Source organism: Chrysoperla carnea, chromosome 1, assembly GCF_905475395.1.
Source record: "Chrysoperla carnea chromosome 1, inChrCarn1.1, whole genome shotgun sequence".
In the NCBI taxonomy this organism is placed as follows: domain Eukaryota; kingdom Metazoa; phylum Arthropoda; class Insecta; order Neuroptera; family Chrysopidae; genus Chrysoperla; species Chrysoperla carnea.
The window spans coordinates 75,178,886-76,314,884 of record NC_058337.1 but is presented as its reverse complement, the minus strand read 5'-3'; the positions used below and the strand labels follow the sequence as shown (position 1 = coordinate 76,314,884).

Sequence of the window (1,135,999 nt, the reverse complement as noted above, 5' to 3'; positions counted from 1 at the left end):
TTAGCAATTAATCCTGGAAAATTTTAATAAGAAAGACAATTTTTAGTTTAAAAAACCAGCTTTATAAAATAAAAAGTGCTCTTAAACTTATTATACCCTTTTATTGATAAAACATATGCTCATTAGAAATTTGTTTGGATTTATATATTTCGATTGTGAAACTATATTCGGATATACATAAAAGCACTACTTGCGCTTTAAGGTATTACTTATCGTGAATAATGAATACGATGAATTAATAAAGAAAATTTTGATGTATTTCCCAAAATTGCTCAAAAATTATTATACGCACAAATTAAAATGAAAGTAATATTTCCACTCAATGAAAAAATTTCCCTTAATAGATGGTGGCTTATTTTTATTGGCTCTTAAACGGAGTATTAATAAGCAGAGTTTTAAGTGACATATTTATTTTCCTAAACTTATTTATCTTGCACAAATTTTTTTCAATCCAATGTATACAGAGGTTATAATGGCTTTATTACATTCGAATTACCTAGCTTAAAAAAAACATTATCACAGTCGTTACTTATCTAAAGTACACCATTTTCTTTAATACCCATCATTACTACAATATGTGATAAATATATAAATACACGTGAATATAACATAATATGTTTTTTTTTTTTTTTTCTATATAAATTATGATAAAATAATCTACCAAAAATTTGCTTTACTAAATTGATGAAAATATCCGAAAGTTGTGACATCTTATATTCACATTTTGAGATACTAAATAAAACCTTGCAAAAAATACGATATATATCAATAAATAAAGCTGCAGCCAAGGAGTGAGTGAAGTGTGGGGGTAGTTGTTTGTTGTATGTTAAAAAAATGGGCATAGAATATTTTTTTAAAAAACAGATGAAGAAGGATTGTATGTCGTGAAGATAGTTTATATCACTTCTAAGATGTGATGAAATCGTGTTACTTAGCATGAAATCCTATGGTAAATCTTTTCTGTATATTACTCTAAAGTCAATCTTGCTTGTATTTCACACCCTTAATACAACATCATCAACCCCCTATACATGTCTCATACCATTATTAAAGATTTTATCCTTGTTTGTTGTATGCGTGGCGAAATATATTTATACAGAGAGTGTGAAATAAAAAAAAATTATATTGTTTTAGTGATATGAAATATGAATTTGTTTGTTTTAAATTTTGAACGACTTTTTTAGGATGAACTTAGAAAAGATTTGAAAAATTATTTAGTTTAATATATTTTGGCGTATCAAATATTTTTTTGGGTGTGAAAACTGTTTTTGGATATCTTCAAAATAAATTTCTTAGAAAAAAAGCGCAAAGGTTTATTAATGTTTCTTCTTTCTTTCAAAGATTAATGTTTCGTCGAATAATTTCTACGACAAATAATTTTAAGTGAAAAATAACGACTGTATTTTGGGATAAACTGAATAAGCCAGCATATAAAATGCATACCTAGTTCAATTACATTTAGTTATGTAGACTCATTCAAAATTCACAGCCCCGGCGAATCTCTTTTCTCGGTGCCCGTAAAAAATTGGAATATTTATCAAGATATCTCCGATGATTTCTTTTGATCAAAAAAGTGGTAAAACTGAGATCATAATAGATCTAGTTATATCTTAGTAGGTATACACTTGTTCGTCTTTGTAGATCTACTTGCATCACAGTTGATATACAGAGTACAGTATTTCTTCTGTGTACATCATAGTACATCAGTGTTGGTTTAAATTTTAATCATCAGATTAAGTATAATTCACCTGCTAATATAAATGTATACCAACACTGAAGAACTCTTATTGAAGAACTACGTTGATGTAAGTAGATCTACACAAACCAATAAGTGTACATCATCTACTAAGATATAACTAGATCTATTATGATCACAGTTTTACCATTGTTTTGATCAAAAGAAATCTTCGATGATACCTTGATATAAACTTGATATCCTGAAAACTCTTCTATCGAAGAGAGGTCTAGGAAGCAGAAAAGATGGTAGGGAGCAAAATGGTAGGAGCAATCTAAGTACATTTCCATACTGTATTCTCAGTAATCTTAATATATTTTCAGTGGGTGAGCAGCTGATAAATAAGCTACAATGAATGGCGGAGAGACTCATTGTCTATTAAACACTTTAAATTAAGCTCTGGAAATATTTTTTTAAACAAATTGTTCAAAAATTCTCAAGAAAGCGAATTCTGAAAAGCTAATTATTCCACGAAGTGAGCAGAGGTTTGATTACGGGAATCATACGTTTTGTATCACATTACGAAAAAATACCACTATTGCATTTTCCGGGTGCATTTAGAAAGACATTTGCATAAAACTTTTGGCAAATATTATCAAATCATTCTATATAAATAAAAAGTATTTTTTAGCTGTATACATACCGGTGTTTTCAGATTAGTTTCAAAATCTAGTCAAAGATGTCGGTTGTGTGACGACACCCATCCACCACATTGAAGATGGTGATGGAAGGAATATCTATACGCGAAGAAGAAGACGCATATACCTCTTTTCTCATATCATGTATATATATATATATATATATATATATATATATATATATATATAATATAATGTGAACCTTAAACCTATACAATTTCTGGTCACGTCTACAATTTGCATGTAATCAAGTGATCTGTTGTAGGAATCCGTGTATTGAGGTTAGACGTTGTTTCTTCCGGCCGTCACCCGGTTTGGTTATACCATACTACCTTCACCGCATCATTCCAACACAACAAGCATATAATATAATGCTGTCGTACTCAAATTATAGAAGATGAGTTTTCTCTCATCATATTATTCTTGTCTTGTCCGCGAATATTATTTCGACAAGGTTTTCTTTCCCCATTTTTTTTTCTTTTTCGTAGTATGCCATCATCATCATCATAATCATCAGTAGCACCAGGAGTAACATTGAATGCTATTATGGTTGTTTTCGTATTATATATTTTTTTATTTCAATGAGAAATTGAAATGGAATTATTTTGAATATTATAAATATATTATGGCTTTTTAAAATACGTTTATGAATTAGTTCAATTCTTCACATAATGGCGACATGGCATTAGCCTTGTTTTTAGTTAAAATGGAGTTTTTTGACCCAAGAAGAATTTCATGGTTGAATAAGGTTTTAAGCTGATTATTTAGGCGACCTTACATCTACGATCTTGAAAATATCATCTAAACGCCACTCAGATACTAAAACAAGAGAACTATATGTCATTTGTGTGTTAATCTTGTCAGCAAAAACGAATATATATAAGTCCGTCCAATTTTCGAAAACTAGCCCTATTTGGTACTGCTGGATGTTGACATTGAACGTTTCTGCTAAAAAGGTTTTTAAAAGGCTTGTGAACTTGCGAGTGTGTAAAAAGCGAAGAAAGGAAAGTATGTATTATACAGGGGGTCTAATGCAAGTTAAACATACTGAAAACTGTTACTCAAACCCCTACGAGATAAGTTTACAAAAGTTAATATGCTGAATTTAGTTTCCCTTTGGATCGATAGAAAGACGTATTTAAATTAAGTTTCTGGAACCTGGTGCTGTGGGTCGCTGTCACGGTCATCCTCCCTCCTAAAACCGACACTGCCAATATGCGTTTTTTATAAATTATCTTGACCGACAAATAATTAATTTCTATCTATTTCTAAAGTAGACAATCATAGATCAATGATTAGATTTTCATTATGTTGTTATTATAAGCATATAACAAGATATTCAAGTGAGTGCGTTTCTTATGATCCACACAATCCACGTCTTAGATAAGGAAAATAATTTACTCTAACTGCCTAAAACATTGCATTATTAATAGTACAGTTAAAGATGTTACAAATAAAGAAAACTGAAAGAAACTCTTCCATCTTCCATTATTAGCCGATTTTTGTAACAGCTTTTACTGTCCTATAATTATTATATTGGAACAGATATGCGTAGCCTAGGGGCTAAATATGCGTAGCTTGGAGGTTTAATATTCGTAGCAGAGACGTTAATAATGTCTGTGGACGAGATACTGAGATCAATAACCGGCACTGCGAATTTTTTTTTTTATGTTATAGAAATTCATAAAGTCAATACAACTTTACCAATTATCAAAATTTCCAGTTTGTTAATATTAACAGAAAAAATTCAAGCTTAATTTTTCTACCTCCTCCAATGTCCCAATTGCTAAGCGCCGTTCTTCGCAATATTTTCATCACATTGATTTGATCACTCAGCGATTGGCGCAAATCCGAGATATCTGTTACCTATTATTTACGAAAAACTATCAAAATTCGATTTCGATTTTCAGAACGAAAATAAAATAAACATTACTTTAGCAATTCTACTTTACACAGTGTTGTAATGGAGAGTGTCATGGTTTGATCTAACAAATTAGCGTTTCTAACAGGCAACCAAATAACTTGTGATTTTTGGAGTCCATAACCGATTTACAGCATTGCGCTAAATGTTATATTAACTTCTTATATTCTAGTACTTCTCAAACATAAAATAGATTTAGATCACCATTTTAAGAATTATTAATTTAAAAAAATACTTGTTATATAAAATTTTTAAGTAGACTGAAAAATCTATACGTTACCGTCGAGATTTCGAAACACTCGCGTTCAATGAGTTTAGCAGGCTGTATTTTATGTTCAAATTATTCAATTCTGATGCTTCTCAGGAAACCGTCAGAATCGTTAAACACAAGAGAAGTGTTATAACATTATCGGTGCAGTGACACCAAAAGACTTGAGAAGTAACGTTACCTAACTTTTTATTTTGAAAAATGTACCCTCACTTACTTTCTGACTATATCATCGATACTCTCCATAGAGAACAGCTTTTCATCAATTTCATTTCAATTTTTTCTTATTTTGCTAATTAATTTTAGACAATTTCTCCGAGTCTCAATTTGAAAAAAATGCTGCATATATCTTCTTTTTTTTTGTATTCATAGCGAGCCAGACAAGTCTGCGAATTTAAAAACGCTGTAAATCAGAAACTCATCAATGTTTCCAAATTTCTTTAAATAAATTAAAAAAATATTTTAAACAAGTGAAAACAAACAATTGACTGAGTTAATTCTTGAAATACCCCAGTTCTTGCATAATTTTTTATAAATTAGAAGAGTTAGAAAAACCAACACAATTATGGTGGCCTTTTGGCCGCGTTTTATTTGGTTTCCGAAAATTTTCCAAAGTATTTTCTACCATTTTTTTAAGAATGTTTCACAAGAGTTCTAGTTGAACCTACCTGCAAGTTTTCAATTCTCTATCTTTTATAGCTTTGGAGAAAATGGACACCAAAGTTTAATCCTAATTTGCGCACTCACGGATAAAGAGTGATATATTTCAAACAAAAGTTGTTTATTTTTTTAAAAGGAACATTTTTTTTAACATTTAATCTTTTGTTCTATCTCTAACGGTTAACAAGATGGGTCCTACGGACTCAAGACCCAATTGACCTATTTTGCTCATTTTTACTCGACCACACTTTTTATGTCCTAAACACGCTATAAAAATTTCAGCTTGATATCTCTTTTCGTTTATGCGTTATCGTGTTTATAGATTGACAGACGGGCAGACGGTCAGCTGGAAATGGACTAATTAAGTGATTTTATGAACACCTATACCAAAATTTTGTTCGTAGCATCAATATTTTTAGGCGTTACAAACTTGTGACAAAACTTATAAAGTATAAAGTATACTTTGGTATATATTACATATATACAGGGTATAAAAAAACTATAACTTTCTTTAAAATCTTTAAAAGAATTGAAAAGTTATGTATGACCATTTATTTTATTGTATAATGAGATATATAACCTCTTTGATTATGAGACATTATATAATATTATGAGACGTCGTATGAAAAATGTGACGTCGTTGACCTCGATTTTATTAATGGAAGCTGAGTTTCAATTGAATAAGTCTATGAAAATGCATTTTTGCAATATTTTTGAATTATTTCGTACATAACTTTTTTTCTAATTAATATTTTTCGACTATGCCAAAAACAAAATATTTTTAATGAAATTATTCATTTATTTTATTGACTCGAGTCTTCATAAAAAGTAGAGATTACTTTTTATAGTCATTTAAATAATTTAATTATTAATAAATAATTAATGGACCATTTTTGAGATTAACGCCCTCGAAAACCGGAATCAGCATATCAAAAACATACTAACACCCATTAGAGCTGAAAAAATATACTACTAGTGCCCGGACTGATACAAACTATATCATTCTATCGACCTTTATCTTCAATTTTACCTTCTAAACATTCATTTTATAATTATATTTATGCAACCAGTATTACATTTGAGACGTGCGTATAGTATATAAATACAGATCGCATATATTAGATCATCAGAGGGATTTGTAGGTAATCACGTTTGTTCATTCGTTGTGTCGTCTCGAATCGACACCTTCTTCAATAATACATAGAGAAGAAGTTCATTTACACTTAGTGAACATTGAAGAAAATTAGAATTAACTTGTTGACGAAGAATCAGTCACTGTTGTATGTTATATACGAGTATACGGGAAATGGGAATTAGGTAACGCGAATTGCGATACGTATTAAACATACTGATTAGGACATAATATGGGATGAATATAAACCATTATACAGAATGGTCTACCAGAAATTATTACACAAAAACTTGTCGTTCATCACGAAATGAAGATCACGCAATTTCAAAAATAGGCGGGGCCGGGATCCTTGATAGTTTCTTTAGTAATATTATCAATCTGGGAGAAAATTGATTTTAAGTAGATATTTCAAAAAATTTTTGTGACATCATATCCCGTGCCAGGATATAGTTGTCACAGCGTTTGAATTGATTGAAAAGTCATTTTAGTTTTAAATAAAATTGTTTGCTTTACTATCGGTTTAAGCACGGATTTGTGATTTTCTCTCTGTTTTCAGAGAGTGTAGGATTGATTTGGTATTCCACTCGTCCAAAAAATAAATTTAGGTAATATACTAGCAATGTATCTTGGTTACGATGCTGGTTTTAAAATGGCTGACAACTAGCCACAAAATGACAATTGGGCTAATTAAGGTAGTCTTAAGTACAAACTTTGAATATAATCATATACTTACATCAAATAAAAACTAGCAATTAAATAATTACATAAAGATTTTGCAAACAATTTAACTTTTTTGTACTCAAAATCTATCACTGCAAGTAAGGGCCCATTTTTATCGCCTGTATTATGAGGGCGAAGGATATATAATAGCCCCATAAAGTACTAAAATGAACTTTTGGGCACAAGTTTTGAAGTTATAGCGCTTGTATCATTCTACCAATGAGATATTCAACACCGGTCTTTTATTTCTATATATCTAGCAATGCTTTCCACCCGAAAATAAAATGATGAGTTTTCAATGGATTTTCACGTTTTTAAATTCCTGTGTATCTAATAAAAACCATTTTAGCCATTAGGCTAAAAGACTTTTAATAAATTTGTATGTGTAATCTTTAAATGTTTTATCTTTTTCAAGAATCTTCTTCTGATTTAATGATTCTGTCAGTTAAACTATTTGATTTTTCACAGAAGTTTGGTTTATATTATCTAACAATTGAAAAGGATCAAATTTTTTTTGTGCCATAGTGTATAATGTTTTCAACATTCATTTTATGGTTTATATATTTTAATACCCGTAAAAAAATTTTGTAAAAACTATTATTGAGAATTGAAACAGATATCTTTAAATTGTATGGACATTGGATATGAAATCTGATCGTTGGTACAGACTTAATATTTATTTCGATAAAATAATACCTTTATATACATTAATTACGAATATGGTCTTCGAAGTCAAATGAGGATTAAAATTAATTTTAAGGTTCATCAGAACTCGTTTCTACATTAATTTTTTTAAATAATAAAGGCTCCGGGAGCTACATTTCAATCCGATAATACTACGGATAACCAGGTTATAAATTCTCTTATACAAGCTACCAGAAAATACTAAGCTCTTCTCCGTTTTTTCACACAGCAATAAAAGCTATTATTTAAATTGCAATGCTTTTGTATGTACGGCTCAAATCTTTAAATTGAATTTTTAAACAGTTATCCTCAACCGATTAAACTGAAATTTTCCATATAATCAGTTGTGAGTGAATGACAAAGCATGATCAGCCAAGTACGTCATTCCTTACTCACATAGCGGACTAGATGGTGGGCTAGTTTTTTTTATTCACTCCCATGTTATCAAATAAGAGGGATTGCTGAGAAGAATGCGAATAACTTATTTAATTTGGATGAAAGTTTAAATAATCATGACCTGATTTTTATATCGCTTCCACCAAGCTTTTCCATTTTTTATCCGATGCATGTAATTAATTAGATATTAATTAAAATAGGCAGCCAATCAGAAGTGCGCTACAGCGGCAAGACAGGGGGATAGTAAGGAACTGCGAGAGTGAGACACGAGTATCCGAAAATAAAAATGGAAAAATGGAAGAGCACTTTTCGTTTTAGAATTTGTTTTCTACCTGATGCAAGAAGGGCGTCTGTTACTTCTGGGTCACCTTGTATATCTAATTATTTCTATTAGTCACTTATTCGTGAATATTCGTAAAAGCTTGAAGCGCTCCGAATCATCCTTGATATTTTAAAGTAAACGCCATTAACTTTTAAAAATAAATCCATGTATGAGTGTTTCAAAGAAATAATTGTTTTCTACTTTTTAGTACAATAAAATCTTAGCTCTCTAAAAATTATTTTTATTTAAATTTTTATATAGACTTTTATTTTTATCACACTTTTGTCGAATATTGGACTGGGAGTTTTCAAGAAAATTATTTAACGATTACAAATGTAATTTAGATGTTCGTATAAATATTTATTTAAAAATAAAGTATAGGCAACTTACATGTCTCATGTGTATAGTTTAAACTGTCAATGCATATATATGTGTGTAAGAAAATCGAAGAAAATGTATTATAATAGGGTGATAAAGTCAAAATTAGGCTAAGCTAAGACTAGATATTATATAATATTATTATGTAATAGTATAGCTTGTAAGGTATTAGTGTGTACAAAAGACTTTAATGCGAAAATAGAAGTTACACGTAACAAAATCGAACGTGAACAAGAAATAGGGTGTCGAATACATATAGAAACGACTAGAGGTACGTTTGAATGGAGAATAAATAAAAAAAATTTCAGTTAAAAACCATTAAGAAACATTTTTTATTCGTTGAGAATTAAACGATTTTAAAACAGAATTTAAATGGTGTTCTTTTTACTGCTTTAGAAAGATGTTGCAATGAATGTGTAATTCTTTTATATATCTCGGCCATTGGAAATAAAATATACGAAATAATGTAATCGTATTGAAATTAAAATATGAAAAATTTACTTTCTCAAGTATGACTAAAACCTAAACCAAAATCAATTTTCTGCTATTTACATATAACAGATAGCTATCTATATAACCTCTACTAAAAAAACGGTTGAAGGTTTGATTGGGCTAGTGTCAAGGTAAAATAAATACACTCACCAAATTCATCACCTAAGAGGTTAATTTCAGGGTTGAAAGGTTATATGAAATTTGGTCAATTTTGAAGTAGAGAAATTTAAAAATGATATATTAGCTCATGGTTCAAAACAAAAATCATTCTTCAAGGAAGCAAAAAAAAATTTTAGCACCCAGCGTAGCTTTAAAATCAAAGTTGCCCATCAATTCCAAATATTTGGGACAAAATCATCGAATTTTTACTTTCTTTGGAGACATCGGTCATAATTTCGTTTGTATCTGGTTAATTGTTCCACGTTTTACTGAAAAATAGTTTTTTCTTCTCTCATGTTTCTCTGTCAAATGATAGGCATTGACATTACACTCTTCATTGAGTAATCTATCAAAGAGATGAAATTTAGGATGCGCTACAATTCAGAATTGAGGCAAAAAAAGACTGGACTCCCCTATTTTGTATCCTTCTTTCATAAATATCTAGTTTTGCATTTATTGAAATATTTTGCAAGAATTTACTAAAAAACTATATTGATTCTCAAGAAATCGTTTCAGGAAGAATAAATAAAGTAGAGATGGGCGATTCTTTCAAAAAAATTCGATTCTTGGATCGGCTTATTGAAAATCGATTCACTTAAAAATCAACCCCAATTAAGCAATCTAGTAAGAATCGATCTTAAAACCGTAAAATTAGAAAAAAATGGAAAGTTTTTTTCACAAATATTTTTTTTTTCTACACTTTTTAAATTCATAATGATTATAAACAAAATTGTCTAAAACATTGTTTATTTTACTCATTTACAAATATAACAAAATTTTTGAAGATTTTTTACATTGTTCTACAAAAAAAAAAACCGAGCGCCGGGCATAGCCCCAACGCGCAACCGCAGATTCTCAAATTCTCCTTTAAGCGAAACTAGTCGATTCTTAGCATGAAGGATCGATTCATGTTAAATCAAGACCATGATGAATAAATAACAAAGATCGATTTCTTAAACCTCATGGATCGATCTTGATAGAATCGAATCTAGATCACCCATTACTTAAATAAAGTAATTTCCTTACTTAATGCGAAAGTTATAGGTTTAGACTCTAGATTAGTTAGATGGCTCTAGGTGTAGACTCTAGAGCCATAGCCACCCTGTTAGCGTTCATATATTTGAAGCTATGCAACACTAATTTTAAAACAAATATTAATTTTCAAGTGGCTGGCTGGCTACTGGTTATAAATGTATTCGTGGAATTAAAAAGATATAACATACATTTTTATCAATATTTATTATGGTAATTTGTGATAAATTTATTATTTAAAAATAAAAATTATACCAAAATACCTACTTTAATGTTTACAAAATCAATGGCATGATGTGCATGCAGGCCGTTCAATTCAACAATATTATAATTAATGTTTTTTCAGTCAATAAAAAAAATTTCAAAATAGACAGAGTTGTTTTATAATTTAAAATATTAGTATGCAGTATCTTTTTAATTTAGTTACCATGCCACGTGGCGAGCCATAACACAGGCGAGTCTTTAATAATAGTCCAAGAGTTTTATTTAGTGCCAGAGAAAAAATCGTGCATAAAATTGGTATATTTTTTCAACGGGACATTTCTTGTACATGAACTGTACCAATCGAGCTACCGCTTGAAAGTTTTAAGTGTTTCCTTGCTGTACCTATCGAGTTATCGCTTCAAACTATAAGTAAATTAACGTTTAAACACTTTTTATTAAGAAAATACATCAGGGCCACTTCTATTGTAGTGCAAAATGCCTGACACGATACTTTATAATTCTTCAAGTCCTGTACTATTTATTATACTGTAGGAAACGAAGCATTTGACCCAAGAAAAAACTCCGCGTCAGCAGATCTTTATGGGAGCCGGTGGATATTGTTTGCCTAAGTGTCCTGAACAAAATCATATTTATGAGAAATGTGTATAGTACTTCTTTATATTTTTTTCATTCTATAATCAAAATTTTAAAACCAATTCAAAAGGTTACTCGATTGGTACAGTTCATGTAAAAAAAAATGTTCTGTAGAAAAAATATACCTAGCAATATTATACACCATTTTTGCCCTGGCACTAAATGTTTTAGAGTAAGTAGTGTCATTTAAAAAATACTTCATCCGGTAACACTATAGACCGGGTTTTTTGCAGCGAGCTCTTGGTCTATAATGAGATCAAATTATAGACGGATTTATTGTTTTATATATGCAAACATAAAAATTTTTTTGGATATTTGTTATCTTGCAAAATATCAGGATCGTACTTCTAAAAAAGTGTCTATATACAAAAAATTTTCCAATTCAAAAAAATATTAGCAAAAAGAAAAAAAAGCCCAAGTCTTCTTCTTATTAAGTAAGGGGAGTTGGTGCACATCATAAAAATCGTAATATTTGTATCTTTTTCTATGAATGAAACGGCACAGATTTATTGACAAATTTGGCTTGTTAGAATTTATCGAGTTTTAGGACAGTGTATAACTGTCAGTTTTCAATAGATTTTGTTTTTAAAATATTGCTGAATGTACCGTGTTCGTCTGGTTTGAACCCTTATTCTTGGTTTATTGTAACCCAGTCCCCTGACACAGTATATTAAAAATTTGATTACATACATTTTCAAATTTGTGATCAAAATAAACCTAGCTCTAATAGGGTTTCAAGAATGTGGAGTCCTGGTTCCGGAATGAAGCACTTTAGTGATAACTAGCGAAAAACTGACATCGCACCTGAAAAGAATGGCTCAAAATTAGTGGGTTTGAAAAAAATTCCAAAAAGATTGGATCAAATTTGCCTGTGTTATTAAAGAAATCGAATTTTTTAACTTTGTGACTTTATGTAAATTAATGAGCGTGTTTTACATGATTCTTTACTAACTTATAATAAAGAATAAAACACACGTTTTGTTTTGCGCCTCTGTTTCTTTTGGGCTGGTGGCGGGTGCCTCCTTTCCTTAGTCATGGACTTGGAGTTAATTGTAACAATGGAACTCAAGTCTTTTTGTGAACCGAAAAAGAACTTTTTTTTTCTTCTGTGTTCTTTTTTTTTTTTTGTTAATCTAACGTAACAATAAAACTTTACACTTATTAAGTTTTTGCTAGTGAAGGCGCTTTTTATATATAATTTTCAAAATATTTTAATTCAAAATGATTGAGATTTTCGAAATAAAAAATAATTTAATGACAAGCCATTTATGCAGGTTGTTTAATATTGTATTAAACATGTTATAATAAAACTAATCAGCCGAGTAGATTTAATTATTATTACAAGTCACCTTCAAATAAACTAATCCGATATAATTTTAAATAAACATGAAATAGAATTATAAATTTTTATTTTATAATCGCAACACCAATGACCATTAATAATGAAGCACATATATCGTATCTGGTAAGCAAAAATTCCTCCCTAAGCCTCGGTATTTTATGTTTATCTATAGCTAAAAGCTTGAAGCTTCAAATTTTAATTTGGTAATAGCCTGTGGAGCTCCACAAGTATTTACGAATGGTCAAATATAGGGGAATAAGATGAAAAAATATTATTACTTTTTAGGGCAATAAAGCTTATAGTTAGTTAAAAAGTGCATTATCTTAAACTTGTATTCAAAACTAGAAATATACGTCAACAGATAGTAGAATTGACGGGAAGAAAAAAACAATATATTTTGACAACAAACTGACAGACAAATGAGTCAATTTCCATAAAGCAGTTGAATTGAGATATCCTCTACCACCTTTTTTAAATCTTTAGAACATAAGTCTAACTAGACTATTGAGGCTATCTATCACTAAAGCCTATGACGCAAGAAGAACAATCCAAATTGGTGGTTTTATCAAGCAAATAACCGCTCATTTTTATACCATGCATATATGAAATATACATAGTATATTAAGTTTAGTCCCAAGTTTGTAACGCTTAAAAATAATGATGCTAGGAAAAAAATTTTGTCATAGCTGTTCATAAAATCACCTAATTAGTCCATTTCCGGTTGTCCGTCCGTCCTCAAAAACGAAAAAAGATATCGAGCTGAAATTTTCACAGCGTACTCAGGACGTAAAAAGTGAGGTCAAGTTCGTAAATGAGCATCATAGGTCAATTGGATCTTGGGTCCGTAGGACCCATCTTGTAAACCGTTGGAGATAGAACAAAAGCTTAAATGTAAAAAATGTTCCTTATAAAAAAATAAAAAACTTTTGTTTGAAACATTTTTTTGTAAACATCACTGTTTACCCACGAGGGCGTTAATTAGGTGCAAATTTTATAGTATGTATTAATATAGGAATATCAGTTGTGTGTGTCTATTTAAAAGTGAATATCTTTTTTTATTTACGTGTTGTCAAAAAAACAAACGATTGCCCAACAACACTGTCTATACATTTTTGTATGTGTTATGTGATAAAGAAATCAACACTGACTATGCATGGTATTTCAACAATTAACTCAGTCAATTGTTTCTCTTCACTTGTTAAATTAACTTATCGAGCAGTCTTTTTCCAAGATAAAAGGATGATTCATTCTTCTGACCAATCAGTGTAAAGACTAAGTTTATCCACACGTCATTTATTGTATAAATTACAATGCAAATAATTTGACTGGTTGCACGCCTGCCTGTTTCAAATTTAAACGATAAGGTATCTAAAATAATACAAATGACTTATATTTGAATTTTTTATATAAAAGGCACCGTTCTTTTTTTTTAAGATTTTATTGCTCCAAGTACTAACTTCATTGCTTCTCAAGTAAGCAAGCTCAAGTGGTTTGGATCTCTTTGTCCTTTATAAAGTAGGTCAAATTTTTTTGGATTTTGGTTTCGAATACCATAAAAAACAAATAACTCATTTAGTTACAAAGAAATCGTTTAAATCATCAAATTCGATCAAACCTCCAATTAGTCCTTTCAATTAGGCAGTATACTTCTTTGAAAAACGATTAATTTGGATATCATTTTAAACCGTATCAGATACGATGAAGGAGTAAAAAACTATCGGAAACTTCAGTAACATAGCTTCAGTTTTTAACCATATTATCCCTGAAAATACATATTTAAACACAAAACCAAAGGTCAGCGGGAAGGAGTGGGGTTATATTATAAAAAATTAGTTTCATGACAAAAACAATTTATGGGTTTTTGGAGATGTATGATACATATTTTTACCTGCTGCTTTTGAGTATCCTTAGCGGCCATTAAGAAATATATTCTGTGGGGAAAATTTGTAATTAGTGATGTAGATCTTTTTTTTCTATCAAGTATTTGTAACAATTAATCAGCAAAATGATGTTCTCGAACAGGTACAAACAAAGTAATAAGAATGTTTAAAAATGAAGTGTGACTAAGAAAAGTTATACAAAAGAATTTGCATATGAAGACGATTATGAGTATAATTTGCAAATATAATATAATTCTATTTAAATCGCAAATTTCTTTCATTTATGTCCATAATTATTATTCGTAGGTATTCTATTCAAAGTTAATGTAACAATTTGCTTCTCTTAATCACGCAATTTATTTATATTTTTCCTTAATGGGCGGTCGTCTTTATTTATTTCAATACAACCAAATCCACTTCAATCCAGTTTTATGTTAAAGATTGATTGCGACCCTAGTGGCTCAATTGGTTAAAGAGTACTAAACTAATTCCGCACGTGGTATGCCTGGGAAGCGAACTCGTTTCAGAAGATTAATTAAATTAATATTTGCGATGGGCTAGTGTAGTTCATGGTACACATATGTACTCAGTGTCTCAAAATAATTGGCTGCTGAAATAATCGGGGATGGCAAAACACATAAAAGGTATCACTATGGAGAATTCTGAGTGAGTGCCAACATTGCCGAGCACGAAACATTCGAAACAAAATTTTCGTTATTTTCACAGTGAATCAGTTAACGGTCGATTATTTAGATAGATTAAGAAAAGCTTTGGTTTGATTTAATTTGGCCGAAAAGATGGACTTACTTCTTCAAAGTCGTCAAAGAGAGCCAGCCTCTGTTTGACGACCTCACTGACCGAAAGTGAGCTCTCCTGCTGTACTTAAACAGCTCCAAATGGTTCATGGAATAGTGGCCGGGGATGGGCGAACTCGTTTTCGGTATCACAACGGACCCTATGGTCTATGTGTGTCCCACCCCAGGACAGTCACTCTAACCTAACCTAACCATGGACCATACGAATTGTGAGGGGTCTTCCATTTATTGATTGGTTAATTGTAGTGACTGTTTATGCGAGACACATTTAGGTTGTAAGACCGATTATGATACGCACATTTCGCTGATAATTTCAGCTTGTCATTAACTTTAAGAAGTTTATTCTCGTTCTACTCCACTATTTTAATAAACTTCTTTTGTGACGGGACCAGTCTTTCCATTATAGGAAACAATTCCATAAAACTATCTGTATAAACGCATATGGTTATACAAAGTACAATATTATTTTTACCTTCAAAAGTTAACAATTTAAAAAATTAATAATTGTTATTATTGATAATCATATTTTAAAATATGAACATTTTTAAAATAAACATTACACACGAGCACAGTCAGTGTACCCACGTTTAGACAGACATACATGTGTAGGTACCCTATCTATACCTATGTTTTATTTGTAAATTAACAATTTTGTGTAGAATTGTGTAATAATTATCACAGAAAACTTTTTCATAATATTATTTTGTTAAAAAATGGAATCATTTTGAAGGATTTTAGTGTGTAGATATGAAGATTTAAAAAAAATTTAATTGAAGTTACAATTTATTTCCGTGTCTTCATACAGTTTATGTAAATCATATCAGAGAAGAACTTTTATTCAAGGTAACTATATTTCTTATATTTCTAATAAAATTTAGGATTTAATCATGTAATAAATTGTCAGAGTTAATTTCAAAAACTATCAAAGCTAGCGGTGTTCAAACATTGTGTTTTCATACAATGTCTTGTACCATTAATGTAATAATTTGACATGTCTTTTTAAAGAATGATAATATTTATTTATAGATCGAGGAAATTCGTAACTTATGTGCTTCCAACTGGGTTGCTCTTTTGGGTCTCAAATGGGAATTTCATGTAGATACTTACTTGGGTCATAATCGGCCAGACCCATGAGTTCCCAATCGGTAATTCCAATTAGCTGCTCACAAAAAAGGCAATGAAATTTTCTGTACACATATATCCCAAAACTCCACTTGCATTACACTGTTCTATCTCAGTTATTATTGTTACTCATTTTGATGTACACATTATTTAATTAAAACTTGACGTTGTGATTGTAAATGAGTTTCCAGTCAGGTGCTAACAAAAGGTGCAAAAGTAAAACTGAAATACTTCAAAGATTTTAGCATTGGATTATCCTGTGTTTCCAGGGTAATCCCAATGTCCAAAAAATAACATTTAATATATAATATTTCAAAAGTTGGGTTGTCGCAATGAGTTATCGTACAAGTTCAAATGTGACAAAGCTCATGATGGTTTAAAATAAAAGTTCGACAAGTAATTGGGCCATCCCAACAGGTTTTCACCAAAGGCCCAATTGGGCAAGCCCAATATCGAGCCATTTATTTCTACATTAGGTTATACCAACATATTCACATCCATGTCCAAAATCGAGTCATTTTGTTTTACTTTGGGCATTCCCAACAGGTTCTCATCCAGGTCCCAACTGGGATTTGCCATACAGCACCCAATTTCTAGTCGGGATTTTATATCATTCACAACTGTCATTTAATTACATGGTCTTAGACTCTATGATAATGTTTACAGCGTCCTCTTCATTTCATATTTAAATTTTACTCTCATTTCATATTTAAATCAGGAGAGGTTAGCTTAGTATTTTGGAGTCGCGAATAATAATGACAACATAAATGATGAAGTCATTATGTGAAAACTCAAATGAATAATATAATGAAACGGAAATAATAAATATCTTTGCGACCGGTGACAATTTCTGTGCACAATAAATACTAAGAGATATTTGCTATGCCAAATTTTCATCATGAGCCATGCTGGTTAAATTGAAATTCAAGGCCGATGGTAAAGGTATATAGGTGGCTTATGAAGCTGGATCGGGGCGTCGATTCATTCACGCCTCCCCTTGAAACTTGATTCTATAAATCTACCACCAAAATTACATAAAAGTTTATTAAACCATCCCACGTAAATATGGAAACCAATACACGGATAATTTTGTTGCGACAAATTTTTCTTGTAAGAAGGGATGCAAATACAAAATGTTTAATTATTAATTTTTAAATTGTACTTATTTTTATTTAAATAAAGAAAAAGATTTGTAAAAAACTATTTAATTATTTGCCGCAATTTCAAATTGAAAATTCGAAGCACTGCAAAAGTTTTATTTTTCATGATTCATCTCTTCAATAAAAAATGAGACTTTTATCAACTCATTTTTGAAAAAAATGAACAGGATGCTTTTCTTTCGGGCTTTAAAAAAAAATCACACTACAAACAAACTATAAGAATCGCTTTTGAGAAAAACTAAAAAAATTTGGTAATTGGTTTTTCGATATTCAACTCTTTCGAGAGATTGATACGTCCTTACCTATATTAAATCTTAAAATGACGAATCGAGTTAGGTACACTTAAAAAAGAATATTATCGGTTTTTTCTGTTATTTGGACACTCACCAAGATCTTATTTACGAATATTTTCACATGGTGACCAATTGGACATACCATTTAGATTTAGCCCAATAACGCTTAAAAAATCTTTTTCAGTAATAAGGAAATCTGAAATCGTTATAATGATTTTCAACAAATTTTTACCTTTAAGATTTCGACATACTAATATTAATAATGACTTCAAAATGAGATAGTTAAATGAATTAGGTAATTCTTATTCTGCACATGCTCCAAAAACTTAAATAGTTATCTAATTTGATTTAAAGGCTAGATTATTATTTTTGTTAATTTTATGTGTTCATTTATATAATTAGATACCCTGTGTAGTTTTTGAATAGAATGTGTTAGAAAATGACTGAATATTTCATAGCGCGGGGTACAATGTAAATTAAATTAAATTTGTATACTTTTCCTATGTTATAATTATTGAATAATATTTCAAATAGTATTGTTACTAGAAAGTGACAATGAGAAAAACTTAGAGACTAGGAAAAATAAGCTCTTGAAAGTCAACACGAGTTGCGATGTTTGGTACCGAGCAAAAGCGAGAACCACATGTAGTTCTGGAGATGAAATTCTGGAGAAATATAATAAAATTTTTACAATATAACAATTAATATACAAGGGATTCAAAAAGTATGGGATAAATTGAAAAACACGAGAAAAGCATTTTGTTTTGATAAACAAAAAACATGTGTCAAATTTTATATAAAAAAATTCTATCTGAAATGAAATGAAAATTGAACCACCCCCTCTTAATCCCCTGACCAGGACAAAAATAAACATTAAAATTTTTAATAGAAAATCCAATTCTTAGTGCAGATTCATATTCTCCATGTTGAAAAAGCTCGAATTTTACTCGAAAAATTTTATTTCGTGAAAAATAATCCAAAATTTGTTCTCCCTTTAGGTATAAGTTCACTGAAGGTACTCTCGGATAATAAGCGATACTTTTACTGTCAGCCTTGTCAGTATGCCAGTCTCTGTTGAGCCTTTTCAGATGATTTCCTAGAATGTCTCTACGGTTCGGTACATCTATATATTTTCGGTTAGATAAATTACAGGATTATAGCATAAAGTGTTATAATGGTATACCTTACAAATGGTCTTCACATCCGATTGATATAAACTGTAAACTGACAGTCGAAATTATAACCTTTGGTCATGATTTTCTACAAAAATGCGAATTGGATTTTTTATCGACTTTAAATTTTTGAAATGATAAAACACTATTAAATAGAAACGGGTATCAATTGATTAATTTCTCGACAACCTGCTGGTACCTAGGTAGGTAAAATGTAGCCATTGTCTTGCACACCCTATAATATAGACATTATAATATGATATGAGATAATCGATTACTTTATTTACTGAAATTTTATAAGCATGTTCAATAACATATTTATAGGTAAATCGATAAGTAAATATATCAATAATATTTTTATCAATTTTGTGGTTTTAAGATTAATTATTATTGATTGTATTTATGTACACGCATATCTATACATACATTATTAGTCATTATTATTTAATTAGCAAACAGAACAGGTCCGCTCTCATCAAACTTATTTTTTTATTCAAATGTTTAAATATTAAGCGCCACGCCGCATATAATTACTCCTCACAAGGATATATAGTATGCGGTGTATAACCCGCAGTTTAATTGGATTTTATTTTTTCTTATTAAAAATTATACAAAATGTACAATTTTCGAATATTCACAAATTTGGTTTTCTATTAAAAACCTATTATGGGTTATAGCAGTCAATTCGTTGAAAAAAATAGAACAAAAGTTTAATAATAAAGAATTTTTTTCGAAAACGTCACTGTTTATCGTAAACGTCACTGTTGAAAACTTGCAGGTAACTTCAACTAGTGATCTTATGGGACATTCTCGAAAAACGAAACAAAATTTTAGAAAATATTTTCGAAAATTTTCGACAGTTAATAAATGGCGGCAATTTAAATTTTATAAATCCTTCTAATTTATAAAAAAAAAATATGCAAGCACTGGTATTCAACACTTTCTATTCAAGGTATTTCAACAATTAATTCAATCAATTGTTTGTTTTCACTTGTTTTATTTCTTTTATGATTTAGCATACAAGAACGTGTATGAGTATTTTAATTAGCGGTAAATTTTCTATTGTACCGCATGACTAAAAACAAATTTTATATTTTTAATCAATATTATGAAATATTTTATACGTTGGTTATAAATATTTTTTTATTCTAATTATTTATGGTTTTAATTCAGCTATAAAAATCATCATCTATCGATAAAATAGCGTAAGTAAAGTGTAGGTACTGTTAATCAAGTTTATCTTAACAAATTTAGACTTAATTAATGTAGGAAAATATAAAATGCCTACTCAATTTTAAAGCTAAACAGCTTGTTTTAATGAAACCATTTTCAACAAAGAATCAATTATTATAAAAATGCATGCACTATTAATTAGATATTTGCTACCAATAGCCTTCAAGGCTCATTTTCATTATAACATTCTTCGCATTTTACAAATCTATGGAAATTTGATGAAAAATAAAAGCGTTTCATTGTAGTATTGTAGCACAAAGCCATTAATTGTTTAATTACTAAATTAACTTAATACACATTCATTGAAACATATGTACTCATATAACTTTCATCTGTTTAATATTTAATAAAGCCTCGATCAAATGACTTAGATAAAATTGTTGAAAAATTCCATTCAATTTAAAGCGAGCCCTGGAAAATGTAAGCTGAGAATAATAATGTTGATTACGCTGAGAAAAGAAGCACTTTACTTACGTGAAAAATTATTTCCTTTATTTGAAGCAATTGTTTCTACATCTAAATTTTGGCATCAATCTGTCAGAAAATTTAATACACTACAGGGTTGGTTGTTAAATAAAAAGTTACCATGGAAATGTCTTTAAATTATATGTTCTTAAATAACACCTACCCCCCCCCCCATTTATGTGGTAACTTCTTTTTAAACAACGTGTATCTTTCATTATAGAGGTAACATCTTTTTGGGCTAAATGTATTAGACAGCCCTGTATAATAACTAACTTAATATCATTTTTAACTAACTTAATCTATTTGGCTATTCAAACAAATCATTTTCGTTTCCTATTTTTGGTATTTTTAACATGACTTTTCTCAAAAACTTTTGTTGAGAAAATAATGCAGCACCGTTCGAACCTATACCGTTACGCAAGAAGTATTTCGAGTAAATATTTTTTGTTTTCTATAATAGCCGTTATTTGCTTGAACGCAATTATTACACATTATATTATTGTTAGTCATGCATAGCAAGTTCTCTTTTCCTAAAATGTTTCTCATGTGGCAAATAGCAAATTTTTCATGAAAGGTAATTCGTGTACAAAAACCGAACTTAATTTTGGACTTATGTATGTAAAACAATAGTGTATCCTCTTACTAGCACGGGTTGTCTATAACAAAGTAAAGAAGCGAACTTTATTATGTTATCCCGTGCAATGAACCACACACACTCTTTGAATTTTTTTTTTTTTCATCCAAGTCTTTAAATTGTGATTTTTGAAAGAAAAAATGTTAAAATATCTAATTGTATTAACTAATTTGCTGTGTCAATTAAAACAGTTTTGTGGAATAAACCGATAAAAATAAAAGATTATACATTAATAGTTTTGGTTTCATTTATAATATGAATTGAAAATAGTCTTAATTAGAATAATAAATTAAAGTGTTTAAAACTATTTTGAAATACCTAAATGAGTATTATTTGTTATCAAAAAAATTGTTTTTTAAATGAAAAACAGAGTTGGCTTTAGTTCAAAAAATTCATTGTCAAAAATTTCATTTCATTGCTCAATTTGATTTAATATTAACTTTTTTAAATAGATAAAGTGTGATCGCAGTCTTTTAAGAAAGTATTTGTGGAGGCTGGCGCTATTGTTTGTCTCAGAACGTTATAACTGATAGTGCAATGTATTTCATTATTTTTTAAAGATTTTTTCAGAACAACTCGGGCTGTTATAACAAGTGGCTAAAAACAGCCAAGCTGGATTGACCCCTTTGATAATCAAATAGCTGTTTAGTATCATATTATGATTATGAATTATTACATTTAATAAACATTTCCACAATCGAGTATTCTCTCCTAACAGCAAAAATCATCTTCTTTTGCCTTGACTTGCTTTGACTGAGCAAAGGCTGGCGGCTAAAACTTCATTTACTAGCCTTAGTAAAAAAAACTTATAAGTTTGGAATTTCCTACCTACCTGCTTAATAAAGTTATACCTCATCGCAGTTTATCATTCCGAAATTTCGTTCAACCATATTGAATGAAAGTGAGATTTACTTATCTCCATGTTAACGTATCAGTAGTATTTATCATACTGTTCATTCAATACACTCAACGAAACGTTGTTAGTCGTGTTTTCTACGCCACTGTTTCAGATAATTTATAAATGAGCGCCTCATTTACGATTTACAACATCTGTATCCGTTTAATAGATCTATTCAAAATATTATTGAGTTTATTATTAAAACTAAACGTGCGTCGTAAAAACAGTGTAATTTCCTGATCTATTAACAACACAATGTTTAGTATTATTATCAGGCTTAAATAATCAATCAATAATGTTTTGAAAAATCATCACATTTTTAAGTTCCTGGCTGTAAATGTAATAAACAATATAAATATGACCTCTTTATTACTGTTTATTTAAAGAGGTTATTTTAGGGCATATTTATTTTTGAAAACCTCTTTATTTGCTATAGATTAAGTTCCAACAAAATTCTGTATGTGTTTTATACATATCAGCAAATTTTTTTTCGGAATGTTCTTGATGCACTGTTACTGAACCTATTGCTAAACAAGTTGAAGAGTAAGCTCAATTGTTTGTCAAAGAAAACTTGACTTGTGCCTCCAACTCCTTGGCCCCTGTGCAACTGCACCTCAATAAAGCCGGCCCTGATGAAAGCCTTGTATAAACGGTAATCAATATTTATACAACTAAAATTTATTTTATAATGACATGTTAATGCTTTGATGAAATGAATTGATTTTCAATTACTCTTGATAATTTTGTTCAACCAAGTTCAGAGATAATTTATGAGCTTTGACCATCTCCAAATTGCATTTTTTAACATTGCTTTTAGCTTTGAAAACGGATTTATTTGGGTCTTTCTAGATAATGAACTATATAACTCTATTTTATAAAAAATGAAAAGATATATTTTTGCAGAATAAAATGACCTAAAAAATACAATTTTTCTGTTTGTTCATAAAAAAATTTTACAAAAATTGTTGTTACCGGTCTACTTAGTTGCTTGAGGCATTGAGACAACATAAATATAGGTAAACAATCATTGCTGCAAATACTAGAAAATATTCTTCTCATGATTTGTTGTTAAGAATATCATCAAATAAAGGGTTACTTCAAAGGTTAACACAAATCATAGCAAAAAAAAATTTCCAAGAACAAATTTCATCCAGACAATACATAAAATAATCATAACAAAGTTTACAGTTAATAAAAATCGCCAAATAAAATAAACAAAACACAATACAGTCAAACCTGGGTAAGTAAGAACTTGATAAGTGAGAAAAATCTATAAGTGAGAGTAATAGCCAGAAACCTCTGTAAGAGAGAGTCGGTTTTGAGACTGCTACTTATCTATACCTCTATAAGCGACAGTCGAGCTTTATTTATTTATATTATTTAGGGGGAATTATAGCTACAATTTACTACATTCGTACTTGCTGTGACTTGTTATTGCTGCGTACCTCTATAAGAGAGAAACGCTATCCATGTACCTGCATTAGCGAGAAACTCGGGTTAGTGAGAGACCTCTTTAAGCGAAAATGAGAATGTGCTCCCTTGAACTCTCGCTTATCCAGGTTTGACTGTAATGGAATTTTTTCATAAAAAAATAAGTATGATTTTACCAAGTAAATGGAAGTCATGAAGGGGCGTACATCAAACTTATCAAATACCGTCACTTTAATATTAATATTATTTAAAAAAATCCCATTCATTTAAAATCCAACTCTGACAAGAACATTTATACACAAATGACTTTATAAAAAGGTGTTAGATAATGTTATCAAGTCTATTAACAATATATTAATGCACGGCTATCACACCGTACCACAATTCTAAAGGTAAAAAAAAATTTAAAAAAAAAACATCAATACAATTACATTTATTGTGAAGGTTTTATTTCATTACTTTTCGCTGAAAAATTGCAATCCTTACATCATTGTAAAATCAGAGTGAGTGTGTACATGGTTTTATTTGTTATAGGGGTGCCAAAAGTGACCGATTTGGAAGTGTGTGCAGGTGATTCATTGTTGAAATAAAAAATGCCACCAAATATACGTAAATTACCAAATGATTTGGCATTAAAAGCACAAAATACAATAAACGAGGATGATGAACGTATCAGTGAAGATTTAAAATCCATACGTAATTGGTTAACAAAACAACCCCATTTAAATGTTCGTAATGGTAAGTTTTAGTTTAAATTTTTTTTGAATTTATTTGTGTGTGAAGAATTTATAACTATTCATAATAAATTTCCTTGTTTATTGTTTAATATATCTTGTTTATTAAAAAATTTAATATTTGGAAAAAAAAGTGGTAAAAAGTGGTAGAAAAGTACCAACATTGTTGTCGATTCTAAGAATTTCAAATCAAAAGAACATTGATAAACTTTTCTCTGACTTATATTAAGCATATCATTCTAAATTAAAAATAAGGCATAAGGGTCCGTGCAAGGGACCTCCTGGGGTGGGGGGGGGCGGTGCCACATGCAGACTTACGAAGAGTAAAAAAGGGAAAAATGGAAAAATAGAAACCTTTTTAATAGGATTTAAAAGAATAGGAACGAATATTGGCAATTTTTAGAAAATTCCAAAACTAGGAAAAAAATAAAATAATTTAAAAACTTTTTATGAAAAAACCAAAGGATATACAGGAAATGAATAAGTCTAAACCCTTCAAGCTAAAACAATTAACATGATTCGAGATAATTTTTAAATTTATCATATGTAATGAATTAGCACAATTACATACATAAAAATCGGAAGTAGGTTCTCCACAATCTGCCTAAACATATACATATATAAACAGGGTGGAACATTTAAATCTATTACAACTAATAGTTCGTATTGTAGCTAACCAATCAAAAATAGCTAACTATTGCCCTTTACAATTTTTGACTAAAGCATTGTTTGGTGGCTAGCATGTTTCCTTTCAATTGAATGCAATATTGACATATTTTTATCTCTTACTTTTTAGGATCTTAGACTCTTCAACTTGTGGACAAGCTGTTTTTTGATTGGTGGTTACCTACAAAACGAGCTAATAACCATAATACATTATAATGGTCCACTCTATATTTATATATGTTCTAATCTATATTTTTTTTGGGTGTTTGTGGCCCTTTTTACTTCATTTTTCAGTCTGCAGTTGATCGTGATATATTATAGTTGCATACCTACGTATTTTTATTGGCTTTTTTTTTTAAACTCATGATCCCCTTTGTTACCATCTAAACTCGTATTTATTTGGCGGTATGTTAAATCCACATTCCAGGTCAAATTTTATTTTTTTAACTTGTTAGTATTCGCCTAAAAGACTTAGAAAGGTAACAGTTACTTGACTACTTTTCCTGTTCCAATTGACATGGCTAGTAAGGAATGATTCTCCCTGCAACCTTAGTATTGTGTTCGATCAGGTTTCTGAGAACTCATACTTGTAAATATTTTATATTTTTTATTTATCTTATTTTTAACCTCAAAGAGTGCGGAATTTACATATTACACAACCAAGCGTAAATAACACTCACGTAATTTTCGTTTAGTAAGAATAAAATTATACGACAATCGTAATTCATATATCTGTTATGTACATGGAATAGAAACAATTCGAAGACAAATGAATATAATTCTGCAGGTCATGGGAAGCTAAATATGACACTGTCGTGAGATATTCATCAAAATAAAATACACTTGTCTTAAAACAAAATTACATAAACTAAAAACGTCTTTAAATATTTACAAACAATTTTTTTATTTAAAATACATATAATTGCATAGAAGAATGAATGCATGCAAGATGTTTGCATTGCTATCATAGTCATTCTTGACGAATACTTACATATTGCAGACGTCATTAAATTAAGGTCCGTTCATAATATTTTTATAACACACGTGTGACCTAAAACATTTTTATTATTATCCTAACTTAGAATACAAAATTTGGGCACGAATACTAAAAGTAATAAATTTTTAATAAGAAACGGTTTTTATACCCTGTATATATGAAATATATATCAAGGTATACTAATTTTAGTCCCAACGCTTAGAAATATTAATGATACCAAAAAAATTTTGGTAAAGATGTTCAAAAAATCACCTAATAAGTCCATTTATGTCCGTTTCGAAACACGATAACTCAAAAACGAAAAAGAGTTATTAAGTTGATATACCGCAATCAGAACGTAAAAAGTCAGGTTGAGTTCGTAAATAACAAACATTGGTTAATTGAGCTTTGAGTCCGTGACTCATCCTGAAAATCTTAAGAGATTGAAGTTTAAATGTAAAAAATGTTCCTTATAAAATAATAAACAAATTTCGTTCGAAACATTTTTTCATAAACATAATTGCTTGCTCATGAGGGCACAAACTAGCACGAAACTTTGTTGTCCATTTTCTTCAAAACTATAAAAGATAGTTAAAGAAAATTTGCAGAGAGCTTCAAGTAGTAGTTTTGTAAAAGATTCTCAAAAAACGAAAATATTTTCGAAAAATTTTACACTTATGGCAGCTTTTTCGGCATTGGTTTTTAAACTTGTCTAATTTATCTTAATTAAACTTTTATAATTTATCTAAATGGATATGCAGGGTTTTTTTGGGGCGAAAAGCCAATCTAGCTAGGTTTTATTTTAAAAAAAATGTCGTTTTGACCATGTTTTCCGGAAAAACTAAAATATTGACTATAAAATGTGACTCTTCCTGACATCTATTGATGTTTATCGTAGTTAACGAAATAAAGTACATTAACGGGACATTCAAATTGGTATTTTTGTGGAGATTAGTATAAATATATATTATTATTATATTAGTAATAAAATTTGTGTCTTTTTAACTCAAAAAATACCGAGCAAAGTTCGGTCATCCAGATATTTATAAATTATGCAAGCATTGACATTCAACACTTTCCATACAGGGTATTTCCACAATTAACTCAATTGTTTGTTTTCACTTGTTTTTTATATTTTTGTTCCAGATGACCAGTGGTTACTAACATTTTTACGAGGATGTAAATATAGTTTAGAACGTACGAAAGAAAAATTAGACACATTTTATATGTTACGAACATTGATACCAGAATTTTTCAAAAACAAGGACCCAACTCAACCGGAGCTAAAAGCTTTAATAGATAATGGGTAAGCTTGTGATAAAAATTTATGTCTACCACAAAGCATTAAAAAATTGAACCGATTCGAATTATAGAATTTGGGTCGGTATTTCCTAGCTAGAAAGTTCTTCATATGTGATTCTAATTTATTTATCGAATTAAAATCTATTCCGATCCGAGTTCATAGCTCCAGTCACATGTCAACACATCAATCAACGCACTAAATATTACAAGAACTACGTGTTGATTGGGTTGGGTATGTCGACTATAGAGGAGTTCATTGGATTCTGAAGTTTTTAACCCTTACATTCAAAAATGGGACACCAGTATACAGCCTTTTTCTTTGTCTATTTTTCCAGGTCTATTTTATCCTGTCAATTTTTCCTAAATCCCATGAGTTCTTCTCAGATGGATATCAATATTTCCATTGTTATCAAAAATATTGCATACACAGGGATTGATTTGAGCGGTGCTTGAGGAAAATAATAATTTAAGATAATGTAAAAAGATAGCTTGTTTTGGACTTGACTCAGCTAAATATGTTGACTATTGGCTAGAGTCTAGATAATACTAATATAATTTGGAAACTCCCATAACAAAACATTTCCGACATCAATAATTTGGAAACTCCACTCCCCACACAAGGGTACAGTTCCAGCACCTCTGTTGTCAGAAATCAAGCACTGCAATGCACTTGATTTCTTGATAGATTTGCAAGGCCTGATTTCAAATAGGTAGAGGAAGTGAAAATAGACTTAAGGATTCATTTAAAAACCCAAAATTCTAGTTGTAACATTATGAATGTTGAAAATGAAAGAGTAATCATTACCTCCGAATTTCTTAAAAATTTCAAATGTTTTTTATTTATTTGTTTTAGACTATTTTTACCATTAGAAAATAAAACAGACCCCACCGGACCATGTTTATTATTTTTCAAACAAGGTGATTATGATCCAACCAAAGTGGATATCGTGGATATCTTTAAATATCTTTTTATTATATTGGATATTTTAATGTATGAAGATGATAATTTATCGGTTAGCGGCTTAGTGGTAATATGTGATTTGAAAGGTGTGACGCTAACACATATGGCACAGTTTACACCTGGATTAGCGAAAAAAAGTGTTAGTACTGTACAAATTGGATATCCTATACGACAAAAAGGAGTACATTTTATTAATACACCAGCAGGATTTGATACGTTGTTTAGTTTATTGAAAGCGTTCGCATCGGAAAAGCTTAAGAAACGAGTAAGTCAACTACAAAAAATATATTTAATTTTACTTAATTTTAAGGAGATATGCAGAGATTGGATAATACTAAGGATTTCAAGAAAACTTTATAAATACATTTTTTGATTAACAAAGTGTCCAAAAATCATAAAAAATTCGTAGGTCCCCGGGCTTTTTATTATTATTTTACCGTTCAAAGTTTGTCTAAATCAATTATATAAATCGTTACAAATATATCTTGCCTATGTTTTCTTCTTCTATTGCTAAAGTCATTGCGAACTCACAAAGACTGTAAGCATTACTTTTGAAACCGTAGAAAACATAAAACTAGGAAACAGGAGAAATGGTGAAATCATTGCTAAAATCGCAACGGATTTCTATTAATAGTGGAAATTTCTCTAATGTTTTAGGAATGTTTTCTTCTTTGCTAATATTTCTTGAAATATTTTCTTTTTACATGCATGTCAAGTTTTCTTTCAAATACCTACATTTTAATTTGCCTCTAAGAATTTGGTTCATACTTGATAAAATTTTTATTTTAAAAGAAAATCGAATTAATCACAATTTAATGAGTAATAAATTTTATCATACGATGTATGACTTAACAGTTAGATAACAATGGAAGTCACATGATTTATTACAGTAATTTTTTATTCATTTTAGTATCATGTACATAAAACTATCGACTCGTTATATAAATTTATACCAAAGGAAAATTTTCCAATGGAATTGGGTGGATCAATTCCAATGGATGAAATGAAAGGTATTTTGAAAAATGCAATCAATGTTTTCCCTTCAATTATTTTATTATTATTTTTTTTTTTTTTAGAAAAATGGCGAATTAAAATTGCAAGCTATAAAAATTGGTTAATTGAAGATGAACAATATTATTCAGATGAGAAGTTACGATTAGGTAAATCAAAAACAGCTGAATCATTGTTTGGTATCGAAGGATCGTTTAGAAAATTGAATATCGATTAGAAATTTCGTTAATGGAAGCATCTAGAATTTATTTTCTTTTTATTCGATCATAAAAAGAATTAATGCTAAATCGTGATACTTTTCTAGAAAATTTGAGGCTATGCTGGACATTCAATTCTATTTATTATTTAAATACCGATTTCCGAAACTGAATACCAAAATAAGTTATTTTAAATTAGTGAATTAAAATATACGATTTTTTCCTAATATAGTGCTTAGTTCAATATTTCAAATACAAAATGCTTACCCAAATATAAAGTAGATCAAAAAATTCTCACGATATTTGCCACAAAAAAATATATTCGAAATGTTAAATTGAAAATGAAACGAAATTTTAAAATTTATTTATCAATTAAGAAGATATGCAAGGATTGATTGATTGACATTAGGGATTTCAATAAATTTTTATAAATACATTTTTTGATTAACAAAGTTTCTAAAAGTCACAAAAAATACCTAGGTGATCGAGCTTTTTATTATTATTTTATCGTTCAAAGTTAGCTGAAAAAATGATGAATCATATCCTTATATGATGAATAGGTTATACTTTTCAATAATAATACCATAAAAATATAAGGTTGTCGATGGTATATAAAGAAAATTTTAATTTAATTATGAGTTCATCGAATATCCATCATTCGAGTATTGATGATTGAAGGAGATTTCTATATTATCAAATTTATCAGCAACACTTGCACACAATATAGTATATATTTTTTTAGTTGCTTGGTATTTTAAAGCTAAAAATAACACATTATTGGACTACAAAGCATGTATTTGGTTTATATGTATACTCAATGTCACAAAAAATGCTCGTTTTAAAACATTCTAAGTGTTACTATTATAACATAACATATGATGCGTACGCTTAGAATGTTTTAACCGTGGCACTTTTTCTGACAGTGAGTGTACATATATTCCCTACAATACTGTAGGGAAACAAACACTTTAATTGCCTGTTAATACATCTTTTGTAAAAGTTCATTTAAATTCTCTGTACAGTTGTTAAGAAATTAACTAGCAAAGTGTTTTACCAAAAAAAAAATCTCTTATACTTACCAAAAAATGCCGACTTTGCTAGTTTAACCATAGAGAGAATCGATATAAATTTTTTGAGGAAAGATGTATAAATGGATGAATTGATAAATAAAATTATAAATTGGTAATGTTTTTTTTAATTTACACGTATATTATGGTTTCGAACTACTTTAAAGCTTATCAAATATTCCAAATTCCAAGTGATCCTTTACAACTTCTTTAAGTACAGTGAAACAAAAGTTGTTAAATCATTCTATACCTTTGTATTTATTTCCCTGTGTACCTAATCATCAATAGTTTAAGCGGATTTTCTGATCAGTACTTACAAAAAACATATCACATAGTGTACTCTATACCAATGACTATCGCTTATACATGGCCAAACCAAAATTAAGAGAAGTAACGAGTTGAATGATCTCGAATCACTACTCAACTTTTCCAAGAACTGTGTAAACATAGCTTTAACCCTGATAAAAAAATTTTCGATTCATTCCAATTCACTTCAACCATCCAATTCAATTCAACCAATCGGAATGAATAGGATTGAATTGTAAAAAAAATTTTGGATTCATTTCAATTCATTCCAATTGAAACCAATAAAAATTTTGAATGGAAATTTAATTGAATTGGGTTTAATTGATTGAATTCTGATTCAATCCAATAGAACGAATTTCCAATTGGATTGCAAATTTTTTTACGCTCAGGCAAGTGCGAGTACGAGAGGTCCGTAGCATTTGCTACTCTTACTCCGTAGCTCATACGGTATTGAACATTTTTTAAGAAGTGGAAAATACCTCGTTACATAATCTTATAACCTTTATTTTTATATTACCAATACATAATTCAATAATAATTTGATTGTTACTAAGTTAATTCAATAATTAGCTATTGTTATTGTTATTCAACTATTAAATTATTCTCATAAATTAATTATCTTCTTTCAATAACTTTTGTAAATTTATATACAATTAATATATGTATCGTTGTTTTATTTTTAAATAAATGCCATAAGTTTTTTGTTTATTTTTGTTCTGTAATTAAATCTGTAGTTAATTAGGAACATTAAATTAATCTAAAATAATCTACTTGTTAATCATACACCAAAACTGTGCTGTTTGGGAATTTAAAAGCATTGCATCTTACAACTAGAATTGTAACCAAAGACTTTAGAGAAAGGAGAAGGTTCTAAATTCGTCTTTATTTATTTATTTATTTTTTGTTTATTACCTCAGAACTTATCGCCGTATTAGCTCAGTTGGTTAGGGCAGCGGGTTCATGCTTAGGGTAGCGCGTTCGATTCCCGCCGTCGTACCAAAATTAATTTAATTAATAGTTGTGTAGGGCTGGTGTAGTGCTTGGTATATGCATGAAGGAGGTGCACTCAGACTCTGAAATTGAGGAGCTGATAAATTAAATTATCAGCGGAAAGGTGGTAAAACTCATATATGGTATCACTATGGGCTCTTTAGCCTAAGTGAGTCCTTCGAGGACAGCCAATATAACCTAACCTAGCCAACCTCAGAACTTTCGACTGGGTGAACTGATTTTGATGATTCTTTTTTTATTTGAAAGTTGGTGCTTCCCATGTGGTCCCAGTGCTGATAATGACATCCATGAGAAAATAATACATCTAAGTCTTAAATTTGCAATAGGTCTGTGCATGACAAATGGACGAATAACTCAATATTACGCCAACCGGTTTCGTTGATTCTTTTTTTACTGAGAAATTGGTTACTATAGTCAGGTTCACCAAAAATCACAAAATTAAAAAAAATTTTATAACAAAAAAAAAACCGACTCCAAAAACAAACTATTCCAAAACAAATTATTAAGCACTAATGCACTTTTGCACTAATGCACTATATACACTTTTGTTCTATCTCTAACGGTTTACAGGATTTGTCCAACGGTCCCTGGATCCAATTGAACTATATTGCTCATTTACGAACTTAGCCTCACTTTTTACGTCCTGAGCACGCTATAAAAGGTTATTATCTCATTTCGTTTTTAAATTATCGTGTTCACAGACAGACAGACGGACGGACAACCGTAAATGGACTAATTAGGTGATTTTATGAACACCTATACCAAATATCTGATCTGTGTTTGCTGTCACGTGGCCGGATGCATAGGTTTATGAAATTTTTTTTCTAAAAATATTAATGATCCTTAAATTTTTTTACAATTAATTTTGTGTTTTGTTATCAACATATTATGATTAATCATTAGAAACTTTTATTCAAACGATTTGATCTTAGTGGAAAAATGCCTATTGCATGCCAGTAATGTGCTTCATTTCCAACTTTATAGTGAAAACAATCGCAAGCGAAAAAAATCGCATTTACAATCGCATTACTACAAACAATCTTAAACGAGATGATCATATATTAATAATGGTGACATAATTTTATCTACGGATCATAATAACATATGATTTTTTGGTAATGGTTATTATAAAATGAAAGACTGTTTTGTATAATTATTATTTACAAAATATTAAAAATATACAAACAAATTCTTATTTTGTCTATTATTTATATAGTTCATTCACTTTAAACTCAAAACAATTCCAATCCAATTATATATAGGGTGTTCTCCATCGCAAAATTTAAGGTGTTCCCCATCACACAAGCAGCAAGCAATAAACAATTATGTGATAAACGTAGGCCCACAACTAAAATATACAATTGTAACTATTCCAAAAACATACAAATGACATCCTAAGACAAGAAATCTCGCGGCAGGATGCGTAGAAAAGACCTCGCAATATTATATAGGAAAATGGCTTTCTGTGAAACTTTTTCTAACCATCCTTAAATGTTCTTTGGACCATTCTGGTAAGAATAAGCTACGAGAGATCACATCTTCGAATATATTTTTACGACTAGGAAATTTGCTTTATGTGAAACTTTTTCACACTGCCCCCAAAATGTAATCCCGCATAAGCACCTGAATAGATTTTACCCCCCTCCCCAAATGCTTACGTAACGAATAAATGGCCTTTAATTACATTTTTGAAAAATTGATTTTGTACTATAAGGATTATGATTACTCAAAAATTGCATTATAATATTTATATTTTAAGAGGCAAACGCATCTGACTTTTTGCTTTGCAAATTGGTCAGTTAAATCTTTCCAATTTTAGCGTTGAAGTGATCTGATTCGATGGAAAGAAATATTAAACTATTTAGTCAATTCTCACTCACTGTAGAAAGTAAGTAATTTTTAACTCTTTTCAACAGTTTGTTACAACCAATGAGGCAAAGATTCGATATGCTATTTCCACGTTCTAAAACTCAGTGTAAACCTCGTTCGTATGCAGAAGTTTCAACTATCATTTCAGTGCAATACGCGTGAAAGTGCACAAGTTCGTTATCCAATGAAGACTTGAGGTCTGAGAAATAATCATTTCCTAATTATTTAGATCGCTAAATTCAGTCATAACTAAGACTTTTTCATGAATGCTTCTTTTGGGCACTTCAACGTAAACTCATATGCAAATCTGACTGCAGGTGGCAGCATGATGCAGGTATGCAAGTTATTTGATTTAAAAATTTAAATTTTCCAATTTAAAATAAAATTAATAACTGTAATTGGTTATATTAATCAATTTTGAAACATTTCATGTATTAAACTTTTTTAATTTAATTTTTATTGTAATTTTTTTGGATAAAGGACAAATTACAAACTAGAAATAGTTTTTAATTGGGAAATACCCACCGAGTTTTTCCGCCTTGGGTGCTAGGCCCACGTCCCTGCATTATAAATCCAGCTCTGTTCGCCACCCAACATGTAAAATGAACCTTTGCGGTATAATAGTATGGATGCATACATGGTTATTGGGTGCATTTTACACCACTTTGCAATGGTTGTTGGCGCACAAGCCAACTTTTAGGTTCTACCTTTACCAAAATTAATGCAATGCGGTCTCTCATTAAAATTTTGTGGAATGACTGCTTTGAGGTAGCTTAATATTCTCTGATGAATGAGAGTAAGAGTAAACTAACTCCAATTGCGAGAGATTGGAATGGTAGTCGGAAAAAGTAGAACTGGAAAAATAGTAATATACCGAAAATTTTATAGACCCGGAGTATTGTTGTAATTACGAGTTGGTTGGGTTGAGTTTGGCGACTATAGAGAAATTGGTTGAATTCGGAAGTTTTTAGTCCTTGCGTTCAAAACTATTGCAGAAATTTTTTTCGATCTATTTTTTTCGGTTATATTTTTTCCGGTCTATTTATAATAGACCTAAATCCGATTGGAATAGTACGGAATGGACAGGTTCGGTTGAAGAGGTAGTTAACAGAACTCATTTTCAAAGGCATTGACATTAAACCTGACATTCATAATTATTTACAATATATAGATGACAAATTACACCTTGAAGAGTTGAACACGTTTTCCATAATACCAAAAAGGTTTTTGCATCTAATTAAGAAATAATTTGCATACTTAACAAATACTTGCATACCTCTCAAAATAAACAATTTTTATAATATTTAAAGAGAGATTAATTTACTTCTTTAGAAACTCTAATCTTATCGAATATTTGTTGAATCGAATCCTTGAAATATGCAATGCATACATGATTTCATCGAATGGTTGTTAAACCTTTATTTACATCATCTTAAAATTCAAGAAATCAACAAAGTTTATAAAGTCATTTTCAAGTTTACAAACATTTTTTATATTAAAACATAGATATCTGATAAAATATGTTTTTATTAAATAACAAAACATTAAATAAAAGATCTATAGATCTTATAATCAAGCAACATATTTCAACAATGATCTAACAATTAAACAAAACAAAAAAACCCTCTAACAGAGAGCACTTTATAATCATTATTGTAATATAAACAAAGATGTAGAATAACATGACTTGAATAAACAAAGAGCACATAATAAGCTAATATGAATACTAAATAAAGAAAGATATTACCATATGTGTATCAAAAAAAGAATGATTCATAATAATTCTCAGTAAATTCTACTACGTCACTTAAGTCAGACATAGCACATAGTTGCTTTTGATCATACAAAAATCCGTGAGCACATTGGAATATATGTAGTATAGGCTATTCATAGCTAGGAACGATTATTTTGGTGTAGGAAAGTGTCATCCATGTATATTCTTTGTTGCAATGAGAGTGAAAATGGCCAAAGTGTATTTTTCCTGTTTTAAAACATCGCACTTCTAAATAGCATAGTCTTATGTTTGGTAATAAAATAGAATTTGAATTACTACAAACTGATAAATTTACTTAAAACTTTAGTAGCATGTGCATATTAAGATGTAAGGTCTCAGGAACATTACCGAGCTATCGTTTTAACAATTGTAATACCCAAACAAAGATTACAAAAATAAACTCTCTTTTCGAATAAGCCTAATTCATCCGGGCAGATTTGATTGAAATATTCTTTACTTTAACAGAGTATGTGTTGTCAAGTGAATGCCGAGATTGACTAAATTGAGTCTTTCAGAGGAAATGCCTTAAAAATATGTCAATATTACATTTAATCGAAAGAAAATATCCTAGCTTTTGAAATCTTTCAGGCAAAAGTTATAAAGAACAATAAAGGTTATTCGCCTGTGTTAATAACTTTTAATCCCAGGTAAATTTTCAAGATCATTTTAAGATCAAGGTCAAATGATCTGAATTGAAACTAGAATTTTAGGTCATGGATACAGGCGAATGTCCTCTATTGCCCTTGACAACATTTGTAAAAAGCATTTTTCTGTAGCTAGCGCGTTTTCTTTCAATTAAATGCTATAATGACATATTTTTCTGAAAACTAACGTTTTCGAAAAAATGTTTTAAATAAAAAAATTAATTTTTTTATGAGGATCAACTTTCTTATTTAAAGTTGTATTCTATCTCTTATCTTTTAGAATCTTCGTGAACTATAAAAGCAACCCGGAGAACTAAGTCCAATCAGATGTAAAAACATAATGACCCCCATTAAACTCTGCAACTTTCGCCCCAGTTATTTTTTGATTGGATTACTACAAAACGAGCTATAGTATATTTAAATGGTCCACCCTGTATGTTATAAGGAATAAATAAATACATGTACAAAACAATACAACAAATAGATTTTGTTGTCTGTCCTTAGCTTCTATTTCCTTATATACCAGCTTTTAACTATAAAAACAACAATAGATAAAACATTTCATCAAAATCGATACAGGAGTTTTTTCCTGTTGCTGGAACAAACAAGTCGGGCAGAAATTTTTATTTTCATAAATAAATAAATAATAATTAATAAAGAAGCTTAGAATGCAATAAATCAGTGGTACTGATGTACTGATATTCGCAAACGAAACGTTACAGTCTCTTTTAAATCGGGAAAAAAAATTGCACTCAATTGTTTTTGTATTCTCAAAACCGATCAGTGTATCTTTGACTTAAGTCTGTTTAATAAATAACAAAGTACAACAAATTGAATACATTGTATGTTAGAGAAGGAAGATATATTTAAATTAAATAGAATAAGATATAGCTTATTAAAATCCATTTTATCAATTTGTAGTTGCGTTCAGATTTGTGCACTCAACAAAGTTAATAGTTCGACAAATTCAATGTGTTTTATTTTTAATTTAATTGCTCCCGCATACTTAAACGTTCGAAATTAAGTGTATTGTTTATTGTGTAAATTCTAATTCGAAAAATAATTTGTTCAGTGATATTATTTTAGTGTTTTGTGATATTTGTTTGAATTCAGCAACTCAAAAATGGATAACATCAAAATGTGTAAGTATTTCTTTTCGATTGTTATCACATAAAAATTCGGTTATAACAATAAAAAGTCTGTTATAACAATGGCATTGTACGTTAGGAAAAAGTCTGGAATTAAAGTTTTCTTAAGTGTTCAAAGGTGAATTCTTGTGTTTAGTGTGCGACGAGTCATATGATCGTGGAAATACCTTTATACCTGTGTTTATGAAAAAAATTGTAAATGACCTTGTATGTTCATACTGCGAACCAAGTTTTATGCTAATTAGAATTATTTTAAACAGTATTATGAAAAGCTATTTATAAGTTTTGTTTCATATCACAGCCTGTTGTGATAAGGAATTTAATATACTATATTGCGTAATTGTTAGAGCGTTATCACATTATGTTTTAGATTTATTTAAATTAAAATAAGATGGTGATGAAATATTTAGCTGATAAATCAGATATTGTGAAACTGAAACTAAATTGTTTTTATTATACTATAGCAGATAAATACTGTTCCTACATATTTTATGAGCTTTTCGGTTCAGCCTCTTTTTTGAAATTATAGAAATGTTAAGGATCCTTCTGGATATAAATGTGGAAATTGATGTGCAATCATTTTGGTTAAAACTTTGACACGCAACTTTAGATGGAATCTAAATAAAGCAACTAATAAACAAATGAAAGAATGCTTCAGGGTCTTTGAAAGCTAAAATCAAAAGAAATAAATATTCATGCTGTATAATAAAGCTCAATGATTAATGAATATTTGACTCACTCAATGAATATATTTAAAAATATTTGAATCCTTTAAGCATGTGAGATTTATTAAAGAGCTTTTGAATCATATTATTGCATTTGAACAAATATTATAGATATTGCATTCTTTTTGAACGCTTACAGCGCTCACGAAAAATTAATTTTCAATTTTTCAATAAAAAATAAATATCAATTTAATTTTTTATTTATCCTTTGAGAAAATTTATTTTCAATACACCTACTGTATGTCTTGATTTGTTTAAAATTAATTATTGAAACGTCTATTTTTAGCGCCCTTGTTTTAAAGGTATAGTATGAATATCTATTTATTTGGATTTTGGATTATAAACGACCCTGGAACATTCTTTTGAGTTTCCAAAAATAGTATAAAAATAAATTGTTTCTTTTTTGGATTTACCACACAAAAATTTTTGCAATTCTATTTTTCTTAAATTTTGGATTAGAAACACAGTAATTCAAGATATTTGAATATCCAAAAAACCAAAATGGCGGATTTTTGGCGCGAAATATAAAAACGTTAATTTAAAAAAAATTATACAAACCTATCGAATAGGGTATCGAAATAAAGGAAATTAAAGTGTCTACTTAAGTTGACTACATATGGAAAAATGTTTTATTATAAGGTTTACGAAAAAAAGTTATTCTTTATAAAAATCTCTGCTTTCGAAAAAAATTAACATTCAGCTATTCACTCCAGACATCGAATGTACAGGGTGTCCACCACGAATTGTAAAAGTTCGATAGGAATGTTAATGGTCGTGTAGACCATTTTGAATAGATAATAGAGAAATGGTTCAAGAAATCACTCCCGAGATATGTAGAAGTGTATTTAAACAATTGTGTAAAAAAATAATTACATGTATGGAACATGCAGGTGGATACGTTGAGGCAAAAACGAACTGAAGATAACCATTTAGGAATGAATTGTTAACGAAGGGAATGTTTGGACCTCTTCAATTTTAAATTAAATTTTGAAAATCCTAATTATAAAACACGTTATCTGTTATCCAAATTAACCAATCATCGTACTTAAAATGTTTTTTTACTTAAAGAGTCTAAAATGAAATAAATAATTTAAAAAAATCAAAGACTCGACTGCGTTAAAATATGAAAAGAAAGAAACAAGTCCAGTAGTTAACATAGAAGCTTGAACAGTCGGGGCCCATTAATATCTAGACCGGCTCAAATCTTCCCGATAACAAGCCCCGATTGCTAAAATCGCTATGTTAGCTCCTGGAATTGTTTCTTTCCTTTCACATTTTATTTAACGCAGTCGGGTTTTTGAATTTTTGAATTAATTGTTTTATTGCTTCTAGTAGGTAGATATAAAAGCAAAAATTTTAACTTGCCCGGCAATCAATAATTATCCGGTTCATGAAAGACAACAACCCACTTGCAAGAATATTCCTAAAGTAAAAAATGGTTTAATAAACATAATAAGGCCATAATAATAAACAAAATTTCTATACGTGTGATTTATCAATGACAATTCATGCTTACGGGCAACGGAACTACCGAGTTTACTTTGGGAAACTTTTTATGAAATTTGTCGTTGGGAATTTTGTCATTTCTTCCATTATTTTCCTTTCATTATTGTTCTCTTGATCCTCTGATCTTTTTATACCATGTATATATGTAATATATATCAAGGTATACTAAGTGTAGTCCCAAGTTTTTAACCCTTAAAAATATTGATGCTACGAACAAAATTATGGTGTTGATAAAATAAAAATAAAATAAATGAACAACATAGGTCAATTGGGTCTTGGGTCCGTAGGACTCATCTTGTAAACCGTTAGAGATAGAACAAAAGTTTAAATGTAAAAAATGTTCCTTATAAAACAATCAACAACTTTTGTTTGAATCATTTTTTCGTAAACATCACTGTTTACCCGTGAGAGCGCTAATTAGGCGTAAATTGTATAGTATGTATTACATAGGAATATCAGATAATATATCAGATGTGTGACATGTATGCATGTGTAATGTGACAGAGTAATAAACACTGTCTTTACATGGTATTTCAACAATTAACTCAGTCAATTGTTTGTTTTGACTTTTTCTAAATATTATTCAGAGTGTTTCATAAACCAACAATATATTACCCTTCAAAATCATAATATGTAACAGACAAAGATTTCTCAAAAATTATTATTCTGATTAAAAAATCATTTTGAAAGGAATTACATAAAATAAGGAAAAATAATATTAATATATTTTAATTATTTTGTCAATAATTTTACCTTGTAATAATTTTTATGATCAGAAGAATAAAATAAAACCAGTTTTTTTTTTTCAAATAAATTTTGACCTAGAAACGGTCTTGCACACACAACCAACCATATTTCTATAATCATACAGAAACTAATAATGAATTAGTTATAAAAGATTAATTTAATTAATTAATTGATTAATAAAAGTACACCAACGTAAAAAGAATCATTTTCTTAATTGATACTTACTGGCAGATAGATATATGTAATTTTTGTGAGAAATTAATTAACTAGAAAATGTAATAAATTTTTTTTGAAATTAATTTTTAATATCATTGCGATAATTATATTTGTTGCTGTTTTGGATCTATCTGTCTGTCAGTTAAATGTGGTTCTTTGGTTAATGGTAGAGGTTCATTAACCTTTCTCTTTCTCCAAATAGTAACTGTATATGTATAGGAATATACCTATTTATGTAATAACATGTGTACACTACTTAAGTATTGACTGGTGCATATGTATTGAACCTAGTCGGTGCTAAGTATGTAATAATTTAATAAGGGAAGACAATTTGATATATTGGGTTTCTTAGTATTAAAATTTTGAATTTTGATTTAACTGGCTCCGTGGGTTTTAAAATATATATACAAAACTTAATTTTATTTAACTTTGTCGGGTTTTTTATTTTTTAAAATTATTAATTTTATTTTAGACTTTTGTCCTAGCATTAAAAAATCCCTCTTATTATATTATATCAAAACTTTTAAACCAATTTGTTATTCCTAATTAAATTTAAATAATAAATTATATATATTTTTGAAATCCCTTTTTAATTTCCTTTATTTTGATACCATACTCGATAGCTCTTGTTAATTTATTTAATTAACGTATTACTATTTCGATCCAAAAATCCGCCATTATGCTTTATTTTTTTAAACATCTATCTAAAACCACTTTTTGAAATCCACTTAGTCGTTTGGAAGATACGAGATAATAAAAAAATTTACAAATGTACATACATACAAGATACGCGTGAAAAACATAACCACTCCTTGACAGTCGGGTAAGAAAAAAATGTTTTTTTAAAAGGAGAAAAAGCAGATAAATTCCCTACATTATACTCCAAAAATCAAAGCCTAGAATAAATTTGAAGGTGGGACTTCAGAGGCAAGAATTGCTTGGCTAGAATTGATAATTCCATGTTAATTAAAAAAAAATTTTTATCGGTAATATATCGATTATATAAAATCGGTATTTCGGTTCTATCATTTTTTATTTTCTCACGATTTCTTTTCTAGTGAACTAATTTTGTTGAAATTTCGCACCTATTTTTTCAAATTAACAACTGGCTACTACTAATTGTACATGGCAAAGATTAAGAATTTGTCGATAATTGTATAGGTATAAATTAATCAATTTGTGTCTATCAGTATCAAAAAATCAGCTCTTTTTTGTATTAGAATAAAAAAAAAAAAATTCATCATTGCTTTAGACCTAATTCTTTTATGATGCGGTAACTAAAATAAAAACCTCGATAATTTGCTTCACGATTTTAGTATATTCAATTACGAATAGTATCTTGTTTTAATGTAAGTACACTTAACAGATACAGTTTACGAAATTTATTAATAAAATTCTTAAGACCACAAATATGGTCAAATTTTTTGTGTAGGTACTTTGAATAATACTTATTTAGTAGGTAACTGCGCTGTGGTCTAAAACTGTGTTTTTTGTATTATGAACAAGACCAAAATTTTAAATGGAAATTTAATAAAAATTGTTTCTATTTCCGGTGAATAAGTAGGGTGCCAATTGTGACATTTTATACCGGATACACAATCTAAAAAGATTCCACAGAGGCCGAAGGTCAAAACTTAACATACAGAAAAAAATAAAAATAAATATTTTTTGTCGCAAGAATATTGTTCGAGTTTTTAAAGAAAGAGAAATAACCGAACCAGAATTTTTGTGTATAATTCAAAAGTAAAACTATTATTCGATTAAGATATTCCTTTTTTTGTAGACAATAATATATCCATCCGTGAGCTAATCTAACGTAATATGTTTATCTGGAGAGTAAAGTTATTGGAAGATTTTCATTTTGTCTGTAATTAACATATCCATCGAAACATCACACAATGAAACGTACGAAAATAAAAAATTTCATTCGCCAATTTTATGATTACAATCTTATCCTTAAAAAAGGTAAAATTTTGGCCACTCGCCCCATTGTAGTATTGTTGTTATTGGAAGTTAAGAAGCTATTTTTTTTAAAAATGCATTTAAAATACAGGTACACAGTTATTTATAATATTAGTTAGTCATATTAATTGACAGAATTTAATCATTATCCACTTAAGATATAAAATTTATTATTGTGGCATATTTGCATATTTTTTTCCGTATATCTAAAAATTTTTAGTGCGTATCAATCATAATGAGGTTTCTTTTTTAAATCTATCTGATTCCACACTTCATAAAATGTATAATTAAAATAGTCATACCGTGTGCTGCTTCATATGTTTGCATGCCCGTTTAATTCTCTTGTTATCTAATAAAAGTAAATAGTCTTAGATAGAAATTTCCACTTTCTTAATTATTATGAGAGGTGTCCTTGAAGGTTTGTGACATGAAGAATTTTATAGTTTTTGCTTTTATAAAAAATTATAAAAGTTGTCTTATTTTGATCTTTCACTAGCTTAAAACAGCATTTTAGTTCTGCGTTACATTTTCTGAAAGTTCACTTTAAAAATAATGTCTAGATCTTCGGTTCAAAAATCAAAGAAATTTAAATAAAACTAATAATTAACTACGAATCTTGTCACATTTCATCACGCTCAGTGATACCCCTTTTTCTTCCTTTTTTCTTGACGTATTTTATGAATTGAGATGTGGACTCTTATGCATACATAAGTGTGCATCACAAAAAATGCAAATGGTCCAATTTGAATGCTACTCTAGAGCCTCTGCATATGAATGAATATGTCGATGCCATATCGGCGTATCTGTAAATACACAACTTTTTAGATTTAGGTATTGAGGATAGTATGTAGGTCAATGCTCTCCCTTTTTTGGAAAAGGCTACAGACTACATGTGGTTTACATAATTTAGAGCTACTTTGTAATGGGGGTTATTTAGTTTGACTGTGGTAGATGGAACTGCGTCGTAGTTAGGTAATATTTGAAACAGATTTTTCTTATATGTGCGCCTGCAGTGCGATTAAATAAACGTTTCAAGTGTTAGTAGTTTTAAAGTAAGGTAGGTAGCCAAATTTGTGCACAAAATGAGTGCACCTTTTCAGAAAAATGACCTGGGAATGGTATCTTACTATTCCTGTTAATTCATAATGCTACAGATTCAATTAAATCCTATCTGACTACTTCATAAAGTACTTTTTCAAAATTCTTCACGGAAAATAAAATTCTTTAAAATGACGAAATGATTTTTAGTATTTCTAATATAAAGAACTATTTACTAGTCATAATAACTGTAATTAATTATAATTTATTGGAACAAAAGCCAAGCACATGCATAAGCTTACCATATACAACTGTTTTTAGCCACTTCAAAAGAAAATTAAATAAAACTATGAATCCCTTGAACAAAGACTAATGATTCAATCTAAGCAAAAATCAGAAAATGTACAGCTGCTTTAGCTAAAAATCACACAAAGAAGCAAATAAAAAAAATTAATATACTGTTTATATGTCACTCAACATCTATCGTTTGTTTAGTAAGGGGAGGGGGGCAATGTTAATTAGCACTAAATTGTATTTTTCTTTGTATTGACTTTTTAAACAAAACAAGTGAATGTTTGTTAATATTGATTTCACAGACTTTTAAAGAATGATCACAATTTTAAAGGATGCGTTTAAAACTTTTACGATTCTATGTACCTATTTATATACAGAATGTTCGATTTACATCTAGTCATATAAATATCACGAGTATGACAGAGTACATGCGTTAAGCGATGCATCTAAGTAAGAGGTATTATAGATGTTATATGAAATTGCAAAAGTGACTTGTATCGTGGCTTATCTGTTGTAGTTCATCTATTCAACTAAGAAACTCCGACTCTCCAAGCGTCTTACAACTATCTCAACGCAAGTCGATGCTGCAACACATGTATATAATACCTCTCACTTAGATGCATTATTTAACGCATGTATTCTGTCATACTAGTGATATTAATATGCCTAGATATAAATCGAACATTCTGTATATCAGAACCAGTCGTGCCACGTGTTTCAAATTTTTTTTATGAGATGCGATTTTCCAAACCACAAGCTAACAATCAGATACTTTAACTAAAAAATAAGCATTTATTCCTTATTTGGATTTCCTATATGAATGACCGGCTACGGATAACAATACCGAGTATACAAAGTATTCCAAGAGAATCCTTGATCAGAATTTTGAACCACCAAAATCATAAAATCACAATAAGAACCGATAAAACATTCTTTAATGCATTCCAGCCTATCATTTTCCGCTTGTGTTGAAAGAATCGAATTTTCACAAATTCGTAGAAAGAGATTCAAGATAAGGAAATTAATTTTTAATATTTAAAAAAACTAGTTAAATCCAATATTGTACCGTCATATATATATAATTATGAATATGAACAAATTATTTCTACGAACTAACAGTATAAGGTTAAATGTTTATATTATTATTTGAACCTTAACATTGATTCATTTCAAGAAAATTCTATTTATTTTAATTATTTTTAGTATGAAAAATAAACTTTTCACAGTTACACAGAGTGTCCTTGAACTCCATTAGATGTACAGAGTGCTACGGAGTGTTAGTATTTGTTAGAATTCGTATCATTAGCAAGATATAGCGTTTCATTAAGAAATTAAAACTACAATTTCTTCTGTTAACATTTTTTCTTGAAGTTGAATGTTTGTGGAAGTATTTACTAAAATAGAAAATTTGAAAATTTGCTAAGTATATACGAGTAGGGTAGATTCAGGGTTATAAAATATTAATCGATTCTCAAAATTACAAGCGATAATATTAACGGAGCTACTATCATATCTCTCTGTTGTGGTAGTATTTGGACACTCTATACATAATATGATTGATACTTTGATTTAATGACGAATATTAAAATATTTAAAAACAATACAAATTATTTTATTTTAATTACATCATTTCAATTTATTAAATTTTTGAATATCATTATATATCATTTTAATTATTTCAAGGTTTCTGTTCTGCTGACAATTGTGGAAATCTAATAAATATCGAAATTTATATTATAGAGGAATTTTTAGTTTATAACAAATAAATAAAATTTATTATTATTATTATTATTTTATTATAACTTTTAATTACATTTTGTTGGTAATTTTTACAAAAAAAAAAACATGTGTTTTGTTGTTGTATACAAACAAGGCCTTCAAAATCGGAGGTCATTGTTTATAAATGAATTTCATTAATTCACTTTTTATCATAAAAAGTTTTGTTTAAACGCAATAAAATGGATTTTTAAGATTAGGGAAAAAGAAGAAAATTTCAGGAAAGAGTCATATTGTATCAACAGCAATAGGATATAGTAAAATATTTGTGCAATTATAGATGATGATAATGAAATTAAAACTTTATTCTGATTGCAAATCCTACTTGCAAAAATAAATACAGTCTACTGGGTAAGTGAGAACTGGATAAGTGAGAAAACTCAAGTAACAGTTAACACCTGTCATTTTAAGCTCCCAAAACCTCTATTAGCGAGAAACAGAAACCTCTGTAAGAGGGAGTCGTTCATGAGAGTCCACTCATGGACCTCCGTGAGTGAGACTGCTACTTATCTATACCTCTATAAGCGACAGTCGAGCTTTATTTATTTATATTATTTAGGAGGAACTATAGCTACATATTATGCACATAATTTTATCAAAATACATATTTACTACATTCGTACTTGGTGTGGCTTGTTATTGCTGCGTACCTCTATAAGAGAGAAACGCTACTCATGTATCTATCTGCATTAGCGAGAAACTCGGGTTAGTGAGAAACCTCTATAAGCGAGAATGTGCTCCCTGGAACTCTCGCTTATTCAGGTTTGACTGTAATTCAATTAAAAGCTTAATTTTTTTTTTTTTAAATTAAGGATTAATTTAAATATCTGTATAGTACAATTTAACAGTTGTTGACTCAATCGTACCATTTAAATATAATTAAATATTTATAATTAAATATTTTTGACTATATGTTTATTGAATTCTAGAAAACTCATTTTTCTGTATGAGACTGTCAAGAGACTAAACTTTGATATACATCCATATATGTATGTTTCTTTAAAAACAAAATATTTGCTCGCTGAACAAATAAATGCAAACCGGGTTTGAGTACCGGGACCCAGGGACATTCCAGGAAACTGTAAAGTCGATGTCTAGAAATTTCACAAAGCTGCCGAACTCTCGAACACAAACATCAATAGACATCTAGGAATTCTTTTTGTGAATGCAAGCTGCTCCTGAAAGAATATATCCTAAAAAAGACCAATCTAAGATGAAGGTAGAAACATATACTTCTGCTACTACAAGACAGATATGGTCTCAGTACAATTTATAGGCGTTCGGAAAATCACTTCCAAGGGCCTCTATTGTTATAACAGGGCACTGAACTTCCGTTCCTGACTGTGAGTCACGATTATTGCAGGAACCGTCACAGTGAAGGGGCGGAAGAAACGATGTTGGAAGAAATTTTTGTTGGAAAAGATGGCGCATCTTATCTGTTAGTGCCCAGCTCTTGCCATGAGAAGAGGCACTCACTTGAGTCATTATTACTTTGACCATCTCTCCGACTAAAAGTCCGTTGACGTCAAAGTACTCCTGCTGTTCTTAAATAGCCCATTTGGAGCTCATGGAGTAGTGGCCGGGGATGGACAAATCAGTTTTCGGTAGCACAACGGACTCGTTGATTTATAATGGTCTAGCTTAAGTGTGTCCAGCTCTAGGACAAGTACTCTAATCTAATCGACTTAATTGGACATTTAATTTATAGTTACATTGTTTTTTTACTAATTTGATAATGATTGACACTTCAACTATTTAAGGTTTATAATTCTATATTACGTGCCAATTACCACATCATAATTCAAATCTCGATTAAAAAAATTTTTCTGAAGATATTAATAAAAATAGATATAAATCGTTCAAGTGCAAAAAATGTTTATTATTATACAATTTAGACCGATGCAGTTTATGTTTATTTATTATTTTTAATGAGGCAATGAGTCATTATTAAAACAAAGTCAGCCAGTCTTTGGTTGATTAGATAAAGTAAAATAATATTCTGATTAATTATATTTAAAATAATTTTACATATCCGTTCACTCATTTGCATCTTTTTTAGTTTTAAAACAATGTGGGTTTTGTGTATAAAATAATCATTTTGTGATTTGTTTGGCGCCTGTGGGATTTTGTTTTTTTAAAAAGACAATAATTTCATTGACAGTCTTATTTAAATCAACCATTGTAAAGTTTGATGGCTTTCGAAAGTAAGTTACTAAATTGAATTTAAAAATATAGGATGGCCGTTCACTATATCTCGTTTCTATGAGATTGTATATTTTTCATTCTTAAATTTACCCTGAAAGAATCTTCGTAAATTTGCCTACCAGTCAAAAATTTCTACAAATGGACATGCCTTCCGTATTATTCATTTGATGAGAGAAGAAGAAGGTTGATGAATTAAGCTAATGTTTTTGTGACCCTCACAGTATCCATTTTACTATTTTCGATTAGTAGCGACTTCTAAAATTACATCGTTTTTTCAATCCTCATACGCTTTGTTTTCCGATTCAGTAAACATGTCTAATTTTCTGGCATGTTTTGTCAGCTGTAGTATGCTAACTGAATCGGAAAAAAAATTCTTGCACAGAGGCTATAACAAGATAAACGAAATATTTAAAAAAATCAACTTGTCGATATGCTACAGAATTTCGAAAATCTTGCTAATTTTCTCTCATTCAGCCAAAATTGACCAGTCACAGCATTATAAATTTGTAATCTTTTACTTAATCCAATTTTTGAAGGAGCCATAAAGTTGTATTTTTTATTTTCTACCTATATAATTTTAATTGCAATGCTCTTAATCTTTCCGATCAAAAGTTTGTATCTATACCAAAATTCGTTTCATAGCTTGTATATTCCAAAATTAATATCTAAAAAAGAGCTTTTTGTAGTATACATTTACGTTGTGCTTTATATATGATAATAGTTAGCTAGTTGGAATAAAATTGAATTTTGCAAACAATATGCTTGGTCATTCCTTGTTAGTGTTTTCTAATTTCGCAGATTGGGAACGACGCCAAATATTTTGACACGGGTCATTAATCATCAGATAATTTCACTATCACCAATTAAACCAATGACCTAAATTTAACAAAAATTACTTTTCTAGTCGCATTAAATTATAGTTCCTAAATACATTATGAAATTTTGTATTTCAAGGCCTCAAAGGTCATGTGTTAATCAAAACTGATAACCGCGAGAGTTTGATAAAAAATATGAAAATCCAACCAACAAACTCAGCTTATTATAGTCGCAGAAACAAAGCAATAAAGTTCGAAAATTTAGAAACTTCAGTTACATGATTTGAATGCGATTTTCGGCATTCGATTCGTTAGAGCGCCAGGGAATGTTGTCACCCAAAATAAGAAATCAAAAATATGCAATTAGCATACATAATATGCATTTTAAATATAAACCGTAAATATACTAAATTGACAATTCGGTTAATAGTGATGAAAATGATTCCAAACTTGTTACTCGGGGGCTTTTGGATCACAGAACACGAATATCGCGTCAGAATTGGTCTCCGAGGTACCTGGTGTCCAGGGTAAACAGTATCTCTGTCGTCTCCTGGATATTTCGGGAAATTAGTTATATAATCGGTTCAAACTCGTTAGTCGGAGGTTTTGGAAATTTTTTTATCTTGTTCATGAAAAAGCGAAATTGTTTATTTGGGCATTATTGCGTTATTATTTCTTATCGTTTTTCAATGCTAGACTTTGTTATGAAATTAATCCATTGAACATGGTACAATCCACAAAATCGAAACTGTTTTGAAAAATGTAAAACGTATTTTTCGATTATGAAAGCCACGCGAACAGACTCATTCAATATGCCAATACTAATTTTCTCTCATTCTAGCCATAGCTGGTATAATATTCGACCTTCTCACAGGCAGAAGCGACAAAATAGAGTACTTTGTCGTGTCATTATCCTACGGTCTCATTCTATTAATTTCATGTGCAACAAAATAAAAAGTTCAATAAAATTAGACGATAGGTACATATTTTATATTCTAAAAATAAAAATATTTATTTCAAAGTTGCTTGACTGTTAATTCATTTAATTATAACATAATTGAAGGGTTGAAATTTATTATGAAGGATGAGGACGTGTTTATTTCAAACATACATTTATATAAATGAAACATGAGTTACCATTTGATAAAGTATTAGCAAAACTTTTCAAATTAATAAATAAAATACAGTGATTTAAAATAATTGTTTAAAACAATAATACACAAATAAATTGTTAATGATGAGTCACCTTATTTGCAGACCCCTTTCATTTAAACACATGCATGTAAAAGGTGATCAAATAAGAGTTATACATTTTTAAATTGAAATAAAATCAAATTAGTACAATATATCGATAAGATTTTTTAAATTAATTTTAGACTTTGGGCCATGACACTTTTAATTAAAAATGATTTCATGTGATTGAAGAACGTCTCTTCGAAGAAACAACAAAGTTACTTTCATTTTCAAATAATCCCAATTAATTTCTCCATAACACAAACCACACGAAGCCGCTATTTCTCTTTCCAAGAAGATTTATTATTTCATTAAAAATCGATGGTCCTTGGGAGGTCATTTTTGTTTACATTCTTTCATGAATAAGTAAAAGTTATGTTCATAAATCATGTTTACATTCACAAAAATTAACAGATTGGGATGCTTTGTACTAAAATTTAGAAAATCGTATTGATATCTCGTACCGTTTTGTTTTTATTTCAAAACAAACGGAGTCCAGTTTGCTAACCCTATATATAGGATGTTTTTTTAGCTTAACATTTGCAAAAAAATAAATCAAATAAATCAAATACAGAAAAATGTTTCAAACAAACGTGGAGGAAACGTTTTAGGTGGATAGGTTCTAGGTTAAATTGTGGTCAACTTCATTTTTTCAAATGTAGCCCTATATTTTTTGTAGATTCGTATTTTATAGGAGAAAAAAGATAACTTTCATTTGAACAAAAATTTTCAGATATTTTCATCGATTTCTTATGCGAGAACTATTTTTTTAAAGAATATTCTTAGAATATAAGTAGTGTTTCTTATTTAAACACAAAATCATTGAGAATTTTTTCTAATTTCTATCATAGATTTTTTTATTAATTTCTTGCAAATTTCAAGTCAAAAGTAAAAAAAAACATCCTGTATATATACCAACAGAACGAAACTTAAATATTTAAATGACCTTTTACGCATATAAATAAATAATTTATAGTGTGCAGTTGCATTCATTATAAAGTTATTATACCGAGGAAGTAATAACTATTATATCGGTGTCCCTTTTACATTTATTGCAAAAAATAAAGATAGTTATTCCTAAATTGACTGAGGAAATTGATGAGTTTTTATTTTTCTTAGAAAATACATCTTTAATGAAAATCCATTCTTAAAAATTATTTTTAATGATTGTTTTCAGTCATCAAATAATATGTATATTAGTATTATTTTATTTATACGGGATTGTAAAATAGATAATAAGGCTACACATTGCGATAGAAAGGTATACAGCCGTTGTGGCAAGTTTAATTTGTACTTCCGCATAATTCAATAATGACCAAAAATACTAAAAAGTTTAATAAAAACTGTGTGAAACTCTCAATCGGATCGATTTCTTTTATTTTACATCTGTGGCAGGTGCTTTCTTCGCAGTACAGCGGCCAAGTTAGCCACATTTCGAATTTTGCGTATCATCTGTTATAAAAGTGGGTATAATAAAGAAGCTAACTTTGTATTTGCATACCAATCGAGCACAGGGAGTCATTGTCAGAAGAGTCAGAAGAAATACATATGGGTTGAAAAAATAATGATGTTGCATATTTGATTCAGACCTACAGACCTATTTGTATGGCCGATTTAGACGTTAACTTAGATCAATTTCAATTGAGATGGGCGATTCCATGTAAATCAAGATTAAATAGTCTCATGGGATTATAATGTAATTCCATCGGGAAAAATGTCGAGAAGACATCCTCTAGAGTCATTTGATATCGCAGTTATGTTCAGTATGGCTCATTATGAACCGATAAGTTTTTCTTTATTATAATGTGCAAACATTTCCAAAATTACACAATCTTCTTGACTTCCACTCTTTGACACAATCTGATGGAATAATTATAAATGTATCATCAAACTATAACATACAGAAATTGTTTCCGCAAAGTAATATCCGCTCGAAACCACATTACGTTCCTACATCTTTTTCTTTTAATACTTTAAACAAAAATAGATTTATCATTTACATAGTTTTACTATCAATAAATTTTTCCACTGATATTGTTGATTTCAATGCCATGTTTCAAATGAATCATTAATTTAAAAACAATCATTAAATCCCAGGGGCGTACCCATCCTTCATATAAGCTAATGACTGATATAACAATTACATCTATGATCTATCTATTGTTTAAATATCGTAAAAACTTTAATCGCAGCGAATATAAAAAACATTAGCTGAAACAGGGAAAAGAATGAGCTTTGCCCCCTTTTATATTATCCGACAGGTTTGGATTGAAAATAAAATCAATATACTAAATATTTGAAGCTAGCAACAAATTTTCAACCTTCCGTCTTGTACAGTTTTGAAGAAAATGAAAGATTATTTTCTAGCCTTATTTATGCCCTCTACGGTAAACAGGAATATTCACGAAAAAATGTGTCAAACAAAAGTTGTTTATTTTTTAATAGGGAACATTTATTATATTTAAATTTTTGTTTTATCTTTTTCGGTTTACAAAATGTGTCGTTCGGACCCAAGATCCAAATGACTTATGTTGCTCATTTACGAACTTAAACTAACTTTTTACGTCTTGAGCTCACTATACAAATTTTAGCTCGATATCTCTTTTCGATTTTGAGTTATCGCATAGACAGGCGGACGGGCAATGGGAAATGAACACCTATATCAAAATTGTGTTCGTAAAATCAATATTTCTACAAACTTGGGAGTAAAATTAGTATACCTTAATATATATTTCTTATATACAGAATATAAAAAGATATAATATTTCTGAACACCCAAATGGTCGATTGGTATCCTTTCTATTGAATACACATTAATTTGTCCTATTTTCCTTCTAAATAAAAATAGAGTATAACTAAATGAATTATAATAGTTTTCAAAAAGTTAAAAGCTGAGTACGCTCATGAGTATGTCTTATGATCTTTTTATAAGTATGTCTTATTAACACTAACCAGTTAATAAATTTACACGTACTACGCAGTGCTTTAATTGACGGGCTAGCCAAAACCGAAGTTCCCGTCCATCTAAAACTTAAAGGTTTCATAGTACATATATATGACATATTATTTACTGTTAGCCTTTTCTTTATCGACTCTTTTCTTTCATTTCTACAATTACAGTAGAAAATATAGACAAGCAATCACAAACTTGTTTCGTTAGACTTAGTCGAGGCTTGGACAAAAATTGATAAACCAAAGATTTGATTAAGGTTGTTCAAAGAGCTCACAAACTAAGAATTGATTTATTAGCCATGGTTGAGGCTTGGATAAAAAATGTCAAAGCTAAGCTGGGATGAACATATATTTGTGTGAGGGCTGGAATACCAAGGCTACATTGCTCTTTGGTGACCCAATCACGATTCTATCGTCAAGCATGACATTTCCTGCTTGGGCAGTTTAAAATTAACTTTTAAACAAAATAATAAAGTGTATTTATTGATAAAAATAATGTGAGGGTTGCATTATGTATTTTTGTAACACGAGTAATGCCGCAAGCTCCACCTAGTTTCAAAACAAATTTTTAGACAAAGTAATTAAATAGAATACTTAAATTCTGGTTATTGATAAAAACCAACATTGATAAATAACTTATAAATATTTAATTATATCACATAAAAATTTGTATGTAAATATTATAAATATTATCAGTTATCACACAAAAACTTAATGCCATACACCTATTGTGTGAAACATCTTACTTACATAAATATTTTAATTTATTGGTGTCAATAATGTACGTTCAAAAAAAAATTGATTATCAATTTTACCAGCTTTCAACATAATTTTAATCTAATCAGAACACTTTCAGAGGTTCTTTTTTTCATATTTTATAATCAAACTTCCATTATTGTTTGAAGTTATTATGAAACAAATATTTTAATCTTGTAAATAACATAATGTAAACAATTGCGATTTCAACAGAAGGGCAAGGAATATGATACAAGTTTTGCAAAGGTTCTCACCATCCCTTTTTTTAAATCGAGAAAATATGTGGCTACTTATAATTTAAGATTATAGCGTGGTAACCGCGGTAATTGGCTGGATATTTGAAAATTTTTTTCCGTACGTGACACTTTGCCTATTTAGTCTAGTCTTTCGCTAAAAATTACACGGATACCTACTCTTTTGATTATTATTAATGTTATAGGACACATAAATAAATTGCAGTGATAGTATATTCAAAAGAAATGTTTATTCCTATCCCTTGCTTCGATAATTCTTGTCGCTCATGGCAAATACTTATCGTGTCATCTAGAATAAATTTTCTAGATATTTGAAGTTATTTCTCCATGTTATGAACATTACCATAATTTTGGCAGGGAAAATGTTTGCATATAATTAATTTTGAATCAACCTTGACGATTATGCAATTTTAAATAATGGTAGTCAAAATTGATGTATTTAAAACAAAAAATATTATATCGTTTCTAAAAATTACACATCGACATTAAAGTAGTCGCTAATATTATTAAACATTTACTGTTATTATTATTAATTAAAATTTACAAAATATCCTCCATAAATTCATTACAAAAATTTAATTAATTAATTAAGTGTCAACATCCAAAATAGTTTTATTTACTAAAAATAACTTGTTACAGATTGGTGTGCAGGAAATGATTTCTGGTTTATTTAAATTACTGGAAGATGACAAAAGACGCCGCAAACATAATCCAAATAGTGCACAAAAAACAAAACGTTATTACGCAAGAAGACAGCAACAGATCTCAAAAAAATCAACTCTAAACAGTGACAGCGAAAATGATGATATTATGATTGGCTCGTTACCGAACAATCAAATATTGTACGCGAATTCAGAACGTATTTATTCAGTGCAAAATACAAAAAATATGAAATTAAAATCGTGCTTTGGTGGTTCAATGGACGATAAAGATGATACTGCCTATGTAAAAGCAACCCCGGAATTTCGTAAACAAATTTTATGCGTTTGTCCATCTAAAGAGGAACATTACAAACGAAAACAAAATGGACTTGATTGTCCTCTTTCATGTACAAACGTTATTAATGAATATAAGGCTACACGAATGACCTTATTACGGGAAAAATGTGATAAAAATGGAATTGATAAACGAGTGGAAAAGACAATAACACGGTTTGATAATGAAATTCGGCGCTCAGTGATATTTTCCTCAACATCCACAGATAATAGCACAGAGAATGTACGTAAGAATCGTAAATTAAAGAAGAAAATTAGACGACCTGGAGAAAATGATGATAACTATGGGGGATCATCGACTGATAATGAAGCCGAAGATGATTCAAATCAAACATTTACATCCATTACAACAACAACATCATCGGAGCAATTAGAGGATACGATAAGTGGGAGATATGAGGAACATTTTGAACGTAGTATGGAAAATTTGGATCAAATTGGTGGCGAGTCTGATGAATGTTTACGTACAAAAGATGTTAGTTTTAATGAAGTCGATGTTTCTGGTGTTGATCTAAATAATCGGTTAACGCATATTTCAACAAAAAGTAATTCAGATTCACAGTTGGAACGAAACAGTGATTTTCGTAAAAGTTTAAAATGTTATAATAATCAGAGTAATAGTTTAGAACAAAATTTAGTGCCAAATAATAGAAAGTCAACATATGACGCTAAGTAAGTTTATTTTGCTCATATTCGAATAGTTTTTGATATTAATTTCGTTATTACTTATTTGATAGGTGTTTAGAAATACTCAAGGAATTAATTCACACGGAAAGGAATTATGTAGATTCGTTAAAATGTGTTGTTGAGGTAAGATTTATATGAATTTTTAAGTTGATATTGCGAAAAATTGGGTACACTTCTTAAACATTTTTTATACTTAAATTTTTGTGTTAAAACCAATGATTCATGCAAACCATGTAATTGTAATGGACTTACCTAAAATATGATTTTGGAGCAAATAAATGCCTAAATAAATGTATTAAATCTTCAATAAATTAGTTCATTTATTTACATAGCCTCCACATTTCTTTGCCCATAAAAGTTCAATAAAATTTAAAATTTGTCTGTATAAATGAAACTATGTGGCTAAAAAAATGCGGATATTTGTTAATTTTCTGAGAGAACAGAGTCCAATATGCACCCGTTATTCCCTTCAGTAAATAATCTGTCCTGCATTAGAAATAAACATTTACAAATTAAAAATTTTCTAAATTTTTTTTCAGGATTATTTACCTGAAATGCAACGTAAAGATATTGTTCATGGACTACGTGGGCAAAAATATGCAGTATTTTGTAATATAGAAAAAATTTATGATTTTCACAAACATGTATTTTTATTAGATTTGGAAAAATGTTTTTCAAATTTGTCACAAATTGGAAATTGTTTTTTGAAGCATGTAAGTAATACGAGAATTATATATTTTTAAAATTGATATTGGTTATTATTAATGTGAACGTTTTTGTTTTTAGGAGAAAACATTTGATATTTATAGTCTGTATAACAAAAATAAACCGAAGTCAGAAGAATTAATGCTTGATTATGGATCGTTTTTTGAGGTAAATACTTCTATCATATTCAGAATAATTTTGAAATATCCTATCTTATTTAAAATAATTTTGATTTGTGAGGAAAATCTCTACCAAATCTTACGACTACTAATAATTCAGTCAACAGTTAGTTTCATATAGAAAAAGGTCCAAAGATATAATGAAACTTTAGGATGTTTTTCAGGAATGGTTAATTAACATTTTCTCAAATTTTCGACCTCGATAATCCTGTGCGAAAACAGGAGGAGGAAAATTGCAAACTTTTCTACCTTCTTTAGGTTTTCCTTAAAATTTTTACTTAAATAAGTACTGCAAGCAATCAAGAAGAAGATATCCTATCTTATTTTTAAAAAACCTTAAAGCGTTCTTTATGGTCAAGTTTAAGGTTAAATCCAAGGCTACTATGACATTGTACTCGCAAAACATATAACAATTATTTTATGAATGTTTGATTTTGTATTAATTAAGATATCCTTTAGAAAATTTTAATGATTTTGTGAATCGCTGGTGAGGTGACTTGCCCCTGTTTCACTTTTCAAACTTGCATCTTCGTAAAATCGATCTTATGAAACTACGTAGTTTCATAAGATCGTACAATAATAATATAATATAATTTGTACAATAATAATAAATTGGAATTTTTCTTTAATTTCTAGGAAAAGCGTTTATCATTGGGCCATAGTTTAAATTTATCTAGTCTGTTATTAAAACCGGTACAACGATTAGCACGATACTCATTACTTTTAGATAAATTATTAAAAGCATGTGAAATGGGTTCGGAAACATATACAAGTATATTAAATGCCAAAGAAATGATCACATTCACATTACGCCATGGAGACGATTTGCTTGTGATGGATGGAATAAAAAATTGTGATGTAAGAGAACTCTAAAATGTTTATTAGATGTGTTTTTTTTTGTGTGAGACGTCACTTTGTCAAAATTGTTTCGAGAATATTAATTCGTGAATGAGAATCCAGTCTAAAATTTTAATGTTGAATTTTTAGGTAAATTTAAATGAACAAGGAAAGTTATTACGCCAGGAAGAATTTTTATTTATTGAAGAAAATGGAAAGAAAGCATCGAAACGGCGGATATTTTTATTTGAAGAGTTAATATTATTTAGTATTCCTAGCAAGGTAAACAATTTTTTATTTGTGTAGATAAGTAAGATGGATGTCTAAACACCTAACTGTAGAGGGATTCGAGTTTATTTTTTAATTTTGAGTCCTGATTTTGTCGAATGGCACTTCGCAATAAAAATTGAACTTTAAAAATACGACAATTTGTACATTTGGAAAGCGGTATGGAAGATATTACCAACATGTGTTTTTACTTTTTTAACAACTAATTACCTACGATATTTTATTTATATTTTGAAATGAGAATTGATTTAATAGATCTTTTCATTTCAATTACGATTCGTAATTGTTTCGGGCAGGTAGAAATAAGTTGGACAAAGATACAAGATATTTTCTTTTCATTTTATCACATTAGTTTTTTAGCAAACTGTCCGAAACAAAAGGTAGCCACTTTTTAAAATGAAAAGGTCGATTAAAATTGAAGAAAACAATATTTTTTTGATTTTGTTGATTGGTTGCTTGATTTCTAAATTAGGAGGAGTAGGGTGCGTTGTGTCTTCTCAAAAATCTCAAAAATATTATGATCTTTAACTTTGCCGAAATTCACTGCATTAAGTTTTGAACCAACAAAAATCCAAGTCATGTTTTTTCAACCAACTGATGAATGATGTTCAGATTTTCGACAGATATCGAATACGAAGATGCCATATCTGAGAAATAGGAAATGTTGAGCACTAGCCCATTGTAATCTTTTCTCCAAACTTATTTTTAGTTTTAAGTCAATTTTATTGTATTTTTATTAATGAAAGTTTTATAATTTTCAGACAAATGTTAACGAATTTACATGTTGTAATAGTATGAAAATGAGTGATGTAGGTCTAACCGACTATGGCGATGCAAATAAATTAATAATTTGGTTTCGTAAATATCAATTTCAAAAATATACATTACAAGCATATAGTCCTGAAGTTAAAACTGCTTGGGTGAATGAAATTACAAATATTTTAATGCGGCAAGCGGAACAATATAAATGTAAGCATCAACAAATTTTTAATTATCTAGTAAACTAGAAAAGAGAAAAGTTTCCATTCCGATGCTTTAAGAATTGATGTTAAAAATGATATTACAAAATTTAAAAAACCCTCGGCAAATGAGATTTTTCCTTGTAGCTCTGTCTAAGCTAAACCGTTTTTCTTGAAACATAGCTAAGAACACTCTACATCAAATTACCTTTCACAAGAAATTGGTCCATTAGTTTAGAAGCACGACGTCACATGTAGACAGACTGCAGACACACATAGCGGTCAAACTGATAACACCCCTTATTTTTCATTGCGGATTAAAAGTAAGAAGAGATATTGATTCAAATTTAAGAAACTAAACCGCAAACTACATGAAGTTAATACAAAACGTATCAACCTGATGAATTCGGGTTTAATACGAATTTTTGAAAACTGTTTTAGGATTTTTTTCATCTCGGTCAATTTTTTAGGACCTGAATTACCGAGATAATTTCTAAAGAATTTTATTTTACGACTTCTTTTTAATATTTATTGGATATTATTTCTTTACCTTTTTTTATATTTTTTCACTCTGAATACCATAAATAAGATAAAATTTGTAATTGATAATTTTTTGTTTTCAAATTTCAGTAACGAAACAAGCAGAGTTGGCAGCTTGTGGAATTCTTAGTCAAACTAGAATACCCATACAAGAAGAAGAATCCGATGAAGATGAACGTACCTCGAATAAAAAATACTGTACGTACTAACTAGCAATTCGAATTCAGGCAAGAATGTTGTAAAACTTAATCCGTATCTAAGGCCAGGTTTAGATTGAGAAACTCTTATAAAATTTTTTTATTATTATTACTTTGTCTTAACACATACACTTAAGAAAAGAAAGCAGTATGTATGAATACTTGCAACATTTTGCCGAGAGAAAGAATGTGTTGCTTCAAGCTTGACAATGACATTTATAAATATATTTCTAACAAACAACTGTTTGTATTTACCTAAAGATTGCTGTTCCTCAAAACAAATTTTGTAACAACCTATTCCGGAAAGTTCAATTCTGAAAGGAAGTGTATGCACTTTAAGCACAAATTTATTCACCCAAAAAGTTATTTTCTTCAATATTTTAAATGAATTTGGATAAATTAAAAAAATCTAAATCGGACCTAAGCGAACAATATTGTTAAGTTGAATAATGATTAATATTTATTTCTATTTTACAGATTCAATGCGATCATTGAAAGGTGTTGCCGGTGAAATCAAACCGAAAAAAATTTGTGATCGAACCACATGGTATTGTACAATGCGCACAGATGAGTCTGAGGGTGCTTGAAAAACAATTTCAATGTAATTGTAATAAATAAAATTATAAATATTTTGTTTTATATTAAGACTGAATTATTATTCGTTTGTTATTCTAATTTATTGTACAAATTAATAATTTTACTAAAAGATAATATCAATAAAGTACATTATTTGTTTACTTGTAGATTTTGTTATTTCGTTTGTCTTGTCATCGTAAAGCCTTGGATTTTATTATTATGAGCTATTGTAGCTAAATACAAAGATGTAATTTCTTTTGTTTTAACGGTGTAGTCAATTTGACGCCAAATTATTAAACCACAGTAAATGCGTGATTGTTATTTTCTAATTTGATAATAAACTTTTCCAAGGAAAAACCAAATGTAACGTCACGCATATCAATAATAATTATTTTTCATGTAATAATATTGTATTTGAGATAATGGTCGATTTCATTATGAAAATAATATGGTTTATATAACAACTATGTCATACAGAAAAATCGATTGTAAGTGATGGTTACCTCATACCTAAAAATCAGGTATAGGAAAACTATGTACCTAATTTGTATTGATAATAATAATAGCATGAAATGTTGATCCCAATTCTACATTTCATGATCCGGTTTTACATATTTTTTGTTAAATCGATTAAGAAAAAGAAAAGGAGGTTAAAACTTTAGGAGGAGGAGATTAAAAAGGAGGTCGGACTTTTTTTTAAAAATATTTTGTGAACATTAAAAAAAAATCATAAAATTTAAAAAACAAAGACTGCCTTGCCAAAAAAGAACTAAAAATTAAAAAAACAAGTTTTATTAATTAATCTTTATATATTACTCGAAAGGTGACTCATTTACTTGCAAATTAAACAGATAAATCAAATTGCCAATGTATTCAAAAAACCGTTCTATGGAACATTTCATAATTTAGGTCCCCCGATTGCAACATCGCAAACACCCGAAACAGTGCAAAACTGCAATGTGAATACAATCCATTCAATATGTTGTTGCTTGGTGACAGTTATTTCCTGTTTATGTAAAAAAAATGTACCTGCATACAAAAGTAACTAGTGTCCGACATCGATCAATTGCTGCAATGGTACAAAACGTACACCCTGTACGTGTAATTAAGTCGTACTATTTAGGCCAGCTTTTACCAAAACTAAACAAGAAATAATTTTCATATAAGCTAAATAATTATTTTTTAATAATTTATCAAAAGCCTTTTTGTATTTTTTACACGACAACTACTATAAACATTATCTTAATGCATTGGTAAAGATACTTTAGAGTAAACTTATCCAGTAATAATTTGTGGACAACTCTATTGAGAAAAACCTATAAAACTAAAAAGAATTTAGAAATTATTTATGAAAAATCATAAATATTTTCCAATATCTGGTACAGGATTATTTTTACTGCACTAAAAATAATATACAAAGCTTAATAATTTAGTTTATAAATAGGATATACAAAATGTAATAGAAATGTAACGATTGATTGATTATGCCTTTGAATAATATTATAAAAATATGTCCATAGTTAAAAATCTAAGCAAAATGATCTACCTCCAAATAGTTTAGATCACTGTGTACATAAAATTTGTTGTATATGTTATATTAAATTTATCATACATAATAAAACTTGGATATCATAAAAATAAGGGAGTTTCAGGACTTTTATTTTATGTCCAGCTTATAGTTTAGGTAATATATAGTATAAGGTGAGTTATTTTATTTATTCGTCGTTAAAATTAGTAAATATGTCAAGTCTATCAAATTACGGTTCTACAAATCCGTATAAGAAAAAAAAATATAGTGAAGAAATAAAATTTCACCATAATATGTATTAGGTGTTTTTAGCACCATTCACTTTACTATACCTAGCCACTACTGCTTTAACGTGTCACTTTTCTGGTTACATGTAAAGTGGACACTAAAACCAAAGGATGCTGTTATTTCTCCTTTAATTCGTTATTTAAATAATTTCCCAACTTTGTTACACTTCTACAACTATGTCAAAGCGATGCAGAAAACGATTTTCCCAATAATCGATTTTGACAACTGCTGGAACAAAGTGTTTTTTTCTAGTACCAAATATCACTAATATTTTAGCCAATAACGCCCAGAAAAGGGCTAAAGGTTTTATGTGCAACTTTGTTCACATTTCTCTCCCGCATCGTTTCAACATGTTGGTAATAGAGTTTGGTAGAAGTAATTCGATATGTTTTTGATGGCATATGTACTATTCATTGATATATATCCTCGGTGGTTTAAGACTCACTCAATACCATTTTATACTCTCATTTCGTATACAGTTTGTGCAGAACTTGAGTTTTCTTTCTATGATTAAACACGACATTTCTTTTGATGCTTTTACTAGCAGATTTCTGACGCGATTTCTCATTAAACTGAGGATCTTATTTTACCTGCAACGTTCGCATTTTTGTGCGAAATGATCCTACAGGCTGTTATTTAGCATACAAGGTATATTAAAACGTAGATATCTTAATTTAAAAAAAAAAATCGGTCTTTTTTCTCTCAACTATAAATGCAAACTGGACAAAACGAATTTCCCACCAGGCTTGTAATAATCAAGAAATTTTTGAAGTTTCAAATCTTATGAATAAAACATTTTTCTGTGAAATACAATTACAGATTATCGAAGAAAATAATGAGAATTATTGTAATTTCAAAAATAATCTGTAACTAATTACTTAAAGTGCCAGGACAACACTATCCGAAGAAAAAAATCACTTAAAAAAATTCCTTGGTTAAATTTTTGTATATATTCCATTAAAATCGATAAAATTAACATTGCAATAGAATTAATATTTTACTTTTTTCGTAGGATACTTTCCAAAGATCTTTTTCTACTGATATTTCTGAAGGATTGTTTTGCCAAAGGTCATCATTATTTTTAGTAAATTTAAGTACATGTAAAAAGTGCGCAATTTACTTTCCACCATTCTTTCATATATTTGGCCGCTTTGGTTATTACATTTTGTGAAGGGTGTATGTGTATATATTTTTGGGTGATAATATCAAGTAGAATATACGAATAGTAGGAGGTTAATATTGACATCTCGGAAGGCCATAATGCGCTGTTTAACGGCCCAGACACGGCTATTGCATTATTTTTATTTGTGGTCTGTATGTCTCTCGTAAAACAACAGCGGTTCTATATATGTTGGATATGTATACTCTTAAAACATACGCTCCTATGTCGTATATAATATTTTCATTTTGAATTTTGGAATTCAGTTCATTCACGAAATTACTTCCTTTCTAGATAGAACAGATTCTTACCTGTATATCATACGGCGATTACTAGAAATTTAAAATTAGAGAAAGTATCATTTAGAATTTTTGCGATATTTTTATTTTTGCTTTTCTTCGAAAGATCAAAAAGTATCTCCAATTATAAAACTATAAGTGTATTAATGGACTGTATGTAAGTGGTTAAATACTCCGAATTTCAATCGCCAATAACTCGGAAAGTATTGACTTTTAGAAATATGTTTGGATGACACTTTTTGCTTAGAATTCATTCTTATATCGGTTACCGTTGTCATTTTAGCATAAATTTTTCCACCCCCTGGGTAAGATCGCACAAATTTTTGTTTTTTACTTCTTCAAGTATACTTTAAACAATGCAATCGCACAGTTTTTATAAAGATTTATTGACTGTTCTTGGATTCCGAGGTATAAATCTTACGGCTCTCCACTATTAACAAATAATAGATACACTCATATATATTTTAATGTTAATTTATATCCAATATTTAAAAATAGATTGCTTCAACTATTTTCAACCTTGTACAGTTTAATATTAAGCTTCCATTTCTTTTCTGTGTCTTAATTTTGATGCGATGATTTTCAATTTTGATGTCTTTTTAACAGCGCCATAACGGGGGTACATAACGCCGGTGGCAAGTATTTAGGTTGCGCCTTTTATAAAGTCGCCATAATCGTATCATTTTACTTTAAAGAGTCTGTACATTTAATTGATAAACTTTACAAATTTTTTCAAATGATAGAGTATCTTATAAAAGTATTGATTTCTCTCCTCGTTTCCGAGCAAAACAAAGTACTCTACTAAAAGATACTGAGGTATTTAACATAAGGAATTGATTATAACCTCTAAAATCGAAATTTTATTGATAATAAATAAAGTAAATAATACAGAGTAATACAAACAAAATTTCAATAAAGTTGTAATTATTATTAATATATTCGCTGTAAGGTATCAAAAAGTACCATATTGACAATTTTGATAAACCAAGTATGTAATCCTACTAAATTTGGGTCATAATTTTCAAATTTGTGATCAATAATTAACCTAGCTCTAATAAGTTTTAAGAATGTGGAGTCCTGGTCCTGGAATTAAGAACATAAGTGATAGCTAGCGAAAATGTGGCATCACAGCTGAAAAGAATAACCCAAAATTAGTGGGATATAAAAAAAATTATAATAAGATCGGATCAAATTTATCTAAAAAATCGAATTTTTTAACTTTATTACTTTATGTAAATTAATGAGCGCCTTTTACATGTTTCTTTACTAACTTTTTGTTTTACGTATAAAATATACGTTTTGTTTTGCACCTATATTGCTTATACGCCGTTGGCCTGTGCCTCCTTTGCTACGCCATAGTGCCACGGACCTGTTCTTTGGATTCATTTCACTAATTTAAAACAGACAAGCAAGCTGTAGCTGTATTGTTTTCCATCCACATTTAACTTATGATAAGAATAATACAACAAAGAAGTTTCGTTCTTTGCTATGAATGTTCTATAAAATGAGAGTAGATACAAAATATTTTTTTTGCGTCTAACAAAAAAAAATTGAAATGCAGTTTCCACTTCTCAGAGCCTCCACAACAACAACAAAATCAAAACGCAATTTTAAACCTTCGGGCTATTTAGGAGACCCAAAAAAAATTTTTATTTCAAGATACAATACCTTTTTTTTAAAGATTTCGTAAAATGGAATAGCTCCACTTTCTGCTAGCTAAACAACGACTTTCAACGAAACAACGACGTAATATACTTTAAACTCAAATTCAAACAACATAAGAATGGTGTATTAAAAAACACGTATTCATACAGTACATGAGAGAGAAAGAGCTTTATGTAGCCTATGGTCTGTAGTATTTACTATATGGTAAACTCATTCCCGGTCACCATTGACAGCCTCCTGGGGATTATTCCATACAGTGTTGTGTATATATAGGTATGTATTATGTATGTTTGGTGCGCTAAAATGACCTACGGCTCACCATCATTGCTATATCCTAGTTCTCCTCTATAAAAATATATTATTACTGAACATCTGAATCAAATTACGAGAGAAAAATTTACGAAAAACGAACAAACACAAAAAAAAAAAATACAAAAATTGTTTAAGTTATTCAACTTTATTCGATAATTTATTTTGTGAGAAAATGTTGTTATTGGTAAAACATTTCTGATCCGTTTGGTATTTTATATGTTTACCTGCTTTTCTCTTAAATTTACTATTTATTTGAATTCAGGGTTTGTAAAATTCACAAGTTTATTATTATTATTATTATTTTACTTTTAGAGGTTCCGTGTTATCAGAATTACATAGTCTAAAAATTACTAAAATCGCTATCACTTCACTTGTTCTTTTCATAAAAATGGAGAAAGGTGACGTGGAGTTTTTAGTATCTTAATATGGCATTGAAACCTGCATCTTTGTTCGAGGTATTTTAATGGTGGGCATAGGATTCATAATTATTCATATTCATTTTATTAATCCACTAAAAACAGGGGTGCTATAAGTTAGACCGCTATGTGTGTTTGTTTGTCAGTGTGTCTGCCTACCTCTCTGTCTTTGGCATCGTAGCGTCTAAACGGATGAACCGATTTTGATTTTTTTGGTTTCGTTTGAAAGGTAGCTATGTTTCAAGTGTGAGTTTAGGATTCTGTACTCGAAAAAAACTATAAAATTGATGATGATATTCAAAATCGGTTCAGCTTGGAAAAAGACTTTAAGGAAAAAGATAACTTAATGGAGAGTGTTCTTAGTTACGTTTCAAGTGGGAGTTTAGGGTTCCGTACCCGAAAATTTTGTCGGGGGTTTTAAAATTTTTGTTTTTTGTTGAATGGAAATTTAGAATATTTAAATAGTTCTTATATTCATGTTCTCATTGTAGTCTAGTGTTTTCACTATATATATATATATATATATATATATATATATATATATATATATATATATATATATATATATATATATATATATATATACATATTTGACATATCTTTATTTGACATAAATCAAAATAAACTACACAAATTGCACAAATTATTAGATCAAAAAGGACTATACATGTTGACTGAAAATTAAACAAAAAATAAGAATAATCTTAACTATTGCAACCATAAAAAATAAAAACATAATAAAATAAAAAAATTTTAATGAAAATTTATAAATATCACTATATTCACCCGGTGTAAATAAAGAATTATGAAAGAGTTTAACAGATGAAAAATTTACAAACTACCTTTTAAAATTTTACAATTTACAAAAAAAAGAGTTGCTTCAAGCGGAAATGATTTAAAAACTAGACATTTGCAAATTTTAAATAACATCTAAAAAAAATTGTTTAATTTTTGTCATTCCTTCGTTGAAGAAAAATTATGTGTCTATAGATTTTAATATAAAGGTTTCAAAAAGTGCCAAGTGCAATGCTATTGCAAAAATTCATTAGGAAAATATAATTTTGGAAAAACCTAAAAATTACTTTTCCTTGATTTTAATTCCTTTCAAGAAATCTTTCTGGTACAGAAACTCATATATCTTTTTATTTTTTACATGCCTGTTAGCGGCAATTATTAATATTAAAAAAGAAAACTATATATAAAAAAAATGCTCCTCAAATTTTTCCTTGGGATTCAATTTTTGACAACTAATTTTATGATTTTTTTAAAGTCAAAAACTGTAAAATATAGTGATCTGTTTCAAAAAATATGTTGTTTCATAAAAAAAAAAAATTTGACCCTTATTTGACCATGAAGGCGTTTTAGTATAAAGAACTAATCAATGTATTTTTATTCCTCTAAAAATGAGTCGATATATGTTTCCACGTTTGTTGATTTTCCATTCCGTTATCGCAAAATTAATGATGGTTTTTAAAAAATCACTTGTATACAAAATTAATGATGGTTTTTAAAAAATCAAAATGAAATTAAAAATTAAATTATATATTTGTTCTGTATAAAAAAAAAAATGCAAACATCTTACAAAATAGAAATGAACACTCATTTTAGCGAAAAGTGTTAAAATATTCCAACAATATAAGCAATTAAAATAATTAATTTTAAGAAGGGCAAAATTTTCCCTTTAAATATATTTGTCTGATGTTATATATGGTACAAATATAATGTTATAGTTGGATTACGTGAACTTGTTGGGAGTTTTCATCAAGTTAGGGTGGTGAGATAATATACCTAGATCTACCCCTATTCGAATACTCTCTTTCTGTGTACAGCCTGCCTCTTGGTGTTGTAAAAAGAATATAAACTTAATTCCCATGCAAACATAAAATGATATTAAAGTGTAAGTAATTTCTAATAAGGTTCACTTTAAGAAGTAATATCAAACGAAATTGGTTATTTTTATTTTTCCTTTTTTTTTTTACTTTATTATAATTGGAATTTTTCGAATTTTTATTAACTGCAAAACGATTATACAAATTTTATTATCGTTTCACTGTAATAATATTGTATCAATAAATATAAATGAATATTATCGTGCAGACTACAGATTGGTAGGAGAGATTAGGGGGTAAATACGGACACTAGGTAATAATAGAAATCAGTTTCTATTCGCCTAGCCTCCATTCCGTACCCCACACATACTCTTGTTTTACCGTGTCCGCCATATTTACTACACAGATATTTTTGAAGGCGGTCAGCCGCGCACCCTTGCGAAGGAAAGTTAATTTAAATAATTTGTAGCAATTTTTTATTTCTTTTGAAGAAATTTGGTTTTTTGTTTACCTATTAATATAAACATAACCTAAAATCTTACTTAGCTTAAAAAAAGTTAGCGTAAACGTAAGTTTAAATAGCGATATAAAAGAACAATTTTATCTAAGATAACCCAACATTTTGATTTTGTAAACTGTATAAGTGTGATTGGGTCAACTTCCTATCTTTTATAGTTTTGAGTAAAATGGATCAATATTTTGCCATAATTTGCGTTCTCACGGATATACAATTATGTTTATGAAGAAATGTCTCAAAGAAAAGTTGTTATTTTTTGTATAAAGAACATTTTTTATACTTACACTTTTGTTTTATCTCTCTAATTTGCAAAATGGGTCCCACGGATCCAAGATGCAATTGACCGATCTTGACAATTTACGAGCTCAAACTCTCTTTTTACATCCTTTTTGATTTATTTTATTTACGAGCGGACTGAGGGATAGTCGGACAAACGGAAATGGACTAATTAGGAGATTTTATGAACACCTGTACCAAAATTTTATTCGTTCATCAATATTTCTTTCTTTCAAGTGTTAAACTTGGGCTAAATTTAGTATACCTGGGTTTAGTATATCTTGTATTTCATATATACAAGGTTTAAAAATTACAACTTCATCTTTGAATGTAGAAATAAAAGTTACGTTTTCTGTTCATATTCGTTGTGTGCGTAGTCATGGTAGGGATAATAAAATCGATGCCAGCGCTTTAAGTGAAAAATTTTGGAGATAAAGTGGGCTGTTATGACTAATTTGCAATTATTTACATGTTAATGATATAGAAACTGTCAAATTAAAATGATTGAAAAACACTAATTAATTAAACTTAATGCATTAAAAATTGTGAAAATAAGAAATCAAATTGTACAAATATTATTTTTCAAATGTTAATTATCGTAATTATTTATTTAAATTTGTGAAACAAGAATATTAAATTTTAAATGTAAGTTTTCAATGCAATCCACACAATTATATATGCATCCATTAATTCTATAATTAAAGTAGTGTATCGTTGTCATGGAAACGAAATTCACGCTCGGAGCGAATAGGAACCAATCATTTCTCTAATGAAATAAATTTAAAAAATATGTTTTAACTATGAAATAGAACGTGTATTGAATAACTAATTCATTTCATGTATGGAACTTTTCGATTAATATTCAATAAACCATATTTTAAATAACTGAGAGATTGGTACGTTGTTTAAAAGAAAATTTATTTCCGTCCATTAATAATTGACTTCTAGTAGTGGTAAAAATATTACAAAAGATTTTTTATTATTTTTTAAATAAGAATCTAAATTTTCATTATAAATACCATCTTTTATTTATTCATAATGGCATAAATTAAACGAAAAGTTTTATGAATTATTTAAGTACCTTTTTTCTATTTTTGCTCTGAAATCAATATTCAAAACACATGATTTTTTTACGGCCTCCATACACTTGCTTCTTTCCTAGATGAAAAAATGTGGTAGCGCCATGCTTGATGGTCAGTATGTACGTTTATGGACATCACGAGACTTTACACTTTCTTGCAGGAAAGAATGTCGCATAATAATTTTTGACACCGGGAAAAGCCGCGATAAAGGCTCGATTAAATACAATCTATATAGTTTGTATATTCAGCATGAGGTTTTATATGCCTAGCACACAATTAAGAGAATAGTAGACTTTAGTGGCGCGTTATTAATAAGTTATAAGTGTTAATTTGGAAAATTGCTGTTGTTCTTAAAAAATTAAGAAAAAAAGTGATGATTTTACCAAGCCAAGATAGCTCACTATCATGAAAAAAAAGATACTCAGGCTTGGGAACTGTCGACGGAAGTGTCTTAATAAATAACTACTCACAACACCTGAATAATAATAAATAATCCCTAAATACTATTCAAATAGGTGTTCACAATTCTTGAAAAAAATGGTGCGAGCGAAAATAAATACATTTGAATAGCAAGATTTAATGTTATGATAATATTTATATGCGTTTCCACCATTAATTTCTTGAGTAATGACATATTTTTAAATGAAAAATGTTACTTTTTTTATGAGGATGAACTTTCTAATTTAAAGTTTTATTTTATCTTTTACCATTTAGGGACTAAATAGGCTAGCAAAGAAGCCTCAAGAACTAGGTCCAATCTGATGTCAGAACAGATGTCCCCCATTAAACTTTTTTGATTGGGTAGCTACAAAACGAGATATTTAGGTGTATAGAACAGAATGGTTCACCTTTCCTCTGTAAATATAGGATTGTAATTGAGGGTTTTTTAAATATTTTCATTTAAGGTCCATGTATGCCATACATCCATTTTGCATTTTTGGATTTAATCGTACGAATAATTGTTATAATATAGTACAAGCTATTTGTCAATTGAAGAATTTACAAACTAAGTAATTTGCATGTTTTATTTATTATTTGCAGTATCGTTATTCTATTTATTTTTTTGTTATAATATATAGTAAAGCTCTATATTATTATACAGTTTTCAGCGATTTGCTTCCCAAGGAAACGAAGCTATTGGTTTTTTGTGTCGTTGATGACCTTCCGCAAATAATATGTATATAGGGAAATTGCGCAGTACCTACTTAGAATCAAAATTTACATTTGTGCCTTTTTATCCGACTGTCAAGGAGTGGTTATGTTTTTCACACGTATCTTGTATGCATGTATGTATGTATATATATTTGTTTGTAAATTTCTATATTACCTGGTATCTACCAAACGGGTCAATGGATTTCAACATTTAAGGTACCATTACATTTGCCTCAAAAACCCAAGTGTTCTCAGATAGGCTTTTGAAAAAACATACCAAAATGGCGGATTTTTAGAGCGAAATAGTAATACGTTTAAAAAATTTAACAAAATTTATCCATGTTAAAATTTAATTAGGAAGTATAAATAGATTAAAAAGTTTTAATGGATTTTATAAATGGATTAAAATGCTGGAACACTAAAAAAAATTTGAAAAAAAAGAACAAGCCCAGAAGTTTACAGAGACAGTCGGGGCTCATTAAAATCTACACCGATTCCAATTTTTCCAATAATGGGCCCCGACTGTTTAACGCAGCCGGGTTTTTTATTTTTTATATTATTTATTTTATTAAATTGGCGTGCATTAAAAATAGTCACTGTTTAATCCATCATATTGGAAATACTTACTCCATCACATTTTAAATATTCATTGTTTAACTGCATTGTTATTCCTCAACTCATGCATTTTTTTTGGAGAATTTCAATATTATCCTATCGATAACGAGTGAACTATGGTACAGAATCATACCATATCTGGCTTCACAGTATCTAAAATCATTCCCCACCGAACGTACCAGAGAGGGCTCTATTCAACACATAATCTTTACAACTCACTCTAGGGAACAGCGCCATTGAATTGAAACATTGAAAACCTCATACGTTTCTTTTACAATTTCCACCACGCGTCCATCAACCGTTTACACTGGCATTTTTAATAATTCTGAGTCAATGCGATTTCTTTTCCCACTCATACTTCGCTAACCTATATGTGGAAATAGAAATCAAGAATCTAATTCGAAAATCAAATGCATACATATTTCCAGGTATCAATGGTTCATTATGTTGTGACATTTGAGGTACAACACTTTGCATTTTTGAAACTTTATTTTATGTTTTGCTTAAAACTGGAATATGAAATAACTTACCAAAAACTATTATTTTTCGTTGAGTATGATTTATGAAACAATATGCAACTGTCAGCTTGTAAATAGAAAATCAAAATAATAAGATTTTTTTCCATTTTCGAAAAAAAAATTTTATTTTTAGTTTGGTAAAAAATAAAACTACCCTAGCAACTATTTTTCAATCCTCATTTTAATACAATTGCTATCCAGTAAATGTCTGAACAAGTTCATCAATTAAATCAACCTGGTAGAATTCGCTGAGTTAACGCGGTACCTGTTTTACCGGATTTTTTTTAATAATATACTACGTGAATGAATGCATGTTTTAATGCAATAAAACGCAGCTTGTGTGCAATACTTGTGTATAAGGTTATATATAGACATAAATACAGGAAGCAGACAAACGCTTAATGCAGTATAACAATTGCCGCCTGGCAGGCTCGTCGACTAAACAACTATTCGGCGTCCATTCGTCGATATAGTTATCGTCCTATGTTATTATTATTATTATGACGAATAGTATGCCCCACCAATTTCTAGAAAATAGTTAAAGTTGAAATGATAGTAGAAAATCCCATAAACACCCTCACTAATAAATATATAATACTTTGGTTATATGTCTGTTAAGTTTGTTGAGTCACTAAAACAAATGTTATTGGGAAAACTGTACTCATCAGTACACAACAATACAATTAAAGTTTAAATTTGAAATTGATGAATCATAATTATTAAGTGCTACACATTAGTTGTTTTGAATGAGATTACTAATTATAATAATATTTGAAGGAAGTGACTCATAAGAGCTTTACACTTCAATTTATAAGTTTTTTAAATTTGCGATAAACTATCTTAGAGTGGTTTGAAGATGAATGATTTTTGTAAAAATGCTTTGAAAAAATAGCTGTCTATTCATCAAAATAGGGGCTTGTAAGTCATTGGTTTGAGATGCCTTATTTTGTGGAGAACATAACTCCTTTATTACATGTAGAAGGTCCTCTGACATGTAATATGCATTAATTTGTGGATGTAACAATTAGGTGCATGAAAATTCTAAGGGCCATTCTTAGGTAGTTCAACTGCAGATCGAGAAACTCTGAGTCAGAAATTCACTTAGACCTGCTTGGGATTCCCTTAAAAACATGTATTCGCACCGTGTGTGAGTTTTATTTGAGGCGTTTCCATGGTAACGATACACTACTTTAATTATAGAATTGTGTGGATACATATACATATAATTGTATGGATTGCATTTATGACATTGAAAATTTAATATTATTGTCTCACAAATTTAAATAAATAATTATGATAATTTACATTTGAAAAATGATATTTGTGCAATTTGATTTCTCATTTTTACAATTTTTAATGCATTAAGTTTAATTAATTAGTGTTTTTCAATAATATTAATTTGACATTTTCTATAAGATTAACATGTAAAGAACGGCAAATTAGTCATAACAGCCTCCTCTATTGCCAAAATTTTTCACTGGAAGCGCTGACATCGATTTTATTGTCCCTACTATGACTATGCACACAACGAATAGGTAACTTCCAGAATTTTACATCACGTTTATTTTGAACACAAATAACGATATAACGGGTGTTTTTTGTAATTGTTAAATTGTGTCTGATCGTTGCGCTGGCGTCGTTTATACTAAAGATAAAGAATACAAAAGTGAAACGAAATCGATAAACAGCGTCCAGACTTTATTTTTGGAGTGAAATAAAGAATTTAAAAAAAAAAAATCTTTGTTGGTGGGATCACATTTCGGAACCTTTTTTTAATGCTTTTCAAATTAGCGGTAGAATTAAGCTTTGTATAGGTTCAAAGTCGATCGACATAAATACGGTGTCCTTAGACCCAAAATAAAATTTAAGGATAAAGGGTATAAAAGAAGCAGATCCAATAAGTCTAATACCAAGTTTAAAGCTTTAAAAACATACTTTATAAGACAAATGTGGAGCAGGACCTGAGAAATAGATGGTATTAAACGAAGGTCAAACACATTGAATACATTTAGGAAAAATATGTCTTTAACTGAGTTATATGAATACCTAGCCTTCAAGGCAAATATAAAGAACAATATCTAACGAAAATTAATTGTCCTAAAAATACAAAGGTTATCCTGATAAGACAAACTATTAAAAACGTAGTCAACTACATCGATGTTAGAAATTATTTGAAGATATAAGTGCTTAAATCTAATATAGCAATAATCATTATATTTCAGATATATTTATTACCAATTGTATAGAATTAATATTATAAAACATATTTTATATATTAAACTAGAGTGTAGAGAGATATTATTATTATTATAATTACTTATAGGTATTATTGAGAAGAAAAATGGTTATGTAAAAAAATCATTAACTACATCACAAATTCTCAATTATTTTGAATAATTACGAATCTTTTTAAATTTTTTTTTTTTTTAAATGAAAGTAAATATCTCGATATTTGGGTTAATTTTTTTCCTCGTTTTATTTTGACCCATATAACCGAGGAAAAAAAATGAGAATCATTAACATTCAAATTGGCGAAAACGATCCAGAAACTCATGAAGTTATACGAATGGCGCTGTGACGTCAATTAGTAAGTATCACATATGTACAAACAATATTTTGATATTGAACACGAAAAATGATAATTACCAAACTTATTTTAGATAAAATTTTCTACAATTTGTGTTTTGATAAATTTTTTCCTTGGATCGTTATTTTTTATTTACAACCCAAGAAAGAAGGTCGTGAATTTTTGTTTATTGCATAACAAAAGTTTATTGAAAAAAGGTGATTACCGAATTTGTTTGGAATTAAATTTCTTACAATTTTGGTCCTCATCAATTTTTGCCTAGGATCCATTATTCTGTTCTTTATTATTTATGTTATGTGTGGTGAGTAATTTTTTAAGACTTATTTTAAACGTAAAATTCCAGTAGATATTCGTTTTCAATAAAATGTTAATATTTCTACTTAAAAAAAAAACTTTTAACAAAATTATTTTTAATAAAAAATAAAGATTATTAATGTTTTAAAAAAATTATTCCAGTAAAATTAGGCATTCATTCACGTGACAGCAAACAATAATCAGAAAGTGTTACGTAACGCCATACCAAATGCTGTTATTGCTGTTTACACTTTAAGGTAGTACCAGCATGAAATCACTTTTCGACAGATTTGGCCGAATTTTTTTTCTCGGGTTTATAATAGCTTTATTTATGAATTCCTAAAATTTCATAATTTTTGACCGTTTAGATCGCGAGATATTTAAAGACAAAGTTCGCGATTTTGAGGGTCATGTCCCATTTAAAGCATGTAAAATGTCCGGTCTCTCCAACTATTTTTTATGATATTATTATATATTGAAGAAAAAGTAGAAAAAAATGTTTATACAATACAATTCTAAAAAAAAAATTTAGAAATTAATTTTCACTTTCGAGATATTAATTTTGACGTAAATTGATCGAAATTTGGACGTTGGCATAATTATTTCCCATTTTAAACGGTCAAAATTTCTGAAACTTTGGGAATTAATAGTAAGCATTATTAAATTCTTAAATTTAATTTTTCGTTAAATTCTGTCGAAAAAAAAATTGTACCATTGCTTTAACATAGAAACTGCAAATACCATGCTGGAACTACGTTAATGGAGCGAAGCTTTACATTTATTTCTTTTTTTAAATGATACTTCTTTTGGTGTAAATCAGATGTTAATGTACCGTATAAACCAATTTTTCAAATTTAGGACAAAAGCCTAGTTCTTATTTTATAAGTTTCATAATTTTCTTAATAGATTATAATAGCGAAATAACTACCTTAATAAGTAGCATAGTAAAGAAAAAATGCATTTTTTTATTTAAAATCAATAGTTATATGTTTTTGACGCAGTAATTTTAAATTTATAACCGAACAGACAGAATGCTTGTAAATTTTTATAATGAAATAACAAAACACATATCACACAAAATGGAAAACTGAAAATCATGAAGAAAACGATAAGACCGATATGAATGTATTTTGTAGTGGTGTTATATTCTGCACAGATTTTATGTTATAAAATTTTCATTGAAATTTATTAGTTGAGTTATAAAACTAAAGAAAATATACAGTATTGAAAATATTTTATTTTGCCCAAAAATTTGTTTTAGTAACTATTGGTTAAAATGTCAAAAACAATAACGTTATATATTTATATAATAATTTAAATTTGAATAATTTTATTGACTTTAATATTTGATATGAGTATAGCAAAAAAATTAGTTTTCCACTAAGATTGTTCAAGCTTAAAACTTACATTAATGAAGTTGTGTACGAGTTACTTTTAATTTTTTTATTCGAAAGAGTATCGCGATGTTTGCTGAGCAGCACGAAGTAATAACTTTCATAAACTGATTTTTTTTTAAATCAGGGTTTTCTGCATAATTTTCATGAAAAAAAAATTTTAATCAACTGTCAATAATCATACAATACAACATTTGGAAAATTGTATTGTAATTTGATTACGCATAAAAGCCTGAAATACCCCTTCAAATAACATGAAAATTCGAATAATACTTCATACGAAACTTAAAGTCAGGTAGACTTTTAAAAAAGTCTCCAGCTTTTTTTATGCAAACGGAATTCGCAAATGCGAAAAATAATGCGCAAGCACATATCGCCTCATTATTAAGGATAATGAAAATACAGTAATCAGTTTTTTTCTTATATGGGGACGTATTCATGGACAAACAGGGGTTTACTCAGTCTTTTTAAATGGAACTACGTGTATATTCTTTGTAGCAGATTCTAACACTTTAAAAAGGTAAATTTTGGCTGAACATTTTTTTTTTAATGACAAGAATAGTTACTCGAAGACTTGCATTCGGTTTTTAATAATTTTCGGAGAAATTCTGGATTATGGATTTTGATAGTTCTTGACAGGTGGAAGAGATAAAAAATCTCTACGAACATAAAATCTTTATCATACAGGAAGAAGGTCGAAACTTCGAGCAAAATTACTCGCCGGAAACATGGCTCGCCTGACAAGAAAAATCACTCGAAGACTTGAATTTTGCTTTTAATCATGAGCACACACAATTTGACCACACACAATGTGGTGGGCAAAAATTAAATATTTCGTCCAGAAATTTTATGGATAGAATATACTTGTGAATTAAACTGAGGATTGACCCTTTTTTTACTCACCCTATAGGACTCTTTCATTGATTTTTGTGTTGCTCGTTTCCGTAGGATTTAATTTCCGTGGAGACTCTTCAATTCTTCATGTAGTCATTCCAAAGCACAAAAGCCAAGTTATTTTAAACAAGTTTGGTAGGATTTTCACTGAATTGCACTAATTTCAAAACATTTATTAAGCGCTTTCCAGTAGTGTAGATAAAACATTACTTCACATTGCAAAACAAACATTGTTATAGTGAAAAATACCATAAACTTTTATTGTAAAAAGCTAGTATTTTTATTATATTCTCATTATGGTATTATAAATTTTATATATTTTAATTTCATTTTACTAAGTGCAACTAACTAAATTCTACTAAATCTTATACAACAAAATAAATTATTGTTAATAAAATAAATAAAATAAACAAATTACTTCATGTACTTGTTTGTAAATAAACAGTATACTGCGGGAAAATATTTGTTCGTAGTCGAGTATTTAAAATGTTTTGTTGGTTGTTTTTTTCAGGCTATTTGGAAAATATAAAAAAAATAAGTATTATTAAAAACGTTTCGAAAATTTACTTTTTATGAGGAAAGTCGACAGGTTAAAATCCACTCACGTTTATGAATTTTTTTTAGCTTTATATTTGTTAAATAACTTCTGATTCTGATCTTTGGTAACTTCTGATTACTGTTCATAGATGGTTTTTTTACACATAAAATTTTATAAATATATCTGACTTTATGATTTATAATATAATTAATAACTGTCTATTCTCTTGATAAATGAACAGTTCACAAAAAATTATTAAATACAATTTTATTACATTGAGCTTGTTTTTCAATAATACACAATCTATAATGCAAGGAACATAATTCCTACCGGGTGTTTGTTCCACGGAAACTCTCGTTTTTTTCTAATTGATCTATGTTGCTCAATTACGATCTCGACCTCACTTTTTATGTCCTGAACACGTTATAAAAATTTCATCTCGATATCTCTTTTCGTTTTTGAGTTATCGTGGCGACAGGCGGACGGACAGATAGACAGACAGACGGACAGCCGGAAATAGACTAATTAGGTTATTTGATGAATACCTATACAAAAGTTCTGTTGGTTGCAATTTGGGACTAAACTTAGTATACCTTGATATATTTCATAATATACATGGTATAAAAATGTGTAGAATAAAAATATGAGAATATAAATTTTATAAAATTCAATCTGCACATTTACAATAAAATTTTTTATAAATGTTAATTTCTTTTAAAGATTTTTGCAATTTTCTTAATTTTTATATGGCAATTTTTAAATCTTCTACTTATTTGAAATACGTTACAAGTGCCATAATGAAAAAAGTTCTTTTTTGTTCTATGAATAAATTCCAAAACATTTGTTTTAAAAATTAAAAATTTCTTTAAAAAATTTTAACATTAAAAGTTTATGGAAAGACAATACTTAGATTTGAAGAAATATACAGTCAAACCTGGGTAAGTGAGAACTGGATAAGTGAGAAAACTCTATAAGTGAGAGTAATAGCCGGGACCCGTCATTTTAAGCTCCCAAAACCTTTATTAGCGAGAAACAGAAACGTCTGTAAGAGAGAGTCGCTTTTCTCTCATGGACCTCCGCAAGTGAGATTGCTACTTATCTATTATACCTCTATAAGCGACAGTAGAGCTTTATTTAGTTATATTATTTAGGAGGAACTATAGCTAGAATTTACTACATTCGTACTTGCTGTGACTTGTTATTGCTGCGTACCTTTATAAAAGAGAATGATAACCACGTACCTACATTAGCGAGAAACTCGAGTTTGTGAGAAACCTCTATTAGCGAGAATGAGATTGTGCTCCCTTGAACTCTCGTTTATCCAGGTTTGACTGTATATTTTTCTTTTCTTTCCAAGAATATATCCTTCAGTCTGCGAAATTTAATAATAATCATCATAAGTAAGGTTATTCTATAAGATGCCGAGTAAATTCTACTATGCATATTACTTCTACAAGACGTATCAGAATAATTCTGTGGATGTTCGTTAAGAATGAACAAAAAATAAACTGACTATAAGAGAGTAGATTGTTTAAGTACTATATATGTAGTGAATTAAGTATCAATACTTTGACCGTGTGTGGATCGGTTATAATGAAATTACCTGATTTTAAGTCTATTTTATCTGGGACGATATTATTATCGAGGTTAATATTTTCCAACACGGTAAGAAATGTATAGCGTATGGGTACTATAATCCATAGATAATAAATATTTATATTATACTAGGACTACCCAAAAAAATCATTGTGATATCGTCAACCAGTATGGACCTGATGGCCGTACTGCATTGACTCGTACGCCATAATTATTGCTAATTTTATTATTCCTTCAATGGTGAAATCAGTATGGTGTTCACACCAGCATTGACATAGTCATATTCTCACAAAATTTCTTACCTTGTAGTTTATGAAGAATCTTTATAAAAGTGGGAGCAGATCTCAAGTGTTCAACGCAACAATTTTTATCGTGTGTGTCGTACAAGTAAAAAAGTACCGTAAAAGGTTTAATCTTCTCAATACAAAGATCTCAGTCTTTTTAAGGAAGTGTCCATAAACCAAGAGGTCATACTTTAGCCCTTCTTAGACCACTCCCTCCTTTCATGTAGCCTAACGTAGCTTTTCCTGCAACCATAATTGGGAGTGTTGGAAATAAATCATCAATCTCTTCAATTTTGATTTAAAATTTATGGATTACAGTTGTCTACAATTTTATTAAAAAAAATAGTGCTACTAACTTCCTAAATAAATATTTTTAGCATAAACTCTTAATCATATAACGAGAAGAACGACCAAGAAACATTAATGTAAAGAAGCTACATTGTGTTGTATATCGTTGAAAGGGTTTTTAAAAATGAAATAAAAAGTTTCAAATCATTTTTCTTCTCAGATGAATAGTTCCCATAATGTACGTTTTCAAAGTATTTAACAAATTGTAAGCCACTTTTTTTCAAATTAACAAATATCTCTATACCTTTCTATAATAGGCTGGCTTTACGAGTGGGCATGAAGACTTCTGTTAAATAAGTTAAAAAGAATATATATCCTAAATATTAAACAGTTTGACTGAAGCTATAATAAGATTTGTAAGCTATAATAGGAGGTCTTTTCACTTCATAACATCATATGTTATTCCGTTTCAGCTTACTTATTCTGCTACATCTTGTACATTAAATATAATTTAGTATAGTATTGCATAGTATGGTATTATTTTGTAAGTATATGAACGTGTTTAGTGACCAATGACCAGGATCAAATCAAAGTGAACGATAATAATAAACATATATAATGTTATAGTTAACAATGTGTATATATAGTTCCAGCTCCGTGACATTTCGTATTGTTTACATTCTTACACACACTTTAATGACGAATATTATAATAAACACTTAAACATACGAGTAAAGTGCAAATTGATGTACTATAAAATATTAGACATTTAATACTGAACGAATAGCACATAATAACTGGCTTTGTAAAATTGTTAATCAATATTATTTATTCCTTACGCAAGTATTCACACGGAGAAATTATTTAGACTTATAATAGAACAAGAGAAAACAAACAATTGACTGAATTAATTGTTGAAATACCATGATAGTGTTGATTACGCAATCGTTTGGTTTTCTTACTTCATGCAAGAAAAGAAAGATAGCCACTCTTAGGTAGCCACACGTACACACATACACGTCATACACATATAATTGATATTCCCATGTAATACATGCGCCCTCACGGGTAAACTGTGATGTTTACGAACCTATATAAAAGTTGTATATTTTTTTATAAGGAACATGTTTTACATTTAAACTTTTGTCCTCCTCTCTATTATATACTATTTCTAGCGATTTATAAGATGAGTCCTACGGACCCAAGACCCAGTTGACCTATGTTGCTCATTTGCGAACTAGACCTCACTTTTTACGTCCTGAACACGATATAAAAATTTTATGTTCTTGTTTCATACCATTGGTTATAATTGGTCATCGATTAATATAAAAATACACAAAAATTTACATTTGATTTCATAATAGAAATATGTCTTTTAAAATCGACTAAAAAGAGGGTAGTTATAAGTTTGATGTGACTGCGTATAAGTGTATCTGTGTTCTGTCTGTTGCATCGTAGCTTCTATTTGGATGAACTAATTTTGATTTTTTTGATTTTATGTTAAGTGCGGATATTCGATTCCATACCCGAAAAAACTAGAAAAGAGGCATCTTCAAACGGCTGAGCAAATTTTTTCGAAACAAAGCCTGATTTTTGTGTCAAATTTCCTTTAAATTTTAATTTTTTTATTTATATAAAAGTAATAGATATACCGATAGATATATATATAAAAAACAAAGAGAAAATTTAAAATGGTGTAACTTTTTCACCCCGCTAACTTAACACAAATTAACTAAAAGAAATGAACACAGATAAAAATTGTGACCCTACATCTAAATTTAAATTTAAGAAACAAAACGTGTAGTGGTTTTATTGATCGTAGAAAAAAAAAAGTAAGAGACGCGCAATAATCTTTCAGTCAAGTTAATAATAACTTGTACGATTTTGAATCAAATTTAATATTGAATCTTTTATTTCTATGATTATAATAGGTCTAGTTTCACAATTTGGAATATAATAGGGTAAATTCAGTAGCATAGTAAAGAATACTTTATGCAAATTAATATTATGATAACTAAGATTATTAAAATTCAAATTATTTTTTTGATTTTTAAAACAAAAATATCAACTTATTCAATAAAGAACCAGTTAAATTTAATTTTTGTATTTTCTCATTTTCTTTATTTTTGCTAAAGTTTTCGAGCAACATAAATTTTCAGGAAAATGACAAAATAATTTAATATTACAATAATAGAATTTGGAATAACTGATTCGTTTATAAGAATCCATTTATAAAATGATTCAATATCCATGAGTTCATATTTTTTTACCTCTTATTCAAACATTATTTCTGCCATTTTTTAAATAGAAATATATAGAAAAACCCAATTTTATTAATTGAATGGTGGATGAATGATGATAATGTTGTATCATCGCATTGTTTAGTCTGTAAATTCAAATTTTGTTTGTTTGTACCGTTTACTACTCTCGTAACTTGATAGCAGAGAACGGAATATTAAAGTTATGATATCATAAAGCTTTTAGAAGGAGATGCTTTTAACTGTTTTAAGACACTTGCTTTTTTGTTATTCTCGTTTTATGCTTCTACACATAAAATATTTAAGTATTTAGATTTAGAAACAAAAGTAAAAACCTGTAAAAACAAAAGTACACATCACTTTGGCTTTGAAAAGACCTAGATGTGGTATAAAATAAAAATGATATAATACAAATTCAAATAATTTTTGCCCTCTCACAGATAATTCAGTAACCTTGTCGTATAAACGTACGGAGTCTGCATCAAATTCGGTAGTTTTGATTTTTCGCAGACTTGTTTATGATGTTGATCTAATGTAGGATGCAAGTTTGTGACCTCAAGCGCCCAACTTTTTCAAAAATCGGAAAAAACCGTGAAAAATTCGGGTTTTCAAATTTTGGCGATTATAACCCTAAGAGGCTATTTTTGATGAAACTTTTTCAAAATGTTTTTAAAGTAGACAACAGTTGCTGTGAATCGTCTTTGTAGACCTATAACAGAATTTTGTTGATTGTTTTTTTTAACATTCTTTTTCATTTGATTGTTGGGGGACCCCAGATATTCGGAGCCCTGGGCTTGTGACCAATCGTACCCATGAATTAATCCATCTCTGACAAGCGTACACTCACAAAATTTAAACAATTTTTTAAGTCTGCTCCCCAAAAAAATTTAATTATTTATTTCTATAAATACTGTGAGAGAATCAATCGCAATCAATGGTACATGAGCTCCTGGTATTATTTTGTTAAAAATTTGATCCCTGACCTATCATAAATTTTAGAGGTACACAGGATAAACATAAAGGCAACAACAAATTAGATACAAAATTGAATTTAATATAATTAAATTTAAAATATTAAAACTGCATTAGGGAATTTACATGATATCTATATTATAAATATATATACATATTACATACGACAATAAGTTATTGTCCTATGATATACTTCAAATATTTACCTTGGCGACTTGATGTCTACTTATGTACTCGGATGTCTAATAGTCTAGTTCACAAGTACCTTTTTTAAGAATTCCAGTTCTCAATAAACTATGACCATTGTATCTTTCGATGAGTAATTACATATAGAATGTTTTTAAAAAATTTGAAGTCCCACAAAAAAATAATTGTAAAAATTTTAAACAATTAATTTTAAGAAAAATGGCAGGGTTTTGTTTAGAGGGTAAATATTCACATTTAATAGTTTTAAATAAATTTTTAACAAAACTAAAAAACATTTAATGTAGCTGTTTTAGGTTAAGGTTCTATTTTTACTTTCAATTTCCAATAATTAATATTGGTGGTAGAGTTCCAGAAGTAGGAATTTTAGAAAATATCATGCTCTCTAAGAATATTTTTGCTAATTAATTTATTTTTTAAATATTTATAATAGTAGAGCATGGGACACTTTTTTTTAAAATAATGAATGAATACTTGAAACTTGTGAATGGCTTCCTTTTGACGAATCTACCAAACTTTTTAAACCCGCTACAATTTTTTTCAAAAGTGCTGCGTTTTCAAATGAGCATGATGACGTCACATTTGAGTAATCGGTCTGAAAAAACGCAGCAGGGAATTTGTCGGTCAATATGACCACTTGATAACATTAATAATTATTAAACTATAAAATATTTTTTCAGACATTATACTGACTGCACTGATTAGCTGGTCTACTATCTCGAAAATGTTGTACGCAGGTTTTTTTGTTGTTCAAGACTTGCTCAGTACAGGTAGACTCGTCAAAAGGATGCCACTCACGAAGTTTCAAGTATATATTTATCCTGTATTTAACCTGTGTTTAACAAAACTCTTTCCTTTATTTTAAAATTAATGTTGATATCTTTTGCAATTTTGTGTGTGTGTGTGTGTTCTTGTGAATGAGTCCATGACCATCATTTTGTGAGAGGCGAACTGGAATTTTTAAAAAAGGTACTTGGAAACCAGACTATAGTAGTATATACGTGAGTATCTTTGTTGTGTTTTGCGTTTATTCTATCAAAAAAAAACATGAATGTTTTTGAACGACATAGCGACATGAAAATTCAAACATAAATAAAATTCTTACAAAAAATGTTACTTTATCTTTCAATAAAAATAGTTCTTGTATTTAAATTTTTATTACTATTATTCGAGCATGAATACATACAAATTTATATAAGCCAATTCGTATATCAGGCAGGCATTAATTTATAGGTTGTTGATGCCTGTGAAGACGTCTGCTTAATCAACATATTCAACACTTCTGCGAGATAAAGTTGGTTGAATAGCAGTGTTGTGGGTAAAGAAGGTGGAAATTTTATCTATAAAAGTGGATAAATAATGGAAGTTTTCAAAGAAATCAAAGTTTTTTATTTTCGTATACTCACTAAATTGACATAAGATCTTGTTATTTACTCAAGTATCTATTTATTTGATTATTTGACTATACCTAAAACAAAAGTAAATAATATAAATAAAAAAAAATTAAAAAACACAACTGCCCTGCCAAAAATAGAACTAAAATATATAAAACAAGTTGTATTATTTAATCTGTATATACAACGAGGAAGCACTCATCCTTTCCTTAAATATTATTTCTCCAGCATGATTTTTCTGTACATACCGTGTTCTTTCTTATTCCTTTATCAAGTTGCATGATTCACGCCTCACTTTCAACATACCATGTTGTCTTCTGGCGAAAAATAGATTCATGGTCTAAAAATGTACCACTAAGGAAAAACCAGGCTAGGAAAATAATTTTAACGAAAAAATATCTATATTCAGTAGATCGGCGATAATCCGGCCCCTGTCTAATTTGGCGCCCCTTGTAACCCGACATAACTATAACGGTAATTACCACGCAGATTTATTATAAATACACATGAATTCTTCGTGGCTGAAATTAGAAAATGATTGAAACCTTATCACTTTGATATGTGATTTGTCGGATTACAAGGTATTCTTTTTCAAAAAGTTTCCGGACTATAGGGGGTTTGTGGCAGTACTCTACAGTCCGACAAATTCGATAATTTGACATCACCTTGCAAAACGTTTGTCGGATTACCGCGGGTTCGTCCACTCTATATAATTAAAATAAGTGTGTTAGGCAAACATGACTCAAATGTAACAGTTTTTATAGATGTTCTCTTAATACTGACGACATTAAAAAGTAACAGGAACTGGAAAGATATTTCAAATTAAAGTATTTTTAAAATGTGCTCTCCTGATAATAATTTTAAAACTTGCGTGGAATTCCGCACGAGTGGAGCTAGTTTATAAAATTGTCGTTACAGTGTAGGACAGTGGTGGAACACTTTTTAATCGAAGAAGTTCCCCGAATGTAATGATAATTTTATTTACTTGTTTGGTCGGCAAGTTGTACTTTTTAGTTGGTTTTTTGGCAGAGCAGCCGTGTTTTTTAAATTTTTTAATTATTTTTTTTTGTCAAATCAGAGGTTATTAACAGAACATAAAATATGTCTTAGAAAGGATCATAATTATTTTGATTGAATCTCCGGTGGAATTCATTCTGTAATTGAGTCGATAACTCGTCATGTAGAACACGGCTTGCCATTCAGAATAAATCGTGAATAAGCGTTGCTTTAACACTGACGTGTTGAAAACTTCATTGCGACAACAAAAAGAGTTTTGAGTTAAGGAATGTTTTGCAAAAATAAGTATACTCTTCATTTTTCTGATGACTGACTATTTTCTGATAAAAAAAACTTGGTTTTATGCATCACCCTATACCTATCCCCATATTTAAACTATAGTAAAAACTATTAGAAAGAAAGTATTTTTTCAAAGAGAAATTGTTATTTCTTACAATGTTCGGAATATTTTACAAATATTAAAAATAGAACATAATCTTTAAAATTGATCGTAAAATTAATAAATGAAATTACCATAAAAATAATTTGATATAAAATGTATTATACGTTACAACCAGCAAGAACTCTAATGCTTATTGTTAGAAACAATATCGATATCATTTTCGATAAGATTCGATGATGATAGTGATATAAATAACTTACAACATATTACCACTATCATCACACGGAGAATTTTTCTACGAATATTTCAGTAGGTGCCATTTGTTTCTTTAGTTTCTCATACTGGTTTTATTATGTATCTCAAGAATATTTGTTACATTTTAAATCTCCAAGAAAATTTCTTGCGGCTTGAAATTTTTTTATTCCTCGATCCTCTCGCGAATAGAATAAAAACCTTAGCTCATTTTCGACTCAATGCTCTCATCCATATGTCATTTGAGTTCAATTCTATACTTAAATTAAAAATTTTGGCGCGAAGGAGTAATGAATATCACGGACTTACAAAGATGTAGATATACTTGCCAAATTATACAGAGCAGTAGCATAAAAAATCAGTGAAAAATAAAGTCTAATGCTTTTTAAATGTAGGAATATTTCTCCGAGTAGTTACAACCAACAAAGATAGAGCAAATAACAGAGAAGGTGGTGTATAAGTATGAGTAAATTTTCTGTAACCAATATGTGTACTGTGTTTTCTCATTCTGGGTATGTGATGAGAAAATAACTAAATTATGAATTCAGATAACGAAGAATAAGATTTTGATCATCATGAGATGGTAAGACAACATACTGATATCAATACATAAATTGTCATATGGATGAAACGCGTACGACATCTTTAACAATAACTTTAAGTACGAAATGATATCAAATAAACAATGATATAATAATTATGGATTACTATCAGGATTTAAAAATGATGTTATGTAATTAAGGGATAATTATAAAAATAAAATTATCTTCGGCTAACATGAGAATAATTTATAATAAGAAAGGGAAACATACTTTAAAAAAAAGGTAGTACTTGTATAGCCAATCACTGCTGAGTACGCCGCTATACGCATGATCTCTAAGCTCCCACTTACCAAGTACCTTCAAGCGGAGAACAAATTAGCCAAATTAATAGAATAAATTGGCTCAACCTTGATTCGAGTGGAAGGTTTACTCGTGATCCATTTCGGATCTCCCCTAAAAACAAAGGTGAGAGTTTATTTATATCAAATATAAGCCTTTTAAAATAAATAAATAAAAGTAAAGTTGAAACTATAAAAAATTAGTTTTTTTAACATGCTCTTATCCGGATCTTAAAACGTTTTGCCACTTAAAGTGAATAGGAGGTTTTATCTTCCGCTTCTTCATATTTTTTCAACTATAGATACATACTTCTGTCAATTATAGGTATGGAAAATTATTAATATAAAAAAATGTCAAATTTTCATAGAAACCATTTTCATTATTTAGGCTCATAAAAAGTCATAATATTATGCCAATATCGTAATTGACATATTTTTTATCAAAGCTTTGATTACTATTCGCTCCGTGCGTGAGTTTCGTTTCCATGGTAACGATACACTACTCTAATTATAGAATTGTATGGATGCGTATATAATTGTATGGATTGCATTTAAGACTTACATTTAAAATTTAATATTCTTGTTTCACAAATTTAAATAAATAATTATGATAATTTACATTTGAAAAATAATATTTGTTCAATTTGATTTCTTATTTTCACAATTTTTAATGCATTAAGTTTAATTAATTCGTTTTTTTCAATAATTTTAATTTGACATTTCTATTACATTAACATGTAAAGAATTGCAAATTAGTCAAAACAGCCCCCTTTAACTCCAAAATTTTTCACTTAAAGCGCTGGCATCGATTTTATTGTCCCTACCATGACTACGCACACAACGAATAACATATGGACCAAGTAAGTGTGTGAATTTTGCAACCAAAAATTTCTTGCTCTTCTCTTAGGGTCATACGGAATTCAGGCAATCATGGCTCGCATTCTTTTTAAACATGAATACCATCATTCCTGATGGCTTTCATCAGTATAACAGATACCCTGGAAATTTATGGCCTCTTAGACCATTAATTTGAAAATAAAATAAATAATTTTTGAGCTGAATTACACAATGGGTAACGAGAAATTGAACGCATCTCTTCGAAGAATATTAAATTTCTATAGCTGATTTCTCGGATCCACCTGATCTCTAATCAAAATGCGAGTATAAGTCAAATAATTGGCTAAAGTGATAATATTATAGTAATCAAAAATTGTTAAGTTTACTATAAAAGATTCAGGCCGAAATTCCAAATATATAGGAAGTCGTTGAATCTACGTTAATTTTACATAAACATTTATTAAATTACAAAAATATAAATTCGTTTTACTTAATTTGTTTTGTTCTTTTATTGTGAGGATCAGCACTGATAAACAGGTGTTGAGGAAAAAAAGCATATGCCTTTGCTTCATGATGGTAAAATAATACGTAATAATAGCAGGGGCTATATGTTACTGATTGTTGATTCAGTGGGGATTGATATTTATAAAATTATAACAGGTAATTTTATTGGTATTTTTTGAATTTGTTGTTTTTTATGACGTTAATTACAATATTCCCGTTTCTTACTATATACTACATGTATTCAGGGAGTATATAAGAAATATAACATACTATACAAGTCGATATGGGAAAGTTAGTTGGCTTCTGATGACGATGGTATGGTTTATATACAACAAGATTGAGATTTAATTAGATTCATAACAGCAAGTTATTGGTCAGGGAGACATCTAAGATTGAGTTGAGAACTAATAATACAATACGAGACGTGTCTAGTCATATTAATAACCGTACACAGTTTCATATCGAATCTGTTCTGCTTGTTTTTGTACTCGATATAGACTTCTCTTTTGGTGTTACTGATGGTGATGATGGAACACATACAAATTATAAAGACAATAATTTATTTTTACATTGCAAGAGAGATGTGATCCACTTACAGAATGAATGGGGTTCGTTTTTTGTTGTTTCAGTCAGGTTTTGCTATTTAAAAGTAATTTGTTAAGATAACACTATTTGATTAGATTTTAGTATTTTGTTTAAATTAAGTTGACTTTAATTAACTTTTCTTTATAGGTCTATACACTGAAGTATACAGTATGTTTTGTGTGACAACCACCTTTTGAAGGATTCAACTAATCTAGTGGTAGCTACAGGTGATCTCGTGTGTATATTGCGGCTCTACAGAGTCTAAGTCGATACATATATTCTCCTACATTTTAATTAAATAGAAGTATATTTATACGTACACATGTGGGTCGTTATTGCAGACTAGATCCAGTGACAATTGGTCGTTCTAACCGGTAAATCAGTTAATAAGGCCCAAGCATATTATACTTTATGAGCATATTATAATTTATGATTTAAACTTATAATCTGAGTTACAAACCAGTCTGTTGACATTTGATATTTGTTTTAAGTAAATATTTACAACTGTGGTTTAACTGTTTTCAATAATTGCATTTATAAAATCTGGCGATAGGATAGCCCAGCGCGCTAAAGATGATTTTCCTTTCGCACGGCTGTTTCTTCATAATAATTAAAAATGGATTTCACAAACTAAAACATTATTAATTAAATACATTATTCCCAACAGCTCAATAAACATTCTATAAATTCTTAATTAATGACATCGGAAACTATTTGGTATAAATTATAGGTTACGAAAAACTGAAGTTATTATAGTATACATGCGTCGATACATCGTCACATTTTGTTTCTTGGTTTTGTAGTAAAGTTTATGATCTGCATTTTGTAGTAAGTATGAGAGATCAATTAAAAAGGACTACAACACAAGAAGGATCTACACTAGCAGCATTCTTTTATGGGTATATTGTAACACTTGGTGAATATTTGGCAAGCCGTATTGTTGGTAAAAAAGTATTTGTGTAAGAGTGTTTTTGTGTTCGGCATTAATATTTTTCAATGTTCTACTCAATAACACATTCAAATTTATTAGTGAGTAATAGGGTATTTGACCGGTTTCGCAGATATAGGGTTAGAGGCTATTTATAAAGAGCCCATGAAAAGCGTTTACTTTTAATCATTTAATATATATATTTTAAAAAATGCCCTTGCTCGATGTAAATATCTCATAAAAACATGATGTAATAAATATAATATTTAATATAGGAGAGTTAAGGCAATGCCGTAATTTTCATCCAAATAGGTTTAGAATCTAGGGTAGAATAATAGGTTTAGTTAATCGAGAACTTAGGATCATGTAGTATAAAATATCTACGTCTCTTATAAACCATAAATTTTAATGAAGGTGGCATCATTTTGAAGATAATTTTTTTGGTGTAGGTCTATTTAAAGTAAAATAATAAAACATATTAAGCACAATCATTTTTCAGCTGTTTAATTGACTCAATCTAAAAAAAGTGTAGTAATGTATTGTTTTCCCATCTTGCACAAGTTATGCGTCATTTAAGACAACTCCGATGTTCTTTTCTCAATTAAAATGGAATAAATTAATCAGTTTAATTTCGATTGAAAGTTTATATCTTTAAAAACAACGCAGTCACAGGCATAATAAAAATTGGCAGGTCAGGATCGCTGCCTCTCGGAACAAAATTTTATCATAAGTTTGGTTGTTTAGGTATGTTTTTTGCCAAAATACTATAGATTGATGAAATTTTAAGACCAAAAATTTCTGATTTGCTCCCTTCCTAACGTTCGAATTATCCTTTGAATTAGGGTTATTATAGCAATTAGAGCACAAAAACTACAAAGCTGCCATTTATCATGAAAATTTCGGTGATCGAAACAAAAGCGAAGAATGTTAAGTATATATACAAAAATAACAATTAGCGATTCAAAATACTTCTATCATAAAAACGGATGAAAATGTACGCTTTTTTAGAAGTATTTAAGATGTATTCATAATATTTATTCGTTTATCTAAAATGCGCCTCAACTTATCAAACAAGTATGATTATCCAAATTCACAAAGTTAAGAAACAGAATTATCGAGGAGTTCAACCATGATAAAAAAAAAGTATGATTATAAAATTTTAAACGTTTAAGATGTTGAAAATTTCTTGTGGAATTGATATATTTTGATAAATTTTATTTTTTGAGAAAAACTTATTGAGATTTTTGATTATTTGCTGAAGATCGACTGAATAACTTCTAAGAAAATCTATACGCACACTGATATAGTGAGAAAAATATTCTATAATGGATACATTTCCAAAAAAAATATTTCATACAAATTTATTTTCATTTTGTACTTATTTTCCATAATATGATTGAACTACAAAATGCAACAGAAAAAACAAATTTTTATATTGAAAACTATTCAAAAACATAATATTATATAGTTTTTCATAAAAATATTGTCAACAATTTTCCATGACCAATCTTTGATGTTTTCTCTATTTTCAAACATATGTGTTTGTAGTTGATCGTTGTCAACATACCTACTACTACCTACATTTATAAAGCCCAACCAAAATATATTTACATAATAATATTAGGGTACTATGCATATCAAAGTGGACCAAGACACATAACATCATCTTCAGAAGCTTTTGATATGTTAGTATATGTATATGTGCCTACGCTTCTCATCATAATATATCTGCAAGGATATGTATTATATACATATTTGTGTACATATTTGTATTCACTCTCTAGGGATATTATCCCGCATTTATTGGTACTATAGGTAGATACACTTTATTCACAAAACCATGATGGTTTTATTTAATCATATTTCAATTTCTTGTTTATTATAATTTTTTATTTCAATTATTTCCTTCAGTTGACTTTTGTTTCAAAGAAAAAATGTCAAATGATAAAAATATATGATTCAAAGTGTAAATTAAATATTAATATCCCTATGAAAGAAAATATATACGTATAACCTCTGGAGGTCGATTATATTCAATAAAATAAAAAGTTAAAAAAACTACAACCCCGACAAGTACAAAGTCACGCTCTAAAAAATATGAAAACAAGAAAATATTTTCATCTGAAATTTTGAAGATAAGTAAAATTGTCATTACAGTCGGGGTACCTCTTATCCGTCCATTGGAAAACTTTTTCATCTTAGAGGACCCCGAGTGTAATGACCATTTTACTTTATAACAATTGTGATTTTGTACTCGTTGGGGTTTTAGTTTTTTGAGCTTTAACACTCGCGAGTACTCGGTTCTTTAATACTTAGTTTGTATTTTGGTGAGATGCGAAAAGATACTTTAATTCTACATAGCTCGAATTTCGGTAAAAATTTTCCCTTGATTTTATTTAACTTTAGTGCATACGTACCCTTAAAAAAAATGTATTATCATAAATCTGTCAAAATAATTTGTCATCAGTAAATGGTTTTGAACGTGAAATAAAAATGAAACAAATAAAGAAAAGCTAAAAAGGTTTTTTGTTTATTGTGCTTTCTCCATAATCATAACAGATAATATACACACTGTTACCCGCATATGTAAGTAAGACCACAAAGACTTAAATAATAACATAATTTCACCCTACAAACACAAGCACGTTGGTATAATTCTCTATTTGACGAAAAATAAGAGAGTATGCCAATATAAACGCGTATACCTTGCCAACGTTATATATATATATATATATATATATATATATATATATATATATATATATATATATATAGTTTTTTTATATATATAATACCTGAAGAAACACAAAATATTACCGCTAGTTAAGTACGAGTAGTAATTTAAAAACAGGATGTTATGAGGCGATTGTGTAGTTTGACTGTTATATAACATGCAATATTGGGTTTGCTAACGGATTGTGAAAAATTGATTAGAATTGTGCACTACAAAGAAACGAAATGATTTCTATGTGCAAGAAACGTTCCCAGTAAATTTTTTTCCTTTGAATTGAAGTCTCACGCAATATTCTTGTAGCGATAAGAAAACCCGAAAGCAAATGCAAAAAGTTCTTCTTGACTTTTCAAATCTTTTTCTGTTTAGTATTAATTATACGTCTTAAAACTATTTTTAAAACTTCTTAAAAAAATTAGCAAACATCATTAGTCTGGACTTTTGTGTACAGCTCTGAAACTGATCATGAAATTTCACTTGATGTGATCAAATTCCTTTCCAACGGAAACTAGCATTTGGGTCCTTTAATCCAAAATAATTTCCACGAGTAAAAAAAAAATTGACGATCTGAGATTAAATTTTTCAAATAATCAGATATCCCATGTAAGGTATCTATAACGGAAATTAAATCATGGCAAATCGAATAAAACTTCCGTCCCATTTTTTGAAATAAAGACCTTCTTTTTTCAACATTGAAATAATCCGAATTCCCACATGTGAAGTTTAAGCCCAACTTCTTTCGAGCCAACGTTTAGCCTCACATGCCGTATCTTGAACTATTTCATATAATTTATGTTTTCTATGATGTAATTTGAATGATATAACTATGGTGTAAGTCTTGCCACTCATATTCCTAATAAAAAACAATATAAGTTCTTCCAAAATTGAAGGGTCTTGACGTAATTTTTCCCTAAACGGCTATGAGTCAATGACATTAGATGAGCAATATTTTAAAATTTTGAAATCACCCTCTATATCTGCGAACTTGGTGTTAATTCTCATGTTTTTTTCTTCTTATTTTGACAACAAATATATTATTATTTTGTAGCTCACGTTGTTGTTGCCTTTGAAGAGTTTGTGTTATGTTGAGTTGTTGAGTAATTCCTATTCCACGCCATGTTACTATGTGTTCGTCTTCTACATCAGAAAAGTAACCTTATGTCGAAATATGTGGTAAGGTAGTAGTAATAGTAGTAGTAGTAGTAGTAGTAGCCTGAGTGTGTGTGGTATAATATAACATGTATAGTGGTAGTGTGGTAGTGAATCAGTAAGTGGGAGTAATAGTGGGGGATATCTATACAGTATACATAAGTAAATAAGTAAGTAACACAAACATTGTAACAACAACACAGGTTGTCAGTATGACACGTACACATCAGTGAGAAATAGATGTCTTGATATGTGTGTTGTGTAATACATTTTGTGTTGTAAAACATAATAAGATGGTAAAAGTCTAGGCGGCAAAAATCCCAATTTTTATCTGCCAACAAACCCGAAAATATGCGTATCTCAAGTGTCAATTAGTAAGTAGTTTTCTTAAAGTTGATCATCTGCCTAAAATATATTTTTTACCCATGGGAGAGTTGTGTGGGTATTACGGGTACTAGCAAAAGTGCCTTTTGCTATTACTCGTACTTTTTTTTAATATCTCATTTTTACCTTCTTCTTTTGATATCTGAATGATACGAACTGTTTTTTTGCTTGATTTTTGTGGCATTCGTATAGTCGAGCCACGTTGGATTGTCTTTGAGTTGAATATATAAAAATTTGATTCGTGCTTGTGTAAGTGTACCGAGATAATATAAATTTCGAGTTTAAAAGTAGGGTGACAAAGGTAATATTTAAAAATAAAGATGCAAATCTTACTTGCCTCTGTAACATTTAAAAGGTGATATGGTCTTAAACGCGTCTTATAGACATATTAATTGAATTATTTGAACGAAGTCCAGCAACTGTCGATAAATGCCAAATACAAGACGAATAATAATTATGTGATTGATGTGAATAGTCAAGCCTAGCAAGAAAGAGAAGAGTTTAAGGACAAACGTGAAACAACAAATAAAACTCCACTCTGGGCGGAACGTGCATACTTTCGTCCCGCTGTACTAAACTAAGTTGCTGTTTTCCGCCTCCATCGAACAGCACGGAAGCAAATACACAACACGATACACAACACGGAAGCAAATAAAGCTGTCAGATCTCAATGTCTCTCAATGAACATGAGACTTGAAATATTATTTATTTTTTCTTCTTAGATGTTTTGTAGATTATTTTCGTTCTTATTTTTTTAAGTCTTTTTAAAAATAAACAACTTTTGTTTGAAACATGTTTTTATAAACTCTCTAGATTTGCGATTTAGATTTGTCAAAAAGGTTTTAGTTGATCGCTTTTATCTGTTTGATGCTTGATTACATACAGTTTTTGGTAATTTTAGGAGAGCTTGATGTATTTCGGTTTGACATATCTCATTCTATACGAATATCGAGTGTTTTAATTTAATTATAAATTGTTTCAAAAATAAACTTTATCTAGCTCTGACGTTGATTATGTTCTTAGTCTAAGTATTGTTCCCACTGCTGTCTGTCTATACAAAGAAGGTAATATACATATATGATGACATTTAGTTATTTCAGCTACGAGTGTGTATATTTATTTCTTGTAAATAAATAATAAAGACCTGTAAAAAGAAAAGAAAAAGAGAAACTGACGAAACAAATGGAATATTTAAATGTTTTCGATATATTTTGCCGAAATTCATTCTCTTTAATCATTTTAAATGTGTATTTAAAGCTTTATATCCAAGTTTGATTAATTGAGATTGTTTTCAAATTGTTCAGTAATAGAGCTAGTTATTGAGCGTTCATCAGAAATAATTTAATATAACCTAAAATTCTAATTGAAAATGAAATAAAATAAAGGTCTCATGATCTCATTTTGGAAAAGCTTAAAATATGTTTGCACGTTTGTCACAAATTATTAGAAAAGAGAGTAAAAATCATGAAAGTGTAAGTCAGGATAATATAACATTTGTAATCCATTTTTATATATCACCTTGATCGGAAAATTTACGGAACGTTAAGTCATATACTAATTATATATTTGGAGACAGTTATAAGTGATCAACATTTGAGAAACTGAAAATCAGTTTCTTTCAAAACTACGCTTTGCATTATAAACTTAATTCTTCACTCACGAGATTGGATTAGAGAAGTGGGTCTTTAATTAAAATTCTTTGACCGTTCAATTGGGATTTTGAACCAAATTTTTTTGTTGACAAAAATGGAAAGATCATATATAAGTTTTATAACAAAACTGTTTTTATTTTTTCATGATAATTTTAAAATTTACAGTTGACTGTTTTAAAAGAACTTCGTTGAGATTTTCGTTCAAAATCTCAACGGTCAAAGATTTTGAAAGTTAAGACGGGCGTTTTCTGTCGGGCGTTTTAGTTTCTTTTTTGAAAATTTAAAAAAAAAAATGCCTGTAGCTTTAAAATTATCATGAAATAATAAAAATTAAAAATAGTTTTGTTATTTAATAATTTGGTTTAAAATCCCAATGGAACGGTCAAAGATAAATAATTATTTTTTGCCCTATGACTTTTTTTTTTTCGAAGCACCGTTTTACTTAAAGTTTTACAGATCGTGTTCAATTTTATTATTTCTCCCCAAATCATTAATTTTCTGGCGAAAAAAAAAGTAATCACGACTCGTCTAAAAAAATTTATGATAAATTCTTAAGGTTTCTTAAATTTGTACCAATTTAATAATACCGGTTATTTAGAATTTCGTCCCATCATGTAAGCTGATTTAGCCTTGTGCCAATCCGGCTTATTGTGCCAAGATAGAGTGGTGGATTATGAACTCAAAATCTCTGTTTAAAAACTACCTTTATTTATTCGGGAAAAAAGATAGAATTCTGTTAAAACTTTATTGTGGCATTTGGAATCGTTTTTTGTAAAATCGAGTTAATACTAAATGTAAATACTAAATAACAAAATAAATTGTATTATAACAATCATCAATTTAACATCTTCAAATATAAAAAAAATTCCAACGAAAACCAAAATTAGAAGAAGCATTATCGTCACAAATTTTTCTACTTTTTCGATTTAATTTAATTCTCAGAGTACAGAAACATGTAACACGTGACAATGAGAAGAGTTGTTTGTTATTTGTAGATAGCAAGCAACAACAGCTTACTTTCCTGTGTTGAAATAATGTTAAATTTAGGTTGGGACATAGAAGGTAGAAAGAGGGGAAGATGTTTATATAGAATTTGTTGTAGGAACAAGCAGATGATGTTTGATGTATTTCCGGTTATAATGTTAGCATACACAAACATATTGTTACTACACACATCTAGTAAGTTAAGTCATAGCAGGTTGGTAGTAGCTGTTACTATAAAATATACAGGCTGTTTTTGTAGGAACTAAACACTACCAGATGCAGTGTAGCTCGAAATGAAACGTTTTAGGTAAACTTTGTTAAAACGCTCTGTGGTCTTATTTGGTTTCATACTATAAATCAAAATTGCGATAAATTCCAATTTACTGACCCATAATTTTTTAATAATTAAGCTCCTCTCATATACCTACGACAATGGAAGTAAAGCATTTTATACCATGTATTTATGAAATATACATAGTATTATAAGTTTAGTCCCAAGTTTGTAACGCCTAAAAATATTGATGCTACAAAAAAAAAATTGGTATAGGTGTTCATAAAATCACCTAATTAATCCATTTCCGGTTGTCCGTCCGTCCGTCCGTCCGGCTGTCCGGCCGTCCGTCCGTCCGTCCGTCTGTGGTCACGATTACTCAAAAACGAAAAGAGATATCAAGCTGAAATTTTTACAGCGTGCTTAGGACGTAAAAAGTGAGGTCAAGTTCGTAAATGAGCAACATGGGTCAATTGGGTCATGGGTCCGTAGTACCCATCTTGTAAACCGTTAGAGATAGAATAAAAGTTTAAATATAAAAAATGTTCCTTACAAAAAAATAAACAACTTTTGTTTGAAACATTTTTTTGTAAAGATTATTGTTTACCCGTGACAGCGCAAATTAGTTCAGAACATAATTGATATGTCATATAGATATATAACACATAGTATCAATTATTTGCATAGCAACAACATTGTTTATTTCAAACATATACGTCACTTATAACATTGTATTATTTGTTTGTGTATCCGTCTGTGGACACGATAACCCAAAAACGAAAAAAGATATCGAGCTGAAATTTTTACAGCGTACTCAGGACGTAAAAAGTGAGGTCAAGTTCGTAAATGAGCATCATAGGTCAATTGGGACTTGGGTCCGTAGGACCCATCTTGTAAACCGTTAGAGATAGAACAAAAGTTTAAATGTAAAAAATGTTCCTTATCAAAAATTACACAACTTTATTTTGAAATATTTTTTCGTAAATATCACTGTTTACCCGTGAGGGTGACAATTAGGGCGGAAATTTTATAATATGTACTATACTTGATTATCAGTTATGTATGTGTCACATGTTGGTATATGTAATGTGATAAAGAAATCAACACTGACTATACATGGTATTTCAACAACTAACTCAGTCAATTGTTTGTTTTCACTTGTTTTATATAAATTTAGATTATGTAAATCGGGTATTCAAAAAAGGATGCTCTTGGTATAGGACTCAATTACTCCCAGTATTTAACAGGTTTCTTAGAATTATTAATTTTAATTAATGAAAAAAAAAAAAAATGAAAATAGACCTAGACATAAAATCTAAATCTAAAAATATCGACCAAATGGTAATTATAGACCGTAATAATTCCATCTCATAGTTGCGAATCATTTCTCTTGATCTCTTGAAAAGTTAACAAAAACTTTTAGTTCACTTGAGGTTTGATGACAGAAAAATCTTAAAGTGTATGCTTTTTGTATGAAAATATAGTATTTTCTCTAGGTATCCTATTAGGAAACCTTTGAGATTGATGAAATATCTGAAAAAAATGTACATAACTGTTTGTAGTCTGAACTGCTTCCAATGATTAAAATAACAAATTTTGAAATATTAAAGTCATTGAATCATGCGATTTTATAACTAAAACTTTAGTGCCGTGTAGCGTGCGAACAAAGTAACTTTGGGTAAAGGCAAATTTAACTTTATCGGGTGATTTTAAACTATTTTTTACTTGGTAGAAGATTGTATACGTACCTTTATAGACATCTTGTATGTCTTTTCTAATACATAACATTATAAGAAGCATGTTGATTTAATTTTAGATACAACAACGTGTTTTGTGAACGACCCTATACTGTTGACTGGTTCGAGATATGTTCGTTTTTACTCAATTTTAGTATTTTAGTGTTGTTTGAATGTTTTTTTGAAGACAAAAATGAGATTAAGAACTGTACATGTAGCGAGGCAATGCCTTTATTTGGTGACATGAAAAGTGAATTTTATATATTTTGTTTTTGTACATAAAAGAAAAATTTAAAAAGAAGGAAGTATTGGTTTAAATAATTGTACAAGCATTGAAATTATTAAACATTAATGTATACCTACAGCATCACTAAGTTGGTATAGAAAAAGAAAATTTTTTTTATTTGAGATGATGCTTCAAGAACAGTGACAATTGTGAAAACTTCTTTTTTTAAATGTTTGTATAATATTTTAAATAAAAATGATAATGATTCATTTTAATGGAATCTATAAAGGATTTATTAAATGAATCATTGATTCTTTTAGAGAACCTAAGTTTAGCTCACTTATCCGCTCTATATACTACTCACAATATGGACAATGTCAGCTTTGAAGATCCATATGCTATCTTTCAACCCACTTGTCCTCGCTTAGCCTGCCCCCCCCCCAAACATCAAATTTGCTCACATTCCCTAGAAAAGTAACGCGGCCTTCGGCCATGGAGCTCGCTGTACTCCCTTAAAGAATGAAATAAAATAGTGATGAGCTTATATATCATTTTTTACATTTCTAAAATGACAAACTTCAAAATTGACAAACTTTCGATCCTCATTTTAGCACCTTTGTGTAAGAATTTCCAAAAATCCCTTCTTAGTGCACATTTACGTCATTTAAGGAACATCTGTACAAAATTTCATTAATCTAGACTGAGTGGTTTAAGCTGTGCATTGATCAATCAGCCAGTTTCTTCTTTTATATATATGTCAAAGTGATTTTAAACCAGTTCCAAGCATGCACTGATTATTAATAGATAGAAATCGGTAAGCGTGTCGGAATAGACAGAAACCTGATTGTCGTTGGTCTACTATTTTCATTATCTATACTTTTATCTATATATATATATATATATATATATATATATATATATATATATATATATATATATATATATATATATATATATATATATATAATCACTTTGACAATAATTTGTCCGATTACAAGGGTATACTCTCTTGCTAAAAGTTCCGGACAACAGCGAGTTTGTAGTACTCTACATATTCGATAATTTGACAGCGCCTTGTAAAACGTCGTATTACCTTAGGTCCACTATACTACAATATTAAAATCTATAATCTTCTGGTCTAGAATTTTCAAAATTTCTAGGCGTTGTTTTAACTAATTATTCTTCACGACTAACTCCAAGTTCTTCGTGAGATCAATTTCTTCCTCTCAAAACTCGCAATCTAGTTACTCTAATTACACAATAATTTTGAGACACCTTGAAAAACTTATAAAATGTTTTACGATCGAATAACAAAAAAATAGAATTTTTGTGTGCAATTATTGGCTCATATCATAAATTTTTATTTTTAAAAAGCGAATTTTCGTATATGTATTACACTTCTTTCATTTTAAACTTTAAACAACAGAAGATTTGTTTGCAATCACAAATTTTCCAGGATTCGTATATGATACTTCTTTAAAGTTAATAACACATTATTTTGGTATCTACATAAAGTAAAATCACTGTCAATAAAATTTGAATTTGAAATACGACAATATAATAAATATTCAGACAGACGCCAACCCAAAACACATTCTAAACATGGCAATCATACCTGAAAACAACGTCTTAAAAATGATGATAACTATCCGTCTACTTCTAAGTTAGACTAACATACAAGATGATCCATTCATTCAAAGTGTATATTTATTCTATTTTGTATATTTTTATACCATGTATAATATATGTAATATATATCAAGGCATACTAAGTTTAGTCCCAAGTTTGTATCGCTGAAAAATATTGATTTAGAAAATTTTACAGCGTGCTCAGTTCGTAAAAAGTGAGGTCGAGTTCGTAAATGAGCAATTGGGTCGTGGGTCTGTAGGACTCATCTTGAAACCGTTAGAGATAGAACAATAATTTAAACGTAAATAAGGTTCCTTATAAAAAAATAAACAACATTTTTTTGTAAACATCACTGTTTACCTGTGAGAGTGCAAATTAGGCCCAAATTGTATATTATGTGTGACATGTTTGTATGTGTAATAATGTGACAGTGTAATCAATACTGTCTATACATAGTATTTCAACAATTAACTCAGTCAATTGTTTGTTTTCACTTGTTAAATTAGGATAGTGTAATACCCCGGATACAATGTATCTTGAATCATTCTCTAGTTTTTCGGCTTGAATCATTCTCTAGTTTCTCTACCATATGAAATCAAAGTTTATTTCCAAGTGAAGTAGACAGTTTCAGAGTTTTAATTTTGTTTTCACTGTTAATTTATTTTCAAGTTTACTTCTATGTTTTGTATTTTAAATCACATTTACTGGCAGTTTTTTCTTGTAAATTTTTTCAATTTTTTAATTATAAGGATAAGGTAAAATTCCAAAGAAGTATAAAAGACCGCCTTGAACTTCGGATTAAACAACGTTCTCTACCAAAATACATGATAGTCGTATGCACTTAATTTCACAATTAAAATTTCATGCACATCGAGTCAATGAAAATACCAAATAAAGCTGGACGCTCTGAGAAAAGGATATCAGAAAGAGAAACTGGTATATTTTCACGTTTAACAGTGGGGGTGATTCTAGATACACAAATGTGTTTTGTATGGTACATTATGATCTTATACCATGGATTGCGCATCTTGTACCATAAATTGTGATTTTTATCGATAGCTGATTAACATTTAAATTGACAAAGCATACGTAGTTTGTAGGTATAATATTGCCATAAGTAACGATAATTTCTATTTGGTATATTTTAAAAAATGGTTTAAAAAAACTTAATCTTAATTTCAAAATGGTAAGGAGCTGTGTTTATATTTTCTGCATTGGTAAACCTGAATTTTCGCGATTTTCAAAAAACATCTTTCTAAGATTCTACATTTTAACATAATTCGACAATTTGACCACACATTATTGTAAGCATCGAATAATATCTCCATATTGTGTTCATTTTGGAATAACGTATGAACTTGACAATTAGTGTAATATATATAACAAACAAACGACGTAATTTTATTAAATGATAAATAATTTAAAAAAACATATTGTGGTATAAAAAACATAGAAAATGAACAATTAAAAAGTCAAATGGTGTTGGAGACATACCTTATGTAAATAAGATACCTTAGAATTGCCTGTTTGTATTTAAAATCATTGCGACACACTATAGAACAGGGGTGACCAAGCTTCTTGATAGTCCGAGCCATTTTTCAAAATTTGAAATTTTTCGCGAGCCGCATTGAAATAAAATATTAAAAATTAAGCTAATTTATTTTACTTTTTTTGATAATTCTTTAAAATTTGGAGAATAATAATTAGTGACAGTACTTCTTAGTAATTCATTCAGATGCTGATTGGTTAATACTGATCGTTGTTTGGATTTCATGAATTTTAAAGTGGAATAAAATGTTTCACATAAGTACGTTGTTCCGAATATTGAAATAATTTAGCAAGCGGACTTTTTTAATTGATGATACGACGATTCTAGATTACAAATTATATCCGTAACAAGAGTGATAGTTTCCTCCAGAGCAAAATGTCAACTGTTCGTTGAAATGAAAATTATAGTTATGTTCGTTCGCGCAATTTTTGATGAGTCATATCATTCTTAACTTGGTTGGAAATTAAATTTGTTTCTACGTTGTACTTATAGTCTTTCATATTTGTTATCAGTAATTTAAAAGGCATTTTGAAACACATACAGAACCATAATAATTTTTTTAAATTTAATAACACTTAAATAAAGTAGAACTCGGGTACATTTATCGAGAGCCACAAATAATCCTTCAAAGAGCCGCAGGTTGGTCACCTCTGCTATAGACATTCCTTAATATAATGGTAAGACGCTTAAAACAAAACCAAGAAAATTTAAAGCTTGATGAATGGTAGCTTATATTTTCCCTCCTCCTGTATTATTTCTTTGCTTATTTTATATTTAATAGACTTAAATTTTACCCGTATAGTTTTTCACAAGTCTCTCTGTACAGTGCTACTCATGAAAATATTATGCAAAAAGTTGATTAAGTCATACAAAATTGATAGAATGGAATAAAAAAGGTAAAAGAAAAAGATATTACCAACGGAAAACTATGTAGAATATTTAGGTACTATACATTCGAAGAAAAATGCATAAGCATGATTCATTATTTCATATTGATATGTAAATCAGTTTTCAATCGTTGGATGTATTATATATACCTACCTACACATACCTAATACAATCTAATACATTTTACTTACTTTATAAGATATTTTTCAATCAAAATTTTATCATATAATTTTGTTTCATTTTCTTTTCGTAAATCACATAATGTTTGATGAGAAATGAAACTTTGTAATTTTTAAATTACTTTTCGTTATGAATAAATAATTTATACATCACAACTGAAAAGTTACTTACATTTCGGCTCTTCGAAGACATGATTGGTAATGAACGGTTAAATTTTTGAAGATATTTTAATTTTTTGGGATATAAGCTTATCGTAAATATAGCAGAACGAGGTAAGTATTGTGATAAATTTCTCATGAAAAATCAGCTCTAGAAAAGATAAAATTTTTTGACTTATTCTCATAGTTTTTGAAAAATAAAATAGTGAAGGAGGGTTGGTTATATCGTTATTCAAATCTTTTCTTCTAGATACCGTAAGATGGATTGTTCGAATGAAAAAATTTCTTTTTCAAGAAAACCTTCTTATAGTTTTGTAAAATCAATATGAATCGGTTACGTTAAGGCTAATTGTAAAATTATTATATATTAAAAAACTTTCTGTATTAATTTTTTATTTTTGTGGTTTACTAATATTCTATTATCAGTTCTTAAAGGAATTATAAATAGGTCTGCTATATTGATATTTTAACAGTAACTATCCACTGGTAGTCATTTAATTGAATTTATAGTATGTAAACTATAATTTAAACTATTTACGTAAATCTAAATCTTAAATCTAATACACTTGTCTATTTAGTCTATTTACTCTATCACTATTGTCTAAGAGACTGATTACTTCAACGTTTGGGTGCCTTTCAAGGCGAGTCAAGTAACTAAACCGCATAATTTTTCACGCATTATGGGCACTTCGAAACCACGGTGAATGCCATTATTACGCACTAACCAGATAGATTCACTTATTACTCGTAACGCTTTGATGGAAACCGTTGAAGAACTTCGATGTGACTGTTGCTAGCAGTTCCCCACAGTTGGATCCCATAAGTCCACACAGGTTTTTGAATTGTTTTATACACTAGCAATTTGTTGTCTAATGATAACTTTGATTTATGGTCTAACAGCCAGTAAAGTTTTGATAATTTTAACTTAATTGTTTTTTCTTATACCAGATGTGTTTGCATCAAGTTATCTTTTTTGAGTAAATTTCCATTTCCATCTTCTTTTTGACATTCTTCGGTCTTTCAAAAATTTCTGGTAATCTGAATTTACAACTTGCAGTTCAATAAATTGTACCGTTTTAATTTAGCGCTTCTGTACATAGGTTCAACTTTCGGATTCAAACCAATTTTTTAACATGAATTGGGCTATTAAAATGATATAAATTCAAATGATCACGTAAACCAACTGCAACCAAAGTCAGTTAATCATTAAGTTAAAAGTAAATAATAAATAGAATTTAATATTGAGACCAATGTGGAAAATTAGGGTTTCACTTTTTATCAGTAGTAACAGGGTATAACTTATATTCGCATAACAAAGCCAAAAATAAATAATTTAAATAAGAGCTTCTTTCTTATAGACAGTGGTGCTATTTTTTTTACCTGTGGTATGATATAACCAATTTCGTGATTTAATCAACTCTTGTCTACGGTACAAATATGTTCTTGATTAAGTTAATTGGTAAAGCTAATGACGCAGGAAAAAGATCATATCTAGGATTTGTTATTAAACGTCAGAAATTTACACAACCTGGAGGAATGTGTTGTTTGGAATGTTTATAACATTTTCTTGTGATAACGGTGGTGTATCTTCATCTTCCACTATCGTTTTTTTAAAACTTCTAGAATAAAAATTAGCTGAATACAGCTGGCGAAAATTTATCGTACCCTTTCGGAATTGTGCCGAATCCGTTCGAAAACTCAACAGATTTGGCACAAATCTGAAATGCTGTACGAAATAAGTGACTTTTGATAAAAAAGTTCCTAAAGCTATCGGTGCATATTTTTATACATGTAACAAAGTGGACAAAGGCATATCAAAAAACATAATAGCGATGCTAATGCACATTAATTAAGAAGTTTAATATTTCCACATGCAACAATTGTCTAATTTATCCCTATTTTAAACGAAACTACGCCAATTTGGATTATTCAAATTTCGTTATCTTCCATTAGCGGGTAGATATCAGCGCTCTATAGTTTTATTTTAAAATTTAACAAATATAGGCTTTCACAAATACCTTATGCTCCGTTATCGCCACCCTTAAATTACAATTAAACACCCTTACAAATCATATTCCACAAGGTTGTGCTTAATTCAATTAAGTTAAAAAAATGAAAAGTCAAAATTTTTTTCCTGCCTTTTCTAGTTTTAAAATATTTCCGACGAGATATCATGCCATTTTAAAGTATTTATTACCAGGTACTGCCATCAAATGAAATTACAGCTTTGAAAGAAATCGGACGAAACTCGAATGTTAAAATTTTTTTATCATGAAGTACAGTACAAAAATATATTTTTCTCACCTCCGGTATAAACATAATTAAAAAACAGCCTTATGTCTCGTTGATTCACTGGAAAGCTCATGCTATCTGTTTTATTGCTAAGCAGTATTAGAGATAGTATATAATACTTTAAATGAGATACTTCAAAAAAGTAACTGTGATTAATATAATCATAAGATCATTGTCGGCTTTCCTCATTGTTAATAAGAAATATTTAGAAAGAGGAAAGCTATGATTTTCTGTATTGTTAATTTAAAAAGCCGAGGGTCTAATAATCATATTATGTGATCAATTTTCTTCTTATGTTTTTTATCAATCACAGTTACTCTCGATAAACGAACGTAATGAAATAAAAGGATATCAGACAAGAGGTTCAAATTTTCAAGTTAGATAATATTAAAAATTGAATTGGGAATGTAAAATATCGATGAAAATTTTATCTTGACTAATCTTTAGAAACAAAATACTAAAATTATAATTTAAATATATTTACATAAAATACAATTTCTTGGAATTATTTATTAGAGAATCGTTTATGATTTCTTACAATGATCATTCATTTTACATGTTTATGAATTACATATCTACATAACGTAATTGGTTCTTTCACAATCTATATTATAGTCAGTATAAATTTGCAGGCATGCCGCACTCTACGTCATGTGCTTTACATATTGACTCGATGCTTTCAAACATACAACATTACTTTCCAATTCACTCACTAGTCACTGACTATAAGTGAAGCGGCATCACACAGCGTACGGTAACGGTATGTACACATATGTGGGTACACTAACAATAAAACATACAATATTGTATGTTGTATATATGTGAAATATTATAGACAGGCGCTAATAACCTGCAAACGACACGGCGTATTTCAAACGTAGATTGATTTAGTGGTTGAAATTATTCTATGAATGTAAGTGCCTTTCTAAAAGTAATAATAACAGCTACCAGTGGAAACAAACATGGGAGTGATTGCGCATGGTGATTGTATGTCATGAAACCACCTCCTGGTGGCGGCAGTTATACCCGCCTTCGTATGATATGTTATCCCGCCTCCAATGAATTATTACCGCTTTTTGCTATAGCATAATTTTTTTTTAAACTCAAAGCATAAATAATCTCAAAAAATTTATGTTATAGTCTTCATAAATATAAAATACGGATCATATATGAAACTCATGTTTTCTGTAAAATCATAGTTTCGATATTGAGATAATAAAAGTTTTTAGGTTTCAGGGTTATTAATATTGTGGTAATGAAGGAACTACGATTGAAATAATCTTCATCATAGAAAGTTAAAAGTATCAGAAAATCCACGAGTTGCTTTCTGCTTCTAACCTAATTTATAAATAGTGCTGATATCAAAGACTTGTTGCTTCTAACAATTATATAAAAAATAAAGACTCTTCTGGAGGAGTAGGTAATCTAAACTAATGAAAAATGTTTAATTTACGTTGAATAAACTTTGCTTGTCTCGTTGATGTACTGGAAAGCTCATGCTATTTGTTTTATTGCTAAGCAGTATTAGAGATAGTGTTTAATACTTGAAATGAGATATTTCAAAAGAAACTAACCACTGTTTTAAACCTGATAGACAATAACAGTTATCCACAGCAAAACACTTTCTACATAAAAGGAATTATAGGAAAAATAAAGGGTTCATTCTGTCAAGTTGTAAGAAAGTTTTGCCTGGTCATTCTTTGACCAAAATAATAAGAAAAAGAAAGTTATTATAGAAATGTTGTTGAACCAGTTTTGAAATTTTTTACAAAAACAAACGATTGACTGAGTTAATTTTTGAAATACACTGTATAGAAAGTGTTGAATATCAGTGCTAGCATCATTTTTAATAAATTAGAAAAGTTAAAAAAATCTACACAAACTTACGGACGCAAGACCCAATTGACCTATGTTGCTCATTTTTTATTTGACTTGAGTAAGCAAAAAAAAATATAAGCGTGATATTTCTTTTCATTTTTCAGTTATCGTGTTGACAGATAGGCGGACAGGCGGAGAGACGGACAGACAGACAAACAGACAGACGAACGGACCACTGGAAATGAAATAATTAATCTAAGAACGAAGTAACCGGCTCCATCCACATCATAATATAAATTATATATTCGGATGTAGTTTAACAAATAAAGAAAGATAAAAAATAATGATGTGGGTGGCCTCAGTAATAGACGTGGTCTGAGAAACGGAGGATAAACCCCATTAATATTATGAAATAATTAGGTTTTTATGAACACCCATACCAAAAATTTGTTCGAAGTATCAATATTTATTTAGCGTTAAAAACTTGGGCCTAAACTTAGTATACCTTGATATATATTTCACATATGCGGAGTATACAAATGGATGGATGGACAATTATTAGAGAACACAAGTTGAAATTCAATTTCAATCATTTTAAGACAAATAAATACATTATATCAATATATCGCATATTTAAAGTACTAAAAGAATTTCTGAAACTATTTTGAATTATGAGAATTAAGTACCACTTTCGAAATTAAGCACTAGTTCAAACTTTACTTAATGTAGGGATCTGTACATTATTTACTATAAAAAATAACATCTGATTTTCATATCTGAAGGCTAGTAAGTCTACTTTTATTAAACAAACTTCAATGTTCTTTGGAGTGTTTTGTATTTCTTCTTGAAAGTCTTGAAAAATATTGTTAAAAAAATTCAGTTACTATAAATATGGCGGGAGTGCAAGTAAATAAGTCTATTTTAAGAACTTGTATATACATTCTCCATCTTCACTGCGTTTCCACCATTTATGTATTACGTTTATAACGAAGATATTTATTAAAATAAAAGACACTTCAAAGGCATAAATTAATTATCCGCGTTCCCAGACGCTATAAACTGGGCAAAAATTATTTACAAGGTATATTTTGAATTCAGGTGGAATAATTTGTAATCAAGCCATAGTATCTCATTACTCATGCTTGAAATACTAAAAAAATACAGTGATAAAACGCAGAAAATTCTAAAAGGGAAAAAAACTTATGCTTTTTTTGATAAATGTACAATTAACGAAAATAAAGCTTTTTAACTCAGAAATTAATTTTTTTTAGAAAATCAGACTTAAATAAAATAAAATTTTCTAAAATTTATCGCCTGGCTGTTATATTAGCTATTTTAAAATTTCCAGAGATATTTATGTTCAATATCCTAAAATTTGAAATTTTTCGTCATTTCGTCCATTTAGAAAAATGGTCTATATAACGAATAAAATTTTTCGAATGATAAATAAATTGTAAAAAAAAAATTGTTTCCAAACAACTCAAGAAGTTAAAGTTTACTTTTATGTAAAGATTAACTAATTTACAACATTAAAATTAAAATTTACGAATCTCGAAAATAGTAAATTAGATCGAAAAAACGCTAGCACCTTTCTACTCAGAACTTTATGCTATATATCACGATGCTATCCAAATGCATTAATTACGAGGGAACCTACGTATTGAAGAATTTCTGAAAGGAATTTCTGAAACAACTTAGGTCAATTATTTTGGTATTGAGTATACACAGATTAGTGAGAAAATAGTTATGGAGTTAAAAAAAAGATCATCATGGAACATTTAATATGATAACAACATTGTTATATTTTCCATACTACCATAAAACACGGGAGAGACAGAGCGACAAACCAGACAACTAAAAACACATATCACATGCATATTATATTATGTAGAATAACTAACCAACACTATCTACCAACTACTATACCCAGACTATACCTCTACTGTAGTGGCTACACAAACCATTTAGTCGTAATTATAAATAAATAATTCTTCCTAGAATTTATTCCAAAAGGCAAATATAGAAATAGAGCTTTAGAGGTTAGAAAGAGAACGAAATGCAACAAAATAATATCTTCTGCTACTTTTCTAAGCAATAACTTTAAACAAATTATAGTTTGCCTCAAAAAGTTTCATTAGTTACTTATTTGATATACCTAAAAGAACATACCAGATTCCAATATGGATGGCACTTACTACTATTCCTTTACAGTACCTACAGAGTGTTTTATAAATGAGTTATATTACAGCAGAGCTGGCTCAATGGTTGTGTGAGTTAGATCGTCTTTAAAACCTTCGGCTACTGACTGGGAGGTTCCAGACTCCAGCCAGCGACGGTAATATGGCGGTAAATTGATCGTACTGTTATCACTTGGATAATAACAAAGTAACCGATTACATACACATCATAAAAATTTAATTGTTTATTGGATGTAGTTTAAAGTAAAATAAATAAAGATTAAAAAAATAATAGATATCTGAAAAACCGAAGTTCAATTACAGCAGGCTGGATGCTTTCCGTAAATCAAAACTGCTTCAAGAAGAAGAAAAAGAAAATGGTGACCTTTTCTACTTTTTTTTTGCTATTAATTTAGAAGATTGGTTTACTTGGGATAATCGTATCTAGACGACTTTAACTAATTTAATCACAAATTTTGTAGAAAGTATAAGTTCTTAACTTGGTTATCAAAAGTGTCAAAGGGTCCAAAGTTGCGTGGTTAACAGTTTTCGAGATTCCTTAGTATGAACTATAATCGAGTATTTTAAAGTTTTCGCGGGCTGATTTCTGCTTATGAAATGAAAAAATTGGAAAAAAATTATTGGCATATATTTTTAGCTTATATTCCTGGAATCAAAACTATTATATTAACCGAAAGCCTTAAAAAAATCACTTCTCATTCTTTGTACTATTGTTGTCTCTCAAAATTTTGATATTATTTGTCTAATTTTTTGTATTTTCAATATTAAATCTCAGTTAACATATGCGGTTTACTAGCTTTTTATTATGAAATCAGCAAAATGCCAAAATATATACAAACCCCATTTTAAACAAATTGCCAAAAAGAAATTATTGCATGAACGTATTATCATTTTTTGTAGAAAAATGCCATAATCATTGATACTTGTTCGCAGTTAGCCAAAAAATTCACAGATTACAAACGATTTTCTGACACCATGTTCTGTGTTTTGTAAAGTAGAAAATGTTAGACCACTAATACTATACAAATATAATCATTCACACCAATTTTAAATAATATTTTTTTAGTTCCAAAGTTATTATAGGTCCATCTATTTTAATTTAGCTGATTTATATTTAATGGCCTATAATAAAAAAAATTTTGTCATTGATTTTTCCTTCAATATGAACCATTGAAATAAAATTATAAAACTAATAATAAATGTTTCCAGCAGGTATAAAAAGCCGTGGATTTACTTTTGCTCCATCAGTTTAGTCAAGCATTAAACTTTAACTGAATGAACAAAGGAATTGGCAATTCATAAAAACCACGCAGCATGCCAGACCTTCGTTTTGAATATTTACAAAAATCACAAAGAGACCTATTATTTAAATAATCGTTTGATAAAAAAACCATATTAAACAAATTATATCAATATCAAAAGCGTTTATCTCTAATAGAGCCTTTGAAACCACAGTATATTTTCCAGAAATTAAAAAAATTAGCTTCACAGAGTTATTAAACATACTTGTTTTTTTTTACCTGTTACCGTATACGTATTTTTGAACACACTATATTAGATTATATGTTGTAAAATATATGCACGGGTAACTTAAAGTTACATGATAGTTGAGACCGTAACTATATTCACTTCACAAAACAATGAATCTAACGAATACCAACCGTATACCACGTATATTCGATAATATGGAATCGAAGAGAGGCCTCCCATCGATTAGGTACTAGAGTATTATATTGAGTGTTCTATTATTGACTGCAGAACAATTCCTCCTGAAAAAGCTGAGAAAAAAAGAAGAAATTGTAATTTACCAAATTTGGATCTGAGACCTAATTTACGAGATAATTGCCTATCCTACTCTTATTATAATCAATTAATAAAAAATGCATTCCTCAAAATCGAATTCATCCAATAAAATACTACTTAAACAGAGGATGTGTTTGATCATAGTGAAAGGAGTCTCTAAATGCAAAATTATTACAAAAAAACTCTAATTGGCTATTTATATTATTATAAAAACTAACCCATAAAAAGTAGGTTATTAACACTGCCTTTCTCAATTGTAAATTAAGTTTTCTACCCAACCTATTATGCGAATATCAAATACCTTAACCGTCTATTTTATTCAGGAGGTAATAGTTCTGCAGTCAATAATAGAACACCCTGTATAGATATAAAGGTTTACTTTCACTATACAAAAAGTAGTAGAAGACCGATTCAAATACCAACACCATTTGCATTTAGAACTGTTAAATTGTATGATTTTTTTTCATAGGAGTGATAACGCTGCAGCAAATAAGAATGAAAGTACAACAAAGACGGGGAATTGCACGTTTTTGTATCGATTTTGATCTCAGGATCTGACATAAGATTAGGTGTTTGTGAGACTGTTCCTTTCTTTTACAGCAGTAAAAAAAGCAAGTAAACCACAAACCAGGATCACAAAAACTCTTGACCTATGTTGCTCATTTACGAACTTGACCTCAATTTTTTACGTTCTGAGCACGATATAAACATTTCAGCTTGATATCTCTTTTCTTTTTGAGTTATCATGTTGTCAGACAGACGGATGGACGGACAGGCAACCGAAAATCGACTAAGTAGGTGATTTTATTACCTGTACCAATTTTACTCATCAAAACTGTGTTGATTGTGATTAAGGGTTGTGATTAACTATCATTAACTGCAAAAATGAACATTCACCGTACTTGCTCAAACAGCCGAACTACTTCAACGTTATCGATCATTTAATAAAGTTCTGCTGTTTTAACTTCCTCCATCCTGTTTAATAACAGTTAAAAACAATTAACTGTTGCATGCATACTGTTCGGACAGACATAATTTGAAACTAAACCAAGTGAAAATTTTACACATAATGTGTAGTTGATTCATTAAATATAAGCTTGAGCGTATATTTCGAAGGTTCGGAGTCAATTATACCAGAAGATTTTCTTGTTTTTTTCGAGTACCCAATCAAAGAGTTTTTTTTTTCGCGTATTAAATAGTTATTAAATATGTAATTAGATAATTTTTCTCGTTAATTTACTCGATCTTCTATCCTAAGAAGAATTGGATCCAGCTCCTTCTCATATAACCATCCCACAAAAGGCTTAATAAGTTTCAAGGTTTAGAAAGGAAAAAAATGAGCAAATTAATAAGATATTAGTCACGAAACATCCATGCAAATGATTAAGAATTTACGTACTGTATAATGTACCTTAATATATCCATATATTTAGCCGAAAGTAAAACAAACATATTATGACCCAAGCAAGTGATGTTTGTAGTTCTTGGTTGATGTCAATGTTTATGTGCGGCCAAGAACACGATCCTTCCTAAATGTATACATATGCATGCGTGTAATGTAAAATGAATCTACTGGGAATAATGTGGTTCTTGTGTATACATATTTCTGGATAAAATACACAATATGTTTTGTTATTGTGTTAATTTTGAAGTACGACTAACCTTCGGAGGTAAAATAAATAAAATTTCACTTAATTATACAAAAAAAAATTAAATTAACTCTGTAAGTTCACCTTTTGTTCAGTATGTTTTATTCGAAACTCATGGACCAAATTTGTATTTTTAATGTTACGTTCTATACGAATGAAACACACATGATATCACTACTTCACTTACATGATTGATTTAGATTTGTAGCCATTGGATACCTAATCACAGATGTGTTTTTTCTAAGAAAAATTTTTTACAGGTAGAGAAGATTGGGGTAAAATTATATTTAACGACCACGGCCGTTTATTATATTTATTACAATATTTATCGGTTCTACGAGACTTAATTCATCGTTGAGCAAGGTAACATGGCGAGGTTAGAACCATGTGGTGATCTGTAGCAAAAATATCAATTTTAGTGCTTCTGATTTATGGAAAAATAATTTTAACGTAAACCGCCCATTGGATGTTCATAATTATGGTCGACTCTTTATGACATTATAGTTTGTTTGAGTTATCTCATAGTGAAATTTAAGTTTTTGATCATTGAACATAAAAATGGTTTGGACTAAAATGATCCCCCTTTTGTGTGGGAACTGTAAAATTGTATATAATAAAATTTTTTATTTTTGTGTGTGTCGTAACAACAAATTCAAGCTGACCATCGCGAAATGGGCCATAACTTGGGTCTATTTTTTTTAATCCTTGGTTTTCTAAGCACTTTGTAAATATTAAAACCGCGTCTCGTTAAATTGAAAATTCGTTGAGAAACTTAATTTTGCAATTAAGAAATTTTCGTATTTTTAAAGCGCTAATTGTTGTTAATAATGAATATAGGTATAGGTCACAAAACTCCTAATTAAGGTTGATAATTCTCCCTTTCGATTCTCGTCAAGCAGATTACGAACGGATAAAAACTCAGACCGTGCCAAAGGTAACGTCTGTTTAAAAAAGTTTAAACAGACGTTACCCTCAAAGTTTAAAATTTTTTTCAGACATTAAGTGCAAAAAGGAAATAGATAGAGGGGTCAATTTTATTACAAAAAATTATTTGCAAATAAATAAAGTCAATTGAAAAATTTATTTTTTATTTATTTGTAATTTATAGAATAACACCTATAAAAAATTTGCATAGCATCAGTATCCTGAAGTGCACCATTTACGAGATATATCGCTTACATGGAAACAAAACAAAAATTTAAGCCGAATTTGTTCAAAAACTCTGGTTTCTAAGTTCTGGACGAGTGAGGAGGCCCCCAAGTTCCAGTCTTTAGGTACCCGGCAGATTCATTGTGTGAGTAACCCCCCTCCAGAGAATAAAACAACTTCTGACCTGTAACCGAAAACAACACGTACAATCCGTAATTCTATTGGCCTATGATACTTTGTTAACCAAGTCAGATCTGTTTTTAATCCTACATTCGGCATACAAAATTGCCTTATTCAGAAAAATTTTTTATTGAACACAAAATAGATACCGTTTTTTGTTTTTATAAATATTATATAAATTCAATAACCATAAGTGACTTTTGTTGCTCGCAGTAACATTAATTTGATGTTCGTATTTTTATTAGAAAATTTCGGACATATAAAAAAATATAATATAACATCTTTCATCATTTGTGTAGTTTGTTCGTTGGTTTACTCCGAAATAGATAGACGACCACACGAAGACTTTTTGGTCGGTTATCTAATAAAAATATACACGAGAACACGTGACTACATTTTTATTGTCTTTTATAACGTAGAATGGAAAATTAAATCATGAGTTTGTAGTACCACGTATTATACTTACCATCTATCTAAAATAGTGAGATGGTCTAATCTTGTTGTTAGAATAATACGATACATAGTAACAAGTTAGAATAAAATATCTTCATCTAGATTCTTTTTTAACCTGTTTTTATTATTTTTTTTTTTTTAAACTAATTTTTGTCCAAATTTAATTATTCTTTTTTAAATGCAATAAATAATCAATTACAATCATTTAGTGTTAAATAAAACCTACATCAATATCCTACGGAATTCGGACCAAATTTTACAATCTTACATAATTTATTATCTGATTTAGTTGGCTGAAGCATTCTACCATAAATGAGCAGACTCGTAATCTGATCCTTGAATGTATATAATTTTTATAATATCAATTTAAATATTTCAATTTTAAATATATATGTGTCTAAATAACATATAATACACCTAGTGCCAAAAGGAAATATCTAATCCTTTTAATAACATGAACGATTTCGTATGTATTGTCAATACAAGAAATAATTTGTTAGTAAATTAGGCGCAATGAAATTCCATACATAAAAAATATCAATATGGAAAAAATTCGTGCGTAATTCATTCCAAAACACACAAAAAGAGCAAAAATACGTTTTCAGTATGTAAATTATAAGACACAGATACACAAGACGCGATTTTCGAGACTTTTAGACATTAAAAATCTATGGGATGGTGTAGCAACGGAGGCTATTAGTAAGATTGGAGGCCTTCGATTACAAACAAGGAATAGCAAAATATAATTGTTTTTTTTTTTTTTTTTGGCTTTTTGGTTTCCAAGTGTTATTAAAAGCTTTCGAAAGGTAATAATTTTCGATGTTTTTTTATAACAAAACATATTATTTGATGAGCATCAAGATGATTCAAGTTGTTATTATTAGTAGGGATTTTCGACATGATTTCATATGAAAAAATGTTGTTTTGTACCTCATTTACGAGGCACCAGGCAAGGCGAGGCGAGGTTTAAAATTTTAATCCTCGTTATTAATTGAAGTATATTGTTTAAAAAGTCGATCCGAGATGTGGGGAACTCTCTTATATAGTTTTGAAAACATCAAAAAATTTCAACGTTTCAAAATGTTTGTTTAGGCCAACTGATATTCCGAGTTTTAAAGACATTTATTTTCTAACCTATGTGTTTCCAATATTTGTATTTTGTTCATTCATGTTATAAGTCAAAGTAAGAAATAATTTAACCCCGGTCGAAGCAAGGGTGGTTTCATATTTACAAAAGCGAGGCGAAATGATACCAAAACCTCACCTCCCCTCGTACCTCGTGAAACACTAGTTGTGACAGTTTATAAAAAAATTAATATGTTTTCAGTTTCATTTGCCCGAGAAAAAAGAAAAGTAACCAATTTGTCAGGTGTGTTAAAATTTTTGTTGGGTAGACCAATGCTTTAATTCGAAGAGGACTTCTTTGTGTCGCCATTCAAAAATGTTCTTTATTCGGAAGAGTAATTCTCTGTATTATACACTCTCAAATATACACTCTCTCTTGTTCGGTGCTAGTTTGGTTTGAACGACCTATGTCACAGTTCTTATCTATAGTATGGTAAAATTATTCCTTCGTATTGTAACTAAGAACCACTAACGAGCCATAAAATTGGAGGACACTTTAGACAAGAAGCAGTACAATTACGATAACAATTTTTCGAGACCCTTGATCGTCAATATTTGCAACATCGATGGAAATATTATTTTTTATTTCATTGGATCATTTATTATACCAAATAGGTGTATTTTGTAACATTTTGGATGCCCGTTGTGTACAATTGAACTGTAGAAATAACAAATTTAGGTTGAACACAAAGTGTTCATTAAGCTAGCACCCCACATCAACGAAAAAAAACTTTTTTTTAATATTATAATTCAGTTCATAATAGGTGCTAATTTAGCACTATAGTTTGAAATTTGGTGCTTAAACAGAAAATTAAATATTTATTTGAGTGTGCTGACTCTCTGACTAAATGATAACATTTAGTCAACCAAAAATTACCCAAATCAATTGCGTCATTAAAAAATTAGATGTTGTAATGAGTTTGGTCGCTTAGGAATTAGCACTAGTTTTGGTTTATTTAGTTTTTTCATTTGGATTTTGCAAATTATTTGTTAATTTAAGTATTTCAAATGTGGCTGTGGCTGAACATTAAGTAAGTAAACATACATCCTCTACCTCTATCACTCAAAAAATTTCCCCACCAAAATATTTAAGCATCAAATTTGTAACTACGGCACTTTAAGTGGAACGTAGTTAAGACTTAATTATGATGTTTAAAAAAAAATTGATTTTTCGTTGGTAGGGGTGCTGACTTAATAGGCATAAGTACGTAAATATTTATAAACTTTTAAGAAACAACTAATATTTGAATAGCAAAATAGCACAACAAAAAATATTAGTTTTCTAAGGAAAAGTTTTTATTAATAAAACATTGAAATAAATTTCATAACGCTACAGAACAGATTCAAGATCAGATGAAAAAGGCAGTAGACTGGAGAAGAAATTGTATAACAAGAACCAGTTATTCTTATAATAGGTTTTTGTATTTTCTACACATCATACTACTTACTATTTTTTCAGTTGAGGTTGAAAACGTGAACATTTATTCCCTTTTTCGTTACAAGTATATGGAAGACTATTCGCATTTTCCAGCTCACCTGAGCAGATATATTACATCCTGGTGCGCCACCAACCAAGAAGACAATGCTGATGATGATGTTACCTTATACGATATTAGAGCATACGCTTGTATGTATAGATCCTTCAAGGTAAATTTTATACATATTATAACAATATGCCTGATTTGTTACAAGCGGGTCAAGGATAATTCAACCATAATTTTTTACAATAAAAATCATAGTTTTATTATTGGTAAATAATATTTTTATTTCCTTTTCAAATTTAATAAATAATCAGTTTTACATTTTTTTTTTTAAATATACGAAAATTTTATACAGATATGTTTAAATTTTATTAAACTATATAATATTATTCATATATAAACTTGTTCTTGTTTATAAACAAAATATTTTACTATTTTATTACTATAGTTATTAAAAGCTCAGAATGATTTTATTATCTCATCGGAAGAAATGAACTTGACACATGCAAATTAAGTAAATATATTCAGGCCGAATATTATAGTACAGAAAAAGATGTTACAAAAATCATCTAATGAAGGAAAATGAAAAAACCGTTCGCATTTTGCTAAAACCTCATGGAATGTGTTTCTTTAGTGTAAGGCATGTGTTAGTGGGGCAAATGTTTCTAATTGTTAAAAGACAATAATTTTTTAATGAAACGAACAATGTTAAAGATCATTTAAAAAAACTAAATAGGCAAAGTGTTTCTCAAATAATAGAAAACTATTATACATGTATAACGTATACGTAATGCAAGTTGCATATTTATTAATTTTGTAAATCAACTCAAAAATTGTTCGTTTCATTGAATTAACATTTTATTATTTATTTACAAATATTTGCACCACTAAATCATGTCTTACTATTGATATTTGACACCTGAAAAACACAAAACATGCAATTTTATCAAAATATCATTGGTCTCTTTCATTTTCCTCTATTTGTAACATCTTTAACTGTACTATAGCTCAATTTAATCGAAAAAACATAACTATAGAGTATAGTCTACCCTTTGGAATAGTGAAAGAGATCTCTTTTAATGCAAATTGCTAAATTGTATGGGGTTGTAGGTTTTAGCTGGAACAGAAGAGCTTCGAAAAAGCACATAACTTGCGTAATTAGGTAAAAAAGAGAAAATTTTTTTATTCTAACGTTATTCTTTATAAGGTTACAACTTTTATTAGAAAAAAATATCTTATAAATATGTGTCAGCCTGTATCACTCTGTATAGATAAGTAGTTTTAAACACTGGGGTGTTTTGATTTAAACTTTCGAAAGATAAATAACAGACAATTTAAATTAAAAATGCTCATTTAATCTTATTTATTAATTAATTTTTATTTATTTTACTTTTCTTAGATTCATACACATATTCTATTAGATTCATACAAATGTGAGGCTGGAAAAGAAAACTTGGAAAGACATTTGAGGTACAGATTAATTTAATAAATACAATTTATTTATATAGTAATGGGTGGTCCGCTAAAAACTATTTTTTAGAGATAAATTTTTACACTGTTGATTAATTTATAATTAAAATTGGCCTTTTTCCTCTAAAGATTAAAAAAAGATCCTCTAGGTTGCAGGATATATTTGTACCCCCCCCCTCCACTTAGTGTTGTTTGCGGATCTTTTTTTAATCTTCAGAGGAAAAGGCCTGGAATTATTAGTTATTGTATGTCCGGATTTAATGATAATATGATAATGTTTATAATTTGTCTTATGTAATTAGTTAAAAGTTTTTATTCGTATTATTTAAAAAATATAATGCTTTATTTAGCCTTTTTACTCAGAAGATTAAAAAAAGATCCACTAGATGGCAACACTTGGGGGGGGGGTACAAATATATCCTGCCATCTAGAGGATCTTTTTTTAATCTTCAGAGGAAAAAGTCTAATTAATCTTAAGTATTTTAAAAGGAGCTCTTGTATGAGAGATAGAACTGGTTTCTATATAAAAATATAATTTCCATACCTTTTCAAGCAATATTTTTGAATTAAATAGTATATTTTTGAATACTTTCTTTGTATACACTAAAAAACCTACTCACAATATATGCTCTTGACAAGCTTTATAACTTCTCAAAAAGACCCTCATATCATAAATGCCTGTTTGTGTTATTCTATCGTAAAAAAGCGTTGGGTACTAAATTTCAATTATTGTAAATATTTTATAGACAGTAAAATTATTAATATATATAAATTATTAAAATTATTGTAAATATTTTATAGACATATTGGTAAAAGAAAAGTGATTATAAAATATTTTGAAAAGCACTCCACGCTTTTTTACGATAAAATAATGATTATGAATTTAAATAAAATTTTAATTCAGCTAGTTACAAAAGCGTGTTTTTTAGTTTTTTTAAACCATTATTTAATTTGTGTATTTTAGTTTTTTAGACTGTTATTTATTTATCCAAAATTCATTGTAAATTTGGTGGGAGCGCAAGTAAATGTATATATTTTCAGATATTGTATTGTAGTCGGCCCTAGATAAGCATTTCAAATTTCGAGCTTATCCGACTTTTTGAAGTGGCTCAAAATCATGTTCAAAGTTTCCGTTTCATACTAACATACATACATACTAACATACGTATGAAGCTAATAAAAGCGTGTTAAAAAGATACTGTTTGACCCAAATTAACATAAAAAATATATTTGTAGAATTGTTCTAATTTGGAAAATACTATCCGTTAAGCAATTTACTGTAGCTACTAAATTTGTCTAGACAAATTGCTGCAAGATTCGTTATATTAATATCACTTATAATAATTAAATGGATATACGTCGTTAATAAATTTGTAGAATTGTTCTGTCAGGTATGGACTTGTTAAAGTGATACAATAATTCATAAATGCAGCCGTATAGTTGCCACACAAAATACAGGGATTACCTTATCCTGTACTAACTCTCCTATAATATTGAAAATACTAGCCGATAGGTACTTTTTCTAGCTGCTACATTTGCAAATAGTCAAATTTTTGCAAGGCACATTATATTAACATCCACTTTAAACTAAATGGATAACCGTTGTTGACCCCTTCCCTAACACTTTCTTAAAAAGTTACGTTTTCTTTTTCTTAATAAAACCCAAATATTTATTTATAGATAACAATATTTCATCTCCGTAAGTTATATATTTGTCAAATATATACAAATTACGTTAAAATTATACTTCACCTACACTGTAACATGCTTATATAATATGATACATACGCTTCTGTAATGTTACATGCTAACTAATTTCTATACAAATAATACATATGTATAATGTATGTATATAATGTATGTAACATAGCACACATAATATATGTATATATATAGAATACTAATAATAAATTGTAGCAAATTATTATTGTAGCAAGAAGGCATACTAGTTAGTAATATTACATAAAACAAGGATACACATAAACAGGAGGCAATTATGTAAATAAAAAGGGCAAAATTAACATAAAAATGGAATAACAGAATAAAGTTTTGCCGTTTTCCGCAACTTTCTAATTCATAACTCTGACCTATTGTGTATAAAAGTATTAAAATAATTATCACACCTTTTTAATCAGTCACCTCATTTATTATATTGTCTATCGGTCTATGTGTTTCGACTTTATAGCTAATACAAACAAAAATAGATACTCACTCCCACTACCATGCTTTAGAACTTTAAATAAATAAAAATATATTCCTAATTAAAGCATTTTATTACGTGTAATCATCCCCGAAAATTATTGATTTACTACACATAAGCTGACTAGTCCAACATCATGTTGGCGAGCATGCCAACAACCGACGTGCGTTGCCTAATGTGTGCAGGTCCTCTTATGGAATATGAAATTTTATGCGGTGGAAGGTGTTACATAGGGAACTAAAAAATAGTCATTTTCGTAACCGATAACAGATAGAGGAAAATTTATTCTTTATAACTTATAACTTTATACTTTACAAGGTAACAAACGACTTTTGTTCGAAAAATTTTTACAGTAACTTCGGCTGAAAATTAAGTTGTTGTCATATTTATTAAGTTTACTCAGCTACGAGCATGATCAATTTTAAGCCTTTCCCCGCGATATACAGGAGCTGTTTCAATTTTGAGTAATCACAAGGAAAAAAAATCATTTTCTAGATATGTTTCACTCATGATGAATATAAATAATAATAATGGGATTTAACCTCTGTTTTCCAGACATCCATTTATTACAGATGCAACCCACATCATTAGTATAAATCTTATTTATTTTAAACTACATCCAAATATACAATTAAATTTTATGATGTGGGTGGAGCAGTTACTTCGTTCTTATCCAAACGAAGACAGTGTAATAAATTTATCGCCTCCTTAATTATAATTGATCAGACTGCCACTACCTGGATTCGGTCGGTTCTAGGCGATTGCTCGGCCACTGAGCCTGTTAACACATTTTCGGCTGAATAAATATCGGTTTTTTGTCTGACGACAAAAGTATCCAGATACGTAAAAAATGCCCTTGTAAAGTTTAAGACGACAGATGTTTTATCGAATGTTTTGTCGTAAAACATAGTTTAAAAGTTGAGAAGAATATGCTGCATAGTTTTTGTTTAGAATTTAATTAGGAAGAGGGGTTATTACTTTGCGCCACTATGTTAATCGTTTTCCTGTCTGTGCACTTTCTATATGATAATAATAAGCGAAGTTCTATACTTATCAAGAATAAGACTGTGTATAGTAATTCATTAGGTACTACATCATTTTGTTCACAGTATTGTATAGTATGGTATGGTAAGGTAAATGTACATTATTACGGGGTAGTACGTTATTCCGGGAGTTTTCTATTTTATTCAAAAAATCACAATTAAATACTCATATCGATCGAAAAAGTGATCGAACAGTACACATCTGGTTTTATTACAAATATGTTGTTTGTATACGTAAGGTGACAGTGTTTTTAAGGTTTTTTGGCTTACTGGTAATTTTATGATATTTAAATATGTAAAAATATTGATTAGAATGAAAAAATAAATCGTTTTAAAGCTTTTCAAACTATTTTAATTAATAATTATCTTTAAATTATGTTCTTAAATCAGTGATAGATTTAATAATTATTATTAAAATAATTATTATTGATGTTTTATAATTATTAAAATATTTTATACTAATAGAATAGTGGATACCGTAGATTTTTATGAGGTTATTACGGGATATATTGTTTTTTTAAAATTTGTCAAATTCTAAACTACTTGCTTTTTATGATAAGTATCTAAAGTGTTTTTAACTCCCGGAATAATGCGCAAAGTTTTAACTCATGTATGCAATTCCGGGAGTATCGCATTGTAAAAGGAGAAAATTGAAACTTGACTAACATTTTGTTATTAGAATTAGTTTTCGATGATTATTTATGCTAAAATAACTTTTAAAATTATTAACGAATCAGAAAATAACAGTTTCGATTGACTGAATTAATTTAATAACGAAAATATTTATTATTCCTGTGATTTATTACCAATAGTAAGTATTCAACAATTGTAATAATTTTTTGTTTTTCAATCAAATTTTAAATCAAAATACTCAATAAACTTAATTACATTATATAAAACAATTTTTTTAAATTTACCTATGTGTGTATCCCGGAATTATATACTTTCATTCCCAAAATCATGTTCAAAGTTCAGAAAATTTAATACTATAAATTAAAGACTTAAGCGTGAAAAAATGATCAAAACTAATTTTAAATAAATCATTTTGTACGACAAATCAATTTTTATAGTGGAAATATTTATATTTATTTCAATCATCAGCTTCAAAGTGCGTTAAATCAAAAATCCCGTAATATGGTACATTTACCTTATAGTATGTGTACCTATTCTGTATATTAGATATAAAGTATAAGTAAACTCGTAATTCTACACTCTCTACATCAACGAATAGAATATATGTTTGTATAATGTACATCATCAGTAGTGTATATGTATATACCATATACTATATATATACAATATATAGATAGAAGGATGTGTGTATAGTTGAAAATTATATTCTAAAATATTTCAAAATTTATTTGCTCGGCACGTAATAAAAATAAGAAAATATATGAAAAGTAGTTGTACTGACGTATTACTACTACATACATACAAGCAATTTTCAAAAATGTTGTCATTTTAAAATGTATTCTTAATGTAAAGGATGATTTACTTCTTGACGAATGTGCCTATATACCCCCCCCCCAATCCCCAAGAATTAGTAAAACTGAGACTGGGTACAGAAATATCAAATGATTTCACGTTTATCAATTCCATCATTGCGCCAACAGACCTATTTCCGTCTGTTAATATTTCATAAATATTAAACTATCAGTACAATTTTCATAAAGTTAATTGATTTGACGAACAAAAAAAGTAGTCTTATAAAGAAAATTTGTGCCAAAGTAAGTACTAGCAGTTACTCATCTGTTTCATAGGGACATTTACAGTTTTTGTCAAAGTTGACCTTGTTAAAGCTTTCACTTTCTTTACCCTTACTTACCCGCTTTTTTTGTTCACAATTTTATGGGTTTTAAATTTTGAATGTGAAAAATTTTTGGATGCCCGAATTTATTATAAAATAAAATCAGGCAAAGTTACTCGCTGATAATAACTTTCTAGAGATGTAAGAATTTTTAAAATGGATAATTTGACACCTTTTAAGTACCAAATATATCAAAATTTATTCAAAATAGAAAGTGAAAGTTCTTTGAATTATGGATATTCACCTTAATTCACACAACTTAATGGCTATTGGAGGAGGATTAGATAGTTGAGATATTTTGATGTAACGTAGTTTGGACAAATGGATTGATTAATTTTTATATTTAAAGTTTATTAACAATGGAAAATATCTTTGAAAGAAATTTTTCAGGCTAGTTATTTTATAAAAATTTAAAATTTATAAAAATTTAAAAATTAGGTCTTACAAATATTATTTTTTTAATTGATGGCCAAAATTTTAAAGACCTAATGCATTGGCCTATGTATTCTTTCTGTAAGTAGAATAACTTAAAAATCGTCGTCTACATATTTAGTAAATTCCCACATATATATAGATATACATAAAAAGTATAAGAATATGTGAAAAATGTTTAGCAAGTGACAGAAAAGAATAGGGAAAAAGTTCCAATAAAGAACTTGAAGTAATACAACAACGCGACCAAGCCGGTATATATACATTGGAAGAGTTAGGGTATGAAGATATTCTTCGATGGCATCGTGACTTTCATGTTGATTAGTACGGATACTAAACTTCAATAAACATATATATGAACACATATTGTACACACCAACTAGTGACATCTCCCTATACTTTTCCAAATCAACCCAAAGAACGAACCTACGATGTATTTATACATATATATTAAATAAGCGTAGATATATAATATAAAAAACTCCTTACTTTATAAACTCATGCCAGTTTTTTTGTGAAAAAAAGTCGACAAAAATTACCAGTATTAAAAGAGAAATAACAAAAAAAGTTAAACCGAATAAAAGAAAAAGTTTCTTTTATACTTTGATTAACGTGAATAATCTTTTTATATAAATTTTATGTAAAATTCTCACCAGTTGCTTTTAAAAATAAATATTATTTTAAACAGACGAAATTTAATAATCCGCTTTTTATTTATTAAATAAAGAGAAATCTAAACTAAATAGTGCATGTATCATTGTTTCCTTTTGTTCCAGAGCAAATTTCAATGATTTTAAAGTTTTCCAAAAAATTTGAATATTATTAATTTTTTAAATTTTACTTGTACTGGAAAATTTGAAGTTTCGAATGCAATATGCAATAACGAATAAATCTACGTTTATCGCCACAAGAAGTTTTTAGGGTTGCAAATATTTGATTGAATTTTTGAATAATATATTTTATACAGTTATAAAATCTATAAAAAAGCAAATTAAAAACACCTTGAAAACCAATTTCTAAGAAAAATAAAAGGAAACATTAAGATAATATTATTTTCTTTAACAAAAAAAAAAAGGTTTTAAAAATAAAAATTTATTTTTAAGTGTTTTTCATTCATGAATAATGAAAACCATATCGACATCAATTTTTGATTTAAATAAATTAAATATTCTGATAGTGAATTACATTTATTTATTATTAATGAGCCAGTGTGAGTGTACTATCAGCGAACAGGACCAGAGCAATATGAGTCTGTAAGATGATGGTTGTACAGAGCTATAATAATATTTATAACATTTACAGGGTAGCACCAATTTAGTTACCGAGCTTGAAATTGGTATAAATATGTTATTTAGTATTTTTTAAAGCTGATAATTTCAATGAATTATAAACACCATCTTCGACAAAATGTTTGTCATCTACCATATTACAAAAAAATCTCCAAAATATAAAATGATAAAAGCCCATGGCTGATTTAATTAATCCATCTTTATTCAAATTTTAAGAAGAGAACTTCAAGAAGATCTTGAAGTAGCATATTTTCACTTCCTTGCCCTTAGAATATGCTTGGAATTACCCAAAAAGGGACCAAAGAATTAGTGTAGTTAAAAAAACTTTTTCACTAGAAAATAGTAAACAAGTCAAGCTTGACAAAAAAATACGATTTTCAAATTTTTTGTTTCAGCAATTTTTAAATATTTTTTCAACACCTATAATCAAAATAACTATTAAATAGCTCCTACAGTATACCTTTAAATAGTACATACCATACTTTAACTAGAATAGTTTTGTAGACTCTACACGATTAAAGTTTTAATTCTATGATTGTTCATAATGTTAATCATCTGTAACGTTTCAAAGTTTCCATACTCAATGTGGTACCAGCCTGTATAAATATATAACATAGCTTACTACAGCCAATGGAAGGTGCTGTGAGCTGTTATTACAATTATTGATGAAGAGAAGAACTAAAACTACATTTAGCAATTACATTCTGCTGACTTCAAGTATAGCACTAAGTTTATATAGAATGGAAATGGACGAAAAAAAGTACATTAGGGATATTGGGAATGGAAATAAAATTTCCTATCAATAAATAAACGACAATTTGATCAGTGCTGGTTGCGCTAATCTAGTCACACTGTTTCAATATACAGAAGAGAAAATATATTCACTATGTATTCATTCGTATTAACCAGTGACTTCCAACCATGTACTTATAATAATGTGTTGTTTAGATTAAGAAGATTTTTAGTAATGTCATTTATGTGTTACAATACCTGTAAGGTTTAATTTGTTGACGAATGCTGTCGCCAGTAAAAAACCTAATTGAGAAGACTTTTGCCGTTGATGCAATTTGGAACAGAATATATTCTACAAAAAATCGGTTAATAGTTTGACTAATTAAAAAAATTAGAGACACATGTAAAGCTCCTAAACCAAAACCTATAACATAAAAATATAATTAGCTGACGATACTTAAACCGCTTGAAAGTTTCAGGAAGCTCGTAATAATACTCATTTTTTGCAAACAACCTAATCGCTGGAAGAATTGTACAATTTTGTGAATCTCCCGCTAGGATATTTTAATTATGTTCAAACTATTTTGAAGACATCTTTTTTATCCTTAAATTAATAAAAAAGGGTATCATAAAATCATTACTGTTTGATTAACTGATGGATTAGAAGTTTACAAAGCAATTTAAATATGTTAAGGACAGAAAAATAACAAACATCGAATATTGATTGTACACATTGCTATATCCTGATTTAGTGCCTCGGACATAAAACTCTAACAAAATAAATGCTAGAGATCACAAATTCGTTTTTGCGTAGGTATGTATATATTTCATTAAAGCTTTTCGTGAATGTACAGTTCAATAATTGTTCAGATATATTTCTTGTATGTCAATATAATCAAAAGCTAGAAACTTCGCTAATAAGGGAACCTAAAAGATACGGCCTCTAGCGGGGAATAAAAGCTTACCCAGCAATTTCAAACTTTGCAGTTGAAACCAAATGGTAATATAAATAAAATCCAAAACCAAAAAGAAACAAAGATATTAGATAATGACGAAAATCCACGGCATCATCTAACTAGTTCATTTTGCTAACTTTTCTGTGAATAGGTTATAGGAAACTTTTTACAGTTTATGAATTAGGCTGGTGTTAATTATTGTTGTAAAATATCAAGTAAAAAAAATATATCTAAAATACGAAATAGGTGTCTTTTTTTTAGCTGTAGTAATACTTTAGTTTTCTGAATTGGCCATATTACGCATAAAAATGTAAAATAAGACTTTATACCAGGAAAAAATTTGAAAGTGAAATAAAAATTGATTAAAAAACGAAGAAGCAAGAAGCTACAAGCATTCAAAGATTGTTGCCCATCTCCTTTTAGCAAATTTATTTATTTTATATGTATCTCTTTGATGATATCGGATAATGACGTCATTAACCAATACCTTCGTCTTTGTTTAATTAGGAATTTTAAACGTTCATATTTAGCAGATTTCAAAAGATTTTTTTTTTTTTTGCGGATTTGAAAGTGATAAAAATTTTTTGCCTACATTCCTATTCTACTGCCGTTGGCACACTTGTTCCAGGTTTTTCTTGTTTCTAGCTTGCTTCCTTTGTTAAATAGCGTTTGTATCTTGGTATTAATTTAATGACGTATTGCAAAATAAATTTAATATGTAGAATTATCAGTGAACCATGTACATATTTTGACACATCTAAAAGTATCATTTTCAAAGATGTATATTGTATGTATGTAAGATATTTGTAATACAGTTTGATGATGGCTAACTGAGAAAAATCGCCCCTTCTTCATTCATATAAGGTGATATTCTTATATCAGTAGGTATATCAACTGACTAGTGGCGGCTGGGTAATAAAGTTGTGACGAAGAAAATGTTTCTCACAGAGAGATGATATAATGGGATGAAGTGACGGTACAGCAATGATACCTAGAGCTACGTAGGTAGTAAAAACCACCATTTCCTACTTACAACCTCTATTTTCTGCCAGATTTGCACTAACACAAACAATAATTTGATGTGTAGATTCACTGCTATATTTTATTACCTCTATAGATTATTACTTTAATACTTTCTATTCAAATAGATAAAAATATATCTCTGTTGAAAATACAGTATAAATATAAATATATTTAAAAAAAAAAAAATATCTAAAAAATAATTGTTCTTCTTAAAGTTTGGAAACGATTTTGTTTAAATACATATGCTTTCTCGAATTTTGACGTCCTATTAAATCAGTGATGTACCTAACAGACTTAATTGTTCGAATATCATGCAAGCGAACAATATACAAAGGACATGAATATTATTGTTCTTGTATATTTTGGGCTGAAATTGTAACGAATCCAAGAATCCGAGTTTATAAAAATGTTTCAAGCAAATATTGTTTGTTTATACTGCTCGAAATTTTGTTGTATTTAAACTGGTCAGCTATTTCTAACCGATTTAGTGGCCGAACAAGTAAAGGCGTAATCACCTTTACTTGTTTGACTACTTATACTGGGAGATTGTGGGTTCGAATCGGCAGTCTGACCAATTGTAATTAAGGGGGCGGTAAATTGATCAAAAGGTCGTCGCTTGGACAAAACGAAGTAATCGACTCCACCCACATCATAAATTTAATTGTATATATGATGTAGTTTAAATAAATTAATATAACAAATAATTATGTAAGTGGCATCTGTTATAGACGTATATATCTGTAGAACGGAGGTTAAACCCCATTATTATTATTATTATTACTCGGAGAACTATGTAAAATTTGATGTCAGTACATGATGTCCCCCATCACACTTTGCAACTTTTGTTGAATTACTTTTGATCGGTTAAGTACAAAACGAGCTATTAGTCATAATAGATTATAATGGTCCACCTCCTATAGTCGTCTTATGTCCTATTTTTCTATAGAGCCTTATGCTTCGCCAGGAAGCCACTATACTAATATTCAAAATAGTGTGAGTGTGGCAGTTTCGATACCAGTAAAGCAACTAACTCTCATTTCTTCTTACCACCGTTGGTGCGGTGTGCTGTGTGCATTTCCTCTTGTTATAGCAGTGGTACTTTTACGACAACATCATGTTCCAGGGTTTTATGTGCGTGTCACTAAAGGTGGTGGTTGTTGTCCTCAGGGATTTATACATATCTTCTTTGGAATGAAAAAAAAAACAGGACATACTTTCTATCCTGTGAGTGAGATCGTCTCAAAACGTATCTCTACATCGGTATATTTTATAATACTCTCAACATTGTAGTTACTTTTTACACAAAGATAATGGTGATTTTATTTTTTATTCTTTTTTTTATCGAATTTCTTGGACAAAAAGGCAACTATTGGTTTTGCACCTCTACCTATATATGAAGAATTCCGTAAAAGTTCTCCAACGCATATCCATCGGCTTCATACAAGTCTATTTGAGCAAATTGGTCAATAACCAAATGAATGAAAGGGCTGGTCGAAATAACTATTACATGTGCCCGAAATATCTACCTTGAGAGCTTCAAATGTCAAAAAAATTGATCATGGTTTTGTATTAGGGCCGATCTCGATGGATTTTCGGGAAAAAGTTTTGATTAAAATTTATTCTTTTTTTTGATACTATTTTTTTAAACAGATTTTCTCTACCTTTAAAAATTTTCGAACAATTATGATATATATATCATCAAAATTTAATTTACCATAGTGTTAATGCAATATGGTTGTCAGGAAATTTTACACACAATTATTCCAATTCATTTTACCATGCAATTTCGCTTTAGATTCTTGTCAAGGGAGTTTAAGGGATTAGGATAAAAAATAAATGTTACTGACTGAAAAATATGTGATGTAAACAGGGGAGTGCAGGAGAAACATTGGGTCAGAATAGCTCGCAGCATGAATACCACAAGCATACTGCATTCACACACTTCCCAATGAATATATTCAAGATTCTAGTTGGCGAATTAAAAATTTATTATTTATTAAACATATATTTAACCTCAGTTTACTGCCTGAAGTGCAGGCTTAATATTGGCCGGTTCCCGAGGTAGGACTAATACTTTATTTATTCTTATATGCTTCCGAGACAAGAATTTAAAGAATAAACTCTTGGATTAATCTTTCTTACGAAGATTCTCTCTAGCAGCTACTGAAATAATTTATCTCCTCATAACTGTATCGATATATTTATGATAGCTATACTAACACGATAACGATAAAACGTAATTATTTATTTATTAAAAGATAAATAGTGATATGATGTAATAACTTTAATTCCTTGTACAATTTCCTGCAAAAACTCGCTTAGCTAACGCAGATCCTCTGTTGCGTATGCATTTATAAACTTGTTTTTTACATGTTTATATTTATGTACGATTTTGGTAGATAATTTTCTTTGACATTTGTTAGAAAAAAGGATAAAATTATAAATTGAATTGAATTCCTGTAGGTACTAAAATATATAGGTACGACAATCTAAATAGAGTTTATAAATTTAAATAGAGTTTTTTGAGAATTAAGTTGTAAGTGCTATTACTAATTATTGGTTTAAGTACGTAAATTAACCTCTAGACCCCCCCCCCCCCAAACTAACTCCCGAACTAAAAAAAGGGATGTTATAATTTTGACTGCTATGTGTGTTTGTCTGTCTGTGCCATCGTAGCGCCTATGCGGATGAACCGATTTTGATTTTTTTGGTTTTGTTTGAAAGGTAATTTAATGGAAAATATTCTTAGCTTTTCAAGTGAGTTTACGGTTCCGTACCCAAAAAAAAAAAAAAAAAATTGCCGATGATCTTCCAAATCATATCAGTTTAAACGAAAAAGGCAATTTAACGGAGTATTTTAGATATGTTTGAAATGCAAGTTTAAGGTTCCTTACCCGAAAAAATTTGTCGGGGGTTTTTTAAATTCTGTGAAATTTCACTTAAATTAACTTTCTCTATTAGCTGTAAATTAATCCTTTAAAAGTGCATCAGTCAGACATGTTAATATGAGAAATATGAAGCTTACCCTCTATCAAAGTAATACAGGCGATGGGCAATTCAATTACACCGAATTGCTAGGTTAGGTAATATTTGCTACCCACGAGGACATACTAAGGGTAAAGGAATGGGGTTGTATTCAAATCATAAAAATATACAAATAGAAGAAAACTTCCTAAAAACGTAAAAAAATGGAAAACGGTACCGATAAATTGATCAAAAAGCTAAAGAAATCAATTAAAATTCGTGGAAATTGGGTGAGGAAACATAGTTCTCAGGTTCAATGATAGATAAAAGAGAAACAAGATATCAACAGAAACAAGGTATTTTAGGAAAAAAAAGTAGTTCACAGTTCATCTCAAAGTGCAGTGGAAAATATTAATGCACCACTAACCACTGATAACTAACAAATAATTCGAATTGATAAAAATCATTCCAATTAAATTTTTGTAATATTTTCAAGAGCTGACTGTCGAAAATATACCTACTGTTTATTTAACTCATGAGTTGCAGACAATATCATTTAATTCAATTTAATATATATAGACAGAGGTATTGATTTGTTGAATGCAAACCTGCTTTATTTCTAATATACGATAGATAAATTGGAAAAGTAATTTGATTACACTGTAATAATTTCATTGTATCTCTAAACAATTATTATTTGAAACCAATTTAATTGAGACACACTGTAATCAATTATAGTTCTATTATTGATAAAAACAAAACATATATCTACAGGATATTAAAAACATTCTATATAGTTTTTAATATGTGTAATATAAAATTGTTAACCTTTGCAGTGGCAGTGGGGCCAGAGTTAAAACTTCATGTGGTAATTTTTTCTCTATGGAACCTGAATATTTCGTCGAAAATACGTTCAACGCAATAAAGTAATAAAATTTATTGAAATTCCCCAGAACTAAGCTAAATTATAAAAAAGAGACAATTAGTTATTAAATGAGTTTTTTAACTGTTAATATTCCAGCAAAAAAGGGCAGTTTAAAAAACATTAACTGTATGTGTGATTTGAAATATTGCACTGATATCTCTTTTAAACTCAAACATCCTAAAAGGAAATACAATAACTATATAAATTAGAAGTATTTTTGGACCTATATAATTGGAAATCCTTTCCCTAACAAGGATTGAGACAAATTTGCTGAAAACAGAATTAGATAGAAAAATATATAACTGATATTCTCATATAATACAACACATACTATACAATTTACGCCTAATTTGCGCTCTTACGGGTAAACAATGATGTTTACAAAAAAAACAAAAGTTGTTTATTTTTTTATAAGGAATATTTTTTACATTTAAATTTTCGTTCTATCTCTAACAGTTAAGAAAATGCAAGACCCATTTGGCCTATGATGCCTATTTACGAACTCGACCTCATAGTTTATGTCCTGAGCATGCTGTAAAAATTTCAGAAATGGACTGATTAGGTGATTTTATGAACACCCATACCAAAATTTTGTGCGCAGCATCAATATTTTTAAACGTTACAAATTTGGGACTAAACTTAGTATACCTTGCATATAACATATATGCATGGTATAAAAAATTGAGATTAAAAGTTATAACCTGCTTCCAATTAGTAGGTACTAGTGAATAGACGAAATGCTCTTTTCTAAATTATTTGATAAAAGTTAAATAATAGAGAAGGATTAATTTTTTGCCACAAATTCATTTATAAATTAAATAAATTTAAGAATAATTCATCTAAATAAATAAAAAAGTATATTTAAAGTGGTTCGGATGTCACGTGACTAGTCAACTAGGTACTTTGAATGACGTAAATGTAAAAAAAATGCTCTAAAAATATCGAAAAAGGTCAAAAACCAAAGTTTGTTTACGTTTTCTTTTTAAAAGGAGCCGTAGGTATTGTTTTTTTTTTTTGCATAAGCAGAGTTCATTCATAAGGTACTATGTGAAAAATCACAATTTTTAAATTAAATTTACCCCAAAAAAAAAAAAAATGAACATTCACCGTATTTGCTCAAACAGCTGAACCACTTTTAGTAATTTTTTAAAATATTAATAATTTCATTGTTTTATTAATTATTAATCAAAAAAGTTATATTATATATTTTGAAATAAAAAAAGACTTGTTATTGGTTGTGACGTATTTACACCCGTTGAGGCTCTGAGCCAATCGAAATTACGCTAAATCCACATATTTCGGCTTGTTTCTATGGAAAATTGCGTTATAATATGAAGAAAAAGCCAATTGAGAGACAAACCATTTATCATTATTCATGTTATTTTATCTGCGATTTGATGGTGTCAGTTTCGCTTGAATTTACAGTTTAGAAAAACTATTTGCAGGGACAGTTCTTCGCCTGAAGTAATAAAAAAAGTTCAGTCATCATCCCCATTGCAAAGGATTAGGTGTAGAGAGAAGTATAGTGTTATTTGATACAGAAAAACAAACACCAGCACGACAATATTTCTCTTCTTCCATTACTTAAAGGGCTCTTTTGATGATTTGCGTACATAAAATGCACCCTATCAAATGTTTTTAAGGTAAAAAAATTTTAGGCCATAAAACGTCGTTTTTGTCGAAAAACAAGGATTTTTTTATTGGTAATATAAGAGTGTTGTTAAATTTAACAAAATCGAGTGTTGCTAAATTTTCAAAAGAAAAAAGTGCTCGAATTACATTTACAAACATATACACAGGAAATAAAATCTTCACTTTTTGTGTAAAAAAAATAATTCTGCATATTGATATAATGTAAAAAAAATGTGCTTCACCGTAAAACAAAATAATGAAATAAAATAACAAAGATTTCATATTATTCTGCATATAAATTATAATATTTGAATTTAAATCAGTAATTTTTCTGCCTTATTTGTTTTTACTGTAGAAACCATGCAATGTCATGCAAAATTTTTTTCTCATTATTATTTGTTTTTTTTTTTTTTCGTAATCAACAAAATGTCACTCTGTTGTACTGAAAAGTATTATCGAATATACATATTCAAATTTATTTGTGTATTCTACAATATATTGTTTTCGTATGTGGTGCGATACTCAAAACAAGTCGACATTACTGGAGTACATATATTCGATAATTAACTTTTGTATTTCTAATATGGCGTCATATATTTTGTATGTTATTTTTATGTGTTTTTTTTTTTTTTTTTTTTTTTGATTACTACGGCAAAATTTTTTTCACAATTTAAAAAAAAAAAAAAAAAAACTCAAATATATTAATGAAATTATGGGGACGCATACTTAATTAATTTGAAAAGGAAACAGTGATTTACGGGTAAACCATATATAAAATACGATTTCCGTTAAAAAAAGGATAAAAAGTTAAAATTAACTTTTCTACATAAAGAAATATATGTTCGGAAATCAAAGAAATAAATTTTTTCATATGTAAAAATAATTAAAGCATGGAAAATTACTATAAAGGCAAGTGAAAACAAGCAATTGACTGAGTTAATTGTTGAAATATCATGCATAGACAATAGACATGCATTGATTACTCTATCACATTACACATATATACACGTCAAATACACATAACTGATATTCCTATATAATACATACTATACATTTTACGCCTAATTTGCGCCCTCACGAGTAAACAGTGATGTTTACGAAAAAATGCTTCAAACAAAGTTGTTTATTTTTTGATAAGGAACATTTTTTACATTTAAACTTTATTTCTATCTCTAACGGTTTACAAAATGGGTCCTACGGACCCAAGATCCAATTGACCTATGTTGCTCATTACGCCGTATATATATATTTCAGCTTGATGTCTTTTTTTGTTTTTGAGTTATCGGGGTGACAGACGGGCGGACTGACAACCGTAAATGGATTAATTAGCTGATTTTATGAACACCAATATAAAAATTTTGTGCGTAGCATCAATATTTTTAGCGTTACAAACTTGGGACTAAACTTAGTATACCTTGCATATTACATATATGCATGGTGTAAAAAATATAAGAAAATAGAAAAATATTTCATGCCAATCAATTAATAAATAATACCGAGCGATGAAAACATTCATACGTATACGAGTACGAAAAAACTAGCCAGCTACATGTATTGTTTTTCTTTCTTCCTTGTTCCTTGTTATCCTCTAATATCTTATCCCAATTTATTTATTATGATGTTTGGTGCCTTGTTTTGTTGATTTTCAAAGATCTTATATTGTTCTGGCATTATGCCAATATTAACAAGAATATTGTTGGGTAGTTTTCCACTTTTTTTTTTTGATTTCTTTAAAAATACATAAGAGGCGTAAAATACGTTGAAAAATCTTTTCATACAATTTTAAGAATAGTTTTTTTTTTGAGTCTCCGTTTTCTTGCAATATGCAAAAGTTAAGGTCTTACACGATATTTTTTAATTTTTTTTTTCGAATGTTTTTAAAATTTTTTTTTTTGATATTTCATGTAATTTTACATTCGAAAATGTTTTTTGTAAACTATAAATTCAAACGCCAGTGACATCAACCTATTATAAATAATAAGTTGCTAAAATAAATTATTTTAGCAACGCCACCGCACGGAGAAATGATAAAATAACATGCAGGACGATCAATGGTTTGTCTAATTTAACATAATTTTCCATAGAAAATGTAAATTACACTACTGTTTTTTTTTAAATTCAAAAATATAACTCTTTTTTATAATTAATAATAAATCGGAATTATTAATTTAAAAAAAAAGTAACTTAAATATACTTTAGATGTATTTCTTTTAATTTGTGGTAAAAAAAAATTAAAGCAAGTTCTCTATTGTAAAGGTTTTTTTTTTGAGAACGCTCGAATCAAAAACTCAAAACTATAAAGTTTGAACTAAAAACAAGAAAAGATGTATTAAAAGGAAGATAAGATTATTTGAAAGAGTTTTATAGAATGCCATAAAACGTAACGAGCAATTTAAATTTTTTCCAGTGTTTTCCTTCAAGCAATACAAAATAATTGATTTTTGGTATGTATGTATATTTGTTCGGCTGGAATCTTGCAACTTACAATTAGATTTATATTGAACGCCTCAAGTTTTTACGAATAGTCAAGTATGAGTTACTCAGAGAAAAAATTATTTTCTACTTTTAAGTTCAATAAAATCTTGTGCTCTAAAAAGTATTTTTTATTTAAAGTTTTCTTTTGCTTTAAATATTTATTTTAAATTGCAATTATTTAGTATTTTGTAATTTGTAGCAGTAGAAAACAGGCAAAAACAAATTAGTAAACCCTTACTGAGTGATGACAAATAATTGGTTGGCTGATAAGTCCCCGGTCTGACACATAAATGGCGTCGCTAGTATTAAATGCATATTATTTTTATATAGTACCAACCTTCAAATGATTCGTGTCAAAATTTGACGTCTGTAAGTCAATTAGTTTGTGAGATAGAGCGTCTTTTGTGAAGCAACTTTTGTTATTGTGAAAAAAATGGAAAAAAAGGAATTTCGTGTTTTGATAAAATACTGTTTTCTGAAGGGAAAAAATACAGTGGAAGCAAAAACTTGGCTTGATAATGAGTTTCCGGACTCTGTATTTTTTCCCTTCAGAAAACAGTATTTTATCAAAACACGAAATTCCATTTTTTCCATTTTTTTCACAATAACAAAAGTTGCTTCACAAAAGACGCTCTATCTCACAAACTAATTGACTTACAGACGTCAAATTTTGACACGAATCATTTGAAGGTTGGTACTATATAAAAATAATATGCATTTAATACTAGCGACGCCATTTATGTGTCAGACCGGGGACTTATCAGCCAACCTTACTATCCATAGCTATTGAATATCAGACGTTGGACATCGCATAACAAACATTGAAATTTCACGATATAATAAACTCTATTCTAGACTTTGAGTCTCTCATAGTCAAGTATAGGGAAACGACGATATGGTCGTAGGTTATGGAAAATGCTCGAATATATAAATACAAATTTTTTCAATGTTATTTAATTTTTACTACTTCATATGATAATAATTTTATTTGTATGTTTTTATTGATCTTAAACATACAGTAGTGGAAGGTGTTGCGCCAAAGTCAACATTTACATTTTTGTGTTTACATTGCATGACTGATGCAATCAATTAAACCCAAGATAGGGATTAACCTCGGAATGAGAGATAATGAGCTGTAAACTCGTATACACCTTCATTTTGATATTCTAAAAGCCGTCTCAAAAGTCTCATAAAATAACATAATGTAAAATTAGACTTTTTGAATGATTATGACGAGTGTCGTAATATTTTCTTATTATAATGATTTAATTTTTTTTTTCAAATTATTGTATAAACAGGAAGTGCCTTATTTAATTTTGTTCAAAACCCTATAGTTAAGGAGTTCTGTGTATTATATTTTACCAATAACACATTATTGCTCATCTAGCAATTGGAAACGTAGCTCTCTGAAGAGTATCTGAGCCATCTTGTATGGATACAGCTGCAGTCATAATACAAAAAAGACTTGAGCTAATTCAAAATATTATGACTACAGTTGCATCCATATGAGACGATTCAGATATTCTTCAGAGATATTCTTGTTATTCCTGTATATCTTTGTATAATTTAAGAAACGAGTGTCAAGCCATGAAGGTACCTCTGATTTATGCTGAGATTTGTGCAAAAAAAAAACCTATTCTGAATACGAGATGTTATAGTGGTTTGATCCAACCAAGAAATCCTGATTTTCCGGGCCGCTAGTTTTATTATTTTGATCCAAATTCCTTATTTATTGGTGTTTTAATTTAAATTTTTTGGTATTATAGCACAGGTTTATATAATTCAGTGTGATATTGTTGTTACTATCGTTAATATTATAATATGTTTTATGGTATAAAAGTAGGAAGATATTAAAGGCAATTGTAGAATTACCATTATCACAAATATAGTTTGTAATAAACGTACGTACGTACATCGTATATGTATACCTACGTAGATATTACGTTATAACGACATGTGGCTGAGAATACACATGGCGTCATCTGTTCAAACATGTTGATTGGTCAACCAATATTACAGACACCTGTCTATTTCATACGTTATATGTATTGAACATTATTATATTAGGAGGCTACCTATTCAAACTATAAATATTGTTGTGAATAAACTATATCCTTATATCATGTTCATTAGGTAGGCATCTGGAGGAAAGTGTGGTTGCAATATGAACAATAAACACAATGGTTATATTTGTTTTGGGTGCTTACGCGCTTTAAGATTTGCATAGACGCTGTACAGCTTTAAGTGTTTGGTAATCGTTTTGACTTACGTTACTCATTGTATATTGTGTGTATTGAACGAGCTTAACTATAAGAGCGCTTTCTGACCACTTTCAGTTTCAGAGCACTAAAACGAATAAAACCTATGTTAAGGAAATACGGGGTAGATTAAGGGTTAAAATTTTTTATGAGATTTTCAACTGTGATAGTGAATTTCCTTTAGGCTTGATTAATTTAGACTTGATGAATGAAATTTTTCGAAATCTGAAAACCCGGCATCCAAAAATTGTTATTCTTATTTTTCGTCTAATTTCGCCAAATTATATAAAAATTAATCATCATCCAAATTGAAATTATAATTTAAAATATGTTATATCTGAAATTAATTTAACATTGTTCTTCTATCCTTAATGAAGCCGGGCGATTCTTTACTTAATTATATTCTTTTTTTTTATTCTTTTTTTATGTTGAAATCTGAATGAAAATTATCAAAATATCCCATCTATTAGCCGTTTTGCCTTAAGATCAATGTTAAATATGCCTCTTTATAAGTTAATTTATTTAAGTAAATCGACAAAATCCGTAAATCCCTCAAATAAATAAATCCCTGGACAGTTTTGAATAAAATAGTTTGATTTTTTTTATATAAAGTTGGACTAAAACTACAGCAATTCTGAAATTTTAGGAGGAGGTTGCCCGATTATTTAAATAAATAAATGACTGCATATTTAACATTGTAGATGATTGATATGTTTTTATAAATTTCTCAAAAACTAGTCGGTGGAAATTAAAAAAAAAACTTAGTGGGGACACAAATTTAAAAAATATATATATTTCAATTTTAATGACGAATTATGTTATAACTTGACAATATAAGACGAAAAGTAAGAATAAAATTTTTCGATATCTGGAGTAATTTTCAAAATATTGAAAATTGAAAATTTTGTTTAATTATTTAGCTTTCGATATTTCGAAAACCAAGGCATTTTTATTTTTCGTCTACATTCATGAAATCATAACAAAATTCATCAATGTTGAAAATAAGGAAAAAATAATTTCAACCTCGAGTCTAAACTTTCCATGGCGATCGTACTACGTTGAATGATATATAAGAAAAACCAGTTTTTTCTGAAAGTTGTTACCCTGCTCGTACCTACATTCGAATTATTTCCCGTACAATCTACTTTTATTTCGATGAATTTATTATGGAAAGTTTGACAAACTACTTTCAAAGGTGAGTGTGTAAGAGATCATAAGAATCAAAGATCCCTGTGTATAGATTTTAATATTGTATTTTTAAATTAAAATTGATTAGGTAAGGGATGATAATATTGTTCAAATAAAATGTCTTGCAACGTCTGCACTAATTTTCATTTAATAATATTGTACGAATATTATAAATGTAAATTCCTAGAATTAGAACAAAGGGGGTGGTTTTTGCATTTTTAGAATAATAATTTTTATATTTGTTTGAGTTGACCACACAGAACCTAACGTTATCGAACCCTATTGAAATTGAATTATTTATTTGCTATTTAAATTATAAACAATAATTAAGTTATTATTAAAATTATTAACAAAACAGAGAATTGCGTAGAATTGCCAGAAATATTAAAAAAATAAATTATTCTGGTTCGGAGAGCTCAGTTATTTTCATTATTATTTTAAATAACTACAACAAAAGTGAGGAGAACGAAAAGTAAAACTGCGAATTTTTTGAGTGAGAAATGCTCTACTACTTCAGGAATCTACTACTTCTGGAAAAAATACGAAGGAGTCAGAAATAAGTATTTGAAGTAAATAGGTATTTGAAGTAATGTTTTTTATCGCAATCAGGGCCGGATTTCCAGAAAGCACCACAAAAATACCGCCCTAAGTTTCTTTAGCTTGTTCTCATACAGTAAAATACATATACAATTTGAACTGAAGAGAAAAATTCCACGCAAATCTTTTTTAGCGATGCTATATGCTTAAGAATTCGTCATTATTTCAGAAAGCGTACGAATCAGAATTTAAAAATTTTACGTTCGGTTGAGAATATGTTTGTGAAATTCAAAAGTATAAAACTTTATTAACATTTTCAACATTTTTCGTCAGGTCTGAGATTAAATTGTGTAAAAACTTACTGTAGCATAAATCAAGTACTATTTATTGCTGGCAAGAAAAATTTTTTGCCAATTGAAATTTTTGACTCTTCCGACTTAAAAGGATATGTCCGAAGTCATAAAAATAGTTTAAATACAGAGGGTCTACCTGTTTAGAATCGAAACAGGAAAAAGTTTACGGTTATTAAAAAAATCACAAGAAGAATTTTAAATTACTATACACATGTTAATAACAAAATTATTCATTCATCTCTGAATTTCTGCAAGGGTTACTTTGAATTAAAAAAGTAAAAACTGATTTTTTTTTTGTAAGTGATTTTAATTATGGAACCAATTGCTTGTCAGTCTAGAAAAAGAATTAAATTTATATTACATTATTATATTTTTCCTCAGATAAATGTTTTAATTTTAAAAAAATAATTGGTGGGTACTCTGTACTTACACTGAGTGAGTCTCTTCTCAGAACATACCTCTCTTGCTTATTCTCATTGGAGGATACGTTAACTACCTGCAATGCTTACTGAGTAAATTGAGTAACCGGTACCCATCGATGCTTTATAGCAGGCATGGGCAAACGTGATTTACAGAAGTACCTCGGACTGTTTACTTAACATACGAGTAAGACCGTGACAACCTAAAATACGAGTAAAACAGAGAGACAACCTTTTTTTCCTACCTATCTCATTAATATTAGAGAAACTGAGATAGGTAGAACAGTCGTATAACCTTCTCGCTTCCATCTCTATGAGCAATACAGACTTGGATAAAGAGATAAACACTAAAGTTTTTGACACACAATAAAGTTATTACAATGGTGACTTCGACTTAAAATAACTCGTCCATGCCTGCTTTATAAAATTTTGTAATAAAATTTATAAATTTCTTTTAACAATCATTACAATAGGTAGTACATCTATAATATTTTCTAATTATTTGTTATATCCCCATTAATAAACATAACTAGTAAACCTAGTGACTCGATATATACAGACCATTATCTCCATATTATTCAAACAACATTCATAACATAGTAGGTACCTTGTCCAATGTTTGTATACAAATAAAACGTTACAATATTATATAATATGTAATGTTTGGGTTTGTTATACAACCCTTACGTTTATGTATAATTACAAACGTATTATAGTAGATATATGTATATTGTATAGTACCTATCTATAGATAGAAATATATTTTAATAAAATAAAAAATATGGGTGTGTAGATATTATTATTTCAGTTTAAAAAATATTTGTTTTTCATTGTCAAACATACATAAAAATATAATTATTAATGAATACATATATATACACCACTATTATACTAATTAGTTTATATATACCTAATTATTATATCGTTCGTACAGTTAAACAGTGTTATCAATTATTAATAATAAGTCTACTAGTGTTCATCCGCGACTTGCTCGTCTAATACCAAGACATCAAGAGTAGTTTTTTTCTTAAAACTGTTCAAAAACTACAAAAAAATTTTATTTTGAAAAAATTCAAACTTTGTTCTTTGCGCAGCTCCTCTCAACCCCTTGTTTGCAGTCGCAATTTACGTCCGATTTGAATAAATCGTTCGTTAATGAGAAAAATCGACAGAACAAGGAGTTGAGAAGGGGTGCGACAAGAACAAAATTTTGAATTTTTTCAAAATTAAAAATATTTTTGTATTTTCAGTTTAAAAAAAAAAAGTACTCTTGTGATTTTTTTCTCTAGGCTCTTAGTTTTCGAAATAAAAACTCTTGGAAAACTAAAAATTTAATATTCGATTTTAAGAAAAATGTGTTACTTTTTTCAATATCGGGGGGAATTCGTTTAGCTAATACAGCTCTTGCGCTACGAATTTTTTTTCTTTTTCAATGTAATCTCTACTATTCGAATCTTATTAATATATCGTAGGAAAGAGTTTTATGGGATAAAAATTAGTTTATGTTATTCTCCGTACGTTTGCCGGTCTCTGTGTTCCAAAATCACGTTCGTTTGAAGTTTCATTTAAGCGAGAATGCAGGACAAACAATATATTTATATAGATGACTAGCTCAGTGATAGTGCGATCTTAAGCGTCCTTAGAACCTTCGGCTACTGAATGGGAGGTTGCGAGTTCGAATCCAGGCAGCGGCAGTGTGAGCAATTACTTCTGTGGTGGTAAATTGGATCACACTGTCGTCGCTTGGATAAAGTCGAAATTTTTGTGTGGAAATTTGTAACAGAGTTAAATGAGATAAAAAGTAAAAATATTGTGTACCTCGCAAGAGAAATTTCCAATCATTTTGGTTACGATTTTATTTATATTCGACGATGCTTCTCTGATGTGGCGAACGGAAAAAATTCAGTATACATTGAAATCTCATTTTGAAAATGTCTATATTAGATGAAACATGTCATGCATATTAAACATAGTGGACTAAGTAAAGTAAATTGAAAGTTCCATTTTTTCAAATCCTAATTTCCGTGTAACTTTCATGTACAATATTACACGATACATAACGTATGTAGGATAGGTCTTTTTATCCGATTAAATTCAAATAATAATTTTTTAAGACAAAGATACATTGCTATAGTTGGAAAAAATTTACTGAATGAGAAGTGTTTGGTCTTTAGGTAAAGCTGTATATAGATGGAAGATTATGTTTATGTAAAGTTTGACGTCATCTCAATGAAGAGGAATTCCATAAATTATTATGTTCTAATATATCAAATATAATTTTGACATTAAATATTACTAAATGTCAAATAGAGTTTATATCATGAATAAATTTTAATATTTAATACAAAATAAAAATAAAATATACTAACAAGTATGAACTATAGAAAGAGACAACTTTAATTGAATTTGAAATATTATTTATTTGATATAGTTTTATACCTAATGTTTGATGTCCAGCCATTACTTAAAACTATGCAATTTCTATTGTTTGTTTCTCTGATTCTCTATCACTTTTTTTTAGAAATCAATGATATTGTTTCTTAGAAATTATCCACTTTATTCTTTATGAAAACAAATATTCCCAAATGCATTAAAAATCAGTCTTCGACGAAAAATCAAGTGTTTCACGAGGTACGAGGTGAGGTGAGGTGTTGGTATCCCGCGGTCGAGGAAGAATTTTGACTATCCTCGCCTCGTCCGAGGTAAAATTTTTACTTTGGTTTTAAATTTCTTTAAAAGTAAAAGTTACTTATTTTCTAAATTTTTATGTCTCCTCGAATGAAAACAACAAAATTCAATAAAAATTTGGCCTAAAATATTATGAAAAGTTCAAATCCCGTGATGTTCTAAGAACTATAGGTTCTAAGAACTAGGTCTCTCTTTCTGTCTGTTTGTTTCTCTGATTCTCTATCACTTTTTATTATAATAGCTCAAAACTAAAATTATATTTGTTTGAAAATAAACAACAATTTTTCCTTCTATTTTTGAAAATATTATTAATTATATTATAATATGATAATATTGTAATAACGAAATAATATTATATTTAGTGTAATAGAAATAACCAGCAGCATACATAGTTTTAAGTTAATAAACAAAGAAATAGAAATGTTACATTATTATACCATGTATATATGAAATATACATAGTATATTATTATACCATGTATATATGAAATATACATAGTATATTAAGTTTAGTCCCAAGTTTGTAACGCTTAAAAATAATGATGCTAGGGAAAAAATTTTGTCATAGGTGTTCATAAAATCACCTAATAAGTCCATTTCCGGTTGTCCGTCCGTCTGTGGACACGATAACTCAAAAACGAAAAAAGATACCGAGCTGAAATTTTTACAGCGTACTCAGGACGTAAAAAGTGAGGTCAAGTTCGTAAATGAGCATCATAGGTCAGTTGAGTCTTGGGTCCGTAGGATCCATCTTGTAAACCGTTAGAAATAAAACAAAAGTTTAAATGTAAAAAAAATTTCTTATCAAAAATTAAACAACTTTTGTTTGAAACATTTTTTCGTAAACATCACTGTTTACCCGTGAGGGCGCCAATTAGGCGGAAATTTTATAATATGTACTATACTTGATTATCAGTTATGTATGTGTCACATGTTTGTATGTGTAATGTGATAAAGAAATCAACACTGACTATACATGGTATTTCAACAATTAACTCAATAAATTGTTTGTTTTCACTTGTTTTTCTAATTAATAAGTAATACACTAACCAGCACATAATTTCATTACAATAGAATTATAAAAGAAAAAATGTCGTAATATCAGATAACTGATATCTCTGCGAAAATCCCATCTGGACCATATAAAGGTCAGTCGAAAGCATGTATATTCAACATGTTACAAATGTAGCTCAAAATTTATTATTAGTTCCTGCCGTATATGCCGATGGTTGAAAGAGGTTGGAAAATTGTTCCATTTGTTTTCATGATCTTAAAAAGTGAGTGCAAAAATTATTTTGCATGAAAATCGTAGTACTGGTGGCATGGTAGTTCCCTCTGGAAGATGGCGATTTAGCTTAAGAGGTTATTTGATACTTTTGATTTTAAACTGTTGTCTCGTCTTCCGTTATTTTAACTCCTAGAGTTCTACATTTCCTGGAAGAACTTCTATCTGTACAATTGCTAAAATAATTTTTTAAACAACCTTGCTATTTTATTCATGCAATTCCAAGCTCCAATTTCCCGATAAATTTTCTTATGGAAATATATGAAAAATAAAATTTCGGGGCGTATTGTAGCCTATAATTTCATCATTCTTTGAGCTATGAACACGAAAACCAATGGGAAAATTATCGAATTGCTTACGTTTTGCTCAAATTCTGAATTGGTGATGTAATGTTTTGCACATTAAAAAAATTTTTAGGCACAAAAATTGGACAGAGAAAAAAAAGAAAGATTTTCTTTAGAAAACTGCAAATAAAAGCATTACTAAAAACTCTTTCAGTTTTTGAATAATGCTCGGTAGGCTTATGTGGTAACATTATTCCTAAAGGAACAGTAGTTTTAAATCAAAAGTGCCAATTTTGCTTCCTCAATTAATAGCTCATTCAAAAAAGGAACACAGAACTGAATACCTTTTTTTTTCAGAGAAAGCAAATATTTTTCTATCGGTTTTATATAAATAAGTCAAGATAATAAACCCTGTTAAATTTTAAAATTGGTTCATTTTGATCTTTCCAATCCAATTCCACATTTAATTTAAAAAAAACTTATTATTTTTATCTATTAGAATATCTTATCGAAAGTTAAAATAATTTTTAGAAAAAAAATTTAATTTTTACAAATGATTGCTTTTATTCGAGTATATATTTTAATATACGCGAAAATAGATCATCTCTTATATGACTTTTCATTAAATTCGTTCTTTCTTCCATATTTTTCTTCAAAATTTCTTAAAGAAAAAAAAACGTTTACATAAAAACGAGCTTTGAATAATTGTGTTCAAAATATATTCAAATTAAATAATCATATGAATAATAATGATAACATTACTTCACATCATAATATAAATATGACAGAAAAAAAAAATTGATGTGATATAATAAATTTGTCAAAAAAACAAAATTATATATCTATTGTACCCCAACATCCATTCACTTTCAAATATTATTTATCATATATATTGATTTTATTGGGTTTTTTATTACCGTTTAAAAAATGTATGAGAGTTGATTTTTAAATGTAATAAAATAAAAAAAAATAAAAACGGAAATGGGATATAATATATGCTTATGAGTCACAACATACAAGAGTCAGTCACATACATACATGAAGGAATAAACTGAAATTTCTGCGAATTTTCATGTTCAACAACAACGAAAAAAAAATTATATGCATATGTAGTATGTAAGTATTGTGTCGTGATGTCTGTCAATATACATAGAATAGATATGTATACAAACCCCTTTAGATAGTAATCATTTGCAACCCCAAAAAAGCACATAGTACTCCTTGACTCGATGCGATCGTAGGTATATTATTTGCGCGCATTTATGTACATGTATGAAAAAATACGAAAACTGCATAATATTTGTGTATGTTTTACTTCCATAGTTTTATACACAATTTATTTTAAGACGTATATAGTATACCTAGCTATACTAAGTTTAGTCTCAAGTTTGTAACGCTTAAAAATATTGATACTATGAAAAAAATTGTTAATGATATTCATAAAAAACACTTCATTAGTCCGTTTGCGTTTTTCTGCCTGTCTGTCGTCTGTCGTCTGTCCGTCTGTCATCACGATAACTCAAAAACGAAAATAGATATCAAGCTAGAGTAGTTAGAGATAGAACAAAAGTTTAAATGTAAAAAATGTTCCTTACACAAAAATAAACAACTTTTGTTTGAAACATTTGAAACATCACTGTTTACCCGTGAGAGCGCAAATTATGCAGAAATTGTATAGTATGTATTTTATGGGAATATTAGTTATATATGTGTGACATGTATGTATATGTAATATGACAGAGTAATCAACACTGGCTATACATGATATTTCAACAATTAGCTCAGTCAATTGTCTGTTTTCACTTGTTAATGTCTTAGGTTACTTGCATTACAACGTGGTTTCTAGTATTCATTCGAAAGTAGATAAATAGTATTGGAAAAAAAAAACAATGTTGATTTATGCAAACGTTAAGGCAAATTTTGCAATCGTTATTTTTTACCGATGAATGCTTTGTGTTCAATCCACGCCGAATTTATTAATTTTAAGGGAAAATCTTTCGAAAAAAGTTGGTTTTTCTTTTACAAATAATATCTTTTAACAGAAAAACTGACCTACGAATATGAGCTATTTTGTTTCCTAAAACGTTGTGTAATTACGTACGTATACAATTGCGTTCTTTACATTAGAAGCTGGCTCTATTTCGAGTAATCGAAAGGCCACACTATATCCCTTCATTCATAAATACAAAAATACAAAGTACTAAAATAAATATACTAAAACTAACTCTTGGAAAATTTATGGTAGTACTACTAGATTTGTTTTTAAAGGTTCTATTACATTGAACTGTATTGCATTTTCACAAAGACCCAAAAATTGACTTGTTTGTATTGTTCATCAAATTTCGGTTGTTGCGGATATTCTTGGCTCAATTGATTTTAGCTTTACCTCGTTTTATAACAGATTTGAAATATCGCACAAAAAAGAAAAACGTAAAATATTAGTAACTATTATATCTGTTTATATCTGAATTGAAACAATTCACTTAAATTTTGGTTAAAAAGAAATTCGAAATGAAATAAAATAGTTTTAATAATTCATTTCAATCTCCCAATTTTTTCTTGTCTGGTCCGTTTAACACAAAATACGAAATACTTAATTGCAAAGTTTTATACACTTCACAACCGAACCAACTTCACTGTTAAATTTTACAAATATACTTTTTACAAAAAGTGATTATTGAAATTGAACCCAGAAAGTTGAATGGTTTTATAAATGAATCATGTAGTGAATCATTTAACTATGGGAAAAATATAATTCATATATAAATATTTAGGTTTTAAATAAAGAGTCAAAAAAAATCTTCTATAGGGAGAAAAAAAATCACTTTAAACGAATTTAAAGTTATTTTCCCTTATTGTCTTTACTGCCTTTAATTTTAGAGCCTTAAGCTGTCATTTTCTTGACCTAAAAAAATTTCAGGTTTCTATACTTAAAAATAAACATTTTCTTGTGTCACAGCTACGTATACTACTAAAAGCCTAAAACTTAATTTTGAAATTTTGAACTAATAGAAAACTATTTCTATAAATTTGCAAAAATATGGATGTTTTAAGTGATGTATTGAACATAATATATTTGTTTAATTATTTATAAAATAGGTATATCGTGTTTATATGTGTATGTGTATACTTTTTTCTTAAAATAAATTATTTATAATTCTAGTGGTAGAGAGGTTTAATTTTATTTGGGGTTGTTGAATGCAATAAAAACACTCTACTTACTTTTTTGGTGAAAAGAAATAAACAAATTGAAACACAGATCATTTTATTGCGTCTACAGTTTTACACTTTGGTGTTTTTATTTTTTAAATTTTGTATATGTAAAATTAGTATTTGCTTCATATGCATGATAAATGTACGATATATATTATCTTAGATATATTTTTCCATTATTTTATATATCTTTGTGATTAAAAAGTAGAAATTCAAGCTTTCAACTTAAATCTGCCATTATGGTTATAGTTTTGAAATGTTGCTGGCTGATTTGTAGATACCTTTTGCGCTCAAATTTATTTTTTATTAATTTACCCAAGAAAATATAAATGTAATATCGTTCGGCTTGTAAACCAAAAATATTATTTTATATTTATGATTATATATTCATAGCACCTATTTCGATAATAAACGTCTGATGTTTTTTGCTTTTTCGATTTATTTTGTTTTAACCTTGTTTCTCAAACTTCAAATGGAAGAATTACGCTTAAAAATGCACGATTATCAAAGTTGGTAGTATATGCAATTTTTAACCGACTTCAAAAAAGGAGAAGTTCTCAATTCGACTGTTTTTTTTTTTTGCTTAACTATAATCAACGAATAGTAGCAAAGAAACGTTCACAATCACATTGGACCCGAAAATTTATTAAACGGCATTGGTAGTTTTCTTACCTACATATTTAAAACTAAAGCTTCTTTCAAATGCTGAAGATATATACCTAGATAATATTTGCATTTTAATGTTTTCAATAATCGAAATACTAAGAAATGGTGTTGTTATGATGACATTAAATTTTGATGAAATGTCAATTTTTTGCCTACAAAGTATGAAAATATCTTCTTCATCATAGTGAATTTTATTTCAATTTTATTGAATTTTAAGAAATTTTTATTGAAGACATATAAATATATTTAATAGTGGTAGATTTTTACGATAACAAATAACGATGTAATTTGTCACAAACATTACTTCTGATGCGGGCATGCGATAATAAAAATAGTTCTTTGGAAATTTTAAAATTACCGATTAAATTAAACGTAAATAAATTTATTTATTTTAGTTATCATATAAAGACTATTTTAAATGACAATTATTCTCGACATATATTTCATGTAATTCAGTTGTTTTTCTTGTTGTGAGATTCATCGGAAATAATCTATCGAAACAAAAGATGTATTCTGTGGCAATTATCTGTATTTACACACAGGCAACCAATAATGTTATAATCTCAAGTATAATTGGCGTGATGTGATGATCAGTTGGTGTTACATTTACCATAAAAAAATTTGGTGTCTAGTTTTCTTTTAATCAAAATCATAATCATAGTATTAATCTCTGGAAGAAAACATTGTTGTTATTCTGGGTATAATAGGTTAGAGTTACCTCCTATAACCTCCATTTAAATCGTAACACTTCTTCATTTTGTACATCTCTTCGCCGCTATTAAATAGATATCGTTTTTTCTTTGTCACCTAAGTGTGTGAGCATAGGAGCATAAAGGATAATCATGATGTCGATTTGACCATATTACCCATGGCAAAATGGGTAATAATAATAATAATAATTGGCCAAAATGTAAAACTGGGCTTGATACCATGACAAAATTTGAAAGTGAAATAAAAAGCAAAAAGCAATCAAAGGTTGGATTCAAAGGTTGCCTCATTTTGTGTCTCCTTTAAGCAAAACAAAATTTTATTTTGTAATCTCTAATGGCAATATCCACGTATGACGACATTAGGGGGTATCTTCTTTGTTTTATTAGTAATTTTCATTCTTGCATACTAGACATTCATACTTGCATGCTAGTAAAGATTTTTGAAAACCAACTTTACTTTTCTGCACGCCCAGTGAGAATTCTTCACCTGAAGAGATCAATAAAATTTAGTCTGATCTCTTATTGTGTGACATCATTATTGTAAGAAATAGAATATTTAGTAGAAAATCGAGAGAGTCGTATGATTTAAATGACAGTTCCACGGTTTAACAAAATTGGAATCTATACAACTAAAGGCCACCAGTTCTTAACATCAAAGTTGTAACTATAATTTAGCTATTTTACAAATATAAAACAACCACCATATCAAAAATATATTTAAAGGAAGGTTCTGGGATGCCGCAGACAAAGAGAACTGTAATGCTCTTTTATTTGGCATTATATATAAATATAATAATCAAACTATTTTTGGATAGTATTACCTATTAGTTAACATCCTATTTTGATGTTTTTGTCCAGTATCGTATCGTGTATAATACAAATTGTTCTGGACCTTATCATTTATATAATACACAATTCGAAACTATAAAATTTTATTTTGTACCGGATGATTTTTGTAAAATGATTATATAAAAGATTAGACTTTTTGAAAAACGAGGCCTTTTGAAAGACGATAAATACGAGGCCAGTAAATTTTTAACTGTGCCACCATCTTCACATGGGTATGTATCCTTCCATTTTTTTTGTTTTTACCCTGAAAAAGAAAATTCAAAAACTTTTTTACTTTTCGCAAACTTAATTTAATAATATGACTCAATGCAATTGACTCTATGATTTCAGAAGCAGCATGAGACGGGAATTCCTTTTGTAAATCATGCGATTTTTATCGGGGGGGGGGGGGAAAGATAACTTCTAATGAATATTTTTTATTTAAATTTTTTCAATGTTTATTTATTGTGATTTGAGAAAAAAAAAAACATATATCGTCATCAATTTCTTAAGCGAAAGCTATCGTTTTATTAACACAATTCTTAGAATATAGTATAGAATATAGTGGTTCTTATTTAAACACAAAATATTTGACATTTTTTTCAAAATTCATTCATGCATTTTTTTTTTCAAATGTCAAGTTAAAAATACGACAGTACAGTACAGTATAGAACAATTTTTCTTGATACGCCAACCTTATATTTACATTATATTCTTAAATTCTAAACTAATGCGTACACTAAATTGCAAGCGGAGTAATTCCCGTGGCCGAAGGGCGAAGGCTTGAGAATTCTAAATTAATGCGTATACTAAATTGCAAGAGAAGCTAGCTACAATTGTCAAAGGGATGGAAGTACAGTTGGCGTTTAAAGAGCGGGCTAATCGGTAGCAAGTGGGTTGAAGGATTGCATGGGATGGATTTCTCTTTACTCTTTAAAGTTGGGTTACAATTATTTCTGTGCGACAGTAACGGAAAACAGCTGGTATATTATAAATGAAAGAAAACAAAATCATTAGTTTTGACGTAAGCCTCATACTTCACTCTGTACAATAATCATTATGCTAAGAACCTAAACAACAAAAAACAAATATTTACAAAGAATTTTTTTATTCTTTCTATTTTCCAAATTTTTATTTATTTTTTTCAACAACAGAATAAAGAATCCCAATTCAATATTGTACGTGAAATGTTTTGTTAAGTATTTATTTTTTAAAGATAGTTTTTAGTAGAAAGTTAGCAATAATAATAAAATTCCAGAGACAGTATTTCACGATGATGCTTTCGTGCTGTTTTATAACGATCCAAAAGTGTAAATATATTGAGAAAAACTCTAAATAAATACCATTTATACAAACATTGAATATATTCTGTGTCCATTCTTAGAAATTAGAAACATATTGCTATTAAATGTAGTCATTATTATTCTTCCTCCTACTAAATAAGTATCCAAGACGATAAAAAATTGTTCCAACCAACTACAACCTTCATCGAAAACTAGTATTTACTTGAAACAGAGATTAGAATGAAATAATTTTTCCACACAGTAAAACGAAATTAATGGATTGAAGTAAACGATTTAACTTGGCTATTTATTCTGTTTAGCCCTAATGTGAATGACAAGGCACCTGGGTAACTTTTGTATTTTCAATTAAAAGAAAAATAATATTTTGAAACATCATTTTACAATTTTACATAGCTGTGATTTTCCGAGAAAACCCAATTAAGACGCTCTTTTGAATGGATGTGCCTAAAAGATGTTGAGCCACTTTGATGTTTATTACTACTAAATCCTAAAAATCTACGATAGTAGCATGTTTTATAATGATTTGTCTCATTCGAAATATTTTTTATCACAATTTATACTCAAAGTACCTATGTCATTCCGAACAATTGTGGCCACATACAATTTTTTAATAACTGTAAATGAAAGTACGATAAACAGTGTAAGTTTTATTTCCTTTTTGTTTGGGAGTTTCGACAGGGAAATGACGGTCATAAAAATGGATCAAAAACAGGTAGGTAAATAGACTGTGTATAAAATAATATAACTGTTCGCAAACTTTTCAGTGACCATCAGGGGGACGCTGACCATCCCTCCATTTTAGGTTCCGAAGAAGAACAGGTAACAATACCTAATGATCTTGACTTGCCATTCCGTGTCAAGACATTCATGTAATATTATGCAGGAAAGTACAACAAAAGACAAAATTTGTAAATAAAGTAATAGACAAATATAAATGTATTTACTTGTTAAAATTTTGTTACTTTTGGCAACAGATTTTAAACAAAAAATTTGTATTTTTTTATTGTAATAAAAAAAAATCAAGGAAAACAAATTATTTAGGCTTACATCGAACATATGGTAAGAATGTTACATGAATGTAGGAGAACGTAGAAGTATTATTACAGTTCCCTAAATGTTTTGTTCTCCATGAATTACATAAGAGACACAACAAGACGACTTTTCTGTAAGTATATTTTTGACCATAAATGTATACGTATAGGTATATTGTACGTACCTTCATGAAATGAAAAAGTTATCTTACTAGTATGTGAAATATATAGGGTGTGTAAAAATTTCAACAGATTCTTGTGGAATCAAGTGCAAAAGATGCGTTAACCCATCAACAAAAACGAATGATAAGGTTGTAGTGTTAAAGAACTATCTAGTTTCTTCGCATTTGCGGTCTTGTGGATTCGCTGAGAATTCTAGTAAATTTATAGTTTTAGCATTAAAAGTGGTCAGCTTCAATATATGAATCCGCATCACGGATTAGAGTACCACCTATTTCATCAGTTTTCTTGCATTTAACGACTCCGCAAGCCTCTTAAATAAAATTTAATGGGGTATCCTGTAGCGAAAATGTTTCTCTGTTGTTAACAAAGAACAGCTTAAGATCCCATAAGACGCTGGATTACGAGAAATATGATTAATTTCATTAGGAAATTTCGAGAATTGTATTATTAGGCTATTTTTGATTCTATCTCTGAAGTTACAATTGACTGCTTAAATTATTTACAACAAATTAAAAGAGTTTAGATTAGTTTCGAACTGAATTAAAACACTCTATGAATCTTAAAATTAGATCCAAACGTAATACCCCAAGAAAAGAGATGCGTATTTTTTTATTTATTTATTTATTTAGGCGTTTCGGCTTGATTGAGTCACAAAAATCAATACATTTCACTTACAGTTTTAACCCTGGAAAGAAGCATCTGCCTCCAATGCTTCTTTAAATCACAGCCTATATTTTGCTTGTATTTTCATGCAATGAAAAAAGTACGTTTGTGTATATGTCGCAGATGGACTATCGAATCAGCTGTTTACATAGCCGTTGGTTGTATAACAAAACAGTTTCGTAATTCAAGGACGTGAAAGGCGATTAATGGGTTTCAATAATTACTGAACTTTAACAAGCAAAATTTCATAAATGTTTTGCATTTATCAATGCAGCGAGTCAAAGATTATATAAAACAAAATGATATGAGGATAAATTAGAGGCTATGTATAACAACGTGAAATGAAATGTCAGATACAAGTTTGCCAAAATTAATGAATGAGACAAGTAATATAGGTGAAAATGATAACAGTGATTTTAAGGACAAGTTTAGTAAAAAGTTATTAGAGTTTTGGCAAAGTCACGCGGAAACTTTAAAAAATCGTGGTCTAAGTAACAAATTTTATTTTTTTTTTTATAATTATTTTATTTAGGTTTTGTAACCTAAAAAATTGTATGCCTAAATATGTTTTTGTTTGTAACAGAAATTATTTACTTACTTTTTTTTTTATTTCTTTACTTCATTATGGTCACCTCACACCAAACGCTTATCGTGACTGTAGATAAGCCACAACAAAATTTGTAGTTCTTTTGTTTAACGTAGTGTAATGGCAACCCAAGTGAACTTCGTTCAGCGGTTATTCAAATCGGAACTGTTTGTAAAACAACTGATTCGGCAATCCATCCGCGACATATATACAGGTACTATATATATATATATATATATATATATATGGTATATTGGTCTAAGTACTTCTCCATTCAAAATGAAAAACAAACACCTTTTATTTTGTACATTGTGTATTCTTTTATTTATGTTTAGTGACGTAACATGTGTATCAGGTACTGTATTGAGCGTAATTGAGTAGTATCTGCTTTATAAGCAGTATAATGCTGTCGTTATGGTTTTCTTTTCGATACTGCACTTTTCGAAACATGAAACTGTGCATATATTTTTGTAACAACTGTGAAATGAAATTGGATTCAATATGGCCAAATTTTTTCCCACTGAAATGGGCGTATAGGGCCTTTTTCAAATGTCTGCCAAGTGATAAAAATGGGAATAAATAAGCATTCTTCTGAATGCATTTTCCAACCTGTGGTGCATTGCCAGGATTTTTTTCGGAAAATATTTTGACCATGGCAAATCCAAAATATAACTATAACGCTCCGAACCAAAGCAAGGCCTGAAGACCCTATTGTAACAAAAAATCCAGTTCAAAACCATTCTAATCGGATCGGGTATTGGATTGTTATATTCAACTTGCCTTGGTCGAAATACGACGTTTTTATACCCGCATGCCTGATAATGGAGAATTCGGAGTTTCTCACAATAAAATCCACATTTTGAAACATGAAACTATGAGGCCACACTTTGCTGATTCGAGTAGAGTATGATTTTATTAGATATTTCACGATTGAAATATCTATGTTTCATGTCTTCCTGTCTCTACTGCGTATCAATAAAACAAAACACAATAAACTGATAACTAAAATGTTAATTCAGTAAAGAGTCAAGATGATTTTTCAGCCTATGAGCGAGGATTTTCGAGAAGCCGCAAAGTCATTCTCTATAAAAATTCTTCATTTGGTCTAAGCTTTCCTAAAGTCCGCTTCAAAGAGTAGTAACAACAGTATAAAAATAAGAACTATTCTCGTATATCTGTGTTTCTGTGACTTATTGTACATGATAATCAAAATGTATACGTATTATATAGATTGAACGGTACCAAGTTTCATATTTTATTCAGTTTTATTTTTCTTGACATTTTATTTTTTAGTGTTGTTAGTGTTTTTGTTGGTAATGGTTTTTTCCTTCTAGTACAATATATTTTTACTAGATTCCTGTTTGTATCATAGTAGTACTAGGATACGATGTTGTCCAATCTGTTTACTAACATTTGCAACTTGAAACATGTTCAAGTAGGAGCGTTTGCTTCAGAAATAAGCACAAGATTAGTATGTAGATATACTAAGAAGTTGTAAATATTTCTAGTAGTTCTTCATGAAATATTTTCTTAATGTGAATACATTTTTACTAAAAACAAAAATCAATTTGGTACGAAATTTTTGGGACTCAGACGATTTTTTACCTTGCATTTCTCCAAGTGCAATAGTTTTCGTTCCACAGATGTTTTTTGCAATAAAATGAAACATATGAAAAAATTTTAAAGTTGCACTAGCTTAAGAGCCCATGTATTTTAAGGCCATACTATTTCATACTGAACTTTTACCAGAATTCGTCGGCTGATCAATTTTTGGTAATAAACGTAAAAATAAAATAGAAATCATAATAAGTTAACGCTAAAGCCCTCATCCATATTTATGTGAAGGTATAGATAGTATAGCATCATACTTTTTTTTTATATTTATTTTGTTGCTGTGATATTATTTATTTATGGTTGTATTATTAAAATATATTTTTATTTTAATATCATATTATAGATCAGACAACAACACAACACACACAAGATGCTTAAAATGAATAAAACAGAGATAAAATAAATAACAAAACATAGTACTACTATAATATATAGGATTGTATATGAATCGAAGGGGTCGAAAATAAGACAATAACCAGATATATATTATAACGAGATACATCGTAAAATATATCAAGCAAAAACAAAAGCCAATAATCATATGAAACAATATATAATAATGTATATCATGTACAGGATGTACTAATTACACTAGTATGCAAACTAATATTTTTATTTACCGTGAAATAAATATATATAAATATAAACTAGCTTTTGCTCGTGATAATGATTTATTTCAATGTATTCCATAAATGATTCATTTAATGAATCGTTGATTCATTTAGAGAACCAATTTTAAAATTCCCCCACATGCTATCCTTCAATCTGCTTTTCCTCACTTAGCCCACCCTCTGAACATCAACTTTACTTACATCCCCTTGGAAAATAACGCGGTATTCGACAATGGAGTTCACTGCATTCTTTTAAGAATGAAATAAAAAAGTGATACAGTATACTTTTCTCTCCTTCGCTTGTGATAATGATTCATTTAGCGAATCATTGATTCATTTACAGATCTAACCTTTACCTCACTTATACTCTCTATATGCTGCAATATACACAATTGCAACTTTGAAGTATAATCTAAATTTGAGATAAAAAAAGTAATATTTTTTTGAAAAAAAGAGGTGATATCAGATGTAAAATTAACGATTTTAGCAAGGAGGTTGATTTTTTGCATAATCATAACACGTTTTTTATTCACAAAAATGAATTAAATTTTTTTTTTAATGAGTCGTGTTTTAGTTGAAGCATCGGTTGGTCTTAATGTTAAAAATCGTCTCTTATAAAAATATTCTCTAACAAAAAATTTTTGTTTAGGTAAAAGTCTCCCTATTCTATTTAAAATATTGTAAATTATAAGTTTAATATAAATATAAGTATTAAGAACTATTTTATTAAGAATGTAATTTTTAGATACAATGCAGAGTTTTAAAATTGCTCCAATTCCTTCCGAAATTCGCTTATATTATTATTGTTATTAGTTTTTTGCAAGTGTCAAATGAATGAAAAAAAAATTTTTTTTCTTTAATATGTTCAAAAAATAGCAAATACCATTAAAAACTTGAGCTAAGGTTAAAAAATTAGCAAATACCGATAGGAGCAGAGGGCGATGTTGTATAAAGGATATTAAAAATTAACAAAATAACATTTTGTATTTAATGTATGAACATTTCGAAGTTATACTTATTTTATTTTTAGTACCTTAAAATAATAGAATAGCCAAGCCAAAAAAATTCGTCGAATTTACTAAAGCTGATCATTTGAGATTTGGTTATAGTAGTTGCGTACACACATATACTGCGGTCAGTCAAGCGAATGTTAGAAGAGGGGTCAGATATATGCTATCAAACCGTTTTACGTGGTACTAAAATGAATTTACTAAAGCTGAAAGTTGCTATACAGATTGTATATTGCATATAAATAACAGTTATGATTGTCAGTCAGTTAAACGGTAAAACAAGGCTGGTCAGTCAACCCTTATTTATGAACAATAAATGAATAAGATTCATTTATGATTTCCGTGATATTTAAATGAATTTATTAAAGCTGAAGATTGTTAAACAGCAATATACAAGTTGCATATCAATTTTTAGCTTTAATAAATTCATTTAAGGTAGTACCAGCATGAAATCACTTTTCGACAGATTTGGCCGAATTTTTTTTCTCGGGTTTATAATAGCTTTATTTATGAATTCCTAAAATTTCATAATTTTTGACCGTTTAGATCGCGAGATATTCAAAGACAAAGTTCGCGATTTTGAGGGTCATGTCCCATTTAAAGCATGTAAAATGTCCGGTCTCTCCAACTATTTTTTATGATATTATTATATATTGAAGAAAAAGTAGAAAAAAATGTTTATACAATACAATTCTAAAAAAAAAAATTTAGAAATTAATTTTCACTTTCGAGATATTAATTTTGACGTAAATTGATCGAAATTGGGACGTTGGCATAATTATTTCCCATTTTAAACGGTCAAAATTTCTGAAACTTTGGGAATTAATAGTAAGCATTATTAAATTCTTAAATTTAATTTTTCGTTAAATTCTGTCGAAAAAAAAATTGTACCATTGCTTTAACATAGAAACTGCAAATACCATGCTGGAACATCGTTAAATACCACGGAAATTATAAACAAATCTTATTTATTTACTGTTCACAAATAAGGACTGACTAACCAGCGCTGTTCTAATGTTTAACTGAGTGACGGTCATAACTGTTATCTATATGCAATATACAAGCTGTATAACAATTTTCAGCTTTAGTAAATTCATTTTAGTACCACGTAAAACTTAACGGTTTCGATAGCATATACCTGACCCCTGTTCTATCGTTCGATTGACTGACCGCAATATGTGGACACAACTATAATAACCAAACTTCAAATAATAAGCTTTAGTAAATGCAACGAATTTTTTTTTTTGGCCGGGCTCTTAATCCAAAATATTAATGGTAATAATAAAATTAATAATTAATAATTAATTATGATCTTTAATTATATAAATTTAAAACTTTATTGTTATATTAACAAGCTTCATAATAATAATTATAATAATAGTGTAGTATTTCAAATTTCAGACAGTAGAGGAGGTATGGAGTATACTTATATAACTTAATATATTAAACACTATACGAGGTGTACACACCAAATCAAAATTTCTATTCTCACACTAAAAGTAATGGTTGAGTACCATATGCCGCCCGCCCGCTGCACCTTCTTTACTAATGTTGTAGTAAGTTAGGAAACACGTTGACATACAAAGCTTCACGAAGAAAAGTAATATTAACATCAACGGCAAATATGTACGAGTGTGTGGATTGGATATATAGAGAGAAACAACACAGGAACCGGAAGTATGACAAAGTTTTGGTGATAACTAATAAATTTTGTAATGTTATATGTAAAGGTTTTAGTATGTATAGATGAATGTTATTAATATTGCTGATATCCATGTATACAGGCGATTCTCTGGAGTATTGAGACTGGATATCACTAAAATGTTGCCTCTTGTTTCTAAAAATTACTAATAGTCTAAGAGCTGATAAACAATTTGGGGTAGTTTCTTGAGCCACTTTAGAATTTTTGGATAGTAAATAGGTTCTTAAAGACAAATAATCCCAAAAAGCCCGACTATTTTAATGGAACTTTTCATCTGCCAGAAAGTATATATCGGCTGTACCTCTCGCTCAAGGTTACTGCGATTCAATTTTTCTGAAAGAATTTTCTGATACTATGCTCATAGCGAGATAACATCCTTTACAGGATTTTTATAGTTCCTCAAAGAATTTGATTCGGATATTTACCGCCAAATAGGTTCTCTTATTATCAGTTTCGCGAGTAAAATGTATTTAGCTAACGATAGCGATTTGGGCTATTTTTTCTTTAATCATTTTTATTTTTATTACAAAAATTTTTGTTTGTGTATCACCGCTGTAAAGAGAAATAAAAGAAAAAAGAATTAAAAAAGAATAAACTTAAAAAAGTGAACATTTATTTTAGCGAAATAAAAACATTAACTGATTTCCCACATACCAAATTATAACCTTTTTAAAACGGAATCTTTTTTTTTTGTGTGCAATGTTTTAAAATAAAATATCTTGAGTACCTAATTATCTTGAGTAACTATTTAAAAAATGGAAAAGTATACAAACAAAGTACTCTGGATTTTTTAGAGCTATATGAACGTCCTATTCGGCTATTTTGCATTTGAAAGCATTTGTATGTACAGATGCGTATAAGTTTAATAACTCATATAACCTGAATAAATACATTATAGAACTGTTATAAATTCTTTTACTGGTAAGGTTTAAAAATTGCTTAGACGTCGTATACGCACTTAATATTTTAAGGCTGTATCAGCAAGGCAACAATAATTGATTTAAAGAAATATTTTATAGGAAGACTTACTCAAATAATATGTGGTTAAAATTTCAGCTTAGGTATCCATGCAAATTTCTTAGAATAATATCATTGAAAATCGATATAAAATTTCTTATGTAGAAATCTCAAAAAATGACAAGTTTTTGATAATTTTCACTTGGAACGAATGAAAAAAAATTTTAATAAATTTAATAGAAAGTAAACGTATTAGCAAATGACATGGAAAAGAAAAAAGCAAGTATTTCCGATGTACGAGCAGGGTAGGTAGATTTACGGTTGAAATTATCTTATTTTCAACTTTGATGATGAATTTTAGTATATCTTTATGAACGTAGATGAAAAATAAGAATACAATTTTTCGATACCTGTTTTGGTTTACCAAATATCGAAAGCTGAATAATTAAACAAAATATTCAATTTTCGATATTTTGAAAAATACTACATTGTGTTCTTACTTTTCGTCTTATATCGTCAAGTTATAACATAATTCATAATCAAAATTGAAAATCTATCAATTTCTTAAATTAGTACCCCCACTACCGTGCTCATACATCCTTAATATAAGTATATAAATAAGTACCGCTGTAGGTACAATATTTAATAATTTAACTTTCAAACAAAAGTTTGATATCCATTAATTCACAGTTTTTGGGTGTGTTTTAGTGTATTCCTATAATGCCAGAAAATTCATTCTCTATATAAATATTTTAAAACATAATATGATATTAGTATTCAAATTGAAAGGGTTAAAGCACATATATATACAATTTCTTCGTATTTCAACATACAACACAATTCAAAGATAATTTGCCAAATCTGTGGTCTCATTACTCGGGCTATCGAGTACTCGACAATGTACGACTTGATACGATTTCCTTAATACAATGATGATATAGATTTAATACTTAGGTACCTATCTTCTATACATATATAATATATAATATAAATGTTTGGCTGCTAGAAGCTACTATAACACTCAAATAATGTTTTGTTAATAAGGGTTAGGAATGGATGCCATGAAAATTGTCGAATAGTGTTGAAATGGTACTTTTGGTATGGGTTGGGTTCATTATATATACTAAACTAATATGATTATATGACGGAACTAAATCTGATTTGATTAACCCACAACCATGGTTTGTATAATAATAATAATTATTATAGCAATCTTGTGACACAGATATTATTATGTATTTGACTTTATTCGAATTCAGTATTTAATTATGTATGAGAATACTACTTCTTTAGGACTCATATAGAACCTTCGATTTAATTTAGGGCAAACTTTTAATTTCATTTTAAAATTTTTAAGTAGTATTGCTTTAAATTGACTTTAACTCTAACACCCTTTGAATTTACTTTAAGTCTAGCACATTGGAGCTATACTGAACCACGTGGACCATTCCGTCTAAAAAATCAAACACAAACTGATTCTTGAATATCCTACGTTTTTTTGAACAAATTTTCTTACAATGTAAGTCTGGACTTATTAAATGAATTAAATCAATTTGGTTGTGTTTATAACTATTTTAAATCCTTCATCAGTTGATGTTGAAATTGTGCATTTGTAAAAATTTTACTTTAATACAGAATGCATATTTTTAGTCATAAGTTTCTCACGAAATTAAAATAACCTGATAAAATTCGTGAAGGAAGACCCAACTCATTGTAGCTTTTAAGTTTCAATTTTAGTTTTTTGAAGTTAATTTGTTTTTTTCCTCTTAATGGCAAATCATTTTTGCCACTACATTGAAAAGGCCTGGATACACTAGTTTATAAAATTTTGGTTCTTAGCGCATCTTGATGTTTAGTCCTCAAATTTGGAAAGAAACACTTGTGTTTTGCTTTGCATTCGCTCCCATACAAATTTATGAGTATGCATTTTAATTTTTTGTTTAAGTTAGTTATTATACTAGCTGTAATGAATGTGCGCGGTATCATGACTGATACATTTGGGTTACCAACCGATTGAATCATTAAAATCGTGAATTAATTTTCGGTTATGTCGATGAATTTAGAGCTTTCTTTACCAACAGCTTATTTTTTTTTTAAATGTCTATATTTTAGATGCCCTTTTACCGTTATTTCAAAGAATTTGATTCTCTGATAATTAAAAAAAACTTGCACACAATAAAAATAAATACTTATAAACGATTATTTTGGGCTATCAAAGATATGATCCGCCCTGCGACATTTCCTAAACAGTTTCTTTGTTGTTTTTTTTATTGTTACTTACGGTATTACTTATTAAATTTTATTTATACCTACGTAACTTTCATACTGTTTTTGTAAAATAATTGGTGGTGTAGGCGCAAGGAAATAATCATAACTTTTTTCATTGGAAGTTTTGCCGTTTTTCAAAAAGTGAAACTTATTGCGTCCGTGGTACCAACGCAGTTTTTGATTTTCAATACTATGCTGTCTTAGTTCTCGAGATAGTAATAAACAAGCGCGCAAGAATTTTAAATTATAAAACTAAATTATATTAAAAAACTATCATATTGTCAAAATTACCAGCTCTTATACCAATATTGTAGGTATAGGAACAATGCTTTGCAAGAACTAATAATTGTAAGGATTGTTGGAGTATAACTAACTATTCATTTACTTTTTTTATCATGCATATAACCGTGGAAAGAAAGATCCGTTAATTAGTAAATTATCATAAGACCAGTAGTTTATGCAGAATGAATTTTTCTCTTATTTTCAAAAAAAAAATTTTTAAACTTACTTAAGGCCACTACATTAAAAAGGACTGAATAAACTAGTTTATAAATTTTTGGTTCTTAGCGCATCATGATTGTTAGTCCTCAAATTTGGAAAGAAACACTTGTGTTTCAAAAAGAAAAGCAGTTTTCCAGATATGAATGGTAAAAGCTACAATTGAATTTCAAACACTGCGATTATGTCCTTTATTCTAGCGATTTGAAATTTGGATATGTTAAGATATTCTACCTGCCCTGAGTACATTTATTTTTCGAAAAGTCTGTTAATTTTCTCAGTGTTCATTTTAGTGGAGCAAGAAATTTCTGTAGTCCCAGGGCAGGTAAAAATACCCTCCTATTAAAATGGTGAAGGAAAATTGAGCAATTTTTTTCACCAATGAATATTTTAGAGTATTCTTATTTGAAAAAAATATTAAAATTATAAAGTTTCACTCCAATCAAAGAACGTTTAAAATTTTTACATAACAATATTTAATATTTATCATAAAAATAAATAAATTTTTTTAGTTTAAATTTATCAAAATACTTTAAAAGAAATACATAAATAATTGAAATGACCTAATTAAAATACAAAACTTTCAATTTTCGTTATAAAATAAGAACATGAATAAATTTTCATGTTTAATCAACTAAAAACAATTTCCTTAAACATAAAATTTTCTATCAACATAACAACATATTTACAAAAAATAAAGAAAAACTTTTTTTTGGTGTCATCAATTTATTTATTTTTTCTTTTTGCAGATATAAAATTTCATAAGAGTAAATTCGTACCACCAACCAATTTCATTGATATTGATTTAACATAAAAAATTATATTAAAATCAAAGTAACAATAAACATAATAGTAATAAAAAAGCAAAATACATTAATTACATTAAATCACGGAACTACTTTGTAGTAAAAAAAAAAACTCCACAGTTTTACACTACATTACAGAGCAGTTACTATGTTTATTTAATTCTATTATAAGTTTAATTGAAGAAAAATCTCTTTACACGACAACAATGTAAAAATATTAAAAGTTTTTAAAATTATCGTTCTTACAATAATTATTGCAATAAGCAGACCGCCAACTCCACACAGCCGAAGGGGGCACTTGGCTTTGATTGAAGTGTTAGAGATTGATGATATCATGATTTAAAACTTATTGTGGAAAATTACTAAAGCGGTAGAGATATGGATGTGCTATCGTCTCGTTTCGAAAATAATTTCTAGTGCCACTAAATTAAATACAATAACGTTATGATATGCCTCATGTTTGAGGCGTTAGTTGCAAATTTTAAATTTTTCTTAGGGTTGTTTTGACAATAACATTTACAATAATATCCTTTTCTTTTTTAATTTCCCACATTCCCTGTATGGAAAAGGATGCTTTCTTGGCCATTGGTTGGGAAATTGTTATTAATTAAACGTCCTTGTCATTTGATGAAATCCTGATGTTATTACCCAAATGAACCCCTTCTAGTATGAACCATATTTCATAATATTTTTCAACAAAGAAAGTCAAGTAACTTAACTCGCTGGAGAATATTTGCGATTACGATTATAGTTAATGAATAATTACGATTATAGTTGACGACCACCTACTAATTTAGACTTACATGGGAATTATTCCAAAATATACTGAAATGTTAGGTGCAAGTTATAATATATTGTGCAATGGTTGTGAGACGCTGCAGCTGTCAGTGGCTAGCAGAAGAACGGAGATACAAGGTCACTCGGAAGAAACGAAGAATAAAATCCAGTGTCTTTTTAGAAACCAAACATGTTATATAATATTGATAACTTCAAATTATTTTAACTTTTAATTTATATTTTACTTTGATATCGCTTTGGATCTGTGAAACTCTTCCAAACAAACGAGCTCCACATACTATCACTATTCAAAATACATACAAGGTAACCTCTCTTTTTACCCCGACTATATAATGGTGAGGGCTATGTGTTTGACCCATATGTATGCATGTTCCTTTGTTCGGACCTAGCTTCTAAACTACTTGTCATAATTTGACAAATGATGTATTGTTAGAAGCTTCTTGATCCCGCTGCTGGTTATAGACTATGCGACGTAAAATTAAATTGAATACGGTGCCCTCTAGAGGACATACAGTTATGATCGAAAAGCAAATTTCGATTTAATTGTAGCGTGTTTGGTTTCAAATTAAAAGGCGTAATTAGCACTTTTCCAAAATATATATATAGTTATACCTAATCACGAAATTATAAAAAATAGCAAAATAGTTTAAAATGTATGTATTTTCGTCTGTTCCCAACGAGTTTCTAAACTACTTAGCATAATTTGACAAATGAAAAATCGTTAAAATCGTCTTGATCGTCCGCTGGCTATAGGCTATGTTCCGTCGCATTAAATTGAATACGGCGCCCTCTAGAAGACATACAATTATGATAGCACTTTTCAAATATCTATATATATATATATATATATATATATATATATATATATATATATATATATATATATATATATATATATATGTTGTTATACTCTCACACGAAATGATAACCCCAACATGGTTTAAATAAAATAAAGTTCAAAAACTAAAACCCCGACGATTGCAGAAACAAGCTCGTAAAAGTATGAAAACAAGAAAATATATTCATCTGAAATTGTGATGATAAGTAAAATCGTCATAACTGTCGGTGGACCTCTAAGATTAAACAGTTTTCCACAGGACCCAAAAGCAGTAATGTAATAACGATTTTACTTATCATAACAATTTCATATGAATATATTTTCTGGTTTTCATACTTTTGATTCTGTAATTGTCGGGGTTTCTGTTTTAGTTTTCGAACTTTATTTTAATTCGTATAAAATATATTTTCTACTACAATAGTTGATTATTTGATACACCGAATTAAGCAAAATAATATACACTTTCTAAGTAAATAAATAAAATTGAATAAAATAAATAAATAAATAAAGTGTAAGGTATTATTAAATAATATATAAGAATGATATTGATATTGTTTTATAAAATACAGAACAAAGTTGAGTTTATTGTTGTTGAAGAAGGACTATCATCAGCTGATATGAATGATCCAAGTAAAGAGTTTAGTAATACGGTACATGCATACTATGAACAACTAGCTTCTTGTTGTAATATATAAATTGTATGTATGTATGTATGTACATATGAAGTATTGTATTGGTGTCCGTCGTCCCGGCGCCATACAATGACGCCGAGCGACGTTACGGCGCCCAACCACCACTTGGCTGGCTCAGCTCATTAACCCGCACGCAGTTACTACTACAATTGTAGATCTCTTATAGAACATATATACAGAATGTACTCTTAGTGGGTTTTTTTTTATTAAAGTTGTATTAAAAACTATTCTTTTTAAAAATATTTTCTTTAAAACCAAAACAATCCGTAAGTCGTCGATACAACTGATCTTTGTTAAAAATATGTGAAATGTAAATGGCATGTCATTTTTTAACCTTCCTTCATAATATTTCTTTTGAAACCACGATAATTAAATTTCGATGTTTTGTATTATCTCAAACATTATCAAAATTATTTTTGTTTTACTGCCAGTACAGCGGAGAAAAGTCCTTAACATAAAGTAAAAGAGATAATGTTTTTGATAATTTAAAAATATTTTGCTCAATAAATAATTTTTGGAAATCCAGTGTTTGGATACTTATATAATACGATAAAGCTTCTTAAACTGGTGAAAATATTCTCCATTATCATCCATGAATCAATTTTCTCCAACATGACCTTCTAAGTCTTTCAAAAGCGTCATAATTTTTTTTTTTAATTACATTATTGCAATGTCCGATTTCTTCCAATGAGTAAGTGTAACTACTTCACTGAGTTTTCGTTGAAAATTATCGAGCATTTTTGTCTGAAACCTGCTTTTTCTCAAAGATGAGGTGTATAATGGTTGAATTTCAATTTACTCAAATGGCGTACCCTTAAGATACGTTAAACTGAATCTCTTCCCCTAAACATTCGTTAATTTGATAATTCATTACCAACAAAAGACCAGGCAAGAAACTGGAAATAGAAAGAGGAGCGGACAATTGTTTTGATAACATAAAATTATTATCTACAGTGCTTTTTCATATAAACTAATGAAATTTAAACTCGAATTAAACTACGTGTTAAATATCATGAACATTTTTATATCCTGTATATATATATCAAATATATATCAAGGTATACTAATTTAAGTCCCAAGTTTGTAACGCTTAGAAATATTGATGATACGAACAAAAGTTAATATAGATATATACGAGTTCATAAAATCAAGTAATCATTATACAGTAGAATCTCGATAAGTTAAACCTCGGTAACATAAAAACCTTAGTTACTTCAAAAAATACTACGTTCCCTTCCCATCAGAGCCCAAAACCTCTATAGCTTAAAATACGCAACCTCTATAACTTAAATAAATAATTTCTGTTAGGCCCTCAGTAACTAAAAGAAATGTTTCCACAACCTCTATAACATAAAATTGTGTGAATGAGTCATTTTGAAAGAGTGTCAAAACAAATGGTTTCGATATTTATTGCTTGCACGTTTTTACTTGTTAACGTAAACAATAACATTACCTATTGTTTGCTTTATCTAAATTCTTCAAAGCTTTGCGGTGGTTAGCTTTGTGACAACGACTTACTTGCATCATAAGTTTTTTGATTGTTGTTCTGGAAACATCGCTTTACTTACTGTGTGATAAAACTGTCTTAAAATGAGTACAAAAAGAAAACTAACAACCCTCACCTACGCTGATAAATTAAAAGCTATAGAAGCAGTGAAAAATGGATTGAAAAGGAAAGAAGTTGCGGCTCAATTTGGAATACATGAGAGTACATTGTCTCTCATCATTAAAAAAGAAGCTGAAATCTTGAAGAAACAAGAATCAGGAGGAAATCTTCAATGTAAAAGACAAAAAAATGCCGAATTCCCTAATTTAGAACATCCCATCCTTCTGATGCATTCAATAACATAGACCCTTGATAACTAAAAACCTCTATAACTTAAAATATTTTTTGTTTCCCTTGGACTTTAACTTATCGAGATTCTACTGTATATTTCCGTTTGTCTGTCCGTCCGCCAATCTGTCAAAACTCAAAAACTAAAAGAGTTATCAAGGCGAAATTTTTAAAGCTTGCTCAAGACCCAAAAAGTGTGTTTGAAATCGTAAAGGAGCAACAATGGTGTGCATTTTCTCCAAAAGTATTAAAGATGGAGTGAAAATTTGTAGTAGCTTCAACTAGTAGTCTTGTGAAAGATTCGTAAAATACGAAAAAAGTTCTAAAAATACGTTCGAAACTTTTTGAAGTTTTCAAAAACCAAAATAAATTGATATTGGTTTCTAAACTTTTCTAGTTAATTAAAAATAATACAAGCACTGACATTTTTTATACAGAATATTTCAACAATTAACTGATTTGTCAGTCAAAACGCAATTTATTTGGAATATTTGTTTTATGGAAATTTGTGTTATATAAGATATCAGTCAATTGCAAAAATTGATTAATTACTGAGTTCGTTGTTTAAAATTGCTTACCAAACAGTCAACATTTGATTCATATTGACAATTTCAGTCAATGAAAGTCATCTGGTACCCAAGTAGTTCAAACTGATAAAAAAGTGATAAAAATAGTTTAATAATTTGTATACGTTGTTAATCATTGCATTTAATGTTCCATGAGGTCTTTCTGACCACTACTTAAATCTCTCTAGTCAGTAAAGCAGCGGTTTACTTTTGGCTGGTATCATATTTCACACAAATTTCTATAAAATAAAGAACTTAAAAACATTTAGTTAAATAGGCTGAGGAATTTTTAAGCTAAAGGTTACGAAACAAAATGAATAAAAAATAGTTAAAAATCTGTATGAAATGATAATGATCTGGGTGGACATCCTGTTAGATAGAGCAATAATATGATATTATAAATATATGTTTGTTGTAATATGTATATAACGAAGAACCACCGCAAAGTTTTAAAGCTATACCAACAGCAGTCGTCTTTTGCTACGAGTATAAGAAGAAACTGCTTTATGCCCACACACACATACCACACCACTGCCACCATTAAACATTCTCTGGTGTAGTACCTAGTAGAAGTATAGCTCGCTCGCAATGAGTGAAGGAGAGCTATCAGTTCACAGTAAAATAGTTAAAACAACACATTTTACTACTTTAGTACTATCCACCATATATTTTCATCATATAATTTTCTTACTAAATATTGCAGATATTTTGTGCTAATTTTCCAACAAAACAATTCATCGTTCTTGTTTTTTTTTTATTTTTTTTTATTATGTCGTAATTTGGAATGGAGAATTAAAATATTTAAAACAAACATATGATAATATTTTGTTAAGTATTATCGTTACTATTTAAAGTAGTTTATAACTTCTGATAAAGATAATTCATAATGATAATTAGTTTTGATAATTCTTTTGTATGTTTTTGTTTACTTGAGTGAAATTGTTATTCCGTTAATTAGGGTAAAATAATTTACTGTCTTTTTCTGTATGATATTTGAAGTAGATAGATATGTAAGGATATTATAGAATATACTCCTACGGGATTGAAATTTGAAAAATTAGTTCAGTTCCGAGGAAAATGCATTTTATGGTTGAAATGCCCTGATTGTCCTTCGCTTCCACCATATTTCATATACAAACGTTCTTTTGTTTAAATAAAAATATATTTTTTCAGGGACAGGCATTTAGTGTACTAAAAAGTGGAAAATAATTTTTTTCTCACAGTCATTCATAGGTATTTGTAAAAAATCGAAGCAGTAAATTAAAAATGTCTAGAACGAATTGCAGCGCATATATTGTCATCGCAACTGAACTAATATGTCAATCCCGTAAGATAAGAGTGGATCAAGTTTAACTTACAACATTTTATTACAGACACTAAGAGACAAAATAGACGCACTGGGTATTTGCAAGTATTATTAATCGGATTCTATAACAATTTTTATTTAAAATAGTTAAAAGTTGTTTCGTTTAATAATGTCAATTTTCAAAACAAACACTACCGTACTATTAAACACTACAGCATTCACCCACTTGCGCTCACTTATTCACCCCTCCCCCAACTGTACTCGAAATATAGTCAATACTTTTTAAAAACAAATTCACCATATGCTATCCTCCAACCCACTTAGCCCACTTAGCCGGAATTCAGTCTACTTTCGGATTTTAGCCTTGAAACAACAATCTTTTCGATGGTCCGAGATTTTTTATAATAGTTAAGAACAATATCGAACCAAAAATTAGGTATAAAACCGAAAATTTATTAGAATATTTTTCCATATGGAAGATATGAATAGAATATACAATATGCAAGAGCATTTTGTAATTTTCTAGATTCTAGAACTTGAAACAGGCGTTACAAACTCTATAGTATTCGCGAATATTTCGAACATTCTCGAACACTCTCTTCCTAAAATAAATAATATTTAGAAAATTTCTAAAACAATCATTCACCGTTTATAATATTACATGCTAGACATACTTTACAATCTAGAAAATTGTCAAATTTTCTGGAATTGCCTGATTTCGCTAGATTCTCTAACCATAAAAAATTCGTCGGCATTCGGGTTCGTTCTCGGACCTTTTGGATGACTCCAAATATTCTAGAACATTATCGAACTCTGTAGATGTAAAATGTGTGAATTTTAAACCGTTCGGACCAGCATTATAAACTTTTCATATAAGGTCTTTTAAAGTTATGTTGCAGGGCTTAAATGCCCCTCATGGACTACACTTTCTTATTATATACAGGCTTTCTCGAAAAGGTCTGTAGAACGCTCTGTCTGATGTAGGGTTAGATCTGAATAAGATTTAGCTAAATTTACTTTAGAACCAAGATATTTCGTTTGAGAGCGTTCTTGAAGTTTCAGTAAACGGGGAAAGATATGTTCCTAAAATTGGTTCATAAAAATAAAGTTTATCATCAATTTATTAACGCGTATTCCTAATTCCATGAAGGTAAAGTTTTTTGCGTCCTTTATGAACACAAATTGAATTCCGTGTTTGGAGTTAAGTTGCAAAAGAAAACAACCGGTTTCAAAATTTCAAATTTAGAACCCCACGGCTCCCAGACGTTAGTACAAGTTAAGCCAAGACAACTTAAGTCAAATCGACTTATTTTTATATTATATCTAAGAAAACATCTATATTGATTAGTAATAATTGAAAAGTCATCTTTTAGTTTAAAATAATCAAAACTTAAATTATGATGCCACAAGTGTTAACATTAAAGGGTTTTACAAAATGAACATATCTATTTAAGGTCATAATCTGTCAAAATCAGATTAATTAAATTAATATTTTACCTTATTTTCTATTCAATTAATTTTAACAGTTTGTACAAACATAATTTCTGCACATTTAATATATTGTTTAACCAGCCGCTAAGGCTGGTTAATTTCAACTTAACAAACAAAGACTATCGGGTTATAGCCTCCCTTTTTCCTCTCTTAGCCACCCCTTTTTCAAATTTTCATAAGTTTAAAATTTTCGTGTGCAATTCGAATTTAAAATTTATTTTTTTAATTTAATAAATATTTCTTTTTAATTGATTTAGATAATTGTAATAAATTACGGAAAAGATATTACGGCTAGCTTATCTTACAACTCACTACAACGCTATGGTTATTTAAAAATGGACGACACCTATTTGACATCAAATAAGAAACGTCGATCATAATTAGATTTTTTATCATAAGCACATTGTCTCCAAAAATCCCGTTTACTAGGATCTACATAGAATAAAACATAAATACGATTACTTAAATTGAAAAGACATTTGATACTTTAACCGTATATTCTCCATCTTTAGAAAATAGATAAAGATCCTTACGAACAATATTCACAACTATAAACAATTGAACTTGTCGCCTATCCATTTCATGCAACGTCGGATTTGAGGTACAAAATTTCGTATTTTTAAATGTTTTCATTACCCATCATGAAGAAATAAGGTTGATATTTAAAGAAAACAAAGTCATAATGACAGAATTACCACATCAGATTCTTAATGTTACAAAATCCAAATATTTGTAGTCAATTTTTTTAAACAATACATTAATAAACATTCCACTTCAAATTCTCTCATTTCTAGGAATTAAAATACAATAAAATTTAGTCCGTTTGAATTATTAACTTGATCAAAGTTGTAGATTCTGAAAAGCCAAGGGCGTCCAAGAATTTGGGATAAGACCATGTCTGAGAAAGTTTTCGAAAAAAGCACGAATAGATTTTAAACAATTCTAGATTTAAACATGGTTTTACTTTTCAGAAGTTACAAGTCAAGAGTCAAAGGAGAGATTCCATTTCCGACTTGCAAAGGTAAGGTTTCTACAAATGTCGTGTTTAAACTAAGCTAAAATGTTCCTCGACCTCGAACAGATAGAACTCTGATGGATCGAGAATTCTTCTAGTATTACAAAAATATTAAAAATGTTTGTGCACTATGAATATAATGTAAAAAAAAAACTATACCTACATTTAAATATGGTATATTTTTTCTTGTATACTCACAATGAACACGATTAGGAAAACAAAAGGTATCTATATAAAAAATGTTGAAAGGAAAAAGGAGAGCACTATAGTAAAATAAGTATAATTTAATTTTTCGTATTTATCGCTATTGACCTATTTCTCTACATGAAAACACTAATAAAATAAAACTGTGGAATTGAATTTACTAAAAGTTAAGTATTTTGGATTCCTCATCACGTTTTGCTGACCCCGCAAACTATTTTATACAGGCTACCTATCAATTCCTACATACATACATATATACATGTATATGTGGGTATATGGTCATCACAGACCTTCAAACAGAATGGCTCAGAGAAAGAAAATCAAACATTAAGTAGTAATCAGGAGCAAGACCATAACAAGATTAATTTGACCAGCTTCACCTTACACATGTATACTTCGATCTTACCTATTACTGTTATATTCTTCTTAGTGCTTCCCACACAGACATCGAGAATGGACAAAATCATACCCTCACGAAATTGGCCACTATCTAGAAAGGGAGAAAGCGATCATGCGACCAAAACCTTTCTGTTTTCTGTAGGTCTTTAGCATAGACATAGAGAAGGATCCACTGCCCTCACGATTGATTTTTCTCTCCCGCACATTTGTCAGTACATAGGAAACGCTCCGTCAATTTTCTCTCTCTGTGGTCTTTATATAATAGGCATGCATCATCGTCTTATAATCTTGGTTTTGTACTTAAGCCTTTCTCTTATACATTTGCGAAACCAAACAAGGCTTGCAAAATTGTCTAATGCGTAGGACATATTTATTCAATTCGTAAGACTAAGTACGTCAAACAAAGATAGTCAATATAGTGTTGCTTTTTGTTTATCCTTTTTCTTACTTATCACTTACGTTTCGGCAATATCCAATTTAAATAATTGTAGTACGTTTATTGGGCTTTTTGATAGAATCGTACCGGTCATGATACAACCTTATGTTTTTAGAACCATGAATTTTTATTTTGACAACCTTTGAATATCTTTGGTTACATAAATCGTAAAAATGTGTATCAACACAAAACTTTGTTTCTGGATGCCAAAATCTTCACTTTTCTCTAAAAATTGTACTACTTTGCGCTAAAAATAACCCTCTACTCAAAATAATAATGATTAGTAATATCTTTCAAGCTACTATATTTTCCCTGCATCTGGTTATGCAGCTATATAAATTTAAAACCTGAAGTATTTTATATAATTTATGCAATATATAATGTTGATTGCGACTGTTTGAAAAGTTTTATGTTGCTCCTCCTGTATACTTAATACAATTCCTTGTGTATATTTATTTGTCTATCTGTCTGACATGACTTGACTTGACTTGACTGGTGTGTGGTGGTTGTATTCAATATATATTTTCTTTATGCGAGTGAAAGGTTGAATCGAATAAGATGTTTAGAAAAGACGATAGAAAACATTGATCAAAATACACTTTATAGGTGATACCTTACCTGCTTTTGCAGTGGTATGAGAAAGTAAAGAATATTTTAGCTGTTGAAATGAATATTCAAAGTTAAAATAGGTTATTTACTTTATGGATTCTCCCCTCAATTTTGTATGTTAGTTTGAGTGCAACTTAACTACACAATCGACTTTTATATTTAATTAGGCAATGATCGTGATCATGATTCTAATTTTTTTTAAAGACGTAGTATTTTGCTGCATTATAAGTTTAAATTGATTACAAATTAGTTTTTATTGATAATTACTTGAAACACACTTAGGCTTAAGAGTCAATTGTGATGCCATATATGTGTTTATCACCTTTTCCGTTGATATTAATGGGTCGGATACAAAAGACCATTAATACTATTAGTGGCATATATATTACAAGTTTGATTTTCCTCAAATCAAATACTTTAAATCGTTCCAATCAAATATTTTTGTAACAGAATGCGCTTCGTGGCTGGAGTATGGTTATATTTATTATTACCGTTAATATGAATGGTTCTTCGTGTATCTATGATGGTTTATTCAGCTCGGTTTGGGAACAAACTGCTGGATAGTTCGAGGAGTAGCAGAGCGTCTCTTAGAAGATTCATTATACTGCTATCAGCAAATATTTACTGTTTTCAACATGCTGTGGTAAATTATATTATATATCAAAATTAAACTATTACCGTTAATTTAACGACTCCTTATTATTTTGAAATTTAAGACGTATCATTTTTTTGTGTTTTCTGTCTTTCCTTAAATGACTCAGACAACTTTTGTAAGTAAACGGTTAAAACGATCACACCAAATGTAATATGAAATTGGTGGAAACATACCTCTTACATTTAAAAAGATATTATTACTTTTAGAGACACAAGAGCACTTTAAGAAAAGTTTTTCGAAAGAAAATTAAAACCACAAATAATACCAAAAACTATTACAAAAATTGTGTATGTGTGTGTTTGTAGCAAACAGCTTCTAGTCAGAGTTTTTACCCTATTTTCGTAACTTTGTTTTTTTCTTCTCAATGTGTGGTGTTATATACCAAAACCTACTAAACAATAATTTTAACAATTTTCACTAACATTAAACTAAGCGAATGGTTTTAGTTCGTATAAATTGTAGTTATATATTTTTTTTCTGTACCCTGTTTTGTTTTATGTAGTACAGCAGCCAAAAAACAAATTTAAGATTTTCAAAATTTGTCACCAACTTAAATTTATGAAAAATTTAATACGTTTGAACTGGATATACTACACCCAAATTCATATGAACGATCTCTCATAATTCACAATAGTCACTATCAAGCCAATTCTAGCGTCATGCATTACTATTTTGGTAAACAAGCATCTGCTAACAGATATTTTTCAGAACTATTAAGTCAAAATTTATCGAAATATCATAAAATCATTGGCCGTGGCTAAACCCATTAATCTTGATCTAGATGTAGCAACTTAAAATCATAATAAGTTCGTGATATTACACTACCCTTATGCTTATTATAAACGAATGGAAAAACTAGGCTTGAAGAAAAGTAGGCTATCGATCTGGCCTGATGATGGAGAGTATTTCTAAAAAAGTTTTGGCGCAACTCAATTTCTTAACACAATTTCACAGCGAAAATATTTAAAGTAGAAAAAAAAACTTTTAACAAAAAGAAAACCGACTTCAAAAGAAAAACTTTTCCAAAACAAGTTAAAATGCACCAAAAAGTAAAAAAATAACGGTAATATAATGTAGTTAAAATTATTGTTATTTTTGGAGTCGGTGTCAACCAAGCTAATGTAGCAAAATGTTCTGTAAGAGTTGTTTCCTTGGCTGTCACCGACTCCAAAAAAATTTTATTGTTTAACGTATATTAATTTATTTTGAAAAAGTTTTTCTTTTGAAGTCGGCTTTCTCTTAGCTAAAAGTTTTTTTTTATTCAATAAAAAATGCATAACATTATCAGCCTATGTATACACCTAATATATTCCAAAATATGATAAGCTCTCCTGAACTATTAATATTTTTTTGTTGTTGCGAGCAGGAGTAAAAATGTGTGTATACGTATATAAATAAATAACAATAGTTTTGAAAAAGCAATTTCGATTCTGTCGTAATAATTTCTGTTTAGTCCAGTAACATAAAATCTTTTTTGTTGTTGTTCGTTTCACAATATATGTTTACAGAGGGCATGCAACTTAATTCTTTAAGAGTTGAACGGACCGCTTACACAAAGACCTTATATGTGCGTATATAATAAACGAGGATTTTTCTTTAAGGACGATATAAAGCATAATTTTTACATGAAGAAAAAGGTTTAGGTACAGGATGATGACTCAAAACAATATAATGATTTCAAATAAGTAAGTCCTGAAAATACTTTCAAGCTTTATTTTGTTCGTTAGTGGCTTTGTTTGTGGCCTAATAGAATGAATCAATATATCTTGTACAATTAATTATTTTCCACTATTATTATCGTTAAAATTTTTTTTGTGGACAAACTTTATTGCTAAGAAAGTATCCGTTTAGTTAGGGTTAATTTTAATTTCGGATCTTTTTTTGACTTTCAAAACATATTTCCGTTGGTTATAAACTTTTATTATGAAAGATAATTAGTGAGGGGTCTAGATCTGTGATATTTATACAATTTCATCAATTGGTAAAATATTTACAGTTTACTTTCTAACCCCAACCCATTATCACATGGGTTTGAAATTTTGAAAATGTAAGCAATTCTCATAGTGTTATTGCATTTTTTTGTGGAAACGGTAGGTTAACACTTAATATGCTTAACTTACTGGCATACGTGACACTTAATATGCTTAACTTACTGATTAATCGAAGAAAGTCAAATACAGTACAAATAAGTAATACTATATTACTGAACAACTCTGTAAAAATTACAAAATTCAGTAAAAGTAAAAGTATTAATAATTAATGAAAGTTGGCCTTTATACTTTATTATGTATTTGTAAAAATTTATTGACAAAATTCTTGACATTACCTAGCTGCAACCTTTGTATCAACTTTTCCTAGCGTCATTTTTCCTATTTTTTTGTAAAGTATTATTTATTATTGTGGAATAATTGATAAAAATTAGACAATTTGCTCTTCTATTTGTTTACCTATAAATGGGGTTTCGGGAAAATAAACTAATAAATAGTCTAACATAATATGGGAAAAATTTGTAAAAAAATTTGTGGTTCTCTTGACCATTATATTTTAGCTATTGCAAAATTCCTAATGGTTATTTACGTAACACCATACATACGATAATGGAATGAATAAACCAACAAATGGCAACATTAAATTATGTAATATTTGTGTAAATTGTTGCAATATTTATTTAAATTATTTTCATTTAACCCTCCAAAAGTTTTCCATACTATCTCTGGGTATTCGTTTCAACTATTAACGCTTCAATTACCAAAATCAGACTTGAGAGTCGGTAGCATTTAAAGGGTTGGAATATTTTTCATTTTCATTCAAAATTTATCAAAACTAGACTCATTTATACCTAAAATATTTTTAACATTTTCAGCATATTATATTATAAAATCACTGTGTTTTAAATTATGAATGTTATTTTGTGAAAGTTTTGAAATACAAACTATCCGATTTACTAAAATTTATATGCTCCAAAAAAGAGTAGAAGATTACAACTTTTCTTTTTCCTGTTTAACAAATTTTATTTTAAATATAATGTTCACACGCATTCAAATTTAATTGCGTGGTAGTGGTAAGATTTCATTTTTATTTTATTAATAAATACGAACTTTTAAAAGCATGCGTGACTAATAAAATCAGGTAATATATTTTTGCATGATAACAGCTAGGATCTTCCTGTTGTTTTTACCACAATTTTTATGGGAATTTATTTATTGATTAATGACTATAAATATAAATTGATTTTACTAAAGCGAAAATTCTAAACTGTACCTAATTATTGTAATAATGATTATTAGCTCCAAATCTACTGTAGGAGAGTCCAATTCTGCCTAGAAACTAGAAAGTAGATCATATGTATACATGTTCAAGTATATTTTCTTATCAAATGCATGAGGCCGAAAAGATATAATAAAGTCTAATTCTCTCAAGGTCCTCAATAATATTACCTGTAGTTTTTTAAAAGACCAACATTTATTTCAACAGAGTAGAGAAATTAATAATTATCGTTCCTAAGCTTCTCTATCAATTTTTAAATCTCTATCAGGGAATGCCATTAAGCGCGCAATTTTTTTGGAGGTAAAAAACTAATTTATGATAATTGTTAATTTGCTTACAACTTTTTTAATTAAATAAGTATTATTGGATCGTTACCCGAAAATGAAGCCAGATTTCTAAGGTTTTTTTTTGCTTCCATGTAGGGCAGTATAACTGTGGCTGTCTCTTGGCGGATTTGTAGCTAAGACTCCCTTATGGGGATTAAAATCATTATAAATTTAAAAGTGAAAAATTTGTAAATTAAAAATTTTTAAATTGTGACTAATTATATCAAAAGAAATGCTTTAGAATTTATTATTTCTTTATACAACACATAAATTAAACTTTAAAATACAATTTCAATTTCAACTTTATTAATAAATGTATTTTTCTTAATTTAAGGAAGAACTTTGTGTTTTCTCTTTGAAAATTTGTCTATGACTACATTAAATTTGAGACCTTAGACATCTGTCACTAGCATTAAGTTAAGCGACCTTGTAGTATTGAAGAGCGAAGTTTGCTTTTAATCAACTTCAATTTTGAAAAAGATCCTTCGCTAGTCAAAATGTTTTTTTGTTTGTTTATGCTGAATTATGTTTGGAGAGATTCAATTGTTTGGTTTTTAGTTTTTGTCTAAAAAAATACAATCGATACATAATTACAGTCACATCAGAGTTAAATTTCCCGTCTGGATTGTACAGGCGGTAGCATTTCAACCTCTCTCGTGACTGTAATTATTTATTTTTATATTTTTAGAATCAACTTCTTGTTCTAAAGAATAAATCCATTTTAATCGTATTTCGTTAAGAAAATAAAGAACATTATTCATTTAATAAAGAATATATTTTATAAATAGGAAAATCTTTAGACCTAAAAGCTCTGAAAACATACCACATATGAATCATAGAAGTCATTTTCCATTAAATATTGAACATAGAGGTAAATATCCAAATAATAAAATAACAAATGATAAATACTTGGGCATTTATGATTAATAATAAATTCATAATTTATGATTAATAAAATAAAAATCATATAAAACTTGAATACGATATAAACTTCATTTGTAGATAATAATTTACTTTTTTATGTAATATCTATACAAACGTATTCCTATACAATATTCAAAAACAGTTCAGAGAGCTTTATATAAGAGCTTTATATTACAACAAGTAGGGTAGGATGTAGTACCAACCTCTTGATTCTTCGCCAGCTATTGCTGTCTACATTTGTTTTTAAAAGGCAAGTTACGTTTAGGATGATCGAGTTTTTGTTTTCAAATGGAAATCCCCCTGTGTTGTGTTTTGAAGAACAAAATGTTTAATCTTTGAAAAACAACTACTATCTTTTAGTTAGGTTATCGTAGTTAGGTTACCATAATTAGGTTATCGTAGTAAACGTGGCAACAAAGAAATCTCATTCATCTGACTAATGAGAGTAGCAGTTAAAGGAATCTGTTACTAGGAGCTATCAGGGAATGTCTTGAAGAGATTGGGTGAATCATGATACACCATGATCTTATATGATTAAATATTGATTGAATTGTTAAATATTGAACTCTCTCTCTCTCAAAAAAAAAATAATAATAATAATAATAATGTTGAGGAATACCAGTGTTATAAACAGAGACGATTTCTATCCTGATATTTATGCATGGCTTTAATAAACACTTAAATGTAAATTTTGATTAAAAGTACCACATCTTCCCCTGCAGTTTTATGTCTGTTTGTATGTTTGTTTGATTATGTGTACTGAGAGGTACGTAGTTGTACCAATTGAGCATAAACATGAATTCTAATTTTAGTTATTTTAATACGATTTAAATTGTTTCTACAATTCTAGTCTAAAGCTACTACTGACTGGTATGCTACTGCTGCTAACTGAAACACAATAAAACAGTTGTAACATACGAACAAACGATACGATACGATACTTTTAATAAAACGTGTTTTAAATATATTTGGCATAAGTTTTACAAACCGATACCATTGGATCCAGCAAGATCAGTGTTAATGACAAAATGTATCAAGCAGAAAAATAAGAAAATTAGAACTCGTAGTATTACCTATTAATAGTACATTGTTGTAATTGTCTCAAGAACATTATATTTAAGGGTTCTTAATACCATTAATAATACTTGAGTTTCTTATTAAACTTAAAATTAAAAATTACCAATAAGAAAACATCTAAACATCGAGCTTTTTCATTTAAGATCAGAAGAATTCTGTCCCTTCCATCATTCAACTGTCTGGATCAAAAGGCTTTATGTATCGGGTACTATTTACATAATAAAATTGTTATATTGACATTGGTACCTAGTTAAGTCAATTCTAAAATTACAGATTACCCAAATTAAAATTGGCTTAAACTGAATTAAAATTATCAGGTCACACAGTTCACTTGGAGGTTAGTCAGTATATACAAAGTACTCACCGAGGAGCGAGATGTTTTTTCTGATATACGTATACTTAGAATCTTCAGGTATGTTTCCAGATTAAACATTACCACAGTTACTCCTCTCCACTTTTTAAGATGCTTTAATGTTTGTGCACTAAGTAATGCGTTTTATCAATTTCGAAAATTATCAGAAGTTTTTTTGGGACACTTCCGGAACTAAGCTCTTTTTGAGACATAATTCACGAAAATAATATTCAAACATTAAATACCAAGGACCCAAGGCCTTGAAATATGTTTCTCATTTACGAACTTGGCCCCATTTTTGCGTCCTGAGCACGCTATAAAGATTTCAGCTTGATAACTCTTTCCGTTTTTGAGTTATCCTGTCGACAGACGGATGGGCAGACAAAAAAACAGTTGGAAATAGATTTTATGAACACTTATATTAAAATTTTGTTCATAGCATCAATATCTTTAAGCTTTACAAACTTGGGACTAAACTAAGTATACCTTCATATATTTCATATATACATGGTATAAAAAGTGGAAATATTTACTATGTAAACTGACGTGAAATCCATAGACTTAAATGTTTATCCATAAAATTTAAAGGATATTATTTAGTTACACATATTAAAAATGAAAGAAATTATGGATGCACATAAGAAATAATTGATAAAGTTTCAGGAGTTATGTTACTTAAACACTTTTAATTGCACAAAACTTGTAAGAAGAAGTGAATAAAAACTCAAGCCGACACTCTTCAAATGAATTTAGTACTTGCTGTACATAGATAGGTAACCTATATGTGTATAATGTAAATTGTATCACAAACCATTTTATAGATTCAATTGTTATTTTCAATACACTCACTGTATTATTATGCAAATTAAACAATTTTCAAAATCAATAATGATGATTGAAAAAATTTATTTATTTATTTTATATATTCTTTTTATTTTACCTCTGTATATACATTATATAACTTTTTAATTAAAACAACGTACAAGTGAAATTTACAAAATTTAATCCCTCGACTAATGCGGTTTTTCTTGAAACCATTGCTAAGAGACAACTCCCCGTTAAATTAACTTTCAGGTAAACAAAAAACCAAAATCGGTTTATCCGTTTAAGACATACACACACTCACACGCAGCAGTCAAATTTAAAACACCCCTCTTTATGCGTCGGGGGTTAAAAATTCAACCAAACTTTTGTTCCTATTACTAGCGTCTTCCAAAATACAAAATATGTATTTGCTTCCGTACAAGGTGGGGCAGACAGATTTGCAATTCGATTTACAAATATTGTAAAAAGTAATGAATTTTCCAAAAGTTCTTTTTTCACCTTAAACTACATAAAACAGTATTAAAGAAAATTAATTATATTACATATTGTGCACATGTTAGGAAGTATTTTCTCACAAGCTTCATTTTACATTTTTCTTATTGAAGTTCATAGTGGAATTTGGAAGCAAAGCAGGTGACTTCATTTTTTATGTTTTCTAGTTATTATTTCTTATTCTCAAGGGCTTCTGTACCAAGATATCTAGAAAACTAATACAAACAGCAGTCAAAGACAGCAGTCAACGTGAAAAGAATTAAAGAATGCACCCTTAGGGCTACATCAAATTAGTCTATTGCATGCAATAGGCTTTTGCTCACTAATAATAAATCGGTTGGATAAAAATTTCTAATGATTACTCATGATAATATGTAGATAACAAATCACAAAATTATTTTTCATAAAAAATAATGATGAAAATAATTTTTTTTAAATAATTTTAGTAAAATTCGGCATTCAGTCTCGTGACAGCAAACACCAATCAGAGAGTACTGAAAGTATTACGTTATGACAAACGCAATATAAACAACATTACATTTTAACAGAACAAAGTAGGTTAGTTGATAACAATTGCTAAAACTTACATAAAAAAAGGACTGCTTGGAAAGTCGTGATGTCATTCAAGACACCATGACACACTAAATTGTTTTCGAAGTAAATTTGAATTGGATTTTGAAAATGCAAAATATATAATGCAAATAGTCATTTTATAATACTTTTAGGTAAATCAAATACTAATGTAACGTGTAAACGAATTTTTCAAATTTAGGACAAAAGCCTATTATTTATAGTAAACTATATAGCTCCCTCTCTGCTGCCAACTTCCGTGAATAGTGGGAATGACACTAGGTACTGATTTTTATTGATTTATTGATTTTCAGGATGCGGGAGCTCCATGCCGAAAACCGAAAATTTGATAATATTACTATGTTGCAGACGATGTATATTTTTTTATTTTTTGTTTGCTAGATTAGCTTTTGAAGATGCGGGAGCTCCATGACACTTGAATATCATTCAAATTTTGCCAAAATAAAATTTTCCCAACTGTCACCAAATTTCACCAAATGTACTACAGTCTTACAAAGTAAAAATACAAGTAGGCAGGAGTATGCAAAGAAACATAAAAACTACAATTATTTTCTATTTTGTATTATATACTTTTGACGTATTGCGAATTAAAAGAATTAATTGAAAATACAGTAATTTGAGCCCTGACATCTTTCTGAATTAGTTAACATTGTTTAATCGATTGGGTAGCCATTGCTCTGAATTTTGAGACCACGATTAAAGTCTTCTATAGTTTTGAATAAGACTAAAAATCTTTTAAGAAATAATTTTTTCTCGAGTTTAAGTTAATTAAGTTACATACGATTCCATTGAATTTGTGTGTAATATGTTCTACTTTTACTAAACATTATATAACCAATCACATGTGTATAGAAATTTGAAATTTCTTCAATACCCACATATTACAGGCAACAAATTTTATTTCTGAATTTGTGTAGATATACATACAACACTTATTGTGCACAAAATATATTTGCATTTAGTATATCTATCTAATAATATATTCATACAGATGTTTCGTGTATACTTCGATTCCATACATGTATTGAGTATTTCTAAAATATTCAATAAAATATTTATTTTTCAAACTTTTCTTGAATTAGAATTATTTATTGCCAATAATAATGTAAGCCCAATAAGAAGATGGGAAGATGAAATACCCAAGTTGAGGACCTTATTGGACAAGGGTTGCAGGAGACAGAAAACAGTGGAGACAGTTGGAGAAGGCCTATGCCAAAAGGCACACTGAATTGAGAGATACTATATAAATTTTTAAGAAGTGGCCTACAATTCGGAAAAGAAATTCTATTATTATTATTATTATTAATATATAAACAAAAAGAATTTGTTAGTACCTTTTTCGAGATTCGCTTGGACACAACTTTAGGCTAAACATTAAGATCTATAAAACAAAATTACAAACAACATTTAAAATGTAAAATTAATGGTTATGGAATAAAAGGCAGCGTATTTCATTGTTAATTTTTGAAAATTTTCTTCTTATTCAAATTACACACAGGAAAATAAAACAAAACATGTCATTACTTATTATAAAACATTGATCACAACGCTTTTAGCTTTATCTTTCTTGTCTTATCAAAACTAATAAAAGCTTGGCATATAATACGCATATTTATGATTTTGTTCGAGCTAAATATTTGATGTATAGTTTAAAAGTTAAAATTCCGTATATATTTATTATATTTTCAGGAGTAAAGGTTACTCGAGCTCACATATTCATAAAAATTTTGCAAAAGTAATTTGCTTTAATGAATGCAGTTTAGCCATTATTGCGTAAAACATTCTCTTTAGGTCGTTCAAACCAAAGTGGCATGAAGACTAGATAGTGTATACGTATATGTATGTGCACTCATATTTACAATCTCTCTTGTTGGGTGCCACTTTGGTTTGAACGACCTATAGAGAATGTTTTACGCAATAATGGCTAAAACTGCATTCATTAGAGCAAATTACTTTTGCAAAATTTTTTTGAATATGTGAGCTCGAGTAACCTTTACTCCTGAGAATATAATAAATATATACGGAATTTTGCCTTCAATAATTGGAGACCGCAATATTTGCCAAGAAATCAGAGACTGAACCAAGGTAAATTAGTATATTACTCAATCAAAGTTGTATAAAATTTCAATTACATATCTATTCATTCGTTTGACAAAAGCCGGTCGTCATTGAAGTCAAAGAATGTATGCTATAACTATTTACTATTTAATTTGTTTCCAATGTTATGTAAAATTAATTTAAAAAAGCTTTTGAAAAATAGGCATTTCTTTGATTGTTATTTAAGAAACTCTCGTTACATAAAACATTTATCTACGTAGGTTTATATTATACCTACTACACCTACATTGCTTATGCCTTCGATACATTTGTATATGATATTAGGTAGATAGATACATGTGGAATAAAGTACACATAGGAATGAATGGCTGGCTGTTACTATATGGGTGTACCATCTGTCCATAAAACCAATTCATTCAATTGAATTGGAATATTGAAGTCAAAATCACTGACTGTTATAAAACGATATACTTACCTACACAGGAAAATATAAGGATGATATTATGTATGTAGAGAGATGTGTGTGTGTGTGCCCTTTTCATTTTCCTCTTATGGTATTCATAACAATATATGCATTCCGTATATGGTTTGGTCCGTTTTTGGTGGTGGGCTTAACACAATATTATCCCTATATTCATTTGTGTCCGATCCATAATTTAACACAGACTTCTAGTTAAAGATAACTTATATCATTTTATAAAATAATTTTACTCAAAATTTTATAAATTTTCATTATTTATAAATGAAAAAGTCGACTAATAATAAACAAACATGTATTAACCAATCAAATATTTGAATGTTTAATTTATAAAATAATTTTTCAATATTAATAATCATTTGGTTAATTTGAAGCACTTGAGCATCGATTAGGATAAGAAAAATTATTTTCGATAATCAATAGATCAAGTTTGTACGTCAAAACAGTATTTCTAAATTCTCGCTACCATTATGAGTATGGATATTAAATCGGTAACTGAATGGGTCACATAGTTTGGTTTATAATGAAAATTTAGTCACTTGGTAATGAGTATGGGCACAATCGAATCCTTATTCATGAAATGTTGAATTTATTCTTGGCATATTAGTTAAAACAAAAGAAACAAAGTTTATTTTAAGAGTTCTTTCTGCTCCATATGTTGTTTTGGCTGTTTCGCACTTAGATATTTTTATATTATTAAAATTATACAAATTTCAGAAATCAAAAGAAAAAATTTGCACATACCAATGGAACATTCATGTAAGTAAATTTTGAAGGCAAATCAAACTATAGTTTGCTAAAAAAAATTTTTATTGTTTGTATTTTATTGTTTTTTAGTAATGTATAAAATTATAATGGCGCAATATATTTGCATAATTGCAAATGATATTTGTAATTATTTTACCTAATTTTAAGTATTCATGTTGCTTTTCCATTTAGAGGTCTATTAAGTATCATTTTTTTCCTGGTCCACAATCCAACGATATTAAATCAACATGTTAATGCAATGGCCATAAAAAGATCAATAAATGAATACCACTGAAAAAGCAGGAACAAAGACTACACCAGGAAGACAGTTTTTTATGAAGTAAAACCGCTTTCTTATACCAACAAGAAAAAAGGGAAATAAGCTATACATTTTGTACATTTTGAAGCTGATCTTGTTATTGAATTGTTTCGCAAGAGAATTATTTTTTGTACCTTTTTTTCATTCAAAGCCATAACAAATATTTGTGGCTTCATCCCAAATGAAGCAACTGAAATTGAAATAAAATTTACAAAAGTTTATCCCGTGAATGTTTTTTCTAAGGCTAATATTTTCGAGCACAATTTTCCAAGCACAAATCTGCCATAAAAGAACGTTCTTCCATTTCTCATGAGATTGATTATGTAGAAACTTTCAAACGATGAAAACAGAAATTATCTATTTTCATTCGTTCAAATACTATAAATCATCTCACGGAAAATATAACTTACCGAAAAAGGACGCAAAATTCCATCGTTTGTTAATGTTGTGCTATATTCTTAAGCAGGAGCAGGTAAAGTTATATTTGATGTTTCAATTTAATTTTCACATTCAACGTCTTTTTCTTCTTCTTAAATAAAGAAATTAGTGACTCAAGCGGCAGTAAATGTAAATGGTGATTTTTCTATTACAATAAAAAAAATTTAAAAACAAAAGAAAAACATTGACTCAATACAATGTAATGGATTAATATTAAATTAGTAAATATATTTATCATTGATTTATAAATATACTAGCGACATGTGCATTTTTTGCTAGAAATAGAATTTTGCGCCTGCCATTTTGAATATTTACGGCTTCAAAAATCCCCTTAAAAGAACTATTTTCCTTTTAATTTTTTTAATTTTGCCATATTTGGTGGTAAAATTGATTATCAGCGAAAAATCGCATTTTACGGCTTCCATATTGGATTTACACATTTTTGAACTCCGATTGAGATTCAGCAAGGCCGAAAACTTCCACGAATAGAGTTCTTTTCTATTTTTTATTGTTTACAATATGTTATTTTCGGGCTTATTATGAAAGACGGTTCGTGGGGCAGATTTTAAAAGTATGGCTTTTTTCTCAATTCAATTACGATCAAAACGAGGCGTGTTACATTTTAATCAGACTGTTCTCAAAAAAAATAGATACTCGACCCTGATTTTGCATAAATAACTTGCACTATATAAAAAGTGGCTCTTCTCTGCACTATACATATAAAAAATGGAATCAAAACAATTTCCTTTAATTAATTTTTTTTTTTTAATTTTCATAACAAACGTTCTAGTTTAATGTAATAATTAGAATATAAAATAGACAAGTTTTCACTCAGTAAATCATACAGACGTATATATTCATATAAATACATATATCAACGATTATAATTATATAATATCTACCCAATATCTGTTAATATGATAAATAACGGTTGTTAAAATAAATGTATTAATTGTTGAAAAGGCAATAATATTCACCCATACAACAACATAACAATCCCTCCTATATATTATTAAATCTCTTAAATAAATTACCAAATGAATTATGACTATATTTAACTGAATTATAGTCTAAAATAACGATACTAGTAGCTAGCTAGTGCAATTACTAGTGATACTACTCTAGGTATAGTAAAACTAAATACATTTATATTATATATATTTATTTGGTCACCCTAAAAACACAAAACATGTATCAAGATGATAATAGCACAGCTAGTGCGTAAGCCAAGGATTTTTTATGTAGATATTTGGTTCGCTGGCTCTACTATATACCGTGTCCTTTGAATCGATGGACATAACTTAACAGCGTGCTCTTTGGTAAATTTTACATCGAAAGTGCCTTTTATACTTTTTGTCCAAAACCCAATACTTAATTAGTTATGTACACCTTAGAGTAAAGTAGATTAATGTTTTATTAATTAAAAATTTTACTTCATGAACTACTAAAGAATCTATTTTTGGCAATGTTAAGAAGCTTTGTTTTGTGTTACCTTTTTCTGGCACTTGTTTATTACGAATTATTCGATAAGGAAATCGTCGCTGATATTCCCACACTAGCGCTCTTACATTTCCGTCAAAATATCCGTAAATAGTGTGAATATCGGAATATTATTTATTTGTAAACGTAGCCATTAATCATAAAACTAGCCCAAATTAATTTTAAAATTACAACACAAAATAAAAAACACAAATATAAAAAATCAAATGTCACCATAGCAATAATACTGCAAAATAATTTTGTCTAATATCTTTGGGGGCATAATAGTGCATATAACACCTTAACTATTAGATTTTGGATAAAAAGTGTATAAAGCAATTTCAACTTAAAATTGTCCAAAGAATGCGCTCTTAAGCTTTGCTCATCAATTTACGGTACACCCTGTATATACACGACGTTAACTCACAGTTTTCTCACCCTTGTATCTCAGGAACTAGTGGGGCGATAATGTTGTGCTTCACAATATAGGTACAGTATGTTGCAGGGGCGCAGCATCATGTTAACGTATTTTAAAGTTCCCGAGCTATGACGTCCGAAAAATCGACCAATACTAAAAAAATAAATCACCTCAAACTTAAACTCACTTATATCAATCTCCAGCGAAGCTCACAAGTGATACAAGCGTACGGTTTCCTTTAATATAAAAAAAAAATCATACACCAGCATAATTATGAAATACTTGAGGTTTTCAAAGGGAAATGATTAATTTCGATTAATAAAGTCATTTTTTTCCCCCAACCAAAAACAGGAGTGTTATAAGTTTGACTGCTATGTGTGTATTTGCCTGTCTGTCTGTGGCATCGTAGCACCTAAACGGATGATCTCATTTCGATTTTTTTTGTGTCGGTTGAAGGTAATTAAATGGCGAGTTAGTTTATATCAAGTTCGAGTTTAGGGTTTCGAAACCTGAACAGCTAAAGAATAGGCGATGATCCTCAAAATCGGTTGAGTTTAGAAAAGACTCTAAGGACAAAAGTAATTTAATGGAGAGTGTTCTTATATATGTTTCAAGTGCGAGTTTAGGGTTCTGTATTCGAGAAATTGTCGGGGGTATTTTTAATTTGGTTAATTTCACTTGTTCACTGTGCTATTTATATAGTTATAACGGAATGATTTAAAAAATTGCAATAAACCATTGACAGCAAAGCAGTTTTTTTAAAATTTTTTCAAAAGTATAAGTATTTATCTTTACTACATATAACAGTTTGGGGTCTAAATTCACCGAAAATTTGCTTACGTACTACTTAAGTTCTCCCTTATGTACTACTTAAATGGAAAGCTGACTAAATAAGTTTATATCACTCTTGTAAATTTTTTCGAAATATTCTCTCTACGGGATTTACAACTTTTTTAGGCTGACGTAATCGAATGAATTCGTATTATGTTACAACCTTGCTGTTTTATACATTTTTGTTTTTGATAGGATATTACTACACACAGTGAGCGTGTTAACAAATGCTGAGTCCTTTAAGTGGAAAGTACTTGAATATACATGCATGCAGTGGAACTCGTCTATTGTGACTTATTCAACCCAATTCGAAACCAAGGCCTTTGGCTAGTTTTACGTTGCCTTAGTTTAATAGAATTGAAATTTTTTTTTTTTAATTATACTGTATTTTCAATAGCTTGGTCATTTATACAGTATTATACTTAAGTATGAAATTAGAATTCAAATTGTGACCTTAAAAAATATGAAACCTTGAAACGGTAACACAAAACAATCCCAATCCCCATAATTATAATCATAGTAATCCATTTTTACTAGCAAATTTCCGAAGGAAATGGAGCTATTGCTTTTGTACTGATGATGGAATTTTGAAAATATTTGTAGTTATGTATCTGTACGCTGTTTAGCGGTCGTAATATTACTCTGATTTGAATAAAATTTGGTGTTAAGAAGGGTTTGGGTATTTAGAATCTCAAGTTCTTAAATGAGAAAAATCGACAGAAAACAAGGGTGGGGGAGCTTGGTGCGCAAAACACAAAATTTTGAAATTTGTCAAAATAAAAAATATTTTTGTATTTTTTTACCAATTTTAAGCAGGTAAGTACTGTGATTTTTATTTAGGCGCTCAGTTTTCAAAATGAAAATTCTTGAGAAATTAAAAATGCAATATTCGATTTTAAGAAAACTGTATTATTTTATCAATCTCGGAGGGAATTCGCTTAGCAAACGCAGCTCCATTTTTTTTTTTTTTTTTTTTTTTTTAAATATATATAAGTAAATGAATGCATGCATGCAAAAGATTTTGTTTACTAAAATATAAATATTCTTCTGAATTAAGTTGATGTATAGATTAAGTATATAAATTTTATTGTCCTTTAAATAATATTACTTATTTTAAAGTACCTACATTTATTGTTCTATACTGAACTCAATGTAAATGGCTGATAAACTAAAAAATTGGCTTCACTTTGCCATACACGTGCTCTCAAAATACTCAAATATCTATCACTTTTGTGTCATGTTCTCAAACATGTAATGAGTGCTAGTCACCCTAAGTTTTATTTACAAATTTATAATGAATAATTTGTGTTTCCATCACTTCTATTACAACTGCACTCCTCTTAGATTAAAATAAGTCACGGAAGACCATTAAACGTAAATAACTGTGGTAACGAAAAACAGCCCAATAAATGAAATATTTCTTAATACGTGTAATAATGATCTCAAACTCAATATGCAAGCAAAACTTGTCGAATAAGTTTCTTAAGCTTATTAAGCAATAGCCCGTCAAGGACACCAGTCACTATAAAAGCAAGTTGACAGCATCCTATAAATACATTCAATGTTATAGACAAAAATTGATTGATAACGTTATGGGCTTATAAGTTGATTCTTATTGTTAAAATTAAATTTTCAGTAACTTCACATGGTCTTAATGAAATCCATGATTCAGAATTCTTGAATCAGTGCATAACTTAAAAAAACCTCTTCCTGATAGTTTCATCTCCAAACCGTAATTTTGAAATAATATAGATAAGAGGTTTTTTATGAAATGGTCAAATCAAGTTGCGCTTAGACATGACAAATTACCCAGAATATAAGAATTCTCTAATAAAAAAATAAAGAATTTTACTTTATTTTTCTGTAGAAAGGCTTTTAAAAGACCTCATTAGCTCAGTACATTTATATAAACGAGTTTCACTGTACGTATATTTATGTATCGATATCTGCATAGCTGACTAGCTATCGCTATGACTCTTCTAAGTAGTACCTACCTTTACAACAATAAATACTCCTATCCCAAAGCTACTAATAAAACTTATTTTATCCTGAAATCTAAGGGTTGCATTGAAATAAAACAAACAAATAAATTAACAAAACAAAGAATAACCATGCAGATTATCTAATTATAACGATAAATAAATATTAAATGCAGCGTCAAATCAACACATGGTGAAAAATTCCACAAATAATATATTTTTTAAAACTTATTTCTAATGTTTTTGTTTGATTTATTCCACAAAAACGATGAAATCTCGAAATTTTCCAATCTCGTATTTTATAACAAATGTTTATTTTTATTTTTATAACATGTATATATGAAATATATCAAGGTATACTAAGTTTAGTCCCCTGTTTGTAATGCTTTGAATATTGATGCGACGAACAAAATTTTTGTACAAGTGTTCATATAATTCATTCTCGATTGTTCGTCTGCCCTCTGCCCGGCTGTCCGTCTGTCAGTTGACACAATAACTCAAAAACGAAAAGAGATATCAAGCCTAATTTTTTATTGCGTGCTAAGGGCAAAAAAAGTGAGGTCGAGTTCGACAATGAGGAACATAGGTCAATTGGGTCTTAGGTCCGCTGGACCCATTATGGACACCATTAGAGATAGAACAAAAGTTTAAATGTAAAAAACGTTCCTTATAAAAAAAATTAACAGCTTTTGCTCGAAAAATTTATTCGTAAACACCACTGTTTACCAAAAGAGCGCAAATTTTATAGTATGTATTATATGGAAATATCAGTTTTGTGTGTGTTGATTTCTCAGAGTAGATATCTTTCTTTACTTACGTGATGTGAAAAAACAAATGATTACGAATTCCTCAAAAATTGCTAAACAATTTATTATTTCTTAAAAATAAAAACGAAAAATTGAAAACCACGGGTTTTCGTCCCTGTTTGGCAGAAAACTACTAGGGTAAGATTTAGAACCAAGAGTACAATGTATCAGTCATTTTCTACTTTCTCGACAAATATTACTGTCGATGAAATGACAATTATAAGAATAAAAAGCTTTATTAACTAAATTTTACAATTATTTTCACTTTCTTATACTTTCTGTGTTAGGTTCTCCTACTAAAATGGGGAAAGTGTAAATCACAATCCCTCCGGATGAATCAGTTAATGTCGCTACTAAGCGCTTAGAGAACAGGACACCTTTGAGAGAAACTTGTTAGTTTTTCAATTTTTTTATTACCTACATTGGATTATTACATACAATGTAATGATTACATGTAGGAGAGAGTACTAATCTTCAGGTACTATCAGTGGGAGTGATACAAGGTAAATTAGGATGTGAACCATGTTCCATTATTTTCTTGTCCTATGGATCACTCGTTTTTATCTTTATATCGATAATTTATAAAACTGAATATTTTGTCGATAGGTAATAGTTTTTGAACTGTAAGCTATTTATTAAAACGATATGAAAAAATTTAAAAACTGTTCTCGAGAACGGTTAATTTTCAATCCTTAATGAAAACTTGCTATGGTGCATACTAAATATTTTTTATATTGTTTAATTTTATATCTCTTTGCTCGAGTATTAAAAAAACACAATAAACACTCAGTAATTAATGTAAAAAAAACTTTAGGGTTCGTGAAGTACGTTTTTTGGACAATAGTGAGTGCATACACTATTTAAACTGGGTGTATACGTATATTAGGATAGTCTTATAACACCATACATTATACTTTTCTCTTTACATTAGGTGTACTACACTGAGGCAAAGAGAACAAACTTACCATGTCTTAAAAAACTGTTTTAAGGGTAAAGTTGAGCACACAATCAACCTATTCAATTTCTTTTTATGCCTATACTCGTGATAAGGTTGTGTATTTGGAAAGTATAAACTTCCCAGCCTTTCTCCTTTTTTTAACATAAAATCAAGTTTTTTCGCGATTTTTTAAACTTTACACATCCATTGTGCTTTTTAGCTAAGTTAGAGGGTTGAAAGTTTGAATGTAAGCCAAATTAATGTCAGGAATTTGACATTATGGTAGTGCCGGAAGTTGTCGTTCACAGCGCTTAAACAATAAGAAAATTAATGAAGAGGAAATATACCTTAAGTGATACAGCTCTACTGCTCAAGAGTTTTTCTTCAGTGTTGCAGAACTTTCAAGGAAAATAGTGAAAATAATGAATACAAAGAAGAAAAAAACCTTACTTTACCCTATAAATAAAATTGTATGTAATTAAAGGAGGTAAATACATTTTTATAGCAAGAGCTTTCGACATACATAAAAACTAATTTAGGTTAATAACAAATCGATGTTAAATACAACTTTATATAAATATGTTGATCACGCTTGTATTCAACACCCTCAGACTTTAATAGGAGTGTTAATTTCATCTACCCATCCAAAAGTTTACTAGTCATGATAAATAAAAAGAAAATTGCAATTTACTAATTTTTTATTATGTTATTAGTGCGTATAAGTTGGTGATACCATACAGTATATGCAGTAGCGGAGATACTATGCACCTTATTTAGCTGAAATGAACATTTACTTTTGCACACAATTGTGATTCTACCTAAGGTTACTTTTAAGAAATGGTGAATCCTCTATAAAGTCATTAACATGGATATTTTTTTAAAAATAGTTGTTTTTTTTAATGTGATTTGTAAACTCACATATTTCTTTAATGATTTAACGATAAAAACTGATAAAAGTTACAAAATCTTTGTTGGACACCTTTCGTTTTCACCAGCACAAAATTCAAAATTCGTGTAAATTTAAATGTTTTTACGTGCAAATGAAGAGATTAAAACTATTTCCAGCTTTCAACGATTTATTAAGCTAACCAGCCGTACCTGGTTGGTTTTGTAGCTACCCTTGTTGATTTTGATTTTACCAGGAGATAGGCAAGCAGCCAAGCCATTCGAGACAAGATATACTGACAGTAATATTTTATTAGTCGGAATTACCACGCTGGGAGCCTTATTACCGCCGCAAGAAACATCCTTCTTTCTTAGCTCTGCCGTCCTTACATCCTTATGAGTAGGGCACCACTCAAGTCATACATTCTTATAGCAGAATTCTCGAAAGCACAACCTTGACATCATTTTAGTTCTTTGGTTGGTAATTACTGGTTTACCTCATAGAATACGGTTGTAATCTTGTCTAATGCTCAAGCTTTGTTCAATTTGTTACTTAAAAATTCAATTTTAAGGTCAAATTTAATTATTGAGTTAAAATAAGGTAATATTGCGTTTGAGAGACACAAAATTATGCGCAAATTATACAGAAAATTTTTTCGAGAAAACGGATTTTTTTTTTTAATATCATGGAATTGACTGTGTTAACGAATTTGGTGACTTTAAGTTGACCAAACAATATAAACGAAATAAGTTTTTCAAAATGTTTGTAAATAGAGTGAATTTGCGAGTTATAGAAAATGTACTACAGGCAGAATCTTTTCTTATAGCCTTAACTTTTTTTCTGAGGGTGCAAAGTAAACCGGAACGATCAACAAAACATAAAGATCCAAAAATAAATGTCTTAAGCGGTTTTCATTGTCATAGACTTTCATCATGGTTTGAAGAATGTGGTGCCTTAAAATTTACCAGAAATGATATTGTCATTGTGTTACTATCAAGTGTATATACTACGATGTGACTTTGCTATCTAAGCAACGGTTGTTTCAATTTCTACTTTAAGATTTGCGGTAATAAACTCTTTAAAGTATATGTTTTGCCTTTTATTATTTGTTTTTAGATCTTCTTCATCGTATGTGAGAACAATTACAAACTGGTTTTAAATTTGAGAAATTTGGAAAATTATTCTTGGTCACATATAATTAACCGCGCTAATTGTAAAAACTTGTTTTTTAAAAATTTTAAAGAAGAAATAAAAGACTAATTCAACTTGATATCCACTCTGGTAATAATATCATAAGGACAACCAGAAACACACAAAATAACAAATATAATTCTAACAAAAAATCTCAAAAATACAAATTGTTTAATTTCTATTTGGAATTTGTGCAGTGTTTTTGGTATAAAGATAAATACATCAATAACGCCTAATGGAACTTTATAAACAAAAAGATAGTCGATAACTGACCATCAAAAAAGTTGTGTTTGCTTTAAATTGTATGAAACTGTAGGTCACATACGAAAAACTAATTTTAGCAGCTAATTTGTTTACAAAACAGATGGTAAGAAAAAAAGAAAAATGGTGGAAAACAATTGAAAAGAGAACTAACAACAAGGCAAACATTTTAAATAAAACCAAGCTTAGTCTTGCACAAATAATGAGTTGTGGAAGTAATTACGCAACAAAATGGAATAAAACCATAGAAGTAAGTACATTGAACCGTAATGTGGTCATCCAAACGGTGGATCTTTATTTTGAGAGAATTAAAAAAAGTACGCGTATAGCTGCCTTCGTCTCTCTTATTTTACCTATACGAAATACACAGACGTATTTATACAATAATTCAAAATATTAATATAGCGTTTTGTCAGACTGAGAGACAAAGAGGGAAGACGGTCCCCTTTTTCGGTCTCTTCTTTAACGGTCGACAATTCACTTTGTTGCGTTTCCTACGCTTTTACGCCTCTGTGTTATATATAACCTCTTTGAATAAAACGGACTATAAAATTCAATTTAAAATTGTGCAAAGAATTTTAATAATTATTTGACGAATGAAATATTTCAATCTACTTGCGTTTCTGTGGCATTAGGCAATTACTTGTAAGAATAAGTAAGGCAGAACATAATACGTGGGTCAGCTGTCGAGATATTTGCTGTTTAATATTTTTCTTAGTATACTAAACCGTTAAGAATTTTCTAAACTTCAAAAGAGGAAATTTTATATCCTTAAGAATCATACAATAAACAGTTAATAAAAGCGTGATTACTCAGAGTGAATTCTTTATTTTTTAAACAACTAGAAGATATAATTTATACTTTTTTCTGCATGTGTTCAAGTGTTCATAAGTGTTCAAGACAAATCAGTGTCTTGAACACTGATGGTTGACTATCTTGTAAATTTGTAAAATATTCAACCACTTAACTTCTACAAGTTTTTGGTTGCCTTATAATATAATTTATGCAAATACTAAAAACAATAAATCACTAAAAATAAAGTTAAATAATGAAAAAGCATTTTGCAAGAAGAAAATTCAAATTTAATTTAAAATGAATACAAATTATATATTTATTTTTGTAACATTTTATACATTTTCATTTGCACCACAATTTCCACCATAAATTTATTTTTATTTTATTTTAAATTGTAACATTTAGAGATATTAATTAAAACCACATTATGACATAAGTAAACAGGCGAACGCGAATAGAAGGTTCATTCTGTTTTAAATTAAAGAAGCGCATAGAATAGCTCTAGCGAGTACAAGTGAACATATTATTTTGTAACATCAGCAGCCACCAAAGAACACAAATCTTATAACATTTTGTGTAATGATTTATAGATATTAATAAAACATGTAAATACGTTTAATATGTTTGGTATTTTCATTACAACAAATGTGTGATACGACCACGACTGAAATATACTAACTGTGTATCATTTTGAAATGAAGAAGAGCTATGTCATTAAATTATAGTCCTTACAGAATGTATCGGAATTAAAGAATCATTAACATTCATTTTTTAATGAATTTAATTGGTCTGCGATTGAAATATATTAAGAAATTTATAAAATTTAAATATAATTACGTGTATTGTGTATTTAATTGCCATGCTAAAACTTGAAGGCGTATTTCCCACACCGTTGTATATTAACATTTTGAACACGTACAACATGAGAGAGGCGTGGGAAAATATTCGAGAATATTATTAAGATCCCTGCGCCGCAAGAACGAAGAAAGAATCTTTTACCAGGTCACCCAGCTGATTATTTTCATTGAATTGTGATTACTTGGCGTGTTGTTGTGTTGTAAAACTTTAATTGGAAATAAATTATGTGTGGTCCAGGTCTTCACAAACCGTGGATATTTGATTTAAAAATCAACTGGAGTATTTTTTTGCCTTATGATGTAATTCAATTAACTATTGGAACGAAATTAACGTTGATGTGCAAATAAATCATATTTTTTTCTTAGTAGATATTTCACCATCATCTTAATGAAAAACTGATATCTCCTAGTAGGCATATCCTATTATATGATTAAAACTGGCTCTGCTCGCAATGGGGTTCGTCTCCAGATAGACCGTAAACCCATAATAAAGCAAAATTTTCATTGACAACACAATACACGCAGAAAGTTTATAAATAGCAAAAGAATTGAAAAAGGATATTTTCTTTAAAATTTCACTTAATTTTTAAGCCCCCTCGGCAATTTTTGCAAACTCCCTACCATTTTTTAGAACAAATTATGCTGCCAGTCACTTCCTTTTAACATTTACGGAACATAAAAAAAAATCGAAATACACGATTTCCATTAATTTGACACTAGTCATAATTTTAAGAAACTGACTTTTATTAAATTTTCAAAAAAACGTACATAAGTATTCATCCTAATTTCATTCAATTTTTTATCACGGTCTGTTAACAATAATGTGTCTGTGACATCTTGTAAAAGATTTTCAAAAAACCACACAGACAACTTACTAATAACTCTATTTTTGTCTCATAAATTTTAGATGATTTATTAATATATTAATTAAAATATTTTAATTTGTCTATCGCTAGAGACTATAGGTACATACATATTATACCTTCCTTGTGATGCTGCAAACCTTACTAATACTATAAATTAATCTATTAATTGATTAAGGTATTTATGTATGCTAACTTCATGAATTATTATCTACCTTAAATTAGAGTAGTAATAACTCCGTACCAACATATTTGAGACCTAATTATTTGAAAATAGATGCTTCACAATGTTTACTTGTAATGAGCTCTAGTTGACTGAGTACCAGTTTTATCAAATAATCGTCAATATACACTAGGGATATTAAATGAACTCATAGAAGTTTCTTAAGAACAAAAAATTACAATTAAACGAAGAAGTTAACCAATTTTAAAACAATTTCGTTAAATTTAATTTACTATTCCTTTCACAAAAATAAGTTAGAAATTTCGTATAGTTAAGTAGTTAGATACTTGGGATTTTCAGTATAAAATGTGTGTCATTTTAATCGATACATCAAGAAATTTCAAATACACCAGCTACTAGCTACCAGGTAGGTTAGTGGTTATATCGTATTTTGATCCCTTATTTGATCCTTTTTTCACACTGTGATCATATACCGAATGCAAATGCTAAATACACCTGTAATTAACTCCAAAGCTGTTTGGAAGGCATCAAATAACTAAAAAATCTGAGTAAACATTAGATACTAAAATGGCTGGGTGCATTATTGGGCTACCATTCATGGCTAAGACTCTGCAAAAACTATAATTAACGGTTTTTCATGAAAAAGGTTTCATATCGTTTACAACTGAAGAAAATAAAAATTATTTGAAGATACCTACTGGCCTGATTAGTGACTACTGGCCATTGCAAACTCAATAACTAAGTAAACGCACCAAATCAATCTCAAATGAATTTTTGCAGATCTTCTTATGGCGAGAAGGAATCTGGAAAACACTTAGAGTGAAGTGATCTCTACTCAAGTGAAATAATGAAGTTCCGCCCAGGAATATCCTAAAGCTTATTAAAGGGGCAGAGCTTCTAGATCACTTTTTATCGAAAGGAGGCACAATAAATCTAAAATTCTAAGTACAAAAATCTTTCAAGCCTTACTCCTAGCTAAAATCTAATCTTATCTAATTTAAATACTCATCCTCTTAAGGAAACTATTAAACTTTCGGACGATTCTAAATATCGTGAGTAGACCTCAAGGCTTGTGCACTTCACTTTGTACATGAAAGTGAATTAATCTTTATTCAATCTGTAAATAAAATTTAATCTTAAATTTATTTTATGAGCTATAAAAACGTTCGTCTAAAATAAAAAAGGTATTACATGCATATACATATCAAGTATATTAAAATTATAAATAAATAAAACCCTTTACGAAAACAAACTATTATTCAAAGTGTGTACGGTGCTCAAGTAAGTTTAAGAAAAGTGAGCTTGGTAATATTGAAATACAAAACAGAATACCAACTAAACAAGTGAAAAAATAAAAATATGCTTATGGATTACGTACAAATAACAACATTCGTTTACTGTTATTTGTTTGTTTGAGAAAAAAAAGAATAACATGGAAAATTTAAGGAATTTTCTTCTTACTTCTATATATAGCATACAATTAACCACCCAAGTACGAATTGTGCATATCGAGTTATCCATATCACCACATAATATCTAGAACTTTATATATCTAGAATTTTATAAAATATCTTATAAGATCATCATCAAAATTACCTTTTTGGAATTTTTCTAAACGTTAAACTGTCAATAACGTAGCTTTACTTGGTTCAAAACATAGATATTTTACTGTTTCTGAGGAAGGGGAGGAAGTTTACAAAAATTTGAGCAATAGGTTCATGGTAACATACGAAATATAATCCTATAAGATTTTCTGCTCAAGATACAATTGACAAAATGCAGTACACACATTTTGCAAAATCAAATACACCTGGCTCCTGGTATATGAAGAGAGGAGTCTAATTTATAATATGTGTTTCCTCAAAAGTTGATTATTATATAAAAAAAAACAAATTAAACCAATTAAATCATTTTTTACTTTTTTTAAAGTCCCTTTCACAGCTTTATATTATTAAATAACACCTACTACTGTCTACTGAGTATCATTGGTGTGTGAATAAACAAATTTTTCAATTTTTGCCCTAACCATGTCTCCCAAATTCGGCGACAGACCAAAATTAGGTCAATGATTTTTTTTTCTCTTTTTTTTATTATATTATATATACAGATTAGCTATATTAAATATAGGCACAGATATTCGAAAAGAGTGGCAATAGACAAGTTAAATTTGATGCTATTATCAAGTCCATTGTATTTAATTCAAAATATGGAAATTAAATTATTGTAGGTACCCGTTTGATCAAGTTCGCTAGAACGTGATCATTAAGTCTACAGAAGTCTACTAAATGAATATCACTATTGGATTGAAGTAAATGAAAAGAAGACTATGTTCAAATTACCGTGTTGAAATGTTAGATAAGTTTTCTTCACACAAGGATAAAGTCCTAAGCTAGCTTCAACTTAAGAATACGAAACATACCTAGAAGATTTTTTAAGATTGTTTGATATTTTTCCAATGTTACTGGAAATATTTTTTTATTCTACTTGGATCTTTAAATTGAGGTTTATCCAGTTCTCGGTTTGCAATAAGTGAAGAAAATGGCCATTTTTGTAATAATTTTACTCTGTGTATAATATATATGCTTAAGCATAGAATTCACGTGAGTAATTTCCACCAAAATGTTTACATAAAGCCAATATTTTACATAAAACAACAATGTAACATCGTACATAACCAGTCTGTAAATGTAAGAAAGTTACTTGTAGCAAGTAAAGTAAATAAGTAAGTAAATATATAATTTTATTTGTTGTCTTTCATATTTTGTTTTAAAATTGTTTATTCTATAACATAATTTTCACTTTTATGACGATTCACATGTACATTTTCACTTTATGGATACATAGTACAAAGTTTTGGAAGTGTGAGTACCTACTTAGTAGAGTGTGGATGGTATTACTTCAATTGTTTATACTTCAATTTATGGAAACAAATAAAATAATTTTCTCGTTTTCTGTTGAATATTTTACGTCTAATATGAAACAAACAATGCGAATAAATGATGTTTTTTCGACGGTAAAATACTAGGTATGACAGACTAAGAATACATTTGCTCTTTGAGAAAAATTTGAAGCAAGCTTTTTACAAATAATGATTCTTTTGATACGTAATTGAATGAATTGCGATTTTGATATGATACCTAACCATGACTTACTAAAACCCTTGTTTTTTTATGTATTTAATGTGCATATAATCTTTAATTGCGTGTATCCATTATCCATTTCGTCTTTATGAAGTTTCCAAAAACATCGAAAAATTTAGTCTTTAAAATATTTAAAAATAAAACAATAGAACATCAAACTTATAACATCCTTAGTTTTCCTAGTTCAAAAATTACTTACAGGTTTCTTAGTTACTTATTCGTTGTGTGCGTAGTCATGGTAGGGACAATAAAATCGATGCGAGCGTTTCCAGTGGAAAATTCTGGCGATGCAATTTGCAATTCTTTACATGTTAATGTTATAGAAATGTCAAATTAAAATTATCGAAAAACACTAATAAATTAAGCTTAATGCATTAAAAATTGAGACAATAAGAAATCAAATTTCACAAATATTATTTTTGACATGTCAATTATCAAAATTCTATATTTAAATTTGTGGCACAATAATATTAAATTTGCAATGTAAGTCATAAATTCAATCCATACAATTATACATGTATACATACAATTCTATAATTAAAGTAGTGTATCGTTACCATGGAAACGCCTTCAATAAAACTCACACACGGTGCGAATAGAGTCATATGCAAAAAAAATTTATTAAATAGGTACTGACTTTATAAATTTTTATTTTTATTATAATTCTAATTTAGGCATGTTCCAAATAGTCGGCAACTAGTCGATGAAGCCGGCTATTCGGCCACTTTCGTAGTCGGCGATTAGTCGCTATAAAGCACCGACTATCTGGCTTCTAACTTTGTATGCATAATATAGTTAAAGAGTCTTCCAAAAAAGACAGGCTCAGGTGGATAATAATTTTTTATGATATTAATCCATAGACCATAGAATGTCAATCATCACAACATATAGTTCCAAGAAAATGATTACATCTGTTATGTAGTAATGCGTGTGTAGCGACTTAACGTACAGATCTATAAGTCTAATTTTTTACTTTAGCTTTTAGATTTTTTTCTAAACAATCGAGGTCAAGTCTTATTTGTGCGAACGAAGCATTGAAAATTACAGGTCCTAATACAATAGATCTATTTCTCCAATAAATACGATAAAATTGTCTCACCTAGAAAGATAATTGTAGAACTTTGAACAAATAATAAGATTTGTGTATAACAATCACAAACTAATACTTGAAGCTCTAAAATGACGACTTATTTGTGTATAGTTTACACAAACACAATGTGTTCCTTTAATCTATGGTTATGTGACGGTGTTTATATCTATTTGTAATTGTATGCCAGTTATAGGAGAAGAGCTAAGCAACAAAACAACCATTCAACTACTTAAATTTCAAGTAATGGTTGTTAAATTCTATAAGACACTAATTTCATATAATATTCTGTTTTATTAGACAACAAAAACCATCACTAAGAACAAAATTCGTCAAGTATGCACTTCAACTGTCACATTTGAGGATAAGTTAAAGGAGGATTCAAAGAATCTGTATAGCTATTAGTGGTCATCAATCATCAATCTGAAAGGATTATAAGTTTACAAAGATATGTACAAGGGAGAACTTGATAAATTGAAATTAGGTTTCTTAACGATTTTATATCAGTATTTTGAACCGATATTATAAATGATCTTAATTAACAGGGCAGCGCTTAATTATTCCACACCCTTTTAATAAAAAAAATAAAGAGTCCGCTTCACTCGTTTCTCTTTTTTCACGGTATTTTTTTGATGCAATCAATTTGAAAAGTTTTACAGAGCAAAGAATGAATAATACAAAATTCACTTATATTTTCTCTCATAATTATTAATCTATTAATATTTAATTATTATCGAGACGCAAAGTTATAGCCGATTTTGCGAATGAAAATGGTATAAAAATGTCGGCTACTGTTTTGATTTCTGCTTCTAGTTTTTTTTTAGGAAATAATTAGGACAATCCAAGATGAGATCTGTATAAACAAAGCTGATTAAAATGCTGAAGCATCCTCTTGCAAAGATTTGCTGAAGTAGGTGTTGGAATGATTTTCAAAGAGCTTCATATTTTTGGGCGTAGTACTATATGTTAAATTCTGCACGCAATGAATTGCAAACGACTAGAATGATTAATTAATGGTGCATGTTTTTTTTATACAGATCACTGTTTGAAACAGAAACGGAAAAAATTCAAGCAAAGAAATAATACAATAAACTAATTTTCTGTTACATAGTAAAAACAATTAAATAATAAAAATTTTCTTACAAATATATTTTTATTACTCAAAAAAGCTTGTATATATGCGTTGTGCTTGTACAGTTTTTACTCAACTGAATATCCCATTTATTCATTTACAACATATAATAAGTGTATACTTGTACGTACTACGTATCATCCCAGTTATGCATCATAATTTCTTCCTTCAAAAGTAATAATATCGTATACTTTTTGTTGTTGTGCAATTAAATTTCCTTATCCTCTACTGGGGTTTTCCTTATACTTTGATTCATTTTATTTTCACACGGGAAATGAAAATATGTTTTATATAAATTAATAAAAATCATATTTTCTGTATGATTGATAATAAAATTGAAGAATAATTTTTTTCACTGAGTGTTAAAAAGTTTTTTTGATTGTTAACAGCTAAATGCTAAATGCATGTGATGTGGCAGTTTATCGTGATTGGCTTTCATGATACGATTTTTAATCATTTGGGTAGTACAATATCCAAAATTATAGAAATCATTTATTTTCGGAAAAAAAACATTTAGAAAAATATTCAGTCAGTTCGCAAATTAATGGAACCAAGTTTACTTTTAAAGAAAGCTACCAATAATATTGGTACCTGTTTATATATTTACGTTTCAGATTATTAAGGAAATTTCAGAATTTCACGGCACTAATTCAAGTCTATGTAGCCTTACCACAAAATAACAAAAAAATTCATGGGGACATGTATACATACATTCAAAAATAATTCATTACTGAGATATTTGTATATTTATTTAGCCCTTATTTAAACCTTTGGTTTAGGCTATCTGGATAAGTGTTCGATAAAATTGAAATAAACCAAATAAAACTGTGGAAAATTAAGTGGTCTGCTATGATTAAAATTCCAAAACTAACAATTATTAATGGAGGAATACCAAAGTTTGTGCTTCAGCTTCCTTCTAAATTTCTTTTACAACTAGTTTTGGTGTCTATGATGAAACTTCAATTCGAATCCATAACAATAGGGATTCGGATTAAATTTCAAATGAAGATTTCTCACTTCAGTAATAAAGTGAAGTTGATATTTAAAAAATCTTTACTAGTATGCAAGATATGAACGTTTAAAATTCCTAATTAAACAAAGATACCCACTAGTGACGTCATACATAGGTATCGCCATGGAGATTACATATAAACCTTTGGTTTGCCTAAGCGAGGTGGGCAACATTTGAATGCAATCTTTGATTGCATTATAACTTATTCGTTATTGAATCGAATTTAATTTCACTTTAAAATTTTGACATGGTATCAAGGCTAGTTTTACAATGTTATGGGTAATAATGCCAATTTGACTTCAGGATTATACCCTAGTTTAGTCCGATAGAATTATCAAGCCGCTTTTACTATAACAAAAGTTAGATTCGTTCAAATGCAAAATCGGAGGTAGTATCCAAAAGAGGAATGATTTGAATTGAAACAAATATTTTGGGAAGATTCATTAAAATATTGCTTTACGAAAAATTGATTTGTTTAAGCATTCTAAATGGATAAGTGTTAATTGAATAAAACTTATTAATGATATAAATATTTATTGACAAAAATAAAAATTCACATTACAACAACAATTAAATTTATTATCAAATAAATATGCATTGATAAATATAAACTTTAATAAAGTTTATCTAAATGAAGAGGGATCTAATGATATAAATATTAGGTGAGGGGCTTGCTGCAGTTAGGTTTTGAATTTATATAAATTTAATTCATATAAATTAGTTATAGTTTGTTAGTTAGCTATAGCTGAGTCTTTGTTATGTAGTTTTAGTTAATATAATATATGTCTGCTGTCCAATCAAAACATTATACAATAGGGAACTGAACTTCATATGTCTATCTATCTAATAGAAAGCTTTTCTAACTATTAACATTGTAGATGTATGTATGCTTCATACACATTCAAGTCGGTAAAACCATACTGTACGGCTACTCAATGAAAGTGAATAAAGTACGGATGGAAATGAAAAGTGTATTTATAAAGTCTTTTATTTGAGTTCGTATAACGTGATTAATTTTGTTAAAAACACTTTTGTTTATTACGCAAATGAGATATGATTGTGTTATTTTTTTTTTGTTTTAGCACAAAAAAAAAGATTTGTTTTTAACAATTTTCCCCCTTAGAAAATGGAGCTATTGCTTTTGAAACGATTATGAAATTATGCAAAAATTGCTTCAAAAGTTGATCGATCCTGCCTTACAAATACCAAAAAAGACTTTTGTTGAAATATATACATAGATGTGCTTGTTCTAATGGGCTCTACAGCCTAAGTGTGTCCTTCGTGGACAGCCAATATAACGTAAGATCACCTAACCTAACCTGTGCTTGTTCTAAAAATGTTCTTTATAATTCCAAATGTCATGGAATTTTAACTTGCCTTAACAAATAATATTTTAATTATTTACATGTGAACTTTGTTATTGATTTTGATGATACTTTGCGTGTGTATGTTCAAATGGATCCTGTGATGGTTAAGATTCACCATTCGGCTCACTAAAACTCTTCTGGGGCTCCGTAGCAAAAAAATAAAATTGTATTAAATGGTGGGAGCGCATATAAATATTATATTTCATTATTATTACAGCTTACAATGTATTATGTATTATTAAAAGCATTGAGGTATTATTATTAATTATTCAGGTATATGCTAGCGAAGCGTTCACCACTGCTAAAGGCCAGTTCAAATGTCGAATAAATAGGAGTAAAATTTGGATTTAGCTGCATGGGTTTAACTGGATGAGTTTAGCGGTATGGATAGGAGGATAGAAGTATAGGAGGCAATAGATAGGAGTGAATTTGGGTTAACCGAAATGGGATGGGGTGGAGCGAGATGGGTTTAGTGGACCCGACGGGACGGGTTAGCGGGTGGGATTAACAGGCTTAGCGGGCAGGCTAAGTATAGTACAGGCTTTAATGAATTGGAAATACGTTTCCACATGACAACGTCTATCGGGTCCTTGTATAATATATAATATATGTTTGATATTTTATTATACATATATATCTATTTGATTATATATAAAAATAATAATACACGAGATTAGAGTTTTAATTTACTCTTTTAAAAAATCCCGACTCACGATGTTCGCTCACGCTTATCTTTGAAACGATTCAGCCCGATTGAATGAAATATTGTAGGTGTGTATTGATTGCTCCAGCTTGAAAGATAGAATACTTTAAAAAAATAATTATACGATATCATTGGACATCGTAGCGAAACACGGGTAAATCAATCACTATTTTTTGTAATTACTTTTATATTATATTTTTAAAATAAATGTTTCTGTCATTTACGTGGTAACATCTTTTAGGACATCGTTTCTCTGCATTTAAGTGGTAACATTTTATTGAACAACCTTCCTTGCATGTACGTTACTATGTATGTATTTATGTGTATATTCATACTATATACGCATATATTTTACGTGGTCTGAATGTGGAAATTTATTTCCAATATTTCATATACATTTCTCGTGATATTTTTTAATATATTTAATGTACATATTATTTCATAAATTATTTTAATTTTGTGTCTCTCAATTCAATTATTTTTCATTATTTTTAATTTATTTATTTTTATATTTATTTATTTATTTTTTGATGATATATCAAAACAAAAATTTTTTTAAATGGTAATCATAGTAATAAAGAAAAAATTCATGCATCTTTGAAATTTTCCACAGTTGTTTACTACTTTCATATGGAGATTCAGAAAAAAGAGTTTGTAAAACTTCATATAAAGAAGTCGCTCTCTCAAGGGCATGCTTAACCCCCTTTTTAAGGGGGGTAGTTGAGGGTTTTAATCAGTTTTTACAAATTACAAAAAAGCTATGAATAAAATAAAAAACAACTTCAACTTAAAGTTCTAGCTGATTTAATTGTGCATTTTTTTCGATTTTCTAGCTTCAAAATTAACCGAGGTATGCCAATTTTAAGATAGAATTTTTTGCTCTTTCAATCGAATGAAAAAGTTTTCATCTTGTAAACCGTTACAGATATAACAAAGGTTAAATGTAACAGTTGTTTCTTATAAAAAATAAATAACTTTTATTTTAATCCTTCTTTCTTAAACATCACTGTTTACCCGTGAGGGAGCAACTTATAAAACAAAGTATGTTGAAAACTTCAACTAGTAGTTTTGTGAAACATTGTAGAAAAACAAAAAATTCCTGAAAGTATGAATGTATTTTCTAGAATTTTTTGTTCATTCAAAAAACGATGAAAAGAAAAAACAATCGAATGAAAAAGTTTTCATCTTATAAACCGTTACAGATAAGACAAATCTTTAAATGTAAAACTCATTTCTTATATAAAAATGAGCAAGTTTTGTTAGAGATATTTTTTCCTGAACATTCCTTTTTATCCGAGAGGGCGTCTCCAAAATACTTTCGAAAATATTCTCTGTAATTTTTTTTTTTTATGTTTCTAGGATGTTTCACAAAACCACTAGTTCTAGTTAAACTAAAAAGTTTCAACACACTTTCTTTTAAAGTTTTAGAGAAAATAGACACCAAAGTCTTTCTTAAGGGGTAAACCAGTGATGTTTACGAAATAATGATTCCTTGTGTGTATACAACTGCTATAACCAATCCATCCTCAAATGATCAGCTTTTGCAAAATTCAAAGAGTGTTTTTTACCTCGATCTCCCATTATATCGACCATTCATTAAAATTTCCATTGTGACCTTCCATATCAAGTGACTGTTATTTTTACATCACCCAAAATTACACTTTGACACATATGCCGTTTCTATGTACACCAAGTACTATTTTAATTATGCACAGCTATTTTAGATTCCAGATTTAAATTTATTGTTTTCTAGAAAAGATCAATCACACACGATACTAGACTCGTTACAATATGTAAGAGCAATAAAAATATAGACATTAAAGCTGAAATTTAGTCAACAGTCCCCGGTATCCCCTTATTTGTGATAGTAGAGGTAAAAAAACAATTAAAATATAATGAATAATTGATAAAAATGAAATATTCATGGCATAGATAGAATTAAAAATGTTCAAATATCTATAAATAGATTTTCATATAATAAATAAATATATATGTACATATGTACTGTAGTATGGTGTAGACTACATACAACATAATATACGTATGTATTAATAATATCAAATAATATTGTCTGTTCTGATCCAGGATAATTTAAATAAACCAAGCACCACTATTCTCATTTCGTGCATGAGTTGGTAAACAATTTAGAACGATTTGAAATATCGAATATACATACTTTGTAATACAATGCATTTGTAAAATATTCGAAGAGATTTTTAACAAATTGAATTAAAATTTTTTTCCACCAAACATACTGACGAGAGAAAATCAATACGTGTGGCCTTTAAGCATGGATAAATTTAAATTTCTTTGTCGCTGGAGCAAATAATTATTATCTCATTAAATCTGTAATTCTATAATTTTGAATCATGGGTTTGTGGAACATTAAAACCGTAAGGGCAAGAAAAAGGGTTTCAGGTTCCAGTATGAATATTGTTTCCTATTTTTAGCTTTGAAAAATATAAAAAGGTTACAAGAATCAACTAAATATGTTTGAAAGTCCTCTTTATGAATCCTTTACCATAGTACACCCTTTATTATCTTTTAATTTGTTTAATCTCCATTTATTTTTATGTGTCTATCTAAATATGACTAATACAACAAAATATAATAGAGCAGAATATAAAAATATTCCTTTCAAGTGAATAATCTTTATGAGCAAACTCAATAAGCGTTAACAAGCAGATCATAATAAGGTCCATGAAATTGTAAAATTTTTAAAGTTCATACTAGATTTGGAATTTTTATTTTAAATAATGTAAATATCGACTATTAGCATGTAAAAACAGGATATAGGATACTTTCTTGCAGAGTTTTTTCCACAAACATTCTTAATATTGTTACTTTCCTTCCTATAGGAAAGCGGTGGCTTGCGGTGGCTTGTAATACCCACACATACTGTGTTCCCTTCTCTATTCGCCCCGTGCGTGAGTTTTATTGGAGGCGTTTCTATAGTAACGATACACTTTAATTATAAAATTTTATGGATACATATATAATTGTATGGATTGCATTTATGACTTACATTGAAAATTTAATATTATGTCTCACAAATTAAAATAAATAATTATGATAATTTACATTTGAAAAATAATATTTTCGCAGTTTGATTTCTTATTTTCACAATTTTGAATGCATTAAGTTTAATTAATTAGTGTTTTTCAATAATTTTAATTTGACATTTTCTATAACATTAACAGAAATTTAGTCATAACAGATTCCTTTATCGCCAAAATTTTTCACTGGAAGCGCTGGCATCGTTTTTATTGTCCCTATCATGACAGCGCACACAACGAATAAAAAAAACGCTAGAGTAAAGATAGAGGCCAATTCAAAGTTACAACACTTTCATTATTTCTAAAATTCACTGTAAAATGTTTATATACTTATACATTTACAAACAATATTTTCACAAAATAATCAGGATTTTCTCATATTAGCGTTATATTTTTTTCCTGTTCAGTTTTTGTTCGTTTTTTAATTTTCATAATAGCCTGTGTTCCATTATAAATTGTTTGTAATCCTAGAGATGTTTGTATTAACGTTTACTAGTTTATTGAAAAGTTTTCTTTTATTTGTTTCTGGTTTTTCTTTAAATTGATGAATTATTCTACAGTTAGATTAACTTGTTATACCATGTATATATGAAATATACATAGTATTATAAGTTTAGTCCCAAGTTTGTAACGCCTAAAAATATTGATGCTACAAAAAAAAATTGGTATAGGTGCTCATAAAATCACCTAATTAATCCATTTCCGGTTGTCCGTCCGTCCGGCCGTCCGGCCGTCCGTCTGTGGTCACGATTACTCAAAAACGAAAAGAGATATCAAGCTGAAATTTTTACAGCGTGCTTAGGACGTAAAAAGTGAGGTCAAGTTCGTAAATGAGCAACATGGGTCAATTGGGTCATGGGTCCGTAGTACCCATCTGGTAAACCGTTAGAGATAGAATAAAAGTTTAAATGTAAAAAATGTTCCTTACATAAAAATAAACAACTTCTGTTTGAAACATTTTTTTGTAAACATCACTGTTTACCCACGAGGGCGTTAATTAGGTACAAATATAGTATGTATTAATATAGGAATATCAAAGTGAATATCTTTTGTTATTTACGTGACGTCAAAAAAAACAAACGATTGCGCATCAACACTTGCGCATTATATGAGAATATCAGTTAAATATGTCAGATATGTATGTATGTGAAATGTGACAGAGTTATCAACACTGCCTATACATGGTATTTCAACAATTAACTCAGTCAATTGTTTGTTTTCACTTGTTTTTTATTTAATTTTCTTCTGTTATTTTGAAAATATATTTCAATAGTTTTAAAAATGTTTACTTAGAAAATAACTTGAGAAATCTGAATATAGACAATTTTCTTAATTTGAGCAGGAAAATTGATTTTTGAAAATTTTTTGTGTTATAAGTTACTAATAGTCATGCACTCATGCAGTCGCTGAACAATTCATATTCTATCAATATATTTTTATTTTTACAATATTTGCTACAAAAAGCATGGTATTATATAAATTGCCTTGAAAACTAATGTTCCTTTATTTCAAAATATTTGAGTCTCGAGTATTATTTGTATAGTTTTTAAAATAAAACAGAATAACGTCGTTTATTTAGGAAAATCATTACTAAATGAAGACAATATTTTTTATTAATTCTGCTTGTTAAAACATTTCAATTTCTTAATACCTACGAACCGTGAAATTCCAAATTTTGAGTTTTGACGACTGTAAAAACCCTTTTTTTGCAAACTCGCTAATGGACTCGATGACAGGACATTTTTAACCCCCAAACTATATAATATGGATGTTATAAGTTTGATCCCTACGTATGTTTGTCTGTCTGTCTTTTTGTCTGTGTGTCTGTCTGTCTGTCTGTGGCATGGAAGCGCCTAAACGGATGTACCGATTTTAATTTTTTTGGTTTCGTTTGAAAGGTAATTTAACGGAGAGTGTTTCGAGTGTGAGTTTAGGATTCCGTACCCGAATAATTTGTCGGAGGTTTTTTAAATTTTGCAAATTTCATTTGTTAATTACGTTATTTTGAGTCAAATTATAGTTCACAGTGATATTGATGATATTAGAAATTTTAATTACAGCAATTGTAGCTTAAAAATATTGCTGCTGTGAGCATGAACAAAATTAAATTAGATAAATTTCATAGTTTAAAGTTTCATCATAATTGTTATTATTATTTTAAAGTTAACAATATTCCTTATGCTTGTCTACCCCCTGCTTATTGAAAAATGTGAAGAAATTTTGATCATATTGGGAAATAAACGAAAAGTTTCAGCCGTAGATCGCTTGTCGAACTTATTAACTACGCGACAGAAAGTTTGGGTTCATTTTAGTTCTTTTTATCTGATCTTTTCTTAAGTCGTTTTGGTGTTTCTTCACCTTTGGGATTCATTTTAAAATGTAGCTTTATTAAATTTTAAAAATCAACTTTAATGGAAATGAAGTATTTCGATTCTTCGATGGTCAGCTTTTTTGTTGTTTGTAAATATATTGATTTTAACACGGCAGAGACAATAATTGTAGAAAACCACGAAGATCGAAAATTTCCCTTTCATTAATTCAACAACTTGGTTTGCAGCTGAAACTTCAATTTCCATTTGATTATGAAATTTAGGCCTACTAAGTAGTCTTCTAAATTTGCAGGAAATGAAAATAAACAAAACAGATAATCGCATGTATTTTAAGCTTTTGTTACCATTGTTTTATATCCGCTGGTCGTTGCATTTGGCAAATAATCAAATTAGCAGAAAATGCGCTCTTGGATTACAAAAGCCATAGATTTTGTTCCTGCTCGAAAATTTTTTATAGTATGGTTAATTGTCAGCAAACAAAAACGTTTTGCGATAAACGAATTGTTATACGGTATTTGCCTATGAAGTCCATATAAAAAGACTAATTTTACTTAAATTATTAAATTAGTTAAATATTTTAATTAAATATTAAATTTTATGGGCCAAATATGTTTTATATTGATCATATATATATATTCAAACGATGGTCAAACGAAACAATTTTTTTTTGTTACCATCGTTTTCTTCAGAATCAGACATTTCTATATGAATGATTTGTTGTAGTAAGAAGCAATTTGATAGAAATTATCAAAATTTTCATTTAACTACCCGGTATAACCATTTCTATTTATATGTGTTTATATGAGAGCATTAACACAATACAGGTTTGTGGTACATTGGTTCTAATAATGTTCATGTACATGATGTAAACTATTGTATGGGTAACAATTTTATGTACATATAACATAATTGTGAAAATTTCTATACACAATATTTAGAACGTTTATTATTAAGACAAACCTCCGACTTTTTATAGGAGTTTATTTTGCCTTGCGTAAAATTGAGAAATTTATGTCCGGTTTCAATCACATTCCAAAAATAATGATGCGCATATTTAAGTCTAGCCTGCTTTAAAAAATCACAGGTAGCTCGAAAACCACTTCTAAAGCTCTCACAGAGAGCTTTAGATCAGAATGATCCAAAGAACATTTTTGGGTTGGTTAGAAAAAGTTTCACAGAAAGCCATTTTTCTTTCTAACATTGCGGGGTCCTTTATGGTTGTTACTAATAAAAAAACAATATAAAATTTTAGACAGATGAGCATGTGGTTGTATAGGTTACAGCGTTGCCAGGTTTAATTCACTAAACAACTACTTTTTACAATTCGTTCTAAAATATCGCGTGCTCTCTTAAGTTGTTAGAAATATCTTATATAATCTTATTTTAAGGACAAACAATGTCATCTTAATTTCAAAAGTCCTTTTATGTCAGTCAGCTTAAAATCCAAAAAGATAATTGAACTTCGCTGGTCGCTTGTATCCTGCCGTTGGTTTGAACTAACCATACAAATTTCTTCAACTTCATAAAATTTTGATTTTTTCAAATAGTTTTGATATATAAAAGTTGTTTCAATGTCCAAAATTTTATGTTGGCGTTAATATAATTCGTTTTAATCATTTTTTAAGAAAAAATTACGATTTAGGATCATCCAAAACGATCCCCAACTAGAATTAGAACCAACATAAATTTCAAAATAACTCTGTAATAATGTGCATATTTCAGATAGATTTGGAAATGCTAAAATAATATTTTAAAAATGATTGATGTTGGGACTCTTTAAATTATATTACTTTAAAACCCAACCAATGCGAATGATTCATAGCTAGAATTAATAATATAAAAAATATCATAAAAAATGCTCGAATAAACTAAGTCTATCTATATATACCTTTTCAGAATTATTTATACAAAAAAATGATTACACGTTCTTCGTTCTTCGCCAAGATTCTTTTAAAAATTTGCATCAAAACATTTTCTGACCAGACAAAAATTATCTTAAGTATTAAATTAGTAAGTTTTGGAAAGATACTACTCTTTATGCTTTATACTGTTAACATGTGTGTTCTATATGCAACAAAACAAAACATAACATTATTATCCAAAATAGCAGTGTTAGTATGACTGTGTAATGAAGTGTGAAGTGTCCTGGTAGTAAACATTGTTTTGGTGTATATTTTTACTACTACAATATGTAAGTTGTAATAGCAACACTAGCTTTAACACTGTTACCATGTAATAAAAACATATTTAGATTGTCTTTCATTCATTAGATTGGAATAAACAACTTACATATTGATTTTCAAATTACTATTTTACTATTTTGTCTTATTATCGAATATAAAAATTATTTGTATTGAAAGGTCCTAAATACTCAATAATTGTAAAGTTACCGATACGATACGATTCTTGTTAAAAATTTAAAAAACTTGGTAATGGTTTTTTTTTCAAAATTTTACGTTTTTGAAATATATTTCCAATAATGTTCTTTATATTTTCGAATATATATGCGATCAATTTTTTCTGGGTTGAACAATATCTATGCTTTTCTTCCACCTACCTACTCAAATGTTTCTGATTTTAAAAATACACAAAACAAACATTTAAAAAAATTCGTCATTATCGGTGTTATTCTTGAGTGTTTTGAGTGAAAAACCTTCAAATTTTTAAAGTTTAAATTATTTTGGAAAAAATTTGAACGTGTCGTTTTATATCAATAAGACGGACGATCAACGTTGACATTTTGATTAATGATTAATTTTGTGTTTAAGAAAGCAATGTAAATTTAATCATATTGTGATTACATTTTAAAAATTATTTAGGAACAGAAACGTGATACGTATGCGATTTCAGCGCTCTCTAGTCTTAAAAACGCGTGTCTCAAGTTTAGGAAAGTTTTTATGATCGTTCTGTTTATACATCTTCACTCTGGAAAAATCTTTACATATAGAGTTTCATAAAAAATGCAACATTATTTATTTACTATAGGCAACTGTTTTACTTGTCAAGTGAACATATTGTGTAGGTTTTATAAATCAGTTGCATTATGTCTTAAGTTTTGGTGGAGAATCTACATTGTTATATGTACATTTTAAGATTTTCTGATTAAATACCTCATCAATCTGCGGTTAACATGGTCTTGCTCATTTCCTTTAAGAGAAAAATTTTTTAAACAGGTTCATTGTAAGTTATTTTGATACAAATGCTGAACAGCTGAATGTATATTGTGACTATGAGGGAATTGATGAATACAAGTACAGGCCGTGCCCTAAAAACAAAATATTTGTTGATTGAGAATAATTCGATTATCAGGAAAGAGAGGGTGCATGATTTGTTGTAATACATTTTCTAACTCAAACATTGCTTTGTCAGTAATCATGTTAGAGCTTTGATCATCGTGGACGCTCGCACAACATCTGTTTGAGTGTGATTGTTTTGTTCGAAGTGAAAATCGGTGAATTTTTTTTAGTACAAATTGCGCAAGAGTGAATCGAAAGGACTCCTCGAGGTACAATCCTACCCACTCGAGGCACAATCTTACTTCAAAAAAATAGTTTTCTAAAATTATTAGCCTAACGTAAGATTGAATCTTGAATCTACTTGGAATTGACTGACGCCCCACATCTAACGAAACAATCATAAATGATTTGATTTATTCTGGGATTCACAATTATGATAACTAAAAAAAATAAATTTGAGTTGAATAATGTATTGTAGAAAATTGTTTACTATTTTGCACATACATTACTTTTCTTTTTGATACATATTATTCGCAAAAAATGCTGAAAGAAATATCTAAGATTTTGACGCTTATTTAAACTAATCTTTTTCGCATTGGCATCAATTTAGAAATAGATGATACTACCAACAAATTCTTGAATTTAATTGAATTAGACTTTGATTTGATTCATTTAATATGGGAAGTAATACAATATAGATCAATTTAATGATTTTCACCTAATTATAATGCAGATACATTAAATCAAGTTAATTATATAGAAATATTATTATAATCTTTTGTGTAAAATATGAATGCTTGAATGAAGTATCTTTTGTGCAAATAGGGTTTGTTGATGGTAAACTATTTATTCAAGCCAAGCCAGGGGCGTCGCCAGCCAATAGGCTAGATGGGGTCTACTTGAAATATACAGAATACGTATTATAAGAAAAAAATGTTAAATGGACATAGAGAGAATTTTTGCTCTTTTCTTCCTCATGTGACTTCATTGGACAGATTTAGAGATGGTACATTTAACTCAATTGATTATTGATGATTGTTTAGATAGGCAATCCTAATAATTTTTTGAGCAAGATTAAATTTAGTTACAACTATTTTTGCATTATCTTATGAAAAATCTCTTTAAAATTCAGTCAATAAAAATGGCTGGGTAACTTTAACAAGCTGACTAGCACCTCATTAATTAATATTTTGACAAATCATTCAAGTCAAATTATAGGAGAAAAAAACGCAAAAATGGTAGTGTTTTAAAATTAGATCTATTTTATCATTAATTTACCTGAAATTCGATTTTATAAATGAAAATGAAAATTTGAATTCAGTAGAATAATACATTTTTTAAAAAGAAAAGATTTGAAACACTTTTGGAAATCTTTAGAGGGGGGTAGCTGCCACTACTTACCCTCCCTCCCTTTGATGCCGCCCATGATTCCAGTGCTCAAGTGCTTCTCTAACACAAACTTTTATTGTTTATAAATCGTTATTTAAACAATACAAACAGGTTTGGAATTTTGTTCGCAAATAAATTTCTACAATTCTTTTTTTGCGCTTCCACCATTTTTAATCCTATAAATCCATTCAAACCCAATTCAAAGTAATTGTGGTGTCTTTTTGTTAATATATTTGGGCATCCTTTAAAATGAAAGAGGTAGTTCTGATGGGTTTATAATTATTTGAAAACTGTATACATACAAATAGATTTAAAAAATAGACCTGCACCAGACCAAAACTACTAACAACATCCCAACATCATGTGCTGCGAATCAAAGTTCTTTTCGAAGCGTAACTAGCCCAATAACTATTAACTAAATAGTGTCAAGATTTAGTGTCTCTTCAGATTTTCTTCTTATTCTGCTATTTGACGAACTCTTTGTTTTCAAATGTACACTCACTGTCAGAAAAAGTGCCACAGTTAAAACATTCTAAGCGTACGCATCATATGTTATGTTATAATAGTAACACTTAGAATGTTTTAAAACGAGCATTTTTTGTGACATTGAGTATACCTTATATATTTCATCAATATGCTGCAAATGTACCAATATGAAGTATTCTGAAATACAGTACACGCGTAGGTACCTATGCGAGTGCAGCGTTCACATTTAAAATTTAGTTACATTATCTGTTTGCTTGCGGTAGCTATGGCAACAAATAAGTATTCTTGACATTCTAATTGTTAGTCGAATACTTTTATATAAGTCCAATTTATTATTAATTTGAGTGTACTATATTATATAAAGCCGATACATTACTTAGGTAAAGTGCATTGTATTGCAGGCAGTAACCTATTGTTGATGAGACATCAATTCGGTGTATTTAGCCAGACTTGTTTCGTAGTTCACATACACTGTATATAATGTTTGTATTCCCAAAGTAATCGATATATTATTTATCACTTTACAGTAAAATCTCTTCCATAATATAGGAATTTAATTCATAGTTATTTAATAACGATACATTTTGATATTTGATCATTTCAACTTGACAAATAATTTGGTTCCAAAAGCCATCCATAAGAATGCTGTAAACTATTCTTATGCTTTATGCAACATATTCCGTAGTGCAATCTTACCGTGCAAAGAAAGGGGTTTCACTCTAAACATAATGTATGTATTGTTAAGCCATATATTTGAGTTTGGTAATAACTATTATATGTAGTCAAGACATTTGCAGTTTGCAGAGTATATATAGTTACGTGTTTAGGTAGCTTGAATACAGATGTAAAAGCATAGGTACTGTCAAAGAAGAAACTACAAGATACAACCTAAATAAGTACTAATAGAAGAAGGTTTTGTCAATGTCACAAATAGCGATATTAGAAAATTAAATGAATGTTCAAGAAGAGAAAAAACTGCTTTAAGAACATTTCAGAACATAAAAAGTAATTGAATATTGAAAAAAAATAACAAAAAATCAACTCTTTTACGTTTTACTTGATTTTAATTACTTTAGTTCCATAGTAATAACTATCATATGTCGTATTTTCAACTGATTATCGTCACAAACCAGTGACTCCAGTCTATCCCAAAAATCATATATATCAGCTTATTGCAGATTTTTTTCAAAGCAAAACTTAGTGGAAAATAAGAAAATAAAAGCTAAGAAACTAACATATTTACTTTCAAACATTACTTAAATTTTATTTTTATAGATACTGAAGTTACATTTAAACAAGCACTCATTGTATTATATCAGCGAATTAAGGGCAGAAATGTCTAACTAATTATTGACAAATGATTGATGTATGTTAGAGGAGACATTAATTACACTGTCTGTTAAATTTAAGATACAAATACTTCCATGATTTAGAAGTATAAAATAAAATTGATTTTCATAATCGTTTAAAAAAACAATTTCGACAAAGGATCACAATATAAATAGGAAAACGTATTCAGTACATTTGCTTCAAGGCCTGTGCTCTTCTGTAAACATATTTTAAAGTTTAGAATTTGGAATTCTAGAGATAGTTGATTAGAATATTATATAGTTGATTAGAATATTAAAATTATTATTTTTTAATTATTATTCTCATAAGCGGTATGTAAGGAATCATTATTTATAAACTGAAAGTCTGTAAATTTATTTTATCGTAGAACGATATATTTGAAACAATTTGAAGTTAGAAATATAAAAATGGTTATATTATGAGCTTATGGTTTGAAACAAAAAATTTTTTTACTTTTTTCATTAAAATTCGATCTTTAAAATGGTCAAATCTGGAAATGAAAGTTTATATGTTTATAAACCTGTAGTTTATAAGTTTATATAACTCTGTAGTTTTGGTTGTAAAAAGGGGATGATAGTTTCTCGATTTTTTTGAATTTTTTAAGGGGTACCCCTTGAAAAATGGAGAAAAACCCCGTATCTGAAAAACTATTTGACCAGTCATCAAATGCACACGATTTTTCTACTTTTTGGGTCAAAATTTCCTTATTTAATGACTTTATCTGAGAAATTACCCAGCAAAGCGGTCGGGTATCTGCTAGTTATACTATAGAAATAATATTAACTACTTTTATATCTCATTATAATTTTAATTACTAAACTAGCATTTTACTCTGATAACGATCGTTTTGCAATTGAAATATCGTCATAATATACCTAGTTTGAAGTTTATATTAAAATCAACCTTATATTGTATAAAGTATAATTAAATACTTACACTTCATTGCTGCTAAATATCACATTATATTAATTGTATTGAAGGACATTTAACAACCAAGGATAATCATCTAATTCAAAATAATACGTTTGGTAATATTCCTTGTAAGTACTAAATGTATTCAAAACAAGAATGAATTAAATCTTCAAGAACACACAAAGATTATAATAATATGAACATAATGCTTTACGCTAACAAATATTCACAAGGAATCTGTAAAATATTGAAGTAGGTAATTAAATTCTGAATCTGTATTACGTACTGACTATCCCTATCAAGTTGATTTCTTTGTTTATTTGTCTTTCTTGAAAATAACAAATCAGGCAAATAAACCAGAGTAGTGGGCTTTGACAAAGTACATGGAAGAGAACTGTTACCACATAATTAGAAAATATTTTGTCCAAAATGATGATACCACTTAAATGGGAGTAGCACATTGTGCACAAAAGTGACCACTTAAATCGACGTGACGAGTATTGAAATACATAAACTTAGAATGATATTTTATTATAAGTAAGATCAATCTACCGAATTTTGATAATCAATTCAAAAAATTTGGGAGAAGGCTAATTTATAAATAAGTTTCCTTCGTTGTAAAAATACAGAAAAGGAATTTTCCGGTTCCGGAACGTTCCACACGACGTATCTCTACATTGTTTTCCTTGGTTTCTATTGATCGGATTGAGGCGAATACACTGGAATGGAATAAAAAAGAATCGGTTATAATGAATTATCTATTAATTTACATCGACCATGCTTACTATCGAACCCTGAATATTGCAAAATAACCTTTCTTTGATAGCCTTTCGTAACTGTTTCGATGGAAATGAGTTTAGCTTTAGAGCTTTTCGAAGTAAATGAGTAAATGATATCCTGGAATAAGATCATAAAAAAGTGTGGAATCTTTTAACCCGACACATAACCTCGATTCTTCTGAATAATTTCAACAGCTTGTACAGTTCAGGCATATCATTAGATTTTAACTTTTTTTTTTTTAAATTGCAGTTTTTTTTATGTACAAAAGTTTGAAACTTTCAATTGTTGTATGTAATGATGTAAAGCTTTTCTTCAAGTTTTATACATTTTTGTTTTGTAATGTTTATTAGCTCCTAGCTCCTAATCAGTTTCTGAAAACAAACCGTTGGCACTATCCGAAAGTACATAAACAACCTGCAATTTAAAAAAATAAAAATAAAATCAAAAATGAATTGCGATGAGATTTTGAGGTTTTGAGGTTATTATGCTAGAAATTATAACAAACAGTTTTTTCTATTCGCCTCAATCCGATCAATAGAAGTATAAATTATAAAACGTCATCAAAGAAAACAATGTAGGAATGAATGGTCTGAAATCGGAAAACTCTTTACATTTTGGAAAAAAATTCTCTTATTTCTGTGAGGTAAGTTGTTCAACAATCCTGTATTTTTCACTACTAGGTACTTATTTATCTGTTTGTTGGTCCTCAGTCAAAATGAGACGCATACAGTGATTTTATCCACAAAATAATAATTGCATTCGTTATTAAATTATTTATTTATTAGAATAACGAAAAATTTTATGTTTATAACAGAAAGCGCAAAGTATTTTCTGCTTGTCACTATCAAGCTACAGCCGGGTGTTGGGAAAAATTTTTTTGACCGTTGAGTCCAAGTTTATGTGTTTAGTACCTATGTCAAAAACGAATAAACTTCTATTTAAAATTCGAAGGAAACTTTTGTGCATCTAAAATCTCCAAGTAATCTGGATTTGTTTGTGTTCTTCAATCTTTTAGGAATAATTTGTATAAAGTTTGTTGTATACATTATCAGTTACAGTTACCAATATAATCTAAACATTTGACCCTTTATCGATTAGTAATCATCTTAATAGTGTTACCATTATCCTTGTTTGAATTCTCTGAATGTTATGTAATGCATTGTGTATATGTATACCAACATATGGTTGACTGAAGTGTCAATATGTATGTAAAATTTATAATACCTATACGATAGGTAATAATAACTAAATTTGTGTGTATTTGAGTTAATGTTATAATAATGTAATGAAAAGATACTTAAGGGTTGGTGTGGTTTGGGTGTGTTTTGAGGTAAATATAGCTACATCATACCATTTGAAAATTTCGTAGGATACATATCGTTAAATGTTTTGTTAACTTTCCAGTCTATAGAGAAGTCATTGTAATGGGATCCGATTTTTAACATATTTTAAAATTTCCAAGTGGAAATAGCATCCCAACATAATTAAGAGAATAATTGTGTGTATGTGTGTGTGTGTGTAAGTACGTACATAAGTACATTTATTTCCTTATCGGTATCGCACGAAAAAAAAATGATATCGACTTCTTTGAGGTGTCAATCGAAATGTATTAAGGGCATTATGATCCGAAAAGAATTACATAACATTCAGTGGAGGCAAATTTTCACAAAATTGGAAATTCTGGAAATTTTTGAAAAATTTATGTGATATACTTCTCAAGAATATTTTCTAAATAAATACTATAGTAAATATTATCTAAGATAATAAATGAGAACTCTAGGATGTGTCGAAATAAATTTCAATTTTTACCCCAATTTCCTAGATCAGTTTTTTGTATTTTTAAAATACGTATTTTCGACTAGCAAGTAGTCATCATCAGTAAGAATTAGCTAGTGAATGTTACTCTTTGCTAATTTGGTGGCGGACTGCAAAATACTATAGTGACAAATATATATGAATGTGCTGAAATTTTCGATTTTTTTTTATAACTCTTTATTATACTGTGGAGTTATACATGTGGACCTCAAGGGTCGCATCAGACCAACCCGAGGGCCAGTTTTGTAATGGTGTTACTTGTTTGTGCATTGCATCCAAATCAAACTAACTTAGTACAAATATTAGAATAAGACTTACATACTTTGATCCCAGTTACTCCCTTTTCATGTTTCTACCCAAAAGACCTTTTTGTGTAAGGAAAAAACATTTGTTTGAATTAAATGCTATTTTTTGAATAAGAGTAAACATTGTGTTAACTTTTTCTCCTTGCAAAGTCCCATTTGCAAACGATTGTCTCAGACTATTTAAAAAAAAAAAATGCCTGTCGATGGACCCCAGTTAGGAATGAGGTTTCTTATGAAGCTGTACAGAAACAAATGTAAACGTTAAGTACATAAAGGTAATTTGTTCAATCTGTTGTGTCAACTAGGCGAGGTTCGAAGACGAACATAATTATAGTACACGAATTTTGCCATTTTTGTACTATTTACATCCAAAACTAGTTATGGATATAAATAGTTCAAAAATGCCAAATTACTGGATATGGCACACAAACACAATGCATATCTCATTTTGTAACGTGACGGTTTTGGCCAGTTTGTTCACCATGGCAAGCCGTGATAAGGAACTTTGATCAAAAAAAAAAACTTTTACCAAATTTGAATGGTTCAAGGCGCTTAACCCAACTTTTTTGAAAGAAGATTCATAAATAATGTTTTCACTATAACTATATTTATTTTGAAAATAAGTTATTTTCCGATCTTCTTTCATATTTTGTCAATGTTAACGAAACCTTTTGTAAAATCAATGTTACTAAAATTTGGCGAACCGCATTATATCACGTATAATGTACGATTATATACGGTGTTTGGTAATTCGTTATATAAATCGATCGAATATGTACGGAATTCGAGTTGGCGCAATATTTAAATCTTACAAATTTTTCTGGAACTATATTCCTTACCGCACGTTATGATTTGTTTGCTGATTGTAAGGTAAAACCAGAAAAAAAGAGAGAGTTGAAAACTATCTTAGATTGCCATTCCCTGCAACTACAATTTTTTATTTCAGTTTTTAAAGTTAGTGTTTATGGTTGATCTCATAGTTTTTAAGAATCGAGCTATTTAACGATGTGGTATCTTTTATTGACGATTTTCTTTACTATCTACGTCTATCATGACCAATTTTCGAAACACAAGTGGGTAAAGTAAATACCTTGCACTTTTTGGTATAGACATGGCTGAATAAAAAGGCCTATTAAAATAATAAATTATTAATAAATACGTAGATTTAGATTATGAATTATATCAGATTATAATATTTGTGTGTGTGTATTAACTATATAAAATGATAGTATTAATTAATAATTTTAATTGATGACAAAATTGATTAGGATATTATCAATAGTATTAATCAATAGATATTAAATTAAAATCTATAATATTTGTACTATCTTTTAACATCAATTTATTACAATCATGTTAATTATAATAAATTTTGTATTACATACAAATTTTCATAAATTCAATTAATTACTCAAAAATTATAAATAATATTAAAACTTTTATCTTTACAATATTTTACTCGTATATGTTACAATATACGTGGAGGTTGGTTGGTTTGTGAATAACTTTTTTAATCGATAGTAAAATTTGTTGAATTTTTTTGCCATGTCAACATCTAGATAGTCCGAATTTCATGAAAATATAAATTAAAAGTACTTAAGCTTATTATTTTCATTTGGGTTACAACACGAAAAGTACAAACTTATACTTTCTCCTTAAAAAATTCTCAGCTACTCAGCTATACAAATATTCAAGTGTTTATTTTTTAATATAATATCCGGAAATATCAGTTTTATGAAATTTTTTTATAATGGACATAATGAGACAATTAATATGTTAAATCCAATCAGTATATTTTTTATGTATTTTTTTTCATTTACAGTCGATTTTTCTGTACCAAAAACAATAGGGGTATTTTTTGATGAAATTTCATGTCAAAGTAGATAATAACCAGATATAACGACCATTGGCGTAGACGAGGAACTTTCTTAGGAGTGCATTTTTCCTAGTACCCTCTCTTGCTCCCTTGATTACCTTCATGGTATATTTTTTTATTGCAAAAATTCTCTAAAAAGCAAAAGGCAAGATTTTCTAAAAAAATTAGGTAATAAATGTTCCACGATGCCGGGCGAATTTGCACAAACCTTCATTTAAACAAACATCAAATTGAATAAACAATTCTTTTAACTAAAATTTGTTAGTGAGAAAAAAACCATAAAAAACTATTGGTAGGTAGTAATGTAATGAACTTCATTAAAATGAATATATGAGATTAAATAAATAAAAGTTTTATAACACTGCAATGACCTAGATTATGTTATGTCTGTTTGTTCGTTTGTTTGCTGCTCTATATAGTGGATAAGAATTGTTTTTGTCGTTGTAATCGCTGCGTGCAGAATCGTATTAAGAGCCGTATTCTTTATTGAAATTTTACCAGATAAGTTTTCATACAATGATTTAAATATTAATTCAATAGTATTGTCTGTATTTTTAAACAAATAATATTATTTACTGCTTATTTAAAGTTATAAGCAATAGTATTACAATAATGATGAAATTATTGTTGTGAAAACTCATCGTAAGAAAATCAAATATTATAAGTTACAGTATAAAATATTACTAAGAGAGGCGATGATTTGTTCTACACGCGACGAATGCTATTACGACCATAAACTGTATACATGAAAGCATACATGAGATTTAAGTTAGTGCTGCACTCTAAATACATCGAATACACTAAAATGTGTAAAACTAACTCATCAAATACAAACGTGTTTTATAAAACCATAACACTCTCTACAAGTTTACGACTTTATATTATGATGCATTTGTTTGATGAAATTCTAAAGTTTCAAAGATAAAACAATCCATTTTATGTCTTCATTGGTGAATTCTTGTGAATATGCGGAAATTTTGCTAAAATTGATAAAAACTTGTTAATATTTAATTCTACAAACGATGACTTCATGAATCTGAAATTTCGGATTCATTAATTCAACTTTTTTAGCAGGGTATACAAATGAAAAAATATTTACACAAAGCATCTAATGAAACGATACCGGAGCGTTTCTATTCGTTTATTATATAAAAAGCAAAAACATAAAAATAATTTAAAAAAAACTTTTGTCATGTGATTAATTTACTTTACCGCTAACCTACTCCCTTCGCTACCAGATTGTGTCGATTTATGCTAACCGCAGAAGATAGGATAGGAGAAAAACCTACCTAACCCTTGTCTATTTATACTAAACCATGTTATAGCTCCATCTTTTCGTATCAGGATGTCGAATCAATTTATATTGTTCTCCTGTATTCCATATATTGGTAACCTTATTTGAAGTACTGGTCATGAAAATCAAGAAGCTGTTAGGGATGGATGTGTCTAAGTGATGGGTAAGACAAAGACTCTTACAATTTGGTCAATTCACATAGATTCGTCGCGAATGTGCGTTTTTTTCCAGAAAACGTTGATGAACTTCTAATTCTAGGAGTCATTTATTATGAATAGTTTCGTTTAAACAAAAAAAATTGGTGTTTGAAAAAAATTACGAGATAAAAAATTAATCGATTTATAAATATTGTTTGCAAAAACATAATTTTTCTTCCCATAGACTTATATGGTATGAAAACGTCATTTTAAACCACTTTTAACTAGCGAAACTAGCTAATTTATGTTTATGCAGTGTTTTAAAAAAAAAATTAAATGATATACTTTCAATTTTCAGAAAAAAAGACACTTAGGTACTATTGAAAAATGTTTAATCTTGACAAAAACGATTGTTACAGACTGTAAGATGGCTAGACAGAATTTTTCATAAGCAACGCTTTGTAAATAATTTTTTATGTACAGATTGTTTATAGGTAGTATTATAGATTTATAATTTTACTAGATTGATACCCGCCCGCTTCACTGGGCTTAAAAGTAAAAACCACCGCTTTAAAGCCTCCATCCTACCCTCTCTTGACATACACAATTTTCAATTTTTTTTAATTATTTTTTTTTTTTTAATTTAAGGCCGCTTTTAACGGCTAGATTATTAGCGACCGCGGAGATTTATCCATTATTTACATGAGTTTTAAATTTTGTTAAATGTAAAATAGTCATAATTCATTGAGTATATCAGAAAAAATGGCCATGATTTTTTTGACATTTACTATTTTAAATTTTTATAGAATTCTTTAATTTATGGTTCAAAATGATGATCATATACCTGCTCCATCTATAATCATCATTTTGAACCATAAATTAAAGATTTCTGTAAAATTTTTGAAAATGGTAAATATCAAATTAAATTTAATTTTTTTTTATTTTTTTTATTTTTATAATATATCTTCTTCTAAATTATAGTTCATATGTTATTCTGATATATCAGCTATATTTCTGTACAGTTTCATTAAAAACCATTTGCTAGTTTTAGCGTGAAAGAGTTACAAACAAACAAACACACATGCATAATTTCACATTTATTATAATAGGGATATTGCTAACAAAATCACATGTTTGCATCACGATTGTAAATAGTAGTAAAAAGTTTGAGACATCTTTATTTCTTTGAATTTTTTTAGCATGATATACTTTCTACATAAAATGTTAATTATTTTAAATGAAAAACCGCAATATGTTATTTATATGCATGCATGCTCAATTGGAAAATGTAAAAGAAAATACATATTGTATACAAGTAATAAATAAGTCCATGGGTTGTCTATTTTTGTTCATGGACATAAAGAGCTTAATAAGACTGCATTTATCGTTTTGCAAAACGATAAAATAATTTTCATTGAGTGAAACTGAAATATTTGAAATTAAAGAGCCACTTATTAGAGATAATCGTTAACTATTTTACTTATTTTTTATTTCAGAATTTCTTAATCTGAGATATTAATTCCAAAATTCTGCCTAATAAATTTTTAATTTGTTATATGATTAATGAACATAACTCTGTTTACATACGTATTTTAAAGCTCATTAATTATTCCTATAAGAATTTTAGATTTAAAGAATTTTAGGTCACACTTTTAGTTGCACAGAAATTACTATAAAAATAAAAAAACTAAGTTATTTTTATTTCAATAATTCTTACGGTCTAAAAAGCTTTATTTCATTGCAAAAAATCACACAGTCATCAACATACAGTATTTTAATAAACATTTACAAATCGCTCAAGATGATTAAAAAGTCTATTCGAAAAATATATTTTCCGAAATATTGAGCGACGTTTAAATTATTTTTATTATTATTTTTCAAATGTTTGGACTTTTTAATGTATGTTCTTACTGAACTGAATTACGAAGTATTGAACGTATGATGAGATGAACTTTCATTTTTATAAATTGGCAATACATAGTCGGTGTGGTACTGAAGTCGTGTGAGTGCCCCTGTAGTCCTCACGACTAACTTCCCAGAGGGGGAAAAAACATTAAAAAAAGGTCTTGGTAGCCTTTATAGATTATTCTTCGAACATGTACTGCAGCTTATGCTTGAAAGATCATTATCCCCATAGATAAATGATGTGTTTATTTCCACTTTTCAGATTCTGTTTATTCACTTTTCAATTTGTTTTTTATCCACTTTTCAGATTCTGTTTATTCAGTTTTTCCAGTTTTTTTTATTACCATTAAAAAAAAACTCTTCAGTTCTTAAATACGCGTTCACGTATACGTCGAATAAGGCCATACACTATTAATGTCATAACTGGTTCGAGAGATAATCGAGGCGAAAGAATCCGAACGAACATACGCACATACGTACAAACAGAGACATCACATTGAAAAGGTTTGATTCGGATATTGCGGCCTTCAATACGCGGAAATATGTAAAACTGGAGATTTTCAAAATCGGTCCCAGTACATTAACTTCCCCTGGGAAGTTAAAAATTGATTTCGTTCGTTTTCGAGCAGTAAAAGAACCTTGAGCGAATAAATATTGACAACCTCGTAAATATTATAAAATAAATCTTTTCAGTTTTTAACAGTCAAACATTTGGTTTGTAATTTCATGGTATTGTTTTAAAACAAAAATAGAAATGGCATTTAGGTAAATATAAAATATATAATAATTATTAAAAATATTTTGTGTTATAATATTTTTCACATTTTATATTGCAATAAAAACTTATAAACACAAAACAAAAAACCTTAAACTTTATTTTTATTTTTTTTTGTGTTTGTAAACAGCCAGCCCTATGTACAGTAGTATTACGGCCGTATAACACGCAATTCATAATAATATTTAATTTCATTTTTATTATTATATTAAAAACAATATAATGTTGTAGTCACATATTTATTATATTTTATATTATTACAGTGTAAAATTTTGGTTTTTATTTTTTTGTTTACCACACACATAATATTACCATACATATAACATGAACAACATATTTCGGGTTGTAAATTGTGTGAACAATACTGTACTCCTGTGCATAATATATAATACAAGTATCTATAATCATATATGCATTAATGTACAGTATGACGAGAGAATTCAGACGAAAACGGTACATTAAATGTTAGACTGACGCTACAGTACAAGAGACCAAGTTTAGATGCTAGGATAAAGACTTTAAATTTATTTTTTATCTGGAACATAAACAGAATGCTCTATTATTTACTGCAGAACTGTTGCCTCGTGAAAAAACTGAGAAAAAAAAAAGAAGAAAATTTTCTTTACCAAATTTGGATCTGAGGTCTAATTTACGAGATAATAATCCTACTCTTATTACCAATAAATAAAAAATACATTCCTCAACATCAAATTCACCCTATAAAACACTACTAAAACAGAGGATGTGTTTTATCATAGTGGAAGGCGTCACTAAAGCGCAAAATTATTACAAAAAAATATCCTATTTTGCCACTTATATTATTATAAAAATCAACCCATAAAAGCCAAGTATTATAACACTGTATTTCTTTTTAAGTTAAGTTTTTTACGCAACCTATCGTGCGAACATCACATACCTAAAGCATGTATTTGATTAAAACGGACCATAGTCCGTTTTAATCTTTTTAATGCACATACACTATACAAATACTCACAGACAAATCACACTATACATATTGTGTGTTGAAGTTGTAAAGTGATACGATGTTTCAGATTTTGTGTTATGTAAGCCCCCCCCCCTCCCCCGCACTTATATTAATATAGAATTGGATAACACCGATATCTAAGTGTCTCTGAATTGGTGAAATTATTCGATTAATAAGTATTGTTTTCTTTATATACAAGGACAACAAAACATTTTTTTTTTATTCGCTACCCAATTAAATCAATTTACAATCCATTATTGTTTTATGATAGGCCTTTCTATAGTCTAAAGTGACACCTACTAATTTAATGATTTTGATAGGTCTGCGAATTCATAAATTTTTCTATTTTTCCCATAGCCACATCTCCCGAATCAGATCTCAGATCGAAATTTGGTAAAGAGCTTTTCCACTTGCCTTGATAAGCCTAATTTAGAGTCATTATTTTCTGCTATCAATAACAGAATACCTTGTATTTGTCCTATTAATTTTATAGAAAAATGATCAAGCATGATAGTTTTTGGTCAAAAATTTTCATATTACAGATTCAAATCATTATGTTAGATTTTCGTTTTCGGTCCGCTAAGCACGTGGCCCTCACTCAGAGACCTAAGCCTTAATGATGGCTCTGCAGCTATAACCATGGCTCAAAATAGTTCCTCTGCTTCAAAATGATATGCTGTTATTTTCAGAAATTGCAGTTTTATTAAGCGATGGATGCCAAATTGCATTTCTGTGCAAGAGATTTTAAGCTCTGATGTGATTGACCTTTTTGAGTGACCTTTATGAGTGACCTTTGATTCATACTCTTAATAAGAGCATATCATAGACACGAAGTGTTTTCTCGCATTTGTTTCCGGATACTCTAATTCATTTTTCGTCTTGATTTTTTTCTGTAGTGCTCTTATATGTACATAATGGTAGATAATATGAATAAAAATTGAGCTTACTTACACAAAAGTCAATATTTTTCAAAGCCTATGTATATAAATATAGGGTACATACAAAAAGGAATTTGTAAATTTTAATATTATAGATAATCAGTTCATGATAATCAGTAATATTATTATTAGTTTAAATTATAATATATTTTTATTACTATTAATATTGACGCCAATATGTTTTATTTATGCATAAAAATTGTTGTTTGAAATATAATTTTTTTTTTGCAAGAATTTATTTCTAGTAAAATTAGATTGTTCATGAAACATTAACTATTATGCGACAACATGACTGTAAATGCGGTTTTTGCATTGAAACTATTCAATTTAAAATTAAATAGGTTATATATTTTATTATGAAAGTAATGCAGACCATTAATTCTGTACTGAATGAAACGGAATAACTAATTATACTTCATTAACACATATGTAGCCGAAAATTATTTAAAATCATTTAATTTACTTTAGGGCCCACAAAAATTAAAAAGAAAAATACAAAATTATTGCAGATTTAATCCCAACATGGTTTCAAGGGAATCGAAGCACTAAGAAATATTTTGATTGATTAAAAATTGACACCGACTCCAAAAATAACAATAATTTTAACTACATTATATTATCGTCATTTTTTTACTTTTTATTGCATATTAATTTGTTTTGGATAATTTTTTCTTTTGTAGTCAGTTTTCTTTTTGTCAAAAGTTTTTTTTTTTTTTTTGTGGTTTTTAATGAATCTGAAGTACACTAACTAATTTGTTACTAAAAAAGAATAATCAAAATCGGTTAGCGTGATATTGAGTTATTCGTTCTCTTGTCGTGCATACTTAATGCAAATTTAAGACATTTATGATTTTCTCATGGATGTCGTTGTCAGAATTGGACCAAAATGAACCACGCGGGAAGCACCAGCTTTGAAATAGATTAAGAATCATCAAAATCGGCTCACCCAGTCGAAAGTTCTGAGGTAGCACACATAAAAAAAAATACAGTCGAATTGATAACCTCCTCCTTTTTTGATTGAATTCGGTTAACAACATCAGTTTTTTGTAATTTATCTATTGAATTATAAAACGAGTCTTTGAAACATCATCATCGAATTTTCGAGTGATATAACCACTTGCAATAACACAAGAATACACTTTCTTAAAGAGAAGTAGATACCTTACATATAGGCACAATATATGAAATGACTTTTCGAGGCCGTATAAATATTTTTAAGATAAAAACAATTTATTAATAATTTTTAACAACTATAGTAATATTTTTACTATAATCCAAATAAAAAAAGTGCTGATTTAAATCTCGAATTTCTTCTTAGTTTAACATTCATATTATGCACATTCCAATGAAAAGTAATTTAATATTTTCAGTATATTGACCAAACAAAATAATACAATACCTACCCACTACAATTATTTATTTATTTACATATTACAATTGTTTCGCACTGATTATTTAAATACATTTCATCTAAAATAAAAATATTACATGAATAATAAAATTCGCATAATAAATTTCATTCATATAGTTTATAATTTGAAAAACTGTAAAGTATTTATTTGCCAAAAATTTATTATTTATTTTATATTTATAAATCGTAATTTAATGTTTTTTGAAAATTTATTGTATTTATAATTTAATTTTTGCGAATATTTTTCTTTATTAAATTAAATATTCACTATTTTTCATAAGTTTTGAAACTTAGCTGTTGATGACTTATAACAAAAGGTTTATGATCGTATGAGTATTGATAATTCATATATTTGTACAAATTCTTAATAGAAATTGTTTTATGTGAATTGGGAATATTCGTGCAATTTAAATTTGGTTCAAATAGTTTTTTCCGTAACTTTATTGGCTAGACATTTAAACTAAACCATTACTTTAGTAATTAATATCTTTTTAATTACTTACAATTAATAAATAAAAGTACAAATTCAGTGAGAGAAATTCCAATTTCTAAAACGTACGTTAAGTAATAGTATGTGGCTTGTCATACTTGTTGATATACTGTATGGTATTAATTACTTATATTTTGAGTGGTATTACCATGGATACATACTATAATTACTACATCCGTGGGTATTACATCTGTAGTAAACAGACATTGAACTGTCACCAACTGACAACTCATGTATTAATACGTCATCCACAGAGAGCGTCAAAAGGACTGTGTTTAAACATTTCAAAATTATTATCTATTTTAAATATATTTTTACACTTAATTACAGTATTTTTAAACAGTAGATATTTATATTTTTTACTATGTTATAACGGTGTAAGCAATGAATTAAAAATATAAACAAAATACATTAATATTCCCTATTAAAATGGTTTTTTACAAATAAAGATAAATCACATTGAGCATAGTAGATCGTAATGTGAACGGTTCTTGATGGAGGAAAAATAAAATTCGTCAAAATAAATAAATTTTTTTCATAGTCAAAATCAATATTGTACTTATAAATAAAACGCTAATTATATAATTAGGTAATTAATGAAAAGCATTAGTAATGAATATCCAAAAATTTAAATAAATAGCATCAAATTATACCACTTTGTCAAAACATAATAGTTATGCAAATATTTAAATAAAATATTCGTATGTTCATAAAAAAATTAAATAATTATATTTATGATGATTATTACTTCAATGAATACACATTACCTATGCCCGCAGACCAATTCTCCGGCTAAAAAAAATTACTTGCGGGGGATATTTTTGATGTGAAAAATATTGTCCGATGTTAGTCGGTCTACGTGATGATATATTTATAACAATTTCAACACATGGGAAATTTCTGTATAAATGCAACTAATTTTAATTGATTAGTAAAACTGTATAACAACCTGTGCGGCCTACCTTAAGATAAGCAGCAACATATTTTTTTCCGGGGTGTATAATCTTTTAAGCAAGTTGTCGACCTGACTACATTACCTAGATTAAGATGCTAGAGAGATTGAACTTGGTTCATTAGCTTTAGCCAAGACATAGGCTGGTATACTAAGGCTTTGACAAATCAATGCTAACCAAGGGCTGGAAAAGCATGTCTTGATTAATTAACTTGAGCAAGCCACGACTTGAGCAAGGCCACGACTTGAGCAAGGATTGGAAATGTAAGGATTTATAAGCTTTGGCTGACGTTAGGGCCAAGGCTGACAAGCCAAAGCTTGGTAAAGCAACGCTGGTGTTGCCCCGATTCCATCGTCAGCATAGGCAGATGCTACATGGATAGTAAGAGTGAGTGACGATTTTATCTTTTTTGTCAAAGTTAGCAATAGAAAAGTTGCATGTTTTTTAATTTAATTATTTTTCGAAAGAAACTAAAACTTACTAATCAAATTTTTAAAAAATATTTGTTTTTAAATTGATTTTTCATGTAATTTTACAATTAAAAATGGCTTTTCTAAACTATAAATTCAAACGACAGTGATGTCAACACATATTTTTAACAACAGAATGATAAATGGTTTGTCTAATTAAACGTAATTTTCCAATTGCAAAATGTAACTTAGCGAGAATCGGGTTGGCTCACAGCTTCCACGAGTGTAAATACGTCACTACCGTTTTTTTAAATATAAAATATAACTGTTTTTAATTATTAATTAATATCAAAATGGAATTATTAATTTAAAAAAAAAAATACTTAAATATAATTTAGATGAATTTTTCTTTCAGTAATAAATGATTTTGTGGTAAAAAAAATTAATCAGTTCTCTATTTTCATATTTGCATTGTATTGGTACCGTTGTACACAATCCGCATTATCCGCTTACTAAGTCGTCTAGATATTAATAATATAGGTAATGTTCGTAGATTAAGTAAGTATAAATAATAATATGCTATAAGTACCTAAATTCTGCAAATTACCTAAGTATGTCATTATATTATGATTACGCTTTAAAAGAATATCTCACTATATCTGTTGTATTACAAGATTATCTTGCCAGTAAGTCTGTTGTCTGTTTACTTTTGATGAATAATAAACAGATATTTAAGAAGATAAAAGTAAAAGAGTACATTTAATGACTTTTTTATTATCATATAATAAATGTCTTCTACGTATATTATTATAATATTTACTGTCATCTTGTTCATTTGTAGCCAATAATAATTGTGGATAAATAACAAGATGTAACATTACCGGGTGTTTAAAAGTGCCTCATTTTTTTTATATAATTCATTCATTACGTATCTGTGTGTTATTAACAATTTAAAATATGTTCCATTCATTCCCTTAAGCCTGCGTAAATTGGATCTACTTTAGCTCATTTATCTTCCTAGTTAAACAATGTTAAATAATAAAATTTTAAGCCATTTTATTTACTAATTTCCTACTCCCGCCCCTCTTTAGGTACATATTTTACACAAAAGCAAATAGACAAAATATGTATTTCAAAAAATTTACTTCTTTCTTTATTTTTTCATATCTAACATCGTTTTAGTAATTGTTTTGCTAATTTTTTGGTAAAAATTCACTGCTACGTATTCTTGTACGTAGGTACCACGCTTTTTACTATTTTAGTGTACCTACATATCAGATACAAAAATTAATTTTTGTACAAAAATGATTAATTATAGGTAATTAAATTTATATATTTTCCATGCAAGTAAATAATATGTCACTAGCATGCATAGTCTATTAATAAGGAAGTGTTATGCGTTTTGTAATGTGCTAATATCCCAGTGATACTTACCTTACCTATACTTTTTACCTTATGTTTTACTGCGTTGTTGATTAAAACTTCTATTATAAGAAAATAACGATCTTTACGTTATGCTTCACTGCTGTATTGATTAAAACTTCTATTACAAAAAAATAACGATTGATAAAATTGAGGATCAAATGTTAATATTTAACAAATTAGTGCAGGATTTAAACTTTGATAAAAGGATCAATAGGCCATTGTTCAATAAATTAAAAAGTTTACCATTCTTTCCTCCACATTTGTACAGCTTTTCTTTATTATTTTAAGCAAATAGAATACCTACCGATTATTTGAGTTTCATGAGAACAACTCCTACAAATGAATTATTCATTGTTGGATAAGAGAAAAAACCAAAAATATGAAATCGTCAATTTTTTATTAAATTTTGATTAATTTTGTAGCTTTTCCATATTTGTACATAGCACAACAAACGCCTTTACATAATTTAGCTAAATGATATTGAATAATGTATGTACAAAAAGACATAAGTAAGCAAAATGTGATAAAATATTATGCAAATATTCGATATATAAAAGTGAAAGTTTATATATAGTCGCACGTATACAAGCAAATTTACATTCCTTTATTAATGATTAATAAATCACTAATAAAAAAAATTGTTTTTTATCAAAAATTATATTTTCTTATAAGGAAATTCTGTGAAGAAAGTTGAATTGCAAAAGATCAAATTGATATAATTTTTTAGTTTGATTATTTTGATTTACCTTTACACAACAATCAATGGTGAATATGCTTCTTAGAAGCTATGGATCCAAGTCTCAGAGGCTTCACCAGCAATCATTAGAAAACTTCATCGGCTGTTATGTTCAGGCATTTACAACTGAAAATATATTATGTAGTAATTATTGAACATATATAGCTGTAAGAGTTTTAGATACATAAAACAATGAGCAATAAACCTCCCTGTAATTCATAACTGACAAACCTTAGACGAATACTTTTAATTAGAAAGTTCTTCTTCATAAAAGCGCAAACATTTTTTGGTAAACCGAACACGTAAGTAATTGATAGACAAACCCTATAAGATATGAAACTATATATCATAGTTTTTTGGGCCTTTCTTTATTCAAGTTGAAAAACTCTTCAAAGAAAATCTTTATAGAAAAACAAGCCACTTTTATTGAAAAATTTTTTTCGAAAAGAAAACAAATTTTTGGGAAAAACTTTTCAGTCCGTTTTTGCCTAAACTATTCCTGAAAAATATTTCGAACAAAAAATGATAATTTTTTAATCAATAACAACTTTCTAATTTAAAGTGCTCTCTGTTACCAGTTATGGAGTAGACTGAGCTTTTCATTGAGACTAAAAATATAGGACAAGTTTAATGTCTGCGTAAGATATACGCCTATACACTCAACATTTTTTGAATGAAGCATTTTATCGATAAAATTTAGTTTTTAAGTTTCAAGCATATATCAACTGAAAGAAGACTCTCTGTATACGGGGTATAAAAAGATAGTATACGAATAGTTTAACAAAATTTAAAACAGAAGAAGACGTTTAAAACACTGTGAAGACGTTTGAAGTACTGAAGAATTTTGGAATAGCAAGTGCTTCAAACGTGTCATTTTCTGATTTAACATTATTGTTCAAATTTCAAGGCAAAGACAAGGAGATTTATGGGACATATTTCTCAAGCCACATAAAAGCTACAGACAAATATAAGCAGCAAAATGCCATATAATATAGGTTTAACTTTATTATTGAACTAATACTAAAGCTGCTATTGAATATATCGCTTTTTTATGTAAATAAGTTTTATTAAACGTTATGAAAAATTACCTAAAGCATAAACTGGAATATATGTAAACCAAACGTTATCAAATAAAAAAGGACAGACCGAAAATCGACCATAGGTAAAATGTTTGACGTATAATGTATATATATATATATATAGTAAAGCATCGTAATATATCACATGGAACAATGATCTTTAATAAACAAGGTGACAACATTATTGAATTTTTTTCATGTGTACCGTCAAAACCAAACAAACTACACGGGGAGCAAACTTTGTAAAAGAGTTGATAAGAAGAGAAATTAGGATTAAAGAAAACGGTCAGAAAATGGTTTATATAAGCATTTTAAACTACTAACTAGACCGAGAGATTAGACTTAGTATTTGACGTCATATACTATGTTTGACCTAAGAACTACATTCTTAATTCTGTTTTGCTATAAGGAGATACAAGCAAATCTTTGATGGAAATAGAACTGAATATTTGTAGCAATTATATTAGGGTCTCACCATAGACCACCAAGTTACATAGACTAAGCACCAAACGATTTTAAGCGTGGGAACATCTGAGGAAATTACTTAGGTCAAATCAATCTCAAATGTTGTTGCCATACTTGTCGTTGTAGATTCGCAAGAAAAAATAAAGTGATACGTGATTAAGTATTTTTTTAAGTCAAAAAGCGAAAAAGTTAATTGAAATCAGACAGACGTTATCCTGTGAAAACGTAACTCCAATTCATTAATACCTATACTATGCTTCAGCCTGCCGCTAAGCCCATCCTGCTAACATCTCAATACTATTAAAAATACATAGTACATACTAATTTGTAATATTATGTAATATATGATTTATATGCGCTCCCACCATTTAATGAAATTTAATTATTTATTTTTTTGTTGCGGAACTCTCAAAAACAGTTGTCCTGGACCGTTGTCGTGGACCGAATGGTAAATCTAAATTTGAATAAACACAAGCCTTTTATCAAAATCGGTCCGTCTGTTTAAAAGGAGTACAGTTACTAACATCTACACACTCGAAATATACATAATCGATATCTCTTCATTTATACACCTAAATGTATCCTCAGGAAAGATTCCTCCTTAAAGAAATTATAAAACAAACAAAAGTTATATTTCACTGGGTAATTCAAGGCTCAGTAAAATGTTTACGATGCTTTTTCAAAATTCAGTTCAATGCTAAATAATATTAAAGTCGTTAATTATATATATATATATTATAACATAATTAGAGCTTTTGGTTCCGAAAAAATTTCCTCGTGTACCCCTACTAGGAGTATTTGTTTGTTGGTTGATTTTTCGTTCTAGCAACAAATAAGATACAACACAAATACATAAAACATATTAAACTTACAAACATAAAGTTAAATAAAGTTTCCTCTAAAAGATGATACCAAAAACTTACACTAATATACGGATAAAAAAAAGAAATACGTAGCCTCCTTTCTAGCTCGTTCCCTTGTCTCAACCTTACATAGTTACATACATATAACAACATATTGTCAAGTTTCCGATCACGTTTACGTCGAAATGAAAATTAAGAGTCATTATTCTTTTTAGATGTTAGGTACTTACTGTGTTCTTTTCTGTATGTGTACACTGATGTTCTGTCTCAACTGTTTATATGATGCTATAAAACGATTTTCTCTATACATAGACTGGTTTAAAAGTCCTTCAACACTATAGGGATTAATTTCTTGTCAAAAAATATTATATAGTTCAATAATTCTTTCTTTTACATCCAATAGAGGAGTTGCATGTTTGTTTATTTAATTTTTTCGGAAGATTACTTAATATTATTACTTTTGATGTAATTTTACAATTGAAAATAGTTTTTCTAAACTATAGATTCAAAATAATGATATATGGATTGTCTCTCCGCTGGCTTTCACTATATTATAACGCAAATTTCCATAGAAACCGATTGGCTCACTGCCTCAACGGAGGCTAATACGGTACTACCGTTTTATTTATTCAAATATATTTTTACAAAACTATTTTTATTAATAATTAATAAAAACGGAATTATTTAAAAAAAATAAAAATAAATAAATAATTCCGTTTAAATAAACTTCTCTATTGCTTAAAAGTCTTTAACTTCTTAAACGTTACAATATTGGGCTTTGTTTTCGGATGTATGTATATGTAGTTAACTTCGGTTAGGCTATATTTCATGAATTAACCACTGAAGGATTACCTTAGTTCACCTCTCTACGCTTTACGCATTTCTTACTTCGATGATGCCTCACCATTCCATTTAAAATTCGTTGTTTAGCCGTGAAAGCAGCCTGAACACGAAGATTAAAATTGAAAGAATTTGTTGAGACGAAAAGATAACTTTGAAACTTGAGATTTAGGACAAAAAATTTCTCGTACAATGGGTGTAGCATCAAGCAGCAAGCAACTTCGAGATTGCAACTTCCTATCTTTACCATAATTTTTGTTTTAAAACTGTATAATTAAGATATTGTAGTAAGAATAAAGATTGCAAAGTCAAAGCGAATATTTGAGACGAACTAATGTTAGGTCGAAAATCGAATCGTTTAATTCAAATAAATTTAAATACAGCAGAATAACCAACATAATTTCCTGTATATTGTTGAGTCCCTCCATAAAACGGATTTATTCATGCATACATATTCAGCACAAAATCACCAAGGTTGTGAATTCCATGTTCACTCCAGTTTCACTCCATGTTTACTCCAGTTTTCTGTTAAAAAATAAATATTACTAATCAAAAAAACGAAAATCAGTCACTCCAATTGTTTAAATACAATATCTACACCTCCAGTGTTAGTGAGTGTGAAAATGGCATTACAATATCTACAAAACTAAAAACAATAGGTACTAAAAATCTAATGTTCGATTGTGTGTGCATAAAAAACTTAAAAAGTCCTGCATCGATTAAGCTCAAATTTTAACACGAGATACAACTCGCTTTAAGGACTGTTTTTATTTATTTTTAATATGCGGGGGGAATAAAGGTGGGTTGAGAAAGTGACGACGAATGATCGAATATTTTCAAATATGCCCAAGTGTGGTATCAAATAAAAGGGCATGATATACACATTTAAAAACTGTAAGTTGCATGAAAATCAGTTCAGCCGTTTAAACTATTTTATCGGGCACTATTTAAAATTACATAAAATTTACTATGGACACTTTCATCTATTTCCATGTAGCTTGAATGTACCGCAGCGAAGCATATCAGGAAACAGCTAATAAACAATTAAAATAGTTAAATTTTTTTTTTATATAATAATAATGAAAAATATATTTCAATTTACGTATTTTTAAACTGAAAATTTTTGGAGTGTAAGAAAATGAAAAACCACCACACACCATGATTTAAAATAAAGTCGATAGCCAGCTCTATATTAAACATTCGAAATTCTTTTCAATACAAATTTTAAGAAAACTTAAAAATCATTTTCACAAAAAAAAAAAATACCCTTATTATTATGGTTGTGTATAACCCTGACCTCCGTTGTATTTTATAAGCAGATGGGTGAACTTTCTCGGAAAAAACATTTCAAAAATATGTAGAAAAAGGCAACGAATAATACCTACATCGATATTAAAACAAAGACACAAATATATTGAGTATAATAAACATTGCAGAATATGAGACAAAAATGTAGCTCACTGTATGTATGTATAGAATAGAACTAGAACTCAAACTATGAGATAGATGGCAGCAACATCATTGTCGATTGCCATCCATTCAAGGGGTGGTTCGTCATTCAACCACGTGTTAGACGACATTGAACGAGTATGTTTAGCATTCCAATGAATTGCGATGTTGTCTTTACCATTGACAGCTACGAAAGTTTTTCTTTAAAAAAAGCACACAAACATTGAGAGAAACTTTAGATATTTTCTTTTTATAAAATAATAATAATTTTTGTTACTTAAAATTTCTATGAAAAAAATTTTATAAATTAATAATGAACGAACTTATCTTATTATAGCAAGTTTTTTTCTGTCCTTCCCTTATCTCTCTTATTACTTTATCAAATTCTATGATTCACCCCTTTTTTTTCAAGCTTATTTGAATGTACTGCTTAGGATAAAACTAGTTAAACATAATTTGAACGAAAAAATATCATAAATTAAAAAAATAATTTTACTAGGCAAACATTGTAGTCTTTACAGATGTTTTCCTAATACCTAAGACATAGTTACCATTTTTAATACATGTTCTCCTAATATTAATTTAAGAATTTTTTTCACCTCTTTTCTAAGAAATTTGTTTTGTTGTTTTTAGTGACGGGTTATGATACCTTCGGGAGCGGCATTCCTCGCGGGCCGAGCTAGTATTTACATATTCGTATAAGAATTTACAATTCATAGTGTTCAGAAAATCAAAATAGTTAAAGACCCTTACAATATAAGGTAATCTATATACAATTTGTAGCGCCCAGTATAGAAAGACATTAGTTTGATCAATAAACCGCTACCTTTCATTATATTTTCGTTATATTATTGAAACACTCTATGTCCTTTGACGATTTTGATTTTTAGTGAATGATTTGTGTTGGAAGTTTCTATTTAACAGAAAGTGAAAGCAAAAATCTTTTCAGCGCTCGAAATCGGTTTGGCTATCAAACCAAACGATAAGCTTAGCGTTCCTTTGATGAACTTTTGATTAAATAAACTAACGAATGTTTATTTACAGTTAGTTATAAACAGAGGAAAGTTTTATTTTATTAACAAGTTTTTGTGGAAATCACATCAATTTTTTAAAAATAAAATGAAAAATAAAAGACTTAAAATTTAATATTATTGTCTCACAAATTTAAATAAATAATTATGATAATTTACATTTGAAAAATAATATTTGAGCAATTTGATTTCTTATTTTCACGATTTTTAATGCATTAAGTTGAATTAATTAGTGTTTTTTAATAATTTTAATTTGACATTTTCTATAACATTAACATGTAAAGAATTGCAAATTAGTCATAAATACCTCCTTTATCGCCAAAATTTTTCAAAACCTACATTAATTAATATCAGATAAAATTGAGTGCACAATATGTCGGTTCGTAGTGCTTAATAATTTTTATCAGATACTGGTGTCAAGAATATAAAAAATAAATAAATAAACAAAAAACAAAATCTTCAAAAGCGCTAAGAAGACTTAGGCTGACTTAGAAGGTTCTATTTCTCATTATTTTGAATAACAAATATCCCATTTAGTATATTAGAAAAATTATCATCACATGAAAAAATAAATTAAAAATAATAAAATCAATTTGTTAAATCAGATTAAATAAATATATCCCTATTTTCTCCCAATTTTCCCATCCCCTCCGTGTAGTATTATGTGTTCATTAATATTTAAAAAAAATATGTATGTATACAATAATCATAACACAAATATTGGAAAAAAATGTTTTATACCTCTAGGTAGAAACGTAGATACTACCTAAATTAAAATAAAATAAAACAGATAACGTGCTATATTGTAATACAAATCTGTCTATACAAAATGTAACAAAATATTGGGCGAAATACAAAATAATATTGTTAAAATGATCCTTAATATTCGTCTTACACCTATTGTATTCGTTTCTAATAGAGTCAATAAAAAAGATTAGAAAACTAAAAATACTTAGAAATTGGTTGGGATTCTAGGATAATATTTCGACTTACATTTTTATGTTTTCTTTGATTCTAAAAGCTATCTTTTTATCAGCTTGTAAAAATCGTTACAAAAACATGTTAAAAAAAAACGGTGAAAAATAAATTTGTGTATCAAACGGTTATTATGTGTTGATGCTTACACAATCCCTCTTTAAATTAATTAATAAAATTATACGCTTTTTAGGAAGAACCAGCAGGGTAACAATTTTCAGTAAAAATGTTTTTTTTTTTTTTTTTGTATACTCCTGCTGTAAATACGGTTAAATGAATTCTGCCAAATTTGAGGAGGAATTATCCGATTATTTAAATAAATATTTGACTTCAAAAGTAATCATATTTAACATTGATATGAAAGCGGCTGAAAGCTTTACAATAAGACGACGGGATATTTTGATAATTTTCAGCGTGATCTGACCGCCAAAAATGAAACAATGCTATTAATAATTTTTTTAAAAATTATATTTTAAAGTTTGTTTAATTATGATATAACTGGATGGATTAAGACGAAAATTAAAGCGAAAATTTTTCGATATCTGACTTAGTTTTCAAAATAAGTTAATATTTTATTGAAAATTTCGGAATAATTATTCAGTATTTCGATAATTAAGCTAGATATCAAGAAATTGTATTATTACTATTAATCTTAATTCATCTATCGGTCATACCTTATTTATAATCAAAATTGAAAATTTGGTTAACAAATTTCAACCCCTATCTACTATGCTCGTACTTAACTGAACAAATGACGTCAACATGACAATTCGTTTCTAATTAGCAAATTTTATATTTCGCGATTATTTTACATGAAGGTTTATTAGAATCTCTGAATATTAAACTAATAAAAAGAAATGACTAATTTCTTATACTGATCAAAAGTGTCATTAGATCCTAAGTTTTAAAAGCTTATCGACATCACTAGGGCCAAATATATCTATCTCCATATGAACTGCCATTGTTTATATTTTCACTTTTAATCATCATTCACTTGGTATCGTCGAGGGTTCAGATTACCGACGCCGTATTGTATATCAAAGTACGGCCTCGATAATCTGAACCCACGGTGATACCAACGCCTCTATAATCCAAATGAGCCCACCCTCCGCGCATGTCAAATTTATCCGTGTTTCAAATAAATATTATTAATTTTCTTATGAAGAATAACTTTCTAATTTAAAGCGGTCTTCTTACTCTTATACCATTAACGTAAACTAATTAACCTTTAACTAATCTTGAAGCTTAAGATCCAATTTAAGGTGCTTATGATATGACGCTTCCCGTGATACGAATAGTTTTTGCAGGAACTTCTGAGACATACTATTATAATTGTATACTAGAATTTCAATATACTTTATAAAATCTTTAACCGATTTCCTTATTATTCAAAATTCTAACCGAATAATTAATTAATTCAAACTTATGTCTAACAGTTTGTTAAAATTAGATAAATTAATATTTAAATCTGCAATATTTAAATTATTTATATATTATTTATTTGAAAAATTTATTGGGCTAGCAAAAATTGAATATAGATAGAATTAAACGTAAAAAAAATAACCTTGAAAATACCCAAAAACAGTAGTAAAAACACCAGTAACCGCATATATAAAGTTGAAAAACTACCTTGATACCTAATTTTCGACTAATTTTTTCAAATACATTTTTATAATGGTTTTTCAGGATCATTTTAAAATCCGAGTAAGTAACATGAGTATAATTTTGGTTTACAACATTTCTGTACATTTTTATGTAAAATTGCCTTTTTTACTATGACGCGATATCTAATCTAATCTAATCTAATAAGTTTTTTCTACCTACATATGTAATACATGCTGAAAAGATATCAAACGGGATAAAAAATTAATCTTTATTTTGTCAAAAATAATAATCAAAAAATCATAAAATCAGCAGTAAGAAACATTGAATTCGCAAAAATTCCTGTTTTCGTGAAGACAATTTTGAATATTAAATCATTTTGTAACATTCTGTAAGTTGTATATTTTGTAGGTAACAGTATCCAAATGTAAAATGAATAATAATATGCTTAAAAAAATATAGGGATATTGAAAAATGGTTCACCAATTGGTATGAAAAACGTATCGAAACAATTCAACCGGTAAAACATACAAATATTGACATTAAAATTGCACAAAATAGGTTGTTAGAGTATATTATATATGTTACCATACTATATATGAGAGCTTGTATATACAAGGTACTTCATTCAATGCATAAATATAAAGGGTTTTCAATTAGAAATGATAGAAATCGAACCTTGAATAAAACAACTTATGTAAAGGTATCATACAACTTTTTACCCCGACTATACAATGGCGAGGGTTTTGTGTTGGACCGATATGTATGTATTTTCATTAGTTCGAACCTAGCTTCTAAACGACTTATCATAATTTGACAAATGAGTTATCGTTAAATGCGTCTGGATCGCCCGCTGGTCATAGGCTTTGTATAGTCACATTAAATTAAATACGGCAGCACTTTTCAAATATGTGGCGATATAAAATCGAAAAAATCGCAAAAAAAATTTGCTTTGGAATATGATGAAACTAAGTGGATGGGGTAATTTTGATCCACAAAGAATAAAAATCAGGTTAATTTAATGATTGGATGCAGAGTTTCTGAGATATCGCAATATTTGGATCGATTTTAGTCCGTATCTCAAAAAGTATTCGACCAGTCTTCAAATGCACCCGATTTTTGTACTTTTTCGGTCAAAATTACCTTTTATACTGAGTTTTATCGAAATCGGAGATAAATAAAATTTCTCGATTTTTTGCAATTTTAATACCCTTTGATAAAATCGAGAAAATCCCAAAAAAAAATTTGTTTTGGAATTTGATGAAACTCGGTGGATGGGGTAATTTTGATCCAAAAAGAATAAAGTTCATTTAATGATTGGACCTATAGAAAGTTACAATGTAAGCGAGTACCATGGGCAAAAAAGTTGGGTTGACACCAAAAAATTAAAATCCATCAAATTGTGAACAAAAGGGTGGATAAGTGAGTGCTATAACGTGCCCCGCAAAGCGGGCGGGAATATGCTAGTTTTATATAGAGCAATTTAAGTAAAGCTAAAATCATAATGCAATATTAATTACATGCACTGCTGAACAACGAATGTAAACTATTGACTTACTTTTCGTGCACCATATCAGTTTCATTGCTACATGTGATCAATATGAGCCGACTTTTTATCAATTGATATGCGATTTTCAATTTACTGACTAAGTAAATAATCAACTAAAATGGAAAAGTCTTCTTAACGCGAGGGTATAAGAGTACGCTTAAAAGTAAGTTCAAATAACGCCTTTGATGACATCGTACCGTATCTATGCAATAGTGGACAAAAAAATTTGTTTACATGCGTTCCAACCAGATGCGCACTACATTTGGCATAAAATATATCACACAAATTAGGAACTCTAGTAGGTCAGTTGCAACCCTAGCTTAGCTGGTTTGGTTCCCGCCGTCATGGTATATGCATGAAGATGATGCACTCAGCCCCTCAAAATGATGTAGCTGATAAATGAATTTATCAGCGGAAAAGGTGATTAAACACATATTAGTATCACAATAGGCTCTATAGCCTAAGTGTGCCCTTCGTGGATAGCCAATATAACCTAGCCTATCACACAAATAGACATAAAATACTCTTTCAAAATAAACAAAAAATCCATGATGTCTCATACACAAGGTGTTTAATTTATGCTAAAAGTTTTGTAATTTTAAATGAAAAACCCTTTATAATTCCTATATACGTATTAGTATATCATACGTATGAAACAGTTCTCTATTCAATTCATATTGCATACAGTATTACAATATACAATGATCCATTTTTGTAATAACAAATGTATGACAGTAAGCGTGGTTAACTGATTTTTCATTTTTCACTACGATGTTAAATCTATCGAATTCCATAGAAGACTATCATCGAACAGGTAAAAATTTATATGATGTTATATTCAGGAAAGCTTAATGTTATGTTCAGAGACCCAAACAAGCCGTGGATATATCGTCTTTAATACGCATCGATTGACACAACAATGAAGTCGATTTCATTTTTTGTTTAAACGATATCAACCAGGATAAAATATAAGAGAAAGAGCGCCCGACACGAAACGACTAGATCGAATGTTATGAAATTATTTACGAATCATATTGCCTTTAATAGGCATCGATCGACACCTCAACGAAGCCGATATCATTTTTTGTTTTCGCGATACCGACGGCGAAAAATGTCTATGGACGTACGTACGTAAGTGCACACACACACAAACTTCTCCATATTAATGTTAATGCCTTATCCTAACCATGAAACGTAAAGATATGTTGAAAATTTTGATTTTAAAAGTCGGTAAAATTACAACAACTTCCAATAGTGAGAACGTAATTAATAATAATTTGTTAATAGTTCAGTTCTTATATTATTTTATTCACAGTTCAATTATCAACTATTATTTCAATACTTTAATACTTAAGCATTTATCTATTCTATCCAAACAGGACTACGAAGACAGAACGAAAAACACTATCTTTATAGAAAATATCTAGAAAAAAATTCCTTTTAACGGCAAGCTAAATAAAGATATAACTTTAGTAATAGTAAAAAGTAATTAAAATTTCGTGAATATCTAAAGCATGAGTATTCTTAAGCTTTTGTTTTCGAAGTACAATGTAAATCGCAAGTATTAAGAAGAAAAGCCACGTAATATAGAAAATCTATTCAATTTTGCTTATTTCTAAATTTATCTTAATCAATCCTCTAAGAGCCAAAATTTTTTAATAGGCTAAATTACAGAATTATCGAATAGGATATTATAGCTACTGTCTCGGATGAAAAAGTCTGAACACAGTTCTGATCGTCTCCGCCTCTTTTGCCTAGATATTAAAAAAGGTATACCTAAAGAATAAAAGACCTGGACTATACCCTCTGATAATTATGCTTCTTTTAATTTAATTAAGGAATAATTTCAACTCAATTTGAATATATCACACCGTATGTTCTATAAAATTTGTGATTCGATCTGTTAAAACATTGCATTCGGCAGTGAATATATTATTCTCATCTATTATAATTCTCATATATTACGATCCAAAAAATATAATACCTGCATCTACCTATAATGTGTATGAATGTAGTAGAAATGTTGTTTTGTTATTTTTGCATCGGGTATACATCGATCATATACAAAAATATTTATTACCAAGGCTAGTGTTGCATAAACTTTATGTAGTATATACCGACTAAAGATCGTTCTATGTTATGAAGATATATAAGTTTGTCGTCAATCCGACGTCCGTTGCTCTCTAATTTACACGGAAATGGATCCCATCTCACCATTTGTTTTGAAAAATCACAAGCTATGATATTTTATTTGCCATGTACGAGAAATTTTTAAAAACTAATAGGTTAACTTTATTTTTAAACTTTCAAATTATCGGGTAGTTTAATATTTAACACAAAATTTAAGCAAAACAAAATTTTTTCTGTCAATTGTGCTCAACGGTTGTAAAATATTTTGTCCCATATTTACAAACAGACAAAAGTTAGCATGAGGCAAATCTTTAAAAGAAACTAGCTTTCTAGATTTAAAGGCATTTACTTAAATAATACGTAAATAAACGTATTTAGGCGAGCAATTAGAATATTTCGTAAATAAACAACGGCGGATAATTACACTTAATCATGCAGTATTAAATAAAAGTTTTTATTAAATTTAAAACATGATATTCAAATTGCTGTACGATCTGTTTGTGGTCAAATTTTACGACGCACGATAAGTCTCCAATATATAACTCATAAGGATAGACCGGTGGAAAAATCACAAAATTTGAAATTTGTTTATAAATAGTAAAATTCAATTCAATTCTTCTTTAAGCATTACAAACATTGTGCAGAACATGTCATAAAAAGGGGTAGGGAAAATGGAAGGAAGAGGAGTTATGCAGCTATAGTTGACTAAGTTAGGAACTTAGCTTTTGCGGTATTTTTTGTAGAAACCTAATGGAAAACCTAAATGAACAATGGAAAAAAAACATTTATCAGAAAAAATTATAATAAATATAATTAATATTTACATAACCAACAACTTTTTGACGAGGTTTGTAAAAAGATAAAAGGTCATATTTAGATAAAAAATTTACTGCATGTGGTATGATAGCTTATAGTCCGGAAGTCCTCTGTCGTTTCATCACAGCGCATTTGCAAACCGCTGCGAATTGAACTGCATCACAATTTTTCTTTCATGAGCAATGCAAAAACTATTGAATGACCCTAATTTAGAGCTGTTGGCCGATAAAGAAGTTCCCTCATAGAACCTTCAAATGAAGGTTCTATGAGGGTCCTCATGAACATTCAAATATCGTCATAGGTGATCTTTCAAAAGCTTTACTCGAGGTGAATTTGCAAACCACTCCGAATTCAACTGGCGCTCAATTTTTTCCTTCATTAGACTTGCAATAGCTAGGGAAGCTGCTGCTCGATGAGGAACTGTGGGAATAGGAATAGAGCGCTGGGTAACCGTTCCGTTACATGGATTCCGCATGGGTCAGACATTATTCGGCTTGATATTCACTACAATATAAACTATAACTTTCATGCCATTACTTTATGAGGTAACGAAGATTGTAAAATATCGACAACATTCATCTATTGAGCAACAACCACCCTAAATAACATTATATCAATAGTGGTGCAGAATACCAGAGAAATGTTTCCATGAGGTCCGTTTTCTATTGCTTATTACGGACTAAAATCGACAACGGTTTCCCAAATTATTAGATTTTCAATATTTAATCCAGATAGGATATTGTTAAATTCTCAACAGGATTTCTTTTTTCATAAAGATGTATTATTTATGTTTACATGTATTATACTATACCTACATGTATATAAACTAAAAGTATATTTTACTTAATATCTGATACGCTAATAGGAAATGCCGATCTATAAAACTATAATCAAGTATCAACTTACGTTACTGTTACTATATACAACGGTTTTATGTATGTTTGTGACGTATACCTCTTATTACTAATAGTCTCAATAAAAAGTCCATTTATACGATCAAATTTGGCAAACCAGGAAAATTATTGTTTAGGTGCCACTTATTTTTACGATTTATAATAATCGAAACTATTTATTTAATTATCCAACAGATAATTTAGGCTACGGTAGATGAAGACCGGACCACAAACAAACATACAAACATTCATTTTTAATTATAAAGTTTTGTATTCTTGTATCTTATCTTATATATTTAAACGAGCAATTCTTGTATATATATATTTACGATCTTGGAAATGGCTCCAACGATTTTCATGAAAATGAGTATGTAGGGGTTTTTTGGGGCGATAAGTCGATCTAACAAGGTTTCATTATAAAAAAACGTCGTTTTATTCGTTTTTTCATGAAAAACTGAAACCGGCAATGCAAATTATAACTCTTCCTGACATCTATTGGTGTATATCGTAGTTAATGAAATACAATGCAAATTATAACTCTTCCTGACATCTATTGGTGTATATCGTAGTTAATGATTCAAATTGGTATTTGTGTGGAGACATTTAAAACGGTCTTCTATTAGTGATAAAATTCTTGTCTTTTTAAGAATACCGAGCAAAGCTCGGTCATCCAGATATTTATTATATTATAACAAACAATATCAATAGTAACAAACAGATCAAACACTGAGACATACCCAAATAATTACGTATACAGAATGTTCGATTTACATCTAGGCATATAAATATCACGAGTATGACAGAGTACATGTGTTAAGCAATGCATCTTAGTAAGAGGTATTATAGATGTTAAAAGAAATGTGGCTTGTATCGTGGCTTATCTGTTGTAGTTTATCTATTCAATCTATTCAACTAAGAAACTCCCACTCTCCAAGCGTCTTACAACAAGTTTCTTTTGTATATACATATATATATATATATATATATATATATATATATATATATATATATATATATGTATATAGAGCCACTATATACATATATATATATATATATATATATATATATGTATATAGAGCCACTATATACATATATATATATATATATATATATAGAGAGAGAGAGAGAGAGAGAGAGAGAGAGACTTATGTTTAAAATTGTTCAGTGTGCCTAATTTACACCACCTGTACAATTTTGTGGTACATTAAAAAAAAAACTGTTACACCTATACCTTTGAAATTAATATAGTAATTTAAATTTTTGTCTAAATGTGTTATCTATTGTGAAATATCGTTTTGTAAAAAATTAAATAAAGTCGAAACATACAAAACTAAGATGCCATGTGCTTTATAACCTGGAATATTACTACTAGTTCCATCTTAAAACTCCATGTGAATAATATAATGTTACTCACAAAATAGATGTCAGAGTCTTTTATTGGGTATGAGAGCAATGAATTAAATATACGTGTATTAATAATTATCAATATAAGATTCCATGCATTCAAAGATAATTTTATCAAAAATACTATAAAAATAAATTTTTTAACAAATCATAGGTACATCTCACAAGGGATGATTTGTCTAGAATATTGACTCTTGAATGTAACTTGGGTATAGCATTGCAACTACTTCTCATAGTGCTTCAATTTCATCTGTAACCAAATGTAGATTACCATCCAGCCAGTAACATGGTAGATTACCATCTACTAAGCGAAAGTTCACTCCTATTAACATCTCAAATTTAAAAATACATTTGATTTTCAATGCAGATTATATTTTGAACTCGTATACCATTACCATTTTTCGGATAGTCTAGGTGGTTGAATTCGATCCTAGCAAAGTTGTTTTTCATTGTGACACAAAATTTTATGGAATATATCAAATATATTAATATGTCAAGATCTAGTTATTCCTAGCTCAAAGGGGTTGCAGTTCGAAATTCGAAATGTAGACCATATAAAACAACCATAATTTATTTATATCGTTAATATTGGTGTTGGTTTTAGTCCACGAATAGTCTACTATTTAATACTAAAATACAATGTTAAACGTATATATAGATATATTGATAGTAGATACATATAACTGTTAATGTAAGTGGATTTTGTCGATTATTCATGACCGACTAGAATCTTCTTCGTTGATATTCAAATCGGATCAGCAGCCTGCAATGGTTCCGATCATTATTTCAATCGAACTAATACACTTTACATGCATAGATTTTACGTACGGCTTTATATTATACATAGAGACACCATATATAAGTACCAATACCTATACCGATAGTCTCAGAACAAATGGTCAATATTTGAACTAATACAGGAATGCCAAAAGAAATATTTTAAGTTCAACTTTTTTCAAGTTAAACTTTGTTACGAATAGTTTTTCTCCATTTCTTACTATTACCAAAGATTGAATGCATCATACTAACTTTCATGTAAGTATAGGCCAATCTTTGCTTTTTATTCAAAACTTATAACGTTTTGCGAAGAAATTTCTTGCAAGAGTTGTTTTGTCATTTTGTAAAGTTTATCTTCCTACTTTAAACATTTCTATCTCTTGTTATTTACGAACATGAATAAAATTTTTAAATCCTGAAAGCCAAGTTCAAATTTGAGATCTCTGTAAGATATCCTTCTCCAATTAGAAAAACTTATATCTTTTTTTCAAAAAATTCTTTGTTGAATAGAATTCCACTTGAATGGTCTAAAATGGGCATCCGGTATAATATACGTGCAATGAATAAAATACGAACGATTATCCAATAAATCCGAAATCGAAGTCCTATCTATATATGCATACCATGCACCCAAATGATTTAATTCAAGAAAAATGCAACAACATAAAATATATAATATTAAATTTATAAAGTTATAGTACATGTAGTTATAGACCCAGCTTTCTATTGTTGAGGAACTTTATGTGCCCGCTCAAATGTTTATCGCACAACTGAATCACTCACCATCTTGGCCATACCTACAACACTCTGAAAGTCTATTTTTCCCTATGAGGTTTAACATGTAGTATGCTAAAAAGGTTTTTCTTCATCGAAATTTAAAAAATTGGACCAGCTTCGGCATAGGACTCCTACCAACATGATTATCAGATCTATATCAGTACGATAAATTAAAACAATTTTGTGATTTTGATAGGCAGAAGTTTTTAATACCAAAATTCTTCTTTAGAGGCTTCGAGGCAAATAAAAGAAGGTATATAGACGAAAAATTTCGAAACTTGAAACTAGTCTCATAGCAAAAGTTTATTCCATCTAGCCGCAAACGCACTAAAAACCAAAACAATTCATATTGATATAAAAAAGAAAAAGGTTACTCATTTACTCGCTCACTAAATTGACCAATAAAATGATCGTTGTAGTCGAGGTACCGTTCTGTGGAACCCTTTTTATCAAAAGGGGTTTCCCCGGCTAATAGTGTGAGACCTCCCGCCATTTATGTACAAATTAGTATAAATTAACGAATAAAACTTGTCTTTTACTTGTTAGTTCTTTTTTTGGCAGGACAGTCATGTTTTTTAATTTTTTAATTATTTATTTTATTTCCAACATTTTAGTGACAATTTTTATTTTAAAACCACAATATTTTTATAACACTATAAATAGATGTATGTATAAAAATTGTTAAAAAAGTTTTTTGAACATTTTAAAAATGGAGCCATAGTCAATCCCTTTTTAGCTAGTGTCACTCGGAATGATGTAAATATTATAGCGATACCCAAAACATACAAATTGGTTCAGGCATTTAGAAATTATGGTGGAATAAACATATAATATAGGTACTTAAGTATATTGTACTGTGCTTAAGAATATTACGAAACGTTTGGGAACACTATATCTTAACATTCAGTTAAAACAAGTGAAAACAAACAATTGACTGAATTAATTGTTGAAATACGATGTATAGACAGTGTTTATTACTCTGTCACATTACACATACATACATGTCACACATATACACATAACTGATATTCCCATACAATACATACTATACAATTAGAGCATAATTTGCGCTTTCACGGGTAAACAGTGACGTTTAAGAAAAAATGCTTCAAACAAAAGTTTTTACGTTTAAATTTTTGTTCTATCTCTAACGGTTAACAAGATAGGACGGACCCAAGACCCAATTGATCATATGTTGCTCATTTACGAACTTGACCTCACCTTACGTCCTAAGCACGGTATAAAAATTTCACCTTGATATCTCTTTTCGTTTTTGAGTAATCGTGATGACAGACGGACAGACGACAGACGACAGACAGACAACCCGAAATGGTCTAATTAGGTGATTTTATGAACACCTATACCAAAATTTTGTTCATAGTATCAATATTTTTAAGCGTTGCAAACTTGGGACTAAACTTAATACCTTGGTATGTTTCATATACATGGTATAAAAATTCATTTAACTTTGTTGAGTTCATTTATTAAGAAAAAATAAGGACTTGATAATTTTTAATAACATCTGGTTAGGAAAGAAAGCACTTATGTTTCTGAACATTGCAAAAGAACATTTAGAAATAAGGAGTCGTACAAACTTAAACGGGTTTCAATTGAATCGGTGTGCGATTTGGTACGAAAAAAATTAAAAATTTTGAATGCGTAAATTGAAGTAGTGGACATCTTTTTTACTAACAACGAATTTATGCTTTATACGGTTGGATTGAGCTCAGCCGACATTATACAGTAAGAGTACCCAATTTTTCTTTTTTTGAAACGTGATTCAAATTTGATGATCTAAAGTATAACGCTGTTCATATGCATAGTATCCCTATTCGTTGTGTGCGTAGTCATGGTAGGGACAATAAAATCGATGCCAGCGCTTCCAGTAAAAATTTTGGCAATAAAGGACGCTGTTATGACTAATTTGCAGTTTTTTACATGTTTATGTTATAGAAATTATAAAAAACAGTAATTAATTAAACTTAATACATTAAAAATTGTGAAAATAAGAAATCAAATTGCACAAATATTATTTTTCAAATGTAAATTATCATAATTATTTATTTAAATTTGTGAGACAATAATATTAAATTTTCAATGTAAGTCATAAATGCAATCCATACAATTATATATGCATCCATACAATTCTATCATTAAAGTAGTGTATCGTTACCATGGAAACGCCTCAAAAAAACTCACGCACGGTGCGAATAGATAGGTGCACTCGCATAAACTAAATAGACTGCAATATGTTCTGTTGAATGTGCATTGTATTCATATCCACAACTATAATCAAACAATATATTAATACACATTACGATTATATATATAATGAAATTATTTTCGATGTAATATAAATTTAATTATATTTTTAATTAGCTTTGTGTATACGTGAGTTAACTTTATGATAAAATCATTGAAATATGATACAATATTATATTATATAAAAATAAAATTCAACAAACAACAAACAACAAACTACATTTGTTTCTGCAAATTACCTTTACAATATTATTAGCTAACTGAAAAATGGTTTATAGGGAAAATCATAACAAGCAATCAATACAGATGGCATTTAGCTGTTATAGCCGGTGGTCTATGAAAAGACTAAACCATTAATGGGCTTAATACAGGTAATATAGGAGCTCGTTACTCTTGTCCAAAATGCACTAAATCATAGGAGTTATTTATTTTGTTATTTCATTGGGCTCAGTATCACGTACTGAATGTATAAATGCACAAAATTATTTTTCTCTCGTTTTCATCTATATCTTCGTAACCGTGTACTTTAGACAAAAACGGTAATCACCTTTATTATAGATAATTAAATTTCCTATTTTTTTTACCTATACGATTATGACGATTTTCTTATTGGCTATTTAACCGATATCTCTTCTAATATTTGTTTAAACAATAAAATGCCAATAACTTAACATTTATATCTATAAATTTCCTGAAACTTTTACTTAAAAATTTTCTATAATTAATATTTATGAAGTTATAACGCGTTCAGTATTACAATCACCGGGTGCTGGTTTAATTCAAAAGAGGTATGCATAGTGATATGATGAAAATTGAATAAATATATGTATAAACAACATATCATATAACATAATTTGCCTTCTTACCTGCGAAACAGCGACTAGCCGTTGAAATTCTTTAAGCGATAAAAAAAATTCGACAAAAAAAACTTTACGAAGAAAGAAAGTTTACTTATCGACAGTGAAGGTCATTACCATTTTTGACCAGAAGTCCACGGTTTTGATATGCCAAAAACAATTTTTCTCAAAATAGCGGCACTTCCACCCTCCAAATTTGTAAGGATTTTGTACATTTACATTCAGTAAGTGATAAAAAACCTATTAAAAAAAGTACGTGATACTTAACCTATTTTAAAAAACTCCTGTAATTTAATGCAGAAAAAAATTTGCTGTAGCCTGCAGTAGATGGGCTATTTTATATTAGACAGTTGATTCATAGGCATAATCAATTTAGAGGGCAATTATAAGCAGGCTTAGGTTATGTTAGGTTGTAATGGCTGTTCACGAGAGTTTACCACCTTTCTGCCGATCATTTCATTAATTTCTCCTTAATTATTTTGAGAGGTTGTGCAATCCTTTATGTATATACCATACACTACACCAGCCCATCACAACCATTAACTTTCTGTTGTGATCCGCTACCCTAGACATATTGCGTACAGCATTGGTTACCGTTTAACTAACTGAGCTACTATGGAAGACTAAGAAGGCTTAATTCTTCTTAAAAAAAACCAGTTATCTATGGAAAGGCTAGTTCATTAATAGGATAAACTATTTTATATTAGAAAGTTTACTGATACATCGGAATAGTGTTGTTGTAAATTACTATGTTTTCTCATTATTCATCATCAGTCTGTTAGCGCTGAAGAATTATGCATTATATTGATCACTATGAAGATCAATGGAGAGACGTGAGGGTGTGTTCTAGATCCGTTGCACCCGTAGAACAAAATGTATATTTTCCACAAAAACTAAAAAGTTATCTGATTAACTGATCCGGTGACAATAAGAACAACATTTTATAATGTCAGGTTTGAAAAATACATAGCGAAAGTTTTCCAATGACAGTTTATTATCTCTGCAGATAAAATTTATATAAGTTATCATACAAATAATAAACTCCTCTACGACTTTGCTGGTTCGTAATAATAAAAGATGACTAAGTCCAGTCGGTGTAGTATATTGTTTGTGTACAAGAACAGTATGGATATTGAATAAATTGTTGTAGAGTAATCTGCAGCGACAAATAAGTACGAAAAACCAGTTTATCAATCGTATACACAATACACGGTGAGTTATTTCTTTGAACTTTTTATTATTCTTTATTCTGTACATTATCGTAGCTTTCATTTTATGAAAGTCAAACAAGGTCAAATCAAACAAGAATATTCAAAAAGAAAAACAACATTCAAAAAAATAGTTTTCGCGCGACTTTCCTATATGAATACGAAACATTTCTTATATGACAGAGCGATCGGACATTTGAGTATTTGACGTCATACATCGGAGTATTTGACGTCATACACTATAGTTACTACTACACTCCTTTGATTACTTTTATCTTGGTTGTTTTTTTACCTTATTGTGTAAAATGAAATTGTTAATAGCGGAAACTGAACAAGATTGTTTTTTAGTGTTCTCAAAATTTTGATTCGGTCACCGAAGGAATATAAAGATACTCAAAATAAGCTTTCAAACCTCAAGTCTAAACTCAACTATTTCCAGTAATGTAAGGCATGGTGTAATTATTGGAACTACATTTTTAGGGCATCTAAAAGCAAAAATAAATCCTGTTTACATATTTAATACGAATCATATTAAAGGCTTAAGGAGTACCAACAAAATTTTCTTCTTGTAAACCTACAAAGAAACTCCTGTACAAGTTTCAACCGAACGTTAAAGATGTCGTCATCAGACGGTAGAGATCGTAGTTCGTATTCATTTATATATTGGTAATGGCTTTAGTTATTAGAGATTCAAGGAATATTGTGAATGGTTTTTCGTTGTTGATATGTGGTATTGGGAAAGTGCTTTTTTTCCATGTATATATCAGATATTATGCTCGTTTTGGGAGGAGGATTTATAATACTCTAGGGAGTGATGTGCGACCGATCAACTAAAGTAACATTCATTCAAATTGTTATGAAAATAATTTTTGTATTTTTATTAATCATTATTGTCTGTCACGACATAAATTTATTGCTGTATCATATAAAAAAGGCGTGGGTTTTATTTTTCTGAAAGATATTTACTGTCCAATTAAAATTTCTCAAAATAGTTTATGTAAGATAAGTAAAACATTTATCAGTTAAACAAAAAATAATACTGTCCATCAAAAACATACAAACACAAAATTTGGGTAAAAAGATTGTTTCAAGGAGAAAGGCAGGCACGACAATAAATTACCTATATTATATATTGCCGTTTCGATAACAATTCACATATTTACAGTTATGTAACAAAATTATTATTCGGAAAGAAATTATTTATAACTAGCAGTTGCCGTCACTAAAATCCCCTCTCCACTGACCCCCTCTCCATCACACTCGTAATATATACAATGACAACTTTAAAGATAAACGCATCATAGACTACTCTTCAATCCACTTATCTTCTCTTAGCCAGCCTCTAAATACCAACTTTCAACCCCTTGACAACGAAACTGCTTTCGTTCTGACAATTAAGTATAGGCATTAGTTCAGATTGTATGAGTATAATGATTTAATAATATCAACGTATTGTAGGAAAATTTCATTTAATCGTTATATCTCTGGCCACTGATATCATAGCAAAATACATTATTTTCTATGTCCTATTCTGATGTATAATATATGATACTGTAAAGTTTCCAGTAAATCCGTCCTGTAGTTTTTTCCTGAAAGTATAATAAACAAACAAATTTACATTCACCTGTGTAATATTATTTGGGACTCAAGTAAGTAGATTTAATATATTTATTCGATATATTAGGATTAAGTTGTCAATTAACTTGGATAAGAGCTAGACAATCAAACTTTATTTATTAGTCCTTGACAAGACTTAAGCAGTAATTTACAAACTGAGGCTTAGATTTAATTAAGCCTTAAGCAACAATACCAATAGAAGATTGCTCAATGTTGATAAACTTCAATTCAATTCAATTTAGCCATTTCCTCATATCGATTGGTAAGAGCATAAAAAAAATTCAGTGAATAACTTTATATAACTGATCTGAAATCTAAAGTTTGAATCAAGCTCTTGGCAAGAGTATATTTAACCTAGAATATAAAAAATTGTCTACCAAACACAACAATTTTTGTTATTGGGTTGATTTATCCTCCCCCAATGTTAGAAGACTTTTGTTTTAAAATACGTTAGGATACTTTTCACTAAGCATAATCGTAAGATGTTACTGATGATACATTTAGTACAACCGCGCATTTAGAACAAGCTTTTAATAACACATATTTGGTGTACTGAAAAATGAAGCAACATAATTTTCCGTGATACGCGTGTTCAAGAATTTAGTATTATTCCATTTTTACTATTATTTCAAAATTTGCTGTTTGAATTGGCAAAAATAATTGGATTTGCTAAAAACTTTCATAAAAATAAATTCGTGTTAGTCCTGAATACAAATAACATAAATATAATATCAATACCTCATTGTATACAAAAAGTATATACATGTATAATAATGTATTATGCATAAACATTTCTGGATCTTTCAATAAAGTACTTTGAACTATACATTCGGAGTCATAATAAACATAGATACAAAACTAACCATAGGATAACTTACAATACACAACATAGTATGTTTATATGAGTCATTCTTAACGACTTCTAAAGTGTTATTACTTACAACTGAAAAAGATAATTTAAGTCTTCTCGTCTTGTCTTGTGTATATTATTTAAACAACTGTGTAAGGGTATATGGAATAAACGCACCCATGATGTATAGACAATAGGTACGTTATTTAGAAAAGTGTTTAAATAATTTTATCTTACCGTCTTTTTCCAAACAACCCATCATTGCTCGGAGTATGTTCTTAGTTAACCTGATTCTGAAAAAAACATCATCGATCGCCAACGCATTACCATCCATGTGCTGCAGTTGTGGCGGTAGCGTTAGAGCACATTAATTTACTTAACAAATAGATGTAATCAATCCATGGGTGTACGCTTCTAATCATATGAAATCGAAAATAAATTGATAAACGCTGATAAATTTTCTAGGTAAATATATTTATAAATTATGATATAAGAAATAAATCTTCTGGGTGAAACATAAAACTTTCTCAAAGCGCTAATGAACGGATCAAAATGGACTTATAGATTGACAAAATGAATATTTGTAATTAATGCCGGAAATCTAAAATTTATTATGTATGAGGCAGAACTAAAAGAGAAGTGCGCAACTGAGAGCCCTTAATACAAAATTTGAACATTAATGCTTAATTACGTGGATAATACAAACGAACAAGCGTACACAAGTTTGTAGGTTTGAAATCTTAATTAGGTTACAACTCTAAGTTAATGAGACTTGCATCTTTTGCAAATACCAGACATTTTTAAAAAAAATCTCTAATATCAATATCCCTTCACAATATCCCAGTTTATTTTACTCCACCAGCTAATGTACTCTATACTGAGTAACAAACCACTTGGCTCTATATTGTGGAAGCACCAAAATAAATACAGATACAGAAAATTTAAGATAAAATGATGTACAAAAAATAAAATGACTGTACTTCATTCACTTTATTGCTTATTTTAATAAATATTATATTAAGTTTGAACACATAAAAATTAGTTTTTTTTTTTTTTTTTTTTTTCTTTTTTTACTTCATTTACTGCTTTCTCTTTGGTCAATAAAATTTATTATTTTTATTTATTTATATGTACGTACGTACGTTGTTAAATGCAACCCTGTTTTTAAATTTTTTTTATATAGCTGGCGTGGAGAACAAAGAAAATTGCTACATAATTTAAATAATTGTTTTTCTGTGAAATCATGTCTGTTATTTTATTTGGTAATGGGTAGTAGAGTCGAGGTTGGTTTTATGATCTATCCTTATTACTTCAACAATTCTTGTCTATTACATATTATGAAATTGCGTACAAATTTTTTCTTGAGGTTAATTTCATTCAAAAATTTCTATGTCTCCCACTATTAGAGCATACAATATTGTTGAAATGATTGATCATGGTTTATTCAATGAAATAGTCCTATACCAACAGCTTAGAATTTAGTTTTGAATCTAGTTCTCCGAAACTTTAAGAGATAGAGAGTTTCAATCTAATAATCCAGTTTCCATCTGGTAATGAGAGGGATAAAATTCAATCTTTCAAAAAAAAAAACATTAATATTGGGACCTTTTAAACATTATTATATTGGGTTGGTAGGAAAGGAGCCACAAAAACCAATAACTTGATGCGTCTCTACCAAGGTAGCAACAGTCGTTTATGTAGAACACGACTGTGGAATCACATATACATAACTGATATTCCCATATAATACACAATATAATGTTCTAATCTAATTTGCGAACTCACGGGTAAACAGTGATGCTTACGAAAAACTATTTCAGACAAAAGTTATTTATTTTTTTATAAAAAGAATTTTTTAATGCTTAAACTTTTTTTCTATGCCCAACGGTTTACAAGATGGGTCCCACGTACCCAAGATCCAATTGATCTATATTGCTCATTTACTAACGCAGCTTTACTTTTTCCTGAGCATAAGTTTAGAACTAGAATTCTTCAGAATTTTAGCTTGATATCTTTTTTTGTTTTTGAGTTATTGTGTTTACGGACAGACAGACGGGCGGACAACCGGAAATGGACTAATTAGGTGATTTTATAAACATCTATACAAAATTTTGCCCGTATCATCAATCTTAATTCTTATAAACTTGGGACTAAGCTTAGTATACCTTGATATATTTCATATATACATGGTATAAAAACAAGGTAAACATTTTTTGAACGCTGTCATATTTTTCAACAAATATGTATTTTGATGCAATATATGTGTTAGCATAGATTGTAAGTCCATAAGTGTATTAAATTACACGCACGCCACAAATAAATATGTACATATTATTTTAATAATAATTTTAACAAAAATATTATTATACAAATAAATAGTAGGAATGACGCGACGCGTGTATTAGTGGTTTATGACGTGTGTACAGCAGTAAAAAAAACAGTGCAGATGTTTATCATTATAGAACTACCTCATTATTACCTGACAATATTAACTGTGTTTTGAGTTAAGAAAGAATTCACTACACTAAATTCACTAACAAACGACCCATTTCATTCATTGACTAATACTTTTTAGCAACTGATTATATTATGGCTTACTACAAAGGTGTACAAATAAAATTATTTAACGAGTAATATTATGCTACGTTTTTAATACCAGCATAACGAATTAAATGATGAGATCTCAAGGACATATTGCATTGTCTAGTTGTGAGGTATAAGGTATTGTGATTTCTCTTAAGACTCTTGTAAAGAGAATGCAAGAGAATAGAAAATGTATGGTGTAAACTAAAAACTGCCTACCGCTAGCATAGTAGGAGAGATGAAATGTATGCTGAATGAGAGTCTCAAATTATTTGTCGTCATTTTTCTGAAAATTTTTTATTTTCCTGTATTTAAATGTGTCTCCGTAAAACATCTGTTAACAAGATCAAATCATGGTTTATAATACAAAATGTAGCAGCTCTCATAAAATCTTATAGATAAACATGTGGATAAATTTTGGTGACTGTAACACTTAAACTTAGCCTTTTGTCATTTTGGTGACACAACATTGAAAATTTATTTTTTTAGGATCTTCGTTTATTTTCGAAACATTTAAGTGGAATTATATTAATTATACATACTGTCCCGTGATGGTCATAGCTGAAGAGTGTGTTATTATTTCTTAAGTCAAAAACTCAATAGTTAAGAAGTTATGGGCGCTTGAATTTAATCAATAAAGTAAAGTAGTTTAGTGTTTTATTAATTAAAAATTTTTATTATTTTTAAAAATTTTATACAAAAGCTATAGCTGATGTAATTCTGCAAATTATCGTTTTTTATTCAGCTATCTGGCATCAAAATTAGCTGAGAAATGGGATTTTTTACGATAAGTACTTTGTTAATATACTATTATCGTAGATATTATCACTTATCTTAAAAAGTGGCCTATCTCAGCCAATTTTGATGCTAGAAAGTTTAATAAAAAACGAAAATGTACAGAATTACATCAGACATACATTTTGTATGTTTTTATCAAAAACTACTTAATTCAACAACGTCTTTACTTTAATGGTTAAATTTAATAGTGCCCATAAGTACTGAACGTTTGGGTTTTGGACAACATTCCCAAAGGCACTTTCAACATAAAACTGTTCAGTGAATATATTGTTAAGCTATGGCCATCGATGTTACGGGGCACCTGCACCAGGAATAACGAAACTTTAGAAATGAACGCTCTATTTTTTCAAAAGAAAAGATTAATGATCCCATTGACGTGTTGTTGAATAATTTTGACTTCATAATTATTTGAAAAATAATGATACTGTCAACTCAAAACTCTATTTACTACCAAAAACAATAAAAATAAATACATTTTGCAATGCCTCAGTTATACGCGTATTTCAAATTAAAGTAACATTCTTGCCACAAGAGTATTACTTTTCTGTTGTTGCAGATTAGATGGCAAATAATTTATATAAGGGTTGTGAGATGCTACTTAGTAGAAATCACGCTAAACTGTAGTCATCTGTCAAACGATTTCTAAGGGAGTCTTTAATGCTATTCTTCTTTGAAAATAATGACTTGCAGGCATAGGTAGATAAAAATATGTTTATTGCACGAGCCAACTTCTTCAAACAATTAAATGTGGCTGGTAACGAATATGGGTGGCATTCCCAAAATATTGTGTCTCGTGCCACCAATCCCTGGTATATACCAAAGCTTCTAATTTAAAAAAAGTTATCTTATTTAGAGTTTTGTTTAAGTATAAAAAAAAGGCCTAATATATAGTTTCCAAATAAGAATAAAGGTGAAATTCGACCATCGAAGCAAGAATATTTACTTATAAGCTAAATTCCTCTATTATATTAAAATTCTACACTAGTGGACGATTTCGGTGAACGTTAATGTAATTTTTAATTCCAAAAAATATTTACCATTACAGTTTAGATTCTTAAATTGATATAAATATTATGTTTGCATGTTTCCTGTTTAAAATAAGTGCATAAAATAACCTAAACAATGTTACCTGGCTGACGACTATCATGCATATATGAACGATACGTAGAGGTTTATATATATGCACATGCAATTTACCCACAATGTGAGCGTACCTACTTAGTTCCACGTATTATTAGTATTTAGTAAGTATATACGTAATAGTACTGTCTTCTGTATTAAACATTTAAAAAAAAAACTACTGCACTTTAATTTCTGCAATAGGTACCTACACATATAAATTAATTTATTACATATATTGCGGCATTATAAAGGGTCTAATTTAAATAGGCAACCAGTAAATATGTAAATGAAAGTTACGTTTATTGTCTTTGTTAGAAAACATGGGCAATAAATTTTTATTACAAGTTAAGTAGAGATGCTAGATAGATCGTAGCTGCTGTTTTAATCAATTATAGTGTTATGTCTACTGAATTACATGGGATTACAATCAGGCAACATAGATTTATCAATTATAATTCAGGACTCAACTCAACAATAATATTATAGTTCGTTGAATCTATGTCTGCTTGGTGGATTGTAATTTAGTCTAAGTCCAAAAATTATTTACATCGAATATAATTCTCATGCATAATTAAAGTTGTTACTGATTAAATTATGAAAAAAATGCTTTTGCTTGATTGCGGAAAGAAAGCCATATACAAAGTGTTCCATTTAATAATTTCAATCAAATGTTGTGGTGTACAAAAGTTGTACGTAATCAGCACCGTGAGGTTTACTTAGACCTACAAGGTCTATTAAACGTCAACCCATGCCCTTTAGCATTAAAAAGGCTGGAAGATTGTAATGGAAAGTTGTTCTCCATAGAGCGAGTTGCTGAAAACATTTGTTTGACACAGTTTATATTAAAAGTGATGCATACATTCGACAGAAATCTAAAACAAAATTCTCTGTATTGCTATTAGAAAATTAACATATGGTACAATTTTTCTTTTTTAATTATTAAAATTCGTAAATGGACCAAAAGAAAAGAATTAAATATTCAATTCTATTAATATTTCTGGTTGCTAAATCGTAATTCTAAATTATCGCTCGAAAATAAGTTATTACTGTATAAGAGTATTTTGAAACCTATATGGACGACCTACGTTATTTAATTTTGGGGTACTGTAAGTGCTAGTAACATTGAGATTTTACAGCGTTTTCAGTCCAAATTGCGTAAGAAAAGTGATTAACCAAGGTACGTACGACACGATGGCCTACTTCGTGGTTTAATTGTGTCTATACAGTGCTTGAAGAAATAGCACGATTTAGTGAAAAGTATATGTATCGTTTAGAAATGCATTCAAATGTATATGCTTAACCTTTTTCACAAAAGTAAAACTTTAAACAGACTAAATAAACTTAATATTTAAGAATTAAAATATAGATTTATTTGAAATTTTAGTTATAATTATATACAGGAATAATTTTAGTATATAATTCTTTTTAATAATTTTTGTACCCTCCATTGGGTAGACACTATTAATGATTTTTGTCTAGTGATCTATTTATAGTTTTTATAAGAACTGAAAATAGTTTAATCAATTAATAAGGATACTCAAAGATAATAATTATTAATATTTATTTTTAAGGTCATTTAAGCATTAATATTTATTAAAGAAGATAAGTGAGAACCCTTGGATATTTCGAATACAAATTTCGATTTTCCCCCTATTTCCTAGATTAATTTTTGTGTTATATACATATGTCTTTCGACGACCATGTAGTCATCTTGGTGTTGGTCTACACTGGTATGAAATTTAATTTTTATGGTAGTTCAGGGTAAATTTTAACAGAAAACTAAATTTTGACTAACATAATCAAATATTTGATTATGTGACATGTACTGCTTCAGACACTGTTAGAGACGTATATATCTGAAGAACGAAGGTTAAACCCCATTATTATTTTATATATTATTACTCTAGCAAGTTTTTCTCTGTCCTATCCTTATCTTCCTTATTACTTTATTAAATTCCATGATTTACCCCTCATTTTCAAGATTATTACGTCCAGGCTTGACGTCTAGGCAAATAATTTGAACGAAAAAATATAATAAATTTAAATAATTAGTTTATTGGGTAAACATGTTAGTTTTTATATATGCTCTACTAATACTCTAGGCATATAATACTCAAAACATTATTAGGCAAACATATAAGTTTTTAAAGATGCTCTCCTAGTACTCTAGTCATAATTACTACTTTTTATACATGTTCTCCTAATATTAATTTAAGAACTGTTGATTTTTTTCGCCACTTACTGTTCTGCGAAATTTATTGTTTGTTGATTTTTGCCACGGGTACGGGGTAGCCATGGATTACGGCAACTACGGGAGCAGAATTCCTCACGAATCGAACTAGTTGTTATTATACTCGTTTTTCCAAAAAAAATCTGGATAAATGTTGTAGACTTTTAAGTTCAACTCAGTGTCAAGTTCAATGACACCCTGTAAATTGCGTTTAGAAAAAAATCTGGAATATTGTAATTCACAAATTGAATTGTAAAATTTGATTAAATTTCTAATGATTCACATGAATAACAAACGTAATAATAACATGAAACGAACAATATAATAATTTACATGAAGTAGACAATATATTCCCGGAATTGATTTTATAAGTAAGATAATTGTTCTTTATTCAGGAACATTTACAGAGAGCATAAAATAGAAAATACAAATTGTTATAGTTTAATAAAACGACGCATACAAGCGTACTGGACTGACAGGCAGCATATAGAGAAGTAATTTAATGAAATCAGTTAAGTTTTTTTTTTGTCCACATCCTACATAGTTTTGTGTTGTACAAAGTAAACATCTCACTAAATATGACGCCAGAATGTCGGATTATTATACTCATCGCTACTCCAATAGACATTATGGCGTCTGGATTACTCAATTTTAAATAAAAACACACACGAATTTTTTTGTATCTGTGTGTTGTAAATAAATCGAACAATAACTAGCCTCGTTTCATTTAATATGGAGATCACTCACACCGTAAACGTCCTTTTGTATTTTGTTATGTGATTTTTTGTTGGCAACTAATTTGAATAAAATAGTAATAATTTTTGATAAAAGATAATTTTGATTTCTCCTTTTTTTTTTTGGTATTTCAAAAAATATTATTTCTGCTAGCACTTGTTTACCATAATTTGATAAAAATGTGACCTTTGTAGAGAGTCTTTTTCACAAGCTTAAAGTTAATGATTCCATCACATCAGTACCAGTTGTTTGTATAATGTTTCCTTATAGTCTTGGATTACGGTAGGACACTTTGAGACAATATCAGTCGACGATATCATCGTATCTAACGTTTTCCAGCATTAAGACTGGAAAACGTACATTCAATTAGGGGGAACATATAAGCCTTCAAAGAAAATAAATATAGAATGGAGGCTCAATTTCTCAGATGCAGCTATGTGGGGACAATTATAATCGTATTTAATTCTTTTAATTTATTAAATAGTTAGTGAAAAATTTGTATAATCTGAAAAAATTAAAATAAATAATTTTAATCACGAGCGCGTCACCACATGTCATCCTTGGGTGAATAGATGCTTATTTAAACTACATACATCGTATTAAATTGTAATAATCATAGACAAATTCTATTTTGGGAGGCAATCGTCTTTCAGAGACCTATGACTGATAACAATTCTTGCTGCTTAATAAACTATGATAATGCTAATTTTTTGTACAGGTCGTAGAAACGACGCAATTAAGTTCGAAAAATTTGAGCTGTAAGTTGGATTGAAATGTGGTTTTCGTCATTCGATTCGTTAGAGCGTACGGAAATTTTGTGACCTTAATTGATTTGTAAAAAATTAAAATATGCAATTTCATAGATAATATGCATTTTATTATTGCAAGTGAAATTAACCGCAAATATACCTAATTCACACTTCAGTTAATATTGATGAAAATGATTCCAAACTTGTTAACGGGGTTTCGTGGGGTAACTGAGCACGGATATCGCGTCAGAATTGATGTCTTATGAAATTTTCGGGAAAGGCGTTACATAATCAGTCGAAACTCGTAACTCTGGGATTTCTCTGACCGTTTGGTGCCCAGGGTACTCTGGGTACTATTGGTTACTATCTGGGTATTCTTCCCTGGAAATTAATGACCAGGGTTTTATATAATACATGCCCAGTAAAATTAATTAGAATTCACATGGCAAACCCGCTTCTTGAGTCCTTCTACAGAATTTCGTAAACTTAATGCTTGTCTCTTAGATTATTCTTTTATACGTTACACGGCACAACAGTAACGTTATAATGCGTTTAAAGATTACATCCTTGTTTAAATAATTTTTCCTTTCTTTATTTTAATCAAATTGACAGGTTTTCGGTTACATTTTTATAAAATTCGTATCTTTGAAAATTTAAAGTAAATATAAGTTTAAATGCTTTCTCCAAGGCACAAAGAGTGTACCCATTCCTCCATTATCATCGCTTATCGCTTTAATACTAAATTGAAAACAAAAAATTTTATATTTATTTAAATTTTTCTCTTGCAAAAAAGATCATGATGATGACACCGGATAAAAAAGTTTTACCATTCAAAAAGTTGAAACAAAAATCATTAAATTTGAGATAAAAGTCCATAGAATGATAATATAAAAAAGTTTTCTGTGAGCTATAAAAATATTGTCCTTTTAAAAATATATAAAGAAACTTTATTATTTTAAAATTTATTGAAAAGTCTCTTTTAAACTGCTTTTAGGTATTTGAAAAACAAAAACAATCGTTCTAGTATTGTACAAATTCAATTGAACTGTGTGTGTACAGATCATACGTTACAAAATATGTTATGTAATAGATATTTATAACCAATTTTAGAAACTTTTTGTATTTAAGTGGTTCTAGAACTGAAAAAAAAAATTTTAAAAGAGAAGTGATGGGCTATCTTAGAAATATACTTGCCCACGGATGCCTGTTACATAACGAAAAAAAAAACTATGTAAAATGTCAGTTAATTGCGTTTTTTTATAAATACCCACATATATACATAATTTTGAGTTTAAACATTGAAAATCAAAAAATTGTGAATCCATCCACAAAAGTTAACAGTTTGGTGTGGTTTCTGGTATGGAAGTGTAAATATGGACAATATTTTTGAAAATTCAATAACCAACATGAAATCATTTAAAAAAATTAAAATACCATGATCCAATATCTAAAATTAAAAAGGCATATTATATCTCCCCAACTGTTTTGCTTTATTTCAAATAAATAATTTTTAAACCAAATTTGAGGACACTATAAAAATTAAGACATCAGTTTTTAGAATTGCAATACCTTAACGTGAATATTAAAAAAAAATTTTACAAAAAGGAATAAAATTGATCCAAAATTTAAAATAAACCCTAATTACAAATAAACAACTATAAATATTTATTTTTACGTACTTCTACTTTTTATTTATAAAGGATTTTAGAACAAAAAAAAATTGAAAGGCAGATGGGGGATAATTTGGATTTCATGTTTTGCACAGAAGCGCTTTAAAATTGTTTTGTAAAACAACAAATGACCCATCTACTTCTCTCTTCGATCGTTTTCGTTACATTTGAACATTCCTTAAATAAAAATTTATGCATGTAAATCTTAAAGTTGATTTAATGTATATTAAGGTTTATTGGCACAAAAAAATAGTTTTTCAGTTTTTTTCTAGCGACAAGAAAATATACATAAGCAAAGCCGAATGCATAGAAAATAAATAATATTTAAAAACAAAAAAAAAAAAACAACTGAAAACAAGAAAACAAAAAATTGACTGAGTTAATTGTTGAAATGCCATATGTAGACAGTATTGATTACACAATCGTCTGTTTTTTTACATCATGTAAGTAAAAAAGGATAGTCACTCTAAGATAGCCACAGTCGTGTGTATATTCCTATAATAAAATAGATAGCATAATGTTCTAACCTAATTTGAGCGCTCGCGAACTCAACCTCACTTTTTACGTCCTGAGCACGCCATAAAAATTTCGACTGAATATCTCATTCGTTTTTTGTGTTATAGCATTCACAAACAGACGGGTAGACAACCTGAAATGTACCTACTAATTAAGTGATTTTATGATCACCTATACAAAGATTTTGTTCGTAGCATCAATATTTTTAAGCGTTAAAAACTTGGGACTAAATATAGTATATCTAGATATATTTCACAAATACATGGTATAACAAATAGATTTTTGTGATTATGTCCACATTCTGATTTTCTGAGGGTGAGTGAAAAAACAGAAAAAAAATGCGATATGATCCATGGATCTAATTTATCTTGTTTAAGAATCATCAGATCGCTATAGTATAAGGTAAAGACAAATTTCACTGGTTTATTTCCTAGCTGTGATAAATATTTTTGACACACTGTATTCAATAGATATGTCATAAAAATGTTAAAGTATAATAATATCGACATTAAGCAATCTTATAACTATGGTAAAGTATTAGCCCGACATAAAAAATAAAGCGGAAGTCATTAGTCAAAAAACTTTTTTAACTCGAATGAAAAAATAAAACATATATTTATTTATATTTATTTATTCATTTTCCGCTATTTTTCTTCGTCAAATTTTTTTCTTCAATTTTTTACTCATAAAATCATTTATTATTTTATAGTATTGTACCTATTTAAAGTTTTGATGTTTTCATAGGTAAAATTTTGTGGGCTTGATTTATAAAAATTATGGTCCCAAAAATTATATTTGATTTGAATATTTTGTCAATGATTAGATTTATAACATTTTTTATTAGTCAGATAATATTTCTGTTGATAATAAGAGACAATGTTTGTTCTTTTCTGTCAATTTAAACGTTTTTTGAATAATGATTTCAGAACAGAACATATTCACAATTAAATTTTGCCCAATAATTTATCTATTCGACCTCATCTTGTACAAGTATCATTAATTATAGCTCTTGGTTGGTGAGTAAAAAAAATTTCTCGACCAGTTCAAAAAACCAGTTCTACAACAAACCGAATTTCACCTTTAAAGTTACCCTTGGTTAATATTTTAACTTACTATTAGGTTTATTCGCGTTGTATATACAGTTCATTTGTTATGCATAAGGGATATACATTCTACTGTTTGTTTAGCTTAGAAATATTATCGGAAAAGCAAAAATATTGATACAAATTTTCATAAAATCTATTTATTGGTTATTTAAGTTTGTTCCTCGTCAACACGATAGCTACATAAGACAAAAAAGGAGTTGTGATTCTATGGAATCTACAAAAATCATTGTACTTAACTGTAAAAGACGGAAAATGAGTTCAAACAAAAAAATCATTGTTATTTACAAAACAAACAACTGTCATTCGAAACATTTTTAATATCTAATCAAAAAATAAAAAGCGCAAATTTTATTCAAAAATATTAAGTTCCATACAAATGTTTTCATTTAGTGAAAATAGTGAAAAGTCACTACAAAATAGTGATTTTTATACTTTTGAGTTCCCTTGTTCGTTTCATCATTACTCTGTAATTAACGAGAGTGAGAAAATGTTCCCACCTACCCCTACCTGCGCAAGAACATACCTTGTCTAATTCTACCTTGTGTACGGTATTTAATCTCTTATTTTGTTATATTCACTTGTTTAATAAGATCCCGGGCTAGCCTTAGCAATCCCAAATGCGTAAACAATTAATTTTTCAATATTTAATGATTGAACATCCTGTACCTGTAAGTAAGAATGTAAATGTCAAGCAGCAGCCAGCCAGTCAATCGTTTTGAAAACATTTTGATATATTTCACCTTAATAGTTTAAATCATTATGGTTGACTGTTGTCATATTAGATTGTTTGGTCTCTATAAGTGATTTACAATAAGATTTTGTCGCAGAATGCTGGTGTTTGTGCTTATTTGGGTATATACATATATTATATAAACATATATGTATGCATGTATATACTTTACAAGATACCTACTGCTACAACCTACTAGTAGGTAAGTATAGTTAGTTTGTTACTATATTGTCGCATTGAAGGTAATATAAAGTAAGGTTTATACGTAAAGAGACGGATGAATATATCATATAGGCATGGTGGAATTATCCAATGTTCGCCTCGTTGAATGTCATGACGGTTTGTGAAATACTAACGATAACTAGTCAGTTATCACTAGGTGATTCAATATTTTACCTCGAAAACCAGTTGCTTTCTTGCATTTGTTCCGAACATTTTTTCTAACATTTTTCCTCAGAGATACAAAAAGACTGTTTCCTTGTTCTTACTATTTATTTAGAGTAGAACCTGTGGAACACATACAAGGCTTGTCTTATACCCCATGGTGGCTCGTGAATGACGTATATCATTACATTGCAGAAGCCTGTAAATTGAAGGTACTCATAAATATTGAAGTTTTATTATATCAGATTACCATGCAGTGTGCCGATCCAAAACTAACCTGACAACCTGTAGCGTAAAATTTTTGCTTTGTTTGTTAGTTTTTGTCTTTTTGTGTTTTTTTTTTTTCGCTATTTGTGTTATTTATCTTCAAATTTTTTTGTAAAATCTTATTATTGTTTTCTAGTTTGAATAAAATGTACGTCTAAAACAAGTAAATTACTATTACTATTAATACTACTATTACTTTTTATTTGCCTATTTTGGGAATTATACTGTGTGGGAAATTTAATTTCAGTAAGGATTTCCTACAACCAACGACACATAACTCCCTAAATATCGCTTTAAAAAAACAAACTAATAATCTCTAATCAAATGTAATTTTAATTCTCTAAGTAAAGCTGGTTTGTATGCTTAAAAGTCAAAAAATGAATGCAATCTTGAATTATCCATTTATCCAAAACTTTATGTATGTACACAACCAATGCAAACCTGCTATAGGATGTAAAAGAATCATTACACGGTGTATGCTATGTATGTGTAATTGGATTAAATAATTTAATAATATTAAGATTAATTTAATACTAACAAGGACTCTATCTAGCGATGGAAATTAGAACTATAGTTATGTAACTCGCATAGATATATAATATTTAATGGAAATGTTGCTTAAAATCCTGTAAACCATACGCACATACCATACTCATAAAAAAGAGGTGAGTGTAACATTTTAACAGAAATTTGGTTAAAGAATTATTTAAAACATTAAAATAATTAATTGAAGAGAATTGAAAAAAATGCACTCGAACCAGGACTCGAACCCGGACTTCTTGGATTCATGTCAAGCGTCCTACCAATGAGGCTATTCTATACACGAATGCAATTTTTTCAACTCAATGAATTTTTTAATTTGTTTATCCACTTATTTATTATTATTACTTATTGTTGTTGTTTACTTATAATTATGCATACGATATTTACATCATGGTCTATTCGATTATTTTTGATGAAATATGCTACATACATGCGTTAACTAAATATTGACAAATATCTTGTCTAGCATTCTTAATTTAAGAGAATTGAAAAAAATACACGCAATTATAAAAGACTCGGGAGCAAATATGATACAGCACATTACGATGTATAATGAAGTAGGTATGTTTAGTCTTGTTATTCAATGAAAAAATTCAGCTGGTGGCGCTGACATCTTATCGTTAAAATCGAATAGCCCATTTAAACTATAAACTACTTTTATTTATTAACCATTAGACCAAACAACATAGCTCTAACCAAACATTGAATCACTCTGTATACCTAAAGTATACCTACTTGGTTCAACCTCTATAGCTTATTGCTTGGTTGGTTGCCTGTATGTTTGAGCACCATAGGTATGTATATACATATTTAGTTTAGCTCTCTTATGTAATGTTGGAATAAGGAACATGATAGATGATACTATGTAGAAACAGTTTTACTTGAACCATTTGCATATGGCTTATGTGAAGAGTAGCTACTTTCTATCTTTATCTTACTTCACATATATTATATATATATATATATATATATATATATATATATATATATATATATATATATATATATATATATATAAAATATATATATATAAAATATATCTTCGAAGGTACGTATGTTGAATGATATATTACTTTCTGCCTCGTGTTTCAAATCAAATTCAACAAATCATTACTGTTACACACTGTAAATTTTATTTTAAATGCAATTAAATTGAAATTATTCAATTTAATATTTAAGGCATGAATGTTCATTATTCGTTTTTTTTTTTTTCTTTTTTTCGTAAGGTTATGGTTCTGTTTCTCACAGATGAGATGGTTTCATTAATGTTCTTTTAAAATTTGTATTTATTTGTATTTCATAACTGAAAGTCACAGATATTGAATCGTAAATAAAAAGAAAAATTTATTTCTTATATTTGGCAATTATTTCCCGATCACATAAAAAGAAAAAAAAAGATAAATTCAGATATTTTTGAAATACGATAGTTTTTTATTGTTCACACAATCAACCGGATAACCTCTGAAACGGCTGGGCTGATTTTAACACTATTTTCACTGGCATCTGATGTTATGAGGAGCTATTTAGGCAATTATTTATCTTACTACGATAACGATTTTCAGAGATATCATGGTACAAACAAATTTTCTTACAATACGTAGATATTATAATCCCCTCTCCATAGCACTCCCAAAATAGGTTACGCCAACTTTAAAATAAATCTCACACTTGCTATCCTACAATTCCCTTGCCCTCTTAGTCCGCAGTAGCCCCAAAATACTTACTTTAATTCCATCCCCTGGAAAATTAAGCCGCCTTCAGCCAGGCTTCGCCCGTCAGCTCGCCACGCTAGGAATTAAGTGTTGGGCTCAGTATAATATATATATGTATAATGGTTTGAAAATTATATATTTTTTTTAAATTAGTTCGAGCAAATAAACTAAAAGAATTATTTTAATAATTCCTGTGACTAGCATTTTCCTTTCAATAATGTATTTGCATATTATTGGTAGACATAATTGTAAAAATTGGCTGTCAGAGAAAATTGATGTCCGAGTTTCTTAACCTAACATTAAGGAAAACTGCAACCAAGTTCAAGTTCCACGTAATTTGGCACGAATTTTACTGTAACGCTGAAATTTGAATTTTACGAGAAAAATGTTTTTTATGATTAAATTTTGTCTATTTTAATTTCATTGCTTGATAAATCCGCAAGAAAGATAATAGCCCCTTAGAAAAAACGAGATATAGTGAACTTTAAATAAATCCAGTTTCTTCTATTCTGTAAACCGTGTGAGACTATTCCTATAATAGCAGCCATATTACATATACTTACATATCTATAACTAACTTTCGTAGTAATGGGCGATTTATCTACACATTAAGTTTTGTATTTAGATCTGTATTTTTTAGTTGTGTTAGAATGTAAGCCCAACTTTGACAATATATATACATATATTTATTGCGTGCAGACCCGGGTATTGCACCGCGCCTAGAAATATTTATAAGTTCTGTATCTTTCCATTTTATCAGTAGTGTGAATGTTCATCATTGATTATTCAAACAATGGTCATCATTAATTATATATTGCAAAACAATTTCCACAGTAACGTTACTTATTTGACAATATACGCAATATTTTTACATAAATGATAAAATCATTGTGTGAAAACTAATTTTTAACCTCCGAACTAAAAAAAGGGGTGTTATATGTTATAAGTTTGACCGCTCTGTGTGTCTGTCTGTTTGTCTGTGGCATCGCAGCGTCTAAGCGAATGAACCGATTTGTTTTTTTTTGTTAAGTTTAAAAGGTAATTTCATGGAGAGTGTTCTTAGCTACGTTTCAAATGCGAATTTAGGGTTCCAGACCCAAAAATCTAAAATATTGGCGATGATCTTAAAAATCAGCTCACTTTGGAAAAGGCTTTAAGGAAAAAGGTAATTTATTAGAGAGTGTTCATAGATATGTTTCAAGTGCGAATTAAGTATTCCGTACTCGAAAAATTTGCCGGGGCTGTTTTAAATTTTGAAAATTTCACTTGTAATATTATAAAGAAAAAATTCAGAACTTAAAAACGTGACCGCGCGTGGATCTAACTTCGGTTCTGCGCACAGTGAATAATAAGTATTTATTTCTTCTATGTTAGATATCTTTCATACTATACCCAGTAAATGTAATGTTTGTTATCACAAATGATTATTATCATTTAAAACCAAATTATGTTCTCATTATCATCTAATTTACAATAATTTTATTCGTTTATTATACACAATTTTATTATCTGCTTTCTGGAATGTTTTATTGTTCAAATTTTATTTACATTCCTCTGTATTGACCTAAGATGTTGTGAACAGAGAAAGTGAATACGATCGGTGCATTGTTGTCATTTTGGAAAAAAGAGGTCGTGGGACCCCCGTTAGGAAAGAACTTTCTTACGAAACTGTACAAACGCAAATGTGAAAGTAAAGTAAATGCATACATATAGGTAATCTGTTTTTGATTGCTTACCTAGATAAAGTTATTAACTAATAAGCTATAATAATAAAATAAATTGATGTTCGTTTGACAGCTAACTGAATAGTTACTGATTAATGGTTAGTGTCAAGTGGGCAGTGTTCACAGGCGCACATAATTATAGTACACGAATTTTGCCATTTTTGTACTATTTACATCCAAAACTAGTTATGGATATGTATCGACAACTAGTTTTAGATGAAAATAGTTCAATATCGATACTAAATACACACAAAGCATATGTCACATTGTTACTTGACGTTCTCTACCAGTTTGCTCACCATGACCTGCCGCGTTAAGGAACTCTCTAAAAATATGTCACAAAAACTTTGAAAAATGAAGCAAATTTTTCTATTGCCAGTTTGATGAAGTGGGCTAGACCAAACAAGAAATAATCGAAAATTGTTTTTATAGTAGGTCTATTATCCTGAAATATTAAAAGTAGGTACTTTTTAAAAACAACAGAGATTATTATTCGTTTCATCAAACTCAAGACGCTTATACCTTGACTCTTCTTCTGGCAAACAAAAATTCCCGTTTACATTACAGATATTTTATAATACTTGAACTTCTTGAAAGTTCGCCGATTAATTACACAGATTAAGTACAATGTATTATTTTTGTATTATGTATTATATGGTACGAAATCACGAAGTAGGTATATTCCATGTTCGGGATTTCTGAACCCGTGGGGTGAACCGTTTACGGTTCACCCCATTAAAGGCATAGCTAATCCGTGGATCAGTAAATGAACGCAATCTCAAGGAAAAAGGATTAATTTATTCTCAAAAACTTAGATAATATTCTGTTCACGCTAATTATCTACTCCAAATTATCTAAACGTAAGACTCACGCCGAGCACACGATAGTGTCCGAAAAAAAAAACTAATAGAAATGTACACTATTATTTAATGTTACAATAAGGGCATAATTATTTCATTAAATTAATTTACTTTCATCAACTTTTATTATAGCGGGTATACTTCACTCTTCCTAGGAAAAGTGTGTTTACTGATTTAGAAGTCTCCAAAGTCTCAGGAAAATTTTTAGCCTAAGTGATGCTATGCCGTATACTGTACACATTTAATACAATTTCTATTATAAATCATATGTTATATTACAATTATCCTTGAAATTGTTACAATCAATATTATTGTAACAAATTACATTGCTATAATTTAGTTTTAGACCAATTATATTATTAAAGCAATGTAGTATATGTACTAGACCTTGAGCTTATAATAAAGCAAGATTCTTCTGATTCTTTTTGTGTGTCATTTAGATGATAAATAGAAATAATTTTGTTTAAAAAGAAAAAGATGTTTTTGCCACGGCTCAAGTGTCGAATTTATAAAAATTTATAAAAATCGATGTTATGTTTCGGATTTTCGTATTTCGAATATGTATTTTATCTGTTTATGTTTACAGAAAGCTATTTTTCAATCAATTCGACAGTTTTAGACATCCTTCCATTTGTTTTGGGTTGTCAATGAATGTCTTTTAATATAAACACTAGGCAATCCCGTGTGAATCCCGATTTAAGTATATTCCTGTAAATTTGACACCTGTGCTACGACTAAATTCTCATTTATAATACCTTTAAATAAACTCGCATACAACTTTCCGATAAGTTAGATACTTGAAATTTTAAACATAGATAATAAGTAATAGCAATGCATGAAATTGAAAGAAAAAAAAAGCAATCTAAAAAGTATAAAACAAATGCAGTTTTTTCAATGCAACTCTCTCTAAAGTGCACCGATTTTCTTCATAACATAACAACATAAAGCTAATTACATTCTCTATTAAGGAGATATGCAAGGATTGAATAAATACATATTTTCATTGACAAAGTTTCCAAAATCACAAAAAATTCTTAGATCATGGGACTTTTTATTATTATTTTATCGTTCAAAGTTGGCTGAAAAAATGATGAATCTTGGAGTTTATAATAATACCTTAAAAATATGAAGTTATCGATGATATAAAAAAAAATTGTAATTTAATTATGCGTTCATCAAAGATCCATCATTTGATGAACATAGACGACTAAAGTATTGATGAGTGAAGAGCGATATCTATTGTCTAATTTATAAGCAGCACTTGCACACAATATATTATATATTTTTGTAGTTGCGTGCTATTGTAAAAGCTAAAAATAACATATTATTTGACAAGATAGCATGTATTTGGTTTATATGTATGTACTGTGCATATAAATTATAAACCAAAACTTTTTTGCCGTACAGTATAGTAGGGAAACAAACACCTTAATTAAGTACTTTTCAAATAAAAAAAAATACCATTTTAATTATTTTTATACTTTTCAGTACGTTTTTTAAGTTTTTTTTCTGAAAAACTTAATCATATCAATCCTCCAGATGTCAAACAAAAATAATCATAAAAATTTAGCTTCATTATGAGCTTACGGTCTAGTTGTATCTGTAGTATATACCTTAGATAGTATACATCTACGTATCCTACGATACCTTTTACATTATACCTAGGATAGATTGGTGTAATAGAACTGTGAGCGGGATATATTCAAACATATACATTGTAGCTGTAGGTACGAAACTACATCGATATTAAGTTACTTTGTGTATTTAACACCATTATTGGGTAGAGAGATATAATCATTGTAGAATAGGCACATTTAATGATATATCACCAAAATAGGAGGCTTAACAATACCAGAGTTTAATCTAAACTTATTTTAGCAAGGTCTGTTTTTGTTATCTTTATTACGAGTCAAAATATTTATATAATTCACTCGTTTTTTTCAAACAAAATGACCCCATATGTATGTCCCTGAAGTCCTTTATAGACAGCTTCAATGAAATATTTCTTTTAGGTAAGTCAAATACAGAATTATGATGAAAAACGAAACTTTACCTTGAAAGTCAGTTTAACGTCAACTCGTTATCTTGACTGGTTTGAGATAAATAAGAAAGATTTTCTTTATAAAAAAAACTAATATTTTCTGTTTGAAACAATTTTTTGAAAAATACTCGGGAGAATTTGAATACAAAACCCTATCTATATAACTTGTATTTTTAATTACTGCTTGCCATGAGGAGGATTTTCTAAAACTTCCCCAAATCCCAAAATTAGAACCTAATTGTAAAATTTGGAACCAAAATTAGACTAGCTTGACTGACTTTACTAGACTAGCTTGATATCCACCTGGGTTCACTTATCCTCATTTCATAATACTCGAAATAATGGTAGGAATTGTTTTACACAGATAAAATAAATGAGTTTTCTATTTTTTTAAATCTAAAATAGTCATAATTCATTAAGTATATCAGAAAAGATGGCCATGAATTGTTTTACATTGAACAGAAATCTGTAATTTAAGGTAATGTCATGATTAAATTTAATTTTTAAAATTTTTTGTTTTTTGTTTAATTTATCTTTAAAAATTATTGCTCATGTGTTATTCAGATGTATGAGCTATTTTATTGCTAAGTTTTAAGCTTAACAATCAAACAAACAAACATCCTTACTTTCACATTTATAATATATAGGGATTTATACTTTCAATTTCTGTCCAATAGAATTTGGAACTTATAGGTTAATAAACTAAACTAAAATTTAGCATTACTTGATTAGTGTAAGTAGTGTCTCTGGGTCATTTCCAATACGGCTTTTGTATGTTTTTTTACCACTCTTAGCCAAAATAAATTTATCATAATTCTCACCTTTTTTTTTTCCTTTTTTAATTCAAAGTATATTATTAAGTATCAAGCCATTTATCCTTTCCAAGTGCTGAGAGAATATAAAAGACAATTTTCTACAAAAACAGAAAGCAAAAACCAACCATTCACTTTATGTGATAACTTTCTAGAGAAATGTTAAATTCCCTAGCACTTGTAGTTAGCCAGGGCTAATATTTAGCTACAACAGACTATAGAATAGAAACACACTACATAACAGTATTCGAGGAAACCAAAACTATATCTCGAACTTCAACTATACAGATATATCTTGTACTTATTATTACAGACAGTGAAGCAAACCACTGGTCGGTTTACAGATTTCTGTCTAATATTGTATGCAGTATTATGTGTGAATATGTGAGTGTGTTTCTGTTTGTGTGTGTGTGGTATAATGGCACACAATATAACATTGCTAATATTGTTTAGCTTAAGACTATGATTTTGAATTGTTATTGTTAACAATAATATTGTTAACACTAAATTGTATGTATGCTTTAATTAAAATAATAAATAATTATATATATTTAACGATGGAAATTTTATCTATATTATACCAAAGAAAACGTGTTGAAAAATTATCGCTGTAACCATAGCTTTTCAGCATTTTATTACTTGCATATCCAATTTAAACCATCTAGTTGATTGTTTTTCCAATGATACATTTTTAAAATATACTTGTTTTTCTCGACTAACAAGATCGTTTCAATAGTGATAAGAGATGGAGCATTACAAAAAATTCATCCCGGCATTCAAAAAAATTCGATATATAAGTTTCTTTTTAAAAATTTTCTCGATCTGTTCTCGGTAAATTCCAGAAATCAAGGACATCTAAGATAATGACAAGGGCACTAGATGTTCGTTTCTGAGTATATGTTTTATGGAGCAATTCTTCTAGAAGCGTTTCCATGAAATAAAACAGTTTCGATGAATTAAAATTCAACGAAAATTGTTTATAAAAGTATCTAATTAGTCAATCTACAAAGATTTCTATGGTTTACTTGCTAGCAAGATAGCTCAAATGGGTTTTCTATAGCAAAATACTATAGAATTCATTCAACAGAGTAAAGATGAGAAAATCGTAGCAGTTTCAATATGTTGGTACACGAAAACTTTTGAAATTATTCTTCATTCTATTCAAAAATGATAGAATGGATAGTTATCAAGGTACCAAAATGGGGTACCTTGACCCGCCATCAACTTTAATAGAGTTTGTGGCAAGGTGATTCAAACAAAAGTTTTGGCCTTCAAAAAATGACCGATGCTTAGTTTTTTCTATTTCATATGGCTTAAAAGATTTTGTGGATCTCATTCATCCAAATTTACTGTTCAACTTTGCTCGTTTTCGAAATTAAGATCATTGCTAAGATATTGAAGACGCTGTTAAAATTTCAGTTCGGTATCTCTTTTTATTAAGCTACTTTGACAACACAGAAGTCGAAAATTGTACTGATTTACAAAAATGAAGTATCATTTAGGTAATTTTAATAACTGGAACCATGTTTTATAAGTAAAACATGATTCCAGACCTAGAGTTGGTTCTTTTATGTATGACCTTATAAACAAAGATAATAAATAATATTGCATATGTATATATGTATTATTATTTATTCTCTATTTTTGGAAGGTCCAACATAAAATAAACCAACTCTAATAAACAACTAAATTTTACCTATGCATGTAATATTTCGTAGTTTATCCCATTTTAAACAATCCCAGCACTTGTTCTATTCGAAGGCGGACATCTTATTGTACGAAATTATGTTTATTTAAATTAACCTTGAATAAAAATTAATCCAAAATTTCCACAATAATAATCAATGTTGTTTTCTCTCATATGAAAAAAGAAAACGAAACGTAAAACATAATTCGCGTGTACAATAAACAAAATAATAATATTTTGAGTAGATTTGAGTATTTGAAATCCACTTACTTATTTTAAACTGAATATATTCATGGTACTTGAAACACACAAATTATTTAATCCTTGAATGAGGATTAAGTTCTCCACATAAGTGCATGTATTTATAATATATACTTTTACAGAATGAGTTACGAACAACGAATCTCAAGAAACAGGCTGAAAGCTATTGTCATAACAGTTTCCTATTGAGGTACTAAATTGTATAATAATATGTATTGCTTATTATGTGATAATAAAATCTGGTAAACAAGGCCAAGTGGAGGAATGAAAAACAATTTGTGAAACTTCTGGCTGCATTTATTAATAATATTTGATTAGATTTGGAAGATATTAATTTTATAATTATCATAGTCGTAAACCAAAAATTAAAATACTTTTTTTACGATCCAGTGTACCTATCTATTCTTAACCAAAAGTCTTTATTATAAATTTTCGTTTAAGTTTTTTTCGTTTAAGTAGTCTCACCGGAGACGACTTCTTATAATATACAGGAAAAATGGTGGAGAAATAAACACCTTTAATATTATTTCGATTTTGTTTGATAGTGTCATCAGTATAAAATATTTTAATTTTATTTGATATTATTTCTGCATTCCCTGTTGAGTAAAAAATATGTTACATGGACGTCTCATCTACACCTACCGAATTTAAAATAAAAATCATAATGTTTTCAACAAGTATCCCGCCTCAAACGATAATTATTATTTGTTTTCTCAGAGGCCTAACAATTATTTAAGTAGGTAATTTTCAACATATACAAGGATCTTTAGATTTCCAGTTGGTTTTTACTGTTTCGTAAACCAATGTTAAATAACAAATATTTACCAAAATAAATAATTAAGGTAAATAAAATAAATAAATAAATAAATTATTATATTCTTTCTTTTTTTCCCGATTCACATTATACAGGGTGGTTAATAGGTTAAAGTGATGGCCACTTCTCGATACTCTAATAGCCAAAAAAGCTCCTCTCTCCCTTTTTCTATGTTGAAACTTATAGAATATTTTTGTGACTTTATTGCAAATAAAATAACGTTATGATCCAAATTTGTTCCATGTTTTGATCCAATTTTTCTAAGCAGCCATTTTGGCAGTATTAACAATAATATCCTTTTTTGTCTAATTTCAACAGCCTGGATCTAGACAAAGAAGTTTTTCCGGCTAAAAGTGTATTGAAAATTGTCATTATTTTAACTTCCTCAATCATTTGATGAAGTTCTGCTGTTATAACTTGAACCATCCTGTATAAAACATACACTTTACTCATGTGTGAGCCTACAATAATATTGGTGTATGTTAAACAATCACTAGTCAAAGTAATGCAATGTTTTATTATCATTATCCACTTATGTTAGGAAGCTGTAGATAAATGTCTTTTACATACATGTATCCCTTGTATTTCCACAATTAAAATCCATTTATCTAGTAGCTCTACTACCACCCTTTACGCAAATTTCTGTACATATGTGCTAAATGCATGTAAGTATATTGAGCCTTTATCTAAGCCTATATGTATTCCTATGTCATATGTTGAAAATCTTATAGTTACAATCCGAAATCAACGACTGTTTCTAATACTCTCCGCTAGTTATTATGACAATGTTAAGTTGTTATGGTATTATTTTGCTATAAACGTTTGGAAGTTACTTATTATTTGGTGCTTTATATAAATGTTTATTTTATGAGCTTATATACGATTATTGTGTAATAATTATCACGTTTAGATGTGATTACTATTTGTATAACCATTTTAAAATATATCTTAAAGACGCTACTACCGAAGCTGTACTTTAATTTTAATTGAAAACTTGTAAGGTATCTATTTATTGAGTGTAAAATCGAATTGCTAAACCCTAAGTGACTAAACTTGAATAGAAAGTAACTTCTATTTGCCTTTGCAAACGAGAGTTGACTTAACTTAATATTTTTTCTAATTGTTTTTTTATTTTACATGTAATTATTGTAATATTAAAGAATACGTGTGTATTACTGGTTTTGATATATATTAGTATTTTAGATAAGGTTTATGAACATTTAGAAAATGTCAAAACAGAAAATCGTACGGAAATATAGTTCCTCTCAATTAATACTACAGCGTCGGGCAAGGGAAAGGTGCTGTTAGCTTAAGCATTTCTTTTTCAGCTGTCATCATGAATTTTTCGTGATCTTGGTCGAGTATGAATTTTTTATTCGAAAAGACAATTATTGTTCATTATTTAGCCAACGACGATTAACCCATCGTAACATTATGTTTCCCATTTGAACAGATTCTTTACGATAGACATTGCATCTCTGTCGAATGTCGCCTCGTCTGCTGTCCCGCCAAAATACATATGTTCCATCTCTTAATATATTTTTTATAAAATAATGTTTTGTGTTCTTAGCTATGTTTCAAGTACGATTTTAAAGTTCCGTACCCAAAAAAAACTAAAAAATTGGCAATGATCCTCAAATCGGCTCAGTTTGAAAAAGGCTTTAAGGAAAAAGGTAATAAGTGCGAGCTTAGGGTTCCATACTTGAAAAATTTGTCGGGGGTTTATTAAATTTTTTAAATTTCACTTGTTTTAGAACCTTTATAAACGAGGAAAATTTTTCTTTTCCTTTATAACATATTTTTCATTTTCAATTCCTAACCACGTCAGTAAAAGATGATTCGAAATATAAATTTTTTATACATATGTAATCACGGTAAAAAAAGTTCCCATTTAAAATGTTTCGAAACATCTTGTCATTTACTGCCTTGTCAAAGAAAATGTGTTAGTATTATTCCAATGTGCTACTAATTTTATTGTTCCTAGTTATTATAATTTGCATTTAAAACCTGAACTCTTCAACTCGTTCTATTCTCACTCACATATTTCATACATAGTCGCATTATCATATTTCCATTTACAATAGGTTTAGAACGACATTTTCATTTCAATTTTGTTGCAAAATTATTTAACTTATATATAATAACTTTGACCAATCTACTTGACGGAACCACGATTTGATAGAAACTCATTTAGTTAAAGCAATGGCACGTAGATCTTGATCTAGTTGGGCAACCCGGTGGCTCATAGTATTTGGGGTGCTACAGCGACTCATAACAAATGCAAAAGATCGAAGATATGGGGTCTGGGGAACTTGAAATTATGACAATCGAATGAAATTATAATTTCCTGAAACGTATACAGGAACACGCTCGAATGTTAAAGAAACACACAAACACACCCACACACAATGTCTAGCGATCGCTTGAAAATTTCAGGGTTTAATTGTATGTACCACCACATAATCTAAAAATTTCCATCCATGTTTGCGTTACAGTTCCCGAAAAATAACCGTTTAAAATCGCCATAGTTCGAATAAACGGAAATATACTAGTCTAAAATATATTGGTATTGCGCTTTACTGATACATGCAAGTGCCAAACTTTGTGAGAGTTTTCTTTGTGAAGAGTGTGACAAACTTTTCCTTTACGAAAATTTGTAGCACTACGGCGTTTTCGAGCAAACTACGAGTGGCGTGATTCTTGGAATTTTAATATAAATAAAAATAAATATAATATATAGTATAATATATGGTATAAATATTTATTATCTATGGTTCTAACAAGATAATAGAAACTAGTCATTTTTATTTCAATTTTGTTACGTTTAATCAAATTTACTACAAATAAAATATAAATAAAATTATTATGGAATGCAGTTATCAAAACAATTTTAGTGAATTCAACTACCAGCTAGTTTAAAATGTTTCATCATATAAACATGCAATGAACAACCGACAAAACGACAGCGTAATGAAACGGTTTGAATTTTAAAAGGAACAAACATATTTTATACATCACTGTTTACAGGATGATTAACACTTTTAACGTTCCAGAATGGAAAAATTAATAGTTGAGAATGTTTTAGTTCGTTAAAATGTGATCGATTAAGTTGCGATGGACTGTACCTATATGGTAAATGCATGAATTAGATGTATTCAGCCTAAATAATTCAGGAGCTGAAATAATCAGCGATAAATGTAGTACTTATAAGTAATAAAGTGTCCTCCAGCCTCCGAGTGAATTTCGGCACTACAGAAGCTGTCATTACACCTACCCACTTTTCTGCTCACCTGGTTTTACTCAGTCTCCAAGAATTTGATTATTAAGCTCTGCAACGTTTCAATTCTCGGGCTGGCACAGTAGTAAAACAATATATGATGGCATGAACGGCTTAATTCTAGCGAAGATAATAGTCCAAGTTTTTAATATAACATATAATATTAAGTTATTCTAATATTAGTGGTTGACTCTACTAATTTTATCTACCAAAAAAGGCTAACTTCGTGGTAACTGAATTACTAACAATTTTCTCTTGGCTATTGGTGAAAGCTTTTATTAAACTTTTGTACACTATATTTTATACACTCTGCTAGTCCTAGATGATAAGATCAGTTCTCAATGGGCACAAAGTCCTAAAATATGTAAAAAGGAGTACAGAAGTACATGATGCAATATCCTTATTTACAATACTGAGTTTCATCGTGATGAAGAGCTAACTTCCAGTTAGAAAGATGAGGTGTCCCGCATATCGTTGCAATAACTCCATTGTCACAAATGCATTCGTAAAATGTCTTATTTCTAAAATTCGAAAACTGCTGATACTACTGTGGATAGAAAGAGTGTTCTTAAGCCTTGTTCTCAAAATCCTACAAATAGAGCTTTCGAGACACGCGTATTTAAAATCTAGCTTCTGTAATTTTGTATATATGATAAAATATTGTTTCATCTTGCTATATTCCTTTTTGTTGGTGCTAATGAATGAATTACAAACAGAGCTGTATACTTTTTGTAATTCATTTATTCGAGTACGACTGTAAGTTTCAAGCTCTTCTACCACCCATGTGGTATAAAATGAAACTAAATGCCTTCCATGATTTGTCAGAAATTGATAGAAAATCAGAGAAATAACAATTTTTCCAAATTTTCATTCTCACATTTGGAACATCCATTAACAAATAGTAGTAGGATAATCTCCAACAATGTGTATTATAGGTTAGTTTCTGATGTCTTTCATTATTTTAACTAACAAACGTTTACATTTTATACAGAGTGGGCAGAGAAGGGTACGATTTTAATAGCCCTAGTAAACGAAAACTCTATAAAACCAAAACCCATCAATTTTTCAAAATTATTTTTTTCTATCTTAAGATTCATAAAAAATGAGAGAATTACATAAATTTAAATGTAAATTGAATTTTTAGCTAAATAAAGTTAGTTAAGTGGGAGATAAATTAGTCTGATGTAAAACTTACCTGCGGAATGCGATGAATAACTTGGTCGAATAAGAATGTGTACACCTGAATGGACGACATCTTACTGGAGTTATTTTTCAGTAAAAATTTATAATTTACTTTATATAGTAAAAGGCGACAGGAAAATAATTTAATAATATAAAGGATATTTGATTTACAGCGTTTTCAAAATCGCAAACTTCTCTACCCTATCCTGAATATACACACAGCATTTAATAATAATAATAATGCTTTACTTCACATTTACGTACATTATATTATTATTATATTCATTTTGTTTTGTTTGTTTATTTGTACTGTAAGTTGTTTGTACTATAAGAACACAAATATTTCTAAATGTTGTCATGTCATTCAAAAGGAGATATATGAGTGACGTCATTCATATAAGTACAATAATAGTAATAATAATAATAATCATAGTCATAGTCATAGAATAAAGCTAGAGCAGAGATTTGGGTTTTATAGTTTCATTTGTAATGAAAATAATCAACGATAAAGTAAAATATTTATACCGAAGGATTTGTTGGGTTTAATAAAAAATGAAACTTATTTGAATTTCACTATCATGGGCTCTTGTCAATGTTTAGTCCCGAGTTTGAAACCTTTGAAAATATTAATACTACCAACAAAACTTTGGTATAGGTTTTTCATAAAATCACCTAAATAGAGCATTTTCGGTTGTCCGCCCGTTTGACTGTCTGTCTGTCTGTCCGCCTGACAACAAGATAAGTCACACACGAAAAAAGATATCAAGCTGAAATTCTTATAGCGTGTTTAGGACGTAAAAAGTGAGGTTGAGTTCGTAAATGAGCTAGAGGTCTGTAGAACCCATCTTGTAAACCGTTAGACAAAGAATAAAAGTTTAAATGTAAAAAATATTTCTAATAAAAAATTAAACAACTTTTGTTTGAAACCGTTTTTCGTAAACATCACTGTTTACCATTGAGAGCGCCAATTACTCGCAAGTTATATAATATTATTATGGGAATATCAGTTACATGTGTGTGCGACTTGTGTGAATGTGTGCCTACCTTTCTTTACTTACATGACGTAAAACAAACGATTGCGTAATCAAAACTGTCTATACATGGTATTTCAACAATTAACAAAGTCAATTGTTTCTTTTTCCTTGTTTTTTTATTAACACTTGTTTTAGAAGAGCTTCTGAGATGATTTTACTTCACTTATACTTACCCCTTACCATAATCATAAAGGTATCATTAAATGACAAAAGTAAAATTCTAGCATTATAAATTATTTTCAAAACTACAAGCATCTTTTGATACTTTTAACTGAAAGATGGGTAATTTATCAAAAAATAATATTTCATAAAGTGTCTTTCTATTGTCCACCCTTCAAAAACTTGAAATTTGTAATACATTTTTTAATTAAATTAGATTTTAAACTATTTTAAAATATGTTTCATCTGTCTATCTAAAAGTTTACTATCACTACAAGCATTATGACAATTGCTCTTTTATATTTAATCTTTCTGATCTGGCCACATCTTCATAGTTAACTTAATACTTTTTACTAGAACTACATATTTTTGTAGGAGCTGCTTGTTTTATATTTGTAACCTATTTTTCCTTGACTTCAACTTTTCACTCCTGATTTTCGGTTATAAAGCTTCCACTAAGAAAATTTTTAACCATAAAATTTTTAATAGAATAACTTTTTTTATCGATTCTTATTTTTTAATAAAATAAAGAATCAATTTTTTCCTAAAATTTAGTAAAAACGACAGAGACAATAATTTGCCAAGAAAAACATGTAGTTCCACTTAAATAACAAAGTTGACTGCTGTTTGACCGTGAAGACGATAAAACTTAATTCTGCTAAACTCCGCCTTTTTAAAGGCAGGTAAATTTTGCAAAATATTACTTTTACCATTATTCTAGGAAATGGGACGTAAAAAATCAATTAACCCTAACTTTCTACCGCATGGTAAATAAGCTCTTTAGTTGTTATAGGACATATGGCAAAGTGGAAATTTTCAAGATAGAGAGGAAGCCGGAAATAAAAGTTTCTGATCGTTGCCAAATAGGTTCCCTGACAATCACGCAACTGTTACGTAATGCTAGCAGTCATATTTCCCTTCCCTCCAATAAATAGAGTACCAGAGAGGCAGCGCCTATCTCAAGTTAGACTGATTTCAAAAAAAGTGTAACCAGATATTCCCAAATAATATAGTATGCAAGATAGCTTACAACGCTTAACATGTTGATTCTGTCTCATCGGGAAATTGATTTCGGAATGGCTGAAAATGTGCTCACATGACGAATGAAGTCTAAAAATCACAAAGACATATCTGCAAATAATTGTTTATAGTTTCTTGCTACCTTCTAGATAAACAAATAGAAAATTTTCGAAATCTCATTTATCTCGTAAAGTATATACGTAAAGAATACTTAATATATTTCTCCACTATCCTTGAATTCATTTTAACTACCTTTTAAGCCTACAAGGTGTTCACATGACTTCCAGCTTTTTGAGGTTTTAATCAGATTTTTAAAAGTTGACACAACAAAATACTATCAAAATGATATGATTAATATAAACTTAGATATGAAGATAAAAGACATAGAAGTCATAAACCTGATTTGATATGTGTATAAACTAGGTTTTTATACGTTAACATCATCAATATTGTTATAGGTATACTATTCTATTCAATTTTCAGAAATCAATACAAATTTAATCCTACGTAAGTGAAAGCTGATGTTCTTATAAAATAATGACTGACATTGTTGCTTATATATCGAAGTAAGGATGGATGGGACAGAACATTTAGAACAAGCTGGTGATGGTATGGTGGTAAGTAAAACCATGGTGCTTCTTGCATCATATCTACTTCTTACTCATATTCTATGATATACTGTCTGTGTTGATTAAACGAAACAACTTATAGTCAGCCCCTTACCCTGACATCAAAAACAAACGCTAAAATCCTGATAACCCAGGGATCGCGGTAACACCCTTTTTTTCACAACTCGAGTTCTGGTAAGTTAAGGAAACTTTTTCACTGTGGGATATCGTTTTAAAGTATTTCAAAGAATGGTTTGCGTGATGTTTTGGCCGCGACATGTTTTTACGGTCAATTTCAAAAGATTAGAGAGAAATTGTTTTCTTCTCCGAAACACCGAATTAAAAATTCATTATGATAAGCAAATCGTGCAAGGTTTCCAACATAAGCATGCACAAAGAATTTTACATAATATTGATAGGACCCACAATTTTGAAAGAATGTGCATGTAAAGTATGTTCACATGGTGGTCGTTATTACTACTTAATTCTAACGGTCGCTATGGTCGATACTTAGTTAATTAGCTCCAAAAAACAGTAAGGGAGATTCAGAATAAAGTTAATACCGTTAAAAATAGTATTATGATGTTGTTTTTTTATGATTTTTTTAAACTGAAAACGTATGTTCTTGGTAAAATTACTTGGTATTTTGAAAAAAAGCAAAAGTAATATGAATCAAAAACAATCTGATCAAAAAATCAGTAAAAACATATTTTGTAATACTTTATTTATGCAAATAATATTTTTACATTTATTGATAAAAACCAGGTTATTACAACTCCATGATTTTCTCCACTTACGGGGAGTGCATCGTTTTAATAAGTTTGTGTGTTGCACATTTTTTAATGCCACGGTAATAACTGTTTAGTGGGCACTGTGTTCTGAATGTACTATAAGTATGACTGTTGTTGAGTCCATCGTCGATTTCAATTGATTGGGAGACTTAAATATAAATTCACTGAGTGAAACATCACACAAAATAATAAAAGGTACAAAGTGCTTTCATTAGAAATAGCTGTTAGTCGGCCATTTTAATTTGAAGTGTTTTTAACTTTTTTATTTGAAAGCTGGTGCTTTCCGTGTGGTCCCATTTCAATTTGGTGCGCGACAAATGGACGAATAACTCAATATCACGCCAACCGATTTCGATTATTTTTTTTTTTTTTTATAACAAATTAGTTAGTGTACTTCTGATTCACTAAAAGTCAAAAAATAGAAATATTTATAACAAAAAGAAAACTGACTTCAAAAAAAAAAAACTATTTCAAAACAAATTAATATGCACTAAAATAACAATAATATAATGTCTTTACAATTATTGTTTTTTTGGAGTCAGTTCTTTTTTAAGTCGGTTTTCTTTTTGTTAAAGGCGGTCGGAAAATGTAGTAGTAGACTTGAAAAGTTGGTGGTTTTTTTTTATACAAAGTTCAAATACATTAAACTCGTTTTCGTAACGTAGGTCATCTCTCGAAAATCCTTTCAAAATTACCTTAAAGTTTAAAGTTTTTGTAGAAAATAGGATCACGGGTTCAAAAACAATATAGTAATTCGACAAAGTATATTAATTTATTCCATTGTCATATTTGATAGAATAAAAGTATATCACTCATGATTTGTCTGCCCAAAGCCTACTAAAATTCAAAGATTCAGGCAGAAAGACCAAAAACTATTTTTTTAATACATTAATTTTATCTTTTTAATTTATATAACACGATTTGAAATGAAACACATTGTATAGTTTTGATAAACTATTGGATAAGAGTTAGACAAAATAGATAAACATCGTCTGTCTGATTCTATACATGCGTTTTCACTACACGTTTATCTAGGTATAGACATTCATTTCAACTTTCTCGGGTATAAATATAACATCGGGTATAAAAATATCAACAAGCAGTGTGGATATGGTCTTTGGGAGAGATACCCCCTGATTGATCATTTGTAGTAAAATTAATTATAAAATTTTTTTCTATAACTTATCATAAATAACTATCCAAAACTCCAAATTTCGTGTCTGGTCTCCAGAATTATTTATCGTACGCATATATGATTCGTTATTTAGCTAAAAACCTTATGATGCGGGTTCGACCCTTTGTATGTATTTTTATTTCCAATTCTCTTCAATTAAGATTAACTCTACAAGTTATTTGTCCTTATAGTTAACGCCATTGTATCATAAAAAACATCAATAGCAATCGAAAGAGTTTGACTGATATTTATTAAAAATATTTTTTAAATATTTCTTTATAAATTGGAGTTCATGTGTTATTCTGATGTATGAGCTATATTATTGTAAAGTTTCATTCAAATCCATTCAGCAGTTTTTACGTAAAAATGTAAAAAGCAAACAAGCTTACTTTCACATTTATAATATAATAATAAATAATAATAATAATACTAGTAAAATGTATTTGTTTATAATTTTACAGCGATTGTAACGAATCCAGTTTTTGACGATTAAAAATTGTTAAGTTCGTACTGTAATAAAACATTTTCATGTAACTTTAATTTGTATCCTTAGAGATTGTTATAAAGATTCAGGTTGTCAGACCAATGTAGAAATGTTTACAATAATTGTGAGCACCTATTATATTTTCTGGACAAGAATGCAAGTTCCACAGGCACAAACAACAGAGTTTTATTAAACTGTGTTGTGTAAAGTTAATTAACTGCAACCAGTGCCTGTACATTATTTTAAAATCTGGCACCGATAAAATATCTCTGTTCGATTCCCAACGAACCATTAAATTAGGGATATATATTTTAACTGCTCAGTTCCCAGCATATCGAGTTAATTGTAAGACCAAACTTACTTCGGAAGCATAAAGGAGTGTGGAACTTAAAATAAATACTATCAAATAACTCCATTTTAAAGGCCGTGAATCAGATTTTGTTGTACAAAGGATTCTTAAAAAAATTATATATTATTTATATATATATATATATATATATATATATATATATATATATATATATATATATATATATATATATATATATATATATAGGGATAGTATTTTAGTATTTTAAGTCCATAATTTAGTATACATTATTTAATTAGTGTACCGACGTACCTACATACATTTTTTATTGTTATTCCTCATTGTGGAATCCTCCAAACATAAAGATATTAAATTACCGATTTCGTTTACGTAGAGGAAACACTAGTTTTCTAGCAGATACTCAATAAATATTTTCTTCTATTTGTTAATATTGATAATTCTTTTAGTTTCAATTTCTATAGATACCTTTATTCTTATAAATAATGAGCTTCGAACTGGGCTTTTTTTTCCATACAATTAAAAACTTCTTTTCCATCGTGTGAAACTTATTTTGACATTTTAAAGATATATGAACAACAGATGATATACCAAACAAAGGTCAGGTTAGGTCAGGGGAATAGCGATGATATTTAATTTATTTTGGGAAAGATAAATGATTTAAAAGCCAAGGTTGATCACTATATGTAGAGCAAAACTTATTTTTCATTAATATTTTTCTAATCTAAGGAAATTTAACATCAGTAATAGTTCTCACTTAACAAAGAAAGTATTCCCATTTTCGCTATACCAACACATATCTACACCATTATAAAAATTTTTACAATACGTAACACCTAAATAATTGATATAAGTAATATATTACAAAAATTCTACCTCAATAAGGGATAGGTATTTAGCGTGGGTAGCTATTACAGCATAGACGAGCTTGGATCCCATCCCACCAACTTGAACCTGTTCTCACGGACCCATCGACGTACACCAAAAAATCGTGAGCCTTAAAATTTGAAGGAACTCTGGTCAATAGATTTTTCACTTTGATGTAAGTACAAACAAATTATCATCAAAAATTTCTCCTCTCTGTAAAGAAGTCTCGTCTCGATAGCAAAGATGCGGGTAGTTTCAACTAAATTACAACAAAACTGTAAAGAAAGATTAATTATAACATGAAATAGTACTTAATATTTTAATGAAAATTAATGTAAATTACTGCATGCATGAAAAAATTAATGTTCTGTGTGTGTATAAAATATGATACGCAATAATAATTCTTATGATTGTAATACGAAAAATATAAAGAAACAAATTTGGCAAGAAAAATTATAAATAAATTTTTAAAACTATTTGCCAAAATTATTTATTATAATATTACTATTATTATAATATTGTAGACTACTTATTTTAACTTGAATTGGTATACAAGGTTTTTAATAGTAATAAATGTTTTTAAATCTATGATGTTAAAATGGTTTTTAATATCTTTCTCAGTTCTTAGCCTTCACAACTTTCAGCAAAAGAATTTTCTGGAGGTACTTTTTACAAATGTGTGACATTATGTAGACTAAGCACCTTCGAAACCTTCTTTCCCAAAAGTAACTAAAAAACAAGTGAAAACAAACAATTGACTGAGTTAATTGTTGAAATACCATGCATAGTCAGTGTTGATTTCTTTATCACATTACACATACAAACATGTGACACATACATAACTAATAAAGTATAGTACATATGTAAATGACTTTATAGGTTTCTGCATTACCGACCGACATTTAGTGTATAGTTTGTACACATAAAATTTCCGCCTAATTGGCGCCCTCACGGGTAAACAGTGATGTTTACGAAAAAATGTTTCAAACAAAAGTTGTTTAATTTTTGATAAGGAACATTTTTTACATTTAAACTTTTGTTCTATCTCTAACGGTTTATAAGATGGGTCCTACGGACCCAAGAACCAATTGACCTATGATGCTCATTTACGAACTTGACCTCACTTTTTACGTCCTGAGTACGCTGTATAAATTTCAGCTCGATATCTTTTTTCGTTTTTGAGTTATCGTGTCCACAGACGGACGGACGGACGGACGGACAACCGGAAATGGACTAATTAGGTGATTCTATGAACACCTATGACAAAATTTTTTTCCTAGCATCATTATTTTTAAGCGTTACAAACTTGGGACTAAACTTAATATACTATGTATATTTCATATATGCATGGTATAAAAAGAATAGTTAGAAAAAAATGTATAGTAGGGTGGCTCAAATTTTTTGGGGTGTTGCGTACATCTCACTGTGTTCTTTGGATTATTTTAAGAAATTTTGCCTAGAAACCATTCTTTCAAAAGGAATTTCGAAGCTCTCAAATTTTCCCACAAAAAAGGCGATGAATTCCTTGACCCTAAAAATCTCCAGAAGTGTTTTTGTCCAACATCTGAGTCCTTGAGTTTAGTTTATGCTAAATAATTTTTATAGAATGTTAATATCATTGGAGCTTTAGAAACAGAGATATTCGCGAAATACTGATTTTTATTACCTTTTACCTTGAATAACTTACGGCGCAAACACGAGTTTTTATGAACCTTTTGAGACGACTTTTAGAACACCAAAATGAAGGTATATACGAGCTTTCAGCTTATTATCTCTCATTTCGAGTTCGGTTCCTATTTTTTGCTTAAATGATTGCAACAAATGGATTCTTTTAAGTACGTTAAAATAAAGTCCTATTGAAGATTATTGTCAGAGTAAAAAAACAAACATTTAAAGCCATTTTTAGTTTACATTTTCATTTTTTATCAGAACTTAAATTGTGTTGTATAGGATTATTCATTGCATTACACAATTTGTCGACTGATATCACAGATAATGAAAACACAAGTTGACGACAAATCGAACGGACCTTATTTACAAAAACATCTGGTGTAAGAGGTCGTACCTCCATATACAAAATTAAAAGGGGTAATAGAACTCTTATATAAAAAAAAAAACAAAAAAAAAAGCTTCAAATAAAATTTCATTTCAAAAAATACTTCAAGGTGGTTCCTGCATATGCCACTTCCTGTGCCTCAGAGGGTTTATGAGGACTATTGCAAAAATTATAAATCACCAAATTCTCTAAAAAAAAGTCTTCTCTTCTCTCAGATAATATTTTTTAGTATATTCCTTTCAAATTATTTTACAAAACAGGAAGTGTGGCAGTACAGAGTATAATAAAATAAGCCGGCTGCTGCCTATATGTTTTCGCAGTCTATACTTCAAAGCAATCCAATGTGCGTCAATTTAAAAGTGTGTTTCTTGATTTCTTCAGATTTCAAAAAAAGGTCAAGAGTTTGTTGGGTGGGTGTAAGACGTGCTGATGTTCAAACGTGCTAGTTTGAACATCTGCCCCATTCCGGGTCTGGACTACACATACATTTTAGTTAGCTAGTTTAGTAAATGCTAAAGCCTAAATATTGTTGTTTTTAAAGCAAATATTTCTGAATTGCTCTTCTGTAGAACAAAAAATCATTTGCCCCCTTCGACCAAAAACTGGTGATGTCTATGTGTATAGTATGTTTGCTACCCAGATAGAAAAATGAATTTGTTGCGTTGAAAAATGAATTTTTATTTTATGTATGCATAGATGTATACGATAGAAAAAGAAAATTTAAAAGTATCAGTAGCTACTACATTTAAATGTTATGTAGGATAGCATTAACAATAAAAAAAAAAATAAAAAAAAAACATATAAAACGAACGAATGTTCAAGAACAGAATGAGCCGTACGATGGGTGACATCAGGGGTGTATTAAGTTCATTTATCAATGTTTCCGTATTCCGTCCGAAAGCAGATCGTGCACACAATGACATGCTTTATCTAACTAAATACCAAAACTTAAATGTTACACAAAAATAAATAACATTTTTATAAATAAATTGTATTTGTATATAAACGTACGTAGAATGTAGATATAACATGTGTAACATAATCTATTTTTGGTGTAAAATTAATGTTTTAATGTCATTTTATTCTATTTTTAATTTTAATAGAGTCTTAAAAAGTATTTTTTCCATTATTTCAAATAAAAATAAAAGATTCGCGTCTGTTATAATTTTATGATTGCATTTTAGTAAAATTAATAAGTTCTAAAATTTACATGTATTAGGTATATATAATTAATTCGTGTTTGCCATAAACAGGCTTTGAACCAGTGCAGTGTATGTACTTGCTGTAAGTAAAAATCCTTTGCTCACACTACCAATTTCTTTACTAACAAAATTGCATTAAACATTTTTAATAAAATAACTACTTGGATCATTGGCCAAGGCTTGGGTAAGGACTGGCATATCAAGGCTTGGCAAACATGGCAAAGAGAGCTGGAAAACCAAGTCTTCATTTATAAGCCTTAATCAAAGTTGGAACAAAGGTTTGTACATCACGGGTCGATTTTAAAAACCTAGACCTGGTAAGCCTATATCGTAAAAACGTAGCCCAGATCTAATGCCATACTAATTTGATGGGTATGTGTAGACCATCGATTTTAAACTACTTACTGTTCAGAATTAATTGAAATATTCAAACAAGTTTGGTTATTTACCATTTACCTACTTTAGTGGTAGAACAACCATAATGAAAATTTTGATTTTTACTTTAAACAAAATTAGACAAGTCTTGAATTTTCAAAAAAAAGGACGCTTCTTTAAAAGTTATTAATTTTCTCATCTTCTTTTTACAAATTTCGGGAATAGAATACTCTAAAAGCATATATTGAAAAGCTATTTAGTGATTAAAATAAAGGTTGAAATCGAACAAAGAGATAATGTGTTCCTTTGTTTTTGTAAAAGCAATATTCATCAAAGGTAATAAATCAAAGGTTATATCATATCAAAGACAATTTTGACAAAAAAATTTTATTTGAACTATTTATTTGTTGTGAATGTAGTTTTTCCTGAGGCAAAAGAAAAACATCACATTTTCTCCCTTTCTTCACCACTTCTAGATCTCCTCAAATACTTACACAATGTAAACTTTTTCGATTTGTGAAAATATCGTGGAAATTTTATTTAAATCAATCGCCAAAATTTAAAGTCATATCCAAAAAAAATCGGATGAATCGATTCAGGATGCAGCTGGGTATAAAAAATTTGATGTCCAGGATTTTATTGATTTGCCAAAAATCTGATAAAATCAAAAACACACGCTGCTAGATTGAAAATTGTCGCAATTATACACGCCACACTTTGGGCAACGACATCTTATTTCAGGTATTCCTAAATATTCTTATCGTGGTAGTCGTGGTTATTAATGACAAAAGTTTTCAGTGAGACTTTGTCCCAAATTGAAATGTTTCTGAGATATTGTACCTCATAAGGATTTTCATCATATTTTAACACTGTCGACATATCAAAAACTAATAATTACACAACCTTGTTTCCCAAATTTCGCACTGGTTAACTTTTACTATCTATCAGAAAGTTAAAACAAGACAAAAAAGAACCAACGACGATTTACTCCATTCTTAATGGACAAGACGACACTGAATGGTACACGATATGCACAAAGTCGTATTTTCTGAAGATAAATGGTGACATTACTTCCTTACATGCATTTAGTAAAAATGTACACAAATATACACTTTGTACTTCAATGTTGTTTGTGTTTTTGAAAACATAAATTGTTTCATTAACAAAAAATTAAATGCATTTTGGTTTCAGAGATATATAAAATTTATTTCACGAAAATAAGCTCTGAATTTACTCCCAAAAATTCAAGATGACTTAAATAATATACCTAGGTATTTTCCTCAAATACCAAAACTATCTACCTTTATGTTTTAAAATCTAGGAACAATAATTCTAGAAAATCGAATAATTTGAATAGCCAGCTTAAATATTCCAATCTTCAAATTATTATTTATTAGTATTTATTATTTGTCGATAGTTAATTAATATTAATATTGTTGTATTAATAAAAATTAATACTTATATTACTCGAAGTTTTTGTAAGGAGAAATAATGATTTTAAGTGGATCGCGGATATTTGGTTTATGGTTGAAAATGGTCAATAGCATTTTTTTTTACTTCTGATAATGATTTTTGAATAATATTTATTATGAATGACTCTGATATGCTTATAACCACCGGTTGGTATTTGGAATGACAAGAAAAATTTCACTGTTAAGAATAGGATTAGAATATTTCTTTGTTCCACTTAATCACTTGATGCATTTATTATATCTTTATGTGTAATGAATTAGCACCTACCTAGAAATTGCATTTATGAAGCTCATAATAACAGTCTTCCTTTTCTTTTTTATAAAAAAAATATCTTTATTGATTTTAAAAGTTTTATACAGTAAATATTATAAAAAATATTTTATTTGACAGTTAGCGTTAATTTTTCGTTTCACGTTAGTGGTACTTTTTGTTATTTTTTCTTTCGTGTATAGTGCACAGTACATAGATTTCAATACCATCTTTAATCGGCAACTCATCTCATTTTTCTCAGAAATAAATTTCTGAAATTCTAAATGAAATAGTTCGGAAACTTTCTGACTTTCGTAGCCATTGTGGCATTTGCTCTACTCTTCAAGAACTACGACTATGACTATGACTTAAGTCACCCTTCGTTTCTATCCTTAGCCAGCCTGCATTTAACGATAGTGTAGTGGCTAGGATGCCGGCTCGCCATAGCGATAGATCTTCAGTTTGAAACTTATCCAAGTTATAAGAATTTTACTCTATTCTAATTTGATACACAGAGAGTAGATAAGCTTAACCTAACTAAGAAAATTAATTATAGTATTAAAAAATTAGTAATTTTATGGGTAAAAATTGGACGGTGATAATTGTTGGGTAAAATGCAAAGCGCTGGCTACTCTCTTCATTCTTTAGATTAGCTGATTGGACAGATATCGACCATCTCAGGCATTTAACATCACAACGAAAATTATACCTACTTTTCAGTGCAATAAAATGTGTCAGTTTGGTTTTTTTAAATTATGATTTATTATTCTTAAGTTCTCTGTTAATAATTTTTATGTCTTGGATGTTAGCATTCTTTGTTGTCGGAAATACTTTATGTTTAAGACTCGGTAGGGCTTTTCACACGACGGTTTTATATTTCTTTAATCGATATGGCTTCAAAAGGTGTTGTTTGTTGTTAAGGTGTCCAAGATAACATTATCTGCTATTTGTTACTTACATTTGTTGTTGGGAACCTAGTTTTCAAATGGAAATTAATGGTATTATATGCCTATCTACAAAGAAATGGGTTATATAATATTATTATGATGTTACGATGATTTAAAGTAATGTTTAAAGAAAAATGAATCCCTTGTGAGTATTGAACCGCCTTTGTTAACCGTACATTTAGCTATTATAACAGTGCTTTTTCGAATTGTGTGCTATTATTATATGACTTTTGCGGCACCTTGTTGCCCATAAAAATAAAATGGTTCAATTCTTTCATTTCATATATTTTTGTTTTCGTTGAAATTTTATTTATTTCTTCACATCTCCTTGATTATTATTGTTCGCATGTTTTAATATTTCAGTAATTTTTTTTTTCTAATAGTAATATTACGCAATTAAACTATAAAGAATAAATAAGAAAAACACTGATTCAAATATTTTTATATTACCACTTCCCCACCTGCTCTACCATGATATTTACAAAAAAATTGTTCTTATAAAATTGAGAAGAGATTCATTCCATAAATCCTTGGAAAGTTTTTGTTAAACAGTAAAAATTTAATTTTTGTGTTTTGTAAACTTAAATACGACATACAATTTAATTTCCTTTTCGGTTTGTTTTGCACTTAATTTTAACCCAAAAAGTACATAGTCCTAATTCATTTGACATTTCCAAAGTTCTAGACATATGTTCCGAAAACGGCTCATAGTTTGTCCAATTTGGAGAATTGATCACATTGTCGTCGCTTGGATAAGAACGTAGTAACCGACTCCACCCACATCAAAAAGTAATTGTAAATATAATTTGTAATTAAATAAATAAAGATTCACAAATAATGATGTGGGTGGCCTCTGTTATAGGCGTATATGTCAGAGAAACGGAGGTTAAACCCCATTATTATTTTATTACTTTGGCATTTATAATATATAGAGATAAGTAAAGTTTTTCAGACTTTATAAAATTAAAAATTTTCAAATATTTTTTGTTTTCATACGCTATAACGAATTTTTTTTATTAAATCCATAAAAAATAATTATTATTGTAAGCATAATAAAATCGAATTATCCTTATAAATTGAATTAGTATCTGTTTTTTTTTTTAATTCAGTTCGTTTCATTAAACTTAATTTTACAATTTTTAAGCAAGGAAAAAAATTACGATTGTTTTTCTTACAGTTCATAATTTTTTTATTAGCTTATTAAAAATTAAGGTGGTAGAAATATACACACATTAAACAGTTTTATAAGCATACATTATTTTCTATCCAATATTTGATTTTAGTTCAGTATAATTTAATAATATAATTCCTTGTACCTGTCGCTTTTTTCAGGCAATTTAACATAAAAAATTTAAAACTTGAAACTTTATTAAAGTAATTTTTCCACGATGAGACAAGGAAGTCAATTATTCATTTCCAAGTCAAACTCACATGATCAAAAATAAAAAATTTCGCTCATGCAGTTATACTTATTTTATTCCTGTATGATTTTATAAGAATGTAAAGCATATCCCGAAGATGGTATTAATCAGGATACCTATTTAAAGATGGGTAAGTCCACGGCATCAAAAAGGGTTTCATAAAGTCCCCAATAGGTTCGCACTTGATTAAAAAATAAATAAATAAAATCCTACCAACATCAAAATTTGGCAAAAACGGTTATCTCTAGGTTAAAACGCCCAATTCAACCGCATGTGATACTCCAAGTTCAACCATGAATGAATACGATCCAGTACAAATTAAGAACAAACAAAACTGGTTCAGACTTCAATTAGAATAAATTTTCTGACAACCATTGATGCCTGTAACCATCAAACATATCGAAAGCTTGATCAAGTAAATGTTATCAAGAATTTATTTTGAGTTTAATCAGATTGAATCCTGTTAGAATATAACATGGCAGTAATTGTAATGGAAAGTCTACCCTATTTTACGTATAAAAGTTTATGAATTTTCTCCTCCCTCTCCCCCATTATTAATACTATTTCTCTGAAAATATTTATAAATTTTAATCGATCGTTTTACTTCATAGAATAGGTATTATTGATATTACTTAAATGTATCTCTATCTCTATATATTATAAATGCGAAAGTAAGCATGTTTGTTTGTTTGTTTGTTACTCTTTCACGCTAAAACTAGCGAATGGCTTTTAATGAAACTGTACAGCAATATAGCTAATACTTCAGAATAACACATGAGATATAATTAATAAAGATATATTAATAAAAAAATATAAAAAAAATTAAAAATCAATTTAATTTTACATTTGAAATTACCATATATTACAGATTTCTGTAAAAATAATCAATATAAAATATTTCACAGCCATCTTCTCTGATATACTCAATGAATAATTACTATTATAGATTTAAAAAACTAGAAAAGCATTCCTATATTTTACCTGTGTAAAACAATCCTTACTATTATTTCGAGTGTTAGGTATAGAAAGAGGATAAACGAGAGCAATCTTTATCAATCTTTACTTTTAAACCCAGCGAAGCGGGTGGGTATCACTCTAGTAATAATATAAAAGTTTAAGTGTAGGTGTAATATCCTCAAACGTTTAATGAGTGATTATGTTGCTGTTGAAATCAAAAGGATATTCGCAAAATACATTTAAAAAACTTGAGTAAAAATAATGTCCATGATACAAAGCTAATACAACTTCACTTTATCGAACTTTTCATGAAGTGTATTTTTTATTTTTTAAATTTGAATATTATAGACCTAATTTTTATTTCATTATAAACAACTTTTGGCTCTATGCCTAAACGTTATCTGTGTTAGAATCAACAAACATAATGAAAGTAAATAAAAATTCTCAAAAGTCTATAATACAAAATATAATATTTAAATTTAAAAAAATATTCAAATAATTTTAAGTATGCATCAAATAAAAATAATTATTACAAACACAAGGTCCTAAAAACCACTCATAAGAAACAGAAGAAAAAAAAACTACACCGTGTTTTAATAATTTATGTAATTTTTTTTTACTAATCGTAAAATTAGTCATTTTTCTAATGTAATAATATTAATCGTAAAATATGTAAATAAAGGTAAAACACAAATATTTACAAATAAATATTTTATTAACTCAAATGACTTGCGTATGTATATATCAATACATACTTTCAATAAAATTTTAAATGGCACAGTTTGTGTCGAAAAAATAAAACCTAAAAATTAGATTCAATAATTTTTTCGTCTCTATATGTGTGAAAAATGATATAATTTGAATTTAGACGTGTGAGATTTTCCATTTTAAACAGAATTACGTCTGTTTTGTACCCTGTTTGCAAAAGGAAATCGAAGCATTTAGTTCTTTTAGCTTGCTTTGGCAGTTTCTAATCCTATAACTCATATTTTTTACGATCTTTAATATTATAAAAAAGCGGTCTAGGTGCGACCCGAAAGGTCCAAACGGACTAACTTCGCACTGGAAAGGATAACAAAATATCTTTTGTTTTAATATTTATATATATAAATGATAAGTGGTAATAGTGACAATTATACAATTTTTCATTCGGTACAAAAAACGGCTTGACCAATTTTGCTCAAAACATAATCAGGTTACATAATCATGCGTTAAATGAAACTGGTCCTATGTCAATATCATCATTTGTTCTCGAGATATGCGAAACGAAAATTGAATCCGAACATACATACATACATACATACATACATACGTACATACATATGCACACGGTTATCCTTTTAAAAACCATTCTATTCGACTCTATAGGCCTTGAAACGTGGAGATATGTCTAAATTTTCAATTTACAAAATCGGACCCACTACAATAACTATCCCACTGGCAAGTCTATTTAAATAATGAAAAATAAAATAAAAATATTTCCATTAGTAGTACTATGACCACTAATGGACTACATTTGTCTAATTAAATAACTCATGTTGTTTTTTAAAGTGTAGTTATTAAGTAAGCTCAATCATTCGAGAAACAACTCGATAATTTTGAAGTTGAGTTAAATTTTTTAGCATATGGAGACCTTTTCTCATAACACATAAGTTCTATATGTTCTCATAATAATCAGTTTTATAAAAGTACATATGAATGTATACATATATTAAAAACACCTGTCAGGTTACAATTAAAGTCGAATATGTGCCAACTAAAGTTTGTCTTACTAAAATGTATAACGTATAAAAATATATCGAATTTATCTTTTAATATAAATCAAAAGAGAAAAATATTGGCCGGTAGGTACTCCGGTAGACAGGTACAAAATAATTTTGTTAATATCAAATATATATTTTTGTCTGTCTTCGTATTGACAAAATTATTTGTATATATATAATAATAAAAATATCCATTTTTTAATTAAGTTTATGACAGTTCTAATGTTAATTTAAATTACATCTATTTGAAAAATGATTTTGGGAGGTTTCAACTACCGAAATTTATGGCCCGTTAAAACGAAAACAAAAAGCCTCCTACTTTCAAAGATTAGGAAGTTTCCATTTCTAAGTATATACCTTAAAAGAGGAGTTGATTTTTCATGTAATTTTCAAATTGAAAATGGTTTTTCTAAACTATAAATTCAAACGGCAGTGACGTCAACACATCGTTTTAGCATCAGAATGATAAATGATTTGTCTAATTAAAAGTCAAAGTAATAGAAACCAATAAAGATATCTTAAACTTAAATATATCGATGAATATTAAAGATTTCTGAAAGTTAAAGATATCAAACAAATTTTTATATTATTTATTATTACCTGTCTGCCCTACGATCAGATGACGATAATAAAACATAATTTTACACAAATGGAAACTTCTTAGTTGTGCGTGTTCTGATAAAATTACGTAATTTGTATTATTGTTATTAATTATATGAGCATGATTGTTATGGACTATTACTTTATATTGCGCATATGGAAGACTGAAGCCAGACTGTTTTTGTAAGCTAGAGCGAATAACCAGAAGGAGGGTGTACAAATTCAGAAATTACCAAATAGATTTTCGTTTTTCGTTACCAAAATACAGTATATACACCTACAGTCAAACCTAAACGAATAAATCCAACTAGTAAATTATTTTTATTCGACTTATTTCTTTAATTTGTTCCTTCAGCTCATTGACTATGCGAAAGATATCTTCATAGAAAGAAAATTAGCAAAACAACAATAATTTATGTCCTAGTTTTTCCATGAGAAAACGACAACGGTTTAAAGAAAATTAAAATATACATATATTTGTTCAATGGAAAAGAAAAAAAAACTCAAAAGGCAACAACAACAGCTATGTATACTTCACGTTAGTACAACACAGATGGAATATAGGATATCTGCGTCTATTCAAGCCGCGTAATTACTGTGATGCGAGATTAATTAACATTTATCTTTGTTTTTCTTAAAAAGAACAAAAAAAGTATTTTCTTTTCTACAGTACACTACTATGCATGTTTATATTTATTTTGACTCTGTATAAGAGAAAATTCTACGAAATTATTACATAGATACTTATGTAACATTTGTTTTTACAATAATTTTTTTCTTTAAATTTCTTTTTTTACTCTTTCTGTTTTTTAAATAGTTTTTATTTAAGTTAGTATTATTTATACTTCTTCTTTGAACTTGGTTTAAAATTAATTCAACCATACAGATTTGGTGATGACAATGCTGTGACTTATAATGAAATTTTAAAATAGAAAGCGACCACCGATTATACTACGTTGACTAGTCAGTATTGCCATCATTTTCTTTTTAATAATTACGTAATTCAATCTATTAACAGGTCACCATACTTCAGCAAATAGTTTGAAACTTTGTTTCATTGTCTCTTAATATATTGACGTGATCACCATTTTAATAATTTACAAATTTTATTATTTTTCATACGTCAGTAAACAAGGCTCAAACCTCTAAATTCTTTACTATATATAGACGAAACGTACAACAGGATCAACTGTAATGTGCTGATTTACTATTCCTAGTCCAACTTCCCTGTGATTCATATTATTTATAAAAAAAAAGAAACGAGAAACTTACTTTTCATTATAACTTCGTGAATTTTCGTGCAACTGACTTTAAAGATTTTTCCATTTGCAGGTTTTTTAAAGCACTTTAAAAACCGTAGGATATACTTTATTTCAAAAAACGTCAAATTTTTAGTTATTTAACAATAAATCCGAATTTCAAACGAAAATAACTCGGAAAGTATGACTTTACGAAATATACTTAAATGAAATTTTTTGCTTAGATTTCATCGCCTTCCGTTACCATTTTCAACATAGAATTTTCTACCTCTTAGAAGAGGTGGTTACAACCCTCTGGGAAAAAGCACCAGTTGGCGCCATATAACTTTTGATCTATAGAGTGTGAACAAAGTTCAATCCCAAATTTTCATCAAAAAAATGAGTGAAAATTATCACCATGCGGGACTAACGCCTAAATTTTGTTTTGTTTTGTTTAATGTAATGTTTTTATACCATACCATATAAATAAAATGTTTAACCTAAATACATTTTAAAATAAATCTAATCATATTTATTGATATGCATTGAATCAATGGATGATTGTCATGTAAGATTAAATAATGAAAATGGAAATTCACCCATCAACAACAACAATGTAGACAATATCTACTAACCAAGTATCATATCCTGGTATCCTACATTATATCTATCCATCTCAAATCTAATGTACCAACACAGATAGATATTTCCCGTACGGCAAGCATATCGATTTTCATTACACAATGTTTGTCCGTAACAGTAGTTTTTTTTTTCTATTTGTATAAACATTTAAGTAAATAGTTTTCAATTGAATTTTTATCGTTCCCTATTAACAGTTCAAAAGTCAAAAAAACAATCAAATTAATTAGTCAATACTAGTCATAGTTAGTCAATAGTATACCTATAGTTCTAATGTCATGGCTTGATGAGCCAATATATTGTGATCTGTCTACTTAATGGATAATATCTTATAATCACTTTTTTATTTTAGAATTGAAAAGTAAACAGATTTTCACATAGAAATTAAATCGAATATCTACATTCTAAATCAAAATATTTCATAAAAGGAAAGCAATCCAAGAAGGGAGGGAAAAGATAAACTGGAGCTAAATGAACAAAATAAAACATTCTATGAAATCCATGAAACCATTGAAAATAAAGAATCACAATCAGATTTTATTGATTTATAACACACTTTTGATTGTATACAACACGTTTTTGATTTATACAACACGTTTAAACGAATTGCAAGTCAAATCTGGTTCACTCGCAGCAGTAGCGAGAAAATGCAGCACCTTAATTTGTTATCATTTGCGATCTATAAATATGTACCTTTAAATAAAATTACATCATTCATTAAATTTGTACCTACTAATAATTTTCAATTAGCTGTACTTATATTTTAACTTAGAAAGTGAAAAAAATGTTTTTTTTTCTCAACTGACATTGAGGACATTAATCAAATAAGCCTTATAACAATTGCTACACGCTCCCTATATCTAAACACAATTTTTTTTTCTATTTAATTATATTTTACACCTTGGAAATTTATATTTATTGATTTACCTTGGGAGAAATATACAATATTGTACGTAAAACACACCCATATTTTAAAAACATTTTACTATAAATTATTACCTATTTACATGGAGTTTATGAATATTTATCATGATTTTAATTGATAATTAATTAAAATAAATTCGATCGCTTTATCAGTCAATTGAAATCACTGTTTAGTAAATATTTCTCGAAAGGTATAGGCATAATCAAATAATCTGAACATTTCTAAATATTTCTGATATAATATCATATTTTAAAGAAAAATTAAAACATTTAAGATTGACTGTTTTAGAGGCAAGAACTGTTAAGAACTGTTTTACCTTTTGCAAGTATTTCTTATGCACGTGTACAGTGTGTATATGAATTATATGCAAAAGTTAAAACAGTGGTTGAATCGTATCTCTAGCGAAATCGACCTTTGTTTCAAATTAAAATATTTAGTTTGTCAAAAACTTACACTTTACAATTACAATTTAATTTTGTACACTTTTCCAATGCTTACAAACAAACACAAACATGTAGGAATCTCAAATTTAATTAATGTTAGCTTTTCTACATTTTAATGAAGGGTATATAGATGTAGGTATGTATCTATGTAACGGAATTTTTAAGCGTGATTTTTATCCACTTCAAAACATTTGATTGAATTTAAACTTGGCACATTAATCTTACAATAAATTGATAAATTTGTCACATTATCTCGAACAGGGTCTTTAGAATAACGGTTTTCATTTCTGAATATGTACGTTTACTTGCGCTCCCACCATATTTATTAAATCATAGTTTAAACAACTAAAAAACACAAAATCTCTATCTCCATATATTATAAATACAAAAGTAAGCATGTTTGTTTGTTTCTTTGTTTCTTTGTTAAGCTAAAACTAGCGAATGGTTTTTAATGGAAATGTACAGCAATATATCTCATACTTCAGAATAACACATGAGAAATAATTTATTAAGTATTAAAAAAAAAAAAAAATTGTTTTAATTTATTTAATTTGACATTACCATAAATTACAGATTTCTGTAAAAAAAGTCAATATAAAATATTTCACGGCCATCTTTTTTGATATACTCAATGAATAATTACGACTATTATACATTTAAAAAAATAGAAAACCATACATTTATTTTAACTGTGTAAAACAATCCTTACCATTATTTTGAGTGCTATAGAAAGGGGATAAGCGAGAGCAATCTTTATCAATCTTTACTTTTAAACCCAGCGAAGCGGATGGGTATCACTCTAGTGAGTAATAATTTTAAAAACTAAACTAACAGTCTTCTGTTACTAAATAAACTAAAATTTCTATAAGTTTATAAAATTATAAAATTAGAGTGATTAATAAAAGATTCATTTTATCGTAAACAAGCGTGGGGAGCCTTTTAAAATATTTTACAATGACTTTAAATTTAAGATCCAATATCTATCGATAAAATATTTACAATAATTGAAATCTGGCACACCACACTTTTTTACGATAAAATGATTTTTTTCTTAATAACTCCTTTTTGTTTTAACTTATTATTGTCTACTGTTTAACGAATTATTGTCTACTGTTTAGTTCAGCTAGTTTCAAAAGAGTGTTTTTAAAGTTTTTTGTACTATGACTTATTGATGATGAATTGGAGAATTTAATGCCTAAGAACCTCTTCGCTCTGCATCAATGATTTTGTTTATATTTAGTTTTTATACGAATATTTTAGATCTGATAAAATAGTGTCAGCAAACTAAATTTTAACAAAATCCCACAGTCCATTTTCAATTACATTGAAAAAAACAAACTTTAATTTGTGTACGAACCCATATAGCCCTCAAACAGAGCACCTTTTTAATGAGGTTCTTTTGACCTAATTGTTTTAATTTGAGATGTTACGTTTACAACCTCCCTCCTTTCCATTACTTTGCGTAATTACGGGGAGTTGTAAACGTAAAAGCCTCTTAGAACCCCATATATAATACATAACTGCGTTAATGACAATGTAAATTGAAGCAAAATATCCTTTTTCATTTCATAACTTGATGAGCAGTTTTTTGATGAAATTTATATATTTTTATAATGAAATTTATGTAAAATATTAAAAGAAAGGCAAAAAAATTGTTTCCCCAATTCCCATAGCTACATTGGACATCTTTCCTGACAATGATTTCTCGCCGAACAATAACGTAAATCATTGTTATGGTGTTAAAAAAATAAATAGTTTTCAACAAAATTCTGTTTTTAATTATAAAAAATAGTAAAATAAATTCAACTTGAAACATCACCAAAAAACTTTTAAATTTGGTGAAATTATTATAATAAAAACTCTCCAAACACATTCTAATTTCCTCGCGCTCATACTTACAATATTATTCATCGTCTCATCTCAATTATAACGAGCTCTAACATAATAATAAATTTGTATGAAATGTCGTTAAAAACTCAACAAGGAAATATTTTATAATTACATTAAAAATATACAGGGAGGATACAATACCAACCATGCTTTCCCTACTTCTCAGCACACATACGTACAGTATATATAATTTGTAACATTTTAATAATAATTCCAGAATGCATTTTCATTTTTGTAGGGAACTCTCAACAACATGGTGGTGTTATGATGCAATGCAGTTCAATGTAATTGTTTTACATATAATACATTTATTGGAAGTATTGTTAATTCAGGAATATTTCATTTATTCCTGTTAGTAGAACATATCTTCATAGTATAGCCTGTAGGCTAAGCGATTTCATGTTTCATCTTGGGGTACTGTATCGAAGTTTTGAAAAAGTTTCATTGGTTGCTACTCTTCGATTATTTTCGCCACCGTATGGACTTGTTCAAATAGAGGAGGCAATTTCTGCCTTTCTGCGTGCCAATAACTTTGAAATTTAAAGAGCCGAGTCAAACACGATTGAAGTACACAGATACGAAACGCATATTATGAACGGAAAATATGTTATAAAATGTATATGAAAATGAAATGGAAGAATTCTCATGAATATATTTTATTAGCGTTACTGAACAGTATTTGTGTTAAAAGGAGAGTATTAAAATGCAGGTAGGCAGAAGACAGGTTGTCAATGTGGTATTGTTTTCGAATAAAGTAAAAAACAATCTTTTGACTGTCCATTTACAAGCTTTTGCGCATAAATAAAAAAATAAATCTTACTCAGAGTAAATCATTGAATACTGGTAGTAAGTAGTAAGAAAGTTGTTTTATCATATTCCAGCTTTAAACATAACGTTGAATTTCGAAAGGTAAAGTTTCAAAAATACGCAAAAAGTTGCAGGTACCTTGAATCTAACAACATTATGTACCTTGATACATAGTAATATGTTTAAATTTATATATAGTAATATGTTTACATGAAACTTTATGATTATATTCGTTTTTGTATGGGCTAACGAGTATAGGTAAGAAACGTATAAATGCGAAAGTACCCCAAGTTGTCATTAAAAATCCCGTTTCTGTGGCTGCATTCTGTGGTAATGTTGCTTAGAGTGAACTTTAACGATCGCATGTTGAAGAAAGCGTTTTTAGGTATAGTGAAGATGGTTCTAGGTAGCATTGGGTATGAATCGTGGCACATTATGAAGTAGTGCCATAGCTCACAAGCATGTACCATGATTCACACGTTTTTATCGATAGTTCTTTAAAAAACACGTAAAATTAATAGATGATTCTATGTATATACTAAAAGTCTTCCCCTATATAATTGATAATACTACTTCTATTTGATGTACTTATATTAAAATTTGATACATATCCATTATCCATCACTTTTACTAAAATGTCTAGACTTTTTTGAATACCATACAATTTGGCGTACTTGCATCCCTTTTAAACTATACCGAATGTTATTGTGAAAAGCATGTTCGTATACATATAGATAGTACAGTAGTGACTACAGACAAAACAGAATTCATCTCATCTCAGTTCAGTATGATCGTTAAATAAAATAATGAACTTAATTTCTGTGTAACATTGTGTGTCCTCATAATTATTTCATTGTCTACTCTTTTGAATATTAATTATTGTTGACATTTCTATATAGAAATTAAAATAAAAAAAGATAGATTTGGTTGGTGTTTTTTAGAGTTGTACATAGTACTGACTAACTACTACGAAGTACCAGCGACAAATATTTTAAATAATTATGTTAAATATTTTATAAAAGTTTTAATTGTCAACTAGCAATCATGTCAGTTTGCCCAGAGAATTATTTAGTTATATGTATATGTACTATTTATTATGTGCATAATTCAACGGTGTTGGTGAAGTGCAATTAAAAGATTTCTATTCAAACCACAAAAAATTAAAAGATTTCTATTCAAACACATAAAAACAGACTGTTATATTTTTTTCAACATTAAAAACATTTTAAAAACTGAAATTGGAACTGTCTGAATGGAATGAATTTTGATGAAAATGGCACGATTTTAACCTACAACTAGCCTTTCTACCTTCATATTTCATAGCATCAATGTAATATATATATATATATATATATATATATATATATATATATATATATATATATATATATATATATATATATAAATGGAAACTGACTGATCGATGGACGCACAGCTGAAACCCCTCGAACCAGAAGCATGTAATTTTGTACACACAATCCTTAAATGACATAAGTGAACAATAAGAAAGGGTTTTTGGAAATTCACCCCCTGAGGTGGTGAAAAAAAGGAATACATTTTTTATATAAAAAACCCTTATAATAATTTTATAGACATATATAGATCAATGTTTGCTATCATGTCATGTTAATAAAGTTTTTTTTAATAAAAATAAAAGAATTACATTAATCAAAACAAGAAAACCAATCACTCCAGTTTTTATCTATATATATGCAGTAGGTTTTTGGCATGACTTCGCTCGTGATACTCATTTAATGAATTCCATAAACGATTCTTCGTAGTGAATCATAGATTTTTAAGAGAATCTAACTTTACTTCGGAAAATAACGCGAATATCAGCCGTGGAGCTCGCTGCGTTCCCTTGAATAATGACATAAAGAAACTGATATAGTAAACTTTTGTCTCAAACCATGATCATATATATCAAGTTTTACACATCTAACAAAAATTACTTTCATATAAACTTTCAACCTCAATTTTACAACCTTGAAAAATGAATTTGTTGACATACATTAAACTTTCCGAGCTTCATACAAGCTTCAATTTAGTCTCTTAGAGGATAAAATTTTTAAAATCTCATTTTAATGCATACTTACGCCATTTAAGAACCGTGTGTACGAAATTTCATGCTTTCAAGCTCAGCGTTGTCAGCTCTTCGTTGATTGGTCAGTTAGTTTATTCTTTTAAATATATAGATTAGGTTTTGCCCACGACTTCACTCGTGGTAAATATTCATTTGAATGGGTTCCGTACATGATTTATTTAGTGAATCATTGATTCATTTAGAGAACCTACCTTTTCTTCACTTATCCACTCTATAGACAATACCAACCTTGAAACAGGCTATCCTTCAACCCGCTTGTCCTCACTTAGCCCACCCCCTTAACATCAACTTTACCATACATACCATACAAAAATAACGTGGCATTCGGGCACCGAGTTTCCTGCGCTCCTTTAAAGAATTAAGTAAAAAAGTGACACTATAAACTTTTGTTTCAAATCATGAGCACATATGTCAATTAGTACATTTCTAACTTAAAATTGGCAAAGTTGTAAAAACTCTACCAATGACCTATCATTCCCCTTCCCTTATAAAAACGTCTTTGTCTCCTCCTATGTTCTCCTAAGTAAGCTGCGTGAGCGTATTGTCGTTAAAAGATCCGTATCATAGTAATCTTGAACTTAATTTCAGCTCTTCATCTTGAACCGTTTGAAAGTAAGGCTATCGAGCTTTTCCCATTACTTACACTAAAAATACCCGAAACAGATTGAATGACAAAATTTAACCACTGTTTTTTTTCCAAAATAAATTGAATTTGATCATCCTTAAATGAACTAATATTAAAAGATAAATGAATTTTCTTTCGAAAGAAAAATGAAAATTTTTGTTCGAAAATCATCAAAATACAATGCTTCTACTTTGAAAGATTAATTACTACTCCGCTAAAAGTTAATAAACATAAACTGAATGCAATGTTATTTCTTAATTTGAATTTAATACAAATATACTTCTGTTTTTAAATATCAATTACTACATCTGCATAAGATACGCCTCAAAGAAAATAAAAATAAAGAATTTTCTATATTAAAGCCATGCATTATATCTGCGACGTGGGCATTCTTCAACTTCCAACAAGAAGAATATCCAAGGATATTATTATCCTTTAATAATTAGAAAGGCATAACAAAATTAAATAATATAAATGCTAAAATGAAAGAAATGAAATTAGTTGGTGTTGTCATCATCATCATCATTGAATTCACTGAGAAAATAGTAACAGAAGGGGAGAGAGTACATGCATGACAATGTTGATGATAATGTTTCGTGAGAAAAATATAAATAATTTTCCACCATTTATACGTTGTACAGAATGGCACTTATGTAGAATAGATTTTTTATTTGCAAAATATATCTAAGGCTTTGAAATAAATTTTAAAAAAAAAACCTAAAAAGTTAATGAAGTTTACTATATTTTTGTATGACTCCCATTTCAGTTTAAGAATTAGATCAACCCGACCGTAGTAGAAACAGCTTTTTTAGGGATGCGAAAGTGGAAGGGTTGGGGAAAACTTTACCTCTTCGGAAACTAAAGTATGTGTTATCGATTTATACGTTTGCATAAATCGTGTGGTGAACCAACCGTGCAACGCTAAAAGAAATCCTGCATGATAAAAAAGTGCTCCCGAAATTTCGTAGATGCAGCAAAAATACATTTAATACATAAGTTTTAAAGTTTCTATGTATAATGATGATTAAAAATTCGCAAGGTCAGTAGCGGTTAAAGGTATGAAAATCGAAGCGTGCGGTAGCTATTTATATGTATTTTTCGATGCAGTTAGTTAGAACTGATTTTCTTGCAATCGTTTAATAACCCACTGGATCTCAAACGAGTGAAGGTATGGAACTTTATTTTTGTGAGAACAGATGTGGGAAAACTGTAGAAAATTAGTTTTAATAGCATCAACATTGAAACGAGCACGAAATTTTGACTGTGGCTTCTATTAATTCAGTTTAAGAATTCAAAAAAATCCTAATAATAGAGCAGATGGAAATACAATTCTAGCTGGTTATGAAAAACTGTTTTTTGAAAATTGATGTGTGGTGTATATTGAAAGGGTAAAATGACCCCTCAATTCTTTCAATTGAGGCTGATTAGGCTGGTTACAGATTTCTTTATGTTTTATAAAATTTAAGATCATATTTATACCTTTTCACATCATATTTTGGTTTATACAAGATCCAACACTATCATAGAATAATAATTAATATTAGGGATTTGAAAAAAATTTATTCCATATTTTCTGAGTACATTCTATATATTCGTACATCTGGTTAAATAGGCATTGTGTTTTTAAGGGCTGTTGGTTCTGTATAATAGTATTTATATATTTTCGGTGACAATTTCCCTTTAGGATATCATCTAATTATGTCACCATACCTACTGTTTTTCAGTCACAGATATATGAGTAGAAAAAATTAATAGGTTTTGTTTTTTCTGTTTTTGCTTTTTTTCCATTTTAATCAAATTTTAGTATTCTTGAAAAATACATTTTTTTGTTTATAACAAAAAATATTAGTATTACATAAATTTGGCTTTTAGATGTTCATATCATCTATTTAATCCCTTAAAATTTGTTTTGTCTGTTAGATCGGCGAAGTTTTTCATTAGAAAATTCGTATAAAGGAAGTGTACACTAATTATATATTACACAAAGGTATTCCAAAGGATTACGCTTCCGGCACCTTTGTTTAAAATAGTTAAAAATAGTAAATCAGAAATGTATAATTAAATAAGTGAAAATAATCAACTGATTGAGCTTACTTTTTAAATATTAGAAAAGTTTTCATAACAATGACATTTATGGCGGCAGATATTTTCGGTTTTCGAAAATTTCTCTTAATATTATCAGATCAGTTTGATTTGAAATAGTAGGTAATCTCAATACTCATTAATTGAAGCTACCTATTTTCAACATTCTATCTTTTAAAGTTTTGGAGAAAATAGACATCAAAATTTTTCCTTGAATTTTAAAGTCTCAGATTCTGTGTTATTTCATCAATTTAAGTGTACAACCCCCCTCATATGTTAAGTGGCATAATGAGTAGAGATTGCTATCTCTACTAACTATCAGTGCTTTGTTTTATATAAAGTACACAAAAGTTTGAAACAAATGTGAAAATTTTGTTTTATATTAAAAATGTGATGAAATCTGTTTAGGTGATAAAAGATTCTTATCTTTTATTCTGTGAATGAAATTTGACTGAATCTAAATATTTGACGAACTTTTGAGTAAAGTAGCTCCAATTAATTATAATATTTGCCAATGAATTCATGAAAATCGTTCGTAAATGCCAAAGAAACAAGTAATTATTTTTTAAGTCTTGTATCGGTATCAGTATTTTAGTGTTGTACTAATGAACGTTAATGGTTTGTATAAAATGCACAAGAAAACAAATTAATAAGCCCTCATTGACTTAAACAGTAAAATATTGGTGAGACATTTTTAGTCTAGAAATAGAAATCTTTAATATCTAATTTCATTTTTTTTTTTTTTTTTTTTTGTTATTATAACGAACAATTTTTCTTACTTTTACACACTGACTGTAATTTGAAAAATTGAATCTTTTCGATTTTTCCATTATATATAAGCTAAGTATGTACTTCGGAATAAATTTACTTTGTCATAAAGTTTTTCAGTAAAAGAGTTTTGTGTAACTATATATACTAATTGCATTACTTATTTATTTCTTATAATTTTATCGATTCTTTAAAAAGCATCAGAGAGCTTAAAACATACACCCTGCATTTCGTGAAAAAGAGAACCTATTATAGATTACGACGAATAAATACAAAAAACAGTTAAAAGACAGACAAATATGTTAATAAGCTTTATGAAAATATTTTTTTTTTTCACAGAATAGGTACCTGAACTCTTCATTCATATAATTAAAAAGAACTTGGAGTAGGACGGAGAAGATATACAACGGGAAAGAAATTTTATCAATCTCAAGGCTTTTTAACTCACATTTCTGTGTACATATCCTGATCCCCAATACCTACAATAAAGGAATTTTGTTTAAAAAGAAGTCAAAATATACAAACCCAATATAATATTGCTTTCATTTTTTACTCAAGTTTATATAAATATTTGCCCTTTCGCATAATTATCTCTATTACGCCAGACTATTGATTTAATTTTGGTTAGAATTAAGTTCAGATTAGTTCCTTTTTATTGAGTTTGATCATACTATGATACACTGCATCCTATGTTTCCTTAAGTTTTTCTCATAATGTTGATGTCGATGATGAGCCTCTTATGGCATAAAGAACTAAGTAGCATATAGTTAGTTTTAGCTCGGTAGATGACTACCGGAGACTATAACGGCGACAGTGCTGACAAGAAGGATATTCACAACTTTTCAATCGACTAGGAAATGAACAACAGTAGCAGTACACAGTAGACAGGCGAAGGTATAGTAGCATTATTAACTCTGTCCAAGTGACGTTTAGCAACCCAACAGCGTAATGGTGTAGAGATATATTAGGAAGAATAAAATAGCACTTACAAGTAAAACGTATTCTTTACAAAACTATGTGCGTTGTATCTATACACAAGATTTCTGGTTTATTTTATCTTTTTTAGATCTTTCAGTTACCTAAAACTCAACGCTTGAAGAAAATGAACAAATAGAATTTTGTTTAACAGTCTGTCTTGCCCTAGGCTAGGTTTGGTTAGGTTAGGTTAGGTTATATTAACTGTCCACTTACGCTACAGAAAGGCTACCGAGCCCATTTAGATACTATATTTGTGTTTTACCACCTTTTCCGCCATAATTTCATTTACCAGCTCCTCAATTAGTTTGAGAGACTGCGTGTACCTTCTTAATGCATGGACCATCCACTACATTAACTCATCACAACTATTAATTAAATTAATTTTTGTTGTGCTTGAGGAAATCGAACTAGCTACCCTAACCAACTGAGCTGCTAGGGATGGCCTGTCCTGTTTATCAATATTATTAATTTTGTACCTTTGGTATAAACAGCGATCAGATCCAACTTTATGCATACACGAAAAACGCTGATGTTGTATTCGTAAGTGAGGGATTATTTCTATTTATTCTACCACACTCCAAGATTAAACTTTACCTTATGATATTGTTCCAGGGAATACACTTCATGTGTTTCGGTTAACATGTTTATATCCATAGCTGTTTAATTTTTCAATTTCGGCAAAATACATAGAATATATAACAAAATGCATTGCAAAATTTAAAAAAATGGCTTAAAAAAACACATAATCGTAAATTTTGAATTTAGGTACTACACCTTCCCCTATTTTTAGTTCTACAGGTTTTAATTTATGCCAAAATAGCAAATTACCCGTGTTGACATTCCCACATGAATGTCATTGTACAAAATATGACGTACTCTAACATAAAAGAATAATTTTTGGCATTCAAAGATTAGTTTTTGATTGTACTATGGAAGTGAAGTAGTGTATTGTCATTAAATTGGCAAATATGTGTAATAAATTTTTTTTCGATTTGGATCACAATCATGTTTTACAACAAAAATAAATGATCAATTTTAATATAAATATTTATTAAATATAATTGTGTAAATACATTTTGATCATCCATACAATGATACAATGATGTGGGGTGAGATGAAAATTTGTTTTCATATTATATATACATAAAGTTTCAGAAAAAACATGTACCTACCTAATTTTTACATTGAGAAAATACTTTTTATATTTACAACCGTTTATTTGTCTTGATTTTTTTATTAGTGTATATGTGTATTTTTATGAGATTCAAATGTTTTACTAACAATATTATGACGGAAAAAATAGTTTAATTTGGCGGATCGCTAAAACAAAAATTGATTCCAACAAGTATTTTTTAGTTTCAAATTAACCAATTGAAATATAAAAAAGCAGTGCGCAGGACAGCAACCTTTTTGATAAATGACTAATACATACTTCGTGAGTGGTTTCCTTTTGGCGAATCTATCACTGCGCCTTTACTTTTCGAAAGTGCTGCGTTTTCAAATGAGCATGATAACGTTATATTTAAGCTATCGGTCTAAAAACAACTCAGCAGAGAATTTGCCGACACTATGACTACTTGATAACCATATTTGAATTTTATTTAAAATTAAGGATTTATTTTTTGGGGGTTTAATCTCCGTTCCCCAGACACATACATCTATAGCAGATGCCACCCACATCATTCATTTATTTAAATTACATAAGATTAGTATTAAATTTATATGATGTGGGTGGATTCAGTTACTTCGTTCTTATCCAAGCTACGACATTTTGATCAATTTACCGCCCCTTTAACTGCAATTAATCAGACTGCCGCTGCCTGGATTTGATCCCGCAATCTAAGTATACGATGGTGATTTAACTCGTTCGGCCACTTAGCCTTAAATGAAATATAAAATGTTAACAAATATCCCTGCAATAGATTGCCTAAAAATGTGGTCAAAGCTACTTTTAGTGAAAGCAACAAGAGTAAAAAACCTTGAAATTTTTACTGACTTGCATATCAAACGAATTTTGGTCTACTAGTAAAAGTCATAAGGAATACCCAGCAGCTGAGTTGTCTGCCTCTTTTTGTTCACTATTATCGCATATATACAAGTTGATAATAGTAATTACGTCCATCTGTTAATTCATTGACTCGCATATCTAAATAAAGAAAACTGTATTAAAAATACAGTGGTATATGTCTGTCCACGAAATACCGGTTAAAAAATAAAGTTTACAAGCATTCCAAGTTTTGATTTTTTTGTTAAAAGTAGTCTTGACCATATTTTTTTTGGCAACCCATTACAGTGATATTTGTTAGTATGTTACTGACATACTAACAAATATCACTGTAATAACATACTAACAGATGGGCGAAATTCGACCATAATTCGGATCTTAATAATCTTAAACTTAAGTAATATAAGTGATAACATTCGGCTTACTCTGTAAAAGTTGACAGATAAAAATATGTATATATTTTTATAACATGTATATGAAATATATCAAGGTATACTAAGTTTAGTCCCAAGTTTGTAACGCTTCAAAATATTTATGCTATGAAAAAATGTTGGTGTAGGTTTTCATAAAATCACCTCATTAGTCCATGTCCGGTTCGCCGTACGTCTGTGAACACGATATCTCAATTACGAAAAAAGATGTCAACCTGAAATTTTTGTAGCGTGCTCAAGGCAAAAAAGGTCAGGTCGATCTTGTAAACCGTTAGAGATAGAACAAAAGTTTAAATATAAAAATGATCCTTATAAAAAATAAACAACTCTTATTTGAAACATTTTTTCGTAAACATCACTTTTTACCTATGAGGGCGCAAATTTTATAGTATGTATTATACGGGAATATCAGTTATTTTTTCACATGTTTCTAATATATTCGATATTCTATACAGAGATGGCGTTATAGTCCAGATGACTTCGTATCGTCAGAGGCGCTAATACCACGGTTCATAAATGTTTGCAAAGCCTTCTATACAATTACTTCATAATTTTGTATAGATAGATTATTCTTGTACATCCTGTAATATTTCTACCAATAAAATAAAATTGAAACAATGCCAAATATTTATATTTTATTAAGTTTATTTGCACATATGTATTTTTTGTTCATATACACTACTAACTGTAATACAAGTACTTTTATTTATGATTTAGATTACATGTGTGACATCAGCATATATTTAACCCACATTCGGTTCAAGAAAATGATGATATACTTTGTGATTGTGTTATGTGTTGATACGAAGACGAAGCGAAGGCGAGCACCGAAATTTTACTTCTTACTTCTACATATTTACTTAAACTGTGTTGTTTAAACTTTAAACAAAAAAATGTATTTTGATATTTTAATATATTCCATTCACAGGTTGATTATAAAATCCTTACCCTTATTCGAATTTTTTTTAAGTATCAAAATAACTTTCATATTACAAAAATCTTACCCATAATTTGCACTAGGCAAGATAAAATTTTCGACTTGTATTTATTTGTCGATTAGAGGATTATTATACCTTTGTTGAGAGGTACTATACCTATAGGTACTGGAATTTAGTCCAAACGGAAGTTCAGATAATTCAACTAAACATTCTAGCCAATAATTTTTATCCACGTTTACTTAACAAAATAGCTTTTTGTGTGTCGCAAATTGGATCCAATTGCAGTAAATATTGGCGATAAAGAATACCAAAATAAAAGAAGGTGATTCGATGTAGATCAAACTCTCAATTCTTTTATACCATGTATATATGAAATATATCAAAGTATTCTAAGTTTAGTCCCAATTTTGTAATATTAAAAATATTGATGCTACGAGAAAACATTTAGTTTAGGTGTTCATAAAATCCATTTTCGCTTATACGTATGAACGTCCGCACGTCCGTTCCAAAATTTTTATAGCGCGCTCAGGACGTAAAAAGTGAAGTTGAGTTCGTAAATAAGCAACATAGTTCAATTGGGTCGTGAGTCCGTAGGACCTATATCTTGTAAGCCGTTAGAGCAACTTTTGTTCGAAAAATTTTTTCGTAGGCATCACTGTTTACCCGTGAGGGCGCAAATTATATAGTATGGATTATATGGGAATACTATACTATAAGTGTGTGTGACATGCATGATATGTGGCTATCTAAGAGTGAACATCTTTCTTTGCTCATATAAAAATAAATGATTCCTTAATCAACATTGCCTATACATTATATTTCATTAACTAACTCAATGAATTGTTTGTTTCTACTTGTTTATAATTAGTTTAAAAACAATGACAATATAACTTATTGGTACGAGATTTATCAAGTAGACTTATGTGAGCTAGGCAAGTAACTTATGGCATAGAATCCAAAAATATTCCGAATAAACAAGAGTTCAAATCAAAACTTTCACATCAGAGCTCGGCTGAATACCAGTCTAATAAAATTTCATTTTTATCATACATTTGCAATAGTCATTTCCCATAGAAAATTTTTCTATGATTTTTAAGTTTTAACGGAGCATATATCTAAAAACTGGAACAGAAAAATTATAAATTTGTTAAGATAATAGAAAATTATTTATTAAAAATTATTAATTCGAAAATTATTTACTAAAAAATCATTCAGTATGTATATCAAATGATTAAGTATTTCCAGTAATGGATTTACACAAGAGGTACTAGGGGCTTGTGCCCTGGGTGGCAGAATTTTCAACGACGGCAAAATTTGTAAAATGAGTGATTTAAAAGTAAAAGTACAATGAAAGTGCATTCTTTTTTTTCGATTAGCTCTTAATGTAATTATTCAATCAAAATTAAAAATAATATCGTTTTTCAGTACTTTTTTCAGTGAGTACTTTTTTCCGGTTCTTTACTCAATTTATGTTGGATATAGGAAATTTTTTAACTCAAGTGCAGAGTGGCCCTTAAAGTAAATCCGGCTCTGAGTATTTCGTAATAATTATTCTATACAATAGAATTTAGTTTATTTTGGTAAAACATTATTTTTAGTTTATTGTTTTACTTCACACTATTATAATTAAAGCCATAGTGTTTTGGCGCCATAATATGTAAAACAAATACTACAAATTTTGTATTTTTAATATTGTTATTATTAGATTATTATTAAAAGTATATATACGAAAAGCATTTAAAATTGGTTTTAAGGAAGTACTAGCAGAATGCAACTTAGAGTAACAGACTTGATTTTTTTATATGCAATTTTTTTAAAGAGATCCACTTGGAATAGCATATTATTTAAAACTTGCTAAAAAGCAGTAGGTTTCTCGGACTTTTAATGAAATAATTAGTTTTGAATCCAGATGAGTCTTTGGTTAAGAATAAAAATATAAAAAAAAAATTATTTTTTTGTTCAATATGATTGATAAATAATAACCTTTAGACTAAATAAATAAAAAAAAGTAAGTTTCCTAACGAATTACAGAGATACTTGATATTTTTGATAAAAACTATCACATTCATCGAATGGTACGACTTCCGTGTTACTTAAGCATATTATTTCACTTGGCAACACCGTCTGTCATCAAAAACATCATTGTATTGTATAATGGACCGTATCTCTATTTTAAACTTGTTTTAATGAAACATGTTTTAAATTTACCATAATATGCTCGCAGATTATGGCGGTTTATTTAAAACAGGCTTAGAAACTAATAAATTTGGAGATTAAGAACTCTAGCGGTGTAATTTAAGTGTTAATTATTGTTTAAAAGTTAAATTTATTTTAAGTTTCGCGTGAAATATAATAAATTATTAAATTTAAAAATAGTTTTTTAGGTAGGTATATTCAAAAACGATTTGATGTTTTCCGATTATTTTAATCGGATAAACAATTGGTACCATGGCAAATTGGACAAAAAGTAAAAATAAAATTTTTCTCTAAATATTCAGTCCTCGGTATTTTGCAAATTAAGCATGGTTTGAACAAAAAAATTGCTCTACCCGGCTCGTACTTCCTTAATTAAATTATGTAGCATGAAATGTTATATACATTACCTAATAATAGAGTATTATATTATTATTGTTTAACTTACCTACTTGGTATGCATTAATTTATTGTATGTATGTAATTTATCGATAGCTTTACAACTTAATGCGTTCCATTTTTAATGGAATAGACTGCAGTGCTGACTTCAGTTTTATATGTAGTTAAAATCATAATGCATAGGGCTTGTTTTAATCATATGGCAGAGGTCAGTGAATTTTTTTGCGTTTTAACAATACATTATGTGAATACAGCTGTTACCCCAATTTCTACGTTAAAGCTTAAATATTAACTATAGGTAAAAACGTACATGTAAATCAAATTACTTTGGAAAAAACCTACGTTAACAAAGCTTGATTAATCATGAAAACTGGTCGTAACGTTTGGAAGTTCTATGGTCTGAGTTACATGCTTAAGGAATTAGCGTTAAAGCACTCGTCGACAGATTTTTCCTATTTTTTCAGAGACTCAGAATAATGTTAGCTATGAGACCCAGAATTTGCAAAATTTTTGGTCACTTAGATCGCGAGATAATCAGCTGCAAAGTTCGCGATTTCGAGACACCACATTCTCTTTATTTAACATTTAAAAAACTAATTTATAATGTGTTTACAATTCACAGCATTTTTTTATTCTTGGCAATTTTTACCAAACTTCACCGTTTTCGATATATAAACGCTAAAAAAATTCGTCATTGGAAGGCCATTGGCAGGAATTTTTACCGAAAATTCGTCATTGGCGAAAATAAAGATTAATTTGTAATTCTGGTCGAAAATTTGATTTGAAAACCATATGATATTATATTTTGTACCATTCCAAACATTTTTTGACTCCTGACATTTCTTATCTTACCTTGATAAGATATAAGCGATATACCATGTTCGATATGTATGCCTTCGAAAAAAGCCACGTTTTTAAGCCTCAATTTCAGCTATACATAAAAAAAAATCATATTTTATATTTTTTACAATTGTTTATATATATAAAAAGTGTTTAAAATGATCCAAAATATAATATCATATCGTTCCAATTAAAAATATAATATCATATAATCAAATTTTTGACCAGACCACAAACTGGTCAGATTATTCTGCAAATGCTGGTATCTGGAAAACGATGAGGTTATGTTAAAAAATGTCAGAAATCAAGCAATTCTGTGAATTTTCCATAATAAAAAACCAATAGTTTTTTTTTTCTTTAATAAAAGAGAATGTGGTGTCCGGAATTAGTGTACTTATGTCTCACGGTATCAGCGTAAATCGAAAAGGAACAATTTTGCATGAATATGATTTTGTAGAGTAAACTCAGACAACTTTGTTCAGTAAACATTTTCCACCGGCTCCCATAAAAATCAACTGACGAGTAGTCGCTTTCTGGGTTAGATTGTTTTTTCGGTTTTATTTCCTCGATTATAATCTTTATCCAAGTCAATGGTTCAAATATGTATTGAGTTGTTACTGGCAATACAAATTAATAGAAGGAATGTATGATTAAATATTAATAATTAAGCATCCTGTGTAAAAATTCATTCAGTTATAAAGTGTATTACAACTGACATATGATATAAGAAGAATGAGACAAACTGGGATTTAGTGAACATTTTCTACATTTGGAAATGGGCCAGTTTCTTAACTTTTCAAATAGGATTGACTATACACTCTTGATTCAAGCCTATATTATTATGTTCAAGATATATAGTTAGATGGTGGCAACATTTACTACTAACTCCATGTTAAAATGTGTATGTTTAAAAAAAAAATTCTCTTCATTTCATAAGTATCAAGTAAAATAGTGCAAACCTCTCAGTACTCTGACACTGACGTTGTCTCATTTTCACCCTCATACCAAATGTTCATAAACAAAAACAGATTGCAATTTTTTTAAGAACGAAATTTTATTGAATATTTATTTTAACAGGTTTGACCCCTTGTTTCATCGAATCTAATTTCTTTAGATTGTACAGTTGAATTAAATTTTCTTAAAGATTTATTGAAAGGGAAGGTGCATAAACTATGACTAAAAAAGCAGGTTTTTGTGCTTTAGTTCATCTAGTGCTTTGTGCACTAGATGAACTAATAAAAAAACTTTTAACAAAAAGAAAACCGACTTCAAAAAGTAAAAAAAATATAAATGCACTTAAAAGTAATAAAATAACGAAAATATGATGTAGATATAATTATTGTTGTTTTTGGAGTCGGTGTCAGCCATGGAAACGACTATGACAGAACAGTTTGCTACATTAACTTGGCTAACACCGACTCTAAAAACAACAATATTTATAACTACATCATATTTTCGTAATTTTTTTACTTTTTAGTGCATTTTTATTTATGTTCGTGGAAGGCCTTTTAATTCCATCAAATGTACTACAAATGTGCAGTCGTAATTTTATCTGTACTCAATCGACATTTTCAACCGCATTCTGATTGAACAAATCAAGTTGTAGTATCAACTACATGCAATCATAACTCTAATTATACTTCTGTCAAACGAGACAGAACTGACCGAACTCTCACACTTGACATGTTCTTTGCAAAATCGAAACATTTGTACAAATATATTCGTTCTTATTATACCATGTATATGAAATATACCAAGGTATATTAAGTTTAGTCCCAAGTTTGTAACGCATAAAAATATTGATGGTATGAACAAAATTTTGGTATACTTGGTTTTATAATCAGCCAATTAGTCTATTTCCGGTTGTCTGTCTGTCTATTTGTCGTCTGTCTGTCGTTTGTCCGTCTGTCATCACGATAACTCAAAAACGAAAAGAGATATCAAGTTGAAATATAGCGCACTCAGGACGTTAAAAGTGAGGTATGTTTCGTAAATAGGACCCATCGTAGGACCCATCTTGTAAACCGTTAGATATAGAACAAAAGTTTTAATGTAAACAAATGTTTCTTATAAAAAAATAAACAACTTTAAAACATTTCTTCGTAAACATCACTGTTTGCCCATGAGAGCGCAAATTATGCACAAATCGTATAGTATGTATTATAGGAAATTATCAGTTATATATGTATGTGTAATGTGACAGAGTAATTAACACTTTCTATACACGGTATTTCAACAATTAACTCAGTCAACTGTTTGTTTTCACTTGTTTATATAACGCTGCCCACATCAAGCGGGTGGGTGGCAATAAGTTATTGTCCTGTTTGTTGCTTTCTAAAAAATGAAATCAATTATTTATAATTTAAATTATAATGATTGAAATCATTAGTTGAATGAAATAAATTTAACAATAATAATAATAATAATAATAATTTCAAATAATATAACTTTATGTATATAATAAATGTGTATACATAGAATAGATAGATATAAAGCACTTGTATCAAAGTTGTACGTGATCATTTCTGGTGTTTTCAATCTATAATATTGTTATAATAATAATTATTCAATTGCAATTATTATCAAAGAGGATGCTTCATTAAATAACAAACGTTATACTACAAGTACTTTATCTCTGTGTAATATGTATGTGTAGCTGTAGACTGTAGACAGACTATCTATCTGTCATATCTATAGAATGTTTTTATTGTCTGGATATATAGAGTGTTTAATCTATTTAACGCTGTAGAGTTAATTGTTCAAATACTCTGTATTCAAAGCGTTGAATGTCAGTGTTTGCATTATTTTTAATTTTGAAAAGTTTAAAAAACTAACACAATGATAAATTTATTTCAAAAATTTCGATAGTATTTTCTTGAATTTTTTGTCGTTTTTTTTTATACCATGTATATATGAAATATACATAGTATATTAAGTTTAGTCCCAAGTTTGTAACGCTTAAAAATAATGATGCTAGGAAAAAAATTTTGTCAGAGGTGTTCATAAAAACACCTAATTAGTCCATTTCCGGTTGTCCGTCCGTCTGTGGAGACTATAACTCAAAAACAAAAAAAGATATCGAGCTGAAATTTACAGCGTACTCAGGACGTAAAAAGTGAGGTCAAGTTCGTAAATGAGCATCATAGGGCAATTGGGTCTTGGGTCCGTAGGACCCATCTTGTAAACCGTTAGAGATAGAACAAAAGTTTAAATGTAAAAATTGTTTAAATATAAACTTGTATGCAGCGCTTAACAAGATAGGTCCTGCGGATTCAAGACCCAATTTACCTATTCATTGACTAGTTCGTTAATGAACAACAAACTCAAACCCAATTTTTACGTCCTAAGCTCCCTTAAAAAATTTCAGCTTGATATCTTTTTTAATACCATATAATTTTGTTGGTATCATCAATATTTCTAAGCGTTATAAACTTGAGATTAAAATTAGTATATCTTGATATGTACTTTATAGATACAGGGTAAAATAAACCAACTATCAATCGAACTTTTCATCACGTCACAAGTAAGCGAAGCCGCAGTGTTGAAAGAGCGTACTTTAAAATTTGCGTACTGTTTTATATTTGAATAACAATTTCATATCTTCAAATATATAAAAAGAATAAGTACTAGTTATAATATATAAATAAATATTTATAATTAAAAAAGATTTATCACTGCTTATGAATATTTTTATATAAAATATTTCCTTAAAACCTTAATTTACTGTCTTATTTTTAAAAATTAAAAATGGTTCATTTCATATTTGATAATTTTAAAAATATCTGCTGTACTCTGATATTTTAACACGTTATATTAGTTTACACAAAACAGTACGAAAATGATGGCTGATGTTGACGCATCCGCACGAAAATGTGATGATATCGCTATTGTAGACTTAATAATATGTTGTATTTCGAAGTCAGAAGTTTCGACGCCATTAAAGTTTCAAGCGGTCAACGTTGTGGTTTTGTGTTAATAAAGAATCTTAAACCCCCTATACCTGAGAAATATCCCCTAGACGAGTCCCCTAGAGTCGTCGAAATTTGAAAAATTTATCAGATTGTACTAAACTACAATAGATAGAGAAAATCATAAATTTTCCACCGAGTTAAAAAGTCCCACGTTACTGGTGTTATTTCTACTTCTGTAACTTTTTTCGTAAAATATACTGTTGGATCCTGGATGATTATCGAATTATTTAAAGTGCAATCTTGTGTTTCTTAGTCTGCTTTAACAATTAGACTTCGGCAGACGGATAGCCAGTGGACACCACAATAATTGTTAATTTGTTAATAGCTTCTGGACTATATACTGACAATTAACAAAAGTTTTGTTTTAAGCTAATTGATAATTTTCTTATAAATTTTATTGTGTTTATTATACTACGTAGGTAAAACCGAAATTTCACTCTAACCTTGCACTTTTTCCAATTGATAAGATACTCATCGCGATTAAAAATGCATACCTATAAGTAACTCTTAAGAAGTTGGGCTCTCCGATCGAGCCCGGCAGTGAATCAGCAGCCGTTTATAAATATTATGTTCAATTATTGCATTTATTTAAGCATTCGTCTAAATCACTAGAAGAAGTGAGGACCTGTAAATAAAAATGACAGTATCATTTAGCTTTCTGCGTTCTCTTATTCGCGCCATGCACGAGTTTTATTGGAAGCGTTTCTATTGTAACGATACACTACTTTATTAATATAATTGTATGGATGCATATATAATTGTGTGGATTCCATTTATGGCTTACATTAAAAATCTAATATTATTGTCTAACAAGTTAAAATAAGTAATAATGACAATTTACATATAATATTTCTGGAATTTGGTTTCTTATTTTTACAATTTTTAATGCATCAAGTATAATTAATTGTTATTTTTCAATAACTTTAATTTGTTATTTACTATAACATATAACATGTAAAGAATTGCAAATTAGTCATAGCAGCTCCCCTAACGCCAAAATTATCCACTTGAAGCGCTTGCGTCGATTTTATTGTCCCTACCATGACTGCGCACACAACGAATATACAAATATTTCTACACACAAAAATTTCAAGATGTATGACATCATTTAAATTTTTACGGTTTTGTGATGATGATGTTTATTATGGTATAATAATTAAATTGTAATGGGATCTTAATACTTATACTGATTTTAGGGTGACTTCTGAGTCTCTGGGTCGGATATAAGAAATTTTTCAGGTATAAAGAAAGCTATCAGTGTTTGCAGAGTCCAACGGTACCCTCATTTTTGTTCTGAGATTATTTCTTCTATAGATATAGGCCGAAAAATGATTTTTCACACAAACATTTAAAACCTTTTACTGATCATCTCTGGCGCGGCCGATTGAATGGTACCACTTCTTAAAAGCTACCTATTCGATGTGTGCGTAGTTCATGGTAGGGACAATAGAATCGATGCCAGCGCTTCCAGTGAAAAATTTTGGCGATAAAGGAGTCTGTTATGACTAATTTGTAGTTCTTTACATGTTAATCTTATAGAAAATATCAAATTAAAATTATTGAAAAACACTAATTAATTAAAATTAATGCATTAAAAATTGTGAAAATAAGAAAGCAAATTTCAAAAATATAATTTTTCAAATGTAAATTATCATAATTATTTATTTAGATTTGTGAGACAATAATATTAAATTTTCAATGTTAGTCATAAATGCAATCCATACAATTATATATGCATCCATACAATTCTATAATTAAAGTAGTGTATCGTTACCATGGAAACGTCTTCTACAAAACTCACGCACGATGCGAATAGGCAAATAAATAGATACACAAGTTGCGCATCGTGTTATATGACTTGTAAAGAGAGCAAGGTTGGTCTATGGTACGCTGTTTTACTTTTTAAACCTTAAGCTTTTTTTTTAATTTAAATTACGATTTACGGAATTTAAATTATCAATATTGGTTATTTTAAATATAAATCGCATTAAAATTATTAAATTAGCTATCTTGATTATTATCAATATTGACAATTTTAAATATAAATCGTAATTTAAATTTAAAAAAAGAAACTTGAGATTTTAAAAAGTGAAACGGTGTGCCATAGTTGATCCCTCTAACATCTCTACTATTATGTTGTTTGTCTTATTTGTCTTTATATTCGTTATTTAGTGCTTATACCTTGTTGTTCATCATTTTGTCCTTAGCTACAGTATTAAATATAATAAAAGTAGGTATATAAATATTGTATTGTAAATTTTCAATATGTAACTAATTAAATAAACTTTGATGAGTTTTTAATCTGATTTAATCCAGAAAATAACTTTTTGTCCTCTTAAAAAAATTAATCTTTCAAATGAAAGCCGGATAATATTAACTACACAATGATGTATTTAAAAATAATTAATTAGACATTTTTGACATTATAATTTTTCTTTTCAAATAAATCTAGGGTTTTTCAAATAAAATTGTTTTATATTGTCAAATATCAAAACAATTAATTGTTTAATTTTTCAAAACACATATTTTTGTTGAATTCAATACATATTTTGGAATTTAATGAAACTCAGTGGATGGGGTAATTTGGATCCAAAAAGTATAAAAATCGGGTTAATTTAAGGATTGGATGCAGAGTTTCTGAGATATCGCAATATTTTGATCGATTGAAGTCTGTATATCAAAAACTATTCGAACAGTCAACAAAAGCACCCGATTTTTGTACTTTTTGGGTCAAAATTACCTTATATACTGAGTTTTATCGAAATTGGACATAAAAAAATTTTTCGAATTTTGTGAAATTTTTTAAGGGATACCCTTTGAAAAAATCCAGAAAATCGGAAAAAAACTTTTGTTTTGGAATTTGATGAAACTCAGTGGATGGGGTAATTTTGATCCAAATAAAACTCAGCTTAATTTTATGATTGGATGCAGAGTTTCTGAGATATCGCAATATTTGGTTCTATTTTAGTCCGTATCTCACAAACTATTCGACCAGTCAACAAATGCACCCGATTTTCGAAAAATTCTAGAAAATACTTGCGAAATATTTTAGCGTCCATAATTGTGTTGGTTTTTTAACCCTTCTAATTTATAAATAAATAATCTGACATCGGATTCGTATTCAGCGACCAAAAATACCTACTGGATGACCTTATGCCAAAATAACGATTTCAAAACAATTTCGACTACATATGCCCGCCGCTGGGACAATATTATCCTTATGACTAGGCTCAGTTGGTTCAACGTTTCTTGGGGTCGTATAAGCACCTTGTAATAAGTTACGTTCCTATACCATTTACATGTAAGTAGTCATATTTTAAATAAAACGTATGATTTATTGTATAATTTTTTAAGATAGCTGCGGTCGATTAAGTTGTCCCCTCCACCCTCTATGCACCCTGCAAATTACGTTAGGATAAAATTATAATTTCACGATAATAAAACCAAATGAAAATCGTTGTTGAATTTTCTGTTAGTAACATGACATTTATAAAGAATTATTTAACTTGATTTTGATTTTATCACACGACTTCCGTATGTGCAAATAATGATTTTAAATAATTATTATTTATTCAAATATGTCGTCAAAAACTAAAAAGTACAGTTTCTTGATAGATATGGTAAAAAATTACGTTTATGGCCAATTTTAAACTAAATCAAATTAAATACTGAAGTCAAACATTTAAAGAAAGTAACTCTCCCTACAGGTAATCGGAAAAAATTGTCCCGGAAAAGTTAAGTTTGTCGACTATAGAGGAGTTGGTTGGGTTCTGACGTTGTTAGCTCTCACGTTTGAGATTTCAGAAAATTATTGGTCTATTTTCCCGGGTCTATTTTAACCGGTCTACTTTTTTCTAAAGACCTTTCTGCAATATAGTCATAATTACTAGATAAACTTCAATTTTACTATTAAATATTAAAAATATGGAAAAATTTATCAAAGAAAAAAAAACAAAATTTTTGAAATTAAAAGTATCATCAGAAGAATATCTAGAAATATATTTAATCTTTTGACGCACACCTTACACGTGTATGAAAAGAAAAGCAATTGATTTTACGCAGTTTCCAACGGAGTCAAAACAATTTTTTTTTTAATAAGAAAGTCGAGATGATAAAATGAGAATAGGGAGTCAGAGTCAGGCAGACCTTTAAGGAAACGTAAGGATGTTTTCGAAGAAATGAAAGATCCAATAGCTGGTTCTCTGCGAGAAATCATCCAATTTGTAACGTCAATAGCTCATTTGAAAATTTGTACTTTCCAATTTTGGAACCAATCGCTCAAAAATTTTTATGAGCTCTGACCGCTTTGTACTGATAGTTTAAAAGGATGAAAAATTTACCCCTTAATTTGAAATATAGTTTAGAAGCGTACAGAATTTTTAAAAATTACTTTACAGCAAATCTACAAAGAGATTTGCTATATAAGTCCCCTATGAACCTTATGGAGCAAGATATTCGGTCAAATTTGTCCCAATATCATTCGAAAGGAGGATTTAATTATTACAATATTGTTTAAGTTACTAAATTTCTTAGAAAAATCGCAAAATATTTCTTGCAATTTTCCCAACCTTCATAACCTATTTCCAGATTACCGAGAAAATTTACTTTTACGTCTCTTCTTAACCAATTACGTCTTATCGATTTTCAAGTTGTTAATTCTTCCTTAGTTATTTAAAAAGTAAAAGAACGCTGAGAAAATTTTAACATAAAATTATGCATCTCCTTTGACACGTTTTTATTGAAAGATTTAAGATAAACAATGGCTTAAATACTCGGAATGTCCTATACATGGAAGTTAGACAGATTCTTAGAACTGATTTTTGTATTCAACAATTAAAATTTGAAAAACAAACGAATAGTATGTAAAGTTGGTATACATTTATTTTTTACTTGTAAGCACACAAAAGTGAGTTTATTGTGGTAAATAGCAGTTTACAGTAAACCTTTACGAAATTAAAATCAAAATTTTTATTGTTGGATATTAAAGTCAGGTAAATATACTATATTTATAGTCGTTTTTTTGTAAATAATACCAAATTTTTATGCAAAAAGATATGATGTCAAATGAAGAAAAAATAATGGAGATTCACAACTCTGAACCTAACTTAATTGAAACCAACATTAGATACGTATTACCGCACAAAAAATATAAATATGAAACAAACCAACAACGCCGAAAACGTGTACGTAAAATTTTAATAAATCGTTTGAAAAAATTACTCGATGAATACACGATTCGATGTGGACAACAAATAAGTATTATAACATGTAATTCATCCGAGAAAAATTTACAAGTATTTGGAGCAGAGCCTTTGAAAAGTTCCATCGAAGCAAATAGTTCAGTAATCATGGAACATTTTCATACAGCTATGAATTCACTATTTCCACGAAAATCTTCCCCAAATAATCAAATATTACCCGATTTGATTTTTGAAGGTGAACAAAAAACAATTGATGAATTAACACTTGCTAATTTACGCCAATTTATACCGATAATGTTGAAATGTGCAACTGGTCGTAGTAAACCTTACTGGGGAAAACCTGATATGAAACCTGAATGGTGGCCAGATATTGCACCATGGGCGGATGTACGAACAGATGGACGGACTACACAAGCAAAGGAAACAATACCATGGAAAACAGTTTTGAAAGAAGTTGTTAAAAGTTGTTACCGATTTTATAATGAAGAGAATCTTTTGTACGTTGAAAATGTACCAAAAATAATGACACCTACACTTGAATTTAAACCTGAAGCACCTAATAATGAACTTCCATATTTTTACGTACTCCCTACGGATGACAATACCGAAAATGTGGAAAATATTTTGGATTTGACTGAAGTAGTAAATTATTGTCAGGAAAATCAAATTGATTCATTTATAATTGAAGCCCTGGATGAAGATGTTGTTGCTACAGCTTAGTGAGAAAAAAAAATGTTAAACAGATCAAATAATCTGTACCGCCCTTGAACAGAAATTCAACAAATAACAACAAATCAAATTTGTAGAATTTCGGAACAAAAAACAGAGCAACTTCTGTCAGGTAGTTTAAAATACTTTTATACATTTCAACCTTGAATAAATAACGCCTTTATTATTCTTTTTATTGAAACAGGTATACAATCATCAAAATTTTGCATCAAGTGCATTACAACAAATGTGTTTGGCTATAATAAAATGTCAAATGGTTAAACATGGACGTTTCTGAAATGGCTACTTTCATTTATAAAGACATTCTGATTCTATGAAATGTAAAATCATATATTCAACTTTAGAAATTCCCGGAATCGGTATGCAAATCTTTTACAACGATAAAAGTTAAACTTTAGAATCAAAGACAGTCATTCTTTGGATTTAAAAAGTTTTTGAATACAATTCAATATCGAATTTAAAAAATATGCACCCCTAATAATTTGATAAAGCCAAATTATTACTTATTTTTTTAAGGTTAATTAATTTTTTCATTTCAATTTATCACTGGCGTAAAAAGCTTCCGAACGAACAACATTATTTTAATAAAATTATTCAATTTTTAATTTCCCAGTATAGGAAGTTACTGTAATGGGTCCGATTTTCGAAACCGCAATGATCCGAAAATAATTTCATAATATTCGATCAAGTTGTTTTGAGTCGGTCGAGTTTTTATTTTTAAAATTTTTGTATAACTTTTTATTATGATGGGAAATTATTCGTGTGATCCTCAAGGATCGCGCCAGACTCTATCCACGGCTTATTTAAAGTGTAAATTGGCTTCATAACCCCGATTTATTTTGGGGTGGAAGTTCATACAAATATCATTTTAATTATAAAAGAAAACTTGCAAGATGAATTTTGTGACCAATTTTAATAAAAAAAAAGTAATATAATCCTTTTTTTTCACGACTAATTTTCTAAATATCAATTAATAAAAATTGAAAAAGGTGAATTTTGTGACATTAAGACTTTGATAACCTTTTATTGAGAAAATATCGTCAATTCTGCTGACAGAATTCTAAAGTCTAACACTTAAACTTTTAAAAAGGGTACCTACTTTTTTGTTTATAATTGATCACAAAATACAAAAATATTTTTTTTTTTTACAAAAAGTCTGTAGATCAAAATTCATAAAAGGAAACTAACTATTCGGAAGCTGTTTGTGCCAGTACTAATTGGAATATACTTAATATTTTTCTGAGGTTAAAGTACATATTTATAATTTTAAATTAGTCCCGAATATTAATTTTGAATTTTTAAAATATTTGGTTCGAAAATACGTGTGTAGTGGAAATGAACTGCCTGATTTTATGCAATTTCGTCATAATTGCAATATCCTTTTTAATTAAAAGTTTTTCTGGATCGTCCTTATTATTGGCGCGCATGATTGTAGCATTTATATAAAAAAAATTTGAACAGAGTTATTTTAAATAAAATACTTTCAGAGTCTATGTCGGTAATTGATCAATTTAGTGCAATTAAAAAATGTGCATGACCCACATGACGAAAAAAATTAATACTAGAAATTTTACTAAATTTGATACCAATTAAAGATGAATATTTTCGTGACTTTATCGCTCAAACTCATTAGTTGTATTTTGTATTATAATATTGATTTTTATTTTCCATAAATTAAATAAGAAGTAGACCAAAAATTAATAACTGCCCTGATAGCTGGTACACTGTGATTTTATAAAAAAAATTAAGTAACTTTATAATTTAGATCAGAAAAATAAATGTATGATTTATTTCTAACATAAGAAAAAAAGAGCAATACGTAAATGTATAATAAGAAAAAATGTTTAAAGCTCAAACAACAAACAAAATGAAAAAAAAAAGACATTTTAAATTTATGAGCAGATGTAAAAGCTCACAAATGTACCTCGACTTGTATAGAGGTAGACTCATTGTTTTCTTGTCAACAACTTTCAAGTTGAACAAAAAAAAACAGAATAATGTTAAATATGCGTCAACAAGTGCATTGCATGTGTTCCTATATGATTTATAATGTTACAAACTTATTAAGAATTTTAAATTAATGTTTCATTTTATTTTTCTTCTACTAAACAAAACAAAAAAAATGCATAATAAAGACGATTACAAAGTTTATTCATATTTAATAATTTTAAACAACCCGCTACTACTTATAAACAATATCGACCAGTGCAGTAACAACAATGAATATAACAGCAAACAGCTTGGTTTGTTTCTATGGTTATTGTATATGTGCCCCACCCTCGTATATCATACAAGTAACAACATGCGACGCGTATTGGTATCAAAAACAGTCTATAGAAGTCAGCTGTGTGTGTACCCTCCTTGCCTCTCAAAGTGACGTCGAACCTTGCTCGACGTGACGCTTCCTTGCTTGCTTCTCTGCTTTGTTAAATTTTTTTTTCCTAATAATTTTTTAAATGTTATTTATGTGTTTTTGTGCCAGTGTTTCAAAAGAAAAACGACAAAATATTTAACTTAATAAAACTATTATCAAAATAGTAGTGTGTGTTCTTTTTGAATTGAATTGCGGTATTTAGTAATTTTAGTTAGCTCTATCTCAGGTATGTTTTTGAGGTTATAATTTTTGTATATTAACATTTTTTTAATATTTATTTTGTATTTACATATGTTTGTCATGTTATGTGTTATTAAAACGTAATTGTAATATTGATTTATTTCAATATTTCGTAGTGTTATGTTTGGTATTTGGCATGTAGAAGCAGAGGTTAGAATTTCATGTCATGTGTTTCAAAAGTAAAAATAAATGTTTTTATTTGATGACTGGTTGACTCGCGCGGTATGTAGAGGTGTTGTGCGGGGTCATAAATACATCACATGGGTTATTGAATTTTTAATTACTTCGAATACCAATAATTTTTTTTTTTTGAATTACAAAAGTGTGATTATTTTTCAATAAAAATGCAGTAACTTTTTCATATAATACCACAAATTTAATAGGTGTAACATTTCGGTTATGCTCCGTTGAACTAGAATAATTCTTGTTTTTATTTTTATATTTTCAAAACTATCCATTCTGAGTGTATGTATTAAAGGGCCTGGCTGGAATTTTATTTAAATGGATACAATTTTACCCTTAGAGCTAAATTTAAATAATATCTATATTTAATTAGTTTTAAATTACGATAATATTCATTCGATTGCGGGGATAAATTGGCTCGGTTGATAATGATAGCGTTAGAAACTAGACCAGAATTTACTCTTGTAGTTAAATTGTGACAATTTAGTAAATACACCTAAGTACCTATTATTTTATAGTTATTAAAGTACTCGTGATGTTTGTATTGTCGCCATGGAAATGGTTGTATCTAACTTTTTAGGGTACTCGTTGGATAAGCTAATTTTTGTAAGAGCCAGAAATTATTGAATTTGAAATTAATATTCTAGGAGTTTTTCGCTAAGTAAATAAAAGGATAGGTACTTACTTTTTAAATGGGAAAAATTTCAAAATTGAACTTATTTTCACGCATGGAAATTGTATTTTGTTTTTGCATGAAGCTTTTTCATTGGCCTTAAGACACAATGTCTGCTGATTTAGGCGTTTGAATTTTCGTCATATTCTGATAATTCTGTTTTGAAACAGTCATGTGAAAGTATTGCTTTATTAAACAATCGCTCGTGTGAAAAGTAGGGGAAAAGATTGACTGAATTTTTGCGCTTTCTTAAATTTTACTAACTAGGTAAATGCTTTCATTAAATTTCCCGCCTTTTTTTAGGTTACTAAATTAAGAAATAGTAATTGCATTTCTTAATCGTTAGTACTAGTGGCATTCTTTTTCTATAAAAATAGGTTTTACAAACGCATAAAACCAGTTTTTATGGCTTATAAGAATAGTTTTTTTGCAGTTGTTTGTATTATATTGAAGCGAATAAAATGTGGTGGATGTTGCATATTGACGATGACCTTGAAAGATTGTCGCGAGGCGGTCTCCATGTATATATGGTAGACAAACGGACAAGCCACATTATAAACATACCATTAACTTTTATATTCATGAACAAACAGACTTGTATTGAGTAACCTTCGTAAAGTAAATTTCATATTAGTAAGTGCTTTTTTCTCGATTCGTATATGGAGGCTACAAGATGATTTAATAAGTTTGATGTAAACAAAGAGACCTTATTTGTAAAATCTGACTTTGAACACAACTGTTGTTCCTGGGATGCAGATATGAGGGGGGGGGGTTAAATTGATCCTTTTCAAACTGGCAACTTGGGATGGATATCGTATATTCCATTTTAGATGTTTCTAGTTGCTTTATTTTCTAATTCGAATAATGAACGGTTCAGTAGCCGATGACATCAAAAGATCCGTCATCGCGGATTTGAAAATTTCCTATATAAATCGATAGTTCAAAGTTGTAAGAATATATCGGTAAGCTAGCTAAAAAACAGCCGAAAATATTAAGCTTTCCAATTTTTTTTTGCATTATTCGCCGGCTAAAAAATTTTGAAAATTTCCTATTAATTCCACCTAAGCTGACCAAAATCCGCGATGGCGGTGAAACATCATTTTAAAAAAAAAATTTTTTTTCGGCCGATCCATTTTTTATTAAAAATTATAGAATTGTAAAAGTTTGGCATTTATTAGATTTAGTTTTAATTTAATACGTCTCTTTGTACGTTTAGTGTAAATATATTTTGATTTAACTAACAACCAATACGTTTAAGTATTTAATATATTCGATGTAGTTAATTGTGTTTTTTATACAGCGTGTTTCATTAACATTTGAATTTCTTATTTGAAAATAAAAAGGTATGCATATTTCGTTCATGGAAATAATCTAACGCGGGCAATATAGTTAATAATTGCGTCGCGTCTGATGGTGTCACGTACAAAGTGCATAAATAATTTAGTTCCGTGCGAAGTACCTAGCCGGTTCCTTTTGGATTCTATTAATACATATTCAAAACTATTTCTTATAAGAGGTCCATTGGATTCCTTCGTATGAGGAAATTTATGGCAAAGTTTTACGCGAACGGGGTATATTTCCAGTTGAGGGATTTATTTAACTGTAATTATCTTTCATTGAATATGTTTTTAATAATATGTAACATTATAAGTATGGATATAATATTTAAAAAAAAAGGAATTGTAGGCACACTCTGCGTCACAAAAATGCACGTGTTTTACCATTCTAAATGGTATAACTATAACATTATATGTGAATCTCATGTAATGTTATATAAATAATTCTTAGAATAATTCTAGTTTTGCGATTATTTTGACTTAGAATTAAAATTTTGACTCCTACATATATTAGTTCCAATAGTTCCAAAGGTTATTTATTTAAGAAGATACAAAATTCGACGCCTCGAAGATTTTCTCAAAGAGTAAAATAATTTGGACTAAAAAGGGTTAAAACTATCATGAAGGTCGCTTTAAGTACAGTTATTATATTACAAAAATAATTTATTCAGCTCTTGTGCAATTTTAATGTAAGTAAGTAATGGTCGTTGGTGTCGTAAGTGGTGTTGTTGAATGGCTCCCCCTTTGTCTATTTCCGCCATAAAAATAACAGTTTAAACTTTCAAAGAGAAAATTCAAAACAGAATCGATATTATTATCGTTTTTGTGATAAAAAAGTAAAGCCGCTACTAAAATGATATTTTAAGTGATTGGTATTGCCTAAGGCACCATTTATGATTCATCTACGAAGTCTTTAATTATAAATATATATTAGCCTTAATATATACGTCCCTTGTAGACCGTAATCACGCTTCCATGATCCATCTTATATTTATGTGCTGTGAACTTTTTGGCAATTTATTTTTGATTTAACAATTTTAGTTTACCATGGGCAGCAATAAGAATGGCTGGCGAAAAGATCCCATTCTCAAGTTAATTTTATATTTAGAAGCCGACATTTATGAAGCTAATAACCCAATTTTGTACATGTTATAAGCTAAAATTAATAATGATAACTGTTTTATATAGCTACCTAAGTTTGTGCGTAGGGAAGGTTCTTTAAAAAAGCAAAATTTTGTGTTTTATTACCGTATCTCACCTATCAGAAAATTTTGGTTTGTATATTTCGAAAGTAATTATACAATAACTGCAGAACTATGCTAGGAAATCATGTTTTACTTTCCGCTAAAATCGAGAGCCGAAACTCGTCCCATATACGAGTTATTGCCTTTGGTCTTGTAGACTAAGCTGTCTTTAAATGTTTATGTAAGAAGTTATCGCCAGGTGATACATTTCCCTCATTACTGAAGCTACTTTTTTTTAGCTAAGCTCCATATTTTACTTTAATTCTCACTCTATTCCTCCGCTATATTTCCTGACAACCAGAGTAATGTTCAATTTCTTAAGAAACACTCTGTATATTTTTATTGTATATATACGGACAGTGGTTGTGCCACCATCGTCATCTCGATATTAACACAGAAAAAACTACTTTCTTTAGAATGCCAACTATTAAGGTATTTCCAGTATGATGTTTGTTGTTCCTATGCTAAGGCTATGGTAAAATTTTTTTTCGACAGATTTTAACAAGAAATTAAATTTTTCAGAAACTTTGACCAATTTAAATACGAGATAATAATGCTAACGTTTCCAATTTTGACCAATTTACGTCAAAATTAATATCTCGAAAACGAAAATTAATATCTCAAATTTTTATTAAATTTCATTCCTTTAAACCCCTTTCATTTTAAAAACATTCCTGTAAACCCTCTTACTTCTTTTTTTTTTTTTTTTCAATTAAAAAATTCGAAAGAATTTTATCGTAAAAAATAGCTTTCAGGACAGTAAGCTTTACTTGCTAAGAATGGAGAAATCGTGAACTTAGCAGTTGATTACCACGCGATCTAAACAAGCAAAAATTCTGTAATTTCGGAATCTGACAGTAAACATTCCGTGGGACACAAAGGATGCTTTGTAAAATGATCAATACATACTTGAGTGAGTGACTCCCTTTTGGCGAGTTTACCGTTCTAAACTCTGCGTTCTAAAATGAGCAATACATACTTGAAACATACTTGAAACTTCGTTATTTTTGGCGATTCTACCAAACTTTTCTCAACGACTTTTTTTAAAAGTGCTGCGTTCTAAAGGAGCATGAGCACATCATATTTAAGCTATCGGTCTGAAAATTAATTAAACAATTCAGCAAAAATGAACTATGTATGTATTGGAAGGAAAAAATACTTAAGAACAACATTGGAAAGCAAAAATACTTAAGTAATCAAATGGTCATAGTGTCCGACAAATTCGCTGCTGTGGTTTTTCAGACCGATAGCTTAAATATGATGTGATCGTGCTCCTTTAGAACGTAGAACTTTTAAAAAAAAGTCGTAGAGAAAAGTTTGGTAGAATCGCCAAAAGAAACGAAGTTTCAAGTATGTATTAATCGTTTTACAAAGCACCTTTTCTGTCTCACGATCTATTTTTCTGTGTGGAGTCTGTGGAAAAAAATAGACCAAATCTGTCGACAAGTGCATTCATGCTATAAATACCTTAAAAGTCAGTCAATTGGTTTTTGTGTTTGACTTCATGTAGTAACTAACATACACACACAATATGTCCGTCTTAAGCTATGTATTTCTATTCTTAGTTTCTATATCGAATGTCCTCCATCGTGAACCACTACTACTATTGCCTATACGCCTGCAATTACTATACTATGTATTCGGTTACCACTGTTGTTGCTGTTGTTTTGCTGTAACCACATGAATGCAGTTTTGCTATTTTTGGAATTACACGATTTTAAATAATAAAATGTATGTTTTCGCACACACATATTTTAAAAATACTTCAATAATTCATTTATACTCGAATCTTTTTCTTTATTCATGTGTTTGATGATTTTAAATATAAAAATTAATTGAAATGTGCCATTAAATGAAAGATTCTTATGTTTTTGTTCGTTTGTTTTGAAAATACTTCCCATTTTTTTTTTTATTCCGAATTTGTTGTACATGTAAAATTTTAGAATACTTGAATATTTGTTTGTATTGATTGATCAAATAAATTCATAAAATTTAAGCAAATAATATTTTGGTTTATTATTATATGGCTAACACCGTATATTGTAATCATAAAAATATTTGTAACATCTTCCTCCTCCTACCTCAAAGATTTTTCCATTTCACAATACATGGAATCAAAACTTCTCAACTAGTTGGTTCATTCCGTTTGATCCAATACACGCCTGAATCTAAAAATAAATTATGAATAGTTAAATTGAGTTATTATTGCGATCTTAATGTCATAATGATTAATTGTACTTACTTTAAAGGCAAGAAGAAGAGTACAAGAATTTGACAATCTTCGCCATGAAAATTCAATTTCTTAAAAAAATTTAAATCGATTATTCATTTAGTATATAGGTTTGGTTTATTCACATTTTCTTGTGATACATAAAGAAAGGGATACCCAATAATAAGTCCTTGTTCCTTGAATAATTTAAATCTATTTAGGAACAGCAGTCGAGGTTAACCGCCAATTAATTTTAACTCCGAGCGATAGGGTAAGAATGGCTGAAATAGACAAATCATCTTTTGAATAATATTCCATTTCCTTTCCAATATTCCATTTTCCTTATTCCCCCCGCCCGTCTGTCTGTTAACTCGATAACTCAAAAACGAAAAGAGATATCGAGTTGGAATTGTTGTTTGTTCAGGGCGTAAAAAGTGATTTTGAGTTCGTAAATGAGCAACGTAGAGGAAAGTGGATCTTGGATCCAACTGGGCTCCTTGGATAGAATCTATCTTGTAAACCGTAAGAAATAGAGCAAAAACGTAAATGTAAAACATTTTCATAAAAAAAAATAAACAACTTTTGTATGAAACATTTTTTCGTAAACATCGTTTTTTACCCGCGAGGGTGCAAATTAGTCTTGAACATAAGTTTTCTTTTTCTCCAAAACTATGCAACAAAGAAGGTTGAAAATTTGTAGGTAGCTTCAAATACTTGATTATAATTATAATTGATTATAATTATACCAAACCTATTGCATAATACAAAGAGGAGAGAGGGGCAATAGAAATTTTTTAAAATTATTTCGTTTTTTTAAACTTTCTAATTTATAACACATAATATGGTCTGGTATTCGACGTTGCCTATACAGGGTAATTTCACAATTTACCGAGTTAGTTATTTTTAAGTGTTAATTATACAATCGTATAGAAACAATCTGAATATAGAATACTGTTGTAATTTAATTGAATGATTTTCGTTAGGTATGAGTTGTACCTATAAAAACGTTCGGTGTCTATTTCAACCTTTAGAAAATGTATGGCACCACTTAACACAGTTCAGCCAGAGGTATGCCAATCATGAACAAATTCGCTGAATCATAAACTAATTACTTTTAAGTGACATTCTGTAATAAATTGTTTTCCATTATTAAATACATTCAAATCTGTTCTGGCGGCTATTAGATCGTTAGAAAAAAATTGGCCTGTAACAAAAAATTGACTTGGCGATCTTAAAGTGCAACAAGGTAAGTATAGCAATTCGCTTGCGCAGCAATCTACACTACCGAAAATTAAAAAATTGAGACACTAAACAAATGACTAGAAATTTTGTATGAGTATCTCCAAGTCTATGATTTATACTGCAAATACTCCAAGTTATAATTTCTTTTTCCATTATCGTTATATGATGTAAAATCGACTACTCGAATTAAAGGAAGTAAATTTAAGGCTAGTGAAAATGAAATAAAGTTGTTATGTTTATTATATTTTATTGCAAGACTTAAGATATTCTTGAAAACGTGATATAATCTAAATATGCTTGCATTAGTCATCAGTGTTTTCTTTTATGGAAAAATGCATTTGTCAAATCAAATAAATAAACACATTATTTTCTTCTATACTAGTGACGTAATCAATACTTTTCATTACTCATTAGGTATATTAATTACCTACCTACATATACAAATATAAAAATATGTGTACGATGATACGATGGGGAATTGATTTTCCCACTGATTGGTATCAGTTACCATTATTTTGTTGTTTATTGAAACATAAATAAAAAATATTTAAAAAAATAATTTTAAACTTCAAGCGACTTCCATGTGTATAAACACTTTTTTTAAATATTTACAGGTAAATCAAGCAGAAAATAAAACCATAATTCAGAGTTTAAATATACCTATTTGGAAAGCCTTGCTTCAGCAACTCCCAGTTTTCCTTGCTTTGAGTCCTTTGCGCTTATGGAACACCCCTAAAATCACACGTTTATTTCCTCACATGGATGGTCAATGTCCATCTCGCAAACTTTGTTCTTCCCACAACTCTTGCTTAACTTCAATTGAATCTCTGGACTCGCAGGGTTATATTTTTGATCTTAGGTTCAGTTAGGTAGCAGTGGCTTACCTGGTTATACCTGCCTAGACCACAAAAGCCATTTTGAATTCTGAAGAATGGACCGCCTCACAGACAGCTTTTCAAGAACAGTTTAAAATATTTGATGTAATTAGATTTGCTTAGGTAGTAGACACAGGCGTGAGATTTGAGTTATAGCAAAATCGTTACACGTTAGAGTGATCAATCTTATCCAATCTTATGTAACCACTTTTCTTTTCTATTTGATACATTTTCTAGTAATGTAGTAGTCGACAATGGTAGCCTTACATCTGAGTTCTCAGAGTACGCCTCGTATACTATTTTTGCCTTAGTTTTGTTCATTATATGTTTATCTGCCCATAACTTGCTTATACAATGACTATAGCGGCAATTCAATGGTCGCGGTCTGAAAATGAATGACTTTCGATTGTAACAGTAACCATAAATAAACTGTTATTTTGATTGTTTTATTTTAGCCTAGCTTCAACTGTTATTACGTACATTACCAGCACTTGTACACATTCAGGTTGTCTAAAGTTATTTCCCTGAAACTTACAAGCATTTTACCTTTAAGCCTGATGTTGCTTTGAACATGCTTTAAGGAATTTCAACATTTTTAAAAGCATTTTTTTTTGGTTGCGTATAGGTTCTTTAAAAAAGATTGTCTGGCATTGATAATCTTGAACAGATGTTAATCTACGGAAGTAAAAAATATTGAAATAATTGATAATTCGTTTATAGGGATGGTATCATACAGTAGTACCTATATAAATGTATTTATAAAATAAAGGGGTGTGTGTCAATATATAAGGGTGTGTTTCCACATACACACATAATTCGGTATACCTATATGTAGCTCGTTTTAATTGTCCTTAAATTTGCCGTGCAATGTTTTTTTTTTGAGGGTAAACACATCAATATTCGTTTTGTTAAAAAAAATCATACATTAACGAGAGATATGATGATGTCAAGTGATTTGGTTTGACTACACCATGATGTGTACTTGTTTTCAATAAAAACGCGACACTATCTATACATCAGATGTATTTGGTGGCACTATATACATAACAAAATGTGTATTTTCAACCTTATACCATGTGTGTATCTACCATCTTGGGATATAAATATGTCTGTAGTATGACTGAATACATAATACATCCGTTTAGTAATGCATCTAAGCGAGAGGTATTATATACATGCATTGAATTATTTGGAAGACACTTGGAGGTGGGAGTTTTTTAGTTACATAGTTAATATTTGTATGCAACAAATCTCCCACTCTCTGCATGTATATAACAGCCTGTCGTATCGTATCTGTTTATCGTATCTGTAGTCTTACAATACATGAATAATACCTCTCACTTAGATGCATTATTAAACGGATGTATTCAGTCATACTACAGACATATGTATATCCCAAGATGGTAGTTACACACACGGTATATAGGTGTATAATCTATACACCTAAATATCTCGTTTTGATATCAGGTTGGTCTAGTCGTTCGGGTTTCTTTAATAGCCACACTTAACACTTTAAATTAATTAAAAATATGCCATTATTGCTTTTAACCGAAAGAAAACGGGCTAACTACGGTAAAATGCTCTAGCCAAAAGTTGTCAAGGACAATACACTTCATTCGTCTGTGTCCATGACTTTAACCTTCAATGATCGATAAACTTTAAGCATATTTTCTTTCGATTAAATGCAATTAAGACATATTTTTAAGTCACTCCTTCGAAAGCTAACGTTTTTCCAAAAAAATGTTTTAAACAAAAATTGTTAGTTTTTTTATGAGGATTAACTTTCTAATTTAAAGTGATATTTTTTCTCTTACCGTTTGAGACTATTAAAAAAACTCCTAGTTTTAGGCCCAATCTGATATCAGAACATGATGTCCTCTATCAAACTCTGAAACTTTTGTTCAAGTTATTTTTTTATTTTTGAACTACAAAACGAAATATTTAGATGTATGTATTAAAATAGCCCATCCTGTATATCTAATATGTAGATAGTGTCGCGTTTGTATTGGACGCAAGTATACGTATGGGTACAGGAGTCAGGCAGGCAGTCGATGGATGATGCAGGAGATATTATATGTTGATGACTATGTGATTGACATTATATGGAAATTATTTTACGATATGAAAATTACATTATAAATATTGACACCACATCGCATACACAGAAAAATCATCACTTCAGTAGAAAGAGAGATATGATGGCGCGTTTTTTATATGGGAAAATATGTATGTACTGCTGATGGAGGGGATATTGCTGTTTGTATTGATGAATTTTCAATTTTAATATTATTTTTATTGAAATTTGTCGTCTGTAGATCATAAATAATTTATAAGGTTTTATTTTACTTATATATGAGATTGGGTGGTTTGATTTTGAAGTTTTTTGTCTTTCTAAATAATGTCTAGAAAAAGAAACTATATCACTATTCAGAAATAATAAATTAAAGGTTGATATTTTATTCTTATTAGTTGAGATTAGGTGTCTTTGGTTTTATAGAGCACATGATAATGGTAGGTGAAGGAACCTAAATATTGTGTACAAGATTAGTTCGACTCCTTGTAAAAGTGTATTTTTATACCCTGTATGTATGAAATTTATAAGTATACTGAGTTTAGTCTTAAGTTTGTAACGCTTAAAAATATTGATGCTACGAACAAAAATTTTGGTAAGGATGTTCATAAAATTACCTAATTAGTCCATTTCCGGTTGCATTTTGTTAAAATATATCCCCTTCTGGACCCACAATAAAAATATTTTTCTAGATTATAAAATTATTATTAATTAGCTAGACCGGTTTCGATTGCTTTGGCAATCCTTTTCAGTAGCATTACTTAAACTCTTAAAATAAAAAATAAATTACCAAAATACGAAAAGACTGCAACACCCTAAAACAATTAATAATAAAATATTATCCTTAAAATTAAAATTAAATTATTTACCAGAATATGATACTTAATATTTATGTTACACCCTCTAAAACAATATAACTGCCTGCTTTCACCTGAAACACAATGAAATATTAAGTCTTAAGATTATCGTTGTGAATATATAAAAAAACAAACTAAGGGATTAAGCCTGAAAATAAAAGATTATTCTAAAATAATAAGACGAATTGTAAATATTAATTAGAAACAAGAAATCAAAAAATTAAAGACAAAAATAGATTACCAAAAACTTAAAAAAATTTCATTATCAGTATACCTAAAACAAAATAAATTAAAATTACAAAATAATGTTAATTAATTAATTAATTAATTAATTAAATGAAAATAAGCAAATCCCAAAAAATAAATAAAAATAAATAAACAATAGAATTACCAAATGAAGATCTGAAACAGAAGAAATTATAAGTGTACCTAAAACAGAATAAAAATATAATAAATAATAAAATGAAATTGAAGTAAGCAAAATTATAAAGCCAAAAAAGAAAAATATACAGCAAATAAAAAATAAAAAGTTTACCAAATGAATATCTGAAATAAACAAAAATGAAATTGCACAAAAATAATAAGCAAGTAGTATCAATTGCTAGGACCTTTACAGAAGGAACGATTTTCATTCAAACTTTTTTTATCGTTGTAAGAAGAAAAAATTGTTCATGTGCGTTTTCATCGTTACTTGAAATATAAAATTATTTTTAAAATAATGAAAACATACAATTTTATTTGAAATTAAATAAATCAAAAATGTATTTAGCATATTAATAAATAAATTAAAACATACAAAATTAAAATTCATATTAATTCACAATCCACTTAAATTATTTAACATAATATATATTTTACTAAATATGTATGCGTACATTTAAATACTGTGTGTCCACTTAAAAAGTTATATTAGTAATTATATTTAGTTCTTTTTATACCATGTATATATGAAATATACATAGTATTATAAGTTTAGTCCCAAGTTTGTAACGCCTAAAAATATTGATGCTACAAAAAAAACATTGGTATAGGTGTTCATAAAATCACCTAATTAATCCATTTCCGGTTGTCCGTCCGTCCGGCCGTCCGGCCGTCCGTCCGTCCGTCCGTCCGTCTGTGGTCACGATTACTCAAAAACGAAAAGAGATATCAAGCTGAAATTTTTACAGCGTGCTTAGGACGTAAAAAGTGAGGTCAAGTTCGTAAATGAGCAACATGGGCCAATTGGGTCATGGGTCCGTAGTACCCATCTTGTAAACCGTTAGAGATAGAATAAAAGTTTAAATGTAAAAAATGTTCCTTACAAAAAAATAAACAGCTTTTGTTTGAAACATTTTTTTGTAAACATCACTGTTTACCCACGAGGGCGTTAATTAGGTACAAATTTTATAGTATGTATTAATATAGGAATGTCAAAGTGAATATCTTTTGTTATTTACATGACGTCAAAAAAAACAAACGATTGCGCATCAACAATTGCGCATTATATGAGAATATCAGTTAAATATGTCAGATATGTATGCATGTGAAATGTGACAGAGTTATCAACACTGCCTATACATGGTATTTCAACAATTAACTCAGTCAATTGTTTGTTTTCACTTGTTTGAAATTAATTTGTTAAGTGGTTATATACTCTCACTTACTGTGTATGATAAATAGTAATAAATTAAAAGCCTGCGCCAGAACGAATATTTCTGTTATTGTATAGACCGAAAAAGCTGGTTCAAACAAAATGAGACATTCCTACTCAAAACCTTTTTTTAAGTGAAACTAATCAAGTGTTACAAAGATAACAATTCCCAATAACTTTTCAAACATTTTTTGAAAAATTTTGCAGATAAACGTTTCAAGGGTTAAAAAAAAACATATCAATATTAAGTAAGCCATTGAGGAAAATTCAAGACCATTCTTAAGCAATTCTCCTCCAGAAAACTGTAACCTTAATTTTCACCTTCTCGTTTTCTTTGAAAACAGTTCATTCGAAGATAATCTAAAAAAACTTAAAAGTCCTCTTTTTGTACATTTAAAGTGGTATTATTTCGTTATCATATGCACTTATAATACATTAACTAAGCCGGAAAATATCATAAAATGTGGAAAAGTGTCAGAACAGCTCCGATTTCAAAAATTCTTTTTTATACGTATTTCTAAGACCTTCAGAGACATTCATTACTATGAAAAATGGGAAAATTAGGGTAATTTCCCCACCCCCAAAGCACTCAAAATAGTAGCAAATTACGATCCTAAAGGAAACACTACATTACCAAAAGGAACTTTCAAACACAAGGAACGCTTGATTTTTTCCAATATATTGTATTTTATTTGAAATCCGTGCCTACCAAAAGTCACATTGTGGGAAAAAAGCCAAACATTTAAGCTATAAAGCATATTTAAATGTTTTATTTCTATTAAATTTTGTAACGGGTTGCTGAAGAGAACAAATATGGAGTTTGATAAAGTTGACTAATCAGACAAATGATTCATTCAAAAGTTTTTTTTAATCAGTTTTTCATTTTATAATAAACATAATTACTCATTTATTAAAAATATATAATATAATAAATACAATGCTATTCTTTTATCATTATAATTTCGTTAAACTTGTACAAACATATAATTGAGATGAAATTCGTTTGAAATGAAAATTTCATGAAACAGTAAATAACTTGAATATGCTATGTCATACATTATTTCCCAAGTTCTTATACTCTTTTCTTTTCTATTAAAAATGTATTTGTAATTTTCATTGTAAGTCATATAAATTTTATTCATAACATATTTGTGATATATCAGCGAAACATATCGACATCCGTAATATAAAACTCTTGCGGTGTGATAAATATGTGGTCGATGTAACCTGGTGTACCGTGTAAATTATCTTGTAGCATTTGAATTAAATATTTTGATGTAGTGCTGGTTGTTTCTATAGTATATGTATAATCCGATTCATTATGGGACAATCCTACTAAGGAAGTGTCATGTTTGTACATTAGAAACGTTGACCAACATGTTCTTAACGTTTTCACATGACAAGCTATTCAGGTACCTTAATCGTCTTCTCCCTCGTTTTTTACACTCTTTTACCTTTCCCGATAATCTTACAAATTCTAATTTCCCTTTCCTATGTATGTCCGAAGTTCCAAATATTCCAACTGTCTTTTGTGAACACTATTTAATACTTGTTTTTTCAGTCCAACCTTTCTCCACACTTTATCATTCGAGGTATAATCAGTCCAATTTATTTTCCATATTCTACGCCAACACCATGTTTCACACGCTTTTAAGGATTTCCACAAATTTGTATTAATTGTCCAACTTTCACAAGTAGACTACATCTACCGATTTTAATTGGAATCTTTTTAAAGGCCACTTTATAGACAGAATATCAAACAGATGCACGGCTTCGCCATAATATTGTTAATTATAGTAACACATTGAAACTAAAAGTAGAAAATTTATGAGAAACACACTATACGATTAAGTATAATATTTATAAGAAACATACGTACACAAAACGGTAAAGTACAAAATTTGTATAAACAGTACCTAATATCAAAAATATTTTTAAAAACACAAAACACGCAAAATTCAAGTAGAGCAATATTTTGAAATAACGAAAGCGATCAGCTGTCAAAATTCAAAAACACGCTTTAAACATAATAATACAAAATTTCCACAAAAAAAATTAATAAACTCATCAACGCATTCTACAATCGTTCTATAATCTTTTTTGAAAACGATCAGCAAATATATTCGAATACAAACCTGATCTAAAAGTATGCACGTAGTTTTGACGCCTGTAAAAGGAGTCCGTTTCCGGATACATGTTCCTTTTACAAAATTGCTTAATTCGCTAAAAAATGAAGACATTTATAATTCTTGATAAGTATCCATTACTTTAAAAAGAACTGTGTCTATGTGTAGGAACATAGTAAGCAACAAAGGAAGCGATTTCGAAGCACTCGAAGAGGATTCTAAACTACTCAACTAAGGAAGTTAAAAAGCAAGAATGTTTTTAATCCGATCGTCATACCAATACCATTTAAAAATTTAAAATTCATCCACATAAAAATATAACATATGGAAGTTATGATAAATCAACCCCAAGAATTACAGTGCATACTTTTTTGGCAATATTCATGGCACGTGTCGTTATCCTCTATTAAAAATTATTTCATCCACCCAAAAATACAATTAATTCAATACCCAAATCAGATGGCACGTGCCATTAAAATTGTTCTTTTATTGTTATCATCCAAAAAAAAAAAACATCTTTGTAAAAATTGATAAAAAAATTTGGGGATTCTGTTTTAAGTACTTCATAACAAGATTTTGATGTGCAGATACAAACAATATAATAATTTAAATGTCTATTTTGTGAATTTACAAAAAAAACGATGGGGTGAATATTTTTACCTGACTACAAGGATAATAATTGTATTTACCTAGTAATTATTTGGTTGCAAATGTGTTTTGATGTCAAAATATTGTTAGTAGCCTAAAATACTCTTACCTTATAATTTACAATGTTATTGACAGTTATTGTCTGTTATTATAGGTAAACAGATTGTCAATAAAAGTTTAAAAGAAACACAAAGCCAATGTTTTTATTGTGTCGTCAAGTGTTTAGACATTAGTTGTATTTGACATGATTATTTAAGAATAAGAGACTTACGTACAGAATGGGTATTTTAATCTCGCCAGTGCAGAGGCGTTGCTTTAATAGGATATTATCGTTAGTCAAAAATAAATTATGAATTTTGAAAAAAGTTAAATTTATGTAAAAATGTACTTAGATATTCTGATTTCGAGTCATAAAATCAAATTTTTCCTTTAAAATATTAAAATTAAAAATCGTAATTTTTAAACTGTATATCACGTGACCTAAAACGCAGGCAAGCCTTGCTGTGATGTCATATCGGTATGAGCCATAGACCATCAATTAGTTCATTGTAGACAGCTGGGTATAATATATAATCCATAGATAATAAGTTTTTATATTTATTATAATCAGATGTCTATGGATATATCTGTCAAACTCATTTATGTTATTTCGTGTAATGATACCGATATTACGTCATCAAATTAGATGCCCGTGGTTTTGACAGTTTAAAAAAGGTTTAAAATTTAATTTAAGTTTTTGGCAAGAAAGCGTGTGTATTTTTCCGAAATAAATTTTTGGTGGCTTCTTTTTATTAGCAAAATCAACATTTTGAAGTACTTTTTCAAAAATAGTAGAATACCCTATTATCAATTTAGATTCTAAACGGTAAGAGGTAGAATAACACTTTAAACTACAAACTTTATCCTCATAAAAAACTAATAATATTTGCTTAAATCATTTTTCGAAAAAGTTTTTTGTGATGCACTATTTTAGGCAATTGAAAAAAAAAAATTATCCTGTCATATATACCAACTTGACTGAAAATGTTTAGTTAGTAGTTTTTGGGTGCGCTGAACAGGAATCCAATGTTAAAAACATTCCTCGAAGTACCTGAGTACCTCAGGATTTGGACATACTAATTTCAAAAGCAGAATAAAGAACCAAGAACTAAGAAAATATTCAAAATTTTGTTCATTTTATAAAAAGGTTGTAGTAGTCATAAACGTAAAGATATTAGATATTAGATTTTTGAAAAAATTCATTTTCTACAAAATATGAACAAAAAATGAAATGAATTTTAGAATCTATTACAAAAAACCGTATCACGATCCATCTTACTTTAAAAAATCGGCATTTTTAACCGAATCACCTTATAAAAAAATGACTACGATTACCTGTCTATATTATAGTTTGTCTGTACTATATCGTTAATACTGTTTTGGGTTCAAAAATAAAATGTGTATAAACGTCTAGCTAATATGATGAATGGATTTATAAAAAAAATCTATGTTATTATTTGTAATTGGCTTTATTATTATATAAATCATACATAACAGAAATATTTACCATGTTCCTTTGTTGAAATCGTTCATTTCATGTAAAGAATACAGTCTCTTTATGATGCATATACTTTTCGGTATTTATTTCACAAAATGCGCTTGCGTTTAATGAAGGGGTTATTTTCACTCCCATCAATTTAGGTGAAATTTCCGTCCCATCAATTTAGGTGAAATTTCGTACGATTTACTGAAGTTTTGGGTACAGCAATCGGGTAAACTTGAATTATTTTACCGAGGCCAACTTTTTGAACTTTAAAAGTGTGTTTTTGTTCCTATTAGTACAACTTAAGGTGGTACTATCGGTAATAGACTTTGCATTCAGAATTTAATGAAACTTGGCATAGTTGTAAATTATTATATCATAATTAACCAGTAAAATTTTTAGGGGCTTTCAGAGAACTGAAAAAAAGATATTTTAAAGATATTTTAACATTGATTCTTATGGGAAATCACAGATTTTATTTTATTTCACAAAACTGGACGTTCAGATTTTCAGTTTTCTGAAGGCCCCTAAAAATTTAACTGGTTAATTATGATATAATAATGTTCAACTATGCCAAGTTTCATTAAATTCTGAATACAAAGTCTATTACCGATAGTACTAACTTAATTGATTCGAATTTATATTTTTGTTAAAAATAAGTTATTTTTAATCAGAATAAAAGATCGAATCACTTAAATTAAATTAAATTAAACTGTGTTTTTATAAACGAGCTTTGTTTTTTTACGGAAAATTTCATATAAATATCAATTTTTCAAAAATGCGAAAGGTTGAGAACAATCTAAATATAGAGATCGTTTGAGAAAATTATGCTTAACAACAAAAGTAAGTGTTCCATAAAATGCAAAGTTTTTAAGAATAATTTAAGAAACCACCAAAATCATTGAAAATTGTCAAAGTTTCGATTTGCTCCAATTTTCTGAATGAAGTTTTGTCTTATATAAATACGTATTTCGATTACCATGTAGTCATCATCTGTATGAATTAGCTAATCGTAACTACTCTAATTGTGTATGTTTCTCGTTGCTAATTTTGTGTCGGTCTGTACGGGTATTGTTAAAAAAAATATGAAAGATGAAAAAGAGGTTATACACAAAATCGATCGAAAATTTTTCGGCCGATAACTTTGAACAGATTTCTCTAAAATGTATGTAAAATGTGGTAAATCCTTGATTTTTTCAAAACCACGCTGTTTTTTTTCTACGCAAAAGAAATTTTTATACCACAGGTAAAAAGCCGACAATTGACATAGCCATTGCTGTACCAAAAACAGTAAATTTCACCTAAGTTGATTGGACTTACTATAAAAAGTACCTACAATATAAATACGGTAACGAATATTTTTACTCGTTAAATGTCTATATTCGAAAATATATAGACATCATCGTCATGATCATCATTGTCGAATATAAAAATTTGTGTATAACAATATAAAAAAGTCATTAAAAAAACAAATCCGTTATTAATCCCGAATACGTGTTGTCAACTATTAAAAATAAAATGTAAAATACATTTTTCCAATAACTAATTTTTATCATAATAATAAAAATAAAAAAAACGATTGAATATTGGTTATCTAAAAATATGCTATTTTTGTCATATAAAATGAATTTCGTTGTTTTGATTTCACCTTTTTTTTTAAAGTAGTTTTCAAAAGTTGGTATATTATTGTGACCCTGGGTCTTTCTTCTTTGCCGTAAGGTTAAGAAATTTTCATATAATTAACACGAGTGCTAAGATCAATACTGGGTGTATTCGCACCGTGCGTGACTTTTATAGGAGGCGTTTCCATGGTAAAGAAACACTACTTTAATTATAGAATTGTATGGATGCATATATAATTGTATGGATTGCATTTATGACTTACATTGACAATTTAATATTATTGTCTCACAAATTTAAATAAATAATTATGATAATTTACATTTGAAAAATAATATTTTTGCAATTTGCTTTCTTATTTTTACTATTTTTAATGCATTAAGTTTAATTAATTAGTGTTTTTCAATAATTTTAATTTGACATTTCTATATAACATTAACATGCAAAGAATTGAAAATTAGTCATAACAGCCTCCTTTATCGCCAAAAATTTTCACTGGAAGCGCTGGCATCGATTTTATTGTCCCTACCATGACTACGCACACAACGAATAAAGTAAAAAAAAAACCAAAGCTATATGTGCAAGATCTATATTTGGCCTGTTTGGCTTTGATCCTGCCCGTTACCTACCATATTTACTGTTCATTATTCAAATCCAAAACAAAATGGCCTGACAAAAAGAAATTGGCTCCCAACTACACGGTCTCAATTTTTAATATGTTGTAGTTCTAAGCATACTGAATAAATCTTTCAATAGACCCAAGTTCACAGAGATAAATAATGAATAGTTTTAGAATTACTAAGCATTTTCTCCACCAATAACGAAATATTTTTCATTGACAACAATGTTAAGTAGGATAAAATATTAAAATTGATCTTATCTATATCGTTTATAAGTTTGTTGCAATTCAATAATAGCAGTAAAAGTAGGGCCTTATAAATGTAAGATCGTTCGCCATGTTTATGCTAATGTCAAATAGGCAAAATGCACTCGACGATATTTTTTTCATCTGCTGCAATGCCTGCAAAATTATATAAAAATTCGCGCAGACAGAACAAGACAGAACCGAGAAAAAACATTGAAATTATTGATTTTCTTTTTAAAATGGAAAAAATATTCTTGGACCAATAAAAAATTTCTTGAGTCAAAATATAATTTTTTCCATAATATGGAATTAAGATCAATCAAGTAATTCAGTTTTCGATCAAAAAGCAAAATTCAATACAGTTCATTGTTAATTTCAATATCGACGGATCAAAATTTATGCTAGTAACACAGCTTGGTTGTTCGAACTTACGAGCGTTCAGAAAAAGTACATTTGCCCCAAGTCTTTGAGATTGCATTTAAAACAATAAGAAAAAAAGTAAGAATCATAAATTTTAATTTTGTTATACAAACGATTCGTTTTAACGGATATCCGGCGCATCACTAGCCTTAACATATGTTATGTGATAACAAAACATAAAATCAGTTTCGGTCGCCGAATACACTGTAGTGGATGCACTAAAAACTGTTTAATAATAACAAAATTTAGTTGTTACAAGATATGTTTTGATAACATTATAGATGCACTCACCAAACACAAAAAAAAAATACTGAAAACATTATGAAATTAAAATTGTATGACATATGCGAGGTTATAAATCTGTACGGAAAATTAATTCAACATTTCCTGTATGACAGAGCCATCATAATGTATATAAATATTATAAATATACGTACATACATACACACCATCCCTCACATCTCCCCCCTCTCTCCCTTGATACTCGATTACAACGATTGCTGCTATGGTGGTGTACATAAACTATTTTACGCCTCGTTTAATAAAAAAAAATTTTTAATAAATTATAAATATCGTTTTAATCTGACAATTGCGTCATCGTTTTTTTTTTAGTTGTGTAATAGTTTTTGCTGTGATTAGTTGATTATATTTTTATTACTTTTAATTAAGAGAATCATTTTGTAATCAGTTTTTTAAAGCGAAACATCGCTTTGCCATCAAGTTGTCAGTTTGTCATCGAAAATTAGTCATTTTTTATATAAACTTACACCTTTTGTAAATAATCTCTGAGGGTAATAGTCTTGCATATGTATGAAATATGTAATGGGCAGGTGTTAAGGGAGATTGTCTTGCATGAGAAAATTTGCCGTCTGCTTTCGAAAGTGTCAATGAATAATATGTGGCCACGTTGCCTTTTCAAAGCGCACGAGAGTCTAAATAAAGAGAACATACAAACATAAAATAGTCGCCAAATTGCCTTAAAAAATTTATATGTTTATTTTGTCAGGCAAAGTGATAGTTTTCTAATTACACTTTTTCCATTGAAACTAATTTAAATACGATGGATTTTTAAAACAAGATTTTTCTATCATGCATATATATAATATGCAAGGTATACTAAGTTTAGTCCCAAGTTTGTAACGCTTAAAAATGTTGATGCTACGAACAAAATTTTGATATAGGTGTTCATAAAATCACCTAATTAGTCGATTTTCGATTGTCCGTCCGTCCGTCTGTCAACTCGATAACTCAAAAACGAAAAAAGATATCGAGGTGAAAAAGCTTTTACAGCGTACTCAGGACGTAAAAATTGAGGTCGAGTTCGTAAATGGGCAATTTAGGTCCATTGGATCTTCGGTCCGTAGGACCCATCTTGTAAAACGTTAGAGATAGAACAAAAGTTTAAATGTAAAAAATATTCCTTATAAAAAAATAACCAACTTTTGTTAGAAATATTTTTTCGTAAACATCACTGTTTACCCGTGAGGGCGCAAATTAGGCGGAAATTGTATAATATGTATTATATGGGAATATCAGTTATGTATGTGTGAAATGTTTGTATGTGTAGGTAATGTGATAGAGTAATAAACACTGTCTATGCATGGTATTTCAACATTTAACTCAACAATTGTTTGTTTTCACTTGTTAAGAACAATATGAGGCAAAGTGTACTGAAATTTTGGACAGATTTTTAAAATCATATTACCATCATTAAATTACAATGTTAATCAATTTCTTTGGCTAGATATTGCCTTCATGAGCTCCTTTAAGTTAATTAAAAAATTTAAAATTCCCCTTAGTTTTGCCTGCAAAATTTTAGCCCAATCGGAAACCGGGAAAGGGATCAAATTTGACTTGCAAGATTTGATTACAGACAACGGGACAGGTGAAACTAAATAAAAGCTTGTAAAAAATTAAATTTGAATTGTTCCATGTCATCTTGAGATTGATGCAGGAGGAAAATTTTTGGGGGGAGATATTGTGCATATATTACAATCTATGGAATGGTACTTTCTGTAACGCGGCCAACGGCCAACCGCCGCTTCGGCAGTCAAAGGCGAGGTATAAATTTTAGGATAGATACGTATATTTTACAATTACAAGCCATACAGTTCTTTTAAGAAGTGAGTATACTAATGCGAATTCTTATCTCTATCCACGGTATTTGCACTAAATACTCCAAAACAATAAATAATATCAAAAGCGCAATTCATTAAATTTGTTGGATGGTAATGAAACTACGCCCTAGGAATGTCTTAGATGCAGACGGTCAAGTTTCCGCTGTCGAAAAATCCTTCGTGTCATTTGGCTGAACTTATAAAATTCATTTCTCATACAAATTGATATTTTTCTACGTTTATTCTTCAAATTGGCCGAAAAATAATTAAATAATTAATTCAACTTACAGTTTATTTCGTACTATGAAGGCGTTTCGGTCATTATTCTGAATTGACCTTTTAATTATAAATACTTTTTTGTTACATGTTCTATATTTTATCGCCTACAATTTATCAAAACAAATTTTTTTTACATAGATTTATATTTATAGTTTAATAATCACATGTCAACAAAATTTTTGGAATAAAAATTAAAAGAAAACATAAAAGACAAAAAAAAAAAAAAAACTAAACTTGGCAACATTTTAAAATATGCATTCAATGTGGTTTTATATCTTTTATTGTATAAAATCAGATTGTTTAGAATTATGTCATATAAATTTATGATTTAAATTATGTCAGCATATATGACTGAATCATCACAGCTTACTCTGCGTGATTATTTTAAGTCTTTTTCTCGTAATCTTATGTTAATAATAATTTTCTTTTGTTTTATTTTTTTTTTAAATTAAATAAATTTAGTGGTATTTATTTTTGGACATGTCTATTTGTTATTGTGTCATAGTGTGGTTGTTAGAATTTGTAGGATTATACAAAATGTCATTTATAAATAATAATTGTTTTCGAAAATATATTTGTTTATCATCACTTTAGACATTCTTTTCACTTTCTGTAGTTTTCAAAATGATTGTTCACATTATATTTTTAGGATGGGATATTTTAAATTTTTCGTTAACATATATTTTCGTGCGTATGTTTGCCTATTAGTACTAAAAATAAATAACGAAAAGAGATTTAAGGCTTAACGAAGAGAGATTTACATTCTTTGATTGGCGTAAAACTTTATAATATTCATAGGTGGAAAAAAAATTTACAAAGAAAAGCGGTTTTCCAGGTAAGAATTAAAGTTACAATTGAATTTCAAGCACTGCGATTACATCCTTTTTTTCAAATTAAAATTTAATAAAGGTATTCATATTCATATCGGCCGTATCATTATTGTTATCGGTATCATGATTGTTTTTTATATTCTATCTGCCCTGGGTATTTTATTTTTCAAAAATCCTATTAATTTTCCCAATTTTCATGTTTCACAATCGGGTATTAGATAATAAATTACCCAGTCCAGCTAGAATATGAATACCTATAAAATCTCAATTTCAAAGTGATTACCTTTAACATATCTAAATTTCAAATCGATAGAGTGAAAAGGGTATAAACGCAGTGCTTGAAATTAAATTGTAACTTTAACCATTCTTATCTAGAAAACTGTTTTTGTTAATAAATTTCTTAATCCACCAATGAATATTTAAGAGGATTCTTAAAATTTCAATTTGAACGCCAATGAAAGAATGTTTAAAATTTGTACATTACGGCATTAATAACAACCTCATATCGGAGTTGCAGAAGTATAGTTGTTATCTCTTTGAAGTTTGCATGATCATTTTAACTTAGATCAAAATCAACTATACAGCAATTTACTACAAATTATCCGTGTAAAGCAGCTATTTACATGGTCTGTCAACTTTCTCTGAAGTAAACAGGCACTTACGATATTCTAAGAAGGCTTAAAATTTGTCTTAAATTATCCGTGGTACTGTACATTTTTTTTACCGTGATTCTGAGTAAGTCAAAATCGCATGGCTTACTAGTTTCCTGTGGGCAGACCATGCTTTGTTTCCGCCTTTTAAGTGTTTTTAATCAATAAAATGTTATAATAAATTAAGCCGTAACTTCGTAAGTATTACTATTATTACAGAAACCAAACATGTTTTAAACACTTTGGTTTAAAACTTTTTTTTCAATCAGTGCTGGATTTTCCAGTTTTGTCAGAATCGGGTTTTAATTAGAAAAAAGACACGCCACCTCTTAAAATTGATTTTGAGCTCTTATGAATATATAGTGTATCCCCGGATAGAGGTAACTATACTTGTGAATTTTCTTATTTTTCATTTTAAGAAAAATAGTTCTTTATAAAAAATTTTTTTATTCTGAAAAGCATGTAGGCATATTTAAAACTTGTATACAGGGTAGCCAAAAAATTGAAATCACTTTTTTTCTTTTTGGTAAACTACCCTTCCTTTTTACAAGTTAACAAAATGTTATTCAGAAAAGTTTCTCGCAATTAACAATTATAACTCTATACAAAAGCATCTTATTTATTTGAACAAAAGTTGTATGAACAAAAAAACGTGTCAAAGAAAATAATTCTAAATCAATTAACATGTACTATTCGATAGTGTATTTTTTTGTGGACTAGGTTAAAGAATTCAAATTAAATTTATTGTTTAACTTGAACTTTTTAACTTTAATATTAAATTAATGGTACTTATATAGCCTAGAAATCAATGACACAATCTTCAACCAATCATGTTTTGAACTATAACATTTTAATTCAAGCGCTAATATAAATGAACAAACATCTCAAATTACATATCCTCAGAATATTTTAATAGCGAAATATATAGGTTAATGTTTAAAAAATTTTTTAATTAATAGTTAAACATCATTGATGATAGTAAATCTTTAATTTTTATTAGTTCTTAGTCCTCTGTTTCCTACACTCGCAAGTTAGAACATTTTAGTTTATTTTCTTAATATTTAAGTATATTTGATTCAAATAAACACTACAACATTTTTGATTTTATATATGTTAAATGTAATTTATGATATTCAGAAAATTTACGCCAATTTTCTATATCTAGCCTCATTAATGTCTAAACTAGCGTATGATATGTATGTAAGTATGCAAAATTATGTATGTTTTAAAATTATGATGACTAGGATGCATCAGTTGGAGCATTTACATAGTATTATGAAAAGTTTAAATACAAATTTTGTATGTTAGTTGTTGCATACACATTAGAATTTAAAGTTTATTTTACCCCTTTAGTGCACGCCCGTGTTGACTAAACGTCGTGGAATTTGGTAAAAGGGATTTTGACATTGGTGCTTTCTGAATTTTCTAGTATGATGAACTGTTAGCGATGTTTGAAATTATTTAGGTAGTCTTTGCAAATTGGCATTTGATTATTAGTGTATTTTCTTTAAATTTTGAAACGAATAGTTGGGTAAGCAATGTAAATAGTAAGATAAATCTAGCGGATTTTGATAGTGAATTCGAAATATTTTTGCAAATGTAGATTGAATTGAAAATTTCTAATTTTTTTCAGGTTTAAAAAAAACCTAAAGAAAAGAAATTTTCAATTGTTGTACCTTGTAAAGATGCAAATCTGGATTTTGCGTTTTTTGCATTTTTGTTTCGTAATGTTTCGGCTCATCAGGTTTTGAATAAAAAACCTTAGGCACTATTCGAAAATACATAAAAAACCTGCAAGTTAAAAGTTAAAATCCGATGATTTGCCTGAACTGTGGTGGCTGCAATTTTTCAGTAAAATTCGTTTTTCTCAAAATTGAGGTTATGTATCGGGGTTAAATTTACCACCCTTTTTTATGGTCATTAGTTACATCTTTTTCCAGAATTATAATCCCTTTTTTGTTCAAAAAGTTATCAAAGAAAGTTGAAAATGTGTGGTTACTGCTGTTTTCTTAAGATTTTGAGGTTATTTTGCTATAGCAGGCAAGGTCTATGCAGAAATTCTTAACAAACAATGCTTTTTTTTATTCATCGCAATCCGATTTAAAGAAGCAGAAATATTCAAGAAAATGTCATCAAATAAATCAATGACGAGAGAAATCGCGTGCGGAAGGTCATGCGAATCGTTCCGGAAGCGGAAATCTACTTTTTTGTATTTTTAACAATAAAAGAGACCTACACAAACGAAATTATGGAAAGAAAATGATACAAATATTATTCAAGTTCAAGTGCAGCAAACTTTTGCGAATTTTTGGTTGATGTTAAAATATCGGCCAGAATGCACAATCTCTAATTTATAAACGGATATTAATATCGATACTTCTGAGTGAAACATTGTTGATTGTCATTGTAACGGGAAGATATTTATTTAGCGTTATGTATTGGGAAAACAGATTTCTCGAGCTAAAATATGCTTCACATTTTTGCCTCGCATAGAGCAGATTTGTCAGATATGTTGAACTTGGCACAGCTATGGGCACAATACATCTATAAGGTTGAATTATTTCTTATTTAATTGTGAATTGAAATAGAAAGTTATAATTTATCGTACATAATTGGTGTATTATTTACACATTTATTATAATCAGGTAAGAGCGAGCTATAAACTGCAAAAGAGTACAATGAGATGTTGCTGATACCGTATTTAACAGACAACGCAGACAACGGTACGATGGTATATCGTATCTTGCTCATTATTATTATTATTATTTAGAATTGTATTTACTTTATTACTGCTTTTAGAAACTTCTATTTACAAAGTATTTTTAATAAATATTATATTTAAGTTGGTTTTGTAATAATTAAGTAATAGTTAAATTTTTTATGAGTGAGATTATTACTTATTTTTCATTTGGTTTATTATTATTAATTATTGAATGTTTTTATTTGCATGGAAATTTGCCAAATAATTTTGTATGCATTTTCGTTTTAATTGATTGATATGTTAATTATAGATCGATTCGACATAAGCATGTATATTATTAATATATAAATAGTCTGAGTAGAAACTAATATTAGAACCGGTATCTGTGCTAAGACTGTAGAACTCATTGATATATATTTCTAAGAAAATTACCTACGCTTTAGCTGTATAACACATAACAACTGAAACTAACAATACTTCAAAAAATTTAACCGATTAAGAGAGCAACACTGGTGCCTCAAACAGATCCTGAAAAAAGGATTTAATAAAAGCGTTAGTAGGTTTGGGTATAAGGCTTCTATATATGTTAAGGTGATAGGTCAGAGTTTTCTTTTTTCTATTTCCGCTTCAGAGTTGAATAAAAAGTAATATCAGTTTAAATTAGAGAGCATGGTGCGTCAAATCCATGAATCCTAACTGTATGTCGCGCGGTAAATAAGCTCCCGATTCGATGTGGATCATTTTCTCTCATAAGACATATTGGTAGAGTAGGAATTTCCATGATAGAGGAGGTAGTCAAGCTCCTGAGTCGATATCGAACATTTTCTCTCACAGGATATATACATGGCGGAGCGGGCATTTTCAAGGTGGTAGAAAAAAGTTTCTACTTGCCAAATCGGTTCCTATCGACCGTACAAATGTTACATAATGCTTACAGACATATCTCCCTTCTCTTCCCGACTACTATGAATTAAACCAAGTAACCCATTTTCGGGCATCTGGGAGAAGAGATTGGGAGGAAATGTCTGCCAGCAGTATGTAACGTTTGTGTGATCATTAGGGAACTTATTTGGTAAGGGCAGAAATTTTTCTCAATTTTACTAATTTTATTTCCAACCTCCTCTTTATCTCCAAAATTGTCGCTCTGCCATATATGTATATGTCCTATGAAAGAAAAAGCTCCACATCGACTCAGGAGCTTATTTATCACGTTGCAGAAAGCTAGAGTTCATGAATTTTTTGACGTGCCATGTCCTTAACTGGAGTGTAAATTGGTACAAATAGAGGTAGTGCCCCCCTCTTTTTTATTCAGAATGTTTAACTATCGTGTTTTAACGGTTTTCGACTGCGTTACTCTCCTTACAGCACTTGCAAATGGAGATACGGGATTGAACATTTGTGCGTGTTATGAGTAAATTTTTAATTATACAGATAAAAAGAATGAGGTGGCATACTATAAAATAAAATTAAAATACATAGGGCAAAATACAAAAGAGAAAGTGCCACGACTGAGTTTTATTTTTTTGTATTGTACAGTATGGTTTTGGCTATTTACATTAATGGGTTCATCTTGAATTGGTTTTGCTTATTCAAATACTTTAGTGTACAAAATAAGGTAAGGTATAGGTAAAACCAAATAATGATTATGGCAGTGTACGCTACATGTTTTGATGAAGTTTCCTTCACTCACTCATATTATATCCACACAAACCCCATCTTTTTATTGTTATTTTCCGTATGCGTTTTTAGCATAACAATAGTCGAATGTATTGTATACTCACTTACTGTTGTATTCTGTATACTGGAAAGTTCACCGATGACGCCGCCGAATGTACCACACACATATATACCATACAGAGTAACGACACACACAATATTATAATGGAAATTCTTTAAGTTCTCGTATAAATGTAAATAAAATTGAATAGTATTGTATTCGTATTCTTAAACAGGGAATTTGTGTTATATTAATAGTGCCATGATTCCAAGTTTTTGATTATAAGTAGTGTGGTACCTTATAGGTCGAAATACTTTTTCCACGGCTTCGTGATAATGATTTATTAACCCGCTTGTTCTCGCTAAGCCCGTCTCCTAAATATCAACTTTACCCTTACATCCCTTTGAAAAATAACGTGGCATTCGTTCCCTACGCTCCTTTAAAGAAGGGAATAAAAAAGTAATTCAGTAAACTTTTGTTTCAAACTACGAGGCACACATATCAATTTGTACATTTCTAACTTTAAAAATGGCAAATTTTTATATCCCCGCCCGCTATTTTTAGCCCCTTGGAAATGAACTCTTTGAAAATAGTAATGCAGTAAAGTTTTGTTTTGAACCATATGTCATTTATTGAATTTCAAACTTCAAAATTGACCAAGTTTCGTGCAAATTTTCAATCCTAATTTTAACCCCTTAGAGGAGGAATTTCGAAAAATACTTTCTTAATGCTCACTTTTGTTATCCAAGACTCAGCGGTTTCAGCTGAGCGTTGATCAATCTGTCTGTCGGTCAGCCAGCTTTTTCTTTTATATATATAGATGATTTACATAGATAAAAAACTAGAGTCATTGATTTTCCTTTTTTGATTAGTGTTATATTTATTAAATTTAATAAAGTATGAGTAGGAACATAATATTTATAATATATTTCAATGGTTTTGCCCTCGACTTTTTCTGCCGGTTTGAAATTTAAAAGAATAGTTTTATGACCAATATTTTTGTTTTTAGTTTTAGTTTTTTTAGTTTTGTTAAATATTTCGTACAACGATAAAATATAGTTTCTGATTTTCAATTGATAAAGAAGCATTAATAACATACCTTGTATTTTATCTATAACTTAATCTGGAAGTGGAATAGACTTTAAGCATAATTTTAATTATTTATATACCTATGACTGTCAAAGCGTCAACAACTTCGAGAGAAAACATAAGCTTTTCAATCAGTTATGGTAAAGTTGTAAGCAAAATTAATTATTGGGAGAGAGAAAAAAAAGTCTTAGGTGAAGATGAACGAGACACATGTTCGAGGGTATCCGAAGTTAAACAAACTACTTTCACCATTTCGCAAACCTTCTGGACATGGTGCAGAATACACTTATACAATACATATAGTATACATTCCTAGATAATATTCACTATGAAATAAATGTATTTGATTCAATAAATTGAAAATTTTCTCTTGATATGTTTTTTCACTTATTTAATTTTTTTAAGAAAATTTAATGCATTTTCTTAACAGTGATATAAAAATTCAATGTTAAATCGATATGCAATATTGACAATTGGTTGTTACTGTTTTTGTTTTAAATTTATTTGTATCTAACTAAGCTTTAACCTTTTTACGATGATAACTGATTCTACCATCGACCAAATGTAATGTGCGTATTTTTGACAATTACCTAGTAAAATTATACTATGCCTTAGCTACTGTATGGCATGTACAATTAGAGTCCTAGCAGGTTCAAAGAATTTTATTTGTGCATTTGTGCGCTGTTCCAAATAACTCTGGGTTTTCCCATTACATAGTTTTTTTTTGTACTTTGAAAAAAAAAAGATGAAAAACCGGCAAGTTTTGTGCCTTAAACGAAGATAGTATAGTTCAGTTCATTCTTGCCTTTGGTCTTAATCTTGACCTCGGTCATCAGTAATTTCTTTTTTTCTTATTATTCTGCAACCGATATAAAAACGAAAATGATGAAATGTAATGTTTTTCACATGTATCATCAAACAACACCTAGTCTGATACCTTTTAAAATTAAAGTTGATGCTTTGAATACTGTTTACATGCATGATATTCACCTAAGTGGCGAGATAAATTTGAAACTTAAGCAATATACTTGCTTCGTTATCAACTTTCTTTCGTTTTAATGACTATCAAAACCTTTATAATTGGAATATTTGACAATAAAATGTACAGTATTCATGAATTATCACAATTATTAAGTTATGTATTATTTGAGTATTTATTATTTAAAGATATTTTAATTAAAAAGTGGCCAATTCCAGTGTTATTATTAAAATGGATAAACTCGTCGAAAATATGTCACCATAGTCGTTAATTTATTGAAGGTTAATTCGAATTCCAAACCAACGACATACACTCCTCTGGTAATTACCCACGTCTGGTAGATATAAAGAAAACAAAAGTCAATTTTCACCTAAAATAAAGTTTTCAGCTCCCACGGGACCAAGAAGTAATGTCCAACAACAATTTCATTTAAATATATATCGTTCATTTCGTGGACTAAATAATATTATTTACACAGTGTATTGACAATAGATGGTGGTGAATAATAATATTCTATGTACTATTGGTGTCAATGCTGCTGCGGTTGGTGAAGGCGATGATGGTGTTTTCCATCGATATATAATAGATACTGCGCTCGGTAAAAGTTAAGCTTATAAATGTTCAAGTATGAGTTGTAGTTTTTCCTGGCAAAAGGCACAAAAATGTTTATAAACAGCAGAATAATTTATAAACATTTTTGTGCCTTTTGCCAGGAAAAACTACAACTCATACTTGAACATTTATAAGCTTAACTTTTACCGAGCGCAGTATCTATTATATATCGATGGAAAACACCATCATCGCCTTCACCAACCGCAGCAGCATTGACACCAATAGTACATAGAATATTATTATTGAGTATGTCATTTATTTTATACTGGAAAAAACGAATTAAGTGTTGGAATTAATTAATACTTCCTGAAATCAATTATCAGCGGTTGTGGTTGGTCACCAGATACAATTTAATTAAGAAAATGTTAATTTCACAGAAGGATAACAAAAAATACAGCAGATCTTAATATTTTTCATAATTTATAAGTTATATCTAATTCGGAATTTTTTACGATATTATTAGGACGTCTTTTCTTTTTTAGTAATGGGACAAAGCGGCAAATGATTAAGGTCGAGTTCTTCAGCTCAGCAATTGCAAAATTATATTAAACGGCAAATTTTAAAATATTTTGTGTAAAACTGCATTATTCATTTTATGTTTGTATTGATTAATAATTGGGTACTAAGCAATCCATAAAGCATTAAAGCTATAAATTCGAGTTATGAATTATATTAGCATGTTCTTCTTCCTTGAAAAGTATCTTTGCCATTTTTAGAATGGGTCAAAATTAATGTGCCTTCTTAATATATGTGTAAACAATATGATAGGCCGTAATATAGAGTTAGACATATTCGCTTTTTAGTTTTCAGGCAGCTCTTTCATAGTCGTCTATTAGTAAATTTATAGTATTGCGCCTGTTTGGAAACACAAATTTTTCAGTATGTAGCCATACGCAAAGATTGAATATTTTCTCTCATTTAAGTCAACTCATATTTCTTAGGTCTCTCATCTAGAAGTGAAAATTTATCTCCACCACGTCCATTATTTGCACTCTTAAACTTTGTATTTTATCTTCTCTGAAATGGCTGGTAACAAAAGCAAATTTTCAATGACGTTTTACATCATAATATTAAAGAAAAAAAATTCGTAGATTTGGAATTATATTATATTATATTATATTATATTATATTATATTATATTATATTATATTATATTATATTATATTATATTATATTATATTATATTATATTATATTAGTGGTCCATTTATATATGTCCATAACTGGCATATCTACTCAGAATGATGAGGTATTACTATTGTATGTATATGTACCTCTATGTCTTTCTTGTATATAAAATAAAGTTAGAAGTTTTATTTGATATCGAAAGAAGTTTTTTATGTTAAAGATGCATCTCACGTTTGTAACGCGATCGAAATGACGTTACTGAGAAAAATACACCACCACGTATCTACCTTCCTATCTACCTACCTCTTCATCATTGTGTACGAACTGTATTTTCTTCGATCTATTCTTGTTTTGTGTATGAATAAATATATTACTTGCATAACCAAATATATATTTTATAACGAATTCGACGAACACCTCTTCGATTGTATTTTCGAAAAATTTACTTCAAAAGTTTGTGTATACTAAATGTAATATTATTCCCTCGAAAAATATAAATTCTAGCTATAATTTTTTATACAGTCAATATCCTAACAGAGGTTTTTTATTCAAGAAAATGTTTGGATGTTTTCAACGTAGTTTTTAAGGAGAACTTGCAATGGAAAATTTTGAAAAATTGAAATTTTATATTTAAAAAAAACCAATCATGAGAGAAGATATTTATTGTCAAAAGAATTTTGGCTAATTCAATGAATATCCTTTTACTTTTTTTGTTTCAATGAATACAGAAATATTTCAATTAAATCGCCAACAAAAGAGTGATGAGCAAAGTCACTCCATTTTAAATAGTAATAATTAATAACAATGTTAGTATTAATATTATTAATATTATGTTGTATTATTATTATTATTATTATATATATATAAATTTTTTTTTTATGTGTTTGTACTCCTTCTAGGGGTCGCAATTTAAGTTCGATTTGAATAAAATTTGATATCAAGAAAGGTTTTGGTATTTAAATCCATTTTTTGGAATCCATTCAAAATGAAAAATATTCTAGTATTTCATGCCAGTTTAAAGCAAAGAAGTATTCTTATGATTTTTAAACGCTTAGTTTTGAAATAAAAATTCTTGAAATGCAATATCTCTCTAATAATGCAATTTTAGATTTTAAGAAAAATGTGTTGCTTTTCAATCTTTGAGGGAATTTTAGCTAATGCAGCTTCTGCGCTACGAATTAAAAAAAAATTATCGTACTTGTTTAAAAACTAAAGTTCTATCCTTGAATAATTAACTTGACTATTTGAGGTTTTTGAGCATTTTTTTGAACTTTCTTATTCATAAAATTTCTAGGATGCAGTGCTTAAATCATGTTACCTAATTTTATCATCTTAAAACGGTTTTTAATATGTAAACTATTTTTTTTTGCCTGTTATAGGACATATTTTTTAACGGACAATTGACATATTTGTTATATAAAACTGTACGTCAAGTTGACTGCGTGTGAACTGTAATGAATTCATAAAAAATTTTCATTATATCAATATAATAAAATTGGTCGCCTCATTTATAGGAAAATTTCCAAAAAAAATATTCGTGTTCCTATTTTGTTATCGTCTGATAAAAAATACAACGCAATACGCAAAAATACGAGTGAGGTTCTACCGAAATTTTATCTGCCAAAATAAAATAATAAAAGTTATATAAAAAAAATATATTTTTTTTTATTATTTGATTTTTTTTATTGATATATCATATACATGGTGTTTTCAGACATAATGCAAAAATATAAAGATTTGTTAAATTTTGAATCTCAAATTGTGCTTAGTTCAAACAAATGAAGTTTTTAAATTTCTGATGTTAAACCGGTATGTATATCAACTAATTAGTCTTTCAAAATCTTGGATTTCTAGTTTTATACTCTGCTTTTGATATTCTCCTACTAGCCATTCTTTCCTTTCTATGATTGGATTTGTTCTTTCCATTATTTTAACGTCTTCCATATAAAAGAGGAAACATGATTTTTTCTATACAAATTTTGAACAGTCAATAAATAAATAAGCCTCTGGCAATTTACAACCAAAGATACTAAGTGCTCAAATTAGAACGTCTAAATTAAATGATTTACTTCTAGAATTTAGAACTTATATTCGAAAGTTTTTTATAAGGAAATGCTTCAGCTTTTGGTGCTCAAATGGCCAATCACAAACGTAATAAAAAACATTAAGTATATTTAAAATATTGTCGGATCTGAAACTTGACATGTGGAACTAATAGATAAAAATTTTTGAAAGCTTTGTCTTGAGACTTGTAACTAATCATGAAGAAGGCAAGGTGTGCCAGATAATGGTAGTCAAATCTATATCTTGATCTTAATTTGATCAATTTTCGTCGGCAGTCCAACGGATATAAAATTTGTAAGTTTGTCTTCGTATCCTGAATGTTTTTATTAGCTTGCCAATTTTCTTTGTTTGCAAATGCCAATGTTAAACTGTATTGATATGCTGGCAAAGGGATGACGGAAAATTGTAACCTTACGAACAGCCAAGAATGAAACACAGCTGTCGGAAAAAAATCGTCCACAAATTACTACTAAATGAAATCATTTTAAAAATGACTTACATTTGATTCCGGTAGATCTGTGTATGTTTATAACAAAATTACAAGTGCTTGGAAGATTTTATTATTTCATTTCAGAGTGTCTTAAAGAAACTCATTGTAACTTTCGCAACACTCTGGCTAAGAGTTCAATATGTCGAAGGATTCAGCATATTTAGGTTTCAGAACTATGATTAGTGAAGGAGCTGCCCAACATGGAAGTGAAGGAGAAAATAATGACTCACTTGCTCTATACACGAAGACTGATTTGGGCCAATCTTTTCATAACTTTTTGGAGATTGTGAAGTCCGTTGATGTCAAAGCACTTTTGCCTGTCTTGTAAAGCTCTTGATGATTCAAGGTTCATGTTAGATAGTCCAATGGACCTTATGGTATAAGTGTGCCCCACTTTAAGACAGCCTCTACAACCTTTTCTAGAAAGAAAATTAATTTAAAATTTTCAAACACTTCCTGTATATACAATTTCGATGAACAAAACATAATACTATGCATATCATATCCGCATCAAAATCAAAATAATATCAAGCTTTTGTTATTATTGTAGAATGGCTTCGTATATTTATATATTCTTAACATGCTTTTTCGCAAACAATATGGCGCCCTTATGAAACAGCTGATCTAAGACAATATACCATCCATACACGAAAAAGAAATGTTATTACATAAATATTGAGGTAATATATTTATTTTTTGATGCACAAGGTGTTCGGTTCGTTCGTCTATTCTGATTTATATGATTCAATTGAAACGACGGAACACAAATTTGTTTTCTCTTACCGTTCTATATATGAGAATGTCAGATTGAATGTTTTATTTAATTTGTTTTTGCCATCGCCCAAAAAATATCCTCATAAAAATATCGTCATCTGAATGAATGTTTTTTTCCTGGATAGTATAAATATGTTTGTGTTTTTGGTGGGTATGCGTGCCCTACGAACAAACAATAACATCTTTTCTATTGCTACTGCTGTTGTCTAATGTAATCAATTTATTGTCTTTACTCTTAAATGTTTTCTAACATCTAAGATACATGGTTTAACCGTAATTTATTATTGTTGGAAACGGTTGTACGTGTTATTAATAAAAGATTTCGTAATGTGGTATACTTACGTTTTCGAGATGGATGATTTCGAATTTTGTAATAATCTTTTCAAAAAAATTTGTAACTATACCGGATGTTTTCAAAGAAAGAAGATATTGCCGACTGTAAATTGAATTCAATTAGAAACAATTTTGGATTTGGACAAGACGAAAATTTAATGCTTCTTTGCGATTGAATGAAATTTGAAACTTCTCATTGCCTATTATAAAGTAAGGAGACACGAAGTTAGTATATGCTTATATAAAGTGAACCGTCTGATATTAAGATTCAAATTTTTAAACTCGAAATAAAACTATATTTTTATGATTTTAATTGAAAAAGAGAGATGGTGCTATGCCATTTATATATTGTTCAGAAATCAATCACGACTCGTTTCACGACCTTACATTTAAATGTCGAAGTTTGTAATTAAACCTGGTGTGTTTAATCTGAATTCAATCTTGAATGTTGCTGATTTTAGCCCTTCAACTAATTATGGATTATTTTTGTTTATTATCTTTAATTTTGGGATAAAGTCAAACGAAATAGTTCAATTGCCTCTCTAAAGATTACTTTATATATACTCTATCGAGATTTTTATATTTGCAACTTTCCTGAGGATAAAACCTTATTAATATTGTTACATTAAAAGAAGTAACTATTTACAACCGGAAAGTTTCTCAACCTGTTTCATTCTTTTAATAATGTTGATAACAATTTTTTACTAAAAAAATTATGATGACGCTCAACAAGATACAAACAAGAAAAATAAAAAGTGTTATATGTTTAATAAATTAAGAAATAAAAAATATACAAATTAATTTGATGATAGAATGTAACGATGGATTAGATTTAAATCTTGCAAAAAATTTATTATTTTTTTATGATCACAATGTTATTTAAATATCGTTGACTCAAAGAAAATATCCTCAAATTTCATCAAAACGAAAACAATAATGAAGTTCAACTTCCTGAAATACAACCAGAAACAAGTTAAATTGACATGATGAATAATAGTTATGTAAAAAATGTCGTAACTCGTTATACTGTAAACATCACAGCTCCATCACTAAAGTTATATTTCCCCCCTCAAATGGAATGGATGTTTTTTCATGATTTTGATAACGTGAATTGACTTCTAAAGGTCGCAAAAGATGACTGGAAAGTTGTTAAAACCAAAAAGTACTTCTTTAACATAAACTCGATTTTCATACAGTTTTATAACCTCTCTTAGAAATAATTGGGGGGAATCTTAAAAACTTTAACAGACACACAATTCACATTAGAAAAGCGATAGGGGACTGAGAAGCTGCCACCACCAAATGGACCATACTTGACAATACACTATATACAAATTTCCAACCCTCTAACTCTATTTCGAGAAGCTTCTTGGATTGGGTAAAACCTTAAAAATAGGGAAAAACATTTGCAAACATTGCCTCTACTTATTAGCCTTGGTCAAATTGGTAAAGGTTGACAAACCAAGTCTGTGTTCATTTGATTTGGTTGAGGCTGGGAAAAAATTCAAATAACGCTGATCGAATCTTAAAAAACGTTAATTGTTGGTATAAAAAACATAAAAAGGATCCTTTCTCTGTTTCAAGAAGTTGAAACCCCCAAAAGCACCTTGCACTAACTCCACTTACGTTCTCATTTGCTATTCCTATGGATTAGTCTATATTTCCGGGAAAATATAACTAAAAATAAAAAGTACATTAAAAATCTTAAAATATTCAAAAAAAAAAAATATAAAAAAAAAAAATTCAGTCTCATGACACATTTCACATTAGAGATAGTTGAAAGAATTGTTAGTTATGGTCTATGATTTACTATATATCCTATAATAAATAGACTCACTGGGAAACGATGGTACATAGACATGAGATGAGATGAGATGATGTTCAGTTTGGAGATGTTGTTTGCTTACTTATATAGTATATAATATTATAGTGGTTGTCTCGAGATTCGGACAAAAGAACAGCTAGCTGACTGGTCACATATAAAACATTTAGAAATATCTGAATATTCATCATCATATAGGTCCATCATCTAGCATATTTTATTATGCATACCTGGTGTTTCGTGTAAACTTGTAAATATATTTCATATCTCGATTTTGAATATTTTGAGCTGGGCTAAAGCTTTCTTCTTCTATGAAAAAATGAATTTAAACACTAACGAAATAATTTCTATATTCCTTAGCAAACCACTAAGAACATCAATTATTTACTTACTGCTGACTCTTGGTAACAAATATTTCTAAGGTACAAATCTGTTATAGTCACAGACACAAACATTAAGATGAAATAATTATTTTTGGAATAAACGTAAAGTTTTATGTGGATGACACATCGCTATTCCAAGGCTTAATTTATACGCCTTGGCCCAAGTTTAAGCAAAGGGTGGTAAAAAAAAGTTTATTGCACTGGATCAGGTTTGAGTTTGGCTGGGCCTGACTGGAATAACAATGGTCTGCCAGTTTTATAAGGAATGATTACTTTTCCAGCCTTCAATTTAAAGTATGAAAGTAGTTTCGTCTACTTCATACCTAGGCTTCCTTAAACATCTGCTTTTTTTGTCTATTCAATTTTTATCTTCTATTTATTGAAATTGACCTACCTTGATATAATGTTTTTTCTAACTCAGGCGTTTTTTCTAAATGAGGAGGTAGTGGTATTTACTACCACCACCACCTTATCTCAGTTCATTAATTAAGCGGAAAAAAAATCATTACTTAGAGACAACATGGCCTAGTGACTTTAAAAATACACTCGACAATTTAGCAATGCAGGCGTAAGTTAACTGTCGTTATAAGGTATAAAGCTATCTACAAAAAAAAAAACTTCATTGAAAGTAAGAAAAACAAATTTTTTTATATGCATCAAATTTTAATGTTTTCAAATGCTTTAGATGTATAAAAGTTGTCCAAAACTGTCATGTATTAATAGGTATTAATATAATAAATGTTTTTTAAGAATAATTTGCCATTTTGGTTCAAAATTGGAAACGATCCCAAACTGAAATTAGGATCAACATAATTTTGAATATACGCCATCGCTGTATTGGATTTTGTGCTTTCGAATATCAAAGACAGATTTGAAAAACGTTAAAAAAGCATTGGAAAATGTTTGGAGTTAGGGCCTTTTCACAAATCACAACAGAGTAAAGATATCATACAATTTTTGATCATAATATTAAAAATTCCTACATTCACTTTGGGCTCCCAGATTTCTATGTATGCATATTTTTTTGCAAATTTTCCAACAATATTGCTCGTACTTCTTAGGACAGTGGCCAAAGGCGGTTCACTTCGTATTTGATGTACCCATTTCCGCCAAGATTATTATTTTTGACCCGGGTAATGGTAGCTTACGGAAAAATTGGTAGCTTAAAGAAACCAACTGCTCTTGGCCGTTTTACTACCTGCTTTTTATCAAGCTGATTTTAAATGACACACAGGGTATAAAATAATATATATGCTTAGCCAACATACAGATGGATGACTAGATTTGTAGTACCTATATTATATTATCTTTTCTCTGCGAGAGAGATACAATAATAAAACTATTGTATTCAGTTTAAATAAATGATAAAGATTCAAATTTATGACTTATTTAAAACGATGAAATAGAGAAACATAAAAAAACATAATACTAAAAATTCATTTTTACGAAAGCGTGAAAAAGTTATACAAATAAAATATTATTCAAAAATTGTTTTATTGATTTTTACCTTTGTTATCAATTTTTTTAAATAAATTTTTTGATTAATGTGTTTTTTCTTTGTTTTTTTTTAGATAGACGTTAAAGAAATACTCTATACAGGTGAGTCTAGTACTAAAAGATTTTGATAAAATTATTTTTAATATTCTCGACAATTATGACTTAAAGAACATGAACATTCTCTCTTAACGGTTTGTTAATAAATGAAACAAAAATTGGCAGAATTCTTCAGAAAATAGGAAGTACATCAGAAAAAAGGAAAAATTAAAGATTTCGGAATAAGCTGCTGGCATTAAGAATTTGAATATAATTTTCATCTTTCACGGCCAAGCCATTTTTAATGACAGCTCTGAATCTTACACTCAAGGCTATTATAAGAAGTATTAATTTTTACTTTATAAAAGACTTCACTTTATTGAAGACCATAAAAACTATGCCAATATAATCCGAATATTAATTGCGAGCTGATTCGAACGCAAACACAAATAATTTACACATACTATGGTAGTTCGCTTTAGGGATATTTCTCAAGTTGTTAACGCAATTACTTTATGACAAAAAAAATCTCTATGTTCATACAGTAGGGGAAATAAAACATTCCGGCGAGAGAGACACGAAATTTGACAGAGCGGCGCTCTGATTTTCAAGCTTTTCTTTTGATTATTTAGTTAAAAAAACAGTTTGCCGGTATCCTTGGAAAATTGAACAGTACATACTAAATTCGGTTGAATTTTAAAGGAAAAAAAATTTAATGCTCCCTGTTAGTACACTTTAAACATAAAATGATTTGATACTTAAATATTAACGTTATTCATTTCAAAAAATTAAATAAATGAACAAGAACATTATTTAATCAAAAATTGTGTTTATTTCGCATTTTAATAGTACAGAACGAAATAATTGTAAAATTTATTGAATCATTATTCATTGAACAATAAAAATATATTTGACTATTTTCTATTATTATTATAACGCATTAAATTTTATATAAAAGTCAAATAATAATATAATAAACCAAGAGCCGATTTTAACCATGTGAACTCTATGTCAATGAGATTTTATTTTTATTGTTAATGGCGAACAAGGATACGAGCTGGTTAAAATTAGCTCAAAACTGAGGTTTTTGCAAAGCGGGTGCAAATGTGATATTCGAATTGTGAAAATCAAGTACTACTTTTACCCATAAAATACTATACCAGTACTTAGTTTATAAGCAAGAAAATTTTTAAAACTATTCGTTTGTGTTTGGTTATTTAAAAAATTTGTCTTTATATTTATTATGAGAAATATTAATTTTAATTTTGCGTATTAAATGTATTTATAGTTATTATGAATGTTCTAATAATTTTTATAAAACTAAATATATAATTCCTTTGTTTATGCAGTTTAATAACAAACTCAAACAAAGAATTTTTTTTTATTATCCAATACATTATTTTTATTATTATTATTATTTTATTCCTATTTTCTATTATCAGTTTTTAAAAGAACTATAAATAGATCAAGTGGCTAAAAGGTTGACATGAACGGTAATCTACCTACTGGTGATCACCTTAATATGCTTAATATGCGTATATGAAGTGCCTTAATATAGTGATTATCTTAAGTTTAGTTCCAAGTTTGTAACGCTTAAAAATAATGATGCTAGGAAAATAATTTTGTCATAGGTGTTCATAAAATCACCTAATTAGTCCATTTCTGGCTGTCCGTCCGTCCGTCCGTCTGTGGACACGATAACTCAAAAACGAAAAAAGATATCGAGCTGAAATTTTTACAGCGTACTCAGGACGTAAAAAGTGGGATCAAGTTTGTAAATGAGCATCATAGGTGAATTGGGTCTTGGGTCCGTAGGACCCATCTTGTAAACCGTTAGAGATAGAACAAAAGTTTAAATGTAAAAAATGTTCCTTTTCAAATATTAAACAACTTTTGTTTGAAACATTTTTTCGTAAACATCACTGTTTACCCGTGAGGGCGCCAATTAGGCGGAAATTTTATAATATGTACTATACTTGATTATCAGTTATGTATGTGTCACATGTTTGTATATGTTATGTGATAAAGAAATCAACACTGACTATGCATGATATTTCAACAATTAACTCAGTCAATTGTTTGTTTTCACTTGTTTTTAGAATCATTTTCAAGATAACGTACCTTTTCTATAATTTTAAGCGAGGTCTCCATGCGTATGCATTTATTTTATTGAGTATTAAATAATCAATAAAATTATTATTTAATGTACAAATAACAATTTATAATTATTAAACATGAATTTAATAAACAATCAAACATTATCCTATTCTACATGTTTCACAAATAAATGTCTAACAATTTAATACAACTTTCAACTAATTTTCATTAATTATTATACTAATAATAAATTAATATTACCTGAAATAAAATACATTTTGTAATTGTTTTATGAATGTATCATCACAGAGTCACAGTCTAATCTGTGTAGATATAAATTTTATACCATGTGGTCATTAACAAAAATATTTTTACTTAGTCATACAAATGGCCCGGGAGATACACGGAATAAATTCTTGTGAAATAACTGTCAGCAGATTTTAGTATCAGTAAAAAATATCGTTTTACCTGACGTTCGGCGCCAAATTAAGGCATTAATCTTGTTATTCTTATTAAACCGGATAAACGATTCTCCAAAATTTCGGTGAGATTTTTTCTACATATTGGTATCGCGCATCATGAACAGGCGTGCATAGCGATTGACCAAACCTCTACCTCGGACAAAATGTAGTGGAAAGTGGACGGATAAGTCCATTACGATCATCTGTCTATGTTTGGCCAAGCAGTCATGTCGAACAAGCGTCTTCAGAATTATTTCACTTTTGATGTTAACTAGTCTTCCTGATTTAAGGGAGGTTGAACGGAGTTACGCGATTGAATCTATCTAGGCAAAATCCTGATTGGTATTCAAATCTCCACGCAGGTATCTTACAGACATTTTGCCCGTTCACCTCCCGGATCATAATATTTAATAGTGTTTATTATTGTCATCGAAAAAGTATTATGGAATTGAGTTGGAAACTGTTTTTTCTCTATTATGTTAAAAGTTGTGCATCGGAAGTTGTTTTTGTCTGTATACATCCGGGTGTTAATCAAAAATAGTATTTTCTTTGTATAAAAGAAAGTAATTTGTTGTATTTTTTACTAATTGTACGAATTTGATTGGAAATTTTAAACAATGTAATTTAGAGAATCCTATTAAAATTTTTCATGTAAAAAGGAACTTCAAAATATCAATGACGTTTAATTGACATTTTTTCTTATCATTTTCTTCATATATTTTCTTCCACCTTGAACAAAGCTTAATCGCAAAATTTCATCGAAATTGGTGCTATAAGTCAAAATTTATAAATTTTCTCTTTACTTGTCCTCGAATACTGGGAGTATGAAGTTTTATGTGAAATATATCATCTTGCAGAGAATATACAAGACTTCGATTTTGATCGTGAAAGACTTATTTACGTTCAAAAATTAAATTATTTTGCAAACCGTTTAAAGCCATGACCTATTTTAGAAGCATATCACACGTAAGTACCTACGTATCTTACTTTTTTATTCTTATTGATGTGGTTCACTGATTGAGTACACAATAAACCACGACTATTCACAAGTGTCAAAAACCATTCGACTTTTTGAATTATGATATGAGTACAATAACAAAAATACAGTTAACGTGTTAAACGTAGGCACATTGGTCAACAACAATCCATTGAAAAAAACGATCCTTAAAATCATACTTAAATAATATATCCATGTTAAAAAACTCACCCTCTTAAAAATATACATACAATACTTCAGGATATAAAACTGACTACTTACACTGGCCCGTTTGAGTTAGTATCATCTCGTCATATCTATTTTGGTTGAGTATGTCCATATTTGTGAAAAATGATTCTGTCGGTATTATTAAAGGTTATACTACTAATCCACCATACCACACCATGTACACGGTGATTGATTTTATACTTTTTGCTTAAACCATCTTCTTAAAGTACCTACTCATATTAATGTTTTGAAATTTGGGATCGATTCGAATGTTTAATTTTTCGCATTAGAAGAGTGAGAATGAAATTATTTAATGAATATTCATTTGCAGTTTTTTATTCCGATTCATTCACACTTAAAAATATTGATGCTATGAACAAAATTTTGGTATAGGTGTTCATAAAATCACCTAATTAGTCCATTTTCGGTTGTCTCTCCGTCTGATTGTCAACACGATAACTCAAAAACGAAAAAATATATCAAGCTGAAAAATATATCTTTTTAAAGCGTACTCAGGACGTAAAAAGTGAGGTCGAGTTCGTAAATGAGCAACATAGGTCAATTGGGTCCGTAGGACCCGTCTTGTAAACCGTTAGGGAAAGAACAAATATTTTAAATGTAAAAAATATTCCTTATAAAAAAATAATCAACTTCTGTTTGAAACATTTTTTCGTAAACATCACTGTTTACCCGTGAGGGCGCATTAGGCATAAATTGTATAGTATGTATTATATTGGAATATCAGCTATGTATGTGTGACATGTATGTATGTGTTAATTGATACAGTTATCAACAATGTCTATGCCTGGTATTTCAACAATTAATTCAATTGTTTGTTTTCACTTATTAAAATAATATTTTTATAAAATACTACCTGTGAATTACCCTCTTTGCTGGGCAATATCTCCACTTTCCCTCTTTTCCCTTATCCCCTTGCGTAGGGTTTACAGTTTTGTAATGTACACGTTATGCACTTTTATTGAATACCCCACTTTTGGGTATATTTCAAAATATTCGATTATTCATATCCACTTTCTCGCTCCACTTTTCCGCCTCCCGAAGGTTAAAAATAGATTTTAAAAAATCCTTGAAGCTGTTTGTGTATATTGTCACTATTTGAGCTTAATCGATACACAACTTTTTAAGTTTTTGAAGGACAGATCTTTCATCTTTATAAAAGATTCAAATTTAAATATCCAAATTTACATTAGTTTAATTTTCAAAGTTATTCTGGTCGGCAATCGGGTACAATTTTTCTTGTTAGCATTTGTTTTCTTCAAAAGTGTACACGGTAAAAAATGTATGGCGTTTACTATAATGCTGGTACGTTATAGACACAGATATCTATGTTAGCATAAGTAATATTACAATATTGAATAGGGCTATTCACCAGATGTATTTCGGGTATACTGCATTGACTAGATCGCCGTAACCATTGCTAATGTTACTATTCTCTCAATAAGTACTCAAAGTGGCTTTCACACCGATATAGTATGGCAATCATACCAATACTGACATAGTGATATCTGCAAAACAAATCCTACCGTGTATTTAAAAAATTAATTACCTTCTTAGACTTGAATCCTCTATTTTGTGCACTTTTCAAAAGATAGTTTTGGGACCCCCGTAACTTTTACTTAAAATTTTATTATTATGTTTAATGGACAATTTGAGCATTTAATAAATAAATCTTTCTTATAAGTTACATAACTGTCAACTTTTTTATAGAATATAAATATAGTTTACTGGGTAGCTAAATTATAGAATAGTGGAAATAGATCACCGTGTTCACTCTAATAAAAACATTTTGAATAAACACAAGTTTTTGATTCATATATCATTTTTTTCTACCCTGATATGTTTCTGTTACATTTTTAAAATGTATTTATCATTTTTTTATGGTTATGTGTTTGGAATAATAATTTTTTAATGGACTTGTACGGATTTAAAAAAAATGAATTAAATCAAATATAGAAATTTTAATGGTCCGATAATGGATTTTTATCGATATCGATGGCTAAGGTGACTCGATTGACATAGCTTAAGAGCGTATTCTTTGGAGAATTTTAAGTCGAAAGTGCCTTATTTACTTTTGTATAAAACCCAGTAGTTAAGGAGTAATGTGCACTATTATGTCCCAAGGATAATAGCCAAGCTGAAGTTACTTTTCCTACGACTTCTTTTTCTACCGATGAATTTGATAATCATCGCTACTTTGAGCAGTAGTATGACAAAAAATTATCTTGAAAGCTCTGACGAAAAACTATATGAGAGTCTATGTTTATATTAGTTGCAAAGCCAGTGGAATTGATAATTATTTTTAAAAGAATATAGCCTCAAAACTGATTAGTTTAATGAGAAACCAAATGTTAGTAAATAATAGTTTAAAAAACTAACAAACACGTTTTGTAACTAGCTGAACTAAAAAGTTGAAAATAATTTCTTTAAATTCAAAAAATCATTTTATCATAAAAAACTTGGGGTGCTAAATTTCAATTATTGTAAATATTTTATAGACAGATATTGGCAAAAGTAAAGTCATTATAAAAGTACCACAATAATTTTTACGATAAAATGTTTTTTTTTTTGAGTTTAAAGAAATTATCTTTTAGTACAGCTAATTGCAAAAGCGTGTTTCTTGGTTTTTTTAAACTATTATTTATTTTGTGTTTTCTTTGACTATTATTTATTTATAAAAAATTCTGTATAATATATTTTTAGATATGGAAATCGTTATTCCTGAAAATCCTGATGAAGATAAACAAATAAACTTAAGTCCTCGGTAAGTATACCAAATTTCGAGATAATTCGACGTTTTGAAAAGAGTCAAAATCATGTTCAAAGTTTCCGTTACATACTGACATACTAACATACGTATGAAGCTAATAAAAGCGTGTTAGGTTAGGTTGGGTTATATTGGTTGTCCACCAAGGACACACTTAGGCTATAGAGCTCATTGTGATACCATATATGTGTTTTACAACCTTTCCGCTGATAATTTCATTTATCAGCTCCTCAATTATTTTCAGAGGCTGAGTGCACCTCCTTCATGAATGTACCATGTACTAAGCCACTCCATCACAACAATTAATTAAATTATTTTTTGTTGTGACGGCGAGAATCGAACCCTGTACCCTAGACATACCGCGAACGGAATTGGCTACGTGTTAAATAAACAATTATGTGAACTTTGGCTATTTCAAGACACTTAGAAGTCACTGTCAAGGTTAAAGAAAGGTGTTTACAAATTCTTTGAAGTTAAAATTATGTCATTTGATAATAGTGGAAGCATAATTATGATAAGTTTCTTTAGTTTTTGGTTTAATACGTGTTTAAAGCGCTTCACCTTTTTGAAAACTACCCCACAGGCTGGGAAAAAGCCGATCTAGGTTTAATAGAGAATAATTCAACTTCAAGTTAAAAAAACTACATTGAAAACACCTCTCTTATTTTTTGTGTAGGACTTACAATTTTTCATGAAGATGCAAGAATAAGGAAACAATAAAAAAGGAGTAGTGACAAAAATTTTGTTTTGTTAACAAAATGTGTAAAAAATATGTAACAAAATAATGCATAGGCTTAGTTACAGAACTGAATTTTTTAAATTTCTTCATAAAAGTCGTATTTAGCAAAATAAGAGAAAGCATACGTCATGCTTCCGAAACCTTATTATAATAAGATGTAGTTGTAATAAGGTACGGTATATCAATGTAAACAGAGATGAAAAGCGTTTTATTTATGAAATTTTCACTTTTTACTTCACTCGAAAAACGCAACAAGAGTAGTATATCGCTTTAATATTAAACCCTCTAAAAAAAAAATGACCAAAATATATTAATTTTGCAAGAATTTATATTTTAATATTGACATTTTAAGATAAATTGATCGATTAACGTGTACCTAATCGTTTCCGTCTTAAATAAATCTTCTATACTTTTTTCTGATGCTTCTTACGAACACTAGCATAGCTCAAAAAGTCTTATTTAATTGTTCGAAAAAGTTTAATCTGGAGAGGTGGCTACCTTGGTCAATATGTTAATCTTGTTATCTTAATTTTGAATTTAATTAAATTACAAATTTTTTCATAAAAAATAGAAAGTGCTTTAAAAATCAAAGAACGATTGAAACGATTAACGACTTAAATCTTAACACACATTTGGTTAAAAAACGTTAATTGGCTTTATAAATATGATCACTATTCTAAGACATAAAAAAATTTTCGGGTAGAGGATCTATAAAAAATTTCATTAAAAATCCATCAAGAGTTAAAAACCTTCAAAATAGTTAAGACCGGATGATTCTTTTAAAAAATATGTACGTTTATTTTATTTTTTTCAAAGATTTTACGGGAAGGAAATGAAACAAGTATAAAAAAATTCTTATTGACTTTAAACAATTTTTAAATAAAATTGAGTGAATAAAAGTGTACACAAAACAAAATAATACCCTTTTAATACAAAAAAAATACCCCCATAACAATATATAGTTCATTTATTATTCACAATAATTATAATAATAATCATTAGCAAACAAAACAAGCGTCAAATGTGTGAAATCTTAAAAAGAATTGATGATGAAAAGAAGGTTACCTACTATTACTAACTTTATCATCATCGAGTTTTAAGACTAAAGAGTAGTTCACACGAAAGTTTTTACAATCTTGGATACGTTATTGATGATCTGATCAATTTCAACAGAAGAACTGCTTCAAAAATTCCTTGGCAACTTGCAAACAGAAAAAAGTGCATTTCGGTATGACACCAAAGTGTCGTGGTTGTGTGTTTTGTATACTTCTTCATTTGAGTATGTCTTCTCAAAATCCTTCAAGAATCTATGAACGATGCACATTGGACAAATGTTAGATACAGGTCTTTAAAAATAATTAAGAAGTGCGCGTTCAATTGGATAACCGAATATGATATGCTTTCCTCGAAGTTTGATGAAATGCGTAGCTACAAAATATACTTTTTTTTAAATTTAGAAGCAATTACTTCTTAGCCAATGCATACAAATTTTAACAATGTGGTGTCGGGCTATTTTGATCTAGAATCCCCAGGCGACTTACGCAGCAATAAAACGCCTGTTGCTCTGGGCCTCATAAACCTTCTTTCTCGACCTTTCTGTGCCAACAGCTTAAATGCGCTGCAACGGACTTCACCTTTCTTTGTTTTTAAATCTCCCTTATTAAAAGTTAAAAAATTTTACAGAAATATGTTTCGTTTTGCTGGGTCTTAGCATTTATGTATTTCACTTAGCCGGCTTAATATTAATTAATTCTGTTAAAATCGTTTTATTCTGTCCGTATAAATCATGGAGATTATTTATATTCCCTGTAGCTAATTATTGTCTTCTACCTTCTACCGTCAAGTAGTGCTTACAAGCTGGTGGAATTGGGGTTTCCATGATGCTTCATATAGCTACACCTTACCCCCTCCCCGTATTTTGTCGCCTATATCCTTTAACTGCTTATTTGGTTTCCCCTTTCTGCTTAGGTACCACTATATTTGATGATTCTACAAAATCTCATATTTGATGAATTTAAAAATAAAATATTGTCTCCAAAGGCGTAATTGACGGCAGTGGATTTTTTTAAATAGTTGAAAAACTACCAAAGCAAAAGTAGTATTTGAATAAGCCTTTAATTTTTCTTTCTATACGATATTTAAACGAAATAATTCCTACAACAAACCCCTTATTATTATTAAGGGTTGTAAGTGTATGTGTGTATGTATATGTTTTTTTAACACATTTATTTTGTAAAATGAATGAAATGAAAAAAATGCTCCTTTTCAGGTGAAGATGAAGGGTTCATTTGTTTTATTTATGAAAACGTACGTTCTACGTAAATGTCGTCAAAAAAGGGTTGTGTTTGTTAGTATATAATAAGGGTTGATAAATACATCACTTTAAATAAGAATATGGTTAAATTAAAATAATTATTTATTTGTTGTGTGTTTGGTTTTTCAAGTACTCCAGTACCTAACCTAAGTACGTTCAGTTAGTTCTTTTCTAATAGTTATATTAATATATTCAAATACCTGCTATGTATTTGTAACATAACTCTTTTTGCTCAATTTTTATAACTTGGGACAGCAAAAGTATTGCAAGCTTTTAGTTCAAAAAGTGTTGGCAAAAATTAATACATTTATTAACGCAGTTTTTAGATTTCAAGCTTAATTTTATAAACTTAAAAAAAGCACTTATTTTGGGGATTCAATTCATATGGTTAAAATTCTTTCAAGTTGCTTAATAATCTGGCCGCCACCCATTTAAGGCTGTTATGCACAAATTTTAAACATACTTTCATATATAGGTATGAATATTTTACCTACCTTGGCCTCTATTTCTATTTTTCGAAAATCTCGTTAATTTTTCCAATTTTCATTTTTTATACATTGAAGAAGGGTAGAGAGTATACTTGTCTTGGGAACTTGGTTTTTCAAGAACTGAATCTATAAAAAGAAGAAAGTTTTTTTCTCAATTTTAACGGGAGAGTATTTTTGTAGGGACTATAGAAATTTTTCTTATTCCACTGTACCGGGCTTGAAAAATGAAAATTGGGAAAATTAAATATCGAAAAATAAACGTTATAGGGCAGGTAGTATATTAGTACCTATAACATATCCGAATTTAAAAGCGATATAATCGTATTGCTTGAAGTTCAATTCTAACTATAACCATGCTTGTCTGGAAAACCGCTTTTCCTTATAAACTTTTTTCTCATACAATAAATATTTAAGAGCATTTTTAAAAATAATCATTAAGTTTCACGCCATTCAAATAATGTTTAAACATTTGTGCATAACACCCTTAATTTTTTTCGAGTTTTCTAACTAAGTTTCTTATCGCACGTTATCGTTTTATTTGTAAAACGACACCAAAAACCGACCACTTTCACTCACTTAGGTCTAGGTCTAGGGTAATCGCATTAATATTTCTTTTGACGAGTCGAGTGCTAATGAGTCGAATGGAAATTTTTGCGTTATCTGTGAAAAGTCGGATTTTCCCTTAAGCAATGAAGATTATGTGAAAAAGTTAAATAAATTATTTAAATTAACGAAATTAAAATTCGTGTGTTTTGATATAATAATAAATAAATTTTACTGTTATCTCGCGATGACACGAAAATTTTTTTATTCTGTTTGGTTATAAGTATAGATTTCGACATCCAAAATCGCAAGTGGTAAGTCGATTCTCCTTTCGCTTAGGATTTCATATTTAAATCCTGTACCGTTATTTTTGTGCAAAACATTGTGCAATATTTGCATAGCACTTTTAAGAATCATTTTTTTTGTTTTACTTAACAAGACTGATAGTCGTCCTCCTTCATGTAAACTGATAAATGTTCCGGTTTCTGTCTGATTTTATCATATTATATTGAAATGCATTTAAAATAAATTTAGGATCGTGAATTTGGAAAACATTATTTTTTTAACATAAACTTCGTGTAATAATTTAAACTGTACGATTACAAAAAGATATTTATAACAACATAAATGGATGTGGAATACCCAATTTTGCTAGTAAAACTGACATGATCAGTTATTTGACCCCACAACAATATAATAATTTTTACTTTGTACTGTGCATAAACAAAGACCTTTGTGTCTGATAATATTATATTTTTTTATATAGTTAACAAAGTTATATATTCAATTCAAATCTATTTTATATAAAATGTATGCATGTATATATGTATATTTAACTAAAAAATTGTGCTGTACTATTTTAAAGCTACAAAATCATATTATACATCATCTCGTGGATAGTCCGATGTCCAAAAGTAACTTTAATTCTATAAATAAATCTCGATTAAAGTTATACCTTTGAACTTATGTATCCCTAAGACGTAGAGACTTGCAATATTCTTGAATCAGTAAACGAAATTATTCTAATAGTTTTTTATACCCTGTATATATGAAATATATCAAGGTATACAAAGTTTCGTCCCAAGTTTGTAAAGCTTAAAAATATTGATGCTACGAAAATTTTGATATATGTGTTCATAAAATTACCTAAAGAATCCATTTCCATTTGTCTGACTGCCAGTCCCTCTGTCCGTCCGTAAAACGATAACTTAAAATTAGTGAGATTGATTTTAGTTTAAAGGCATGCATGCATTTTATTGATGGAAAATAAAATTGTACTTAGTTGGAATATATAGTCGGGTAAATCAAGCGAATAGACGAATTTAAAGAAAATTTCTTTGCGTTTGCAAAGTAACAACAAAAAGCAACTTGATATTAAAATTTTATAATTTAAGACAATAATATACCTGAAATATTCAGATTGAGAAAAAAAGAATGAACCGTAATCGACTGTAGCATAAAATTAGAAAAATATATTTGCAAAATTGCGTTTATTTTGACTATGTACCAAGCGAATACTATAAATATATTTTGTGTGTGTTGTTCATTTTTCAACAAGTATATTTTACTTATATCGTAAAATGGTATAATAACCGGTTATTTGCAAATAAAGCGCTCATAACACTTACATACATGTACAAATACATACACATAATACACTACACGGTTAATTTATATTTATAATCTTGATTACTTGTTGGCCTACGCAAATGATGAAGATGATGTCGTTCATTTTCTTATAATGTATATATATTGTATTTGATGGTTCTTGGTTGATTTTTAGTAAGCCGTACCTTGTAGTAATACCATAGTAGTAACAAAAAATAGTGCTTCGTTTTTACTTTTTAGGTAGGATATTGAATACTGTACCGAATATGATTCCTAAGCAAAACTATCAATACTTTTTATGGCTCTACTCATAATTGGTATCGAATAAAAGATATCCGATATAAGTTTCTAACTCATATTACTTTCAAAACCAAAGAAACCAATCCTTTGTTCTTTTGGATATTTGTTGTTCGAGCGTGTAAGTTAATCTTAGGACGTCCCTAAATTTTCATGGAACTAACGGTCTACTATTTAGATACATTTATTCATATTGTCGCATTTTCATACCATTCTGGCTTCACTATTCAAAATTTCGCCGGGTTGAAGCTGTCTTGACGGTTTACTATGAGAATATTGACTGTAAAACAAAATACCAATTTGAAGAACCCCTCTTCCTTATTATCAACATTCGAAATGGAATCGAAACCCAGTTGAGTTTTTTCAATGAATTCAAAAAAAAATTTCATTTTGTGCCATACTGTGTTCGCCATATTTTTAGAAGTATATGAAGATGGTCAATAAATAAAAATGTACTAAGGTATGCTGAGACAAACATTTTGTCACAAATAATTTGTTTTTCGAAGCGGTCGCACTGGAAGTTACTAGCGTGAAAACCTATCACACTATGACTGGTTAGTACCCCGGTTTGGACATAGAGTAAAACTGAAAGTAAATATTCGTGCGCATGATTAATCGAGGTAAACGCTTCAAACGAAAACTGTCAGTTTCAAAGGCACACATCTAATATGGATATTGAAGTTTCCGGGCTCAATTAAAAACTCACTCTGATTCATAACTGACAAACATTAGACTTACCTTTGAAATTAGAAAGCTGTTCATTTAAAAAACGCAAATCTTTTTTGGTTGAAACATTTTTTTATAAACCGAATAGTTTAAACAGAAATTGATAGAAAAATCTAACTTTTGCGTGTTAAAATTATAGAAAAACGTCTTTATAGAAAAACAAACCACTTTAATTGGATTTATTGGATAATTTTTTTAGAAGAGTGTGTAGATTTCGCGGAAACACTTATAAACGAAATAATAATTTTGATAAGAAAAACAATTTTGGATAAAACTTTTCAGTCCGTTTTTACCTTAACTATTCGATTTTTGACAAAATGTTTCGAACAATAAATATGACCATTTTAATGAGTAACAACTTCCTAAATTAAAATGTTCATCTATCTATTACTGAGCTTTTCTTGATCCTGAAACCCTAAGTCAAGTTTGATGCCTACGTAAAATTTGCGCCTATACACCCAAGATTTATGCTTGAAGATGTTTGTTTTTTGATAAAATTTATTTTTCGTGTTTCAAGCAAATATAAAATTTTTATTAATATTTAAATATTTCACTATCTGTTTGCCTCAATTACTAGTGTATTATTTAAATAAGATTTATAGACCAAAATTTTATTACTTTTTAATAATATTGCCTATCATCTCTAATAAATGGAAATTATTGTATATGGTGTGAAGTTAGTAAATTTGCTACCACTGATGCTTACTGTGTTCTGCACCCAACGAATAAAAAAAAATTATCATATCTTTTGTTTAAAATGATTGGATATTCAATCGATTCGAAACAAGTTCAAAATGGTGCGCAATGATTCAGACGCAAGCATGTTGTACTAACTAAAGAAAACAAAATTTCTAATTAGATTAAAGTTTTTCAGACATATAATGATATTGTCTTCTAAAAAAAAAAAGAAAAAATTCTCCTAAATCGTGTGGCTCTAAACATTTTACCTCATTTAATCAATAGTCTTGTTCCATACTTGATTAATTATTTATATATAATTTTTTTTTTGCTTTACCTTTCGTCATGTTACCTCTTCTCTGGTAAAGCAAGCACTGTATTTGTATATACCTGTACTCCACTCTGCGTTTTAGATCTTTTGTATCATTCATTATGTTAATGGCGCTGTTCTAAATATAGACAAACAATGAATGCTTACCTATAATATTACCTTTACTTACTACCAACCTCTTTAAAAGTCTCTTTGTATTTTATGTGTATTTGTCTATCTTACTTCAATCTCTTTATGTTCGTTAACATACAGTCTTGCATGTAAGCGTAGCGTGTAATAGGCAGCCAGCTTCGCTTAGCTACTTGAATAGTTAGTAAAGCAGTAAAAATAATTATGTAAAATCATTTTTGATTCAATTATGTTTAAATTGTTTGTAAATTTTATCTATCAAGTGTTTTGAACTGTGTAAGAGTGTCAATACTCATTTTGCTAACAGTTAATAAAAATATATGACCAGTTACGATTTTAATCAAATGTATTCTTTAACGGTCGTGTTACCATGAGTTAAGTTATCAAAATTGTTCACAAGCGCAACTATGTAGAAAGCTTAGAGCCCCATACACAGTCAAACAATCTGCACACTTCGATTTCTGAAAGCAGTTGAATATGCATAATATGAGGTACGAACCCTAGATTGAAAATTATTGCAGTCCCGCTCGCCACTTTTGAGAACACAACAACGCCTTTCTTGTAATCAAAATAATTATAGAATATTATCGAACTCGACAGGTAATGGCGAGTAGTTTCTTAGAGTACCAACTATTACTTAATCTCTTTGTTAATTATTAATTTGTCGGCATTATGTAGTTGGGATTAATTTTGTGTGTATACATATTTACATAATATTGATTTTATTTTATTTGTTTTCATTTTTTTTATTATTGTAATACAAATATTTTGTAATATTATGTAAGCTTTGTATAGTATTTTTTTACTATCTGTAGTTATTTTTGACTTTGTTCTTAATTTATTTATCGAATATTTGGTTCTACCAGAATTTTTGGTAATCGTATTTAAATTGTAATTTAAAATAACTTTTTTTTTCTAATATTTTGCATACTTAATTAATCCTAAAACATTCTCTATGCCATATTGAAAGAGATTTTAACAGTGGTTCGAGAGTTAAATCTATCCATGGTCAACATTTTCGACCGAATTTATCGATTTTTGTGTAACTCATTTTGTCTTAAAACTGTTTTTCAAATCTTTCGACAAAAGTATTTTATTCTTAATGATTTGTTCGACAAATTCTTTAGGTCTGTTACATTCGTCAACGCCTCGTTAGCAGAACAGCTTTTAAAAAGCCCCCCCCCCCACTAAGTTGGAACTGTATGAGAATCACTTTTGAGTCCACTACTTTATCGATTTTAAAAATTGTTTCGCCTGTAGATGCGTTGGTTTTGTTCTTTTCAGAATGCTTCGCGAAGTCTTGTATTTCCCAGTTAAAGCGACACTCATTAACTGTTAGGCAGTACAAAGTTCTCCGGGTCAGCTATTTTAGTATATAATATTGCCGACAGGTTAACTAACTTCAATAGTTTTTATTTAATAAAGTAGAAGGTAATTACTACATAATTTACATTCATATATGGCGCCACATTCATATATGGACATGGATGTAAGAGTTCCTCTAATCAAAGTAAATTTGTATTGACGATAGAATATTTAGAGAAGATATTAAACTAATGTTTCATCTTAATATATATTATTACTATTTTGATGATTTATAAATATTTATAAATAAAATATAAATTACTAGGTGCAATTAATATCGGTCAAATAACGGATCTGTATACATATTATATATATTTAGCTATATCTTGTATAAGATAGTATACTTTAAAATAATAAACAATTTTAGTTAGGTTTATGAATTTCATGTACTCTTAAAGATTATACATTTTTACATGATAATATACATGTAGTTAGAGTTAATCGAGCTAAATTCAAAAGCCACGTTTGCTTACTATCCCTAAACGAACTGCTGGATTAAACGTATTGCAAGATTGCTCTATAGTTATATCTCTGAAATACTCTAGCTGGAACTGCAGAAAGGTCTCTACCTAGAGCGTAAAATAGCTAGAGTAGATTCCTCTAGCTAAAGCTGTATAGCTGGCTTCAGTTCTCACCAGAGGTTTTGACAGATCTAGCTCTGGAATAAATCTAACAATAAGTTTAATAGAAAAATAAAAGAGATTTTTAGATAGGCACTATGTGCACTTGAGATAAATGCACATAGTTGTCGTAATATATGTAAGTTATATTTGGATGGAATTGTTGGTTGGCAAGATAATCCCGTAATACGAAAGAGAATTAATATTTGAATTATATTACGTAAAATTTTGACTATTAGGTTAATGGAGAGTTAATGATATAATATTCACTAAAGTTATAACATTCAATAAAGAGCAAATTAATATTATTTATTGAAATATTATCCAATGATTTCGATGATTAGTTCTATATTTATATTTTACCATGAGTCAGAAACGGTGCTTTATTAAATCATTAGCACATGCTTGAAACTTCGTGCGTGACTTCTTTTTGTTCTGCGTTTTCAAATTTGAATGATAATGGCATATTTGAGCTATCGGTCTGAAAAAACGCGACACGGATTTTATCGGACACTACGACCACGTAGGTAATAACATTAATAATTATTAAACAATCCCGCAAAAGTAAACCATGTATGTATTCAAAAGCAAAAATAGTTAAGCACGGCATGTTCGTGGTGGTAACCAAGCTCTTCAGTGCACTATTTTTGTCGAATCAAATATTTTATTGTTTAATAATAATTATTAATGTTATCAATACTTTATATCCTAGTTGCACAAAAAAATTATTTTTGTTTCATATTAAAATATTATTTTTTATTTGTTTTAAAAAATGCAACAATAAAGATTCATTTTATATTAAATACATAAAATTACCTTGTACGTAGACGAACAACATTAGAGAAGTGGTCTTTCTTTTCATTTTTGCTAAATTTAATTTTTGTAGTTAAAATATATATTTAAAACAATTAATTGTTGAAATACCATGTATAGACAGTGTTGACGACGCAATCGTTTGTTTTTTGGCGACACGTAAGTAAAGATAGATATATCTAATCTTTGATAGCTACACATCCATAACTGATGTTCCCATATAATTACATACTATAAAATTTTCTTCTAATTTGTGCCCTCGTGGATAAACAGTGATGTTTACAAGAAAATGTTTCAACAAAAGTTGGTTATTTTTTCATAAGAATCATTTTATACCATGTATATATGAAATATACATAGTATATTAAGTTTCGTCCCAAGTTTGTAACGCTTAAAAATATTGATGCTACGAAAAAATTTTGGTATAGGTGTTCATAGAATCACCTAATTAATCCATTTCCGGTTGTCCGTCCGTCCGTCCGTCTGTGGACACGATAACTCAAAAACGAAAAAAGATATCGATCTGAAATTTTGACAGCGTACTCAGGACGTAAAAAGTCAGGTCAAGTTCGTAAATGAGCATCATAGGTCAATTGGGTCTTGGGTCCGTAGGACCCATCTTGTAAACCGTTAGAGATAGAACAAAAGTTTAAATGTAAAAAATGTTGCTTATAAAAAAATAAAAAACTTTTGTTTGAAACATTTTTTTGTAAACATCACTGTTTACCCACGAGGGCGTTAATTAGGTGCAAATTTTATAGTATGTAATAGGAATATCAAAGTGAATATCTTTTGTTATTTACGTGACGTCAAAAAAAACAAACGATTGCGCATCAACACTTGCGCATTATATGAGAATATCAGTTAAATATGTCAGATATGTATGTATGTGAAATGTGACAGAGTTATCAACACTGCGTATACATGGTATTTCAACAATTAACTCAGTCAATTGTTTGTTTTCACTTGTTTACATTTAAACTTTTGTTCTATCTCTAACGTTGTACAAGATGGGGCCTATGGATTCTTTTCGTTTTTGAGTTATCATGTTAAAAGACGGGCGGACAGACGAACAGACAGACAGACAACCGGAAATGGACTAATTTGGTGGTTTTATGAACACCTATTCCAAAATTTTTTTGTTCGTAGCATCAGTACTTTTAAGCGTTACAAACTTGGGACTAAACTTAATATACTATGATATATTTCATATATAGATGGTATAAAAATTTCAATCAAACAAAAATTAAAATATATGACCTACATAATAATTATACAATACTAATTTTTTTATTTAGTGTAATAAAATTATTTTAAACAAAAAGAAATAAATAAATGCAGATCAGTTTGTTTTATAAATAATTATGTTAATTCTAAATAGTAATTTTTTTCAATATAATTATTCTGACATTGACCGTAGTCATATGTGGATGTATGAATTGTTTATTGTTTTTATAATATGTGAATGCATTCTATCAAACGGTGTTTAACTGTAGACTAGAAACAGTACCTAGAGAGTTCATTTTATGTATACTTACAGCTCCAAATCAAATTATTTTTCGCATTAGTTAAAAGCATTTGAATTTAATAAACAATAAGGTAATACTTTTTCGTAGCTCTTGACACAAAGCTGTTTAGAATGTTATAAATTAAAAAACTAAAAGGTAAAAAACTTTCGATGAGCTTTATGTGATCTACATTTGATCATTTCACATTCCTCGCTCAATTTTTTTTTTTTTTAAATCGAATACACTTAGATGAAATGTTTTTTCAAAATCAATAATTCAATTTAATTAAACATAGATTTGCTATGATATTCTAAGAATACATGCAATCAATATATGGTATAATTTTAGTTTATTCGTCTGCAGAACATTGATTTAAATAAATTACGTTGTTACCCATCTCCAAGTGTATAGAAGTATGGAATAATGAAATTCTGTTTCAACATTGCAAAAGCTATTTCGAGGTATTGAGGGATGCAATTAATTGATTATTTGCCGTTTTTGTATTTTCGATAGAATTAAAAAAAAAAGTCTTCTAATTCAAAGTACATAGAAAAGAATGAATACGGTAGATAAAACTGACGACTTCCGCAAAGCCTGAACTCGTTTGAAATTCACCCCGAAAACCTAAGTTCAATATTTTTTTTTAAACTTGATTTTTATGGGAAGTATTTTTTTTTTTTTGTTGTATTAAATAAACTGTCAAACATTTTTTATAAACAATTTTTTTTAATTGCCAGTTCATAGTTTTACACTTTAACTATCAACTATCTATATTATGTTTACTGTCTATGATACAAAAAAAAAGTTTTAATAAAAAGTACACTTAATTATTTTATGAATCGTATGTGTATTATAAGGTTGTATGCAGGATGAAGTAAATTAATTTATTATTAATTAATGCATTTTATAATTTACTTTCAACTCATACTGTAAAAAGAAAAAAGTCACACTTTATAACAAATTATTTGCGGTTTCTATTATACAGCCTCCTTCATAACAGAGTGCCTATTGTATGTTCCAGTGTTCGCAGGGCAGTATTAGTAGAGGTGTTTTAGTGCATTATGATTATGTTTAGGTCGACCCGAGTTTAATATCTTGTAACTGCTGCTGCACATTGCACTATTATTTTATTTAGGGGGCGCATGTTATTAACGACGCGACGATGGTTTTCATTATTCAAGTGGTTTGTTGATCTTGCAGTATATATGTTAGCTTCATTTAATTCCTATTTTATATGTACCGTTTTGTTGTTTGGTCTGATAGACTGAGAGCCAGCGATCGACAGACAGACAATAATTTCATATTGATGATTGGTTTACTATTACACCTGCCGTAAGTGAAATAGAAATTCACTATTCTCATCGATGGTTTCTTTAGGCGTGTCTGGAAGTCCAAAAGCATCAAAATTTACTTCTAAAACGTGATCCCAATATGTCTGCCGTTTTAATATCTTAAAGTAGACAATTTTTTTTTAAATTCATCGCCAGAGAGTGTACGTTATAAAGTTTTAAAAGTTCGAAAAATTTAAAAAAATTGACGTTATTTTAGCAAAGATAAAATTTATATATGTTACTAGCTTTTACCCACGGATTTGTCCGCGTTTTTGTCTTTATAAATAACTGGCAAAGATCATTAAAAAGTAAATTAAATAATATGAAAATTGCTTTTTTATTGCTTAATATATATACAACGTTTATTTAATCAATTTCTGTTTGGAATAGCCCAAAACAGAATAATATTATAGGATGCTTCTATTTATTATATTAGAGGTTCTTCCATCCGGTGCAAATATAGGAAGATTAAAAGTAGCGTATAAAATGGAAAAGGAAATAAATTGTATCTTTCACGCTGTCTTTTTAATTTTCAAAAAAACAGATTGTCATTCTGGGTAAATATATCAATACTATTCAAGTAGCTGTTCTCAATTCTAGATAAATATGGTAGAAGTGCAAATAAATACATTTGAACAGTAGGATGTAATGTAATAGAAGTTCAATTACAAACACCGTGAGATTTTGTTCTCACAAAAAGTGCTCAATTTTTTCAATTTTTTTTTTTTTTAAATGTGAGAAGTATATCTGATACCTTTTTAAATACAGATGTCCATAAATTGTTCTCTAATTGAATAAGGGTAGATCAATTGTGAAAAGACCTATTTCTTGAAATAGTTTGATGGAGATCAGCTGCCAGGTTTTGTAGCCAATTCGGTTCAAATCTATCCTCCGCTTATATCCAACCAAATAAGAAAAATGCTGGCAAACAAGACTTAAATTATTTGCCTGATTATAACCTTGGGGTAAGGACTGGCGAATTATGGCTTGCTTTATTAGTTTTGGCTACGGATTAGGCATAAAATCACAAACCAGGGCTTTAGATCATTTCATTTGGTTGAGGCCTATGCAAACACTAAAATATTGGTTTTTAATGCTGCCAAACCTTGGCATTGGTTTGAAGTTTAGTATTTCTTACTTGCATTATTATATGTCACAAAAAACCTTGCAAATATTATAAATTATTTTGGAAAACTTAAGAGTAGTTGAGTTTTCCAAAAACACCACATGGTGGTTGAGATTTCTGTTACTGAAAGTGATTTAGTTAATCATTATGTTTCCAATCTGAATTGCAACTAGTGGCTATCTTTAGAATCCAACAGTATCACCCATGAGTGTGTAGGCCTTAGTAGGATACCTACAGTTAAGAACTCGACATAAAACTTTCTTTCGCTGATTAGAATCAATTTGTTATTAGTAAAAAATAATTGATAGAATTAATTAATGCTTTGTTTGTATTCAGTAATTTTTTATGTAATAATTATTATATTGAGATAGGTTTGTGTGTATTTAATAAAATTATATATCTAGTGGTTCTGGTTATTTATTTATTATAATATTACAATATGAAACAAGAACATATTGTTACAGAGTATTATTGAAATATTGATGGTCAAATTTATTTTGATTGATTTTCAAACCGCTCTCATAATGTGCTTCCGATCTTTCTGATCAAACACTCTCATGGCCACAAAACTTTTTAACGAGTAGTTTTCGAGCTACGGGCGATCAAAACTACACATATACTATATTTTTATTACCTACATGATTAAGAAAATGGCTTTCTGTGAAACTATTTCAAACCGCCTCCAAAACGTTCTTCGAGTTATTCTAAAGCTTTATCGGCCAAAATATGTTTTAACGAGTAGTTTTCGAGCTACGGGCTATATACCTATAATCTATGTGTAGCTTTAAAAGCCCGTACCTCGAAAACTAATCGTTAAAAATTTTTGTGGCCGTGAGAGCTTTTGATCAGAATGATCCAAAGAACATTTAAGGATGGGTTAAAAAAAATTCCACTGAGTCATTTTCCTGGTCATGTAGGTACTATAAATATAATATACGTGTAGCTTTGATCGCCCGTAGCTCGAAAACTACTCGTTAAAAAGTTTAGGACCATGAAAGATTTTGATCAGACTAAAGAATTTGAAAAAGTTTCACAGAAAGCCATTGCCCTAGTCATTTACTAAAACTATATTATATTCTTTACTTTGAACGCCTGTTCTTGGAATTTGAAACTTTGTCAAACTTTCCCAATATTTCAATCAATTCAATGTGAATCACACCTAGAATATTAAACAAACTCAGTGTAAAGTAGGTACAACTAAAACACAATTTTCAATTACTTTCCTTTATCTCATTATAAATATTTGTAATAACAATTCATTATAATTATTAATTCAATTTAATTTATTATAAGTTTTCATGTACATACATACGTATTACGTACCTTACAGTTCAGTTATAATTTTATTATTATTATACCATATTTTAGTTTAAATAATGTTTATTTTTAGGTGTGTTTTGTCATGTTTTCTCATATATTTATTTATAATCATATTTTATTTTATAAATTGATTATTACATACAAACATACATAGTTGTTATAATGCTTTTTAATAGTTTTATTATTTAAAAATTTTTTATCTTTCATCATGTTGTAATTTCTGATTATAATATACCGTAAATAATGTCTCCTTTGTTTTTTATATCTGTTCAATTCATTTAAAAGACAATCAAAATCCATTTAATCAAGTTTTATTATACAAGATTTTATTGTCTTTAATAGTTATTTGCTTGGAGAAAATTTTTTAAAATCATTTCTTGTTCTACTTAGCACGAGTATTTCCAATAATTGATAAGTATTTGGACCTTCTACTAGCACTTAACAATAGAAGAAAACACTTTATTTTTACTCTTTACAATCGAAATATCGCCAATGATTATCATTATCCCATCAATAATAGTACTTGTAAAAACTAAAACAAAACAAAATTCATGTACTGGAAAAGAACCGCATAATTATTTTGGAGAGAAATTATCCTAACTATACTCCTAAAATAAAGGTTATAAAGCAAAAGTAGTTTCAAACAAGTGAAAACAAACAATTGACTGAGTTATTTGTTGAAATACCATGTATAGACACTCTTAGATAGCCACACATTCATAACTGATATTCCTATATAATACGTATTATAAAATTCGCACCTAATTTGCGCTCTTGTGGGGGTAAACAGTGATGTTTACAAAAAAATGTTTCGAACAAAAGTTGTTTCTTTTTTGTATAAGGAACATGTTTTTACATTTAAACTTCTATCTCTAACGGTTTACTAGATGGGTTTTTCCCATCTATTTTTACCTATGTTTCTCATTTACGAACTTAGCCTCATTTTTTATGTCCTGTGCACGCTATAAAAATTTAAGCTTGATATCTCGTTTCGTTTTTGAGTTATCGTGTCCACAGCCAGACATACGGACAACCGGAAATGGACTAATTAGATGATTTTATGAACACCTAAACAAAAATTTTGTTCGAATCATCAATATTTTTAAGCGTTACAAACTTGGGACTAAACTTGAGAATTTTATTTTTCATTTCTTCACCCCCAGCTATCCTAACTTTGAAATTTCAAATGGCACTTCCTTTATACATCAAAGGTGAAAGGGCATAAAATTCTCTATTCAACCACGATAAAAAAAAAATTGAAATCGATCGATTGGTTCCTAAGATACAACGCACAGAAGATGGAAGGTTTACCTAAAATTTTATTTTGTAAAAAAAAGATATTTGCTAACTTTACTTCGTGTATCTATTTATATTTACAAAAACAACTACCTATTGACAAATTATGTACATTAAGTTAAATTCTCATGACCTTAACATGGCGACTTGAATAGAATAGATTAACATTGCTTTGTTTATAACATTCTATATGATAGTTAACAACAATACATTACTCGTTTTCATTTGACACCATGGTCTATTAACCACAACCAACAATAACAAATAAACACGATTATCATGAATTGAACAAAAATCTGTCAGATTTCAAACTTTCCTACAAATTAGCATCCATATTATTAAAATGTCGTTTGTTTGTTTTGAAATAGAGGATTAAATTTTGTTATAAATTACATTTACCGTTAGTCAGGTTTTTTTTTTTAGTTTTATATCGAAATTTGGATGTTGTAATCTGAAATGTTAAAAAAAAAAAAAACAATTTACCAGATTTTATTTAATTTGTTTGTTTGTCAGTCCATCGGGTTAAATTTTCAAAAACCTGGCCTAGATTTCGACGTACTCGATGCGCACTACTTTGTCTTGCGAGTAGTCCTTATGTGTTATAAAAAAGTATTAACTCAACAAGGTCGCTTTTTTTATTTTAATTTTAATTTTAGCCATTTTCCGTGTTCATACCTTGATAAGTGAATAAAAAAGAAAATAACAAAAATGTCTATCTAGATAGTTTTAAAAATGTTTGATATGTCGCGAAGTTATTATTATCATTAAAATCGGCTGACGCGTCTGGTCTCTAGTGTGTCACATAGGAAAACATACATACTTTTTCATAATATGGCGACCGCCATTTTGAATTATCACTACTGCCATATCTTAATAGCTCTCGCAAGGTTAAGACAAAAAAAAACATTTTTTAACAATTCATACTTATTATCCTTAAACAAGGAAGAAAGGATGGCAAAACGATTCCTGTGAGTAAAACGAATCTTAAGTAATTGGGCAATCTATACGTTTCTTAGGGAACAGATTAGTTATTAAACCTCCGCTGAAACAGGACCTGGCAGTTCTCACTGAAGAACCAAATAAAAATGGAAGAGATCTGGAGGCGAAGTGAGCAGCTTATTATCAATTCAATAATAATTCTATGAGTTTTTTGTGTAACATTGAAAATGCGATAATTTTATTTATTATTTCCTCGTTATAATTATAACATGTGCCATAAAATATTCTCATTAAATATGTTAAAAAAGTGAAGCCAACAGTACCCACTCCAAAACTTAACTAATAAAGTTTTTAATAAAATTTTAAAATGACAAATTTTATAACCAAAAAAGATTAATAGCGAAAGTGTGCCCAAAAAATAAACAACAGAAACTTCTTGATAAATATTTCATATTTATTTGAAAAACTTCAATTTTAATGGAATAGTTAATAAAGTTTTATAAAAGATTTTCCTCTTGTTAGACGATGAAGTACAGTTGCCGAACTAAATTCATTGTAAACTGCAGTGTAGTTTGTAAATGGTGTTTGGTTGAAGGTAAAACGCGAACGCTATACATACAACACTAAGGTTTTACTTCACAATGTTTAAAAGGAATTCAACTCTCTATAAGATGTCCCGGAATAAATGTATTGTTCTCAAGTAAATTCAGAAATTTACCGAAAAATTGAATGTTAGTGTGGAGGATAAAACTGTGGATCTTATTTCATCAAAAGCGAATTGTTTCTCCTTTATTTTGACAGTTTTTTAGTTTTGCTTACCAGACATGCTTTTTTAGTTTTGGTTTCTATAAAATCTATCTAATATATCTATATATATGTTTCATGTGTAGACTGTAGTGCAAAGACTCGAACCCATGGTCAACTTGCATTATTCTCACATTGAATTAATTGGAACAGGCAAGAAAGAAGGCGTCTTTCGGAGAAAAATCCTATTCATATTATAAATGCGAAAGTTTGTGAGGATGTATGGATATTTGTTACTTTTTCACGCAAAAACTACTAAACGGATTGGGATGAAATTTAGAACACAGTTTATCACCCGGATTGACTCATTGCATACTTTTTATCCCAATAGTATGTTCCCGTGTGACAATTATTAACTCCACGACAGCTTAAAATTATCACCCGTAGAAAGTTGCATTATCAGGGCAAAATCAGGGGCTAAATTTTATTTTTTTAAAATAAATGTTCCACAAAAAAATTGTGAACAAAAGGGAGGATAAGTGAGACCAAGGAAAGTGCGGGCTATAACACGGTAATCTTTGTTTTTAGAGTTGAAATTGCTCAGCACAGCGAGCGAATATTTGCTAGTTTTATGTTATTTTGCATTGTGGCTTCCAAAAAGTTTCTTCTTAAAGTGCAGTTTGTCTCTAGAATTTGATAATTGTTGATGAGTGATCAAAGTTCTGAGATCACTTTTTTCATACATGGGGAAATTCAATCAAAGCTAATAACTGGCGTCTTTCGCCGACGAATCGTAGAAGTTATTTAAATTCCAATTCAAATATTAAAGAAAATTATGTGAAAATTCTATTTAAAAAATATAAAAACTAAAAATACAAAATGAGACGCTATTTAGATGTCAACGTCGCGTTGTCGACAAAAGTGTTTCTATTATTAAAATTTTCTGGCCCCAGTATCATAAATTTTCATAATAATATAATTAAATAACTATGGTTACATCGAAAATTAAGGAACCTGTTTCCATAACCAACTCATAAATAGGTCCGGTATGCTAAAATCGTACACTATGTATAAAAGTAAGAAAATTACGATCAAGGTTTATAGCGGAGGATATTCACTCTGTATTTCGACTACCTCTGTCGTCAATGGTGTGATATGATGATGTGATATTCTCATTTGGAAAAGTTTTACAAACATAATTTCATGAATATTGTCCATAAAAATAAATTAAATTTGTGTAATCATTGACAATTTCTGTGTACATTTTTATGACACAGATTAGTTTATTTTCCATCACATTTTTTTGGCTCCGTGTTAATTTTCACTTCCATAATTTTCATTAGAAATATTTTAATAGAAATGTTGTTAATAAGTTTTAAAATTGACGATTGACTTTGCATACAAATTAAGAAATATTATCAAAACTTTCTTTCTTTATAGTGTGGAAAAACCGGTGAGCTGCTTTGAAAATGGATTGAGTGTTAGACGGTTCGATTTTGAGCATAAGCATAATAAATAAACTAATAAATATAAATACAGTTATTTCAAATAAACGAAAATGGAAAACGAACTTCACTTGCTTTAAGTCTCTATTTTTGAAACCTTAAGCTAAAGAAACCAATTTTTTTTTTAAAAGAAATTCTAAAATTACTACGCCAAATACCTTATAAAATATGTTAGCGTCACGCCTGTATTAAAAATTCAAATTTTAACAGCTCGAATCTTGAGAAACAGTAACGTTGGGAGTTATTAAACTGTTACCCATATTTTATAATTATATGGGCTATATAGTTGGCAAAAAGCTATGCAAAATATTTCCTTCAACTTGAGATGAAGCTCTTCTACGTTTTAGAAGATAAAAATTCATTGAACATAAAGCCACCATCCGAAAAAACATTCCATGATATGTTTAGATCACGGCGTCTTAAAAGTATTTTTCCAAATTAAGCGAAAATAGACACTCGAATTGCGATGTATATGAACCAATCGAGGGATTCACTTCCTTGGAATCATGTTTGTACATAAAGATGAATTCGGAAAAGAAACAACGATTATTTAAGTAAATATGCCAAGTTTTGAAGTGGTGTTCTAGTATTAGTCTAATTATAAAATAGCAAACCAAATTGTAGCTCAGGAAAAACAATCCTACCAAAGACATATTTCATTTTTATAGGTAGGTATTTGTTTTAAATACCATTACGGAAGTTAAATAATAAATTTTACATAATTTTCTTAATTTTGTACCTTAAAGGCCTTTTACATGACCGAAGTACATTGGTCAGAAGAATAACTATTACTCCATCAAACATCACCATATATGGGGTTATAAAATTAAGTAAAATTGTAAGTATGATGATGCTTGATGATTGTGGGTGGTATGGGGCTTAGTGTAGAGGTAGGAGGGAGCTAGGTTTACAGGATAATGAACACCTCATGCACATTTTATACACATACACATGTTGTGTATATCGTATATGACTCAGCATTAGAGAGAAGAACTATTCGTTGTAATGTCGTTTGCCGTCATGTTCTTCAAGTTGTATTATAGCAGTCATTAACTTGGTGCGACGTGTTTGGAATCAACGATGAGATGTTGGTGCTGCTAACGCCGCTCTTATAGTTCACTTACTCACTCGCTCTCATTCACCCACCAATGTTTATGAAGAAAGTTTTTTTTTTTTTTTGCTTCTCTTCTTCTGATAAAAAGTAATTAATGTTTGCACCAACACTATGTGTAGTTAGTTACTTACTATATCTTTTACTGTAGTCTCATAAGTAACATACTGTGATTAGTTTCATCTTTGTCTCACATTCACATTTTTAAGAAGGTTCATTTGGGTTTTTGGGTCCGAAGGCAAAAATTGAGAATATTTACTTTTCGGCAAGTTATTAGTAAAATCCAGAGAAGTAACCAATTTGGTATCGGTTTTGCTCAACTGGGATCTATGAAAGATATCATTGGAAAAACGCAATGGAAAATTGTGACTTTTTCTCAACTGGGATTTATTCAGCGTATGATTGGGAAAATCCACTGGAAATTAAGAAATTTCAATATAAGCTTTGCCTGAGTGGGATCTGTTGGGAAAAAATTATTGAAAATCTTGCACAATAAATGCAAAAAATTAAAATTAAATTTGTTCATTTTTTCGGCTATTTCATTGCTGACTTCTAATTTAGCTTATCTGGGGCTATAGAATCTTCTATGATCATAAAAAGTGTAAAATAAATAATCTAGCATGTCAGACTCTTATAGAGAGGTCTTGTCTTGTTATTTTCTATTGTCCAAACATATTTTAAATTAAATAAAAATTAAAGATAATGTGAATAATAATAGTAAATTCGAGAGAAATTGTAAGGCTGGATTTCGTTCTTGTTGAGTGCTGATTGAGCAGAACTTTTAGTCGTGTAGTAATTGCCTTATCAGGTTCCAAGACGTCTCTATACGGTACATCCCAATTTGATTTCCCTATTGAGCAACCCACTTGGTTCTCAAGCGGGTGTACATGAAAATTTCTAGTCGGTTACATATTAAAAATGTTTTCATGCAATTTTGATCTTATCATCACCCACTGATAAAGCATTTTGCTACACGGTAAGAAATTTTGTATCTGTACATCACTATGTCAGTATCACGCCATACTGCGTATTGTATTGAGGGAATAGTTGCATTACCAATAGTTATGGCAGACGAGTCAATGCAGTATGGGTGTCAGGCCCTTACTGGTTGGCATTACGCACAATACTTCTGGTGGATAGCCCTATTCAATATTGTAATATTACTTTTGCTAACATAGACACTATAATATCTATCTCTATAAGTCTATACCATACCAGTATTGTAGTAAACGCCACGCATTTTTTACCGTGTATATAAAACATCTTGTTTGAAAGATGTGCTTAGATTATTATTGGATATATGAACTGGAAGCAACTTTAAGGTTCAACAATAACAGATAACATAGTACGTGTCACCAAATTGAAACTTATTATCATATAAATGTCACATATGTAAATGACATTTAGTTCCATCTCTAGTCGAATAAAATAATCTATTTGTACAGTTATATTTAAATTATAATTTTTCCATCTAAAGGAATGAACCCTTAAATTGCTTCTAAATTTTTCAAGATACACGCATGAAAGTTCGAGTTGAAGAGGCTTAAATTTACTAAATAATTATAGAATCGTAAATCAGAATTTGAATTTGTTAATTTTTATAAAATAAATTGCAACTTGAATATGCAACGTCTCCATTATTAAGTTGCATATTCGTATACTTAAAATAAGTTTTATATCGTAAACATATTTCATATTAAAAATTATTATTATTAAAAGTACCTAATTTTCATTCTTTTCATTAGTATGTAATAACTGTGAAACTATATAAAAACTCCGTAAAGTTTTCTATCGTAAAATTACTTAATTAAACGACTAGGTTTCAGTTTTCACACCGCATATAAAGTACAATGTTTAAAAAAGAAAATATTTTAATGTCTCGAATAAATAGGAGACTTGTTTAGTAAGTGAACAGATATTGCTAAGTGCATAATGTTAAAGATGTACAAAAAATAGAAGCAATTCATAACAATACAAAATAATATTTAAATGCCGACTCCAATCAATAATTTCCTGGTGAGCAATTACGCATGGAATTCGATGCTAATGAATCGATTTTCAGCTGAGGATGTGGTTAGCGTCGACTGCAAAGCGAAATTGTTCACTAGGAAATTATTGATTACAGTCGGTATAGTATTGATTAGAACCGACCTTGAAATTTAAAAATTTTTCTTTTACTACTTCTAACTTATTTCCATAAAAGAAAAAACAGAATTTAAATTCTCTTTCTGACAAATCTTCTAATCCCTCAAAAAATGTTACGAACAAAGTTGTTGTTAATTTTCAGAATTTTCAGAACATACAATTCTTTTAGCTCTACAATTTTTCTAAAAAAATTTAATAATAATAATTTTTAATATGAAACTTTTTCTTCTTAAACCATTTATTTCCCAAATTGGTTGCTATTCCGGAATATTTCTATTATCCTGTATATCAATTAGAACTACATATGTGTACCGAGTTTCAACATAATCGGTTCACAGATGAAAATTTAGTATGTGAACAATCATTGATTCCTTATTTTCTGTATCCTTGCTTGCGAAATTTAAAAAAAATTATGTTGTACCAACTTCGAAGTATAACATATTCAATAAAAAAATGTATTATTGAGATCGGACAACTTTACAAAAAGTTAACATATTCCATAAAAAAATGTATTATCGAAATCGGACAACTCTACAAAAAGTTAAACGTGGTTATACAAAAAATAATAATATATTTAAAAAAACTATTTCCATAAAAAGAAACAAACATTCTAATTGTAGAGCAAAATGTTAGATAATGTCTTGGTGACTGCATGCCAACAAAATCATGACGATAATTTGCCCGACAGATTGTCCCACAAAACAGCTACTGTGCCTTTAGTCTATAAAAACATTTTATAAGTTTCTTAATAATATCGGAATTACGTTTAGTAATTGAAATTGCTATAAGTAATTGAAAGTTCAAAAGCAATCAGGGGAAAAATCACAAATTTTAATTTCTCGTTCAATAATTGGGTTTATATGATATGTAAATTGGATAAAAATATACAGCTTTTAGCAAAGTCCATTATTTTTTCAATCAACATTTTATTTTCTAAGCGATATAGCAGATCTCATTTCTTTTACCCCGTCATAATTGTCATTTGTGATCTACCTTTTTTTAGGTTGATCCCGATAGCACAGTTTTATTTTCAGTGGTTATGGAGACAAGGTTTTTCTAACAATTCAGTATTCTATTAATCATACTGGTATCATTCTTAGGCTACAAGTTTTGATGACTGACGAAACACTTCAATCTTGTCACAATTTTTTTTTTTTTGTATTTCAATTTGTAATGTCCTTCGGTCGGTGGTATTAGTGAATTCAAAATTCGCAAGTTTTGCTTGTTTGCCTGTCTCGATGTTTCCACTCACATTGGTTAGAATTACTTGAATCGAAATGATTTGATAATGGACATAATGTCCATAACAAAATCAGCATTCCATAACAAAAATAATGTACTCAAATTGCTATTAAATAAGCATTGTTGGATTATTAATATTAACTTCATGTTAGTCTATTTGTGTGTCTGTCTATCATTACATTAGTGTAGTCATTTTATTAATAGATAAGTACTAGTGACGTACCGAATGAGCGTATCCAGATCCATATCCGTTATACAAATGAAATATCCGTATCCATACAATTTTTTTAGCGGATCTCTTATTAAAAGCAAAGACAAGATGTAAAAAACATAACTTACAAAAAATTTACAATAATAAGATAATTTTTAATCGGGCGCGTTCGCAAGTCAATAGAAAATACTAGTTTCAGTGTAGAATATATTTAAATGTTTTTACTTTATTTCTGTCTGAACTTGCTTAAGCACGCACACAGAACGAATTTATAGCTGCAAAACAAAAATCCACATTTTTTTCTTGCCGATATTTCGTATCTGTATTTACATTTTTGCAGATCCGGCACATCTCTAGCAGGTACTAACCATTAAAGTTTAGATACCTGATGTGACAATTAAATGTTAGTTTATTATTAACATTACCATACTAATTTTTTATGTTATATAAAAAAAAAGCAAACAAATAAGCATTATTCACTAGATATAAATTAACACCCATCGTTAATGTTTTTAAAAATGTTCAAAATAATCATAAAAGTAAATTTAGAAAAAATAAACAAGTATTAGCTTTAATGTGAAGCAGGATACTATGTAATATCAGTTCGGTATTTGGTGGCACAGGTTGTTAAATTTTTTGTAACAAATATTCTCTCCCTACAATCCGCAACGTTTACTTAATGTAAAGTGCAAAACCGTGCTGTATTATACTTATCATTAAGTTATGCTTTTCTGAAGAGCTTTAGGTGTAGATGTAATAAATGGTCCTCGCTCCTGTGAATAGAGCAACATGAGGAACGAATTGGGTAGATAGTTGATTTATTGGATTTGACATTTCTTATCAAGGTAATCTAGCTTTTGCCAGAACTTTAATCAGTTTCACTAAAATCTTACTTCGATCAAAAATTAGCAGGTTCCTATCGATCTCCAGAGTTTTTTTTTTCACTTTTTATTCTTGAACGATATTTGATGTTTTTTTTTCTGAAACTGATTTTTTTTACTTTAAGTATTGTTTATGAACATCAACAACATTTTGGTTTTCGGCAACAAAAGATACCCCTGCTACGAACTGGCCCGAAGGACACATTCGCCTAGTTAGGAAATCCCATTTGGGACATGGATGGGAACCTTTTGGGATAATCCAATGTAATAATAAATGTCTCGATTGCACCTGCTTAGTTGGGACATGGATGAGTAGCTTTGGACATAACCGAGTGTAATAATAAATGGCTAGATATTGCACTTGCCTGGAAACGCAGTCCAGCGCCAAAATCTCTGAAGTAGTATAAGCTTTGCTTGAACACCTTTTGTTAAGACCCCACTGGAAAGTCAATAGAAATACTAGTACGACACTTGTAATCTGATGGCCAACGGTTCGAGCCTCGTCACAACCATAATCACAACGTCAAGTTTAATTAACTAATTTGTACACCAAAGTGAGTAACAACAGTAAATGAAGGAAAAAAGTGCAACATAAGTGCAGTAGGGGTATTGGATAATAGATTTTAATAATCAGAAAGATTCTCTCTAACGATAATAAAAAGAACTATGGGTTACTACGCCCATAGATACATAAAGTTTAACAGAAATGTTTGTTTTAAAATCTTTTAAACCATACACACATAGGAGAGGTTAATATAACAATTTTTACAATCAAAATTTTGTTAAAGAATTATATAAAACATTAAAATAATTGTATCCGTGTCAAACTCAAGTACATATCGTCGTTACATTCTCTTTTGGTATCCCAATTTGACAACTCAGCTGGGACCGAATTGGTTGCACATCAAAATTTATAGTTAGTGTTCTATTAGCAGAAAATATATAGTTAATTTGGAATAGTTTTGGATATCAAACACTATTTCAAATATGCCAGCATCGACTCATACTGGATTAAAAATAAATTATGAGAAAATGACCTTCTCTGAATCAAAATAATGATGATTTATGATCATTTATGTGGCGTATTATTTATTTTTACAGTATTGTTGGCCATTGAATGTGTGAAGATTGGTAAGTATTGGGTGATTCACGACTTGTAGATTTTGTAGACATAAATCGGGTCGAAGATTCATTTTTTTCTTAATTATTCTATTCATGGTTTCTGTTTCATATTACTTAGTTTTACCGCAATGTTTTTACCTTGATATTTCAATTCTTGCTACTGTCCGACCGAAGTTTCGATTTCGGCCAGTTTCGTCCAAAAAAGATAGTTTCGGCATCAGTTTCGGTTTCGGCAGAAAATCTGCCGAAACTTGGGCCACAATGAAACTCTGAAACTGTGTTTGCCGGCCAGTCCGGTGTAATTTTGTTGTGATTTTATGTGTTGTGTATGCGGTCTTGGATTATTTTTTATTAATTTTAACCACCCAACATTGAAACAACTGCCTGCCATCGCATCGCTATGATTTAATTGTGTGTGATTTTGTTCTTGTGTTAACTCTGTGTATAAGTGTAAAAAATAAGCCAAATTTCAGTAAACAATCAATTTTAAACATGTCCAAAAAAGTTTCGGTTTCGGTCGAAACTGAGACAGATACCGAAGATTCGGTTTCGCTTTCGGTAGAAATTTCAGTTTCGGTCGGACACTAATTTTTACGACATATTAATATATAATGCGAAAAATGTTCTGTTAAATTAATTTTATCATCGCGTCGGTCAACATAAATTATTACAAATCGCAATTTTTTTTTAAAGAAAAATTTCTAAGCGATAATTTGATAAAACATTTGTTGTTTAGAATTTATTACTCTATCGATTTGGTGACTGAGAGGGCTGGCTCAGCGAGAGTAAGTGAGGTTAAGGAAAGCATCTGATGAACTGGTTTTAAATGTTGGCATGGTCTATATTGCGATTATTTTGGTGGTGGAGGGTATTTGAGGTCAAAGAAAGTTAAGTTACACCGTGGTAGCCAGCGATGTGAACGGATAGCAGCTAGTCAAATAACTAATTAAATGAAAAGTGAGATTAACAATTATCTAAAAAAATTAAGAGAAAGAACTTATTTCTAACTAAAATTATTATGAAATAAAAAGATAAACAATTATATAGGAAGAATTAAGGTGAACTGAAACACAATGTTTATTCACTGATTATTTTTAAATCAATCAAACATCTGTTTTATTGAATTATGTTGAGAGAGTTATTATATAGTCCATATGTAAATACTATTTGTTATAGGTGTACAATCCACAATACTTAATACGATTTGAGGAGATATTAAACATAACCAACACCAATCTAACACTTAAACGAATCTAATCGATTATTTGTGATTAAAAAAATGTAGGGCTTGAATGCTGCTAGTAGGCCCAGAGACACAAATTCTGAAGTCATTTGTTACGTGTATTATTAGACAGCCTGGCAGCAATTAATGAAAAGAAAATGATGGTCAGTAATTGTTACACGCTAATTGTTTTTAGCTACTGGGGGCCATTCATTAACTACGATTTTTGATACACCCACTTCTCACACGTAAGTATACATAAAATTACTCGAACTTCCTCCTCTTCCTTATGTATGATTGAATCTCGTTTTGCTGAATAATAAAGCATTGGCAGAATAGGATCAGTTACACTTAAACTCACAGTTTCACGTAACCTACCCCCTCCCCCAAATAAGCACATAGATAGTTTAAACCCACCCCTCTCCTCCCAAAATGCTTAGTAATTAATGAATGCATACTTTTTCGGCGGTTTCAAAGAGCCTCTATCGAGAGTCGTTGTAAAAGAAGGCATGATTATTTTCGTGAATTATTAAAAAGATTAATCTTATTACCTTAACTGATAAAATTGGATCGGGTATACAGAATTTTCGATTATACGTCCTGTGATTACGCTCCGACTATCAGGCCGCGATAATCATTAGTATATTTTAATTAATTTAATCGCTCAATGGCTGCAATACTTGTTACAAATGAGTTGAAATTTTGCATCAATGTCTCCAAGTCTATAAAAGCAGCTATAGCTGGCGTTTATTTAAAATATATCTTGTATTTGTTCGACAATGAATTGATATTGATCAGTGGACCTGATCAAATTATTGTGTATGAATTGTGTTTTGTTGTTAAATGATTTTATTACGTTGATAAAAAGCAGGTGTTTTTCGTCCATTAATTCTAAAACAGTGATGCTGAACTTAATTTCATTTTATTATTTTGTAATAGTTTATGATAAAAATAAGAAAAAACTTACTCTTTTGAAATTCCATGTGTTACATGATATAATTCATATAATGTAATATTTGTTTGATCTCTTGTCGTTTGGCGAAAATTTGATCTTTTCAGATCGATGACCAAAATTCGTATTTGTACACGGTATGAAATTTTTTGTGAATTTCACTATGTCAGTGTGAACGCTATACTGATTAAGCCATTAGCTGTAGCATCAGCTATAGCTTTGCTGGATGAGTCAATGCAGTATTGGTGGCAGTACAATACTTCTGGTGGATATCCCGATTCCAAACTGTTATATTTCTTATGTTAACATAGATACTATGTTATCTGTCTCTATACCATACCAACATTGTAGTAAAGGTCATACATCTCTTACCATGTAGCAGGAAGAGGCCTTCATAAACCGAGTACAGATTCTTTGAAAATTAATCATCATATTATCTGGCGCAAATATAACGTCTATATTAAAACGTATAGAGATGTCAAAAACCGCAAAACTTTTCGACCTTCGACCTTTGCGGGGGAAGAGATATCGTTATGATTATAATTGTATTTATGCTCCGTTTGTAAATGCTACAATGCATGAATAAAAAACATGATTTAAGACTTCTGACATAATTTTATTTTTCATTTCATTGTTTTGTTTAGAAATAAATAATGTTTATCTTTCCAATTTAATCGAAATGTTATTTTTATACATTTTTTAGTCGTCTTAATTTTAAGTAAACAATTTCATTCGCTAATTTTATGTTTTAAAGTTTATATTAAAAATAAATGATTTTACGGAAAAATAGAAAATGGTTTTTGAAAAGGTGTGATTGTGTGCAATATTTTCAAAGCGTTTTATAATTACAATGATGTAAATTATACATTTTTGAAAGCATATTTAAATTTATGACCATAAAATCAGTAAAATTTGGTATAAAAAATCAATCGGATACATATGAATGTTATTTTAATATAAATTTATTATGATTCAAGAAATGTTATACCTTCAAAATGTAGAATTCATAGTGAACGTCAAGTAATATGCTTGCATTTCGTCAAAATTAACAATATTAATGCTTTTTTTTTAGAGTTTCAGGGGATAAAGAATAATAAAAACTTAGAAATGAAACGTACGTAAAGATCAGAGCATAAAGGCCAAAATTGAGCTCCAATACTTAAGCTTTCGAGGCTTAAGCTTAAGAATGGTGTGGCTACTAAATGTTTGTAAGCTCTTAAAATCTTCTTTTTTTGTGATCAAACGTTATTATGCGCTTGCAAGAAATGTATAGACTTATCACTTATTTGGTAATATAGTATTCCCTTGGTTTATCAATAAGTAGAACAATAACTAGAAAGAAAAGTGGTGAGAAAATTGCAGTTGGGTGGAGTCTTTACTTTTTTTAAATAAAATATTTATCAATTTATCGTAAGAAGTATAATAATGAAATGGCTAGTGGTGAAGTCAACAAGGGATCAAAGCTCGAATCGCTTTGTCTTAATTTTTACTCGAGAAAGTCTTGTGTATATAACTTGCGAATAGATACCAATTTTATGGTAGCGGGCCTAAATATTACTAAATTTTATATCTAAAGTAGCAGTTTTATGCGTTAAAACAACGCATTCTTGGATTTACTTTGTGTTGAAAAATTAACTTTGTCAAAGTTTGACCTTTAAAATCTTCACAGTGTAATACGTAAATACTAAGCGCCTGTAGGAGCGCAAAACTAGCGTAATATTCACCTAGAGAAAGAAACTTTTATAACATTTTCAAAAAACTGCTAAACGATGTATAATAACATCTTAGGGTTAATGCATTTACAATCATTTTCTAATTCGAAGCAAAACTATAACATTCATTTAACACATACAGTGGCCCTTCAAACATGCGACACCAATGGTCTACAAGTGTTTTATTCAGTATTTAAGGCCTCACATATTGTGTGATCGGCTTGCCAACATGCTCTCCTTGGCAGACTGATCACACATGGATGATGCATCGAGAATTGTCATCATTACTACTGAATAAAATTTAATGAGTTAGAGACCAGTGAGTGATTATGTTGACGGGCTGATTGGTGAACTTGTAGTCAACTCTGACATTTCAGAGCTGCGTACTGTGATTCGAAAGTGAATGAGGCACATTAATTAAATATGAAAAGGAATGCGTATTTGAATACGGCTCAACTATTATTATCATACACTTGATGGGTGTATCATTTATGGTTTTTGGTTAAAGTAAATAACTTAATTAATAATTCAATTGAATTGGCGAGGCGGTTAATCTTTCATACATCATACAAACATATAAATTTATGATCTCGTAATAACATAAATACAGCAATAGAATATCAGTATCAGTAGTAGTAAATTGAAACCCATAATATAATTTTATCTTGAACATCATACTGTATTATATATTATTCAAAAACCTCAAAAATTAAGTAAATTATTTAAAATTGAACATGAAGTATGAATAAATATTTAAGCATTACAAATACAAATAATATTATATAATAAAACTGATTCATGCTTAATTTAACAATTTTATACTGTTTGCTGTAGAAATGTTTTACAAATTACGGAATTTCTCTTATTCTTCAGAGTATTTAACAATAAAGGTGATACAAATCGCTTAAACAAAAGTTTGTTATTTTATTGCATGGTCTTAATTATGAGTTAGAATTGCTTTAACAGTTTCATCTAAATCCCCTCTTCTAACATTTCTTGACTTTAAACAAATATGATTGCTAACCTTCTTTAATTTTTTATGTAAAATATTAGTGTAGGACTCAAAACTACATCCGAAACCGAAAGAATCCCTTGGTTTCGACCGATAGTGAAACGGAAACCTATAAAAATTTGTTTAAGTTTTTTAGAAAAATTATCGCTCCGCTCCCTTCATGCGAAACGTTTCTCTTCATAAAAATACACATTACACCGTTCTAGGGCCGAAATCTTTGAATGAACTATAAAATGTCTCTTTCTGTCTTTGGATATGGGGCGGCATAAAAGATTATCGGTTTGGAAGAGGTAACGAGATTAATACTAATTATATATTCGAAATCGCGGACTGTTTTGGCTCTGCCATGTTTATTTAATGAATGTCAAGATCAATTTAATCTTGGAAACGAACGAAGGAGACTGTGTGTATAAATTGTTATAATAAAGACTTGATTATTTAGGGATACATAGCAATTTTCTACGTAATAGAAGTATTTGATTCTGCTAATTGACCATAGATATATGTGAAATAAAAGTTACAGTAAGACTCAAAAGAAATGTTGGTATAAGGTTTGTGAATGTTCAAGTAATCTTAATAGAGTGGAAAATTTTCGATTAGTAACCTTGGTAGAAACTTTAAAAAATGATCGTCGTTCTAAATATTGAAAAACTTTCAACCTACTGCTAAGTAGAAACAGGAAAAACAGAGGCTCAAATCTTGTTACTATATACATAATATCAGATTAGCGAACCCAACAAGAACTTCTTTTTATATTCTTGTAGATACGCAATCCTTAGTGCAGATTATTCGATAAAATAGTAGGGTAAGTGGTAATTTGATTTCTTCCAGCCTCGATTACAAAAGTATATTATCATATTTTAAAATAATTACATTGAATTTATATTTTATTTCATTATTGATTTAAAAATTATTATATGTTTTCAATTCAAGGTTATCGAATCGAAAAATAAATACAGTGACTATTATTATTGGTTTTGTCCAGAATGAATTGATATTTTAATATGCAAGTCGTGAGTCTTATGGAACTAATTTTATGCATGTCTACTTAAAATTTTTGTGAATAATTTTGGTTACCATAAAAATTTTTGTTAATTATCTGTTGCTATACGTAAAATCGAACAAATATTTGAGCATTAAACTTGGAGTCGCGATTTCAAATCTGCCGTAATACATATTTAAAAAAGATTCGTAGCGCCTAATGATTTGGTAAAATAGTAGGCCCATGTAGTAATGGGTGAGAAAGCAAAACCCGCAAAAGCTAAATATTACCTCATTTTTATCTGAGAATTATGACAGTCTTAAATTAAGAAAGGGCTAGGTCTACCATTAAAAATCTGATGGTTCTAGGTGATCGAATACCGATCTGAGCTGAATTGTCAATGAGCCCGTCTAATAGCGGCTGATAGTAGTGGTGCTGTCGACGGGTGAATCTAAGATTGTGTTTCAGTTGAGTGTCTGGTATCGGTTGTGTATTCGCTCCGTGCGTGATCTTAGGTACCATAATAACGTGACATTTCTTTATTTTCGAACAAAAAATCAATAATTATGTTATTTACGTTTAAAAAAATGTTATTGATACATTTTCGTCACGGATTTTCATTTTTCTAATGCAATAAATTTGATTAATTGAAAAAATTGATAATTTGTCTTAACAGCCCCCAAAAAATTTAACGCCCAAATTTTGCCCTGAGAGCAATGGTGTCGGTTGTCTCTACCATGACTATGCACCCCACAAATAGACTGCTTCAATAGTAATATACTTTACACAGGCCTTATTGGCTGATACTTCACAATAGAGGTCATGTGCGAAATTTTTAACTTTTAGGGCGTTTAATTTTTAACAAATAGAAGTAATATTAGTAAACTCTGTAGGTTTGCAACAGTAGTACATCTCTATATATTATAAAAGTGAAAGTAAGCATGTTTGTTTGTTTGTTTGTTACGCTTTCACGCTAAAACTAGCGAATGGTTTTTAATGAAACTGTACAGCAATATAGCTGATATATAAGAATAACATATGAACTGACATTTATAAAGATATATTTAAAAAAAAAATTTAAATTTTATTTTGACATTTACCATTTTTTTTATTTTTACAAAAATCTTTATTTTATGATTCAAAATGATGATTATAGATGGAGGAGATCTATGATGAGTAATTGTCAAACAAATCATGGCCAACTTTTGTGATAAACTCATTGATTTATGACTATTTTACATTAAATTGAAAACTGTAATTATATATCAAGAGAGGTTGGAGGCTATAAAGCGGTGGTTTTTACTTTTAAGTCTAGTGTAGCGGGCGGGTATCGTTCAAGTTGATGATAAAACGCTATTAGGATTAGCTATTTTTGAAAGTTAGTACTCTACTTTTATAACGATGATATTTTTGTTCATTTCTTATGCTATCGTATTGTGTAATTTTACATACAACGAATTATTTTCCTACATTTTTTATAAAATATGCTGCTATTTATGAAAATAATTAATTGGTGAATGACTATAATTTTTGTTTCTAAAATACAATTTTTATGATAAAATTTCCGCATATATAATTTATAGCCGGATATTTATAGGACGGCATATCACATCATAAAACATATATTTAAATTAAAAAAATACTGTAAACTGCATCCTTAATTTTAAAAAGTATGCAGACTTAAATTTTTATGTGGGTAATGTTAACAATTTTTATTGCTTACTTAATTCCATTTATAAATATACAGAATATAAAAATATTTTCCACCTGAATGTTTTGAATGTTTAAATTTCCTACAATATTGTGTTGTTTTAACTCAACAGTGTAAATTTTCACACATAAAAGCAAAAATGCGAAATAAGTTTTATATTTTATTGATTCATCATGTAACTTTCGTGTCGCATGTGTGTATATTTTAATTTTTTGAACATCATACTAGGCAAAACCTTTTATATGAAAGTATATATTGGAATCGTTCCACCAGAATGATTGTTTTACCTTTCACCATGTGAAATACCGAAGCAAATATTAGAAATGTCCGAATTGAACATTGAGTATTATATCAGTATTTATGGATTGAGAAGAAGGTATATTAAACACACTTGGGCACTTTTTCAAATCCTCCTAAATGTTTATGTTACACTTCTTCTCGGGACTAAGCTATCCTTCGCAGGTGAGAAAACTAATTTCAAAATTTGTTTTTTGTCGGGGCTTCATATCTCTCTTCAATACTTCATCATTATTACACGATTCGTATTACTATTTTTTAATTATAAATTTTAGAGATTTATATGTTTTGATTCTCAATATAAAGTCAAAATCGGTCTTAACGGCATTTAAGAGACCAACTTTTTTGTCACTATGTAGTTATAGCCGATATATTCATTTATATAGGGATTTGGCCGACACCTTTCACTTTCGTCGTTATAACCGATTGTACCAGACTCGGATTTTTAGAAATTGCATTGAACAAGCTGCACATCCAGCAATATCTTAAAAGTAGGGACTTCAGTATTACATAAAACACTTTGTAACATACGCAAGTACATTTAATAAACATGTATGTATATAAAATTCATATTAATATGTTTGTGTTAATTTTGTTTATTTAATGTTAATTGCACTGATGATGGCCCAGCCAGGTCAGACCAGTATGTATGCATTTAAAAATATGGCTGCTGTGTGAATATTATTATATTATCGTTATTAGGTGTATATGCATATAAAATATGATGTAATTTTTGAAATCAGTAGTATATTGTTATAACCTAAACAGAATATCCTTGAATGTTCTATGTTAAATCGCTCACAAAATTCTTGAATCTTATTGGCCCCAAGAAGTTAAATGTTAAATAGATTGCCTTTGTAACTTTTCGAAGACATAAACGAAAATTTCATACTTGTCAAATTCATTTTTGTCACATTTCCATACCGTAAACCATACTAAATTGTTAATTTTTTATGGGTGTATTCTTAACTTAAAAAAGACGATATATCATGAAATCATTAAACAAAATATTGAACTTTATGGATTTTGTTTTAACATAGAAATTGTCGCTTTTGTAGTTAAAAAAAGTCCTATCTACGAAAAATTCACATATCCATGCCATCACATTAAGCACAGAAATGAACATTTTGATTGATTTTGTCTCTTGATATCTTTGAATAACCTTCTTGATATCTCGAAAAGGTGTTAAAGGTGTTTTACTTGCGTAAAAATCTTAACAAGTGAAAGTAAACAATTGACTGAGTTAATTGAGGAAATACCCTATATAGAAAGTGTTGAATGTCAGTTCTTGCATTATTTTTAGTAAATTAGAAAAGTATAAAAAACCAACACAATTATGGCGGCCTTTTGGTGGTTTGGAGAATCTTTCACAAGACCGCTATTTGAAGCTACCTACTGCCTATCTTTTATAGTTTTGGAGAAAATCATTTAAGTTTTGTCCTAATTTGCGTCCTCACAGGTAAACAGTGATGTTTAACAAAAAATCTTTCAAACAAAAGTTATTAATTTTTTTTAAAAGGATAATTTTTTACATTTAAACTTTTGTTCAATCTATAATGGTTTACAAGATGGGTCATACAGACTCAATATTTTGACCTATGTTGCTCATTTACGAAGTCTTCCTCACTTTTTACCTACTAAACACGTCTTAATATCTTAAACCGGTTAGTTTTTATTCCCATTTGAAAATGTTACTCTCATCCAACCACACTTAAGAAGAAAGACTCCGTTGGTTATTCAACCGGTATTCCATTTTGTTATTATTATTGTTGTTGTTGTTATATTAAATGTTATTCGCATTTAAAATTATTATATATTAAATATAAAACGACCTTGGTACGCGATGTGTTTCGCGTTGAATATTTAAATATAAACAGTCTATAATTAATGTATGTTTAGTAGTAGGTTGGTTCGTATTCGCAGAGACTGAATGTGTTCAAAAATGTTCATTCAAATGCGTGCACCGATTGTAAATTAATAATGTTTTGATATGATGAGAGTGAATTACATATTTAAATACATAAATTTAATACATATTTTATAAATTTCATGTACATTCATACATAGATACCTGTAGGGTATGCGCGCGTCCGCATAAACACTGGGTTTAGTGTGTTTGTAAATGTGTATTATATGTAGGGCTTAATGCAAACTTATTTTTAAAATTATTTGTTGCAGCTTTGATCATTTTATGCATTCTAAAATCACTGTTTTGAAAGGGAAGAAAAAATATACACTGGTAGTTAGCAGTGAAAGTTCTTTTGTACCACTTTAGTCATTACGGAATATAGGCGACACAACTATTCTATAGACTTCGCTGACGGTTACAAAAATATTAAAATTACTGCCAAAATAAATAATACGCGACACTATTTTTCAATCTAAGGTGAGGAGTGAGCCTTTGTCTAATGCGATTCAGATTCGGTTAACCCCCCCCCTCTCAAACTTCTCGACATGTCGATAGAATCATTTCTGTTTGTCGAGCCTGGATCATAGAACTTTCCACTTCCCAAGGACACATTTACGTATACACTACATGTGTGACTTGTGATTACGAAAACTTGTTAAGATATATTAATACAAAATATATCTATCTATTTTATGATCTTAACTTGTTATTTTTTTGTTATTTTGACTTGATTGTTATTTTTTTAAATAATTTATGCTATAATTCACTTTCACTATTCATAACTTTTTTTTTCATTTGGTGCTTCATATTTCTATTTCGTAGGGCAGAATCTTAGTGAAAGATTCGCAGCTGACATACTGACAAGAAAGCTGCCAGAGTTACTTAAAAGAGTTTAAAATGAGTTAAAAGTACCTTAAACATTTTGAATTGAGAAACCAGGGTCAGTAAAAGCAGTGAAATATCTTGCGAAACTTCAAAAAAGAACTGTGAACATTTCGAAAATGGATTATATTTATTCCCTAATAATCATCGCACACTTTCAATTATATCCGTTTTACCTAGTATTTGTGTATTAATTTCGACCGGTTTTTTGGATTATTTTGAGAATTTTAATTTTTGGTAGTAATGCAGTTAAATTTACTTTTTTCAGAATGTATTATTATTTTTGCTTTGTGATAAATGCGCCTTTCACTAATCTTCGATTTTTTGTTTCAGGTGAGGCGTCAATTAAATTTTCGGATTAGTAAGTTTTCCCTATAAATATTGTCGGCTAATCTTTTGATAATAAATTTTATTTTGATAACGATCTATTAATCAAAATATAAAAAAACAACCAAAAACTACCATGGGTAGAGTCACGTGCGACCCCTGAGGTGCACACCGATTCGAAAAGACTCGATCGAATGTTATGAAATTCCTTTCGGATTAAATTTCTGTTAATACGCTTCGATCCATTCCTCAACGAAGTTGATATCATATTTTGTTCGCTCTATATCAACGACGAAAAAAATGTCTAGGGGCTTACGTACTTACATACGTTCGTACGGACTTACGTACACACACACATACTTATTCTGAAAGTTGGTGTTAAAACTTCGTTCTAACCATGCAACGTAAAGATATGGTGAAAATTTCGAAATCGAAAATCGGATCCGTTACAATAACTTCCTATATTGGGAAGTTAATAAAATATTCAATAATGGATAAAACTTTTTTCGTACACAGTAAAAAAATTTAAGTCTAATTTACTGTCCTTTTTTTCAATACTTTCTTTAAAATAAAACTCTTACGCATCACAAAGGAGACCGCCAGCGCAAAAGTAGCCTATACATTTAGTTTTTGAAACTAAACTATGAAAAATTGAGGGTTAAGCCGCTTTTGTGCTGCGAGCCACAAATATCCACAATCCACATAAACTATTCTTCGTAACCTATGTTTTCTTTGAATATGTTACACTCTTTTTCCAAACACTCTGTATCTATGAGCAAAAACTAAAAATTCCACCTACACAACAATAAATATAATATAGGTATACGTACGTACAAACATATTGTACGTTGTATGATTTATAAAACATCACATAATTTTCGAATAAATATATATTATTACAATCATATATAATTTTATTTAAAATTTAGCAGGTGGATGGTGCTAATTATCATATAAACAATGCCAACAAATTCAATTTATTATATATTTTTATTTTTAATATAAAAAAAAAACTACTTATTTTAATTGGACACAATTACAAAGTTACGAACGAAATGAAGATTCTGTAAGATATCATCAAAATGTAACACATTTGTAACACGTTCAGTTTGTCGCAATCTAAATTTAATTTTAATTCTTAGAACTAGTGTGCAAAGTTTAGTTTTTCCGATAACATTTTTGATTTTGTGTTTTTGGTAGTATAAATATTTTTTAATAAATTCTGAATAAATTTGAGGGAGGGGCAGACTGCTGATTATTTTTCGTGTAAAATTAAAAGTAACCGAGCTATGCAATAACAAATATTGACGATCACCTTTTATCGGTTCCAAATCAAAAAATATCGATTAAATCGAAAAAAGGATAAGAATCAAAATTGTAGAAAATTTAATTTCAAATAACTTTGTTGATAACCACTTTTTGTGTAAAATTAAAAATAAACGAGTTATTCAACAAACCAAAATTCACGACCACTTTTAATAGGGTCCAAATCGAAAAATATCGACAATAGGAAAATATTAATAAGAAAAAAAATTGTAGCAAATTTAATTTCAAATAACTTTGATTATGACCATTTTTCGTGTAAAATTGAAAATAATTGAGTTATTCAACTAACAAAAATGCAAACAAACTACGTCGAAACAGTGTTTGAAAATATGTAATATTTACCAATTGACATCACAAACGCTATGAAAAAAACAAATCCTCCTTTTTTTAGCAATAAAAATTGTTAAAAATGCGTAATTTTTGAGTTACAGGATCTACTTGACCTATACTTTCATAAAAAATTAACAAGAAGCATTTCAATTTTTCATGAAAAAGGTCTATTTTGATTTCAAATTCTAACATACAAAAATGGTCGGCCATTTTGGAAAATCTGCCATATTGGATAAACGCGTCATCATACTATGGTAGACTTTTCATCATCGTTTTCTATAGAAAATTTCCATTAGGAAACCACTCACAGAACTTGTATTGCAATTAGTTTGACGTAAGCCCATTGTTCATGTTAATTTGACTAATCTATAAAATAAGTTTAAGTAGTATTTTTATTGAATTTTTTGGGGAAAGAAATCGTGTAGCGTCTCGTGAGGCGTAAGTGCCAACCTTTAATTGTCTAGCCTAGGAATTTCAGAGGTATGCCCTTGAATATTATTCATTTTATGAAATAAATAAATAGTTGATGATTTGAATTATTTCCAGGATTATTATGTTAATAACTAACTAATATTTATGAAATAATTCGATGTCATTTAAGGGATGGCGGACAACATATTTTATTGTATTTCAGGTAATATTTTCTATAACCATGTTATTTGTTAAGCCCATGTTGATACTAATACTTAACTTTGGGGAATGATGTATACGTTATTTTAATATATCGTCATCGTTCTAAAGTAGGCCCTCTTGGGACAGTACACTACGACCAATGACCGATAATAAATAAATGAATATAATCTACAAACATTTTGGTTTGTATTATTTCACGCAGAAAATACATTTTCACTACTATGTTATATTTGATCACTTAGATAGTAGTTTTGAATATTCTCAAAACCGATGATTGCTGATTTCTTATCCCAAAATTCATACGAGACTAAGTAAGGTAGTGTATAGAACCTTACTCGAGTGAGTTCAGAAATTATTTAATTTTTTATGAATCCGGAACATTGTTTTGCAGGTTTGAATTTAGGAAAACCGTATAGGGCTCCATCTATAATATAAGATAATAAATATTTATATTATACTACGCATCTCTGTCATAAATAATATTTAAAAATAATTAACAAAAAAAAAAACTTTAAAATCTAGAATCAGTTTCTTAACCCCATTTTAATTTTACTTACATTCTTATGGCAAATTTTTGTCTCTTAAATCTTCATGAAGCCAATTGCCATTAACAGGACTTAAATCTAATTCCCTTAAAGTATTATACTTATATTTTGCACCTAACAGTAATTAAACTAAAAAAATCTATTATAACAAGCATTTCTTCAATCATGGTTCTTAGCAAACTTGTAAATATCGACGTATGCATCATTCGGAGCATTTTATAATTATTTTTCGAAGATGTGAATTTGGCCGCTGCAATGCTTCTTTTGTCGATACACTACATCTTATAATAAATCATTTCTGTAACACTCAATGTGTATTTTCGCTTACTAGAAATAATTTCAAGATTTTCGAATTACCTTATTTGCAGAGCCCGGCAGGCAGTTATATTTTTTTTATATATAAAAAAAATAATATTTTAGTTAATTTTATGCTAATTTCTTTTCATTACAGTAAACGAAGCTAAAAATGGCAAATTCTTATCTGCAAATATATTGTAAAATTAGTGTTCTTTTAAGGAAATAAGAATGAAACTTATTTAAAATTGCATTTTCCATCCAATTGTGTAATAATTTGCATGCTTTAATTTTTCGCATGCAACATATGACTAGCACATATGTATATAATTTATTTTTTATTCTTTATATTTATGCATATTTTTTGAGAACGATGACACAAAAATTTATTTAAAATTATATTTTCGAAAAACGGATATAACATTTAAATAAATTTAAGATAAAGTTCTGAATGTGATGTGACTTATCTTATTATTTTTCTCATGATTAGGTATAAATTACAAAAATCATGAGACACGGAAATTTGGTTTTCTTTTTACATTTCCTCTGAAATACCACAGTGAAAGTGGTTGGAAACATACTGTGAGGAATCGAGTTTTTATGGTTTATAATATTTACAAAAAATGTTAATTATCCTGCTTTGTTCTCACAAGTGGTATGTTGGGGAAACGTCTTTATAATTTTAAAGTCTGAACCTATATTTTATCGTTGTACGAAATATTTGAAACAATGATGATACAGTCATCAAATGCAACCGATTTTTATAATTTTTGGGTAAAAATTACCTTATATACTGAATTTTATCGAAATTGGAGATAAAAAAATTTCTCGATTTTTTTACACTTTTTTTTTTATGGGTACCCCTTTGATAAATTCGAGAAATTCGAAAAATCAGGTTAAATTAATGATTGTACCTATAGAAAGATACAATGTCAGCAAATATCATGGGCAAAACTTCATTTTCAAAAAAGTTAGAGTTCCCCTTCAAAAAATTAAAATCCATAAAATTGTGAACAAAAGGGTCGATAAGTGAGGACTTTAAGGTGATAGTCTAAAGGAGAAATTGCCCAGCAAAGCGAGCGATCTGCTAGTTATTTCATAAACAATTTTATGTTTGAAATGCGGGCCTTCGCGAGGAAAACCCTTTAATATGAACCGCTTTAATATTAAGGAATATATTTATTACAATTTTTTTTACAATATCGTATTGCACCCACGTGTCTACGATTCATATTTGTATGTGTTAAAAAACAAGTTTTTAATTCCAATTGGTTGTATTTTCAACGGGTTTAGCTCTTTGTATTTTATTATAATATTTATTATATCAATTTATTTAAAATTTTATCAAAATTCAAAAAGTGTAAATAATATATTTTGTTGTTCATTTCATTCATTTTATTACGTGTATCATGTTTACAGTGCAATATATTAACAGCTTTATGTTGCTTGGATTTACATACAAAATAGTTAAAAACGAAAAGTTGAGAAAATTTTCGGTTTTTAAAAGACTAGGACTTGAGTCAGTTCTAACTCTTTAATTTAATAGTGACATTTTAAGCAACTAATAAGGTTTCTCATTTTCTGTCATCATATTATAAGAGCCTTTCTATTATCGAAAAATTATTGAATGCCAGCCTGTAGCCATTTTGATAGGCAAAATGTATTCGTGTAATTATTATTTTCCTACCACATAAAAAAAGGCAGTTGCCAAACTTTTGAACGTCCAAAGGAAAATAAGCTACTCTCGAATATTTTCCAACGTCCAGTGAGTTTTAAAGTTTATATGAACTTAAGTGTAGCCAACAACCTCGGATTATAAAAATTTTTAATTGAAATATAATCATTTTCCAAATACTTGAAATTTATTCTGCTAGCTTCCTTACGCTTCATTACTATATTCGAATTTTTACGATCTTTTTAAGTAAAACATTTTTATTCCTATAAATAAGTTGTATTCCTATGAATGAATGTATTCCTATTAATGATTTAGTATAACTTTCAAAAAAAGTTCACTGCAACTAAGAACATAAAATAAAATAAGTAAATTTTAAAAATCAATAAATCCGATTGCGTTAAAAAAAATTGAAAAAAAAAACAAATCCAGTAGTTTACGTCATGACTTTAACTGCCACGACCCAATATTATTGGGAAGTCGTTATGTAAACTATACTGGCCTTGTTTTTTTCATATTAACATATTTAAGAGAAAATATTTAGGGTTATCTTTAACAACTGTGAATTTCTTCTTTATCTTCGAAGAGGGCTGTATGGACTGGTTCTCAGTTGCAGTCAATATGTTGGAATACTTGGCCTTAAGAAAGTGACTTGCAAATTAACAGACCCTAATATTGGTTTTTCGGTAGATAAGATATTTTGGCCCTTCAGAAGTGGAAGAATACATACATAATACATTTTATTATATGCTTGATACAAAGTAAAGTAATCATGATTTTCTCAATATTTCATGTTTTAAGAGTTTGCAGCAGACCGAAAATTTAAAAATTTTAAACGATGAGAGAAGAGAAAATTTTTAAGAGCAAAAAATGTTTAATTTATTAAGACAAACAACTTTTTTTCTTTTCTTTTTCGAATTAATATGCTGAAACTCATGTAATAAAAGTAAGCCGAATATATATCGCATTTTAAAAATGCTAAAAATGATCATCATGAATACGATAATTCTCATGTCTTACGATAGCGATTAAATTAAATACAGGCTGGTTTTTACGATGCATCGTAATTAATTTTGTACAAACTAACGTAAAACATATTTTTTTTAAACAAACACTAGAAATATAGATTTTTCATAATATAAATCTAAAATTTAATAATTTTTAAGAAATAACATGAAAAATTTTGATTTACATTTTGCGAGAGTAAAAATATTTTATATACTCGCCTCGCTAGTTTTATGAAGGAAGATTATTACGTAAGTATATATCAATCATATAGTTAACCTTTACGAATGTATCCTGGCTCTGAAAGAAACAAGTGAAAACAAAAAATTGACTGAGTTAATTGTTGAAATACCATGTACAAACAGTGTTGATTACTCTATCACATTACACATATATTATGCGTCACACATACATAACTGCTAATCCCATATTAATACATTTTATAAAATTTGCATCTAATGTGTGAGTAAACAGTGATGTTTACACAAAAATGTTTCAATCAAAAGTTGTTTATTTTTTGATAAGGAACATTTTTTTTTTTCATTGAAACTTTTGTTCTCTCTCTAACGGTTTGCAAGATGGGTCCTACATACCCAAGGCCCAATTGACCTATGCTGCTCATTTACAAACTCATATCGTGTTCACAGACGTACGGACGGGCAAAGAACCGAAAATGTACTAATTAGATGATTCTATGAATACCTATACCAAAATTTTGACCGTAGCATCAATATCTTTAAGCGTTACAAACTTGGGACTAAACTTAATTATTATGTATATTTCATATATACATGGTATAAAAATATTACAAAAAAATTTATAAACTGAAAAAAGCGATTATGGGCGAGCTACCCCCCTGTATTTGTAAATTCAGAAGAGGATCATTGATTTCTAGAAACAAACAATTATTGTTCAGATGGCTTATAAAATGTTACAGTTGAGTGAAACCGCCCTTCAGATTTTTTTCATATTATGGAAATACGTATTCGCCGTGTGCGTCTGGTGAAAAGGGACAGTCGAAACGATACTCGTGCTTACCTCGGCATAATTTTCGTTATTGAAAGTTGTTTGAAACAACATTTATATCGTATAAGATTTGAAAAAAGGTTTTAATTTTTGTTACTTCCATTCTTTTTTTATATTCGTTCACATGAAATACATGATTTGCTAAAACCAGATTATTCCCTTTTTGTTCCTAACTAGGTTGAAATAATATGGATAACCATCTTTTTCATCTAAAACAGTTCAATTCAAAGTATTTGACCTGAACTGTACAGCTGTACTTGTCAAAACTACTAGTAAAACTTAACCTTAAAATAAAGTAAGCATGTCACACTTACTTATATAATGACTTTTATATGTAGACGCGTCAAATAAATGATAACTTCTTACATTAATTTAAAAAAAACTTTCTGACTTGATTTGGTTTGAAATTATGTCAATCTCCATATAAACTCTGTGCTTCACGGACTTCCAAAACTTTCAATAGCTGGAAATTAAATATGTCGATTCAGCCAAGCACACCGTGAGTATCAACATTCCGAACATCAAAATAGATAGAGATTGAACTTAATGACGTGGTTGATTGAATAGTTTTCTTCTCAAGTAGATTAATTAAATGTTGAGTTACTTTTTAATCACTGTTTGCATCGGAGGTATGTTTTAAAAGATATTTTTGTTACAAGGAAGGCACCCAGCAAAGTAGATGAAAAGAAAATCTCCGTATTTTTATGACTATCATTAGCTTCATTCACACCGTTAATAAAAATTATGCAAATGTTTTTTTTTGTGCTGCTGTTCTCATAACAGACAACACAAACAGAGCAAGAACATGGTTAGATGTCTTAAATTTCAATAAAAAATAAGTATCCAATGCATTTATATTACCTAGTGACTACAACTACATAGAACCGACTACCTTGACTTCGTTAACGACTTCTATTGCCAATTGCGATTTAAGATCAAACCTCATTTAATAAAAAGACTTGTTACATTACAAACACATACACTGTTAAAGTAAAACAGTTAAGTTTTATTTCACATTGTTGTTATTGTTGTTGTTGTTAGGTGGTTAGTCTCTCTCGATCTCTTGTTCATGATGTTGTTCGTGTCTTTGTTTTTTAACATTTTGAATGTTTTATCTCTGTTACTCCCACAAGAGTTTGGTTTAATTGTTATATATGTATATTATTATATTACATTTATATATATATATACATATTTTGTGTTTGGTTTGTTTTATCTTACTATAGTTCATTTCATGCAAGAAATTACTCAGAGGGTATCACAGTTCATGATTTCTTATGTAATTTAATAGACATTTGAGAAACCAAAATGTCGCAACATTCTTGATTGCTAAAGACGAAAAAATGATCCGAAATTTAGGTTTTCACCCCGAAAATTACAATTACAAACTTTGTTGAATACCTAAAATTTTTCTGCATTCAGTTCCCGATAATACCTGCTTCTACACACATTTTAATTATGTTTTACTTTTTAGTCCATACCTTAATAAAGCATGTTTTCTGAGTTTTAACCAAATATATGTCTTTTCGTTACCACCACCATTCTGCTCCCAAATGAATGTTTTTCTGTTACTATCACCACTATCTGAGTATTTTCGAATAACGTAAGAATATTCGGCAAACATTATTATATAACTTTTTTTTTTTCGGCAATTTTAGGCATGAAAAATAATTCTATAATCGACTATGAGCTAGTAGGTTTCCAATTCGAAATTAGCATATATTCAAAAAGTACCTGTGTCCAATTTCGATCATTATGAAATCGTTTGTTCTAGAGCAAATAGATCAACAGCATTTATTTTATTCTACTAATCAGAAGTTTTGGACTTAACTGAAACTGAGTTTGAATCCGTTATATGCCAATAAAATAAATCAAGATTACAGTGGGCGAGGTGTGTTTCCTAAAAAATAAGTTGTGTAAATTTCTACGTAAAGCAAAACCAATTCTATATGGAGGGATGACAGCGTTGATGAAAATCATTTGTTTTCCATAAAGTAAAATTTAAGATCCAAAATAAAGTAAAAACAGACTTTTGCAATATGAAATGGGATGAAAATAAAGACGGGCGGACAAAGTGGGGAAAGTGGTTAAAATGTATATGTAGACCATACAGTATACCTACATACAGTATTGTTTTCGTGGTCAGATATTTATGTTTGGTGTTCATTGAATTTATGTATTGTTGTATTTATTCGACATAAATGTGAAAATATTGGAAAACATATCTTAATTAATGTAAACTATTGTATAATTAGTTTCATTTTCATAACCAATTTTATTATATTATCATTATTATTATTATTGTGTATTATGGATATTATTTATGAATAGTGATGTTCTGTTCTGTTCGTTCAATGCTTGCTTTTGTTTTTACGTATTTATGGTGAAATAATCATCAGAAACCATCCATATCATTTATTTATTATTATTGTTATAATATTTACTTATGTATATACGTTGTTTTCTAAAAATCTATTGGCCATAAAAATTCATTGAATTGTAATAAACAGTGCATATAAACAAACACTGAATATTATGAATTTAAGTAGAGATAGAAAGGAGTAGTTTGGGTAGGAGTAGAAGTAGGAAAAGCTAATTCTGATTATTATTTAATTCTGATTTATATATAGAGTAAACAAAAATTTGAGACTTCAAGCTTGTTTTCATAACAAAAATATGAGGTATCTATCACTTATATGAGCACTGCGAAACAGGTTGTGTATAATTCAAGCTGACTGATCGATCAACGCACAGATTAAATATTATTATAATGTTGACAGAGAATTTTAATTATTCTGCTCACAAGGTTGGGGAAACGTTTTAATAAGTCTGAACCTATTTTTTATCGTTGTAAAAAAATTGATATCGGAAAATCGCAAAAAAGTTTTTGTTTTGGAATTTGATGAAACTCGGTGGATGAGAATTTAATGATTGGATGCAGAGTTTCTGAGATATCGCAAAATATGGATCGATTTTAGTCCGTATCTCAAAAATTACCAGTCGTCAAATACACCCGATTTTTGTACTTTTTGGATCAAAATTACCTTATATACTGAGTTTTTTCGAAATTGGAGATAATTTTTAAGGGGCCCTTTGATAAAATCGAGAAAATCAGAATACATTTCAGTTACACAAATATATTGACAGACTATATATTTTTTATGTTTCTAATATTATTCTGCTAGAAAACACGTTATTTGCAAAGCAACACCCACGCGCCATACGCTACAGAAATTGTCTGACTGACGGCAGGCTACTCTATATTTGTACTCTCCTAATATACCTAACCTAAAAATTACAAAACTTTAGAAAATTATTGTAATTTTTTATCGCTCACCTCTTTGACTATTATATACATGTTATTTATATATATGCATTCTTTTTTCTGTAATAAAGTTGAAAATATTCGAAAAACATACAATATGGAGAGAGTATTTAGTATTTATCACTGGTGTGTGGGGAAATAACAAGGAAATAAATTATTGTGGAATTACGCGAGAAAAAAACATTCTTTATAATTTTGCACAAACACTATAATATATATTTCCACATAAAATTTTTAAAGTTTTATGTCTTCTTTTTAAATTTACGATGTTTTATCCAAATATTATACTCAGACATATCTTAAAAGTTACGCCACTGACCTCGATGCATATTTTAGAAATAGAAAATGTAATAAGGTATTTTTACCTATACATAAATTTATGTGGGTATTCTCGATTACTCTATGTACATGTACACACTTATATGAAACGTAACCTCTATATTTGACATTGCTACCAACTGATGCTTCCAATTGTAACTATATTGGCCTCATCGTCTCATGCATGCCTTCCAATATCATAATAATAACTGTATGGAGAATGACATTCAGGGCAGCTAGCAGATACTAGCTGGCAGTAAGAGAGCTATAATACTAACAACTAGTAGTTTGTTGATAGTGGGCAAATGGGTTTGGGGTATAAACATAAGGCAAGCAGAGACGACACACAGGCAAAACACACACACACGTTATGTATAAGTATGATGATGATGCATGTGTGTACAGTAGCAAGCACATCTTTGCCACACAATTTTATAGAAGAAATGCCAGTGTGGTAAAACACTGGGAGATTGTGGCACATAATGTCGATAACTATAAAAATATATTAAATTTTGAATTTACTTAGATAAATAAAACCTCATGCAGTATAGTATTCGAAATTTTTCTATCACAACCTACCACAAGACTGCTTTTGTGGCAGTTATATTCAACTTTTCGTTAGCTTTTTTTAAACCCCTATTTCTTCCGGGGACCTTATCAGAGAGACATCATTCACGACATGGGCTTAACTGTTTGTGTCGAGAATTAAAAACACGCAAAAGGTCGTTCAATTTTCTCGGTAGCTTTTATTTTCAATAGTTTTTTATCAATTTATTCACTGCCAAGATTGTACGATGTACGTACATGCATTAGAATACAAACAGGAATCGTTTAAGGATGTATGAGCATGACAACAATGTTTGATTTAAAGGCTCAAAATTTGTTTGTAGGTAGTCTTTTACTCAAAGAATATGTGGTTAAAATTTCAGCATAGGTAACCGGGCAAATTTTTAAGAAAAAAGTTATAAAAATCGATATAAAATACATTGGCTCTTATGGAGGAATCTCAAAAAACGACATATTTTGGAAGTTTCATTTGGAATGAATGAAAACAAATTAAAAAAAATTTTTTAATAGAAAGTAAACATATTAGCAGTGAATTAGAAAAGAAAAAAACTAAGTGTCACCGTCCATATAAGGGATGTAAGAGCAGGGTAGATTAAGGGTTGAAATTATTTTTATCTTATTTTCAACTTTGATGATGAATTTTGTTATAACTTCATGAATGTAGACGAAAAATAAGAATAAAATTTTTCGATATGTGTCTTGGTTTTCGAAATATTGAAAGCTAAAATAATTAAACAAAATTTTCAATTTTCGATATTTTGAAAATTAAGCCAGATATCGAAAAATTTTATTCTTACTTTTCGTCTTATATCGTTAAGTAATAATATAAATTTATCATCAAAATTGAAAAGATCTATTTTTAAATTTTTACCCCCACGCCCTCGCTCATACATCCTTAATAGGTTCATAAAGAAGAAAAAACCACGGAGTGCTATTAAATGATAAAGTGGCAAGTGAAGATAGGGGTGAAAAATCAAATCTTTTTGTTTTTTCCAAATCTCTAAACTACTTTAAGCAAAATTTCAAGAAATTTTATGTAATATTTTTTGTAGTGATTAAATTTTTACATCGGATGAGTTTTTCTTTTAAATTGGAAAAATATTTTTTCATGTCAAAACAGTTAAAATAGGCAAGAAAAAAATTTTTTGTGGACAGAGAATAGGTATGGAGAATGATTTCGATATACCTTTTAAATGGTATATCGAAAAAAATTTTTGGTTTAAATTGACCGAGATACAGCCATTTCAACCTGGCTTTTTTTGCATTTCATACCTCGTTCGCATTTTATTGTAAAAATTATTGTTTTACTCAATGAAAAAAGGTATTGTACGGTTATTATTTAAGAATATATGACAATTACAACAAGGTTTCAAGAATTTTTGAATAAGCTGTCGCTGATCTAGATCCGATAATTATTCGGAAATAAATACAAATTTTTGCAATTGAATATTATTGTAATTTTATCTCGTGACGACCGCACTTGCATATGTTACAAATATTTATATACTACTAGTATACATCCATATGATCCATTCATTCCATTGAGAATGTAATGATATGTTCTCAGTTATAATATGTAATAGAGATGCCAATATAAATATCAAATATTATGATGTATGACCATCTCATTTTAATAATATCTATTTCTTTTTGTTATAAAACTCATGTATTATATTATTATTATAATACCTAAATGTAGATATATTTTCCCATGTAATACTCGGTGAAACATTTGGTAGTAACTGTGTACGTATTCTTTTTAGTGCCTTTTTTTGGTCATATATGTAGAGTAATTCTTTTTTTTTTTCTTGTTTCACTACTTAGAAAATATGTTATAAGTGGTGGTAGAGTAACTTTTAGTTAAGTTTTTTAGTTTAGTGTAATTTATGACTACATATCTTACCACCATTTATTATTCTTTTGTTATGTAATTACTAGCGCGAGCTTGATTAAAGTAATTATTTTAATGCAACTTTTATATTAAAAAAAGCTGAATGTATAATAAGTAAGAAAAATAGTAGAGCTTTTACATTAACTATAAATATTATTAAGTTTTCACAACAACTAGATATAATTTAAAATTCATCCTTCGTATTTTTTATACACAAATTAATTAACACAAATATTGAGTATTCATGAGTTCTGCGTCTTGATAAATCTTAAATAAAATGCGGCAGTTATTTTACTCACCAGACAGTTAATTATACTTCTGTTGAATCACATTCGGTTTTTCAAAATACGTTAATTATTTTATTAGATTGGGGAATCGAAAGTGGGAAAACAAAGCATGTCAGTTTCTTATGAATTGCTTAAGAACGACAACAAGGATCATCTATTTGATTAAGATTCTTTTAGGTACAGATCCGTACTGATACGTTTCTCCTGGCATTAATTCTTGAATAATTTAAAAAATTGTTTTTTGCAAATGTTTTCCGAATTGCGGGTGGTCCTACGATTTTTATGGTTGTTTCAGCCTGTCCTACGATATGGTCCAACCAAAAATCTTTTATATTCAAAAATTATTCATCGAAACGTGATGAAAGGAAGCTGGTGAGCGGTAAAGAGTGATAAAACGATGTTTATGGGTTTTCAAAACATTCTAAATATTTGATTATAAATGTTCATAATGAAATTCTACATGTTATTATCTAAAACTGATGTTATTTTATGGTGAGGGCTGTGGGAAATTATTTGAATCGTCAATAGTTACCGAACATCGCGTGGCCAAACGAAAATATAAGGTGGTAAAAAGTTGCCCTACAACATTGAATCGATTGAGCTCATAATTAAATTACAACTCGTTCATGGGGTGCCAAAATGTGATTTTCCCATTCTTGTCATGATGGATGCTATGAAAAAACAATTTTGAATCGTGAATAATTTTTTAACGGAGGGTGATCAAAAGTGGTCGAACGATTAAACTCACAATGAACGTAAAATTTGTTCCTGCAGGTACGAACTTAACATATCTCCATTTGATGACGTGCAGGTGTTATAAACTTAAGGCCACTCTGGATATTGCAGGTCTTTCCATTTCGAATATAATACGTCTTCGATATATTTAAGAAATATGCATCCTTCGGTATTTTATTATGCTCGGTTCAACAAAAAATTAATCTGTTGAGGACATTATTTAACTCAATAAATAAATTACAACTACAATGGCGATATTCCATTTAAACATGCATTCTTTAACACAAGACAAGAAATTTTTTTGTTTCTAATACAGATCGGTTACACATTATTAGATTGAAATATTAAGTGGTGTTTATGTCTTCCATAAACAAAATGAACAATAACATAGAAATCCATTCAATAACCGAACCCAAACCCAAACACAAGTTGTTCATGTAGTAGTTAGTAGTTAGTGTTGTGTATTTGATCTTAAACATTTGGAATGTGAAGTGTATCCATGTAGTGTGCTTTCGTTGTCAATGTGGTTTTCATATTAAGTACTGTTGCTGTTAGTGTATTAGTCGCAGAAATCGAAGCAATGAGGTCGAAAAATTTGAACAGAGAACTTTAGAGCGTCAGGAAATTTTCTGACCTAAATTGATTTATAAGAAATTAATAAGATACAATTTGCATAAATTATATGCATTCAATAATCGCGTTTTAAATATGCTAAATTCACAATTCGGTTAATATTGATTCTAAACTTGTTTCATGGGGTATTAGGGGTCACTGAACACGAATATCGCATCCGAACTGATCTCCGAGGTATCTGATTTCTAGGATAAATGATATATCCGTCGTCTTCTGGTGTTCTTGGGAAATTCGATATATAATCGGTTCAAACTCGTTACTCGGAAGTTGTTGGGATCGCTGAACACGAATATCCCGGGCACTATGTAGAATTGAACTTCTACCATGAACCATGAACATGAGGTACAAATTTCTTATAAATCAATCTAGGTCACAAAATTCCCTGACGCTCTAATGAATCGATTGCCATATCCGCATTCAAATTCGACTTACTCTTCAAATTTTTCGAGCTTTGACCGTTTTTAATGTTTCGTTTCTGCGACTTAATAGTATATTCGACAAGATACAAACTGTATGCATGCATGCATACTCCGAAGCAGTCATAGCGAATGTATATTTGACACAGGATATCCCAAAATAATGTATTCAAATTTCAACTTCATTTTCTCACAGGCATCTTTAAAGTAATGCTACTTTAAATACTATTAGCCATTATGGCCAAGTATTCTAATAACAGAAACCCTTGTACTCCCTTGTATTCTCAGTATTAATATTAAAGTGGGATTTCTTCATTTTCCTGGAAATAAAAACTCTTTTCTAAATTTCGAATTGCATCTAAAATTATTTTAAAACCTTTGCATTTTTTTCTTTGCTCCGTTCTGACATTTACTGGATATACAAATGCAATCATCATCATCAATTAAACTGATAATGGGCCGTTGTCCTAAAATTTTTTTGTTGCTTCATAAGAAGGTCGTTAACGAACCAAAACATCGTGTTAACCGTCTCATAACCGTGACGTCATAACCTACAATTTCCATAGAGACGACATATTAAAAGCTATTTTGCAAGATTTATATTTATTATCATACAATTTTGCTTTCAGATCTTGTCATCTATTCTTGCACATTTTCAATTTTCAAGAAAAGTACATTGAAATCGGCATCAGTACAAAGGCCTGTTCTCTAATAAGATAGTAGTCGAGATAATAGAGGATAATGTCGAATTTTCCATATTTCCTATAAAAAGGTAAAACTAGACTTCATACCATGACAAAATTTGAAAGTAAAATTAAAATGGCTTAAAAAACGAACAGTTTGGATAGAGCTACAAGGAAAAAACCGCATTTGATGGCTTTTTTGCTTAATTATGTAAATTTCACTTGTTCCTTAGTTTGACGGATATTTCAAAAGTTCAAACCAAGTATTGTTCCAAATTTTTTGGATTTTATTTAATAAAATGGCTTGTGGGGAACTTATGTTTCTTCAAGAGTTCTTGGAACATTTAGTAAAATATTGATAACTATATCTTTAGGTACATTAGCTTCTATGAGATATATCAGATTTCCCTTATATTGTATCAGCTTCGAGGTGGTTTTTCAACGATTATGACGATGGGTAATATGGTACAAACATACATACTAGGTAGACGAATAGGAGAACATCACCATGCACCATGGATAAGGGTATGGTAAGAGAGCTATTTAAAACGACATCTATATAAACATACAAATACATGTTTCAAGCTACTTATATTCTTATCATTCATTACATCGACTCTCAACTGCTTATTATCAAACATATCTCTGTTGTCTCTCTTCTCTCTATATCTAAAGCAAAAGAAGCATAATCTTCTACAAAGATATTGAAGGTCGCGTATATTGCGTTGGAATAATGTATACAATTGTACAGAGTATACTGTAATAGTTGATATTTCCAATAAATGATATACCTACTGTCTCGGCATAAGAGTTGAATAAATCTATCGGATTTTGATAAAGAATTCGATAAATTTTTGGAAATGGCTAATTTTTTTTGTTTAATAGACTTATTTCGTTTTAAAAAATAAGGAAAAAGAGTTTTGCGGTTCCGGAACGATCCGCGCGAACTTCTGCACGAAGCTTTATCTCAACTTTGTATTCTTTGATGACGTTTTCTTGAATATCTCTGTTCTTATTGATCGAATTGAGACGAGTTAAAAACAAATTGTTTATGGAGAATTTCTTCATCGACCTTGCCTGCTATCGAACACTGAACATAGTGAAATAATCTCAAAATTTCAGGAAAACCGCTGTTACCTCATATTTTCAACTTTTTCTGATAACTTTTCGAAAACTGAAGGAATTGATTTGAAATTCTAATAAAAGATGTTACTTATAATCATTAAAATGGGTGGCAAATTTTAACCTAATAACCTTAATTTTGAGAAAAACGACAGCTCGCACAGTTCAGGAAAATTATCGGACTTTAACTTTTCTTTTTAATTGCAAGTTTTTTATGATTTCGGATAGTGCGAACGATTTTTTTCCAAAATCTATTTATGAGCCGAAACATTGCAAAACAAAAATGCAAAAAACTCAAAATAATCCCGATTTGCATCATTTTTAGCCTTATTGAATTTTTTTAAATGCCTGATTACTAATTGTTAAGGGAGTGCGGGAAAACCCACCCAAAAACAACGATTTTCTATTCTATACGTGCTAGAAAGATGGGATTTGGGTGGTTTGTAGCGCGCTCTCTCTCTTTAGAAAAAAATGTCAAAGAACATTTTTTGTTACTCCCCAAATATCCCAAATATAAGATTAAAATTTTTTCTGAAGCAATTCGGACCATATTTATTTAATAGTTCAATAATCAATAATCAATATTCCACTTGGTTACTCATCGGCAGCCTGCACTTTTACGTTCAGAAGCATATTTTAAATGAGATATCCTGCAAGAATTTTCCATACGAAATTAATCATTGATAAAGTTGAGATTCATACCTGTTAATAGATTAACTTGTACAGATTCGTTTATCTTACATTTTCTATACATCTTCCTAGTGATTTGTGCTGTATTCTTCTTATACTGACTGACTGGCTGCTGATGCTTGCTTGCTAGTTGTTACTATCTATACTGTATTTTATAATAAAATCGATTGAACGAATTTTTACATTTTCCTTATATATATATATATATATATATATATATATATATTTCATATGTAAATGAGAAAAATGTAACATTTTTTATATAAGGATAAGCAGAACGGATATTTGTATTTCAAGGTTTTCTTGTCGTTATTTTGATTCTCTTAACGTATCAGTGAAGCAAACTGTTTTAAATTGCTTTGCATTAAAATTTATCATGAAGCGAAGACACGGGTATCATAAACTATTATTATGAGTGGTTGTATTTCAAAAGAAGTTCGTTTACATACACCAACTAGTCAAGGTTTTCAAACGTTGGTATTCCAATACACAAAATATTTGTCAGGGCCAGTAGCTGAATTTTATCTTGGGGTCGTAAAATAGTAGAATCATAGTAGTTTTCTTTAGAGTGGCAACAACAACAAAAACAGAATTCATTCAAAATTCACCTTTAGTTTAAATTTACTACGGTGGGGTTGTAGATAGACAGTCGCCATCTGTCGGATTTTATTTTAAACACCAAAAATTTAAAAGAAATTGATAAAATTAAAAGAAATAACTATACTATGGGATTGAAAAACAATTTTTTTTAATATTCGATCGCTCGCATTATGAACGAACGATAATTTTATTGAATATCATTGAAACCAAACAGACGATTTGTCTAAAATTTGTAAACAATATTTGTTGTATAATAAAATGCACCTCCTGAAAGTTTCAAAAAACATTCACGGTTCATTTTTGAGAAAAAAAAAAAGATTTTTTCCATAAGACTAAACTAGACTTTAGATCTAACTAAAGAAACAATTTTTTAAAAAAATAAAAAAGATTAGCCTCAACTCTAAAAAACTATTATAAACTGATACATTATTACTCTAGCAAGTTGTTTTCTGTCTTACCTTATCTTCCTTATTCCTTTCTCGAATTCCATAATTCACCCCTCATTTTAAAGTTTCTTATGTCTAAGTTTGACGAAAAATATACTCACGGTCTAAAAAGGTATCTATCGTTTAGAAAAAAGCACGCTAGACAAATAATTTGAACGGAAAAATATCATGAATTTAAATAATTTATGAGTTTATTAGGAAAACATGTTAGTTTTTATTGCTTCTCTCTTAATACTCTAGAGCTAGACATATAATACTCAAAACATTATAAGGCAAACATGTTAGCTTTTACAGATCTAATAATACTCTAGATCAGGGCTTCTTAAACTTTTGTAATTCACGACCCCATTTATGATTGCCAGTTTCTTGACGACCCCATACAAATATAAAAGAAAAATAAATTAATATTTTTTGATGATTTATTTATTAGGTAACAATATACATATACCTATGAAAATATATAAGTTTAGAATTCGTTTTGAAACATACAAAAATCTAAAATTAAAAATTGCACAAAAAATTATAAAATTGTATTTATTATAGTTTCAAAAATAAAAGTGGATTCTGACCTTCTTAATTCTCTGAAATATATTCAAGTACATGCATGGTAAGTATTAAATTAAAGTTAAAAATTTAATGAGATGGATGTGCCTGTTTTTTATTGCATAACAAATCAAATCTTGGTGGAATGTTTGAAACTGCTGGACGTAAAACCTCTTCAACATTTTTTATCGCTGAACGATATTGGGATTTAATATGTGTTAAAGCTGTTTCTTCAGCATTAATACCTAGAAATTTTGTTGATAATTATTTCTCGGGATTATTTCGGCTTTTAGAGATTGACAAAAATAAATTTATATTTTTTATTAATTCCAATAACATTTCATAATTCATAGTAAATGTTATTCAAGTTATTATAATACTCTTAATAGAAATGCAGGTACAAACAATCTTTCCGAACTAGAAGATTTTATGATATATTTATCTACGATAATTGTTATTTTATCTTTATAACAATAATTTTACAAGTTAAAAAACATTTTCTCTTAAATTGTATTCTTACCTCTCGCGACCCCAGAATTTTGCTACGCGACCCCAAATGGGGTCGCGACCCATAGTTTAAGAAGCCCTGCTCTAGATATTACTATTATTATATACCACTTTTCTACGATATTTGTTGTTTGTTGTTTTTAGCCACGGGTACAGGGTATGGGTTACGGTAAATACGGGAACGGAATTCCACACGAGTCGAGCTAGTATAATATATTAATACGAGTCTCTTTATCCTAGTTTGTCTACATTTTTTGGGCCAAAGCTAATATACAGGAAACGAAGACAAGCAAAAGATTAATTAATCCGCAATTATCCGTAGAATTCAATGCACTATTTTTTTTAAAGCTGGCAACCAAAAAACCGATTTTAAAAATAGGCTTTGTATCAAAAAAAAATTTGGACAAATGTTGTGTAACTATTTATTGTGAATCGATACCAGTTCGATGCCAAAAGATTGTTAAATAAATTATTTATTGGAAAAAAAAGAGTTAATAATCGTATTCTTTTGAAATGCCCGAATTTCTTATTTTTTTCAACCATGGGCTAAATAATAATAAGCCAAAGAAAAATGGTTTTGCGTATTTGAAAAATATTGAAAAGAATTAAACGCGTACCATTATATGAACGTTTTCAGCTTAAAATTTTTTAAATAGCTATTACATATGCGGGTATTACACGCTTCATTAATTGGTATAGTCATGTGATAGCTAGTATTTATTTTTCGATCGTATACCGTACCGTTTTTAATATTAAGAGCTGCTGTGAAAGATAACTACGTACAGTTTGAGTTGAGTGCTGAAAAATAAGTAACATGCAGAGCTTAACGCTGTACATAGAAATAGTACTAAGATTTGGGAGGAGAGGAGCCAACGCTGTTTACAGTAGTTAAACAGTAAAAATAACTACTGTAAAAACAACAATGTTTACAGTATTAGACAACTATTACTATACACCATATGTATAGTTATAGTTGTCTACAACTATAACACTGTTAAATTTATTGAGAGCATATGGATTATTTTAAAAATGCATCATAAAAGTTTTTTTTTTTTTTTTTTTTTTAAAAGACAACCCAAATGCAATTTTAGAGTACACGATGGAGAAATAATAAATTTTTTATATGACATTTCATAATATTTTTTTATATGTGAGAAAAATGTATTGGATTTTTTTGTTTTATTTGAATGCAGTTCAGGAATGTAATGTGTGCAATGACGACGACACTATTCATATACAGATGTGTGGCTGGCTACTGACTGACAACGATTGTTTAAGTTGAGTGAAAGACAAAAACTGTCAGTCTGGCATCATCTGCATATACATATAAACAGTAATAATAATGGGAATATAAAACATTTTTAAAAGACAAATGTACAAATTTGATAACAAAAATTAAACCTATGTATTAAATTTATAGTAAAAATAAGTGAAAAGAAACAATTGACTGAGTTAATTGTTAAAACACCATGTATAGACTGTGTTGGTTACACTGTCACATTACACATACATACATGTGACACATACATAACTGATATTCCCATATAATACATATTATATAAGTTGCCCTCTCACGGGTAGACAATGATGTTTACGAAAAAATGTTTCAAACAAAAGTTGTTTATTTTTTGATAAGGAACATTTTTATATTTAAACTTTTGTTCTATCTCTAACGGTTTACAAAATGGGTTGTACGGACCCAAGACCAATTTGACCTATGTTGCCCATTTACGAACTCGACCTCATTTTTTTTTTTATTTCTTGATCACAATGTAAAAATTTCAGCTTGATATCATTTTTCGTTTTTGAGTTGTCGAGTTGACAAACGAACGGACAACCGGAAATGGACTAATTAGATGATTCTATGAACACCTACACCAAAATTTTTTTCTCTGATCAATATTTTTAAGCGGTACAAACTTGGGACTAATCTTAATATACTATGTATATTTTATATATACCTACATGGTATAAAAATCTCCAAGTGCGCGTCCTACACGAATAAAGCTATAGGGTTCCGTTTAGTAAATTAAGTAACAAACAGTAAACAATTTTCTTCCACCAGAAATTGATTTATGGAATGTCTTTAACAAGGCAATTAATCCAATTAATCTGCGATACGGATGACAAAATTGGTATCAGAAAACAAAAAATTCGTTGTTATAGAAGAGAACAAGTCAAAGAACATAGCGTTTTATGTTAACGACCAATTATTGGCTCAGTTAACCTAAGCCATTGAGCCGGCACCCTAACCACAATACCATTTTCTCGTTGAGAATACTATTAATATTTCAAGATAATAAACTATAAAAAAACTGTCGGTAGGTACTGGTTGGTCGATCGGTGTCTGACACTTTTTTCGTATGGCTCCTATCCACCAAACGCGCGATAAAGAACATATTTGACAAAATGCGCATCTCATTTTACATTATCGAAAAATTTTAGATGTTTCCTCTCCTAAAGTGATTATAGATCACTAGAAGCAGATTCTGAATAGTAAAGACACTATGTAAAAACTCATCAGGTAAATATAAATGAAAAATTATTTACCTCTGCAGGGCCGAGCTATCAAAAACAATTTCTTCATCGAGACAACTGTTTCATCCTGACGGTAAAACCGGCTTTTAGCAACTGAACCCGACAATAAATTTGTATCTATGTTTTTGTAAATCGATAGACATGGTATAGCTATCAATAACGGAACGCAAGCTCTGTTTCAAAATTTTTTAATTTTGGTGTACGTTGTACATAATCAGAGTTATAGTTTTTATTTCATTTTTTTTTTAATTTAGTAACTGACGGACTGGTCGTTGTACTGCACTCACTCCAATGCTACTGGCTTTTTATTATTATGTGGAATGTATAGTTTTTTCTCCATATTTTGACTGTGTATAGAACCATGATGAACTAAATACCTCCTGATTCAATTAATATTACATTTAAATAGTTGATGAGGTTGTACTGTAATAGTATATCAAAATCTGTTATTGTTAAATGATCCATTATTAAATTTATAACATTACAGATTAAATCAACGGCTTATAATATTTTTAATATAAAATTGTTTCCGTAATGCGTTTTGCTTGAAAATTTGTATTTCTAGGCATCCAATATTTGTGCTAACAATTTTAACTACAAACGCTTGCGAAAAATACGTTTAGTGGTAAAGGAGTTGCCAACTTTTTTTGTCAAAATATTTATTCTTCTATAAAAACTAGTGCTAATCAATAAATTTTAAAAAAAAGGGTCACTAGCCAGTGTTATTTTACACAACTTACAACTCCCTCTCAGCTGGGTGTTTGATGATTTGGATCTTTTATTTAATTTTTTTTTTTACCTCAAATATCAATTTCAAAATAATGCGGGAATATTTACAGAATCCTATCATTGGCACATTCATATTTGTAATTTTCTATCCGAAAGTAATTTTATCTTGGTATGATATACAAATACACACACAATCCTCGATACATATTTGATCATGCTTCATTAATCTTTATTTTATGGTTAAAACTTTCATTTAATGTTTAGAGGCAAAACCTTCAACAAAATTAGGTCAACTACTAGATAGCAAATATGAAGAAACGATGAGAGTGCGTTTCAAAAATTTTTAATTTAATTTTAATATTGTAAATTTTCCACAAAAAACAACATACTCAAAATACCTTCAACACAGTTTATTATTAGTTCAGTTTTTTACAATTCGATGTATTCAACGAAAAAAAAAATTGCAATATAAAAATGAATCAGAAATTTGTTAGTCTGGTCCTAATAAATCAATCACTGATTGTTTATTTTATATTTTTTGCTTTAACTGTTTCAAATTGTTGAATTCAAAATTGGGAAAATAATTTTTGACAATCAATCTCTTTGTTTTAGTTTTTACCTTCTAAGTAGAGACGACAAACAATAAGTTCTAGCTAGCCAATGTTTTTTTTTTTTAATAATGTTAATACTTAGTGAAAACAATCAATTGATTGAGTTAAATGTTGAAATACCTAGTATAGAAATAGTTGAATGTAGGTGCTTGCATTATTTTTAATACATTGGAAGAGTTTAAAAAACCAACACTTTATTCGGCTTTAGAAAATTTTCTAATAATTTTTTTCATTTTTCGAGAATCTTTCACAATAACACTAGTTGAAGCTACCTTAAACTCACTATCTTTTATAGTTTTCTCGAAAATGAACGCCAAAGTTTTGACCAATTGTGCCCTCAAGGGTAAATAGTGATGTCAAATATTTCAAACAAAAGTTGTCAATTTTTTACGGTTTACGAGATGTGTTCTGTGGAACCCAAGGCCCAATTCACCTATGTTGCTCATATTTTGACTTTCTACGCCCTGAGCACGCTATAAAAATTTCAGCTTCATATCTCTTTTCGTTTTTGAGCTATCGTGATGACGAAAGGACAACCGGAAATGGTCTAATTAGGTATATTGATCGTATCCTTAATATGTCTAAGCGTTGCGAACTTAGGACTAGAGTAAGTATACCTTGATATATATTTCATATATACAAGGTATGATAAAATGATTGATTTGTTCCCTCACATTTATATCAAACAGTGAACAAATTAACGTCAATAATGTATATGTGTAATAGCATGAGATAATAATTACAGAAATTGATTACATTTTAAAATCTTGACTGATTTATTGACGTGTGTGATGATTTTTAAAATTAAACGATTGCATGTATAAATAAAATATAATATAATGGAATATAATATTATGTATTTAATATATTTCATATTTACAGGTTAAATGTTGTATAATATAATATAAAGGGAAATCGCAAAATATTGAAGGTGAGGGATAAACAAATGTAAATGTAATAAAATTTATTTTTACCTTTCGCAATGGCATATATTTTATAATTGTAAGTGTTGTTTTAACTATACATAAGTAGTCCGACAGACAATTTAACTTATCCCTAAATGGCACAGCTCAGAAACTACAAACTTATGGCGTCAGACATCATTCAAAATTTTTTTATTTTATAATCCTCTCAAGTTATTCTTATGAAACTCATCAAATTGATTAGGTATTTTGCATGACCTCTAAAAAACCTTAAAATATTTAGACCGTGGGGCAGAAAGGATGCTTTGTTAAATGATTAGTACATACATGAAACTTCGGAAGTAGCTTCTTTTTGAGTGAGTCTACTAAACTTTTCTCTACGACTTTTGGCGAAAGAGCTGCGTTTTTAAATTAGCATGATAACGTCTTATTTAAGCTATCGGTTTGAGAAGACCGATAAGCTATCGGTCTGAGAAGATCGATGACCACTTACCACTTGATAACATTAATAATTATTAAAGATTAACATCTTCTTTCAAAAAATCATTCGAGTAATATTTACGATTTGATCGGTATGTTGAGTTTTGATGAAACTCGTAATAAGAGAATCGAAAACAAATTAACGTTACACTTTAACTGTTTTACGCTTGATAATTCTTTAATCACTAAGATTATCCTTGTAGCCATAGTATCAAGGAATATGTGGTAGCATAGGCTCCTTATTCAAAAACGTCAAATCTGCTATAAAAATAAAATGAATTAGCTGAAAATGAAACAAAAACAAAAGTTGTCTTCGATTTTTGTCGTCTAATTGTCGAATAGGTGTTAATTTGCCGCCAAAGTTTGCACAATGGACATTTTTAGGTATTTAGCATACTTTGACGAGTCATAATATACATAGCTGATATAGATCAATGGAGCGACAGTCATATGCCAGCGATAGGTGGGTATAAATTAAGGAGTTGGAAAAAGAGAATTTTTGTGATGCAAATTCTGGAGATTTCATAGTACAACAAGATAGTAAAAGAACTTTTAACTCAGTCAACTAAAATTGACAAATTGGGCTGATTTTTAAGTCCACAACTTAAAAAAAGAGGTGTTGTAAGTTTGACTGGTATGTGTGTGTGTGTCTGCCTGTCCGTAGCATCGTAGCGCCTAAACGGATGAAACGATTTTGAATTTTTTGTTTCGTTTGAAAGCTAATGTAATGGAGAGTGTTCTTAGCTATGTTTCAAGTGCGAGTTTAGAGTTCCGTACCCAAAAAATTTGTCGGGGGCGTTGTAAATTTCACTAGTAATATTTTGCTTAGCGTTAGAGATATCGAAAAAAAATTATTATAAAATGTTGCCAAGAAGATTTTTTATACCCATATACTAATTTTCATGAAAAAATTCGTATTTTAATTTTTTAATTTTTTGGTGTAAACTCAAAATTATTAAGTTTTTTTTTATAAAAAATATTTAAAAACATGATACTATTAAATTGTTAATTTATAAAGTTTTTACATTCCATAGCACACAAGTTATAAAATTAAATTATAAACTTATAATAATTTCCAGTATAGATCGAAAAATGAAAAAATTAAAAATTCGAATTTTATCATAAAAATCGGCTGGGAATAAAAAATTATTAAACATTTTTTCGATACCTCTAACGCTAAGAAAAATATTAAAATCGACCTTATTTGTCAATTGCAGTGGGCTGAGTTTAAAGTTCAGATTTCGATTAAGTATCTTAAAAACAAAATAACTCATCACACTGTATGACTGTGCAAAATTTATTTCGGCTTTAAAGATTGAAAAATTTATTTCTTCACTCTCCAAGTTTTTGACAATCACAACAATTACATTCATTTTTCAAAATTATTTTAACAACTTAACCATCAACCATCCTTAATCCACCTTAAATATTTATTTAATTCTTTGTATTATCTCAAGTAAAATTATTATTATAAAATTGAAGTAAATATACTTTAAATGTTTATATTTATTTACTTTCTTCAGACACAAGATAATAATAATAATAATAATATTCTTATATGAGCTCGAGTCCAGTCAGACGTCTCTCACTCACACACTCAGTCAAGGTATTTATCAGTACCTGTAAGTAAGTAGTTTCTTAGTTGTAATATTTCTGTTGTTACCTCCAACAAACAATATGTTTTTATAAGTCTTACGATTCATTCATCATGGTATATGAATTGTTAAAATATTGCATGCAAACATTGAAATGAATTGAGTAGTGAAATGAATTATCGAGACAGACTTTTATAATTAATATCATCACAGAGTAAAATCATTTATAATTACATTTTAATGAATATGTAATATAATTTAATAATTTATAATTATAATATTTTAAAGGTATTCATGTGTAAACAGGGTATGTTGTTTATATTTAATCATTCTTTATATGTTTTTTAGTATTCCGTACCGTAGCATTTACTTAACACGCATTCAATTAGTTATTGGACCATTAAAACTAATTTCTTAAATATATTATGCAAAAATTAAAAAATTGCAAGATATATCTATTGGGCACGTAAAGGAATAGCTCTTAAAATGCATTCACTCTTCTTTCTGTAACTTCGACAAATTGGGTAAAAGATTAAACGATAATTAACATGATTTAGCGCCTTTCTATAAAAAGTCAAACTAAAGATGTAGTCCTCCATACATACTGAGAGACCCAATTGTCTATAAAATTTTCTGCATGTTCTGAACCTTTTATAGAACACAAAGTAGGTGGTATAAAGTTACCGCTGCCTGAGTGCATGTTGACATATGCCAGTGTAACAAATCACTCGATCCTTGCCAAAATATCATTCGATAACATTATTGCAATAAAATAAATAATTAAAAAACTCAAAAACCCGGAAACGTAAAAAAAAATTTGAAAATAAAGAAACAAGTCCGGTAATTTACATAGCGACTTTAACAGTCAGGGCCTATTATTGAGAAGATATTAGTCGGTCTAGATATAAATGAGCCCCCACTGTTTAAGTCGTTATGTAAACTACCATACTTGTTTCTTTCTCTTCAGATTTTTTTACGCAGTCGGGTTTTTGAATTTTTTTAAATTATTTATTTTTTTTAGACTTTTTAGTGTCCGGCACTAAAAACATCCTCGCAAATAAAATAAAAAAATTTTATTAAAACTTTTTAACCCAACTTATTATTCCTAATTAAATCTAAACATTTAACTTACATATATTTTTTTAATCTCCTTTTTTGTAATTTCCTTTATTTTGATACCCTATACTCGATAGGTTTGGTTAATTTTTTTACTAACGTATTACTATTTCGCACCAAAAATCCACCACTTTGGTTAACACCTATCCTAGGACATTTGGATTTTTAAGACGAATAAAACGATGCTGTAAGTGTCGTAATCCATCGACTTTTTTGGAAGGTAATAAAGAAATTAGAGAATTGGGAGAATCTATTGAAATAATTTTTTTTTTATATGTGCACTTAGAACATTTGCACAATGAACTCTTTTTGGCCAAGAAATGCAAAAAGAAGTCTGACTTGTCTGAATTATTGGAAAGAAGCTATATGGGCATATTATATGACCGAATAGAAATGTGGTGGCTACTTGGGAGCTCGAACTCATCAATATTCCCTTAAAGTAATTACCAATCGAACGGATGTAGTGAAAAATTACTAGTGTCCGACCGAAGGTCGATTTATAGCCGAAACCGACAACCTTCGACCGAAGCCGAACCCGAGTCGAATCCAATGGTTTAAAAACATGATTTGAAAACTTTAATACTAAAGTTGATCTAGAGATTATGATCTCTAGAAGTTGATCTAGAAGTCAATCTAAAGATGATTAAAAAAATTACCTTGAAATTTATTTCAAAATAATAACATTTAGAAATAATAAGAAACTCGTAACAGTTTGTTCATTTCCGACGTAACAGTTTGTTCATATCCGACGCTCGTAACAGTTTGTTCATTTCCGAACTCCTGACCAAAATATATGTCTGGAACCATCGAAAATTGATAGATAATACTCAAGAAACATAGATAATGTTGTAAGTAGCATGAGATGTAATACAGAGAAAAAGTTTATCCAATATAAAATATATTCAATTTTTAACCATTTTAAATCCACAATTATAAAAGCATTTGCACATTCAAGCACAAACATTTGGCAGTTTATCTTCACTGGACACATTACTGTGCATAGCTCAAATACATATGTTAAATTGACACTTGAAAACTTATGTCTTACTAGAAATTTTTGTCTTTTCGAAAGTTATGAAATTTTTAGAATATATTTCATAAATTGAATTACGATAATATGCGGAAACGAAACATTTATTTTAATTATCGAGTTTAATTACCGTATTTTAAAATACTTTTCCAATATTTTATTGTTTGAGCACAGCCGCAAGGGATTATTAATTAACTAATTAATCGAAAAAATTTTCATAATGGCTTAAACCCATAAGAGTTAATCCGCTGTTTGTTTATTACGTTCACGTGCTAATTGTTTCATAGAACTGAAGACTTCATAAAAGTTAATGAAGAATGTATTTTTTTTCTGAATATATAGGAATAAAAGTGTTTTTTATTTTTATTATGTAATTGTAGAGTGCCTTAACATCGTGAATGCAGTCAGTCAATAATAACTGTTTTGTATCGTCAACACTTACATATTTTCAGTTTCAATTCATGATCGTTTGTAGTTGTTTTGTTTCACGTTATGTTTATCATATTTATTGACTGAATCTTCTTCGCAGATGACCGCTGATTTTATTATTATTTCTTATTAATTAACAGAAAACGTGTTTTTATAAGCATGCAATTTTTTACAATATTTAAGCGTTTATATTCAAGGTGAACAAGCCGTAATGAAGATACCATCAATAGCCAGAACAATAACTTTCTGATGAAATAAATTCGATCATTCTATCATGGGTAAATTTATTTTCTTCGACTTTGCTCCCATTCAACTTACACTTATTATAGTATAGGTTTCTGTAGCTTTTATGCTCAGGATGAATATTTCGGGAAATGTCAATAACGAAATTTAAAATAACATATTAGTGTGTAACGCTCGAAATACTCACTTATTTTTCACAAAATATTTTGAAAACACTTCATTCATTCCCATTTTCTTTTTTTCCAGGTGCGATATTTTCTTCGTATTTTGTAAGTAGTAAATTAAAATTTTGTTTTAAACAAAAACATTCGAAAGAGGGCTGAAAATACTCAAAATATTTTGATTTCCATTGAGGCAAATTTCAAATAATTGGAAAATCGGAACTGTTACCGGAATGAAGCATCTTGCGTGCATTTTCCTTACTTGTTGATTATACTATTTGGTTTTGTGATATTTTAAAAGCCTTACATTTTTGGTAAATAGTACTTTATCTTAATGTTAAATTAGTTACGGAGTTAGATTGACAATATTCCTAAAAATGAATATTTTGCAACCGCGGGGTTACTTTAATACATGAGAAATAAAGTACTAATTCACTAATCTTCTGTTCAAATATAAAGTTGCATCATCATGATTTTCCCAGTATTCACAACATCTGGCTCTCGCGTAGTTTAATGTAAGTGGAAGACTAATAATATTTTTGATGCAATATGGTGAAAAGTGCAATGATTATGGCCTTAAAACCATTAAAAGTATTTTAATGATAACACAGGTCGATACATATTTTATATCCGAAATAAGAGTATATTTTTTGAAAGGTTTTTGATGTGCTGAATACGAATTTGAGCGCATTGCTACAACACGTCACGTTTTCGAGAAATTCGCCACTTAATATGGAAGAACTCGTTTTTCTCCTAAATTCGAAGCCATGTTTCACCGGTGATTTCCTCACAAAAAACTTTTCACCATCAGGAAATACCCATTCTTATCCCTTCAAAAGCCATTTGGAAATTTTCCAAAAATTTTATCCAGAAAATAGAATAAATAGGTATTATCTAAGTGGAATTAATTAATTATACCTAAACATTTATATTAGTACTTAAAAGCAAGAGGGGAGAGAAAAGACGGCTTTCAATTTCCATATGAGAAAATAATTACATAATAATTTTAAAGAATTTGGAATCTGAACTGAAAAACAGACGTTTCCCTTTTTTAGGTAAAAATATTTAGAAAACCTTATGTATTAACAAAATTCTGAAGCCGAATTCGAATTCAGCAACCCAAAAATATGCAAAATAATCTATCGCATCAATGATACAAAAAACAAATTTTGTCGACCAGTGTAATTATTGAAAATTCATTAGTTAATTTTACAGGTACATAAAAAGTAGTCTTAATGCGATTCTTTAAGTCAAAACCCTTGTTTAGTGAATAACCCTATTAATTCTATAATTCTCATTAAATGATTGAAGTCATAAAAATGGAGCCAGACACTTAAAAAATTTTGAATATAATTAATATCAATAACATTTTGAGGTCAAACATAATAAAATAATACAACAAATACACATAATACTTTCTTTTAAACTCCTCATGCGAAGAAATGTATTAATTTTAATTACCTACCTGCATTACCCTACAAAACACATTCAAAATAAAATAAATATTGTTCCTTTTATGGTATCTTGTTCAAAATTTGTTTCAAAATGGATAACTACTTCCAATACATTTGTACAAAGTGTATCAAAAACAAATACGTGCTCTTTCTTAGGTGTGTTTTATTAACCTTTGTGAAAGTTGAGCCATGAAATCAATTGCTCGTAATTGAATAAATTGAATTAACCTGTGTCAAAATCTATAAGCTAGCTAATCTAGTGCTTTGGAACTGATAAGAAAGTTTTGATAAAGATTATTAAAAGAAAACGAGGTGTGGGTCTGGTTCCAACCTTTTGGCTCACACGAATAACTTCCCAGTATAATAAAGAGTTTAAAAAAAATTAAAAAAAAAAAAAAACTAGAATGCTAGGAAATAGAGGATAATCCTGATATCGAATTGGTTATATTACCCATAAAAATGTAGAACTAACTGTAAATGTATTTAAAGGTTGTCCATCTCATTTTACCAAACAAAAGTAGTAAAGATTTTTAAAAACCAACTTCACTTTTCTTCACCTGAAGTGATTAAAAAAATTTAGTTCGATCCCCTATTCTTTTCGGAACATATTGCCGTTAATACTCTTCGATCGACACCTCCACGGAGTCGATATCATTTTTTGTTTGCACGATATCGATTTGGAAATAAACAACCACGAACGCACACACACACACACACACACACATACTTCTGCAAATTGGTGTTAATACCTTATCCTGGCCACATGAAACTGGTAGAAATATTGAAAATTTCGATTTCGAAAATCGGACCTAATACCTACAATAACTTTCCGTTCTGGCAAGTTAATGATAACAAGTGAAAACAAACAATTGACTGAGTTAATTGTTGAAATACCCTGTATAGAAAGTGTTGAAAATCAGTGCTTGTGTATTACTTTTTTTTATAAATTAGAAGAGTTTAAAAAACCACAACACAATTATGTTGTTTACCATTTGTTTGGTTTTCGAAAATTTTGAAAGTATTTTCTAGAATTATTTTTCTTTTTTCGAAAATGTGTTAAACTTAGCCTCACTTTTTACGTCCTGAGGGCGCCAAAATTTCAGCTTGGTATCTCTTTTCGTTTTTGAGTTATCGTGTCACACACGGTCAGACAGACAAATGTACAACTGGAAATAGACTAATTATTTGATTTTATGAACACTTAAACCAAAATTTTGTGCATAGAATCAATATTTTTAGGCGTTACAAACTTGGGACTAAACTTACTTGATATATATTACATATACACATATTTTGGGTTTGTTTGTACTATTAAGTACTAATTTAAGGTGCGGTACACGAAAAAACTAAAAAATGATCTTCCAAATCGGCTCAGTTTGGAAAAGGCTTTGAGGAAAAAGGCAATTTAATAGAGAATGTTCTTGGCTGGGTTTCAAATGCGGGTTGGAATTTCTGTAGACGAAAAATTTTTCGGGGGTTTTTAAAATTTTGTAAATTTTACTTGTTTACTACTTAAAACATAAGACGGTTGATTCATTACCAAGAAAACTTTAAAAGATACACTTTATTTTAGTCATATATGGTTGGTAACACAAATATCCAGGTAATTCAGGCATGGGCGAGTTATTTTAAGTCAAAGTCACCATTGTTATAAGTTTATTGCGTGCCATAAACTTCTTTGTGTGTCTCTTTATGCAAGTCCGCATCGCTCATCGAGAAGGAAGCGAGACGGGTATATGACTCTTCTACCTATCTCAGTTTCTCTAATGGTAATGAAATAGGTAGAAAAAAAATGTTGTCTCTCTGTCTTACTCGTATTATTGGTTGACAGTGGTTAGGGTATCACTGTCTTACTCGTTTGTTAGTTACAGAAATCTGAGTGGCTTCGCTAAGCCACGTTTGCCCATGCATGAGGTATACCACTTCCTCTAGTTACTACCGTATTCTAAGAATAATCTGAATTTAACAATTATGAGTGAGTTTGAAAAGTAAATTCTATGAAAATAACGCTGATAGGTGTTTATATATATTTCCTTTTAGCAGACTCTGTACTATACTATAGTATGTGTATAGTTAATAAATTCATTTTCAATGGCTTTGTGACAACCACAAAACTAGTTTTGAAACTTATTGATTACTTACTACAACAAGAATAGGCTATCGAATAATATTATATACGTTGTATTATTATTGTAAAGCGAAGAAACTTTCATCAAGAAATGTGTGTATAGGGAAATATCGTATCGTATCGTGTTTGTATCGTTCAATTCACAGTTTTGACAGAAAGGGTTATCTTATTGTAAATAAGACCAACATAACACCAAATGTTTCGTTGCTCTATTTTGTATATGAATATGTAAATATGTTCTGTTTCTCCAAAATTATTCGTTTTATTAATTTTGTGCAACTAGAAGTATTGTTAAAACTATAATGCAGTTATTATATCCTGTATATGAAATATATCAAGGTATACTAAGTTTAGTCCCAAGTTTGTAACGCTTAAAAATATTGATGCTACCAATAAAATTTTGGTATAGGTGTTCATAATATCACCTAATTAGTCAATTTCCGGTTGTCTGTCTCGTCGAAAACGAAAAGAAATGTCAAGCTGAAATTTTTACAGTGCACTCAGGGCGTAAAAAGTGAGGTCGAGTTCGTAAATGGGCAACATAGGTAAATTGGGTCTTGGGCCGTAGGACTCATCTTGTAATCCGTTAAAGATAGAATAAAAGTTTAAATGTAAAAAATGTTTCTTACAAAAAAATAAACGACTTTTGTTTGAAATATTTGAGCGCATATTATGAGCAAATTGTAGTTAATATATGGGTATATCAGTTATATTTGTGTGACATGTACTATACATATATGGAAAAAGTGCATTTTTTGTGCAATTAAGTATATGTATGTGTAATGTGACAGAGTAATCAACACTGCCTATACATGGTATTTCAACAGTTAACTCAGTCAATTGTTTGTTTTCACTTGTTTGTATTATTAATTTTGTGCAACTATAAGTATTGTTAAAACTAAAATGCAGTTATTATTAAATTTTTTGTAATGCTTTCATATATTCGATAATTATTGGCTATTTGACAGCACGAAAATTAATACCCTTACTATTAATCGTTCACCTGCGGTTTTTTTGTATCTGACATCACAAATTTTTCATCATTCCACCATATTACAAGCATCGTTACTACCGTATAATTGTGAGGTTTGGTTTGAATTCGGTGTTTGCTTTCTTTTACTTGGTTATGAAATCACAGGCTAGTAGAGCATACCTCATTTAAAAATTCAGTTTCGGGTGCTTAATTAAATCGATGTTTTTAATTTGCTATTTTATTTAAGAAATGAATAAAATTATGAGTGTGCACAGTCTTTGGTCCAAAAGGGGCAAAGTAATTTTTAGTCTAGAAGTAGGCAAATCCGAAACTTTTGTATGATCCATAAATGCAACAGTATTTGGGTATAAAACCATTTTTACAGCCAATTAAATTGGCAAATCCAGGTACAGAGAAGAGAGAACTACGGTGACATGCCTTTTCTTCGGTATGCTTAGCATAATAAAAGTTAATACTTTTTATTTCTTTTAAACCATCTACGTAACAAGTGGAATTTTCAAAGTTTAAAAAACCCTCGAGAATTTTTTTGTGTACTGAACCCTAAACTTGCACTTGAAACATATCTATGAACACTCTTCATTAAATTATCTTTCAAACGAAGCAAAAAATAATTCAAATCGGTTCATCCATTTAGGCGCTACGATGCCACAGACAGACAGACAGACAGGCACACACACATAGCGGTCAAACTTATAAAACCCCATTTTTTGATTCGTTAGTTAAACTTAAATAGGTTAGAGAAACTTTAATTGAAAAAAAATTTTTTTAATATGCTTTAGTTTATTAATAGAAGTTGTGAAACTATTCAAGGTGATAGCGATTGTACCTCAAAATTACTCTAGCAGATAATTCTTAATTTTGAGAAAGAATATAACTTAATTCTAAATATACTTAACATATTTAAATGAATCAGGTTGGGCCGTACATGTGAGCAATAGGTAATAGAAGGTAGCTATTTCGTTATTAACTAACGATAATACACAAACAAGGACTATTTAATTGAGTCAAAGGGCTGGTTGGTGCTTTGTTTGCGTGTGTGCAATCTATATATACATAAGCGAAATATAAGGTGAGGAGAGTGTATTATGGTTTACGTTGTGTTCAATGTTGTCGATGGTGTGGTAGTAAGGGTACGTACCTAGTAGCTATATCGATGTAGAAATTATATAATAATGAATGATTCTCTGCGAATTTTCTCTCTATGGTGTGGGGTAAGAAATGAAGAGATAGGGTAATATTGTACATTGTATGTAGAAGGAAGGTATCATAACCTGTGTTGTGTGCAATATTTTGCTTGTGTTCAACACCAAAAGTCTAAAAATTTTGTTTCCATATAACATTACTTTACTCATTCCATTTTATGAAGGAGGTGCTGTCAGTCTTTCAAAATAATTAAGGAGCTGATAAATTTAATTATCAGCGGAAATAGTGGTAAAACAAATTGGTATCACAATGGGCTCTGTAGATTCAAGTCTCAAAACAAATATGGTCATCCACTCTGGCTTAGCCTTTGGTTCACTATATCCCGCAAGTAAATTAATAACCCGACCCCTTCGGTGGGTATTGTATGAGGTATGATTTTTTTTAGTAGAATCATTATAGTACCACGAATACAAGCTTCCTATTCCGTTACTGTTTCTGATCTGACTTTCGTCTTGGACATGATCACAACCTTTAATTTCTGAGCTCGCTTAGCTAGGAAGCTTTGCTTCCGGTGGAGGGGTAGAGGTCAAAGGGAGTAGAGGTTAATATAGCAAAAAAGCTCGTCAAATAAAATACATTTTGTGAATGGTAGTTCAGACAACGACTATATAGCCCAAACAACTATATTATATAAGGATAATATTCAATAGTTATTATAAGCGAATATTTTTTAAACACCTAGTATACAATGTACAGGGCATTGTATTATTAACTCTACTCATGGCATAGGTACATACCCTCTATAACTTTCATCTACACATGATAATAATATAACTGTGGGACTCATTATATTTTATATACCTTGTTAAATTTTGTAAATCGAAATTTATCGTTATTAGTAACATAATATTCAAAACAATACCAGCTATGTAGTGCTAAAATTACTTAGTGTTATTATACGTATGATGAAAAACCTCATACTTCATAAAACCAATTGCTCTTGCTAGCTGTGAGCTGTGAGCTAGCGGTATGTACGGACTCCTATATGTAGCCCTTTTTCTCCCAAAAATATTGTTATATGAAGTTATTTTGTGTGTTATGAGTTTGTTTCGTTGTTGTTGCTTTAAAACAATTTGATTTATTATTTCATTTGTGAGTATTTCCGTTTCATATTTTCTATGTAATTATATCTTTTTGCGATTTTGTACATTATTTTATTGTTATATATTTTCTCTATTTAGTTGTTGTAATTGTACTATATTTTGTGGGTGTTTAAGCTTTCTATATGGTGTCATATGACGTAAGTTATAAAATGAAATAGGAACTGTTTTATACGGTTAAAAAACAATCGAAATTATCTTTATCGAAATGAAAATCTTTCTGTATTTTGTTCAATTTTCAAATATTTTATTTACCTAAAACTTGACGCAAAAAATTTATATTGAAATTTGACTCTTTGGACGTTTTTACTATTTGCTTTTTATCGTTTAATTGGTGATATTTGGTTGCCGTTATATGGCAGATAGTATAGAATTTTTATTTTATAAATAAACATAATTTTATAAGCCGAATATACGTTTAGAAAAGGTGGCCGCGTTTAGAAAAATTTATTTTGAAACACAGTATGAAAAGTAATGTCATTATTATTTATATCTGCAAAAAAATGGGTTTTAAAATCATTTTTTCGTAATCTACCAAAAATATGGCGCCGTAAAGAATTGAAAAAAAACGCTTTTAACGTCAACTTCTTAAACTAATATTTGACATTTAAAAAAAAATGTAGACCTTTTTAGATTCTCAAAAGTAAAGCATTTAACTATCAAAACCAGATCATCGATATAGTTCGAAGTTTTGAGGCGCCTTAAACAATTCCCTTTATTGAAAACATATTTTTCGAAATATTTTTTCGGATACTTGAAAAACAATATTTTTAAAGACTAATAGATTCGCAAGTGGAGACCTCTGATCGCCTAAAGTTAAGTATCATTTGTCGTATATGAGAAATCTATATATCTTCAGAAATTTCAAAAACAACGTATCAAATCGTTTAGAATAAGAAAAAAAAAGTATTCGAATGAAAAAAAAAGTATTTTTCAAATTTATGTTTTAATCTATATAAATATAATGCTTTGTTCTAAATGTCTGATTGATGTGCTGCTGATTGACTGACTGACTGACTGGCGCATCAACGCACACCCTAAACCGCTGATCATAGAGACCTGAAACTTCTAGGGTGTGTTTTTTGTATGAAGTGGGCATCTGATAAGAAAGGAGTTTTCGAAATTCTACTTCTTCTTTGTGAGTCCACTACTTAACCGATTTTAAATATTCTTTCACCTATAGAATGATACATTGTCAGCAAACAACATGGGCAGTTCCGCACCAAAAAATTAAAACCCATTGACTGGCAAACAAAAGGGGAATTTAGTGAGGCTAAGGGAAGAGAAGACTATAACGCTTTGTTTTTTAAGTTAAAATTGCCCAGTGACACGAGCGAGTGTTTGCTAGTCCCTTAAAAAATATTTTTGCTTTTAACACATGCTATCAATTGTTTGTTATCCTTGAAAGTTTCAAAGCGAGACCTGCTTGCAATCGAAACATAGTGCTGCGAAGTGGCGTAAACAGAGAGTAAATATTAAATAATTTTTCTTTTACATTTGGTAAAGCTATCAAATGCTTTTTAAGTAAATATTACCATTTGTCAACAGTCCTTTTCTCCGAAAATTCTTCATCTATATTAGCAAATATTTTAAACTATAAACTGTTCATCTTAATAGTTAGTATGTTTTGTAATTTAGCTTTTGTTAAAGCCAGTTATCTCCGCTAAAATCAACCCAATTTTTCGATAAAATCGATAAAAAAAGAAAATCAATCGATAAACGGTAAAACATATTTTTTCTCTTCTCCGCCCAGCAAGTGTAAAATAGTATATACATCACGGGAGCAACTATAGAATGTTTTAGATCTCATGTTTGTCAACCTCGGCTAGGCTTCGGGCGTCAATGAACATGAGATCTGAGACATAATTTACTTGTGTTCCCTAGGTGTGTTTCGTTTCGTTACGCAGTACAGTAAGAATTGGAAATAAAGTATTTTAGTATACTCTATTTTTATGTAAAAGTATAAAGTATATTTATCAAAAATAAAGTAAGATTCATTATAATAAAGTATAGTTACCAACCCTAGTTGTACTTATTGCTATCTTAATAATTAAAAAACATTTACTCAGAGAAAAAGTGAGAAAATAGTAAAATACAAACGTTACTAAATAGTTCGTTTTTTTTTTTTACTATAGAGAATTATAACAAATAATTTAAAGTAGTTAATCGGAAGTTTTTTTTGTTTGTTTTTGCCGGTTTGATTCGATGATGAATACAAGGCAACATAATATTCCATGGTGATTCTCGTGGATAATGGTAATAATATCCTCGACAATGTGGCGATCAACAACGGCCGCTTACCAATATTTAAACACAGATATCCACATACAGGGAAGTGGGAAATAGTTAAATAGTTCGCTTTCCAGTCCGTCTGTCGACATCGTCGCGAATTTGAAAAAAAAAAAACACCAATCACACACATAAAGCCATAGTCAAATACACACAAGTAACATTGTGACCATGAACATATACATATATGCCTAATGTACGTATGTGTATCGGAGAAGGAAGCGAAACAGAGCATATACACATAGAGTATGTTAGTGTGTAGTGTATATCAGTATATGTTGAATCCCCCTCTATACACCGCACACTGTTCGCGACTACTGCGCCCACCATCTACACCGTGTATTACATACGCTTGCGCCACGACATGACGGGGTAGAGATCGCGCGGTGTGCCGGCTAGCAGAAGCACACATTGTGAGACTGGAAGTGTTAGTTCCCTGCCTTCTGCCCGGCCTGCATACAGCAAATGCCAGTATATATTACTCAGCTATAGCCTATCAGCTCAACATATATTATACATATTCTCTACTAAAAAAATATATATTTTACTTGAAGCTTTTCAGTGCTTTCGGGCTACAAAACTGCATCATCAACAAAAATTTTAATTAAAACCTTTCAAAAAAAAAAATTATTTTTGTCGAAATAAATTTAAAAAAAAAAAAAAAACAGTGACACGAATTCTTTTTATTTTTAATTTATCTTTTGGTGAAAGTGCTTTTAATTTTCTTGTTCTAAAACCAAAAAAATAGAAAACTGTGTGGAAAATAAATATTAAAAAATTTCATGTCAACGAAGAAAACTGATACAAGTTTGAAAATTTTTTTATTTTGATTTTGTTTGTTTTTGTGTGATTTAAATAAAAAAAAAAGTGTTTACTTCGAATTTTTGTGGAATAATTCTGTGAGTATTTTTCATAAATTTTATATGCGTGACATATTCTACCCCGAAAATAAAAATAGCATGCATGCTGTTATGTTTATATGATTAATGAAAAGTTAATTTTTAATGACGACGGTATGAAACCTTTCAAAATATAAACATGTGACCATAAAATATTTCAAGCTAGATTTTTTACGGCTTTACAAGGAAGTTATTTCTTGTTATTTGAAAGTAATTTTGTTGTTGCAATTTTTTTTTACATTTTACATTTTATTTTACAAAGAAACTGAAAGCGTCACTAATAGATTTTTTTTTTTTTAAATTAATCTTAGAAAGTTGTGAAATGTTCTTTTATTTAATCCAATAAAAAAATTTTTTTTAAACATTCGATTTATATTTGATGAAATAAATTTTGACATTTCCCGTATAATTTTATGATTGACTTTATTTATTTATTTCTCGTATCGAAATGTTAGATACACCTATCTCGAAAAACATACACGAAATTACTTTTTATTACACATACACGAATAAAAAAAAACATTTTTACGAGTTACATGTACAACTGGTTGTCACATTGAGAATATAAACTCGAATATTACAACTGTCGTAAATTATTTATAGTCTGAAAATAGAACACACTTCATACTAAATAAAAATTATTTAATTTCATCTAATTTACGACATTATTAAATTTAGATTTGCTCTTTCTAAATTTAAAACAACGAGAAAACTTTAAATAAAAATTTTAATATTTCCGCAGTTTATTGTAAGGTACGATGTGCTACAATTTTTTTGATGTCAGGATATTCTTCTTAATATGTTCAGAAAGTAATCAAAATAAGAATATTCGTTGAATGGAAATTGTTCCTTAATCGGACACCAATAAATGTTGTAGAAAAACCGGAACTACAATCAATATCAAAGAAAAAATAAGCTCAAAAATCTCAAACATAAAACTCAAAATATTACAGAGTTGAAACGAATAGTTCCGTGATGTTTCACAAAATTTCGGCTTCTGAACAAAAAACTCTTTAACATTCGCATCAATTATATTTATTCTTTGGAAGTTTCGCAGAAAAAATTAAACTCACCTTTTTAAAAAATGATATAAATTGAGAATAACCTTTTTCATTTTTCGGATTTTCGAATTCCTACATTTAAAGGATAATTTTTCGTTAAATTGACAAATACCTTTCAACAATATAGTTGTAACAATTAAACAAAAGACCCACTGAGAATATAAAGTCGAAGAATCGTTCTTGTTGTGAAGACTTACAAATTATTGCATTTGAACGATGCTTTCTTTCGCTTGACAAATGTTTTCAATAATAAAATTTGCCAGGAATTGTGAAAGACTTGCTTAAATGTTAAAAACAAAGCTTAAATGTTTCGAATACCGGTAGAACGGTTTTTAGATGACGCAGAATTTAAAAAAAGAATAGATTTTCACGTCAATTTCCATTATTTTCTTACTCGTATTGCTATTTGGAAGAAAACAAAATAAAGTTTCCTATAGGATCTACATTTGTGTTCCGAAAACGTATTGGCAGAAATTAGAAAAGAAGAAATCATATAAAGCTTATAAAATACTTACTAAATTATTATATTTTGGCAAAAATTAACCCATATTTTAAATAATACCATAAATTTTTTTTCTGGTTACTGCGCTGTAAAAATGTAAAAAAAAAAAAAAAAATTACCTTGCACTTTGACTTAAAATAAATTTTGAGAGAGAATATTTTTTCAAAAAAACATTTTATATTTCAATTTTTCAATGGAAACAGCTGTTTTTGTTCAATTTTGAATGGTAGCCAACGGACAAATATATTTTTTCTATACAGTTTATTTTTCGTAACTAAATACTTCTCTCAATCTCTGTGAATAAAATAATGCTTTTTTGTAATTTTTTTTTTATACAGAAAAGTTGAAAAACAATTCGTGAAGTGTTTTATACCTCAAATTAACTGTCAGCTTAAAGTATAAAAGTTATGTTAAAAAAAATTATAATAAATGTCTATCTTCGTTTTAATATTCACACAAAAAAGTTTTTAGAATATTTTTTATTAAACTTGCAATTACGAAATTTAAAAATGTTTCCAAAAGCAATGTACTTACTGGAATTGTCTAGTATTCGTATTTTTAGATACAAAACCATACGTGATTAAAAGAACACGAATGTAGGTCATCTTCAAGTATAATTATAAAATTGTTAATTTGTTGAACAGCATTAAATTCTTCGGCGCTTTGAACAAACATATTTTAAAAAACAAAATTAAGCAAGGGCTATGTAGAACGATCTGAAAATAAATAGGGTGTATTTCTTAGAATCGCGAAAATTTACAAAAAACTGCATTTGGAAAATGGTATGAACTAAGATATTTTAACTTCGCATAACTTAGAGAAGCATAGGAGAGGTTTTTAATAAACCTTCAGCTATTTTAAAACAACTAACTTAACGTTGTTGAATTTGTTTTGAGCTTAAAAAAATCCAAAATTATTGACCGTTTCATTATTGAGATATAATAACGCAAAATTAACCAATTTTATTGTTGAACAGAAATAATGATTTAAGAAAGAGAAAATAATTGGTGATTTAAGAGAGATTTCTATTTTAACACAGCACTTGAAATATTCAGCACTAAATATATTTTGAGAAAGAGTTGCGTTGTACATTAGACACAAAAATAATACATTATTTGATTACAAGCATTTATATTATTACCGTTCCTATAGCAAAAAATTTTATCGATATTTGTACGGAGACAAACATGTTAAAAAGTTTGACTGATTAACTGGAGTGATTACAGAGATCATTTTCGAATAAACTTGAAATAATAGTATACGGACAAAAATGCGAAAATAATTTGCGTATATAATTGAAAAGCTGCATGCAGGAAATCATTTTCATTGACCAATTTTGAATTACTTTTACTACTATTTTAGCGTCTCGCCTATGAAATGCTTATAAATTGAATTAATATTTAAAAAAAAAATTTAATTTAAAAATGTTAATTTCCTAAAAATATATAATAGCATTGTAAATAATTTCGAAACGTTCATTTTGTGGAGGTTTCTCAAATATTTAGCCATTTTCTCTATGAAAATGTAGTTCGTTCCCGAATTTATGGTTAAATAATATGCTGTCTTACTCATCTGCTGAAGAAATAAATTAGCTTATTTTACTTTTTTCTATATATAAAAAAAAAGAAAGAACTCAAGAAAATTTTGATATATATAAATGAATTGTTTGGATCGATTTCCTTCACTTTTGAACATGGAAAATTATTCTAGGTAACCAACAAAACGGAGCGGAACAAACAGGATCATTTCATTTTTGAAATTTTAAATTTAGGAAAATGCAGTCGTTTGTATGCTATCTTAAATTTATACAAATATAGATTTTATGGAAAATCGGTAAATAGTATTGTTTTAAAGGATTATGCTAAATTTGAAAATATTAACTTCAGTAAAAAAGTCATAGTAAATAAACTAATCATTTTTGAATCATACAATTTTAAGAAGTTGTATGCTTTTATAAGGAGCAAATTAAAAAAAAGTTCTCTTTAGAAAATGAAATTTACCTTGAGGAATCTCCAATTGATGTGTATAATAAACGTCCATATGTTTTCTGCTATGTACTTACACAAATGTAAATGGCAAATAAAAGCTATAAAGTTGTGAAAATTTATTTAAAATCTTTATATGACATATTTATAACAGACATATCGTAATATTCATATATATACAGACAGATTTTCCATAATAACACAGTGTGTTTAAATAGGAAAAACAAAAGACATGTCGATGCCCGTAAGGCGAAAAATCTATGTTACCACTGTTATAGTTACACGTTATATATAGCATACCAGGAAACTTTCTATACTTACTATACGCTAAAAAACATATTGTTACTACACAGTTGCATCGTCATAGTACACATGTCACACAGAGAAAATTCACTAGAATTTTTTTTGCCATGTTTGTGTATATATATGTGTACTTTTCCCATTAATTCACATAGATTTTCCGTTTTTTCTGTTTAATATTATGTATTTTATTTAATATACAGTGGCTTTCTTGAACATATGGAGAAAATCTAAGAACAAGTACTTAATATTTATTCGTTGTGTGCGTAGTCATGGTAGGGACAATAAAATCGATACCAGTGCTTCCAGTGAAAATTTTGGCGATAAAGGAGGCTATTATGACTAATTTGTAGTTCTTTACATTTTAATGTTTGTAGAAAATGTCAAATTAAAATTATTGAAAAACACTAATTAATTAAACTTAATGCATTAAAAAATGTGAAAATAAGAAATCAACTTTTTATTATTTAGCACATTTATTATTTTTCAAATGTAAATTATCATAATTATTTATTTAAATTTGTGAGACAATAATATTAAATTTTCAATGTAAGTCATAAATGCAATCCATACAATTATATATGCATCCATACACTTCTATAATTAAAGTAGTGTATCGTTACCATGGAAACGCCTCCCATAAAACTCACGCTCAGTGCGAATAGCTTAAGTATTTTGTTATCGAGAAGCTGATATGAAAATTGTACCTAATTTATAAACATTGTACTTGCGTACGGGAAGCGGGAGGGCCTTAAAAAAAGTAAAAGATTTAAATAATGACAATATAAAATGATATATAATATTTTTGATCAAAAATAAAAATATTAATTGTGACTTATTGACAAATATATTAATTGGGCCGTTATAAGAATAAAGAAACTAGGCACTTTTATATAGATTTTTATATTTTTTAACGATTTGAAGCAAATTTAAATTTCTTTGAAATAATATGACTGACACTTTGAAAATTAACAGTTCAATTATTTTGGTTTTAAAATTAACAAATTTCTAAAATATAATTTTAATATTCTTTATTTTATTCTCTTAAATTAAAAAATCATCAAAATAATTAATTGTAATGTAATTTTCATCATGTAGCATTTAAAACACATTTTTTTTATACAAAAAAGTTCTAAACACAATTAGAAATTCATTTACAACGTCTTTGTGTGGCTTCGGAAAATTTTTGGTAATATTGTATTTTGTATATCATTTTTTCTTTAATTTTATTGACTTTCATACCGTTAAATAGTTCCTAAATTAATTTAAAGTATAACGTAAAAATAATTACGTACAAGCACCATATTATTAATTTGCAACAATTTTTTGGTAATTGTCGTTACTTAATTAAAAATATTTACTTACATCATTTCAAATAAAATCATGTTTCATTTTCACCGTAAATAAATGAAAATTATATGTAAATATATTATAGTAACGGCTTTTTTGATCATTATTTAGAAATTTGCTCTGTATTTTTGGCATAATATGATGATAAAATTTTAAACTGGACTTTTCTACATTGTAGAAATCTAATTGTTTAAAATTTTACTTGCGGGATATGATTGAAACCCACTGTATATTTTAAGGGCATTTATAAAAGATAACAATTTTCTCTGTAACGTTTTTTTTTTCAAGTTTTTTTTAATATGACAATGAATTATTTATGAGGAAAAATTATATATTTTTATATTACTTTGCTGGTATTATTATTATACTCGTATAGAATTGTGTCTTTGTTTGTTGTCGTATCAATGAACACTGTTATAGTCAGAGTGTCACGTTTGAAAATAAATATGTAAACGTAATATTTATTTATTGCCTTTTTATAAATCTTTTTTTTAATGAGCAAATTGATTTGCCGTTTAATTTATTCTTAAATGAGTTATAAAAGTCCTTTTATAAATATAATAAACGATATGAATCAATGAAAATTAATCTTATTAATGTATTTTTTTAAATATATTTTTTAATAATTTAGAAATTTGACAGCCCATTGCGGATAGTGTAAATTATCTGACTTAGAATTAATTGAACTAACCTTTCTCAATCGAGTTTTTCACATGAGTTTTTGCCATTTTATATTATGACAATCGTGTAATTCTAATCAAAATTTTACAGAATATTGCCGCAAGGGTCAATTCAAAGTTTATAGAACATTTTCACCAACATCAATACCAATTGTACAGATCATTATCAAAATTTACAATTATTTCTCAAAAAAGTTGTGAAATTGCAAATTATCTCATACATCTTTTTTTTTTTTACTTATCAATTTAATTTTATAAAATTTTCACGATTCCTCCACCATGTTTCTATTTCTAGTATATTTCCTAGTTCTCAAATGATTTTGTATTATCATCAGAACTAAAGTGAACTATTACAAAATAGACAACTTCCTTAAGCGGGGCAAACAATCAATCAAATTACGACTACATAAAGGTTGAACGTTGCAAATTAAACGATAGCTCGAATTACTACTCGGGCTTAAGAAAATATTTTCTCGATTAAATTGTATACGGTGTAGTAACTAAAGTTTTTATTGGAAAAAATACATAATTTGAAATTTTTTCACAAAAGAACTAGCAATTTTTATTTTAAATTTTTACTTATCAATTCAATTTTAAAACTGTTTCATTTTATAAAATTTCCGAGAATCCTCCACCATTTTTCTAATTTGTAGTGTATTTTTAAATTATTATTTTTTATCATTAGAACTAAAGTTAGCCATGGCAACATCAAATGGGTTCCTTAAAATGGGCAAACAATCAATCAATTATGACAAAGATGATTTTGTATTATCATCAAAATTGCAAAATCAAATGGGTTCACCAACCTGGGCAAACAATCAATGAATAATAAGAAAATTTGATCCAAAAGTACTACGACTAAATGAAGGGTGATTGCGTTGAAAACTAAACGAGAACTCTTGAAAAAAAACTACTCGAACCTAATAACATTCTCTCGTTTCAATTGTTTGAGGTGAAGTTAATGAAATTTTAGAAATTTTTCATTGGGAACAAGAAATGCAAAATTTGAATTTTCCAGTAAAAAAATTACAATTTTTATTTAAAATTTTTAGCACAAGGAACGCCAATTTCTATTATATGTTTGTTTTAATTTTCTTTCAAAATAAAATTTGAGATTGCCTTATATTTACAAAAAAAAAAAAAATTCAAAATTACAAATGATAATCACCGAAGCTGTATCTCGTTTATGTCACATCAGATCTAAAAAATAAAAAGGCATTTTTTGGTGAGCGGAGAATTACTGGTAGGCCTTTCTCTGTCTCTAGCTATCTCTAAAATCCTGTATGCACAAATCTACGTCATACAATAAATTACTGGTAAAATGCAAATTTAATACAAAATTGATATTTTTGTTTTTGTTTTTGGGGAAATGATAATCGAAATGTTTTATTATTTAAAAATGTGCAAATATTTTACGTTTGCATAAAATATAATATATTTTCTACATAAAATGTTTGCATTAATAATATATATAGTTACGAGTTGATTTGTGTTTGAATGAGTGAGTAAGGGTAGATTGACTGTATTTTACTGTGCATTGGAGGGTGGTGGTTTTATATGTTGTGTGTCGTTCTGATGGCTGGCAGGAAGTAATGGATACAGTCTGGTCGAATTTTAATTTAGATTAAATTCGTTAATTCAATTGCCTGCTTTTGTTTCATTATAAACCATATAAATGATATGTGTTTATGGTGTATAAATAATACACAGTGATATTATTTTTGCATTCCCGATTATATTATATTACAAATTTTTATTATATTTATGTTATCAAAATTTTTGTGGATATAGGTAGTTAAACAGATGATTTTTTACTTATACGGTAAATATTTAAATTGAGTAGGTTCCCCGAGTTTCAATATTTTGCCTTAGTCAAATTTTTACACACTTAAAAATTAAAATTAAAAATCGAATTTATTTGCCCAACAAAACCAGACATTTATTGAACTGAAATTTTCATTTTAAGCCATCCATTTTGACTCGTTTCGACGTAACACGTGTAGGTATATCACTTAGGTTTAATCAAAATCTGAAATGTCTGCCAGTATTGTGTGACGTTTATTCAGTCGTTATGAAAGTTACTTGGCAAGCGGCTGAAATTTTTTCAGCTTTACTTACTTTAAACTGTTTTACAGTAGTTTTCGAAAATTTTTCTTCGCTAAATTACATATTACCGCAATACTGCCAGCTTGCGGTGCCTGCCACTGTTATAAAAGTTCATTTGCGAAAATCACACTCGAGTTTATCCGTTTTGCATCCAATCTTTTTTCCATCCCCGAAATCGCCATTAAGGTATCCGTTTTTAAAAAAATGGATACTTTGGGGTACCCTTGCTTTCAAGCGGTTAGAGTCCACTTTTTCTCCCAGTTCTCTACCCTTCCCTCTATCTCGAAAATTGCTGTTCGGCAAATATATGTGCCATGAGAGAAAATGCTCCACATCGACTCAGGTGCTTATTTACCACGCGGCATTTAGGGTTCATGGATTTTTTGACGCGTCATATCCTAGAATATATTGGAATATTTTAATATAAAAGTAACCAACAAATTTTTTTCATCCCAAACGATCAATTAAACAATATAAAACATTCATATAATTTCCCTATTAAATAATTAAATGAAAATTAGAATTAACTTAAAAAATTTCATAAAATTAAATCTTAAATAATATTTACTACACCTAATTATTTATAACATAAGAGCTGAACATGTTTATATTTATTTATTTTTTCAACATTAATTTGGAAATGAACCAATATAAACATAATGACGACGCCATACATTCGAAGAACGTTACACGTTACGTGAGGATAAAATAAATAATATATGATACTTTTATTTATCCACCTATACAGTCACTGTAGTATTTATACAGTATACAGTAGATTGTAGGTACCGCGAATAGTTCTTGAATATTATCTAAAAATTCTTCACTCGTTAATAAATCATCATTTTTTGTTTTTATTTCAAAAATTCATATACCGTAACATATATCACGCACCTATATATGTGTGCTATAACTTAATTTTAAATTGAAAAATATTTTGGATGTTCCGTACCAAAAATTTTTAATAAAAATACCGTTGTAGTGGTCAATTTAATTATTAATTTTGAAGATTTTACAAATTTATATAAACTCTTAAATCCGTTGGATAAAAGTTTTTGTATTATTCTTGATTCAATCTTGTACCGAATTTGTTACACTCTCTTACGTTATGTAAGAATGTTAATTCTTGTAATGTTTTTGATCCGTGAAGTTTATAAACTCTGTTCTAGATGCGACATTTGGCGTAAAATAATAGTTTCATCACAAGCGTACATCACTGAGGTATTTCTGCACATTGATGAAAACAGCAAACAGTAGTCGATTTAAAAAATTGATCGTGCAAGTAGGAATTGTGTTTTGAAAATTTTGGTATTCACTAACTATTTATTTACACTGATCGAAGGCTTTGAAATAATTTTCACAAAAGTATCTCGAGCAGGATTGTGTTCAATTTTGAGGAGTTCCGTTTAAGAACTCGGAAGAGTTAATCGAACCTATACTGTCTACACTAGCTTAGCGTAAATGTTTATTACAGAATAGAAAACTTCTCCGTTTTTCATATATGAAGAAGAGGAGGTCGTGGATGTACCAAATGTAGCAAAAATTCCGCTACTATCAATTCCACCTCGAAGTAGAAACTCGGCTTATAGAATTATGTATATACAGACAATTTTCTACATCCACAAATATGTTAAAAGTAGGAAGAAAAATTAAGTTTTAAAAAATTTTTGAAATATTTTTGACTCAATAATTTGCGCTTTTCTTATTATTTTTCGTTACATATAGCACAAATAATCTTTCAAAGTGATATCATCATTTTAAAATTAATTATTGAGGAAACAATAAATTACAAATAAAAACACCTTTGGTAAATAATATGTATAGAGATACAACTTCATGGTTTCAATTCATGCTTAACCGATGTTTGTTTTTTATATTATTAATCAGTGAAAAACGTATATTTTTTCTCATTCGAATAAATAAAAGTTCTAAGAAAAGTAAAAAAAAATTCTCAAATATCCTACTTTTCTAAAAAAAATATATATATGAAAACTTTCAAGATGTGTGGTGCTTATGCTCTCTTATAGAGTGAACCTCTCTGCTACTTGCTGGCTGTTAAGACTTGGTAAAGCAGATAAAAATGTAATAATATCCTTTTTTTGACATATAGCAATTTGAAAAGTTTTCTTATATCATAAAGAGTGTACGTGGCTCTGGCTATGTTTCTGTTGAATCTATGCTTACGTAAAGTTATTTTTTATTTCTCTTTCGAAAACGAAAATATATTTTTAATAACAAGTTGTAAAATTATGTTTAAAGCTTTTTCATTTTGAAAGTTTTTATATATTTTTAAGAGCTGCTTTCATCATTAATGGCGGATATAGTCGAAGAGGAGTATTGACCTTGAAATAATAGGCAAGAAATACCATAATTTTTGTAAAGATTCTTTATGGCATGAGAGCTGGCAACGATTTCGAAAGAAAATTTTTAGAAACCTGTATTTTGGATATTTAGTTCTTCTTGAAATTAATTAGGGATCAACAAAGTCTTGCACCTGAGGGCAATTTAGTAATCTAACTCGCGTTAGTGAAGCAATCGAATACGTGTGGCTGTTAAATTCAGCCGCAAAACTATCAACTGGCAATTATCATGTTTGTTACTAAAATATATTTAAAATATTGAAAAATTATTTTTAAAGGAATTGTTTAAAATAATTCTAAAATCATAAAACAACTGTTAGGTGTGAGGCGTACTTCATGTCTAGCTAATTTCAATAGGAAATAAAATATGCAAGATTCATTCGTCCTAAAATCCACTTTACATGACGTTGCCAGCTGCTTTAGCATTATTACTTCTAGGATCAATCATTTCACAAATTTATTTGTAATTTGTTCGAAAACTATAATAGTTAGAGTAAAACTTTTCTAAGAACATTTCGAAAACAAAAATATGAGTAAAAAATTAAACAAGTTTCTAAGTGTTCCATTTTTTTTTTAAATTCTGCAATATTTTTCTAAACTATTCCGCCGGTATTGCACCAATTATTAAAAATGATAGCAATAGCCAAAATTATAATAATTTTGTATGTGATGAAGTCACGTGTAAAATTTGTATATACATATGTAGTATATATTCATTAAAGATACGCATTTTAATTACCTTAACATAAAATTAACCCAGGTGTAATTAATACAAATATTTAATGTACATATGTGAGTAAACTCTTAATTAAATAATCAACTATTACTTACTCATTACATTAGAATACATGCACATAGGCCTTAATTACACAGATAATATTCCATTATTTAGTGTCTTTTTCATAATCTTAATACACAATACAATACACGGCTTATGCAAAGAAAGTTGTAAAAATTGTTTCCACTAAAGATGTGCTATACAAGAACAAATTTTCTTAATATTTCTACGACAGAAGTTCATATTACGTTCAAATTTTTTGCTTGTCGAAAAAATATGATAATCATAGGCATACATCTTTTTTTACTTTGACGCCTTCCTTGTTGAGAAACGATAACCCCATAAAATATTTTGACCAAATAATTTGCTAAATTTCGATAGCATAAACATTTATTTGTATTCGTTGTGTGCGTAGTCATGGTAGGGACTATAAAATCGATGGTAGCGATTCCAGTGAACAATTTTAACATTAAAGGAGGCTGTTATGACTAATAATAATATTAAATTTTCAATGTTGGTCATAAATGCAATTCATACAATTTTATATGCATCCATACAATTCTATAATTAAGGTAGTGTATCGTTACCATGGAAACGCCTCCAAAAAAACTCACGCACGGTGCGCATAGAAGCATAAAGCGACGAAACCTTAGTTTGAAAACTGCCTTTCTTTAAATGATAATTTAATGATTCAGGACTTACACGCATGTTATAAAAATAGCATTTATTTAATCTTAGAAAGTACGTGTCTTTTATTTATATATTCGTTAATAATAAAAAGATGTGTGTTTTTAAAAATAAAATTGTAATCAGTAGTTTGTGGGTATAAGTATGTTTTCTTAAGCATTTTTCAGTTGTCTTTTTTTATGTAGAAACATTTAATTACTAACATGTTACTGACTTTTGGGCTAATGGTGTTGCTGTAGTAGCTGATTGTATTTAAGTTTTTTGTTTTTAAAATTTTTATTTAAAATGTTTTTTTTTTGTTACCGTGTGTTTAAAAATTCAATAAAATTCAAGAGAACTAATGTATTTAAAAAAAATATGTTTGCTCTTATCGTTTGTTCAAATTTTGATATTGACACCTTACCAAAATAATCCGTAAACAGTTTTTCTTAACTAACCACAACATATCTAAGTTTTGTCATGACGAATTAATTTTTACAATTATAATTTTTGAAAAACGAAATCTTTTGAGAAAATCTTCGATTTACTGTGACATATTGGTTTTCACTATTCTGTATTTAAGGCATATCAGGTCTGTTTAGGTTAGGTTAGGTTATATTGGCTGTTCACGCAGGACACTCTTAGGCTATAGGGCCCATTGTGATACCACATGCCTTTTACCACCTTTCCGCTGATAATTTCATTTCATTTCATCAGCTCGTCAATTTCAGAGGCTGAGCGGCAGCCCCTTCATGCATATACCATGCACTACACCAGCCCATCACAACTATTAATTAAATTAATTTTGTTGTGACGGCGGGAATCGAATCCGCTACCCTAAGCATACCGCGGACGAAGTTGGTTACGCCTGAACCAACTGAGCTAATAGGGCTATTTTCAAAAATATTTATGTTAATATTAAAAAAATGAATTAAAAATTTTAAAAATCTCGGTTAAAGGAGCCTCGATATCATAAAAGATATAGATAGATAAACTATTTCATTAAAATTTTGATACCAGCGCTGGAAATATTCAATTTTAGTTGAAAAAGAAGTGTTTATGCTTTACCCGTGCCTCTTCGCCAATCTTATAATCAAGCGACTGTATAATCAAGCGGCTAAACAGACGTTCATAAAATACTATCAGCCATATGATACTCAGCTGTAACCACAAACTGATTATCACATCGAACATAGAAAACCCTTCCCTTTTTTCGTGGGGGGGAGGAGTGTATTTAGAACTGCGAAACCTATCATTTCTGACAATAGCCAAACACCAGTGATTGATTGTTAGAGCTTCGTGAATATTGTTTGTATCATAACTTATGAAGTTTGTTGTAAGAAGTCACTTTATCTTACAAAACGTGTGTAGGATTATATTTGTAGGTAAATAAAATAAAAAAATAAAATAAGTAATGTATGTTAGAGGTGCGTGTCGTGTTCATAAATACAACATCGCTGATGACTGGAGTGGAGATCTCTGCTAGAAAGACCCACACATTCATTCATAAAAACACATAACGATTACACCTTTTTGATAATAATTATATTGAACTTGCTTTTATGTCATTAATAATTTACATAAATACATGAACATATTTTTCCTCTGGTAATAACAATCATAATAATAACATATATTTAACGCCTTTTTTTGTTGATGTATGTAATTATTTTATTAATTTTTTTGAAGGTTAAATTTTTATTCCTTGTTACATATACAGGATTATTGGGGAGACCGGGTACAAAAGTAACATTTTGTACTTTCACCTTGGTTTCTGGTAAGGTGTTAGTATTTTAATAAATTATTGTATTCATATATAAATTCCGTGCATTCTTTACATTAATATCTTGATTTTCCTTATAATTGTATTAACCCGATCATCGTAGTCAAAGTAAGTGGTCAACCTCGGAATCTAACGGAATAAGCTGAATTTTTGTACAAACCTTTATTTTGATACTAAAAATGTTGTCGCAAAAGTCACATATGGTCCCACGTGCGCGCCTTAGATTTTCAAAGTCAAAGTTCTCGAAAATCAGTTTTTTGTGAATATCTCGTTTCTGTTGCCCTCAATTGCATTAACATTTATTATAAAAGTTGTAGAAAATAAAATTTTTTGCAAATTTTGTCTTTTTTTTTTGCATAATGAACCGTTTTTGAAGTAGCTGGCGCAGAAGATGGTGCGCATAGTTTAACGTACTTCTGTGCTGCGTCAATATTTATAAATATAAGATGTTAAATAATTATTTATATAGTATTTAATGAATAATTATGGAAAAAAATAATAAGCAATATAGGAAAATTAGTTCACAATTATTTTCAAAATTCAATATTTTTACTATCATTGAACAATATTCTTTAACTTATGTGCCTGCCCTACCTTCCTCTACATGTAAACTCGTATTAAATTGCGCATCAGTATTTTTGATTAGATAATTCTTGTGTGGAACATAAGTATGGACGTTTCATACCAAACTCTTATTTATAACAGATCCGTAGCTGAATTTGGTTCAGGTGGTACAGAAAAGTTGTTCAGAATATGGTACAGAAAAGTTGTACATTGAAAAATTTTAGAATTTGCCGAACTTAAGGAGAGTGTGCAAATCCTTCCGGAGCCTATTATTGTTTGAGGCCTTGGTTCATATACTTAATATGTTCTGTGATTTTTCAATACTAGATAAGAGGATATTAACACTCCATGTTGCGTAAATTTTCCATACTTCTAACCATTCAATATATACTTTTATAACAAATTGTACAAACGTTGTAATATTTATATTAATGGGTTGGGTTTTTCTGTTTTGTAAAAATTTTTATCCCTAAAACACACAAACTTACTATGTTATCTATACACAATACATTTTATCTCACTCTCGGTCTTGTTGTATTGAATTGTTGTTAATAATATTTTGATAACAATTTCCCGGTCTATTTATTTTTTACAACGATAAAAATATTGTAATTTATCTTTTAGTGAAAAAATACATACAAATTATTATTTAATGTAAATATTTAATTCTCAGTATATTTTGTAAATATTTTTTAAAGGTTAATTCACACTTATCAAATAGTTGTTTTTTCTTTAATCAATTTTTCAACTTTTAATTATAAATTACTAACAAATCTGAGTTTTATCTTTAATGGTATGACGCACAATTTGAGTCAGTATAAACGTGCCTTTATAAAACATTAATTATTATTAAATTTTTTTTCGCATACTTTTATATGAAATTGTTTATTTTTATATGTAGAATTGTGTTTACTCATATTTTATTATAGGTGTTGATTAGTATTTTTTTTTAGTTGAATTTATTTATAAAAGCGTTTTAATAAAATCAATTTCCACGAATATGATTATCTGTTTTTATTCTTTTTTTTAATTATGAGTAAATTGTTTGGATTATGGATTGTGTAGATGTCTTTGAAATATGTGGATTACTTAGCTTTGACTTACAAGAAGCGATAATTGTTAATGTTAATTATTTATTTCTGCTGATTCATTAAAATGGTGACTGTTAGTGAAAATCAGGTCAAAAAGATAAAATGGGAAATGAATATTTTTATCAACTTTGACAAGTGATTTGGCTACAATTAGTTCAACATTTTTTTAGGAATTCCATGCTATATCGAAAAAATGCTACATTTTTATATTAGTGCTAGCAGACCCGGCTACGCGTTTCTGTGGCTAAGGTTCTTGTAAAATTATATTGTAGTAAACTATCCAAAGGGAACAGTAGGAGGATATCACTCATGAAAATCACCATGTTTTTTTTTACATAGATGCCATTTGAAAAAAACATGGCGACCTCTATGACTGATTTTCTATAACGTTAGGCCTTAATACACTGAAAGTATTATTTACGAACGAAGACGGAAACGTTAAAGCTGGTATACGACGATAAAATTGCGACTGTAAATTGAGATGCTAATACCGAAAATTGAAAAAGTAAGAACAATTGAATTTCTGTATTTGGTTTATTGCAAAATAAATTTATTTTATACCTTAGCCTCAGCATCACGTTGTGATTCTCTTACATGAAACGTTTGTATTTTTAACATAGTGCCATCTATTGAATTCTTACTCAATCCAGACAACAGATATCGCCATCTGTTAGAATCGTTTGGAGCTAACAGATAATTGTGAATGTATAAATTGAGATGTAAGCTATTCTATCTTTCAAGTTGCATCCAATTGCACAGCGTGTGCAAATCAAATTTAAAATCGGTTCACTTGTTTAGCATTCCATAGCAGACAAACAACGTGACACGTAATTTTTATATACAAAGATATATACGTGAAGCAGGTTTTTTTTAATCGTGGTTTTAGGTTTTTCTCTTATGTATAATTGTACAATTGTTCGTTATTTCATTTAACAATGAACATGACTTTAATCTCGGTAAGGTATTAAAAACCCAAAATTAAATATACTGAATTAGAAATTTATTTTTATTATTGAATACATTTTTTTTAAGAGGGCGTTAATTTTTATTAACAAAAATCAATGTAAGGAACTAATTTCTATATCTTTTGTAAAATAAAAAATAAATGTATATAAATGCGCCTTTACTTGCCTCCTCACCTTACAAGGCCTATCTCCAATATAAATTATAAATACGTATATTAATTTAACAATTGAAAATGTTATTAAAATGCATTGACCTCTCCATACATACAGATACATAGATTGAACATACCTGAATAAATAATACCAAAACACTGACAGTCAGACCTCAGACTCGTTGCTGTAAGTATGTATCTATTGTATAATGTATTTAGAAGTACAAATATAGATTTGAACTTAATCATTCATCATCATCAGTGATAGCTCAATTATAATTTCAAAACTATATACATATACATATTATAAATAATTGTAATTGTCAGACAATTGTGTACAGGATGTTACAGTTAGTTAGTTAGTTTTTTTTAATGTTAAATCAAATTGATTTATAACGTACTATTAAACACATAACGTACTATAGAAAAAACACATTGAAAATAGAAATCAAGCAATTAAATTGGAAGTCATCTACCATTATGGCCTAAAAACCGTTTAAAAAATCCAACAAGGGCTATTCAATCCCAGAAAATTTCCCGAAAATGTACATGGGAGGTTGAAAAATACTGGAACATTATAATACAAATTACATTGATATAAGAAAAGTAACATTATTACAAATCATTGATATAAGAAAAGTAACAAATAATTTAAAAGTAAATTCTATCATTAATTATATCCTTTTGAGCAATTACATTTTGAAGTTGACGTCAAGGAATCAATTTTTAGCCAAATATATGGTTGACATCGGCTTCAAAAAGTAATTGCCACAGCAGTAAATTATTGATTAGGTTATTTATTTTAAAATTATTTTTATTTTTGTGCATTTTTTTGATGCTGTTTCTATCTATGTAATTTTTTTATATTTATTTTGTAATACTTAGTGAGCTCTGAGGTCTACCTTCCTACGTAATACTTACACGTTTTAGCACATACCTTGAAAACTACTGAACCAATTTTGATGAAATTTACACCCTTTTAGTTAAACTACATGGAACGACCACAGTCAGATTAATAGCTTCGGAGAAATACGAAGACAAACACACTGTACATATATGTACCTTTAACATTTCGTATATTGGTGGAAGATTGATATCCTGCTTTTTTGAAAAGCAGGATTGATATCCTGCTTTTTTGAAGTCGGTTAAAATTAAATTTCTTTCACAAAAAGAGACTCTCCTTCATTCAGTAAAAAACTTGATATGTTAATTAAGTAATTATGTACAGTTATTTAAATCTAAAGTGAATGGTGATTTACTTAAATATTCTGTGATATGTTTTATATTTAAATACTGAGACACCTACTCAATCAATAAAGTCAAGCATGAATTAATATTATTTTTGTAATAAATTTCTAAAGTCGCACTTGCACAATCAATAATAGATCAATACTTGATTAATACCTGTGCCTAAAATACCTACACAAATAATTTTTACATGTAATTCACTTTCGCTGGTTAATGTTTAATCCATTTTATGAATCACTTATTGAAATATTTTTATACAATTACCGACAAACTAATTCAATTCAATTGACTAACTTTTCGTCTTAAATCAAACGAAACATATTATTGATATAGACAAAATACACATCATTTTTTTCATCTTGAATATCCTCTTCCTGTTTACATTATACATTACAAAAAAAAAACTACTCAAAAGAAGGCTGAACGTATGGGGGCCCAATTTTTTTGGTCGCAACATATATATAGTATTCATTTTCAAATTTTTATTGCTTTCTGTTAATCAAGTATGTAATTGAATTAGAATTTTAATTAACAAAAGTTAATATTTTTCCATTAATTTTTATGGATCATGTAGCAGAGGCCTTCATTTCAATAAGGTTTTATTTTCTAAAATATACAAAATTATTATAACAGTATTGTTGTTCTTTTTTTGTGTATAATAATTGATCGTTATTGCAAATTAAAAATTTGTTTCGGATTTTAATATGCGTCATATTATTAACTAAATTTGATAATAGCGTTAAATTATCGAGTTCAATTCTTCTTCGATGAATTGTTTTGGTTTTGAGATTTGATTTTTCATTATTTGAAACCTTAAATGAAATAAAAAGGTATATTTACTCAAAAATTTAAAACAAATGAACGTTTGATTTCCTAACAATAGTATATTACTCATCTCATGTTCATTTTCAAGCCAAGGTTGACAGACATGAAATCTGGGATTTTTTTTACTTGCTTCCGTAGTGTGTATACTATTTTTCTCCCCGGCGAAGGCAGAAAGCGGCAACTTTTGCAGAGCATTCGCATTGGATTGTTCTGATCGCAAATTACGTTTTTTTTCGCCTGGTTAACAAATCGCCAGATATTATTAAAAATTACCAATATCATAAAATTTAATTTGATACATTAAATTTTTAATTTAATGTTGTTTGATAAATTCGCGAATATATTACCCAAACAGACCGTTGTGTAGGTGTTCTTAATAATACAATAAATTATCAGTTACAAAGACATGTTTAAAAAAATAGAGATTACTTTTACATGTAATTATTTTTAACTTAAATGAAATAACAGTATGTTACAAATGAAACATGGAATGAAGAGTTCATAAGATCACACCAAAGGTGAAATAACACACAATGTATGTAGGTACTATTTAGTAAAAATATTTAACACTACACACATATTTAACACAATAATTGTATTCATTCCAATTCCAATTCAATCAATTCATAGTTACAACAAACACTCATGTGTGAACGAAGCCAGAAATACTTTTCATCGTAGTAATATCTTAATGCATGCAGATGCTATGTTTGCTAATTTAAACATTCATGTAACTATCAACGGTGCGCTTATGTCAATACGATTTTTTTATTTAAGCCTCAGGAATATTTCGTTTTTTACATTATAAATACTTTTGGCTTTTTTATATAAAAAAGAGAATATAACTCCCAATCTCTTAGTACCAGCTTTTTTTTGTAAGTGATTACTAACATGACGGCATTTCTTATGTGGCTTCGTTATGGTAAACTTTTCTTTACTTATGAAAATTATGTAGAATTGAATAATTTCAGCCGCGAGACAAAATTTGTAACCACGCCACGTTATTTTTAGGCAATAGCTAAACCGTCACCATTTAATTATTTGTTAGGTGAAACCACAGGAAACTTTAACAAGCATATAGGGCCACTTCGTTGATATGCAAGTCTATATCAGAGGCCACCCGCATCATTATTTTTAATATTTATTTTGATATGGGTGGAGTCAGTTAGTTCATTCTTATCCAAGCGACGACAGTGTAATCTAATTTATCGCTCCATCTGGATTCGAATCCGCAACCTCCCAGACAGAAGTCAAAGCAAACAAAGACGCCTTAGCTTGCTCGGCTATTGAGCCGGTTAGCTTAGCCATTTTTAAGTTCCATGCGTTGCAAACACCTACGACCGTCTAAAATTTCGCATTCTACATTAGGAACTACCTATATTTTGGGAATTTTGTAATTTCTATCTGCATTGAAAATAATTCTGGAAAAAAATGTTGAATTCTAATTTGTAATTCGATCTTTCTAGAGTTATTTGTTGTGGGTTAGTAGAAAAGGTATCATTATTTCAAATTCTTATCTTCACTTTTTTTTTTTACCATAAAAAGCCAACTTTACTATCATAGTACTAAACTAGAACATAATTGAATTGAAAAACAATAAATTAAATTGCTATACAACTTTTGTATTTCACCGTTTATCGTTCAGAATAAATTACAAAACATGTCTAGGTCTACTAATGATGAGAGCGAATGATACACATTCTAAGCAATTAATACCTCCTCTTCAACTAGTTACAATAAAAATATCTGTCTAGCAGCCGAGTTATGAAAGGTTGTTTGAATGGAGCAAATTACAATGACTTTTATCTTCAAGGACACAAACCAACACAAAACAGGTTGTTTGTGGTTTAATATCATTGCAAAAAAAAAAAAACTAAGTTTGCTGAATCATATTGAGTTAATTAATAAAAGTCAATTAGTGAGTAATTAAAGTTTATATTATAATTACTTAATTAAAATAAGAGAGATCCCTCGCATTAGTTTCATATCCGTTGACCCAAAAATTTATTTTCGTGCAACTTTCAAAATAATTTTTGTTTCCATTCCACCGCATTTTAGTAATAATTCATTTAGCTTGCTTGGTGTGCTGTTATGTTGGCCAAAAATTTTGTCATGTGTGGTGCGTTTAGTTGATAAATTGGTTGTTTAAAAAAAATTATTTACGAATGTGTTCGATAAAGAGAGTTTATCTGGTTCGTATATGTTTGTGTCTGTTCATGATACACCAAGAATTTTTACTGAAACATTGTTAGATAAAGATAAAGGTGTTAGTATATATGTATATATAGTAATTCTTCATGCATGAAAAAATTGTATCTTTTTTTTGCAAATAATTGTGGTTTGTATAGACGGCGTCTCTGCTTTGGCTCTGTGTATATATGTTTCATTTTAAAATGTTTTTTTTATGTAATAATATAAATTTTGTGTATTCATACGATTTTTATCCGTGAAAAATACTTTTTATTTAGATATGAATACATTTATTTATGTTATTTTTTGAATTCGAAGTATTTTGTACTGAATGTAACATGAAAAATTATCTATAAATTATACAAATCGCTTGAGTTGCACATGCTGTTTTGTAGGGAATATTCATGAAATTTAAATTTCGTTCAAATATTTTTCTTCCGTAACTTTAATGACTGGACATTTCAACTAAACCATTATTTTAGTAATTAATATCTTTTTAATTACTTAAAAATAATTAATTAAAGTACAGGGCATTTAAAAATTTCTAAAACGGAAATTCAAATTTTTATACAGTCGTGACATCATAGTACGGGGTGTCAAATTTGTTGACATACTGTATGATATTAATTACTTACATTTTATATGGTATTTCATTAAATTATACTATTCTACGGCTTTTTATTAGAAAACTTAATATAACGAGTGTAAGTAAATTCTGTGCTGTAAATTCGTTTTTTTAAAGTGTAAATTATACATTGAACTGTCACCAATTGACAGATCACGTACTTATGTCATCAACAGAGAGCGCCAAGAAATTGCGTTTAAATTTCTCAAAATTATAATGTATTTTAAATATTTGTTTACACTTAAATACAGCATTTGTAAGCAGTATTTATATTTTTACTTTGCTATAACGGTGTAAACAATGAATTAAAAATATTAAAAAAATACATTAATATTTCCTATTCGCGATTAGTTCCTTTTTTTGTGGATGATAATCCGTGCAGTGTCTAATTGTTCTTTGAGTGTGAAAAGGCGCACGCAATAGGCAATTTTCTATTTGTCATGGAAAAATACTGCGAAAAGATGAGTAAAACTCAAAAAAAAAAAATACCTTGTCAATATTTCGCATTTTACATAAACCAATATGTTGCTTTGAGCTTTCAATTTCCGAATTCTGAAGAGACGTTTACCTTCAATATTTCGAAATCTCAGAGTGAATAACTATGTATTAATTTATCTGTGATAAACATTTATCGAAAATATAACACCAATAATTTAAAGCGTCTTTCTGAAACACGCTGTATATTTTATTCATAAAATACATTTTTTTTTGCATTTATTATTTTGAATAAAGTATGTTTTACTAGTTACAAGCATAATAATGGCAACACGCAATAATTTTTTTTGTTACGAATATGTTATATGGCTTAAAAATGTTTTTTTTCTTCGTAGACAAAATAAATAGAAAATGCAATTTATCGTATCGTTTTAGTTTGTCCGACTGAGCCATTAGTGTTGTAGTTAATACAGACGCTTCAAATTTTTTTTACGATACGTGTTATCAGTTAATTATTTTGTGTATTTTAAGTAGGATTATATCAATTTAAAAAAAATGTTTTAATCAATTAATACATTTTTTGTATAGATAACAATATTGAAACAGTTTGCATCAAAAGTAAACAAGGAAAATTTTTTTGATATTTTGGAATTTTGCACACGTTTGCTTTTTGTTGATTTCTTGGTTACTGCATTAAATTTAGTTCCAGCTATTAAGCTTTTTTATACACCAATTATTCATTCGAGAATTACATTTTTATTAATTAGAAAATAACTTTTACTCAAGGGGCTACCCTTAAGGATCCTTGATTTACGCACCACTTTAATACAAGTTAACTTCATTTTAAAAGCTTTTATTTAACTTGCAATGTATGTATGTGTGTTACGGTGAATTCTTTGAACTTAATTTTGAAGTAGATATCTTCAACCGATTGAGCTGGAATTTTGCATGCACATTTAGTTTGGATGACAATGCATGGTAAGGTTGTGCCGTCCTGCTTTTCCCATCGTTTCCACCATATTTTATATAAATACATTTTTTAGTCTTAAATTAAAAATTTTAATAAAAAATACTTTTTAAGGGACAAGCTTTTATTTTACTAAAAATTAGAAAATAATTTTATCTATAAATCACTCATACCCGACTATTTGTAAAAGCTTGATTCGCTTACTATCAAGGATGAATCGAAAAGTAACTAAGCATGTGGAGTAGATGAGGCGTTCCGATTCATTTTTGATATTTTAAATTAACCGCCTCAAGCTTTTACATATAGTCGGGTATGAGTGACTTATAGATACAATTATTTTCTACTTTTTAGTACAATAAAAGCTTGTCCCTTAAAAAGTATTTTTTATGAAAATATTTTTTAAGTTGAAAGTTGTTTAAATGGGTAGATGATAAGAGCTAATGAATATTCTGGTATTAGTTTTCTAAAATCGTACAGAGGGGCACATTCCTAATGTCCCATTAAGTAGTCTGTGGCATAATGTTGTTAAAATTATATAACCTTTCGATCACATTACAAATGTTGGCAGTGGTCGGGTAATTTTATGATTATTGTAAATAATTTAAATACGTAAATGATTTAGTATATGTGTCCTACATTTTACGATGTATCAGTAATTACCTTCCAATCTCTTTGCCCATTTACCTCCACTTTGTTTGTTCTTATAAGCATCTAATATTACCAGGCAAATCATTTAATTATATAAAAAGGTAATAAAAAGAAAACATACAGTCATATAATATTTTTAAAAAGATGATTCACAATAATTATTTTGTAAAATTTAAATATATATAAATAAATGAAAAATAAATAAAATGTTGAATAGCTCTAAGGCATTTAACAAACAAATCAACTTTTACCCACCATATGTTAAAAAAAATACGAATGTGAACGTCATGTAAACCTCCGTATTCATATTGTCTTTCTGATTGTTCTTTGGTAGATTCAACTAAATTTAATTTTTAAATTACATTATCACGCCGAAAGTATTTGAATTGGGGTTTTCACATTCCGCCTAGAAAATTTCAAAAGCTATGCACTGCTTGTTATTCTCTAAATGTTTTATTAGAAAATAAACACCCTTAAAATATAGTTAACCAAAGATAAAAATATATATTGGCCATTGTAATTCCGAAAGGTCGTGTGCGAAATTAAAATTTTTTTTTATTTGTTCTATTTAGGGCTTTGCATGCCCAAAAAGCATCTAAGGTCACATGGTGGTCTATCGTGTTTGAACAAACGTTCCATGAGACGTGTTCTTAACTTCGCTTGCTTTGAAATTTACCGGTGTCCTGAAGTTGCAACACAAGAAACAATTATTGGTGGGCAATAAACTGATATTCCGGAACTGCTAATTGAACTAGGAAAAATAGAATCACATTTGTTAATTTAAATACAACGAAAGTGTCAGTGTTTGAATTAAAATATTCGAAACATTTATTTTTTACTTTCAGCAGCACAAAAAACGATAAATAAAAAGTTTAAATATACCAAGTATAGGTTTTAAGAAGACAAATCTATTGATCCGGATTTCAAAACTGTCCCGTTCTACTTTCAACGGGACGGTTTCTAGTAAAAATTTGAAATTTTCAAGATCATGCAAATTTTAAGCTAAATTCTGCTTTCGATTAAGTTATTCACACATAAATTTTTCAATTGCTAACTGAACGATACCACCACGCAATCTCGTGGTAATGAATGTTGCAAATAGGATTTCATTAGTATTATATTGAAACTCAGTATTATAATACTTATTTTTGAACAATCGTTGAATAACTTTCAACATTATATTTGAAAATGTTTGATGGAGTGAAGATGCAACTAGAAATTGATACAACCTAGATTATGTATACTATTTATCAAAAACGATTTTTTAGCATTCAAAAAATCGTTAAAACTGTTTCGGTTTTTTTAGTACTAAAACTATGCCTTGGAACTGCATACTAATCACATAATATGTAATCGTTAAAATATACTTAGCGTACAGAGGTAAAAATAATGTAATAATGATGTTTCCTTACTAAAGGAAGACTTATTTTATAAATGTCATAATAATTTAAAAACTTTTCTCTCTGTTTGCCATGGAAAATTATTATTAAATGTGCAAGAGAAAAATAAACAATTTTCATATTTGCTGACATTTTAAGAAATTATGTTTTTTTAATGCTCAATAATTATTGTTCAGTAGCTTTATGAGAAGATTACTTTCTCAATACCAGGCATGGGCAAATGTGACTCAGAGAAGTCCCTCGGATTCCTCATTGAAAATACGAGTAAGACAGTGACAACCTAACCAGCGACAACCTAAAATAAGAGTAAGAGAGACAACATTTTTTTTCTACCTATCTCATTACTATTAGAGGAACTGAGATTGGTAGAAGATTCGTATACTCGTCTCGCTTCCTCTTCTGCTCTTCCTCCAGAGCAAAGCGGACTTGGATAAAGAGACACACAATAGAGTTTATGACACATAATAAAGTTATAACAATGGTGACTTCGACTTAAAATAACTCGCCCATGCCTGTTCAATACCATAAATTGCCAGGTTTATTACTTCTCAATTCTTTATTATTAAAATATCTTACATTTTTTTACGAATCTTATAAATTTCATTTGTTTAGTTCTGTAATAAAGAAATATCAAATTATGATTGGCTATCTATATCATCGATCGAAATCTGGGCTTTGTATTTTAACAGCAACATTTGCGACTCGGTAATAATAAAATTATAATGACGATAATGTCTTCATAAGTGGACGGTTTCTGTAAATTAAAAAATATTTCAAATCCTTTGTTAATGCGCTCATTAAACTCCAGACATGTAAAAAATAAAGCAAGCATATAGAGATTACATGTGTAAAAAAGTTGCTAAGTGAAAGGGGTCTAAAATTCTTATTTCAAGGCAAATTACATTTACAAATCATCGTATATAAATAATGATGGTAGGTAGGTGTTAATATATCTGCAATGAATTTGTAATGTCACATTTTTTGAATTTAAATAAATCTATAACATACAAACATGTAATTAACTGAATAGTAACGCATAAGTTATAGTGGTGAAAATGTTTCTATTTGTTAATAACAAGAAATTTTTAATTCAATGAATCTATCAATGTTCACTTAAAAAATTGGTAAAAAGGCAACTTGTATGACGTTGTTAAGTGTTTGTCAAATAATCGAGAACTATTATACATATATAACGTATACGTCATTCAAGTTGCGTTTTTATTTATTTTGTAAATAAACTTTAACATTATCCGTTCCACTGAATTCACAATTTATTTTTTATTAACAAATAGAAACATTTGCGCCACTAACGCATGCCTTACTTTTGATATTTGACACCTAAGAAACACAAAAAGAAACTGAGGGCTTTGTTTTATAATAAAAGAATGTAATTTTAAGTTGCCAGGCAGCAGTTTGGTTGATTTACTAGTGCACATTCAGTGTTAACTAACTCAATAACTCGCCGTCAGATACGAAACGTACTGCATCCTTATAAGAAAAGAAATTTCCGAAATTCAGCCGTCTTAAAGTCAACTCTCAAAAATATTGCCAGCTATCTTACGAACAACACAATATTAAATTGAATAATTTTTCTTCATCTTCTAAATATGGTCTTTAAAAAAGAAATCGAATATTTAAACTATAAATGTCAATAATTGCATACATTATAAATGTTTGACTATTATTACATGCTATTACACACTCCTACATTTTAAATTGTTGTATAAATACTCGTATAACCTTCGCAATGTAACACTCAAATTATAATACGAAATAGAAACTGTTTGATGATACTGTGAGAGATATTACATAAGTTAGAATCCTGATTTTCGATTGAACGTACCTTTTTTATATATTTAATATTTTAAATTTAATTATTCTAAAGGTTTATTTTGAGATTTTTTTTCACTCGTTAGTTTAGTCCACAAAAACATACTCTTATATTCGTGCATTATATAAATATAATTTATAAAACTATAAGATATACATAAAATCAACACACGCACACACAACTGCAAAATAAGCTGTTTTCTTTACTTATCTGTTCAACAAATAGAGCAAGATCCGTTTTCTTGCTACCGAAAAATTCGATATAAATTAATGTTAAATAAGTTATTAAAAAAAAAATTAGAACAAACTGTTTTCGAGATACATAGATAAGTATCTATTTTTTTACAGGCGGTATACCTCCAGCATGTTAACTATGCTCATTTTAACTGCTAATATATCATTAGGTACACAGATGGTGAAAAATTTTCTCAATTTTATTGAATTCCAAAGAAAAGCTATTTGACGTGTGAATACTCTATTTCACATGCAAATACTCATTAGTTAATACTTAATAATTAAAGTAGTTCGGCTGTTTGTACAAACATTAATAAATTAATTAGAGTTTAGTCGCAGATTCTGTTTTATGCAAAAAGCATTACCTTCTGGCGCTTTAAAAACAGAAAATATAAAAAAACTTTGATTTTTGACGTTTAAACGTCAAAAACTAGTCAAATTGCCGTATAAATACGATACTTTTAAAGCATTAAAAACATTTACGTGATACAAATATTATTTTTGATCATAACTTTTATTCAAATTCAAGGAATATAAATTAGTTGCTAACTGGACTAGTCATGTGATGGGCGCACTACTTTAATAAATCGTCGCAAATTAATTTAATTTTTTTATGTAGATAGTGTAACATTTATATAATTATAGAACTTCTAGACATGCTTTAGACACTCCATGACTAAGAACGCTATCTATTGTATCAGAATGTAAACATGAGAACCACTTTTTAAGGTGTTTAGAGCAGGCATGGTCGAGTTATTTTAAGTCAAAGTTACCATTGTTATAACTTTATTGAGTGCCATAAAATTTATTGTGTGTCTCTTTATGCGAGCTCGCATTGCTCATAGAAGAGGAAGCGAGGCGGGTGTACAACTCTTCTACCTATGTCAGTTTCTTTAATAGTTATGAGATAGGTAGAAAAAATTTTATCTCTCTGTCTTACTCGTATTATTGGTTGACACTGGCTAGGTTGTCTCTGTCTTGCTCGTTATTTAGTTACAGAAGTGTTCGGGACTTCTCTAAGTCACTTTTGCACATGCCTGGTTTAGGTAGAAGAGAGGGACTTATTATTATATTATTATTATATGACTATGTTTAAAATACCGTACTTCACACATAACAATTTTATTTACATGAAGGTTAATTTACTAAAATAAAATATTTTAAATGTGACTACATGAGTTCATAGGAATTCATTGTCGTTGTCTGACGTCACACCTACACTTTTATTAGCAAGCAGGCATTACAAAACAACAACTAAACAAACAAACAAATAAACAAACGAACAATATATATGCTAATTTAAAAATCAAATCAACAAATGTATGATGATATATTATTTCCTATGTTCCATATTTTATTTATAAATTTGATTTAAATTACTTGAGGAGTAACACACACAACAACATAGTAATAGCGAGAGCAACGCAACTAACTCGGTGCTACTCTAACAGATGCGAGATTTTATTTATACATTCACATACAAATACAAAGTGTATACTTGTACCTATTTGTTTGAGGGGAATATTCGAAAATGATCATTGACCATATTATTTATATATTCGTTTGTTATATCCTATAGATGCGCGTGCCAAATATGTGTTAATTGTTTAAATACCATAAATAATTTATTTGTTTCCGAATCAGAAGTGATTAATTTTTTGGCTTATTGTTTTTTATTAACTAATTATAAACTTTTTAATTCTAGAAATTTAATTCTATGAAAGACTGATTTGTATTATATTTACTATAGTAAATATACAATTATATATATACAATTGACATCATGCGTTGCTCTAACATCTATTAATGCGGTCGGGCTTGAGTCATAAGCACTGTTTTATTAATTACTAGCAGTACCTGGCATGCTTTGTAATACTTCCCATAAAGTAAAAGAAAGTTGAGCCGTACATTCTATTTATTGAAGTAGTTTTCTTAAATGTTATTTTTGGTTTTCCCGACGCGTGAGCAAGCAAATTTTAATTGTACTTACAGTGGTCCATGTGATAATTTTATTACAATAGTCTTTGACATTTCATTTTTCAATGAGTACGTCTATATAGTAAAGTCGAGTGTAGGTCAGTTTCAAATTTTATTATATAGATTTTTGGGGCTTGCAACCCTGGTGGGCGTCCTCAGAAGACCTTTCCAAAGTTTATTTATCACATAAAATGCATATGTTTATAGAGGTAGTTTATTTAATGTTGGACCTTACAAAAAGAATCAATAAAATGTATATATGTAATAATTATTTATATTTAAAGAAATTATCATAATATAACTTAAAAAGTGTGCGCCATCTTTTATTATTTTTAACTAGCGATTACTTTGCTAGGTACAAAAAGGTTCTCAGCCGTTCAAGTAACAGAAATTCAGTAAGAGAATTAAGTAACAGAAATTCGGTACTATGTTCCCGATGAACGAAATTTGTCGATTTACGCTTCATCAACGTTGGGAAATATTAGTAATTTCTTATTGAAAGTTTCGAAAACTTCAATATTTACTATCAAAACTTCAATCTATCAAAGCATCAAAAATTTATCTATTGAACTTTCATTTATGGCGAGCCATCAAAATTGCCATGCGTCCAGACATGATTAAGGCTTTGAAACAGAAACTTAACCCGTTAAAAATTTACTGAACCGATGAAATTTGCTGCCGATCGAAACGTATTAACGGCAATATGATCCGAAAAAAATTTCATATCATTCGGTCGAGTTTTAATTTTTTTAATTATTTAAAACATTTTATTATGCTGGGAAGTTATTCGTGTGGACCTCAAAGGTCGCACCAGACTCTACCCATGGCTTGTTATTTATAATATTTGAAGGGATTTTTATAGCCTGGACCCTCTTTGTATTTATAGTATTCAGAACTCATAGTAGCAATTTATTATTTATTTTTTGATGTAATAATAATTAAGGCTCTGCTCAAAAATGTGTTATTTTTCATCTACTAATTATGTGTATAAGGTATAACATTTCAAAAAAAATTAATTTAAAACGATTCGAACAAATTGTAAGCAACTACTGTATAAAATAAACATGCTTTAAATCAAAATCATATTACTCAGCAGCAATAAATTAAAAGTAAACTACACACAACACTGTACAGCCTCTTATAAAAGAAATTAATAAATTATAGACCTGAATTAATGATACCAAATAACATCTTGTTTACTTAACTAAGACAAACACACATAGAATACACATATTAAGTGTTACATAAAAACTGACTTTAATGATTACGTAATCAGCTAGCACACATACATAGCCTATGCACCATCATCAATAATGTATTATACATACCACCAACGGTTTATACACTTAAGTTAACTAATTTGACCCTACACGTCCCACGTGCTGACTGTATAAAAAAATATATTATTATCAATTCAGTTCGTCGTGTGGGTGACAAAATATTTGTTTATTAAAACCAAAAACAAAAATTCGTGTTTGAAATTTATTTCTTTTAAAGTGAATAAAATTGCCTAAAATAACAGAACGCCTTTTTTCAGTTGTAATTCATTGTGTATAACGATTTGGAATTGAAGTTTATTACCAAATTTGGAAGTTGAATCAAAACAAGTGAGAATTACAATGCACTCGCTACATATCAAAGATCTAAGCTGCAACAATTTCACTTTTTAAATTTTTATTTTAAGGTGTAAAGTAAGAGTTTTTTGAAATCTCTCTCAATTTTAAAATATTTTGTACGTTCTTTTGAAAGTTTTTAAAATATCTAGGTCTGCATTTGATGGAAAGATAAGATTTTGCCTGTAAATAACTACTGTTGTTATTTTTGGCTGACTTCGGAGGGTTGGGTTATAAATACGGGTCGGCTGTTCAAATCTGCCATTTTACTGCTCCATCTATGATCATCATATTCAAATTCTGTAAAAATTTAAAATAGCAAATACCAAACAATTCATGGGCAACTTTTCTAATATACAAACTCCCATCTTTTCTGATATACACAATGAATTATGACTATTTTACACTTTAAAAAAATTTAAAACTGCATGTATTTTAGATGTGTAAAACAATCCTTTCGAGTGTTATGGAAGGGGGATAAGTGAGATCAAGAGTAGTGAAGACTATAAAGCGGTGGAATTTACTTTTAAGCCCAGTGGTGCGGGCGGGTATCAAGTCTTATATATTAATCTCATAATGCCTCCTACATGCCTACTACATGTGAAATATTCTAATTTTTAATCAATCGCTTTAATAATCATCCAATTTATTTTAAATTCAAATTATAAATGACATTCTAATATATTATATTCTCCGAAAATATAATTAAAACAAAAACCAGTAGAATGGAAACGGAACATATTATAAGGAAGGATGCTTTGTTGTATGATAAACTTTTCAAGATTGTAATCAGTCAAACATGTAATAAATAATAATTTGTAGTAAGTATGGTATGCATATGCTGACGGGAAGTATCATTGATACCAAAATATCGTCTCAATGACCATGATAATAATGAATTTATCCGTTATAGTTCGTTTAACAACACTTAAGTATTGCTTTAGAGTGTTTTACATCTGTTTGGCGATGATAATCAAACTCAAAAGATATCACAATAAAGACAGTTCTGACATACTGGCACATATAGGAATATCGATGGTTAATAAACACCGACCTTCCATAAATTTTTGAGAATATTCGTATTAAATATTGAGTAAAAAAGGTCGATTTACTAACGCAGACCGCATGCGCAATATGAGACATATATGAGATTAGCTGTAGAAACACTTGCTTACGCTCACGTCTGACATACGTGAGCCGATGCGATGACGTAATCTTCAATCCCAATTTGGAAGGATTGTAATGAGCAAGACTTTTGACCTTAAAACGTTGACCTGAAAACCTTGACTTTTAAACAATAACAACAAATCAAAATTGATTTATCTGTTTGGGAACTGAGATGTCGCAGAAAACAAATACGCAAGTTAAACATTTAACACTCCTTTTCTTTTGTCGGGTGTTAATAATTTGTGTGAGACACAACAATTTGGATTTTGTTTCTTTTTTATAGAAGTTCCTTTTCCTAAGTTTTTCTTTAAATTATTCTTTTATTACTTCAGCTTAATGAGACACTTCTTCCAGAATTTATATAATTTTTCGTAAACCTTTCAAAAAATTTTTGAAATAAATTTCGTTGCATAAATATCCAATCAATTTTGTCATTGAATTTTAAGATAAAATAAAAATTGTGTTATTCAAAAGTTATTAAATTTGTATAATTTTTATTTTCCAATTTCGTAGTATTTTTTATTATAAAATTTTTATAAAATTTTAAATTTAAATTGACTTCGATGATATTAAAGATGAATTCAAAATAATATTATTTTACCAACTTCATTAAAACAAAAAATTAAAACCAGCAAACTCATATAAAATTCATAAACTTTTTTGTTTTTGATACAACAAAAAAAGTATATACAGAAAATAAATTAACATTTTTATTTATGACAAAAGTCACGATAATAAATCATACCAAAAAATTTATTAAAATATGTAAATAATAAATATATAACACAAATCTCAATAATGAAATGGACTGAAACATTATAAAAGTACTTTAAATAATTTTGTAATTGATTAAATTTTTTAATGAGACGTTGCAAATTTTAAGTTTGATCGACAATTCCTGTACTTAGGTTTCAGTAAATAGCAAAACTAGAACCATGCTGACACATATTAAAAACAGAGACACGAACATTGCGGTAATATTAAGCTGATAATTTTTATAATCGGCTTCATTATTGCCAAAAAATCCATAGATGATAGAACAAACTGAGACCATATTAGGTGAAGCTAAATATTGAAAAAAGTTTGGAATTAACAATAGTAACATATTCGGCGTCTCCTATGAGTCCCAATCCGATTTCTGGTTTTCGTGTTAAAAATGTGATTTCGTGTTTTTATGGTTCCATGTTTAGATTTTACCTGAATATCGACCCATTAATAATCATAAAATTGGCTGATTACGTGTACTGTATGTATTTAATTGACGACGTTGCCACAACCGGAGCTTAAACCTGTGTATATGCTTCATGTAAGCTTAACCTTAAGCTTTGAACTCATGGTCATTTTTTCTACTACCGTTACAGCAAAAAAACATAAAAATAATTAACATCAAACTTATTTCTTTAGAATTGGAGAAAGTTTGGCAAACCGAGCCTCCATTTACCTATTTGTCTTCAGTCCAAGACTCGGACTAGGATTGGTAAATCAAATCTTGATTTATTATCCTGGGCCAAGGTTTGGATAGGGGCTTCCAAACTTGGCTATCCTTGGCCGAGGCTTGGCAAGTCTGTGTTGATTCAATTGCCAATGGGTATTTACTTGGGAAATACAACTTACGTGATATGTAATTTCATAAGTCTTTAAAAATAGAACAAACAGTTTCGAATATTACGTTAATATACGCTCCTAAACGCGTGTATTATTGAATCCCTTGAACTGAAGTGTATTGCTATGATTGAATCCCTTAGATAAATAAAAAATTACTGCTACTTAATTTTCTGCCCCTTGGAACACAACTGCAGTTTAAAACTGTAACCTTCAGCCAGGATAACTGAGTGTCTCATCCTTTCATAAAAAGAACAATTTGTTGTTACTAGTCGTACCCGAGTTTTACGTCTACATGACGTCCAGTAAGAGAACATTGAAGTAAAAGACAGTACCCCATATATGCTCTGATATACAGTCACTATATGCATAAGTACTTGTTCTCAATGTTTATAAGTACTGACTCGTCATTCGTACTCGTCTCTTTCGTACGAACATATTTCACATAAGGTACGACGTACGACTGACTAGTACAACACTCCAAATACAACTCAACTTCATACAGTTTATAGAGCTAAATTAAATTTTATAATTAAATAAACGTGTCTGTGAGTGAAGTTTTTAAATTGTCATCTCGACATTATTCACTGCCTCGTTTTTTAATACAAATTTGTATATTCTATGTAATATTGTTAAGACCAAATAAAATATACCAATTTATTCAAATAACAATTTTTTTTAAATAATTAAAAGTCATATAACTATGTAATGTTTGAGACTTGGTGGGTAGTATTGTACAAATGATTGGGAGCAAAAAATCTCATTACGTTAGGTCCAAATTGGAATAGGTGGCCATGAATTGTATCTCGTTCATAATTTCACAGAAATCTTTAATTTATGGTTCAAAATGATGCCCATTGATGGCGTAATGAAATGTCTTAGACTAAATTAAATTTTTTAAATTTTTTTTCAAATGCATCTTTATCAATTATAGCTAATGTGTTAGTCTGAGGAGTATATATTATTGTCAAGTTCCATTCAAATCCATTCGAATAAACAAATAAACAAACATCCTTACTTTAACATTTATAATATATAGGGATATTGATTAACGGTTTATATTTATAACGAGAAAAATGTCCGAAGATTTTCTAAAAATTTTTAAAATAGCAAAGCCTTCCTTCAAATACCGTGTAATTTTTGCGAGGAACTTTTATAATGAACTTTTACTCACAATATGATTTTGAACAAATATTATATTTATTTCTTCGTCTATTTCACATACATCTCTGAAAACCTATCTTTTTCTATTTAGCTGATATATATATATATGTACAAATGCATATAGATATAATTCGAAGCTTATTTACCTCACAAAATCAAATGCAATGTGAAAACACCTTTGACAGATGACAAATTATTTGTATAGACTCCCAATCTGTTTTTAAATTACATTTTTAGGTCAATGAATTAATAAACAACAGAAAAAAAAGACTATAAACATAAAAAGGCTTTCAAATTTTTTCATTTATTATTTACATTATTTTTTTTATGCTAGTGTTTAAAAATCAATTTATTATTTATTTAATGGTTCATAGTTTAAAATTTATATCAAATATTAATATAATTATTTTTTTTTATACTTTGATTAGTTTTATTGATTGATTTCAATTAAACTGGATTTTGATTTGTTTCTTTGTTCGAGAGAAAGTTCTTAATAATAATAATGGATTTTACAGTATTTAGACACAGTATTTTTAAAGCGAATTTAATACAGTTTAATATATTTTTAAGGGGCACATGTAACTATGCTATAGTAGTGAGTCAAAAATAAGATTTCCGAATTCATTAATTATCCATACGATTCTTAAATATTGTAACAGAGATCCTAAATGCACCGGCATGATAATAATTTTGGAAATCAAAATTTCGCTTGTGAACAACTATTTATCTTTTTATAACCATTGGCGTACTCAATTTTTAGTCTAAGGGAGAAAGCAAAGCAGGAATGTTTGTTTAATGTAGATATTTTATAAATTCAACTGCAGGCATTATGCCTTAAAACATAAACTTAGCCAACAAAATCTATGGCAATCCGACGTATAGAGGAGACAGCTATCCTGACAAGTTGCGCTCCCCGGCGATACGCCTATGTTTAGAAAAAATGATCGAAGGCGTCATCCTAACCTGTTTTTGGCTGGAGCAGAAAATCTTAAAATAACGTATTCATAAAAAAAATATTAAACGATACGATTAAGCGATATTATTAAGAAAAAATATGCTGTCTTTTCAACATTTAAATTTTTTTATTTGTAATGTAATATAAAATTTGATGCTTCAAAAAATTTTTGATATTATAAAAACACTAAACATCAATAATGAATAAAACTGGAACGCTGATGGTTTTTTCTCAGTCAACCAAAACATTTCTATATTTTTATGTGTGTTTTATAAACTAATTAAACAATTCAACAATTTTTTTGTGTTGTTTCTTTTAGTTTAATTCGAATACCGTAGCCTACTTAAATATTTAAATACACAAAATATTAAAACGGCACATTCGCGTGTTACAAAGTGTGTAGAATAAAAAACTTAACTTAAAATCTAATTAATTGTATTTATTAAAAAATTAAATTTTTTTTTTAATATTCTCAACTGTTTCTGTAATTTAAACAAGGATAGAAAGTATACTTTTTAAATAGTTTTTTAAGCAGTGATTTTTCCTATAGCAATACAGTACCGAAAAATCATTTTATTGAAATTCCAAGACATAATTTTTTTGTAATTGTAAAATTGAGTTGACTTTACAATGTAGGGTAGGGTGGGACTAGATGCGAAGGTTTACACTGTTCGTAATTCGTTACATACGGCTTGTAATGATTAGTCATTAAAATTTACCTAGTTTAACGCAAGTACTCCGGCGGTTAGTCGCCGGGCTAAGTTAGAGGAGTGGATCCATTGATTTAGTTGACCGAGTGCACAGAATCGTTCATTACTTATGTGCTAAAAACTTTTTGACTTATAAGTTTACCCGGTGTATCATAGAGTGTTTGCACGTTATTCGTAAATTATTCTATCTCGATTAATATTTTTACTCGGTATAAACTCTAGGTATTGCTGTAAACTAGGTGATTGTTTCGCTTAGTGTAAACATTAAGCTTTGCCCATAAGAAAATTATTCACAAGTATTAAAATGGGTGTAAAAGTCAAATCGAATTTGGTAAATTATTTTCGATAAATAAAAAACATGTAAATTATAATAAAATATAATTTAATGCATGCATTAAGAATTTTGGGCAGGAGTCACACGAGCGTCGATATTAACGTACATTTATAAATCACGCGCACTTGCGAGAATTGCAAAATGTTAACAGGAGTTCCCACGTATGTAAAACTGACGATCCTGTAAACATCTTTACATAACATATTGCATAACGTAATGTGTGAACTTAGCCTTAACCGTAATGCATATCGTAATTTTTGAGATGTATTTACAACAAATTTATTACAATAAATTTTTTTTTTTGTTTCAGACTACAACAATTCAATTCAAAGTTAAAGAAGAATAATTAAACGTGATTGGTTTTTGATTTCTTAAACAAAATCTCATTGGCTTTGACGAGACCGGTTTCAAAAAAATTTAACAAAAAGTTTTTTGTGTGTTTCAAAACAAAGCCAGCCACAATACCAGCTTTTGCTTTGTATACAAAAACATAATATCACCCCAGCTATATCTATCTTTTTCTGAACAACCACAAGACATGCGCTAAAAGTAATTTGTGATCTCTCTCACACCAATATAATATTACACAATTACAAAAAAAAAATCAAACCCCATATATTAAAATCCAACATATGCCCTGGTCCTATCAACCAATCAGCCTGCTTTATTTCTTCAGCTTTTTGATATTGCTTGATCCAACTTACCTTAAAACACCCTGTATAACCTTGTTACCATCATCAAGCAAATTACCATCATATTTAATTGCAACAGCAGTTCATACGCGACAGTTCAGTCAATCGCTTTTATCGCTGAGAAATTAACACTAAATAAAAAAATATTTTATTACGTGACTACAAAAGGCAGTGGTGATATTTAAAAAAAATTATATATTTATATAAGTGGACAATATTTTAAATAATTAAAAAATTACCCTAGTCTTTATATGCCATATTTGATTAACGTTCGCGTTTACGTTCTTAATTGATTAATTCACTAATTAATTGATTAATGAGTTAATCGTGTCCTTTTTTGGAATTGTTAATACATAAGTTAAAAAATAATCGTGAATATATACCTATTAAAATAATATTTCGACTAATCGCGCGTGTTTCTTACGTGATTAATTAAAACAAAAAGTTAATTATGAACATATATTTATACTAATTAATTTTAATAAAAAGTTATATATTAATATAAAAAAAATTAAAATTATATATACACAGATCATATATTTAAAATATATTTAAACGGCAAGAAATCTAATTTTTTGAAAATCCCTCTCAATTTTGTTTAAGAAAAACTTTTCAAAACAAACAGTGTGTGAAAAATGGCAATGGTTAATATGAATAATTTATTGAATGGTAAGGACTCACGTTGGCTACAATTAGAAGTATGCCGCGAGTTCCAACGACAGAAGTGTTCCAGACCAGACACCGAATGTAAATTTGCACATCCACCAGCAAATGTTGAAGTTCAAAATGGCCGTGTAACTGCTTGTTACGACAGTATTAAGGTAGGTTTCATTCTTTTTTATTTTTTTTTTTATAGTATTGGCTTACATTGATAATTGATTTATTGGTAGACCTAATTGACACCTAAAATATAAAAATTTTAAATTATATGCAAATAATAATTCAAATTTATATCTATAACTTCAATGTGTATGCATTTTTTAGCGGTAAGTATATAACTTCGCGGTAGTATGATTTGTCGTTAGTCGTTTGATTGACGCTTTAGTATAGTACGTAGAATAAAACAACCTTTTTCCAGTAACTTGACCAAGATTTGGACATTCTTGATATATTGAGGTCAAATTTTTTCCTCATCATGATATAATAGTTTTAAACGCATATTTTGGCAACTTTAAGGAAATTTTTTAAGGTAATAATTTCACTGTAACTGATTATTTAATAAAATAATTGGAACGATAATATTAATAGTATTGATGCGTTAATTGTTTGCTATTTTAGAAATATTAAAGTTGTCATTTCTGGTTATTATTTGTAAGATATTTGATGATGTTATCTAATTAACTTCATAGTTTTTCCTTTTCTGCATTAATCTGTGTACTAATAGGTACAATTGGACAAATATTTCTTCACAACTAAAGATGGCTAATAAACGAAGGCAGTTGAAGATTTTAAATGAAGACAATCACGTGTTAGTTATTTATTGATTAAACATTTAAATTTTGTATGTTCACCTGGCATACCAAAACCTATCATTTCCTTTCACCTATTGTTATTCTAAAGGTAAGTATTGGTATGGTAAACGAAAGAAAGTTATTTTTTTGAAAATTTCTGAAATCCTAATGATTGATCTATAATAATCAGGAATAAGTATTGAATTAGGTTAAAAGCTTGTAAGGAAAATATTTTAGCTAAATATCCAAGGAATATGAAGTCTCTGGTTCCACTAAGGCTGTATGTGGCATGAAAAGTTACTATTTTACCTTCTAAACTTGATTTTTTAAACATAAGTTTTTAAATTACTATACTGCTATCTTAAGCAATAGCTTTAGATGCTATTTCCATGACACAAAAAGCCTCTACGAAAACGGAAACTTTCTAGCACACCGGAATATTAAAATATTATGGTATGGCAAAAAACACATTATTTAAAAAATTTAACTAAATTTACAAATTAAAATAAAATTTTATATTCATACTTGCAGCTTTTTAAAAATATTATTTGAAACTTTTTATAAAAAGTCAGTAAACATTTTTAATAATTAAAAAAATAATATTTCTGATTATTTCCTAATTAAAAATTTTTACGAGCACTTTTTGTTAACTTTTTCCCCAAAGTATAATAACAATTTATTCTTTGATTTAATTTTTTTAGCTAGCTATAAATCACGGAAATCGCGTGATGTTTTTTAAATAAACAAAAACTTGTTTCAAAAAATTAATGAAATAAAAATTATGAATATATTTTTTTCCATTATATTTATTTAAAACAGCACATTTAACCTTGATAAAAATTTTATAATATTGCTTAAAATATTATTTTTTTTAAATTTAAATGCATAATATTTTTGCCAAACTTTTTATTATGTTAAAATGACCAAATTATTCTCTCTCTCTCTCTGTCTCTGTTCGTAAATGACACTGACGAACGGACGGACTTACTACTGTGGTAAGTGTAGCTATTACTTACAAAATTTATCTTATCTAATATAATGAGTATGTTAATTTAATATTTTTGGTTTAAAATTAGTCTTTGACATTAAAAATAATGTATTTTAACTGGATAATTTTTTATTCAGATATGTATGATTTATCAAAAATTGTATTTTATGGATGACATAATCAGTATTTTTATTTGTATAACAATTTTTTTTCCTTTTTTAATTTATTTTTACTTCTATAATCAATAATAGTATAAGAATATGTTCACTTTTGACTATAAAAGCTCTCTCTTCAGAATATGGGAAGAATTATTAGTTTTTTTAAAATAAACCTTTCGTCATCAGATATAATATTAGAACCTGTTAAAAGTTTTGCTATTATAAAGAAAAATTGCTTCTTACCTGTAGAATACATTTTGATCCCAAATTGAAAGTGTTTTCAGGTATGTTTATCAAAATTACTTTCGAGCGAAGTAAGTATGTCAAACATTTTGTCAAAAGAATGCGGATGCGAACGGTATAATAGTGTCATTTTTCAGCATACATTCATATTTATAAAATTATTGGAAAATAATTAAATGTTAATCCAACGAAAATTTTTTTAGGTAAATAAAGCAATTTCAGTGTCTATATATGCAAAATGAAGTTATTTTAAAGAACCTGAAAAAGGTTTGTATTAAGTTTTCTTGGTTTACTTAAAAAAAATAGGTAGGTTGTAATAAATACTCAGATGAATACTACGATTTAAAACTAATATCGTTAAACCGCAATGAAAATTATAATTTTCAAACGGAAGTATTGGTTTGCTTATCTTTGTTAAGCAAAATTATTTGTAATTTTTGCTTATATTTCTCATTCAATTTACAAAATTATTCAGAAGGTCAAGTGTAAACATACTTCTAGTTCCTAATTACCAAGAAAAACAATATTGCTGTTGTTACTAATATCAGTACTGCGGAAGATAAAAAAAAAAAAGCTATGATTGAGGTTACTTTAAAAATTGTAAAAACTCTGATAAGTTTTGCTCGAATTTCAATGGTCATTTCCGGGTTAATATACGTCGATCGTATCGGGTTCTCAAACAAAATTCATTTGTTCATATATCATTTCGGAAATTAATTCCTTCACATTTTTAAGTACCGCTGTTCATATTTATAATAAAAAATATTGCGTACATTCATCGAGTTTCCATCATGGATATTAAATATTTTTTATTCTGTTTTGCCGATAATATTAAATAAGTTCGATAAAATTTTCAATGAATTTTGCGGGTTTTACTCAGAAATATAATTATGGATGTAAGATGATTTTTTACAATATATTAACTCGTTAGAAAATGTTATTAAAAGACATAACATCAGCTGTTTACAGTAAACTTTTTTTTTATATTAATATTAAATGAAATTTTTTTTTCTTTCTTTAATAAAATGTTATACTTGTTTGACAAGATAAAAATCTTAAATTACTTTCTTCTTCATTTTAAAATGCATTGTCGTTCTTTTGTGAACAGCATCTTAATAATAATCTTACAAATGGTCAAACGTTTAGTTACAACTAAACAACCCTTTTTATTTATTTAGTAACAAGTGAGAGGGGGATTTCTTGATAACGGTAAAAGAGATGTTGATGAGTTGACCAGTAGATCTAAAAACTAGTTTTATAGTAAAATAATTTCAGTTTTAACGAATTTTATCCCATAAATTCACTTGGCATTTAAAACTTGAATTTATGGTGGTTTTTTAATAACCTTGACTGTAAAAATATGTTTAATTGAACAATGAGGGTAAGTGCATAGAAGGGCAGGTTATCAAGTGTTTGCAGAACGAGTGTAAGTTGTTTTTAATTGTTTGGTCCAATTTCTGTTGCAACTATTTAAAACATATTTCTATTGATTTCAACATGCAGCCAAGGGGAAGAGGTTTTATGTCTTCCAATTATTGAAAATCCAATTATTGGTTTATATAAAAAATTCTAACGTCTTTCTTTTTTAAAATTTCATTCAATAACCTTATTCGTAACACGAATGAAGGCTGTTTCTTTTGTAACTGTTTTAATTTCTACAAATGTTTGAACGTATTTTTTACAAACCGTAAAACACATTCATACCGATTGATAAAAGTTAGCGCCCAATATTTGCAGGATTATATTTTAAAACTTTATGGATTTGAAAAAATTATCTAGTTTTCAGGTATATATATTCCTTATCACCATTTTGAATAATTTACATTCAATTGCTACCCCATATCTGTGGAATAAACCACTATTCAAAAGATAGGATACGGCTTACAAATTTAAGTTTCATGTTTAAAAAATCCTCACCAATGGATACCAATGGATACAAAATTTTATTCCGTAATATGCAGCAGACATCTTTAAGACTCATTTCAGCTATGGATAAGGCGCCAAAATATAGTATGGTAGAATTATATAGGATATGAAAATAAATTTTTGTTAAAGCCATATTTTGACAACATAACCCAATCCAGCGTCTCATACATAATCTGCCCCTTGTAGTCTTTTGTCTTAATTACAAACGTCATTAAAATAGCGTATGTTATCAGTGGACAGTATTCCGTTTGCAGTGTAAACAATGAGCAATACTTAAAAGTTATCAAAGTTACTCTTTGGAAAAGATTTACACAAAAACATTTATCGTTGAGAATATGACAATTTTTCGGATTTTTATTTTACAAAGTCTACATGTTTAAAAATTATCTCGAAACTTCTTTATCTTATATATTATATTAAAAAATTTTCTCTAAATTCAAAAGAACATTAAATGTAATAAGTAAATAAAATGTATAATAATATACAAATATGAACATTTGCTCCGAATTGACACAAATAAATTCAAAAAAGTATATTAAACGGAAAAATATAAAGACAAGAAACATCTTAAACAATTTTCAAATTCATTTCTTCATTTTATTTAGAAAATATAAAATTATTATCGTTTATTTTTGTGTATATGTTTAATATTTAATAAAACGTCTCTCCGATAAAGATAAGAATAATTTTTCAATTGAATTTTGTATTATGAATTAGATAAAGATGTTTTTGGTAGTTATATTTAAGTATTATTTTGTATATGTACAACGTGTCTCAAAAATATTTATACTTTTTTATTCAACATGCTAAACTACATAATTCACCAAATGATTGGGTAATAACGGTTTGATAAATGGAAATTTATCAACAGAAAGCAGCACAATTTACAAAGTCACCAGCGTAATCTACCGTGGTATCGGCAGTTGAAGAATAAAGGTAGTCTTTGAAGTTGAAACATTGCAGAAGAAATTTACACATAAAATAAGAATGCTTTTAGTGAATTTGGTAGCTGTAAGGTGTTTTGTCTTCAAAAGGAAGGTGGTACAATATAATTCCTTCAACGAGATTTATGAAAACGCCCTAGGGAAAAAACCCATTTTTTTGTTTTTACGGTTTTTGGTATTCTACCTGTTCATTCACAAGAAAACCTGCAATAAAGAAAAAATAAGGTTATTGTACGATATTTTGGTAGACATTCGAGTTTTTTAGATATACTTTGAAGCCATTTATTCATATATAGGAACGCGCCGAGCATACACGAAACAGTAAATCGGAGCGTGTGTGGCAGACACTGCAGGCATACCTGTTCAGCCGTACCGACCTGTGTAGGCGGCCGAAGAAGAATCGAAATTACTATTTGGGTAGTTGGGTATACCTGACCGTGTGTGTGAGTCCATGCGGAAAACCTATACAGGTATAAGGTTAGTTGTGGTTAATTACTTCAGCATAGAGCACATCGTTCTTCTTTCGTCGTTTTTCCTTTTTTCTCGACTGAGTAGAAATCTTCCGGTTTACCGTAGCGTGTGTTTGCTTTAGCCTACACAGGTATACATGGGCAGGTTTAACATGGGCAGGTGTGCCCGACCTATAAGTACTACATAATCAATGGTAAGATTAAACCAGACAAATTGCTATTTAATTTTTGAGACAATAGTTTTTGTATCACAGAAGTAAAGTTTGTTTAATTGGATATTCTTTCCCGACCACACTGTTTAATGGAAGATAGGATTTTATATTTAAAAACAAAGAGCACATGGGCATACTTACCTTTGAATTTCTCTAAATACAGGGTGGCGATAAAAAAACATTACATAACTTTTTCTGATATGCATCGCATCTTAAGCATCTTAAGATTTTTTCCTAATATACAAACATTGATGCTAAAATATGTAAGCCTAAACAATAATAATATGTGTTTATAATTGATTCCATGATTACACATGATATTCGGAAAAACCGATAGCCCGCAAACCTGTAAGGGATTAAAATTTGGTCAATTGTGGTCTTATGTTCATCGGTACCCTCTTCAGCCGCTCTTTCAATGCTATTAATGGTTTTTTGAAGTCACAAATAACTGCTGTTTTTCATCAACCATGTAATTTCGTATTCAAAATGCTAGATAGAGTATTTCTTAGCTGAAAAATTCAATACAAGGAATATTACAACTTCTAAATTGGATGGGTTATAAAATTTTTTGTTTGAAAATAAATGAAACGTTGGGAAAAATTTTTTCTCCTATTTTATTAATACATACTGTAAAATGTTCCAGGATAAACGATTATAATGTTGTTGTTTGTTATTTTCCTCAGGTGTTGTGTTATTGTATACATATACATTTATACACAAATAATAGTGCATTGTTATTGTTCCTTCCTTCGAAACAAAACGCACCACTATTCTACATAGTAGTTTGGCGTTTAACGTTCGGTCGTTATTATGCCATACTGTTCTTGTTACTCGATCCTCTTTTTAAACATTTACTACAGTGTTATTGCTGCATATTTTCTGTATTTTGTATTCTATATATTTTATTATTGTATTGTTTTATAGCCCACCGTTGTTGTTGCCACCATCAACAATAACAGCAGCTACACTATGATGACAATTCGCCTCGTTGTTGGTGCTTTGTGCACTGTAATAGTGCTCAGTTTAGTTGTAAATATAATATTATTTATATGGTTATTATATTTTGTTTAATATACTTCGTTGCCAAAATGGGTACGACATTATACAATAGGCAGTCAAATAGGCAAATCTATTGTATTTTGCTGTGTAACTGTTTAATTTGATTTTTCACTGTGGCGTATGGGAAATTTAATATAATTTTACTTTTCCACTTGACTATGTAAGTACTAGTACTAGTGTTAGTACTACTATTCTTTACAGTTTCTTGATTGTCTTGTCGGTTAAATAGTTTAATTCGATCAGAATTATTAATATTTGAAAATATGAGCTATACTAGAAAATATTGTAAACCCAAAGCCCATTTTTTCGCTAGAAAAATATATTCTCTTGCGATTTACTAGTACTGTGGTAATTTTTGGAATGATGCAAAAAGTCTTCGCATTTTTTCCACTCCATTTTTCTAACTGTTATAACGGAAAATTATGACTTTGCAAAAAGTTTAAATTTTTAATAAAACCTTCACATGGGACATCACACTAAAATTTTGTGGTTTTTAAAAAAAAAAAAGGCACCAGGTACCTCGGGGACCAATTTTATAGTGACGTTCGTTTTCAGCGGCTCCAAAAATACCCGAATAACGAGTTTCGTCGAAACATGTTACATATTCTCGTAAAACTTCAAAAGACGAGGTGTATTTTGCCCGCCCTGGGCAACTGGTAAGTCGGGGGCCATTTTGTTGCGATGATATTTAAGTTCAGCGACTCCGATAACTTCCGGTAACTAAATTCATCGATATTGATTCCCAGTTTTTCATTTTTTCCTCGTCACTTTTGTTCACATGTTCAGAGTTTGTAGATTCAGAAATCGAATCCAAGAAACCGCATACCGATCTGTCTTGCTGCTCACAAGATCCACAGTTCATTGCTTTATTTCTTCGTCTTATAAGAACTATTATTTTGTGAGTAACATATTTGTAAATATTGTAAGATTTACAAACCTGTTACCCGCCAAATTTTATTTTTGTTATTGTCCCATATTTACATATTACGACTGTATGTAGTAAATTTATAGGTGTCTGAATTTAGTTCTTGATTGGTAGAAAAGAAAATTAGTTTAGAGTAGGTAGAATTGGGTAGTTATTTGAAATATGGAAACAAAATCAGTAGAGCTATAAATAAAATTAAAAGCCTTTTTTTACTGTATTTTAGTGATTTACTGTATTTTTTTATTTATTGTATTTACGGAATCGTACGTTATTTTGTGTATTTTATATCCAAACCTCCATACAATCACGGTTTATTCGTGACCTGCAAAATTTTTACGTATACTTGAACGTGGACGAATGAATAAATACTTGTGGAACATTTTGAAACACCTCAAAAAATAAAATATCTTTCATGAAATGAAATGTATACTTGATAACATCCAAAGTGTTAGTAACCGTTTAAGTTGAACACACAGCTGAAGTGTTTTAAATCCAAGTTTTTCTTTTCGCCGTTCATTGTACACAATAACACCACCAACCCAGAATAAGTAGAATCATAGTCAGTCAGCACGATATGGTGCATAGAATATGAAAAAACATAAAAAAAGACATTTCCTATAGTTTTATTTTTATTTTTTATTCATTTATTTATATGTTTCAGTTTTTATTTATTTTTGTTACTTTTGTCACCTTTATTCAGTTTTTTTTTATATGCAGCAGCTTTTCGTCACTCACATCTACCACCCTACACAAGCTTTACATATAATCTGTAAACAAAATAGTGTTTAGCTGTGTGTATGAAAACAACTAGATAAATAGTTTTGAAATTTGTATAGAAAAATAGTATATAAAATAAATAATAATAGACTTTAATTCTTAGTCAAAATGTATGTTACTTTTTTATTTAAATCGTTACTATACATTAAGCTTTTAATGGGTCGTTGGTTTACGAAAATCCTTTATAAACATATTGAAATAAAGCTTTTAATTGGTTTGAAATGACATTTTGTTTGAAAAATGTATTACTTTTTACAACCGCTTGGCCTATACATGCCTATATGAAGGGCTCGGAAAGGAAGGTTTTTTGAAGGTTGAGCCCATAAGAACTTTTCACCAGCTTGATCACAACTACCCTAATCCATAGTTTTCATAATATTTTAACCGAAACCAAATATCAATATTTCATGTAAGCATAACCCAGCCTTTTGAAGGGCTGTAGCTCAGAAGGAAAGGGTTTTTAAGGATTGAGTCCATAAGACTTTTTGATCAGCATGATTAAAACTACCTTAATCCATAGTTTCCAAAAATTTTAACCGAAACTCAAACTCAATGTATTTAATGCCCGGGATCCTTTAAGTTTGGTGATTTTTCGAAAAGTGAGTTGGTAGTCTCTGACAATTTCTGATGTATTTAGACTAACGTAGTCATAAGCTTGAGTAATAAAAGCAGGATAAGCAGTACTAGCATTTATGTTGCAAATTGATATTTTAGGCCCGCTTTAAATCGAAAATTAGCTCTAAACAAATGATGAATGGTGCAAGGAATATTTTGAGAGCTGTGTCCTTTCTTTTTTTAGTCTCAAATAAATAATAAGCCAAGTAATTCAACAGCTTTGAAGAAAAATTTCAATATTTTTTAGTTTACAGCTTAGAAGGAATCAGCACGTATAAAAAAACAGTGAATTGTAGCTGAACTGTTGCAGAACAACGTGAAGTATTTTTAATTTAATTTAAATCTTGGAATTTATCTTAGGCTAACAGTTTGGGGCGAAATGAGGTATTTTTGAGAGGGGGTTCAACAACACTAACCAATGTTAATACAATATTTTACTTCCAGTGAAATTGATTAACTAACTCGTAGGAAAGGCAGAACTAGTGATGCAGTCCCAATTCTGATTCTTTGAAAAACTTGAAGGTAGGTCATTAGTTGCAGAAAAATATCAATAAAAGTTTACAAAACCTCTAAGACATATAAGATATTCTTCTAATAAAACAGTAGGTTGCCGAGCTCGACCTAATACGCATTAGAAAAACTAATTTGCAATTTTAACTTTCAAAAAATTCAAACCGTCACGTCTTATGTTCAAATATCTGAAACGCCTTAAAAATTTGCCATGTTTTTCACTTTTAACGATAAAGTAAACATTTTAAAACATATCATTAGCCAATATTTTATAAATAGGTCTAGAAGATTATTTATGTTCTTAAATAATTAAACTGCTTATCAACTATGTTCATTAAAAATATTAATTAAGCTCTTAAAAGTATGAATGACTTAAAGAAACATTCATACAATGACTTGAAGAGATCGGATGTATGAAAATAATAGAATAAGTATAAATTTTAAATTGGCACTAGATCATAGAAAAAATTCCGTTTTTTTATTAAAGAAATAATTACAAAAATTATGAGCTTCATTTAATTTAACCATTAGTTTTAAATATAATTCGTATGGTCATTATATTTATTATATTAATTTATAATGTTTCAATTTATTTAAATGAATTTTGATATAAAAAAAAATTTGTGCGTGTAGATTCAAACACATGCAAAATGTTAAATGTTTAAAAAATATGTTAAAAGGTGATGGTGTATTTATTAATGTTGAATCTACATCTACTGAAACATATTAAAGAGTTGAGGGAGTATTTTGAAAGGTAACATTTAATTCAACATTTTATATCGATACTCATCATCTGTTTAAAAAAGTCTAATTCTAAATCGAATCACTTTCATTTACAATTTGACAATAATAATCTTCTGAGGCTTAGAACAATTCAGGAAAATCTGATGTCCACTGGGGGGAAGAATTAAAAAGTTTAGCTGTATTTATTTTAACTATTTAGGTTGAATTAAATCTATGCGAACCAAATTTCTTGCAGAAAAGAGGAACCAAATCAAAACAGGCACCTTAATGAGTCAACTTTTCTTTTTTATATAGTGTAATTACTGGCGATAATCTCCAATATGTTTCCTTTATAATAAAATATAACATAGAATAAATTTATTTAATGAAATAATTTACCTTGAAACTCCTTAACAAACAATAAAACGGACCAACCGATGGTCAATTACATTTTTTAAGTGTGGGGGGAAGATTAAATATTAAAAAAAAAATTCATAAAAATAAAATACCTATTTCCGTTAACAAATCTTTCATTTTATATTTAAAAAAATGTTTTGATTATATGAATAAATTTATTTTCTCAACCTTCACATTTTTCCTGAAAGATCCTATAAATAGTTTTTCCAAAAATAGTAATTGGGTTTGAATTGTTTTCGATTTGAATTTAACAGCCTTTATTATGAAAGCTTGCGTTTAAACTTATCTTTAAAAATGCACTTATAGAAAAGTAACCTGTACATGTTGTTCCCGAAATTAGAACTATTGGATTCACAGCGTGATTAGAACCAAAAGTGAATTAATTGGTTAGGTAATTGTGCAAGTGAAACTGAAAATTTTACTCTTTACAACAATTCTACGTACAAAACGGTTAGTAAATTTCAGACTAGTCATTATAAACGAATCTTTATAAAATGTATTTACTGACTAATGACGTCATTAATATTATGTTTAGTTTTGTGTATTTGAATAATATTTTGTTGAAATCCACATTTTAAACTGACATAACGTAATAAATTTAATAACAGAATAATCGGTATAAATTAATACGCGTGTCAACTGCAGTCATTCCAACTAAAATAATATTTATATAAAAAAACAAAAACGATCATACAAATTAAAAATAAATAAAGATCTCAATGTACTTTTTTTAATACAGGATGTTTCATTACATCATTCCTAAATATCCGACATGTTTTCTTATTATGGAAAGTAACTTTAAGGGTCGAATATCACGAACTCAATTTTCGGGTGTCAAAATTAGTTTGTATCTAGTTGCAATTTGCCATTTTTAGTAACCAGTAAATGATACCAATTTATCTCTCGAAATAACTATTGAATGCAACTGGCTGAAAATTAGTCTCGAACTGGTTTGCAAAGCAATCGTCTATCAAAGATTCATCAAAATTTCCGATTTCGGAAAAGAGAATGTCCTTCTAATGAGAATTATCTTAGTTGAATAATTTACTACACTAATAAAAAATCGAGCATACACTAAATTATATATCCAACTAGTTTCATATCCGCCCGCTTCGCTGGGTTTTAAAAGTAACGACTAGAAAAGATCACCGAGTTATAGCCTTCTACTCCTTTACTGTCACTTATCCCCCTTTCATAAATCTCGAAATATGATAAGGATTGCTTTATACAAGTAAACTTATGTACAGTTTTCAATTTTTTAAATGTAAAATGGTCATAATTCATTAAGTATATTAGGAAAGATAGGCATGAATTGTATTTCGTTTACTATTTTTACAGAAACCTTTGTTGTTAAAAGTAAATGATGCTCACTTTATGAATTATAGGTCATGTTGTTTTGATGTGTGAGCTATAGCATTGTAAAGTTTCATTCGAATCCATTCAGTATATTTTTTATTCAGCCTTACTTTCACATTTATTAAATATAGGGATTATAATCAAATACCCTGTATTTAGGGAATTTATTGTGTCTTCGGTAACGCATGAACTATGACATCCTTATTTCTTTTTCCCCTAACAATCTCTCTAGATCTTTAATTTAAGAAATTATGTTAAAATTAAACAAGATTGCATCATATGTGTTTCGACATATGCTTATCAAAATCTCTTTCAGCGGGATTGTTGTCATCTTTCTGGTATCTATTTCACTGCACAGCAAGAATCAGATATTGATCGTTAAGTTTATTTTCTTTTATGAACTGGTCAGATAAAAGAACTGACTGCTCTCTGAATAGTTTAAATGGTAGATAAATACAGACAGTATTAAGATCCTAGTTTCCTAAACTTTACAAATCGTTATTCTGCAACATTTTGTACATTTATTTTTAGAAAATAAAAATAAACCTGATAGTATTTACAATTACTTTTTTTCTACGGAAATAAATCTATTTTTAATTTGTAATTTTATCCATATATTGAATTCATAATAAGTTTAGTTTTTTTCTTTTTTTTTCATGCAGTTTTTACTCACATCTATACTAGCAGTTAATTTACAATTTTAATGTATGTACACTATCACGTATTTACTGAGAGCTGTTGGAAAGTTGTATCGATTTGATCTCATATATTAGTGTTTGTGATCGGTCTGTTATGTGAAAGTTTTTGCTGTCTTGAATGACTGAAATCGGGGCCGCCCACCACCAAACATAAACAATTCATTTTTAGTTTGGAGTCTGTGTAAATGCATATGCAATATTAAAGTTTATGTTTGTGGTTTGTAACTTTCTTGGTATGAATAATCATCAATGGTTCTCTTACTCATGACTCATTTTTAGTTCAAATTAACACGGTTGAAATTTATCATATTTTTACTTTTATTTATATTTCCGTAAATATCTACGAATTGAGCTACTAAATATCTAAGAATTATGTATCACTTGCATGTATGAATTTCCTACACGTTTAGAAATATTTTGTGGATATCTCAGTATCGATGTGAACGCCATGCTGTATACTGTAATGAGGGAATAGTAACATTAGCAATAGTTATGGCGGACGAGTCAATGAACAATGGACGTCAGGCCCATATTGGTTTTACGATACCCACAATACTTCTGATGGAAACCCCTTTAATACTGTAATATATACCCCTTTAATACTTATGCTTACATATAGTTACTGTCTGTATCTGTCTGTATACCATTGCAGTCTTGTAGTAAACGCCATGCATTTCTCACCATGTGCTTCTTATTCTTCCATTTCTTATAGGCTTCAAAAAATACCGTTTTTATATGCGGGAAAATTTAAAAAGATGTGTGATGTGGAAAAATTTACTTTATTTTAAACAAAATGTAACCAACCAGGTATATAAAAGGAAAAATGATGTTTACGACGATGATGATTGATTAAGAATAATGTAATCGGCTACATTTTTAAGATATTCTACATTTGTCCTTCTAAAACAGGTAAATCAAGAAATTTTCTAACAAATGTCACTTAACTGTAAAACTTTATATTATTCTGTTTCATCTTGTAGGTTGTTGGTGTATTATTTTGGAAGTCTTTACTGGGCCTCGTACAGCGTCAAAAAACAAAGGCAACTTCCTTTGCTATCATATACACTCGTTCCAACCTCATTATCATTTTTATAAAAAACAATAAATATTTCTGGTTCACGAAAACTTACTTAAGTTTGAGACTTTGAAAGTTACCAACTAAAACAAGCTTCCCGAACAGCTATTACACTCTAAATTTGAATGAAAATAGTTTTGAAATTCTTGATTATAAATCAGCTGATACTATCAATATGCAATTTTCGAGCGATAAATACCTCGGTTCTCTGCAGACCAATTGGACCAATTGGCTGAACGTGAGTGAATTAGTTTCTAAATTTCAAAGAAGGAAGATTTTATGTATCAGTGTACTTTCTTCGACGCCTAGTATTTCTAGAAATACATGGGCGCTGCGAAATTGATTATTTCAATAGACACCATGTAAATAAAAAAAAATCACGAGTAGCATCATAGAAACTCGTAAAAAATGTCTTCTAGCTGACCGAAGAGTTTCATTTTAGAAGTCCATTTTACGCACTAACTTAGAATTTAAAAATAAAGAAGAGATTTTGTTCGGAATGAGTTCAACAAGTAAATAAAAAATGATTGTTATTTAAAGAAAAACCCAGACAAATTTTGCTAGCCTCTCTGTATCATTTATTGTTTTTTTTCGTGCAATTTATTTTAGTAGATTTTTTAATAATAAATATTTCATAAAAATAATTAACCAATAATTTTTTTTAATTCTAAAAAATTATTATTGTACTGCTCCAAATAACTGCGTTGTAAAGAATGAGTACAATCATTTTTTTCAATTCTGTATTAAATGTAGGCAGCAATCCGCAATCTACCAAACAAATTAGTAAATTGTTAAGTAATTTTTTTTTATTACATGTAATGATGATACATTTTTAAGATGACAAATTATGTATAGAGAGAAAGAGATGTAAGTAGTGACCTCATACAATAATTATTTAAAAGTTCATCTATTTTATAATAACTTATTATTTAATAACATTAATTTGCTTATCAGCAATAAAAAACCTTTTGTTTTAATTATTTTATTAGCACTTTTCAAACGTTGTTTTATTATCAATTATACAGTTTGTTCTAACCGCTTATCAGTAGTTTGTTTGGTCACTCAATTTTTGATTTCATTGTAAATTCTTGGAATCTTGTGTTTGAGTTTATAATTTTTATCAGGCGTAATTTGATCGGTTCGAAGTAAATAAAAAAAAAGTATTATGTTTGAAACAATAAGCTTAAATCAAAAATTTTTTATTTTTATTGTTGAGATCTCTCAAATTCTGAAATTACAAAAATGCGTTCGTAAACACTTTCTTACTATTTAATGTGTCAGAAAACAAACTGACTCAATTAATTGAAAATATAATTTACAAACCAACACATTGATAGCGGCCTTCCGGTTGCCATGTTTCTGCTTGATTAAATTTTCGAAAATTTATTAAACCAGAAAAGTAAAGTATTCTCTAGAAAATTTATAATTTCCTTATAGAAAAATCTATCATTTTATAAGAAAAATTTTTTTTATTTAAAATTTTGTTCTGTCTGTTTCGGTTTACAAGGTGATTCCTACGGACCCAAGACCCAATTGAACTATGTTGATCATTTATTTACATATCCCTTTTCGTTTTTCAGTGATCGTGTTTCCAGACGTAGAGACTAACGGAAATAAACTAATTTATTGATTTCATGAATACCCATACCAAAATTTTGTTCGCATCATCAATATTTCTTAGCGTTCAAAACTTGGGACTTAATTTAATATGCCTTGGTATGTATTTCATATACAAGGGATAAACATCCATGATCCTATCGTGAATGTCGTCAGCGATAATCCTGTGAAAAAGAAATGGATGGGTCTTCTTGAAGGAGAAAGATTTTTATGATGACAATAAATGTACAAAGGCATCACAGAACAATTTTACATTTTCCCATAAAAATCTTCCTAATTTTCTCCCATTCTGAATTTGTTTAAGTTTCTGCAAATGGTAAACCAAGGCCTTTTATCATTTCAGTTTTATCACTTATTGCTTTTTGGATGCAGTGCTGTTGACTTCGAATAATTTTTTTTATTGTGGAGCTTATTTTACATAAACAAGCTTCTCAACTACATTGTAATGATTTAGAAACTTCGACATACAATGATTTAGAAACCATAAAAGGTATGTTAGGTAAGACAATTAAACCTTAGGGTTAGGTGACTGAAACTTAGTTAATGCATTAATCAACAAATTAAAGAAATTATTTATATGATCAAAGCGGGCCGATCCTCTTTGAAACTATCAATAACATATAATATTTACGTATTTAAGTGTGTCAACTTGCCAAAATTTTTTTATCTTCCTCATCAAAGTAAATTTTTATTTCACATAATTATTTGTATACACATGTTTACTATAAAATTTACAAAAGTATGATTATTGAAAATGATTTTTTGATTCAAATATTTTAGTTCGTTATACAAAATTATAATTTTATTTATATCCCTTGACCTGTCATATGTTTGTCATAACGATAATTTTATTGGTTCTTAATAAAAATTAATTTAGATCTATAGATGAGTGGATGGGAGTGAATTGTGATTTTCATGCACACAATTGTAAGTGGTGTATGGGATATTTGCCAAATAAATATCTTTTATTGAAATGCTTTTATGTCTTACATAAAATTTCGATTTAATTTATGAACCTCTTGAAATAAAATTTTTAATATGATGTTGTGTAAGATATTACTTGGAGGCCATGCATTTTATTTTTTATATCCCCCCTCTCAGATTCAGTTTTATTCATGATTGCTCAACAACATTTTCACTCGTGTGAAAATGGAGGCAACTTGCTACTATAGTTTCGTAGTTTAGTAAGTAACAAAAGTTTTCTATTACGTCAATCTACTAGCCGTGTCATTTTAGCATTTCATAGAGAATTTTTTTGTACCTCAACCTATCGAGCCAGTTTTTTTTTTAAATGATCAAGAAGGTCCGTATATCGGAATCTACATCTAACTTTTTGCCGCTAGAATGTTTTGGTTTTTGCTATGGGCCATATAGGAAAATCATTAGAATCCATTTATGAGGTGATTTTTGAAAATTTTAAAACCTTGAAAATATGGGCCAGAAACGTATACTCGGGGGCTTTCGGGGTCTCTAATCACTATTCCGAAATCAGAATTTCGATATAATCTCCCCCTCTTTGGGTAACTTACCTTGCTGGTCCAAAATTGCAACATTCTGTAAATATTCAACAAAGTGGATAAAAAAGTATACTCGGGAGTTTTTGGGGTCACTGATCACGATTGCGAAGTAAGAATGGGATTATACTCCACCTTTTTAGGGGATTTTCGCCCTTCGTTGACCTAGCACTGCAATTTTCTGTAAATATTCAATTTGGAACAGCGGGGTGAATTATCTTAGGAGGGGGGATATATCGAAATTCTGACTTCAGAATAGTGATTAGTGATCCCGAAAACCCCCAACTGTACGTTTCTGGCCCATTTTGTTGCATATGTTCAATGTTTTGAAATTTTCAAAAAGCACCTCAAAAATGGATTATAATAATAGGATTTTTTGGCCCAAAGCAATGGTCAAACTGTCTAGCGGCAAGAAGTTAGATGTAGATTTTGATATATGGACTTTCTTCTACATTTAAAAAAAAAAAAACTGGCCCGATAGGTTGAGGTACATTTGTAATACGATTATTTCCTACAATTTAATTCATATATGCTTAAATTTGCGATACAATGAACTGTATGTCTTCTACATTCGTTAACATAATCGTCAAAAATTTGTTAATTGTCATCGAAATTTTATTTTTAATCCTAATTATTTCAAGCTTTTTGAAATTGCTCATAATAAATGGATAATTTTCTTCTGTTAAGTTGGTCAAGTCATATTTTTGTTTATTAAAATAAAGCGTTCACTAAATTTTGTTCTTAGTAAATACATCAGCTCTTCTCGTACCTTCTTAGTTTCCTTAGCTCTTTCAAACTGTATTCATTGAGATAATCGAGGTACTACTAAGGTGAAAATTCCATTTTTTTTTTAAATTCTCAAACTACTCAACCCAATTTTATTTTGCAATCAATTAACGAAAAACAACTATAAATGAGAAAAACTATGTATGTAAAAATAGAATATGATATATTAAAACTAGCCGGGAATAAAAGAAAATAAGGTTGTTGACATACAAGGGACGAATGGAGTAGGTGGATGATGGTTCAGATAAATATTACTACCAGGGTTGGTAGAATAGATGAGAGAAACTCATATAATATATAAAGCCGCCCGTCCGCCTGGCTGCTGTTATTACTGCTGTCACTAACACACGTATAGCAACTAGTGGCGCCGGGACGCGTTCCAGAAAAATGATAATAATAATAATACTCGTTCACTACCATTCTGACTATGAAAATTCTCACTCGTTTAAATGCCGTAGAAACGCAAGTAAATAGCTAGAGCTGTTCATCATTATTATGTGCAGAGATTCTATAAAATATTGAAGAAAAAATATTTAATATTTCTTTAATTATCCAAAGTCATAGATCAAAAATGTTTTCAAAAGTTCAAAACATACTATGCTTTTCTCAAAGATGAAGACAAAGGATGTATAATCATAGCCGCAAGCGGAGGCTGTGGATTTTCGTAACTAGATCCAGTGAATATTAGAATCATATTGATACTAAGAGAGTTTATTTGCAGTATTTCTGAGTAAGGTAGGAATTTAATGGGAAAAATCACTTTAAAACACATAGACTACTCGCCCATGCTGAAATTTTTCGGGTAAAATGACCCACCAGATAATATATTGAAAAAGATGCTCCTATATATGTAAAGTAAGTTTAAGCACCATGGCATCAGTTTTTTCTTGGTACAGTTGAGTACATGGATGTCACACTTCTTGCTATCTCACCCCTGCATCAGTAAATATGTACGATTTCTGGATACTAACTCTACATAAATATTCGAAGCGAATAACATAGATGTCTTACGGAAATAAACTCGCAGGGCTTCGGAAATTGACGAGAGATCTTTTTTTTAACTTCCGGTACCGAAGTTACCAGATTTATTTCTGTAAGGCATTTATGTAATTCGCTTCGAATATCTATGCTAGTTAGTATCTACCGTACATACATATAAGCCGTACATATTTCCTGGTGCAAGGGGTGTGACGATCATCTTTTCAGCTGTACTCATCTGTACCGCGTAAAACTAACGCCATAGTGCTGAAAGTTACTTTTGCATATAGGAGCAACATTTCACCGAACAACAACAGTCATTTCACCGAAAAAATTTCAGCATGGGCTTGTGATCTAACAATGATGGAAGGTATGGGAAATTTGTCTAAGGTATATTATTAACTCATTAAATTTATACTTTGTGCAGAATGTAATGCTTCATGTTTCACTTCTTACAAAAAAATTATGTACATGAAAATTTCTTTTTCAATTGTCGGTTCCCTAGCGCCAAGCACAAATGTTGTAGAATAATCTAGAAAAGTGACAGAGAAGCTTAATCTTCCGATTGTTGGTACAAAATATGACAGAAAATTTTTCGGCTCATCCGTGTTACGCCACCATAGTATGCTCCTTTAAAATTGAATAAGTATATACTTGAGAGTTTATACTTGAACATTTCACGGAACTATGTGGTTAGATTACACATGAACATGTATTTCGAAATTACATTTCTAACAACAAACAAAACCAGGCATAAAACATTATCATTTGTTATCAGGCTCATCAATCATGAATTAATTTAGAGATGTCACTGTTACAGAATAAAACTGTTGTATGTTTAGTATGTTGGGGATTCAACGAAATTAAAAAAGATGAAATGTAACCTAAACATGTAATTAAAAGATGAAAATAAAACTTTTATTAATAAAATCACATGCACGCTATTATTCAAAAGCAACAACGATGTCGGCTTTAAATAAACCTAACAGCTTTTATTTCTTTAAATCGGGAATCAATTTTGATCTTCTATAAGCATCTCGACTATTTTAATCTAATAAAATCTTTATTATTGGTTTGGGCGGAATAAAAATTTTAATTTTTTTTCAAACTAAATGTAATGATAGATACCATGTATATATATATGAAATGTATCAAGGTATATTAAATTTAGTCCCAAGTTTGCAACGCTTAAAAATATTGATGCTACGAATAAAATTTTGGTATAGATCTTCATAAAATCAACTAATTAATCCATTTCTCATGCAGACATGAGTCTAAAGCAAATTTGAACGACTTTACGAGATCGATAATCAAGTATATTTTATAAATTTGAGATTCTTGAAATATAATTTATCTTCACAAAAACTCTTTTTCGTGAAACTATTTTTAGGTAATAGAACGGGTGAATTTAGAACCAATGAAAAATTAATGTTATTATATGCAGACTTGTTTTAAATTTAGTGCCTATACCATTGTAATATTTCCTGATTAGATTTTGTTTATAATTTTTGCCATAACCTTGAAGAATGTTAATTATTTTTTAAAACAATATAAAAAAGATTGGATAATTAGATGGAAACAAAACAAAAAAAATGTTACATTTGACTAAAATATAAAACAAACAAACTCACCTCGTATGTGAATAATTAAATGTAATTGAATCAAACACTCCTCGAATTCATTCATTAACACAATTTAAGGCAACATATAATACAAAACGACCTACATTTAAATAAATGTACGACTGAACGAACTGTACAAACGATATATTATGTTATCTTTACATACACACATTATATTACATTATTACAATTTTATTATTACAACGAGAGAGAGGTTTTACAACCCATAGTGTTAATCGTTTTGTATGTTCAATTTGTAATATATACAAAAGGAAATTTTAAAATAACAAAAAATTTTCATCTAACGATCACAGCTTGACTGTACCTACTGTATATAATAAATCTGTTGAAATAAATGTTTTGGCTTTCTAATTAACGGAAAATATTTTATTTAAAACTAGACCGTGTTTTGTTAAATGATTAATACATACGCGAAACTTCATGAGTTGCTTCCTTTCGGTGAATCCACCAAACTTTTCTCTACGGCTTGGTTCGAAAGGGACGCGTTTTCAAATGATCATGATAACTTCAAATTTAAGCTTTCGGTCTGAAAAAACGCTACAGGGAATTTTTCGGATACAATGGATACTGCACCGATAAGCTTTTCTACCACCTCGAACATGCCGTACTTAAGTATTTTTGTTTTTGAATACATACAAGGCACGTTTTTGTTGAATTGTTTAATAATTATTAATATTATCAAGTTGTCATGATGTCCGATAAATTCCTTGCCGCTTTGTTCCAGACAGATTAAATATGTCGTTTTTCGTAAAAAAAAAGTCGTAGAACGAAGTTTGATAGATTCTCCAAAAGGAAGCGACTCACGTCGAAATTACAAGTATGTATTAATCATTTAATAAAGCACCTTTTCTGTCCCACGGTCAAGTTGGTGCATTTTCAATCTAAAGCAGAAAATATTACAATTCTTTAATGTAAATAATTTTGAAAATGTAAAGACAATCGTTTCTCATTTTAAATATTTCTTATTTACCACATTTTTGTTTTTCTATTTTTTCCTGTGAAAAGAGGCGATCACTTACGAATAGTAGAGACGCTTATTAAATTCCTTGAACTCAAACCCAAATTCAGAAAATGAAAAATTTTAAGGACAGTAGAACGTTTAACGAATTTAACGCCCGTTTTTAAAAAAATGTAATTTCAAATTACATTCACAGTTTTTAAAAGGAATAGTTTTGCAAGAACGTAATAAAGATGAAAAAGAAAGGAGGGGTTTCTTTATAAAATATTTATATTTCAAAAAATAAAAATTTTCGAAAAAAAAAGAGAGTAGAAATCTGAATAAATTTATAATATGAAATATATTTTCAATATGCATCTATATATTTTGTTACGACATTGATGTAAATATAATACACGATATTGATATTAGATGAAAGATACTTATTTACCTACCTATCGGGTATTGTATAATCAGAGAGGTGTGGGCGGATTTGGTGAAGTTGAACCGTCGTTCGTTGCGATCATCGCCTCAATATAACATTTACTTAGTTACAGCTTAGCTGCCTTAGCATAATACATACAATACCACGAGTTAGTTTATAAATACATTTACCGGATGAATTAAAATACTTTTTATAACGACATACTTAAATAATTTTACAGTATTTTTTTTTTGTACTATTAAAACAGTTATCTCGTGACGATCACGCGCACAATTATTGAAGTAAAATTTTTTTTTAAACAATCATAATTTCCCTAATAACTGCATAATAACTACAGGGATTTCCTGCATAATAACTATAGGGATGGACATATAAGTCTATGGTTTGTAAATATGTTTGTTTTACATTGAAACTATAATACTATTTTCTAACAAATTAAAATGAATAATTATGTTAATTTACATTTAAAAAATATTTATGCCGTCTCTTATTTTGATTTTCACAATTTCCAGTGCAACGTGTTTAATTGTTATTTTTCAATAATTTTCATTTGGTATTTACTATACCAAATAAAAAGCATTGCAAATTTTGTAAGATCACAGCGTTGCGGTTGATTTAGCTTCCCCTCCACCTACTATGCTCTCAGCCAATAGCACCGGCCTTATTCTGCATCCAACGAATAGCTGTTCTACGATTTCCAGTGATTACAAAAAACTACAAATTGTTTGGGATTTTGACCCTTTGTTTGTTGGGATAAAGCCTCCTTGTGGTTGGTAAGTAGAAGTTACCATGCCCAATCTGTGTTTCAGCATGCATTGAATAAGGGTGGTTAAAAAAGCATAGAAATTTACAACAATTACTGTTTAAATGTAGGAATCAACTGTCTAATTAAAATAATCCACTTTTTTATTGGTGTAGCCATTTCATAGATCACTGATGTTTTTTTTTGTAGAATTCAAAATCTTGACTGCCTGACATCATTATAAGTGATTTTTCCATTAGTTTTTTAGTATTTTATTCTTTGTAAATCCATATTGAGATATATCCACATTTAAATTTTGGATGTAAGTTTTTTTGCATCGTTCTGTACTCATTTTTATATCTTTATGAAAGTATCAAAAGCTACTTACTTATATGGCAGTAATAATAATATCTTACATTTTTATGCACATGTTGATGACGAAACGAGCGGTGATATAGGTACGAGGAGGAGAGGTGCAAACATAAATACATTGGGAACATTATGTTTTATTAATGCGGTTATAGAAATAATATTTTATTTGAAAAACTGGTTTGCATGTTGCCAACTTCTTTTAAATGAGAGTCATAGCAGTAGAGCCTATTTAATATAGCAAGAACAGCGGTAAGCAATAGCAGGCAGCAACATATATAACACTCACTCAGAACAGAGATGAGGAGAGTCATTGCTCCTCGCAGCACATAATATGTATGATGTCGTCTTAAAAACGTTAAAAAAAATAAAACCTCCTATGCTCTTATAAATCAAAAGATTTTTTTCTTATTTTAATAATATAAACTTTGTGTACAACAGTAATGTTACTTTTCTTAATGCAACTGACTTGACTCTCCCTTCGCTCAATTCGTTTACTGAAGATTTATTTAAAAACAAAATGTTATGAACAGTTTTTAAGCATTCCGTAGCGACCAGATTTTTGTTTTAGTGCTTATAAAACACATCTTGCTAGCTTATAAAGTTTACAAAATCGACAAATCATAAGTTTGAACAGAGGGTATTCGTTGTGTGCGTAGTCATGGTAGGGAAAATAAAATCGATTCCAGCGCTTCCAGTGAAAAATTTAGGCGTTTAAGGAGGATGTTATGACTAATTTGCAATCCTTTACATGTTAATGTTATAGAATATGTCAAATTAAAAATATTGAAAACACTAATTAATTAAACTTAATGCATTAAAAATTGTGACAATAAGAAATCAAATTACACAAATATTATTTTTCACATATAATATTAATTAAAGACAATAATATTAATATTCAGTTTTCAATGTAAGTCCTAAATGCAATCCATACAATTATATATGCATCCATAGGTACAATTCGATAATTAAAGTAGTGTATCGTTACCATGAAAACGCCTCCAATAAAACTCATGCACGGTGCGTATACAAAGAGAATAACAATCGTATGAATACACTTAAGTGCAAACAAAAAACTCATTATTGGTTCCAAATACTTATCCCTCAAATTGATGATACATCTAGGTACGCGAGTTTTTAGGTCACTGAACTGAAATTTCGATGTTATGAAGCCGAAAGGTCTAAACGATACCACAATGCTTGAACATTTCATTTATAAGGCAAATATTCTATCGATTTAGTTGGCGAACGTATATTTTTATTTTCGTGAACATAATTTGTGTAAGTACTCGTTAGGAATAATGATTGAAAGTATCCCCTTAAATCAGATATTCATTTATGATTCGAAGGATCTATTAATGAGTAACATAAAATTTTTTTTGAAATATTGAGAACAAAGCGTGCGCTTACGTCTTTACCATATATTCCGCTAATGTGGACAGTAAGAGTTTTCAGCTATCACATAAAATCAACAAATTCGATTTAAGGCCGGTTGTTAAAATGTCAGTTTGACTTGACAACACGTTTCATACTTTTTTTTAATATTATATACCTGTTGTACGTTTTGATTTTTAAAGTCACTAATGAGACATGACTGAATTTTTTTTGTTCAAAATGACCTTTAATTAAGTATAATCCTTGCTATTTCTTTTCATTCCGCAAGTCATCATTTATCAAAAATATTAATAATTTGACATCCAAGTGGGAATTTTTTTTTTAAACATGATTTTATATTATAAATACGATTAATGGATCATTGGAGAATATTGGATTAAGAAAACCTGTTTTATACACTAAAATTATGTTTAATGAAATTGATTGTGTTTTGTTTATGTGTTGGATGTATGAAATTTTGGAAGATCGTTGTTATAAGAAAATTTTTATTAAAGTGGAAAACAAAAATTTCTTAATAAGAATATTTAGAGAATACTTTTATTTAAGGATTACTCTCTTAAGAGGCAATTTTTCAAACATTTGAAAATCTTCATTTTTTAAGAAATAATATTGTTTTCTGCATCTACACTAATTATATAAAGAGAAAATTTGAGATTTTGTTTGTTGTTGTAATGGATAAATTCAAAAACTACTGAACCGATTTTACAAATTATTTCATCTAAAGAAAACTAACATATCAGCGAATATCAAGGACCGTATTTTATTATTAAAAAAATGGGGTTCCGTGTTTTATGAATTTTTAGGCAAATAATTAATGAAGTTAAGTGGACACAAGCAGTTCTACTCCCGGTTCTCATCAGCATACATTGTGATTGAAAAATACACCTTAGAAATTAGTATGTGGCTAAGTTATGCTTAGCTTAATAATTGGGGCTACGGAATGTTTTGACCCCTTAATCATCTGCATCGAATTTTAAAGAAAAAGAAAGAAAATCACGAATATCAATTGAAGTCTAAGGGGGGCAATCAAAAACTTTCCAACACACGCAGAGGAGAATGCGCCAATTATAAAAATTATCGTAGATGAAAAAGTTGTTAAACTAAGTAAAATTAAGTAAAACACCAATTTGCAGAGGTGTATTTATTAATAATCAATGCGGTACTTTTTCTGTACGTAACCTGTACGTCCTATAAAAATATAGCCGAATAATATGGCGCCATTTTTAGTATTATAAAGCATGTTATCTACATGCAATGATTTTATTATGAACGATCACATGTTCCTAAACTTTAAAGTCTAGATACAATATCAATAACCATAAATAAATATGTACAACAATATTTGCAACAATGTTGTTTAAACAGTACAGTGGTAGACGGTAGCTCTCCTATATTAATAAACAAATTTCCTATACCTATATTAATAATAACAAATCAGTGGCAGTACTAACCAGCCCTAGTCTGTCTTTATTTACATCATTTGATACGAAATTACTGATATGTAAACTCACAACTTTCATAATTTAACCAAACAATATTATAAAATACGATTATTATTTTGTTTATAATATACATATAATAGGTTGGCTGATAAGTCCCCGGTCTGACACATAAATGGCGTCGCTAGTATTAAATGCATATTATTTTTATATAGTACCAACCTTCAAATGATTCGTGTCAAAATTTGACGTCTGTAAGTCAATTAGTTTGTGAGATAGAGCGTCTTTTGTGAAGCAACTTTTGTTATTGTGAAAAAAATGGAAAAAAAGGAATTTCGTGTTTTGATAAAATACTGTTTTCTGAAGGGAAAAAATACAGTGGAAGCAAAAACTTGGCTTGATAATGAGTTTCCGGACTCTGTATTTTTTCCCTTCAGAAAACAGTATTTTATCAAAACACGAAATTCCATTTTTTCCATTTTTTTCACAATAACAAAAGTTGCTTCACAAAAGACGCTCTATCTCACAAACTAATTGACTTACAGACGTCAAATTTTGACACGAATCATTTGAAGGTTGGTACTATATAAAAATAATATGCATTTAATACTAGCGACGCCATTTATGTGTCAGACCGGGGACTTATCAGCCAAAACAATATTTAATTATTATTGAATAATACCTATTAGTAAATCAATGTGCGCATACATGCTGCTCAAATAGTGGTACTTTTATCATAGGTTAGGTAGCAGAGCGTAGTTTTAATCTATGGTTATAAGCTCAGAGATATGTTGGCCGTAATTCAGTCTAAATAATGCTGAGGTGTTAAGTGCAGCATAAAAATACCAGCGTAGCTTTTATGATTTTGTGAATGTCTAATAAACCGTAAGAAATCATACTAGAGCAACAAATCGTGATTTCATACTTCGATTAAAAAAGTAACCTTAAACTGAAATGATAAAAGATAAATATTTATTTCAAAATTTGGCTTATAACATCCAAATAAAATTATAAAATTGATTAAAAAAAAGGAAGAGATTACAAACATTCAAAGATTGTTGCCCATCTTGTTTTAACAAAACAAAGTCTAATGTATATACTTTATGGTGGTATCGTGCAATGACGTCACTAAACTACATCTTCCTCTTTGTTTAATTAGGTATTTTAAACGTTCATTGTTGCATATTACTAAATATTTACAAAAATCAACTTCACTGATGCCCGCCTAGTGAGAATTCTTCACCTGAAGTGATAAAAAAAATTTAGTTAACACATCCCTATTATAAAAAATGCGTAATCAGAAACTCAACATATAGTGGAGATGATTATTTAATGATATAGTGTATTGTCCCAAAGATTATTCCAAAAAACCACTCAGTGTTCCTGCGATCTAAATCGTTTTTAAAACGTTCGGCTACTGACTGGGTTGCTGCTGGTTCGAATCCAGGTAGCGCCAGTGTGAGCAATTATAATAAACTGGGCGGTAAAATTGATGACACTGTCGTCGCTTGGATAAGAACGAAGTAAGCGACTCCACCCACATCCTAAAAATTTAAGTGTATATTGAATGTATTTATAATGAGATTAAAAAATAATGATGTAGGTGGGCTGTGTTATAGATAGACATCTGAAAAACCCCATTTTTATATATTTTATTGTTCCAAAGATATATTGTAACAAAGTCATGTTAGGTTGATATATTTGTATTAATTTTGGTTCCTTATAATATGAAAAATATTTCAACGAATCGAAAAAAGAATCGAAGAAATTTGGCAAGGTTATACAATTTAAGCAAAAGTCTATATCACATCGCCTAAGTAAGTTTTTCAGTTGGTATCGAATAATATGTTTCTAAAATTGCTCTATATTTCAAAAAAAAATCCATTGTTTTATTAAAAAATATTTACCCTAATTGTATTCATAATAAAAATATTAAACATCATACTTCCAAAAAAAGCCTTGTACTATCAAATAACACATTTTAATATAAAAAAAAAACCTTTAAAAGTAATTCACCCCTGTTTGCATTTTTCCTCACTATGGATGTTCTCTCCACATATATTATGTTATAAATAACAATGTTATATTTTTTCCACGTTGTTTTGGGAGTAATAATTATGATTAACTGGATGAGAGCTGGCTGGATAAAAAAGTTATTTTCATACATGGTAACTGTGTTAGTGTTTATTATTTAACATAATTATTATAAGTAAAATAAATGTTTGTATCTAATTTTAATTTTTTTTACTTATTTTTATTTCATCCCAAAAGACATAAAGTGCCTTTATAAAAAAACAAAAAATGATTTTTAATTTTTGTAGATCTTTTATTGGTTTGTTTGAAAAAAAAAACAATCTAAAGCTGTATTTTTCTCTGAAAAGATTTGCTCAAAAAAAAAAACTTTTGTTCTTGAGAACAAAAATATCTCTGTTCTTGAGAAATATCAACATTAAAAAGTGTTTATTTTGGGCTTATTTGTAACAAAAAAAAAAACAAAAAAAAAATGTTTTCGATAATTCAAAGCGATTTTTTTCGGAGATAAATTAATTGGTCTCTATCTACGAGCAATAAATCTTTTTTTTATAAAAAACTGGGGATAACACGAGATATAAAATCGTCAATTAATTCATTTTCTAAGTGTTCAAAGCCGGTAAAACCTAACGCCTATACATTGTATTTTCATATATTAAAACAATGTCTTGTCACATAAAGTTAAATTAAAACAAGTGAAAACAAACAATTGACTCAGTTAATTGTTGAAATACCATCTATAGACAGTGCTGATTACTCTATCACATTAAACATACATACATGTCACACATACATAACTGATAATCCCATATGTGCCCTCGTGAGTAAATAGTGATGTTTACAAAAAAAATTTTCAAGCAAAAGTTGTTTATTTTTCGATAAGGAACATTTTTTACATTTAAATTTTGGTTTCTATTTAATCTCTAACGGCTTACAAGGTGGACTACGGATCCAAGACTCAATTGACCTATGTTGCTCATTTACGAATGCGACCTCACTTTTTACGTCCTGAGCACGCTGTAAAAATTTCAGCTTGATCTTTTTTCGTTTTTGAGATTGTGTCTAAAAATGGAGTAATTAGGTGATTTTATGAACACCTTTACGAAAATTTCAGTTCGTAGCATCAATATTTTTAAGCGTTACAAACTTGGGACTAAACTTAATATACCTTGCATATTACATATATGCATGTTATAACAATATCTTGTCACATAAGGTCAAATTAAAGAAATGATTGTTTCGCTGCCAGGCAACTAAAATTTTTTTTTACCAATGGAACCCAATAAAAAAAAAACTAAAATTAAACTTTTTGAAATACCTACCAAAATAGTCAATTATTATTACTGAAATAGATAGGGTTGAATTACTAAATTGCTTTACATATATATAAATCATAATTTCTTAGAAGAAAATACACAACCCCCAACAGTTTATACAAATTTTGATTAAATAACTTCATTCGTTTATAAACGAGGGGAGTAAGTAAGTACATACTGTTAATTGTTGTACAATCTTACCTCATATTAGCTCTAGAACTAATATTACACATATGCGGTTTCATAATATTCTCAAACAATAGATAGATATATGGTATTATCCACACTTGGTCACTACATCAGGATACATACACTAATTGTATATACCATCACATCTCCAGATGACTTACGTCGTATTAATATCTAGGTGTTACACAATTTACATGAACCACACTAATGAGGCAACTGGTCGTCAGTCGGTTCGGTCCATTGGAGTGAATATCATTTAAAATAAATAGTTAATGAAGAAATGTTACCCACCACTCATATTAAGGTAGACTCATATTTATCAATCAATTCGTAATTATACAAACGTACTTTTTGTTATTTGTGAAAGTCATCCAGGTAGAACAAAGGTTTTTGAAAGAGCTTTTAATGAAAATATTAGTTTATATTCAAGTTATTTTTATTCGTTATAAACATTTTTTTCAAATTCAGGCCTAGAAATAATTATAAACTAACCTAAATATACGTTTTTTTACTCAATTTTATAAACTCTTTACATTGAGTGTTAGTTGAAAAGGATTGTCTTATAGAACTGTATTAGCACCATGCCTTTCTCCTTAAACTCAGTGTACTAAACTGAGAATAACCAAAGTTTTATTCTTACTTTAATTTACCCAGCATTTACTCAGTATTCGTAAAGAATTTATTATAAAGCTATGACGCGTTACATATTATCACAAACTTGATGACAGACACCAAAAACCGACATGACATTTAGGTTTTCTAAGAAACAAACTTTTTCGATTCAGGTTGCCATGAATTTTGAGAAAATGCAAAAATCTTTTTATAACTGTCAATTTTGTCAAAATTTTATATTTTATCATTAAACAAAGTTGAGTTGTGAAAGTTAACAGAAACCCGAGATAATTTAAAGCAAGTACAACGTAATTTCTATGTTATGTTATATTGAATATCCTAATCAAACCAAACGTAATGTACTCACATATTGGGTTGACTACTAAATCAGAAGTATGTCTTTTTTAAACTAATACTACAATTATTTGATACAGTAAAAGTTAAAAGTAACTATAAAATTGAATCTTTAAAGAATCAAACAAGCGTTTAACTTCTAAAATTAATACCTTAAATTTTCAGAATAATATCTTGTAAATTAAAAAAGTAAGCGGTACGTTTATAATATACCAAGATACGAAAGGAAAATAGTTCCTAGCGGGTGCCCACAACACATCTCGATCTTTTTATTATGTACTTAAGTTATACGCACTGTTAGTGCTCTAAGGTTTGTACGTATTACCCTGTGATATGTTGGTATTAAGTAACCTTAATATTGTTTCCTAGTAAAAGAGAATCGAGGAATGAACACACCAACACACGGGTAGGTTTAGGTTTGTGTTACTGGTACTATCGTTTGACAAATTAAATTTTATTAAATTAATAAATTTTACTTGGAAAAAGGTATAATACTATATGCTATCATTATTATCATGGTGGTAGGTAGGTAATACCTACTGTAACAGTATGCATGCATTCTAGGTAATATTGTAGGTAGGTTTATGTATTTATACCCCTATATTTTGTTGGTACTACTGTGTGAAATGATAATAATTACAAACTATTATAACTTTGTATAGTGAGCAATTAGTTTTCTCTAGTCTGTCTTTTTACGAATAATAAATTAATGTTCATCATCTTTTAAATAAAGTAATTAATATGTTGTTGCATTTATAAATAATATTTAAAAAAAAAAACCAAAATAGTAATTTTTTAGTGATATTCGAGCTCCTTAATCTTGAAACGTCTTAAATGAAAATTTTGCTTTTGATGTGTTGAATTTAGTTTATCTTTTAATAATAATGGGGTCTAACCTCCGTTTCTCAGACATATATATCTATAACAGAGGCCATCCACGTCATTATTTTTTACTCTATTTATTTAAACAAATCCGAATACAATTTAATTTTTATGGATGGAGTCGGTAACACCGTTCTTTTTCTGCTGCCTGGATTCGAACCCGCAACATAAATGTAAATAGAAAAACGGTAAGTCGTTTGCACTTTAATTTGCTCGGTCACTTAGCCTCTTAACTTTCTTTTACTTGCTTTGGCAATTAGAGAAAGCTATGCTAACGAAAAATTTCTCGCTGATTTTTTACTTGTGATGGAATAGAACATGATGTAAAAATACTATCGATTCTGAAAATTTTATTTTTTACAGATAATAAACAAGCGAAATTTTTTCGTACATCCTTCTTCTAGCCTGTTAAACTAACCTTTAATTGAATTATTATAAAAACACATGAATGAAGAATTTTCTAGCATTTTATGACACAGAATTAAAGTTCAAAGTGCAGCTTTAAAGCTTAAAACAGTGAAGCTAACAGAGGATTAATGCATTTAATAAAAACGTATATATAACATTTGTATGTATAGTATAGATTTAACAATACAAATTTTTAGTATGTAATAAAGAACCTAAAATGTACAACAAAATAACACAGTATGTATAATGTATACATTTTTCTGTGAAAATATAATTATTTTAATATACATATAATAAATATATTTTCACCTATTTTACAATTATATTGTGTACCATATATGTATACTATATTATGTATGTTCATTATTACGTATATATATAGTACTAAATACTGGATATATGTCAGTACAACGACAATCATATGTAATAAAACTACAGGAAGTAACATACTTTATTGGGAATCTATCAAATGGGTATATAGCAAATGACTCCAAAATATGTTATTTTGTCTTCATGGTAGTTAATTATATTTTAAATGATAAAAAACAAATTTAGACTTGAATTATTAAATAAATTTACAACAATAAAATATACCAAAGTTTATAATACCGAATAGAGTAAGATATTTCATAGGTAAATGATAAATAAATACTTAAGATATAAGGCTTAGAAGTATCAATTAAAATATAATTATTTTCTTAATTTTTTTTAAGAGCGTATTTGAAGACTTAACTAATTTTCTTGAAATAGTATCAAAAATACTACTTAGAAAATCATAAAACTCTTTGTAGAATTTCTAATAGTAATCAATTTAAAGAGATAAGAAATTTTCCCGGAAAATAGATATAACACTATTCATGGAAATAATGAAAGGAGATCAAAGTATTCAAAGAATAACAAATAATCTATTTCTTTATCAACTTTGTCAGATTATGGAGGTGGTATATTAATTCATTCTACGTAAGTACGTTTATGTTCAAGTTTACAAATTTATTTTTCAAGACTACCGAACGATGATATATCACATTTCTATATAGAAAAACAAGATCCAAAAGGTAAAAGTAGTACTATGAACTTTTCAATATTGACAGTACTTAACTGCATGTTTCAAGAGTCACTATGCGGAAGTGTATTTGTAAAAGAAAAGAGATCGGTTACTAAGTAAAATTGGACGAAAATTGCAGGATTTTTTCATGGATAATGTGTTATTTATCTACGAATTACTATAGAAGAGGGTAAAAAGAGCTAACAACATTTTTAACTTACGAAGAAATAGAACCTAACCTTGAACAAAGTGGTGCTTAGCGTGATTCTTAAGTTACTAGCCCCAAATCAAATAGTTTTATTATTATTGAGATAAAATATACATTCAATATTTACATTTAATGTAGAAAAATGACAAATAAAAAGTCCGAAGTTGAGCCTCACCTTACATCGAAAAAGAATTATTTAGTCGTGGAATTTCATAACCAAAATCATATTAGAAAAAAAAGAATTATGAAATATAGAACACTTAAGAGGGTGGCCTTATATACCAGCAAAACTATGAGACATTTTTACGTATTTTTTAGCAATACATTGTGATTCATAGAGCGGACAAATTTTAACGCACATTGTAGGGTTATTAAACACAATACAAAATAAAAGTATTTCTTTTTGATTTTTAAAATCCAACTTTTTAGAACATTCAGTTTATTGTTATCCTGTTCTATCATAGTATAAAATATGGTATTTAATTATAGTACATACTAACATTGTAATGAATTTATATTATTTACGATGTTAGATTTTAAAGCTGTGTATACTGACTGTATAGCTGTATATAGTGATGTTGCTCATTACAGTCTGTGTGTTCATGTGTGTGTAATGTAAACTATATATATTCTAGTCTTCCACCATTGATAATGTTTATGTGATCATTGTGCACATGTGTTAGTATATATCAAAAATACTAGACATAGAAGGATTTTGAAATAAAGTGTAATAAGACAAAGCAATGAAGGTAGAGCTGAATCCACTCTTATGCCTTATACTAAATATTTATTGGTGAGCGGTTTCCTCGTGTACAAGCAACACGAGACATAACATAACAATATTTTGTTTACTATTATTGTTATGGTAAAGTTTAGACACGAGAAAATAGTCTGCCAATAAATTTTTAGTGCATTGAATAGTCTTGCCTCTAATTCATATGAATAACAAACTGCAAAAAGTTTTTCTGTTTTTTTTTTCTTTTCTATTTTAAACATTATTGCGCTATGCATGTTATTTTATTCATTTCTCTGAATTTTTTTCTTTCACTGCCACATAATATTATAATTACTTAAATAGCAAATTTTAATGTCCTGCGTCGCTTTTTCCTTTACAATAATACTTAAGAAATCTTACACTACTTTATGTATTTCATAACACTCAGTAGAAGGACTATCTTCATATTCGACTTTGGTTTAAAGTCGATGGTTTATACTTTAAACACTCATCTGACTTTTTAATTGAATAAAATATATTGTATCATATTTGCTCCCGAAGCCCTTATAATTGCGATAGTTTTAATAGTCTTTTATATAAACTTTGTAGTTTGTTTTGTGATATAAATTTTTCACATATAATTTTTTATACAAATTTATGACCTAAAAAATTTATTATTATTTGTTTTTGATTTACATTTTGAACTTTCCTGACAATAATTTGAAAATTTATGAAAAATTAATAATCTTCCGCCATTGTAATTTTTATATTATAATTATTGTCCAAATTAAAATTCCCAAATGGTAGCCTTAAAAAATATACGAAGTTGCTTAAATTTGCAAAACTGTCGCAAATGGGTAGCTCTGGCGACGGCCTCGTCGGGCTTAGCTAGATCCTATCTCATGAGTGATATGTATAACAGTCTCACACAGCAAAATGTCAGGTTTGGTTAAAATACATGCAGGTAGCCATCTGACTGGCTCTTAAACCATCAATACATATTTATTATTACAACGCGCCGTAAGTTTTTGAAAAAAAAATTTTCAGGAGCTCCAAAAATTATAAATACACTGCTAGTAAAATACACGATGAGGACTTCAGTAGTCTCTATTTGAACATGGGCAAATGGAAGATTTAAACCTGCAATATTGTAATATCTCACATTTTAACTGTATTCATGTGCAGCCATATACAAAACAATATCCTCTCTATAGCATTCACGGTACAGAAATTTTATACTATAACCATTTCTGTCTCACTTAAAGTTTATTATTATTATTATTATCATTAATATTGTACACACTATACGTACGACTTGTACGACTCTTTTTACCCATAATACACACGTACCCATCACACTCGTCAGTATATACATAAATAGTACGAAACGTGTTTAACGTATTATGTTCCCAATCGAGTCTTCACAATTCATATTTATTATGAGTAGGAAGGTGGAAATATCTAGTGATCAGTGTTCTTGCTTTTTAATATTTGATTCTACAATCCAAAAAAAACAAAAGTATATTTTTAGTCTATTCTGCAATTAATCTCACATGTCATCGGCTACAGATGCCAGTCGCATGCGCAATGTAAGTCACATTTAACTTTAATTATGCATCCGATATCTGTCAGCTGACAAAACGGCATACGGTTTGAATTATAGAATAGGCTTAAGATCATTGTGTTCCTATGGGCATGGTGTCAGAAATTTCTACATTTTACACTTAATTAAGATGTTATAATGCAGTAACTAAAAAAAAAATTAAGTCGATTGACCGTCCCTAACTCGAAATACATAAAATATAGTTTGAATAATTAATATGGAATAGAAAAGGAAGTATTTTCATGCAGGCAATATAATAATACTAATATTCAATGATATTAAAAAAACTACTGAAACTACCTGAATATTGATGTATTGGTTCTGAGTTTAAAACAACCAAATTTATTGACCGTTTCATTATTGAGATAAAGCTAGTTAATTATATTATTGAACAGAAACAAGATGGTTGAAGGGAGGTATCTATATTAACACAGCATTTGATATTTATTATTTATTATGAGAAACAATCGCGATGTACGAGTTAAAAATAACACTTTGAGTACAGATATGTTTATCGTTACCATGTATATAGTCCAAAACATTTTTATAAAATGAGGTATAATTGAGAAAGTGATGAACAAATACGGATGATCCAAGATTCAAGATCAAAAGTAAGATTATGTTTGACTATTGTCTAATTTAGTCTTGCGAGTTTTTAAACATTTAGTTAGCCTAACGAGTTTTGCGTTTTTTTTCTTACTCATCCAAGTACACTTATAAAAATACACTTGATAAAAAAATAATATTTGATTTTTGATTTTATCTAGTCTTCAATGTATAAAAAAAAAAGAATAACCAACCCTATTTGACCTTTGTATAACACATAAAAATAGGACGCACCTAATCTCCAGCGACATGATCTGTGTTGTTCGACCGTATACTGACGCCTATATTAAAAATTTATAACATGAATTGTTCATTGGGGATTCGTATGTACATAATATATAGAACATATCAGTAGCGTTACCATTCTGCATGCGAACTTTTCTAGGCAGAAATATTCTGGTTTTCCTTGTCTAATGAACGTACAAAATAAATTGAGGGAAGAATTATCTTTTTTATACCTTCTGTCACGAAAACTATTAACAGTTATTGAATCAATTTTTAATATTAGATTTAAATGAATAAAACATAGATGCGTAATTTGTTTCAATAACCTGACAATTTTTAAAGCTCTTCAAAATTCCTTAGGAATGGTTTCTATTTCTCATTTCATCGGTCCTTAAGTTCAATAAAATCTACATTGCAAAGAAAATAGAATAATTTATTTTAGTAAGTTCTAAATCATTAAAATCTATAGTATTTGTTTTAATAAACATCATTAATTTCTGTTTTACATGTATGTACATCACGATATAATTAAACATTAGAAGTCATTTACAAGTAGTAAATTGATGAAAAAATTTTACTGATTTTTTTTCATGCAAGAAATTTACGGAAATATCGACACTAGACATAATTCTTACAAACTTTATTCAGATATTGAAATCATAATTAAACATAAGGAGAATAATAAGGAGAGTACCTATATTGAAAACTAGTTTGACTACATAGTATGAAGTTGTCGACCCTAGAAGCTCAATTGGTTAAAGTTGTCGATCCTAGGGTAGCGGGTACGGTTTCCCCCGCCACACTCAGCCTCTCGAAATAATTAAGGAGCTGATGAATGAAATTATCGGCGGAAAGGTGGTGAAACACATATATGGTACCACAATGGGATATATACCCTGAGTCTCCCGTGGACAGCCAATATAACCTAACCTAGTATTTGTGGCAAGCAATTTATTTTGGTTAGGCAAATACATAAATGATCTTGAATAATAAAAAGATAATAAGAAATAAACCTTCAATATTTCTAAAATTGCTTGTGCCTAAATATAAGTTTGTATATGTTTTTACAAACTATTCATTTCCCATCTAGCTACAATGACTGTGTTTCCTTTACCTTGTAAAACTTTTCTTCTCACACTCAAATTTAATCTCATATTCAGCCGTTGAGTAAGAATTCTTGTGTTAGTGTGGTATGCACACTTGAGAATATGGATTAAAATTAGTTTAATACACGTGAAAATTTTATTTTAATCTCATGGGATAACTTTGATATGTACAAAATACACCTACCTATACGAAACGAAGTATTTTACTAAATGAATATTATAACACAGAAAATGAATGTTTTCCTTCTTGTTTATAGATTTTCCTTTTCCCAGACAATAAATTAGATTGAATATTGATTCCGATCTTCATTTCAATTACAAGTAATTTTTGTATTACTTCTTCTCTAAATAATCTATTTTTTTCTATATAGCCTAATACAGAATTTTCATATGTTAAAACCAGAAAAAAAGGAAAATTTTGGTACAAAATAAAGTAGCAATAATTAGGTTTTTAGTAAGACGAAGATATCCCAGTAAAACAGTTAAGAGAATGGTAAACAAACAGTTGTCTGTCACCTTCATTTTTATCTGCGTGCAAGGTGTGTAAATGTGTTGTTAATCGTAATATACTCAATTCTTAATATAAAGTTTGGCATCTCCATCTCATTAGAGATTTATAATATATGCAGTAAGAAGAATTCTTATGAACGTTCTTATGTATAAAACAAAGAAAGAGATACTGGTAGGTAGTGTGTGTTATGCGCGCGCAATCATACTAATTGATGTGTGTTGCTTGATATGTATACTTTCAGTTGTTAAAAAACTGCTTGGTGATATTAAAATTGTTGAATATTCATTCCTTGAATTTTAATTCATTCATTCAATGTGTTCCCTTTCTTTGTTTTGTATATAAGAACGTCCATAAGAACACTTCTAACTGCATATATTATAAATGCCTAACAGGATGGTTGCCAAACTGTATAATAATAATTTGTACCTTATATTTGTTCGTGTGAGAAGAACGTTAGCTCTCCTGAAAAAATGTTGAAAATACCATTTTCCAAAAATGTTTCAAGAATGTTTATGAAAATAAAATTATGTTTTAACACTGTAATGATTTTGATAATTAAAATTTGGAAGTAAACGATGTAACATAATGAGTAAATGTGTGAATCTACTCAAACACTCATCCAATAAATATGATATGCATGTTTGTTTTTGTTCATATAGACTTTGTATAATTTAATTATTAAATTAGTTTAAATAACAAATAAAATAATATTCATATGACGGTGTACATGATATGTATTTATTCTTATAATAATATTTTATACAGTTGTGTTATAATAAAATGTACTACCCTTATAGAGTTCATAATACTACTACAATTTTTTTTTCTTGAGATAAGCTGTTTACATGCTGGCGGTATAGGTCCATAATGATCTTAGAAAATTTTTCTGTTTTTAAGAACAAAAAGCGTTTTACATTACATGGAAAAATTATCTATTGAGTTTTACTGGTTAATATTTATAAAAATATTGTCTGGAATGTTGGAATAATTGAAAAGCGATATTTTAATTCTCTTAAAAATCCTTTTTACATTAAGTACGTAAAAAGTGCTTATGATGAAGTAGAGCTTAAGAATTTTCAAATTAAATGATGCAAGATGAACTTGGATTTGTGTGGCATTGATGAATTTTAAAGAATTTTATTTTTGTTGTGGTTACTTGCCAAAATTTTAGTTAAGAAAAACGCTACCTGGATCACTATGTTTCTACCATAGTTAAGTTATTTAATATTATCGTTGTATAAAGTGATTTCAGGATCTGCGTTTACATTTCAAACATTATTAAATGGTTAACTTAATATTTTGTTTTCTTTTGTTTCAGGTGAGTTTACAACTTCCTTTCAAAATTTCCAAATCCTTTCAAAAGTTATGACATTTGTAAGTATATTATGTATTTTTATATTTGATGTTTTGATTTTCATGAAACATGTTTCTCTAAATATGCTCGATCTATTAAATTCTTATTAATATCTGAAGACTTCTATTAAGAATATAAAAATTAACTAAAATGCAAAGTTTGTCTTTTTAATCTTTCAATTTGATTTACTCAAATAAGTAATTTAAATGTTTAGAAAAATTACAATAAGATATTTTGCCTTGAATGTTTGTCTGTAGTTTATTTCTATTTCGAATTTATTGTTAGAATAATCGAAGCGTTTTCATTTTTTATAATAGACAATTTTGTATTTTATACAAAAGTTATTAAAATCTCAATTTAATCGCCGTTATATGATGGGTGAATTTGTAGTCTAATAAACTTGAAAATCAAGATAGTAGGTACTGTCGATCAAGAAGATAATGGCTTGGGGTAAAGGCTTCTTCCCACGCAATAACCAAATTCAAGTTGCAAGTTACATTTTTGAAACACGTAGTTTCTTAACTTTTTTGAAGAAAATTTTCGAATTTGAACTTAAAATCAGCGCAGAAGTTTAAAAAATAAATAGGCACCTTCCATAAACATCAACTATTCAAATTTAGAGTTTTATATCAAGCAGATGATAAAGTTTAAGATAAAAGTTTTAAATTTGATTACAATTTTAAATTTGAATAACATTTCTTCAATTATCTTTATTCTAAATGTTTCTGTGATAACGAGAAGTTATTACTTTAATTATAAACAGAACATATAAAAACAAAACATAAAAAAATCCTATATTTAATAAATACACCGAGGGGTAGATTTAAATAAAACAAACTTTTAACAAAAAGAAAACTGACTTCAAAAGAAAAACTTTTTCAAAACAAATCAATATGCAATAAAAAGTAAAAAAAATAACGATAATGTAATGTTGTTAAAATTATTGTTATTTTTAAATAATGATAATGTAATGTAGTTAAAATTATTGTTATTTTTGGAGTCGATGTCAGCCAAGAAAACAACTTTGACAGAACACTTTGGTACGTTAGCTTGGCTGACACCGACTCCAAAAATAACAATAATTTTACCTACATTGTCATTATTTTTTTATTTTTTAGTGCATATTAATTTGTTTTGGAAAAGTTTTTCTTTTGAAGTCGGTTTTATTTTTGTTAAAAGTTTTTTTTATTTTATGATTTTTAGTGAATTTGAAGTACACTAACTAATTTGTCACTAAAAAAAGAATCATCGAAATGGGTTGGCGTGATATTGAGTTATTCGTCCTCTTGTCGTGTATATACTTAATGCAAATTTAAGACTTTTATGTTTTTCTCATGGATGCCGTTGTTACAACTGAACCAAAATGAAAATGGGACCACACGGCTTTCAAACAGATAAAGAATCATCAAAATCGGTTCATCCGGTCGAAAGTTCTGAGGTTACAAACATAAAAAAAAAATATAGTCGAATTGATAACTTCCCCCTTTTTTGTTTGAAGTCGGTGAAAAATTTTATTTCAAGTGAAAAGAAAAATCGTTCATTATATTAGAGTAATAAATTATTATAAAATGCAAATTTGTGAACGACGAATACCGAACGAGTATATAATATTATACTTTAATTCTACTTGATTAAGTTTTTTTTTTTTTGTATTATTCCTTGTTGTTTAGTCCTTTTTTTTTTTTTAAATACATAATCTCTTATCATGTATTTCATATTATCCTTCAAGCATCTCTCTCATTAACAGTAAAAAAAAGTCAACAACTAATTTATAACAATTTTTTTTTTTTATAAGAAATTAATTATATACGAAAATTGTGCTGTTATTTATTACCGTCTATAAAAATGTTTAAAGAAAAACAGTCATTTGCCTTCTGGGGAACATACAACATCATGTTCAACTTGGTTTATAAAAGGATTTAGTGGAAGGGGTCGGGGAGAGTGAAGGTAACAAAAATAACCGTTGTTGTAAAACAAGAGATTAGTGCGATACACCGTATATAGGTTATGCTCTGTAGGCTGCGTGAGTATGTATTCGAAAAGCTTATTAAAAACGATTATCGTTTAACTATTAATGAGAATATATTAGGTTTAGCTTATAGGAATTTTCATTTCAAGTATGAATCATACTCGATAATTTTATTTGTGTTTATAGCATGTAATACCATGTAAAATTGTTTAAAATTCTCATGTATATAAACAAGAATAAAGGAATAAATTTTTGTTGTGTGTTTTGTTATCAAAAATCAATAAAATTAAAAAAATCAATAATAGAAAAGCTGAAGCGATTCTTACTTGATGATTGTTTTTTCAAATTTATTAACAAAATATGAAGATACCAAGAGATGACAAAACTGAAATTAAAACAAGTGAAAACAAACAATTGACTGAGTTAATTGTTGAAATACCATGTATAGACAGAGTCGGTTACTCTGTCACATTACACATACATACATATCACACATATATAACTGATATAGCCATAACGTACATACTATACAATTTGCGATCTCACTTGTAAACAGTGACGTTTACGAAAAAATGTTTCAAACAAAAGTTGTTTATTTTTTTATAAGAAACATTTTGTTCATTTAATTTTGCTTTATCTCTAACGCTTTACAAGATGGGTCCTACGGACCCAAGCCCCAATTAACCTATGTTGCTCATTTACGAACTTGACCTCATTTTTTATGACCTTAGTACGCTATAAAAATTTCAGTTTGATATCTCATTTCGTTTTTGAGTAGTCGTGATGACAGACGGCCAGACAGATGACAGACAGACAACTGAAAATGGACTAATTAGGTGGTTCTATGAACACATATCCCAAAATTTTTTGCTTAGCGTTAATATTTTTAAGCGTTACAAACTTGGGACTAAACTTAGTATACCTTGCATATTACATATATGCATGGTGTAATAATAGAAAAGCTGAAGCGATTCTTACTTGATGAATGTTTGTTCGAATTAATTAACAAAATATGAAAAAAATATTGTGATAGAGATGAGAAAAAGTGGAATTAAAATGGGCCAAAAACACGAATTATATAAACTTTTTAAACTACCAATTAGACAGAGAGATGGGACATAGTATTTGACGTCATAACTTTGCCATTATAACTTCATACTTAATTCTATTTTGCTAGAAAAAGATTCAAACAAATCCTTGATAGCTTTTATCTCGGCAATTGTTTCTATAGTTATTAAAAAAATACTTGTTCTCTGCTCATTTCAAATTATCGATATTTCTTTTTGTCAAATGAACACCTAAATACAGGCCCAAGCTTGAATGGTACTCATAAACATGAAACTAAAGCCTAGACTCAAGCTTTTAATTTACTGTCTCATACTTTACAGCTTTCTCATCAGTAGAAAGTGCATTTTGCCATTTCATCATCAATGCTATGACTTACCACAGAATGACCCAGTGTGTGTGACATAGGCTTGGAATAATTTTTGTGGAGATAAGTGAAGTTCATGAATCTTCTGCCGAAAAATTACAAACGTTTGATCACAAAGAAGGATCACAACCGAACCAATTTTTTCTTTGAAATCTAGAGCATATTGCTTCTTGCAAAATGGTTATGAAATTTTTTAAGTGCATATTCTATAAACGTAAATATGTTCTAAATTGTTTGAGAATAAAAGTTTAAAATCGATATGCAAAGAAAGTTTCATACAAGAATGTGTTTTTCATGTAAAACAATTTCATATAACACATTTCATTGTTTCAGGTTTGATAAACATTTTTAATAAATACGATCTTCTTATATTTTGTGTCTTAGATGAATCGCGTGGGTGAATACATACATTATTTTATGCATTATTTCGATTTTTTATCCTTAAAGTGGTTTACTTCCATGTGCCAACAAAATTGAAACCGAATATATTTTAAAAAATTTTTATACGCTGAGTATTTCAGCAAATAGGAAATCTTTTTTTATTACCTACTTTGAATAAATTAGTTCTACTTCTGGCTTCACTTGACGTAGATTAACTTTTTTACAAACTAAATATTATAGAATTACAGCAAAAATGCAATTTTTTTTTTTTTTTTTTTGAAGTGCCAATTAAAATCAAGATTACATGATCTTATGACGGCACAAGTATTCATAAACATTTACTAATTAGTTTCAAGTGATTACTTGTAGTGACTAGGTGTTATTGATTCAGAACCTTAAGGGGGTTAAAGTAAAACTCATATACATTTATGAAACGTTTTTCTTGAAAGTTGTGTTTAACTAATGTGGGTGAAAATGCCTTGAAAACGATTTGCTCTATCGATTAGCGTTGGACCTTAGCACTAAAGGGTGGCCTGGGCCAATTTGTAGTCCGTTAGAATCTGGATGATTTGACTAATCAAGACTATATAACCTTTAAAAAAAAAATTAAATTCTGTACAAATATTTCACCTGTGTTAAACAATTCCTACCCGTATTTCGAGTGTTATGGAAGGGGGGGGGGTAACAACAAGAGAGGCTACAACGGGGTAGTCTTTACTTTTAATCCCAACAAAGCGGGCGGATATCAAACTACTTCAGAATAATTTTTATTCTTCAAGTGAAGCACTTTTTTGACTTTTGAATGTATCGAAATAAACGTGAACATGGATGTTATTGAAGAGGTTTCAATATGATTTTTTCAAAACTAGGAGAACTACTAGAACGGTATAATGTTGGCTTAGATTCCATAATATCATACATCTTTTTAATATGATATGATTATAATCAGACGTAAATATACTCTTATACATTGGTATCTAGATAAATATCATACATACTTGTCTCATTCTCTCAAATTGTTGATCATATATAGTTCGATCTTTGTTCTACTCCCACATGAACACACACACTTACACATATTCAATGTTTTATATAAGTAGTGTAGGTACGAGTCGAGTCGGTCTCGACATTAAGTAAGTATTATAACTCTGTGGTATTTGTTTTTTAATCCTCTTTTATCGCTTTGCATACATATAATTTTTCATTTTAATCTTTTTTGTGTCTGATTGCGATTTGTATGCATTCCGGATTTACTTCGCTATGTGCAATATATACGTGAACGTACGCTTGTTAGTAATATTTCTATCTAGCAAGCGAAGAATATTTTATAACTGGTATAATATTTTACTATTACGCTCCTGGATCTAAGAACGTTTTACCAATATGTACTATGTTGGCTTGTCTTGTGATTATTGTAATTCAGCAGTACTGCAGCTGTTTCAATTCTGCTATAAATTTCCAAGTTCATCACATAAATTCATCTACGGACTGAAAAGGATAAGCAGCAAGACAGACCATAATAGAACTAATTTGACCATCTTTGGCTTAGTTTTGTACTTTTATCTCCCCCCTACACATTAGTCTTTGTCTTTCAATGATAATTAACCACCTTTGCACTACATTCTTGAACTTTTTTTTTGTTGCTATAACTCTTAGCAAGACCAAGGCTATTGTAGAAAGGTAAAATACAAAAGTCTTAGTCGTACTCATGACAATTGATTGATATGAATATTTCAGTTGTCGTCTTTGATTTTACTACTTAAATATATATATATTTTATCAGTTTTTCTGGTTAATTAGGAGAAAAATATAGTAACTTACTTATTTCAAAATGAATCATACTTATTAGCGTTATTCATTTTATAACGTCAGAAGCTTGTGCTACTAGCAAATAAGAGAAAAAAATGAAAATATTTAGGAAAAATATTATTTGTATGTGTATGTGTGAAATTGAAGAATAAGTCAGCGATAAACTCAGTGTTCAACAAGTTAATTGCTTGCTGTCCAATTTTTAACGATAACGACGAGTTATTTCTTGACAATGAAAGTCTCCGTGACAATGTTACTTAGTATATCTTATAACGTAACAAATACAGTACTTAGTGAAAATGTGCTAGGGAAATATTAGGTGGCGATGCGAAATCTGATAAAAATATGGTAAATGGATTGTAAAATTGATTGGAGTTGGTACACCAAAAATGAGTATATATATTTGCATGTTTGAGACCCTTACATGTTTATTAACTTTATGAACATTTAATTAGGGTCATTTATTCTTGGAAAAATTTCTTTCATATTTTGTTCATTAAAACTTGTTCTTTTTTACTCATATTTTTTAAATTGTTTTTAGGAATAATTGTTAAATATGTATTTGTTGTGTCAAACTTTTATTATATTAAATATTTTACAGCAAAATAAGATAAATCGATACTTTTATTGAGTCTTTGAAATTACCTTTTTTTTTAATGCGTAAATACAACTCCGAAACTTTTCGAAGAGGCGTTTGATTCTTTACCAGCATATAACATAAAGTGTTTTCTATTTAATTTATAAATATAAATTTGACCACTCCTTCAAATAAAAATAATATATTGATTTTGTTGAGAATCACTGCCTATGTAATAAGAAGAATACACTACACTCTGAAGTTGTAGCGTCTACCGTAAATGTGTATGTATGTATGTGTGTGTATCTATGTTCATGGTTCTCCTACAGACGGACAAACGATATTTTTCTATAAGAAAATCTTTCTTTTTAAAGAGAATCAGACGTGTGTAAACATTGTATAGATACCTACAAATAGTTATGGCATAAGAACTCAACTTAATTTTGAGTATGGGGCGCAAAAAGGGTGGTTTATGTATGGTATTGTGAGGTATGCCGCTTATGCTCCTCGTTTCGTTTTCGATTTGTACAAACTGTTTCAGGATTGTAACTATGTATAAATAGAAAATACATTGTGTTATATTCGATATATAGTAGCGAAAAATGATTTTCGGAAGGTTTTTAGTTAAGTTCGCTGGTGATGTTTGCTACAAGTCTAAAGTTTGTGTAAAAGTAGTCAGTCCCAAGGTTGTTGAACAACACAAGAAAATATATTTATTGCGAAAGCTGGTATAGTAAAAGTACAGAGCCCGATAAATTTTGTAAAACGTGTTGGAATTTGATGATATACGTTGTTTTTTTGTTAGTTTAGCTAGAAGATAATTCAATAATAAATGAAAAATTTTTTCGTTCGACATTCGACAAAATACAGTGCCCGATATCATAAAATTTTAATTTCCATAATTTTTAACAGGCCGTATTTAGATCGGTTGTTGAATCAAATATTTTGCGTTTGATGTTCGATTAAATCTTCTTGCAATTATAAATTTGTACGACTTCATAATTGAAAAGTGCAGTTCTCTAATTAACTTTCTGCTCAGCGTTCGGGACCTCTAAGAAGTGTGTACACTGCCTTTATAAGCAAAACAGTATACAAACGAACTATTAGAAAATTTACCATTCTTCTTGAAACACCTTGTACTTAAACTCACAACAATTGCTGATAAGTAAAGTGGAAACTTCTATAAAGGTATCACAATTTTTTCCTTCTTTTTCGATTAAAGGATTTATATATACAAACACGTAATAGATGATTTTATCTTTTATAGTTTAAGAAAAGTATCTGTTTTCCTATGAAAATATCAATAAATGCATTTTTGTATCAAAGATTAGGAGTGTATAACATACTATTGGGTGTACAATAGGGAGATTTTAGGGATATGTTATCCGTTTTTTAGTTCATTATTGTATACGGATATGATATTGGTTAACTGTATATATGCATGTTTACAATAATAATCATACGAAAAACCATTCAGGCGAATCCAATTTATTTTAGTAGTTACCATTTATAATAAACCTCTATTTTGTGGGGATTTGAAAATTATCGTGATTGAAATTGATTTTTTTGTTTTTTTGCTGAATTAGTGAAATTGAAATTTTTTAAGAAATTTATTTGGACTGATAACAAATGAAAAGTGATCGAATCGGAAGTGAATTTGTTTGTGTCTAGCAAACTTGCTACCTGTATATAATATTCCAGCTTTCAAGGTAATCAAAGGAAGATGAGGTAATTATCTGAAAATTATTTTGTAAAAGTTGCAAGTAAGGCATGTTTCTTCATTCACGCATTGTAAATACTCTCTTTCGGCACTGCTTTCCTTGCAATGATAAACAGCAAATAACCATCTTAGTGCGCTAAACACTTGTCGTTCGCTTATGATAAATTATTTTTGTACATATATTACCATTCTCATGCGACAATTTAATTTAAATAACTAGGCTGACAATTAGCTATTTGTTGCACGGATCATAGTGTAGAAAGATAACCATGCAGTAACACTGGTACTGATTGTGTAATAAATACTCGAGCTACATAAGTACGCATTTCTAACTCTAATTTCGTGTGAATTCAACAATTTATCGCACTAGTTCTGTAATATACTGTTTCATAATCTGTTAACCGTTCAAGTTTAAAAGATTCTAATAATAAGATCAAAGCTACAAATGACAAAAGAAGCCATAAATTCGTGGGTTTTTCGCTTTCTCTGAAAGTAATAGAAAATACACAACTTTTTCTTGCAATTTTCGAATCACATTAATTATAAAATTAATTCTTTTGAAGTGTACAATCAAGTAAGAATACGTTTTCATTGTTTCTAAATTAATTAAAAAATTGATTGTATACTATTCTATTTATTTACCTTTGTTACCTCCAGGAATTGTCAGTAACTTTTATTTATTAACTTTTTGTAATTTATTAAATGTTTTTAATTGATTGTTTATCTACTTTCAACATTATTTGTTTATTTCTTAAGTGTTTATCTTAACAAATTAATCAGATATAATAAAAGATTATGAATGGCTGCTCTGCAACGTCAAAAACAAATAACTTTAAATTTGTGCTTAGCGTATCAAAAGTGGTAAATTTGGAAAAATTATGCTTAGAAGAAATCTGTTAATCATACCCTCCAGACTAAGTAAATAAAAGCCAAATTTTTGTCCAAAAATTATAGTTGGTTCAATAATGACGCAATAGGTTTTTTGAAATGAAAACTCTCACATTGAGTGTTTTATCACAAAATTAAGTTAAAATTTAGGTAGTTCTTTTCCTACAATTCCGTAAAAAAGTTTTGGCTTATTACCCATTGTATACGTTTATACATAGCTATACAACTACACTGCATACAGCTTAGTTTTTACTGCTTACTGTATATGTTGTTCATTACAGTTTGCATACAAATTTGAGTTAATGTTGACTAACAAAAAAAAATTGAAAAAATTCGATCAGTTGAAAAGAGTACACTCGGTATTTAGAGCTTGTATAGCCAAATTGGTAAGGTGCTTGGCATGAATCCAAGAAATGCGTATTTGAGTACTGGTGCGAGTATACTTTTTTCAATACTCTTTTCAATTTATATTTAATTTGATATTTTAGGGAAACTAAAGGTTAATAATTTTATTTTTAAGTTTTAATGATTCTAAATAGAATATTCTTCCAAATATTAGTTTTTTGTCAAAGCAGTAAAACGACATTTCGACTTGGCATACACTCATTTTTGTGTACGCAAGTTTACACAAAATCTTGTATGCTTATCTTGTACGCCAACCTAGGTGGATCATTTGGTTAAATTATACCTTGATCATTGAACTTGCGAGTTCGAGTTAGTTAGTTGCATTTAGCCTCCCAAATAATAAGAAGCTAAAAAAGTTAAAAAAAGCAAGTTATCAAACAGCTCTTCTTACCATTAATTTTTTTAAACATTTTGGGCATGTGGATATGTGTTAGTTCACGAGTAATGTTAAGGGAGGTGATTTGTACCGCACCTTCATAGAAATTTTAACTGCCATATTGCGTGGGTTTCAAACGAAAACTTAAGAAAAATAATATTTCAATTACTTTCATTTTTGAAGAAACATTTTGTAGTAATTTTATTACGATTAAGCATATCTTTCAACTCATTCCAATCCATTCTTTTCTTTTTTTGTCAATATATAAAGAGTTTTAATGTCTTACAACAGAACTTAAACATTAGCTGGCAAACGGAGCATAAGTACAACATCTTGGTGGGTATTATAAGGTTATGCTTACTACGTCTTACGATGCTGTTATATGTATAGTGTATTGTAGCAGCTGCAATGGACATGTTGTCGTGAACATTTCTTATATATAAAATTTATTTACGACAACGTAGCTTTTTTCCACTGACATTTTTAATTTCAGAACAGAAAACGAAACATGATTTGATGACGTAACAACATAAATTACATAAAACATTTGTTTTTGATTTGAATATGTGAAGAAACTGTTGGTATTAAAAAAATACAAATCAAAGGGTTGAAGAAATAAAAGAGTACTAAGTTTCATTTAAATCCTTAGGGATAAGTGTATGTTTTGTTATTCCTGTTAGATGAGATCATCATCTGACATACATATAACAAGTCCGTGAGGCTTCTTCTCTGTATATCTCTGGACATAATAGCCATTCGGTCAGTGAACAGCATTTGTTATTTACATCTTTGGACATCAATTCACCATATTTTATTTATTTATTCAAGTTCTCCTGTTTTCTTTATCTTATTTCGTTTAAAAAGAATGGGACTCTTTTAAATATAAAACTTTTTGTTCAAACAAATTTCTTAAGAAACTTTTTGTATTTATTTAAATAATAATGGAGGAAAAAAAACCGAAAAAACAGACTCTTTAAATAACAATCGACTTCTTGCTAGTTAATTTTTATGGGAGCCAGTGGAAAATGTTTGACTGAGTGTACCCAAAAAAGTCGTATACATGTGAACTGGTCCTTTTTCGATTTTCGCTCATACGGTAGGGCAGAAGTACTCTACTACCGGACACCATATTCTCCTTATAACACTAAAAAAAACTATTGGATTTCATATTTTGGACAATTCTCAACATTTTTTACCCTTGACATATTTTACCTTACCTCACCGTTTTTATATATATTTCAAGTCGATGCTCTCTGTCTACGGTTTACGAGATATTAATAATTTAAAACAGCCCTTTTTACATGATGATATCTACATGGAGGAATCAAAATAAATGTGGGTTTTTAGTCAATAAGTGCTTTTAAAAATGTTACCTTTTACATATTAAAATAAACTTTAAGCAATATTCCTTAAGTTTTAAGCTTTATAATCATCAAAATTAAGAACTTTGCTCAGTCTCATTATTTAATAATTTAAATAAAGCTCTAATATGTTATGTACCGTAAAAAATAAATGAAAACTCAAAAAGTGTTATTACATGTGGTTCAAATAAAATGTTATAGTTATAATATTTAGAATGGTAATACACGTGCATTGTTTTTTATAAAGAGTAAAAATGAAAATGGTACCAAAAATATTACTCTTTTGCCTTTTTTTAACATTTCTGATAAACCGTTCAGAGAGCCGATGTGAATTTTTCACAAAAGACATAAAATTTTAAATGATGAATCGATTAAATTTTTTGTATTATTTTAATTTTTACCGTATGAAAATACCTTAAAATTATATACATTATCAACGCAAGTCTTGAAAAACCTATTTATATATTTGTTTTATGCTCAACAGAGTCGTTAAAAAAATTACATAAACAAATTTCAATTTCAATTCACGATTTCGTGGAAAAGGTAAAATTATATCGGCTTGAATTATACGCAGAATAAAACTTGGTGGCCTTAAATATTGCAAACTATTCATAATCATTTTTTTGTATAGGGTATAAATAATAAATCAATCGAATGCTTTTGTATTTAATTTTTCAGGAAAGTAAGTGTACAATTCATCCAACATTGCGACACAATATGAGGTAATTTATACATAACAATGCCAAAAATAAATGAAATATGTTTAAATATTATGAATAGATACACAGTGTCCCCAAAAAATAGACTACCTAATTTCACCGAATGAAATCTTAACTAAGTTAGTTTTACAATCAAGGAAACTACCCACGAAAGTGGAGTCAATTTACCATTCAAAGTAGTCTTAAATAACTCGCATGAGCAATTTTAAATATTTCTGTACACATGCTTGTCCCCACTCCCCACCGTAACTTAATAAATTGCATTGAATATATTAGTTGCCTGTAATAGTTTATTTTGTAACTTCTTCTAGGGTAACTCTGCGTTGTTAAAGGTTGATCTACTTTTAGAGTACGCTTTTATTTAATTTTGTAAATTTTATTTGTTATTAACTTGACTGCAAGCTTGGTTTATTTAAAAAAAATGATTATCTGTACGAGCATACTGTAGATTTTAAATGATGAAATCAAGTGATTTCTTTCTCACTTACATTTAGAATCCAGAACCGTCTCTAAAATTGAGAAAGACCCTGTATTTCAGACTTCATTAATAGAAAGGATGCTAAAACTCACTAATATTGTTTATTAATTTAGAGTTTTTCTTGGACATCTTATATGTAGTTTAAATATGTAAATGAAGTCAAATGACACTTTGCTGTGAGTATAATGAGTTGACCTTGATGGTAGTGTCATATGTCAATATGAAACAGAAACTTATTTAACCACACCAAACAATATATGTATTTCTTACTCTTACAGCTATAATAACATACATACATACATTCATTTGGCGACTTTTTGGCGCTATGCATTGTACACATTTAAAGAAAACCGGTTTTCATGTGATTTGTTAATGCGATTTATAATACATTATTTTGTACGAGCATTTATGAAGCCAATGCACGATGGGATCAGAGTTTTATAGCTAGGCATCATATAGGTTGGTTGTTTGATTTAAAAAGTTGAAATTTGAGTTATATTTTAGGACCAGCAAATGCCTTTTGTGAATATCGCTTGTAAAATTTAAATTAAAATTATTTGTATTGTTCTATTCAAAAATTATTATATACTAACTTGTTAGTCGAACCACTTCGCTGGGTTTAATAGTAAAAACTGGTAAAGACCACCGTGTTAAAGCCTTCACCTCCCTTACTTTTACTTTTCCCCCTTCCATAACTCTCGAAATGGGGATAGGGGTTATTTTACACAGATAAAATATATGTACGCAGATAAAATACACAAAACAGATGGCCCTGAATTGCATATTTACTGAAATATTTATGTTTCAAAATGATGCTAATAGATGGTGCTGTGAAATGTCAGACTGAATTTTATTTTTTTTAAATATAGCTTGTTTTATTCTGATGTATGAGCTATATATTATCGAAGAGTTTCAATCAAATCCATTCAGTAGTTTTGCGTGAAAGCGTCACAATGAAACAAACAAAGAAACAAAGAAAGAGACTTTCTTACTTTCACATTAATAAAATATGTATATCGATAATAATATATCTCGGGGGATTTATTAAATATATTCCTAGCCCTAGTCCATTTTGAGTGGAAAAAACCGCTCTATAACAAAAAAGCACAATACCCAGAAAAGAGTTGTTATATATTCAATTAAGTTTTTTTTGGTTTTTATGTAAATAAATGTTTGTAATGATATAACGTAATATTTATAAAACAACAATATACACAAATTAACACACAAAAATATTGCAATATAGATCTAAATTATTAATCCAAATAATTATTACCATGAAAAATAATAAAAATAAATGTACAACAAAAGCATTTATTGCAGTTTTTTGTTTTTTCGTAGAAAAGTAGAAATATAAATGTACAGGGGGCTTCAAAATAATTAGTTTTGCCAAATATATTATGGTTTCGTGCAAAACCGAATTTAGCGCTACGCGTTATCATTATTATGAGTTTTGACACGTTGACTTTGATCATTTTTGCAATAATATTCGTTATATTTTTAAATAGATGATTTTTTTATTGTTAAATAAAAGCAATTATTACATAAATGAAGAAATATATTTGTGTGAAAATTTAAATGATATAATATTTCTATAAATTAATTCGTTTTCGGCGTAAATTCGTTTTTGTTGTCATCTGCCATTTTGTATTGATTTCTTACTGGACAAATATGAGATGTATGCTATTGAATTAAATATTTCAGTTGGAAATATTGCTCTCTTAATGTTTACAAGTTCTATCTAAGCATAACGAGAAACCAAATTGCAGGATTAGAAAATATTTTGAAAAAAAATATTTAAAACATCATCAGTTAATTGTTTACTAAGTTAATTGTTTGAAGACTGTTTATTAGACATCGTTGATTGTATTTTTTGTTGGAAATCATGTTCGGTAAACTGTAACAAATTTTTTTACCATCTCCTTTCGGAGAAAATAGCTATGTAATTAGTCTTAAAGAAAGAGAAATAAGAATATTTATTAAAATTGAAACATGAAATGTTACAGTTGAACCAGAATTTTTCTTGCAGTCGCACCTTCAGTATTTTATAAATGTTCATTATTTATAAATGTAATACAATTAAAACATGTATGAGATACTTTCCCTGCACTCCTTTTTCATCCACTTTTCTAAACGTGTGATGATGATGATGATGATTCCAGAGCCATTAGGTCAGTTTGTCGGACAGTGTGATGGACACATAATACTCTTGAAAATATAAACCAACATTTTCTGTTGTTATTTTTTACAACGAGAGAAAAACACTATCTGTCTCACTTTGTTTGAATACTTTCTAGCACTATTGTTTCAATTTTACGGTTTATTTTCAAACCATTCCATTCAGTACTATCGAATATGGGTTTGTTGATGATAGGACATTGGATATTCACTGGCGAAGTAGGTAGTGGTAGAAGTGTGTGTCTGTCGGTCATTTATATGAAGTTTTCGAACATACTCGAATCGCAGGTGGTATATAGTCAGGTTTTATGATGTTAACTATACTATTTCTCATTCGTCTACCTTCAATTATACCATTTATAGCATTTATTTCGACCAAAAGCTTTTATTAAATTAATCTAGTAGTACCTATATGCTATCTATCTCTGTTTATTATTATATGTATAAGGTTATAATATAAATATAATCTAGGAAATAAATATATTGGTTTGCATAAATTAAACATATTGAACGATAGATATTTTATCTTTCTGGAAGAACGTTATTATTGTCATTTCAAAAACGAGACTTTTATGGTAAGTGTACGCTTTGAAGTTTGCACAATACGAAAATGCCATTTACAAAAAATTATGTTCATCGTCATGCTTTTCTAACTCGATAACTTTCGAGCCAATGACTATTAATCGATCGATTTGAAATTTTTAATGATAACATTTGAATATTAAAGCTAAACACACAAATTGTGAATAAAGTTGCTTCTTTTGTTTACTTATTTATGGCAATAATAATTAGTACAACTTATTATGGATGTACAATTTTTTGTAGTATATGTCGACATCAAACACAAAATTTGGAATATCATACTCAATTCGAATACAACCATTGAAAAATAAAGTTGTATCAAGTTGTAAAAAATGATTGTTGCTACAAATCTATATATATAAAAAGAGGTTGTTTGTTTGTATGTCCCCGATTTTCCCTAAAACTAACCATTGACCTTCGGTAGGGGATTATGTCATTGGGTAGCCCTTAGGCTCCCATTGTGAATAAGGGAGTTTGGTGGGGGTGGAATTAAAAATGATCTAGGAATTCATAGAAAATAGATTAAAAAAATAGTTCTAATAATTTTCAATAGATGGCGCCACTGTCAATAGTACAATTTTCACTAGATGGCGCTACTGGCGCAAATGTCTTTCGATTTTTCTCGAAAATTCTGGAATGTTCCATGGATTTCTATCGAATTTTCTAGAATTTTCTCGAACATTCTGGAATGTTCTATGGATTTCTATCGAATTTTCTAGAACTTTCTCGAATATTCTCGAATGTTGTATGGATTTTTAATGAATTTTATCAAACTTTCTCGAACAATCTGGAATGTTCCATGGGTTTCTGTCGAATTTTCTAGAATTTTCTCGAACATTCTGGAATGTTCTATGGATTTCTATCGAATTTTCTAGAACTTTTTATTAATTAAAAAAAAAGTCTTTCATTTAACAATTTTGATATTTAAATGTGCAAAAACAACCCAGCGAAGCGGGTTTAACAGCTAGTTAACTTTTAAAATCTAGCTAATTGTAATGTATCAGAATAGCCTGACTATACTACCATACCATATCAAGTATTTTTCAATAAATAATTATATATGTTCAAAAGCTTTATCGATAGGAAAATTTATTTTAAAGTTCTACATATCTGTATATATAATTATTTTAATTAATCAGCTTTCGAATTACCAACTATATATCTATCTAGAGGAATTTTGTATTTTACATGAATTATTCCATAAAACTCTTAGGGGAAATTGGTGTTCAAATATAGTTTTGATAAACATTCGTCGTAATAATTAGGTTTTCTAAGAATTTACAAACATGACTATTTTCGTAGTGATTGGAATTTAAATACAGTTTGAGCATTTTACTTCGTTAATGATTATTCATTTTTGAGTTGTTGACAATAATCTAAAAGCTTAATAAAGCTCCTTAATAAAGAATTTTCCCCATACCTTCAGATTATTTCCTTTTCTCTTATTAGAATACAGCATTTGAATATTTCCGGACTTTTGGGGGAAAAAGAAAATCCGTTCTAACACGTCATTACAAAAATTATAAACATTTACAATTAAAACATTTCAAAATGATTCTGCCTACAATGTTTGATTACTACTTTGTGAATATATGATTCACGTTATTCAATATGTGCCACCATATATATAAACTCGTTTTTTTCCCATTTAATTTTTTTGCATTTGAACAGTACCGTACATAGTACCTAGTTAGTAATATACAAATAGATATGATTGAATTTTTCACTTTGTGTTTACAAAATGAAATTTAATTCGAGCGAGCTTTAATACTGTAGTAGATACTCCTCTATCTGTGATGTTGTGCTTACTCAATTTTTTTTTACTTTTTTTAAGCGTACCTAGTGTATTGCAAAAGAGGACTATTCAATATTTTTTTAATTTTTTATGTTTAATTAACTTTTTTAATAGAATTCATTTTTATGTCAAACTTTCGTTTCCGAGGTAACTGGACGGTTTATGATATTTTGCTGATTTTGTTCTTCTGATGGTTTTTGTTTGTAAATATGCTTTTGTTTTTACTTATTCATAATTTATTCCAAATTGATGGCGACGTGTTCCAAAGTATTTTTTATGTAGTCCAAGCAAATATGCAACAGGTCATGCACAAGCTAGTTTAGAATAAAGATAACACTTCGCATTTCGGTTTTCAATTTGGGGACCGACACTAAAGAAAATTGTAAAAGAAGTATTGGGAAGGGAAGTCATTTTATTTACGTTGTAGACCACACTAAAAACTCATCAAAATCATAATTTATTTAATTGCGTTTGGCAGCTAATACAATAGTAATGAATTTGGTTGGTGTCAAGTAGGTGAACATATAGTGGTTTGCATGGATATGATACACACACACACAGTAAATCCTACATGCTTGCGCGACCATTTCTACCAGTTTGATCCCCATGTCGAACTGCATTGAGGAACTTTCATTATCTAAAAAAAATGCATTAAATTGTTCTTCATTTACGCACATGAAAGAAGTAACTGGGATATTTCTTATACTATACTACCTACTCATAAATCCAAGCTATCTTTCCGGTGTCCATTACGGTTTGTCTTTCTAAGGTCAATGAATTTAACAGAGAAAAGTCAAACTGGTAAAGATAAACTGTTATGGAGTGCAATATTCGTATGTTTTTAGGTACAGAAGTTATAAATTCACCCAAACTTTTTTAAATTCCAAGAAGGAGATTCTTCCTAAATGAGTAGGTTCAATTTAACTCTTTGTATTACTTTCACATAACAAATCTTCAAACATCTAATGAGCTTAACACACTTATGATCTTCGTATATCGAAATTTCACTTTTTTCGTATTCATTAAGAATCTTTTACGTAACTGCCAAGATAACGTTTTTCATGAAAAATCTTGTTTAATAAATAATACTCGTGAAAAATATATCTTAATTCAATATTTTTCGATTTAAATGATGAATAAAAGCGAAAAAAGATAAACATTCAAGAGTAAAGAAGAAAGAAAAATTAATAAAAAAATTGATACTAATTTAAAGAAAAATATAAACTCATGAAATATGAAGAAAAATTTGATGAGCAATGAAAAATATTTTTCTTCGTATTAGATATAAAATATTATAAATATGAATACGAAATTTGTCTCACAGACATGATGAAAGTCGTAGTATAATGGTAACATGAACTTAGTGCACAGAAAAAAATGAAACAAAACTAGTATACTGGTTTTTTTCGACTTAATAAATAAATTTGTAAAAAGAGAATTTGTTAGTAATTTGCAATCAGCCACGAAAAACACTATAAGAGTAACAAAGATAAGATGTTTATGTAAAACTATCTTTTTATCCGCTTTCGAATATAGCAGCAGATCTCTGTTGCTGTTTTTCAAAATGTTTGCTGTATACAAACTCATAAATATGTCTCGTTGTTTACTTGTTGTGTATATAATATACTTCGGGAGTACAATGGAAAATGTATAAAGTTTCTCCTATCGAAAGTTAAAGGTAAGTACTATCAGAAATTGCAACCAATCTATAAGAAAGCATTTCCAAGCGAAAAATTTCCCTTGATTCCATACTTCTGAAATTTCTTCCGTAGTTTTGGAATTTTGGGTGGCACTTTAACTATAGTTGGCACTTTATTGGCGGTTGAAGAGGGTATAAATTTACACCCAGTACATTTATTTCCATGGTATAAACAAACAAAAACCATAGAAATATTATCTATTTCTTCTTATCTAGACCCCCCTACTCCTTGTTTGATATTTTAATCGGTAGAGGTTAGTTCTGTATTTTGGAGTCTCGTATTATAATTTATTTTGCCGTTGTAAAAAACAAGTAACACAAACTGTTGACAAAATTGCCAAAGTAATTTCGGTAAGCTTACAGGCCTAATTTCCACTTCACTGATGTTGCAATCACCTGCACCAACCTTACATGGTATTAAGTCTTGTTCGACCATGTTTGGCCCTGAACCACAGATTAAGATATATAACTTTAAAAATTGTCCTTAACTCCTGGACTAATTTGTTAACTACTTCTTTAAGATAAGGATGGAGACACTTTAAGCAACAACGATATGTTTCTATTAGATACATATATCTTCCTTTAAAATATACAAAATACAATTTTTACATACATGTACGTAAAGTAGTCAACTTCTTCACTAAACTAACTAAAAAGTATGCAGACATATCTATTTATGCTCCTTTACTGTAACATCGTATTTGGTACTATTTACTAAAAGTTATCTTTCAGTAATATAACTAGAATTATTCGTCAAATATAGCAAATAGAAGTGATATGAGGTTTCATACTGAAAGCATAAAATTCTGAGACTTAACAGATTAAAACAATTATTGAACATCGATTATTCGTTCATAAGTGAAGGTGTATAATTATGGCCACACCTGTAAGTTAATCGAATTGTTTAAAAATCTGAATGCGCGCACATATTTCTTTCGCAACTGCACTAAAATCAGCGCTTATAATTTTATTCCTTATCTACCGTAATAGGCAGAATTTACTCGTTAATTTTGAATAAAACAAATATAACTTATTTATAACAAATTTTGGGAAATGATAGTTTAAGTCATTCTGAATAAAAGTTCTCATGGTCACAAGTCATGAAAATAACATGATTTCAAGTTATCGTTAAATTAAAGTTGGAAAATGTACTCATTTATATAAAAAAATTATTGTAATTTAAGTAATTGTCAAAAATCATATACGTATATATGTAGCTGAAAATATTGAACTTTTAACACTTCATATTATTGAGCCACTCAACATTTAACACTGCTTCTTCTTTGAATTTCGTAACATATTCTTAAAAAAAAAACAAGATTTAAAAACAACACCCTTACATTAAAAAACATACGTATGCATATAGTTATACATATTTGTATATGTATTCGCCTATACACAAATATCCATGTATTATAAAAATTAGTACATTTCCCAACTTTAATTTAGCTATAACATAAAATCCTGTCATTTTTATGACTTGTGATTATTTTTTCTTTAGAACGACTTAAACTCCCATTTCCCAATTTCCCAATCATTTCCCAAAATTTGAAAAAGTGTGACCGAAATGCAAATTACATCTCATTTGTGTGAGGTCTAGACTTTTTATTTACTCATGGGGAGCTCAAAATTTAAAAAAAAAGAAGTTATTTCATACTTTTATTACCATAAACGGAGTTCTAAATGCGAGTATATACATATGACTTACTACCATTCTTGAACATTAGCAAAAAAACAATTTCATTACTCATTCTTTCATAGGTATATTATATACAAGTGAATCGTATTTACTACTAACTACACTGAGAGCTATATATGAAATGAATGTATAATATTCGGAGAGTTTAATACTTACAAAAAGTTATGCACCGCACACTGGAAAGTACGACTCTACGAGTTTGAGTTTACGAAAGAAACATTATTATATGCGATCTTAAATGAAAATAAAATTATTTATCTTTTAAAAAATACAATTTCATTATATTTACGAGTAAAAATTTTATATACATAGCTCTTTCTAAGTATAGAAAAACTGTTGAGTACTAACCGAAGAGCGGTAAGTAACAGTTTATTACCTTAAAAAGAGGATTGTTGTTGGTACTTATATGGATGAATATATTATGTAAATTTTTTTACTTCAATTAAATTTTTTCTCAATTTTTACCTCTATGAACAGATATTACCCAGGCTGTATGAATAAAACCATAACACGCTCTGAGCCTGTGTCTTACCAAAAATCTATTTGTAAGGCCGTTTAGCCAAAGATTATTTCTATCGTTGGTGTTCTACCGTTTGTTAAGTTGGTATATGCTTAAAATTCGAAGTATTATGGATAAAAATGCTTTAAGCAAAAAATGTTGGGTCAATAGTCGGACATCTTACGCAAGCATTAAACTTGATCCAGTCTTACTGAAAAGCTGCCTATCCCTTGCCAGGATATAGATAAACGAACACATTCAAATTAGAAACTTATTATTGATTAAAAGGGTAAAATTTTTTCTTCAAAACCTTTTTTCGCGAACCGTAGAGTGTAGGCAAAACCGGATTGGAAATTGTTACCCAAAAATTATTTTTGTGTATGTCTTCTGCGGAATGTAGACTTCTCGAAAAAAATTTGTCAATAAAAGTGGTTTGTTTTTCTATAAAGACAGTTTTTGTTCAAATTGAATGAAGAAACGCCCAAAAAGCTATGATATGTAATTTCTTAAATAGGATCAACAGAGTATTTTTGCTATCAAATACTGTCAAAGCTATTCGGCTTACAAAATATTGTTTGTGTTTTTGTAGAAAACCACTTTCTTCAAGTGCTTACTTACTTTCAACCGGAAAACTTAAATTTATTTCAGTATCCCGTATAAGATCTGTGCCTTTGAATTTTACACTTTTCTTTTCAAGCATTTTTCTCGATTAAACTTATTTTTCGAGTTATAAGATTTCGATTTTCGAGAAATATCTGTAATTGAAAATATGTAATGAAAATTTGGTAAGAATAGCTGCATTTACTATTAATACATAATTAGTAAACTTTCCGTCAAGCGAAGAAAGGCTTGATTAAAAGCAGAACGAATATGTGTGTATCAAAATCTGTAGAAAAGCTAGTACAAGATAAATAGTTTCTCGTGAATTTGAATGAAAATTTCTGCTCCATTATTTTGTATTTCTATTAAATATCAACGGAGATAAAATATTTTCTCATAAAATGTTACCAACTTAATTTTACAGCGGTAAAACTTAGAAGTTCGGCCAGCGTTCACAATTGCACACAGTATACACCAAAATTGAAGTTCTTTTAATCGGTTTTCGGTTTCTTTTCACTGGATTTTAAAAATGCTGATTGCTTTAAGATTGTTCCGTTAAACGAAATAGAATATAACTATATTAATTTAGTTTTTCGAACAATGTTATAAAATTCTTAAAATTTTATACGGAAGTCATATGTGGCTTTCACACTATACCTACATTTTTTTGTTTGTTTTTTTGTTATTTATGATTATCGTCTGTTAAAAATAATGTCTGACATTAAACTATATATGAGGTATAATTTATATTAGTTCATACACATCTTTTATGTTTTAATAAGTCTATGAATTATTATATCTTATGTATGTACGGTAGCTTACTTTCTTGCACGCTTCTTATTTTTAGAAAATTGTTTGGTATGCGTCATTTTATTTTTGTAGAATTTATATATATATTTTTCCTACTATTAAATTTTCGTCTTATGAATCATTTTTCATATATGTTTTAATTTTCTTTCGTATATTCCGACTGTCTAGAACTAATTTAATTCAAACGAAACACTTTAAATTTTACCTTTGATATCATTCTTTATTTCATCTTGATTTAAATTACTTGAAGGCTTGTCATTACATTTTAATTGCGTATTGAAAATAAACTGTTTTTTAAGTAATCTTTAAACTACATCCGAAACCACTGTGGTATTAATACAGGGGCGTAGCTACCGCCATATCAGCCGTATCAATGATACGGGGCCCCGGGCTAATTTTACGCAATGTATATTTGACCATGAAAACTCACAACAACGTATTAATGCATCTGTATCTTATAATAACTTGAAACAAGGAAATTCCATCCATATTTTATTGCTAAATGAAATTAATAGTAAAATTACATTCTGGAGAGATGTATTGCATCGTTAATGTTATCATTACTTTGGTATCATGTAATCTACTTTTAAGAGACCATGATTCTGATTTTAGATAATTAATTTTACGTTTACTATCTAATTATGATGCTATCCTATTTCAAAAGAACTTCTTTTAAAACCGAAGGAGACTCAAACCTTAATTTGGGCCCCCAACTAATTTTGATACAGGGCCCCTCCAAGGCAAGCTACGCCACTGTATTAATAACAAACCACACGTTTTTATGTACGTATTTATCATGAGAAATGGTAAGAATTGACAAATATTTGTTACAAACTTTAAAACCAAATTAAGAAAAAAAAAGTTGTAATTGACATTAAAAACATTCGTCTTAAATAAGGGTCACAATTAACTTAAATAGCAATTTAAATCATGTAAATATTTAATCGATTGCAAATTCTACTATTTTTATTAACTCAAAGAAAACAACGTTTTCCAATTTTCTTAGGCTTACCATAGATTAGCCTGCCTGCCTGACACATGGCAGAAATGCATGACATTTACTACAATGCTTTTATGGTATAGAGACAGATACTATGTATCTATGTTAGCACTAAGTATTGTAGGTATCGCCAACCAGTATGGGCCTAACGCCACAGCGATGCAATATTACGTTTACACTGATACTGAGTGATAGCGATATCCTCAACAAATTTCTTACCGTGTAGAGGCAGCGTAACTACGGTTACTAGAGAAATGATCAGAAAGATTAAGCAACCACTCTGGTAGAAATTTTTCTTTAGTGAAAAACATAGTTAGAAAGATAATACTAAATATAATGTTAATGTTTTTGCTTAGAAAATTTTGATTTTATAATAAAAAAAAGTTAATCCTTGGGATTAGAGGAAAACAATTGCATTCCCTTGTTTAAACATATCAAAAAATCTTGAAGTCGTTTTATACATTCTTACTTTTTTTCTGAATAATAAAATAGAGTTTAAAGTAATTACAACAACGATAATAATAATTATATGGCACATTTATTAATTTAAACTATTAAATTAATGCCATTACATAAATTTTATTCCAGCTTTAGTGAGATGCTTATCAACTCACATATATAATACGAAACATAGAGGCATAACAGTAGATACTCAGTAGAACTGTTATGTTAGGTTTCATTATCACTACTGACCTAGATTAATGTAATTAATTAATTGAGTGAACCCTCTATAGCTGTACAGTGTGTGCTTGGATGGAATTGACACGAGGAATAAACATTTTACTTATGAGGCTGATTGAAAAATATATATTACCAATTTACTATATATGAAATTCTTAAAATATACGCGAAAACTCAAAATAAAAAATTAAGGAGAGTTCCCATGGACATCAATGTATAAAACAAAGAAAGAGATACAGTGATTATGTGCGCACTGGCATGCACTGGTATGGTCGTGGCACTCAGTAGACATAAGTTTGAAATAGTATTATCTATATTTAACACATTGATATCTATAAGAAGTCTTCTTATCCATATATACCTTACGTGTATTTATACAAACTGTATATGACATTGTAATGCAAGAAAGATCCCCAGAATTAATTGGTTCTTTTATTTAAAGGTTGTTTTCTATATCAGAATGCTTCTTAGCTGATTTGATAAAATCTCATCAGTCGTTTAGTCAATTGTTGTATTTTTCCAATTGTCCACTTTATCTTCATTCACACTGTAAAACTCGGTTTGTATGTGCAACGAAATGAATAAGGATTCTTTAACTGGAGATTTTTTTCTGGTATTGAAATTGATATATTATATGGGATACTTAATTAAATCATCAGTGAATTGTGTTTTTTGCATGAAATAAATCTATCAAATGTCGAAAGTTTATTTTACTGAAGGTTATATTTAAACAGTTTATTTTTTTTTTAGAGTTTCGTTTTGTTTTCACAATGAATTTGTTGTGTTTTCACCAGCTGGAAACTTATTTCCAATCAGTCGAATTCCGTGGTTATTTGTCTAAAACTCAACCAAAACCAGAACCAAAAAAATTGACTCAGACATTCGATTACCTCAATAAGTATGTTCTTTTGCATACACTTTTTTATACTGGGTGTAAGCAAAAAAAAATATATATGGTGTCTTATAAAACACTAGATACTACTATTATTTTCTACTAACATCTAGTGTAGAGTATGCAAAATAAAAAAATGTCCTACTTCAACTGAATTTAGAAAAGACTTATTTTGACAAAAGTTACAAATGCAATTAAGTGTCTAAAAAAATCTTGCTTGAACAATTTTTAAACGAGGTTTCGTTGGTGCTTTTAGATATAGGCTATTCAATGATTTGGATCTAAAACGATTTGTATGCCATTTTTCCTATTTTGCCGAAGACATGGTTAGTCAATCTTTTGCACGAGGTGCATTGTTCAAATATTTATTTAGAAATTATCTCGTACAAAAGTCATGACGTCTTAAAAATCTCGATTTTGATTGCAGTTACTAATCTTATGCGGGAAATAATAAAAGATTCCTATTTTCTTTGTTTTGTAATGTACCATTTTATATTCACTACCAGTAAGCTAACTAAGCATTTTATATCTATATCTATATATTATAAATACGAAAGTAAGCATGTTTGTTTGTTACGCTTTCACGCTTAAACTAGCGAGTGGTTTTTAATGAAACTGTATAGCAATATGGCTCATACTTCAGAATAACAATGAGATATAATTTAAAAAGATATATTAATAAAAAAAAAAAAAAATTTAATTTGACATTACCATAAATTACAGATTTCTGTAAAAATAGTCAATACAAAATATTTCACGGCCATCTTTTCCGATACACTGAAGGAATAATTACGACTATTATACATTTAAAAAAATAGAAAACCATACATATATTTTACCTGTGTAAAACAATCCTTCGACCATTATTTCGAGTGTTTTAGAAAGGGAATAAACGAGAGCAATCTTTATCAATCTTTGCTTTTAAACCCAGCGCGCTGCGCTGGTAGGTATCATTCTAATAGAATTATATTTTATATCACATACATATGTTAATTATTGAGTAAATTTATTTTTTGTGTTTTCCTCAGTGTTTTTTAATACTTATTTTACATTTTACAAGATTTTAACTTTAAGATTTTACTTTACTTTAGCAGAAGCCCTTTTCACAATTTATACTATTTAGGATAAACCTGAAAACAATGATGTTTACACTTTCATAACCATTATATTTTCGTAAATATTCCTCTAATATTTGTATAATCACAAAATGTAATGGCTGTCCTTCATATTACTATTATTAAGGACACAAATGTTGAAAGAATATGACTCTGTAGAAGGTGAATATTGACGATGTTTTATTTTTTATTTCAATTTCTCTTCTATGTTAGTTATAACGTAGGGTATGATGATAATATGATGTCTTCATATAAAAACGAGGACGATATTAATCGTCCTTTCACTAAGTTTCCTTTATGAATACATTTTTTTTATATTTAAGTAAACACTCCGTGATTGCTCTTTCAGTTTTTCTTTCATATATGAAAATTCATTATATTCCTGTCTTTATTCAATATACTACAACTCGATTTGTATACATACACTAGTGAAAGCAGTTTTAAATGCTTACATTTACTGAAATATACCTACGTTATATTCCAAATGTTCACTTTTTTAATGAAATTTTTTTCTATGTTTTTTAAATTTATGTTTATTTGTTCCAGGTATGTTTTTACTACTCAGTTGAATGAGGAAATATTATCTTATGTAAGTTTTTGTCATATTTTTTCATTATCAGTTATGTTTTTATGGTTATAATGACTTTAAAAATTTATTTTTTTCATACAAAACTAGGAATTTTGTTTTTGTAGTTATGAAATGTTTTAGGTATTATGGGTTAGTTTAACCTTTGAAAGTTATGCGTAAAAATATACCATGCAGTCCTTTACGGTAATACCTTCAATATATGCGGAAAATTTGTTGAAAATTTATTTTATTCTAGTATATGGCACGTAAAAAAATCCATTATTTGGAGTATTTTCTTTCATAGGACATATATATGGGAGAACGGCCATTTTCGAGATAGAGGAGAAAGAGGAAATAAAAAAGTAAAAACTGAGAAAAATTTCTGCTCCTTAGCAAGTAACCTCTCTTATGATCGCACAAACGCTATTTACTGCTAGCAGGAATTTCCTCTCCTCTTCCTCCTCCCAAACGCCCGAAAAGGACAAGAAAGTTTGAATAATATTAGCGGGGAAGGGGGATTCAGTATTAATTTTTGACAAAAATTCATTCTTTAAGAGGGTAAAATAGGGGATGAAATTTTTATGAAACTCCGTACTTGGATTTATTTAAAATGTATACGTCAGAAGCATGATTTTTTAAATTAAATTCATCAATATTCATTATTTCGAAATAAATACTTCAATCTGCAATAATTTTGATATGAATTATTCCCTGTATCCCAAACTTTTTTATTCATAATAAAACAATTCTACTAAATAAAATTCCAGGATTTATGACAAAAATCACATTAATGGCTTAATAAACGATTATAATCAATAATAATTGTTTTAAAATATTAAAGCGATATTTGCTTTTTTATTATAAACTAATTTTGTTTGTATTTTCATAAAACAACATCAACTAAAATTTTAATTTATAAATGATTGTCTATGTGTTAGTCTATACCGTGGCATCAAAAATAGCGTTTACTGTCAGCAACCATATTATTAAAACGCTACTATACTGAAGTAGCTTTTGTAAAAATATGCCAAAATATTATTTTATTATAAACTAAATTCTGCAAATCATTGCCGTTATAGCGCGTTTAATGTTGCAATACATTTACAGATAATTGAGAATTTTTTCTTGCACAATTTTACAGGAGTAATTTTTTTCTAAAAATGGGTTTATTACGTACTGAATGTAAATACGCAAAATTCTTACAAATTTGGAGGGGGGATAAGCCGCTATTTTGAGAAAAACCGTTACAGGCTATAACCCCGAAACCGAGCACTATAAACCAAAAAGGGTGATAACCTTTCTTGTAGATAATTAAATTTCCTATCATTTAATTCATTTTTTTAGTAGGAAGGCAAATTATGCTATTGCTAATTATGTCCCTAACGTTATTTTTTTTTGAATTTTTATCATTACGCTATGTATACTTATTTTTTATTAATCTTGAACTCGGTGGTTGCATCATTCAACGCGTAATAACTTCATAAATATTGATTTTAGAAAAAAATATGTGTTTAAAGTAAATGTTCTAAGAAATTTGTAGATTTTAAAGTTATTATCATTTTCTTGTATAAACAAATATTAGAAGATATATCGGTCCAATAGTCAATAAGTAAATCGTCATAGTATAAGTCATAAACGGTAAGCGATAAAAAAAAAAAAGAATTAGTATACAAGTAAGTTAGATAATTATCTACAATAAAGGTTATTACCATTTTTAGTCTAAAGGGTACGGTCATGTAGATATATTACGCCTATTTTTATAAGGACTTTGTGCATTTACATTAAGTACGTGATACTGAACCTATTTAAATAATAAAATAACTCACGAATTTAGTGCATTATGGACAAGAGTAACTAGCTTCTTTATATAACCTGTATTAAATATGACAGATATCAAATTTGTACATTTTTGATGCTATGGTAAAGACTGTATAGCAGGTATTTGTAAGTATTTTTTGACTGTATGTGTTAATATGCACAGGCATTAGCTATTTGGTATGAACCCTACCCTACATTATAATGAGGTTAATATCATACTACTTCAATTTTATATTTTAACGTTGCGTTCACATACTACCATACTACATGAAATGATTATCATTTGAATATGTAGTCAAATCATATTTAATCTACGGTGTCAACATTATTATTTTAATGTCGAATATTAACGTTCGGTGTAAACAAATAAAGGTATCTGACTACCTACCATTATTAAACAATATAATTACAATTATTAGTATTTATTTTATGTAGATTGTTGTTAATTGATTTCTATATGAAATGAGAGTTATATTCGTTAATCTAATTAGTAAATAATCAAACGAAACAAAAAATAGAACATTTTATTTATAAATCATATTATGGGATTAGGTAAATCATAATAACTGTGATGTCATTAATTAATTGTTCATTCTTAATTCTGAATCATATAATTATTTGAAATGATTTAAAATGATTTCATTCATTTAAAATCCGATAAAATATTATTATTCGTTGTGTGTGTAGTCATGGTAGGGACAATAAAATCGATGCCAGCGCTTCCAGTGAAAAATCTTCCTTTGGTGATAAAGGAAGGCTGTTATGACTAATTTGCAATTTTTTACATGGTAATGTTATAGAAAATGTCAGATTTAAATTATTGAAAAACACTAATTAATTAAACTTAATGCATTAAAAAATTTTAATTTTCAATGTAAGTCATAAGTGGTGCAATCCATATAATTATATATGCATCCATACAATTCTATAATTAAAGTAGTGTATCGTTATCATGTAAAGGCCTCTAATAAAACTCACACACGGTGCGAATAACTTTAAACCATAGTAAACGAGGTATTTACTTAATGAAACAGCAGAGAATATCTATATCCATATTTTACAACGGCCATCTCACAATTTTTAGTTTACATAATTAGGAAAAAAAAACGAATGTGTAGACAACTAATTTCGAGCCCGATTTAAGTTTTAAATATGTTATTAACAGTTTACTTAGCCTACCACAAGCGCTGGTTCGTTTTTTTACAAATCTAATGTGTACGGTTTTTGAATGTGCCCTGTCATTAATACTATACAGTAAACACAAATTGTGTTGAGTTAATAAGTTAACGGCAAATTGAAGGTATATTTTATGAAATAACCACTAGATGATGTATCATGCTATCAAAATCTACTCCACAATATATAAGTAATATATAGAAGAACGAAAAAGCCCTTTAAGGTAGTACCAGCATGAAATCACTTTTCGACAGATTTGGCCGAATTTTTTTTCTCGGGTTTATAATAGCTTTATTTATGAATTCCTAAAATTTCATAATTTTTGACCGTTTAGATCACGAGATATTTAAAGACAAAGTTCGCGATTTTGAGGGTCATGTCCCATTTAAAGCATGTAAAATGTCCGGTCTCTCCAACTATTTTTTATGATATTATTATATATTGAAGAAAAAGTAGAAAAAAATGTTTATACAATACAATTCTAAAAAAAAAATTTAGAAATTAATTTTCACTTTCGAGATATTAATTTTGACGTAAATTGATCGAAATTGGGACGTTGGCATAATTATTTCCCATTTTAAACGGTCAAAATTTCTGAAACTTTGGGAATTAATAGTAAGCATTATTAAATTCTTAAATTTAATTTTTCGTTAAATTCTGTCGAAAAAAAAATTGTACCATTGCTTTAACATAGAAACTGCAAATACCATGCTGGAACATCCTTAATAAATTTCCACCATGTAATTAACCAAATACATTAATTTATCGTTGCATTTAAATATCATAGTATCAATCTTCCTTTTATAATTTTTTATTAAACCCCACTCAGTAGCCATGAGAATTATTACATACCGTGGTAATTACTGGTGGAGATAAAGACATACTACTATTTCTAAGTGCTCCGTTATTAAATAAATTTATTGTTTTTTTAAAAATTTATTTGCTTAATTATCTCGAAAATTAGGCCTCAGATTAAATTAATAAAAGAACTTTTTCGTTCGTTTTTACACACTTTTTCACTAAGCGAAAAGTTGCTGCATTGAATTATAGAACACCTTGTAAAGTTTTATTTACTTTATAATATCATTTCTAATGGGCAGAAATTGTATTTAAAATTTTTATTTTTGGGGTGTCATTGTACATAAATAGCGGCATTGTGTACAGCATAATTTGTTCGACAAAATTGAATGTAATTATAAGTTATTAAAAATATAATTATGAAATATTAAATATAAAAAAATCTATATTTAATTTAAACTGAGGTACTCACTTGTTAATTTATTTATTTAATATCCGGAGGTATTTATATTAAAATTTTCAATTACATATATATTATCTGAATAATATATTGTTCTCTGAAAATTAAAATTTGGATCAAGTTTAATGACAGTAAAATTCTTCTTTTTTTATGTAAATTAATTTTAAATAAATTGAAGGTTAGAGGTATTTTTAATATTTCAATCATATTTGATTAGTTCAGATGTATATATAAAACTTCATTCAAACGCCTGCGTGTTTTCCTAATGAAAATATGTCACAAGTAATATTATGATTAATTTTTATGCTATGTTCTGAAACAATGTGAAAATAATTTTCTTGATACTAAGAATTATTATGAATTTGAATAGCATTTATATTTCACCATGCCACGCTAGCATAGATGTGATATCAGTCCTAATATACATTGACCAAACCCCACTGCAGAAACAATATTTGAATTAATACGTTATTTAAAACTTTCAGGAAATTTGAGAGCGATTTCAAATGTTTTGCAAATGTTTATCGAGCTGTATAAGAAGGTCTGAATCGCGATATCTCTAGAAGATTTTAATGATACATGCACAGGCACGTAACTAGTTTCGAAGTTCATGTTTTGATTGTATTATATACTTATGCCCACAAATCTTATATCCAAAACAATTGAGTCACTGTTCGTATAACACAGGGCTTCTTAAACTTTTGTAATTCACGACCCCATTTATGATTGCGAGTTTCTTGACGACCCCATACAAATATAAAAGAAAAATAAATTAGAAGAAGATTTTATGATATATTTATCTACGATAATTGTTATTTTATCTTTATAACAATAATTTTACAAGTTAAAAAATATTTTTTGTTAAATTGTATTTTTATCTCTCGCGACCCCGGAATTTTGCTACGCGACCCCAAACGGGGTCGCGACCCATAGTTTAAGAAGCCCTGGACTATAACAGAAAAACTACAGTCTGCCTCTCATTCTGAAAAAAAAATAGCTTCATCTTGCATCTGAAGGCATTCTAAGTTTAGTCACAAATTTGTGACGTTTAAAAATATTGATGCTACGTACAAAATTTTGTTATAGGCATTCATAAAATCACTTAAAAAGACCATTTTCGGTTCTTGTCTGTCTGTCCGTCTGCCCACCCGTCGTTTAACACGATAACTGAAAAAAAGAAAAGAGATATTCAGCTGAAAGCTCTTTTTAATGGCGCGCTCAGAGCGTAAAAAGTGAGGTTAAGTAAGTAAATGAGGAATATGCTTCAATTGGGCCTTGGGTCCGTAGACCGTTAGAAATACATAGTTGTGTCTATTTTCTCCAAAATTATAAAAGATGGGGAGTTGAAAGTTTGCAGGTAGGTTCAACTAGTGGGCTTATGAAATATTTTCGAAAAACGAAAAAAATTCTGGGAAATACTTAAATACTAAATAAATGGAGGTTGAAAGGATTTGTGTTGACTCTTCTCATTTATTAAAAAAAAAAAAAATAATGCAAGCAGAAGATATTCAATACTCAACACATTTTATACAGGGTATTTCAACAGTTAACTCAGTCAATTGTTTGTTTTCACTTGTTTTTTTATTAATATTCAAAAAATATAAAATATAGCCTATTGCATCAATTGTATTTGAATTTTAAATGAATATTATATCGAATATATTGAATCATCACTAAACCCTCAAACATTATGCATTGCTATCAGCTACAATAATATTGGGTAACAATTAAAACTGTATGGTAGTGTGTGTGTATGCACTCCATCGAGTTCATATATTTATTTACATTTATATTTGTCTGTCTGATGCGATGTTCACTCGCATTATTTGTAAACGTTTTTAAGGCTAAATATAACCTGATTATGAATAGAACTGTTTTTTGTTTTAAAAAAATCTCATGGGAATTTAAAACGTGTGTTTTTTATCTGTGACAATATTTAGAGTGTTTCGATATGCTCTCACGTAATGTTTTATTACAGGCAATCGTATCATATGCCAGTTAATTGACATATTAAATACTCTGGATAAATACATCATTTATCATAAAATGAATATTTTTTACCTACCTATATATGATGTTTTTAAAAATGAAATGTATTCAAAACAGTTTTTATTTTTTGTTGTTTGGTAAAATTTTCCATTGGTTCAATATTATTTATATGAGAATATTTTGATGGTTTTATTATAAAATAGTATACAGAATGTTCGATTTACATCTAGGCATATAAATATCACGAGTATGAATACATGCCTTAAGGCAATGCATCTAAATGAGAGGCATTATATACATATGTTGAAGCTTCGATATGCGTTGAGATAGTTGTAAGATGCTTCTAGAGTGGGAGTTTCTTAGTTGAATAGATGAACTACAACAGATAAGCCACGATACAAGTCACTTTTGCAATTTGATATATAACACCCGTAATCTCTTACTTTAATACATTGCTTAACGCATGTACCCTGTCATACTCGTGATATTTATATGCCTAGATGTATAATCGAACATTCTGCATACATGTTTTATAAAACGGTATGTTTTGTTGAAATTGGCGTGCATATTTTTTCCAATCCAAGTAATAAAACTTTTTGCGTTGAATCTTTGTCGTAGTAGTAGGAAAGTTCCTATGAATTTGGTATGGGGGTGCACATATACTACTTTGATTCTGAAATAAACCCCTAAAAGAAATAAAATCGTGATAAAAAGATTTGTATAATACAGTGAAAAAGCCAGAAGAAAGTGTCAAAAGTAGAAAAGTTGGGAAACAGCATCGATTTTAATGAACCTTTTTGCATAGTATTTATAGAGCCCCAAGGAACATTCAGTAAACTTAACCTAGTCATAGGGGACATAGAACCCCAACGGGGGACATATGAAGTCTTAAATTTGTTTGAAATGTTTATTTTGCACAAAATGATCATCTAAGAGGTGCTTGATAGCAGAATGCGAATCTAATGTCAGATTCACGAATTCTGTAGCTTTTTATTATTCTAGATATCAAGCCTTAAAGTTATAAATTAACCTCTATTGAGGTGAAAGATTGAGTTTAAAACATTGTCTGTTTATGACCTCACAAATCTAAGTGCATACGTCCCATAATACCATTTTGGTGGTCTATTTTTAAATCAAGCATTTTTTTTTTTTTTTTAATTCATAAAATATTGAATAAACACTTTTTGTGGGCTTTATAAATACCCTTTGAATCTAAAATGATTTCAAGAAACCAATCAAATATAATATTGTCTGAAGATAGAATACGTAACGTAATGTTGAACAGCTACGAGATGTTGAAAATATTAATTAGAATGCGGCTTTTTCGCGTTGGATCTGTTCTAAACAGCAACGAGAATTTTATAACGATTGGTTGTGTTGGAAAATCACACAAATTTTCTTGCGAAGAAAATATTACAAAAGCATTAGGTGTGTATTTTTCATATGACACCTTTTATAAATAAATATACCATTGCGGATTATGATGCTGCATACAAATAATCACGTGTTCTAAAAATATTTTTATATGTGCTTTGTTAACCTACAAAAGTTGATAAAAATTATATGTTTTTTATCCAATCAAAATAATTAAATATTCTACTGGTTTTTATTCGGAGGAATTATTTTTATCCAATGTTTTGGTGTTTATGAAATCAAATATTTAATACTGGGAAATTATTACAAGGGAAAAATGTGTGTTTTCTATATACGTTTTTATACTCTGTGTATATGAAATATGTATGAAGGTATACTAAGTTTAGGCTCAAGACTCTCACGCTTTAAAATATTGATGCTACGAATAAAATTTTGGTATACATGTTTATAAAATCACCTTATTAATCCATTTTCGTTTGTCTGTCTCTCCGTTCGTCCGTCATTACAATAACTCGAAAAACGAACAGAGATATCAAGCTGAAATTTTATAGCGTACTCAATGAGCAACATAGGTCAATAATTAAAAGTGATAGGACAAAAGTTTAAGTGTAAAAAATGTTCCTTATAAAAAAATAAACAACTTTCTCTAAATTTCTTCTCTCATTTTCTCCAAAACTATAAAAGACAGGGAGTTGACTTTACAGTTAGCTTCAATTAGTGGTTTTGAAAAATATTTTCGAAAACAATTCTAGAGAATTTCGAAAAAACCAAACAAATGGCCGCCGTAATTGTTCGTTTTTTAAACCCTTCCAATTTATTTAAAAAAAATGCTGTTTTGGCATGTAACTCTTTCTATACAGGGTATTTTCACAATTTACTCAGGCTTTTTTGTTTTCATTTGCTTTTAATTTAAAATAAAAATGTGCGAAAATGGGTCACTCATATTCTTTTTTATTACCTATAGTTGTTTTGATTGGTATATGCCTTGAAAGCATTTTATTTTACATAATTTTTTATCAATCTCAACTATTCAAAAATTCGACATAATACCTGTGTTTGTAAATTTCTGCCCAAACAAATTGATTTTCTTCTTTATCGGTCGGCTCCTTTAATCGATTTTTAAGATATTTTATTATGATATTTAAGAGTTGAAACAGACATAACAGACAGGTACGTCTCAATTTCACTTTTAACTTGGATTGTTTAATAAACAAAAAAGGTTTTTAGTCGAAAAGAAAATTAATTAAGATAAATATTTTCGATCATTATTGTGTTTGGATTAAAACGTGAATGTGAATTTTTATCAACTTGAATGAATAAAACCACCAGTTCTAGATGTAACAAAGAAGCCATAATAAAACAGAGCAATTTGATAGTTTAATGTAACCGGGTCAGATATTATTATAACTTGCATGTTGATTAATTAACTTTTGTTATTTTTTTTTTTTACATAATATCAAATGATTCATGGTAATTTGTAATTAAAACTGGTTTTTTCTTTATAGTTTGCATTAATTAACACAATCAATACAAAACTAACACCTTTTTTTTATTAGTGACTTTCCGAAGGAAATGAAGCTATTGCTTTTGTACTGATGTTCGATGGAATTTTGAAAAAATTTCTTCAAATGGTCATCGATCCCACCTAATAGATATAAAAAAATGTCCATCGTTAAAATGTATATATATTTATGTATGTTTGTATGTACTTATGTGTGTATGTATACATTTATGTGTCTGTGAACTCTCTAGCCGTCGTAATTTAAATCCGATTTGAATAAAATTTGATACAAGAAGTCTTTTGATATTTATAAGGTTTAGTTTATTAATGAGAAAAATCGACAGATAAACAAGTGGCGTGGGCTTGCGCAGAGTATAAAATTTTTAATTTTTTGTAAAATAAGAATTATTAGAATTATTATTGTTGTTTTGTTCAGTTTTAAGTTAAAAAAGTACTTTTGTGATATTTTCGTACTTTTGTGATATCGCAATAATATCCGATTTTAGAAAAATCTGTTTTTTTTCTCTCCAATCTCTGAGGGAATTCGTTTAGCTAACGCAGCTTCTGCGATACGAATTTTATAATTAAACTTGTATAATAATTACACCATATAGAATCATTGTATTGATGTCTAAAACAATTTACAGGTTTGGTTTATACTCATTCGCATGCTAGTCTCAAATAATTTATTGCTGTTACAGGAACTTTAAAATTAGTTGATGATGAACCGAATAAACATAAATTTTATTCCAGAAACAATTCAACAATTCAAAATGGTTGCATACTTGTCCTTTCAATTCATACAATATTACAAAACCACTGATGCAAATATTTTGTCGAACTAATAATGGTATTGATAAAAACGTCTATGCAAGTAAAACGTTTGCAGCAAATTTATTTTCGCCTGAGAAAATATTAAAAGTAAAGTATTCGAATAAGATTCGACCTTCGTCTATCTGTTTGTCGAATGAAAATTATTATTTATGAAATGTAAAATGTTAACAAATATCCCTGCAATGGGTTAACTTAAAATTTTGGTCAAAACTGTTTTTAAAAGAAATATCAAAAATCGAAAACTTTCAAACGCCATTTTTCACCGATATTTCACAGATAATCATACCAACGTATATTTTTGCGATAATAGGGAACAAAAAGACGCAGGCCATTGAGCTGTTACATATTTCTTTTGCTTTTTACTTTCGAGAAGACCAAAAGTCGTCGTAAGATAAACAGATAGTCATTGAAAGATTCCAGAAGATTTTACTCTAGGTATTTTTAATAAAATTTGTCTGGAACACATTTTTTCGGTAACCCATTGTAGGGATGTTTGTTAACGTTTCATAAAAAATAACTTTTATTCGGTAAGCAGACTGGTGAATGTCGATCCCATTTCGAGTATAATATTTGCTATTGTTTGGTAAGGCATAATTGATGACAAAACATCTATTTACATGAGATAACACATTAAAATTTGTATAACAATGTTTTCGAAAATTTGTCGATAAATATTATAAAAACTTAAAAAGAGTTTTAGAAATAAAAATTACTGTATTTTACTGTCTGATCATCCCAAAAAAATGTTCGTAATTCTTTAATTTATTGCTGATTTTTTTGTATAAATTTCTAAAACAGAAAATTAGAACAAAAAACTTCAAAACAAAAGAAAATCGGATAAGAACATGTTTTTATGTGTAAAATCAAATTCTAAAGAATTTTTGAATCATTATATTCGACTGTTTGTTTAAAAACTATCTACTGGATATACATACCATCGTTAAGACTTTGTACATGTGTTCTTTATGTCGTTGCCGTCAGTTTCTTACATAAAAAATATCGTAGGGTACTTTCTTTTTCACTTTCAAGTTTCAAATTGAAAGATAACCGTTGTTCTTCACGACAGAAATTAATCGAAAAACAAATGAAAAATTATTTTTTCCGAAATTTAATAAAACGGGATTTCCGTTTTTAAAAATTTTTCTATTTCTGAGTGTCATAGCCTCCACTTTCCTTGCTGTCACTTATCCCCCTTTCATAACATTTGAGATAGGGGTAAAGATTATTTAACATAGTTACATATTTTGTACAGATTTCAATTTTTTTTTTTTTTTGAAAGTTATATAGTTTTAATTCATGGAGTATAATAGAACAGATGGCCATGAATTGTATCTCGTTCACCGTTCTTACAGAAATCTTAAATTTATGGTTCAAAATCATGCTCAGAGAAGGAGTAGTGAAGCGAGGGATCAAGTCTATTTTATAGAATCTGAATTTAGAATATAAACGGCATGAGAATTTCTTAGATTTTATATTGTTAAATAATTAATTATAATAGCATAACGCTGTTGAAAATGATCTAAATAACGATGTTTAACAATTGTGACATTCTTGAAACAAGCGTTTTGAACATAAAATACATTGACATTAAAAACATCTCAACGTGCGTTGAATGGCACGTTGTATGACACAACGACGCATGATACTCACTCATGTTTTGTCATAAATGTTATATTTCTGTATAATATATTTTATGATGGACAGCTTGAGACATGCTTTTGTCTATCACAAACAATGTACTCCTGTCTGTTTTATTAAAGGTATATTTAGATATAATTTTCTATTTAAATGGCAATCATTTTTATATTTATGTATAATTATTACTATTTACTTTTTTTCAAATTGATTGTGCAGATTTGTCATTATTTAATTATTTTTATTTCCTTTATATGCAGTAGTTTTCATAAAACAGATTCAAATGTATTCAAAGTTTGTTCTGATAATTATATATTTCTACTCTTAATTCCGGCCCCCATCAGCTTAGAGAGTTGTGCCCATCACCTCAGAGGCAAATATACCCCTGGAATTTAGTGTGCTGACTAATTATGCTTAGTATCTACGTTGTTGTATATAACCGAACCAAATAAAATAATAATTGCGTAACTTCCTCTTGAACAAACCCTTCTCTAGCCTTATATCTCGAAGCTTTCAAGGGTGTGCACGACGCGGTGGTAGGAGAGAACTCTCGAATATAAGTACCATCAACCTAAAATCAAGCCACTAATTTGTCGTATACATTTTTGTTTAAAATAAATTTGCGATAAACAAACAAAAATATTAAATAATTTAATTTTTGTACAAATAGTAAAAAACCATTAGTAGATAATTAAATTCATTAATTAAAAACTAATTACCATATTAGTTTACGCATATTTATTATAAATTTAATTTGATAATGATTTATTAATGGCTTTTTTATTACTTTCAAGTACAACTTAATTATATTTCAAAGATATATTAAAAACGTTTAACATTTCATTTTTACAATGTTTTAATCATAAGGAATAAGTAAATAAAGTAACAGTATATTCGTTAAATATATTTTTAAATTTAAATAGAGCCTGTTAGTTAGACTAATGGAAAATTACGTAATGAGTCAATCATGTCTGTGGAGGCTATTAGTTTGAATGGTAATTAAGTGGCCTAGTAATCTTTAGGTACTTGATTGTATTAACAATTTGCTTTGAGATTGAGTTAACATTCTTACCGACTTAATTTTCAATAAAATACATATTTCGTTGAAAATGTACCTACCTTTTCATAAAACATTATTTTATATCTTGGTAAGTGAACCAAAAGGATCGTCTACTAAAATTTCTGTTTGCTTTTTATACCATGTATATGAAATATACCAAGGTATACTAAGTTTAATCCCAAGTTTGTAAAGCTTAAAAATATTGATACTATGTACAAAATTTTGCTATAGGTGTTAATAAAATGACCTAATAAGTCCATTTCCGGTTGTCTATCTGTCCGTCTGTCATCACCATTACTCAAAAACGAAAAAAGATATCAAGCTGAAATTTTCATAGCGTGCTTAGGACGTAAAAAGTGAGGTCAAGTTCGTAAATGAGCAACATAGGTCAATTGAGTCTTGAGTCCGTAGGATCCATTTCGTAAACCGTTAGAGATTACAAAATGGATCCTAAATTAAATAAACAAATGTTCCTTATAAAAAAATTAACAACTTTTGTTTAAAACATTTTTTCGTAAACATCACTGTTTACCCGTGAGAGCGCAAACTGTATACTATGTATTATATGGGAATATCAGTTATATATGTGTGAGATGTATGTATGTGTAATGTGGCAGAGTAATCAACACTGTCTATACATGGTATTTAAACAATTAACTTAGTCAATAGTTTGTTTTCACTTGTTTAAGAAACAGTTTAGTTATATCCGTTATATGGGCTCTTCACTTTTTTGAATGTCTTGTCTTATTTTAATTGTAGATCTATTCTGTCGTGTCTCCCTTCTGACTGGGGCTATGAATGACGGTAAAAAATGACAGATGATAATTTAGACTAGTATGTATAAAAATCTACTCGCTGTAATATCACCTGGATTTTTCAAAACATTTAATTAAAATGTAAAGGTGTTCGTATTTTGCCAATGGATCTTTTAAATGTTACAATACAAGTTCGTGAATCATATTTATTTATATATATAAATCTGTAAATACATATATTTATAAATTATTTAATAAATATTATTTTTCCATAATCAATTTTATTGACAGACTTATTAACAGACAAATATTTTATATTATAGATAGAATTAATTCAATTTCGATGTGAATGAACCAAATTTTTTCTTTTATTGATTTAAAATTTACTTTTTGCCTTTTAGTTTATTTTTCTTTTCGCCTATTTGTAAAAAAAAAAATGAAATCAAAATAAACGGGTCACTGCATAACGAAGAATTAATTGTTGTGAATTGTCTTGAACACGAAAATTTAAATCTTAATAAAATGGGAAATGGAATTGAAAACTTTTTCACAATTTTTTGTTTATGATGAAAATGTATATTTTTAAAATCATACTGAATGATTATTATTTATTTTAGATGACCTAAATATTCAAATTCGTAGAAATTCATTTTTAGAAACGCATATAATATTTTTTTTAAATACTTATCCACTTATTCGGTTGACGACACTGCTCCATCCTTTATTTTATGTGAATGAATATATCTATTTCATTAAAAATGCAAGGCACATATTATCATAAACGAACGCATTTGTCATCATGGCCTCATAAATACATATACAATATTTTTAAATATTATTTATTTAAATGTATTTAAAATGAAACTCAGCCTACCATAGCAGACAACTCGTGTATAATGTATCTCTGTGTCGTTCATGTGTGCGCACCTATGCTTTTTATTTTTTAATTTCATTTTTTATTTTGTGTGTAGTATACAGAGAGGCTTTAAAATTATCTCAATTATTTCGATTTTCAAGCTTGAGCAAATGTGTTGGAGGCAAATAAATTTTCTCTTTCGTGTCATAATTCAACAACTTCAATATTTATTAAAATAAGCGCTGATAATATTAACTAGCAAATAAATATAATGGCGGAATTCCCATGTTGTGCGTCTTAAAATGAGGACTGCCTCAATTTGTATGAATAGAATTAATTCTGCTGATGTGCCTGATGCTTTTAAATTGCAATATTTCAAAAAATATATATTCGATACTGCTATAACTTTTTGAGGTTCCTAAATAAAGTAAAGCATTAATTTTAGTTGGTCTGGTAAATTCAGCAGTTTTTGTGCTGAATAAAACATAAAAAAAGGTTCGAATAATTTTCCTTTCATTATAACTCTAATGACTATAATTTTTCCAGTTTCAAAAATTTTTATAATACATTAAAAGTGTACAATATACTTTTTTCAAAATGCTAATTGCCCGAACTTGAATTAAATTTATTTCGAGTTGGACGGTCAATCGATTTCAAATTTAATAAGTATTTAATTAGTATTAATATTTTATTTTAATTGTAACTTAATATCCTAAATGAGTATACAAAACTTAACGATAGCGAGACAACAACTTTTGGAGATCATTTTAGTGGAAATTTAATGCTACTAACTTACGTCAATTTTTTTCTTTAATATCTTGTATATTTCGAAATATTTTAAAATGTAAAGAAGATAATTAAAATATTATTTGGTACGCGACAGAGGATGTATTCAAGGACTAGAAAAATGTTTCCAAAGAAGCCCAACATGCACATGGTTGCAAAGTTTTTTTGAAAAATTTTAGGCTGCCAAAATACTCATGTATCATTCCTTCAACGAAATAATAATACTTTTTACAAAGACACGCTGTATTTTTTTTTTTTGTAATTCATATTGACTATTTGATTGACCTTCAATTTTGTTTAAATAGTGACTTCATCACGTGAATTTTAAAATTAATTATGGCGTTAAATATTTAAGCAATAAAAAGTACATATAACAATGTTATTCATTAATTATTGTTCATTGCAAGACTTCATCAACATGTTTAAGGAACGCATTTTGTAACATCTTGTATTGAAATATAAAGCAATGGTTGAATTACTGTGCTTCTATTAATCTTTGAAAAATTTATAAACGAGGAAAATTTTACGATAGTAAATAGGGTATTTACTAATTTATAAAGACGTGCTTTTATTAACAGAAAAAAAGTAATAAAATAAAGTTTAATAGATATAAAATTCCATGTAAACAACTTGAAATAAAAAAAAAAAAAAAATTAAAATAAACATTAAAAGCGCGAGAAGAATTACAAGTCTAATTTTTTTACTTTACAGTTAATACAAAAATAGTTAGCTTTTTCCACATCCATATACACATTTCTCGAAAAACGAACGTAATTCTAAAGAAAATAATAGTTCTTGTTTATTCAATAATTAATAAAAAAACTTAACTTTTTAGTGCATATAAATTTTTGAACTTTTTTTTTTTTTCGTCGGTTTTTTTGGTTAAAAAAAGTTTTTTTATTCTATGACTTTTAGTGAATCTGAAGTAAACTAACTAATTTTTCACTACAAAAAGCCCCATTTCAACTAAGTTCCTATGCACTTTGTTGAGTTCATTCTTTGTATGGATGTTATGTGGCGTTTATTGCAAATTTTTTCTTGTTTATTATTTTAGAAAAGAATGATTTTTTTTTATTGTATTTAAATTTCTTATATTCAGATGACATAAATAGATTAATAAATAATGCTAACTAACTTTATGTGTATACTTAACGACAATGCGAACATACAACGTGTTTAATCTCAAAACATGTTTAACGTAACGTTAGTTGGCTGTTGTTACTTAAAGTGTCCAAGACACTACCGTTTTTTTAATGGCTTAGGTGTTTTATTTTTTTAAATTAAATTGTTTTGTTAATAGTACTGACGGCTATTACCAAAAACTCCGTTGTGTCTCAAGCATGGGGGGCGGGGAAGAGTTGGTGCTATAAATTCGTTTTCTGGTTTTCGTGCCAGCCATAGCGACTCAGAGACTCGCATAAAGTCTACTGGGCATTTGCAGTGTGATAAGAACATATGAGATTAGGTAAAAAAAAACTTTTCGAAATACATTTTCACATGTAAAAAGTTTTTAAATCTCAGAAATTTTTCTTAACCTTATTTATGATTGAAATGATTTACATCACGATACAAGAATAGACGTACAAAGCAAGAGGAATAAAATAAGGCTGTCGAATATCTTACACTTTATGGATAAAAAATGGAGAAGGCATCGGTTTGAATAATCCCAACTATACTGAACGACTAGGTTATGTGCAAAACGTATGTCTTATTGACTATGGAACCAAGTTGAACTATATGACTATGGTTATAAACAATGAAATATTATTTTTTCTTCATCCACAGTTATTACTACATGCTAACCTTTCAAGTATTTTTACCCGACTGTCAAGGAGTGGTTATGTTTCTCGCACGTATGTTGTATGTATGTATCCATGGATGTATATTTGTTTGTGAATTTCTTTATTGCCTCGTATCTTCCAAACGGCTCAATGGATTTCAACATTTAATGAATCATTACATTTGTCTCAAAAATTCAAGTGTTCAAATAGGTGTTTGAAAAAAACAAAACAAAATGGCGGATTTTTAAATTGAAATAGTAATATGTTAATTTAAAAAAAAAATTAACAAATCCTAACGAGTAGGCTATCAAAATAAAGGAAATTTAAAGGGGACTACAAATATACGCATATAAGTTCTATGTTTAAATTTAATTAGGAATAATAAAGTGGCTTTAAAATTTTAATATAGTATAATGAGAGGATTTTTTTAGTGCTGGGAAAAAAGTCTAAAAAAAATAACTAATTAAAAAAAAATATAAAAACCCGACTGACTCAAATCTTCACAATAATGTGCCCGACTGTTAAAATCACTTTTAAACGTCTGAGCTTTCTTCCTTCTTTTCAAATTTTATTTAACGGGATTTTGATTTTTTTAATAAGTAATTCTATTTATACTTGAAAAGTGAGCGTCTTGTAACGTTAACAAAATAAAAGAAATTTTTCATAATTTTTCTATCGACTTAATAGTAAAAGAACAGAAGACTGTAAAACAGCAAACTTTTAAAGTATTTGCCTACCTAATTTTTAACGGGACAACACTTAAGTAAATTAACTTCTTTGTAAATATTGTTATTACATTGAAAAACGTTTTCCCAATAAAAAATGAATATTATTAATAATATACATAAACCTTTACACAAAAGGTTTCTTCTATTAAGTAAAGCTAAGCTCTTGGTTAAGTCGATGGGGTTATCAATGTTATTTTTTTGAAATATAATAAATTCACATTACGTAAACATATTATTTCGTTCCCTGGAACTAGTATAGTGTCTTATGGTATAAATATGAGACACACATACTATTCATATTTTGTCAACACCATAAATAAAAATAATTTACAGCAAACACACTCACTCACTACTTTAGTAAATAATAATGTCATCATATATTTTTCATTTGATACTTTGAAAAATATTATAATGATAATAAAAACAAGTGAAAACAAACAATTGACTGAGTTAATTGTTGAAATACCATGTATAGGCAGTGTTGATAACTCTGTCACATTTCACATACATACATATCTGACATATTTAACTGATATTCTCATATAATGCGCAAGTGTTGATGCGCACTCGTTTGTTTTATTGACGTCACGTAAATAACAAAAGATACTCACTTTGATATTAATACATACTATAAAATATGTACCTAATTAACGCCCTCGTGGGTAAACAGTGATGTTTACAAAAAAATGTTTCAAACAAAAGTTGTTTATTTTTTTGTAAGGAACATTTTTTACATTTAAACTTTTATTCTATCTCTAACGGTTTACAAGATGGGTACTACGGACCCATGACCCAATTGACCCATGTTGCTCATTTACGAACTTGACCTCACTTTTTACGTCCTAAGCACGCTGTAAAAATTTCAGCTTGATATCTCTTTTCGTTTTTGAGTAATCGTGACCACAGACGGACGGACGGACGGCCGGACGGCCGGACGGACGGACAACCGGAAATGGATTAATTAGGTGATTTTATGAACACCTATACCAATTTTTTTTTTGTAGCATCAATATTTTTAGGCGTTACAAACTTGGGACTAAACTTATAATACTATGTATATTTCATATATACATGGTATAAACATTCATTTATTCACTATCATATGAATAGAGTTGTTTTAAAATATCGACAGATTTATTAAAGGGGTGAAACGGATGGTTCTTTGGCCGGATGCTGGATACCGGATATTTTGCACTTATAGGTATAATCATTTCAACTATACATAGTTTTAATTTCATTGCTTTAAGGTGCTTACAGCATGAAAGCACCTGTCGAAAGATTTGGCCCATTTTTTTCACAGGCTCGGTATAATGTAAGCTCTGACATCCCGAAATTTTGGTTGTTAGGTACCGAGATAATCAGCTACAAAGTTCGCAATTTCGAGAGTCGAAGCATGTAAAACTCTCTGTCCTCTCAGATATTTTTTACGATATTAAAAAATTCTCTCGACAGAATTGAAAAAAAAAGTAAGAGAGTTGAAAAAAATGTTTTTAGAAAAAAAAAGCACCCCGTTGTTTTTTCTCTATTTTGACGTAAGTTATCAAAATAGGGAACTAAATATTATTTATTTCGAGTTTTAGACGGTAAAAATTTCTGAAACTTTGAGATTTATTAGTAAGCTCAGCTATTAGTATCTTAATCTGTCGAAAAGTGGGCTTGCTATAGTTCAGTCATATACCTTAAAAAGTTTTAAACAGTTCCTACAATTAGAAGTGAGAAGAAATCGAGTAAATTTTAGTTAAAACTTAGCTAGGTAGCTAATAAAAACCTCGCTTAGTATTTAATCATTATAAGCTTAATTTAAAAAAATCATATAAACATAATTTTTAATTGCACAGATTTCAGTTGATCATTCTACTTCTATTTATTTTCTATAGGTACGTCCTATGATATTGACGCATACGAAGTATCGTTATCTGGTGGGTTAAAGGACGTTAGCTTTCACGCCAATAAAAAATTAAGTGTAATCAATTCCGTTGCAAAATAATTGTACTACGCGTGAAAGGCATGTAAATGAAATTTTTTTGAATAATTGGTATCTGACATAATTCACCGCGTGCAAGACAGCTGACAATTATTTTTATATTCTAAATAGGATACTGAAATAGTTAGTTGTCAATCGACGTAGTTTCACTTATTTGTCTTCATATTTAACGTAAATGAAAGGCTGATATTTCCCTACTCACCTATGCTGTAATGAACTTTCCCTAAGCTTTAACAAATAATCATATACCTTCCTGGAAGAAAACTAGCCGCGGTGGTTTTGAAGAATCTGTTGCTGTTCATAGGCCATAAGACAGATCTTTGCAATATTAATACTGCTTACCCCCGCCAGCACCCGAGTCAATCGTTTGGTAATCTTTAAGCGCGTTATGAGCGATTTTCCGCACGTTCTGTACATGCGTCAAATCTTTTATATTGAAAATAAATATGCTTATTTATAGGTTATGTATTATTATAACATAAATAAATTAAAAAAAGACATACAATTTACATCAACGTTATCCGCATTTATGAAATTTTTTATTAAAATTTATTAATAATTATTTTTAATTACTATCACAAATTTTACCACTATAATAAAATATTTTTTAAAATGACATTTCGTTATTTTTACAAATCACGTACTCCTATCGGGTAGACAAGAAGCATTCAACCTACGAAAGTACACGAACAGGCTCGAAAATATGCGAAGATGATACTTTTAATGTACGCGTATGAAAAAAAAGACCAGAATTTCTCAAGGGCTTGAAAAAAAAAATTTGTTAAACCTGTGGATTGGTTGAAAAAATCTGAAAAATTCATAATTGGACAATAGATAAAATTATAGGAAGATACAAAAAGTTTCAACCACATGTCCTATTTGAAAAATAAAATTTATGTTTTAAATCGAGCTTGAGCGAAATGCTCATAACGCGAGTGTTGACAGGTTAAAAACCGCAGAATACCTATACAAGTTTTATGAAAACAATGTGTAAGTTCCCGTTCAACACCTTTTTCATTATTATTAACATGACATGTGTGTTATGTTACTTGTTACTATTATAAACACAATACATAACATTGAAAATATGTTCAAATTCTAGAATATGTTCAAATCATTACAATAATTATTATTTTATGAACCAAATGGAGGTAGGTACGTATGGTAGATGGACTGAACAGACAACAACCAATCAATATCATTATCTGTGTATATATGCATGTACAACACTAATTAAATTAACGTGTAATAGCATTAATATTTATTTTTGTTTTAAAAATTATGTTACGTATTATTACGAATGGTGTTCATTTAATATGTATACATGTAACATATTGAAAAATCGTTAATTGAATCCGAAAAATTTATAAATCAAGCTCAGTATCATTTGCAGTAAAAATTGTATGACAACTATACAAAAAACCGTTGAGAAGCTCTGATGCTCAACAATTTAGAAAAAGTATTATCCTGGTTTGTGATTGGTGGCGAAGCGTGTATTTATGTACTTTGTGTCGTAATGTTGCATGAATTTTAGTGATTAATTTAACGTTCTATGTCACAAGCTTGTTTTGAACCATAATTTTCTAAGGGTAACTTTTTATATACTGCAGTTTTGTTTTACGCTTTAGTGTCTTCAGCTTTTACCATTACAGCCATGATGATTAAAAATTAAAAAATTTGTCATGACGAGTGGCAATGAAAGACAAAACACTGTTTGTACTGTAAAATTTATAGCTTATAATATAATACCGTGTATATATGAAATATGTCATACTGAAAGTGTATTCCCATGTTTGTAAAGGTTAAAAAAACGAATTGAAAATTTTGCCATAGTACAAAACGAAAAAATATATCCAGCGGAAATTTTATATCGTGCATAGGACTTAACAAATGAGGTCGAGTTCGTAAGTGAGCAAAGAAGGTCTAGTGGATCTTAGGTTCGTACGAACCATCTTGCTTTTCTTTATAAAAAAAATACACAACTTTTGTTTGAAACATTTTTTGTAAACATCACTGTTTATTCGTGAGAGCGCAAATTAAACATTACATACCTATACCTATTATGTAATGTGTTTGTTTGTGATAGTATACATTATACTATACACTGAGGAAGTGAGAAGAAAGATACTCTTATTATTACTTTGTGTGTAAGTGTGGCTATCTTTCTTTACTTACATGACGTAAAAAAATAAACGATTTCGTAATCAACACTTTCTATACGTGGTATAGCTGTCTATAATGTTATCTTTATTACAAAGTGCATAGTGTCTCTCACTTAACCGATTTTATTTACATAAAATTGAACCATTTTCTTTTTGTCTTAAATATATTAAATTATGTTTGAGTTCCTATGCTTGGTGTTTCACTTGAAATTAAATTGAAGATTTTGAGGAAATTCTTTAGAAATGATTCTATAAAGTTGACTACACTGCTACACGTTTCGTTAAACTATCTGAAACCAAAAACAGTGCAGTTAATCTTTACTTTTTTATTTTTAGAGCTGAAAAAATTATGGGCATATTACTTTTTAGTTAATTTGTTCATAAAAAGGACTCATTAAATTTAAAGTATTGAGCTATTTAAATTGATTGAATACTGTCGTCTTGAAGGGCATTTATTTAAAACAACCGATAATACAAAAGTCATAAATTTTTCATATGAACATGAATATTTATTACCCATAGAATCGTCCATGTAAGATCGTTATTCTAGAATGTTTAAGTGTTCAATGGTTTAAAATATTTTTGTCGTACCAAGTTGTTTTTGTTTTTATTATCCTTGGATTTTTCTCTTTACATCTATTCATATTATTATGTTCTGAAGTCTATAGCATTAGCTACTACACCCACTCAACATATATAATATACGGGTGGAATTTCACATGTCATTTGACTTTCTCTCTATACCATTGAAAATTCACTGGTGACACATTTTTATTTGCGGTGTAACCTTCTTTTTTTTCAAATTGATAATAAAAAAAAGTTGTTGCTGCTCCACCCATTATCTCATTTCTGAAAAGATAGGTGGTAGAAGGTAATATTCAAAGTATTTCACTTCAAAAAGACTTCCATGTACATTATACATAAAAAATAAAATGGGATCAATTCATTTTCAAAGTAACTTCTATCCTTTAGAAACGGTAGAAACAATTACGGTATAGATAAAGTTGAATTTTCGAAAAAGGGATGAAATTGTTTTCCCATTTAATGTTTCAAAATATTAAAATTTTTAACTTTTTTTTCTAAATTTTTAGCTTTTATTGTACTAAAAAAGTAATTTTTTCCACTCATACACGACTATTTGTAAAAGCTTGAGGCGTTAAATTTAAAATATCAAAAATGGACCGAAGCACCTCATATACTCCACATACCTACATATTTTTCGATTCATTCTTAATATTGAGCGCCTCAAGCTTTTACAATTAGTCGTATATTAGTTTATAAATGACTCATAGAAAAAATTATTTTCTACTTTTTGGTAGAATAAAAGATTATATTATATATATGTTATATATATATATATTATATAGGACACATAGAAAAAATTATTTTCTACTTTTTTGTAGAAACTAATGTATAATTTTTTCTATGAGTCATACCCTCATACACGATTAATTGTAAAATATATATTTTCTTGTAAGCGTGCATGCAAAATTTCATGTCAGATTCCATCCGAACAAACATACATACATTCATTGCAATACAGAGATTCGTTCGAACGTTCAGGTGAATAAGAACTGCGTGTTCACCTCAACCGTAGGACTTTGTATATCCGTTCTTTATGTCCTATTGAACAGCTCCTTACAGAAGAAAATTTTTGAAGTAAAACTTTTTCTTTCATGGAGCTTTTTGCTTAATAATTTTTTACTACGCGGGAAAATTTTTTGTTTACCAGTTATTTTTCTGTTATTCTTACACGAAGCTAGTTGAAAAACAATAATATCTGGGCCATATTCGAAATTTTTAATAGCTACTAACTTTAATTTCTTACCAGTAGTATTGGATTTCATGTTAAGAGAAGAAAAAGTCTTTTTTATAGCACAGTACGTATGCACAATTTTAGTTTAACCTTTTATTAATATTTTCAAAATGAGTAATGAAGCTACTTAGTCCTAAAACTTTTAGTTACTGAGTATTTAACAAGTCGAAGTTGTTGAATGTTTGCTACTACTTCAGAAATTTCTTAGGTTGCTTTTAAAATGGAACTGCAATATATATTATTTTTTCTTTTGTGGTATATTTTTTCTTTGTGGTTGATTGATTTATAAAAAGTAGGAAAGCCTTTAAAACAATTTTGCTTACTAACTAATTTTTTATTAAATTTGCACATGGAGGTCACATGAAGTTTTTTTTTTTTATGTATGAAGTGAAAATCTTAAATCTTTTCTATAAATATACGTATAGTGCATATGTTACATTAATATTATTATAGATTGAATGCTAGCTGGTGCCTACCAACATATTTAGTTTAAATAACATTTCCTGAAGAATGATGATGATCATGATGGTGAAAATGGAAAACTCTTAAAACTTTATGAAAATTACGTAACTTTTTTAAGAGAGGTACTTACACAAGTTTTATATTCAATTGCTTTTAAGGTTTTCACTCATACGTATTTTCTATATGTATGTATATAACATTTACTACTTGGTTATTGTATGCATGTGGAAGAAAAAGTCATATTATATTAATTAAAAGAAAAGTTGCTTTAACAAGTGCTTACAACATTTTCATTTTTCCAGGAAAAAGAAAATTTTTAAAATGAACTTCTCAAAGAATTTTTAAAAATCTATTTCCAGTGTTCGATACCAATTTATTATTTTAAACAACAATTCCTCCTTTAACTTAAAATCATTGTTTACTGTTATAGTTTAAATTATAAGCTTTTTTTTAGCTTCATTTCAGCACGTAAAGCTAAAAAGTTTTTTATTTATGTAACTGATTGAATATGCCATAGCCAGTATCAGTTTAATATAAATATTATCAAAGATAATAAATGAAAATTCTAGGATATTTCGAAGTAAATTTCGATTTTTGATCCAATTTCCCAATCACCACCAAATTAGCAACGACTAACATACACAATAAGAGTATTTACGATTAGATAATTCATACTCATGATGACTACTTGTAGTCATCATGAATTATCTAATACGTATTTCGAATCAGTACATCATACGTATTTCGGCTACTGATGTAGTCGAAATACGTATTTATATAATACAAAAATTGATCTAGGAAATTTTGGAAAAAATCGAAATCAGTTTAATAGCTTAAATACCTCTTAATTTATTAATCAGTTAAATACAAAAAACAATATTTAAGGTAGATAATATATGAAGGGGAAACGTATCTAAATAATTTGTACACACATTGGTCCTTCCACGCTACAAACTACGTGTTTTTAAGTTTTAATTATAGACTAGCCTTAAACGGTCAATATTATTGACTAAATCGGTTCAATTGTCTTCAATATTTCTCCATTATTTCAACATAGAAGATTATCTATATTTAATTTTATCAATATCGATAGCGACTGAGTAATACCTCAAGAGTCTACCACAAGGTTCTGTTATTGAGTCGATATCGATATTGATAAATTATATATAGATAATCTTCTATATTGAAATGATGGAGAAATATTGAAGACAATTGAATCGATTTTATATTTGTTTAAGATCAGGATTTATTGGTACGCAAGCTAAAGCACTAAAATTTTAATTAATAAACCCAATAGGTTAGATAGGTATTTGCTTTGACATAGCCCAACACACCAATGCAGTACAAATTGAAATACTGTTATTAATTGCTAAGAAATCAAGTATTCGCAATAAAATTTAAATAAAAATAAAAAACAAAGTAAACTTTTTAATTATATTTTATGATAAAAAATAAATAAAAAAGAAAAAAATTTTAATTTTCCAGACATATCTATTACAACAAAATACAATTAGTGTGTATATATATTTTATAAACAAATATTCCTGTTCACTATCCATCCACCCCTTCGCATCCTCCCCCCCCCCTCTGCAACTGTTTGCTATACATATTCAATTGTTCTTCAGTGTAAATTTTTGCATTTATTTATATTTATTCTATAGTCGTGTAATAGAATAGAAAATATATATTATTTTGACTTGCAAATTTCATTTGTTCGGAAGGAAATATCGTATTGTCAATGTAAAAAAGATGTTGTTATATCGGGGAAGGCGGGGGTTAAAATAAGGTACCAAGTAGTATATAAAAGTAGACATGTAAGAGAAGTGTTTATATTACGTGTATCAAAATGTATATTCCAACTGTCAGCTATAATCGCATTCGAGCAAATATTATTATACCTTTTTTCGGGGAAAAAAATTTAACTTAATCTAGTGCTAATTGGTCTAATATATATATAATCTCTTCAAAAATAGTCTTGTTAAGTATTAACCAAATATCAACAATTATTTCAGGCATGCCAACAATTTTAGAATAATTTATTTTATTTGCCCTCGAAAAATTGTAACTTTACATCTAATGCACTGAATGTTTATGCAGTTTCTTCGCAGGCCAAGCCCACATTGTTATTGTGATGTCATATTAAGGTAAACTTAAACTGCTTTAATATGTGGTGTTTTGAGAATCGATTCAATTATATCATTTCGATCTCGATCTCTCCTCAAATTTATTCCTTGTTACCGTTCTTGAAAATATTAATTTATTAGGTTTATTTGCATCTTAAAAGTCATACAGTTTGTTTCTTAACAAAGTAAATTCAATTGCCTAATATAGAAATTAACTTCCAAAAAATTAAAATGCGCTAAATATCCAAATTGAATGAAATTTCATGAAAAAAACCAGCAATAATCAGAAATATCATCTTAATAAAAGCGGAATTTATCTCAACATCTGACACTTAAAAACGCCATTTATCTTATAATCTCTGAATAACACAAAAACTAAAACGGACCTGTGTACTAGGGTACCTCATGAATTTACTGGTTAGAAATATAATGTTAGAAATCTGATCTGTAAGTGAAAATATATTTTTGATTATTATTTATATTTGAATAAATATATTTTTTTGAACAATTGTTGTCTGTCTCTATAACGGTTCCTATTAAGTAAATCCCTAATATATTTTCGAAATATATGTAAAAGCCAAATATGTATCTTATAAAGCTCTTCATTTTAAAATCACGATTCACATTTGTTTCGTACTAAATGATTTATAACCAATGTGATAAAATGAATCACAAATATCTTCTATATTAGTCCTACTTATTGCTGTCAGTACGAAAAAATAAACGCTGTACTTGCGCTTATGACATGTTGAAAAATCCTGTTAGCGCAATCCTTTATAATAAACTAACGAAGCTTCTTTACCATTAACTCTTCCGATGAGATCAATAATTATTCCTGAATACAATTCGAAAATTGGATACTTTTTAATTACTGTTTTCGTTTGATACATTCAAGTAAGGATTATTATTATTGGTACATTCTGTATAAAATATACATAAAGTGAATTAAATAAGGTTCTGTTTGTATGTGAGAGAGTGAGTTAAGTAAAATATATTGTAGCACAGGTGGAAGTTAAACAACATTCGTTCGAAGTATATAGACAGACGGTGTAGGTAAAGTTAATATTACGGATACTGATTTTGATGAAGGTATCTAAATCACGCAATACTCATTAAAGTATAACTTACAACTGTTAATGCTTATACTTTGCTTACTTTACTTGTCCTCGTCTGTATATATTTTCTTTGATTTGTGTAGATGCGTTTTTATACCATGTATATAAAATATATCAAGGTATATTTAGTTTAGTCCCAAGTTTGTAACGCTTAAAAATATTGATGCTACCAACAAAATTTTGGTAAAGGTGTTCATAAAATCACCATTCGTCTGTCAACACGATAGCTCAAAAACGAAAAAAGATAGCTAGCTGAAATTTTTTTACAGCGTACTCAGGACGTAAAAAGTGAGGTCGAGTTCGTAAATGAGCAACATAGGTCCATTAGGTCTTAGGTTTTGCTTCGTAGGACCCATCTTGTAAACCGTTAGAGATAGAGCAAAAATTTAAATGTTCCTTATAATAATATTAACAACTTTTGTTTGAACCTTTTTTTCGTACACATCACTGCTTACCTGTCAGAGCGCAAATTGTATCGTATGTATTATATGGGAATATCAGTTACATATATATGAATGTGTTATATAAGTAATTAACACTGTCTTTACGTGGTATTTCATCAAATAACTCTGCCAATTGTTTGTTTTAACTTGTTTTTTATATCTTTTATGTATAACGTGCAAGTGATAGGTGTATACATTGAATACTTTGAATACTGATCGTATGAAATGATGATAATACGAAGAGTTAAAGATATACCAAGTGATAAGAAATCTCAACTTATAAAATTTGGAAAATCAAATTTTTTTGCGAGTCTGGAATATTAACCAAGCTTAGCACTTATTTTAGAAAATATTGTCAATTAAAAAAAATCTAGGCAAACAAACGAAGTTTCGTACATTTTAATACAGAAAGCAAGTTCACAAGTGTAAAAACCTTTTATGGCGTGGACTGACTACGATCCATAATATGACTGAAAATTTTTGCCTCAGTTTGTATAACAACAAATATTTGGTCACAACAATCGTGAAAATATATCTTGAATTTAAGCCTTCTATCCAAGGTAAAATAGACCCGGAAATGACTGTGAATGAAAAAAATTAACTGGAGTGAGCGTTTGCCATTTTCATGGAAATGTTCTACTGAATTTTAATTGAAAAAAAAATGCAAATTATTTAACTAATAAAAATCTCTATTGTTGATTCAAATAAAATTAATTGTTATAAACATCGCAATTCTGATTTGATTCGTTGAAAAAACCACTGTAAAAGAAAAGGTAAATTCCTTTGGAAAATATTTCATTATTATTTTCGTATTGTGTTCGCTTTAATTAAATTATGTAGTAGATGAAATGGATGAAAGTTTACAGTGTGTTTAATATAATTTTACTGAATAACTTATTCAATTTTTTATTTTAAAATTAATCCTTACTTTTGTGGCATTAGGAAAACTTGATGATAAAATAAAATTTTTCAATTCAAATAGATCATTTCTGTTCACCCGTTCGTCCTCCGTGATGTAATAGTTCGTGAACTTTCAATTTGCAAGGTACTTAATTCGCAAGATACTTGATTTTGATCTGAAATTGTAAAAAGAATTTCAGCTCAAAGCTAAATACGAAGAAAGAGAAATGCACACGTATTGTCTTTCATATATTGATTGATATCTGAATTGGCGCATTTTTATGTCATTTTCTAATGACATAATATGGGTATCACTATTTGAAATAACACAAATAACTTTGATAGATATATTCATAGACATCTGATTATAGTAAATATAAATACTTATTATCTATGTATATATTATACCCAGCTGTCTACACTGAACTAATTGATGGACTATGACTCATACCGCTATGACATCACAGCAGGGCTTACCCGCGTTTTAGGTCACGTGATATACAGTCTAAAAATTACGATATTTAATTTTCATATTTTACAAGAAAAATGTGCTTTTTGACTCGAAATCAGAATATTTAAGTAAATTTTTACATAAATTTAAGTTTTTTGATTTATTTTTGACTAACGATAATACCCTATTATACATGAAATGGAGGTGAACCTTGCATCAAATCAGTTTTTTATTTATTTATATATGTTGTTTGCAAAATAAAGGCAATGTTAAATTTTTTACCTTGGCAAACGACGGAATCATACCGAAAAATAAGGAAAACTCGCATATTTTGACCTTATTTCAGTTTTTGCCGATTTTTACCTAGAAGGATAACAATTTGAGAGCAAGCCGTGTTTTTAAAGGATAGTTTCGGAGATAAAAATAGTTTCTTTCAAAGTTTGTGTATTTTTTTCAATTAATAGAATTTTTCGCAAAATTTCATCTTGTAAACCGTGAGATAGAACAAAAGTTCGTAGACATCACTGTTTACCCGTGAAGGCGCAAATAAGGACAAAATTTTGGTGTCCATTTTCTCCAAAACTAGAAAAGACAGAGAGTTGAAAATTTGCAGGTAGCTTCAACTATTGGTTTTGTAAAACATTATGGAAAAACGTGGTTTAATGAATAATTCTGGAAAGTACTTTTTGGGAAGGAACATTATCGAAATTTTTGAAAACCAGTTTTACGAGAAAATGTTTCCAACGAAAGTTGTTTAGATTTTTATAAGAAAAATTTTTCATATTTAAACTCTTCCCTATCTCTAACGGTTTACAAGATGAAATTTGCGTAATATCGTGTAGGTACATAACTTTACAAAAATAGACAAACCTTCAAAAGCTGTATCTCCATTATTATCGGTCCTATCTGAAATTTAACATTTTGTAAACAGTGTATACATATCACAAAATGATGACATACATCACAAACTTATGACTAATTAACATTTAAAAAAAATTACATTTCCAAAATAATTAACAATATTAACATAGATCTACTTTAATGAATGTACATGAATTCTGACGAATTTATTCAAATAAATAATTATATTATCTATAAATAAAAAAATATGTATGAAAGTCACCATCATCATTGTATAGTAAATCAAAAAAACATCATAAAGAGACGACGCATAAGTACACGTGCATGACGTAATAATTATACTTTGAAGATCAATATATCCTTGACCTGAAATTTTTTGACATATAAACTTATAACCTTTTATATTTGATTTGTAGTAAAATGTTATTCCGTGTTAAAAATATCATGTTCTATTTTTTTTGTTCCTTTATAAAACATATTGAGGTGACGTTGGCAAATTTATTTTATTAGTTTTTTCTAATGGAAATTGATAGATATGGTTTCAAATTAAAATATACTTTTGTTGAGTTCGTTATCGATTGTTTTGATTTCAATTTCAACTTTTCACTTCAATTTTCAAACTTTTTGCAAAAAACTTAAAAATATGGCTTGCAAATTATTGGAACGAAATTCTTTAACGCGGCTTGCCATATTGACAAACTGGCAGAAACCATCACGTAACAATGTGAGGTATGCTTTGTGTGAGTGCCATATCCATGGCAGCCACGATGTGGTTACCTACTTTTTATTATTTTTATTTTTTAAAGTATTCGAATTTTGCATTTTAGTACTATTTATATCCAAACCTAGCTATGGATATATTATGCATAACTAGTTTTGGATGTAAATAGTAAAAAAATGGCAAAATTCGTGTAGATATTAAAATTATGTGCGTCTGGGAACACTGCCTACTTGATACTAACCAAATAATCGATTACTCTTCTACTAGCTGTCAAACGAACATCAATTTGTTACCACGAACGCAATCTTTTTATATTTTAAGAGCCCAATTAATGCGGCATAGCTATTCCCATTATATTCGGTTAATTACTACTCAGGCTTTTCGGTTTTATAATAATCGTAGCTTCCAAAGAGACAGGCTAGCTATCAGTGCAGTTTGTTTTTTTTTTTAACTTGTTAATAATCCTGAAAGTAAGGTTTAAATCCTATCCATTGGGAACAGTTTCTTAATTTAGGGCACCTGCCCACTTTTCTATCTCTTGATCTCTTGTAGACAATGCACATGATCTGACTAGCCTGACGATCGTAAAGCTTAAATTAAATGATCCATCCCCACTGCATAATAAAAAAGTATCGCATTGCAAAAATTTCTTTTTTAAAAATGTTGGGTATTGATGAAAAAACGACATTGAGATTAATACCTTTTATTTGCCATGTAAAACTATATCTAATTACTCTTTTTGTGTTTATTTCTGTTCTAAATTTGTTTTTCCGGTTGTGTGAGGTAACATAAGGTAACAATGGCCACCGTAGAGTTTTACATACATATTTATTTAATGTAATCTACAAAAATGTTTTTACTATTCCTGCTCTCTGCACACAAAATAAATATAAAAAACACAAAGCACACATTTATACAAAATTCAAAAAACACTATTTTGTGTTTGAATGTAGTTCTAGTTCTCTTTTTATTATAATCTCTAGAGAATTGTGTTGAATATTTTCTTCGTCTGCTATTTGTTTTGTATCATTTATTTTTTCAAACCAATTGAGTTTAAATGTATTTGTGTTATGGGTTATAGATATATATATGTTTTTGGTATGAGAGTATCATGAACGTACCTTAATAAGGGATTATCCCTTATTTTAAATTTTTAAGGTGCGTCGACTCAGTAAACTTGATAATATTTGCAATTGCATCTGCGAGCGTGTCTCACTCTTGTTTCACCCAGGAATCCTGGACTGTGAATATCTTAATTTAAAAGCTCGTACGGAAACTTTTTTTAGCTCATTTTCAAGAAAAATATACAAACTTTCCAGTGGTCTTCACAAATTTATTTTTTCTTAGTGGAAGGTTTCGGAAATACCCTCAAAAAACTGTTAAAATTTGAGTCTTCGAAATTTGCGTATCTTGTGTTGGTTCGAGTTATAGTTATAATTTCGAAATTTTTTTGTTGCAAATCAACTAGATTCTGTTTAAATTGAATTCAAATACATACCTCGTATTTCAACTTTCCCTATACCAACATTCCAACTTATTGTTCTCCTATGAAAGCTATGAAAGTATTAACTATGAGAAAGATCATTCTTTGGTTAATTTCTTCCCTGACAATATATAATAGACTGTTAGATGGTGACAGATTTTCATGCCTTAGTTGTATGATCCTGTCACGGAAGAGAAAAGCAATTTCCGTGTAGATGATAACGAAAAAAATAGGAAATTAGGAATTCATTGCGTTTGAAACATATAGATTTTTGGTGTTTCCTCTTCCAGTTGGCAAAACAAGTACTTCTAAAATGCTTTTTGGTAAGAAGATTACCATGTGTTCTTAAAAAATTAGATTATTTCACCTCTTGTCACTTACAACGCTGATGCCTGTCATTAGCCAGCGTGAAGTACTGTTAAGGATTCCATAAACGGATCTGACAAAATCAAAACTGTTTTGACGTGAGAAAATAGTTCATCCCCACCTTTCATGTTATGGTCTGTTAATAAAAGTGTTAAAGAGAGAGTGTTTTATGAATTGATCACAAATTGAGCTTAAGAGTAATTTTTTATTATTTCTATGAAGCAATCTGTTAAAACAAATTTCTTCCCTCCCCCCCGCCATTAACACATTCAATACGTACCTGATGACATACACATACATGTATAAAATGTAGGTACACGAAACATAAGGACAAAATGAGTGTTCTATGGAGAAAAGTTTATTTGAAAAAGGATTCTTTTTCGATGTTGTACTTTTCTCAAATAAAAAAAACAAAATTTAAGAAGTGTGTGTTGGTTGTTGTTGTTTTTTTGTCTTGTTGTATCATGTTTTTTTTTTTTTTATATTATTGATTTTATTTTAGTAAATGTCATAGAAATGTTAAGGCACTTTCATTCATATAAACAAACACACAAAAAAAAAGGATAAACAACCATTTAATACAATCGTTTAAATTAAATCAGCTATTCTTTTGTAAAACTTATGTTAAATTTAGTTCGAATCATAATAAAATTTAGACCTATATTCTCGTAAATTTACCTTAAAGAAATTTTGAAAAAAAATGTACCGTCAGCTTAAAATTTTTTTTGGTGCAAGCAGAAGCCCTTTATTTTATTAGTTTTTTTAAATATCAGCCTTATTCTATATAAGTATTTTGATTTGTTGAAATACCTGTGCTACGAAATATTACTCGCATAATTAATAATTTTATTTTCTTTTTATTACAGGTGAGCTGACAGTTATTAACAGTTTCAAAATAATGCAGTTCGTAAGTTCAAATTTTGGTCCAAATGTAGAATGTTCTCGCCCATTGCAGTTTTATAATAACGATTGGCAAAGAAATTTTCACTTCAAGATTATTTATGGGTTTAATTATAAGTTTCGGAAAACGACACTTCAAATTTAAACTATTCCCAGCATGTTTTGGTTAAAAGAGATTTTCACCAATCAATCCCAATCGACCATACTACTAGCATTTGCAGGAGTAAAATACGACTTTAGTGTTTATGGTAGTACTTAGTAAATACATCTCAAACTACAGTTACTTTTAGTTTACCGGTGCCAAAGATTTAGTTTAAATTAACTAAAAGTATACAACTTGGTTATATTTACACTTTTGAGTTAAAACATTTATCCAAGGAATAATAGTCGTTCCCTCTCGCCATTTCATTTATCCATCCCCCACAACCCTCTCAATCATAATTCTTTATTTGACGATGATGAAACTGAGTATACATAATATAAAGACACCATCCCATTTATCTACACATAAGAATAGAATTTGTAATAAACAAGTGTTTCAAACAACAAATACTCAATTTGCACCCAATCTCTACTCTATATGTACTCGTACAATAACAAAATATATCTGTGTTCTTCTTGTGCTTGCTGTTCCATGTTTGTGTTTTCATCACAGTCTTTGTGCCTTCGCATGATTGTCAACAAGAATATCGACGCCAAACGGTTATAAATATGTGTTTTTGTGAAAAAGCATATAGCAAGATATTTATAACTGTTTTTTTTTTGTCTATTTTATAACAAAAGTCCTTAGGGAAAGATTTTTTTGTGCGATTAAATGAAAATGATGGAACCAATTTAGTGAAAATATAAGTAATCGAATGTTATGACTAGTGCTCTTTCTTAGTTTGGAATTTTCTTGCATAAATAAGTATTTAAACTTAATTGTTGGTTTACATTAGTGAATACTAATAAAGTTGAAAAATTCTGACTAGCTTAATAATTCATTATCAGATTATAAAATAATTTTTAATAAATTAAGTGCCAGGCCAAAAAATTCTTTGAATTTACTTTTTTGACCTGCATCTTCCATAATAAATAATTGTTTCAAATAGAGGATAAAATTATAAAACGAAGGTTTCTTTTTCCATTTTAAGTGTTAAACGGGGGACATTAAATGGGATGTAATGTTAAAAAGAATAGGACCTATTTAATTATTGATTTCATTGGAACTTACTATTTGTATCCTCTATACTATACTGCTTTTTTTATGGGATAGTTTTGGACTTGTTTTTCTTTTTTTAGTTTCGAAACTTATAGAAAAGCAAATAGCTGTTAAAGGAAAGAGATCTTAGTTTTTAAATGCCCCAGACATGTATTAGGTTAGGTTAGGTTATATTGGCTGTCCACAAAGGACACACTTAGGCTATAGAGCCCATTGTGATACCTTATATGTGTTTTACCACCTTTCCGCTGATAATTTCATTTGTCGGCTCCTTAATTTCAGAGGCTGAGTGGCACCTCCTTCATGCATATACCATGCACTACACCAGCCCATTACAACTATTAGTTAAATTAGTTTTGTTGCGACGGCAGGAATCGAACTCGCTTCCCTAAGCATACCGCGGACGCAATTGGTTACGCCTTAACCAACTGAGCTAATAGGGCGACACACATGTATTGAATCGAACAAATTTTGCTCTGTTAGTCGGTAATGTTTCACAAATTAACGTGTGATTTAGGCCTAATAAATATCTACATATCAACAATATAATCATTATTTTGAAAACAAATTTCCCAGAAGTAATTTGTGTGTTTAATGAGACTGAAGTCGAAACGCATTGACTATACCAATAAGAAACATATAGAAAATAAGCGATAGACAACAATCTCTTGAAATGAAAATGATGGATAAGCATCATGGAATGAGTAAATACAAGTAAATTTTGTTGAAGAGATGGGGTGAGATAGAAGAAGTTTCTGCAGAGAACGTATTCATTGAATTCCTGATATCCAATGTAGATCTGTTTATTTCATTTAGTTTGAAATTTGTGGCGATAATAAGTAATCATCCTGTTGAGTAATAATATTGTTTTGAAATATTTTCTGAAAGTAAAAGTTTCAAACAATCAGGTGTATTGATGCAACTTTTAATAAAAGCCAGTTTTGTATCCAATGGTCATTTAAAATCCATTTTAATATTTTCATGAAATTAGGTGAACTTTATTATACACCTAATTTTGAAATGTGAGCTTTTGGAATACTGGTTTGTGCCTTTGATTATCCTGCTGGGTGTATTTTACTTTTAGGTAAAGATCCTTTTCCCGGCGGCAATAGACAATATAATGACACATATTAATCCAAGGAATAAATAATAAAGACCGAACTTTGAAAAAATTCCCTGTTAGCTGGATTTTTGCACGAACCTTCTATTGGTGATTCTAGACAGAATCCCAAAAGTAAAAAATTATTTGGGGTCAAAGATTTTTGAAAATGTTTCATTAATGACCACTATTATCGAATAAATGGTGGCCTATAAATTTGTATATTAGCAAATTTCCTACAGAGCTAGTTCATACATACTATAATTTCATTTAGTGTTTAATTACAAATATTCGATAGGCGGATACCGTTAAGAAGTGTGTACTTTGCAACATTTTGAATCGAATTTTCTAAAAAACCGTTAATCTAACGAAGAAAAAGTAATTGTATGTTATTTGTAAGAAGTGTCCTACTATTCAAATTTGCTAACCAATATTTTTTCGATAACATTTAACAAAATATTCGCGAAAAATCGTATTTTGTTACCTTTGACCCCGTATATTTTTAGTATTGGCATTCCGATCGATGGGACTATCGGGATTTTGTTAAGAGCTACAAATAGAAGGTTCTTGGAAAAATACAGCTTTCCGAGAATTTTTCTAAAGTGAAATGTCTTTATTCTCTGTCTATAAACGAAGGGAGTTTCACACCCGAAAAGTATCTGAATTTTGTTTACCCCCAGCCATAGAAGTAAAATATACAATGCTGGATAGTCAAAGGCAGGAATCAGTATTCCAAAATTAGGTGTATAGCCATGATGGCAGATGACCCCTGGCCTCAAATTAACCCAAATAATAATCTAAATTATCTACCAAACGAAATATTTGAGAAGGGCAGTTTTTTGTATATTGGCTCATGTCTAAAGACATGTTTTCCTGTGTTTGTTTAAGGAAAAACAGACCTTATGTCTCAATGTATAATATGATTGCATGGCGTATAACAATATCTACAGAATAGAGTAAAATGTATGTATTGTAGAGTAAGAATGGGCTACCAAAACTTTTCATCCTTCATACAAACAATACACAATGAAAATATATTCAAAGCTCAATTAATAATAAAATCTTTCTTGTAATGTTAGAGAGTAACTTAACAATTCTTAACCAAGTATTTTATTGTGGAAATAAATGAAATAATATAAACCACTTGTGAGGAAACGTTGACAATGGATGATAATCACATCATCATTTTCGTATTTTCGATACGCAAAATTGTACATTGAATATTTGTTATTGTAACTCGCCTTTATTTTCCTTTTTTTTAATTAACCTTTTTTTCATTTGGGACACTTCGAACAACATGGACGGAAGTGGTTTAAATTTTTATTTTATACAAAACATAACAAAGCTAGAATTATTAAAACGATAAGAAAAAGGAAAGGGGATCTCGTAAGGATTTGATAGTTTTTAATAATTCAGCTAAGTTATTGTATAAATTATAGCAATAAGTAAAGTTAATTATTTAAATTTTTTTTACATATTCACACGAATTCTATCGAGCTTTATTTTTTGTTATTCGTCATTATGGAATCTGTATATTTTAATAAATTTTTTATGGGAATTTTTATAATATACATGATTTGATTGGGTAATAAGATTGTGTCAACAAATTATTGGAAACTTTTCATTTTAATTATTTAATTGTCTCTTTTGTTTTCATAATTCTGTGTCATTCTACGTTTTGTGAGTATTTTATCTTATTTTCAAAGCCAATAAGCTTTTTAATATTTTTTAGTTTTGGCACAAAATTGAGATTTTTTAATCGTTTAGCACTTATTTGTCCCATCACCACCTCTAGGTTTTCACCATTAAAACATTTCCCATTCGATTTTTAGGAAGCTGAAAGTATCAAATACTTATTTTGAAATTTTTTTATTTATTAATTTTACTTAAAAACAAGTGAAAACAAACAATTGACTGAGTTAATTGTTGAAATACCATGCGTAGATAGGGTTGATTACTCTATCAAATTCCACATACATACATGTCACACATACATAACTAATATAAGTGATATTCCCATATAATACCTACTATACTATTTACGCCTAATTTGCGCCCTCACGGGTAACAGTGATGTTAACGAAAAAATGTATCAAACTAAAGTTGTTTCATAAGGAACATTTTGTACATTTAAACTTTTGTTCTATCTATAACGGTCTACAAGATGGGTTCTACGGACTCAAGACCCAATTGACCTATGCTGCTCATTTACGAACTCAACCTCAATCTCTTTTCAGAAGAATTATACTCTATTGTGCTATACTTCGCTTAGTGTAATTATAGTTTTTGCAAAATATAGAATTTAAAGTAAAAATTTATATTTTATTACGTCTTCCAATCAGGGCTTTTGTAATACATTGTAGAAATAAAAGTTTTGAAGGCATTGTACATCGTGATTGAAAATAAAAATAACGCAGTAGATAATTACGTTTAGAAAATGTTTTATTAGTATTTCGCATTAAAAATAATGATTAAAATTGAAATAACTTGAACTTGCTTTAAAATTGTATGTTAAACAGTAAAAGGAATAACGAAATCCCTTGTACATTTCCTTACAGATCAATAAAATATGTTTGTATACACAAATACAATTGTCATATACAATTCAAATTCATACAACATAAAATCATATTCAAATATTAAAATACAATTATATTGTATGAGGACTATGAATGCAAAATAAATAATAATATCTCTTTTAAGCACATCATTTGTTTCACTTCCGGGACTGAGACAGCCCCTCTACTCTCTATGTTCATAAAGAATACAATAAGAAATAAATTTTATAAAATTTTAATATGTTTGTGTGAGATTACATGTGTTTTAAATACGTGAATTATAAGATGAACATGGATGGCATACCTTACATGGAGATTTAATAAGTTTATATTTACGTATTATATAATTTTATTTGAATATTATTAATATTTTATGATGTTTTTAATTGTTCACTTATTAATTATTAAAAATATTATTTTTTTATAATCAATTTAATATTTATTTTGTAAGTTTTTATTTTTATTTTTTTAAATTTATTGATCAGTTAGAAAACGTAGGACGTAGTGAAGAAATCTTTTTTATAAAAGGGCATTTTGGAAATTTGCTTATGTGGTACCAGGTAAGAAAATATCGAAATTACCTTTTTTGAAAATTTCTCACTATCTTAAAATATCTCATTGTTTTAGTTATGCTAACATAGGTAGATTGAGGGTCTGGCCCTTTTGAAAATCTTTTTCCCAAAAACCACAAAGGTCATAGAGAGCTAGGTAATATAACAAAGAATAATCCAATTAAAAAAATGGTCCAGATTGTAGTCTGAGGCACTAAAGCATTAAAACTCCGTTCATCTTTTCTTTAAAAGTATGAATAGTTCAAAATGGTTCCTTGCAATATAAATTAATCATTAGTATATGAATCTAATTTTTTTAAACTGTTTATTTAAGTGAGAGCGCAAATCATGCCATTGAGTGTACCAATTTGCCACAACACTGAATACTCCTAATGCTTCCTCCACAATTATTTAATCTATTTTTCAAAATTTGCCGATCTATTTACATACGTCTTCCGATTCATACTGAATATGCAACGGCCTCATGAACTACAGTATGTCACTTTTAAGATAAAGGATGACTCCCTCATATTTTCGTTATTTATATGAATATCGATTTAACATTTTGTACGGTCATAGAGGGTGATAGGTAATTTTTTTTTTTAAAATACTTAACCGAAATCTCAGCCTTAAACTCCACTAAAAATTGACAAATAGGGCCAATTCTTCAAATTGATTCAAAAAATAGCTCCAGAGATAGTTAGATATATCGAAAAAAATTATTAGTCAATTTGTAGTAGGCTGAGTTTAATATCAGATTTCAGTGAAGTATCTTAAAAAATGTGACGCATCACTCTGTATGACAATACAAATTTTCAAATCGATTTCCTATAAATAACGAAAATATGAGGGTGTCTCCATCTTAAATGCGACATAAATTGTAAGTACGTATTTGAATATCCATATATCCATCATTAAAAATGATTTGAATGATATTTGTATGGATAATATTTGTTCAATGCTGCAAGGAATTAAAAGTAAAATTATTCATTTTTAGAATAAATCAAATAACTTCAAAGAATAAATTAAATTACGCACACTTTTAATAATATTATCTTGAGTAATTTGTAAACCAGCCTATTCGGAATACCTCTTCTAAGACGACAGACACATCTGTGTAAATTACTTTATAAAAATTAAATTAAATAAAACGACATTCTCTTGATGCACCTCTGTACTTTTACTTCAACTTAGCTATATAAGTGGAACTTACGTTGCTCTGTGTCACTTATACTCAGAAAATCTAAACGGTAGTATAGGTGGATAAAATAGTCAAGAAAATATAGGGATTTTGTAGATATTCTCTCTTTATTTCACATCTATTTTAATATTCTGTTGCAACAAGAAAATGTTGTTTCTGCCACTGAATTATGTAACACTTTTCAGTTCTAGCTTGATTAAACTTTTCCATAGTGACATCACATCGTGACTGTTGTGAAATGCACTTATATTCTTTGGATACATTATTTTTACCTTACAAACGGGAGACACATCTACAATCGTACATCTCTATGTAGACTTTCGTTTCTACCTAAGCCTTTGTGTTGAATTTAAGCCTTGAGTGCCACTTTACTTTCTTAAGATTGTCCGTCAGTTATAATCATGTAACAGAGAAAACCAGTAGTTCTCCCACCATCAAGGCAGTATATATCAACATTGTGTTTCTTTATGAAGAAGTTTTTCTTTTGTAATTACACATACATTTATCCAATTTTCATTCATACTTTTTTTTAAATAATTTTATAAATATTACAATTGAATATGACATTTTAAAATAAATCTTTTCTTAGCTAGTTACTTTTGTTTTTCTTCTGAAAATATATATTTTTCAGTATCATCAAATATGTTTGATTACAATTTCGTTGGTTTATGAAAAGGCCACATAATCTTGCTTGTCTTGAAAATGGTATTTTTTTGAAATTTTAAGACGTCGGATAAATTGATTTTTGTATATTTGTTTTTCAATGATCTTGCTGTTAGAATAACAAAACACAATTTAAAGCTTTCTTCAGAAATTTTGGGAAATAAATCAGTGATTTCACGAAAAGAGTTATATTAATAATATTAATATCACGTTATATTAATAATTATCTTAGAGAAAAAGTTGTTAGGTAAATCATAATAAAGCCACACAAGAATTTTTAGAGGCGTGTTTATGATAATGTGGTCTTGTAGACACCAAAACTATTTCTATAACGAATTGGTGTCCATTTAAAATACACAAAAAGTGAAATTTACAAAATTTAAAAAACCCCCGACAAATGCGATTTATTCCTTGTAAACCGGTTTTTGGAAACTTAGCCATAAAATGTTCTCAATCAAGTCGGTGCAACCGTTAAGGGGCTACGATGCCACTGGGAAACACACAGATGCACAGATAAACACTTTAAACTTATAACACTCCTTAAATCAATATCAAAGTGATGGTCAAGGACATTAGATGAGATGAAAAGGATACTTAGTGAGCTATCATTTTTGGGACAAATTTTTGGAAATATTTTAATTGAAATTGAAATATTTGAGTTGAGTTTGTTTTTTTGAATTATTGTTTTGAATCTCGTAATTATTTTACCATTTCACTTTTCTAAATGAATTGAGCCAGGTTTATTTGACCATTCATTTCATATTAATTATTTATATGTTAAAATTATATGTCATGTCATCGCCAATCTTTTAGTTTTTTCGGGTATGGAAACCTTCGCACTTTAAACGTAGCTAAGAACACTCTCCGTTAAAGTACCTTTCATATGAAACCAAAAAAATTGGTTCATCCGTTCAGGCGCTACGGTGTCACAGACAGACACACACACATAGCGGTCAAACTTATTACACCCATTTTTAAAGTTCGGGGGTTTTAAAATAATTAAGTAAAATCTCAGTTGATTGAAGTATTTATAATTATGAAATAATACAACAAAATACGAAAATCTGGCACGCATGTAAGAATTGGTGTTCTTATAACGTTTATGTTATGTTTGACATTGCAAAGAAAGATATGTATTAAAATATTTATGTAGAATAATAATATGCGTGAATAATTAAACATTTCATTTACACAATTGAAACATATACACAACTTTGAGATTAGTAAGTCAAAGTTTGTATTACATTTTGACATATATAATGCCCTTCTGATTCTTCTATTATACAGTCAAGTGTAGTATAACTTTTCGTTTCATATGAAGAACAATTTGACATGAAGGAAATTTTAGTCATATGCTAGAGTTAGTTTGTTAGGGTGACGTGAAAATTTATAAAATTTTGACTTGTTTTTTTGGTATCCGCTGTCGTATATCAAATAACCGCGATTCGTAACTCTCTTTATTTAAAAAGCAGTTCAAATTGAAGGTTCGACTGTACATTATAACAATAAGCTTAAAATTTCTATCTAATAATATTTCCTAAAAGAAGCGGCAACTTTCTTAGTTATATACTTGCTGCAACTCCTGGAAATTGAAATCTAAAGCATTATAGACTATATTCAAAAATAACATCTCTAACATTTTTGAATATTCTGAAATATCCTGAATTATATTCGAATATTTCAAGTCATTATTTCGAAAGTTCTGACATGAGAACATTCTGGAAAAATCTGGAACCTTTAAAAACAATATAAAAAATTCTGTTACATTCCAGCAAATTCTAGAATTTGGGAAATTCTAATACATCACTCTATCTGCTACACTAACCATTACTCAAAACATTTAATTTGTACAAAATCGTTTTTAAATATTCCGGAACTATCTGAATCAATTCAAAATATACTCAATTTTGAAAATTCTGAAATGTTACAGTTTCATACTCCTACAACCAGGAACATAAAGATCAATCTAAAACATGCTAGAATATGCCTTCGAATTCTGAAACTTAATTATTAAACTTTAATTCGGAAACCACTCTCAGTTCCGCTAAAAACATTTGGACTGGAATTTATAGAAAATAATTTTTGTATATTCGGCAAAAATCTGAATCGATTCAAATCGGACTTTTGAGGAATTGTGTTCGACAAAAATATGAGGCTAATAGTTATTTACTATCACAACTGCGAGTGGGTTGTGGGCTTAAGGTGGCCATCGAGAAAGTGAGGAATAACAGAAAAACCCAATCATTTATTTATTTTGTTCGTTACTTTCGTCTTAGTAGCATATTTGTTCAAAAATTATTTTGACAGAAACTAGAAAAAAGGGATCCGTTCTTCTAAGTGCTTAACGACTAGAAAGATATTGCCGAGGATTTGATAAAATGATGAATTGGGAAAATGAAGGGAATTAACGTTAGCGTGTGAGTAGGCTCAGAATTAGTGATACAATACAAAATTATGAACAATAATTAGAAAGAGATGAATATAATGATTATTAATAATGTAATGACAAAAAGTTATGACATAGTAGAGAGTAGTTGTTTGATTACTGAAACAATTAATTATTCTATACTCATATTTGGAATTGAAAATTTGTATTAATAAAATGTTTGGTTTTGTTTCTCTGTAATTATGTTAAAAGTTTTAAGTAGCTTTCGTAGTATGCAAATTATTATAAAAATTTTTAAGTACTCAAAAAATATTTATATCAAGCAGTTAATTACGAACACAAACCTACTTGAAAATTTTTCACAATATTGTGTTTGTTATAAAAAATGTTTGCTGAGTAATTCTCGAAATTTTATTAATTAATTAGTACGATATTAATCAAATAAAGATATACGTATTCCCTCTTCAGTGAACCAAGTGAAATATTTTAGTAGAAATAGAAATGTACTCTATTCCCAGAAGAAATGAACGTCTTATACTATTTACACCCCAAAAATTAAACCCTTGTAATATATAAATTGTGATTGAGCGACAGTTCGGTGTAAGCAACATGTTTGACAAATTTAACATCGCTAAAAGTAACTGACTGGCCAGACGATTTTGTTTTTTGTTCTAATTGCTTTGTTAAAATTCTATAAATTTTTTTTCAAGAATTTTCACTTTCTGTTTGAATTCAAGATAAGGTGAAAGTATTGATTTTGTACAGTCCAGTAGTCTTATGTTTCGCTCTGGACTTGTAGCACGTTTTTTTGGTGAATCAATTTTCAATACGCTGATGCAGTTGTTATTCTGATCGATAATAAAGTTATTGTCCTAATATTAAAAGGCCTAAAAGTTTTCAGTAAACCGGATACTGTTGATGAAATTGTTTACCAGCTACATTAGACTGGAGAAATTGATTAAAAATAAAAATATAATAGTTCGTGTATCACTAACTATGCCAGAAATAAAACTGAAAGTGCTAATTTAAGAATATCGTAGAGAATTTAAAAGATGCATAAATTGTTGTTTCTGCAAAAAATCTTGATTTAGACTTCAAAATTCATTTGGCCCACTTCTACATCATGTGCCAGACTTTTGTATAGTGTATAATTTTTTGCTTTAAAACAAACAATTACCCAAAGTATATTATTTAAAAAATTTCTTCACCTACATTTCAAATTTTATTACTGTTTTCCCACACATACAAGAAATTGAGTCGTCAAAAATGTATTCATTACTTTTGAAAATTATTGAAAATCATGTTATTTTATAATTTGATTATACTACCATTTGATCTAGTATAATACTAATACTATTTTCGTGACTTTTATTAATGTTTAATTTTTTTTTCTCATTTAAACAAAAATAAATAATAATTGAATTAAATCTAGTTGTAATAATAAATGTCGATTTAACTATTTGATAACAACAAATCGTAGTTGTTTGTGTGTTTTTGTATACAGTATTCAGTATTTTCCATGTTCTTTTAATATGTTCGTTCGATTTTATAAATGTTCTTTTGTATATTACTTGATGATTCATGACTAGAATTCTCTTTTTCTGTACAATGTTCATAAAAGTTAAATATTTAATCACGATAAAATTTGTATTTGAAATATTCAGTTAACAAAATAATAAATATAGGTATACAAGGTACTTCAAAATCATGTAGCTTTATTTTTTTTTTTTGAACATTAAAAACCTGGACTGGATTTACAGAATAAAGAAGTCAAACAACGCCGCCATGCCTGGTCCTAACTAAATCTTTGATAAAACACAAAAAACACACACTTATGTTTACTTTACAATGCTGAATATAATTTATATTTTACCCAATGTTGCCAACTCAGTAATTTTAATTCTAAAACTAGCAGTTTTATTCTTTCTTTAGTACACGGTTAGAAACTTTTTGTGGTTATCACTATGTCAGTATCGATGTGTACGTCATACTGTGTACTGTGTTGAGGGAATGGTACTGTTGGTAATAGCTTCGGGGGGCGAGTCAATGCTGTATCGTATATGGCCAATCAGTATATTGCGTCAGGCCCAAACTGGTTGGTGTTACCCGCATTACTTCTGGTAGATAGTCTTTCAATTGTCTTTCATCGAATAATCAAAATAAAAAATTAAGCTTCTGAAACCGGCTTCATATTATTTTTTGTAGTTTGTTGTGTTGACTTGATCATGCATACTCAATTGCACAAAAAATGCATCAGACTACATACAATATTATATGTAATAAGTGCATTTTTTGTGCAATTAAGTATACCAATGGCAGGTAATAAGTATTGAGACATCTTGTACATGTTAAAATGAAACTATCTCGTTCGTTTTTGATCGTATTATAATATTAAGTACATCCGTGAATAATCGTGAAATAACATTTTGCAAATAGATAGAAAGATTTGGTATTCAATACAGTTGAAATGCAAATACACAACAAACTTCAAAACCATCATTTCTACATAGCAGATATGTTTGAAAGCAAAACAACCTTTGGAACTGTTACTATACTTGCACTAGTGACACATATGTTACTGTAAATGCTTGGAATTCGTAAATGTTAGAAATTCTATTTCCACAATGTGTGGAATGTTACGGCAATTACTAGTTAGCATCGATGTGACCATTATATCATTAACGTCTTTTATAATTTTACACAAAAATACGGAACGGACTTTTAAAATACACTTTATTGTGCAAATCGATGAGTATAAGACTTATGGAAGTAATCAAATAAATGAAAAAAACAAAACAAAAATTCAATCTCATTAATCATATTCAGCCTCGCTAGTAGGCCTCGTTTCCTTCGGTTTTTGACACCTGTTCTGCGTATTTTAGTAGCAAATTTTTGCAAGGGGCAATATGATAAAACTCTTTAGACTTAAGGTATAGAATAGGTATAAAATTTGGAACGCAATTTTGGATTCTATGATAACAAGTTGGCTTCTCAAATTTTTTGCCAATAATATTATTTTTAAATATCATTTATCATGCACAAAAGCATAAAAAATAAGACCAACCGGTGAAAAATGTTACCATCTTCTAGTCAATTTGTTTTCAAGCTACGAATGTATGCTTTTCTCATTTTTCTGATTTTAAACATTTACCGTAACAAATAATATTTGTGTGTATTAGCCCAACAAAATTGTATATATACCTAAGACATACTTATGAAAACAAGTATATGTGAAGGAAAGGTTTGAATCCTGTGGGATGTAACTATTTCGATAAGGTGATGATGATGACGAACGAACGAACGAGAACTCTGTATACTTGATGCTTCTTGCACACAGTTTGATTTATGTATTTGATTTTCTCCAAAACATACACATATATTCCGTTATCAATTTATTTTCAGTAATATATAAACGCCAGCCACTTTATTGAAAAACTTTATGTATGATGTGTGCTATTTTACTTCGCTGTGTTCTGTTCGTCTTTGTTGAGAAATATTCACATATTCTTCTACATAAACCATCATAAAGATATATTAAAATATTTCATGGATATACATATATTGTGTATCAAAGCCATTGTGGACAGCTTCGTAAAGCAGTTGATTCAACGACGGATCAAATTTATATAAACTTATTTTCACGCCAGCTCAGCGTTGAAGGTAGTTACTACTTCTTTGTGAGATGGATTCAACAATTCCAATTTTTAATCAGAAGTCCGGAATACTGATTTTTTGATTATCCGACAAAACTCGACGGTTTCGGAAAGATAATTAGCTTATCTTTTTTCTTTAAGGATAAAAAAAACACAAAATAAAATATTTTTAAGCTAACGACGTAACTAAAAACTTTTCAGGTCTAGAATTAGAAAGTGGACTTTTTCAATAACACGTTAGTATTGATAAACGGTAAGTAATCAGATGGTGTAAATTAGAACTACTAAAAAAGCGGTCCATTTCCTGTTTAATAGTACAAATTTTTATCGCCCGTTGACGGGATTTATCTGATATGAATTTGACTATTTTTATTGGCCTTAAAAAATTATAAGTACAAGTATTGCCATCTGGTAGTTGAAATTGTAACTACTGAATTCGGGTCTTCTTCTGATTTTAATTACTACGAATTATTAACGCCAGTTGGCGAGTTTCTAGTCCCAGTTATTAATTGTTGAACTATCTTGAGTTTTGAAATTTTCTTATCAATTTTGTTTTCAATCAAATTGCAAAATGAAGACTTCATAAAAAATATCCTTAAAAAAGTATTTTTATTGAACTTAAAATATTGAAAATCTGTTTTATTTTTAAAGACGTTTAAAACGTCATTCATTCCGCACACAAATATTTAATACTCTCAGATCATTTAACTAATTATTTTTCTTTTTGTCGTAGGTGAGCTTACAATTTCGAAAATAATTTCAATCCAATTAACATTAACGTAAGTATGTTTACTTTTCTAAAGATATACCGACGTTTATCGAAAGCCAATCATCAAATATTTATATAGTTTATCCGTTTTATAGAAAATTTCGTAAAATTTAAAAAATAAATAGTTAGAAAGTCATAATGTTAAAAATGACGCCGAAAATTATGTTTAGCTCAAATAAATCTTTAAAATATGCTATATATATTATTTGAAAATAAATACCAGCGTTATAATTGGTTGATTAGATAACACGGCGCAAGCTTTTCTTAACAATTCATTGGTTTTGGCTCAACTCATGTTAGATACAATAAACTTGGCTCATTTCGCGTGGATAAAACAAAAACATAAATTGATTTAACAATGTAAAAATACTTTGAGAATTTATTACCTTCGCATCTCAGTAATTTCCACGTTGGTTCCAATCAGCTTCTCGTAAATCATTACGATCGATCTGTAATTTTTTAATTTAAAGTAAACAAACTCTATTACTGAAATCTATAAATATATACAAGACTTTCTATAGATATAGATAGTCACTCATCACGATATCTCTGGAACTATAAGACCTAGAGACTTGAAATTTGGCAGGAATATTCCTTTTGCCAAGTAGAGGTCAGCTAAGAACGGATTTTACGAAATTCCACCCACAAGGGGGGTTGCGGGGGTGTTCATGAATAAAAAATTCATATTTTTCAATTATGGCTTTTAATAGTTCAAAACTTGGTCAGAATGTTTTAAATTACATTTAGAAACTTTTTTAACCTTCGGAGGGTAGAAAGGTGTAGCGAGAAAGTGGGAAGGAAATATCGAATATTTACAAATATACCTAAGTGGGGTATCAAATAAAAGAGCATGACGTGTACATTACAAAACTGTTATCCAACGCAAGGAAATGTGGAGGGAGGGGCGCAAGTGGGGATGTTGCCCAGCAAAGCGGGTAGTTCCCAGCTAGTAATCTATATTTATTGGTTATATAAAAACCAAAAACATTTCAATTTCTTGAAGAATATTGGATTTATTAATTTTAAGGTCAATATGAATATTTTTGAAGACCATAAAAAATAATGATACAGTTTTTTATTTTATTTTATTTTTTTATTAGAGCAATAATATTTTTTTATGTTACGAATTATAAATAAATGTTTTGAAATGATTTTTAACAATAACATATGACATTCGTTGTACAAGCTACTACGTACATAGGGGAATCGTCGTTTCCACGATGAATATAACCAATTCACTAGAATCGATCCATACAGTGTATTCGAATATAATTATGGTTTTGTAACAATATTCTTTCTATGATTTGATAATAGAAAATTCAAATTTTTACTACTTTCAATTTCAGATTGTTGAATGAAATAATTAAACAATTTTTATACCATGTAGGTATATATAAAATATACATAGCATATTAAGTTTAGTCCCAAGTTTGTAACGTTTAAAAATATTGATGCTACGAACAAAATTTTGGTATAGGTGTTCATCACCAAATTAGTCCATTTCCGGTTGTCCATCCGTCTGTGGACACGATAACTCGAAAACGAAAAAAGATATCAAACTGAAATGTTTACAGCGTATTCAGGACGTAAAGAGTGAGTTCGTAAATGAGCAACATAGGTCCATGGGGTCTTGAGTCCGTATGACCCATCTTGTAAACCGTTGGAGATAGAACAAAAGTAAATGTAAAAAATATTCCTTATAAAAAAATAAACAACTTTTGTTTGAAACATTTTTTCGTAAACATCACTGTTTACCCGTAAGAGCACAAATTAGGCGCATTTTGTATACTATGTATTATATGCGAATATCAGTTACATATGTATGACATGTATGTATGTGTAATATGACAGAGTAATAAACACTGTCTATACATGGTATTTCAACAATTAACTCAGTCAATTGTTTGTTTTCACTTGTTTTTATCAAATTAAACAAACATTCAGAATGTGTTTAGATTGATTAATGAAATAAGATACTATTCCGATAAGCTTCGATGCCGAGTACATAGGAATTTCTAGTTGAATTTTCGGCAGATCTAGAAATGTTCTTTTTCTTTGTTATTCCATCTGTGTAAAGGAAAGAGGTTTGAATTCAAACGTGAAACATCATAGTTGGGCTATTTTAAAACGGTTAATTGGAGCATTTAATGAACATATTCAAATGAAGGAGTTCTGACTTTAAAGATTCACTATTTTATGTGTTCCATTATTTAATGAACTTTTTGGATTACATTACGAGTGGTGACATTCTTGAAAATGGGAAAATATTTATCAAGAGCAGAAATTGTGATTCTAATGAAGACAAGGTTATATGAAGTTAAATCATATTGTGAAATAGTTTTGGTTTTCCTGAAATTACATTGTCAAGGCACTTCACGTATAAGATTACATAGCATGAATGAATCTATTACGAACGCTTGGTATGTGCAAAAAGATATTTGTTCAATTTTACAGACTTTCACTCAATAAAAGTGAACTAAAGAAGTAATGGTTCATTTTTAGTGATTTTTTTTTTTTTTTTAACCAATAATAATAATAACCATTTTTTTTTCTTTTTCCATATATCTTATATTTTATTTTTCTATTACTAGTGTTGTCGTAGTAGTAGCTATCATTTTCCATCATTCATTGCGATATAGAAAAGATGGTACAAAAAAAAAAACGAAAAAACCAAAGTAGTATGTGTTTTGGTTGTGTATATCCCATCTTGAAACTCTCTCATAATATCAAATAGTTAGACATTATATTTTATTTTTATTTATTAAAAAGCTTTTCTCTTTGTTATTTTACATAGTAGCATAAAGGTTTTTCTTTTTTTTTTTTGTAAATATATATTTTTCCTACCATGATTTATTATTTCCGGGGAAAATTCTCAATCATTTATATTTATTACAAGGGAAACATTAATTGGTGTGATCATAATCAATTGAAAATGATTTCTGTTGTTGATTTTTCCTCCGTTATATTTTCTAAAAATGTTTTTTTTTCTTTTTAAATTGAAAATTATTTTATGATGATGTATCTAGTACTTGTAAAAAAGGTATTTTATTTTTTTTATTACATTGATAGTTGTGAATGGCATATTTTTTCTGGTATTCTGGTCATGGCCAATGGATCATAGAGATCATGGGGATTTTCTATCCTTTCGCGGAATTTTTCTTGCATTCCTCAAAGTAAGATTGTTTGTCATCTGAAGCCACCCAAAAAGTAAACTCCAGCACCGTTCGTTGAGAAAATCAATTTACCTCGAAACATTATAAGACGTTTTCTTCGGATTACCTTGGACATGTAGGATTGCCTTGGACGTGTACACTAAATAGGATGTATTTAAATATAAGTTTGGAAAACATAAAATGATTTTTTCAATAAATCTCGAAAAAAAATTCTAAAATTCATCAATCAAATTATCATTTCAATATCGACAAACTGATTTATTATTTTCCGATTGGGGATTTTTCAAATTAATCAGCAATTTCCAGCCGCTTCCATCAAAGCACAGATCTTTGTCTTTTTTTTTTCTGTAGGCACTGTTAGAATATTTGGTCAATGTCCTGTTTGGAGTATAACTTAATTTTGATGAAAAAAAGTTAACCATTGCTGAACAGTTATTGGATTTTTCCACCAAATACCGCCTTTATCCATTAATGTCGCCAAATCTACAAAAATAAACTTTTCGTAATCTTATTGTTCTATAATAAATTTTATACACTTCAAACACTTTTGATTATTTCATTACGTCATACATGCAAACCAACAATAAATCAAATGTGATGTAAGGTTTGCCCTACAAACAAAAAATATCGTACGAGAAAATCAATTAAAATATTCGTCAATAATTTATCAACTTTGTATTACGTATGTTACACAAAATATATGTCCGAATACCGAATAAAAAATAAAGAAGAATCAATATATTATTTATCTCAACCCTCGTTTCTTTTTTTTGTTAAGTTATGAATGGTTCTCATAGTTATCCATAACTGGGTAAGTGAGGAAGGAAGTTGAGAAGCTTAAGTTACACACGCACTCACAGTTAGTAGTCGCGCGACAGTATCGTCATACCACCTGGGTATGATGTTTTATAAAATAGAAAACCTTCACGAACGGAACTGACTTGAAGTTACTGACTTTAGTGTTATGATATAGTATTTTATTTTTTGAGTAGGGTTGACAAATATTGAAAAAAAAATAACCGGAGTCGATTAGTGATAGATAGTGTATACAAATTATTTTATTCGATTATATCCGGACATAAATTTGCTCAAAACGTTTCTTACTTAAAGTTATTCGCACATTAAAGAAAATATTGATATCTAGATGAATTTGTAATATGTTGTTAAATGATGGCACTTTCATTATTTCCATTGACGTGACAAACTTACTTCGTTATAGATACACAATTTAATTTTACGAACAAAAAATGTTTAACTTAATCAAAAAAATACTTTGTGCGACTATTACCCTACTCAATAATTTGGTAATTAATGGATAAATAACTATTTTGCATTGTACGGAAAATCGTACACAAAGATAAAAAGACAAAAGAAGACTATTACCATAATTTAAAAAAATTATATTTCGTGGAGGTATTCTTCAAGAGAATAGTTTTTGTTAGCAATTTTAGTTTTCCATTTGATGATGCTTATGGTTCTGGTCTATAAAATATTCGCAAAATTCATAAAAAATTTTTCCATAGCATTCAGATTGAAATCGTTCTAAAAAAAGGGTTAAAATTAAAAAGAAGGGATTTTATCGTACACACAATTACGCAGAAATATCACACCCTTACAGTTCAATTTTATTTATTTTCTTCAAGTTAAAATATAGAAAAAAAGGAAAATTAAAAACCTTTTTCTCATTCGTCCTTTCCATTAAATAGAAAAAGAAAAATTGACGTATTTATAAATTCATCAGAGACTTTTTTTTTCGTTCCATTACCAATAAACTTTTTTTTTGTGTATTAAAGAAATAATAGAATCACTTTTCCGGTCGGGGCGTAAAATTAACCGTTATTTACTGATTCTTTTATAATATCATAATCAAGAAAATGTATTAATTTTAATTAAAAAAAATAAAGAAAAGGCATTAACTAAATAGTATATCGATTCCATTGAATTAGTAATGTTTTTTTCATAAATCATATAATTATAAATTTTTTTATTAAAAGCTGGAAAAAGTAAACTGTAAATGGTTTCGTAGAATCGATGTTTATTTACATTTGATGTTTTGAAAGCTGTTGCAAGAAAATGTGTAATGGTCCACCTCGGAAAATGACATCTTACAAAATCACATCGGAATTTGAAATTTTCTGCCATAGATATCTCTTAAGCCTAGTTAAGAGATATCAACCAAATAGATGCTGTGGAAAACTAATTTTGTGACATGTAAGCCTCAAAGAAATTTCGCAATTTTTCACTCATGTTAATGAAAATTCATTATCTCCTTCCTGGTGAATAGAAAATTGAGCAGCTTCTTAATATATCATCAGTTTAACTCCTAGGGCTGCCCTTGCCATTTTTTATGACAATTAATTTACAACGCATGTTTCGGTACATGCGTGAGTTTTATCGAAGGCGTTTCCATGGTAACGGTACACTACTTTAATTAAAGAATTTTATGGATGCATCTATAGTTGTATGGATTTCATTTAGGACATTGAAAATTTTATATTATTGTCTCACAAATAAATAAATAATTATGACAATTTACATTTTAAAAATAATATTTGTGCAATTTGATTTTTTATTTTCACAATTTTTAATGCATTAGGTTTAATTAATTAGTGTTTTTCAATAATTTTAATTGGACATTTTCTATAACATTCACATGTAAAGATCTGCAAATTCGTTATAACAGCCTCCTTTATCGCCAAAATTTTTCACTGCAAGCGCTGGCATCGATTTTATTGTCCCTACCATGACTACGCACACAACGAATACACCTTTTTTATATAACAAATTTTGAGCTAACGTAAACTTAAAACGAACAGATTATTTTAAGAACAGTTTCTGATTATGAAATGAATTTTCTTTGAATATACTGAACCTCAAAAGAACAATTTACAGCAAGAAAATATGAATAATGAATTGAAGACACAGTTCATAAATTTTACCATTTTCTTCTTTTACGCTATCAGATAATTTGATTAAAAAAAATAATAATCATAAGAATGAAAAAAAAATATAGAAAAACCAGGGGAAAGAAGAAAATCGGGAGGAGAAGAAATGATGAAAATATCTAATGTTCAATAATCATAAATGGGAAAGGATATAGCATAAATAAAGTGGTATGTATATATTACTACCCTCCTTATTTATTATGATGAGTGAACAAACACATAAAGGGTTTTGTGGTGTATTTTAAATCTTGAGGCGGGAGGAAAACAAGGGATACACAAATAAAGAGATAGAAATCCTTTATTTTTTACTGCTATTAGATTTTCTAGCTATGTGTTTTTTTGTATGTTCTAATTGGTTGACTAAACATGATGTTTATTAGTGATGTTGCGGATAATCAAAAATTTACATCTACTGATACGGATTATTAGATTCTAAATGAGAGAGGATTTGGATCTTTTGTTGCTGCAAATTTCATTTGATACGTGTTTAAACCAGGTCAAGCTTGATTAAAGCTATTTTTTTTCTATAAGCTGATTTACATTCTGTGATTTGTTAAGTATTTTTTTATAGATTAATGGACTCGTACAATTTAACATGGTTTAATTATTGTAAATTATGATTTTAACGTCTTAATAATACAAAAGATACGTATAAGATCCGCTAAAAAAGAAGCAGATACGGATCCTTAATTTATGATGGATATTCGGCACATCCTTAATTTATACATACTGGAATTGGTGGTTTTATCTTCCATTTCCTTCGATGAATACCAATTATTAACATGCTTTAGAGAATGGTTAAGGTAATCGTTGTCTTGAATAATAATTCAAGCAATCTTTTGCGTTGATATTGAAATGAAATATTTTCCACAAAATTATTTCTTCAAGTAAATTGTAACACGTGCGCTTTCGGTGAGCCGAAAAGCTGTGGAAATAGTTAAATTATCTTGATATTTGAAAATGCTTTAGAAGGATTGCTCAAATGGAGCATGTTTTTCGACTAGATACAATGAATCCGTGATAGTTCGTGTTATTAAACTGACAAGGAATGACTTAAGTTAATGTTAAAGTTCTCTTAAGAAATTAGTAAATATGTAACTTGTATGGCGTATATATTTAGTGTTTGTCGAATAATCGAAAACTATTTTACATGTATAACGTATACGTAATTCAAGTTTCCTATTTTTTAATTTTGTAAGTCAACCATTGATCGTTTCGATGAGTTAAAAGTTTATTGTTTATTAACAAATAAAAACATGCCTTACTAATGATATTTGACACCAAAAGAAACACATTCCATGAGATTTTAGCAAAATGCGAGCGGTTTCTTTCATTTCCCTTTTTTTGTAACATCTTTTACTGTACTAATTTGTATTTAGTTTGCAGTCGAAACAAAACCAGTTGTGTAACAGCTTAACTGTATGTAATAATAGTGAGTTTATGAATGTTTTAAATGAATGTTGATGTTTTCTAAAGTGATTAATGTTTATAATTTTCACTAACAAATCGTTTTATGTCCACTACATTGAGTCTATAGTTACGAATAATTTCATAAATTGACTTTAAAAAATTGTGGGCTCTGTGTATATACAAATTATTAATCACTTATACCTGGTACTTTCATCTATTTCACTAATATAGATAATTTTTTTTGTTTTTAATAATGTTTATTGAAATGTTATCAATTATTTATTTATAAAATATCTCCGACATTTGCTTATCAATGAAATTTATTCAATATCGGGGAATAATTTGTTTTATCAGGAATACAAATTATTTATTTAAATTAGTCTTGAATTAACCAAATGAATAGAAACTACTACCAAATAAATACTTGAATATTTTTTATTCAGTGATAGACTTTGTTCAATATAAATAGATATAGCTAAGCGAACATTTTTTAGACTGATTTGCAACCAGCTAAAAATTTGTGTGGACGTTGTCCTTAGTTAGTCTAATAACACTGAACCAAGGCATTGTTGAGAAAGGCATTATTTTAATGCAGTAACACGGGAACAAATATTCTAGATATCATAATATGTTTATTGTATAGTTTTGTGCAGTACTTATCTATTTATTCATTCTCCATATTCCTTTCGAATATTATTTTAGAAAAAAGCTGGAATTTCTGGCAGTTGTTTATTAGTTGTTACAGTGTAATAACAGGATGCTAAAACTTTCTAAGAATCATTTAAGAACATTTTATTAAAACATAAATAAAATTTAATTTTTAAAATTTATTAAAGATAAGCCACCCACCATAATACAATTTGTTGAAATATTCTTCAAAATAGATTAAACTTATAACCTAATTTTTTGTTAATATTGACTTATTATGAAAAATTTTTTTCCCATAAATTTTGATAAAAATGAAAAGATATATATATAAAATACATGAATAAATAAAATAAAAATGTAATTTAAGTAAACAAAACATTTTTTAAATCCCTTGTGGGATAAAACATTTGTTCATTTTACAAAAAAACTAACGTACCAACATATTAATATGTAAAAAATTTTCGTTGGTTTTTCTTCTTTTTTTTCTAAATACACATAAATTTTTTTTATTTTAATATTTAAAATACCATTAAAAAACTAGGTGCTACATACATAAATATTCTGGAAACAGTTATCATCTTTGATACGTATATCTTTGTATGTATACAAGAAAAAAAATTTTTTTTTAACGTAAATGTAAAAATGTTTTGTGTTATTTATGTCAGAGAAATTGATAATGCAATAAAGTTGCTTTGAAACTGAACTTCTAATAATAAAATGAATAAGCCGGAATCATTCAACTAACTTAACCTAGCCATAAGATTGAATGAGGTTCCAGCGAGGCATTTGTAGTCGAAATTTTTCTGAAATGGATAATTTAAGTTAAAATTTTTATCTAGCAAATATTTCGGTCGCTAAACACGAATCAAATGTCAATTTACACTAATTCTGTAACGAGTTCGATGTACGATTACATGGATTTTTTTATTTGTAATCAGCGTTCAAAAATATCCCTCAAATCACAGTTTAGACGATAAATTTGCCGCTTTTGTGCGAAAAAAATTAAACTCTTGGCCAAAAGTGGCAGAATTTTCAGAATACGTGACAGTGTAATCGTCTAATCTGACATTGTATTCAGTGCAGCGGCTAAAAATACCTACTAGATGACAATACAAAGCCAAAATAAGCATTACAAAGAAATTTGAGCCATATATGTCCTCCGCTGGGGCCCTATGCCCCTTTATGACGGGGTTAATTTGACTGAATGTTCCTTGGGGTCCTATAAACACGTTTCAAAATGTTTCTTTGAAATTGATGCTGTTTCCAAATTTTTCCTTTGCATCTGGTATATTAGTTGTACTAAAATGTAAACGCTTGCAAATCGTTTTTGGAAACAGAATTTAGCATTATTATTCATTCAATTTAAGCATAAAAGGTGAGTGATAATTCACGTTCGACTTTTTTCACCACATATCTTGCTCAGTGATAAACGAAGGGCTCTCTATGTTAGCTAACAGTCCCAACTCAATCGGGACAGTGCGTTGTTGAGGAGAGAACATGTTTTCCAAAAATTTCGTAATTCTCTGTAAATTAGGGATTGACACATGGTTTAAATTTTCAATTTATTTGAAAATAAAAGAATGAAGTTTATTGTAAATTATTATAATCGTCATCTTAATATCATGAAAATCGTACTCTTTCTTATGTCCTTCAGCATAGCAGTGATCGAATTGTATCTCGCGAATAATAAAATATCAAGAAAAAAAAATTATATCATTTCAATTTCTTTTAATATAATGTTAGTAAGTGAAATTCAATTTAATAGAAATTTTACGTATCAATGATTTCTGTTTTCTGCTAAAAAAAATGGTGAAGCAAGTATTTTAAACGTGAGTTTTTTATCAACAACAAAAAACTTGATGCTGTAGTATTGTTGTTGTCGACTGCGGTAAAATGAGATTACATACATATATACCTATATATTATTCACTTTAGACTTTAGCAGTAGAAGATAGTAAATATATCGCTTGGAGAATCGAGTAGTAACTTATTTATAGGTAGTACTTGTGTAATTTATTATCTTTGAAATAAAAATATATAATTTTTTTTTCTCTATAAATAAGTATGAAAACAAACTAGACATTAATGGGTTACGAATTATTAAAATTTTATTGACATAGCTCTCTGTTTGAAAACAAATTTTTTTTTAAACTTTTTTCTAAGAATTTTAAAATTGCTAATTCAATATAGTTAACCGTAACTATAGCTCAATAAATCAATCATAATAATTTTCAATTTTTGTTCTTTTTTTCTATGATATATTTGGTCAAAAGAACAGCTATTTTATCTTAATATAGTATAATTAATTATTAATATGGTATAATTAATTAATATAGATATAATTCTTAAAAGATATAATTAAAAAGATTTTCAATGCTTGCAATTCTTTGTTTCCAAGGAATCAAAAATGTATTTTTTTTTAAATTTTTGTCAAAAACTAACTTAAAATATATATTGACAAAAAGCAGCTATTTAATCTTAAATTAAATGAATTCGATATTGATTTAATTAGTCATGCGCACAAAATTGTATAAACAAATGAAAGCTGTTAGTTTTCAAGTAAGGTTTGCTTGTTTTGAAAATACATGTCCTCTTTTTTCTGCTAATTGGAGATTAATATTGCAAAAAGATTCATTTTGCCATAATGGATTAAGTCGAATGGCAAGGAATGCTGTAGCTTCATAATAATTTTAACTTTATTTTTAAATAATTACTGTATTTGTAATTCAAAAAATGGCTTTAAGATAAGTAGGAAAAATGATGTATTAATAAGATAACTTTACGTAGCTATGTGTTATTGTGCGGTCTGGACGTATTTGACAACTGTGGCTAACACAAATGTTAAAATACTTCATATAAAAGAAACCATGATCTCATACCATCATGGTCTAATCGTCTCGTGTTTAATTTCATTATCACATAAATACTCAAACATCCACATTGACATTAATTTGTCCTTGAGACTTATCTACAAACCCATTATACAATTTATATTGTATTGTCTGTCTTCTACAATATTATATAAAACTAAAAGAAAAATTATTATTATGTATCAAATAACAGAATAACAAACCTTCAATACATTTGTCATCTTTTTTCAATACATCTCTAAGTTTCTTTCTAATAATAACAATAATATATTGATATCGTATCTACTATATCTGTACCTATGTATAAAATAAAAATGTAACAATGTATATATATATACAATAGATCTCATTTCTGTTGTAAAATCATGTACGTTTGCTCGATATATCATACTTGTTCTTTTTCTGCACCACGACACGTTGTGATGACTTTACCAGATTATTATATGCCTGTGTCTTCTAAACTATTTATCATTTGCGTTAGAAGTAATTTTTTTGTTCGATAATAAAAATAAATAACTGTCTTTTATACTTATTTATGTCACTTTTCGATTCTAAAATATAATTTTGACGACTTTGTTTTTTAATTTATATCAAACTAGCGGTTATCTAGGTTAGGCTAGGTTAGAGTGGCTGTCTTGGAGTAGGACACACTTAGACCATAGGGTCCGTTGTGATATCGTAAAAGGGTTGACCCATCTCCGGCCACTACTTCATGATCCATTAGGAGCTGTTTAAGAACAGCAGAAGAGCTTTGACGCCGACTGACTAGGTCGGAGAGGTCGTCAAAGAGAGGCTGGCTCAAGTAAGTCCATCTCCTCATGACAAGAGCTGGGCAGTGACAGATATAATAATTTAATACAAACTTTCGTTTCGTATTTTACGCCGTAAAAGGAATGAATTTCACAATAAAGTGGTATACTTAGTAGACTTTTGTCCCAAACCATGAGCACATATATCAGTTTGTTTTATATAAACTTTCATCCCCAATTTTACCCCCTTTCAGAATGTTTTTTTTTTTTTTGAAAATTATACAGGGAACTTTTGTTTTGAGCTATGAGCAAGTTTTGTTGGTTTGTTTTGTTTTGAACCAGCGCATAGTCTAATATGGTTTGTCTAACTCTACCAGAAAAATGAATTTTTGTTGTGCATTTTCGACAGAAATTTTAGCTTTTATTCTTTTCTTCTTTAAGATTAAGTTCCACTCCGTTAACTAGAAAGGTGACTGTCCATTAAAATAATGTAACCAAGATGTTAGTCCAAATTAATTAAAGACAATAAGCAATAAACGACTTGACGTCTTGCGACAATTCATCGTGCACATATCATTTCCGTAGGAAACTATAATTTTTTGAGTAGATTTAAATAAAATAAAAATAGCATCTTCTTATGATGGTTGGTTCTACACTTGACTGATATGTTTGTAATCACTTCATCTTTTGATGTATGTATGCCACGTGATCCATACATATATCCAACCCTACGAGTAGTCAGTTATAACCGTACCTATTTACTTTTCCTGTTGTTGATTTCAATTATACGGTTAAAAAACATTTTTCAATTTTCCATTATTCAAGTAAAGTGCGTGGATAAATGGTGGAAAGTTAATATTCAAAGTAAAAGATAGATAGATACTTTTGACAAGGAACATGAGTCTTTATCTCTCGCTCTCTTTACAATTTTGTTATGTAACGTCGCCTTTTTTCACTTCAAAAACTTACATTCAATTCAATTGAACATTTTCCCTATTACTGCCATTATTTGTTTGATGTGAAAAACGTATGGAAATATTTAACGTTAATAAGAGCTTGATTCAGAAATTATATGTTCCCACTAGTATGGTACAAAAAGTTATGGATACTTAAATGAAATGGAAAAAACTGATACAGCATCCGAGTACGGATAGACCAAATTTTTTTCTTCTTAATTAATAGCTTGAAAAATGTTAAACATTTATAAAAATTTACCATTCTGCTTTTATTTCATTCGGTTGAACACAACAGCAACCCGAAAAAAACTTGGGAAATTGTTTTTGAAACGTTGAGTTTATTGTTGGCAATATGTTTTATCCTTTGGCGTTGTAATGGAAAAAAACACATGGTTCCAAGCTGTAATTCAGTGATTCTTCTTTTTTCAATAAACAATGTGGACTCATTGATTTTTAGTAAAACAAAAACTTGCAAAATGCTTCCGCCCAAAAAATCTCTCTTAAATATGACTTAAACTAATCATATAAATCAAGTGAAAAATGATTCTAATTATTACCACTAGATGGCTCTTGTCCCAAAGTTTTTATTTGAGATGTCAATACAATTATTGACATTTAAAATCCCCAATATTTCACTTAGATCAAACATGAGCTAGTTTGCCAATACTTAAATGCATACCTATACATTGTTTCGCTTGTTATTTTGTAAATAATTTAGTGAAATTTAATGAAAACAACCTTATGTCGTATTACCGTAAGGTGAATATATATAAAAATTACAGAAACGCCATATTAAATTTTACATGAGCCACCTAAGAGCGTAATTGTTTTAATATATGAAAAATCGCCCTATTAGTTCAGTTGGTTAAGGCGTAACCAATTCCGTCCGCTATATGCTTAGGGATCACGTTCGATTCTCGCTGTCGCAACAATGTGACATTGTGATGGGCTGGTGTAGTGCATGGTATATGCATAAAGGAGGCACCTCTGAAATTGGCGAACTGATAAATGACATTATCAGCGGAAAGGTGGTAAAACACATATATGGTATCACAATGGGCTCTTAAGCTTAAGTGTATCCTTCGTGGACAGCCAATTTAACCTAACCTAACCTTATATTCGAAATTTAATGAAGCGTAACGTATGTGGATTAACATTCGAATTCTATCTATTAGTATGTATTTGTATCCAACATTTGACGCTTTGGTCTCTCTCGTAGTATAGATACATGCTCAAGTTAATAGTATCATAGTCTGAACTTATTGTTAAGTTACAAATACAATACATCTCAGTGCTATCTGAACTGAAGTTTATAAAATAACTGTAATAGTCGAATAATAATGATGATACTAAAGCTATTTGAAAGCTAAAGGTAGCAGAGCAGCTTCAACTACCTCACTAGAGTTTGAAAAGTACGTGTTTGTATAGGATGATACTTTCTGACCTTTATATATGCATTAACACCTTTCGTTTCATATCATTTACATAATCCGTAGCAACAAACTTCAGGTTTACGTAGTTAGATGTATATACATATAAAATGAATTCATTTTCTCCAACAATTTCTAATAACTACTTATACTGATGGTGTTATGCGCGTTCAACATTGAAACTCGTCTCATACTGTATATATGTATGTCTTGCTATAATAAAATATGTTATTTAAGTACGAGCAAAAAGGGAAAAAATATTTACAGAGTGGTTTTAGAAATATTTTCTCAAAATCAGAACTCAAGCTTATACTTATGCTTTCTATTAAATATTCTGCTCCCAATATTTTGCTATGATATTTTAAAGTTTTATATTTTCTAGACTTTGTTTCCGTTTTTTGCTGTTTTTTTGCTGGTCAAGTTTTATAGAATACAAAAGCCCACTTACAAATTAAATTTATCGTCAATGCATCGGAGTAGAACTTGGAGTTTTAAGATTTTCTTTTCCTCGTATTGCTACGCCAAATTATTGAAAATACTGAATTCAGATTCAGTATATTGTTTGCTACTACAATGGGCACTCTTGGTAAAAATCATTTATCCTAATTTTACTCGAAGTTTGCATTATAGGATGTTACTTCAGCCGATAAAATTATTCAAAATATCTAGAAATCCAAGCTCAATTTTTAGCTTGGCTTATGATCTCAAGCTCATAATTTACGTTTACAGAAAGTAATGGTGATAATACTATAGCTTCGCCTTCATCCTTGACCACTACAAGTCACTAATTTACATAACATCTCTTGCGAGAGAAGGAAATTTTTTATTAATTTTTTATGCTTAATGAGCCTACCGAAGATCTGTCCATTATCAGGTTAATTATAAGTGTGTGACCTTTTCTCCGTACCATTTTGCACTTAAATATTTCTAGAAAATAAGTTTCAGTGATGGAGATCGATACAGAGTGTGTATAAGTTGACCTATAAATACGGAGTGTTTAATAAGTTAGTTGCACACTGTTACTAATTTTAATAATAGAGAGTAGTTTTCATCGAAAAAATTATTAATATCTTCATACAAGTTTCAGACGAATAAGACTACACGTTTAATTTCATTTTTCTTTAAAAAAAAAAAAAAGATTCTTGCTCTGTTACCACTCGATCAGCTGATATATTTATGAAATACCTTAATCAGTTTGAAAATTTCACCGTTTATTCAAGTTGAATCTCAACTTAAAATAAGACTTAGTGCTTTTTTTATTAACAAAATACGCGTTTTAGTACTGTTATATCCACGTTGTAACTTGTTTGAAAAATAAGATTCGTTTGTCCTGGAAAAATGAAATAAAATAATACCTAAAACTACTATTAATTTTTGCGAAATTTTTTCTACGGATCATATTTTAAAAGAGCACCTTTTTCGTGAAATATTATTGCAGCCACCCTGTATTTAGGTATAAATATATTGTTATGTACAAAGTAATACTTGGTATATCGTGGGTGAACAGCAGATAGTACAGTATAGTAGTACCTACAGTATTACGTTAGTATTATAGGTACAACCCATTTTATTATCATTTCACTAATTTTATTTGGAAGGATTGTCCAAATATTTACATGTTTTTGTCATCATAACAATCTTTTTATGTTGGTAAATATTATACTTTATATATCTACATATATACACATTAAAGTCTTTTTGCTATATGTATTATTATAATATTCAAATGAATTTATTTTAATATTCGAACATTGTTTTTATATACCCTAACCTCCTTAATTATAATAAGTATTTATATGTCTTTTTAAACTATTAGGTTTCTATACCCTCTTGTATGTTTAAACGTTACTTTTTAAATATAAATTTGTCGTAATAAATTGAGTACTCATTCTGTTTCTGATTGCAAGATAATTAAAATTTTGCATCGTGGATATTATCAGTTGGATACCCAAAAAAAAAAAGATTTACTTTAACTGACACTTATACTACAGTATCAATGTACTAAGCGCTTCGTTGAAATCATTTTACAATGTGTAAAATCAAGAAAAATATCCCAAAAATCTACATTTCCTATCTGCCAGTCTATTTGTTTCGTACAAATTTTCTATTTTTGAGCCACTGTCCATTAGATAGGTGAAAATACGGATATGCCAGATGCCAATACAATAGAATAGAAATATGGTAGAAGCCATGCAAAACCAAACAGTTTTTTTTCCATCGCTTCCATCATATAAAAAAGAACTTTTAACCTAAAAGCTTGACGTACACTCAAAAAATGCACGGATTACAAATAGTACTATATGCAATCCGTGCATTTTTTGTGATACTAAGACACTCAATTTAAAATATTCACTTAAATATTCAATTTTCTTTTCCGAAACCCTTCCATTCTTAAGTTTCTACATAAAGTCATATAAAAAAAACAGTTTTTCAAAGCAATAAAATGCACTTATTTTTATAAATACATAAGTTAATAAAAGTATGATTGTCTTTAAATAAAAATGAAAAAAATCAAAGGTTTTACAACCCTTGCTCTTTGATATTATATTCATTACAATAATTTTATATACTAAATACACATTTTTTTCGTTCTAAACGACTAATTATATACCTAAAAGTAGAATAAAAAAGTTTCACCATTTGACAGTGTATAATGTATAATATCGTAGTGTATATTATATTAAAAGCAACAAAGATTATGTTTAAATATATATTTATACAAAATATTATTATACAGTCAACTTTCTTATTATATTCGACTACTATTAATCAAAGAAATAAAACCGAAAAACAGTCTGACCCAGGAAAAAATTCATGCCATGGATTTTTATGGCAGCCAGTGAAAAATGTTTGCCTGAGTGTACTCAGCAAAATCCTATTTATAGGAAGTTTTGCTTTTTTGATTTTCGCTCATAAAGTGGGACGGTTCACTACTTCCAAACCTATTGGATTTGATATTTTGGATTATTCTTAGTTTTTAATCCTTGATATTTCTTACCGAACCTCACCGTTTTTAGATATAAAAATTTGAAGAAAAAAAATGCAAATTTACGCCGAAAACTGGTTATTGACGAAAATAAAGATTGTTGGTTTGGTGAAACCTCAAGTGTCAAAATTGACAAAAAATACTTATAATCGTCCAAAATATAATATTTAATGGCTTTCAAATTAAATTCTATACCGGAACCATGGATTTTTCGGTGAAAATGCTTTTTTTAAGTAAGAAATCTCGAGGATCAAAAAATGTCCATATATAAAAGCCAATAGTTAATAATAAATTAAATAAAGAGAATGTGGTATCCGAAAGTAGGGTACTCCTCTTCCACTTTACTGGCTAAAATTGAAAATCACCAACTCGCATGAATCGAAAAAGAACAAGTCCAAGTCACTCAGACAAACATTTTCCACCGACTCGCATAAAAATATACTTGTGCAAAGTTTTTCCCTGGGTCAAATATCTTATTTTCTCGACTATATGTACTTACCATTTATACTCTACACTCATCTTTTGTTCCTTTTAATTCTCTTTCGTCTCAATGCTCATTTGCATAATTTATGGAAATATTTGATCGTTTTTAAAAACTTAAAACACGTTCATTTCCTTGATATTATATTAGTTTTTTTAAAATATGGCTATATTAAATATCGCAAATCTTCTTTTCTTTAATAATAGAAGAAAATTTATACACAGGATGGTCCAAGGTATAACAGTAGGATTTCATCAAATGGTAGATAACATTAAATAATGACATTTGCTGAATGAATACACTTATATTAGGAGAAGTCCTTTTAGGAGAATGAAAAAAAGTTTATTATTTTGAATATTTTCCAAACGCAAAAAGTAATACATGGCCAAAATGGCAATATTTGGCTTAGAAAAATTGCAAATTTGGAACTTTATGCTCTAGGCATAGGCCGTTACTTGCTGTGATCAACACTATTTAGAAAAGACCGCTTTTCTGACTACAATTATATTAAAAAATTATCATTATTTTAACGTTTGTTGAAGTCATGCTTTTATAACTTGGATCACTCTGTATATATTTGTGTATGATGCTTCGAATTTATACAAGAAAGTATATAATTTGAATTAAGATACGAACTAGGGTGAAAAACTGAACCTTTATTTACAATGCGCCTAGATTGAGTCACACTTCACGTGGATCTGTGAAGGGATAATACATTCAAATTCACCAGATTATGGCGAAATTTTACTTTGAAATACCATGCCCAATTTACAATTTTTAATAAAATATAAGTTAAAATTTAGTTAAAGAAACCACCAGCACAAAATTTATTAATTTATAATATAGTTGTAATAGCGAATATCTTTTACTATTGTGCATAAACAAGTTCCACAGGTCTGATAAGGTTTTTGGATCGAAAGTGTTTTTAGATTTGCTTCAGACATATTTGCGTAGCTGTTTGGGCGTTAGGACTGAGCAGATTTTTTTGAAAATAGCTAATTACCTCGAATTACCTTTCTTCTTTTTCTTTTTACTAAAAACCGTAACGGTTCACCCGTTCAGGAGCTATGATACCACAGACAGACCCACAGACATGTGAATTACATCTTTCTTTGTTACCCGGTGGTTGTAAAACATTCAACATAGTAGAGTAAAACTTTTTGGAATCGAGTGTTAATTAAGGATTCACATGCTTTGTGGAATACAGGTCTCGCATACAGGTCTTTCGCCGGAGACAAACTCAATTTATTAGGGAAAGAAATTTAAGAGCCTCTTGTGGAGTTTTACTGAAGAAGGTCTTATAATCTTTACAGCCTCTCTAATTGTCCTATGATATCAAACAATAATTGAACATATTGTCAACAATTGCCTAGTATCAAACAACAATTTTGACATTCATGAAATGTTTTTTTCTAGAAAATTGTTAAGCAAAAGTTATATACATTAAACTCATGTTTTTAATTTAAAATAAAAAATAATTAACATTTCAAATTCGTTTTAAAATATATTAAAATTCCAACATTACAAAAAAGTAGTGTTTTTTTTTTAGCATAAATAAATCAAGTCATATACTAGTTGCAATGTCAATAAATTTGACCAACCCCTGTACCTACACCCTATCTCTCTAATCCCATATATTTGTTATTTAAACAAACACAAAATATTTATGAAACAACACCTCAATAGTAAACAAAAATAAATTTTTTGTAAAACCACCAAATACATAAACTAAACAGATGACAGACAGACACCACAACGAAGCATATTGTCCGTAAAATTATTTTACCAACAAAAAAATGTGAACCACCATATAACCTCTATATTAAAACTGTAGTTCTGTAATTACACTTATCTTCCCTTACACGGTCATCCAACCCTAACGTTAGAATAGAGAATAAGTCAAGCATACGGGTTTACCAACTTAGCTTGCGAATCCTAGCTCACGCTTCTACGAAAGCTCATAAATAAAGGATTGGATGGCCAACTCTTACCCAAATTTGGGCCTGTACTGATTTTCCAAGCCTTAACAAACGCGCTACTACGGCACCATAAGAAACCCGTAATTAAAATATTTTCTTTCTACTTGCACCAAGATTGAGCGAAAGGTGGAAACCAGGTTTGTTCCAATATCTTATACCAAAATTATTTAAATCGATGTTATCAGTCTTAGTTTCCAAGCTTGACCCGATGCTCACTAATCTCCAGGGAGACTTGAAACCCAAGATTCCACCGGCTTCTATTATCCATATTCCCGGCTATTACTTCGTGAACCATTTGGAGCTATTTAGCAACAGCAGGAGTGCTTTGTCGTCAAAGGGCTTCAGTTCGGAGAGATCGTCAAAGAAAGGCTGACTCAAATGAGTCCAGCTTCTCGTGGCAAGGACTGGGCAGTGACAGAGAAGATACACTGACAGGCCCAATCGTTCAGCGAGCATGGCGCCCAGCCAGTGTCTTCTAGTAGTAGCCCCAATTTTGTTAATATAAGCCCTTGGAAGTAATATAAGAACGCCTACGATTGTACTCAGACCATATCTGTCTTGTGGTACCACAAGTACGTTCCTACCTTCTCGTAAATAGAACTCCCGGATGTCTTTTGATGCTTGTGTCCGGAAACATTGTGCCATTTCGTAGTAAGGAGGATGAAAATTGTTATATTTCAAAAAAGAAAACAGTCAGTCTTTAAACCTTTCACAAGAGCTACATAATCAGGAACATATATATTTAACGACATAATATAACTACATGATACTTCTTATGCTGAGCTATAAGCGCCCCTGGCTAAATTTAAGGCTAGTCATCGTTCGTTACGTACTTTGTACTGGGCATCAGCTGTCTAAATGATTGAAAACATGTCAAAACATGAATCACTTTCAATTAATTGAAGAAGACAAACCTGATGCGCAGTAAAAAGTACCCACATACCGAGAGGACTAGATATCACCTAGATAGACGCTTTTTTTTCGTGCTACCATCTCCACTCTGCGTCCTTATTACATACGTTCTTGATTATAATATTAGCTTTAGTTTCAAAACTTTGAACTAGAATACATATCCTCTCTATCAAATTAAGTGTTGTTATACAGAGGTAAAAATATTGTAATGTGAATAAAATTAACATTAATATCATGTGGAAAAACAATTTACATGAGAATTGCGATACAAATGAATATTAGAATAGAGAATATACAGAAGGACTCATCGAGTTGTACACTGTAAAATTGACCTATAATTTTACATAAATAATATTTTATACATAATATTGTAATAATGTACCCATTTTGTTCTCTCATTATTTCTATTTGTACGTTTATTATTTTGTGTATAGAGTGACGTTAACTACCTACGTCCGACTCTTGATGTAAGCTAATTAAGTTTGAACACATTTTTTGTTTTGTTTTAAATTAGGTGATTGTTGTAAATTATGAGGGATGTTAGGATGGCTTCGAAATTTACTGAAATAAAACTGAATATATTTGTATTTTACAAAATGGATGTGCCGGAAAGTTGACAGCGCATAGGTTTATTAACACTAGTGATTCCCGCTGTCAAAACAAAAAATTAATTTAATTAATGTATGTGATGGGCTGGTGTAGTGCATGATATATGCATGAAGGAGGTGAGTATGCATTTAGTATCTCAAAATAATTGAGGAGCTGATAAATAAAGTTATCAGCGGAAAAGATGATAAATCACCATAGTATCACAAAGTACAAATACTTAGGCTTAGATTTTAAGTGTCTAGGAAAGCTTAATAGGGGATATAATTTTTTGCTGTTATTTTCCGAGTCTTTAGTCTGTAAAATAAATGATTGTATATTTGTAAGTAAATTGGTAATCTTCTTTACGGAATCCTAACAAAATACATAATGAAATTCGTCTACAAACTATTGAAAAAATACTTTTTGTTTAGTAAAACCTGTCAAAAAACTTTTTATTTTTGATAAAACATACATACATACAAATATAACAAATAATATTCCTCTTTCCTAAGTTTTTGTAATGGATTATTGATTTTCGTTTAACTTTTCAATTCACCGTGTGATACTTTTTAACATATTTTCAACTTTTTTAAATTGATTACATTTTGAATAAAAAAAAAGTTGGTTCATTTTCAGTTTAAAAAGTGTGTATTTTTGTGTGTATGTATAGTTTTTCCGGTTTCATTTTCAAAAGAAAATGTGTTTATCATTAATGGTGATGTGATTTAAGTTTTGTATAGACTCTGAATCCAATTTCCTTAGCCGTACAAACATTTTTGCTGTAAGTATATCGGTATACTTTGTTAGGTATATGATTTTATCATAAAAGAAATGGTCTTTTTGTTGTAAGAATAGAATTTTTGAAAGTTGCCTTTTTATAAACGAATTGCATTTGAAAGTTACCATTTTAAATGTTCATATTTGATAGAAACCTTAACTTTCCTTTTAGGAGAAGTATTTCTGACATTGAAATCACTTATAAAAATTGAAATCCCATAAAAATGCATAGTTAGTGTATGCAAATAAATTGAATAAAAATTTATTTTATATTTTTTGAAATTAACGTTATTGCTGCTTTTTAATAGAATTTTTATTTATTTGAGGACACAAATGGACAAAGGCTTTATGCAAAAAGGTAATTTAATAGAAAGTGTCCTTATATATATATGTTTAAAGTGCGAGTTAAGGGTTCCGTACCCGAAAAATTTGTCAGGGGTTTTTTGTTGTTGTTGTAAATTTACTAAATTTCACTTATTATAAAATATTTATTTGTAATTTGAGTTGATTTATAAAGTAAAATTTTATCACGAAAACATAAACTTTCGACATTCGAAGTAAATTATAATTGATTGAAATTGATCATCTAAATTAATTTATTTAATAAAACTTTTCTAAATAATAAAATTCAGTATGGAAAATATTTAAATATTTTATCATACACAAACAACACAACTAGCGAAAATAATTGATAAGATAAATAGAAAATTTGATAGAAAATTATATTATTGAAATAATATTATCATGTCGTGTATATGTAAACTTTGCCTAATTAGTGAAGATCATACAACTAATTAACTACTCTTTGGGTAATAGAAAATATAATAACATCAACTCTGAAAACTGAAAATCGTTTTGTTAAGTTTCAACGAAAATGTTTTCATATGCAAAATTATCCAAGAAGTTGTATTGCTAGTCGACTTGAGACGTAGATGGTGTGTCTATAACACCACCATCGACACGATTATATGACGATACCATACAAGTGTATAAGTACTTGTATTTACTCCCTTGTTGTGCTTAAGCATCATTTTACTACCTTGTTCAGTTATTAGATGAGTAAAGTGTTATACAGAGTGTTCTTTTATTGACTACAGAACTATTGCCTCCTGAAAAAACTGAGAAAAAAAAGAAGTAAATGTTCTTTACCAAATTTTGATATGAGGCCTAGTTTACAAAATAATTATCCTACTCTTATTATAAACAATTAATAAAAAATACATTCATCAAAATCAAAGCCATCCAATAAAACACTACTTAAACAGAGAATGGGTTTCATCATAGTGGAAGGCATCTCTAAAAGCAAGATTAATACAAAAAACTCTATTTGGCTACTTATGTTATTATAAAAATTAACCCATAAAAACCAAAACCAATTATTACACTACCTTTATTTGTAAATTAAGTATTGTACGCAACCTATCGTGGGAATATCACATACCTTAAGCATGTTTTTGATGAAACGGACCATAGTCCACATACTCAGAGACAAACGTCACTATGTATATTTTGTTTTGAAGTTGTAAAGTGATACGATGTTTATGATTTTGTGTTATGTATTACATAGTTTAACCCCCCGCCTGTACCTATATTAATATATAATTTGATACCTCCCACATCTAAGTTTCTCTGTATTGGTGAATTATTTTTTGTTTTCTTTATATATAACGACAACAAAAATTTTTTTTAGTATTCACTACCTAATTAAATCAATTTACAATCAATTATTATGATAGTCTCCTCTATATTCTAAAATTACATCTACGAATTTAATGAGCTCGATAGGTCTGTGAATTCATAAATCTTCCTTTTTTTCCCATAGTCACATCCTTCGAATCAGGTCTCAGTTCGAAATTTGGTAAAGAGCATTTCCATTTGTCTTGAAAAGCTTAGCTTACTGGTATAATTTTCTGCTATCAATAACAGAACAGCCTGTATACGTACACACACACTTCAATATCAAAATCAGTTCATATGAATTGAATATGCAAATAATATCTGTATATGTACTTATTAAATGTATAAAGATGTTCAATTAAATTGAACCGAACTCAAAATACAGTTATACAGGTCAGTAGGGATATCGATGATTTTTTTCCCTATTGCCTTTTTTTTCTCACTAAGAATAATGACGATATAAATGGTCTTATGGAAGTATATGTAATCGCAATTAAAAAATTATTTGTAATCGACTATGATCAGTGAATTGTTGAATGATTCGTCTTTACCTAATTATAATTTAAGGGTTATTTAAAATATAAATTTAATAATGTTTTTTCGTTTTTGTTTCAGGTGGGTTTCAATAAAATTTTTCAAAATCGCATTTTTTTTGTGAGTATCTTCCCCATTATACGTCAATTTATAAAAATTTTACCGGGACTAGGCACTCGAGTTTCCTTTTAAATTTTTAAATTACATTTATTAATAAGCGAAAATTTAGTAATATACAAATATAGGTAATTCATTACTCCCTTTCTTTTGTCTCGTAGTGTCTACTTGACTGCCGAAAAAACTTTGGATCGCTTTTTAACCCTTTTCCCGGGATTCAATCTAGCTGAAACTTCAAGTTTGTGTCATGATAAGAACATAACTACCTATTACTTCATTTGAGAAAACATAAAATAAATATTTTAAGAATTCTGATCTAATTAAAGATAATGTAATAAGTTATTGCTGTACAATTTCTTGCAAACTTTGGTATCTTTTATTATAATGAGACAATATTGGTAGCTATGATGTTATATTGGCAGTGTCGGGTTGACTTATATCATCACTAATTTCTTTTGACTTTTGTTGAGCAACGGAATATCACTTTTCACTTCTTGATTTAACTTTAAGCTTGAAGTAATATCTAAAGAGAGCTGCTATGAATTGTATAATTAACGTATGATCATAATTTTAGCAACGACATGGATTGGTTGCAAGTGTCATTATCCGACTATTTTTACGCTTATTATAGTGTCGTATTATTACTTACAGAAAAGTTAAAAGAATGTGTCAAGTTATAGAAACTAATTTCGAAGAAGCTTTGCAATTATAAAACGAATGAAAGAGGGATTTCGAATGGGATAGAAAATTGAGAAAAAATAAGAATTAAGTGACTAATATATAGTTTTTATTTCGAATATATCAAATATTTCAAACATAATCAACTCTAGGAAATAAAAAATAGAAATTTATTAGGTCATTATTTTTATAATTCTATTTTATAATTTTATATACGCTCACTTTTTTGTATATTCGAGTGTACTTATTCTGTCTAATTGTAAGTTGAAAAGATACATATACATATCAAAGTTTGCTTAAAACGTGTTTTCAACGTGTTACAATTTTCAAAAGCTTTCAGTTTTAGACAGTTTTCACAGTGTTTTTAGAGGTATCATCATCAACATCTTTCTCATCATGTGTCTATGCTGTTCTATACCATGTCTCGTCTAAGTACTTACTACATACTCATATACACATATAAACCTTCTAGTTTTCCTATAACTAAATATTATTTAAACCTTTAACCTATTTGGGATCAAGTGTATATTTCGTTGGATTATTTTGTACATATTGTATTTCTATATAATCTAATTTGTTCCTTTAATATAAGGAGGGAGGGGAAATTATTTTCTATAATTTTGTGTCTTTTCATATTCATATTTATTAAAGTTTGTGAAAAGTTTTTAGTTGAAAATTATTTTAATTTTCTTCCACAGGATACTCCTTAAGGTTTTTAATTTATTTTTAAATCCATGTTGAAATGAGATTTGAAAACATTTTGATTACAAAAATTAATCACTTCTATGTTTCCGCCATTACACCTAGATATAAGAATAGTAATAGATATACATAATATATGGAAAATTGGGATGGTTAACAGACAGATAGGGCGAACTTTGAAAAATCAGAGAATGCAAAAAACTTCTTCGGAAATCAAATCTTATTTCGGTTGGTAATACTTTTCATACAAATTTAAAACTAAAATCATTCTCGTTTCTATCATATTGTCAACTTTTCTTTTGTTGTCTTCTTCCATGAAAATAGTATGAATTTTGAATAGATATGAATTAAATTTTGTTAGCATACTCGAATTTTAAGGGAATGATTAGATATATTCAAAATCAATAAAAATAAATTGACAAAATAGGAAAACAGTCTTTTTCTCCTTTCTCTTTGCAAGATAGAAAAACACCTATACCTATATGATATAAGTGCAGTATTTTCATAACTTAATTTAAAATCATATGTTTTAAATCGCACCATGAATGAAAAACGTGATAATAATAAAAAACATTTACATGGCACGATACAGAAAAGAACTCCATAAAGACAATCATATCAAAAAGTTTTTCTTCTGTGTTTTGTGTAGCAATATTACTTGTGAATATAATCTTAAATATATATAGATATTATACTATCTATGTTGTAGTGAGCGAATTTTCATTTAGAAGAGAGGAGAAACGTTTCAAATCAATTTCAAAGGAATTACTTCAATTTCTGTATAAAATCGTTTCAGTAAATATTATTACTGAATGTAATGTTATGTATATAATATTTTGTATGTTTAACAGTCAAAACATGAAATTTCTGAATAGACCTGGATTTTAAAATCATTATTTTTACTAAAACGTTTTCATATTACTAAATATATTCGCATATTAATAAATAATAAGTAGATCAAAAACCTTCATCCCTATATATTATAAATGTGAATGTAAGGATGCTTGTTTGTTTGTTACGCTTCCACGCAAGAACTACCGTTTGGATTTGAATGAAACTGTGAAACAATAGAACTCATACATCAGAATAATACATGAGCAATAAAATATAAAGATATATTTAAAAAAATTAATAAAATTAAATTTAATCTGACATTTTACTACTCCGTCTCTTATGGCTATTTTTACACTTAAAAATATTGAAAATTGTGTATATATTTTGTGTGTAAAACATTCCCTTCGTGTGTTTTGGAAGGGGGATAAGTGAGATCAAGAGAGGTGGAGGCTATAAAGTGTTGGTTTTTACTTTGAAGCCCAGTGAAGCAAGCGGATATCAAGTAAATACATATTCCTACAAACACAATCTAAATTTAAACAAGGCCTACCTTACTCGATTCCCTGAAAAAGTGATATCGTTTGACATTGACTGTGAACTATAGAGAGTAGAGATAAAGAGGACCATCTCTGTATATAAAAAGTGTTCATCAATAAGCAATAAATAATGGTATTAATAATATAGGCGCTGCCGTAGCGTATAGTATATAAGTATATTAGTTTTAAAAGAAGTGAAGAGTCATAACAGTAAGATAAAGATCTAAACAAGTTGTTAGAGATTAATAAAAAAGTTCACATCAAAAATCTATTACTACCTTAGCGCTATTTTGGTGGTTTTTTTGAGGTCACTTTTTCAATTTGTCCCTCATACAAGCTGGTTCTGCTTATTTCTACCCTCCATACTGTGAACTCGCCCATATAATGTTTATAGTTTCGAACTTTGGTACATTAAATTTGTTTCTAGATTTTGTATTTTGATAGTAGTCTACATACATGTTTCTCTCTATATAGATAAGAATCTCGAAACACGAGAATTGTAGAGGTACATGTGATATAGCAATGTTGTAACATGTATGTATGTATGATAACCGAAAATCAAATATAATAAACTAGAGCTTAAATTTTTACATCATACTTTTATGTATGTAAAAATACACTGTTTTTTGATACTAAATTATTCATGTATAAGCAAACATATTATTATATTACAGAAGGTTTTGTAAATATTTAAAGTAGATTTAAATTATCTGTTCGAAAATTCTTTTCAATCGCATTGAAGCCAAGCCTGTTTATTTAAGAAAATTTAATGTTATTCTGTTGGAATCTATTGATCTGCATTTGTATTATAGGAATCTACATTGGACGATTTTAAATAATCGATAAAACTTTCATTAATTGTATGGCTTCAGACGTTCCGAATACCCTGGGTTTTTTCTAGTAATCGAAAACTTACGTTAGTTTCATATGGATAAACAATTCGAAGCCATAGAATATTCCCGAGTCAAGGTTGTAGTATATTTCGTTCAATTATGATCAGCCGTTTGAGAGAATTTCCACTGCAATGCCTCATGAATTTTTCGTATATACTAATATATAATTTATTTATGTACATAACAGTACAGTGGGATTAAACATTGAATGAACTTTTTGCATAAATTTTTCTGATAGATCGTAATTTTATCAAAAAATTTATTATGTATACTTGCCTTTTACATTCTCGTTTTTCCTTTGAATTAAAAAAGAAATCTTTTGCTTTTATCATGAGTGAAAATTATACATGTATTTTCTTCAGAACTAATAAATTGTTTTATGTTTAAACAGTTTATGACTCTATGGAGTCACATATAAGGTTTATATCAACGGTCGTAGAACATATCATTTTATAAGGTCGAAAAAAGCTTCATCGAATATATTTTTCATTCTTTAATAATGAATGCATTTTGAACAGAACTATAAAAGTATAAAGGTGGCACCAAATTCAAGAGATTGATAAGAAGTGTTTTTTATTGGTTTAGGTTAGGTTGACACCCGTAGTCTGTGGCCCTTTTAATGGAATAATATGTTTAGAAATACGAGTCGCACATTGTAATGCAATCAAAATTATTGAAAAGAAATGTACGCAGCAATTGTGTTTCTTTTAAGGTCTCCGAAACGCATAATGGACGTCAAACGGACAAAGAACTTATTCCCACGATTCTATTCATTTCTGGGAAGAGAATAAGTTGAGATCGGTTTCCGGGGCTATTTAAATGTATTTCAAATCGAAGATAAAAAACGGGTTTGCATCCAATGGTAGCATTCTCGTGGTGTGGCCCTGTGAAGATTCCAGTCTATTTAGAAATCGAAATACTTTTTTTTATTATTCAGATAAATTATTTGCGCTTGACCATCGATGTATAGGTGCCAAAGCGAAAATTTGATAGTTTTCATTTTTATTTTCTTGGCAGTATGTAGTCCTACTTGTAAAACAAAGAGAGATTTTCTTATTATTTTGATAGTTCTGACGCAACAAAGTTATTAAATTATACAAAACAAATGTTATTAGACAAAAGTTTTTAATTATAGTTTCCCAAAACTTTTTTCCATGCGTTTAATAGGAAAAATTCTCAAAATTAACAAAATAAAATGTTCTAAATTGAATGTGCAGTATTGTTTAGGCGTTTCTAGTTAATAGTAGTTTTATCAGCTAACAACTTTGTAGTATAATTTTTGTACAGATTTTTGTTAGGTGTTATTTGCCAGCAAAACGTTTTGCTTGGTCATTGTGTATTTTGTTCATGTACAACACGTTTTACCCGACGAAGTTTTTGGTGTTACAATATGTTCAGACTAGTTTTTGATGCATTAGTGTGAAGTGGGCCTTATAATGTTGAAAATAAAAGGTTTATTTATAGAAAACAAGAATTTAAAAAAGTCATATTTATGACTTGGCTAAAAAGCAAGTTCACCATACATATAATATACGAGTGTTTTTCATATTTTTGTTATGAGTTTTCCGTCGTTTTAGATATTCAAGTAAGCGATAAAAAATTTAGAGGTCCTTTTTTCCTACATACGTAATACAATGTTTTCAACCAACATGACGACAATATCGTGTCGTGATTGTATGTTCCAACTCCTTTTTAGACGTTCAAGTGGATATACAGTGACGTTATATGTTTGTTTGGTTTTGCTTTGGTTTATTTGTTGATGATAATATAACCATTTACTCGACCGGAAGAAGTGGTCATATTTCACGGCAGACGAAACTGATTCCTTGTATATGGTTTTGTTTGGTTATTATAACGGGTGTCGTATATATATGCCTCTTAAAAAGTATACATTTGTTGTAGTGGTCTGCACATGGTTTTTGTGTCGTATGTTTTTATTTCAGAGAAGTTATTTTTACTCTCACATCGATATAGTTGTCTCACGTATCACCGAGGCCGTTGTAATTAAGTTAGCCGTTAACTTCTTTACAGAATATTGTTATTTTTTTAGCATAGTTCGACTTTTTTACTTGAAATCAAATTTTTCCGGACAAGATTCGGCGTTGATAAAAACCTGATTATAATGGATTGATGTTCCTTTTTAACCCCCGAACTAAAAAAAGGGGTATTATAAGTTTCACCGCTATGTGTATGTGTCTGTCTGTGGCATCGTAGAGCCTAAACGGATGAACCGATTTTAATTTTTTTAACATACCCAAAAAAAAGTAAATAGTTGGCGATGATCTTCAAAATATTGGAAAAGGCATCACATATAATTTTCACATAAAAATAATTTCTATGAAAGTGAATGGTCAAATAAACCTGGTTCAATTCATTTCGAAAAGTGAAACGGAAAAATAATTAGGTAATTAAAAACAATAAGTCAAAAGAACAAAGTCAACTCAAATATTTCAATTTTAACAAAATATATCCAAAAATTGGTCCCAAAAAATGATAACTCTCCTTTTTATCACATCTGATGTCCTTCACTTTGATGCCATTAAAAGAATTCGAGAAGAAATCGCATTTGTCGGGAGGTTTTTTAAATTTTGTAAAATTCACTTTTTTAAGTGACGAAAAGTATTGTACTCGAAGTAAGAAAAGTATTCTAATCGTGATAAAAAATATTTCAGGAAAAAAATTTATTTCGTTACTAAATTTTTGATACTGCTGATAACAACGAAACAAAAATAACAATGATGAGTTAAAGGTATCGCATATTTGTTAGCAAAGATATGGCAGTTTTAATACAGGGTTGATGCTTGTATATAAAAGGTATAATCTACTAAATGTCGTTAATTTTTTTGTTTTCTTCGATTTTTCTAAAGTCTTGCTCTCACTTTGGCCCTAAATTTGGAAAATCTGGTGTGTCAATTGTCAAACGTCTCTAAGTAGATAAATAAAAAAGCAAGGGCGGCGGCACAATGTTACTTTTAAATTCTTTACTAATAAATAGCCACGCTTCGAATATCAAAAACATGCCTCACTCTTTGTTGTAATACTAAATGTTTGATTCGAATAAACATGATTTCGGAATACTGATTTTGTACGATTGGATAATTTGTAAATAAAAAGAATTTTTTCTGCTGCCAGTTCTATGAAAATCAATTATCATCTCGCCTGCTACTCAGTAACATAACTTAAGTCGCTATATTGCGGGAATCAATAGATCCAAGTGACACGTTATGATTTCGTTATGCCAAATGGGATATCGAAAAGATTGTATATATAATAAATATGCTTACTCAAAACTGTTGCGTAGTAACTACAAATTGTGACACCCTATTAAAATAGGCATATTCTAGCAGTATATAAATTTATAATACACAAATCACCACATTTCTCCCGTTCTCTTCATACGCTATTGAAATTCATCACAGCAGGTAAATGCAGGCTAATGCAATTATTATAATATTATTACGTTGATTCATACAACAATCAATGTGTATAGGCAACTACTACTACGCGCACATCCACACATACATAAATACATAAAACAACCCCTTCACTATATTATTATCAAATCATTCTGCCCGTTGTATACGATACGTTCGAACTTTATTGATATAAAGTTACCCCTGGTTATAATATATACAGGGTGCTTTTCTAAGTTGACATATGCTCGAAACCCGAAAACTAAGTTTAATCGAAGAAAATGATTCAAACGAAAAATGTTTATTTCAAAGCCATACATTTTATACTGGTATCAACCAGTTCAATTAAAACCTCTCTCTAATTCATAATCAGCAAACATTAGACGAACACTTTAATTTAGAAAGTGGTTCTTTCTAAATACGAAAACATTTTTTGATTTTTTTGTAAACCGAAGAGTTTACAGTACTTGATAGCAAAAATACCCTATTAGACGCTGTAGGAAACTATATAGAAAATCATACCACTTTTACTGGAAAATTTTAAGTGTATAGATTCCGCGGACATTAAAAAAAGGCTGTTTTTGTCTAAACTGTCGGTTTGTGGCAAAATATTTCGAAGAAGAAGTGTTTTTAATCATTCACAGCATTCTAATTTAAAGTGTTCAACCATCTGTTACCATGAATGGAATAGAGTGAGCTTTTCATTGATCCTGAAAACCTGGGCTAAGTTTAATGTTTGCGTAAAATGTGCGCTTATAGACCCAACATTTTTTGCTTGAAGTACTTTTATTGATAAAACTTATACTTCGCTTTTCAAGCATATGTCAACTTAAAAAAACACCCTGTATATATATAAATATAAACTTAATTCTACAAGACCGCATTCATCAACGAATTACTACAGTAATTATTATGAGAATTGAGATAATAATTATTATGGTACCTACGCATTGTACGTTGTGAAATTGAGTCTGTGATGAATATATTGTGTATAAGGATTATAGGATATTGTGGGATAGTCTGGATATATTTTTTAAAGATAGATCTAAACCTTAATTTTAATTTAATTTTATCTAAAGTACCTAAAATGATTTAATCTACTTTACCAGTTATTATTATAATATACTATTTTTTTACATTGCGTTTGGTCTCATTTGTAACAGATTGGTATTATTCTTAAAAATCTCAAGAAACTGAAAACTTTTGTATTATAAAATATTTTAATGAAGCCGAAAATAAACGTTGTTAGAAATGACATGTTAAACTCCAAAGTGCCTAGTTTGTCACAAACTGAGCACTAATTGTAATTGTGGTTGACATCCAATTCTTCCAACTTTTTGGTGCATAAAATTTTTTCTTGGCTCGATCAAATTTTCTTTTTCACTTTAATATTCTTAGACAAAGAAAACCATTTTTCTATGTGGCAGGAGATAGAAGAGTTTGTTTGAAAATGAAATATGTCAGAAAACATATGTATATTTGAAACATTTTCCAAATTACTAAAAGTAAAGAGTTTGTCAGAAGTACATTAAAAATTAACAAACAGAAATGTTTATAAAAAAAAAAAAGAATCAAAACTTTTTTTGTTATTTTTGTATGACAATTTGTTGAAAGTATGTTATGTGAAAAAGCTAAAGCTTCAGAAAATGTGAGGAATGTGTATTTATAAAAATGTTCAACTTTTATATATTTATATGATTTTTTTTCTAAATATTATTTTAATAAAATTGACATCACCAACTTTTCCCATGAAAACAAATTAAAACAATAAATGAATGATAAAAACAGTTGGGCAATTTATGGTTTCAAGGCATGGGAAGGTAGATGTGTTCAGGTTTATATGTCGCTTTTAATATAGCTACCGACTATACATGAGCATGTATACAGAGATGATACCTTTAATGAAATAAAAAAAATCAGAAAAAACTTTACTACGAGGGTTTCATATATCATCTTAATGCTAAATGAAATGGAATAGCATTATTGTAAATTCGATGCAGAGGAAATCTTTGTCAAAATCAAAGTGATGTAGAAGTCTTTGTTTTCATTTTTGTACGTTGTATCTAGATACGTAAGGCATAAGTTCTTTTAATGTGAAAAAAACTTAATCATGTGCCCGGGAACGCTCTCTACGAAGCGACAAGTATCAGAAAGTTAACATGTGAAGAAATTAGCCTCTTCAATGCATATTGTCTTATGCCTCTCAAAAATTATTTTACAACTTTTATTCAAAACATATTCTCGAAAAGCCAACGGATTTGGTACAAATCTAAAACGTTGAGTAGAGTTTTGATTCCACTAGCTCCGAAGGCGGTTGTTACCGCATCCATGCAACTTACACTTAAATACTTGTTTGTGCGTCGATTTTGACCAATTGATTATATGCATCCCTGTGTTTTTTTGAATTAAAAATTATAATTTTATAATGCCTTGGTGTTTTGCATTTCTGGCGACACTCCTAAAATAGATTAATATCAAAATCAGTTTTTTTGTAAAAAATTTTCAATAATAATTTGAAAGGGTTTAGTTGGCTGTGATATTGGTAGCAATGTTTTTGTGAACCACTTTGTATTGTTTTGTATATTCAGCAAATAATAAACAGCTGCAAATGTCGTTTTATAATATTGTATTGTGCTTATGTATCTATACATTTGTTTATCATTGGACGTTGCCCGTGATTGCCATACTATACAGACAATTGTTGACGAAACTTACGATACACATGCGACAGTTTCATTGCAAAATAAATATCTTCCTGAGCTTTTCATCCTTCGTCTCATTCTATTTATTGAATGAAAATGTAAATACTATGTTTATTTTCTAATTGTCTTTTCATGTTTTTCATAATAGTTTGTTTTAACATTTATTTTGTTTTTGCATGTTAACAAAATTGAATTTTTATTTAATGCACATTAAAACGAACTTGTGGATTTTAACTTTTATATTTATTTGTATACCCTGTATATATGAAATATATCACAGTATATTAAGTTTATTCCCAAGTTTGTAACGCTTCAAACAGTATTCTTATACTTAACCTAATCTAGGTTAACATAGTAATCACGTTGCATGCAATTTTTTTTATAAGAATCGTCAATAAACAAGTTGTTAGCAAGACTTCACCAGAAATTGACGAGTCTCGTTTTCCAAAATATGGAGTTTTCTAGAGGTCGCGCGATACCGGCAAATAAATTTATTTAGGAAGATTTATATCATTTCATTAAACATTAACATGACTTTTCACACAATAATATTTCATTATTTATTATACTTTGAATAAAAATTTAATTATTTGAAAATTTAGGCTTTATCTCTATATATAATAAATGCAAAAGTAAGGATGTTTGTTTGTTTGTTACGCTTTCACGCTAATGCAATATAGCTCATCCTTCAGAATAACACATGAGCTATAATTAATAAAGATATATTTAAAATATAAAAATAATAATAATAAAATTCATTCTGACATTTACTATTTTAAATTTTTACAGAAATCTGTAATTTATGGTTCAAAATGATGATTATAGATGGCGCAGATTTATCTTATATATTTAAACGAGCAATTCTTGTATATATATATATATAATATATATATATATATATATATATATATATATATCAACGATCTTGGAAATGGCTCCAACGATTTTTATGAAAATGAGTATGCAGGGGTTTTTTTGGGGCGAAAAGTCGATCTAGCAAGGTTTCATTTTTAAAAAACGTCGTTTTATCCGTCTTTTTATGAAGAACTGAAACCAGCAATGCAAATTATAACTCTTCCTGACATCTATTGGTGTATATCGTAGTTAATGAAATAAAATACATTACCGGGACATTCAAATTGGTATTTGTGTGGAGACATTTAAAACGGTCTTCTATTAGTGATAAAATTTGTGTCTTTTTAAGAATACCGAGCAAAGCTCGGTCATCCAGATATTAATCATCTATTTGAGCCATAAATAAAAGTATTCTGTAGAAATTTAAAATAGTAAATGTCAAACCATTCATGGCTAACTTTTCTGATATACTCAATGAATTATGACTTTTTTACATTTAACAAAATTGAAAACTGTGTACATCAAGAGAGATGGAAGCTATAAAGCGGTGTTTTTTACTTTTAAGCCCAGTGGAACGGGTAGGTATCAAGCTAGTTATTATAAAAATGTATACATTGCTGAAAAATAAATTAAATAAGATTATGAAAAGAGGGACAAATTGTAAATATTTCCGCGCGCGGTTCTTATTTCTGGTTCTGCTCTTAATAATCATCTGTGGAATTAATGTGAGTGACCTTAAATAATAAATATTTATAAAATGGCGACGTAAATAAAAGTTTCTCCATCTACCTCATTATTAGAATAATTTTCGCCTTATTTGAATAAAATACAACAAGTGCGTTCGCCTATATTCATTTATGAGCAAATAATAAATTAAATCAGATGACATCACTTATTATAAATTTATGTATTTACAATTTATTTATTTATTCAAAATTGGTTTAAATAAAATATTATTTTAATATGTATTCCAAGTTTGGTCAAATCCATATATTTCAATGTAATTACACATACGACGCGACGAGACATTAGTACAGTACAAATTAGATCAGATAATTGAAACCATCTTAGTAATAAGCATGGAGATATTCAAAGATTCATAGTAGTTTATTAGTGTTCTATTTATGCGATTAAAATAAAATGATAATTTTTATTATGTAGTTTCATTTTGAGTAACTCTTGAATTATAATGCTTAATTATATATTTTTTTGTTTCAGGTGAGTTCACGATTTATTCATCATACTTTTTAAACCGTGAGTATTGAGTATGTGTTTTTCACTCAAGAATTTGTATCGATAATTAAACCAAGTTCAGTCTATTAATTTTTTCTAGTAATTAAATCATTGTTTTTTTTATTAATTGTTAAAAATGTGTGAACTTATATTATAAATATATATGAAAATAATAATCATTGGAGAGAACAACCTTGAGAAAACCATCCAATACGGATAATAACTGTAGGAAAAAAAGCATTAAGGAAGAAGCGCGTGCGCTTAGAAGTTTGCCCAAGCTAAATCTCATGAAATTAGAGAAAACAGTTTTCCATTGCCTCTTATATTTTGGGGTATTCTTAGAATTTTTGGTCTCGTGACAATTTTTCTTAAATATAACCGTTTTTGAGATACGTGAGATACATGTGATATTGTCCAAATTAACGATTATGATGTGGTTTCGATCAAATATTTGAATTGAAACTTCTTGTATCTCATATTTTAGAAGATTTTAAAAATTGTCTCTTAACTCTTTTCAACTCTCGCCGTTTTTGAGATATAAGCGTAAAAAATCGCATTTTTAAGATCAAATTTTGTCATCGTTTTGTTTTGAAATTTATATTTAGAACTATTAATTTCTTGTGTCTTGTCATTTTTAAACTCACCGTTTTCGAGATATAAACGTTAAAGAAATATGAGGTCAAGCTGTACTGTAATTTCTTTGTTTAATTGTAAACTTTAGGGCATAGATATTAAAAATATTAAGTGAAATTTTAATTTTATTTTTTATTCAGTTTTTGAATTATTATCCTTATCCGATTGGAGGCAGAGAATGTACAAGGCATATTTAAATGTCAACATCTTTCAGTATGTAAATAATTTTTGTTTTTATATGTATTATAATTATCATATCAATGAGCATATTATATTTTAATAGTCAATTGCTATTGACTATATTTATCATCTTATTAAGTGGCGTTTATTGTATGCTGGTATTAAGTGATTAGAATACGCATTATTAATTTGGGTGTGAACGCCAAGAATCTCTATGTATTTGGTTTTGTCATTCTTTCGAAGCATATCATTTAAAGATAAATATTTTTTTAGTACTACAACGTGTTTCCTGGTTGAATAATGAAAATTCCATTTCTGTACTTATAAAGCCCAATAATATATTTGTTTTATATTTTTTTTTTTGCGCAGGTATTTCATTCTATATAAGACAATCACGAGTTTATTTGCTTAAAAGAAGCCTAGTTAAAATCATTGTGTTCTTTTGTGGTTGTGATCAAAGGAAATTTTTTCTTTCTCAAGTTAAACAATAAGTTTCTCGACTTAATAATTTCATTTTACCCTGAAATTAACATTAGCGAGAATATAGCGCTTGCAATGTTCTTGCTTGTAAATCAATACCTAATCCAATAATAACCGTCAATTTTTGTGATTTTAAGCAAAATTTATATACGCATTCATCGGTAAAATTAATCAGTATAAGTATTATATATATTTTAAAGATGTCCTTTTAAAATTTTTTTTTTGGCAACTGAAACCTGTTCTCGAAATGGTCATCACATTTTCGGACATATGATAAAAGAATATCTCCAGTCACCATCAACCGAAACTTCTAATACTTTCTCACATTCAGTTTAGGAAATTCGTGTAAATTTTTCATTTATTAGTCTCACTCTGTCCTAAATCACATAAGCAAGAAATTGTGAATTTTTGTAAATAAAAATAGTTAAAAAAAAATCACTTTAAAATAATGATATCATAATCCTATGAACTCAATTGCATTTCATTACATAAAACATTTAAATGATATTAATTATTTATGTTCAATACACAATATTGATACATTTTATAAGCCTCTCGTGTTTGTGTTTTAATAATACATATTTATACAATATATGATGTGCTAGCGGCCTATAAATTTCAAATCAGTTAATAAATTAAATTTTAAAATACAATATTTTAAAATGTCATTGTGTCCGTCCTTATATAGGTAACAACACTATACTCTCTAAATGATAAATTTATCATGTACGTATACAAAAATATTTATAATGTATAATTGAGTAACATTTATGCTTTTTCATGACGTTTCATTTAAAAAAAAAAAGTTTAATTTTATAATTAATTTAAAAAATATATACAAATCAGAAATACTTTGTTTATTTAAAAAGCATGTTGTCAAGTAAAAACAAATTATTAAACCTTTTTTTTAGCTAATCCCTTGAAATTGCACTTGTTATATTTTAAGTCAGTTACTTATCTAGTCTGAGCTGTGGATACATTTAAACACAGAAAGTAGAACATCTTTTGAGACATATTATTTTCTAATATTTAGCGTTAGATACTAATACTTCTTATTCTTTAAATTTGATCCCAAAATGAGGTATTTATTTCGATCAGTATGATCAGTGGTTTTTCTTATATTTTTTTTACGGCGACTTTGTTGAGAAAAATTACCATTAGTTCATTGACATTTAATAAATTTTTATTTTCTTCAAATGTTTAGATACTTGCAAATATTGACAAAATATGTCAACATTTTTTCTTAAATATTCTCCTTTGGCGTAATTATGGAAAGAAAAATTATTGTTACAGCGTGTGTTACATGACTGCCCGAAAAAGATGCATTAAAAAATAAACCCTTAAAAAATAAAATAAAACCTGGCGACCCGCGCTTTTGTTTACATTTAAAACATACTGTATAATAAACTTTAAAATATAATAAATGATCTATTGTATACATAATATTGCAAAGGTATATACTTTACATATTCGTTTATATCATATGTAAATTGTAAAATTTTTGTTCCCAATTTGTTTGCATTTATAAATAAAATCTCAGACAGAAGAATTACAAACTTGAACGAAACCTACATATCGGAGTCAAACGGTAAATAAACTTTGATACAGAGCGATTTACTTCACTTATATATATATTATGTACACGAGACTGCACATTTTAATTTATAAGTAAAAATTGAAAAAAGTAAAAAATTACACAGTATGCAGAAGTCGAACCCGAGTCTCCCGGTATACAGCCTAGACTCTCTATATCATGTCAGCCGCCATTATTCACTGTTTGTAGATTTGTTTTGCGTATAAACATCCAGTTTTGACGGACTATTGTATAAATGATTATTGTTTACTTCACTCTTGAAGCCTAGCACTTTTCACTTTTTATAAGTCTATGAGACTAGAAAAGTAAGAGTCATCAAGTGGTGAGTACACCAGCGCCTTTTTTGGTGTCACACACACTGAAAAAAGAAAGTTAAAATAATGACAACCACATCCCGAAGTTCGATATTGAAATAAAGTAAACATACTTTCAAACAATTTCCGAATGATTGGTACAAGTATAGCTAATTATTTGTATTTACAATAGAATGTGATTGAATTTAAAATATGAAATCACTGATACAAAATCACTGAAGTTAATTAACTAAACAAAATCATTACTTCTATGAAAGAGATTGATTTTAGTTTAAAGTCAAGAATTTTATTGATTAATAATAAAATTGTACTGGTTGGAAGATAAAATAACATATCTTAACGTTTGCTTTAAATATAGGATTCGGTTAGTACGAACACGTATCTATCATGTCTAGCTAATGTGGGATTTAAAACTAGGTTGCATTTCCAAACAACAATATTTGAAATTTGTTAGACAGTAATTTCATACAAGCAACTCATGCGTTTGTGTAAACTTCATTACTCAAGCCCGTACAGTATTTGTATCACATTCCTGGCCCCATTCGCCATATTTAATCCCGCGATGAAGTTCAGACAACCTCATATCGGTTGATATTAAAAATTTTCTTACATTGCATTTATTGCCATGCATTGAAATTTTATCCTCCTGTGTAGATCACATTGCATTGAACGTAGGTACTTAAAATAATAAATTTTTACACAATACGTTTATATTTTATAAAATGGCTTGATTTTCATTCTTTAGTTTGTTCGTATATATGTTGTCATATTATTTTATTTGGAAATTGCATCATTTTTCGACATGACACGGCAGTTATTATAAATGTATATATATTATTTATATTTGCATTGCATTTGATTCAATAAATTAAATTATGTTTTTATATGGAAGGTCGCTACAGATATAACTTTCAAATTTATTTTCTGTCTACATACGTATATTTTTTGTGCATTATTTTTGGTCAAAGGAGTGTTTCGTTCCAAAAAAATGCATACAATCTGAAATTATTTACGATTAAATACACTGGCTATCATAAACGAGCATTTATATTAACAAGTTTTTTTGTAAAAATTTGACAAATATCTTTTTAAAGTATCTAGAGTTTAAAGATTATGCAGACATTTATTCAGACAGGCTCCATCAAGATACTGTAATTTTTGCAATTTGCATTGAAAAGCCAGCGACAATCGTGACAAGTTGTAATTTTTCTTTAAGGGAACGTGCCCATTTAGAATTTCGGGAAAAAAACAAATTTTCAATATTTTTATTAAAACAAACTATTTTATTAATAATAATCCCTCCCATTATTCTATAGGTACTCTATGCCATTAAAAACTCGAGTTAAAACATTCTAAGTGTTATTATGCTTGACTTTACATGTGATTAGTACACTTAGAATATATAAACTGGTGCGATGCTAATGAAATCTAGTATACATGACTTATAAAAAAAATGTTAAAGCACTTTTGGTATATTTTGGCTGCTGTGGAAAGTTTTCCAAAAATGTATTCGAGCTGGTGCTGGCTTAATGTAAAATTTTTAGAACAATTCAAACGTGATTCGATTTGTGACACTCAAAACTAAACATCATGACTTTAAAAAGGAAATTTTTATTATTTTTATAGATTGTATACACGTTTTACCAAAAAAGTTAAAAATTCACCTTTTTATTTATTTTTTAAGAGGTTTATTGCCAATTTTTTTTTTATTATCAAAAGCCTTTTGGCTTTTAAAGATCGGTAGCGTACGAGAAAAACACGTTTAAAGTTTCAGCGTCCTTAACTCATATTTTCCAGAGTTCACCAATCACTTGCCATGTTGCAACTTGCACTAATCACTTAACAAATTGTATATGTTTTGTAAAGTTAATTAAACCGAAAATTACAAACAACAAGAAAAAGAACTATCTATATTAAATAAAAGTCATGAACATGGATAGTGTCCATTAATGACTTTAACTGAAGTTATTGGCAGTTTAGGACCAAACCGAAATTATTAGTATTTCCTAATGACATTTTTCTGTCACTTCGTTTCTGTTCCTGGTTTTCAAGAAAAATTTAAAAAAAAAAAAAAAAAAAAAAAAAACTATATTCAAATCGTTTATAAAACAATTTTAATATTCATTAAGCTTTATTTTTTTCCGTGTAATGTGAAGTAAAATTCATGCAATTCACAAATCGAATTATTTTTTATATCGTGCTATAAAAAAAAAATTATTGATTAAATATTTATTTAAAAAAATGTTTTGTGTCGTATATCAATAATAATAAATAATATGTATTTATATATTATTATTTGAATGAAATAATAACATTCATAAATTCATATATAGATAATGTCTGAGCGAAAATTATTGGAATATAAACATTATCATGCTCCCAAGAGTCCCACACATAACATTCTAGTAAAACATATCATCCATAGGAGTTTAGAGAGCGTTAACTCGGGAATACACCAAAATGGTCATATTCAGGCATCGGCATCGATGTAGTCTAAATATATGTATTCATAATATTATTCCTACGCCGCGCCGCGCTGCTCACACATATACACATATGATTCCGATCAAACATGGTAATATTCAAATTTCACATTGTATGGATGGACACAAAACACAAAAACTGTATTATATACACGGGTTGATGTGTGCTGTGCGCGATCAAACGCATGTTAAATGTGATGATTCAGTACAGAATGTCAACCAGAGATAGCAGTACTCAAAAACAAGCTTATTTGAAATAAAATGCTTTAATTAGTTCGTAACACTGCACAATCCTGATTGGAAAAAGTCATCCTAGCTTCATTTCATAGAATTTTTCGGTAAAAGTAGGCTAAAATATGAATGTAAACTGTTTATGTTATAAAAAAGTCAATCGTTACTTACCCCGTTAATCGTTCGGTAATTTTTACGCGCGGGATGAGAGATTTGCTCACATGTTCTTTAGCATCAAATATTTCGCGCGTTAAATATTCTTTAAATTTGTAAATCATAACCTCTACATAATTGTGTGAATGTATTTTTAATGCACTAGCTTATTTAAACTAATTTGAAATCACGTGATTGAATGGTTATAAAAAATTAATTTTTTGCTGTTTTTTTTTTATCTTCAGCTCCACCATCGTCGTCAGAAAAGTCTGAATCAGACTGTTCAATATCTGTGTTGTGGTTACTTATTTCATCTTCTGCATCATCAGATTCTTCTTCTTCGATAAATTCAAATTTTTTTTTAAATTGAGAACATTAATTGTCAGATCTCATGACAGTTAGGGAATCTATAATAAAACAATTACATATTGAGAAATGATTAATGTTAGTTAAATTATAGAAAGGAAAAATGTTGACATTAAAAATAATAATGTATACGAAAAATGCTTACAATAATATCTCAAGATTTGTACTACCTCAAATTTTTTTAGTATACGTGTTTGAATAAGTGATTAATTTTAGAAATTTTTTTTAAAATCAATAATAATATTTTATTATTTATTGAATTAATTATTTCCATAGTAGAAATGACGATTTTGTATAGAAAATAAATATATTGATAGAGAATGTAGCAATAACAATTTGAATTAAAAAAAAATTTTTAATATAAATTAAAAAATAAATGAACTAGCAACAATATCATGTGCATTTTTTAAACTTATTACTAAAATAAATTAATAAATATGAGCACTATGGCTTATTAAATTATTATACAAAAAAATAGTACATATTCATGATTTTGACAAATTCGAAACGACTCTATCGGCCAGATAAAAACACATTCAAGTTACCGAAAGTACACTATATTAAAATCTTTTTTTTTTTTAACGATTGCATATGCTCCTTGACTTATTTTTCCTGTACAAAAATTATCATCAGTCAAACCTTCCTTTTCAAACGAGTATTTTTGAATACGTGTAATTGCAAAAATTAATATCCGTTTCTTTATAATTTTGACAAAGATTTTTGAAAGATCTTCGAAAAACAAATGGAAAATTTTTTCGCTGCTCGATACTAGTTAAAACGGGATGTTTCTTTTCAGAGAGTGTTGATGCAAGGTTTAAAAAATTTGGGTTCTTTTTGAAAAGTGAACTACGCTGTTTGGATGTTAGAACATTCTCTTTCTTATTAATTTATAGTTGAAAATTTAATGTACAATAATTTACAAATAACTAAAGTTTTAAAGCGAGGAAATAACAATATAGATTCTATTTCCTTAGAAAATTGAACCGTTTTGACCCTATTTTGGTCCTTTATAAGGTGCAAGTGTTATTTAAAACATCCAAATTAACAAAATTTTATTGTCAGATTGAGGTTAATATTCCTTTACAAATTCTTTATTGTCTTTTAAAATATCTTTTAGAATAATATGTAGATTTTTGCTGTGTCACCCAATAAAATAATGTATGCAAAACATAATTTGATATACGTATTAACGTATAACGGTGTTGTCTCTGTATGCGATGCCTGCGCCTGCACGTTCCCTTGTATAGTATTTGTGTGTTAATGAGAGATACAAAATTTTGATAATATTATATTTATTGTTATTCATTATTGCTTAATGTTTTATACATTTATTTTCAATAGGTGTTCTGGGGGTAGGTTCAAATAAAACCAAACATTATATTATTATTTTTGGGGTGTGATAACACACATTATTATAGAGACAGGTATACGCTACATACAAGTCTCAATCATTCGTTTTTAAGTAAGGTATTTGCCATTTAAAACGTTTTAGTTTTAAGGAAATGCGAGCAGAGTAGATTAAGTGCTTAGATTAAGTTTTTAATCTAATTATCAACTTCGATGATAAATTTAGACGAAAATAAGAATAATATTTTTCGAAATCCCAAAGACTGAATAATTAAAACGAAATTTTCAATTTATTTCGAAAATTAATCCAATTAAAGATATCCAAAATAGTACAGCTTTAACTATAATTAAATAGGTCTTTTTTCGAATAAAAAAGTTTGTTTCCTAGATTATCGTGATATCTGTAGTTATATTCTTAGCATGTTGATGTCGCGAAATTACAAGATTTTACCTTATCAAATATTATTTATTATACACTAGCTGTGAACAACCCGCTTCGCTAAGCAGCTTCAATTTTAAAAAAAGTACAAATGAAACATCAGGATAATTTAAGGTTTAAACGAAAATAATGGACATAGTAGATAATAAATTTGAAAAAAACAGGTCAGTTCACATTCAATGGCTAATACTATTGCAAATAAAATTGGACAATAATTTACTTTTTCTTTCCTGATGCAGCGTCCTTGTCAAATTAAAAAGTCTTAGTTCTTATTTAAAACCCAAAAGTAAAAGCCATAATATAATATCGCCTACACATTATGCCCGGCAAGAAATATAATTTATAATCTGGTGCCAACTAAAACCTTAACAAAACCATTTCGATTTGCACGACTAATTTCCAAAAGTTTTTAAAATCAATATACACGTCAAAAATGTTATTGACTTACTACAAATTTTGCGTAAACTAGCATTTTTAATACGTACTCGTTACTTATATGAGAAATTCTCGCTTTTCTTTACGTTTTCACGATTTCATCATGCATCTACGAGATTAATAACATCGCAGAGGTTCAAAAACTATTCTTTACAAAAAAAAAAAACGCTTTTTTTTCTATTGTCGCAGGATTCGTTACCGATCGCGCGTGGCGTATTGAAAAAGTGGACGGGTTAATTTTTTTTAAGAACTAAGGTATTTTGTGTGTCGTGTAATTCGAAACTTGGTGTTACAAATAAGCTTTACTTTTATATTTTGTAACATTATAAAATTTTGTAAGTTTCACTTGTTTTCTTTCTATCTAGTTGCAATATATGAACCTGACCAACCCTAAATACATTTCTTATAATTCTGAAATATTATATCGATTTATTGCATTACAGCAATTTCAATAATAGTTACATCGTTGGCGTGCAAATAACATCGATGTAAAATAAATTAGCTGTATATTTTTGAAACAATGATTTACACAAAAGAAACAAGATTAATAATATAATACACAAAAAAGTAGCAAGCAACAATAACACTGGCCTCCACACTTTTAAATGATATGTGTGCAAATTGGCATAGGCGTCAATTGAGAATAATCAGACCGGAAATTAAAAATGGGTGTATGCGAGAAGTGTATACAGTGCATTGTTGTATTTTTATTTTTTAGGTTGTGTTATTTTTTTGTTAATAGATCGTTAAAGATTATCAACCATGTCAAAAAAAATTTATTTTGAAATTATTCTCATTTAATTGAACAAAAAATTGTATTTCCTTTTTTTATTAATAAATAAATCCGTTATATAAGAAGTAATTACACGGTTTAAATAACGAATGAATAATGATATTAGAATAACGTAAAATTTTGCTAAGGTAATAAGAGTATTTTTCTTCTCACTTCCTTAGTGGATGCAACATATGCTATAACAAACGAACACATACATAAAATATGTAACATATAAATTTAGAATATATACAATACCTGTATACATACTATATAATGTTTCTAACCTAATTTCGCGGATAACCTCAAGGGTAAACAGTGATGTTTAAGAAAAAATATTTCAAACAAAGTTGTTTATTTTTTATAAGGAAAACTTTTTACATTTAAACTTTTGTACTATCCCTAACAAGCTACAAGATAGTCTTGGAGAGACCCAATTGACTTATGTTGCTAATTTACGAACTCGACTCACTGTTTACGTCCTAAGCATACTATGAAATTTCAGCTTTATCTCTTTACGTTTTTTAGCCTCCGAACTACAAAAAGGTCTGTTATAAGATTGACCGCTATGTGTGTGTGTCTGTGTGTTTGTCTGTCTGTGGCATCGTAGCGCCTGCACGGATGAACCGATTTTAATTTTTTTGGTTTCATATGAAAGGTAATTCAAATGCGAGTTTAGGGTTCTGTACTTAAAAAAAACAAAAAAATTGGCGGCAATCTTCAAAATGCTTTAAGGAAAAGGTAATTTTTATGGAGAGTGTTCTTATATAAGTTTAAGTAGCCGAGAAATTTGTGGGGATTTTTAAATTTTGTAAATTGCACTTGTGAGTTATCTTGTTGACAGACGGATATACATAGTCTCATAAACAGACAGACATACAACAAAAAATGTTACAAACTTAGGGCTAAGCTTAGTATACCTAGATAATATATTTCATGTATTAATGGTATAAATAGGCTATTCTATGTAGGTAGTCTGGATATTTTCTGTAATGTTTGTTTGTAAAATTGCTCAAATGTATATCATTTCCTCAGATGATATGTATGAATGTATGTATTTTGGTACATTTAATGTCTATTTCATCCAAATTTACTAATTTGATATGAGAAATTAGCAACGAAAATCTAAATGATCTCTGTTTGATTTTGAATCAAAGCCTATGAAAGGGTTGTTCGTACTCCTAAATTACATATGATTATACATAAAAGCTTACTGACACAATGTCGTTCATCGATGTGAGTGATGTTGATGTGTTTGCAGTAGAATGGAACATGAACATTACCATTAAATCCATACACATGCAATATAAATACATACACATACAAATATATACATTTTCTAGGTATTATCTATAAACACATCCACATGCATACTGGTGTGATATGATGTATGTGTTTAGGTAATTGGTAGTATATATGACACAATCAAATATGTGTAAATGCATTTTCCCGGTTTTGAATTATTAAAGTAAATAAACAAACTGTCACATTCGTTTCTAATACATACACATGCACACACACACACTGACACAGTCTTATGTTCATTGTATAGTCGGTTCAGTCAATGTAAGCAAAAGCTGCTTGCTGTAAAAGCAAGTTCATCTCTCATGTAACACAATATAACAATCTATAGTACCTTGTCAGTTAGTCTATTTATGAGTCATACACATGTCAATTCGAATGAGTAGAGTTGAAAGTAACTTCATACTCTTTGTATGATTTACTAGAGATGAGTATGTGTGAGTGACTTTGATATGCGATAATTTATATACTTCGCTCACTACGGATAAAACTAGAAGGACACCGAATTTAAAAAAAAAAATCGAGAGGTGTCTGGGACACCCGGTAGGAACTATATTCCTTTCGTACCTTGGTACATTATCAATGTAGCGCTTACTTTTTTTATTTACAAGATTTGTTTCTGAAAATTTCAGATTTTAATTTTAGAAGTCAAATACTTGTTTGATTCTTTAAAGAATTTGATTTCATAGCTAATTTTAGTTTTTACTGAAAGAAATAATTGTAGTTTGAGTAATTGTAAGTTGAGTAATGAAATAATTGTAGGTTGAAAAAAGACAGACTTGATTTAGAAGTCAACCTAATATGTGAGTACATAACGTTTGGTTTGATTAGGATATTTATTATGAAATAATTTAAAAATTGCATTGTACTTTAAATTATCTCTGTTTTCTTAAATTTCTCATAAATTTCACAACTCAATTTTTTTAATGAGAAAACATAAAATTTTGATAAAAAATACAAATTGACTAAGTTTACAACCGTAAATAAGTTTGCGGTTTTTTTCGATTTTGTGGACTTGTGGTTGTAATTGTGCTTGCAAGCTCAGTTCGCATGAAATCAATAAGACTATTAAGAAAACTTACTAAATTTAGCTTTTTAACTTGAGTACTGATCAATCACACAGATATTGCTTTGTTAAGCGTAACTTGAGTTTATATAAAATTGTGATGGCTTTCGGATCTAATGTTGTGAATATACCCAAATAAGGTAAAGAATACTGCACGCATTGAAGTCACCGCTTATAAAATCTCTAATTTAACTATACCGAATCTCTTAGTGGCGAATCTTAATTTAACATTTTTAAAGAAAATTCTAAAATAAATATACCTTGCTTAATTTTATCGATAATTTTATAATTAGTAAAAGTTTTATTCTTTAAAAGTTCCAATCCAATTTTTATGTGCTAAAAAATCATAATATCGTGTTATATCCACAAAATATAAGAAATATATTTTTCCTTAAATACTAAACACTGAGCTACCTTCAAGATGCCTTAAAATGCATGTTACTATAAGGTTAAGTTATTTGGCTAGTTACGAAATGAAAAGTTAAAGTATATGTTTGATAAATTTTTGTTCTACTATTTCATGCTATGTATACTCAATGTCAGAAAAAATGCTCGTTTTAAAACATTCTAAGTGTTACTATTATAACATAACATATGATGAGTACGCTTAGAATGTTTTAACTGTAGCATTTTTTCTGACAGTGAGTATACGTTTAAAGGGCAATATACTAGGTAGAAAGATCGCTGACGACACGATTTGATAGAAAATCATTCATATTTACCCATAACTAATTACTAAATTGAATATATATCAGATAATATCATATATGTTCTTCTATCATTGTCTTATTTGTATAAACAAGTATACAATGCTCATTCTCTTAAAACTGATTCAATAATAATGATTGTATCTCAATGCAGTGCATGATAATGCACTTAACTCGTCTCCATCCATGATCGTCGTGTACTCTAGGAATATTATTGTCGTTGTTACCATATTATCCTTCATTCCATGCATAACATACAATCCTAACATTCCAAACTATTACCTATATGTGCTCTCATTATCTATAACAAACTCTCTCATAGTAATTGGTATAATTGTGCAGTGCCTCAAGCGTGTAAAGTATAGGATAACCTAGAAAATGTTACCATACGTAAACTTTTTTCACATTTTTTTAGTTATAAGAATGTTAAAATGTTTACGCTTCAAAACTTGCGTGGAATTTGATAAAAACTACTGTTCACAAATATCTGTAAATACGCATAATTTTCGGCAGATATTGTGATTGAAAAGTTAAGTACATTCAATTATGATTGGAATTATTTGAAAGGAATCATTCATGAATAACGTTAGTATTATTTTGACGCTTTTTGACTTCTCCTCCCACCCCTGAAGCATATATAAGATTTTTGGAACCTCCTCCCCTATCTAACGTAAGATTCAATCTCGTTTTGCCGAATAATAAAACGTTCTTAGAAAAGGATCGGTTACACTAAAACTCTACACTAAAAATGTGCAATCAAATCTTTATAGTCTTGATTACAATTGAATTATGTAATACTCAAAAGAGTGAAGTTTAATAAGATTCAATGTGTGCATATGTTTTCAACTATTTGACTAACATTTTTTTGTCTCTAGAATTCTAAGTGTGTCCAAAGTGGCTAAATATGTTTAATCACATGAGTAATGAATTGTTACACACTTAAGCCTTCTGTATTTCAAACTATTTCCGATTATTTTGCAAGCCAACTCTTATCCAATAGTAAAAGAGGCATTAAAACACTTAATAATTACCGAAGTTATCGCGTAGGTTAGGTTAGGTAAGGCTAGGTTATATTGGCTGTCCACGAAGGACACACTTAGGCTATTGAATTTTAACGCTAAGATGTCAGCGCCACGAATAAAAAAAAAATGTAAACCATTCTCGTTACAATCAGCTGATTATTTCAATGATTAATGTGCTGTGCTATATTTGACGTTCTGGCAATAATTCTTTTTTCTATCGCTTGATAGAGTCTTTCATAGCATTTAAATCCAATAGAGCTATACCATATATATTCCAAAATATTGAAAAATCCGGTATAGTTTTTTATCCAATTTTTCATTTTGTTTCAAGCAGAATTATCGATAAGAACAAAACTTTTGTGGAAACCATTTTCAAACTAATGAATGAATGTAATTTTAAAACTTAATCTTGATAATAACTGTTATCTTGATAATTATAATAAACAGCCGTGCCGTGCCGTAGGTACTTCTCGTATGCACTAGATCTAGTTTAAATAAAATTAATTGAGTAAAAGTTTATAAATGTAATTTTTTTTTTTTTTAAATATACACACACATCAACATTTCATCATCCATATAAACAATTTATTTTAGATTGATTCTGATGTGATCTAAACATTCATCATCGTCATATCATCAGCAGTCGTACGCGATGCTATGATGATGTGTATTTATTTTGTAATTTAATACATGGTAGTATATGTTCACATTTATAAATAGGGAATTGTGAAAATCTAGTTTTTTGTTTTCATTAAAAACAGAATGGTTTGTTTGAGACTGACATCACAACTTTATCAAAATATTTAATATCCTAGTGCTTATTAATTACTTTGAAATTGTTCTGGGACAGTCACATTCTCTGAGTATTTCAATCTCATTCCCTCTGTGTTTTCTATCTTCATTTCCATGTGTGTCTCATTTTGTTCCATTTGCATCCGATTTTATATTAACGACCATAGTCAGTTAAAAATTACTGGAAGAAGTTGAGTGAGCAAAATATCAGAAACAACATGTATTGACTGATTCGTACAACCGCAAACCCAAATATGTAGATTGAAAAACGGGTGCAGTTACTTCTACCATTTTTGTGTAGATTGTAACATTTTGTTAACTTATTAGGTTAGGTAAGGTTATATTGGCAGTCCACGAAGGACACACTTAGGCTATAAATCCTAATGTGATACCATATATGTGTTTTACCACCTTTCCGCTGATAATTTCATTTTCTCCTTCATACATATACCATGCACTACACCAGCCCATCACAACTATTAATTAAATTAATTTTGTTGCGACGGCGGAAATCGAACCCGCTACCCTAAGCATACCGGGGACAGAATTTGTTACGTCTTAACCAACTGAGGTAATAGGGCGGCTTTGTTAACTCATAACTAAGAACAAAATTTTCTATAAGGATTACTTACCAAATTGTAATGTTTTCTAGATATTACAGCCATGTTTTGAAGTTGAAATAAATCTGCTTATGCATATATATAAAAAAAATTTTAAAATCGTCGAAGGCAGATAGAAAAGGAATGATTGAGCTAAATAATTAGAACTCTTTGTCTTTTAAAAACAGATACGTTTGTCAAAAGATTTTTTTGAGGGGCCATTTCTTGTGGACCGCATTGTATATATCATACAAGCTATAATAGTTATAATACGTCTATATTTTAATATTTAGTTCCAGAAATAATTTATCGAGAATAAATTCACCGTGTTATATATACATTATCGATATTTGAATATATCGATATTTTAATTAACTGCGCATATATTAAAATTCATGTGCTTGTATAAATTTGATCATAAGCGTATTTGTGATGAAATAAATTATATTAGTATAAATAATTAGTATTTAAATCAGTAAATCCAATTTTCTAACAAAATTTCATTCTGAAAAATCGTGGGTTGTTTTTAACTTTTATCTTACTCATACGCATGATTCGATTTTACAAGCTTAGCTTTTTTTATACGTATAGAAAAAAATCCAGCATGTTTTTATCGTCTTAGATGAACAAAAGCTGTGATAGATGAACATATTAATCTATGTATTTAAGGTATTGTTATCTGTAGGTATATAAATTGTATAAAATTGTTAAAGAATATTAAATACCAATAAAATAAATAATTGTGTTTTTAAGTCATTAAAGTTAATTCATTGAATTGTGTTGTAAATCAGTAGGTCAAGTTCTATCTTATTTTTCATGGAATTCATTAGTCACAATCACAGTCCCTACTTAGTTATTTAAAATGCATTTGCAATTTATAGAATTTGTTTTAACAGCGTTTTCAAATTCTTGCACTTCTCTGCTCCACTGTATATGTATATATAGAATCCTTTTAAAAATATCCTTGAAATTAAAAATCAATTTCTAAATATCAGTAAAAAATTGGATCGTTTTATAAACAAGAATTTTCCATTTGTTTCTAATCGAATAAATTTTTTTTTATAAATTGAAAGACCAATTCAAAAATGGCCGAAAAAAATCCAATTCAAATTAAAAGGAAATATTGATTTTTGGAAAACAAAACTTCGTTTAAAAATGTTACGAAAGCACTGTATAACGTTAAACAGCTCTAGACGAATAACATATCTAGCTAGGGATTTTTCTCCATTGCACAATTTTTTATGAGCACATCCAGTAAATGGTAATTTTCTGCATCTCAATCAATAGAGAGTAAAGTGTGCACTTTTATTCATCTACTTTCTGACATCCGAAAAAATATCAGCCATTTTTCAAAATTGTTTAATACCAATGGCTATACAATATCTTGTGATACTACAGGAGTTTGAAAATATGTATGACATGGATCAGAAAGAATAATTTAGGTGACGGAAAGATATGAATTTGGGGGAAGGTATGTGATTGGAAGAAAGTAATTAATTCCGGTTTGTACTTATGAAAAACTGTTTGTGTCCACTTGTAGCACTAAGTGTAGGAGCAGTCCCTCCTTTCCCTTAAGACTCGAAAATTGAACCAAATGCCAATCCGAGATCATTAAACCCCCACTCTTTTACTCCCTCTTCTTGCCAACTGCCTGGCGACGCACTTGTTGAATAGTTTTATAGCAAAGGTACTTCATCAATTGGGATTGGGATTGATAAGGTTTTTTTAATTCAAAATTATTTTCATATCTAAATCATAATTCGATTTACGTTTGATAAATATTTTAGTAAAATCTAAGATAATATTTTTTCTTATTTAAAGAAACATAATATAGATGCGACAACTGCCCAGTTTACTTGCAACCATAGGAAGAAATGTTGAACTCACGTAACAAACGTAGATGGATAGATCATTTTATGTGTGTATTATGTTCTTTATTTTCATAACAACAACAACACTCATTGTATGATTTAAATGAAACTTGGCAATCGTAAAAAAGAATTTATTTTGTATTATTTCTTTTTTTTATAAAATGTACATTTTTAAATTTGTGTACAACAAAGATACTAAATTATAAAATGAATAAAATTTAGTATGAGATGCACATATACCCTATTTAATGAAAAATACCTGTATGTATGCTTTAAAATTTACATTTTAATTTATGTTTATTTTCGTTTTGAGTATGAATTTTATTTTATACCTCCGTGTATTATTTGTAATATTAAGAATGAAATTATTAACATTGTACAATACTTTGGACAATTTGGAGCAGGTGGACTTAGTTGAGCCAGCGTCTCTTTGACGACCTCTCCGACCTAAAGTCCGTCGACGTCAAACTCTCCTGCTGTTCGGGGATGGGCCAACCTTTTTTCGGTATCACAATGGACCCTATGGTCTAACTGTATCCCACCCCAGCACAGCCACTCTAACCTAACCTAACCTACACTAGTTTCACATTTTATCTACTTCTAATTCTTGAAACGGGTTAAAAATATGTGATATTTTGATGAAAATACTACAATTCGTCATGATGAAATTCGAAAATATGTTGGATTTGAAAATATATTTCGTAGAAACGGTGGGTACGGTTTATTAAATTAGTAGGGAAATAATTTGTTTCTCTGAGAACGCTTGACCAATAAAACGATTTATTTAATTTATGGATTTTAAAGTAAAAACAAAGTGATTTGTGAAGAGATGCCTTTTTTTCATACGAATTAATTGCCTTCCAAATTTCTCAAATTGATTTCAGTTGTATTTTTTTTTACCCTAAACTTTACAATACATTTAAAAATCAGATTTCAATTATAGCCTTTTTTTACTAACTCGCTTTTGTCGGGGTGGAATTTTGTAATTGATTTAAAACTAACTTCCCGATGAGCCAGAGACTAAAAATTTGAATTAAAGCTCAAAAATAGGTGATTATGCATGAAAATGTGAAAAAAGAAGAAGAAAAATGAAAAGGATGATGAAGAAAACTGGTTTAAGGGTTCGGTTGGAATTTTGTAATTTATTTTAATTAAATTTAATAACTTCCCCATGAGACTAAATGCCATAGAGACTTGAAATTTGAACCATAGCTCAGAAATCAATGATAATGCATTCAACAACAACAAAAATTTTTAACGTACCATTTTTTATAATGGACTAAAAAGTATAAAATAATAAATTGCTATTAAAATACTTGTAAGACTGGAAACAAAAAACATGGTGCGCATATAGCAAACACTACACGCTTTATAGTTTTGTTTTTCATATGCATGTTTTTCGTTTTCGTTTTTTTCGCGCACGCGCCCCACGTTTTTTGTTGCAAATCTTACAAGTATTCTAATAGCTATTTCTTATTTTATTCATTTTTTAACCCGTTATAAAAACATTTCATGTACGTACATATTTTGGCATATATATATATATATATATATATATATATTTTAAAGTATATTAATATATAATTATATAATATATATTCCATGATTTTGCTAATTTATTTCAAATAGTATGGACTTTTATTGCTATTTTAGTCGTTCCAACTACTTTTGTACCATGTATATGAAATATACATAGTATATTAAGTTTAGTCCCAAGTTTGTTACGCTTAAAAACATTGATGCTACGAAAAAATTTTTGGTTTAGGTGTTCATAGAATCACCTAATTAGTCCATTTCCGTATGTCTGTCTGTCTGTCGTCTGTCCATCTGTCATCAAGATTACTCAAAAACGAAAAGAGATATCAAGCTAAAATTTTTATAGTGTACTTAAGACGTAAAAATTGAGGTCGAGTTCGTAAATGACCAACATCGGTCCACTGGGTCATGGGTCCGTATAACCCATCTTGTAAACCGTTAGAGATAAAACAAACGTTTAAATGTAAAAACTGTTCCTTATAAAAAAATAAACAACTTTTGTTTGAAACATTTTCTTGTAAACATCACTGTTTACCCACGAGGGCGCTAATTAGGTGAAAATTTTGTAGTATGTATTAATATGGGAATATCAGTTATGTGTGTGTGTGGCTTTTAGAGTGGAAATCTTTCTTTATTTACGTGACGTCAAAAAACAAACAATTGCGTCATGAAAACTGTCTATACATGGTATTTCTACAATTAACTCAGTCAATTGTTTTTTTTACATTTTGTATTATTTCTTGATTTTCTGTTATTATTCCATTTTCCAACATTGAATTTCGTACATAGAGGTGTAATGTGCTGTTCACACCAGATTTTTCAGTATGTGTTAATATTATTGTTGTATGAATGTCATAAATCTTGAATTTATGCAGGAAAAACTTTTTTAATAATGCTTTTTTTTATTATTTGTTACAGGTTTGTATCACTGAATCTCTGAGCTTCGTGTTTGTGTTTCTTTTTTCACACGTTTCGTGTAAAAATGAATTCATAAATGTTCGTAAGTAATTCTTAGTAGTATACTTATTTAAATTTTTTATGTTGGTAGAAACATTGAAATGACATACCACAAAGAAGTTTTTTAATTATGAATATTTATTGTACTTTTTTGGCTATGTTTATTTATACGAACAACAATCATATAAATATATATGTGTTTTGTATTGGTAATTTTCATTAATTTTCTTTCAAAATTTTTTTTTGAATTGGAAATTGAAACAATTATGAAACTTTTTTAATATTTAAATAAATTATGAAATCTTAACAATATCAATAGCTGGTTTATCAATTTTATTTCCAATAGTAACAAATAATGGTTAATATTGGTTTCAAAACTATATTTATCAAATGCAAACAAACTGTAATGAAAGCGCTTTCACCTTACATTATGTATGGTGATATGTTTGCATCAAGCTTGTGTCGAATCCTTGGCGAAAACTTTAAAGATACTTTTTTTAATTTTCTTACGTCAATACAATTTTTAAATTAATATTGTTCAATGTTTAATATCATGGTTTAAAAATTATAGAAAAAATTTTTAACCACCTACACTGTGGTATAAATCAAATATTACTATATAAAAGGGCACAGGGACTTTGAACCGAAATTGTCACAATGCTATTCGACCACTCAAAAACTATTCGACCAGTCATCAAATGCAACCGATTTTTGTACTTTTGGGGTCAAAATTACCTTATATTTTGAGTTTTATCAAAATTGGAGATAAAAAATATAAAATTGTGAATAAAAGGGTGGATAAGTGAGGGCTATAACGTGATAGTCTAAAGGAGAAATTGCCCAGCAAAGCGGGCAAGTATCTGCTAGTGTAAAATATAACAAAAATTTAAAAAAAATAATACTTTACTGTAAACATATTATAAAAATCAGACATGTGTTAAATCGCGTAGATAGGTAGGTAAGGTAATTCGTCATCTATAAAAATATAAATAATTTATCATTATAAGTAAGAGTGTTTTGTCGTTTGCTTGCTGCGTTAACTGTTCAATTCTAACAGAGTATCTAATAACAAATAATGTGAGAATTAACACAATATGATAGTATGGTTGTCCATTTGAAATAATCACTCATAGATGTAACCAACTACAGACAAAGTAAATAAAATTAATAAAAAAATTATTTAAATAAAATGATACATTTAAAATTAAATGATATTATTAAATGAAAATAAAAAATATACTTACTGAAAAAGAAAAACGGATAATAAATACATAATATATAGAAAATATTATTCTCATACACAAGATGAGATTTACGTTCACGTACAGAGAAATTTTTACATGTATATGTAGTCGTTGTTTTCCTATATTATTAGCTGAAAAAGCTATAATGTTTTCCTGCTAAGCTGTAGGTATTGAACTAAAAAAAGGGGTGTTACAAGTTTGACCGCTATGTGTGCCGTTTACCGTTTCATTTGAAAGGTAATTTAACGGAGAGTGTCCTTAGCTAAGTGTTCAAGTGCAAGCTAAGGGTTACATATGCGAAAAAATAAAAAAATTGGCGATGATCTTCAAAATTGATTCAGTTTGGAAAAGGCATGGCACAAAATTTAAACATATAAATAATTACTATAGAAATGAATGGTCAAATAAACCTGACTCAATTCATTTCGAAAAGTGAAAGTAAAATAATTAGGTAATTCAAAACAATTATTCGAAAGAACAAAGTCAATTCAAATATTACAATTTTAATTAAAATATTTCCACAAATTGGTCCCAAAAAATGATAGCTCTCTAAGTATCCGTTTCATCTCATCTGATGTCCTTGACCATCACTTTGATATTGATTTAAGAAGGCGTGTTATAAGTTTAAAGTGTTTATCTGTGCGTATGTGTGTTTCTCAGTGGCATCGTAGCCCCTAAACGGTGGAAGCGCCGCATTTGTCGGGGGTTTTTTTAATTACACATTAACTACATTAACTACATCACATACCTTGTAACAAAATTTGATCTTCAAATTAACTGAGAAAGCTATAATGTTTTCCTGCTAAGCGGTAGGTACTGAGAAATCGAGTTCTTAAGTCGCCATCTTACTGTAACCGCATCTGTTTAATAATGCTGATTTTATCTCAATATCAAGACTTTTTAAAATATACGGCTTACTTTTCAGAACAAACGAATTGGCATACTAAATTAATTAGAATTTGTTTTTTAGAAAATCTTTGAGTATTGTGTTAAATTATTTATATTTACGCATAATCCCATGATTATTATTAAGAACTATGTTATGTTTATCTTATACTACGATCAGAATTTTATCTTCTTTCTCTGCTCTTCGATTTAATCAGCTTCATTTGCTTTTCGTATTGTTTCAATTATCCAGTAAAATATATAAATCGTCACCACTTAAAATATCCATTGAATGATAATAAACAGAAAAATATACAAAACAGAAACGTAGAGGGAAATCGGAAAATGAATATCACATACACGGTATATTGCATTAGAGGAAAGAGTAAAGGAGAGAAAAACATATGGAAAAATCACTTATTTATTTCTGTATTTGTGTGTATATTGTTTACAATTTATTAAAAAAAAAGTATTTGCATATTTGTTACAAATAAAATTTTTTTTTTTTTTTTTTAATTTTATATTTATTTATTATTTATTTGTGTATGATTATTATTTATATTTTTATTGTAATTGTGTTTTGAATTTATTTATTTTTTTTCAATATAATGTCGTTCATTAATTTATTAATAAGTTAAATTGTTTTATTAAATTATAGAGATAATTAGCTGACTCGGCAAACGTTGTTTTGCCATGTATATTATTTCTAATAAATATTTTTTTAGTTCAATAAAAATAACTATCTACTATAAGTGTTCGGGGATGTACTTAAAATCGAATAAATTTACGATGCGAGTAAAATTAGCATGGTAGATGCTCAGAAAAATTAAAATAATACGTCACTGCTACGATCGATACACAAAAAAAAAAACAAAAGAAAATGGCCGAAAACTGTATAGTGAGTAAGACAGGAGACCGGCTTATTATGTTTCTTTATATAAATTAAAAATCTGTTTTTGGAATATTTCGATCTTAATGACCTTATATGTACATTTTAGAAGCAAATTTATTTTTGATATTGAAGAAAAATTTACAAAGCATTAAAAGTACATAGGATATTATATTACAATTATCAAAGAAAAGTGGAGATAAGTATATTCTGAACCTCAAAAGTGAAAAAAGCTTAAAATAAGAAATGAAAACAAAAAATTGAATTTTTTTCGACAGTATATTTTTGATAAGTAGTCAAATAATTTTTTGCTTTAAATTTTAAATTCCTATTTTGGGATACGTCAAATGATTTGCATCCTGCATCCAAAATGCACAGGGCGCACCAATCACAGCACAGGTAGGAGCCCACTGAAATTAAATAATACATGAATTCTGCAGAAGAAACCAAAATAAAATCTGGATAGAATAAATTTTTTAATCGGATAGAGAGCATAATATAAATGAATTAATAAATTACCGAATAACTTGTGTTCAAATTCATTTCGCAAATTATAAAAATTTATTAAAAAATTACAATTTAAATTCTTACATCATTCTTTCATTAAAAAGCTGATATACGCCATTCTAGCTGCATAGTTACTATCAACTACGAAAAAACTAGTATACGTATACTTAACATTAAATATATAACATAAACGAGAAGAATCATTCATCCGCGATGCTTATTACAACCGCATACATATCACGTGAAATTATAAAAATTCAAAAAGTCTACCTTTAAGTCTAGACACAATGGAGGTATTTTATTACGCTATTCTATTTGTTTTTATACTATTATTTAAATGTATAATCATAAAAATGGTATGGTATGCAAGGAAGTACCAATATTAATTTATTAATTAAATAACAATTTATTTAATTATTCTTATTTATTTGTTCTTTTTTTGTTAGTCATTCTTAAAAAAAAATAATAATGTAACGATGAAAGAATGTTAAAACAGATAAACAAAACAGAAGATTCTTTGTTTGTACAATTATATTAAAAGTCAACTTATCAAATTGTACCCACTTTTTGCAATCTTAAAAAGTTGATCATGCTTTCCAAAATTTTATAGATCTGATTTTGTTCTGTAAAATTGTCTTATAATATTTAACACGATATTCATTAATATTTTGACACACAACCCAACAAGTATTGCGCGATATGCCAAATTTTATCGTTATATGAACTCTGGTGCCAATATTTATTTATTAGGTAATATACGTAAGGACATTATAAATCTAAAGTGTAGCGCCAATTTATTACAATAATGTGAATGATAAATGTGAAATAATGTTTTCTAGTTATATTTGTTATTGTTATTAAGGAATAGAATGAATATCTATTGTCTCATTAATCAAATGTGATTCTTTAGTAGTACTTCAGACTACAGAGAATTTTTTCCTGCATTAAATTACAGGAGTAATTTTTTTTATTTAAATAGGTTTAGTATCACGTACTGAATGTAAATGCACAAAATCCTTACAAAAATAGGCGGGGGAAGTGCCACCATTTTAAGGAAAACCATTTTAGGCTATATCTCCATAACCGTGCATTTTAGACCAAAAATGGTAATAACCTTTATTGTAGATAATTAAATTATCTACCTAATTTTTTTTTGTATCACTTACCGTTTATGACTTACTTATACGACTATGACGATTTACTTGTTGACTATTTGACCGATATGTCTTCTAACATTTGTTTATAAACAAGAAAATGATAATAACTTTTAAATCTACAAATTTCCTAAAACATTAACATTAAACTTTTTTTTCTAAAATTATTATTTATGACGTTATAACGCATTTAATGTTGCATTACCGCTACAGATAATTGAAAATAAAATAAAAATTTTCTTGCACTAATTTACAGGAGTTATTATTATTTTTAAAAAGGTTTATTATCACGTACTGAATGTTAATACACAAACTCCACTTAGGAGGGGGGAAGTGCCACTATATTGAGAAAAACCGTTAAGGCCTTTAACCCCGCAACTGTGCACTTAAGCCAAAAATGGGAAAACCTTTGATGTAGATAATTAAATTTCTTACCTTTTTAGTCAAATTTTTGTTTAATCTTAAAAAAAATTTCAAGGGGTGGTGGCTGTTTTTGCAGGAAATTAATCTGATGAATTTGGATGAATTGCGCTTTAATTTACAATTTGATTCAGTTTTCTTCGTCTTCTTATTTCGGTTGCAGCCCTGTGGCATAGCCCGACAGAATGCTATCATCATTAAGTTTCATTGTTTTTCCTTTATCAATATTTGTTTTTGAATTTTTTTTTTTTTTTAATTGGCTCGGTATTTACGTTGAACTCAGTACATTTTATTATATATAATCTATATTTTACAAATAATAAATAGTTAAATACCCCATAATAGATATCCAAAAAAAATTTATTTATGTAAATGTTCGGTTAGTATCATTTATTTTAACACAAGTCAATAAAAATAAAATGAAACGTTGTAATTACATAATTATACAAAATAATAGGCACAATAATAATAATTGTAATAAAATATATTTTTTTTATAAAATTTTCTAGTTTTTCCGTATATTTTCATACTAATACTAATAATAATAAAATTTGGGGATTTTCATATACATATACATATAAAACCTATCCATAATACCTTCGAATCCCCTCTCTATACCTCTTTCCAATATGATCCAACAACAAAACTCGTATAATGTGTATAATGGACAAAATATCTATATAATATATATTACAAATAAAACTAATGGTCCAATTAATATGATTTGATTAAAGTCGTTAGTTACTCGGATGCGGTTTATAGTATTTCAGGTGGTCAAAATAATATATATTTATATTAAATGTGATTATGAACATTAATTACACACTTGTTTTAATCGGACCCTCAATTAATTAACATAATTATGTTATCAATTATTTTTAACACATAATATACCTATAAGTATATGTATGTGTGTGAAATTTTTTTATACTGTCGGTATGTGTTTGGTATGTGTTAGTTACCAAAGATTTATTCATTATTTTTCGTACATAGGTTGAAAATGAAATCGAAAAACGATCATGTTTTTTTTCCTACCTTTGCTTAAGAAAGAATTAAGAATTGTTGATTTACTTGTTTGGAAGATTAACTTTGATTTTGAGTCATTGTATACTTTGATTTTGGGCCTAAATACCGTTTTCATGATAAGGGTACGTGAAAATACTCTAAATTTGCCTTATATATAGAATTTAATTTAGAAGATTATCATAAAAATGTTTGTTTAAACATACAAACGTATTGATTCAGAATATTTTTCTGAACGTACGTGCACGATATTTTCTTGAATGTAAATTAAAAAACGAAGGAGTTATAAGCATTCAAAGATTGTAGCTCGCCTCTTTCTTGCAAAACAGAGTTTTATATGTAGAATCTATAGTGATGATGTCGTGAAATAGCGTCATTATTCTATATCTTCCTCTTTGCTTAATCAGGAGTTTTAATCGGTTATAGTTTGCATACATCTAAATATTTTCAAAAACCAACTTCGCTTTTCTGCTCGAGCATTAAGAATTCTTCACCAGAACAATTGAATTCACTTGAACAATTTAGTCATCATTCCCATTATCAGTTTATATTTGACTAAGATAAGACCACTGACTTTATGGTCGAAATTTTTATGAATATTTTTGAAGATTCAGCAGAGAAGTAATTAAGCTATTTCTTGGGTTTTAACTCATTTCTTATCAGCTGCTAATGTTTTAAGATGCTAGTGGTCAAGTCGGGAGACTTGATATTTTATACGTATCTAATTCTCGTAGTTTTCTGAACTTGGAATGGGTCCTACTACTAAATAGCGTTTTTGTTCATCTTTTTTATATAAAATATATTATTTTCGTAGCCCAATTTTGAAGAGCGTTTTTGTGTAAAAAGAATATTAGGTTTTCGACAAAACATGGCGGTCAAACGTCCTGAGGATTCGATGAATAATCATCATTATATTTACATTAAATAACCTAAAAAACAATTTGATACTTCATCTTCGTTTGTATATAGAGGTGAAAATTTAAGTATCCACCCATCTGTTGCTAATTTTATTGACTACAGCAGGCACCTTCTTTAATAATTTTTGATGATACCCACTCAGTAGAACTTTGTATATACTTACATTAACTAACTATAGGATATCGAATCAATGGTAGTATGTACTAAATTAAAGATGTGAGTTTCGAGTATATATAGACTATTTGACAGTAATGTTGCACTCGATTGGATTTGACCAGAGAGAACGGAGATCGACCATCGTTACTAGTATATTTATTGAACCCTATCTCTTCGAATCATTCTACCTACAGTATGTCTTCTACAACCCACATATATATACATACATAAACCTCACATGATCCTCATCACCTACAAGAGCTAGAGAGCCATTCGTGTTTCCTCGAAATTCTACATTCTCATACCAATGAAATATAATATTATCTATCTGTCTATCCATTACAGTGATCTCTTGACTGACCGAACTATACACATTTAGTCCAATTATATTCGCCATACGTACCAGTTCGTATATATATTACTCTGTAATAAATGTTGTCTATCTTTTCCCAAAGGAATTTAGTCATTGCATATATATATCTACATGTACAGGATGGCTCACTAAACCCATAACGATACCCACAAAATATTGTTAAAAGGTTTTTTCTTTACTGGTAAATATGAGACGCGTAAGAATAGTTAACGAGACAGATGTGATCTGAGTACAATCGGAGACGCTCCGAAGATCTTATATCGCTTCTAAGTTCCTCCATTATCGAAGTTGTTGCGGCAATTACAGGACACTGGCTGGGCGGCAGGCATGCTGAACGCCTGGGCCTGACAGTGTGTCGCAACTTTTGAAAGAGCTGTCACAGTGTAGGAGACAATGTCACATCTTCTCTGTCACTGCCCAGCTCTTGCCATGAGGAGATGGACTTACTTCATCCAGCCTCTCTTTGACGACTTCTCCGACCTTAAGTCCGTCGACGTCAAAACACTCCTGCCGATCATAAGCAGCTCTAAATGGTTTATGAAGCCGTGGTCGGAGATTAGCAAACCCATTTTCGGTATCACAACGGATCGTATGGTCTAAGTGTGTCAATTTCGTCTTTTAATATTTATGTCGATGGATCATAGATGTATATAATAAATAGATGACGATTTATTTTAACTAGTGTTTAATTAAGAGTTTGATAAAATAATTATACTTCACAGAACTTGTTCATCTTAACAATATTTATACTCTGAAAACGCAACCGTTTTGGAAACGAAACAACCGCAAACAATGGAACCTTAATAGTAAAAAAATACATTTTATTATTTGTGATTTTCTTCTCAAATTAAGGGGACCTTTCAATAAAAAATGTTACCAGAATGCGTTTCAATAGAACAGTTTTCTCTAATATTATAAAATACGTTATGAATATTTTTTTCTAAAAAAGCTTAACATTTAATATATAACCATTCTGTATATTTTATATGATACTGAATTTATAAATGTACCAATGTGAAACTATGCATTTTATGTGTACTATTACGTAATAATGATGATATTCCTAATCGATAAATTATATTGATGAACACTTATTTTTATTTTTATTATTTTTCGTGAACGATAATAATTACATATTTCGACACCGTAATTTGTGAAGATAAAATATTATACGTATTTTTTAAATTCATTAATCTTCTTTCTGAATAAACTGCGTTAGAATATCTATAATGTAATTTAATCATTGGAAAAAAGTAATAACCAAATGTCTGGCAGTCAAACTTTTTCGTATGTCTTGAATCTTCTGCATTTGAAAACGTCACTGTGCCCGGATAAACAAGGAAATTTAATGCTTAGCACGATAATTTTGCCAATTTTCTTACCTTTTCTTCTCTCTTATCACCAAATTATGTTGGTTAGACCACGTTAATTGTTTTAAATCGAAGTTCGGGAATTGTAGATAGTGGATGTCACATCATTTTCCTTGAATTCTGCAGATTGTAGCTGCCATCTCATTCCACAAAGCTTAATGACAACATGTCGTCCATTATTTTCGTTAATATTGGTTTTACGTGAAAAGTGAATAAAATTATTATTACAACTGTTATTTGAAACTTTTTTCGATATTTGAAATATCTATTGTGGATTATGCATAAAATAACAGAGCTTCTGAGAGATTTGTTTGTATAACGAGCAGAGTTTTAAATTCTAATTTTAGTTACTTTTCTCGTCTGAAATTTACTTGTCATTATTATTTTTCCCATAGAACTTTTAATAATGGGGATGATTCAACTCAGTTTGGAATATAAAAAGGCTTCTTTCTGATAATAATTGAAGTAATTCACTCCTGATATTTCAAGAGTAAATTATTTTGTTTGTGCGATTGTCAAAAAATGTGAATAACTGTAGTGAACAGCAAAATCCCGATTTAATTAAAAAAACCGGAAAATAATGAAAAAATAAAATTAAAAATTAGGAAAAATCAAAGTCTAAAAAATTTTTTTCGAACCGTCTGCAAAATATTCGAAAATAATATAATATTTCTCACCATGGTAATAATAATTTATTAATACATTATGCACGAATAGAAACAGCTAAAAAGAATTACATGCTATTTTTCATTTTTAATATTCTATATATATATAAAAAAAAAAAAAAAAACATATATACTAGGCAGCAGGAGGTGTTCGTCGAGCAAGCTAAAGCTGTGTCTCTCATAGAATTTATACGTTCATACCCTTAAATTTTTATGATAAAAGATCTTCATTTATTTTCATCTTCGAAGTGTGTATTATATGTATGTATATTATATAAAGTTTGATTTGTGGCCAGTCGACCAAAACTTCGAGTAAAGGAGCAGTCAATCATTTGAATACTAAATTTAAGATTTCATTTATCAAAAGATCATTTTCTACTCTTTTAGTATTTATAGTTGGGATATATTCTATCCTTATGGATGATAAACAAAATATATATTATGCATAACTTTTTAACTTCCATATTTTTATGCAGTTGATTCAATGCGATTTTTATATGTGGGAAATTAAGGAAACAATTTTTTTTACACATACATGCGAAAAATGGGAAACCTTCGTATATTTTCAAGTGAGAAAAAAATCCCATTGGCTACGCTACGGCTCCTCAAACATGGCTCCTTAAATAGTATGTTGGTAATTGTTGTACAGAAAACCTTACAAAAAGGAAAAATATTGGATGTTCTGATGTTCGTAATTAAAGCAAATAGAATGGGAAATTTGTCTATTACCCTTCCAGCGAAAACAAACTCAAAAGTTGCTTCCGTAATGCCACCCCTCCCTACTATAACAATTACTTCCTGGCATTATTGCACAATAGGGAGAACCTTTAACTTCCGTTATCTTACTTTTGTTCAAATAACTTGGGTAAATTGACAGTTTATTATATGGAACGAGAGGTTTTTCAATTTTGATATATTCACCTGAGGGGAAAATTCACCGAACAATAATTTTTTGGCTTTTTAGGCAAAACTGACAGAAACTTAACATTACGCCTAGTACAAAAGTGTTTAGCGTAGAGCATACTTGTCTCGATTTTAAATGAAAGGACTTCGCCGGTTTTCTTGCCTGGGAAATATTTTGCCAAACATAATCTGTAGAAGATTCGTATTTGCGCTGGAATAGTTGAACTATTCCCGCCACCATTGGGACATTCGGTCCATACCTTAAAAAACAGTTGACCGATAGTTTTCCGTAAAAACACTTGAGTCTGGATAAAGGATGCAAATTTAATCTTCTTGTATATTTATATGGAAACCGTGACTGACTTGATCTATGAACATAAAGTTCCAATCACTGAATGCATTGAGCTCTAATTCGGTATGCAGGTAGCTATTTTGATGTAGGTAGCGACTAACAACGGTTTGTTTTTTTGTTTTTGTTTTTTTTTAAATCAACCCTTAAACATGAGCTCAAAACTTGGAATCATATAAGATAGATGTCAATTTCAAAAATTCTAAACATTACTCCTTTCATTAAATAAAAAAATACGTGCTTCGTGCTTGTATAAAAACTTTGGATGTTAGCAAAGTAAATGTCATCATTTACTATATTACCAAACAAAATCAAATTTGGTGCGAAGCTGCAGGTTACAGCTACTTTATGTAGATGGACGTATAGTCACTATTCTTTTTAAATGTATGAACACATGATATAGTTTGAATCAAGTAGAATCTCAACCATTGATTTCAATTTAATTACTTTAAAAGTGATACGTGTGAATTGAACAGTATATAAATATAAAACATTCGTTTAGTACCTTAAATCTCTGATGATGAATGAATGGATGTTATATTTTCAGCTTGATAATTTGACTGATGTTATTTTGTGTACGTGTATGTATGTGTGCATTGGTGTGCATATTTGTATGAGAGTGTGTATACGTGTGTGTGTAAGGATACAAAATATTTGATTTCGGAAAATGGACGGACAGGTCGAACCATACATATACAAGAAACAAGTAAATACAATAATAGTTTAAGAGCTGGTGATTGTTTTTCGCTTAATATTGTAGTATATATGCTTTTAACGTCACGAAAAAGTTGATTTCAAGTCGGCTGAATATTTATTTTGTGTTTGAAATTAGGCAGGAATCTAGTACCTATGTCTGACATCTGAGAGCGATTGCGTTAACTGCGTTCAATGAATAATATAACTTTGTTTGAATAAATCGGGGGCCATCCATTACACTCTTTTTACAAAATCCCGAAAGCATTAGCTTTAATTTTTTTCATAATTTTCATCATTTTACTCGTTTGTTTTGGTACAAAATAGTTACACAATAATATTACTATTAAAATTATTCACTGGATCTTGAGGTATAAGAATGACCTTATTTGATATTTTACTTGAGTGTACAGGGAGTCTCGTGATTCGATGCCCATAGTTTAAAAGCGTATTCGGTTGTCAATTTTAAGCTGCTTTATATACTTTTGTGTCATCCCAATTGCTAAGGATCTATGTGCACTTTTAGTTTAACTTATAAAGAAAAGGCATTATTGTTTAAAGTAGTATAATTTCTTATTAATTAAAATTGTTTGAATTGCTAACACAAATATTATTATAGTTTTGATTCAAAATGTCCTTCCATATGGCACAAATACTTTACGCTTACGCCTTAATTAATAGAAATAATTATTCAAAAAGAAATAATGTGCTATGGAGTAGCGGGGGGACATTTTCAACAAAAACTTTTGTGTAATTCATTACACAAATTTTTAATTACTAAAACATTATACTATATTTCTCAATAATGTCTTGATTGGTTCAATTTTTGAAAAAACTCCTTAACTATTAGGTTTTGGATAAAAGTATATGAGACACCTTCAACTTAAAATTATCAATAAAATACGCTCCTAAACTGTGGCCATCGAGTCATGGGACACCCTGTATATGTTGTTGGTTTTCAAACACTTCGTTTTACAGTTTTAACTACTATTGAATTGTGTATACATTACTTGGGTTAATTAATTTTCCTAATTTTCCTGTTCATGTATTATGAATAAAACCAGGGTGTGTTTAGTTGCTTTGGAGAATGAATTGAGGAAAATATTGAAGTGAGAATATTATTTTCACTATGTGTGTATATAGTTATTATAGACATCATTAATCTTTTCAATAAGTGTTTTTTTTTCTAGTGCAAATTTTTCATAGAATTAAACCATGCATTAAATTTTTTAATTAAAATACTTAAATAATAATTTAATTATATATACAGTGTTCTTAATAGAAACATTTTAATGCTTTTCGTAAAAATTATGGTTTCTTATAAATACACGTGGGAAAATTCATGATTTATGCTATCAATTATAAAATATCCGTCAAATTATAACTTTAAAAAAAATTTTTACTTTTTCTCCAAAAGAAGAAAGAATTTAATTCGATATCTACCCTAAAATTTATCAAGTTCCTGCCTTGTCAAACATTAATTTTTCGAAGTATATTTAATATATTACGTCGGATTCTTGTCGAATGTGAAAAATAATTATTAAAGAAGTTAATTTATTCAAATGAATTATTTATTTCAATTTAGAACGGGGAATAGTTAGTTCCGTTCTGATTTTAAAAATCGTCGCGGATTAACACTTACGAAAGGCCATTCCTCACTATGCTATACTATATCCAATGATTTCAATCCTAACCATCAGAAATAGATTTGCTACTGAAAAAAAAACTTGGTTACTGTTAGGCAGTTTGCATGTGTACCCTATAAAGTCTATTTTATTAATTAAAAAAAAAGCCTGTCAAAATTGTTTATATACTTATTCTCCTCACGCATGCTCGAACCTGATTTCGACAAAGTATTATTCACTCAATCAAAACACGCAACATAATATTTCACACAATTTCATTACATCAAAACGTTTCTACAATTAAAATTATTCTCTTTAAAAAAAAAAAAGAAAACAGAATAACAATAGGAATAGTCAGAATATAATTTCGATAATATTCGATATACAAGGAATATTAAATAAAAACTTCTTTGTGTTTATTTTATACAGCTTTTGTTTCAAAGCAATTTAGCTAATTTTAAGTAATATAATTAAAGTCATTTACAGATGTTTTTTTCGATGAACTGATTATACTTGCACCCCTTTCCTTAACATTGGGGTAGTTTGAATGTGTTTTGTGTAATAATATAAAACATTAAATACGGAAAACATAATAATGGCTGTATTTTATAAGAGAATCACGCAATGTGCTGCGAAAAGTAACAAAGTCAAATTTGTTCAACTGACTGTAGTTGTTTAACCGACTTCACAAAAATATATATTTTTATTTCGTATAAAACGCATATGTCCTAAAACGCAACAATTTATGAGACTAGATGACGTTAAACGAGAGCAAAGACATTGAGATGAGATGTAAAAAACATTCTTGCCTCAGTTTGTCTTGTGGTTATACGAAAAAATACATCATTTGCTTTTTATTTCGTTTTTAGAATAAAAGCTTAAGCAGAAAGAAGATGCCACTTCGATGAAGACTTTAAACGGATGTATTTTCTGTTTGTAGGCTAGAAATTTTATGCTATTAATCGTGAGTAAATCTTTTCTTCCGCATAAAAACATGCATAAAGGCAGTGTTATCCTGTTTGTATTACCATATATAGTAAAATCTGAAAGGTTATATATTTTCTCTGTGAGCGGTAAGCTTACCTCCTCTTCGAATTTAAATCTGAAGTTTCAATAACTTCGATACTTGTGAAATTATATTTTGAAAACCATAAATGACCCACGCACCAAATAGTGAGTTTACATTTATTTTAAGTTTTAGATAATTTTCTATGCCGTTTTAAAAAGGTATATTTTTTTGATGTTATTGAGATAAATGTTGTTAAAATTGTTTCTTTTTGGGTGCATTTCTTTTCTGGTGAACTTGGTAGTAATTTTTGTTAAAAAGTTTTATTTTATATTAAGTTTTGTGTAGTACTAGCTTTGTTTTTTGGTAACAGATGTGGTTTAACTAACCATTGCATGTGATGATCGTCGTATGATTGTAATATCAAAGCTATCTTATAGTATCTGTAACAACAATAAGGCGAAGATGATGACGGCATACGAAATCTTCTTGTTTCCCCGTTGTATTAAATGTGTTAGATATTGTAATATACTGGTGACGTTTGTCTGTTTGGATACTGTTTTTTGGGGTAACATTCCGTCTTAATATTCCATTGATTGAATATGTAAAGTTAGTAAAAAATGCGCTTCTTTTGACAGAAATAATACCATAAAAATTCATCCAACTATTGAGTTTATTTTTTTGTTTGTTGGAGAAAAGTTTTTATGCTTGAAGTAATTTTTTTTAACGCAGGTAAAAATTTTACCCTAATAATTTTCATGTCATTTGCAACCGCATCGAGAGATCCTTATACAGTATGTTCACCCAATTAATTCCGTATAGTATTTCTGGATCCAATTTAAAAAAATTGAGTTTTCGATATTGTTTTTGAGATTAAAAAAGAAAGATTATAAGAAATTTTTTGATGTCGGTATTTTCTTAACCAAAACAGTTAAGAATCTAAAGAAAAATATTAAAAATCATAATTTTTTTAAATTTTTTCCATTTTAAGGTAGTGCAAGCGTCAAAGCAAGTTAAGACTTGTGGTTGAAATTATTTGTACCTTATTTTCAACTTTGATGATGAATTTTGTTATAACTTCATGAATGTAGACGAAAAACAAGGATAAAAGATTTTGATATCTGCCTTGGTTTTCGACATATCGAAAGCTAAATAATTAAATATCATTTTCAATTTTCAATATTTTGAAAATTACTCCAGATATTGAAAAATTCTTTCTTTTCGTCTTATATTGTCGAGTAAACACAATTCACCATCAAAATTGAAAATTTATATTTTTTTAAATTTGTGTCCTTACTACCGTGCTCATACATACTTAATTAGTCGTACACAACGAGTTTTTTTGTTTTCAATAATTTATGAAGAGTTCAAGCATAATTTTAATAGTTTTTTTTAATTTTTTTGAGAACTTTATGAACATATCATCCATACCGTTGTCCCATGAGACCAATGTGAAATATGACTACTTTCGAAGACATTTATTTATTTAGATAATCGGGCAACCCCCTCTAAAATCCTCAGAATTGATTTAGATTTGGCCCAATTTCATATAAAAAAAATCAAGCCTTTTATTTACAAATTCCTTGGCGCTGGTTCTGTCTTAAAAGTTTTGAGTAAATTATGAGCCACCCCGTATTTGACTTTAAAAAATAAGTTTGGTTGTAATATAATTTTAAAAGAAATTTTCTTACTTCATATAAACAAAATAAGGTTTTGTAGAGGTGTAATTCCTTATCGCATTGTCACTAAAATAATGTCATTAAGTTGTAGTAATGCCTTGTTTTCCAACTATGCACATGGTAGCATAGTGCGATGTATGATGTGCATGTTTGTTGTTTTCGTCCATTTAAACTTTTCATTGCACAGTGTGGGAAAAAAATAATTTGTGTGTGTGCGAATTGTGTACATAATTATAAATTTTTATTTCTGAAAAACAGGAAAAACCTAACTCAAGCATGTTTTCCCTGATATTTAAGCACCATGTGTAAAAAAAGTTCCAATATCTACTTTAAAATTAACAACGTATTGAACTTTGTTGTGTGTGGTTTTCCACCTATGACACGTACGGTACATATATTTAAAAAAACTACCACTCTTCTTAACCTTAAATAGTTTTTGAAATATAACTACAAATAAATTGATTATTGTTTAACTATTTGGTAACATTGCTAAAAAAATTTAATCAGTAAAAGGCCAAATTAAGATAATGTTCATTTCTCAAAAAATCGATTTCTTTTTTTGTTTATTAAAATAGTAAGACTTTATTTCACAAAAAATTACCGTCAATTTCCATTTATATCGGATAAATTATTTATTAAAAAATGGAAGGTTCATTATTTACTCCAAACACGTTCTTTTAAAAAAAGAAATTTACAACATATAAATTCAGAATAAATTACGCATAACAACGCCATCGTGTAACGAGACTATTGCTTTTTACAACGACTGCCATACTTTTCAAAAAAAGAGAAAAAATACGCAATTTTTACGTGTATATGTGTATAATCGTGCAAATTTCAAATATTTATATATTCATATCAATTTTTTCCGTTCATGTGTCATATCTACTTACCTTTTATCCAACATAGCGTACAGTTGGTATGCATCTAATAAATTATATTTCTTGTACGAATCAATTTACAAAAGAAGAACATGGAAATATGATTATTATATAAATAGAATTTTATTATTAATAATCATAAAAATAATATGAATTACTGTTATATGATATATATATATATATATATATATATATATATATATATATATATATATATATATATATATATATATATATATATATATATATATTATATTATATAAGGGCAGGACACAAATATGTATTCTGGATGCTATCATTGTATTTTGTGTCCCTACTTCCTATACGCACTTCGATGTTCTTCTCAAATAATTCTAAAATCATTTATTAGTTGAAAGTTATTCAAAATAGAGGATTGCCATAAAAAGTTTACCAACTTCACATAACCTTCCTGCGATGTTATTCGTTCTTGGAATGTCTTTGGTATTTATTAACAATTTAAGGATGTACGAGCGACAGGGCTATGTTGGATAAAAGGCTTGATTTTCTTTATATGTAGTTGGACTAAGTCTAAATTAACCCTGAAAATTTTAGGGGGGTTGCCCGATTATTTAAATAAATAACTGATGATATTGGTCTTATGGGAAAACGGTTGAAGATATGTTTTCATAGATTTCTCCAAAACTAGTCCGTAGAAATAAATAAAAAACGTTAAATTAGTTAAAGTTTAAATTTTAATATATAATGTTAAACAAAAAATACCCGTTTTGCCCGACTAATTAAAGATATATGAGCAGGAAAGTGAGGACAAAAATTAAAAAATTTATATTTTTTCAATTTTGATGGTGTATTATGTGACAACTTGACAATATAAAACGAAAAGCAGGACAAAAATTTTTCTGAAGTAATTTTCAAAATATCGAAAATTTAAAATTTTATTTAATTATTTAGCTTTCGATATTTCGAAAACCAAGGTAGATATCGCAAAATTTTATTCTTTTTTATCGTCTACCTTCATGAAGTTTAACCAAATTCATCATCAAAGTTGAAAATAAGGTACAAGAAAAAGAAAATTCAACCGCAAGTCTAAACATGCCTTGGCGCACATACTACCTTAATACCAACCTTTGTACCTATATTCTTAAAAATTTGAAATTTCAACATTCTGTTTTTTCCAATTAATTCTTTATTGTGAGTAGGCTTTCAGAAAATTGTCAGTCGCTCCAATTTTCCCTATAAATGTGTAATATGAAAGTGCAAATTGCAATGAATGTTATTCGAATGAGGTGTAATTATTAATAATAATAAGGTCGATATATTGTCGAATATCTCTCGAATAATTCTTTGTAAATATAAAAGCAATAATTAACCTCTGTATACGTCCTTACAACACCACATTTTGTTAATATTATTTGGGTACACTAAAATATGACCCTAGCCTTACCTACACATCGAAGACTATTATTCTATATTACAATCATAGAATCTAGAATATATTCTATCTCTTTTTAGTCCATGTATAGGGTGAGTCGAAATGGTTACATTTAAGGATTTTATATTCTATACACAAAATAACAAAATGAATCTAAACGTAACCATCAATGACAGATTTTATTTCAAATTGGCTTGCTCGAAATATTCGACTTCGGAATATTCTGGGATTCAAACACATCAATTTATCTCGCAAAAGTAGTATTCACATTCTTATTTGTAAAGGCATCATTTTTAACTTATAATATTAAGTCCGACGACGATTAACTGGACGGCTGTTTTTGAAATTTTAACATTTTTATTATGAAACCAAAATAACAAAGTCTAATCTGATGTCATTAATAGCTTTTGCCATATTAACGAAAAAAATTACACAGAAGCCGATACTCGAACCGGGTCATCTACATATGCGGTCTAAGACCTAACCAACTCCTTCACCTTTGTAAACGTGTCATTCTACTATATAAAAAATTTCACTCTATATAGAAAATATAAAAACCGATGTTTATTGAATTCAATAAAATGTTCACTTAATTAATTATTCTAAAACATACACCCGAAAAGATCACGTAACAATCCGGAATTATCTCGCATATAGAAAGTGAATAGGCAAAATATATTTTATATTAGAAGGAGGTAAAAGAGAGTTTTCATATTCAATACTCCAACAATTATTGGTGAAAATACACGACAAACAGATCGAGAAGAATAAGAGAAGTGGAAAATAACGCATACATATAATTACTTTATGTATTTCTGTCCGATGATATTCTTATGCAAGCAACAACACATACTGTCTTTATTATTTAATATTATTTGGGTTTCTTTTGACTTCCTCAATCTCGGAAAGGAAACTAGAAAACAAAGTTTCAAACATCTTTTCTCGTCGTTATCTTGTGTATACTGCCTTTAGAACAGAAAACTTTATTAATTTGTATATACAAACCTTTCTCGAGCAACGGTTCATATTGACTGAAATTTTATATGCTATAGATTTCGAAAAACCTTTGCACCTTGATACCTTGATGGACTTTCATAGGGCCCGGTAATAAACAAATTGCATAATAATTGGAAATAAAACTATGGTTAGCGCCCATCGTTAGCGTCATCACGTAATCGAAGGATGATTAAAATAATTTTTTCACTATTTCGTCCATTAAAACCACCATGCAATATTTTGCAGATGGTTCTAAATTGCCGCAAAGGCTGTATATGTGCGTAGGTACGAGGACTATTGAAATCGTGTATTGAAATCCAAATGTTTTTTGTGAATGACAGAAGGAAAACTATTAATGAAAATAACTAACCTGTTAGAAGAAACATAACGTCAGTTAATATTATTTTCATCGCTCTGCGATAACGCTCCAATGTCTAGTGCTATGGCTTTCATCATCCTTTCAATAATTACGTAATTCTAGAATATTATCTTTCCGATCATCAATACTTCATTAAAAGTCGGTTTACGCTCTACATTGCATGCTTAAAGTTTCAGCGTCATGCTTCTTCTTCACCTTAACCTTACAATCGAGGATGAAACGATTGTTTCCACTACTAGAATTCTATATTTCTGTACTATCTACTGCCGATTTACCACTAAACGGGCAAACAAAAACAAAACTGAAACTCCAGTCGAAAAAAAAAGAACAAACTTTTTTTTTTTATAGCAGTTTTGTTGTAGTTTGAGACTTATGAAAGATTTGCCCATTCGCTAAGAAATTGATTCTGAATGTGGAGTTCTTGTGACGCTCAAATATGTTTTTTTTTTAAAGAAGTACTACTATGTTGTTATAATTTTTTAACGTACACATAACCACGAAAGCTCCATATTCTGTACTTAGTTTTAATAATAAAAATGATCTTTCATATAGTAGATAGTTAAGGAGAAATATAAAAATCTCGTGAGCAGCAGAGTTTGGCCACTAAGGTCATATTTGTCCTTGTAAGACATTTCTTATTTATAAGATGCTTTTTATTACGATAAAATTTTTATTTTTTCCTGTTTTGTGGAACTGAAAATATGCGCTGTCTTAAAAACCGCTAAAATCCATAATATTTTCACAAAGAAAAGAGGGGGGAGCTGGGAAATGAATATCTTCTAAAGGAACTTCAACCTTCTAGATCAGTTGGGGGAGGCTGTGGAATTGATTGCCTTAAAACGGAAAATCCCTGATATTTTGGCATACTGAAGGGATAAGAGGCTGGGAAGTTGACCCCTTCCCCTAAACAAAAAGGCAATTATTTGATACTTGCTCGACCCTAGTTATAAGCGGAATTTCCAATCTCTAAATTGCTTAAATCATCCTCCGCTCTTCACACCGGTCTTCCTTTTTGGGGAACAATTCTATATATATCTCCGACATTCTCAAAACTTGTAGAGTTAGGGGCTATAATACGGATTTACAAAACACCTCGCATAAATTATTGATATTGTGCATAAGTATATATTTTCGTGGAATATATGACTAAAAATAAACACACAACCCAACAACAAAAAATTGTACATGAGACAAAATAAAATACTGAAACATAAAGCGAATATCAGATGAAAGTAGGTATACTTTGTGGTAGAAACAAGTTAGCTAGGCTAGGCTACAATACACCACCCAACTTACTCATTGCTTTGCACAAACACACACACACAGACACATGGCTGTTATATCCGATGTGGTGGTTTTAATTTGATTTTTTTCCAAGTCCGTTCTTCGTTGCTTCGAATTTCCCTTGAGTATTGCATGCAAGTTAGCAAACAAGCAACACTAGCACTACTGATTCCCACAGAATTATCATCATATGGGTTGGTTTCTAAGTTATATTTTTTTACAATATGTGTCAGAATATTTTGACTTTTAAGATTTAATTATGTACGATCATAGTAGCTTTAAAACTACTAAGACCTCTTGTTTGTCTTTACGTTATTCGAATGCGCATAAAAGCTTCGAAATTTTGAGTGGGGTTTTGGGGCTATCAGGGCTTTTAAATTATGATCCGATGTTAGTTATGAGAAAGTTTGATATTTAACACATTGCTCGTATATATAACGAACTTAGGCCTTTTCTGGGAAGTTCTGATCATCAGATAATTTTTTTTTCTAAATATGTCTAAATCCAGCGTGGTCTTAATGTAGCAACAGGTTTGATCTCGAATCATATCTCAAAAGATTTATTTGAATAAAGCGGTTAATTCTAATTTGGGATATTTTGTATACAGGATATCTCATGACTCGATGGTCATAGCTTAACAGTGTATTCTCTGAACCATTTTAAATCGAAAGTGCCTTTTGTATAAAATTCAATAATTAAGGAGTTACGGGAATTGTTGAATTTAAAGTAACTTAATATTTTATTAATTAAAGATTTCCATACAAAAAACATAGCTGATAAGCATGTAATCCTGCACATTTTTGTTTTTTATTTTTACTTTTTAGCATCAAAATTGGTTAAGATATGCTACTTTTTACGATAAGTTATTTTTTAATGTTAATATACTATTATTGTAGACATAAGTAGACATTAGTGCTTACCGTAAAAAGTGGCAAATCTCAACCAATTTTGATGCTAGAAAGTTGAAAAAAATCAAAAATGTGCAGAATTACATCAACTATAGCTTTTTTTAATTTATAACTACTTTACTCAACAATGTCTTAACTTTATCGATTAAATTTAATAATGACCACAATTCCTGAATTACTGGGTTTTAGACAGATGTCCAAAAGTCATTTTCGACTTAAAATTGTGCAGAGAATAAACTCTTAAGCTTTGACCATCGAGTCACGGGACACTCTGTACTTACATCAGAATTCATATAGAATATTCTTTGGGTTTTTTTTCCTATATATAAAACAATGTTTCGTCTACATACTCATAATCACTTTAAGAAGGTGTTGTGAGATGCGTTTATCTCGTTGTCTTTGTGGGATAATAATATGTGTATAAACCACTAAGTCATCGATTTTATTTTTGTTACTCGATTTTTTTTTCGATAGTATTTCTATCACTGTTTATTTTTATGTATGGTTCAGATAATGTTATCCATTTTAATTAGAATGAAGTTTCACATATTTTTCAGGCAGAAAAACCATTATAAATTTTTGAATCCTCTTGTATACGCTTCAGAATGCTTCTTAAAATTTTCTTACCTTGAAAATTATTATTTACCAAACGTCGTTTGTCTTTGATAATGTGCCCTTCGAACCTTAAAGATGAAGAGAGTAGTCGGTAATATATATATATATATATATATATATATATATATATATATATATATATATATATATATATATATATATATGGCAGATGTTTGAGATAGAGGAAACGAGGCGAGTAACATGAGTAAAAATTGAGAAAAATTTCTGCCGCTAACCAAGGATAAGCTCCTTAAGCTCCTCAATGATCGCACAAACGTTACATACTGCTGACAGACATTGTGTCTTGTTTACTGCGCGTCAGACGGTTAGGGTTCGTGGATTTTTTTACGTGTTATATCTAAGATTATTACAAATTTTATTTAAAAAACGTAGGCCTATAATTAAAATATACCAACAAAGAATAAAGTAATAAAAAAGAAAAACAAAGTGTTTCTGAGTACAAGCAAGCAATTATATTATATGAAAAAAATACATATATAAAACGAAAGACAGAGAACGTAATTACGCAGAATATATATATGTATCTTTATGTAGCTATTGACAATACCAGCAGAAGAAAATCGTGTTATGAACATCTGTTGACCGCTTCAGGACCTTACTGTTATAATCTCACTGTAATACATGATTTTAATCGGTTTGTAGAATAAAATAAATACACTAATGATATTCTTTCTTTTTTTTTTTTTTTTTAATTTCAATATCTACAGTATATATGAATAAACGTTTTTTGAAATTAAATTATTTTCTCTCATAAAGAAAAACCATTCTGTGAAAATTGATTCTGATTATATCGTTTGGTGTAACAAATGTTACCAAATCAATTGTGATTCGATATCACTTTTAAAAAATGTCTTAGATAATAACATTTTTTTTATCGAAAAAAATCACTTATTATTTTTGCTCTTTCTAAGAAATGGAGCCTCGTCATGGTGAGATGGTGTGATGTGGTATACAGAATGTCTCATAATAACTTTTTTCTGGCTTTTGCGAATAGCGGATCTGGGCTAGAATGAAGATTATATTTAGTTTGTATAGTCTTCGCCACATTCTGGCGAGAAGTTCACTATAATTTTGAAATATTTGTATGTTTATTGGATTAGAATTCTCAGCGAACATCATATAAGTATAAGATTTTCCTTTGCGGTTGACATCTTTATTAGGATGAGACTAGACAGTGATTTAAAATTCTGAATGTTGATTTAAAAACTTTTATCAATGCACTCTTATGAGTTTCATAACTACATCTTCGAAAAAGCGAACTTTTCCTTTTCTATAGTTTTTCATTTCGATAGTTTACATTTATAGCTGTTCTGTTAAACTTGCCGAATTTGATTTAACTAATCATTTTTTCCTGAAATTAATGTTCAAAATTTCATTGTCAATCTTTGCTTTGTGAAAGAAAATGCTACTCAGTTTATGTATCAAATTTTACACTTCTATTTGTTTTATTTTCTAGGCGAATAGCATGTGCTCATTTATTTCGTGCATTGATTTGTACTCGTTAACCAATCTTTGAATCGGCCCATTTTTTGGGTCTTGCTTAAGTGAAGACTTTTCGGCAGGTCATAATATTTCATAATTCTAAAACATCCTGTAGTTAGTGGTTTAGACTTAAACGTAAATAGTGTAAGCGAAAACTTAAAATAGGCTGTTTAGGAAGCAAAACAATATGAGAAAATGTTTCTACCCTCTTTACCCTCACCATCGACTGCGAAAGTACTACTCAGTGAGATGCGATTATGATAATACGCTGGCATGTTTTTCTCGTCTTATTTTACATACATTGGCAATACCAAATGGGACTTGGCATACATATACAGGTGTTACAGATCGTATGTTTAGATATGTCATTTATGTTGCTATGTCATTTAAGTTGATTCATGTGATACCACCTTCAAACCATTCACAAGAGGATGAATTGTATACCCATTATATACAAAACAGGAGTTGATACGATCAAGAAATACCTTCTTATAACATATACATATATAAACGAGGTTTACGTTGTTTAAGTGGAATGGGGTTTGAAATGGTTTGTGTGTTCCCGAACACATTTGTATAATACCGCCACTTTTTCATATCTTTTAACCTTACATTTAAAGTATTTAATATCGATAATAATACTATTTACTTTTTTATTTATGTATATGCCATTATATGTATATATTTCACCAAGTACAGGTACAGAATTACACAAAATAATGTTCCGAATATGATGTCATAAAGACAAGTCGAGGCCCTGAAACAAAGTCATAAATAGTAAAAAAATGTAGAAAAATAAATCTACCCTTATTTTTGAAATAAGATTGAGAAAAAATAGTTATAAAATAGTTAAACGAAACTAGGTCATTCTCGGTTTTTTTAGGAAAACCGAAGCCACTGACGTTGACTTTGAAATCTTTTGTCGTGGGGTGCAATCACTTAAACATATATTTTAGCTTATTATTATTACTTTTTGTTTACTTTTAATCATGCACACGATATTTATTTACATCATGGTCTCTCGATTATCATCGATGTTTTTAATATGATACATACAGGCGTATACTAAATATTGACAAATATCTTGTCTTGTAATCTTAATTAAAGAGAATTGAAAAAATTACACTCGAACCAGAACTCGAACCCGGACTTCGATTAATTAATTTTTTCAATTCTCTTTAATATATTTTAGCCATTTTAACAAACACAAAAATGCTTTTCAATCATTAGTGGCTAAAATAACTGTAAATATACTTTGTTCCTCCCGAAATTCAAGAATTGCACAACTTTGCTGTAATTTCGATGTATCATTTCAACAAATGTTTGTCAGTTATTTAACACAACTAATAAATTATGATTATTGTGTTAATTTTGTTTGAAGATCTTCGGTTTCTTATTATTTTCGAATCTGATAAATGATTTTAATAAGGAAGCGGTGAGAGAAGAAATTATTTTTACTTCGAAACTAATGCCATTTGCATGCAACTTTTTTAGTATGAAGGATCATTTTATATCATTCTGTGAATATCGGTGCATATATATGTATTTTTCAGTCCTTTATATTTTATAAAAATTGTGGTAGTTTTTCTTTCCTTAGTTTGTAAATTCGTGTCACAATCGTTTTAAATAATATTTACAGCCTATATATTTATCATGAAAAGAAAGATTATATTACATGAAACTAACTCTACGTTTATTTAGGTCAATACATGAAGGTTTGATTTATTTCACTTTTTCAATTAATGACTTCTAATACAGTAAATATTTAAATTTTGTCTTTCCATTTAAAGGTTAAATGAATTTTAGCTTCGATTGATTAAGCTGACCTTTACAAAGAGTTGATATTGAAGAAACTTAACGCCATATTGGTTTCTTTATGTAAAAAGTTTTGCAGAGTGAAAATTTAATGCAAAGCGTACAGTAGAATCTTCTACTTTCATCAAGGCTTTTTTCTACTTTCATGAATTTTTTTTTTAAGAATCGAAAATCAGTCGAACGAAGAACTATTGCAATATTCTTTAAGTAATTATTTTTTAAGGAAAGGAAAATATTGGGAAGATTATTATTCAGTACATTGAACACTGATATTATCAATGTTGATGCTTCCCGGATATGTACAAACATTATACCTACTTGAAATCAGTTTCTATTTCATAAATTTTTTCATTCCTAGTTTTACTAAATGCACAGAAATATTGACGAAACAAAATTATCTGATAAAAAAAAGAATGGCTTAGAAAAAGAAACGTTATTCACAATTCATAATTGATGTTGTCTTTGACATTAGTCGTTAAGAAGCAAACCACCCAATGTGTTCTTCACTTTGCACGCGGTTTGTTATATCATTCAATACTGAACGTATTTTAAAAGCGTGAATACATTTAGAAATAGGACATTATCTGTATGAACTTGTTTTTTCCTGTCGTCTTGTTGAGTTTGTATATATTTATATATATTTCGTTTTTAAAAACTTGAACTACATGGCAACCAGAAAAGTATGTATTATAATAGGATAGAATACGCTCGCTGCTAGAAGTGTATGTTCAACTTCACGTAATGGAAAACGAAAACAGATAACGTGCCGACAGACATTTACACTCTCAACATACACAGAGCTGAACATTTTTAAATTAGCTTTGTTAATACAGTTGTTTTTTTTTTTACTGCTATTTTTGTTTTTAAATCTTATTTTCATAAATTATCATTGATTTTATTTTCATTGTAACTGTCTCTACTTTTTCATTTATTTCGTATGCCGATTTTGTTCATTAAAGTTAATTATAAATACGTCTTTTTCAATCGAATGTGGCCTAACAAGTAATATTTTACTGTTGAACTTGACTGTCTTGGAGTTTTGAAACATAATGGAAATAGAAATTTACGTCCATAAGTTATAAATATGAGGTATTAATTAAGTATGTAAAAGAAAATAAAATTGAAATATTCGGCAAAGCGGGCAAGTAATAGCTGGTAATCCATAATTTTAAGTAGGAACTTCAAGAAATTTAAGTTATATACAGGGTGTCCCGTGACTCGATAGATATAGTTTAAGAGCGTATTCTTTGGACAATTTTATAATCCTGTAACTTTTACATCCAGACTTGTTTATAATGTAGAGCCAACACAACTTTGCCAAAAATGTAAAAAACCGTGAAAATTTATAACCAAATAATTATAACCAAAAAGGACTAGTTTTTGAAGTAGCTTTTTTGGACGTTTTTAAATTAGGCTTAATTTGCTGCAATATGAGACTGTCTCTGTAGACCCATGGGGTTTGCGAGATAAAGTCTTTCATAGTTTTTCAAGGTAACTTTATACATCAGAGCTTGCGAACTACTTTACTCAATAAAAGTCTTTCACTGTTGACTTTTTCACAAACGTGTATAAGGCACTTTGTCGACTTAATTTGACAAAAAAACATCCACTTAAGCTATGTACATTGAGACATCACCTTGTCGAAAGCAGAGTGCCATAGTTATATCTATTTTCAACAGGTATTTTGCATATGCAATACCCTATCTAGTAGGGATAAATATTTACATTTTTGACTATATGTGTACCAAAGTATAATTGTTTTGGTCTTTTAGGTCTTTTTTTTCTTCTGCTATATTCCAACACGAAAATTCCAAATTTGTTTCAAAAGTTCATGTAGATAATGTTATACCAATTATGAGGTATATTGAGTCGATAATTTAGAACTAAGGACAAGTAACAACTAGACATTTTTACAAACTTTGAAACATCAGAAAAATTGGAAATATGTTTATAGAAAAACGATCAAAAGTCAATTGATTATAAACGAAAATTAAATTGAAAAAACATTGGTAAACAGCATTTCTATGTCATATGGATGATGTTTTTCCCATATTCACCCCTCTTCAATCATTTTTAAAGAAATGGTTTAATACACAAAAATGTTTTGAAAATACATATATAAAGACTATTCATTTTTTGCACTTCGACTGTGAGATGATGATCATATCCTTGTGTTATGGGTCAAAGAGCACCACTACTATCATTGAGAAAAATGTGCTTAAACAGAGAGAATAGGATCTAGGAAAGTTGTGTGTAATGTTTAGAGAAACGTCATCCATGATATTTCGTACGTGTTATATATAAAATAGCCTAAGTGGTAGTCAAAGAATGAAGAGTGGGGATGAGAGTAGAGGGTACGAGTGAACTTTATGTATGACAATTCAACCAAAAGAACTAAAGTGATAATCACACAACCGAAGCAAGCAATATTATCTAACATTTTCCTCTGCTTCTTCTATATTGTTGTACTTCGACTATTTTTCTATGTATATGTGGTTGATGATCCTTCGGTCGATCGAACTCAACCACTTGTATTTATTTTCTTTATACTTGGTAAGAAAATGAAATGGATATATTGATTGAAATACTTGGTGTAAATGAGATGGGTGGCTTATTCGTTTTTTTATATTATATAAAGTGTAAAAAAAATATCTCGTTGCATAGCTTGATTTTTTTATCGCAAGTTTTTTTTCCCCCACTGATAATATATTTTTAATTTATGAGCGTGGAAAATTATCTTTACATCGGAAGAATACTTGTATAATGAGAGAGTTATTAAAACACGTCGCAAAGATAAATTCACAAAGATTACTTAAAAAAACCACTCGAACTTTTTAAGTTTCATGATGGAATTTCGAGAAAATTTCTTCAAATGTTAATCCATCCTACTTAAAAGATGTCAGAAATGACCATCGTTAAAATTTACATACATATATTTATATACATATTTATGTATCTATGTTTTCATGTGTCTGTAAACTCTCTAGCGGTCGCAATTTAACTCCGATTTGAATAAAATTTGGTATCAAGAAAAAATCACAGGTAAACAAGGGGTTGAATTTTGAATTTTTCCAAATAAAAAATATTTCTCTGATCTCTAACGCGTATTTTCTGATCAGCTAACGCAACTTCTGTTTCGTTATACCATTTTATGATATTTTAGTAAAGGAAAATTTTAAAAGAATAGCTCATACAGAATTTATATAAACTAGAGAACTATTTGTAAGAGCTTCCAAATTTGAAATAATTGCCTTATTTTTAGTGGTGAAAAATTCTAATTTATTTTATTTTTCACTTTGGTCAGCTTGGTTTCACACCGAATCACAATTTTCTCAGATTCAATACATTTTATTTCTAAAATAACGTTCAGGATTTAAACATCCAGCCTCAACTCACAATCTTTAGAGACCAGTAGACAATTTATTCTGAAACAGTAGTCAGTTTTAAGTTCAAAATACATTGATGAGGCAAAACATTTTGTCTGATTAGCATCGCAAACATTTTAAACATATTAATAAAGCAAAAAAATTGAATATTTGAATATTTGAATAAGAAATCTTGTCACGGAAACATTGAATACAAAATGTCTTAAAATACAGAAATAACATTCAAGTTGGAAGAATATTTATTTGAAACAATTTGTTTGATTCACACACATATAATAAAAAGTTTGGACCAAGTTTTCCAGGAATCATTTTTTCTCATTTGTTAGAATGTTATCTCTCGATAAAAACTTTCATACATTTTTCAGAAACTCATATTTTTGTTTACCTTTAGCTAAAATAAATATAAATATGACGTTATGTCATAGAGCATTTCATAAAAATGAAATCATATTAGTGCGTTCAACCACAATCAATTGGATTGTATAACAACACTGACTTAGGGTTAGGTGCACAAACACAGAATTTAGGTAACATATCATTCTTTGAAGACAGATAGACACAACCTGGTAGACTAACTAAAGTGGCAAATATTTTCTACGGTGATGATGTCGACCAAGTGGTTGGTTGATGATTTTTTTTCATCTATTTCTACACGTAAATAGGTACACGATCACTTCACTATTGTGTCATTGGAACGAACGGACGACGTTGATATTATATTGAAAAGGCGTATACACTCACATTTTTCTAGAATCATTATGATTGTCGTCATCGTCTTCTTAAACTGTGTAGATTTTTCTCTTCTTTTATTTTTGTGTGCAGTTGGATGAGTTTTTTTCTGTATCGTTTTCTTTCGAAGATAACTATTTTTTATATTCTACTTCAGGTGAATTCTTACCCCTATTCTTTAAAGGTAGCTGTCGCATTTCAGTGTGTGAATAAAGTGCAAATTCTTACATTTAATAATTATTTATCTTGACGTTATAACTATTTTTTTAACTAAAAATTCCAATTGAATATATTTGCGAGATAACTCAAATTGTTACTTTTGTTAAATATTCTATGGGAAAATAAAATTACATATTTTCGATGCAGAGAGAAAAAACATGGGCTATAAAACACGATTGTTTTAAAAAAGCAGCTTAATTTTCGCTATAACTGATCGGAACCTAATTTTCTCTCTCAGTCATAAATTTTAGGTACTTTCGAGATGAGCTGAATAAGATTCAAATCGGGTCATTTTAGCGGAAATATTGAAAGAAAAAAAAACCGTAGAAATTTAAAATTATTGAATGCCAAGGCATGACTTGTTACTGTTCTTTCTAATAGGAGATCTGAGCAGATCACAGTTTGGAGGAGACCTACTTGTATACTCCACTTTTCATCCCTTTTAGTATCCTTGGATCTTATCATAAAGAACTAAGGATCATATCCAATTATTTATATTGAACAACACTGGTTTCATTTCAATTTTCACAGGTGCAAACAAATAACTCTTTACGCCATTACGGCGAATTCCTTAGAAATAGAAAATTGTGCTTCCAAATTCCAGGTGCTTTAAAATTTTGCAGCGATAAAAAAATTTTTTCCTTGCTGAAATAGTATTCTGGTTTCTTTCAAAGTTTTTGCGAATAAAAAAGGTCCGTGTTACAAAGTCAGCATTTTTTATCAAACTTCACAAATTTATCAAATTAAGTAATAATAATTGTGGAAAGAAACTTTCTCTTGAAGAACAACGATATTTTTTTAGTTTGAAATTCTTAAGCGAAACAATAAAGCTGTAAAAATTATTTATATTAAAAATCGTGTATAAAAGAATTGATCTTAGCTTTTTACATATGTGACGCGTCGTTAAGAAATCGCTTTAGAATATTTTAATGCAAAACTCGAAAGAAATAATTGAATACTATTATTTGCATGTCCTTTATAAGAAAATGTAGAAAACTAATGTTTCCTTGAATAAATATGTGGTAAGTGATGATAAGTTCAAGAAGTGTTGCACATATTATTATCTTAAAATTTAATGGTTGCACATTACACTCACAAATTTATGTAAAATTAGCTCCGGTGTTGATAACGATTTTATTGCATAAGTTTTCAAGTCAAATGCTATTATATAAATATATATGTGATGATCACAATAGTTGGTGTATGATGATACGCGGCCCACACATTCAAGTAATAATAACAATAATCGTAAATAATTTGCTGAATGTCATTACATATTTCCGGTATTGTTTTTTGATGTCTTCAAAGTTTCATGAAATTTAATAATTACCTCTTAAAATGTTATTGATATCTATTTACATGCAAAGTATTGAAAATATTCAACATATTGTTACTGATAAGAATTCAAAAATTCATATTAAAATATCTAATGCTTACTATGTTAGATGAACACGCATTAAAAAATCTGTAATGTGTCAAACCTATCAAAGTTACAAATTTACTAGCGTTTGCCTTGTGAAGTGACGCCCAACTTAAGTTTGGAATATTTCCATAAGACACCGCACGAATTCGGTTGGAGTTACAGTCAACTAACGTTGTTGGGTTTAAGTTTGTTTAGTTATAAATTATATGTTTTGAGTAATAACTGTTAATATTTCTACCCATGTATATCTAACTCAAAATATTTTTGTTTCCATCTTTGACTATTTTCTAAATGAAATTTTCTCCTAGCTAGAAACTAGAATATCGTTTGAGTATTAGCTAGTCTTACTCATCTTGCAGGACGCAGAACAGAAAAAAGATGATCCGTCCCAGGCATATGATAGAACAAATTTAACTTGAAACGCCTGCTTATCTGTCTGTTTGCGACAGTTGTTTTTTGTTTCTTTCGGAATGGTATTTGAAACCCACTTTTCCACAGAATTTTACAAATTTTTTTCACAGCCTTGCTATTAAATCTCAAAGTTTCAGAAATTTTGATCGTTTAAAATACGAGATAATTAATGCCTAAGTTCCCAACTTTGACCCATTTTCGTTGAAATTAATTAAAATCTCGAAAACAAAACGACATGTTGCCTTTTTTTAAATTTTCAAACTGTTCATTTCAACCTTCCTTTCGTAGGACAGTGAGTTTTACATGCTTTGGCCCTCGAAATTGTGAACTTTGTAGCTGATTATCTCGCGATTTATACGACCAAACTTAGGAATCTGACAGCTAACATTATTCCGAGTTTGAAAAAAGTAAGCCAAATCTGCTGACTAGTGCTTTTATGCTGGAAATACCTTAAAGGCTCTTCTGTTAAGGGCTGTTTTATATTATGTGATGTAAATTGTAGGATCTTCGAATTAATAATTATTTTGAAGAATAGTATTTTACACTCTGTAGTTTTCACTGCTATCAATATTTAAAAACGTATGCTATCAATATTTGAAAAAGATCAACGAGCTCACTCCCACCACATAAGAATTGCATTCAAAAATCGTGTGTTTTTCTTATTCTTAACGTTACTGATAAGAAATGTTAGCAATAATATAGAGTAGTTATTTCTATGAATATATTCAAAAAGTTATTTGAATACGTCGAAGTGTATAATAGTAAGTTTCTCTTTGTCAATTTTTCTTACTTTTCACTTTATACTCTTTGTATAGAACGGTAACACAAAGGTTATAACATTGTAATATCATATTATTATAGGTACACAAAAATGTTATCACACATTGAAAATTTTTTGTATAGAATATGATCGTTCCACATAAATCTTTGTAAGTGAACAATAATACTACTTCCTCTAGGTAGTACCTATCAAGTATACGAAAGCTAAGAGATCGACTTTAAAATTAAAAATTGAAATAACTTATAAAAAAACCAACTGCGGTGCTCACTAAGCCATGTGGTCGTAGGTGGCAACTTTCAAGTTGTCTTTTGACGTCAGAAAATCTGTCTGGTATTTTAAATGTGGTAAGCCACATTGAAGATATAACTATGTTTTCTTCATTACCCGGTAACCATTTCAAATTCCAGAAGTTTTCTGGCGTCAAAACGCTACCTGAAAGACGCTATTATTTCACAATTTCAGAATAACAAATTTGTGCGTTATTTGAATTTGTAGATAAAGTCTTCGATACTTTATTATGTTTTAAACTGTTGAATCATTTCATGACATCGAAATTCTTTTCAGATTGAATAGGCGTTCAGTTTTAAAATAATCAGAAAGATATAATTAATTTAATAAAGTTGAAGGTCTGGTGTTTTTATTTAATCTCACATAAAAAACTAGAAAGTTAATGTCTTTACTTAATAATTAAGCCATGTGCGCCATTCCTTGGTTCTTTTTATTAAATTTCTTATTATTTGAATATAATGATTTTCTGCTGTCACACCTTTGATATTTTCTAAATAGGATGCTTAAGAAATAATTTGTTTCTGCAGACATAGGATCAAAAAATAGATTCGCTTTGAGTAAAAAGCTTCGATTAATTCTGAACAAATTTTCTATATTATTATACAAAATTTTGGATTTTATTATTAATTGCTTAGAAAATAATCCTACTAGTAAAAAGTATAAATTAAAATTATTGTTTTTTACAATTTAGTATACTTAATTATTTAAAATTGACAAAATTTAATAATATATTTTTTTTTTTTAGGTGAGTTTCTATTACAAACTTTGACGAGTATATTTTTCCCGTAAGTACACCATGATATTTTCTTATATGATTTGGGGCTACATTATAATAGTGTTCTATTTAGTATATGTATAAAAATTGGATAAAGGAAGAAGTAATAATTTTTTTAAATATTCTTTTGTTTCTCTTGACCCAAATGATTGATTATCGATTAATCCGGTACTGTATTTGTCTGCATATTGCCAAGCAGTACAATAGGTATAACGATTACTTTGCAGATAATCTTATAATTGTGACTACATTTTAATTAAGGACAAATAACATTCAAATTAAGATACATTTACATACATTTATAAAAGTTTACTAAATAAAAATAAAAACATGTTCATCTAACTTATGTTAAAAGAAGTAAAATAATAAATTCGTGCAGCTATTTTATAAATTTTTAGCATTCTATTTTATTGAAATAAATTTAATTCACGATTTATGAACTCGTCTTAAAATAGAAAAAAGTATTATGTGTATAATATAATATATTAAATAAAATAAATAGTTCATTGATCGAATTTAACTGATTATTATCTGTACCTGTCAGAAGATGAATCGTGACTATTTAGAGTATATTTTATCTGTTTTAAAATATAATAAAATAATGTACATACACATACGCTTATGTATAGCAACAATTGAAAAAATAACTTTTAATTTAATGTTTCACAAATGAATTTCATATGATCTGTGAGTTGTATATTTTTAGTATTTTAATAGTATGAAATTAGTATACCGTATGTTTTTATAAAAAGACTTAATCTGGCCTAATTAATCATTTACCTACATTGTCTTTCCATGTTTCGTCAGATTAGCTGTGGATTGTTGAACGGTTTATTAAGTTATGCCCGAGCAAAACTAACAACTACTGGCATTAACAGCTTTCAACTTAAACAACAGCACTGAAATAGATCAGAAAATTTAAAACAAAACAAAATTTCAAAATGCTGAAAATAACTGGTGTATTGGTTATCTATAGTAGTCAGAGTTAATCCTAAAACGACGTATTTAGCCAAATATTTACTACTGAATATAGTAATAATTTAAAATTGTAGTAACCGTATGCCTTCTTTTAAGATATTGCCCATAGTGGACTCAACAATCAGTCACCAATTTATTCAAGTTGTTTTTACTCTTAAATTTAGGCGCCGTTTATACCTATAAATCACACCTATTGAATTGATTTAATTCTTCCATGATCTTTCTTTCCTTTTTCTTAAACTCACTTTGAGTGAATGGTCCGTCTATTATCTAACTAATACTTAAAACGTTTCTGTGTCCGTCAACTATGAAAACTTATAATATCTGTTGCTATATTCATAGCATGTTGATGACGCAAAACCATACGATTGTACCCTACCATATATTATTTATTATACATATATTACATATCGTCTTACGCAAATAGATGTTTTCGCTTTAAAAATATTCAAGACTGTCTGTATTTTTTCATGGTAACGTGAAATAGTAACTAAATTAAAAAAATATTTTTGTCGTTTAGTAAGTAATAAATATAACGGCTGTAATATAAAACTATAAATATCTCCCTCGCTAACAAACACACAAAACATTGTTCAATTATCTCTACATAAAATTTTGACCTTTAAAACAAACAAACAAAATAACTTTTTTTTTTATTAAATCATTTGTGTAAAGCATTGTTTTTGCGACGATAAAATTTATTTTAATACAAAAAGTTACTCGTTACACAACACCACTTTAACGAAAATCGTCTCCACACATTTTAATAACTGTTAAAAGTTTTCGATAACAAAACTGTTTTCCACTATGATACTACTTCTACTACCTTTTTGCCCATAAACGATAAAACGAATAATGTTGTCGTTCAAGGAAAAACCAAAAGTGAAAATGATGTTATTGTAACTTGAAAATCCGTCTATAATCCTATTCTAAAACTCTCTCTGCATGTTATTTGCATAATAAGGCAGGCATAGGAGGTGTAGGCAATGATGGCGGCGATCGTCTCCAGAAGTTTACTTAGTTAGCAATAACTAACTATTATTATACTAACTATATCCTTTTTGTTAATCATACGAGAAAGGGTGTAGAGGGGGGAGTGGTTGAGATTATGTTATGTGTTGTCAACAATGCTTTTGTATACATGTGTGTGCCCTCTAAATAAGTAACTTTCATCGTCTTCTGTCGTTTCTAAACAACAAACGAACGAACAAAACGGACGTCGTCATTGAGAATTGTGTACAAAACCATAAAATACATTGCGTTTTGTTACAAAATATCTTTAGCCATTATCCAATTTATCCATCTCATGTGTCGTAACTTATTTTGATATCATCGATAATTTATCTTTACTCCTTTTAAAACTAAAGTATGTACGTATTAGAGGGAGTTTTTGTAACATTCAAGGTGAAAAGCTTATCAATGAATTTTTTTCGATCATATTCACATTTGACAGGATTCCTAGTCGGCAAAAGCGGAATACTAAGTCTACCTTTATAAGTTCCTTTTATCATTTGTTTTATTGTGATATATTTTTTTAGAATGGCCGAACCTTAAGAGCGGTTACAATAATTATAGTCGAAATAAAATCTTTTGTATTTTTTATTAAATATAATTTGAACGACTTTAAAGAACTGTCAATTTTTTCTAAAAATTAAACTGATAGTCAAATTAAAGGGATCTAGCTTATTAAAGGATACCATCAGTTTGTTCCTCTATTTATAAAGTATTTTGATAAGTCACAAGTATTATAAATAAAAAATAAGAAATTTGCCCTTCAAATGTAAGCAAAAAAATATTACTTATGGAAATTTTTGGCTCTGTTCGTGTACTTTCGCTAGTTTACGAACATTCAACTGTGTACGGTATAAATCGTTGCAATTTATCTGTCAAAAATCTTACAATGTCATAATAAATATGCAAAAATTATTGGACGTTGTTGTAAATAATTTTCTAAATGATTTGTTCTACTATAATTATTTTTGAAAGGATTGTAAAACCTATATGTAAATTAATTATACCCTATATACATATAAGAAATATCAAGATATAGTAAATTCTCCAAGTGTGTAACGTATAGAAATATTGATGATACATACAGAATTTTGGTATTGGTGAGCTCGAAACGTGAGTATGAAGTGAGTTTATGAGCAACTTAGGTCAATTAGATCTTGGGTTTGTAGGACCCATCTGTTAATCGCAACAGATAGAACAAAAATTAAAATGTAAAAAATGTTCTTTAAAAAAAAAAACCAACTTATTTTTGAAACATTTTTTCGTAATTACCATTCTTTCCTTTGAGGACGGCAATAAGGGAAATAAATTTATTATGGCTTGTAAGTAGCTTCAACTAGTAAATTTTGTGATAAATAGAATAAATATTTACAGTATAATTAATGAATATGATTATGATTATTTTGATTTTTGTTAGAAAATTATTCACCTATTCAAGTTCGTACTCAGTAAATTAATGCTAATCTCTTATCAAGGGACTTAGTGCTGACTTGCTAAAAATCATTCCTTTTAGTTTTATAAAGAAAATTGTTTGTCGACCAATATTTGATAAACTCCTTGTACGAATTCATATATGTAATGTTGTAACAAACATTTTCACAAACTCAAAATAATTACTATGGTAATTTTATTTTGTAATTTACATTCTATGTGTATATATCGTCCAATATAATATATTACAGTCAGTCAGTAGTACTGACTGCTACCTCTACGAACTACATACTACACATGTACGTACGTACGTATACGTTTATATTATTATCACCTCGATGCTTCTATCTGCTAATAAATGGAATGGTGTATATATTCTATATCGAAAACGATTCCCTCTCACTTTTTTCTGTTTTTAGCATATACTGCTACTACACTAATTCTCACTGATAATGTACAGGAAATTGGCGTATTTGTATATATATGTATTTACGTGTGTAAATACGAACAATCGCTTGATCGTACATTTTGTAGATAAAACAAGTAAAAAAAATTTTATTTCGATAATTTTTTTGTACTTTGGTATGCTAATTTGTGTTTTTTATTTTAATGAAATTATATTCTTCAGTATTGTCATAGCACTCTAGTTTCGTTTTAAAATGGATTTATTAATTCTATCAAACAAAAAGCCAATGCCCTTCAGGGATTGCAAAATATTATGTTACTAAATGAATAATTGACTTTTAAAAACAGCGTTTTTTCTTTCTAATTAGTTCTAGTTTTTCAATCCGAGCCACTTAAACAAAATTCTTTCAATTTATTTGGGTTCCTAAATTGAAAGATACTAGATTCAACGATAGTCATTCTCTTAAAGTGAGCTAAATGAATTTATTCTCTATAAATGAATTTTAAAATATAAGCTATTTTTATAGTTTCTTTACAACTTCTTACAACTTTAACACAATTTAAAAGGATCGATTGAAACGAGTTAACATTAAAACGGAGTAAAAGTTTCATGAATAAAATATTTTCGTAATCAAATTAATGTATTTTATAATGTGTTGATTATATTTATGACAAAAAATGATATTTGTTACAAAATTAATTCAATTATAAAGGTTTTATAAAAATCAAATTTAGCTTCAACTAGTGAGCCTTATGACAAACTTTTGGGATACGAAAAATATGTTTATATTTCTATTAGCACAGAGAAAGTAATTACCCATGACCCAAAATTTTAGTAACTCGCCGAAAATTTGACTGTGGGTAATATGTAAAATCTAAAATAACAAGTTAAAACATTAACTTCTATTAACAGTGACCTTCTTCTGACACAATCATAATCATAACATCAGTTTAATTAAATAATCTGTGCGCCAAAATAAGTAATAACAGTAAATGAGTGAGAGAAGTATAGCGTAAGTAGTGATATAATCGCAAATAATTTTTCCCGATTTTTTCGTTGCTGATTAGGATATCTAAACAGAGCTTGCACACTTGTGAACCAAATACGTTTTTAGGTTTCATACCAATTGGGATGCCTATTTGAAAATCTTGTTGGGTCCCGAGTGTGTGCCCAATAAAATTACTAGTTTTAGTCGGGGAGGTATAATAGAGCAGGTTTAATATTTTTTTATAATAGTTTAAAATTATGTAATTTTTGTTTTGGAATGCCATAGTCTAATTATTCAATCTGTAGAATACTAAAGAAAAAAAAACGGCCTTACTGTAATGACAGTTGTAAAAGTACAAATATTGCGTTTTAAAAAAACTTTGTTATAAAATATTATTTAAAGTCACATTTGTTGTACGTGCACAAATGTACCGAAGAGTTTCACATTGCGTAGAGTTTTGTATTAACTGTGCTGTATGATGTTTTGTTTGGTTTAAGCTGAATCATCTTAAATGTCCATTCAATCTCAATATAGAAATTGCTTGAATTTCAAATATTCTTTTTCATCTACTCGGAATCCCATCTTGTTAAATGTGTTTTTTCTCTTTACCTTCTTTTACCCTATCATTGTAATCTATATAAAGGTATAGCAGAGAAAACAACTGTCTACAATAATTTTCCTAAGCTTTTCTTCTGTGTTACACATTTTCGTTGCTGCAGAAATAACATTCACAAAACTTTCACTACTCTCTTGGGAGTTGAGAGCGGATGTGTTATGTGTTTTTATGTTTGTTTGAATGTTATATTTTTCTGTAGGTATAAACCTAGAGTTTTTTTTTTTTTACTTTTTTATGTAGTGTATGTAGGGTAAAGGCATAATAATTTATGTAAATCAAAAATTTCTTGCTATCACTTTAAACTGCCTTATTTATATTAGATAAAAAAAGGATGTACTACAAAGATCAAGAACCTCTGCTTGTAAACCTTGTTTAAATATCTGAAAGGTCAAATAAGCTATAGATAGTGATTATCATGAGGTACTTCCCTCAAAATTATGTGTTTATTTGAGATTATCATGTCCAATTTTAGAAATAAGTGTAAAATTTTTAGTATCTATCCTATTTTATGAGATAACGTCCGAATATCACAGTTTAAATAATAGTTTTGAAAAATTAAAAATTGATGTGTTTTACCACCTTTCCGCTCCGCTACCCTAAGCATACCGCAGACGAAATTAGTTACGCCTTAACCAACTAAGCTAATAGGGCTAAGTGACTGTTGATATAAAATGTTTTTAGGTAGTAAGCCTTAAATGCTTAGTAAAAGTTAAGTAATTTGTTTAAACATCCTAAATAATTTTTTAATTTAAAAAAGGTGATAATTGATTTTTTCATTCCGATTAACAATTTGTTTTTATATTTTAAAAATTAATTTTTTTTTTAATTAGTCACGAGTATTTTTTCCCCATTCAAAATAGATTATTATATACTTTATTTTCGATTGTACATTAAGATTAAAATTTTATTTTTATTATGTTGGCAATATAGTTATAGGTAGTGCTACAACAAAATACATAAAAAAGAGTTGAACACTACAGATATATGTAAAATCATCGAATGAAAATCAAAGTTGGCATATACATCTGGGTTATTTACGGGACGCGCGAAATGAGTAGTGATGTGGAAACTTTATGACGAGATGAGAAGGCGGAATCCTCAGTAGATGATGATGTTGATGAACACAGAAGAGAATGTTACGACGCGTAATACTCTTATACAGATGCTGTTGTGTTATGTTCGCTGGTGGTATTATGGAATGTCAGTTGTTGTCTGTGAGACAAATAGAAGAAAATGTTTACAGAGTGCTACAATAAAATCTTGCTTTATGTCTCATATACTGAATGCCCGTCAGCAAAGGCAATCACTATCAATGGTGTACTTTTAGGTATTGTTTTTTAAGCTATCGCTTCGGGTATCCCCAACTTCATTGTCATCGAAAACCTAATCGGTCGTTCGTTTGTTTTACGACCGAAAAACGTAGATTTGTTGTTTGTTCCATAGAATTGCGAATAAAATTGGTAATTATGAATAGTTATATTTGTCAACCATGATAATTTTTTCGGCCAAATTTCTTTCTCTTCTTTAATTTACTTTACAAGGATTTGAGAATATAATATCAATAAATTTTGAAATCACTTGACTTAGGTGCCGCAGAAAATCAACTTAAAAATATCTGGATGGAAATTCTTATATACAGAATACAACACATACTGACGAGTACCTACCTAGGCTATGGTTTCTCAGGACCGAAGATCGTGGTAGAAATTTTTAAGGTTGTTCTGCCTCTGCGAATGGAACAAGAAAATTACTGATAATTTTCTTTACTTTTCTGTAGCCTGATAATGGACATAAGCCAATCTTGCATAATCCGTTACAATTTGATCAGATGATTTGAATAGACCTTCCTAATTTTTTCGGGGATACTGAAAATAATTTTTTAAATTTTTGTTCTCAATCTTCTGATTCAATTAAAATTTGAGGCTAAGGGGAAGATCTCGAATAAGATCCATGAAAGAATTATGTTTTTCAAAGTTTTGTCTTTGAGACTTATTGGCTTATAAAAATATTACTTGAACGATGCTCATTCGTCAAAAAGTATCACTATAGTTAAATTGATATTCATGATATTCACAACATATTACTAACAACGCATCTGTTATAACACAAACAAGTCAAACAACCACAGGCTAAAAATAATCGACAGACAATCATCGACGCGTACAAATCTCATTCCGAGGGCAAATTTTCACGGATGGTGACAACAATATTAATTTGTAAAACAAAATTTGATTTATTTATTGTGCAAGAAATCTCATTTTCAATATCTGAAGCTCATAATATTGATAATTAATTGAATGTGCTACGTAATATTTTATTATGAAATTATTTTAAAAATTTGCTCCTTTAAAATTTTTGTGTGCTAGGTTTTATATAAATTTGATTTATTATATGCCAATCGAGTAACCTTAATATAAATAGCAAGAATACATATGGTATGTGAAAATTCCACTCATGTCTAAAGCGTTAAGAGGCACTCAATATACCATGTATCTCAAAATTTTGAATTCCTATAATTCTATTGAAAATACACAATAATGTGCATTATGAATCATTTACACTCAATTTAAGTTTACACTTTAGAAGTTTATTGCTTATGTGAAAATATGCGTTGTTGTGTATCACATCTATCCGTATTTCTATAATTTTCTTTTTTCTCATTTTCACAATGTATTTGTGATATCACACGATTTTTTGTTGTGTCGTATAATTTTTAAACTTTTTTTTTCATTTAAATGGAAAAAATTTTGTGAATAAATAGAAAACTTCCATTCGTAGTTTATTATTGAATTTGTTATAAAAGAAAATACTAAAATATTTTCATTCATAGAATTCTCGGTTTGTATTTTCAAAATTATTGAATAGGTTAATTATTTTACTAAATTTCTAAATTTCTATTGAACGATTAAATAATATCTGATATAATAAAAAAAACTAATAGAGTATTTATCATCTTTAGATTCAAATTACTACAAATTCTCTTTCTTGGTTTTACATTTTCATGACTCTTCAATTTTTCATTAATCAGAAATAAAAACTATTTTTTGTCTCAATTCTAAAAACTTTATCCAAGAATTTTTTGAAGTTATACCTATTAAGTTATCTTTGCAAATTTCGTTGGTGAATTTTTTATATTACAAATGCAGTCTCATCCAAAGTTTTGACAATTTAGAGTTAACTAGCAAAAAAGTAATTTTTATTTAAAACTAGCTTGATACCCACTCGCTTTGCTGTGTTTAAAAGTAAAGATCGGTAAAGACCACCTTGTTATAGCCTTCACCTCCCTTGATTTCACTTATCCAACTTCCATAACACTCGAAATACTCGAATTCAATTTCAATTTTTTGTAAATGTAAGATAGTTATAATTCATTGAGTATATCAGAGCAGCTGGCCATGAATTGTATTTTTACCATTTTTACATTTTAACATGTTTACACAAATCTTTAATTTATGGTTCAAAATGATGCTCATATATGGCAAAATTAAATGTCAGATTAAAGTTATTTTTTTTTAAATATATCTTTATAAATTTTAAAGCTCATGTGTTATTCTAATGTATGAGCTATATTATTGTTAAGTTTCTTTCAAATCAATTCATTAGATTTAGCGTGAAAGCGTAACAAACACAAACAAACATCCTAACTTTCACATTTTTAATATAATAGGGATGTCTTTTTCTTAGAATTTTTTTATGAAAAGTTCCTAAATGGGAACATGTAAGCAGTCATGGGAACATGTATGTTTAAGCAGTCTACAGCATTCTTTTTAATAATAATACGAATAGGTACATGTTTTTTTTATATATATTTTTGTCTATCAATAACATCTGTGGTAAGCAAATAAAATCGTGAATTGAAAATATTATAACAGTCACCTGAGCACCTTCTATATCTAAGATGGTTGCTTGTACTTGTATAAAATAGATGTTTTCTTCTTGTTGGACAAGTAATAGAACTTGTAATATATATAATTTAACTATATATATTATATATTATATTATATATATAATAAACTTGAAACAACTTTTACCCATGAGGCTAGTTTCATATGTCGTACTATTATAATTTATTGTGAAAATGTAAGTACTATAATATTACCATTTTCCTCTTTATTCAATGTTGTTAGTATTATTATATTTAGTTGGAACTATGTTTGGATACTATAAAGGTATGTGTACACGATAAGTAAGTATATTTACATTATAGTCTTTTTATGTATAGAAACAGCGTGAAGCCTTTTTACAAATTCGATTTTAGGTAAGATGTTATTTTAATTCATAGACGTAATACAGAAAATGTTGGTATTTGTTTTATGTTAAAAGTGACTACAACGTTATCGTGAAATTTGTTTGGTCCCAATCAAGTTGAAAGTTTATACCAAAATAAAACGATAGCAAGGGGATAAACTTTACATATCGAAAGAAAAGTATCAAAAATAAAAACAACAAAGTGTTGGTAGGGTCTGGGGTGACCCTTGAATTCCACTCGAAAAACTTGTGAACATAATAAATGTTATAAAAATAAAAAATTGATTGTCTCGAAACGAGTGGACTGAATGTTCTAAAATTTTTTTCGGATCATAAAGCCGTTAATACGCTTCGATCGATAACTAAACGACATCAATATCATTTTTTGTTCTCGTGATATCGATGTCGAAAAACATGACCACGAACGCACACTCACACACACACAAAGACACAGAAATCTACGTTGAAAAGATAATATATGGGATTATTGAGTGTTATTTTTTAAAGATTTAGTATTTAATATAAAAGGTATATAATATTATTGAGACCAATTTTATTCCTTATAAAATTTCCCGCAAAACATAGATTTCTTTATTCCGAAAAATCAGCTGTCTATGAGATAATTTAATCGGAAGTAACGACATTTGTAATTCTTAATTGACAAGCACTTTTGCCCATATCACTTCGAGGCAATAAATGGTGTTAAGGTTAAGATCGTAAAATTTTAATTAAAAAAAATTTTAAACTTTATAAATCAATATTTATGTCAAAATTAAAGCCAGGAATTAGCATTCGATTTTATTTTTGATTTTATTAAAATACTTTTACCTACAATAGAGAAAAATTTTCAAATTAACTTTAGAAAATAATGATTGGAGTAAATCAAATCTGTATAAAATAAAAGCCATGAAATAACTAAAAATATGTAAAATATTATATTCAAAGCAAATTATTTATTTAAAATGATAATAAGAAATATTTTGGCCTCACACAAACCAAGTAAGCTAGACTAGCAGTCAGCTAACTAAACTCTAACAACAAACAAGAAGAATAAGCGAACAACGAACATAACGTTAGTTTTGTAGTGGCAAACGACGAGCACATGAAGCAATGATATTAAATTGGCATTTATCCAAAATTGAACTCACATGATATTTATAGCCCTCAATAAATGTAAAAGCATTATATTATATATATAAATATAATATATATACTATATTATACGTATGAGTGAAGAGTTGTATTTATATATTTATGTATACAAAGTGGTCCTCGAAATTCTAGAAAATAAATATTTTCACTGGTTATGTCAAATATAGTTTCAAATTTTATTGAAAAAAATGTTGTAATGTAGTCAGGTATGAATTATTGTTCATATACAAATATTAGAATTAGCCCATGTTGTGGTATGTCTAATGTAGGGGGGCTTGATTCCTGCTGTCACCTCATAAATTTATTTTAATTAATAGTAATGGGCTAGTGTAATGCATATATGCAATCAGCAAAACAGGTGGTAAAGCACATAAATGATAGATACACTACTAAATACGGTCTTTTGTAGGTGTGATTTTTATACCATGTATATACATATAAAATAAATATATACAGTATATTAAGTTTAGTCCCGAGTTTGTAACCCCTAATTAGTCCATTTCCGGTTGTCTGTCTGTCTGTCGTCTGTCCGTCCGTCAGTAAAAAATGATCCTTATAAAAAATGAACAACTTTTGTTTGAAACATTTTTTTCGTAAACATCACTGTTTACCCGTGAGAGCGCAAATTATGCGCAAATTGTATAGTCTGTATGATATGGCTATATCAGTTAAATATGTGTGACATATTTGTGTGTGTAATGTGACAGAGTAATAAACACTGTCTATATATGGTATTTCAATAATTAATTCAGTCAATTGTTTAATTTCACTTGTTTTTTAATAAAATTGTATTCAATTGCTTTGCATTAAAATTTTTCTTTTTTAAATATTTAATGAATTTGGTTCTTCATCAATATGACTATGTGAGTTAAACTTTGTTTAGCACAAATTTTTTTTTTTGAGGATAAAAACCTTTTTAATTCCCTCAGAGATTGAAAAAAATAACACATTTTTCTAAAAATCAAATATTGCATTTTTATTTTTTTTAAATTTTTATTTCAAAAACTAAGCGTCTAGACAAAACCCCTCCCCCCGTAAAATTTTCAAAAAATATTTAGGCTTAGCCCAATTTCATATAAAAAAAAGCAAGCCTTTTATCCAAAATTACCCGGGCGCCCGTACATCCTTAAACACATTTTTGTTTCAATTATTGTTCTTGCAAAATTGCAATTTTGGTGACACTTTGTATAACAAGTTCCACATGATTGTCATGTAACTCGTTTCCGACCAAAGTCCCCATACTACAAATACTGTGTGTATAGATACAAACTTATTTCCGCCCATATCAGAACAATTTACTCACTCATTTCATATCGTTGTTTTTAACTTTCTTGTTATTGAGTTCTGTGTTGTTCTCGGTAGTTCTTTAAGTAATGTCGAAATTTCTACTTAAAAAGTTAGAATTATGTTATATACGATATTAAATTTTCATGTTTGATTTATTCAATGTCAACTATAAAATTAGAAATCATTCTGTGATATAAACTTATCATTTATTCGATGAAACAACAGTTTTATTTTACATCTTTTTCTTAAACGTAAAACTTTTAAGCCGTTATTTTTTATGATAAAAAAATTAGATTTAGTGTCGTTTTTTCTGAAGAAAACTATTATTTATAAACCTTTCAAGTCAATTTGATGATTAAATCAGAATAAAATCATAAACTTTAAAATAGAAAACATTAAACAATCAATTTTTGGTTAGATGACTCGAGGAGTCTTGTGTAATCGGGTTTTTTTTAATAATTTCCAATTACCAGCTTTTATTAATATTGTTAACTTCTATCGAAATATTGACTTGTATTGATACACTATCGATACCTCTATCGGAATATCGGCATGTACTCGGTAAAAAATGCCTGGCGTTTACTACAATAGGGTATTATCGTTAGTCAAAAATAAATTATGAAATTTGAAAAAAGGTAAAATTTATGTAAATATATACTTAAATATTCTGATTTCGAGTCATAAAAGCACATTTTTCTTTTAAAATATTATAATTAAAAATCGTATTTTTGACAGTTTAAAAAGTTTTAAAATTTAATTTAAGTTTTTGGCAAGAAAACGTGTGTATTTTCCAAAATAAATTTTTGGTGGTTTTTTTATTAGCAAAATTAAGTAGTATTAATGTATTGCATAGAATAATGTATTGCATAGTAGTATTAATGTATTCCACCAGAAATATAGTAGTATATATCGTCAACCAGTATGGGCCGACGCCTTTAAAATTGTATTTTTTGAAATTTGTTTTTGGAACTTAATTTTGATGATATTTTCAAATCAGTTTCTTGTATCGATCAGAACTAGTCAAAATCTCTAATTTAAATTAACTAACGAAGGTAGAATCATGGTTATTGTAAAATTCTTATTAAAACAAGTGAAAACAAACAATTGACTGAGTTAATTGTTGAAATACCATGTATAGGCAGTGTTGATAACTCTGTCACATTTCACATACATACATATCTGACATATTTAACTGATATTCTCATATAATGCGCAAGTGTTGATGCGCAGTCGTTTGTTTTTTTTGACGTCATGTAAATAACAAAAGATATTCACTTTGATATTCCTATATTAATTACATACTATAAAATTTGTACCTAATTAACGCCCTCGTGGGTAAACAGTGATGTTTACAAAAAAATGTTTCAAACAAAAGTTATTTATTTTTTTGTAAGGAACATTTTTTACATTTAAACTTTTATTCTATCTCTAACGGTTTACAAGATGGGTACTACGGACCCATGACCCAATTGACCCATGTTGCTCATTTACGAACTTGACCTCACTTTTTACGTCCTAAGCACGCTGTAAAAATTTCAGCTTGATATCTCTTTTCGTTTTTGAGTAATCGTGACCACAGACGGACGGACGGCCGGACGGCCGGACGGCCGGACAGCCGGACAGCCGGACGGACGGACAACCGGAAATGGATTAATTAGGTGATTTTATGAACACCTATACCAATTTTTTTTTTGTAGCATCAATATTTTTAGGCGTTACAAACTTGGGACTAAACTTATAATACTATGTATATTTCATATATACATGGTATAATAATTTCTTGGTGGGCAGGACAACAACGCAATTATACATAATTATATGCCCTATTTATCAGTACTTTACCCGAGAAATCCCAACTCATGAAGAATTGATTTTTAAGATGAAAAACTAATATTATTTTTTTAAATAAGAATTCTTAGAATCGTTTTTTACATTATTCCAACAATGGTTAATATTTATTTTTATAAACATTAACCAGTAAAAATCATTAATTTCAATAATAATTACAAAAATGTTACTTGGGTCAATATGGTTTTACCTTCTCAAATTTAAAAGTGAATGCACACTTGAAAATGTACTTGTAAATTAAAAAAAAATGTATATTTTCAAGTATGGCGTTCAACTATTTTCATTTTATAACATTTTATTTTATTCACTGAAAAACGTAATCGAATATATTTGAAATGAATCCTCATTTTAGTATTTGCTAAATACAATTTTCATTACTTTTCTCTCTTTATATAGGGTACCTATATAGAGTAGAATGTAATAAATATACACATGATGTAGAATTTTTCGAAGGTAAGAGGTGGAAGAGTGAGTCAAAAGTTGTTGTAACTACAAGATTTTTCTATTGTTAAATTACGATTACTATATACAAGTTTGATATTATAGCTCTCAATACTAGTTTTGATTATTGGGTTGAGTACGTTAAAGGTGGTTTTATGTTGTATTGATAGTTATGGCGGTTTTAAACCCCAGGTGTAACACAATATAACGTAGCGAATGGTATCTGATCGACCAAATGTTATTAATAGTACACTCAGATGCAAAAGTGTAGGTAATTATTTCAAAAAATGTTGAGATTAAATGTACACTCTATTAATTGTACGAAATTCAAATATGGTAGGAATTTAATTTTTCTATATGACAGAAAAACATGTATTTGATGAGCGTGAGCAATCGTTCATTCCTTAAATTGTGTCAGAAAAATTCCACGTCGCGTTTTTTCAGATCAATCGCTTATATATTATTTGTCATGCTCATTTGAAAACGCAACCCTTTCGAAAAAAAAGTCATAGAGAGAAGTTTGGTAAACTCGCCAAAATCAAGTCACGAAGTTTCAAGTAGGTATGTATTAATCATTGAACAAGGCACCCTTTTTGTCCCACGGTCTATTTTAGATACATAAAATTAAATAAATAAGGTAACAGATAACTTTGACAGAAAGAAAAATATAATGATGCAAATTGTCTTTCTCAATATTTATTTCAAATTCGATAACTTTGAGAGGACTGAAAGAAAAGTTTAAATGTTAGATATCAACATACATTTCGGAGTTTATTAAAATTTTTGTGCCGAACTATACAACACCATAGGTGTTACAGGTTTTATTGTTGTTATTGTTACGTTTGTGCTAGTTTACAAAGCAGCATTTCAGTATTATTTGCTCGCTTGATGACGGTTGAAAACGTTATACTATTTTTTTCTAAACCGAATCGATATATCCTCTAACTCAATGGGATTAGTCAACAATTTGTTTTGAATGATAAGTAAAAAAACCTACAATATGTGTTTACTCTTTTTTCCGCTACAATAGAGATTTATTATGAATTAAAGGGAGATAGAATAATCGAATTCATTTTATTATAGAAAATTTACACATAAATTTTATGGAATTTTATTTTATCCAAATTAAACTGAAGCTCCATTACCATTACTAAGACCATATTTCATTAGGTGTGTGTTACGTTGAGTGTTTCTTATTAAAATAAGATATCTGAACTTTCATGTTCTTGAATAAATGAAATATTTCCTGAGACATCCGGTATATTTAATGCTTTTTTATATTACATTCCAATAATATGGAGCATATATATGAAGCATAATTTTATCTGTTTTCAAATTATTATCTAAGATATATGTGTATTGGATGTGTAATCTCTCTTATATTTGTGTATTATAGTCACGCATACAATTTATGATTTGAGTATTTTTCAAAATTTAATGTTCGGAATTCAAATCAATAGGTTCATTCATTTACGTCAACACGTATATACGATCTTCGAATTTAGTTGATTTTTCAAATAATCAAGATACATTACAATCTTTTCTCAAAAATCAAATCCCAAAACCTTCATTTTCAGTAAACTAATGAAAACAATTCAAAAGACCCCCAAGTGTTTCGAAGAGGTGATTAATTACATAAAAGTTTACAACATTCATTTCGCTACAGATTCAAAAGCTATTACTTTGCCCATTATTTGACGGCATCAGACGAATAATGTAGATACTTACTCAGAGGCAGAATCTATAATTCAACAATTTTTAAGAGTTTGTAAGAGGTTGCTTTAACATATGATGCTGAAACGAGGAGAGAAATGAAAACAACCTGGTTGATGTCCTGAAGTCCATTTTCTGAGATCAACGACAAAAAACAAATAAGAATCACCAATCGTTACAAGTTCATAGGGTTTGGTATGGGTTCGCTAGTACAAAAATCGGTATATAAAATTGGAAACAGAGGAAAGAAACAGACTTTTACATAAAATTGAAGATGAAAGTTAGAAATTACATTAAATTTTTTTTCCTTAAGCAGCTTTAAAATAAATTTTATTTCAATTACGTATTTTAACCACAATCACATAAATTACTCATTATTTTCAATACTTGTAGAAGTGGTATTAAAAAGAGGTTATATGCAATTATCATCTCAACAAAATTATAAATGCATGTTGCCTGCTCTGTTTTTATGTGTATTCGAAGTATTATATTTGTTCGACAAACAGACAGACAAACATGTTTTGTATTGTTATATTGTTACTAAATATTCTTATTTTAAAACTTGTTGTGCAAAATTTGTAGTTTTATTGTTTATTTTGTTGCTACAACAAAACAATTTTCTAGAAATGTAGAAAGTGCAGTTTTAAGTAAAGAGTGTACACCATCGGATACATGAAATTTAAGACATGCGTTCATTTGGCGAGCCCAAACCTTTATTTGATCCTGAGAAAAGTAGGTTGCATTTGATGCATTCAGTTCACAACAATGAGTTTAAGATATAGAAAAGGTCGCGTATATCGGCACGAATGCCATCTGGGCAGGTACTTGTATCCAGTAAATACTACTGTATTTACAACAGAAGCAGTACATGTTATTACGATATTATTACACAGAGTGACAGAGCATAGTGGTGCAGTTGAAGTGTGCTGGGCTCACAACTCAGTTCGACACTACGCTCTATTAACAGAATTGTTTTAAACAAAAATTATGACTGGACCCAATAACTTAAAGTGTTGAAACTCGTATACTCCTTTTTAACATTGTCAGTAATAGGAGCTTTCTACTCTATATTATACTCTTTGATTCACACCAGCACATTAGTATGCCATTTACTTATTAGTGAATCCGGCGAACTCAGTTCTGAGTCTAAATTCTACTACCATTCACTATCAGAATCCTTGCATTATGTGTTCATTCATTTTCTACCAATCACTGCGGTAATAGTTTGTCTATAAATATTAAAGCTTGAATTAAAAATATCTAACGTAAGTGTTAATTATATGCAGTGAGTGAAGTTTTGCCCAATGTCAAAATAACGCGATAAAGCTTTGGTTTTCAGATCAGCGTGACGTTATGCACATATTCAGAAGAAAAAAATTAATACGTTTCCATTTAACAATCGGAAATATGATGGGACACCCTTTCAAATATAGTAACACAGCATTTTACCCTTTAACAAACACATGCAGTACCATATTGTATGAAAAGCCGTTTCGTGGAAATTGTATTCCATGTTGAATAAAATTCCATTGCTTACTTCAATAATATTATATTTGCTAAAACATATTTAGACGTTTATATTATAATTAGTTTAATTTGGCGTGTGTAGTAGTCAGAGAATATGTTTCCACGAAATTTTTTTCAATAACTTTGGCATTTCTGTTTTGTGTTTTCTAAGAAAATACTATTTTGGAAAAATTGTCTATAGCTTTGTATTAAAGCATTGTATAGCTCGGAAAAATGGAAGCTTTGATACTAAATATTTGAAGAGTAATTGACTGTAGCACTGATTTTTGTAATAGTATCAAAAAGAGTCTTCTAAATTGCACATTTCAGAAGACACCTACATACCCTTCTCTCCAGTAATCGTTAAGTTTTTGAAAGATAGAAAAAAAATTGTAGAAAATATTTAAAATTCGCTACTCAGTTTATTTTATCGATGAGTGGTTTACATTAATAGGAATGTTTTCATTAATAGGAAAACTTATAGTATACTAGCTTGATACTCGCCCGCTTAACTGGACTTAAAAGTAACCACCGCTTTATCGCCTACACCTCTTTTGATCTCACTTATCAACGTTCCATACCATTTGAATCGATTGTCTTACGCAGCTAAAAGAAATGCACATAATTCATTGAGTATATCAGAAAAGGTAGCCATGAATTGTGTCATTTAGTATTTGAAATTTTTACAGAAATCTTTAATTTATGGTTCAAAATGATGATCAAATTTAATGAATTTAAAATAGTAAATGTCAGGTTAAATTTATTTAAAAATTGTTTATCTATATCTATATATATTTAGATCTTATATATTTAGTATCTATATTTATTTAATTTATAGCTCATGTGTTATTCTGTTTGAGCTATATTGCCGAACAGTTTCATTAAAAACCATTCGCTAGTTTTAGCGTGAAAGCGTAACAAACAAACAAACAAACATCCTTACTTTTACATTTATAATATATAGGGATAGGGATTTGATTGATACTTTGCTGTACCCAAATAAAATGAAAACTATTCTCGTTTACAAAAAACATCTAAAAAAATTCATAATCGCCCTTTTATCAAATCCATTATCAAAGTGGTTTATGCTTGCGTATTTTTCACTTAATCATCCGTTACAAGTTTTATGAAGTTATCTATTAGCTGTAGATACAGTGGATCATGAAATTGTACATTTTAATAAAAGAAAATCATTTTGATTGATTGATTATCGTTAGTGGCTTTTAACATCATACCAAGAATATTATTTCAATCAGGCTTAATCTTCAAAAAAACTACTTCTTCAAAGAAATTATTCAAACACTCAGATATTTTTCCGTTTTATTTATTTCATTTTAAAAAATTTCTACATTTGATTGAAACGGAAGGAGAGAGAAGTTTGTATGACTTTTATTTATAAAACGGTAATAATAATTTTTCAAAATATGGTTATCCATTTTCATTATTATATGCTATTCATTATAACACCTAAAGCAGCTAGCTAGCCTCACGAATATAGAAGGTGTATGAGAATGAGAATGAGGATGAGGATAAGGCAGTGTGGATGGGTAGTGTTGTCGTGTTTGATATCTCATGGTAGGTTTGCGATAGTAAATGTTTTCGTTTTGATTTTAGTAATAGTGAATGTTTGCATGCAATAATAATAATCATAAGTAGTAAGCAGTAAGCAGTAAGCAGTAAGTACTTTATAGCAGTAGTATTGTACATGTTATTTTATGTATCAAATGTTAGCTGGTTGGGTTGATGTGATATGTTTATGAGGTAATATCATCTGTATGTGAATATAGTTTAGGTTGTCAGTAGTATTACATTTAAGGCAATCACATAAATTCAAATGTGATAAATAATTCATGAAATTCGACTCATATTCTAGATGCCTGCTATAATACTTTACTACTTTTGTGAATTATACAGTATGGTTCAGAATTTACTGTCTATCTGTTTGGGATTCTGGCATGCGAGTTTAATATGCAAACCTGTTATGTAATTATTTCAATAATAGAAAAAGAGCCTATAAGCACTCTTTTTTAGCCAAGTGGAGAAGCGTTATGAAAAATATGGAGATTGCTCATGTGGACGGAGGTGTAAAGTCCTGTTCGATCAGAAGTCAGCCCATTAGTACACAAAGGCTTAAGTTTGCACAATAACTGAAGCCCGATGTCTTTTTATGGAGATTCTCTGTTTACAAAAATAAACGTTAATAAACTAACTTCTACTACAGATCCAAAGCGCAACGTAATTTTCATGGAAAATTTCTTTGAAACGAAATGTTGGAAATATTAAAAAAAAAAAAAAATTACGTATCATTATGGATTAAAATTGTGTATCACCGAATTTTGGGATATTTATCTGAAACATTCTGTGTGTATAAATATCTGAACCATTCTCTCTAACTGTCATAAATAGAATTTCAAATTTATTCCATTAAACAATTATCTCATCCGTATCTTTTATCCTCTTCATCGCACATATTCACCGCACAATACACCTCTCAACGTGGTTTGATTATATACATTCATAGATTCCTTGTTTGTACCGTGTGCTTATTTAAAATTTCGTACTTTTTATGCAAATATACTTATAATTAACGGAAAGAAAATTTGTAATCGTAGTCGATATCATATTTTTAAGATGGTGTTTATAAAATCTTACTATGAATTCTAAATATACGAGTCTTAAAATTAAAACAGTCCCTCTTTTAAGCTTTGAGAAACTTGTTAGTTGTAGAGACGTAATGACAGAATGATTTAAATTACTTGCAACTCAATATATTTATAATTCTCATTTCTAACAATTCAATCACGAAATTATGCCATAATCTTCAGGCAAGGACAAATAGACGGAATAGAGCCGCAAAAAGAGGTATTTGAGGCGGTATTGGTTCTTGGATTTACTGAAAACAATTGCTTATTGATATTCGTGAATGACTACTAAAAATGACCAGGAAAAAATTAACCACTTGTTACAAATAAAAAACGCATGTTATTTTAATCGTCCTATAATTAAGCCCTTGCGAGCGTTTCACCGTCATTTACCTTTCTTTTGATATAAGGGTTGGCATACTTTTAACAATTTGACACTTTGTGTCTGTATATCTCAGTCTATTTTCTCAATACCCATTAAACATACAGTATACAAATGTTTTCATAATATTGTTATAATCTAATTGTTATTGTTTTAAACATAATAAGTATAAATTTTCGTATGTTTTCGATAACAATTTTAAAAATTTAAGCAAAAGAAATTTTCCTTTAAATCTTAAACATTGGAAATGTTAAACATATATATTGCCTAGAAAAATTTTAATTGAAGGCTTCTATAGTGAGAAAGAAATCTTTCATAATTCCAGAGTACGTATTGAACGTTTGCTTCAGTGTGCAAGAAACAATTTCCATTCAATTTAAATTATCTACACTTTTCTTGATCTTGTTTCTTGCAATGTATTCGAAACTTTTGGAGCGTTTATAATACAATCAAACAATCGCTTTGGTAATACAAAGCGAAAAGGTAATTATTTGTAAATTACTCATTTAACTCCTGACTTATACTTGTTATATTAGCATCACAACGCAAATAAAAAAATAGTTCATAATCCTTATTGCATCACAATGCATTACAAAAATAGGCACATTGAAGCCAAACTATTGATTTGGAAACTATAAAATTGAAGCTTTTAAACCATTGATTTGTGAAGCTATAAAATTGAGGCTTTCAAACCATTGATTTGGAAGCTATAAAATTTTAACGGTCTCAGTAAGTTAAAAAATGCTTATGAATTAATGAACTTGAAGGAAATTTTGGCGGTTTGAAAATCATTCCAAAAATATGTATAGATTCTTCTTAACACCCGAACTAAAAAAGGGGTGTTATAAGTTTGACTACTATGTGTGTGTGTCTTTCTGTGTGCCTGTCTGTCTGTGGCATCGTAGAGAATAAATGGATGAACCGATTTAAATTTTTTTGGTTTCGTTTGAAAGGTAATTTAACGAGGAGTGTTTCTAGCTATATTTAGGGTTCTGTACCCGAAAAACACTAAAACATTGGTGACGATCTTCAAAATGCTTTAAAGAAAAGGCTAATTGAATGGAGACTGTTCTTGTATATGTTTCAAGTGCGAGTTTAGGGTTTCATACCCGAAAAATTTGTCGGGTTTTTTTTTAAATTTTTCTAAATTTGCTCATATTTTTCAATACCTTGTACGTATCTGATTCTATTTATTGGTAAAAACCAATATCAAGAATACTGCAATACCACATTTGTAACTAATACAACATGTATCTACCTTTATGTGGCGTCACTTTTGAATAAAATAGAGAAAACCATGACCAATTTTACAGAAACTTGACTCTAGTTATGGTTCTATACCCTACACTGTGTTTTTAGAGTAGTTGTTAGTTATTCGACGGCAGGCAGTATCATTGACGTCGCCTTGTTCCAACTACCATCTAGCTAGTGGTATTTGGAAAGTATACTACTATAATAGATAGTAAATCCTTCTCGTGTGTGGTTATTGTGGTTGATTTTGTAAGACTAATTAGTTTCATTTTGCGAAATAAATCTTAAAACGGACGAACCAAAACAAATATATATCCATTCAATAAATACAAATTCTTTGTTATATTATTCTGATTCATTTTCATGTAAGAAACGTAACAGTGTTTATGTTTTCGGTCCTAAATAATGTACCATTGCGTTAATAACGCTACTTCTTGATACCTATACTCATTGGCCTTTACTAAATTATATTTAATACATAAAAATTTATTTATTTTTCTTTTGTTTCAGGTGAGTTTACAAACTTTAAACATGTTTTCTAATGAGAAATCAACATGGAAATCCTGGTGTATAAAATTTTTGACAGTAAGTAATTTTTAAAATAATAATTTGAACTTGATTGTAAATGTAAAATATTCAGAATTTTTAAAATGAGTATGATCAAGATAATACAAAGTCACATCATTGTATAGCGGTTTTTATGCGCAGAAATGGCTCGATAAGTCACATGTCACCGTGGATTCGATTCCTACTCAGTTGCGAATAATGTCAAGTAACAAAGGAGTTTCAAATTTGTTTTTTTATTTTGTATAATTTAAATAATTTCAAGTGAATAATTTCAAAAGCATTGGAAAACAACCAGAAAAAAACCTCATTATACCTCATAATATATTGGTTATTATTTCTAACATTATCATCTTCCAAGTTTGGAAAATTGTAGGCAATATTTTCCATAATTTTTAAATAACTAGAGTAATCCATTATTTTGAAATAAGTATAATCCAAATTCTGTAACATTAAATCATCAGTTCGCTCCGTAGAGCAATCAATATTCATTGCGGTTTTTTTCATAAAAAATTAAAAGTCAAGAATATAAAAAAAAAAATTTGAAAGTAAATAAATAATGTCAATAAAATAAATGATATTTACAAAATAAAAAAATCTTTATATTTTATTGTAATGAATACAAAATTGAGTTATTATGATAAATAAAATTAATTTCCTTTTAAAAAGATGAGTGTTAGTTAATTACCGCTTACTATTAGTGTTATTATTTATGATTATAAATGGTATGTAAAGTTTTATATTATGTTGTACACTACAGTATCCTATCTTTGTCTATGTGATAACAGGAAATGATGAGGTAATTCACAATTTGTTGTATATTATTATTAAACCAATGACATCATTTTTCAGTGGTATAATAAACAAGACAAGTACATAATAGCTATATTGTTCATAAACAATTATTCATTTAAATAGATTTTTCTTGAATAGTTTTACTTTTATTTTTTTGGTGTTTTCTTAACATATTAATTGAATAACGTAGGCGCCATATTTATTTTTAAGGACATTTTGAGTACTTAATTATTTTTATTACTGTTCTATCATTAGATATTCATTATGAGAAAAATTATGTCATTAATGTCGTTTTAATTTTGATTTACTATTAATTTTATTTTCTGCGTTAGCACAATTTATAAGGAGCGTCCGTCTACATTTTATAAACAGTCAAAGTTTAACATATTATTTCCATTCGAATCAATTCATTCTTATTTAAACAGTAAACATTGTACTGAACAGGACAGGGGATAGAGATAATTAAAGGAAGAGGGAGTTATGCAGGTATGACTGGCTTAGTTCGGAACTATTATTTGGAGGAGCAATGAAGATCGGATTGGGACTCAAACATGGCCAATTTCAAATTAAATAACTTAAAATTTCTTGAAAACTTTTTTCTAAAACCTTCCTCTTGAGTCACTCTATCTATTAGAAAAAACCATATTAAAATTATTTGCGTAGTTTTAAAGATCTAGGCATACATAGAGACATAGGGACAGACAGCAGGAAGCGACTTTGTTTTATACTGATGATAAAAGTTGTTTAAATCAAGATATCTTATCAAAACCAACAAGTTATACTTTTTTGTGTTCTTAAACAGCTCCAAATGGTTCATGGAGTAGTGGCCGGGGATGGGCCAACCCTTTTTCGGTATCACATGGGACCCTCATAAGTGTGTCCCACCCCAGGAGAGCCACTCTAACCTAACCTCACCTGTGTCAAATGATCATCACTACGGTAAATTATTTTGTCTACAAATAATAAATCTTCGAACAATATACTAACAGAATATTTCATACAAGTATATTTTTCCCAAAAACAACTTAAAATTTTTTTCTTGATCATCGGTTTTCAAATAGTCATTTGGGTGGGTAAAAATATCAACAAAGTTTTGCTTTATAGGCAATAGAAAATTCTTAAATTATATTTTATTGTAAAAAGCTATACAAAAATTGCAAATAAAAAATAAACTACAATAACTTACAAGTACCTACAAGTTTACTAACAATTATTTATTATTTTTTACTTTCATTTTTTAATTCATGCTTACTGTTTAATTAATTTAATTGACGATTATTAATGATTATGCATGCAGTCAATTTTATAGCAGACTAGCAATGATTCATTTATAATTTTTTTTCTCCATAATTTATGATGTATTTTAATTTTTCTAATTTGATCTCATAAGTGTTTGTTTTGTACCTTAAATAAATAATTATTTATTACGGCGTAGGAGTAGTTTTATTATTATTAATCAATAAGTTAAAATATGATCTTATTATTAGTAATTTGATTCCATAATGATCACACGATTTAATGTAATATTTATGTAGGTTAAGTTTTTTTTTTGCTTTCATTAGTGGCCTACTCATTTTAATGATAAAGTTTAAAAAAAGGTTATTTTCGTTTACGTTTCAAGTTTAATTTGTTTACATAAATTATACGCGTAATTATAAATTAAAATCTAATTTTCCTTTTTAATATAATTGAATATAATTAAGGTGGGTTAAGAATACCAGAAAATTACTTTAAAATACAGTTTAAAAAAAATTGAAAATTTTTTTTATATTGAAAAATAATAAATGTCGTTAAGCCGCCAATGTAGCCATCATAATCAGGCTAAAATCCTTCCAAAATAGCAGTGTTCTATAGAATGACTGATCATTAAAAGAGTGTGTGTGTGCTATTCATACGTTTGAACACCAATATTGTAAATTACTTTGGTTTATTTATATGCATCTATTTATTCAACACCTCTTGTAATCCGGGTTCAAACCAGTTATACTTGGTCTACTTTAAGGCACCTTATGTCGCATGGTCAAATCATTTACCCAATACCTACATATTTTCTACTAGAGTTTGAGAATCTGCGAGTTTTAACAGCTTCATTCCAAGATCATGACATATCGAAGGGCCTCTTTTTATCTCTATTGCCTCGACGGAGGTGGAAAATGTATCATTTATGACTAGAATTAGCTATACAAATTCCAATAATATTGAATAGATCCTATAACTCACCGTCGGTAAACGACAGGTAAATAGATAAAAAAAGGAAGGATAATGGACTTGATTTTCTAAGGAAACATATCAGGAAGTAAAGTTAACTCATTTTATTGTGAAGGTTTTGTCGTTTTTTCCGAATAATAAGATTAAAAATTGTTTTTAAAGACTCGAATATAATATTAAAAATTTTATCTTTGTTGTTATTTGAGTTTCTTAGAACTTGAAATATTAAGCTTCAGCTCAAAGTTTATATCAAAACCTATGTAAAAATCCTTCATAATTAAAATTTCATGTATGTAGATTTCTAGAAGTTACTATAAATTCGAATAAGTATGGTATTCTGATTACTTCACATTCAATAAAAGAGGATAAATAAACTTTTATTACAAAAGGAAGTTATTCATTTATATTCAATAAAACGAAATGAAAAGAAATTTTCTACTAAGTATTTCCATGCCTGTAAGACAACTTTTCTTGGAACAAAAAAAAAAATTATTTTTATAAATATATTTTCTAATTTTAATTTATTTAATTTTATGCGCGAATAATAAAATAAATTCAATGTGAATGTGAAACACATAAACTGACTACACATTAGGTTTGTTCAAAGTGTTTAGTTATTTTACTCACGTAGAGTAATTTTCATATAAAAATCCATTTGCTTAAACAGTAAGTAGTGGTAGGTAGGTAAAGTGTTGTATCCCGAATGTGCCTTGATTCTTTCTTCAGTTTCATGAAAGAATTTAGTGTCGTCCGATGAGTATTTTCTTATACCAACTTAAGTTTTAAACAAACCGTTTATTTTCAGGAGTAAAAATTTGAATAGACGCACTGCCATGTAAGTTGAATATATACAACCCACTGTACCGCTGATCTACGATAACAAGCTCACTTAAAAAATTTCTGTGTTGATTTCACTGAAAGTATTGGATGCTATTACAAAGAACGGTTTGTAGAATTCTAGCAATGACCTGCTTTAAAATGGCTAGTATATGCTACACTTGTTTTGTATTATTGCTGTACTTTTCTTTCAAATAGTTGGCAAATTATTCTGACAATGTTGGACCTAAATTTTAGTTAATAGCCCCTGGATTGAAGATGGCGTATTATGTAATTCCTTACACGATTTCTAGTATATGGGTTGACTTTAAATGACTGTTATCTATAAATTAAATTTAAAAAAAATGCATAGTGTGCAGGAATAGTGTTTAAATAAGAATAAATCATTTCTATTGGTATATTGAATGACAGCAGTATTTTTATATTTCTATTGTGTGTTTTTTTTTTTTTTTAATATAAATTTTGGTCCTGAGGCCGATACTTTCCCCTTCCATAAAAGAAAAAAGTATGCGATATAGAATTAGAATATTCTATGTTGTTCTACCGTAGAATATAATTCGTATTGGCTTACCACCATTACAGCAAAATCCATTCTTCAACCTTCTTTAATTTAATATTAACACACATAGACACTCTTACAGAAGAAGAAGGTAATTTTCCAATTAAATGCAAATTTTTTTTTTTGTACAAAGTTTTTTCAATAGAAAACGGACTGACGGACAGTTTATGTATATTTTAAACGCATCAACATTTAGAATGCCACTCTGATGGCTGTAGAAGAAAAACCTTTCCAATTCACATGTGCCACACGTGCCTGTAATAACTTTTCATAATAAAAAAAATAGAGAAAAGCTAAGAGAAAACTCACGCGTCTAGTACATAAACTTCAAACGTGCTGTGTTCATCATATAAATATCCATTGAATGATACAAACATTTTTATAAATTCAAACCAATGGTAGATCCCAAGCGGTATTTTTGTTCACAAAATTATTTTAAAAGAGGACGTATTATTTCGATGACCTAAAATGATGAAAACGATCGTAAGTTAAATTAATCATTTCTTTTGATTGATGGCGTATTATAATCCTCTTTCTGAGATGCCAATTTGCGCCATGAACCGTTAAAACTTTTATTTGTATTAACTACACCAAATTGCTTCACAGTAAAAGATAATATAATATTTATTTATTAACTGTGATTTAACTAGTTGAGAACTTTTGATTAGATAGGATAGAAATTAACCTTTTTTAACCGAGCAACTAGCTAAATTATGATTAGGTTTTATATATTTTGAAAGGCTGAATACGCATACTTCATAGATATGTCTTTCAAGGTATTGCACTGTATAAGTCACAGTCAGAGAGGCCTTACTGATTTTCGAGTAGTACGTACGATTTGATAAACTGTCGAATATAAAGACCTTGATGAATGATCCAATCAAAGCACCAGTATAGTACTCTCGCAACCTGATTTTATGTATCTGAAATTGATATTATTACTATTTTTCATAAATAAAGTATTTTCATTTAAATTCATACATATCGAGTATAAAATCTCCTATATGAGGCAAAATGTAATAAAAACGGCGACACGCAAAAGAAAATATTACAGTCATTCAGACACAATAACGATAAATACTCTTGTTGTTATTTCTTCTAACATACGCTGCTGCCTCGCTAAAGAAGTTACCTTCCTTTCTATATTTTTAACTCTTTCCACTTCATAATATTCATACCGAGTGGAGAGGACAAGATAAAAAAACTCATCCATTCATATAACTCCCTCTTACCCCATATATATTGACTGTGTATGCACACAAATATGTGTGTGCTAAAAACATTGCTTATTTGTTTCTTTGGGTTTGATGGTGGGTAAACTCTCTTGTATTTTAAGTTTTAGTATATATAGTGTGTAGAAGTATCTTTAGACATAGAATATTGTAATGGCTTCAGGCTAATATAAAACGAACTACGAAGAATCTATCCTTTTTCCTTTATCTGTACAGAATGATCTAGATTCAATTTTTGTATCTAATTGTCACAGTATTTATGGTCATTATTAGTTCAAACTTTGACTTTGATGTGTGGATAGACTTTAAATGCGTGATGTTTTTTTAAAGTTGCCAGTACCAGAATTTTTTTAAGCAGCAATTTTAGAGAATTAATTTTATTTTATTTGTAAACCTTCCATCTAAAATTGATGAAATTAACTGCATAGATCTAAGAATACTTCAAATGCCCTGATATATTTACATGTATTGAATAATGACTGCTTCAAGTTATTGAGTAAGCAAAAAAATTAAACACCTTTTAAAAAAAGAATTTTGAACACCGAGGGTGATGGGGTTATTATTATCTGAACATAGTAGTATTTTATTTTAAAATTTATGATTATACAGATAAAATAAAGATTATTAAACATATGAAGTTACAGTAACACGGCAATATGGTAGAAGTAACCGTAAAATATTTGCGGCAACTATATATTTAAAAAAGTTATATAAAAAGGTAAAATTAAGATTATTAAACAGATTTGAGCAAATTAATATGGCTATTTATATAACAAACAATAACTATTATACAGCGGAATCTCGAATAAGTCGTAACCCTCAAAGTCGAAAAATATGCCATACCTTTCCACTGAACCACGAAGTACGCAGTATCTCAAATTATTTGGACTTTGTAACTAGAACAACATATTTCTCTTCGAGGTATTGATAGGAAAGCAGACTCCCTAAGCCGTAGCTCGTAGTAGTTGGTATAATATAATTTCGCCTTTCTAGGTCAAAATTTTAGCAATTAAATGCTCTGTATCTCAAAGTATTTGCTTAGTCAAAAACTGGAAATTTTATTAACTTGAAATTTTTTGCATTTCCCTTGTTTTTTTTGTTTTTTTTGTTTTGTAATGACATGATGTACCAAACTGAAGTTGCCTGAATAGAATCGCTTTAGTCACATGCAGAATTCATGTACGACAAAGCGCATGCGACGTGGGGCAACAGTTCCGCAGGCGACATTTAATTGAATTTTTTGACACACTGGCGCACGTCTACACTTGGCAGCAAATATGGAGCCACATGTCGTTCAGTGTTGCCTCAGTGAAATTGCGCCTTCAAAATTGTATTCGATATTGTTATTGTCATTGTTATGAACGTACAGCGATCATCTTATACAAATATCTATTTTGTTTGTTTGAACCGATTTCATAATATTCACTATACATACTTACGTATCCGTACACATCTTACGTATGTTGTATTTGTGTTATGTTGTGTTGTGTCTGTGCTGTGTAGTAGTGTGTGCCTCGTTGCTTGTTTAAATAAAACAATACCATGTGCATTTGACAATTTTAAAAAATATTGTTAGAGAACGCAAATATAAGAGAACTAGAGAAGAGATAGCTCTATATATATATATTAGAAAGAATATGTGAATGTTGTTTGATATTGGGTATATTCTTCTGTTGGAGACGTTAAGGGAGTAGGGCATACCGAGTCTATAAGGCTTTTCTTATTTAGCTGTGAGTGTATATATTCACTACTAAAATAGTGATAGGGATTTATTTACCGCACATTCTTTCGATAGTTAAAATACAGGAGACTCAATTTAATTATGACCGTAAAATTTTGACAATCACTCATTTTAACCAAATAGGTTACAACTAGAATTAGAACTACTCCAACTAATAAGTATTCATCTACGAGGGAACTGGTAGTTCGCAATCAATACGATGCCCGATCCAGTACCGCACAGGATCTTTATAGAAAGTTAATTCCAAACAAAACTTTTCAATTTAAAGAAAAAAAAAATGAAAGTAATCCCACAAATTTTATAAAGGTGAAGGCTAGAATCTTTGGACATTTGGAGATTTGTTACTCTGTCACGCAAAACCGGCTGAACGGATTTGAATGAGATTTGACACACAGATAGTTAGTTTGTTACCTGGATTAACCAATCCCGAAAAAAAAATCAGGTACTTGTTGGATTATCAAAAAACTAACAATAGAACGTATTCACTAACCACTTAAAATTTTGTATAGATTATAGAACATTATTGCCGAATCGGAAATGATAAGGAATGACTTTTATTTTAGAGAAACACTTACATGCTTCATAAATTTTGAAAAATATTGAGGGATTTGCATCAAAAAATTAAAACTCATGCAATTGTAATAAGAGAGGGCTTATTGTGAAGGCAAGGGAATTCGAGGATATAACGCTGTAATTTTCGTTTTTAAAGTTGAAATTGACCTGTGAAGAGGGTGGATAATTGCTAGTTTTCAATAAAAATATTATGCAAAGTGAAAATTAAATAAGGTATAGATTAAAATGAAAAAAGGTATTGAATTGAAAATTAAATAAGGTATCCTAATGAAAAAGGTCTATTCATTTTCGAAATAAAGTAATACTCATAAGACCAAACTTTCAGAATTCACTATGTATACATTTATCCATTCATCCTCAGTATATTTATATCCTTACATTCTTAATGCTTTCTTTACGTTCCTTTCAGACAAACAGACTTTACATACATGCATACAAACATATTTCTAATATCCTTCATGATTTGTTTTTGTTTATTGTATTTTATTCATATACTTTTTTTCTGTATAAAATTTATTATTTTCATATGTGATATTTAACAATGGTTACAATGAATAAACAAAATAAAAATAAAATATTTAACGAATTGTTTCTTATTTAAATATATTACTTTTTGGTTTATATTCTTATATTTTTATCTTTCTTTCATTTTAATATTAATATTATAGAATCAATATTATTATTACTTTTATTTTTATCGAAATGAAGATGTGATGCGACACTGGAGAGAATTTTGTTTGTAACTTGTAACAAACATGTATTTTTGATTATATAACGTCTTGATTCATATTTTGTTCTGGAAATAAAAAGGCAATCATGAATTTATTAGACATAATCTAGCCTCACCTTTGACAACTTAAGAAGAGCCTCGCTTTGCTAACAGGCAAGTAAGATAAGTAATGCCTTAAGTTTTTTGTAATTTGTTAAAAAATTCTGGTTGTAGGAATCATGAAAATACTTAGCAAAATTTTAAAATACTGCTTCTGAACGAGTTAATGTTAAAAAAGGCCAATCTTAGATTAAGGAAGGATTGCATGTGTGGTACTGCAAGACTGATATGGCCGGAGTGCAATCGTGTCAAAGGGCTTCTATAAGCAAAATTGTTGCGGCTATTACAGTACACTCGATAGGTGGCAGGAAAGATTGGGCCTATCAGTGCATCCCGATTATCGCAGGAATTTGACACAGTGTGAAGGAGGAGGAAACGATGTCACTGTCTATCTCTTGACATGAGAAGATGGATGTAAGCTACCTTTAACTCCCTGATCTGAAGACCGTTGCCGTCAAAGCAATCTAGCTCCTCTTAAACTGCTCTAAATGAAACATGGAGTAGTGGTGGTCGAGGATGGCTCCCAACCTAGGACAGGCACTTTAACTTTACCTTACATACCCAGACAAAACAGGTTACTAATCGCTAGAAATCGAGAAAATATTCAGCAAAATTTTAAAACGTTCCTGTTGTTGACCAAACTTTTGACTTTTTAACAAAAAATAGCTTAATTTAATTGTAAAATAATAATACTGGAAGAAGTGAAGAATAAAAACAGCTGAAGCATGAGTGATATAAAAAGTATTAATAAATTATAAAGAATGTAAGAACATCGATCGTTATATAATATTGATTATTACTCTTATTTTTTTGAAATTAAATTGTATTGATTTTGCTGATGAATGGTGTAAGAAGTTCTCGAAGGTGAGAAGTATAAGATCCAATTGTATACATTTGTATGCATATAGAAGTGTTTCCAAAGTTCTCTAGAAATCGAAAGTATGATAGTGGATCCTCACGAAAACTTTTCAGCAAATTTCCCTAAAATTAATCAACATCGAAATACTTTTTGGTCACACTGAGGGTGAAGTCAGAAATTTAGGCACTTAAATCTGTCTTACGGTGTTATTGTAAATAAGATATGATTTTGTTAAAATCAAATTGATTGATTGATTCTAGTCAAATAAATTCGTTATGCTAGAAAAATGACAAAAATAAATATCAATTTGCATACCCTTAATGATTAAGTTAATTTCAGTTTGTAACTAAGGGAAAGGCACATGGTTATAAAATAACCAATCAAAATTTAGGCAAAACAAAAAACAAAAAACAATAAAAAGTTTCGGACAGCAAACATAACATAAAAACACAGGGAATGAAGGAAGAATGCTGAACACCGAAACGCACATACACCGTTAGTAGTGTGTGGTGTGTGTATTGCAGAATAATAGAAACAGATGATATAAAAAGTTTCAATTATCGAGTATTTTTGTGCCATCGTTACATTGTAGGTCGTGTGGAACACATTTATGAACATTTTTACTATTTAGTTGAATTGTTTTTCCTCTTTGTTTGTTGTCGAACAATAAATATAAAACATTTTGTCTATAAATGTACATAGAGGGTCACAACAGTCAGGTTCAACGTTTAGGTAATATCTTTCCTGTTGAAAATTTAAATACATATAAGATATTTTTTAGCTATTATTGAAACTTCTTTTGATCTTCATCTATATCAGCCCCCTTCTTTATCGAACGAAGAATCGTGGCATTGATAACTTGCTGGATTGAAACAATACCTATCACGAAAGAGAAGTATCAAAAAGTTCAACCATGATTTAAAATTTTGCTACACTACATAACTAAGAGGACAATTCCCTGATTCCGAGCTAGTTTCCTGTCATCGAGCTAGTTAGTCGTAATAACCTGATCAGTGAAAACAATGGATTTACTACAATTAAGGAAATTTTGGACGACCAATTTCCAATAACGCGGATCAAAGGGAAGAGTGTCGTTACTAACCTCACGAACTAGTTTCGGCTGATAAAAACCATAACACTGGATATGTCCTATATAAATCATTACATGGATTACTGTTTTTCTGCGAGGAATATCAACCAGAGACCAAAATACGGCCATTATCGCAGTCTCACTTCACCCGACAACTTTATAGAAAATCACCTGGAAAACGATATAAAATTCAGATAGGTATATATAGTGATTATTGATAACGGGTTGAATGCTTAAGCTAATCCTATGAAAGCATATATTGAAATTACTGCTTATTTTTGGAATATTCCGACAGCTAAAATCTTTTCCTACAGAGTAAAGTTTTTTAATGTCTTCAATTGTCACCGGCCTTTTGATATTTGCTACAGCCATAACGAAATATTTAGGTATAGGTAATTTAATCTACGAATTTTGCTAATCACTTATGATTAATCTGTTGCTAATCCTGTTGCTAAGCACTTATGATTAACTGTGTGTAAATGTTGTTCCTATCTAAACTTGTAGTTACAAGTATATGTTTCTCAGAACGTATGAAACACTTGGTTAAAAGAAAATTGATCAACTAATGTAAAATATTGAATTTCAAAATTAAACAATCTTTTTCCCTGCCCTGTTTTAAAAAAATTTGTTTATTTACCTAATAACATTGTTTATTTACCTAATAACTATTTCTATTTTTTGTAAGTGTTAATTTTACTGCCCCGTTTCAACACATTAAAATTCTCGTAAAACTTTACAATGCACAAAATTTTTAATAATAATTGCATAATTTTACTCGTCATTGCTTTTTAACGATGTTGCAATATAAATAAAATTATGATTGTTAAAATTTAGTTTCTGAAACAAGATCGTGTGAAATTTATTTATTATTATTGCACGATATTTTTATCTGAAAATAATTCGGAATGACCATGATTTAAATAGAAAACTATTCATTTTTTCGGTCTGACCTGCCTAAGAACTCTATGTTGCTCGAAATTAATTTTTCTTTACAAGTTTCTTCGCACTTCTTTGTTTATGAACAATTGGCACATTTCTTTTCACAATTATTTTTACAAAATTATTATATTCTGTGTGACCTGGTTAAAAACATAATTCTTTGAACCTTATATACATCAAGGTAAATTATATACATATATACTGGCAGCTTTTTTACCTTTAAATGGGTATAATGTTGAGAATACAATTCCTGAGTAAAATTATCCTTGCACGTAAAGCACACATACACTAACGTAGTATAGAGATTCAATGTAATGATATAGCAACATAAGGAATATAAAACAAACTCCCAAAGGCTATTATTCTCACCGATAAACGCATATTTTAACGAAGATAATAAAATAGAAAAAAAAAAAACACATAAAAATATTTATCTATTCATGATGATGCTGGCTGGTGGTATTATCTCGACTGTAATTTGTAAGACAAGGATGTAAAATCATCTCTGACGATCGGTTATACGAACTGCAAATCCGATTGAAAAATAAAAGTGGCCATGCAAGAAAATAAATTGTATTAATATATAAATGAAAAAAAAAATAAAACTACCTGATTTGTGTGCTTCAGTGCAAAACATTATGAAAATTTATAGCGATTATATTTTATGATGCGTAAATTACAATTTTTTTCGTTGTTTGATTGAATTTATTTTAATATCCCCAAGTTAATTACTAATCTTCGTATATTTAAAATACTCTCTCGACCTTCATATTTATTACATACATTTGAATATTGCTTTAATAAGTTGTGTGAAGTGGCGTATTATCTTTGGCTTATAATCATTATAGTTTACAGTCGATCGGTGTGAAAGTTTCTTGTAAAATGATATTCCTACAGTCCAATGATAAAGCTTTGTTACAAAACTCGATAAATTAGCAAGAAAACGTTTTTTTCATTCCGAAAATCGATTGGCACCAATCAACAAATAATTTATTCAATGTTAAGAGTTGTTTTATGCTCGATCTAAAAATGCGTAATATTGTTCGATTTATATGAAATACACCATACTAAATACACGATAGATAGGTTTTTTTTGTTTTTGTTATAAAAATTGAAAATATTTTTTAATTTAAAAAAACCGATTACCTGTATTTGATCATATAGATTAAATTCTTCTCTGCTAGCTTTACATACTTTTTTTTTTTTTTTTTTTGTGGTAAAATTGTTAAATTGGCAATATTGATAAATTTTTTTAAATGTCATTTCACAATTACCACAAATATTTCCATTGTTTTAAAATATATCATAGACAATGATATTCATCCTGATAAAGTTAAAGCTTTTTTACGATCACATAAGTACCTACACAAATTGTTAACTTCAAAAAGTTCATATAAATTTTCTGTATAATTCAGTTTTAGGATTAGAACTACTTGAGTGAGTATAGACCAGAGATTTCCGGTGTAACTCTTTCTAATCCCCCTCTTGTTGTTTTCCTAAATTGAATAAATTTTTCTAAATTGAATGTTTAAATGCTTCGACATTCTAGTCCATGTATTGGAGCTCATATCATATGTAAAGGTCATTATTTTATGATAATTTCAAGTTATTCTAGTTTTAAAAAAATGTTTCCACATGGGCACGGCGAGCTGGAATAAATTAAAATCGGTGCTTCAAACGTTCATCGAACTTACTTTTGATGTTGACTATCGAGTTTAGTTCGTGTTTCCATCGACAAGACAACATGGCTTTCCAATTCAATTTCCTATCTAGTTATACCATGCATATATGAAATATACATAGTATATTAAGTTTAGTCCCAAGTTTGTAACGCTTAAAAATAATGATGCTAGGAAAAAAATTTTGTCATAGCTGTTCATAAAAACACCTAATTAGTCCATTTCCGGTTGTCCGTCCGTCCGTCCGGCCGTCCGTCCGGCCGTCCGTCCGTCCGTCTGTGGTCACGATAACTCAAAAACGAAAAAAGATATCGAGCTGAAATTTTTACAGCGTACTCAGGACGTAAAAAGTGAGGTTAAGTTCGTAAATGAGCATCATAGGCCAATTGGGTCTTGGGTCCGTAGGACCCATCTTGTAAACCGTTAGAGATAGAACAAAAGTTTAAATGTAAAAAATGTTCCTTATAAAAAAATAAAAAACTTTTGTTTGAAACATTTTTTTTGTTAACATCACTGTTTACCCACGAGGGCGATAATTAGGTGCAAATTTTATAGTATTTGTATGTTGTATGTGTGTTTATTTAAAAGTGAATATCTTTTGTTATTTACGTGACGTCAAAAAAACAAATGATAGCGCATCAACACTGTCTATACATTTTATACATACTGTCTATGCATGTGTTATGTGATAAAGAAATCAACACTGACTATGCATGGTATTTCAACAATTAACTCAGTCAATTGTTTGTTTTCACTTGTTTTATTATCATATATTAAACATTTTGAGTTAATCAGATTTGTCAATCATCTCCAATTCAAGTGGATAAGAGGCAAATTTGTTCTTTTGGGTGAATAAAATTTTGAACTAGTTTCCAAGCACGGTTCATCAGGTTCAATTCAATGAGAAAATTTGATTCGACTTCTGTGAAGAGCAACAAAAAAATTAGTTGATATAATACTAAATGATTTGTAACACGCCATTCTTCATAAATAAATAAAGTATTGGCATGTTTTATCAAACATGTTTTCGGGAATTAAGTGGATGCAATTTTTAAATACATTTTCTATATTCAATATAAATTTTTTTAAATTAATTTTACACATAATTCCGAATAGAATCACATATCGTTTATATAGTATTGACGTTTAAAATACCGAATACAACGAGCGAATTTCTTTTACACTGCTGGTTCTTAATTCTGTGTGTGGTTCTTGTTGCTAGCTGGTGCATGTATGTATAAATATATTATATATGCGATCAAACGTTGTCGTTTTAATATTCGCTTACCTTTTGAGCAAATGAGACGACTTACTTTGACATAAACCGCCACTATATAATATAATACGTACGTCACCCATGTAACATTATTACCACACTTAATAATAAATAAACGTAACACAGTATTGAAAGAAACTTCACAATCTTCTTCTAACTAAAGTCGATACAGAAATATATTACTTCAACTCATAAAATACATTGTTGCGGAGTTCATAAAGCTTGTGTCCATTTAAAAGTTTATTTTAAAGAAATATATACTTTTTTACCCTTGTCCTTTTTATTGTCAAAAATGGAGGAATCAATCCGGCATCAAATTTGCTTGGTGCATAATTAGCACCAAATAACGCTTGCCTAGATATCACTGTACTCAATAATATTTTTGAAAAATTAAATTTCAAAATTGTAATCGTAATCTGAATCTAATTCTTAGAGACTTATTTTTTAACCTTAACTTTATGCAAAATTCATTTTTAATCTTTATTTTCATAACGTTTTCCTTAACAAATCTTAATTTGCTATCACGTTATCCGTTTAGACCACCTATTATTGCTACTCAACAATTTATTTCCTAAGCATACTTGTCAATATGTTTCTTAAATCTTTCGCCCTTTTAAAAGCAAACTTCAGTGCATCATTTTTTAAAACTTGATATTTTTGCTTCTGATTAACGTTTTTTTTCCTTTAGCAATAACAGAGTAATTTATTTTGGTCCTTGATTTGATTCACTTACCAGTTCAACAATGAACATTATGTAGTCTTTCATTAATGCAAAGCTCATCGGTAATTAGTTTAGGGTTACATTTTCGGATACCGTGTCTCACCAGTGGTTACTGTTATATGTTGACCAATTAATCAGCGGGGCTAGATTAGTTACATTTTTCATTTTTAGTTTATTCACTGGGTTCCAATGGTAAGTTGTCATATTATTTGGCCTTAACATATGCTAGCCAATTTATCGCTATTGAGGTGTACATAAGTGAAATTAGTCATTTGTAGTTAAATAGAGGACTCTAACGTGACACATAATACCCTAAAGAGATACAAGGAACTCAGTGGCTTCCTTAAATTCAATTTATCTATCCCATCGCGCCACTCAACTTGAGAAACCAAAGCTGAGCTTCCTTAAGTTAAATTGCGGTAGTTCTTGCAATATTTTTACAAGTGTAGACTAAATCCATAGTAGTTATTGTGAACAGTGACAAAATGATGAAAATGTGCATTAATTGTGGAATTTGTAGTGAAACCGTTCATGGGAGGAAAAGTATAGGCTCAATTTATTGTGGTTAGCAGTATACGTCAGTGCGTTCAATTGGAGGTAAACTTGATTTTATTCATGTTGTGTGTTATAGTTTAATACTTGTTCATTGTTTATCAAATTATATAATTTATTTATACTTCAAAATATAATATATTAAATTTGTGCATACATACCTGTGTGTGTATGTTAAACAGGTTTCACTATTTTTTTTTTTTTGCTTTGGTTTTTGGTTTTGTTAATTGAATATATTATGTATGTATGTTGATATTCAATGCAAATGTAATTTATAATTTAAAATCCGTGTAATTTATAATTTCTGGTGTATAAAAAACAAGGTATTTTTCTTTGAAATAATATATTTTATGCGTTTTTATATCTTGTACATTTTGTTCGTGTGGTAGAATTCAATTATAAAAATATTAGAGATGGTTAACAAATGTGCTAAACTAAAGCATTCAATATTTTTATTTCATTTTTAGGTACATCTGTGCTCATAATTAATTATACCATGTATGTATAAAATATACATAGTATATTAAGTTTAGTCCCAAGTTTGTAACGCTTAAACATATTGATACAACGAAAAAAATTTTGGTAAAGTTGTTCGTAGAATCATCTAATCAATAAATCCATTTTTGGTTGTCCGCCCGTCCGCCCGTCTGTGAACACGATAACTCAAAAACGAAAAAAAGATATCAAGCTGAAATTTATGCAGCGCACTCAGGACGTAAAAAGTGAGGTCGAGTGCGTAAATGAGCAACATGGGTTAATTGGGTCTTGTATCTACTTTGAATTGGAACATCACATCACACTTATCTAATGCATGTTTTAAATTTGTCGCTTAAGCAGAATGGTTTCGAATTACGAAGATCAGACCATTTTCCATAAATATAGGCTTTGTAATTTGACACTATAGTCATAGTAAGTAAATATTATTATACTTACTAGCTTTAAACTGGTAGACAATGTTATAAAATTCTTTTATGTTTGTTGTACGATATGAACTAACATAAATTAAAATTTACGACATAAAATTTGTGTAAACAAACATAACCAACAACCAATTCCCGTCACCGTCATCAGTTTAATTATTATTTAAATAAAGACAACTAAAAATAATTATGAGTAAATACATATAATAATAGATCTATTAGCAATTAATTATGATTTTATTAATTACTATGCCTATAATATACACAAATAGTCAACATAATGATATGTCTCCTGAACTAATTTTCCAATATGTAACTAAATAGGCTTCCATGCTATCATATATTATTTTATATTTAAAATGTTGTTTAAATAACATTTTCACATAAAATAGAATATTATTTACATATAGTTTTCCATATTACTTTAATTATTATTCTAATTTATTTTAAAACGTTTTTGTGTGCAGTCAATGCATACAGGTTGGCTCGTATATTTTGAGGAATACCTAATTTAAAAATATCGACAGATTATATTTTGCATAATTTCTATTTGAGAAAGAATTTAGTCTATGCAATCATATTTTTCAAAAGTTCATAAATAAAACTTGCATGTTGTTGGCCAAAGGTCATTGTTGTGAATTTTGCCAACATCCAGAACGTGCACACTGAACCACAAACCCTTACTAGACCCTTACAATGTTCAAATGACTTCACTTCTTTAAGTATTTCTAGCATGAATGCACATTCCGATAAATTTGGCCTTTTTTCACAGACTCAGAATAATGTTAGGTGTAAGATCCCAAAGTTGCAAAGTTGCAGGTTGTTTAGATCGCGAGATAATTAGCTGCAAGTTGTAAAATTCACGGTCCTGTTAGCTATTTTTTAAGATATTAAAAATTATCTGGGCTTTAAAAATTCTTTAGAAAAAAAAGTAGAAAAAAAAATTTTGACGTAAATTGGTCAAAATTGGGAACTTAGGTATTAATTATCTCGTGTTTTAAACGCGATCAAAATTCCGGAAAATTTGTTAAATTCTGTCAAAAAGTTTTAGGGGTTTTACCATAATTCAACCATAGGAACTGTAAATACCATGCGGGAAATATCTTAACTAATCATGATATAAAATTGACTTTTCGTTCCCTGCTTTGTTTTTAAACATGGACCACAAAATGATGTAAAAAAGCTGATTACTATAAAAGTGACTGTTTTTTTTTAATACCTGCTCAGGAATTCATTCTTTCCTAAAGAATTTTATCAAATAGTAGAGCGAAACTGATGTTTTATTTCCACGCTTCAAACTTTGAATGTCGATAAGAACTAACAGTTTGTTCGAAAGGTTTTGTTGCTTTCATGGAGGAAGAATAAAAATAGTTATTTTTGTTATTTTTGTGTTTTATTCATTTGTTGATTATTATTTATCTTCTTAGAGGCATTTAGACTCTATGAGATTCATTTAGACTCTATCGACGCAGTCATGTGATTTCTGACTAATTTGATTCTATTTTGAATGACAGGCCATAATACGGGGTTTTTTGAAATTTCTAGGTGAAAAAAATCACTTAACAATCACGAAGGTTTTTATTGTTTACTTACTTAAACAATAAACAAACAAATCTGCATATTTAAAAATTTTGCTTTTTTTATGAAACGGGGGTACGAGCGACAGTGAAACTGCCTGAAGTTATTATTTTCGAACTAAAAAAATTCAATTCACTGATATTAAAAACGATCATATTGAAGCACAATAATATTTCTATTTTTTTTAGAACACTTGTCATCTAACTCCATTGTATATATGTTACAACGATCGTTCATACAAAGTTATCGTCATCAATATCGAACATTGTTTTATACTTCTCCCGCTTTTGTATGATATTTGAAAACAAACGTGCATTATTCGCCTCGACACTTAATTGATTGATTGCAAATTAATATTATATTTATATTGTAAAACGAAACCTTAAAAGCATCATATTAACGATAAAATTAAATATAGAAAATCGAAATACAAGGCGATAAAAAATTCAACTACATTATTTTTGTATTCTGAATTTTTTTGATTCATACTAATCTTGACGGTTTTATTTAAAAAATTATGCATTACATAAAATTATAGTAAAATTTAAAATTATAGTTAAAGTATTTTTTTATTAAAATTATAACAGTAAATGATTTTATTAAATTAGGTATACTTTCGCTTCATTAAAATGAGGCACATGGCTTTATTTAATTCTTTAATTTTCCAGATTATCTTTATGGCTAATTGAATTGTGAAAAATTAGAGTAAGACGTATTTTCTGTGATAACAGCTCCTGTGGTAACAACTTATTGTTTGTGAACGAGTTGAAAGTTTGTTTAATTACCATGCACTAACTAAATTGTAAAGTATTTTTAGTCAAATTTAATTTACTAGTTTTACAAGCGAAACCAATGTTCTTATCACGCCAAATGTTCGTTTTCAAAAATAAACAAATTCCTTAAACTAAGATTGTCACAATTTCACTAAAGATTGGGTAGCTTCTGTTCAAAAGTAAAAGTTCTTTATTCATTTTTTATACACACTTACTTTTTAACAGATTGATTTGAGGTAAAAATCTAGAAAATATGAGAAATTGTGTTAAATCTGGTTTTATGAATAAACATTTCAAATTAAAGTTCGAACTTTTTAAACAAGGGAAAATTTTTTGTCTTCTTAAACGATAACATCAGATGTTTAATGTACAAATGAGCTTACATTAACTTTGGAAACTCTTTTCGAATATTAGCATATACTCCTTTAAATTAATTTCTTAATTGCCTGTTTATAAAAGCGTACCTATCATATCGATATTATTACTTAATATGATTTAATGAGCTGAAAATAAATTTTCAGAAAACCAAAAACCTTTAAGCAAACAAATAAAATAATATTGTTTTCAATAATAAAAAGGAAATAATTACAAACTGCAATTAGCTTGTATTTACCTGGTATATATTATTCACAAGTAATAAGCGTAGCGAGTGCTCCTTGGTTAAATAGATTTATTTTATACGATGTATGATAAAACATTAAATATATATTCTGGCTTAAGGCAGTGCGAGCAATGTACTCAGTAGAGATACGTATTTGACCAAAAATGGCACGAATCCCGTACTAAAGTGTGGTATTGTTGAATTTAGACAACGTACTTGTTCATGATCAGCGATCAAAAAAGCCCCCTAGAGCCAATTTCGGAAGCAAAATATTCATTTTATAGTCTGTTTCTTGTATGGAATGGTTTGGGAGGAGGGATTGAAACTTCCCCAATCAAAGAAATGTAGTGTTTAGTGATGATAAATGTTCCTTAAGGACCAAAGTACACTTAGAAAAAATAAATTTAGAAGTTGGTGCTATACGGCAGGTTATCAACATTTTACAGTATTTTTCGGCTTATTCACTCATCTTAATGTTTAAATAGTAAATTAAAAAACTCTATACAGAATTTAGGAAAAAATAGACCGAAAAAAATTTCTATAATAGTTTCTCATTTTTGAAGACAAATTCTAAAAACTTCAGAACTCAACCGACTCCTCTATAGTCGACAAACTTAACCAAACCAACTCGAAACTACAACAATACTCCGGGTCTATAAAATATTCGGTCTATTTTTTCCGGATCTATATTTTTTCCGATTACCCTCTATATCTGCATACATACATACTTTTGGTCGCCTACTAAAGGATAAACCGGGTGCATACTTGGTGGACCCTTGTAGGGGATACGAAAATGTCTCATGCGAACTCGTACCTGTCGCTTTTTATTTATATAACAAAAAATCGAATTGTATACAATCGTCAAACGTGTAAAGAAGTCTTACTTTCAACGTTAATTTAATCTGGTTGATTTTCATTTATCAGTTTGAAATCATTCAATGTTCGTTCCAGTTGTGAATCAAAAACAATATTTTGGTAGCTAAAATGCAGCCTTATCAGACTTAAAAGTTACAAAATTGTTTTTTACTCTTTTAAATGATACAGTGATCGTTAAACTTTAAGCATATACAAGGTACATATTTAATGTAATAAAGATGAAAAGAGATGGAAAATTTGTATGAGAAAAGTTGTTACTAACAATAAATATGTCATAATGTTATGAGTGAATGTTAGTATGTATATAGATGAAAATAATGTTTATATATTTTCTTACTTTAAAATATATGTTTAAAACTCTTTTACTGAAAATTTATAGGTTGGTTTTAAAATACAAAAAAATAAAATGTTTATATTTCAGTTCAAAATAGCTTTAACTTTTTTGTTTAGAAACAAAATAGAGGGAGAACTGTGCCAAAAATTTATACTCACTTTAATGTTTTGTTTTTGGTAATAAAATATAGAATTTTGAAATATTATTGTTTTGCCCAAGAAATATCAAATATTTTTTGAGTAAAATTTATGTTGTTTTAGACATGGGTTTTTTTTCAATGATTCATTTTTGTTTACGAATTCTCTCAACAATTATTATACAAGGGAAAACAAATAATTGACTGAGTTAAATGTTGAAATACTATATATAGACAGAGTTGATTACGCAATAGTTTGTTTTTTCTTACGTCAGGAAAGATTACAAAGAGCCACTCTTACACACGAAGTAATAAGAATATCTTTCTTCTCACTTCCTCAGTAGATATAGTATATGCTATAAACAAACAATAGTATTTGTACTGCATAATATATGTACAAAGCACATATGTAGCGTACAAATGTAAAATATATACAATACCTAATTTGCGCCCTCGCAGATTAACAGTGAAAAAATAATGTAAAAAAAAGTTGTCTATTTTTTAAAAAATATATAACATTTTTAATGTATAGACTTTTGTTCTATCTCTAACGGTTTACAAGACGAATCCTATGGATTCAAGACCCAATTGAACTGTTTCGCTCATTTACAAACCTCTTTACGTGCTAAGAACGCTACAAAAATTTCAGCTTGATATTTCTTTTCATTTTGAGTTATCGTGCTTACGGACGGACAGACAGACAACAAGTGGACTAATTAGGTGATTTTATCAAAATTTAACCCCATTACCAAATTTTTGTTCTTAGCATCAATATTTTTAAGAATATGGGATTAAACTTAGTAAAAATCTGTGGCTGATAAGTCGAATTCATTTAAATTATATTAAATGAAATATATTTTGAGAACCACTTCGTATAATGCCATGCATAACAAAAAACATTTAACCTAAAATTTCAATAATAAATGTGAACATTTTCCAGATAAGATTCATATTTTCTTGATCTTCCTACTCGTCACCGGTGGTGGTGTTTAATGTATATATATATATATATATTTTTCAATTTTACCTACTTTCATAGTAAAAATAAATTTACTTTTGAATTATTCTTCTTTACATAACACTATACATACATATTTTCTATGAATGTTTCACTCGATTTATTTTTCAGATGTTCAAAATTTAAAAATATATCTGCGAAAATAAGAATTATTTTCGGTGACAATCACTGTATTAGAGTATTTTCGAATGTTCGATTTTTCTTTGTCGGCGTAAAAAATTTTTGGGGGTTAAATTTTCAAAATGTTAAATTATTTTATGTGACCATTTACAATATTTTATGAAATTTGAATTGAAAATTATTCAAACTGAATTCGTAGTCCAATCAAGAGAATGTTTTTGGAAGATAACAGCGTTCAAAACAGTTGATCAATTTTTTTTGTACGTACTTAAATTATCAGTATTGATATTTCATTTTAAAGTTATTAGCATTAATTACCGTTCATTTATTTCTAGTTCGACATGATGATTTTCAAGAAAATTCTCTATAAAGTTAAAATTTGATACAGAGTGTGTAATAAATAGCAATAAGTGAGAACGCTCTTTATGTATTTTGTGTCAATTAAGTCGATTTGTAGATATTTCTTGCATAGATAGTAATTTAGTGTATGACATTTTTATTTCCATTTTTCCACTATGTTGCTTATTTTTTGTGTATTTTTACTTAAAACTACAAATTATTAAGTTACTAATGTTTTTCAAAGATAATTATGCTTAGGACATTTCGATACCAAAAAACTAAAATTATTTGTGTCAATTAATGAGTTTTTAATACGCCTTCTGTATAAATTTCAAATCGATTCTCTTTACGATTTACGACAAATAAATTATTAACACCGCTATTTAACATGGTGGTATATCAAGCCGTAATAAATGTTGGTTTTTTTTTTTTTTTGTTCAATAAGTACTTTTAAAATGTTACCATTTAAATAAAAACTTTCATCAATATTTCTCAAGTTTTATAATCATACCAAAATTAAGAACTGTGCCTAAAAATGAAATACTTTTTGGTAAAAACTCTAACTTTGCTAGTTAATTTCGCCTAAACCGTACAGAGAATTGATATGAATTTTTCACAAAAGACCTATCCAAGTATGATTGATTAATTGAGAAATAAAATAAAGAAATAAAATTTTTTGGTTCTTAGAACATGATACTTTGAAACATTCTGTGTATGGCATATTCAAACTAATAACTTTACATTTCAAAAAGGTTTAATTATATTATCTTTATGTTGAAATCATTAGAGCAACTAATTACAAAACCTAATCCTTATATAAAATATATATACAAAGAAAATTATATAACCTTTTAACCTAATTCACACTAATCAAAGTAGGTGGAATTATATATATTTGTACAATTTCTCTCAATTTGAGGTAATTAAACTTTTATATGTTGTGCGCTACGGCGACGAAACATTCGTGAAATCTATATTTGTTAAGAATTTAAATATGTAATTCAATTTTATTACCATTGATAAAATAATATTTTATTGTTTTCCTTGCGAGGATTGGGAATGAATGTTTTATAAAGAAAAATGATTTGATAAAAACCGTTTTTAGATTTTATATTATTTTTCAAAGGAATCAATTGTTTTGGTGCTTTCGACCTGATCATTAAATCATTAAGAAAGAAATATGTTTGATGTTAATAAATATAAAATAAAAGAGCTAAAATCCCTCTCATTTTTCGTTATACAAGGTGTCCTACTCTAATGACCAGATTAATAAAGTGAACATGACTTCATTGATTGATTATTTTTTACTAATTAAGCCATATCCTAATGATCTTAATAAAACAGCTCAAAATAAAAAGAGAAAGCTTGAGTAAATATATTAATATACTGTTTGAAAGCTTTTTATGGTGAACACGCCCTAACCGAAATACAAAAATTCTGATAGCGGGAAGTACAGAACATTTCTAATTGAATCAAAAGCTTAAAAGTGATTTATACTAGCTTAGGACCATATTGAAACACGAAGATAAGCTAATAACAAATGCAACATTATGTTGTCCGACACTCGAAATAACGTGAAATGTCCTTGTGGGAACTCGAAAAATGTTTGTCAAGATATCGACCTGACCTTGACTGTCAGATAAAATGATTGTATTTGTTTTTCAATTAGGTATCTTCTTATTTAAATATTCTCTGAACAGATATTCATCCATTTATGGTTCCAGCTGAGTTAAAAATTTTGTGGTTGAGTCCCCAAAAGTTTACAAACAGAAATATTGCAATTTGCGAACTTTTTTTACGTATGTATCTGTCGTTAATGAAATGAGATGCAAAATTAAAAAATTTGTTATTTTAAACAGTTGAGCTATTGGTATAACAATGTTAACTTTTTAAAAACTGATTACATTAATTCAAAGAAAAACGTATTTTAAGTTTCCACAAATACACACAAGATATTTTAAGTTTTTTTGTATTGTATTGATGCTTTTCAATTTTAAAGCAAAGTTTGAACAAAAATAAAATTTATGAAAAAACTTTAGCAAAAGAAATGTAGGATAGTTGAATAAAATACACCTTAAGGATGTATATTTTTTATTCAATCAATATAGGTATTTTTTGGGAAGTGTATCTATTTCCCTCCATACTCATTCTCATACATTTTCAAACATAACTTTACAAACCTTACTAAAACATAAATCCCATCTGGGGTGGTAAGGCCGATGGTGTATGATGTTTTTTTTCCTCTATTTGCCCTGGCTACTTATTTTATCGACAAAACCTTCATAAAACATTTGAACTTGAATTTTTAGTACTTTACGCGTATGTATATGTGTGTACGTGAATACATTCGGGAATTGATGCACGCGGTCGTAGCAACGGTGTAAAAAAATAAAATACCCTTAAAATATGTATTTGACTAATACCAACAACCTGTACCCCCAAACGACCCTTGTTCTATTTTTCCTCATATTTTATATGTATACACATTTACGAAAATTATAAAAACAATTTTTACTAGTGTATGGCATGTATGTATTTATGGTGGAAATATTTTTTCGTTTTTCTTATAGTCACAGAGAAAAATAAAAAAGTTAAGTGAATTCAAATTATTAAATATTATTAAGTGAAATACCCTCAAATTATGGTATCATTATGTTTTCTATATACTCAACGCGACAACGAAGCAACTACCCTTATATAAATTGTTGGATAAAAAGTTCTATGTATTTATTGTACAGATTTGTTAAATGACGGTAATTTATTATTTCTTCAATTTAACAATTTTTTTTATTTTTTACTTCATAAGCAATAGCAATTGTCTAAAATGCGTAGGATTTTAATTAAAGAGAATTGAAAAAAATACACTCGAACCCGGACTTCTTGGATTCATGTCAAGCGCCCTACCAATTAGGCTATTCGAGTTCTAGACACGAATGCAATTTTTTCAACTCAATGAATTTTTTTACTTTGTTATTCACTTTATTTATTATTATTACTTATTATTGTTGTTCACATTTAATTATGCACACAATATTTACATCATGGTCTGTTTGACTAATTTTGATATAATATGTTACATTCAATCGTAAACTAATTTGACAAATACTTGTCTAGTAATCTTAATTAAAGAGAATTGAAAAAAATACACTCGAACCAGGACTCGAACCCGGACTTCTTGGATTCATGTCAAGCTTTTAAAACATGTGTTCTACACTGTTCCATCGAAACTTTTGCAAGAAAACGTAGTCAACAACAGACTTTCTGCAAAAAAAAAAAAAATTTTTGGGTTGGATTATTTATTGACTAATATCAAAGCATCATAATTTCGTAATATTACTTAAATTAATCCATGACCTAGCTCGTTTGTTGTATTTTAAATGCAACAACAACTTTTTTGCAATATTAAATAACAATATAAATTCTTTGTTTTTTTTTTTTTTTTTTTTTTTTTTTTTTTTAATACCGAAGTTTAAAGTTTGTGAAATACGGGCTAATAAATAGTAACATAAAGGGCTCTATCCACATGATAATAAACCATGTTTTAAATTTTTTTAAACATATATGAAGTTTATTATTTATCCTAATGGAATATTGTTGCGAAATAGAAATATAAATAGAACTCGCTGCACTTTCTACATTCAAATTTTGTATATTATAACTTATTTTCGAACAACGTTTAGATATCAAGTAATGTTAGCATTGGCTTCGATTTTTAATACACTTGTTAAGTTTTAAATCGATCAGACAATCAAGCACAGTAAAGTGGATAGACGTTAATTTATATATTTACTAGCATTAATACTCGCGCGCCTCACTGGGCTTTAAGTAAAAGGCATTGCGTTAAAGCCTCCACTTTTCTTGATCTCACTTATCCCTCGTCCATAAAACTCGAAGGATTGTTTTACACAACTAAACTATATGCACAGTTCAATTTTTAAGTGTAAAATAGTCAAGGTTTATTGAATATATCAGAAAAGAAGGCCATGAATTGTTTGACATATACTATTCAAAATTTTTTAATTTATGGTTCAAAATTGTGATTATAGATGGGGCAGTAAAATCTCAGATTAAATTTAATTGTTTTTTTTAGATATATCTTTATAAATTATAGCTTATGTGTTTTTCCGATGTATGAGCTATATTGTTGTACAGTTTCACTCAAATCCATTCGGTAGCCTTTGCTTGAAAGCGTAACAAAAAACAAACAAACAAACATCCTTTCTTTCACATTTTTAATATATAGGGAAAAACAATAATAAAATATAAAATCAAAATCATCCATTCCAGAAAGAGGTTTCATTTCCTCACAAAATTGGAAGATATCACCCAAATATGCACTTGATTTTGCGGATTCCCGAATTGGAACGCAGCTTGATAATTTAGTCAAGTATAAAAATTACTATCCCTGAATCCCTTTTGAGTAGTTTCATCCACATCAGATTTTTTTAGATTAATTGAGGAAATGGTGCCAAAGATAATTTTTTCAATACCTATTCTAAACACACCATATATACGCAATATACAAACAAAAATAAAAAATATTACGCACTATCCAAAAATAAACGAACTTTTCTATTTTCCACTGTAAAAAGGCAAAAAACTTCCATAAAAAAAAATTGTACGCTTCAGAACACTACGAAAATTTACCTCTAATATGATTTATATCTTACCCAGTTGTAAAAAAAAATTTTTATATTCACTTTCTCTTTTCGATTGCTTTTTCTCTTCTTATAAACGTATTTTATACATAAAAAAAAAAAAAAAAACTTTATGGTAAAATCATATACGAATGGTTAATGTACGCGAAAAACTATGGGTACTCTCCATGGTACAATTTTATTCACATCATCATCTTAAGAATACTAAAAATGTATATGGTAGCTGATACAGCGGCTAATTTATCTGTTAAATAGCATAAATAAAAAATTGACAGAAAAAATAATATAAATCACCGTATGATGGAAAACTTCCATCGACAATATCTTAATAATATTTTAAAAGTAATTTCAACAAATGTTCTTCTTAGAGCTACAGTATGTCACTCAAATTTTCTTTCCAAAAAAAAAGAAAACACGAATATTATCTAAATCCATTGTATTTTATTTTGCGAAAAAATTATAGGAAGTGTAGAACTGAATGACAATCCTCATTACGTATAAACATAAGGTAAATAAATGCACCAATGCCATTTTCAATGAGGCGTGATTCGTTTGGTAAATCCGCTAGTTCGGAATATGAAGATCCAAGGTTCAATTCCGGTGGTTAAATAACTTACTCAATTTCTTCAAAATTATGTAGTGATTAATTAAGGTAAGATAATTTTTGAGCAAATTATCTCATTATATGAAATAAAGGAGAGTAACATATTTTATTCTCTACATTGCAATTCCCTTAAAAAAGAAAAGTATGAAAAAAAAACCCAAAACTACCTTTTCCACTTCTATCCACGCTAGAATGATGGAGATTTTTGACGTGTAATAAATTCAAATTAATTGAATACTTTTAACATTTAGATCGTACATCCTCCTGGAAATGGGAAAAACACTTCCAATTACATTTTTTCTTTTATATATGTTAGAAAGATGCGGTTTTTTGTATTCGACGTGAAATTGCATCAAACATGTGGCAAAACTCGCAAATTTTTAAATTTTCAAACCAACCCCCTCCCGACAATCGTAAAAATTTCAATAAACTTTTTACTGTGTTGCAAAGCCGCTTCATGCCAGCACAGCACTAGCCGCCGTGGACGATGGCCGCCTAATTGTCTAAGATGCAAATAAAGTTGATGCTTGGGGGCGAATGATTCTCCAAATGAATCAATGGTTCCTTTAGTGAACCAATCATTCTCTAACTAAATTTTTGTAGAATCATTTGCAGTGTTTATTTTAATGCTTACGACAACTTGAATTGATTAAGAAAGAAGATGAAGGCTTAAATTTTGTTCGATATTGATGGAAGGATGGGAAAAAATCATTGTAGTTTTTTCATTTTGTTTTTATTGTACAATTGTACATATTTCATCAGAACGAACAAATGGTTGGACGAACATGCAAAACTGAAAAGCTTCCGTTTTCGATCCCCCTTAATATAACTTTGTTTATCAACGTCAATTAATAATGAAGTTTTCATATTTTTTCTCTGAAAACATTGTGAGACACACTTTATATTCCTCTTAATAATAAGTAGGGTGAATTTAATAAATACCTTACGGCGACTTTTTTAACTCACTTACTTCATCAACAAAACAGCAGTAGAAGCTCGTGCGTTTTTCCATCTTTTATCATACTATCTATCTCTCGGTAGTGTGGTTTTAAAATGAAAATATTTAGTTCAAAGAAGTGTAATTTTTAATTGAAAAGTATGCTTTTTTACTATTTATATAATATATACATGCACAGTAAACAATCTTTATGGTATTTAAATGTGTTTACCTCGATAATGCAAACAATTATTAAAAAAGGCTTGGGCTACTAAGTAAATAACGTTTATCATATCAAACAGTTATGGTACAGAATTTTATTGATAATGTTTAATGTTTGATAAACATTAAACGTTTGAGGATTATGGATATTTTCTAGCTATTACTATATGTAAATAGATCAATTATCTTTGCAGTTTCTATAAATAGTTAGTGTATTGAATTTTAAATTTATTGAATGAACAAAATATTTTCTTTATTTAAACAACATTGAAATATATCCTTTGCATTTTCTTTGTATCCCTCCTTAGTAGTAAAAATAATGCGTTTAGGTACTTAGAAGCAATCTTTGCCATTGTAGACCTGTTTTGGTATCGGTTTAGGTAAAAAAATCTAGTTTCTAGAATAGAAGTAATCTTAGCCATTGTAGTCTTGGTTTGGTGTCGGTTTAGGTAAGAAAATTCAGTTTCGATTTCGGCCGAAGATCTGCTGAGCCTTCGTACGTACCGAAACTCTTCGTTCGTCAATTGTTACACGTTCACAGTTCACTTCGGGTGAGTTCATGTGTCAACCGCCATCATCATCTGATTTCGTTGACCTGCCCGAATGTAAGTCTTGATTAATAAAAAATTTTTGTTTTAAGAAATTAACTAATAATATTTTGGTAATTTTTATAATTTTTGTTTTGTTTTGTTCATTAAAAAAAGTTACTTTTTCATATACTGACTTCAATTATGTTTATTATTTTTTTGTTTTCATTTAACGTGTGTTTGAAGTTAACTGCCTGTATAAGTGTAAAAAATAAGCCAAATTTCAATTCAACATGTTCAAAATGTTTCGGTTTCAGTTGAGAGTGAGACAGAAACCGAAAATTCGGTATAAAGTCCTATTTCGGTGGGGCAGGAATTTTGTATATTAATAAACGGGAGATGAAGGGAAATAGCAGCTACATATTGCAGTCAAAATTTTGTTTCTTTCAATGTTAATTACTGAAGAAAATTGTGTTTTTATACCTACGAAACATATTTCTAAACAGTTGATATTTAATGAAAGCTTTTGAAAAAATGAATGCTTTTGTCTTATTTGATTTTTTAATTTTAAAAGGTTTTCTGTAATTCACAAAGGTTTTCTAAAGAGCTGAAGTTAAACTCATTACTGAGAAGAATAGCTCGTATAATTGAATAATTATTTACAATTCAATTTTTATTTGCAATTGTAAATACTTACTTTCTAAGTTCTAAGTGTATACATTGCTTAAAATATTGTGTGTGAAGCTCTTGCCAAAATTATTGCCCAAAATTATTAGAGTATAAAGAGACATAATAATCATTGTCTTCAATTTCAAAAATAAAATTCAATAAATAATTTCTATTGTAACATATAAAAAAGAAACTATATAAAATTGAGAGCGCAAAAGAATATAAAAATACAAACAAAATATAAATGTTTCAAATTTAATTCACTAATGTTAGTTTTTATGAACACACAAAAATACAATAACAGTATCTTATTTACTACGGTTGGATACTGGAGCTAGTACCTACAACCACCACCGTATATAGGAGCTGGTTTGAGTATCTAATGGTGTGAAAATAGACACACATACACACGTACAAGTTTTATAATTCTAACCGGTGTACATGTTCAGTAACGGTCAGGCACATAACACTAACTTTATCGTTAAGCGTGGAAAGCAATCAAATTCAGAATGTACAATATTTTCATCTGTACAGGTGATAACTAACAGGCGACGGATGAGTTACGAAAATACCAAGCTCTCGTTAACCTTTATTCAACAAAAACAAGGGAAATTTTATGTACAGGGAGTTATAAAATAAAAAGTAGAGAAGCCCAAAAGTTGCTGACTATAAATATAGAGTGGCAAGATTTAAGATAGCTATTATTTTTTATCATTTTTTCGCAGCCAAATACATATTTTAAATACTTTTATCTACTAGAAGCCTAGTGGCTCACTTAGTTAAAGCTTAAGCAATTCTTTACGCGGTATGCTTAGGGTAGCTTGACGCCACAACATAAAATAATTGAATTAATAGTTGTGGTGGGCTAAGGCATTTTATATGTACAAAAAGGTTTACTCAGTTGATTAAAATAAATGAAGAGCAAGCCCTATGGCTTAAGTAGGTCTCTCGTAAAGAGCCAATATCACCGAACGAATATCTGTAATCTTAAGGAATGTCATGGCGTTTATGGTGTTGGTGTTGTGATCGAGAACTTCGGTTTTCCGTGAAAGCTGCATATGCCATTGAAAATTAACGATTAAGTTTCAAAGTATTAATAATCCATGTAGTTTTGTATGATTTTCGGAGTATTGAAAAAACTCTGAAATTTTTGTTTTTAGCACCGAGATCATATGTATCCTGGAAAATGGAAAAAATACCTCGCAAATTGGGTTCTTTTTTCGACTGCGTTAAAAGACAAAAAAATGTCATTACGAGCTTAATGTATACGAATAAGAAAACCAAGTGTTCAAGACAGTCAATTATGGAAAGACGATGGCCAATGTGTATAACCGAAACACATTTACTAGATAAAGAAAATAATATTTCTAGTACTATTCTAGTTACTTTGTAATTTGAATTAGTACTAAACTGCCACTTTTGATGAATTATTTATGGCTTTAATTTGACTAGAAATCTCTTAGCACTTGTTCTGAGATTTATCTAACACATGTTTGTAAAGTGTGGAGATTCAATATGAAAAAGTAAGCGAGGGATAGAAAATTAGTTTTCTTTCTAAAGAGAAGGTAATTGAATAACAAATGAAAAGACTTGTTTCCATAATAATTATATTGATTTAAAATACTTAATCGATTATCTTCGAAAATGTTTTCTTGGTTTATTAGACATGTACCGCGGTTTGACTATTAATATTTTTGCCAAACAAAAGTATTTTTGTATTTGCTGTTGAAATTGCCTCCTTACAACAATTACAATATTTGCTGGTGACCATAGAAATGCAACATGAAATGAAATTTTCACGACTTCGCTTTCTTGTCTTAATAAAGTCATCTTAAAAAATTACACGTGGGCATTAATTAATTCTTTTATCGCTGACAAGGCCCAAGAACTTATTGAAACTTAAAAAAAACTGTTATAATTTTTCATTCAAAGAAAATCAAACTTCTTGTAGGTGTACACAAGTACACATAAACCTTTATTAGTGGGTAATGGTTTATATCGTAAATACAACCTCACATACAAACACACAAATACCAAACTGTACAAAAACACAAATTCACAAAAATTGTTGTTTTATCTTTGTGTATGTATGTTGTGTTGGAGATGGTTTTATAGTGCGAATTACCAAGGGTCACTAATAAGGATTTATTACTAGACCGTCAGTTAAGTGTCTATCCATCTTTTAACGGTACCAAAAATGTAATATAGTATTTTACGGGATTTTATCTTTTTACGGGATTTTAAGGAAAAACAAAAGTATATTAAAATGGGGTTAAATTGCCTAATTTTATTTTTATATTTTTTTTTTACATCGTATCACATTCTATAAGGAAAAACCTCTCTTTTCAAGTTAATAATTTAACATTAATTAAATAGAAAATAAAATTGTTTTAACACTCGTTTTTGTGTTTCCTATATGTTTCTTCTTTATTAAATTAATTTATTTGTTTTTTATTGTTTCAGGTGAGTTTCTTAACGCAGTCAAGTCTTTTTCGTAAGTATTCAATTCATGCATATATTCCGTGAACAGTATATTTCCAAACATTAGTAGATTTTGTATTATGAGCATATTTTTATTTCATGTTTAAAAACCAACTAAGCCACTATTTACCTGAAATTTAGTGATTTGAACATAAATCGATACCGGTTAAAACCACTTCTTTATTAGTAAAGAAAAGTGACAGGTTTTTTGACGAGTATAAATTCACAAAATCAGCGTAGAAAAATCTCATAATATTGTTTTAGTCCAGCTAATGTTGAAAAATGTAATGATACCTATACCTACTATTGGATCAGATAATTTAGAAAAATTCGAACATCATACAATTATTGAGAATTTTGCTTATTCTAATAATGACCTGTAATTTGCCCCATAATCGGAAGCAATTTTCTTGGGAATTGAAAAGTAACTGCATTTTGGCCTTTGAGTTTTCATTATACAATTTCCAGTGTAAGGCAAAATGCTGGTCACCTAGGTTAAGGTGGACTTCTGTCACTATTCCTTTCAAGCCCATCATAACGTGGGTATGATAAATCTGAACATTTGAGCAGAGCAGAACAAACAACAAGGTTTATCGATGATTTTTTTTCGCATTTCCTAACAAAATATGAAAATAAAATACCGTAAAAGAGATGACACAAAGTGAACGCATATTAAAATCGGCCAAGAAATACGGTTAAGAAATAAATAAATTAGGCATGGTATTTACATAAAAAATTAATATTAAAAGGAAGCTGTTTTCAGAGATTAAACGTTTTTCCTGTTTATATGATTGAGATTTGATAATAAAAGTATAGAAATTAGAGTGTTTTTGAAAGTCTAATAATTTTAATCCTGTCTACGACAATGTGCAAAAAGGAAGAAATTTCATAAAAACTTGACGAAATATCAGAAAATTTCAAAGCGTATCCTCGCGCATCCGTACTAGTTGTGCGCGTTTACCTGAACGTCATGTGTACCTCTACATGTCTACCTGGATATTAGTGGGCGGTAAATATTTTAACACTTTTGATGCCCATGGAATAGATAAGTTTCGAATACATTTGTCAGCTGCCGTACTGTCTTAATGTCTAGACCGAAGGTTAGTTTTCTATTGCAATATTTAAAATAAACGAACCACATAATTTATAAAATTACTATTAAAAACATACTCTGATGAAAGTTGGTGAATTCAAACATATCCTTTATGAGGATTTACGATCGAAAATTTGGCGACATTTCGTCTAGACATTTAGACGATATCGAATATATTATGACGTCAACCTTTATAGAAGTGATATGCTAATAGGCTGTATGTATACTTTTTTAAATAATAAAACATACAACGTCAACAAAAAACTACTTCTTCCTTATTATACCAAATGGAAAACCCGTTGATGAATCAAGGGTAATTGCTTTTAATCCTTACTTTACTATATTCTTTCCCGTTTTTCCAAAATTTTTGGGACTGAAATTTAGATATTCATTACACATTAAATTGTGTAATGAAATTCTAAAATTTGATCTTATTTGACGCTATTTAGACCTTTCTTACAGTTCAATATCATACCGATTGAAAAAGATAAAATTCAAAATAACTTTTATTTACTGCATATCATACAATTTTTGTTTCTTATATTTTACTGGCTTTTTGAACATTCCAAATCTTTTAAGGTATAAAAATAGTATAAAAGGACCTAGTACAGCGGATGAACTACCAAATTACTTATGACGTGGCTGCTTTTAACTACCGTTGAATTAATAAATAGAATACGAAATAGATTCCTTCTTTACTAACATTTTCTACATAACATTTTAATTAAATATACGCAAATGATTTTATTAAAAGAGAAGGCACAATATACCATAGTAATTACTTGTTTTTTAATTATCAATAATTTACAAATAAATAGTTTCACTAGACATTAATTACTCTACATTAAACTTTTATTAGAGCTATTTATTAAATTTTCATGTTAAATTGCGTATTTTTAATCACAAAGTAAAGGAATTTTATAATTTTAAAACATCGAAAATATGTTTGTCAAGTTTTTAAATGATTTTGTTTTTACAATGTGATGTTTGTGTTTTTAATAGTTTCTAAGATTCTTTCTTTTATATTGAAGTTAATTTGAAGAAAATTTATAGAAACGCCATTTACTAGTTTATAAGCTTGTCTTTTGTATTTTGTAAGAATATTCTTAAATAATTTATTCTATTTCTCAGTAGAATTTGGAGAATTTACTATAATATGCCGGTTTTCCATTAAACGGACAAACAAAAACAAAAAGTTATCTTTTCGTCAACTTTTTGAAGACTGGCATCGTTTGCGACATCTGGATTTATTATTATCCAACAATTATAACTAAATATCGGGTTGTTTATAATCGATTTTTTTAAAGTATTATTTTGTTCGTTATCCGTTTATTGCGAAACCGCCTTAAAGGTTTCTACAATCGATTAAAGCACAACCTTTTTAACCCCCGAACCAAAAAAAAGGGGTGCTGTAAGTTTGACCGCTATGTGTGTCTGTCTGTATGCCTGGCTGTGATATCGTAGCGCCTAAACGGATGAATCGATTTAAATTTTTTTGTTTAGTTTGGAAGGTAACTTAATGGGGAGCTTTCTTAGATATGTTTCAAGTGTGAGCTTAGAGTTCCGTGCCCGGAACAATAAAAAAATAGGCGATGATACCCCAAATCGGTTCAGTTTGAGAAAAGTGAAAATTGAAGTGGGCGTATGGTCTTGCCCAAAGAGTGAAAAAAAAAACTTAAAAATATTATATTTTGTGTTTTGACATTTTATAAAACAGGGTGAAGGAGATATAATTTATGGACATCTGTGTTAATAAGAATGTAAATAATGTTATTTTTTGAGTTTTTAATAATATATACATTTAGCAATATATTATGTAATAAACAAATCCTAACTAGTCCTTACTGATATTATAAATGCGAAAATAACTCTGTTTGTCGGTGTGTTACGCAATCACGCCTAAATTAATGAACCCATTTAAATGAAATTTGGTAAAAAGGTAGTCTGGGGTCTGAGAAAGAACATAGGATTTTAATGCGGAAAAGGGCTCTAGGTGGTTGAAATAGGGGACGCAAGTTGGTATGGAAATAACGTAATTTTTAAAGCTTAAAATACGACATTGAAAGTTTCTATTCTATCCGCCATCAGTGATTTTATCCGCTATTACCGAAAAAGGTTCCTCCCATACCCCTTTACTTAATGACCACAATATTGGAAGGGATGAAAAATCACGAGCTAAACTCATCTCTATCTCTTAGTCCAGAAAGTGCAAATTTTTTATAATAGTAAATAGACATAGCTTCCATCGTGTAGTCACTTAAAAAATTGATATATTTAAATATAACTAATGCATAATTTTCAATTATTTCATGTTAATATATTAATAATATGCATTAAAAAATGCACATAAGTATATGAGAGAAACAAAAAGAGGTTGACAATATGTAAATTTTCTCATAACAATAATGAGAATGTCATTTTTGTGAAATGATTCGAATATAAAAATGGCGGTATCAGATGATACTATTTACGCATGCATCATTGAGTTTATACAATATAACGATAATACCAAATATACAACCCTACATACAGTTCATTTTGGATATTTGCCATGATATATTTATACATGATGTTTTTCGGGTATTTCTCTTTTGCCTCTTTAGTGATATTTGATATGAATATAATGAATTGTTCCAGTGGCGTAGATCGCCTTGGAGGAGCCCTGTATCTGAGTTGAGAGCTCAAATGAAGATTTGAGGTCCCCTTCGGTTTTAAAAGAAGTTCTTTTGAAATAGTAAAATTTACATCACATTTTCAGAATTAGAATCATGGCCTCTTAAAGGTAGATTACATAAAAAGTAATTAAAACATTAATTATACGATGCAATACATTTATCCAGAATGTAATTTTACTATTGATATCATTTTGCAATATCGTTTTGAAGTATCGATGGTATTTCCTTGTAACCAATTATTATAAGATAGGGATGAATTATTATGCTGTTGTGAGTTTTCATAGTCAAATAACGGTACCTACGCCCCGGAATTGTTCGATTGTTTGCCGTTCAAATCATTGACTCTTTCTACAGACCCTGATCCTATAATGAAAAGAAATTTCAATAATTTTCTTTCTCTGTTTATCTTGAAAATCGATAAAGGTAAGTAATGAATTTTTACCCGCGACAAAAGTGTCTAATTTATGGAAATCTAGTTTTCGATTTTTGTATTTCGACGATTTCTGCTGGCTGTTTATGATAAAAGAAAAAGCTATTAATAACAACACAATACTTACAAAAAAAGTCGCAGGATGTTTGACTCTTTCGATGGTTGCAAACTCGCCATTTCATTCTGTGTATTGTGACCATCCAACGTCGCAAAACACTCCAGTTATCAAAAAGTTTCCGAAAAGTTAAGTTGTTATTTGAGTTTAAGTTTTGTTTTTGTTTGTCCGTTTAATGGTAAACCGGTATTATATTATCAATCTTCCAAACGGGAGACAAAAACACTTGAACAGCATGTTTATTAAATTTTTGTAGAAATTTTTATCATTACATAAAAATTAATAAACAAAGCCACATACTTATTTGGACATTTTTATTCGTTTTTTTTTTTTTTTTTTGCCGAACTGTAAATATCCATCCTAGTTACCTGTAATAATTTTTCTAACAAATTGTAAAAAATACTTAAAAAAAAACACCACACAAAAATAAGAAAGGAAAGTTTATTATATTTGAAGAAAAAATAATAAATGTTTACTTTTTTGTATTTTCTTCCTTATTTTTTACTGGTTTTGTGTGTAGCAGGTTACATGACTGTGAAGAGACCCTTTCTTGGTGTTATATACATCGTCGTCGAGACGTCAAAGAGTAATCTTGAACGTCCATGACATACTTACGTACAGACAGACACTGTAGTATTTTGTTGTGCGTACTGCGTATAAACACGAAGAGGACTGTGCTTGTGTTGTACATCGTATGCGTAAATTGAAATTATGTTTATAATAAAATTGTTCGAAAATATACATTTCCACGGGAACAAAATGTATGTTTTATTTGTGTAGTCATATTTATGCTACTTTGTATCTTCTTTCCGGTTCATTTTTAGGGTTCCTGACCGATACGCTATCAAAAACCACTCTATTACTAAACCGATCCCACCCGTCAGTATATCGTACCATTAATGGGCGGCATGTATTTAAGCATACAGATAGTTGGTTGAAATTTCAACTCCCTTTTTTTTTCGTAGTAACTTGTAGTGTCTGCGTCTCCGCTTGTCTGTTTGCCTGCCGAAAAAACTTTGGATCGATTTTTAACCTTTCATCTATGTTTCAATCGAGCTGAAACTTTTTATGCAGACTCGTGGCACGATAAAAAAAAATTTGTTTTAATAAATTTAAACAAAGAAAATATTTTTAATTTATGTAATTTTCCCTTATCGAGTTTAGAGAAGATAGCGTATGCACTTCGAGTGAAAAATCACATTACCGGACTCCTATAATTACTTGTTGAGGCAGCAAATTCCATAGACGCCAGTAGGTTCTTAAATAACACCAGCCATAAATATTAATATATTGTGATATGGAACCCTAAGTGCGTGGTGGAGACTCGCACCTACCAGTTTCGATTTTATATAGAAAGGACAAATATTCAATACCTACAGAGAGCACAAATAACAATTCGCATGAAATGATAAGGAAAGACGAATATAATTTTACTCAAGAAAGACAAAATATTGCTAGAAAATAATCCACACAAAAGATTACCAATTATCCTGGTTAATGTGAAATTTCTACTAATGTGGTAGAAAACGCTACCCCCCCCCCCCGTCAAAAATCCACATCGAAAATTTTGCCCTAATACATCTACCAAGAAACTACTAACTATTGGAGAAAGGTTTGCCGTTGAGTTAGTTGTACGCATACATGAGTTGATCCTTATTGGGGAAATAAAAGTTAAGCCATCAATATGACATAAACAGGCTTAAATCTCTAATATTACGTGTAATAAGCCTTTGAGAGATTTAATCCCATATTTAAGAGCGGTGGGATCACCCGTTTTCATAGTTATACTTTTTTAATTAAACAAAAATTTGTTGTCCTACAATAATTATGTAAGACATTTTTAATACATTTTGTACTCATAAAATAGAAAAAATTTTCCCTTATTCCCTTTTTATGTGTACAAATTTATTGTTTATTTTGTAAGAAAAAATGTCAAAATTTTTCTTCCAAAATATACTACAATTTTAAATAATATTTTCTTTTCTACGACTAGAATATCTACCAAAGAAATAGCATAGAATATAAACTTGTCAAAAAGACCAGTCAAGTAATTTCCTCTCGACAAAAGAAATTGCCACTAAATATAATGTGGTTTAAAAAATATGAAGACACATTTTGTTAAATATTTTTTATACAATAATCATAAATTATGTAATAAATCGACCCAAATATTTATTTATTTCCAAGAAATTTAAAACATTTTAGAAAAAAATGATGTTTCATCAATGATACCGAAAGAACGTGCATAATATTACAAAAACTTATAGTTGCCTACTTTCATATCAATTGTCAAATCTGGATAAAATATCGAATCAGTCATGTAAGTTTGATGTCAAATCTGTGGTTACTTAATTCACTTTAATTTCGCTAACTTTTTCGTGTTTATAATATTAACCTTTTTTTATTGCATTATTTCCCGTTCATCTTATGGACAAACGACAACATTTATAGGCAAACGGGTCTTAAGCTTTTAAATGTTAAGTTTAATGGATAGCTTTGTGATAAGCCTTGGTCCTTATTTATCATATCCTTTTTTAGTTTCTGTGCGAGATAGAGGTTGTTTCATTTTAATATATAACCATTCAAAAAATAACTTAAACAAAAGTTGTCTAGTTTGATGGGGGACATCATTTTCGGACCTTAGATTGGACCTAGTTCTTTGGGTTTCTTTAATAACCAAGCTAGATCCTAAACGGTAACAGATAGAACAACACTTTAAGTTAGTAAATTGATCCTCATTAAATAAATCATCAACTTAGATTCCCCATCAAGTTTTACAATTTTGGTTTATATCATCGAACTCTACAATTTAATTGGTTAAATACAAAACGAGCTATTAGCCATTGTGGATTAAAATGACCCATCTTCTATTGTATTTTTGCCAGTATGAAAATACCTCCTTTATAATGATTCTTAGAAAATTTATATAGAAAGCAGTAAACAATGTTCACTTTGCAAAACAGCATATGAACGATTTATAAATAACTCCTTGTTTTTTACACCTACCTTAATTAGCAATTATATCTGATAGACAAACAAATTGTAAACATTTCAACTATAAAACTGTTAATTGTTCAAACTTGCCAAGTAAATTATCAAATTAACAAACACATTTCAATTATTTTCATTTAATTAAAAACTAAAGTACCGTCGATTAAATTACAAATGGAATCTTTAATTTAAGTAAATAAACATTGCACAAACGAAATTGCGAGCAAGAGTAAACGTGGGAAAGTAAAACTGTAAAACTTCACGAGTGAAAGCGAGCTGCGCAAATAGCCGTTACGTTAAGCAAAACATAGCTTTGAAGTTTTGCTTAAGACCGGAAATGTTTCAAACCTAATTTTAAATTAAAGAAATTAAAAGGTTTTTAAGGATAATGTCATGGGCCACAGACCTTCCAGTGTCAATCAGCACTGCTGACCTTATCTAACCTAAGCTACTGTTAATTGCTGATCTAATTTAACCTAACCCAATATTGAGAAGCAATGAAGGAAATCTAAAAAAGTAAATATTCATGTAATCAAATAATAAATATTTCTTCCATCAAACTAAAGCTATAATCTAATTATCTTTTTGATAAATACAAGTGATATGAAATAATTTTGTTCTTTTATACCACAATAATATCGACTCGACAATCTGTAATTACAAAAAATGTGCTTTGCTGTGTTTTATAACAAGCTTGTATGTTATGTTTAATAATAATAATAATGATAATAAGAAACTATTAATAATGTTGGCGCCAGTTAATAAACGTATTTATTTACTTGATTATAAAAGAGAATCGAAAAATAAAATACAAACATTATATTTTATGCTTTAGTCAGTCATATATTGTTTTTATAGGTCACATATTAAATACGATTACGAAAATAGGAAACATATTGTGCATCAAATAGGCTGTTTAACTTTATTTTCTTGCTTGAATATCTTGCGCATAGATTGTTAAAGAAAATGCGCTTAAATTTATTATACCATTTCCAGAATCATATCCATATGGTTCGATGATTTTTTACATTGAAGCTTTTGAATATTAGAATTTTTTCAAGCTTTTTTTTCTTCGTATTATTTGTATTAGAAACCATCATTCTAATTTACTCTAATCTAGATAAGTTTAAAAACCGCAGCGTGATAGATAAAAGAAGTTAAAAAAAATCATTTGTTTAGTAAAATCTCTAAGTTAGAATAAGTGAAAGAATTTTCTAGTTGTGTATCTGTCTACAAAATATTAACTCTCAAAGAGTTAATATTTTAACTATTAATTAACAATTTCAATTTGATTTTAATACGTAGAAGGAAGTAAAACCAAACACAAACTGCTCTTTTGCAACGTCTTTCATACAGTAATTGAGAAAAATTTGTATTTTCGGGTTTCGATAGAAATTGCCACTTCGGTAATCCCCAGTGCCGGACTTACACAAAGCGCCGTCCTTGGGCACATATACAATTTGAACTGAAGGGACTACTTCCATGCAAATCTTTTTAATCGATGCCACAAATTCATATATGAATGAAAGAATAATTCATCTAAAGTTTATTAAGTGATTTTTTTTAAAATTAATCATTCCATTTTTTTTATTAATTATTAATAAAAAATAGTTATATTTTAGAATTATAAAACGTCGTGATGTATTAAGCTCTGTTGAGGCTGTGAAACAATCGCTTTCTATGGAAATTTGCGTTATAATATAGTGAAAGCCAGCTGAGAGGCAAACCATTCATCATTTTGCATCTGTTGGTGTCATTGATGTTTGAATTTATAGTTTAGAAAAACCATTTCCAGAAAATTCAATTTAAGAAAATTTTTTAATTAGTAATAAGTATAAAATTTTTTCATCTTCAATAATTTTTGTTAAGTCTATGATCAACTTCACATTTATGCAAAAATATTTTGACCTTTGCACTAATTTGCTATCTAGGGCCATGACCCATCTGACCTAATATGTAAATCCAGGCCTAACAATCCCTGTTGGTTAGTTTATAAGCATACAACGAGGACGTGTGGTATCCGGGTCAGATTTTTTAAATTTTCTTTGCCTAATAGTTGTTAGTTTCGTTCCATGAATATTCATTCAAATTATTTTGGATCCGTTTAAGATGCTGCGGCACTTTTAACTGTATGCTCTCTGTTTCGTTTTGGTTCTTATTTAGTTTTGTCGATGTCAGCAAATACTTCAAATGTCACCTTGTCCTAGGTCACGTTTTTGAATCTCATTTCTTAATATAACGTTTTTTATTATTATAGAAAAATGTAATTCACTTGTAAACATTTGAAGATTTAAAGTGAGTATACATCTCATAAATTGTTCTTTAAAACGAACTCATCATCATAAGTTACAAAGCTTTATATCTCTACAAACAAAAGATTCTACTTGAAATTTTTGATGAAATGTAAATATTCTAAATTTCATAATAATATTTCATATGTGTTTACTTATAACATACAATCCTCTCTGCCTATACATAATAGTAAAAATTTCTAATTTATGAGAAATATACGATCGTATGTTTACACTTTCTTAAATGTTCAGTGGCATGCTTCTATGTATTTAAGTTTAAATTAAAAATACCTATTGAGAAACTGAAGTGTATCTGAAGCTCACACAAAAATTATTAATCTGAAACAGTTTTTAATTCAATACCGCCATTTAGCCGAAAAAAATTGTTTCATTTCTACCAATGGCAATTGTTGACATTTCGTCAAAAACTATTTCAATTTTATGATAATTTTCGTTCACCTTTTCTTCGATACTTAACGTATTAGCATTTATTCAACTCGAAAAATTTTTTTAGTAGGTTTTTTCGCACTGCACTTTTCATGTATGTTTTTTCGCAAAATTTTTAATCTGGCAGTAGACGTCAATGAAATTTATTGTAAGAGGCTATATTTCTGAAGGAATTTCAGTAACTAATACGAAGTGTGTCAATATTAGAGGCTTTCTTACAGAGGCTTTTCAAGGAAACATAACTTTTCATAAATTCTCAATGTGTTTCATCCTGTAATATATTATTTGCTATACTATGTCATTGTATAAATAAAAGGCTTTTCTATTTGTGAGCTTTTTCGACTTATACACAAAACTTCATCATAAATAATAATAAAATTGTGTATGAGAAAGTGGTAGCAACACTAGAAGTGGAAGGGGGGTATTGTTGAAAAATAAACTGTTAAAAAGCTTTCGCCTCTTCATGTAAAAAAGCTGTGTATAGAACCAACAGTGTTGTATGTGAAGCGCAATTCATATTTTTGTCACGAATATATTTTTTTTTTATTATGTGTGAGAATACTTAACTAGTGCTAACTAACAATCTCCATAGTTGCTAGCTTTTTACTAGAGGTAGTGTTTGTATATTATTTATGATGTAATCCTACAATTAAATACCTACATCTTATACTTTATATGATGAAGATGTCTTTTTAGTCTCTTTTAATGTGATATCTTTTTTATGGGGGGGGGGGGGACGTATATAAGACGGTGAAATTCTTTGTTTAAAAAAAAAACACGGGCTAAATAATGCATATACTCTGATTAGGTATTCGGTATAGAAAACTGCTATTAATTTGGAAATTCATACTTTTCGTTGTTTAGGTTTAAATGCGGCTATTAAAAGTTCTTAAAACTAACACTTGAATTGTATGCGGGACACCGTTTGTTCATCTGGAGTATAGACATTCAGAACAACAATTGCTGCCACTCTTATCAAAAACTTTATGGATTATAAAATGTCTGGTAGTTCGTAGTGTTAGTGATAGATTTATTGATTGCCATGCTCATACCAAATCGAATAATTTTAAATTATTGTAAATGTTATCATTTTTATAAACATGTCACTAGAACACCTAACTAGAAAATATTCTTTTTCCAATATTTTAGTTAGAAACAAATATTGCACTCCGAAAATTTCACGAAATAAATTTGTATAGTTTCAAAGAAAAGTTGTAAGAAGAACTCGAATCATTTAGTTCGGAGAGGGAGCATCATTCTCCTATCATTCAAATTTTTTCGAGCTTCGAAGATAAACCTCAATGTATCCATTAACCTTACTTATAACATCCTTTTAACCAATAAGTTGATATTGACTCACTTAACTATTATGAGATAATGAGTCATATGTGCCAAATTAATCGGATTGATTTAATTAATACTTAATGTAAAAGTTGCACAGATAGAGAGTAAATTAGATGGTAAATGTGTAGTTAATATTACTTCTATTATACAAACGGTACGCACAGTGAGTAACAGTGAAGAGCATCAAAATTATTACAATACTGCCCACTTGTAAACTATCTAGATCTCCAAATAACATTTATATGTATAAAAGTTAAATGTTAAAAGTGTTAAAACTAAAGTCAAAATTTTGTGTCTAAAACACTCAGAGGCTTTTTTTCTCTGACCTTGCTCTTATGTTTTATTTTGATCAATTGTGTTGAGCAGCAATGATTAGCTTTGGTGTCTATTTTCTCTCATAACTATAAAATATAGGCAGTTGAAAATTTCCAGGTAGCTTTAACTAGTGGTTTTGGGAAATATTATCGAAAAACGCAAAAAGTTCTAGAAAATACTAAAATTTTCGCAATTTTGAAAACTATAACAAATGGCGCTAGAATTTCTGTGTTTGTTTTTAAAAATTTGTTCTAATTTAAAAAAAAAAAATATGCAAGCACTGACATTCAACACTTTGTATACAGAGTTTCAACAGTTAACTCAGTTAAGTTTTTGTTTTCACTTCGTTCAAAGATTGTTATTAAAAAAAATTGTGAAACTATTTAGATCAATCAGTATATACAAAGATATTTTAAACAATGTTATTTATAACAATTGTTTATACGAATGGTTTGTACATATAATGACTCCTTCGCTATAATCCATTTTTAAATTAGTGTAGTTTTAAAAGTTCGCGCTTTTATTACTACCAACATTCAAATTTGTTCATGTAATATTTTGAATAGCATATGTAAATACAGCATGGTATACTGAAAATAACCTAGCAAAAATATTAAGTAGTCCGTAAATAATGTGTGATTCATTTCGAAAGTATCCACCCTTAATAACTCTTCATCTCACGTGGTTATTATTTCGAGGGGAAGAAGTACAAAAATTGTACCTGGAGAATTTTAGATTTCATCCCTTTACCCCAACGATTCCCACTTTTAAATTTAAAATCGCACCTTCCACCATCTTGTGATACATCTACATTTGCTTTTAAAAAAAATTCATGTTTTTTAATTTTCGAATTTTTCAATATTGGACCTCCCTGTACTCACATGAATATTTTAGAAAGAGTGTAGAGGTAGAATAACATACTTTCAATATATGGGATGTTTTTATACCCTGTATATATATATATATAATTTATATCAAGATATACTGAGTTTAGTCCCAAGTTTGTAACGCTGAAAAGTATTGATTCAATTTTGGTATAGCTGTTCATTAAATCAAATCACCTCAAGAGTCTATTTTCCGGTTGCCTTTCTGTCCGTATGTCATGAAGCTGAAATTTTTATACTGTGCTCAGGACGTATAGTGACGAGTTCAGATTATTTCTTAAGAAAATTCTTAGAATGTAAGAAGTGTTTCTTATTTAAGGATGTTCCAGCATGGTATTTGCAGTTTCTATGTTAAAGCAATGGTACAATTTTTTTTTCGACAGAATTTAACGAAAAATTAAATTTAAGAATTTAATAATGCTTACTATTAATTCGCAAAGTTTCAGAAATTTTGACCGTTTAAAATGGGAAATAATTATGCCAACGTCCCAATTTCGATCAATTTACGTCAAAATTAATATCTCGAAAGTGAAAATTAATTTCCAAATTTTTTTTTTAGAATTGTATTGTATAAACATTTTTTTCTACTTTTTCTTCAATATAAAATAATATCATAAAAAATAGTTGGAGAGACCGGACATTTTACATGCTTTAACTGGGACATGACCCTCAAAATCGCGAACTTTGTCTTTAAATATCTCGCGATCTAAACGGTCAAAAATTATGAAATTTTAGGAATTCATAAATAAAGCTATTATAAACCCGAGAAAAAAAATTCGGCCAAATCTGTCGAAAAGTGATTTCATGCTGGTACTACCTTAAACACAAAATCATAGAGGATTTTTTCAAATTTCTTTCATACATTTTTTATTTATTTTGCAAATATCAAATAAAAAAAACACTCTGTATGTACATACCATGATAGGGTGGGTATGAGAATCGAGTTGATAGTGTTATTTATATATTCGTTTCCTCATACATTATATTCTATCTACTTATCTTTCTCGAATTTCGCTGTATTATTATTATTATATTCGTAGGTCTACATACATATACCAGAGCCACCATATTGTTTAATGTCTACGCCGTTTATTAAAGACTTTATCATATGACATTTATTGCTAATTGTTACACACTATGCTAACCATCACAAAACTTTATGGAAAAGTAATGTTCTGACTGGGGGGTAGTCCGATTACAGGCCACTGTCTGTATCACCTGCTTGCCCTTGCAAAAAAAAATTAACCACATAATGTGTGTGTATGAACGCATATATTTTTTAATTTATCTTTGAAAACAAATTAGTCTTTCTCGGTTATGGTTTAATTTTCGAGTACAATGATGAATGTTATTATCGTGTCAGGAAAGCATAATGATTTTTTGAAAATCTAATCCAATATTCTAATCGAACTGCTCGATACTACTAACTTCTCGATTATTACTTAATATCTGCTCGAAAAATGAACTTAACTGCTAAACTAACTATGTCAGCTTCACAGCTTCCTTTTCTCTGGTTATGAGGAAATATCATGTTTTGTTGGGGTTACCCAGGCTTGAAATGCACATGGAAAAACTTTTCCAAATGAGAAATTGCATGTTTTTTTCAATAATTTACTCAAAATTACTAAAAAAAATTTTTTTTAATTGTTTAGTAGTTTTTTGAAATTGTAAATTCCACCGCTAGTTAAGTACAACATATCGCTTTAGTAACGCCACCGCACGGAGAAATGATAAAATAACATGCAAAATAATAAATGATTTGTCTCTCAACTTGTTTTAAATATAGCATAATATAATTTTACATGGAAAAAAGCCGAGACTTTGTATTAAACGTGATTCCGATTGCCTTCCAGCTTCACAGGTATAAAGATATATACAAATCACAAGTCAAAACTTTTTTTTATCAAAAATTAATAAAAACATGGAATTATTAATTTAAAAAAAGTTATTCAAATATACATCAGATGAATTATTCTTTCATTTATATATGCATTTGTGGCAGAAAAAAATTAATGCAACTTCTCTATCTCTATAGAGTGTTGAAAATTTGTATATGAATGGAGTTAGTTAATGCAATCGTTCTTTTTTTGTGGGTATTCCATTTCTAAGGCGGTCACTTAGACTTTGCATACATCTTCACTCCTTTAAAATTTAAAATGAAATTGTAAAATCTAATGTGGGTATGATTTGAATTTTAGTGATGGAATTCTATCTTTGATTTTCTTAAACATTTTGCTTTTCTATAAAATTTTTTTACTGTGAATTATACACAAATTTTGTAATAACACTTGATTAATTCAGTTTGGAATTATGTGACTTATCTCTATAGTACAAGATCCGAATTAAGGTCGACCTTCACCCATCTGTTTACCGAATGAAAGTTATTTTTTATGAAATGTAAAATATTTACAAATATCCCTGTTGTGGGTTGCCCTAAAAAATATGGTCCAGACAACTTTTAATAAAAATATCAAAACTTGGAAAGCTTGTAAATTTTATTTTTTGACTGATATTTTGTGGAATCATATAGCACCGTATTTGCAATAAAATTATCTTTATTTATATATGTGAGGCAATGAATTAACAGATGAACGTAATTACTATTCACAACTTGTATAAATGCGAAAATAGTGAACGAAAAGAGGCAGACAGCATAGCTGCTGCATATTCTTTATGGCTTTTACTTTCGAGTAGATCAAAATTCGTTAGATATGAAAGTCAGTGAAAAATTTCTAAAAATTTTACTCTTGATATTTTCACTAAAAGTAGTCTGGACCACATTTTTTTAGGCAACCCATTGCAGATATATTTGTTAACAATTTATATTTCATAAAAAATAACTTTCATCCGGTAAACAGATGGGTGAAGGTCGATCCTAATTGGGATCTTAGACTACTATTTGATATGTATAATAAATATTCTTCCTATGCAATTAAAATTTGCATATCGCTCTTAAATAATTAAATATTAACTTCATCAGGAGAATCATATAAATGAAAAATTGTAACTAGTCGAATGGTATGCATTATTTTTATCGACGTACAAAGACTTAAAATAAACGTGTAAAAGGCTGCGCTAAAAGTACGTTCAAAAAACGTATCGTCATGGGTAAAAGTTGTGATGTTTGTTGAAAAAGTAAAAAATAATATATGTGGGATGATTGAGCTAAAACTCGTCGAACTGTACATATTTTTTGTGCTAGTGACTATAGAGAATGAACTAATTTTATTATTCATTCTAATAATAGGTTTGTATATTGTATGAAGTCCAACTTCAATGTTTTTGTTATTATAACATAAATTAAAGGGAAAAGTAATGAATTTCCATGAAAAATTTTTTCCATGAACAAAAAAAAAATAGGAAAACTGATATAATAGTTGAGTAACAACTGACCTGAATAACAATGATATATTATGTTTAATAGAATAATAGTGCATTTAACATTAAAATACTTTAAAAAATAAATATGCAGAACAACAGACGTCGCCAAATATAATGCATTTTTTATTATATTGATTTTTCCACTTTCAATGAGCATGGTTTTTCCTATGAATCAATTAACAATACCAAACAATAGTTTGCATGTATTTTAATATCGTGGTACTCGATAAGAATGAAATTGGAGGTATTTGACTTTTGTATGAATAAAAGATACGAAAAGTTTCTTGAGTAATCAGTGTAACGTCTTTTTTAATCGAGTTCTATGTAGTTCTAACTTTTTTCACTGGCAGAAAATGTAAGATTCAGTTCCATTACCCTTGATAAAATTTTTAGTAACTATTTCATTAGTATATGGTACGAATTATCTTTGAAGACGAAAAACCATAAAATGCTAAGACACGTATCGGTTCATTTTTAAGGGTGATGAAAATATATTATGTAGTCTTTTTTAACGGTGGCGTTTTCATGGTCAAACAGGCGTTAATTTTGTTTTTATACCATGCATATATGTAATATGCAAGGTATACTAAGTTTAGTACCTAGTTTGTATAGGTATTCATTAAATCACGTAATTAGTCTATTTTCGGTTGTCCGCCTGTCAACTCGAAAACTCAAATACGAAAAAAAGATATCAAGCTGAAATCAAAGAGCATAGGGTAGAGGAGAAGCAGCCCATATGAGCTAATGTAAAATCGTAGTATACGAGTTTCAGCGCCTCTACCGAGTCAGGCTTTCAAACTTAATAGTTAATAGTCACCCCCGCAAAGTAGTTAAACTTAATAGCCATACCCGCAAAGGCCTACAAACTTAATAGTTGATCGCCTCAGACTCCAGATGTCACTTATAATTATACTTCTGCTTCTTGTCTATCCTATAGTCTTTGGCTGAAATTTTTACAGATGAGCAACATAGGTCAATTGGGTATTGTAAACCGTTAGAGATAGAACAAAAGCTTAAATGTAAAAAATATTCCTTATACAAAAATAACTAACTTTTGTTTGAAACATTTTTTCGTAAACATCACTGTTTACCCGTGAGGGCGAAATTAGGCGTATAGTATGTATTATATGGGAATATCAGTTATGTGTGTGTAATGTGATAGAGTAATCAGCACTGTCTATGCATGGTATTTCAACAATGAACTCAATCAATTTTATACTCAATGTCAGAAAAAGTGCTCGTTTTAAAACATTCTAAGTGTTACTATTATAACATAACATATGATGAGTACGCTTAGAATGTTTTAACTGTAGCATTTTTTCTGACAGTGAGTATATGTTTTCACTTGTTTTTAACTAAGTATATTTTGTAGCGGATTCCTTACCGCAACTTTTTTGTGGAAAATTGCTTTCCTAGTCCTCAATTTTTGATAGCTGATTTTCGATAGTTTAGGCTAAAAAAAGTATAGGTATAGGTAAAAACTTAAAAAAAAAATCAACCTTTAAAATTACTGCTTTTATCAAAGTTGTATTCTGTTGTATTCTTATTTCCTATTACCCGAAGGTGGTAATAATGAGGCACTCTTTTATGGTAGCGATTCATAATCAAGTTTATCTTCAAAGAATCTAATTTTTCTCCTTACTCCGAATGGGAGAATTGATACTTATCTCTTTCCAAGGTATAGAAAAATCGAAAAAGTGATGTTATCCTAAAATAAAAGTTTTGGGGCACTAATACATAAACCTACGCAGGTACTGGATAGTAACATAATAGAAAAAAATTTCGTGACAATTTCTTTGATTTTGTGAATCCTTAATAAAGTATGCTGACTGCTTGCATATTATATAAAATTTCATTATAACTTGTCATACTAATGCAAATAAAAAATTCAGATATTTGTCATTCGAATATGTTTGTTTTCTGTTTTTTGTTTTGGTATTTTATATTTAAATAAATATTTGTAAACTAACAAAAAACAAGTTTTTTTCATTTTCCCATTATATCACATACAAAATTAGAAATGCATAGAATTTCCATCGTTAACACCACTATACGCTCATAAGTTGTAAATAACATTTAGAATTATTACATTTCATGTGAAAATATTTATATAAACGTACAACCACGATGAAACGAACAAGAACCATGCGTTTTAACAAAATTTACAATGATACACATTCCATACACTGTAAAAGCATCCAAAACTATTTTCGAGCTAGATAAAGATAGTAAATAGAAAACAAATGTTAAACAATGTGAATAAATATATAAATCCATATAGCGAATTAGATTAACTATAGGGTGTCACAAATGAAATTGGACTTTTTGTCTGTATTTTTTAAAATTTACTTCATTTGCTTACTTTTTGTTTTTTTTTACTTTCAATCATGTATACGATATTTTTTTACATCATGGTCTCTCGATTATAATTGATGATTTTTAATATGATACATACTGCCTAAACTAAATATTGACAAATATCTTGTCTAGTAATCTTAATTAAAGAGAATTGAAAAAAATACACTCGAACCAGTTATTTTACTTCATTTGCTCTTTTAAAACCACTATGGAAATTTTACTAGGAATTATATAAGTTTTAACGCACAAACGGTTAGTTAACACAAATCCTAAAAATCAAAATCGAAAGTTTTTTATGTTCAAACCTTCAACAAAATTTGACTCATGTAAGGCAATACAAGTTTTAACATTTATCATTTTAAAACTATTTGTGTTTTTGGAGAACCTACGCCTGTTTAACACGCGTATTCAATAAATTATTAATTATAATTCTAGGAAAATAAATGAATAAAAAAGTTTAAAAAGCCAATATGGATGGTACTTTTTTAAGTTTTGTTATTAAACTGCTGCATTAATTTTTAATAAGTCCTAATTTTATTTATTTTTATTATTCCAGGTGAGTTGCTGTCCACGCTTTGTCAGTATTTTAAATATCTGTGTTTATTTATGTTAGTCAATATCTATTATCAAATATATATTACCAAAATATATTATGATATTTTATCTATTTTATAAGTCAAGGAACTTATTTTGCATCCTCTTTCCCGAAATGTTTGAGATTTCAATTTTTTGGAGCAATTAATACCTACAAGTTCATGCTCCAAACATTTTGCGATGTGGTACAGTTCTTGCTGTGATTTGCTCTTCGTCCACGAAAATTGGTAAAGACTACACTGAATGTACTTTATGGACGATTTTTCATAAAATTGTTGTTGACGAATGTTTCTATCTCAAGCAGTTAAAAGAGAATAATTCAGATTCTCAAAATTTTTTTCTGTTTCAAGAATGTGGTATTTTTGGAATCTTTGTAAAATTTTTTTGTGATACTCGGTACTTGAAAATAGAGGGATAATTTTAAGTTCATTTTAGCAGTTTGCGTGCATATTACTACTATTGTAGTCTTTTTGTAGCGAGAGGTACATACCCGTATTTCGATTGTTATAATAATGGTCGTGGTACTGAATGGTACGTGCCAATTTTCTTTTCGAAATATCTGCATAAAATAAAACTGCGCATATTTGAAATTTGAATTTTTATTTGCTTTTATGTAAATTTTGACATTTAAACTTAATTTTATAAAGTTTTTTTTAAAACTTTTCCATTAGAACATTATCTTGGTTTAATAATATTCAGTGCTTTTGTGAAATCGAATTGACCTTGAATTATAGTTTAAAAATATAATATCAGAACAATTTATTTGTATAGCTTTTGATTATTCGTTACTTTATTTCGCTCCGGATAGAAATTACTTGAAACTGCGTTATTTTAAACTTCGACTTTCTAACTATACCATAGCAGACCTTGCCGAATTTTTCAAAACCCGTTGAAGAATCTACAAGAAAAAGGATCGCCTCACTTCCCATTCACCTAACGAAGATTTTAAGGACTTGAGTTTTAACGACTAAACGATTGCGTAATCATCACATGGTATTTAAACAATTAACTCAATCAATTGTTTATTTTCACTTATTTTCTTTTATCAATAATTTCTAGTGGGTAGCAATTGCATTTGGATGATCATTGATGTCGATTTCTCAGAAGAAAATTTTTAACGTATTTGTTTCTTTAATACCTTTAAGCAGTACAGTACAATAAAACCCAAGAAGTGCAAGGAGAAAACTAAACTAATAAAACAAACATCATATACATTTCGAGCTTTAAATAATTTTCATTTTGTCAAAAGAACAATTAAATAATTTTAAAATTATTTTCTTACTTCCTATTGCATTATTCTAAAAACCAAAATTTTATTTATAAAAAAAAAAAAATAAATAAATAAAACTGTGACCTTTGAATCGAATTTTTTAACTGGTTTCTCGTTTAACTTAACGAATGATCTAATTTTAATTAGTTGAAAGTGTCCCCAACTAAGCAACGCAACGCACGGTACCACCGTTCAGCTTACATCAGACAACAATTTACTATTTGTTTACATACATTTTATACATATAATGTTTTAGTGGATAAATTATCTGTGATTTTGATTAAAATTTATGGCTGTTGTCTAGTAAATAATAGTTGATATTATACCGGGTATAACACACAAAATAGATTTGGTAATAGTTAAGTATAGTCTAGAAATGGTAACGTACTGTAACAGCACGTACCTAACCTTTAATATAACAAAATATATCAACATTGTTTTGGAAAAGCAATATTAACAATAGGTACATATATTATTCAGTGAGAGATTGTTGTTGTTGCAGCCTAGTCTGTACACAAATTCATGGCTGATAATGGATTAAAGGTATTATTTTACAATGTAAAAACCTTGTATCGTTATATCGTTTGGTAGTATAACATTTTGAGTACCGTAATTATTGTTTATTTTACCTAAATTGATCTATTTTGGTATTTTCGAAGGGTAATTATCGTTGGATAGATATATCAAATGTCACAACTGCCTATTTGTATATGTTAAGTGCGAGGCAAAGGATAGTAAAATGGCTTTCTACAAAACTTTTTTAACTCAATTGTTCTTTAGTTAATTGTTCAATAGCTCTCAGGGCCACCAAATTTTTTAACCAATAGTCTTCGAGCTTTGGTCTTTCAAAGCTACACATATATTATAGTTATATAGCCCGTAGCTTGAAAACTAACCTTTAAAAATTTTTGTGGTCGTGAAAGCTTTTTATTGGAATGGTTGAAAAAATATTTTAGAGTTGTTTAGAAAAATTTTCACAGAAAGCCACTTTTCTATCTAATAATATTGCTAGGTTCTTTAAGTATTTAATTAAAATGAGAAAAATTTACGAAAAGAAATTTATCTTTTAGGGAGTTCAAGAAAACAAGTAACTTTCCTAGATATTCTTTCAAGAAATTAACCTAAAACATTATTACAAAATGCAATCATTTTTACTAAAGTCAAAAATTCCAAGAGAGGCAAATAAACCTCAAAGTTTAATGTTTTTGTTTGGCACTTCTAACCAGTGCAAAAAATTTTGCATGCGTGTTTTATATACTGCATACCACCAAAGAAAAATTCGTACATAGAGTACTTTTGTGTAGTAGTTGGTAGTTTGGGAATCGTCTAACTAAAAATGAGAATATATAATTTATAGGCAATCGAATCTTTTTGCGACTCCTGGTAATAAAACCAGTATCAAAGGTAAGATACCTACATATAGAATACTGTTTGAAAATTTACAACTATTAATATTTAAATTTAAAACTTAAGATGAAAGAAAAACCATATGAAAAGTAGTGTGTAGATATGTACATTATATCTACTGTTGTAGAATCTCTTCGAGAAAGTAAGTTTGCAAAACCATGAATTCGAATTTAAATCCGTCTTGTCACACTGAGAAATTGAAATCATAAAATTTACAAACGATGTCATCTTACCATCTTTTTATACCTCATACTTTTATTTTATTACGTACTCTTACTTGAGTTCTGGTTGAATGTGTCTGATCTGATATTGGGAGTGGAGGAAAACGTTTGTCATTTCTACTATTTTCTTACTCAAATCGAAACTTTCTTGCTAATATTTTATGTGCTTTGTAATCTTTTGTCTAGTACCATGTATTACAAAATTTAAAATAACATGAAGTAGTGAAAAAATTTGTTTCTAAACTGAATAATCATTAACTTTAAGAGACACTCTTAAAAATTTACGTTGTGTAAAAAGTAATTTGATTTGAATTTTCCCACTATGAATGATTGTTCCTCTTCTACATAAAATAATTTTTAACTTGCTTTATATTGAAAAAATAAGTTTAATCGAGAACAATAATTGCACCGATAAAAGTTGGACACATTTTTCACGGGCACTGAATTTGATGTAAGCATTCAGGCTCAAAAAGATCTACCTTGTAACAAATAGAAGAACTTTACTTGACTAGAACTTTAAGTTAAAAAGACGTACCTTATTTTTGTTATTGTATAAAAAATTTTTTGAAAATCGAACAGTTTAGACTTAAGTGAAATGCAAAAATCTATTTTGTTGTGTTAAACTCTTTTGTTTTCATTCAAAGAACAATAACGAAAAAAAAAACTTTGTATTTCGTTTCCGCACAAACTATACGACTTTCAAAATATTTTTCTCTTATTTTCTTTTTTTCTCTCAATTTTCTGTGATGACTTCTTAAACTTCTTTAACTCGGGCGTCGGTGGGACATACATGGAAAGGTTCAGTATTTTTTTCTTCATTAATTTTCTTGGCAATTTTTCAATTAACTCTAACGCAAAATTGGAACGAATTCTTGTGGGATAGCAAATTGTAATAAAAATATTTTAGTAGTTGGTATAGAAAGTGAAACAAGCTTAATGAAAACTTTCATTACCACATGTTAAACAAATTTAATCACTGCTACACAACAAAACTATTGATTGTTTGCAAATGTATTCTTTTCACTACATGTAATATATTTATTTTTAACATTTAATTTAGAAAAGTAATTAAGAAAACTTACTAAAAATAATAAAATAAAATAAAAAAATAAAAATATAACAAACTTAAAATTATAATTACAGGTTTGCATGTTTATAGGTACGAACTGGGTCATTATAACTTTAACAAAACTTTATATTCTCATATAATACATATTCGGTTGACTTATAAGGTAGTAAAATAGGACCGAGGGAAATTCTTTAATTCTACTGCGTGCATTAGTATATCTATTTTTATTTTCCAAGCGAATCGATTTATAAATAAGTATGTTGATTTTAAGATAATAAAAGTCCATAGTGTCGTATTTTCACCCTAGGTCTAAAAAATTCTTTTTTTTAGATATGTTAATTAATTACACCACATAATTAATTTTTATTATCTGTCACCTCGTTTTTTTTTTTTAATTATTCATGCTGCGAACGGAGAAAAATGGCAAATAATAAACTGGGTATTCAGCTTTTTGTTGGAATCTATTTCGACATTCTTCTGAATTGTGAAGGACTCCTTTGCAGTCATTTCTTCGAACTGATCCATGCAACAACAAAAATTGACACCATTTTGTTGATTATTATTAACAATCAGTTGTTTCTGGGACTACAATAATTAGTAACACCATATAGCTTTAAGCATGCAACCAGTAATTGAACGCTTTGCTTTGTTTGTCTCACTCGGTATTTTTTGCCTAAATTGAAATATTTTCAAGTTTGAAATTAATTAAGTGTATGATAGAATAACGCCCTATTAGCTCAGTTGGTTAAGGCGTAAGGCGTCGATTCCCGCCGTCGCAAAAAAATTAATTTGATTAATAGTTGTGATGGGCTGGTGTAGTGAATGGTATATGCATGAAGGAGTTGGCACTCAGCCTCTGAGAAGCTGATAAACGAAATTATTAGCGGAAAAGGTGGTAAAACACATGTATGGTTTCACAACGGGCTCTATAGCCTAAGTGTGTCCTTCGTGGACAGCCAATATAACCTAACCTAACCATGATAGAATACATACGGCTTTCCTCATCTATCTCCACAATTTTTTTTCTCGTTTGCGGTCAAATTTCTTTTATTTTTTTTTTATCTATGTGAATTCAATAGAGTGAAAACAAAATTTACTCTTCAAATTTGCAAAATTCTGAGACATGTTGTACAGGGAAGGCAAAAGGTTGTTTTAGTGCGCCATTCGTGGTTGGTAGTACACACTATTAACGAATATAGAATTGTTTTTAACAAACAATAATAAAATAGAAGAGACTTTCACACACAAATAAAACTATCCAAAACGATTGAAATAGAAAATTGAAACGATAGAAATTTAGTAAGTAACTAAACTAACCCCTAACAAAAAAGTTAACCGAACTTCAAATTACTCAACGATATTCATTTTAAGTTATCAGTATTAAACAAAGTTGTGTAGGTATGTAGCTTTTATAAATCTTATACAAACCTCTTATATATATTTTCAAACTTCAAATATACTATGGTACCTTTCTTATTTTACCTCTATCCAACATCGTTCTGTTCTCATCGTTTACTATCTTTATTCTTACGAATTTTACACCTTTTTCTACCGAGTGTGGGTAATCAGAATGGTCCAGGAAAAGGAACACTTTTCGCCCACCTGCAATTTTCATACCACTCGCTACAACCATTCGATCATAATAATTATGATTTATTGTTATGATTCCAAAAACACAAAAGCATCACAACAATACACGTTTAAGGCTGTGTGTATAGTCTTGCATATAATTTGCAATTTTTTCATACAATCCCAGTAATCACGAATACTCCTGGTTTTTCTTGAGTATCGATTCTCGAGACTCTACTGTACTTTTTATTCATTTTTGCCTCAATCGTATTCCGTGGATTTTCTGTGATTCAAAAATTGAAATAAATTAACTTTATACAAAGATTCGCAAATGATTTGGACAATTCGATTCACAAGTGTCTGAGGTAAATTGGAAACTAACAAAAATTTATCGAACAGGAAAATTTAAAGATGGGTCTGCGACTCCTTAATTTTTTATACACCCTTATTGTTGATTTATTTAACCCTTGCAAGTTACCAAGTAGTATAAATGGTTTATCATAATTAAAATTGGCTCAAAGAAGAATAAAGGCTGTAAAATGATGATAAAACATATTAGTTGGTGATAAAAATTTATTTTTCCCCAGCCTGTAATGAAACTTCTGGGAACTGCTGAAACTGTTTTATTTTTTAAATTTCAATTATTTTTTGGATAAATTGAATTTTGCAATGATATAAAATTTTTAAGTCAGATACATCACTATACAGAATTTTCCATTTACGTCTAGGCAAATTCTACGAGTATGACAGAGTACATGCGTTAAGGAATGCATCTAAGTAAGAGGTATTATAGTTGTTATATGAAATTGCAAAAGTATCGTGGCTTATCTGTTGTAGTTCATCTATTCAACTAAGTACACTCTCCAATCGTCTTACAACTCTCTCGACGCATATCGAAGCTTCAACACATGTATATAATACGTCTCACTTAGATGCATTGCTTAACGCATGTATTCTGTCATGCTCGTGATATTCATATGCCTAGATGTAAATCGAGCATTCTGTATACAAATATTCTAGCTAGGTAAGATATTCGTTAAATATTCGAACAAAAAGTACAAGTATTTTATTCAAGAATATGTTTGTGGTACGATATAAAATAGTAATAATAAAGTGAGATAAAACAACAGATTTATATTGTTTTAATATAAAATACCTCTTTGTTTGATATTATACATATTATTATTTTCATTTAAACATAGAAGAATTGTGAGAGAATGAATATAAATACTATCAACCCTTAAAACTTGTTTGCTCGATATGCAAAATTATATTTATTACTGTTATTATACCCGTTCATGATAAGAAATGAACCGTATGTATATAAAAGTACATTTTAATGTTAGCCCAGTTAGCTAGCTAGCTCGCAGTAGAGCTAGTATCTAACTATATTTATATGTAGGAGTTGGAATGTGTTGTTTTATTCCAGTTGAAAGTTTCGTGTATATAAATGCACGTATTCATAAATCTTATGAAGAATAATGCGATGGACTTTAGTGTTTATTATAATGTTGAAAATTAGCTTTGAGAATATACGACTATGTATGTATAGAACTTGGATGGTATATTTTCATGTGCTTATTTATATGCCATGATATTTAAAAATATTTTCAAAAATGTTTTATATGTTTTGAATAGTCTTATCAGTTTTTTTTTTTTAAATTAATTCATGCCAATTTTATAATTTTATCGATTTTTCTCTTTTACCACTTCTTATTGCCAAAATTGAGTTTTTGTTACGATGACTAGAAGATTTTACTTAAAATCTACATGCGCACTTAATATATTTCTGAAAATGGATTAAATGCGAATTTGCTGAATTCAAATGTGCAGAACTGTTTAATAAAATATTCATTGTCCTAGGGCTAACTTCATTTGGGTAGGAGGATTTGTTTTTAGGGCTCTTACCTGTTTTTAAAAAATCAAAGCAGTATACCTAAATAAGTTCATTTACATATCGTTTATTGAATGTACGATTCCATATACCAGTTGTACCATTTTAAGCAATCTACCTGAACATTTTTTAAGTCAATTTTTGTAAACCTTTTAATTTCGGCGGAAATCCATTGCGAAAAATTTGATCTCTGTTATTTGACGTTTTGTTCTCTATTTCCCAAAATTGAACACATCAAACACACTTTCTTAAGACTATAGGACAAATGTATACTTTCGTTTTCTATCGTAATTATTACGGTAACGAAAAAATTTATCTACTAAAAGTTGTGTGTTGTTTTATAAAGAACAAATTTTTAATTTAAAGTTTTCCACTATGATTTATCAGTTCCGAGCATGAATTTATTTTTAAAAAATATTACAAGTCAAGGTTAAATTTATGGCTTCTGTGAGGAATCACCCTCCAAGTAGAACAACTTTTACTTGGGATATTTTTTCCAATATCCCTTCGATTAAAAAATGTTCAGCTGGCTTGTTTAAAATGGTATATGTGGATTGCCAAATATTAGAACTTAAAAGTAGATAACCTTTTTTAAGGAACCAAAATTATAATTTAATGTTGCCCTAATCTTTTCAGAAATACGATAAGGTTACGATATTTCTTTCCAAAATGATGGCTTCCGGTCTATTCAGGTTGGATATTTTGTTGAAAAACACTATAATATTTGAATTCTACATATTAAATTGTCAAAATGACTTAAGTTTTACCCTGTCAGAGATAAGTTAAGTAGATTGTCAATAAGCAAAAATATGTATATTTTCCCTAAGTATGTTAATTAACACATTTATAAGCATCAGGTCATTTGAAACGACAAGTTTTAGTTTCGTCATAAAATTTTCAAAATTTTATCTACATTTTAATAAAATAGAAAATTTTATTTCAAAACAATGCTATTTCATAGCATTGTTTTTTGGAAAATTGTAAAATTGTTTATAAGCCACACAAAGACAGGAGTAAAGAAATTTTTCAATTTCATTTCTTATTTACCTCTTCTAAGTCTTTAACTTTAGCTATTTCAAGTTTTATAAAAATTCTACTTGTTTTCTAACGCTTTTTTGCTCATAAAATTAATTTTTATACTTACTAGATTTTCAATTTTTTAATTATTTAAACGATTAAAGTCATCACTATTTCTAACTTTTAAATCAGTAATTCTTAAAACTTTTTAAAATGAATATTTAATTCATAGTTGTAAAAGTGAGCATCTCTTATCAAAAACGAAAAAAAAAAATGAAAAAAACATTATTTCAAATTAAAAAATTACGAATAACTTTATAATTATTATTCTTGATTTCCAACGTTTTTAGTATTATTATAATTTTATATTTGCAAGATGTGAGTATAAAGTAAGTTGAAGATGTTGATACTGTGTCCAGCCAAAATTGATTTATACATGATTCACAGAAATTTGACCTACTTGATCTTTAATGATCTTGGAAATTTACCTGGGATTAAAGGCTATTAACACAGACGCATGACATTTATGACATTTATGAACACAGACGAATGACTTGATAATTTTTATCTAAAAAATGTTTTCTTAAAATACAGTAGGTACTTTCTTTTGATTTAATACAAAAATGACATAATTTAAGTCAAATTTCTTCCAAGAGCTAACGATTTTCGAAAAAATTATTCAAGTGAAAAATGTTAGTTTTTTTAAAAGGTTCAACTTTCTAATTTAAAGTGTTTTCCTATTTATTACCCTTTAGGCGCTCTAAATCGACTATTAAAGCAACCTGGAGAACAAGATCCAATCTGATGTCAGAAAATAAAGTCGCCTATCAAACTCGACAACTTTTGTTTAACTTATTTTCTGATTGATTGACTTATAAAACGAGCTTTAAGCCATAATAGATTAAAATGGTCCAGCCTATTTATACATACAAGTTTTGTAAATATATAAAGAAAATGATGTACACACAAATAAGCAATTACAGGAAATATGAAAATAAATCGAGCTGAATTTAATAATAATATAGAGGTACCATCGCGACAACGACAAGAATCAAGCAATAAAATGATACTATATAACATAATATATACAACAACTATAATACATAAACCGAACGTGCTAGAAGTTATCATTGTGCTATTATCAGCAATTTTACAGTTGTTGAATCGCGCGCAGGCGGCACTATTCTCACACACACAAAATGATATTTTCGAAAGGGAATAACGTTGTGGTATTCGTAAAGACGATAGTTTTCAGTGAAGGAAGAGAACACTACACTTTCACCACCCTTTTTAACCCTTATTTATTTATATATATTTTTGTAATACATAATAAAATTATGTGTTTTTTTTGCAAACAATTCAAACGGAAATCAAGTTAAAAACAATTAAATAGTTTTACTTGGTTGTTTTTTTAAAGTTTTGTAAGATTTGTTAAAACTTTATAACTGTATTTAACTGAGTTTGTGTTTCTTGTTCGTAGTCGTAGTCGTAGTAAAACTAGTAGTGCGATCTATTTATTCAACTACTTAACTATATAAGAAGGTTAGACAGACTCTACATTCTACGTTGAAAACAAGTCTTCTACTATTCTATGATCGGGTATATAATTTTATGTTACTGTCAATTCAATGCTTAGTTGCACAAAACTTCGGACATTTGTGAAATATTTGCACATATAGTTTTTATCTTTTATATTCTGATATATAAAACTTAATATATATTATGAGGATTCAGAACAGTGAAGTTGAGTTTATTTCTTCTCACAAGACAAATAGACTTGAAACAAGATGCATGGTATTATATTCTCACCATTATACGAAAAGATTCTCGTCTTTTTGTGTGTATATTTTTTTTTTTACTTTTACTACTTTCTTTTAATTTAAAGGCTGATATACACTTGTTGAAAATTTACTCAAACTGCATCTAAATGTAAGAAGTTTGAACCTGACAATCCAATATTATCTGGTTCTTACGAAAAATTAGAGGGCGGGAATAGTGCTAAGCTTCGAAGCATATTTCATTACAACAGAAAGTACTTGTTTATAACATTTCATTTAAAAAAAAAACTGTATCCCCCGATTAATAAAGCCCAAACATCTATTGAGAAACAGAAAACATGTGCTTACTAGCGAAAAAATTTCTTTGAATGAATAGTTCGAAAAATTTATTATTTTTTTTTGCTTTCAAATATACTTTATAGATTATTGCTTTTTCCTGTCTGCAAAAATGTTATCATGAATAATGCGGTGACTGATCATAAGGTTTAATATACTTCTTCACTTATTCATCATCTCAACTTAAAAAGCAGTTTTCCGTCCACTATACGTACTTGATTCAACCTTGGCTAATATTTAAGAGGAAGAAGCTGTAGAAACTTAAACATAGCGTAAATAGCTTGAACAGATTTGGTAAAATAAATATAACTTAATTGGGTAATCGGTTGCTGAAAGCAACTGACGAAAAATTCTGAAAATACGGGCATATTTTTAATTTCAATAATTTTGAAATGTTGCCCTGCTCAAAACGTTGGAAATATTCGAAAAGAGTACTGGGGTGACATTTTTGTTAACATACTTTTGGTTGATTAAACCAGTATTATCTTTTACCAATATTGCCATCAGAATTGGATATAACTTCAAGAGTTTGAAGAGACACGACCTTTAGAATAAAATGAAAAATAACTTTCTTAAATTAGTTTTTCGCTTTAATTAAAACATGTGCTGAAAAAATACAATGATATTTGTTACTTTTATTTTTTTAATTTACTTTTAATCATGCATACGATATCTATTTTACTTTTAATCATACATCCTGGTCTATTCGATTATTTTTGATGTTTTTAATATGATACATACAACGTAAACTAAATATTGACAAATATCTTGTCTAGTTATATTATAATTAAAGAAAATTGAAAAAAATACACTCGAACCCCAGGACTAGCCTAATTGGTAGGACGCTTGACTTGAATCCATGAAGTTCGAGTTCAAGTCCTGGTTCGAGTGTATTTTTTTCAATTGTTTTTAAATAATAATATTTGATTTAAAGTAAAATATTATGTGAAAAAATCATCACACTTTAGCGAATATCGAGCTTTTTATCTTACCATAAATTATTGCATCGTACCTACTTCAGAAAGATTTGCGAAACGTACGGAATAATAAACTTAATTGAATCTATAAATGTATAATGTTTTTATCGACCCTTAAAGTATCACAGTAACAAAACATTTTAACATGTGTTTTTCCAATTAGTAACAAATGTGCACCTGCCATTATTATTTCAGAGGTTACAATATTATGAAATAATCGCATCTTTTTCCAATTCACTTCGACCGAATGAATAACCAACAAACGAATGAGTCCAACCAACAACACACGATCCAAACCAGCAACTATTACGATAGTATCATCATCTTAAATATTCTATATGCATACGTGGTGACTAAGTGTAGTATTCATCACTATTGCCACTCTATCTTTTTATTCATAGAAAAAACACCACCCCTTTTTAACACATAACTTATCTATGGTGTTCATTGTCTACACTATGTATATTCGGTGGATATCATGAATGTATATGCATGCTTGTTTAACGCGTGTTTCAGAAAAATTACTCCTTTTCCAGAAATCTTTCTTATACCCATGATACTTTTTCGTAGCAGTAACTTATTAGAACATAGTAGCAGATCCTAATCATCTATTGAATTTTTATGAAAACCGATGAGGAATTCTAATTCGTCTTAACTTCAACATTATGTGCGAAAAATTGCCTTTTTTACGATAACGAAATATCACTAGACAAAGTTAGTTTATCTTTGTCGTATCGTAACCGTCGATAACAATCTTTTTTGGTGATATTCCTTGCAAATCGTCAAGAAACGTTTTCATAAATTTACATGGTTGCTTCTTAGTTTTTAATCTTGATAAATGTTTCACAAGGCCTATTTATTTTAATTTGATAACTTAATGGTTTCGCATGAGTTTAAGGCTTTTAATTAACACCAAACTAATGCGCTATTTTGAAATATTCATTCTTTAATGCAGGTACCTAACTTTTTTAACGTGTTTTAGTTTAGTAGCTGTATGAGTGACACTAATTTGGTTTTGAAAGGTATAATATTGAAATTTCTTTGTTATCCATCGCGGTTATAGACACTGAATTATCTTGGACACTTGGATAATAGTATATTTTGCATATATGCGTAAATTTTTTCTGTTTTACGAATTAGATTATCATTTTTTATAAATTTCGGTTATTTATTTTGAAAACATATATCTCTTTAACTCTGAAACATACTGTCTAAAGTAAAAAATGTGTGCTGAAGTATATATATATATATATATTTTAACTACACCTACAGTATGGAAGTACAACCGTTGAAATTGAAAAAATGACCATACTTTATCATCCAAGTCGTATGTATGTATTACTTGTATGCATGTTCCCTACGTAGGTAGTGGGCTCCTTTCATATTACAACGAACGACAAATAATAGTTAACTTTGTGTATTTTATATATGAGACTACAACGACATGAAGCAATGTCTTTATATGAAGTTCATCATCATCATCTTATTATGTTTGTTTTCTTTTTATTTTAAATTTAAAAAAAGTTACTTAATACAAATTATAAACAATCATTTTAAAATGATAACATCGTAATTAAGAGGGAGAAGTCATGTATTCAAAAGAGGTACTTTATTATAAACTTCATTGTTTCAAATTTGGTTAATCTACGTTGAAAAATCATACCCATTGGAGTAAAGTGGAAGTAAAGTTCTGGAGGTAATTGTATTTGCCAAATATAGACCCAAGACCTTATTGATCTATATTGCTCATTTACGTACTTAGCCTCACTATTTACGTCCTTAGCACGCTATACAAATTTCAGCTTGATTACTCTTTTTGTTTTTAGTTATCGTGTTCGCAGACGCACAGACACACTATATTTCAAATATATACATGGTATAAATAAACATCGCTAAAGGACATTTAAGTATTAACTAATATTATGTTTTTATCAGACACTTTTTTGTTGAGATTCCAATTAGGGAATTTCTCAAAAAACACCTTAAATTTAAATTATTTAATTAGTGGCCATGTCCGCCCTCTAATAATGAAAATAAAAACAAAAATGTGTGATTACTGTAAAACAAAAAATTTTTTTATTATAAAAATAAAAATATATTATCATTTTTAAACTAACATGAAAGTTTACCCTGACCTCAAAATTATCAATCGTTAACAATACTCCAAGTGCACTTTTTAATGATAAAAATACCAATCTATTTAAAAATATATCATTGGGATATAATTCACAATTATGTATATATATTCCAAGAGCCCATAACACATTTTAGAGCACGGATTTGATGCATCAAGTTATATAGCTTAAAAGCATTATCTATGGTAGTTGTATAGAGAATGATTAGTCGCGGTGGCATTCACAGGCGGGCAGTGGTAAAAGATATTTAATTAATGCAGCATGAAATGACAAAAATTATAGTTTTGTCTCAGTAATAGGCGTAATATATGAACCACAAATCATTTGAGTGGTAGGAAAGAGAACCACCCCAAACCAATGATACTGTTAAAAGTTGTAAAATAAATATTTTTGATGCTCGGTATCAATTAAAGTATCATTGGGTGCTCCTGTTCGATGTCCCACCACTCAAATGATTTACGGTTCATATATTACGCTTATTATTGATGCTAAACTATAGGTTTTGTTATTTCATTCTGCATCAATAATATTTTACCCTACTTTACCTTACTTTTACCTTGCGCAGTACCTGTCCCACCTGCAAATGCCACAGAGACTAATTATTCCTTATACAACTATCATAGACAATGCTTCTAAGCTGTAAAATTTGATGCATCAAATCCGTGCTATAAAATGTGTCATGAGCTCTTGGACCAATACACACAGCCAGCGGGGTATTCATGTACCAACCCCATTATGGATAACAGATCTGTAGTTACAAACATTGTACATGTAATAGTTGGTACCTAACTAACTCTCACTGTAAACTCACAATGGGAATTCACAAGAGGTATTTAGTTCATTTGAAGGTGGAGGTTCCGCTACATGGCTTCAGTTTTAATTTGCTGCATCATTACAAACGTTATACTTGTGATTTTCCGATATATCACATTTGTTGGCATATTATGTGAGCTTTTCTCGTTTTTTATTTTGACCTGTAACCATTTTCTCACTTTTGTATATAATTTTCTCGTAACTAAAAATATCACTAAAATTGTTTCAAATTTATTCTTTCTCTATGTATGTCGTTGGTTGGGAGGAAAAAAATACAGAGAAAAACACTGTGTACTATAAAATTTTATTGATTGATCATTTATCATAATGTCAAAAAGACAATCAGTCAATGACGTTCCACAGATTGCGTTAAAATTATATACAGTGTTTTTTTTTAAACGTAATACCTATCCTTGTCAACTCTCACACTATCTTTGTTCATCATTATTGAAATGATTCGTTCGCTTATCATTATCAAACATGGAACAACGTTTAATTCAATTTATAAATCAATTTTATCTATATCACACATTTTTAATCTTACGTTAGTTTATACTGTCATTGTAGAATTTTCTTCACTTTTCATTTTCAATTTCGATGCTACTTACACCTACTTAGAGTTGTATTAGTCACTTCATTTTTTTCTCGTCAATTTGAAGTGACAGGCTTTTTCGGTTACATTTTTTGCTTTATATTTCTAACCAATCAATGATTCGACAGGTAAAATCATCTTAAAATGTTATTTTTTTAATAGTAAATTTTTATATATTCTCTGTTTTTCTTCTTTTTAATCAAATTGATTTGTTCGATTTAAAAATTTAAAATAGACATTTCTTTTTATTTTCGATTTTGTAATTTTTTTAGTCTTTTCTTACTCTCTATTCTATAGGTATATTAAAGTCTGTTTTTTTTTTTTACTTTAAATTTTTAACAATGCTTGAAAGTGGTTTTTATAAAACCTACTGTTAGCTTCGCGGGTTCAATTTGTTTTATGGGTTGTATAACGTTGTTTGTAATTCCAGCCATGATACAACTCATCAACCGGTCAGCACTGGCGTTATGAGCATTTTGCTCACGCTCGATTTAAAACATAAATAAAAACTAATATTTTTCAAATGGTTGGTATATGTATGGTTGAAACTTTTTCTATCTTCTTATAATTTTATCTATTTTCGAACTATTTTTCAGGTTTTTTCACCTAAGGTTTTTTTAAATATATTTTTCTCAATTCCTTCAGAAATTGTGTGAACTTCTCTCATCACGAGAGTAAAACTGTACACAAAAAATAATTAACTTCAGAAATTTTCAATCGTGTACTTTATCTAGCACAAAAATAAGTCGGGATTTTAATCCAAACGACTCTGTCACGTTAATATTTTAGTCTACTTTGATACTTTAACACAGGCGAATGTCCTCTATTGCTCTTGACAGCTTTTGACTGTTCCGTAGTAGGCGTGTTTTCTTTCAGTTAAATGCAATAATGACATATTTTTACGTCGCATTTCCTAAAGCTCTCGATTTTCGAAAAAATTGCAAAATAAAAAAAATGTTCGTTTTTATGAGAATCAACTTTCTAATTTCAAGTGTTATTCTATCTCTTACCGTTTAGGATCTAAATTGGCTATTAAAACGACCCGAAGATCTAGGGCCAATCTGATGTTAGAACAGGATGTCCCAATCAAACTCTGCAACTTCTGTTTAATTTATTATACCATGTATATATGAAATATACATAGTATATTAAGTTTAGTCCAAAGTTTGTAACGCCTAAAAATATTCATGCTACGAAAAAAATTTTGGTATAGGTGTTCATAGAATCACCTAATTAGTCCATTTCCGGTTGTCCGTCCGTCCGTCCGTCCGTCCGTCCGTCCGACCGTCCGACCGTCCGTCCGTCCATCCGTCCGTCTGTGGACACGATAACTCAAAAACGAAAAGAGATATCAAGATGAAATTTTTATAGCGTACTCAAGACCTAAAAACTGAGGTCAAGTTCGTAAATGAGCAATATGGGTCAATTGGGTCTTGGGTCCGCAGGACCCATCTTGTAAACCGTTAGAGATAGAACAAAAGTTTAGTTATAAAAAATGTTCTTTATAAAAAAATAAACAACTTTTGTTTGAAAATTTTTTTTGTAAACATCATTGTTTACCCACTGGGGCGTTAATTAGGTGCAAATTTTATAGTAAGCATTAATATGGGAATATCAGTGTGTGTGTAGCTATTTAAAAGTGGATATCTTTTTTTATTAACGTGACGTCAAAAAACAACGATGGCTTCATCAACACTGTCTATACATGGTATTTCAACAATTAACTCAATCAATTGTTTGTTTTCACTTGTTTTTGATTGAATCCCTGACTCTCTTTAAATACGTTTCAAAATTAATGTAAAATGGTTGCAATGTATTGTAACAAGAATTTTTCTGATTCAATAAAAAAATTATTTCGTTAAGAAATTCTTTCTGTCTGTTTTGAAAAAATCAATTTTTGAAACGGTTAAAAAAAGACTCAATAATTTTTGGTAAGATAGAGTATACATTGTATGTCTGTTAAGGCTACTTTAAAGTGGTCATTTTGAGTCGTGAAATATTGCATGTCAAATTGAAAACATATAGACTGCATTTTAAAATGGAAAAGAAAAGGAAAAATAGAAATATTCATTATTTAAATACTTTTTTTAAGATGAGTTTGTAGAAAATATAATCATAATATTCCTTGTTTTTTCTCTGGAAGAAGTAAAGAACATTTGATAAAATTAGTTGAAATAAATTATTTAAACAAAAAATATAATTGAGTAAGTCACAAGAAAAAGAATTCTACTAATATATTATTAAAATACATTTGTGTGATATCGTTTCTCTTTGTCTGCTTTCTTATTAGTGGTGGACTGTTACTTAGAATTCAGAAATTGATTCATTTTATTAAATATCATCAACTCAACAGTTTATCAATCTCAACTGTTTACTCTCTATTAACCTTTGTTAGTTTTATTGGCTTTAATTTCTGATTAAACCAGTTCTTGGTCAAAATATAAATCAAAGTAATAATATATTGAATATTTTCGATTTTTCTTGTTACTTTTCCTTAAAATTCAAAAATAAATAAATGTACTATCTCTTTGATTGTGGTTAAGTGAAGTGATCATTTTAGGAGAAAAAAGGTAATTTTTGGCTCGGCCATATACATTCTCATCATAAATCTACGGTTGAATGTACATTTTGTACTAACATAGGAATTAAACTTATTTGGCTGAAAATGGCGGCATTATCGTACCTTTGCCTTGTTATAAGTAGATACATTATATGATTATTAGTATTGCATGTGTTGTTTTAAATGGGTTTAAATTGATTTTTATTTGTTAAATTTGGAATGAGTTGGTTTCCAGAAACCAGTAAATACCCTTCTACTGCAAAACTTTTTTTGTCTGGGTACAATATAGGAAATGGCTATAAAACAGTACTAAATATAATGACATCTCAATGTTTATTTAGACTAAACTGATTTTCTTGAATCAACACTTTACATTAAATCAACACTTTACATTAAATTACCTTTCAAATAAACAAAAAATCGATTTGTCCGTTTACACAGACAGCGGTCAAACTTATAAAAACCCTCTTTGTGGCCTTTGCTTAAAAAACAAAGTTTTAATTATGAAGAATTGTAATGAAAGTTGCTCTGCTCTGCACTAATTTTTTGTTCGTAAGTAGTTCATTGTTGTTATAAAACAGTTCATTTTGTAATGAGATATTTTGTTTGTATCATGATCATCACATTTTCTAGTTCTAGTAGTAATACTAGGTACTAATAATATAAAAAATACAAAAAAATGGTAATTTTTGCACAAACCATCTCTTTACTGACTAGTTCTTGTATCTATAATAATGAATATCATACATACTCATCTTTATATAATAAGTTTCAAGTGCATTAGATGAAATGAAGAAGTCCTCTTTTGTTGTTAACCTCTAAATAGTATGGTTCGGTTCGCTTATGTTGTGCTAGAGCTGGGTTCATATCGTTCTATAATATTATGTATTTTATGTAGGGTAAACGTGGTGTTGCTTTGATCAAGTACTTAATGAGTATAATTTTAATTTTGCTTTGCTCCTCGAGTCAGGATTAGAATACGTGGTATCTGCGTATCTTCATTGACTCAATAAAAATAACGGGTATAAAATTTTAGGGGCCATAACGTGGTTATAATATCAAAATTTTCGATTTTCATTTTAGCCCAAAATCTGAAAGTCTGAATAGATTAAATGAATATTCCTTCCTGTATTTATTGCTTTTTAGAATACTCGCGAATATCGCAAGCAATAGACGCAAATTGTTCAAGTAATAAGAACCAAACCATTTTACCGGTTTCGTAACTTATAATGTCTACAAAATTGTAGAATGTATTCTTTACCCCATTCTAAGCCATTTTATTTGATGATACTTGTGTTAGTACAACACTGTTTCACGTCGTAACAAATAATAACCATTACAAATATTTCCACTTCAATAAATAAAGAAACCATAATCGAAGGTTACAAGTTATGCTAACCTGTCCCATGAGATAATTGTCTTACTAACGTTGTGTACAGTAGTGTAAGACAAAGATACGTCTTTTTCCAAACGTATTATATATAATATGTATTATTTCATTCTCATCCTTAAAAACTTCTAGTCAGCTTTATTGAGACTTTCTATGATGGTACTATAAATAGAGATACAAGGTGAAATGCTCTTTTACAGATTAAGTTTAAAATGGCACACATTAATAATTGCGCATAATTTTCCCCCTAAATTGATATATTAGAGGTTTTTTGAGCCTCCTGATCTCAGTTGATGCTATGAAATCAGCTCAAAAACATACACAAAATATTTTTTATATTTTGTACTCCTATACCTGTGAGAGTAGCCTCTGGTTTTTATTAGAGTTAGAATTATCTACTGTTTTGACATTATATGTATAGTCCAATTTCAAAAATTTCATGCAGTGGAACCTGATTATATTTCCTAATTTATGCACAATCCTTGATAATAAACTGCATTTGGATATGTTTTTAAATTGTGGATTGAATTTTTAATTTTGGAAGCAAAATTTGCTACATTTTGTACATAAAACGATGTCGGCTTACATATAACTTTATAAATGTGTACAACTGTGTCTATATGAAGAAAATATTTGATCGACAAGAACGGGAATTTCTTGCATAAAAGCACATCTTATTACATATTTGTGCACACATAGAAAATAAACTGCAGTAAAACGTTTAGATATTTGATAAGATACCTATAGTAATTCCTGTCAGATAGAATATTATATTATTTATAATGACAGCTTGAATGTATATATTATTTATGCCCTTCGTTTGTCTAACTATCCGACGACTGATGCCACAAAAGTGCTTTGTGGTAATTTGATTAGAATACAAGAAATTTTTTCATCAAATATGTTAATTTCTTACCTGCTTGAAATTTGCTTTTATTTAAAAAAGAACAAAACGTATTATATTTTGACTACTTAACGTCGTAAATTTTTTAATGTCTCATGTATTATTTCGTAGCCGATGAAGAGAGGTTGTGTAGGGTTTTTTTTTAAAGTTAGTATAGTACGAATCTACTATTGTTAATCAAAATTAAGCTTTCGTTGTAAAGTTATATTATTGGATGAGTGTGCTACGTGTTGAGATAGAGTTTTTTTTATCAAATTATTTTATTTCCGGATTGTATTTCTTAATCGATAAAAAAATGCCAAGCAAATCTTACTCAATAAGAAGAAGAAGATGACATTTATATCGTACCGAAAGCCTTTTATATTGTATTAATGATTCCAATTAACTATATTTAACCAACAGGTGTTCAATTATAATGTTTTCATAGATGTCAAAATGCCAAAAACTACATTAGTTATTCTTTTAATCGATTGATGGAGTATCTTTTAGAACTGGACTAGCTGGAAAAGTAGTGTTACCTTTTTACGATTCAAAGCTACCGCATCAAGAAAATTTAGCAGGAAGAATCGTGAATGATATCTTTTATTGGTACTTTCTGTATTGGTATCTCTGTTTTATATTAGCATATCACATTGTGGCAAAATTAAGAAACAGAGTATTGCAAAATAACTTTCCCACAAATTATTTCTTACATCATTATTAATCTATAACTTCATTGATGAATCGACCTATTTCGAAATGTGTTTGGAAACAAACCTAAATTAGAATAGCAGTAGTAATTCAAACTTTATCTGACTAGTGTGTGTGTGCAAAATTGTAAAAGAGTAATAAATGAACAAATTAAAAGTTTAAAAATTGGTTTAACTATGAATTTATAAAATAAATAAGGATATTTAATAAACAGTGCAAAGTGTACTACCGAGCTATACTCGCAGAATAGGATTTCTTGGTTTAGAGTTTAAAGTTTATCTGTTTTTCTCTCCTGTTCGTTTCGTCGTTCCGTTTTTCGTATAAACAATATCACAGCCATTGTAGTAATAATAATAAGTTCACAAAACATTGGTATTCTGTATATTATATATATAAAATTAAATGAGTTTTAACATACAACAGCGATATGTTTCTGCAACCACAATATTGCAAGTTTAAAGCTTTATATAAAACTACAAAATCCAATGGAAACACATACTATACAGAGAGTTTTACAAACACTGAAAGTCAAACTATTCACAGATCTGACGATTAATTGATCAAATTTGTAAAAATGTCGTTCCAGTAATTTTGTTCATATAATCGGGCGGTAATGCCTTTTAATGAGACCTAGAAAATCCTTGCACACATGGCGGAAGCTAAACAATTTCACAAAAGCAGTTAATTTAAATGACAAAAACAATTTATTCATATATTAATTTTTTTTTTCTATCCATTGATAATTATTTTTTTTATATTTTTTAGTAGTATGTCCTGATATTTCTTATTTCTTTTTTTCTGTTTGCCATTTTGATTGTGATTCTGTATACATCGAATTTACGATTTAAAAAAAAGTAGTCTCCTGGAAATATAATGAAACAGCTTTGTCGATATTTATAAAATATGTCTCGTAAGCTGGAGAGGGAAGAGTATTGAGTAAGATGGTGATCTATGACATATTGGTTGGGTTTCTTCTTAATTTTTTGATGTGATTTGATGTGATGTTTTTAGTGCGTTGACAATTTCATTTTCCTCTTAGTTTGTTAGTTTTCTGTAAATTATTGCTGGAAAGTAGATCAAGGATTCTAAAAACTAATCTATATTTACAGGAATATATCGCGATAAGTACTTCTTAAAAAAGAGAAAGAAAAAAAAATTTAAGCCAGAATGCGAAAAATACCCGGAAACTCTCCAATAAAAAATTTCCAGAACTTCTTGAGCAACTTCAAATACCGCTTCCCTACTTATACACACATTACAAAAATGAATTTTTCAGAAATTCCCTTAAAAAGAAGGAAAACCCTTAAAAGCCAAAAAAAACATACCTGAGTGTGCAAACAACTGATTATAATATATTTTTCATAATCAGGATAGATTATTAAAAAATCAATAACTTTGTCTAGAATTGGATCCCACATCAGTAAGACAATCCTACAGCTACTGGATATCTTACAGTTTAATTAGATAAAGAATAGTTCGTGGTTCGATTTTCTTTAGGTTTTATAACAAGCAAACTAAAAAAAGCTCTTTGAAAATTTAACTCTTTAATATTATCTTATTATAATTTACTAATGTGCCAAATATTAAATTCGGAATGGTTATCTTCAAAGTATCTCTGTAAAAATTAATTGGTACCTATAGTATTGCTGCATATTTACCTTCTAATGAACTATAAACATGTTTAGTATCCGATGTACGTTTGTGTAAAGCTTAACAGTAGTTTTAAAGATCATTTTACGTGCATTGTTTAAAAACCATCATCATCCTTACTTACTTAAAAACGGGGAATAAATAATTCTTTTCTAAATAACAGCGTTTGTGAATTGAGATAACACACACAAAATGTTATAATAATACTCAATAATGAATTTAAATAAACCCCCGACATAAAATCAGGTCTAAACGACTTGTAAAAGGCGTTGTAGCTCCTAATTGGTGAACCGATTTTGATTTTTTGTTTGTTTGAAAGGTAATTTGATCGAGAGTGTTTCGGGCAATGTTACAAGAAAACCTTCTTCGCCTTTTGAAAATCATCGCTTCTTTTCTAGTAGTTTCTGGTACGGAATCCTAAACTAAACATTGCTAAGAACACTCACAATCAAATTGCAAAAAACAACAAATATAATAAAATCGGTTTATCCTTATACGAGCTACGATATCTTTTAAGTTAAGTACACACTCGATCAAATAACCGTTCAAACAAAAAAATCGGTTACTCCGCTTAGGAGTAGCGATATCATTAATAGACAAACAGATATACAGATAAAAGGACACGTTAAACTTATAACAACCTTCTTTTAAGTCGGGGGTTAAAAAAGAAAACCAACTTATCCAGTGAGTCACTACCATCGCACCCGTTGTTTGTTCCAACAAAACACAAATAATGAAGAATAAAAAAAATAAAAATACGAAGAACATATTCAAATTTCTTATTTACCAACAACAAAAACAACGTAATTTAATAAATTATGAATGGGAAAAACTTTTTAGACATATTTTATGTCTACATTTTTAAAAAAAATTTTCATTGTAAGCAAAAACGACAGTGTGGTATGTAAAATAAATAAAGTACCTGGTCTTTAAAAAAAAAAAGTTAAAACTTTTCGGATTAATTATTAATGTTTGATAACATAATAAAGTCTTTTTGAATAAATTTTGATAGTTTTGAAGACAAATTTAATAAGACCTTTAAAATATCTTTAAAGGTATTAAAGTTCTTTATCATGAACATGCTGAAACTCGTTGAAAATGAAAATGTGTTACACGTAAATTGTGAAATCTGGAGTTTACTAACTATAATATGTCTGTTTGTCAGCATCTGTTATTGATAAATTCACGTCTAGATTTACCAGCCTTACAATTCTGTCCTATTAAAACTATGAAGCCCGTAAAAATTATTCAATTACACCAAGCTTAAAATTGATAAATATTCATTAGCTGAGAATTGCAATTTTTAGAGTATAGTATATGACGGACACTCAGTTTAAGTATGTGTTGAACAACCAGGTTCTTTATTCTGTTTTTTGAGAGAAAACACAATATTTTGTTCGTTTGAAACTCCTGAAAAAACATTTGTTAAAGGAAGGAAAAAGTACTTGAGCTAAACATCATTTAGGTCGATAAGAATTTTTTAATAATGTGTTTGTGATTGGTACCGAGAGCACTATAACTATATTCTATAAATAATTGGATGCTTTTAAGAAAATGTCCATCTTTAATCGAAAATAATCAATGCAGAGCTACATATAACAAAGCAGTAAACTTCCACAACCCAAAATTAAAAACTTGCCTGATTTTGACATTTTTAAAGCTTTGTCTGCAGTCCCTCCAAATTTTGCTTTTGAAAATCTGTATCTTAATACTTTAATAAATTTTCTTCCATCATTAATAAAAGCTCTTCCATCATTAGCATAATTTTATTAGGTTGACATTTCAAAATATATCAACCATATCTTAGCTTAAAATAACCACATTTATAATTTTTAAATTATTCTAATTCTTATTTTTTCTTATTTCAGGTGAGTGTCGTGAAATTTTACTTTAAGTTTCTACGTTCGTAAGTATTAAATATATTTTTTTTTTGTGTTAACGAAACTTAAGATTTGATGCATATTTTAACCAGCTATAATTGGAGAAAAAATTATAAACACGAATTATGACACTGACTAAATATTATGACAAGGCTCATAAAACTTAAAATATTTTCGATAAATGAACAATAAATCGAAAATATTTACGTAACATAAAGTTTTTATATGAACTATTATAGGGATGTGCATCATTTAATATAATGGTCAAACGAAGATAAAAAACATTCTAAACAAAGAAAAACACATTATATCTTCTCTCAATCGTATTTGTCTCCTATCTCACGTTACTTTACAATAAATCTTTATAATTGTTAAATATATATACGCAATGAAACGGTTTTTTTCTTCTCCGTTTTTTCTTCTTTTTTCCCCAGAATATGGTGTAACCACTATGTATATTGTGTGTATGCGTAAAATAAAGCTACCAATAGCTGCACGTTTCCTTGTTTAATACAGACAATAGAGTTAGTTAATTTACGCAAATGGTCAAATGGAAAATCCAATTAAACGCATACCCAATAATGTCTAACCTCATTGTGTTACTACTCTTGTTCCCGTTTTCGCCTTACAGAAAAAACTAATACAGTAAGCACTGGTTTTACATGTAAACAATTTCTATTGGTTAGTGTTAAAATGGTTTGTAACATTTAAGATATCTTAACAATTGGTGAAATTTATGGTGTTTATGTTGACAATTCAGTATTGTCCGTATAAAAATTTTTGATCTAAATATATTAATTCTTTCTGGATTGTTTACTTGAGAGAAGAATTAATTAGATACGTATTTACTTGAAGAAGTAATTAGATATTTCAAGAAATAATTGACAGAAGAAAGTAAGGCAAGATGAATTTGGCGAACGGGGAACTGAATGAAGGAACTAAGTTAATTTTTTGGAGCATTCTACAGAAAATAATTCAAGTTTTGATGGGCCCATAACAAACTAAAACCCTTAAAATTATATTTTTAAACAGTTCTTCAGAATTCTGGCGTAGTTTTCTTATCTAGTGTTTTTTCTTGTTTTTTTTATTGTAGCTTTTTTTACATCAAACTTTCTCGATATTGAGCTTTTTCATACGAAAAAAAAGCATAAAACTTATCATTTACGTATGTATATCTATATTATAATATATAATGTTTAAAGCTCTTTTTAACTATAATCTTTATTTAATTTGAAAAGTTTTATCAATAATTATAATTTTTCATATCTCACGACACAAGTAGTATGTTCATATATATTAAAGCTTTTCTAAAGCTTTTCACTTATCACTTTGATATGTATTTTTTAATATTTTTTTTCTTCTCTCATTCTCGTAGCAAATATGATAATTTGTATGTACTTAATGTCAATTTGTAATATCAACTCTCGTAAGTTGATGACATGTTAGGTTAGGTTGATGATGTTTCTAGATATAATCTTGTAACTACTCACTTAAAAGTCCCTACACTGCAGTGTTGTTACTATGCGGATAGGTACTAATTTTCCACCCTATATTACTAAATTTACTAATGCAGTGCACGCGCATTAGACTGGATTGAATTCAATCTGTAATGCTGGTGTAATTACTGGTGTACTGATGAAGTAATAAGGGTTGCATATATACATTCCTATGTACTGCATCTATTGACGATTACTGATATGTTGTTGTATTAAACCACTCGCTTGTAGAATAATGATATTTGCTAACCGTATTATTACCCATAAAATGATTATAGTTGGAGTAAGCGGCGCTGAAAAAGTCATGAAAACTAAGTTCATCGAAATGAAATTAATTTAGAACGCATAACGATTCAGTTTTTATCTTTTAAGTCTAATTTTATTGCCACCTCGTGTGCGGTTCGTTTGTTATCCCTGGAAATTAAATTGAAATCACTAATTTTCTATCAACCAAGAACTATCAGTACTGATCTATGGCTTAAGATACAATCGTATTAAACAGGCACTAATATCGAAACCAAAATAATTTGTAACATTTACCTGAAATTCAAACTAAGCTTTTTTTATCGGACAGTGACTTGAAATTTATATGCGAAGAATTAGTGACATAAACTTACTTGTATTTGATAATTAAATGAGAGAGAATGACAATACATTTATTAACAAATAATTAATTCTTTAAATTTTAATTTATTCTTTAAGTACGTAAAATTAAAACACCGGCCCGATATATCTTTTGCTATACTACTTCAAAAACAGGAAACAAATTCTCATATACAATTTCTGATGATCATGATAATTGTCTAGATATGTAGTTGTGGGTTGATTTTGAGGCGCTCAGACTTGTTAACAGACAGACTGACTATATGCTACATGAACCACACTTACTATTACACTTAGTATTATTATTGTGGGCTTTCAATAATAACATGAAAAAAGAATTGTATTGTCGAAGTTGGTAATGAGTCCAGTAATAGAAGTGTATTCGTGCCATGAATATTTCATTACTTATCCATGAAGACACAATTCAAGAATATATTTATCAAGAGAAAGACAAAAAAAAATTATTGTATGTCTATATTAGATAGAAAAGACATTCCACATTCCACAATCTTTCTTTGTCCATTTCAAAATATTTGGAAGGGGAGTTTGTATGATTTCGAATGCTATAACAGAACATTTCTGATTGTGAGAATGTAATAAAAAGAGAGTAGCATTGATAGGGCGCCGCGGAAAACTCTACAGGCCTAAGTTTTCCATAATTTATACTCTATAGTTTACGAAACTTATATGAAAATAAGAAATAAACAAGTTTTGAACATTGAGTCTAGAGATGTTATAAATCTTAATTTGGTGTTAAAAAATATGTTTTTGGTTAAAATCTAATGAAAAATCCTTAACATCTAGCGATCCTTTTTCGTATTTTGGTGAAAGCTTATCATCTCTCAACCCCCAGTTTGTAACGTTCAGTATCCACATGATAACTCAAAAACGAAAAAAGATATCGAGTTGAAATTTTTAGAGCGTGTTCAGAATATAAAAAATGAGTTTGAGTTCATAAATAAACATAGGTCCATTAGGTCTTTTGCGAGCCGTTAGAGATAGAGAGGAGAAAAGTTTGAAAAATATAAAATATGTTCCTAAAAATATATTACTATAAAAAATTAACAATTTTTGTTTAAAACATTTTTTTGTAAATATCATTGCTTTCCCGTGGGGGAGCAAATTAACGGAAAATTTTGGCGTCAATTTTATCCAAAACTACAAAAGCTAGAGTTGAAAATTAGTAGGTAGCAACAAATGAGTCTTGTGGGAGATTTTCGAAAAACAATTTAAAAAACTTTTTAAAACTGCAAGTCTGACTGAAATTTGTTTTAACTTCTCTTATTTAATAAAAACAATGCAAGCACAGATATTCAACATTGTCTTTACAGGGTATTTTAAAAATTAACTCAACTTTCAATTGTTTAATTTTATTTGTTCTTATTTCTTTCAATATTTAGCCAATTCCTGGCATATTTGTATATCATATTGCAATTTTTATCGGATTTTTTTGCATACATTTTTCTTTGTCTTATTTACACTGTTTGTCCATCCATCTGTCTCATCAGTCAGTTGGATGATGATGTATTCTCTACCTACATGTTCTGACTTATATAGCGCGCGGAAAGCATATTATACTTACTGCTGCCTGCTTCTATATCCACATATTATTACTACACAACATTCGTTTGCCGCTTTTATGTGACATGAATTCGTAATGATTTTATATACCTACGTATATGTAGGTATATACACTGTCTGCCAACTTTAATGTAATTAATGATTTTGCCGACTAATTATTATTCAGGTATTAATTATTATTATTTTATGATTATTAATTTTAATTTTGTATACACATCACACAAGTGTTAGAATTATTTTGTTGTTGCGGTTAATGTTTCCGTAAATTTATTTTCAATTTTAAGGTGACATTTTACATTGAAAAATTAGCCTTCCGCAAAATTGAAAACGTTATCCAGATGGTTGAGAAGCTTCAAAGACACGTGTGCGCTCTCACTATTTAAAATATACTTTGAAGGTACAGTAAAATTTACAGCTTAGAGAGATTTGCGATTTTTATATGCCATTTGTTGTTTGATTAAGAAAATAAATGTGGACCGTAGGAGCTCAGTTCGTTAATGCGTAACAAATTCAGTATGCAGTATGCCTAGGGTGTCGGGTTCGATTTCCGCGGTAACAACAAAAAATTAATTACTGGTTGTGATGAGCTGGTGTAATGTATGGTATATGCATGAAGGAGGTGTACTCAATCTCTCAAATAATCGAAGAGCTGATAAAAGAAGTTATCCGCGGAAAATGTGATAAAACACATATACTAACAATTTGAGCTCTATGGTCTAAGTATGTCCCTCGTGTGCAACCAATATAACCTAACCTAGGAAAATAAAATGCTAGTGAAGTACAGTATCTCTCACATCGTTTGAAAGAAAGCTTTGAACAAAAATTGTTAGTATTATTTTAAGAAACATTTTTAAAATTGAAGAAACATTTATGAAACTTGCTTTATTTCAAATAAGATGCTACAGGTAGAACTTCAATTACAAAAATTATATTTTTTTTAAATATATTTCCAATTTTTCGTAAGTTTCGACATTTTTGGATTCGGTCGTGTCGTTTCCGAACATTCGAGCGTTCTTTCTTCAAAATGGTCGTTTATGGTATACCATTAATACCCCCTTCGGTATCATTTTATTTGATAAATGTAACAGAAAATCTTTATTTAATTGGTCAACTGGTGGGAAGTCTTTAATATCAATAATGGCAAGTTCTTAAAACATAGGACTCTATGACTTCGGTCAAAGAATACACAATCGCTATATATAAAATAATATACAGCTAGTCGCTATATATCAAATAATATGTAGTGACGCTCTGGTTAAATAAAGCTAGTCGACTTTATATTGGATGAAATGTGCATGAAAGGGTTAAAATGAGTCACTTAAAATAAATAAGGAATGGAAATAATACGTGATAATAGATAAATCACACGGGGCTATTTGGTATAGGTGAGTTTGTCTCGGACTTAATTACTACAAATATTGAAGTTAACGAGTAATAAAGTAAAGATACTGAGTAATGAGAGAGTCAAATAGTCAGTATAAAGTACCACCTAAATATGGTAAGAAATAGAATTCGTAATAAGTTTTTCTAAAAAATTTTTTTAACAAAATACAAGGATTAAAAATCTAAAAATAAACACAGAGAAAAGAAGGAAACTAAAAGAAATAAGGAACCTTTTGTTCATCAGACAAAACAGAAAACACACATATAAATAGGAACACAAACTTTGCAATGACTTGAAAAACTTATGTTTACGAATGAAATCTTCACCCATTTAACTTTTGTTTTAACACAACAACATTGTATCAATAAGGTGGTTCAATAGAATCGAGTTTTGGAGGGAGAGATATGTAACCAATATGGATAAAAAGTATTTTACAAACTATACTATTATAGCTTTTTACGTAGAAAATCATCAATCTCAATTTACTATTATGTGTTCTATTACAATTCTCTACCGTATACTTCATTAAGGACGCCCATCGAAAAAAAAAGCAACAAACGAAAACAATTAACGATTATAAAGTTTTCAACATGTGTGTGGGGGTATGTCTGATTTGAGAATACTTATTTTTATTCATCCATTTGATTTATAAAGCTCATGTTTACAACATTTTATATTAGAAAATATATAAACGGTTTTGAACGTACAGTCTATTTTTACAAAAATTTACTACACAATACCTTTATCTGTTGTACATGGTTGAAATAAAATGAAAAGCATAATACGAAATATATTCTTTTCGATTGATAATATTGCGTTTTTTTCATGCTATGCTTGACTTTTTTCTTTCTTCGTTTCAATACTGCTTACAGATTGTTCTGAAAAAATTATTTAACTTATGCCTAGTTCAGTTTTGTATTCAAATTCATTACAATCTCCATCAGTAAGAATTTACTAATTTACTTTCGATAGTGAAAAATAACTTATGAAATTTGAAAAAAGTTAAACTTTATGTAAAAATATACTTAAATATTCTGATTTCGAGTTATAAAGGCACATTTTTCTTTTATAATATTAAAATTAAAAATCGTAATTTTTAAACTGTAAATCACGTGACCTAAAACGCGTACAAGTCCTGATGTGACGTCATATCGGTATGAACCATAGACCATCAGTTAGTTCAGTGTAAACAGCTGGGTATAATAGATAGATAATAAATATTTTTATTTATTATAATTAGTTGTCTATGAATATATCTGTCAAATTTATGTGTGTTATTTCGTACAATGATACCGATATTACGTCACCAAATTGGATTTCCGCATTTTTGACAGTTTAAAAAAGTTTTAAAATTTAAGTTTTTGGCAAGAAAGCGTGTGTATTTTTCCGTAATAAATTTTTGGTGGCTTTTTATTAGCAAAATCAAAATTTTGAAGAACTTTTTAAATATAGTAGAATATCCTAATTCAAATTACGTCTATAAAACAATTTGTTGAAAAACGCTTTTGCGCAAGTCTTTCTAAAAACTGGTATTATTATCAAAAATTGTTTTCATAAGCACAATGTGACTCTATCACACAAATCAAATCGTTGATTACACATTGCTTTCCAGGAAAATTGCATAAATGCCTCTTTCCCGCTATGTGTCATAAACTTAGAGCCACGCCATTCTCACAACTTTAAAATTATCACGCAGGTATATGAGTTATTTCCTTTTCAATGCTCCTTAGAATTAAAAATGAGGAAAATGCATGTTAGAAACAAGAAAATAAAAGTGAAACAACCTATATAATACGATACAAAAGTATTTTCAGCTGTATCTAAATTCTTTTTTTTTTCTGCATACATCGAAGCGCTGCTGTGCAAGTTTACTACCCTGCTACGAGGAAAACTGCACTACTATATGTATTGTACTTTACTGGTTATGTGATGGTGGACTTAATGCGTCGTATAGTGTCCCCACAGTATTTTAGTATCCCAAGCACGTCGCGACAACGACGATGGTACCATCTTTTCTATCTTATTCCTTTTCTATCTTAGTTTTTTCTCCATGACTGCTGTGCTCTGTATATTCTTTGTATATCTTTCGATTTGCAGAATCATCACAGTTTTTACTTCTTCCTTCAATGCGGGATCTTTATATTATTATGAATAAATCGAAACCCGTTAAAAATCACTTTGCACTCATTCTTAACAAACTATAGAATACTTATACATTATTATTAAGAAAAAAATTAATTGATTTTTAAACATTTTCAATACCTGGATGACTAGAACAAAAATCTTTTTGAATGTCAAATATATAGTGATGAGCACCAAGATCAAAACAAAGCTAATTTGGCTGTCTTTATCTTACACACTTAGATTTGAACTTAGCTCTGTTCCTTACACATTGGTTTGAGACCTTTTGTAATGAACTGCTTCTGTCTAGCATACTTGGTTAGCACACTTTGATCTTGCTCTTACACATATGCAAAACCAAAGGCTTGCAAGACCAAAACCAATGACTAAGACAAAGATGTTACACCTATTACATTAAATACGTTAAACAAAGACAGTCAAATACAATCTTGGCCTCGCTAATCACTAGTAAAATATTATTAAAAAAAGTGCGACGAAGTACATAAACGCAAACAGTTTGTGAAAAGTCTCTACGAACAAGATTATAGCAAGAAGTCCAAAATAAATTACTAAGCACTTTTGCCGGTGAAAAATTTTCTACGTAATATTTTATGTAAGATTTCGAAAACAAGTTCTTTGATTTCACTTCTAATGCGTTTTTTTATAAACATTTAGGAAGAGTTTTGAACAAATTTTCTGGAAGGCGAAATCAGACGTGTGTTGCTAAGTGCTTTCGCTTACTTGAAACTGTCGTTCAAAGTTTCCAAAATATATTGTTATACATTTGACATGTTGATAACCAGAAAATAATAATATCTAGGAAGCTGAAGTTAAGTGAAATAAAAGCAAATAATTAGCCACGGCTGATCACGTCACCAGTATCATTTTATAACTTTTCGAGTAGGGTAGCAACTTTTCAATACTTTCCGAAAACTTTGTGCCATTTCTAGAGAAACAATAATTGTCTTTAATTACTTAACAAGTTCAAAAACAAAAAAATATTTTTAGTGTCGACTTGGGTAGATTTTATTATGTTTTTCTGAGCGTATCTTCTTATAAATCTGACATACTTATTGTTGGTAAATGATTAATAAGAAAATCAAGACTAATTAAAAAATTATTCATGATTAGATACCTTTCTCTCAATCCATGCAAAATATTATAAATCTTTTTGAACCAATGTCAGCGAGCATCGGACAGAGAATATTGCAGAAAATTATTTACAAATTATACGACCAATATTTTTAAAGATTTCTCGTACCATCACACTTCTATTACTACTTCATCCACTTCCCTCTATCAGTCTCAATTATAATTGCACAAACAATTCTGTCAATTTGATATTATGATTAGTCAAGTACCAGCACTACAATTGTAAATTTAATTAAATAATTTACTAATTTGTTGTATGGATGGAATGGTATATATGAATGGTAAACGTATCTCCTTAAGGAGCTAGAGGGATAATAGAATAGAATATTTTGTGGGATAATATAATAGAATATATGTATGGAGATGATGGCACTCCGAAAAATTATTATCATACTTCCTCTTTCTTCAAGTAGTTTGAAATTTCATATGTTTGTTGTCAATTCTATGTCATTTTAATAAAATTTTTTTTCAAAATTGATTATAATATTTCGTATATTTTGTGGTAGATATAAGTCAAGGACAATTTTATCTTCTTTTTCTGGATAAACTAATGAATGAAAAACGATGCTTCTTGAAAGAATTACAATTCAATATTAAAAAATAAAATATTTTTGTTTTAAAATGTTTCATTTCCTCTTCCTGCCACTTCTACCAATTATTAAGATGTGCAAATTTAGTGAATGTTTAGTGGAATTGAACACACGAATTATTTACTTTCAAATGATATAACAAAGGCCAATAGAATATTTGATTATTTAACAAATCATTGCCTCTTTCAGTCGGGATCTTTGAAACCAGTTATAAAAATTCAGAATCAAGATTTAGTTATGATTTCTATTTGGTCGGACACTCTTCAAATTGCAAAACCAGAAATACTTCAAATTGAATTGAACTTTAACAATTTTCGTTTAGCTTTTAATTATTTGACTTAATTTAATCCCGACTAGAAATTGCTGTGGGAACGCCCACTGTATGTATCTGGACCTCATTGGGCCCCAATGGGGCATTCCCAAGAGGGAAATCCCTATGAGGGCCCAATGAGAACCCAATCGGGAATCCCAAACAAAAATAAGAAAATTGATGGTCAATATTTGCCAATTGGGCTCTGTGTGGGGCCTAAGTGGGAAATACCAACGTAAAATTTAAATAATTATTGTCATTTTTCCCAATTGGGTTCTATGTGGGACCTACGTGGGAAAGCCCAACGTAAAATTGAAAAAGTTATTGTCATTTTTCCCAATTGGTTTCTGTGTGGGATCTAAGTTGGAAAGCCCAACGTGGAAAAAAAAAATATTGTCATTTTTCCCAATTGGGTTCTGTGTGGGACATACGTGGGAAATCCCAACGTGGAAATAAAAAAATTTAATGTAATTTTTCCCTGATGGGCTCTGTGTAGGACCTAAGTGGGAAACCCCAACATAAAATTGAAAAAATTATTGTCATTTTTCTCAATTGCTTTCTCTGTGGGATCTATGTGGGAAAGCCCAACGTGGAAAAAAAAAATATTGTCATTATTCCCAATTGGGTTCTGTGTGGGACATATGTGGGAAATCCCAACGTGAAAATAAAAAAATTTAATGTAATTTTTCCCTAATGGGCTCTGTGTGGAACCTAAGTGGGAAACTTCGCACCCGACAAATCACATATAATTTTTTACAAGACGTGACATCTGTCTTAAAAAGTCGGAATTCATAACGAGCGAATATGAAACAAAAACCATCCAGTCTTATTCTTGCGTGCATAGGTGAGAGTTGTTGTTGTTAAGCCCAATTTAGATTTCTTTTTTTGATAAACAAATTGTCGGGCTCTACACAAAGGATTAATGGTGTAGTGTATGTGCCACTCATATTTCACATTATTACAAAATAGTTAAATGCTAACAAGTTCAATAGAACTCGACGCGAACTTGCATATTATAGTGGTGATATAAATACATATTATAGTGGTGATACTTTTTAAGACATTTTTAAAAACATTTAAAACTTAAATGTTTATTATGTTATTTTTGTTTTATCCTAATTATTAAAAAAAATTATTATATTTCTCGTATTAGCAAAATAAATACCAGGAATCTCAGTTATCAAGTTATATCAAGTTGCGCGCGCAAGTGTAACACACACAGTGTATGTACCAGTAAAGTGTGAGTTAAGTATTTTGTGATGCATGTATATGTGTATGCAAAGATATTACAATTAATTTATCTATTTGTGTATGTATTTGTGTAGCTAAAAGATTAACGCGTGCGCACTATTCTTTTTGTCGACAGTCAGACGTAAAACAAAGATGTTTCAGTGATTGATTAAGCGGTGAAGCAGGAAATTTTTTATTTTACGGTTTAAAGTGATATTATTTAGTGAACGTATATGTTAATGATTGTGATTGATAATGTCTAATCTAATCGAATATAATGAACTGTAAGTATTTCAAAAATAATAAATTGAAAATTTAATTAATTAAAATATAAGCAGCATGTGCAAATTTTTTTTCGTAAATCATTTGGTGAAAAAAAAAAATCCGAAAATTGTTAACTGTCTGCTAACTTTAAGATCATTAAACATTTACACTCGTAGTTTTTTTACATTTCTGTGTAATTTTTTTTATAAATAATTTATTGTTTATAATTTATTGTTTTGAAAAATCTTAAAAATTATCGTATGTCGTATCAACTTCAATATCAGAGAACTTTCAAGTTTTGATACTAAACATAAATATTTCTTATTTTATCAGTCCGAGGATCCTTGTACACTATCTATATTTTGTATTTGAAATTCATATAGTTGAATTACTTTAGCAACTAATACGCCGTAATTAGGCGTTGATCAAGAAAATATAAATAAACAAGGGTTTCTAATTTTTAGTTATAAACGCGTAGGCATTTATATTTTCAGAAATAATTTATTTTCGTACTAATTTTTTTTATCTAATAATTTTGATATTTGTTTATAGGGAGGTACCAAAATACTATTTGGTTCTGTTTTTAAATAATGAATCTATAAATAAAGAAATTGATATTGTTCCGGTTAATTGGCTAACATACAGTGTTGAAAATGATAATTTTCGTTGTCAATTTATGCCTGGGCCGTATGACCAGTCGAAATACAAATTGTTACAATCAATGATTAAAAAATCAGAGGATCCTTTACCCGACTGGTCTGATTACCCCGTCGAAATCCGTGGGCGGGCTGGTAAGTAATACTATACTAATACATTAAAATATAAATACAAATCATTGATTATTTTATAGCCAATTTCAAAGAAGCTGAAGAAAGATTAAATATTTTAAAAACTAAGCCTTATGCATTCAGTACTGACAATGATGAATCAGTGAAGTTAAAACTTTTAAAAGAAAAAAAGTCATTGACGAAAATAAAAACAACTACAAGTACCTCTGATGACTTAAAAAACAAATTAAAATCGTTTCATTTGGAATTCAATGACTCAGGTAAGATATTTATTATTTCAAACATAAAATCTATGTTTCTCGTAATAAATAATTTATCAATTTTGTTTTTCTTAAATCAGGAGAAAAAAATTTTGGGAGTCCCTCAAGCAGTCGCCATAAGGGAAAAAAAATAAAAACAAATAATAAAAATAAAGAAAATTCGAAATTTACGAAAAAATCTAAAAAATTACGGACAGATGATGAGAGTCATAGTAGTAAACTATCGTACACGAATTCATCCAACGAATCAAGTGATTCTTCAGCAATAAGTTTATTAGAAGATAAAAGGCGGAAGAAGACATTACCCAACAATAATCCTAAAAAGTTGAAGCTAGATTCTCCATTTACGTCAAACTCTAAAAAATCACGGATAGATGATCAGAGTGGGAACGGTGAATTATTGCGCACGAGCTCGTCTCACGAATCAAGTGACTCTTCACCAATAAATAATTTGTTGCAAGATCGAAAGCAGACGAAAATATCACCAAAAAATAATTCTAAAAACTTGAAGTTAGATGATACTAAAAGTAGTAGCTGTGACGGAGATAATTTTTTCAATGTATCGAATTCAAAGAAACCTTTAGAACAGCAGAATCCAACCCGACCATCTATGGAAATCAACACGCGGATTAGCGAAAAACCGATAAAGATTGATAAAGGTAAGTTTTCAATATTAAAAATTAAAGAAATTGAAACGAAAATTTGAAAAAAAAAATGTTATTTAAAATATTCTATGGCTTGGCTTTTAACAGATTCATCACAGAGTGGCGTTATAAAATACTTTACAAGTATTAGCAAACAGATTGGCCAAGTAAACAGTTCTCTTGTTAAAAATTCAGCGTTGTTGGACAAACTTACTGATGATGTGACAGAAATTAAAAAAATTATAAAACAGAAATGTTTCTGTGGTGGTGGTGGTAATGTTGGTGAAGACGGTAGCAATAATGAATGTGAAGAGACTCGAGCCGCTGGCGGTGAAAAACTAAAAACTATAGATATTCCAATGGAGAGCAAAGAAATTTTTGCTAATTTCAATGAACTGCTCAATACTGACATCACTTTTCGCAATCAAGTAGTAAGTAAATTAGATATAATTGAAAGAAATTCTTATAGACCAAGAGTACTACTTTTTAAAAAAAAAAAATTCGTTACAGGGCAAACTCAGCGGAAAAAGGTCGATAAAGGGGTTACAAATGTTGGGTAAAAAATCCAACACCTGAATGTTTGCCGGTGAAGAGGGGTGGGGGTTTAAAGGCGTTCGCTGCGGTTTTTGGCGATTTGCGGCGTAAATACTCGTCCTATCAAAAAAAGTTAAATGTAAAAGTTGTTGATAACAAGAAAATCAAGAACTTTTATTCTTATCATTTTTTTACATAACCTCAATATTTCCGAGTAAAACTTAAAAAACCATTTTTTTTGTTTTTTATTTTTTACTCCGCGAAAAAAAATGCAATTGTTATGCAATTTATACAATTGAATCTATTTGAACTCAAAATAGCCTGGAATTTTTCGTTTTTTTTCTAAGTTAAGTAGTTAAAAAAATTAGAAAGTTTCACACCAATGAAATAACGATTTCACGACATTGAAAAATGTGTGAAGAACCGTCTTAATAATATTATAATAATATAAAACCGCAGCGAACGCCTTTAAACCCCCACCCCTCTTCACCGGCAAACATTCAGGTGTTGGATTTTTTACCCAACATTTGTAACCCCTTTATCGACCTTTTTCCGCTGAGTTTGCCCTGTAACGAATTTTTTTTAAAATTCACTAATACATTTCATTTAGTACTCTTGGTCTATTATTTAAAAATACATATTGCTCATATTGCGTAATGTGATGTTCTTCAGGTTTATCGTATGCATCAATTGGTTAATAAAGGGGATAGCCTTAACAAGAACATGACTGCTGTGATAAAAAGCTATATCTCACGTGATTTAGCTGTGATGTACGTTCCGTCCAAACAAGGTAAAGGAGAAAACAGCAAATTGGTATTTAAAGATACTAGTTTTTATCAATGCATACAAGGTAAAGTTTATTGTAATTGCAGCTATTTAATTACGGTAGTTTTTCTTAATCACTCAAATTCGATAAAAAATTACAGAAGTAATGCGAAAAAAAATGAAAAATACGTCAGGAGGCGATCTTAGTGACAAAGATATTTTAACCTCCATGTCTGCTACCATCCGGAATGCTCGTGACTGGGATGGATTCCGATTTCTAAGGACGCAAAAGATTGAAAAACCTGCTAAAAACATAGAACCTACATAATGACTGACGAGCTTCTTTACATAATTTATTTAATAATAATTTTTTTTTTTTAATTTATGTATTATATGGTTAATTTTATTAATAAATAAAAACAATAACAAATCAACTATTATTGATTTTTTTTATAGTTAATGAATAAGATAGTTTTGAGTAGTCTGCAGGATATTCCTATCGAGACCAAGGTAAGGATGCTTTGCTTTCCTGATGAATGATAGATTCAGGATGCCTAAACGGGACCTTTTAGGGGTTTTCCCATTGGAGCATAAATGGGATTCCCTTTATTGGGACACAAGTGGGATATCCCCATTGGGGCACAAGTGGGATTTCCCCATTGGGGCACACGTGGGATTTCCCAATTGGGACACAAGTGGGATTTCCCAATTGGGACACAAGTGGGATTTCCCAATTGGGACACAAGTGGGATTTCCCCATTGGGACACAAGTGGGATTTCCCAATTGGGACACAAGTGGGATTTCCCGATTGGGGCACAAGTGGAATTTCCCCATTGGGGCACAAGTGGGATATCCCCATTGGGGCACAAGTGGGATTTCCCCATTGGGCCACACGTGGGATTTCCCCATTGGGTCCCAATATGTCTTTGCGTGACATCCCTATCAGGGACCCCAATAGGGAAGCCCAATGGGGGCCCAATTGGTCGCACAGTAAAATTTCTAGTCGGGATCATATTGCTTTCTTAAAATTATTAACCGACTTCAAACAAAAAAGAAAGAGGTTCTCAATTCGACTGTTTGTTTTTTTATGTATTAACTTATCTTTTGACAATGGCATCCATGTGAAAACCATATTAGCCTTAAATTTGCATTAAGTTTGTGCGCGAAAAATGGACGAATAACTCAGTATCACGCCAACTGATTTCGATGATTCTTTTTTTAGTGACAAATTAGGTAGTGTACTTCAGATTCACTCAAAATCATAAAATAAAAAACTATTCAAAAAATTAAAAAAAAAACCGACTTCAAAAAAAAAAAAAAAATAATAATAATATGCACTAAAAAGTAAAAAAGAACGAAAATATAATGTAGTTACAATTATTGTTATTTTTGGAGTCGGTGTCAGCCATGTTAATGTAGCAAACTGTTTTGTCACAGTTTGACTGACACTGACTCCAAAAATAACAATAATTGTTACTACATCATATTTTCGTTATTTTTTACTTCTTAGGGCATATTAATTTGTCTTGAATTTTTTTTTTAGTCGGTTTTGTTTTTTAAAAAGTTTTTTATTTATCAAACAATTAAGATCGTGAACGAAATTTGCGTGTATTTATTTTCGAAATTTCCTTATACAACTTGTAAGGTGCCACAAAAATAAAAATTTGTTGTTCAGGAAATAAATTTAGGATATTCAGTCACGTTATTAAACATATGATTTTAAATTTTGATAAATTATTTTCAAAAGAATTTTCTTTATTTAATTTGGACACACAATCACTTCTTGAACAATGACTTTTGTGTGTTTTGTATTATGAATAAAATGTTTGAATAACACTGGTGTGGTGTGTATTGTTTATAAAAGTGTATATAAAGTTCGTATGAATAAAACAATACAATTTTCATTCATATAAAGAAAAACCATAATCGTTAAAATAATGGAAACAAACATATTCAGATGAAAATTGGATGAATCATCTTATAAATATTTAGTATGTTTTTCATTTATGAAAATGCACACACAAAACTTATGTTTTTTTTATTATCATTATAAAAATGTTCTTGAAAAACAATTTCATGGGTTTTTTCTTTATTTTTTATTAAAATATTTTTCTTAAGTCCATGTTCGCTGTAGTTACTTGGCATATATTTTTATTTACATGAAAAAAAACCGGTGATAAAATTTTCTTCATAAAAATTTAATTTTTTTAAACCGAATAATGGACAGCCGTACTTTCAAAAATACAGAAACTATATAAAATATTTAATGTAGAATTATTTTTTATTTCCAGTATATGAAAACTTCAAAAACTATTGTTAAATTTCGCCGCTAGAACTATTGTAGATCCAAAAGTAGCCAAGAACTACTATACTTATATTTCAAATAATAAGAAGCAAGTCGGTGTGTCTGCTTGGCTTTCATGGATAAACGATAGAACTGATTTTCATAAAAATTTCCAATGTATTTTTAATTTTATTATATCAAAGTTCAATGCGTAGATAAACTAGCTCAATGTATCGATCTGCTCTCCAGCTCATATATGATCCCGCTTATGATGGCTACATGTAATCATATTAAGGGGTCAAAAGTCATCTTTTAATTTAAAAATTATAACTAGTACCTACTATATAATTAGAGTACCTTTTTGCAACCTGCAATAAAATTCAAACTGCTGAACCATAGATAATGCAAAACTAATAAAGGGCGAGCGCTGAGTAAATTTAGCTTATAAGAATCGCGAACCGAAATTTGTATCCGAAAAACATTGTGGCGAAGTCATTCAAGTATAAGAAGACTCAAATTGGCGGAATGAAATGTAGTCTTCCCACTGCTTTGACAGCGACTAAAACATCTTGAATCACTCCGACCTTTAAATGTGTAATCGCTCTTGCTAAAGTTTAATATTTACAAAGACTGACAAAAAACAATTCATATTCACGATTTTTGAATATTTTAATTAATCTGCACCTTGTCTAAATAAAAAAGAGGTCTAAGATTACGTGTTATTTTTATAGCTTTTGTTTATTACAAGAAAAAGTTTAAAGTATATCATATATGCAACCTTCTAAAATTTTTTTATTTTTTTCATATTGGATTTTTTTTTTAAATTAATAATTCTTTAAAGTTTATATTAATTACTCATACTATGATTTATTACCATGGCTAAGTATAAATAACGTACATAAAATACATGTTGTTCACTGTTTTTGACGACTGAAACAACATTAGCATTTTTTTGCTACGTTGATGATGTAAATACATTTCTACAGCTTTATTCAATAAGGTATTGCCACTTGTATGTTTTATGCTGTTTTGTTTAAGAAGCTGAGATCACTACGTTTAGAAAAATAGTCTCATATATATAATTGATAATATCTTGTATTATACTAAACAACTCTGTATTGTATAATTTATTTCGAATAATTCTATTGATTTAGGCGGCTAACATTTGTCAAAAAAACCAGTTTTTGGGTTAATAATTCACTTATTGATTCAACAAAGCAAAGAATTTATATCATGAAAAAAATATCATTCTTGTTAGCAGTTCTTAATACTTGTATTTTTTGAGAACAATGCCGTAAATTCTTTATCAAATTTGAAATGGATCACAGAATAATTTAAAATTGCGATCAAATCAAGGACGATCTAAGTTTTATCGACCTCAAGGTTAAAGCAATACTAAAATTATTATTATTATGAGGCGTCTTTTAAATATTTTGCGGCTTTCTAAACAGCTGGGTACTCTTTCAAATTTTAAATTAAATTTCATCATAAATAAATAAGCAACAAGTCTGTGAGACTTTTTCTAGCTGTAAGAATATTCTTATATATTTAAACGAGCAATTCTTGTACATATAAATCTCGGGAACGGCTCCAACGATTTTCATGAAAATTAGTATTCAGGGGTCTTTTGGAACGAAAAATTGATCTAGCTAGATTTCATTTTTAGAAAATGTTGCTTTATCCGTGTTTTCAAGAAAAGCGGAAACATTGACTGAAAAAAATGACCCTTCCTGACATCTATTGGTGACAAAATAAAGTGATAATTGTGTGGATACATTTTAAATGGTTCTTATATTAGTGATAAAATTTGTGCCTTTTTAACTCAAAAAACACCGATTGAGCTCGATCATCCAGTTTCTGTTTATACAAGAATGTTTCATTCGTTTGACGTCAAAAATTCGAATTTTTTTCAGCTAATGTATGGCGAATAAATAATTTGTACCAGAACTGTTGCCGACTCCTGCTTTAGTATTAGAAATTTTATCTTTGATTTAATCAATTATATAGGCCAGGGGAAAGGAGAATTTGCGAATCTACGAGTAAATAATTTTAAACCTCTTGTAAGTTATTTTTCTGGACTTCTAAACCACAAGATTTTTACTTTTTCTTTGTAACAATCCATCATTTTATAAGTAAGAAACAGTCAACAATATATTACTTTAACTTGACATGCTCAACATATATACTAAATTATTACAGTAAAGCAACTACATACTACCAACACTATCTTAATAAAGTTTGTACACCATCTAAATAAAGAATTCTTAAACAGAGTAAAGGTGGAATTTTTACCCTTAATTGTAACATGAGACTACAAAATGCTGATGATGAAGTTCGATTTTTTGAGTATGCTATTATTGAAGTAAATTAGAACTGATTATTATTATTATCACGCAGCATTTTTATATAATGGTTCATGATAAACATAGATTTTTGTTATAAATTAGCTGGTCGGCCCGTTAGTTTTTCTACCAAGCTATGGCTTTCACTGCTCCATATCTCTGTCTTTTTGTTCGCAATTTCATTTCACAATGTAGCAATCTGAAAAAGGCAGATTTTGATGCAACATGTGATCCTCTGTCCTGTTTCCGTAGTCGGGGAGTGGCACAAACTATTATACTATCCTATATTTTAAGTTGGACCAAATTACAGATAGTTACGTAATTTGATCAACATTGTTTGGAGGTTATCCCGTATATATTCCGCGGTACGAGATTTTTATACATTTAAACAAACTTCTCCGTAAATCCATGATAAAGAATGAGATTTTTCCTGTGTTCATTAGAATTGCCTAATGAACGCCATTAGAAGTTCTAGCAACAATCTACACGCATCGATTTTCCTTTTCTAACAAATTATTAAAACAGGTTAACTATTTCTTGTCATCACACATAATTGACAGGTAAGAAATTGTATAAATACTTAGAGATAGAAGCCTATGCTACTGCATCGCATGTTAATGAGAACCATGCCATTCCTTTTGAATTCTTTATTCATTACATAGATTTAATTAAATAACTATTCCATTAACTGTAATCCAATAAAAAGAGTATTCAAGGCGGTTATTTTAACTATTTGATCATTGAAAAGTCGTTTGTAAGTAACCAGTTATACGTAAATTGAAGCATTTAATTTTCTAACGATGCTAACAACGAAACCTTCTCTTTCGATAAGTCTAGATACATCATATAGTACAGGACCTTGAACCCACAAGTAGTAATGAGCTCCAAGATTAAAACAAAACTAATTTTACTGTCTTTATCTTACACACTTAGGCTTGAACTTTACTCTTTGATGCTAAATTGAGGTATTTCTAATATTTTTCACATGTGGATCATTTTGTAAGTAATACACGGCCCATTTTTCCTCTATTTAAAAAGTTAGTGCAGCAACTTACTGTTAAATATTCATAAAAATGATGCATGTGGGGTAAAATTTTTAATTGGCTATTATGTTTGCAAATTAATATAAAACGCTTACGTGGTGTGTGGATCGTAGATACCTTGTTGTGTTGGCTTATAATATTATATATGACGTTTTATTATAGCCTAGTTTAAAAAAATAAACTGCATTCTCTTTACTTCCATCCACATCTAACACCTAAACAATAACAAAACTTGGATACATTACACGAGGTGCACAGACATAGACGCACACATACACACATACAATGTTCGTTGGTTTGGTTTGGTTTGGTTTGGTTTGGGTATATTACAAATACTATTATGGGTGATGATAACTTATCTTCAACTGGGGAAAATATTACTTGTATTTTATGCAATGTTATTTAATACGCCACCAACTTTTATATAAACGTGTTTTGTACACAATGTTGTTGTTTTTTATTAAAAATATAAATAACATTATTATTATTTTTATAAAAAACCATTTTCTTCCCTACTTTTTTTTCACGTGATATTGTGTAGTTTTTATTTGAAACTTTTTTATATGAACGTTACTCAACGAATATCGAACATTTCACGCAATATTTGAATCGAAACTAATTTGGATTATAATAGTTTGTAAGGTTTTACGTGTTCCAATCAATGAAGTGGAATATTTTGTTTTGTGATTTTCGAAGTAATTATATGAGATACACATTTTCAAGGTCGATGAAAATCTAAATACGATAAAAAATATGTTATTTTAAATAGATTCCCTTATTAACGCTTTTATTAGCTCCATACGTACGTTAGTATGTAAAGGAAACATTGACCATGATTTTGACCAAAACGCCTTATTAACTCGAAATTTGGCATACTTATCAAAGACCGATGGCAATACAAAAATATAATAAGTTTATTTTACCTGTATCAGAATTCCTGATCAGAATCCCGATCCTGATTAGAATTTTCAGGATTAACGATTTCCATATCTGAAAATATATATATTTACTTGCGCTTCCACCATATTTATACTGAATTTTTGATAAATAAATAATACTATAAAACACAAAATAAATAATAGTTTTAAAAAACTAAAAAACACGCATTTTTTAAGAGCTGAACTAAAATGTAGAAAATAATTTCTGTAAATTCAAAAAAATCATTTTATCGTAAAAAAGCGTGCCGTGCCCTTTAAGATATTTTATAATGACTTTACTTTTACCAATATCTGCCCATAAAATATTTACAATAATTGAAATTTAGCACCCGACGCTTTTCCAAGATAAAATTGATGATTACCAGCCATTTGTTGCCACAGTTTAAATGCAAAACTTCCTTATCGTTACTTTTGATATTTGGGTTCAATGGCTGCTCTTAATGTATTCTATTTTTATGTGTGTAACAAATTCTGTGCTCACTTACGAGCCACTTGCCGAGATTATTTGCTATGGCGATTACTTTCAATGTCAACTCTTTTTCTTGCTTGGCCAATGGATGATGTTAATTCTCCTTCAATCCAGTAATTCAGTAATTACCTGTCACGTGGCTTATCTCAAATTTTTTTTTTTTTAATATCCACGTGAAAAACTAACAAATCTACGGGAAATTATTTGGTGTACCATACATTATTTTCTGTTTTATAAAACGAAAAAATGAAACTATAAAAATAATTTTGAACTGTCTGATAATTCTCAATGGTGTCGTGTTTTCGAATTCATCTACAAACTACAACTGGCGTGTAATTACATTCAGTGTAATTGTAATTGTAATTGTAATTGTAATTGTAACTGTAATAATAATATAAACAAATTTATTACTATTATAATAAAATAAGTTTTAGTTGTATATCTATTTTGAGGTATATGTTGTGTTTTGGTGTGGTATAGAATATACAATGTAGTTATTATTATATATTTGTTTCCAAGTAAGTATTATAGTACATACATTCTGATACAAGTTACTATACTGTACTATAAGTATAGTAGGTTCTTTAGTATAGATATATAAAATTTGTCTAGACTTAGTAGTTACTGGTATATACGTATAAATATGAAGGTGCTTGTGAAAACCACTTCGTTATTACTAAGTAGTTTATCGAGTGTTTCCCAGTACCTAGGAACTTCAATGTATGCATTGTATGCACCACAAATACATACAATATCGTATCATAAGAACATGACTTATCTTTTTCAAGGGATGGTTTATTCCGATAAAATAAATTGTTACTAATTTTCATGTTTGTTGCACTTTTTATTCAGTATTTAAGTTGAACGTAGTAATTAAATGTTTTTGAGGAAGATAATCGAAACCTTACAAATCCTAATCAAGGCTATACTAAATTGGGGTAATTATAAAAACCCCAAAAGATAAATAATAATATTAAAAAAATTGGCAGTACATAGTCGGTGTGGTACTGAAGTCGTGTGAATGCAACTCCAGAAGTCCACACGACTAACTTCCCATAAGGGAAAAAAAGCATCAAAAAGGTCTTATTAGCCTTCATAGATTATTCTTCGAACATGTACTGCAGCTTAGGCTGGAAAGATCGTTATCTCCATAGATAAATGATGTGGTTTAACCACTTTTCAAATTCTGTTTGTTAAATATTTCCCAGTTTTTTATTACCATTAACAAACGGCTCAACTAATTCTACTGAAAACTCTTTCAGTTCTTAAATACGCGATTATTCGTCGAATAAGCCCAGTCCCGTGTTAATCTCATAACTGGGTCGCGAGATAATCGAGGCGAAAGAATCCGGACAAACATACGATCATACATACACACACACAGACATCACATTGAAAAGGTTTGATTCGGATATTGCGGCCTTGAAACCGCGGAAATATGTAAAACTGGAGATTTTCAAAATCGGCCCCATTACATTAGCTTCCTCTGGGAAGTATCTAAATAAAGTTCAAAAACTAAACCCTAGTCGTCGGAGTTCGGATTCAAAATCACACTTTACAATGTATGAAATAAGAAAATATTCTCATTGAGGAACTTCTAACATTAAAAAGTTTTCCACAGAATGATCCGCCGACTGTAATGACAATTTTACTTATCATAACAAATTCAGATGATAATATTTTCTTGTTTAAAACTTTTAAAGAGCGTTATTTTAAAGTCACCGGGATTTTAGTTTTTGAACTTTATTTAAATTATTTTGGACTTATCTACATAATACATTGATTTACATAGACGCTTATTATGAATAATTACAAATAATATAAGATTGTCAATCAAAGTACCATGTAAAAAACAGGTATCAATTCAACAATATATTAATGCTAATCTACTCTGCTTAGTAAATTATGTTAAATTGTTTAAGCGTTTAAGCAACCAATCAAGGCGCTCTCAACGATACATCATCAATTTCTGAAAACGACGCTCTACGTCAGTTTTTAAGGTGTTTCTTTTTGTATGCATCAATCACGCCTTGATTGATTTTCAATAAGAAAAATTTATTGATTACATTCTCTAACAACTTGTATCCGTGATTTCTTAATGTATAAACGGCTATTTGTTCTAAGTAGAAATTCCACCAAAATCATCTCAGAACTATCTTCAATTAAAATCTCTTGAATAAAAATCTCCTTGACTCAATCCCATGTGAAGAAAATAATTTAACTTTGGAACAACACGCTTTTGATCTCGTAACTATTACTCGTCACACCTATCACTCTCACACAATTACTCTTTTTGCACCCTTACACGTTTATTTTAATTACATGTGTTTATGAACTTACTTTATAAATTAAGTTTTCGCAGAAAAAGTTGTTTACATACAAATTTAAAAAAAAAAAAACATTGAAAAAATTACACCCAAATAGGATAAACCCTTTCGAAAATTATAGTAAACAAGTATATTCCTCCATTTGTACGCAAAATAATTATGATTTCTTGCCGTACAACTTCAAACGGTAAAAGTCTAACCTTTGTTGGAAATTGTTACACAATAAATATTTTGTGTATAAAAAACACTACGTAATATAATTTAGTTCTATAAGTTCACACCATACAATTTTTAATTAATATAAAGAATTGCGACTAAACATACATGCAAACACACTCCTATCCAATGAAATATATGCAGAGGAAAACACTTTATTATCTACTCAAATTAACAAGATAATCTATAGACAAAAAAACATAATAAAGTCCAGAGAGTAACAAAATAATTAACAAAAAAAGCTTACAGTTTTAATGTATTAGTGGAATTGTATTTGTGCATGTATGTGAAACATTACCAACATTTAAAACATAAAACTACTAGTACTACATACAGGTATTATTAACAGTATACCCAGCAAAAAACAAATAAAAATCCACTAAAAAGGATTGCAATTTCTAAAATATAAAAAAAAGTTATTCAATGATTAAGACTTGTTTGAGCAAACTATAGAAGAAAACATATTAAACCTTTTGTTTGTTGGTGGTAAAAATCTTGAATTATTATGTTCGAAATCATTTAAGGAATTATTGTTTTGCCAAAACTTTGGATTATATTTTTAGAGAATTATAAAATAAATTTAAGAAAGAAATAATAAGGAAATTCAACTTTGTTAAAATTTTCGTTCGAACTCCGAAGATAGGTATAAACTATAAAGGATATTAAAAAATTTTTCTAAAACTCTAAAGATGGTGAGCTATGAAAAATTTTAGGAGAACTTGAAAATATAATTCATCAAATATTGTTAAATTTGAAATAGTCATGCCGCCGCTAAGAAGTCGGCTTTTTGATTATCATTTTTCAATAACTACGTCTTTTAACATATTAACAAATCGTCATAGTACAAAAAAATGGAGTGTTTTAAAACAATTAGGTTGCCAAGATTCTATGTATCAAATTTCTAAGTTCAAAATCCTGTGGCTTTGATTAGAAAAAGTTGGCTAATGTGAATAAAATCCATATTTTGTGAAGCGTCGAGGTTTTACATTAAAAGACTCGATCGATGTATCTTATTCAGTAAATTTTATTTGAAAACATTCAAATGAAGATAGATACATCGCTGCAAATTATAAAATATTAGTACACGCTCAGGATGGTCCCACTTATAATAGCAGGAAACAACGGCAATTTTTCGTCTGCTACCCGAAAAAGCGTTCGTTTCAAGATTCAATTTCGGAAGTAAAATAATTGTTCTGTGATAAAGATCCTTTATGATTTACGGCTAATACCGAGATATGGGCGTACCATTATCCGTTCCTAGATTTAAATTTCTAAGCAGCATCTTTGATAATATTTACAAAAAAATCCTTTTTTTCTAAAATTAGTTTTGATCTAAAAAGGACGCTTTTCCGGCTATAAGAATATTGAAGAATGTCATTATTTTAACCTTATCAACCATTTGACAAAGTCCTGATTTTATAGCTTGGACCACCCTGTATATTATAATAATACCATTAATTCTCGTAATTAATCGCAAAATACTTTAAATATCAAAAGGGCTCATTATAATTTTATACAAACATATGCAAATTAGATTAAAATAATATAAATTATTTTCTAATTAACAAATAATACAAGAACAAGTTCAAATACCATTATTATATTTTACTATGGATAACAATCTTTGTATATCTGTTCGTCCGTCTGTCTTAGTTATGTTTAAATTGTAATGAAGATGATGACGTTGAAAATGAGTTGGTGCATTCAGAGATGACTTCCATACAGTTAGTACTTGGATAGTTTGATAATATACTTACTCCATGTTAGTACAGTACTCTTACTGCATGCAACAAATATTACAATGTTCACTAGGATAAGGAAGAAGGTATGTTAGTCGAGGTAGATATTTTACATGCATATACATACAACATACGTCATTATAACTTAGGGAAATAATGTCATAGCCGTCAAGAGAATTTCTGTTTACTTTTAAGATTACTTCCTATTAACTATGCATATTACAACATTCTTGAATGAATAATATAAACTATACAAGTCTCATCATCAACGAGTAATTCAAACATTATCATTATCTATTCATTGTTTTTACTTTAAGATAATATAAATTAGTTTTTTACTGAAAATGAGAAGAAAAAAGCTTGCTTAAGATAAGATGGCTGCCTTGATATTGTGATACATCATATATTCTCCGAACACATTCTATACATTGTAGAATACGAACATATTTTTTATTGAAACGTAGAAATAACTAGATTAGTTTGCAACACTTCCCAAATTTTACCAACTGAATTATTGCACCTTACTTGTTCTCTTTCCTACGGATGTAAGCATATGCGTTCTTCACTCAACTTGGTACTGAGATCATCTAATAGTTTTAATTTAAAAGGTGCTAGCTTAATACCGCCCGCTTCGTTGAGCTTAAAAATGCAGACCACCGCGTTATATCCTCCACTACTCTTGCTCTCACTTATCCCCCTTCCATAACACTCGAAATAACTAAGGTAAAATTTATGTACACATCTCAATTTTTTTTAATGTTTTATAGCCTTGATTCATTTAGTCTAGACTCTTCAGAACAGGTGGCCATGAATTGTATCGCATTCACCAGTTTTACAGAAATCTTTAATCTATGATTTAAATGATGCTCATAGATGGCGTAGTGAAATGTTATAGACTAGCTATATTTTTTTTTAAATATAACTTTATAAATTATAGCTCATGTGTTTTTCTGATGTATGAACTATGTTATTGTACAGTTTCATTCAAATCTATTCATTAGTGTACTAGTAACAAACAAACAAACAACCTTACTTTCACATTTATAATATATAGGGATTAATTGGTCCACAGAGAGATTTAAAAAATTTAAAATATAGCACGTTTGCTCCTCTTACTTGATATGAACAGTCAATTAATGGCACTTGTGTGATAATTGGATATTCTGAAACATATTTCATCCTTTTTTTGAGTGTAAAACATGCAATTCAGAGAATACTTACAATATATTACCCTAATGTCAGTACCATGTCATGTCCAATTTATAGAATTTACCTATAAATTGTTTATTTTTTTACCGCAATCAATCTACTAATATATAAAACCGAATGTTCTCGCCTGTTATTTGTTCACCTATAAGTTTATCCAAATATTGTATTTAAGTGCAGTCGCTAAGGACCTGGGAATTCAGTGGCGGATTTAGAGATTTGCCGCCCGTAGGCTATTCAATTTTTGCCGCCTCTAAATTTTGATATCTTAGTTCACAATCATATCAATTATCTATCAATAAAATTGCAACTTTATGATTTGTGCTCCATTATCCTCATTACATCAACTTTTCCCGTATGGTTAGTATCATCGAAAACTATGGTACCGTGTTAGATCCTTGATTATTTTTACAGCAAAGAATTATCAAAAAACAATATTTTATGCAAAAAATATCTCAAACATGTACCAATTTTAAAGTAAGTTAAGGTATGTGTTAAAACTATACAATACTTACGTAATAGGAATAAAGCTTACACAAAAAAAATCTAGATTTGGCGAACGTTGATAAATATTTATTATTACACTTAAAGTTACAAAACAACACAATAAATATATCCTTTCTTAATTATTTGTTAGTATTATAATTCAAGTCAAATTATAAAAGCATTACAATACTGTTTTGCGACACTTTGAATTCGCAAAATCATTTATTATATCGTCGTACGAAATCTTGTTTATTAGCTCTGACTCTATGCACAAGAGAGCTAAAGCGTTTAGCTTTTCTTGACTTAAAGTCGATCGGAGGTCGACTCTTGCCTAAAAATCTAAATCCGATGTTTTCTCACATTAAACCGTGTCTAACAAATACGATGTACATGTATATTATTTAAAAAAGCAACTTATCAAAAAGGAAAATAATCGCTGAGCTCATAAAAATTATTTGTATTTTCTAAAAAAGTTGGCTTTGTAAAAAAGTTAACAAATGTAAACATTCAATTTAAATAATTCGTGTACGACATAAGCGCTTAAGGCATGATCATTTGGATTTTCCAAACTTTTTCTTACTACAAATAAAATAATTAACTGATAAAATGTATCCATTTTCTAATCCGCAAATTGTCTAACTTCATATTTAGTAGAGGGAATTTTTTTATTGTCATGTTGCAATCGTTCAAATATCAGTTATTCGATTGATTTAAACAAAAAGACTATACTTATTCTGAATCTCTATAAGATATCGAACTAGTTTTTTATTTAATAAAAATTAGTCAGTATTTTTTTTACGCATAAAGAAATAACTTTCTGGAATAGAATTTGCAATTTGCAAACTTGCTGCAGCAATCATGATTAGACCATCGATATTGTATCAAGATTGAATTGTGTAAGGAGATCTCATAATTATTGGGTACACGGAGAAAAAAAATTATAGTAATTATCAGTGAAGAAAATATGTAAAAATAACTAAATTTCGACTATAATATGGAATCGCTATTGCGATATTCTAAAAATTCATGATCATTACATTATAATCAAAAGCGTTTAGCAATTGTTTATGCAGAGATTTTGAGATATTTATTATTTAGCACTGTATATAGGACTATATTTCGGTTTTTGTTGAATATTTTAATTCCTCTATAATTTTTGAAATTCGTATTTTGTGTGTGTATTATAATTTTTTCTAAATTTTGTCAATCGAAATAAAAAAATTTATGAACTAAATTTGCCGCCCCTTAAAATTTGCCGCCATAGGCTCCAGCCTACTCAGCCTGCTGGTAAATCCGCAACTGCCTGGGATGTCAGAGCGACTCAAAATAAACAAATAAAAAAAAAACAAAACGATTCAGATTAATTGCTCCACAAACTTTAATATATATACGATCAAACTTAAAAAAATTGACTCACTTTTTTTTTTGTTTATGTATAAATTTAACATTGAATTTCGGTTCAACAATAACTTTTGTCTTTAAATTTAAACAAATTTTTGACTTTGTATGATTCGTGCGCCATCTGCCTCGAGATTATTGAATCCTGCGTCAAGAGACAACTGTTTTTGGAATTACTATTATCAAAAAATTAACAGTTAGAACAGAATCAGCCATATTTCAAATTTTACATATTCCATTGGTTTTCCTAATTTACAGTTTTTCTGGATCGTCTAGACAATTTTGTGCATTTTCTAAATACCATTGTTTCGATTATTTTAATAACCTGTAACATACAGTTTAATCTAAATTTATTATTATTATATGAGTCTTACAATTTGTCAGAATTTCATAGTATCTTAAATAAATGAATCTGGAACAAATATTAAGTTATATCCATACCTTTTTAACACTTGCAAGTTTGCAATAAAACATGTTTTAGAGAACTTACATACTATATGACAAAAAAATTCGTTTGAAAAATGGAAAACTTCTTCAAAGAATGTCTTTGAAAGAAAAACTTGATAGATATTATCACTTACCATCGGACTTAAAAAATAAATTCAAAGCTCTTGAAAGCATGGGTATTGCAAGAATAGGCGTTTTTTTCTCATTTACACATCTATATAGAATATTATTTTTCTTTAATAGAATGTAATATTTCTAAATCTAATACTTCTAAAGCAAGTAGCCGCTGTAATACAACATTTTGTTTTTGTTAAAAAGAATATTTGGGTACCTTTTTATTCAGACACTTTTATTCTCACTTGGGAAATCGAAAAATTATTTTTCTTGCAAACTGAATTACAAATGTAAGAAACAATAAATTACAACTTAAAGCAAAGAAAACGAAAAGATTTAAAAAAAAAAAAAAAAAACGTAACAATAATTATATTCTCATTAAAACATTTATTTTGTCTACACATTCATTCGTTCACTAAAGTGAGAGGTACGTACATGATGTTCTTCCTCGGTTGTTATTGTATTGTTGTTGTAAGTGTTATTTTACTTAAAGTGTAGGCGAAAACAAATATAGAGCTGTGTTTGCTTCTACCATCTTTTAAATACATACATACATAACACAGGCACATAGATTATAGTAATTACCTTACATTAACCAGCGTACCTACAAATTATCTTAATTGCATATTTTGTTGTTGTGAATAGCTTAAATAATTATAGATAATTCTGTATCTTCACATTCTATGTGAAAAATTTTTGGCTTTCAATTTCATTTTGTGTTTAGTATAAACAAACATTCGGAATAACGTACATTTAGAAGTGTAAACTGGGTCACTTAGTAACTGAACACTATGAATTAAAATACTGTTAATGTTAAAACTATTTTTATACTAGCTTGATACCCGCCCATTGCATTGGACTTAAAAGTAAGAAACACCCCTTTATAGCCTCCTCCTCTCAAGATGTGCAGTTTTCAATTTTGTTAAATTTAAAATGGTCATAATTCATTGAGTATATCAGAAAAGTTGGCTTGAATGGTTTGACATTTACTATTTTTAATTTTTACAAAATACTTTAATTTATGGGTCAAAATGAAGATTATAGATGGAGCAGATCTATAATCATCATTTTGAACCATAAATTAAAGTATTCTGTAAAAATTAAAAATAGTAAATGTCAAACCATTCAAGCCAACTTTTCTGATACAGATTTCTGTAAAAATTTAATATAGTAAATGTCAGGTAAAATTTAATTTTTTTATTTTTTTATAATATATATTTATAAATTATAGTTCATGCATTCTGAAGAATGAGCTATATTGCTGTACAGTTTTATTAAAAACCATTCGCTAGTTTTAGCGTGAAAACGTATCAAACAAACAAACAAACAAACAAGCCTTTTTTCGCATTTATAATATAGAGAGATGTGCGTTGATTATAGCATTTTAATGGAAAGGTAACATCGCAGTATCTTTCAAGTATACATAGAGTCTCTTCTAAGTATACATGCATAGCAAATTTATTGATCTTTGTGTTTATTCTTTAGTTCAAAATCTTCATTTTACATTATTCAAAGACCTCCAGTTTTTGGTTGCAAAGTTTTCTCATTTACCATCTTACTTCCATGGATATGTGGCCTATCGCATGCCCTTAAATTATTTGGTTTCGCTTAGATTTAGGTTGTATATCCCAAATTCTAAGATATTCAAATAACGAAATAAATATTGTGGAGAACAAGATTTGAGAAGGATTAGGAAAATTACGAGGAAGCTCTACTGTCAAGCATTATTTTTTAGTTGGCTACTAAAGTCAAACCTGCTTGAGTTTATTCAGTGATCGACAGCAGAAACAGGATGTTGAAGCGGAAGGACGTGTGTTGAGAATATAACGACCTGCTGGTTCTTATTTCTAAGAGACTTTATGCAAGATCAATTAGATCCATGGTTACCATTTCTCATATATTAATTTGGTTTCGCAAACAACCAATTACCTACAGAAAGTGGATTTCCGATTGCAATCAAATTGTTTTATTTTCTTGTTCATTATTCATCATCATCATATGTAGAATCAGCATTCTAAACGATCATTTAATATTCACTGGCATATCATACATCGTTAAATTATTTACAGATTTTAATTCCGTTAATCCATAGCAAAAGATTTTAAGTAACGATGGTGACACCAAGGATCTTAAAATATTCTATTTTCAGTTATCGATTGTGTTAATCATGTGCGTTGTTTTGATATCTATGCAAGTTTTTATCATCCTGCTGTAGATATTTTAGTCACCACTTTATTTTCATAACTTTGCGTCATCTTTCAATACGCAATATTTAAACTAACTTGAGTAGGTATAATCTTTGATTTAAAGTCATGAATTTTATCTTAGTTTTTTCTTGTTTCGATTTTTTCATATACTTTTCTATGCTTCTTGAACATTTTTCAAGTAGTTAAGTGTAGTCTGCTAGTATAACAGTTGAGTTACAAAAAAAAAAAAAAAAAAATCGATTTCTTTTCTGAATTGTGCCATATTTCCTTGATAACTATTAACATCTCATTTCTAATTAAAGAGAGAATTGAAAAAAATACACTCGAACCAGGACTCGAACCCGGACTTCTTGGATTCATGTCAAGCGCCCTACCAATTAGGCTATTCGAGTTCTAGACACGAATGCAATTTTTTCAACTCAATGAATTTTTACTTTGTTTATCCACTTATTTATTATTATTACTTATTATTGTTGTTCACATTTAATCATGCACACAATATTTACATCATGGTCTGTTCGACTAATTTTAATTAAATATGTTACATACATTCGTAAACTAATTATTGACAAATACTTGTCTAGTAATCATTTATGTTACAAATGAAATAAAAACTATGTAAATAATCCGCCGAACGGAATTCTCCAAAGCATCCTTTGAACCTTTAAGAAAAAAATATTTTTTTCACATAACTGTTTTTGATGACAATTTTAAAAACAATATAAGATAACCTCTTCACCTGTTATTGTATGACGTGATAAAAAACTTATAACTTTTCTCAAATATTTTTCATTAAAATAAAAAAAAAAAAAAAAAAAAAAAAAACGAACAAACCTTCAACAATAAATAAAGAAACAAATTTCAATATAAGTCACGTAGAATTTAATTTAAAAATATTTCTTCTTTTTTTGATTAATTACTATTTTAATAACTCTACAGTTGTAGAGCATAGTCATGTGCACTACGAAACATTTACAACGTTTTTGATTCATAAAATAGATATGAAATAAAAATACATTATTAAATATATTATCGTTTGACTTGAAAATTTAAAGTGTCTTTTTTATACAGAATGTCCTCTCGAGTAACAGTTAAAATAGTACAAACGGTAAGCGTCTATGGTAATTCATAAACTCTGCTTTTCAACTTAACTACAGATATTTAACCATGTTCAGATCTCGTGCGAAATCTTCGTGAGATTTTTTTCTGTCCAGAAAATCTGAATAATTGAGAAATATCTTAGAAAGTATGCAAAATACATAAAAAAGTACTTACTGGAACCTGGTAGGAAAAAGAAATACCTTTCGCCGTATATTATGTATTGCATAACTGGCACAAGGAAATAAATGAACTACGATTGAAATTAACCAAATGAAAAATAATCTTTCAAAAATAAATGAAGAAATTGTAAAACACAAGCCAATGATATTAGTATTTAATTAATGATGTAAATAAGAAAAACTTGATAGCTCAGGTGCTAGCAGGCGTGACTTGGGACATAGGGAAATTTCGTTTATAACCAAGACGGTTCAACATTTAATTTTTGATTTAAGAAAAGTTTCGTGGTGGTAAAAATGTTATAAGTTTTGCAGCCTGGCTTTAATCCGTTGTAAAAAGCTCTTTTTCACAAAATCGAATAAAAATGCTACTTAAAATGTTAGTATGAAACTTAAGTTATACTGAAATTGTATGGTTATCATTTCAAACTCGCTTATATATAAAAAACAGAAAATTCCAGAAAGGGTGGGAATAGCGGTTTGTCATGAATATAATTATTTTTGGTTTTTAATTTTTCTATTTTTAAAAGCTTACCGGAATTACCTCTAACCATTATTATTAAAACTGTAAATTTGGATGTTTACGCAGATACTATAATAAAAATAATCCTTATAACTGAAGGCAAAAACTTGGAATTGAAAGTTTTGAAGTAATTATGAGCAATACAAAAATTTTCATAAATAAGGTTTATGATCGATGATAGATTTTTGGTTTAAGTTATACTGCGTGAAAGTTAGAAACAGTTTCATGCCACCTTGTATATATGTATATATGTTAGTCGGCAATGTAGAACAAAACGTACTCCGGTTAGATTTTATTTAATTTTATTTAAATTATTGCGGAAGTTTGTGTGTATGTTTCTCTCTGGTTTTATAATATGATATTATTAAATACAGCATGAGAGATGTAAAGAATATTTTGTACGTGATTTTATATTTTAAAAACATTTTGTTAATTATTATTTTATAAAATATCTTAATTAAGAATGAGATTTATTATCAACCAGATTATCTTTTGCTTTATTTATATTAGAAAAAAGATTACTCGTTTAAAAGAAAAGGTTTAAAAATTTTGAAAACTTTTATATAAACCCGAAAGAATTTTACTTGCGGTAAATGAATGGTACATAATTTTAAAGTTTCGTATATAAAACCTCAAATCGGTTGGAAATATTGGATTTTTTAATTTTAAATGCGCTAGGAAATTAATAATCAATATTACTTATAAAGAACATGTCGCATAAGAATTTACAGACGTTTCTTACTTATATTTTCTTGACGGAAATCAACCCCATGTTTTTATAGTTTTCCAAAAACAATTCGTGATTTTGTATTAGCCACAATCAATGATAGTTGAATCGACTGGAAATCAGAATTGCTAAAAATAAAACATTACAGACCCTTGTTGCAATATATATCTCGAAAATTAGGCCTCTGATCGAATTTTGGTAAAGAGCTTTTTCGTTCGTCTTGATCAGCTTATTACGAGAGTGGGGCGTTCTGCACTCAATTACAGACACCCTGTATACGTTAGTCCAACAAAATAACTTGCAATAAACATTCAAAAACTTCTTTTACAATTTGTTATGCTTAAACTAATTTCAAGTTTAAGGTTTTCGGTAAATCTACAGTGATCGGGGAAGTGAAATTATGGTAGTACCTACAAAAAACACAATTTATTTAAACACTCAATATAAAAACATAAATTGAATACAAAACCATATTTAAAATACCAACCGTTTTTGTACCATCTAGGCATATACATGTCTGTAGTATGACTGAATACATCCGTTTAGTAATGCATCTAAGCGAGATGTATTATATACATGTATTTAACATTAGTTGGGAGACGCTTGGAGAGTGGAAGTTTTTTAGATAATTAATAATATTTGTATGCAACAAAACTCCCACTCTCTGCATGCATACAACAAAAGTCTTGTGTATCGTATCTGTAGCCTTACAATATATGTATATAATACATCTCGCTTAGATGCATTACTAAACGGATGTATTCAGTCATACTACAGACATGTATATGCCTAGATGGTACAAAAACGGCCTGTATATCACACATTTTAGTTATTCATAAAGGGTATAAATATGTACCATATTAGTTACAATAAGAAGTGTGAGGGCTGTACAAATTAATATCATTTTGTTATAAATAATGTACACATATTTTAGTAAAATTCAAAAACTTAATTTGAGACAGAGTGAGAGGAAAAGAGTTATAACATATATATACACATACACACAAAGTAATAGCAAAAGTAATATAATAAATTATTGCATAAAACTTTATAATTCCAGTAATAAAATAATATACATGTTTAATAGTCTTGTGTGTATACAGAGTGTTGTGGTTAGGAATAGTAAATATTTTAAATACGTGTTCCAGTACGTAAAACAAGCTCGACCTATGAGGAATTCCGCTCTCGTAGTCATCGAAACCCGTGGCTTAAAACAACATAAAACAAATTTCATAGAAAAGTGAGGAAAAAATCAAATGTTCTTTTCTTAATATTTGGAGAGCATATATTAAAAATAGTCTAGAGCATTAGGGGAGCATCTGTAAAAATTAACATGTTGGTCTTATAAACTTCTGATTTAAATTTATGATATTATTGTTCAAATTATCTGGCTAGCGTTTTTTCCTAAGCGGTACATTTTTAGACCGTGAGTATATTTTTCGTCAAACCTAGATATAATAAGCATGAAAATGGGGGTGAAGGAATAAAGAAGATAAGGGTAGGGCATAAAAAAAACTGCTAGAGTAATAATATATAAGATGAAAAAAGACGAACATGTATTTGTGTAACGCAGAAACCATTTAACGTATATACTGATTACGAATTTTTTTTATTAGAACATTTATGTTTGTTATTCTTGTTTAAATACGTTCCCTCTTTACTCCTGAAACATTCTGTACATGAACTAACGAATATATCGTTCTTCAGTTTGTTATAGTACGTTATGAACTTCAGTACTATTATCATGTGTGTGTTTGTGTCTTTGTTTACGGAAAATACGTCCATTTATACGTTGTATATGCGTGTGCGGTGTAAATTGTGTGTAGAACTTGATACCATCTCCTATTTGAGTACATTGGAAACATACTCGATAGTACATGGGACAAATTTTTATATAAATTATCTAAAAATAAAAACTTTTAAAATGTGTTTTCTCACTTATTATATGGCTAAAATAACTTCGCGCAAACTTTTTTCCAAAAAATAACTATTTACTCTTTATATCAATCTACTGTGCAGTTACTCACTGTGTCTGCAAGCATCATAAACATTAATGCACTTCATTTCTTTAACCGATGAAAAAACGGAGCAAGTTCTCAGTTCAACCAGTATATTTTTCAAATGTATGATAACGCATAACTTTTTACCGAGTAGTTTGATTACAACAATTTTTTCACATAAATTTCGCCCCTGAGGAAAGGAAATGATTGATTGTTCACCCTCTGAATTTTATTGGTAAACCGATTCTGTTACTTGGTTCTTGATCCTATACTTGGTACACGTATGTAGTTTTAATTGAAAGGGTATACTCTCCAGATAGTTCCATAATTGCTTCATAAAATTAGGTTCAATAGTTGATATGGGCTAATACATGCGACACTCTTTATTACGGTCAATGGTAGACCTAAATGAGCGGTAGACCTAATGAAAGGATAAACCTTGTTCACAATGTGTTTATTGATTGGAGTCGCAACTCAAATGTGTAACTTTTTTGAGTATGTTCTGTTTTTTGCAAAAATTTTGTATTCATAAAATCGTACGTGTAGTTTAAATAGTAAACAAATTTAAAAATAAACTAATTTTAAATGAAAATTAAATGACAAAAAACACAGGATTTGTTTATTGGAAAGAAAATAATACAGCGAAATAAAGAGAAAAACAACATTTACCCAAAGGTACATCTAATAATAAGATAAATAAACTAATAAATTCATTGAAAGTCTTTGTTGGTTGTTGAGAGGCGCATTATTCTTACTTTAAATTTTAATTCAATGATCATTTTTTACTTTTACTCCTCTAAAACGGAAAAACAGAAAAAGAAAGCATACAAAAGTAATTAAATAATACCAAATAAAATAAGATGGAAATAGAGAAAATGGTAACGTATCTAAGAATTATAGTAAAAACTATACACTTCATTTTAACACAAACTCGTTTATAACAGAACAGAAGAGAATAAAAACGAAAAACGAAGGAGGATCATTTGTTCGTAAACACGGTGAATTATAAAATTTATTGCTAAAAAGAAATATAAAGTTCTATATATTTTAGTAGAAGATATAAGACGGAAGTTTGGTAAACAAGTACGAGTGTAATAGTTTAAATTACGATGTACTACGAAAAAATATCTCTTGGCATTATAAAACGTGAAAGATATATGTTTTATTTGATGGTAGAAAGGTATTTAGGGTTTTTTAAAAACAAAAATGATTTAAGAGTGTTTTATTTGATTCTGATGTTTTTTAAAGTATTTGTTAAAAGAATTCTCTTGGACGAAACTGTAAAGCTGACATGGTCTGAATTTATTCATTAAATCACTTATCTGTATTAATAGAATGTAAGGGTCCGACTATCTGCATGTTTACGATTATAATGATTTTTTCGAATCCGGGAAGGGCTTCATAGAGAAGACTTGCTATTTTATTTGCTATAATTTAGAGAAAAATGCAAGTTCTAAAACCGGAAATTAACTGATAGGTGAAGGGGAGATAGTTAAGCTAAGAGAAGCTACGATATAGTGTGTTATATGCAGAAGAAGTGAGCGGAATCAGATTCCAAAATATGTCTATTATATAGTTTTATATATCTATTTCTTCATTTTAACATTTTAACATGTTTTTATTAACTCGCTTTTTATTTGTCCGGGTATAATTTTGTTATTGATTTTAATTTTCCGATTAGCTAGAGACTTTAAATTTGGACCAATGGTCAGAAGTAAATGACAATGCATGAAAATGTGAATAACCCGAAGAAGAACGAAAAAAATTGGAGAAATCTGAAGAAAACGCTTTTTAGCGTTGATATATAATTTTGTAATGATTTTAAATTATCTCATTGATGATCGATGATCTAGAGACTTCGACTTTGGAGCATAGCACAGATGTGGATGACAATGCATTCACATAGCCCTTAAAAGCAGAAAAAAATTTAAATATGTCATTTCAAAAACAAGCCTATACAATTATTTTTTTTAAATTGTTTTTCTTCCGACACCATTTTCGATCAATTAACGATCGATCGGTTCGATGTAGATCTGTTCATACCATATGAACAGGTAAGTCAATATAGGTTACTACACCGATCTGTTAACCAATCGAAATTGGTAAAATTGCCTGCAAAGAAAAGTCCATGGAAAAAATCGATTAAAATTACTTAAATTAAATTCAGTCATGAACACTTTTCGATAGAAAAATTATAATTAGATGTTTATAAATAAAATAACATAAAAAATATGTCTCATTAAATTAAAACGAACCAAGTATTAATTTGTGATATCGTTTCCAGGATGTGCCTGCTCATCTCGCACTTTTAGAAAAATCATGGGGCTTTGGAAAAATGCTACAAAGTTTTACAGTCAATCGAATATTATAAAAAAAGTCTCTATTCATGCAAATTAACGTTATTTTATGAACGATACATCCATTCTTCTTTTTTATACTAGAGTTGACCATTTCATCATTGTAATTATCGTTATATTAATATATCGATCGAGTTTAAAAAAATTCATTATTATTCACGAGATTTTTTTACTATTCGCATTCCTTGTCAATCGATGTTTTATTTTCACACGTGTAGTCAAAATGGTTGTTTTTTTGTAAGTTTTAACAGTTTAACATCATCCTGACCTATACGGGAATGAAATTGTTGTGAAAGTTTCACTACTTATCGCTCACAATGAGCGTACATGTGATCGTTTAATTGTATTAAAACACTTTTCAAGTTTTAATTATTTTATTATAATCTTTTATATGATAAGGTAATGAATAATTTTTTTTTTATTCTTAAAATCAGAGAAAACTTGCGTATCTTACAATTTTTCGTGATATAGAGAAATAAATAAATAATACTTAAGATTTAATAAAAGATTTTTTTGCCTAATTTTGATAAACTTTAATGGTACATGCAATCAAATTTTTAATCGTGAACTGGAGCAGTAAGTGGGTTTATTAATTTTTCAAAAGCTCTAAGGAAGAACAAAAGCTCTAAAGAATAAACATAAAGTAAAACTGACTTCTACAAAACCGAGCTTTGATCAAAGCATGTATACTACTTATGACAACGTCAAATTGTTTTTTACTCATACTTCTAGTCATTTAATTCCACAAATGTCCATTTTTATCAATTTTTTCGTAAATAAAATTTTTTTTAAATTTGTGTATAAGCGAATTTTCAAAATTACGAACTAAATTCTATAAAAATGTAATTACTATTTGTTAAAAATTGAAGGCATTTTTAAAATTGAAGTTAATTTTTCTATGCCATGTAATAGTTTTATAATAGGATATTATTTAAATAAGGAATATTAATGATAAGGAATATTTTACCTGCATATCTCATAAATAAGAGTTTTGAATTGAGGGCGGATTCATTTATTAATCTAGAAAAATAAAAATTCGAAAATATTACCGGATAGAAAAACGATTTTTTTAAATGTCAGTGAAATGAAACTAAGCATAATTTTAGAAATTTTACCCTCATATAGCCTCTAATAAAAAACTGCGGCTTTTAAAAACCAAACGATTATACAACGACAAAAACAAACTTATTAATTACTAGATATGATATTTAAATAAACAATAAATAATCTGAAAATAAACATTTATTTCATTTATATAAATATTTAGTTGTAAATATTTCCTTTTTTTTTTTATAAAATAAATTTTTTATACCACGTAAATTATATGTATAAATGTTTAGTAGGAATATATGTACAAAGTCTTAACCGAGTCATATATACATATTATTTTATTATAATGTAGGTATAGTTGTTCTGTATATGTTTAGACTTTGAAATATTTGCATATATAGTCAACACAGAGTTACTGTCAGTAATTATAGTTATACCAAGCTTAATTGCATTCCACTAATTGTGTTTTCTTCTTTGTTACAGGTTTGTATACACACATACATAATATTTCCATATACTGTTATCTGCCTCTAAATTATATCGTACAATAAACGACAATATTGTTATCTCTGTTATACAATATGAGATGATTCTCTTCAACATAAATGGTCGCCGCCGAGGGCAGTTTTGTTGTCATACAAAACATTGTGGAGTAGTTAGTTGTTACCTTCAGCCAAGTGTAAGTATTATTATGAATATCTACTACTACTGTTGTTATTTAGTCACATTTCACTTATGAAGTTCGTGGTAACAACGAACATACACAGTTAGTACTGGACTGAATACTAAAATTATAGTATTGTGTGTGTGTATATGTTTGTGTTACGACTTTAGTCGCTAAGTTTGTTATAAACCTTCTTTACCTCTTGTATCATTACTTACCTTATTTTCGTCTCTATCTTTCCTCTACAATTACTTTGTGTAAGTGTGTGGGTTTCTATCTATTACGTTAATCGGAATCTATTATGTTTGAAAAGCCTTCTCATTTCCATCTTCTATTTATTATGTATTGTGTGATCATGGTGTCCGGTCAAATTTTATATACAGAGCTTCAATAATGTAATATTTTGTCCGTCAAGCACACTTTATTTTGTCTAAGATGATGTATCTGTTTAATTTATGACAAAAACAGACAACGGAGTAGATAAATAAACAATTAGGTTCCATCTCTCTCTGCATAATGTTGCTTAATATCGGGTAGGAGATTTAGTTTCCACTTTATCTTAGGTTATATGCACCACGAAAAAAAATTGAGACGTTTTGAACATTCTCGAACAAATTCACCTATCATGTTTATATCTTTACCACGCTTCCTTAATGATTCGTATTATAAAAATTTAACAGTGATAATAACAGATTTTGATAGCTTTATCACGCATCGATGCGTGGTTGGTGTACATCTTTTCTTATCACTTTGCAGAACTTCAATCTTATAAATTCCCCAAGATGTTTTCGAATGAATTTGGAATCCATCCAGAGTAAACAGCTAGTGAAATATTAAAACCGTTGATTTTTTATTAACGATTTCATTTTTTATTGGAGCAAATCTTAAAACGATCATTTTAATGGAACACTCCGTACTACCTACAAATAAATTAAATTAACAGTTTGAAATCATTTAACTTTGGGAATTGTCATTATTTGATCAGAAGACTTTTGTTTTAACTTTTTATTGAAAAAATATACCTTTATACTAAAAATGCCCTTATACAAATAAAGAACAATATTTTTATACAAATAAAGAACAATAAGTTTTGTGAATCACTGTTACTGTTTCTTTGCTTTGTTATTTTATTTATTTTTTTTTAAAAATAATACCCAGGCCAAATATATTTTTAATATAAATGGTGGAAACGACATTAAAAAGTATTTATAAAAAATCAATGTCTAATGAAAGGATTTTTTCTACAATATACCACCTTTGTACAGCTATTGTTCGTTTGAAAAAATTTTAACTTGAAACATTACTTTACGCTCAAAGTATATTAATAAGTAAATATACAATTTACCTACGCAGATACTGAGCTACTGTCTTTCTACAGGTATTGAACTAATGTCTACCATCATCGTAGGTCGGAGCAGTGAATAGTATTTGATTTTTAAAATATATATTCATTACCAGCTGTTACTCGTCCGCTTTGTTTAACAATTCCGTTATTTTTCAATTGAATTCTTTTATTTTCCTAAAGTGTCTCCACCCACTTCTGTCCCCTTCTCCGTGAATATATCAAAATAATAAAATTGCACGTCATTTTTTAAGTCCCTGTGCTTTAGCTCAATAAGCAAAGAAGTGTATATGAACAAATCTATGTTCGAAAATAATTTATTACGAATACGTTAGGATTTTTTTCTTAATATCTTTATCAAGTAGCCGCGATTTAGGAAGTTTAAACCACTAATTGAATATTGCTACGTATTTGACAAGTGCTTAAAAATTTGTCATGGATTTTAAAAATCAAACTCATGGATTTTGAAACCATACATACGTCTGGACAAAACTGGTTCAGGAATTATAAAGGCAACCCTCTACTTACAAAAAAATAACAAAGAAATAGATATGGTTAAGCATTGATGAGTACAAAATTTAAATGTACAAACTTTTAAATATTTAATTAAAATAATTCCAATAATAATAGCAATTAAAAAGAAATGTGGATGAGATAAACAATGAAAAGAAAATTTCCTGTAAATGAATTAAAAACTGTTAAATATACAAATATTTGAAATCAATTACCATTCTATTTAATAAATAAACATAACAAAATAATAATAAATTTATTTAATAATATAATAATAATATTTTACAAAAGTTTTAAAACTTTATATAAATAATGAAGTACGATATGTATTTAATAATTTTATTATAAATTCAATTAATAACTCACACTATAGTGCGATAAAAACATTGGCAAATTATTATACAACAAATACAACAAGTTCGAAACAGCGCCAATAAGCCATTATACGAATACCTACCTACGTATTAGAATAAGAAAACGAAAATGAAAATATTAATTTAATTTTGATATTCAAATAAAACGTCTAACTTTTTAAATGTAAACAAATTGATATAATGATTTTATACAATATTTGAATTAATAATTTTATAAAGACAATTATTGATGAAATTTATTATCTTTGTAAAGAATATTGTTTTGATATTCGTACTAGCAGTTATCCATCCACTTCGCTGGGAAATATTCAGTGACGCGGGTGGGTACCCTTCCTTGACCTCACTTATCCATAACACTCGAAATATGTGTCACTTTTTATTATGAAAATAAATTATCTGGCTTTAAAAATCCAAATCGTTCGTCAAAGCGAGCGAGTAGTTACTAATATGTTTATAAAAAGTAGCCGATAAGTTATTCTGGTGTATGAGCTATATTATTGTAAAGTTTCATTAAAATCCATTCCGTAGTTTTCGAACTCGCTCAGCGTAGTGCGTGGGTAACTGCTAGTATCTTTATAAAACACATGTGTTATTCTGAAGTATAGGCTATATTATTGTAAAGTTTCATTAAAATTCATTCAGCAGTTTTGCGCGAATGAGTAAAAAACGTCCATATAATCAGATATCCAGACATCCAGCCATCCCCACAAACTTTCACGAGTATATTATTTACTCGCTTTGATCGCAAGGGGACTAATCCTTGATCTATTAAGCGGCCTTCGGTCATGGCTCCCGAGTTACAGAAAACATCATTACACAAAAAAAGCAAAAAAACCGCACCTTTCTAGCTTGTAAAGAAGAAAGAGGGTTGCTTTAGAGGTTGTTTGCCCTTTCTCCGATTTTCCAGGCGGTTGTGATTTGGGTAGTAAAAATTTTCGAACGTTTCTGTTAATTTGCTTTTAATTCCAGCCGACAAGTGAAAACCGCATCATTCTAGCATGTCTAGAAGTACCTTAGAATTTGTATCGGTGAGTGTGTCGGTCAGTGAGTCAGCTTCAATCAAATGGAATTTTGCATGCTTTTTGAAAATTTTTTCTAATGATTCGAATCCAAGTAGTGTAATTAAGCATACATAATTATCAAGCCCAGTGGCATCGTAGCTCTTAAAAGGTTTTATTGACAGGAAATTATTTTCCGTTGTTCATCCGGTTTGGCTTGTTGAATGATCATCAACTGTTGCTTTTTGCGTAGAAATCTTTCTTATGTGTATGGGTCTGCTGAGAAAAATAGTCTAACCTTATTTCATTTCTACATTTAGACCGTATTAATTTTTTGTTAGTTTTTCGTGTTAAGTCTACTTCGTACTCCTTTTTTTTACACTTCTAACCAAAACCAAAAACAAAAACAAACAAACAAAAAACAATAAATTCAAATGAATTGAAAGCTTCTCTAGTAAGTTTAGTAAAAAGGTTAATCTGACATGATAAGGTCAATTTAATATAAAAAAGATTTATAACCTTGTTAATTTAAAACAGTCAATACTTAAACATATTTCAAAATATTATTTGTGATTTTATAAATTTAACTGTGATTTGATTTAAAAGGGTATATAATATCACATGATGTATAACAGAATCAAATTTTATATATGTATATAAAATATATACTATAATTTTAGTTGAAGTATGGATTGGTATATTCGTAAACAAATATAACACAAATAACAATATTTCCACCACAAATCCCTTTGGAAATGCAAACGTCACGTTTTTCCTGTGACAAATCTATATACGAATCCAATCATAGCCGACGGCCGTTTCTTTTTTGTATATGTATATGTATAAAGTTACGTCTATAGAGTGAGATATTTAATAATTGTTGATATTAATTTTTTAATAATTAATTTTGCCTACTGTAGAAAGTATTTTCTACGGTTTCCATCCTCAAAATCTAAATAAAAACTTTTGGTTGGATTTTCATTTACAAGTTGTAAATTTTCTTTACAACTTTTCTTTCTTTCTTTTCTTAATTTCATTTATTATACTTTTATTGAATAATCGAGGTTTTTGGGAAACAAAATAAATACTCGAGAAAAATTGGCTAACTCAAGAATCAAATTTTCACAGTAGGATTTACAAAAAATTCTATTTTCGTAAGCCAGGCACAAGACTCTAAAATAAAGTACCATCTTGCGCCTTAATACTTTATCGCAAGCTGTACAATCTCTTTCAAATACTTAAAATTTATGTAGGTTACAAAATCAAATAATCAAAGAGGTGCTTTTTAAATCACACCTTATAAAATTGTATATATTTCTCTCTGTGTAATATTACCAATTTTCAATAAAATTTATATATTTTTGAATGTTGTTTCGTATCGATAATTCGATACATAGTAGGTACATATGCTATACGTGCCTTACTTTTATAATTTTTATTTTAAACAATATGTACGAATTATACTATAAAAATAGAAATTATTATACAATATTTTTTTTATTAAAAATTTTTAATTCAGAAAAACTACTGGTTTTTATACTTGCTAATTTTAATCAAATACATTTTTTTCGAATTGCTGAAGGAAATGGAGCTACTGTTGTTTTTGTACTCATGATGGAATTTTGAAAAAATTTCTTCAAATGTTCATTGACCCTACCTAATACCTATCAAAAATAACCGTAGTTAAAATTTATTTTAATCAGCGAAAAGGGGTTGAAAAATTATGTTTCTATGATTATGATTTTTAAAGCAGCAGTAACTTTATAGCAGCAATAGCTTCTGCTAAATACATAACAATGCAAGCCAACAATATCAAAACACGATATGCATTTAACAAACGAATAGGCAACTTTACAGTCAAATTGAAATAAAATTGAAAAAAGTAAACGTTTCTTTAGTATTTAGTATTTTAAATTCCTTAGTTATTTTAGAAGTAGAAAAGTTATGACTGTAGAAAATGGAAAGGATAGCTGCTAAATATAATTTTACTTTTTGCGTTTACCAAATTTAAGACAGGTAAACAATTCAGGATTATTATTGTCAACCAATAATCTAAAATGTATAAACTTTTGTCATGTACTAATTTGTTTACGATAATTCAGTTAAAGGAAGGTAACAAAACACATTTTACCACCTCAGCCTTAATAACGGTAACGTTAGAGAAGATAATATTTGTGTTTGTGTCTACAAAATATGCATATTAAAACATGATTAATAAAATTATAATCATTACTAATATTATCAGGTTCATCATTATCATTTTCAAAACTTTGTATTAACTGTATGTTATATATTTTATTATCAGAGATTATCTTGACTTTAATTCTCATTATTATAATTAAAATGCTAAAACAAGAAAAATATTTACGTTTGATGTAATTATCAGCACTTTAACTTTGTTCATAAAATTTGTTTTTTAACATTTTGTATCGTTTTCTGTTATTGTTATGTAACTGAGCTATGTATATTTCGCCTACGCAATTTTTATCTCTGGCATAAAAATTAAGTACCTACTTAAATTAAATGATAGTAATCGAAGTGTTTGAAGAGATAATAAAATTCTGCTGGTCCAGTTTCTTCTAGGGTAATATTTCGAGATAGTAATGTATTGATACTGTACCAAATAATGAAAAATGAAATGTCTGTTTCCGACAGTGCAATAGGCAGAATCGACGGACTTAATTCTTATTAAAATTGCTTAAATTTTTGTACACTTTCCTTAGGAATTAGAAATCAGGTAGTTAGTGCCCAAGAAAGCTGTATGTTATAACGTAACAAAATAACTTAGGTGTCCTATTTCACTAGGGAACGACATGTCCTAAGAAACTACCTCATATATTTCCATCATGCCGAAAAAAGATTAATTTTAATTCATAACAAATTTTGGGACATGCTAGTTCAAAAATTAATAGCTATACGTCCAACCTAATTATACTTCGTGAAAATATGACTTATTAGATTAAAATTCATTTTATCGAAATTAATCAAAAATAATCCCAAAATAATTCATGAAACAAAGTAATCAAATAATTTTATCGTTAAACCAAGTATGAATGTCGATAAATATTTCTATTAGGTTATTATTTTAAAAAGAAGTCAGAACCTGTAAAAATCCATTATTATTTTATACCAAAAAATTATGAACCAATTTTTTAAAACATAATATTTTCATATCTTGATAAATAATATAAAATACTTTTCAGATTTCACATATAAACGACTTTGAAAATATTATATAATTTGATTTTATTCGATGTCCAAAAGATCACAGACTCAATTCATGTTCCAGGAAGGCTATTTATCGAAAAATGTCTATAGAATGGTTAAACAATATATGGTAGAAAAAAAGTTGGTCTGTCTTATATACACAATGTTTGGTCTATCTATATGTTTCTCGATACGATACAATACATAACATAAATGATAGTGAGGCGAGTAGAGGGGGTTTCGTTTTTAGTTGGGAAAAATGGGGGATACTGTATTTATTGATAGTAACGAATAGAATTTTAAACTTTATATAAAAGATATTTTATATAAACTTTTGGTATGTTATTGAACAAAATGTCCCAGTAGGAGAAGAAAATACGCAACGTTTTTGCAGGAGTGATACTACTTTAAATTCAACAATTAAAAAAAATTAAGAAGTTAGCTTTTATAATTATCTTAGGTTCACTAGCTTTGATTTTAAAAACATAGAGACTTATGATAGCAGTCGTTCCGTTCCTAATTAGGTTGGGCGAAAATAGCTATTTCTTTTCGAACTAGCCTATAGAAACATAATTTTTCAATCCCTTTTCGCTGATTATTTAGGTTGAAGATGTGTTAAAACATAGAAATAATTAATAATTTCTGGTTTTGTACATGTCAAAAGACAATATTTTACCATCGAAGTCGTTTTTTCAGAACCTTCACCCAACTTTAATTCTTGGTATCGTTTTAAAAGTGATATCCGAATTAAAAATTTTGAAATCATTTAAGTATTATTGTAGACGGTTTACTAGTTACAATGAACGAAACAAAATTTGGTAGCAAATCAAATCATTGTATTCAGAAATAAACAATAATAACGACAGTTACCAATTTTTTTTAAATTTTTTGGCTGTGAAAATTTAAGAACAGTAAGTTATTCTGAAACATTCTGTACCATTATTTTTTTTCCTTTTACAATGTTTGCCAACAAAATGAAAAGACTATAAGCCGAAAATGTTATAAGTAAAGAAGAAAAAATATCATTCGTTTGGAATTCGGTCTGCATACAAAGATGGGGCAATTTCCTCAGCAATCCTGATGCTAGTCTTTCGCTTCAATGATTTCATTCATAGTGTTTCGTATTATTGATGGTATTTCGTATATTGATGGTGGTTAGGACTATCTTCTTTTCTACCTATGAAAAGGTAAGAAAACAACTGATGCTGTAACCCATTACTATGTTGAATGTATGGCACATAGTAAGCATTTTATTGATAGCAAATGGTCAGGTTATCTTTTCGGTGATAGTTTATATGCTATGTGCTTTTTGTCTTATATAATTTCTAATGTCCGTTATCGTTTGATCATATTGGTGACATTTCCATGAGATATATCCATGTAAGGGCAAACCATATTTGGAAAAAAAATCTATATTTCTGAGTAAGAATGTTTCAAATTCTAAACTTAAACGGATTCGGAAATCATTCATGGATGATTTTGAAAGAAGCAAAAATGATTGTACATATGTATCGTTTACTCCGTAATCTCTTCATAGACACTTAAGATCAGCTTAAAGTCAATAGAATTTGGTAAAATATTGATGGACAAATCAATATGTCCCCTCGTGAACAAAGGTCTCACGTATGTTATTTCATAATGTAATGACAAAAATAACTTTATTATTTTCCTGCACTTCATTCATCGTAGAATGCACCCACGTAAAGGAAAAAATCTAACCCTACCCCCTTTAATGAGTTGGTAGTTGGTATACATCAATTCAATGAATTGAGGACTTCAAAATATAAGAGGTTTCTTTGTATAATTTGTTAACAAGTTGGCATCATTTTAAATTTTAATCTCAATAATTTATAACTAAAACTGGAATGGGTGTGTCTACAAACTATCATCCATAGCGCAAATTAAATAAAACTTTTCAGACGACTGCAATAAAAATATGTAACTAATTTTAAGGGGTCTTTTCACTTTTTTGAGCTTTTTTTTTCTTTTGTTGGAACTTCATTATTTATGAAAATATTATGGCGGAATTAGTACACAAAAACTTATTTCTGACACATGAGATATGACGACATGACTATATCTCATTTTATGACAACATGAGGTATGTAATGGCTCTCGCAAATTTTGCTTTTTCGATCAAAACACTAAATTGCTATGTAGCCAAATGAACAGAATTATAAGCAATTACAGCAAACTGTGCTGCAGTTAGACCACATAAATTACAATGGATGTGGAAATGCAAAAACGAAGAAGAATTTAATTCAGCTCAGTCGATATATTTAGTACAGGAAAACTGCCGAGCAAATAGTATTTATTTTTGCAAATTGCTTAAAAGATTTAAGATCTGTTAATCTTTAAATACAGAACAGTAATTTTTATATACACTTATGTATCAAAATATTATTTCGCCAAACAATACAAATAAAATAATAATTATTAAAAACAGTAAATTGTGAGGTTACAAATGAATAATTTTCATACAAAATTCAGTTTACCGACAACTGCATGTTATATTATTTAAACATTTAATTCACTAACATAAATTTGTTTCGTATCTTGATTGAATATTTAAGAGGTTCAACTGTATTACTTTGCATATGTATGTGTAATATCAGTGTAATGTTTATGCATAATTGAACGTTAGAAATATAAACTTTGAAAATGCACTTGTATATAATATGTGAATGTATGTCTACTTTCCAAAGTGCTTTGGTTGTTGAATCTTGGTGCACTAAGAATATATAAAATATATATTATGTATTAGAAGTGAGATCAAGAGGGATGTCTCCAGATAACACAGTCAAAACTATCTTACGAACTACGATAACCATGTTTTTTTTTTTAAATATGGGTGATTGTAAATGTTATTGAAAAACTTGAGTTTAGGAAAAACTTTGTTCTATTGCAATAAATCGGTATGAAAAAATACAGAATTGTCGTTTTCTGCTTTCTGTATTTTAAGCATATACACATCTCTGCAGAAAGGGGTTTTGGTTGCGACAGGTAAAACAAATGTGATTACAGTTCCAATCGATCAATATATATGATCGTTTCAAATGGAATGCATTTTTACGAGCTAGTTAAATGTATGAAAACAATCGCTCTTTATAAAACGTACTAGATTATGTGGGTAACTACGTTGCCGTTCTGAGATGGTTAATGTTACAACCCGTTCTAGATTCAACTATCTTATTTTCTAAGCCTTAAAGCTTCGTGGATTCAAAATTCGTCCTCCCATATTAAACGCACTTTATTCCCGAATGTTGGAAACACTGTTAGTTTACTAACCATCAGAATAGTGTTGTCAATATCATCCCACAGCTTATAAAATGATCTTGTGTTTGAAAATACACCACATGAATTGTAAAATTTTGTTCTTTTATTAAAACTGCAATTTTCTTCAAAAGTTTTCATGCAGCTTTTATTAGCTATTGCTGTATAAGAATCTGATTATGCAATTAAAGTAACCTTATATTAATGTAAGAATATTAATTCGTGGAAAGGTGGTGCCTATTCACATTGTATAATTTTGAAACACTTTGTAAAATATATCAACAGCAAAAAGCAATATCCTAAACATATGCAACTACTTATTTTATACATATAACTTATCTAAGGGGTCTGTTTGATATGTTTCATCTCACATTTACTCCTGGCTTATGTAATACACATATGGATATCCATTCGATCAGAATCGTAAGAAGTTTATATTTACCGTACGACAAACTATATGAATATCAGAAAATATTGTCACCTTTCTTGCAAATATTTACCATACTACCGTCGTTCATGTTTATATGAACGAAACTTGAATTTCAAAACGATACACAACTTGTTTTTCTTTCTTCTAATTCTTATTCGTCTACGTCTATGGGGAGACAAAAAACGAAACAAACCATTCTATATATCTGTATAGAATGTTCGGCGAATGAAAATTTAAAGATCATATTCCTTGAACAGTATCTATCCGGAAACAACTCGTGTCGACCTAAGCTCAATAATTTTGACCAAAATTACATTGAATAATAAATTTATGCAGTAAGTCGTAGCAGGAGTGGCACATTGATAAAAAATGGTTATCTGATTCAATAATAAATTTGTGCTAGCAATAAAATAATTCGAAAAGAATGATAATTACTAATAAAACGCTCTGAAAATATTTGGTCGTAGGACAGCCTGTATATGATATGTATGCTGTGTATCATCATTATACCACCCGACCCGAAGCTTTCCAGATGAAGATCTTTTGGGAGTAATATTATTCGATATAGAATCGAAGTTTGTTCAATCATTCAAAAAGCATATTATACATACATACAAACATAAATTCATACATACACATTCATATACAAATATTATTGTTTGTGTTATTTTTGTTATTTGGGTATCTTTATTGAATACTGCAAAAATTTTCTTTAGTTTACTGGACCGAATGTAAACGTTTCAAAACATTGTTAGTGTTGAAATTATTATTATTTTCATTATTACTTACTTACTACTTTTTGGAGTGGTGTTACATTCTCATAGTAGCTTTTTGCAAGGAGAAATAGCTAATTCATTAAGTAAGCAAGTGCTGCTTAAAAAATTTGAACTCTACATGGAGCTTATTAACTAATTTATGGATTCTGAGATAGGTAAAGGAAAATTTGAAAATTTGAAATTCGATGTATGTAATGCTAAGGTTTTTCTGTGTGAAGTTCTTTCGCAAGTTAAATATGATTTCATTTGATTTCAAACATAGCAAAAATCATCAAATTACATTGTCATACTAGTCATTATTTAATACTTGGCGGCAACGATGTAGCAATGTGTCGCTAGAATTTAATCTTAGTTTGGTTTAAAACAGAAACACTATGATTTTACTGTCTATTCATGTGTCGGTGTTAAAACAAAGATTTCAGAGCCAACTTTCACTACTGAAAACATATGCCATAATTTCTTAATCGATCACCATCGAGATCTTGGTGGCAAAAGTATCGATTACTCTGAATGGGAACATCTAACGATGTTGTTTTAAAAAGTTTGAACTTAAAGCCTTTAAATATTGCCTTCTTCGTATTAATCATGGTTCAGTATTTTTTCATTTTGTTATCTACCGCATAGAAGAAGACAAACATATATCTTGATAGAGAAAGAAAATAAACAACATATAAATGATACAATTGGGATTAAGCTTTTTTTCGTTAGTAATAATAGTCGTTATAAAATTCGATTATTTGTATAATGAAACGACTCTCGATTTGACCTGATACTACTATTTACCCATCAAAACGAATGTATGGTGGATATACTACTAGATATAGAAACACACAACAACTGACTCTCGAATCAACTTGACTGACCTTTTTATTAGATTTATTCGCGTTTTATAAACCGTTATTATGTTGTTGTTCTATTTTGTAGCTATGCTTGCGTTAGTTAGAGCTTTCTATATGTATACTGTGTTATATATATATATATATATATATATATATATATATATATATATATATATATATATATATATATATATATATATATATATATATATAAACGAAATAAACACCCCTGTGGTTCCATCATTAAGATTGATGGTACAAAGTCGACATGAAACACTGATTCCATAATGCAATACGAATGAAATAAACGTGTAATTTGTTCCTACTCTTACGTATATATTGTTAAAAAAAATTTATATAAATTCTCTATTCGATTGTGTTTTTTTTCTGTTTTACCTTTTCTGTAACTACCCGTTATATGGGTACCTTTTTACTCAAAAAAAATAAATCGTTCTGAAATCAATTTTAAACCTTTCAGTCAGTTAGGTTATTGAAAAGTGAAGTGAAGGTGTGGCCTTAAATATGAAATGATATAATAATCTGAATTCAACCAACGACCGCTATAAAGAATACAAAAATGTTAATGACATGAAGCCGAAGTTCACATCCGAATGGCTTGTACCTACAGATTGTAAAAACTTAGGTTGTCGAGTTGTAGTTGTAGTTTGGGCGGAAAAAACATTTATTAAATATTTGTCAAACTCATTTTTTTCTGAAGTGAAATAGCAGTTGTTGGTGTTCTTTACTAAGTTCTTGAATTCAAGGAAAACGCGGTGTAGAATGTACAGACAAGACGTGATGATCGATTAAATTGTACTATTTTAAACCAATTTCTTGTTAAGGAAGGTTATAAAGCATAGTAAGCAAGCTTATAATGCATCACTGACACTTCATTTTTAAGTTCCTTTTACAAAGGAAACGCAAAATTTTTTCTGGCTTTAAGATTTCAACGAAAACCTCTGGTTTTTGATCATCTCTGAATTTATTTTAAACTAGTTTTATAGTCTAAAATGAAACATGTAACTCAGAGTTACGAATGCCTTAGAACGAAAAAGAACAAACGCACCACGTACATTTAAGATTTCATTGATTGTCACTCACTTTTAAACTCGTAATTCGATAGGCTAGAAAATTTTCAAAATGTGATACGATATCTTCGATAGTATGATCAGTTTTAGTTTTTTTATATGCAAAATAAATATAACTAAAAATGTAACAAACTTTTCTTGCACTGTGGGTTCGTTCATTTTTATCTGATACAGTTTGTACCATCTGTGGTACCCTCTTACAATTTTTTTATTTGAAACGCTATGAATCAAATCAAAATTCCGTCATTTTGAATTAGATTGTTCTGTGTTATCTGTTTTGTTAACAAAAATATAAAATCATTTTTCAATTTTTCATGATAGATAATTGATTTTGATTCATTTGGGGAATGACTTTCAAGATTTGAGTATTGTCTGAGATAAACTTTCAAACATAATTGTAAAATGATATTTTTTGGTAAAAGAACAAGAAAAATGTTATTATGTGTGAAGTTATTCAAATATCTTAAGGTTTAAAAAATGCAGATTTGGGGTTTTCCATTAAGATGTGTGTAATATCAAGTGGTGTGATTTTAAAGTTTGAACCATTTTTGTACTATCGAAGATGTGAATGTTTTTGTTTTTGATTATAGCAAAGTAAAAACTATCTAAACTACGCAAATGGTTGGTTATACGCTTCCACAAAGTGAAAGAATAGTTCAAATACACTGTGGGTATGGTCATACAATTTAATAGCAATTTTTTTTCATACGGATATACGACAAAGGTAAAGCCTACGACAATAATCCTCCAACATACTCAGGATATTATTCGCGAATTAGGTAAGAGAATGTTTGGCAAAGAAATGCAGCACTTCTTCCAAACAATGGAAATATGTTACTGATCCGCATCGCCCTATTAGCTCAGTTGGTTAAGGCGAAACCAATTCCGTCCGCGGTATGCTAAGAGTAGCGGGTTCGATTCCCGCCGAATGAAGTAGGTGCATTCAGCCTCTGAAATTGAGTAGCTGATAAACGAAATTATCAGCTGAAAGGTGGCGAAACACATATATGGCATCACAATGGGCTCTATAGCCTTAGCTTGTCCTTCGTGGACAGCCAATATAACCTAACCTAATCTAATGAGTCCACAAGTTAATGAAGAAAATTTGAAATTTAATATACAAATATTACGTTTTTATTTCGTACAAGAAATAGTTATTTATTTTTATAAAATTAAAATGACATCTCCCAATGAAAAACCTTAATATCATTATCGTATACATAGTATAGTCATGGTTATGTGAGATTTCCTATTTTGGATCAATGGATACTCCCAATTTAACATGTTATTGGGTATAAATAACTTTAGGGGATAGTTTATGTTTGTATGTCAATTTTATTGCTAATCAATTATAATAGTGGGAATTTTTTATGAGATAGATATGAATTTTGTAGAAAAAAATTATAGTGCCCTTAACGTCTTGGTGAATGATAAATTGTGTAATAATTCGGGGGTTAGTTGAATGTCAAATATGCTTTTAAATAACTGAAAAAGTAATGAAGCATTACAAGAAATAGGTAAATTTTCTATCTGGTCAATACAAGTTTTTCTTCAATTCTATCGTCTCTATTGTCAGTTTCACTTCATTGAAAGTATTCACCCGGGTTTGTATTGCCAGAATAATTACATAACATATACACATCTTATCCATTCTCCGAAAAAAAAATTGGATAATGTCCTTGAATGGTTAATGTTTGTTTTGTATTAAAGCATGGCAGTTATCTTTTTCGTCAATGGAAAAGTGTATAGAAGTTGTGAATAGACCATTAAGATTGATTTTCCTTGGCTCTTAATTTTACTTGGTTGTTGTGCCAATGAACTTGGAAAATCCGACACAATATGCCTCAAAACATTTTTTTTTTAAACGAGCAAACCCCTATTTATCCCTTTTACTATGTATATAGAGGAAAAAATGTTGAAAAAAAGTTTTGTCACGAATTGTGTATAAAAATTTAAAATTATTTCCTTACAAACAAGTTTTCCAAAAATATGTAAACAACTTATTATCAAATAACTTACCCAAAAAAATAGAAAAATTTAAATAAACATGATCATATACGATCGTATGTTTTCGATGATGTTGCGTACGCGCATAAAAAATATATTAGGTAATTTAATTTCCGGTATGTTGTGTTGTTGTTTGTTATAAAAATAGATACATATACAGGATGCGCCAAGAAAAAACTGAGGCATGTTTTAAAATGATACTGACTGATGGTATTATTTGAAAATATCTTTTATATTCATAAAATCGAAACGTAGATACATGAAATTTCATCGTTGACACAATGCTTAAAAATTACTTTAATTCTTTTGAATTTTATCAACTTACATTTATTTCTAAGAACCGCGGAAACAACAGCTTTTAAAAATTGTTTAAATAAATTTTCGTTGCGAAAGCTAAAACCAAAATTAAGAGCCGGCGTTGTAAGTTTTTCCAACATAAACTGTCTGGGTTTGCAAAGAATGTGATTAATTATTATGAAAATTAAACCTTTATTGTGAAAACGTAGTAAAGTAACACATTTTATATTCAATTAACTCTGTTTTTGTGTATACCCTATTACTAACAGTTTTTACATACAGTATATTTATTTAGTATTATTATTATTTTGGACAATTTCCCTTATTAATCTTATAGGAAAAATATTGGTAATATACAAGCTGGTTACTAGTCATTTTTTAACCAATTTAAATTTTTTTATTCAATTTAGGGTGAGATTCACCGAATGAATATATAACCGTCATATTGCATATAGTATTATGTATTATTATTATACGTATCACGATCTTCATTTTCTTTTAGTTTGTGAATATGGAAAATGAAAGAAAAGTTAAAGAAAAATGCCTAAAAATATTATGTATATGTAATCATAATGCCTTTTTTGTGCTACTACCATGACGTAATAAAGAGTTTTTCTGATTTTAAAATTTCTAAGTTTTGCATTAAATTGTTTCTGACTTCTACAAAATTTTCAACTTAATTAGTCAACTTGAATTTCAGGAATGGAAAAAATTTTTATTTGCCTAACAAGTTCAAAATTGACGAAAATCCAGTGAGGATGATATTGAAAATAGTCCAACATCACAATTTATAAATGTGAAATTTACAATGCATCTTGTCAAATAAAGCGCACATAACTTTTTTTGCAAGTGTACATTGCTCTGGACCTAATTTTTTTCCAAGTGTTGAATCCAGAAATTGGGAAATGAAAACTGGCCTAGACTTTTAGTTTTATTAACAATTTTAAATTTCATTAATACATACTATGGAGAAAATTATTTTTTTCCAACAGTTATTTTAAAATCTTCCGTACTTAAGTGTGCATCATGGAAGTAAAAAAATAACTGAAAATACAAAATTTTATTAGATATTTTTATACCATATGGGGATGGATTTTCTTTTTTTTTATATTGAAGATAATAATGGTAGTGATTTAAATTTGCATATAATATTTTATGTATTACAATGGATTTTTTTCTCTGGAGAAAGAAAAAACCGAGCGAAAGAATTTTCATTTGACGTGAAATATAAAATATGTCCGGTTAAAGATTATTTAATTAAAATATATATTGTATTTTATTTTATAAAAGATTTTTTATTTATTTTGTTGATGAAAATTGATAGATGTAATTTGATTTAAACTGAAAATTTATTCAGTTTTACTATAAACTAAACTTTATTTATTTGATAATTTCTAGATTTGTGGCTTTTGAACTTAAGCCTTGTTGCCTATTCCAGGAAATTATGTTAATTTCAAATTCGAATAATTTCTTATTCTTAGAATACCATTCTAAATAAGTGTTGTGGCTACTTTCTATCTATAACAGCATATCAAATAGTATACCAATGGCTACCTGGTGAGTTTCTTATTTTAGAATTTAATAGTCAATTTGTTAAACATTGCCTGTAAGCACGGAGATAATCCAGATTAAGAAATGTTTTAGATATTGTTTTAAATATTAAGGTTTTCTTGATTCAAACCGAGTTATTTATATTGATTGATAATGCAACACAGTTCAGGCAGAAAATATTTGAAAACTATGGCTTAAAAGCAAAAAGTCATTTTTTATACAAGGTAGAGGTGCCACCTGCAGTGGTAGCACGACTGACTTTACTTAGCTCGAGTGGCCACAACATTTCTCAAATATAAATAATAAAAATTCGTGGTGCAAGAGCTGTGTTAGCTTAACGAATTCAAGAATTTTTATTTCGAAAACTAAACGCCTAGAGAAAAAATCACAAGAGTACTTTTTAATAAAAACTGATCAAAATAAACAAAAAAAATTTATTTGGAGAAAAATTCCAACCTCTTGTTCATTCATTAACGAACTTGACTTTTTAAACACCAAAACTGTTCTTGATACCCACTTTTATTCAAATTGGACTTTAAATGTGTAGATAAATATGTTTAAACAATTTTGAAAATTTTGAAAAAATTTCTTCAAATGTTCATCGGTCCTATGTAATGTACATATGTATATAAACTTTAACGATGGTCATTTTTGACATCTATTAGGTAGGACCGATGAATATACTTTGGCAATACACTAATAAAAGATAGATAGAAACTTTATTTACATTTATGAACTAGAATTTTAAAAACAAGCTGTATACTATTTTAAATATAGAATATTATATGTTAGAAAATAAATAATTTAACATTAATGTTATATAACACAACCATATCTTTGTAAAACAGCTAAGATATGTGCACCAATATAAATCATATCCTGAAGCTAATGAAGTGGGTATACGTACTATGTATAAATATATTCACAGAATCTCCTTAAGAAAACCACAAGTACTGCAATAATATTTTACACGTATTATAATATTTATATATACGTATCTCTTTCCAACTCATTATAATTGTGTATCCATTTACATTTCGCGTGTAGTATTTTCAACTTTATATCATGATAATAATAATATGAACCACCTATATAAGTGCGCGGTACCGGGTGAAATTATTTACGGACGTATAATATGCATGTGCTGCTGCCTTTACTATACCACCAACTTCACCATTTGGTGGTGGTAATGAGGGGCCTAGAGACTTAAAGGATGCTAATGTATAGCTCCCTGGTAACAAAATATATTTATGTGCTTTGTGTTAGTGTGTTGTCTATATAAACAGAATACGCTATGTTTATACCTACAGTTTATGTATGTGAAATGTAGAGGGTGCAGGCGCATACAGAGGATGTTGAATTATCAACTAACCATTTTAATATGGATATGTGGAAAGAGTAGAAGTCATAATCGTTGTTTATATTTTTGATACTTTTTTAGTCTTTATTTGGGAAGAATATTAAGGAATAATATCTACTTTTTTCTTGGTATACCACTCAACTTAATTCAACAATGACTAAAGAATAATCAATTACAGTTTCGGAAAGCCAAATAAAAAGGCCACTGCTCATAAAGAAAATTTGAATTACTCTTACATCAAGCAAAAAATATTTGATTTTAACTTTCACGACTTTCTTGATCAGATAAACTCTATTTATGAATCTTAACAGATTCCCTTATTTGAAAAGTAATTTAAATTTATTTTATATCAAGCAAAAATTTTAGAATACAGTTACATTAACTGTATTAGTTTCTTACACTAGTGAAGAAATGAAGCATATTTATAATTGTTTTCTTATTTTCGAAACCAACTCGTATCTAGTTAATTGGTAAAAAATTGAATAAAAATTTTCTTCTTTTTTTACACCCGGTATATTTCGATATTTTATTGTTGTTAGGTTCTTGTGTAATACAAATTGCTTTACAATTCTGTACCCTCTAATTTTCTGATAAACCTACTTGAATATTCAATACACAAAGTCTCTTTGGCACACGGTATTGGAGAGGTAACAAGCCGCCTACTTGCCGCGCTACAACATCACCGTTAACATCTTACCATCATCATAGATGATCATCTTTCAGAGCTCGAGCCAGTATCTACATAGTTTCTACCGTAATGCTGACTGTGTTATTATTTGCCCACATTTCGTTTACTCATTTTCTTTCCACATTTGTATGTGTTTTGTATTATTTTTATTTTGAACCATTCCTATTTTCTTATACCCAACTACGGAGCACAATTACTCTATACTTGGTGAAGTGTGCAAGTGTATAAAGCTGGTTTTATATTTTGTGTACATAGATTTTATAGTATTTTACGTTTACATCCATCACATACGGCTAAAAGAGCTACCTACAGAGTGTATCAATAAATTTTTAGAGAAAATTAATTATTTGTGGATTATGGTCCTAGTACGAATGCAATGTTCGTCAGTAATTCATCACAAGTTTTTATATTACTTGTATTTATCCGTACATGCTTATGACAATCACATGCTTTCTATCAATCACGTGTTCTTTGGTTAATTTTTCCCGTTTTGTTTAAGTTGGAGTTACAGGCATCAGTTAAGTATCCTCATAAAAATGTAATGATTGGGATCCTTCTTTTCTCAGTAGAAGAACTGGAATAATAAGCAAAAAATCTACGATCAATTCATCCTAGACAGATTAATATCAATTTAATATTTTACGTATTTATCACACTGGTAATTCAAACCTGTGTGGTTGGATAATAGTTACAGGGGTGTAAAACTTTTTGTATTCCCAAATCTTCATAAAATTGGTAGGTTGAAATGGTAAATACGTATGTAATATACTTGATTCTTAAATCACTCAGTATAATTTAACTAGAAAAACAATATTGACGTCTTGTTTTTCAATTATTATATATTTATTATTTGAACTTTCTGTGTTCATGTAGTAAATAGAACAAGTAGAATGTATATTTAAACCAAAACCATTGCTTGCTGGTAAAATTGCATTTGAGTTTATTTCACTTGGCAACATCACATATAGGTAACAACAGCAACAAAGTACGAGCTAGCTTAACTTCATAACATCTTCAAGAACTTGTAATGATTTCGTCACGATTGAATCAATGGAATACTACACTGAAAATTTTTCTTACTCAATGTATAAACCAGTTGATATTGTTTTTGTTCTCGAAGTTGTAGTGTAAAAATTTAGCATTATATTTCATACAATATTGTTTTAAAGATACTGTTAATGGATTTTTTGCTCCATATTGTGTATATGTTATGGAAATGTAAAAGAAAAATGTTTTCATCAATAAAATCGTACCGTAACTTCTCCATTTTAATGATTTTTTTTCGTGACGCACTTTTACACTGTTACGTGGTCTAAGCACAATTGAACTTAGCTTCAAGTCGCAAACCGTTTGGTCGCTAGCTTCATTGATCTCCCGCGTAGTCTTAGAACAGCTTAATCTAAGTCCTTATTAAAAATCTTGTTAAGTTGCTCCATTAAATTATGAATACGAAGGCTTTTTGTGAACAAAACTGTAATATCTTCATTTTGAACATTTTTTAGTGAACAACAGCGTATATAGTCTGTCTCCTTATGTTATTGTGTCGTCATGGTTTGTACTCACTACAACTTTCGTACAAAGTAATACAATCGACAACATATTTATTATTGACTGAATCATGTACGTACGTTATGTTTGATTTATACAATACATGTTTGTTTAATGTTTTTCCTGGAGAATTTATTATTTTTGTTGTAAATTTAACCGGAAATATGTAAGTGTTTATCAACGTCAATCGTTTATATGCTGCTGCATTTTAAAAACGTGCCTATTACATATTATTTACACATGAAAAGTATTACTTGAATTATATGTTTTTATTTAACAATTAATTTAAATGTTGATTTAATTATGGCTTAAATATGATATTAACATCCTTAATGGTTATTTACTATCAATGATGGTACAATGCATGGATTGAGCCTACATCACCGATGGAGCAGCTTATTCACGAATTCCATATTAATCGGCCTCTAATTCACTTGTCTAAATATACATGTGGGGCATAGAAGTGTGCTATAAAAAGGAATCCGATCAATTTTTTTCAAAGAAAATTGATTACTGGAGAAAATTAATTGTTTTTTAAGGAAGTAAATATAAAGTTGGGCTAAGTTTAATCAATTCTTAAAACTTAAGAGGGGAGCGGGTTGAGGGGATAGGGGTTGCCTGGTTATTTAAATAACTAAATGAGATTAAAAAAAAGCATATTTAACATTATGGTCTTATGGTAAAACGGTTGATGGATGATATGTTTTCATAGATTTCTCCAAAACTAATCGGTGGAAATTAAAATTAAAGTTAAAATCTTAATAAATTATTGAAAAGAAAAGAAACCCGTTGTGTCCGACTAAATAAGTTTGTATCAGCACGGTAGTGAGGACACAAATTTAAAAAGATATATATTTTCAATTTTGATGGTGCATTATGTTATAACTACAATATAAGACGAAAAGTAAGAATAAAAATTTTCAATATCTGGAGTAATTTTCAATATATCGAAAACTTAAAATTTTGTTTAATTATTTAGCTTCCGATATTACGAAAACTAGGTATCGAAAAATTTTGGTTTTTTTTTTTGGTATACACTCATGCTGTTATAATAAAACTCATAGTCAAAGTTGAAAATAAGATACAAATAATTTCAACCACAAATCTAAGCTTGCCTTAGCGCTCGTAATACCTTAAGTCAATATTTTAATTAAGTAAATTATATTGTAAATCAGTAGATCATGCATTTCTTTCGTCTATCCCAATTTCGCTTCTTTCAGTCAGGATGAATGCAAATCCAACAAAAAGTGATTCAAATACCATTGGCAATGCTGTAGCATATGATGAACTATTTCATGTAAGTTGGCACGAATTTAAAAAAATTTATTATACATAAATATTGGCAAAAACATCATTGGTTGATATTTATTATGCTTCTCCAAGTTCTGAATTACTTGAAAATATATTAAACCAAGGCTACGATAAGGATATTTATCAGTTGTTTAAATATAATTTGAAGTATTACAGATACAAATGTTATAGTGGCCCCTTCCCTTCTGTTTTGCATTTTTTATTGGTAGCACTTCATAATATCCAAAGTTTTAAACTGTACTAACCTAAATCTTAAAATCTCCAATTACATTGGTGGAAGCAGTCAGATTTCATAATATATATATATATATATATATATATATATATATATATTTATTCACTCATTAAATTTATATCTGAAGAGCTCCAAGCTATGTTTTATATTTTACTTACCGAGAAGCGAGATACATTGGTAAATAGCAATGATGAACATTTGAATCCTCTTCTTCAAGGTCTTGACTTCTCTCAAGGTCTCTGGGCGTTCGGCCTTAATTCAGTGTTGATTTCGTCATATTTGCTCAACCCTTTCATATTGTTACATAAGATATCGTAATACATTAGATAGTCTCTCTATACATATTATATTTTATATAATTTAATGAAGGTTGTGTTGTATAAAATTAAGCTTTTAATAAGTTATGCGTAAGTACGTACTACGTATTTATATATATGTAAGTATAGGTATTTTATAATAATAATATATTACAATATTTCTCAATAATTTTAAGTATAGTCACTAATTAACAAAATGGTATATAATATAATAAAATTTAATTAGATTTATTGCATTTGTATTATATAATATAATAATAATATTAATTTAACATCTAAGATACAAATGGTTTTAAGCAGTTGAATACTTCATACTACAAAGGGAAGGAATAAGTTAAATATTTTAGCGTGGTCAATAAAAAAATGTTTTTCATATAAATTATGATTTGAAATAGGTAAGGATTCCGTCCTTGTTATATAAATTTAAATTTTTGATATATTGCTTATATCAAAAATTTAATCCAGTAGCAACAATCGAAAAAGTTGAATGGTTAAATATCAATTTTTTTCATTCATAAATAAACCTGTGCAATAGACTATTAAATAAGTGTTTCTGAACCTTAGTCACTTCTGATTACTGTTCATTTCTGATGCATTTTTAATTATATTATAGTTTTCACTTCCGTCGACATTCCTCATGATTGTCACCGATTGTTTTCTTTTTTTTTCACATAGAACTAACTTGTAAGCGAAATAATAAACCGTGCTTCGATTGTGGTTTTAGCACTTTTTCCGATATTTTCAAAACATCGTTGTTATATTCAAGCAATTTATTACAAATTTCCGAATACAATGAAGCTATATTGTAATATTTATACTTGTGTGTGATTATTATCAACCAAACCAACCAATCTATCTACTTGTTAACTTATTTATTGTAAGTTGGATATCTTAAAATAATAATAATTGTAACAATTTTGAACTTTCTTCATTTACAATGTTTCTTTGTGTTACAGTACTTACAAAATTTACTAAACATATCTTTACACAAAATAATACTACTTTATATAATACAAGCATATATACAGAAACAATAATAATATACATACATTTGAAGTAAGTTAGTTAACTTATACTTTTGAGAATAAAAAACACCAAATTGTACGTTCAAATTACTGATAATAATAGTAAAACCAGGCGGTATTCAATGATATTATCATTAGTTATTTATGTCATTAGTATTATTTTGTGATTGTACAAGATGTTCTAGTATTTTCCTTATCAAACAAAAATATCAATTAGGTTAATGCATGCATATTATTTTTTAATCGGTGTAAGCTATAAAAAAAAATCTTCGTCAGTTCTATTTCTCTCGTTTATCTCATAAGTTCATAATATTTTTAAATTGACAAGATAAAAAATTCATATAATTTCCTTTACACTGCACTTTCAATTTCCACATTTTTACCATTTATCGGTACTATGAACATTCTGTTATTCTTGAAAGAGTTGATCAGATTTTCAGAGCTATAAGTTTTTGGCTTATAACTCGTTATTCTAAGTCTATTTGACGATACTTTCAGAGAACATGTTTCTTATTGCTCATAATCCTTGTACGCCGTCCTTATTTTTCATCTTACAGCTCTCAGCAGATACAACTCTCGTTAGTATCCAATGAAAGTGGAAAAATATTTGCTTGAAACATATTTATTAAAACCAATTAAGCTGCCTAACTTCTTTGGACAAATTTTAAATAATTCATATGCTCGTATCGCCCAATTGGCAAAGGCATGAATCCAGGAGTTTAATTTTATACCATTCCTTAATAAATTTCATAGGTTCTATATATTTCTTCTTGTAATTAATAAATGCGGGCTAACAAAAGTAAAAACTTCATTTTTCAACATTTCAACATTTCGTAGTACACTTAATAATGAAAATTATATATTCCAAAATACTACTTAACGTATAGGCCGCTTGTTGTACCGTCATACCGTATACCGTATGTTGTTTGTGTATGATATCTTGAACCAAGTATACAGCATGATTAGTATAAAGTGTCCGCCTTTTTAATTCGTAATCGGAATACAAATACAAAAACGTATATTGTAGCAAATTTTTCTCCTTTGTAAAAATAGCAAGTTTTGTTAGAAATACAGAGTCTTTTTTAAGTTGACATGCTTGAAACAGACATTAAACTTGATGTATTTTTTCAGACTCAATTAAAAGCTCTACTCCGTATCTGGTAACAGATTGAACTCTTTAAATCAAAAAGTTGTTATTGATTAAAAAAGTAACATTTTTTGTTTGAAATATTTTTTCCCGAACCGTCCATTTTAGGCAAAAACGGACAGAAAATTTTGCTCAATTTTTTTTTTTTTTGTATGTCTGTGAAATCTAAGCACTGTTCGAAAAATTCAAAAATGGTTTGTTTTTCTATAACAACCATTATTGTTCAAATTGAATGAAGAAACTCTCAAAAACTAGAGAGAGTTTTAACTGAACAGGATACTCTGACTGAGTTCAATACCAGTGTAAGAAATGTGCCTGAAATTAACATTTTTCGTTTGAAGAGTTTTCCTCGTTAAACTAATTTTTTGAGTTTCACTCATGTGTTAAATTAAAAAAGTCATCTTGTATGATAAAAAGTTTCTAAAAATAAAATTTTAGAAATATAAGGGCGGAAAATTTTGACAAAACAATCCTGTATAGTTAGTTACTACGAAAGGTAGAGATAGTAGTAGGCATCTTACATATATTATAAGCTTTACTTATGGTTGTAATTTATATCTTATCAGTTGAAACATGCTCGTTTTCACCAACTATAGCTCTACTACAGCTAGATATGTTATTGTTGTATGTATCTATGCTTGGGTTTCAGTGGTCTATGTATAAGTACGGCCAATGTTGTATACCTATATGAAAAGTTTTGTACATGAAAGTTTACAACAAATTGCAATGAAGGTACTTAGATCCTCTGTTATAGTACCGAGTCATAAGTAATGAAGGGAATATTAATTTTGAATATGTTTTCTACTATTATGCTTTAATGTTACCCGGGTAGGCTATGAGCAGTGTGTATGTCTGTTCAAATCAGACACGAGTTTGATGTTTATAAACATATTTATACATATTGTTTACATGATACAATCTTTCACATTTTCCAAAACTATCTAAGTTTTTGTTGAAAACTTTATGTTTTTAAAACTTACAGGATATAGTTCCAGAATAGTTGTAATTTTTTGTTCATTAAATTTTTCTTAAAAAACAATGATTTTTATATGATTCCTTTTAAAAGTTTCTCCAATTTTCGTTGGTCCCGCCATTCAATACAAAATAACGTTCTATCTGATTTTCAATTCAGCAAACTTACCAGATTCGACAAAATCGTAAAACTTATTTTCGATTTGTTACTCAGGCGAATGAAGAAAATTTTTCCTCTTTCAATCAAACATGCTACATTGTACACTTACTTACTTTCGTTTTGTTCCAGGAATAACGGACGCCCTTGTTGCATCAGGTAGAATATAAACTTCTAAGACAAAAAAACCTCTTCCATTTTTGACCGATGCACTTACATCCGCCTCTTCCTACACATTCACATGTATTCAAACGTACACGATTGCATATCGTTGAGGCTATTGCGTCTCACTCTCGTAGTTTCTTGCTATTTCTCCTCGTAGCTCTACTGTCTGGCCGCTGTAGCGGGGGGAGGGCAGTGGGGATAAACAATCTTATATTTGTAAAGTTACCCAAGTGGGGTATCAAATAAAAGAGCATGACAAGTACATTACGTTTTCATTGAACAGTGAACTTGTAACTGTCGAAGCCGGTAAATGATCGATAATTTTATCGATAATTCATAAATTGAAATATTGCAAGAGGATCCAACAACAATAAAAATTAGAAAAACCTTAATACTTTATAAAGTACCTAAATTAATACAATGTGCACTTTTATAAAAAAATAAAAACACGTTGTATAAATCCTAAAATATACTCAATAAACCCAAAAACCACTGTATATAAGATACACATGATATATAATATGCCTATTTAATATATTTAAAATATATATAAACATATTTATAACACAATATACAATAATTATATCTACATAACTTTGTTAGTTAAATAGTTGAGTGTATATACCTTACCTTGTTTATCACAATTCATCTTCATTATAATAGTTAAAGTATTATACATAGAGTATAATAATAATAATATGTCATAGGATAGGATGCTTATATGTTATTACTGTATTAATTACTATTAAAGAATCATATTTATGAATATTTATAATTATTAATTATATATTACACTTTAGATTGTGTTTATAAAATGGAGTATATTAAATATTTTATATTTTTAATTATATTTTATGGTTATTAGAGTCTTATGAGTCTTCGAGAAAATATGCATCTTTTTATTGTAGTCGACCTTCTTTGTTGTTTTTAAGTTTATGTGTGGAATTAAATTGGAACTGCGTTTTTTAATTGTACAATATAAATAAGTCTTTAAATCAAAACAAAACTTGAATATGCCGAAATCATTACCAGTCTTTTTACATTCTGTTAGCCTAGGTTTAAGAAAAGACTTTGAGCCAAATAAGGACAAACTTCCATGTTATTGAAATCATGAAATCAGCCTCTAGGCACGCAAATGTATAAAAAACAACTGAACACTTAGAGGCCCGGTTAAAAATTGAACTGAAACAATAAAATGGCATGATTATAAATTTTTTTCACATTAAAAAGTCACTAAAGCTTTGGTAATAAAATTACAAATATCAGAATAATAATTTGATTAATTGAAATATTAAAAAAATATTTAATAGCTTTTTTCCAGTTTAATAATCATAAAACAATTTTAATGCATATTATTTTATTATAATCATTAAAAATAATCTACCCTGGAAATCAACGAGAGTTATTATTATATATTAAATTTATTCAAAAGCAAAAAAAAAAAAAAGAAATCTCCCTTTCTCTATACTGGTTAATATTAAATTCAATGTCTTTAATTGAGATTCAAGATAATATCACTCAAACGTTAAAAGATTTAAGCAAATAATAAATACATTTCAAGCCTTATAATTGTTCAACATTATTTTGCGAATTGAATATTTGTGTCGATTGATCTTTCGTTATTATACATTCGATATATTTGTGTCATAAAACATTCGTATATTATAAAATTTAAGGGGCAGGATTGATTAATATAATTATTATAATATTGTTAAATTTTTTAGGCCTTAAACAATTTCAATTTATATTCAAATTTATGAATTCACATTATCGTGAATAGGCTCTTAAATTGGCAAAATTGGTTTATATGTTACATTAGTATCTGTTTTACGCCAAAAAAGTATTATTGAAAAAAAATAAAAAATAATAAAAAAACTATTTACCTTATATATTTTGCATTTTAAAAAACCAATCCAAACTAACGACATGTCATATGTGTTTGTATTTGTAAGCTTACATAGACTTTCAAAGGATGTGACGTAGTACTATGAAAGTACATCTGATCTGCGTTAGCTGTCACGTGACCGGATGCATAGGTTTATGAAAATTATTATCTAAAAATATTAATGCTCCTTAAATTTTATTAAAATTAATTTTGTGTTTTGTTATCTAGGTACATATTATGATTAATCATTAGAAACTTTCATTCAAACGATTTATTCTTAGTGACAAAAGCCTATTATAAAATAGACTCACCATAATATATTACAAATTTTGATTTCTCTAATTTTTTTTTTTTTTATTGTTCCAGGTTGGTATTATTTCTGAGTCAAGTGATTGTGTAAAATTATCGTACTGTAAGTTTGTAAGTTATTTATTCAACTAAATCTAACCACCCAGTTGACATTGATATAGATTCGCGACCGTTAAATTTAGGCTGGACTTAGATGCCTGGATACTAGTCAGAAATTCACTTAACAATAATTCTTAGAATCACTGTGATTACATGTGAATGAAAGATAAGTTTCGGTTTCGAAATTGCTTGGCAGTAAAGAATTTTCTTTTTCTATTTATAGCAGTCCATCGAAATCACTTTATGAAAATTTTATTTGAGGCTTAGCAACTATGCATACTTCAAAGAAAGCGAAGACAGAAATACCCCATCACATATAGATAGAGAGAAGGGTTTTGATGTGACATTAATTGAACTTTGTTTATTTTATGAAATAAGTTGTGTGTCATGAATAGAAAATAGTTTTCGCCCTTTTATAAAAGAAGGTGAACAAAAGTATACCACTACCACTGTGCAAGAGTGGGAGAAGTGGATACAGTAAAAATAGACTACCAACATACTCACATGCATATTATAATAAATATATGAAGTGAAAAAAATTTATATTTTGTTGGTTACCCTGTCTATTCGTTTTACTGTATATTCAAACTCAGAGAGAAAATACAAGTTGATAATTTGTGGTTTTGAAATAAGATAATTAAGGGTTATTTCAAATTTACTAACCATTGATTCATATCATCTCATGTTTTTATTTATGTCTGTATGTATGTCTTTATTGTCAGCTGTGGGTGGTGTTTTTATTATTTGTTTATTCATACATTTAAATTAAAGCTTCATTCATTATACATTTTTGATTACTTCCATGTCTTTGAATCCGTTGAATATTATTTAAAAATGTATATTCTAATCGTGCATTTTCCTTTAGTTTGTAAAATACATTCGATAAAAAAGCTGAATTTTGAAATATTTAGAGGTATCTGTTTAGAGGTATCGAAAACAACTAATTTAATTTTTTAAATATATACTTGTTTTTGAACATTTTTTTTTGGAGTCGATTAAAAATTTTGCGGGGAGTGTCCAAAATTTATCAAAAATTATATTATTCAAAAATCAAATATGTATTGATAAAATTTACAATTTAGGCAGGCCTTAAATTATCAAGCTATTCTCGATCTGATAAAATAAATATTTTGTAAATGTGGTGAGATGTTAATGAAGTAAGTAGGTATCGAAAGGACTAATGCGAATATTACTAGAAGCATACCTATAATAGATAATAGAAATATTCGAAACTCAAAAATACGTTTTCTTGGATATAAACTTCAATAACTTATCCACTGGTTAGCAATGGTCTAGTGTAGTTGTATTTGTCGAATAACCACAGTGGACCGACTATTGCTTTTTTAATCGCATGCTTCTCAGTTTGGAAAGCGACATTCTCCGTGATATGAATTTTATTGATATTGTCAACACTTTTGCTAATAAGAAATCACGCAAAGTTTATATTGAATTTGAATTAATAAACTATTGCGGTGTGCAAATATAATACAAGAATAAACTTTTTGATATGCTGTACGTAATCATACTATTTTACTCGAGTATACTTCACTATATACGAAAAAAATTTTAGGGGCTTCCACCAAGGTTTCAGGGCCTCCGAATTCTAAATTTGACCCTGTATAAAGATGATAGTGTGTAAGCTTGAATGGTATATGTTTAATTATTTTGCAACGAAAGTGTAGCTTCGGATATTTCTTCTTCAGCCGCCAGGGTAAATTTTTTTATCATGTTTTACAAATCTTGAGCTACTGGTATTGAAGTGCAAAACAAAAATGAAAACTTCAAGAACTACTATATATTTCAGGACATACGTATTATAAGTATTGTTCACAATTTCCAACAACTAGTTGCTGAACCGGGTATTTCTTCCAATCTAAGCTGTTTCATTCTCTAAATGGTATTTTTTCGGGACAATAGCTGTTTTTCCAGACATGGAAAAACATCTTACAACGTTCATAACTTTATGGTTCTACATACACGTTTGTAATTGTTTTGAGACGAAGGTTTCTAATAAGTGTCTCATCAAACTTTAAGTGAAGTTTGTTGGAACACGAACTTATTATAGATAACAAAATATATGTGCAGTAAATGGTCAGGCTACAAAATATATGATTGCCAAATGGAAATTTGTAATTTATTGAAACAGTCCTTAAAATTTTGCTTAGCTTATTTTCCACACAAATTATGATTGCAATGAAATGCATGTATACTAAAGTCCTTTGTGTACAAAGTGGCTTTTAATATATTCATCGTGAATTTGAAATAACAATTTAAATTGTGGGTGGTTGGGTAACATAGAAAATATTTGTTTTTGATTTAATATATTATAAAATAAAATCACAAATTTTATTCTTCGTAGAGTGTTATTGTGTAAATATTGTGTTATTGTTTGTAGTATTTCGTATTTGTCGCGTCTGACTTGAATGACTAAATAGATTAGGCAACGTTCCAAAATCGAGTCAAGACACATCTTTGCTTATTTACTATGAAGAATGAATCTGTGTTGTTTTAAAATGAAATCTTTTAAATTTTCTAAGCTATGTATCTAAAATGTACTCTAGCATAAAATGTGCAATAATGGATTAGTGAAAAACTTTTCATTTCAAATGTAATAAACTCTTTATACAAAACAAACTGGCAAATTGTTGCAATAATTCTAAACGATAATTACGGTAATAACATAAACTGAGTTTTCGATATAGACAAGGCGCGTTTTGTTTAATTACAGGAGATTATTTTATTAACTTGAATTCGGAATTAAATTAAAAAAGGGTTTGATATTAAAAGGCAATACGGTAAATATTTTATATTTTTTGAAAGAAAATCATTTTTAATCTTAAAATATCATACCTTGAAACCCGAATAGCTCGAAAATATTAAAATCGTCGCCATTAATTGTTCCTCGTGGCAATTGTTATATATTTAGAACAACCTTATAAAGAATTAATAAACAGTATTTTTACATTGTTTTTGTGCAGGATTTACTTATTTGAATTATAAAAATTAAAAATAATCCACACTTTTAAAAAAACAAACATGTATCTCTGTTAGTGTTTCACGAGGTATGAGACGAGGCGAAGTTTTGGTATAACTTCGCCTCGCCTCGGTTTTAATGTGATTCTCGCCTTCCCTCTAGAAAGAATGTTCAATACCCTCGCCTCGCCTCGACCTCGACCTCCGCATAGGTAGAATGTTGACTAGCTAAAATTTTTACTAACTTTGACTTATTTTGTAGTAATATGGTATAATATGGTAAACAAAAATTGTTAGAAAATAAATGTCTTTAAAAACGAAATAAAGGTTACTTAATCTTTAAATTTATGATTCCCTCGAATGAAATCAGTAAATATAAAAAAAATATTGCCTAAAAAATTATTATGAAAAGTTGAAACCCCGAGATGTTTTAAGAACTGAACTGAGAGGTTCTTCAAAATGCTTCTACGGTTTCCAATACGAAATTCATATACAACTTACTGTAAATATAAAGTATAAACGAAATTAAACTTTTTTCAATTCTTTTAACTTTTGTTAATTTAATAACATATATTCGTATACTATAATAATATGTGTGAATTCAAAAAAAAAAAAAAAAAAAAAAAAAATTAGTAAAAGTTTCTTATTCTAGTAGTTTAGTATTATAATATTTTTGGGAGTATTCGCCTAACCTCGCTGCGTTTTTGTAACAGTATACCTCACCTCGCGTCGGTTAGTCACGGGAATTAAAATTTTGAACCTCGCCTCGTTTCTCGGTTGAAACAATAATCTCTGTATTCCCCGAATCAAAAAGAAGGTGTTATAAGTTTGACCGCTATCAAAAGCTATAAACCCAATGATAAATAAAAAAGATACTAAAGTTCCTAAGTAGCTGCTTCTCTTGAATAATAAAAGCGCAGGATCACACACGCGATTTGATCTTATGATCATAAGTTCCCAAAATTACGTTAGTAACTGTTTCTCTATAACTTTAAAAACTTTTTTGTTTGAGTATAATGATACTTCCAGAAATGTACATCAATTAATTTGTCCAATGACACTTAACAACTTTTTGCAAATTATATATACACGATTTAGTTATATTTCTATCAACGTGTACAGAAATCATAGCATTATTTATATGTGGGAAAAACGTTTATATGCAAATCAAAGTAATATGTGAAATCCGTAATGATTTTCTAATGTATATCGAATATGATTACATACAATCATATTGAAAATTGGAAGATGAATGGAGAAAATTTTACAGCATCGATGAGAGGGTAAAACATGCTAATACACAAGACAACAGGATATAGTTAAATTATTTAGGACGTAATATTGTGATCATATGTGTATATACATAACATTCATTGTATGTTTCATATTATATAACTTGTTTAAATAATATGTATTAGAGGGATTCTATATTGTACATGTATTTTTGTCTATGTACTGGGTGCTTCAAAAAATACAATACATGAGGAAATGAACTAATAGTGAGTAATGAAATTGCATACTTATTTTTCTTGTGTTAACTTAAAACTGATGAAAGTGATAAAACATAACACTCTTTCAAAAAACACGAAAATTTCGATCAATTACAGTTATAAATCCATCCCATCAATACAAGAAAATGTCAGACAGTACTAAGTTTGGTAATATATTGGTTGATCGGTGACATATCTCACATTTATAAGCTTCCGCATTTAGGTTTGATAACAATGACAATGTACATGATTTATTGTCGTCATGTAAAATCCACAAATTGTTCCTCAATTATGAACGTGAAATTTTCTCACGCAAACACCTAACTACGGCCGAATAGTTTGCCATATTAAATATTTGTTCTTCTTCGTCTTTTACTTTTTTTATAAGGTCATTTTTGTGTTGCTGTCAAACTTGTCTTACCACTAGATATAATTCAATCCAAAATTTAGTGAAAAAATCATTAAAAAAAGTTAATTGATGATATCTATATAGAAAAATTTCATGCGCGTTGTACCCAAAATAAATAAATCATGATCATGGCAAAATTACAGAACATTTTTGGACTAAGATAGTTTTTTTAATTATTATTATTATTTATTTATTTGACTCTAAAACTTATCAATTTACAGCTTTTAATTTAATTATACAATTTATAAAAAAGACTAAGATAGATGCTTGACAGATTACGATAATAGCAAATGACAAAGACCACTAAAATTTTAGTTTCAATTGATCCCCACTCTGAAGTACCTACTTTTCAATTTACTCTCTCTTATTAAAAATCTCTGAATTATTGCTTGCCCCAGTAATAAACAAGCTAAATTGAGAGATTCACTTTAATAAAACGAGCTCCAAAATCTAGGTAAAAACAAGCGTTACAAACTTGGGACTAAACTTATATTATAACTGGCTTGATATCCACCCGCTTCACTGGGTTAAAAGTAAAATCCACCGCTTTATAGCCTTCACCTCTCTTGATCTTACTTACTCCCTTTCTATAACACTCGAAGGGATTGTTTTACACAGCTAAAAGATATGTACAGGTTTTCAATTTTTTTAAGTGTGAAATAGTCATAATACATTGAGTATATCAGAAAAGTTGGCCATGAATTGCTTGACATTTACTATTTTAAATTTTTACAGAAAACTTTATTCTGTGGTTCAAAATGATGACAATAGAAGGAGCAGTAAAATGTCAGATTAAAGGAATTTTTATTTTTTTTAAATATATAAATTGTAGCTCATGTGTTATTGATGCTCATGTGATGTATGAGCTATATTGTTGCATAAGTTCATTTAAATCCATTCGGTAATTTTTGCGTTATAGCGTTACAAATAAACTAATTTACAAACAAACATCCTTATGTCACCTTGTATACAAAACAGACCTTCCTAATATTTGTAGCAAAACGTGTATTTATGGATTTTGAACGTATATATAAATAATATACATACATGCTTTTACTATTCAATGTAGTTATAAAATACGCATATATTATTATTCTACTAAAATATGACAATCATTTCACAATATGTGTATGAACGCTCGCTCGCATTGTTGTGACTACAAGAGTAGAGTTGACAGTATAATGCAATATAATATTTACAAAACATAACCTCACAAAACCATCACCAAATCATAAATGTGTACTTTATAGTGGCATACGATAGACGACATAACCGAACGTATATAGTAAGAGGGATGGACAACTCTTGATTTACATATCTGTAACAGCAAACACACATTATATTGTCTGTCATTTTAAACATAAATCATCCATATTTTAACCCCCTTTTTTGTATATTGGGTTCGCTCTGATACACGATTTCAAAAATTTAAACTCAAGTTCGTTTGTATTTTGAGTTTGGAAAAAAATCACATTTATTATAATAAGATCGGGATAGTTTGTTAATCTACCTTTTATTATTTCATCTGGTGCAATTAATGTATATCTTTAGAATCGCAAATAAATTTTTGAACTAAACTTACTATTACAATTTTATTTTCGACTATTTATGGGAACTGGAACAAACGATTCGTTCACTAAGTCATTTTTATAGAAAGGAACTAAGACGTTCACGGGTTTTTATTGCAGAAATTGTTCTATGGGTTATTAAAGAAGAAAAAACTACCGAGTGCAAATCAAATATAGGGTCAAAATTGAAGATAGGGATGAAAATGCACTTTTTTTTTCCAAATATCTCGTAAACAAAACAAAATTTCGATAAATTTTATAGCAAATTTTTTGTAGAAAATCAAATTTCCCATCGGATAAGATTGTCTATATCTATCTCTGTTCAAAAAAAAAGATACAGATGAAAATGCAAAAAAACATTAAAAATTTTAATTTTAATTTTTTTGCCTATTTGTTCCAACTGTTTTAGCATGGAAATTTTTTTTTCTTTAATTTATGAAGATAGTTATCCGACAGGATATTTAATTCTGTACTAAAAGTGTATTTCAAGTTTATGGAAATTTAGCTTTGTTTACGAAATATTTGGAAAAAACTAAAAGGGGCGCTTTTTCACCCTTTTCTTAAATTTCCATCCTCCAGGTTTTTCCCTCTTTAATAATCCAATGAATGATTCCCACAATAAAATCAGTGAACCCCTTAGTTCTTTGTTGTTTTTTAAAACATAATCAATAGTGTGTGTACACCTGTTTGGTTCAAATTCAAATATCAATCATATGGTCACTTTTCTATGATACAAAATTATTGATTTCTAAAAAAATTATAATATATTTATTGTTTAATGGTAACGTGTATGATAAACTTTTAGTGTTTTCTATCTTGAAGTTGAAAGTGGTCTATGAGATCAAATGGCCGCAGTTTGTTATTTATAATTATTTTTTTATTTAATTGTCATTGTATGGATACAAAGTAACTGACGAGGTTCGCTTACAGGGGTTTGAAACCATTTTTTTTTCAAGCTTGATGAACTGAGATGAAATTTGAAATCATCTTTCCTAAAATTGAGACGCAGATCCTTGTTTTTTATCTTCTAGTACCTATCTATAATTTGTATGTGCTAGATATTAAAATATCTTCGAGTTTGCATTTATTTTTAGCTTCAAGCCTTCCATTCGAAAAGAAACAGCTTTTCTTTGATTTCATTTGCTAAATTAGAAGTGGCAAAAATGTAAATTACGTAAAAATGACAATGTGAATTATTTACTAACATGGAAGAAGACCGTTCTTTAAAAGGCATATTAATAATTAAATTTGGTAAGTAATTGTAGAAAATAGTAATTATTATTTAATGAAAATATATCTTTTGTAGCGGTTATACGATCAAAGTAAAAAGTACCTACGATACATAAATGATTTTTATTTTAAACATTAGCCGTAAAATGAAAATAATACAAAAACAAATTAAAAACGTGTAAATTTTAAAAAGCAAATTTAATTAATATTTTTAAATATTTGTTTATTATGTAATTTTAATTATTTTTTGAAGGTTAAAATAATAAATATATACCTAATACAGCAAATAATACAGCAAATAATCCTAGGCATATATAATGGTAGTTTTACTAGTGTGCAAAATTTAGGTTTTTTCATTTATATACGAATAAACGTGAGGTGACGCTTGTAGTTCGTTAAAATGAGCCGATGGCCGAGTTGATTGGTTTACAGGAATGATTTGACTATTGTATGTTAGTTCGAATGATAAAATTTCTTTGACAATGAGGTAAAATAACTTGACTCAAGAATACACATTATTTTTGTGATACGTATTCTGAACGTTTAATTAGAATAGAACTATGAAAACAAAGGAAAATCGCGAGTATAAATACGTAACTTACACTTTCCACTACTTTTTAAATATAAATACTCTACTTTGCACGAAAATAAACAATTTCGAATTACCAAATAATGGTGACACAAAAAAAAAAATTCAAAATTTTATATGTAATACCTAATGATAATAATGCCATACTTTGTGAGCCAAATGTTTGCAAAATTGTTTACAGTTAAGTAAATTATAAATAAATTGTGAAATTATGTTTTTTTAGTAATTATTAAGTTTTTTAAGCTTTTTTTTTTAACACTTTAGTAATTTCTAATTTATTTCGGCTGATGTCATCACCGGGTATTGCCCATATCATTGTCCAATATTGGCAAAAAAAATTCTGCCCGGATGACTAGTCCACAGCGGCTACCATTATTCGTTACTATAATAGGTACTTTTATGATGGCGTATAAAAATCATGCTTAGCTCCACAAACTTTGTCTATAAAATGCGTGTTGATCACGTTTTTTAAATTTCTTCTAACATACAAATAAGTATTATAAAATATAATGAATTGTAACTTTTTTGGCAAATTAAGTAGGTAGTTCAGAACAGGTTGATCTTGAAATTATAAAAATTTACATATTTAAAAAATAAAAATTATTTTACTAACACTGTGAACAACCTGTGCTTTTTATTTTCCAAACATTATTTTTGAACAACAAAAATAAATAATAATAAATAAATAAATAGTCGATTTGAATGAAAATATTGTATTGAAAAATTTATTAAAATAATAGGAAATATGTAAATATTTATTTAATAATTTAAATCAAATAATTAATGTGAAAATAATAATATTAATAATTTATTTTTATTATTTTTTCGAATAAATTTTTAAGCTGTGTTTATTGATTATGTAAATTGGGTTTTTAATATGGAGTAGCAACTTTTCGAATTTTATTTAAACGACCCTATATTTTCCTAAAATATTAAAGTGATGGTTTAGTAGTTTAGGCCACAACAAAGTTTGCTTGAAATTCAATTCCCTGATTCTTTATCGAAATTTGTTTTTTTTTTATGCTTAGGCATCCATTTTTATAAAATAATTTTTTTTTGTCGTAAGTAATAATAATTGGTAAAATTGTACCAATCCTTAGAAATGTTAAAGAAGATCACGCAGTATATTTAATAAGCAAATGCTTACAATAAAACTTGCCGCTAAAATGGTAATCATGAAAATTCGTATTTTTATTTTCAAAGACCTTCTATAATTTTTTACTCAGTTGTTTTTAAAATTTTGATGCCACCTTCGACAGCCATGAGCTCCTATACCCTGATTACTAAACACAACTAAGTAATCATAATTATTAAATTTTCAATTTTAAACAAATCATTAAATTCAATTGAAGTTCTAATTTCTCTAGATACACGTCAATCAATGTAATTTTGAATGCTTAAGTGTCGCTAGAAGTGAATTGCAAAAAAGGCTGGAAAAATGTTAAAAACCCATCAAAAGTTCATGATAAAAAGGTTTTTTTTTTTCTTAGAAAAATTGTCGTGGAAGAGTTAAGTTACTTTTAAACCACAAAATTTCGTAAACATCAATTGAATAGAATGCATGATTTATAAAACAAAATCCTTAATATATTTCGTTCTTTTAAAGGAAAACAAAGAAAAAACAGATTTACAAACATAAACTTAAATAATATTGTTTGAACAATATCAATATTTTAACCGAACGACCACGCAAAGTTTAACTGCAGGGCTCTTACTTTTTACAATCATCGATGGATGAATGTTTTTATCATGTTTATTATGTTATATATAGAGTAAAGCACAAATCAAATAAATACTTTTGTGACCTTATTTTGTGAGACGAATATACAAACATCAAGATTTATACCATGCAATAATAATATAATACACTATACCTACAATACATACAAAATTTAATGTGATTTATTTGAAATTTACATTCAATAAATAAATATTATATTTATATTCTACATTGTTTAAATATTGTGTTGTTTGTCTTATGCGATCATGTTATATAAAAACTATTAGTAGGTATTTGAAGAATAGTTTTGATAAGAGTAATCGTGCGATACTTATTTAACTTTTATATACAGCTTGTCTAGCTAAGTTGGCTACATATGAAAAACTTTGTATACCATGTATATTTGAAATATACATAGTATATTAAGTTTAGTCCTAAGTTTGTAACGCTTAAAAATATTGATGCTACGAACAAAATTTTGGTATAGGTGTTCATAAAATCATCTGATTAGTACATTTCCGGTTGCCTGTCTGTTGTCTGTCGTCTGTCCGTCTGTCATCACGATTATTCAAAAACGAAAAGAGATATCAAGCTGAAATTTTTACAGCGTGCTCAGGACATAAAAAGTGAGTTTTCTTATAAAAAAAAAAACAAATTTTGTTTGAAACCTTTTTTCGTTAACATCACTGTTTACCAGTGAGAGCGCAAATTAGGCGCAAATTGTATAGTATGTATTATACGGAAATTTCAGTTATGTATGTGTGACATGTATGTATGTGTAACGTGACAGTTTGTTTTCAATTGTTTATTATAAGGTTTACGAAAAAAATTCATTCTTTATACAAAGTTCTGCTTTCAAAAATATTAACATTCAGTTATTCACTTTTGACATCGAATATCCAGGATGTCCACAAATTGAGAAAATTCTTCAGGAATTTTAATGGTCGTCTAGAAATGTACATAATAAGGGATCGATTCAAGAAATGACTTCCGATATATGAAGGAATGTATTTAATCAATTTAATAAAAGGACAATTACATGCATGTAACACGAAAGTGGATACGTTGAGGCCAAAGCGAACTGAAGATAGCTGTTTAGAAATAAATTGTTACCGAAGGAAATGTTTTGACTACTTCAATTTTAGATTAAATTTTGCAAATCCTACTTATAAAACACGTTATCTGTTATCCAAATTAACCAGTCATCATACTCAAAATGTTAATTTTCTAATTGGAAACATTCATAACAAAATAATTAATACAGAACATTTATTTTTCATACATTACGTTACAATTATTATTGTTGTGTTAATCTTCAGTTCATTTTTGCCTCAACGTATCCACCTTCACGTTCCATACATGTAATTGCTCTTTTACAAACACTCCTATATATCTCGGTATTGATTTCTTGAACCGTTTCTCTTATTATCTGTTCTAAAATTTATACGACCATTAACATTCCTATCGAACTCTCTCAATTTGTGGAGACCTTGTATGTTCGAAGTCAAAAGTGAATAGTTCAAGGGTGATATTTTTGAAAGCAGGGCTTTTTCTAAAACACAATTTTTCCGTAAACTTTATAAAACTCTGTTTAAGCTTAGCTAGACACTCTCTATCTATGGACATGTTTTTCACCCAATAGTTCCATGGATTTGATTTTTCAAGATTTATTCCTTTGAAGATTCCCTGATTCCAAAAATAAACATGTTTATTCATTTGTCTGCTGTATTCTTTTATGATAAAAGATGTCATCCATTTAAATAAAAATATCGGCTTTTAGTTTCAGACGAAAATTATCCTGCATATTATACGTTTTATTCAAAATTTTTCGGGACCACAAATCGTAAATAACTATCCACGAAAGGTGATTGAAATTACTGAACACGAACTGAGAATTTGAGAGAACTTAAAATTGTTGCAAAGTCATGTGAAGAACAAAAGTTGTTTTCTTTAAAAAAAAAATATTTTTTTCATCTTGTACGGTTTCAAAGATAGATGAAGTTAGAAAAGCTCTTTGAACATGTGTACTTTGAAATGTATTTAATTCGGTGTATTTTATGAGACTATATTCTAATAGTTTGACCACTATGGGGGTCTTTTTTTCCAGACATAATTTGCAGTCTTACAATCTTATTATCGGAAGTTGTACAATATTCGAAAAGGTACAATAATCGAATGATTGAAAAATTTAAAATTATAAAGTTTATGCTAAAGATAATTCTGTACTACACATTAACTAAGTTTATCAGAATAACAGAGTAGTGGCCAACTATTTAGAAGTTTTATTATAAAATTATTTAAAAAAAGGGTAGATGAACAAAACTGACCCTACCTGTATTTCTTTAAAGTAAGATATTTTGTCATAAATTTATTCCCCCTTTTATACAGCCCTTCGTTTTTAAAGAAATTCAAAACTCTCACAAAAATTTGAAATCAACTCTTAATATAAAAATGGATGTATTATAAAACTTGAATTTTATTTTAAAAAGGGTCTATTATAAATTTGACAAAAAAAGAGGGAAGGATAAAGATATTTTCCAGCATCCAGTATTCACATATATGTCGAAAGTTTCTCTGCATTGAACTATAGCGGTTTCAATCTCTTAAAACTCATCTATCTAATAACAGTGTCACTAATTTTATTCGAAAGTGAAGTAAATAGTTTTTCGTGAATATTGTAGAAGAAATTTAAAAAATGAGTGAAAATTTGTTTATTATTGAAATTTTACTATCTCCAAAGAAAATATCTTTTAAAATGAATCTAGGCAAGCATCACTAATTTTAGTTGAAAGTTATAGTGTACCTAAACCGTTAAGGAAATTTACAACTATGTGAAAATTGTTTTTAACATTGAAGAAGTTTTACTGTAAGTAAAAGAAAAGACTTTATTATTAATTCGTATCAAAATACTCTTGTAGTTAAAATTGTATAGAGCCATTAATTTTAAATGTATTTTGTTATAAAAATTAGTACCATAAAGTTCCAATCGCTTGTGTATTTAAATATGAAACATTTTTGTGACCTAATAAAAAATAGCTCCGGAGTTTTTATCATCATAATGGTTTTACTTTTTCTAATAATAAACAGAATATTTTTCAACCATCTTTTATCGATAATATATATATATATATATATAATTTGTGCTAAATTTATTATGACAAGAAACAGATAAAGTTTAAATATTTATTATTCTGGTTTGATTGTAGATACTTTGGTGTACATTGAATTACAAAAGATTATTATTTTATTTTGTTGTTAGACAATTTCTTTGTTTTGTAATTGTAGGCAATATGATAAAAATTTCTTCACAGAACATTCAAGTAATTATTTATTTTATATCTATTATAGTTCGTTCATTATAGTATTTCAAATAAAAATAATATAATATTGTGAATCTGGGTTTTATGGCTATATCGCTGAAATTTTAAAAACTCAATCAATTATGACAAATGAATCAGAGTTTTTTTGCTTTTATACTTTTTGGTTGCGAATCAAATGAATAAGTAACTCAAGATCGATACATCTCAGAGCTAGCCTCGGTTTAAATAAAAATAAATAAAATTTTAAACTAAATGGACTTAAATCTTCTTAAGATGTTGTATTTGCCCTAACTATCAAATCAAATGTTTACATTTTTTAGTCCGTAAAATAATCTATGAAAATAATTGTAATTAAAAAACCCCGAATATGCAATAAAATTGTCAATTAGCCTGATAATTCTTCATATCATTATTCTATTTGATTTTGAATAAAAGTTACCAATGGCGCAACAAATACTAATAACGAAAACTATTTTCGAATTATTTCACGGCATGAAACCGATTTAATAAACAAATTTTAATCACATATATATGTATTGATAATTTTGAACAAGCCGTGGGTAGGGTTTGGTTCGACCCTTGAGGTTCACACGAATTCCAGCATAATAAATAATTATAAAAAATAAAAATAAAATTTAAACTCGGCCGGTTCGAAACAACGAATGCTATGAAATCCTTTTCGGATTATATTGCCACTCTTACGCTTCGATCGACACCTTAACGAAGTCGATATCATTTTTTGCTGGCGCGATATCGTTCATAAAAAAATTAAAAAAACAACTCGTCCGACTCGAAACGACTTGACAGAATGTTATAAGAAATGGATATCATTTTTTGCTCCCGCGATAGGGATGACGGAAAAAATGACCACGAACGTACGTTCGTAGGTACGTACCCACACATCTTCTCCAGATATGTTGAAAATTCCTAAAATGGGAAGTTAAAAATTTGTATGGTTTATTTATCGAATTTGATATGATAGAAAATTGAAATGATGTTTTTAACTATCGTAATTTGCATGTCGAATAACTCAACAACGTCATCATTTACGTTGGCCAAATGACTATCTTGTCAGGTCAATTTACAAGATTTTGTGTATGGACTTTTTGGACGAAACATCAATAGTTGTATTCCTTACCAAATATGTCTTATTTAAACAAATTAGTATGTAACTTTATTTGGATCAACATTTGATACGGCTGTCATAGCGGTATTCGAGAAGTGAATATAGTCCTTATAAGTCTTCAATAGAAAATCAATGTATGAAGATAAAGCTAAGTCATTGTTTTTGCGAATTTAATGATACATTTTTTAAAAATGACGAATATTTAGAAATTTGTTAAGTGTTATCGAATTTAATTACTTATTATTTATTTTTATCCTTCTTCAATGATCCTTATTATTTTATACTAACATATAATAATTAAGTTTTTAATTAAAATTTGGAGAGCCCGTAAATTATTTATTTGATAATAATGGTTTTAGGACATAATTTTATTTTCAATTTTTATGTTGTTTTTTAAATAACCGTTTTTATTTTTTATATATTACAAATTTTAATATGTGTAAAACCTTAAAGATCGTAAATAAAATTCAATTAAAAATCGAGTACTTAAAATTATTAACTGGATAATAAAAATGGTTATGGTCGCCATGTGTTGTCTGTGTCACCAACTCTATATAGGTATATATATACCTATTTGTCACAAATTTTATTTCATGTTATGGCCTAACAAGGTCTTAATTATATTTTTATAATTTCGTATAATTTGTATCCAAAAAAGATTATGTCAGTCAATTAGCCTTTTTCCTCTGAAGATTAAAAAAAGATTCTCTAGATGACAGGATATATTTGTATCCTCCTAGTGTTGCCATCTAGCGGATCTTTTTTTAATCTTCTGAGTAAAAAGGCTAGTTAAAGCATTATATTTTTTAAATAATACTAATAAAATTTTTTAACTAACAACATAAGACAAATTATAAATATTATCATATTATCATTAAATCCGGACATACAATAATTCATAATTCCAGGCCTTTTCCCTCTGAAGATTAAAAAAAGATCCACTAGATGGCAACCCTAGCTGGGGGGGGGGGGGGGGTACAAATATATCCTGCAATCTAGAAGATCTTTTTTTAATCTTCGGAGGAAAAAGGCTAATTCAAATCGAAACTATTCGATTTTCAAAAGGAATTTTGAAAATAAGTTGAAAATTTAACTAGTAAGTTTTCAAAATTATATTTAGGGTCGGTATAATATTGTATTATTTAATTAATCACTCTAAATCTAAAATTTAGTCCAACAATTGTTGTACGACTTTTGACACTATGCGTATCATACATCTTGTAAATCATTCATAAATGTACCAATAATATCGACATAATCTTTGTAATAAATATCAAAATTCTTAAAATCCTAGAATTTCGCATTACTTTTAAAGTTTGTAGAAGAATTTTAATGGGAATGGCTCTCGGTTCAATTTTCTGATTATATTGAAAATTTTATATCTTAAAGAATAGAAAAAAAGTTGAAATGACCCCACAGCACAAAAAATCATTTTCTTCGAGATAGTTTACCATCAAATTGATAAAAATCTAGTCTTTGTGTCCGTAGGTATATTACGAAATTACACAAACAGTAGAGACCTGCGCTGTTCTCAATCTCTAGATTAAATATCATGAAAACTAAACTTTTGCGTTTAGAAATTGTTGAGATTTTAATTTTATTTATCGCGAAGTAACACCTTCGAAATTTTTAGAATGTTTATTGAGAGTCAATGCTTAATCTTCATGAATCTTGCGGAGTATTTGGTCATGGTGACTTTGAGGTTTTATCAAAATGTAACTCCGCATAAAATTTTCTTTCGGTATGAAAGATAAAGAAGCTTTAGTTTTAAGAAAATTTTTATAAAATCACATAAAGTATATCAAAAATAGACCAAAGAAAAAGTAGTATACCTCTAAAACGGAGCTGAAGAAACGAACGTGGCTACTAGTATTATACGTACGTTTGCATATCTTGAGCTTTTTATTTCAACAATATTATTATGATAAAAAGCCATAAGTCATTCTATAAGATATAATAAAATACCATCATTCATACTATACTACGTACATAAAGCTCGCGGACTCAATGCTATTTGTCATACTTTTCATAACAACATTGTGACAACGTTATTACAATGAAACGAATAAAAACTCTATGCATAAAAATGTATATAGGGTGATTTTGAAGAATCTGATCTATACTTATATTATAAATTTACAAATGAGTCAAATTTGCGTTTCTTTGTATGTAGGAGGTAATATTTTAGCAATTCTATTTTATTTTGATAAATATTAGTTGTAATAAATAAAAGCTGAAAAGAAATAAACAAGTCCAGTAGTTTACTTAGCGATACTACTGGACTTATCTCTTTCTTTTCAGATTTTATTTAACACAGTCAAGTTTTTTATATTTTTAATTATTTATTTTATTTTAGACTTTTTAGTGTCCTGGGAAGAGGGTTTTCTTATTGTACAAATTTTTTTCCAAACACCTACCTAAGGACACTTGGCTTTTTTATGACGAATATAACGAAACCTTTTGTGTAGAAATTCATCGAGCTGTTTGGACGATACATACACACAAAAAATATAACCACTCTTTGACAGTCGGCTAAAAAGTAGTGTTCTGTTTATATGTGTGTACATACTTTTCTTGAATAAACAATCGTTACAATTGTAAAAATATTCTATTAACCGTTTTCTAGGAATAGAGGCATAGATGAAGGCATAAACTTATGAAACTCAAGAATATACATTATTTTTGTATAAGTCTTTGTGAGACCGTTTAACGAGAAATACATAAAATGTAAAGTAGACTAAATGTTTCCAACAAAAATGCTGAGTCCAAAGACAGGCATATTTTGGAAGAACAACAAGAACAAAACCAAGACCATAACTATGCTTATGTTTTGAGTTTAGTATCATTTTCTTTCTCATTAGTCTTGCAAGTCTTGTTTTTATTGTCTTGTTCTAGCGTATGTGTAAGACCATGATCAAAGTAAGGCACCAAGTATTGTTTTGGTTTTGCTCCTCATCACTAGCTATAATAGAACTAGATCCGAATGCAATCGATTGTATTCAAGTTGAGTACGTCGACTTTATGTTAGCTAATAACATGTTCGACTTCTTAAAGTTGAATCATTGTTTTGCACTCGGTTGCTGGAGTTCTCTAGAGAATTTTTGGAGTTGAAATCGACTACATGTAGTTTGGCTAGATACAAGAAATTTTTCGTAAATGCAAATGAGATTCCATAAATGACAAAATTTGTAAATCACCACTTTCATGTTAACGTTGGTAGATTTTAAAAAATATAAAATTCCGACTTTTAATGACAATAAAATAATTTTTTAAACACCCTACAAAATATATAAGTCGTAATATAATATATATGTTAACACACACTGTCATAATGTGATCTTATCTTGTTAGGTTGCGACAGTAATTATCATATTATTCACACAAATGTTATAAATAATTATATTACCGAAGAGTAATTAAACATTTTTCGAAAGTAAAATTTATCGTTTTAAGCTCTGAAATGTTTGTATCAATAAGTGATATATGAGTAAGGGAAAGGGCGATTACGACTGTGGGTTTGATTTAACCTTTATATAATATACCTCCAAGATTAAAATTTTATTACTAATTAAATTGAAATTATAGTTGAAAATTTTATGTCATGAACCGCTTGTTTTCATAATAACGTCTTTTTACGGCATTTTTCAAACATACTTAAAGAGAATAATTAATTAATTATATTTTCTCATATATAGACTACATTAGCTTAATTGGATTAATATTAACTTTGGGCTGAGATTCGGATTCCGTCATCGAAAATGAAAAGAGGAACGCAATTTTTTTTGTATAGCAATATTCCGGAATTCAGCAATATTCACCAATTCAATATATTCAGCAATTTATGTTGACATTTATGCTTGGTCGCTTGTTTCCAAGTCACTGCCTATCTCTCTCCAATATAGGGAAAATATTTTAGAAAAATTTTTGCCCTAGATTTTTCTAAAACTTTTTCTAACCGCAATAGTAACACCAGGCCTAGGCTCTATTCATGGTGTTTTTTTTTACCCTTAAACATTTTTACAACTGCATTCTCCAGAATATTACAGAATACTAAATTCTTACTCTTATCCTTACCGAAGTTAGTTTCATATTTGTATATTATAGTAAAATCTATATAGTGAATCACCACACTAAGTTGATATCTAATGACACGTGCCATAGACATCTGTGAACTTACATTGACAGTAAATTTAATTCTAATGTTTCTCTCCGTATAGTAGGTAAAGTTTTCTCTCTCAATAATACATTTCGATACGAGTAACGATAAGATATATTAGCAATGTTGTTTTTGTTGTTGTTGTTGTATTGTTTTATTCAGCCTCAGACTCAGTCTCTCCTCTCATATAGTCAGCAACAAGCATAAATAGTTAAATAAATGTGTAATGTATACAGGGAATGTTATAGTTGAAAGTTATTGAATAAAATGTTTCTTGCAGTCTAGTTAGGTAGAAAATGGTATTTGAATTGTTTTTATATTTTCTTTGGAAATACTGATTCGTGGAATTTTTCATAACTAATTGAATTATTTTCTTTTGAGAATTCGAATAATTTGCTACAGAGAACAGAAGTAATATAAATACCAGATGTCTTTGACAATTTTATTTTTTTTTGTGGTTTTTATATTTGAATAATTAAGATATTTCAGATAAATTATATAATTAATAAGATAATTTTCATATGTTCCTTTGGTTTTGAAAATTTCATTGGTAGACATGCATTGGCAACAAATTCAATCGAGAACTGATATCTCGTAATACTTAAATACTCTTTAACTTTGTTTTATATTAACTAAATAAAAAAAAAATTCTTGTTAATAATCCTTTTGTATTAATTTATTTTTTTTGATTGAGTATTAATGAACCCATCTGAGATTGGGAAAATTTAAAAGATCAAAGTTTCGTTAGTGTTGGTTAACCCTTCTCAGCTCGGTTTAGCCATACCGAAGAGTGTTTTCTAACCTAAAATTTGTCTTTTTTTAGCTTTAACCCACGAAAAACTATTACTACTAATTATAAATGCAGTAAATTTGAATAAAAAAATAAAAAAACACTAAACATAATACTTATTGGTTTCAATAGTGTTTGCACATGTGCTAGAACGTCTAAATAATAAGGAAAGAGTTTTTCTCTATCTTTTATTAATAAACCATGCCTCTTGATGTTGCATGATACAACTTGCATCAATATTTGACTTACACTTTAATAATCAATATATTTAAATGTAACATTCTTATACATTTCCACTATTTAACTCTCAAAAATACACAAATTATCCCACCATTTGGAGGGTTTTATCAAGTGTGCAGAGCTAACATGCATGATTTTTTGGCATAAAAAATAATTTGAGGATTGGATATCCGGAAGAGACATTTAGCACTAGCCTAACTCACAAACAAATTTTCATTAAAAATTGAGATGAGAAAATCGACTCATCTCTAAACTTCATTGTAAAATTTTACCACCCAGAGAGACTTTATAAATACGTTTCTGAAATATTCAAGCTACATTGCAAATTTATTTTCATAGCCCCAAAATTTATAAATTAAAAGAAATATCCAAGATGAAAATCTGATCTTTAACGATAAAAATAATAATGATGACAACATTGGATAAAGAAATATGAATTGCTGAAATTATTAATAATAATTTTTATTACATCCAATGGTTTATCCTTATTATTTGTGTCCTGTTATTTATGTACGAAACGTGACAAATAACGAAAATTGAATTTGTGTTTATATATTCTGTGTATACGAAACCAAACCCAACCAAAGAGGGCGAAATCAGTGAAGCACGCAAGTAAACAGAAATATCCATGTAACAACAACACAAGCAATGCTCAAATTGAATTGTGTATATAACTGGAAATTCATCATATTGAATGCGATGTTATAATGTCTTCCAAGAAATATGTGGGAGATGGTATTGTTTATATCTATGTTTTAAGAAGAGTGACGATGGTAGAAATGATGACAATTGTTTCATTAGAAACTGTTGATGTCCAGTTGGTAGCTTTAATGTACAGGTTGTCTTGCTTGCTAGTTTCCTTTTACAGTTTTTGCTTCCTTATATATTTTGATATTTTTATTTCCATAATTCCTTCAATCGGAATATTCTACAATTTTAGATTTGATGGTGTGTAGAATTATGTATAAGTATTTCTAAAGATTTTAAAATACAGTAGCCATGTTTGTTAAAAACATTTATTGCAGCTCCTACTAAAATAAATCGAAAAATTGTTAACCAAGTAAAAATTACGATCTTGTGATTGATTCATTGATTTCATGATAATTTCACTTTTTTTAATCGCTTCAACTGAAATCCTAATATTTTGACGTATAGTATTTATTATTATTTATTATGTCTGTTACTTAATGAAATTTCTTTTTGTTTCAGGTAATTATTTACTTATAAATGAAAATACATTTTCTAAAATTTGGCCTGTAAGTATAAAAATGTAGAATATATTAAATGTATCTCTATAAATTGAACTTATGTGATCTTAAGATAGAAAGAAAACATGGACCTACAATAGCTTTTGAAAAGTGGCATCGTTTTATCTGTCTTATGAGACTTTGCATTAAATACCGCCTCAAACCGACCTTTCTTGAGTATATATCCAAAACCAATCGTTTATGGGATGATATCTAAGTGAAAATTAGAAAACCCTGTATTTATCAAAAACTCTTATAGTATGTCAACATTATTTAAGACAAATATAATGTGAAAACTAAACCACGATGACCTCAACCGTGTGTTTTAACCATCAAGCAGCAGCGTCTGTCTACCATCTTGTGTAATGTTTGTTTGTGAATTATCTTCTTGTTTTGAATGGTATTGAGCTACTATTATCTCTGTCTGCTTTTCCATCTATAAGACCATGTAACTGGCTGCTGACGCTCAAGACGTTATAAGACAACCCGACACCAGTTAATAATGTAAAGGAAGCAAACGATATTATTTTAGTTTTGTGGTTGTCTACGATATATACGATTTAATTTGTTTCAAATAAGATTAAATATAAATTATTGGTTTTTAATGTATGTTTTACATTTCTTGAATAACGACCTTCAGAAATAATTCCTTCACTAAATAAATTGAGCCAACACTTGCAAACGTCTGTAATTCTTATCTGAACGCCACTTATACTATTTCTTGGGATTCCTACAAACAACAATCCAAGCCTACTTTTGATAAATTTCATTAATATCCAAAAATAACGATTTAGCATTTATTTTTGATTAGCTTATGGATCGGATACACTTCCCTTTGCCCTCAATACAGCATTAAAACATCGAATTTTTATATATCTGAGGTTGAGACAGTGTAAGAACCCAATATAAATGTTCTTTTTCCCTATTCATTGTAATAACAAGTAGTGAATTGTTTGAAGAAATCCTAATAATTGTTAGTTGTTGCGATGCAAATTGTTAAGATATTATAAGTTATAGAAACTTTGTCCCGCAGCTATGCTTCACTGGCAATTGAAGTTTATTTTGAGAAATCGACTGAAAACTTTTTGTAAAATCTACTAAATCTATTCTTTAAAAGAGGAATGTTATGAGTAAAGTTTTAAGATAATAAGAACATTACTGAAACCATTTATATATAAAAGCGGTATATACTTTTCTAGAAAATGACCATTTTTTAAATAATGGTTTACAACAAAATTTTTATTCTGAACAATATAAAAACTTTTATTACAAGCAACTAAACGAATGCCTTTTTTGCAACAAATACAGACATGAAGATAATATTTATTTATATGGCCAAACATAAACATAGTAGAATAATTCAAAAAGTGCACTGTGGTCGAATAAGAATAGTCCAAAGACGTATAACATTTTAACAAGACTATATCTCGTTAAAATACATATTTTGTCTTTGGTAAGAACACACAACAATATCAAGACATATAAATTATATCCGAACGAAGAAGATGCTCTCAAGTTTTAATATTTGTGCTATTCTTGTTGCAAGAAACAATAATAAAGTTAGTGGTCGTAAACAACGAACGGTGTGTTTCTCTTATCGTACAAATATCATTGTGTCACATCTCAACACCACCAAACTATTCATTTTGCAGTTGATATAAATGCACCATAGTTTTATGGTGGGGTTGTTGGTGCATCTTATGTTACTTAATAAATTTTAACAAGATACATGCAGTAATAAATTGTTATCATTGTTGTAAAATAAAGTGTCCATTTTACAACACAAGCCGCTAGTATAGCCATGAAAACTTTTCTTTTCTTGTGTTTTGTATTAGTTTAAGAATGGATTATTAGAAAAAATTTTAAAATCTCTTTTTCTGGTTTAAGAATACACTACCTTTTTATACCATGTATATGAAATATATCAAGGTATACTAAGTTTAGTCCCAAGTTTGTAACCCTTAAAAATATTGATGCTACTAGCCATAGGTGTTCATAAAATCACTTCCTTAGTCCATTTCCGTCTGTCTGTCTGTCGTCTGTCGTCTGTCCGTCTGTCATCACGATAACTCAAAAACAAAAAGAGATATCAATCTGAAATTTATACGTGCTCAGGACATAAAAAGTGAGGTCGAGTTCGTAAATGAGAAACGTAGGTCAATTGGGTCTTGGATCCGTAGGATCCATCTTGTAAACCGTTAGAGATAGAACAAAAGGTTAAATGTAAAAATGTTCCTTATATAAAAATAAACAACTTTTGTTTGAAACATTTTTTTGTAAACATCACTGTTTATCCGTGAGAGCGCAAATTATGCGCTAATTGTATAGTATGTATTATATGGGAATATCAGTGTGACATGTATGTATGTGTACTGTGACAGAGTAATCAACACTCTCTATACATGGTATTTCAACAATTAACTCAGTTAATTGTTTGTTTTCACTTGTTTTAATATAAGCTTAAAAAATAGTCTGAATAATTCTGAAATGAAAAGACAAATTGTTCTCTATTTTCAAAGTCGTCGCAATACTACTTAATAAATGAGCAGTGACAGAAGTAACGGGACGGCCCAAGAACTTTCAAAAGAAGCACTTTTTTAAATATGTAAAAATAAGGTCAAAAATATCTATTAAGCTCTATTTAATGCAGCCGAATTACGCCGTTGCTTGGAGATTGTATTGAATTAATACAATTAAAATTGTTAAAAACAATGAGATAGCTTTTCTATTCATTGCATTTAATATTTTTCAAAATAATGCAAGTTTTACAAAGTAATTATTTCATTTAAATGAATTGTAATAGTAAAATACAAATAATTAATAAAAATAACATTTTTTGTTAAAAAATCAGATAATCAAATAATACTCTTTGTATTTACATAAATTCCAACAAACATAGTATGTACCTACCTACATTATTTAATATTATTTAATTAAATTATAATTTTCAAAAAAATAATAATTAATGAATATTTTATGTTAAACAAGTGAAAACAAACAATTGACTGAGTTAACTGTTGAAATACCATGTATAGATAATGTTTATTATGTAATCGTAAATTTTTTTACGTCATGTAAGTAAAGAAAGATATTCACTCCTCTTACACACAAATACAATACGTGTATTTATACATACTAAATGGTCATAACCTAGTTTGCGCCTTCACGGGTAAACCTAAACAGTGATGTTTATAACAAAAGTTGTTTATTTTTTATAAGGAACATTTTTACATTAAAACTTTTGTTCTATCTCTAACAGTTTTTCGAACTCGACCTCACTTTTTACGTACTAAGCACTCTAGAAAAATTTCAGCTTGATATCTCTTTTCGTTTTTGAGTTATCGTGATGACAGACGGATAGATGACACACAGACAGACAGACGTACAACAGGAAATTGACTAATTAGGTGATTTCATGAATACATATACCAAAATTGTTGTTTGTAGCATCAATATTTTTCAGCATTACAAACTTGGGACTAAACATAGTATACCTTGATATATTTCATATATACATGTTATAAAAATAATTTGGGTGAACAGTATTATGATTATATGGTTATTCACATATTCACATTATATACAAATACTAAAATATGTTATAAAAGGTTCGAATTTTAAAGAGTATTATGTTTATTTATTAAAATGATACATGTAATGTATCGAGGGATTAAAAAATAATGAAAGCTATCTAAGCCGGAAAATATTGATCAATAATCAGTTAAAGGAAATTTGTTATCGTCTTTTGTAGATTTCGTAGTTTTATCCATATTTTTAGGCATCATATTAAACGGTTCTGAAATGAAAATATATCTTTTCCTTTTGCAATATTTTTATCCATCTGTATTAGGCATCATATCAAACGAATCAAAGATGAAAATATATCAAAATCATAATTTAATTTTCAACTTTATATTTTAGTATAGATATACAATAAAAAAACAGATTTTAATAAATTTAAAAACGCGAGTGCCCTAGCCAAAAAGAACTTAAAAGTAGCAAACAAGTTGTATTAGTCTATCTGTATAGTCTGCAAAACGTCACTCGTTTTCTCCCTAACTAAACAGATAAATAAAATTGCCATTATAGTCGGGGGACCGTTCTGTGGAACACATGTGCATTGAGAATTATATTTACCTGTTTAGACATCGAGTAAATAAAAGTGAGATTTCGCTTTGTAAATACAGAATAACTAATACAACTTTTTTTTTGAGTTCGTATTTTTTTTTTTTTTTTTTTGGCAGGGCAATCGGTTTTTTTAAATTTTAGTGAAAAGTTTTATTTATGCAACATACTGAAGTATCTATTATGATGCGCCGTAGAGCCATTTATTATTTCAAAAAAAATTTATAACCTTTTGCCACTCGGAATGATGTAAAGATTCTAACTTTATCCCGTCCATCCAAGTCTCTTCAGGCATTTAAGTGGAAATTATGGTGAATAGCTGGAGGAAACTCAACAACTGTTGGTTTTGTAAAGACGTGCTCTCGTCTTTAATTCTGAAATATTTGCTTCACACGGGGGGAATGGATATTGGATCGATAATGATCTTTGCTGATAGCAGGCAATGCTTCAAAGTGAAATTTTCAGATATGTTAAGGCATTTGCAAAAGGCAACTTAATCAGTCTCTGGCTTTCGACTACGTACTTAGGCATAACACTATATAGTTACTGTCATCGATTCGGTGAAGATAGTCGATGAAATAACGAGTTACGTTCATAATGTAATAGATAATAAATGAAATGATGAAATTTTTAACGCCAAATATTTATCAATCATTTAGTATCACTCGTTATAACTGAGTATTTTCAATAATTTTAAAAACATGTATGTGTTAGATGAAAATTTGAGTGTATTTATATTCACCATGGTTTCTGTATGTTTTATTTATTTTATATTGAGTGACCTACCTAAAACATTATTTTTGTGTTCAAACTATCTAATTTACGGTATATGTGGAATTCCCAGATTGATTTTTATTTAATCAGCCAATTTAAACCCAAACCGTCATTAGATGAATCGTTTGACGAATATCATCCGCTTTGTTTAAACCATACGATCTTTGAGAAATGACTCTATTGACGTTTCCAATTAAATATTGCACTGTACGAATAGCATTGATTACAAAACTGCAATCATTTCTCGTCCAATTACTTATTTATCTATCCTATTCTCGAGATTTGCAAGTAGGTAACAATCATTTTGGTTCAGGTACTAGGTACATTATGTATTTGATGCAGTCGGTTGATGTGGAAGTTAAAGGATGCAAACTCATTTAAACTTCAATAGTTTTCATAGTCAGTCTCATTAATTTCTAGGTACACAAATTAAGATTCCAAAATATATGTATTAACTTTATGGCCACCATGCACATTGTCTATAAAATTTTGCTCTATTATCAAAATAAATATTTTATGAACTAAATTTGTTTTCATAATATTTTAATAATTTAATGTTTAAAATTAATTTGTGTGAATTGTATTTAAAATATATTTTGTTAAATTCACTTCCGTACTACTATTAATTTTTATGAAAATTGGTTAACCAAACTCTATCCTAAATAAAACCTGGTTATTTTGTAGAATAAATATTAACAGCTCATTGCTTTTTCGTAACTTTGTCGTGTAAAAACCTGTAAATATAGAAAAACTATCTATCCTGTAAGCTTAGAAAAGTGTTGATTTGAATACAGAAGAAAAAGTGTTCTTAACCATAAAAATTCATTAAAAAATTTGTAATCTTTATCCACACATAACATTCAGCAAAAATACCGCTAAACGCGGACTAAAAGAATCTAAGATTTGGCTGTAAATGTCTTTTTGTTCAATTCTTATCTTAATATATGATTAATTGCAGTCTGAAAACTAGATAAATAACCATAATTCGAGAAGTATTGTTCTTACAAGAACAAATGCGCATCCATCTTTTTGTTTTTAAGTTTGATTTCCTGTAATTTCAGTATTTTCGACCATTAATCTGATACTCATCGAGTTTTTCACATTTTTTTTAAAGACTGAAAACAAACGTTTAAAAAAAAAACTGTTTCTTTAGAGAATCAACTGATAATGAACAATTTTTTTGGATAGGAAAACCTGATAGAATTATGAAAATGTGCGTAAGCTACAACCTTTGAGTCTACGTACGGGTATTGGCTTCTATAGAAAAGAGTGTGCTATACTCTGCGCCAAATATAACTCACAGCAACCAGTGTGTTGTAGCAAATAAAGTAAACCATATAACTAAAGAAGTAGAAAGTGTCCTATCTTGTTGACTAAGTTGGGTAAGTCAACAAAAAACAGCAGATAATATATTTCTTCCTTGATTAAGATGAAATCAGGATATCTTAACCAAAAAATGAGAAATTAGCTTAGAAAATTAAACTGATTTCCTGCATAAGCGGGACACGAATATATTAATTTATTTGCAATATCAATAAGGTCTGCTTATAGTTTAAAAGAGTGTTGTACACCAGATACTTTTACAGAAATTCAACCCATATAAATATAAAATATAATATGAAGAGGAATCGCGAGCATGGATACATGTAAATAAAATGAATATTATTATTATTGATATCAAATAAACAAGCAAGCTAATTTATGAAACACGTAGATGTTATTATGTAAACTTTTTGATTAAAATATAAGATTATCGAGTTGTTTTATATTATATTAAATGCATATACATATGCGTAGGTATATTATATACATAGATACATACATGTATACACACATACATGCATACAGACATGCATAGTAAAAATATCAGGATAATCTAGACGGGGGGAAATATTTTATATATGGGATACATTAAGTAGATGATGTGTTTTGAATAGATAAAATCATATTTGAAAATGTAAACTCAAAAAATTCTATATCATATGTTTTATATAACTTTTACTTTTTTTTATGTTCCTACCTTGTTTTCATTAAAAAAAACACGCTTATTATTCAACTTGGTACTTGAATAATATTGATTTAGATCGACAGTGGCCAGTTTTATGATGCTTTCGAGTTACTTAAGGTATTACTATCGGTAATATACTTTGTATTCAGAATTTAATGAAACTTGGTATTGACATAGTGGTCCATTATATCATAATTAACCAGTTAAATTTTTAGGCGGCTTCAGAAAACTGAAAATCTGAACGTCCAGTTTTGTGAAATAAAATAAAATCTGTGATTTCCCATAAGGATCAGTGGTAAAATATCTTTAAAATATTTTTTTTTTCAGTTCTCTGGAGACCCCTAAAAATTTAATTGGTTAATTATGATATAATAATGGATAAAAATGATAAGTTTCATTTAATTCTGAATGCAAAGTCTATTACCGATTGTACTACCTTAACTGAAAGTAGTCTATGTTTAATGAACCCGTTTCATTTTATCTTTTGTTTTATATTATTCGGCTGTGTATGGTCGTAGATATTCGGTCAAACAGTTTACAAATCGGTTTTAATGAACCGTAAGTCTAAACAAAATTCAGTCTTGCTTCGTTATAATTAGAAATCTGTGGTTATATTAGCGTTCCAACAACATAATTAGAACTAATCTTTGTATCTAGACTATGTCTATTCTGCTCGTTTAAAGCCAAAAGTGGTGAATGCTTCGTTTGAAAAAAATCTCCTTAGCAAGTCCTAATTATTTAATGCAAGTCCTTATTCTTGGTTTATTTCATCAGCTAATCTTTTCCTATATGTCAACTTAGTTTTTCACTTCTTCTTTGTATTAGAATTAAAAAGTGAAACACATTAATTTTATTTAAATCTTAGGCAACGCTTCCGCCATTTTTAAACATGATATGAACAAAAAGATGAAAGAAAGAAGCAATATTTAAAAAAATTAAAAACGTAACATATGTTAAAACTAGTGTAAATTGTCCAATATTGAATGTTACTACATACAAGTCATTTAAATAAACACAAAATTAAATAACAAACAGAAAAAGGCAAAATAATTAAACAATAGGGCTGCTAATTATTACAGATTATATCGTATAGTCATTGTTAATTTGTTGATATTTTAAACACTATATTATTATCTTCGAACAATTACCAGCATAATTTTTATATAAAAGTTTATTACTATAAAAAACATTTTAATAATGAAAATATTATAACACATAATTGAAAGTTGTTAGGTCCAATATATCAAGAATATGTAGTTAGTTAATTGTACGATAGACGGCACCACTATACATGCACGTATCGTACTACATAGAGTCGCTAGTACAAGTGATCTTTTACCGCTTGCTCATAAACTATAATAATAATATGTTCATTAAGTGTTACTTGTTTTCATATTCAAAACACGTGCTTTTCATATTCAGATTTAACTCATAATAATAACACCATAGATAGGATAAAATATTATATTATGACGACATCATATCTCGTGTGAGTCTCTTACTCTGCCTCTCTTTCTGGTACACGGAGAGTCATATAACAGAGAACACGCATTCCTTTGACTATTGAACCAATAATTTAGAAAAATAAAATATCGATCTTCCATTATTATTTACGGATAATTATATGTTCAAACTACACATTTTTGAATGAATAGTTGTCATTTGAAAATGAGACATAAAGTAGTTGTAGCCACTCTTATTTTTCGCTCATATCAAAATATTTTAAAATTTTAAACAACTGCATTTTATTGATAAACCAAACATTTTTCTCTTGTTAATTTTCCAAAACCTTTATAAACAAATCTTTGCGAGCAAGTAAATTACCTTATGTTTTTTACCTGCGTTTAGCTTTAAGCTTTTGCAAAGAAAGTCGAGTCTGGACAATTCATGCGCTTTCAAATTTTTCTTTCCTAGAAACGTTTTTATTAAACTTGGTTAAATTGACCTCTACAAGCTTGATACGTAAATCTTTTGTCCACTTATTTGGTTGGATGCATAATAGGTACAACCTTTATTTTCTGCAACCAAGCATGGACTGCGCTTATTTAAAACGAAGGAATCATTGAACATGTTTCATAGTATATGTTTCAATATTGATTATAAATAGATCTTTTAAGAAAAACAAAGATCGGAAAAATTTATACTGGAAATAATACAAAAACAATAGTTTGAAATTAAACCCCTTCAAATTATTCACGTTTTACAAAGAATTTTTAGACCGTTCTTTATATACTTTTCTGTTACATATATGTATCATGATCTGGGTTTTGTGCTTGGTAGTATATAATTTCAATATTATACTATTCTAGAGTGATACTCACCCGCTTCGCTGGGTTTAAAAATAAAGATTGATAATCATTGCTCCCGCTTATCCCTTTTCTATAACACTCGAAAGAATGGCGGAGATTGTTTTATACAGATAAATTATATTAATTTTTTAAGTGTATAATAGTAAATATCCATTGAGTATATCAGAGAAGATGGTCTTGGAATATTTTATATTGACTATTTTTACAGAAATCTGTAATTTATGGTAATTTCAAATGTCTAATTAAATTAAATTTTTTTTTAAATACTTCTTTATAAATTATAGTTCATGTGTTATTCTGATATATCAGCTATATTGCTGTACAGTTTCATTAAAAACCATTCGCTAGTTTAAGCGTGAAAGCGTAACAAACAAACAAACAAACACACAAACATGCTTACTTTCGCATTTATAATATGTAGAGATTACTGAGTAAAAGTTTATGTATAATAAATACCAGCTCATCTCGCCCCATAAACTTGTGTGAATTATATATACATATATTGTTTTATTGTGGTGTGATTAATAACTTTATTATTAATAAAGGAATGAATTAAGTGTGTGTAAGATAGAAATTTGAAGGAAGAAGGTTCTTCAAAACTATTCTGGGAAATCGAAGTTTTCGGGTTTCAAAACTTTTTGTTGATTATAATCTAAGATTAGTGTATAAGATTTTCTTGCGAACATTAACTTTCAATAGTTTCATGTCATCTTTATCTATTATATAAAGCTACAAGTGAGCATTTTTTGAATGAGCTAGAGAAATTAGTTAATAAAGTAAAAAAATATTCGAAAACGGTCACAAACTATGAAAAAAATTGCACTACAACTTGTTTGTTGGTATAGCATCTTATTCGAAGAAGATAACTGCGTTAGTCTTCGCAGTTTTTTAAAATTCTGTAATGGTTGAGTTAGTAATAAAGTTGATTCCTAACTAAAGACGAGATATTTATGATGGCGGGTTCTATGGTAAAGACTAACAGTTAAAGTATGTAAGTAGTAACAAAGTTTGTTGTAATACTGAATCTTCTCCCACGACACACAGCTCTGAGGTTTCACATTACGGTTGTTTAAACCGCAATGGTCATTTTACTATTGTAGACATAAAGTTATATACTTACACCAGTTATATACATTAAATACATATTATTATTTATTCAATAGTAGCTGGAATTTAGGATGTTTATTTTCTAGCGCCCTTCTTACAAATATACCTTCTCCTTTTGTATAAAAAAAAAGTATATTATTCTTTAAAAAAATTTTCGTAAAATCAGCAATATTCAAGGTGATGTTTAAGTAATGTTTATACAGTACAAGAAAATCATCAGGAGGGCGGGAAGAGGTAGCTGCCCAGGTCCAGTTTTGTAATAAAGGAGCTAAAAAAGCACAACTACGGTCTTCAGAAAGATTGTAAGAGAGATTCGCCTACTCTTGTTCTCATTCGTTTGTCAACTGATCCAAGACTTTTTTATATGAGAATTAAACCTTACCTCGAATGAATAAAATAGCGCATTCGTTAGAGGTGGAGTTTTTCCTATATAAACCATATAACGTATCTTTTACTTTGCTAAATTTTGACAATGTCTTCGGAGCAAATCGCTACGACGGTCTTATAAAAAAGAAAATTGAGTGGATATCTTAAATGCGCGCCAGAATGCATTCATTATAATTTGTCTATAATCTAAGACATTTGATCAATATAAAAATATTCTTAATTATCTTAATTATTAACAATTAAAATAGTATCTAACAGTGATCGATTATAATTTTAATTATGACACAATCAACCATTCAAAGTTCATACACCTATTTCTTCGATGCGACATATTAAAATTTCCACTTATTGGAGTGCATGACAAAAGTCTATTTCCACTCATTGAAATTAAATTATCTATTATGTTTAAAACGAAAATATGTCTTTCAAAATAACAAACGCTCTGGCATAAACTTACTTTTATTTTTGGCCTAAGCTTAAAAATGGATGGGAATAAATATTAGTTATTTACTTTATTTATACTATAAATAAAGTAAATAAATTTTATAGCAACGTGAATAGTAAAACCGAGACACGTTTTTATTTAATATTTATAAACATAAAAAATTTTTTTTTTCAAATTCAATTTCTAATGTACAAGATCTTTATTTTAGCAAATAGGTTTCATTAAATAATTCAAAATGAAAAATAAATTTAAGAAAATAGTATTTAGTTGTTTGCTGCCATCATCAAAATTTTACTATCATCAGTATATTAAACATCCCCAGTGACTAGATGAAAATTCACAAACGTGCACGTAAAATGTACTACTATACAGAGTTTAACTTTAGGCCGTAAATGATGATGAGCCCCAAGACGGTAATGCTTTGAGGTTAGATACTATTTATATGTATACGCGTACTATAATAATTACACTAAATTTTATCTTAGTTTACTTTTCACATCTTCACAAGATGCACTAAAAGTAGGAACGCATAAAACTTTGAAAGTATATTAATTAAAATATTTTTGAAACTTCACCTCATGTTACATTCTATAAAACGGAGTGTACGTCGATTGACAGCCTAAATTTGAATTTTTCTAGTCAAAGGAAACCAGTTTTATTGGAAAACAGGTTTCGGAAGTTTTTTTTCCCGTTTGCTCTTTGTTAATGTCTTGCTTGTAGAAATTTTTTCATCTATTAAAGTTTCTTACTCTGTATACTGAAGCGTTATATACTTTTTTCATTATAAATTTTGTAGATATATATTTTAGGATATGGCAAGCAAACAAATCCATGAACCATAACTTTTTGCCGCGTGGTAAATATGCTTTTTGAGTCGATGTACAAGGAAAGGGAAAAATATAATTATTAAAAATGGAGAAAAATTTCTACCCCTAACCAAATAAGTTCCTGAATGATTGCACTAATGTTCCGAACTGCTGGTAGACATTTCCTCCTCTCACGAGTAACATGGTTTTACTGATATTGGTCGGGAAGGATAGGGGGACATGTCTGCTAGCACTTATTTACATTTGTGCGGTCGTTAAAGAACTTATTTGGCACGAACAGACATATTTTTCAATTTTTACTCATTTGATTTCCCCTTTTCCTTCTATCTCGAAAATGACCGCTCTGCCATATATATTATATATGATATGACAGAAAATGTTCCCACAACGATTCGGGAGCATATTTACCACGCATGGTTAACTAATGTGATTTTGGTGGAATTGCCGGGAAATTTAGTAAAGTTTATATAATTACTTAGACCTTCTTTTTTGTATCATTCTGTATATATAACAGTATCAACCCCATCATGCTAATGTCAACAAACCAGCATTTCTTAGCTAACACTTTGTTTGTTATTCAAGTAAAAAAAACCATTATATTGAAACGTTAAGTTTATTAATAAATTAAAATACATTTTAGTTTCATGTCACGCAAGTAGAAAAAAAATTGTATTTAATTTTCGAAGACAAGTTAGATGATATCGTTTCGTTTGTGTACGGTTCTCCCTTAAGTCATCATTTCATGTGACCCCAATTTGGGTAATTTTTTAATCCATTAACATCACATGACCAACCACACTAGTGTGCTACCTCATAAATTTACTTTTTAAATATTACCTTTTTTATTCAATGTGTTTAGTTCTTAATAGTACTCCAACTAAGGATACCTAAATATCAAGTATTTACGATGGTAATATCATATCTCGTTCATAATTAATGATTACATATAAGCCTTAAATAAAAAAGAAAATAGCATTCTCGTTTTCTTTATAAACAAATATTTATTTATAACTGCTATTGAAACTAGAGGATTATAATTTCAATGCGATATTCTTTGCATTATTTTATTCTCAGAGTGTTGTAGAAAATAATATTCTAAAAGCTACTATCGTTACCATGATTTCGGTTTCAGAAATAAATAAGATTTTAAATCGACACTTATTTAATGACAAAATGTATTTATTTTACAGTTTACTAAATGCAATTTTTCTCTTGTTCCTTTAAGTCTTTTTATTGAAGTATCTACATTGAACAAATTAATACAGATTGACTGTTCTGGATAAGACGTAATTTTAAAATGTAGGTAATATTCATATTTCTTTTATATTTTTGGGACTGTGTTACTTTATTTTCATGAGAATTGTGAAATTAATATGTGTAGGCGCGAATTCTATCGTTCGCAATAAGTGTTTAATTGGATTAAAATTTTACATCAAAGCTTCTTTTGGTACTAGAAAGATTTAGTTCGTTCACGGGCAAGTTGGAATCTATACAAGATTGGCAGACTATTGAAATTTCAAGGTTAGGTAATATTAAGTTATTAGGCATATCGCGTTCGGAATTGGTTACGCTTTAACCAATTGAGCTACTAGGATTGATTTCTAGATTAATATTAGTAAAATTTAATCTTATATTTTAAGTTTATTTAATACGATTCCTTCAATTATATATTCTAAAAGCTATTACAAAACAGTTTTAAACTGTAAAAAGTGTAAAGTGTATCTACTTGATTAAAACTTCCAATGCATATATTAAAGTATGGATCGTTTAAGTAAACAGAATATTCTAGATGGCAGAAAATTTCAAAACAAATACAGCATTTTAGACAAGCCCCTAGCCCAAGAATTGGTATTCACGCCACTTACATCATTTGTTGAATTCCCTCCAAAAAATTTCTTTATTAATAGGCTTTTGTTTATTAGTTGCCCTAAAATATGTATACATGATTGAGCGTTATCAGAGTAGGTGATAAATGCTTTTTGTTACGATTCTCATAGTTGATGTGAGTGGCGTCCAGATGGTGACATTGGTAACTAACCTACAGCAATACACAATAATTTCATGCTAATAACCAACTAAACTATATTAGCATTTAGATTCAAATAATAAACAAATTGTTTAAACCATAGATGATTATTAGTACCATATAGACATTACCTTTATTTTATTAAAACATTTAGTCTAGAATATGACGCATGAACAAATGCATGGAACTCTAACTTTCAGTCTTCTTCTGAATTTTCTGTTTCTTATCACGGGAATTTGAAATCGAGCAAAAATTGCTATAAACAAAGTAGAAACTGTAAAAATAATATTCCTTTTTCCAAATTACCTTCATAACAACCGCGCAAACGTTTCACAATACTGGCAGACATTCTGCCCACCCTCCCCCACTAGCAATGGAACCACTTTTATCCCCTTGAGGGTGGTTTGTGAGTGTGGGAGTTGTTTCTGCCAGTTTTATTTAAAGTTTGTGCGTTCGTTATGGGAAGCTTTTTAGCAAACGGAACAATTTTACTTTGTTTTACAGCAGTTTTCGGGACTTCTCTCACGCTTGATTTCAAATTACCGTCATACTGCCAGCCTGCGTTGACTGCCACTATTAATCCATAAAAATACATGTTGTAATAAGAAAATCGTACTTTATGTTATCCGGTCAGGATTCACTTTTAGCAGTCTTTTAACAGCCATAAAATTTTGCCTGCCATTGTTTTTCTCGGTTTAGAAAAAATGGATAATTTTACTTACCGTTTCTCCGAGGCGTTTAATGTCCACTTTTTTTCCCAGATTTCTACCCAATCTCTATCTCAAAAATGGCCGTTTATATGTCCTATGAGAGAAAATGCTCCGACTCAGGAGCTTATTTACCACTCGCCAGAAAGTTACGATTCATACAGTTTTTCATGCACCATATCCTAGACTATTTGTTTATATAACTTTATGCATACGTGGTAATGTTGTTGCTGTCGCTGTAGTATTATTAACGATTATTTGATTTGATTTGTGTTGTGCTTTAATAATAACAACAATAATATTTTAGTTACCTTTGTTTTAATACATTATATACCTACCTACCGCCTATTAGTTTCATATCTGTTTTAAATTTGTTGTTTTATTTATATTGTAATTATTACAATTATTTTGTGTGTCATCTCATTTTAATGAATAATTTTGTTGTTATTTGTTATAAATTATAAACAATTATATTAAAGCTGGGTTTTTACGCTTATTATCGTTTATTGTTTAATTGCAATTTGTTTGTTTAAAAACACATTAACAATTGTAACAATTATTTTTTATATTTTTATATTGTAGAAATTTCAGTTCGTCTGGTCATTATGCGCTGTTAGCTTATAATTTGTTTCTTTTGCTTGTTTCTTGGAGGATTGACAAAGAATAAAATTATGTCCTTCGGCGATTGATAAAATAAATAACGATTATTTTATCTACATAAAGATTTGCGTTAGTCCGTTTGATTGAAAATATAACAGAAAATCGCTGTTTGAATTACAGTACAGTTTCGTAAGAAAAAATTTTCGCAATCGAAGAAAGACTTGAGAAATAGGAAGTGTTAGGACCACTAGTAATAAATAAATAAATTAATCAAAAGTTAAATTGAATCTTTAAAAAAAGTCTAGACATATTTGACAAGTTGTTTGTTAGATTTGTTTTTGAGTTTGTTTATACTTTGGCAATTGAAATAGAAAAGCTTGTGAAAATCAATAACAAGTAAAAATTTGTAAATTCATTTTTTATTGAAACAAGAATACCGCCCAATTGTTGAACATATTATTGACATATATTAATTATACCTACTATTTAAGAAAAACTTGACTAATCGCCAAAATAGTTAAATGACAGATGAAATGTATTTATTTTTTTAATAACGTAGTAGTGGTGATTGAATGATTGAAACGATATTATTATTTTTATAATAATTGTTTAGTTTAAGTTTGAAAATATGTATTGTTTGCAATAGTTGAAGGTTTAAAATTAACAAGATTAAAAATATTATAGAGGAAAGATGTGTAATGTTAAACTATTGTATTAGCTACATGAAAAAAAAACTCTCTCTATCATCACATACGTGTTGGAGAATTAAGAATGTAAGATACCTTGCGCAATCGTGATTGTGCGTAAGATTGAATGAATTTTCCTCATTGAAAAACTAGAGCATTCGTTTTGGCTTCACCATCTAATATTAAGAGACATTGTTTTTTGTTCTTTCGATAATATTTATATATAAACTCTTATCTGCAAATAATAACAGTTTCGACTCCATATGTCACAAATATTTTGTATTCAAAGTAATAAATTTAACATTGTAAAAATTTAAACAACAAAATAACGCATAAGATTTGGTATCTTGTTACGTTAACAACCTAGACACAAATCCATCATCAAACATAAAAATCCTCAAACATATAATAAATAATATTATGTTCTAGAGTGATACCCACCCGCTTCGCTGGGTTTAAAAGTAAAGATTGATAAAGATTGCTCTCGCTTATCCCCTTTCTATAACAGTCGAAATAATGATAAGGATTGTTGTACACAGGTTAAATATATGTATGGTTTTCTATTTTTTTTTAATGTATAATAGTCGTAATTATTCATTGAGTATATCAGAAAAGAGGGCCGTGAAATATTTTATATTGATTATTTTTACAGATATCTGTAATTAATGGTAATGTAAACTTTAATTAATTTTTAATTTTTTTTTTTTAAATATATCTTTATAAATTATATCTCATGTGTTATTCTGAAGTATAAGCTATAATGCTGTACAGTTTCATTAAAAACCATTCGCTAGTCTTGGCGTGAAAGCGTAACAAACAAACAAACACACATGCTTACTTTCGCATTTATAATATATAGAGAATAGAGATAGAGATATCTCATGTGTTATTCTGAAGTATGAGATATATTGCGGTACAGTTTCATTAAAAACCACTCGCTTGTTTTAGCGTGAAAGCGTAGCAAACAAACAAACAAACAAACACACATGCTTACTTTCGCATTTATAATATATAGAGATAGAGATGGCATCCATGCCAATGTTGTTGTATGTCGCGATGACATGATCACATCAGTAGATAAAAGCCGTCAACCTTATATACAAACTCGAATATATTACTAAAATAAAAGTGGTCTTTTTAAAAAACAACGAAAATCTCTTTTACCTCACCTCTTTACACCACATTAGTCATACAATAGCTCCATTTTATGTATTCAATCCCAAATATGAAATAGAAAGAAAAAAATACTGCATAATATTAAAATCAAACAAAGAAAACATGAGGGAAAATATGATGTAATATGGAACACGGGAATATTATTGATTGGTAATGATTGAGGGTTTAATATATTAAAATTCCATAAAAATTATAAAAAAATGTAGAAAAGAATTTAAACAAAACAGTGGTTTACATTTTATTGTTTTTCAAACTGAAGAAGATAAGTTGAACCTCTTATGTATGTTACCACGCAGATTAATTATTTTGAAAGGCTGAGTACACTACTACTGCATGCATATACTACCATGCACAACAGCCTATCATTACTGCTAATTAAATTATTCTTGTTGTGATATCAAGAATCGAACCATCATCCTAGAACGCGGTATGCGTAAGGTCATTCATACGCTTGAATCAATTGATTCATTAGAGTCTTTGCAAACTTTTAAAAGTTTTGCGTTAATTTGTGTCACTTTTCAAAAATATATATGTTGTTATACTTAATCACGAAATTATAACCGCAAAATAGTTTAAAATGTATGTACTTTCGTCTGTTCCCACCTAACTTCTAAACTACTTATCCTAATTTGACAAATGAGGTATCGTTAGAAGCGTCTTGATCGCTTTAGGCGTCGGTTATGGGCGTCAATTATATGTACTGAAGATGGCGCCCCCTAGAGGACATAGTCACAAACTAAAAATAGTTATAATTTAACGATACCGTGCTAGGTATCAAATGAAAGGACGTAATTAGCACTTTTCGAATATTTATTGTAATAATTCACAAAACAAGAACCCCAAAATATATTTTAAATAAAATAAAGTTCGAAAACTAAAACTCCGACTCCTTAACAAAATCGTGCTCTTAAAAGTCTGAAAACAAGAAAATATTTTCACCTAAAATTGTAATGATCAGTAAAATCGTCATTTCAGACGGGGGGCCTCTAAAATTAAACAATTTCCCACATGACGGAAAAGAAGTCTCCCGACTATAATGACCATTTTACTGATCATAACCATTTCAGATGAAAATATTTTCTTGTTTTCAGACTTTTAAGAACACGATTAGTTTTGTTTGTCAAATCACAACTTCAAACATCGACTTTATAAAAGGAGTTAATTTAGTGTAGATCTGTTAATTAAACTTTTAATATTTCCTTTTAATCTCTTAAAAAATTTTTGTTAAAACGAGAAAAGTTTTTATTAAAACTGCGGTTAATTCAATTAGATTAGTTTAAAAAGTTTCAATTAATAATTTTAGACATAAATACGTTGTTTTTGAACGAATCGAAATAGATCACCTTGTATATTCAACAACTTATAATAAGTTTATTGTATAAACATAATCTCTGTTTTCCACATACATACTCTAATACTACACACAATAATAATATCATCTACTTCACATCATGTACACATAAATACTCTTCTCACTTTGATCCGCCCTATCCATTTTTATAGGACCATAAAATTTTCAACAATCATTTTTATATCATTTTATAAATACATACATGTACCCATATACAAACATTTTTTTAACTCATTTTAACTAATGTAAAGATCATTTATTTGTATGAAAGAGAACAATATTACTTATAAATTATATTATGATTTTTGAACTACCGAATGTGTCAGAAATTACTTTTGTAAAACTACATAAGTAATGAACTGTAAATAATCACAATTGAAATTTGTATCAGGCAAACAGAAGAACCACTAAACAAAACAGCGAACCTTTTCGTTATTGTTGATTTTTACACTTACTTTTCTTCAGTAGAGTATCAAAGAAAGTATCAAACATTTGATAGAAGATTGCCCTGGAACTGCAGGTGTAGAAAGAGATGAACTTATTCATCTCAAAATATACACTGCCTTGGATATCCTGAATGTGTCCGAAGAGGAGAAAATAAAGCCAGTTGTAGCTTACTTCAAATACATTCTTAAAAAGAGGGAGGCGTACACTAAATGAAGCCGTCTATGTTTCCATTTTTATATTAGAATCATTGTTTTTCTTTTCTTTTTTTATATTATCAACATTGTCACCACTATTATTGCTATAATTATTTATTTTTATTGTTACTATTATTAGTATTATTAAGTTTTTCATTGATTGATGCAAGTTTTATTTTCCTTTTCTATTTATTGTCAATTTTATGTCAAATAAAAAATAAATATACACTTACTTTTTAAATTTTATGTCATAATAATTATATATTGTTATTGACCCGCAGAAAAATTACCTACTGAGTATGAAATAAGTAATAATCTTCCAAAGCCTGACTAATAAAGAAAGAACTTTGAATTGAATCCCCGGTAATTGATATAATAAAATTTCACATACATTCCTCGATATATCTCCTGATTTTCACGATAAAATGTACTAAACTTAGTTGGATCACACAAGCAAAATATTAAAAAAATTGCAATATGTTATCCATGCAGTTCACTCGATCAATTTTCCACATTGCATTGACATTAAAAAAAAAAAAGAATTTCTATATTAAAGCTTTCAAAACCGAAATTCTACAAGATTGAATATAATCATACAAGATGGTTTCAATGATAATTTGAAATAAATATCCTTGGACATTCTGTATATTATACGCACAATATTTAGACTTTATATGAGTTTTTTTATACCGTCACGATCGTTTGAATTTTCACACACAGATTTGAAATGTTTTAAACACGTTGTTATCGAATTTTTTTCGAAGGCTTTTTACTATTGAATGAAGAAACAAAACAGAAAAAAATTATTTTTCTATTTATTTACAATTTGTTGTTGTTGTTGTTGTATTAAATGTCTCGTAAAATTTGATTGTTAAAAGTTTTTCATATCTCTTTGTTATAATATAACTTTTGAATTTCATTACGTTTTTATTTGTTTGTTGATATGAATATGTTATAAAGTATATACTTTTCATATTGTATTTACATATTGAATAATTTAAATAACTTTATTTCGGAATTTTATGATTTCTAATTCTTATTTCCAAAACATCATTGTAATATGCTGTGACCTGTTGCTATCTCTTAAAAGGTCAGTACAGGCGCCAATTTCAAAAACTTTCCAAAAAAATATTACTTAAGTGACAGAATTATATATTGATCAGCATAATAGATTCAAACTAAAAGTTGCAATTTTTCACTTGTCACCGAACATACAAATTCGTGCTTATATAAAAATTTAATTTTAAAAACAAGTGAAAACAAACAATTGACTGAGTTAATTGTTGCAATAGCATGTATAGACAGTATTGATTACTCTATCACATTACACATATACCTTTACATTTCACACATACATATCTGATAATCCCATATTAAAACGTACTTTAAAATTTGCATCTAATGTGTGCCCTCGTGAGTAAGCAGCGATGTTTACAAAAAAAATTTTCAAACATAAGTTGCTTATTTTTGTATAAGAAACATTTTTACATTTAAACTTTTGTTCTATCTCTAATGGTTTACAAGATGGGTTCTACGGACACAAGACCCAATTGACCTATGTTTCTCATTAACGAACTCAACCTCACTTTTTACGTCTTGAGTGCGCTGTAAGCTGTTTCAGCTTGATATATTTTGTAGGAGGTTGCTCTTACATCTGAAAATGCTGAAATCTAAAATACGAAATATAACCAAAAGAACTATGTCTGAAAATTTATTCCTCGATTATCTAGAGTACAAACAACCGTCGATGCTAAGGTAATGTTTGTCTACAAAGCAAAGTCGTATCTATCGAATGTACATACATTCGATAGAAATGCAATTACAATGTCGTCACAATTTTTTGGTTTTTGAGTTATCGTGTTGACAGACGGACGGACAACCGAAAATGGAGTAATTAGATGATTCTATGAACACTTATACCAATATATACCATTTTGTTCGTAGCATCAATATTTTTAAACGTTACAAACTTGGGACTAAACTTAATATACTATGTATATTTCATATATACTTAGTATACAAAATTTAGTAAGTTGAATAAAATATTTACTTTACTCCTGGAATTAAGAGAAATGTGTAACTATTTTCTTAAAATACGTTAGAAAGATTTTTAATTTTAACAGTTTGAGTACCCAGGCACATGTTGAGAATTTTATAAATAGATTTTTTAGATGGATTTAGCGCTTAAAGCCTGTGCTGCCTGAGAAGAGTATAAATGCAAAATTTTGCTATTAACAGTAATTTGGTTATAAAATTTCATCAAAATGTGGAATTGCAAGTTAAATCCCTTCAACTATCCAAAAAAACAACTGTTTTTTTTTTATAATTTTATTTATATAAGTTTAATTAATAGGAGAATTAGGTATAGGTTTAATAAAAAGTATTATAAATTGGTTGATATATAAATCTATCAACCGAAAATTATTCTAAAACATTTTTAGAAAAGTTGTAGTAATCAACTAACAGATTTATAAAACTAAGAAAACACGCCTTACTAACACGTGGGCTAAAAAGTGAAAAATTTTTGACTACAATGTTTATAAAATGGATAACATTTTTGTTTCAGTTTTTAGTCGATATGTTGGTACAGTTTCTAAAAATTTGCATTTATTTTTTATTGAAATTGAAAATCACTGATCAAGTTAACAAAACATGTGTGATCCCGTGACCTCCACCATTCAAATTTATATTTTCTATCGTTCTATTAAATTTTGGAATAATAAGTAGGAAGATGGTAACATATTGTTATATACTTATTGGTTCTTAATACGTTTACATAATTTCAGATCATTTGTACACCTGGAAGTGGGTAAAAATTTTATTGAAAAATAATAGTCAAGCTTATAAAAGTTTGAATGTAATACAAAGTACACAGATAAAAGAAACAATTTTACGAGCAAGCATATATACCAACATTACTAAAGAATATTTATTGCTTAAACGCGATAGAAAAAAGAAATTTTCTTACGAAAAATATTTATTTGAAATATCATAAACAGTACAATAATGACCATGTTCCGCAATATTTTAACGACATATATCAAATCTATTCATCTTTTACCAGCTACAAATATGTACAACCAAAGTAGACCGTCATCCATTGAGGAAGAGAGGATATAAAATTTACAAGGTAATAATATTATGACCAAAGATTAGAATCATAATAAATTTAGTACATGAATTTATTATGTTGAAAGTTCAGAAAATATTGAAGGTGGATTTATGAAAATACACCACCGAGAGATTCGTATAAAACTTGGATTATTATAAATTTACTTAGCAGTACCGTGGTAAACTTTATCAATTATTGGGTTGTTCATATCATGATCATAAGTAATATATTTGTGTGCTTATTACTAGCATAAATTATTCGGTAAATGCTTATTATTGATTTCACAATCAAATAATTACAGTTGCTATGTATTATAACCAGCATTCGCATAAATTTAAAAAAGTTGAGGCAAAATCCGCTCATGCTTTCATTTTTACAATAAAATATAGAGTTATAATTTGTATCAAAAACTTAAAAAAGTTTAATTACTTATATTGCATAAAGAAATCAATATGGGGTTCAAAAATCAAATGAAAAGGATTTTACAACGAAAATGACTCATTAATTTTTTCCATGTAGGTATGATTGTATAGATTGAATACCACTGATCATTTAAACAGAAAATCAACATTCCAATGTGGACTCATTAATTTAATTACTCAAAATATTTTGTCTATATACAGTAGAATCTCGATAAGTTAAAGTCCAAGTACCTTATGTTAATATAGAGGTATGTACATGTTTCTATGTAGTTACTGAGGGCCCATACAGAGATTATTTATTTAAGTTATAGAGGTTGCGTATTTTAAATTATAGAGGTTTTGGGCTCTGATGGGAAGGAAACATAGTATTTTTTGAAGTAACAGAGGTTTTTATGTTACCGAGGTTTAAGTTATCGAGATTCTACTGTATATGTATAAAATAACTTCCCCCATAAATGATATACCATTTATTTTAAATACCTACAGTAGTGACTGCCAAGCTATGTGTTACAATAAAACAGCATTGACATCTAATGAAAATAATAAAATACAATCCTGTGTATCCAGAATATAAATGAATGGCGCACTATTGATTTTATTCACGTGAAAATATTGGTCGATGCTAAGTAGAAGCTCTCTTGCTATGTTGTGTGACACCAATGCTTGCTTGCACTATCACACAGGTAGGTAGATTTCTATATATGCCCTTCATTTTAATTATTATTGGTCCCATGATAGTCATATAGTTTATTTTACGTATCTATCTACATAGCAGCGAATTTTCGGCTCATATATATTTGGTATGGTGTGATTTTAAATGATTGACGCTATTGAACAATTTCTCCAAGAGGCTTAGTTATTGTTTGAGATTTCCGTTTCAAATTTTCCAATAGATACACGGTAAGAAATTTTTTGTGATAATCATTATGTCAGTATCGGTGTAATCACCATACTGTACCATATTGGCGTATGGGTACCATACCATATTGGCGATACCCACAATACTTCTGGTGGATAGCCCTATTCGATACTGTCATATTACTTATGCCAACATAGATACTAAATGTATCTGTATGTATATCTTACCATTATTGTAGTAAGAACCCTGCATTTCTTACCGTGTGCGATAGGTTTCGAAAAATCGATACCCAAAGATTTAAAAATCATTTACAGAAGAAATAATTATTTTGTTAGCATAAATGTTATTCATTTCATCACTTTAAATGTATTTTAGGGAAAAACAAGTTCCGCTTATTAACATTTTCCTTATAGAAAAATATTTGTCATGTTTTTAGCTTTTAACAACTTTCCCAAATTAATTTTTAGAACCTAACACTTGTTGCATAACAAAAAACGTCTCCTTAAAAAATACTTCAATATCGGATATCTATGTTAAAAATGCAAACTTGAACAGCTTTAATATATAAATTTATCAACGTAAAAAGTATTAAAAATTTACATGCAACAGGATTTTGTGGGAACGTCCTGAAAAATCAAGCCATTAATGTCGCTTGTAAAAGACAAAGATTGAGGCAAATTTAAGACTCAGTATCTATACTCTAAAACTAGGTTATCGTTATCTACTCGAGTTAAGTTTCAATTTTTTTTTATCTCTTTGTGAATGAATAAAACGTTATTCAGTAACAACCGTATTTATCGGTATACGTTCGATATTGTGGATAGATAGAATAGATAATATAAATTGTATTATTAATAATGATTCAGTATATTTTGTTATGTTAAACATTATCGTTTACATTTTGTGACGTTATATTTTTTTTTCAAATTTTTTGAAAAATGCGCGAAAATTATAAAAAAAATTTGATGGTATATGTTGTAATTATGGTGTGTTTGGATGTAGTGGATAAGAATTTGTATAGAAAACGACACTAAGTTTCAAAATTTGGTTTGAAACTATAAAAATAAAGCTGAATGGATAGGTTATTAATTCTATTGATTCTATGCTTGCCCTGAAAGTTGGGTAGGAAAACCTCATTTCTTGGGAAATTCTTAACACTGTTATTCTTAAGTCTACTTATAGGGTATATGAAATACATACAGTTGATTTTTTGAAGAGTTTTCAGTTAATTTTTTAAAAAAACTAAAAAATGTCTACTTATTTTCATGGAGGAAGAAAAAATGTGTATATTTTTAGTTTCGAAGGGCGCCAGCCGTGTTAAACAGAGGTTAATTTCGTTTTTTAAATAGGACTAAATACTTTTTAACCCCCGCGCCGAACCAATAAAGGGTTTTTATAAGTTTCACCTCTAAGCCTGTCTGCCTGTCAGTCTGCCTATGGCATCGAAGCGCCTAAACGAAGGATCCGATTTAGATTTTTTCTGTTTCGTTATGGGGAATGCTTTTAGCAATGCTTCAAGTTCGAGTTTAGGGTTCCGTAGCCGAAACAACTAAAAACAGGGGATGGTATTCAAAATCGGTTGTTTTTGTAGAAGGCTATAAGGAAAAAGATAATTTAATAGGGAGTGTTCCAATATATGTTTCAAGTGCAAGCTTAGAGTTTCGCCCAAAAAAAATAGTTTTTTCACCAACTTTTGTCTGGTGATTTTTTCTCCTGGTCCTCAATTTTTACAATTATTAAAATTTTTATTTTTAAATTACGGTAGAATCGAGTACCGAAAATTAGCTTAAGAAAAAAACTTCATCGAACAGAAGTTGAATTTTTTTTAGGAATTGGATCAGAATAACTAAATAAAGAGTTCCATTTGAGGAAGAAGTTCCATCCAGGAAGGTGCCCAAATTTTTTCAATCGTAATTCACCCAAAATGGGTTTATTACAATTTAAAAAAAATTTGATGCCTGAAATTCTACCAAAAATCATACATATAATGAATTTATAATAATGTCATAGAGAATAAACTAAACAGTTGAGAGAATCAATTACATCCACAAAACTAAATTATAATAATTAGTAAAAGCAATATACAAATGATCAAATCAATTCGATTGGAAACGAATAACAATAATAATAATAAATTTATAATAATAATAGTAATATAATTTATAGTACCTCGAACTACTAATAATATGCTCTCAATTTCAATAAAACAAATTTATAATAATAATAATTGTAAAGTCTTTTCCAAATATTCTGTATATTGAATATGAATATTTGTTATTTATGTGCGTTTATATTTTATATGGATTGTTATTGATTTTGTATTATTTAAATGAATACAATATTTTCTCAATTATATTATTTTATAACTCAATTAAAACATAGTTATTTGTAATAATTCTCGAATTGTCAAATTTATTATAATCAATCCTTAATAGAAATTATTTAAGCAGAATTCGTCCTAGTTCGAAAATATTATAGTATACAATGGCTCGGTCAAACAATAACCAAATTATTGAGAGAATATTTAGTTAGAATAGTAGATACCTTTGTTGTAAATTTTTTAGTTTAAAGTCCCACATAACGCACGATCGTGAAAACAATTATCAGATACGAAATTAGTTCTGTGCACTAATTCCTTCAGCATACGAACTGTTACATAAAATATGTGAGTTTATTTTTTGAACTAGAAAAAGGATTTAAGATACTACTTGAAGAAATTATTCAACAAGAATCATTTTTTAATTCTGGGCATCACCTTAGACTTTTCATGTCGTTCGATATTATATCTAATTTTTACCCATCATTACAAATGCTGGGTAAGTTTTATATTTCGAAGCGGAGTTGCGTTAGCTAAGCGAATTTCCTCGCTTGAAGAGATTGAAAAAGTAACGCTTTAAAAGTAAAATTTTTGTTTCAAAAACTAAGGGATTAGAGAAAAAATCAGACTTAGAGTACTTTTTTGCTTAAAACTGATAAAAAAAAATATCCCTTGTTTATCTGTCGATTTTTCTTATTAACGAAGTTGACTTGAGTTTTGTATAGGTTTCAATACAATTTAGTAGTATGCGTTTTCTGAAAATTACCTCCTTTAAAGAAGCAGCGAAAAGAAAAAATTATTCAACAAGAATCATTATTTATCATGACGTTCGAAACTATTTCTAATTTTTGCCCATAGATACAAATGCGAAGTTTTATATTTTAGTTTCGTTTTAGGTTTATAGGATTCAACTGAAACTTTTTTGATCAATATCGTAATATTGGTCTTATCGAATCTAATAAAATACACCATTGGAAGTCATTATATACGCTCGAATTAGATATGGTTTAAAGCGTTGCGCCGACATAATTACTCTGCAAACTTACATAATATATGCCATTAAACCGTTCGTATCTTTAAAAAACTAGTGATACGAGTGTGTATCCCTTCATTTTCTTAGAGATGTACGTTACATTTGACTGTTTAACGTCATAGCGTAACTTTAAAGACTACTTATCCTCAGCCTTAAAAAGATGCCTATCAAAGAATAATCAGTATAGAAAATTTCGCAAACAGTACACTAGAGTAATATAGACAATATTTTGCAAAAAAAAAATTATCTTTCATACTCACATAAAAAATAAAAAACTTTAAATCATAATAAAACAAAACAAAAAGGAATAAATGAGGATATTCATATATCGTCAGAAACTAGAAAGGCGGACGGCGCGCGGCGCCAATTCAACTCGAATAGACTATTAAATTTTTATTATAACTCATATATTTTATACATGAAAACATGCATACAAATATAATGGATTTTAGTAATATGAATATATAACTTAATATAATATAAAATATACACTGACGGGCAAAGCAATTGGATCATTAACATCGTTGCAATTGGATATTATTATTGCATACGTCAATTTTACTATTTGATGAATCTCTTCTTCTTGATATCAATATTAAAGATATTTTATTTGTTTAATTCAGTATCAATCAGCTTAAAAAATAACTATAAAGTTAGAATCATCATTCTAATTCGGTTGACTGTGGATTATCATTGTAAACGTGGTAGGGAAAGCGCACATTGTGTTCATATAATTTGTGAAATATAAAAAAAAATTGACTATGATGTAATCTTGCGCTTGTTACATAATGTTCATTTTATTTTTGATTTATGACATAAAATATTTCCGGTTTTGTTTTTTGCTTTCTTGTTAAATTTAAATTCATAACATGATTATTTTTCTGAAATGAATTAGAAATCAATTTTCGAATACAATGATTTCAATTTATTTTAAATTTACGAGTAAATAGACCCTAAAATAAATTGATAAGTACATCAAAAGCTTATAATATATATTACCATAATATTTGCTTGAAGAAGAAGTGTCTAAAGACAATTGTTGGATTACACAAAAACGGATTGCATAACAAAAATAATTGTCCTTTTCCAGTAAATATACTTATATAATATACGTATATTAGCCTTAATAAGCGTCCCTTGAGGTCCAAACGAATAACTTCCCAGCTTAATCAATAATTATAAAAAATAATAAAAACTCGATCGACTCGAAATGATTCTACCGAATGTTATAAAATTATTTTCGAATCATATTGCCGTCAATACTCTTCCATCAACACCTCAATGAAGTCGATATCATTTTTTGTTCGAGCAATATTGACGACGAAAAAAATGGCCACAAACCAACGTACTTACATACATTCGTACGCACAACACACATACTTCTATCCTATGCTGGACTAACGAAATTTTTTAGTATCAAAAAAATATGTCAATATAAATGTTAGAGAGTATATGTATGTATCATGTTTACTCCCATAAATTCAATGAACATTGTGTCCTCGAATGTCCATGTATGTTTTTTTATTTTTGCATACATCATACTGTGTTTGTTGTAGAAAATAATTTTATGACAAGTTGTTGATATGTTTCATGCTCCCTCTTGTTTTAACGTGGGTGGAAGCCAATAGATGGACGCCGCACGTCTAAAATATTGTCATGTCGCCAGCAATATAAAAGTATTCATTTTTGTCATAAAAAATTTGTTAATGGTTATGGTTTATTATTTTCTATTTTATTTTTATTATGTACATAAACTACAATGAATTATACGCTTGGAGCGATAAATGCTGTATTTAAGTGGTTTTCCCGATTCAGCGAATAAAATATGGTTCATAATCACTGAAGACATTAATGAGCTTGTTTAATAAGTACTGAGTACCTATGCAGATAAAATACTGAACTTGGTTCTTTCAAATTTTAAGTTTTCATAATCGTTCGTAACCTATCTAACAATTCTTAAATTGTGAAATAAAATTATTTCATGCATATTTATTGACTCGCTTCTCCCACAAACTAATTTATAATGAACTACTATTGTTGAAATATATATAGTCGCATCAATGAATGTTTTTTCTCGGGAGTCCTTAATAACAGCTATAATTTCATGTTCTTTTTTAAATGTTTCTTTTTGTATATTATTTAAAATCAGAAACCTCTCAAAGGGGAGAAATTATCTGGTAGATCGACGCCCAGCATATTTCACTTATGGTAGAAGTTTAAAATTTCGAGAGAATATTCATTTTATATTGTAGGTGTCATTTAAGAAAGGATTTTTTGAACTGCATCCCCGAAAGAATGAAATAGAGGATGAAAGTTTGTATGGAAATATATACAAACCGCTTGTGTTCGCTACTTAATCGATTTTACAAATTCTTTCATTTCTAGAATGAATTCCTTCATTTATAAAAATTCGCACTCAAAGTTAAAATCCAATAATAAGTGAAAAAAGTGAGGCAAGGGTATTGAAGACTATAACATAGATAACTTGTTATTTATTTTGTTTAAACAAAATTTGTGCAACTTATAATAAAATATCATTTTTGAGATTCTTATTTTCACAAAAAATGAATTAAAACGTAATAACAATAAAAATGGATTTTAACTTTTGTTGCGGAACCCTAACTCTTTTGAAAATAAAGTACAACCGATGTTACTTGTTGATAATGTAGCATTCTATACGGGAAGAAAATTTGATTTGAAAATCCGTTAAATAATGAACTCAATATTGTATATATTTTCATACAAATTTCATCCCCTATTTCACTCTTTTAGGAGATAAATTTTGAAAAATACTTTCTGAAATGACATCTACAGCATAAAACCAATATCCCCTCGGAATTCCAAACTTCTATCATAAGCGATTTAGGGTGGGTGTCGATATATCAGTCGGGACATTGCGTTTTCCCCCTTCGAGATTAATTCCCTCCTCTGAAAGGTTTCTGATTTTAAACAATATATAAAATGAAACTTGAAAATAATCAAAATCGGAGCTGTTACTGAGAACTCTCTTAGAATGGCTGTTTTATGTATTCCTTTATGCGACTACTACTGATGTTTCAATAATAAATACATTATTAGTCATATTAGCCGCAGACTAAATAATAAACCACAAGTGACACACCTAATCAGTAGTTGGTGTTTTCTCGACAGTGTTTTACCAATGTGTGTATGTATGTATTAGGTATTGAATAACATTGTGGTCGATGTATGGTCTGTGCCTGTATTGTATCAGTGTACATAATAATGTATGAGTTTCACTAAATTTTGAATTGAATGAATAGTACCTACATAATAGAAACGAAAACTAAATCATATATTCGAAAACGCATTAATTCATATTTTCAAAACGCATTCATGTAAATATCATTTATAAATTTAAGTTTGCATGTAACTGTACGTCTGTCTGTTTTATAGCCCTAATATTTGTTGGCCTGATTACATCATTTAATGGAGAAATTATATAATTATTCGGCTTGTTGTAAGGATTAAAATAAATGGTATATGATCTGATTTCGGTTTTAGTAAAAACAAAGAGGATGACAAAAATGTAACTGTGTAACTTTCGTTCAGCAGTTGAAGTGTAAAAATTTTTGACCATGTCTAGACCGTTTGGCTAGACCGATGTGACGACTTAAAATGTTGAAGCTTCCCCTTAAAAAGTTTTGATTTAGCAGAACACTTTCGAACACTAGCTGGTTGCATCCAGCATTCATTTTTTTTTTCATTAATATTTAAATTATTTAAAAATAAAAAATTGCTAAATTTTAAACGAATAGGTTTAAATGAATAGTAGCTCTACCTTGCGTATGTCATAAAATCCAATACTCATAGAAAAAATGTAAATAAAAACAAATTTAATTATTTCCATGCATTCAAATAACGCGCTAATAATATGCACAACGACGGCAGACCAATCGCATCTCGTTCCGTGTTACGTGATTTTTACATGATATTGGATCACTTTTATTTATTTATTTAAAAATCGTAATTAAATTTCGATCTTATTTCGATTTTATGTATATCAAAGCAATTATTAAATTAATTTTATGTGCAAAATCATTTTCATGCAAATACTCAATTAAACAATTAAACAAGAACCAAATTAGATGGATATCAATAAATTAATTTTTGTCACTAGATTAAACATAGAAGGAGATAATTTAACCAGAAATTTCCTATTATAATAAATAATAGATCGATAATTCACCAATAAAGAATTATATTACTTGAAAAGAGATATAATTGTAGATAAATGATTATTAATAATAAGTAAAATTGTCATAGATACAGAGTACAATAATTTAATTTAGTACCAAAACCATAATCTTTATATACAAATATTGGTATTATATAACACATTAGGTACATTCATATAATACATACACACACACTACATATAAATGGATATAATAATTGAAAATAAATGAAGTGTTAATTGAATTCCATATGTATGTCGAAATACCAGTTCAAGGTTTGTTTTTACTTCAAAGCTTTACACTAAATGCTTTAAAAAAATAAAGTATATTTGCCATCTATTGAGCAAAAAATGAAACAGATATGGGAGACTTAAAACAAATGTCAAAAAATTTATTATATATTAAAAATTTTATATAAGTTAAATTCGTTTGGGTAATATTTCCTTTTGGTAGTACGAGCGTCAAGGCAAGTTTAAACTTGTAGTTGAAATTATTTGTTCCTTATTTTCAACTTTGGTGGCGAATTTGGTTTTAAATTCTCGAATATAGACGAAAAATTAGAATACAATTTTTCGATATATGCCTGTATTTTGAAATATCGAAAGCTAAATAATTAAACATTATTTTAAATTTTCGATGTTTTGAAAATTACTCTAGATATAAAAAATTTTTATTCTTTTAGTATTATATTGCCTAGTTATAACATAATTCACAATCAAAATTTAAAAAATGTATTTTTTGACATTTGTGTCCCCAATCAGACCGTGCTCATGCATCCTTAAGTAGTCGGGCACAATAAGTTTTTTTTGTTTCAATAATTTATTAAGGTTTTATCTTTAATTTTAATACTTTTTTTTAAATTTTCACCGACTAGTTTTGGAGAGATCTATGAATGAATCTACTGTTTTCCCAATAAGACCAATATTTAACATGCCTACTTTTGAAGTCATTTATATATTTAAATAGTCGGGCAGCTCCCCCTCCAAATTTTTTAGAATTGATTTAGACTTAGTCCAACTTCATATAAAAAAAACAACAATCAAGCCTCTTATCCAAAATTGCCCTGGCGCTCGTACATTCTTAAATAAATTAAGGAAGAAATTTACATTCAATTTATTTAGTTTTCGAAAAAAAAAATAGTGTGTAAGTTTCTTTTGGGTTGAATCGTCTTCTTTGGTTGTAGGCCACCACTTCTCCTGATTTTGAATGAGCGAATGATGTAAAATGCAGTGGGGGACATACGGACATTGTCATAATAAACACCTTTAAAGCAGTCATATGTTAGCGGAACTTTTTAAAAAAACCTAAAGAAGTAAAACCTACCCAATTTTTAGAGTAGCTTATAGTGTAGAACGTAATAACATGTAGATATTTATCCAAAGAACTAAGTATGTAACAAATTCAAAATAGGTACATTTAATTAAAATTTGTAAACAAAATTTGTTAAGTGTTATGTATTTATGAATGAATATGACGTCAATTTTCGTATTGCTGTACTGATTGTACTAAGAAAAGCGACAGGCAACAACTACTACGTACACAATGTTCACGAAGGAAGTCGTCTTGTTATCTATATGAAGACAGACTAAATTTTGCCAGTGACACATATGAAAATTAGATAGATATTATTATATTTTATGAAAATTAATAAATCGTTGTAAAGCAGTGACAACACTATACGAAACTGTGTATGTATAGAGCTTAAACATACCCTTTACTTTTCCAGTAACTCCTCCCATTAGCTCCGTCCTAAAGATAGAAGGAAATGCTGTTTAAGATACAATTATTAATGCCACATGTTTAATGTTATATGTGTACTTTATAAGTAATATATGTCAAGTAAGAATGATGTCAGAAGAAGGAGTGAGAGTGGTGGTTGTTATAAAGGTGTAGTTTAGTGTTCTTCTATTCGAAAACATTCGCAAACACCTAGATATATGTATAGTAATACTCCATATACGTAATACATTATCAAATTTATATACGAGCTTTTGATAAGTTCTCTAAATAGTTTTCGAACAATTTATTTCAAAATTTTGTTTACGTGTTCAATTTACGTTTTTTTTTTCGCTCCTTTTCTTGTAAGTTTAATGATTTAAATTGAGCTTTATGTGTAATAAATTTTACACAAACAATCAAATCATTGACTATTCCTTATCTGGAAATTTGGTGATAAGCCTCTATTATAAACAAGGTAGGTGATGAAATGTAGTTTTTGCAATTTTTTTTATTTGACCTAATATTAGAGATAATAAAATATTCATGCGTCACTATACTTTTAATACGTACCTTCGTAATATCTGCCCTCAATATGGAGGTTGTTCTATTGCTTGAACTATTGTTAAAAACCCACAGAAATTAACCAGTTTTTTTTCACAGACTAGGATAAGAATAGGGCTTCATATTAAATCCAAAAGTTTCAGAAAGTTTAACCGTGTAAAACGTGAGATAATAATGCCCACGTTCTCTCAAATTTAATTTATATTATCTAATTTACGTTTTTTATTTGTTTCAGGTAAGCACTGCTAACAATTTCATAAAATACGAAAAATATTTCCATTTGTAAGTATTTATCAAAATAATCGAATTGAGAGAATTTTCTAAAATAGAAATAAATGACAAAATTATAGCAGAAAAATATCAAGGCTGCATTATAAAGAAAATAATTTAATATTCGTTTCTATGATATTTTAAATTACAACTTACTAACACACGCACTCCACTGGTAGTCATTTAACAAAAACGTTTTTTCATAACCAGTAAGTACAATGGATTTTTACAGTTACCGAGTTTTAAAATTTGTTACAACTTTGAAACAAAAGTCGCTTGGCAATGTATGGAAAAGATAAGCAAATTAGTTTTCATGCAAAAACAGATCTTGATCTCATTTTAACATTCCATATTATGGTTTATAGATTTTCTAGAAACAACTAAATAATTTATACTCAAAACTACAACACCATATAGCATGACTATATCAAACATTACCATTTTGCTGCTATTAAGCACATAATTTTGCGACATGCGACAATGTAAATTTTTCCGACACGTTTAATTTATGGCACCCAAAACTTTGCAAAATTACAAATGAATCGAATCAACTTTCGAGAAAAGTACAAATTTTTTTCATTTAAAGATTTCAAGGATATTAGTTTTGTAACACATTGTAATCACAATATTTGTGTACCTTACATTTTGTTAGTCTACAATTCACGAATAATAGTATATTATCCTCTAAAATGGTAAATAACCCGCAAGTGAATGTAATGACTTAGTTATTCCAACCCTCTGGATTCCCCTTGGAATTATAATATATATCCTCATAAATGTATACTCTTATTACATTTCTGGAACAATAACCTATCTTTCCTATTCCACTCTGAGGAGGTGTTCGTATACCTTACACAATATTCTATAATGTTTCAGAAAAGAAAAAACTCACATATTTTCATACAAAAATTTTTATATTTATAAATATTCCTGCGAGAGATTAAATTAAATTAAATTATAATTAAAATTTTTTTTAAGATAAATTTAGTATAGTTTTTTCAGCGAAAATGCTGAATATGTCATAAATCATAGAGTTGAAATTATGATCAATTTAAACATGTGCTCAATGAACCATCAAGTGTACATTTTAAATTGTTATTGAAACGTTCCTTCTTTTTGGGAGTTATTATACGGGGTATTATGAAGTGGCAAAAATATATTTTTTGTCCTCGTTCCGAAGATTGTATTTGAAAAATGTCGTAAAAGCTGGTTATTAGCAGTTTATCGTTGAGGTGTTATTTAATTTGATTTTTCAAACATTCTAACATAAATTTTATTCGATATCTTTCATTATTCAGTCAATAAACGATCGATAATACAACCTTTGATAAAACTCTGTTCATAAATTCATGTCTATTACTTACACCAGAAATTGTTATAGATTGCTCTCAAAAAGATAATTTAACAACTTCTTAGCGATACTATGACCAATATTTTTCATCTTGATATTAAGGTTTTGGTAGATATTGCCCAATTTTGAATATATTTGTATGGAAACTAATTTTTTGACAGTATGTAGTGTAACTATGTTAAACTTTGTTTGCTTATAATCTTTAATCATTGATATAAATCCACTTCTGGTATAAAAAAAATCATAATTATATACCTTTAAAAAAGTACTGGATTATACCACACGCGTTTACTTTGATGTTCTGATTAGAAACTCTTTCTCGAGACAACGATCTCAATACTTAATTCAATATTTTAAGTATAACAAGAAAACATTTTGCTGAACGGAGAGAATGTTTCCTTGATATTATGGTATAGTATAACATATTTTATTGCTACTAGGACTTTTTTTTACTGTGTAACATGTAAAGCAAAACGACAAATATTTTTTTTTACTCACTGAAGCCTACCAATAATATTCTTGCAATTTGATAGCAAAGAATTGAAATTTATTGTTTCGTTATGAAATTTCCGAAATCATTATTTTTATACGAATTCTTTCAATTCAACCACACAAAATGGTGAAAATTATTTCTTGAACAATCAAAGTAATTAAGCTCTATTTTATATTTCGAGAATTGCTACTGATAGACAAGCGTGGAGAAACGCATTAAACATTCTACCCTTATTGTGATTACAATCACATTTGTGAAAGAAGAGGAATTGCCCATTTACTGGGATCAAGGCTCATTACTATTATGTTATATTTTTAGATAGATATGTCCTTGCTCCATTCATATTCTAGATTCATACTAGAACTTGTTTCTAGTTACTAGTTCCCGTCGCCAATTTGACATATATGTATATGTTTGAATAAATCTATAGATTCCATATTCTTAGTCAGAAATGAACATATCGCAATCTGAATGTTATATTGATCTTATATTTTCAATCCTTGTTAATTCATATTTGCGTTATTGTTTTCATAGACACCATTTGCCCTAGTTGACCCTATAAGCATTTTTCTCCAAGGCAAACTGTATACAAAGAATTCAACTTGATATGTTGCAATTGAAGATCAAAGTAAATATCATAGGTATGATATTACGATAGTATATCATATCAGCCTTGTATAGATAGATATGAGATACCATATATCAAATAGGTTTTTAAGCATACATACATATAACACAATCTAATAGAATAATATAACTAATATTTAACCTGCGCTACCACCAATATAAACATATAAAAAAAGAAATATAGAGTTCTGAGTATTGTGTTTATATAACTGTTTAATTTTTATCTCAATCGTAATACTCAAACGTCTACTAGTACCGCTTTTCTATTTTTCTTTTCTACTTATAATAATTGTTATTTTATTTACAATATTTTTGTTTTTTAGAAAACGAATTTACTGATGTTGATTTCAATCTATAAAAATATTGTTATTAGTATGTAAATAAATACATACAGGTTATAATACAACTTAATAGACCTTTTTCATGAAAAACAGAAATGCTTTTGTTAAATTTTTTATGAAAATATAGGTCGAGTAGAGCTTGTAATTCGAAAATTACGCATTTTTAACCATAAAAAAAATGAAAAAATTGATTCACAATATTTGAAATAATTTAAAAGGATCTTTTTTGGCTCCACCGCACACGTGATCTGTGATGTCAATAAGACAAGCAATGACAATAAAACAGTGTCAACAGTCGTATTAATATATGGTTATTATCAACTTTAAATGACGTCACAACGGCATTCGTGTAATTTCGTGTGTTTCCGGATAGTTTTCGCCAATTTGAATTTTAATGATTTCATTGTCTGTTTTCTCGGTCATATGGCTCCAAAAAATCGGGGAAAAATTAGCCCATTTATCAAGACATTTACTTTCATTAAAAAAAAAAAAAATGTGAAAAAGGTGAAAAAGGTCAATTTACCAATTTTTTTAAGGAGTTTCCAGGCCAAATTGTCAAAAAATTTAAATTTTGTGTAGCAATTAATTAACGCATCTTCTGTTAAAATATCAGGTCGATGTACTGTTTACTAGAAATAATTGCTTAAAATTAGTCTTTTTTTACATGCCAGTGCTGGTTCTTACTGAATAAGTGAATTAAAAAATGTAACCATTTATATGAAAAACTAGTATTAACAATATTCAAGTCTTTAAGTTTCATTATGTTAGCGAAATTACGAACTTTCTCTGTCGCATTATTTTAGGACCGATCTCAGTATACAAGCAATACATGATTAAAAATTGTAATAACATATGCTATTGGACAGTAAAATTTAAAATTATCGATTAATTCTGTATTTTATCTTTTTAATTTATAATATTAGAATATATAACTACCTATTTTTATTTAACATTTAAACTAAAGAGAATCCAATAAAGTAATTTGATGATTTGAAAGAATTACACTCACTTTGTGTTTAAAACTCGTATGACCTAATCATCAAAGGCGATTGACATTAGACCTCCGCGTTCAATGTCTGGCATACCGCAAATGGAATTGGTTAAGCCAGAACCAACTGATCTACTAGGGTTGACCATACAAAATAACTGTCAAATATATCATTATTTAACCCGTACACTACTCTTGTGAAGTTTCCATCTCGAGATATTCTACATCCACATTATTAGAACCATATACTATGACTGTTCCTCAGTAACATGACCAGTGCTATGACCTGCTTATTAGTGCTATGAGTTACACACTGACGCCGAATTAGCATTATTAACTTAGAACTGTTAAAAAAGACTATATAAGACACCAAGACGAGACGAGGAAGAGATTCGCTTTAACTATTCTTCTTTCCATCAGCCCCTTTTATTCGAGCCCAAAATAGTTTCTAAAACAAAATCGAGCAAGCTCTTTAGACACATATGAAGATGATGCAAATATGGTCATTGTGAGTCATTCTCATTGGATATGACTTCTTCAGTGCCATGAACTGCTTCTCAGTGCGATGGTCGATACGTAAGAATAAGATTAACTTAACTTTAACTCAGTGTTTACAATGTACACATTTATTTATAATTGTGGATTTTTTGTGGTATTTACTAAAATTTTTTATCTTTTTAATTTTCTGGAGTAAGTAAGACAAGAATGCTATTTTAACTCAAGAAAAAAAAGGTTGTACCCTGTGCTTACTCCCTGTATTCAACATTATACTGAATATTTAAAATGCACTTACCATGCCGTATAATAATCTCTATGTGTGTAGTCTCAATGTAACTACTCTGTTTAGTTGTTTACCACTGTTGTTACCACTCAACTGGATTCTCTCATATGATCCACTCATCGTGATATGTGGATATGTGATGGAATAAGAGATGGAATAAGAGGGTGGATAGAGAAAAAATCGGTAAAAAATAAAAAGAGATGATAGCAACAATTGTATTTGATTTGTTGTTGTTTTATTACAATGATAGACGACGAACGCGGCGTTATGAAACGACATGGTGACGTATGACAACGATAAAATGGTTTTTTCCACAATAAACAACAACAACAAAGCATTCCGTTTATTTTGTTTGTGTGTGAATGATATAATAGGCAACCGGTAGTGTTTTTTTTCTTTTAATAATAGTAATTGCATCTGATGCCCCCTTTTTGTTGTTTTTGTTGTTGTTTAAACTCGAACATTAAAAATGTTAACAATTTAATTGACTTTTTCAATTTTCTATATCTAATAAATTTCTCATTTCTTTACAGTTTTTATATTTATTTTTAGAGGTTTTTTTTTTTTTTTTATATTTGTTCAAAACTGAAAGGTTTTTAATAATGTTGAAAGAACTAAATAATTTAATTGTAACTCATTCAAAAAAGTATAAGTTCTGCGTATTATAGCTTAAATAATGGATTTACTTCCAGTGGTAGCGTGCGGAATACATTCGCTCAGATACATTGCACGCGCCTCAAGACAGTATTTGTGATTATATATTATGGTCATTTCTTTGAACATCAGCTGAGTGAGCTGAGTGATTTTTTTTTTAGTATTTGATTTTGTTAGTTTGAACATTTTTTATTTTATGTTTAGAATTTAGAATTTTATTGTTTTTACGAGTTGGTTTGGTTGAGTTTGTCGACTATAGAGGAATTGTTTGGATTCTGAAGTTCCAAGCCCTTGGTTTCAAAAATGGCATCTGTATTTATATATAAAAGTTATGCGATGCACTCGCATGTTTTCCGCAGTCAAGTAATTACGCTACGACTAGAAGTACGTAATAATAATACCAGTACAGTAGTTAATTTGAGCAGTTAATTATTTCATTGTTAAAAGTAATGAAAGTATATTAATTGCGAAAAATTTGGTTTGATTTTGCAACGGGCATGTGCATTTTGAGCATTCCTGAAAAATTTTGTGGACTCTATAGGTTTCGTCTGTATGTATATATTGTTTACCTCAAAACCATTTTTGCTCTTTCGGATTTTTTAATATATTTTTTTCCCTGCGCTTAAACCCTATTTAAATAGTAAAATGCATTCGCAACACATGCCAAATGAGGTAATTGTTTTTTTTTACTTACTATAATCGAAATGAATTATTAATTATTAAAAAAAAATATTATTGTAACGTAAACTTAATTAAGGGGATTCTCTAATGTTAGTACGTCGTTTTAACGTAGACATGGAGTCATTCATTGAGTCAGAGAAAATAAATGTGAATATACAAATAGATACAAAATGGAAACCGAATGGAGTAAATGGTGGTTTTTCTTCACTACTCGATCCATTTTATCTATTCACTCTAATACTATTATTTTATAAACAAATATTCATTGTACTCTGAGGGCAGTTATAAAACCACATTAGCAAACACGCAAGTATTTGTGTGTGGTTATATTTATTTCTCTTAACCTTCGTTTAAATTTAGTTTTTATTCTTGTATACACCACCAATGTAAATATCGAAGTCAAGTTAAACTCGTGTTTATATTAATGTTTTAAATAAGGTCTGTTTTATCTTCTTTATTGGAGTATCTTAGTGGTAAAAGATTAAGATTAACCAAGAGCAAGCAAGTAGCGAAATAAATATAAATTTGATTTTACTTATTTTAATATTACTACAATTTCTTGACAAATGATGAAGAATCATAAGCATCACTTTAAAATTTCTGGAACAAATTAAGCAATCTATCCTTAGCAACAAATTGAATTTCGTCTTCGTTTCTTAATTTCATTGGCTCTCTATATTTGGACTCTACTTTTTGTGGTTATGAAAAAAAAAAAAATTATTAAAACATTATAAAGAATACTTAAATTCATCTCATCGTGGGTTGTATGAAAAGAAATCACAAAAATTACACTTCCCAAAACACATTGTTAAATAATTTTTCTGCTAAAATAATAAATAAGAAGAAATGTTTTGTTTTAAATTATTTAATAATAATATAATATCCGGCTAACAATAATAATATATAGAACGCACCCCTTGAATGTTTTCTCTTATATAGTAAAGTTGGTCATTTTATGGGTATAAATGGTTCAGTTTCCTTTTTCTACTCTATATTTCGTTTTATTTAATACTGATACATATAGGGTAAAATAACAAAATTAACTTTCCTTTTGTTTCTGTTTTGTTTTACATGATTTTTGTTTTCATAAAAATCATATTCAGAGGGGTTGTGGAATCATTTTTTTCTCTTAAATCTACTAACAAAACCTGTAATAATTTTGATTTCTTCAGTACCTAATGTGAAAATGTAACATCTTTTCGTTTGTGCTTTTCTGGTTTGAAAACACAGATAAATACTGGTGTGTCAAGAAAACACAAATGATCTTCTATGGATCATAGTACACTTGGTTATCGTCCTGTATTTGGCTATCTTTGTTTAACGAATTTAGCTGCAGCTAACCTTATATCTATACATGTTTGCTTACGCTCACAAACACGGTCAGATATCTTCGTCTGTGTGCCAGTAGTAAAAATCAAATTTCGATTCTTCTCCGGACGCCTGCAAAGGTGCTATATCTACATAGGTATGTCTATGTATATGGCACACACGCTCCAGTTTACCTGTTCAAGTAAATGAGATGTAAAAATACCTCTATTCAAATTTTAATAAATAATTATTGGGATTCTTTTATTTTGCTTTTGTGATAAAATATATTCAATATCGGAAAAATTGAAGTTACCACAAAAAAATTGGATTTATATTTCATGGTTATAAATTTTTCATCTCCTGATTACAAGTTTTTTTAATATTTGACGCATTTAGAGAAATTGGGCCACAGACAATCGAAAAAAATTGTTGCTATATTTTGAATATTTGCAAATGAGCTAGTTGCAATTATAAATTTTTGAGTATACTCGCCACTAATTTTTTAATTATTTCGTCAATTATTAGATGCAATTGTCATCCAATTCGTGAAACGAAGGGAGGCCAAAGGCAAAGACAAGCTGATGAATCCTAACCGAATATGTATTCATAGTATTTGCATATAAACTTGAATGACTTTGATTCGTTCAAAAATTGACATAGGGTGTATTTTAAACTATAAATAGAAAATGTATTCTACGTTGATTTACAATTTCAAAAAATCGGCCGATGGCCAACCTTTTTCAACATTTCATTCATTCACCAAATCTCATAATATTTTATACTATTTATTAAAAATTTGGCATGTACAAATATGTTTATATGTTAAAATTCACTCTCTTACAATATAGAGAAACAAAAATATTAATCAAAATTCAAATTGATTTTTGAAATAAATTAAAATGTAATTTTTCTACTCGATTACAATTTTAATGAAATCACCCACTACTTCACAATTTAAAACACTTTTATAAACTCGTGATAAATATGAACTTAGTTTAAAAATAATACTGTCGATTGGTAGGTACTATTCACATATGTTTAGGTGCATAACATAATATATCCATCCAATTCACCTATAATTTATTTTTAAACTCTCGAATCGATTTTAATAATAACAGTTTCAACAATTTTCATATTGCATTGTAGTTGTAATATATTTACAAATGTACTTTTATTCGCTCGGAAAAATCCATGAGGTCAATTTTTTCTGAATCATTCATAATTACTTTTTACAGTAAATGCATTAAAATTAAAATTATGATCTTGAATTCCCCGAACTATTATAATTAAAATTTTGAATTATGTCGAGATTCTTCAAAGGCAAAATTTAATTTATTTGAAACGTTTTGAGAATTACTCTTTAATTATTATAAACTATAAAGTAATTCTGTCCATTTTGAAATCCTGATAAAATTTTATTTCTTAGTACCTTCAATTAAATCGATAAAAAATATATTAACATCAATATATGCCAAATATTTCTGTATGTAAAATATTTTGCGCTAAACTGGTAGAATTGAAAATGTTTATATAAGTCACATAGTTTGAAAATGTCTATATTAGACGAAACATGATATGTTCTAAATTATTAAAATATATAAATATTAAAATAAAATACAAGTGGACTAAGCAGAATAAATTGGAAGTTTTCTCTTCAAATCATAAAATTATGGAGTTCCACAAAGTAAAATTCTCTAAAATTAATTAAACTGACAGAATATTAATGTTTTCTAACAGATACAAAATGAAAATAATAACTGTAGTCAGTCACATTGATTAAAATCGAAAACTAACATAGGATCTAACGCCTACTGTAAAATCATTGGCTGCTGTTATTTTTAGAATTTTTCAGATATGCAATCATGGTTTTTAAATACTATCAAAATATCACCGTGTATATATTTATATATTTATTTTATTCACTTTGGGAAAAATACCATTTTCACCGAAGTTATATCGAAGATTAAAATATAAAATATTTAGAAGATGATCATAAAAACTGAATTTGTATAAGAATGTTGAAATTGTAGCTTTGAGAAAAGATAACAACATTCTCTCATGAAAATATAGAGAAAAATGGAGAAACACATTCGTGTCTAGTAAATTTTACCATATTTTCCTTTTGGATTGCTTCGTTAATATTTAATACTGCTAAAAAGTTTTTATTTCGACAGTACTATTCTATGTTTTATAGACGAAGAATTTCTTCGTTCACTGAATGACTTCAGAGAGATGTGTCGGCTTTGCTGTGCTATTGATGGTAAAATTATATATCCATTTCAGTTTATTGCTACACAAAACGACGAGACTTTGGTGTATATAAGAAAATTTTCTTTTCCACATTATTTTATATCCGTTATAAATTATTCTCGCATATCATACAAGAGGAAATGAAGAAAATCCCTCCTTTTAATATTTAATTTTTTATTGTAATGGCTTTTCACTATAATATGATGATCATTGTTGTAGTATCTTAGTGTTGAGTTTTCCACCAAACGTTTTCTTTCTGACCTAAATATATATTAAGAATTAATGTTGGAAAAGTTTTTAATGAAAATTTTCTAATTAGAAAACATATTTGATTATATTTCTATATGTTCTTTTATGTGAAAATTTTGTAGGGTTATGTTATTTTTTCTTTTCTATATGGAGAATATTTGATGAATTTTTCCATTGGGAAAATATGTGTATCACTATTTATTTTTCTCTAATTCAATTAAATGAAAATTGTACGTGCTTCTGTATTTTTCATCAAAACTTTTCAATAAAAAAGTTTATACGCACAACCTAATGATTTATCAAATAGTCAACATTTTTTTCCCTTTTTCGAAGAATTTCGCTTTTTTTCTTGGAAGTTACAACACTCAATTTTATATATTTATGTTATTTTGAGCATTCTGCGCTATCTAAAATTCAAGTTAATTAGCTGATTAAGTGAAAAAGATAAAGCGTAAATCTTGCTTGTGCAGAAGAAGAACTATCTTTGTATGGATAAGATTTCGGATTAACGCGTATTACAGACGTATCAGCGCAGCCCCTATCAAAATTTCATTGCCTTGACTCATGCCATAAATTATAATGACAGTAGTTCAATCGAGATAAATTATAATAATTTATTTGGCTTTCGTTACAACAGCTATCTGCTTTTTTCAGATTTTTTAAATCAACAAAAATCTTTGCTATATGATGCCTTACATTTGAATTCGCTGAATTTGATGATGATGTTGAAAAGCTTGGCGCTTGCTTTTTGAAATCATATTGGCTAAATGGTCAAACTGAATTTACTTTCTCCATTCTATCGGGACCAACTTTTCAAATTTTCTATACAAGGTTAAATGTATCTAAAAACACGAAAACCATATTATGCAAATTGGTTGGCGGAATTCATGATTTGGCTTTATGTCGTCTGCTCTTCTTCAAGTCGATGCCATAACAGCTGAATTGATGTATTCTAGAAACTATTATCGACTCTTAATGTAAACAAGAGTACAAATGAAATTTATAAAAATAAAAAAAACCCCAGACAAATTTTTCGGGTTCGGAATCCTAAATTCGCACTTTAAACAAATATAAGAACAATCTCCATTAAATTACGTTTTTCCTGAAAGCATTTTGAAGATCGACACCAATTTTTTAGTTTTTTCGGGTACGGATTCCTTAACTCGCACTTGTAACTAAGACTCTCCGTTAAATTACCTTTCAAATGAGAACAAAATAATTAAAATTGGTTTATCCGTTTAGGCGCTACGATGCTACAGACAGACAGACACATACACATAGCGGTCAAATAATAACACCTCTTTTTTTAGTTCGGGGGTTAAAAACCAAGTTTGATAAAAAAAGATATCCTATATATAAATATTAGAATACAAAATCAATAATAAAATATTTCATAATAAAACTTTTAATGTAAATTTAATACTTTCTTAAAGAAAAGTAGATACATTTATTTTAGGGTGAGAATATTTAATGATTGTCTTTAGGGATGAAATAATTAATAAATTAGGGGTGTTTTATTATATGTATATAATACAGTGTTGTTTGTAGTTAACCTTTTAAAAAGGGAATCATATTCTGGAGGAATAACCAACATTGTGCACAAAGTAGCAGTAGAAACAAATTCACCTTATAATAATAATATTAAATTTATATTAAAGAAAGATAAATATATTTTATTTCTTATCTAGCTATCCTTGTTAGAGATAGGCTAAATGGTTTAAGATCAATTATTAAATATAGGTTGGTTCTTACCAAAATATTCTTATTCCACGTATTTTCATATTTTCGCATTACTTAATAAATTCATATATTTTAAACAATATTATATATTGAAAATATAAATATGGTGTTGTATATTATGGATTATATTTACTTAATAAGTCATTATATTTAATCTACATGTTAATTAGATTTTATACTTTTCTGCTTTAGAATATTAATCAAAATCATTTATTTACGTATTAATTAAATATTTATATGTTAAACAATGGATAGAAACTTCACAATTGTAAATATTTTATTTTTTCTTGTAGTCACTCTTGCACTCTCCAAACTCTTGTATTAGCAAACTTAAGCGCGGAAACAGTGATGTTTACGAAAAAATGTTTCATACAAAAGTTGTTCATTTTTTATAAGAAATCTTTTTTACATTTAACTTTTGTTCTATCTTTAACGGTTTACAAGATGGTCCTACGGACCCAAGACCCACTTGACTTATGTTGCTCATTTACTCGATCTCACTTTTTCTATTCTTAGCACGCTATAAAAATTTCAGCTTGATATCTCTTTTTGTTTTTGAGTTATCGTGTTGACCGGGTGAGTTATAGACGGACAGACGGACAACCCAAAATGGACTAATAAGGTGATTTTATAAACACCTGTACCAAAATTTTGTTGGTAGCATCAATATTTTTAAGCGTTACAAGCTTGAGACTAAACTTAATATACCTTGATATATTTCATATACATGGTATAAAAATTGATTTAACTTATTCAATTTGTAGGGTTAGATGCGAAATATTTCCTGTGATTCTTATTATTTTGCTCTTAGTTTCATATTATGTAACATTCTCTTCGATTTTGTATGGCTGATCATGATCGTGAATACGATAGGATAGCTACAATATTCCAAAAAAATTTTAGTAAGTCGATAACAAATTTTAAATTGGAATTTTTTGTTTTTAAATCCCAAGATTTCTTAATTGATCGAGAGAATAAGATTTATATGGATTACTGTTTAAAACTACAAAAATGAGGAAGTGTGCTTCCCAACTTTACGTTAGTCAAGCACGATAGATAGGTCAAAGTCTATATATTTAACTACCTTTCTTTTGTACTCTTTGGGTGATACTTTGTTCCTGTTCTTACTCATTAATCTTTACTTTCGAGTGTGCAAGACTATATTTAACCAACTTTTTCTTGTTCACTTATTTCTAGGAGTTTTATGTTTCTGTCAGTCTTGGTTTTTTACACCTTCACTAAACAAAGGCTTAATCTGCCGTAAATGATAAAATTGTGTATGCAAAAAATTTTATAAACTTCATATCACCGTCGTAAGAGGTAACAGCGAGACTTAAGTAACAATACAAAATGTGTAAGATACTGAAGCTAGTCTTATTTAGAAGCCAATTAGTATGGTTTATCATCATTACAATAAATAACATTCGAAACAATGTCTTCCGGAGATCCTAAACGAATAATTTTATAATTACAAGATGTTTTAAATTTTTCCCAATTTTTCCTATTCTTAAAACTCCTTACGAATTCTACTTATAAATTATAAAATAATTTTCAATAGACTTTCGTTTTACTCAAATCTTTGTTATAATTAATAATAGTTTTTAGTAATTATATTTCTCTTATTTTAATAACATAATTACTGAGTAAAGTTTTCTTACTCTGGAAAAAACAATTTTTCAAACAATGTATCAATGGATTCATAATATCATCGTATAGTAACAATGTTCCGTATTTGTTGTTTTATAAAAAAAATAGCAGAAAAAATAAAATTGTCACATTTAATAAAAAGTGAAATTCGTAATAAATCAAACAATCTTATTTATATTTTACATGGAAAATGAAAAAAAATATATATATATATATATATCTTGGAAAGAACACACAAAATTTTATTATAAGAAACGAAGAGAAGTTTTATTTTTTCTATGACAAATTTAAATTTATTTTGATTTTATCTTTTAAATTATTTATAAAAGGAGAAAACTATTAAAATCATCTATCATTTTTTTTCAAAATAAAATATTAAGTATATTAAATTCTAGAAATCTTGTTTTTGAGTTGTTCGAAATTTGTTATGTCAAACGTCTTGTAAGTAACTTTTAAACCCTCGAACTTCAAAAAGGAGTGTTAATAACTTTGACCGCTAAGTGTGTGTGCCTGTCTGTGTGTGTCATCGTAGCGCCTAAACGGATGAACCAACTTTGATTTTTGGTTTTGTTTGAAAGGTAATGTAATGGAGAATGTTTTTAGCTTTAAGTGTAGATTTAGACTTCCGTAATCGAAACAACTAGAAATTGGCGACGATCTTCCAAATCGGCTCAGTTTGAAAAAGGCTCTAGGGAAAAAGGCAATTTAATGGAGAGTTATATTTCAAATGCGAGTTTAGGGTTCCGTAGCCTTTGTCCGAAAAATTGGTCAAGGGTTTTTTAAATTTTGTGAATTTCATTTGTTGGTTGAAAGAAATAAAAGAAAATGACATTCAAATGAAGTTATTTATGTATTGAAAATTGCTCATTCATTACTATAAGGTACAAAAATACAAGAAACTCATAGCCTCGTTGAATAATTAATTAAGGGCTTTAAAGTAGGCGATAAATGTGCGTAGAATACAATTTCAATTTCTGGACTGCATAGAAATGGTTCGATGGCGTTATTTATACTTACTTTTATGGAAATATGATTCAAATCTATGTTTTTTGATTATTTACCAAACCGGTTCATTTAAAGCGGTTTACCAAACGATAAAATATCGGTTCATATTGTTTATATGAGCTTATAAAAATACTGTGGTTCACAGCCAGTTTTTCTTTATTGAGAATCTTTTTTCTTTGAATATTGGCAAAATATTGTGCAAATTTTTAGAGCTGAAAAAAACCCAGATTTATAAACCTTCCCAATTAAATCCTATATGTAAGAAACATAATCCTAAAATGAATAATTATTAAATTCATATTTCATGAAATCCAATCTCATATAATACTTTTTGAAGAAATTATACATGTTTATTAAATCCATTCAAAAGTACATTCTTGAAATTGTGTTTAAGACATTTTTATAACTGGAAGTACACATTTCTATGAAATTAAAAAAAGGCAATTGGCTTTGTATATAATAAACCTCTGTCTTCAAAATTATTTTTCCCACCAACGCCCGTATCAACAAAACTATCAAAATTTACAAAAATAAATTGAGAACTGACTGACTGATAAGGTTCTTTAATTTGAAAAAAAAAGAAGTTATTAAGTAAAATAACTTTCTTGAATTTCTTCACTTGTTCACATTTCTCAAATGAAATGTGAAATATCATATTCTTTTTATTTGATGTTATATTAAAAAAAAAAGTGAGTATTTCTTTATTAAAATGCTACTTACATTTTCATGTGAGAAGAAAATACCCACCAACTAAGTAAATTATCCTCTTTTTTCTCTTATAAAGCAAAAGAGAATTATTATGTACCTTTGCTTTTTACATATACAAGAGGATGTCCTTACATAAGATGATGACGTGTTTTGTACATCAAAAAATGGAAGGAAAACGTAAGAAAACGTAAGAAAAACTTTATCATTTTTGTAAATGATGACATAAAAGTAGTTAAAAAGAGTATACTAACTTTTCAGATATGAAAATTTGTTCATATATTTGCTTATTCTTCAATGACTAGGTATTACATTTTTTTATAAAAAGTACAAAGTAAATGTTTCTTGAAAATGTTTCCGAAGACACAAAATAAGCTTAAAAATGACTAAATTTTTTGTTATCACTCCAGGTGAAGAATTCTCACTGAACGGGCAGAAAAGTGAAGTTAGTTTTAGAAAATTTTTAGAAGTACGTAAAATATGAACGTGTAAAATTTATAATTAAACGAAGAGGAAGATATAGGTTGATGACGTCATTGTCCGATATCACATAAGATATACATATACAATACATATAAAACTTTAATTTGCTAAAAGAAGAATGGCAGCAACCTTTAAATGCTTATAACTTCTTCGTTTTTAAATCAATTTTAATTTTACAATCTCACAGTACTACTATTTCCCTTGAGTGGACAGTTGACCAACGACTGTCAATAATTTTTTTTGAAATGTAAAACTATTGATCTATAACTTTCGTGACATATTTTAAATAAAATGAATTTATTAACATAAATGCTAATCGAGATTTCGATTGTTTTTTCTTCTAAAAAATCGATTTTAATTTTAAATAATATTAAATTATTATTTATATGTTTTCTTTTCAATTGTATTTTACATAACTTTGATATTGCGATCTGTACAATATGAAAGGAGCTTCGGTCTTGCCGTGTAAAATGAAAATCATCGATTTTTGGATACTCTCGATTATTTAGAAAATTGCTTCCCTTTTAGCCGCTACGATGATCACAGTAGATGGCAGAAATTACTTAAATGTTTTAAAGTACATAAGTTTAACATTTTCTATAAAAGATATCAGCATATAACTTTTTTCCATAAGTTATTATTTATCCATAATTTGCAAGCCATAAGGTATGCAATTTTCCCGGTATTGTTGTAATTATATTATAAAGTTTTTGCGATAAATCACCATTTGTTTTTTATTTGGAATATCTATAAATAGGACAAACATTTTATTTGACATGTATGTCAGATATTAATATTGTCCTGAAAAATCGACATAAAAACAATTGTTTGTTTTTTTCTATATAAATGGTATGATGCAAATATTCAAGGGTAAACAAAAAACATAGAGGAAGCTATGTTAACCTAAAACACAAAAAAAAAAAAAAAAAAAAAAAAAAAAAAAATAAAATTTCATGCATAAACACCTAGCACTGAATATTATTAATGTACAAAAGATTTCGTTAATACCAACGGTGCATTTATTTTACTATGGAATATATAACATATAATCACCATATTACTATGGAAATGAATGGTCAAATAAACCTGGCTCAATTCATTTCGAAAAGTGAAATGGTAAAATAATAAGCTAATTCAAAACAATAACTCAAAAGAACAAAGTCAACGCAAATATTTCAATTTCAATTAAAATATTTCCAAAAATTTGTCCCAAAAAATGATAGCACTCTAAGTATCTTTTCCATCTCATCTAATTTCCCTGACCATAACTTTCATACTGATTTAAGACGGAGTGTTTTAAGTTTAAAGTGTTTAATTGTGCGTCTGTATGTTTCTCAGTGGCATCGTTGCCCCTAAACGGTCGAACCGACTTAATTGAGAACAATTTATGGCTAAGTTTCCAAAAATCGGTTTACAAGGAATAAATCGCATTTGTCGAGGGTTTTTTAAGTTTTGTAAATTTCACTTATATTGTAAGAAGGTCTGTCTGTCATAAAGGCTAGGTTTATTGACAAAAACAATATTGCGTTGAAAAAGCAGTAGAAGGAGATGAAAAGACTTTTAGAGCGACTTATGGTATATAACATTCTAACCGATCTACTAAAATCGTATATCCAGGATAGAGTCTTTGATGCTGTTTTATAACTTTAATTTTCTTTCAAGTTAAGAAATGGCTTCGATTTCAAAATATCCATAACTCCCTGTATTTGTAATATTGTTTAATCTAGACAGACAGATATACAAAAGTTTGAATTGAGTTGAGTACAGACTCAACTCAATTCAAACGTAGTATAATATATATAGGTACTATCGAATTCATTTTAAAATTTATAAGCCTTTATTCTAACAGAGAATGTGTATATATATCTACATCGTTGTGTATATTCACAATTCCCACGGGATCAAAGCGAGAGATGGTAAAGCAAATCATATAAAAAGCAACAGCGGCAATTGGTGTGGCCTGTTTTTTTTTTTAAATGAACCTTACACATTCTAATAAAAGTGTGGAGCACATGTACATGTTATATAGTATGGTTTATTTATTTTAAGTTTTTTGCTATTTTGATATTTAAATGTAATTTTGAAATGAGTCCTGTTTAATTTATCTTCTAATAACACTTGAAAAGGTGAAAACGTGTTTTTAAAAATTATTTTGGTATCTTGAATATTTTGATTGGCTTTACCACATTTTTCGATGTTATGTTGTCCATATGTTAAAAGAATCGTATTTACAAATTTATTCACATAAAATTTACATCCCATATAACAGGATCAAATATTATACTGTCTCTGTCTAGTAATCCGTACCAAAATAAAAATAAATAAATGTATCATAATAATTCGGGAATTTGCTGTTGAATGTGTTTTGTAATTTTCCTGTTTTTTGCAATTACTATCATTTATGTCTATTTTTTGAGAACTATTATTTGAGAACATTAGGTAAGTGAGGTCAAAACTAAATTTTGCGCGCGTGAGCGCTCTTATAATAACCAAACGTACTGAAAAATCGTGAAAATAGACAAAAGAAAAACTATGGGATCTGATATTTTGAAATATTCTATGCGTTTTTTGTTCTTTTAGACACAAGGGTTCAAAAAAAAAATCGATATTTTGATGAAATTTTGTTCTTAATTCCACAGTTTGTTCTTAATTTTCCAGCAACATACACTATTTATAATAATAATGACAATTAGCCCATTTATACCGATAATGGCCATACGATAGTCGAAATACGCATCGAAAAAAATCTCAATTTAATTAGAACTAGGTTTGTGGTTCATTTCTCTGTCTCTTTCTGTGCAGTGATTCATATTGACTACTGCATCGCTATATGCTCTTCTTAGTTCTAAATTCAACAGATTTCTTGAGCTTTATGCAGATCTCTCATAGCTCTAGGTTATAATATAAACTACGACCAAATATCAAAAGCACCCGTCTTCGATTAAGATTGCGATGAATAGATAATAGATTATAACAGCTGACAAATAAAAATTATAAATAGTGATAAGTATATACTTACTTTAGTATTCGAATTCTTAGATGTTGCTACTAACGCGAATTTAACATATTAAGGTCTATTCGATTATTCTATCTTAGCCATTCATTAAATCAGTCGAAGTTTTGAAATAAAATTGCAACGAAAGTGTTTTACAAAACCATATAAGACTTGCGCATTAAGATCGCGCTTGTCTATAATATCAGATAAAAGTATGTATGTGTATAATTTTTTGTTTAAACATACATGAAAAAAAGGAAAGAAAGATCAAATATTACCTTTATATACTTACCTTCGAAACCGTTCATTTACAATGGCTCTATGTATATGTACTGCAAGTATGACTACACTATTAAAGAATAAAATATTAACATACATAAGCATATTATAACTCGTTTATATTATTGTGTAAATGATGAATAAATAGTTGAAGAGATTTTTACTGAAAGATATGTATTTCGTTACCATACAAGATGATTTCTCCCACTTACTGCTGTTAACGAATAGCTGACGTCATCTTATGGAAAAAAACGTTACAACATGGAACTTTGGAATATAAACTGAAAGCCAATGAACTACGAATTGGATATGGCACGAACGAAAAACCAGAAAATTAATATTTGTAGTTTCTAAGCCAAAATTTATTTTTAATAAAACGTATTTCAATTAACACACACGATAGTTATAATATAAAATTACAACCAGCCGCCTTTATTATTTAATTATCATCTTTTACTAGAGTGATACGCACCCGCTTCGCTGGGTTTAAAAGTAAAGATTGATAAAGATTGCTCTCGCTTATCCCCTTTCTATAACACTCAAAATAATGGTAAGGATTGTTTTACACAGGTAAAATATACGTATGGTTTTTAATTTTTTTAAAGCTATAATCGTAATTATTCATTGAGTATATCAGAAAAGATGGCCGTGAAATATTTTATATTGAATATTTTTACAGAAATCTGCAATTTATGGTAATTTCAAATGACTACTTTTACAGAAATCTGTAATTTATGGTAATGTCGAATTAAATTTATTAAAATTTTTTTTTTTAAATATATTTTTATGAATTATATCTCATGTGTTATTCTGAAGCTATATTGCTGTACAGTTTCATGAAAAACCATTCGCTAGTTTTAGCGTGGAAGCGTAACAAACAAACAAACAAACACTTATTTTCGGATTTATAATATATAGAGATTTGTATTTATAACGTTATTATTTTTAATTTAACTCGTTTTAACAAAATAATTCTTCTACAGTCATAAATGCAAGAATTTGATAAAAATTAACTTCATTGGACACATTAAGCTTCAATTTTAAACTACTTAAATAGGTTTAATTGAGAATGAATTGTTTAAATATAATTTATAATTTACTAGCGGCTCCGACGGACGTTGTCCCGTAAAAACGTAACTCCAATTCATGAATACCTATACTACGTTTAGCCTGTCCGCTAAACCCATCCCGCTAAACCCCAATTTAACTCCTATTTATTGGAGTGGCCTGACCTTCGACCTTTGGCCTGACCTTTGATAGTAGAGCTCGCTGCGCTCGCATATGGCTCTAATAAATGCCTATTGACAATACCTGAATACTATTAAAAATACATAGTACACATAGTATACATAATGTGATATGATTTATATGCGCTCCCACCATTTAATGAAATTTCATTTTTTTGGTACGGAGCCCTCAAAAACAGTTGTACTCGACCAAGTTGTAAATCTAAACCATTCTCGAATCTCCACGAACACACACAAAAAATTTCATCAAAATCGGTCCAGCCGTCTAGGAGGAGTTCAATTACATACACACGCACACAAGAAATATATATATTAAGATTATGATTCTTCATGAAAATTTTGTGTCTATGATCATAAACTTAATTTATTTACTTACTCTTCATACATTTAAATTCTACGGATTTCATGAGCTTGAAGTAGCACTGTTATGAAACAGGTTCAAACGATTAAAGATCAAACTAAACGGTTAAATATCAAAAGAATCCGTTTTTCTTAAACGTTTTTGATAACAGAAAAAAATGAATTCAAGTAAAAACCAAATATGAAGTACTTTAAAAGAACAATAATGCAGTATTATATTAGTAAAACGAGTATCATATTCGAAAATTCAATATTCTATAAGTATATTAGAGTTGCAATAGTACACTTTTGGCTAGATACCGATTGAATAAAATGTCAATAATTTTTTATTTGAAAGTTTATTATTGAACATCTTTCGCCAAATCAAAAATCAAACAAATAATGCTCTATGTTTAACCTGTTTTGTTTTTTACTTTTTAAATTGTTTTACTTTTTCGGATATATAATTCAACTGATTCAAAAAAAACAACACAAACTGTCTGAAGATTATAATTTTAATGATAAGACAAACGAATAAATGAAACGATCTTATTTCTTTAACGTTGGCTGTGTATACCTACATACAAAAACGACAAACATTGTAGATTAAAAACGAAACAAGTTTTTGTTGAGGACACCACAAAATCAACTTCTACATTCAATGGAATCACGAATAATAATAAAATTCGGTGGTTGTGCTTGGCTATTTATACAGGATGTTTGAGAATATATATTTTAAATTTAATCTTTGTCTTACTAATTGGGAATTACAAAATTAGTTGAATTATTGACTTCGCCATACAATGCATTTCAATTAAGATTTATTTATTAACTTTTTCTTGTTTCCTGAAATGAGGTGGATATTAATAAGCATTTACTTGATCGCATTAAAAGTGATTCAATTAAGGCTAAAATAAATTTTTGTTTACTTCGAGTTGAGATATACTTTGCTAAGTAATTGCTACCCCAGTCGCTTTTCGTGGCTATTTAGATTTATTTCGTATTGATTTATAATTTATAATAAACAACTGGTTTGCAAATTGTTGCTTCCATGTGACGAGCCATAGTTTATCAAAAATTTCATTAATTTCATTATTTTTCTTTTGTTAGTTCGAAAGTTAAGTACGAGAAAAATAGACCGAAAATTTTATCGACCCGGTGTATTGTTGTAATTATGAGTTGGTAAGGTTGAGTTTGTCGACTATAGAGGAGTTGATTGGGTTCTGAAGTTTATTACAGAAATTTTATCGGTCTATTATTTCCTAAATCATTAAGTACCATACGACTTCTTGCTTTGGGAATAGAAACAATAACATAGTAAATGTTGTATTAAATTTGAGAAGTATTTTTCTTCAATTGAAATCTAGAAGTAGCAATTACAATCGATAAAATGATTAACTCGTACCCAATCCTAAGTTTCTGATACGTCTTTAAAATGAATGTTAGTGTAAACCAGAACATAAGTTAATCATATATAAATTTTGCTCATTGTACTGGTTAACGCAGTGTAAAAATTTACTTGAATATCTCGACTAATCATCAGAAAAACTTTACTTTGAGCACTAGCTATACAAACAACGATTTTCTGTCTCTTTGACTGTTTGTTTGTTATGCGAATTTAAATATTTTCCGAATTTCTGAAAGATATTTATTTATATTATTAATATTATAGAAATTTTGCAATTATTGTACAGACCACTCAGTACATGTGTGTCTCTTCAAATGTTTGCATGTTTAACAACTGTCAACTAAATGGAAAATTTACGATCGAACGAAATTGTTGATATTTATATTTCGTATGTTATTTTTATTTATATAAATAAAATTAAAAGATAATTTTTTGTCTGTTTGATAAATAGGATTTTTGCAACAATGCGAATTGGTAATAGGCACTCTAAGCCTATAGCTTGCAAAAGATACGAAAGTGTAGTAACATAGTACGTTGAACTATAAACAAAAAAGTAATAACAAAAATTGTGATAAGATTGCAATATTTTTTGATTGATTGCTTGCAAACATGATTTGTTACTTAATCAAAAGTATGTTCAACATGCAATGATGATTTTCTTTTTGACTTTATTAAGGTATTATCGTTAAAAATGTTTATTACATAATATTTAAATAAAAATTGAAATGTTTTTTTTTTTTTTTTTTTTTTTTTTTAAATTTTTACAGCAAAAGAACTTTAAGGATAGGGCCTTTTTGTAATTTAAGACATTCTTTACCTAACTATTGGCGATTTTAGATAAGATCAGTATAAGATTTTAACAATAATCTGAACCACTTGATTATTATATTCTTAAATTATCCCTATCCCTTTATTCGACGCTCGACGTCACAAACTTGGAGTATTCATTGGAACAACATCTCAAACAAGTCTGCTAAAAATCAGAACTACCGGATATGACGTTAGCTGTGATGTATAAAATTACGTCGATAGATTTTGAAAGGCTTTATCTCGGAAAGTATAGGGTCTGCAGAGACCACTCTCGTCTCATATTGTAGCAAATTTAGTCTACTTTAAAAAAGATCCGACAAAGATTGATCAAAAAACTAGTCCTTCAGAGTTATAAGCGCCAAAATCCAAATTTTTCGATTTTTGACAAAGTTGCGTTAAACGATAGAGGTCACACACTTTGTTTTTTTATTAGACCAACATCATAAATAAGTCTGCAAGAAATTGTTACTACCGGATTTGATGCAGACTACTCCGTACTTTCAAACGACAATGTTACTGTATTATAATTATCAATTTCTGCTGATAATCTATGAACATTCAGTCAAAAAGTTAAGGAATAATATGAATATAAAAAATAAACTTAATAAAAATGAAAATATATACACAATACAATACTATTAAAGTTATAAACCATACGAACATATATAAACATTAATACGGTTTACAATGTAACTCATATAAAAAGATGTCGTATATTAGACTTAAGCACGACGTTAAGAGATAGTATTCGATTCGTACGACAATACTATATGTATTAGGCTGTATGCGACATTACAGCGATATCTTAAAACCATATAGAGAACAGGTAGCTGTAAGATTCAATGTGCAAAAAAGAGGAAAGTATTACTACAGACACAGTATTTGTATAATATGGTGTTGTGTATATTGAAGTGTATTCACGTGGAATGATAAGGTGCTGCTGCTTTTATGTAACTCAAGAGCTACCATGTGTATACTTAGCTATGGTGGTTACAACCCAGTCATATAAGAGATATGCAAATCTTAAAGTATTGCTGGCACGCACAACCTACCAAGTTGCAAACAGCCAACTAAGAAAGGGGATTCTTAAAATACTGAACAAATGATAAAACTGTGAGTGAGATTATGCAATGCCGTTGTGATATAGTACATGATTCTGAATGACGGAAAACAGTGACAGTAGTTCAATCACGCTAAATGATTCTGTCAAATTATACATGAAAAGGGGTATGTTGTTTGCATTATTAAATCCAAGATTTCGACCTCGGCAAACGATCGGATAATGCCGAAAAATAAGAAAAACCTCGAAATTTGACCTTATTTCAGTTTTTGCCGATTTTGACTTGGCAGGACTTCTAGTGCCAATAATTTTGGAGAAGCAGCTTTTGATAGTTTGTCTATTTCTTGAAGCTATACGATTTTTCGCAAAAATTTAATCTTGTAGACCGTTATAGATAGAACAAGAGTTTAAATGTAAAAAATGGTTTTTTTTTGTAAACATCACTGTTTGCCCGTGAAGGCGCAAACACGGCAAAATTAGCAGGTAGCTTCAACTAGCGGTCTTGTGAAACATTCTGGGAAAAAGAAAAAAAATTCTAGAAAATGCTTTTTCGATAATTTTTGAAAACTAGTGACGTTTACGGAAAAATGTTCCCAACGAAAATTGTTTATTTTTTTATAAGAAACATTTTTTATATTTAAATTTTTGTTCTCTAACGGTTTACAATATGAAATTTTGCGTAAAATCGTGTATCTTGACAAAATAGACAAACTTTGAAAAGCTGTATCTACGAAACTATCTGTCCTATACAAACCAACTAGAACGAAAAATCAATCCTTCCAAGTCAAAATCGGCAAAAACTGAAGGAAGGTTAAAATTTTCGAGGTTTTCCTTATTTTTCGGCATGATCAGGTCATTTCGCGAGGTCGAAAACTTGTATTAAACATTGCCTTTACATTGCAAACAACATATCAAAACAAACAAAAATACCTGATTTGATTGAATCAAAATAAAAACAATTAGATAAATAAATTTTTAGAAATGGATTTTAATGATAATGTTAAGTGTCTTAACACATCCATGCTAGCAAAGTTAAAGCACAGCTAAAGCTTCAATAAATTTATTTGATTTAATTTCTCATAGGTTTTATGTACTTTTTAGCTTTTAACTTATATATCACTGTACCTAAATGTACATTTTTTTCTAAATTAATGAACTCTTAGTTTCCACCTGCAATAATCAAGAAACTTTTAATATAATAATACAAAAACTGTACGTTCCTAGGTAAAAAGACTATATCTGTATATCTGTATTACAACACACGGTCTTGTCCTTTAAGACGTAAGTAAGTAGGATATCGAAAACAGTTTTTTTTATACTTAGTTTCTCCGCTCCTGCCACACTAGAGTATATTTTTATTTTTTCTTGAATTTATTTATTTATTACGTTTTTTTTTGTGCCTCTTTATGGTCTCATTTTTTTTATTTTCTTCGGTATAAATAAATAAATATATTTTATTTATATTTTTGTTAATGTTCGTATCACATGATACGAATTTTTATCATTATATTTTTTCATAATTCTTTGCAAATGTCCTTGTCGCCTTTTCGAAGTGTTTTTGACAATGTTATTTTCATTGAATTGTGTTTTTTAATAACGACCTTCATGAATATTTTTGTTTGTTTATTTAGCAATTTCTTTACAATTATTTAAAATAGTTTAATGGCATCGAAATCTATTTATTTTAGACAATGATATTTTTTAATTGAAAAGAGAATTTTTTAATTTTTAAAAGTTTTATTAACTCATAACTTTTTAAATATAATTATTACGAATAATATAACATTGATACGATAGTTTATTTATCTATTAGAATATTTTCCCAACTAGCATGCTTTGAAAATTGATTTTTTCGCAAAAATTTTTTTGTTTAATTTAGTATTTTAATTTTTAATTTGTAAATATACCATGTATGTATTCTACCATATATCAACGTATACTAAGCTTAGTCCCGGGCTTGTAACGCTTAAAAATTTTAATGATGCAAACAAAATTTTGGTATAGGTGTTCATAAAATCACTCAATTAGTCCATTTCCGGCTCTGATCCTGCCTGTCCGGCTCTGATCCTGTTTAAGAGTGGCTATCTTTCTGTATTTATATAATAGTATATTTTATTTGACATTAAAACAATCTATATAATAATTTTTACATATATACTTATATGACGTAAAAAACAAACGATTGCGTAATCAGCACTTTTTACACATAGTATTTCAACATTTTACTTAGTCAATTGTTGGTTTTCACTTGCTTTTAAGAACATCAAAAGCTGTAATCGATTTTTAAATTTACATAATTCAAATAGAGTTGACATAATTGCATAAAATCACATAATTAGACGAAAATTCCCAAAACTTAAAAAAAAGGAATCTATTTAATTTTTGTTTTGTTTGTTTCAGGTTGGTATTATTTATTCGTAAACGTCAAGCTTTGTGTATTAACCAAACGAACGTAAGTATAAACAACTGTTCAAAACCTGTGAGTATCTTCAAAGAGTTAACAGCAATTTTTTTTTAAAATGCACTCGTTTCCTTTTTTAAACGCTAAAAAAAATTTCTAACAAACCATTATTGTATGTGAAATAAATTTTCTGCATAATTTCCCGTCGAGCTATGTTACACGAACAAATTGAATTAATATGTTAAACTTTTATGTGATATCTAAATATTTGAATACCCCCTTCAAGAATATTCAAACACATACATCTACAATACACAGCGGCGAAGTTGAGTTCAATTATTAAAACTACATAATATATAATACTAGTGAACGGAAAAATGAAAAACTGATTGTTATATGTAAAATAGCTTAAATGGAAAACTTGTAATAATAATAAAATATGAAAACATTGTAAATGATAATGGAATTTCTAAGAGTTTTGTAATGGTAAAACATCGTCGACCAACCAAAGAACCAAGTCATTTATATATGGATTTTGTACGTTTAATGAAAAGGTACAGGCAAAGTTTCAGGAATATTACTGAAACGTAGTCGAAAGTCGAATTGTAATACGTACCTTGGTGAGTTTGGTGTAGTAATCATAAATGTATGCTTTCATTGAATGTTCTGTGCGATGTTTGTGTTATTTCAAACAAGTTGAGCCAAGGGGACTGATTACCTTTTTGTATTTAGGTGAATAATGTAATCCCCAATTTTGTCTCAAATAAAAATGAAAAATTTGTTACTTCTCAGTATAAAGACGCGGCAATATCCGGCATTAAGCATAAATAATTTTCGGATGGAAAATTTTTGTAGAATCCCGTTTAAAAAATGCTCCTGAACGTAAAAGTGCTGGTTTGCCGATGGGTAACCCGATAGGATATTGTTTAAACTAATTTTTTGTAACAAATAAATAATATTGATCGAATATCTTCGGATATATAAGACTTTTATCATATAATTGGGGTCAAAATTAACAAAAAGTGCTCTTTAAAATTTTCACTAAATCCTCTAGTTTTCGAATAAAAAATTCGTAAAATTTGAAAAAACGTGTTTTTTACGATTTTAATCTCTCAAAAAGTGTAATGAAAAAATCAGATTTTTAATATGTATAAAACTTTTTTTTGTAGTGTAAAACTTATTCAGCAAAATCTTGCAAAAATTTTTGTCGTTAGTGCATTCATTTTAAGTGCTTGATTGGTAATTGTTAAGAGAGGGCGCGAAAAACCACCTAAAAATAACGAATTTCGGTCCTATATGTGCTAGAAAGAACGGATTTTCTCTAGTCGGCTCGAAATAAAGTCAAATTAACAGAACAGTTTGTAAAATGTCTTTGCCCACAACGAATATTGGAAAAACCGATCGGAATATTGGAATAACGGGTTTTCCAATTTATAATTTTATAATTTTTTTAAACAATAAGGAGACTATGGTTATATGAATCTTTTGTCATCCTTTGGAACAAAAACTGTGTTAAGTAAAAAATCAAAAACTAAATCAAAATTGTTTATTTTTCAACTAGTTTACTGTTGTATGGGTAAACCTATGAAAATATATATAGAGAATAATGGATATTAGTATTTTATCCCCACTCCTCCTCATTCTACATAGGTACTATTTATATATCAAAGTATTATACCAGTGAATATATGCACATGACCAAATAAAATTGTACCCCATTTCTCATAATATGTGCTGCTGTATCTCTATCTCTCAAGATATTTTAGTATTATTCACATTTACTCGTAAGAAAATAGTTTTAGAAAATCGTGATCGAAAATAATACCCAATAAACAGAATGAGAGAAGTCAGTGCAATGAAAATAGCAACCAACATCTTGAAAATGTTAAATGAGTGTTTTCATTTTGTATAGTTATGGAACTGACATGCATTTTAAGGTAAAAAGACTAAGAGTATAGTTGGTAATCTGATTAATTTTGTATCTGCACTTGGCTGAGAAACTCGGCGTTTTCAAGATATTGAACCTTGTCTTGCTGGAAGAGATTGAATAAAAAATTCTCGTCTGATCTTTTAGCTGATTATTATCTAAAACCAAATGTAAATATTTTCAAACGGGAACAAATCTAAATATTAATTTTAAAGCTGCGCCTGCTAACATCACGATTTGCAATAATGATTTTAATCCCGAAATGTAACAAAATTGAAGTCTTGTCTTATCTATGAGCCTTGGAGCTATCAGACGGATAGAACTTTTACGCGAAAATCCATGCCAGCTTCTTTACTAGTATAAATGTCGGTGGTAGTATAAATCGTATACGTATATGAAATATATCAGAGTATAATAAGTTTAGTCGCAAGTTTGTAACTGTTAGAAATATTGATACTACAGCTGATGATTTGTATAGTTGTTCATCAAATCACCTAATTAGTCCATTTTCGTTTGACCGTTTGTCTGTTAAAAACGAAAAAAAATATCGATTTGAAATTATTATAGAATGTTGGAGCAATACAGGTCTATTGAGCCTTGTTATTGGATCCGTTAGACGCATCTTTTAAACCGTACAAAACTTAAATACATAAAATTATGCTTATTTAAATTAAAACAATTTTTATTTGGTTAAAACTATCATTAGGGCAAAACTTTTCATTTTCTCTATAACTATAAAAGATAGAGCGAGTTGAAAATTTTTAGGTATATTTTTTTATTTAAAAATTCTATTCGAAGCATGTACAATTCAAAAAGGAAAAATATTTCTAGGAAAATTATCGGGTAAAAAATGATTGCCATTTTATCCACCAAAATTTTTTTGTATTTTTCAAAATTATCTTATTTATAAAAATATTGCAAGCACAATGAGCACGATTTATATAGGGTTTTTCAACACTTAACTCAATCAGTTGTTTATTTTCATTTGTTTAAATTAAATTTTTTTGTTTTTATGTTAGTAAAGGATTATATTTTTGTTCGCCTTCTAAAATTAATTTGTAGTAATTTTTGAAAACTCGTACTTCCTTCAGATTTTTATAAATTTATCCGATAGAAAATCATGTACAGGACTGCCCGTCCACTGTTCGATTTAGGTATCGAATGTGCCCCTTGCTCCACATGCGTTTATTTGAACTTATGTCAATTGGTTCTGCAAGTAATATGTTTTGTATTGGAGTATTGAGTAATTCTACAACACAACTTTCAACTCTTATTTGTTTTATATATCAGAACTCTTAAAAACATTTTCTCTATAACAAAATATGTGTCTCAAATGAAACAATGTAGTATCTACTGCATACACTGATAGTGTGTCAGTACGGTATTTATTTAGTTGAGTGGCTTAGTATGTCAAGAATTTAGGTAAAATGTCACTTACCTGACAAAATATAATGTTTGCCTCTATTCAATGCTTCCGTATTTGCTTAATTTTTTTAAAGCTTTGTTTAATCTGAAAAGAGTGCTTAAACAAGAATAAGCTTTATTTAAAGAAAAACAAAAGCGTAAAAAATTTTTAAAAATTCATAGCTCCAGGTCAAGAGCCGAAGGTCAAGCCGTGGCCTGTCTAATAGATAGGAGTAAAATTCGGATTAAAGGGGATGGGTTTAGTGTTAAGGATAAGCATAGTATAGGTATTAATGGATTAAAGTTACGTTTCCACAGGACAACGACTGTCGGGTTCGTTACCAAAGAAATATATGGAAAAATAATATACAGAATACTTTGTATCTTTTCTTAAACAAATAATTAACACAATATAAAGATATAAATACCTTTCTTATAACTTACACCAAAGAATTATCTATATTCCTATTCCCTTATTCTACTCACCTCTTAATGAAAAATGGTTTTTTTGCCAATAAATTCTATCATTATAACTACGAAGTGAAAATGATTCTTTAAGGATTTTCCTCGTGTTTTCTGTGAATTTTCAATAATAATAATAATAATAATAATAATAATAATAATAATAATAATAATAATAATAATAATAATAATAAAAGAAAAGAGTGAAAAAAACATATCTTTTCCATTCTCACAACTATAAATTTTTATAAATATGTCTTACACAAGACGATTTTCCCGTAAACGTTACGTTTTTTTTTCAGTGTTCTCGTTTAAATTGGTATTAGTGTGTTTTAGAGTGGTGTATGTTTGTGTGATTGTTTGATTTTACAATTTTCTTTACCATGTTAAAAGCAAAGTGTAATTTTCTTTTGATTTTGCTCGTCGAAAAATCTATAAAAACATATAAAAATGCTAGTAGTAAATAATAGTAAAAATGTTAAATTCATTTTATATGTACAAATGATTTGAAATAGAATATATGTTATGAGTCAAGTTTATATCCTTTATATTCAGTTACATAACAGAAAAGTCCTCAGTACACTTTGTACAATTAAATATTTTATATGGGTATGCATTTTAAAATTTGTATTTTTTTTTTTTTAATAAAAAAACAAAATAGTCTACAACGATGCGAAATGGAATTGCATATGAATTTTTATATTCTACTACAACACTTTTTCTCACGTGAGTAAAGAAAATTGTTTTGGGGTGAAAATAATATTTTATTGAATAATCTTCTTTTGATGTTATTTTGTAACTTTTATAACCTTCCTTTGGGCTTCATGCAATTATTATTGGAAATTTTATAATTCAAGAGATCAAAAGATGATATAGACGCACATTAATTCTTATAATGTATTATTTCATTTCAAGTTATTTCTTTATACATACTTGAAGTAGAAATTCCAAAATTCTGAAACGGGTATAATAAATTCACAATAACGACGGTGTTGCGAACAAAGATAATTGCTTTTTACGTCAAAATTATCTCCTTAGTTTTCATTAATCAGGGCCAAAGAAATAAATTATTATATCTAAATATGTGGAAAATTCTGTGTGCTTACGGTTATCCGCATTGGGAAATTTATCTGAAAGGAAAAGGCAATTGCGAACAACTTATTCGAACACGTCATTTAAACGGTTTATTTTTTCTGAAGGGCTTACAAAATAATACAACATTCAAAGGTTTATCAATAATAACTTTATGATCTTAGGTGAAACTCGCAATTTTTGAGGAAGTTAGGGTTAAAGATCAATTTACGGTAATTATATACTGAGTAACTGATTCACTATGTTTTCATAAACGAGTTTTAGGACAAAGCATACTCAATTGGTTTACGGAAAGTTATCTACTCAGAAAAAAGGGTTTTTTGAAGCAAGAAATTTTTTCAAGAAAAGCATTTTTCCTGTGAAATTACAGTCTCATGCAGTTCAATGAACAGCAAAGGCGAGGAAAACTGAAATAAAATTCGAATATATCCTGGTGATGAAAATTTTCTATTTAAAAAAAATGATAGTTAATTAAATTAGTTTTTTTCACTTCAAAAGAACTTTGAAAACCATTTTTGTATTCAGAGCGAAAAAGGCACGTCATAAATCACAGAATCACAGAACGTTTTACAAAAAAACAGTAATAATACACCAGAGATAGATGGTAAAATTTATAGCGAACATTTTTGTCATGTTAAATGGGTGAATGAGTGTTTAATGCCATAGGGCATACAACCTCATTGGTCGATAACGAGAGACATTACTACTCAACTGATCTTGTTTTTAAATCTTTTTATAAAATGTATATCTATTTATCGACTAGTAGTTTTTTTTTTTTTGTGAAAAAACATATTTTTTTAGACGAATCAGCAGAAATTTATGGATGAAATTCTAATTGAAATGTAATAGCTTAAAAATTGCTCATGTAAGGGTTGATAATTGTATTCGGAACATAACAAGTACCTTCTTCAATTATATATAGACACAGTGTACTTGCTCCTATTCAAAATTGTGCTTGAACTGAATACATTTACAGAATGTTTAAAAAAAATCAATCTTCAAGTCTACCTAGAGTCCACAGAAAATTTAATACTCAATTCAATACATTCCATGACTGGAAGAAAGTTAAAGAATGATACTGAACGGTTTCAGAAATTGTCTATTCTCTTAGTTCAGAACCATAATTAGCGCCACCTTTCAAAAATATTCTAGCATTAGATCTGCTTTGCACCAAAAGCATATTTAACCTTAGTGGTAAAAATTAATTTGTTGGCAAATATCTATAAAATAAATTATGACAAAGCAATTATAAATTTTTCATTTTTTTCTCAAATTTAGAAGTTTTAAAAATTTATTTTCGATAAATGTTTTCATAATATAATATAATACCATAAAATAATTAAATAAATAATTATCTAACATAATAGCTGACAATGTAGTTTTATGCAAGACATAAAGCATGTTCTAAATAACAATTTATTTTTGGAACAAACAACATTGATCATTAAAAATTTATTTTTATTGAAATAAACAGACATAATATTCCATTAAATGTATATCAAAATCTTAGAAAAATGACCTCTGCGAGTTTTTTATACTTGCCTTTATTTGATGTACGAAATTTTTTACGGCCTGTTACCGAAAGCATGATCATTTTTGTTCAATAAGATATTAATACACTTTCATTAAGTGCACTTAAGACCTGTGAAAACAGCTTCGTAACTGACCGAGCGAGCCATGTCTCAAAGATTGCAGGGCTCTTCTTGAACAACATGTTTTTCAGATCCACATTATCTAATGTATCCAAAAGAATTGACCTTCTTTATTAGCGGAACTTTGCAACAGTCATTGTTCCCGGACTTGGTCACTTGAACATCATTTTTTGGCTATTGAATGATACCAAGGATTGCTTATATACAGAATTACATGGCTCAAGTAAAAATTTCTCATGAACTATTTCGCAATTCATTTCGAATATATCTAATGAATTGCCGAATTATTTTAACGATTTTTTTAGACTCTCTGTAGTATATATTTTATATACCTAGTGTTTAAATAATTAATGACATTTTAAAATCCCGACCGTTGTTAGTTTTACATTCATTTATCTAATTGGTTCTTGAAATAAATGAATGTGCATCACTACTAACATGAATATAACATAGACTGGCTGTTCTTCACTTGTTCTGTAACTGTCTGTGGTAGTGGATGTACACCTAACTCATTTTAAAACATAATGCAATTCTACTCATCCCTTTTTTTAGAACAAATACACACTAATACATAGACTAATTTAAACGTTTATTTTGTTTTTAATCATCTTATTTTATTCAACTTGTCTTAGCAAACAAACAAATGAAAAAAACAACCGTACTGCCAACCCCTGTACTTCATTTTTCAGTTATTTATATTGTAACTTTGAAAATTACACATTTCCAGTTAAATATTTAATATTATATGTCTAATTTGTTAGCTACATTTCTATGAAATGATTATATTAATATTGTCTGAAAATATACTGCTTGTTCGGAAAGCATGCTTTGTCGAAGCTATATTTTATACTTCTTATTTTTGCAGCTACAAATAATTCAGTTGGTGATTAGTTGGTCACTTGTTTTTTATTTCAATCAAAAATCTTATCAGCTGATGTGTCAATGACTCGCCATTTTAGAAATCTGATGAAGTTCAAAATTATTCGCTTGAGTTGAAGTTTTTTTAAACAAGAGTAGGTCCCTTGATTTTGAGAGTGACCGACTTTATCTCTTAGTTTTAAAATGGAAACTAAACTTCTATATACTACGGTTACGTGCCACTGGGCCTTGAAACTGCCCTTTTTGGGCTACCCTTGAATTCTCTTAAGGTGAGACCTACAATCTTCAATTTTACAAATAATCGCCAGATGAATTAATTTAATCTAGAATTATAATACATTATGTGCCTGTTTTTCACTGAATGTTAAATCTGAATCTTTCTTTAATGATCAGCTGAATAATTCTAAGAATTAAATTTGTTGGACATATGATCGGTAAATGACGTCGTGTTTTTTCTCAAGTCTTAAAGACGGGAATTGATTTAAACTACAAGAAATTTAACCCGCAACTTTCTCCGTTTATTGTGAGACAGATTTATTGATTTCTCACATGACAATTTTTTTAAACAAGAATTCCAATTTAATTCCATCAACATTGATCAAAGATAAAAATATCTTTTTAATAAATAAATTAATTTAACTAAAAGTATATCAAAGACGTTCTAAATAAAAATCACGTTTGAAAAATACTTCTGCATTTAATTTCATAAAATATATGTATTGACAACTATTTTTCTTGATAACCAGTGAATTTGAATATTGAAAGCTTTCACACACAAGTCCACACAAACTAGGAGGTAGTCAAACTACCTTCAATAATGATAATATCAAGCATCCATTGGAGAGGATAAATGTTGTTGTAGCATGGAGACTGACACGATGTTATTTGTCACAAACAGAGGGAGAGCCACTAGGCAAAGTATACTCATTGAAGTAAGTCGAAAGCAAGCCAGAAGCAAAACATTTTAAATGATGATGATGATTTTTGATGATATTTTCCAAGTGTCTGATCTGTGGTTGAATAAATTGTTATGGAAGGCATTAGGTTCGTCATCGTCGTTAGTTTTATGTTATACGTGGTTTGTTATAACATATACTATCCTGGTTACACGTACCGTTGTTGTATTGTTACTACTCTTCTCCTACCTCACTCACTCCTCGTCGTCTCTAATAATGTTCAGTCACATATAATATGTATGGGTGGGTTCGAATGGCTTAGGTAGAATATTCAGTAGGTAGAAATGTGAAGTTCGGTGGCATGTGATTACACGGTAGAGTCGTTTGCTGAGAAATGCACTTGCCTGTTCTGACTGTGGGTTATCTGCTGAATGCAGAATATACGAATGTTCATATTCATCGTATATATGTGTGTATTTGTACACCACCTTATACATAAAACAGCATATTCTACTTAATGTTCAAGTTTTATACTTAGATGACACTTTCGTTGGATTTTTTTTTGCTTTTCGACATCGGGAAAACATATGAATACCTTATTTACAAAAATATGTAGATTCACGTTTCTCAAATTTTATATGTAGGTCTTTGAATTATCTTAATCGCAAAATTGTTGTAGAAATAATACTACAGATTTTTGTTCTTCTCAGATTAATGAAATTAACAAACCTGATTTGTTTTTGAAGTCATACTTTGGAGGAAAAATGTGATGCTTTCTTAGCCATTTTAACTATTTCTTAAATTCCTATTTAAGTACGAAATTTAAGAAAAAAATAGCGAAGGAAAAAACAGACCGGAAAAACAACCATTTTTGAACGCAAGGGTCAAAAACTTCAGAATCGAACCAACTCCTCTATATTCGACAAATTCAACTCAACTTACACGTCATTTATAACAATACAGTTATCCGTCGCTATTTTTCTCGGATCTATTTTTCAAAGTTTGCTTTTTTCTGTCTAGTTTTTCCATCACTATTTTTTCCGGGGAAATTTTTTCCAATTACTGAGTACGATACATTACCTTCAATACAATTACCAAGTTATCCTCTTTACTCGACAAACTTAACCCAACCAACTCCTAATTTACACCAATGCAATTACCCGTCGCTATTTTTTGTTGGATCTTTTTTTATTTCTAAGAAAAGCATAGTCTACAATGTCAACTAGATTATCAAATTGAACATGATTGCCACTTTTGAATTAAATTGAACATGATTGCCAGATTACGAAAATGGTTTGCCTAGTCATTTGATATTTTATTTTACTTGCCCTATCGAAAAAACTTTCCCTATTCATACTTACCTTCTATATATGTGTTAACCATTTGACTGCAAACTAGGATTGGTGCCGTATAATGATCCTTTGATAATGGTTTCCTTGTTTTTTCATTTGATGCTATCTATCATTGATAATTTGTACACTCGGTACAATCTAAAATAGAAAAAATACCATTCTCTAATAATATTCAGAAACAGATCACACACAACTTGGCTTGCTTATGTTGTGCTTGGTTTACAAGTCTATATTATTCATTGTTGTCGTTCATTGTCTAACTTGTTTTATTTATATTTATGTCTCCTATATTACTGTATGCTATACTCGGATATGAATCAGCAAATATATGGATGAAATAACATTCTATACTACAGAGTTTGTATGTGTATATACAAAACCATACCATCCACGTACAGAATGTCCCAACTATTGACTGGAAATCTATCAAATTACTTTGATCCGATGTTTCAAAATTTGTTAATCTAGAAAGTATCAATTATCACACTCAAATGTGCTATAGGTGGCACATTTGTGAAACACTTTTTAGAAATCATTTTATGTTTGTTTTGTAGCATATCCTGAAGCAGTTTTGTTATGAATCCTGATGGTTTTTCATAACTAAATCAATGATGTCCACCACCCCAAAATTCTTAGAACTCAATAAAAATTCGTACTTTTCTCCTTAGGTGAATATTACACCAAAATATGTACTACCGCCTGTAATTGAACTGTGACATCTAACTCCTCTGTATAATCTCGGAGTATTTCTTTTTTTCTGGCTACTTTTCACAGCCCCGTATGAATAGGTGGAAATTATTTTAATTCTGTTTCTGTCTAAGATATCCACTAATTTTGGATCACTTTGTAAACAATAATGCACAATAATATTCTATATATAATTGTATTCTTGGTTTTGGACGTCGTCTTCTCTACATATATTGTCTATATATGTATATATGGTTGATTCCATTCTTGGTTGAATGAAATCGTGGAATGTGGAAAGTTATTTTCACTATCATCATTTTCATTCAACCTACATTACTTAGGTATTACTGCTACTATATACTGATGTTTGGTTGTTGGTATATCTATGTGTAATAATATACCAAACAACGTCCTCCCACACCTTTATTTTATACACATGAAAACAAATTATATGTCTCGTAACAACATTGCTATGTACAATTTTTTGAATTTATATAGAAATATTTTTAACATTTAAATTTTTTTGATGTTTAATAATATTTTTTGTATGAGGAATTTTAATTTCTAATAAACATTGGGTTCTACCACTAGATAAATAAAATGTTTCTGCAGTGAAAATATAAAGATTATTCAACCATCAGAATTCGAGCCATAAACTTCTATGTATCTGGGAGAGCTTTCTACCAAACAGAATAAATTATGCAGTTTGTAAATTAATCTTTGCTGACCACTTTCCTTACCCTTTTAGGAGTTATTAATTATTAAAATGAAAATTCTCCACGAACACCAAGTTGATAATACTCTAATATTACAAATACGAGCTTCCGTTGTCGTAAATAGACAAGGACATTCGCCTTTGGGAACGCCTTTTGGGGAGAGGCTTTCCAACAGCAATAAAATTCTTTCAGTGTCATTTTTTCTCAAGCGAGTAATATACCAGATTTATAGGGGCTTCCGGAAACCGAATGCCTTTAAGTATAGAAAATTTACATATATCCCTTTTTAAGGACTGTCGTATATTTTGTGACTTATTTGTCAAGTTAGACTTTTGTAATAATTGTTAAACGTCTTGAGGTATTTTTATAAGACTTTAAAAAGCGTAATGGAGGGAGCTTCTTTTTAAGTTTAACACCGTCAAATTTTATTTACCCCTCGGTTTATAATTGATAACTATGTAATTTTTTTATCCTAATAAAAAACAAATCGACTGAATGACATTATTGAATTTGACCCGGAATTCAACAAAGTTACGCGTCCATAAGTCGAAATTTCGAAAATTGAATTTTTTTGGTATCAAGGTATTGGCATGCTGCTTTTTTCATTGTTAGACCAAAGTTGACATTGCCGAAGAGTCGATCATTTGCTTATAATAGTAAGCAAAACGCAGATATTTATTAATTTTAAGCTGGCGAGGTAAATAAAATTTTGTGCGGCCCAGAACTTAAAAGGACAACAAAACGGTCCTTGCTTAGTCTAGCGGGATCTCCCAAGGACTATGTACAAATTTTCTCCTTAATGCAAATTAGTGTAAAAATGTACGTTTACTTCCTTCCTTAACTTAACTTCCTTATGTGTTCAAAACAACATATTCAATAATAAGATTAATTATAATTTTTCTTACTTGATCCTCAATGGTCGCTTTTGTTAATTTGGCAAAGAAGTACCTACATATTTCTCACAATGCGTTTCTAAAGTTTCTAAAAATTTGAACCTCTTATTAGAAATGAAATATTTATGTTGCAGTAAACAGATTGAGGAAACGCAGTTAAATAATCCAATTTACCAATTCGTTGTAAATACTACTCACTTTTTTTGCGCTGTACGTTTTTTCTTTCATAAACGCACAACAAATGGCTGAAAATTTTTGGTCAAGAATTTAAAATCAACTTTTTTTTTCAAGAAAATATAACTTTTGAACAATTTATAAATTTAATTTTTCAAACACTTTAAGAAAATTATTATTTGAATAAATTAATAAGAAAATTATAAAAAAAAAAACCTCCTATTACGATTGGAAAAACGTACTCTTAATCTTATAGAAAAAAAAATAGAAAAAAAAAAAAAAAACAAAAACAAAAATTATACAAATTAAAACAAAAAGTGTTGAAAAAAAAGTACCATCGACAATGAAAATAACTGAAAAATAGAACATAGAAATATACAGAGCTTTTTGCTTGCTTTTCACTCACTCACTACTGCTATTCTCTATAAATCATGTCAATTTATTGTATTTCAATGCTCAGGAAAAATGTTGGAAAAATTAAAATAAAATAAAAGTAAAACTTACATTGAATGCGATGTACTTGTTAAAAGATTTGTTACAGCCATTGGAAAGTTCATGTAACAGAATCATGTTAACAAATTTTCCAATTCGTCTATTCTTTATGATTTTCTTTTCTTCTATTATTTATTATATTGTAGTATAAAATAATATAGAAAAAAAAAATTTTGCATTGTATCAACTTGAGATAAAAATAATAAGATATTTCCATTTGTTTCTCGTTCAATTCAACTTCAGATGAAAATGATGAAGATGAATTTAGAAAAATTGACTTTAGAATAACAATAATAATAATAATAATGAAATGTTTTTTATTTTTAATAAATATTTAAATTATTTTGTATTACAATACTGTGTACTATCTATATCAATGAAAAGTCGTCTGATCACTAGAAAATATTTATTCCGTATAGAAATATCGAATAACTTTTTTCCCGTTAGTATATAATATTGCAATTAAATATGAGAGTGTGAGCTATAAAGAAGTATTCTTTTCGAAAATGCAAATAGAGTTTAGCCAACAAGCACCATTTTGCGGCGAACTAGACCCATTTAGTTCTTCGTCATCATGTTTAAAAACTCTTCAGGCGCAAATCCAGAGGTTGTGGTAAAAATTACATAAGTTAAAAACAATTTAATAATAAAAGAATAAGGAGTATTCTTCAAATATTTTGGAAACTACTAAACATGTTCCTTAAAGGGGAGGAAATTTGTTCAGAAAAAGTCCTATCTATCGAAACTCTGTCACCAGTAATTATAATTTGCAAAAAAACCTTTTTTTGTTATTAAAATGTTTATAACTTTTGTAATTTTTACTTCAATCTCTTTATTTGTGTCTGAATGGTTTCTAAACATAATTCCAAATCAAATGACACCTTGATCATAATTTTCCGAGAACTAAATCAGGTTCGTAACAAGTTGCACCATTATTTAAAACAAAGGAATTCTTACAAACATCCGTTCAACGTCCATTATGCTTGCACTTAAATGGACCTTCATGTGATCGAGGCCCAAAGACCCTTGAAGCACAGTCATTCATTTTTTCTACGTTGCCCCGTTATACTACATGATGGCACTATTTGAACGCATTTTATGAGGCCAAGCATGTTTTGGGTTGTTAAAATTGATGTTTGTAGGTGTTTTTTTTCTTATAATAAATCAAGAGAAAATGCAAAAATGTTTTCTTCAGCATTCGATTTGGGGTATTGGAACCCAAATATAGCAATTTTTATACTTATACAATTGAAATAATGAAATAAACTATACTAGTTACATTTTAAACTAAATAAATTTTTTAAACTTTTATTTCTTCCTCATTATAAACATTTTATCTTCAAAACCAAATAAAACTATGTACACAAACAAATCGTGTACGTACACAAAAGAGCAACAGCTGTTTTTAAGTCTCGTTATTTTAATTTTATTTTTATTCATAAAGAGAAAAAAATTACACACTTCATATGTCCACTTCCGTAGTGTTTTTTCCCATACCATTCTCAGCCATAACATACAAAGCCAAGCAAAAGTGTATAAATATTCAAAAGTAAAAAGATTTACAAGATACATATAAGCATCACAGTCTTTCAGCTGTGTTTGTAATCGTTATAATGTGTTATGTCATTGTTTATGTATACACGTATGTATGTAATTATAAAGTTATATGTAACATAGTTATCATTCTAGTTCCTAACATCTCCTCTTTACTCGTATTTTCTTACACTTTGTAATGAGTTATCATATGAGTTAGTACTTATATGCAAATATAGAGTGTGTATTAAAAATTTTTTAAGAACATTGTGCAAAGTGAGTATTTGCACCAAATAAATCTCGTTTCACGTGTTCTGAAATTTAGAGTGTACAAATTTTACGGCAAGCCGTTAAAGAAAAAACTTCAAATTTTTATGTAGTTCTCTCTCATCAATAAATGCATACATTAAATTCACTTTAAAAAATATTAATTTACTGTAGCCGGCGTAAATAAATAAAACTCGCTGATACGCGGAATACGTGATCTATGTTCCCATTCAAAAGAACTAAGGTTAAAGTCTGAAATCAATTAACCCTCTCAGAATTTGTAGACAAACACACAGACTTATAAGTGGTTGAAAATATATTTATTCATAATTAGTCGCTTCTTCATTCAAATTCCCACGAAATTTAAAAGGTCTTGGATAAAATTATTTTGTATTTAGTTTCTCTTCTTCATAATGGGTTATTTGCTAAATGCAGACTAAATAAATAATAGTTTAAAAAAACTAAAAAGCACGTTTTTGTTACTATAGTTGAACTAAAAGGTAGAAAATGATTCCTTTTAATTCAAAAAAATCATTTTATCGTAAAAAGCGTCGGGTGCTAAATTTCAATTATTGTTAATATTTTATAGACAGTAAATTGGTAAAAGTCAAGTCCTTATAAAATATCATTAAAAGCACCCCTTGCTTTTTTACGATAAAATGATTTTTTTGAATTTAAAGATATTATTTTCTACCTTTTAGTTCAGGTAGTTACAAAAGCGTTTTTTTTTTTTGAAACTATTATTTATTTCACAAAAATTCAGTAAAAATATGGTGGGAGCGCAAATAAATATATATATTTTCAGATATGTAAATCGTTAATTCTGAAAATGCTGACCAGGATAATTAAATAAACTTATTAAATTATCAGTCCTTGATAAGTATGGCAAATTTCGAGTTAATCCGGCTTTCTGAAGGGGGTCAAAATCATGTTTAAAGGTTTTGTTACATGCTAACATATGTATGAAGCTAATAAAAGCGTGTTAAAAAAGCGCGAATAGATAGTTTTCTAATGGATACTCATTGTTAGTTAAAAAATGATTTCATATTTTTGAATTTAGTATATTATGGTATTCCAAAACATCACCAAAATAAGTAAGAACAAAGACCTCGAAAATAATTTCTTTACATTTTTTTTTTTTTATTAAAACTCAGTACATTGATAATTTCCCTTATATCCTTGCTGCTTATATCCTTTCCCTTATATTGCTCCACAATGCTCCATTCTAACAATGGTGTAACAATACCACGTATCGTATGGTACGATATACACCAATGCTTCATGACACACTGGTGGGATGGTGTTTATATTCAAAATTATACGGAGTGTTAAATTGGAATCATAATGGTTAGTGGCAACATTGTTTTCAAACGAAAAGTGTTGATGTGGAAAGAAAACTTGGTCGTCTTCGTTTTGCATATTCCCTTTAAACACTTGTTGGAACTAAAGGTAACTAAAGTTATTGTGCCGTCTCTCATAGTTGACTTTTAATTTAATTCGTTTTGTACCTTTATTTAAAGTGATAAAAGATGAAAAATATCATTTCATCAATAAAATTGCCAATTAGAACATTATTTGAAATTTTAATTTAGACAAAAATGTTAAAAATAGTATAAAAGTAAGAAATGTAAAATTTACTTTGGGCGCAATTTTCACATGTTGCCACAAGGAGATCATAAATTAGATGAAGTTTTTGGCCATTCAGATTTCCAAATGGGGAAAATTTCGAGGATCTTTAGTTAAGAAAAACAATCAAGAAATTTAAAACTTAAAGACTTTATGTTGCAACTAAGTTACGACAAAATATTTTCGACTAAGCTTCAAAATTTTGTATTTATTTATGCAAGACCTTTTCATGAAAAAGAGTATATGACACAAACAATTTCATAAATCTTTGATTGGTACATAATTGATTGGTCTACGCTCGTTTTTAAGTTTCTAATGTTCTTTGATCAAAATCGATAAAATACATATTGATTAAATTAAATTGGATTGAGCTTCAACTTAAATGACAAGCATGTGCATTAATCCTTGACAAGTATTCATAATTTCTAATAGTTTAAGGATTCGGTTTAAGTTTTTAATGAAAACTTCAAAATTTTTATATCAACTTCAAATAAACTTAATGAGAAAAAAACTGAGAAATTGATCAATTTAATTGGAAAAACGAAAGAACGCGTTTTTTCAATAACAAAAATTAGCTATGGTTCTATTAGGATAAGAAAAGGGAGCAAATACTTAAAATATTTTTCAGGGGCATCACCTATTGTAATTTGAGTACATTTCAATGGTTTTTCATTTCAATTGGTTGTGATTCTGAAGAAATTTAATAATTTGTTGACGTTTATCAAAAATACTTTGTCAGGTTGTCAGGTTTATTTAAATATTATAGAAAATTAACTATTAGCACTCCATCCTTTTTTAAAGCCATTTTCACTAGTTCTTCCATACATCCTGTATATAATTTAAGATATATTTGTGTAACATTGTGTTACTTGAGAGTTAGAATGTGCAACATATTATTATAAAACACATATCTCTACGTACATTGTACAACATATATTCAAAGATATAATACTTTTCTATATACGAACGAGCAAGAGACACAAACTTACGATATATATACCTCGATGAACGCTGTTGCTTGATATCATCGTATTGTCGTAGATATATATTTAAACTATATATACTACTGGTATTAGTAGTGACTTCATGTTATTAAATTCTTGTAATACTATTTGTTTACATTTTCATTATGTAAACTGTACATTTGAGATTATTAATGTATACTGATCACATTTATGCATGTATGTAAACAGTAAACTAACTATAACATGGTAGACAATGTACACTATTTTTATTTGTTTAATTTGGTTGCTAGCTTATATTAAGGTCCCATATATCACATTGGACTCTCAATCAGTTTTTATTCAAAGTATATCGCTTAATATTTTACTAGCTTTTACCCGCGACTTCATCTGCGTTTTTGTCCTTAAATAACTGGCAAAGATCATTAAAAAGTAATTAAAATTATATGAAACTAAGAGGGCGAAGGAGATACAATTTGTGGACATCTGGTCAACCAAAGTTATCAGTCACACTCCTTACAAACAAAATTAATTTGTTTGGAAACATAATGACATTGCTTAAAAAATGGAAATAAAAAAGAAGAAATTAGGATAAGAAAATTTTTGTATTATGTAAAAATGATATTTCTTTTAATTTACTTCTTTTCAATAAATATGCAATAGTCAATAGTACACTTCTACTATTAAGCGTATATGTATCAAATAATCAGTTTTCAATTTTTTTTTAATTTAAGATGTATGTCTGATAACCTAGGTTGAACAGATGTCAATAAATTGTATCTACTTTCCCCTGTTTATGAAATGTCAAAAATAAATATATTATTCTCAAGTTTCATTTAAGTCCATTCAGTAGTTTTTGCGTGAAAGCGTAACAAACAAAGAAATAAACATCCTTACTTTCACATTTAGAATATAGATGTGCAAAATATAGATCAGTGCACAATGGAGCTAATGCCAGGCAAAGATAATTGACCAACAAAATAGTAGTTAATTCCTATTTATTAAAATATTGAGACAAAACGTTTTACATAAGTGATTTAATTTTGTTTTCAATATCAATAATAATAAGAATGTCTGAATGCTTTGAATTATTAATTATACTATAGTTTTAAATAAATAGTATTGAAAATTTGTTGGAATTGACTCTCTAGTGCAAAATAATTTTCAAATGTATAGAAACATTTTATGTAAATGTTTATTCGTACCTAGTGATATTACACCCTTTTTACGTCTTGAGCACGCTATAATTTCATCTTGATATCTCTTTTCGTTTTTAGGAGTTATCGTGTCGATGTATTTTAAGCGTTACAAACTTAGGACTAAACTTAGTACACCTTTATATATTTCATATATACATGGTATAATGAATAAAAATACATAAATGAGTTACGTTAGAACATTGTATTTGCAATTTTTTAATAATGTAAAATAATAGTTCAACAATAAATACATAAAATGTCAATGAATTTTCGCAAAATTAATTTTAAGCACAGTTCAATTTAATCTAATGTGAATTGTTTTAATTTCTATTATTCAATTTACCATCAGGTTTTCAATGTGTTTGTGGCAGTCTATTTTTGTAGAGATCTATTTTGGTATGAGATATTTTTTGTAGATGGTATGAGGAAAAAAATATTTACGAAGTTAACCAGATGCTTCTTTTGAATTGAATTATTTTTTCTATTATTGTGGAGTTTGCTTTGAATTCGTTTTTTTATATTTTATTTATTAAGACTATATAATAATAATACAAAAGTATTTAAAATCATTGTTCGGTTAGTAATTCATTTATTTAAAACAAAGAACGTAATTATTTTTTGTTGCTAGCAAGGTCTAAAGAATTAACAGCACAAAATGATTATAAAAACGATTTAATATTAATATTTCCTGAAAGTATTTTAGGTTATTTCATTAAATATGGATTTGAAAACTAAAAATGTATAGACATTTTAATTTATTTCTGACACATACATTAATTTACACTACAGTACAAATGGTACTAGTGGAACGAAAATATATATGCCTATAACATGCTATCAAGTAGATAATTTCTGATTTCAAAAAAATTTTTAGACGATATTTATACTTATTTTCTCAAATTAAGTATTGAGATCGTTATTTACTTGTTGCAGAAACATCAACAGCTAATTAAAAGCGTTTACAATAATTCAGTTCTAAAGTATACTTAAACAACCTCTAGTAATTTTCAAAAAAAATTATTAGTACATTATTTTAAGACAAACTTTTTGGTGTCAAGGGAAACATTCTTGTCCGTCTTCGTTAAAAAAAAAAAAAAAAAAAAAAAACAAAGAAACAATTTATAAATACAGCTGTTTGTGTATACCTAATTTCTATTCGTTAACATACGATGTCTAAGTATTATGCACAATAAAAGTGTGATGTCACAATTCCTGTACGTACATGCGAAAATATTAGTATGAAAATGACTATAACGGAAATTTCACCTTAACACAGAGCCAGAATTTGCGTCACCTGATATTCTTATAGGTTAGGTTGGGTTATATTGCCTATCCATGAAGGACACACTTAGGCTATGGAGTAGATTGTGATACCATACATGTAATTTACCATATTCCGCTGATAATTTCATTTATCAGCTCCTCAATTTCAGAGGCTGAGTGCACCTTCTTCATGCATATTCCATGCACTACACCAGCCCATCACAACTAATAATTAAATTAATTTTGTTGCGACGGCGGGAATCGAACCCGCTACCCTAAGCATACCGCGGACGGAATTGGAAACGCCTTAACCAACTGAGCTAATAGGGCGACGAAATTCTTATAACTTAAACATAATAAATTTAATTATTAGCAGTTCACTATTTAAGTACCGGGGTTTCGGTTGTTTTTTTGTTTTTCAATTAGAAATTTAATATTGTAATTAATATATTCAAGTTTTCCCCGTAAAACATTTTTTCTCATGCCTCTCACCCAGTTCCACATTACTTTTGGTCGCTTGTTTTCATATTACAAAGAATTAAGCTCGATTTTGACCCATCTTTTTACCGACTGAAATTTATTTTTTATTAAATGTAAACTAAATTTTGTACCAGAAATATGATCCAGACTACTTGTAATGAAGAATATCGACAGTCACCTTTAAGTTTTTTTCGCTGGCTTATACTCGTTAATCCAAGTAACGGGTATCAAATAGCACAACATCTGAGTTTCCTACTTCCTTCCGTTCACAAAGACAGGCGCAAGAAACAGTTCCAAAGTTTTAATAATATTATTATTTGCAATACGGAAGTAACATATGAAAAGACACATTTTCGTTTTATATTTGATGCCTGTGATATAATATGTACACCGTCATAAAAATGGATATATTATGTAATAATCAAAGGTTATTTAAACTTTGAGGACGCAAAACTGGTAAGAGACGATGAGGTGAAGAATGAGCTACGTATACACAAATATGGATGAATAACGATGGTTGGGGGTAATTTTAACATTTCACACGTAAAATAAATAGTGTTACCAGTAAAGAGAGAAATTCTCAAGTGTTAACCTCGATATCACTTCACAAAGTTTTTCTTTTAACATATAACATATATATACATGTATATTCACTCTCTCACATATCATAGTTCATTTTATTTCACTCTTCTTACGTCAATATGTAAACCTATGAAGATATGAATTTGTGTACCCTCAGAGAATAGAATTTCTATTTTGTTAGTATTTTGTATGTCATACAAAATATGACAGTATAAAATCATATGGCCTTAAAAAGTAACATACTGATGACTCATTGTACCCACGTAACCTAGACAGACCTGAACACAGGAGAAGTAGTTGCTACACGTTTGGCTATAAGTAAAAAATTGTCGTATTTTAAGAGGTTACCTATAAAATGAAACAAAACGCCAACGTTATTTTTTCTTTACTAAAATTTTCCAAACTGCTGTTGTTTTTCTCTTGTGTGTGTCAAACAATTAAAAGTAAATTTGACTCCTTTTCTAGTGCCCAAACTCGGCCTTTTCAAAAAGTCCAAAAACTCTCATATCCATTGTAACTCGAACCCATTAAAGGTTTGGCCAACCCGTGGGATCAGTAAGTGAACATAGCCACAGAGTTAACGGGACTTGTTTCTGTAACGAGCACTAAAACAACGTTTTGGCACCGGGTTGTTTAAGTGCCAAATTGTTTTTACCAGGATGATTAAATACAGAGTTATTCATGACGATTTTCGTCTAGTGATTAGAACTAATTGTGACCAGAAGCGTTAGTCAAAACCTTATTTGCCCGCAAATTTATAGTAAAATTTTGCTTATTTTTTCCATTTAAAAGTACTTTTGACTGGCTAAGAGTTTTGACTGTGTCATATATATTCTTTAAAATTTGACTTTTACTACAAGAATTCAATTTTATAATTTTTAAAAAGCGTAAGTCGCTGATAGAAAATGAAATGATTGTTTGAAAAGAGAGGTTATATAATGTTTTCTGTATTTTGTCATTTGTTGGTTGTATGCCATATTTTTTATGTAAGTATATCAACTCTAATGAATTACTTTACTCTTGTATATGTTTTATGTGTGGGATAAATGATGCTTTAATATTATATGGAAGGTAGTATAAGTTTTGTTATTAGGGTATATAAAACGGTGCACATACTCATAGTATCAAAAATCTACAGAATGATCCTTAAGTAAAAGTCAAAAGTGCAATGTTTTGAATTCCATTGTTACATTTCCAACGACTAGATATATATAATAAATAAATAGATAAATAAATTTTTTATTCTTTTCCACAATACTTTAACTCCATACAAAAAGATCCCAATTCAATAAGATAATTTACTGAAAAACTCTTAATTCAGCAATATTCAATGGAACGGTTATTTTTAACATCTACCCAAAAATGTTATTTTTTCAATTGAGAAGTGGATTTACAATCGTACTCTCTGTGGAAAAAGTGTTTTAATCGATAGTTTCTTGATTTTCCAAATATAAAAAGTACATTTCTGTTTAGGTTTATTTCTGTATATTTTAAATATTGCACCTTCAAAGTCAAATATTGGCCGATATTTTTACAACTTCACTGTTATGCTCATGCTTAGGATTAAGAATATATTTCCAATGTAGTTAAGAACCCACCAGAGAAGAAATTTTTTGTAACATGCTTCAACATGCACAATCAAAGAAACAAATTTTGTCATTCAATAGCTTAAGTAACTGAATTACCGACCATTCTGTATAATAGAGAAATAAATGTTTGTGAAGTCCCTGTTGAGAGATAGGTAGGTTATATGCTTCGATTTAAAAAGATGAATGCTACAGCTACAACATATATTCATAAAACCTTAAGATGGATTCCCTTTTTATTATTTTTAATAAACAAAAAATTTTAGATCGTAAAAATTTTGTTGCAAAAATAGACAAAAATTTGTTTGTTAAGACAGCAAATAAGAAAATTGGCCTATAAAAACTACATAAGTGTATACCATATTTTAGTAAAACTATAAACATTGGCCCTTGACGCAATTGAGATCTAAAAAAGTTTTCATGTAGGTTCAGAAAAAAGATTTCGTCTCTGAATAATAACAGAGTTTAGCTGTCTTAAATCATATAAATTTTACGACCTTTTGAATTGCCTTTTGGAATTAGTAAAATAGCTCGTACAATGTTGGTAAATAAAATGCGACATTACCAAAAAATTAGGAGCTTGTGTTTCGATGTTACCTCTTATTACAAAATTTTATCCTTGCTTTAAGCATAAAATACTAAATGACTATTTTTTGTTTCAGGTAAGCAAGCATTAACTGCAGTCATCAATTTTGTGATTGGCCACATATAATTTGGGGATCAAGTTTGGGATCATCTTAGAAGAAACTTCTTATGAAATTATAGACGCAAAAAGAAGAAATAGTTTTTCCTAAAGCTGAATTTTCCAAACTTATAGTCTTTTCAAAGCTTTTAAAACGAACGTAGGTATTATATATTTATTACGAAAGAATCTCGAAAAATTTGTTTAAGAAGAGTGGTAATAACCAAGGAGTTTTAAGGGCGTACCTATTATGGAGGGTTAGTTTTCAGGGGACCCAAAATTGAATTTGATAAACAAAAACAATTTTAGAACAAAAACAGTCTTAAATCCTTTGATGTTAAGGATGATTTATTTTGGTTGATTTTTATCATGCCCAACATGTTTTAAACTTGGAAATTGAGATTATACATTGAGAAACATCATGCAAGACTTTTGCTATATATTTCCAATGGTATCTGTGGTTACAATGAGGTCAGGCCTTCAGGTGCAAACATTATTCCTAGCTATTTAAATACTTCGTTTCAACCAATTAATGCAAATTTTATCAGAATTAGTACGGCTGCACATGCTGTTAAATAAACATGTTCCAACTCACGGGCAATTTCTCCTAACACTATATAATTCTACCAAGCGTATGCTTAAATCAACGTGCGAAGGAAACAACGATCGTTAGAATCATCTTTTCTAAAAATGGAAAAATTTTATAACATAATTTTCTACACTAAAAAATCAGTCTAATATGTTTAAAAAGCCGAATTTTAATTCGACGTTTTGTAAAATGATTAATACTGACTAGTTTAAAACAACATTAAAACGAATATTTTTCAATTTTATTTAAAAAATACATAGTTATCGAAAATGGAAGAAGACACTAATAATTTTTCAATGGTTGTAAATTTTGAAGTCTAATCAATAGAATTGATTTTTATTTGTGTTTTTAGTTATAATGAATAGTTTAATTATAACATAAGTTATAAAATAGGTACACATCATTAAACAAACGTATCTTGTTTGTTTTCACAAACTTTTCAATTTCACAAACTAATTGCATCTTTTAACTAGAACTTTGAAAATTATTTATTACAGAAAATATATTTATTTATAAACAAATCGTCAGTTGTAGTCTTTCACAAACACAAAAGTTTTTCATTCTATAAGTATTATTAATTTTTTGAAATGCATTTATTTAGTAAGTTTTCTTATACGAATCGATGGATATAATATTATATTTATTGTCGATATCTAAAATTAATATTTTTTATTTTAACAAAATTATTTAGAATAGTGAAAGTTAATCTAGTTTATATATTGCGAACTAACTCGAAAATAATATAATAAATATTTACCTACAGAAAGTACCAAAGACATGGGTCCTTTAGTTAAAGTTAATTTTCTTGATTACCTATACTGAAAATAACAACAAAGCCAATATTGGTTAAGAATAATACCAAGATTGGAAACAAAGATTGGTCCAATCTTATATGAGTACCGAATTACATCGTTTCAACGTTGGGTGTCCTGTTCCTGGTTCCAAACATGGGTGCAAGTAAAAATATAATTTTAATTTCGTTGTTATGATTATATCATTTATTTACCTGAATTTAACACTTGTTTGAAAACCGTTATTTAGTAAAGCAATCTTAACCCAGCCTCAGTCCCATTGTCATCAGACTTGGCAGATCGTTTATAATAGCTCACAAATAGATCGCATTTAATTTAAACTTAAATTGTATGTTATTAAGCCTTATTTTTTTTTAAATTGTACAATGAATTTTTGTTCATTCTGTATATGAGCGTATATTTGTATAACAATGATAACGATATCTTTCCATAAAGTTATAAATACTTAACGTCAAAGTTCTACGTAGTTATCCCAAAGCTATCAAGTAAGTAATACTTTGAATTTTTTTGTTTTTTTTGAAAGTAGATGAATTATATGATCTATAATAGTATATCTACGTACGTCTGTTATAATATCTGAAGTATATTTATTATAAATGTCAAAATTGATTTATCCCGATTGGAAAGGATACAATTCGATTGTCTTTATTCGTTACATTTTTCTCTTGTTAACTGTACTTATACAAAACTCATTTTTAAAAGTTTTAGCTATATTTCATTTTTGGTTATTATACCCTGTAAATATAAAATATATCAGTAGTATATTAAATTTAAAAGTTTTCAAGATGGACTCTAGAATCCTTCTTTAAAATCGCTACATATAGCAAAATTTTGAAAAACGACCTTTATTTTTTCGTAAACATCATTGTTTACCCGTATACTTTAGACTTCGGCTACCCGACATAATTATGGAGAAGAATCGGAATAATTTTTCGTTGGTAAAAATATTTATAGGCTTAAAAATTCTTTCAAATCCTGTAAGTTCCAAAAAACCAAAAAAAATTTGTCAAAAATACTTTCGAAATTTACAAAACCCAAATTAGTGTGGGGTTTTTATAACAAGCACTGAGGACATAAAAAGTGAGGTAAAGTTTGTAAATGAGCAACATAGGTAAACTGGATCTTGGGTCCGCAGGACCCATCTTGTAAAGGGTTAGAGATAGAACAAAAGTTTAAATGTTAAAAATGTTCCTTATAAAAAAAAAAACAACTTTTGTTTGAAATATTTTTTGGTAAACATCACTGTTTACCCGTAAGAGCGCAAATTATGCGCAAATTGTATAGTATGTATTATATGGGTATATCAGTTATATATGTGTGGCATGTATGTGTAATGTGACAGAGTAATCAACACTGTCTATACATAGTTTTTCAACAATTAACTCAGTCAATTGTTTGTTTTCACTCATTTTAATATATTATTTTTAATTTCTATACAAATCTGATGCCGAGTAATCTTTTAACTGTCTGTAATTCCCCCAACTTTGAACAACTCATGGATGCAACTTAAGGCACTCGTTACACAATATAGCTTTAATTTTTATGAAATTCCAAAATGCATTGTTAACTTTCGATAAGGATAATTTCGGAAGAAATTAATTAAAAATTCTATGTGAACAAATATTTACCTACAAACAAAATAATATTAAATGTTTTTTTTATCATATTGTTGCATGTATTGTTTAACCAACATCTGCTTTATAACTACCCCTGTAACTATTATGTGCTGTTTTATACATAGTATAGCTCTGTAAGTCATTTTATAAGATAAGTTCTTGAGTGTAATTTTTTTTTATTTTGTCTCGTGAGTTCTATCAGATTCTAGGAGGCAAACATAATTATACACTAGATAAATTATTGTTTTCTTAAACACATAAAAACATGCCATTTAGTCGTCAAAATTTATATAAAAATCCCAAATCGGTGAAGGAACTGTTTGTCAACTGAATGACATTTATAAAAGGTTTTGTCAAATATAAAAATTGTTTGGCTTATGAAAAACTCTTCATGTCATACCCTGTATTTGTGCGCTACATGAACGTTGGTTGGTATTTTACTGTTGGTAACACTTGGTTCAACATTGTGTACAATCAAATAATACAACGAAACATATATCCAACAAAAAGTAAATAAAAACACTAAACGTAATAACTCTAGTAATAGTTTTAGAACTGTGTATAATAAATTCGTTCAACTATCTTATAAAATTTAGTATTATATGAGAAACCAACGCATTTATATCGTATAAAACAAAAGAAAGAAATGACCCAAAGCTTAAAGATGTAACCAGATTTTGTTTCTTACCGAGAGTGTCTGTCTAATATCACAGCGGGACTTATGATTGCTGTTGTATTATTTTTTGTCTGTTTTACTTCTTTATTTCATTTGCTTGTTCGTATAAAATTAATAATGTTAAAAATTATAACTTTGCTCCTACATTCATGCACAAAACCCTAAAATCAGATTGAATTTTGAATCTGTGTCTAGACATATTAGATACATTGAAATTAGCAATTTTATTAAATTAGTTAGCAATCACTTTTTAAATGAATAAGATTTGTTTAGAATGTAATCTGGTAACCTAATTAGTCATATAGTGATCGACTACTAACGGATTTTCTTATAAAAGAAGATTTTATCTAATTAAATTTATTCTTTACACATTCTTAGTTGGTTTTCTATTCTGCTGTAAACCATAAGAAATTTTTTGTAGGGAATATATCACTACGCAGTACCGGTGTGAACGCCATACTAATTCGATCAATGAGAGAATAGTAACATAAGTAATAGTTGGCGATTCAGTCATTGCAATATGGGTGTCAAGCTTATACTGGTTAGCGATACTAGCAATACTTCTTCTGGATAGCGCTAATCCTTACTATAATATTAATTATGTTAACATAGATTCTTAGGTATCTGTCTCTATACCATACCAGCGTTGTAGTAAACGCTATACATTTCTAACCTTATAGCTATGGATTCGTATCTTCATTTTATCTATAAAAATGAGAAAATTTGCGTTTAGGAGTTTTTCCTCTATTTAATAGATCGAACAAGATACATTTAATATAAAGTAGGAGTAAAATTAAAGTAATTTATAGCGGAAGTTTTAAACGTGGAATAAAAAGTTTGAACTTGAAAAGTTTCAATTGAAAATGATAACAGTTGCTTAAATCAAAACGAAAGGATTCGAACATAAATTATAAATATTAACATATACTCAATAATTCCTAAGATAAAGCTCAATTTTTTTTTTTTCATTAATAAAATTATATTTCTAATATTTTCTGTAATTACTTCTTCATTGCTTCTCAAAAAAAATTTTTTTTTAAATTTTGTGAAGAATTGAAAAATTTTGTAGGATGAATAAAAACACCAAATGGCTGATTGACTCTGTACAAACGAACGTTATCTTTTCTATACACACGAAAATGTATTCAGAAAAGTTTTGTAATATCATCGTACGATGCAACAGTCTTTTCTAACAGCAGTATAGTTACGCTAAAGTATAGTCCAACTAAAACTCCAACTAATAATATTTGCAAATATTATTAGTCTGGTCTTGTTTTCTTCTTAACTGCTGTTTTTTACATACATTGTACGTCCATATCAATGATAATTGTCTGGCTTTCGAGCTTTTGTTAAATTTGGTCTACTTTTTTTAAATTCGATAAAACTGTATTTTATTTACAACCAACTAACTGTGTGTCTGTCTGTGGCATTGTAGCTCCTAAACAAAGAAACCGATTTGGTTTTTTGTCTCACATAAGGGCATTTGTAGATTTTTAAAATCCTCCTTCTCCCAAAATGCTAACGTAATTAATAAATGGCCCCTTATCTTGAAGGATGTAAAATGGAAATTTTCGTTTTTTCCTGTAATGCGGATGGTAAACGAGCTTTGACAACAATCGTTAAACATTATACAGGTTAGGGCAACAAATGTTTACCACTTTTATATTTAATGTATTTCAAAGCAAGTAAATATCCATCTCAAAAAAATTCGAAGCGCAGGAGCTGCGTTAGCTAAGCAAATTCCTTCAACGATTCCTTCAAAATTCAATATCTTCTCATTTTCTCATTAACGAACTTGACTTTTCAAATACCAAATCCCATTTTTATACCAAATTTTTTTCAAATCAAAAACGTATAGATACATATATATGTAAATACATACACATATACATAAATTTTTGACATCTGCTAGGTAGAAACGATAAACATTTGAAGAAATTTTTCCAAAATTCCATCATCAGTACAAAAGCAATGGCTCCATTTCCTGTGGCAATTCGCTAAAAGCGTCGTTATACGAACCATTCTATATGTAAAATGTATAAAAAGAGCATTAAGCGAATTATTTTATTTTCTAAATAGTTAGTTACCTTGAGGCGATATCATCAGTTAAGTTCGAATTACACTTATCAATATTATGAAGCGCACACGAGTGTAGATACTTACGTGTGCTTTATACATATAGTCATGGAGACAATACTTACGTAAGAAAATAGATTTCAAACATGAATTTAAAGTGAATAACAACTCAAACATTAAGCAATAGAATGAGACAGACAGATGATAGCTATATGTTGTGTGACGTGATATGTCTTTATATTATATATGCGTTTGTATTGTGGGTTAAATTGTTTACTGAATAGCTGATAACGTATTGTAATCAGGTTTGTTCAAGTATAATACGTATAATATATATGGCAAGTATGGGATATATTAAGATAGTCGCAGAAACAAAACACTAAAAACGGTCAAGCTTCGAAAATTTACAGTAAGTTGGATTTGAATGTAGTTTTGAGCATTCGATTCGTTAGAGAGTCGGGAAATTTAGTGATCTAAATTGATTTATAAGACATTATAAAATATGCACTTTGCACAAATAATGTGCATTTTAAACAAATCGTAAATATACTAAAATCACCCAGTGTATTATAGTTACCCTGGCCACCAGGTACCTCGGAGACCAATTCTAACCACAATCGGGTTCAGCGGCCCCATAAACTCCCGAGTAACAATTTTGGAATCATTTTCATCACTTTTAATTGAATTGTGAATAGTATATTTACGGTTAATTTAAAATGCCATTATTTATGCAGATTGCATATTTTTAATTTCTTATAAATCAATTTACGGCACAAAATTTTCGGACGATCTACCAAATCGAATGCCGAAAACCGCATTCAAATCCGACTTACAGTTCAAATTTTGGAACGTCATTGCTTCGTTTCTGCGACTAAGAGCAAATCAGTATGGAAAGGTAAATACTGAATGTAGCCAAAACTTGACAGCAAGTCCAAATATTTTGATCGCTGATAGTTCCTTAAAGCATCATGTCTTTTCAAAGTTTTACTTTCGATCAAATTAAGTGTCCAGTAAATGATTGACTTTGTTGGTCGTCTTTCCTCCTACAGTATTAGAATTTCGAAAAAAAAAATTAAAATTGTAAATCTTGTTTTTTATGAGAAATAACTTCTGAATTTTCTTTCGTCTTCTTTTATATCTTATTAAATGAGGACCGAAAGACCAAGGTAAAATAAAATACCCTTATCCAATCTCAGTGATTTGCCTCATCCAAATTTGTGTTGCTGTGGTACTTATTTCCAATATTTACCAAATGGTTACAAAAGCCCCCCACCAGAACCTGTTTTTGAAGAAAATCTGGTTAAATGATCCTGGTTTACTATATTCAGATCCATTTTTCTTTTTGTGTACTCAGTATACATGAATAGAGAATATTTTCAGTCGCATACTCAACGAACACATCATTTCTCGTAAAGTATACCCGTTGGCAAAACTCTCTTCTGTTATATGTGACGACTAACAACTGATATCGATAAATTGAAGAAGAAAACACTATATTATATGGTTTAAAATGAATGAACAGGTAGGTGATGGTTATATATTATTATCAACCAACCAAAATTGCCACTAAGAAGTAGTACCAACCACAATGGATTCGATCAACTGAACTGTGTTTACGTTCTATGTATAGTAGGTACTTTAATACTATAATGATGATATTATCTTGTTGTCATCAACAACAAAATTGAGAATACTTCATTTCATATTTGAATAATGATTTTATTACTTAAAAGAGAGCTGTATGTAAGTCGTCATATTTTATATTAAACATGATGCGTAATGCGGTAATTTGTTGCGCTTCCATCAATTAAAAACATGTCGAATACCATTTACCTATCTTTCTCAGAGTTACATTCTTAATTATTTAGATAACTTATCACATTACTTATTTCTGTCATTACTTATCCCTTATGTATACGTGCATTATTTTTTTTACTTTTAACAAAATTTGGAAATTTTTTGCAAAGAAAAGCGGAATGAAAGCAAAAAAAAATTTCTGATCAAAACAAAATATATCTGTATTTATATCTGAGTTTCAGCTTGTTTCTGTTTGTTGGAAAATTACGTTATGAATTAATAATATAGTGAAAGCAAGTTTAGAAACAAACCATTTATCATTCTGCATGTAATTTCATTATTTCTTCGTATGGTGGCGTTGCTAAAAACGATGTGTTGACGTCACTGGCGTTTGAATTTATAACTTATAAAAAAATCATTTTCAATTATAAAATTACATGGAAAAAAAATTTAATAATTTTTTATTTAATTTTTCTTAGTAATTTTTGATCCTGATCCTGATCTCTGTAAAGTAAAACTAATATTAACAGAAATATTTTCGAATTAATTTAATGAAATTGCGTCATATTAAAACATATTTTGCTCAGTCCCGGTTATATATTATTACTCATCCAGTATCTCTTGCAAAGAGAGCGTGTCTGCAAATAACTGACAATCTATTACAAAATTAATGAGCTTACTGTATGTTTTTAGTGATTTATTTTACAAAATCATAAAAGGTTATGTTTAGTTGTAGGCTTTCCAACAAAAACTTATCAGTTATTAAAATAAATAGAAATTTCACTTTATACTACGGTAACAGCTAAAATTTATACATTGGTTTCCAATTTAAAACAAAAAAAAAAAACATTTCTTAACTTCTGATAACTTTCACAACTCAATTTTTTTTAATGATAAAACATAAAATTTTGACAAACAATACAAATTAACAGTTTTAAAAAGATTTTTGCATTTTCTTAAAATTCATGGCCACCTGAATCGAGTGAAAAAGTTTTAGTTTCCCAGGTAACTATGCCGGTTTTTGGTTTCTGTTGCAGTTTTTTTGGTTTCAACTCCCAACCTACAAACAAATATACGATTAGGAACATAGTTCCAAAAATCTTATTTTTATATTATAAAATTGTTTACGATAATGCATTAAGTATATAAATGTATGAGGGTAATCAAAAAGTTTTTAGGTGCAAAGATATCAAAGGTGCATTAAGAGTTCGTTCTTATTAGATACTATTAAACTTGAATATAAGAGATCACACATATGCAACGCATTACTGTTTGTGACAACTTTCTATCTAATAATAGAGTAGGTAGGTACTATCAATATCATTTTTTCTAGAATCACGTACTCTCTTATTTTCATAACATTATCTTTACACCCCTATATTTTTTTTCAATGTATGTTAGGCCTATTTATACCTTTATTTACAAAGTAAATTATAAAAGTAAATTTTTCACGTATAAACTCTAGGGGGCTGAATAAGGTATGAAAAGATACAAAAGAGGTATGAAAGAATGACATTTTAAAATAGATACGAAAGAGGATATGTTTATTTTCCAGGTAATGTGATATCATATTTAATCAGAAAATATATATGTAAATAACACTTTATTGGATTCCATTTTTTGAAACACATTGTAATGTAACAAAATTGTGTTTTGTTTAATAGAGTTGTTTAAAAGGATTTTTTTTACCGTATGTATTTATTTTGAAAATGAAAATAGGGCGTGAGATAAAAACAGAATTCATTCATTAAACGTATTACTTTTGTGTTTATTTTTATTTCATAGGAAATCCATTATTTTCAAAAAGTTATTAATGTTTTTCAAAAAATTTTGGTTTTGTAAATAGTTTGTAGGTATTTCATTTGCAACAAAAAAAAATTATCCATTAAATATTCTAAAAAGTATTTTTTTAATTTCTAATATTCCTAGAAAGCATTTAATCTAAATTAGAGTGCACAGAACAATAACCTAAAAATTGTAACACTATTCTTCATTTTCACGACATTGTTCTCGTGAAAAGCCAAACAATGATTTTGGAGGGAATAATATTTTTTATAATATTTAATACTGGTTTAAAAGAAAATCTTTTTGTAGGTAGTTATTTTAGCACATATTCATGAGTTTTTGATTACTTTCATTAATAAAACATGCATGTTAAATATATCCGACAAAATTTTAGATAGTTACTTATTTCGTCTCCAATTTACATCATTTTATCGAATATGAAAAAAAAAATTTTGTCAATTCTCATTATCCTAAAAACACAAAAATTAAAAAATTTTTTCCCCAATATTTTTAAATAAACACACCTAACAAAATATAAAATGTATTTTCTAAATTTATAATATCTACGAACTTGTTTTTGTTCGTGTCTATACAGAAGCTATATATTCTTCGTTAGTCAGTGTTAATGATATAATTAGTATTAAATAAAAGAATAAAATTAGTAGTTTTATAAATTACAAACACCCAAAGCTTATAATACAGTAGAATCTCGATAACTTAAACCTCGGTAACATAAAAACCTCTGTTACTTCAAAAAATACTATGTTCCCTTCCCATCAGAGCCCAAAACCTCTATAACTTAAAATACGCAACCTCTATAACTTAAATAAATAATCTCTGTATAGGCCCTCAGTAAACACATAGAAACATGTACATACTTCTATATTAACTAGGGTACATAGAAACATGTACATACCTCTATATTAACCTTTACCTAACATAGACACTTGATAACTTAAAACCTCTATAACTTAAAATATTTTGTGTTTCCCTTGGACTTTAACTTATCGAGATTCTACTGTATTTGCGGCATATCTCTCTTAGTGAGACGATTTGATTGTTTATATATATTTTTTAGTCCAAGAATCTATATCTTTATTGTTTAAATTTTTGAAACACTTTGCCATTTATTTCATCTTTTTAAGCTTATAAAGCTTATTTCTAAAGTCCCTAATAGGATAAAAATCACTAATTAATTGTTTAAAAACAGATACTTATAATGCATATCTTATAATGCATTGATAATGTGTTAAGGTTGTAAAACCATTTTTTATCGAATTGACTAAAGTGACCTCAGTCTTTATATTACTAAATACAACAAATTTTGTAAAAAAATTATATTTTAATTATCACTGTACTTGATTTCAACAGTTAGTAAGTAATATTTATATGGCTTTTCTTTTTTATACCCAATGCATGGAGGAATCTTGGTCTTACTCACCAAGAAATAACTTACTGATATTATTTTCGTTAAGAATTTAGATATGTATTACAAAAAAATACATGCCACCTAAAAAAAGCCTTTATTTCATCTAAAAAGTTAGTCCAATTATCTTAAGGTTTCATCTCGGAATCAAATGGAAGCTGAATATTTGAACAAACCCTTATTTTTATATCACAAATGTTATGGATAGTACAAAAACTGATTTTTTCGATCATTGGCCTTGAATATAAGCACACACGTCTCCATACTATCAAAATAAACGACCCGTTGACCCATTTTTGAATAATATGAGTGAATTTAAATTTTTTTTTTGGTGAGAAACCATTGCTGGAATCCATGTACCATGTGCCAGTATGAATACTAGTGATCCTAGACGTTCACTATATTTGCAATCACGATAAAAATATTTTACCAATCTTTTCGGGTTAATTCTCAAATAAACATTTCAAAGTATTCATATGCATCATCTGGCAGTCAGAAGCATAAGAAACTATTTCAGAAGCTTAAGAAGCTTTTTATTCACTCTACTTCCTATAAAAATGTTATTCATGGGAATTTGTTTATAAAATATAAGGTACATTTTGCACACTTCTTCTCTCACTAAATTATATTAAAAACCATATTTGATTGTATTATCCTCTTCACTTCGAAGTTGGTAATAGTAGATACTTATAAAATAGTCGGGTAATATGAATCTTGTTTGAAAACTTTTTAAGAATTGTTCTCATCGAAAATCATCTCATCTAGTACCATCTTGTTATAACATAAATGTTAATGAGACTAACTCATGTTATTTTAATCTTTTTATTGCTACTGTTTTACTATATATAACTATGTCTGTTATACTCTGTATGTATGCACGGATATACGATATAGTTTTAAATTTACTTTATAGTTTTAAAAACATTTTGGTGTTATGGGCATTTAGCCAGATTTTCCTTCTATTTATTATTATTATTTTTATTTGAAAATAGTGAGAAAATCGGTTAAGCATGAACTATGTTTTTATGATATTCAAATTATTTCAGCGTTTTTCATTCATTTTACGAAAATACTCATGGTAGTAAAAGCTTAAAACGTTAAAATTATACTTGAATTTTATGTAATATGTTGATTTTTATGCCATGTATATATGAAATATATATCAAGGTATATTAAGTTTAGTTCTAAGTTTGAAATACTTAAAAATATCGATGCTACGAACGAAATTTTTGTATTAGTGTTCATAAAATCACCTGAAGAGTCTATTTCCGGTTGTCCGTTTGTCCGTCTGTCATCACGACAGCCTTAAAACGAAAAGAGATATCAGCTGAAATTCTCATATCGAGCTCAGTACGAAAAAAGTAAGGTTGAGTTCGAAAATGAGTTACTTGGGCCAATTGGGTCGTGACATAGGACTCATCTTGTAAACTGTTAGAGAACAACTTTTTTTTGAAAAATTATTTTTTTGTTAACATCACTGTTTACCCGTGTATAAACAAATTATAACTTTATATAGAATGTATTATATGAGAATATCATTTATGTGTGTGTGACACAACATTCATGTTACATATACACAACTGTGACTATCTAAAAGTGACTATCGCTCTTTACTTACATGACGTAAAAAGACATACGATTGCTTATTCTCTTTATACATGATATTTCAACAATCAACTAAGTCAATTGTTCGTTTTAACTTGTATTATTATTCTTATTCAGGAATTTTTTAAACGCAAAAGTCAATTTTAAAAAGTCAATTTTATTTTTAGAAGAAATATTTTAAACTATATACTATACTACAGTAACAATAGGTTACTTTTTTAAAATTATTTATTAAAATGATAGGATATTATATTTGATGAATAAATTAGTAATTTTTAATTTAATTGGTTAAGATTTGTAAAAATTGATAGTGAAAAAAACTTACGAGAAAATTAGCATTTCAGTTAGTGTTTAGAAGGTAAATTAGTGTTAAGGTTAAGATTTGAAACTATCTAAATTAAACTATTTGTTTGTAAAAACAAAATTTTAGACATGAGGTTTATATAGTTATTTCATTATTACATTTTTGCTACCGAACTCTTTGCCTAATCAATCGCTGGCCGAGAACAATTTAATTTGAAATCTTTGTGTAGTAAATATCTGAAAGTTTTTGAATTATATTGAGATATACAATTTTACTATTTTTTTTCCATTATCGTAGAATGATATTTATTTTATAGTCAAAGTAAAACGTCAAAAATACGTATTGTCGAAAAAAAAATTATTGTTAAATATTAAAAAAAAAAAAATAAGTTCAAACAGATGATATTTCCATTTTATAGAGAGAAAAACTTCAAGTTTTTATCTATAAAAATATTTTTTCTATCATAATGACATTCTCAATAATTTAATAAATGCTTCTGTTAGAATGAGATAGCATGCGCTTTATAATATACTGTTTGGACAGCGACAGGAAATGTAATAATATCCTGTGTACTGATTTCTTGATTGTCCATTCCTTGACAAGTAATATAGTCCAGTAGAGTATAGTTTTGTTTGTATAACCTAAACATACATTACATATTACATTCGAAAACCAGCAGACATCAAGTTATTCCAACCGAATTGTGATGTCTATTTGTGAAAAGTTCATTTCATTCTAATACTAACAACAGTCAGTCAGTTAGCTTTAGAGTAAGCGAATATACTAACTAACCCACATATTCAATTTTCTACATAATAATATTAAATATAACGGACTTTTCCCGTATTCAAATGGACAGTGAACAGATAGAAGAATGAAACTTGAATTAAATCAACAACTTTATTAAAGTTAGCATTTATATACAAGTTGTACTAAAAAAGCGTTTAAGATTTTGTAAATACTTTCTACCAGTAATGATCTTATTCCAAGGGAATTACAGAAGAATTTACATCGTAAACTTAAGCTAACAGCATTTAATCCCTATAGGGATAGGAATATATATTAAAAATGTGAAAGTAAGGATGTTTATTTGTTTGTTTGTTTGTTTGTTTGTTTGTTTGTTTGTTTATTACGCTTTCACGCAAAAACTACTGAATGGATTTGAATGAAAGTTGACAGTTGACAAATTGAGCGAAAACGAGGATACAAGGTAGTAATTCTAATAAGGTACAATAATTACGATTGTTCCACTGTGGCAATGTTGTACTGTGGCTCACCTTCCCATGTCCATTAATTTGAAATCCTTAAGCGTGGATATAAAAGTTTTTATTTAGATACTCTTATGGAGCCAAAAAACCACAAATTTTGATAGTTTTTGATAATTTTCACTAGCAATGAAAAAGACGAAAGAAGACAAATACCAAGTGTCACCGTTCATATAAATTACAGACATAATTATAATTAGGCATAGTTAAAATAAAATTTTTCGATATCTGGCTTAGTTTTCGAAATGTCGAAGGTTTAATAATTCTACTGAAAATTTATATTTACGATATTTGAAGATATCTAAGCCATATATCATAAAGTTATATTCTTCCTTTTCCCATTATATCGTCCAGTTTTCAACAAAATTTTGTATGCTCGAATACTTCAACGCTAACCATACATTTTTTACGTGTACACTGTGTATTTTACTATGCTTCTGTCCAATTACATCAAATTTGTTCTGAAATGTTTTCATATGTTATATTAGCTTAGTAGTTATGTGATTTGTGACATTGTTAGAATCCAAAGTTAGGGTATTTTCTATGATTATCATTAGAGTTAAATTTCCAAATCCTAAACATCCAGAACTATTTAATTTAACCCATTGTCTATTGTAATAATGATATCATATTTAATAACATTACCATTGTTAAAATGCCTACATCATGTTCAGAACATAGTCATCTCCTGGACAAAATTATATTGTTTTATCTTGTGTTCATCGGACAAAATTGTGTACATTATTTTGAATGGACAACATACAGTTAACGGCCTACATATTGACTGACAGCGGAATAACATTTCAACCATTGAGTTCCTATTAATAAAATTATCATACTACATTTCTAATAAAACTATGATTCAAAATTTAATTAAATATATTTTAGTATGTATTAAAATACAGTGGCACAGTGCATCGTTTTTGTGAATCACGGAAGTTTAATATCAAATATCTTAAAATAAACATTTTACAGTGAAATATATTTAATATTACATTTTTAATGGTCACTGTTGAATATTGATAAAGGTTTTTGGGTAGTATTGTCCAACTTTTTAAGGTCATTGTTTTAGGAGGTAGCATTAATATACCTAATATACAACAGTGTTAATTGCCCTTTTTTATTTAGGTGAAAACTTAGGTATTGTAACTAAAGATTTCATTCACCTGTTTTACGGAGTCGTAAGCGCTTACAATGGTTTACTTTTATATATCTTTATATACTTGGAGAAGTATAATGCGAAATATAAAGGAGAGTGGTAAATTTCCTGGCACTTGAATTGTTTAAGAAAATAAAATATATATAGCATCAAAACTTCTAAAACATAAAAATATTTTTCTTTTGAAGTATTCATCTTTCCGGTGTCCATTCTGATTGACTTGTTTGGGCGCGATAATCTGCACGTATCTTATCTTAGATATTTAAACGAGCAATTCTTATATATTCACAATTTCGGATATGGCTCCAACGATTTTTATGAAATTTATTATGCAGGAAGTTTTGGGGGCGAAAATCGATCTAGTTTGGTTCGATTTTTATCCGAGTTCTCTTCCTGACATCTATTGGTAAAGTATATAAATTGTACGTGGTTCGTATGTTTTGTATAGTGTAAAGTCCGTGTGGCTTTTTCAGTTTTGGTTGATACATAGCTGTTGCGATATATACGTATATCGTAATTAACGAAATAAAGTACATTACCGGGACATTCAAATTGGTATTTGTGTTGAGACATTTTAAACGGTCCTTATATTAGTGATAAAATTTGTGACTTTTCAATTAAAAAAATACCGAGCAAAGCATCATCGGTCATCCAGGTACTTAACTTAATGTATGTACACCGGCTCAGTTGCCGTACTAGTAAAAGCGCAATCAACTTTATTTGTTTGGTTATTGATTGGGAGGTTGTGGGTTCGAATCCATCCAGCGGCAGTCTGATCAATTATAATTATAATTAAGGGGCTTGGGCAAAGACAATTGATTTAATTTAATTTTTTAATTTTCAGAGCAATGTCTATTTTGACTAGCCTTGAATACATTTTAAGTAGTTTAAATCCGTACCAGTGAAGTGAGGTCTCATTAAACTTTTTTTGTAGAGAGCTAAATTAACAGCCCGGTATAAAAAAATATAGAAGTAAATTTACTATTGTTTTTTAGATGAAAATAATGTTTACTCTCTTTTAGGAGTGTATGTATTAGTGAGCGTTTAGTGCTCGCGTACATACACAGTACTCACACAAATATAAATACCAAACACTTGCAGTGCAAAATTTTGTTCATTATATTTTATTATGAATTGTTCTCTGAACTCGGTTGCTGTTCTTGTTGTTGTTTTTCATTGGTCGGTTCTATACAACATACATATTATTATTATATTCATTCTTCATATCTTTTACTCAATTCTATGTTGGATAAAACATGATAATAATAATAATAATATGTAATAATAATATGTAATAAAGAGAAAATATGTTTGATATATCAAAAATAAAGAGTAATAGTGTTAGTGGAAGGGATAAACTGGGAATCGGGTTAGTGGAAGGTTTGTTAGTTGGTCTGCCTTAGTATTGTGGATGAGAAATATTGTTGGATATGTTTATGTGAAGTGTATAAAAAAATACACTACTGTCCAAAAACGCCCTATACTTCGGTTAATTTAAAAAAATAAACAAACAAATTATTCAAATTTAATATTTTATTGACGAATTACTAAAAAACGTCATACCAGTGGCTCAGGAGATATTAATACCGGAAGAGAATTTCTGACACTCTTAGTTTACGAAATTCCCGTAACTTAGAATATGTTATACAGATGTCATTATACGTATCGTTGTGTGTTAAAAATACTATTGACAGGAATAATTTGATATCGTTATTCACTACGTAAATTGGATAAAATAGACCCGAAAAATAGATCCGGCAAAAATAGACCGAAATTTTATATGTCCGGAGTATTGTTTTAATTGTGAGTTGGTTGGGTTGAGTTTGGCGACTATAGAGAAGGGTTCTGCAGTTTTCGTTCAAAAATGGGATACTTTTACAGAAATTTTTTCTGTCAATTTTTTTCTAAATCCTACTCATTGCTATGGATGAAGACAAAATAAAAGAAAATAAAATGGTTAAAGTAAAATTTTTGACCAGACGTGTATACTTACATCTACTCTCATATTATTTCATATGGACAACACTGCCACTTGGCGGACTATTAGAAGCTAGACGTTGAGGATAAGGGGTGGAAGATCAAACAATATGTGATTTGAACGTTGGTTGTTGGATTGTAATAATACAAAACATATTATATATGTTTTTAGGTAGTACTTTTAGCTACTAATTCAAAGTTACAAAAGAGCGGTTTTATGAGCACACAATAAACATACATATAAATACAGATTGTCTCACATTGTTACTCTAAAGGATTTTTTTTATCGATAAAAATCAAAATTCATTCGTGTTACCTATTTGCAATAAATGTTTCTGATCTTTGATACAGTTTTCGACAAAGCTATAGTATTATATCAACCTTCTATTTTCGTCATAGAGTTTCTTATTCCTAACGTACACTGAAAAAAAAAGTTCTTAATAGCAATCGATATGAGTTTGTCTCTACCTCGTCGCGAGAGCAAATATAGCGAATGTGGCCTCGAATGTGATATAAGTACCGTACGGGGTTAAGTGATGAAGTTGACACAACCGAACGTGTTGTTTGTATGAAAGTTATATACTGTCTAACAAATTTGAAATTTTTTTTATTTTAAAATGAAACATAGTTTTGTACAATCTGTTTTTTATTGGTTCTACCACTTACAAATATTATGAGAAAATAGTGATATGATGGGCAACCTAGGTTATGTTTCTATTCTTGGAATAGAAAGTAGGTTTATTTAAAAAAAAAAAAAAAAAAAAAAGAAGATTTTTTCGAGTCGGACTTGAATCACCGAGCTATGGATTACTATTAATGTAAGTGTTACACGTTTATATATTCCAATGAAGTACAATTTTATTTTCTATCAATAAAATGCATGACTTTAAACTAAAATCAATCTCCTTCATAGAAGTATTGATTTAGTTTATTTAACTTCTTTTAGTTTCTTTAAATTCTGTGATTTTGGATCAATGAATTCATATTTAAAATTCAATACCATTCTATTTTAAATACCAATATTTAGCTGTACTTATTACAAACATTAGAAAATTGTTTGAAAGTATTTTTACTTTGTTTCAATATGAAACAGCCAATTTCGGGAAGAGATTCTCCTTATTATAATTTTTTTCAGTGTACCTGTCCATTCAAATGTAAAACTTTGATCGATTCTAAACGTTATTCTTAGTATATACTAGATTTTCAACTTTTTAAAATTACTGTTGTGTCTTTTTTGGAAATTTCAAGAATATGTGTCATGACTTTGGAAATCATAAAAATTAGTTATTTGAATACATCCAAATTCACAACGTTCGACGCCTTCAAAAATTGTTCATATTTATAAATTGACTTATTCTATAGAGAGTATAATTTGTTATAATATCATGTACGTTCATGAAAAATTGATCTTTTCGTTCAATTTTCATATGATGAGTGTCACTTTGTATACACATACATATTATACATATTATGATACAGTAAATATGTTTACTATGATTTTCATTCTTCGTGTATCCTATGATATAGTTGGTACGGCAGAATGCTTTTCCACTTCATATGTGTAGAGAGAGATATTTATTTTATTTTCTCTAAATATGAGTACTTATCATATTATGAAGTGCTAGTTATTATTATATTTGCTCTTAACTTGAATAAAAAGTAATTATGTTATGTTTTACTAAAGTATTTGAGACAATTAACTTTGATTAAATTTGGTCTTTTTGCTCAATGTATACTACTCAAAATCAAATACAACTATTTCTCTTAATTGTCTGCGGATTGGATATTTTTCTTAATTTTTTTCAATTCCCGACTTTGTTTATTTATTTAATCCATTTTAAAATAAGTCATTTAAATCTAATTTAAAAAAAATGAAAGAAAAACTTGTACACTTGAAAAAAATGATAAAACTTAGGTGACCCTTATTTTGTTTTGAGTAGAACGTATATTTTCGTTGTTTATGTTGATTTCATAATAGCAAGAAAGGAGTGAATATTTTAATATATGAGATTTGGTCAGCTTTCAAGATAGAGTCTGTTCAAGCACACAAGACTTTAGAACATTCTTAGCATCATTATTGAGAAAGATTCACTTAAGCAGTAATTGAATCTACGTCTTCTACCACTCCGGAAAAAAGCTTTGCCTTCAAACGTCCGCATGTCGTTTGTGTTCTTTTAAACATGTTTATAATATGAAACACCAAATTGAAGCTTAAGATGAGCTAAGATTACATGTTGTCATGAGTCAATGTTGTGAGATTGATCTGAATTATCGAGGTCTTTTAAAAGTCTACCGTTTTTCATTACTGGTAATAGATGGAAGCATAGTGCAAATAGGTAAGGTGTTTCTCTTAATATGATCTACAATTCTTGATCGAAACATTTTCGAAAAACGAATACGATCAGAATAATTATAAAACCAAACTTTTTTATTTATTTATTGATCACAAATTTCGAATGCGTTAGTAAAAATTTAGTTCCGTTATTAAAATTAAAAAAATTACGCTTAATGTTAAAAAGAAAAAGTGATTCCAGTTTTCTAATAGGAATATAAAGAATTTTGCAAAAGTTTTAGGTGTTGTTAAGAGGAATAAAAAACTTTCCATTTTATATATGCCTCTATCTCTTACCAGTGATGACCAAATGTTGCAAGACCTCAATTGTCCAGGTCAATCTCATAAAATTGGCTTAGTACTTTATTACACTAAACAACTTTTTCTTGAAAATTTTTTTCTAGTTACAGTTCCGTGTCAAGTTCAATGGTACGCTTTGTATAGTTGATTTGGTTCATACAGTTTCCACTGTTTCCATCGGAATGGATAATTTTTAAAAGAAGCCCTTATAAAAACTGAATTTTTCTCTTCTTAATAAAACTGGAATTCCATCTTTGAAATAATGATTATAATATTTGTTAGTATTGTTTATTAACATGCTTTTATAATTTTAAGCAGCTTATAAAGAAGTTTCGATATAATCTGACTTAAAATATTAATCTCATAACAAATTAATAATCATAATAATTTTCTATATAATTATATTCTATAGTATATTCGAAAAGTTATATTTTATATATCGAATATAATATAAAGATATTGTTTATTTTACAAGTTCAAAACTATTGTTATATATAAAGCTAATTCATAAAATTTGTCTTTTAGAAGATGAGAGTTTTAGTTTATGACACATTCTTTGAATATTATATGATAAATTCTTTAAGTGGTTTGTGGAATTAAGCAAATGAGAATAACAATCAATTCCGTTCAATATTAAATGCGTAGATGTTCAGAAATATACAAGATGGGCTGTGTATGTAGGCAAACGGAATACTACTAGTACAATTTTTAGTTTATTAGTTTGGTTAGTGTTAGTTACGAAAAATTATGAATTTCGAGTTCAAAACAATCAAAATTACAAGATCATAATATACTTGGACATTCCGAATATGTTTGAATTTCAGAAAATAGGAGTTTCTTTTCTCTACGCCAAAATAAAAAATAAATCTTATTTCTTGCAAACTCTTAACCTACAGAAATTCCCGTTAAAAATATATATTTTGGGATATTTATCTTTACTCTTTGGGATATTGAAGGAGTCATTTTTTCTAAAATTAAAAGTGGACTCATTTAATCGAGGCACTATGTATAATTGTAACTGCTGTAAAGCTTTCTGGAATATAAAGCAGGGGCCATTTTAAATCGTTCCTTGAATGTTTCAGTCTTTTAATAGAAAAAGACAAATCTTTGTGTTAAAATTAAAAAGTTAATGGCCGTCTATGATTTCACTTGTAATAACTTGGAAACGTTTAGTTTGAGGTATGTAGAACGGGTTAGCTTACAGATCTTGCGGAAGGCTCTATACTTTTGGAAGTTGTTGTTGTTGCCTCTTAAGCAAGCTTTTATGGGCATGACCTATATGCATCTATGTATAGATGAAATATAATACTTCATTTTGCAGTGTAATAAGAACCAATATTCATCTTTTTATCGGATATCAAAGCGGAATTGGAACATTTGATTCGAAATAAAAGGTTAAACAGTGAGACGCAGAGGAAACGTATATAAGATAAGCGAAAAGTCCTAAATTAAAAATATAGTTTTACAAAATTAAAAAAGAAAAAACGCGACTAAAATAGAAAGTAATTCTCATAGATACAGTATTTTGTATGTATGCTTCATTTTAGAATTATACCCAAGAACACAAAATGTATGTAAACGAAGTTTAAATATATTTTTATCGTAGCAAACTAATTAAAAAGAATTTAATTATACGGTAAAATAAAATAAAAAACAAGAGAAAATACACTAAAAAAGCATGCGATAAATAAAATAGTTTGATAACTAAAGTTTAACTCTGTTATATAAAATAAACAAGATTTTTTGAGTTGTTGAAAGTAAATCAAGGTTGTTTGGCAGAACTTTTTTAAACGTTATACAAATAATATGACTGGCATATGTTGTCGAATAGCAGTGTAATGTACGAAGCGTGTATAATACCGAACATAAATATTACTTACCAAACTCGAACTTTTATACAAATTAAATATACACCTATAACGCACTTTTTGTTTTGTTCACGAAACTCAATTTAAAAAGAATTTAAATTCATTTTACTTTAACGACCTCCACAATTTATCGCATACAAATAATCTTCAAATTAAACTAGTTTTACCTAAATTGGCTTCAATTCGTATTTAGTCCGTACCTAAACTTTAAGATAAAATATCACAACATAGTTTTACGTTACATTTACTAGTAAATATCGTACAAGCTTACGATGATAGTAATATTGCAAGAAACAAGCGAATAAAACAATGCTGTGTATGCATATCTGTGGTTAAAATCCGTGAGGAATAAATATAGGATGCCCAAATTTAATAATACCCAGTAAAATTATTCTTCATCCAAAAGTTTTGGGGAAAATGACTCGAATAAACGTTGTTCTACTCGGACGGGAGCGGTGTTTTAATACGATGACCTCGAATTTGGTCTAAGCTTTCAGGGCCGTTAAAATTCAAAAAATGTTCGTAAATGATGTTTCCAAGTTTTTGTTTTTATTTTAAACCAGCCACAAGTCGCTGTGAAACATTATGGTTGCTTCAAAATAGACGAGAAGTATCTAATAAATATTATGAAATTTGATTAACCCTTGATAAAAGAGTTCACAACTTTCAAACGATTGAACTGATTTTCTTGTAAATTACAGTTTCTTAATCTACACATCATGCCATTTTATTTACCAGATTTGGGTTTGTTTAAAAATACTCGATTATTCATCATCAGTTTCACGCCCCCATAAACTCTTTGCATCGGGATAACAGTTTTGTAATGTACATGGCATGCTCTTTTATTTTATTACCCCCTCCCCACCACTTGGGTATATTTGAAAATATTCTATTATTAATGGATAGGCAGAACATGCGTGTTTCTGACCTGAAAGAAAAAATTTAGAAGATATTTTATACAACCGTAACTATAAGTAGTTTGTATCCAAAAAAAAAATCAAGTTTCTATCTTCAATGGTTTGACAATTTCTACCAGTTCGAACCAGTTAGCTTTATAACCATTGTTTCAAATTTTTCGTACAACGATGAAATAAAGTTTCGTTTCTCTTAATAAAGAAACATTCCTAACATACTGCTTGCGAGACTAATAATTAGAACTACTGCGAGAATAATAATTAGAATTACCGCTTGTCTGCCAGTCTTCCACCTTCTGGGATTAAATATAGATAAAAACTATCCTCGAAGCAGGTTGAATACCGCGTATAAATTTGAGCTCAATCGATGCAGAAATTTTTGAGTCCATAAGCAATACACAATCGAACATAACATATACAGACATATATATATACAGATACTAGCTGGGAACTACCCGCTTTGCTCGGCAACATCCCCACTTGCACCCCTCCCTCCACATTTCCTTGCGTTGGATAACAGTTTTGTAATGTACACGTCATGCTCTTTTATTTGATACCCCACTTAGGTATATTTGTAAATATTCGATATTTCCTTCCCACTTTCTCGCTACACCTTTCTACCCTCCGAAGGTTAAAAAAATTTCTAAATGTAATTTAAAACATTCTGACCAAGTTTTGAACTATTAAAAGCCATAATTGAAAAATATGAATTTTTTATTCTTGAACACCCCCGCAACCCCCCTTGTGGGTGGAATTTCGTTAAATCCGTTCTTAGCTGACCTCTACTTGGCAAAAGGAATATTCCTGCCAAATTTCAAGTCTCTAGGTCTTATAGTTCCAGAGATATCGTGATGAGTGACTATCTATATCTATAGAAAGTCTGCTATATATTTATAGAATAGATTAATAATCTATTTAAAAATTGATTTTATCTCTTTTCATTTACATCAAATTTCAGATTCGAAGTCTGATGTTTTCGTTCACGTGGGAAAAAAAAAATTTAATCTAGTGAGATAAATGTGGCACTCTATATAAATGTGCTTTGTTTTCATAGAGCTTTACAAGACGCAAGATAGTATTATCTCAATATGACACAAGTATGAGCTACAAAATCCAGATGACAGATTTCACAATCGAATAGAGCTTATAAACTATATTATAACTGTTTAAATTTATATTTTCTCTGTTTTTATTCTATTTTTAATAACATATTTCTTTTAAATACGTCTTTGTTTCACTAGAGTATGTATTGTAGAAAGAATTGTTTTCTCTCTTGAAAAATTCTTCGTTTTACATTTAACTTCAACTTCGAAAAAAATTTGAAGGAAAGGCAAGCTTGAAATGCTTTCGTGGGCGCAGGTTTCTAGCTACTTTACATTGATTTAATGAAATTATTAAGATAGCAATATATTTGTGGTTTTAAAAATTTTACCTAAATCTTTTTAATAATAATGTTTAATTTCAGTGTAAGTTTAGTTATGGTTGCGTGTATAAAGTAAACTAGGCCGTGTTATTGCTGTAAGGTTTATTTCAAAGAAAAAACCTACCCTCTCCTTAAAAATAAAGAATTACCACCCTTAATTTACCGGTGGCCGTGTTGTTGGCTAACATACAAACAAACATACACAGACAGTTTATAAAATATTTAAAGTAGAAATTATCTATTTTTCTTCAGAAATGTTAAACTCTTTTTATTCTAATAATGTGGAATTTCTATAGAAATTTAAGGAAAATATTACGAACAACACACATTCACAAATATCACTGCCTCTTTTCCTCTAGAATTGTCAAAACCCTGATGGGATAGATATATCTCTCCCTAATATGTCTCTGTGGAGATTCAATCTCTGGACATTGATTTCGAAATAACAGATATTCCACACTTGCTTTTTTGTCTTGTTTTGCTAATTCCACCCTTAATAATTAACAGGCCTCCTTTACTGGTAGTACTACTGGCTTTACTTAAAAAGAAACCCTATTAGTCTTTGTGTTGACTTTTCTTTATTTTTTATTATGATATATATAATAAAAACATAATATCTCTGATTTATAACAAGGTACCAACATAGAAAAAAGAAAGATACATAGACACATATACATACAAACGACTTGTATAAACAACAATAAGAGACTAAACAGGAAAAAAGGCCTTTTTTACACAATTCACTTTCTTATATATGTTGTTTTGTGACTTTTCTTTTGTTTTATAATTATAGTTAGTTCTCTTTGTATATAGTGTGTAACCATTTTTAACTAAAAGAAAAATTGTTATCTTTTTAATGTTGGCAACTCTTATACATTATAATAATAATAATAATGTGAGAGATTATACACTAAATAAAAAGTAATACCTTTTTATATATAGAAGAAATATTCATTGGAAAAATTATTATGTAATTATTTTAATTAAAAGAAACACAAGTTCGGCACACACTGTTTGCAAGAAATTTCTTTCTGCAATGAAAAATTTAAAAGAAGTATAACAAAATTATAACATATTAAGTTTCCATTAAACGCCTATTTGCAAAATTCTTTGTTCTTTTTTGTTTGCTGACCAAAAAGTGTCTTTATTTAAAACATTTAGCTTAAGTGATTTTGGTCTTAAAACGCAATCAAGTTAAAAAGTTCGAATTGGTGGTATTTGAAATACGTGGGATATCTCGTTGTTTTCGCAATGATGTCCAGAAAAACGTGTCAGAAGCGTTTTTCAGAACATAAAAATTGCCAAAGTTTTAAACAATTAAAGATTAAAAAAATCATATAATAATCTTAAAATGGTAGTAATAATCTAAAAGATATTACAATAATCTAAAAATGACGCAAAAAGACCTATTTTCAGCGATAAACTTAAATGGTAAATAATGGTGACACAGTTTCGGAGATGAGACTTTTTTAGAAATTTCTTCTTCTTTAAGAATCTTTTTTTTAAATTTAAATATTAGCAAAAATCGAAATAACTTTTTTTTTCATTTTTTATTTTTTATAACTTTTTTAATTTTTTATGTGCCGAAAAACGCTTCTAGCACATTTTTCTAGACATCATTCCGAACCCAACCAGCTATCACGTGTATTTTTAACACCAGCATTTCTATATTTCGGATGTCAAGGCTAAAGAGTAGTTTTCTCAAATTATTGTTAGCACCATTGTAATACATCAATCTAATTTTTAAAATGAGCTTATTAAAAAGCATAAAATTAAAATTTGAAATGAATGTGATATCAAAGTTACAAATTTAGTTATATCCAAAACACAATATAATAACAGTAAAACCTATTAATAAACAAATGAATAGTATGTTTATGTATATTTATCTATCTATCTATCTGTGTATATAATATATACAGTAAAATGTAATAGACTAAAGAAATAAATTACCCAATAGTTGACATAGACATTAGTCTTAATGTTGAGTGTCAACATTTGCTAAATTAATTTAATCGAATCGGTTTGTTTTGTGCGCTAAAGCGAATAACTATAGATAACTATATGCATCAAATAAAATACTTGTACAGTCTACATTCACTGCACACCATACGGAAGCCAGCCGAAACAAATATAGGTGTATTCAAAAATAATCATATTATACCTTTATAGTTAGTATATGCAGTTATTATTGAGAAAAAGCTTTCCATACGAAAATTCATTGACGAATCCACACTTTTTTCAAGGTTTTCTGAATTCGATTTTTATAAGAAATATGAATGACAAACATTTCCATGTTTTTCATCATGTTTGTTATAAAAATCGCAGGTATTCTATTTTATTATTTGCTTTTTAAAATATATATATTTCTTAACATTGTACAGTTTTAATCACAATCTCTTATTACTAAAAATGTATTTTTCCCAACTTTAACTTTAAAGTTGATAGATATTTCTTAAAAGAAAAAACCTGTACAGATAAAAGTTTCAAACCATTGACGATTGTCAGTGCCATCTTTTGTTCATAATATTCAGGACACTGCAAAGTGTATAATAATATAAAACAAGTGAAAACAAACAACTGACTGAGTTAGTTGTTGAAATACCATGTATAGACAGTGTTTATTACTCTGTCACATTATACATGCATATATATCACACTATATAACTAATATTCCCATATAATATATAATTTACAATTTGCGCATAATTTGCGCTCTCAAGGGTAAACAGTGATGTTTACGCAAAAATGTTTCAAACCAAAGTTGGTTTGAATCCGTTAGTATCTCTAACGGTTTATGTGATGGGTCCTACGGACCCAAGACCCACTTGACCTATGTTGCTCATTTACGAACTTAACTTCACTTTTTACTTTAAAAATTTCAGCTTGATATCATTTTTCGTTTTTGAGTAATCGTGATGACAGACAGGCGACAGACGGACAGACAGACGGCAGACAGATTTTATGACCACTTCTTTATCATAGTTTCAATATTTTTAAGCGTTTCAAACTTGGGACTTAGTATACTTTGGTTTATTTCATATACATTTCATATAAAACATATATATTTCATATTACGCAGAAAAATGACTAATAAAATCAATAAATTATATGATAAAGATATGATTTTAAATATTATTGTAAGATAAATAACTTGAATAGGGAATTTTGTTGTCTTTGTAGTTTATGATTTCCTTGTGGTTTTCGAATCAACCTCTATGTAACCCAACCATGGCACAAGCCATCAAATAGTATAGTACAATTCTGCTTATAAAGTACATTTATTTTAACAAACTCAATTTATTTCTATCCCACCAAAACTATTACTATATCTATCGCAGTCTGTTTTATTGTATTATTTTAACATTGTTACCCTATCTAATATACATATCTATCTATCTCATTTCAACTATAATACTCATACAATTTTCCAACGGTACATATGAACTTTATGATTATTGTGTGAATATTTTCATATACATATATCCCAAAATGTATACAGAATGTTTATTTTATTTTTTCAAATTGTAGATCAAAAATGTTATCTAATTGATCAATAAAGTACGAATTTTATTCGTTTCAATTAATGAAATTCGAGTCATTTTGATGTAAAATAATTTGGATATGTTTTCTATCTATTTATACTTTTTCTCAATGATAGATATGAGGTCAAGAATATACTTGACCGGGGATTGGATTCACAAAGTCTGGCTTACCGGGCCAACGCTTAATAACTAAGCTGTCCAATTTTGCGAGAGCTAGTGTACATGTCTTCTTTATAGCATTGATGTCATGAATTTTTTTATGGCGTTTCAATTTTCTTTTGCATTTGCCATATGACGCATAAAAATGTAAAACTAGACTTGATATAATATGACAAAATTTCTGAGTGAAATTCAAATTGGGTAAAAAACGAAGAAGCTATAAGCATTCAAAGATTGTTGCCTATTTCTTTTTAGCAAAACAAAGTTTCATATGTATTTTTAACCGACTTCAAACAAAAAAGGAGGAGGTTATCAATTCGACTGAATTTTTTTTTAATGTGTGTTACCTCAGAATTTTCGACTGGGTGAACCGATTTTGATAATTCTTTATCTATTTGAAAGCTGGTGCTTCCCGTGTCGTCCCATTTCAAAAGTCTTAAATTTGCATTAAGTATGCACGACAAGAGGACGAATAACTCAAGATCACGCCAACCGATTTCGATTATTCTTTTTTTAGTGACAAATTAGTTAGTGTACTTCAGATTCACTAAAAATCACATAATAAAAAAAAAAAAAAAACTTAACAAAAAGAAAACCGACTTCAAAAGAAAAAACTTTTCCAAAACAAATTAATATTCACTAAAAAGTAAAAAAATAATAAAAAGATAATATAATTTTTTCTACATTATATTATCTTTTTATTATTTTAAAAAATAATAAAAAGATAATTCTATAATTTCTAAACTATTGTTATTTTTGGAGTCGGTGTCAGCCAAGCTAATGTAGCAAACTGTTCTGTCAGAGTTGTTTCCATGGCTGACACCGACTCCAAAAATAACTGTAATTTTAACTACATTATTATTATCTTTTTATTATTTTTTTACTTTTTAGTGCATATTAGTTTGTTTTGGAAAAGTTTTGTCGCTTGAAGTCGGTTTTCTTTTTGTTAAAAGTTTTTTATTTGTATCTCTTGATACAAATGATGGTGATATCGGTTAATGACATCACTAACCTATACCTTCCTTATTGTTGAATTAGAAACTTTAAACGTTCATATTTTGCGTACTTCTAAAGATTTTCAAAAAACAATCTGAATATAATTATCGTTGTAAGCCTTGATAGAAGTTGTCTGATAGACGAATCGCAACGAGCTCCGTTTATAACGAAGTACACTTTCACTATGCCTAGAGCAATAATAAGATTTTTCGAGTACTTATTCCACAAAAATTTAAAAAAGAAGACACATGTTTTGAAAATGTTACAAAAACGCCTGTATATTTTACAAAATATCTCCATATTTCCATCTCATTCTTTTAAATATAAATTGTAATATATTTTAACAATATTGTCTCACTCTATTATATGAGTTCTATAGAAAAGAGATATTATGTGACGTTGATGATGTGAAGTTCATATCTCATTCATGGTTGTTCAATCAATTGGAAAACATTTCAGTTCTCTCTGTGTGAATGCTTTGCTATGGTACTGCTAGTGCTTGCTGTTATATACCCTCAACAGTTCAATTGTTTTTATGAAAAAAGCAAATAATGAATCTAGTAATATAAAGGACATAAAACAAAAAAAAATGGATTTTTTTTATTTGGACTTGGAATTATGAACATACAAAACAGAGAAGCAGAACCTAACTGATGGTAGTCACATGGAAATATCATTGACGTTATTAGTATGTCAATTTAATTTTATCTAATTATATGTTGATAATTTAATAATACCTAAAAATCTTTTTATTTTTGAGCAATGGCAGCAATAGAGAGAAAGTCAATCGTGCTTTGATTCTAGAAGGACGTCCTCCGTTTTACGAATAATATTGAAATAAAATAGTTAGAAATAAATTTTCAAAGCTATGATCGTGTTTAATGTAAACAAAAAACATAAAATTAGACATTGTCCGCCAACAACTTACGCCAGATTTGAATGAACTCTAGTAAGAAAGAGGTCAACGAGAGGAGCAAAAATATTTATTGGTTGTGTTTATTTATAAAGTTGAAATGGTCCAATGCAACGGAATAGGAATACTTTGATTCAAGAAACAATTTAATGTGTATATCGATGCAGTGTATCGCATTTATGATAAATACACCCTCTTATTTTCGTTATTTAAGGGAATATCGATTTGAAATTTTCAAACAAGGTCATAGGACACATTTTTTAATCTCCTTTACCGAAATCTGAACTTTAAAATCGGCATACTACAAATTGATAAATAGGACCGATTCTTAATAGTTTGCCTTGCGTCAGAGATAGTTAGTGAAAATTATAAGAAAAAGTTGCTGAATATTTTCATGACAAAATTAGCATTTTTAATTTTTTCGTTATTTTGGTTTACACTCAAAATTATTACAAGAAACAGATTGATGCATAGTTAAAACTTAACATTTGTTTGTAAATTAAAGAGAAATACTTTTTACAGTCTGCCTTTCATTTGAATAAAAAGGCAAGACTGTTCATAACACTAACAATTTAATGGCAAACGAATCAAATGGTTTCACTGGTCCGAATTTAATAGTATAATACAACAATTTCAAGAAATACCTCCAGCTTTCCTACATCATATTTTAACAAAATAATTTCTTCAATACCTTTTTTGATACAGCTTTGATTGAATTTTTTTGTCTTTTTAGAATATCGTAATTTTCTTCATAAATACAAACGATTTTCATTAATCATATAAAAATTAACGATTGCTAAAAAACATCCTGCATTGACTCTTTTTGCTTTAGTATTTTTTTACAGAAATTTGTTATGGAATACATATTTCGTTTTGAAACGAATTTTTTTGATGATTGGTTTGAAACTGAACTCGTTATCATATTTTTAGCTCACTATCTATTTTCGATTTTAAGTTATCGGTCTCATAGACAGATAGATGGATTAATGGACAATGAAAAAAGGGCTAGTTAGGTGATTTTTTGAACACCTTTATCAAGTTTTTGTTTGTTCCATATTTCTAAACGTTACAAACGACCCCGACTTGTTACTTATGAGTAAGGAATAGTAAACAGTGTAATTTTCAATAGAGAAAGATTTCAGTTTTTATGAGCTTAACGTTTTAACTTTCAATTTATAAATTATACGTGTGTGAGTAAGTGTTCTTTACATAATTATTATTTGATAAAAGATTGTATGGGCTCATCGTCTAATCGTCTAGGACAGGTAATAACATTAAACGAAACTGCATCAAACAACAAAGAAGGTTCTGTGCTTCTTACCGTTTGCTTGTTAGATAGTTATAAATTTAATGTCACTACAAAAATAACAACAGAAAATAATGTGATATTTGTTGTAATAAAAATAAAAGTGTATAATGGCCAAGTAAAGGTATGGTACGAGCTAGTAATAGTATTTTAAGGTATACGCATATTATCACTTACAACTTGTGAATTTTAATATTGGTCAAAGATGTGTAATTTTAACCAAAAACGTTCCACTTATTCTCATCTAATTTACAAGACAATATTTTTTCCTAACAAACTATATTTCCCCGGTTGTTTCCAATAATTAACCTTTTCTTTAAGTCATAACATAATTCATAATTTTGATTAATATTTTATTTTCTTTTGTTTCAGGTGAGATTTTGCTTGATGAAAATTCAAATTCTATATCTTTATTTGTAAGTATAACTGATTGAATATCTTTAAATATTAAATATTCGAACCATGTTCCTTATCGGACGTTATCGTTCTGATTTGTTTGCTTTTGTTGGGAGCTAAAACCTAAATCCAACCGTTATCACTAGTCATAATAAATATCCTGATCAAACCAAACGTAATGTACGCACATATTGGGTTGACTTCTAAATCAAAAATATGTCATTTTTAAACTAATATTACTATAAATTCATTCAGTAGAATCTGAAAGTAACTTTAAATTAAATTTTTAAAGAAATAAACACGTATTTGACTTCTTAAATTTTAACATTAAATTTGCAGAAAAATATCTTGTAAATAAAAAAAGTTTCAACCCTCAAAAATATTGCCTATATCTTGAATTGTAAAGGTACAAAAAAATGTTAAGCTTAAGTTAAGTCGCTGTTGTACATATTTATTTTTTGTCAGACAAATTATTTTCGGTTCTTTCTCTTGAACCGCCTGCTTTGTAGAAACGTCTCGTTGTTTGCGATGCACTAACAATTGTTTCAATACACGATTTGTACAAGCTTAACAGTAATATAGCATCGTTAAAGAGAAACTTAAGGTGGTAGAGTTAAAATGACGATCATCTGGTAATACATATTAAGATTCGCAGCATAACACGAAGGTTAACGATTATGTTTACGACCTAAACAATATAAGAGAAAATAATATGCAATTAACAACAGAGTAAAGATATATTTTAGGTACTGCGTATTATTATAACATTTCTAGAATGTAATAGGAAGTATACGTAGAAAATAACCATTTTCAATACCAACCATTTCCTGTTTAATATTATATTTACATCTAGAACCATAATTTTTTTTTTTTTTTGAATATGCATGCATACAAAGCATGTTATTAGACAAAAATATTGATAGCTATGAAATATTTGGTTAAAAAAGTGTGCTTTATATAATTAAAATTTTTAAATATCAGCATGAGCCTACGCGGTTTGTAAGTTCATAAATTCCTTGTCTCAACTTGCCTTAATGTTCCTTAAAAGGTAAATTTTAATAAAATCAATTAATTAAGATGAGAAATATTTTTTTGTTAATTTGAATCAGTTATGAGGTGCTTTTTTACATTCATATACATATTTCATTTATTAAAAAAGTACAAATTAATTCACTCTTTCACGCGTACATAAAAGGGTTAAAAGATGAAATCATGAACGAAATCCACAATTGAATTATGTACCCTTTAAATACCTAATTCTGTAGTGAAAATAATTTGTTATTTAATTTAACCACCCAATTTCAACATAATATTTCTAACAAAATTTCTTCATCCGTCTCTAAAATATGAAGAATGTTTTTCAGTCGTCATACAAAAGTAATTGAAGTATTTTAAATTACATTCCATATAGCATGCAAGAAGCCCAACAACTTCAATTACATTAAACAAAATCTTATTGTCCGCATAAGGGGTAAAAGCAACCCTTCGTGCATGTCAATGTATGTATACACGAAAGTTTATTATATCATTGCGTAAACACATTCTAGGAATAAAATGGTTTAAATGGGATAAATAAACCCTGGGAAAAAATAGGAAGGTCTCATCTATTACGAATACATTTTTCTTGTTTAAGACGAATAAGCTGTTTGTGTATTTCTTGTGTAAAGATATCTTTCATTTGAAATACAATTCGTACAATAATAAGTTAAGAAAAGGTGAATAAGAACATACAACATGTCCCAAAATGTCTTTTAGTACAAGTGAAATTTACAAAATTTAAATAACCTCTGACAAATGCGAGTTATTCCTTGTAAACCGATTTTTGGAATCTTTGATATAAAATGTTCTCAATCGAGTCGATTCGAGACCGTTTAGGAGCTACGATGCCATTGAGAAGCACTCAGACGCACAGATAAACACTTTAAACTTATAACACTCCTTCTTAAATCAATATCAAAGTGATGGTCAAAGACATCAGATGAAATGAAAAGGATACTTAGAGAGCTATCATTTTTTGGGACCAATTTTCGGAAATATTTAATTGAAATTGAAATATTTGAGTGGACTTTGTTCTTTTGAATTATTGTTTAAAATTATCTAATTATTTTACCATTTCACTTTTCGAAATGAATTGAACCAGGTTTATTTGACCATTCATTTCCACAGTAATTATTAATATGTCATGCCTTTTCCAAACTGAATCGATTTTGAAGATCATCGCCAATTTTTTTGTTTTTTCGGGTACGGAAACCTAAGCTTGCACTAGGAACATAAACACTCTCCGTTAAATTACCTTTCAAATGAAACGAAATGAAAAAAATAAAAATCGGTTGATCCGTTCAAGCGCTACGATGCCACAGACAGACAAACACACAGACACACACACATAGCGGTCAAACTTATAACACCCCTTTTTTTAGTTCGTGGGTTAAAAATATGGTACAATGTACTGAACTTAACCGTCCCCATGGATTAATAATTATTTTAGATTAAAGATTGCAGTTTTAAGTAACGAAGAAAAACAGCTTATTGAATTAAAGGTAGGATGTACAATTTGATGTTAAAAAGCGTCAAGTGTCTGACAACTGGCCACGTAGATTAATACCCCTCACTTTGCTTTTAACATAAAATTTTCATTTAACTAAATTATTTTGTGGTTTTTGAATCCATATTTGTTTCTTTTATGTCCTTCGTAGCATCTGAATGAACAAATGAAACTAATCCCAAGGACACATTATTATAAATATGATATTAGTGATACCGTAATTTTCTGGAGTAATTTCAATGTGATTCTTTTTTTAATGGTTAATTATAATCATTTTTTTGATTGTGTTGATGGAAATCTGATTAGTTATCTGAATTGCTCAGTAATTGTTTAATAGTTAAATAATAATAAGGAACGCAGAGAAACGTAAATTAAATTTTCAAATGGAATAATTTTAAAAAGTGAGAGAGTTTACCTTTTTTGATAGTTTAACTTTGACCAAATTTCATTTTACACTTTCCAGGAAGCATATTTTCAAAATGTCATTCTTTGTAATGAATTATCCTTTTTCGTTTGAAATATAGGATTTGTTCTAATACATTCTGTACCCGGAAGATGAATAGGGTGGACTAGTTTATCACACCTGTGAGATTTACGTGAATAACAAGGAACGTATCGTTTTCTGTAGATTTTCACGATATGTTCGCATAACTCAAATAAACATACCTTATATACTATATATGTATACGAAATACTTTTTCTTCTCTACACTATTCTAACACTCCTTTCGTTACATAACTAATCCTTAACATCCTGTTTTCATTCCATTCAGCCAACCTGTGTATTTTGTCCAATAATAAATAAGGTATTATCCTTAAGAAAATTCTATGAAAAACTAAACACTTATATATCACATACCACATTTCTCGTGTATATCGTTTGGGAGTTTTTCTTTTGTTTTTCGTCTACCTTCTTTATTTGTTTTTCTTAACTATATACATAAATAAATTTTAAAAAATCTTATTTTCAAGGTTTTTTTTTAAAAAAATTTATGGAAAGCATTTATTTTTTTAAATAAGTAGGTACAAAAGTAATATTCATTAACTACAAACATTTCTCGAAAGATCACATTGCATTTTCGCTATTTACCTAACTCAATTTTTATACCATGTATATGAAATAAACCAAGGTATACTAAGTCTAGTCCCAAGTTTGTAACGCTTAAAAACGCTGTCGTCTGTCTCTCTGTCATCACGATTACTCAAAACGAAAAGACATAAAAAGCTGAAATATTTATAGCGTGCTGAGGACTTAAAGTGAGGTCGAGTTCCTAAATGAGCAACATAAGTCAATTGGGTCTTTGGTCTATTGGACCCATCTTGTCAACCGTTAGAGTAGGAACAAAAGTTTCTCTTATAAAAAAATAAACAACTTTTGCTTGAAATACTTTTCGAAAACATCACTGTTTACCCGTGAGAGCGCAAATTATGTGCAAATTGTACATTACGTATTATATGGGTATATCAGTTATATATGTATGACATGTATGTATGTGTAATGTGACAGAGTAATCAACACTGTCTCTACATGGTATTTCATCAACTAACTCAGTCAATTGTTTGTTTTCACTTGTTTCGTATATTATCAACCAATATTTCAAACGGTGTATCTCTATGGCTTAACACAGGTTTGAGTGAAATGCTGGTTTGAAAGTTGTTCGATGCGGTGCCAATAACCGAACTTTAATTATTTAATTTTTTTATTTATTTAGAAGCGTATTTTTAAGTTTTTAAGCTTTTTATTAAGCGTCTGTCAAGCAATTAGCTGCTTTTTATGAATAAATTGATTTTAAAATATGCCGGTCTTTGAATATTTTTGAAAGCAGTGTATTTTCAAACAACTTGCTATTTTCAATTTAATACATCACATTGTTTTTGTTTTTGTTTTTTTTCATTTAGATGTGTTAAATTTTTTGTTACTATAAAGATATGTAGTTAGTACCTACAGTATTTACTTTTAATCCTTCAAAGTAAATTTGTTTATGTGAAAATACACTTTAACTAATACTAGTAGTCCTAGAAACATTCACAAACAAACACACACTCACACATACCAACACATATCACCCATATTAGTCGCTCAGGATACATAATAAAATGATGGAATGAAAAGAGGAATGTAGAGTCATGTCATGTATAAATAATATGCACAAGTTCATTTTAAACCTCTTTGCGGACAAAATGGTTATCCCTAAGCTGTGTCAAAATGAATATGTCCCTTTTAAATCACACAACGGACGACTGTTATATCATGTCTGTCTGTTTATATTTAACTTGACATAAATATGTAAACCATTATGTGTATGTTATTATATAAGGGAAAGGAAAAAAATTTTTATTTTCTGGAAAATTCTTTTCTTAATGAAAATTTCCTTTATGTTTTTTAATATCTTTAGCTGAAAAAACACTAATAAAATGTTTGGCTATTAATAAGTGGTCACGGCACATTTCGCTGATAAAAACAAAACTATTTTAACTATATTGTTGAATGCTATTCGCACCGTGTGTGAGTTTTTTTGGAGGCGTTTCCATGGTAACGACACACTACTTTAGTTATAGAATTGTATGGATGAAAATATAATTGTATGGATTGCATTTATGACTTACATTGAAAATTTAATATTATTGTCTCACAAATTTAAATAAATAATTATGATAATTTACGTTTGAAAAATAATATTTGTGCAATTTGATTTCATATTTTCACAAATGCATTAAGTTTTATTAATTAGTGTTTTTCCTAATGAACCACCACGTGCCTAATGTTTTTAAATGATAACTGTTAAGAATAATGAACAGGGTGTCCTGCAAGTATCGCTCGCTTTTGTTGCATCAAGTAGAAAATAAAATCCTAAGACTTGTAATTTTGATTCTTATTTTTGAAAAATAAAGTATTACGATTTCAATGGCTGTACTATAAAATTCTTCACAACTTAAAATGTTAATGTACTGATTAAAAAGTAAACACATTTTCAGCGACTTTGTATTTAATTTAGATAAATTATAAAGAAAAGCCTTAAAACCTTACTTTGCAAGATACAAAAAGTTTTAAAAATGTCTTCTTTTTTTTTAATTTTCGTATTTTAGTAAAGAAAATAACAAAATTATTTAAATGTCAAATGATTTGAGTCTCCAATGACAGAACGGTGTAAGTAATTCAAAGAATTTTAAATTAATTTTTTAATAAATATTAAAAAAATATATATTACACGTAAAAATTTATCTTTAATAAAATATCTTACAAATATTTTCATCTGACATATCTAAAATAATATTTTTTTATTTTTTAAATCGGGTTTTTTTTAATTTTTCGTTCTCTCATTCCACAATTCTTGTCGCTTACATTATATAAAACACATTTAGAATGTCATTTTTTTTAAATGGAAAAGAAATAAGAAAATATGATAATATAATAATTTTCTTCATACTCTGTGAAAATATATATATTTTTTCGTTTTAAACACCACATCTTAAAAATATATAACAACTCAACCCATTATTATTATTTGCCAGTGTGTTATAATCTTTCAAAATCCATTCTTGTCACTTTTTTAGAAAAGCTGTCACTTATAAACGCACACTTAAAAATAATCACTTTTCTTTAACGTTTTGTATAAATATATATACCGGATACCTCAAAAAAATGTTTCATTATTAAAAATAATAAAAATTCTCAGAGAAATTTTTTTCTCTTGAAAAGATAGAATAAATTTGAAAAATTGCTAAAAACTTCTTTTTAAATAAATACTTCTATCAATATATCATTATCTTTTGAGTAATTATCATTACAACTGGACCAAATTTTAGGTTTGGATTTGATTGGCGTCGAATTAAAAGAGTAACTGCCAACAAGGAAATTATTGATAGAAGTTTTTTTTTTGTTGTTGAAATAATTTGTTAGTTGTTTGTGCATTTTCGAGATCCATTTTACTTTTATCAAAGAGCTGCTTTTATTTGGTACTTTCTAACTAATTTCTAAATTTTCCCTTTTTTCTCCTAAAATGTTTTTTTTTTATTTAAATGACACCTTGGTAAATCCAAATTCCATAACAGAAGAATCCGTTAATTATAAATGAACGGAAATTAAAACGGAAAATAATAATTTCTTTAATTTTAATTCATTGAAATCTTTTTTTCACAATTTGGTAAATTCTATCGCTAGTTTAAATAGTATTTTTTCGATATTTTTGAGTTGAAACATTTACTGCCACCTCTTAAAATAGCAGAATTTTTGCAACATTCTGTAAATATTTTTTTAAGCGTTTTTAAAATAAAAATTGGGCTTAACACATTTCGTGATGTTTATACAATTTATTTTTTCTTTAAGAACTTTTCAATATCACAAAAATTTCCATCATTATAGATAACTTAAGTGGTAAAAAATGTTCAGACATGGATGGTTTACATATTTTCCCTTAACGAAGATAATATTTATACCTTATAAATAATTCCGTTGAAAATTATTTAATTTAAATATGAAATATGACAAATAATTTTTTAGCCAAAAGTATACATTTGTATGTGTATTAAAATTTCAAGCCAAACACAACAGAATCACAGAATACATATAAAAATGAAACATTCTAATATTATTCACAAAAATCTATCAAATTTCAGATTAATGAACTACCTTAATATCAATTACCAACCCTCTATTCTCATCAACTTCTGATAAATTAATGATGCATTAGGTATTTGATATTGTGTTGTCAATGTATCGCAGTAAGCAATGTGCAATCATATAGAAATCTATATAGGTAATCTTAATTCTTTATTGACCGATCATTTATTCCCTTACATTTATAATCTACTAGCTTGATACCATCCCGCTTCACTGGGCTTAAAAGTAAAAACCGTCGCTCTATAGCCTCTATCTTCTCTTGAAATACACAGTTTTCAATTTTGTTAAATGTAAATTAGTCATAATTCATTGAGTACCTATAAGAAAAAAGTTGGCCATGATTTGTGTGACATTTACTAATTTAAATTTTTACAGAATTCTTTAATTTATGGTTCAAAATGATGATCATAGATCTTCTCCATCTATAATTAACCATAAATTAAAGATTTCTGTAAAAATTTAAAAAATGGTAAATGTCAAATGAAATATTATTTTTTTATTTTTTTAAAAATATATCTTTATAAATTATTGTTCATGTGTTATTCTTATATCAGATATATTGCTGCACAGTTTCATTAAAAACCATGAGTTTTAGCGTGAAAGCGTACCAAACAAACAAACAAACAAACATGCTTACTTTCACATTTATAATATAGAGGGATGTTTCATTGATAAACACTCTACAATGTACACATGGAAAATCATTGTCTTTGTCAGTTTACTGTATTTCAAAACTATAGTGTGTAATTTGAAATAGTTGAGATTATCATAAATAAAGAGCCCAGGCAAATTCAAAATTAGGCGAAAGTAAGACGGCAGATTAGTTGAGAAAATTTGTAATAATTAAAATATGTCGAGTTATATAATAGTGGGCGACTGTGGAAACACTGCATTCACGATAAGTTCTCTTTCCTACAGAACTGTATAACTTAGGGGTAACTCATTGGTATAACTCAAGTGTATCAAAATATTATTTTCTCACGTTTGGTGTTCACGAATAGGCACGGAATATTCTGAATATAAAAAAAAAAATTTATATTTCGTAGCATATGATAGATATATATAGGAAAAATTAAAACGGTAATACGACTCACATCAATTGTTTTTTCTTTAATACTAAATATATTTTCAGTGATTTTCAATTTAGTTAATGTACCTATACGAGAGAGAACCGAATGAGTTTATTTTATCATGAAAAACAAAATCAACTCTCAATATTCAATGGATAAATTACACAGCTCATTTCATATTAGTTCAAAAAATTATTATACAGAGACCAGATTAAAAAAAAGAGAATATTACTAATATTTATATTTTTTATACGAAAATTTGGAAACATAAAAGCTCATTGAACAACAGCACAAAATCATTATTGAAATTGAAATATTATCCATTAAAACGCATTTTTTTTTTCATCGACTCCTATAAACATGTATGGCCATTTGTTAGCTTTTGACTATTAGTTCCTTTTAGAATCAAACATTTTTAATATGCATTAAAATTTTGACAGCTTTCTATTTAAACATGTTTGACGAATTTTTCAGTTGGGTATAATCAATTTTGAAAGTAAATTATTTAATTTTTGATATACAGAATTCTGAAAATGTTGTTTAAAATATTTTGATTTACCATTAAAAACACTATTGATTCGAAAATGTCAACATTTCCCTGACAAAACCTGATCACAGTTTAGTTTTTGGGATGAAATATCTTAATGAAAAGTTAAATAATAATAACGTATAAACTTATTAGAGACGCAATACTAACTCAGATGCTCCCCTTGACTGTCGAGGAATATAATGATATAAAAGATAATGATATAAGTACAGAATTGCATAATTTAAAATTGATTCATTTACAGTTATGATTTCGTGAGTGAATATTATCTTGTGTTATAAAGTTCCGTTGCGATTTTTTCAGTAAGTCTAAGTATAAACAATTTTAGAGTTTTTACTAAAATTTTCAATTAATTTTATGATCATGTTTTGAAATAATATTAAAATTTAACCCCTAAATATTGCCAGACGATTTAAAAAAAAAAAAAAAAAACTAACTTTTTTATATCGAACTATATCCGGTACAGTTTCTTTATTTTTATTGGTCTTTATTTTTATACCATGTATATGGTATACTAAGTTTAGTCCCAAGTTTGTAACGCTTATTGATAGCTATGAAATATAACGCTAATTGATAACTATAAATATTCATACTATGAACCAAATTTTAGTATAGATGCTCATAAAAACACCTAATTAATCCATTTCCGGTTGTTTGTCTGTCTGTCTGTCATCTGTCTGTCCGTCTATCACCACGATTACTCAAAAACGAAAAGAGATATCAAGCTGAAATTTTTATAGCGTGCTCAGGGCGTAAAAAGTGAGGTCAAGTTCGTAAATGAGCAACATAGGTCAGTTGGGCCTTGACCCATTTTGTAAAACGTTAGAGATAGAACAAAAGTTTAAATGTAAAAAAATGTTTCTTATAAAAAACAACTTTTGCTCGAAACCTTTTTTCGTATACATCACTGTTTACCCGTGAGAGTGCAAATTATGCGCAAATTGTATAGTATGTATTATATGGGATTATCACATATGTATGTGTCACATGTATAGGTATATGTGTAATGTAACAGTGTAATAAACAATGTTTATACATGGTATTTCAAGTTTTTGTCAATTGTTTGTTTTCACTTGTTTATTTTGCGTTTTTCATGTTTAAAATATTCTCCAATTAGGAGTAATTTTCCAAAGTGTTGATAATTAACGTTATTTTATAACAAAATATTTAGTTTTATATTTCTTTTACATTTACTTAAATGTATTTTCTTAATATCATTAATTTTTGTTGCATGTTCTAAGTCGATGTTTTTATAATATTACTTAAAAAGAATCTGTCAAATTGAAATTTAGAATACTAAGAAGTATCCGGGATCCTCAGAAGTTTCTATTAAATACTGTTTGTGTGTGTACTCTATCGTGCTTTCAAGACTAAATGAATTTGGATGAAATTTGGCGCAAATCTAGTTTATTATCTGGATTAACACAGAATAGTTTATTTCTTTCTGAATTAACACAATTTTGAATTCTATGCAGTGGTATAAATCTAAAATTTTAAAATATTTTGACTGTTCCACCAAACATAAATAAGCTAAAAGACGTTGTATTCTTGATGGTAGATTGATTTTCACAACTAGCATGTACCAAAAAGACTTAGTTTCATCCCCAGTATTAGAATAATCCATATATTGATTGAAAAACAAAACCATTGTTATCGTATCTAATAATAATATTAATATTGTTGTTAATGTACTAATTGGTTGTATATACTCTCTATGATATGTAGTTGCTACTGTAGTTTATATATATAGTCGTCTTCAGTCATTAATTAATCATCATAGTATTATGGTTTGTATCAGATATCAATCAATAATAATATCTTGGCTAGTAACAGTTCCCAACGGAATTTATTCGAACAAACAATTGATGGCCTTTTTGCTGTATACGTGTCAATTAGATCTCAGCATACTGACCAATTCACATACGACACACGACTTTGAATATCCTTTGGTTAAAATATGCAAATATATTTGTAATTTACTGATTGTAAATGAAAGTTACTGTTTATAAAAACTTTGATAAAAGTAGATAAGGTATACTTATTTTATTTAAAGAAATATTACAAAAAATGTGGTAATAATTTTAGGAAGTTGGTAGTTTTACCATTGTATGTTTTACCAAAAATAGAGCGTCCACGCATAAAGATGCGACAATATTATACAAAAAAATGAAGCAAGAAATTAAAATTCCGGGTAAAATACAACCGGTAGAGTAAAAAGTTCTGAGAAAAACGATCCAAAGAGGACATATCGACAACCAGCTGATATTCTTGAGGAAATATTGTTGCCTTGATATACAATAAATAGTCTGGCAAACTAGTCTTTATCACCCTTTTGTGATAAGATATTACGGATTGATCATTGGTTGAGTTAAAAGCTAGGTTATATTGGCTATCCACGAAGGACACACATTTAGGACAAAGAGCCCATAGTGATACCATAAATGTGTTTTACCACCTTTTCCGCTGATAATTTCATTTATTAGCTCCTCAATTAATTTGAGAATCTAAGTGCACCTTCTTCATGCATATACCATGCCCATCACAACTATTAATAAATTAATTTTTGTTATGACGATGGAAATCGAAACCGCTACCCTTAGCATACCGCGATCGGAATGAGCTGAGCGACTAGGGTTGACAAAATGATCATGTGTGTGAGAAAATTTGTCATTGATCCCACGTTTTGAAATTGAAATATCTAAACAATGTGTAGCACTATTTATGAATCACTATGAATCTATCCTGTAAACATGTAGTTATGCCAGCAGATGTTACAAATTCGTGCTTTGCATGTATGCAAATCGCTTCCTTGTTGTATCACGTGATACTGTTTAACATGTCCGAATGTTAAACGTACACTTACATTTAATCTGCAGACTAAACTATGTTTGTGTATATATATTCCAGAAGAATATGTATTACCGATAATACCTAAGAACAAAGGAAACCAAAATTTTGGATTAAAGATGGAACTATAAGAATTTTTTTCTTACTTTGAAACTGATTCTTTTCATCATTAAATAAATTTAACTCTTTAAATTCCATTTTCTATTTGGCAATTATTAACAATTTTTTGAATGAAACATTATTGCGGATTCTATATTTAGACCTGTAAAATTTAAATTCCATGCACGTTATATTCTTTTAATCGAGCAGATAAGTAAGATGGATGAAGGCATTATAAAATTTATTAATAATACTTACATTAATTATACTGAATACAAAATTTACTGAAATTTGACAAGAGCAATAAACACATTTACAGTTAATAAATTTAATTTATTTATATACAAAACATAAATCGTGATAGATAAATAAATAATATCTGGAGATATTTAGTTATATCAATTACACATTTAAAGCTACCAACAACTAGCACAAGCATTACATGAAATACATTTTCCTTTATCAAGTGGAGAATATTGAAAATTGAGTGGAAAAGAGCAACAAAGTTAAACACCTGCTCTATCTCACTTGTATACATCATTAAATCGATTGACTCCACCAAAATATCACAGATAGTTGACAAAGATAATGATACTCACTAAGACAGTATTGGGAGTTAAACGATATTTCTATCCCATCGTTTGAGCTTAAAATAAGGAGTATGAGAAAGATTTAAGATACACATACATATAGAACATAGAAAACCCCTATAGCAATGAAATAAGGGATAATCGTGTGTAATGGGACTTGAATGGATCGTGTAATTTCTTTGATCGTATAACGATTGGAATTAGTTTCTATATGTTAAGTAACAGTTTATAATATACTAACATATTTCGTTTAATGAAGGCAGCGTTTACACTGAATGTGAATGTTACGACACAGTCTAGCAAAGCTTGCACGTCTCTCTAAGTAACCCTCTAGTTTAGTTGACATGATTATTTTTGTATTATTTTGGTTACTGTAGACAAAATCGGTTATTAATTAAGCAGAAATGCGATTTATTGCTGCTGAAATATGTCGATTATCGTTAATGTTGATTATCGTTTTTATTGTAAACTCTTATCACTTTTTATTTTCATGGCCGATCAATAAGACATTAACGTAAATGAAAATAGATCTTCATCGAAGAATCAAATTTTGACACGATATACAATCCGCTTCAAGGATTGTTTTTAATCCATTTTTTATAGGGTCTCCTTGCTGTCCAGTGGAGATAAAGGGTTGTTGTGATATTTGTTTATAAAATTGTCTACTTCTTTTTTCAATTATCTTGATAATCAGTATTACATAAACAGGATCCAGGCTTTTTGGAATAAAATTTTTGTGATTTGATTACTCCAGAGCTATTTAAAGTATGCAAATATCCTTTTAAAGCAAACATTGTTAATGGGGCTTTAGAATTCGTAATGTTGCTCTAGTGGAGAAAGTAAAAGGGAAGTTATTGGATTAGCATCAAACGAATTCTACTCACATGTACAACAAATATTTAAGTTATTTTCTGTAATCAAAAATATTATTTAAATACATAAAAGGAATAAATATACGTATATTTATTAGTTTTATTGCTTAACTGTTTTTATTTGTTATCTTAATTAATCAAAGTTGTCTTAAAATTCATGAACATGGAGGAATAATTCTATGTTCTTTATTTAAATGTGTTAATGCATGATACTTTACCAGCCTAAGCTGAAGAAGTCTACAGACCATCTTTGGAGTAAAAAGAAATCCATTTTGTACACTCTCGATTCGATTTCGATTCGATACGATTTTACTTTATCAGTTTGGGAAATAAACTAACTTTAGTGAATAATTGCCTTGTGCAAAGACAAATCTTTTATCGTAATCCATATCTAAGAACAGAAGAAAGAAAGTAAAATAGCAGTGACGCCACGACTCAAATGTGTATCTTATCCAAAATTTCATCATTCTGCGGCTAATGCAGGTTTTCGAGACATAGCATGCATTTCTCAAAAACCATTAAGAACATTCATGAATATATTATACCTTCAAACCACATCCGTCACATGCAGGGTTGCCAAATGACTCGAATTTTTCGTGAGCGTCCCGAATCATTTTATCGCATCTCGCAAAAAGGTTTTTTCGGGCGATTTATGTCCCGCCTACCTAACTAGTCTGATTTATTCTATTTTTTAAATAATAAAAAAATTTTCTACACACTACTCCCTACATGCCTGCGAACTCTAACAATTTTATTTATAAGTAGTCCAGTTAAAAAATTAATTAATTAATTTTAAATATGAATTTTTATACTAGTTAGTTTTATCTCGCTTAATATGACCCGTTCTATTATGGATTCAACAAAATTTGTTTTTTTTTTAACAATAATAAATGTATAGTCAAAATAGAAATTGTATTGCTACTAATATGAATATTTAGATATAATTAATTAATTCTATTTGTTAATTAATTCTACGTTTTTATTCTTTTTCCTGGAAAAAGATTTTGGAAAAATTCAAAATGGCTTTCGCAGGGGAATGAATGGTATTCGCCGGTGAAACCTGACTTTGAATTTAAAGGAAAAACAAGTTTTTTCAATATTAAGATCAGATTTGTATTCAAAATTTCTGTTAACCAACGTTTTTGAAAATTTCCCGAAAAAGTTTGCAACCCTAGTCAAATCAGCTATCTTAATGGATTCACGAATTCACAAATGATTATTTTCGTTCAATTTTTATGCTCGAATATTTTCGTGATAACAATAAACCACATTGCATCGTACAAGGTCAAATAAGGACATTCCAAAGAGGATACTCTACATAAAAACCAACAAAGAATAAAAGTGAAAATTTTATATATAAAAAAAGTTCAAACATTCACAAATAAGTGGCTTTTCTTGAATAAAACCAATAATTCAAAATATTATATTATATGCCCTATATTGTTCATAATACGTATAATAAATTAACGATAATAAAAACAAGGCCTATATATAAAAACATTTTCAAACAAAAATCGAATACTTATAACAACGTACGGACAATATCATGATACTAAAAACCACCATCGAATATAAAAGTATGTAATAAATTTCAATATTCCTGTTTTTTTAACGAAAAAAAAATGGTAGCTATAGCTAAATATACACGCAACAAAATATTTCATTAGTTAGTTTGTAGTTTATATTTTGTGTTACTATGTAGAGTATGTTTGTTGTATTATAAGTAGTTTTTGAAAATTTATTTTTATACTTTTTTATTATCTATAAAAGTACATGTAATATAGTTAAAGTCAACAATTATGTTTGTAATCACAACGAAAAACGCTTGGAACCAAGACGTTTAGGATGAACTCGAAAAGATAGTTTTCAATATCAAAATAATTGCTCCTTTTTTCATCAATAAATTTCATCTTGAATTTTTTCCTTCTAGACAAACAACACGGTTGATAAGGCAAGTAGTGTCACCTGTGAATTATAATGAACAGTTCATACCATTATTACAAAATGAATCTGCTTTATTAATAATCGGAAAGTCGAATAATACCAATTAATTATTACACTCATAACAGACAGATTTTTACAAAATGTAAAAAAAAATGATATCGAAATAACTATTAACCGAAAAAAAAAGTGAAAAACAAATATATTTTACACGACTCTCACTGTATGATCATTTAATACTACATTGAGTTTGAATGTTATGTGGTAAACTTTTTTATTCATTTTATATTATTAGAGTATCAAACATCTATAAGTACTTATTGGTACGTACCTACACTCTAATACAATAAAAATGAACCAGTTGAGCACAGCCATAAGTGTATATACAAGTGTTTTTTTAAATTAACATATACGCCTCACAAAATAAGATTTATCGATAAAATGGCTTAGAGCAAAAACTGTTGAGTCTATAGGCGGACGTCTTACGCAGACTTTAAGCTTGACCCCGGCTTTCATTTTTTGTTCAAAATTATTTCAAGGTAATATTTTTAGTTCGAAACGTTTAGTTTTTTTATAGACCTTCTGCAAAATCTGGATACTCTTCGAGAACAAATTTCCATTAAAAGTGGTTTGCTATTTCTATGAAGACCATTTGTGTGAAAATTGATTGAAGAAACGCGCAAAAATCTATGACTTGTAGTTTCTAATGGGGTATTTTTGCTTTCAATTACTGTTTAAACTATTCAGTTTACAAAAAAAAAATGTTTCAAAGAAAATATGTGTGTTTTTGTAAAAAATAGCTTATTAATTTAAAGTGTTCGTTTTTTGTTTACCAGGGGTCTAAGGGAGACCTCCTCCCACGTATTAGAGGGGAGGTTTGAATTGAACCGGAAAACTTAGATTGAATTCAATACCCGTGTAGGATGTGCGCCTTTGAAATTAATATTTTTCGGTTGAAGCATTTTCCTCGGCTCAACTTTCTTTTTCTAGTTTCACGCACCCCAAGTTAAAAAGACACCTCGTACACGTATAAATGATCCGTACACTCACACCGTAACTCATTGGGTCATATACCTATTGATTAAAGTTCGATACAGTACATTTTATCTACATTCCATGTAAGTACTAGCTCTCCAAATATATATTGAATTAATGATCTTTGTTGATTTGGGAATTATTATATTTATTCACTTCACAAAAAAGTAAAAAAAGTGTAAGCGTTATTTACTTCATGTCTGTTTACAAATTCTTATGTAATAAAGGAACTGGAGGGTCTGCTCAGAGTCTAACTCTAAATGTAATAATAACAGTCACTTGTAAAATCATCGATAAATTCCGTGTAAATATTTGCAGTTGCTCATTTATATTAAGTTCATCTAGAGCGTTTCTAGTCATGTAGATATATCCCTTACTTGTTTATAATGTCAAAGTTTTAAAAATCTTAACTACTGTTTGGTTTGGCAGCGGTCTTAAAATACTTTTCAATGTATAACGTTTACAAAACGTAATAAAATAATAACTTTTTAATGTTAAGAAGCCTAAGATGCTCGACATCTGTTCAGTAAATTACATTCTATATTCCAATTAAAAAATTTACTTATTTCAATATTTTTAAGACCTTTTAAAAACGTGTGTATATACAAAATATGGTGGAAGCGATGGAAAGAAACACACAATCCAATAATATTATCATAATATTATGGCATGCGATTTCCAGCTATCTGGCTTATCGGAAAATATTTTAATTTTCAAATACAATATTTACCAAACAGGCATAAAAATGAAAAGAAAGCTAGTTAATAAATATATCTATCTGTGGCATGGTGACCCAAAAAATGAATGAATTTCGATGTGGTTTAATCGTGATTATATCCTCACTTACGTTTTTGGTCACTAGCTGGTATAAAAAAATCATTATTTAAAAATAAAAAAAATACGTACAAAAAAAATGCTGTTAATATATGTATCGTAAAATACGGAGCATAAAAAACCTACCTACCCATTGCACAACAAGCCATCATCAGTGCTAACTAACTGCCTATCTTGCTCCATTGTTAACCTATGATATGACACTTAAAAGTACTTATTTACGATATCATATCATTTTTAAGTTATTATGTTTCTACACAAGTTTACGTTTTCATAATGATTATTGATTTTTTCCCACTTACCTGATTTATTTTATCTTTGCAAGTCAGAAAGATTTGAGTACATACTACACCACCATTTTCGGAAAGCAGAAGGATACATGAATTTGAAGAATTTGGCCTTTGACCTATGGCCGTAACTGGATCGAAACATAAATGGATCGATTTTAATATGACTGATTTAAAGACTGTTTTAATTAGAATGTTTGATAAAATTCCGTTCAATCGAAGTATATCATTAGCTTTTACCTTGTGTGCATTGTATTTTTTATAATTGGGAATCCCTTTGAGTGCATTAAACACGGCGATTTTTATGCGTATCTCTCAAATTTAAATTTAAATGCGCAGTGCAGAAGCTGTGTTAGCTAGACGAATACCCTCAGAGATTGAAAAAAAATAACACACTTTTCTTAAAATCGGATATTGCATTTTTAGTTTGAAAAAATCACAAGAATACTTTTTTGCTTAAAACTGATACAATATTTTATTTATTTATTTTATTTTTTTTTTAAATAATTCAAATATTTTGAATTTTTGAAACTTGACCTTTCAAATAGAAAAAGTAATTGAAAATGAAGCAATTTTACTCTTTCTCTTTAAGGATAAAACACTAACTGTTGTTATCTGTTGGAAATAAAATATTTGCATCAGCCGCACACTTATCAAAATTTTCTGTTATATAAAACTCAATTAATTTTTAAATGACAAAACAAACTACAAAAGAAAATACCTAAATATTCGAAGTATTTTTTTTATCTCTGAAGTTTTTTAAATGAAGAAAGCAATAAATTAAAGAAAAGAAAGAAAAAACTAACCAATTTGCTTCTCTTCACACCAAACCAATTCGCTACCACTCAATCTAAAAAAAAAACTCACTTATCCTTTTCTTAATATATAGGTATATAACGCAACATGATCTTTATATAAAATTTATTTAACGGAACGAGAATTTACGAGTGAAAAAACTTAAATTAACCCAATAAATTCTTCTTAAATATAATTTATTTTTAAAATTATCATAATATATGTGGCAACTGTAAATAAATAATTATATAATCCCAATATATAGGGTGAGTCTATGATACCTCACTTAGCAAAAGAAGTCGATTATTATAAATAAAAAACTGAGCTGTTTAAAAAACCGTATTTTGTAAACAAGTTTTTATTCGTTCTCAACTAAGGTTTTCGTTTTTTTTTTATAGTTTATAATAGTTTTGTGAATAAAATATGGGCTTTACATAAAGTACCAACCCTCGTTGTTTATATTCGCGAATAATTATTTCCATTTTTTTTCCGACTAAATTTTCTATTCTTAAAGAATTTTTGATTTGAATTTTCTATTCTTTAATTCTTTACAGTATTCTAAATACTGTAAATTTTTACAGATTTTATAGTATTTAAAGAAAGTTACCTTCCTTTCTGAGATCTACCAGATACTGTGATGGCAATCTGCTTTGTTCATAGTATCAAATGTATTTATATTGTTTCCGAAAATTAAAATTTTTTTTTGTAAAGTTACAATCTTTCCGTTTTAGTATTATCTAAGAATACGCTGTACTCGGCCGTACAGCCGTAAAATTTTCCATAAAACTTCTAGGTTTCAGGTGATCTTTTATGCCGGCATTATTTATCATTTTATCGAAATTTTTATCAAAATTATCAACAGAGTCGATTTTTCGGGAACTTGTGTCCCTTGATTATTGATTATGGTGACCCCAAAGTTATTTATACCAGCTGAATGCTGTGTTTATAATTCTAAAGCGATATTTTTTCTATATCTCCTGTCTAGCAAAGTACAACATATCGAAATTTATTATCAAAACTTAAAACCTTAATTCTTAACAGTTTTGTACAAACTTTGTATTATATCTTTAAGCTGCTTCATTCCTCACTTTTTAAATTTTTATTTAAGTTTCTTAAAGAAAAATATTTTAGTCCGTTCAGCTTTAATTCGAGTTTACACGAGCCGAATAACTACGTTTGTTAAAAAAAAAATTAATAATATTATAATCTCATATTGTTCTCGAAAAAAATATTTTATCTTCGTGTATAATTTTTCTTCTTTGCTATTATATTATAGTTTTTCATATCGAAAAGAAAACTAGGTTATTTAAATAATGTTTAAACAAGAATAGAGGAACATACACATAAATGACATTTAATAACAAAAACGCAACCATTCACAAACTTTATGTTTCCTTGTGCATAATATTTTTCCGTCCTTGTTTGCCTATGTTTTACTGATTTATAGTCGAGTAAGTGCAAACCCCTTTACAACAAACCTCAAGGCTATATGTTTTCCTTATTGACTTTGTATTTTATTTATTTTTATCTTTTAATTGTTGAATTTTCTTTCAGCCTGAGTTTATCTTCTCAAAATTTATTTGCTCGTCCTTTGTTGTAACTTAAAGTGAAATTCTAACTGTAGGTACGTACATTCGATACTGAAAATTTTATAAATTGATACTATTCAGAATGAGTAGTTTTTCATACCCTTTATCTTGAATTGACTATTCGCAAAACATTATGGCAATATTTTTTTGTAATCTTACATTAAAATATTCCGAAAACGCTGAAAACCCAAGTCCTAGGTCCTTATTCCTTGACAGGTGCTCTATCATAGAATTTATTTAGTGAACATAAAAAGTGCAACAAAATTTACTCTACTTACCTCTGCTTCTACCGAGATAGAAGCGCACAATTGTTTATATTAAAAAAGAGATTTTTAAACGACAAAATTATTTTACTATATTTTTTAATTCGTGGTAGGATATTTTACAATTACTAGATACACGTTAAGAAATGTATGGCGTTTACTACAATGCTGGTGTGGTATAGAGCCAGGTACTAAAATATCTATGTTAACATAAATAATATTGCAGTATTGAATAGGACTATTCATCAGAAGTATTGTGGGTATCGCCAACCAGTATGCGCCTGATGCCCATACTACATAGACTATATCTTTAGAAATATTTGTGTGACTTAATATTATGCTTTTCTTAATTACTCTCTACGAAATGGGTATTTCCAAAATTGTGGAATAGCGGTTGCTTTTCTAATATAAAGATAATAAATTACAATTGCAAAAATTATTTGGAACTCGATAAAATGAAAACTTGTTTTATCAAGTATGGGACAAAATAATTTTCCCTTTTGTTATTCGATAGTCTTCCTGTAAGAATATTTTAGAATTTTTTTTATAGGAATCAGTTTGTAGGCTAAGCATAATAATGAAGTCTGATAAAAATTTTTAGCGGATTAATCAGTCTTCATATGCTTACGGCACTGGGAACATCTTTTTCTCTGTTTATTATTCAAAAGTTCTGTTTAATCCACATTATTAATTCATTTATACATATCTATAAGCCAAAATAAATTCTCAACCGCTAATATATCAATTATGTTATGAATTATTTATTTGTAAACCGGAAACTAAAGTAACAGGAAGCAAATGGTAATGTATAGTTTCTTAATACATGAACGACACCAAAAGATAACACCAACTGACTGATTACTGATATATATGTCATTAATTATAGGTTATATATGTATTGAAATTGACCTAAAATATATATTATTTTAAGAATATATTTTTTACCTCACACCAATCAATAATACCTCTGTTGTAATAAATAATGATATCCAATTAATTTTCATTACAATTTTAGCAAGTAATTATTTTATCGTTGAACGAACGATCATTTGACATAAATAAATTTTTAATATTGTCAACTTGATAAATATTGCATACAAGGGTTGGGACTACAAAATGAGAACTAACAAATATATTAAACAACGGAATGAAAAAAAATCAAGAATGAAGATTGCTGGGTGAAGTTAATCAAGTTGTGTTGGAGTGTTTGTATGTGTGTTATGTTTGGCCTACATAAATAAATTGTTGTTTTGAACACATCACTTGCGACTTCTATGAAAATTCGTTAAAAAAAGTTATATGAAACTAGAATACTACATAAATTTAGTGTTAATCCAGCTTATTATGTATGCTTGAATTTATTATACATGTTTTCTTGTAAGTAAAGGATTTATTGTAGCCAGCGATAATTTGCTATTGAGATTTGGAAGAGATAAGTATACCACTAGTTTGAGTTACATCTAGGCATATAACTATCACGTGTATGATAGAGTACATGCGTTAACCAATACATCTAAGTAAAAGGTAATATAAATGTTATATGAAATTGCAAAAGTGACTATCGTGGCTTCGATATCTTTTATGTATACAACAGTTCTTCTGTTGTATGCTTGCGGAGACCGCATGTGTTGACATGCGGTCAACACATGTATATAATACCTTAGATGCATTGCTTAACGCATGTATTCTGTTATACTCGTGATATCAACTAGTCAATCGAACAAGTGGTATATATTTAATGTAAAAGTAAGTAAATAAGCAGTATAATGTCGAAATTATAGATTTAGACCTTGTAACATCTAACTGTACACCTCTCATGGTACGTACTGATCTAAAAGATTTTCAATTTTCATTGAAATATTCATTTTAACTGTCTATAAATCCATTTGGGCTAGGCTACGCGTCATTAATTGCTGGAATCAAATTTGTTATTTCCGATAGTATGTCTAAAATGTATATAATCAAAAATATCTATTGGAATTATGATAGAAATTCGAGATATAGATAGTTTCCATTTCCTAAATTAAGAATTTCATTATCGTTATTAAAATAGTAACTTAAGTTTTTTCTTTATCTTGTACTGGGTAAGCTACTGATACTGTTCATATTCAAAGTTGGTTTGATTCAAAAGCTTCATTATATAACTTTTATAGACGTCGATCGATTTTACCAGAAAATTACTGAACCAGCTATTGCAAATCCATATCTCAATTTGCAATCCAAAGACTTTATATATTTCAAACCATAATAAAACAATGGATTATGGAAGTCATTAAAATAGGCTTATTGGAATATTGCATGCGTGGACACGATTAGACAAATATGTTGAATACAACCCAACAACACAGCACAAGCGAACCAAATATAATAATAATAATAATAATAATAGACAAGCCGTCGGTCGTTATCATTATATTGTTGTATATGTATGTAGATGGCGCCATCAGGACGCAATTCATTTATTCATACAGGCGTCGAGACGCCTAGCATCGACCGACCAATATATGTATGTGTATTGTGTATATGTATGACTGTTTTGTTATGTCAGATACCTTTAGCAATTGATTCGTTTTCACAATTTTCCTTTCATACAATTTTAATGGTGTATCAATCGAATATTTCGTTGACCTTACTACCATTGTTTGGCAAGTGAAAGCTTACGAAAAGTCAAGAAAAACAAAGAATCCCATTCGAACATTTCTTTTTTTCTTAATTAAGAAGCTTTCTGTTTAGCTGTTTCATATCAAAACACCGTAAGAAGGCTACTATTTAATACTTTTTTTTCCTTAAATGTTATTTATTCATACCCGCTAAATGATGATATTTCTGTAAAGCTTCCGTATGAAAACTAGTGATTGAAACAACATGAAAATTTTACATATTACAAATTAATTTTGATCGCTATCTTTCAATTTATTAATTTCGTATAACTCTATATGAAATATTGTCTGATCTAAAGATTATAATGTTCTAACCGCATATCATGCCAAATCTCAAAAACGGGAACTATGTGATAGTCTATTGTCATTTTTTAATTGATGTGTTAAATTGAGCATTCTTCAATTTTAAGACAATGTGAGTCTATTTTGGATTGTTTGTCCATCCTGTCTCACAAAATTTTATCCATCTGCTTACCGAATGAAAGTTATTCTTAGAAATATAACTTGTTAATAAATATCCCTGTAATGCATTGTCTAAAAAAATGTGGTCATGACCACTTTTAGTGACTATTTTTTGAAATTTTTCACTAACTTGCATATTTGTATGAATTTTGGTCTACTCGAAAGTAAAAACCATAAGTAATATGTAGTAGGTAAGATATTTCGTTCACTATTATCGCACATACTGAACAGAACAGAAATTACGTTCATCTGTTATTCAATTCATTGACTTGCACATTTAAATAAAGATAAATTCACAAGCTTTCCAAGTTTTGATACTTTCATTAAAATTTAGTCTTGACCATATTTCTTAGGTAACCCATTACAGCGATATTTGTTAATATTTTACATTTCATAAATATAAGTTTCATTTGGTAAACAGATGGGTGTAGGTCGACCCTAATTACGATATTCCACTATAAATACATGAGGTCAAGAATGAAGTTTCCATAGTTCCCTGCCACATTGCCGCAAGCCTCTTTTTTTCAAATAAACAATCTCACCTCAGTGATAATTCTAAAACAAATTACTTTTAAACGTATTTTTTTAGTCAATGTTAACCTACGGTGCGAATAATATCTCTTACCTTTAAATTACTCAATAATGAATAAACAAAAAATAAAATATTATTGATTTTATAATCAATTAATTGAACAAAAAGACCGTTTTTTTTTTATAAATATTTAATATTATTTTTATTTAATCCACAAAAATTAATTAAAATTTTAAAACTTTAAATATTGAACACATCCATAATCCGTTTCGTTGTTGTTCATAATAAACAAATTAAAATGTATACAATAAAATATTAATGAATTGAAAACAGTTTTGTTAATAATATATTAAATATGTGTGCTAGCCTAGGTTGTACACAATACAAAATGAATATAGAAAGGGAGTTAGAGTGGGAGTTAGATGGTATAACTGTTTTGGGTGCGAGATATAAAACGTTAAACGGCACATAATAATAATATATATAATTTTAGTATCAGCTTTAAAACCGGATTTCAATTTAATAAAATGTAAACAAACTCATATATTTTCACTGTTTTTGAAACAGAGATTTTTTTTCATGTTGAAGGTAGAATTTTCCTGTTTATTGATAGTTTACTTACCATCTCTGGAAATAATAAAGAAATGAAGTCGATGATATTTAGTAGTTGGAGAAATAAACAAATTGATAAATTATAGCAAAGTGATAAAAGTTTGCCCGGTTAGAGAAAGATCACGAATATTATACCAATAAGACAATTCATGACAAAATCATTTAAGATCATCTCGAACAAAGAAGGGGTGCAGATATGTTTTCTCCGTATTTGAACTTTACAGCTAACTTTTTGAAGTATTAAGTTATTATCTAGAGTTCACAAAAGTTTAATCCGTGAATCTGAATGAAAATTGAAATTGAGAAACTTTTTATGGGAGATAATTCTACTTTCGATATTTTGCATACATCCCTTAATATATTTTTCCATAATAGGAATAAAAGTGGTAATATTGCAGTTATTTATTTGGTGATGGTAATGGTTGATAAATATTAATAATAATGCCAATCAAAAATTATATTTTATTTTTGTATGTATCAGAATAATATTCACTCTACGAACGAAAGTTTATTATGTTTAATATATCATGAGAGATGTTTTACTAATAAGCATCTATTAGGCATAGAGAAGCTATGTGATTGTCATAAAAAAATTTCATCTTTCTCATTGACTGTATTTGGGATTCATGCACGATGCTTACCGATAGGGTTTTTCCCTAGTCTTAAAATGTGTTCGAAATAGTCCTACAAATTTCAGACATATCATGCAAAAAAATTATTTAAGTCTATAATAATTTAGGTTAAGGAAGTTTTATTAATATGAAGTTGGACTTAGTCTACATCAATTGTGATAATTTTAGAGGGGTTGCCTGATTACTTAAATAAATAAAGGGCTTCAAAAATAGGCATATTTTGTATTGGTCTTATAATAAAACGGTAGATGGATGATATGTTTTCATAGATTTCTCCAAATTATTAGGTAGTAATTTAAAAAAAAAATATTAAATTTCAAGTTAAAATCTTAATCAATTATTGAAAACAAAAAAACTCGTTGTGCCCGACTAGTTAAGTATGTATTAGCTCGGTAGTGAGGACAAAAATTTTAAAAATATATTTTTGCAATTTTCATGGTGAATTATGTTATAACTTGACAATATAAGCCGAAAAGTAAGAATAATCTAAAGTAGCTTTCAAAATATCGTTTAATATTTAGCTTTCTATATCGAAAAAAATGTATTCTTATTTTTCGTCTATATTCATGAAGATATAACAAAATTCATTATCAAAGTTGAATATAAGGTACAAATAATTTCAACCCTAAAATTGCCTTGGCGCTCGTACTACCTTAATCCAAAGTAAGTACTAATAACGCATAAATTGCATGTAGACTAAAATATTACTTAAAACAAATTTATTAAATTTAAGAAGAGTGAACAACTTTCTTTTTAATACGTGGACTTGTCTTTAGTGTCTGTGCTTTATAACATGTTTGGTTTTGTATAATATACGTGTCAACAACGTTGTATACGTACGTCATAGTTACAAAAAACATTAAATAAGGGGAAAATATGACCGCTCCAGAGTTTTTGGTTTTATATGCTATACTAAGTTAAACCAGTCTTTAGTATCTTTTTTTATGATAATGTAAAAGTCTCCATTTAGAATTCCTTCAAAGAACGATTTCAAAGATAAAATAATTGCATTTTTTTCTGTTATTACTAAAATGATATCTTTCGCGTTAATAATGGCAAGAAGGCTATATGCTCTTCATTCCTAGGAAATGTTTTTTGAATATTATATGTATGATGGAACATTTTATATAACTAATGGACTTTCTTTTGAATGATCATCAATCTTTGAGTATAAGATGACATTCTGACTGACATATTACATAAAAAGCTCTCTCTAAACAAACACAACATCCACATATATAAACATACAACAATATATAAACATACAGTAAGTATATTATGATGATTATTGTTAGAATAAGGAGTTATGATAAGCTAAACGTTTTGGACACCCTAAAAAAAGTCCATCATAGTTCGTTAAATGTATACTCATTAAGGGGAAATTGTCGAATTTGGAACATCAATAGCTCAGTTGAAATGTTCTTGTTGTAATTTGAGAATCTCAAAATCTTTTAACTTCACTTACCACTTTTTCCTGGGAATTGCAAGTAAGAGAGAAAAATGTTATGCCTAAATTTGATATGAGGTTTAGAAACATACAAATATTTTAAAATTTTATTAAAACAGATTTACTAAAACCACTCGAAAGATTGTTAATTTTCTCGAAAATTAGCCATAAAAAGTGCACGTTAGAGAATAATAGACCATGATATTTACTTTCCAAAATTGACACTTCTGGATTTAAAATCTTGTCTGAAAATATACATCTCACTGAAATTTGTTTAACATCATTCAAAAAAGTCCTTGCATATTATTTTGTTAAAAAATTTTTGAGCTATAAATTCCAAAAAAAGAAAGTTAAATCTGTCAAATGATCTATTGAGTTTCCAAATTAGATGATTTTTTGAATTGAAAATCCCAGTTTTTAATTATAATTGAAAACCCCATGAGCTAGACACACTGTTGTGAATATTTTCGTACTTTCAACAAATTTTAGGAAATTCATAAGAACAGAACATATTATCACAATATAAAAATCTCATTATTCACATTAATTATTTGAACATTTCCATATAATTGGCCCTTTAAAAATGAGATTTATCATTTAAACAAATGTAACTTTAAAAAACTCAACATAGCTTCAATTTGTACTTTTCTAATTCCGGCTTTGATAAAGGACTAAAAAGTTCTTCAATGTTAACTAAAAAGTACTTGATGTTAATGATCTATATCGACATTAATCTATTTAACAGATGTAAAGCATCTCACTCTTTTGGATTAATTTTAACATTATCATGAAAATAACTTAGTACTTATTTGTTCAAATGTTCATTAAGAGAGTTTTCTTAAATCTGTATTCAAAATTTTAATAAAAACTATCACTCAATAAGTGAATGTTTTCCCATTACCTCCACCATTCAAATTTATAGTTTAATTGAATTAGTATTTTTGAATTCCGTTATGTTATGCAACTGACTTTTCATAGCGTTTGGTAATATCATCACGTTAGTTCCTATAAACAAGCATGGGCTATTGTATAATTATTTTTGCGTATTCTTTATTTTCGCAAAAAATTTGTGGCTGCCAATGTCCTTTATGAGCAGTTTATTGATAAAATTACTACTTAATAAAAAAATTTCCCCCTTTCTATATTTATATTATACGGGGTGTTCCAAACCACCCGTCCAGGCTGATTATTCTGAATAGCTTTCAAAAAAAATTGAAACGAAAAAACACGTATCAAATATTTTTTGAAACTCTATCTAACCATACCAAAAACACCCTCCACCCTCAACCCCTGTTAGGGGTAGGGGGTGTAACTTGAAAAAATCAAATGGAAACCCCTATTTTTTTCTGCAGATTTGGATTCTTCAGAAGAAAAGACAAACATTTTGTCTAAGAAATTTTTCCCGATTTTCGGTAGATCGCGCTACAATCGACAAAAATCGTTCTTTTAGATTTGGCATAAGAATTGCGCCGTTCAATGACAAAAATCAAAACGAAACAGTAAAAATAAAAATAAAAACACAAACACACAGAACCAAAACAAAAACAAAACAAAAGCAACACAAAAGTTAGAAATTCAACGAAAATAAAAGAGAAGCGAAAATGTCGAATTGCGGTAATTGAGGTAAACCACTAGACAATTGGGAGGATGCTAAATAAAGCTCTTAGAAAGAATTAGATATGAATCATTTTAGATTTAATTTTTTTTCAGACTTTCCAAAATAAAAAAAAACATTTTTACAAAAATAATTTTTCTAAATCATAATAAAATATGAAAAACAAAAACAGAATAGTCTTTTCTTCAAAAAAACAAAAATTGAAAATAACTATTCTCGACTCAAAAAACTTTTCTCGCCTTCACTTGAACTGCAATTCTAATGCCAAATCTAAAAGAACGATTTTTGTCGATTGTAGCGTGATCTACTGAAAATCGGGAAAAATTTCTTAGACAAAATGTTTGTCTTTTCTTCTGAAGAATCCAAATCTGCAGAAAAAAATAGGGGTTTCCATTTGATTTTTTCAAGTTACACCCCCTACCCCTAACAGGGGTTGAGGGTGGAGGGTGTTTTTGGTATGGTTAGATAGAGTTTCAAAAAATATTTGATACGTGTTTTTTCGTTTCAATTTTTTTTGAAAGCTATTCAGAATAATCAGCCTGGACGGGTGGTTTGGAACACCCCGTATACAATCATAAAATTATTAATATACATTTTCGATCTTTATTTAATATATAATATAATTAAAGGATAAAAGTTGATTATATTACAATCTAAACGTAGGTACATATGATTAAATATATTTATGAGTCATAATAATAATAATAATGCGGGTTAATGATCCTGAAATATTGTAGTAATAATAATACATAAAATTCAATATTATATAAAACTATTCTTAGTATTCTGTGATATGATGTGATACTACAAAACCATAATACTATCAACATTCGGGTAGATATTTTATGACGAATAGATAAATCTGGTTTATTATTCTTAGTACATATTTTTTTAGTGAAACCTTTACTTTGGTTGGGGTTAAAAAAATGTTTACGTACATATTCTCTTTGATGTAAATAATGACTATGAAGCATTGCAAAGCGTGCTTTGAAGCATTTCTTTCTCTTAAAAAATTTTATTAAAATAGCTGCATTTAAATTTTATCATTCAATTTTCATTAGTTTACCAACAAAAGATGTCACAATGAATTCATTAGAATTTGTTTTTATTTTAGACATGGTCTAAACTCTTTCTTTTGATAATAGCGATTTATTACTGCCGAATCATCACGTACTAAACAAAAACAATCGATATAACGGCAAATGATGCTTTTTTACGAGATTTGATTAAAGCTTTTGTTAATAATTTAATCATTTTGAAGACGAAAAACTTATGGAAAAGCCGCGTCACATTATTTTAAAATTGAAAATTAGATATTATTGTTAAGATTTGCAATATCTCTTTAGATACAGGAAATATTAAAGTACTAGCTTGATATCTGCCTGTTTCACTGAGCTTAAAAGTAAAAACTACCGCTTTATAGCCTCCACGTCTTTAGGTCTCACTTATCCTCCTTCCATAACTCTCGAAGGAATTATTTTAGACAGCTAGACTCAATATTTGTACAGTTTTCAATTTTTTTAGTTGTAAAATAATTATAAATCATTGAGTATATCAGAAAAGATGGCTATGAACTGTTTTTTCATTTACTATTTAAATTTTTTACAGAAATCTTTAATTATAGTTCAAAATGATGATAATAGATGGAGCAGTAAAATATCAGATTAAATTTAATTTTTTTTTTAATATATCTTTATAAATAATTATAGCTCATGCGTTATTATCATGTATGAGCTATATTGTTGTACAGTTTCATCCAAATCCATTCGGTAGTTTTTCTTCGAAAACGTAACAAACAAACAAACATCCATACTTTCACATTTATAATATACTAGCTTGATATCCGCCCGCTTCACTGAGTTTAAAAGCAAATACACCGTTTTATACTCTTTACTTCTCTTGATCTCACTCATCTCATTTTTATTCGAAGGAATTGTTTTACACAGATAAAATATATGCACAGTTTTCAATTTTTTAAGTGTGAAATAATCATAATTCATTGAGTATATCAGAAAAAATAGCCATGAATTGTTTTACATGTACTATTTTAAATTTTTACAGAAGTCTTTAATTTATGGTTCAAATTATCATAATAGATGGAGAAGTCAGAATAAATTTAATTTTTTAATTTTTTTTTAAATATATCTTTATAAATTATGGCGCATATGTTATTCTGTATGAGCTGTATTGTTGTACAGTTTCATTCAAATCCATTCCGTAGTTCTTGCGTGAAAGCGTAACAAACAAACAAACAAATATTCTTACTTTCACAAGTGCCATAAACAAAATTATAAAATTTTCATATGTGCGTGTCACATTAATTCAAAATGGTTCAAGCCATGCATATCGGACTATGACTGCGAATCCTTTTTATGTGATACTGCCTTCTTATCCTGCTGCATTAACATTCGATCAAATATTACCATGAAGCACTATTGAAATAAATCTGTCTTTCATCTGTAACCATTATCTAGTGTGGATGAAGTCTATTGATAGAATTAAAATTTAAAAACTTATGCAATGATCTAAAAATAAACATAAATAAAAATAATGGTAATGTCTTTATTATACATAAAAATATAATCTTTAATAAAAATTGAGCGTAGTGTCTTTGCATCTTGTATGTAAAGTCATGTAACAACTAGAGACAATAGCAATAAATATTATAATAATAACGAATATAAAATGAGTAAATTTAAATAATTGCCTTTTGTAGTAATAATAACATGATAGCATGATGGTGCATAAGTTAAGTACACAAGGACTCCCACTTCTGATAATACGATACTGATATGATAATAAATGTAACAAATATAAAAGAAACAGAATATACTCTTTACTTGAGTATCGCACCACACCCTTAAACCATACCTATACCGTTCGATATGCATGTTAATATTTGTATGTTTTTTTGCATACTTCACTAACTTTGTTAACTTTTACTATTAAAAGTAAAAAGAATTGTAAAGCTATTATTTAGTTGAAATATCTGTATTCGTTGTGTGCGTAGTCATGGTAGACAATAAAATCGATGCCAGCGCTTCCAGTGAAAATTTTGGCGACAAAGAAGGCTGCTATGACTAATTTGCAATTCTTTACATGTTAATGTTATAGAAAATGTCAAATTAAAATTATTGAAAAGACGAATTAATTGAACTTAATGCATTAAAAATTGTGAAAATAAGAAATCAAATTACACAAATATTATGTTTCAAATGTAAATTATCATAATTATTTATTTAAATTTGTGGAACAATAAGATTAAATTTTCAATGTAAGTCCTAAATGCAATCCATACAATTATATATGCATTCATACAATTCTATAATTAAAGTAGTGTATCGTTACCATGGAAACGCCTCCAATAAAACTCACGCACGTTACGAATATAAGCATTTCTTATTCGTAATTTAGAACCATCGTATATGAATGAAAAATACATTACATCAAGTAGTCAAAGTTCAATGTCGTAGCTCCCAAAATTTTCCGTCTATATTTTACCTTCGAACAAAACTAAAAAAAGAAATTAATCCAATAGTTCGAAATCAACTTTTATTTTTATGAAAATCAATTATTTTCACTTGAATCACTAATGCATTAAACGACTTTCGATAATAACTTTTTCCGGAATGAAAGAAAAGCGTATTATATTAATTTTTTTAATTAAAGAAAATTTTGCTATCCACACTCATTATACTTTTTTAAACAGGAGATTTTGTTGCACTGAATCTTTCCAATTTCAAAGCACACTGATAAAATATATTGTTTGTCTCTAAAAGATTTGCTTAGTATCTACAAGCGAAGCATGCCAAAACTTAAATAAATTATTATTAGTTTGATCAGAGAAGATACCATAGTAAACGGCGTTAAGGTACAAGCCCTTAAAATTACTTATAGTATTTGCTTTGGAAATCGTCACTGATTGTGTACCAATAATTAGTCTTTTGGTAATACTCAAGCAATTTGTAGTTGAATATTGTGAAAAATAGAACCTAATAAATTATTCTTATAGATCTTCGCATCAGCAAACGATTTCAGCAAAAAATATGAAAGATTCCGGAGTATAAATTCTTTTTAACGTTAATAATACACTAGATAATTATTCTTAAAAATTATTTTGAAACATTAGAAAACTATCTTCATATGTTCACTTAGCTGTCTCTATCTTAACTTGAGAGAGTATTGAAACTAATTTTATGAAAATAGAATTAAATGATTATAACATGAGTTTGTTCAATAAACTAAGTTATCATACTAACTTTCCATCGCCTACACCATTTTGAATAAAATAAGTTAAGATAATCGTCGTTGATTGTAAAATAAAAAATTTTCTTGATCTACCAACAATTATTTACTTATAATAATAATCATCTTAAGATATATATATATATATATATATATATATATATATATATATATATAAAGTATATATATATATATATATATATACAGGGCGTTCTGTTATTGACTGCAGATCGTCAGCCTACAGAATAAGCTCATAAAGACGAAGGAAAAAGTCATTTACCAATTTTGGATTTGAGCCCTAATTTGGGCGCTACAGGTATGACAAAAATTGATAAATTTGTAAATTCACTGGCTATCATTCGATAAAAAGTAGCCAATGATAAAAAGTAGATATTAATAAATGTCATTTGATAATATTCAACTAAAGAAGGGGTATGAACTGATTTCAATTGGCTTATATTATTTTGAAAAAAACATTTAAAAAATACTATTTTATTATTCCATTGGTTTGATCAATTCCCACTTTTTTTTATTATTATATTTTTTCTTGAAAACATTCGATTCTTAGTAAATAAACAAATAACGTCACAAAGAAGGCGTTTCTTGTTTATTTACGCTAAATTAAAAAAACTCTTTTTGTGACGTAATTTGTTTTTTACTAAGAATCGAATGTTTTCAAGAAAAAATATAATAATAAAAAAAAGTGGGAATTGATCAAACCAATGGAATAATAAAATAGTATTTTTTAAATGTTTTTTTCAAAATAATATAAGCCAATTGAAATCAGTTCATACCCCTTCTTTAGTTGAATATTATCAAATGACATTTATTAATATCTACTTTTTATCATTGGCTACTTTTTATCGAATGATAGCCAGTGAATTTACAAATTTATCAATTTTTGTCATACCTGTAGCTCCCAAATTAGGGCTCAAATCCAAAATTGGTAAATGACTTTTTCCTTCGTCTTTATGAGCTTATTCTGTAGGCTGACGATCTGCAGTCAATAACAGAACGCCCTGTATATAAAGTATATATATATATATATATATATATATATATATATATATATATATATATATATATATATAAATAAATGAAAGACGGTAGTGATAAATTATTATAATGAATTATAATAATTTAATAATAATATGAACAATCTGAAGAAACAATTCGTAGAATATCTTTTTATACAGGACAGGCTAATCCTCTTACTTACTTTCAAAATAATGGAAGTTATGATATAGTATATTATACAGCAAATGTGGTAAATTGTCCATTCCACACAAAAGTGGAGGTAGAAGTACGAATTATAAATGAGTACGGAATTAAATTCTTTAACTGATTATGAGTGTGATCAAAATTTTTCAATATATATATATATATATATATATATATATATATATATATATATATATATATATATATATATATATATATACATATATATATATATATATATATATATATATATATATATATATATATATATATATATATATATATATATATATATATAGGCTAAGATAATATAGCATTAATAAATAAAAAATAGTGCACGCAGGGAAGGTAGAAATTTTCTTTCTCTAATAATGCAAAATATACAACAGCCCATAGTAAGTGTCACAAACAACAGTCACAGCCAAGTACAACAGTCACAAAAATTATTTTCATTATTTTTAATTATTAAAAAGTAATTTTGGCGAATGAATTATAGTCCTATATCCGGGCCCCTTTTTTCCCGAATCGTGAATAGCGGCCGAATGTTTTGTAAGCAACTTACTGAACGCCAATTTTTTTTTATCTACGAAAATTCTTGTAAGTGAAATATTCTTTTTACGTCGCACGGAAACTTTTTAGTCACACGAGCAAAAAGCGTTTCAATTAAACATACATACTTTTTTTTGTTATTCCTATAGGAAGATAATTGAACAGTACATACAAAAATCGTTTTATCCAACACTTAATAAATTAAATGCATGTTGTCCGACAACTTGAAAATTGTATTTTTAGTGACAGAGAACATCCCACAAGAATTTTCGTCGATAAAAAAGTTGGGCGTCTCGATAAAATAGAGTTACTCTCAAAAAATTAGTCGGTTTTTAATAATTGTGACAAATGGTGCTTGGAAACAGGACTATTATTTTCACTTCTGTCCATCACTTCATAAAAATTCAATGTTGACTATTAATGTATTAAAATACCTTACAAAAAATCCCCTCAATACAAAACTGTCTCTACATTTCTGTGATACAGTTTAGAAGACAATAGTATATTATTTATTTTATGTGTTTATTATACTGTTTAATAATAACGAATTAGTATAGATAACATCTGAATTAATATAATAATTATGTTTGTTTTTGTTACAGGTAAGCGAAACACAATACACTGTATATGAGTATACATTACTACTAGAGAATACCATCTCACCATGCCGCACCATGCCTCCGCATTACCAAGAAGAACCTCATAGAAGTGTATAAATAAACACAAGATGATGCAGAGCAGAAGTAATTATTTTAATGCTGAAGCAACAAAAATATTCTACGTTTCATGAAACGTTTTACTGCCATACAAGTTCGTACCTACGTAATCCACGATCTCCGATCCTTTCCTCAAGTGATAGTAACTCAGTTTGCCATGAATTTTGAGAAAATACAAAAATATTATAACTGTCAATTTGTGTTTTTTGTCGAAATTTATGTTTTATCATTTTAAAAAATTGAGTTGAGAAAGTTATCCGAAGTTAAAGATAACAAAGATAATTTAAAGTAAGTACAATGAAATTTTTGTTATGTCATAATAAATATCTTGGGTTGACTACTAAATCAGAAGAATATGTCTATTTTAAACTAATATTGCAATTTTAATTCATACAGTAAAAAACTAAAAGTAGGTATAAAATTTAAGTATTTGACGTAAAATGAATACCTTGATTTTTCAGAAAAATATTTTGTAAATAAAAAACAGTAAGCGCTGCATTTATAATATACCAAGGTACGAAAGGAATATAGCTCTACTGGATGTCCCACGACATATCTCTTTCTTTTTTATTTGGTTTTGTGTAACAACCATTTGACGATCACAATGAGGAACAGACGAATCGTAAAAAAAAATTAATGATTCATCTTAATTGCAAGAAAATGGCTAATCTAATTCCAATGATTGAAATCAACGAATTCTACATTATGAATATTAATATATGAACTCATAACCGAATCAATATTTGATATTAAATCATGCCTAAAGTATATTAGAACTTCATATCGATTTTTTATTGTAACGGCAATTGGGGTGAGGACTTTTTCATCACTTCGGGGACAGAAAAGAGGAATTTTTTTTTTTAAATCTTTCAAAGAACTCAAAATATGAACGTTAATTAAGCAAAGAGGAAGATACTCTGTTTTGCAAGAAAGAGATGCGCAACAATCTTTCAGTGCCTATAACTTCGTTTTTTAATTCAGCTTTCAAATTTTGTTATGGTGTCAAGTCGTCTACTTTGACAATTTTATAGATAATGTGACAAATTCGATTACCGTCATCTATTCAATTGTTTCTTACAATCATTGAAACAACGATTTTCATATAATACATCAACTCAAGTAGCCTAAAATATACTTAAAAAACTAAAAAATGATATAAGGTATACCACCACCAGGGTTAATGTTGGTGCAGCCGGTAGCTTAAAAATCTTTATATTATTAAATAATCAAGTTCCAAAACAAGATAGTTTGATATGCAAATATAGTAAACCGATAAAGATAGCAATATTATACTAATTTTATATATATTATATTCTGATATATCTGCTTTAATTAGATTGAAAAGTATTATGTAGTAAACTTATTATAGGTTTGAATATCGGGGTTATTAAATATTCATAATAATCTCGAAAATGATAATGATAATATTTATACAGGGTGAAGAGCAAATGAGAAACAGAGATGGGAATATGATCATTATTATACATGATAATTGCTCTATGACTTTTCAATATTGCTTTAAAATTATCCAACTGATTAAAAATTTATTCAAATTTACAGATGTATTTTCTCTCGATTTTCCGTGAAAGTTAAAAGAGTTGGCTATATTTTTAATTCATATACCGTAGTTGCATTTCGTAATTTACTCTAGGATATAAAGCTACGAGCAACGAGACTAAAAAAAGTGAAAACGCTAGCGACTGTAATTACAGTGATTGGAAGCGGTGGTCGTTTTTCAATTTTTATTCCTCGCTGTTGACTATTTACCGTCTGATCTTGGTTTATATTATCCGTGGGTCTAGCTAAGGTTGATTAAAAGGCTCATCAGCAATGCCAACAGCCACTCGGTCTTCTGAGGTTCATGGTGTTGGTCTGTTTTAAAAACCCACCAACAACTAATAAAACCTTACTACGAAGCATTTTCAGCTATTAACAAAGCAACCTCTGAATACTTTGCTGATAGCTGTAAATCGTTATAGCAATAGTATTAAGAATATCTTTTTTTCAACGTTTTCAAACGCCACGGCCTACTTCCCAATACTAAATATCGACATATTAGAATTTCTATCATTTCTTCATTCACAGATTTTCTATCATCTTAGCAGATTTTTAATTGCATTCCTTTTATTATTCCCCGTTTCCTATAGTTGGTCTTGAGAACACAGATTCCTGTGATAACTTCAATAGTTATGCTGAACCCTCATTGGGCCGAGTGTTCTTAAAAACAATCCTTTAAACGGCCATTTTTTAATGGATGAACCTTCATATGACACAGCCAACCAAGATAAAGTAGTTATAAGCTTTCAATTTAATTAATTTGACCTCAAATTCAAACGACGATTTACGGTGCCGCCGGTCATTATTTCTCAAAATGAATCAACGTTTGCTGTATTCAACACACTTTTGCTTACCTACTAATAGTTACATTACCAGGGCCTTAAAGTAAAATTAAAATGATATTTCATTAACCCAAATGAATAGGAAGGTGTTGAATAACTGCATCAAATCAATTTTAGAATTCCAAGAATTTTCTCATAACTATATATAAAATGAAAACAAATTCCGAGTTGCTCCTTATCATAGATTTAACTCCCGGTTTTAGCAAGCCAAGTGTAGAATTCCTTGAATTTTCCAACATCGCATAACTTGATTTCAAATGAAAACTAATGTTATTTTGAACTGAGAAATGAGATTCGGTGACGTTGATAGTTTCAGTACTACAATTGTTGTTATATTTAGTTAGTTAGAAATGATGACGACACGCCGACATGTTTGTCATATTTGTATATGTATATAGTAGTGGTACTCTTCTACACCGACATAACAAAATAACACAACAACAATATAACTGTTCGCCGTTCCAACCGACAGACCGACCGCGTTTTCTAACAACTGTGTATACGAATGTAGTCGTCGTTAGTGTATATGTAGTACGAGTATGTACACGTTATCAGGTGACATTTTATGACATTTAATTAGTTCCATTTCAATTCGTGTTTTATGTCTGTTAAATAGATATATATTCTTGTTATTTCACTCATACATACACCAATGATCATAGTGGAATGGGACAGAAGACGAGCTGAAATGTAGTTGAATAAGGGTATATGTATATAGCTACAAAGTTACAGAAATAGGGTGACCTTTATAATGGGTCCATTCATCAAAAAAATTTGTAATAATAATATATTTTTGGTTAAAGTGTCCTGCATACATAAAGGATCCCTTACAAATTTTCAAAAAATTTATCCAAGAACCATTTTTTTAAAAAATTTTATCTTGCGTTGTAGTGGAGAGTTGGAGGTAATTGGGAGCACAAAATTTGGAATATTTGGGTTAATGTTAGAAATAGAAAATATAAATGGAAATATTTGTTATAAGAAAAGTCGCATCTAGTGATTAATTAGTGGAATATGTCATCTGACCGTTTTTCCCAGATAGTGATTTTTCTCAGAGACTCAGGAGAAATTTCGAATTTAATTTGCTAAAAATTAAGAATTTCTTCATAAAAATCAAATAAAAAGTGTCTTTAATAACTGTAGTTATAGGTCTAATGACGGTTTTCGACGAAACGGGCAAACAAAACCAAAACAATTTCTCGTGTCAAATAGATCTAACCTGTAATTTTCCGAAAATTTTGTTTTGACTGTATGTTGAATTTAATTACTTCATTCATTTGAGTCGAATCATAATTATTGATTTCCAAAAATTTTCGTCCATTAAAAGCCCTTGAAATTACCAAAAAAAAAAAAAATTGAAAACTCAACCAATAAATAGTAAGACAAATTTATTACTAATTGATCATCTTCCTAAGTTAACTTCCTAGTTTTTATGAGTTCAATGAGTTCCTGTAGTTTTATGAGTTCAATGTGACTTTAAAACATCTATCAATCTAGGTACTGGAATTCTTCTTAAATGGGACTGGGGATTAACTGATGTCTTATTTGAAATGGTTTATCAAAATGAATGTTATGAATATAGAAAAAGTCCCCTACGACTTTTTTCACAAACACACGAATATATGCTATACGGGAATCAATAAATACCGTGCCGAATATGATTAATTGTCCTTATCCAGATGTGATACACAGACTCTCAAACAAACACACTATGCCTGTCTACATGTGTTTGTTAAAATTTTTGGTTAACCAGGTGGCTATTTTGTACTAGATAACGTCCAGCTAAGAGTTGAGACATGATAATTTCATTACTTCAATCTTTTTCGTGGGTCCAAATGCATATAACTCAAAAACCGGTCAAACAAAAACAAAAGGAAAACAAAAGTATTCTCTTACCACCAACTATTTACATTCCAACCATCAAGCGATTTGGATTTTTATGCAAAGATGCACTTCAGGGCCTTAACTATTTATTTATAGATAATTTTGTTTTCAAACAAATAAATTTTATGTTTACACTTTTCATAGCAAAGAGAAAAATATAAGAGTATAACGCATTAACTTTCATTTATTATTTATAAATTCAATTTCATGAATCTGTTCCATTGTTGTAAAGTTTACCGACACCAATTAGTCCAAATATAAACATGAAGCAAAAGTTTCTAATTATTGTATTATTAAAGCGATTATACTAGTTTGTTTGTTAGTTTAGAGAGTGTGATTTTATTCTAGGATATGGCGCGTCAAAAAACGCATTAAAACTAATAAATAAAAGTTGCGCAAAATATATTTGTTAGTAAAATCTTACGGAAATTTTTTTTCAGTAAAAACAAACGAACATTGTTTTTCACGTATATGCGCAAATAAAGGTACGTACGTCATCTTAGTTAGCGTATTTTTGAAACATGTTATTAAACAATGATTATAATATATTTATACAAAAGTATAAAATTAAATTATAATTTTTATAATTGCAATTTAGTGAAGTCTGTACGACAATAACAAATATTGCATCTGGCTTTGTCTGTTCATACTATGAGTGATATGATTAAAGTTGGATTAGTAAATAATCATGTCCAAAATGTGTCGTTGTTGTGTCATCTATCGTCTAAAGGGACATAATATTTGTTTTTATATTAAACATTTAAGTTGTATATTATGTTTCTATGTCGTCACTAAACTACTCTCTAACCCAATCCTGACTGAAGCTGTAGCCTGGCTTGGCCAGATGGCCTGCTGCCTACTATACGACATAACGACACGACAGGCACCAAAACTGAGTATATATTAACTACAGCCCGTCAGTTACCTAAAATATATATATATATATATAGTAAATTTTATACACAAGTGAATCAGTTTGAGTGATGATTTTAGTAAAACCATTTATATATCATTATCATTAGGAGGTCAGTTTTCACACATCCAATAAATTAAATATTTAATACTAAAAAAATTATTTCAAAAGACTTCTCAACTTCATAAAATAATGGTGATTAATTTTGTGTTACCATATAGTCATAGGGCTTAGCAAAATGAGACTGCATTTTATGCAGAAAGCAAGCCACTTTATCCAGTGATACTACGGACCAATATGAATGATTTCATCCGAGGAAACACAAATTCCATTCACTGGAATTCAAGATGGCGGACCTTTTCCAAAATGGCGTCTGCATAATTTAAAAAATTTGTAGAATCAAAACGGCTGTACCGATTTAAGTGATTGAGGTGTCAATCAATTCTAATTGACATCTCTAATCAAAAGAAAAACATACCACTTTAAAAGTAAGCTAGTTTAAAAAATAAATATTAGCAAACTTTATCATCTAACTTTTCCGTTAAGTTTAATATTTACATACAATTTAACGTACAAAAAACAAAATTTTCATTTTATAAGAATTCCATTTTGTACTAAAATTTGTTGAGAAATTGTTAAAATAAATATTATAATTAGTGAACAGTATGAATTGTTCATACTGATGATATTCTTTGGTATATCGAATCGATAATCTTCCATGGCCTCTTCTACTGAAAATTACATGCTTTTTAAAAATTTGAAGACACTATTTGAATAAATTTGAATAAATAACAAGCTTACATTCCTTGAAAAAAAATTGAAATTTAGTAGTTTTTTAAAGAAATTCTATTTAAAAGTTTGTTTAATTCGTTAAGTGTGTTATATATTTTAATATTCAATTTTACAAAACATTGCCGCGTATTCATTTAGTTTATACCAGCAAATACCTAGCAACTATTTATGTCCTTGCACTTAGTCAAATTAGAAAACCGACCTAATTTTTATGTGTAAATGTATACATATTACTACATATATATAATATTTAACATTATTTTCACTGAAATCTGACAAGTTAAGTCGAAAAGAACCAATAATAGGATTCCCTGATATGTTAACGGATTACGTGACGTCATGTGGAGTTGGTTGCCAAGCAACTTTACTATATATATGTATGTTAGTGTATATAGTCTATCCTTCTGTTATGTTGTATATTTATTATCCATCTATTGCTGTCAGTTATATTTTCTCTATTACCTACCTATTGCAAACAATGTCAGTCTATCATCGCTATCAGAATTTACACGATGTTCTAGAAATAAACGTCCTTGTACTTAAATTGTAAGCAAAGGCTGAAATGCCCGGTGATTCACGTGTAAGTTTTAAATCTTACAAAAGTCTCTCATATCCATACGTCTTTGCTACCCATACTTTTATCTTAGCACCTGTGTCAATCTACAGACACTGCAATCAAGGTCATTTATTATCAATGGAAACTCAAAGGGCAACTAACCCTTAATAACCGATTTAATAGATAGTTAAAAAAAATACACGAATTAAACAAGTTCGTAATTTTAGTTTCACCAAGAAAGGGGCCTATCGACAAAACGGGTAAATATTAACTGTAAAGTGAATTATAGATCTGCGAATAAGATGATGGCTTCCTGCATTACTCTATCATTTCATTTTAAGAACACAAAATATCCTATACTATTCACGTTATTTAAAATAGACGTTATTGGATTAAAATTAAGGCAAAAAACAAAAAATTTCGATAATTGTAAAACTTGATCGTTACAAAACTTTTTTTTATATATTTTTACTACCACTACAACCTAAACTAACACAAATAAATAAAATTTATTGCTCCTGAATTAGTCTCAACTGCTTCTTAATTGGACATAACCAATTGGACCCCAGTTACGGCATTTTTCAAATTCATAAAAAGATTTTTAAAATTTGTTTATTTTTCAAATGAATATAGAATTTTTATTCTTTTATTCTATAGGACTCTGTATATCTATCTATGTATGTGTCGACGATTGGAATGGTAGGGTGAGGTTTAGATCGTCAGCTATATCCATCCGTCGTCCATCCATCGATGCTAATATGTCCGTTTGTTTTCCGAGTTAGCTTAGCTATAGCCCTCTCTCCGAATTTTGTTTGATATTGTCCACCACTGCTATCACCACTCTTTCTCCCACTCTTCGCCTTACTGATGCATAGTGTCTCTGCTGTCTGTCATATTGTTTAACCAAATAACAACAACAAAAACAACAACAACAACAATATTGCAATGTGTTTATTATTATTGAATATTTTATTTAAATGGAACGAACTAACAAATAACAGACAGACGTATTTTGTGACGTATGGTGGACAGACATAGATATTATTTGTTAATTGATTTTAAAACCTTTCACAAATCTATTTACTAATAATAGTTTTATCAAATATAAATTTTTTATTGATATGTATTTGATTTTTGTAAAGATTATATTTCAATTCGCTTATCACCACAATATTTGATCCAAAAGATACCATTAAAATATATTGTCCACTTGACATGCTAGAGAGTCCCCTTGATATAGAAATACGTTTAGAATAACCCTTTTTTAATGAATTATATAAAGATGTTGCGAGTTATTAGCGTCTTCGCTTTGATCAAAGAAACTTTGTACAAAATACGCTTGCGTGTGCAAAACTTTGGTACAACACAGTCGCTCAAAAATTTAGTAGTTTTTAATTACGAAACTTAAAATGTATAGAAATGATAAATAATGCACCAGTAAGTAGCCCTAAAATGTATAGAGACTCTGATCCTGACACCATTCACATCAATTGTGAGGATCCCTCCAATTGGTGTTAGTTGTGTCAGGATAAGAGTTCCGACCAATTTGTCTGGGTAAACGTAATGAAGTGAGTTAGAAAAATATGCATTTTCTCACTGTGACACTCAGATATTCATTCGAAATGCAAGTCTGATGCATCTTATAATTGATATTATGAAAAGCGTAGATCCTTCGAAATCAATTATGTAGTTTTCTTTATTGTTGAAGCATATTTATTTTCTATGTTGAATACTTTCAAAGTTGAAAAGATACTTTAGTCAGGTGGCATGCTAACCACACTGTTATCATATCGATAATAACTGATAATTCAATGATATAATAAGTTCAAAGTTCAATATCAACTAACCATATCGCTAGATTAACTAAACATAGAATTATTAATAAAGAGAGAATATAGGTTCCAGCCATCCATCGAATATCGACCATATATTCTCTATTTGGACGATTTCATTGTCTAATGAACATGCCTGTAGTCTAAATGTTACCTTGCTATACTATCAACATCATTGTTGAAATCAACATCACTCTAAGTACTTCAACAAAGATTAGTGTAGACACCGACCAGACCAGAGATTTCACTTAACAATAATCTCTTATCATTTACTGTTCATTTCACAAACAAGACGATGTGATGATATCATTGGTTCATTAACTGGTAATTAAAACAAGAAATACGATTATTTGCATTAAAAAAGGTGCTAAAAACTCCTGTGCCCTGTGTATAAGACAAATAAAATCAAAACATATTGCATAGCCCTTGGGAGTCAGATAAATAATTTTTTAATTCGTCCATTATTATTTTTAGTCGAGAAATCTCAAATTTTGTATCTGAACTCGAGAAATTATAATTAATTTTGTATGAAATTACATATTGTTCATTTAAATATTTAGTATCCTGCCTAAGAAAGTCTCACATTAGTGAAAAAGTAACCATATTGTGTTCTCTTCTAGACTCCAAATACGTGACAAATGAATATTTAATGATGGAGTTTTAAGTCGTGTGCATTGAAGTTACTTTTAAATAAAAAATTTACAGAAAAGGTCCTTTTGATTGAGAAAAAATGAATCTTTTATTTTGAAGTCATGTTTAGGAAAGTATTCATTTCTACGAGTTTTATATTTTTAGGATATGATTGGTGTACTTAATCTGATTGAAATTTAATTTCCTGATATTATTATCCTATTTTTCATGATATTTGAACATTGATTGTAGTGATTTCATATTGTATTGTTTAATAACTAAAATTTAACAATAATATTCGATTTGGACAACGATATGTTCCAATTTTGTGTATCATCTATTGAATTTACACTAACTAGAGATTTCCATCAAAATTATAAATTATGTTAGATGGTACGGTTCACAAGTTAGGCTAGATTTATTGAGCTAAATAGGTTCGGTATTTATAGTAATATAAGACATATAGACTATATTTCCAAACCAAAAATTAATTTAAATCGCTTGTAACTTGAACGATTCTAGTTACATGCTCAAACCAACTGTTATGTACAATGCAGTTTATTTATAACAATAATAAAATTATGAAACGAATTATGAGAAGCAAAAAAAGCTAATAAAACACATAAGAGAAAATATAAATAAAGCGACATTAGTGGCACCCTTTGGTGTTTTTCCGTTTCGAAATGAAAATGAAAAGTTTCAAGTGAAGGATTTTTAAAGAATCACAAAATCTATAAATAATTTTTTTAAACGGGCTGTTTGTCTGTTTATTCATCATGCATGAACTTCAGCATCTATTTTGAAGAAATTTAGTTTAAAAGGCTATGATAAGACTATTATGCATTAAAAAAGAGAATGTATATTGCGATCAAATTTGTTTTTATAGCATTGTGTTGTTTAAAGCAAAGTAAATGGGTATTGGCCAGTGCTAAATATAATCAGAAAAAAGGCTCCCATCACAAATGCGATTTCAAATTAATGTAGTGTTCAGTGGAGGATACGTCTGGAAGCAGTTGACACCCGAAGTAGTTGCACTTGCGACTAGCTGGAGTCATATAAAGCATTGCAGTCAATTTGTAATTGAACCGTCCTTTGATCAGCACGGTTTGGCATTTCGTACCTTTATAATATTTGTTTTTAGTGGTACGGTCAACGATGTTGAATGCTTTTTAAACATATCGGTATTAGCGTTGTTATTAACATAATGAATATTTCGAAATGAATATGTTTTGAATATGATATTATTTGTTTGATATTAACTAGAAAATCATTGAATGAATTATTATAATTAAAATGATAGAGTGAGATTGAAAACCAGCATTTAATTGACAGATGACAGTGTTTAACAAAAATATAACAAAAACATATACAATTTGATGAAATTTTTAGAAATTAAACCGACTGATTACAATAACATCATACTTGAACATAGAAAAAATATTTTTGATTATTTTTACTGACTTTTTAACTTTCCGATTTCCGAATCTGTTGTTTTCCGTATTAAAAACTTTTTTCTAAATTTAATTGTCGTCATTTGCAAGTATAAAGATGATAGAAAGAAAATCTAAGCAAGTGAAATTTACAAAATTTAAAAAACCCCCGATAAATGTGATTTATTCCTTGTAAACCGATTTTTGGAAACTTAGCTATACAATTTTCTCAATCAAGTCGGTTCAACCGTTTAGGGGTCACGATGTCACTGACAAACGCATAGACTCACAGATAAACACTTTAAACTTATAACACTCCTTCTTAAATTAATATCAAAGTGATGGTCAAGGACATCAGATGAGATGAAAAGGATACTTAGAGAGCTATAATTTGTTGGGACTAATTTTTGGAAATATTTTAATTGAAATAGAAATATTTGAGTTGACTTTGTTCTTTTGAATTATTGCTTTGAATTAACTAATTATTTTCCCATTTCACTTTTCGAAATGAATTGAGCCATCAGGTTTACTTGACCAAATTATATATCATGCCTTTCGTAACTGAATCAATTTTGAAGATGATCGCCAATTTTTATTTTTTTCGGGTACGGAACCCTATGCTCGCACTTGAAACAAAGCTCTCCACAAACACTCTCCGTTAAATTACCTTTCAAATGAAACCAATAAAATTAAAATCGGTTCATCCGTTCAGGCGCTACGATGCCACAGAAAGACACACACACATGGCGGTCAAACTAATAATACCCCTTTTTTAGTTCGGGGGTTAAAAATGAGTTATTTCGATAGCATAAATTTGACTCACTTGTTTAACATGTTAACTGGAATGCTCAAATTGGTTTCTATTTTTATAAAAGCTATAAAAGCTGTTTTAAAATATTTGCAATCTTAATTTATTTATACATCTTAAATAAAATTGGTGACAAAATACTTGTGTTCATAATAAAACACTTGAAGAACATAACAATTTTTAAATATATTACCAACATACAAAAAAGCTTGAATAACTCGCCATCATCCTCATAAAAGCCAATTGTGTTATATTTTATTTATAGCTAAAAAACATCAAAGCGAAAAATATTTTTTAAATATTTTTATTTTTCTCGTACACTGAATCGAGTTGTGCAACCTTTACATTGTTTATTTAAAAAATCCATGAAATTTTTGGTTTAAAACATTTTCATTTCAACAATAATAATAATTATTATTATTGTAAGCCAGAGTATTTGGTATAACAAAATGTTATTCCTTTTTTGTTACTATGGTTGTTATTTTGTGTTATATATAACAAAAAATAAAAGGTTTTTAACTTAAAAAAGAATCACACATATAGCAGTCAAAACCTTTAGCATTATTACAGTGATTGCATTTTATTTTTTTGATTCAGTGATATTAATACTTAATACGTAATAGTTCAGTTTTTTAGCCATACAAAACTAATTAATTTGTCCTGCAAATTTTAAAAAATGGGCCAAAAAGGGAACAAATAATTTTAAAATCATCGTCTATTAAAAAACATTCTTTACTAAAATTTATAATTAAAGTATCAAGAGTGTCTGTATATCAAAAAAAAAAAAAAAAAAAAAAAAAAAAAAATTGAAGCGATGGGACAATCAAAGAAATTTAAATTTACAACGCTTCTACCATATCTTCATAAGATACCTATTGTGACATACCATAATAATTAATAAAATTGTGGTAAAATAAATTAATTTCAAAAATCAAAATCTCTAGAATTAATGATTAAATTTTGGTAAGGTTCCTTCAAGAAACTAATCCTAAAAAAGGTTTTTCTAGTAAAAAACCATATAATTCAATGCCTTTCTCTCCAGGAAAATATTTCGTAAGATATAAGCTCCCGAAGACATCTATAAACAGACTATACAAATTTTTGATTTATTCGTCAAGGATTACAATAAAAGGAAAACCATTTTCCATATCGATTTCACAACTATTCCTTTGTTTTAATTTTCTATAAACAAAACTTTTATGCACACAATTAGAGTGCATTGTGAGTGGCTGATAAAAGACTTTGTTGTATTCTTTTTTATATTATTAAAAGCCTCCATCTTAATTTAACATATGTTTTGTAGAAAAAAGGGTTGTTAGAAAATGTTTTAAGGATGGTGAAAAGAACAAAACAAAAGTCATATGAAAATATTGACAAATTTTCAGTGTATGAATGACTGTTGAATTTAAAAACTAAGGGATTTAAATTACATACGTTTAAACATAACTTTTTTGGGGTTGATAAACTGAAGTATATACATATATTCATTTTCTAAACAATAGACTTTTTTTTAAACAGTTCACAGGCAACAATCATGAATGCCGTGATGAGTTTTCATGTATCACATATTAAATCACTTGTGTTGCAGGTATTCATGGAATATGAACAAACGGGAAACGGTAACACATTCTTCACATCCTGTGGTATAAGCGTTAAGTGTTTCCGTGTTCCTGTGATCACACCATTAAAATTACTAAACACTTACAAGTTTTCTAAGAAATCCCACGAAGTATTATTTCACATGATTGAATTTAAAGAAGTATTAAATTTTCATCATTTTTTGTCGATTAAAAAAAAAGTAGAAAGTTTTTCACTAAAACTGTAGTAGGTTTTAAGAGTTTTTAGAATATTCGTATATAAATACAGCAATCAAATGAAAGTTAAACAAAAATCAACAGAAAGTAAGATAGTAACAGGTTAGATTGCCTCATTTTCTTCTTACTTCTACCATGGAAGCAGCTGAAAAAATTTTTAGTGTTGACTGAGATGTGTGGATTACATATACAAAAATTCATTTTCCATTTTTCAGTTTTTAAATTTTACTTTGCCATTTCCAGACCTAATTTTTATGGACATTACAGTATTCACTATCATATTTTCGCTTGGCTTTATAATCGCGCAACATTGGCGTGTTTCGTTACAAAATCACATGACATTCTTTAAATTTTTAAAATCTGCTAAGCTCATTTAAACCAACCGGCTTAATGTGACATACATATATATATATTAACATTGTGGCTTTGTAAAATAAAGATGACACATTATGAAAATAACTCTGCAATTCCCTTCGAGTGATTTTATTTCTGCATGTGCTTTCAACTGGATAATGAGTTAGAAGTCAGTTCAAGTTTGAAAATGGCTGTATACATCAACATTCAATGATATTATTTTAGATCACCTATGTATTTATGTCAGACAGCAGTACTTCTTTTACTTAGATGTCTAAACGTAGAAATTTGATTACCTATACCTGGAAATTGCATTTCTTTTAATATCGAACTTCCACTTTTTTAATTATTTGCAAGAGGTTCTATTGGCGAACCAATAAGTTTGTCATAATTTCATGATTATAAAAATTTTATGATAAGTAGTGTTATCTATTTCCAATCAAAAAAAATGTAATTGTATAATTACTAAGTTTAGGCGAATCGAGCGCCCAAGGCATTAATGGTAAAAGCAGCAAAATTGTATTTCCTGTTGTTACAAATTATATCATTACTACCTGAAACAATTTTTTAACAAAAATTTAATAAAAATTCCATTGTTGATAACTTCTTGCTTTCTGTGTATGTTAATTATGTAGTTCGATGAAAATGAAATATGCTTACCAAAATTTCAGTACAAATACGCAACAAATTTTCTAGTAAATAAACTTTAACGTAAGAATTATAACACCATCCAAATATATAATCTCCATTCTTCCGTATTTTACCTTGTCCTATGTATAGTTATTTTATTAGGATAGAAAATGAGTCAACTCTATGGAGAATCAAACTTTTCACTGGTATGTGTGTGTTTATTATATACAGATTGTCAACTTTTTAGAGGCCCACATCTTTGATTTGGTAACACTATTTTATTTAATAATCGATTAGTTTTCCATTTCCTAATGAATCCTAATGAGTCTATAAGGATAATTATTGGAAAAAAACAGTTTATTTGTTGATGTTGGAGCAGAGAAATAAATAAAGTTTTTTAAACTGTTTTAAATCAAAGCTATTTCTGTTTTATGCACTTAAGTCTTAGCACATTGGAAATTTTCATAAATGATTTAATAACAAGTTTTAATTTTTATCCCTCAAAAAACCAGGTTGGATATTTAAAATTCGACTAAAACTCATATTTGGATCTTTGAAGAATGTTTATCAACTTAACAGATTCTGTCTAATAATTTATCATTCTTACTGTTTTCTATTGACTTAGAATTAAATTATACTTTTGTTAAACCAATTCCAATCGATGCAGTACAAAAGTTTAATTATTTTTTAGTATTGTAGTTTCTTGGAAACATGTTAAAAGAAACACTCTGTACAATATGGCGTAGTGTCGTGTATAAAGTAATACAAGAAGGGTTTTCAGTAAAGTTCATAACCTTGTGACTTGAACCATCATGCAATACCCCCAGAGTTAGTCGTAATAGTGATTCACACTTTTCGTGTTACGGTCCACGTCTTTATATATACACATCGTATAAAGTTTACACACCCTCCAGGTAATAAGCTACTAACTACTAGAACCATCTCATTCATAGCCACCCCCTCCTCCACTTTTACTCCCACCACATCTAACACACTCTTTCAAACAATGAAAACTTATGGTAGAATGAGTTTGTTTATTATATATAGAAATATTATATTTTATCTCTTTTATAGAAATTTCCAAGTGTATTATTTGAAAATTGTCTATATGGAACCTGGCACGTAGAAAAATCATATATTCGAGTCACGTTGGATTGTTAGCTATTGGTCACCATCACCAAGCAGGCTTGGTGCATGTCTACGTACAGTAATCAAAGTACAAACAAAACTAAAACATTATTAGATTTAAGAGGAAAAACTTGCGCAGTTAAAATCATCCTACAAACTATTTTCCTCTATATATGTTGTACCAAGTCAATTTTGTTTGTATATGAAAGATGGTGTACGGAATAAATAAGGATATTATGTGAGAAGAATTGGTTCTCGGTTTGGACAACGAGGAGATGAGGCGGTACATATGTTGTGCTCTTTTTAAATAACTTCAGGACATTTTTGTTTGTATTCAAGATTTAAAGTTTTTTTTTTATATGTCCGTTTACTTTCCAATCACTCGATGGGGCAGGTAAAACAGGTCCCCAGTGTCCATTATTTGGGCACGTAGCCAACATACACTGACATATCCTTAGGGATATAAAGACACATTACCTTTTGCCATCATTCTCGTTTCTCTTTATATGTGTATTAACCCAATAACTAGGTAGAGTTTTGTCATTGATTCGACTACTTTCGTTTATAATTTCGTTTATTTTTGTTTTGTCCACTTTCACAATACTCCGCCTAGAAAAGTTAGGTAAAATTATAATTTTTTTTGGTAAATATAGGTACACTAAGTGGCATAAACCTTAAAACTATAAATATTAATTCTGAATAATTTACACCGCATAAACAAACAACTAAATGAAGAAACTATAAACTTACATTGTTGTATCATCAGACTTGAACTATGCTGTTCTAAGCTGTTATCGAAAAGCAACCCTTCATTCTTCAACAAGCTTTTTTTTCTTTATTTATATTGTATTTTAGAAAAGACGTTAGAAAATTAAACCTTCAAATGTCCTTGCTACACACATTATCGAGGCAATCAGCTTCGATATATTCTACGTTATGTATTCTTTGGTGATTATGTTTCATTTTAAACACTTCGAAAAGAAACAACATTATTTCTAATAAACATTTTTTATGATGTTTTTTTGATTATAATTTATTTTTAGCTATTTGCGTGAAACTAAATTTATTTTTATTCTTTTATAAAACTGAAAGGTTTTTAAACCGTTTGGTGTTTCGAATATATGTGAAATAATGAAATAAAATTATATTATCTTGGCCATTAAGAGAAACAATTAGTTAGCAATTTTTAGATTGTTTATAAAAACATTTTCAAAATTTACAGGTAAAATCGAATAAAAAAAATCGGTATTCATTATTTTATACAGAAAAATGTATTTTTTATTTTTTACACGACAGTCCCTGTAAATACTATATTGACAGGAAATTTGATTGATTGGAATTCCAGACCAAATAGTGTAAGAAGTAATTTTGCTATTGTCTGGTCACTGTTCTTAAATGTCCTTAAAAAATGATGTATCACTGTATAAAGTTTCTTCGAATTTATAATTTTTTTGTGAAAAACATTCTTTCTAATCTTTCTCTCATTCTTTTTAATCCAAAGAAGCAATGCTAAAGGATACGTGTACCTAATAGCAAAAAAGCTTTTTGGGCGCCTCACCTCGTACCTCGAGAAACACTAACCAAGATTAAAAACCAAATGAATATGAAAAGATAAGACGCACATAACTGAAACTAACATTGATTGACTATGAAAGTAAACTCTTTAATTTTTATATTCACATACATTATATAATATTTTCTTTCCGTTTAATCTAATTTTTTAAAGCTTTGATTATGATTATTAAATTTTATTTTAAAAGCCTATTAACATCAAATTTTATATAAGAGATAATTTTTTTTTTTTTTTTTTGAGGAACAAAATATGTTCCTCACTATGTTATCTTTTTTTTTTTCGAAAATAGAGTAGTATGCTCTGGTTTTTACACCAAGAAATCCATAAAGGTTGAAAAAATAATGAACTTTTTTAGTTCTGCTGTAATCATTGAAATAAGCTGTTGTGCTTTAAATGTGTTATCATTGAAAGCATTTGATTGCGTATAATATGATTAAAAGTCCACGGTAACTGATGCGTCATACATCAAGAATCATTATGAATCATTATCCTTCCATTTTTCTTTCAAAAGACATTTAGAGCATAGCTTAATTTCATTTTTTGCTTGTAACATACTATCTTCTAACAGTTGGCTTAATTCCAATTTAGAAAATAGCAATAAGAGACTGAAACCTTGAAAAGTTTTTGCATCTTTTAGAAATCTTACAGAAAGTATTGTTCCTCCTGAGGACAGCAATCACGGTTGAAAATGTTTAATTGTAAACTAATTTTGTTAGTTAATACCAGTTCTTTTCCATCAATTTGCTACTATAGTGAAATTTAAAAAAAAACAAAAAAAGAACGAGAGGCATTGGCAGCACCTTATTAGAGGTATTAACATAAGAAGTCAAATATTTGTTTGATGCTTTAAAGTATTTAATTTTATAGCTACTTTGGTTTTTACTGTACGAATTAATTATAGTATTAGTTTAAAAAGACATACTTAGATTTAGCAGTTTAATCAGGAAATTTATTATGATATAACATAAAAATTTCATTGTAACTTACTTTAAATTATCTCTGTTTGCTGTAACTTCTAATAACTTTCACAACTCAATGTTTTTTAATGATATTTTGATAAAAAATTCAAATTGACATTTATAAAAATATTTTCGCTTTTTCTCAAAATCATGGCAAGCTAGAAAAATTTTTAGGTTGCTAGGTAACCTACATGTTGGTTTTTGGTGTAGTTTTTTTTTTTGTTGCACTTTTTTTGGTTTTACCTTCTAACCAATAAACAAATCAGAACGATTTAACGAAAAAAATTTAGATTTAACTGGTTTGCAACACGAAATAGCCTTATGATTTAGTAACGAGTTTTATCTTTTACTTTTTAGTTTTATATTTAAAATAGAAACTTCATATCTCTTTTTACCTCTATGTTTATGTATACTAAATTTCTTTCCACATCCTTAAGTTTATCCATTAAACCAAATCTCCACAAATATTAGTGTCAATTATCTTCCAACGCATTATTATTATTATAACCTTTATATGTTTTTTTATAAGTACTTATATGTACTAAGATTACAATAATTAACGTATTAATATCAAGATAATGAATGATATTTGAGGAGTATATAATATTCTGTGTTACATACGAGGTATATATATATGTGTGTGTACATACGTGTGTATATATTCAGCTACCAAACCAACCCCTATCCAATCTCTCCCGTTATAATAATGGTAGTATCATAAGGGGTTGAATATACTTAGGTTATATTGAGTGGAATGATATACTGTCTATAGAAAACGATTTGGTATATGGATATACGTAATAATATTATACAGAGTCATTTTAGAGATTGATTCTATATTCGAACGAGATATTTTGAGTCTTAATCACTTTATCGAATATTTTGATGAAGGAAATCGTAAATCGTCTCAATTATATTTGATTAAGGTATTTTCAGCATAAATGGGCTTGTCGCACGATTTTGCATATTTTATTTTACAAGCTAAGAATAATGTGAGCTGTGAGATCGAAAGCATGTAAAACTCACTGTCCTTCCAGCTTTTTTACCATATTAAAATTCTCTCGATAGAATTGAAAAAAAAAGTAGGAGAGATGAAAGGAATGTTTTAAGAATAAAAATTCAAAGAAAAAAATAGCCTTACGTCGATTTGTTTTCGTGATATTGATTTTGACTAAAATTGATCAAAATTGGGAGCTTAGACATAATTATCTCGTGTTTTAAACGGACAAAATATCTGAAACTTTGAGAGTTAACAGTAACCCCTATCGAGCTCCTAAATTTAATTTCCCGTCTAATTCTATCGAATTTTTTACCATAGTGTAAGCATTGGAACTGCAAATACCATGCTAGAAATAAGACCATTCTATTTAACTTTCATCCAAAAACAGTCGTTTTGAATTGTTTGGAGACAGGCAATGTGCTAGCCAATGGTTATTATAGTTTGAGTTTTGTTTCTGTTTTTGTTGCAGTTTTGTAGAGTTTTCTTAGCCTCGGGTACAGTGTGGAATTTTTCACGAGTCGCGCTAGTATTCCATTAGCATATAGTTTCATAAAACTGAATTAAGTTATCTTTTTAAAATGAATCATCCTGTATGTACACCAGTAGGTATATAAGTAAAACAACTTGAGTGTTGCACATATACCAATACTATAGAATAAAGCAGTTAAGAAACGTTACAGTGAGACACTTGGGTGTAATAATTCTTCGTGAAATTCGACGATAGCGCATTGAGAATATGGCAGCGTTGGCCGTAGTAATATCTAATATATATAAATTCATGGACATACGTAATTTAGTTTTAATACATTGACTATATTATTGCTCTCAAAGCGTCTTTTTTCTGTTATACGCTGTAAGAAAAACAAAATTTATATCATCATTGAAAATGGATGGATATGGAATACTTACTCGCTATATTGTAGGAAGGTACTTTGAACATTTCAAACATTTGATATATTGGAACTCATAAATGTAAATTTATTTTATTTGTATGCGTGAAAAATAACCCACATACATAAAAATAAAAACGAAAATGTTAAAAAATTTTCTTATTACTTTTCGAAATGTAGATGGTATCTTTTTTTTTAAATTAATTAAATTCTTAAAATATAATAAAAACCTTTTTTACGTCAATCAAATAGAAAATAAACCAGAATTGAATTATTTATGGTTATTCCCTTGTTATTTTTTATTGAATATCGTTCTTATAATTTTGTTATTGTTCAAACCTTCGTGCATATGACAGTCCAAAACTAAGCTACGCAAAAAGTTAACTTCAGCTTATTTGTTTTTCGTTTCGTACGATACTTATAGTTGACCATTACTTAAATTTACAGTAATTACTACTATTACTGCCGCCAGTAATAGTAGTAATTATTGTAATATTGTCATATTTTATGTTTGTGGCCAAATGCGCAGATAATTTTGTGGGAAAATAAATGATCATTGCATATAATTTCAAAATAAATCAATAAAACAAGGAAAAGTAGGTTAAAGAAATTAATTACTGAACTGACTTTACAAATATTCATAAATTTAAAGCGGGACAAATACAAAAGCTTCGGATGTCATGAAAAAGAACTCCTCAATAAGAATTTTTTTTTTTGTTAATTTGAGACTTTTGAAATATTGGTTTGTTTAGACAATTGAAAGATTAGAGTAATGAAATTCTCTGAAAATTATTATTGTCCAGTCAATTTTGGCCAATAACATTTTAAGTGAACAAAATAAAAACAGTAAAACCATATCAAAAGTACTTTCTCTTTCACCCCTTATGGTGTATGGCATATCGTCTCTCTATGTGTAATAGCTAACTATATTCAGCTCAGTTTACAACATTGTATTGTGTTAGATTATAATGGAATTGTCATGTTGACAAAGAGTACCACTACGCGGGGGTGGTATTATATTGTTGTACACTAAAACATTGTAACTGTAAATGCAACGAGCTACATTGAAGAGGGGGGATGAAAAGGGGTAAAGGAAAAGAGTAGTAAACAACTACTGTGTAAGCATTATGTGTATTAAAACATCTACTGTAAATACATGTTGGATGTATTCCAGGAACTGAACATACAAAGAGAATTTTAAATTCTAAACTTGACAAAAATTTCCTTAAAAATAAAACTATTCTGATCTAAGAACTATAATTCTCATGCATGTCTTACGTTTCCTTGGAAGATAAATATGAGGTCGATTTGATCAGAATGTGCGATTTGAATATTAATATCAATGATTAATATATCACGATAAATGGCCGAGCGAATAAAGGCGCAATCGCCTCTAACCGTTTGACTACATGGACTGGGAGGTTGCAATCAATTAAAATTAATGGGGCGGTAAATTAACCACACTGTCCTCGCTTGTGTAAGAACAATGTAACCGACTTCATATCAAAAAAATTTAATTCTATGTATTAAGATGTATTTTAAATAAATAAAGAGTTAAAAATAGTTACGATGGTGGCGTCTGTTATAGACTTATGCCTGAGGAACGGAGATTAAACCCCATTTTTATTATAATTATTATTATTATTATTATAGATTAACAAATGCATTGTTGACTACAATTAATTACCTAACTTTATTGATCCAATAAAATGAAAGTATTGGGCATATAACCTCCTTATATGGCCAATAGAATTTAATGTGAAACCAAACGAAAAATAATAACGAAAATGTAACTTTTACAACATCTTTAATATGAAATCAAAGTGTACAAAATAGGAGATTAATTTGATTAAAACAGACTTGAAAAGAAAATTCGAAAAGTATTTATCTTATCTTTAAAATTACTAATTAACCATTCCACTTGGAAAATTACTTCACGCATTTACGTATATACTTCAATCGATTGTTATCTTAATTTCATTTTTAATTTTCCATTTTCTGATACAAAAAACCAATATAAAGAAAATTATTATCGAAAAAAAAATCGTAAAAACAATTTACGAAACATAAAAATGTACAATACAATACACTTATGTAAGGAAAAGTGTGTTATATCTTGCTAAATAAGTTTTCCACCAATATATTGTGAATTTTTCCTATATTTTTTCAATTGTATATATACCTACACATACATGTATATTTGCAACAAATTTCCATTATCAAGCAATTCAAGAGAAGAAAATAGCTGTACAAAGCACTAGTACTAGTAAGTAGTGACTAACAATATTGTTAAAAAAAGTACATTTTCAAAATCCTATTTTCACCCTTTTATGGAAAATATTGGGTGGAAAAGCTTTTGAATATAATCAAACATACAGTTACAAAACTTTATTGTCAGCATCTCTCCATATGGTGGTAAGGTGGCAAGGCGACATCGACAACATGAACAGTAGATTGGAAACTTTTCTTGGGAAAAACTTCACACCTCATTCCATCTCTTTAACAGGAAAAAAAAGTTTTCAAATAGAATTGTTGTATGAGTGGAGTTTGGTTTGCATTGACTAGTACTTATTGTGTGACATAAAATTTCGCTATCGCTTTCATCGTATATCGTCGTTTGTTACCCTTCCCCGCTCACCTCTTTTCTCTCTTTACTTATATTTTCCCTCAAACCTTTTTGTGTGAAAATTCCCTGAAATTAAATGTGTATATTTAAACTTTTTCATTCGGTTGCATTTTAACAATAACATAATTTTTTGTTCTCCATCTAACTCTTCTTAAAAACCACCAACCTTTTCCCCGCATCATCAGAAATAAAATAAAATTTCTCTATGTTCATAGCGTGGAAAACTTTTTTTTGTACTTGTAGGTTATGTAGGAATTTTGATGATTGTGTTATCCCGTAAATATTACACACCTACTCATCCATGATTTATCTTTCATAATTAAGTAAAAACATTTATACGCCAATTTTAAATATTCAATGCCATATCAAGCATTTTCAAAGAGTTACACATGAATACTAAACTACATAATGTATGTTATAATTTCCACTTTTCAAGTTTAAAATTGTCCAACTCTTTTTCTCTTACGTATACTTCCAATATTAGACTATCTTAAATTAGATTTATTTTATTGAAGTAAAAACTTCTTTAGCGACGTTGGCCACTTTCTGGTAGGGGAAAATGTTATGAGCTCTCGTAACCGACATGCTATAGCTATACAGCAGACGTATTGTGTAACATAAGTGCAGCGTATATAACAAGTACATTGAAATTTATGCAAATACAAGTATTGTCCACAAACCATATGATTGTATATTAATTGTTATTTTAATTGATTGTATTTATATTTTGTCATAATCTTGTACAGCCCGTAATATATTTAAATAATAAAAAACCATATAAACATGCATATAATTGTTGCTCGGAGTGTCAATAGATGTGAAAACCAGATTGATGTTGATAATTTTAATTTAAGTTTCACTTCTATCGGCAGTCCCTATGTCTTTCAATTTTTTTTCCTTTTAATCTAATCGATTTTATTTTAAGTTTTGAAATTTCCCATGAGACTAATTCGAATTCTTTGGAAATAGCTGAAATTAAAAAATAATGAGTATCTTTCCTGAGCTTTCACCCATTTTGGTGCTATTTTTGTAATCTCTTAATCTATTTTTGTAATTTTGTTAATCTCTTACCATCTCCTTATATAACAAAATCACACCAGAGGTGAAATGCTTTAATATTGATTATGTATTTAGTGAAAACTTTTATAAAATGTAAGCCTGGAGGACGATTAAATACGTTGGGCTATAAATTTTATGTCATCTGTCACCTATCTGATCGCCTCCAGTGTGTTCTCCAAACAAATCATTATCAAAAAATATTATGTGTAAAAAAAATTTAGTACATAAATAAATTTTTCTAATTTTAATTTTCTCTTGTTACAGGTATTTATCGGTTTTCGAGGAATATTTTCATAATCAGTTTACTGTAAGTACAAGAGATATAGAATTAAAACTATATCTACAGAAATTTAAGAGAAAAAATTTTTTGTGATGAATAAACTCAAAAGTACGGGACTGATTCTAAAAATTATTTCACTTATTGAAAGCTACATTATAGTGAGTAATATAAGCTGTGTTTTTTTTCCAAAAAATTTAGGGTTCCGTATCAAAACAATAATGCCCACGAAATTGTTTACAAATGGCAGAGAGGGTAAATGAGAGTAAGGGAAGCGAACACTAAAGTTTTAATTTTCTATCGAAGCGGGTAATACAGTAAAACTATGAATATTCCGCATTGCTATTGTTATTTCTTCTTGCTTTTCGGTGTTGTAACAAATGGCTTATTAAAATTACAACGAAAGAAATGGTGGAATAAATTTTTTCTTAGGACTTTTTGGCACCATTAAAGAATGTGTTAATGTTCTTTGCTTAGTTATATCTTGGGGAGCGTTTAAACAATTTAAGTGCTATTTTATCAATATAGTTCTAGAAAATCCAAAAAATTATACGAATAAATTTGGTGGGAGCGCAAATAAATAAATAGTATATTGTAAGAATTCAGAAGTTTCAGTTAAGTTCACTTCTACCATTTATTTACTCCTTTTTGAATTTATATATTTAATAAGTTAAAATATGAATCACTAAGTGCTTTATTCCAAAAATAAAGTGCAAATGAATATCAAACATAATCAGAAACATCGCAGAACAGCCTACATTATTGGTAAAAAATACGTACCATTGCAGGCGCTCTGTTATTTATATACTGCGTTAGGTGCGGTTGTTTCTACATGGTATTTTTTAACTGGACATGGCTGTAAACTCGAAAAAAATAGAATAGATAACAATCATATCTTGCTCAGGCATCAAATTCGATCTGGAACTATAGGTTCAATGAAAAATCACTTTGCTTGATAAATGGCAAGAGTTATTTACACTTTAAATTAGTTAATTCACAGTTTTACTGAAAATTGTTTTTTCGTGTTTTGTAGAATTTAAGCGCTTTTCAAAAAAAAAAATTCTAAGTAGTTTGTTTTTAACAAGATCATTTTTATTATTAAAAATTTGTCCTTATCTTTCAGTTTTTCATATCAAAATTGAATGAAAAGCACACAGAGAGGTTTGGTTCGGATTTTTTGATTTTAATCATTCAAATTTTGGCTTAACCATTCAATTTTTAAGAAAATGTTTGCCTTTTCATAAGGAACTACTTTCTAGTTAAAATTTTCTTCCACCTTTCCCAGAAAGAATTTAATTGAATCTGAAAGCGGAGGTGGAAAAGCATTTTTCTAGATTAAACTTACTTTTTAAGTTCAAACATATGCAAAGCTAAAAAGAAACCCTATTTATATAATTATCCTGGTATAATTTATAAAAGAAAAATTCATTTTCTTAATATCAAAAGCAATATGATAATTCGTTTTGCCACAAACAAAGAACCGAAGAAAAACATAAGAAAAAACACATTAAAGGTTAATATGAGCAGAAAAAAAAATTAATTTTATTGTTTCGTGTAAGAATTAAATTAATGTCATAAAATATAAAAACTATATGTATACTCATAAGTTTACTATTTTTGAAAATACCTGTATGTGTGTGTACCCCTCAAGGGATAACGACCCATATTACTAGATAGAAAAGAGGGTGTAGTAAATAGAGAAGAGAAACGCAAAAGCTTCAAAAGATAAATGTGATCAGACTAACAAAGTTTGTTACAAAACATACATACATACATACATATATGAAAAATCCCCAAACCTTTATCTTTGTACTACAACTAAGCTAAACATATTTTATAGTGTAACATGTAGACTCGTGAATATTACAAACGCAATTTTATGTATACACTTAGAGGCAAGAAAATAGATGGTGGTAGATCTCGAGATAGATTCCTCCTATTCAATTACGTTTGGATATTAATTATCTTCATATCTATAAATAGAAACCTTCAAACTGCCAGATGTTCTTACTCATTCAGCTATAATTGTACTATTATTTTATGATGTCCGTTTGTTTTTAAACGGGGCCATATTGAACTTGATGTTATAAGCAATGCGAGAAAATGCAGTCAGGATAATCAGAAAATGTATCGGTATAAGGGAATAATGAGTCTCATATCTACAACTGACTGAGAGAAGCACACCTTATCATTTACTAATCTACAGTTGAATTCATTGTTCGTTTTCTGGCATCGGATGACGGTCTCATGAAAAATATATAAACTTTAAAAAAAAAAAAACGTCAAATTAATTCCAACAAGTAAAAACAACCAATTGACTGAGCTAATTGTTGAAATACCATATGTATAGACAGTGTTGATTACACTGTCACATTAAACATATATAGATGTCACAAATACATAACTGATATTCCCATATAGGTAATGCATACTATACAATTTGCGCCCGCACGGGTAAATAGTGATTGATATTTACGAAAAAAATGTTTCAGAAAAAGTTTATTTATTTATAAGAAACATTTTTTACATTTAAACATTTGTTCTATCTCTGACGGCTTATAAGATAGGTCCTACGAATCCAAGACCCAATTGACCTATGTTACTCATTTACGACCTCACTTTTATGTCCTGAACACGCTATAAAAATTTAAGCTTGATGTCTTTTTTCGTTTTTGAGTTATCATGTTCACAGACGGACAAGCGGGCAGACGTACAAGCGGACAGAAGGATAGACGGACAGACAGGCAGACAGATATATATATGGTATCAAAAGACAGTCTTAGAATACGCATTGTATTCCTGTAAATCCTGTAGACAGTTTACGTACGGTGTTAGTGTACCGTTAACTGTATTTGCCTTAATAAGTGGTCCTTTTATCAATATAGAATAAATACAAATTTTATTGTTTTGATGAAACTAAAAGAGATGTGATATATGTCTTAAAGTAACCTTGGTCAGAATTTTATGTATGTTTGGATATCGGGGAAAATTATCCTACTTATTACTAAATCAACAACGAAAAAAAGTTAACAATAGATTTAAATACCAAAAAAAATAAATAAGTAAAAGAAAGATGGAAATAATAAAGTGAGTAATATTACATATAATGGATGTAGAGTGGGGGTTATAGTGGGGATGGTATGTACAACGTGAATGTTTTCTCTGTTATAAAGTTGATTTCGACTGTTGATTCGAGTACGACAAATACTATTGCATGTATAGAAAGATACACATATACATATTCGGATGACGGACGGATGAACGGACAGACAAAAAGAGTGACTGACAAGAACAACAACAATAATGTTGTTGTTGTTGTACGGCAACAGGTTGTTAGGCAATATAATCATCATCTCTATATGCTGTGTATCCTCTCCTAAAACATTATAATGCTTTTTGTGATGAATTCCACACAATAAACAAGCAAAACTCTGTTACATACGTCGCTTGTGTCGTTAGTGAGAGTTGGTACCACTAGTAATCATACACTAGGTAGTATTGCCAACCTTTAAAAAAAAAGAATAATCAGTCAACGTATATTATTGTTGTGTTTACAAAAAAATGAACAACAGGCATGAAGAGATGGCATCTGTCTGTCTCTTCTTCACACATTTTATTTTCAATTTGTCCATTTTTTGTTCCATTTAAATTTAAGACAGATAAACTAAAAAAACAATACCAACAAACAAACAAAAGAACTAAATTGAAACAAAACAGCCGGAAAAAAACTAAATCATGGTTAAAAAGTTTTATTGTTATTCTTTCAAAAGTATTTATATACTTTTTCCAAAATTATCAAAAATTTCGTTTTTTTGTGCATTATCTAAATAAAAGGCCACCCATGAAACGTCTAGCCGGGTCGGCTGATCAGCCAGTGCTAACTTTTCGACGAATTAATCTAATAGAAGCCACATTCAAGTCCGTTGGATTGAACCAATACGCAAATGTCTCAAATGTGCATGCTCCACAAAACTAACAGTGTGTTATTAATGTTACGTACCTGGCTGGTAATTCGGGTTCGGAACATGGCTTGATTTCTGGTTAGAGAAATGAATATGTAGGATCTTGTTCCTACATGAGATGCTCAGTGGTAGAATGGACAGGAAATAAAAACAACTTGATTGAAGTTTGAGGTCCTATTTTTTAGGCTAATTAGTTATAAGCGTAACCAAAGTAATATATCTGAGATGGTAGCCCTGGATCTCATTGATCTTGCATGGGATAAAAAAGAAATAAGAATTAGCATATCGTTTCAAAATTAGAAATAAATACCTTTAAATGAAAATTGCTAAGAATACATATTTGGAAAGATTTGTTTTTAAGTCGCTGGTTTACCTTTATTCATATTCTCAAGTCAAGTTTCAAACAACTTATGTTTAAAACACTTTTTCAATTAAGTTTTCATGAAAATCTGTAAATAAGTAAGGTATAAATAAATTAATTGAAATGAATTATTTATTATTAAATGTAACCTATTATGTAATTATTATTCTTGTAACTAACAGTATACATATCCATATTACAGTCCATTCAATATTCCTCTCCTCAAACATACAGAGGCAGAATAATGTTGTCAGCTATGTTTTCAAATGAGATGTATATGTAATATGCAAATTATTGTGTTGTTGTGAGCTATAAGGTAATACGTACGACGCCATAATATAAAGCACAAGCTCTAAACATCTCAACCCATCTCCTTCTTGTGAGAGTGATGGAACGTATTCTATGCAAATACTATTGTCTTGTGAATAAATTATAATTTACTCCTAAACTGTCAACAACAATTAGTCAAGTGGTCAGTTATGAATAATTTCATTTATATTATATTATTAAATTTTCGGGGTGCAATTTGGTGTAAACATAAACATTTTATGGTAAATGTTTTGTTGATGGTATAATTTTATATTTAATTTTAATAAATGGATATTGTTTGATAAAAACTTCAATTTTGATAAAATAATATAAACAATGTTAACTAAATATTCCATAATAGTTCAATGATAATGAGTGAAAATAATACAGTAAAAATTAATGTTATAAAAAATCACAAATACAGTTTTGTTGCAAGCACAAAGCAGGAATTTATCTATCTACTTGGCATAGGTCATTCTTGCTTTTTTTACTTCTGCAAATCAGTAATATTTCATCCAACAACAATTTTTACAAATTATCTTATATTAATTTTTAAAATATAAGCTAAATAATAATATTTATTACGCTTTCGATATTTCGAAAACCAAGGCAACAATTTTATTCTTATTTTTCGTTCACATCATGAAGTTATAACAAAATTAATAATCAAAGTTGAAAATTAGGTACAAACAATTTCAATTACACGCCTAAACTTGCCTTGGCGCCCGTACTACCGATATAAATTTTTGTAGTTTTGGCATTGTAATTTCCTTTTCTTTAACTTTATTTACCTTAAGTAAATATCGTTTTAAATAAGAAATCTTCACTCTCGCCTGATAGCTATTTCGAATACCTTTATTACTATATTCAAAACATTAAAGCTATTAGAAAAAAAAATATTTTGGTCTAGGAGAAGGTGTAGTCTGGTGTAGGAGAAGGTGAAGGAGTCTTCATCCATCTGATAACCAGGTGATACATATTTTTATGAAATATTGTTGATGTTTAAACAATCCTTTTATAGTTTTCAATAGACAAGTGTTTTTTTTCAAACAAGTCAAGTGGTATCACTTTCGATTGGTTAACAGACCGGTGTAGTTACCCATATTGACTTACCTGTTCATATCTACACCGATCTGTTAACCAATCGAAATTGGTATCCAAGAAAGATAATTGAATTGAACTGAAAAAAGCATTCGTGGAAAAATCAATAAAATTTCATGAAGAATATTTCTCATCCTGTTATCAGATGGGTGAAGACCGATCTTATACTTCTCTCTCTTGTAATGTTAGGAGTACATCATGAGATATTGTAGAAGCCAATTTATTCTTAGACCACTATATACCTTCTGCGGCAAACCTTGTTTAATATTACAATGTTCAACTATTTATACCCAAACGAATGCATTCTAGACTACTAACATATTAACGATCAGTATTTCTCTTATAATTGTTGTTAATTTCTTTGATGTTTCATTTCTTTTATCACAAGTTATATTTTCGTTTTCTTCAAAAATATTCAGTATAAGAAACGAATGGTATCATCTATGACAGGGTATTTTGTACATAAGTAAGTCGTACGATAAAGTAATGAAAAGTTTTTGAGTTGAGAAAAGAAAGTAAGGTTAAAAAGTTAAATGGAATTTTGATTAAAAATCATTTTTAAACAAAATTTATATATTTTTGTATATATATTATATACAAATATATACCAAGCCACTAAACTTCACCTAAAAAAAGCCAAAACTTTTATTATATAGCGGTTAATATACTTGACAGTAATTCATATAAATGGATTTCATTTTTTGGTTAAGTGAAATATAGCCATATGATTTTTTTATTTTCACCTCAAATATAAACAGCTTTTGTGCATCCCTTTACATTCCAACAAAAAAATCAAAATGTACATTTGTTATCGAGGGCTTCAAGGCCTGATAAAATCATTTTGAAGCATGTCTTAACCGTAGCTGTATGCAGAAAAACATAATAGGTAACACATAGTTAAAAATAAGAAAAATTAAAAAATTGAATTTGAAAATATTTATAAAAAAATTTAATTTCCAAAATTGATAATTTGACCAAAGGACCCCGCATTAATCTTGAGGAATTGGGACATTTCAGTACTTAATAAATTTAGGCGTGTCAATCAAATATCTCAATATAAACGTTTATGAGTTATTTCCGTTGGATAATTGCTGGGATAATGGAAGAATAATCGCTGAGTTTATACATGCTTTCTTTATGTTTACGTATATGTACAATTGTACAAACACCCAAAAATGACCGTATGAATAACATAATTTTTTAACAAAAATTTGAGATATTCAACTTTATCTAATTGTCACACCCAATATATTTATTAAAATAATTCTTCTCTCCTTTTCGTTTACCAACCATCACCACTGAGATACAGAGGATGGTGTAAGGAATTTCTAATTTGTATGTGCATGAATTTGTAAAATACGTTTCACCAGAATACACACAACAGAAGGAATGTTATTCATCAAGAAAATTATTTTCATTCCTTAATAATTTTCCCAGTATAAACTTTTAATAATTTATTTTAAAACGACCCAACTATAACTTTTGTTCTGCTGTGTCGAGAATTCATTCTTAAATAATTATTACGCGGAAATAAATTTATTTGACCGAAAAAATACTGTATCAAAAAGGAAAAATTAACAGTCAACAACGGCAATAGATAATTAATTTAACACAGATAAGCGATGCAATGTTGATGTCAAAAAAGTTTCTATATCCGAATTTTTATTTTCCATAATTAAGGTAGAAAGATCACGCTTTTATGTCTTCAAATTATTAATTGAGTTATGAAATATGATTTGTACATTTACCTTATGCATAATTACGTTATAATTCACATCTTGATAGTTTTCAATAGATAAAACAGGAGAAGAAGATACACGGAGGATCAAACAATGCATATAAAAATGAAAATGATGTATACCATTCGTAGTCTAAACTGACGCTTCTTCTTACCCACTAGCACAACTTATGACTTATCACTCATAATATATTATCAACACTTTTGGTTGACAACCACAAACCATTTGTCGATAGTTAGAATGCAAAAAAATTAATAAATTTTACCCTTTTATATACAGAGTGGACAATTTTAATCTATTTTGGGTAATAGCTAGCTTTATAGTTAACCAGTCAAAAATAGCTGAAACAAAATTTGTAAAGTTTGGTGGAGGACATCATGTTCTGACATCAGATTGGACCTAGTTCTTTGAGTTGCATAAATAGTCAATTTTGATCTTAAAAAGTAAGAGATAGAATAACACTTTAAATTAGAAAGTGCATACTTATCAAAAACTAACATTTTTCACTCCGAAAATCGCTAGCTTTTGGATAAACAGCGATTTACAAATCTGTCATTATTGCATTTAATCGAAAGAAAAAAACGATAAAAATAATATATTATGTAAATGATCCGCCCTGTATGACGCTATTAGAACTTTAATGGCATAAGCCACCTGAAAAATAAGGCAACATACAGAATCGTTATTTAAAAAAAATCCAGTACATTGCTAAAATCAACTCAATTATTTTCAATAGCATCATCATATATTTAACTGGTCATTCTTCATCGTCGAGTAACTCTGTGAATTTAATTAAGTTTTGCAATGAAAAAATAAAAACGGTTGACACTGAACATTTTCTATTTAAAACAAAAAAAATCAAATTAATTTTATTGTATCAAAAAATAATCCAATCAATTTCTTTAATTATTAATTTACTTAGAATCATAATTTATTTTAATACATTTCAGATTCTTTATTTTACTTCACAAACTAATAACGTAGTAAAATTACCTACCCACTTTTAAATACAAAAAAAGAGAGTTGAACTTTTGCACAAATGGCTCTGTAGTTTGAAAAGATTGGTAACTGAGGAAACATTAATTTTTAGGGAAGGAAACTTTCGCACAAATGGTTCTGTAGTTTAAAAATATTGATAATTGTAAAAATATTTGGTTTATGGGAAAGGGAAATTTTGTGGGTCATATGCTATTAGCTACAGTCTTGCAAATTTTAATTTGCTTCCCGGTATATGAAGTTATTGTAATAGGTCCGATTTTCGAAATCGAAATTTTCAAATATATTTACGTTTTGTGATCAGGGCAAAGCATTAACAGCAATTTGAGGAAGAAGTGTGTGTGTACGTACGTTCGCCTTTTTTTTGGTGATCGATATAAAAAATGATATCGACTTCGTTGTGGTGTCGATCGAAGCATATTAACGGGAATATGATCCGAAAGAATTCCATAACCTTCAGTCGAGTCGTTTCGAGTCGATCGATTTTTTTTTTAATTTTTACCGAATCGATATCACGCGAACGAAAAAATGTTAGCGCCTTTGTTGAGGTGTCGATCGAAGCGTATTAAGGGTCATATGATCCTAAAAAGAATTTTATAACATTCGGTTGAGTCGTTTCGAGTCGGTCGAATTTTTATTTATTATGCTGGAAAATTATTCGTGTGGGTCTCGGGGGTCGCACCAGACCCTACCCGAGACGTTTATTTTTTACTTTTAATTTAAACACAACTCAACAAAATTTGCACAACCCTAAAAATCACGAAAAGAGCATTTATCAATCGACAATGAACATAATAGAATAATGTCAGAATCAACAAAATTCAATTTTAAAAAGAGAAAATGAAAATTGACACTTCATTACATGTTATTACGAGAAACGCAACTAATGATGTGTTGAAAAGAGATAAAATTATAGAAAAAGATTAATGTAAAAAAGGAACACTTTGAAAGATGGAATATAGTAGCAGCATTCAATGCCTCATCCTCTTTGCTATGCTTCGTTGTAATGATAATGAATCAACCAGCGGGAAAATAATTAAAACAGGAAAATACTTCATTTAAATTGAAAAACTATGGAAGCAGATCCATTTCAAAATTCATTATTTATTCTTTACATTATAGAAAAGCTAATTCTTGTACTGTCGCTAGTTCAGTCCTAATTCTCATTATTAAAAACAATTATGTTAATTTTTTAAACATAGTTTTCCCTTAAAGAAATAAATAAACAATATTTATAAAATCTTTTATTAATTAACTTTTAAAGTACAGAAAACTTCAAATCAAAGTAATTTTTATAGTAGGTACATTGGTTCATTATTTTATGAAAGAGTCTATCAATGCTTCTAAGCTTTTACATATAATGATGTATGCTTGGCCCAAGTGAGAAATTATTTTGTACTTTTTAGTGCGATAAAAGCTGTATTTAAAAAAAAAAAATTGTTTTACTTTTTTATTTAAAAACGCATATACTTATATCAACATGTATTGGAACCGATGAGAAAAAGAGCAGATTTATTCTTGGTTGTTGGTATCAGTAGAAAAATATTAGTAAATTTTTGTACCTGCTGTACCTTTTACTTTTAGTTTTACTTCTTTTCTCTTAAGATATGAGTCTTTTCTTTTTACAAGCAATAGTCGCATAATTTTAACAAATGTTAAGGCACTTGCTCTGTTACAAGTTTAATGTATAGGTTTAAGCGGGAAAAGAAGAAGGTTAAAGGTTTTACCGGATAGTTTTAAAGTTGAAATTTCCTAGCAAAACGGGTGGTTGCGGCTCAAAGCATTATCAAATGATTATCAAATTCATTCTATTTCAATTTATGAAGTTCATAATTGATTCACAATTAAAAGTATATATAAAAATTTTATAATTTTTTAACATGTTTTTGTAAGAGACGGCAGACCACAAAAGGAAGATGTTAATCGTTGTAATTTTAATTTGAGAAAATTTTCGAAATACTTTTGTATAAATTAAATTATTTTTTAATATAATTTATTAAATCTAATTAAATTTTAATTACACAATATGTTTTTGTATAATATTTTAGTAAGAAAATTTTATTCATACACATGAAAATGATAATAATAAAATGTGGAAAATTATGTGCGGAAAAACCTTATTATTTTAAAATGTTTCTTATATATTTCCGGGAGAATTATGTATATAATATGTTTATTTGATCTGTTTAAGTTAATTTTGTTTTTTTTTTTACTGTGATATTAATATACATATATCAAAGAAAATGTCAATTTCTTTTTATTTCCATCAAAAAAGAAAAGATTAAAATTATGGTATTTTATAGAAATTTAAAAAAAAAAAAAAAAAAAAAAAAAAAAAAAATCTTGATTTTATCTCTCTGTTTATTTAGTACAAAATGTGTAATTAAAAACAGACTCTTCTCGATCAGATAGAAAGCTGAAAGTCGCTGGTAAATCGTTAATCTAGTTTCTTTTTGTAAATAGGATTAGTACCTTCTAATGAATAGGTTTAATAAACACATATCACTATGTAGCTTGCTATGTTTAATAAAATGAAAAGGTTTGAATATTTGAATATTTACCTTAGAGCTACGATAATCAAATAAGCAATCATTAGTATTATTATTATTATTTATAGACAATAAATAAATATAAATAAACTTCAATATAGAAAATAAAATGAGGAATCCTTATAAAATGGAGCCCTACAGAAGTACCTATTGTGTTTCTTAAAAATACCAGGCATAAATTTTCGAAATGTGTTGTTTTACATATACTTAAAATATAAAAATTCTATAAACAAAGTAAACTCGAAGTAAAATCAATAAAATCAATACGACGCGAAAATCATTTTCAATAAAAACTAATTGTTCGTGTAAAGTATCTGTGTGAATTTAGATTTCAAAAATGCTTCGATATTGAACATTTTAAACAATAATTACCCCCATTTATTTCTCTTCTTTATTATAGATAGTTTTTTTAGTGTTCAGTACCAAAATACTCATGGACTTTTCTTGGCTGTCCGTCTGAAAAATATTTGATCCAGTGAATTCATTTAGATATTTAAAATTTAGCATGGATATAGAAAACAGTTATTTAAATACAAACCTGACGTTCTAAGGTATAATTTTCTGCGCAAAAAATTCAGGTTTGTTGGTTAAAAGAAAGTTGACAAAATGGGGTTAATCATTTATATCACCTAAAATGCTTAAACATTAAATTTCAGACATCATTATTAATACTTATTTTCTTTAGTGTAAAAAATTTTTCGAGTAGTAAAATTATATTTGATAAATTCGGCTCATTTTGATCTTAAGTATTTTTGATACACTGATTATGCAATTGCACCTTTCACTTGCCCGATAATTTTAAATAAGAGCCAATATATTTTCCTGCGTTATATATATATATTTTTTTTAATAACGAACTGCATTGAATATAATACTCGGAGTTCGTACAATTCTCTACTTTTCGATTCTATGATGATTGTGCAATGAACATTCCAACTTATTCAGCCATAGTTTGATTCGAACAACATCCATAGGTACATATATAACTATACATAGCATACTATATCAATATTAGATAATCATTTACTGGAATTCTGGAGTAGTAAAACAGTTACTGTATATAGTTTTATATCGGAGATAGTACTAAACCCAAAACATTATACACAAAATATAAGATTATATACGCTATCAACTGTTTTAGTTTAGCGATATACATATTATTATAGTCTTTTATAGCTCTGATATAGATTTTCAATATGAATAGTTTTAATGTGAATACCTACATCTGTTTCAACTAAGGTTAGAATACTCGATAAAGAAAATAATACACGGACATAGGCCACTGACAGCTCAAATAAAAATATAACTATAACGTATTAGAAATATACTTTGTTTTTAAGATATTGATAAAGTGTTACAGGATATAATATACTCTTTAAGATAAAAATATAGTAGATAAAAAAACTATGGATTCGTATTTATAACGAAGTTGTAGAAATTGTAAATATTTTTTAGCTAATTTCTCAATAGTTTATGCTTCTTAAGTTATAAATTCGTTGTATTATGAAAACATTTCTAAGTTGTATTATAATTTTGCATTAAACTTCACCTAACATTTATCTAAGAAACACGAATAAAGATTACTTACAATTTTCTGTCAATACGATTCTTAAATACTGTACAATAGAATTTCGATAATCGCAAAACTCGATGGTGACATTCAATTCAATTCAATTTATTCATTCTTTTTTAAACAATAAAATATTGTACAGAACATGTCATTCAAAGGGATTGGGAAAAAGAAAGGAAGGGGAAGGTATGCAACTAAGGCTGATTTTGTTAGGAACTATCCCGACATTAACCTCGTGCAAACCTAATGGAAAACCATAGAAAACTATAGGTAGGATAGCCGGAATCTGATTCCTCAAAATTTTAAAATATCAAATACCTCCCGAGTATCACTTATAGTGTGATTCGATTAAGAATTCGGAATAAAAGTGGTACTTACTCAGATGAAGTACATAAAAAAATTAAACTGTAAATTATATCAAACTAAAATATTTTCTCAGTTGAATAGATATGTTATAATATAAAAATAAATAATAAAAAAAAAAAACAAAAATTCATTTCTCTTAAAATGAAACCAATATATTTAAATTTTAATGTACTCATTATTATCAATTCAACTGAGAAGTCAAACATTTAAGGAATATAAATCACTACAATAAAATGCTTATAAATTCTTTGTTTGTAAATACAATACATTTAGTCTATAGTATCTCAATAACACGTGTTTAATGCTGAGTGTAAAGTCACGCTTAAATACATACATACCAAAGGTAGCTTAAATCCAGTAATCGGAACACCCCTGGTTTTTATGAAGTTCCAATTCTCGAGACTCTTCTGTACTTGTAAAATAAGTTGATCAGAAACTATTCGAAAACTTCAAACTAATATGTATTTCTTTTTGTTTCAGGTAAAGAACATGTAGACAAACGAAGAAATAAGTGCGAAATTTCAATCATCGTAAGGCACTCTTTTCTGTATTGTTACAACTGATTTCCCAAATAACAGTAAATTAAAGCTAGCACAAGTTTATGAATTAAATCGCGTCGGTACCGACCTATGGTAATTTTTGTTTAGGGCAATGTTAAAAGATTGTTCTAAGATACAAGTAGTTCTAAGTTAGAGCCATGTTCTAAGATTGTTCAATTGCAAGATATTTATTAATATTTTCGAAAATTAAAAACATCTTCCAACTTTTTTTTAAGTATTGCACATCACTAACTTGCTATTAATATATACAAGAGAAAAAGTATGCACAATAATTTTATTCTGTGTTTCTTGTTCCAGTCAAATCAAGTGACTCAGTTATGCGTAAGGTAACAGGTTAGATTCCCGCAGTTAAAAAAAATATTATATTTTTTAATAGACAAAATATTTGAGGCTGTGAAATAATCTGCGAAAACGGTACACATAACGCAGTATATGCCCTTCAAGATTTTTCGAAAATCGATCGATATAAAAATTCTGTTAGTAACTGCGATTTTTTAGAAATCGTAGGAAATTGGATATAGAAATGTTTGTTAGGGACTCCTTGTATAAAATAGTATTGTGGTATACATTAAGTATTACATACAGTTTAATATTACAAAACTCGTTTTATGTATCTAGTACAAGTAAACTGTTGGTAGGATACATATCTGTAGTTTTTAATAATAACTGAAACTATGTATTATATATTAAGCTAATATTTATTTCAACTACTCTTCAATTTCTATTTAATTCAAGTGAGTTTAAATCATCTATTTACAAGCTCACTTCACCTTAATGCAATGAATATTGCAATCATATAAAAGAATTTTCAGTTTAAACTTAAAATTAAAAAACTTCACTCATAAATCGACCATATCGATTTTTTTTATCAAAAAATAAATATCTAGAAAAGGGGAAAAACATGATTTTTTATTTTGATAAACATTTGGAAAAATAAATAAACTTTTGTTGTGTTTAAACTTGTTAAGATACGTATAGAGAAAAACAACCTAGAAAAAAAAATATAAAGATAAAAGTTTTGTCGTTTTACGAAGAAAAAACTAAGTGTGTAAAGCGGCAGGCGCCCATGATTTATTACAAACGTCCATGACATTTAAATTAAAAATTTAAATTGGTATAAAAAGTGAAAAAAAAAATCTATATAGGATGTCCTCCATTAAATGTCGAACGAATGAAATTCGACCATGGCTTATTTTCTGTTTTATTTACGCAACCAAATGTCTACTTTTTCATTAAGGAAATTTAAACATCAAAACAAACAATTTTCGCTTGATTTGGTCGGGTGGATTAATAGTCTTTCTGTTAAAACTGCGTTCGTAAAGTTATTGTAAATTTTTGCAATAATTCCGAATTTGCCATACATCAAATAATAAATAGACCCTAGATGTCCCGTGCGAAATGTTTACATTCCCAAGTAGGCATCACGAAGTATGCACCCGGCGTACCTGCACATTGCGAATTTTTTACAATAATATGTTAAAAGTTGCATTATAAAATTATAGAATCGTCGCTCTCATTTGTTTTTTTTATCGAATTTTCGACTTTCGGGGACATTCTCTTCAAATCTTCAAAATGATACTACATTCATTAAAATTTGAAGTATTATATACAAAAATACCAATAGAAAAGCTCCTTATAATATATAATGTCATCCACTGTCGTCTAGAAAATTATAGGATCTATTTTTTTTTTTTTAATTGCATGCTATTTATCCGATTAACATACGAAATGAAAAAACTTTAATAGTCAGTAGTTGCGAACTGGTCAACCAAAGTATTTTTCATCAACGAATTATAATGATATCTAAAGAAACTGTTAAAAAACAACTTTCCTAAAAGATAGGAGCAAGCATGCAGTTCAATCTAGCAAAAAATTTTAGAATATTGATCATTTATTTATGACGCACGGCATTCCTTTAAAAACTATTCTCATGACGTTGCAGTTATTTTTCTAAGAGAATATTCTTTTCTGCCAGAAAGCTAGTTTTTTTATGGGTCCTCCTGTATATATTCGATATGTAAATGAGAGGGACTTTTGCGGGGAGAGTTATTGAGAAAAATACTGTTTTAATACTCTATATACACAAAATGCATCAGTTTTGTCAGCATGTCTGTCGGTTTGACTGTATGATATATATAGATATTTTTTCACAACAGAAAATATCTCATTAATATCTACAACACCAACTGTTAAAGTAATATAATCGATATATTTTTACTTCATTTATTTTTATTTTAAATTAAAAACTAACACTACATTTAAACTTTATTGACGTATTAGTTGTTGTTGGGCGATAATTTACTGTGCGTTTTATTGGAGCTATTTATTATTTTTACATGTCTGACATTTCCCTTCTTCGACAACTACTAAGGTCACCATCCTTTATAAATTTGTCTTTATAACGTTATATAACAAGTGAAAACAAACAATTGACTGAGTTAATTGTTGAAATTCCATGCATAGACAGTGACACTATCACATTACACATACATAAATCATCACACATACGTAACTGATATCCCCATTATTCACGGGTAAACAGTGATGTTTATGAAAAAATGTTTCAAACAAAAGTTGTTTATTTTTTTATAAGGAAAATTTTTTACATTTAAACTTTTGTTCTATTGCAAATATTGCAAAATTGCAAATATAGAAATTCAAATCTTTAGTCATCTCAGTACTTCTACATTGTCATCAGATTCCTACACAACGCCAAACAGCTACTCAGATAGATAGTTAGAAGATATATAAAAAATCCACCCGGAGTATAGATTTTTAACACAACATCCGTTATTTATCGAAAGTTAATAAACTAAAAGCCACTCATTACATAAAATATTTAGAGTATTATTCGTTTTCAAAATCGTTAAAATTCTAAATGTTGAGCACTACATCTTTATGCAATGCACTCTTTCAACAAAATATAATTTGGTTTCAAACTAGTTCGTCATTCGAATATTTCGAAATCAGATCACATTAAGCAATTTTACAACAAGTAAACAAAAATTTATGATTAGAAAAATAGCAGTTTCGAAAATGTCGACATTGCATTATTAATAATAATATAAGAATGTATCGCATGACCTAGTTAGAATTTTCGATATAAAATAAAACGAGGTAGTTGAAGATTATGTGACGGAATTATTATCTATATATGGTTGTGTGTTATGATCATTATGATACAGTGATGGTGGGGATTTTATGTGTGCCAATCGTAGAAGGAGGAACGAGAGGTATAAGAAAATAGAAATGTCAATGTTGATGACGAGAATTTCTCTGTAATGATAATCACGATTATAATCTATCTATTTAAAGAGAGTTTGTAAAAACTTGAATATAAAGAATTAATTAATAACGATTGTAACTTTTACCTAAAATTCCGGAATGTTCCTTTCGAATGCTGTTTGCTGTCAATACTCGAGATAAAGTAGGCTTTATAAATAGTTTTGAACTACGAAATGGGAAATGTACACACTACCATGGATTGAGCTTCGGTGAAGAGGTTAAAATAGGGAGAAGACGCAACTCCAAAAATCATTTAAAGATGTTCGAGGATGGCTAATATGGAGCTCGCAAAGACTCTTTCGATGCTCATTGATGCTTATATTCAACACCCTTGTTTCATTTTAGGATAGCTCGCTTGCTTTAAGAATTCCTGGAAAATCCCTGGGGCCACATAAATGTCTGCGATATTGGTATATCCTAAGAGATGATTTAGAAAATATAAAGATCGCCTAAAGATGTACTACTGGTGACTTTATTCTTGGTTGACTGTCGCACCTAAGAGTGTTCAGTTTTATCGCCGCACATTTGCATACCTTGTTAATGGGCATTACTTCTGTTTGTTACCCATATGAACTTCTCATGTTATTATAAACAAGAGTTAATACGCTAATAAAATTCTCTAGTTTCAAAGACAATGTCTGTTTTAAATAGTGTAATATATATTCAAAGACAATGTCTGTTTTAAATAGTATAATATATATTTAAAAATTAGTGCTAATTTAAACCATCAGTATTCGATAAATACTCCGTAAAAGGTTAGTAGGAAATATATCGAGGTGACAGAAAATACAATATAATTTAAGTGAATGACCTGGGGCACGGACTTAAACATCATCACCATGTAGTATATCACATACAACTTCAGGATTCTTCCTGTTGGTAGTGGCACCGTTAGGGACTAACCTACTCTTTGCTTTATATAACATCTCTTTAGGTATTTTGTTGAGAATATTGCTGTAGTTCCTTTTGCCTCTTATCCACCAAACACACACATACAGATACCGTCATTATCAACATGATTGTCGTCGTAAACGAATGATGGCAAACTCCATCAGGATTAAATAGTTAATTACACATTGAATTAGATTGAAAGGTGAAATATATACTCTATATAAATATTCAAACATTTCATATCTCTAGCTTCGTCTAGAGTAGTTTATAGTTAGTTATATCTACTTCAGTCTGGATATACAAGAGACATTGAATTTATTATACTAGGTGAGATGGTTTAAATGTTTGAAAATCACGTGACTATTGGTGTTATTATCTTACGTTAAAGTTATATTTTTAAAAGTATCGTAAAACTCAAAAGAACTCATTTTAAGATAGACTCTTCCTTCATTGAACTACTCTTCCTTTTTTTTTTTGAGCAAGAAGAATCTCACATTAACTTTTTAGAAATATTAAACTAAAAATGCATTATAGAGCTAAGATCCCTTTTAATTAATTCAGTCGTGTTAAGTAGCTTACCTTTCTGAAGGAAATGAATGCGCGAACTTCTTAAGTAAGTTGAAAGATTCCGATCACCTTAGCTTATGTGATGATTGCTTATATCTTTTTCATAATAATACGTACGAAGTTTGAAAATAGAATAAAACTTTTAAAAGCATACCACTTTTAAATTCAATGATCTCATTCTATATGAATTGCTCTATCATAAAATTATTATTGTAATGAAAATTTTACATTTAAATATGCTTTTCTAATTTTCGTATGCACATAGAAACCTTTATTTAATCTTTGTTAATTATTAATTTTCATTTCAATTATCTATTTTAATAGTTACTTCTGTATAGTTATTTTTTTATATTTATTGCATTTCAAGCTTTATTTTTTTATTATTACAATACTATAATTATCTTACAATGTTCGTATGTATGTATATTAAGATATCAGTTCAAAATTGTTACTCGATTACTCAACCATTTTCAAGTTTCCAATCGAACTTTTACGCCCAGCTTTGATGTTGATGAGAGCGCAATATTACGACGGGAAATATAAGAATATTTATGTGTGAATTGGGTTTCATTCTTTCTGAGGCAATGGATTTAGATATTTCTTGACGGGTAAATGCGTCCCTGACTTTTTTAAAGTCACAAGAGTGTCTATCCTAGTTTTAAAGACTAAAAGTATACAGTCGTCTTGAATGTCATTCACATTCAAATTTGGTAAAAGAAAAATTATTCCATACGAGATATGGCCATAAGAAAGTTACTTTACTAAATGCAATGAATATAAAAGATAAACTAAATAAATTTTCCTCTAGACTTCACACACTTTTAAATCAGAATAAAAAAACATTTAAAACTCCATTTTTTCTTGAATGACAAAATAAAATAACATAAAGAAAATTTATTTTTTCAATTACAATCAACATGGAAAAAAACAAACATTGTTCATAATTAAAGAAGGAGAAACAAAACTTTAGGGTTAAAAACTAATAACATTTTGTGAAAATGTCAAGCTGTCACAAATTTTAAAAGGCATTTTTTTATCAAACTCACAAAAAGTTAATTACAACAGATTTTCAATTGTGTAATCCTTTCAATATTCTTTTTTTCGAGATTTATTAACTTTCCCTTTTCCAAATCACCCTTTTTTCTACCACATGTATGTCACTATTAATAACTTTTCATTTACAATAAAATTATCCACGTAATCAAAATTTATAATCCTTAAATAGTTATTCATAAAAACGTTTTATGAGACTTATCATTGCAATTGTTATGAAATGTATCACTTGAATTACTAGGGATACTTATTTTAAAAGATATTATTATCTTGATATCTTATATCAAAAACTTAAAAACTTTGATCATTTCTTTAGTGTATACTTAGTATTAAGTATTTGAACTCGTGAAAGTGCATTTAGCTCTCTAGATATGATGCCAACCAACAGTTGTACCGGACGTGTTATGATCGTAATCAATTTTATAATATTACATAGACATAAGTTTTTAAAAGTACAATGCTATTCAAATTTCAAGCTATTACGTCATGATTTCTGATTGAGTCAGGTAATGATAGATTTAAGCTCTGTTTCACATCATTCTTCGAAGCGGCACAAACAGGTCTGCCTTTTTTTAATACATAAACAATCAATCGAACCATTATTCTGAAATTCATTAAACAAATTTTCGATTTTACTTTAATTTGGACAGCTTTCACTACTGAAATAATCATAGAGTACATAGATCATCTTATTTCTCAATAATTTGTATATTGTAATTAAGTTATTTCAGCAATACAAAGATAACCCTTTTAACTTCACCATCAACAAGACGGAGTGAAACCTTTAAGAGAGAGACTACCATTAATAACAATGAAATAAAAATTTAACCCTTTTCACACAAAATAATATCATAGTAGAGGAATTAGTTTGGATTTATTCAAAAATTACTTATAAATATAAATATATAAATTCTATAGCATATCCTCTTAATTTTCAGACTTGAATTCACCTTTTTATTCAGAATAAAAGTTTTCATGTTTTATATACGTAATGCATTTTTTTACAAATCTTGCTATAAGAAGACCCATTAGTATAGAATAGTATCATTTTTACAAAAACAGAAAATATAATGTTCACAATTGAAAAAAGCTATAACTATCATTATAGCTATGAAAGACGAATTTTAATATTGTGTTGGTATATTACGTTTCATAAAATTCAATTATTTTCTACCATTTTCCATTATATTCCATTTTTATTAAATGCGAAACGTTGAGCTAAATTTTTTTGCATTTTTTTTTATAAGATATGTTCTTACTTTTCCAGTAAGTACACAGAGGTAACCAACTACAGATTTTAAGCAAACTTCAGTGGAAAATACTTTTTAAAATGCAAGCGTTTATTGTGTTCAAAGGGGAAAAATAAATTTTCTTCAGGCTGGTAGTATTTTATTTTACATGAAGCATGTTCAAGTGAAGTTTCAAGCTTTTACTCATACGTGTAGTTGTACAAAGAAGACTCAGAAAAAAAATTCGTTTGTATCATTTATAATACATTAAGACCTTGTATTTCAAAACGAATTTTACCTGTAAGTTTTAATTTGAAACTTACAAAATGTATTTTACTCTTCCTCCACTATATAGTATATTATTTTTGTAATTATATTGTATTGGCATCCAGATTACTTTTTCCAGTTTACCATAACCTTACTTCTACATAAAATTTAACATTTTTCCCTAAAAGAATAATTAGGATTTATGTTTGGCGCTATTATACTTTTGATTACATATTGGTTATTGACATTTTTTTATGAACTGGATTAAGTAAAGTACCCATTTTTTAAATATTAAACGATATAAGCAACACAGTACATAAATGTAAAACTTGAAGGTTCGAAAGCTCGAAACGTCTCATATTTTTGGGCTCCTAATAATGATAGATTTCGTTCTTATAAATCAAGCCATTAGTTTTTTATTATTGCTTTTGTGGGTGGTGCTTTCTTTGAGAAAGTTACTAAAATATATATCAATTCAAAAAATAAAACTCATATCAAATAAAATTTCACATACATTCAAAAAAAAAAAAAACAAACAAACAAAATAAACATGTCTTATTAAATATTAATATCGGTTTTGAGAATACTACAAAAAATAAAGAACAATCCATTAAATATAATATTTATTTACTCTCATAGAACATTAATAACGTCTTCATACAGGATGCACCAATTAAATCCATCTCACTTGAAAATAGTAAGTTGTGCTTTACAAAAAAAACAAAAAAAAAACAAACATCTTTTGTCTGGAACATTTTTTCGAGAATGAAATTATATTGAAAAATATGCAACTCCAAAAGGAGTTTCGCTTTACAGTAAAAGATAATAATAATTCGAAGCGATAAACTGTTTTCCTAGTTTTTTAAAAGATATAGGAATAATCTTTTGAAACAAACATGATTGTTTTTTCGAGAAATAACGTTCTGGATCTAACATTGAAATGATCGTCAAGATCAAGACCAAACTCAAAGTGTTATTCCACCATTTTTCATTTGAAAGGTTCCTCCTGTATTTTAGTTACTCAAAAAGATTTTTTCATTTATCGATTAAATTGGTTCACCCTGTTTATTCAAATACACTGTGTGTTTCGTGGAAGAAATAGAAAAAATATAAGGGCAAATGAAAATGTCAGATCGCATCGGTGTTATTGTCTTACTTTTTCTTTTTTTAGATGTAATACTCACAGGTGGGTGTGCTTCTCTAAAGTAGCGAGGAGATAGTTACGAATCGACTGATATTCTATATTACATTATACAGTGTTACTCACACTTTCACTTGTACAAGATGTTTCAGAATAATATACTTAACTAAAGTAAACCTCGCTTAGTATTTGTATCTTTTATTAAAGTTTATCTCCTTATGGGTCCGCAAATAAATAGTGCACACAAACTTTTGAAACCATCGTGAAGAAGCAGTGTTAATAATTTGCCTCTAAATATAGTAACTTAAACTGTCTATCGAAACATTATTAAAATATTGATGTATTTTCTGTAGCTTTTTAATACATTCGGCCATAGTAGACATAATGTATAGAATGTTATTCAGAAAGAAATGATAATTCATTTTAGATCCGTGTTTCTCTTCGTTGTCTGCTCCAAATGATAATATGGTAAATTTTTATGAATAAGTAAGCAGTTCCTTCCCAGCTTCTGTAAGAAAATTCTTGCCAATTAAACTAGAATCACGAATACCAATTCTTATTTTCTAGGTATATTTCGAATTTTCCAAGGTGTTGAAATACTTACCAAAGTAGTTTACAGTGGATAACATATATGTAACCTACGTGCTTTATTTATAGCCTAGTTACGTTTCTATATTAAAGAACAGTAGGACCAAGTCATTAAAGAAACATTCATTTTCATAGTAACGAGAGAATTTTCAAAATATAACTTCAAAAAATATATGTATTCACAAAAACAACTGCTGCGGAGAATACTATAATGAAGAAAAAAACCTTTGCCTGTGTAGTTGTTTGCTTTGGTGGTTTGAAATAGGCATAAGAAATGTAATGCCTTAAAAACTGTGGTCTCCAAGTGACGTTCAGCACTGCAGAAAGTTGTGTTTTTATTTTCGACTGTTCTGAAAAATAAATAGCTTCTACGACACATGCTGTATGCAACCAATTCCAAACACCCCACTACTATCCCCACTACTCTGAAAACAATTCTATATATGAATCACATTCATAACCTAACTTCTTTAGATTAAAAGTATAGATATAATACACACACTTAACTGCCTAAAGTTAAACAACCCACGACACAGTCAGTGTTTCCTTTTATAACTTCTTGGTTGAGTTACTTGCACTGAACTATATTTTACTTCTACTATAACACCCATTATGTATGTGTAACATATTTATATGTTTCGGTGGGTGTGTGTTTATACCAAAGGGAGCCTCAGTTATGGCGAGATGGTGTGATACTAAGCTAGCAAGTGCTAGCAAAGTGTATTAAAGTTATTTTTGAAACAAGCAAATTGTATTGATTTTGCAATAAAATTTATATGTTATATCTGTTATTATATTGAATACATACGTAGTTTTCCTATTCTGTTATTTTTTCCTTTTAAAAAAAAGGTGCAGGGCGCCTTAATTGTTTCAGCCTTTAGTATAATCAGTTTGTATTAAATTATGGCCGATGAATTAGTTATTGCCCTAGGTTAGGCTATCCTAGAATGGCACACACTATGGTTCGATGCGATACTTAAATAAATTATAATTTAAAAATCTAAAAAAAAAAAACACAGTACTAAAAAGTGGACATTATTTTTATCTGTTGGAACTATGTTCCCTTCCGCACGTTATCGTTCTATTATGCTTGCGGGTTGGGTGGTAAAACCAAATAAAAAGTGTAACAAAAATTGGACACCAAAATCCGACCATTTTCACCCAGGTTACCGAGGAAACCAAAACTATTCAATCGATACAGCTTGCCATCCTTTTTTACGTTATCAGAAGTTAAAGCAAATACAAATAATTTAAATTAAATACAAGGAAATTATATGTTATATCATAATAAATATCCTGATCAAACTAAATGTTTTGTCGCACATATCAGGTTTACTACTAAATTAGTAATATTGTCGCACATATCAGGTTTACTACTAAATCAGCAATAATTTTTTAAACTAATATTACAATTAATTCATACAGTCAAAAGTAAAAGTACCTATAAAATTAAATTTATTCCATTAAGAATAGTTTTAAGTTCGGAAAAAGAACCTGGATGCTTAGTTCAGTTTGTGGCCAGCAGCACTATGCCATTTCTGTTTATTAACTTCTTAAATAATTCAATGATTTTAACTTATGTACTAATTCGATAAAAAGTTACTGAAGCTCACTCAACCGAGGCAGCTCAACAAAGGAAATCATTAAAAAATACTTTATAATCTATAAAAACTCGAACAGTTTAATATTTTTTTTTTTTTTTTTTTTTGTATCTGATGGAAAATTTTCTATGGTATGAATTATTATAATGTAGTAAAAAAAATACCAACTAAAGAAAAATAAAATGAAAAGTGTAAAAACCAAATGAAATTATTGTAATATAATTATATTATACGATAGTTGTAATGATGGTGGTTTGTATATTATGTGTGTGCTGGTGTTACCAACTTCAGAAAACAACACAAGATTGTGGTTTTAATAATAATAATAAAATAAAATATTATACTCAATTTTACTCTAATAAAATCAACTGTAAGGAAAATACATGCAATAATTTATTCTTTACAGTTTTTAATTTGATTAAAAACTTTTTAAAATATTTGCGTTCTCTTGTGTTGGTAATACTGAATGTTGAGGTGTGTACTATAATGTGAATAGTTAAAAACATTTTTTTTAACACGAGCAATGTTGTGCGACACCCGGTAGGAACTGTTCCTATAGTATCTTCGTATATTATAAATGTAACGCTTACATTTTTACCCAGATTTCCTTTGATTTTTTTGCTGGTTATGCACACGTTTAATTATTTAAGATCGTTTTGTGCTTTTTTCTTCATTTTAAAAAATACTCAGTGCACCTTCAATTTGCTATCAAAAATGACAATTACAAAAAAAAAAAAAAAAAATGAAATATACAACAGGATAAAAATTATTTGAAAATACAAATAACTGTATTAGTAATTAATTAATTTATAATTATAAATATTATTTTTGTGGTACGCTACCTTGCAGGTTAAGTGTAATTAGTTTCTGTTAATTGTTTTTTTTTTCTCGATATTTTTTGCATTCTGTGAGTAAGTCTGAAAATTTAATGTATTTATTTAAAGAATTAAATATGTAGCTACTTTATCTACTTTATTATATACTTTATTAATTAATTGTAATTAATTAAAAAAGACATACTTCTGATTTAGTAGTCAACCCAATATGTGCGTACATTACCCACAATTTGTTTGATCAGGATATTTAATTTGACAAAACATAAAATTTCTTTGTACTTACCTTAAATTATATTATGGATAAATTCTGATAACACACAACTCATTTTTTTGAATGAAAAAACATAAATTTTGGACAAAAATACAAACGGACAGACTGTAAAATATTTTTGCATATTCTCAAAATCATAACCTGCGATAAGGAACAATGTTCCAATAGTTCTTCCCTACCAGAATTTCAAGTGATTTATTTTCTAAAACCTTACTATATATTTCAAAACCACTTCTTCAAACACTTACATAAATGAATTTTTGAAAATTTCTAGTTATACTGGATATTAGCCTCTGCCTCGCCACTGCACTTATTTAACTCCTTTAAATGCTATTTAACAAATATGATACGCCAACTGTCCAAGCACAGCCCATAATGATTATTCTCAATCATAACAAACAAATTATGTTTACCTTTATTTTTTAAGATAAATTTCAACATCCTGTTTGCAAGACGCAAAAAAACTAAAACATTCTGAGACACTTTATAGTTTGCGTTCCAAAACATTCTGTATAAAAAACAATACACTTACTACTCTTAATAGTCAGTACTTTATTGTGTACAGTTTGTTGTTAAAGGTTGATATTATACAAAACATATCCGAGGTAACGACGGTTGGTCTCTATGTCAAGTCGACATTTCGCGTTTATTATTATTATAGTCAGTCAGTCGGTATGTTAGTCCTGCTGTGTGTGTGTGTGTGTGTGTGTGTATGAAAATAGTGGTGCACATACATTCCCACTCTCACAAATATCTAACAGAGTGTAACATCATCATAGCTAGAAGAAAAAACGTAGACTTAAGAATAACAAATGGAACGAAGAAAATTGTATACAAAAAGTGAGAAGAAAATACCTAGATATATTCGTATACACAATCCTGTGTGAAATGTTTTGTGTACATTCAATTTATATTGATACCGTTTGATCGATGGCAATGAATGCACAAACAGAGCGATTAGGGTAACACTGAGCCGTTTTTTCCCAATTCTCGGAAAAATGGCTGAACCATTTCTGAGATTGCGCGTTAGAAGTGTCTTAAACTAGATGCCAAAACCTTCCCTTTTTTTTAGTTTTTTTTTTAATAAATTCATAAAATCGCTTATTTTCAGTTACTTTGAACGTTTTAAACACCATTATACAAAAATTTTACTAAATAATTAAATATATCAACGCATTCTATAATCGTTCTACAGCCCAGTGTTCAGCTGGGCTATCTAATAAAAGGTTCATTTTTAAACTATCGCGGCGCTGTGATCTTAAAAATATACTCGGATATTTATCCAAATTTTTAAAAGATGTACAACAAAAGAGCCTCCAAGATACTTAAAATTTATGTAATCGTAAGAGAGTTCTCGAACATTTATTGATTTTTTTTCAAACAGTTTCAATCAACGCATGAAAATCTCGTACTAATGCTATTAAAGTAATAGAAGGAAATAGTAAAAAAAGGAAAATGTATATACACCGTGCATGGTAAAAGTCACTCAACAGTTCACAGCAAAAGCAAAACAACCTATGTATCTTACTACTAGACATCGTCATATTGAATTGAAAATACAACTATTTATTTATACCACACGTAAGTCACACAACCAACCAACAAAAAGAACCATTTATAATACGGGAAAGATGAGTGTGGATTATTATTATTATATACTAGATTTCGTTTGTGTCATACTAGTGACATCTATGAACGTTATTATATATTACATTGAATGTACAACTCTTGGTATCGTTACAGCATACTTATAATAATAACATTTACTTGCATTTACTTCCAACCATTTCTCAGTTGAAAATCGTTTTTGATTTTTTCTAATATCCTAATAATAAATTGCTTGTTTTGTTCTATATGGTGAAAAGTAACTTTTTACTTGTTTGAAAAGAAAGCTTTAAAAGCTTACTTGGGTATGTTGTTTTAAAATTTTCTGTTTTTGAAGATAACTATTTTTAGTATTCTAGTATTGGAATGTTTCGCAAAGCAAAGAACTACCCACTATCAGAGACACTCCGTTTGAAAGGAGTCAAACTTCACTCTACGCACAGATACAGCTAACAAACTTTCAAATATTCAATAATACGCCATTCAAATTCTACATTCAAATCGCAAAACGCGTTAGGGGAGTGTGAAATTATGTTTTTTAAGCAAAAGAAAGTTGTGCTCCAAATTTTCGTATTTTTTTTCAGTTTTCACCTATTACGCAGGCAGGACAACTTTTTTTGCTTGCAAAACGTATTTTTACACTCCCCTAAGGGATACAAATAAGATACCAGAAAAGCAGATTCCCATCCTCTTCCAGCTGTCATGTGCACTGGTTTTCGACAATTTTGAAAATTTTTTTAAACAAGTATTTTCTAAACAACTTTTTTTTCCCGTTTTTTTTCAAATTCTAATGCTTACTAGTTGAAGATACCTTCCAATTTTCGTTTCTTTATCTTATATTTTTGGAGAAAATGGGCAACAAAGTTTTTGCCCTAATTTGCCGGTGCACGAGAAAACGATGGTGTTTACGAAAAATTCTTTCAAACAAAAGTTGTTTATTTTTTATTTCTTTTAAACTATTACTTTTATCAATGAATATGCAATAATCAAAAGACCACTTCTTCGATTGTTTTACACAGATAAAAGTAAATGTATCAAATAATAAGTTTCCAATTTTTTTTTAAATGTACGAAGTATGTTTGATAACCTTGGTTGAACAGATGCCCCTAAATTTGTTATTTTCTGAAATCTCAAAACAGTAAATATAATTTTTTTGCAAATTTATAATAAAATAGGGATAGGGATGTTATTATTAAACACAATAAGTTTATAAGTGCAAAACACTCTTTATTAAAGTGCTTCTGTAGCACCGGAAGGGTTAAAATAGAGTGTTAGTATCCCCCGCGAGTGTTTTTAAATTTATTTGTCTTTTTGCAACGTCTAGAAAACGTTTGGAATGCTATCAATATATAAAGCTAATTTCATATGTACAAAATTTGTATATAATAATCCAAAGTATAATACGTTTAAATATTATGTAGTGTAATGTGAATACATCGTTTCAGAAAATGTATCAACATGAGAATTTCGCCTGAAGTTATTACATTTGTATTTGCGACTTAAACACATTTATACATTGCATAGGTATATATTATATATTATACATATTATTTATACAGGATGGGCCTATTTTAATCCATGGGCCTACATATCTCGTTTTGTAGTTTGTAGTTAACCAATCAAAAAATAACTTAAACAAAAGTTGCAGAGTTCGATAAGGGACATCATGTTCTGACATCAGATTTGACCTAGTTCTTCGGGTTTCTTTAATAACTAATTTAGATCCTAAACAGTAAGAGATAGTATAACACTTTAAATTAGATAGTTGATCCTCATAAAAAACTAAAAATTTTTGTAAAACATTTTTTGGAAAAACGTTGGTTTTCGTAGGAAATGCGAATTATTATATCATTATTGAACTTAATCAAAAGATTTATATATTAAAATGGACCATCCTGTATGTATAATATTTTACATATCTATGTAACAAACATTATAATCCTATTCAGAGTATTATGTACAGGGTCTTTTTCTATAAACATAAACCATGTCATTTCATGAACGAAAAGCAGTCTTGTCTGAAAAGAATACTTCATAAAGATCGATATAACATTAACAATCGGCGTTAATTTGCCGTTACAAACTGAAGAAATACTAAGCTTGTTCCATCAACAGTAAGAATAGTCGTTTTTTTTCGGCAATGATAAAGTAGTAGTTAATCATATACAGCAAACAGTTCTTCATTATCGTAGGAGTAGCTTGACTATATGATATGAAAGACGAGAAACATGGTTGTATTATTTGTAAACAAAACAAAAATAATTGAGGATAATAGTAAAGAAGGATAACGGAAGGACACTTAAACTTTAAGAGGTTCCACTTGATAAGATAAGAGGCGTTGGAAAGATATAATATACCAAATATATACTTCTCTGCACATTGTAACAATTTTTTTTGTTACCTACGAGTATACTATAGAGGATATAATCTTTTAAAAACAATCTCAACTAACTCTTTTTATGATGAGTAAACTACTTATTTACTCATCCATAAGATTATTATGTACTTTTCTTTTAGTGTATGTTGATATAGGTTTGATTTAGTGCATTTAGTTAAAACAAAAGCCTTTAATAGTAACATCATATTAATTACATTTTACTAATGTTGGCCAAATTAAAGTTAAGACAATGCCACCATTTTCAGACAAACAAAAGGCCAATCAATCAACACCTTTTTACTAACTTAATTAAACATATATTACTCCAAAATGATGTGTAAATTATGTACCTATATCAAGAGTTTTTTAAAGCTTGGAAAATGAAGGGTTTAGCTTAGTCTCCCAAGTTACACCTCTGGATCGAAACAAGCCATAAACTGAAAAATTGAAAAAGTTCCAAATAATTGAGAGCTAATTATGTATTAGTCAGGCATTGTATGTAGGACATCGGTTATTATGAATCAATTCGAATGAAACATACTGTATTCGATTTGTTTCGCAAAAATAAAAAAAACCCTCGGTTTAAAAAAGTGTGGAAATTTTTCTAAAAATTTTGTTGAAAATGAAACTCAATCCATTGCAGATTTGTTTAATTTTTCTAGAGTTATTTTCGAAAAAATGACATAGCTAATCCAACATGACGAGGCGATAACAATATCCGACTTAAGTCGGTCAGTCGTCTTCGTCAAAGTATCTCATCACACACAATACACTGTCTGAAGACTCTTCCTTAATCTTATACATAAGAACCGCAATAAAAACTCTTCTTACTTCATATATTTTAAATGTCTAACGAAATTTTTTTTCTAACCTGTATACATGTTTCTAACCTGTATACAATAGAGTACTAATTATCCGAGAACATTTTTAAGAGCTCTGCGCCGTGATTATAAAAAAAATGAACTTTTCATTAGGTGACCCATTTGATCATTTTCATTGAATAAGAATATTAAACAAAGATTGCGTTGATATATTTATTTATTTTGTATTGTGTTTAAAGCGTACTTTTGAAATTTTGTGAAATTTCGTACTTGTGAAAGTGTTTTTCTTCTAAATTTTGTACCTTAGTCGCGTTGTCTATTTTGCCTTTTGCGTGTTTAGTTTGTGTTTTTAAAAATACTTTTGATATTACTATTATTATATTCTATTTAAAGACATTTGTTCATTTGATTTTCAAAAAAAAAATTCGATTGTCAAAACAAAGCAAAAATAATATATCCAAATATAGCCAACCTAAATTATTTAATCGTAGATAACCACTATAAATGGCATATAATCAACAATCATAATTATGTCTATAAAGTGACCTATAAAAAGGTTCCAATTAAAATCGCTAGATAGAGTCTTCCTTAAGGATTGTCCAATAGTGGAATTCAAAAATGCGATATACAATAAAAATGTACTTTAAAATGAACTGTAGAGGTGAAGACATATCATAAGGTGGTCATTAACTATTTAACTTTGTATGTTCTTGAAGAAGAAAACAATAGCAGGGACTTATAAGAACGCTTATGTAATGAATAGATAAATGAATTATTTTGCATTATTTACGTAAAATATAAATTATTTTTAATTATTATATGACAACTATGACATAATTTTATTCAATAATATTTGACACATAGGGCATGTACATCAAGTCGCTTGTTGCTAGCAGTATACATAATGCATGTAATATAGGACATTTTATTATATGGCTTATGTATGCTTCTAGCTACCATCATATCATTTGATAATAATGATTTGGGAACCAAACACCTATTATATGTAACATAGTGACATTAATTTCGGCGCCAAATTGATTTTGTAATTGTGTTCTAGAACATAAATCAATCAGAAGTGTCAAATAGTCGTATACACTATGGTCTGGTCATATGTATTAAATGTATGTTGCAAGCGAGCCAATATTCACGGTGGACTGAACATTATTGTAGTGTATATATAGTCAACTTCCTTCTGTATTTGTTGCTCGTAACATATATCGATTTACGATATGTGCTTCTATGTAGAAATTTATATTCAAGACAATGTATTTAATAACAACTGTAAATACACATCGCACTGAATGAAAAATTTATATCATACCTTCCTTCTAAAGGCAAAAATAGTCTGTAGAAATAATTTTTTGATTTCATTTGAGATTACTTTCATACAAATAATAATAATAATTTTATTTCTCAGTAGATCTTACAAAGGTGCTTGCTTCATCATATTATATAGTAATAAGATAATATATTATACAAAATATGAAATATGAAATTTTTAATATAAATGTAAATAAATATAAGCGAAATATATCACTGATTAATTCATTACGAGAAATTATACACCCGATTGACTTGAAATTAAGTACTACTCATTATGCCATACATGTACGCTCTCTAAGAACGGATTTTAGGAAATTTAACTCCTAAGGTAGTAAAAAAAGGGAATAATAGTTTGTAGATGGAAATCCCATGTAAATAATTTTTTCGGAAAATATATATCAATGTATGCTATAATGTCAATGTTACTAAGGTTTTTTAACTTCATGTGGCTTGTTATATTTACAAAAAGAATTTTAATTATTCTTCTCACAAGCAGTATGCTAGAAAGTTTGTATTTTATCATTGCACGAAAAACAATGATTTTAACGCTATATGTATAAACCACAAAACTGGCAGTGTAGCCTCATGAGCTGGAGTTTTTTATTTTGATGCGTACAATATCCTTTTGTGAAACTGACTTTAGAAAGATTTGTGGTTTTGGAGATGTATAAGAAAAAAAGTTCATGTTCACCATTTGGGATAGAAATTTTGAGGTTTTCTTAACAAAAAAGCAATAAAAAACGTTTCTGAGCTACAAGTGCTTTCGTTCTACGGTTACTTAAATTATTCAAATTGCATTATTAGAAAAAAATATCAGGTTCTCTGTCTAAAATAAAAAATCGTCAAACTTTTTAAGTAAACTTTTATTAAAAGAGCCAACAACCAACCTACTTAGGAACACGACAGTCCAATTTCTTTGTATTCCAAACCTAATAAATATTATAATTCAGATGCACAATACCTCCAATGTGAAAACACAACGGTATAAGGAGAAAACAAAACACAGACTTATTGATTTAGAAGACAAAAGTGGTATACCTAGAAAACAAAAGTGATATACCTAATTTTGAAACTCGTTGTAAATATATATATCACAAATTAAAATAATTAACAATAATTACATTCAAAATTACTCGAACATATTTATGATAAAAATTAATAATAAATTTCATTTAGTATGTGAGTGCGCTTACTGCGTACAAAATATATTAAAAACGTGCCACAAACTTTCAAAAAGACAATCTAATTAATTTTTTATTATATTTAATAAAATCTCTAACTTGATTTCTTCTGAACGAAAAAAACAATTTTAGAAATTATTATCTCCAGGTGCTAAACACATTAAGGAACAAAAATATTGTTTTTCCTCAAAAAAAACCAATTTACATAAAAACACCTAGTAAAGAACCAGCTCACAAAGAAGAGAATTTTCGGTCTCGTTTTCCTGTAAGAATATATTAAATTATATTACCACAATAATAGCTTTAGTACCAATTTACCTAAAACAGATAGTCGCTTCATTTTGTTAAACAAAATAAATGTTATTTGATATTAGTTTGAGAGAATGATCTAATAATAACAATAACATAAAGTATAAAGAAGTTAATCTGCCGTAATTGATCTGAATATACAGCCCTTAAAAATAGAAAGCAACCCTAGCTACTATAGCTTGCTGTATATATGAAAATTGCTTGTAATAATATTAGAATTTAAAATATCTATATTATTATTTTAATGGTCAAATTATACAGAGCAATACTTATTTTTCCTTCTGTGTACTTTTCGCAATAGTGAAATTACATTTTCTGTATAAATTTTCAACTCTTTCTATAGAATTACAAAATATGTAACTCTGTATTTTCTTGATTTTTAAAAACTTTGTTATTTAATTGGGTTTGTGGAGGCGTGGTCTCGAATACCAAGTAATATAATAATCAGAATGCAACCAACATCCAAATTTTATGTAATGTTGAATCTACGCATCTTCAATAACAAGGCTAAAATCGTTTTTGTACTATGTAAGCTCAAGCAAACTGGATTTAATCTAAGAGAAGGATAATGTTTGCTCATGATTCTAGTATTTTCATTAATAATTTACTGGATCTAGCAGAGATAATAGTTTTTCTCTCACGATTTATATAAACTATTAAGCTTAATTTTAGCTTGATTGTTTATTTTCTAGGTACAATACTTAAAATTTTTAAATTTCTTCGAAATGACTCTTATTCGTTGTATGCGTAGTCAGGGTAGGGAAAATAAAAACGATGCTAGCGCTTCCAGTGAAGAATTTTGGCAATAAAGGACGCTGTTTTGACTAATTTGCAATTCTTTACATGTTAATGTTATAGAAAATGTCAAATTAAAATTATTGAAAAACACTAATTAATTAAACTTAATGCATTAAAAATTGTGAAAAAAAAAATCAAATTGCACAAATATTATTTTTCAAATGTAAATTATCATAATTATTTATTTAAATTTGTGAGACAATAATATTAAATTTTCAAGGTAAGTCATAAATTCAATCCATACAATTATATATGCATCCATACAATTATATTAATAAAGTAGTGTATCGTTAGCATGGAAACGCCTCCAATAAAACTTATGCGCGGTGCGAATAGCTCAGCATTAATACGATTCGTAAGCAAATAGGATTCATCAACCGACGTTATCTTAAAATAATACTTTGCTTAGCCCCCACTATCAAGACTTATTTTTTATATTATGACAACGCTTCAATCTAAAGATTTAATCAGAAGAATTTTAACGTTATTCAAATAATATGTACAGCTTTGCAATTGATTTTATAAAATGCATAAATTTGAACAGCGTTTTCAAAATCGCATTCTCAATCTTAAGATTATTTTTAGATTTGGACGCAAAGAATAAAGCCTCATATATTATTACCGCGCCCAAATTGGTAAGTTAGTTTCGCGTTTTCTTTGCACTGAGCAGAACGTTTTTTGTTATCCAATCATAAGCTGTCAAATAATATCAACAATTCATAAATGAAGCATTTGAAAAATTAAAACTTCCGTTTTTCTTTCTGTAATTTTGTCTCGCCAATTGATTTGAAAATGATTTCAACATATTAAATATATATATATAACGAAAAAACATTTTTAAAATAACAATTAGCCTAGAAAATAGAAAATGAAAAACCCTCAAGGGAAAAAATCAACAATAGCAGCAATAGTCGGTAACACAGACGTACACAACATTCTATAACTGGAAGGTTTATTCACTCACTCTTTCTATTCTTTTCCAAAGTGGAAAATTATAGAAATACATTGAGAAAAACAACAGCACAGGAATATATTTGGTAGATATTGAAGGTTTATGTAGAGGTAAAATTGTTGTGTTATTAAAATAACTTACATTCTAGTCACATTTTGTAGTCTCCAGATCACAGATGCGGTAGAAAGAGGACAACCACACACATATAACACAAATAAAAAACCCTGGAGGACTTTCATTTGTGTCAAATCTTATGTCCATAGAGTGAATCGCTTAAATATAATTCATTTTATTGTTAAATTCTTTCTGAAGGATATCATTTAATTTATTCAAATTTTTTTAACGTAATAATATTGCCATTCGCCTTTAAGCGATATAATTAGGATTTTTTACCTCCACAGATAGATTATAAATTATTTTATAAGGCATAAAATAGTTTTTATATTAAAATCTTTTCTGGCTGGTATTAGTTGGTTTAAAATTTCACACGATTTCACAAAAAAGAAAATAAGTGTCTCAAGTTAACAATCATAGTGACAATAATACCTGGCGTAGGGGAAACGAAATTTGAAGCAGAAAAGCTAGACCATTTTCGCCATCTTACTTTACCAGTCAAATTGTATTAGTTTTATCTTTGGTTAAATTTACTCCAACCTTTCACCAACTTTCGTAACCCATTTTACAGATTTGAAAATGTTTTATTTTCCATCGAGGACATTGTCTTGTGTTTCTCTTCGCAATCCGATCACTTACCTTTTGGAAAGGAGACCAATTGAGGATAAATTTGTTTTAAAGGTATAATATTCAGACAGGAAGTCAATCATAACCTTAAATAAATTATCCCAGTTTTAGCAGAGATCTAAGCTGGTCTTTACAGACAATCAATCACACTTGTATCTAATTTTAACTGTTGAAAATGTTTGTGACAAAACTGAGGAGAAATTGTTAAGATGTTGCAGAAGGTGGAGCCTTTAATGATTCGTATTTGGCTGCTCAAACGTATTTTATATTCTAAGAAAATAATAATAATATTTTAAACATAATAAAATACAAGACAGACCCTTCTGACTACTTATATGAAGTTTATATAAGTTGATTGTGTGGCATTTCGGAAAGAAGTAAACACTTTCACATAAATATGCTTAAATCAACAACCTTTTTTCGGGAATATTTATTTTTATGAAGAAAAATTCTGTTTAAATATTTTTATTAATATTTTGGTTCTGTTTTTTACAGGTTAAAAAAATTTTCGAGAAAACTCAAAACCCTTTGAATTAAAACAATATTTTACGAAATTATTTCAGTTTTTAATTTTGTTGTATTTGTAAATAAATCCTTTTTTTTACTCTCCATTAAACTTTTTTTTTAACTTTATATTAATGGATTTTTTGTGTTTTATTTGTTACAGGGTCGATGTAATCGAGAAAAACCACCGTGTAAGTACTTCCATCCGCCACAACATTTAAAGGATCAACTTCTGATCAATGGACGAAATCATCTTGCTTTGAAAAATGCTCTTATGCAACAGATGGGGCTAACCCCTGGCCAACCATTGGTGCCTGGACAAGTACCCGCAGTGGTGAGTAATCCATCTATTTTATCTTTTAAATATTTATTTTTTTATAGTAAATATATATATATATATATATAGAGCTTTAAAAATATTTTTTATTACTTTTATTTTTTAAAAACATGTACCATTAATTCAATTAGATTTTTTTTTGTTTTTCTGAATAAAGTTTATTATTTTAAATTGATTTTTTACAAATTGTATAAAGAAATTTATGGAAATTATAAGTGTATGTACAGGCAAGGTGGATATCCAGTTTCAGATTTGAAAAATTAATATAGTTTGTTTCATTGGCGGAAATAAATAATAATTTATAACGAAAGTATGAATCTGGATTTACGCTTTCCACGTATGCCAAATTGACTAATCGCAACGTTGCAGTTGGTCGAAATCTGTTAAAGGAGAACAAACTTTGCTCATTTATCTGTATAAATAAAAGAGTAATGATTGACTGACTGACATATGAACGCACAGCTCAAACTGCTGAGACTAGTTTCTTGGAAATTGACATGTGGGTTTCATTGACGCTGTAGGAAAGCAACTAAGGAAGCATTTTTGCATTTAGTTCGCAAGTTGGTTATTCAAAATAAGATGAGCATTTCTATGAGCTGTATTCATTTTATTAAAATATTCGATTATCCTTTCCCGTTTCCTTACAAAATAAAGTTCTTAAGCATTCATTATCCAATTCTAGACTAAAGCAAAATTATTTCAAAAATGGAAAATAAATTGTTCGATATGTAAACCACGTGGAGCTCTTGAAAATTTCGCCTCATCCTAGGCAAAATAGATATACTTTTCAGCCCCCACCCCCAATCAGTAGCGAGAAAATAGGTTTCCTGAAATCATTTAACGTTCTATTAGTTAAGTGTATAATCAAAAAATTATTTTGTCTAACATCTTGAAATAAAATGCTTATTGTTGCGTAACCCCAAATGAATTTTTCCGCCTTGTTTGTCCATTCACTATTAGTAGCTTTTCCAAATTTCTTCATATAAATTTAGACAACAAAAAAGTTAGTTTGGCTTATAAACAAAAATTTTTTGCATGACCATTTTCTATATTCCAGACATGCATGTATTTTTTAATTTGGTGTCCGTGTGTTCGCGTTTTTTTAATAAAAACGAATAACTTTTTTATTTTTTTTAAAATTAATATTGGTCTAATATTTTTCGTAAATAATTTTAACTGTTTTTTTTTTTTTTTTTTTCATTTTTTGGTATTTTTGGTACACTAATCATTATTTTATTTAGCTGATCAAAATTTATTAACTAGGCAAGAAAAAAACATAATTTTTATTATACCTTTGGCTAATTTATCATAAATTGAGGATCTTGAGCAAAAGAAAGAAATTATTGTTTGGAAATTTTTTAAACATTTTATTAAAATTTACTGCACTTGTATAAAATTGTACTAATTTTACAGAATTTTTGGTAAACATCACCAAAGTTTAAATCTCTGCCAACTATACTTTATATTGCGAAAAAAAATTATGTTTTTTTTTTTCATAAGTTTGCAAATAATTAATAAAAATTTTGAAAAAGTTGGAACAAATTCATTATTTTTATTAATTATTAACTATAATTTAGTAGTATTTTTGATTTTTTGAGTTAATTATTTTTGAGAATACACTATTATGTTTTTTGATGTGTTGGTTTGAGCCAGATGGACGCCTCGTTGTCGCTCGCGGCATTGACAGCCCCAATGACCCCGCCACTGACCCTTGGTCAACAGTATGCACTTATGGTAACACACCTCCTTTACTTTCTTCAAAAAATATCATTGCTTTACTCCCGCTTTATTTTTAAAAAACTTTCAATAATTTTTTGTATATTTTTTTTTTCGTAAACAAAACATTTTACTGATCAATTGTTTTTTCATGATCAATAAAATGTTTAATTTTTTTATTTTCAAAATAAATTAATCGAAATAATTTTTGCTTCGCTCCAGCTATTTAGCTTTTTGTAGTGTTGTAAATTTAAAAAATTTCATAATAATTTTTTTTGCATGCTTTTTATCAGCTAAGGTATTTAATTTATGTAAATATTTTTTAGAATTTTTTTAGCATTTTCTTAGCTTTTATTTTAAATTTGTTTAATTTTGACTCTTTAAATAATAATTTATAAATTATAAAACACTAATTAAAATGTTGTTGTTTTTTTTCAACTTTTCAACAGGCGACTAATCCGTACCTGAGTATGCCGCAAGTGGGCAGCACGTATACCCCATATTTTGCTCCTGGGCCAATAATGCCTACTTTAATGGGTCCAGATCCGTCAGGTGTTGCTTCACAATTAAGTGTCGTACCACAAACAGTTGTTGCGCAGCAGAAAATGCCACGATCAGATCGATTAGAGGTATGTGCTCCAACAATTACACCTAATCATTCATTATCAACAGAATATCATCAAGATTTATTTAATTATTATTTTCATTTATTTAACAATAATCCAGAATTATTAAATAATAATGTTCATTTAGGTTAATAAATAAATTTTAGGATAGTGAAATAACTAAATTTACCCTCACTTTTTATTTATAAAGGAAGTAGTGAACGTACTATAAAAAATGCAATTTATTCACGCTTTTTCAACATAGTTTCCATTATGTGAGTTTTATAAATTATCGTTATAACAAAAAAGAAAAACTCATTACTTAGTGGAAAATAAACTTCTCATACTTGTGAAAATCATCTCTCAGCTTTTTTTTTCATGGATGGCGTCTACCTACCGTATAAATCTAGGCACCTATTAGTATCTATTTTGTTGGTTTTGTTTAATCATGAATTTTAAAACCCATGCATTACTTTAGCACAGTACCCGTAATTTTTTGACGACGACATTCCCTGTAGCTGTTTTGGTTAATTTCTTAATTTATACGTTGTTATAACCTTGCTGGTAATAATAAACACCGCCGTCTAAATCAACGTCATCATGTCGTTATCTATTAACGATGACAATTAGTGTCGTCAAGGAATTATGGAATTCCACTTTAGTGTTTACCGAAGTTATGGTCACCTATATTTTTTTCAATTGGATTTTCGCAATTCTGTCTTCAAGACTCTTCCTTATAAACGAATTTGGGTAGATTTAGTTAATTCGACTATATTTATATTTTTAAGTGCTAATTAATTTTTTATTTTGTCATTTTTTATCTCATTACATAGTCAATTAACTCGTTTTTATATTACATTAAGTAAGGATATTTTTTTATTATATCCAATAAAACAAACCCAAAAGCGACGATACATATTTAAAACAATACTACACAAAACACATATAATTACAGTCAAACTTATTTATGACACACAATATAATTTTTTATTGTTTTTTTTAACATGTTAATTAATTGTAGATTTTACTTCTTTGATTTTCAATGTGTTTTTTTTCGTTACATTTATTGATATATTGTAGCTTTAATTTTTATTATTATTGGGTTCTAACACCATAAACCGAAAGTCAGTGAAAAATTTTAATTATTAAAATATGCAATATATAAATATAGTGGTCTGGTTGATTATATTATGAGTGTAACAAAATTAACGGGACGGTCTTTAAGAACTTTCCAGAGAAAAATTTTTGTGAAAAAAGTTTCTAATAATATACTTTCAAGGGTTAAAAATATCTAATTTGTGAGCATATAAGATTGACCTTAGTATGATCATAGAAGGCCCCATTAGGGTCAACTTCAAAATTTCAAATGAAAATCCCTTTTATCAAATCCGTGTAAAAGAGATTTATAAATTAATTCTTTATTCGAAGTGGTATTTTAACGTCCTAAAATATACTTTGATAATAAGAGAAAAAGTGTTTTCATAATAAAGTTGATTTTTTTTCCTCGATGAAAATTACTTAAGGAACAGAATATCCATTTGTTCCATTAACCATTCTGTTAACAAAAAAATTTAAGGATTAAATGAGAGTTTCCGTTTGAAATTATGAATTTGGCTCTAATGGTGCCTTCCATAGTCAATATACCTGAAGTCATAATTATGGGCTCACTAACTGAATTTTTTTTAGCTCCTGAACCTTTTAATTCAAAACACTTTTCCAGAAAAGGAGTCTCTGGAAAGTTCTAGGACCGTCCTTTTATTACACAATGTAAAATATATCATTTCGCTTTAAATCATTGGGTGGAATAATTTACGGTCCAAAAAAATCCATCATTAAATTGGTCAAAATACTGGCTTCTAAATTTTCCTGTACAGGCGAGCTTACAAATGCAGGAAAAGTTTCTAGGCTTTCAATTATTTATAAGTTTGAAACGCAAGTTTCTTCAACCCAACTGATCGCATTGTCTTTATATTCTTAGTTGTTGCAAAGTTACTGAACCATTTAAAAGTACTATAATTTATTTTCTCATAAGATTCTGCATAATGTCAAAAAAAAGAGAAACAAATGATCAAATATAATTTGTTTATATATAATATAAACGTCTCAAATATTTGGTTTTTTAGTACTCTTACTAATACTGAAAATTTCGATTCAAAATAGTTAAATACTTCTTAAACTTTCCTTTATACTTGATGTTGAAATTATTTTTCTGAAGTCCATATACTTAAATAACCGGGAAAATATTATTAATATATTATAAGAAAATTATTCACTTTTGCAATAGTTCAGTGATTTTAAGGACAAATAAAAACGAAGACCACGCATTGTAGGGAATGAAACTTATCACTGACTCCCGGACTGTTAGTTATTTTCCTTTTTTTTATATTTAATTTATTAATGAAATTTTTTTGTTAGTTCCCAAAAGATTTCCCTATATTTCGTTTTAATTATATTCTATTTTTATTTTATCGTGTCATTATGTCATTTAAGCATGTTATTTTATTCATAGTTTTTCATAGTTTTTCACAATTTTTCATAATTTTTGTTCGACTAACTACATTGCTTTTATACCTACTAACATTTTTTTTTGTCAAATAAATATATTATTTTTTCGTAGATATTTTTTGTAGGAATTTATTTATTTCACCTTTACTTACAAATTTATATATAAAATTATCTTTTTTTCTATTTAAAAAATATTATATACTGATTACTCTCACTATTGAAAACATATATACACTTTTTTTTTTAAATATCTATTATTTTATATTAAAAAATGGATCATATTATTAATTCCTATAAAAAAATTTTTAAGTTAACTCAAAGTTTGATTTTTTGTCATGATTTTTATCACTATTGTGATCCATTTTTTAAAATCTGTCAAATTATTTTTGAAACTTTCAAATTTTCCATAAATACCAATTTTATCATTATATTTTTTCCGACTTTTTTTAACTTTATAAAATATCTGTAAAAAAATTTGTAAAGAAACACATGTGCTGTTTTACTTAAAATACGCAGAATATCCTTAGATAGTTGCAGGCTTCCCTTATGATTCTTATGATTCAACTTGGTTGTTATCTAAAAGGTATTTACGAGATCATGTTACAGTCGTTACACTTATAACAGAATTCCTTCAATGGAAGTCCTGTAACTGCGGACAAATGTTGTTACATAATTATAGAAATAATATTTGTTTATGTTTTCAGCAAAGTCTTCTACACTAAAAGCTCATGCTAAAATTTTTCGGATGAAATGATACACCAGAAATCATGTTGAAAAAGGATGCTTCGATATGTAAAAAAAATTCGTAGTGCAGAAGCTGCGCGAATTACCTCAAAGATTATAAAAATAATATAGTTTTCTTAAATTCGAATATTGCATTTTTAATTTTTGAAGAATTATTTCGAAAACTAGGCACCCAGAGAAAAAAATTACAGGAGTATTTTTTTGCTTAAAACTGATCAAAAAATACAAAAATATTTTATATTTTGAAAAAATTCGAAATTTTGTACTTTGCGCATCCCCCACTCCTTGTTTATCGGCCAAACTTAAGCACCTTGGCGTCAGTTTTGTGCGATATGGCGGTTTTTGAACGGCTTTGTTCCGTCTGCTAGAACCTTATAAAAAAATGACGGTAAACCTAGTGCCGTACAAAAGCAGCGGCACTGAAAGTTAAAAAAAATTATTGATCTCCGCAGCCCTACGTGATTTATTTCTGTCTGGCATTTATGTAATCCGCTTCGGCATGGGTAAGGGGTGCGATATTCAATTCTCAAACGTACTCACTTGTATCGCGCAAATCTAACGAAATTGTGCTTAAACTTACTTTAACTTATAGGAGCATTTTTTTGAACGTGGTTCTAGGTGGATCATTTCACCGGTAAATATTAAGCATGAACTCCGTAGTCTTTCAATTTTCTGTTTTATGAAATTATTGTTAAAAAATCTCTGAATTCATAATTCCTACTTATTTTTTATAAAAATTTGAAACTTGTGTTTCCTATTCAATCAAAAATCGTAAATCTTTTATAATGACAACCCTCAACAAATTTTTTTTTTTAAATTCATTTCTCAGATCTTTGACAGATGTTCTGTGCTCAAAGTAATTACATAAATACCTTGAAATTTTCCAAAGTGGATCAAGAAAGCAATCCTTATCGAGTAAAAATAGAAGAATCAACTTCATGGGACGTAGGAGCATAGACATCCAGTGAAATATTCTCCTAGTGCTTAACATGTGCTCCTACAGGGTTTGCGTTTCTAGATCCAGCCTCTGTTTCCGGGCCCTTGCTCCAACTCTATGTAGGTACCAAAATTGGAATCATTAAAATTTTAATTAATATTCTAGCAAAAAATGATGTTTTCTACCAATTTATTGATCGTTAATTCATTGTTGTACCTAGTCAGGAAGTTAGAAAGTTTTATTGATCAAAACGGATACAATTAAAATCTTTATACATATATTGTATATGTTAAGAAAATCCACATGTGATATCCAGTTGACAGTTATATTTTATCAACGCATTGAATCTAGACAGATAGTCAGAAAGGTTCTGTAACTTCTTGTGCAAATCGATCTTCACCCTTTTACGTCAATCGTACAAATTTGAGAATAGGTATTTCAAAATCTTTTTCGAGTCCGGATACAAATATTATCTATCCTTGTACAAGTAGGCTAACAGTAGGAAGATTAATATGGCTTTTCATCTCTTGTCGTATTAATGAAAGGTATTTGTTTGTACAATAGTTCTACACAAATTATGATTATAAATCTGGAAAACTGAAATTTTTCACTATCTAAGGAAGTTCTGAGTATATTTTTTTGAATAATGTAAATATCCTTGTTTAAAAACAAACACAATATTTTAATAATTACAGTGTTTTTTTATTCCTCTTATATAATTTATTTATCTATGGAAATTATCTCTCCATTTCACAAAAATTATTTCATCCTTTTTATATTAATAGAACAAAAACATTGTATAATAATGATAATAATTACATTATTTCTCCTCTCTGTATCTCTATCTCTCTCTGTCTAAATGCCACAATATATTTTATTTCCATTTTATTTTATTCAAAATTATTTGTTATTATTAGCCTTGTGTGTTGTATTAATAATATTATTATTATATTTTTGCAAATGCAAGCTAAGCATTTAAAATATTATGAAAAACCCACCCTCACAATTTTCATTATCTACTCACAAACAATTTTAGTTCTATTAATAATATTATCATTACAAGGTGTGCAAATAAATATTTATCCTGTAGTAATTGACCTTTTATACGTCTAAAAGTGCATTCAATACGAAAAGTTTCGAGACTGACTCATAGATTATGGACTCAATTGGAGTATTATATTCATACAATTTTTGAAGGAACAGCCATCCAAAAGATACAAAGATTCAATCGCGTAATTCCAATCAGCAGAAATTCAAGCCCTCGAAGTTAAAGTAATTCCGGGAGCTACTTTTATATTCCAGCATCTCGAAACATAAACAGATAGATAAGGATAGATTTATATCCCACTTTGCAAGTTAGTTTTCTCAAATTAACGTGCATGGGGAAGCCAGAACAAGTAGTCACTAATACCTCATTTACTCAAAAACTACTGGTCAAAATATCATCAAGGTACGAAAATGAATATGCTATTAGATCCGCTCTCTAGTGGCAGTCTCGGAACTTTTTGACCTACCTAATATTCCTTCTGCACAATATTATTTAATCTCAGTTTTACTCCATACTCATATTGTGTAATTCTAGCAACGATTATGCATAGTTTTTCATTTATTTGAAAATTTTGTGTGCATTATTGAAATAGGCTTCGAAACTCTATTAGCCCAATAAAAACGATATTTTGTTTTTATTGCCCATATAAAACAAAACTTAATGACCATCTTTCTAGTGTATCAATTAATACGCACTATGGCTGAAGGGAAAAGGAACTTGTGTAGGCCCATCTTATTCGAATTATATTCATCTGTAAAATTATACCAATGCCTTTTTCGTGCCAAAAATAGTATGATATCATTGTCCTATATCGTAAAGCATTCAATGATGGCTATAAAAATTATCTTTTTCGAAGATTTCAAGTTTATTGACATCGCCTAATGACACTTTTGGTCACGTAATAATACCTCTCTAACTCTCTAACAGACACTTTTTCTTTATGAATTATCCATTATATCTTTTATATTTAAACGAACAATAAAATGTGACTCTTTACCGACACTGAAACACTAAAGCTAGATTCGGTAGATGGCGTTGTAAAGTAACACACGTTTTATATGCAGGGGTTATATTGGAAAATAAAATTGATCTAGCTAGGTTTTATTTAAAATAAATAACGAGTAAAGCTCGGTCATCCAGGTACTAGTAAAATGTAAGTACACTCTGTACATAAATTTTCTTTGTCCTTCAATGTTAGTCATTCAAATTTATATACTGTAATTATTATTATTATGAAAACAATTGTAATTAAAGTTTATCGCCCTATCTCTTTCTATGATATTTTCAAATTATCTTTCATAGTCTTTTTTTCATATCATGTTATCTATATATAAAAGGATACATTTTACGTATAAAAGCACACCCGATTTTGACAGATATTTTAAATATAAAATACTTTTCGCATTTTCTATATTTTAAAATAGTGTAAGAGGCGATTACAAAAAATAATTCCGAAAAGAATTTCAGAAAAGATAATATTTATGATCGCATTATTCATATTCTGAAAGAATAAGTGATCAGTTTCTTGTAAAATTTTACTTGTTTAATTCGTACCTAAAGCTGGGTTTCTTAAGAGACCGGTTACTTCATATAGCGATCTTCTAATATGTAAAGGGCACATAGTTTGTATAGTCACAGCCAGATAGCGCCATCCATTTCTTAGGAATCCCAGCTTCAGCAAGAGAAAGCAACAGAGTTTTCCTAATAAAACAGGATTTATTATTTAATTTCGTTGAATCATTTTTAAAACTTGTTAAAAGCTAAATAGAGGCTGAAATTCTTAAAAAAGGTCCATTGACTTTTTGTTCCTGATAAAATAGAAGTAAAAACTGAAATATTTTAAAAAGCAGAGTTTTAGTAAATAAAATTTACTGAAATTTTCTACTTGACCTTTTAATATTTACAAACATATTATTTTTAATTTAAAATTTTTCGAAAGAAAACCAACATAAATCGACAAAATTTCAATTTTTAAAACGACAAAGACCCTATCTTATTATAGTACATCAGATCGAAAAACGCCAAAGCACTTTTCAACTTAGAATTTCAACCCCTATCCGCACCTCTTAAGCAAATCTTCAATTTTTTAACTATTCATCAATTTAACTATGAAAGTCAATTGATTGAATTCAAACTGAAGTAACATGTTTCCTGTTGGTCGATTAATTTTTAACATAATTGTCTTGATGAATAAAACTAAATGAGTGTTGACTTTTCTGACAGTTTATCTTTTCAGATTTCGATGATTTTTTGCAATCGCCACTTGGACTAATATACCTTTTACATTCTACACAAATTTTGTATAAAAAATATGTTTTTAAAACATAATATTCAAACCATAAAATACTATCTCATTTCAATATTGGTATAAAAAACTGATGCAATATTCAATCTCATTAAAATGAAGCTTTAAAAATAAGCTTGTTTAAAGCTTTTTTTGTTTGATTGTGATTAAAATAATATTTTATTGATGAAAAAATTCATTTTTGATTTTTGAAGAAGTATATTTTTATTTAGATTGAATATTGTTTTAAAAAAAATGCTATTTCTAGGATTTCCCTTGCAGCCCCAGTAGCTATAGTGCGCGTGCGCGCTGCTCTCTAGCCAAACATAAAAATAGCATAGCAAAATCTTCGCTCTTTACCTAGAAGTTTTCTATCTGTTTTTTATCAAATTTATGCATTGTAATTATTTCATTTCGGTGGGAAAAATAATTTTTGGGTTTAGAGCGCTAGTGAAATGCTAAAGCAGCAATTAGTAGTGTGTTTATATTTTGAGTGATGTTGAAAAAACTGGTTAAACTCACTAGTGGCTTGGTTGTTGGGTCTCTTTGCTGTAGGTGTGCCGTGAGTACCAGCGCGGGGCGTGTAAGCGCGCAGAGTCTGAGTGCCGCTTTGCGCATCCCGCAGACACTGTGACGGCCAACGAGGACGGCACTGTCACGGTCTGCATGGACGCAGTCAAGGGGCGCTGCAACCGCGACCCTTGCCGCTATTTCCATCCTCCTCTGCACCTCCAAGCCCATATCAAGGCCGCACAGTCTCGGGCTAGCGCGGTATGCTACGCAGTCTTGTGCCTTCTTCTTTCACTATTTTCTTCTATTTTTTAACTAATTTCTAACTTTCTAATTGTTTTTTTGTGTTCCGTCTTTTCTGTTTATGTTTATTTAATAGATTAGGCCACTATTTCTATTGAAAAGAGGCAGTTTATAATGGTAAAAATTTGAAATTTCATCTATTTACAATAATTACAAATTTTTACTAGGTTTTTGGATTTATTTTTGCATGGTTTTTTTCTTGACCAATAACCTTAGTTTAAATTACAAATAACAGTAATAATATATTGGTCAAGATATTTTCCATTTTGTTTTTTTATACTGTTTTTGGTTTTATTTGGTAGATTTTAAGTTTCTTCTACTTGTAGTTATTGTAGTCTTAATACTCTTAATCTAATCTATCTTTAATTTTCCCCCAATTTGCTATAGAATGTACCATCCTAGAAACCACCCTCTTAAAATCTAGTTATCATACTAATACTGTAGCGAAATATTTTTTTGGGGCTAATATTAGTATGGCAACTATATTATTTTGTTATCCTATTTTTTGGTATTTGTAAGTAGCATTTGTTGTCTTAACCCCGCTGACAAGCCCCTTTTTTATCACCATTAACCTATTTTGTACCTTTTACAATAAAAAGGACCACCTTTTGTATTTTAGCTAAATTCGCAAATAGCACTCCTTTTTTCAAATTTTTCTACTTTATTCCCTTTTTAAAGGAAAAAGTTTTTTTTTTTTATATATATACATATAGTCATTTTTCTTATGCTTTTATCCTATCATAGTTTTTGACAAAATTGTAGAAATTTACAATAATTGCTCAAAATAACCTTATTTGTCTTTGTTTGTTACTCAAATAGGTCCGACATTTTGTGTTTTTGAAAAAATGTAGATTTACTAACAATTTTACCTTATATCCCAGTTTGTTGAAATTTTGAAACAAAAATGGGTTAATCTATTTTGAAACAATAGCCCTACTATTTACGAGGATATACCTACACTTTTAATTGTAATTTTTCCATACTTTTCTAATTTTCCTGCAATGTTTTAAATACATTTTTGCGCTTTAAAAACGAAATTGAATGACAAATCAGTATCTCAGTGATAATCTCTTAAAAATTAAAAATGAATTCTTTCATACTATAATAAAAATGTATAGTATAGATTTTTCATTTATACCGGGTGTCCTTCTTTAAGTTGACATATACGTAAAACTCAAAAAATAAGTGAAATCGAGGAAAATGCTTGAAAAGAAAAATGTTTGTTTCAAATGCACACGTATTATACGAGTATTGAATTCGATCTAAGTTTTCGGCCTCCATTAAACACTTACTCTGATTCATAACTGACAAACTTTAGACGAACACTTTAAATTAGAAAGTTCCTTATAAAAACGCAAATATTATTTGTAAACTGAATAGTTGAAATAGAAATTGATAACAAAAATCTACCTTTTTGTTATCAATCCTTATTGGAAAAATTTTTTCAAAGAGTTTTCGGAAAAATATTTTGATCATAGAATGTTACCTTTTAAATAAACAACAAATTCTAATTTAAAGCGTTCATCTATTACCAGTTATGGAATAGAGTGAACTTTTCATTGATCCTGAAATCATAGGTCAAGTTTAATGTCAACATAAGATATGCTACTGTACACCCAAAATTTTTTGCTCAAAGCTTTTTTAGCGATAGAATATATTTTTCGAGTTTCAAGCATATGTCAACTTAAAAAAAAAAAAACAGCTGTATATGTGGGCTATTAAGTCATTTAACCTAATTACAACAGTGTATTTTTGGACAATACTTAATAACTTAAAATCTTTCAGAGCTACTTCCAGCGTAATGTTTTTGGAATTATTTGCAACAACTCAAAAATTATGTGGACGTAGTCCTTAGGTATTTCAACAACACTAAGTAAAAGCGCTACTGATTCCCACAAATTTTTATCTTCGCCATTCGTTTAAAATTAATGAAATTCACTTTCAAAACATATTTTTTTTATCGAAATAAAACAAATTCTCGTTGCCCGACACCTTGAAAATGGTAATTTTCAGAATATTGCATGGCAGACACGCCGTTTCGTTTGAATTTCAGAACAAAATTATCGTCCTACTAGAATAACAAAAAAATCTAATATTCATAATTTAGTCACGACGAAATTAAAAATATGTCGAACCCCTTACCTAAAAATAAGCACGGGTCTTACAATAACGCCCTTGCCCAATTATGTTGAGCCACTTAAGAACTACGTCTACAAAATGTTGTATTGAATCACAACACAACTTGTATCACATGATTCCAAAAATTTACGCTGTTATTTGTGTAATTTAATTCTTAATCTTAGTTTTTTGTTCAAAATTTCAACTGATTATAAAATTTTGATTGATAAATTAGAGTACTCCTTGTACATTTTTTGAAAATGTATTAAATAAATTCATTTCAAAATTGTTTTTGGAATAAAAATTATCCCTTATTAAAACCCTCTAGTTTATAGTTTTGTATATTTATAATTGGCTTTTCTGCGCTTTTATATAGCTCTATAAATATCTTTGTTATCCACGCAAATCTTATGACACAATAAATTTGTTTAATTCAAATAAAAATTAAATAAAATTTTAAAAGTACACTGTCAAACACATACATACACACATACATCCACACATACACTTGACAAAATTACAAAAATTGAGGGATTTTTATGGCAGAAAAAATAAGGTAAATGAAAAAGAAATTTTGGAGAGGGCTTGTTGGCAATCTTTTACAAGTTTTTATTAAATACAAGCTAGGATGGACCATTCTACTATATGTTTTTTAATTTATAAAAATATATTTTTCTCTCATGGAAATAATTTAATCGTATTTACATAAATTAATGAAACGTCTATGAATTTACAAGTTTGCAAAGTTTTATAAAAAAATGAAATCACCCATCTCTCCACTTTGTGTATGATAAATATCATGTGCATTGACTTTATTAGAATGGATTGTAGATTTGCTGCCATTTTGTTCGATTAAAGAGTTCATTATTTGCCCAAAGGTGTTGTCCATTTGAGTATAAACAGTCCATTCTCTTAAGTCAAAAACTGTTTAAAATTGACTATGCATATTTATAAATAATAAAAACACGATTCAATTAATTTTGTAAATAAAATAATATGAATTTTATTTTTAAAAGTTGTTCTAATTTTTTTAAGTTTTCTATATATTTGGCTTTCATTGTTGTATTTGTGTCATATTTTTTCTTAATTATTCATTAGAAAGCTTTAATAAAACTTTTACTATTTCAGAAGAATATTTTTCTATTTTTTATTATAATATTATAACACAGACAATACTAAAGTAATTAGGTACACTACTGTTGAGTCCAGTAAAGAGTACACTTAGCTCTGAAATAATTCAACTGGAAATTTTTCAATACATTTGTCTTCACTTCCACACTATGAAAATATAATCAAAAGTACGAATCGTCATTAGCAAAAAACCATAAAAGATTAAGAACTGTGAATATTTTGCGGCCTATTTCCACAAATTATTTTATACAAAAAAAAAATTCATTTAGATCAATAGTTTTCGAGATACCAGACAAGTTCAGTTTATAGTTACAGAAAAGAAAGTATAGCACACTGGGTTTACCCATAAACAGCACAATTGCAATTTTTTTTGAATTGAGATTTTTTTCAAAGAATAATTAATACGTTAGGTAATTTTCGTGATAATAATGAAATAAAAAGTAAATGATATATGAAAATGTAAAAATTTTTCAACTAACTAAAATTAGCCAACTAGATATCTAGAGTTTTGCTGTTTCCTCTTTTTGAGCTACAGATGAGCCTAGCCTCAAAGTGGATACTTGCATAATAATCTCCATTGATAAAAATCCATAAGTTTTAGAGATCGGCGAAAAACAGGGTTCCTAATTTTTAAATATTTCAAACTTTTAACAGCTTAAACCACCAATTTCGTAAACTATCAAATAAACTTTTTGAATAATTTTCATAGTGCTGAGGTCATGAAAATGATGTAAGAAAATTTTCATTTTTAATAGTTTTTACAGAAGTAAGGACATAGCCTACTGGCGACAATTTTACTTGACTATATTTTAAACTAAAATGTCATTTTTATAATTCAATTTTTAGTGTAATAATTATTTAGTATTGTATTTCAGGAAAAAATACATTTTATTTAGTTTATTTTATTTTCTTAAGAACGTAATTTGCATGATATCGCGGAGTGAACAATCTTTTTTTTTTATATTGTCAGCACAAAAATTCTCTTTTGCTGCTATGGTTCACTTATAGCCTCATCCCAGAGTTAAATATACTTAAACTTGCCGTGTTTGTTGCTGCAGTTTTTATTTTTTATTTCTATTAAAATTATATCACCATATAATTTTTCTAGAATTTAAAATACAAATTATATACCTAATAATTTAGTTTTAATAATGGCTATTTCATGTAAATGTTATGATATATAATAATTATTATTCAAATACTGTGGTTTTTCTCTTCATTCTAGATTATTTATTTTGCAGCTTTTTCTAAATATTTTTTTAAATCTAGATATATTATTATTATTATTGTCATTTTGCCCCATTCGCACAGAGAAATTATTAAGTTTTAATGTGCATATTAAAAAAATGTAAAGGTGTGCATTTAGAATGTCTGTTTTAACATCATCTCGTATTTGTAATCGAAACATTGTTAAAAGCAAAAAAGATCTTTTTCGACTCAATTTCTTATTGCTAAAAAAAATCAAATCCAAATCACGTGTTTTGGTTATCGAATTTTCTTTAAAAATATATAGCAACGGTTCACTTAATTATATGAAACCGAGAAGTGCAGTGTTATATCGCAAATATATATTAGACATGCAAAAATTCTGTTCAGATTGTTAATTTTTTTTCTTTAATTGTGCTTATGATAAATCTTCCCGTTTTACTATTATTAACCGAGAATATATTCCTCTTACTATAAAACCCTTTTTCTCATGGAAAATTTATTCGTTATCGCAGTTTCAAATCACTTTGATCAAACAATGAGTAATTGATTTTAGAATATTTGCTAAAATTAATAAAAAGAAATGAAAATATGACAAAGAATTTAATGTTAATATATCTAAAAATTATAACTTTTTAATCTCATTGTACGCAGGAACAAACATTATAATTACCATATTTTAGTAACGTAAGTTTTACTTTACTCATTTCCCGTAAAATATACCTCGATGAACCTTTGTTCTTCAATAAAAAGATAAAACAGCTTTCTGGAAGCAAACCTTTACATTTTCAAATCTTCAGAATTTATAATTTTGTTGATTAATTTTGCTGATATTTCGCTATTTAGATATTTTTATTTATTTTTGTACCCTGTAAAACTTTTCATTTACTGTTTATCTAAAATATTTTTTATGCATAAAATATTTAAATTATATTAAAATAAATTATTTAAAAAATCTTATATATTTCATTAATTAATTTAGTGGTGATTTTGTTTTTTTTATTGTGGGATCGCGCGCTGCTTGGCTTCTTGTCTGCCCGCTACGTACTAATAGCCCGCCGCAGTGTCACCCCTGCAAGCTGCCGCAGGAGGGGCCCCTCTGGGTCACGCACCACCCCCCACTGCCCCCTTGGAGCTCGGCAAGAAGCGGGCCCGAGATCCTAGCACTGCAGATACAGAATTATTACTGGTACCTCAATGCAGCTGCTTTTGCATGCCCTATTTTTAATTATATACAATTATATATACTCTATCTTTTTCTATCTCTATTTAACCACAATTTACTTTTCCTTTTTATCATATTAAATCTTTTGCTTATCCAAATATTCCTAACCCCAAAAAAAATTCAACGGATTGGAAAAAAATTGATGTTATTTTTCGTTGAATTTTTTTGATCCTAAACGAAATGAAGTTATTACATCACCTAAAATGAGAAACAGTGCTTCTATCTTATAGGTTATGAAATAACTTAAACACTTCACGTAATTTTTGATAATTTTTACATTGCAATTGATATAGCCACCCTCGTCAACAATAATAATTTTTCTAGTACAAAATTTTGGAAAATTCCTTTTTGTAAGCTGTGAGGAGAGTACCAGAATTATTTTTTTAATTTTAATTTGCGAAGCACTCTATAAAATTATACATCTATTCTTAAATGATGCATTCGTATTTGGGCGCTTTCACAAGCTTTGAGCTTAAGAATTTGTTTCAACGAAGTCTCATTTCTCATCAGATAATTACATTTTTTTAAATCACATCCTTGAGCTTGAAAGCTGTTAAAGCACTGTGTAAGCATCCAAAAGAAATCCATCTTTATTATGCTTTTTCAAGGCCTTTCTACGCTTTTAATTCATTTATTTCATCGTTGCTTGTGTTTTTAAAAACGCTTACATATTATTTTTTCTTTATAGAACAAAGTAAATCGGCTACTCAATTTTATTAGCCAATTATGTGTAATTGTGAGGTTTGCTATATCAAACTGCAAAACAAATACCAAACGAGAAAGATATTTCTTAGCATGTTGTGAGTGCTTTTCTACTATTTGCTATCAAAATTAAGCTAATTATTTTTAATTCACAAATTATACATACATTAAGAATTGTTCAAAAAAGAAGCAAAAATAATTTTAATGTATGGACTATTTGTATGGCTTTTGTAACTAGATTAAGAACGCGAGTGCGCAGCGCATGTGCAATAAAAGTATTTTTATTTTTCTGTTTTATTGGCTATTTTATTTTCATTTTTCTCTTTATTTTTATACAAAAACCACTCGCAACATCTAATAATATTTTTTATAGCCTACAATGTTTTTTAAATATATTTAAGCTATTTATTTTTTGCCATATTTATTGTGTGGTCCTCAAAATGTATGAATATGTGCTAAACCTCGGATTCTACGTAGATGTGTTTCAGCATTTTGACTAAGAGGATGAAATCGTATTGTAGTTAAATTTTTATTTATTGACGGAGTTTGCGTATAATTTGGATTACACAATGACAATAAATAGTTTATAAAAGTTGGAAAAAATAGCGAATGGAATTAAAAATTACCAAACATAATAGACTGTCAAAAATGCAACCTAATAATAAAGTTATTGATATAAGGACGTACGCTCTCTCAAAATAGGTTTACTGATATTATGATCTTCAGTCGCATATTTTGCACTTGAAATAACGTATCAAAAAGCATATTCATACATTGAATAATTATTTTTTGTACCTTTTTATAGGTAGCCAAAAAATTTATTCGACAAATTATTCAAAAATATTATTTCAAATAAAAACAATTTAAAAAAATTTGCTTCGTAAATACGCATGAGAGTTTAATTGGCAAAAATATTATTTTCGAAAATATAGCAAAAATTACATTAAAATTTTACTCGTCTGGTAGAACGATGCAGCCTTACAATGTGTCTCCCAAAGTATAATCTTTTTGGTGATGGTTGTAATTTTTAGATATTCTTTTTTTTTTTATTGCTATTTTAAATATTTTTATTTTATTTTCCAATGTTGAATTCTCCTTTTTAAAAATTATTTGCTTTTGCATACAGATTTCTTGCTGCCGTTAAATAAGAATACTTAATGTATAAGTTTTTATTTCAAATATTATTTTATTTTTTGGGACAGGCAGGATTTTATTATTAAAATGTTTATATTAGTTTTAACATTTAAATTTAAAAAAATTAAATAAAAAAAAACATCACCACTCTTAACCGGAGACATGTTTAATGCTTTTAAATTTAAAAGAGCGAATGAGCGGATCATATAATCTAATCGGGAATTTTTTATTTTTATTTCAGATGGATATGAAGTCAGTTGGATCGTTCTACTATGAGAACTTTGTAAGTGAACTCTAAAAGTCTTCTTATACAAAACAACAACAAAAATCAAACCCATTTTTAGTTTTTTATATTGATAGTAAAATAATTTTTTTTGACTTTGTTATAGGCCTTCCCGGGTATGGTTCCCTATAAACGACCTGCAGCAGATAAATCAGGCATGCCTGTATATCAACCAAGCGCTACCACCTATCAACAATTGATGCAACTACAGCAGCCCTTCGTGCCCGTGTCATGTGAGTACACCACCCCGCCCCCTTCATCCACGCAACATCAGCAACAACAACAAACACCCGCTAGTTCCTCAACAACAGCCCCAATAACTAGTGTGGCTGTATCCAATTCACAACCTAATGTAATCCCATCCCATGCAAATTCTGAACAACATAACAATCAATCCCAACAAAATGCTCCGTTAGCCCATATCACACGCGTCACACAACAGCACAATAACACGTTACTAGGCGCAAATAACTCGATTTCTGCTTCGGCAGTCGTAACAAACCATAACAATAACAAAACGCAGAAAGATGATAATGATGGTGAAATTGTAAATAATATACAACAAACACCAACGGTTTCTGTACCACAAGCTCCTCCGCCAACTATGCCACCGCCGCCTATAATGGCTGACGCTGCTGCTATCGCTAAAGAAGTCGCACAACAAAATTATGCTAAAAAATTGGCACAAGTTAATAATAACCAATTAGTTATGAATCCCTTAGCCGCTTTAAACTATACAGGAGTTGCTTTAAATAAACAAACCATGGCCGCAGCCTCATTACCACCCCCACCACAAGTTCCACGTTACACACATCATCATCATATGCCATACACAACTATGCCACAATTAGTTCATGCAGCGAGTTTCCAACCCAGTATTGGTTTAGCTGGTTCGCCATTCCCATGTACTGTTACCGGCACACAACAAGGCCTATTACAATATTCAAGGCCTCCTCCTACAATGAATATGGTAAATCCATATTCGTTTTTACGGCAACATATACCAATGGCTGGTAACCCGTATTCACAGGCTGTTGCTGCACAAGCTAGCGCGGCTCAAGCTGCGGCTATACAGCAAACCTTAATTAATCAAAGTATACTCGCATCGCAGCTTCCGCCATATTCATTGGCAAATAGTGCACCGGCAACACCAACACCTGCTGCTGCGACATTAGCTGCTGCCGCGCAATCAAATAATAACAATATTGTAATGCAACCATATAAGAAAATGAAAACCACGTAAATGAAGTTGTTCCCAATACAGTTCACGGACTTAATTTTTTTTAAAGGGAAGTACATTGTCCGTCTCGCATCGCTTTGTTAAGTAAGGCTACCTCATTATATTTGCCATTAGGAAACAACAAATCACGCTAATTTCCATATTCGGAATATAAAACGTCGTAATTATGTTTTATTACGAGATTTAATTTTTAATTATTTTTACCATAATTTGTTCGGAAAGTAAACCCTATCTTTTCCAAATATAACGGAAAGTTGTGTCTTTCTAGTCAAAATTTTTAATCATTGTTTAAAAAAAAATGTAATTTACAAGGGGCGATGATATATACCGCGCAGATCTCATATAAGGACCAAGTGAGTGCCTGGCGTTAGCTGTGACATCCGAACATCAGCTGTGACTGTGATACTCCTTCATTTCTATCAAACGTTTCTATCCCACAAATACACAAAATTGCAAAAGTCTTCTTTTTTTGTTCCTTACTTTTAACGATGCACTTTTTGGCTAAATTATTAGTTAAACAAACAATTTTTACAAATTATTACTAACCATAAAACAAAACCTTTGTTTGTCTTAACCAAAAAAACACTCGACAACACTTTTACAATAATCCAACAATTTTCCTGTTGCTCTTCATTTTTTTTTTTTTTGCTATCCATTTTTATTCAGCTAATGAGTATTATAAAATAGATAATGAAAAGAAGAAAACACAATCTTTTTAGTTTTGAAATCCACAATTTTTATATTTTTTTATTTTAATTAATTCTCTCTTATATTAATTAATTAACTACTAAAAATTAAAGAATTGTGAATTTTTTTATACTTACGTTTTTTGTAAGACAAAAACTCCTATCGTTAATAATATTTAAATAAACTACTAGAAAATAGTCAGTTAAGTAATATCATTAGATCGCGTTGTTTTTTTTCAATAGTTACATATTCGTACTATCATATAATGACTTGAAGATTAAATTATTTAATTTTGTGCAATATTTTAAGTATTAAAAATTTCACAAAATCTTTAATTAAAAATAATTCTTGTCTTAAAATATAAATTAGAGTACTTGTAATATTAAATTAAAAATCAAATATATGTTTAGTCGTCACACGAAAGATCAATTATAAAATCTAGTTAATATAAAAATTTTAAAATTATAATTAATAACCATATTAAATCAAAAAAATTCAACAACAAATTTGGATATTGTACGTTTAAATTTAAACTAATCTTTCTCTTGCATGGAATTTTTCAAAAAAAAAATATCAAAGAAATATTTTTTATATAGAAGAAAAAAAAATGCCTTAATATTTAAAACAAAAGTTCATAATAGAAATAATTTAGAAAAAATAAAACTAAGGGGGATATTGCCCCCGTTTCAACCCACATATTTAGTAGTTTTAAAAAATTTTAATAAACGGACACTTTTAAAATTTTTAATAAATGTGGAATTGTCGTAGATTATGTAATTTCGTTTTTGTTATGTAAATTTTAGAATTTTTTGGCCTTTATGTTGTTGATTTTTTTCTGTAGTTTTTCCTACCCTTTAATATATATTTTTTCATTTCCCTCACACATCTCATTCCTATTTAGTTTATTTAAACCCCTATTTATCATCATCATTCAACTCAAAAAGAAATTTTATAAAAAAAAAAGCACAGAGTTATAAAAAAAGTTGGTTTTTTATTGTTGATTTTAAATTTTGTTAAAAGAAAAAGATTTTTGAAATCTTATTTTATTGTAGATGAGTTGTGCACTAATTTTCCGCAAATGCATTCGAATAAAATTGAGGATCAATGGTCTTATTCTAAGTCTCCGATCTGTTACTTTCAAATATTTAATATGTTATTCAGAAATAAAGAATTTTCAGCGCTATGCGATTCTTTCACTATAAATAAACATAATTTATTTCATTTATAGCGTTTTAAGTGTCATTGTTTAAACTCCTTCCTAAACTTACGATAATGGTTCCGGAATTATTATTAAAAAATGCATAAAAAATTTAGAAATACATAATATCTGTACTAAATTAAGTGTATATAGTAAAACAACTCATCTCGTTATTTTTGGTCATGGCGATAACAAGTGCGACAGAACTGATGCATAAGTCTAGATTAAATAACTTTTTTTCTCTTCGAGATTATCATTTAAACGTTGTCATAAGTTCATATAATATTCGCCGTTGTTGATTTTTTCCGTTCGAAATTATTTATTAAAAATTATCCCACGTATATTTCAAACAACTATTGCTATGATCTTGTTGGTGATAATGTTTGAGGGCCTACCTTTATGCCAATTCTATTTTAATATTCCGTTGTAACTGTTCTTAGGTGAAATACCATGAAACACTCGATTGAAACTTCCTTATGCCGCGGAAAAAATGCACACAAAAACGTTCATATATTCTTTTAGTTAACTTTTATCAAAAGTACACTAGACAATTTCATATTTTAATTTTCATGAGTAGCCAGTTCCAGAAATCGAGAGTTGGCAATTGAGAAAATTGACGGTGATATATCCTTTTAATGTGTTACTGCAAAATTAGGGCACCAAAAAAATTATTCCTACTAGAACTCACTCTATTAATTTTTTTTATAACACTGTGTTTTTCAGTAGCACAAAATTTTCTGTTTCGAAAATTTCAATATGTTTTTTTGTAGGAGCTTTTGTTTTATTTTTAATTTTGAAATAATATTTGCCCGTCTATCATATCAAAAACAAAAATTGTGCGAAATCGCATGTATTTATTATGGGGCTTTTATACTTGCATGAACTTTTCATATTTTTTTTGTAGTTAAAAAAGACTCCAAGTAATTTCACACGATCGCTTTTAATTATTTTTTGAAGGGGGTTCTTTTTGGGTTGTATGTTGTTTTTTTTTTCTTTTTCTAAAGTACATTTTTTCACTTTGTTATTTGTAAATTTTGTTCCTGATATATTTAGTGCTTTGTTTAATTTTAAATATATATTTTTCATATTAAAAATAAGGTAAACTCCATAATAAAAAATTAATCATCTATAGCATTCAAAAATGCATTGATTAAAAAAATACGAGTCTTCCTGAGATTTAATCTCAGATAAATTTTTTTGCTATGAATTTGAAATTATTATTGTATTTATTTAAATGTAGACTTTTTTCATATTATTTTTTTGTATTTTTTTCGAGATAAAAACTCACTAAAATTTTTTTTAAATAATAGTAGTAATCTTCGATTTAAGGAAAGTATTCTTTAGTCATTAAGCCGTAGCAGTTAGGGTTATTATTTAATATATATTATATATTTTTAAACAAATTTTTCTAATAATTATTAGGTTCCATATAAAGATTACCAAAAAAACTATTTTAAAATATGTAAAAATGTTTTTTCTGACATTTATTAAAGTTTATTTTTTATATTTGTGATATTATCTATATAAATCCATAGACATATGAATAATTCTCTACAATTTATTATGCATATGGTGTCAATATACTAATACCTTTCAATACCCCAAACTTAAGAAGTAAAGTATGGATCACGAATATAAAATTAAACTAAACATAATAATTTTTATTAACATTTTGTAAATACAAAAAATTAATTTTAAGTCCGAAAAATCATTAACACATATTTTAAATCAATAAAACATTATATGGCCTATATATTACGAATATTAATTGTTCCAATTTGTAAATTTTTGAAGTAGATATATAAACAAAATGGTCTCGTATTAAACTATTAAACTAGTATGTGACCTTGAATTTAAACTGATATAAAAACAAATGTGTCTTAAAAGTAATCAATTGAGTATATATTTAAACTTTATATATAATATTAATATATAGAAAAAAGATTTTTTCGAGCGTTTTGTCCGAATGCACATTTAACAAAAAAATCTTAATTGTAATATATTAAAAAAAATTATATTTAAAAAAAAAAAAGCATACTAAAAGTATATTAATATTAATATTAATTAAAAATAATATTAATTGTGATGTCATATTTTTGAAAAGAACTGCAACTTTTTAAATAAGTCGCAGTTCCTTAAATACCTATTACCTATTAATTAATTACTATGTTATTAAAAAAAAAACTATACACAAAAAAAATTGTCAAAAACCATTTTTGCATTTTTAGGTTAGATACAAAAATATTTCATACCATTAAAAAAGCGAGAGCTATAGCGGGATGTGGTTAGCTATAAAAAACAAAAAAAATAACGCGGGGTGTTTGTTCATCATTGTGTATATTTTTTAATTGTGCCTTTTAAAAACTTATTAAAAATGGGGGCATTTGCAACACAAATTTTACTAAAACAACGAATTACAAAGCTTATGAAACAATGAAAAAGCTAACTACATTTGTAACTATACTCAAAATTTATTTGTGACATGCGCACACGAAACAATATGACATTATGAGTGTGTTTGTAACTACTACTACATCATATTGCGCAATTCTTTTTTATAAGGGCTCATTCACACACACGATAAAACAAAAATAATCGTACTAAATTTTCAATCGATTGCGTTTGTGTGAATCATCCCTAAAAGTGTGCTCCATTTGCTAGCAGTTGCTTGTATTTTTTCACACAGTTTTTTTGTCAACACAAAAACAGTAAGAAAATTAATAAATTAGTAAAATGGCTAGTTGCTAATTATAATGCTATTTTTTACATGCTTATTTTTCCTACCTCTGACCCCTCAATTTTTTTGTCTTGTCATCGTCTGCTGCTAGCAAATAATGTTCACTTGTACACGACTATCTTAAGTGAACGACACCTAGTATGTGCCGTTGACATAAGATAACGTGTATAACTATACTTTTTAGTTAGTTTGTTATAAATTATTAATTATTCAGCCATTTTTTGATAAATTTCTTAGATTTATTTAATTTATTATGAATTTACTTATAATGTGTATTGTATTACTTGTTCTAATCCTGCTCTATGTAAAAAACAAAACAAAAATTTTATCACAAAAAGCCGAGTATATGTAATAATAATGCTTGAAAATGCATGAATATTTGTTTTATTAATGCTTCTTTATTTGGTTATATTTATCTCTCTCTCTCTCGACAACAGTATCATGTATCCGAGAAAAGTTCACAGTCTCGGATACAATTTCCTCCACAACACACATATCTAATACAAATTCCTAATCAAAAATCACTTCCTCTGTCTATAAGTATACAAAGTGCCTTACAAAAACCCCCTCAACGTCCATTTTTATAAAAAAATAATATGTTGTTTGTAATTTCACACCTATTTTTGTGCTTCTATTTTTATTCCGGTGTCTGAGTTATACATATTTATTCATATTTGGGGCCACACCATTTTTACTACTTAAAACACACAAATTTTTAATTAATTTCCATAATTAGTTATTTGTTTAAATAATTTTACTACTTACTTATACATATATATAAATTTTTTTTATTTTTAATACGCAAACGCTAGAAATACATATTTTTTATTACTATATACTACCAAGTGCGGCGTTGCGTATGTTGTTTACAGGCTTTAATATTTGCTCTTTTTGCCATCTTGTAGTGTGCACGCCGTCCAAAATATATTTTTTTTAAACCTATCAACATAACCCTCAAAAATAAAATAAAATAAAATAGAGTTAACCAAACTTCAGAATATTATAAAGACTGTCGTATAATTTTTGAGCTTAATATTTTGCTGCGAAAATATTTAGTATATAATCATTTGTGGAACAATTATTTTGATACATCAAAATTACAAAAATGTAAAATATATGCCCAGATACGAAGATACATGTATCTGAGTATATTCATCAAAATATAAATTGATGTAGGTATATTGATACAGTATACCAATTTGCTCACCAAATCGTTATCTGAAATTAATAACTGAAAAATATATAGAAACACCAGAAGTGTATCAAAAAAACTGATCCATCAATAATGCTTGCCTAACTTAATATTTCAATTCAACCCCTAGTAAATATACCCCATTAGGCCTCTTTGAAATTAATTGATTTGCACAAATAATATCGTCCATGCACACTTGATGGCTAAAAAATAAATTTCAACGAGCTAAACTAAGTTTTTCGTCTTGAATAAAATAAGTGTGCTTTATTTAAAAAAAAGTTGATCCATCTATAAGTTTTTGGGTTTCCAAATACATAACAGTTGTATTTTCGTTGACTATGGGAAGCCTGCGAGTTAATGTGTATGTTTTACAAAAAAAGTATAAAAACGAAGCATGCACTCTTGTCGAAATAAGTTGAAGGATTTTTATTTCAATTTGTAATTTAATGTTTTTTATTTTTACTGCTTTTAAATATTCTGAAAGTATTTTTTTGGTAAGAGTAATATTTTCCAGTAGTTGTGATTTCGAATTTAGAAAGCTTTAAGTGATGATAATGAAGTAAGATTTTATTAAAAACAAACAAGTATTAAAATTAAAAAGTGTCTCGTTCTAAATCGGTGTCAACGTTATTAAAACCAACACAAATTTGCTGCGAACGCTTTATGCATTTTTTCTAGGAGTTTTTTTAGGTTCAAGGTTTCTGCTTGCGTTACATTTTTATTAAAATAAGTGGGTTGTATTTTATATTTTAGGAAAATGTGTCCAGATAATAGGTATGATATTTATATGTGAAAATGCATGATTGTCTCTCAAAAAATACAACAAATATTTTTATTAATTTAATTGTGTGGTTTTTCGTCTTTTTATTTATATTCGTTTTTCCATTATTTTTTTAGAAGGCAGTATCAATTTTTATGTGGATGAATTCAATTTTTTAGATATAAATTGATATTGCCCGCCATATTTGATTTTTTCTTCAGTAGTTATTGTGATTTTTATAATATTTTATTTTTTTAGTTTTAAGCATGATTTTTTTGATAATTCTGTCTTATTTACATTAGTACAATTATTTAATTCGATAAATAGACAAACTTTTCTTCTTACAAAATTGAAAAAAAAGAAAATTTTATTCTATAAGTAATACTTAAGTTGCATTCAGAAATTTCCCCATGCATGGAGTGTATAACGTGACGCGGATGTGATAATCGGTGAACTTAAAAAAATATTAATTCTAATTCAAGTCCATTCTCTCCTGTAAAATTTAGGCACATATTGTGCCATTTAATTCATGGTTTGAAACCCCAATAACATAACAACTTTCAATATCATATTGCCTTTAAGTGTACTCACTGAAGACTCTTTTTCAAGTTTCAAACTTACTATATTACCTCAAATAAGCAAGGTCTGTTCGTTTTCTTACTGACAAAGCTATCAAACAATTTAGTTTGTCGAATCACTATGGAATTTTAACGCTATGATGGCAAGGCCACGAATAAGAAACATAAAAATCATGTGTGTTGATTTTTTTATTGAATGAAAAGTCAATAGATGTATCATATTTGTATTTACTTACATATATTATCATATGAAAGTAAAAATAATTTATGATATACTTTTCAAACCCTTGGAAAAACTCACTTTTTAAAATGAAACAACACACTGTCTTTCAATTTTTACTTTTTCACTAATTCGGAAATTTATGGAAGCTTTAAATCGGGACTTTTAGTATTTGAGAATTGCACATTGGCACATCACAACGATATTTAGTCGCCCAAATTAAAATAAAAACAAGTATATCAATGTTTTGCGAAATTCTTTAACAAAATTGTTAAAAATCATTACATAAACCTACTTTATAGGTATGCAAAAAATCAGCCACATACAACATTGCAAACAACACTTCCGTTAAATATTATATATCAATGAGAACTATCATATATAGTCCTTTTTTCTACCACTAGATATAGTCTTTCTTAGCATTTAATTCCCATATGAATGGTACTAGTTAAACAACCAACTGCGTAAATAGTCGAACGAATTTTCTGGGAAGAAACATGATTCCCTCACCTAAATATGCAGTCATCGAAGAAAAGTCTAAACCACAATTGAATTAGAGACATTAATTTTACAAATGTAAATAAGCTTTTGTTTATTATAGGCTAGGCGACGTTTTGGTAGAAGTACAAAAGCGCAATAAGTCGTTCAAAAAAAAAATACCATTTTTCCTCGCTTAGCCTATAAATTTAATATGTTTGCATTTTTTTAATTACCTACTTATATTTATTTTTGTTTTTGTTACATGCTTACAATTTCTGGTGTGTGGCGTCGTTTTTTTAACCAAAACAAATTTTATATTTTTATTATTTTCATTGTGCTTATAATTTCATTAAAATTTATTCAATAAAAAATATTTATTTACAAAAAAACTACATAACTATGTGAATAATACTGGAAACTGAATGATCAACCATCGCACACGCTAAAAATAAAATCAATTTAAATATAAAAAAAATTTCTGCTGTTGGTGACGGCTGAATTTCTACTATAATGCACAAAAAAAAATCATTTTTTAAACAATCCATTTATGTATATTTTGTATACGTAAAAATGGTTCGAACATAATTTTTTTTTAATTTTTTTTAAATCACTCATTAACACATTACCCACTCAAAAAAAAATTAAATCTTGTGCAACCGCTCCGCTATATTTGCGAAAAAAAAATTTTTATATAAAAAAAAACTGTATTTGGCTGATTGAATTGGCTGCTTTTTGCGCGCGATGCACTGCGCTGGTTGACGTGTGCCTGCTGCCCTGAATTACTACTACCCCCAAATGCATGCGGTGCCCACATGGCTCGCTCTTATATAGTGTGCTCTGGGGTGCCATCCAATGCTCCCTATGTGATCTACACAGATGAAAATGGACAGGTATTCGTAGTAATTAAGCTTTTTTATTTATTTTATTTCTTCTATTTTAATTTACACACATTTGTTTAAATTATAATTTTATTATTCCTGCTTGCATTTGTCAACTTTGTTTTTTAATGCAGCTTTTAATTAATAATTTTCCTTTCACATAACTATTCATACTTTTTCTCGGAAAGCTCATGAGAATTTTTTTAATTATTTTGTGCTTAGAACAAAGTTGGCTTTCAAGCATTTTTTTGTTTTGGTGAGATGATTGGGTTTTTCTCTAGTCATTAAAATTAATTTCTGCCTCATTTTTTGCTATTTTGCATATTAAAACAATTGACGCTATTTTCTGCGCTACCCCCTATCATCCATCAAAGTTTGCACTACATTTTTTTTTTCAAAATAATTTAAAAAACAATTTTTTCTATTAAATTTTAGTAACATTTTAAATGTTTTTTTCTCCTAAAATTTTGCTTTCTAATTTTACGTTTAGTTGCTTAGATATTTACTTTTAAATAGTGAAATTCAATTGATTAAAAGTAAATGTTTAAACTTAGAGAAAGCTCCATTCTAAAAAATTTGTATAATAGACTTGTTGTTTTTAAAAAAAGAAAAGCATGAATTAATATTTAATAATAAAAAGCTTTCCTGCTATATTTTTTTTATAATTTTAATAGATTTTTTTGTGAAACTAAACAAAATTTTCATAATCCAAAAATTTCTGCTTGCATTTTGTAGTTCTTGTATTTAGAAAACAACTTTAACGTACATTCAAACTCCCCCCCATTCATCGCTATATAAAACAAAGAACAATTAGAAAATAAATTTTTTTTTTAAATAAACAAATTTTAACCTTACAATAACCAAATGTAAAAAACCCAAAAATATATAATAATTATAATAATAAAATTAATAATAATTTTTACTAATAGTTTATAGCAGAAATAATGAAATTTCCAAAAAACAAACTTAACACAATATTTTGAAAAAAAATAAAATACAAAAAGGAATAATTTCTATAAAAAAATTTTCTATACAAATTTGGAAAATATAAATTTACTCATACTATCTTTAATGGGTTAATAAAAGCGTCCATAGACAAATAAATTACATATAGAGAAGTTTCTATGTAGTGCCCACCGTGGGGCTGATAAATTTTTGTAAGGAGATAGATGATTGCTATAAAAGAATAACTCTCTATTTGTATTTTATTGGTCTTTGTATATTTTATTTAACACATTGTAAAAAAAAATGTGTATTAGTGATTTATTATTTTCCAAACCTGTATATATTCAAAATTCATATATTTATGTAAAATGTAAATAATATTTATGAAATGAAATGTATGAATAATGAATATTAATTTTTAGTTTTTTTTTTCCATTTATTTATTTTTATTTTTTTAGAATTTAAGTACAGTACAAATGAAATCATATTTTTCAGGTTTTAATTTTTTAATTAAAAGTAATTAATATGATGTCATTTTACTGCATTTTTATTTTTTGTTTTGAATAATTAATAAAATGCATTTTTATCATATATATTACGTATACATTTTTGACGAATGAACAAATGAAACTTTATAAAAATTCATTTTATTAATTTTATATTTTTTGTTTTTTAATTTTATTTATATAAATATTTATAGATTTGTTATACCATACTATAAATTTTTTTAATTTTATTCAATAATAATTAATTTTTTTGTTTTACTTTAATAATTTAAGATTTAATTTTCAATAATTTTTACAATTGAATTAATTTATTTTGTATAATATTTTCAGTTACTGGACACCCTCCCGGTGTGCCAAGATTTTAATCGAAATTTGTGTAATCGGCTGGCCTGCAAATTTGTTCACATTCAAGAAGGTATGAAACTTTATTATTTAATTTAAAATTGTTTCGAATAAAACTAAGATATTTTTTTGTAAATTAGGTGATGGTGTGGAAATCGTGGATCATCATGTAGCAGTATGTCGTGATGCTGCAAAGGGGCGTTGTGTACGGCCATCGTGTAAATACTACCATATCCCCATTCCGCTGCCTCCAGCGCCAGTAATGGCTGCAGCTCGCCATGCACTTCATGCCTCTTCCGCAGCAACAGATCATACAACAGCATCCCCGTCCCCACGACATCACAGTACAACAATTAACAACATAAATAACAATAATAACAATAACAACGACCGCCTACTGCAATCTTAGTTTATTCATTAATTATATTTATAAATAATTATCAAAAAATAAATACAAATAAAAAAAATTAATTACTGAAAAAAAAATAATAATAATTCCTATATTTTGTGAAAATAACAATAATTTATTTTTTGTTACTTCACAAATAATACGACAAAAAAAATCTTTAAAAAAATTAATTACAGAAAAAAATTATTATTTAAAAAAAATTTTTTATATTTATCGTTTATCATTATATATATTTAAAAATAAGGTATATTACAAAAATATTAATTTTTACATGAAAATCGAAAATATTTAATTATTATTAATTATTGTATATGTAATTATCAATATATAGTCTACGTCATCAAATGACATTAAATAATAACGTTTTTGTTTTTGAGTATTTTTATTTTCTGTTTACATATTTTTATTTTTAAATTATAGGTTAGGTTTTTTTTTTGGGAAGTCAAGTTTGTGATAATGATTGTAATTTTTATAATATTTTCTTGTATATCAAATTGGAAAAATACTTTAATTTAAAATTGTATTCTTATCTCTCGCATTATGTTAAATAAAGTCTTATGGTGGGATTATTTGAAATTAGAAAGAAGATGGTATCAAGATACAAAAGATACCAAGTTGATTTAATTTTTACCTACAGGCTAAGGGGAAAATTCCATTGATTACTTGTCAAATCACTTTCTAACGGCGAATAGTACTTGTCAAAATAAAGGCAATTTTTTTATTAATTTAATTGCATATAATTTAATCTCGAATAAACGAAAATATCACATTATATTTACCAACGACCACGGTTTTAACGAATATATGAATTCGAATATTCATTTACCCTCAAAATTGAATCTTCTTCACAAAATAATTTTTGGCACCCTTTTGCAAGATGCTTTTTAAAGAAAGAAATAATTTTTGGATTAACTTCACCCATACGAAGCATTGTCTTTTTCATATACTATTTATTCCTTTATCGTCCAAGTATTAACATTGAAAATATGGAGGGTAGAGGTAAATCAAAAAGTAACCAATGCCTAAAATTAGTTTTATCTATTTTCCCACCAGATGTCACTGTTCTGCTTAAAAAGCGATTTTGTATGTTAATAAATATTATGTTTGAAACATTAGGAAAGAAAAAATTGTTCAAGATGTAGACAAGAAGTTGTAGGTTACCTTAAACTACTATCGTACTTCATCAAACCTTTGTTTTTTAAAACAATCAGTTAAACAAGCTGTAAAGCATAAATTCTTGTTTTATTTTTAAAGTCCTCGTGACTTTTTAGTGCCTTCAAGCCATCATAATGATGTTTGCTTTGCAAAAATTTGCAGAAAGCACAATCCTCTTAAAAAAATTAATTTCTTAAAAATGTTACTGTCACAATCCGATAATTGGACAACATACTTCAATTCCTAATCAAGGAAACGTTACAAAAATTACAATCTTATAACTCAATTTTCCTAATTTGTTTTTATTTAAGTTAAAATACAAAATAAAAATGTTGATTTTTTTAATTATATTTTTTTAAATGTACATTTGTTGTCAGTAGAAGCGCCGATTTAATAGCAAAAACTGAGCTCCCCATGACCCCACAAACAAATTTTTACTAAAAAAGTCTATATAAAAAATGCCAGGTCCTCGATTGCAACACAACATGACACAATTGTTCAATAATTAACCTTTAAAAAAAAACTAAATATTAATAAATTAAAAAAAAAATAGAAATTAATAAGAAAAAAACACGAAAAAAAATTTTAAAAAATATATATATATATATATAAAATTATTACATTTTATTCAAAAAATTATTATTACCTACACTCAAAAAAACGTGTTTGTATGTGTCGGATTGTGAAAGATATTGTAATTTTTATACTCTCTTATCCAAACTCCCGTGGTTTTTTTCATTTTGTATTATAGACAAAATATTATTATTGATATATAATTATTTAAAAAACAAAAAAACTATTAATTATTAAATTATACTACTGAACATAACCTCCCATGTCTTGTTATAACCTTTTTAAAAGCTGTCAACCTTATGTGAGGTTATGTGCATAAAAACTACAAATGAATGACACAACAGTTAAATAAAAAGTCTCTTGCGTTGTGTTTTATAAGATATAGTTCATTTTTTAATTTATACCAGATGTTTCGTTGCTTTAAACAAGAAACATCCTGTATAATATTATATATAAAAATATATAATTATATATATAATATATATATACACTATTATGTAAGTTAGTTATTTAAAATAATTAATTAATTAATCAATAAAAATTAAAAAACAAAAAAAACGAAAAACAGGCAGACGTCCTAAGGAGGTTGGATCAGGCATGATGGCGACCATGATGATAAAATAATATGTGTGGCCTACTTTCTCTGTGTATTTTTACAAAATGTGGAGATATCTGCTCTCGTCGTAAAATAATTAAAGTCGTAACTTATTATTAAATAGTAATTAAACAAATATTCTAACATACACAGAGGATTAATTTATGAAAATGTGTTTTAAAAACTTTAAATATAATTGGAATACAAAAGAAGTAAGAAATTTTTTGCAATGCAAGTCTTGGATAATTCAATTCAATAAAAGATAATTATCATCGAAATGCAATTAAGTTTCACATGAAAGCTCAAAAATCCAAAGTCAACAAATGTCAATAAGAACGATCGAAAAGTAAAAAATTAACTAAAATACATAACCTAAATTGCCTTCTTTTGAATTCAAAGTCACAAAATCTACTTATGTGCGTCAACTCTTCAATCCTATTTGGATGAGTTTAAACTAAAAGGAGCAAATTATTGTCAGGTAATTTTGCTTGTGAATTTATAAGAAACAAATTAAGTTATAAACTTCAATTTTAACGAAAATCTGATATTAACAAAACTTCGGAAAATCAAATGTCCAACGATTAGCTTCAAAGATATAATCTGTGATGAAGCATATGACAAATTATGTTGACTGTGAAGGAAATTTTAAAATCATAGCGTGTATTTTTCAATAGTTTTTGAAACACATTCACGAATTATTCCCTGTATACTTGATCTCAATTTTTGAGTTTTATTTAAAAAAAAAAAAAATATTTACACAACGATTACGTTTCGTAATTAGATGTTAGAATAACTAAATAATTAATATGAGCACGTTCAAATATAATTAAACAATTTTTTGTACCTAGGGTAACACATGACTGATGATTTTGATTGATAATTGAGATGATGATTATGAATAAATACAAGAAAAAAATTTGCATAGAAAAAAACTAGAGTCCAGAAAAAAATTAGTTTTAGAAATTTTTAAAAAAACAACGTAAAGTAGTAAATATTTAATTAAACACATTTATATAGAGTATTCCGTGCCCTAGGAGATAAGTAATTCGACATTAAGTAAACAAAAAAAAACGCTCTCTAATTTTAATTTTTTTTTATTGGAAGAATAAAACTTCTTTAATTGACACTTCTTTCATATTAGAAATTATTCAATTTACCATATCAAACGTATTAAAACTGAAGTCAGATTGATTTTTTTTACTCGACGTAATCATGGTATGGTGAGATGCTGGCGTTATTTATCTTGTAAAAGGTCATGGCTACCAAATTGAATGGATAAATAGTTACTTTTGCAAACGGACCTAAGTATGTTTTTCCTTCTAGCATGTTAAAAATCATTTTCTTCATACAGAAAAAGAGTGCTTCTTGATACTCTTTAGGTGCGGTGCGTGGAAGGGCAATTACCAAAATATATTTTTCTATTTGTGGCATTTCAACTTTGAAAATAGCTTAAAGATCTTTTTATTTCTACACATCGACACTATATCAGACCGAAACTTGAACTGTTTCAAATGATAACTCCTGTCAATTGAAAGACTTGTGCGAATTAAAGAAGTTTAACTTTCCTCATAACTATGTTTTATTTTTGTTATTAAATCGTTTACAAAATTTAATTAAAAATTCTCAAAAAAATTTAGATAAGTTTATTTTTGATTTGTATAGGTTATGTCATACAATTAGCGTTAATTGTATGACTTTACATTAAAATCTAGTCAAAACGTTTTTTTTAATTGAAACGTTGAGAAATTTATTTTGATATGAAGCGAAGACGATTGATGTGTGTGTGATATTTAATAAAAATAAAATAATAATCAAAGAGAAAGCAGAATATCTCTATATCCTCTCTCAGAGCGTGTCACAAAACTTTGTATTAATTGTGTAAAAAGAATATTATTAAAAAAAAAAAATATATATATTTAAAAAGGTTCCTGAACAGCATTTAAAAAATTAATTCTGATTTTAAAAAGTTCTATAAAGAGGCAGCGTTAAAACGAATAGTTTTTACAGTTTATTTATTTTCAAATCTTATTGTTTTCCTCGTCGTCGAAATATCCCGAAGTTGTAGTATTAAAGGGTTTTTTTAATAGATTTAGAAGAGTGTTGAAAATTGATTGTATATAATAATATTTACAAGAAGGAAAATTGAAAATTTTTAATGTGATAAGCGTGAGATTGAATGATAAAATTTTGAAAAGTTAGGTTAGGATAAGTCATGTTATTTATTTATTTTTGTTTTTGTTTTTTTTGGTTGAATAGTGTGGATTTTTTAAATTTTTTGTGTTGTGTTGGGGGAAAATTTTTCCAACATATTTTTTATATTGTTGAAACGTGTTTTTGTAAATAAACGATAATAATTATTCAATCAAACAATTTTTAGTATATTTAAATAAGTGACGTTTTAATGAGATTAGAATTAAGTAAGATTAGGTGTTAGGTTTTTGAAATTATTTTGCATTTAAATAACCTGTCATTGAAAAATAATCAAAAACACTTTTTTATGCATATCGATTTCAATATTTCAAATTTATAGTTAAAAGAAGAAAACTTTTTTCATTTTAAAAATGAGTTAAATTACTTTAATGGAAGATCGTAAATATCAAGTTTTAAAAATTTGTATAATATAGGGAAATAGTATTTAAATTCAAAGACTTTTTTGCGCAACGAAATATATTTTACTAAATTGAGTTAAGAGCGCAAAAGGCCTTAAAAATATAAAAAAGCAACGATCACTAATAAAAAAAAACACAATTTATTCCGCTCCGATATAAACGGCCTTAATTTTTGTACAATATATTAATTAATAATTCCATTTGTAATTTAACTCGGAACTCTTAAACACAATTTATTTAAATGCAATAAGAAAATGGAAATGAGAAATCTATAAACCCTTTAATACAACATCAATATATGAAATACAGACTGAGCTTCCAGATCTTTTGGACTAGCTCGGGTCGCTGCTTACCTCTGCTGCTCGGCTTCAAATTTGCTGCCGCTTGCTCTAGCTTTTAGTCAGTTTATCTACCCAAATTTTTTTTGTTGCAAAATTGCTTTTCGAATATTATAATATGCCCTTTCCTAACAACAAAAACCCCCTGTCAACGGTTGCCAGTTTAGTGTTATATAATTTAACAATAAAATTATTTCAACATGTCTATATGCACTAAATGCACGCTCGATGCGACGCTCTTTATTTGTCTAAATACTCTTGTATCCCATAGTCATTCTTAGTTTTGATTTTGTGGTTCGTCGCTTATTTTGAATTTAATATCAAGGTATGGCCCCTGTTGAAATTAGTTTTGTTGTTAAAAGTAATTTCAAAATTACATTTTCAAATTCAGAATTTTACCTAGTAAAAATGACCTATTAGATTAGTGAATATGTAGTTAGAATTTCTTCCAATTAAAAAATATTCCAGTTTTTGCATGCAGCTTTTATCAAGATAATTATAATTATTCTAACCTTAAAAAAACTATTAATCTACAAATTTAATGTCGTAGTTATTGTAGCTTTAGCCGATTTTTGCTTCATCCCCCTTTGACACACCATTATCAAGATCATCTGCTCTTTATAAAAAAAAAAACAACATCGGCTTTGTACCATCCCTGTTGTAACCTTTCACACAATATTATTGAAAATTGTCTATTTTCCTGATAAAACATCTGTAATTCATTAATAATAAAAAATGAATTTATTCACCTCTCACAAAACCAGAAAATTCTTTTGGTTTATTTTGCTTGCATATACAAAAAACTGTAAAATGACAATTGACAATTAAATCATAGGATATCCAACCTTAAATAAAAATTATAAATCCGTTTATATATTTTATTAATCGGAATTTTCGATTTCACACTGTTAAATTTACAAGAAAATAAGAAAATTTATTTGGCTTCCATAATAATATGAATAGGTTTCACACAAAAGTGTTTTTTTTAAATAAAACATCAGTTTCCATTGTAATAAGAACAAAAGTTTTATAGAAATTAAAAAAAAATGATGCACTATTTAAAAATAGTTAAAAAAGAAAAACTTAGTTTAGATTTAACTTGTAAAACTTCTAAACTTACAAAATAAGAAAAATATATTAAAAAAAAAAAGAAATCACAGATGGTTAACTTGACGAAATAAGTGATATAATATTTTTCGTTGTGCTTTAGACCTGGCTTGTTTGGCACCCTGCGCTGCTTGATTAGGCCTCGAACCCGCGTCCCTAGCAATCCAATATCCCCCGGAGCAAATATTCTTACACACAAAATGTCCGTGTTTTATTATACTATATACGTGTGATATTAGTTTTTCCTTCCTATTTCACAAAAAAAAAAAAAAAATTTATTGGATTTTTTTGGAGGAAGGATATATCAACATGCTCCAGGAAGTTTAAAATATGATATAGGGTCTATATGTAAATATCACTTCGATTAACTTTAATTTTGTTTTGGTTCATTTGCTTCTTTTTAAAAGTTTTTCTTAATACACGCATATTTAAAATGAAAATAGATTAAGATGAGTTTTCATCGATTAATTATCGACTGCGAGATATGTTGTAGTTGTTCATGGCCTGTAGAACTTTTCTTAACCCAAAAACAAAACACATTTTTGGGGGATTTTACACATTCTCTCTAGTTGTTGCTATTTTAAATATATTTTTTAACATCTAAAATAAAAATAAAAAAACTAAAAATAATTAAAAAATAAAAAGAATTACCTGATATGAACAACAAAAGTGAGCCACTTACTTTAAAAAAATTAATTTAAAAAAATTATTATATATATACAGTACGAACATTTATATATAAAAAAAAATGATTGATAATGATATATTTATAGTGGTTCATTATTTTTTCATTTATCAACAACAATTTTGTGATATTTTAGTAATGGTTGTTATTTAAGTCATATATATTACACTGCGCATGCTCGTGAGCTGCGAAAACTTTTAGGTATTAAAAAACATTATTATATTGAAATCTTACTATTGAACAAACTTTTCTTCTAAATATTTCCAACAAATATATAGGTAAAAAGTTTTCTCAGTGACAATAAAAAAATTTAACATACCTTACAAAAACACATTTATCATGACAGGTTTAACAGAAATTCAATTTGTACATAGCCTATACTTTGCTGAGAAATATTGAAAAAAAGGACACAATTAATGTTTGATTTCATATGTAGTAAGAAAAAAAAAACGTTTTTCAATCAAAGTGTGATTAAAAAGAAATTGTAAATGAATTGTTTTTAATTACATTTTGATGTTATATATATATACTGTTAGAAATTAATTTACAATAATCCTGTAACAACACAGTGGAAAAGATTTTTGGAAAAACAATTATGGGGAGATACGAAAAATTCTTTCAAAAACAAGGAGATATTCAATATTAATCTAAAAAAACATATACAATGAGATATGGAATTTTTCATTTTTCTTTCGATAACTCTACATTTATATAAATATAAAAATGTGTGTGTATAAAAAAACAAAGTTTGAGGTTTTATTTTTTGAAATGTACTATTATATACGAAAAACCGTATAAATATTAAGTATATAAATATTTAAATTATATATATAAATATAAAAATATATTATTGTATTTAAGAGTGAAAACGTATGTGGAAAGAAAGAGAAGAAAATAATAATTACAAAAAAAATGTATAATAAAAACTATGATTACTTAATTAATGAATATTTAAATTAATTAGTTTTATTCTTTCTCCTTGTTTATGAATGAAAAACAAAAACTTATAAACGTGCGAATATCATTTTAACTATTATTAAACTTTTAAATTTGTTTTATTCATATTTTTCATATCACTTTAAACAAAGACAGCTAATATAAATTAATAGCACCATCTTTTCTGTTTCGATTTATTTTTGGAATGTCATTATTTTTAAGTTAAGTAATACATATGCCGACATATTCTTGCCGATGTCTCTAAATTCTGTTTCATAAAAATTGTTGATAGTTAAAATGATATTGTTCAAGAATTGTAAGCCTAGGCAGGGCAGGATGAATCAATATTATATTATATATTATTACTATTAATTAAAAATAAGAAAAATAAACTAATGATGTGATGATGATCATAGCGATCAAACTGACAGAGAGATTCATTTAAATCTCTCATTTTCTGAGTATAGTTAATAAACCATTATGTGAACTCGATATTTATTTTCTATTTTCCTTAATTTCTTGAAAACCATTACCAATTAGCTGATTGGCTGATTTTTTTTGTTGAGTGGAAGATTTCGTCAGAAATTAGGTAAGTGTTGTGAGTAAGTAAGAATTTTAAATTAGTTAAAAGAAAGTATTATTGGAGGAAGTTTATGATATTAGAAGATATACTTATCGTAATTGACTTCTTAGTCCTTGGAGTGTAGTCTCCGACTACAATAATATTTTTGAAACATTTTCCAATTACGTACCACCTACTATACTCATTGCCAGTAACATATTTATCACTATTTTCACTACTGGATGGAGTGTAAAATCCATTCATTGAAGACATACTGTCACTGTAAGTTGTCTGGTCGACACGATGATGTCAGATATTCTGGTACCGATGTCGCTAACAGCTGGTATTTGTCGCTAAGAACTGGTATTTATCATCTATAAATGATTTTAATTTTAAATCATGAATGTTATTGTGTGAATGTACCATCTTATTTTTCAAATACCAGCTTCAGGGAAATTTAGACCCTGAGAAATGGTATATGTATATCAACAAATTGGTAAGTCTGACATCACTGGGGCCACCCCGCCGCCGTCGACAAAAAGTGAAATATCGTTAAGCACGGGGTATGATAAGTCTAAGTGAAACATATTATAGGTACTATAAACCTCACAAACAGTGTGGTTGTGTAGATGAATAATATCGTACCATTTAAAATAGATGCGTGAAATAATCTATAACCACGTTCGTTCAAACTATGCCGTTGTCCTTAAGGTAGGCGAGAAGAAAAATTTGTTGTTTTTCCTACTCTCTAAAAACGAAATAGTGAATAGTCACTATTTTCACTTTCAAACTTAAAAAAGAAGGTTGGCATCCTTACAGATATAAAGTCATCGGTTTTTTTCACAAAAATTTGTTGGGGCAGTAGCACAGGGCTGACTTTAGAGTTGTGAACTGTCTGACCTTTGGTTTTGAAAAGTATGGAATCGTTGTTTTGTTGGTCACTTTCCCCTGATCGAGACGCTTTTAAAGTTAGTGACCTTCATATATATAAAAATGCCATGGTCAGAAATATTAAACGAGCCGTTTATGCGCAAGAAGAGTTCAAAAATAAATTCTAGAAATGTTGTCGAGTTTGAGCCACTGAATCGATCAACTAGCAGTAAATCTTGAACAATAAAATTGCCCATTGTCTAATACAATCATATTTCTAATTTTCGAAAAAATTTTTTGTCTCGCCGTTAACCATTCTTAAAATGTAAACCTGCAATTTCTGACAAGGCGGTTACTGGTTTATTAGATGTTCACAATAAATTTTTTTGCCTTTATTAAGCCTTTCCACTTTTCAGGTTACTTGGATTGACTTGGGTAAATAAAGCAAACCATATCTGTCTAAGATATTCCCTGTTTCGGGGACATCCAATTAATCTATAAACGACTTGGCTGAAATTTTTCTGCTTTTAACAATAGTTACCGTTAAATTAACAATGGTTACCGTGGTTAACAAAGAGACAAAAATTTAAGAAGAAACTCCCAACACAAAATTTGTTAATATATAATAGTATTGTACCCAATGGTGTCTATCTGTGTATCTGTATGCCTGTCTGTGGCATCGTAGCTCCTAAATAGATGAAAGGACTTGTTTTTGGCTTGTACCAAAAAAATCTATTCAGCCGTTTGAAGATCACCCGTGAAAGTTATCTATTCATCAGAAAAGAGGTGATGATCGTCTAAGGGCTGAGCAGATTTTCTTGAAACATAGCTAAGAACACTCGATTAAATTACCTCAGACAAACAAAAAAATCAAAATCGATCCATTCTTTTAGAAACTATGATGCCATAGACAGAGATTCACAGGTATAGACATGGAACTTATTACACGCCTTTTTTTAGCCAGGGATCTAAAAGGCGACAATTAAAGCGTAATTTTGCGAAAGTACTCTTCTTATACGCAAGATTAGGAAATCTATCTGGCGTATTGGGAAATGATTACATAAATTTGAATATTTTAGGTTTAATCTAATAAGAAAAAGTTCCTACCACCTGATAAAAGATTTGAACCCAGATCAATAGATTTTAGTACCCACCTGTCTCTATATAATGAATGCTATATATCTCTATACCTAATGTCTAATATGCTTAGTGATAAAAATATGTAAGCAAAAATTTTATTAATAAGATATTAACTATAAATATTATCTAAGATAATAATTGAAAACTCCAGCATATTTCGAATCAAGCTTCGATTTTTTCTACATTTTCCTAGACTAATTTTGTATAAATGCGTATTTCGACAAACATCATCTGCATGAATTACCTAACCATCACCATGGGCTTTTTAAAGAAAATAAATGCTATCTAAAGTTAAATGCTGTTCAAATAAAATTTAATTAGTTATTAGGGTGAGTTGACTATGGTCAGTTCATGAATCATTTGGCGTATATTTATACTCTGTGATTTTTTTATAATGGAAGCATTGTGCTTTACAAATTAAAATTAAATCTTAATTAAAACAATAAAGTATTTACTAAATTAAAAACAAGCATTTCAGATCTCCGACGCACAAAGAGGGTTATAAGTTTGACTACTATGCGTGTCTGTCTGTTGCAACGTAGCGTTTCAAAGGTATGGAGAGTGGTCTTAACCATGTCTCAAGTCAAGTTTTCTAAATTTCACTTGTACAAATAGAAAGAAAGGTTATAAGCCCTTGTTTAAGGAAGACACGAATTAGACCTTGATTAAAATGTTAATTAAACTGAATGTCTCACAAAACAAAATTTTCCACTCGATGCAGTAACGTGTGTTTGAAAATTGATTTTTTAATATCGCTATGAACCAAAATGCCTACAATTACTATTATATACATTACCACAATGAAAAATACTTTACCAATTAACTTTTTTCATATTTGCACGCAAATTTTATTTATTTTTATTTCTGTTAAAGTTCTACAGGATGTCCCAGAGATACTTAGCTACCCTTTATTAAAATCTTTCTTTTAAGTGAGAGATACAGACAAATGGTTCATGCATAAATTGTTCTTATTAAGGGCGGGCATCTCATAGGCACTTTGAATTGGATGTTGACTTTCAAAGTTAGAAGTCCAACTAGTTTTCGTTACTAGTAAGAGATTGAAAACCACTTTAAAATAGATAGTTTTTCTCCATAAGAAAGCTTTTAATTTTTGGAAAATGAATATAATGGGCCGAAATTGAATGTAAAAATCTATCTATACACCAAAATGGTTTGCATTTGGTTTTGAAATAGGGTTTTTGGAGTGCTTTTTTGCAAATCTACGTGAGTTTTTCTTAAAACTTCTGCAAAACTCAAAGTTTAGCAGTTTTAGTATACTTTTACAGTTTACATTTATAAAATTTTTCACATTCATAAACTATTTCAAACAAAAGTTGCATTTTACATCAAAGAACAAGAATCTGTTACAAAAATATGTAGTTTCATGAACAAAAACAATGGTCTACAAAATCTAAATTCTTATTTCCCCTAAAAAAGGCAGATTCGTTTTTGATTTTTATGAAGTTTCCATTTCATTTCGAAACATAAGGATGGATTATAAAAAAATGTTTTCTATTTTTATTTGATGTTTTTTTTTTTTTTTTTTTTTTGGTGCATTGCCATTACTGTTGAAGTGGCTATGTTTCGCATCGGGCTTCCGTTTTTCTTTTCAGTATTTAACTAAAATTCATCTTTTAAGCAGAAGGTTTTTTGGATTATTACCCCATTTAACGTATTTCGTTGACTGTCATTTTTTTCTTGTTCTCA

At 28.7% G+C, this 1,135,999-nt stretch overlaps 5 protein-coding genes and 1 long non-coding RNA gene across 12 annotated transcripts; all 6 read left to right on the top strand.

Annotated features, from left to right (window-relative positions):
* Positions 1 to 16,004: 16,004 nt before the first annotated feature.
* LOC123303960 (retinol-binding protein pinta) lies at positions 16,005 to 30,013 on the top strand. Of its 2 annotated transcripts, none has more exons than XM_044886322.1 (6): positions 16,005 to 16,275; positions 24,375 to 24,578; positions 27,363 to 27,522; positions 28,372 to 28,744; positions 29,390 to 29,489; positions 29,556 to 30,013. In XM_044886322.1, exons 2-6 carry the CDS (start codon positions 24,434 to 24,436, stop codon positions 29,705 to 29,707), a joined length of 930 nt encoding a protein of 309 aa, XP_044742257.1. In that variant the 5' UTR covers positions 16,005 to 16,275; positions 24,375 to 24,433; the 3' UTR covers positions 29,708 to 30,013. The 2 variants fall into 2 exon arrangements, with proteins under 2 accessions (XP_044742257.1, XP_044742256.1); XM_044886321.1 differs by lacking the exon at positions 16,005 to 16,275 and adding an exon at positions 24,112 to 24,232.
* Positions 30,014 to 37,291: 7,278 nt separating this feature from the next.
* On the top strand, positions 37,292 to 60,058 carry LOC123298710 (kalirin-like). 2 transcript variants are annotated; one of them, XM_044880806.1, is made up of 10 exons: positions 37,292 to 37,500; positions 54,625 to 55,652; positions 55,718 to 55,790; positions 56,207 to 56,380; positions 56,454 to 56,540; positions 57,188 to 57,409; positions 57,539 to 57,670; positions 58,438 to 58,645; positions 59,266 to 59,373; positions 59,850 to 60,058. In XM_044880806.1, exons 2-10 carry the CDS (start codon positions 54,640 to 54,642, stop codon positions 59,957 to 59,959), a joined length of 2,127 nt encoding a protein of 708 aa, XP_044736741.1. In that variant the 5' UTR covers positions 37,292 to 37,500; positions 54,625 to 54,639; the 3' UTR covers positions 59,960 to 60,058. The 2 variants fall into 2 exon arrangements, with proteins under 2 accessions (XP_044736741.1, XP_044736749.1); XM_044880814.1 differs by having other exon boundaries at positions 59,266 to 59,402; positions 59,850 to 59,892.
* Positions 60,059 to 332,754: 272,696 nt separating this feature from the next.
* Positions 332,755 to 333,597, top strand: LOC123291059 (nuclear respiratory factor 1-like). The gene is made up of 2 exons (XM_044871501.1): positions 332,755 to 333,013; positions 333,113 to 333,597. Exons 1-2 carry the CDS (start codon positions 332,755 to 332,757, stop codon positions 333,595 to 333,597), a joined length of 744 nt encoding a protein of 247 aa, XP_044727436.1.
* Positions 333,598 to 459,303: 125,706 nt separating this feature from the next.
* On the top strand, positions 459,304 to 496,304 carry LOC123305783. Its single transcript, XR_006536857.1, has 2 exons — positions 459,304 to 459,446; positions 496,024 to 496,304. It is a non-coding gene; the product is annotated as an uncharacterized LOC123305783 (long non-coding RNA).
* Positions 496,305 to 496,915: 611 nt separating this feature from the next.
* Positions 496,916 to 1,113,444, top strand: LOC123290726 (muscleblind-like protein 1). Of its 5 annotated transcripts, XM_044871013.1 has the most exons (8): positions 496,916 to 497,226; positions 1,092,926 to 1,093,096; positions 1,094,753 to 1,094,833; positions 1,095,265 to 1,095,444; positions 1,103,494 to 1,103,709; positions 1,109,261 to 1,109,395; positions 1,111,509 to 1,111,550; positions 1,111,657 to 1,113,444. In XM_044871013.1, the coding sequence occupies exons 1-8, from the start codon at positions 497,041 to 497,043 to the stop codon at positions 1,112,791 to 1,112,793; spliced, it is 2,148 nt and encodes a 715-aa protein (XP_044726948.1). In that variant the 5' UTR covers positions 496,916 to 497,040; the 3' UTR covers positions 1,112,794 to 1,113,444. The 5 variants fall into 5 exon arrangements, with proteins under 5 accessions (XP_044726948.1, XP_044726950.1, XP_044726949.1 ...); XM_044871015.1 differs by lacking the exon at positions 1,109,261 to 1,109,395 and having other exon boundaries at positions 1,111,657 to 1,113,442; XM_044871014.1 differs by lacking the exon at positions 1,094,753 to 1,094,833 and having other exon boundaries at positions 1,111,657 to 1,113,439.
* LOC123290728 lies at positions 810,304 to 810,985 on the top strand. Its single transcript, XM_044871018.1, has 2 exons — positions 810,304 to 810,681; positions 810,758 to 810,985. Exons 1-2 carry the CDS (start codon positions 810,513 to 810,515, stop codon positions 810,922 to 810,924), a joined length of 336 nt encoding a protein of 111 aa, XP_044726953.1. The 5' UTR covers positions 810,304 to 810,512; the 3' UTR covers positions 810,925 to 810,985.
* Positions 1,113,445 to 1,135,999: the final 22,555 nt, after the last annotated feature.

Coding starts and splice junctions, on each gene's coding strand:
- LOC123303960 (XM_044886322.1), top strand. CDS start 24,434: ATGCCACCAAATATACGTAAATTACCAAATGATTTGGCATTAAAAGCA. Junction 24,579..27,362: donor CCATTTAAATGTTCGTAATG/GTAAGTTTTAGT, acceptor TTTTTGTTCCAG/ATGACCAGTGGTTACTAACA. Junction 29,490..29,555: donor TCCAATGGATGAAATGAAAG/GTATTTTGAAAA, acceptor TTTTTTTTTTAG/AAAAATGGCGAATTAAAATT.
- LOC123298710 (XM_044880806.1), top strand. CDS start 54,640: ATGATTTCTGGTTTATTTAAATTACTGGAAGATGACAAAAGACGCCGC. Junction 55,791..56,206: donor CGTTAAAATGTGTTGTTGAG/GTAAGATTTATA, acceptor ATTTTTTTTCAG/GATTATTTACCTGAAATGCA. Junction 59,374..59,849: donor TACCTCGAATAAAAAATACT/GTACGTACTAAC, acceptor TCTATTTTACAG/ATTCAATGCGATCATTGAAA.
- LOC123291059 (XM_044871501.1), top strand. CDS start 332,755: ATGGAGATTCACAACTCTGAACCTAACTTAATTGAAACCAACATTAGA. Junction 333,014..333,112: donor AAGTTCCATCGAAGCAAATA/GTTCAGTAATCA, acceptor TGATTTTTGAAG/GTGAACAAAAAACAATTGAT.
- LOC123290726 (XM_044871013.1), top strand. CDS start 497,041: ATGGCAATGGTTAATATGAATAATTTATTGAATGGTAAGGACTCACGT. Junction 497,227..1,092,925: donor CTTGTTACGACAGTATTAAG/GTAGGTTTCATT, acceptor TATTTGTTACAG/GGTCGATGTAATCGAGAAAA. Junction 1,109,396..1,111,508: donor CAGATACAGAATTATTACTG/GTACCTCAATGC, acceptor TTTTTATTTCAG/ATGGATATGAAGTCAGTTGG.
- LOC123290728 (XM_044871018.1), top strand. CDS start 810,513: ATGCATCAATTGGTTAATAAAGGGGATAGCCTTAACAAGAACATGACT. Junction 810,682..810,757: donor TTTTTATCAATGCATACAAG/GTAAAGTTTATT, acceptor AAAAAATTACAG/AAGTAATGCGAAAAAAAATG.